This window comes from Equus asinus, chromosome 20, assembly GCF_041296235.1.
Source record: "Equus asinus isolate D_3611 breed Donkey chromosome 20, EquAss-T2T_v2, whole genome shotgun sequence".
Classification (NCBI taxonomy): Eukaryota; Metazoa; Chordata; class Mammalia; order Perissodactyla; family Equidae; genus Equus; species Equus asinus.
The window spans coordinates 55622858-56776290 of NC_091809.1; the positions used below are offsets into that span (position 1 = coordinate 55622858).

The following is a 1153433-nucleotide window of genomic DNA, read 5'->3' on the forward strand; positions in this document are numbered from 1 at the left end:
GAGAGATGAGGCTGGAGAGAGAGGTGGGGATAAGAATACAAAGGGTTTCAAGTGCTAGTTAAGGAAAGTGGAACTTATTATATAATAGAAGCAGAGTCCTGATAGTCTTCTGAGCAGCAGAGTGATTGAAGCAGCAATTCGGGAGGCTTAATCTGGTAGAGATATATAGAATGGGTTGGAGTGGGAGGAGGGAAGGTAGAACAGGGTCAAGGAGATTAGTTAGGAGGCCAGCAGAGTGGTCCATGAATGACGTGAAGGGAAAATACATAAGCCTCTCTTAGGAAAAAATTAGATCAGAAAAATGAATTTCTTCTTTGTGGAAGATGGACAGCTTCAAAGCACTGTAGTGCTTGACAGCTATATTAAAGGCTAAAGAAAAGATGTCAACACAAATGTAGTTTTGGTTCCTTTATACTATAATAATTGATCTGTAACCACCTAACTTAAAAAGAAAAGAAGATAATTCTTCTGGCACTCAGAAACTTGATGGTTTATGGCCTTTTAATTGTTTCAGATGCTTCTTATTCATTGTTCAGATAAGTATACTTCAGGAAACAATAGTAAGTGAGAAAATCAAAAGTGAGTTTAAAATTTATCAGTTGACTTAAAAAAATGTAAAAACTTACTAAGCTTTTCATAACTTCTGAGTTCCATTTGTTTTCGTTGTGTTCAACGAACAACTTATCACAATAGAGATAAAAAATGATTTGAGAAGTTTCCTGACTCTTAAACAGTTCAGACAAGTTTTCTTTGCTTAACTGACAATGAACTGATAAGAAAAGGGGGTGTTTGGGGAGGAGTGGGAAGGAAAAGAAAGAAATACTTGTGAAAATCCTATAAAAGAAGATATAGCAACTACTTTGACAAGTAAGAGCAAAAGAGAATAGTTGGTGTCCTTGAGAGAAGTCCAGATATTTGAAGGAGACTTTGTTGGCTATTGGGAAAGATAAATCCAGCATCAGTTACTCCTGAGTTTGAGGTGCTACCCTCCCTTCCTCCTTTCTACCTCTGTCTCTTCTTCCTTCTTGGACCAGGTAGAGAAGATAAACCCAAAGATTACAATTTTATTGCCCTCTAGGAAACTAACAATTTTGTATCTAATTTAACAGTCTTATTTCAGCATTTCTTTCCTAACAGACTATAAATTTCAGTTGTTCACATACTCCTGGAACCAGTGATCTTGTCTTCCTATTGGTTCTTTCATTAATGGGTTGAGTTAAACTTTGATATATGCTAAAAAGTAATTTTGTCTGAATTAGTTTGTATTGTAGTATCTAACAGTTGGTAACTCCAATCTGTAAATACAAGCAGATTTAGAAGACCTATTTTATGCAAGCCAAGCTGTTTTTATGAAGCAGCATCCATAGGTCATAATCATACCTAGGCCTTTGGCAACTGTTGGTCTCCTATGGTTCACTGCATGATAGAAAGAAATTGCATTGCAGACGACATGATCTTATACATAGAAAACCCCAAAGAATCCACAGAAAAACTATTAGAAATAATCAACAACTACAGCAAAGTAGCAGGGTATAAAATTAACGTGCATAAATCAGTAGCATTTCTATACACTAACAATAAACTAACAGAAAAAGAACTCAAGAACTCTATCCCATTCACAATCGCAACGAAAAGAATAAAATACCTTGGGATAAACTTAACCAAGGAAGTGAAGGATCTATACAATGAAAACTACAAGACTTTCTTGAAAGAAATAGGCGATGACATAAAGAGATGGAAAAACATTCCTTGCACATGGATTGGAAGAATAAACATAGTTAAAATGTCCATACTACCTAAAGCAATATACAGATTCAATGCTATCCCAATCAGAATCCCAAGAACATTCTTCACAGAAATTGAACAAACAATCCTAAAATTCATATGGGGGAACAAAAGACCACGAATTGCTAAAGCAATCCTGAGCAAGAAAAACAAAGCCGGCGGAATCACAATCCCAGATTTCAAAACATACTACAAAGCTACAGTGATCAAAACAGCATGGTACTGGTACAAAAACAGGTCCACAGATCAATGGAACAGAATTGAAAGCCCAGAGATAAAACCACACATCTATGGACAGCTAATCTTCGACAAAGGAGCAGAGGGCCTACAATGGAGAAAAGAAAGTCTCTTCAACAAATGGTGCTGGGAAAACTGGTCAGCCACATGCAAAAGATTGAAAATTGACCATTCTTTTTCACCACACACCAAAATAAACTCAAAATGGATCAAAGACCTAAAGATTAGGCCTGAGACAATAAGTCTTTTGGAAGAGAATATAGGCAGTACACTCTTTGACATCAGTTTCAAAAGAATCTTTTCGGACACTGTAACTCCTCAGTTGAGGGAAACAATAGAAAGAATAAACAAATGGGACTTCATCAGACTAAAGAGCTTCTTCAAGGCAAGGGAAAACAGAATTGAAACAAAAAAACAGCTCACTAATTGGGAAAAAATATTTACAAGCCACTTATCCGACAAAGGGTTAATCTCCATAATACACAAAGAACTCACACTGCTTAACAACAAAAAAACAAACAACCCAATCAAAAAATGGGCAGAGGACATGAACAGACATTTCTCAAAAGAAGATATGAATATGGCCAATAGACACATGAAAAGATGTTCATCATCGCTAATCATCAGGGAAATGCAAATCAAAACTACACTAAGATATCACCTTACCCCCGTTAGATTGGCAAAAACATCCAAAACCAAGAACGACAAATGTTGGAGAGGTTGTGGAGAAAGAGGAACCCTCATACACTGTTGGTGGGAATGCAAACTGGTACAGCCACTATGGAAAACAGTATGGAGATTTCTCAAAAAGTTAAAAATAGAAATACCCTATGACCCAGCCATCCCATTACTGGGTATCTATCCTAAGAACCTGATATCAGATATCTCAAGAGTCCGTTGCACCCCTATGTTCATCGCAGCATTATTTACAATAGCCAAGACGTGGAACCAGCCTACATGCCCAGAAACTGATGATTGGATAAAGAAGATGTGGTATATATACACAATGGAATACTACTCAGCCATAAAAAAAGACGAAATTGGCCCATTCACAACAATGTGGATGGACCTCGAGGGCATTATGTTAAGCGAAATAAGTCAGTCAGAGAAAGACGAACTCTATATGACTCCACTCATAGGTGGAAATTAGTATATTGAGAAGGAGATCTGATCGGTGGTTACCAGGGAAAAGGGGGGGGTGGGGGGAGGGTACGGAGGGGGAAGTGGTGTACCCACAACATGACTAACAAAAATGTACAACTGAAATTTCACAAGCTTGTAATCCATCATAACATTAATAAAAAAAAAAAAAAAAAAAAAGAAATTGCAAACTATTGTCATCCCCTGGTCCTGATCACCGTGAGGACATTGTCATTGTTCTCCAATGTTGAGTGCTATGGAAGCAGCAAGAGGAGTTTTCAATAGTTCTCTGGCACAGATAATTTCTTCAACTCGTCTTTCTTATAGAGCTGCATTGTCCAATATGGTAGCCCGTAGCCACATGTAGCTATCTAAATTTAAATTATTTTAAATGAAATAAAATTTAAAAGTTCAGTCCCTTAGTTGGACCAGTCACATTTCAAACGCTCAATAGCCACATGAGCCTAGTGGCTGCCATATTGGAGAGTGCAGATATAGAACATTTACATCATCACAAAAAGTTCTATTGGACAGCACTGGTGTAGGAAATTTTAACCTTAAGTGAAAATGTACTGTAAAGCAGGCTACCACAATCTCAGGAGTATTTCTCTGCAAACCTGGCTTGTGGGATGAAAATATTTAAAAAGGTATCATTATTCTACACCGTGCCATGTTGTAGTTTTCACATTTTTCGCCTTTTGGTAAATGCTATTTTTTGCAGCCACGCTTGTTCACGAAAGGAACTGGATGTCAGCTGCAACGTGAGCTCTCAATCTGCATTAGAACCATGTAAGCTGAGGCACTTTGAAGGGGAAATGTGCTATATCCTAGCAAATAGGATGAGGTTTCCAGAATAGAATCCCTCAAAAGTGGATATGATTGTTCTTACTAAATTCATTCTACTTATTTTCTAGAGATACATTGACTCTACGAATTGTACAGGTTTTTGTGATGTGTAGGAAATAGCCCCATAAGAAATTAGGTAAAAGGAAAATAATGCAGACCTTCGCATTTTCCTTCAAGAAGATAGGTCATGATGAAAAATAAGCTAGAGTCTGAGGAAGTAAGCAGAAACCATAGCAAAGTGGTAGCACTCAAACTTCTGCATTATAACCCTCCTCGCATATGACTATATGTGGCGCTATTAATATCCTGTCCCTTGGAAAGTTGCCTCTTTCGATTACCAACTTACTGGGGATTGACCATGTTTACTTTGTGAAATGTCTAGGACCTGCTCACTAATTGCACTCAATTAATATAACCTAATATAAAGTAGGGAGTTTTGAAAGTGGTTGCAGTTCTAGAGCAATAAGGAGACTTACTGCCTCTCAGACAGGGCCTCCTACTTGAGGTGGAGGGTGTGCTGGTGATTATTCTACTCCAGGTTTTGGCCTCAGGTTTGCAGGTTCAGAAACTCAATTTTGACAGGGCAGCCAGAGTCGATCAGGAGCAGGGAACTGAGTGTCAGGACCCAAAGTCATAAGAGACTGATCAAGACCCTTTTGTGCCTATATCGTGCAAGACATTTCTTTTCAGAGACTAGACTTCAACAAATAACATTTGTTATAATTTCCTTACTTGTAGTTCCAGCTACTCCCTTGTTAGGATTAAGGTTCTTAGGAGGTAGAGTTATTCCTCGGAAGATGCATGTGGAATACATAGAATAAAATGGAAATGGTGTCCCCTAGATTTGTGCCATGTGATGGCATGGGAATCATTGCACAGATAATTGAAGAGTTTTGAGGGACATTTTTCTTATGCTGTGATAAACATTGACAAAACATCAACAGCTCACTTCTCTGGTGATTGCATTGTCAAAATCTCTGCTTTTTCTTCTTGCACAATGGCTAAAGCTTGTTTTAGCTTTTTCTTTTTAGAGGCTCTAAAGGACTGTTCCCTTTCTATCACATGGTCTTTCTTCAGATGTAGATCACCTAAGCCCCAAGCAGGGACATCTTTTTTTTTTTTTTTTTGCTGAGGAAGATTTGCCTTGAGCTAACATCTGTACCAGTCTTCCTCCATTTTTTAGTGTGTGCGTCACCCCCACAGCATGGCCGCTAACACCAAAACTAGGTTGCTAAATCAGAGTGTGCTGAACTTAACTACCAGGCTATTAGGGCTGGCCCCACTTTTTAAAAACATAATCTACTCTGATCTGTTGTTGTAAGTGACCGAGATTGGTCTAAAATGGAGATAAAAATATAAATATGTTCTCCACTATCTATCACTAGTTTCCATTTAGCACACAAATGATCTATTATCCAAGACTAAAAGGCCTCAGTCATTGCAAGAAATGTTTTTTATTCTTTGATATTCTATTAAAGTTATACTTAACATCACTGCTTTTTGTCATGAAAGGCAATAGAAAGTAAATGTTGGGTAATAATATTGATGTTGAAATCAGATTATCTTGGATTCTTCTATTACTTAATCTCTCTGTATTGCCCATCTGTAAAATGAGAACAATGATTGTACCTTCCTATGAGGGTTCTTGGCATGGACAACACACAGTAAATGTGAGTTCTTATCCTCACCCTCCTCTTCTTTTCTTTCTCCTCTTTCCCCAGCTTCTCTCAAAGTTTTGATCAATTATTTTAGTATAAAATTATTTTCACTGTGAAATTAACAACCATGGTCCTTAAACATGTGAACATTGCAACAAGTTGTCCTTGAATAAACGTATTCTCTCATTTTTTCCTTTTTGCCTAGGCTGTTCTCCTATTAGTGTTTGGTTACCATAACTCTCCACATATTCAATTCCTCACTCCAAATCATACCCCACTTCCACCCCTAGTCCCACCCTAGGATCTTGTTACGTGATGTCTAAAGCAGTCATTACAACTGACTCTTCAACAGATGCATGGGATTTCTCTATAGTAAGCATCTAATCTAAGTATCTAAGCCAAGACTGCCTGGCCCCTGCCACTGAGCAGTCTTTTGTGATATCTCCTCCTATGATTATAAAGCATGGTGCTCAGGGAGAGCAGACTCATTTTAATAAAATTACAAGCACAGTGTAACTAGCAAATCTGCTGATGGGGAAAATAATAGGGCTCCAAAGCATATGTGATTAGGACAATGCTATATGGAAATATGTCATTACTCTCTTCCATTACCATGGATAATTAACAGTTGATTGGTATTTAAAACACAGTGAACTTTATGCACGAGAAAATAGAAATTCACAGTTTGTTATTCCTTGTTTTCCTTGCTGAGAGGACTAAAAATCTGCTGACTGTAGGCTTAGCCAACCCAGGTCCTGAACGAGTGAAAGCCTCACCTGGCAAAATAGTAGAAGACTCAAACCCACTGAGATGGGTGGGATCAATTGGCTTGACCCCTAGCCACAAGTACACCAACATTGCTGTTGACTTGGGAGCACAGTGAATTCCAGCAGGAGCTGGGAGAAACTACTAGGGGTAGAAGATTACAGCCACCTCCATGGAGAAACAACATTCTTAAGTCACCAAAATCAAGGAAGTTTAACCAGTTTTGCTCTGGTTAGGGCAGGTGTCAATATCCAAGGGATTCAGGCCAAGGAGAAGACTGTGGGGATTCTTAGTAATCTGGTAGGGATCGAATCATAAAGGTTGGGAGAGCCATTCAAAATAGTGTGAGAGATAACAAAAGCAGGGTCCAGCCCCAGGAAAGAGGCTGGCAGGTGAGGGAGATCCCAGAGCCCCCCTCCAACTAAGCTGAAGCTCAGAACCAGGTTCCAGTTCCAGAATCCAGCCCCAGTTTTACCCCGATGCACAGAAAACCAGAAACTGGGGAGGATGGGCCACATGGAGTGGGATGTGAGAGGAAAGCATCCATTGTGCCAGATTCACCTCCAGGAACACCAGATGTGCGGTGGAAAAGTAGTCACCTAATTCCCTAGCACATAAAGCACTCTCAATATTCTGCTAATTTAGACTTTGGTTTAAATATTGTGTGGAGCCGAACTTGTTGCTGGCCGACCTCTAGTGTTTACAGTAGACAGGATACATCAGACAGAGGGAGGGTGTTTTCAAAGCAATTTTACTAAGACAACAGACAGTGAAAGAGTTCATCATGGTGACATCTTGAACGTTAAAAGCAATTTTTAATTAAAAAATCAATCAATTAAAATTAAGTTAAACACATTAGCACTTAACTAATGTGGACCAGATGAGGTGAAGGTGATTTTTGGACAGTATGGTCTCTAAATACAGGTTGCTGCTTTGTATGATGCTCAACCAGAGAAATAGCGATCTGTGCCAATTCTGGAGAAGGAGTGGCATGGTGGACTTTCTGAGAAATGGTTTTCTTAGTTTCCTACGTGACTTGTAAATATGAATGTAATGAATATAACCAGGATACGTGCCATAAAGCTTACAAGAAAAATGAATTACTGTGGCATCAGGTAATTGACAAGGATATGATAAGGCCTCAGTGAAGTCTAAAAATAATTGTTGCTGACATACACTAAGCATTTACAATTTTGAGGCACGGTTCTAAGGTTTATATGTTTTAACTCACTTAATTCTCACAGATTTTCTATAAGGTATATATTATTATTTGCATTTCACAAGTGAGGAACCAGGAATGAAGCAGATTATGTAACCTGACACAGCTAGTAAGTGGCAAAGTTAGTGTTTAATCCAGGAAGTCTGGCTTTAGAACTTGTGAATTGAACACCTCACTGATACCTTTAAATTATTACAAGAGTGACTGGAAGACAGGGGCTTTTAAATCTATGTGATTGACTTAGCACATTGTTAGAAAAGGCTCTTAGCTTTTCCTTGAACTTTACTTTCTTCTAAAGATAGGCAGCATTATGTTGAAAAGAATTAAGATTGGTTTAATGGTAGAGTGGCCAGTTGATGTATTACCCAAACTGGGACACTCTCAAAAATAAAAAGAGGTGCTATTAATAACTTCCCCAGGAAAACTGGAACATTTGGTCATCCTATTTACAAGATATGTTTCAACCTTAAAGGCATGTAGAGTACTGGTGAAGTTGCCTATTACTGTACCCATCACATATTAATACATGTGTGTTACTGTATATGGTTTTCTCCAGACCATGTACCTGTATTTTATGGGCAATCTGAAGGATTTTCAAGGATAATTTTTGACTGTGCTTGAAGTTTGCCTTACACCTAGATAGTGGAATTTAGCCTCTACAGAATGTGACTTCACAATATAGATAGGTTAAGCATTTTCAAATGAGTTCTCTTATCCAGCAGGCTAGCCAATCTGTAGAAAAATGTTTTTGAGATATTTTGTACAAGCTGATAACTTTTGACTTCTTGTAAGGATTAGCATGAATTCTAAATAAATGAGGTTTAAAAAAGAGTGTTTCAAACTATAAGTAGACTAATACATTTCTTTAAATGAATACATCCATTCACCAAATTTGTTGAGCTCCCATGTGCCAAGCACTTCGCTAGATGCTAGAGAAACAGGAGGAAACAAACAAGCAGATAAACAGTCAAGATAATTGCAGGTAGAATAAGTACTCTAATGAAGATGAAATAGAGTGATATGTTAGAGTAACTGGGGAGTAGTGTCAGGGTGGGGAAATTAGATTGTGTGGTCAGGGAAGGCTCAGGAAGGGATATTTGATCTGAGACATGCATGGCCAAAAGTTGCCAATCATGTAAGAGTTCCTGGCAGAGGGAACACCAAATGCAAAGGCCTTCGGAGGGTAAGAGAACAGAAAGGAATCGCGTGTGACCAAGTCTCAGTGGTTGAGAGGTGGGGAGGGAGGAGATTGGTGAAAGGGGCAGTGAAAGGATAGCAGCAGTGCAGCTCAGATGCCCTGCACATCTCCATCATTCCTTGAAGACCAGATTTCAACATGTCATTGTTCCTTGAGCCTTGGCTGTCTTTAGAGAGGAATGGGACTGAATGATGTTAGGATCTTGCCAGAGGCAGGCTCACCAGTCTGTATGTCTTTACACAGTGGCGGGGATAGGGCAGAGCAGACCCTGTGAGATGAATGCAGATGCAAGCAGTTCGTGAGCATGAGCCAGAGCATGGCAGGCAGCTCTGGTCTTAGCTGTGACAACATGGGATAGTCTTTCCTCTACATTGCATTATAGGGTGGGGGAACAGGAATGGCAAGAAAAAAAGTATCAAAATCTAGTTTTTAGTTTCCTGATGTGCCCATTTTTAATGATTCTTTTGGTAGAGGGGCTCATGGGTGCTTCTTTCTCAACAATAAAATGACCTTTCAAAGCCCTTTTGACTGATAGAGATGCAAGGTCGCTGTGTAAACCATACAGAGTGGTTAGACAATATTTCATGCATGCTCTCTTGGATGCGTTTGGTACTGGGTGAGCAGGTGCCACAGCCCCTCCAATCAACTTTGCCTTGGCTGGTTACCCTGACTTGAGATGCACCAGCTGTGCAGTGTGCAGCCTCCCTAATAAAATGAATCAAAATGATCTCCAAGAGGCCGTCACTGTTTTTGGATGTAACCTACTCTGGAATTTAAAAGATGGAATTCATAGCCTAGAGAAGTGAAAAGCATATGGCTTCTTGCAAATTCTTAGATACATAAGTCCAGCTACCTATCAGACCTCTTTCCTTGAATATACGTGTTTCAGATATCCCTGAGTTAGCCAGAGGCAAAAAGGAGAGGGAAATGGCTGGTCCCAGGCTCCCTTTATCCACCTACCTGGGCCAACTGAATTAAGCATAACACTCAGCCTCCTGTGCAGCAACCTATTTATTGGGGATGTAAAGAAGACAAAGAAGCAGGTCCCTTGGTCCCTTGGTGGGAGATAATCTCATAACTGGGGCATCTTTCCTTATGGTGATGGAAACTCCTTTTGTGCCCAGGCTCAAGCAGCACTAGACCTTCAACTTCTGTAGATTTTTCAAAAAAGGAGCCAGTGGTAGAGTCAGGTGTTAGAACGCCATTCAAAGAATCAGAATTCTTCCTAGGTTGCCACATCAGAAGAAGGAATCATTTGAATTCACTCCTAGCTAATTTGTTAGATGTGGAGGCGGTCAGTTCACCTGTTCTTTTCCCCTGAATGTGCCGTGTTCTCTTGTGCCTCCATACATTAGTCACCCTGTGCTGTCTGCCTAGAAGTCACCTCCTCCTCTGCCTCCCATCCCTTCCCCTGCTAACATTTACAGGTGTTTCAAGATTCAGTTTAGGGTTACTGCCTATGGAAAGCCTTTTCAGAAATCTCATCACTCAACTAGAAGCATCCCTACCCCCACCCCACCATCTGCCATCCTAATCACCCCGGGGATTCCTCTGTCAGAACCACCACATGCCTTAAATGTTGAATGAATATTCAACAAACATGTATTTATGGCAGGCACTGTTTTAGGCACTAAAGCAAAAATAGACTAAAATCCCTGCTCTAGTAGAACTTATTTTTTGGTGAGGGGAAACAGGCCACAAATGAAAGAATAAATTCTTATAATAGGATACGGCACAGCTATAAAAAGGAATCAGGAAGAGATATATATCTTGCTATGGAGTGATCTCCAGGATGTATTATTTGTCTAGTAAAATTCTAGATTTGGTCAATCAATTCCGTGTAATGTCACTTAACCTGTTTCTCTAGATCCCATGCTTCCAATAAACTAGTTAGATCTAGTGGTTGGATTAAATGCATGTTTTTTGTATTTTTTGTTTTTGGCAAAAACGCCTTGTCAGCGATGCTGTGTACTTCCTATTGTAACACATCATGAGGTATGTAATGTCTGATATGTTTCGTTTTGTGCCTAGGGTTTTAAAAAGAAACTAAAAAAGGATAACTGAAGCCTAATAAAAATGATTACCTATGGGAGAGTAAGGGAACAGGGATATAAATAAGACTTCTCCGAGTGTGTCTTCTTGAAACTGTATAAATATTTACATAATTTACATATTTACATAAAGAGCATTCCAGGCTGAGGGAATAGTACGTGCAAATAACCTGCACATGCCTGGTCTATTCAAGGAAGAGCAGGGAGGTCAGTGAGTGATTTCTGGTTTACTTGTTTGCCTTCCCTGCTAGACTGTGAGCTTTTGAAGACAGGGCCAATGGCTTTCACCTTTGCAGACTCTGCTTTTATATAGTGCCTGGCACATATTCTATGCTTGATACATGTTTGTTGAATAAATGAGTAAAAGGTTGTTTGAATTCAATCGTTCAGTGTCCTAGACAAGGGGGAGAAAAAAGAAGAGTAAGACACTCTTGGAACCTCATTGCCATAAAGTTGCGAATCTATAATTTTCCTTGTTAGTGTTCTTTGATGAATCAGAGGAAGATTAGAAAGTCTCTAAAACAGGATAACTGAAGCAAAATAAAAACATAAGCATGCTATTAAAGATCTTCAATATACATGGAAACCCACAAGCCACACTGCTCCTTGGAAAATAACACTTCAGAGCCGTCTTTCTTTTTATTAGGTATACCTGCAGTTACTATTACGACTATTTAAAGGCAACAATTTAGTAAAAGCAAAACATAAAAACTTACCTTATAAGTAAATAAGATAAAAAGTTAAACAACAATTTTAAAATAAGTAAAATTAGAGTTATAAACAAATACATAATAAGTTAATAATTTAAAATAAGAAAATCATTAAAATCATAAATAAATAAATCTATTTCCTAGGTGAGAATAAAGTTAAGATCTCAGTCCTCTGTTCTTTATCCCTCGCTGTCCACATGTGCATACACATACATCATTCCTACACAGCAGCCTATTGTACAGGGACCGACGAAGAGCTGAAGGAGGTGGGACCCAAAGGTCGCTGTTTTTCAATTTATCTCTACCTGCATTGAGGCATCTAATTTAATGCATAAGATATGTGCAGAATAAAGGAAAGGGAACATTCTATTGGCCTCTGAAGGGGTGGAGATGCATATTTAGAGTTTCTGGATATAGTAGACTGATTAAAGAAAGGTGAAGGAAGATTCCTTCTTTCCACTAGAATCTAAGCTCAGTGAGGGCAGGGGTCCTTGAGCCCCAGAGCTTAGCAGAGCATTTGGTATATCAGTGCTCAGTAAATGCTGAAGTTATGATGAATTCAGTGTATCCATTGTTAGCACTCTTCTATATCATCCTGTTCCATTATATTTTATTCTGATGTGAAGAAGGGAAGAGGAAAAATCAGGAGGTCTAGGGGTGATCTAGGATAAGGGAACTCATTTCTTCGAAACTCAATTTCCTCCTCTTTGAAATTATGGAACCAGATTATCTTTAAAGTTCTTTCCATCTCTAATAAACAAATTATCAAAGCATCCACTTAATACCTTTGTAATCATCCTCTCCATTTTTCCCTTTAAGTTGATGATGGAGAAACCAATACATTGTAGCAATGCTTGAAAATTAACAACCATAAGCCATGGACATGTCTAATGACAGGGCTGCTAAAAATTCTTAGACCAGTGTTGTCTAATACAACTTTCTGTGATGATGTGAATGTCCTATATCTGCACTCTCTAATATGTAGCCACTAGCGACATGTGCTTATCGAGAAATGAAATGTGGCTAGAGTGATTGAGAAATTGAATTTAACATTTTATTCAATTTTAATTCATTTAAATTGAAATAGGCACATCTGACAAGTGCCTACTAGAGTGTTAGTTTCCTCCATTAAAGTCTAAATTCCTTAGAGGCAGCAGTTATGTTTTTATAAGTCATCTTTGTATTCTCAGAACCCAGAATAGAGTGGAACAGAACAACTGGACGCACATTAATCTGGGAAGGCCTACTGGTAAAGGTAATTAGTAACCAACAGCCCCATATACATAGGATGTGATATACCCATACATGGGTGTGTGATAAAAGTACCATTTCAAATCAGTGTGGAAATAATAAAGCAAATCAATAAATGATGTTGGGACTTTTAGATATCCATATGGAAAAAATGTTATATCCTGTGAAGATGTGACTAGCTGTCTACCAAATATTTTTCCTCTTTTGTAGTGTAGATTTTTACCTGGGAAGTGGCTGCAAAGCCACTTTTCCCATCTCCTGTGCATCTAGGTATGGCCATGTGACTAGTTCTTGGCAATGTTATATGAGCAGAAGTAATGTGTTCCATTTCTGGTTCAAGTTTTTTAAGAAGTAGGTGTGCTTCTCCAACACTTTTTCTTTCCTTTGGTTGAATGCCAAAAAAGATGCCCTGGGTGATGGCTGAGACACAAGATGAAAGAAGCCTGGGCTCTTGAATCACTCCATGGAGCAGAATTACCCACAGAACTACCATGGGTTGTTAAAAGGCTACAGAAATACCATTCAACCGTGGGCCAGCCCTGGTGGCCTAGTGGTTAAGTTTGGTGTGCTCCGCTTCCTTGGCCTGGCTTCTGTTCCTGGGCACACACCTACACCACTAGTCTGTTGGTGGCCATGCTGTGGCAGTGGCTCACATAAAAAAAAAGGAGAAAAAGAGGAAGATTGGCAATGGATGTTAGCTCAGAGTGAAACTTTCTCAGCAAAAACCCCCCATACAAACAATAAAAGAAACATGCATGTTTTGAAGATTGATAAAGAGAAATATTTAACCATTTCTCTTATCTTTCTTGTATGGCTTGTATTTCAGGATACCAAATAGTTGATGAGGGCAAGTTCTTTACAGAAGGACTTCATCTAATGACTGCAGAGGAATAGCAGAATTTGAAAATCACCATCTTTTAAGCACTAGTAAAATAAAAGGTTTTGACAATAATCATCAATAGATATTAAAACTATTAAATTGATGAGGACCCTGATAATGGATGAATTCAGACTGACAACACTTGAATCTACTTATCAATTTTAACTTTATGAAAAGTAGAACAACCGTGATGTGCTTCAAGCAGTGATACAGGAGGAACTAGACAGAAGTATTTTTGTAAAAAATATTGAATCTGAATCTAATCAAATCTCTAAATCTAACTACTAGATTATAAGAAATAGGGGGTAAAGAAACAGGTTAAAATAAAATTAAAAAAAAGAAGATACAATAAGCTAAACCCAGAATGTAAGGTATTCTAAAAGAAAAGGGACCCAATCTCTTCAATAAATAGATAGTCTGAAAATGAAAGGGGAGTTAAGCAAGAATTGTTATAGACTAAAAGAGGCTTAAGTCATCTTTCTCTTTCAGTTCCTTTCCTTTTCGTTTTCCTCCTGAACAATTCAGTTCCAAAGTCATTTGGTGGGCTGAACAAGGAATGCATCTGTGTCGATGAGGAGCAGGGGGGGAGGAGCTCAGAGCATAAATGGGTTGAGAACGGTGCTTATGTGGCATGAGGGGCATCTGGAACATGGGAATCAGGACCCAAGCAGGGTGAGGAGTGCATCTGTGTGGGAGGGTGGCCTGGTTTAGGGTGTTGGAGCCTGAGTAGGGTAACCTAACACAGGGTGTCATGGCTTCGGTGAGGAGAGGAGGGCATCCATGTGAAGGAGAGAGGTGGTTGTGGCAGCAGATATTGTTTACATACTGGATAATTGATGAAATAAGTTAATATATTTAGGATAATGGGAATTAGGTTTATCCCTGTTGGAGAATGGAGTTACAAACATGGGAATGAAGAAAACTAGGAGGAACCCTGTGGTGTTAAATTGGAATTGGAGGCATCTGTATTAACTGATGGTTTCAATATATATAGATAGATATAGAAATGGAGACATTTATGTGTATCTATATCTAGAGCTTTATCTGTTTCTGTGTATATTTCTTCCCAGCTCTGTCCATCCAGAGGACCTGGGAGCAGCAACACCCCAATGTGAATGAGCATACCTAGTGTCCAGATCTTGGCTTTGACAGTTTTGAACTTTACCTGAGCCTGTGCTCCTGTGCTCTTTCTTACTGAAGCCTGGATTTGCTTTTTATTTGACAGTTTCTAAATACCATCTTAAACTAAAATAAACCTGGGATTCTTGGAAAATGGGCTGATTCCAAGGCTTTGGCAGAGAAAATACAAAATGAGCCTAGGTTATCTTCTTGTACTAGAAAGCAAAGAAACACTCAAGGAATACGGAGGCATGTGGAATGGACACAGAAGGGCTCTCACTGGCTAAAACTGGGACAATTTGTGCACCAAAATAAATACTGATAATAATGTATTATTATCCCACTGAATAAAAATATGAATCTACTGAATAAAAATAGAAATCAGGAGGCCATATTGATATAAAAAATAAATAATTAGAAGGTTTGATGAGAAATTTGCATAGTTTCAAAGAACTGCCTCACAAAATACTTGCTAATTACAAAGGGAAAAGGAGTAACTTTACAGTGAAGTTTGGCAGATACAACTTTATTTAAATAATAGAGTTAATATCACTAGCAATGGAACAAATGGAAATTGTGTGTTACCTGATAGGATGCAATGAGAACACAGTTACCTTTCTGTGATAGTTCTGCCCAAGATACCTAAAATGACTCTAACCACAAAGAAACCTCAGACAAACCCAAGCTGAGTGTCATTCTACATCACGACTGTCCTGGAATCTTCATGATTCTTCTGTAGTTAGTTGTGGCCATGTGACCTACTTCGGGTTCATGAAATTTAAGTGGAAGAAACTGGCTTTACGAAAGTCATCTTTTTTCTAATAAAAATGGTGTAGGCTTAGTTGACATATGCTTTTTGCCCCTTACTCTTCCCTTTCATTCCTATGTCTTAGTGGATGCCATGTGCAGACGTGGGAGAATGCAATGCACTCTTCTGACCATGAAGACTTGAGTTACAGTCTAAGTGTTACAACACACAAAAGGAGAAACAACCTGGTGACTTCAGCAACAGCACCAAACCTGGACTAGCTACTGGCAGGCTCCTTACTACATTACCCCTTGTTTGATTAAACTCTGGATTTCTATTAGGTGTGGTCAAATGCAAACTAGTCAAAACAACTGGCTGTTCTCTTATTTTTCTATATCAACCTTTCTAGTTCCCCTCTCTGATCCCAACACTTTTTTGTGGGTAATATTATTGGTACTGCTTTATATTTACAAATTAATTTATGGACAACTGATGTCTTTATGATGTTGAACCTTCTTCTTCAAGCACATGGTATACCTCTCCATTTGTTCCAGTCTTCTTTTGTGCCTTAAGTAGTATTTGAACGTTTTTGTCATATAATATTGCACGTTTCTGCTATAGGCACCATTTCTTTTTATTTGCCCCACAATTAATGCAAGGGAGGAATGGATGTTTTTCTGAATCCCAAGAGAATCTAAAAGACTTTAATGCCATTAGAGTTAATTATGACAAAATCCGTCAAGGCCCAGTTAGTGGGTTAAATATTTCAAGGTCAATTCGTAAATTAAAGTTCACTTTTCTGTAACAAAAATAAGAGTACATTCTATTTTGTATATCAAATAAGTAAACACTACATGCTCAAGGTTAAGATTTTCAGAGATTGGTAAAGTAGAAACTCCTGGGAGAACTTCTTGCAAACACAAATTCAGTTTTATGAAACCTGAAAAGAAAGCATATTTACCTCAATCTGGTTTCTGTTAACTCTTTTTAATGTCATTAAAGTATCTAGTTTATAATTATTCTCCAGCGTTCTTCTTTATCTTTATGATTATAAATGTCAGCTCAGTGTTTTATACTCTCAAAGCACTTGATCAATACCTCAGAATGTATTATTCCTCATGGAACTTAAAGTTCTATGTTTGGAAGATGTTTGATGTTTGCATCATAAAACAACAAATAAAATGGCACAAATAAATCGGTAATTGCACACTGTAATGAAAAATGCTTGGACGGGTAAATATGAACACATAATACAAGGTCAGAGAAAAATAGGGTAAACCTTGTAACAGTTTAAATAAGCACGGATAAATTATAAAGCATAATGCAAAAGTCATAGGACTTTCTCATATACTTAAAAAAAAGTTCACCAAAGCAAAACACTGACTCTTCAAAGCAATGTTGCCCTCCTGCTAGCTTGCACTGCCTTTCGGCCAGCCTCTTTTGAGCCCATTCCCCCAGCACAGGGAAACTTCGGAGAGAACGGCACTTTGTTGGAAATCTTTGAGAGGTACGGATGTAACTAACCTCTACGAGCTTCTAATTTACTCCGGTGATTTTAGGAGGAAATAGGTGAGAATGCCGCTAGTATTGTCCAAAGCGCGTAAAAAATGTACAGTAACATTAGTCCGTGCTCGGGGTCATCTCAACATACGAAGCAGGGAAACTCCTTATCTTAGTTCTCAAATCTCCTTTAAAACCTGGAATTGGAGTAATCACCGGAACATTAAGCTGCACTCACAGCCGCGCATGCTCTGTTGATGGAGCAGCGCCCCTCCTCTCCCAGTCGGAAGTCTCCGTTTGTTTATTAAGTTACGACAGTCGTAAACAGACTTAGTGACGGCTTTCTCACTTTACGACGACAGCAACTATGGCGGCTGCCTCCGGTAGATTTGAAAGTGCGAGGAGCATTGAAGAGCGTAAAGAGCAGAGTCGGATTGCCAGGGCTGAGGTGTTGCGCCAGGTATCTCCCTTTTGGGGCTTTTGGTGCTGTTTAGAATTGTGAGAGTGGAAGGTTCCTGGGATCTAGGCCTCTGGCTCTCCTCCCCACCCCCGCACCCCCTTCACTCATCCCGTCAGTATCTCACCAGTACCTGGGTGAGGGGGTCTCCCTTTGGGATGCCTACAAACTCTGGGGTATCTCCTGCCTCCTAGGTGCTCAGGCAGACTCCAGTTGCTCATCCTCTTTTTCAGGAAGACCTGTTTCTTTCCTCTGAGTTTCTTTCAAATCCTCCATTCTTGACATTTCTACACCTGATCATTTGGGCTGCGCACTTTCCAGGGACGCCGCCACTGATAACGACTCTCTCAGCGTATTTCACAGCCTCAGTCCTCGCTTGTTCTGTATTTGAAATGAGATTTTACGTTTTAAGTAACTCATGTAAGGCTCACAGGGGTAGACTGTTTGAACGTTTTATTCTCCTGTTTTACTATTGGTATCAATTTCAGGCTTGTTGTAAACTCTTACTGATCCACATAAGGATTGACACAAGAGACCCAGGAAATATAGCCCCTCGAAAAAGGTTGCGAACCATTGTATTTCTCATTAGGATTGACATACATAGAGGTAACTTATAAAAATGGAGGAAGAAAACTGTACTGAATTATTTGACAAGATGTAAGGAGTGTGGCCACGAAGGAGAAAAGTTTTAACTGGAGAGCAACATATGATATAACAAGTGAGGGTTTTTGTTTTTGTTTGTTTGGAGATGGAACAGTTTAAAACGAGTTTAAATGAAAATTAAAAGGAGCTGGTAGAGGAAACAGGAAGGAGAAGGCATAAGGACTACAGCTAGATTTAAAGGGAAAGAGTGGGTGGTCACTCTTGGATAGGTGAAAGGTTCGTATTGATACCTGATTTCAGCATATTTAATATATATGTATAAGAAATATTCTTCATCCTTGTCTCTTTGTTAATTTAGGTATTTTTTGGAGGATGTAAGGTTTGTAAGCTGTGATAAATTTTATATAGAGCTATGCATGGAGTTTGAGAGGAACCAAGCCCAGCTTTGGAGTTTGGGGAGAGAATGAAAGGGCAGAACAACCTCCTAGGAAGAACTTAGTTTGACTGTTGTTGAAGGATGAATAAAAATTAGCAGTATGATCATTTGTTTTTAGAAAGATGATTCTTTCTGAAGCGTTTTGGGGGCGTGAGTAGAGGAGTATGGGAGTTGCAGATCGAAAGTGTGCAGGTCAGTCTCCTAACAGTTACAAAAGTCTCAGGCAGTAGCAGTGGGATAGTGAAGGGAAAAGAGATTCAAGTCATATTTGAGGTAGGGAACTTAGGGAGAAGAGGGGGTCTAGATTAGGTTCCAGATTCTGCCCTTGATTGGAGGCTGAATTCACTACAGACTGGTAATGTGATTGGTAGTGTGGAAGGAGAGATTTTTAGTTTTAAATCTTTACACTGTGGTAGACGCAAATTCCTGGCAAGCCACAGACAATTCATTCATAAGCCGTGTATGAAAGTGGAAGTTTTTGTTTTACTTTTTTGTGAAAAACAGTTGGATCAATTGTTAATTTTTCTTTTTTTCATTGTTTTAGGCTAAAGCCAATTTTGAAAAAGAAGAAAGGCGTAAAGAACTTAAACGACTTCGAGGTGAGGACACATGGATGCTACCTGATGTGAATGAGCGAATTGAACAGTTATCACAGGTGAATACTAACACGTTTACTTGATGTGAGCATGTTTGTCTTTCTTTGCACTTATTCAAGTTATTATTGGAGGGGCAACTTTATCGACTATCTTCAAAAGTTACAGAATAAATATCGCATAGTTGGCATTATTGAATAGTTTTTATCTCTGGCAGAAATAATATATTTTAATATTTTGGGCATTAGGACATTGAAAGATTTTGTTACTTGAGTTGGCCAGTAGAAAGCTTAGCTTCAAATTTCTGGCCCACTTGTAGCAAGATTATGTAGCTAAAAAATTATGCGTTTTAAACTTAGTCTTTTTTTTTAGTTTCAATCCTTGTTTTGTCTTCCTGCAACTTATGCTGTCTTGTTATATTTTATATGGATAGTAACCTTCTGTAAATTCTTTTGGGGCCATAGAAAGATAAAGAGATATACATATATGTATGTATGCATGTTTGTGTATATATATGTGTTTATTTGATAATATCTGTCTGTCAAATGTATCTACAAATAAATTAAAACCAAAACTTCCCTCATATTTTTTGATAAGAAATCTCAGCTATATGACTTATTAGCAGTGCATATATTGCAAAAGCATGTTAAAGTTTCTTAGAAGATTTTATTTAGTTAGTTATATTTCTTTTCTCATTTCATGACAGATTTAAAGTGTTCTGGAACATAGATCTTTTCTCCCTCAAAATATTTCCTTTTAAAGTAAGCTAAAACTAAATTCCTTTCTTACTCTTCAAAATGATTATTTATAGGAACACTCTGTGAAGAAAAAGAAGAAAAAAGACAAGCACTCAAAAAAAGTAAAGAAAGAGAAGAAAAAAAAGAGCAAGAAACAGAAGTATGAGAAAAACAATGAGTCAACTGATAGTTCATCAGTAAGTATGTACTAAAACTGACCAAAACAGCTACTTGAGGAAAATTGTATTTGAAGGAATAATGTATGGGAACTTAATATTTTTTAAGTTCTCATATATTTTACTTTTTAGGATATGAAAATACCTTGGAGACATCTACTTAGAGATGTTCAAGAAATATTGGAAACAAAGATCTTAGGTTACAGAGAAAAGTAAGAGGATGGAGATATGATTTGGGAATCATTGCTCGTTGAAGCCAGTAGAATGGATGAATTGCCTAGGGAAACTGAAAGGAAAGAAGAAGCTCCAACACTGAGGAGCCAGACCGGAAGTAAACGACATTGAGTAGAAGTAGTTGGAAAATTAGAAGGAGAAACAGTGAAACTGTAAAAATAAGGGAGAAGAGTTCCAAGACATTTGAGAGTCTGTTACCTCTGTTTGTTTTTTCATAGAAAAACAAATTTTAAGCCTTTAAAATAGGATGTGTTTATATATTTATCTTTGGGGCCAAAAGAAAGAGAATGCTGGGTCTGCTGTGTCTCTAGCCAGTTGTGCGATGAGAGGACTCACAGAGGAAAGGAAAGCAGGCCAAACCCTTCATGCTTATTTTCAGGAAGAAAGAAGTGTATTGTGCTTAGAGACTGAGGAGCTAGAAATGTTTAGGGATAATTGGTCTCCTAGGCATGATCTTTAGAGGGTTATACTCTCAGTTGAGTCACTGTATTCTAAATAGTCCTCTTATAGTTTCAGAAACTAATTTTTTAACATTATACCCCAAGATGATAATTGGCTCATGAAAACCTATCTTATACAGTATATTAATTTATAGTGAGGTATGCGACTGGATAGTTTCGTTGAGTAGCCAGCATATTTTGTAATGGTAGGAATATTTATATTATATAGAAAAGAAGTTTTGTTTGAATATAACCCAGGACAAAGGGAGTTAGAAAATCTTAAAGTGAAGAGAAGATAGAGGCACTGTTTCCACAATTGTGGGTTTGGGTTGCAGACCACATTGAGAATCTGATAAAAGTAAGTGATCCTTTCTCAAAAAAGAAATTTATGTACAAAGTTATTTCAGTTGGGTTCATAAAATTCCCTGGAGTTTATGCAGGGATCACAGGTTGAAATCTCCATCCCATGGATATAGGTCTGCCAGGCTGACTAAATATTTATGTCATTTGATTAAGGGCACTTGCTTCCCCTTATCAGAGACACATTGTCCTATTCTTTTTCTTTGTTCTGTCCTGGAAATATGCATAAGTCTTTTTGTTGCAACATGTAGTGTGTACGTATATACATTCCTATAAGTTGTATAACATATTCCTTAGAATAGTTTGAATGAATGCTCAGTGCCCACATCATGTTGAAGTGGATTGAAGAAGGAAAGAGAAGGCTTATGCTGACATTGAAGGGAAGGAAAGACAGAGGGATAGCTAGAGGAGTCAGGGTGGTTGGGAGGTCTTTTTGAGAAAATGTTTTTAGAGAAAGAGGGGTAAATAGTATTGAGGAGAATGGTAAGTTTGGATTAGCAAGGTCTTAGGGGAATGAGTAAGCTTTGATCAGGAGTAGGAGCACTTTCTGAGCTACGAGGGAGTTGTAAAGATGTGTACAAATACAGATAAATAAGGAGGAGATATGGGGGGAAGGGGAGCAGATTAAGGTTGGTGTTTGTGCTTGTTCTCTGTTTCCTTTGTGAAGTAAAAGGTAATATCTGACAAGATAATTTGGGGGTATAAGTACGATAAAGAATCGAGGAAATAGTGTAGTTTTAAAACAGCTTTGCTTGGGTAATAAAAGAGAAGCAAATGAATTGCTGAGAACATTGAAGAACTATGTGAAGCTGGAAAGCATATCTTGACTTTGTCAGTCTCTTTATTTTTTTCTTTTTCTTTTTGGTGAGGAAGATTGGCCCTGAGCTATTACCTGTTGCCAATCCTCCTCTTTTTGCTTAAGGAATAGTGGCCCTGAGCTAATATCTGTGCCCATCTTTCTCTATTTTGTATGTGGGTCGCTGCCACAACATGGTTTGATGAGTGGTGTGGGTCCATGCCCAGGATCCAAACCCACAAACCTGGGCTGCCAAAGCAGAGAGTGCCAAACTTAACCACTGTGCCACTGGGCTGACCCCAAGGTCTCATCATTTTTTTCTTTTAACTTTTAAAATCAACTTTACTGAAGTATAAGTTACATATAAAAAGTGCTCCTATTTTAAGTGTACTATTTGGTGAATACTGTACTTCTGTTTAACCCTATCAGTTAAGATATAGAACATTTGTGGGGCTGGCCTGGTGGCACAGCGGTTAAGTTTGCAGGTTCTGCTGCTTGGCGGCCCGGGGTTTGCCAGTTCCGATCTCGGGTGCAGACATGGCACTGCTTGACGAAAGCCATGCTGTGGTAGGCGTCCCACGTATAAAGTAGAGGAAGATGGGCATGGATGTTAGCTCAGGGCCAGTCTTCCTCGGCAAAAAGAGGAGGATTGGCAGCAGTTAGCTCAGGGCTAATCTTCCTCAACAAAAAAAAAGATATTGCATTCCCCATAAATTTCCTCATGACCCTTTGCAGTCAATCCTTCCTCTCTCAGCCTCCTCCCCCGCCCTGGGATTGGGCAACCATGGATCTGCTTTAGCATTCTGTAGATTAATTTTTCCTTCTTCTAGAATTTCATATAAGTTGATTTATGTAATAAGATCTTTTTTGTGACCGGTTTCTTTGCCTCAACATAATGTTTTTGCAACCCATTCATGTTGTTGGATGTATCATCAGTTTCTTCCTTTTTATTGCTATATTCCAGTGTACAAATATACCACAATTTGCTTATCTGTTTATATGTTGAAAGTCATTTGGGTTGTTTTGAGTTTGGGGCTATTGTGAGTAAAGCTACTGTGAACATTGGTGTACATCTTTTTGTGGACGTGTTTTTTTCTCTTGGAAATATGCCATTGTTTTCCAAAGTGATTGGACCATTTAACTCTCCTACCAGTAGGGTATGAGAGTTCTGATTATTGCACATCCTTGCTAGCACATGCTATTGTCAGTCTTTGTAATTTTTAGTCATGTTACTGTATGTGTATTACTATCTCATATGATAGTTCCCTGAAGACCAGTGATGTGAGTATCATTTCAAGTCTTTACTGGCCAGTCAGTGTTTTGTGAAGTCCAATTTATCAATTATTTTCTTTTTTCATTATTTTTTTCAGTTAATGCTTTTGCTATCCTAATCTTTCACACATCTCAGGTTGTGAAGATTTTCTCCTATTTTTTTTTCTAGAAATTTTATAGATTTGGCTTTTTTGTTTATCACTGATCCATTTTCAGTTAATTGTTGTTTATGGTGTGTAGTGTCAAAGTTAATTTTTTTTCTATATGGATTTCCGTTGTTTTCTGGCATCATTTGTTGAAAAAGCTGACCTTTCTCTGTAGAATTACCTACGTTCCTTTGTTGAAAATCAGTTGAGCATATATTTGTGAGTTAATTTCTAGACTCTGTGTTCTGTTCCATTGAGCTACAGGTCTTTCCTTGGCTAGTAAACACAGTCTTAATTACTGCAGCTTGAGGGTAAGTCTAGGAACCAGATGGGGTGAGTTCTATGATTTTGTTCTTGTTTGAAAATTGTTTTGGTTACTCTAAGTTCTTTGCATTTTTAAAATCAGCCTATGACTTTTAGCAAAAATGTCTGCTGATATTTTGATCGGAACGTTTTTGCAGCAATAGATCAATTTTGGGAGAATTAATATCTTAAAATAGCAAGTCTTCCAACCAGTCATTTACATGGTATGTCTCTCCATCTATTTAAGTTGTTAATTTCATTCACAGTGTTCTACAATTTCTGGTGTAGCGGTCTTACATAGTTTTGGTTATATTTTTTAAGATTTTCTGTTCTTGGGGTGCTATTGGAAATGGAGTCTTTTTTTAAAAAAATAAATTTCATTTTTTTTGTGTTTGCAGCTAGTATATAAATTTACAACTGATTTTTGTATATTTACCTTATATTTTGTCACCTCGTTAAATTCACAAGTAGTGTTAGCTTTTTTTTGTTGATTTCTTAGTACATGATTATGTCATGTATGAATAAAGACATTTTTACTTTTTTTTTCTAGTCTATGACTTTTATTTCGTTTGTTAATTTTTTGTTGTCTTATTTCACTAGCTAGGACTCCAATATAGTGTTTGAATAGAAGTGGTAAGAGTAAATATCCTTGCCTTGTTCCTTATCTTAGGTGGAAAGCATGTAGTCTCTCACCTTTAAGCATGATGTTGGCTGTGGTTTTTGATGTATGCCCTTTCAGACTGAGGAAATTCTGTTTTGCTTTTCTGAGAGTTGGTATCTTGAATGAACACTGCATTTTATCAGATTTTTCATCTGTTAATATGGTCATGTGATTTTTCTCATTCTGTTAATATGGATAATTACGTTGGTTGATTTTCCAGTGTTACGCCAATGGGCATTCATAGGAGAAACCCCATTTGGTCAGTTGTTTATTATTTATGTATTTATGAAAAATTTTATTATATATACATTTTATAGTATATATATTTTTCTCGTTTTGATTTGTTCACAATTTGTTGAGATTTTTGCATCTGTGTTTGTTAGGTTTTGATATAAGGGTAATGCTGGCCTTATGTATGAATGTATGAATAAAATATTCCCTCTTCTGTATGCTGAAAGAGTTTGTGCAAGATTCTGAGATTTCTTTCTTAAATATTTGTTGAAATATACCAGTGAAACCATTTGGGCCCGGAGTTTTTTTTGTGGGATGCTTTTTAAGCACAAATTTAATTCCTTTAATATCTATATCAAATATTTTCTATTTATTCCTGTTAGTTTTGTTAATTTAGATTTACAAGGAATTTATTTCATCTAAATTGTTGAATTTATTGTCATAAAGTTGTTCGTAATAGTCCCTTATTGTCCTTTTAATGTTTGTAGAATCTGTAGTTATGTCTTCTCTTTTATTCCTGATTTTGGCAATTTCTATTTTCTCTTTGTTTTCTTGGTCACTATAGTTTGAGATTTATCAATTTTATTAATCTTTTCAGAGAATTCCCTTTTGGTTTCATTGGTTTTCTGTTTGTGCATTTTCTGTTTCATCGATTCCACTTCTTATTTCTTTCCTAATACTTATTTTGTGTTTAATTTGCTCTTCTTTTTCTAGCTTCCTAAGGTGAATGCCTAGGTCATTGATTCTTTCTTCTTTTCTAATGAGTATTTAATCTAAAATTTTCCTCTTAGCACTGTTGAATCTCCATCTAATTTTGTGTTATATTTTCATTGCCATCCTTTTCAATATATTTCCTAATTGATTTTATTTTTTTTACTTATTGATTATATGTTTTAAAATTTCCAGATATTTGTGGATTGTACTAGTTTTTTTTTCTTATTGACTTTGAATTTAATTCTGTTATTCTCATAAAACATACTGTATATAATTTCAGTTTTGTGGGTTTTTTTTGAGGAAAATTAGCCCTGAGCTAACATCTGCTGCCAATCCTCCTGTTTTTGCTGAGGAAGACTGGCCCTGAGCTAACATCTGTGCCCATTTTCCTCTGTTTTATGTGAGACGCCTTCCACAGCATGGCTTGACAAGCAGTGCCATGTCCGCATCTGGGCTCTGAACTGGTGAACCCTGGGCCGCTGAAGTGGAACGTGTGCACTTATCCTCTGTGCCACAGGGCTGGCCCCTATAATTTCAGTTTTAAAAAAAATTATTGAGACTAATTTTAGGGCCTAGCCAGCCTATGATCCATCTTGGTGAAAATTCTCTGTATATTTGAAATGAATGTGTGTTCAGGTGTTAGGTGTTGTGTTCTATAAATGTCACTTGGGGAAAGTTGATTAATAGTGTTAAGTATTCTATATTCTTGTTGATTTTCTCTTTTCCTCTTTTATCAGTTACTGAGAGGGCAGCATTGAAATCTCTGACTATAATTGTGGATTTGTCTATTTCTCCTTTCAGTTTCGTCAGTTGTTGCCTTATGTATTTTGAAGCTTTATTAGGTGTATATGCATTTTGGATTGTTATATCTCTTTGATGAATTGACCATTATATTATTATGAAATGTTCCTCTTTATCTCTGGTAGTATCCTTATTTAAGATCTACGTTGTCTCATATTAATAAAGCCTCTTCAGTTTTCTTAATTGTGTTTTCATGGAATATCTTTTTTTATTCTTTTAGTTTTAATGTATCTGTTTCTTTTATATTGAAAGTGTATTTCTTGTAGATGGTGTATATTTGGGTCTTGCTTTTTAATCCAGCCTTTCCATTTCTACCTTTTTAATTAGAGTTTCTGCGCTATCTATCTAATATGGCAGTCATATGTGGCTTTTAAAATTTTAATTAAAATTCATTAAAATTATATCAGGTTGAACATTCACTTCTTCAGTCTCACTAGCCAAATTTTATGTGCTCAGTAGTTACGTATGGCTAGGTTAGTGGCTACTGTATTGGACAGTGTAGGTGTAGAAATCCAATTCTGTTGGCTAACACTGGTTTAGATTATGTTTAATATAATTATTGATGTAGTTGAGTTTAAGTCTGCCATCTCACTATTCCCTTTTTGTTTGTCCCATTTTTTTCTTTATTCCCTTTTCTCCTTTTTTTCCTGCCTTCTTTTGGCTTAATTGAGGATTTTTTTAGCATTCCATTTCATCTCCACTATAGGCTTACTAGTTGTACCTCATTTTTAAAAAAATGACTGCTTTAGATTTCATGCATCTTTTAATGTACCATGGTCTACCTTCAGATATCATTTCACATTTATAATGAGAACTTCACAACAATGTACTTCTATTCCCCCATCATATTTTGTATTATTGTCATACATTTTACTTTTACATATGTTATATATCCCACAATAATTATTATTTTTCGTTTAAAATTATCTTTTAACTTCAAGTTAAACATGTGAAAAGTCTTTTATGTTTACCCACAGGTTTATCCTCTCTAGCATTCTTTATTATTTTGTGTAGGTCTGAATTTCTAATATAATTTTTGTTCTGTCTGTAGAACTTCTTTAATATTTCTCATTGTATAGGTCTGCTGACAGTGAATTCTCTCAACTATTGTTTGTCTGAAAACTTATTTTATTTTGTCCTCATTTTTTAACAGTATTTTTGATAGATACAGAATTTTAGGTTTATAGTTCTTTTCCTGCACTTTAAAATGTCATTCCATCATCTTCTGGTTTACATCGTTCCTAATGGGAATTCTACAGTCATCTTTATCCTTTTTCCTCAGTATATAATGTTTCTTTTTACTCTGAATGCTTTTAAAGTTTTTTCTTTACCATCATTTTTTAGCAAATCAATTACGATGTGTCTTGGTATTGTTTTATTTGTGTTTATACTGCTTTGGGTTCATTGTACTTCTTTGATTTATGAATTTATAATTTCTATCAAATTTGAAACTTTTGGCTGTTGTTTTGTAAAATATTTTTTCTGTCCTCTCTTGTTTTGCTATTCCCCTTAATACTGTCCCACAGGTCACTGAGCCTCTATTCACTTCTTTCTAGCCTTTCTTTTCTGTGCTTCAGTTTGGATAGATTTTATTGCTATGTCTTTAGTTTGGAGTTCACTGGCTTTTTTTTTTTTTTTTTTGCAGCATCTAGTTTTCTCTTATTTGCATCCAGTGAAATTTTCGTTTCAGGTATTGTGTCTTTCGCCATTTGAAGTTTCAGTTGGATCTTTTTTATATCTTCAATTTTTCTTCTTCTTATATTCATGTTTTCCTTTCCTTGAACATATTTATAGTGATTTGTATGTCATTATCTCTTTTATTTCTTATTCTGTTTCAGTTAACTGATTTTTTTTTTTCCCCTGTCTTGGGTCACATTTTCCTGCTTCTTTGAATGTCTAGTAATTTCTAATTGGATACTGAACTTTGTGCAAGTTATATTGTGACTGCTGGATTTTGTTGACTTCCTTTGAAAGGGTGTTGAGTTTTCTTTTGGCAGGCAATTAGTTACTTGTGGATTAGTTTAATCCTTGTCAAGGCTGGTGTTTCCTTGATATGCATCTAGAGTAGCCTTTACTCAAGGGCTGGTTTAGCCTTAATACTAAGACGTGCTAAGACATTACCGTGGGTGTTCAAGGAGATTTCTCTATTCTGGTTGGTAGGAACTAGAACATCTTCTAGCCTTTTGTGAGCTCTGGAGATTGTTCTACTTTAGCTCTCCAGTAGTTATTCCTTCCATGGTAGTTATTCTTTGCTTGGCTTTGTGGAATTTCATCCTAAACATATTCAGCCTGGTGTTTAGTTAAAGGCTATAGGGGTATTATGTAGATATCTGGAAGTCTTTCTCTCTGTAGCTCCGTTTTCACTGATACTCTGTCTTAGACTTCACAAAGTTCAAATTCTGTCTTCTTAGCTCAGTGAGATTGTTATTTGGCTTGAGTTACTGCTCTTTGTGCCATGGTCCGGAAAGTATCTCCAGGCAAAAAGCTGTAGAGATTGTAATTGTAGTGTTCACCTTATTTGTTTCCCTTTTCTCAGGGATTGTAGTCCTGTGCTACTGAGTTTCAATATCTGAAACTAGTTGGTTTATATATTTTAAATTTTTATTTCCGTTTATATATATTTCTTGTCTGATGCCATTTATTTTGTCATGGCCAGAAGCAGAAGTCCTCAAGTTCCTTTGATTTTTACTGGTAGCACTTTTCTTTCTTTCTTTCTTTTTTTTTTTTTAAGTTTGGCACCTGAGCTAACAACTGTTGCAGATCTTCTTCTTTTTTGTTTTCTGCTTTTTCTCTCCCCAAATGCCCCCAGTACATAGTTGTATATTTTAGTTGTGGGTCCTTCTAGTTGTGGCATGTGGGATGCCGCCTCAGCGTGGCCTGACGAGTGGTGCCATGTCCGTGCCCAGGATCCGAACCAGCAAAACCCCGGGCCACTGAAGTGGAGCGCGCGCGAACTTAACCACTCTGCCATGGGCCGGCCCCATGGTAGCACTTTTCTATTTTGGTTCCATCTTCCAGGTTTTGACTGACTGATAAGATTAGGGGTGTGGTTAAGGTTTTGACTGACTGATAAGATTAGGGGTGTGGTTAACTATTAAAGCTAGATTTGAGAAGGAGAGTCATGGGAGGCTCATTGTGATGATTTTTGCATTCTTCAAGATAAAATGGAGGATTGAAACTAAAATCAGCAAGAGAACTGAAGTCAAAGCATATTGGGGAGAGAGGAGCATCAGTCATGCTGAAGTGGTGAAGTGAGCACATAGTAATAAAAATGAGCAACAACAGAAAGGGAATGCAGGCAGGACAGTTGTACAGGATGGTCCGGGTATCAGTGTTCTGTAAATGAATAATAAAAGTACTAACTGTATCACAGATGCTTCTTTCATTCAGTATCTGGTATTTAATGTTTGAATGCAGGTTGCTGCTTAAAGTTTCTGACTAGGGCTATTGGAAGAATAGAAAAAGAGGATTCGGTTAATTTTAGTGCACATTTATTGAATGCCAGTTCTTTGCCAGAAACTGTTGTAGACATGGGGAATATAAAAATATAGTTCTTTTCCCAAGCTTTTGGGGAACTCACTTTGTAATTAGATGCATAAATATGTAATCTCATGATGATGTGGCAGTACAAGGTATTAAGGGAAGGAGGATTTAATCTGCAGACTTACTGAGGAAATAATATCTGAGTTGAGACTGGAAGAGTGAGTAAGAATTAGCCAGGCACATAAAGGTGTTACTTGTCATTTCATGCACAAGGATTTGCAAGAGCAAAGGCATGGAAGTATGAGATAACATGGTGTATAAGTATGTGTGTGTGTATGTAAGTAAATATAACTATAAGCAATTTGGTAGCACTGTATTATAAAACAAGAGAGGAGTGAATGGAGATGAAGCTATAAAAGTTGATGGGGCCTTGTAAACCAAGATCTTTGACTATATTCGGCAGAGAGTGTATCATCTAATTAGGTTCGGTTACATTTATCAGAAAATCTCAGGATAGCCATTGGTTAAGCAAGATAATTTTTCTCTCATATGAAAGAAATCAGGTAGGTAGTGTAGGGCCAGTGTAGTCTTCTGGGACCAAGGCTTCTCCTATCTTGCTCCTCCCTCATCTTTACAGCATTGCCTCTTAGTCTAGAGAACAGGAAAGAGGATACCTTCTCTTTCTTAACTTGACTTCCAGAAAGTCCCACACGGTACTTTCATTTCCATCTCATTGGACACTTGAGCATAAGGCCTCATTTTCAAGCAAGGGCGGCACATTATGTATCCACATAAAACTGGGTTCCATTGGTAGGAAAGAGGAGTTGCTACTGGCAGTCTTTGTGACAGGGAGCCATAGAAGAGGAGTACTATGGTCAAATGGGCCCTTTTAAATTACTCCAAATGTATTTAGGATGGGGGTTGGAGAAGGAAGGGGAGCAGGAAAGACTGGAGCCCAGGAGACTAATTTAGTTATTCCAGTTGTCTAGGTGAGAGATAAGAAGATCTGATCTAGCTGTTACTTTAAGGATGGAGATGAGGGGATATGAGTTAGTTGAGACTCTTGGTTGCAGGTAACAGACACCAAACTTAAATTGGCTTATACAAAAGAAAGGGTGGATTTATTATTAGAGTACAAAAGTCTCGGGGCTTCAGGAATAGCTGGAATTAGAGTTGTGAATGCTTTTATGAATCTTCTTGCCGTCGTCCATTTTTGTTTTTCTCTCTATTCTGTTTTTTGCTTGATACAGATGAAATTTTGCTGAATTCTATTTCTCATGACAAAAATGGCTTCTTCCAATGCGTTTCCATTTCTCATTAGTTTTAGAGAAGCCCATTTAGTCTTGATTTCAAATTCCTGGAGAGTGACTCAGATTGATATTAATTGGGTCTGATACCTACCTCTGAACCAATCAGCTATGGCCAGGAGTGGAGGTGGCCTCCCATGGTAGTCATGTGGTGATCCCTGTATGGTATATTTGAGGAATATTTTGGAAATGAAAATAGTAGGTTTAGATGGGAGGGGTAAGATGATCCTGAGATTGTTGACTTCAGTAGTGGGTGGTTGGTGGTGCAGAAGGGGGAACAGGTTTTGTGGAAGAAGAAGATGGGTTTATTTTTTGTTCTAATTGAGTTCAGTATGACATCCAAATATAGTAGGCAGTTGGCTAAATCACTGAAACTTTGGGTAGACAAATTTGAAAGATATCAGTACAATTGGTGGTAGTTCAAGCCGTGAGAATGGATTTAATGGCCAAAGGGCAATATTTAGACATTAAAAATGTAGTGGACAAAGAATGAACCCCAAACAGCATTGATATATATATTTTTTTATTGAGTTAATGATAGGTTACAATCTTGTGAAATTTCAGTTGTACATTAATGTTTGTCATTCGTGTTGTAGGTGCACCACTTCACCCTTTGTGCCTATCCCCCACCCCATCTTTCCCCTGGTAGCCACTAATCTGTTCTCTTTGTCCACATTTTTAAATTCCTCATATGAGTGGAGTCATACAGAGATTATCCTTCTCTAACTGGCTTATTTCACTTAACATAATTCCCTCAAGGTCCATCCATGTTATTGCAAATGGAATGATTTTGTTCTGTTCTACAGCTGAGTAGTATTCCATTGTATATACATACCACATCTTCTTTATCCATTCATCTGTTGATGGGCACTTAGGTTGCTTCTGTGTCTTGGCTATTGTAAATAATGCTGCAGTGAACATTGGGGTGCATAGGACTTTTGGAATTGCTGACTTCAAGCTCTTTGGATAGATACCCAGTAGTGGAATGGCTGGATCATATGGTAGTTCTATTTTTAATTTTTTGAGGAATCTCCATACTGTTTTCCATAGTGGCTGCACCAGTTTGCATTCCCACCAGCAGTGTATGAGGGTTCCTTTCTCTCCACAACCTCTCCAACATTTGTTACTATTAGTTTTAGATATTTTTGTCATTCTAATGGGTGTAAGGTGATATCTTAGTGTAGTTTTGATTTGCATTTCCTTGATGATCAGCGATGATGAACATCTTTTCATGTGCCTATTGGCCATCCGTATAACTTCTTTGGAGAAATGTCTGTTCATGTCTCCAGCCCATTTTTTGATCGGGTTGTTTGATTTTTTGTTGTGGAGTTGTGAGGGTTCTTTATATATTATGGATATTAAGCCTTTGTCAGATATATGACTTGCAAATATTTTTTCCCAGTTAGTGGGTTGTTTTTTTGTTTCAATCCTGTTTTCATTTGCCTTGAGGAAGCTCTTTAGTCTGATGAAGTCCCATTTGTTTATTCTTTCTGTTGTTTCCCTTCTCTGAGAAGGCATGGTGTCCGAAAAGATCCTTTTAATACTGATGTCAAAGAGTGTACTGCCTACGTTTTCTTCCAGAAGCCTTATGGTTTCAGGTCTCACCTTTAGGTCTTTTATCCATTTTGAGTTTATTTTTTTGAATGGTGAGAAAGAATGGTCAATTTTCATTCTTTTACATATGGCTTTCCAGTTTTCCCAGCAGCATTTGTTGAAAAGACTTTCTTTTCTCCCTTGTATGCCCTCAGCTCCTTTGTCGAAGATAAGCTGTCCATAGATGTGTGGTTTTATTTCTGGGCTTTCAGTTCTCTTCCATTGATCTGTGCACCTGTTTTTGTACCAGTACCATGCTGTTTTGATTACTGTAGCTTTGTAGTATGTTTTGAAATCAGGGATTGTGATGCCTCCCATTTTGTTCTTTTTTCTCAGGATTGCTTTAGAAATTCAGGGTCTTTTGTTGCCCCATATGAATTTTAGGATTCTTTGTTCTAATTCTGTAAAGAATGTCATTGGGATTCTGATTGGGATGGCGTTGAATCTGTAGATTGCTTTAGGTAGAACGGACATTTTAACTATGTTTATTCTTCCAATCCATGTACATGGAATGCCTTTCCATCTCCTTATGTCGTTGTCCAATTCTCTCAGAAAGGCCTTGTAATTTTCATTATATAGGTCCTTCACTTCCTTAGTTAAATTTACCCCAAGGTATTTTATTCTTTTTGTTGCGATTGTGAATGGGATTGAGTTCTTGAGTTCTTTTTCTGTTAGTTCGTTATTAGAATGAGAAATGCTACTGATTTATGCAAATTGATTTTATACCCTGCAACTTTGCTGTAGTTGTTGATTACTTCTAACAGTTTTCCAGTGGATTCTTTGGGGTTTTCTATATATAAGATCATGTCATCTGCAAACAGCGAGAGTTTCACTTCTTCCCTCCCTATTTGGATTCCTTTTATTCCTTTTTCTTGCCTGATTGCTCTGGCCAGGACCTCCAGTACTATGTTAAATAAGAGTGGTGATAGAGGGCATCCTTGTCTCGTTCCTGCTTTCAGGGGGATGGGGTTCAGTTTTTGCCCATTGAGTATGATGTTGGCTGTGGGTTTGTCATATATGGCCTTTATTATGTTGAGGTAGTTCCCTTCTATGCCCATTTTGTTCAGAGTTTTTATCATAAATGGCTGTTGGATCTTGTCAAATGCCTTCTCTGTATCTATTGAGATGATCATGTGGTTTTATTCCTCAGTTTGTTGATGTGGTGTATCATGTTGATTGATTTGTGGATGTTGAACCATCCCTGTGTCCCTGGTATGAATCCCACTTGATCATGATGTATGATCCTTTTGATGAGTTGCTGAATTCTGGTTGCCAAAATTTTGTTTAGAATTTTTGCATCTATGTTCATCAGTGATATTGGCCTGTAGTTCTCTTTTTTCATAGTGTCCTTGTCAGGCTTTGGTATCAGCGTGATGTTGGCCTCATAGAATGTGTTAGGAAGTGTTCCATCCTCCCTAATTTTTTGGAATAGCTTGATAAAGGAGAGGTATTAAATCCTCTCTGAAACTTCGGTAGAATTCCCCAAGAAAGCCATCTGGTCCTGGGGTTTTATTCTTTGGGATGTTTTTGATTGCTGTTTCAATCTCTTTCCTTGTGATTGGTCTGTTCAAATTGTCTGCCTCTTCTTGAGTGAGCTTTGGGAGATTGTAGGAGTCCAAGAATTTATCCATTTCCTCTAGGTTATCCATTCTGTTGGCATATAGTTTTTTGTAGTATTCTCTTATAATCTGTTGTATTTCTGCAGAGTCTGTTGTTATTTCTCCTCTCTCATTTCTGATTTTGTTTATTTGAGCTTTCTCCCTTTTTGTTTTTTGTAAGTCTTGCTAGGGGTTTGTCAATTTTGTTTATCTTCTCAAAGAACCAGCTCTTTGTTTCATTGATCCCTTCTGCCACCTTTTTCGTTTCAGTAGTATTTATTTCTGCTCTGATTTTTATTATTTCTCTCCTTCTGCTGACTTTGAGCTTTATTTGTTCTTCTTTCTCTAGTTCAGTTAGGTGTAGTTTAAGATTGCTTATTTGGGATTTTTCTTGTTTGTTAAGATGTGCCTGTATTGCGATGAATTTACCTCTTAATACAGCTTTTGCTGTATCCCATATGAGTTGGTGTGGCATGTTATCATTTTCGTTTGTTTCCAGGTATTTTTTGATTTCTTCTTTAATTTCTTCAATGATCCATTGCTTGTTCAGTAGTGTGTTGTTTAGTCTCCACATCTTTGTGCCTTTCTCAGCTTTTTTCTTGTAATTAATTTGTAGCAATATAGCATTATGATCAGAGAAGATGCTTGTTATTTTTTCAATTTTTTTAAATTTGTAGAGGCTTGCCTTGTTTCCCAACATATGGTCTATCCTTGAGAATGTTCCCTCTGCACTTGAGAAGAATGTGCATTCTCCTGTTTTAGGATGAAGTGATCTATATATGTCTATTAAGTCCAATTGTTTTAGTTTTTCGTTTAGCTCCACTGTTTCTTTGTTGATTTTCTCTCTGGATGATCTGTCCATTGATGTGAGTGGGGTGTTGAGGTCCCCTACTATTATTGTGTTGTTCTTAACATCTTCCTTTAGGTCTGTTAATAGTTGCTTTATGAACCTTGGTGCTCCTGTGTTGGGTGCATAGATATTTATAAGCGTTATTTCTTCTTGATGAAGTGTCCCTTTGATCATTATATATTGTCCCTCTGTGTCTCTCTTTACCTGCCTTATTTTGAAATCCGTTTTGTCTGATATAAGAATTGCAACACCTGCTTTTTTTTTGCTTGCTATTAGCTTGAAGTATTGTCCTCCACCCCTTCACTCTGAGCCTGTGTTTGTCCTTGGGGCTGAGGTATGTTTCCTGGAGGCAACAAATTGTTGGATCTTGTTCTTTAATCCATTTTGCCACTCTGTGTCTTTTTATTGGAGAGTTCAATCCGTTTACATTGAGGGTGATTATTGATGCATGTGGACTTAATGCTGTCAATCTGTCGCTTGTTATCTGGATTTCCTGCATTACCTTTGTTTCTCGTCCTGTGTGCTTTAGCCTACCCATTGAATACTGCAATTTCTTATGCTGGATTTCTTAGATCTTTCCTTATTTATGTTTTCTGTCTCTGTTCTGTTTTTCAGTTTAGTGGTGGCGACCCTGAAGTTTGTATTTAGAATCTCGTGTATAATATAGTCTCTTCTCTGGTGCTCTCTTACTTAGTTGGCCTAGACTGATTTAGTCCCTTTGCTCTTCCCCTCCTAAATTATTATTTTCATTTCTTACTCCAACTCGTGTTAGGAGTTTGTAGTTAGAGTGATAAGATCATCTTTGCTTTGGTAGTTTCCTCACCTTTATCCTAATGCTATAGTTGAATATTTGATATCCTATTCTGGTTCTATCTATCTGTCTCTCTACTCTCTGGTTTGTGACCCCTTTCTCCCTTTTTTTTTTTTCAGGTATGAGAACCTTCTTGAGGATTTCTTGTAGTGGAGGACTTCTGGTTACAAATTCTCTTAACTTTTGTTTGTCTGGAAAAGATTTAATTTCTCCCTCATATCTGAAGGATGTTCTTGCTGGATAGAGTATTCTTGGCTGAAGATTTTTATCTTTTAAAGTTTTGAATATGTCAGTCCATTCCCTCGTAGCTTGTAAGGTTTCTATAGAGAAATCCGCTGAAAGTCTGATAGGAGTTCCTTTATAGGTTATTTTCTTCTGTCTTGCTGCCCTGAGTATTCTTTCTTTGTCTTTCATTTTTGCCATTTGTACTACTATATGCCTTGCAGTAGGTCTTTTTACATTGACAAATCTAGGAGACCTGAAAGCTTCCTCTACACACATTTCTCCCTCAATCCCTAGATTTGGGAAGTTCTCTTCTATAATTTCATTAAGCGCACTTTCTGCTCCATTTTCCTTTTCCACGTTCTTGGGAATTCCTATGATCCTTAAATTGTTTCTCCTCATTGAATCTGTTGTCTCTTGGAGATTTTCCTCATTTTTTTAAATTCTTAGTTCTCTTTCTTCCTCTGTCTGGAGCCTTTCAGCCTGTCTGTGTTCGATTATGCTAATTTGCTCGTCTATGGTGTCTACACGGGCATTCAGGGAATCCATATTCTGTTTTATCTGGTCCATTGTGTTTTTCATCTCTAGTAATTCTGTTTGATTCTTCTTTATAATTTCCATCTCTTTTGTGAAGTAACTCCAGACTCATTGGCTTGTTTCTCCATCTTTCTCTCTACCTCATTGAGTTTTTTGATTATATCCACTCTGAACTCATTTTCACTTAGTTTAGCTATTTCCAAGTCCTCAGGACTTAATTCTGTGTTTTCATTGTTTTCCTTCTGCCCTGGAGCTTTTATAAATTGCTGGATGGTAGAGCAGCAGTTTTTTCCCATGATCATAGAATTCGGTTGCAGTTACAGCCTGTCACCACTAGATGGGGGTCAAGAGCCACGCGTTCTGAGCTCTCTGCCTTTGGGCAAGATGACGGTGCCCAGCACGGTTTGCCGGGGGAAGAGGCAGTTTCTCTTGCGCACCGATCTGGATTCGGATCAGCTCTGTTCTCTAGACTTCCGGGGCCCTGGCTTTATGGCCGCACACAGAAGCTTTCCCCCATCAGCAGGTTTCCACTGTACCGGCGGTGGGAGTCCTGGACTATCCCCCGGTGGTGCGGCCCCTCTCCCGCTCCATCCCGCACCTGCGGCAGCGATCCCAGTCTCTAGGGGAGGGAGAAAAATTTTCTCCTACCCTGTTCCAGCTCGTCCAAGGCCTGCTGCAGCATCTCTGTCCTCCATCTTTTTGGTGCCGTGGGTCTCTGACGGTCTGGCATTAGGTTTATTCCTGAAATTCAGTTTTTTTCCAATCCTTTGTTGTAGTTTGGAGGGGAGAGATTCCCGGGTCAGCTCACCCTGCCATTTTGCTCCCCAAACAGCATTGATATTTAAGGGCTGAGCAAAGGAGGAAGGATGCATGATGGAAATGGAGGAGAAACAAAGAATGGGAGGAGAACTGGGAAATGTTGTGGAAATCAACAAAGGGAGTCATCAACAGAGTTGTGTTCAGCAGAGAGCTCTAGGGAAATAAAGACTGAAACATTTTGCTGAATTGGGCAAAGTGAAGCCGTGGTTACCTTTGAAGAAGTTTCAGTAGATTAATGAGGACAGTAGTTATATTGTAGAGTTTTGAGAAATGGGTAAAAGTGAGGATGAGAAGGCAGTGGATGTAGACTACTCTTTCAAGAATTTGGCTTAGAATAGAAGTTGGAAAGATAAATTGCTGCTGGAGGGAAACATAGGGTCAAGAAAGGTTCCTTCTTTTCTCATTCACAAAAAAAAAGATGGGAAGTACTTGAGCATACATCAGGCCAATAGAAAGCTTTGTTTGGAGCTACAAGAGAATGAGATAACTTATGAAGCAAGGTACTGGTGGATCCGGAATGGGTGGGATTAAGATCTTTGGAGGAGGACCTGCCTTGAACAGGAAGAATTAACAAGAGGCAAGCATAGGCACAGGTATAAATAATTTTGTTGGAGGTTGGATAGGAAGCTAAGATGACCTTATTTTTCTTGATCAAGGAAGAGGAGAGTTATTTGCTGAGAGTATAGGGAATGGAAATTCGTAGAAAACTTGAGGATGTTTAAGAAGATAATGATTGTCTACTGTCTGCCAAGGTATTAAGCTAGGTCCTTAGGGGAATACAAACTAGGCAAAAGTTGATGTGATTGCTGTCCTAATAGAGCTTACTACCTATTGGGAGAGTGAGACATTAATCAAGTAGTCACACAAACCAATATAAAACTGGTAAATATTTCAAAGGGGATTAAGTGAAAGGAATAGAAGAGAGAACTGACCAGGGACCAGTCAGAGGAATACTGGTTAGGATTGAGAGTCTAGCTCAGCTGAAGTTGTAGGTCATGATGATTGGATTTATCCGGGGTTGGAGATTGGTTGCGGCTATGGTGGTGAAGCAACTGATGTCTCTGGTTAGTGAATTTCAAGTGATTGATTAACATCTAGTAGGAAAATCTCTAGGAAAGAAAATCTATAGTTTTAGAAGGCCTTTGACAGAATCTTGTGGATCACTAACTTTTAAATTTTTTTTAGTTTCATCTTAGCAAATTGGCACTTCCCCAAAGACTGTGCTAATTTTTTCAAATTATAAACTCCCTTTTTAGTGGATAACACCAAGTGGTAGGAACCAGGACTCTCTTAATTGATTTGACAGTGTAAATATCAGTAGATTATAGTGAGTATCTTAAAAAATTATAACTTTATCTGTAGATGAATAGTTCTAAGGTTTCTATAAATCCAAATCAAGGCCTGCATGAATGAACGAATGAATGAATAAAATCTGCTCTGCATTGGGAAACACTTGGCACTTGAGATGCCAGAGCACAAATATGTTTACTCCATGTGGATTAGACCTTTTACTAGACATATTTTGGTTCTCTAGGTAATTTTCAAGAACTTCATGAAATGAAAGAATGTTGGTTTCATTCAGGAAACCCATTTTCTTCCCTTGACCTCAAAGTTTCTCTATTGGGAATTAACAAGTGGCTTGTAGTAGGTGGTTTCTAGGATCTTTCCTACACTTAAGTTGTACAGCTCTAAAGAATAGATTTTTAAAGCCAGACAGATGTAGATTTCTATTCTGGTTCTGCCACCTGGATGTCATGTAACCTGGGCAAGTAACTTAATGTTGGGGAGCTTTTCTCATCTGTAAAACCAAAATAATATTTTATGTAGGTTTGTTTCAAGGAGTGAGCATGATAGCATATGTGAAAGTCCTTATTACAGTACTTAACGTAGAAGAGTTGATTGATACATTTGTTGAAAACAAAACCCAAAACCTGGCATAATGCTGAGCACATAGGGGATGTTGACTAAATACTTCTTAGTTGATTTAGTAATCTGGTATTTAAACACAGTAAGCAAAGTGCTTTCCCAGCCTGACTGCTAACTGAGATCTCTCTATTTTTAGATCCAGGGAAATCTCAGAATTTGAAACTGAGAGGCAAAGTCATTTACTTGGGTATTGGTTCCCTTGTTCTAGTTACACAAAGATGTCAGTATTACTTGATGTTGGTAGGAACTGCAACTCTGTGCTGAAGTGAGTTCTCTACCTAGCAGTTGTAACCTTTGTTTTTTGATTTCCCTTGGCTTGATAATAAACTACTAAGAACATAGAAATAATTTGGGTGGTAACCTCTTGAGCTTATCCAAAAATAGTGGGTTTACGTGTTCTTTCTTCAAATCTTCAGTGTAACTTTTGATAGGGGAAGTATACTGTAAGAATTTTCTCTAGGAAGCTGAATTTCTACCATTTAACAACAACATAGAATTTTTATATGAAAGTATGCAAATTTTAGAATTTCACTTATATTCTAAATATTCTTAGAGCTCTGAAGATGAGTGGGTTGAGGCTGTTCCATTCCAAACTCCTGGCAAGGAAAAGGCCTGGAAAGTGAAAGATGAAAAGGCAGGAAAACAAGAAGACAACCAAGTTATTCAGGTAAGTCACCTGATTTTAAATAAAGTGAGAACTTTTAAGAATAAGATAAATGTTAAAATCCAAGATGTAATTTTTTCAGGAGAAAAATTAGACCTTGCAAACCGTATACTTTTATGAATAATGTTGGCAGTAATGCTGTTTGTTGAGCCTTTAGACTCCCCTTCTTCTCCTTCTGTGAGTGCTTATCTCTATTCTAGTCCCTCAGGGGGTTCCCTGCTTCTGGTTGTTGATAGAGCAGTGGCCCTTTCCCCTATGTACTTGAAGCCTTGTATTGTTACCTCTATCTTACCTTTCTACAGTGAGTAGAGTGCGGTCACAGTTTTGTCTCCCTTCACCTCTTGCCGTAATTGTTTTAGCAATCCTTAAGAGTTGAATCGTTCACAAATTTTGGGTTATAGTTTGTATGCCTGAGGAAGAATGCAATTTATACACTTTTAGCCACGGTGAAGGAAGAATGTGCAAAGGAGCTAATGTTTGAGTGCCTGTTATGTGTCAGGCACTGCACTTGATGCCTTAAATCTGTTTTCTTGTGCATTCCTAAGAACAGTCCTGAAAGGTAGGGATTTTATCCCGTTTTATACAGGAGAGACTAAGAAACTTGCTTCAAGTTTTACAGCCATATAGAATTTGATCCAGGTATTGAGTTCTAATCAATTTAGATCAAAATGACTTTTTTTTTTAGCAGAGGGATGAGTGGATGACTGTTGATTTTACGTCTGTTAAAATTGTGTCATCATCATCACTCAAAGCTGAAAAGGAAACTATAAGGAAAACAGAGCAAGAGAAAACCCAAGCACTTGAACAGGTAAGAGAATATTTAAAATGCTTTAGCTTTCTAATTTGCCTTTAATAAATCGATAAGACATTTATATAAATGCAGTTTTACTTGTGAAATATTATTTATCCTTTGTGGTATTTAATAAAATTAATAGGGACAACTATGAAATGTAGTATGTTTTTTTAAAATAAGTTCCCTGTAGGAAGTCAGTTTAGTGGTTTACTGGATTTATAAATCTAGGGCATATAACTATGTGTTTATGATTTGAGGGCTTGAACTATGCTACCTTTCTGGCCTGAAAATCTTTAAGGTGAGAATTTATTTTAAAGTGTTCTTGAGTTGGTAGTGCCTTGAAGTGCTTGGCAGAAGTAGCCACCAGTGCTTTCTAAAGGATCACACTGTCCACCTGGGCAACACAGATTTCCCAGAAATAAGTTCTATGGAATATAAACTCATAATTTCATATCACAAAATACATGAAATACAGGGATAGTCCTTGAATGAGAGTCATCTAAAACAGTAAACAGCAGAATTAGACCCACAAAACTTTTTATCTGTTGGAAGTTGTATGTCTTACTTCAGCTCTCTGTGCTTCGTTTATGTCATCTGTACTGGAGCTGAGTTAATAATTATAATGAACTGCAGACAGCCCTTGGAACTAAGAGCCATTTAAGCTTAGATATTATTAGGGTTCAGGCCCTCATTTACTCTTGCCTGGGCAATTACAATAACCTCTTAATTTGTTTTTCAGCATCCTGCAAATGATATCAGGTTAATTTTTTCAAAGTACAACTTTGATCATGGTATTATTCTCTTTAGAAGTCTTCAGTGATACAAGTTAAGGAGAATGTGTCTTGCCATTTCGAATGTTTCCTTTCTGGTGTAAGAAGTTTCACTGGCGTATTTCATGCTACCACCTTTTCTCATTCTGTCTTTGAGGATATGGACTAAATTTTCTATTGGTTAATTTGGAAAGAGTAAACTGGGCGTATTTGGTTTAGCTCTGCCTTTCCTGCTTATGGAACAGGCTGCCTCCAGAGACCGTGTGGGGAATGAGGTAAGGTGGGGGTTGGTTCAGTGCTTTCTTTACCTGGGAAAGTCTGCCTCAGTGTGGGGTTCAGCCCATTTGGCTTTCACTGAAAGAAAAATTCTCTTCTAATTTAGTCTTCATCAACAATAAAGGTAATTTTGTCTTTTATTTCCTTTGCTTTTATTTTATTCCTTAACTTGTTCAAAGCCTGGACTGAGAAGAAAGGTCCTGTATTTATTGTTTTTCATTAAAAACCCCAAAAAGGTGACTGCAAAATAGAGTCCAAACTCATTAGATTGATGTTTCAGGCAAATTTCTCTCTCTTAGGTAATTTGTACCTCAACCAAATTAATCACTCGGCCTCATATTTCTGTACAGATTCCTGTGTCTGAATTTTCGTTCATCTGGTTCTTTCTAGGTGAATTCCCTCTATCTCTGTATGTCTGCATCCTCTTTATCCTTCAAGGCCTAACTGAATATATATTTTGAAATTCTTCCTCTTTCCCTTGACTGAAATAAATCTCTCTTCCTTTATGTTTCCGTAGCACATTATTAGCTCCTTTACTATATATAGTATTTGTAGTTTTCTGTAAAGTACTGAAATTTAATAGTCTTATCCTATTTCCCTTATGATATTATAAATTTTTTAAGAAACTGTTTTGTTTATATCTCCCTTAGCAACTAGTATAGAACTCTGCATTTCTTAGGTGCTTTTTTATATATTTGAAATTGTAGATTACTGTTCTTTTCCCAATGAATTTTCCTTGCTGCTCTGTAAATCCCTGGATTTAGTTCTGAAGTTTGATAAGCTGTAGTGATTTTTGATTTTTGCTTAGGTCGGAATTCAGATTGTTGTGTAGAAGTCAGTCATCTAGACTGGTGAGCGCGACTAGCCAATTTTCAAACATCTGCACATCAGCTTGAGTATGTTGTTCTCTGCACGTCATTATATGCTTAAGACATAGTAAATATTTGGTTTATTTTGAGAAGAAATGGCTGTTGCCTTAAAAACAAATGTTAATTCTTGTAATGGGAGTGAGGATAAAGTGAAGATAATGGGAAGAATTCCAAAATAGTGGTCCTTAACTGAAGCTTCTGTGTGAAGCATGTTGATTTTACATCTTTTCCTGATATTGAAGATGTCATTTCTTTGGTGTTCTAGGCTAGTGCTTTTCAAAATGTGGGTTATGAAATTAATTTATTGCGATCAGCATTTGAAAATATAAGATATCAGCATGTATTACTTGTAATAAAGATATATTTTGTTTCCTGAAACCTTTGCTTTGGACACACATATACATAAAATCTCTCTGTAAGTCAAGATTATAAAAGTTTGAAAACCTTTTTGAAAAAACTATGTTTTTTGCATCTTTTTCTTTTCTTTAAAGATTTTATTTTTTCCTTTTTCTCCCCAAAGCCCCTCCAGTACATAATTGTATATTCTTCATTGTGGGTCCTTCTAGTTGTGGCGTGTGGGACGCTGCCTCAGCGTGGGTTGATGAGCAGTGCCATGTCCGTGCCCAGGATTCGAACCAACGAAACACTGTCTTGCCTGCAGCGGAGCGCGTGAACTTAACCATTCGGCCATGGGGCCAGCCCCTTCTTTTTTTTTTTTTTTAAAGGTTGGCACCTGAGCTAACAACTGTTGCCAATCTTCTTCTTTCTTTTTTTTCCTCCCCAAATTCCCCAAGTACATAGTTGTGTATTTTAGTTGTGGGTCCTTCTAGTTGTGGCATGTGGGACGCCGCCTCAACATGGCTTAATGAGTGGTGCCATGTCTGCGTGCAGGATCCGAACTCTGGGCCGCCAAAGCGGAGCACGCGAACTTAACCACTCGGCCACGGGGCCGGCCCCTGCTTATTTTTCTTATGGGGTTGCCTTTTTCTTACTAATTTTTAGTAGTTCTTTATATATTCATTCCTTTGTCTTTTGTATACATTTTCAGATAATATCTCATAATTTATCTAGCCTGTTGTCAATGTTCCTCCTCAGCCTTTTAAAAAATCCTATTGAGTATCTGATGTGTATCTCTTTGACTGTCTAGATGAGACCACTGGAAGAAATTCCTTGATTATAGATACTGTGAGATTTTGTAATAGGCTAACAAGGGAGGTGACAGTCTTTTTTGGTACAAACTACTCTAAGAAATCAAATCCTTATGGTTTTGTTTATCCCTCTAAGTTAACCTTTAACTTAAATTTTGTCCTTTAAAGCTTCTGTACTTTTTTTGTCAGCTATGGATACTTTTTAAAAGCTTTTTTTAAAAGAAAATTTATCCAACATTTTGTTTTCAATAGCATGGTTATTTGATATTACTGTAAACTACCATTTAACTCTTTCTGTTCTTCTTCATCTAATTGCCATTATTAATTCTAATAATTGCCCTTATTAGTTCTAAGAAGCATTTTCTGACCTCCTGAGATCAAGTTAGGTACCCCTAGCATGTGGTTCTATAGCACCCTTTACCTTTGTCGGACTTACCTATGTTAATATTGCTTAATTGTTTTTCTCCTTTCTCTAGACTATAATTTCTTTGATGGCAAGGACTACGCCTAGTTTATTTTAGTGTCAGTGCATGACATAGTGCACAGGAGGCACTTGAATTATAATTAGGCTGTCATCATCTCTTTTCTGATAGCTATTATAGTTTTCTGACTAGATTCTTGTCTCTAATCTTGCTCTTCTCGTCTTTCCTCCACTCGGAAATCAGTTTGCTCTTTGTGTAATACAAAGCCGATCACTTTTGTGACTCACCATTGCCCCAGCATAAAACCCTAATAGCAGTTTAAAATGGCTTGTGTGGCCTAGTTAATGTCTTATCCCTACTCACTCATGCTTCTAAGTTTTAGCCAGCCTGAATTAATTCAAGTTCCTTGAAAGTGTTGTGCCTTTTCTTTGCTCTAGGGTTTTATGAAAGCGCTATTATTCCTTCTACCTGGACCATCTTTATGCCCTGTCACCCTAACAAAAGAAAATGTGGCTAATTCCTCTTCATTCTTATGCCTAAGACCGCACATGTTACTTCCTCTAGGAACTCTTTGATCCTTCAGTGTGAGAGGGGCTTGAATTCTGTGCGGCTTTAGCACTGTGTGTACTTCTGTCTTCAAAGCACATCTCAGTTACTTGTTTATTGTCTGTATTCCTATCTCGTAATCTGCCAAGGGCTGAGTTAGGCATATTGGGTGTTGTATCTCGTGCATGTAGCTCAGTTCTGATTTGTGTAGGCATTCAATAAAAGCATTGAATGAATGTTAATGTAGACATTTATTTCTTGCAAGTTGCAGAAGAGTATGTCTTAAAAGAGTATTTTAAATATTTGTCCAAGGTTACAACTGTTAACTGAATCTCAGATTTATTATTTATTAATATATTTTATGATGAGGTTTTTTTAAATTATGACCTTTAAAATGTTTTCTTCTAGTCCAGACTGCTGGAAAGAGAATTGAATCCATTCTGGAAGGATGGTGGGACAGGTCTTCCACCAGAAGACTGTAATGTATCATCAGTTACTAAAGGTATTCATATGTTTTGGCTGTGGACACACAGGCATTTCTTATTACTTGGTATTAAGACAATGATCTGAGTTTGTGGGTAGATTGGCAAGATGTATTATGAATTCCAAAAATGAATAATAACCCACATCAGATTTTGCGATTTATTAACTCCAAAGTTTATCACTGGTTATTTAAGTATTTCTGCTTGATGCTGTAATTTTGATCAAGTCTGGAATTTTCTGTGTCTGCTTCTGTATTGGCAAAACAATGCTGGTTATTGATTATCTGATGTGAAATTTGTATGGCTTCATATTATGAGCATCTATGGATGATTTCGAAAGGTTCAGTTTACATATGACAAAACATTGATAAAATATTTGCAGTCTGGGGCTGGTGCGGTGGTGTAGCGATTAAGTTTGTGTACTCTGCTTTGGTGGCCTGGGGTTCACTAGTTTGGATCCCGGGAGTGGACCTGTGTACCACTTATCAAGCCATGCTGTGGTGGGTGTCCCACGTATAAAGTGGAGGAAGATGGGCATGGATGTTAGCCCAGGGCCAATCTTCCTCAGCAAAAAAAGAAAAAAAAGTTTGCAGTCTTTTGAGGTCTTATTTAAATTATTAGTACTTAGGATTATTTATGATATATTTTGGAACAAATTAAGTGAATATGTATTTTTATGCTTGATAATGTTTTCATATCTGAGTTTCTATTTTGAATGGATTAATACAAAGTATCATTCTGTGAGGATAATAATAGTGCTTTGGTTTGTTACATTCTATAGCAAAATGTAAAAAGTATTAAGTCTGAAATTTCATGAAAATAATGTATAAACATTAAAGATGTGGTTTCATATCTTCAGAAATTCCTACTTTGCTAGCATTCATAAAATTTTCATTGACCTTAGGATAGTGCTGTTACTTTCCAGCAGATGGAGACAGAATATCTGTCACATAATCATACTTTATACCATAATTTAAAAAATATTTATATGCCAAATAAGTGTTGCATTGACAACTCTATGAAAAGTGTATTTAATTACAATTAACCCAGTATACAGATAGTATTGTAAATTATGATGTTATCTTTTCATGTTAGGGATTTATTTGTAGAATATTTTCCTGCTTTTTATACATTGTTTGTATTTTGGCCATTTGTTAAAATTCTTTTGTATTTTATGTAGAGATGTCCCTAGAGCCACCTTATATGTACCTTTATAGTTTTTATTTAGCAGTTTACTTAAGTTAATAGTCATTGTAACATTTTCTTTATTGCCTTTCAGCATAGGCAGATATATCTCTGCTGGGGGATATAATATTAGCCGTAGTCATACAATGGTCTCTTTGAAATACTGTTTTTTAGAAACTTAAAAAATAGTTTGGGGAGCAGTAAGTTAGCTCAGTGAACCATTACTGTATAGGACTGATTTTATGATCTAAGCTTTTACCGCCTATATTGTCAGAGGACTGTCAGTACATTCATCTATGGGGAAAACTTAGAATTGACAAACCCACTCTTTGAGGATTTGCAGTCAGCAGGTTCTTAACTATACTGGGGAAGACCCAAAGTTCCACCTTAGGTGGTATCTTTCCCCTCACTGAAACAGCAGAATCAAAGACGCTGGGAGAAAAACCCTACATAAAGGTTTTAGAGAGCCTTTCTCCTTTCCCCTTCATATCACACTTTCCTTTCCCATAATCTTTATTTAGAAGGAGGGAAAATGACAGAAAGCTTCTGTCTGTGAGAGGCTCAGATCCCAGAGTTGAAATTGTTTTAAAAAATGATCTGCAGGTTTTTCTGCATATGCGGATAGTGGAGTTGTTGTGTTTAGACCAGTGGTAGGGCTGCAATGGTTAGGCGCCAAAGGTATTGTAACATTGGTATTAACGAGGTACGTGGAGATGACATAGTGTGTTTCGTTAAGGACTCTGACTTTGGACTTTAGCTACTTGGGATTAGAATTTTGTCATTTCCACTTATGATTTTGGGAAAGTTTCCAGACCTCTCTGAGTCCAGTTTACTCATCTGTAATGGTGAATAATGATAGTGTCTATCTTATATAGTTATTGTGAAGATTAAATGAGAAAATCTTTTAGCACAGAATCTGGAATATAGTAAATAATAATGATGACAATGGCAAATACTTGTCCTTATGATTAAATGTTTTGGGAAGTTTTTTTTTTTTTTTTTTAAAGATTTTATTTTTTTCCTTTTTCTCCCCAAAGCCCCCCGGTACATAGTTGTATATTCTTCGTTGTGGGTCCTTCTAGTTGTGGCATGTGGGACGCTGCCTCAGCGTGGTTTGATGAGCAGTGCCATGTCTGTGCCCAGGATTCGAACTAATGAAACACTGGGCCACCTGCCGCGGAGTGTGCGAACTTAACCACTCGGCCACGGGGCCAGCCCCTTGGGAAGGTTTTATCAACAGTTTTTTGTAATGATTGAGGCGCTATATTTTCAATAAATAATTCATTAACCTTGATTTTTTTCCTTAGAGAAATTTAGGTGGAAAAGTAAGTAGACCATTTGCAGGGTCTATACAAAATTATTTTTAATCTATTTTAGTAATGGGAATATTTGTACAATTTTAAACTTTAGGTGGCACATTTATATATCAGCTTATTTTCATAGCAACCATGTGAAGATAGCAAAGTAGATGTTGTAATTTTATAGCTCAGGAAACTAAGGCTAAGAGTGGCCAGGTAATTTGCCTGTAGTCGTGTGACAGTACTAGAACCCAGGTCTTCCGAGTCCTAGTCCAGGGTTAGTTACTTTAGATTCTTCCTTAGAAGGCTGCATTTGTTCCATGTAGTTTGTAGAAATTCTTGTTTACAAACTCTTTCGATATGTTTTTGTTCTTCCTATAGGTTTTTTCTTCTGTTTTTTTTCTTTTTTTTTTTGCTTCTCGTTTAGAATCTTTTGAGCTGGAAGAAATTTCACAGGTGGTTTAAATCAACTGCCTTGTTTTACAGATGCAGAAGCAAAGGTTCCAAGAAGTTAATGACTTGCTTAAGATCACAACTATTTAGTAGTAGCAGCAAGACTGAAATCTGGGTCTCCTGTTATTTAATTTATTGCTATTTTTATATTATCCTATCTTCTGAGAAAAATAGGGAATGTATCCTAGATTCATTTGGTTGTATTTTGTCTATAGCAATATAACTTTTAATTATGATGGATGCATATACTTCAGTCTCAATTTTTGACTTATAAAAAACATATTTCAGATATAGGTATACATTAAGTGCTGCATGCCAATGAACTTTCTATAATTATTTGATATACCTTTATCTCAGTATAGAATAGAACAGGGACTGCGACTTAAGTTTTTACTTCCTACTGTGCTTAACAAATTTTAGTTAGTAAATATTCACTGTTTGTTAGATTGAATTTCCTGCTACATGATGCTGTAGGTTGGTATTTTTTGTTTTCTTTTTAAATATTAAATTTGGTGATTTCTCTTGTTAAAAATATTTCATTATTGACATCTCTAATTATAAGATTAATAAGATTATTGAAATAGAACATAAATTCAACTAAAGGTAACATTATTATATAAATATTTCTAAAGTGTGGATTTTACTCATGACTGAATTGGCTGAACATTTTTATTCCTGTTAAATTTCCTTGATAAATGTCAACATAGAGGAATAAAAGCAGTCTTACTTTTTCTCTGAGTTTTTTTTCTTTTTCTAAACTGTGTTAATGGCGATTGTTCAGGGAATTTTCACTATGCTTATCGGCACTTCATCAGTCACAGAACTCTTCGGAATAAAGAATTTAATTATATAGCTGGGACATTAACACTGTAAATTGCAGACTTAGACTCTAACTTTCTTGGGTAGTTGCATTGTTAATTTTGAACTCATAAACTATGTAAATAAGGGAAAAAAGAGCAAGAGCAAAATAAACTTGAATGAAAAATGAATCATTGAGTTAACTAGAGATTTAGGTTTTGAAGTATAATATATTTTAGACCTGTAAAGAAAGAACACATTATCTTAGAAGAAATTACTAAGATAAACGTTGAGATTAAAATGAGGAACTAGAATTAGTTGAGGATTGAAAAATCTGTTTTTTATTTAAGTAAACTTTTTATTGAAGTTTAACACATACTCAGAAAAGTACACAAAACATAAGTATACAGACTGATCATTTTCACAAAGTGAAAATGCGTGTAATCAGCACACAGTTTTAGAAACAGAACATTATTAGTATCCCAAAAGCTCCCTTTCTGGTCTTTCTAGTCAATAGCTCTTGCCGGAAAGGTAACCACTATTCTGTTTTCTAGCACGAAAAATGAGTTTTTCCTGGAATCATACACCCTATCCTCTTTTGTTTCCTGCTGCTTTTGTCCACATTTTCAGATTCATTCATGTTGTTGTATAGAGTTGTAGTTATTCATTCTCATTGCTGTATAGTATCTATTTTAGGAAGATATAATCTATGATATATATGTCTATTTTACTGATGATGAACATTTGGGTTGTTTTCAGGCTAGGATTACTGCAGATTTTTCTGCTGGGAACATTTTTGCACCCGTCTTTTGGGGTCTGTGTGTGCACGTGTTTTGTTGGTTATAGAGCTGGGGTGATGTAAAGCAGTCCTATTCTGGGCGAGGAAAATCAGAGCAGAGTTTTGGCTTAAGTTAGATTTCCTCTTTATGCATATCAAAAGTTTGATGTATGTAGAAGTAAATATAGGCAGCTTAATAATTTTGTTGAAGACATTCAGTTTTTATAGTTGGTAATCACGACTAAAGTAGAATAATTTGGTTTAATATAAATTTCAGCATTATTGTCTATAATTTCCTTATTTGTTCTTTGTACTGTATTTGAGATAGCTTTCCCCCCATGTGTGTATCTTTATTCCTTATTTATTTCTGGGAATGCCCTGCCTATTCTTATCTTTGTTCGTAGAAATCCAGGTCATTTGTTTGAACCTGATTTGTGAAATTTTCCCAGACCTCACATTTAGAAGTAATCCTTCCTTTTCTCATTTTTCTATAGCTCTATATCTTTTTGTAATCTTTATCACATATTATCTTTATTCTAATTATTTATCCTTTTATCTTCATTCTCTTATATTACAGTTTTTTTGAGGATAGCTTTATTTATTTTTTCCTTGCTCAGAGTTATAAAACTCTATACCTTGCATATTTGGGTATTCAGATATATGTTGAATTTAAATGCTGTTATGATTTTTATATGTTCAAGGAATAATATTTTATACTTAAGACATCTTCATAGAAACAATAAGTATTCTGTCATAACCACATGAAAAGTATAACTGACATTTAATATTGGAATTTAGTTTCAGTGGTAGAAGATGGTGGTTTAAGCTGGCTAAGAAAGTCTTATCAAAGAATGAAAGAACAAGCTGAGAAACAACATAGAAGTTTCGAAGATATTGTAGCTGAAAGATATGGGGTGAGTAGTGGTAGTAAGGAGATATATGTTATTTTCAGAGTTATATGAGAAATTGTCGTTATCTTTGTCAGTGTTTTGTGTGCTGAAACAGTTTTGAATTGGATTGGTATTAAATTTAAAATATATATACTGTTGAAGCTATTTTCTGCTTTTCATAATTATGCAAACTTATGGAGCATATTTTTATTGACATAATGAATATAAGACTAAAGTAAGTAAAATGTAAGTGTGTGTGTTTAATGTAAAAATAATATTTTATCATTGTGAGAAAATTTAAATGGTACAGGAAAGCCTCCATAGTATACCCCTGGAGGTAACCACTGTTGAAATTTGGGTGTATTTCAGTGTATTTGGTTTATTGCAGAGTTTTTGTTATGTTTGAGTTTTGGAATGTAACTTTCTTTTTAAGAATATACTTTTAAAACAATGGAACCATGCGGCAATACACAATATTTTAGAACCAGCTCCCCCATTCACCGGGTGTGGATAATCTTTCTATTTCAGTAGCTATTGATATCCTTTTTAAAAATTATTTCCAGAGGAAAGCAGATTTAGAAAGTAGTAAGGTTTTGAAAACATAGGCAAGCCAAAAAAGAAAAAAAAAAGGAGAGAGAAAACTCATCCTTACTTTTAAGAGTATCTTTAACATTTTAATGTGTATTTTTCCAGATTTTTTTTCTGTTTGTTATATACTTTTAAAATAGTTTCATAAAAGTAGGCTCATAGAATACTTCCTGCTTCTTTCACTTGCTAATATAGACATATTTGGATGCCAGTAAATATAAACATTTTAATGACCTCTTAGTATTTCATCTGTTTATGTGGTTTTACCATTATTTGTTTATTTAATTGCCAGTGAGGGGACATTTATATATTTTTATTTTTTCCCCTATTAAGTAGCACTGTGCTGACCATCTTTGTCCAGTGCATTTTGCATACTTATCTGATTATTTTCTTAAATGAATTATTAAAAATGAAATTGCTGTTTTAAAGGATATAGACATTTGAAGTAAGATATATATTGCCAAATTTCTCTACAGAAAGATTGAACAAATTATATTCTTATTAGAGTGACTCTTTTATTACATGAGTTTCAACAGTAGGATTATCATTCTTTATAGTCTGTGCTACTGTGATTGGTAAGCAAACTTTTTCTTTGGTTTTATTTTTATACATTTGTTTACTACTGAATTGGAATTAAAAAAATTTTTTCTTGACCATTTGTGTTTTTTAAGTGAATTGATTATTGATAGTATTTACCCATTTTTCCTTTGGGACATTGATTTAAGATCTTTAAGTAAATCTTTTCAAATTTCTTCCTCTTAGTTTCATGTTTGTTTTTTACTTTGTTTATATGTGTGTGCTATGGATATATTTTAAATATTTTTACCTGACAAAATCCATCAGGTTGTTTTTTTCTCATGACTTAATTCTCTATTGTAATTCATTGACAAGCTTTCTTCACTCCCCAAATGATAAAAATGTGCACCTATGTTTCCTTTGAGTAGTTGTTCAGTTTTATTTTTTTATGCATATCTTTAATCTTTCTGGGATATGTATTTGTGTATGGTATAAAGTAGATATTTACCTTTCCTTAAGTCTTTAGATTAGTTGTTTACAATATATTAAATGAATCATTCTTTTCCCACTAATTTGAAATGGCACATTTATTATATATTAAATTGTCTTGTATGGAATGAATCTGTTTTTTTTTTTTTCCCTTTTTTTTTTTTCTCCCCAAAGCCCCCCAGTACATAGTTGTATATTCTTCCTTGTGGGTCCTTCTGGTTGTGGTATGTGGGACGCTGCCTCAGCATGGTTTGATGAGCAGTGCCATGTCCGCACCCAGGATTCGAACTGACGAAACACTGGGCCGCCTGCAGCGGAGCGCGCGAACTTAACCACTCGACCACGGGGCCAGCCCCGGAATGAATGTGTTTTTTACTCTCAAATCTATTCCGTTAATTTTTCTGTTGTTTCCTAGAATTAGTATCATACTGTTATGATTATTGTAGTTTTCAGTAACTCATTTAGATAGAGAATGATTATTGAACACCTATTCTGTGGCAGGATAAGTCTTTTATTAGTCATTAAAAAATTGGCTTTTCAGAGTCTGGCTGGTGGCGTAGTGGTTAAATATGCATACTCCACTTTGGCAGCCTAGGGTTCACAGATTTGGATCCCCGGTGTGGACCTACACACCACTCATCAAGCTATGCTGTGGTGGCATTCCACATACAAAATAGAGGGAGATGGGCACAGATCTTAGCTCAGGGCCAATCTTACTCAGCAAAAAGAGGATTGGTAACTGATGTTAGCTCAGGGCCAATCTTCCTCACCAAAAAAAAAATAGAAAAAACCAATTAAAAATTGTCTTTTCTTCTTATGTGCTCATTTATTTTTGTTAAATTTAGAATTATTTTGTCAAGTTCAAGCTCTGCAGAAGAAAACGTTTTTCCAAAATCCATAATAAATTTACAACTCTGAAATTTTGATTTAAATTTAACTAAATGTATAGATACATCAGGGACACTTAATATCTTTATAATGTTGAGAAATCTCATCCTAAAATATTTCTCTAGTCGTATTTATATTCTTAAATGAACTTCTCTGTGTAGTTATTATGTGTGTGTTGTTAAGGTTATTTTTAATTCTTTTTTTTAATTGTATATTACATTTTTTTCCCTTATGTTTTCTGACTGGATGTTGGTGATAGTCTGCCAGTTTTCTAAACTCTTGTCGTTAAATCTAACTTTTTTTTTTAATTGGGTTATCTGGGAAAATTGTTATATGCAAGTGATGATTACTTTTGCTTTTCCCCCCTCACTATTATAGTATTTAAACTTTCTTGTCTTCTTGAGAGAATTTCAGAACTTTGATAAAAGAACTGGAAGTTAGTTTTCTTGTCTTCCTGTGTTTAAATTATGACTTCCTGCATTTAAGATGAAGATTATCATGTTTAAAAAGTATCCTTGCATTCAAAGTTTAGTCAGAGGTGCTTTTTTGTTTGTTTGCTTTTGTTCTTAAGTTAGGAGTGGGTGTCTAATTTTCATGAAATAACTTTTATGGAATCCTTTGAGATGGTGTGATTTTTTTCCTTTTACTTTTTAATGAGATGAATTACTTTAATATATTTTCCAGTGTTGGACCATTCTTGCGTTCTTTGAATGATTCCCAATTTGATCATGGCATTTCCTTTAATATACTAATGAGTTAAATTTGTTAATATTTTATTTTGAATTTGTATCTTTATATATATATGGCCTTTTGTTTTCTTTTTATCTTATTTTTATTGTTTTCATAGTAGGGGTTATTAAATTTATAATTTTAATTGTGAAGTTTTATGTAATTTCTTAATGCTTTAGAACAGTTATAGAGTGAGGCATTTTGACACAGTAGTTAAAAACATTAGCTTTGTAGTCAGATAGTCCTGAATCTCAATATCAGGTTTGTTACTCTTTTGATGTATGACCTCAGCTTCCTTTTTTTTCTTCTTTTTTGTGGAAGATTGGCCCTGAGCTAACACCTGTTTCCAGTCTTCCTCTTTTTGCTTGAGGAAGATTGTTGCTGAGCTAACACCTCGGCCAGTCTTCCTCTATTTGATGTGGGATGCCCCCACAGCATGGCTTGATGAGGAGTGCTAGGTCTGCGCCTGGGATCCAAACCTGCAACAGTACTGTTATTCTTGTTTTGTAAATGAGGAAACTGAAGCAGACAGAGGTTAAATAACTTAACCAAGATTACATGGTTGATAAGTATATTTGAACCTAGGTATTGTTTCTAAAGCTCACGTAAGTGATGCAAAAAATGTAATATAATAAGCATTGGATAAATTGTGGTAACTGCTGTTTTTGTTGTTTTTATTATTACCATATTTTATTGAATCTAAGGAGCTACTAATTGTAGAGACACCATTATTTCATGTATCACTAAAAAAGGAGAAAGCTGCCTATGAGGAATTGCTTTCTTTATGAAAGTATTCTCCCCACCACTGCCATCATTTCTATTTTATTCATGGTGTCATTAAGTTTAAGAAACACATTAAACCTCTGTTTTTTTTTTTCTTTTGAGGAAGTTTAGTGCTGAGCTAACATCTGCTGCCAATCCTCCTCTTTTTGTTGAGGAAGACTGGCCCTGAGCTAACGTCAATGCCCATCTTCCTCTACTTTATATGTGGGACACCTGCCACAGCATGGCTTGACAAGTGGTGCCGTGTCCACACCTGGGATCCGAACTGGCAAACCCTGGGGCGCCAAAGTGGAACATACAAACTTCACTGCTGTGCCACTGGGCCAACGCCTAAACCTGTATTTTTAAAATAATTTTAAAATATGACATGTTATAGATTGTCTCTTCCTAGTCTAAGATGGTAACTTTAGGATATTTTGATCCTCCATCTCACCTGTTAGATTTTATTGAAATTAGTTAAAATTTTAATTCTAGTTTATTGCAAATTAAAAACATATCTTTTATTCTTGACAATTGTACTCAACTTCACAACTGCAAGAACAATTATTTAGACCTAACCATTATATTTGCCATTTGGTTTATAGCATGCCTTCCTTTTTTCAGAGATCTTTGCCCTTATTCATTTATGGTTTGACTTAATGATCCTGACTAATTTTTCCCCCCGAGTTAGTAAGTGACTTGCTTTCTGATTCCTTGTGATTTTGCAAATGACTTTCTTTTGTCCATACCAGGGAAGGATAGTTGGACTGTGAACTGAATTCTCTATATAGAATTATTGACTTATAATTCTTTTCAAAATTTGATCTTTATTCCATTATCTTCTAGCACTTAAGTGTTGTAGATGAAAAGTTGATAACGGTCTTACTTTCTGTCCTTTCTAGGTAATATGTTATTTACCTACTCCTATCCATTTCCGTGCTCATTACTCCCTCCTTCCCCTGCTCCAGTCTTTGTGAATAATTTTTGTGTGTGTGTGTGAATTTTGAGACTCAGGCATTAGAGTTTTTTTTATGTATGAAGCTTTGTATGCTTCACTGTCTCCCCTCCTCTAAGGCTATTGGATGAGTCCTTCAGATCTGGAAAATTATCTGGGGAAATCTTCTTATGTTATTATTACTTTGTTAGCGTTTTCTTCTATCATCTTTGCTTTTTCTTTCTGGAAGTACTAGTATACATGCATATTAGATTCTTTAGAATTAATTGTCCATGTGTCTTTTTCCCTTATAACTTACATCTATTTACCATCTTTTCCTAAATATAGAGAATTCCCAGGCTAATGCTGAATTGACTAATTTGGGTTCAACATTTTCTGTTTTTCTATTCATTATCTGTGTGTTTTTAAATACACAGTTTTCATTTATAAGTCTTTCTTGTTCTTGATCTGCTCTTTTTTCATGAGAGTCTATTATGTTTTAGCAGTGTAGTAGTCTCTTGAATCTCACTGATAGTAGGAATTATTTAAAAAAAATTTACATCTTTACTGTTTTCTGTATTATATTTTGTTTTAGTGCTAGGTGTTTCGTCTAAGTAGCTTCTCTTGATCTCTCAGATTTTTTTTGTTATTTTAGTAATTTTTCGTTAGTTACTCTTTTTTTTTTAAGTTCATTTTAGAGTAGTGTATTAGTTTGCTAGGGCCGCCATAACAAAGTTCCACAGGCTGGGTGGCTTAAACAACAGAAATTTATTTTCTCACAGTTCAGGAGAATAGAAGGCTAAGGTCAAGTTGTCAGTAGGTTTGGTTTCTTCTGAGTCCTCTCTTCTTGGCGTGTAAATGGCTGCCTTCTCGCTGTGTCTTCACGTGGTCTTTTCTCTGTACGTGTGCATTCCTGATACCCATGTGTATCCAACTTTCTGCTTATGAGGACATGGATCAGATTGGATTAGGACCCAGCCTAACGCCCTCTTTTTAACTTAATCATCTCTTTAAAGGCCCTGTCTTCAAGTGCTGTCATGTTCTGAGGTACTAGTGGTTAGCACTTCAACACATGAATTTTGTGGGGGAGGAGGGGCACAATTCAGCCCATATCAGGTGAGATGATTACGTGGGTCTTTTTTTTCCCTTTCTTGAGTTTTTCTTTCATTGTGCTGCATGATAGTGTATCATGACACAAGGGCATATAGGGTACAAGTGATTGAGCCTTTTTTAATTTTAGATATCTTGTTTAACTTTTTTCCTTTGTAGTCGATGGAAATATTTCAGTCAAAATTAGAAGACGCTGAAAAAACTGCATCCACAAAAGAAGATTGTAGACGAGAACGGTGGAGGAGACCAACGTATTCAGATAAAGCACAAGGTAGCCAAGAAAGTAGAAAATCAGACTTGGTGAAATATAATAAAACTTCAAGAGATAGATATAGCACAACAGATATTGCAAACAGTTTCAATAAAGATAAGTTTAGTGGTGATGCGAAAGATAATAGATCTGGGTCTTCAGAAACATGTAGAAAACAGTCTCATCCAAGGCAAAATCAAGAATTTTCTTCTCTTGGAAATCTGAGACCTAAATTCTTAAGACCCTCTGATGATGAGGAACTGTCATTTCATTGCAAGGGCAGAAATTTTGAACCACCTAGTTCATCTTCAGCACCAGTCTCTCGGGATTCTATGCATCGTGGTTTTCAGAAACCCACAGAGAACAGTGAGGAAAGTTTACCATCATGGAGCCAATCTGATGGGAGAGAAGGAAACAGCAAACATTCATATCAAAAGCCAAGAGATACCAGTTGCAGTGCTGATGATCGTCCTGTTTCAGAAGACGCGCGAGAAGAATCACAGGATGAAAGCTTGAGAGATGACACTCTGAAAAAAGAACATCTACAGGACACAAAGTCTTCATTTGCTGGGTATTTTGTCATTTGTTTTTTAAACTGATAAATGAATATTAAAGTCCAGAGTATTCAAAGAACTGAACTGCATTTTTAGGACATCAGTTATTAATTAGATATGAGTTATGATTTCCTGTTTCTTAAATTTGATGGAAGAGATAACATGGACACTTAACAATTTAGTAGTTTCATTTTATGGATTGCATTTCATTTCACAGTTTTATTTAACAAAAAGAGCTAGAAGAATTCAGTAGCTGTGTTTGCTCAAACTTTGTTGCTTTTTTGCAATTTAAAAAGCAGTGAGTTAATAATCCTTCCAAATGGATGTGCTACAGGAGATATTTTGGTAGATTTTGTTAGTGCTGTCATATTACTTTCAAAGGAAAATACTCTGCTGTTAAGTGTAATCATAATTGTATATATAGCCTGCTGGATTACTGAAGGAAAATATGCTGCCATAGTCCAAATATGAAGTGAAAAAGATAGGTGGAAGATTGTGCAGAGGGAAGCATGGGTTATGGTGGTTGTTTTGCAGAGAAAGAAATAATCACTTTTGACAATTGACAGGTTTTAAAGGTAATGTGAGAGTTTTAAAAGCAAAATATACGTAGGATAGTGGTTGTACCTATAGTGATTAAGAAAATAGGTAGCACTTACTAGTTTTATTATTCTTGTACCTATTGCACTTACATATAGGGCTGGGAAAGTAGAACAAGAAACCCAGGTTGAGTGGGATCATACCTGGGAGAGCTTGATTCAACCATTGACTGGCCCTATTGGAGATAGCTGTAAATAGAAAATAAGTATTCAAAGGATAATGACTAGCTTATTTGAATAATCATTAGGATATGTTAAAAAAAATACCACCAATTGAATGGGACACTAAGGGAAGAAGTTTTAGGAAATGATAGAATTCAGTGATATGTCTGAGTATTGTCATTTGGGGATGTGAGTCTGGTAAATTACTTTTGTTAATGACTCCATCTGAAGCTGTGGATTATAAAGCACAGTGTGTAGCTTCCAGTGGGAGGAGGCTGGCAAATCTGGACTGAGTGATAGGAGCCCCAGGCAGATGAGCTATGGTTCAAGTCAAGGCTTTGATCTCAGGAAACCAAAGGAGAAATCCAGTCGTATTGACTGGATAAACATGGCAGGGATTAGAGAGTGTCTAAGGCTATATACATATATGGTTCTGCAGGCTTCACCCCGGGTATTCTCGGAGGTAGACTGTTTCCAGGCCCCAGTTGCTAGTGGGATGAAGCCCATATTTCCTGATATCATTAGGGTTGGCTTAGCATTCGGGCAATCTGTGGGTCTTCTGTAACTGCAGCTAAGCAGAGTCTGTGAAACAGTCTTGCACTGTTAGTATTCATTCCATCTGATTCTCTAGTAGCTTCATATTTGTATGTCATATTTAAATTGTAAGCTTCTGATAGATGTACTGCAATATAGGCACTCACTAAAAGCTATATTTTTTGGTCTGAAGACAGTATTCTTTGTTTGCTGTGTTAATTTTGATGTTATAGTGGGTTTGAGGCTTTTCATGAATTCCATGATTGATTGGAGAGGGAAGGAAGAATCTAGGACTTATCCACATATGTGTGAAAGAAAAAATAATTCCTGAGCATGTAAAGTGGTGTAAAGTGAAAGACCAATGTAGGACCTTGAAGAATGCCTATTTTCAGGGGCTAGAAAGATTCAGTGAAGAGTTGTTAGAAGCTGTTAGTTTGTCTGAACATTATCCTGAGTATATGTTGAATTCTTTATACAATGCCAGAATTCTAGAGACCCATAGAAGCAGTGAATTTTAGCACTAGGAAAAAAATCAAAGAACTAATTTTAGAACTAGAAGAAATCACAGTCTGACCCCTGCATTTTCCAGATGTGTAGAGTGAGGCAGCTGAGGTTGTGATGTGCACAGTGTTATGTAACTAGGGTTGCCAGATTTAGCAAATAAAAAGTAAGTCCCTTGCAATATTTGGACATACTTATACTAAAAAAAATTTGTTGTTTATCTGAAATTCAAATTTAACTGGATGTCATGTATTTTCTCTGGCAACTGTTTATAACATTTAGCCATCTCCTGGGTCTGTGACCTTTTTAAAAGAGATAATATATATATATATAATATAATTATATATATATAAAACTTAATACAATATGTATTTAAGTTACGTAGCTTCATAATATATACTGTTCTGAACCTTGTTTTTTCCCAATTGATGCATCTTAAAGACCTTTTTACATCAGCTCATATGTATGTACTTTTTTCATTTTAAAGGCTGTTTAATATTCTATTGTGAGACTTAGATATGAGCTAGTATTTCTCAGTAGTCTCCTGTTGATGGACTTTAGGTTGTTTCCACTTTGATATTCTTATAAACAGTGCTGCAGTGAATAGTTTTGTATATATATCTTTGCACACTATTTAAATTGAACTGTAAAATTCCAAAGAGTGGAAATGTATTTGTATGTTTTGTTGTATTAACCACTTGGCATTCTTACCAGTCATATGAGAATGACTTTTCCCTTACTTCCTTGCCAATAATATTATGAGCTTATTTTAATCTTTTCCATTTACATGGTTGAGAAACATAAATTTTTTTTTTTTTTAAAGATTGGCACCTGAGCTAACATCTGTTGCCAGTCTTCTTTTTGTTTCTTTTCTTCTGCTCCCCAAAGCTTCCCGGTACATAGTTGTATATTCTAGTTGTAGGTCCTTCTGGTTGTGCTGTGTGGGATGCTGCCTCAGCATGGCTTGACGAGCAGTGCCATATCCATGCCCAGGATCTGAACTGGTGAAACCCTGGGCCGCTGAAGCAGAGCGCGCAAGCTTAACCACTTGGCCATGGGGCCAGCCCCCATAATCTTTTCTTGATTTGCATTTTTTTAAGTATGGGGAACTTTGGCATATTTTTATAAATATTGTTTATTTTTATTTTATTTTTGGTAACTAGTCATATGTTTTGCCTACTCTTTTTATTTTTGGAAGATTAGCCCTGGGCTAACTAACATCTGTGCCCATCTTCCTCTACTTTTTATGTGTGGGATGTCTGCCACCGCATGGCTTGATAAGTGGTATGTAGGTCTGTACTCGGGATCTGAACCCTGGGCTGCCAAAGCAGAGCGTGTGACTGTAACCACTATGCCACAGGGCCGGCCCCTGTTTTGCCTCCTTGTTGAGTGTTTTATTTTTGAGAGCTATTTATAGTTGTCATGTAATGTAAATAATTTTTTCATCATCTGTAGATTTCCTTTTTTCTTCTTTCTTTACTTTCGTGTTTTCATCCGTTCTTTCATTCATTCATGATCAGATTTATCACTCTTTTCCTTTGTCCTTTTTAGGCCTTGCAATTATCTTAAGTAGCCAGTAAACATCCTCCAGTAGTGGCCCCTGTGATAAAGAACTTTAACTTTCTTATTCTTAGAACTGTGTTTGTATATGTTTTTATTTTGTTGGAAAATATATTATCTATGCACTTTCAAAAGTTTGAAACCTAGTGTAGTATGTATTACAAACAAAAACTAATGTGATGTCATTAATTTAGATTTTATAAAGTTAATATCAGGATCTAACCTATTTTATATAATATTTTAACCTTTGGATGTCATTCTTGGCAGTGTTTGCTGTGGTAGCCCAGAAGGACAAGAGAAGGGAAGCCACGTTCTGGAGGCTTTGGCTATAGTCGTGAGATCCTTAGATAGGGGAGAAAATTTGAGAACAGTTGGTAAGAAAAGAATACTTAAAGCAAGGAGATCTGTGAACACTGCCAGCAGGCAAAGAATAATTGCAATATACTCAAGGTTTCTGAAATGTCATTGGCTGGACCTCTTTTAATTACTTCTTCTTAGGGAGTTTTCAGCCAGAGTTGCATGTGCGTTTTTGTGTGTTGTAAAGAGAATACATTTTAATGGGAAAATAAGATTTACTTTTTAGAAATTAATTATAAACAGGATTTCTGAAATACAAAAGTAATCCTGGAAAATGAGAAACAAGTACTTTTATCTTTTGGTAGGATAATTGCAGATGTTATGGTGATGTTTCTTTCAAAACATCTGATCATCTTTATAAACACTTAGGGAAACTAAGGAAAAGTGTGTTCCTTGCTGTTTGCTGCACAGCAGTGTCTTTGCTGTGGTATAAACAAAATAAAATAATGTATTCTTCAGTCATTGTGTGCCCAACAATTCTCAATGTCTTTATTTGATACTTATTACTGTTCTATTAAGTGTGTTGAAGTATCTGTTAATATTGAAAATACTAGTACGAGATATTCAGAATTCTTGTATATCATCTCATTTATCCTCATTTACTTTCCATCTACTGATAAATAATTTAATTCCTGTTAGAAAACTTCCCCACCTCCTCAACAAAAGATGTGTGGAGTATGAATTTCATGATAATGAAAGTAGCCTCTTTTAATGGTTCCTTGAGATTCCAGTTATCTCATTGAAACTTGTGAGCTTTGGCTGGACTTCAGTATACCTTCATTGCCCTCTCTCTTGATTGAATCTTTAAGCTTGCATAATGAGAAGTGAAGGGAAGAGTAAAGTAAAATGTCAAAGATGTACCTTTGGATGGACAATAATAGAGGTCTTTGGCTATTTAATCAAAAATATTATCATTGTAAAAGAGGGTTTATAAGCCAGATTTCAGTAGGCTAAATTAAGATTATGGGTTATGAGATGGTAGAGATAGAAAGTATATGTGGGAGACATGGGTTAAATGAAGTGCCTCCCTCACTCTCCCTTTTTTTTTCCTTTAGGGTGCAGATACTTGAATATACTTATATTTTAATGGAAAAGAGTCAGTATCAATTTTAGAAGAAGCTAAACATATAGAGAATTGATAGATGGGATAATTGAGCAAGATCCCAAGGTCAGTGTGGATGAATGTAGGATCCAGTAAACTCAACAAGTAGAAGGATTAGCCTGGGGTGGAAATGTTAAAGAAGAGGAAACTGTGGCTAACGATTGTGGGTGACATGAGAAAATTATAGGAATTCTTACTTGATGACTTAGGTAAGTGTTTTTCAACATATGATCCCCAGAACATTGGTGTTTTCTTTTGGTCTATATGGACCACAATGAGTTTGATAGCTTCAGGAAAGAAAAAAGTGATGTTAACAGTTTTCTTCACACACAGCTAACAAATTGAAACATGTCATTGTTATGGCTTACTGCTATTAGCTTATTTTATTTTTACCAAAAATATTCATGAACCTTTGGAACAAAATTACCTTAAAATTATTGGTCCATGTGCACATATTTCCCTTAATTAATCCTTGGAAACTGAAAGTTTGAGAAACAGACTCTGTTTCTTTTACTCATTTAAATTTGGAAAAAAGTGTCCGATCTGGTTTGACAAGGGATGAAGTAACAAGGGGAGGGTATTTTTGTATCATAGATCTACCTTGGAACTTAAGTTAGATGACTGACAAATTCTTTCTACCATTCATCTTACATTTACTGAATGCTTCAATTTCCTATGTCTGATGGTACAAAAATAATTATAACCTAGGATCTGCCTTAAGAAACCCACAATATCAAAGAGGCAGTTATGTAGACGTGAACAAATGTGGTACATAAATGTTAGGATATTTATAGTTACAGGTATAGGGGCTTACAATTACATTACTTACATACAAGAAGGGGTGATTATCTCTCCTGGGATAAGATTAGAGGGAACAGAGTCCAGGAAAGTAGTGTAGGGAAAGTTGTGAGGTCTTGAAGGATGAACCTGTTAGGCAGTAAGTGGGAAAGGGCGATCAACATGGAGGGAAAAACATGGAGACGTGAGACAGTGTGGTATAGTTGAGCATTTGTAAATAGTGTTTTGGAGCGTTGGATGCAGTAGCTCTCTGAGGGAAAGGTATGTCTCTTTCTAGTCTTTGCATCTTTAAATCCTGGTAGAATGCTTAGCATACAGTAGCCTCTTGATAATTTATGGATATAGTTGATTGGGAGGAAGATGGGTAGGCAGGTATTGCAAATATTGCATTGTACACTCTGTAAACAGTTCCAAAAGTCATGCTTATGAGTTGGACAGTATTCTATGAGAGATAGGAAAGAAATATCTCAAGGCTTTGAAATAGATAGATTTGCATTTTAGAAAGATTCCAAGGTAGTGTGAAGGTTAGATTGGGTAATGGAACAGACTTAAGGCACATATACTGGTTAGGAGGCTATAGTTGAGAGACAAGGAGTCTTGAACCAAAGGAGTAAATATGTAGAGAGGAAGAGCTTGAGTTGATATCCATGGCTCAGTGATAAAGCTTTTAATTCTGTGGCCTCTTGAAAGGATTTGATTTTTTCTTATCTGTGTACCAGCTCTAGGTATTCTTTTTAAAACTTTTTAAAACTGTTGAATTTTAAAGATGGTGAATGCTGGACTGGTTTGAGGATTCTTCTTTGACTCAGTAATTTGCTCTCAGTGGCAAAGGGAACGAACTATTATTGAGCACCAGATTAGATACTGTGTTTGGAATTATATTACTACAATTAATGTAATTTTATACATTACTGTATTTAATTCTGAGAATGTGAGGGTAGGTATTAATCATTTTCTCGATTTTATAGCCTCAGAGAGGTGAAGATATTGCCCAATCTCATGAAGCTAGTAAATGGCCAAGTCTGGATTTGAACCCCTGTCAGTCTAACTCCAAAACTCCTTTTCTCACAGTACTAAGAGGGTCTTCCCATTTCTTGCAAGGAAGGTGCAAGGTCCTGATTGGCATTATAAGGAAACACTTGTAGTCCTCCATGAAAAGCTTGCATTAGGAACTCTGAGAATTTGATTACTAGTTGGTTCTTCAGGTACTTATACTTTTATTTTTACCCATATCTGTTAGTAGGCATGAATATATTGACATATTGACATTTGATATAGTAGTTTGTTAACACCCCTAAAATCTTTCTGAAAAGAAGGAGCTGGATTGATGGATGGCTTTGGCCTTCATTCTTCTGATCCTCTCAAACTTAAGCCTGCTTGCAAAATGCCTTATTTTCTGAATGACTGAGCTCAATAAGAAATCCTGTGTGCACTTGTCTTGTGTCTGGATTATAATAAGCATCTATTGCATTAACAGAGAAAGGTTTTGAGAAATATTGGGGAAACTACCCTCATATCCATTTTATCTTTCCTGAGTTCTTTATTTTCTCAGTTGGCTGGTGTTGAGATAAAAGATGGATTAACTAGACATAACTTTATTGGAAAGAAAAACCTGGTCAGGCACTTAAGTATTTGGCAGTGAAGAAAGGCAGAAAAAGCAGCAGAAAAAGCGGCCAAAAAGTTTCTTACTTAGGAAGGTGGGCAGTTTGAGAGGCAGACCCTGGAGCAAGCTGACTTCATGGGGAAATAATTGCACTAATACTCTAAAAGGGTGTGAATTGTGGTTATTTAATTTGTTTTGCATTATACATACATATAAAAATTTAATATCAATAATTTCCACTTAAAAGGAATAGTAAAATTTCAAAGCAGAGAATTTTGGAAAGTTAATTGAATGGGAGAGAATGCAAGTTGAGGAAAGTTATATTGATTAGTAAGTCAAAATTTTTATAGAAATATGATTGGGTTGCCTGAAATTCAAATAAATCACATTTGCAATACAATAAAAATGACATGTACCTCAGAATTTAATTTGCAAAAAGTTACTGAAAAATGTTTTCCATACAGAAAAGTGCAACTAATGATACAAGCAATATCTCACTCCATAGAAGCATATAAAAAGTAATAATATTCTCCTACTTACATGAATGCAGTGCCCCCATTGTTTGTCTTAATTGGTTTTTAAAATGTAGACCGAAAGAACTTGAGGGGAACAAAAAAATGTTACTTTGTAATGGTGCTTTGCCTGAAATATTTCAGGTTTCTTAGTCCGAGCACCAGAGTAGTGCCTCTCCTTTCACTAATATGAGAATAACTGGTTTTTTAAATTTCTGCAGAGAGTAATGTCTTTTTTTAAAAAACTCAAATGCTGTCTATTAAAAACTTTCTGTCTCTTTGTCCAAAAGGAATTCACTGTTTAAAAATAATTTCCATGTATGGTTGTTAGGTCAAATTTTGATTTGGAAGTCTGTTTATATATTTTGCTATTACTTGCTCAGAATGTATGTTGAAAACTCATGTTAATTTCAGTAGAGTATGATGAAATCTAGGAATTCTGGAAATCTGTCACCAGTACCTGCCCTGAGTTGCATAAACAGTTACTTAGGCTTAAAGAGTTGCTTGTTGCTTAGTTGCTAAAAAAGAAAAGCCCCATCAGTGGTTAGTAGTTCCTCAAAGTAGTTGGGAAATCCTTAAGACAACTTTGTATACCTAGTGCTTACTTTTGAAGTTATGCTGGCCTACAGGAACTAAGGCAGCATGTTGAGACAACATGTTGTCAGATGGCCAAACCACAGCACTGGCCCAAACCAGGAAGATCCATGATGGCTATGGGATGCCTCACCCAAGAAGGGAGATCTCAGCATGCCCCAAGATAAAGCTTCCTCTGTACATATTCACCCTCTACCCCAAATAAAAGGTACCCATTCCCAGTGCTTGGGGAGCCATAGCTTTGTGAGATTATTCCCTATGGTATCCATTTTCTTTGCTGTATGCCGCAGATAAAATTTCTGCTTTGTGTGACGACTACTTCTGGTGTTGTTTGATTTAAATCACCAAAAGTGGACTCATGTTTGGTCCAGTGACAAAACTAGTAATATCATAGATACATCCTTCATATTTGAGATTATGACAGAGATTTTTAAAAATCACTCCCCTTTGAGGGTTTAAAAATAACTTTATTGAGGTACAATTGACGTATAATAAACTGCATATATGTATATATGAAGTGTACAGTTTGATAAATTTTGAAATATGTATATTTTAATGGAAGTATTACCCCCCAAAGTTTCATGGTATCTTTTCATAATCCCTCTCTCCCACCTCTCTACACACCTTCCCAACCCCCCCAGACATTCATCTTCTTTCTTTCATTATAGACTGGTTTGGATTTTCTAGAGTTTTATCTAACTGGGATCATACATTATGCACTCATTTTGTCACTTCTTTTACTCAGTGTAATTATTGTGAGCTTCATCCGTGTTGTTGCATATAGCAATGGTTCATCCGTTTTTATTGATGGATAATATGCTGTTGGTAGATATTCCACAGTTTGTTTTTCCACTCACTTGTTGGTGGACATTTAGAATGTTTCTAGTTTTTTACTATTTATATATAAATAAAGCTTCCTTTAACAGTCATGTACAAGTCTTTGTATGGATGTGTGCTTTTTTTTTCTCTTGGGTAAATACCTAGGAGAGGAATGGCTAGATCATATGGTAACTATATTTTATGTGTTTAAATTTTAAGAAACTGCCACACTTTTACCAAGTGATTGTATCATTTTAATTCCCACCAACAATGTGTATGCAATTCCTCTACATTCTTGCAGGAAGTTGGAATGGTCAGTCTTGTAATTTTCGCTTTTCTAGTGGATGTGTAGCAGTATTTCATTAGGGTTTTAATTTTCATTCCCCTGATAACTGCTGATGTTGAACATCTCTTCAAGTGCTTATTTGCCATCTAGATATCTTTCTCTAAAGTGCTTAGAATGTGTAGTAATTTTGCTTGTTTTATCTTTTTACTAGTAATTTATATCTTTTCCTGATAAGTCAAGCTAGAGATTTATCAATTTCATTGATTGTCTAACCAGCTTTTGGTTTCATTGAATTTCTTTATTCTGTTTCTGTTTTTTTATTTACTTTATTTCCACTCTGATTTTTGTTATTCTATGTATTCTTCTCCTTTGGGTTTAATTTGTCTTCTTTTTCTTAAGTTGTAAGCTGAGATCATTGATTTGAGATCTTTTTTCTTTTCTTTTTTTTTCCCTTAAAGATTGGCACCTCAGCTAACAATTGTTGCCAATCTTTTTTTTTTTTTCCTACTTTTTCTCCCCCTTTTCCCCCAGTACGTAGTTGTATATTTTAGTTGTGGGTCCTTCTAGTTGTGGCATGTGGGACGCTGCGTCAGCATGGCCTGATGAGCGGTGTCATGTCCACACCCAGGATCCGAACCAGTGAAACCCTGGGCCGCCGAAGTGGAGCCTGTGAATTTAACCACTCGGCCGTGGGGCCAGCCCCTCTTCTTTTCTAATACAAGTATTTAGTGCCATAAATTTCCCCCTAAGTAATGCTTTAACAGCATCCCACAAATCCTGTCATGTTGCATTTATATTTTTATTCAGTTCAAAATACTTTTTAATCTCTCTGTTTGTTCATAACCCATGGGTTATTTAAAGGTATGCTATTTAGTTTACAAATAGTTGAGGATTTTCCAGAGATCTTTGTTAATGATTTCTAGTTTAATTTCATTCTGGTCAGAGAACATAGTTTGTATGACTTGAATCCTTTTAAATTTATTGACACTTGTTTTATGGCTCATAATATGGACTATATTGGTAAATGTTTTGGATGCACTTGGAAAGAATGTGTATTCTGCTGTTGTTGGTGGAGTATTCTATGAATGTCCATTAGGTCATGTTAGTTGATAGTGCTATTCAAGTCTTCCATATCTTTGCTGATTTTCTGTTTACTTATTCTATCAAGTATTGAGAGTGGGGTCTTGAAATCTACAACTATAATTGTAGATTTTTCTATTTCTCTTTGCAATTCTATCAGTTTTTGCTTTATGTATTTTGAAGCTCTGTTATTAGATGCATAAATATTTAGGAATTCTTCTGTATTCTTGGTTCATTGACCTCTTTTTCATTTGAAATGATTTTCTTTGTCCCTGGTAGCATTTTTTGGTCTGTAATCTAATTTGTCTGATATTAAAGAAGCCACTTCAGCTTTCTTTTGATTAGTGTTAAAACATGATACATCTTTTTCCATCCTTCTATGTTCAACATATTTATGTCTTTATAGTGCATGTCTTATAGTTGAGTTTTGCTTTTTAATTCATCTGACAATTTCTGCCTTTTAATTCAGGTGTTCAGACCATTTGTATATAATGTGATATGATTAAGTTCAAATCTGTAAGAAATCTGTTTTCTATTTGTCGGATCTGTTGTCTTTTTCCTCTTTATCTGACTTGTTTTGGATTAATTGAGTATTTTTGTGATTCCATTTCATTTCTTCTTTGTTATTTTAGTGTTTTCTTTAGCTTTGAAAGTATACATTAACTTATCTACCTTCAAGTGATATTATGCCACTCCTGTATAAGAACTTTATAATGCTTTATATGCGTTTCTTCCCTTGTGTCCTTTCTGTTAGTGTTGTACATTTTAGTTATACTTTGCATAAACCTCTCAAATATTGTTATTTTTGTTTAAATAGTTATCTTAAAGAGACTTACGTAATAAGAAAAATGTGTTATATATTTTACCCTTGTAGTCATCATTTCTCTTGCTCTTCCTTCTTTTGTGTTGATCCATATTTCAGTCTGGTATCATCTTTCTTCTGCCTGAAGGCTTTTCTTTAAAATTTTTTCAGCTTTTTATGTCTGAAAAAGTCTTCATTTTACTTTTGTTTTTGAATATTTTCATTTGATATAGAATTGTAGATTGACAATTTAAAGTACTTTAAAGATGTTACTGCCCTCTTTTTGCTTGCATTGTTTTTCATAAGAAATCTGCTGTCATATGTACCTTTGTTTCTATTCACATGAAATATCTTTGTCTCCCCCCATGGCTGCTTTAAAAATGTTCTATCACTAGTTTTGAGCTATTTGATTATGGTGTGCTTTGGTGTAGTTTTTCTCATGTAGCTTTTTTGTATTTGGGATTCTTTGAGCTTCCCGGATCTGTAACTTTTTTAGTTTTCAGCAAGTTTGGAAAATCTTGGCATGTGTTTCTTGTCTCCCATTCCTTTTTTTTCATGGACTCCAATGTCATGAATAGTAGAGTATTTAAGGTTGTCCTGTAGCTCTTTGATGCTCTTTCACTTATTAAAATTCTTTTTTCTCCATTTCATTTTGCATAGTTTCTAATGCTTCAAGTTCACTAATTTTTCATTTGCATCTAATGTTCCATTAATTCTATCTAGTGTATTTTTAATCTCAGACGTTGTAATTTTCAGCTTTAGAAATTCACTTATATCTTAGTTGTTTGTAACTTTTTGAACATATGAAATACAGTTACAATAATAACTTTTAATGCCCTTGACTGCTGTTTGTTGCATCTGTGTCAGTTCTGGGTTGTAGATTTTGACTGGTAGCTTTTTCTCCTAATTATGGGTTTTATTTTTCTATGTCTTTGCTTGTCTGGTAATCTTTGATTGTATATGAGATACTATGAATTTTACTTTGTTGAATGCTGCGTATTTTTGCATTCCTATAAATATTCTTGAGCTTTGTTCGGGGACATGGTTAATTGGAAACTGTTTGATCCTTTTGACTCTTGCTTTTAGCATTTGTTAGGTGGGCCCAGAGCTGCATTTAGTCTAGGGCATATTATTTCCCACTAATGAAGCAAGATCCTTTATACTCTACCCAATGCCTTTTGAATTACAATTTTTCCTAGTCTGGCTGGTGGGATCTGGCACTATTCCCAGGAATGCTGAATACTGTTCCTCTAAATCTTTGGGATAGTTCATTTCCTGACTGTGGGGAGTTGCTTGTTGAATACTCAAGGAGAACTCTCTGCAGTTCTCTGGGATTCTCTCACTGTGCAGCTCTCTCCTTTGTAGCTGCCTTGGAGTTCTTGGACTCAGCTGTGTCTCCTTCACTAAGGAGTCCTTCAGGCTCTGCCTAGGTTCACCCTCTTTGCACTGTAGTCTTGAATCTTTCTTAAGGCAATAAGCCGGGACCACTTTCTATGTTCACACTCCCTGCACTGTAGTCTTGAATCTTTCTTGAGGCAATAAGCCAGCTCAACTTTCTATGTATTTATTTACAACCATATAAGTAAATAAATTATGTTGTGTATGCCAGGAATCTGACATTGGCTGGAAATTTCTCTTTTCTTTTGTGAAGCTTCCATAGTATAGGTTTGGTCTATGATCTTAGTTATAAATTAGTTTATGTTGTCTGACTAATTCTGAGTTGACTTTGCAAAAGAGCACATGATCTTTGTTTTTATTCTTTGAGTGCAGTTAAATATGTCATTTCCTGGTTATAGTTTCTTAGACTATCAATAACTTATCACATTGAATGAGAAGGGTTTCCACAGATGTGTAGAATTACAGCCTGATTTTACTATTTTTATTTATTTATGTTTGTTTCCTTTTTAGAATGAGTATGTGAATATTAAATAATGAAGAATAGTTGAATTATATTATTTACCTAATTGTTATGGAGACTTTGATCAGTTATTATTATAACTGCCATAGGCTATCATGGCATTGTAACAGAGAATCTTAAACTATTGATTTATGGTGGATATGGAAGTTCTGTTTTTTTAATTGGAATCATGATTTTTTTTGGTACTGAGGGCTTTGTTGAGGTCAGTTAAGGTATCATTTGAGTCTTGATGTTGTTACTTGCATTGTACCTATATTTCATAGTCTGACCTGTTCAAACAGAAGTAGTACAGAGGATGAGTCCATCCATATCCTGAGTGTTGATGAGAAGAACAAGTTGGGAGCCAAGATTATCAAGGCAGAAATGATGGGAAATATGGTAAGATTTATATGTTGTTCTTTTGGAAAATAGTAATTAAATATTTCTTACGAGTAATTTTGGAAGTTCTTTGCAGTGTGGATGTAGCACACTTTGAAAATAACTGCTGCTTATTGATTGTTTAAAGAAATTCTGGAACACTTCTGAAAACATAACTGTGTCTGCTTCTAAATAAATTATCTACTTTGTCAGGTTTCTGAATTTAAGAACCTAGAAAACTAAATGCTTTTTAATTTCTTTTTTACTTTGCTATTTGCTTTATTCTTACCTTTCTAACTTACTGAACATGTTTGATGGAGATAAAGATGTTACTATCTTCTTTCCATTTTTAGCCATATATTATTAAGAAAGTGTATTACTTGCTTAAATTTTCTTACTTAGGTACCTAAAAAATGAGCTCCTAAAAAGAATGGTTAATTCATTTACTCAAATTTTGAGGCAACATGTTTGTGCCCGATAATGTGTTAGATGCTTTGTATAGGTTAGCTTATTTAATTCACATAGTAATGTTGTGATTTAAGACTGGTTTACCTCATAATTGACTAGAATCAAGGGTGATTTTGTAAAAGCTGCATCTACCTATCTATCTGTTTGTTTATTTGTTGTCTTGTCACATTCCTGTTATACTAATACATGTTACACTGCACATGGTAGAAGAGCAAAGCCAGACAGCTTTCCATGTCTTGACAGAGAATTGATTCCCTCTTGGTCATATGTATGTACTCATCTCAAACCCAAGTATAAGTGATCTTTAAGTAGTCTTCTGTTTTGGCATACTGTCAGTACAACACTCTAGTAGAACAAAAGGTGGCCAAACAAGATACTTCTGTTTTTATTAGTTTGTATGTGTTATGAAAGGCATGTCTTGCATATGCTGCTCTCCCTCTTTGAATCTGGTCCTTGATAACAATGAACTTGAACTCAGAAATTGGTGAGAAAGACAAACCAACAACAACAACAATAGCAAGAAAATAATGTTTGAGTTTTGAAAGCACAAAAGAATTAGTTACAATAGTGAGAGAGAGGTCACCAAGTTAGGAGGTTAACTTATGTTAAAAGAAATGTTCCTGTGTTCATGGAACCATTGCAGTGGAGGATGCTTTTCTTTGCTTGTCATATAAATCTATTTATTTAATTTATTTCTTTGTGATCTATTGCTTTATATGTCAGTTGTTTTATATGAAATTCTGTTGACTTCCTAGAATAAAAATGAAATATATTCAGAATTTTTATCTAAATTACTTATCAACAATAAAGAAGGTAATACTTTAAATCTTGTGATGCTTTCCTTGTTATAAATAACTGAAATTTTGTGTATTGGAAATTTATAATATCTAAGGAATTATAAAAATGTCATTCTTAAGGTTATATATTTCCTGCATCTCTCTATCTCCCCTAAAATATGTGTCTTTGTAATTATTTACCTTCAAAGCATAAACAAATGCCACAGGTATTTGGAAAGTTTGTAACTGAGATAAATTCATTAAAAAATAATATTCTAAGCTATGAATTGGTAACTGAATTTAGGTGGTGGCTACATGAGTGTTTGCTATGCTGTTTTCCTTTCTCCTGTATAAATTTGAAATATTCTACAATGAAGAATTAAACTATGCATCACACCTATTTTTCTTGCTTTTCTTTTTGAAGGAATTAGCTGAACAGCTTAAAGCCCAACTCGAAAAGGCAAATAAATTCAAAGAATCTGTAACACAGACATCATCAAAAAAATCTGGGGTAGAGGTAAGTAATAAAAGTTTGTTTGTAGGTATACAATTACCTAGTGTAATACTACTACTTGGCAGTGGTAATATTTTAATATAAAATGTGTCTATATTTGTGTGGTGTGTTTATGTGTGTGTGTGCTTGTTTGCTTGCTTTTAAAAACTTATTTTTGTATGTATTCTCTTATGTTCCACCAGTGTGTCTTGATGGAGAACAGCCTAGCCCAAGGAGACTTGGTTTTATTCTGGACTCTGTCATTTACTGACTGTTTGACTTTGTACTGGTCAAACTGTTCTTAAATTCTTCCCCTGCAGAATGAGAGATTTGAGTTTGGTATCCATTTCATATAAAACAAATTATTTTGTTCCATGATTCATTCATCCATGTATTAGTGGACAAAACAGATAAAAACACCTGCCTACGTGGAGTGTCATTTGGGTAGGGAGAGAGAGACCGTAAATGTTAAAAATAATGTTATAAGCATATTAGAATGTTAGACATCCTATGACAGGGTAGTGGGGATCTTGAGTGCCAGGTGTGCTGGTGACTTGGGGTACAAAGGCAAATTCTCACTGAAAAAGTGACATTGGTGCAAAGACTTGAAGTGAAGCGCTGAATGTATGTATCTGAGTGACACTTTGGACATAGGAACAGAATTTAAAGGTCCAAAGATGGGAACATGGTTGATGTGTAGGAAGAACAGCAAGGAGACCAGCATTGCTGGAGTGGAATGAATGAGAGAGAACGAAAGAGGAGATCCAGGGTGGAGAAACTATGAGAGGCCAGTTCATGTTAAACTTTCATATAAGGGAGTGGGCTTTTATCAGGATGAGAAGAAAAGCTGTTAAAGGGTTTTGAGCAGAAAATACATTTTGACAGTACCATCATGGCTTCTTTGTTAACAATAGATTGAAGGAGAATTAAGGGAAGAAGCTGGAGTCCAGCTAAGCTTTTACTATAATACACACAAGAAATGATAGTGGTTTTGATCAAGGTAGTAGCTGAGGAGATGGTTAGAAGTGGTTAGATTTTGTATGCATAAATGTTTTCTGTATGTATTTTGAATGGAGAACTGACAGGATTTTTGTGATGGTTTAGATGGGAGAGGAGCAGGAGATAAACAGAGGAGGCGACTCCAAAGTTTTTAGCCTGAGCACCTGGAAGGATAGAGTGGCTATTATTTGAGATGTAGAGGAAAGGGGAGGAGTAGGTTTTGGGGCAAAGATTGGAAGTTCTGGTTTTGATGGATTGAGTTTGGATGTCTTTTAGATGGGGAACAAGAAGAGATGGTAAGTAGGCAGGCGAATATAGTTGGAGGTTGGGAGAAGCCTGGGCTGGAGATAGAAATCGGGGTGTTATTAACATATAGATAGTATTTAAATCCACACTACTGCATGAAATCACCATGAAGGGTAAATGCAGATAGAAAAAGGTGAAGGGCCGAGTTGGATGTGTTACAGTGTTGAGAGGCTTATGGTGAGGTTTATAAGTGATTTTAAAGGACTGTTCTCAAAGATTGGTTTACATGATTTAATGTCAGTGTGAGAGGAGATTAGAAGTCAAGTTCCATAGAATTTTCTTCAAGTTAACATTATTAATGATTTAGATAAAAGTGTAGAGAGTACGTTTATGAAATTGGCTGTTTTTACTAAGTTGTGCTAGCTAATGTTGTTTAAAAGTGGATAATTTAGAATTTCTTGCACAGATTAAGGAATTGAGAATGAGAAACTATAAGTAGGATTAAAAAGCAGGGACTGAAAGGGGATAGCTAAAACTAGGTGTATGTTACAGTCCGTCTTACACACTTTTGCCAGATTTATTTTTTCAGATGTCCTTGTGGTCATAGTACTTTTGTACTCTGGAATGTTTATGTGATTTCTTAGTGCTAACTGTATTAAATACTAGATCTTCCTGCAGTATAGCCTTCCACAGTAACCCCATTTTCCAGCCTTCCCTCCAAGCCTCTCTTACACATAATCTACATGTCTCTCTGATATTTACATATGCTATTAATTATCTGTGTAAGCTATCACCCTCTTGAGGCTCATCTACTTTTTGGTATGCCTTTACCTCCTTCAGGAAGCCTTTTTTCTAATCCTTTCAAACAGTTTGTAACCTTTTCCTCTTTTGAAATTTCAAAGATCTTTAAAGTATTCTCAGTGGAATTTATCTTTTCAAATTATATATGTTTGTATTCTTGTCATCACCCTGTAATCTATACCTGTGTTTTTCCTGACACTCGTCACTTTATATGAAAGGGTTCTAAAGCTCTGGCTGGACTTCAGGGGATTCTTGAAATTGAAAGCAGTTCAACTGAAAAAAATTGAAGCAGATCTTCCGGTAAATAACATTTCTTCTACTGTTTTAAGGATACTGTAGAGTAATTGACAGACTATATCTCATCCCTTGAGCATGTAACTCTAAACTGTTACTGATGTCTTTATGATTTTTAGCTCCTCCTAACTTTTGAGCATTGGACCTTATAACTCAGTGGAGTAGAATTCAAAGTTGTATTCAAAGTAGTATACAAAGTAAAATTTCTATTCATGAGCCTCTTTTGGAAAGTGTGTAGCCCTTTGAATCTTCAGATAGAAAGGTTTTTATTCTAAGGATTCTTTGACCAGAAAGAAAAATTTTATTTTCTCTGCAGAGATGGGACACTTGCACATTTAGTTGAAGCTTTACTAGGCATATACGTAAAACAGTTCGGAAAGAATTCTCTGCTGCCGTTAAAGTTATTTATTCCATCAGGGCCAGAGCCTTGACTTGTCTGTCTTTCAAAGTAGTTTTGTTAAGAAATGAGAGCAGAAAACAAAATTGTTCACTGTAGCACAGAAATGTTCTGACTTTTTAGAGGAAAATCTTGAAATACTTCTGATAGAAATTTTGCCCTTTTAGAGAAGAGAAAATCTCATTTATAGAACAGTCTGAACAGGGAGGAATCCTTTCATTTCTTAGCTTATTTATTAGAATTGATAGGTTATATGAACAAGATAAATCTCTTGATTCGCTGACCTGTGAATATTGTTTTGGCTTTTGTGAAAAACCATCAGCACTTGTAGTTATTGGTTTGCTTATTTCTCTTCCCCTTTAGAAGGTGAATTATTTAGTTTTTAGAACAAGGGCTATTTCTTTCAGTTCATATCTAGTAGCCAGGGTAATGCTTGGCACATTGTAGACAGCCAAGAAATACTGGAAATATTTGTTGTTTGAATGTCTTCGATTTATTTTCTTCCCTAGAGTTTTCTATTATAAATCTTAAAAATGATCCAAGAACTTTGAAATCCTCTATCTGCCCTTTCTACGAGTGTAGCTTCTTCTTTAAACAATAATACAACTATATAGAACCTCCATCTAACTTGCTTTTGGACATTGAGTGATGAGATCCATTGAGTTTTGGAAGAGTGCCAGTTCTATATCAGAAAAAATCTAATCTTAATTCTTTAGTGTGTTAGATCCTAATCTGCCCTTTTATAACTTCTACTTGTTAATACTTCAGTGGAATCATATCATGGACACATTTATGTCCATGTGTGATTCTTTGAATTGTCTGAAACTTAAGTTATAAAATATGATTTGGTTTAGAAATCTTTGCCATCTGAGCGTTATAGGATATGTTTAATAAAGAATTATTACCTTAAGAAAACCAATTTGCTTTTAATTCCTTTAATAATATCTTATTTTTTACTTAGGTTCTATTTCTAAATTTATTTCATTGAATTTCAAGACAATGATATTAATTGATATCTATAGTAAGACTACCCTGGTTACCAGTATTATTAGTAATAGATGATATTTTTTGAAGGCGTACTATGTACCAAGACTTGTGTTAAGCACTTTAAATATAGAAATTCATTAAATTCTCATTGAAACTCTATGAGGCCATTTATCCTCATTTTTTGAATAAATTAAGGCAGAATGAGCTGAGTCTCAATTAAGTTTTAATTTGATAGCAAGAAATAAGGTTAGATATTTTTGTGCAATTTAAAAATATTTAAAGTAAATAAAAATTATTTAGAATAATTGCTTTGACTCAGTTTGATAAGCTAATGTTTGAAATATAAAAAGGAAATCTTGCCTAGATGTTGAAACCAATTTTATATGCAACAGTTATGCAAGCTCTAAACACAAAAACCTAAGTTGTTTAGAAATGCTCACACAATTAAATAGAAAAATTTCTATTAAAGTGATTTTGTGTATGAACTTGAAAAAATAAAGTATATTTTTCTTTATTTTTTCATTCTTAGGTGACTTCTAATTATAATATACACTCTTTGTAGAAATGTGGAAAATGTAAGAAAAACATAAAGGGGAAAGTAAAAATCCACCCATATCCTACCATTCAGGGATAACCCACACATAAATATTTTAAAGTATTTCTCTCCAGAGTCTCTTCCTTCTTTTCTTCCTTCCTTCTTTCTTTCATTCCTAGTGACATGTTAAGTATTTTTGTGCAGTTAACGTAACAAAGCAAAAAAGAAAACATCCACATTCTTTTTATTTTTTTGATGTTTCCCTCAAGTCTCTGTCCATTATAAATATGTAAACACATGCATAATTTTACATAATTGTAATCTTTTTTTTTGTTTTTTATACTCATTCTGTCAGCATCATTTTCCATGCTGCACAGTATTTATCATTAAATGAAATTGTAATCATGTCAGTGTATTCAGTGTTCCAATAATACAATTTCTAAGATTTGTTTAAGGAAAGGAGACTGAAGAAATTCAGCATAACCTATTTTTCCTGAAAATTTGCCTGCAAAAACCAAGAACAACAACAAAAACTCTTCTTACAGTTTCTTCAGCAGTTGCTCAAAACTTTTGCCATTCTCCCCAGATTTCCTGCTTTGTTCTAAGTGATCACTTTGCTTCCTACCTCATTGGGCACATGGAGATTGTAAGTTTGGGGGCCAGCCTGGTGGTGCAGCAGTTAAGTGGTTAAGTTCGCACATTCTACTTCGGTAGCCTGGGGTTCGCCAGTTTGGATCCCAGGTGTGGACCTACAAACCACTTATCAAAGCCATGGCAGGCATCCCACATATAAAATAGAGGAAGATGGGCGTGGATGTTAGCTCAGGGCTAATCTTTCTCAGCAAAAAGTTGAGGATTAGGGGTAGATGTTAGCTCAGGGCTAATCTTCCTAAAAAAAAAAAAAAAAAAGGAAGAGATTGTAAGTTTGAATGTTTTCAGAGAATGTGTACCATCCAGGAATGGATGGCTAGGAATGTTTGAATGTCGGTCTGTTCTCCCTGAAATGAATCTTTCTGCGTCTCTCATCTGGCAGTGGGAACAGTGTTCTCATTTGCTTTAAGGCCAAGTTCTTTACCAATGCTCTTAATCACATTCCTTTTCTGTCCTCTGGAACCATTTCCCACCAGTTATCTCTTCTCTTGTACAGAATCTTCAATTTCTTTCTCTTTATTGGCCCCTTTCTCATTACTTGCAAATATGGTTAAGTCTCTGTGTCCAAAAAACAACTTTCTTTTCCCTGAGCAACTTTACCATCCTCTTCTGGCACTTCAACAGGAAAGGATGGCCCAGGCAGGGCAGCATGGGTAAGGGTGCAAAGGTGAGGGCGAGATAGTATGTTTTGAAGATGGTATATTGTTCTGAATGTTATAGAGTAAGGTATGAGTGAGGGTATAGGAAGAAGAGGTTGGATAGGTAGACAGGAATCAAAGCTCTATTCTCATCCTGACTATATCTCCCAGTTTCATGGTTTCAGTTGACTTCTTTATGTGACTGTAGATCTCAGATCTGTAACTCTAGTGCTCAACTCTATGCTAGGCTCTAAACTAGTATTTTCAGTTGTCTGCTACACTTTTGTGGGTGTTCCATAACTTCAGAATGTCTAAAACCATCCCCTTAATATATAATTTCCCTTCTCTGCCTGATCATCCCTCTGTTTTTCTGACTTAAAAACCATGGAGATGTCCTTAATTCCTTCTTCTGGCAGCACATTCAAGTTGTCACCAAGTAGTGTTATTTTACCTTGCCTTCTCTCCTGTACATATCTTTAATTTCATTTTTTGAATATCTTTAATATCTTTTAATTTCTGCAGTCACTGCCCTAGTTCAATGCTTCATCATCTCTTAGAGTATTAGAGTAATATCCCAAGTGATCTTCTTGCCGCTGTTCCTTTGCTCATCAAAGTGTCCTTTAAATTGCCACCAGAATTAATCTAAATACAATTGTGGTATAGTTGAAAGAACTCTGGATTTGAGGAGTTAAAACTTCAGGTGATGTCTCACCTGTTTTATTCCTTTAGCTAAGTTATTTATCTGAGACAAGATCCATGAAAATATTATTGAGAACTTTAGAGTCAGCCCTAATGGCCTAGTGGTCAAAGTTTGGTGTGCTCCGCTTCAGCGGCCTGGGTTCAGTTCCTGCGCGCAGAACCACACCACTTGTCAGTTGCCATGCTATGATGGCAGCACACATAGAAGAACTAGAAGGACTTACAACTAGAATATACAACTATGTACTGGAACTTTGGGGAGAAAAAAAGAAAAGGGAGAGGAAGATTGGCAACAGATGTTAGCTCAGAGCGAGTCTTTCCCAGCCAAAAAAAAAAATATCTATATATCTATATATCAATATATATAGATATATGTATTATTGAGAACTTTAAAATGTAATATAAATTTAAAATTTTTCTAAAACACGAATATGCCTTTGCTTAGGAATCTTTAAACACTATTGGATCTTTGTGCTTTGCTCATTTCCCCTTTACTTCTAAGCCCTTTACCCTTCCATCTTTATTTCTGAAGACCCAGTTCAGTTGTACCCAAGAATGGATCCATTTCTCCAATGTGATCCAGTACTACTTGATTTATACTTTTATCTTTCTCAATAGTCTAATGAAGATTTGTATAAACCCCTGTTTCCTCCTTCTCCCTGCTCCCTGCCATTTTGTTTATGAATTCCTTAACAACTAGAACCATATCTTGTTCATCTTTTTAGACACATTCATGCCATTGAGTTATATAATGATGAAAGTGATTCTGAGTGTTGTAAGTTCATTGATCAAATGGAATGAAATGAAATAGAATATTAAAAAAATGAAAAGTCTGCAGTGTTTTTGATTTACTGTTTATAACAATTAGGGGCACATCTTTTCAGATTGCCCACAGTTTCATGCAAAGCTAGATAGTCTCATAAAATGATTAACCCAACAGTTAACAATTTGACTTTGTTGCTGAGTCCTTAATAAGATACTCAAGCGTTCTCAGTCAAAAGTTGGAGAGTTTTTCATTTAGGTGAAAGAACTTTTCCATAATTGAGAAATAGATCACCAGTTATAAGAGCATTGTCAACTTACTTTTTTCCCCCCAAAAGTGACAGTGTTTACTAAAAGTCATTTTTACTAACTCATTTTGTTAGAGAAATTGAGTAATAGAACTGGCATGTAATGGAAATAGCATAGGGATAGAAATAGCATGAGATTTTGAAGCCAAAGATCTAGGATCGGGTTTGGAGCTTCATCATTTATTGTACGTGATCTTCAGTATCCTTATTAGTAAAATGTGGCTTAATAATAGCTGTGTTACAGTGTTGCTAAAATTAAATGAAGTATAGTTTAGAACTTTATAAAGTAATTATATCAATATTAATTTCTATCTGGAAAAGTTGTCTTGGTTTATTTTTAAACAGGAAAAAATAAAGGCAGTTTTTAGATTGCATTGCTGTTGTTGATGCAGGAAATATATGTCATCCTTAAATTTATCCATTTTGTACCTGGCAAAATAACTAAAATTTTTTTCACATCCAGAAGAATTTTATTATTTTAGTGCGGAAAAAATTCCAAAATGTCAGTCAACATGTAAAAAATTTCTAAATCTTCTTTTCTTCTGCTGACCCTGGCAAATGCTAAAAGATACTTAGTTAAAAATATAATATAAAATTATATTCTCATAGCTAGCTTCACCTGTAAGGATTACAAAGAAGCAGTGATGAAAGAAGGTAAGGAGACTGAAGAACTGAGTTGGGCTTTCATATTATGTTAGAGCCAGCTATTACACTGACTCTAGAAAATATCTGTGTAACAAAATTAAAATCAGTAGTGGTTAAACATGTCCTCAAATAATTCACTTTTGAAACTGTGAAATGAACTATAGTCTAGTCTTAAATGTTACTCATAAATCTTTTAGTAGTGATCCTTTAGATTAATATGAAATTTTCTCAAGCTTATACATGTTTAGTATCTATTCTGTCAGCAGCTTTATGATTGAGAGATTAGGCAGGTCATTATTATACTGATTTGACAAGAAGCAAAGCCGAAGCTAAAATAAATATGTACTTTCATTCTAATTCTGGAGCATGCTCTAGAAGAATTCCAGGATTGACAGGAAGGCTTGCAGAACTTAAAAGATGTGGTCATGAAATATATTTTCAGTTGGTGTCTGTTCTCTCTCATCTTCTGAATCTCAGTACTGTTGCGGAGTTTGCACAAGGGTCTCTACGATCTAAGGAGTTTGGAAATTATTGAGCACCATTTCTGAGTGCTGTGAATAGAGAGGTACAGTCGTGCTTTGAGGGCTTCACTATAAAAACAACAATCACAGACAAAATATAAAGAAAATTGGAAGGGATATAACATGGCTCCAAATAACGCTACGCTTCTCTGTGGATGGGAAACTGAACAGAAACATAAAACAGTGAGGAGCTGGAGTTTGTAGGGATCCGACTCCAAAAATAGGCAGAGTGGCTGAGAATTGAACTCATCTGAGATGATGGCAGTTAAAAGGTCCCCCACACAACTTCTCTGCCTGAACCAGGTTTGAAGGGTCCTGTGAGGGCCCTGGAAAACGCTTTGAGTATTTAGGGCTGTAGCTCATAGGAAATTGTTTATGATGGAAGGTGTAGAGAAAGCAGACGTAGCTTTGCAGCCATTATTTGGAATCTGTGAAGTGTCCCCAATATCACAGTGTGAGATACTGTAAGAACTGGGAATCTTGATGGACTGAGTGGAGACAGTGTCAAAACTACCAACTAGTGAAGGGAAGAGTAGGCAGAGAGGGGGGAAGGGAAAAAAACCTCCCACTTAAGATAAGCTTGCACACCAGCATACCATAAAACATTAGTTTTCCCTCAGAAAGATAGTAAAAAATAATTGGGATATAAACACTCATTGCCAGTAAATTTAAAGTGGTAGTGCAGTCTTCAAGTGATCTTAAAATTGAGTATGTTTAGTATCTTCAGTTATGTGAGGACAGAATAATATTCATAAGAAGAATAAGACATTATGAAACAAAACCAAGCTAAAGTGAAACAATGATAGGTAGATTTGGAGAAGAAACGATATTCTAGGAATTTTGGAGATGAGATGGGATAAATCCTAGGTTGGACTGAGTCAAATACAGAAAGAATTAGTTAAATGAAAGGTAACTAAAAATTGTAGCTGTAACTATCACTTACTTTATACCCAGGCATTGTTCTAAATACTTTACATGTATTAATTTCTTTAATCCTGAAAACATCTTATTATTTTGTTTATTTTACAAATAAGGTAATTAAGTAACTTGCAAGGTACTATAATGAGGCAGGATTGGAACATGGGCATTCTCACTAGGGTCCAAACAAGCATGCTGTACTGGTTGTGGCCGTAGCCAATAACTCAACACAGAAGAGATGAGAGGAAATGTATCAAAGAGTACATATGAGATATGAAGGATAAATAAAAGCTGAAATTACTGAAATAGAAAACCAAAAATAAGTAGAATTGATCAAAGAACCAAGAGTTCATTCTTTGAAAATAGCTAATAAAATCAGGTAAGCCTCTAGGAAGGCTGTACAAGGGGGAAAAATAGAAAGAAGACTCAAATGAACAGTATTAAGAATTGAAAAAAGGAGACCTACCTAAGGCTGCTATGAGTCCATCTGGTGCCTTTGTGGGATGAGAAAAGTGCCTCCTTTGAGCAGATGCAGTCCTGTAAATACTTTTGTACAAGTTGAAAAATAGCCTTCAACCAGGATATACATCTCAGCGATTGTAATGTAGCTTGGTGTTCAGTCTACTCACTGCCTTGGCTGGGTACTTGTGTGTAGTGAACAATCTGCCGTCTGTGGACATAATTAGAGATACAGTAGAGATTGTTCAAAAATCGTGAACATAGTAAGAACAATAGTAACTGCTTATTTGTTGAAATTTTAAAAAATAGAAATGGAAACAGGTACTGTATGTGCTTCAGTGATGACAAACTTGCAGAATACCAACTGGTGGGAAAATCTGATCTAGTGGAAGTTTTCCTTTACTTCTAAAATGCTAGAAAAGGCTTTCAAACAAACATTTAGAATTTTTAATACTAGCTTTGAATCAAAACAGTGTATACTTTTCGCTACTCTTCTTAATCAATGTGTTACATACAAATAGTGCACAAAGGCCTATATCAAAGGATAACGGTGCCTTGAGCCCTTTCCAGACCTTGCCCCGATCCTGGAGGCATCCACTTTTAGTTCCTAGCTGTTTCTTCTGGCTTTTACTTCTATATTTCTAAACAAAGTTATCTCTTGATTCTGTAAATAGACACTGCTAAGCTAAATTATATTATGACTGCCATTCTTTTATGTAAACAATTTTGTTCTTAATTGGCATTAATATTTGCTTCATTTTTTTTGTTGTCTTCTTTATTTTCTTTGCTAGATCTTCTCTCACTTCCAATAGCTTGTTAAAAGATGTGCCAGTTCAATCAACAAGGAAGCTGAGCTCTGTTTAGGTTCCCCCTTCCTGCTCTTGAGCCTGTAAAGTGCCTCTTGGTAGAAAGCCATGGCAATGCTTGGGCTAATCTTACTTGTTTCCCTTCTCTCAGCAATCGCAGTCCTTCACTGCTGGTGTCCGGTGTGTGAAAATGGTTGTTTCGTGAATTTTGCCCTGTCATCTAGTTTTTTAACAGTGGCAGGATACATCTGGTTTTTGTTATGCCCATTATGGCCAGCAATGGAAGTTAAGTGTATTTGAACAAAATAAAAGAGCACTGGATCCCATTCTCTTGGCCTAGATGTTACAGTGTAGATCTGATTGTAATATTATCAAACAGTTGCAGGTTTTTATCTTGCTTGTTCTAAGATATTAAAAAGAGTCTCTAAATGATTTTGAATTAATTGTGTCAGCTGAAGAATAGTATACATCACAGGTTTGTAGGGGCTGGCCCCATGGCCGAGTGGTTAAGTTCGTGTGCTCCGCTTTGGCAGCCCAGGGTTTCGCTTGTTCGGATCCTGGGCATGGACATGGATGGCACTGTTCGTCAAGCTGTGCTGAGGTGGTGTCCCACATTAGCACAACCAGAAAGACCTATAACTAGAATGTATAACTGTGTACTAGGGAGCTTTGGGGGAGAAGAAGAAGAAGCAAAAAAGATTGGCAAGAGATGTTAGCTCAGGTGCCAATCTTTTTTTTAAAAAAAAAAACCAGTTTTGCAGACTTTTTCTCTAGAGACCAAATAGTAATATTTTAGACTTTGTGGGCTATCCAGTCTGTGTCACAACTACTCAACTACATGACTTTCATGCTGTTGTAGCATGAAAGCAGCGATAGCCAATACGTAAATGAGTGTGGCTGTATTCCAATAAAACTGTTTAGGTACACAAAAATTAGAATTGCATATAATTTTCATTTGTCATAAAATCTTATTCTTTTGATTTCCCCCCAACCATTTAGTAGTGTAAAAATGATTCTTAGCTCATGGACCAGGCAGTGGGCTGGATTTGGCCTATGTTTTTGACCCTGATATAGATTCTCAAATAAGCCCCATATTCTCTATTAATGTAGCAAATATGGAACTTACTAAATATTTCTAGTTTTCTTGATATTTCTGTCTTGGGTATCCAAAGTGGGAAAACTTAAAGTCCTTTGTATTGGCATGTGTGAGGAACAGAAAGTAGAAAAGCAGGGAGAAGAGGAGAGAGGAAGGGACAGTGGATTAGCTTTGGGAGTGTAATTAATCTGTCTGAGGCACCAGTTTGTTAATTCCATTTGTTAAGCATTTATTGAGACCCACTGTGTTTTGACACTGTGCCAGATACTGTAGATACCAGGTAGTGTGCAGCTTAGTCTTTGTCCTGGCAAAGTAGCAAAGACAGATAATTGTAAATAGACAAATAGTTACTGAAAAGATTATGGTATAGCAATATAAATATGCCTAAAATTATTTAGGAAGCAAAATGTATAGTAGAAATTATGAAGAGCTGGAAAAAAAGTGAATTTTAAGGCCTTATATGCTGTGTTAAGGTGCTTGGCCTTTATTCCACTCTCTAGTACAGTGTTTTTCAGACTGTGGTGTAGCATCAGAGTGAGGTGTTTTTTTTTTTAATTTTCCAGTCCATCGTGGTCTAATAGTTTTGAAAAACACAATAAAAATGATAGAAAATGAAATAAAAATATTATAAAATGTAGGTCTAAATTTTTATTTAGATTGAAGCAACATAAAATTGCTCTTTAAGATTGCTATAAAAGTTTGTAAACACTCAACTTTTGTACTTCTCATGAGTGTTAACGCATATTTCATGGCTGGTAATTCTCAGACTGCCACTGGTCTGTGGGGCCACACTTAAGAGTGATATTGATCTCCTGGATGATTTGGGATCTGTGCAGGTTTTTTAGCAAGGAATGGCGTAATTATATTTGTGTATAGCATAATGAATTTTTTGGCAGTAGGAGGGATAATTAGGTTTTTGGCTAGAAGGATAGAAACCGCCTGGAATCAGCATTTGAAGGGTAGCTTAAAATGGAGAAGGTGAAATTGACTTTCTTTATACTGATAATTCATGTAGAGAATAATTCCCCCAATAGGCTATAAGCTTCTTGTAGGCGGGGACTGTATTTCTTTTAGTTACTACATAAGGTAGGCACTTCAAAACTGTTGAATGAGTGAATGAATGAGTCAGAGAGGTAAGGCAGAACCAGGAAAGAGTAGAGTGTTTAAAACTAGAATAAGAAGAGTTTCAGACTGAGAATATAATAAACAGAATCAAATACTTTCAAATCAAGGAAGATGATAATTGATAAGTATTTATTAGATTTAGTATTTGAAAGTCCTTAGGGAGATCAGCTTTAGCAGTATGATAAACTTAGAAGCTGGATTATAATGTGTTGCCCATTTCTATTGTCCACTAAGTGAATGAGTAGAGGTACGCTTTAAAATGTGACACTTCATTAATTAATGTTAATTAATTAATTGAAGAAGAAAAGTAGGATAATAATCTTTAAAATTCACTTAATATTGTCTGTGAATGTAAAATCGATAATGTATTTTTTTTCCATTTCAGCAGGGGAACTAAATCTCTATAAAATGGAATTGAAATGGTTTTTAATAATTGATTCTGATTTGAGAAGAAAATTGAAATGTGAATAATTTGCTTGGTCTTGTTTCAAAGTGATTTTTAGTAAAATAGTTATGTGATATTCTTTATGGGATTTTTTACTAGAACTTCCAATAACATTCTGTTTTTATCAAATAATGAAGTTTACTCCTATTCTCTACTGCATCAGGCATGTATTTGGCTAAAAGTTTGTAGGAAAAAGATTATGGATTGAAAGTATGTGGGATACAACTTCTTCTGAAGAGTCAGAAGTGAAAAGTGTATGAGGGTTGTTAATGCCAGAAATAGAAGTTGTGTGGAGTATCATTATAGTACTTAATTTAACAAGTTCATTTTGTCATTTACTTGCTTTATTTCTTATAATCATGTTTTAGTAGGATTTTTAAATTGAAGAAACATCCATTAATCTTGACATCTGCTCCGTAAGTGATGGGCATTCATATACAATCCCTGTTGGAATATTGGTACTTTGTCATCTTTTACTATTGTGCAGATGAAAACTTGTTTTGTAGTTTGCTTCTGTGATTGCTTTTTTAATTTTTATTTATTTATTTATCTTTGAGGAAGATTAGCCCTGAACTAATATCTACTGCCAATCCTCCTCTTTTTGCTGAAGAAGACTGGCTCTGAGCTAACATCTGTGCCCCATCTTCCTCTACTTTATATGTGGGACACCTGCCACAGCACGGTGTAACAAGCAGGGTATAGGTTGGCACCCAGGATCCAAACCGGCCAACTGTGTGAACTTAATCATTGCGCCACCAGACCGGCCCCTATGATTGTTTTTTTAAAAAAAATAAAATAAGCTTTGGATATTTTTTCCCATGTTTCCCCTGAAAAGATTATGATCATTTTACATTATAGTGGGTAATGAAAGTCTGGGATACTTAAGATAGTCCATAATGTTACGTGAAAGCTAGAATCATTTTTATGCTTTTTTTGGTTATTAAATATAAGCATTCAGCACTTTCACAATAATTTCAAAAGTTATCTCTAAATTTTTCCATAGAAGGAAGACCAGCAAGAAGTGATCCTTGTCAGAACAGATCAGTCTGGAAGAGTATGGCCTGTGAACACACCAGGAAAACCTCTGGAACCTAAAGGAGGAAGAAGGAAGAGACAGATGGTATATTTAACATATGTCTTGGTTTATTAATTCAGAATATCTTTTTTCCCCCTTGGGCTTTCTTTGCATCAGACTACTTCAAAATATTTTCTGAAATTTAGCTTTATAATGCAAACATTAGAAAATAGTGAATTATGTTATTACTTTTATTCTTAGTTATATCCCTTTGCCTTTTACAAAATGGAATCCAATTCAGCTACAGTTTTCAAATGACTGTGAACATTGAAGGTTTGAGGCAATTTTAATTTTAGTGTACATTTCTTTGATGATGTTTCTAGTTGCTTTTTACATATTTACCATAGTTCTTAGGGAAAACTTTGGTCTCCCAGGCCTGTTATCTGTGTTAGCTTATATGAGACCTGGTGATAGGGTATCCACATACAGTAAGATCTTAAAAGTATGTAGTTGCTGTGATTCTTTATAAACCCAATTTTCTTTTCCATCTTCCAGCTCCCGCAATTAGTTTTTAGTGCTATCTTGAGACTCTTGAGATGGCAAAAACAACATATTCAGTTTTCCCGAGTTAGATTTTTTGTTTTTAATTTGAAAGATAATACAAGTGGTAATTGGGTCCACAAAAGATTTGTTCATTCAGAATTTTTCTGTCAGATGTTTGTTATTTGTCTGTTGAGTGCCTGTGCTGCTGGAGATAGTATATAATTCATGCAGCAAACAGAAGTGGGATAGATACTTCTTCTAATGAAATGGGAGGACTTAGGGGTTTGGAGGGGAAATGAGGCAGGAGAATAGTAAAGGTTTGAATTATATGAAATGACAGAACTGGCTAGGGATCCATAGATACGTGGCCACATGGCATCAAGGACTCTTTTTGAATTGTTTACTACTGAGCAGCTCAGTATAAGAGTAAACAGGGCAGACACATTCATTCAGGATTGAGGTTTGCTTTTTGAGTGTAATGAAATGATAAGAGGGCCAGAAATTAAGGGTCTGGAGCCAGGAGTGATTGAAGTCATGGAATATGAGATTCAAGCTAGTGAAGATAAGAATAGTAATGTTGGATAAAAATATTGGGAATGTCGTTCCAAAGATCTCAAAGAAGTAAAGAGCAGGTTTTATGTGGATATGGGAATGTGAGAACACTTTTGGGGAGATTTGATTTGGTAGGAAATAAATGGCATTTTTCTTTCCCACATCTACATACGGAACCAACTGAGAGGAAAACTCAGGGTTGATTTAGATGCGAATCAAAATATCAGCTTTGTTTCTGATACAACTGCTTGTAGTGGGTTTGCTAATACTTCACCTCCATGTTCCATATGCTTACTGGAGCTCTGGATAACTACAGACTTCCCTCCAGAGTGGTAGAGGATTTTTACTACAAAGAGGAGAAGAGCAGAAAGGAGAGAAGAAGGGATAAGGCAATTGTTCCTTTTCCCCCAAACTCAGAAATCAGATAATGTCATGCCTCCATCCCTGGGGAAAAGGAAAGTAAAGGGACAGAAGAAGGAGGCAGTGTTATTCTAATGGAAATTCTCTCACATGAAAGCAGATAGAATAGAGATTGTGATACATAGTGGGATTTTTGCCTTTAATATCAGATTTATAGGTAATTCATTAAAAATACTTCAGAAACTCATGTTTTCCCTAGATTAATAATGTTCATTTTGTTGTAGGCTTTAACTCATGAGGAAAAAGAAAGGGTCAGATACTTTCATGATGATGATAATCTAAGCCTAAATGATTTAGTCAAGAATGAAAAGATGGGAACAGCAGAAAATCAGAACAAACTTTTTATGAGAATGGCATCTAAGGTAAGGTATATTCCTAGGATACCTTTGAATTTTGAGAAGCTGATTACTCAATGTAGCAATGATAGACTTTTCAGAGAGAGCTGGTTCTTTCTAATCTTGATTTATTTTATTGAATTAAATCCTTTGTAAGACATATTAGGAACATGCATTTTGGAATGGATTTGATTGGGAAATATGTATTTAGATTTAGTTTGTTTTTAAGTGTGGACTCTGGTTTAGTTTTTTAATGTATTCCATGAAAACATGAATTATGTATTTCATCTATCATTTAAGGGAAAGTTTTGGGCCAGAATTTAGTGTTGGAAACATGCTGCTATGCTAATTAGGTTACCAGTGTGTTTTGTCTTAATGTTCCTCCAGTTCTTCATAATTATGTCACAAGGAGTATATTTGGAGTAACATATTATGAATTATAGAGAAGGCATCTTGGAATAATCTTAAGTCTATTTATATGAAAATCTTATATTTTATATTTATATGAAAATGTACGTTAATACATCATTATGGGCAGTAGGATGAATTTTTGTTTCAAATAGCATTCTTTCTTGCAGTCCCTTCCATTGCAATCCCTTCTAAACACTACCATTAAAATTTTTTGTAAAAGAGACGTATTTAAGCTTGGCTCTATGTCAGGGTTTGATCCTAGTGGAAAAATTCAGCTTACTGCCTATATTTTCAAATAAAGTTTTATTGAAACACAACTATGCACATTTGTTTACATATTGTCTCAGGCTGTTTTCGCTCTGTAACGGCCGAGTTGAACAGCTGTGGCAGACTTTATAGCTCACATAGCTGAGAATAATTACCATCTGGCCCTTTACAGAAAAAATTTGCCTATCCCTGCCTTATGATACTGGTGGTTATTTTTTGGTGGTATGAGTTTGAATGAACTAGGTGTTTGAGGGCCAGGAGGGATACTTTTTACTGTATACTTTGTTGAGACTTTTTTTTTAAACTATGTGAATATATTACCTGGTGAAAAAATTAACTTTAACGAAAACTAGAACAAAGGTACCAAGGTAATCTGTGTGTGTATGTGTGTGTTGGGGGGAGTAAAACAAACTTGGATTTAAAAAGAAGTGGTCATTCTTTCTACCTCCAAGAATTGTGTGGAATCTTAAATTTAGCCCTTTAGGATCATTTTACTACTCTTTATTTTGGAGGAAATACTGGAAATCTCCTAGGGTCTAGAAAGTCAGTGCAGAAAGAAGGACATATTTTTATTAAAGTTTCCTTTCAGAAATGGGACAGATAACTTTATGTGGACGTCCGAATTAAATATAGTTTTGGTAATCTTATCATAGTCTATTCAAGTTTATACACAAGATTTAAAAACTTGTTAAAAATTCTAATGGTCATTTATTAATTCAGTAATTATTTATTGGACACCTAATTTGTACTAGTTTCCATTCTAGATGCTGGGTGTAGAGAAGCGATCAGATCACAGTTCTTTTCCTCAAGGAGCTTATATTTCTAGTGGGTGAGACAGAACATGAACAAATATGTGATATAAAATATTATATAACTTAAATGATACACAGTCATGTGTTGCTTAACAATAGGGATATGTTCTTAGAAATGTGTCATTAGGTGATTTTATCATTGTGCAAACATCGTAGAGTGTACTTACACAAACCTAGATCATATAGCCTACTACATTCCTAGGCTATATGGTAGTAATCTTATGGGTCCATCATTGACCGAAATGTCATGCCGTTCATGACTGTTTTACACAATAGAAAATATTTTTGTAAGGAATAAAGCAAAGTAGAAGGAGGTAGGATGGTATTTTCAGTAAAGTATTGAAGGAAGGCTTCTCTGTGGAGAGGATGTTTCCGCAGACTTTGAACAAAGTCAGGGAGTGGTCCATGTGAATACCTGGGGGAACAATATTCATGCAGAAGAAAAGCAGATGCAAAGGATCTGAAGCAGAGACAAGCTTGACGAGCATTAAAAGACAGCAGGGTGACATATGTGACTGGAAATAGAGGGAGAAAGGGAAAGAGAAGAAGAAGATGAGATGGGAGATACCATAGCAGGAGTTAGACCATGTCAGGTCTTCTAGGCCATGGTGTAAGAACTTTTGTTTTTGTTTTAAATGATAGAAAGCCATTTGAAGGTTTCTAGTAGGACAGTGTCATATCTAGTTTATGTTTTATAGTTGTTCTACAGTTCTGGCATATTCTGTTCTAATTTTTTTGGTCTTGGTTCTCTCTGCTTTTCAGTTGTGGAAGTTTCTGTTGTCATATCCTCAAACTCAGAAATTCTTTCCTCAGCCATCCAGTCTTCTAACAAATCCATCAAAGGCATTCTTTATTTCTCTTTTAGTGTTTTTGATCTTCAGCACTTTATTTTGGTTATTTGCTTAGAATTTCCATCTCTCTGCTTACATTATCCATCTGTTCTTGGTGAGCCTGTGCACTTGGACTGTGAACTTCACCTGTACGTCTCAGTCCATCCTTCCCCATTAGTTGGGATAGGATGGCTAGGGGAGGCTGGAGTTGGGTGTATCCCTTCCTTTGAGTGGATTAAGCTCTGATAAAATCCCAGCAGGTTAAGCTCTGAGGGTAATCCTTGTTAAGAATAACAGAACGCTCCAGTGTATTTCAAAATGGTTCCTTTTCCCTCCCCCTGCTGGACGCGGGAGAGGATTTTCCTCATCATTACTGTGAGGACCTGATAGAGCTCCTAAAGGTAAAACTCACAAAATTATGGGAGGACCCCTGTGTTTGGGTCCCCCTGAAGTTTTTAACTCTCCGACTTGTCCACACTGAGCCTCTGGCAATTGGTCAATTACAGTTTAGTTTTTCCTGCCCTGGCGCTGGTTCCCACAGAACTATTGGTTTCTGCACAGACAAATTTTGATTCTCTGTACCAACCTGTCTCTCTGATTTTTGGGGTAGTCACTTTCTTGATGGATCTAAGAAGAATTGTTGATTTTTCAGTTTGTTGAGCTTTGTGCTTCTTGTTGGGGCAGAGTGGTGACTTCTCAGCCCTTTAAGTGCCAGACTGGAAACTGCTGGTTTATGTTTTGAAAAGGTTTTTTTGGCAGCTCTTTGGAGCAGGTAATGTAGAGAGGCAAGAGTGGAAGCAGGGTGATTATTTAGAGGATAGCGCACTGATTCAGAGAGAGCCTTGGATTAGGTCGTAAACTGGTGAGAAATGCTAGGATTTGGGCAATGCTGATATCATTTATTGAAATAGAAAACTTTATAGGGGGACAGATTTTGTGGGAGGTGGGAGGTCAAGAATACTGTTATGGACGCATGAAGTATGAAATGCTTGTTAGACATTTACACAGCGGTGTGGTGTGACTGCCTATGGAACTCTACGTAGATGTTGGTTGTCTCATATAGATTTGGACGCTGCTGTAATTTAATTGCGTTTAAAGCTGTGAGATTTAAGAAATTGTTAATGAGGAGAGTCTGAAGACTGAGCCCTGGAGCATTGTCTGGAAGAGAACAAAAAAGATTCAACGAATGAAATTGAGAAGGTGCAGTCATTGAGGTAGAATGGTATTTTGGAAGCTGGAGAAAACAGGAAGAAGGTTGTGAATAACTGTGTCAGCTGCTTCTGAGAGGTTGAGTAAGATCTTTGAAGATGGAAAAGTGACTGTTAGATTTGTTATTGTGGAGGTTTCTGGTGAGTTTGATAAGTGTGGTCTCCTTGGTCTAATAAGGAGAAAAGCCTCATTGTAATGGGTTAAAGAGTGAATATCAGGAGATTCATGAAGAGATGGCCTTAGAAAGGAGCTGGTTACTTTCCATTGATTGTGACTGGAGGAAAGGCAGAGTATTAAAGTGTACAGATGCAGGTAGGTTTGTAAATGTGGTAGAAGAGAAATGAACTAGTTTTCTTCTTATTGCTTCTGTTAGTTTAGTGAAAAGACTAAAGTTATCAGCTGAGAGTGATGGTGAAGAAGGGGTGTTAGAGGTTTGAGAAGAAAGTATGAAATGCTCTTTGAGAGAACTGGTCAGTGAAATAAAGTAGGATTGCCAGGCAATGTTGAAGGTCCATCTGAGTTTTATGATTATAAATTTAAAATAAAACATGTCAGGGTGTTTGTGTATTTTTCTTGTACCATGTTTGGATAGAGACTTAGTTTCATTGAATCATGTTACAAGGATCATGGCTTGTTTTGTTTTTCGTATTTCACCACCATTGTTTTTTGCTTTAAGGGTACAAATAATAGAACATATTTATAATATATTTTTATTTTGTTTTGTTTGTGTATTATTATGAGGTATTTTAGTAATATTTGTATAGGATTGTTTTTATTATTAGCTGATTTGGCAATAATTGTGATTGAAGATATTAGACCATTTCCCTGAGCATTCTAAATCTTTGAAACTAATATGCTGGCCATTGGTTTCTTAAGTGATGAGTGTTGCTTGGTTTGTCTCCAGAGCAGTTCACTGGGAACCATGATCACTAATACTGTGTGTCTGCTACTGGTAGCCCCTACATTTCTTCCTCATTCCTAATCATCTCCATAGGTCTCAGCTTTCCAGGTCTCTGTGTGGGGTGAAACTGAAGTGGGATCTTCATGTGGTTCTACGTGAACCCTTGCAGATTTCACCAGCTTTTACCCTGTAGATATTAACATTCACTGATGCCAGTTGCCTGAGTCCTGCTCCTCCCCCCCCCACCCCCCCAAAACTCTCCTTAGAACCCAGGAACCACACTGGCAGCCAGCTCAGGTTTCTGCAGCTGCCTGAGTGTAAGGTACCAGCCTAGACCCCTGTGGCTGACCACTACCACTGTGTGCACACTTGGGGCTAGCTCCTCCAGGTGTGAACTTGCATGCTGCCGACTTGATGCCCATCACCAGCCTCCACTGCTGTGTGCATGTCCTGGGGGAGACTGTGCAGCAACAGGAGAGCATGCCATACAGCTAGGCTCCCTGCAGCTGCTTCTGGGCCGGGACCAGGCCCTCTCTTCTGTCACTGGCCTGTATCACTGTGCTTACGTGCAGCTAGCCCCACTAGCTGTGTACCTGCACATGTCTTCTCTGACCCCCACCCCTGGCATCCGCTGCCATATGCCTGTGGTGAGACGCAATAGTTATGGTAGTGCATGCTGATAGCCAGGACCCCTGCAACTGCCAGTGCACCTATAGTTGACTTTGGCCCTCACTGCCTGCCCTGGCTCCCTCCACTACATGTGTGATTGCAGCTAGCCCCTGCCACTACATAGACAGCTGCAGCTGGCCCCCACATCCAGCATATTCACACCACTGGCTCTGGCCACTACCTCCCCTTGTCCTTTTCCCTAGCTGCTGAACCTGGAGGCAGTGCTGAGGACCCCAACAGCCCTTGCAGCCTCTATGGACCCCTCATGGCACCTGCCAAGGATCACATAGTTGTTTATGCTGTGGACCCCAATGGCTTGAGCCAGGGGGCCACCACACTCCCCTGGACCTGGTGCTGCCACATGCCCTTACACTTGACTCCATGCACCATTAGAACTGGGTCTAATGCTCCAGCATGCCCAGCTTGCCTCCACCTGCAGGTGAACATTTTCATTTACTAAAGTTAGTCCATAAAGTCTGGAAGAGGTGAGTACTTCTTCAAATGAGCAGACATCTGTGCAAGACTACAGGGATAATGAAGAATCAGGGAAACTGACTCCACCACAGGAATAAAATACACCTGCAGTAACTGGCCCCAAAGAAAAGGAGATACAGGAGTTACCTGACAGAGAATTCAAAATAATTGCTCTAAAGATGCACAGAGAGCTATAAGAGAACACAGATCCACAATTAATGATATCAAGAAAACAATACAAGAACAAAATAGGAAATTCAACAGAGAAAGAGAAAACATAAAAAAGAACAAAAGGTGAATTTTGGAGCTGAAGAATACAATGACTGAACTGAAGAATTCAATAGAGAACTTCAACAGCATACTAGACCAAGTAAAGAAAGAATCAGTGAGCTCAAAGCAGAACATTTGAAATTATCTAGTCAGAGGAGCAAAAAGAAAAATAATGAAAAGGAATGAAGAAATCCTATGGGTCTTATGAGACACCATTAACAAAAACAATCTATGCGTCATAAGAGTCCCAAAGAAGAAGAGAGGGAGAAAGGGGCAGAAAACTCATTTAAAGAAATAATGACTGAGAACTTCCCAGATCTGGGGAAAGATTTGGACATCCAAGTTCATGAAATTGGGAGTGACGTCAGCATCGTGGTGGTGTGAGCTTTCCCAGTAATGTCTCCCCTCCACCATACAACAAAAAGGCATTTATACTCCAACGGAGGACATCCAAACACAACAGAAAGGTCTGAGGAACCCATGCAGCCATACAACGGAGGGCAGAGAGGCTGGAGTTCCCCTTGGAGGAGGTAGAACAGGGTAAGAAAAAACTTCGCTCCCTCCTCAAAAGCCTGGGATCTGGGACCTAGGGTGGCCTCTGGGAGGGAAGGCATGGGGGAGGGAACGTTTGTTTGTGGGAACACCAAAGATCCCTGAAGGCCCTCGCAGCCTAAGGGAAAGCCCCTACCGAGATGAAAGCTAACATGAGGGTGACCTCATCAAGCCAACATCCCAGGAAAGCAGATAGCGAGGGCAGAGCAAGAAAACCCCAAGAGCACACAGAAGAAAGCGCCCCTCCCCCCTGCCGGCCCAGCAGAGGTTCCAGTGCCTGGGATCTCTGCAGAACACAGAGGGCTCAGAATACACAGCTCTTGACCCCCAGCCAGTGGTGATAGGCAGTAACTGCGACCAAATAAAACCATGATGTGCAAAAACAGAGCCACACTCTCTAGCAGTATCAAAAATAATATTAAATCTCCAGACCAGAGTGAAAATGACAAGTACCCAGAAATCTGTCTTGAGGACACAGAAATATGTAATATAAATGATAGGGAATTCAAAATAGCTATCATCAAAAAACTCAATGAGTTAAAAGAGAATGTAGAGAAACAATTCAGTGAGTTCAGGAGCTGCTTCACAAAAAGGATTGAAACCATAAAGAAGAATCAATCAGAAATATTGGAGATGAAAGACATATTGGAAGAGATAAAACCAAATATGGGTTCCTGGAACGCTCGACCAGACATCATAGGGGAACAAATTAGCATAATTGACGATAGACATCTTGAAATGCTCCAGATAGAGGTGAGAGAACTCAGACTAAAAGGGAGTGAAGAAAGTCTCCCAGAAATATCTGCCTCAATTAGGAAATGCAACATAAGCGTTATAGATATTGAAGAAGGAGAAGAGAAGGAGAATGGAGCAGAAAGCTTGTTCAAAGAAATAATAGCAGAGAAATTCCCAAGCCTAGGGAAGGAGATGGAAATCTATGTGGAAGAGGCTACCAGATCTCCTAAATATGTCAATGTAAAAAGACATACTGCAAGGCATATAGTAGTGAAACTGGCAAAAGTGAATGACAAGGAAAAAATACTAAGGACAGCAAGGAAGAAGAAAATAACCTACAAAGGAACCCGTATCAGGCTTTCAGCATATTTCTCTGCAGAAACCTTACAGGCTAGGAGAGACTGGAATGACATATTCAAATCTTTGAAGGACAAAAATTTTCCGCCAAGAATACTCTATCCGGTGAAAATATCCTTCAGATATGATGGAGAAATAAAAACTTTCCCAGATAAACAAAAGCTAAGGGAGTTCATAGCCACAAGACCCCTGCTCTCTCCCCACCCCTGCCCAAGAAATCCTCGAGAAGGCCCTCATACCTGAAAACAAAAGAGAGAGAAAGGGGTTACAAAGCACAGAATAAGGAGATAAATAGGTAGACAAAATCAGAAATTTAGCTATAAATCAGAACAGGTTAGCAAATACTCAAGAATAGCATTAAAGATAAAGGGAAGGAAAACACCAAAAACAAAGATAGTGTTGTCATTTTAATCACAAACTCACAACACAAGATGAAATAAGATGTGAGAAAAACTTAGGAGGAGAAGAGGAAAGGAACTGAATTGGTTTAGTCTAAGGAAATAAGGGCCATCAGAAAATGGACTATCTTATCCATGAGATTTTGAATACAAACCTCACGGTAACCACTAAACAGAAAAGCAGAACAGAGACACAAATAATAAATAAGGAGAAAACAAAGAAACCCAACATAAAAAACTGCATAACTCAATTGATAGACCAAAATACACAGGACGAGAAACAAAGGAAATGCAGGAAAACTGGAAAACGAGTGGTAAAATGACAGCATTAAGCCCTCATGTATCGATAATCACCCTAAACGTAAATGGATTGAATTCTCCAATAAAAAGACACAGAGTGGAGAGATGGATTAAAGAACAAGACCCAACAGTATTCTGCCTCCAGGAAACACATCCCAGCTCCAATGGCAAACACAGGCTCATAGTGAAAGGATGGAAGATGATACTCCAAGCTAGTGGCAAACAGAAGAAAGCAGGTGTCACAATACTTTATCAGACAAAGTAGACTTCGAGATAAGACAGGTAAAGAGAGACAGAGGGGCAGTATATAATGATTAAGGGGACACTTCACCAAGAAGACGTAACACTTATAAATATCTATGCACCCAACACAGGATCACTAAAGTACATAAAGCAACCATTAACAAACCTAAAAGAACAGTATTAATAATAACGCAATAATAGTAGGGGACCTCAACAATCCACTCACATCAATGGATAGATCATCCAGACAGAAAACCAACAAGGAAACAGTGGAATTAAATGAAAAGCTAGACCATTGGACTTAATAGGGAGATATAGAACACTCTACCCAAAAAAATCAGAATACATTTTCATCTCAAATGGTGCAAGTTCATGAAGTTAATAGGTCACCCCAAAATATCAGTCCAAAACCATCTTCTTCAAGACACAATATAATAAAACTCTAAAGTCAAAGAAAAATTTTAAAGCATCAAGAAAAAGAAAATTTCTTTCAGACAAAGGAAGCTCTATAAGTCTATCAGTGGATTTCTCAGCAGAGACCTTTCAGGCCAGGAGAGAATGGGATGGTATATTCAGAGTGCTGAAAGAAAGAAACTGGCAACCAAGAATACTTTACCTGGCAAAGATGCCCTTCATAAATGAAGGTGAGATAAAGACTTTCCTAAAGAAACAAAACCTGAGAGAGTTCATCACCACTAGAACTGCCTTCAAAGAAATGCTGAAGGGAGTTGTTTAGGATGAAATGTAACATGAAAACGTATGCTATATATAACACACTACTAAAGGTGAGTATATAATCAGATTCACAATGCCCTAATACTGTAATATGGTGATGTGTTAAGCACTTAACTCTAGTATAAAAGTTGAAGGACAGAAGTATTAAAAATAGCTGTAGCTACAATAATTTGTTAATAGATTCACAATATAAAAAGTAAAGTATGACATAAAAAACATAAAATGTTGGGGTTAGGGGAATAAAAGGGTAGAGTTTTCTGTGAGATCAAAGTTAAGTTGTTATTACCTGAATATTCACTACATAATTAATGAAAAGAGAACAATCAAAAATATCTTGACAAAAAAAGGAAATGTGCATCTATTATCATACTGTATATATGCATCTTAGAGTATGGATGATAGTGTATTAATTATGATTTCTTAGAAGATAATAGGTATATAGTAACTTCTTTTTGGAAGTTTATTCCTTCAAAATCATAGAACTAAAGAATATTCGATTCCAGAAAGGGGTTTTACTAATCTTGCTTAACCTTCTACATTTTACTGATGAGGAAACTAAGAGAATTAAATGGCTTATGCAAGGCTAAGTAACTCTTCCAAGTTCCCACAGTTAATGAGTTTCAAAAGCCAGCACCAGAAGCCTCAACTTTTAACTCCCAGTCCAGCTTTTTTCATTAAACAGTATTGCCTTTCAAATGACTCAGGTTAATGGATAGTTGTTGATTGTTGCCTAAATTTAATTGTCTTTGTACAATTTCAGTGTGTCATTTATTGGTATTTGGGAATAAGTGGTGTGTGTTTTGCTCTTTCTTAAAATACATTCTATTGACTCCAACATTCTTTAAATATAAACTCTTCCGTTTAAAATCTAAGACGTCAGTGTTTCCTTGACAACGTAAACTTAGGCACATCTTCATGAGATCTATATACGTCTTTCCTCATTAATTTTGTTAGCACCGTGGGCAGTAATTTTATTCTTTTTGTACTTATAGTGCATTAAAAATGGACTGGAGGGGAGGGAAAATGGAAAGTACAAGAGAAGAGTAGGAAGGGAGAGAAAGACTCAAAGTAATTAGATTGTAAGAAAATGATGATTTTATTGTCTAATAAAAGATGCTTGTGTTTCTATTGGTTTTATTTTTTCTGAATTCGTAACACTTAAAGCTTGATCTATTTTCTGATGGAAGTAGTCTTTACGATACAAAGTATGTATTTTCATAATATGTACTAGAACCTAAATTCTTTATTTTTTTATTTTTAGTAAATTGTAATATTAATAGCAAATCTTGAGAGATTAAGTGACATACCTTTCTTAAAGACATGATTAGAGGAAGGTAAGAAATGTCGAAATTGCCAACTCATTGCAGCATCCTTTGATTATTGCAGTTCTCATGATTACCATTTCCATTCTCAAAGTAGCCATTTCCATTCTCACGGACTTTCATTGATATGGCATGAAATTCACTTCGGAAGAGGGTAATCCAAGAGTGTGAAATCAAGTATATTTTCCTGTGACATCCTCTAAAGAAAATTTGACATTTGGGTGTCATAAAATGATGCAAGTGATATTTTGCTTTTACATGGAACTGAATAAAATAAATTTTGATTTAGTTTGTTCATTTTCTAAAAGATGTAGGCTGGAATCCAGTCCAAGCTGCTTAACGAAATAGTTTTTCTGAACATCGCTTACAATGGGAAGACCAGAAAAATAATTCGTTTGACATTCTTTAGTTCAGGTCCCATTTCCTTTTATATGGTAAAATATACATAACATAAAATTTAACATTGTAACCACTTTTAAGTGTACAATTCAGTGACATGAAGTATATTCACAATGTTGTGCAACCATCACCACTATCCATTTCCAGAATTTTTTCATCATCCCAAACAGAAGGTCTGTACCCATGAAACAATAACTTCCCTTCCCACCCCTGTATCTCCCTTAGCCTCTGTTGATGTCTATTCTCTCTTTGTCTCTATAAATTTACCTATTCTAGGTACCTCATAAACAGAATCATACAATATTTGTCTTTTTGTGTCTGGCTTATTTCACTTAGTATAATGTTTTCGTGGTTCCTTGCCTGGTGGGGTGATCCAAACCTTCGTTCTGAAGGTCTAGGCCACTTCTTAGCAGTTCTGCCTTAAGTGAGTTGTTGTAGCTTATTATTGACTTTAATTGTACGCTGTGAGAATACTAAGAGGTGCCCTAAAAGATCTCCTCCATTCAAGATATATTTCCCCTTACCTCTACTGTTTAGTAGCATCCCAGTTTGCCCTTGATAGAATCAATCAGTCTAGCCAGTACTGTAACTCTCTTCTTTGCCTTTTGATCATTCAGTGGAATGAGGAGCCAGAGTGGCCAGGTGGCAGTCTCAACTTCAAGTTCAATGAGTTGTTGTTATATCCCTTGGTTTCAGAAATATTCCTCCCCTTTGGAATTAAGATCTCTAGACCAGTAGTGACTAAAGTCACAGGGATGGGAAGCAGAAATTTTGCTAGCGTATCAAAAACAGCAGTGGTGAGATGGGTCACTCCTAGTTTTTGTCCATAGGTACCTAGACCTGTGAATCCTGGTTATGGGAGAGATAGCATCATAGTTTGGATGCTGATTTAGAGCCCATACTGCATCCTGGAGGGCTTGCCCTAGCCCCACAAGATGTCACCTAGCCAGCACTTGTAATTTAATTGTGAAAAGGCCAGTGCACTGTTCTATCAAGCCAGCTAGTTCTGGATGATGGGGAGCCACAGTGAATTAAATGGGAGTGGACCATTGCCTGGTGGTCATCATTGCATGGTGAATTCAATGGGCATGGACCTATGAAGGCAATGGCCATGGACCCATTGCTGCATTTCATTTGCTGTGAAATTAGTTTTTAGATCAGAAGCGTGTCTGTGATACCATGATGATGTAAGTCCAGAGATGGTAGTTTTGGCAGAAGCATTGCATGCAAGGGAGGCAAATCTGTATTCAGAGTAAATTTCTATTCCAGTAGGAACAAAGTGTTGCCTCTTCCATGATGGAAGCAGTCCAGTGTACCCAACCTGCTACTGGCTAGCTGGCTGATTCCCCTGAGGAGTGGTACCAAATCAGGGGTTCATTGTTGATCTCTTTTTGTGGCAGATTGGGTACTCTGAGTGGCTGTGGCCAGATCAGCTTTGATGAGTAGAAGTTCATGTTGCTGAGCCCACACATGACTTCCATCCCTGCATGACCTCTTTGTTCATAAGCTCATTGGGACAATGGTAGCAGTGGCTAGTAACAAAAGTATTTTTACATGAGTGACACATATCTTTGTAGTCTATCCATTTGGAGAGGTCTTTCCACATACCTCTTTCTTATACCTCCTTATACGAATTCTCTGATTGTGTTCCATCCAGGTCCCTGACCATCCAACCAAACCATTAACCAAGAATCAGTTAGACTTGTACCTCTGACCATCCCTCCCTCCAGGCAAAATGAACAACCAGATGCACTGCTCAAAGATCTTCTTGCTGAGAGGATTTCCCTTCACTACTGTCTTTCAGTGCCATCCCAGAGTGGAGTTCTAGTGTGTTGCAGCTGTCCACTTTTGGGTGGTGCCTCTGTATCATGCACAACTGTGTGTTTATTTAAAAAATGTTAATGTATAACTTATATTTAAAATTTTATAGCTTTTTTTTGAGATCCGGGATCTGGTCAGTGTTTTGTGCATTGTGTTTGGTTATTATGTCTTCACAATATTAGAATCCCAAGACCACCCTCAATTTTGACACCAGCTGCCAGTTCAGGGCTCCCCGGGGCCACCCTCAGGTTTGATATTTCACTACAAGGACTCACAGAATTCACTAAAAGCTGTTATATACACAGTTAAGGTTTATGACAGTGAAGTCAGCAAAGGGAAGAGGTGCATGGAGCTGAGTCTAGGAGAATTCCAACTGTGAAACTTCCATTTGTTCTCTCCCAGTGAGTTGTGGACAGCACTAACTTCTCTTAGCAATAATGTGTGCAATACGCACAGTGTATTGCCAACTAGTTGAAGCCCCTCCAAGCCTTGGTGTGCAGAGTTTTTATTAGGTTTTGGTCACATAGACATGGTTGATTACCTATGTGGATGACCTTAGTTTCCAGCCCCTTCTGAGGTGGAGCTGATACTGCATGGCTCAGAGACCCCACCGTAAATCACAGTGTTAGCATAGACTATCTGGTGTGGCCCAAGGTGCCGGTAGGCCCTCTGCTCCTTTGTCGAAGATTAGCTGTCCATAGATGTGTGGTTTTATCTCTGGGCTTTCAATTCTGTTCCATTGATCTGTGGACCTGTTTTTGTACCAGTACCATGCTGTTTTGATGACTGTAGCTTTGTAGTATGTTTTGAAATCGGGGATTGTGATTCCGCCGGCTTTGTTTTTCTTGCTCAGGATTGCTTTAGCAATTCGCGGTCTTTTGTTGCCCCATATGAATTTTAGGATTGTTTGTTCAATTTCTGTGAAGAATGTTCTTGGGATTCTGATTGGGATAGCATTGAATCTGTATATTGCTTTAGGTAGTATGGACATTTTAACTATGTTTATTCTTCCAATCCATGTGCAAGGAATGTCTTTCCATCTCTTTATGTCATCGTCAATTTCTTTCAAGAAAGTCTTGTAGTTTTCATTGTATAGATCCTTCACTTCCTTGGTTAAGTTTATCCCAAGGTATTTTATTCTTTTCGTTGCGATTGTGAATGGGATAGAGTTCTTGAGTTCTTTTTCTGTTAGTTTATTGTTAGTGTATAGAAATGCTACTGATTTATGCACGTTAATTTTATACCCTGCTACTTTGCTGTAGTTGTTGATTATTTCTAATAGTTTTTCTGTGGATTCTTTGGGGTTTTCTATGTATAAGATCATGTCGTCTGCAAACAACGAGAGTTTTACTTCTTCGTTACCTATTTGGATTCCTTTTATTTCTTTTTCCTGCCGAATTGCTCTGGCCAGCACCTCCAGTACTATGTTGAATAGGAGTGGTGAAAGTGGGCACCCTTGTCTTGTTCCTGTCCTCAGAGGGATGGCTTTCAGCTTTTGTCCGTTGAGTATGATGTTGGCTGTGGGTCTATCATATATGGCCTTTATTATGTTGAGGTACTTTCCTTCTATACCCATTTTACTGAGGGTTTTTATCATAAATGGGTGTTGGATCTTGTCGAATGCTTTCTCTGCATCTATTGAGATGATCATGTGGTTTTTGTTTTTCATTTTGTTGATGTAGTGTATCACATTGATTGACTTGCGGATGTTGAACCATCCCTGTGTCCCTGGTATAAATCCCACTTGATCATGGTGTATAATCTTTTTAATGTATTGCTGTAATCGGTTTGCCAAAATTTTGTTGAGGATTTTTGCATCTATGTTCATCAGTGATATCGGCCTGTAGTTCTCCTTCTTTGTGTTGTCCTTGTCAGGTTTGGGGATCAGAGTGATGTTGGCTTCATAGAATGTGTTAGGGAGTTCTCCATCTTTCTCAATTTTCTGGAACAGTTTGAGGAGAATAGGTATTAAGTCTTCTTTGAATGTTTGGTAGAATTCTCCAGAGAAGCCGTCTGGTCCTGGACTCTTGTTTTTGGGGAGGTTTTTGATTACCGTTTCTATTTCCTTACTTGTGATTGGTCTATTCAGATTCTCCATTTCTTCCTGATTCAGTTTGGGGAGATTGTAGGAGTCTAGGAATTTGTCCATTTCTTCCAGGTTGTTCAATTTGTTGGCATATAGTTTTTCATAGTATTCTCTTATGATCTCTTGTATTTCATTGGTATCTGTTGTGATTTCTCCTCTGTCATTCCTGATTTTATTAATTTGCGATTTCTCTCTTCTTTTCTTGGTGAGTCTGGCTAGGGGTTTGTCAATTTTGTTAATTCTTTCGAAGAACCAACTCTTTGTTTCATTGATCCTTTCTATTGTCTTTTTTGTTTCCATATCGTTTATTTCTGCTCTTATTTTTATTATTTCCCTCCTTCTACTGACTCTGGGCTTTGTTTGTTCTTCTTTTTCTAGTTCTGTTAGGTGTCGTTTGAGGTTGCTTACGTGAGCTTTTTCTTGTTTAGTGAGGTGGGCCTGTATTGCAATGAATTTCCCTCTTAGGACTGCTTTTGCTGCATCCCAAATGATTTGGTATGTCGTGTTCTCATTTTCATTTGTCTCCAGATTACCTAATTTATTGCCATACAATCGTTCATTGAGCTCTTTTATAATCCTTTTTATTTCTGTAATGTCCGATAGAATTATCCCTCTTTCTTTTTGATTCTTTGAATTTGATTCTTCCACCTTTTTCTGTAGAACAGTTTGGATAAAGATTTGTCAATTTTGGGGCCTGGCCCGGTGGTGCAGCAGATAAGTTTGCACGTTCTGAATCTCCGCGGCCCGGGGTTTGCAAGTTCGGATCCCGGCTGAGGACACGGCACTGCTTGGCACGCCATGCTGTGGCAGGTGTCCCACATATAAAGTACAGGAAGATGGGCACAGATGTTAGCTCAGGGCCAGGCTTCCTCAGCAAAAAAGAGGAGGACTGGCAGTAGTTAGCTCAGGGCTAATCTGCCTCAAAAAAAAAAAAATTGTCAATTTTGTTAATCTCTCCATAAATCCACTTTTGGTTTCATTGATCTTCTCTGTGGCTTTTCTATTTCTCATTTCATTAATTTTGCTCTAATTTTTGTTGTTTCCTTTTCTTCTTGCTGTTGGGTTTGGTGCCACATCTTTTCAAACCATTCCTAGGGCTCCTGGGTCCCCCGAGTCCTTCCTATGACACTGCTGTCGCTACAGGTCACAACATGACCCCAAGGTGCCGGTAAACGAAGCCACTCTTACCAGGCAGGACATTCCAAGGGTTTAAAGATTACTTTCCAGGAGCAGAGGGAAGAATCCAGACCTTTCTTTGGGTAAAGTTAATTCTTTTTTTTTTTTTTAAACAGCTTTATTGTGACATGATTTGCATACCATACAATTCACCCAGTTAAAGTGGACAAGTCAGTGGTTTTTAGTTTATTCACAGATGTGTTAACGATCACCACAGTAAATTTTAGAACACTTTTCTCACCACGAGAAGAAACTCTATGACATTTAACTGTCACTCCCTAATCCTCTCAGCCTTCCTCTGTCCCCAGACTTATGCAGCTGGGAATCTATTTTCTGTTTTCAGATATTTTCCTGATCTGGATATTTCATGTGTATGATAGTGGTTTTTGTGATTGGCTTCTTTCACTTAGCATAATGTTTTCATAGTTTATCCATGTTGTAACAAGTGTCAGTACTTCATTTCTTTTCTTTTCTTTTCTTTTTTTTTTGGTGAAGCTTAGCCCTGAGCTAACGTCTGCCGCCAGTTCTCCCTTTTGCTGAGGAAGATTGGCCCTGAGCTAACACCCATGCCCACCTTCCTCTACTTTATACGTGGGACACCTGCCACAGCATGGCTTGATAAGTAGTGCATATGTCTGCGCCCGGGATCCAAACCAGCAAACTCTGGGCCACCAAAGCAGAGCGTGTGTACTTAACCATTATGCCACCAGGCAGGCCTAGTACTTCATTTTTTTTTTATAGTCAAATAATATTCCACTGTATGGATCATACACATTTTGTTGTTCTGTTCATCAGTTGATGGCATTTGGATTGTGTCCATCTTTTGGCTCTTATGAATAATGCTGCTGTAAAGATTCATGTATGAGTTTTTGTTAGACATATGTTTTCATATTTCTTGGGTATATATATACCTAGAAGTGGAATTGTGGGTCATATAGTAACCCATATGTTTAATTATTAATTAATCTATGTTTAATTGCTTAAGAAACTACTAGACTGTTTTCTAAGGCAGCTGCACCATCTTACATTTCACCAGTGGTGTATGAGGGTTCCAGTTTTGCCACATCCTTGATAATACTTGTTTTTGTCTGACTATTTGATTCTGGCCATCCTAGTGAGCGACAAATGGTAACTTCGTTGTAGTTTTGATTTGCATTTACCTGTGCTTATTGGCCATTTGTATATCTTTCTTGGAGAAATGTGTGTTTAGACCCTTTGCCCATTTTTTAATCGAGTTGCTTGTTTTTTTTGTTGTTGAGTTGTAGTTCTTTATATATTCTGGATGTAAGTCCCTTATCAGGTATGTGATTTGCAAATATCTTCTCCCATTCTCTGGGCTGCCTTTTCACCCTGTTGATGGTGTCCATTGGTGCGCAAAAGTTTTTAAGTTTGGTGAAGTTCAACGTACTAATTTTTCTTTGTGCCTCTGCTTTTGTTGTCACAACCAAGAAATAATTGCCAAATTCAGTGTTATGAAGCTTTTTCTCCTATGATTTCTTTCAAGAGTTTTAAAGTTTTAACTTTTTCGTTTAGGTCTGTGATCCATTTTGAGTTAATTTTTGTATATAGTGTAAAGTGAGGGTCCAACTTCATCGTTTTGGGGTGTGGATATGCAGTTTAACCAGCACTATTTGTTTAAAAGACTGTCATTTCCTTACTCAGAGTTCTTGGCACCCTTATTGAAAATCATTTGACCATATATGAGAGGGTTATTTCTGGGGTCCCTATTCTATTCCATTGGTCTCTATGTCTGTCTGTATGCCAATATCACACTGTTTTGGTTACTGTAGCTTTGTAGTAAGTTTTAAATTCAGGAAGTGTGAGACCTCCAACTTTTTTCTTCTTCAAGATTGTTTTGGCTAGTTGTAGTCCCTTGAGATTCCATACGAATTTTAGGATGGAATTTTTATTTTTGCAAAAAAAATCACTGGGATTTTGATAGGCATTGCATTGAGTTTAGTAGATCACTTTGGGTAGTATTGACGTCTTCCCTCCTTTTATCTTTTATTTTTGATGAGAAAGACCAGCCCTGAGCGAACATCTGTGCCAATCTTCCTCTATTTTGTATGTGGGAGATGCCACCACAGCATGGCTTGATGAGCAGTGCATAGATCTGCACCCGGGATCCGAACCTGCGACCCTGGGCCACCAAAGCCAGGTGTGCGGACTTAACCACTATGCCACCGGGCTGGCCCCCCTCCTTTTATCTTATTTGTTTTAATGTTATAACCACTTTACCACATTTTTCTGATTTATTTGGAAACGAGATTCTCAAAGTTTTAAAATTTATTATGTACCATCTTGAGCTTATACCATATCATTAGGTTTTTTAGGACTCTATCTAAATAATGAAGAGGCATATTTTCATGGCTGTTTTCTTTCTTCGTCTCCTTTCCTTCAGCAATTTTTTTCACTTTTGCCCCTCCTAGACTTACTATATTCTCTACTTTCTCTTAACAGTCTGTCAATTAAAAAAATGTTGATTATTATTGCCAAATATAGGAACATGGTGGGCTGAAGGTCAGATAAATTAAAATAATTTGGATTAAACCCCAAAGAGGAGATAAAGGGTAAGATGCAAATAATTAGAGAGTATAGGAGGAGGGAATTATAGTTATTGTTCTTGGATAGATGAGTACCATATTTCAGTTGTGTTGAGGAATCATTCAGAGTTAATTGGTGAGACTATACTCTATTTAAGTCAAACACTATATAAATGCAAATTCAGCAGCATCCATGGAACATTGATTTAAAAAACAGAAATATCTTCCATGTACAAAATATTTTACTTGAATTGACTATATTCCCTGGTCAATTAGGAACTGATTTTTGTGTGTGTGTGAGGAAGATTGGCCCTGAGCTAACATATGTTGCCAATCTTCCTCTTTTTGCTTGAGGAAGATTGTCCCTGAGCTAACTTCTGTGCCAATCTTCCTCTATTTTATATGTGGGATGCTGCCACAGCATGGCTTGATGTATGTCTGCGCCTGGGATCTGAACCTACGAACCCCGGGCTGCTGAAGCAAAGTGCGTGAACTTAACTACTATGCCACTGGGCCAGCCCCAGTTATGAACTGATTTTTAATAAGTGTTTTTATAGTAATATATCATATGAAGACACAGTTATATATAGAAGTGTATATTCTGCTCCTACTAATATATTTTAGAACATAAATACCTATTAGGTATTTATGTTCTCTTGGAGAGATACCTTAAGTCAATTGGGTATATTTATTCCAGATGAAATTTAAGTTTTCTTCTGATTCTCTATTCTTCTTCAAAGGCTATATTCAAAATATACCCTTTCTGTGTTAAAGATGGTTTTCCTAAGTGAGAGAGGCTCACTATGTACCAGGTACTGTTCAATTTTATAGTCAGATCAACCTATGTTTGATTCCTCATTCTCTCTCATAATAGCTATGGGGTTTTGGTTAAGTTATTTAGTCTCTCTTAGCCTCGGTTTTTTAATCTGTCAAGTGAGAATGACAATTCCCATGTTGGAGGGATATTCGGATGAGAGATGACTTAAAGGTTTTATTAATACTTAGCACGTAGTTGGTTACTATCATGAAAAAGATTAGTGACCTCTTCTGATATTTTTCAAAATGTAATATGTTATAGTTGAGATAAAGGTCTGAAGTTAAAATAATAATTTGTAAGTCAGGGCAGTTCACTAAATAGACCACCTGAAAGAATAGAAATATATACAAAGATTAATATTGAGAAAAAGAAGTTAAAAGAAGCTAATGTGCTCTGAGAAATACCTTACTAAAAATAATGTTTTCTATCTGATTCTATCAATAATGCCATTTTAGAAATTTTCTTCCATTCGCATTCTGTTTCTAGTTTTTTAAGGTGGAAGTTGACATCACTGATTTGAGGCCTTTCTTGTTTTCTAGTATAGGTATTTAGTGTTATAATTGTCCCTCTGAGTTCTGCTTTAGCCACATCCCACAAATTCTCATACATTGTATTTTTGTTTTATTGCATTTCAAAATATTTTCTAATTTTCTTTTTAAATTTTTTGTTGATCCATGGGTTATTTGGAAATGTGGTATTTCATTTCCAAATACTTGGCAGTTTTCCAAATATATTTCTGCTATGACTTCTGGTTTAATGCCATTGTGTTCAGTGCACATACGTTATGTTACTTGAATGTTTTTTGAGACTTGTGTTATATCCAAGAATGTCATCTATTTGGTAAGTGTTCTATGTACACTTGAGAAGAATGTGTATTCTGCTGACGTTGGTTAGAATATCTGTCAGTGTCAGCTCAGGTTGGTTGATAGTTTAAGTCTTCTGTATGCCTATTGATTTTCTACTTGTTCTATCAATTTTTAGAGAGTGATAATTAAATGTCTGACTACAGTTGTGGATTTGTCTATTTCTCCTGCAGTTCTATCAACTTTTGCTTCATATATTTTGAAACTATTATTAGATACATAAAATTTAAGATTTTATTTCCTGTTGATGATTTGACTTTTATCATTATGAAATGACCTCCTTTATTCTTCCTAATACTCTTTGCTTTGAGATCTACTTCAACTGACGTGAATAGAGCCACTCCAGCTTTCTTCAAATCTTTTAAAATGTCTGCTAAGATCTAACCATCTTGTTATTGCTTTGTATTTGATAATAAAGAAAAATAGTTATCTTTTTGGTCCTTAGTAGACTAAGTAGAACTTAGAACTTAGTCTAATGGAAGAAAAACACAGGTTAATGAGCAATTATACAGTGTGGTCATCATGAGACTGATGGGAGTACAGTACTGGAGGAGCTTGGAAGATGTAGGAAAATTCTTTCATGGAGGTGACAACTAAATCTAAGCCTCAGATTGAAAAATGAGTTGGAGTAGAAAGGCAAAATTGGAGGCAAAATTAGTCAGAGAACAGTATGTGCAAAGCATGAAGATAACAGTAGTTTTGGGGACTGAAACTAGGGTGGCTCGAGCATAGAGTTTGAGTAGGGTTGTGATCAGGTGTAATTGGAGAGTTCATCAATGCCAGATGATGAAGAGAATTGTAATAGTAATTAACAGTGGCTCACATTTGTGAGTGCTTACTGTGTGATTGAGATAACCCTATTAGATAATATTGTTCTAACCATTGTAAAATGAGGAAATTAAGTATAGAGAGAACACAGAGAGATTAAATAACTTGCCCGAGGTTATACAGACAGGAGCTGGAATTTTACTGTGTCATCCTGACTGTAGAATGCAAGCTTTTAACCACTGTGCCTTTCTGTGTCTGTGATGTAGTAGGCCAGACTAGAGTTTGAACTTGATCCTGTTCACAATGTGGAACTCTTTAAGGATTTTAAGCAGGGACATAAATAAAATAAGGAAATACTGTTTGTATTTTCTGTTTTTAAAAGCATCGCCCTGCCTACAGGTATGACTTAGTATACTACAGTACAATAAAATCTTTACTACTGCCTTCTACTCCCCACTACTCTTATTTTGGTTTTTCAGTTTATGGGAAAAACAGATGGAGACTATTATACTCTGGATGACATGTTCGTCTCCAAAGCAGCTGAGAGAGAACGTTTTGGTGAAGAGGAAGAGAATCAGAGGAAAAAAGCTATTGCTGAGCACCAGAGTCTTGCTGCACAAATGGAAAAGTGTCTGTATTGTTTTGACAGCTCTCAGTTTCCCAAGCACCTTATTGTTGCAATAGGTGTTAAGGTAAGAAATATAACATTTATTGCCCTAAAAAAGTGATTTAGTGGTATATGTGGATTTGCCTCTTTCTTCATACTCTTAATAAGATTCCTAAGGAATCTGTCTTCTCTTATTCTGTGTTTCAAATATTTTTCTTTCCTAAGTTCCCATGATTCTTAGAATCTTCTTTAGAGTGAGTATAAATATTTAAATGACATGAAGCTCACATTTTGCATGATTCTACTTTTTAGAGAGCATTGGTTAGTGGTTACGGCACTGGATTTTGGAGCCAGACTAGCTGGATTCAAATTCTGGCTCTGCCATTTACCAGCTATGTGACCTTATTTTCATGACAGCACCTGATTCTCAGTATTAAAATCACTTCAAAGATACTCAATCTAAAGTAGCTTCTGCTTCTTTCCTTACTTTCTCATAGAACCTATTTGTTTTTTCATAGAATAGCTCGTAATTTGAAGAAGTTTATTGTATTTTGTTTTACTTGTTTATTGGGTCTCTGTCCCAATAGTCTGTATGTTCCATGAGGACATAGATAACTTACTCATCATGGTATACCAAGCATCTGTTCTGTTGTATACCAAGCATGTATGTTCACAGTCACTTATTTCAATAAATATCAATTATAGCTTATTTAATAGTCACTAGTAATAGTCATTTATTTCAATAAATATTTGGTGATTTAATTCTTATATTAAGTAAATAATTATTGTGTACCTGATATATACTGGACCCTAGTTAGTCACTAGGGAAAAGTAGAGACTCAGGTATGTGTGGAACTTGTATTTTAGTGAAATAGGGCAGAAAGTAAACAAGGTAGTAATTGTTCTGATTTAAGAAAGTGTTAATGTCATAAAGCAAATAAAGTGAGGAAATGGGATAAAATGATGGGAGAGTATTTTTTGAAGAGATAGTCTAGAAGGCTTCTCTGAGGAGGTGTTTTAGTAAAGATATGAAAGATGGAAGGGATATGCAACATGAAGATATGAATGAATAATGTTTTAGGAAGGGGCATCAGTGAATGAAAAGCCTTGAGGAAGAAGTGAGCTTTAGCATTCATGGAACAGAAAGACCAGTGTAGCTGAAGTGGAGTGAGTGAGAAAAGTGATAGGAGAGAAAGTTGAGTGAATGAATGCTAGTTTCAGGAACTACTAGTTTGAGGGATATACATATATATATTTATTTATTTGTTGTGTATGCAAACACACACAATCATGCGTACACACACTTTTGTATCCAAAGAATTGGCTTTTCCATTCTAATTCTAGTCTTTAATATCTTTAGGTCATTGAGACAGTCAGTTTATCAGTTTGAATTTTGGTTTCTTTGACTTTATTTCCTTACCCTTCTTTTTCTTCTCCTTTCTTTCCCTTCATACTTTAGCAAAAAGGTAATGTAAAAATTCTGTTCAAAATTTAATCAATTAAGGAAAAAATACACACCTTAACCAGTTATTTGTATTTTTCTCCATTCTTTTCCAGACCTTTACATAAGCATTTACATTTTTATAATTCTGACGTTATGTATAAATATTTCATTCTCCTTTAGTCTTATCCTACCTTTAAGAAATGTAAAAATAAATGTGAAGTAATACTTAAACTTCTCCTACAATGCCTTAGGAGAAGTTTGGATTATTTTCAATGACTTCATTGTCTTTAGTGCTCTGAAGAAGACAGGCTGGGTCCAGGGAGGCACAGAGGTGTTAAGTGTATAAACCTTTTGTTAGCCTCCTGCTTTATAGGCTGCATCCCAAAGTTGGCATTTCTCAATTCACTGGCCACAGGAAACCATTAGTCAATAATAGACATTTCTGTTTCTGCAACTGGTACTACTCTCATACATTCCTTTTCCCTTCCCAGTTTTCCTCTTCTGCTGTGAGGTAATCTACGTTTTCCAATTAGTCATTTCTTTTTTTTTTTTTTTAAGGAAGATTAGCCCTGAGCTAACTGCCACCAATCCTCCTCTTTTTGCTGAGGAAGCCTGGCCCTGAGCTAACATCTGTGCCCATCTTCCTCTGCTTTATGTGTGGGACGCCTACCACAGCATGGGTTGTCAAGTGGTGCCATGTCTGCACCCGGCATCTGAACCGGCGAACCCCGGGCCACTAAAGTGGAACGTGTGCACTTAACCTCTGTGCCACTGGGGAAGCCCCTCCAATTAGTCATTTCTAATGGTATTAAATTCTTCTCTTTGCCCTCAACTTACTGAGAGTTGGCTGATCTCTTTCTTCCCTCTTGAACTCGTCTTTTTGTTCTGGATTCATTTTGAAACCATTTGAGTCTCTCCTTTCTCCACCTATGCTTTAATATGCTATCTTTGCTGTAGAAACTACCATCTGCCATCAGCCTTTCATCTGTGAATATTTTAATATAGAAATATTTGAAATATTGATTACAAGGAATTCATCAATTTCCAACAATATCTGAATGCCTGTCCCATCCATTGTAGCTAATAGGTTATTTTATTAATCTGAATAAACAATAACAGATTATTCCTTTTAGTTATTACCTAAGTTAATCATATGATTATGAGTTTCTAGGGAATTATTTTGCTGTTGAACGGAAATAATAAGCAATATTTCAAAGCAATTCAGTAATTCTTACTCAGCTTGAATTTCTAATATTTAAAGTTAATATCTTAAATCCAAATGTGTTAATGAAACTATATTAGTAGTCATTGGAGTCAGACAGTTAATTGGGGCTGGCCTGATAGCGTCGTGGTTAAGTTCATGTGCTCTACTTTGGCACCCTGTGGTTTGCGAGTTCAGATCCCAGGTACAGAACTACACCTGCCTTATCAAGCCATGCTGTGGTGGTGCCCCACGTACAAAATGGGGGAAGACTGGCACAGATGTTTGCTCAGCGACAATCTTCCTCAAGCAAAAAGAGGAAGATTGGCAACAGATGGTAACTCAGAGCCAATCTTCCTCACACAAAAAAAAGAAAAAAAAAGAGACAGTTAAACAACTTTGTAACTTTCTAGTCATCAGCTATGCCTGCCTTCTCCTTCCTTTTTAAAATAAAAGTCATCTATCCACCTCCTTGTCTTAACACTGTGCTTTTTTGAAAAAAAGACTTTTTTAGAACAGTTTTAGATTTATAGGAAAATTGAGAATGCAGTTCCATGTACCCCACACACAGTTTCCTCTATTCTTAGCATCTTACATTAGTCTAGTAAGTTTGTTACTATTTATGAATCGGTACTGATACTGTTTTTAATTGTGTATATGATTGTGATTTTACTGTAAATTTAGGTAAATATCCATATCGACTCCTACTTTGTCCTCTCAGTGAAATTTAAAAAATTTGCATTGTTTTGTTAAATAAATAAATATTGTCTGCCGTTAAATTTTCTCTAGCTAAAACCTTACAAAAAATAATAGAAAACAAGATCAAGCCTCTTCGCAGAATATTATTTATGCTTCTCATGAACACTCTTTGCTCACGACATACATACTAATTAGCCTTTTTTTTAAGACAGTTTATGTATAATGGAGAAACAGCACCAGCTTATAGGTAATACATATGTATAAATAAACAGAACTTAACCAGAGCAGTAAAGCCATACAGAGATCATTTTCTTTCTCTCTTAATTAGGTTAATTCTATTTGCTCAGCCAGTAGCAAAAGGAAGGCCCAATTAATAGGCATATCTATCATTACCAGGCCATGTATCTTTTTATTCTTGCAAAAATTGTGTTATTTCAAGGTCTTTGAAAGCATTTAGCTTCCGCAGATTGAGGATAAAGTTCCATTCATTCTGCCCTTAGGTAAACTTAATCTTTGTGTGATTAAACAGTTAAACATTAAGACTTACACTCTAAATGCCTAATTTATTAAAAGCTCTCTTCACGGCTTTTTAAAGTCTAAAAATATTAAATATCTATGAATATTAAAATAAAATATGTTGCTTATAAGCAAGTATACTTTATTAAATGTTAGGTGAGCCCTACTAGGGGCTCATCTGTCACAATTGAGAATAAAAGGTAGTAACATTTCATCTTTGGACGTTTTTCCCCCAGGTTTATTTATGTTTACCCAACTGTCGGTCTCTTACTGAGGGGCACTGCCTGATAGTCCCTTTGCAGCACCATAGAGCAGCTACCTTATTGGACGAAGACATCTGGGAGGAAATTCAGGTCAGCATGATAATGCTCATTATCATTGGAATGCTCATGAGCAACTTGTGCAAACTATGGTGATAAATTCTAACAAGTTTTATATGTTCATATGGTGGATTCCAGTGCAGTAAATAATTTAAAGAGGAAACTATGCAAATTTGGTTTTCAGAATTATTTTGGGACTTTTCTGGAATGCCTTTTAAAAATTTATACATGTAAAACTGATTTAACTTAGAGCAAAATACAGTGCCAGAAAGATTCTAAGTAATACAGAAATCTAGTCTGTTTTATATTTTTGTAAGACATTAAGCTACTTGATGAAAAACATTGATAGATGAAGAAGAAACTTATTCATTTCAACAGATACTGAGTACATGAATATAAGGTATTACAGGTGCTGTGAGAAAAGGAGAGATAAAATCATTCATTGATTTTGGCCAAAGGTAGTGTAGATTCTAGTACAGCTTGTATTATAGTTTAGCAGATTTTGTAAGCCAGCTGCATTATGGAAAATTGAATGAGGGAGGAAAAGCCAAATTGTTTTGTGCAAATAATGGTATTATGGCTCTTTTTGTGAGATAAAAGAAAAAGTTGTAGAAGTTGTAAATTATTGTAAGATATCAAGTGAATAAATATCTGAATTCTAGCTTATTTTAAAAAACATAGCTTTTTGGATATTTGTTTTTACTTTCAAATATGTACAAAAACTCAAATTAATTATGGCCTGATGAATATCCTTATGGTCATTCATCTCTTTTAGAGAATATATACAAAAAATGATTTGACTTAGCAAAAAATATTGTTTGCAAATGCAGGAGCCACTTCTTTCAAGTGGTTTATCAGCATCCTCTAGTAACATTTAATTTTAGACCTTATATTTGATAGAAAATGCCAAGATAAGTTTCAGCAGAGCATATGGGAATAATCACAAATTTTGAATGAATATTATCCATATTTTTAGTTTTATTAAATATGTAGTGAAACTTGGTCTCCTTTAAATTTATTCTTATCAGTTTGACAAATGTGCTTGAACATATGTCATAGTCAGACACTGTAGGTCGATTTTTTAAATATCCCAAATCGGCGATGTGGTGGTAGGTTTGTTGATGCCCATCTAAGTGGGCTTCACTATGGAATGATGTATATATAGGGACATTTCATTGGGAAACTTCTGGTGTTGGTACCTTTTCTTGGTGTTAGTCAGATCCTCCAGAAAAGTCTTTCAATCTCTTGCCTAGAGCATCTAAGTCTCCTTGCCAGAGTTCTGGGAGCTGTGTCAGGGAAGACGGCTGGAGGGCAGAATGTTGAATATTTAAGAACGTTAAGTAACATTTCCTATAATGCCCCTGTTTTCCGACTGTATGCCCTCAGCTGTGTCTGGTTTTCTGAGTCCAGTAACTTTATCCTTTACCTTCTCCCAAGGATAATCCTGTAGTGTTCTGCTGGTGTGGAGCAGGGCATCTGGCATGTCAGTTGCTTTTTTTCCAAAAGACTTTCATCTCTTTCACCACACCTTCACCTCTCCTTCCATAAGGACTTGGTGCTGCTGATTCCTGAGCCTTTTGAGAAGTGTGCAGTGCAACATGGCTTTATCCTTTACTATCCCTGCTAGCCCCTCCCCCACACCACTCAGGTATGAACCAGCTGTCTAGTGTTTAAGTCAGATATTGCAGGGTGATCTGATTTTCATTGTTTCGTCTCTCATTCTGGTTGTTCCAGTTGGTTTGTACTGTTTTAAAAATTAGTGTCAGTTTTGAGGGGTCAATCCATGAAGGGTATAGAGGTAAATGCATATATTCTATCCTATCTCATAACATTTATCTTTGGATAACTTTATCTTTAGATATATTCTTTTTCGAAATCTTGAATAAATTATAGTATTAATATTACATGGTCAGCCCTAAATAGCTTGATTTTTTTTTTTTTTTAAGATTTTATTATTTCCTTTTTCTCCCCAAAGCCCCGGTACATAGTTGTATATTCTTCGTTGTGGGTTCTTCTAGTTGTGGCATGTGGGACGCTGCCTCAGCATGGTCTGATGAGCAGTGCCATGTCCGCGCCCAGGATTCGAACCAACGAAACACTGGGATGCCTGCAGCGGAGCACGCGAACTTAACCACTCGGCCATGGGGCCAGCCCGTAAATAGCTTGATTTTTTAAGGAAAATACCTAATTTTCATTTCAATTTTTTCTTTTCTTTTTTTTTTGGTGATGAAGATTGGCCCTGAGCTAAATCTGTTGCCGATCTTCCTCTTTTTGCTTGAGGAAGATTGTCCCTGAGCTGACATGTGTGCCAATGTTCCTCTGTTTTGTATGTGAGACACTGCCACAGTGTGGCTTGATGAGCAGTATATAGGTCTGTGCCTGGGCTCTGAACCCATTAACCCTGGGCTGCCAAAGCAGAGCATGCAAATGTAACCTCTACACCACCAGGCTGGCCCCTGAAAACTTTTTACTCATAATTACCTGATTTTTTTGTAATGTGACTTGATACAAATTAAGAATTGCAACAATCTATAGTGTAGCTTACTTAATTATATTGTAAAGAATTTTAGTCCAGATGTGTTAACTAAATGAGGAATGGCCATTAGGTGAGTAATCATACTTTAGAAATATGGAAAATAGTGATTACCCAGAGGATGAAGTGTTTTTTATTTGGAATATGGGAATTTTATATCATCCTCATAACATGGGATCTCTGTATCTCTCTGACGCATAAAACAGTTTTGGTATATTATGATAATGAACTAAAAAGCTTTATTGTTTAGTAGTCATATAACTTTTAAAAAATGAGTGTTATTTAAATATGTATAGTGTATTTGTTATATTGAGCTGGGGGCAAATCTTGCTTTAATGGAATTGATAATCTCAAATTAGACCATTAAACTCATATTTTAAAATTAAAGTATTTTGTATACATAGAGGAGAAGAAATACTTAGATATGTCTGTGTTCTCCTTGAAGCTATTAGTATAATGTTTATATATTTTATAATAGTGAAATTTTTACATCACTACTAATTTAGTACTTTGGAATTTTCATTTATATCATTTATATTATATATTGGAATTACATTTTCATCTAGAATAATCATCCAATGGTTAAACCAGGAAAGGGTCATGAACAAACCTGAAGTAAGGAAATTTATGAGATAATCTTTGGATTATCTAAATTTTTATTATTGTTGGCAGCTGCTTTGTATCCACTTTTTCTCTTCCTCAGAAAAGTTTGGTTTTCAAAGATATAGTTCCACTCTAGTAGTGATTTTCCTTTTTCTAGTATATAGAATTGTCTGCTCCCCACAAAACTAGATAATGAAATAAATAATTGAAAATACTCATAATAAATAAAAATTCACAAACAGTAAGAAAATAGAGACCATCTAAAAACTATGTTATTAAACCAAATTTGTGTATTTTCCCATTTGGTTTTGTGTTTCAATTTGTGATACTAGGCATGTAAAGATAACTATCTGGGACATACAGTTGAGTAGATTGGAAAAGAGGGGTTAACGGTTGTCACTTTCTGGTTCATCTGCAGCTTTAGTCGTATCATTGATGTCTGTGAATTGTCCATATTATTATTATTCACTGTTGTTGCAAACAAAACTTAACTCACAGTAGCTTGAGACAGCAAAAGTTAATGTCTTATATCGTAGTCCGATGTAGGCTGGGCAATTCTTCAAGACAGTTTGCCTCCGAGCAGTGATTCAGGCATGCAGCCTCCTTCCATGATAAGGAGTCCTCTTTCAGCCCCTTGGATGGAAGAAAGTGAACATAAGAAAGCACACTACCTCTTAACTGCTTTAACACACAAGTGACACATATCATTTCTACATGCATTACCCAGAACTAAACTTGGCCCCACCTAAGTCTGAGAAAGGCTGGGAAATTTAGTCTCCTTGTACACCCAGGAAGAGGAAAATGAAACTTTCGTAAACACAGCCTTTTTTGGGAAGAGTTTTTATCTGCAGAAATCAGACTGGGGACATGGCAGCTTTAAAATTTGAATGATCAATTTTACTGTATAGATATCTATAACAATATTTTATGTTTTATTTTTTATTGTAATTTAGCCTCAATTGTATGTGCACTTGAATGATCAATTTTACCATGTAAATATCTATAACAATATTTTATCTTTTATTTTTATCATAATTTAGCCTCAGTTGTATATACACTATCTCCATTAATGTGATTTTATAATGTATAATACCAAAATCAGGGAATTTTAAAAAGGAGAATCAGTTATCTATAATCATCTATAATGATTTATCTAACAATGACTTATATAGTCATATGTCACTTAATGACAGGGATACATTCTGAGAATGTGTCATTAGGTGATTTCATTGTTGTGAGAACATCATAGAATATACTAATACAAACCTAGATGGTATAGCCTCCTACACACTTAGGCTATATGCTACTAATCTTATGGGATCACTGTCGTATATGTGGTCTCTTGTTGACCAAAACGTCGTTATGCGGTGTCTGACTGTAATGAGATTATGGGTGTAAAGTCTGCAACCCCTTAAGCTGTTAGCCAAGACTTTGAGTTTAACAACAAATTGAGTGTCTAAAGAGCCTATGCTGAATTTATAAATAGCTGTGGTGAGAAATGAAAAGCGAATTTCGTATCTTTTGCTTACTAGGTATCTTTCTAGTTCACTCAAAGTATAATTATTTAATTCTTTTTTTTTTTACTTGCTCTTATTTTATAAGATGAGTGAAAAATAGAAAAGTGATGAGGGAGCAGTAATAAGTGATCAGTGGAGGCCTGGTGGGAGCCCAGAACTCACATCATCTACCTAGCAGTAATAAGCATCCCCTTTTGGGGTATCAACAGAGGCTGAGTGGGGAATCTGAACTTCCAATTCCACATGGCAATTTCTTAACAAAAACTTGATTAAATCTCCAGGAAATTATGCTAAGTGGAATATACCAACCCCAAAAGACTGCATGATTCCATTTATGTAACATTCTTGAAATGACAAAATTAAAGAAATAGAGAACAGATTGGTAGTTGTCAGGGGCTAAGAAAGGGGAGTGAGAGTGAATGTGTTTATAAAGGGGCAGCAGGAGGGATCCTTGTAGTGTTGGAATTGCTCTGTATCTTGATTGTATCAATATTAATATCCTGGTTGTGATGTTGTGCTGTGGTTTTGTAAGATGTTACCATTAGAGGAAACTGGGTTAAGGGTACATAGATTTCTCTCTACTATTTCTACATGTGATCTATAATCATAATAAAAAAGTTTAAGTAAAATGTTAAAAAGTTATAAATCAAGCTGATAAATCTAAATAAAAATGTTTCACCCTCCTATTTAGACATATATACTTGAATAACACTCTCCAAGGCCAAGCTCGAATTTAGAATTCTCAGATACTTTGGAGGTCAACACATGGTGGTGTGGGGAGAGTTGCTTTTGGTCCCTACCCTGCAGCCTGCTCCTTTTTCTTCTAACCCTTAGCTTCATCCTATACTACAATTTATCCTGTGAATACATGTGAACATCCTGGACTGCATGTCTAAGCTCCATCCAACCACCTTCTATAAATAGCAGTCCCTCAGGCCTAGGAGTGTGAAGTAAATAAGTAAATTAGTAAAAAATAGTAAACAGAAAAGGGGGGGGGATTTTATAATAATGTTGAGCTCTTTGGGAAAACAGTCTTACTTTCAACTTTAGTACATTTAATTTTCATAAACTTGGTAGGACTGGATTATATGTGAAAATAGGAGACTGCTTGAATATACAAGGTTAGAAGTGAAGGGTCAGCAGAGACATGTAAGGGAACCAGCAAATGAAGATGCTGTAAGCCTAGGGAAACAATTGAAAGTGAATTCCACTTGTCTGTTACTGAGTTTAAGGATGCCTGCTTGCTCAGAGTACCTTTTTTGGCTTCTGGATGTTTTCCTATGATTTTATTGTCAGTTCTGCATGTTTTGAAAATCAACCTAAGTTTGATTTCCTTTTCTTATTTTAGTTTACTGGAACCGTTTCCAGTATATACGTAAAACTGTGTAGAGTGAGTTTCACTTTAAAAAAAATATTGCTCAAATATGTGAAATTAGATAGTGAATTTAGAAAGTAGAAGTAATTATAAATTAACATTACAAAGTTTAGATATTGCTTACTATTTGTTTTTTATTTTAAAGGGATTTATTGTACTTTTATTATTTTCATATTTTGAATCTCCTCTAAGTGGTTTATTTACCTAGCCATTTTCTTTCTTCAGATGTTCAGAAAATCATTGGTAAAGATGTTTGAAGATAAAGGTTTGGACTGCATCTTTTTAGAAACTAATATGAACATGAAGAAACAGTATCATATGGTTTATGAATGCATTCCTCTCCCAAAGGAAGTGGGTGATATGGCTCCTATCTATTTTAAGGTATTTATGGATAGTCTTTACATGTGTACTTATTATTTTGCTACAGTGCTGTTCTATGAATACAGTTACCTTAATTCTTATATTTTTTCTCCCATATACTTATATTAAATTTTATATCATGTAAAGAGATTAAGTAAAGCACAAAAAGTTCTCTGTATAAATTTCTTTAGAAAGAAATTTGGGATTTGACCTTTAAAAAGCATGCATGCTTATTTATAAGTATGAACATACTATCAAGTGGTAATTTACAGTTTCTATTTTAATTTCTCATTTCTCAAATAAAAAATCAAGGTTTTACCTTCAAGTCCTTTCAAGTCAAAATTATAGTCATAACTCTAGAAAACTTACTGAAATTCACAAGAGTCGAAGATAATACATACAAACAGTACAAACTACAATTGTTGAGACAAGATATTGCTGTAAGTTCTAGTATTTAATACCTCATCATGCTATTTGTAAAAGGAAACTAATATTTCACCTTGACTTACGTTTTTGGACAATGAATGACTAGAGTTCTTAATTGTGTCATTATAGTATTCAGGCAGCTTTTACTAAATAGCATATGTTTGATGCTGACCTGAATATAATATAATTTATAGACTAATATAAATGTATAAATGTAGAATCATATATGAAATATAACATGTGCAATGAAAAAAGAAGGTAATGTTTTGTGAGGTAGTATGGGAATCTTGCAAATGCAACATTTAGGCAGTATAAGATGGTAAAGTTTATTAACATGGACTGTCAATCCCAACAAAGAGGATTATAAAACCTATTAAGGTTAGTGAGGTGGTGAAAACTTTACTTTCTTTCTCTAGAAATTTTTAAAAACAATCTAATTATTTGATTTGAAGAATGGTATTAAAAAGATAATCCCAGACCCATGCTATTCTTATGTTAAACAAAATCAGTTGAGAAAGAGATTATTATACTTTTATTCAATCTTGTTTTTTATTCCCTCAGTAGAGCCTTAGATGATTGTGACTATAGGCATTGAGGTATAGGGCACAACATAGAGCAGTCACTGTTGCTCATGTTGGATGACAGAAATGTCATCTCTTAGCAGAATGGTGTGTCACTTTTCTACACTAAACCTTTTATATGCTCATTAAAGATACATTTATTTGGTTTGGCTTTGATTTTATAGTGACTGTGCTACATTATAGTGTCAATACAAGTAACCTATGCCTTTTAAGTAGGGAACAGCAGTATATCTGATGTATTTAAATTGTGCTTATTTAAATGGTAATTTCATTTTCAAATTTGCTTCCTTAATAAAGATACTGTACAAAAATGATTATTTTATACTTGTCACCCTAGTTTTTCTTTCTGTTAAATATTTCTTTACCGTAATACAGTCATACTGCTTAGCCTAGAAGGTCTCCTAATTCCATTTCTATGTATTTTTTCCCCTGCATTGTTATTACTTTTTTGTATGTCTAGAAATAGTTCAAGTACTTGGTTGCTAGCATATAAATTACTCTCTGACATTTGGAAGAAGAGCAGTAAAACAAAATGAATTTGTTTGAGTAGATTTCTATGAATGGATTAAGGAATTTGTGAACTTTTCTGTTCACAAATTATGTTCAATATTAAATTACTTGGTCTTACCGATGGTTGTTTTTGTCATGTAAAGTTGAGCTGAAATTAAGTACAAGAGTTCAGAATGAGTAAAACAGTAATATCTTGGCTAAAGAAGGGCTTTAAAAAAATCAAGAACGTCCAATTTTAAATAACAGAAATTGAAGCTTTAATCCATTCAAAATAATGACCTGCCATGTATAATATGCCCTGTAATTAATTCATTGCATTACTTTAATTTTAAACTGTCTCTTTGTATTTGCTTATTTGTATTTTTTCATTAACAAATGGCTCTTTGTTAGAAAGCCATAATGGAATCTGATGAAGAGTGGTCTATGAACAAGAAATTGATTGATCTCTCTTCAAAAGATATCAGAAAGTCTGTAAGTATCATTTTTTGTCCTAATATAAGAAATTACCATAGTATTTAGGATTGTCATTAATTTCCGCATCTTATTTGAAAAAGAGACCATTTGGCTGAGTAAACCAAAGGTGAAGTAACTAATTCTACAAATAAAGAAGAAATTATTTTCATCTTATCTGGTCTAGCAAATGCTTATTTGTTTAATTGCTTATTTGAATATTTGTTTATTCCTGACCTGGCCCTCCGCCATTGTAGTCGCGTAATTGGCTGTGACAGCCATCAGACTGTGCCATGAGAGCTCCTCTCATCGACCTCTCAGCCTCTGTGGGCCAAGTGGTGAGAGGGGCCTATTTGTTACTGGAATTATAATGAGAGAAACATTTTCCTAGAGGCTCTATTGTGAATTTTGAATTTTTTTTTTCTTATACAGAAGTTACCTGTTATGTTCTTTTAAAACAGTAGTTGAGTTAGCTTATGGGTTCATTATTCTTTTAGGGACTTTCCTGATCATGTTTCATAGTTTAATCTTAATTTGCAGATCAGCTTTTAGATAAAAGTTACTCGTAAGTTGAGTACTTCTGTGATGACTTCTCTCTTTTCTAGAAATATAAATTAAATGGAATAGAGATATAATAGAATTGTGGGTTTCTTTTTGTTTTTCTATTCAAAAAGCAATCTATTCTACAAATGTTTATTGAATGCATACTATTTACCAGGTACTGTTCTAGGTGCTTTTTATACATGGTGGAACAAAACAGAGATGATCTCTCTGACTTTATGGAGCTTATATTGTAGTGCAGGGGTTGGGAACTCCAGCCTGTGTGCCAAATCCAGCCTGCTGCCTGTTTGTGTAAACAAAGTTTCGTTGGAACACATTTACACCCATTCGTCTATGTATTGTCTTTTGGTGCTTTTATGCTGCAAAAGCAGAGTTGAGAGTTTCAACAGAGACTATATGATCTGCAAAGCCCAAAATATTGTATTTAAATTGAAACTCTTATAAGTTTTCATAAGCTTTTTTAAGTTTCCCAACCCCTGTTCTAATAGATGTCACTAGAATATTTCTCTCCCATTTCTTCTTTTGGAAAGCTAGATTCCTGATCCATGTGACTGATAGGATTCCTTATTACATTTATTATATCCCAGTTAAAAGATTCAAATTTCATTGCATTATTGAAGATAGTTTTAATTCAAAGGTAAAAACACATCTACAGTCTTTTTCTTTCCCTTGCTGGTGAATTGGGCCAGATAATATATTAAAAAACAAAATAAAAAACAACGCCCCTCCAAATGTCCTGTTTACTACTGTCTTTTGTGAGCCTATAGAAAAAGGTATCTAATAGACGTAGATCTTTTGTGCCTAAGTTTTTCACTTCTTATATTGTAATTTCCAGTGCCATTCTTTTAGAACATGATTTTTTTTTTTTTTTGAGGAAGATTAGCCCTGCACTAACTACTGCCAATCCTCCTCTTTGTGCTGAGGAAGACTGGCCCTGAGCTAACATCCATGCCCATCTTCCTCTACTTTATATGTGGGATGCCTACCACAGTATGGCTTTTGCCAAATGGTGCCACGTCCGCACCTGGGATCCAAACCGGTGAACCTGGGCCACCAAGAAGCGGAATGTGTGAACTTAACCGCTATGCCACAGGCTGGGCCCTAGAACATGATTTGAATGGCAGATGAAAATATTTCAAAGTAGAAATTTTAAGGGAAACATATTATTCTCCATTTGCTACACTGTATATGCAGGTTTTTTTACTGGTAAATGATCTAGTACCTATTGTAAGTTTGTTTCTTAAAACCTGGATAAGTACCTGAATTAAGTACCCAGAGGGTTTCAATATTTTAACTTAACTGATGTGGATAATAAGAAACAACACAGATCCTTGTTGGAATGCTAGTTGTCTATTCACCTTTGAAGCATTTAAAAAATAGCAACAATTGGCTTTTTTTAAGTCACTACACAGTGTTGTATCTGAGACTGAGAGTTGCAGCAGATGGGGAAGGAGCTGGATGACCTCTTGAGGTCCCTCTTAGCTTTAGGATTCAGTAATTACGTGGAGGGAATTGTGAAGAGAACTTGAGTAAAAGAATAATTCTAAAGGAGGTCACTTTTTAGGTTAACAAGCTTTCCAGTGTCTTTTTAGAATGATAAAATTGTTTCTGAGCATGAAGTGAACAATCTTGAGTTATTTTAACATTATTTTTATTCTGAAAGAACCTCATTATACTTCTTTTAAAAGCTCTATGTCCTTGGTAGTTTCATAGAGTACTTTACCTGCTGCATTGTGGGTAGGGTGATTTTTTTCTCACAGTAGATTCTTGGCTTTTAGTAGAGATTCACATATTTGTAATTCATTCTGATTCTTTGTTGATTTTTCTTTGCTGTGTGAATATAAGCTTCTCTCTTTTTTATTTTAAGATTTTATTTTTTTCCTCTTTCTCTCCAAAGCCCCCCAGTACATAGTTGTATATTCTTCGTTGTGGGTCCTTCTAGTTGTGGCATGTGGGACGCTGCCTCAGCGTGGTTTGATGAGCAGTGCCATGTCCTCACCCAGGATTCGAACCAACGAAACACTGGGCCGCCTGCAGCGGCTTGCGCGGACTTAACCACTCGGCCACGGGGCCAGCCCCATAAGCTTCTCTTTTTATGTCCATTTTGTTTACTTTCTCTGAGTCTTTTGATTTCAGTGTAGTGTGAAGTTCATGGAAATGTACAAGGGAAACAGATCTGAATGTTCATTGCAGAGGAGTTGCATGATATTAAATAACTTATCGAGAAAAGTGGTCATTTTTCACAGGGTATTTTATTGAGATTTCATGTGAATTTTTCCTGAACTTTTAAATGGTGTGATTTTTAAGTTTAATTTTGTGATAACTATAGCAGTTGAAAAACATGTAACACATTTAGGGACTGATTTTTAAAACTAAGAAAAGTCCGTCTCAAGGAAAATTGGGTTTATCCAGAGACTTTCAAACTCAAGAACAATTTTAGGAAGTCAGGAGTAACATCTGGAATGTTAAAAGGGGAAAATTCAAATTCTCTTGTTTTTCTACCATCAGTAAAAATTTTTTGGTGTAGTTCTGTCAGTACCTTTCAAGACTGGTACCAAAGTTCTAACTCCTTTCCCTCTGGCTGGTCAGGGCAGGAAAAGGAAAGTGCTAAACATGTATGTACTTTGATGCTGGAGCCTTTGCAATACTTACTGACCAGCAACTCTTGTAGCAAGACAGTATAGGTTGTACCTTTTGCAGCCTGCAGCGAGAGAGCAGAGGAGAAGCTTGTGGCAGCGACTGTTCTTTGTGTAAAAGTAGTAGTGTGTTCATTATGCTCTCTTGGTAGTTGCGCCATAGGTTATTGAGCCTTGGTGTGTATATTAGTTTCCTATTGTTGCTTTAACAAATTACCAGAGACTTAGTGGTTTAAAACAACGCAGATTTATCATCTTATGGTTCTGGAGGTCACAAGTATGAATTGGGTTTCACTGGGCTAAAATCAAGGTGAGGCTCTGGGGGAGAGTCTGTTCCCTTACCATTTCCAGTTTCTAGAAGCCACCTGCATTCCATGGCTTGTGATCCTTTCCTTCATCTTCAAAGCTAACAGTGTAGGGTCTTCCATTCTCTGACTCTGACCCCCCTGTCTCTCTAAGTACCCTTGTGATTACATCGGCCCCACCTGGATAACTCAGATAATCTCCCCATTTTAAGACCCATTACTGGATGGTTCAACATCCACAAATCTATCAGCATGATACACCACATTAACAAAATGAAGAATAAAAATCACATGATCATCTCAATAGATGCAGAGAAAGCATTTGACAAGATACAGCATCCATTTATGATAAAAACTCCAAATAAAATGGGTACAGAAGGAAAATACCTCAACATAATAGAGGTCATATATGACAAACCCACAGAAAATATCCTTCTCAATGGAGAAAAACTGAAAGCTATCCCTTTAAGAACAGGAACCAGACAAGGATGCCCACTGTCACCACTCTTATTTAACATAGTATTGGAAGTCCTAGCTAGAGCAATCAGGCAAGAAAAAGACATAAAAGGGATCCACAATGGAAAAGAAGAAGTGAAACTGTCACTCTTTGCAGGCAACATGATTTTATATATAGAAAACCCTAAAGAATCCACTAAAAAACTTTTAGAAAAGATAAATGAATACACTCAAGTCGCGGGATACAAAATCAACATACAAAAGTTGGTTGTATTTCTATACACTAACATGAAGTAGCAGAAAGTGAAATTAAGAATACAATCCCATTGGGGACTGGCCCCGTGGCCGAGTGGTTAAGTTCACGCTTTCCACTGCAGGCGGCCTAGTGTTTCGTTGGTTTAAATCCTGGGTGTAGACATGGCACGGCTCATCAAACCATGCTGAGGCAGCGTCCCACATGCTACAACTAGAAGGACCCACAACGAAGAACATACAACTAGTACTGGAGGGCTTTGGGGATAAAAAGGAAAAAAATAAAATCTTTAAAAAAAAAAAAGAATACAATCCCATTTACAAGTGCAACAAAAAGAATAAAATACTTAGGCATAAACTTAACCAAAGAAGTGAAAGATCTGTACACCTAAAACTATAAAACATTGTTGAAAGAAATCGAAGAAGACACAGAGAAATGGAAAGATATTCCGTGCTCTTGGATTGGAAGAATTAACATCATTAAAATGTCCATACTTCCTAAAACATTCTGTAGATTCAAAGCAATCCCTATCAAAGTTACAACGACATTTTTCACAGAAATAGAACAAAGAATCCTAAAATTTATATGGAGCAACAAAAGACCCTGAATAGCCAAAGGATTCCTGAGAAAAAAGAACAAAGCTGGAGGTATCACACTCCCTGATTTCAAAATATACTACAAATCCATAGTAACCAAAACAGCATGGTACTGGCACAAAAACACACCACAGATCAATGGAACAGAATCGAGAGCCCAGAAATAAACCCACACATTTATGGACAGCTAATATTCGACAAGGGAGCCCAGAGCATATCATGGAGAAAGGAGAGTCTCTTCAATAAATGCTGTTGGGAAAACTGGACAGCCACATGCAAAAGAAAGTAGACCATTCCTTTACACCGTGCACAAAAATCAGCTCAAAATGGATTAAAGACTTGAATGTAAGACCGGAAACTATGAAACTTCTAGAAGAAAACATAGGCGGTACGCTCTTTGACAGCAGTCTTAGCAGCATATTTTCAAGTACCGTGTCTGACCGGGCAAGTGAAACAAAAGAAAAAATGACCAAATGGAACTGCATCAAACTAAAAAGCTTCTGCACAGCAAAGGAAACCATCAACAATACAAAAAGGCAACCTGACAATTGAGAAGATGTTTTCAAACCATATATCAGATAAGGGGTTAATGTCCAAAATATACAAAGAACTCATACATCTCAACAACAAAAAAACCAACAACCCAATTAAAAAATGGGCAAAAGATCTGAACAGAGATTTCTCCAGAGAAGATATATGGATGGCCAACAGGCATATGAAAAAATGCTCAACTTCATTAGCTATCAGGGAAACGCAAATCAAAACTACAGAGAGGTATAACCTCACTCCAGTTAGAATGGCTATAGTTAACAAGACAAGAAACAGCAAGTGTCGGAGAGGATGTGGAGAGAAGGGAACCCTCATACACTGCTGGTGGGAGTGCAAACTGGTGCAACCACTACAGAAAGCTGTATGGAGTATCCTCAGAAAATTAAGAATAGATCTACCGTATGATCCAGCTATCCCACTGCTGGGTATTTATCCAAAGAACTTGAAAACACAAAGGCATAAAGATACTTGCACCCCTATGTTCACTGCAGCATTATACACAATAGCCAAGACATGCAAGTGACCTAGGTGCCCATCAAAGGACAAATGGATAAAGAAGATGTGGTATATATACACGATGGACTACTACTCAGCCATGAGAAATGATGAAATCCGGCCATTTGTGACAACATGGATGGACCTTGAGGGTGTTATGCTGAGTGAAATTAGTCAGAGGGAGAAAGTCAAATACCGTATGAGCTCACTCCTAAGTAGAAGATAAAAATGGCAAACAAACACATAGTAATGGAGATTGGATTGGTGGTTACCATAGGGGAAGGGGGGAGGGGAGGGCAAAAGGGGTGATTAGGCTCACGTGTGAGGGGATGGACTATAGTTAGTTTTTGGGTGGTCAACATGATGTAATCTACACAGAATTCGAAATGTATTACGATGTATATCTGAAAAAAGAAATAAGACCCATTACTTAATTGTATCTGCAAAATCCCTTTTGCCATATAAGGTAACATATTCATGGCAAATAGGGGATTAGAGCATTGACATATTTAGGGGACCATTGTTCTGCCAAACACAGTACAGTAAAAGGCATGGGCACTGTCATCATCAAGTGCTTCCTCAAGTTCTCTCTCCTTCAAAGTACTGTCTTTTAGTTGATGTAGTTCTATAACATGATTTGAACCATTCAGATTCATGTTTCACACATGAAAGACCTACTTCAGCTAGCAAAAATATTTTAATAGAGCCTTGCATTCTTTATTCTTAGACCAGGTTTGCACATGATACTGTTGTATAGGAGACAGAAATGAAAGTAATATTTGAATAATCTTCTCTGTGCCGAGCATTGGGCTGTGTTCATTTTCCTATCTGATCCTCACAGCAAACCTCTGAGCTCTTCATATTTCTCATGAGACTCAGAGATGTTAAATAACTTGCGTGAATTTACCTAGTTATAAGAATCAGAGCTGCAATTAGAGCCTTGTCTGTCATTTTACTTCAGTTTTTCCTAATTTTCTAGGTCATACATGTTTATCATATTAAAATGAAAATATGAAAAAATACAAAGGCACAAAACAGTAACCCATTTCTGTGTAGTTTGTTACGTACTATTTTGTAAACTGATTTTTTTACTTATGGCTTTCCTATAACGTGAACAACTCTTTATAAGCTCTAATTTTAATTGCTTTATACTATTTCAAGGTGACCACTCTCTTTCCACCGTACCATACTGTCTCTTTCCAAGTCTTGCCTTCATGAGGACACAATACAAAAGATGTATAGTTAAGAAGAAATATGTGATTCAGTGCCAGAATGAGTAAATGCTGACTGTATGAGGGAGTTGGAGAAGAGTAATATTACTGTAAATTGACCCAGTTGAATAATTTGTAGTGACAGAATTGAGGCTTGGAGGAAAAGCTTACAAGGACACAAGAAATTGATAAAGCAAGAAATTTTGACCTTTCCCAATCAAGAAAGAGTTTAAAATACTTCATATGAGTGTATGTAGAAAGAGGGAAGGAGGGAAAAAGAGAGGGAAAGATAATAGTTAATCCTAGAGATATTTTGAAATGAGGTTGGTAAACTAAATATTGCTATACCCATCTCACCAGTTAATACAAAATTATGATTGTTCAAGTTTAATTTATCTTTGATAAATGAATACTAGTAAAGTCTAAGGGATACTATAAACAAAGCTCTAGGTATATGGCTAGGCCCCTCTTCCTATTCTGCGTTGTGAGGAAAATATAGGAAATCTTATCTTTATTCTATATTTGTGTAGTCTAAGTAGAATTATTCTGCTGTTATATATATAAAAAAATACGTTTTCTTTCCTGTTTTCCCCAAAGACGGAAATAATTGGTTTCGATTATAATTGCTAAGTATTATGAAGAGTTATATGGCTGAAAGACTACAAAATGAAATGTTTTACTCAGAAAAGTTAGATCATTGCTTAAGTATCTCTAAATTGGAAATTCATTGTATGTATTTGTCTTGAGGGATGCTTAATTACTGTCATGTCAGAGAGCAGGAAAAGAGATTAAACATAACTTTTGATTTCATGTTGTATTCTTGTGTGATTTATCTGTTTATTTAGGTACCCAGAGGCTTACCTTACTTCTCTGTGGATTTTGGCCTCCAAGGAGGATTTGCCCATGTCATTGAAGATCAACACAAATTCCCTCATTACTTTGGAAAGGTATGCTCACAAACTAAATAAAATTCTAGAGTTTAGCAAGTTGGTAACACTTTTGAAGGTAAATCAAAACTTTGAGCACAAGATATAGTGAAGTTGGTGAGTACTGTTCTATTCAATTTTTAGAGGAAGGACCTAGAAACTATTAATACAAATATCCCAGAATGAATGTCACTTTGGAACCAAATATTTGTTAATGGTGTCAACAGTGACTGCGATGTTTTCCTGTGGAATCAGCCAGTCTTGTGCTGAGAATGATGATAATTGCTAACACTTATTGAGGGCTTACAATGAGCCAGGTGTTGTTCTGAGCACTCACTTAATGCTCACAACAACTCTATTATGAAATATTATTACATTATTTTACAGATGAAGAAACAGCTACAGAGAGGTTGTATAACTTGCCTAGGGACACGTGCTAATAAGGGACGGAACTAGAGGTACATATACTCATGGTTGAACTAGAGAACAAATCATTTCACCTCTTCATTTATAATTAAGCACCATATAGGCCAAGAAGAATATCTGACTCATTTCACATAGATAATTTATGGGCAGATATTAGAGTATAGATCTTTCAATTGCCAGTAGATTCTTTCCCTTACTAGAGACTGCCTTCTAAGGCTGTAATCCTTAAATTGAAGGTCTGCTTAGTATCTGGGAAGTATGTGACTTAGTATCAGAGACTGGAATGACATTAAAGTAGCCATTGAAGCAGTCAAGAGAAGTCTGGGTAATAACAGCTCTAGAAGTGACCTTTTAATCTAGTGCATCTCAGGCCTTTCTGCTCATGTCATGCTCTAAATTACAGGAGCCTAGATGAACTCTGCCCAGGGTTCCCTGTTCTCCTTCCTCACTTTCATCTCCTATATAAGACCATCTCCTCCAATGAATAGGGGCATGCCAAGAGAGATCTCAACTCCAAACATTTGGATTCAAACTTTTTATTCTGTTGTCCTTGAAGAATTAACCATAGGCCCCAGATCACATACGTCTTTGAACTGTTGAGATATATTATAGAAACTTGAGAATTTTTCAGAATATTTTTTTCTAGAGTTAACTAGAAAGAAATTTGTTTTCATTGCCCTGAAAAATTCCCTTGTTATTCACTAGAGCTCTATAACTGAAGGCCCTATGACTCTGGATTTATTTTTTTTAAACTTGATTCTAGTGAAAACAAAGTAAAATATTAATTTTTTATTTGTATAAGTTTAACTGAGAGATTGCTGTCCCTCCAAATATTATGGTTTGTCTAATACTGTTTTAATGTTAAAAGTAAAGCTTCTTCAGTTAACACTGCATCACTGATCCATTTTTGCCAAAATTTGCTTTCAAGAAACAACCTCTGAGCCCAAGAACTCCCTTCAGCCTGCTCCCTAAGCAGTTGTTCAGAGAGCAAGAAGGGATAATCTCTTGCCATTAACATCTGCTTCAGTAGCAGAACAAGAATCAATCCTGTTGGTACACATAGGACAAAACTTGATGTTTTATAGAGACAATGTTAGATGAGTTTATGAGGTAGACTTCCTTAAACTACATTGCCTACTTAGCTAATGCCAAGAAATTCTTGCATTAAATCTAAATTTACCACATTTCTCTTGATGTCTTCTATAAACTGTTTTCTCTATGGGCCTCTTTATTCCCCTTTCTCCATGAAAGATGTTCCCTTTTCCATGAAGCTTTTCCTAATCTATCGAGCAAATAGAACCTTTTTTTTTTTTGAGTCTCCATATGTTCTGCTTTGGCATTTACCTTATTCTGCTTTATAAGACAATCCTTTGTATAGTTAGGTTATTATTCTGGCTCCTGCCACAGCTCCAGATTTGGTGATGAGCTCTCTGAAGACAGATAGATGTGTGTTACTTATCTTTGAAGCCCATACATTATTTGGCACTTGCTTGTACATGGCGGGCCCCTTCTGCATATTTGTTAAGATAAAGAACCTGTGTCTTAGAGAGATTGCATCCAGGATCTCACCACACAGTCCTGTAGAACTAGACTGAATATGCAGGATTCAACCCTTAGTCCAGTGTTCTTCTGTATTACCATACTGACCTCCTTCTAAGCTTACAAGTCTCCTCCATATCTTTCTGTACATGGATACTCACAAGCATAAATTTGATTAATTTCTGTAGCTAACAGCACAGGAAGAGGATAATGAAGGAAATCATCTAGAATAATAAGCAGACAATCAAAATCCATTCCTGGGGCCAGCCCGGTGGTGTAGTGATTAAGTTCACGTGTTCCACTTTGGAGGCCCAGGTTTCATAGGTTCCAGTCCCGAGCGCAGACCTAGCACCTCTTGTCAAGCCATGCTGTGGCGGCATCCCACATAAAGTAAAGGAAGATTGGCACAGATGTTAGCTCAGCAACAGTCTTCCTCAAGCAAGAAGAAGATTCGCAACAGATGTTAGCTCATGGCCAGTCTTCCTCACGCACGCACAAAAAACCCATTCCTTCATGGCTTGGGAATGTGACTTTTTAAATAAAGGTGATTTATAATTTTTAATTCTTGGTTTACTTAGAGTAGTATTAAAATATGATTTTATTTCCTGAAAAAAGATCTCCAGCTAATAGAAGAAACTAGTTTAAGTATACTAAATAGCAGAGAGAACATTAGCCTGAGATTCAACTGTAGTTGAACAACCAAGTTAATAATTACTACATGTTGATTAATTTTTTTTCCAAACTGTTTGCCATAGCAGCTAATAAGGACCGAATGAATTAAATTTCACTTTTTCTTCCTCCCCTTTGCTGCTGTCTGGTAAATGTGCTTACAGGCAACAAAATAGACAAATTGCTTGACAGGAGACACAGCTAGGACTCCTAGAATTACAGGGTTTGCATAGTTAGAACTAATTAAAAACAAGATTTTTTTTTAACTTGAAACTAATATTTATGTCAAATTTGAACATCCTCATGGAAAACTACTTAGTTATATTTAGTAGCAGCATGAACAGAAATAGTTTCATTCCTGTTTTCAGTGTTTGTACATACATGTGTTTGTATTTTCTCCTTCTTTAAAAAGGAAATCATTGGTGGGATGCTGGATATAGAACCAAGACTTTGGAGGAAAGGAATCCGAGAAAACTTTGAGGATCAGAGGAAGAAAGCACTTCAGTTTGCTCAGTGGTGGAAACCATTTGACTTCACCAAAAGTAAAAAATGTTGAGTCATATCTTTCAGTTTTTATTTCCTCTTCAGTTTCCTTTCAGTTTTTTCCATTGCATCTAACTAAACAACTGACCCTCAGGTCATAGGGAAAGAGAGTCATGCTCTGGGTCTCTGACAACTGTACATCCTTGGATTCTGTCGTTGCCTTCCCCACCTGTTCCCTTGGACTTCATTGTAGTAACTGTGGAGTGAGACTAGATATATTGAGTGACCTGCTCACGTTCCTGTTCTGTACCTATGTCCTGGTGTTTTGAACTATTCAGTTAAAAAGATAGAAGGACTTGTCTGAATGATTATCTAGGAAGTTTAGCAGATCATTGGTTCAGAGGAAAGTGAGTCCATTTCAAGGTTAAGTCTGTTGACTTGCTTCTTTCGAATTTTTTAAACCAAGTTGGCATGTTCAGTAATTGAAATTTCTTTTCATAGCATTTTATAGAGGCTCTTAATTTTCTACCAGTAGCATATATATTACTGCTATTCTTTTTACTAAAGGAAAAAGAATGTCCCCAAAGTAATAAAGAATTAAATGAAGTATAACATGTTCATGATTCATTTGTTTTTATTTCTGGATTTTTAAATAGTGTCTTTGAATTTTGGTGATTTTAAAAGTAATTGTTCCAGATACACAATTTACAGTTGTTTCGGGTTTGTAAGAAAGTTAAAAATTTTAGCCAAATCATCATTTTGGGGTTGTATTTATTATTACAAAATCTTAAATAATGAGAGTATTCTAAATGTTGGGAGTATATTCTCTTGTTCCCTACTTGATCTAAGTTTCTTCATTTTCCTTTGTTCGTACATTTGGTGTCAAGAGAAAACCATATACTTATAAAATGTGGCCATGGTGTAAGAGTGCTCCTATTTTTCTTACATGGGAGATATTTTTATAGTCAGCCTTTTTCAAAGATGCTGGTTTTTGGAGCTGAACCTTTATATTTTGTTGTGAAATATTGAATACCTAGAATCAGTGTGATACGTACCTGAGAGTAACTCATAAATCTACATAGTTATTTCTAATCTTGGCATCTCATTATTTCTTTAGTTTGTTAAAAAAAAGAAATGTTTATGTTCTATCTAGTTTTAAAATTTCACTTATAAGTGGAAGTTTGTTTCAGTTTCTCACTATTTGTAAATTGCATTTAAGTATATGTATCAAACAGATACTTGATATTATTTTACTTACTGCTATTTTCAAATTCTTTTGGCTTTGCTGCAGTCTTAGAGGAGTCCATAATATTTATTTATTCCATCAGTGAGTTAACAAACATTTGTTTGCAGGGCATTTTATTACGTGCTGGTAGTGCAAAAGTAAAAAGTATTTTCTCTACCTTAAATTATTTTACAGTTTAGTGGCAAAAGAGACATGTACGTAAATAATTACAGCACAGTGTAAGTTCTAAAGCGAGATATGTGCCAGGTGTATTTCAGTACAGTGGTAAAGGACTATTTCATACCTCTTCTGTCTTCATTCTTAGCTGATGACCTTGCTTCCTGTTTTACTGAGGAAATAGGACCAAACAGAAGGGAATTTCTGTCACATCTGTCTATATACCTCCCTTGGTATCCATGTACTCTACTTTTCCTCTTGCTAATAGTAGATAAATTATTTTGTTGTTCTTATCTAGGGCTAATCCATTCATTTATGCTGAATTTATCCCTTTTCACCTACTCAATTGCCCCTACTCTCTCTGTAATATTAGGTTTTTTCCTGTCTATGGGATTATTTCTATTAGTATGCAAAAACATTTTACAGTATATCAACAACAAACACGGCATCATATCCCCCTCTAGCCGTTTATCTTCTCCGGTTGACAGCAAAACTCATTAAAAAAAAATCTATTTCTTCTCCTTTCATTTTCCTCCTATTTTTAGTACAGTTAGACTTCATCCTCACCATTCTACTAAAACTCTTTATGTCAGGATCCTCAGTGAACCTTCCACATTGGCATATCAACTAATTAATGCTCAGTGCCCATCTTACTCTACCTGTCAGCATCATTGATATACTTGATCACTTTCCCTTCTTGAAACACGTTTTTTTACTTTGCTTCTTGAGCACCATCTCTTATTTATCCTCCTTCCTTACTGGCTACATCCTCTCAGTCTCCTTTGCTGGTTCCTCTTCATCATCTCTACTTCTAAGTGTTGAAATGCCCATTCTCAAAACTTATCTTTTCTCTACCACTCTTACTCTCTCCCAAGGTAAATCTCATCACTAAAATGGTCTTAAATACCATTTTTAAATTGGTTCATTTATTCAACAAATATTTGAGTGTCTTCAATATGCCAGACACTGCTCTGCATGCAGGGGATACGTTAGTAATAAAACAAAAATCACTGTCTCTAAGGAGTTTACATTATATCGGGGAAGACAGACAGTAAACATTAGACATAATAAATAAATTATCCAGAAAATGTCAGAGGTGATAAGTACTATGGAAAAAGGAAAAGTAGGACAGGACAAGGAGGATATCTCCCAAATTTATGTCTTCACTCTGGACCTCTTCGCTGAACTCCAGAATCGCATATCCAAATTCCAACTTGACGTCTCTAGCGTATGTGTAATAGGCATATCCAAACTGAACTTCTTTGACAGTTATTTATAACAACCATTTTATTATGTCTCATGGTTTTATATGTGAGGAATTTGGTCAGGGTTCAGCTGTATGATTTGCCTCCGCTTCCTCATGTCTGCGGCCTCAGCTGGAGTAGCTCAAACATCTGGAGATGACTGGGGCCATGTGTCTGGGGCCCCTTTCTTCAGATGGTATATATTGGGGCTGGAATGGTCGAAATGGCTCTTTCGCTCACATGTCTGGTACCTGTACTGGAATGATTGGAACAGCTAGGGACAGGCTGTTAACACTCTCTTCTCCTATAGCTAGTTGATCTTGCTATTTGGCTTCTGGCTTCCTCCAGAGCAGCCATTCCAGAAGATAGTTCCAAGAGATAACAGGTGGAAGATGCCAGTCTCTTAGCAGCTGGGGCCGGAAATTGGCAGTTTCATTTTTGCTGTATTCTATTTGTCAAAGTTGTCACAGAACCCACCTACATTGAAGAAGAGGGGTCTTATACCTCTTGATGGGAGTACTATCAAATAATTTGTGGCCATCTTTAATCCACTACAGTCCACCCTCTGATCACAGATTTATACTCCTCCCATGTGAAAAATATATTCAAATCCTCCCAAGAAAATTTCTTCCCAGTAGGGCATTAGGCTTAGGCTCAAACTCAAGATCCCATCTAAATCAGGCCGGATGGAGATGAGGTTACTCAGATGCTTCAGGATCTGAAGACCTGTGAATTTAAGAGACAAATTATCTGCACCCCTTACACACATACATCCCTCCCCCCTAAACACACAGCAATAAGAGAAGCTTACCATAACTGCAGTAGACACGTGCACTGAAAAAGATGGGAAACTTGAGGTAGTCATTGTTGCAGTCACTGTTCACTAGTAATTCTAAAATTAAGTCGAGCATATGTTGCTAGTTGCTTAATTAGGACCCCAGTCCGGCTTCTTGAGATTGATTCCATGGGACTCTTTGCTCTGCCCTGTGTACTCTTGGCTCAACCCTGAGTCAGCCTTTCGTTTTCATAAAATACTTCAAGACTTATGCTTCCATCCAAGACAAAGTAACCACATTATCTTCCGGCGTAAAGCAACCAAAAAAATAGACAACATATATGAAACGATGATTTTCAAGATGTGCGATATCATGCAAGGAAGTACAGTGATGCCTAAGAGACATGAAGAAAATGAGATGAGTCCTGTGATTGCCCTAACTTCTTGCTTTGAGGGAGTTTCCATATGATACAAGGTGGAGAAATCCAGTCAGAGTCTATTGAACTAAACGAGTCGAGGAACTAGAGCCATGAGTCTGGGGAGACCAAGACAACAGGACTGGTTACTAGAGAGGCATTTGCTACACAGAGAAATCTAGAGATCTTTAGAGGCTCACCATCAAGTATCTGACAACTGATTAGTGCATGCGTTTGAGGAAACTACCCATGGTCAGGCAAAGACTGACCTACCTGAGAGGTTGAGAAGTAACATTTCCCACTAGTTAGAAGAAAATTTCAAGACTGACCAGGAATTGGGTAGAATACACAGAATGGTAATGTGTAGCGTAGAATAATTATCCCAAGACTTAGCACTGATCTAGTCTTGACAAACAAATCTTAAAAGCAAGAGCCAAAAGGATCAGACTGCTTCCAAATAACTGCATTCCAGAACAAAGCCTAAAAATATTTATAGAAATAAAAATATGTCCAAAAGTCACAAGGTAAAATTCAAAGTGTCTGGCATCTGGTCAAAAGTTGCCAGGCATGCAAAGAAGCTCTGAAATGGTAACTACATGGGTAAATATATAAGAATTTTTTCTTACTCTCTAAATTTCTTTAAAAGATGTTTTACTATGTAAACAAAAACAGAGTAAGGTTTATAACATATGTAAAAACAAAATAAATGACCATAGTGGCACAAAGATGGGAAGAGGAGAAATGGAAGTATACTATTATAAGGTTGTTATACTATACTTAAAGTGATATAATATAACTTGAATGTAGACTGTGATAAAGATGTCTAATTATGAACTCTAAAGGAGACCCTAAGATAAAAAACAAGAAAATAAAGATTTATAGCAATAAGCCAACAAAGAAGATAAAATGGAACATAAAATAATACTCAGTCCAAATGAAAGCAGAAAAAGAGGAAAATGGAAACAAAGTACAGATGGGACAAATAGAAAACAAATAGCAAGATGATAGTTTTAAACCTAAACATTATACATTAATACGTTCATTTTTTATTGCTGCGTAGCAAATTACTACAAACTTAGCAACTTAGAGCAACACACATTTATTATCTCAAGGCCTTTGTGGGTCAGGAGTTCAGGCACAACTTGACTGGGTCCTCTGGTTAGAGTCCCACCAGGCTGCAATCAAGGTGTCCACTAGGACAGAGTTCTCCTGGAGGCTGAACTGGGAAAAGATGCACTTCCCCACTCACATGGTTCTTTGCAGCATTCAGTTCCTTGCAACTAGTACTGAAAGCTTCAGTTTTCTGTGGGCTATTGGCTAGAGGCTTCCATTTGCTCGTATAGAGCATCAGCAGTTCCTTACCACGTGGGGTTCCCCAACATGGCCACTTGCTTCCTCACAACCAGCAAGAGAAGGGGAGAATCTAGCAAGGTGGTCACTGAAATTTTACATAATGAAATCACATAATCACACAAAATCGTGTATATCCATTGCCATATTCTATTGATTAGAGCATATTACAGATCCTGCCTATACTCAAGGGGATGGAATCACACAAGAATGTGAATAACCAAGATCAGAACATAGTGGAGGCCACCCTAAGAGTTTGTCCACCAAAAATATGGCACTTCATATTTTAAGAACCGTAACACTTTATTCTTTTATTTTTCCCATCTTATCCTTTATGTCCTACGTTTTACTTCTCTATTATAATCCACAGAATACATTGTTATTATTTTTGCTTTGAGCACCTAATTCTATTTTAAAGTGATTTTTTTAATGAGAAAAAAGTTTTTTTTATATTTATTCTAATATTTACTATTTCTAGTACTTTGCATTCCTTTTAGTTGATCCACATTCACATTTGGTGTCACCTGAATAAATGGGCATAAAGTTAGTTTGATTTTTATCAGCCTTGCCTGTTCTGTTTCCTGCTGTTTCTAATTTATTTAGTGATTCTGTAGTAAGATTGTTTGCTTACTTTTTTTGCTTGCTCATTTTTTATAGCTCAGTGATCTCCCTAACTTTATTTTTTTAAAAATCATCTTGTTTTTGAGCTTTTGTTTATTACATATTTTCATAAAGTTGCTCGAGAAGCAATTTATAGAAATTTATTTCTTTAGTGTGAGTTTTCTTCCAGTCCTGTTCTTTGTAGTTTGCATGCTTTGTTCCAACTCATTTATACATTTATCCTCTCACTCATTTTTTGCTGTGGCGTATTTGCAGAGTTGCCAGGATGTTTCTTTTTGTCTTGCTCATGCTTGAAGGTCTGTGGTGTACATTCTATCCACATTGATATTGCTTGACTTTCTTCCTGCTTTCACTTGAACCCATTTGTTTTCCAGTCAGCTCTGTAGTTTGAGGCCTGGATGTTTGATATTCTGTCTACTTTTTTGTAGCCTGAGGGAATTGTGGGGAAGGGTGGAGAGTGGAAGTGTGGTTGAGATGGTTTCTTGTTTTGTTAGAATTGCTGAACTCTGTGGTCTCTCTCTGAGATGTTAAATATTCTGTGTCAGAGTTTATATTATCTAGTTAGGAATCTTTCCTATTCCTACTGGGGAAGATCTGTGGGATTTAAATTATTTCTGAATTTGTTGTATCGCACTAGAGCATTTGCTTCAAAAAGTAAGCTCCATTGTTCACTTTTTCATAGGTTAGCCCATTTATCTCCAGCCATTTCCACTATTTTCTCAATAAGAAAAGGGAGGCAAATAAGAGGAAAAAATTGGGGAAAATATCTGAGTCTCTTCCTTTTCAGAATTGGGGGTATTAGACAGTTCTAAAAATTTAGTAAACTCATCAAGGCTTTCCTTAATTTATTAATTTAATTCACTTATTCTTATTCTTTTGTTGATAAATCTTTTTCCTGCTTACTTTTAACTACGTCTCATACATCCTGACAGATAGAAAATGTTTTCATTATTATTTTTAGAAATTTTTACTTTCAGTTTGTATTTCTTATTTTCACCCAAGGGTTATTTATAATAATGTTTATTAATTTCAATAGAAGATCAATTTTGCTTTTTGAATTTGTTAATTTCTAATACTGTGTTGTGATCAGAGAATTTTTTGGGTAATATTTCTACTTTATGGAACTTTGTGGTGCAACATATGATCAATTTTTGTGAATGGGCTGTATGTTCTTTAGATGGTGTATAGTCTATTATCAAGATGTAAAGTTTGATTTATAATCATGAAGTCTACCTTATTATGTCACTGAGGTCTTATATATATGCATACTCCACGTACTTTTGTCGTGTACTTTGTTTTGTTTGTTAATGTCTCCTATTAGTTGACTTCTGTCTTTGTCTTCCTGCGTCTCCTGTAGTTTTGGTCTCATAATGATGGTTACAGTATTATTTGGTAGATGGATATGTAATATCTTTGTTGTCAATTGTGGCTTTTAGCATTAAAAAGGGGCTTTGTTTGTTACATTTATGCTTTTTGGTTTGGATTATGCTTTGCCTACTATCAGGATTGCTACCCCTACTTTCTTATTGTTTTCATTTACCTGGTATTCTGCTGTCCGTTTCATTATTTTTAACCTTCTTAAAACACTTTGTTCCTTATATGCAGCATACCATTGGTTCTTGCTTTGAGAGCCAAATTGAAAGCCCTTTTCCTTTAATAGACGAGTCAAGCCTATTGATATTGATTAATATGACTGAATGTTTGGTTTCAAGTCTGTCTCAAAATTTTATAATTGCTCTATTTGCTATGTTTATTTCTCCATGTAATGTACATTATTTGCTATTTTATTAAAAAATTTTTGTTGATATTTATGAAGGTTTGAAGTTTTCTTTTAGTGGTTACCATTGTACTTGTACTTTATTCCCTATTTTCTTATTTATATGTTTACTCTCTGATTTATCAGGTTGTTTATTTTTTTAAAGGATCCAATTTTCTTTTTTTTTTTTTTTTTTGAGGAAGATTGGCCCTGAGCTAACGTCTGTTGCCAGTCTTCCTCTTTTTTATCTCCTCCCCAAAGCCCCAGTGCACAGTTGTATATCCTAGTTGTAAGTCATTCTAGTTCTTCTATGTGGGATGCCACCACAGCGTGGCTTGATGAGCAGTGTGTAGGTCTGCACCCAGGATCCGAACTGGCGAACCCTGGGCCATCAAATCAGAGCATGTGAACTTAACAACTGAGCCACATGGCCAGCCCTTGACTTATCAGGTTTTTAAAACCCTTAATTCATACTTGTTGCCCATACAGCAGTCAGTGAGCTTGTTCTACTTTCTTCTTTCTGCTCCATTTTTTAGTTGTCTTATTTCTACCTTGGTCACAACATATAATATTTATATGTTGGTTTTGTATTCTCATCCCTACTGTTTGTTTAGTCTCTTTTTTTTTTGAGGAAGATTAGACCTGAGCTAACATCCATTGCCAATCCTCTTTTTGCTGAGGAAGATTGGCCCTGACCTAACATCTCTGCCCATCTTCTACTTTATATGTGGGACACCTGCCACAGCATGGCTTCATAAGAGGTGCGTAGATCTGCACTGGTATCCAACCCAGCAAACCCTGGGCTGCCAAAGCCGAGTGTGCGAACTTAAACTGCTGCACCACGAGGCCAGTTCTATTTGTTTAGTCTTGAAGCTACTGTTAAACATAGTAAATGCTCAGCATCATTTTTTTTTTTTTTGGCTGAAGGTTTTCTCAGTCATCTCGTGGTTGAATGAAGCTCATTTATTAGTAGATTCCTCATGAATGGCTCATGGGTACATAATTCTCTAAGTTCTTCTGTTTAAAGATATTTTTCTGTAGTATTGATACTTGAAAGATGGCTTGACTGAATATAAAATCCTCGATTCACACTTTTTCAGTTTTTTGAAAATGCTATTCCATTGTTGCCTTGCTTTATATATATATATATATAATTATGTGTGTATATATATATTTATCTTGACATTCTAGGTTTACTTTTCCAGTTACCTTGAGATCCCTTTAAAAATTTAGGTTCATATCTTTCTATTTATGATGTTTTCATAGGTTATGGTTTTAAATATTAGTCCTGTTATATTGTTTTTATTTTCTTCTTCAGAGACTCTGATTATATGTGGGTTATTTCTTCTTTGTCCGTCTTCCATTTCACTCTCTTTCTGACTCTTTTTTTCTTTCTCGTATATATTCTCTTGCTGGTTTTTCTGCTTTTCTTCAGTGCCTCTTATGTTTTCATTTAGTCTGTTCTCCCTTGGGCACCTTGTAATTTAATCTTCATGTATGAGATGATTTTGACCTTTCTCCCAATTCTTTCTTAAATTGAATCTCTTTCTTTCAATTTATTTCTGTTTTTAATTTTTTGAATTTCCAATTTAAGTTGCTTTTTCATATATCCCCAAATGCTTGTTTGAGTGTTTTCATTCAGTTCTGTGTGTTGTGTTACAGTTTTCTTTGGCTGTGATGGTTGTTTTCTGGTAGAGAATTTTTATCAGTTGATGTGTGTTGATTATTGTTTACTGATTTACTGTACTACCAGTATACATATTTATTCAATTTCCATTCATTATTTTGGATTTGGGATAGTTACAAGATTCCTTTTTCGAAAACACTCCATCTGTCAGTATAGGAAAGTAGTACAGTTTCTTTCGTGGCTTTTTAAAATTTTGTAGTGGTAAGAAGAATTACATGTTCTCTGTTTCTTTTTGGTTTTTGTCTGCAGGACTCTGAATTTTCTCCTTTTGCTTCTCCCCTTCACCACCCAGTTGCCAAAGGGCCCCTTACCTTTTCATTTTTGTGTCCCTCTCCTCCCCAAGGTGTCCCGAGTAAGTGTTCTGATCTACCAAGGCACTTTTTCTGTATTTTCGTACTTAGGTTGGGATTTCTATTTCTGCTGTGATTTTGGACCAGTTTTAGGTCTGCCACCAGCTCCATTTTCCCTTATTTTGTGCAGTTTTCCTCAGACTGTTCTTGCTTGCTGCAAAGGCTTGTGGGAGGAAAATGAAAGATCACTCACTTGGATTTGGTGCCTTTCATTTTTTTACTAACTTTTAGTTTGGCTCTATCTGTCTTCTCCTCAGGCTGAGGGTATGATTTTTGTGTAAATTTATTTGTTGTTCTTGTTCTGAATTGTTTCTGGTGAATATGGGGAGACAAAGATGTAGGTAGCTGCCGTTCTCTTTTACTGCCCTGAAGTTCTCTCCTGTTCACTCTTACATCCACCTCAGTGAGGACTCCAATAGCTACTTATTTGTGGAAGCTACAGTAGTAATGTTGATCCAATTGCTTAATTCAAAGTAAATTAACCAAAAAGATTTTTTTCAGTCTTCATCTTGGTTACACTTCTCTGTCAGACTGAACACTGTTGAACATTACTTGAAACTCCTCTTTTTACTTCATTGGTGGTCCTGTCTCTATTTTCTTATTTCTCTCTAACTGTTTTTTATGGATATAGTTTCTGGTTCCTTTATCTTTGCACACTCCTTAAATGAGTTCTCTACCTAAATACCACATAAGGTACTTCAGAATCAGCATATCCAAAAGAAAGCACAGTTTGCTTATCTCCAAATTTTTTCTTCCTCCACTTTCTTCCTCCATCTATAAGCCAGTAAGCCAAGCCAGAAATTTGAGTCATCTTTTGCATCTTCCACATTCAAACAGCAATCATGTCCTGAACAATAACTTCTTACCATCTCTCAAATATCCTCCTTATTTCCTTTAGTGTAGCCTTACTTCAGACCTCTTTCATCTCTTTTGTGGATTACTGTAATAGCCTAACTATTGTTTCGCCTTCAGTTTTGCTTTCTTTGTTTCAGTAATATCAATTATTTCTCTCAAAGATCATGTCATGCCTCTTCAATGGTTTTCATCACCTGCGTATGAAATCCAGACTCCACAGCGTGAGAGAAATGTTTTTCATATGACTGCATTCTGCCTTTCTACTGTCGCTTCTTTCTTCTCATGCCCGTCTCACTTCAGCTCCCATTCAATGAAAATCATATCAAACTACTTTAATTCCCCTAGCAAGTCATGCAGTGTTCTCTTTATCTTTGTTAATGCTGTTTTACTTGGACTACTTACTTCTCCACCCCCTTTCCACAACATGCTAATTTTGAAGACCTTGTTCAGCTCAGATGTTACCCTTCTTGATGGAATTTTTACTGACACCATGGGTAGAATTGATCACTTTCTCTTTGTGCCCTGATTTTACCAAGCACAGCATTCTGATGTAGTACCTATAAGATATTTGATTTATTTGTTTATATTTCTCCAGTTACATAAGTTTTTAGGACCTGTATCTGAAATATGCTAGGTTCACTTTATTGCACTTTAAAAAATAAGATGATAGTTTTCTCAGGCTTGTGTTTGCCTTCTTCCTGATCCAGAACTCTACCAGTGGCATCATCAGAAAGAACTTCAAATAGTCTTATTGATCAGAGTGTTCTAGAAGTTAGTGCAGGTTGCTCATCAATTTACTTTTCCCTGCAAGATAATTCTGTCTAGAAACACGAACAAATAATTGAAGAAGAGATATCAGAACTAAGAGAGGAATTACCAAAGGAAAGAAGCACTGAGATCAAGAGGCATTTGATAAAATTTAGGCAATGTCCTCAGGTGCCAGAGGACACAGAAATGCCCCAAGGACCTCAACATGATCTTTAAGAAATTTCTTTCAACGTCACTAGTTATTAGGGAAATACAAATCAAAACTACAATGAGATGTCACCTCACACCCATCAGAAGGGCTATAATTAACAAGACAAGAAATAACAAGTATTGGAGAGGATATGGAGGAAAGGGAACCCTCATACACTGCTGGTGGTAATGTAAACTGGTGCAGCCACTGTGGAAAACTGTGGAGATTCCTCAAAAAATTAAGAATAGAGCTACCATATGATACAGCTATTCCACTTCTGGGTATTTATCCAAAGAACATGAAAACACCAGTCAAAAAGATATTTGCACCCCTATATTCATTGCAGCAGTATTCACAATAGCCAAGAGTTGGAAACAGACTAAATGCCCATTAATGGATGAATGGATAAAGAAGATGTAGTATATAAACACAATGGTATACTACTCAACCTTAAGAAAAGATGAAATCTTGCCATTTGTGACAACACGGGTGGATTTTGAGGGTATTATGCTAAGTGAAATAAGTCAGATGAGAAAGACAAATACTATATTATCTCATAGATAGAAGATAAACACAACAGCAGCAACAAACATATACATAGATACAGAGATTAGATTAGTAGTTGCCAGAGGGGAAGCAGGGAGGGAGGAGGGTGAAATGGGTAGTAGGGCACATATGTATGGTGACGGATGGTAATTAGTCTTTGGAGGGAAAACATGGTGTAGTCTACATAGAAATTGAAATATAATGATGTACACCTGAAGTTTATGTAATGTTATAAACCAGTGTTACCTCAATAAAAAAAAAATGAATGGTTAATGAAATAAACATGTCAAAAATTTTCTGCTGGTATTCTTGTACCTTTGGTGCAAACATGAGTGAGATGAGTTGATTAACTTTTTAAAAGCATAAATTGTTCATTCTCTTGTATGATTTAGCATACTAATGTCCCTATTCAAATATTGATCTTAAAATTAAATATTAAACAGAAACACAGTATTGTTTTTCTTTCTACTCTATTTTCTGAAGTTAATTCAGTGAAGAACTCTCCATATAGATTTGCAGACATGGACTTTAGCCACTTTCTCAAACAAATATTGGGAAGGATGTGTTATTACATGACATTTTATAATGTGAATTTAACTATAACTTTGTGTTAGTAAATGTCTCAGATTGTACACTTAAATTCAATATAGATCTTTTTAAATGTTAGATATACTTGTGCAGGGTACTGGAAAATGAATACATAGGACTAATACCTATTTTATTATTCAGTAATTTTATATCAGTATATAGCAATTTGAAAGAAAATAATGCATGTTTAAAACATTAATTCTCTTCCAATTTTATAATTGTGTATACCCATTTTAAAATACTGTAGTGTATATTTCCTTCACTTATTTTAATTTCAACTTGCCACTGTATTTCTACCAATATGAAAAACAAAGAATTCAGTTGATTCTTTTCTAGAGGGAAAATTTATCTGTTGTGAGTATAGTGCTGGAGTTACATATTGCTTCCCTTTGTGGCTTTGAATAAAACACTATTTTCTTTTCTATTCTGCCTCAAATAAAGAATTTAAAACAATTTTCTAAACTAAGGAGTACTGTATAGATCGATTAGTATAAGAAGTTTCTTTCAAGATAGACATTTTAAAGAACTTATATATATAGACTCAACTCTTGATTATACACAAAAAACATAAATTAAAAAGTAAAACCTGCCATACATATTAGTGCAAGTAATCAAAAATGGATTGATTGTAGCTTAATTATAGCGCATTAGATTTCATAGTATTTGCATTCTTGCTTCTTGTAGCTCCTTTGCTTCTTCCTTGTTCTCCACTTTTCAAAGACTAAAAATAGTGTTACTGGCATTTTAATGAAGCATTCCTAAATTTATAATCATGAATTGATCAAAGACTAACCTTACTTAGTGAAAAGTCTAAATTTCCTAGACTTATTGAAAGAAATATTTTATTTTTGAATGCCATTAATAAAAACAGCTGCTAACAAAGTGTAGCAAGGACTGGCTAGGTTAGCCAGAATTTTCTCTTCTTCCTGAAAAGATGGTTCAGCTACATTTCCAGGCTTCCTATAGTGGTCAGGTGATCGGGTTCTAGCTAATGGAATGTGACCAGAGGCCTTTCATCTCAAAAAAAACCCTCACACAGTCCGCATGCTCTCTCTTTCTGTGGCCTGGTGCAGATATGCATGGTGACTTTGGAAGCCACACGTTGAAGATGGTGGAGACACAAGATAGAAGAAGCCCTGGGCCCCTGAACCGTCTCTTGAGGAGTATTGCCAACTCAGCAGTAACATCTATTTTGGACTTTATAAGAGCAACAAACTCTATCCTTTAGAGTCGTCATAAATTTAAAATTTTTGTTTGTGGTAGCAACAAAAGTTGCCTGAGCTAATATAGAAATTGGTACCTTGGAAAGCAGGAGTTTCTGAACAAAAACCTTTGAAATATGTGGAATTGGTTGAGTGGTAAAATCGAGTCAAAATTAGCTCCATTGATAATAGATATTTAAATATTCACAGCTAAGCTGACATGTCATATATATGGTATTTTATAACACTAAGAGAGGAGTAACCACTGCTTTAAGAAAGTGTAGCCTTCTGTTTTTAACACCCAGGTTCCTTATTATCCAGGCTCATTGGCCCTTGGGGTATAAATATTTACAGAGCTCTGGTTCTGAATTTGTTTGTATTCTTTGCTTTGAACATGAATTATTGTTTTTACTTGAAAGATAGAGATCATATATGACACCAATTTGTTCACTTGGTGTAACTTTAATAATTCATATTTGGCCTTTGGGTTGCCTATCGTAACAACTACTTAGTGCTCATTAAAGTTATTTGATAAAATAAATACTACCATTAAAATGACAACTGCGAAAACATTTTATGTGTTAATGAAGTGTTAAGTTTAAAAAGGGAATGCCAAGTTGTGTGTGAAGAATTATTTAAAGCTCAGTATGGATGTAAAAAGAGAGAATTATGGTGGCTGACTCCATGGCCTAGTGGTTAAGTTCGATGCTCTTCACTTGAGTGGCCCGGGTTTAGTTCCTGGGCGTGGACCACTTGGTGATGGCCATAATGAGGTGATGACGCACATACGAAATAGAGGAAGATTGGCACAGATGTTAGCGCAGGGTGAATCTTCCTCAAACAAAAGGAGGAAGATTGGTGACAGATGTTAGTTCAGGGCCAATCTTCCTCAGAAAAAAAATTTTTTTTCAAGTGGAATTCTGGGTGATTTTTTTAAGAAAACTTTAATGACATACACACAATGTAAAAAGGAGAAATGAAAAATTAGAATAGTATCACCTCAGTGTTAGGCAAAGAACACGTCACTAGGCTGCTGCTCTAGATTGTAGAGGATTTTGCTGCAACATGTTTCAGTTTAGAGAGTAGAAAAGGAATCATACCCCTTTTTCAGCACTAAAAACTTAAGTTTTTGTTTTTGTTTTGTGAAGTCCTCTTGAACTACTAGTGCTTCTAGTTATTTCACTTTTTAGGCAAAACATTTCAGAATCCCTGTTTGTGGTTTTATTGATATTTATTGTGGCCTCATAAATTACAACATTTTTCCTGAAAAATTAAAAAGATAATGCAAAATGAGGGTGATAAAATTAGTAGATAACAGCTCAGTGATTGAATTTGGTTAAACAGATATTTCTAGAGCACTTTTCTATGTGTAATGAAAGCATTGGCTCTTCCAAAGAAGCTCCAGATTCCTTCCTGGGTGTCACAACAGAGTCACTAAGCTTAATATAAGTCGTATACTTCTCTTATGTCTAGTCATTAATTTCATCCATTCTTTACCCTCACGTTTTTCTTAGGAGTCTTGTTAGATGAGTGACAGTTCAAAAATAGTTTGAGGATGATGGTAGTGGCAGTGATATAGTTTTTGAGCCTCACTAAATCCTTCTCTAAAAAGCAGCAAAGCAACTAGAATAGCAAATCAAAGACCCTCAGACATCATCTTCAAAACAGAGTATTCCCGCAGCCCCCAATTAAAAGCGTGCCGGGACAAACCACCAACATCAATAGGATCTGCACAATATCACCATCTGTACAAAAGGAAGTGGAAGGAAAACAAGTGGGCTTTTGAGGTGCCCAAGTACAGAAGAACCCCAAATTCCCAAAAAGTGCTTACTGTAAAGCGTGACAGGTTAGTCTGAAAAGAGCAGCAGAAGTTGGAAGCAATCCCAACTGTGGGTGAGTGTAATGGGATCATAATATAACCTGATGGCTGTCAAGTAAAGAGAGCTGCTCTGGCCTGTTCTTCCCTTTAAAAGTAGAAGCAAACTTTCTTCATTCAAAACAATAAGTGACAGAACATTATCACAGTTAAATCCTATACAAAGTTTTTATAAGACGAGAGAATAGGAGCCAACTAATGTTCCTACAGACGATGAGAGTTCACAGACACACATGCCCCTAAACAGATGAAAACTAACTATTTAATAATGAGCTTAAAAGTTTAAGAAAATGATAGAAAGTGTTAAGAAAAAACACATAGAACTATAAAAAAATCAAAAATGAGGTGAGTGAAGAAAAGGAAGATTTTAAACGAGAGCTGTCAATACTCAGGAAAGATTTAGAAAGAAGAAATATTTCAGAAATGAAGGCAAACTAGAAAAAACAAACAGCAGATAATGACTTAGAAATAATATATAAAGAAAAATTTTTAATAAAATGATTTGAAAGATTTAAGAGAACATGATGAAGTAGGCTAAACTCTAATGTAAATATAATAAAAAACTTTGAAGAAGAAAACCAAAGGAGTAAACAGAACAAAAGAACTAGGCCCAGATAATCTCACAGGGGGTTTTACTAACCCTGTAAATATCCAATGCTCCTAGTGCCACCTGAACTACTTCTGTGCGTAGAAGAACGAGACCTTCCAAACTTGTTTTATGAAATGAGTATGCTGTGATCACTAAACTTGACAAAGATTGCGCCAAAAAAGAAAACTACGCATCCATATCATTTACTAATATCAATGCAGAAATTATACATGAATAATAGCAAACATCATTCAACAACATATTACCAAAGTAATATATCATGCCCAAATGAGCTTTATTCCAGTAATATAAGGCTGGTTCAATATTAGGAAATTTATATAATTGATCATATAGATGAAAGTAAGAAAAAAAGTCATATGGTCATGTTCTGTAATCCGCAAAAAGCGTATAATAAAACTGGCACACATTCATGTTAAAAATATTCAATAGAAGATTAATTGATGAATACTTTCTTAACATTAAAAAGTGGGTATATTTCAGTCCAAAAACTTGCATCTTATTTATTAGGAAACACTACATGCTTTTCAGCTAAAGTCAGCAGTAAGATAAGAAGGCTTACTCTGCTTGTCTTTTTTTTTAGTTGAAAAAAACAGCTTTGTTAAGATATAATTTACGTATCACACCCATTTAAAGTATGTGATTCAATGAATGTTATATATATTCACAAAATTGTACAACCATCACCACAATCACAAAATTTTAGAACGTTTTCATCACCCCAGATAGAAACTCCATACCCATTCCCCTCACTCATCATTTCCCCCATTTCCCCTAGCCCTAGGAAACCACTAAGTTACCTTCTTTTTCTATAAATTTGCCTATTCTGGATATTTCTCATAAATGGAATCATACAATATGTGATCTTTTGTGACTGGCTTCTTTCATTTAGCCTAATATTTTCAAATTTCCTCCATGTGGTAGTATGTAACAGTACTTTATTGCTTTTTATTGCTAAATAATATTCCATTGTGTGTATATACCACATTTTTCTTATCCATCAGTTGATAGACATTTTGGATTGTTTCCAATTTTTGGCTATTATGAATAATTATGGCATTATACATAATATTGACATTTGTATACAAGCATTTGTGTTGAAATATATTTTAATTTGTTTCAGTTGTATAGAAAGGGGTGGTCATATGGTAACTTTGCATTTAATGTTTTGAGGAGCTGCCAGAGTCCAAAGTAGTGGACCATTTTGCATTCGCACCAACAATTTATGAGGGTCCGAGTTTCTCTGCATCCTTGTCAACATTTGTTATTATCTATCCCTTTGATTTTAGCTATTCTAGTGGATGTGAAGTAGTATTTCATTCTGGTTTTGATTTGCATTTACCTAATGACTAATAATGTTGAGCGTCATTCATGTACTTATTGGCCTTTTTTTTTGAGGAAGATTAGCCCTGTGCTCACATCTGCCACCCATCATCTTTTTTTTTGCTGAGGAAGACTGGCCCTGAGCTAACATCTGTGCCCATCTTCCTCTACTTTTTTGTATGTAGGACGCCTACCACAGCATGGCTTGGCAAGCACTGTGTAGGTCTGCACACAGGATCCGAACCAGGGAACCCTGGGCTGTCGAAGAGGAATGTGAGAACTTAACTGCTGTGCCACTGGGCCGGCCCCCCTTTATACCTTCTTTGGAGAAATGTCTATTCAGCTCTTTTGCCCATTTTAAAAAAATTGGGTTGTCTTTTTATTATTGAGTTGTGTCTTAGTCAGTGCAGGCTTCCTTAACAAAATAACATAGACTGGGTGGCTTAAACAACAAAAATTTATTTTCTCACAGTTCTGGAGGCCAGAAGTCTGAGATCAAGGTGCCAGCATAGTTGGTTTCTGGTGAAAGCACTCTTCCTGGCTTGTAGATGGCCACATTCTCACTTTGTCCTCACATGGTAGTGGGGGAGAGAGAGAGAGAGAGCAAACTCTCTGGTGTTACTCCGTCATGAGGGCCCCAACTCTCATGACCTCATTTAACCTTAATTACCTCCCCCAAAACCTCGTCTCCAAATACATTGAGGCCCGTCTCCATAACATTGGGGTTACGACTTCAACATAGGAGTTTTTTTGGAGAGGACACAACCATTCAATCTGTAGCAAGTTGTAGCAGTTTTTTATACAGTCATGTGTCACTTAACAATAGGGATACCTTCTGAGAAGTGCATCAGGCAATTTCGTCATTGTGCGAGCATCATAGAGTGCACTTACACAAACCTTGATGGTATAGCCTACGACACACATAAGCTATATGGTCCCAATCTGCAGCCTGTTGTTGACGAAAACATTGTTAGCAGTGCGTGACTCTGTATTCTGGATAGAAATCCCTTATCCAGAAATATGATTTGCAAATATTTTCTCCTATTTTGTGTTTTTTTTAACCTCTGTATGGTATCTTTTGAAGCACAGAAATTTTGAATAAGTTCAATTTTTCTATGTTTTCTTTTATTGCTTGTGCTTTTTGATGTCACAGATCGAAAGGCAGTGCCCAACCCAAGGTCACAAAGACTTTCTCCTATTTTAAGAATTTTATAGTTTTAGCTCTTATGTTGCAGTCTATGATCCGTTTTGAGGTAATTGTTGTGTATGGTGTGAGAAAGAGGTCCAATTCCCCTTGTTTTGTTTGTGCGTATTTCAGCCCTGTTTTTGTTATCCCAGCGCTATTTTTTGAAAAGAGTATTCTTTTCCCCCATTGAATTTTCTTGGCAAGTTTGTCAAAATCAATTGACCATAAGTCTAAAGATTTATTTCTGGACTCTCAGCTTTATTCTATTGATCTCTGTCTCTCTTTATACCAGTACCACACAGTCTTGATTACTGTAGCTATGATAGACTTTTTTGTGTGTGGATTCCTAAAAGTATCCTATATACACGATCATGTCTTCCATGAAGAGAGATTATTTTCTTTCTTTCCAACCTGGATGCGTTTTATTTAATTTTCTTGCCTAATAGAAGTTGAGAAGGTGGACTTTGTTGTCTTATTTCTGACTGTAAGAAGTATTCTGTGTTTCACCCTTAAGCATGATCTTAGCTGTGGATTTTTCATAGATGTCTTTTATCAGACTGAAGAAGATCCCTTCTGTATTAATTTCCTAGAGCTGATGTAAGAAATTACCACAAACTGGATGGCTTAAGACAACAGAAATGTGTCTCACAGTTCTGAAAGCCAGAAGTCAGGGTGTTGGCGGGGCCACATTCCCCCTGCAGGGTCTAGGGGAGGAGCCCTCCGCTTGCTTGTCTTGTGGCAGCATGATCCAGCCTCTGCCTCCATCCTCACATAGTCTCTCCTCTCTGCGTCTGCTTTTCTGCTCTATTCTGTCTCTTCTAAAGACACTTATTATTGGATTTAAGGCCTACTCAAGTAATCCAGAGTAATTTTATTTCAAGATTGTTAATTATAACTGCAAATACCCTTTTTCCAAATAAGGTATCATTCACAGGTTCAGAGGATTAGGCCATAGGCATATTTTTGGGGGGGAGAGGTGACACCATTCAACCCTTTTGGCTCCCCACAATTTGCATCTATCCTATGTCCCCTCTTTTATTTTTTTTTTTTAACTTTTAAACTTTGGTAAGGAAGATTGGCCCTGAGCTAACATCTGTTGCCAACCTTCCTCTTTTTGCTTTCCTCTTTGCTAAGATTGTTGCTGAGCTAACACCTGTGCCAGTCTTCCTCCACTTTGTATGTGGGATGCTGCCACAGCATGGCTTCATGAGTGGTATGTAGGTCCATGCCAGGATATGAACCCATGAACCCCAGACCGGCAAAGCAGAGCGTGCGAACTTAACCACTATACCACTGGGCCAGCCTACCCTCACTTATTCTTGACTTTAGTAATTTAAGCCTTATCTCTTTTTTTCTTGGTTAGCCTAGTTAAAAGTTTGTCAGTTTTGTTGATCTTTTCAGAGAAACAACTTTTGGTATGTTGGTTTTTCTCTCTTGTTTTTCAATTCTTTATTTCATTTATTTCCATGCTAATCTTTATTATTTCCTTCTTTTGCTTGCTTTAGGTTTGGTTTTCTCTTCTTTTCCAGTGTCTTAGATAGAAGTTTAGGTTATTGATTTCTGTTTCTTTTTCTTTTTAAATATAGATATTTATAGCTATAAATTTCCCTCTAAGTACTGCTTTATCTGTATCTCATAAGTTTTGGTATATTCATTTCAAAATATTTTCTAACTTCTGTTGTGATTTGACTCTTTAGTTATTTAGAAGTGTGTTGTTTAATTTCCACATATTTGTGAATTTCCCAAGTTTACTTCTGTTTTTGGTTTTTAATTTCATTCCATTGTGGTTGGAGAACATAATTTGTTTGATGTCAATACCTTTAAATTTATTGAGGCTTGTTTTGTAGCCTAGCATATAGTCTGTCCTAGAGAGTGTTCCATGCACACTGGAGAGAAATAATGTGTATTCTCCTGCTGTTGGGTGGAGTGTTCTCTAGATATCTGTTAGGTCTGGTTGATGTAGTGTTGTTCAAGTCAACTGTTACCATGTTGATCTTCTGCCTAGTGCTTCTTTATTGAGAGAGGGTTATTGGAGTCATTATCGAAAGTGGCATATTGGAGTCTCCAACTGTTATTTTTTAATTGTCTATTTCTACTTTCAATTCTGTCATTTTTTGCTTCATGTATTTTGAGACTCTGTTGCTAGGTGTCCATATTTTTATAGATGTTATATCTTCTCAATGGAGTGTTCCTTTTTCATTATAAAATATACCTCTTTATCTCTAGTAAAATTTTTGTTGTAAAGTCTATTTTGTCTGATATTAATATAGTCACTTCAGCATTCTTATGCTTGCTTTTTTTATGATATATCTTTTTTCATTCTTTTAGTTTTAGTTTCAACCTATTTGTATCTGAATCTAAAGTATGTCTCTTGTAGACACAATATAGTTTAAATTTATTTTTTAATCCAATCTGACAGTCTCTGCTTTTTCTTTGGATTGTTTAATTCATTCATATTTAATAATATTATCATCTGCCATTTGCCATTTATTTTCTGTGTGTCTCATGTTTTTGTTCTTCTGTTCCTCCTTTTCTACTTTCTTTTGCATTAAATGGGTAATTTCTAGTGTAATATTTTAATTCTTTTGATATTTTTCTCTGTAGTTTAACATTTATTTTATTAGTGGATGCTCTAGTCTCACAAGGTACATATTAATTTATCAGAATTTACTTCAGAATTAAGCTAACAGTTTCAGTGAGATATAGAAATGTTCTCTTATATAGCTCTGTTCTCTCTTTTCCCTTTCTGTGCTATTCCTACACATATTATATCCGTATATGTTACTAATAAACAGGATATTTTTATAATTATCATTTTATATATGTCTTTTAAAGAAGCTGAGAGAAGAAAGAAGAACAAGTATATATATTTATAGAGATTGTTATAGTAATCTTATTTACCATTTGTGGTTCTCTTAATTTGTTCCTGTGGCTTTGAGTTATCATCTAAAGTAATTTCATTACACCAATACAGTTTTGTTACCACCTATCTCCTTTGTGCTGTTATTGACAAATATATTACATTTCTGTGTGACACAAGCCCAACAATACATTACATACATGTTGTTTTATACAATGGCTTTTAAAATCAGTTAAGAGAAAAAATAAAAATAAATATGCAATTGTGCTGTCTTTATAATTACATAATTACCCCTACCAATGTTCTCTGATTCTTTTGTGTAGATACATATTGCCATCTGGGGTAACTTACTTTTAGCCTGAAAACTTCTTTTGGTATTTCTTGTAAGGTAAGTCTGCTAGCAACAAATTTCCTCAGTTTTTGCTTATCTGGGAAGATCATTATTTCACCTTCATTTTTGAAAGATAGTGTTGCTGTATATAAAAACCTTGCTTGACAGTTGTTTGCTTTGAGCACTTTATTTATTTATTTATTTTTTTTGAGGAAGATTAGCCCTGAGCTAACTTCCTCTTTTTGCTGAGGAAGACTGGCCCTGAGCTAACATCTGTGCCCATCTTCCTCTACTTTATATGTGGCTACCTACCACAGCATGGCATGCCAAGCGGTGCCATGTCTGCACCTGGGATCCGAACTGGCGAACCCCAGGCTGCCAAAGCAGAATGTGCACACTTAACCTCTGTGCCACTGGGCCGACCCACTTTGAGCACTTTAAATATGTCATCCTGCTGCCTTCTGGCTTCTATTTTTTGTTTCTGATGAGAAGTCAACTATTAATCTTATTGGCATTTCCTTGTATGTAATGAGTTATTTTCCTCTTGCTTCTTCCAAGATTTATTCTTTATCTTTCAGAGTTTTTACTCTGATGTATTTGGGTGTGGAATACTTTGCATTTATCCTACTTAAAGTTCGCTAAGCTTTTTAGAAGTATAGCTTAATATTGTCCTTAAAATTTGGAAACACTTCATTATTATTTCTTTGAGTGTTTTTTTTGGCTTTCTCTCTTCCTCTCCTTCTTACCCCAATTACTTGCTTTTAATGTGCTTAATGGTGCCCCACATTTCTGTGAGGCTCTGTTTTTTCTTTACTCTTTTTTCTCTCTGTTCTTCAGATTACGTAATCTCTATTGATTTATCTTCAAGTTCTCTGATTCTTCTGCCAGGTCAAATCTACTGTTGTGCCTCTCTGGTGGAATTTTCATTTGTTATTGCATTTTTAACTCTAGTACTCCCGTTTGGTTCTTTATTATAATTTCTATCTCTTTATTAATTTTCTCTCTTTGCTGAAACATTGTCATTATGAAATCCTTTACTTCTTTAAGCATTGTTTCCTTTAGTTCATTGAGGCTATTTATAATATCTTCTTTTGCATCTTTCCTGCTAAGTCTGACATCTGGACCCTCTCTGAAGCAGTTTCTGTTGCCTTCTTTTTTTCTGGCATATAGGTCATACCTTCCCATTATCTTTGCATGTTTTGTAATTTTCTCTTGAAAACTGGAGATTTTAGATGATACAGTAAGGTGCTCTGGATACTGATGTCCCCTGTCTGGTGCTTGTATTTGGGGACTTGCACAGTTTATCCAAAGAATATTTTTGGGAGGTGAGAAATTAAGTATAAATAGATACATAAAAATTTTGTCATGGAAAATTTCAAACAGATAAAATTAGAGAGTAGTATAATGACCCTCAGATACTAGTTAGCCAGCTTCAATATTATCAATGCATGGCCAATCTAGAATTTGCTCCAAAATAATCTGAGGCCAGGGAAGTTGATGCCGGTATGTGAAACAAGATTGGCCAAAAGTGATATGTCATTGTTATATATTTGTGTAAAGTATCTTTGATAATCAATTAGATAGAACTCATTTTGTGTATACTTGTCATTTTTATTTCTTCTGTGAATGATTTGCTCATTTTTATTTTATTTTTTTATTTTTTTTTGGTGAGGAAGACTGGCCCTGAGCTAACATTTGTGCCAGTCTTCCTCTGTTTTGTATGTGGGATGCCGCCGCAGTGTGGCTTGATGAACATTGTATCGGTCAACACCCAGGATCCAAACCCATGAACCCCAGGCTACCAAAGCAGAGCATGTGTACTTAATCACTATGCCACTGGGCTGGCCCATATTTGCCCATTCTTGCCTGGTGTATTTTTGTTTTGGATTCATAAATTCTTCACATGTTAAAGGTATAAATTTGCATGTCATATTTCAGGCAAATATTTAACTCAAGTTTCTTGCCATTACAGTTTGATATTCTTTAATGTATATGCACATTTATGAAGGAATGTGTGTGTGTGTATGTTAAATCGTGTGTTTGTGTGTATCTTAAAACTATCATTCTTCCATTGCATTTATACCTGGAGAGGGGCTATATCTCTATGTGATTAATTATAGAATTTTTTTCTTAAGATTGGCCCTGTTGCCAATCCTTTTTTTTCCCCCATCCTCCCCATGAAGCCCTCAAGGACATAGCTGTATATTCTAGCTGCAGGTCCTTCTAGTGCTGCTATGTGGGACGCTGCCTCAGCATGGCTTGATGAGTGGTGCTAGGTCCGCACTCAGGATCTGAACTGGCAAAACCCTGGGCTGCTGAAGCAGAGTGCGTGAACTTAACCATTTGGCCATGGTGCCAGCCCTGAATTATAGATTTTTAATACCTTTCTGTACATTATAAATTATTCAGTAATTATTATATCCTACTGTACAATCAGTAAGAAGGAATACACAGTTTTCACAAAGCAAACTAAGAGTCACCCATAATATAGTTAAATGTGTATTTGAGAAGGAGTCAGAAAGCCTAGACTTAAATGCCATCAACTAAGTGGCTCAGAGTAAGTTTCTCTTCTGAGCCTGATTTTCTCATCTAGAAAACAATCATAGCAATTATTATAATATGCAATTGTAATTAAAATTGAGTGAAGCCCAATGAATCTTGCATACATTAGACATTCAAATGTAGGACATTTTCTTTTCTGTTTTTTTTTTTTTTTTTTTTTGTGAGGAAGATTGGCCCTGAGCTAACATCTTTTGCCAATCTTCTTCTTTTTGCTTGAGGAAGATTGTTGCTGAGCTAACATCTGTGCCAGTCTTCCTCTATGTTGTATAGGATGCCACGACACGTCATATGTGGCTTGATGAGCGGTGTTAGGTCTGCACCTGGAATCCAAACCTGTGAACCCTGGGCTGCCAAAGTGGAGCGTGTGACCTTTAACGACTACACCACCAGGCCTGCCCCGTAGGACATTTTCTTATAGCAATAAAATTTAACTAAAATTTGGTTGTATTTTTTTGTTTGTCTTTTTCCCCCTTATATAATATTGATAACAGTTTGCAAAGACATATACTCCTGAGTATAATCCTGTGTATTCAAATGTAAAGAACAAATTGATTGGAACGTTTTAAAACCTCCATTTTATAGTTTTTTGTGTGTTCCTTTTAATAGCTTGACTTCAAGCTTAGCAAAATTTACTCATTCTTGCAGGAACTATTGATTGTTTTTTATGTGGAAGGACACTGTGGAGAATGAAATGATAAGTAAGGTATGGTTGCTATCCTAAAGGAAATTTCACTCATAAAATCAACAAATATACAAATGTTAGGTTCCATAGGAAGTATAAGTGCAATTTTAGAGTTCAGAGCTTGCTTACGTCTGGAAAACTAGAGAAAGAAATTGGCTTTTGAGGTAGTACTTAAAGGATTTATCTTATAAATATTCAAATGTTCCAGAAAGAAAGCATGAAATATGTTTAAAATTTCATTTTAACTTTTTATCAAGTAAAATTATACAAAGTAAATAAAAATTGTAGGTTTTTTTATATTCTACTAACACTTCTAAAGATAATGAAGGCATCACAGCGCAACATATACTTTGAGCATAGTAGGTTCTCTATATTTGACAATAAAATCTTCACTGAGTCCTGAAGACATCTTTGTCCTACAAGTTGATAAGAGTGATATCAAGAGTGTTCTTTTTCAACTGATTTGTTTATGCTGGCACAGTTAATATAATTTTTTCTCTGTGTATAGAACTACGATTAAAGTTTGGCACTTGATACTTTCTGTTGATAATAGTGTGCTTGTTTAGCATCTTTACAGCCTTGTTTTCTGCCACGATGAGATTCATAAAAATATATTTTTTAAGTCATGAGCTCTCTTGTAAACTAGATCCTTTTTCAGTTTGCTTCTTTCATTTTTTGCTTTATTCACTTTGCCATCTGGTGTTAATGAGCTTCTTTGCGATCATCACATGCAGGAAGTTGTAATGATGTTGTCCTCATCTCATGACTTCTAGAATGTCATTTGAAGAATTTTGGCCTGATACTAATTCCAGGTAAATAATATCCGTCATAGATTTAGCTTGAGAAATTTGATGGCTCATCTAATCTGCCAAAAAAAACCAGTGGGGACCTTACTATTAATACTACATAGTATATTTGAATAAGTCAATAATTTGTCAGCAAACATTACAGAATACATAAATTTAATGTATAAATAACTGAGTAATATGCAAGAAAACTAAAACATTATTTGCTATGAGTGCAAATAACAACACATATAATGTCAATAAGAGAGAGGATGAAAGTTAATATCCAGCAGAATTTTCTCTGCCTGGTACACATGAACTTTCTATAAAGTTACATTCCAATGTTAAACGTTTGACCAGAGCTTTCTGCTTATGGTAATGGTAGAGAAGGAAACTTGAACCAGCTTCCCCATAGAGGAAAACTAAAATATCTGGGAAGGTGTAAACAAACAAAAACAAATCCACCTGCTTGAAGGTATAGAAGAGCTTAGAAGGCAGGGAAGGCCTAGGGGCGATGAACATCCAGAGAAGAAAGTTCAACATTTGCTATCTCTTTACACCTGGGGGTGGTCACTGATTCCAAAAGACGTGCAGCATCACATCTGCTGCCTTCTCTTTGTTGAGGGAGTCACAGAGATCTGCCTAGTTGCAAGGGGAGGAGAAATAGACTCCACCTTTTGCTGGAGGAGTGGCAAGATACCAGAAAAGCATGTGGAATGAAAATATTGTTACGTACATTTTTGGAAAATACTATCTGTTATGGGAGGTAAATGAATTTAAAGTGTTCAAAGTCATTGCAGTGAAGAAGGAAAAAATACCTATTAACATGAGACTTTCATAAATCAAGGTTGCATGATGTAATTGCTAAGATAACCACTATAAGAACAGTCAAAACAGGGCATATCACTACTAAACTACGAGATGGGGAATATAGGGTAATGAAAGAAGGTAAGAAAGGAGAGAGAAAAGAGTATAGAACACATTGTTAAACAGAAAACCTATAGTAAGATGGCAATTTTAAATCTAAATATACCAGTAACAAAGATTGTCAATGTGAATTTAAAAAATCACCAAATTTGATGAATTTTCTGTGAAATCTGAAACTAAGAAAGAAGGTAATAGTTTGTGCTTTGCAATCTGATCTCCTTGTATTTCCCACAGTTTATAAATTAAATAAGAGTAGAGTCAAATTAGCATATATTTACCGGGTACCTACTATGAGCAACAAAGTGTATTGGGCAGAGTGAAAATGTGAAAATGAGTAAGGTGGGCTTTTTATCTTCAAGGAGATTCAAGTTTTAAGACATTAAATTATGAAAAGTTTAATTGTGTTAAAATATTTTATTAATGTTTAAAAGAACTTGCACACCACATCAAAAAGATCTCAGAGGAATGAGAGTTATTTCAACTCTGGAATTTCAAATGAGTCAATGAGTAAGATTTGGTCAGACAGATTGGTAGGATATGAGGAGGTTGGGTGGAATAGTATATAAAAAAGTGTAAAGGTGGAAAATAGACAAGGCATGTTTGGAGCTTAACAACTAAACCAAGTGTGTCTGCAAAAGTTATTTGGGGAATTGTCAGGAGATGAGAATGCCCTGAGGGATTTGGGACAAATTTTGGGAAATCTCAGAAGTCTAAGCAGTTATGGCTTTTTCCCATCGATATTGTAACTTTAGCTTATTTTAAGAAAGATACTAACCTACATGAAATTGTGTTTTAAGAAGTAATCTGGAAGGGAGTATGCAAAATTCAGGAAGGTCATTTAGAAGGCCTTGCAGTCATCTTGTTATAATGAAATAAGGGCTGGAATAAGTGTTACAATTTTGGTCAAATATTTCACAGACATAGCAATGTAAAGATGAAGGAACAATGCTGTTAAAGTACAAAAAAGAAAAAGAATTATAGGACTCTTTCAGAGATACTTATCTATGGCTCTTTGATGCATGCAACATTTTCTCTGTCCAAGTAAGGAGGAATTGGAGCAGGCTTCTGTGGTCCCATGGTCTTCTAATGAGGAGCAGTTAAATGAAATAGACTCACTTATGCTCTGTCCTTTTTACCTTTTATCACTTGTATTTTTATATCATTAAAATGGGTCAATTTACAGTACTTGAGAGCGAGTCCATGAACTGTTGACCTCAACACAACTGTAGAGAGTCAGCTTTTGGAAAGAAAAGGTAATTCCTTCCCTGAGTTAAACACACCCAGAAACTCTTGGTCTTTTAAATGTCTTGAAAAAAATTCATAAAACTTTGAAATCATTCAGCAGTAACTTTCAACTATTACAATCTCTACTAGTAAAAAAGAACATTTTTTTTTTCTTGATGATTTATTGGTATCTCTGGGCTCCAGAATGATCATCTAGGATTTATGTCTATGAAATATGTGGTAACAGGATTTATTGCATAGTTAATGCTTGTCATCAATCTTACCTTTCAAGTTGGTGGTCTCCATTAAGAAACATTTTAATGATAAACAGTAAGGCACGCCAACCTTCCTATTAGTTATCTTCTCTGTACTGAATATTAAGGTGTTGATCATCATTTACACAATGATTATATTTCATTATAGTTACTCTCATTTAGTGCAACTCAATGTCAGACTGTCCACTGCATGCATTATACAAGTCAATAAATATAGTTGTGTGTATTTTGGGCTTTTAAATGAAAGTATTGTAGCAGCAAGGTAAATGCAACCCACTTCAATTTAGTTTGATTTTTCCACTAATATATGAAATCCTGTTTGGAAGCCTGGTATAATGTAAAAATCATGGACTTTGTAGTGGTGTAGCCATATATTATTAATTGTGTAATCTTATACACATTATTTAAATGCCCTATTATTCCTACTATGAGGCAGGCACTGTCAAAGGCTCTGGGAATGGAACATAAAGAAATAAAACCTGGCTTTAAGGTGCTTAGAGTCTAATGAGAGTGAAGAGTGGAGGTGCGGCAATCAAAATCTCAGAAAGTTGTTGAAATTAAATGAGTGAGTGTGTATCCAGTGCACAGACAAGTGCCTGGTAACCAAGACAAGTTATAAATATTGGTTCTCCCTTTCCATGTTCCCTATTTGACTTCTTTATGGCAGACCTGATTCCACAAAGTGGTAATTTGGTACAGTTCCAAATTGCCTTGGTAACTGGAGTTTTGCTGAACACGAAGTCTTTTTTGGGTCAAGGTGTACGTTTAAACTGCTCCGTATACGCATTCTCTTTAACATGCAACCTAGGTTTCACTGCAGAGAAGCAATTTTGCAAATATCTAATAAAATTTTCTGCTTACTTGAATTAAACAAATTAATCATCTGTTTTTCTTTTGAATGTAACTCAAGGGAATGAGAAACCAAGCATCGTTGAGATGTATTAAATTATTAGCTGGCATAATTTTTGAGAATTTCTGTATAACTATACAAGGTGTTCATAATACTCAAAGGATCTTAATTTTCTAGTGAGTAGGAAATAAGCTGCTCATTTTTTAGACCTTATTTAAATATTTCAAGCTATTATGATTTGTTAAGTTTCATCTCTAAATAGTTTAAATGAGAACCAAATGGGCCAAATCAGCAATCAGTGATTAAGAAATTTTAATGCCCATGGTAGCATATTATATTTCTTTTAATATATATTGAAAGAAGAGAGCTATTTTTTTTCTCAAGGAGTTTACTATAATTTAATCTTGTGACTATTCTTTGAATTCAAAGACCTGCCCTCAGTAAGGCATATTCTTTGAATGGTTTTTACATAGCAACAATGAGATTCTGTTCATTTAGCTACTTACTTATTTGGCACTTAGACTTAAAGTGTGCCTGGGCCCAAAAGGAGCTAAACAGAAACTCATACACAGTATGGCCATGTTTATTAATATAATAATTAGTATAAACATGGCCATATTTTAAAATGCAGTTTGTGGTAGAGAATGGAGTTTGTTCAATCAGCACAAGAAAACATGAAATAAATGTAAGTGTGTATTTAACTTTACCATATCTACTTAAATACTTTCCTTTTTGAACAAATATTCTATCTTTTAAATGCATGATAATTGAACAATCATGTGGAGTATTATTAAGGTAATGTACCAGCAACATCTTAAGGGCTGGGCTTCTGGAATCTTCATAACCGCAAGTAAAAAATACTGAAGAGAGGAACAGCCTGCACTTTTGTGCTACACATTCTTTTCCCTCTCAAGAAGAGTATCACTAGGACCCACAATTTTAAAAATTTGCTTTATATGCAATACAAAGCAGTACCTTTTCAATGGAAAAATCTGATAGGTATTTCCTTAACCAAATGATCAAACAGCATTTCCAACATAATGGGATAAAATGGCCTTTTTTTTTTTACCTCCAATGTGATGCATTGAGAGACTTACAAGATCATCTATGTAATATTCCAGCAAAAATCTTTTTGACCTGATCTGTTTTGATCTGTTCATTAGGAAACAATCCAAATTGCGAGACATACTATAAAACAAGTGGTCAGCACTCTTCAAAAATGCCGATGACATAAAAGGCACAAAGGGGCTGGTGAACTGATTAGATTAGGTGAGACTAAAGAAATATGACAACTAAATGTAATATATGATTCCTGATTAATTTCTGGATAAGAAAAAGAAAACGAAAAGAAAACAACTATCAAGGACGTTATTGGAACAATTGGCAAAATTTGAATAGGGACTGTATCTTAGACACTAGTTTTTTAATTAATGTTAAATTTCCTGATTGTGATCATTGCATTGTGTTGTGTAGGAGAGTACCTTTGTTCTCTGGAGATGCACGCTCAAGTATTTAGGGATGAAGTGTCAGAGTCTGCAAGTAGCTCTCAAATGGCGAGGGGAAAAATATGTATATATAGAGAGGAAGCAAATGAGGCAAATTGTTGAAACATGAATCTAGGGTAACGGCAAACAGGTATTCAATGTATTATTCTTACCACTCTTTTGAATGTGTGAAATTTTTCAAAATAAAAAATTTGAAAAATGCATATACAAATCGGAGAGAATTAGCTTGGATAAACAATATAAAGTAGTGTGAGTCCAGTTGTTATCAGTCATATCAGGCTCAATCCTCATTTTCCTAATGAACGTTTTTTAATGCCATCTTTACTCTCTGGATGAAATCCATAGATAATATAACCCTACTTATGCATATGATTTTTAAAAAGGATATAATGCCTTATTACATAAAAGAGAATAAAAGATTGTGTTCTTCAGTGGGTGAATTCTTGGGCATAACTGCTCTCTTAGAATAATGTCCCCACAGATTTCCAGAACTTCCCCCAGGGGGTGGTACTGCCCCTGTTGTGAACAACTGGGTTAACTGCTCCGATGGCAGGGATATTACCCTGAGACGCCACTGAGATTAAAACATGACTGTGTGCTTGCTGAGTGGGTGAGAAGGCCCACGAGCCATCAATCTGTATGCATTAATTTGCCTGAAGATTTTGAGGTTTTGGCTATATTGGGAAGGAGAATTAGTGGGTGCCTAAGTGACTGGTGAAATATGGAAAGTGCTGTAGGGTGTCTGTTTTCCCACTTGGTTCCCGTAGATTTTGTTTAAGCTCCGTGGAGAAATAAGCTGAAGAAGCTGTTCTTTTCCTACGGTTTCTGAGGGAGATGTAAACACCAATGTATATTTGTGTATTGATATGGTGACAACACAGCTGAGTGCAGTTTATTTAGTCTCCCTTAGTTTCTTAAAATTTATACAGTGGAGGAAGTTTTTCCCCATGCCCCTGGGTGAAACTTGGCATTCTCGTAGCTTTTCTGATTATTAGTATGTAACATGTTACCTAATAGTCAGTAACTCTAAGTTACCCTGATAGAGTAATTTAAAATGTTTACTCCAATATGTTAGAAAACTCTTCATTCCAAGGTACAGACTTCCTGTTCTGTGGTTAGGGCCTGTGGTGGGTGGGCCCCTACCCTCTTGGGAGGAGGGTGTGACTGATTTCTTTCCTTCTTCATGTTTTTTTCCTCCCTCCTGCACTAGCTGCTCTTATTACTGACTCCTCCAGATGGAGTTGAACTTGGAGTGGAAAAGGGGAAAGGAGGCCAGAGAGTTTCACTGAGTGGGTCTTAAGATGATTTAAAGCTCTCTGGGTCTGGCAGATGTAGAAAGTTGATTGTCCTGTGGCTGCATTCATGGCGTTTGGAGGTTCCCCTGCTGCACCATACTGACTGTAATGTGTGTGATTAATTTTCTTCTTTGGTTGCCACTTGCCTCTCAGCCTTGGTTTTCTGGCAGGCTCCAGGCTGGCTCAATCTCCCATTAGGGCCTGCATTTGGTCCGTGGAAAACATTCATGAATACTTTGACACATAAGGCTGAAGAGGGCAGAGCAATCCCAACATAGCCACGTCTGCATTGCTCTCTCCGTTGGAGCACCCAGCTGGTCACATGGTAATTGATGAGAAACCATTAGATTTTTCAGACAGGTGTCAGACTCTGGTCCACTGTTTCTTCCAAACTTCAGAAGATACCTGTCAAGCTTTGCAAGTGATCCCTTTGGAAGTCCTCTCTGCAGGCTCGAGGTGAAGGAAGGAGGGTTGCACTTTTGCCCCTCTCTGTTGGGGAATGGGTGGTACTCATAGCACTCAGTTGCTGTGTCCAAATATTTCCACAAATCCTCTCTGACTCTTCAGTGCCTTGATTCTTTTATATTTTTGATGTGAATTTAGAGTTGTCCACCTTCCTTTCAAAGTTTGCACCTTGTTCTGAATCCTCACTTTGGAATTTTGTATCTGTTTTATGGTTGAGCCTCAGTGGAAACTCCCAATTTAAGATTCATTCCATTCTCTTTAAGTTCCCAGGTAGCAGGGCTGTGGGCCAAGGAGGCTAGCAGTAGTGGAGTCAAATTTAAATTTAACTTTGACTTCCACCACTAGTTTTGCTATGTTGGACAAAGTTACTTAACCTATTTGTAAAATAAAGGTAACATATATTAATAGGGTTGCTGTAGGAAGATTTATAAGTGAGTTAACTAAAACCATAACATTAGAGTATTCTGAATTTAACTATGTATTTACCTTTACCAGTGGGATTTATGCTTTCATATACTTTCCTGTTACTAATTAGCATTTTTTCATTTCAGCTTGAAGAAGCCCTTCAGCATTTCTTGTAAGGCCAGTACAGTGATGATGAACTTGTTTAGCTTTGCTTGTCTAGAAAACTTTTTATTTCTCCTTCAATACTGAAGGACAACATTGCTGGATGGAGTACTTGTAGTTGGCATTTTTTTTCTTTTAGCAGTTTGGATGTGTCCTGCCCTTCCCTTCTCGCCTGCATAGTTTCTGCTGAAAAATCTACTGATAGTCTTACGGGGTTCCCTTGTACCTAACAAGTTGTTTTTCTCTTGCTGCTTTTAAAATTCTCTCCTTTTAACTTTTGACAATTTAATTTTAATGTGTCTCAGTGTGGATCTCTTTGGGTTCCTCTTATTTGGAACTTTCTGGGTTTCCTGGATGTGGATATTTGTTTTTTTCCTCAAGTTAAAGGAAATTTTCAGTCATTATTTCTTTGAATAAGTTTCAGCCCCTTTCTCTCTTTCTTCTCTTTCTGAGACCCCTATAATGCAAATATTGATCTGCTTGGTGGTGTCACATGAGTCTCTTTAGCCATCTTCACTCTTTCTCATTCTTTTTCTTATGCTCCTTTGATTGGATGAATTTCACTGCCCTGTTTTTGAGTTTGCTGATTCATTCTTCCACATGACCTAGTCTGCTGTTGAACCCCTTAATTGAATTTTTAATTCAGTTATCGTATTTTTCAGCTCTGTGACTTCTGTTTGATACTTTCTTATGTATTCTCTTTGTTGATATTCTCACTTTGTTGACGCATTGTTCTCCTGACCTCGGTGAGCATCTTTATGACAGTTATTTCAAACTCTTTATCAGGTAAATCACTTATCTCCATTTCGTTAAGATCTGTGTCTGGAGTTTTATCTTGTTTTTTTGTTTGGAACATATTCCTCTATTTCTTCCTTTTCGTCACTCTTCTTGTTGGTTTCTGCATATTAGGTAAAACAGCCACCTCTCCCAGTCTTGACAGGGTGGTCTCATCTAAGAAATGAAACTTATCATTCAGCCTGGCCCTAGCTTTTGGTTCTCTCTCAAACCTTTGTGATTGTCCGAGTCACTTTTTTGTCCTTAGTGGCTCCCAATAGTTTAGGGTGTGCCAAGACCTGTCAGTGTCTCTAAGGGGAGGATCCGCCTCAGTGCCTAGATGTAGGGTAATTGGAAGCCAGACCCTCAGGCAGCAGCTTTTAAAGTGTGCAAATATGCCTCTTTCAAGGAAGGACTTGGAGATGAGTGTTTCTGTTTGCCGTCTCTGTGCTGAGTCCTGGAGCAACAGATACAGCAAGTCCTCAGGAGCTGTTGAAAAGCTTTTTTTTGGTTTGCTATAATTTTGTGGGTCTTGTGGACCCAAGTGTCATTGGCTTTCAGAGTTAGGTGTTTTAGGGGCCTGTCTGTCAGATGGAAATCTTAAAGATTGAGGTGCTAGATGTTTTCAAATCCTTTGCTTCTCAGGGAGAAGTTGGGAGTTCCCTCCCAATTACATTTGCCATGCTGGGTGGTATGGTTTATTGCAAGAGTGTGTCTCAGCCTTTCCTACCCATTTTGATGTGGGTATTTTCTTGTTCACTTGATGCATAGGAGTCTCTCAGCCAGTTTCTGAATTTATTTCAGAGGAATTTGCTCCATGTATAGCTGTAGATTTCGTGGGCCTGTGGGAAACATTGAGTTCAGGAGCCTCTTATGTCACCATCTTGGACCAGAACATCTAAAGACTTAATTATCTCATATAACAAGAAGTCTGGGAGTAGGCAACTGCTTGTCTTGGTTAACTGACTCAAAATTGTTATGACCAGCCTCTCTGCAATATATTTGGCCTTCCTTCTTGGTCACAAAATATTTTCTGCCTTTCCAGGCATCAGATCTTAGTTGAAAGTAGGAAGAAGTGGGAAGAGTTGATATTGGTCATATCTGACCTTTTATAAAGAATGCTAATATTGACAGAAATTGCAATATGAAATTCTAAAAATAGAATTTCAAAATGAAATTGTAAAAAATCTTAGAAAAAAAGGCTTTGAGGGTACAACCACCAGTTTCGTGTATGCTTACACATACAAGCTTTGATTAGCTGGAAGAATTTGGGAATAAATCTCTCTGAGCTCCAATTTCCCCATCTGTGAGCTGGAGATAATAATACCTACCTCATATGATTGATAAATATATATATGTGTGTGTGTGTGTGTGTCATATCTTTGTTGAGATATATATACACACATATATATATGTTACATCTCACACAATAAGGTGCTTAATGAATGATATTCTAATGTAATGGTATTATTATGATAAATATTGTATATTTTTAGATATTTAGCACTGCTGACATTGAATGTACATTAAAGAAGAGTTTACTAACAAATATTATATTTTATGCTGAAAAAAAGATTAGGGGATGGTATACTTTTGGAGAAGATAAAGAAAGAGTGTGCAAGTAGAAGGTTCATGTATGGATCAGTGATGATTCCGGCAAGTTAGAGAATTAAAAGTGTGAACTGAGGAGATGGGCCTGGAATTGCAATTTAGAGGAGAGATGTTCTTTGGTAGAGGAGAATAAGAAGTTTCACTATGTGTGTAGAAGGGAGAAACTGAGGAAAGAGGCTCATATTTGGTCTAGAAGTGTTCAAGCTAGGGAGAAGAGTGACATAGAAGACTTGAGAACCCCCACTGTGGAATTCACTTAATTTCCCTGGTTGTGCACCTTGGCTTTCTCCTTCTTCCAGCTTCTACCACTTCTGGCTCTGACTTCCCCTTGGTTAGGTTTCCACAAATTTTGACAAACTGTCAGGTAGAATCTCATATAAGTCCCATGTGTATTCTGGACATTGTTTTCTCCTGAGTCCAGGCTCTGTTTTTAGTATACAAGGTATTGTTCAGCTTTTGGTCTTTTAGAATTTCTCAGCATAGCTGTGTGTGTCCTCTTTATACACGTATATAAAATGTGTGTTTGCCTGTATGTGTATACACGTGACGTATGTGAATATGCACATGTATATTTTGTCATTTCTAGTGTTTGTTGAAGGATATAAAGAATGTGTAGTATGTGTCCGGTTCTCCATCTTGAAACTGGGAGTCCTTTAATTAAGACCTTTTCTATTATACTGTGGTCAATGATAGAAACCAAAACAAGGGATGGAGGTGAGAATAAAGCAGGAAATAAGAAGTAGGTGTATCACAAAAAGTAACTGAAAAGTTAACATTTCTATTAGTATTCTCACAATAAAGAGGCGGTGTGTTCTTAATGATGTGGCATTTTATAGTTGTAAAGAATAATAAAATATTAAATTCTTTAACAAAATCTTCCACCTGCCGTAGAACTCTGGGCACAAGTTTATATTTTCATTCAAATGATGCTGCTTTTTTGGTGAGAGAGGGAGGTGGAACCCAACAAATCCATTCCCCTAACTGACTGAAGTTAAGAAGATAAGTTTTTTCTGAGAACACGACTTGAATTCTGTTATGAAATCTCAGCAGAATGAGCCGTGTCAGTGTGGAGTCCAATTTAATCATTACCTCATTCGTCTCATGCTAAGTCTTTGCTTTCACCTTTCTTCATTCTTAGAGTAAGCAATCAATCTCTTAATTTTACGGAATTTTTAAATGACTTTCCTCTAGGTCCATATCACATTAACACAGAAATCATGTATGTTATGCAAAAGAAATAGTCAAAAGTCAAAACTCTGTGAAAGTATGAATTAAAACTAACCTAACCTTAGGCTTTCAAAATAAGGTCACTCTAGATCTCTACAAAGACTAACTTTATTTTTTTTTCTCCTCATCTCTCAGATGGTTTCTCACTCCGAGTAATTATAAGTCCTGTAGTTTACTAACCCTCATTGCTATTAAGGTTTGTTAACATGACTATATAACAAAGAAATATTCCAACACAACCAGTTTAAATGTCTCTGCTCTAGGTATGTAAATATTAAGGTGGTTGGCAGAAGTTCAAAAGCTGCAATGGTGTTTTGGCTTAGAAAGCTGGGTTTGAGACTAAGCTTACTGAAAGAGAGGCATCATCATCATCGTAACTGTTAACGTTTAGTGAGCACTTCCTGTGTGTCATGTCCTATGCTAAACATTTTTCATGCATTATCTCACTTAATTTTTACAATGACCCTGTTAGGTGGATACACTGACTGCCCGTGTTTAATGCTCCTATTCTACAGATGAAGGAACTGAGGCTTGGAGTAAATAAACGATTCAAGGAACACCAAGGCTGGCACATTGTCCAACTCCAGGGGGCACCATCACATCACCTAAGAGACAGTGCACCTCGGAGCTGAGCAGTTCACACTTTGCACAGTTATCACATTGGTCCTGTTGATACCGTGCAGGGCTAACAATCAGTTTCTGTTCTTTCTGACTCCAGAGATCACATGCTGTCTCTACTGTATATCATTGGAGTTGTGGGCCCAGCTGGAAGGAACAAGCACAATTCTTAGTCCTAGAGGACAGAAAAGCGAGTCCTGTTAACCAAGTCTCAACCTAGAATCTGAAGGAAATTTGTATTATCTCAGGTTCTTCTGATTTGGAAGTGAAAATAATCACACCCACCCTTTTCCTATGATGCAGAGTGCTGGTAAGTTTTCAAACATTTTCCAGCAGCCTTCAAAGCTGTAATCTAGAAGAAGGACTGTAATCTGGCTGTAAATGCTGTAATGATTTCCTTTAATAAATTCTGTTTAAGTTCATGACAAACCTGACATATGCTTAATTCTATATCATTGTTAAGGGACAAAGTCTAGAGGATCGCCCGTTTGTTTTTTTAAGAATGACACATGATAGGATTTTTAATTTACACAGTTCATTTTAGCAGATTTGGTATAAGACTGTTGAACCTTGAGTTGACTGGAAGCATGCAATGAGTGTGTTCTTATAATTTATTCCATTACATTTCACAGTTAGCTATCTAAATCTTTGGTCTTTTGACTTTCATATTAAACAAAATAGTCTACACAATGCTGTAACAGCATTCATTGTCTTTCAAAGCTAAGAATAGACAATAAATAGTGTGGCATTTTAATTAGATACTTGCCTTCATGTGCATTTCAGCAACAATCTAGCAAAGCTGAATAATAGATGACAGTTTGATCTGACTTCAGACATCCCATCCCTCCAGTTGCATCACAATAGATAGTGCAGGAATGCAGGATGAGAGCAATTTTATTCACTTTTTAAACTGTACCTTGCTATTCTTTCCCTATAGCTAGTCTGATTCACTCAGTGGTTTTCTATCCTTTCAGCAGCACAATAATGCTTGTCAGTAGAGTACCTGCTATCTTAATACATAATTACTTTCTAAAACATTGCTATTAGAAGATGAGATAATGAGATAATTACAATCCAATTTATCCATGCTCTCCCTCTCTCTTCTTTGTCTCCCACACCTGACAGGTAGGTGCTCAGGGTCCTGGGTCTGGGCTTCCCTCCTATGAACCTGGGACCAGGTGACACTACCCTCTCTTGGAGCATGGAACAGAATAGAGGAATTCACAGGCTGCCACCTTGGGCCAACCTCTATCAAACCTGGACAGACCATCCAATTGGATTATTGATCCAAGAAGGCTAAGCAGAGAGGGAGAATGAGGGTGGGAGACAATAGGTTGAAAACACCAGGGAAACCGGGTAAATGCTAGAGAATTTGAAGCAAATGGTGGGAGCCAGATCCAGGAGTTACTGCAGCCTTGCTGTGATAGATGTTATGTTCCAATCATAGGCAAGACATGATTCCTACCCTCAGAAAAGCTCAAATAACATGACAACTACAATATTGGATGACATATGTTAGAATAGAGCTGTGTAGAAGGTATTGTGAAGGAAATTAAACTACCTGAGGTAGATGGGAACAAGAGGAAGGTCAGGGACCATGGAACAGGGAAGAAGATGTGGGAACTGAGCCTCGAAGGATGAATGGGATTTAAATAAGCAGAAAATAAGGGAGAACATTTCAGAAAGGGACAACCTAGTGCAAATTCACCAAGTTATCATATAGCAAATGGAGATGACAAAGATTTCAGAATGGCTGTAACCCAAGGTGAGAATGGAAGAGATCCAAGAACTTATTCTGGTGAGGTGGGAAGGAGCCAGGACATACAAGGACATCTATTCTATATTCACTAGTTAGGGCTTTATCTGTGGATAATAGGACTTGTTAAAGATTTTAAGGTAGAGTAGAGAGGTAATCAGATTTGCTGTGTAGAAAGACTACTTTGGCACACATATGGAGGATGCCTCACAACGACCTGACATTGGAGAAAGGAGATTAGTTCATAGGCATTTGCAATATAGTCTATTCAAGAGATGAAAAGGACCTAGACTATGGGAGTGGCAATAGTAAGTAAAAGATATATTCAACAAATATTTTGGAAATAGAATTTTGAAAACAGGTCATAGATGGCTACTGGATTTTGGATGGGTGGAGGGAACACAGGAGGAGAAATAGTTTGGAGAATGGTCAAGGGAGATAAACCAAATGAATCTGGTTTTAGATTTTCTGAATTTTGAGAGTTCTAGGGCATTCAGGAGGATATTTCCAAAAGCAGAATAGACCTCAGGAGAGTGGTGATCCTGGAGATAAATCTGAGTGTCATCAACTCAAAGATATCAGAAGACTTCGTACTCTGGATGATATTAACCAAATTGATGTGAAATAAGTTCTGGAGATGTAATGCACAGCATGATGACTATAGCTAACAATACTGTATTGTACATTTGAAAGTTATTAGGAGAGTAGATCTTAGGTCTCATCACAAGGAAAAGACTTGTAACTATATGAGATGATGGATGCTAACTAAACTTGTGGTAATCATTTTGCAATATGTACCTATATGAAATTTTATGTTTTACATTTTAAACTTATACAATGTTATATGTCAATTATATCTCAATAAAACTGGAAAAATCAATAAAAAAATAAAGGCCGAGGACGAAGCCATAGAGACCACTAATATTAAAGGGGAGAATGGAGTGGATATTGTTATGAAAGCTGATTGTTGCAAAAGTTTTCTAACAGCAGCTTTCAGTATTACCAAAGGTGTCTGAGAGTAGGTGAGGGCTGCGGAGCATTGTCAGATTCGTCAGCAGTGGTCTCAGGCAGAGCACTTCAGTCGAGGGTCAGTTGTGGGTTGCGGAGAGAATGAAAGGTGAAGAAATCAAGATTGTTACTATTCCGTTTTTCTTGAAGCTTGACTATGAAAGGAAAGACAAAAGGATGCATAATAGCTGGATGTGATAGGCAGGCCATGTATTATTTTTATTTAACAGATGAAAAAACTGAAGCTCTGAGAGACTGTAATTTTCCCATCAACCACTGGTCAGGAGCAGAGCCAAAGTGAAATCCCTAGCCCTCCAGTTCTGAATTCAGATTCCCTTTTCCTTGCCCACCTGAGTAATTGAAGGATCATCATTGCGGTGGACATAATCATAATCAGTTAGTATAAATGTCACTATGGTTTATTTCATCCAAAGGCTAAAGTCTTGTGGGGGAGGGGGTGGAAGGGAAGGGGAAGAATTTTTTTCCCTTTTGGTCTGAACTTGTGAAATGTGGATGGGAAAACTTTATTTTAAGCCTCACTTGGCATGTTTCCTTGGCTGTGTGTGAATGTTCCGGCAGCCAACTCCTGTTTTCCTCCTTAGCTATAGCCCTGACAGCGTTTTGCTCCTACTGTGATTTCAATTTATGACCCGACCAAGAATGATAAAAAGTAAGTTGCATTCCCAAGTATATCCATATTACAGGCCAATTATTTAGCTGCCTGAAATACTATGTCACTTGGACAACATGCATCAGATAAAACCTTACTTCCTTGATTAAAGAAATGCATTTTATTTGGTGTTTTCTTTAGAGATTAAAGCAACTGTTCTTGCAATGATGCACAGGCTGTTGGAGTCAGAGCAGCCATCTGCACTGATGAGGCTTATGTAACGTTCACTTGCTTTCATATAAGGATAAGCCTCACATGCAGACATGAAGACACCAGGTTCTGTTCCCATCTCAGGTGCTGTGAACTTGGGTCAACAACTCGGGCCCTCCTCACCAAGGACCTGGGATCCCAGACTTAGAATTAGATGCAGTGCTTTGCCGTGCTTGGAAACAAAGTTCGCCTGGAAGGATGGTATCCATCTTAGAAAGGGTTAAGCCAATAGTGTGCATTCACTTATCTTGTGAATGAGCCTGACCTAAAAATGGACTTTTTGTTGTACTTACTCAAACCCAAATATCTATTCCTCAACCAGCTGATTTGCCTCCTTCTGTAAGAAGTAGCAAGTTAAAGAATATTTCTTGACATAGATGCTAAGCTTCTTAAGAGGAGGAGTCCTGTCTTATACTGGTTTCCTAATAATAATAATAAAATGTTATATGTAGTAATTCTTTTTTTTTTTTTTTAAAGATTTTATTTTTTCCTTTTTCTCCCCAAAGCCCCCCAGTACATAGTTGTATATTCTTCGTTGTGGGTCCTTCTAGTTGTAGCATGTGGGATGCTGCCTCAGCGTGGTTTGATGAGCAGTGCCATGTCCGTGCCCAGGATTCGAACCAACGAAACACTGGGCCGCCTGCAGCGGAGCGCACAGACTTAACCACTCGGCCACGGGGCCAGCCCCCTATATGTAGTAATTCTTATACCCCACAGATTAATAAATGTGATGAGCTAATACTTATTATTTGTTTAGCATATAGTCATGCCAAGTAAATAATTGCTGATTGATTTCATCCCATTCTAGATTCCTTAGCAACTTAACTGCAATTTTTAAGTTGAACTAATGCCCGCTCAATCAAAGAAACAGTCCTGACAAGTTTCAGAGAAAGCTGCCTTAGGGGTTGTTGGCTGAAGAGCTATGCTGAATGTGATGCATCTAGGAAAAAACAACAAAAAGATGAGTGTTTCCCTTCAACATTTCCTATTTATTTGGCCTGTTATTTAGATTTACTATCTAGTTACATCTGAGCACAGTGGGAGGCACAGGTGCAAATAAAATAGGTATTTATTAGCTTTATTTATTTTATACCCATTTATTAAATTGCTTTATAAAACAAGAACTTAGCAATGGTAAGATTTTCTTCTTGCTTTCTAGATCCTGAAGTTCAGTCCTAGCCCGTCTCAACCAATTCTTCCCCCGTCCCTTTGCATTCCTGCATGTTAGGAGGAAATTAATCTAACGCCAAAACACCCTAAGTGGAGTCCCTGAAAATTGGTAATTTTTTATGAGAGCATAAGTTTTCTTGAGCCAGAAGCCCTTCTTCCATTTTCAGCCTTGTGAAAAATATTCCCATCTATAGTGTCACCAGCCAACTTTCTGGCCTGACCAAGGCTCTGGCTGAGCCAACAGACCTTGAGTTCAGATGGCTAATGAAGCAAGATCCCAAGTCAGAGAGGATACGCGTGGCTGTCGTGTAGTAAAAGCATCCCAAAGTTCTTCCCAGCTTCCCAGATGTGTTAAAGCCATACTCAAAATCTTCATAAGCTGCTCCTCCAGACAAGGAATGCTAATTGACCAAACATATTCACAGATCTTGTGAGTAATGTGACTTGAATCCTGATTTCCACTCATTGCTAGGAAACATAGGAAAGCTACATCTGTGAAACAGTGGCAAATCTTGCCATCTGTAAAAGTGAAGGATACTGCTATTTAAATGAACGAATCCAAAGACAATATTCAAATCTTAATTTGGTCAGTAGGGCACATGGCCTAGCAGTGTACCTGACATAAAAAGTGCTCAATAAATACTTGTCAATTGAATAAAGAATGGATTCCTTCTCACTGTGTTTCCCATCCCCTCAGCCCACTCCCACACACCAGATTTTTAATTTGGGAAGAAATGAATGCACTTGAACATCATCTTTGCAGCCTTTGTTACTCTTTATCCAAATTTAGTTTTGGAGGCTCTACTCAGCCAAAAAGTATCAAAGGAGAAAAGCAATGGGTCTACCTTTTCCCCAGTATCTAGAATTAGTTTATAAATAAGTTCAAATTGGTTACTCATACATAGCAAAGATAGAAAAGAATTTTTAATACTAAGGCTCCATTTCTGGCTTCTTTTTCTTCCCCGTTCTCTAAGAATTATGAATATTCCAAAGGACTTCTGGACACCTGGTAGCTAAGATCAAACAAAACACAGAGAAGATGATTTTTCACTCTTGGAATGAACTGTCATGTCTCTTTTCCAAATATAATAGGCTATTAAATGGGACATATGCTGTTGCCTCTGAATTTCAGCTAAAGCCTCAAAGCTAAGGATGCTAGGAGAGATGTATCCACAGTTTCTAAGAGATGCTAGACTCATCTACACAGAACCTCACAAAGATGGCAGAAAGGTGTCCATTACTCACCTCCAGTCTTTTTTGTTTGTTTTTTATTAAGATTATGATAGATTACAACCTTGTGAGATTTCAGTTGTACATTATTGTTAGTCATGTTGTGGGTACACCACTTCACGCTTTGTGCCCTCCCCCCATCCCCCCTTTTCCCTGGTGACCACTGATCAGTTCTCCTTGTTTATATGTTAACTTCCACCTATGAGTGGAGTCATATAGAGTTCGTCTTTCTCTGTCTGGCTTATTTTGCTTAACATAATACCCTCAAGGTCCATCAATGTTGATACGAATGGAACAATTTTGTCTTTTTTTATGGCTGAGTAGTATTCCATTGTGTATATATACCATATCTTCTTTATCCAATCATCAGTTTCTGGGCATTTAGGTTGGTTCCACGTCTTGGCTATTGTAAATAATGCTGCGATGAACATAGGGGTGCATGGGACTCTTGGAATTGCTGATTTCAGGTTCTTAGGATAGATACCCAGTAGTGGGATGGCTGGGTCATAAGGTATTTCTGTTTTTAACTTTTTGAGAAATCTCCACACTGTTTTCCATAGTGGCTGCACCAGTTTGCATTCCCACCAACAGTGTATGAGGGTTCGTTTTTCTCCACAACCTCTCCAACATTTGTCACTCTTGGTTTTGGATATTTTTGCCTATCTAACGGGTGTAAGGTGATATCTTAGTGTAGTTTTGATTTGCATTTCCCTGATGATTAGCGATGATGAACATCTTTTCATGTGTCTATTGGCCATATTCATATCTTCTTTTGAGAAATGTCTGTTCATGTCCTCTGCCCATTTTTTGATCGGGTTGTTTGTTTTTTTGTTGTTAAGCAGTGTGAGTTCTTTGTATATTATGGAGATTAACCTTTTGTCGGATAAGTGGCTTGTAAATATTTTTTCCCACTTAGTGGGCTGTTTTTTTGTTTCAATCCTGTTTTCCCTTGTCTTGAAGAAGCTCTTTAGCCTGATGAAGTCCCATTTGTTTATTCTTTCTATTGTTTCCCTCAACTGAGGAGTTATAGTGTCCGAAAAGATTCTTTTGAAACTAATGTCAAAGAGTGTACTGCCTATATTCTCTTCTAGAAGACTTATTGTTTCAGGCCTAATCTTTAGGTCTTTGATCCATTTTGAGTTTATTTTGGTGAGTGGTGAAAAAGAATGGTCAAGTTTCAATCTTTTACATGTGGCTGTCCAGTTTTCCCAGCACCGTTTGTTACTTTCCTTCTATACCCATTTTATTGAGGGTTTTTATCATAAATGGATGTTGGATCCTGTCGAATGCTTTCTCTGCATCTATTGAGATGATCATGTGGTTTTGGTTTCTCATTTTGTTAACGTAGTGTATCAAGTTGGTTGACTTGCGGATGTTGAACCATCCCTGTCTCCCTGGTATAAATCCCACTTGATCATGGTGTATAATCTTTCTGATGTATTGCTGTATTCGGCTTGCCAGAATTTTGTTGAGGATTTTTGCATCTATGTTCATCATTGATTTCGGCCTGTAGTTCTCCTTCTTTGTGTTGTCCTTGTCAGGTTTGGGGATCAGAGTGACGTTGGCTTCATAGAATGTGTTAAGGAGTACTCCGTCTTCCTCAATTTTCTGGAATAGTTTGAGAAGGATAGGTATTAAATCTTCTTTGAATGTTTGGTAGAATTCTCCAGAGAACCCGTCTTGTCCTGGACTCTTATTTTTGGGGAGGTTTTTGATTACTGTTTCTATTTCTTTACTTGTGATTGGCCTATTCAGATTCTCCATTTCTTCCTGATTCAGTGTGGGGAGGTTGTAAGAGTCTAGGAATTTGTCCATTTCTTCTAGGTTGTTCAATTTGTTGGCATATAGTTTTTCATAGTATTCTCTTATGATCCCTTGTATTTCTTTGGTATCTGTTGTGATTTCTCCTCTCTCATTCCTAATTTTATTTATTTGAGATTTCTCTCTTCTTTTCTTGGCGAGTCTGGCTAAGGGTTTGTCGATTTTCTTAATTTTTTCGAAGAACCAACTCTTTGTTTCATTGATCCTTTCTACTGTCTTTTTTGTTTCAATATCATTTATTTCTGTTCTTATTTTTATTATTTCCCTCCTTCTACTGACTCTGGGCTTTGTTTGTTCTTCTTTCTCTAATTCTGTTAGGTGTCGTTTGAGGTTGCTTATGTGAGCTTTTTCTTGTTTGGTGAGGTGAGCCTGTATTGCAATGAATTTCCCTCTTAAGACTGCTTTTGCTGTGTCCCAGATGATTTGGTATGTCGTGTTCTCATTTTCATTTGTCTCCAGATAATATTTGATTTCTTCCTTAATTTCTTCGATAATCCATTGTTTGTTCAGTAGCATGTTGTTTAGTCTCCACATTTTTGCACCTTTCTCTGCTTTATTCTTGTAGTTGATTTCTAGTTTCATAGTGTTATGATCAGAAAAGATGCTTGATATTATTTCAACTCTCTTGTATTTATTGATGCTTGCTTTGTTTCCCAAAATATGGTCTATCCTTGAGAATGTTCCACGTGCACTTGAGAAGAATGTGTAACCTGCTGTTTTTGGATGAAGTGTTCTATATATATCTATTAAGTCCATCTGGTGTAATTTTTCATTTAATTCTATAATTTCCTTGTTGATTTTCTGTCTGGATGATATATCCATTGGTGTTAATGGGGTGTTGAGGTCCCCTACTATTACTGTATTGTTGTTGATGTCTTCGTTTAGTTCCGTTAAGAGTTGCTTTACAAATTTCGGTACTCCTCTGTTGGGTGCATATATATTTATAGGTGTTATGTCTTCTTGGTGGAGTGTCCCTTTTATCGTTATATGCTGTCCCTTTTTGTCTTTCTTTGTCTGTTTTGCTTTGAAGTCTACTTTGTCTGATATTAGTATAGTGACACCTGCTTTCTTTTGTTCATTATTAGCTTGGAGTATTGTCTTCCATCCCTTCACTCTGAGTCTGTGTTTGTCTTTGGGGCTGAGGTGTGTTTCCTGGAGGCAGCATATTGTTGGGTCTTGTTCTTTGATCCATCCTGCCACTCTGTGTCATTTGATTGGAGAGTTCAATCCATTTACATTTAGGGTGATTATTGAAATGTGGGTGCCTACTGCTGCCATTTTATGTCTTGTTTCCCAGTTTTCTTCAATTTCCTTTGTTTCTCGTCCCATGGTTTAATCTGTTCCGATGGAGAGCTGCTACTCTCTGTTGTTGTCCTTCTACTTATCTCCTTTGCTCTTGGTTTTGTAGCCCCTTTCCTTTTTTTGATTTTTCAGGAATGAGGGTTTTCCTGAGCGTTTATTGGAGAGGAGGTTTTGTGGCAATGAACTCCCTTAATTTTTGTTTATCTGGGAAAGTTTTTATTTCTCCATCATATGTGAAGGATATTTTCACTGGGTAGAGAATTCTCGGCTGCAGGTTTTTGTCCTTCAGATTTTTGAATATATCATTCCACTCTCTTCTAGCCTGTAAAGTTTCTGCTGAGAAATCTACTGATAGCCTGATGGGGGTTCCTTTGTAGGTTAATTTCTTCTGCCTGGCTGCCCTTAATATTTTCTCCTTGTTGTTGACTTTTGCTAGCTTCACTACTGTATGCCTTGGGGTTGGTCTTCTTGCATTGATAAAGTTTGGAGATCTATTGGCTTCTGTCACATGAAGTTCCATCTCTCTCCCCAGGTTTGGGTAGTTCTCAGCCATTATTTATTTGAATAGGCTTTCTGCCCCCTTCTCCCTCTCTTCTCTCTCTGGTATACCTATAATCCTTATGTTGCATCTCCTAATTGCGTCAGATAATTCTCAGAGAGTTTCTTCATTTCTTTTTAGTCATAGTTCTCTCTTCTCCTCTGCCTGCAGCATTTCTATATTCCTATCTTCCAAATTGCTAATTCTTTCCTCCATATTGTCGGCCCTACTGTTCAGTGCATCTAGATTTTTCTTAATCTCCTCTATTGTGTTCTTCATTTCCAGTATTTCTGTTTGGTTCTTCTTTATAGTATCAAACTCTTTTGTGACATAGCTCCTGAACTCATTGAGTTGTCTATCTGAATTCTCTTTTAACTCATTGAACTTTTTAATGATGGCTGTTTTGAAGTCATCGTCGTTTAGGTTATATATTTCATTGTCTTTGGGATTGTTTTCTGTGTATTTGTCATTTTCCTTCTGTTCTGGAGATTTAATATATTTTTTCATATTGCTTGATGTTGTAGATGTGTGCCTCCGCATAGAGATAGAGTTTAGTTACTCCTTCCACTTGTTTCTACTGATGTGGTGGGAGAACAGCTGTTTATACTGCACCAACCAGGAATCCTATCAGCTGTTGCTAACTGGGCCTGGGCCCCTCCTTGTAGTCACAGTGGTCCTGTGGCTTCCCTCTTCAGCTGTGGGGGCCATCACAAGGGGGCTTCAGGCTGCTGGTGCCTACTGTTGCAGACCACCTAGATGTGCTCCCTCCTGAGGGTCTGCAGTGGTGTTATGGGCTTTCCCAGCGGCCAGGGGCAGGATAACTTATATTTGCAGCTCTGTCACTGTCGGCGCCCACAAAATCTCACTTGTCCACTATGGGTCACAGCAGAGCTATGGGCATCTTCTGCAATCTGTGGTTAGCTCACCTAGCTATGCTACTTTTGTCCCAGGGTCTTCCAGCCTTGTGGTTGCCAGGCGGGTGCTCTCTACTAGTGCTGTGTAGAGGCTTTCACTGAGGCTCCTGTGAGACTGTAGAGTTTCCCCCTGGGCCATGGAGCTGGGCTGCTGGAACTCCACCCAGCCCCAGTCCTCTCCCCCAGGATCTCGGGGAGCCCCTTGCCCTGGCTGGGGGATAGCCGGAGACCTTGACTTCAGTGGCAGCTGGCCGGCTGCTGCCCTGCCTGGGATTCTCCTCTTCTGGACCCTCCCAGCATTGTGGATGCTGGGTGGGGCCTCTCCGCTATTTGTGGGTAGAGGCTATGCCTGCTGCCAGGACAGAAGCCCAGAGTTTCCCCCTGGGCCGCGACGCCGGCTGCCAGAACTCCACCCAGCCCCAGTCCTCTCCCAGGAGATCTCTGTTAGCCCCGAGTCCCAACCAGGTGACAGCTGCAGTCCATGAGACCGGTGGCAGCAGCTGGCGGGCTGCCGCCCCTTTGGGGATTCTCTCTGGGAGCCTCCCGGTGTTGTGGATGCTGGGTGGGGCCTCTCCGCTAATGGCGGGTAGAGGCTATGCCTGCTGCCCTGACGGAACTCTGGAGTTTCCCCCCAGGCCACAGAGCCAACCGCTGGAGCTCCACCCAGCCCCAGTCCTCTCCCAGGAGATCTCCAGTAGCCCTGAGCCCCGACCAGGTGATGAGACCGGTGGCGGCAGCTGGCGGGCTGCTGCCCCATTGGGGATTCTCTCTGGGAGCCTCCCGGCATTGTGGATGCTGGGCGGGGCCTCTCTGCTAATGGCGGGTAGAGGTTTTCCCCACCACCTCTGGTGTGTAACTCTGGAGCTTCCCTCTGGGCTTAGGTGTAATTGCGGGGGGCTTAGGTAGCGCTCTGGTCACCTGTTTCCACCGTCGCTCCTCTGGTGTGTGCTCCCTCCTGCCTTTGTGTGTGGCGATGTTCTGGGGGCGTCCGCTGGAAAAAAGCCACTTGCAGGTACTAGGCTGTTCGGGGGTCGGGGTTGGAGAGTTTTCACCTATCTCCACCTCCTCTCGGAGGGAAGTCCGTCCGCCTTCCGATGTATAGCAGCGTGGGTCTCTCAGGCGTCCTGAGATGCTATATGGATATCCTTTGTTAAGCGATGCATGTCCAATTAGTTGTAGATTAGGAGGGGGAGAGACAAAGAAGACTACTCACGCTGCCATCTTGGATCCTATCTCACCTCCAGTCTTTATAGGGGGAGACTCAGAGTGTCAAAAGGATTCACTTAAGGAATTTGTAAGAGTGAAGAATGCTTTGTCCTCTCTCTCCTCTTCCAACCAAGCAATAGAAGATTCCAAGGAAATGGCTCATAGAGATTGGGACTTGCAAGAAGGGAAAATTGGAAGTTGCAAGAAAGGAAACTGGTATCTCACTCACTGGTAAAGGCTTACTGAGCTGTAGAAACGCCTAGGTCCATCCTGGGATGGCTGCAGATTTGGAGCATGATGAGAGTTCTTGGAAGGTGCTGAAATGGATCACCATGAGTTTGAGGGCACACCTGAACCAGAGACTAGTGATTGCCTCCTGTCTGTTGAATCTGGAAGACAGAAAGCTGGCTGCAACTGCCAGCGCTATGACAGTAGGACACGAAGGCAGCCTTCACTGGGAGGTTAAAGATGGGTGAGTTCCCTTAGGTCAGGTGGCTGCCATGGAAGATCCAACCTTGCCTGTATGGGCTGCCAACTGGAGTGAGGAGTCCCCTGCAGAATGTGGCTGTGAGTGTATTGCTGGTTGGTGTTGAGGAGGTGGAAGACAAGAGTCAGAGGAGAGCCAGAGAGATGATCCATATCAGGGAAAGGGACAGTGCAAAGTCACCCAGAGTGCTCTGCTTTTGGAGAACCTGGACCTGTGCCCATAAGAGAGAGCCAGTTTTTCAATGTCTGTCATAACAGAACTCATTAGTAACCGGAATATGACAGCCCTAGTCACTTAAATCTTGGCCCCTTTTTCTCTAATTGCCCTGTCCTTGCCACTGTCCTGGGAAGAGCCTGAAGCATCAGAACTTGGGGTGGCGGGGAAAGAGGATAAAAAAAAACCAGGAACATAGTCAAAGAGCAGACTCTGAACCATCGCCTCATCCCCTTGCTGAGTCTCAAACCCTCGGAGTCAGACCTGAGCTCACTGGGAGGAACAATACGCAGTTGGAAGAGAGATTTAAGTTTTGATTTAGGTGGACTGGCCATTTTCATACCTGAAAATGAAATAGATGGAAGAGCTAGGAGACCTGCCTGATCTGTAGTTAAGGAACAGGGAGAGGAAATCTAACTGAGCAGCTTGATGGCAGCAGTGGGGAAAAAAGAAATCTTTTTCCCTGTGTATCCCTTCAAGTTCAGTTTGCTTAATAGACTGGCCACACAGAAAAAATAAAAGATGAGAGTTTGTAGAAAATATTGGATGAAAGTGGGTATGTGGTTATGCTGGTCTAAGCATGAGCAGCTAGAAGATGAGACAGTTTTCTGTTTATTGGGTGAAACTATTTTTATTAGCAGCTTTGTTAATGTGTCAGCAGGTTTTATTTAACAATACCTCCTCTTATGGCAGAGACTGCCAGTTGCTAGTTACCAATGTGGCTTCTTTATTTCTTTCTTTCTTAGTAAAAAATCCTCAACCATTGGATTAGATCATACTTAACCTTATGCAACTAGTCTTAGCCGTAGGATTAAGTTCTTGACAAGTGGAATTAATTGGGTGGAAATTCTATGAAAGCTCTTAAAAAGAGGGTACATTTTTGTCCCTTCTCTTTCCTTCTGCTTAGAATGTGGATGTGATGGCTGGAGTTCCAGCAGCAATCTTGGTTCAGGAAGTGACATATTAGGAATGACCAGAGAAAGATAGAGGAACCAGTGTCCTTCATGACTCCATGGAGCTGCCATACTAGCCCTGAACTGCCTACCTCTCTGTGCAGTGACATTTTTTGTGGAGAGAAATAAACTTAAGGGGCCAGCCTGGTGGTACAGTGGTTGAATTCGCAAGTTCTACTTCAGTGGCCCAGGGTTCGCTGGTTTGGATCCCAGGTGCAGACCTATGCACTGCTTATCAAAACATGCTGTGCCAGGTGTCCCGCATTTAAGTAGAGGAAGATGGGCATGGATGTTAGCTCATGGCCAGTCTTCCTCAGCAAAGGGAGGAGGATTGGTGGCAGATGTAAGCTCAGGGCTAATCTTCCTTAAAAAAAAAAAGAAAAGAAAGAAATAAACTTACACATTTTTAAAAAGCCACTGCTATTTCTAGTCTCTGTTATTAGCACCCAAATGCACTTTCTGAGTGATGTATTTCCCAAAGTGTTATGTTATAGTGTTAATCACCAATACTGGACCACGTCACTTCCTAAGTATTTCTTGAACTTACCTCCTTCCCTGCATCCCTACCTTCACAGCCTCACTTCAGAACCTCGTCATTTCTCGATCAGGTTACTGCAACAGCTTCTTAAATGAGCTTATCTCGGCAGTCTCTTCCTTCTCCTTTGTATTCATTTCCTAGGGCTGCCATGATAAAATATCACAGTCTGGGTGACTTAAACAACAGAAATTTATTTTCTCACAGCTCTGGAGACTGGAAGTCTAAGATTGAGGTGTCAGCAGGCTTGGTTTCTCCTGAGGCCTCTCTCCATGTCTTGCAGATGGCCACCTTCTTGCTGCGTCCTCACATGGGCTTTTCTTGGTGTATGCACATCTCTGGTGTCTCTCTGCTTCTTGTAAAGGCACCAGTCGCGGTGGATGAGGGTTCCACCTTTATGACCTCATTTAACATTTATTACTCTTTAAAGGCCCTGTCTCCAAATACAGTCACATTGGGGGTTAGGGCTTCCATGTATGAATTTTGGGTGGACACACTTTGGTCCATGACATCCTCTGATCCATTCTCTATATATCTACCAGATTGATCTAGAAAGCAAATTTTGGGAAACAGGCATTCTCATTCACACTTGGTGGGAATGCACATTAGTACATTTCTGGAGGACAGTCAAAATTTTAAATGTGCATATCCATGGACCTGGTAATTCTGCTTGAAAATATTTATCTCAAGAAAATAGTTTTACAAGTACTCAACTATGGTCATCAAGTGTTTTAAATTGTGCAAAAGTGGAATCTGTACATATATATGTATGAACTATGGTTAAATCACTGTATATTTCTCTTATGGAGTGCTATGCTGCTGTTAAAATGATGATTTAGAGCTATGTCTATTGACATGGATTAATGTTTACAATATATTGTTGTAGGAAAAAGGCAATTCAGAACCCTCTATGACTTGGCACAAATGTTACTTCTCTCAGAATATTCCTTCCTTGTGGTCACCTCCCACCCCACCATGTCCCCAGGCAGTGTGGATGCCACTTCCGTTCTCGTTTATTCTTTCAACCAGTGCTTATTGGGTGCCAGCTCTGTGACCTGTGTAAGTCTCCTTTCTTGCACTTTTCCATTTTAATGATCTGCGTATGTGTCTGCTTTCCCTACTAGAATGGGAATTCCTTGAAGGAGGAGGTGGTTTTATTTGTTTTTGTTTCCAAAGATATGTTGGTACCTGATAACTGTTGACTAAAGGAATGAGAGAAAAAAAGTAACAAAAAGTAAAACGTGAGAATAATACCAATACAAAACAAGAGCACACAGTTATAGAAAAAGAGGTTTCCAGTGAAAGAAATGGATATTATGCACCATGAGAACCTTGTTGAATCATTTGAATTTTTATAACCCAGAAGAAATGCTTGTGACTCCTTATAAGTGGATCCCATGTATTCTCCACTGTTCCCAGTGCAAGTAGGTGATGTATTTGATATGCAACTTTGAATGTATTTACGTGAATATGTATGTATATATGTTTGTAACATCTATGTTTATTGGGCTTTATTTTCTACACTCTGTGGCCCCACTAACAACTTCCTCCTCCACTACCAAATTACTTGGCCAATAAAAAGAAGAGTATTAGAACATAATATCCTTAATATTTGCAATCTTTCTGAAATTGTTGAAAACAGTACATATATATATTGCGTGGAAACTATAGCATCAGGATGTCATGTGAGAATTTTTCTGTTGTCCCAGGATCTCAAAGTTAGGAATAAAAAGGTCTACATAGACCAAGAGTCTAAATCCAGAGAACTGCCAAAATGGGCAGCAGCTATGTATCCATATAGCTTACTGAAAAACTTCTGGTTCAGAGAATTGGCTTAACATTGCCTCCTTATTGTTCTAGCTGCCATTTCCCCTCTCCTACTCCTCATACTTAATATAAGGAGAGATCTGTGAGAGAGGAGGCTGCTTTTGGGGAGTGTTCCCCAGTGTATCTGATGAGATTGGATTCTTCTCCCCTCAAGGCCTTCAGGTCTAGAGAGGCGATGGGGCATGTCACACATCCCAGCAGTGAAAGGAAGGGTCCTAGTAGAACCACTTGTAAAGATGAAGGAGGGGGTTGGAAGAAAGGGAGACTGGCACGTTATCCCCTAGTTGGGTCTTGGCGTAAACTGTGGGATAGTGAGCCTGCTAAGTTGCCTCTGTGTTACCACAGCGTGGGGAAAAAGAGAACCAAGAAAGGTGGAATGATCACCAACTCACAGGGAGCCCAGAGTCTCTGCCCTGGAAAAGTGGCCCTGGATCCCCACGGAGAGAACGGGGACCTTGCTCAGTTGAGGAAAGAGATGTCTTTCTCTCTTCCTCTTTCCTACCCTGACTGGGAAGAAGGATTGTAAGGAGGTGTGTGAGAGGCAGGCATGCCCCGTCGTCCACCACAAGCTGCTAGAACCACAAGGTGAGCCTGAATGAAGACTGGGGAGGGAATGGGATAGGGGGAGAGCTTTGAATCACATATGAAATTGAACAGGACTGATTCCTGGACATTTTTGAAACTTCTCAACTACGACATTTTGAAAATCAACAGTGACTAAAATGTTATGGGACCCAGTCAAGAGGAAAGATGAGTTTGACGTAGTAGCACTGGCTGGCAGTTGTTAGGAAAAAATAGTTTCTTTTTTTATCCCAACGATTGCGACTCCTCAATAAGCTGGTTGCACTGTTTGACATCCATCGCCATGGGAAGCCACCCGGATTTTCAGGGTAAGGCTGCTCTTTTCCCTAGCTGATCTTAAAAACAATTGCTCATGGGTGACAAGCTCCGCTTTTCTGGGGACAGTCTTAAAAAGGTGCTCATTAGCAGTTGATATTTAATGTGAGTGCTTTCTAATGTAACTTCATTTAGAGCTATTTTTATTTAATGAGCCTTGGGAAGCTGTAATGAGGCAACACACCCCTGTTGTTTTCACACATTTTCTGTAGCAGAGAAATAGTACAGAGCCATGACACTTGGGCACACTCAGCAAAGACATGGGAAAAACATAGCCGCAGTTGAGTTACAGCCAGTAGAGGATGTCTGTCCCATTTAACCTCAGTGTAGGAAAGAGTTAACGGTTTCAGAAGTGATGAATTCTTGAGCACTAAAGTTAGGCAGATGGAAGCTTGGGGTGGGTCTCACAATCAAAGATGTGATTTGATGCCTCCCCTTCTCCCTCTCCTCTCTCCTCTCCTCACCTGTCTAGATCCCATCTCTTTGCTTTGTTAGGCTTTCTCTTCTTATTTACTCAATCTGTCATGCCTCAATTAAAAACAGTATTTTTTTCTCTTGCTTAAAGGAATCAGAGGTGTAACAGGTAGCCTATTACGGCAGAAATTATACAGGGTGTTCACTGGGAAAATTTCTTCAGATGCCCAGAGTGGAGACTGTAGGTCACCTGAAACAGATCTTGTGCCGTAAAGTGTCACTTGACTGCCTCAACTTGCTTATGCAAATTTAAGTCAACCAGACCACATTGAGAGTCTCCTTCAGTTCTATATATTTGGAGGGAGTTGATCACCTTGTCTTAGTAGGTGGATATAAGAAGGCCTCACTGAATTTTGAGTGGCTTTAAAGAAAATGCCTTAGTCCTGAGGTGGAAAAACAGAGAGTGTGGGTGCTGCCATTAGGGTCACCGATCCTGTCACAGTGCATACTGTTGCTCAGCCCAGCTTGTCCCTGGGCTGTGGCTGTGAGGGTAACCTATGAGCCCAAGCGTAACTCCCACTGCAGTTGTGCAGGGTTCAAACCTGGCATCACTGTTGGGGAGAAGCCCGTGGAACTATACTGGCTATTGTTTGGACTCAAGCGAGAAAGGTGCAAGGAGGAAGCAGCTGTATTCTTTCAAACTATTGCCTTTAAGCAAGATTTATTGCAGTTTTCTTGTCTACTTCTGGATGAAATCTTGGGTAAATCTCATAGCTTTATCAAGTCCTTTTCATGCATTAATGAATACTTGCATTTTTCAGGTATTAGAAGTGTAGACCAGTCTAATACATATATATATATAACATAGAACTTCCAGCCTTTCATCCAATTCAAAGTTTCTTCCCTTCCCAAGTTAAGGCTACCAGACTTACAGGGAAGATTGCAGTGGAAAAGAGATCACGGTGATGCTTTAAATATGTCCTTTTCCCTGCTCGATTCACTAAGTTTCCTCTGGGTCCACCACAGTTGGAGCAGGAGAGAAAAGAGAAGTAAGGAACAAAACAAAACAGAACAAAAACCAAAAAGCCCCTTACCTGTGACCTGGCATCAGGTCCCTCTGGGGATGTCAGGTGTCCCAGAGCTGATCTTTTTCTGAGGATAGTTCTGGGAGATCTTCAGAGATTCCCATTGCCCTCTTTCCTATAGTTCTCCAGTACAAGTACGGCCCCCTCTGAATTTCTGCAGTCTGTCCCACACAGACTCCTTTTTTGGGGCCACTCAGCTCCTCAAGACGGTCCTGTTGACTTGGATTGTTTTCAAAATGACCCAAATCCACCTACATCTACATCTTGGAAGGTACTGCTGAATTCTGGAAGCACAAGCCATTCCTGAAGCAGCCCTTGTTCTTTGCTTTGTCCCCAAAGGCTGCTCCACCAGCTTCTCACCTTTAGAATAGCTCCTTCCCTACCTCCTCCAAACTCCAGGAGAATCCTGTCACCCCCTCGGTGATTCCCACTCAGACAACTTCCCTTCTAAAGAAATCCTCATGTCCAATCTCTACTACTATTAAGGATCCCTCTTGGGTGATGGGATAATGTTTGCTGGACTGGATTTTAGAGGTCACCCTATTGAGTTTTCCAAACATTGGTACTTCTCTTTGGAATGTATGGGTACTTTGTTCTCAGCTTTCTAATGTCAGCAATAACTGAGAAAACAGGGAAAGTTCCTTTTTATTTTTATTTTATTATTATTATTATTATTTTTTTTTTGAGGAAGATCAGCCCTGAGCTAACATCTGCTGCCAATCCTCCTCTTTTCGCTGAGAAAGACTGGCCCTGAGCTAACATCCATGCCCACCTTCCTCTGCTTTATACGTGGAATGCTTACCACAGCATGGCTTGCCAAGCGGTGCCTTGTCCATACCCAGGATCTGAACCGGTGAACCTTGGGTCACCCGAAGTGGAATGTGCACACTTAACTGCTGCACCACCGGGCCGGCCCTGGAAAGTTCCTTTTTAACATCATTTTGCACTAAGATGCATTAAGATGCACGAAGAGGCAAGAAGCAACAGCAACTCCTCCTCCTCACACTTCCTTCTCCCCCACCAGAGAATTCATCTACTCTTTTGTGGCACCAAACGTTAGGAAGGTGCATTCTAGTAACTGACCACCTGGTCACATTGGATCTTGCTGATGAACCACTGTGCATAGGGTCCCTTGTGGTCCGACACTCTGTACTCAGGCTTGAGAATCTTTTTGAGGATGTGAGCCCTAGTGGCTGAGGTTCAGTGGCCCCTTGGATGTTTCCCTACCTCCTTGGGTGCTGACAGAGTGGAGTGTGTGCCACGCTCCTCTCCCCTTCCTGAGGAATTTCTCCTCTCCTCTTGTTCTGTGTGTCTCCATATGATCTCCTCAGTGGTTCAGCTTTAAGGAAACAAAGCAGAACAAGGCCCAGTTCTTTGTGAGGAACATGATAGGGGAATTTTTAGACAGAGACAAGCATAAATGAGTATCTCAGTAAATTGCTCTGCCTCAAATAGGTAAGAATATATTATACCAAGTGCTAGGAAGGGAAAGTATGTGAGGCTGGCTGTAAGCGTATACTAAGGGGACCTAATTTAGCTTTGAGGTGGGGGTGGGGTATTGGAGAATGCTTCTCTGAGGAAGTTCTAGTAAAGCTTAGATCTCAGGAGTTGGGGGAACAAAGAGTGTCCTAGGCAAATGGACCGTATTAATTTCCTTGGCTGCTGTAGCAAATCACCAGAATCTTGGTGGCTTAAAACAATAGCTATTTATTCTCTCGTAGTTCTGGAGGCCGAAAGGCCAAAATCAAGGTGTTGGAAGGGCTGCACTCCCTCCACATCTTCTGCGGGAGAATCCTTCTGGGGCATGATATATCTTCCACCCACTACAGGGACTAAGTGCCAAGTCCCTGAGGTTGACTAACCTGAACTCTCAGAGTAGCCCTCCAAAAAAAAGTGTGTCACTCCTTTAACATGCCATATGCTATTGGTATTACGATCTTTGGTTTTGGAGATGTTTTGTACCTCCAGAGTATATGTTTATTGAAGGCAAGGACTTTATCTCTGTGATTTTTGCATCCTACCCCCACCTCCAGTGTCCAGCAAAATATGTGCATTGAGACACTTGAACTCAGCTGTGCATTCAGAATCTTGTCCATTCTAACTATTTGGGACAAAGTAAGGAAATGACAATTTTTGAAACTAAAATTAATAAAACTTCATAAATAAGTGAGATTGCCCATCTGCAGAAATCTTTTAGGGGGGAAGTGATTTGGATGAGTACTCCTGATAAGGTTAGGGAGCTTAGCTCCCAGCTGGGGGCCTAAGCTGCTCCTCCTGCCCCCTAAAAAAAGACGGCATCAATTTAAAATGTAACTAAGGAAAGATAGGTTGTCATCTTGGAAATACTGACATGTCCATCTTGAAGGTATGTTGCAATGACAGAAGTCTTTGGTGGCTGTTAGGGAACATTGAAAAAGAAAGTATTTGGGAAGAATTTGTGATTGCTAATCTGTCATTGTCAGAGGCGCAGAGAGGCTGTCTGGCAGATGTGAGTTTTCGAGTCACATTAAAGCTGCACTACCTGGTGGAGGAGGGATAAGATCCAAAACATCAGCCAGGTTCCTTCGTTTGGGATAGTGTGCGTACCACAGATCTTCTGGTGACAAGTCGGTTTCCCAGGTAATTTGACAGCTGGAGGTGACGTGACAGAGGTGGAGGGAGGGCTGTGCCCTGCACAGTAGGCATGAGTACGCCAGTCACCAGTAAGTTATGCTTTCTATCTAAATTAAATCGGCCCTAGGGATGGTGTCTTGTGAATTTGGATAGCAGGAATCAGTTCCTAGAATGTGACTGATCCTCAGGTGAACACATAAAATGATCAGAACTTGCCACACTTGGGGGTCGTCCCTCTAGGAGGAGGCCTGGCCTCAGGTGTGTATCTACCCCTCAGGTTTGCTGCTTAGGAGGATGATGGGTAGCAAGGCAGGGGGAGGAGGAAGTAGCTGCCCATAGATAGGGTCTAGCCTTGGCAGTTTACTTCACTGCTGAGGAGAGGAGGAGTTGAGTGGGGAGAAAAGAGAAGGATATTGGGGAAGGTGGACACACTATTTTAAATGGAAGGGTGTTTGGAGCTAAGGTTTCCAATATTGCTTGAATGACGGTACATTCTTCCTTGAAAGACGTGGAGATCATTCGTGAATAAATCAGACTAGAGACAATAATGCAACACAGATGCCAGACTTGCAAATAAGCATCCCTGGCAGCACAATCCCAGGGATCTCTTAAATTTTCTTTAAGAAGCTTAGATGCCTTAGTTCCATTGGGCCCTAGTAGCAATAAGGAAAATACTCTTGCATTTATAGTTACATTTCATCTACTTAAAAAGCCTGGGGAGAAATGTATAAAAAGGAAAGAAAACCCACTTGGCTGTATCACAGCCACCCTGCTTTTAAGCAGATGCGCATTCGATTGCAGACTTTGTTTTCTCCCCCAATTAGTCTCCAAATGAGTAACTCACAATTTCCATTTGCATGGTTCATTTTGTTTCCCAATGAAGTAAATGATTATTTCTTGGTTCAAAGAAAGTCTTTTCAAGGACACCAGAGACTGATGGCATTCTCATCCATTAAAAATTGAAAAACTTTTGCTTATTGTAGTAAAATCAACATTTTGGACTGAGATTCCAAGGTCTTTGCCCTTTTTCCCCTACTCGCCCTGGTATATAGATAGGTCAGTCACATGCCTCTCAAGAAAATGGATGGAGCAGACAAGGGATCCACTTCTCTGGTTACATGTGACCCAAGGGCTGTCAACACACAGGGCTGTGAGGTGGTCTGGTGTGACGAGCTCTGCTCAAAGAGGAAGGAACTGAGCTGGTCGGATTCCTGTTCTCTGGAACTTGACTGGGGAAATATGGAGATAATAAGGCAGTCAGTAGTAGAATCTGAAGCTGGTAAGAAGTATGCTAGAAAGAGGCTGATCTGAGAGTCATGAGGGGCCATGAGTAAGTAAGCCAAAATTACAAATAAAAGTTATCATACAGAAAAAAATCTATACAGGGTGGAGAAGAAGAAAGCCAGTGGAAGTGAAAAAAGCAGCATGTGGAGATTTGAATTATGTTAGGAGCAAAATGTTAGCGTGAAGATTCATGAAGAGCTGGAGGAAACTACATGGCCTTTGATTCTGGATTCTCTTCCATTTTTAGACTTCAAGAGTCCCCTGGCTCCACTGTGGAAACCCCTTTGCCTGAGATCTGGTCACTTTTTTTTTGTTACCTAGCTAGATTCCCATTTCCCTGGTTCCACGTTAAAGAGCTCTGCATTTAAACTCACCATTTTGACCCTGATGTTCTTTTTATTTGTTTATTTTTAATCGTGAGTGGAATTTATTGGCTCAGGTACCTGGGGAGTCCCTAGGTGAGGCAGGCTTAGGTGAGAGTTTTCAATATGAGCAGAACTGCTGCCCCATCTCTCTACCGATCCCTCACTTGGGTCCTCACACAGGCTTCTCTTCTGATAGCAAAGTGGCTCCCAGAAGTTCCTGGGGCTGCGTACTTCTTTGGTTAAGAGAGGGGATTTCTCTTTCCTCTAACTGCTGAAATGAATTCCTGGAGTTTACTCTGATTTGCCAACTTGGGTTATGAACCAATAATTGTGTCTGGGTATAGGCCAGTCTCACCTTTACTGTAGGGGAAATGGAATAACTGCTAAGAAGGAAACTGCAATCTTCACTCCATTCTCATTCATTAAAGACTTTTATATGCTTGAAACCATCAATGACTTCCCATGCAATGAAAATAAAATAAAAAGTTCTTCATCTTGTTCTGGGAGATCTTGCATGATCTGACCTCTGCCTGTTCCCCAACCATGTCTCGAATCCCTCTCCCTTCTCCTCCTTTTGTGCTCCATCTACACTGAGTTTTTAATTCCTCACAAGGGTCAAAACCTTTCCCACTGTAAGGGCATCACACATGCCACTGGAACATGCTCTGCTTGGAAATTTCTTCACTTATGTTTCATCTAGCTATCAGTGAAATGAACTTATAATTTAAACTGAGGACGAGTGTCTTGAAGAAAAAGTATATAGAGCTATGAGAGAATAAGTAGGGAGGAGACCTAATTTACATTTGGGAGGGGCCAGGAGGGTTCAGAAAAGGCCTTCTAAGGTGATAAATGAAGGATGAATAGCTCTCATTTATCTAATATCTGATTCTCCCACTAGACAGAGCTCTAGGAGGGCAAGGACCACCCTCCGTTGGTTCACGCATTATCTGTAGTGTAGAACAGTGCCGGTCCGGTAGACACTCAATATATATTTTTGTGGATTGACTAAATGAAAATTCCAAACACCCCATGAGTGTTATTGTTCCCATATGCCAATGGGAAAACCAAGACTGAGAATGGTGAGACTACTTGCCCAGTGTCATCAGGACTTGCCTCTAGGAAGTAACTTGGCCAGGATTAGAACCCAGCTGTAACTCCGAGGCTCTTATCTACTACCTAGTAGCCTCCTAAAGAGAAGCTATAGGTGGATTTGTGTTTTGGGTCCAAGAGGCTCAGAAGAGCACTCTGACCTCCAGTCAAGGATGTTCTCCTGAACCTTCCCATTTCTGCCTCTTTGCTCTCTTATGTTCTACCTGGAAAGACTTTCTTTCTATGTGTGTCCAAATCTTACTTACTGTTCAGAGGCCTCCTCAAATACATCTTTTAATCCCTGTTTGTATTTTTGTTATGATGCTACCATCTACCTTGTGTTAGGACTATTTATGTGTATCTCTCTCCTGGCACTTAATTCCTTCCTTGAGAGATGGGTTATATCCTATTTGTATTTGTAACCCCTCAAGCACTTAGCACAATGCCTTGCATATAGTTGGTGCTCATTAAAATTATAAACCTTGATTCTAAAGCTTTATATTGTGCTATCTTCCATAGATGAGTTTTTCACTCAAAATACAGCATGCTTGACAGTATCTCCCTTACTCACTGATGAATGTAGACTAGAAAAAAACCTTCTTGACTTCCAGGCTTGCCTCTGTTGCTGACCAGGCAGGTCATTTAACCTCTTGGAATTTTTTTTCTTTTTTCAAAACTTGGAAAATGTAAGACCATATATATGAATATAAATTTAGATTATATAAATATATAAATATAAGCTATTATAAAGTTTGAGAATTGCCTCTTGAGGGTCTTGGGGGTGTTGGCTGATCAACCATGTTGATGAACCAACTTCATGCTCTGATGGGCTTCTTCACATTGCGTTCCTTGTTCTAGCTCTTCAATGCCTAAGTGAATGCGTGGCTACCGGGTTGTCAAATAAATAAGTACAAGAGAAAGAAACAGGAAAAAATATGTCCTTTTCCAACACTACCTGTAGTAATCTTATACCAAACTCTTTTGTGATCTAGTTATTCCACTCTTGGTCACTAGACTATAAACCAAGAAGCCAGACTAGATGGGGCCAGACTACCCATTTCTTGAGTTTGTCTGTTGGCAGAAAGCCCTATATATATGCACACCACATCATCAGCATCATCAGGAATGGTCTGACCACTGTGTGAATTCCTGGTGATCTAATGCTCAGGAGCAGGCTTGGGGCTCTGCCATGGTGGTATGTATTCTCTGTGGTTTGCTTTCTTCTACGGAACTCTGTGTCTCAGGGATGGCAAGGTTGTGCCCCAGAAAGAGGCTTCTCTTTGCCTCTTCAGAAAGCAGTCTCTCTTAACTGGCCTTATGTGGTGCCTGGCTGAAAAATATCTTGACCGTAGTCATATCATAACTCTAGAGGCAAATATAAAGCATCATTAACCCTTGAAAGGCAATGTGCATGATACATATGCTTCAAACCCCATGGGCGACAATTTGACCAATTCTATTAGTCAAAGAGAAATAAAGCTTTGCAGATTACTGTCATTTATTTTATAGGCCTTTGTTATACTTGTCATTCAGAGAAGAAAGAAATCCCTAGTGAAGCTTCCATAATATTGAGTTTGAATGACTCATATTCCTACTTATTATAAGGATTTTTGGTAGAATTCTGTCTGGTCCTAATTAAAGTTTATAGAATCTTTGCCTTCAAATGCAATAAACCTGTCATGACTAGGGAAGCAGTTTGCACCTGAGGGTAGTCTGATGTTATAATACAGGGCTGATATTCTGATGAAGCGGCTGTGAATGGGAGTCACACAGATGTCAGCTCCAGCAGGCACAGAGGCCACTTGTCCAACCGAGGTGAGGCCCGGCCTGTGGTGCAGTGAGAGTGGAGTGTAGGGCAGGGAGGACTAGGAGGTCAAGGCCTACCTTGCGGAAGTTTCCAACCCCAAACCCAGACTCACTAGTGGCTGTTATGAATTCACCCATCTAATCTGCGATTTCCCCTGTTCGTCCCCCAACCTTTGTCACAAGCGGAGTTGAATATCTCAATGAACATTTAATGAAGGGGAATTTGGAAAATTGTACCTTTATAAGCTAATGAATGGTAACTGTAAATCTTATTTCAAAAGTGATGCATGCTCATTGTAGGACATTTATTCAATATAGAGAAACAAAAGGAAAAAAGTTCAAGTCATCAAATTATTCCACCATTTGTAGAAAACATTGTTAACATATCCTTTAGGTTTCTTCTCTATGCACAAACAAACATGTGATTTCTTTTTAAAGCACAGGGTGATATTATCCCTGTGGTTTGAAACCTATTATTTTACATGATAAAGCATGAACACATTTCCTGTTATTTTGAGTCATAAAAAATTTTAATGAATGCAAGAATATTTTATTTTTAGGAATGTAAAGCTACATATCTGGAAAACCTTCCATTATTAAGCATTTAAGTTGTTTTCAATTTTCCTGTAAGTAATGGAAATAATTATTTAAAAATGTTTGCAAATTTGATAAGTAGTAACTTTTTTTATTCAAATTAATTTAAAGCCATGAGGTTGTATAGATTGTCATGTGTTTTTTTTAGCCACTTATGGTTTTCCTTTTGTGATTTCCTCATTTACTATATTTATGTTGTGTTTATTTTTTTCTAATTGATTTCTAAAGAGAGTTATGCTCTAATAAGGATATATGTATTATATACACACATGTCTTATACTTGCATGTCATATCTGTTACAAATATTACAATTTGCACTTTGGCTTTTGATTTTACTTATAGAAGATTTTAAAAAAGAAACTTGAAAAATTTAAAAGTTAGTTAAAACTATCAATCTTTTTTCAGCCTTATTAAGATGTAATTGACAAATTGTAAGATAGTTCTTATATTGTTTTTTCCTTTTGTGAAATACTGAGAAAGCCTTCTTTAATCAAAATTACTTAATTATTCACCTATACATTTTTCTTAGTTCTGATGAAGTTTTCTTTTTTTATTTTTACATTTAATTACATCTGGAATTTATTTTGATGTAGTGTGAGGTGGGGTTCTTACTGCATTGCTTCATACGTGTAACAACACTATTAATTGCATAATTCAGAATTCTCCACATTATTTGAAATTCCACTTTTGTCATATAGCACATCTCTATATGCATGTTTCTGTTTCATTGAACTGTCTGTGGAATTGGCTGGTTGTTGCTGAGTTCCATTATACATTGAAGAAAGCAAGCAATAAGCTCAGGTCAATTAATTACCAATTTAAGGCATCTTATGAAAGCCAGAGACCTTTGCGATAGCTTCTTTTAAAGATTTCCCTCATCTCCCGCAGCTGAGGCTAATACTGCTGAGACCTCATTGTAAAACTGGCAGAACTTTAGAGAAGGCTGAATTTGCAACCTCACAAAATTGTTCACACCAAGGTCAGGGCTCTGATAGGAAGGAGACCCTAGGACTAGGTTGGGGTCTTCTGGGTAGATGCACCTGAGAACCAGAGACCCCCAGGTTCTTCTGAAACTTCTGGGCCTGCAGAAATGGTCTACTGCCCTTCAGAGAAGCTTGCAGATTCCCTTTGTTCCCCATGACCAGGTCTCAGCTGGAGCAGATGCCGCTCTAGAAACTGCTTATCTTCCTTGGGGTCTACCCTCACCTCCCATCTTAGCCACTAGACCAAGCCTGGGGGGCATGTTGCAGCATGAGCTGACTGGGGAAATGATGGCCCTGCTAGTTTTGAAGAGAGATTATTTGCTGAAGGGGCTGCAGGGTCTGGTAATTCATACCAGGAAGAACTGGGAGATCATGCCAGGGAGAGAGGAGTGACATAAAGCTGGTAAGGGAGAGTTTGTTGAAATGAGGGACTTGTTATCCACAATTAATTCTTTGCATGGAGAGACAGTTTTTTGTTTTTTTCTTTTTTGAGGAAGATTAGCTCTGGGCTAACTACTGCCAGTCCTCCTCTTTTTGCTGAGGAAGCCTGGCCCTGAGCTAACATCTGTGCCCTTCTTCCTCTACTTTTTTTATATGTGGGATGCCTACCACAGCATGGCGTGCCAAGCGGTGCCATGTCCGCACCCAGGATCCAAACCGGTGAACCCTGGGCCACCGAGAAGCGGAACGTGCGAACTTAACGGCTGCGCCACTGGGCCGGCCCCCTAAGAGAGACAGTTCTTAATGCTGCTGTGATGGCTCTTAGAAACTTGGAGGAAGTGATGGCCTATACATAACAAGAAATTCATTTTCATTGTAGAAAACTTAGAAAATAAAGAAAAATATTTTTTAAAAATCTAGATCCTTCTTTGTCCTTTGCTCCAAAGATAAGTACTGTTAATATTTTGGTATATTCCTTTCTAAATCTTTTTCTATGTGCACATGTGAACACACATAAAAACATACTACAGATATTGAGGTCATACTGTATATGCAGTTTTTTTCAAGAAATTAACATTATATTATAAGTATATTTCCAAAACACTAATATTCCTGGAGAATACCACTTTTAATTTCAGCAAAATATTCCATTATATGATGTAAGGTTCTCTGTGGTTGATTACCCAACAGTCTGTTCCATGAGTTGCAGTTAGGAAGTTTGGGGAATTGACTCCAGCACCAATGACTGGTTCAAGGGTGGGAAGCCAGATGCAATTTGAATGAAATATGAGGACAGAGAATTGCACGTGGATTCTGAGGGGATGGGAAGGGCAATATTGCTCTGGCTGCTGACGTATGACCTTGAAGGAAGCAAGAATAAGGAAAAAATTTGACATATGAAGAAAGTGCAAACCAAGAGAAAGACCAGAAGGCAAGTCAGAGCCCCAAATAAAGTGTCTACAGCCCAACCTATTTCTGGTTCCAGTTATGTGAGTCAATCAAATTCCTTATTGTTTGAGCTAGTTTGCCTTATTTACAGCTGAAAGCATTATAGAGAATTCATATATAATTCAGGGTTGGCCTTCAGTTGTGCTGACTCAGTTCTGGTTTTTGAACACAGAAAACCTAGATCTGGTAGGATAGCTTAATAGTAAAAGCACAGATTTTGAAGTCAGAAGTACATAGATTTGACTCCTTGCTCTGCTACTAACATGTGACCTTAGGCAAGTTATTTATCTCCTCTGAGTTTCATCATCTATAAAATAACAATAATAATAACTATTTCACGGAATCCTAATGAAACTAACTACCATTATCAAAACATGATGGAGCTAGGATAAGCTCCATCTCTAGGTGTAAAAATAGCCAACAGAGGTCTGAATAGTCTTACAGACTCAATATTTTTAAATGTGGCGGGTTTTTTGGGGGGTCTATAAAGGAAATAATTGTTAAAAAAATTCTGAAAATTATTGAGAAAAATAAAAATGACTCGTAATCTCACTATGCTAAGCAACCAACACAGTGATTGGTCTTCTGGTTTAAGCCATGTCCACAAAGTAGAAAACCAGAGCTGTTTCTCAAGCTCTGTCTGGGTTACTTTTACAACTTTGGCCAAGGCACTCCACCTCTCCATGCTATGGGGAGTGCTGACTTCCACAGAGGAAAGAGTAAGCTTCCTACCTAATCATGGAGGGAAGGCCTAGAGAGAGTTTTTTGTGTATACTAGCCCAGGGAGAACAGAATCCTTTTCATATTATTAGAACCCATTCATAGGTGTCCAAGGGGAACATTAGAGGCAGGGGCTTATTGCATTAGTTTTCAGGCGGTTAGATGCAGTAATCATTTTTTTGCTTATTGTTATGCCAGCGAAACATGAGAGGTATTTCCTATTTAATTCTGCTAGAACAATCTGGTTCAGGAGGACTCATACCCTGACCTTGAATTGTCTCCTTCTGAATGGGAACTTTTGGTGGTTTCAAAAGGCAATTCAATTTGAGGTTGTTCCAGATTTTTAAAGCACAGAAATCAACAAGAACAGATACATATGGAAGAAGTATTCAGGAGATGAATTATTGCTTACATGAAAGAGGTGAAGAAAAGATCTGTTATCTGCAAAGGGGATCATAGTTCCAGTGAATGAATGTGGACCTTTTCCAGAGCAACGACCTACGTAATCTCCCAAACATTGTGAATTGAGTACAGAATCAGCCTGAATAGCCTGAGTGGCTGTACATCAGAACATTGTCCAAATCAAATATTTCCTTGCCTACATAGATGGCTGCCTCTTACTACATCTATGGCCAATCTTACTTTTTCATAACAATGTTACTGTGCAGAATTTATTGTAACAATTCATACACATCCTCTTTTAACTTTTGATCTTCCCACAGGCTACTGTTAGTCCTCTGCCCCGGATTGTTTTTCTTTCCCACCTTTGCCTTTAAAAACCTACCTAACCTTTGAGCTTCAGCTTCAATGTGACAATCATAGGGGTGCTGTCTCACGCCCTTCAGACGAGGTTGGGTCGTCTGTTTTCTACTCCCAGAGCATTCTGAACTTCCTGTTTGGTAGCATAATTGCACATATAATTACCTGCCTCAGCAGGAAACTCTCTTTTTCAAAATGTACATACTCCACGGAAGAGCTAATTTGCAATCATACCTTATTTTGAATAAAGATTGTGAGCTAAGTTCATTCAGGTTAACCAGAGATACCCAGTAACTTGGGAGCCCTGGGGGCCTTGATGAAAAGGGCCGCTGAAAAAAACCGGAAGGAAAGTGTCCAGATAGGACTCCTGTGTCCCATAGAACATGAGAGCTGGTTCACACTGCTGTCTGGGAATGGCCCTCCTTGGGCTTTTACTTGTATATTTATCTTTTAACTTCTTTTCTTAATAACAGAGATGCAAAGCTCACTATGGCAGACATCTTGAGGATTTGCCCAAATTTCAATGGGATTTAGCACCCAAGTTACGTCTGCAAAGGGAAGGTAGTGACTTTGGAGGCCTGGGCTAAAAAGATAGGAGTCATATTTGGGGCCAGAAAAACTGCATTCCTTTGTGCTCTATCCTGCTGTCACTTTTGACCCATCATTTAATCCCATATTTCCCAAGATGGAATTTATGTACCTAGATGGTACAAGATGGTGTGCTGAGAGCATAGGAAGATCTTCCTCAGTACCAATTTTACTTGGAAAGTAATTTTAAACACTGTTTTTTTAATGAAAAAATATATAGTATGGATTTGGTTATAAACTATGCATGTATTAGAAAAACTCATACTTCACAGAAACTTCATTTCACTGGATGCCTCAGAGTTATAAGCTCATTTTATTTTTGTTTATTGATTAGAGGCATTTTGATGGAAAAGCTTGAAAAGCATTAATTTAATATTATTTACCCATTTCCAGTTACCCATTTTGGAATACGTGATCACTTTAAAGGAATATTTTTTCTATAGAAATGTCCTATCCAATAGTAGTAATTCACTACATGTGGCTATTTAAATTAAAATGAATTAAAATAAAATAAAATTAAAATTCAGTCCTTCAGTGTCACTAGCCACAGGTGTACAATTGCCCTATGTGGCTAGTGGTTACCATATTGGACAGTGCAAATATTAAGCATTTCCATCATTACAGATAATTCTATTGGGTAGAACTGATATAGAAGTGTTATAAATAGGGTATTTGAGCACTTTGGACACAAACATCTTGGTAGAAAGCCTGATGGGTTTAGGTGCTTTCCTTTTGGGAGATATTTTGTAGAGTTTTCAGAGAGGCCAATTATGTCCACCACAGAGGTCAGACGTATCGAGTGGTGCATGCCGGGCTCAGGAAGGGTGAGTTTGACAAGCAGCAACAGAGTTTTCTTTTTTTGAGGGTGAGTGATCATGGGTTCTTTCTAGTACTTATGACCTATCTTTTGTACTTGGCCAGCCTCGCAAACATTAATGTTGGGACCCAGGAAGACTTAGGCTGTGAGGAAAAAGTCAAGGTTGTTTTCACTAAGAATTGTGAAAAAGCAGGAGAAACACTCTTTTTCACTTTACCACAGAACACACTTCTATAAAGGAGCACCACATCCACGTCGATAATTATCAATTTTCCTAAATAGTACAATTCAGAAAGTTTGAACTTTTATTTTGTTTCTACTCCACTTTTTGAGAAACAAATGAAGGAAAACAAATGAACAAATAAATGAAGGCGATTTGTGTTCATGTTAGGTAACTTTCTGCATCGTTACCTAGTAAGGTATAAGCACTTCAACTCAACTAAAGCATCTTTCACATTTCTAATTGGGCATAAAGAAGCATCATTTGTCTATGACCCGAAAGAGCTGGGCTCTGCAGGTATGAGGCAAGCCCAGGGGTGGGGTCTCCTCCAGCCAAAAAAGTGTATGGCCGTGGTTGCCTTATTCGAATTCCTCAGGGAGCCTTGCTAGAGTCATTCCTCTAGGCTGGGGCACCCATTCCTTTGCACCGCATTCAGAAGGGCCATTAGGAACAGTGATGTCTCTCCTTGGCTGAGGACTGAGCCAGAGGGTGACTCAAGAGGGAGAGGGAGAAAGTGAGAGAGGTGATTTGCTGGCTGGCTAGACTTTTTCCTGAACACTGAAAGACACCTGCGGAGACTCCCAGAAATAATTGGGAAAAGGGCACTGGGATCTGGCGGTAGTGGTTTAACAGGGCTCCCTGCTGACCGTTTAACAAGCAGATGCCAGAATTCACAAGGCCTGAGCAGTTATTCTCATAAGTCCTAGCAGGAAAATGGTAATGAGAAAGAAGAGGAAAATGAGATAGGTGCTGCTTTTCTGAAGAAAGGTTTGTCTTTAACAACACTTACTCTAATCAGAAAGTATATGTAGGTCTCCTACCACTTACAAGGCACAAACCTTTCTACAACAGGCGATTCCACTGGGAGTCCACTTCCTGTCACCTGTCCATATTACCCAGGACTCTGGTCTGGCTGTGGTCAAGTGCCCATCCCTGTGACCAGGGGAGGAAAGTGCTGTGTCTGGCAGCTCCTATCAAAATCACGTGGTTGGAGAGAAGAGGGAGCAGTTCCACAAAAGGAGGGTGCTGTTCTGAGTAGACAAAACAATAAATGTCCGGTAGACTACCTTATGCATTAAAACATTTTCCCCCAAAAAATACTATGTTAAAAATATTATTTATTAAAAATATCACCCATAATTCTACAACAGCAATGTAATAATTTTCATTCCAAATTACATTTTCCCATTTCTTTCTGATCTGTTATTATATTGTAGACATTTAAAAAATTATCACTAATTTAGGCTAGGTACTATTCTATTTTCTGCCTTCACTTTGACTCTTCCTGTGTTCCCTCCAGTAACTGTCACCCAAAATTGATTTTAGTGATCATGACCAAAGAAATACTTAAATTCAATAAACATTCACTGAGCAATAAGCAAGCAAGGCCATCTTTGTGAAAGCATAAACAAGCATTCAATAAGCAAGCAAGGCCATCTTTGTGGGTGCAAAGAGGGATAAGATGTGGTCTTGCCTTCAAGGAGCTTACCATCTAATGAGGGAGAGAGATGTTTGGGGGTAAACCTAAATTCCTTAGCTTCATGTTTCCACGTGGAAATAGGTAGTTGGATGAATGAGTCTGAAGTTCATAGAGTGGTTGGGGCTAGAGATACAGACTTGGGAGTCATCAGCTTAAGAATAGTAATGCTATAGTATGAGATGTTTTGTGGAGAATGTGGGAAGAGAGAAGAGGAGGAGGCCAAGAAGAGACCCTCAGTTTTGTTGGGGAAGAAGAATGAGGGAATGGTAAACACTATCCTTCTCAAAGATCTCTCTTTTGTCTCGTGGGCCAAACTTTAATGAAGTTGTGCCTGTCTACAAGATCAATGATAAAGTAAATTTCTTATTCAGGTTGCTACTGTACCAGATTCTTTTAGAATCTTCTTTGTTGTTGACTGCACTCTTGGAGAGGTGATAAGAGGGAATCTTCAGCTTCCCATCCTCATTATTCAATAGAGAGGGAAACTTTTACTCCCTTTCATGTGAGAAGATTATATTGAACTGAACACTTCCCCACTTAATCACTTTTTTAAACCTCTTGAAGGTAGGAAGAGTAGCTAACACACTTGGGCAGAGTTTGGGGGGATGTTCATTGGGTACCATTTTATTTGGGAGAAGGGATAGAGGCACTGAACAAAACAATATGGGCCTGTCTCTCGATCTTTTTCTTCTTTTTTTATTCTGCCAGCAACTAGGTTTGTGCAGCTGGATGTGGAGGTAGATTGAATTTGCTGTGCAGGCCAGGCTTTTTCCAGAAGTGTCTCCCAGGAAGACCTATAATTAGTTTTCATATCCAAGCTGCATTTCCCAGGCCAGCCCAATCCTATCCTATGAGATTCTCGAGCACTTGCTTGACTGGTTAATGCAGTCAAGTGCTTTGAATTCCACTTGACTATCAGTTTTTGTGTGTGCTCCCTAAGGGCTAGAACCCTGATGAGGATGTGAGAACTCTACTCCAATTACCAACAGGAGATCCCTAACTCCCCTAGTATCATCCCTGACCTTTGCACATTTTAGAAACTATAAGTCACTGACTTCATGTCCTACTTGCTTTGATCATTGAAGGAGCTTTGGTTGCTCTCTCTTTCCAATGTAGCTGCTATTTCAGAGGTAGAATGACCTGCTATGAGTAGAACTGAGTCAAGCATGTATCAGTCTGAAACTCTAAATGGGCGATTCATCTGGTGACCAAATGCTAAAGGGGGAAATCAATCCGGATTTTACAAAAAAATCCTAACATTTATATTTAATATAGAATATAACTAGTAACTACCAAATTATTTTTGCACAATACTTAAAGCATAAGCACTCTTGTGCTCCAAGTATTTTCATGCAGCTTGGATATGAGAACTAATAAGCATTCTTTGGATCAGAAAGGGTTAGAGATAAAGGGCATGCCAGTTAGATGCTTGGCCTTATCTTAGCATCCCCATTGTCCTGATTTTCCTTTAGGCAGCTAGTCAAAAGCCTTTAATGATCAATCAAGAGTGGCATTGAGAGTGTTTGTGAGTTAGCTCTTGATACTGCGATGTCGGAATTAATGATGAAATAATAAAGAGACAGTTATATAATTTGGGAATTTGACATTCCAACCCTCTTTCACAGAGAGCTGAGGAATTGCCCTTGAAGATATTTCTTAAATATATCTTGAATCTATCCACTTATTTAAATCTTCATTATACACTTTGGTGAAGGCCGCCATATTTCACTCTTACTCCCCTTATAAGCCATTCTCCAAACAGAACAATCTTTTAAAAAGCATAAAACAAATATAATTTCCATGATCAAAACTCACCAATGAATTCCTATTTTATTTAGAAAAAAATTCAAACTCTTTACCACGGCCTTCTGCAGCTACATGATTTGGTTTTGCCTCCTTTTCTAATCTCTCCCATGTATCCACAGTGTTCTAGTTACATTGATCTCCTCTCTGTTCCTTGAACATACTGAGTTCTTTCCACCTCTGGGCCTTTGCACTTGCTGCTTTCTTTTCCTCGAAAGATCTTCTCTTGGCTGTTCACATATCTGGCTGCCTTCATCCTTCAGGTCTTAGCTCAAATGTCACCTACTTAGCGGGAACTTCTTTCCTCCAGTTACTCTTTATCATATCACTCTATTAATTACTTCATAGAATTTATAATTGGAAATTATCTTGTTTATTCATTCCTTTACTTGTTTGTTATCTATGTCACCCAACTAGAGTACAATCTCAGGGAATGTAGAGAACTCCTAGAGCCTTGAAGAGTGCGTGCCTCAGAAATCTTTGTTGATGGAATTAATCTCAGCCTTCAATATAAAAATGTTTCCATACCCAGTCATGGTAGTTTTCTCTATCCACTGCTCTAGAGGAGGGAGAGGTGGTGCAGGTGGAAGCCAAGATAAAATAAGTCAATTTAGCTGCTGAATTGATGCTTTAAAATTCTTAGTAATGAAAAAGCCTCTTAAATTCAAGAGGATGAAGAAAGAAAATGATTTTGAGTCCCAAAACTTGGCTTTGTATATCAAGAGCCAAAGCCTTGGGGAAAACAAAGTGTAGAGCTTATGCTAAAAATAATAGATTCAAAAGAATGCATGATGGTGTAAATGTAGTCTTTCTCTCCTTGACCAACTGGGAGACAAAGTTGACGAACTGAGGGGAGGAGAGACCAAGGCTAGGAAGAGAGGAGTCAGAGCCCGAGTAAATGAGTTTTGATCTTGTCTTTTTTTCTGTAGGCACTCAGAGGACTTCGTGACACTAGATGAGAGAACTGGGTCAGGCTGCTTGTTCAGAGTGAATGCCAAGATTAGGACAGAGTTTGGCTTTTCTTTATCCTGAGGCTTTAGAAAGAGAGAGAGAAAATGTTTTTTATGGGATTTAGAAACTTGATGCAGGAAAAGTTTTTCCCCAAATATATTTGTTGTATTCACCTGTCTTTAAGAAAACCTATTACACGAAAAAAAAAAAAAAAGACTATAATAAGAGCAAAAGAAGGAAGAGGGTTTATTTGAATTAGAAAATAATTCTTGGCAGTACAAAAGCAGTTCTTTTCCTTCCTTAAGTTCTTGTTTATGGATCATTAGCCGCTTGACAAGAAGGATTGGGAGAAGACAAACTAAAAGCTAAAGCACTAAAGACAGATAGCTGATTGAAGATCAATCATAAATGAGAGAAAGCCATTTGGAAATTGCCATTCATTGAGAAAATATGATTCAATTTACAAAGTTATCAATTTAAATTCATCTGTTGGAGAGTGTCAAAAAGGTGACCTTTTAGTAATATCACATATTTCTCATTTTGAGATTTCCTCCACAAATGTTGGAAAATCTCTCTGCTATGATAGCCCAGGAATCTGGCACTGTCTCCCCAACTGGCCAAGTAACTATCACTTTGTACCTGTACTTGTGTTGGTATCGAACTGGAAAGTGTGTAGTTATACAGGGGTCATATTATAACCAAGGTTTTTGTTTTTGTCTTTTTTATTGAATTTCAGTAATATTTCTGCAGGCTGGAGCTTGTCAATATCTCAGGTTTCACCCACGTCTTCACCTGTGTGGTTCTTATCTCATGTCTTATGTTCTTTTCCCTGTGCCAGCACTGTCCTGAGCAAGATGCAACTTGTGCTAAGGTAGGGTTCTGAGGACTCAGTAAAGCATCCTTTTACCCCAAGCAAAACACAGCAGCTGCTGTGCTCACTCACTCTCTCTTTTTCCTCTCCTCCACCCACCCCTGCCACCATGTTGGCCTTTCTAAGCAGAAGACGTTTGTCTCAGCACAGAAAAACACAACTTCCTCTTCAAAGGAGCTCAGTTAGATGCCTACGTGTGTTTTGGAAGTGAGAGGAAGGAGCCTGAAGCCGGGAGGGACTGAGGGAGAAGAAGGAGTATTGGTGGGAAAAAGACTTGAAGGACGTGAGGGAGGGGGGAGAGCAATGCTGAGGGGATGGAAGGAGTGGTGTCTGGAGCACAGATACACACATCACCTTTAAATAGGGGAAGGGTAAAATTTTCTTTGAGTAGAGGTAACTGGTTGAGAAGGTAGATGTTGACCTAGCCATTTTGACATGGCCAGTTAGACATAGTGATTTTTACAAAGTTGGGAGACACTTTGCGAAATCCCCAAAGATTGAAACTCATTCCTTGACAGAAGGCTGAATATTCCCACCTAACATTGAGTGAGAGCCTCCTTTGTGGCGGCAACAGGACCACTACACCTGTTACTATGACTACATGACTATTATTACTCCCATTTATGGATGAGGAGAGTGGAACTTGGAGTGTCAGCTTTGACGTAGCTATTGTACAGGTGAATGTCAAGGAAACAAAATTATTTTAGCTCTTTGTTCCAGAGATAAAGATTGAGGTTTACGTGGTCTTACCTTATGTGAGAGGTTAAGAGTTTTAAGAAATTTTAAAGAAAGCTTGAAATCTTTTTGGCAAATGTAGCCAGTGAAATGTGACTCTTTTCAGTCCTAATTCTTCTCATTCAATGGAACTTCTCTGCAGAAGTTGAAGGAGAAAATACAGATGCTTCATTACCTAGCTCATCAGGCATACAATGCTTAGAGGCTCTTGGGTTTGCTCTGCAGAACCGCTGGATTTGCTCAGTTTTCAGGCTGGAAATGAAAGCAGGTAGCACTAGATTTGCAAACCCAGCCACATAATGGATGTTGTGATTCCATCTGAGGCATGACAAACTGTGCCTATGTTTTTCCCTGGAGAAAAACTGAAGCTACTGAATGGGAAAAGCATGCAAAAGAAGATAGATCAAAAAATCTCAACCACAGTCTGCTTGTCAAAGGCAAAACCCTGATGATGAAGTTAATTTTGGGGAGTCTCTCCCTCTACCTTTCTTGTTCTCTTTTTCCTTGCTGGTCCTACCCCACTCCACCCCACCCTTACTCCACCCTCAGCATCCTCCTACTGATAATTTCTGCTTCCTCATCTAATTTTCGCCTTCTTAGACACCATGACTGCAATAATTCTATATTCAAGACAAAAATTACGTCACGTGGTTTGACAAGGGATTTGCAAATGTGTTTATATGAAAGTCATACAAATTATAATTATAAATATTGTTGTAGATATATATAAATTCTGATTCAAAATGGCCTCTCTTCCTTATCTCCTGCTTCCCCCCACACCAGTAACATTCATTTTCCTTCAGTCCACTAGTCTCACCTAGAATTGATTTGATAAAATAATACACTTTAAAGTGTTGTTGGCTGATAATTCCTATGGTGGATACTAGTGATTTTTGTCTGTCCAAGGACCCTTTTCTTCTTTTGAGAATCTCACTTTCTTCCTTTTAGTTCATCGCTTTCCTCCCTCCCCTTCACAGTCATGTGAGGTAGACGAGAGCTTTTATCTTCTGATGACTCCATCTCCCTGGCCACAGTGATTGGCTCAGGGATAAAAACCTAATCTAAACTGACCAATCAGAGTCTTCCTCTAGGAATTTTATTTTTATTTATTTTTTTACTATGAGGGGAATAATAGTCTCTTTCCTCTCTGATTTTTGAGAGTGAAAGAATAGAAGCCTATAATTGCTACTGTCCAGGTCTCCAAGGAGAGTAGAGTCCTAAAGATGTGAAGCCTCTGCTTCCAGTCTTCTCTTGGGCCATCTTTATCCTTGCTTTTCCTGCAATTTGCTCATATTAGTCAAGAAATATCTGTTCCTCTCCTCCCATGTTTTCTCATTTTTTCCCTAAATATTAGTCAGAGTTCTGACTAGTATCATTCATAATGAATTAACTGAATCTAGGAAATTTTTATGTTTCAAGAAGACATAGTCACTAAAATTAATAAGGCGTGTTTGGTGGCGTTTTAGGCGGGATGGCAAGTGGAAGGGAAACACTTTGGAGCAGAGGGTCCACTCTGATGACTTAACTTCCACCACACCAGTGCTAGTCTCTGCCACTCACCAAAAAGGCGAGCATTGCCGAGGATCTTTTGGGCACTTAGAGTGAGATGAGCTGGTGACTCTCTTTAGAATAGGCAGCAATGTCCAGCCACTTTCTGAGAGTTTTGAAAGAACCTAGAAGGAGAAAAGATAAGCCTGCATGGAGCAGTGCTTCCACATTCTGTACTGTGAGTCTGATCACCCTCACAGTTATGTTTAGGCTTTGATGCTGCAACCCCATGTGGCAGGAGCCTGGGGAAAATCTTTGCACTGTCATAGAGGATGTGACTGTGGGCCATCTATGTCAGGGATTTCCTCAGGACGATGCAGCTTTTCAGCTGAGCAGGGCCTAAGGTAATTTTTCTTCCTTTTCCAAAAGGAACCTTAGCTGGCCAGCTGCACAATAAGTTCTCAAGCTTGGGACCAAGGTTCTTGGGAACCACAAAGTCCCTTTTTGCCCCTGAATCTTTGAAGTTGACCTCTAGAAGAGCAGAATTTCTCAGCTTGGGTCCTGGAGAGGATGGGAGACAACTTACTGGTAAACGGATCCACTTGGAGCAATGTTTAAAATTGTGAAGAGGATTGGTGAGCATGCTCCTTGATCTTCCTGGCTGAGAGCCTGTTGAGTGTGGCTGGCTTTGAAATACCCTTGTCAAGAGTCTGTGTTGACAACAAGTGATGGCATTTCTGCATTTGTTCATGGTGGGAATGAGCCTGGTGAAGCATAACAAAGAGTCCCCAGGAAGTCCCTGTCAAGCTCTCTGTCCAAGGATGATCATGACCCTGGTGATGGTCTCTAGAAGCAGTACAGTGTGTGATTAAGGCACTCAGTGGGTGTAAAGTGATAGTGTCCTAGTATCTAACATGGTGTCCCTAAGAAAGAATAATAATAGCAATGTAACTTTCACTTGGTACCTGTTACGTGTCAGGTGCTCTTCTAACCATGTTGCATATGTTCATTTAATTCTCACAACAGTTCTATCACATAGGCACTTTTATCACCTCCATTTTATGGATGGAGAGAATGAAGCACAGAGAATTGAAATGAATTGCCCAAGGTGACTGTGGTAGCTCGTCTCCAAAGGTGAGTCTTCTAATGAACCATAACTTGTGACACCTTGAATCTGTCCTGGCCACTGTGACTCACTTTTGACCAACAAAATATGGCACAGTGATGCCACATGACTTATAGGGCTACTTCATAAGTAGCCTTACAGATTAAACCTGGTTTTCTTGGAGCACTTGCTCTTGCCATCTCCCTCTCGGAACCAAGTCATTTATAAAAAGCTCAAGAATTCCATGGGAGGCCGATGTGAATATGCTCTGGTTGACAGCCCCAGCTGATCTCCAGCCATAGGGTCCCCTTTGGATGTTTAATGCATTTGAGCCTTCACATGACTGTAGCTCAGGTCAACATCTGACTGCAACTGAGTGAGAGACTCTAAGCAAGAACCACCCAGCTAAACCCAGTCAACCCACAGAACCATGAAAACTAAAAATCAATTGTTGTTTTAAATCACAAAGTTTTAGGGTGGCTTATTATACACCGATAGGTAACCAGAGCACTCATTCAGCAGGTAAATGGCAGAGCTGGGATTGAAACCCAAGCAGCTTGGGTCTAGATCCCTTGTTCTCAACTAGTATTCTATACTGACTCTCCAATGCTTTTTGTTGTTGTGGTCCTGATGATGATGGTTACAGATGCATTGTTCCCAAGCAGGCATGCATGCAAATCTGTAAAATAAATGTAGTGGGTTTGTAGAGAAAACATAATATATAGTGGAGTGGATTATGCATGGGATTTTGAGTTGGGTGCACCTGAGTTAGAACCTCAGCTTTACCATCTCCTGGTTTTGTGACCTTAGACAAGTTACTACCAGGTCAGGGCTTGATGGTGATGAGAGTGAGGTTCTCAAATCAGTGCATATAGACAAAGTTACTTCTGAAAGCTCTTTACATTCTTTTAGTACAAACTTAGCTGTCTTTGTGTGGCCATATACTCTTTAAGGTCAAGTCTTTTCTCTTTGAGATACCATTTTACATCTGCTCGTTGAGGAGATGTCTGGAGCCATGGACACTGTTAAAAATAAGTATTTTGTTTTGTAGTTTGACTGGATGTGATTATTTGTTGTTAGTGCTATCAAATTGATTCCAACTCCTAGTGATCGTTTGTACAGCAGAGTGAAACCCTGCCTGGTCTTTTGGCGCCATTCTCTCCCCTTCCAGTGCTATATCAGACAGTCCTCCACTGCTGTTCATAGGGTTTTACTATATAGAATATTTATAAAGTTGAATTCATTTACGTTAAATGTGTTTAAGGAGAGCCTTCATCCTACTTTTCTGTGCTTCAGTTTCCTCATATAATATGGGGATAAAATTAACTGCACAGGGTTTATGTGCTATTAAATGAGACCTTGTAAGAAGAGCGTCTGACACTTGCCTGACTCAGAGTAGAGGATACCTTGGATGCTCGCAGGGCCTGGCTGGATGCCCTTTCACTTACTAGGCTCCTGTGGGGAGAAAAGTAGATTGGTGATACCAAAACAAATTTTTAAGAGACTGAAGAGATTAATTTACTTCACTAAATCTTAAAGCAAACATTTTTGGTACCTCAAAGGTTGAAATTTTTGTATTTGCAGTATTTCCCACTGTACAGTAGATGAATCAAGAACATGGCAAGAACATTGCATCAATTAGGACAACACTTCGACACTAATCATATAGGAATTAGTATGTTTCCTGAGTCAGGTTGTAACAACTGTGGTGGTGTTTTTTAGCTTTACACTTAGTGCTTCCATAATTAACCTGAAGAAAACTCTGTGATGGGAATTCCCGCACATTCCTTCATGTGTGAACAAGCTGTGGAAAGAGGAGAAGGAAGAAGTACATATATTTAGGGTCATATTTCAGGATTGCCATATCTCTGTTTTTCAGAGGACTTGATTGCTAAATCCATCTGTATTATCTATTGCTGTACAACAAATCACCCCAGACCCTAATAACTTAAAGTAGCAATCATTCATTACCTCTCGGGGTTTCTGTGGGTCAAGAATTCATATCGTCTGGAAGGGGATGACTTGCCTCTGCTTCACATGTCTGAGGACTTGGCTGGAATACTTGAAGCCTGGAGACTCGAATCATCTGGAGCCTCAGGCACTCACATGTCTGGCAGCAGATGCTGGTTGTTGACTGGGGTCCTAGCTACAGTTGTCAGCTGTGTCAGCTGGAGCACACACATGTGGCTATTCTTGTGGTTGCTCTTCCTTGAAACATGGTGGCTGGGTTCCAAGGGCAAGCAAGGATCAGAGAGAGAGAGAGAGAGAGAGAGGTAGAAGTCATATTGCCTTTTATGACCTAACCTTAGAAGTCAAACAGCATCCAATCAAACTTCTGCCATGTTTGATTGGTCATGGTAATTACAAAGATCAGCCCAGATTCAAAGTGAGTCATGGGGGGGTATAGACCCTACCTCTCATTGGAGGGGTGTCAATGTCACAGTGTAAGAAGAGTATCTGGAATGGGATACGTGTGTGTGTATATGTATATATGTATGTATATATAGTTTTCTTTGGAAAATACAATCTCCCACCCCAAGTTTGAAGTAAATCTTTTGCTAGGTCCCACAGAAGTACCTTCATGCCTCATCTGATTCCAGGGTCTGTCCTGGAACATGGGCTGGATGGCTAGGTGGTCAGGGCCACAGCAGCTAAAGTGATGGAAAGGGCTGGGTCCCTCAAACCCTGAGCTTTAGCAACAAGAGGAATGTATAAAAGATAGTGTACAACTCAAGGAAAAATACATTCAGTAAGGAAGAGAGCAGTTCAGTGGCCAAGAACATTATTTATTTTCAAATGCAATGCAGACTTGGAAGATGCCTCCCCAGATCCTTCACAACACTTCCTTTTTCACTTGATCCCCTGCTGTTTAAGGGACACAAGTGACGCCCAACTGGATCACAGCTCAAGAGAGGCTCTAAATTTGGCAGGTCTGAGAGGATAGGAATGAGTCAAAGAACTCACTTACATGGCAGCCAAATGTGTGATAGATCTGATACTTGGCATCATTTTAATTTTCTGTTAGCAGTGCACATCCAGAGAGTGTCCCACTCTTTCTAACCACCCACGCATGAAACGTTTTCTTTAGTTTTGTTATTAAACTCTTCTTGGAAAAGGAGAAAAGTAATGGCATTCCTTTTTTTAATCAAGTAGGGTTTTCTATAAAGATAGAGAAAAGGTGGGGTTGTGAGTTAGACAGACACGGATTTGAATCCTGACTCTGTTGTGTATTATCTGTGTAATCTTGAGTAAGTTCTTAAAACTCTCAGCAAGATAAAGAAGAACGTGCAATAGTTGACTAACAGAAACAAAATAAGAATAGAGCCATAAGTCAAAGTTGGAAGCCAGCCGAGTGTCAGAAAAGTCTCAAAGAAGATGCCAAAAATTGTGAATAAGATGTTTCCAGTTGCTCTCCTCATGTTAATGACATCATCATGAGAATCATATGTAAATGAAGTACACTGGAATTGGGGATGAACAAAAAGTAGTACAGGAAGCTCCCTCTAGGGGGAAGGAGCAGAGAGAAGTTGGGGAAGGATTTGAATAGTGAACACCCTCACCAGGGTGCCAGCATGGATGGTCAACAAAAGGAAATTGTGGAGACTGAGCGACTGAGAACTTCCCAGGCATTGAGCATTCCCATTGTGCTGGCTGCGGCTGAGCCAGTGTGAATGCACTTAGTGTCTCACTGACCCACGTTGTCTTGCCTGCCCTCCCTGTTGGCATCACTCAGAAAAGGATGTCCTACTTGACAGATGAGGGAGCTCTGCATCAATTGGCTGGAGACTTCAGCAATTTTTTAGCAGATCTTCACTGTGCACTGTCCTTGCTGCTGCCAGAGAGGGCGTTCCCCTAGGTAGTGGGCTGTTGAGAAGGCTACTATTCTCCATAATGATGATGAGGTGATAATGTGAGCGGATTTGAATTTTACTTCCTAATTCCTGAGTGTGACGAATGTTACTTTATTTTCTTAAATTAAATTTATTCCTGCAAGTCATTCATTTATTGATGCATTTATGGTGCTGACAAAAATTATTCAAAAGTTAGAAATAAGAAAGAAAAAAAATCAGTTCCTGACATTCATAAGATAGTCCAGCATTCACGCTGGGCCATGTTATTCTCCTATTAGATCTAAACAATCTCACAGAATGTCAACTTCAAACAATGTTATTCAGAGATAAAAAAAAAAGATCAAGGTTACTCTGATAAAGGGAGGCAAAACAAGACGACTTTTTTTTAAAGCACAGAGAGAAACAAGGTCGCTCTGTGCCATTCACAAAATGCCAAATACCCTTTTTTGTCCAAAATGAGTGTCTGCTGCTTTTTTGTTTTTTAACAATCATAACTCTATCCTTGTTCTAGTTTCCTCCCTATGGTTAAGACTTAGTGAGACACCAAGTCACAGGCTTGCCCATGACATACTATTAGGTGATAGCACCCAATCTAAGGCAAAGCCTGTCTTTCTTAGTCTCTTTTCCCCAAATAACCAAAACCCAAATTCTGTAACAAGTTCTTTCTCATTTTATCTTACTGAGACACCCAACAGTTCTCCGTGGTGAATGTTTTCCTCAGTGCAACGAGTAATAAATCTAAGTTATTCAACCATAGGTATGTTCTTGGTAGACTTTGGCTGAAAGACATTGATAGAATTGAGGCAAAAAGATGATTAAGTGAAGTTTTAATATCATGCAAAGAGCATTGTCTAATGGGTCTTAAAAGATCATTTCACTCTTTAGGAGGATAAACTTTGTCTAATTGGATTAAACAATTCTACAAACTGAGTAAGATATGATAATTTTAGATGATTTTTTTTTCTTTTCTGTAGAGAAGAGAACGCCAAAGATTCTGGTTTTCTGAAGGATATTAACCAGTTTTCTATTTAATGTAGTGGTCTAATTTCAACTTTCCTTTTATTCCACTCACAATAAAAATCTTAGTTTTTCAAATTCTTTTTGAATCAACTTTGTTATTCTTCTGGTACCTGCCTTAATGCTCACTCTCTGTATGCAAATTATGTTTTTAGCATTTTGAGACTTACACTCTGATGGTTTAGACAATAAAATGGAGCGCTGAAATATGGGATCTCTTGGAAAAAACACCGTAGATGTTTATTGTATCTCACTTATAAACATAGGCTTGTGAGTGGAGCTATGAAGTGGAGCTGTGGAGTGGGGAAAGCAAAGGGAGTTGAGAGTGGTGGTGAAGAGGTGGAATTCATTTTCGATGAGTTTAAATTCTTCTTGATCCAATTTAACCCTCTCTTTCCACTGTCCCCAGCCCTTAGGTCATATCTCCAGCACAATGATTGGATGTCTTAGAGGCTGTTATTAAATCACTCTTAGACTTTTCTTCTTTGCTTTAAATAATGTAGGAACTCATCAAATATGCATCCACATTTACACATCTGGGACAATGTGCTGGGGTTTTAAAAAATGACCATGTAAATGATGTGACTCTCAAAATGATCTTTGACCAAGAGTAATAAAATCTCAGCTGGGTTGAGAATGAGACAATTTGAAGATTTGTTCCCAAAGGCTAGGGCACAATCTTGGTTTTTTAGTATATAGAACAGCAGTGAATATAAAAGCACTGTGGTTTTCTAGCAGAAAGTAAATGAGGACACACAGAGAAAATAAAACATGTAACTGCATTCTGAAAAGGTTTAAAAACTGTTTTATATTTTGACATTGTAGTGAAACTAGCAGTTCTATATCCAGATTAACAAAAAGAGGAAAGGCATACGGGAGATGGGATTCATGGTGACTGAGTCTCCTCCTTACTTTTCTGTGAGTGACTCTGTTTAAAGCAAGTGGTCTTACCCGGGGGTTTATCATCTTAGAGCTTCAGAACTGTACTTCTCATCCAGAAGCATGTATGGTACCTGGAACAAGGACCCAGAAGATTTAGCCCTGACATCTACCAAAAGCAAGTTGAACTTCTTTGTTGTGTGTGTGAGATTTTTTTCCTTTCTGCTGTTGTTAAATGAGGGACTAAAACAGATAATTTCATTATAAATCCAGCTACAGCCACTCTTTATCTTGCGTGATTTGTCTGGGTCCTGGAGATAATATAGGCTAGCTGCAGATTGCAGTGAGAGACATTGTTACTTGCCTTTTCATTGATTTAACAAAACTTTTTGGACCTTACTAAGTGTTAGGTTTGGGGCTAGGTAATGGGAGAGCAATGGTAACTAAGACTGGCGATTTACAGCCCTCATGAAGATTAGTCGGGAAATACTAAGGGGTGAACTAAATGAAGTGATTCAGAGCGTCAATTCAACTCTAGAGACAGACTGCCCAGGTTCATATACTAATTCCACACTACTGTTTTATGACTTCAGCAAATCACTTAGTTTGTGTGTGCTTTAGTCCCTTGGGGCCACTATAACAGAATACCATAGACTGGGTGACTTATAAACGGCAGAAATTTATTTCTCACAGTTCTGGACATTGGGAAGTCTAAGATTAAGACATCAGCAGATTTGGCGTCTGGTGAGGGCATTCTTCCTTGTTCATAGGTGGCCATCTTCTTGCTGTGTCCTGAAATGGCAGAAGAGAGGAGAGAGCTCTCTGAGGTCCCTTTGATAAGGATGCTAATCTCATTCATGAGGGCTCCCCCCTCCCAAAGGCCTCACCTCCTAATATTATCAGGCTGGGGGCTAGGATTTCTACACGTGAATTTTGGGTGACAGAAACATTCAATCTATAACAGTGTCTATGAAGGAAGTGACTAGTGGGTTGACCAGGGAGAGAGGAACAGGGACCGTGAAAGCATAAAAGAAGGACATCTAACCTAGGCTTGAGCCAGGGATTCAGTATCTGTCATCTTTTCTGTAGAAGATGGCAACAAGACTGAGACCAAAAGTGCCCAAGAGGTGGCCAAACTAAGTGGTAGTAAAGAGAGTGGAGGTTAGGCTGTGTTAGACTCTGCTAGTTCTCTCTCTATATCTATTTTTCCTTTCTTCTTCCGTCACAGAATTGTAGAATTTTAGCTAGGCAAATGACTACTCAAAACTGAAAACACATTTCTCAGCCTCACTTGTAGTTAGGTGTTGTGCGTCATTATGTCCTGGCCAATAAGATATAAGCACAAATGGTGGGAGCTACTTTCAGGGTGTATTCTTAAAGGAAAGGGACACGCATTTCTCATCCCCATTTTTCTTTCCTTCTCAGTGCAGTGCAGTTGTGATGACTGGTGCTGGAACAACTGTATCAGTCCTTTAGAGTAAGCTTAGGCATGGAGGCCATTGCAGAATAACAAATTAGAGTTCAGCCCTGACACCTTTAGCAGAGTTTCCACAGCAGCGCTAGATGGTGACTTGAATATGTGAACAAGAAATAAACTATCCTGTATAAGTCATTGTCGCTTACTGCAGAACTTAATGCTTACTAAATCAAAGGTAAAAAAGAAAAATATTTACAAAATCCAAAGGTGAATGAGAACATGGTGACTTCTTAGAACTGAAAATACTTGAGAATGGCTAAAGCATAAGGTGTAAGCAGTGTCAAATTGGCTACAGATGTACGTATAGGCAGGATCCAAGTTGAGAAGGCCTTGTCTGCCTTGATAAGAAGTTAAGACTTTATTCTGAGAAGAAAGATATTATTGAAGAGTTTGAAACAGGGAGATAATCTGACCAGTTATAATTTGGAAGAATGACTTGACTGAGTGTGGTGAATGGATGCAATCCAGGATGCCAAGAGAGCAGTTAGAAGGTTAATGCAGTAATTCTGGGAAGTGGTACTGGTGGCCTGAGGTACAGAATGGCAGCAGAGATGGAGAGAAATGGAATTATTGGAGGACTAGATGGGGGCAAGAATGGCCCTTATTCAGTCCCTTTCTCATCCTCTCTAGTTCTCTCCATTTCAAACAAGACACAACTCACCCTTACTTATGGACCCCTATTTCTATCTCTTTCCAATTAGAGGGAGGCATCTATCTACTTAAGGGGAACTTACATCATTTCCCCCTCCCATCTGCTCTCTTCTGTCACGTACCAGATTGGTTTACTTTGTACACAATAGCTCATTCGTTAATTTGACAGTCTGATTAGCACTTCAGAGCAGTGTTCAGTTATTCTGAGGTGGATTTTTAAGAGCTAGAACTAAAATTTTTCATAGTGTATTCCTTGATTGTTTCTTTGTTCACTCATTTATTTAACAAATAGTCGTGATTATAACTAGTGTTATTTAAAGCACTTTAAGCAGAACCAAATAAAGAGCAGGTCAAGGTGGCAATTGACTGGCCGTCAATTTATAAGGGATATGAAATACCACTGCAAGAGTAAGGAGATAGGGCACAGTATAGATGTTTATTTAGAACTTTTCTCAGATGAATGTGGTGTGTAGTTGGTAATAATTCTTTGTTAAGCTACTTGGGTGAGGTGGAATAAAACTTCTAAAAGTACTTGCTTGTAATGGTTAATTTAATATAGCAACTTGACTTCGCCATGGGGTGCCCAGATATTTGGTCAAATATTATTCTGGGTCTTTCTGTGAGAGGGTTTTGGGATGAGATTAACATTTAAATCAACAGACTGACTGTTGGTTTGAAAACTGGTACCCTTACATGGAGGGCAAGGAGAGATTGAAGTAAGAGACAGACCACTCCAGATTGGTAGGTGGCAGGTTTAATAAGCAAGAGAATTTACATGTGAAGCTTGTTTGGGGTGCCTGTAAGACAAGAAAATCTCCTCACCTGCCTTCTAGAATCTTAAAAGTTTATATGGCAGTCTTAACTCTGTTCACTCACATATACTAGCCAAATGTTCTCGATGACATTTTACTCTTTCAAGGCGATGTCCTTGAAACTGCTCCTAGTGTGGAAGTGGTGGGTGGAACAGACATTCCCAGGACAGGGGATGGGGTGAGGAGCCTCTAACTGCCCAGTTCTGCTTGTGGTGGTCATATCCTCTGGGTGACCTCCTCCAACCCTGACTAAAGCAGATTGTCTTCCCAATCAGTTGAAGGCCCAAATAGAACAAAAAGACCTTTCCCGAATAGGGGAGAATTCTTTCCTGCCTGATTGCCTTCAAACTGGAACACCGGCTTCTTTTCCTGCCTTTGGACTTAAACTGAAATATTGCCTCTTCCTGGGTCTTGAGCCTGCTGGCCTTTGGATGAGAGCTATGCCATTGGCTCTTCTGGTTTTCAGGCCTTTGGACCCAGACTGGAACTAAACCATCAGCTCTCCTGGGTCTTCAGCTTGTCAACTCACCTGTAATTTTGAGGCTTGCCTGCCTTCATAATCACGTGAGCCAATTTCTTACAATAAATCCATCCATATATATATTTCTGGTCCCCTGGGGAACCCTGACTAATACAATGCTCAGTTCACTACAAGTGATTGCTAACCTGTCTTCTAAAGATGGAAGACAGGAATTTTATTTTGCTGAATGAACCATGAAAGTTGGGGCCAAACCTAGATTGCTTGGTATAATAGAGGAGAGATTAAGCTTCTTTCTCCACTTCTATCAGTTCAAATGCTTTAAACTGAAAGTTAGAGAAAGCCTTTTTCAAACTAACTTAAGCAATCATGTTTAACTGTCTCACATAGCTAGAAGTCCAGAGGTAGGGTGGGCTTCAAGGCTGGTTGATTTAGAAGCACACCTATGGCATTAAGAACCCAGGTGTTTTTTTGCCTCTTCAGTCTACCATCCGTGGACCTGGTGCCATCATAAGCATAATTCCCAACATAGTAATAGTATGGCTCCACAATTACTAGTGCAATAAGACATACGCTTCCTTTTCCAGAGAGAAAGAGAGGAAAAGAGGAGGGACAAAGAATGCCACAATGATGGAATGAGTTATTCTCTCGGACCAATTTAGATCATGAGATTACCGCTGGACCATTAACTTATGCTACAGAAATGCCTGAGCTGATTGCCTATGTCTGAGTTCCTGAAATAATCAGTGACAAAGGGCTGCCTTGGTTGACATAGACCAGTGGTTCTCATGGAAAGGACTCTATTCACTTCAGGGGAATTTGGAAATTTTTAGTGAAATCTTTTTGCCATAATGATTGGGATATATTGACATTTAGTGGGAAAATGGCAAAAGATGATATTTTATAAGTCTGGGACAATTTCTCACAGTAAAAATTGTTTCATATCCCAAGCAATTTCAAATTTGAAACACTAAGTCCACTCTAAATATGACTATTGGTAGTATTTTCTAGTCCATATGATGAACAATTTTTAGTAAAATTACTTTAAATATGAAAGAATAGGTTTTCATGGAGAGAGAAGATTAATGAAGTAAAAAACAATTATGATGGAGTAGCTTGTGACAGACAAATACTTTTATTGAGAACTGAGAAAGTCAGGTAAAATAAAGAAAAAATGTGTGTAAAGATGTTGGAGAGTTGCTGAGGAAGTCAGAATTTGAAGATTTCACTCCAGAGATAAAATGAACTGCTGTTTTACATGCCACTTCTACCCTCAGCGCATTTACTGATTTTTGGCTATGGGACAAGAGGCTGGGGATCTGGGCAGAAATGGAAGGTCCCTTTCATCTCTGTTAAAAAGAATTTCTGGCTCTCCAATATGACCTTAACTGGTGTGACTTGAGCCTGTCATTTTGTTTCTTCAGTGACCAATGGCACTTAAGAACAACCCACAAATTCCACACAGCTTAAAATTACTATATATTTGATGTGCTGGAGAGATTGCACAGGCTGGTGGATCCCCTTTCATCTGTAGCCCATCTCGATTCACCACAGATGCCACTTCTAGTAATTCTGATTCCACAGCAACCTAGGCATCATTGAATCCCCACTTGCCAAGAGCAGTGGAGTTCTGTTTGTCATCTGGCCTTGAGTAATCCAATCCCTGAGGCTCTTCTCAAGAGCACTTATGCTACCAATTGTTTTAGATTCCCTTCCCCTGTAAGTGGATCTTATTAAGCCATCTGCCATGGTGAGCAATCGAAGCTTAATCCCGTGGAAAGACTAGGAAAAAAGAACACAACACACACTTATTATCTCACCAAAGGGGAAAGGGAACTGGGATATTTCTACATCAGCACCCAAGTGTTATTAATGGGGAGATCATTCTAGGGGGGTGATAATTTCCTGTTCTTTCTGGACTGCCGTGTATACACAGGTAGAGCAGCCTTCTACAGTTCCAGAAAAGTTCCTCAAACAGAGAGAAGTAGAGGAAAGCAGTTAGAAGTTGCCCAGACCACAGTGAAATGGCACAGACAAGGTCAGCAACACCTGGGGAGACCACAGTGGGCACTTATGCTCTGACTTTAAGATTTGGGGGAAGGGGAAGAAAAATATTAGAGTATTCTGTAAAAGTTTTTGGAGGAGAATAACGGTTTTATTTAAAGTAGAATAAAGATATTTCTACCCCTTCTCCACTTAGAGAAAAACAAAAGGAGACACAAAATTTAAGATAAATCAAGGAGAACAAGAAATAAGGGCATCTGTAACTCCAAACCAGCACGTGAGGATGAAAGGTAGATGAAGGAATGGTAAGTGCTGGGCAGCAGAGAGGAGGTCAAGTCCAGGTGCACACAGAGAGGTTACTGATGAGGAAGAAGCCAATTCACTCAGCTGAACCCCAGAAAATTTCAGAAATTGGATGTACCAGGTGCCAAAAAAGTGTGAGACTAGAGGCAGAGGAATGAGTTAGGGGGCTGAAAAGATGGGGTTACTGGAAAGTTTGTATAAAGAATAAGGATACTGGGTCCGGCCCCATGGCCAAGTGGTTGAGTTCGCGTGCTCCGCTTCGGCTGCCCAGGGTTTTGATGGTTCAGATCCTGGGGGAGGACATGGCACCGCTCATCAAGCACGCTGAGGCGGCATCCCACATGTCACAACTGGAAGGAACCACAACTAAAAATATACAACTATGTACAGGAGGGTTTGGGGAGAAAAAGGAAAAATAAAATCTTTAAAAAAAAAAAGAAGAATAAGGATCCTCACTCTGCCTTGTGACTCCTTTCCTTCCGCAGCCTCCTCCCCCACCCCCCTTTAGTTGAGCTCTGGAACACCAGACCTGGAGGGAGGCTGGGATGAGGCAAAAGACCTAAAACTGAGGGATTCTGTAAAGTGCAGAAATGAAACGAGAAGGCTCCAGCCTGTTTCCACAGTCAGCTCCGGAACATGAAAGACAAAGTCAAAATAAACAATTGTAAAGAAGAAGAGAATAAAAGAAATGATAGAGAGGCTATAGCTAATATCCTCAGAGATGAGACTTTTTTGTATTCATAAGCAAGATTTAGGATGCTATAAGATGATCAGAAAACAGTAAAGAACTCTTAGAAATTAAAAAAAATCCAAAAAAGTAACATGTAAAAGTTGAACAAATTTCCCAGAAATGAGGTTAAGAAAGAATCAAAGAATGAACAATAAGGAAGAAGAGTTAAGAAAATTAGAAGACCAATGCATCATTGGACTGTTAACAGGAGTTGCAGAAAGAAAGTGTAACACTGAGAAGGATATCAAACATGAGAAATTTTCCGGAAAGTGGAAAAAAAGAAGTGGATGATAGAAGTGATAATAAAGCTAGAAGATCAGTCTAGGAGCTCTAGCATCACAATGAAATGTTCCAGAAGATAAGCAGGAGAGAAGAAGGGACTCAACATAATAATACAAAAGATTTCCATAGAACTGAAAGATATGAATTAGTTGATTGAAAATGCCTGTTAAGTACCCTGCATAATGAATGAAAATATCTACACCACGGCACAGCATCATGACATTTCACAACACAAGGGTTAAAAGGAGATTCCAAAAACTTCGAGAGAGAAGAAAAAAAGATCCCTTGCAAAGGAGTGGGAATCAGAATGCTCAATAGCAACACTGGGTGTTAGAAGAGAGTGGAAAAGGTTCCCAAAATCCTGAGGGAAAATGATTTACAACATAGAATTCTATACCAAGCAAAATGATCAATGTAGTATGAGGTAGAATAAAAATATTTCAGGCATGCACAATTTCAAAAATTTGTCTGCCGAGCTCCCTATTTCAAGAAGATCCTAGAAGAAGTGCTGTATTAAACTGAAGGCTAAAGCAAGACAAAGGAAGACAGTGGACTCTGTAAACAGAGGATCCAACAGAAGAGAGAAGCAAGGAGGGGTCCAAGTTGACAGCAGGGCTGGGGACCAGCCAGTCCAGACCAGATCAGGAAAAGGGTGAGCTCCAGGAAGGATGTCTCCAGGAGAGAAATGGACTTAGTAGAATATCTGACAGGTTTGGCCAAGAGGAAAATTGTATTAAGCAGTATTTTACAGAGCTTTCAGAGAATGTGGTAAGAAAACTAAGAAATTAAGAAAATTAAATTAATGGCAAAAAAGGGTAATTATTAACACTAGGGGGGAAAAAGTTGTACAAGAAAGGAACCATAATCATAGTTTGCTACTTGGCTCACTATGAACAATAGTGACTGAAATCTATGGTTAAAAAGTATTAAGGATACAGTAAGAGAACTAAAGTTCTCTTCTGCTGTAAGAACAAGTCAGCAGATAATGTTTAAAATTCAAGAGATACTAGTATGCATAAATTATTTAAGAATGTGGAGATAATTATAGTATATAAATAGCTAAGAGTTAAATTGTCTGCCTCTGAGGAATGAGATGGAGAAGGGTGCACAAATGCTGCTACTGCTCTTTGCTCTCATGGCCTTTGGGACTCTGTGAGTTTATCTGTCTTATTACTTTGATAGAATAAGAATATGCAGATATGCTCAAGAAGTGGAAACTTTCCCAGCAAAGGCACAGAGACCACAGTGATCCCTGCTCATTGGAAAATATATAGAGAACAACCTGATAGGAGGGAGGGGGCAGTGGAAGGGATAGAAAAGGGTAAGTAATAAGATTAGATAGCTGGATTGAAGGCAAAAATAACTTTCAATCCTGGGCTTTTGAAAATGGACATGATAAAACATACTTGAACTGATGAAAAGTCTTCCCAAATGTAATGCATATCTAGTTCCATTATTCCTGACTACTGTAAAATAATGGTGCTAGAGTACAATTGATCCAACACAATGGCAAGTCAAGGTATCTGCTATAACGTGGTCTGCTCTAGACTGTACCACCCTTTTCAGAGGGGTTTAGCTCCCAGAAGTGCCAGCAGCATGACTCCGGAACACAGCCTTCTCGAGATGGGCAATGTAATGAGGCTTCCACAGAATCTGAGCTGATTTAGCATCTTCTAAAGTATCTCAAACAAGACAGGGTAGCTGAGACTTGGTTTGGAGTAAATATTACTTGCAAAATTTATCTTAAAGTTCTGGAAGGCATATTCTCCCAGGCACACCCTCCTTTACATCTTAAGGAGAAGCTTCAGGAGGGTAGACAGATGTAAGGACAGGAAATGAAAGGGAGTGATTTTTCCTTTCCCAGCCTTGTCTCATTTATTTGTTCTCACGTGGTTTTGTGGTCACATTCCGTGTTGTCCTTCCCTGCTTTAGAAGCAATAGACTCTTCTCTTTAAGACTGTGCCCTCTTTAAATTAGCGTGTGCTATACAAGAATTGTTCGGATCCTCTTGTTTGCTAAGGGTCATGCAAATGCTTAAGAGAAAGTGGTTTCCAGTATGTCAGGACCTTGAATCCCTGACTAATAGACAAAGAAGCAGTAACAGGAAACCCATGATATTTTCTTTCCATATCAAAAAGTATTTTTTTTTCCACAAATGGAAGCAAAATCTTTCACCAAATCTATGCTTCTCTCTTTTTAAAGAATCTTGTGGCAGAAAGAGCTGTCCCAGGTGGTACTTCCTGGCACATTGTAAGCACTCACAACAGGGTAGTTTTATTGTTACTGTTTTGTTAGATTCTAGCCCTAGTCTCTGGACTAGCTGTGATCACAGAAAGCCTCTTAAGCTCTTCGAACTTGAGATTCTTCATCTATAAATGAGGATATAAGATAAAAATTAATCCTTAAGGTCACTTCAGCACTACAGTTTTGTGATTTAATAATGTTATATGCAAGGACTATGATTTCTGCAGCATCAGCTTTCCAAAGGTTGTGTACTAATGGCATTAACTTGAACTTATTGATGTGATGAATTTATTGCTTTTTCATCATCTGCAAGCAGAGAAACAGAGTTAGTTATGAATTGGAGTCAACTGGCCTTAGTGGCAAAATACTCAGTTCTGCCTTGCTTTGTAATTCCTGCTGACCCTGGGTTCAGCTCCCTCTTCTAGTCATGGATAAGAAGCACTGCCCATAAGTCCATGGATTGAAAAGAGGGGCCTTCTCTCCCTTAAGAGCAATTTATTTTGACACCAGCAAGTGATAAGAAGATCTTTTGCTAAAGTTTTGGTTTTAACTTTTAAAGTATGTGTTTGTTCCAGTGAACCCAAGAAACTAAGTTTAATGACACTTTTCCTTCATTTCTGAATTTAATAAATATTAATTAAACATCTACTGTGTTCTGGATACTGCTGTGAATTTCCTGAAGAGATTGAACCTTATTTATCATCATCTACATAGGATCTAGAAATATTGAGGATGTATGACAAGTAAGGCATAGGAAAATCAAGCACCCTTTTAAAGAATGTCTAAAAACATTTTATCAATTTATGTACATGGTAGTCCCCCCAACTCAGAGGGTGTCTGGTCATCAAAAGCGAAGAGCCAATTAAAAAAATAAGATATTCACTTAAGAATTTAAAATATGGCAGTCCATACAATAATGACAACTAGCATTCAATGAGCTCTTTCTCCATACCACTTCTGGCGCTTTCTCTTTTTATTTTCAACGTAGGTACTGTTATTATTTCGACTTTACAAACTAGGAAACCACAATGTATAAAGGTTAAGTATTTTGTCCAAGACCGCACATCTAGTTAGGGTATAGCTGAAACTTGAAGCTAGAGCTGTTTTACTGCCTGCTGCACCAGCCTGAGTCCTTTCCCCGAATGTCTGCTGGTCACAGTCCCGCACAGCTCAGTAGGATCAAGGTGGAACTGTTGAGTTCTTTGGTCCTCTGGTTCCATTCCAGCATCTGGATGTTCCCCTTCATAGCACAGTGGCCTGCAAAGAGTGATAGCTCTTACAAGTGCCAACTGTCACCAGAAACAAATGGCAGTCTCTGGTACTCAAACACCTGTGCGTACAATGATAGCTGTCATCACCAGCCATGTTGTCAATTAATCAACAAATGTTGGCTAGGTGCTTGTGGCTGCTCACTTCTTTTCACTGCTCTGTCCTGAGCTTTTATAATTAGTATAAAACCAGTTCCTCTCCAAAGAATACTGCACAAGTTTGGTCCCCCTTCATTTTGCAATGGTAACCAGCTCTGGCTAAAGGATGTTCTCAGTTCTATGGGGGCTTTTTCTAGTCCTTAGATCTGTAAGCACTTGGTATAGAGATAAGGTAAAAGAACATATAAAAGAGCTACTTTGTCATTAGAATTAATGTCCAACTTATGCTATTTCTTTGCAATTCACTGTCATTGTGAAGCTCTCAAGACATTACTATAAAAAGAAACTTACATGCAAAAAATAAGAAGTTCAAGCATTGTTCTTTTGTTGTATCCAGATGACGTCTGGTTTGCAAATGCAGAGAGCCAATAATAATTAATATCAGTGCTAAAATTTGTATATTTTTTTATGGCTTATAAAGTAAACTATGGAATCATTACAAGCCTCCTGTGAAGTAGGGACCATCCCATTCTTTTAGAGATGAGGAATCAAAGGCTCAGAGGAGTTGCATCATTAATTATTGATTCATTTAGCAACATGCAGAGTAGCACAGTGTCAGAATCACAGGATTTGGAATCAGAAAGACCAAAATTTTAATTCCATTTCTGGCTATTTTACTAGCTATGTGAAACTGGCTAATTTTCCTAGTCCTACTAAACTTCAGTTAGGTTACCTGTGCTTTGAGGCTAATCAAACTCATAGGACTGTAGTGGGAATTAAATGAGATAATTCATGTCAGACATTAAGCACACTGTTTGGAACATAGCTGTTGTTCAATAAAAATGATTACTCATATTGTTATATTAGTATTACCGCTTTTTCGCCTATGTGCTGAGCATTGTCATAGGTGCTTGTGAGATAACCGTAAAAGACATAGTCTAGTGCTCTTTCATAAATATTCACAGCTAGTAGGTAGAAGAGACAACACACATTTTCTGTTTCTTAATCCTTAAACCAATTTAATTTTAAATGCATTAATCTCTTTACAGTGAAGAAAAGTGAGAGATTCAAAGAAATGCAAATAAAAGCTAGTTAAGAAAATGCTGGTGTCTCAACAGTTGTTCAAAGTAAAAACGTTACTTCCATATTCTGGAGGGAATCCCTTTTCCTTAAAGTGGAGGCCATTCTGATTTCCAGCATATGAACCTGAGCGTGATGGAGCTTGTTTGCATGGTGGCGGGATGATCTGTTTCTTGTGGAGTCATCGTAGATTTAGAATTTTCTCAGGCAGGTGTTGAAATCCAGATTGAAAAATTTATCAATGAGGTATTGCAAAGACTATTCATCTTGAATAAGATACCATGTTGCAAACTGTCTTGTTTAACAAGCTTACAGAGTAGCTATGGTTTCCATAGAAACAAGACTGAATTCTTCCTTTAATACAGTTCCGGAGGTCTCAGTAGACCTGCAAAAATATGCCATGAACTGTCAAAACACTGCTTCTGCTGACATAAGGAGAACAGCATTTGTTGCTTTGTCAAGCTGTCCTCAGGTGGCACGATGCACTGGAAATTTCAGTTAAGATTCTGGTTTTTACAAAGAAAATGCATCTTCTTCAAATGTTCTACTTCACTCTTGCACTGCAGCGTTCAACAGGTCAGTAACTCAAAGAGTTAAATCCAGACGTCTTTTATAGACTGTGCGTGCAACTTCTAATAGAAGAGCTCTTCAAATGCAAATTCTCCTGCTGCAGTTTCTTCATAGTTCACCTGTTATTTTATAGTAATTACACTTTGTCCTCAACCTACAAGCTAGGTCATGCAGTTCAGTTTTTATTTGCCGGAAAGAGGTAGCAAACCCTTGGGAATTTTAACCATTACCCTGCCAGAAAGCCCTGGGGCTCAATTAAGTCATAATTCTTTCATTCTAAATAAGGGTAAAGATATTGATTGATCCATGCTACAGGGAAGCTCTGAAATACAGACAGAAGTAACTTCAAAGGATAAAAAAAAAAATTCAAGCTTCAGTATTCTGTTTTTACACCAAGGTGGAATGGATAATCCATTGGAAATGTCAATTACTATGGACTAGCAATAATAAATCCTTAAGTGTGTCATTATAGGGGTAAGACCAGCTCTTTTGGTAACCAAAATGGATACATAAGACAGGTAGAGAGAGAATTAACTAGACAAAGTAGAAATGTTAACAATATATAATTTCAGTATAATTTTTAAAAGTTTACTTGTGTAATAGCCAGTTCTGGACTGGGGCAATGAACTGTTTGTGAATAATTTTTACCCTCTGTTACTATTTTTTATTTTTACCTTTGGCCATTTAGCTGCTCAGTCACGTCCCATTAAATGAACGTTATTCCCTCTTTTTCTGTTTATGAAAGAAACACACACTTTTTGCAAAAAGATATATTGAAATTCAGTAAATTACAGAGGAAAGCAAAGGCCAACCATAATCTGATTACTAAGAGACTGTTACCACTTTGGTGTACCTTTTCTCAGAATTTATGTAAATATATTCATATAAATAGATACACTTCTAAAAGACAAAAACAGGGATCATCCTCCTGTTTTGTAACTATTTTTCATTTAACATCTAAATGGGTTTTTCTATTAATAAATAAGGACTTGTATAAATTTTTTTTAAAGATTTTAGTTATTTTTTTTCCTTTTTCTCCCCAAAGCCCCCCGGTACATAGTTGTATATTCTTCGTTGTGGGTCCTTCTAGCTGTGGCATGTGGGATGCTGCCTCAGCGTGGTTTGATGAGCAGTGCCATGTCTGCGCCCAGGATTTGAACTGAGGAAACACTGGGCCGCCTGCAGCGGAGCGCGCGAACTTAACCACTCGGCCATGGGGCCAGCCCCAGGACTTATATAAATTTTGATGGCTGAATAATATTCCATTGATCCAGTCATTCATTTAATGAGTAAGTATTGTGTCCCTGTGCTAGTCCTGAGACACAGTGGTGAACAAGAATAAAAGGTCTCTAACTTACTTAACTATTTTCTTATCAATGGCTAATCAGATTATTTCACCATCTTTAAACTGATTTTTGTTCTTGCCCAGAACACTTCATAATGGCAAATAGTTGAGAGGAAAATAACATTATTTTCGAAAACTCTTTCAGTATTTAGAGTATTAAGCAAAATCTCCAGAAAAGACTTTGCTACCCTTTAGTACATTAAAATAAAATCCTTTCTCTCTGCATCTATTATAATAATAATAATAACAATAGGCACTTAGTGAGTGCAGTCTAAATACATTCCATACATATCCTTTAATCTTCACAAGAACCCTGTGAAATCAACAACATTATTGGTTATATTATTATTCTCATTTTATAGCTGAGGAAAGTAAGTCACAGTAAGTTGCCTAAGATTACAAAGTAAACAAACAGAAAGACTGAAATTTGAACCTGGCAGCTTGACTGCAAACCCTTACTCGAAGCTGCCTCTTGTTAATACTGAACCTAGTATCTAACCTTATTATTGAAGCATTGTATGTGTTGTCAGTATTTTTCATGTCTGACTCCTAAATACAAGTGTGAGCTTCTTGAAGGCTGGGATCATGTCATTAATTTTGATGTGACTGGAATAGTGACAAGTTTGTAAGAGGTATTCAGTAAATTCTGAAGAAAAAAATGAATTAATAAATGAATGCATGAATGAATGCTACCTTGGAAATGTAACATATCTCAAAAGAGAGTAAGACAGTGTTGGAGAATAGGTGTTCAGAAAATGTAATTAAAATGCAAACTTCTTCCTATAAAAGCAAACCTTTTCCACGCGTAGGAGGCAAGTCTATTCCAGGAGCACATGTGTGCTGACCGGCATCAGACATATGTTTCCATTCCAGTCTATAAACTTGAAAAAAATCTAGATGAAACATTGTTTAATCATCTGTATGTTATGTGGATGTCCATTATCTAGATATTTGATGAAAGGCCTATATTTGGAAATACTCAGATGTTTGGTGTCATAACAACACAGTTTTTAATGGATGAAGTTTTACTTCTTATCCTGAGGTTTTCATTCACTGTTAACACTATTTTTTTTTTTTAAAGATTTTATTTTTTTCCTTTTTCTCCCCAAAGCCCCCCGGTACATAGTTGTGTATTCTTCGTTGTGGGTCCTTCTAGTTGTGGTATGTGGGACGCTGCCTCAGCGTGGTCTGATGAGCAGTGCCATGTCCGCGCCCAGGATTCGAACTAACGAAGCACTGGGCCGCCTACAGCGGAGCGCGCGAACTTAACCACTCGGCCACGGGGCCAGCCCCCTCACTGTTAACACTATTTTAAAAACTTTTATTCGGGGCTAACTGAGTGACAGGATCAATTTAGAAGTTAGGCAGAAAGCCCCTGCCAGTGGATGAGGTTGAGTGCCTTTCCCTGTGGAATGGGGCCTCTATCCAAGGAGAACAGAGTCAACCTCTTACTCTCAGATGTTGTCATGGGCAGTTTTTTGCAGACCAGCTGCATCAGTGGTTCTCCACAGAGCTCGTAGGGCCTTGAGGGAATTTGTGGGAAGATTGGTTGTCATATGACGGGGGAGAGCTATTGACATTGCAGAGATCTGAGCCTGCCGTGTTATACAGTCTGGTCCATATGGGGAGTTGACGCAACAGAGATTTGTCCCACATCCCCTGTGATTTTTAAATATTAAAAAAGTGTTATTTTATTATAAATGACTTCATGTAGATAGATTATCTTTGACTTTTATGTCTGGAGAGTTAAGGGGGCTTTAAAGAATATCTGTTTTAAAAGAGGAGCATTGGGTCTCAAAGAACCAGACCATAAATCTTCAAAATAGAAGTGTTCTGGATGAATGATTGCAGGATTTCATTTTTCTTAGCAACTGAATTCCAGGTGAAATTTAGTAATGTGAGATGTCTGGTAAATATCCAGGGAAAATTCTTGAATTGGTGCTTGGGACATTTTTTGTTGTTGTTAGTGCCGTCATCCTAGCAACCCTGCATACAGCAGAGTGGAACTCTGCCCAGTCTTTTTGTGCCATCCTCTCACCTTCCTGTGCTCTGCTGCTATTCATAGGGTTTTCTTGGGCAATTTTTTCAGAAGTGAGTGGCCAGGTCCTTCTTCCCTGTCCGTCTTAGTCTGGAAGCTCTGCTGAAACCTGTCCGCCATCGGTGACCCTGCTGGGATTTGAAATACTGGTGGCATAGCTTTCAGCATCACAGCAATGTGTGGCCACCACAGTATGACAACTGGCAGATGGATGGTGTTGTTCCCTGACCAGGAAATAAACCTGGGTCACAGCAGTGAGAGCAACAAATCTTAACCACTAGACCACCAGGGCTAGCACTTGGGACATTAAGAGTCTAACATATGTCAAGTCTCCACTCTCCCACGTCTACTATTTTCCTCTCCTCTTTCCCCAGTGAATGTGAAATGTGACAGCATTCGGGGAGGGTGGATTTTTCTAAATGCAACTAGAAAGACACAGATTATGTAGCCTGGAAGCTTCTACACTTTATGTCTGACGTGATCAGATCTTTTCTTGAGGAAGATAAATCTGGCAGCAGAATATTGGATAATTTCAGATAAGAAAAATCACACCTTCCAGATTGGGTCACTCATTCTAGAGGCAAGTAAAAATAAATAGCATTTGTCTTGTTTCCTCATACTTACAGAACTTTCTCTTCCCCTTCTGATGATGCTTCCCGATTCTTAGGACTCTTTTCATCTCCTCTCCTGAAATCTGGTGGGGAGAGGAATCTATACACAGGGATTATGTAGGTAAGAAAGTTGAACACATGGTTGATCTGGGATAGCTCCCAGTCTTGGCCTCATCGCCTTACTTTCTCCACTTGTCCTGGAGGGCAAATGCAAACTTGTTTCTTTGCTTTCTAGGCTAGGTCCTCTCTGGAACCTGAATCTATGGTGATGTGTGAATATAAAATTTTATAGCTAGTGATTTCAGGATCTTACCTCTTATCCTACTGGAGTATTTTAGAAACCATTCTCATTCTAAAAAAGGCAATCTAAGCTTCAACTTATAGAATCTCTGCCTCTTTTTGTTTCCCAAAAGGCATCCCATATCTTTTGCGTGGAGGAAAACCTGGGTTGATAACTAGCTGCATTCTAATTTACTCCTCGTTATGTAGTAGTTTCAATAAGCGTGGTGTGCTTTAGAGTGTTATAATAAGAAGGCTGGGCATATCCTTCTTGCATCAGTGATTAAAATCCTAAACTACATTTCAACCCGCACCAGGACAGATTCCTCACTGATCTCATTATGATGTTTGCTTGACTCTTTTGTCTTCTCATGTTTACAAGAAGGTAAACTTTGTAAAACAAACATATTCCTGTGAATGTTTGTGGGGGTATTTGTTTTGCTTTTGCAAACACAAGGACAAAATAAAAATAAAAACAAACCCACCAGTGTGGAGATGAGAGTGTGATGAGAATGAGCCTAAAGCCAGGGAAGAGTAGAGGGCAGAGGCCCCTGAGGTGGGATGGGAGTCTAGTGTCAAGTGAGGCTACTTCCTAGTGACCTTTTCTATCATATTAAAAAAAAGCTCAAGGCCTCTCAGTACTTCACAGTTTTGAACCTACGTAACTGAGATTGACTTGAGCAGCCACATTCTTCTATCTCCTAATTTATCACTGGGCCAAAAATTCCCTGAGAAGTAAAGGCCTTGAATTCTTCTGGCAGGCCAAAGTGTTATTGAGGTGTAGTCTGGGGAAGGAAACTCAATAATACATTAAAATTTATCAAATCTTTGATCAGATTAGCTGTAGCAAGACCTTGGGGAGAGGGCATTGGAAGAGAGAAAGAGGAAGAGATGAGGAAAGGTGTGTAGATGAATTTTTCTGGGGAGGGCAGGCGGAACTCGTTGAGAAACTGTCTGAGGGTCCTGACTGTTGGGGGCGGGGGAGACTTAGAAGGCAGTAGAAGGATGACTAACAAAGTGGTCATGATATATTTCTCTAGCATGTGCACCATCTAGCACAGAACATAGACCACAGTAAACTGACACCACAGATTAGTTTCTTTCCTCCCCTCACAGCTTCCTCTAAGATGGGCCTGTCCTCTAGCCTCTGGAGTTGGTTGGACAGAGATGTCCTTTGTGCTATTAAAAAGAAGCTGTCTTCCTTAAGAAATGCAACTCAGAAATCTCCAAATTTTGCTTTGGGAGGACAATTTCTTGGTGGAATGCCTGACCCTCTGTTCTGATTTCACTTCCTCTAAGGGTTTCCTTGTTTGGATTATTGTTGCAAACACTTGCCTTAAAGGAGGCACTGACCCTCTGACACTCTCTGCCAGGTGTGGACAAAGCCCTTTCTAAGAGCTCTTTTAGAATGGCTGAGTGAGGTTGAATATCCACACTCGCTTTATTAAATTGTAGGGAATGACAAAAGGGAAATAAAAAGTTCAAAATGCCACCATTAAGGGGCTGGCCCCGTGGCCGAGTGGTTAAGTTCACGCGCTCCGCTGCAGGCGGCCCAGTGTTTCGTTGGTTCGAATCCTGGGCGCGGACATGGCACTGCTCATCAGACCACGCTGAGGCAGCGTCCCACATGCCACAGCTAGAAGAACCCACAACGAAGAATACACAACTATGTACCGGGGGGCTTTGGGGAGAAAAAGGAAAAAAAAAAAATGCCACCGTTAATGGCATCCTTACAAGGTGTTGCTTTTCTTTTTCTTTAAGGAAGTCTGCAGAATGTTGGTTCTCTGTGTTACTTATAACCCTGGAAATGGCTTCTCTGAGAGGATGGTTCCTGCAGCTCCAATCCATAATTGTTCTGAGCTCTCTTCTCACAGGCTGCTTCTCCCTCTTTTTCCTAGGTCATAGTGTAGGTACAGAAGGAGGATGCTAATTCCTCAGGGAGGTTTCAGCTCAGAGACTGGCCTGATAATGGAGTCTTCATTGAGTTGGAGATGTGGAAGCCACAATGATTCCTGGGCACTGTCACTACACGTCTCACAGGCTTCCACAGATTGTAGTTTTTATTAAACACTTTAGCCCCAAACTTGTGAGAACTATCTTTTCACGTTTTATCTCACAATTTGTGTTTTCCTGGGAAAGTTTGTACCATATAGAGTATGTGTCTTGCACTTGAATAAACCTTTGCCTTCTTTAAACACTTTCTTTAAACTTCTTTAAACACTTTAAACACTTTCTCAAAAGTGTTCCTCAACCTCTCCTGTAGGCCACCAGCTCACCAGATGAGTTTAGATGTCCCTGGTACATACGAACTTAAGTTCCAGAGAATCTTTTGACAGCTGATGAGCCGAAAGGCAAAAATTCATAAGAGTTCTAGTTTCAGATCTGGCCTAACCATCTTTGTAGTCCCTTTGGAAAATCACTTAAAATTCTCTGAGTAAATAGAAATTGAGGCTAACAGTGCCTGTTTTACCCTGTAGGATTGCTGAGAGATCAAGACCTGAGATGCATATTTAAGTGCCTCTTTGCAGGTGTGCTGCCTGGAGCCCAGGATGCCATTTGCACGCTCAGGTTGATCTAGACTGGGAACACACAGGTTAGACTTGGATTGAGAAGTCTGTATTCTGTAACCCAACTGTTTGTATCCTCTTGCATTTTCTTTGCTTTCCACTTTCTTGTTAATGTTCCTGTTGAAAAATCCCAACTTGCCTTGCTTCATTAGGCCAAGAGGAGAAGAAATTTTTCTACTTAGGCCTCCCAGTCGGTTACAGCCCACATGCGAAGACATTCTTGGGGATTCATTAATAAAACTCCTTTCTTCAGTGTTAGAGCAATCTCGATTCTATTCTCCCTCCACCTTCATCTCCCCATTATGCCATTCTTTTTCTGGGTAGGGGTTACAATCGTAGTCTATACGCCTTGAGCCATCTCTTATTTGTAAAACGTAATGGCCCCTTTGTAATGGAAGAGCGAAACAGGAATATTCTGTGGGAGAATGGGAGAGGGTGAGTTCCTCACCAATTTCTATCATACTGAAAAACAGCGTGCAGATAATTTAAGAACTCCTGTGTGGATGGACGTACACTCCTTCTCTTGGAGGTAGATAAGATTGCACATTTCATTTCATTTTGTGCAGGCATCCCAGTGGGACTAAAGAGTTCTAATTATTAGTTAGTGAAGCGATTCTATAGGGCCCTATGGAACCTGCTTTTAGGGAAAGAAAATTGCTTCTCTTCGGTTACCAGTTTTTAATAAGCTTGCAGTTGGGCAGACTTGAATTTCTCAAGTGCTTGATTTTGTTGTACTTTGCAGAAATGTTAATCTTCTGTTCTTTTGATATTGTGGGTGATTCTACACAAAATGAGAGTCAACAAAAGAACTTAGGTGGGACACGCTTATCAAAACAGGACAGAAAGTCATATTTATAAATAAAAGAACAGAAAGAAAAGCTCCAGTTGGCTTTATCCCACATTCATGAAGAAACCTGGCATTGTCCCAATTCTCCCTGGGTGTATTTTTTTTCCTTTCTTTAACTTGTAAGAAGTGGTGTGGAAAAGTAACATATCACACACACAAAGATAGAAATAGAAAAGACAAGTAAAATGCTGCTCAACAAAACTACATACTACATGGGCTTATGTTAACTTTACGTCGCTTCAGGTTGGCAGAGTCCATCAGCTACCCTTCTGCCATCTGTTATTGCTGTTTGAGTTCAAACCCTGGCCAGTGGTAACATTATACAACCCACATTAGCCAGAGAGGCTGGTCAGATAGTATATTTTTGGAGAACAGGGAGAATTGGCACAATCACTTGAGCTTAGCTAGGTGTTTCTCCTTGAAGGGCTCCTGTTGCTGATCCGGGCTCCCCAGGGTTACAGGGAGGCAGGACTTTGTTTTCCACATTTTGGCTACAGCCAGAGCAGCTCTCTTTTTTTGGGCTGTTTTATATATTGAGATCTTATAAATTATTTCGTTTGAAGGAAAGGTTTCTCCTCTTAAAATAAGCATGTATCCCACGGCTTTAGGAATGAACATATATTTAAAAATAGCATGTAAGCTAATTTGTTTTCTGAAAATCAAACACTTTTAAATTCTGGAAGGGAGCTCATTATTTCAAGATAACCTCTTTGGTTTATCCTTCTGAGAAACAGAGTACTTTTGTAAGCTTAAGGATGATTGCTCTTTTTTTTTTTTTCCTGAAAATGCAAGTCTTTCTTTATATGTTAAATTTGCCTAAAGGAGGATATGTCTATAAAGACAAAACAGAGCCATCATGTCAGTCTCCATCTTTTTTCCCTTCCCCGGGTTTCCGTTTGTCTGCAGCTCCATGCCTTTGCTTATGTTCTGACTTTCTGACGTGCTGACCTTCCTCCTCTCAGCCCTTTCACACCCACCCTTTCTGCAGGGCCCAGCTAAAAGTTCACTTCTTTAATGAATTTTTCTGTCTGATAGACTAGCCACTATATTTTCTTCCTTTTGATTTTGTGATAAATTTGAGTAGTATGTGCGTGTGCTTAAGCTCTTATTTTCGGCTTCTAGTATACTGTGTTGTTATTTATTACTCAACATCTCCACCCACGTGGGAAAGAGAGTGGAATTAGTCAGTCTCCAAGAGGAAGGAATTAGTCATCAGTGAGCACCTACTCAGTTCTAGGCGGTGTGTTAGATGCTCGCCTGGCATTATCTGATGGTGCAGAGGTTATGTTTGTGGATGCTGGAGTTAGACTCTCTGGATTTAAAGCTTAGCTCCCTTGCTTACCAGCTGTCTGGCCTTGGGCAAGCTTCTCTGTGCTTCAGTTATTATTTTATATGTAAATTGGGGCTGATAATAACTTCATTTGTTGTTGGGAGGGTTAAATGAGATAATACATATAAAAGACAGAGTACCTGGCACATTTTAAGCCCTCAATATATGTTAAATATTATTATTAATCCGAAGAGCCATCCTATGAGGTAGACATTCTGTCCATCTCACAGGTGAAAAACCTGAGGTTGACAGGTTAAAGAAAGTGCCCAAATTCCCATGTGTGGAGTGGACTCAGAATTGGCAAACACACGTCTCTTATCCCATAGCTTGAACTCTTCTCAGTAACTATATTGTTTTGCTTTCAATTTACATAGAGTTACCCGTGTTATATTACCACCTTACATTCCTTCTTGCACTTCTTATAACAGCTAGCTTAGTGGTGACAAATTGATAAAGGTCAGCAAATCCATGTCAATTAAATGAGGTCATGAATGTGAAAGCATCTGGCAAAGTGCTTAAAATTTATTCTATCAGATACTATTAAATATCCTTGGTGGGAAAGGCCACACAACTATAATTAACTTGTAGTGGTAGGTGCACTCCTTACAATTGTGAATAATACAATGGGAAAATTTAGTAGTTTTTAGAATGAGATCAGAGGCAAGGAATGTTGAATTACAAAGGAATGGTAGATCAATGGTTTTCAAATATTTTTAAATCACGGAATCCTTTTTCGTTGGCCAAATTAAAATTTCCCAAAAATCCAATCAATAATAAAGTAGGCCAAAGTGAAGTTCTTCTGGTGGGGGCAGGATAGAGAGGCCACATTGTCTCTGACTTGGGTCACCCCCTTCATCCCTTTGGGGACCTCAGGACCTTAGAAGACTTCAAGACACAGTTGTACCCTTTGTTTTCCACTGTGAAGAAAATGAGGCTGAGAGAGGTGAAGTTAGTGGTCCAAGATCATAACTACAAACTCAAGAATTTGATTCTTTTCACTCTGCCATTCTGCCTCAAGGAAACACATGGTCACCTCTTCTACTTTCCCTTTCCTAGATTCTTGTGACTATTTCTGATAATTGGCACAATGGAGAACAAAAAGTTACCTTTCTCATACCCTAAGTAAGAGAGTACAAATGCAACCACCCACACGTGTCAGAAACCGAGTGCTTTGGAGGCAGTGAATTACGAATGAAAAAGTTTTCAAAAGAGATGAAGTTTTAAAAGTCTTTCATTTGAATTATTATACGAAAAGAATAAAAATGAATATTTGAATTATTTTTCTTTTAAATGACATAATGCATTTCAAAGATTTTAAGCTTAAGATGGTGGGAATAATACAGAAGGTGACTGAAACATCTCAGTTTTTCAGTGGTCTAATTCTGAGGATTGTACTTCGCATTGATCAACTCTCCTTGGATTCACTATTGTAAGAGATGTGGGGATAGACAATATCTTTAAGGGACAACACAATATGTGAAATAATGGCCCAGGCTCTAAAATCCTAATAACATCAGGTAAGCAATATAAAACTCAATCTGATAAACTGGGGTTCATTCAATTCCATCAAGAAATGAATGATTTTGTATCCTCCAGGGTTGGAATGGGAAGTCACATAAATGCATAAAAATGAAATGGCATATATTCAACAAACATTAAAAATATCTACCAACAGCCTAGCACAGGGGATTTAAAAGAATAGAATCATGACCCATATACTCAAAGAGCTCAGTCTCAGGTAACACCTGTGTTAATCTCCCAATTTTGCACACTGGAGATTAAATATAGACGTATGGTTTGAACTGACACTAGGGAGGCAGGCCCGTTTTGAAGAGAGTCTGTGGATTTGCACAGTGTTGGTGGAGGACGGTGTAAAAATGTATGTGAGAAGAGTGGGGGATCTTCAGTCAGAGGACTGGGCTTATCCCTTATTGACTGCATGACTTTGGACAACATGCCTAGTTTCTCTGGGCCAAAGTTCCTCTGCTTGTGAGGTGGAACTAAGGCTAATACTTTTTTTTTGTAAGTTACTGTGGAGACTAATCAGATTATGAATAGGAAAGTACTTTGAAAACCATTTTAATTCAGACATCAGTTGAGATCTTTTCAGCCTTGCTTCTCCACAGCTCCTCTAAGTGCCCCTTCGAGCTTCAGCCTTGACCCAGATGTGTAATGAGATGTCTTTGTAAGTTCCTTCCCAAAGAATATACCATTACCAACATAGCATGTGTTCATGGGGAAAAATCAACATCTGACTCTTTTACTGTTTTTTTAAATCTCTCTGTCCTGGATTTCTTCCAGGAGCTCCAACTCCTCTGTTATATAAAATAACTTTCCTCATTTTGGGAAGCATTGGTTCCAAGCCAAGGCTAAGGTCCTAGAGGCTCAGCTTCCCTCCCAAGCACTTTTCCTAAAGTTTTTCCAAAATGTATCTTTCTTCCTCAGATCAATTTAGCCTGTAACACTATAAAGTATTAAAATATATCTTAGTGTCTTATGCTATTACAATTTTTTTATTGTGGTAGAAAACGTATAACAGAAGAATTACTATCTTTACCATTTTTAAAGGTATACTTCAATAGTGTTGAGTATATTCCCATTATTGTGAAACAAATCTCCAGAATTCTTTCATCTTGCAGAGCTGAACTATTTGTACTTAAATAAAGCTGATGTGACCGAGCAGGTAATGTTAAATGAGTTTGAGGAAGATGGAAAATGTTGTCAGGCAGTAATTTGAATGAATGAACAAGTATATAATAAGGGAAGAATTTGATTATTCTGTTTGGTCAGTGCTCTCCCCAAGAAGAAATGTGAATACGAGGTCAATGTATTCCTCAACACAAGTAATCCTAGAATGCATAAATCAAACCAGAACCAAATTTCCATGTTACATCCAACTCTTATAAGTGAATTATAATGGAATTTTCCAGTTCTACATTAATCTTTTCTTTAGAGGCAAATAACCTCTTGCGGGAATCAGACGATCCTAGGATATTTGGATGGGAATTCTTTTAGTTGCAAGAGATAGAAATTTACCCCAAATCTCTTAATTAAAAAAGAGAACTTGAGTATCTTGAAAGATTTTTTTCATGAAATAACCAAGATGCCCTCTAGCAACTGTATGCTTCACAAGGTCTATAGGCTTATGATCTCTGAAGGAGAGAAATTCTCTCTCAGCCTGCTACCAATGTTCAATAAAAGATCATCATTGGTTATGCTTGGGTCATGAGCCTGAGCCTGGGCCAATTGCTATCCCTGGGGGTTGGGGTACTTTGATTGGGCAGCCTGGGCTGCGTGTATTTGATTATGGTGAAGGAGGCAGGACCATGTGATTGACAATCCTGTCAGAGGAGGACAAGGCAGTTCCTTAAATGAAAAGAGGGAAGAGGTAATAATGCACAGACAGAAACAACAGATGTAGCCTCTAAGGCTTTTTAAATTTGGGGTCACTCTAAGAGTTGTAGAGGATGCAGCAGTAGCCGAAATCCCTGGAAATTCTGCGCAAGTGCCCATTATGTTTGTGCATTCCCTGGTTTGCTTTGTGGAGGTCACTCAGCCCTGTTTGACTTTGAATTTTTTTCTCTCATATGATCAGTTTTGAAAGATCATTATTGTAAAAGGTTAAGATAACGATTAATGTTACTTATAAAGTTGAGGTTTTTAAAATTTCAAACGCACCCTCTGTGACACCATTTCTTTGAATTGGGAAGTTCTGGTTCCACGGTGTCCAGCAAAGGAGATTTTAGTATGTAAAATTTTCTCTTGAGTCACCTGCACTTATGAGGGAGATATTACAGATATAGAAAGGAGAAGATCTTTGGTTTGTGGCTCTAGCCACATCATCAAAAACTTTCTAAAATATCCCTTAAATCCTTGCAGCCAGGCCCAGTGTGACTCTGAGGTCTGGTAATTATTCCCCCTCATACCTGCCCCTAGTCTAGCAGCTTGGACGGTGGGAGCTTCAGCGGGTGTGTCCAATTAGCCCCAGTTAGGTTCTCCTCTCTCTGTTGATAGTGCTTCATGTTGTCAGACTGGACTCTGATAGCTGAATTCAGCTCTGCCGTTCCCTCCATTCCAGAAGGCCCATTAGAAATTCAAGATTAGTTACCTGAGGGACCAAATAATCCAATTTGGGGCATCCAGCTGCTCAGGCTATTTGCGTGCAGTTTCATCTAAAACGGAGTGGTTATGAGATTCTTCTGGCTGCCTGGCTGCAGACCTAGGCAAGTCAAGCTTTGGAAGAAAGGATGGCAGGATGCTATGTATATTTGCCATGGTGAGGGGAAGAATATTTTTATTGGGTTTAATTGGGCACAATTACAAAGATACATCTACAGAGATTTTCACTGAGATGTTTTTAACAGTCAAAGATAGGAAACGATTTAAATTTCCAATGGTAGAGAATTGGCTCAATAAATTATGGTAGTATTCACCCAACAAAATCACTAAAATAATTAAGTAAAATATTAAAAATGAGGAAGTAGATTTGTGTTTAAATATATATCTATCAATATAAAAACATGTGATGGAGCTATTGATTATTCGTTAACATAAGTAGTTGATAATGTGATATATATATATTACAGCTTCATTTTTATAAAAATAAATGCCTTTATTTGTGTGAATTGTTGGAGGTCAGAGGTGAGGATTTGGTACTGCTGTAATGGTAATATGGTCAGGGATGCAGGAATGCCAGGTTTCCGCCATGCTGATCATATGTCTTTCTTAGGTATTGCCAACCCAGCATGTGATACTCAGGAAACAACAGGAGATGGTATTGTTTACCCATAACTGGATAAGCATCTAGTTCACCCTGGGAGCTCTCTGTTAAAAGATTAATAGGACAACAAGGAGAACATGGTTACATCCTGAGATCTTCAAGTGAGGCCTTCTAAATCAAAGATGACTAGGTCTGTAGAGCCTGTTCTGGCTTAACTTATCTATTTAGTTATAGATACAGAGCAGATGGGACACACACACACACACAGACACACAGACACACAGACACACACACACACACACAGAAGACCTGTGCATTGCTTTGTTTTTTTTTATCACAGAGTCTTAGAGAGAAGTGAGCCAAGGGGGAGAGCTGGAAGCCTTTAAGGCATAATAACTTGGTCTACAGGTTAAATATGGTGCAGATGCCATTCTGAACTCTGGCTAATCAATGACAAACTATCCCTTCCTAGGTGATGTGTGAGTGGAGCTATGTGTGGAGTTAGTAAGATGAACAGAAGGGTAGATGTATTTTTACCAGAACATGCATGTATAGAATAAAGGCTGGAAGCATTTACACCAAAATGCCACAGTGCTTTTGTTCTGGGCAGTGGGATTATGACTGATTATGACTTTTTATAAATTTTATACTTCTTGGGTTACATGGATTTCTTGTGTAATAGAAAAGTCACGCATGAAACTTCAGCCTCAAAGTCGCTTTATACACTCTTCCCCCACCTCTGCCAAACACTCATGTTCCAATCAGCAGGCATTTTGCCTCTAATAATCTAAAGGCATTTTGGAGAAATAAGTTCCTTCCTTTTTCAACCTTAGGTTGCTCATTAGCTATCCCATTTTTCAGATAAGGCATAAGTGAATTCTCATGAGCTCTGATCAGATCCTTCACTGAATGCCGGTAGCATTGGCTGCCCATGTTTGCCTGAGATGTAAGCACATACAAGGAAGATTATAAATTGACTGGAATCTTTAGGGAAGGACACAGAGGGAAAGAAAACCAATAACAATCATGATAATAAAAGTTAACACTGAACTAGAGCTTGCTGTATACCAGGACCAACTAAAAGCTGTACTTAACCCATTTGATCCCCACAACTTCATTAATTAGAAATTATTGCAGTTCCTGTTTTACAGGTAAAGTCCCAAAGGGTCAAATGATTTGCCAAAGCTCACACAGCTAATAACTGGCAAAGCTGAGATGCAAACCCAGGAAGTCTGTCACCAGTCTCCAGATATCAACCACTCTGCCGTGTGTTGGTGGCTGCAGATGGGGCAGATAGCCTATTCCATGGCTAACTCCTACTGGCTGTTCAGGCTAATCATGATCCATCAATTTACCTAGGAGGTTCTCAAATTTGATTCATAGTTTCTGAAGCCCTTGTCACATTGAGTTGTGATTTTTTTTGTTTTTGTTTTTTTTTTTTACAGTCTATTCCCTCTCCGAGATGATGAGATCCTTGAAGATAGGGGTTATGTCTTGTAGTTGTCTCCCTGGCAGTTACTATTGACTGACTCATAGAAAGTGCTCAATCAATATTAGGTGAATATTTAATTAGCCAGGTATGGTGGACCCACCTATTTCACAAATTGTAAAGTTCCACTGACACACAAGTTGGAGCTGAAAATATATCCAAGGGAAAGATGGTTGTTTCTTCCAGTGATGTGACTTTATAGGCAAAGTGTCCTTCCCAGGAACTGGCTCAGTGAGTTGCCCATATGCATGGTCCAGGGCTTAGTTATACGGAGAAATAATTTGGTGTAATCTCTGCTTTCTAGGAATTTATGGTATATGGAGTCAGATATGAAATTACCATCGTCTGTTGCCTGTAAAGGAAAATGCGATTTTGTTCTAGGTTGAATATCATGCTTGACATTTTGTGGACTAGAGGAAGAAATAAAAGAACATAGCTCTAATATTAAAAAAGGTTATGATTATTAAGTAAAAAAACTATACATCCATTATGTTTTTTCTTTTTAATTGACTGAATTATACAAAAATAATTTTGTGATAACAGCAATAATGATTACAGTCAGCATTTCTTGTCAATGATTTTATTATTTTGTTTATTTTTATCCAAGTGCATTACACGTCTTATTTAGTCCTCACAATAACACTCTGAGGCGAACACTGTTATTACCTCCATGTTATAGACGTGACTCTAGAGTTTTCCAAGGAACAGAATTCAATTTATTCGTTTTAATAATTTTAACTGAAAAAATAATAGAATCGTATTTCAGAATTTTGTAAAAGCTACAGGATAAAATGTCTCCTAGTATCCAAAACCAGCATAGTAACATACTATTACCAAGTGCTTTCCTCAGTTTTTCCTTTTAGAGCTAAACAGTGTGACCTTGTTGCTAAGCACATGAGGAGTTCAGAGGGAACATTTCTTGGAGGAGATGACTTCGAGTTGGTCCTTAAAAGATTAAAAAAAGAACAAGTTTAATGTTTCTTAAAAAACATTTGATTTGCAGCTTTAAAAAAGTCTATAATCGTCCACTTCTTTGTTCCTCATTGGTGACTAGTCTGCAGATGGGCAGAGGATTCTGTGCAAAGGGACTGATTTCTGCATAGGCTATAACATTATTTCCCAGAGGTTGTCCTCCATCACTGAGAATCAAGATGTAAATTCCACAAATATTTATCTCTTTCATGAATCTTCCCTAATTCCTGGTGTTACATGTCTAAGCTTAAAGGCAAAACAAGTGGGAAATTTGTATTTAGTGACAATCAATAGGAGGAAGTAAAAAATGTGGAAGCATCTACCAATTCTATTATAGCTGATCACTGGAAATCTTGAGGCAATATGATGGGATGTTGTCTTCTCCAGATTTTCCTTTAAAAAATCCTTGAAGATATACAGACTTTTCAACAGCATTGAAAATGAATGATAAGAGTGTACTGTAGGCTAGCTTCTGAGGTGAGTTTCTACTTATTGAAGCCCATTGGATTCAATTGAGAAATATTTCCCTAGGTTATGCATGCTGACCCCTTTGCATGAGAAGGTCTTGACTCGTTTTCTTTGTCTTCCTCTAGTTCAAGAACAAAAGTGGTACACTAATCAGGCAGGTCACCCCATACTGCATAGGAAATATTTTCTGAAACAGTAGAAGTCTTATAGCATTGTCACAGCATTCTACCTCCCACTCTAACCCAAACAAATAAATCTTCTCTTTCTACATCAATTTTATAATGCAGCTTCCAGAACACATTACTAGGAGAGAGGAAGGTGTGTATTAATTCCTTGCAGTCTAGGGTATGTATTTTATTACCTAAGGTGGAGAGTCCAACAGTAAAGGAGAATATTTCAGCAGAGCCACAAAGGATAAATGCTTGCTATACACTGTACACTGGATTAGGGATATACTCATTATTATGTTTCTAAGCTTAGATTTGAGATAAGCAATCTAATACCCCAAATGCTCAATGAAGAGATGCTTGAGGACACACAATTTACCATGTCTGTTGGCAACACTAGACTTGAACAGATCTCAACTCTCAACTTAGCCAACTGTGAATATCAAGAAATAAGCAAAGAAAAGCAAAATAATTAGGTCTATGAAACATTCTACAGCACCAAGTAGAAATGATGTTAACCTGAAGGTTCAAAGGAAAATATATCTTTAAAAATTATTTATGATAAGAAATAGAAGAATATCTAGGTAATATATTTAGTGTTCTCAATGAAAGGTTTGAAGGTATGACCTTTGTGAAGTATGAGTACCTAATAATAAGAGAAAATGGTCTGGGATAAAGGACAACATGAAATGGAAGGTAGTTGTTATGAGGAAAAGAATGCAAGGGATTTCAATACATATGAGCAGAACCAAATTATCCATAGGAAGCAAAATTGACATTCTAGAAAATTTAATCACTGAGATGAAGAAAAACTTTCCAAGCTTCATCGACTAGAGTAGAGAGGTAAATATAAAGAGAAAGAGAGAAAACAAAGCAATAGCAAAAGTTGATAAATGGAGAGTCTACAAATTTTGTGTTCCTAAATAAGCTAAAAAAATATATATCACAAGCATTAATATACACTAAAATAGATACAGCATTTCTGGTTGCCTACAAATTATAAAGGGTTGCTGTTTTCTAGGTAACGTAAGTGGTAATACGTCCATTATCAGGTATCATAGAAGGCATTTTAAATTTCAAAAGTAATGGAAAAAAATCCATAATCATCAAGGTCGAAAACAAAATCCAGATTTGTTTAAAGGAACATGAAGCAGGCTGACTTCATACTTTTAAAATACAATATGCTATAAAAAAATGAGGCAACAGAAACAGACAATATCCAATAAAGCTGCCATTCATGATCGTATATTAAGGCAACAGATAGACTTTTAATGCAGTCAAAGCCTTAGAATATGCCAGTTATGTAAACTGCATGAAAAATAATTACTCAAAGGCATTCTTTGATTGAGAGCTGAATTATTAAAAACCAAAAGTTAAAAAAAAGAACAAGTTACTACGTGAGTTTTGAAACAGTATATAGAGGTCAGAATAAGGATGGACTATAATTAGTTTTCGGGTGGTGAACATGACATAATCTACACAGAATTAGAAATATATTGTGATATACATCCGAAAATAAACAAATAAGTGAAAAAAATAAAAACAATATTTTAAATAGAGTAACAAAATAAATCCCAATGTTTAAAAATTCTTTAAAAAATATAGATATAAACAATGCTATAATACTAATCTGAAACTTGAACACCTGATTACAGGCACTTTTGGTTCCAGTCACAATGAAGTAGCTGGTATTAGATTTTACCTCTGGTAGTAAACAACTATATACTGGAAAATACACATGAAACGACATTTTCAGGCATTACACAGTAGACAGTGTGGATCTGCAATCTTTGAAAGAAGGGAAGCATATGAGATAAGATCTACATTCACTCCAGCTTTCTGTCAGGGTGCGTTTTCCAAATATAGCAGTGAAATGGAGCCCAAGAGGAGACTTTAGCCTTTTTGGGCAGAGGAATTAGAAATTGGAGTTTGTGGTTGGTAACACAGCTGAATTCAAAGGGCAGAATATCAGAGAGGAGGAAGCTGCAAAGAAGATTCAGAAATCTGTGTAAGGTTTCCTTTGGGTTTTTGCCAAATCCTAAGCTGTGCATTGGCAGGCTAAAGCTACTTAGGGCTGGCAGAGAATGGCTGCTGGGGCAGAAGAGAGGTCATACAGTACTGAGGAGATAGTGGTGTTCTGACCCAGACGGAGTAGAGACATCTTTGTCTGCATCCTGGTTAAATTTAAGACCTTAGAAAGATTCTGCTTAAAGAGTAGTCACCACATTCCAGGAGTAAGGGCTAATTTAGTTTTGAATTTAGTCTTAGACTCCTGGGACTAAAATATATATGATACCTAGACACTTAGGACTAAGTTCAAAACTAAAATAGACCAACTCTGAAAAAACTTAAAATTAAATATCTATAGGATCAAAGTGATCCACCAGTAATTTGTTGTCTGACAGATAGAATGTACCTTCGTTGGAAGAAGATAACATAATCCAGAGTCTCCATAGTGTCTTACTTACAATATCCATCATACAATAAAAAACCCACTAGATACACAAAAAGAAGGAAACTGTGGCCCATAAACAAAAGAAAAATCAGTTAATAGAAGAAGGTCCAGAGATGACTGAGATGTTGAAATTTGCAAAGACTAAAATTACCATTATAAACATATTATTTATATAAATATAATTTAGAAGAAATAATAGATAAATATAGTTGTACAGATGTAGCATTTTAGCAGAGAAATGAAAATTCCAAAAAGAATTAAGTGGAAATTTTCAAACTAAAAAATACAATATTTGGAACAAGCACAAAACAGAAAACAGAGTATGTGGGACCTGTGGCCCAATATCAAATGGTTTATTGTGTGTATTTGGAAGCTCATAAGGAGAGAGGAGAGGGAATGTGGTAGAATAAATGGATAAAATTTTTCTGAAATTGATGAAAGACGTCAACCCTAAAATGCGTATCCTACATAGGATAAACACAAAGAGGACCAGGCCTATCATATTCTAGATAAACTTCTAACCAAAGAGAAATTCTAAAAGCAGCTGGAGAAAAAGGACACATTGTATTTAATAAGACAACTGATTTCTCATTAAAAACAAAAGGAAGCTAGTAGAATAGAATGTGATCTTTAAAATCCTGAGAGAAAAAACTGTCACCTGGAATTCTATATCAAGTCGAAATGTCCCTTAAAAATGGAGATAAAATAAAATTTTTTTAGATAAACAAAACACTGGGACAATTTTTTGCTATCAGAAAATAACTGTAAGAAACAGAAAAAGAAGTTCTTCAGGCTGGAGAGAAATGATCCCAGATGAAAGCAGGGCACTAGAGGTGGTAAACCTCTACATTAAAACAGTCCATTAAAATATCCTTAAAAGATAATTGATTCTTTAAAGTAGAAATAATGAAAATGTGTGGTAGGATTTATACTATGTTTGAAGGCAAAATGTATATGACAAAGTGTCACAAAGGACAAGGAAAGTTAAAAGGAATTTTATTTTATAGGTTCTTGCATTTTATGTGAAGTGGAATGACATTAATTCAGTGTACATTGTGATCGTGAAAGGTTAAAATTCATACTGTAATCTCTAGAGCAATTATCAAAGAAAACACAAAGAGATATAGGTAAAAAGACAATTAAAAAATAAAAGTAAAATACTAAAAGTACTCAATTAGTGGACTAAAACTCTAATTAAAAGACAGATATTGTCAGACTGTGTATTAAAAAAATAAATCCAACTATATTCTATTTACAAGAGACATCATCTTAAATAAAAGGACACATAAGGTAAATATGAAAAAAATGGAAAAGCATATATCTTACAAATACTAATCTTAAGAAAGGTAATATGGCTATATTAACTTCAGACAAAATAGATTTCAAGAAAAAAGTATTACCAGATATAAAGAGGGATTCTTTGTAATAATAAAATATTGTTTCATCTAAAACATGTAGAATTTCAAACATTTGACTTAAAAAAATGTAGCTTCAAAATACATGAAGAGAAAAATAACAGAACTAAAAGAAGAAATAGACAAACAAAAAGAATTACACGTTTAGAAACTCCTCTCTCAGTAATTAATTGAATAAGTAGACAAAGAAAATTCTTAAGAACATAAATGTAAACATTATAAGCCAGCTTGATCTAATTGACAGTTATAGAATACTATATACCCAATAGTCATAGATGATACATTCTTTGCCAGTGCACATGGAATATGCATTAAAGTATTGTCTATATACTGGGGCAAAAATAAATCTTGCAAACATCAGAGGATGGAAATCATATTGAATATGTTCACTAACAGTGATAGAATTTTCTAGAAACCAGTATTTTAAAAAGTAACTAGAAATTCTCCAAATATTTGGAAATTTAACAATATACTTCTAAATAGCCTATGGAAATTAGAAAATATTTCGACTCTAAACAATAATGTGGGTACAACATTTCTAAATTTGTAGGGTGTAACTAAATCAATGCTTAGAGGGAAATTTTTAGCTTTAAATGCACATATTAGAAAGGAAAGAAAGTTTTAAAATCAGTGGTGTGAGTTTTCACTTTAAGAAGCTGGGAAAGCATAGCAAATTAAATACAAAAAACAAGAAAGCAAAAGAAAGGGCAGAAATCAAACAGGGAAAACTAACAAAGCTCCAAATTCCTTCTTTGAAAAGATTTATAAATTTGGAAATGAAAGGGGGGAAATACAAATACAGAAAAGCCATTTTAGTGAACTAGGAATTGTCGCTTCTGTAAAATGGTAAAATGCATACCTTAGCTCAAAAGCCCATGTTGTAATGGAACAAACGTTAGAGGCGTCCTTGTTAAACTCAAAAGCAAGACAATAATATCTACTCTTTATTACTTTTTAACATTATCTTGGAGTTATTAGCCAAAGCAAACAGATAAGAGAAAGTAATTAGGAATACAAGAATAGGAAGGAAGAGATAAAGATTATCTCCTTGTTTGCACATAACATGATTATGTGCTTGGACAATCCCATGGAATCAAAGTAAAAACTACTCTAAACAATAGAAGAATTTTTAAAGTAGTAGGTTGCACAATTAACATAGAAAAATCCATAACTTTCATAAATACAGAGTTAATGAGGAGATATAAGGGCAGAGAACACATCAAAGAAAATAAAATACTTAGGTGTAAACAGCACAAAATGGTCAAAATCTATTTGAGAGAACTATAAACACCTCTGGAAGACAGGAAAAGTAGACGAACAAATTAAAGACATGATTTTCTTGAACAGAGCAACACAATGTCATAAAGATATGAGCTGTCCCTAAAGTTATTTATAAATTTAATGCAATCTTAATAAAAACGACCTCAGAGTTTTTAGTATTTTAGCTAGACAAATTGGTTATAACATATGTTTAGAAGAAGAAACAAGCAAGAATAATCAGGAAATTGGTGAAGAAAGAAGAGAAATTCATGAACATAGCCCTACTACTATTAATGCCTTCATAAATGAAACAGTGTGGTATAGGTGCATGAATAGACAGACAAAACAGAATAGAAAATCCAGAAGTAGACTCAGTTGCGTATAAAAATTAATCATATGATAAATCTGGCACTTCAGATAATAGGAAAAGATAGACATTGTAATAAGTGGTGGTGTGATAACTGAATTGTCACATAGAGAAAGATAAAATTAGTTCTATTCTTCAAAGTATAACCAGGATAAATTCCCCAATGGATCAGCGATTTAAATGTAAAACATGAAACCATGTAAGTACAAGAATAAAACTTGAACTCCTCCATTAGCTAGAAGTGGGGAAAACATTCCTAAATAAGACCTAAAATTCAGATGCAATATGTGGAAGAATTGATAAACTTGAAAACATAAAAGCAAGTTAAAAAAATCATGTGTGAAAAAAACATTATAAGAAAAATTTTTTAAAAACCCAATAAACAGGAGGATATATTTGCAAATATACGAAAACTGAGGATTAATGTCCATAATATGTAAAGAGTTTCTACAGACAGAGACAACAATGGTGAACAGTCACATGGAAAACTGAGCCAGAAAAAAGAAGAGACAGTTCATAGAAAAAGAAATGCAAATTGTTCTTAATCTTATGAAAATATGATCAATTCGCTCATTATCAGAAAAAAGCAAATTAAAGGTGTTCTGTAATTATACTTCTCAATTATAAGATTGTAAAAATTCAGAAATTTGACAACTTATTCTGTTAGTAGGGCCTTGGGGATGTAGGTACTTTCATGAATTGCTGGTGAGAATGCAAAACTGTAGAACCACTCTGGAGTAAGGTTGATAATATCTAGTAATATTATATATAAATTTGTCTTTGACCCAGCAATTCTACTTTAGGATTCTATTCCAAGGGCCACCGACAAAGTTATATACAAAGATATATAAACAAGGCTATCTATTGCATGTACCATTTGTAATAGCTGAAGTCTGGAAAGAACTGAAATGTTTATCGATAAACTATGAAACATTCATACAATGGAATACTATGCAGCTAAAAAAAGGGAAAGAGGAATTTATTTACAACTACAGAATGATATTTAGGATCATTTAAATATAAAACAAATGTTCAAAAGCTGTGTGGTGTCTGATCTAGAAAGGTGGCAGATACACACACACACATTCACTTAAATTAAAAAATGGAAAGATGAGTGGCTGGCCCCGTGGCCGAGTGGTTAAGTTTGCGCGCTCCGCTGCAGGCGGCCCAGTGTTTCGTCGGTTCGAATCCTGGGCGCGGACATGGCACTGCTCGTCAGACCACGCTGAGGCAGCGTCCCACATGCCACAACTAGAGGAACCCACAACGAAGAATACACAACTATGTACCGGGGGGCTTTGGGGAGAAAAAGGAAAAAATAAAATCTTTAAAAAAAAAAAAAATGGAAAGATGAACAATAAAATTTTAAAGAATGGCTAAGAGTGGGAGAGGCAGGTGTTGGGGGATGGAGCCTAGATTTCTTTGATGTGAACATTATTTTAGATCTTATTTGAAACCGTGTAGATATTTTCTACAGTTATGAAACAAAGTTAAATTTAAAAAGCAATTTTTAATAATTAAAACCCAAATGAAATAAGTGAGCTTAACTTTTTACTGCATTGGTAGTAACCAAACAGAAAGGAACTGTTTCAAGTGTTTTTAGAACTCAGTAATTTGTACATTCTTCATGGGATATACTTCAGTTTAAAAAGAGCTAAAAAGATCTTAAATTGTTTTCAATAATTATATTGACAGCATGGGTTGTATGTGGCTTGTGTGATAAAGCGAATGGACGGTTATGTCGGCATGGTGGAGAGCAAAGATTTTTGGCATTGTTGAAAGGACATGCGGAGGTAATGTTGATGGTTAGGTAAAAATCATGTCATTTTGTAATGAATTTGAAATGGAAGTGTAGATTTTATATTATGTATTTTATCTTAAAAATATATGCTTTCTAGATCTGACTAGCAGCAACAAGCTCACCAGCACCTAAATTATGTTCTCTAAATGTCATTTTCCCTGAAAAGAAACTGGAATTCGTGGAAATATGGATGATTCCATGTCTGAAGAAGGAAACGTATAAGGCGAGTCTGGAACATTATGTTACGTCAGAAAGCAGGGAAGCTGTTAAAGACTAATATGGTGTACCTAAAGGACTTTGAAATAAACCTGAATTGGATCACACTGGCTGAAGATGGGATAATTTTGAGCATCGGTAAGAACAATAATTGCAATGGGTTGAAACACATCAAATATGTTTAAATGCAAGAGTTTATATTTACACTAAAATTAAAAATAACAAAACTCATTGAGTTTTTAGAGGATGCAAGGAAATTAACTCTGTTTTAAAAACTGATAAATGGAGGGGAAGATAAGGCTTGTCTTTCTGGTATAAATTATACATAGGATAACTAAGTAGTTGATACAAGGAAGATATTCCAACTAATAAATGAAGGAGAAATGGTAGAATGCACATATTACCATTTTGTAATCCCTCTGTGTCCTGATTTTTTTTTTTTTTTGATGCTCAAGGGAGTACTTCCTGCTCTAAAATTACCCAACTCTCCTCACCCTTCCCCAGGGCCTGTTCTCTTCTAACTGTGGGAGTCAAGTTGAGTTAGTGGACATATTATTCACTTTACATCAGAGACACTGATCTTATGGCCCAAATATTAGGAGTGGGAGCTATGTGCCCAGAGATTCCCTAACACTCTTGATTAGACCCAGGCAGACCAGACATTGGACCAAAGTGAGGCAATCAAATTTCTTTTGTTGGGGATTAGGGAACAGAATTTCTGGTTAGTGTCCAATGAATATTTGAGCTGAGAGGTCAAATGGAACTAATGATGACCAGTGTAGAAGGCTGTGCATACATTTTTTAACAGATTTGTTTTTTAGAACAGTTTTAGATTTACAGAAAAATTGCAAAGATAGTACAGAGTTCTCATATATCCTGCACCTAGTTTCCCCCTGTAATTAATATCTTATATTAGTATGGTACATTTGTTACAATTAATGAATCAATATTGATATGTTATTAACTAAAGTATATAGATTATTCAGGTTTCCTTAGTTTTTACCTAATGTCCCTTTTTTCATTGTTGTTGTTGGTTCTAGGATCTCATCCAGGATATCATCTTACATTTAATTATGTCTCCTTAGGCTTCTCTTAGCTGTGCCAGTTTCTCAGATGTTTCCTTGTTTTTGATGACCTTGACAGTTTTGAGGAGTATTGGTCAAGTATTTTGTAGATACACCTCTATTAGAATTTGTCTGATGTTTTTCTCATGATTAGAATGGAGTTATGGGTTTTGGGGAAAAGGATCACAGAGATAAAGTGCCATTTTCATCACATCATATCAAGGATACATGCTATCAATATAACTTATTGTTGCTGACGTTGACCTTGATAATTACTTGCCTGAGGTAGTGTTTGTCGGGTTTCTGCACTGTAAAGTTACCCTTTTTTCCCCATCTCCATACTACATTCTTTGGAAGGAAATGGCTATGCACAGCCCACACTTAAAGAGTGGGGAGTTATGCTCCACCTTCTTAAGAGCAGAGTATTGATATAAATTATTCGGAATTCTTCCGCATGGGAGATCTGTCTCTTTCCCCCTATTTATTAATTTCTTCACTTTTTATTTATATCAATATAGAGTCAGGGGTATTTATTTCATAATTTGTGTGATAATCCAATATTACTATATTTCGTTGCTCAAACTGTTCCAGCTTTGGTCGTTGGGCACTCTTTCAGTTGTCTCCTGTGCCCCTTGACATACTTACTACCATAAATGATGTTTTGTTTTTTAAACATTTCTCTACATTTGACACTACAAGATGCTCCAGGCTCATCTTGTGTATTTTCTGTTCCAGTCCAGTCCTAGAATCAGCCATTTCCTAAGGAACCTTGCTTCCTTTTATTGAAGAATGGTATTAGAAACCAAGATGTGGGCACTAACTGGGCTTATTGTTACTGAGGTATTGTTCTTTTAGGCTCTCTCAACTGACCTAATGAGGAAATACATATGTGTATACTAACACATGTATTTATCCATATCTGTAAATATTTCTATATGTGACCATTTGTATCTATATTGAGACAAATATGAGTTCGTTCTGATGTTTCCAACTCCAATCCATTACTCTAGCCTCCTTTCCCTGCTATCTGGAAATTTCCAGTCCAACAGTGGGAAGGCCGATTACCATCATCCACCATCCATTTACTTAATTGTTCGGTTCCAATATACACTTATAACAGTATCAGAATTGCTAAACCATATCCCTGTGGAAAGCAACTTTATCAACTAGAATACAGTGCTTATGTGCAGTTATTTTTGCCTTTAGTCTTACAGAATCCACTCATTTCCAAAGTTACTTAAGTCAGCCTCATTCTCTCCCCACCCATTCAGTGAGGTTGGCTCATATATTTGTTATACAGTTAGATTCTCTTGTCACAGTCTGCATTCCTTGCTGGGATCCTTTGACCTCCTAAGTAATTTTAAAAAATTTGCAAACCTTAAGTTTCAAGATCTTTATGCTCTAAAGTTCTATGGGTTTGACAAATGCCTGATGTCAAGTATTTGCCATTTACAAATAATTGATGGACAAGTTAGGGGAGAAGACTATATAGACAATTATGTCACCTGTGAACAAAGACAGTTTTAATTTTTCCTTCCTAATCTGTACATGGGAAACATTTAGAATGACAAAATGTTTTGATAGAAATGGCAGGAACCATCTTTGCTCTACTCATCAGGGGAAATTTTCTTTGACTTTATCATATGCTGTTTCCTTTCCTTTTACGTGTCCCCAAAGCTTCAAAAAGAAGAATTTTGTTTTGTTTTCCAGCATAAAGTTGCTTTTGTTACGAGAAAAGACCATTTGGAGCAATAAAATTTTCCTTTCAGATCCAATATTAAAAAAGGGAAAAATGGTTTCTTTCCTTTCACCTGTCTAGTTCAGCCTCATTTGATTGAATAATAGACATAATGCAGTCCTGTGATTTGGGATTTCTAGGTGAGAAATTGGCTAGTCTCATTGAAGATTAATATACCATGGGAAATAGGCAGAATCGCCCTTAGCAAGGTCTTTGTCTGTTTTGAATGTGAGGATCAGTGAGTATGTGGATCTGAGTTCTTAAAGGATGCTGTTTATTTCATATGCTCTGCTCATGCAGAAGAGCAAAGAAGAAAATTTCCTACTGAGGCAGAGCTTGGGTTTGTCAGGTGTGACTTTTGGCTGTTTATTTTAGTTGCTATGTGAGTAATTAAATTTTCCTTGATGGTCTACAGCACTGTTTAGTTTTGCCAAGTTTTTAATAATGGATAGGACTGAATTTGAAAGTTGAAATGCCTCCAACAATATATGTGAATGTTCATGGAAAGATATAAAGGAGAAGAAGAGAGTTCTCCGAAGGAGGCAGCTGTCTCATTCTTGACTTTCTAGCTCCTAGTACTTGACACATAATAGCTGCTGAATAAATGCCATAAATAAATAGGTGCTGAGTAATTGAAAGTTAAATGAAAAATGACCTGGTGTCATTTTTCCAGAACGGTACTAGGAATGGAGATGCATCAACACATATCTGTTGAAGTTATTTGATAATTCAGAAATGGGATTTATTGTGGTCTTTCTGGCAAAATTTCCAGGCCTACAATAGTCCTTCTCTCTGCAAAATCAGGGTTCTTTTAGTTGTAAGTGGCAGAAACACATCCGTAGTAGGCAAAAAAAGAAGGTTAGTCACTGCCATGGACTGAATGTTTGTGTCCCCCTCAAAATTAATATGTTGAAGACCTAAACCCCAATGCAACTGTATTTGGAGATAGGGCCTTTTTGGAAGTAATGCAGTCATATGGGTAGAGTCCTGATCTGATAGCATTAGTGTCCTTTTAAGAAGAGGAAGAAAAACCAGAGTTCTCTTTCTCTTGTTATGCATGCATGGAGGAAAGACCATGTGAAGAATCAGCAAGCAAACAGCCACCAGCAAGCCAGGAAGCGAGATGCCACCAGAAACCGAATTGATTAGCACCTTGATCTTAGACTTCCAAACCTCTAGAACTGTAAGAAATAAATTTCTGCTGTTTAAGCCGCCCAATCTGTGTTATTTTGTTATAGCAGCCTGAGCAGACCAATACAGTCACTCATGTGGTAGAAGAAATAATGGCATAACTCACAGGATTGTAGGAAGAGCCGTGGGAAGGCTAGCGTCAGAGAAAGCCACCAAGACTTGCTCTCTCTCTCTGTCTTTTGTGTATGCTTGAATTCATTCTATAGAAAGTGTCTACATGGCAGAAAAAACTACGCAGACTCAGATTTACATTCTTCCAGTCTAACAATCCCAATAGAAAGAAAGTTCTGTTTCCCATGTCTGAAAATTAATCCTGGAGAGGGACTCTGATTAGGTCTGCTCAGAACACAGGTTCACACCTTAGGATAAATCTCTGTTGTTGGGAGGGTAGTTAGTTATTATTGACAAATCATAGGTCACATGCCCATTGTTGTTACTGTGGAGTCAAAAAGAGCCAGGTACAACCCAATCAAAATCTTGCAGAATGGGTTAGTGGATAGATAGTTCTTTTAAAGGAAAGGATGCATTGATACGAAAAGAACACGTGTCCACTTCAAATTAGCTGGGCCAGCCATGGCTGTGATTTGGGGAAACTGAAGCATCTCCAAACCAACGCTCAGGGATTCAGAATCAAGCCGCATTTGGACTATCTAGCTCTGATGGTGCTTCCCATTGTCAGAAAACAGCTTCAGTCTAGTTCTTGAGACCAAGTTGTTGTCCAGCACCTTGGTTCTGAGTATCTTAATAGTGTTTTGTCCCCATTTCCATAGGATCTGCCTCATCACATCTCCAGTATTCCTAGTTCTTCTTGACTTGAAATTACTCAGAAATTAGAATTCTATGGTTCAACTACCACTTCTTTGAGATCAATTTTCTGCCTTCTGATGCCTTAACATCATTTGTTTCTGGATTTCACATTGCCATGCTATGCCCACAGTATGTTTATTATAAAAACCCATTTCCATGGGGCCAGCTCGGTGGCCCAGTGGTTAAGTTCACACGTTCTGCCTCGGTGGCCCGGGGTTCGCCACACACACAGCCAAGCTGTGATAGGCGTCCCATATATAAAGTGGAGGAAGATGGGCACGGATGTTAGCTCAGGGCCAGTCTTCCTCAGCAAAAAGAGGAGGATTGGCAGCAGATGTTAACTCAGGGCTAATCTCCACCCCCCCGCCCCCAGAAAAGAAAACCATTTCCCTCGTTTTAGACTCCATGAGGCTGGCTGATGTCCTGGATAACACTTATTACTGATATTTGACCTGGCCAGAGGGAGACTCTAGAAATTTGCAGTGCAGTTGAGGTCCTCCTGATCCTCTTGGCAGCTTCAGTGGATGAACTGACTCTGGGTTTCTCTCAGTCCTCTTCTGTCTCATCTGTCCCCCTGAACTTTATGGGTTTACCTGAGATTGAAAAATAAATACACTAACTCATAAGTTTTACAGCATGTGTGCCGTGCCTTTGATAATCACATTTCAGGTAATTTCCCATATTGACTCTGGGCTTTGGTAAATGGGACATTAGCAAACATAACACAGCAGAGTTGACAATCTGTCCATAGTGGCTAAAATGCTTATCAATCTTATTTTTTTCTTCTTAGTTTTCTCAGACTTCTGTGTTTTCTCTGTGGCCTCCAGAACCCAACACTTGACTATGGATTTGCAAGTGGAATGGGGCTCCACCTTCATCTAGCTGACTAGTATTTCAGGTTTCTTTGTCTTTAACTTTGAGGGTACAAAATTTCTGGAAGGATTTGTCAAGGAAACTGTTTTTCACCTAATCTCTCTGCACACTAGTGAAGCTGTACTTGTACCGTATTCTCAAGGACGTGCTCTTCCCTCAGGCTCCACTGCCTGCCCTGTAATCAAAGTGAATCATTGATCCCCATATCTGGACTTGTTTTTTTTTATTATCCAACAAATCCTTTCTATTGTGGATTTGGCTATTTTCCCAGCTTCACTTGTGTTTAGCTGGGGCTGTGACACGCAGCCACATTATAAGCTACCCATGGAAACTGATTATGTCGTTCAGTGACCTCAGCCTCATCTGAAAATATGATTTTTGACAGATCCATCCCCAGCTCTGAAATATGTTATGGAAAGATAATTGGCTAATGCCCCTGTGATAGCTCTCTCTTCTTTGGGGATTAGGCATTGAGAAGATTTGAAAGAAAATGAGCTGGATAATGCACAGTATGGTTATTAAACTTTTCTCCAAAGGTTATACTAGTTGAATATACAATCTCAAATAGTATTTAATTAAAAGTTAGAATTTCTAGTCCATGGTTTTTGGAGCATCAGAATTTTTAATTAAAGCTTTGTTTGCACAGGTATCTTTTCAAAGGTTATTAACAAATAATAAAGAAAAGACCTGGTTTTTCAACCAAACACTCACTTTCTGCCCTTAAGTAGGTCACTTAACTTTTCTAGGCTTCCACCTGATCACCTGTGAAGACAGGTTAGATATGCCAATAAATTTGATTGGATAAATTCCTAAAAAAATAACACTTAAAAAGAAATAGAAAGCCTGATTACTTTAATAACCATTTTATTAGTTTGCTCAGGCTGCTATAACAAAATACCCCAGCCTGGGTGGCTTCAATAACAGAAATTTATTTTCTCAAAGTTCTGGAGGTTGGGAAGTCCAAGATGAAGGTGCTGGCCAGTTAGGTTCCTGGTGAGAATTCTTCCTGGCTTGCAGAAGGCTGCCTTCTCACGGCGTTTTCACATGGAAGACGGAGACATCTAGCTCTCTGGCAGCGCTTTTTATAGGGACACTAATCCTACAGGATCTGAGCCCCATCCTGTGACCTCATTTTATCTCAATTACGTCCTTACTCAAGTACAGCCACACTAGAGGTTAGGCCGTCAACACGTGAATTTGGAGGGGACATAATTCAATCCCGAGCAATCATTAAGTAAATTAAATCAGTAGGCTCTTTTCATAAAGAAAATACAAGGAAAATATAGTTTCTATGAAACTTTCAATGAAAAGATCATTCCAAACTTATACAAACTCTTTCAGAGCCTAGGAAAAGAGTGAATATTTCTCAAATCACTTTATGAAGCTATAGAGAACCTTGATAACAAAACCAGAGAAGGGCAGCACGAGCAAGAAAATTACTGGCAAATCTCTCTTGTGAATATAAGTGCATAAATTCTAAAAAAAGTTATTAGTAAACCAAATCCAACAGTACATGAAAGGATAATACATTGTAAACGTTTGGTCTAATACAGAAATCCAAGAGTGGCTTAATATCAGAAAATCTACAAATGTCATTCATCACATTAACAGATGAAAGTAGAAAAATAGTAAATAATCATCTCAAAAGATGCTGAAAACTTACTTTTAAAATCAGCACCCTTTTATGAGAAAACTCTTATTGAAATATAAATTTAAAGAAACTTTCTTAAACTAATAAAGGGTATCTAAGAAAGACTGAATGCAAACATCCCTTTTCATGGAAAAATGTTTGAAGCATTTCTTTTAAAATTAAGTATAAGATAAAAATGCCCATTATCACCTTTTCTGGAGGATCTAACTAGTATAGTAAGAAAAGATATTGGACAAAATACGGAAGAATTGGAACTAACAAATCTGTCAACATACAAAAGTGCTGTGATTGAATACATAGAAAATATCAAAGAATCTGCGAATTATTAGAAATAATACAAATGTTTAGTAAGGTGACTATTTTTCATTTTATCTGAAAGTCAAGTCTAAGAAAGGGGCTAGGATGCATGCCACTTATTTGGGAGGTGACCTCAGAGAAGTAGCAGTGAGGTAGCTGGAAGAACGAGATAGGGAGGAAGAAAAACCAATACATGGTGTGTTACTGAGTTAGTTACTACTATCGGCAACTAGAACTTAATCCCACTGATGATTTTCTGAAGATCTGTGTAGCATGTGACTTAGAACTGTCCTTCCAAAGATGAGAGGTTGGTGGAGCGATACCACAGTGTATGCTTGCGGTAGGACACTGGCCATATGTATCAAATTACCCACCACGGTTGCGTTGAAATTGGAAGCAGGATGAAGAAATGTGGTGCAGGGCACAAAAGCGTGTGCTGCAGTGACTGGTTATAAGACCAATATAAAAAATGGATTGGATTTCCACATACAAGAAATAAACAAAATGAACAAAAAGCAATTAAAAGCATGTGCTAGACATTTATGGAGAAAACTATAAAAATTATAAAACTTTCTTGAATGTTATTACTTATAGCTAAATAAGTGGAGAGATTTACCATATTCATGGAAAATGTCTTAATATTGTAAAGTTGTAAATTCTCCCCAAATTGCTCCAGAGACATGAAATCCTATCAATATCATCTTTCAGTTTTCTTTTTTTTTTTTAAAGTACTTCTTATGGATTTTTCTTGCCTTCCCAAGGACAATCAATTATAAGGAATTTATATCAAAGCAACGTGATAAAGTGGAAAGAACCTGCACTTTGGAGTAAAACAAAACGTTGTTTTTTAATGCTGTTTCCAGCAAATAACCTCAGAGAGGTTATTTCTTTAACTTTATGAAAGAAGGGGTCATACCTAAACTCAAAGAATAATGAAGTCTAAGTGAGAAAAATGATTAAGTGAAAATGTAAATGAAAGTGCCTGGAACATGGTAGGAGTGTAGGAAATGTTCCTTCCCTTTTCTCCTGGAAGACAGGTTTCCACTTCTGTGCCTTTCAGTATATCCATTCCATGACCAATGAACTCAGAAATAGAAATTGAATTTTACCAGTTATTAAACTTCTTGGAGAATAAAAAAGGGAGTAAATATCAAGTGAGCAAGCAATTACAAGCATTAGTTTGAAGTGTCAATACTCCCTTGAAGACTGGACCTCTTTCTCCTATTTCACTATCACCTAAATCCCTGTTGTTTGTCACTTTCTTTTTGAGGTTCTCTTGGACATTCTTGATTTTAAACTAATCAATTTTATCAATCTTTTTCTTATGCTTAGTGCCTTTTTGGGTCTTATTCAATAAATTATATTAATTATTAAAGCTTTATAATAAATCTTGATATCTAGTAAAACAAGTCTTCTATTTTATTCTTCTCAACTATTCTTGGGCCTTGAATCCTTCATATTAATTTTAGAATCAATTTGTCAAATTTCTCAACAAACTGTTTTGAGATTTTGATTGATACTACGTTATTCTAGAAACTAACTGGGGTAGATTTATATCTTTAGAATATTGAGTTTTTCTATCCATGAATACAGAATATATCTAATTTATTCAGCCTTATTTAATGTTTTTAAAAAAGTTTTGATATTTTTAAGTTGGATGTTGAGTTCGTGGGTGTGCATTTTGTGGTTATGCTTCATAATTTAAATATATGCATTATGTATCAAATATAATATAATCTTTTTAAAAATGTGGAAATGTGCCTTAAGTGGAATATAGCCATTAAAAATGATGGTAAAATTATTGATATGCAAAGATTCACACCATATTAATAAATGAGGAATTCCTTTTTTTCATGATAACATATGTCTTATGTAAATGTCATTTATTTAAAGATATGTAAAATTATGATCGCAGAATAAAGACAGATATTTAGAAGGCTGTTAAAATTGCAGAGTCAGAGACAAGAGTCTGATAGAAAAGCACATTCAGAATGGTGGAGAAAGGATCTTCAAAGATCTGCTCTTCCTTCCAGAAAAGCAAAGAGAACACTGGCAAAAATTGTCAAAATTAAAATTTTTAAAACTCTGGAAATTAAAGAATTGTAACATTTGAGGAACATTTTGTTCAAGAAAATCAGCTGGATCATGATAAGAACATTGAGCTTTGTGGTGTTTTAACTTGCTCTCATTCATCTACCTTTCTCTAGATCTGCAGTAGCTTTGAAAACCAACACCCTCACAACAATACAGAACCTGTAATAACCAGTGAACTAGGGGCTACTGAAGTGGGTGATTTGGGTTTGGAACACTCTAAAAGCCTACTTCACCAAACATTTGACATTTTTTGACCTGTCTAGCAGCTCACTAAAAATTCCATTCCCAGGGCTTGTTTTTATTTGGCCTGACTCAAAACTCAGTCCATGTGACTAGCCCTATTCCTGTACATTTGTCAAAAATAATCAGCAGCAATTGTTTAACACTGCCCAAGGTGGTATTACCAATTGGGGCTAAAAGAGGCAGAGCACAACACTTAAAAAGGAAAAAGTTGGGAATGAGATGTCTGCATGAGATTTTGAAAAGCTCCAACATATCCTTGGGAATCTAGAAGGCCACAAACATGTGCATGGATGTGTGAATGCCTAGGAAAGACCTGAAAAGGCCCTAATTTCTCACTGCCTTGAGGCTGTACAAGCAAGAAGTGAAGGCTAAGGAAGTGTTTCAAACTGCCTACCAGAGCATTGGAGGCATGCCCCAACATATACACAGAGCCCCTCAGCAAAGACTAGGCCACTTACTGGTTCAAGGCATTTAAGGAAACCTCTGTCCAGTTGTTAGCTGATCACTAAGTTAATCAAATAGAGACTTCAGTGGCCACATACAACAAAGAATACAGACTTTACAATATTACTTCAGAAAAGTCATTAAACAAACAACAAAAAACCCTGGGTAGGTGGAGGATCAGATTTTTATATAACTGAATAATAATTCTATTATTTAAAATATGTAGTTTTTAACAAAAATTAAGAGACATGTAAATAAATAAGAAAGTATGGCCCATACACTGGAAAAAAATGCAATCCATAGATACTATCCCTAGGAAAGCCAGACATTGAACTTACTACACAAAGATTTTAAATCAGATATTTTAAATACGTTCAAAGAGCTAAAGGAATCATGTTTAAAAAACTAAAGGAAAATATGAGGACAATATTTTGCCAAATGGTGAATATCAATAAAGAGATAGATATTATCAAAAGTAACCAAATAGAAATTCTGGATTTGAAAAATACAATAACTGAACTGTTAAATTCATTAGAAGAGCTCAGTAGCATATTTGAGCAGGAATAAGAATGTATCAGAGAACTTGAAGATAGATTGATATAGATTTTGCAATCTGAGGAACAGAAAGTAAAAAAGAATGAAGGAAAACGAACAGAGCTTCAGAGGTCTGTGTGACACCACTGAAAGAACCAACTTATGCTTAATGGGATCCCCAGAAAGAAAGAAGAGACAAAAAGGCACAGAAGGAATATTTGAAGAAGCAATGATTGAAAACTTCCCAAATTTGATGAAAAACTTAATCTACACATCTGAGAAACTCAACATACACCAGACAGGACAAACCAGAGATCCACACCAAGACACATCAGAGTCAAACCATTCAAAGCCAAAAAACAGAGAATCTTGGAAGCAATAAGAGAAAAGTGACTCATCATGTACAAGGGATTCTTGGTAATATTAACAGTTGACTTTTCTCTTCAGAAACCATAGACACCAAAAAGCAGGGAAATGATGTGTTTAAAGCACTGAAAGAAAAAGACTGTCAATCAAGATTTCAATATCCCGCAAAAATATGATTCAAAAATGAAGAAGAGATTAAGACCTTTCCAGATAGACAAAAACTGAGAGAATGTGTTGCTAGCAGAACGGCCCTGCAAGAAATACTAAAGGGAGTATATTAGGCTGAAAGGAAAGGACAATAGATGGTAATGTGGATCCATAAGAAGGTATAAAGAACACTAGTGAAAGTAACTACAAAGATAAATGTAAAAGACAGTATAAATGTGTTTTTGTTTGTAATTCTTTTTTCTCTCCTATCTGATTTAAAAATGAACTGCATAAACTACAACTATAAAATTGTGTTGGTGGGCTTATAGCTCATGAAGATACAATTTGAATGACAATAATAGCACAGAGAAGGTGGGATCAATGCTATATTGCAGCAAAGTTTTTGTACACTATGGAAATTAAGTTGTTCTTATCTAAACTGGAAGGTTTTAACTTAAGATGTTACTTTTAATATTCCAGGGTAACCATTAATATATTAATTCAGAAAAATCATAAAAGAAATAAGAGAATTAAAATGGTACACTAAAAAATATCTATTAAACATAATAGAAGAAGCAGTGGAGGAAAAGAGGAGCAGAAAAAGACATAGAGTTATGGAAAACAAGTTGCAAAATGACAGGAATGTATCTCATCTCACTGGTAATTTTATTAAATGTAAATGGACTAATGCTCCAATCAAAAGTCAGAGATTGGCAGAAATGAATAAAAAATATAATCCAACTATCTTCCTTGCAAAAGAGGCACACTTTAGATCAAAAAGGTTGAAAGTAACAGGATGGGAAAAGATACCATGCAAAAAATTCTCAAAAGAGAGCTAAAGTGGCTATGAAATATCAGCAAAAATAGATTTTAACAACAATAAAAAAATTTGACTATAGAATAAGACGAGTATGTTTGAAAACTTAGAAAAGGGTCAATAAAGGGTCAATCCATATCAAAATTATTGGGATGCAGGAAAATCATTGCATAGAGGGAAATTTATAGCTGTAATGCAAATTTATACCTGAAAACTAACAAAGGAGTCAGCAAGTTTGCAGGGTACAATATCAATGTATAAAAATCAGTTGTATTTCTATACACTAGAAATGAACAATTCAAAATGAAATCAAGAAAAGTAATTAAGATATTAAGAGAATGAAGAAAACTCCATTTACAATAAAATAAAAAAGAATAAAATAGGAATAAATTTAACAAAAGAAGTAATAAAAAATGTAATTTTTTCTTTTTCATGTTTTTGTATCTACATGAGATGATGGAAGTTAACTAAACTTATTGTGGTATTCATGTCACAATAAATATGTCAAATCATTATGCTGTACACCTTAAACTTATACAATGCTATATGTCAATTATATCTCAATAACACTGGAAAAAAGTATAAAACATATACACTTAAAAGTAAAAAATATTGTTGTAAGTATTGGTGAGAAGGTGGAGAAATTGCAGTCCTCATATATTGCTGATGGAATGTTGTAGTTGCTTTGGAAAAGGGTTTGCAGTTCCTCAAAAAATCAGACACAGAGTTACCATATGATCCAGCAATTCCACTTTTAAGTATCATATGACCACACAAAAATTTGTACACAAATATTCATAGCTGCATTATTTATAATACTAAAAAGTGGAAACAACACATGTGAATGGAGAAACAAAATGTATTATACCCACACAATGGAATATTATTCATCTGTAAAAAGAAATGAAGTACTGGTAAAAGCTACAACATGGATAAATCTTGAAAACATTAGGCTAAATGAAATAAGCCAGTCACAAAAGGCATATTATATTGTATAATATTGTTTAATTCCATTTATATGCAATGTCCAGAATGTGCAAATTCTTAGAAACAGAAAGTGGCTGCAATAGGCTGGAGAGAAAGGAGAATAGGGAGTGACTACTAATAGATACAGGCTTTCTTTTGGGGTTGATGAAAATTTTCTTGAATTAGGTTGTGGCGATGGTTGCACAACTCTGTGAATATACTAAAAACCACTAACTTGTACACTTTAAAATTTAAATTTTATGTTCTGTAAATTATGTCTCAATAAAGCTGTTATAAAACAGTACATTCCAAGGTCATTTTTAGGTCTGATATTTTGTTTTAAGGCATATTACCCATACGTAATAAGTGGCCATGGCAAACTTAGATAAAATCATCCCTAAGGGTAAGCTTCAACTTTTTCTTAGTGCTGTACCCAAAGGAGAGAATTTTTTGCAAATATTTTACCTGAACAAAAATTGTTTAAAGGTGGCTCAATGGAAGTCCCTGGCTGCCAAGACAAACCAAGGTAGTGACGGCAGCTGGTGGGCCTGACTCATTGCATGGTCCTGGAATTGGAAAGTCACCTTCTTCTTTGCCTGGTAGAAGAGGGAATGTTGCCTAGTTTTAAAAGTGTGCAGATTCCACATCCTTCATTATGCTGAAGTTCACTTCTGCTCAATTGGACAGTTTCCTGTGGTTGTATCTGTCAACTCTGGACTCTCGGCAACTACAAGAGAGAACATTCACACACCCTGGTGCCTAAAGGGGAGAGTGTTCTTGTGGTAAAGCATCATAAACTTAAGTGATGCCATATGAAAATGTACAATCTTTTAAAACAGCAATTTATTATATTTTATTTTTTATGTTGAAAATAATATATGTTCTTTAAAAAATATTCAGTAAGCATAAAAGAAGGGTCCTCCTTTGTCACTAAACCCAAGTTTCACTCCCAAGAGGGAACTATAGTCAACGAATTACTGTGATGTTCTGCCAGTAATTTGCCTATTTGCTCTCACATCCCATCTCTCTTCTGTTCTGTATTGCAGAGAACTCATTTCCCATCCTCAGGTTTATTCCAGGAAGTTTCAGATGATGGAATACACTGGTAGGAGACCGTAGGGTGGGAAGAGGGAGAAACCCACCTGAGCTTCAGGTGGCATTTCCAAGGCAAGTGCATCTCTTCTATGGTTCTATCTCCCTCTCAGGAGGTCCACTGTGGTTCCAGCTTCCTTTGGGTGGGTCAGTATCTGGGATTTGGTGACTATCCCTTCCCTGTGTTCCTCCAGCCTAGGAGTAGTAGCGACTTCCTGCTTTTGCTAAACCCTGCATCATCTTACCCTATACCATTTAGCTTCTTGGCATGTTCATCATTTGTTACACAGGAGTGTTAAGTTCCTCTCTTTGAAATGTTTAGGGTAGATTGTTCTCTGTCTAGACATTGATTGATACAGTATTCTTCCAGAAAGTTTCTACGAGTATATATTCATATACACAAACATCCTTTTTTTATATAAATGAAATTGTAGTATTAATATATTGCCTTTTTGTTTTATAATATATCTTGGAGATCTTTCCTATTAGCCTACATAGATTGACATCTGTCTTGAATAGCCGCATATTATTCTATTGTAGGGATATACCATAGTGTATTTAACCAGTGTTCGATTGGTGAAACTTTAAGTTGCTTCCAGTTTTATGTTATTACAAACACTGATGCATATATACATCTTTGTATATGGGAACATTTGGAAATTTGAGAGAAATTGCCAATTGGTTTCCAAAGATTATCCAATTTTTTCTTCAAGCAAGTGTATATTAATACTTATTTCCTCCCATTCTTACTCATTCTGTGTATTATTGAACCTTTAATCCTTTCCAATTTGATAGAGGAAAAAGTGATGTCTCATTGTTTTAAAGTTAATTTTCAAATAATGGATGTGATTAAGGGGAGCTATGTCCTTAAGTAGAGAGGACCTGGGACGTGACCTGGAAGTCAGAGGTTGGACAAAGCGGGAGACTTCCTTAGACTACATAAGAATGAAAAGCCAGGGCCAGGCTCTGTGCAGATTATGGAGATATTCTTTCTTCAGTACAGGTCAGTAACAAACTGATTCTGAGAGCAACTGCTTGTCTTGTGGACATGCGGTGTGTGTGGGGAGTGTGTGCATGTTTGCTGGCACGCTTCTGTTGCACTGGATTTAATGTTTACTCCCTAGAACACTAGGCAAAGCCCTGATCTGGCGCCTCATGCTGACCAGGAGGGTCAAAGTTCACCCTAGACCCTCTTGCTGAAGCTTTTCTGTGGAGTTAGCCTTAAGTAGCTTAGACTTCCAGAAGAATTAACTACTGAAGATTAACTCCTAGAACAGGAACAGCCCCCAGTTGAGATTGGGTTTTGGGGGTCAGTATGGTTTTTCTTCATGAGATCGAGAGTCACACATTGGAGGCTTGATGAAAGAGTTAATCTCCCAAAGAACAGATGCCAGGAAAAGAGACCAAGCCTTGGGTTCCAGGTTGCAACTAGTAGTGAAGTGGACAATAGAGGATGGGAGTCGGGGTGGAGGAGCTTGGGATGCAGGGAAGAAGCTTCCAGGATGACAGCCCAGAAGTAGTTGCTGGGGAAAGAATCTGCTTGGGGGAGGCTAATCTATGCACCTCAAGATCCCTGTGGCCCTTTTCACTCGGGCGCCCCCACATGTAGGTTGGCCAGAGGAGGGAGAGGGTGTGAGACAACAGTCAGGAGGAGGTGAGTGGGTGATCTTCTGAAGGTCACATTTACTCACTTCAAGGATTTACTCTTACTCCTGCTTTAATACCCTTCAAAAGCTACAGATTTAGCCTTTTTCTGTTTTAAAGTTTTTATGTCTTAGCAGAGAACTCATTCTTTACCTTTCCGTGTGGTTGTCCAGTTACCTTAAATGAAGGGGGAGGACGAGAAAAGGGGAAGAGAATGGAAAGAAGAAGAGATGTGAGGGCAGGTAAAGAGGAAGAGGAGGAGGAGAATCTAATGCCCTAAACGAGTCTCCTACTCAAGTCTAATTGCCTTTAATTATTTTTGGAATCCGGTTCCCTGTCAGTTTAAGTCATGTGGATAAGATTCCTTCTATTCGTTCTCCTCAGTCACCGTTCATCCTGAGCTGTCTCTAATTTTGAAGAGCAAGACTCTTTTTCCCTAGGTGTTAAAAGTGGAATAGCTTCTTTATTGTCTATATGGATAAAACTGTTTCTGAATATCAAAAATCTATTCAGTCAGAGAGAAACTGCTACTTTTCCACGCACCGTCTCCCTCTTAACAGAAGGGGACCAGCTATGAAAACTACCCTGCTTTCCAGAGGTACCCACCACTCATCCCATACTATCCACTGACCTCGGAACCTCGGAAACCCCGAGGTAAACAGCCCCACAATCACCTTTACTCCACAAGGCTCTTCCCGGAGGGAAGAATTCATAGTCTGCTAAATGGAACAGACTAAAACTGGAAAGGAAGTAAACGATATTTTTCTGCTTCTAGGAGCATATTACAGAAATAGAAACTGAAAATTAAAAAAAAGAAAAAGGAATTCTCAGCTGTAATGTGATGCATAGAGCTGAAATTTCCCTTAAGAATTTTGGTTTCAGGAAAACCATTCTTGCAACTTTTCACAACGTCCTGAGTATAGGATATTAAAATCATTAATAAATATCATCTTTAATTCAGGACAGCTGAGTCAACAAAGGTGACTGTCACTGTCGGTTTCCTCCTCCTTGCCATCCTCTGATTGTGAGGAATTTTCAGCCAGGCCCACCTGAACTCCTTTCTAGCTAACCTGCAATTGCCTTGGCCTCTGGGCCAGCTGTTGCTTAACTGGATGGTATAGCATTTAAACTATTTTGCGCGTTCTCCTGCTAAAAATAAAAGCAATCAAAGAAACTTATGACTCCTGCTATTGCTATTAAAAAACACAGCTGCTAAAGGAAGCACATGGATTTCCAGATATACCATTTGCGCAGTTGTATTAAACAATGTATTTCCCTACTGTAGCTGGGACAAAGCAGGCACAAGGAGGCTTGACTGTCAGGGATTCAGAGGTAATAGGTTGAGAAGCAGGGACATGCTCCTCGTATCAGGAGACCGTGTGCAGCTCAAGTTAACCCACATCAGATGAGATGTCACACTTTCAGAAGCACTGGAGAGGCATTTAACTCAGGCCAGATCGCTGCTGTGTGCACTCCCTTCCCCCTGTCCATGTGTCTGTGGTGAGAGCTGCATTTATAAAGCACCACAGTGGGGCTAGCAGGCTGACAGCCAGTGGGAATTGGAAAGAGAAGAGGTGAGATTGTGATATTGGGACCTGGTGGAAATGAGGTTGGCCTCATATTTCTACTGCATTAAGGTAATGTGCTGGGGCGGGGATGTACTCAGGACTTCGATTGCTCACTGTTGCCTGCAAGCAAACAGCATCCTGCAGTTGGTTCTGAGCAAAATGTAGAATGCAACATGCTAAAGGGCTGGATATCCCTAGATGCCATGTTTTAACAGTGGGCTTCTGGAGATGTTATTTCTAGCTTTGCTGCCCAGCCTGGAGAGTGACACATAGTGGGGATTTCAGGCAAGAAAGAACAAGGTGCTATGGTCTTGTGGAGAGAGATAATTGCCCAGGCCCCCAGTTTTGTCACTCCTGTAGCATCTACTGCTCTCTGTAGGGTGGTCCTTTATCACTTACTTTGACTATTACAATAACCACCAAACCTCTATCCTGTCTCAGGTTCCCCCTATTCCATGCTACCTGCAGCATGTACCATACATTGTGCTCAGTGCTGGGGATACCCACAGAAGCATGGTCCCTTCTCTTAAGGCTTCACAGTGTGTGAGGAACAACCAGGCAAGAGATGGATTAACTACAATTCTGTAAGAGTTACCAAAGACATGGACAGAGTGTTGGGAGAGTATTAAGCATCATTTTCTCTAGTGAGAACCTTGAGCTTGTTAACTATGGATTTTAAATCAAGGGAGGGAGTTTCTTTATCTGTAAATAGCCAGTTAGTTATAGAGTCTTCTGGTAGGAGGAGTGGGGTTTATGGTCACCCACAGGCAGAGATAGATAAGAATAGTCATCTCCCATTTATAAATTGGAAGCAAGGCATCCACATCCAAACATCAAAAAAATCATCAATATATGTTTTAAACCCTTCTCAATATATAGACAGTTATACAAGCTTGTATCGGTTTTTTTTAGATTTTTATTTTTCCTTTTTCTCCCAAAGTCCCCCTGGTACATAGTTGTATATTTGTATTTGTGGGTCCTTCTAGTTGTGGCATGTGGGAGGCCACCTCAGCACGGCTTGAGGAGAGGTGCCATGTCCACACCCAGGATTCGAACCAGGGAAACCCTGGGCCACCGAAGCAGAGCCTGCGAACTCAACCACTCGGCCACGGGGCCACCCCCTATATCACTTATTATAAGAAAATACATTTCCAGAACTTAATGAGGAACTCTGACTTAAAATTTATATCAGGGGCCAGCCCTGTGGCCAAGTGGTGAAGTTTGTGTGCTTCTCTTTGGCGGCTTGGGGTTCACCGGTTTGGATCTTGGGTGCGTACCTACGCACCGCTCATCAAGCCATGCTGTGGCAGCATCCCACAACGAAGAACTAAAATGACTTACAACTAGGATATGCAGCTGTGTACTGGGGCTTTGGGGAGAAAAGAAAAAAAAAAAGAGGAAGATTGGCAACAGATGTTAGCTCAGGACGAATCTTCCTCACCAAAAACAAAGCATACCTTAAAAAAACAATTCATATCAAAGCTCTGTACTTATATCAATAGTATGACTCAGGACAACTCTTCCCTTATAGTCATGTTCCCTCAAATCTAACACACATCTACTAAATACATAACAGGTACAAATTCCCATGCCAGCCACCAGGAGCAAAGTGAGGAGAGAGAGAGAGCAGGCTGGCAGGACCTGTGGCTACACAGCTACGGCTTCACTTAAGGAAAGGAAGTAAAACCTTGAAGTGCCTGCAGGAAACCAGAACTTCAGTTCTTGGGGGAGGCTGATTCTTTTTCTAGGCTTTCTATTAGGATTTGATGAATCCTTTAAATATCTTTTTCATTAGACCTCCAGATAACCAGAAGACATGGTGCTAATGTTTCCCCAGCCTCTTATGAACAGAAGCAGCTGGTAAGCAGAGTGAAATTTTTAAAAAAGGAACGAGTGAGCCTAAGGGGATTGAAATTGTTAGCAGTCAGTCCTGAATTCTTCAGGCTTTACCCATATCTTAACTGTCCAGAGCGGGTGGAGAGAGTACCCAGAACGGGCTCTGCTTTGAAGAGCTTGGCTGGGACGTGTGTCACCTGTGGCAGGAACAGATGTGATCCTCTCTGGGCCTGTGGGCCTCCATTGTGACAATATCTGCAAAGAGATCTTGTTTCTGAAGGCAATAAGCTGTGTGAGGCTCCAGGGCAGGTGGAGGGATGCTGGTTGCTGTTAGCCATGTGGGCCGTGGGTGGGGGGTGGCAGAGGGTAGTAGGGGGTGGTAGGGATTATCAGACTGCCCTTGTGTTGCTCTCTCAGTTCCCAGAAGCAGCTCGAATCTCATTTTGTAAATTAAAACCATGACGACTAAACTTGGAACAAGTCCAATTAACCTGTTGGAATGGTTCACAATCTCATTGAGTTAATTATTTTTTCAACCAACTAATTTAAAATTATTAGACTCCATTTCTGTACCTTGTTTTGCCTCCCATATTAGGAAAATTCCCAAGACTTCTGGGACCATCTCTATTTCACGTCAAAGCCCTATTATGATAAATGTATTGTTTCTTGAATGCCGAGCATGTACCAAGGGTCGTGCTAGACACATTGCATCCATTGTCTCGCTTGAGTCTTGTAAAGAATGTATTGCCCTTCTGGGGATAAGGAACCTAAGGCTCAAGGAAGTTAAGCAACATGAGGATTTACCCAGCTAAAAAGTGGCATAGCTGGATCTTAACCCCAGCTTCTGTGACTCCAAAGCCATTCTCTGACTCTTGCTGTTTTTGGTATTGGAGGAGTCGTAATTGTTGAGGTCTTTCCATGGTCCCAATGTGATCTTAGTCAAAGATTGCCTAAAGCTGTGTATTCTAACGCCGAAAAGGATGAGGATAAATTTTATAAAGGATTATGTAACCCTCAAAGGATTCAGAGACCGGGCATTGGTGTGAAGTTTGCATCTCCGGCAGGGGAACTCAGGCAGCGCTGGCTTGCCGCTCCTGGAAGTTTGGCCTCCTGGGAGGAGGGGGCAGAGACCAAGTTCTGCTTGGAGTGTATTCTTTGCCTTGAGTTTGAAGCTCCATGGGGAAACTACTGCCAAAGCTCCAACTCCTGTGTGCTCTGGAAAACATTTCATTCTCCTCAAAGCTATTTTTCAAACATGAGGTGAGTGGTCCTAAAGAGGAAGGTGCAGCAATCATTCTTCCGAAAGAAAGAAAGATTTCAACATCCACTGACAAAATGTGCTCCATTAAGCCACTGAAAGCAATAAAACTATCAATTGATGTCTTTATGAATTGTCTAGGACAGTGCTGCTGGCCTGTTCCTCTTCATCTAAAGGTGCAGACAAGCAGCTCTGCTTCTTTTCCTCAGCTCCTAGTCCTTCCCGGGAGAGCAGATTATCAGACCTGGTGCTTGAAGGAGACAAGAGAAAGAGTCCTCTCTCAAGACCTGTCTAGAAAGCGCAGGGTTAGCCCTCTAGTTTCTGCCTTTTCTGTGACTTGATTTTGAGAACAAGTCACCTTGCTGACAAGGTGGATATGCTTGTCCATTCATATAAGTGACCATAGGGCTTTATTCTGCCGAAGGTCCAGCTTCCTCCAATGACTCATCCCTCACACTTTTATGCTGCTATTTATCTAAATGCTTCCAAACACATTATCTCACTTAATCCTCACATTTCTCTATGGGATAGGTATTAGTATCCTCAGATGATGAAACGAGGCCTCAAGGTCATGGAGAGGCAGAGCTGGAAGGCAAACTCAGAACTATCTGACCCCAAAGCCTGTGCTTCTTAACTATTATACCCCACTGCCTCGTTTTTGTGGAAATGAGGGCTCTGAAATGTGAGGCAGCCTGCTTGACACAGAACTAGTAAGGGGACACAGAATTGATTTTTTTATTACAATCTGCCTTTCGCTCTTAAAAAAGAAAGTGCTATTTTTTATTATTTATTCATTTATTAATTCTTTTTTAAAATAAACATTACTTTTTAGAACAGTTTTGGATATATAGAAAACTTGCAAAGATGAAATAGAGTTCCCATATTACCTCTCACCAAGTTTTCCCCATTAACGTTTTATATTACTATGACACATTTGTTATGATTAATGAACAAATATTGATGCATTATGATTAACTCATGTCTCTATTTTATTCAGATTTCCTTAGTTTTTACCTAATGTCTTTTTTTCTATTCCGGGGTGCCATCCAGGAAACGATATTACCTTCACTTGTCACTTCTCTGTAGGCTCCTCTTGGCTGTGACACTGTCTTGGACTTCCCTTGGTCTTGATGATTGACAGTTTTGAGAAGTACTGGTCAGATATATTGTGGATGTTCTTCTTTTGGGATTTGTCTGATGTTTTTTTCATGACTAGTCTGTTATGGGTTTTTGGGAGGAAGACCAAAGAAGCAAAATGTCATCTTCATCACGTCATATCAAGGATGCATACTAGCAATATAAATTATTGCTGTTGATGTTGACCTTGGTCACCTGGCTGAGGTAGTTTATGTCAGGTTTCTCCACTGTAGAGTTGTTCTTTTTTCTCCCCTCCCATACTGTACTCTTTGGAAGGAAGTCACTGCACAGCCCATGTTTAAGCAATGAGGAATGATGCCCCATTTCCTTGAGGGCAGAATATCTACATAAATAATTTGGATTTTCTCTGCACAAGAGGTTTGCCTTGTCTCCTTATTTATTTATTTATTCAATCGTTGACTTACATCAGTATGGATTTAGGGATACTTATTTATTCTTGATATTAAAGATTATCTAGTCTACTGTAGCAACAAGAAAGTAGATTAGTAGAGCTCCATCCTTTTCTAGTTACTTAGTAGAAGTTTCTAATTATTCTGAAAAGGTAGTGGTATATCTAAAGGGTATAGTTTTCTGTGGGATGTTTTTTGACTCATGGAATGTTGGTGCTGGAAAGTGTCACCAATATCCTTTATTTTGCTGATGAGGAAATGTAGTCACAGTGGTATGACACCACTGGCCCCGTTCATTTCTCATCTGCACCCTCTCTCCCCATTGCCCACACCTGGCCAGATGCCGAGAGTGCCAGTAGCTTCTCTGTGACTCAGAGAATTGTGTCCCTTTGTGATCTGAATTAAGACAAGCAGCTTGCATCTCATGGCCTGCAGCCTCATCCAGGGTGCTCTCATCTTTGCAACATAGTGAGGACCAGTAAGGCATACTCTTTCCTTTTAAGGCAAAGAGGGAAGGACCAGTAATTCTTGACGCTCCTTTAGGAATAAGAAGAATGCGGTATTGTTTTCCCTTAAGTACCTCTTGTGTTGTGTGGGACCCATTTTGGCAAGAGGAGCCAAATATATGTGGGCAGCAAACATTAGTGTGATTTGTGCAGATTTTCAAACTGAAATGATAAAATTTGGGGAATTGCACCAGCCTAGCATTGGAGAAATCGATTAGTAAGCCTTGGCAGTAAGAGTGAAATCATCTACCTACTCATGCTGTCCATATTAATCATCTCTGCCACATGCTGTGCTAAATGGAGGTCTCCTCAGCATGCCCTGACACTGTCAGCACGGGGTGGAGTGGAGCCCCTACCTTTCCTCCCTTCCATGGCTTTGGGAAGGATGAATAGCTCATATGAAGAAACAGAGATCTACTGCCTCTCATTTGGAAAATCCCCAATCTAATGCTTATAAGAATAGTCTTGGCTTTCAAGTATCATCATTTGGGTAAGATCAGCCTTCTGATCTGGAGCCTCCCCAGGGTGTCAGAAATTACCAACCATATTTGTTTTCTTGTCTGGTGCTGCTCTAAGACTGGTATTGTTTTGTATCTTTATTTCAATGACACACAAACTGTGGTCTGGTCCAGTGATGCAGACAGTCCTGCCAAGGTAAAAAGCTGCCAAATAATACTTGGTTTATTGGTGGAAAGCTGACCTTCTAAGAGTGATGTGGGGCTACCTCAGTCAACTTGCATGTGGGAAGTGGAAGGTTCTATCTAACACTACTGTCAGGCAGTGCAGACTAGTGGGGAACCGCTGACATAAATAAGAGAGATTTGAGTTGTAATCCTGCTCTGTCCCTTATTAACCAAGTTACCTTGGGCAGTTATTTAACCTGTGTCAATCTCTGTTTCCTCATCTCAAAAGTAAATTTAGAAATACCTACTTTATGTGATTTCTATGTGGATTAAATGAGGCAAAGCATGTAAAGAGCCTGCAGCATAATAGGGGATCCATAAATGATGGTAGTTATTCTCCTCTTCAAAACATTGGTAGTATATTCTCTAGGATTGCAATTCCAAGGTTCTGACACACATATGGTACATTCCAACTTCTCTCACTTTGGGCTTGGCTTTTGTATGAAGTACCACCCTTCACAAAGGAAAATGTCTCTTCTGACCCACCATCACTATGGCGTCACTCTGAATTATTGTCCGTGGAAGGCTAATTTGTTCAGACACATTCTGTCTCTCTCCCAATTTTATTTATGTTCAGTGATGAACATTTATGGGATCACTTTCCCTGAGTGTGATGTACTCACAGCTCAAATAAAGAAATGGATATTGTTACACAGGGATTGAAACCGGGACCATGACCTCATAACTTTGAGCAGAGCTAAATTGTCTAAATTACCCTAACAGGTATTGTCTCTGAGTCTGAAGGTGGCTCACTCACTTTGGTCATCTTGGGGTGGTTTCTTGTCCTCTGTCTCTTCATAGGCAAAACAAACTAAAACTGCCCTTAGTGATGTGTGGTCTTTGTTGGGCAGAGATTAAAGCTACTTTAAGGTTCTACCTGATATGTAACCACAGACACTCAAGCCTGGAGGAATCCTCACTAGTCCTTTAGTCCTAACTACCCCTACAGTAACCTGGGAACCACTTGTGGACTGCTTGGGGTATGTTCTCACTTTTCTATTGGGTTGGACAAAAAGAATATAAGCATCACTTGCTATAAAAATGTTTTTTACTTTCACCTAACACAACATATCTTAGCAACCTCTCCATATTCCAGGCTAGGCCCTCACGTTGTCACCCTATTTATACCTTTTTTTTGATCTCTAAGCTTCTCTAGAGAACACTGTCTGTTCCCTCCTTTTCCCATCTGCACTCTGCCTCTTGTCTCTACCATAGTTCTGAAGTTGCTCCTCGGAGGGCCACATTTTTATTAATCCCACAGTGGTCTAACAAATTACCTTTCTGCAATTCTATCTTCCTTCCTTGTGTATCTGACATTGTGCGTCACCCTTCTCTTTCTGCAACTGCTTCCTTGACTTCTGTTATTTAATACTGCTCAAATTCTCCTGCTATTTGTCAGATCATGCATCTGTCGAATAGGCTGATTTTTCCTTCTTCGCCCACCTTAGAAATGTAGGCATTCCCAAAAGGCCCATTCTTAACTGTATTCTTTCATCTTTCTGCCTATTCATTTTATCATTCATTTCTTCCATTATCGTGGCTTCAAATATCACTTTCTTACAAGTGGCTCCCAAATCTTTATCCAGATCTTAACTCTCTCCCAATCTCCCGGTCACCTGTAGATCTGTTGCTACCTCAAAAGCAATATATCTAAATCTCAATTTACCATTCACCTCAAGGGTTTTCAAACTGTGGTTCCCAGATCGCTAAGGTTCATGAAAAAGCTTTAGGTGATGATTAGGGGTAGGGTTAGTGGTCGTGAGAATGGGGGCTATGGTCCTCGAATTCAATGAACAGGAGCACCTTTGCTTTTCTGTTTTATATGTGGGACTTCCAAGTAAGACTTCATTTTTCTCAGGATTACAAAAATGTTGGGAAACCACTGAGTTACCCAAACTTGTTCTGAACTAGTTCCTTCTACTCTTGACCTTTTGATTCCAGTTATTGTTACTAGGAATCACAAACTCAAATGCCTACAGGGGCCAAGTAGGATATGTAAATGAGTAAAATACTCTGAGTTTAAGACGAAAGAGAGTAGTAGTAATTGTAATGTGCTGAAGATAACATACCACTTCTAAAGGCCTTCAAATAAAAAAGTTAACTCGGTGTATGAGCCATAAATCCACATCTGTAAGCTTCATCTTCCCAAGAGCTATAAATTTGCAATCTTTGGGTAGAAATGGTATCCTAATTACCTAGAACGGACACCCTGGAGAGATTTCCCTCCCTCCTTTTTCTTCCTTGTCATTAGTTTTCTTCCTTGTCATTTCATTAGTGACCAGATGTAAGGTTTCTTCCTTCTCAATGGTTCTCATCATTTTTTTCTGTTCTTATTGATGTTGGTTTAGACTCCTTATCAGCTTGTTCATGGACTTTTTCACTGCTCCTCCTTCTCGGCTCTTCTGCACACTCTGCTCAAAATGTGTCCACATTATCTATAGTGAGGAGCCAATTACCTCAGCTTGGTTTTCAAGGCCATTCACCTTTCTGCCTTATCTTTGCATTTCCTCAGAACCTAATTATAGTCATCTTCTGATGTTTACTACCTTCTGTCTTATGTTATAGTTGTTTATATATGTCTCATTTATCTTACTAGATTGTGAACTTCTACTGTTTCATTTAATGTAGGTATGCATTTTTTAGTACTTACCATGTCTAACAGGTACTGTTTTAGGTGCTTTGGATGTAGTCTTTATCCTTAAAGAGGTCAGAGGTGAACCATGAAGATAGTTGTGCAAACAAATAATTAAACCATTAAATAATGAAGGTTAATACTAAAGATATGAGTTAAGATACAAAATGCTATGCCAATAGAGAAAGGGAAGTAATTAATTCTAAATAGGTAATAGGATGGGTGAAGATTAAAGGAAGGTGACACTTGTACTGGACCTAGAAGGGGGTCCCCTTGGTGAAGGAGTTTGACAGGATGTAGGAAAGAGCAGGAAAAATAATTGTAAGCATCCCAGATGGTTGAAACAGAATCTTGGAAATATGTTACACAAGGAAATGTGGAAGGGATTGGAGCAGTTTGTCTGGAGAACAGACAAACGGGCTAAATTGATTAAAGCATTATTAGACTAAATATATTGGTTTTAACTATACTGCTTAACTATCTCTGTAATCATGGAATTGAATACAAGTGGATGAATAAACTGTCTGTGATCAATAGACTGGTTTCTAACTGGGAGCTTTGTAGAATATTTTCAATTACTTTGCTTTTAAAAACTCTCTTCAGGGAATTGGGAAACGGGCACTGTTATCCGCTGCTGGTGAGAGCATAAATCAGCACAACCTTTCTGCAGGGCAATTTGGCTTTACATATAAATAGCTTCAGCACAATCTTTTGACCTAGTAATTCTATGTACAGTAACTTCTCCTTAGGCAATTATAGACTGTCAAAATTTATCTATGAAGATGCTCATCATAGAAGTGCTAATAATAGGAAAAATTGGAAAGAATTTAAATGTCCATCAATATGTAATTGGTTAAATAAGTTACGGTACATCTGTACAATGAAATATTATTCAGCCATTAAAAATAACATTATAAAAGAACACAACGACATGGGCAACACATTCACAACCTATTGTTAACTTTGAAAAGCCAGTTTCCTGAGTATGGTAATTCTACTTTTATCCTATATATGCACTGATTTCTGAGTTGTGATTGCAAAAGATTTTAATTTTTTCCTTCTACTTATTGTAGTAAATATTTTTCTAGAGTAAACATGTAATACTTTTGTGATAATTAGAAAAGGTTCAAAAAACCCCCAAACCTGTCTGCATTGCTGAGCCCCTTGGAGTTAAAGCCACTACATCTATAATGTGGAGTCCACGGAGGTGCAAAACCTGGAAACCAGGCCAAGCTGGAAGAACAGAGAGGTCCTGAAGGTGAGTTCAGTCTCTGGTCGGGAGGACATCCCCTGTCTTTGGCAAAAGGGCTGTCTTCCTTCTCTGCACTGCATTGGCCATGAATTCACATAAGGAATTTTCCTTTCTTTCTTTTAACTTTTCCTCCTAAATGACTTACCCCATTTGCATTTCCTAAAGCCTTTCTGTGCTTTTCTCCTTTCACCTTCTCCCTTTCACTCAAGTCCTGATGGTCTCACTGCCTCCAACGAGCTAGTGCTAGGCGGTACTGTGGATGCACAGACAATTAAAGTGGGTGCTCTCATGGAGTAAAGATGCAGAATAATTCATGTACTTCCTTGGGTGAGGACTTGGACTTCTGCTGCTTTTACTTCTGAAGTGGGCCTGCTGGCTTCCACACTTTCCTACCTGCTCTGTCATGGAAGTGAGAAGGGAGAAGTAGTTCATGCAGGAACAAGTATGTGGTATAAGGAGCTGAGCTACCTAAATCTGAGCTGGACCTCCATCTGCCTCTATGTATGACAAGGTGACACAAACATAGAAACAGACCTGCCTGGGTAGGCTAAGATAGCTTCATTCTATTTCTGGTGGTTGGGACTTGGACAAAATGATGTCCCTGCCCTGAGTTTATGTGATTTCACGATGATTATGTTCTTTTCTCCCTTACTAGACACAGATCTCACCCTGAATACAAAGCACTCTACTTTAGCTTTAACACTGTACTTAGGGAGAAGCATATTCTTTGTATTTGTCCTTCCCAAAGCGAGAAACTCTCTCTTGTTGGATCACATCTATTGCATTTTATTTTTCATTTATTCTAAATATGAACCACATAATGGACAGTGGTACCATGCTGGGGGAAGCAGCAGCAGAAGACCCCAGAGCTTATATAGCAACTGTTCCTACATTTAGCCAACAAAAACTTATGTAGGAACTTTTGGGCCATGGGCACACAAAGAAGATGAGTCATAATTTGTATCTTTAAGCAGAGGAAATAGACTTTTCCAGATGACTTGAGATCATTATAGCCAGCCTTAAGTGCAAGGGCAGAGGAATGCATATGGGTTGGAGGATTGTGAGTAGGGACTCCTCAGGTGCTGGAGCTGGGAGTAAAGGAAGGATGTGGGGATGAGACGATGCCTGAACTGAGTCTTAAAGGATTAATGAAGGTAGGCAAAGACAGAGGAATAAGGAAGAAGACATTCCAGACAAAAAGACAACAAGAACAAAGGCATGAGGCATGAAAGTGCATGGTATGTTCAGGTAATTGGAATGTGAAGTGATGCTGGCTTAGATAAGGAGATAAAGATGCAGGATTGGGCACACCCAGGTCTTGGAGGACCTTGTGTGCTTTATTAGTGAGTTTGGACTTATCCTGTAGGCAGTGGGGAGCCCTCAAGGAATTTTAAGCCTGAAAGCTACATAATCATATCTGAGCTTGAGAAAGGTCATTTGGCTGAAATCATGTTGAACAGAGTAAAACTGGATGAAGGGGCCAGTTAGGAAGTACTAGTTGTTATAATCCAGGGAGGGATGGTAAATAAAAACTTTAACAAAGGCAAAGATGGTTGGTACTTTGATGAAATACTTAGGAGATAAAATTAACAGGATTTGGGGATTGATTGCATGTGTGTGTGAGAGAGCACAAGATTGGGGATCAAAGAAAGGTCCTGAATTTCAGGTGGCCAGAGCTGTGAATAATGAAAGCCACATGCTTCTTCAGGTTCCATTTTACCGAGAGCAATTGTTTCGTGGTCAAAGTCCTGGGTGTCAGTTGATTTGGCTCAGCATTAGGATAAATTGTTGAAGGCATTTGTTTTTTTTAATTTAATTTAATTTAATTTCTTTATTTATTTTCGGATGTACATCATATTTCGAATTCTGTGTAGATTACATCATGTTCACCACCCGAAAACTAATTATAGTCCATCCCCTCACATGTGAGCCTACTCGCCCCTTTTGCCCTCCCCACTCCTTCCCCTATGATAACCACCAATCCAATCTCCATTGCTATGTGTGTGTTTGTCATTTTTATCTTCTACTTATGAGTGAGATCATATGGTATTTGACTTTCTCCCTCTGACTTATTTCACTCAGCATAATACCCTCAAGGTCCATCCATGTTGTCACAAATGGCCGGATTTCATCATTTCTTATGGCTGAGTAGTAGTTCATCGTGTTTAAATACCACATCTTCTTTATCCATTCGTCCCTTGATGGTCACCTAGGTCACTTGCATGTCTTGGCTATTGTGTATAATGCTGCAGTGAACATAGGGGTGCAAGTATCTTTATGCCTTTGTGTTTTCAAGTTCTTTGGATAAATACCCAGCAGTGGGATAGCTGGATCATATGGTAGATCTATCCTTAATTATCTGAGGATACTCCATACTGCTTTCCATAGAAGTTGCACCAGTTTGCACTCCCACCAGCAGTGAACAATTTTCTTATTAAAAGAATAGAGGCAAAGATTTTTCATCTAAATTTCCTCTCTCTCTTTTTTTTTAATGAGGGTTGGGGAAAAATTAAAAAGAAGGAAAAGAATTCCTATTTTTTTGTGAAAAGAGATACATTTAAAAATATTTTTAGAATTGACTTATAGCCTCCTTGGTATCAAGGTATTAGGGATTAATGGCCCAAATCAGTTCTAACTTTGAATGTGAAGAATTAAATGTTGGCAAGCAAAATATCTGTTACCAAAGGAGTAATTTGAATGGCTAAATAGGTAAAACCCAAGGTAGCTAGTTAGACGAAGTGTTGGTGGGGAAGGTTCTCTGTTGGAGTATTGCCAAGAACGATGATTAAGGATTTAGAAAAATTAATTTTGCATCCAGAGAAAGGTGAAAGACACCCAATGATTCATTCAGTGGCTATTAAGGACATTTTGGCATACTGGCTGTAAAACAAAATGCTGTCTTTGTGTGAATTATGTTTCCCTAATAATTCCCTAGTGGACGACACTGCTACGTCCGGGGATCAACTTTCCTTCTCCGTGTTCTTTCAATGGGGGGAGGAGGGGCTGATGTGGGGAAGATTATGGATAAATAAGAAAAGACTGAGGGACCCCTTGAAGGGGGACACCCCTTTTCTCCATAACAGTGCTTTGCATCATACTGTACTTGTATTCCTAAAATTTGTTCATCTTTCTCCTTTTTTCTTTGTCTTCTCTCATCTCTTCTCTCATCAAACATCTTTTCCTTCCTTTTCCTAAATCAAAATACTGACTAATAAACTCAACATGTCAAACAGTACAAAAATCAATTTATTTTACAATTATGCAAAGGAAGGGGCACAATCTGCAATTTTTGGCTCAAGAACCTAACGTTCTTAACTATGCATCCTTTCAGCAAGATAAATTTTTTCTTTTAAATTCAGGGAATGCTGACAATAGTCTTTCACGTCTAAACCCAAATGTCTGCGTGGTTATGCTTGATATATATTAACTTTACAAAGACACTGAAAAGTACCCTAGGGAGTGAACTCACACTTTTAGCTTCTCCTCTAACTCTAAAAAACATTTATCTACTAAAAGTTCTCATGATTTCAGAGTAATTTCCCTAAGCAAATGCAATTAGAAAATGATATTAATATGTCAACAGGACAATAGGTCTTGGAGTTCAAAAAAACTGCAGCAGCATGATGGTGTCAGTGTTCAGTTCAAAAACGTGTTTCCTACGGCTCTAAATGCCAATTAGTATGATGTAGGAATTGGTGACACAAATGAGAGGTGTAAATGTCAACATCATTAATTATCTCTCATTGTTAATTAGACAGTAAATGCATCACTGGAAAAACTTAGAATGTCCTAAATCTGTTAAATGATTGTTAAATAAACTTTCATGTCCCCATTTTGACTCAGCAATGGAACTCTCCTTGAAAAGATACAATAGTACATATGAGTAGAAATTTTATTATGTTCTCTTTGTATCCAGTTGGTCATTTCTTGGGTTGATTAATATCCGTTTCCCTTACCTAAAAGCATCCTAATTTACTTTCCGGAAATAACTGCATCTTCATTGGGTATAATTTGATTGAAATGTTAAACAGGTGCATTGACTTTCCTAGCCAAAGAGCAGGCATTTGACAAATGTTAGACAAGTTTTACATTGCTTCCTCCCTGAATTGTTTTTTAAATTAAGACTTTATTATTTTAGAGCAGTTTTAGGTTCACAGCAAAACTGAAGGGAAGGTACAGAGAATTCTCATATACGCACTGCCCCTACACATACATAGCCTCCCCCATTATCAACATCCCCCACCAGAATGGTACAATTTGTTATGATGAACCTACACTGATACATCATAATTACTCAGTATGTAGTTTACATTACAGTTCACTCTTGGTGTTGTACAGTCCATGGGTTTGTATCCATCATTATAGTATCATACAGAGTAGTTTCACTGCTCTAAAAATCCTCTGTGCTCCACCTATTCATTCCTCCCCCTGCTTCAGTCCCTAACAACCACTGATCTCCATGGTTTTGCCTTTTCCAGAATGTCATACAGTTGAAATCAAACAGTTTGTAGCCTTTTAAGATTAGCTTCTTTCACTTAGTGCTGTGTATGCATTTAAGTTTCCTTCATGTCTTCTCATGGTTTGATAGCTCATTTCTTTTTGGTGCTGAATAATATTCCACTGTCTGAATGTACCACAGTTTATTTATCTGTTCACCTCCTGAAGGACTTCTTGCTTTCATGTTTTGGCAATTATGAATAAAGCTGTTATAAGTATCATGTGCAGGTTTTTGTGGACAGGTTTTGTTTTCAACTCCTTTGGGTAAATACCAAGGAGTGTGATTGCTGGATCATTAGATATCAGTATGTTTAGTTGTGTAAGAAACTGCCAGACTGTCTTCCAAAGTGGCCACACCGTTTTGCATTCCCATAGGCAACAAATGAGAGTTCCTATTGCTCCACATCCTTGACAGCATTTGGTGTTGTCAGTATTCCAGATTTTGGCCATTCTAATAGGTGTGTGGTATCTCATTGTTGTTTTAATTTGCATTTCCCTGATGACATATGATGTGGAGCATTTTTTCATATGCTTATTTGCCATCTGTATGTCTTCTTTGGTGAGGTGTCTATTAAGGTCTCTGGCCAATTTTTTAATCAGATTTTCTGGGTTCTTATTGTTGAGATTTAAGAATTCTTTAAATATTTTGGAAAACTGTCATTTACCAGATGTGTTTTTAGCACATATTTTCTCCCAGTTAGTGGCTTGTTTTCTCATTCTCTTGGCATTATCTTTTGCAGACCAGAGGTTTTTAATTTTAATGAACTCCAACTTATCAATTATTTCTTTCATGGATCATGCCTTTGGTGTTGTATCTAAAAAGTCATTGCCATACTCAAGGTCATTTAGGTTTTCTGCTGTGTTATCTTCTAGGGGTTTTATAGTTTTCTGCTTTACATTTAGGTCTGTGATTCATTTTGAGTTAGTTTTTGTGAAGGATGTAAAGTCTGTGTGTAGATTCATATTTTTGCATGTGGATGTCCAATTGTCCCTGCACCATTTGTTGAAAAGACTATCTTTTCTCCGTTGTGTTGCTTTTGCTTCTTTGTCAAAGATTGGTTGACTCTATTTATGTGGGTCTACTTCTGGGCTCTCTATTCTATACTGTTGATGTATTTGTCTGTTCTTTCACCAATACCACACTATCTTGATTATGTAGCTTTCTAGTATGTTTTAAAGTTAGGTAGTGTCAATCCTCCAACTTTTTTCTTTTCCTTTAATATTGTCTTGACTCTTCTGGGTATTTTGCCTCTCCATATATACTTTAGAATCAGTTTGTCCACAAAATAACTTTCTGGGATTTTTACTGAGATTGCATTGACTCTATACATAAAGTTGGGAAGAACTGGCTTCTTAACAACATTAAGTCTTCCTATCCATTAACATGGAATATCTCTCCATTTATTAAGTTCTTCTTTGACGTCATTCACAAGTTTTGTAGTTTTCCTCATATAGATCCTTGTATATATTTTGTTACAATTATTCCCAAGTACTTCATATTTTTTGGTGCTAATGTAAATAATATTGTTTGTTTTTTTCTGTGGAAGATTAGCCCTGAGCTAACATCTGTTGCCAATCTTCCTCTTTATTTGCTTGAGGAAGATTAGCCCTGAGCTAACAACTGTGCCAACCTTTCTTCACTTTATATGTGGTTCACCACCACAGCATGGCTGATGAGTGGTGTATGTCTGTGCCCGGCATCCAAATGTGTGAACCTGGGCCACTGAAGCAGAGTGCACCAAACTTAACCACTATGCCATGGGGCCAGCCTCAGTGATATTGAGTTTTTAATTTCAAATTTCACTTGTTTGTTGCTGATATGTAAGAAAGCAATTGACTTTTGTATATTAACCTCCTTTCCTGTAACCTTGCTATAATTGCTTATTAGTTCCAGGAGTTTTTTTGTCGATTCTTTCTGGTTTTCTACATAGACTATTATGTCATCTGCAAACAAAGACAGTTTTATTTCTTCCTACCAATATATACGGCTTTTATTTCCTTGTCTTGTCTTATTGAATTAGCTAGGACTTCCAGTATGATATTGAAAAGGAGTGGTGAGATGGAGCATTCTTGCCTTGTTCCTGATCTAAGAGGGGAAACTCCAAGTTTCTCACCACTAACTATGATGATAGCTATAAGTTTTTTGTAGACATCTTTTATCAAGTTGAAGAAGTTCCTCTATTCCTAACTTACTTACAGTTTTGATCATGAATGGATATTAGATTTTGTTTAATGTGTTTTATGCTTCTATTGATACCATCATGTGATTTTTTTATAGCCTATTGATGTGACGGATTACATTAATTGATTTTTGAATGTTGAACCACCCTGGGATAAATCCCACTTGGTCATGGTGTTTGCTTATCCTTTCGATAAATTTTCTCTTCTTTTGCTCTAGCTGTAGTTGGTTTCTGTTTCTTGCAGTCTAAGAACCTGAACCAACACAGACAGCATATGACAATAATTACTTTAAACTTTCATAGTTAAACTTGCTTGAATTAGGCCCCATTTGGAGCTTATAAAACTAGTGAAATAGTAGTGTCCATCGTATTTTCATATATCGGTTTCATCCTTAGTAATCCTTGATTATATAACTGAAGCTTGTTTCCGTCATTTGAGTTATGCTATTTCTGCCAAGTATATTGAGAAAATTCCTCTGATGGTAGGTCAGCAAGGTGAACTTATAGAGACTGATAATTGTGTGTGTGTATGTGACTTTGAAGATAAGAATTCTTCTGCTAGTTTCCACTTGCAAACCTTTGATTAACAATAACGGTAATGTTGAAGGTGATGGCAGTTTTATAAGAAGCATGATATGTTCCAATGCAACTGGGAAAACAGCTAGTATGGCTTTTGAAATAGTTCATCACAGTGTATGGATGGCTGAAAACCCAACAATATACAACAGCAAGTCTTTCTATGTCCACATGTTCTATATGTTGGTCTGCAATTGCAGCCATTATAAAAAGATTTCTTTTTTTTTTTTTTTTTGGTGAGGAAGATTAGCCCTGAGCTACATCTGAGCCAATCTTCCTCCACTTTGTATGTGGGATGCCTCCACAGCATGGCTGATGATTGGAGTAGGTCTGTGCCCAGGATCCAAACCCATGAACCCAGGCTGCTGAAGTGGAGCGTGCAGAACTTTAACCACTTGGCCACAAGACTGGCTCCATAAAAAGATTCTTGATGCTTGCCTTTCTGTCTCTGGACATAACACTTTTGCACAAGAAGAACCAGTTCCTCCTGGAACTGCCTGAAGCTAGGCCTTTGAGCCAAACTTTTCATTTTTTTTTCTGCTTTTTCTCCCCAAATCCCCCCAGTATATAGCTGCATATTTTAGTGGTGGGTCCTTCTAGTTTTGGCATGTGGGACACCCCCTCAGCATGGCCTGATGAGTGGTGCCATGTCTGTGCCCAGGATCCTAACCGGTAAAACCCTGGGCCATGGAAGTGGAGCATGCGAACTTAACCACTCGGCCACGGGGCTGGCCCCTGAGCCAACATTTTCTATAGAGATCTTCAGATATGCTGCATTATGTAAAATGGAAGATCAAGTCCAAACGTCACCAAGTTGTCCTTGAACTGTTCATGGTCAGCAGCTTCTAAGATATCCAACTGTAATTTGTTTTCATCCCCTTACCAATCCATTCTCAATATATGACATGGCTCTTACTCTATGGCATGGCTGAAAAGTAAAGACAGTGTCACACTTACATACTGATAAAATAACAGCACTAGCAAAAATGTCTTCAAAGATTAATTTTTCTTTCACCAGAATAGAACTTCAGGTGGAGCAAAATGTCAGCCAAAGTGCAATAAGGGGTATTGGCCTATTTCTTTGGGAACACAACTAATATGGGAAAGGGAGGGGAAAATTGAAGGAGTGAAATCCTTGAGAAGATAAGAAGGGATTGGGCCCGTAGCATAAGTGGAGGGTTAGCTTTGATGGTAGCACAGACCCCTCATGCACAGTGACAGGAAGAAAAGCAGAGAAAAGAAAAGCTACTCAAATAATGACTCAGAGAAAGTAACATTGAGTTTAAGAAGAATTGAGTCTTTTCAAGTTTGGATAATATAGGAAGTGACATGAAAGTGGTTACCTAGATGGATTGTGTCAGGTGGAAGTGAAAAAGAGAGAAGCGAAAGATAGTGAAAAGGAAGTTGGGGTCAATGTATGAGATATCTTGATGGGAATAGGAGGTAACGATCAGAGAATGTGAAGCTTAGAATCTAGGTTTCAGACATGATACAGTTATTAGGGGTGACAAGGTCAAGAATATGACTGTGAAATTGGGTAGCTGAGGAAAATTGTGTAACCAGTGAAGTCTTGATGAGCATGTAAATTCACGTATAGTAAATCTGAAATAGTAATAAAAAGCAAGTTTTCCTCTATATTTTATTTCTATGTTGATTCTCCAACTATATTACCAGGTGCAGTGCATCAGCGCTGTACACCAAAATGCTAAACCCTTGCTCAGAGCAACCTTCCAGATGCAGGATTCTGTAGAACTGAACTTGCTTCCACCTTTAGAAACAAACATCTATTCCGATAAGTGTCAGTTCATTCCTTTCCAAATGTGTACTTTGAGCTATGTAAAGTAGAAAGGCATGGTTTATTAACACATCTGTCACCTCACATATTTACCTTTTTTGTGTGTGTGAGAATATTTAAGTTCTACTCTTAGCAAATTTCAGTTATGCCATACTACAGCTAGATAAGAACTTGTGGGTAACCAAATCCATTGAGTCCCTGCATTGTCATTGCTGAGAACACTGTTATATGTTTCACAACTATGATCAGGAAGATTTTGTCTACTATATAGATTAAAAAAAAGAAAGAAAGGCATGGCTTAAATCACTCTTCAATATCAAATTAAGGGCATATAGTTTTAACGTACAAGGTTAGCATTCAATCTGAGCACCATCTAGGACCCTATAATATACCTTCTAGACAGACTTCTCTAGCAACACAACCCCATAGATGGCAGAGTGAATAGGGCAGGACATGCAAAAAAAGACTAAAAACAGTTCCTTGTCTTTGTGATATGTACGTATGTATATGTGAATATTTAATTCTTATATAAAATAAGTAAGTTTTGAGTCCCAGTATATGACTGAGCATAAATTGTGTTGTTGTTTGAAACAAATCATATTCTCTTTCCTAAAGAGGAGGTGAGTTAGTGGGAAGAGAGACATGCAAACCAGTTATTATAATATAATAATTGCTGTAAATTCAAGTTATTATCAAGGGTAGTGGAAACACGGGGGAAGGAGAGTCTGTGTCCCAGGGAGAGTCAGGGAAGCCTTCCCATAGCAATCTGCTCTGTGACTGACTCCTGAAGGATTTAGCCCTTAAGATGTCAGTTTAGTTTGAAGGGTAATCATATATTTAAATAGTGAAGTTAATATACCTGAAATAGAGATACAGATCTTCCTTAACTTACAGTGGTGTTATGTCCCAATCAACCCATTGTAAATTGAAAATGTCTCAGTCGAAAATACATTTAATAACCTACACTACCGAACATCATGGCTCAGCCTAGCCTACCTTAAATGTGCTCAGAACACTGACATCAGCTGACGGTTGGGCAAAATTATCTAACACAAAACCTATTTTATAATAAAGTGTTGAATAGCTCCTGTAATTTACCGAATACTGTACTGGAAGTGAAAAATAGAATGGTTGTCTGGGGACAGAATGGTGGTTGTAAGATTATCAGTTGTTTACCCTTGTGATCTCGTGACCGACTAGCAATTGTGACTTGCAGCCACTGCCCAGCATCAGAAGAGAGTATTGAACTACATATCTCTAGCCCAGGAAAAGATTGAAATTCAAAATACAAAATGCAGTTTCTCCGGAATGTGTATTGCTTTTGCATCATCATAAAGCCGAAAAATCCTAAGTCAAACTATCCTGAGTCGAGGACCATCTGTATATACATAAGGTGCTGTAGAAGCTCACATGAAAAGACAATTTATTTTGCTGACTGAGGATCAGAGAAATGCATAGGTGTGAAGTGCCACTGAAGAGGGGCTTAGAAGGATGAGCAAATGGAAGCAGAAAATCTGGTAGTGTGGCCATTTATCCATGGAATACAAGTCAGCGGTGAAGTCAGACATAGATGATTTACACTCACCCAGGGGTTTATTTTCCAGCCCATCATCCTCAGTAATTGTAAATTATTACTCCTCCCCATAGTTGGGTCTTTAGATTAAGCTTTGGCATCTTCGCATTCTGGGGAATTCTCTTAGGCTCCCCTTTCAAGACTTCAAGTATTTAACAGAAGCTATTATTGAGAATGACATGGTTTTTTACCATTAAAACCAAACACACTGGGAGTCGCCCCATGGCTTAGTGGTTAAATTCGCACGCTCCGCTTCAGTGGCCTGGGGTTCACTGGATTGGATCCTGGACGCGGACCTAGCACCACTCATCAAGCAATGCTGAGGTGGCGTCCCACATAGAGGAGCTGGAAGAACCTACAACTGGGATATACAACTATGTACTGGGTGGCTTTCGGGAGGGAAAAAAAAAGAGGAAGATTGCCAACAGCTGTTCGCTCAGAGCCAATCTTCCTCTCTCTCTCACACACACACACATACACACACACAGACAATTTCCTCACACATAAGAAGCCCTTCTGATATTCATTGGACATAACACTTTTGCAGTACCATCTAAAATCTCAGTATTCATCCTTTATGGGAAGATTAATTCAAAGATGAAAAAACGGGTGGACACATGAATGAAAAGAAGCAAGTGAGGGAATGCAGAAATCTCTGCATTCATGCATTAAAATGTGATGAGTACGGAGCACTGTGACAGATCTTGTGAACACTCTTTAATACAAAAACATAAGTCATACGACTTGCCAAAACTGGGGAAGGAAAAATACATTTTCTCTTTCTTGTGCTTGAAAAAATCCTCATCTACAGATGATGTGCTCATATAAATTGTTAAGGGCACTGTGTATGGCATTGCGTTGTTCACAGGATAAGAAAACTATGCTTTTAAAGTTTTAATGAGCCACCGACAGTAGGTATTTGTTATGTAAAGGACCCTCTCTTGCGTAACTTATGAGGATTACTTGGAAGGCGTGAAATTATGTTTCCAATGAGCGGAGACTTATTTCTAACCATTTTATCTTCAGGAATGGCCACAAACATGGATTATGGCAGCTTTATTTATTTTTTAACTGGACCTTTTTTTAAAGAAAATTAGTTAGGATTTGAGCTCCTGAGATACGAGGAACTAATAGGACTCCTCTTGAGACGGAGGGCTCATGCTCACTGCTTGAAACCAGGCATTGGAGTGAGACTCTTTGCAGCCATCAACATGTGAGAAGAGGTTCAAACAAACTGCTCTGAGCTGATGCCCAGGGTTATGGCTGCTGCAATATGAGGTCCCGGGGAATAGGAGGATACGGACACAGGTTCTCTGTAAGAATCTGAACAAAGGGATTTGCTGGCTGTATGGCTTGGTCTATGATAATCTCGATATTATCATGGAGCAGTTACCTTGAAAAACCCACTTAAGCCCCAGTTCTGGCTCAGTGACCCAGAAACCCAGGAAAGAGAACCAGAAAACGAGTTCTGTGGATGGGAGGGAGAAAGAGAGGGAAGAAAGAAAGAATACGTGTTAAGCAAAGAAACAACAACACTTCTCACTCAAAATGAGCCTGGAAGTGAAGATCCCCAAACTCAAAAAGATAATCAAATTCAGAAGAAGTTGAAATTAATCCAAATGAAATTAATATTATAACAAAGCCTAATAAAAAATTTAGAATAAGTATTTTGAAGATGTTCAAAGGCCTAAATGAAAGTGTGACTTTATTAAAAAGAACCAGAAAGCTTCAAACAGACAAGATACAAAATAAGAACAACATATAAGTGTAATTGATGCAATAAATTCTAACCAGGACATAGAGTGAATTTGCCCGTAATATAGTTTCCCAATACAAGGAAGGACACAGTAAAAAAAAAGGGATGAGAGGTGTGGAAGATAGATTGAGAGGCTCTGTTTTAGTTACATATTACTGTATAACAAATTACCCCAAAACTTAGTGGCTTAACACAACATTTATATCTTGTAGTTTCTGTAGGTCAGGATTCTAGTTTGGTGGTTCTGGCTCAGGGTCTCCCGTGAGGTTGCGGTCCAGATGTTGCAGTTCAGATGTTGGTGGAGGATGCAGTCATCTGAAGGATTGACTGGAACTGGACAATGCACTTCCAGGCCCACTCAGCCAGCTGTTAGCACGAAGCTTCAGTTCCTCACCAGCTACTGGTTGGAGACCTCGGTGCTTTACCATATGGGCTTCTCATGATGTGGCAGCTGTCTTCCCTCAGAGCAAGTTGTGTGAGGGAGAGATGCCAAGACAGAAGCTGCAATTTACTTTATAACTTAATCTCAGAAGTGACATACTGTCACTCTGGCATATTCTATTGGTCACACAGACCAACCTTAGAATAAGGCGGGAGGAGACTATATTAGAGTATGGACACCAGCAGGTGGGGATCTCTGGGGGCTATTTGGAGGCTGGCTACCACAGTCTGGCCTCTAATGTTTCATGTCCCTCCCTCCCACATGCAAAATATACTCACCCCCAGCCAAGGCCTCCAAGAGTCTCATCCCATTACAGAAACAATGTAAAGTTCAGAAGGTTATCATCTCACCCATTTTATTACATTGATCTTGCAATTCTCCTAGTTTAAGCCACTATCATTTCTTGTCTGGTTTATTGCCATATCTTCTAAACAATTAATCTACTTCTGCCATTGCATCTGTGAAGTCTCTCCAGAATGATCTTTTTAAAATGTAAGTCAGATCACATCTCAAAATTCTCCACTGGTTTCCCATTTTACTCTTTAAAAAAGTCACAATTCTTATTATAACCTACTATGCCCTGCAATATCTGGCTCTAATTACCTCTGTGGCCCCCTCTCTTCTTACTCTCCCTCTTGTTCTCTCTACCACAGTCCTGCTGGCCTCCTTGTTGTTCTGTAGCACACTATGAACACTCATGTGCTTGAATGTAGAGTTCAAGGGGGAAGAAAAGTCAGGCTCCAGTAGAAACTAGACTGCACGAACTAGGGTCCCTCATCAACGCCAATGCCATGTCTTCAGAGAGATTGTCCTTGACCATCCTATATAAATTAATCCATGCCCTAATCACTCTCTATCTCATTAGCTTGTTTTGCTTTTTGCTTCATAGCATTTACTATTATGTGGTTTTATCGCATATGCTTATGTGTTTTGTTATCTCGCTGCACTTCTAGAAAGTAAGCTCCCTGGAGGCAGAGACTTGTTTTTCCTTTCCTTTTCCTTTCCCTTCCCTTTCTCTCCCTCTCCCTCTCTCTTTCTGTTTCTCTCTGTGTAGTTATATTATGAGCATCTCGAACAATACCTGATGCATAATAGGCACTCAGTATTTGCTGAATGAGTAGATGCATATTATATCATTGAATTCCACAATTATTTAACCTATCCGCCATTGATATATATTTAGTCTTTTACAGAGAACATCCTTCTACATATATCTTGGCACACATGTGCAAACCTGTTGTTAGAGATAATTCTTAAGGAATATATGTGTTGGAATTGTGAAAGATACTACCAGTTTTGTTCAATGAGGTCACAGCAATTACATCCCCTTGCTACTGTATGAAAATGCTCAACTCCCCATACCCTAATGTACATAGAATGATTGCAATTGATAGGTGAAAAAAATAGTATTTTAATTTTACTTCTTTACTTCCAGATGAGGTTGGACACCTTCTTGTCCGCTTATTCATAAGTCATTTTGGTTTATCTTCCTGTAAACTGCCCATTTTTCTATTAGCTTGTTGGGGCTTTTTAAACATTCATTCAGCAAGTATTTTTGAGGGTCTGTTATGTTCTAGGCAGTTTTTGGGCTGCTGCAAATATAGGAGAGAACAAAATAGACAAAAATTTCTGCCCTCACAAAGTTTACATTCTAGTATGGGCAAACAGATATATAAGTAAAATACATACTATGCCAGGTGAAGGAAAGTAAAGGAGGGAAGGCGGGGAGGAAGAGCTGGGAGCAGGGTACAATTTGTGACTTTTAAATAAGAATAATCACACCTCACTAAGAAGGTGTTTGAACACAGGCAGGCCTAAAGAAGGTGAGAGCACGATCCACAGAGGCATCGAGGGGGACGGCGCAGGGGCAGGGGCAGCAAGTGCAGAGGTGGCACATGCCTGGCACATTCAAGGGACAGCAGTTAGAGCCGTGTGGCTGCAGCAGGGTAGGAGAAGTAGGAGATGATGTCGGAGAAGTAGTATGGAAGCCACACTGTGTAGGGACTCGAAACATTTCTTTCTCATTCTGAAAAAAGAAATGAAAGCCATGTGAAATGGGCAGACTTTGGAGGCACTAGGGCAAAAAAGTGAGTTGACATAGCTTTAACTGGATTACATTAGCTGCTGTTTGAGAATAGTTTGAAAGGAAGCGAGGGCAGAGAGAGAGAGAGAGAGATCAGTTAGGAGGCTGTTGCAATAACCCAGGTAAGATGTGATGGTGACAGGACCAGGGCAGCAGTGTGAAGGTGATGGGAAATACTCAGATGCTAAGTATATGTTGGCAGTAGAGCAAACAAGGTTTGTTGATATACTGGAGGTGAAACTTTAAAGAGTTATTTCTATGATAATAATATTAAATCTTTGTCATGTGTTACGTATATATATATATATATATATATATATATATATATATATATATATATTTTCCTCTTTTTTGGCCATTAATGCACTTTTAATTTTTACGTGGTTGATTTGATCCATTTCCTCCTTTGTTATTTCTGGGTTATGTGTGTTCCCTACAAAGACTACCTTCTGTATCTCAAATCACCCAAAATATTCTTCCTTTTTTTCCATCTGGAATTTATTATAGTGTTGTGTGTGAAGTAGGGATTTATTTTTATCCTTCCTTTAATGATCATCCCAACTATCCCTGAACAATCATATTTTACCCAATTAAATGTGATTGCCTAATTAAAATTTTATTTTTTGTTGAGATTCCATTAAATCTATAGATAAATTTAGAGATATTTACATCCTTACCTCTATCCGAGTCATATTTCTTTATCCATGTGAGTCTTAGCTAATGTCCCTCACAAAATCTACCCTCACGTGTTTAGGTATTCCATCTTTTCCATTGCTACAGTAAGAGGGATTATCATATCAACAGATTTTTGGCAGTTTTATTGAAGTACAAATGTAACATAAAATTTGTTCATCTCAAGTATATGGTTTGATGATTTTTAGTAAATTTATAATTTTGCAATAATTACCCTACAAATTTCCCTCATGACCATTTGCAGTCCATTCCTGTCCCCACCTCCAGGCCCAGGGAATGATTAACATGCTGTCTATAATTTTGCCTTTTCTAAAAATTTCGTATAAATGGAATAGTACAATATGTAATCTTTTTTCTTGATTATGTGAGGAATTTGTTACTATTTTTTAAGAAACAGCTTTAGTGTTTATTATACGGTACATACAGTATGAATCATTTTCAATCCATTAGTCTTTTATCTTTATTAATTGATTTCTTGTCTTTTCCTTGGCTTTATTCTGTTGTTACACTCCTAATTTATTGAGGTGAAATAGTGAATTTCTTTACTATTATTCTTTCTTGCTTAGTAATTAAGTATTTAGCCCTAAATACTTTTTTTTAACATTTGAAAAGAGTGTGGTCTTTATTATTTCTACTTTTTTGATTTAATGACACTTTCTGGTCGCTTTTTGTAAACATTCTATGGTCACTTGATTATAAATTGTATATTCTGTTTAGTGTATATTTATATGTAAATATGTTAATGCTACCTTATTAAGTATATAATTTACACTCTCTATAATGGTGCATAAGAATAATTTAAAGTGCTTGCTAAATAAATGAAGATTTCTGGAAAACATTTCCAGAATATCTGACGCTATAGGCTGGAGTACGGTCATGGAATATACTTTATTTTATAAGAATCCTAGCAAAGTTTGCTGCACGTGATCCTTGGACCACACTTTGAGAAACTCTTCTCTATATTGCCATTTTTTATTATGTACTTAATTTTTTATGAGCTGAGAGAGATGAATTAAAAGTACCTTAATATTATTCTGCTTTCTGTTGTTTTTTTCTGTTGGCATTTTGAATGATGATACTATGCTATTTGATGCAGCCACATTAATAAAAAATTTACACTTTATTATTACCAATTGTCATTTGTTTCCTCATTTTTTCTTTTTAAATTCTATCTGATATTAATATCTAACTTCCAGTTTTCTTATGTGTGTGTTGTCCTGGTCTGATTCTGCCCATTTTTTTTAAACTTCTGATCTTTCTAAATAATTTCACTGCAAATGCATTTCTTACGGACAGAAAATATTAGTTGGTTTCTTTTTTTTTTGACCCAGTCTGACAGTGTTTTCCGTTTAATAGTTCAGTTTTTCTCCTTTTCATTATGACATATGTGTGATCTTGGGCTGTCGCATTTCGGAAAGATGAGTCTTTGCGTTGGTTTTAGATTTAGAAATTGTCAGAAGCACTTCCATGTGATTCAAGCTTGTCATAAGCAGCTACAGCAGGGGTCACTAATTATGAAACCTATCTCAACCACCAGAAGTTACTGAGTTTCTATAGTGTGTGTCAAACAGGGCTTCATCCAAGTTGAAAAGGAAGAGAGGAAAGCAAAGAAAATTTGCAATGAATTCTCTTGCGTTCGAAATGATCAACTATAGATACAATTCTGAGCTATTAAAATATCATACACAAGCTAAGTTTAGAAAATCATCTAAAACATTTTTCACAAACCTTGAGAGCCATATGCCCAGAATGCTACTTTCTTTCTCAGCTTCGTAGAGGTATGTGATATATAATAAACTGCATCTATTTAAAGTGTACAATTTGATACATTTTGACATATGAAATATTCCTGAAGTTATAACCACAATTAAGTTAATATATCCATTATCCTTAAAAATTTCCTCATGCCCCTTTGTAAGTTCTGCCTTCTGTGCCCATCCCCTACCCCCACCCCCAGCATCTGCAGTCAACCACTCATCTGTTTCCTGGCGCTATAAATTACTCCAGATTTTCTAGAATTTTAAATAAATGAACTCATGCAATAGACACTCATGTCTCTTTTCTGTCACTCAGTACATAATCATTGTGTAATTCATTTGTAATTCCATGTATCAATACTTCATTTTTCTTGCTGAGTAGTGTTCTTTTCTATGGATATTCCACAATTTGTTTATATATTTACCTGTTGATGGGCTGTTTCCAGCCTTTGGCTATTACAGATCGAACTGCTATGAACATTTGCCCACAAGTCTTTTATGGGCCCTTGTTTATACTTCTCTTAGATAAAACACCTAGGAGTAGAATGGCTGAGTCATGTTAGGTGTATGATTACTTTAAGAAACTGTAAAACTGTTTTCCAAAGAGGTTGTACCGTTTTGCATTCCAACAAGCAATGTATGAGAGTTCCAGTTGCTCTACATGGTGCCAACATTTGGTATGATCAGGTTTGTAAATTTTAGCCATTCTAGTAAGCGTATCTCACTGTGATTTTAATTTGCATTTCCCTAATGACTAATGGCCTTGAACCTTTTCTCATGTGCTTATTTGCTCTTCATGTATTGTCTTTGGTGAAGCATCTTGTTAAGTCTTTTGCCCATATTTTTTATTAGGTCTTTTGTCTTCTCACTGAGCTGTAAGAGTTCTTTATATATTTCAGATACAGGTCTTTTTTCTGATACATGTTGTACAAATATTTTCTCCCAGTCTATGGCTTCTTTTTTCATTTTCTTGGCAGTGTCCTTTGAAACATAAAACTTTTAATTTTGATGAAATCCAATTTGTTGATCTTTTCTTTTATAATTTTTACTTTTGTGTCATATTTAAAAAACCTTTGTCAAAGTGAATGTAACTCAAATTTTCTCCCATGTTTTCTTCTAGAAGATTTATAGTTTTAGCTCTTATATTTAAATCTCTGGTCCATTTTGAGTTAAATTTTGTGTGAGGGTTTGAGGGCAGAGTTCATAGTGATTACAGTTCTTGCGTAATTAGTAGAGCTGTTGTTTATTTATTTATTTTGCCATTAAAATACCTTGCCAGGGCCAGCCTCAGTGGCCTAGTGCTTAAGTTCAGCATGTTCTGTTTCAGAGGCCCCAGTTCAGTTCCCAGGCACGTACCTACACCACTGGTTGGTGGCCATGCTGTGGCATACAAAATAAAGGAAGATTTACAACAGATCTTAGCTCAGGGTGAATCTTCCTCAGCAAAAACAAACAAACAAGAGAAAAAAACAAACCTTGCTAACTTTGTGAAAAATCAATTGACTATGTATGTGTGGGTCCATTTCCAGACTCTTCTGTTCCATTGATCAATTTATCTTTACATCAATACCACACCAATTTGATTAGTGTAGCTTTATGACAATCTTGAAATCAAGCAGGGTAAATTCTTCATGTTTGTTCCTCCTTTTCAAAAGTTGTTTTGGCTATTACAGTTCCTTTCCATTTTCATATAAAATATAGAATCAGCTTTCAAGTTCTACACAAATCCTTTTGGGACCATCATTCAACATTGTATGGAACTTATAGATCTATTTCATAACAATATTGACTCTTCTGATTCCTGGTCATGTCATAACACTCCATTTATTTGAGTCTTCTTTAATTCCTCTTACCAATGTTTTTTAGTTTTTGATGTATAAATCTTGCACGTGTTCGTAAGATTTATCCATAAGTATTTTGTATTTTCGCCGCTTTTGTAAGTGGCCTTGTTTATTTGTTGTCAATTTCTAGTTGTTTGTTGCTAGTATATAGACATACATTGGATGTTTGTATATTGATCTTGCATCCTGAAACTTTGCTAAATTCACTTATTAATTCTAGCAGCTTCTTTTTTAGATTCTATTGAATTTCCTATATAAATTTTACAGGGTCATCTGCAGATAAATATACCTTAACTACTCCTTTCTAATCTGGATGCCTTTTATTTCTTTTGTTTGTTTGTTTGTTTTATTGCACAGCCTGAAACTCCAGTTCGATATTGAATGAGAGTGGTGAGACTGGCCATCCTTGTCTTTCACAGTCTTCTTGCTAGTACGTTGCTAAGAAGTCTGATGCCAATTAGAGTGTTTTTTTCTTAAAAAATATTGCATTTTAGTGTTGAAGTCCAATAACTTTCTTTACTCAGAAATATCTTGCTATGTGCTTTTCTATATAACACGCCCCTTCTATGTTAGACACAGTACATCCTTTCAGTCAGCAGATTCAATTTTTCGTTTATTTTGGAAAAGTTTTCTGCCATTATGTCTTTGAATATTTTATTTTCTGTTCCATTTGTTTTATTCTTGTCTTCAGGAACACCCATTAGACATTTTCTGGGTTTTGTATGTATTCTGTATTTATTATATTTTTTTAAATTCTGTTTAAGTCTAATCTTTTTAATTTTGTTCTATTCCACTTTGCAATGCTGTTCACCAGGTGCTGGATCTAACTCTCCTGTTTGTGGCTTTCAATGTAATTTTATCTTGATAATGATTTTTCTCTTCAGTTTCTTATTTGAGTTCATGCATCTCACCTTGAATCTGCTTTGGTTGTCTCATCATCTCTTGTTTGAAATCTCTTGTTTCAGAGAGATGATATTTTGTTTAATTCACTGGGTGATTGTTCAAAGCTTTTCTTTTTTTTGATATCATACTTTTAACTTTTGGTTATTTTTATTTATTTACTTTTATTTTCTTATACTACATATGCACTGTGTCTTTTACTGTGTTTCAGACATCACTGATCTCTAAACAGGGACCATTTTTTCTGTGGCTGGTATTTAAGGGAAAACCTTGTAAGGGAAAGGGAAAGGGAAGGGGAATAAGCTGGAGCAGTAAGCAACTTTCATTATTGACTGTATTCACCATGAGGTCTCTCAGTTACATCTCTGCTCTGGGTGACCTGGGGATCTGCCTGGTTAGTAGCGAAACTGTGCATCTCACTGGCCCTCAATATGACAGTCTGATATTGACTTCTCCATACGTTGCAGAGCTCATTGCCACTCACTCTTCCTCTTCTACCCTGCCTCACTGACGGCCTACTTCCTTGAAAGATGGCAGGTCTGAATGAATCCTCGTTATGCCTTGTTTCTTCCATCCCTTGGCTCAGTGACTTTCCTTTTGCCCAGGTTCCTAGATCTTGCTAGTTCAGGCAGTGGATCATTGGTTTCTTACATCAGTTTTGCCACCCACTTTAGGTAGACTAAGGGCACTGCCACAGTTTTACGGTGACATGTTTCTGTTCTCAAGATCTTCCCTGGATTTGGTCCAAATTATACCATATTTGAACACTATCCTTCATAGACTGTGACCTGGAGTTGTCGCTGTTTCCTAGTTTAATCAGAGATGGAGCAGTTTTTTCCTTTTTTTTAGGAGTTTTTCTTTTGCTTCTCATTCTTTTCACTAGTTTTGATTTTAGAAAGGGCATTGTAAAAGGACAAAAAACACTAAACAAAATCTTTATTGTTCTACCTTAGTTAACTTTAAGATGTTAAAACCATCTTTCTCTCCTCCTGCCTGGGTCAGTGTTTGGCTGAAGAGAGACAGGAGATCAAAGAGATGGGGAAATGACTTTGCTGTAAAGAACTTTGCAGGAATCTCTGTTTTACAGAGCAGCCCAAATCCACCTGGCAGGGACTTTCTCGACAAGGATCTCATTTGCGCCCTGCAGAGATCACCAAACACTCTGCCTCATCAAATAGATTTATCAAACAGCTTGTCGCTAAGCCAGTCAAGATAAAAAGGACCACAAATTTTCAGAATAGATAAATTCACAAAGTTACAATTGACTTACTAGTTTCCAGGAACCTTCCTTATTGCAGATATATACCAGTGTCCACTGTCCATTTAGCCTGCATCACTTCTGGCTCTCATTCTTCAAGCCCTGATCCCTTGTTATGGATCCAGTGCGTGCTTGCCCTCCAGTAGCCTGCCTGAGCACCAGCAATTTTTTATATACAGTGTGAAGAAACTGAGGTTCAGAGAGGTTAAGTGACATATTCACAGACATTAATTCAGACATTTCAGAGCCAGGACTTAAATCTATCTTCTTAGATCCCAGGTGCTTTTATTTTATTTAAAAAATATTATCTCCAGTAACTGTCCTAGGAGGATTATATTATTTCTGCGGGAACTGAATCAGAGACTATCAGTCACTTGCCTCAGGTCATATAGATGATAACGGTAAAGCTGAGCGAGGATCCCATCTGACCTAAATCCAGAGCACTTTCCAGTTCAGAAGGCTGCACCCTGCCTATGCTGATTACCCAGTGCATTCTCCTCTCTCAACCCAGCAGCTCCAATCACACTTCCTTGGCTATAGTACTATATTTTTAAGTGTTGTATATGCTATATGCATTCCTCTGATAATTTCTTGAAATAGTCAAAATGGAACAGTTCAGTTTTTCTTTATTATGTCCTCAGGCTCTGAAACATTGTGCTCACTTCTTGTGAATATTTAAAACTTTTCATCCTTTGTGCTCGTACCAGGCAGTTTCAGACTTTGAATGAAGCCAGTGGGGAAAAGCCGTGCTTATTTATAAACCCTTTATTGATACGGCTCTAAAATGTCACCAAGGAATGGAGATTTGGAAAGTTCCCACTATAACCAGGATACGTTAATTATCCAGCTATGAGATACTGAGTTAGAGGCTCCAGAAGTTAACAGTCTTGTGTTGTAAAAATTGCAGTGCTGAGTTTAATTTTCTGATCTTGTTTCAATTTTCACCCTACCTTGATAAAGATTGGGCTACTTTGTACCTGGGATGGCAGAATTTCCATGAATTACCTGAAGTACTATGCTGTCTCTGGTAGGTAGGAAAATTACTTTCTTGAGCTATTTTAAAGATATCTTTAAAGCTATCCACCTGCATTTGGAGACATTAATAAGGGATCTTGACATTTCATGAAAGTCAGCTGATTTGAGGTCAGTACATGGTCAGGGCGTGCTCAAACTGCTGGGTTACTGGGGAAAGTGGGGCTGAGGACTTTAAGCAAACATCTTAAACCAAACTCTAACATATTTAGTTAAATAAAACTTGAGTCATTCCTATCAAAAACATCTTTGTTTGTTTCTGATTTTACAATAAATTTGAATCAAATGAATTTCAACTTTAAAGGATATGCTGTATTTTTTTTCACTTACAATTATCTGATTGCAATGTCATTTGAAAAGAATATTATGTTTTTGCTTTTAAATATGGATAGTAACTGGTGAGTTTAAAATCCGTAACCCCTGAATGATAGATGCAATTTGGCTAAATGTATTCTTTCTATTCTTGCGAAGACCGGTTTCTAAGAGGGACTCCACTAATGCCAAAGCCAAAACACTAACACCCATATCAGGCTTCGTGTTTTGTTTTGTCAAAGCATCATTACCTCACTTAAGGAGATGTATTTTTGGCCTTTCTATCATTCTAGATTGATCATGCAACCTTTCTAGTAATTTCTAATCTGGTAATATCTGAACATTTGTAGCTCTCTCTCTAAAACTGATTCCATGTAAGTGATAATCAATCACCTGTGAATGACATTGGACTGCCACAATGCCTGATTTTACAAAACTGACTGTGCCAGACTTTTTCATTGTGGATTTTATACTGAATAAGCCATGGAATTGCGATAGTTTGCCCTGTTACAGTCTCCTTTTGAAAAATAACCCCAGACAGTTCCTTCTTCAGAAATTATTAGGCTTTGGGGAAAAGATCCTTTTATCTTGGCCATAACACATTTATTGGAGGATATGTGCTCTAATCAAAGTAAACATCTATAAGAGTGATTCCTAGCTTGAGATCTGCACCTGGATTTCAGGAAAATTTGTGCAAATTTCTCTGAAAGGGTCTATAGTTTTACTGAATTTTCTAAGGCAGCATTTCTTAAAATGTGGCTAATGTCTCACTCAGAACCCCTGTAAGGCTATAGAGTACTCAGCAGGCTCTTGGCAATTTTAGAAGAAAAGGTGATGGAATAATTTCACACAAGTATGCTGTATATTTGAAATGTAAGATTGATTATATTTTCAGAGAAATATACTATTCTCTATTTTACTCAATGTGTTCTTAAAGACTGTGAATGATTTAAGATGGCATTCATCAGTCTTCTCTAAGTCAATGATCAGGGTGAAGCTTGAAATGGTTAGCCTATTTTTACATCATTTATATGCTGTTGTGCCTACTGAGTTTACCTTTTTGCTGTTACTATATGAATTACATCACAAATAGTTCACAAAAGATCGATCTATATCTCAAAATGACAGTAATTTAAGCACTACAACTCCAAAGAATGTGCATAATGAACAAGGTTCCACTGCCAATATGGAATGTGGGGGTTTATGAGCTTGAATAACAGAATATGAAGTGTATTAACTTTCTTAAGGATAAAAAAAGCAATAAAGACTACAATAAAGGATTATCTGAAAGTATCTGACCTTAAACCTGACTTATAAAACTTTGAAAAATATGGCATGAACCCTTAGAGGTTTTAGTGTCATTTTCAAGCAAAGCACAGTGACCACTCCAGAAAAAATAATTTTTCCAAAATAAGCATAACGTATTGCTTCCAGTACAAAATTGATGCATTTTGATTTTAAAGGCAGAGAAAAAACAAAAGCAAAACAATAGATCATAAAAAATTTATACTCCATATACCAAAAAAGATATATGTTATGGTATGGCCAAGAAATTTAAAAAAACCAGCAGTAAACTTAAGAAAAATGATTTTCCCAACATAACGGACTAAAGCCATATTTCATTCGATGGTATCATCAAAGAACTGCTTCATTTTTGAAAAGTAAACTGGAAAAAAATCCTCTTCAGATGATTCTTGGAAGTTGAAGCGTGGTTTTGTTTTTATTCACCTGCTCTGGAACCTAATGGGGGTAGAAAAAAGTCATCCCTAAGAAATCAACCCCCATCCTAGCCCATGGAAGGCACAGGTATGAGTTTAAATTTAATTACACATAGTGCAAGTATATCAAGTTGAGAAATAATTAACATAAAACTACTCAGAGAAGGCTTCTTCATTTGGACAAGATGAAGTAACTGGGACAAGATATACCTTTCTACCTGAAACTTCTATAAACACAGATGAAATATGTGAATCAAAGGCTCTCAAGCAACTGGGTTAGGTAATTAAGGTTGTTGATCCTCAGATATGGGAAAGAAATGAGGTGACCCTATGATTGCCCCAGCTTATTGCCTGGAAAAAGTTTCCAGGACAAGGCTCTGTGGGAGAGCCTCCTCCCTGAGTTGAGAAGATAGGTCTGGAAGTTTGGAGACGAAGGCAGAGTAAGGCAGAGGGAGTTTGCAGTTCACAGTAATAGAGAGAAGAGGGCTACACAGAGAGAAACTCTAGAAATCAGCAGGCGCTCCTTCAAATATGTAATAGTCAATACATACATCTGAGGAAACTACCTGAAGTGTGAGAAAAGAATGCCCCAAATGAATAGAGGGAACAGTGCCTAGAGCTCACATATGACTGGGAATAGTGTTTATTTCCAACAACCAGAGTGAAAAATCTAGTAACTAATGGGGTATCAGTAGTGGGAAAAATTAACTCTAGATTTAAATCTTATTCTGTTCCCATGTAACAAAGTTCAAAAGTTAGACTCAAAAAGATAAAACAGTTTCCAAATAGCTTAACAATGTCCCAGAACATAGTTCAAAAATATTTAAAGGAATACAAAAATATCCAGCACTGAATAAGGCATGAAACACAATGTCTGGCATCCAAGTATTACTAAGCGTACAAAGAGACAGGAAAATGCAACTCATAATGAGAAGAAAAATTCAGTCAATGAAAAAGGACTCAGAAATGACACAGATAATAAACTCAGTAGAAAGAACATTAAAAGATCAATTATGACTGTATTCCATGTGTTCAAAAAGCTGGAGGAAATTGGGGCTGGCCCCGTGGCCGAGTGGTTAAGTTCGCGCGCTCCGCTGCAGGCGGCCCAGTGTTTCGTCGGTTCGAATCCTGGGCGTGGACATGGCACTGCTCGTCAGACCACGCTGAGGCAGCGTCCCACATGCCACAACTAGAGGAACCCACAACGAAGAATACACAACTATGTACCGGGGGGCTTTGGGGAGAAAAAGGAAAAAAATAAAATCTTTTTTAAAAAAAAAAAAGCTGGAGGAAAGACAGAGCAAATCAAACTTCAAGAGATGAAAATTGCAATTTCTGGGATCAAAAAATACTCTGGTTAGGATTAACAGATTAGACAATAGAGCACAAAATATTAGTGAACTTGAAGACATAATGAAACAGAGAGAGAAAAAATATTTAAATGTGAAAAGCATCAGTGAACTATGAGACCAATTCAAGGAGCTAAATATACCAATAATTAAAGTTCCCTAAAGGAGAAGATAGAGAAGGGAGACTGAAACAATATTTGAAGAAAAACAGCTGAAAAATATCCAAATTACAAACATGCAGATTCTAAAGTTAATGAGCCCCAAGTACAAGAAACACGAAGAAAACTATACCAAGTCAGATCATAATCAAACTGGTTAAAATCAGCGATAAAAGGAAAATCTCAAAATCACTCAGAAAATATACATATTATATTTAGGAGAACAAAAATGTGAATGACATCAGATTTCTCACTGGAAACAATTGCATTAAAAAATAGAGGTGCAGCATCTTGAAGTATTGAAAGAAAACAAAAATCTGTCAGCCTAGAATTGTATATTCATCAAAAATATTCTTCAAAAACGAAGGTTGAATAATGACTTTTTTCTCGTATATACTCAAATTGCAATAATTCTTCACACAGAGAACTGCAATGCAAGACGCGTTAAGAGAAGTCCTTCAAACAGAGGTAAATTATATCAGACAGAAACCTGGATCTACACAAAGAATGGAAAAACAACAGAAACAGTAACCGCATGAATAAATATACAGACTTTTCTCTCTTACTATAAACAATTTTTCTTTAGAAGATAATTGACTCTTTAAATAAAGAGTAATAATGCATTGGGATTTATAACACATGCAAGTAAAATCTATGGAAGCAAAAGCAGAAAGACTGGAAGAGGAGAATGGGAACTTCTGTAAAGAACTTCTGTAAAGTTCTTATACTATAAAAGAAATGATAAAATATCACATAAAAGTAAACTGTGATAAATTAAAAACATATGTGATAAGGAAGATCCAAGATGGCGGTGTGAGTAGTCTTCTTTGTCTCTCCCCCTTCGAATCTACAACTAATTGGACGTTCATCATTTAACAAGGGATATCCATATAGCATCTCAGGATGCCTGAGAGACCCATGCTGCTATACATCGGAAGGTGGATGGACTTCCCTCCGGGAGGAGGTAGAGATAGGTGAAAACTCTCCGACCCCGACCGAACAGCCTCGTACCTGCAAGCGGCTTTCTTCCAACGGACACCCCCAGAACATCGACACATACCTAGGGCAGGAGGGAGCTCACACCAGAGGAGCGACGGTGGAAACAGGTGACCAGATCCCTACCTAAGCCCCCCCCGCAATTACACCTAAACCCAGAGGGAAGCTCCAGAGTTACACACTTGAGTCCGCGGGGAGAGCCTCTGCCCGCCATTGGCGGGGAGGCCCCGCCTAGCTTTCACAGTGCCCAGAGGGTCCCGGAGAGAATCCCAGATAGCACGGCAGCCTGCCAGCTGCCGCTGCCTGCTGCACTGACTGCCAGGCGGGGCTCGGGACTGCCGGAGACCTCCTCAGAGAGGACTGGGGCTGGGTGGAGCTCCAGCGGCTGGGTCCACGGCCTGGGGGGAAAGCTCCGGAGTTGTGCCCAGGCAGCAGACAAAAGTCTCTGTCTGCCATTAGTGGAGAGGCTCCGCCCAGCATCCACAACACCGGGAGGGTCCCGGAGAGGAGAATACCAGGCAGGGCAGCAGCCGGCCAGCTGCCACTGAAATCAAGGTCTCTGGCTATCCCCCAGACAGAGCAAAGGGCTCCCCAAGATCCCGGGGGAGAGGACTGGGGCTGGGTGGAGTTCCAGCAACGCAGCTCTGTAGCCTAGGGGGAAACCCTACAGTCTCACAGCAGCCTCAGTGAAAGCCTCTGCACAGCACTAGTAGAGAGCACCCATCCAGCAGCCACAAGGCTGGAAGACCCCGGGAAAAAAGTAGCATAGCTAGGTGAGCTAACCACAGATTGCAGAAGATGCCCATAGCTCTGCTGTGACCCATAGTGGACAAGTGAGATTTTGTGGGTGCCAACAGTGACAGAGCTGCAAATATAAGTGATCCTACCCCTGGCTGCTGGAAAAGCCCATAACACCGCTGCAGACCCTAGGGAGGGAGCATGTCTAGGTGGTCTGCAACAGTAGGCACCAGCAGCCTGAAGCCCCCTCATGATGGCCCCCACAGCTGAAGAGGGAACCCACAGGACCACTGTGACTACAAGGAGGGGCCCAGGCCCAGTTAGCAACAGCTGATAGGATTCCTGGTTGGTGCAGTATAAACAGCTGTTCTCCCACCACACCAGTAGAAACAAGTGGAAGGAGTAACTAAACTCTATCTCTATGCGGAGGCACACATCTACAACATCAAGCAATATGAAAAAATATATTAAATCTCCAGAACAGAAGGAAAATAACAAATACACAGAAAACAATCCCAAAGACAATGAAATATATAGCCTAAATGACGATGACTTCAAAACAGCCATCATTAAAAAACTCAATGAGTTAAAAGAGAATTCAGATAGACAACTCAACGAGTTCAGGAGGCATGTCACAAAAGAGTTTGATACTATAAAGAAGTACCAAGCAGAAATACTGGAGATGAAGAACACAATAGAGGAGATTAAGAAAAATCTAGACACACTGAAGAGTAGGGCCGATAATATGGAGGAAAGAATTAGCAATTTGGAAGATAGGAATATAGAAATGCTGCAGGCAGAGGAGGAGAGAAAACTAAGACTCAAAAGAAATGAAGAAACTCTCTGAGAATTATCAGACACAATTAGGAGATGCAACGTTAAGGATTATAGGTATACCAGAGGGAGAGGTGAGGGAGAAGGGGACAGAAAGCCTATTCAAAGAAATAATGGCTGAGAACTACCCAAACCTGGTGAGAGAGATGGACCTTCATGTGACAGAAGCCAGTAGATCTCCAAACTTTATCAATGCAAGAAGACCAACCCCAAGGCATATAGTAGTGAAGCTAGCAAAAGTCAAAGACAAGGAGAAAATACTAAGGGCAGCCAGGCAGAAGAAATTAACCTACAAAGGAACCTCCATCAGGCTATCAGCACATTTCTCAGCAGAAACTTTACAGGCTAGAAGAGAGTGGAATGATATATTCAAAAATCTGAAGGACAAAAACCTACAGCCGAGAATTCTCTACCCAGCAAAAATATCCTTCAAATATGCTGGAGAAATAAAAACTTTCCCAGATAAACAAAAATTAAGGGAGTTCATTGCCACAAAACCTCCTCTTCAGGAAATGCTCAGGAAAACCCTCATTCCTGAAAAATCAAAAAAAGGAAAGGAGCTACAAAACCAAGAGCAAAGGAGATAAATAGAAGGAGAACAACAGAGAGTAGCAGCTCTCCATCGGAACAGATTAAACCATGGGACGAGAAACAAAGGAAATTGAAGAAAACTGGGAAACAAGACATAAAATGGCAGCGGTAGGCCCCCACATCTCAATAATCACTCTAAATATAAATGGATTGAACACCCCAATCAAAAGACACAGATGGCAGGATGGATCAAAGAACAAGACCCAACAATATGCTGCCTCCAGGAAACACACCTCAGCCCCAAAGACAAACACAGACTCAGAGTGAAGGGATAAAGAACAATACTCCAAGCTAATAATGAACAAAAGAAAGCAGGTGTCGCTATACTAATATCAGACAAAGTAGACTTCAAAGCAAAACAGATAAAGAAAGACAAAGAGGGACAGTATATAATGATAAAAGGGACTCTCCACCAAGAAGACATAACACTTATAAATATATATGCACCCAACACAGGAGCACCAAAATTGTAAAGCAACTCTTAACAGAACTAAAAGAAGACATCAACAACAATACAAATAATAGTAGGGGACCTCAACACACCATTAACACTAATGGACAGAACATCCAGACAGAAAATCAGCAAGGAAATTATAGAATTAAATGAAAAATTAGGCCAGATGGACTTAATAGATATATATAGAACACTTCATCCAAAAACAGCAGGTTACACATTCTTCTCAAGTGCACATGGAACATTCTCAAGGATAGACCATATTTTGGGAAATAAAGCAAGCATCAATAAATACAAGAGAGTTGAAACAATATCAAGCATCTTTTCTGATCACAATGCTATGAAACTAGAAATCAACTACAAGAATAAAGCTGGGAAAGGGCCAAAAATGTGGAGACTAAACAACATGCTTCTGAACAAACAATGGATTATTGAAGAAATTAAGGAAGAAATCAAATATTATCTGGAGACAAATGAAAATGAGAACACGACATACCAAATCATCTGGGACACAGCAAAAGCAGTCTTAAGAGGGAAATTCATTGCAATACAGGCTCACCTCACTAAACAAGGAAAAGCTCACATAAGCAACCTCAAACAACACCTAACAGAATTAGAAAAAGAAGAACAAACAAAGCCCAGAGTCAGTAGAAGGAGGGAAATAATAAAAATAAGAGCAGAAATGAACGATATTGAAACAAAAAAGACAGTAGAAAGGATCAATGAAACAAAGAGTTGGTTCTTCGAAAAAATTAACAAAATTGACAAGCCCTTAGCCAGACTCACCAAGAAAAGAAGAGAGAAATCTCAAATAAATAAAATTAGGAATGATAGAGGAGAAATCACAACAGATACCAAAGAAATACAAGGGATCATAAGAGAATCCTATGAAAAACTATATGCCAATGAATTGAACAACCTAGAAGAAATGGACAAATCCCTAGACGCCTAAAACCTCCCCAAAGTGAATCAGGAAGAAATGGAGAATCTGAATAGGCCAATCACAAGTAAAGAAATAGAAACAGTAATCAAAAACCTCCCCCAAAATAAGAGTGCAGGACCAGACGTCTTCTCTGGGGAATTCTACCAAACATTCAAAGAAGATTTAATACCTATCCTTCTCAAACTATTCCAGAAATTGAGGAAGACAGAGTACTCCCTAACACATTCTATGAAGCCAACATCTCTCTGATCTCCAAACCTGACAAGGACAATACAAAGAAGGAGAACTACAGGCCAATATCACTGATGAACATAGATGCAAAAATCCTCAACAAAATTCTTGCAAACCGAATACAGCAACACATCAAAAAGATTATACACCATGATCAGGTGGGATTTATACCAGGGACACAGGGATGGTTTAACATCCACAAGTCAATCAACGTGATACACTACATTAACAAAATGAGAAACAAAAGCCACATGATCATCTCAATAGATGCAGAGAAAGCATTTGACAAGATCCAACATCCATTTATGATAAAAACCCTCAATAAAATAGGTATAGAAGGAAAGTACCTCAACATAATAAAGGCCATATATGACAAACCCACAGCCAACATCATACTCAATGGAGAAAACCTGAAAGCCATCCCTCTGAGGACAGGAACAGACAAGGGTGCCCACTTTCACCACTCTTATTCAACATAGTACTGGAGGTGTTGGCCAGAGCTGTTCGGCAGGAAAAAGAAATATAAGGAATCCAAAGAGGTAATGAAGAAGTAAAACTCTCACTGTTTGCAGATGACATGATCTTATATATAGAAAACCCCAAAGAATCCATAGGAAAACTATTAGAAACAATCAACAACTATAGCAAAGTTGCAGGGTATAAAATCAACATACATAAATCAGTAGCATTTCTATATGCTAACAATGAACTAACAGTAAAAGAACTCAAGAACTCAATCCCATTCACAATCGCAATGAAAAGAAAAAAATACCTTGGGATAAATTTAACCAAGGAAGTGAAGGATTTATACAATGAAAACTACAAGACTTTCTTGAAAGAAATTGACGATGACATAAAGAGATGGAAAGACATTCCATGCACATGGATTGGAAGAATAAATATAGTTAAAAAGTCCATACTACCTAAAGCAATCTACAGATTCAACGCTATCCCAATCAGCATCCCAAGGACATTCTTTACAGAAATTGAACAAAGAATCCTAAAATTCACATGGGGCAACAAAAGACTGCAAACTGCTAAAGCAATCCTGAGTAAGAAAAACAAAGCCGGAGGCATCACAATCCCCGATTTCAAAACATACTACAAAGCTACAGTGATCAAAACAGCATGGTACTGGTACAAAAACAGATGCACAGATCAATGGAACAGAATTGAAAGCCCAGAGATAAAACCACACATCTATGGACAGCTAATCTTCGACAAAGGAGCAGAGGACCTACATTGGAGAAAAGAAAGTCTCTTCAACAAATGGTGCTGGGACAACTGGACAGCCACGTGCAAAAGATTGAAAATTGACCATTCTTTTTCACCACACACCAAAATAAACTCAAAATGTATCAAAGACCTAAAGATTAGGCCTGAAACAATAAGTCTTCTAGAAGAGAATATAGGCAGTACACTCTTTGACATTAGTTTCAAAAGAATCTTTTCGGACACTATAACTCCTCAGTTGAGGGAAACAATAGAAAGAATAAACAAATGGGACTTCATCAGGCTAAAGAGCTTCTTCAAGACAAGGGAAAACAGGATTGAAACAAAAAAACAGCCCACTAAGTGGGAAAAAATATTTACAAGCCACTTATCCGACAAAGGGTTAATCTGCATAATATACAAAGAACTCACACAGCTTAACAACAAAAAAACAAACAAACAACCCGATCAAAACTTGGGCAGAGGACATGAACAGACATTTCTCCAAAGAAGATATAAGTATGGCCAATAGACACATGAAAAGGTGCTCATCATCGCTAATCATCAGGGAAATGCAAATCAAAACTACACTAAGATATCACCTTACACCCGTTAGATTGGCAAAAACATCCAAAACCAAGAGTGACAAATGTTGGAGAGGTTGTGGAGAAAAACGAACCCTCATACACTGTTGGTGGGAATGCAAACTGGTGCAGCCACTATGGAAAAAAGTATGGAGATTTCTCAAAAAGTCAAAAATAGAAATGCCTTATGACCCAGCCATCCCACTACTGGATATCTATCCTAAGAACCTGAAATCAGAAATCCCAAGAGTCCCTTGCACCCCTATGTTCATCGCAGCATTATTTACAATAGCCAAGACGTCGAACCAACCTAAATGCCCAGAAACTGATGATTGGATAAAGAAGATATGGTATATATACACAATGGAATACTACTCAGCCATAAAAAAGGACAAAATTGGTCCATTGGCAGCAACATGGATGGACCTCGCGGGTATTATGTTACGCGAAATAAGCCAGACAGAGAAAGACGAACTCTATATGACTCCACTCATAGGTGGAAGTTAACATATAGACAAGGAGAACTGATCGGTGGTTACCAGGGAAAAGGGGGGGTGAGAGGAGGGCACAAAGTGGGAAGTGGTGTACCTACAACATGACTAACAATAATGTACAACTGAAATCTCACAAGGTTGTAATCTACCATAATCTTAATAAAAAAAAAAGCAAAAAAAAAATATGTGATAAACACTCAAGGAACAACTAAAATAGCATAACAAAAGTTTATAGCTATTTAGCCAAAAAGAAAATGAAATGAAATAATAGTAAAATGCTCAGTTAGTCTCAGAGAAGGCAGAAAGAGAAAAAAGTGGTCAAAGAACGGGTGGAATATATAGAAGACGGCTATCAGGATGGTCTGTTTAAAGCCATAGATATTTGAAAACCACATTAAATATAAATGTTCTAAACATTCTAATCAAAAGATAGAGATTGTCAGATTAGATAAAAAAGACATTATATGCTGCCTCTAGGAAACCTACGAGAAACTTTAAATATAAAAACACAGCTAGGTAAAAAGTGCTAAAACGAATGATCACAATATATATGCCACAATAACCCTAAGTTAGGGAAAGCTGCCATGCTCATTCTAGATTTAGACAAATTAGACTTCAAAGCAAAGAATATAACCTGGGATAAAGGGTAATTTCACAGTGTCACAAAGGGTCAATTTATCAAGAGGACATAAGATTCCTAAATGTTTGTGTACCTAATAACACAGCTCCAAAATAAATAAAGCAAAAACTGATAAAACAGAAAGCAATTGACAAATCCGCAATTATTGTTGGATATTTTAACACCTCATCTCAATAATTAATAAAACAAGTGGGCAAAAAATCAATATGTAAAGACTTGAGCAATACTATTGACCACTTCAACCTGTGTCGTTTATAAATTGCTCTGCCAATCAACAAATACTTTTCAAGTGCACACAAACACTTATTAGGATAGACCATATTTGGGGCCATAAAACAAGTCTGAATACATTTTAAAGTAGTCAAGTCATATTAAGGATGTTCTCTGAACAAAATTAAATTAAATTAAATAAGTATCCACCAACAAAAATATATCAGAAAAAACTACAATATTGAAAAAAAAACCCAAATAACAAACAAACAAACAAAAAAACCTGAGCTCATGGATATACAGAATAGATTGGTGGTTGCCCAAGACAGGGGCTGGAGGGTGGGCAAAATGGGTGAAGGGGGTCAAAAGGTACAAATTTCCAGTTATAAAATGAGTAAGTCAGGGGGATGTAACATACAGCATGGTGACTATAGTTAACAATACTGTATTTTATGTTTGAAAGTAGCTAGGAGAGTGGATCTTGAAAGTTATCATGAGGAGAAAAAAAATTGTAACTATGTATGTTGATAGATGTTAACAAGACTTATTGTGTTGATCATTTTGCAATATATAAAAATATCAAATCATCACTGGACCCATTAGTGAACTGAAATCTCAGGGCAAACTGCCACCCCAAAATCTGGATAGATAGACTCATCCAGAAAGATGCAGAAACCAAAATCTCCTTACCTGGAAGAGAAACCAAGAGCCATAAACTCTGGTAGGAACATTTAAATGGTAATTTTGATGAATTGATGGAGGCTGTGCATGGACTTGCATAAGAGTAAGAAATTCCTGGGGCCACAGTCTTAAGGGCCCCCAACACTTATATTTAGTCATTAGGGTAATACAAATTAAAACCACAATGAGATGCCACTATGCAGTTACTAAAACGGCTAAAATTAAAAATACTGTCCATATCAAGGGTTGATGAGTATGTGGATGAATTGGAACTCTCATACACTGTTAGTAAGAATGTAAAATTGTAAACCACTTTGGAAAACAGGAAATTAAAAAAAAAGTAAATATATACCTTCTATATTACCCCAACATTCCATTCCTAGGTGTTTTCCCAAGAAAAATGGAAGCATATGTCTAGACAAAGACTTGTACAAGAATATTCTTAGCAGCTTTATTTATAATAGCTCCAAACTGAAAACTACTCCTGTCCAAAGCAAGTGAACTGATAAACTGTAGTACATTCATACAATGTTATTCTACTCAGAAATAAAAAGAAACCAACAACTGATAGAAAAAAATAAAAGTATAGGTGAATCTTAAAATCACTACAGTCCAATGAAAGAGTCAACAAAAGTACATAATCTATGATTCCATTTATATGAGGATCTAGAAAATGCAAACTATTCTACAGTGGCGGAAAGCAGATCAGTGGTTACCTGGGGAGGAGGGGATGTGGTGTGGGTCAGGAGGAAGGGATTACAGAGTGGCACAGGAAACTCTTTTGGGTGATGAATATGTTAATTAAGTTGATTACAGTAAAAGTTTCATGGGTGCATAATATGTCAAAATTTGTCAAATTGTACACTTTAATCATGTGAATTTTACATCAATTATACCTTAACAAAGCTGTTCAAAAATTACTGGTCTAGGACTGGTGAAACCTTTGGAGCCTTATAGTAGAAAAGCAGAACTTTCTAGAAGGGACACTTCTAAAATCTAGAGTACTTGATGCTGTCCAGGAAAAAATATCCTTAGAAGAAAAACAGCTCACAATAATAAAAAATTATAAACCATTCTGTGAAAAATAACCAATATATTAAGTAGTAAATTAGATATAATTAAGCAGAATTAATGAGCCAAAATGGCACTACAAAAAAATCATTCAGAGAACAGAATAAAGTGACTGAAAATATTAAAGAGTGATTAAGAGACATGGAAAACATTTTAGAATAGATATGAGAGATAATATAGAAAGAAGTAATGGCTAAGAATTTCCCATAAATTAAGAACTTATTAGATGAATAAAAATAAATAGAAACCTAGACCCATTATAGTGAAAAAAAAGGTAAGTTATGTGAAGAAGTACCAATTAGTTTGACACCAAAGTTCTTATCAATCAAACAATAGTAGACAGGGTATATTGGAATAATATATTAAAAATGCTGAGTGAAAAATTACTGTCATCTGAGGATTCTATACATGTCTAAACTACTTTTTCAAGAATAAGAGTAAAAAAAAAGACAAAGACTGAGAGAGCTTACTAATCACAGATCAACCTCTACTGAAAAATCTATTAAAATCATACTTCAGGAAGAGGAAAATTGAATAAAGAAAAGAATGCAGAAGTACCAAACTGAGTAAAGAAATTAGTCAACATAATTAAATCTAAATTCAGCTGACTGTAGAAAACAATATCGCTAATACTGGTTGAGTATTTTAAAAAATAAGATAGAAATAGAATTCTGTACAAAAATATAGCATGGAAGCTGTGGAAGAGCAAAGCAAGGATTTCAACGTCAGAAAAATCTGCTTATTTAATTCACTGAATTTAAACATATAAAACAAAAAAAATGACCATTTCAGTGGCTACAGATAAGGCATTTCATAAAAATATAACAACCTTTCACGTAATAAACTAATGGCAAACTGGGACTAGAAGGTGATGTTCTCAATTTGATGAGGTATAATCTGTACAAGAGCAGCAGTGAATATCACATGTAATGATGAATTTTCTTTGAGCGCTCTCATTATAGTCAGACAGCAACAAAACAAGAATGCTTATTATTGTTACTCCTGTTACTGGTCCTAGGCATTGGATAAGTAAAATTTATGGTTAAAAACCAATGAAACAAAATTGTCATTATTTGCAGACTATATGAATGTCTGCATAGGAAATCCAAGATACTCAACACATTATTAGAATTAAGAGAATATGGTGAAATTTCTTGACAGAAGCTTTATGTAAAATCATATTACATTCTTATACACCAGAAAAATTAAAAATAATTTTAAAAGGTTGATATCTACAATGATAATAAAACTATAAGATACTTGGGAAAAAACTTAAAATAGTGTACTATTTGTCCAAAAATAGATTAATAGAATAGAATAGAGTTTGGACACAGGCCCACATATTTATTGAAACTTGGTATATGAACGGTGGCACCTGGAGGGAGATCAGCACACTTTAAACTATGTGTAGGGGCAGAGGCCATGCAGGAGGACGCGAAGTGAAATGGGTCTGTACTTCTAGTCCGCAGCAATAAGTGCAGGAACTGGATAAGCAGAAGGTGGCAAAACCTCCTGAACCCGATTTGGTTCAGAGAAGCAGAGGAGGTGGGACTATAAAAAGAACGACGCAGACAAGCCATGTTTGCAGGAAATAGTCTAGTATTTTAACTCTATCTGTAGTGTTAATATCAATGTTCACATTCATTAAATCTGGGAAGTGTTTGTTATATTATTCCTGTATTATTCTTTATGTTTAAAATATAAAAACAAGAACAAAAGGGCTCAACATTAATGACTAATGTTATATTTAGATGGAAAGCCAAATGAGCTATTGGCAAAATTCCCTCACATTGACATCAGTACGGAATAGCAGTAACTTGCATGTTTGCAAGCTAGCATATATTTCCATCCAGAGGTGGTTGAATCCCATGGGACTCAGATTACAAATTAGATGTGGATACATAGAGGGTGCTTATATAAGAAGTATTCAATGATTTTGGTGGTTGTTCTGTTCATTATGAAAACATACTACAGGGAAAGAGATTTTTAGTTTTGATGAACAAATATTTTGTGAACCATGATTATGACTAAAGAAACAAGAGCTATGTATCAAGGAAGATTAGATTTGCTACGCAGATAAGAGGTTGTAGCTGAATGTGTATCTACACAAGGCTTCTTCATTCAGAGGATAAGTGGTATCTGTACTGTATCTCTTGTTATTGGCTCACTATTAATGGTAATAGCAATATGATAAATGTCAGCCACTGAGCCTGACTTTTCACCATCTTATGCAATGTCATATCCAGATACTTTGGGACTTGAAGCTTATATAATTTTGAGAACCCTCAAATATTATGAAATTACAAATACAAAATAAATTAGAAGCTAAATTAATATTTATCTCTTGTTTTCATATTCATTATCTAAATATTCTTAGATATTGTGATTCTTTTCCTGAGCTTCATGATTTTGAGCTTCAGAAGCTTTAATTTTTTTTAAATTAAAAGAATTTATGACATTTTGAAGTTTCGGCCTGCTTGCAGTTAGACACTGATAATATAATATTGGGCATATTTAAAAATAAAATCACATTCACATGCTGTAACAGAGCATGAAGAAATAATTTTCAGACCTAAATGCCCTCAAAGGAATCCAGTTACTTCCACCTCCAAAGTTGGAGTATTCAATCTTTTGGCATATGAACACCATGTTTTTATCTATTTAATATCTTCTGGAATCCTGAAAATAGTCAGCAGTAAGAAGGTTCTCCATAGTTTCTGAGTTCACATTCCATCTTAGAATACAAAAGTATCTGGGAAAAAAGACACTAGACACTGTTATTCCCAATATTGTATTATTCTGAGTTTAGATTTTTAATTTTGTAGAAGTAAAAACTAAAATGTGAAAGTTGACATGAGTGAAGCCATATTAAAATAGAGCCATGGGCTGGCCTGGTGGTGTAGTGCATGTTCCGCTTCAGTAGCCCAGGGTTCGTGGGTTTGGATCCTGGGTGTGGACCTATGCACTGCTTCTCAAGCCACGCTGTGGTAGGCATCCCACATATAAAGTAGAGGAAGATGGGCACGGATGTTGGCTTAGGGCCAGTCTTCCTCAGCAAAAAGAGGAGAATTGGTGGCAGATGTTAGCTCAGGGCTAATCTTCTTCAAAAAAAAAAAATTAAAAAATAGAGCCAGAGCAGCCATTTCAGATGAATTGCCTTGCACGTCGTGTATTCTTTATCTTCCAAACTGGACCAAACTGTCAACGTTTCAAGAAGTCAGTGAGGACAAGAATATCCTGTCTGTGAGAACTGATGGAACTGGAATTTGTTAATGACCAAATTGCTAACTGATCAAAGAAGTACAATTCTAGCCTTTTGCCTGATGACTGAATCTCAAGCCAATCTATGAAGTGCAAACCTAGCCCTACCTCATCCAGCACCAATGAACTCTTTTTTAATACAACTTACCTCATCTTCCTCCCTTTTCCCCATAAAATCCCTGCGTCCCTCTCCTGTAACTGGGACACTGTTTGGGTTTCTACCTGAATCTGTACTCCTCAAATTGCACTTCTTTGATCCCACATAAATGCTTTGCCTCTTAAACTGTTTTCTGTTTTTCTAGGTTGACAAAGAAAAGAAACCTCCTACGATTAGAAACAACCTGCGGTTTTAGCTCTCACTGATCTGTATAGAAACATATTACCTTCCCTCTTACTGAAACAATATTGTTATTAAAATATTATTAATAGGTAAAAAGTATGCTTTTATCATTTAAATGTTTTATTCTCATAACATTTTTACCTAAAATTTTTATTGAAGATATATGCACAAATGTCTGTTTAATGATCCAATTTTTCCGTTTTAGATCCAATGATCTAAAATTTTGAGAAACATTCTCTAAGTTTCTTGTGGCCCCTGAGAGATTAAGACCCACTCAACTAAAGACTGAATTAAAGGTTTATCAGGTGACTCAATGGAAGAACCGTGCTCAACAGGACGTAATGGATGAAGACATTCTTACCCAATGAGTCTCTCTTTTGGAGAGATGAAATCCACGTAGAGGAAAGGCAAAAGGAAGTGTTAGGTGGAGAGAAACTAGGTAGTGGAAGTGAAAGTGTGCAGAGAAAATGATAAGCTATGACACAGACACAGGCAAGACATTAGAATATGGAGTAACAGACCTTGTTTCTGAGAAATGACGAGCTTACTGGGGCAGAGCTGCTGTGGGGGTCACTGGAGGGATTTAGTTATTCTGAGTGGTGATGAATGATGCCTGTTCCCCCCAGTCCTGGAGCATGACTGCTGAGAGGGCTTCTTGTCTTACTCATTGTTGTGACTTTGTTAAATTCACATTGGTTAAGTAGAGTCCCAGGGTGTCTGACAGGTTGAACAAAGACCACAAGGAATTAAAATAGAGAAGTTTATTACTCACAGGTCCTGGAGGAGGTACAGGGCATACCTCAAGGGGCTATAGGGGGTGGTCAAAGCAGCAGAGCAGGCAGAGAGAGCCTGGCAGGACCCAGGGCATGCCTTTACTGCCATCTGCAAGTGAAGTGTTCTGGGGTTCCCATGCAAAGGCCAGATTGGTCAGTTCAAACTAAAAAGAGCTGGGTTTTGGTAAACTTCACAGAGGTCTTCTCTTAGAGATGCACAGGTCCTGGGAGGTGAGTACATTTGCTTGTGACTCTGTGGGCTTTATCTAGGGCGTGCACTGGAGGGATGGGCCATTGTCAGGTCAAGGGCCCTGCAGGCCCCTTGGCCACGCAAAATGGATGTCGAGGCAGCGATATTATGGAGGAGTTTATTATGGTGAATTCTCAACATTCACCCTTTTCTATTCCAATATTCCCGTTACTTCAGAGTGACTGGTCCTTGCAATTAAATAGAGCCTATTTAATACAGAATAATTCTAATGATTAAAGCAATTCTCTTAAAAATCATCATTTTGTGATGAAGCATGCCATGTTTGCAACCTCTATTTTCTTTCCAACTTTTTCTTTCCTCATTCAGTTCAGAATTTTGCTTTTATCTAGTAGACCACTAAGGAAATCTGTTGTCATTCTAGTGAGTTAAGGAAGTGCTAAATTGATTTAAAATTAAAGATTAGAGTTTAAACTGAAGACTAATGAACCTGAATCCAAAGGGGCTTTTGTGTATAACAGTGTTATGTATTAGCTGATGTTAAATTAACTGCAGTCATGTGTAAAATGGCCAAGGGCAGAAGAAGGACAATCTTAGAACATCATGAGATAATAAAACATTGCATTTATAACAATAAGTGATTATATTACGTCTAGTTTGATATGGAAGGAATTTTAGAGAGAGCGAGAGCAATTATTAAAACTGGTCTTTGATCAGGGTATGAAAGTTAAAAGCAATTATTAAAAACTACATCCTTCCATCCTTTCCCTTTGTGAACTCAGATTAGAGATAATCTACAGACACATGAATGTAAACAATATATGAAGGGTCCCATTCCAGAGTAATTTGTGTTTCAGAGGAGAAATGTTTTCTTTTTCCCAACAAGATTGCCAGAAATACTTTAAGCACAACAAACTGACCCGCTAACCTTTGATGCTCTCCATAGATTGGGTTGTTTTGGAAAGAAGTCAAATGCTGTCTTCTCACGGAAGCTAGAAGTCAACATTTCTTACACATATTCAGAGTCACCTCCTGGCCTTTTCATCAGAAAAAAAGCAGTGAGGGACACCCCCACCCTAGACAAGAAGAAGATGGGAGATAGACGGATCAGGGCACAGAAACAACTCGGGATAACATGGAGCCTTTTGTCAGAGGGGTCTTATTCATATGAAATATAAAGAGGGTGAAATCATCAAGCAGGTCTTGTGTTTACCAAAGACATGGCAAAAAATGCCGTAAGAATTTAGGACTCATTTCTAGGAAGAGGGGAAGGGAGCTCACATTTATGGGTTACTTGCTATGTATCAGGCACTTTATATACCTCATCACATTTAACATCTAGTCTCCTTATTTTCCATATGATGAGAGGTGACAACTTTGGCTTGGCTGCCCTGATGAAATCTTGTTTTCACAAAGCTTCAAAGACTTGCTGATAACCATCACTGATTGTCCATTTCCTTGCTTGTCTCCTCTGCTACCCTGTTAGCTCTTTTACAGTCTGGACCATGAACCGTTTTCTCTGCGGTATTCAAGAGTTTTGCAGACAGTCTGACACAAAGTATTAACTTAGTAAACATGTGTTGAATGATTGAACAAACAGGAAAACAGTCAGTCTGCCTCAGGACTGGGCTGCCCCAAGTAGTGATGGTATGTTATCCACTTATGGAATTATCCATACAGTGCTTTCTCCTCCAGCAAGTGAATTTGGGTCTACTGTTAGAGAAAGCCAGATACTAGACTAAATATACTTCCTTACTACAACAACCTATGAGATGGTTATTGTTATTCCCTTTTGTAGATAATGAAACTGAAGCACAGAAAGGTAAAGAAATTTTCCCAAGGTAACTCAATCACTTAATTGAGCCGGGATTCAGTACCCAGATCTATGGGACTCCAGTCTTCCCACAGTCCTCTCCCACACTAAATTCCCAGGAAGGCTTCCATTTTATTTTCCAGCTTCTTGTGATTTCAGCTCATAGAGCCTCTCAAGGAACTGTTTTCCAGGTTGGGGGTGGGGTGTGGGTGACTAGGTGGTGCTGTTTCTGTTCTGTGCAGGAATAAACTCCACTAAAGTCTTTGGAAAATTTACTGCCTTCAGGGAACATAACTCCTCTGTCAGCTACTTAGTTATTATCAGCTTTGATCCAGATACAAGTTCTTTCTGGCATTCTCTGTAGAGTTCTCATTTGCCAAAAGACGTACTTCAGAAATCACATTTTTGGATTCAGAATGTTTTTTCAAATTGCATCACTTTTGCCATCTCCCTCAGCTCCTGACTCCCAAAATGTCATTGGCTTTCCTTTCTACCTCTGCTTTAGGAGTTAAGCGTCTCCAAATTGAATTCTCCTTGTCCACAGCTGACTTCAAGCACCGGCATCCCTTTGGCAGTCTCCTATCCACCACTGCCACCTCAGGAATGTAAGAAACACATAGAATTGTTCTCTAACAATTCCAGCCTCTACTCTTTATTTCCTCGGTCATATAGGAGCTGCTTTCTAAATTTGCTACCTCTGTGACACTTTGTGTTCTCTTTCCGTCTCTCCAGTTCTTCAGTGCCTACTTAATAATTCTGTACATAAAATTCTCTCTGTTGAAATTACTGGTGTGGATTTTGTCTCATGACTGAATACCGACTGATACAGAGGTTCAGCTGCAGGAGATTATGAACCTTTCTATTTTTAATGTAGAGCAGAGCCATCACAGTTACTCAGAGCAATGAAACTTTCTCTCTGGCCCCAAGTTTTATTTTTTCAAATGTTCAGGACAGATTGACTGATATGTGTCAGGAGCCTACTCTTTGATCAATCAGCTTTCGTAAGTGGAAAAGGGCTAGGTAGCTAAAACATGTTTTACTGGGAGCTGGCTCCAGAGAAGGAGGAATTATGAAAAGAATATGTACTATGTAATTCTGACTTTGGGTAATTAAACAAGGACTCTGTTAAAGGACTCTGGATCCTTCTGAATCACAAAAGGAAGCTAACAGTATGCATGCAGATTTAGTATTAATTCTATTATACATATTTTAGTTTTTTAAAAATCAATAATATATGTAAAAACATAATTTAACTCACCATTCTATGGATGTTTTGGTAAACAAGAATATTCCAACTTTGCCAGAGATCAGAATTTAAAATATCTAGTTTCCAGAAGTTTATTCCAGGGCACCTCAAATATGCACTTTTCATTCCTCATCCTAAATGTGCATTTCCTGCTAGGTCCGGAACACTATTTGATCATCTCCTTTTGGCATTTGCCTTGGGCTCGGTAGTTATCTACACGTGTGTGTCTGCCTTCCTGATTAGAACCTGAGCTCCTATAAGCAGAGATGATCTCTTTATTGTCTTTATATTCCTGGGCCTTCACATTATGTCCAACAAATGCTAGGGGCTTAATAATTGTTAAATGAATCAAAAGGAATTTTTTCCCTTTCATGAACAGAATTCTTTACAGGCTAAGATGGTCAATATGAAAAGACAGAGGATAATCATTCAAAATTTTTGACAGTGATGGTTTTTTATGGTTGATAAATGTCTTTCATGGTACTAAATAGCTAGTAGTAGTTGATAATAATGGGTGGTTCCCCATATACCTTGATATTTTGCTCAAAATTGAAAAATTGACCTAAATTCACAAATACCAAATGATGTGTATATCTTGTCTCTCCAATATTATATATTTCCTATGTGCAGGGCATAAGTTTTGTTTTAAATTTATTTTGTATATGTCAAAGTATATAATGGTGTTACACACATGCTGTTGGGTGAATGAATAAATGAGATATATTGCATTTTCATTCTCCTTGATGATGATGATAATAAACAGTCAAAATACTGGAAAATTAGGATATTTCCTCTATTTCTCTGTGTACCATCAGAGTAAATTTGGGTAACCCCTGCAGCTGAGTTCAGTGACATGGAATTTTTTTTTCCTTTTTATTTTATTAAGTTTATAAAAGTTAACATCCTTGTGAAATTAAACTTGTACATTATTATTAGTCATGTTGTAGGTACACCATTTGACCCCTAGTGCCCTCCCCTCACCCCCCTTTCCCCTGGCAACCACCGATCTGTTCTCTTTGTCCATCTGTTAACTACCACCTATGAGTGGAATCATACAGAGTTCATCTTTCTCTGTCTGGCTTATTTCACTCAACATAATACTCTCAAGGTCTATCCATGTTGTTGTGAATGGGACAACTTTGTCCTTTTTATGGCTGAGTAGTATTCCATTGTATATATATACCACAAATTCTTTATCCAATCATCAGTTGCTGGGCACTTAGGTTGGTTCCATGACTTGGCTATTGTGAATAATGCTGCAATGAAGATAGGGGTGCATGGAGCTTCTGAAATTGCTGATTTCAGGTTCTTAGGATATATACCCAGTAGTGGGATGGCTGGGTCATAAGGTATTTCTATTTTTAACTTTTTGAGAAATCTCCATACTGTTTTCCGTAGTGGCTGCACCAGTTTGCATTCCCACCAACAGTGTATGAGGGTTCCCTTTTCTCCGATGCCTCTCCAACATTTGTCATTCTTGGTTTTGGATATTTTTGCCAATCTAACGGGTGTAAGGTGATATCTTAGTGTAGTTTTGATTTGCATTTCCCTGATGATTAGTGATGATGAGCACCTTTTCATGTGTCTATTGGCCATCCGTATATCTTATTTGGAGAAATGTCTGTTCATGTCCCCTGACCATTTTGTAATTGGGTTATTTGATTTTTTATTGTTGAGTTGTGTGAGTTCTTTGTATATTATGGAGATTAACCCTTTGTCGGATAAATAACTTGTGAATATTTTTTCCCAGTTAGTGGGCTGTTTTTTTGTTTCAATCCTGTTTTCCCTTGCCTTGAAGAAGCTCTTTAGCCTGATGAAGTCCCATTTGTTTATTCTTTCTATTGTTTCCCTCATGTGAGGGGTTATGGTGTCCGAAAAGATTCTTTTGAAGCTATGTCAAAGAGTGTGCTGCCGATATTCTCTTCTAGAAGACTTATTGTTTCAGGCCTAATCTTTAGGTTTTTGACCCATTTTGAGTTTATTTTAGTAAATGGTGAAAAAGAATGGTCGATTTTCATTCTTTTACATGTGGCTGTCCAGTTGTCCCAGACCATTTGTTGAAGAGACTTTCTTTTCTCCAGTGTAGGCCCTCTGCTCCTTTGTCGAAGATTAGCTGTCCATAGATGTGTGGTTTTATTTCTGGGCTTTCAATTCTGTTCCATTGATCTGTGGACCTGTTTTTGTACCAGTACCATGCTGTTTTGATCACTGTAGCTTTGTAGTATGTTTTGAAATCGGGGATTGTGATGCCTCCGGCTTTGTTTTTCTTACTCAGGATTGCTTTAGCAGTTTGCAGTCTTTTGTTGCCCCATATGAATTTTAGGATTCTTTGTTCAATTTCTGTAAAGAATGCCCTTGGGATTCTGATTGGGATAGCATTGAATCTGTAGATTGCTTTAGGTAGTATGGACATTTTAACTATGTTTATTCTTCCAATCCATGTGCATGGAATGTCTTCCCATCTTTTTATGTTGTCGTCAATTTCTTTCAAGAAAGTCTTGTAGTTTTCATTGTATAAATCCTTCACTTCCTTGGTTAAATTTATCCCAAGGTATTTTATTGTTTTCATTGTGATTGTTAATGGGATTGAGTTCTTGAGTTCTTTTTCTGTTAGTTCATTGTTAGCATATAGAAATGCTACTGATTTATGTATGTTGATTTTATACCCTGCAACTTTGCTGTAGTTGTTGATTGTTTCTAATAGTTTTTGTATGGATTCTTTGGGGTTTTCTATATATAAGATCATGTCGTCTGCAAACAGTGAGAGTTTTACGTCTTCATTGCCTATTTGGATTCCTTTTATTTCTTTTTCCTGCCAAACAGCTCTGGCCAACACCTCCAGTACTATGTTGAGTAGGAGTGGTGAGAGTGGGCACCCTTGTCTTGCTCCTGTTCTGAGAGGGATGGCTTTCAGTTTTTGTCCGTGGAGTATGATGTTGACTGTGGGTTTGTCATATATGGCCTTTATTATGTTGAGGTACTTTCCTTCTATACCTATTTTATTGAGGGTTTTTATCATAAATGGATGTTGGATCTTGTCAAATGCTTTCTCTGCATCTGTTGAGATGATCATGAGGTTTTTGTTTCTCATATTGTTAATGTAGGGAATCACGTTGATTGACTTGCAGATGTTGAACCATCCCTGCGTCCCTGGTATAAATCCCACTTGATCATGGTGTATAATCTTTTTGATATATTGCTGTACTCAGTTTGCGAAAATTTTGTTGAGGATTTTTGCATCTATATTCATCCATGATATCAGCCTGTAGTTCTCCTTCTTTGTGTTGTCCTTGTCAGGTTTGGGGATCAGGGTGATGTTGGCTTCATAGAATGTATTAGGGAGTGCTCCATCTTCCTCCATTTTCTGGAACAGTTTGAGAAGGATAGGTATTAAATCTTCTTTGAATGTTTGGTAGAATTCTCCAGAGAAGCCGTCTGGTCCTGGACTCTTATTTTTGGGGAGGTTTTTGATTACTGTTTCTATTTCTTTACTTGTGATTGGTCTATTCAGATTCTCTGTTTCTTCCTGATTCAGTTTGGGGAGGTTGTATGAGTCTAGGAATTTATCCATTTCTTCTAGGTTGTTCAATTTGTTGGCATATAGTTTTTCATAGTATTCTCTTATGATCCTTTGTATTTCTTCGGTATCTGTTGTGATCTCTCCTCTCGCATTTCTAATTTTATTTATTTGAGACTTCTCTCTTGTTTTTTAGTGAGTCTGGCTAAGGCTTTGTTGATTTTGTGAATTTTTTCAAAGAACCAACTCTTTGTTTCATTGATCCTTTCTACTGTCTTTTTTGTTTCAATATCATTTATTTCTGCTCTAATTCTTATTATTTCCGTCCTTCTACTGACTTTGGGCTTTGTTTGTTGTTCTTTTTCTAATTCCGTTAGGTGTCGTTTGAGGTTGTTTATGTAAGATTTTTCTTGCTTATTGAGGTGAGCCTGTATTGCAATGAATTTTCCTCTTAGGACTGCCTTTGCTGTGTCCCAAATAATTTGTATGGTGTGTTTTCATTTTCATTTGTCTCCTGATAATATTTGATTTCTTCTTTAATTTCTTCAATAATCCATTGTTTGTTCAGTAGCATGTTGTTTAGTCTCCACATTTTTGGCCCTTTCCCAGCTTTATTCTTGTAGTTGATTTCTAGTTTCATAGCATTGTGATCAGAAAAGATGCTTGATTTTATTTCAACCCTCTTGAACTTATTGATGCTTGCTTTGTTTCCCAAGATATGGTCTATCCTTGAGAATGTTCCATGCGCGCTTGAGAAGAATGTGTAACCTGCTGTTTTTGGATGAAGTGTCCTATGTATATCTATTAGGTCCATCTGATCTAATTTTTCATTTAATTCTATAATTTCCTTGTTGCTTTTCTGTCTGGATGATCTGTCCATTGGTGTTAATGGGGTGTTGAGGTCCCCTACTATTATTGTATTACTGTTGATGTCTCCTTTTAGTTTTGTTAAGAGTTTCTTCACGAATTTTGGTGCTCCTGTGTTAGGTGCGTATATATTTATGACTGTTATGTCATCTTGGTGGAGCGTCCCTTTTATCATTATATACTGCCCCTCTTTGTCTTTCGTTACCTGTTTTGCTTTGAAGTCTCTTTTGTCTGATACAAGTATGGCAACAGCTGCTTTCTTTTGTTCATTATTAGCTTGGAGTATTGTCTTCCACCCCTTCACTCTGAGTCTGTGTTTGTCTTTGGGGCTGAGGTGTGTTTCCTGGAGGCAGCATATTGTTGGATCTTGTTGTTTGATCCATCCTGCCACTCTGTGCCTTTTGATTGGAGAGTTCAATCCATTCACGTTTAGAGTGATTATTGAAATGTGGGGGCCTACTGTTGCAATTTTATCACTTGCTTTCCAGTTCTTTTGCATTTTGTCCTGATGGAGAGCTGTTACTTTGTGTTATTGTCCTTCTGCTTATCTCCTTTGTTCTGGATTTTGTAACCCCTTTCCTTTTTTTGATTTTTCAGGAATGAGTTTCTTCCTGAGCAATTCTTCAAGAGGAGGTTTTGTGGTGATGAACTCCTTTAACTTTTGTTTATCTGGGAAAGTTTTTATTTCTCCATCGTATTTGAAGGATATTTTTGCTGGGTAGAGTATTCTTGGCTACAAGTTTTTATCCTTCAGAGTTTTGAATATTTCATTCCAATCTCTTCTAGCCTGTAAGGTCTCTCCTGAGAAGTCTGCTGATAGCCTTATGGGGTTTCCTTTGTAAGTTATTTTCTTCTGCCTTGCTGCCCTTAGTATTTTCTCTTTGTCATTGACTTTTGCTAGTTTCACTACTGTATGTCTTGGGGTTGGTCTTCTTGTGTTAATAAAGTTTGGAGATCTATTGGCTTCTGTGACATGAAGTTCCATCTCTCTTCCCTAGTTTGGAAAGTTCTCAGCTATTATTTCTTTGAACAGGGCTTCTGCCCCCTTCTCCTTCTCTTCTCCCTCTGGTATACCTATAATCCTTATGTTGCATCTCCTAATTGAGTCGGATAATTCTCAGAGAGTTTCTTCATTTCTTTTTAGTCTTAATTCTCTCTCCTCCTCTGCCTGAAGCATTTCTATATTCCTGTCCTCCAAATTGCTAATTCTGTCCTCCATATTATTGACCCTACTGTTCACAGAGTCCAGATTTTTCTTAATCTCCTCCATTGTGTTCTTCATCTCCAGTATTTCTAATTGGTTCTTCTTTATGGTGTCAAGCTCTTTTGTGACATAGCTCCTGAACTCATTGAGTTGTCTATCTGAATTCTCTTTTAGGTCGTTGAGTTTTTTCATAATGGCAGTTTTGAAATCATCGTCATTTAGGTTGTAGATTTCATTGTCTTTGCGATTGTTTTCTGGATGCTTATCATTTTCCTTCTGTTCTGGAGATTTAATATATTTTTTCATACTGCTTAATGGCGTGGATTTGTGCCTCCACATAGAGGCAGAGTTTAGTCGCTGCTTCCACTTGTTGCGACTGGTGTGTGTGGGTGGGCAGCTGTTTAGACTGCCCCAACCAGGAACCTTGTCAGTTGTTACTGACTGGGTCTGAACCCCTCCTCGTAGTCACAGTGGTCCTGTGGGGTCCCTCGTCGGTTGAGGGCGCTATTGCAAGGGGACCTCAGGCTGCTGGTGCCTACTGCTGCAGCCCACCTAGACACGCTCCCTCCTTGTGGTCTGCAGTGGTGTTGTGGGCGTTCCCCTCAGCCAGGAGCAGGATCACCTATAATCTCCGATTTGTCCCTAACAGAGCGCAGCAGATCACACTTGTCCACTATAGGTCCCAGCAGAGCTATGGGTATCTTCTGCAGTCTGTCATTAGCTCACTTAGCTGTTCTGCTTTTGCCCCAGGGCCTTCCCGCCTTGCGATTGCCAGTTGGGACCTCTCCACTAGTGCTGTGCAGAGGCTTTCACTGAGGCTGCTGTAAGAACCTGGATTTCCCCCCTGGGCTATGTAGTCATTTCACAGGAGCTCTACTCTGCCCCTCTTTACTCTCACGGGATCTCTGGGAGCCCCTTGCCTCGTCTGGGACATGGCCAGAGTCTGTAGGCCTGGCGGTGGCTTGTAAGCTCCTGCCTTGTGGGGAATTCTGCTCTAGGGAGCTTCCTGGTGTTCCGAATGCTGTGCGGGGCCTCCCTGCCAATGGCGAGCAGAGGCCCTCCCTGCTGGGGGGATGTGGGACCCTGGAGCAACCCCCCGGGCCACAGAGCTGGGTGTTGGAGCTCCACCCAGTCCTCAGGCACGTCCACGGGAAGTCCGGGCACCCCCTGCACCGAGCCCTGCACCGCGGACCGTGAGCCCAGCGGCAGCTTGCAGAATGGAGCCGCCCCAGGGGATCCACCCACCAGGAGCCTCCCTTTTTCCTGGATTCTGGGCGTGGCCTCCCTGCTAATGGCGAGCAGAGGCTTTCCCTGCCGGGGAGGTGTGGGACCCTGAAGCCTTCCCCCGCGCTGCAGAGCCAGATGCTGGAGCTCCAAATGTGTCCCCAAGCACGTCTATGGGAAGTCAGGGTGCCCCCTGTACCGAGCTGTGTGCCAGAGACCGTGAGCTCAGTGGCAGCTTGTGGTCTGGTGCCGTGCTGGGCCTGCCAGGTGCTTCTCTTTGTTCTGGCTTCTGGGAGGGGCCTCCCTGCTAATGGCGAGCAGAGGCCTTCCCTGCCAGTGGGTGCGGGGCCCTGGGGATTTCCCCCTGAGCTTATGTGTGATCGCAGGGGGCTTGGGTAGCGGTGTTGTCACCTGTTTCCACCATCGTTCCGCTGGTGAGTGCACACTCCTGCCCTTGGTGCTTGGCGATGCTATGGTGGAGTCCGCTGGAAGAGAGCCTCCTGCAGGAACCAGGCTGTCCGGGGGTTGGGGGTCGGGGGTCGGAGAGTTTTCACCTATTTCCACCTCCTCCCGGGGGGAAGTCTGTCTGTATTCCAATGTGTAGTAGCATGAGACTTTCAGGCGTCTTGAGATGCTATCTGGATATCCTTTGTTAATCGGTGAATGTCCAATTAGTTGTAGATTCGATGGGGGAGAGACAAAGAAGACCTCTCACTCCGCCATCTTGGTCCCGCCCCCCCCCCCGTGAAATGGAATTTTAAAGTTAACTTCATCAAGGTGTTATTAGTTAACAAAATGTCCATACTAGGCTTGTTTTTATAAAATAGGAAATCCAAATGGAGCTGAGGACTGGGGAAATAAGGATGCTTGAGTCCCTTCCTAGATCAGGTCTGTAAGAAATTGATTAGCAAAAATTCATAATTTCAGATTCATGATGTATTAAAAAAAAGAGTCAATCTTTAATAAGCCCACTGTTCAGACAGTAGATAGCACTGCAAAGTAGGAATTCAAATAGTTAAAATAAGTGCTGTGAGCAATGAAGCAAACATAAAAAAGATAATATAATCCCGATTACACTCACCCAGTGGAAAATTTATTCTATTCAGTAAGCCTGGTTTTCAGAAGCTTTTGTTGCATTTGTAACTAAGATGAAGTGGTGTAGCCCACTCTGTGGTGAACGAAGTCAAAATGTTGCAAGAACAGCCTGGGGTAAAGGGGCACACATGTATGGTGAGGGATAAAAATTAGACTGTTGGTGGTGAGCACGATGCAGTCTATACAGAAACTGATAAATAACAATGTACACCTGAAATTACACAATGTCACAAACTATTATGACCTCAATAAAATAATTGAAAAAAATGTTGCAAGAACAGGCTGGCGTGAGGGGTAGGAGGGTGGGGGGTAATCCCCACTGGTTTGGAATGCAAAGCACTCTATTTTTCTTCTTACCATTTAGTTTTGGATATTCCTTAAGTTTTTAGCAGAATTCTCAAATCAAATGGAGAAAATTGATGTAGGAAAATTAAGCATATTGTTGCTCCATTATAAAATACAGATAGATTTACAATGATTCAGTCAGTGTTATTTATATTCTGCTATTATTTATTTCCTTTTGTTAAACTGTTTTCTCTAACATTCTGATTGATGATTACATATCTACATATACAGAAATGCTTGTTTGTAGGATTGAATAAATTACAAAGCTTTTCATATACAGATGTAGAAAAATTTTTGCTACATGAATTGTGTCTATGTTTGACTCTACTAAATATGTATTATTTGATGTTCTTCTAGGAACTTTAGTATGAAATTTTATTCCCTAAAAATTATTTCTTGTATACTTGAAATGATCATTTATGTGATTTCCTATATTAAAAGAACATTTCAAAGTAATTTACCCACGAGCTCTAAATAATTTTTAAAATAGATACAACATATGCATGTTGTAATAAACTATGTATTTAAGTACATTTTAAAATTTATTGACTTTTTATGGAAAGTCCTAATAGGTCTTTTTGTTGATTGGTCCACCAGTCAGTCATCTATGGAGAAAATTTGTAATCTTAAAAGGAAAGCGTTCAGTTTTTCACCATTAAGTACAATGTTAGCTGTGGGTTTTTCACTAATGTACTTTATCTGGTTGAGAACGTTCTCTATTATTCCTAGTTTGTTGAGTGCTTTACTGTGAAAGAGTGCTGGATTTTGTCAAATGCTTTTTCTGCATTTACTGAGGTGACCATGTTGTTTTTACCCTTTATTCTATTAATATGTTGTATTGTATCGATCAATTTTCAGATGCTAAATCAACTGTGCATTCATGAAATAAATTCCACATTGTTATGTTGTATAATCCTTTTTATATGTTGTTGGATTTAGATTGTTATATTTTCTTGAGGATTTTTACATCTATATTCATAAGGGATACGGATTTGTAGTTTTCTTATATTGTCTTTGATTTTTCTATCAAGGTAAACTTACCTCATAGAATGAGTTAAGAAGTGCTACTTCACTTATTTTTTGGAATATTTTATGAAAGATTAGTATAGCTTTTTAAAATGTTTGGCACCAGTGAAGCCATCTGGACCTGAGCTTTTCTTTGTGGGAAGCTTTTCTTTTAGAAAGAAATTTTAAAATTTCATTCAAGGATTAGAATATTGGTCAGATAAAATAAAATCTCCAACTTGTCAAACATAATGTAAAATCTTGTTGCTTTTGCAACATTATATGCAACTATGCATCTTGATTTTTCCTTAAACAATATATCTTGGAGATCCTTCCATATCTGTACATAAGAACTTCCTCACAGTATTTTCAGCTTCATAATATTCCATTATATTGATTCCATTATATTGAAGTCCTATTGGTGACTCTGCGATTGTCTCCAAACTTTTGCCATTATCAGCCATACTGCAAACAATGACTTGTACATAAATCACTTTGCCCATATGCAGTTATAGCAGATACATTCCTGGAAATGGAATTGTTATGTCAAAAGATAACAGCAATTCAAAATTTTGAAGAAATTACCAAATTTCCTCCACAGTGATTGTATGTGGGAAATTTTAAAATTATTTATCCAATCTCTTTATTTGTTGTAGGTCTATTCATATTTTCTATTTCTTCTTGATTCAATTTTGGTAGTTTGTATCTTTTTAAGAATTTATCCATTTCATTTAAATTATCTAATTTGTTGGCGTGTGGTTCTTCATAGTGTTCCCTTATAATCTTTTTCAATTTTGTAAGATTGATAGTGATGTCCCCTCTTTCATTTCTGATTTTAGTGATTTGAGTCTTCTTTCTTTTTTCTGGTTCAGTCTAACTAAAGGTTTATAAGTTATGTTGATCTTTTCAAAGAGTCACCTTTTGATTTCATTGATTTTTCTGTATTGTTTTTCTACTTTCTAGTTTTTTTATTTCTGCTCTAATCGTTATTTTCTTTTTTCTGCGTGCTCTGGGTTTGGTTTGCTCTTCCTTGTCTAGTTTCTTATGGCAGAATGTTAAGTTTTTGATTTGAGATCTTTCTTCTTTTTTAATATAGATATTACAGATACAAATTTCCCTCTAAGAAGTACTTTAACTGAATCCATAAGTTGTAGAATGTTTTGCTTTGTTTTCACTTACCTCAAAGAATTTCTAGTTTCTCTCATGATTTCTCTTTTGATTCCTTGGTTATTTAAGAGTGTGCTGTTTAATTTCCGCATATCTGTGTATTTCTAAGGTTTCCTACTTTTGGATTTCTAATTTGATTTCATTGTGGTTATAGAATATACCTTGTATAATTTCAGTTTTTTAGAATTTATTGAGGCTTGTTTTATGGCCTCTGTGGTCTGTCTTGGAGAATGTTACCTGCATGCTTGAGAAGAATATGTATTCTGCTGTTACTGAATGGAGTGTTAGATGTATATTTGTCAGGTCTAGTTGTTCTTTTCAAGTTTTACATTTCCTTATTGATCTTCTGCCTGGTAGTTCTATCCATTTTTGAAAATGGAGTATTGATGTCTCCAACTATTGTTACTGAATTACTTATTTCTCATTTTAATTCTGTTAGTTTTTACTTCATATCTTTTGGGGCTTTGGTGCTAGATGTGTATATATTTATAATTGTATATCTGTGATGAATTGATCCTTTTATCTTACAAAATGTCCTTTTTAGTAACAATTTTTATCTTAAAGTTTATTTTGTTTGATATTCATCTAGATCCTTGAGCTCTCTTTTGGATAGTAATCTCAGCTTGTGTCTTTGAATGTAAAATGTATCTCTTGTAGACAGAATGAATCCATATGCACTGAATCTACAGATGGGTAGTAGGGACATTTTAACAATATTAATTCTTCCAATCCATGAACACAAGATATCTTTCCATTTGTTTGTGTGTTCTTCAGTTTCTTTCATCAAAGTCTTGTAGTTTTCAGTGTACAGATTTTTCACTTCTATGATTAAATTTATTCCAAAGTATTTTATTTTATTTTTTTTTGATGCTATTGTGAATGGATTGTTTTCTTTATTTCTTTTTCAGATATTTTGTTGTCAGTGTGTAGAAACACAACTGGTTTCTGTATGTTGATTTTGTATCCTGCAACTTTACTGAATTTCTTGATTATTTCTGTTTTTGGTGGAGTCTTCAGGATTTTTCTATATATAAGATCATATCATCTGCAAAAAAAGGCAATTTTATTTCTTGCTTTCTGATTTGGATGCCCTTTATTTCTTCTTCTTGCCTGATTGTTCTGGGTAGGACTTCCAGTACTGTGTTGAATAGGAGTGGTGAGAGTGGACACCCTTCTTGATATTAGAGAAAAAGCTTTTAACCTTTCAGCATTGAGTGTGTTAGCTGTGGGCTTGTCCTATATGGCCTTTATTATGTTTAGGTATGTTCCTTCTATACCCAATTTGTTGAGTTTTATCATGAAAAGATATTGTACTTTATCAAATGCTTTTTCTGCATCTATTGAGATGATCATATGATTTTTATCTTTCATTCTATTAATGTCATGAATCACATTTATTGATTTGCACATGTTGAACCATGCTTGCATCCCAAGGATAAATCCCACTTCATCATGGTGTGTGACCCTTTTAATGTGCTGTTGAATTTCATTTGCTAATATTTTGTTGAAAATTTTGGATATATCTTCATCGGGGATATTGGCCTGTAGTTTTCTTTTCCTGTAGTGTCTTTATCTGGCTTTGGTACTTTGGTATCATGGTAATGCAGGCCTCAAGAAATGAGTTTGGGAGTGTTCTCTCCTGTTCAGTTGTTTGGAAGAGTTTGAGAAGAATTGGTGTTTATTCTTTAAATGTTAGGGAAACAAAGTCTTTAACAGTGGGAAGAAACTTGGGATAATCGAGTCATTAGAATCAATCTTATAATAGGGCCTGTACTAGTGATTGACTTGGACTTTGTAGGGGTGGGGTGAGAGTATGGGTCCCAAGGTGGAAGGCACGGGGGAGCCAAAGGGAAATGGTGCAAAGAGATTTTGTGTATATACATTCACTAACCTGACACATTTGTGTAACTGCCTACTCCATATTGTCACAGTTTCTCTTCTTTTTTTCTTAAGTCTGATCCCCACCAACCTTTTATTTTTATCACTGTATGCAGATATTTTCCAATTTTCCCTTCCATATTCACTCTCTACCCTGTCTTTGCCACAGAATGCTTGACCCACAGCAACAGGCTTCCTATTCCTCTTGCTTCAAGATGAATTTGGCTAGTAGGGACAATCGCAGGGGTTGAAAGGGGGAAGAGAGTGAGATCAGGATATTTATTCCCCTGGCTTCCTCTCTCCAGGGTCACCTTTGGACATGTTGCTTCCTCCTCAAATGACAAAAGGTCACAGTGACTCCCACATGGCCCTCTCCACACAGTTCTCTTTGTCTCCAGGTTCTAGTTACCCCTTCATTTTTTCATCATTTCAGGCGTGAGGGTGAATGGAATCATCATTCCATATGATTTCCATGATGACTGATCTAACTTTCTAACTCTCCTCAAATTCTCCAATTTGAGTGTGCCATCTGTTTCCTGCTGGGACCCTGACTGACATAATCGCTATGCTTACCATCTTGCTGTCTTCTTTGCTCTATTATCTGTTCTTTATTTGAAGGAGTAAAGGATGAATGCTTTTCCTTTTCAACAGCATATGTTTTAGTTAGAGTTTTGTTTTGTTTTTAGGTTTCAAGGAGCTGAGACATACTCATGCTACCTTAAGTAATAGGAGTTGACTGCGAGGACATCAACAGAAATAAAGACAGTAATTTCTATCACAAAGTTAGCCTGTACAGACGAGCCGGTGCTGCACACAGCTAGATCTCAAGGGAACTAGAAGGCAGTTCAGTTTCTTTTAAGTCACAATCCCTTTTCATATTCCTGCAGCGTGTCAAGGACTCCCATGCACATTTTTCTAGATTCTCTCTTGACCTTAACTCTCCTTGGGAGGTCCAGGGGTCATATCTATACCCTTTGAATCCAATTAATTCAAGGCCATATGCTTAGTGGGTAGGTGTTCTGGATCTTGCATCTTGTCTTCGCTTACTGGCTGTGTGCCTTTGGGCAAGTTACTTAATATTTTCTAAGACTTACTTAGTCTACTTGTAAAATGAGAATAATAAACAGTCTTACTTCATTTGATTCTTGGGAAAAATTCAATCTGATAAAGATGGGCTGGGTAAAGAATAATGCTCAGCAAAGGTAAGGTACTGCTACTATCATTTTCATTAGAAGCAAATTGTTTTGGCAATGACTTATGGGAAAATAAATCACTGAACTCCAGTCTGGCTAGCAGCCCAAGGTAATAAGACAAGCCTCTGATGCTTACATGACATGACCAAAGGAGTTTTGTGGACAGGGATTGTGCACAAAGTTGCCTAAATGGGCATAACCAGGGTCAAGATCAACTATCGTTAAGATGTCTTGCAGACTGATTGCAGCACTAGCTACCCAGTGAACACTGGTAAACCTTGTGTCTCAGTTGCTAGTTAGGGCTCATTCACTCCTCCATGAAGCTGGGTTGGGATAGCCTCTCAGCTCTAGGGAGGAGACTCTCTCATCAATCCCTCATGGCAGGGATTCTATGTTCTCTCCTTTAGTGTAGTAACAGTTTTCACTTGGTCTCTCTTATATTCTGGATGTCATAGATTAGCTTCTAGGTCTTCAGTTCTTTATGTCTCAAGTTCAAAGTCTCTCAGAGAAGGATATGATCCATATAGGTGGTCACCATCTTCTCCACTGGGCAGAACTTTTCTATCATCTCACTTCATGGGCTAAAGGACACCTGTGGACTGATTGACTTTGGGTCTGGAGTCTACTCCTTCCTGAAGCAGTAACTGGTAGTTTGAGGGGTGATGTGGTAGTAGCATGATGACATAGCAGAAAGTAGTTGAGAAGGAAACTCTAGGCAGGCGCCCCTTAGAAGGAGCTTTGCAAATAATAGGTAATTCAAAGATTTGGCCCATCCAGTAAAGGGTATAAATTCTACACCCTGAGTGAATTTTATGGCATGTAAATTATACCTGAATAAAGCTGTTTGGTGGGATTGGAGTAGAAAAGACAAATGATACTGAGTAGAGTGTGGTCGTGACTGTTGGGGGCATCATCCAACAACAAATATTTATTGACGTCTACTATATGTCATATATCATACTAGCTATTGAATATAAAATATAAATAGATATATTCCCTGCCCTTCTTGAGATAATACTTGGGATATTAAACCTCTATTTCACTTCTTGGTAGAAGTGCAATATACTTGGCATTGTAGTACAGATTTTGTTTCTCTGGGCATGAGATAAAAAGTCATATTTCTGTGTTTTGTATACTAAGTGCAAAAATATTTATGGAGTGACACAGAGTATGTCAAGGAAAATTATGTTTCAGATCAGGCAAACTTTCCCTCTAGGCTATCACTTCAAATATTGAGTAGAATTATAATTTTGGTGACTTGATATCTAACTGACAATATCAAACTAACTGTACCTATTTTTTCATTTTCTGGATATGTCAAAGAAGTAGTTCTTGCCCTCATAACAATGAAAATGCTTTTAAAGTTGCTTCTGAAAAGGTATACAACTTATAATTCTTTTCATGGTCTTGGAGCAATCTGTTTAATTTACTGTTCTCCATGACATATTTCTTTCTTCTTCTTGTGAATCTGAGTTGAAAATGAGTGAGAGAGTATATAAGGAGTGGCTGTTTCATTTTCCTAAAGGAGCATTTTAGCTACACTGTCAAGCAGAGATGGTCACTATTGCTTTTTCTTTATGCAGGCATGCATAGTTGATACTTTACCATATTTTATATTGCTCCACATTTACTCATTTACCTATTCAACAAACATATTTTTAGCACTTGCTTTGTGTCAAGTTGTGGTCTTGCAGCTGGATATAAAAATGTAAATTTTGGTCCTTTTACAAAAAAAATTACTGTCCAGTGAGTGCTAAACAGTGTCCTGCATACGATCTTCCCTTCAAATTTTGTAAATTTTATAAAATTCCTTGCAAATTATGCCTGTGTGTCATAGTGTTTCATAATAGGGAAATAACAGTTTAATTCACAAAATTAATGAGGGGCCATATCATTCCAGAGTCAAAGAGTATTCCCTCTTCTGGTAAATGTAAATTCCCTCTACCCACTCTGAGTTTATGCTGCTCCAGACTCATCTATTGGCCCACTGCGGTACTTTAGATATAGAATCTCAGGGACAAAAAATATTCAGAGTTAAATTTTGATAGATTATGTCAAATTGACCTCCAAAACTAGTAATAATTTGCACTTTTACCTACAGTGTACAAAACTGCACTTCTCATAAACTTGCCAATCCAGGATATTATCATTTTTGTGTGACATTTTAAGCTGAGCCCAATGTGTAAAACAGATCAAGGCTGAGCTGCCTCAACTGAAACAGGAGCCCAACTGGGGAACGCTCATAGGCCTGTCTAGTTGGCTTCCCCATTCCCTTCCCTGTGGGTTCTTGCTGGCATCTCTGAGGAATCCCAGGACTCCATTAAACATAGTTTAAAAATTATGGTTTTCTAGTTTATCTTTACAGCTGCAATTGGTTAGTTTCTCATGAGTAATAGTGATATATCTTTTCTGGCATTTGAAGCACAGATACTTAGCTTTCAAATTAACAATGTGTTTCTTTTGTTGGTACTCTTTGAGTTATAGTGGTATTTAAATATTATTTTGAGTTCTCCAGGCACAAAATAAAAGTCATTATGTGCTTACACATTGATTTCAAAAACTAACAACCAAGATCTGAGTAGGATGCCAACATAAAGAGCTTTATTATCTTCAGTGCCACCTCATTACAAATTAGGCCATGTATGTCAAATTAACTGCTTCAGGTCACAAGAGAAACATTTAGCAAATTTCAAGGGTAATATCTCCAAATTTAATACATATGTGTATTCCATTGTGGCCTAAAAGGCTTCCAAAGGACTGAACTAATGTTTATGGAAATATTCATACTTAGGTTGGAAGACTTGTAAATACCAGGACAAACCAGAGAACACAGAGGATTCTAACTACACTGCATTAGTTTAGCCAAGGGTAGCATTTGGACAGATATACCAGTGACAATGGATCTCTTGGATCATGTTTTCCAATTGCTTTTTCCATCAAGGCACATCCTGAAATTGCACTAAGTATGCACTGACTACAAGCCTGGTCTGAAGCATTGTGATATATTTACTAGATATGAACTCTCCTAAAAGATGATGAGTTTCCAGGTCTTCTCAACTTGGAAAAGAAATGGAGCAGCAGAAACTCAACAAAGAGGCCACCATCACAGAGCAGTCACGTAACCTTGCTTTCAGACATAAATGATTGCGTCAATGATTATACAGTAGGTAGCCTCCAATGATCCCCACCTCCTGGTATTCATACCCTTGTGTCTTTAAAGAAATCAATCTAATACTGTTTGCTCATGTGATCTGACACAGCTCGGCTAATTCTGAGATAAAATGAACTGCCACCTACACCTCATTTGTCCTCTTACTATTGCTAACTTACCGTCACTAAGGAGAAACCCTGGAGCAGGTAGTTGTTATAAATCTAAATATGTGTCATCTTTATAGCAAATCATTCATTTACATTAAATGCACTTACATACAGGCTTTACCCCACTCTATTTTGTTAGCCAAAAATACCAGTGAGAGTTTTTATAATTATTTTCCATTTTTTTCAAGCAGTTACAATCTTTATGAAATTGAATTTAAATAATTATATCCTTCTGGGATTTATTTTTCAAAAAGCATTTTGTGTCAGGCCAAATTTGCAACGCTTCATTTAACGTTGCTGAAGGAAAGAACAGATACTAAAATATTTTGAGCTGGAGCTTTACATAGACGAAGATAAACTGCAAATACTGATTACTAATTACATTCATATTTTGTACCAAAAAAATCAGGAGGAGTTGCAAATATGACAAGATTCAATATTTGGCATTAAACTCTCTTGTAGAATTTTAAAAGTTCAAAGCTGAATTTTTTAGCTAGTAAGAGAACCAGCAGGTAAATCCCAATCTGAGTGGCTGCCTCAGGAGTTCTGGGAAAATGGGGGGACCTATTGAGAGCCCTGTTTGCATGAGGGTACACAAAGACGACTGATGGAGGAGCTCTGAAACACCGGGCCTGAGGGTTTTGAAAGAAGTGGTGTGGGGGAAGGAAGACTCAATGCTGCCACCAGTTGTAAACTCCAGAGAGTTGCAGTTCCTAAGCTTCCTCCTGGGACCCTGGACTTGAGTAAGACTTGGTGTCCTTTAAACGTCAGTTACTTCAGTCTTAGCCCTAAATGCTGTAAAATTAAAGGGTCAGGCTACTCTTTTGGAAGACTGGTAAAAGGGACAATTCTCCTTCTTCTATCTGTCTGGGATCTGTGGTTAAAGTGGTTGGCATGGCGAGGTCAGTAGCAACAGTGATGGTGAGCTGGGGGGCTGCAACAAGGTCAGGATCTACAGTCTTGCTGGGAGTTGCTGAAACAGGACCTTTGGATGTGTCTGATCTGATACCATGGATAATTCACGACTTTAAAAACAACCTTCTAGCTTGTGTTGTCACCAGGTCTAGCGTGTGATGTCACCAAGCAGTGCCAACAGACACTTGCGCTCCCGTTCCATCCACACTCTAACTCACCTCTGACCCTTACACCAATGTCAATAGACCATCTTTTATTTTTCACCCCATCCCAGTTTCTCAGGGAAGTCACTCAGACCTCCTCAGGATGAGGGAGGGGTTTCTTTTACATATAGTGCTTTATATAAAAAAACTAAAAGTGTATTTGCTTATTTCTTAGAGGCAAGTTAAAATGTGAAAATATGCCTATATCAGGATGGCTTGTCAGAACATCATGTATCTGGAAGTTGCAGCTACTAAGAAAAGGATCTCATGAGTCAGAGTGGAGGGTGCAAAACAGTTCCCCAGGGAGAATGTCAGTTACTGAGATTGTCGCCCTCATTACCCCTCCAGCTCCTCTTCCCTTACTGCCCTCCTCCCTACCCCAAAGCACCACGTGAGGTTCATGTGGCCAATGGAAATGATGCTGGTCTCCTGTGGAGGCTTGGGGTGGGGACCCAAAGTACAAAAGAAGCTAACATTTATTGAACGTTTAATATACGCCAGGTACTGTGCTAGTTGCTATTTGATTTTCACTTAAGCCCCGCAAGTTAGACAACATTGACATCGTTTGGAAAGATTAGAAACTGAGGGGGAAAGTCTAAATAATTCTATAGTTATTGTTTGAGGCTGGTTTGAACTTAAGTTAATCCAGCTCATGCTATTGTCTCAAAAATTTGAGAAGGAATGTGCCCGTCCCCTTGAGATGTTTGGACATCTTGAAGCTTCAGGAATTACACTCTTGTAGGCTACCTTTTACTTAGTGTGTGAGTGAGTGTGTGTGTGTGTGTGTGTGTGTGTGTGTGTGTGTTTGCATGCACATGGGTATGTAATAGCTTTGATAAATGGGTGGAGCTCCAGGGTATTATGGAAGGCTGAGTTATTTAATAAAATTGATCATGGCAGATATATGACTAAATCTTTACTGATTTGTAATCTATTCTGGCCAAGCACTGGGAAATAAAATTGATTCTCATTAATTTAATTATCACAGTTGAGAGTGAAATTGGCGACATATTTAGCTGTGGTTCTGAATTCTGCCTTGAGAAAGCCCTACTCTAACTTAGGCATGTTTTCTTGAGGCCTGTTCACGTGGTATTATTTTTCAGTCAAGTGCAGTAAAAGGGTGGCTATTGGAATTGAAGAGAATAATTATAGTTTGAGGCAGATCCTAGAGATTAGCTGGTTGAATTAAATTTGAAGGTCGATCCCAAAGGAAAATTGGAAGTCTCGCCACTCTTGTCTATGCATGGCAGGGACAAGGACGGCATAAAGGGAGGGGACGTGGGGATGAGGAAACAGCTTCCAAAACCAAATTCTAACGTCTGTCTATTTTGAGCTGTCTCTTTTTCCTATTGAAGACTTTAAGCTTTTCATTAACAATGGTCATCATGCATTTTTCAAGCGTTTTTTTGATAAGGCAAATACATTTTTAAGTTTATCTGTGACTCTCTTGTTTATACTTAAGGCCATGGAAAAATTATTAATCTCCTCCTTTCTTTTTCAAAAGTGTTCCTGTTTGGATGATAAATTATAGCTACTCTGATTATTGAGCACCTGCTATGTGCTAGGCACTGGAGATAGACAAAAATGAGCCAAACTAACATGGCTCCCTATCCTCAAAGAGCATATGTTCTTGTGGAAGGTCCAGCCCCCACTCCAAAAAAAAGTCACTGAAAAAATAAATAAAAGAATTACCAGGTAATATGAAGGAATCAAGCCAGAACCTGATATAATAATTGAGAATGAGGGAACATCTTTAATTACAGTAACTATAAAAAGACCTCCTGAGGAGATGACATTTAGGCCAAGACCTAAGGGATGAAGAGTTAGCCGTGCAAAGTCAGAGGAAGACTATCTCTGGCAGATGCAAAGGCCCTGAGGCTCTAATTCTCTAGCATATTTGAGAAATTGAAAAACTACAGTGAAGATGTTGTTTAGTAGCAAAGAAGAGTGGCATCGGGTGGTAGACAGGGCCCAGGTTGTGCAGGGTCTAGGATTCACTTTGGTAAGAAGCCTGGATCACATTCTAGATGTAATGTGGAGCCACTGAAGATATTTTAAAAGCAATTTTAATTGTTATTTCTAAGCCAAGGTTTTCTCTTTTTAAATTGTATAGCATTTAGTTGTTTGCATTTTCATACAGAGAATTGCAAAAATTAAATGATTCATAATCTTGCTGCCCAGATCACCTAATGATATTTTAATTGAAAAGTTTTGTTTTTATGCATTTAGATACACACACACACACACAAACACACATATATATTCTCTTTCTTACTCTGATGTTCTTGCCTTTTTTCCAAGAGTAGTCATTATTAAACAGTTTCTTGTGTTTCTTTCAAAATTTTATGCAGATACTTAAGCATTTGTATATGTAAAAAACAAATGGGATCATGTTTATATTATGTTCTGTACTTTCTTTTCACTTAATATCAACACTCACAGAATATCTTATAAAAAGTTACGTAATATTCTATTTTATGGATGTATGATCTTTCTTTTTCAACCAATCACCTATGATTGACATTTTTGTAGCTTTTTTTGTTTCGCTTTGTCATAACAAAGAATGCTGCCAAAACATCTTTGATTATAAATTTTAGGATATTTTTGCAAGTGTAATTATTGAGTAACATTATTATGTGTTTTTAAAATTTGAAAGATATTGCTGAACTGTCCTTCCAGAATAATTTCACCAGTTAAAACTGTTCCCTCCAACTACATGAGAAAGCCTGTTTTCTGACACCCTCTGAATACTGGATGTCATGAAATATTTTAATTCTTCCCACTTAGTAAGTAGAAAATGATGTGTCAATTTATTTTGAATGAATTTCTTTGAATCGTAAATGGGATTGAGTTTCTTTTCTTATGTTTACGTGTTTTCATTTTTGTATCTTTGTGACTCTCTGTTTATATGTTTTAATTACTTTTTAGTGGGTCATTCTTTCATTATTGCTTTATGGGCGTTCCTTGTGAAATGACTGATTTGTAATTAAGGGAAGTATGCCTGACAATATTGTAACAAATATGTTTTCCCAGCTTGACATTTTGCTATCTAGAACTTTGATTTTCAAGTAGTCATATATAGGAAGTTGTTTTATGGAATCTAGATTTTATGTCATGATGAAAAGAACTTTTCCATTCCCAGATTACAAATTATAAATAAATTCAACTATATTTTCATCTGGAGCTATTATTTTGAATGGTTTTAAGCAAGGGGACAACATGGCTTGATCTGTATTTAAAAAGTTCATTTTTGGTGCTGTGGGATATATGGATTTGAGGAAAATATGAGGGGATATGGATAGACTAGTTAGGTGACAGTCAGGTGGAAAGAGATGATGGGGGCTAGCTGACTATGGTCACAGAGAAACTCCAGGAAAGCAGACAATTGCAAGATGTTTTGGGGAGCGTGTCGACAGGACTTCATTATGTGCTGACGTGGGTACTGCAGGATAGGGAGGGATGAAGTCTGACTCCTAGGGTTTTTACTACTGAAACTGAGTGGATGTCCTATTACTCACTGAAATGAAGGAGGCTGTAGTTGGTGGCAGGGGCATTTTGTGAGAGAAAATCTGGAGTTCTAGTTTAGACATGTGAAGTTTGACACGTTTGAAAGACATCCAGTTGTAGCTGTTTACTGTTAGGTAGGTAACTAAACATATTAATCTCGAGCTCAGACGTAAGGTCTGGCTTGGATGGCATTTTAGTCTTGGAGATCAACCAGAGTAAAGTCTGAGATACTGTGACATTTAGCTCAGGATAAAGGGGAAAGAGTCAACCAAGGAGGCTGAGAAACAATGGCTAGAATGAGAGGAGAAAATCCTGGAGAGATGGTATTGCTGAAGCCAAGAGAGGAGATTCTGTGAGGGAAGGAGACGTCAACTCTACGAAATGCTGGTGAGAGGGCAAGTAATGCGAGGATTGGATTTGGCCCATGGACATCATTGGTGATCTTCATAGGAAAGTCTCAGTGGGGTGGACGCCAGGTTTGATGGATTAAATTTGGATGTGAGGACATATTTATTTTGTTATCCCCCATCCTTCAACACTCCCGGCATCATCACAGCACTATCTGCTTTGAATTTACAGGAATAATCTCGTTATGATCATTATCCGTGTTTTGTCTTCATTAGAACCCTGGTTCCCTTGTTGCACTCTCATCTGCCATGCTCTCATTCTCCTAATCACCCGTGCATCTCGTATTATGTTCTCTTCTTCTTCCTCCTCAACTCCTGAAATCCTTTCACTGTGCCGTCTGAAAATCACAGTGCACTATTGGCAAACATTTCTGTATCTCAACCATTTCTCTGAAAGCCCCCTTCTCCTTCTTGTTCTAACAGAAAACTGATCTTCCCAGAGGACCTTGCTTTCTCTACAGCCATGCTAAACGGTGGTTGTTTTATTTTCTTCCAGGCCTGTAGATGGAATGGGAGCCCTCTTTGCTCTCCATTGTTGTTTCAGACCATGCCCACTCTTCTTCTTTTAAAAATTTCCATCTTTGACTCTTATGCCATTAGATTATATTGCCCTCTACTGCTCACTGTTCCCTTCATCTTCACACTCTTGAGATATTTGCCCATCATTATTTTAACTCCTGCCTAATTGGAACTCTCTGATGCAACTCATCATAATTCTTGCTTTTTTCAGTATACTTGATACTTTTAATACCTGCAGCTAGTTCCTTGAAGTTATCTCCTCCAATGGTCTGGCCCCCCACCTATCTGAGCAGCTCATCCCCATGTGCATACCCTAAATCTTGTTATATCAACACCTGCAACCCCTCCATCATCTCAGTTCCATCCTCTCCTTCCGTCTCACTGCTGTTAGCCCTCCAATTCTAACAATTCATTAGTCCCACTAGGATCACCAATCCATCAGTTGATTTTACCTCCTTTTCATTGATTTTCATCTTCTTGATGTCTTCTTTTCCTTCTTTACCCAACTTACAATTTTATAGTCAATTATTATAATCACTCTCAGATACTGACTCTCTTGACCCTCTCGTTAAATTCATGTCTATGAATGTCCATGAACCCCAAGTATTTCCTTACTGCTGCTTGACACTCTTACTATATTTTCCTTGTATGTTCACTTTCACACTCTCTGGACAATTATTTCAGACCTTTTCTCTCCTTAAACATCCAATGAAGGCTTCTCCAAATACTGTCAGCTTATGAAATTTTTTATTTCACTAAAAATTTGAAGCACCCAGACAAGATGTTACACTGGTGCAACATTTATCCACCTGCCCACACTTGCTCCCACATTTCCCGCTTTCCCCCTTGTTACCATAAATGACCTACCTGTAGTCTTGCTTACAACCATCTTGCCAACTGTTCACTACTCACCTGTTTCACCCCTCTCACCTCTCAAAGATATTGCTCCAGCATCTCCCGTTCTCTCCTACATTATACATTTTTACTTTTTACTGGAACATTCTTATTAGCATACAAACATAGTGTTACTTCTCCTTTCATAAAAACACAGAAGAAGAAACAAGACAAAAACTCCTCTACAGACCTATTAATTTACAGCCCTTTTCTAGGAACTCTGCACAATAGTTGTTTACTCTCACTATATCCACTGTTTCCAATTATCCTCTCTTTCTCTCTTAAACCAATTCCAATTATGCTTCCACCCCCACTACTTGGCCTACGTTGCTCTTATCAAGGTCGCCAGTAACCTTTATGTTGCTAAATTCGGTAGTCAATTCTCATTCCTCATTTTAATTGAATTTTCATCAGCATTTGGAATTGTTCACTCTCTCCTGCTTCTTATACTTTCTTCATTTGGCCTCCAGGACACTGCACTATCCTGGGTTTTTTTACCTCACAAGTCGTTCCTTTCGAGTCTTTTTTTGCTGAATCCTCCTTTTCTCCTTGACCTCCTAATGTTGGAATATCTCAGGGCTCAGTCCTTTGTCATCTTGTTTTTCTATATGCACTCACTTCTTTGGTGATCTCTTGATGACGATGATTCCCAATTGTATATGTCCGATCCAGATCTCTCTCCTAAACCTTAGACATATGTATCCAACTACTTACATGTCATGCTCACTTAGAGACCTCCAATTCAATGTGTCCAAAGCTGGACTCGTTGTCCTCCCAAACCTGCTCCACCTACAACCGTCCTCATTTCAATTGATGGCAACACTGTTCTTTCACGCAGCTGCTCGACCCAGGCGGAGTTATTCATGATTCTTTTCTTCCTCTCAATCCCCATATCCAATCTCTCAGAAAACCTTTTTTTATTTTCCTGAGAAAGATTCACCCTGAGCTAATATCTGTTGCCAATCTTTCTCTTTTTGCTTGAGGAAGATTTGCCCTGAGCCAACATCGATGCCAGTCTTCCTCTATTTTGTATGTGGGTTGCTGCCACCAATGAGTGGTGTAGGACTGTGCCCAGGAACTGAACCCTGGCCACTGAAGTGGAGCACACCAAATTTAACTGCTAGGCTGCAGGGCTGGCACCTCTCAGGAATCTTCTTGATTCTACCTTCAAAATTCACTCGGAATCAAACCACGCCTCTCTATCCCTAGTGCTGTTATCATTGTGTTTCTCCAGGTTATTTAAACAGCCTCCCAACAGATCTGCCTCTTTCCATTTTCCCCGACTCTCCCCCCAGTCCATTCTTAACACAGCAGCCAGAGTAGCCCTTTTAAACACTAGTCAGAGTATGTCACTCCTCTGCTCAAAACCATGCAGTGACCCTCCCTCCCCTCTTACAATGTCCTCCAAGGCCGTACATGATCTGCATACCCCTTTCTCCCCCGCTTGATTTTTTTTTACCTCCTTTCCTACTTCTTGGACCTTAGCTCACTCTGTTCTAGCCAAATTGACTTCCATGATGTTCCTCAAACTCTCTAGACATGGCTAAATCCCTCACTTTCTTCACATTTTCCTTTGAATGTAGATAAGCCCTACCCAAACAACCCTATTAAAAAGTGACAATCCCTTCACCTTACGAGCCCTCTCATCCGACTCTATATTTTCTCCCACATTACACTTCACACATTCCAACATGCCATGTATAGTTACTTACCTGTTTATCACAACTGCTGTTTATTTTCTCTCTCTTCCTGTTAGAATATACACTTTAAAAGGACAGGGAGCTTAGTTTTGTTCTTTATTGAATCACAAGCACTTAAAATAGTACCTAGCTCATTGTCAGTACTCAATAAATATTTTCAAATGATTGAATAATATTTTTGAATGAATGAGTGAATGAGTTACCAATAACTGGCAGAGTGAGGGTCCCATCCTGGAGGTCAGGTGCCTGAACTCTGTTTAATCAGCCAATTCCACTTCCTTTCAAGGCCTGTATTAGACAAAGAGTAGATGTTGCATGTACAGAGGCAAAGGAAAATGGCTCAGACATTTATTACTCTGTAAGACATGACCAAATGGGCTCACTTATCATCCGTAAAAATCTCTAAAATCTATTAGGCTCTCTAGGGTCTGTTTACTAAAATCAATACTACAAGCCACATTATTAAAGAATTATGATGGCAAAATTGAGTGCTTCAGTGGTTTTGATATACAGCCAAAGATATAGGCAAGCAAAGCCAAAAGAAGACTCACTGCCCCTTTTTAATCTTTATGATTGGTTAGGTATTGTCAGAGAATTTGAGTTCTACCTAAAATATTTTGTTAACTGGAAAGGGAGGAAAATTAACAATATCCAACATTGTGATTAAACTAACCCAAATGGTTCTGGAAGTTTGTGTAGACTAGACAATACTCCTTTCTGCTTCCCTTTAAAGAGGTGATGATGATGATGATGACAATGACATGATAACATTAATAGTGATGAAGGAAAAATTCAGTTTTGCCTTTTAGTTATATATGTAGATAAAATGGAATATTTAAATATTTCTCATATTGCCAAGAGAGGCTGTTTTCTTGCATACTGTCTTTGCAGATTAGACATTGATTTATTATTTTAGAAACAAGTTTGGCAACATTGTAGAAGTAGAAAACTTGTCCAAGTTAATTCCTAAGGTTCTAATCCCTATTCTTCTAACAACGTGGGTGTGTATATCCGTGTGTGATGGAGGATGTGGCATGAGGGTGGGTGGTATTTGTTGAGAACAGAATATACTTGCTACCATCCCTTTTCCAAAATATCTTGTAATCCACTAATTAATATTTAAGAATTCATATGCTCCCCTATTGGTAAAGTTTATATAGTTATTCTCAGCATACTTGCCTGTAATGAGATATTTGCCTAGCTTAAGGACTGGCGTCGGGGAGGGGTCTTTGTTGGGGAAGAGGCATCAAAGCTCCTGTTGGGGACTTAGAACACTTGAGGGAAAGCAAATCTGGAGAGGGCCCTGTAAAAGAGGTCTTTGACAATCACCAAAAGATTAGCTGGTGGTGTTGGGTGGTGCTGGTAATGGGAGGTTCTAGAGTTTTGGATGTGGGAAAGAAAAAAAGAAAAGAAAATGATGAATAGTTTTTGTGTCAATAAAAGTTTTTGTGATTGGACATCCTTTGAGTCCAGAGGGTGATACTGAAAACCATCTGAGACGTTCCACAGGATATCTGTAGGTGTATATTTCAGAGACCATGGGTGATTGTAGTTTTCTTTTTTGGGCATCAGCAGAGCATTGTCAAAAGAAGCAGTTTTCCCTCTATTTTTTACCCTCAGATCTACATAAACCATTTTACCTGTCCTAGTGGCTTTTCCCTTAAAAGAATTTCTCTTTGCTAACATTTTTACTGTTTTTTTCTTCCTGACTTGTGAGTCAAAGAGATCAGATGACCTAAACCTAGTAATTTTAAGTTGACCTTCCTTGAAGGCAGTAATTGGAAAGGAAGATGACTTTACTCCCTTTCTCCCTTGGTTTTAAAAAGTTGTTCCTTGTCTTTACCAAAGGTGATTTGGTGCTTTGAGGCTAAAATACAGAATGTGTTTAATATTCATTCCTTTCTTGATGTAGAAATGAAAAAAAGATGCTTCTAATTAATGTTTATGTTGTTATTGTTGTTTGGTTTTCTTTCTCTTTCACCACATATATATAAGTTTTTCTTAAACCTTTGGTCTTACAATGGGATAGCGAGAGGGGATAAATTCTTAGGGTTGGTGTCTGAGTAAGTAAAGGCCAGGGCTTTGTGAATTTGTTGCTTTGCAAACCCCCAAAGCTGAGGCTCAGCTTTGAATATTGATAAGGTTGCCCCTGGTTATGACACTTCATTTGAAATATTTTGAGGGTCCTGCTGTGGGTAAAATGAGGTGGAAGACTTGAACTTGAGCAGAACTCTGTCAAATTCTGAAAAGTCTACCATGGTTCTACTTCAGAGCTGAATATATATGCATACAGAATTTTATTGATCCCAGAACTGTGGCCTTTTATTTCTGTCTTAGTTATTCACACAACTGCTTCTTAAATAAGACAGGTTTCAGTTTAAGTTTGAGGATGTTTTAATCTGTTTTACAAAGCATCTTGAAGAAAGGGTGTGTTAGTTAGGGTTCTCCAGAGAAACAGAACCAATAGGATGAGTACGTATATTTACATACATAAAGAGATTTATTATAAAGAATTGGCTCATGAGATTATGGAGGCTGATAAGACCCAAGATCTGAGTTGGCAAGCTGGAGACTCAGTTTCACTGTGAAAGTGGGCAGATCTGAGACACGGGAAGAGTTGAAGAGTTTTATTTCAGGCCCCAAGGCAGGAAAAAACTAATGTCCCAGCTCAAAGGCAGTCAGGCAGGAGGAATTTCCTTTTATTTGGTGGAGGTCAGCCTTTTGTTCTATTCAGGCCTTCAATATACTTCGCTCAGCCAAATTAAATTAAACCAATTTAAATGTTAAACTCATCCCCAAATACCCTCACAGAAACACTCAGAATAATGGTGACCAAATATCTGGGCACCCTGTGGCCTCAGTGAAGTTGACACATAAAATTAACCATTACAAGTCCACCTCTTGTCAATCTGGCACTCATACACACCTCCTTAAGCCATACTTAATCTCTAAATGAAGATGATAGCAAGATCTTAATTCAGCCTAACATGATACAACTATCCTGTGCATAGATGAATGTTATGGACTAAATGTTTGTGTCCCCCTGCAAATTCATATATTGAAGCCCTGACCCCCAGTGTGGCTGTATTTGGAGATGGGGCTTCCAAAGGAGTAAATAAGGTTAAATGAGGTCATAAGGATGGAGTCCTGATCCACTAGGATTATGTCCTTATAAGAAGGGACATTAGAGCATTCTCTTGAGCTTTCTTTCTGTGTGCATATACCAAGGAAAGGCCACGTGAGCACGTAGTGAGAAGGCAGCCATCCACAAGCCAGAAAACAGCCCTCCCAGAAACCCAATATGCCAGAACCTTGATCTTGGACTTCCAGTCTCCAGAACTGTGAGAAAATAAATTTCTGTTGCTTATGCCACCCAGTCTACAGTACTTTGTTATGGCAGCCTGAGCAGTCTGAAAGAAAGGGAAACTTGAGGACAGAGAGTGAATCTAATCTTTAGGCTTCCTGATATCAGGAATTTTTTAAGAGCACATTCATTTCAGGTTTCATGGCACATTATTAAATGAAAATAGTCATTAAAGAACAGCAACGAGGAGTAGAGAAATCCTCTTTGAGCAAGTGTTTTTATCTGCACGTTGAAGAAAATAGTAAGTTATAAAACTTCTTGAATAAATGAGTAAGTCATTTAAAATGAATCTTGAGCATTTAGAATGAAAATAATTCATAGAAAAATTTTAAGAGTTGAATTCACATATATATTTCTCACATTACTCAAAATAGAGTTGTGATGGAAACAACCTTAATTGTCTACCAGAAGAAGGGAGTTACATAATTTATGGTTCATATACTTGGTGGGATCTTATGTGATAATCAAATATGATAATTATGCATGCCACTTGGAAAAATGTTTATCATGTATGTCACATGAAAGATATAAAATGTATCCACTATGATTATGCTTACATAAAATTGTGCCTATATATCAACAAGACCTCACTGTTTGTTTTACAGTAATTTTATATTAGTAGTACTTTTACAATAATGTTTAAAAGAATTTGTATTTATTTAATGATGAAAGTGCCTCAAAGCTGCCAATATCCATCCTGCTATGCAGCCTGTCCTTTATCATCTTCTTACGGGTTGTAGATTCCTCTGTCTTGGTGAGCCAGATGGCCTGCATACATCAGAGGGATCTGAGCTTGACATCCATTTGAGTCACAGTAAATGTATGTTTGGTTAAATATTTTTCTACTTTCTGTAAATCATTCTCATTAAGTACTTTCTTGAAAGAGCACAGCTTTTGTTTTTTCCTCTGCAGAAGCACAAGTTATACTGAAGGAAAGGGAATGAGAATTAAAATGGTTAATGTATCCAGGTAGGAGAAAACTTTGAAAAAGTAAAACTATATTTGGAATCATGAACCTTATTGTTAAAGGGACAGTAGTCAACTTTAGCAGTAGATTATCACTTCTTAGCAAAAAGTTCCCCCACACTGTCCTTCCACACTCATGCACAGATTGTTTTAGGTGCTTCTAAATGGCTCAATACATTCTTGGAGTTTATTGACTATAATATTTAAAAGGGCTTTAAATGTCTTTTATGGCCTTTCCAGCCCCTTCTCACATGCTGTTTATGATTGTCCCAACTGAGAGGTCACTTGATGCCTGCCAATGGCTTCAGGCCATCAGTGCCAGGGGTTCTATGAGATGAGGCTTAGGGAAGTGTGCTGGTCTGATTGGAATGGAGCTTGAGTTGGAGAGTTATGGAGGACATGACCAGACAGGTAATACAAGTCCAGACAGGGAATGTGCCAAGGGCACATTAATTTTACAGTCTTTCGTATCTGTTTATGTAACAAAAATTGTTCTGCATGCCTAAAAAGAAAGCTGGAAAGTCCTTGAAGGAAAAGGATGACAATTTTCAGCCTTATAGCTGAGAATTTTCATATTCATAGAACCTATTTGTCATTTTCATAGATTTTTGACCTAATTATTTCTTTGACAAAATTCCCTCCTAAGGAGCATTTTCTTTCAGCTATTCTGACTATTTCCTATCTGACATTAGGGGCTTGGGGAAGGGAACTCCCTGATATTGTGCCTCCTGGACGTCTCAGGTACCACGCCAGGCCCTAACACATTCGTTCAATTGATCTTTCAAAGCATTCAACAAAGATCCCCTAGTGCCCAGTTCCTAGATACTAATCTAGGACTCAGGAGAATAGAGAAAAACCCTACTTTGTGGAGTATAATGGATTTTCATGGATTATGTATGTAATTTTATTTAATCCTTATAACAGACCTGTGAGATCATTATTATCATCTATATTTTACAGAGGGGAAACCAAGGCTATGCAAGAGTAAGCAACTTCCAGCAAGGCCGTATAATTGGAAGAGCCAGTTTTCAACCCTCAGTCCGCCTGAGTCAGGGGTTAGAGATCTTTCTTGCATTTGGCCTGCATGAGAGTTTTCAGTGACTGAAATGGTGAAGACTTGTATGATGGCTCCTCCAAAAGTGGCTTGCACAGTAAACAAACATCAGGGAGCTCATGCATCAATTCAACCAATATTTAATAAACTTCTGTTATGTTCCAGGTTCTGTTCTGGAGCTGGGGACACAATAGTGGAGACAGCATACAAGACCAGATTGGAGGCAGGGATGCAAACCATAAACAAATATGTGTTTTGCTATACTATGATACAATATGTGATATAATTTTGGGTAGTGATGAAGGCTATAAAACTCAAGCAAGGTAAAGGGAGGTTCACTGACATGCAGAGGGGGTACTTTTATGTATGGTGCAGACAGAGGACCTCTCTGAAAAGGACATATTTGGGCAGAGACCTGGATGGAGTATGAAATCAGGTTATGAAAATACCTGAGGGAAAAGTGAACCAGGTAGAAGAGATGAAGCTCTGAGATATGAACATACTTCCAATGTTTAAGGACCAGCAAGGAGGCCAGAGTCGCTTGAGTGGAGTGAATAGGGATGCAGGGAGGAGGATAGAGGACAAGGTGAGAGGGGATGGGAAACCAAGATAGGGTTTTAAGCAGAAGAATTATGTATCTCATTTTTGTTTTTCAAAGGGATACTCTAATAAATGAATTTTTCATCAGGAAACCCTGACCAGCCCTTACTGGATCCTTGCTAGGTAACAGAACCCTTTCCCAAACTACTTCCTAAAATGATTTGGAGATATCAAATCTCAAAAGCTTTTTGAGGGTTTGGTAGAAAGAAACAAGACTAAAGGATTGTACAATGAGGCCTGAGAAGTCAGTTTAAAAACATTAGATTTTTTCCCCAGTTTCATTGAGATATAATGGACATAAAACATTGTGCAAGTTTAAAGGTTGGTTTGATACATATGTTGCAAAATGATTAGCATCTTACCATTAACTAACACGACCATCACGTCACATAATTATCATTTCTTTTTTGTGGTGAGAACCTTTAAGATCTACTGTCTTAGTGACTTTCAAGTATCTAATGCAGATGCAGTATGAGTCACAATAGCCACCAGGCTGCACACTAGAGCCCCAAACTCAATCCTCTTATAACTGGAAGTTTATGCCCTTTGACAAACATATCCCTGTTTTTCTCTTCCTCCCAGCCCCTGGTAACCACCACTCTACTCTCTGTTTCTATGAATTTGGCTTTTTTAGATTTCATATATAAGTGATATTTGTACAGAATTTGTCTTTCTCTGTCTGAATTATTTCACTTAGTATAAAGCCCTCCAATTTAATCTATGTTGCTACAAATGGTAGGATTTCGTTTGTTCTCACAGATGGATAATATTCCATTATATATAATATGTATATATTTATATTTATATATACATCACATCTTCTTTATACATTCATCTTTTGAGGGACACTTAGGTTGTTTCCATAAATGTCTGTGAATAATGCTGCAAAGACATTAGATTTTTATTTCCTAATAAAAGTAGGAGGAGTTTCTACGAGAGCATCTAGCAATCGGCATGGTAGGGAGGCCAGAATTGAATCTGTTGCTTTGCCTGCTGTGCTTAGCCCTATGGTGAGACTCTATGGAGAGGAAGCTTCAGGCAGATGCTACAGAAACTCTCTTAGCAAAGGTATCTATGAAACGTGGGGATATAAGCTGTGCTTCAGCCAGGTATGGACAGTATTGGTGCCTAGCTCTAGAGAACTAGGTGAACACAAGTGTGAACACCTTGAGGGCACTTTCCAGAGGGCTGAGGCATTCCCAAGTCAGCTGCTAGAATTTGCATTATTATTATTGATGTGCTTTCATCTGGAGGCAGACAGGTGGGTGAGAACTGGGAACAATTAAGCATAAGTCAGATGTTTCCTTGATTCTACTTTGCTGTACACTGTAAGACTTGCCTCTTAATAACAGCTCTTTTGCAGGGATTAGAGATGGGCAACGTAACACAGCTACATTGGATGTCTACACCAATTTTAAGAGACATCCTGATCCCAGAAACTTTAAAATGTGGAGGAAATCTGTTTCTTAGAACTAAGGAGATAAGGTATTTATAATATGGTATGTATTATAATATGGTATACCAAATATAATGGCATATTTCCTGGTATTAACTCAATTGCATCACTTTCCACCAAAAGGCATGGAGTCAAAGAGACATGGGTTTGTGTCTTGGCTCTTCAAGAGCTGTAAGTTACTTAAGGATTTATTTAGTCTCCCTGAACCTCACTTTCCTGTTTAGTAAACTGAGATAATCATAATTAAATGAGCATCGTAAGAGATAGTTCTTGTAAAGCACTTAGCATACTGCATAGCACATAGTAAGAGCTCTATGATATTGTGATTTATAAGAAATATATATTTGGTCCTTGTCCTTGTTTCTGGCACAGAGCTCCTAAAGTCCTCAGAATTTCCTAAGTGATGAGAGCAATAAAGATGTCTCGTGTTGTGTTAATGAGTTGACTTTTGGACCCCACCTAAGGATGGGGGCTGGTGGCCAGGAGAATCAACCCTGTGATTAGAGGGTTGGAATTTTCAGTCTTCCCACCCCAACCACCTCCATGGAGAGGAGAAGGACTGGAGGTCCAATCAATTGCCAGTGGTCAATGATTTAATCAATCACGTTTATGTAATGAAGGCTCCATAAAAATCCAAAAAGACAGGGTTCAGAGAGCTTCCAGGTTGGTGAAAACACGGAGATTTGGGGGAGCGTGGTGCACCTGGAGAGGCCATGGAAGCTATGTCCTCTTTCCCCATGTCCTGCCCAATGCATCTCTTTCATCTAGCTGTTCCTGCGTTAAACCCTTTTATAATAAACCAGTGATCTAGTGAGTAAAATGTTTCACTGAGTTCTGTGAGCTACTCTAGCAAATTAATTGACCCCAAGGAAGGGGTTGTGGAAACCTCTGGTTTATAGCCAGTAGGTCAGAAGCACAGATAAGGCCCTGGACTTGTGACTGACATCTAAAGTCTAAGATGGGGGTAGTCGGAAGCCCCAATCCACAGCCAGTCAGTCAGAAGCACAGGTGACAGCCTGGGCTTGGGACTGGTTTCTGAAGTGGTGGAGGACAGGCTTGTAGGACTGAACCTTTAACCTGTGGAACCTGGTGCTATCTCCCAGTAGGTAGTATGAGCATTGAGTTGAATTCTCCTTGGACTCCCTGCTGGTGTCTGAGAATTGTTTGTCGATGTGTCAGGAACCCTCCTCCTCATATTGGAATTGGTTCAGGAACCCAAAAAAGACTCAAAAATGGTAGTTATTATTATTTTATTTTTGTGCAGTAGAATAGTAACCTTCTACTAAATACCAAATAACAATTTGAAAGGAACATTAACATTTGGAGAAGGATATCTAGGCTGAGGAAGGATCTGTTAACCAAGTCACACAAACAATTGCTAGAAAAGTGGAAATAATTAGCTGTGAACAAAGCAGGAAGTGGAGTGGTAAAGAAAAATGACGTAACTGTTAGCTGCAAAAGTGAAGTGCTATCATGTATATAAAATGGAGAATAGATTTGTTGTGTAAAAATCTAGATTTTAAGAAGATAATCATTCTCATGCATTAAGAACCAGGAATTTTAAAATGTCCAAACTTTCTACATCTTTGCTCAGACAGCTGTTGACTCAGACCTGGTCATCATTGCTTTTTCTGACGGCACATCTGCTTCTCCTTATTGTTGCTCATTCTCAGCGTTGATCTGCGTGGAGAGAGCAATAGTAAGACTTCCTGAAGTCAGTGCCTTAGAAATTTGAAACTGTCGTGAGGTTAGTGTTATTTGATCCTCGGTTGTTTTAGTGGCTTTTATAAACCTTTATTTTGGGCCCTTGATGCAGTGATAGTACGAGAAGAGCCGGAGTATCTCGTTGAACGGTGGCTGAGGCAAGCTTGGTTTTCCTTCTATCAATCACCATCAGTAGAACCTTAGAAAATTCCCTCTAATCTCTCATACTACAAGCTTCTTATCTGTAGAAAGAAATTAATAAACACAGTGCTGGAATCTCACGTAGAAGAGCTGTTTTCATCTAGGTCTTATCAGTTTGACTCCATGCTTGAATGAGTAGCAGTGAAAGCACACGCCCAAAGTTCATAGTATGAATATGGTGATACCAAGATTACAAGAGTATTTAATGTGGTATTAAGGTAGCAAGCAGTAAATAATAAATAAGCTAATAAATAAAATAAGTATTAAAATATAATACTTTAAAGCACTGTTATCATTTGTGACTGTGCACACTGAATCTTATTCTTCAAATGCAAACCGTGGGCCGGGCAGAGCCTAGAGGTGCTCTGTGCAGAGCTCTTATTTAGTATGTCTCTTTAATAAACCTGACCCAAATGTGGCATTGATAAAGTGCTCCATGTGACCTGACAGAAGAGTGCTTAGTTTCTTAACGGTTGTTGTGTATCTCCCTCCATCACATTAATGACTATGTTTAACCAGTAAGTTGGTAAGCAGGTGCTGCATTTCTGTGATGGGAACAGGTGCAGGTTTAAGGAGCTTCCAGAAAAAAAAGGCAAGAGGGGAAGCATTACCAACTTCAGGCCTGGGCCTGCGAAGCTTCGTTGTAACCACTGTACCGTTCCTGAGCTATCGCCTAGCGAGTGTCATTGCTGCAGGCAAGTAGCTAGATCAATCTGTTGTCAGTGTTTGTTGCGTGGTTGATCTGTCACGTTTGTAAGAGCGTAAGGATGCATAATGTGGATGAGGAGCTGAGGGTGCTTTTGTGTGTGCTTGACGGAAGTGTGCGATGTGCTCTCCCTGACTGCAGAAGTGCCAGGCTTAGAATGTTCTTGAGCTACAAAATCGTCTCCTCATTACTGTGTACAATTAGTTACATGCCATCAGCTTATTGTTTGCTATAAATAGCCATAGATTTGTCTTCATTTGCATTTTAGAAGGCTGACTCTTTGCCCAACAAAGCATGATTTTTCATAGGAATGTGTGTTGGAGAGAATTGCAGATGCTATCTAAGGAAGATGAGGCAAAACCCTGGCAGGACTCTGGTATTTTTAAATAATGAGTCTTGGTTACGAAGAGTTTTCCTTTCTTTTATTCATTAAGGATCTCTTTTATTCCCTATCTTTGTCAAGCATACCATGTTTTGAAAATTGTCATCTATCAAACAGCATGTACCAAGCAAAATTTCTTCCCATTATAATTAATCACAGGAGCCATAATTCAAAAGCTCTGATCAGCTAATAAAATTATAGTTAAGAAAATAAAAATTATGTTTTAGTCAGGCTTTTGTTGACTTTTTAGAGATATAAAGTACAATTTCCATTAGTTATTTCTGAAAAATAATGAAAAACACTTCGCTGTACAACTTTTATTAGGCCTTCACAGTCCACTAGGGATCTAGGCACCTTAGACTAGCAACTTTGAATTGCTATGTCCTAGCCTCACATAGCTGTTATATTCTTATTATTTAATTATAATTACAATTATAATAATTTTTTTTTTTTTGCTGGGAAAGATTCACCCTGGGTTAAGATCTGTTGCCAACCTTTCTCTATTTTGTATGTGAGCCACTGCCACAGCATGGCCACTGACAGACGAGTGGTGTAGGTCTGCACCCAGGAACTGAACCCAAGTCACCAAAGCAGAGCACGCTGAACTTAATCACTAGGCCACTGGGACTGTCCCTATAATTATAATTTTTGTACAGAATTTTCTTGCATTATCTTGTGTAAGTCATCAGAATAATTCCTTCAGATAAATATTTTGTTCCCATGATATGAAGAAACTATGAGTCAGATAGCATAAATGACTTATCCAATATCACTTCAGCTCCAAAATTAGGCTCAAATCTCTCTTTGTAAACATTTTGGTCATCTACATTCTAAAAGTTTTGAACAACTCTGCACGTCTTCATGCATTTTTAAGTGGTTATGTAAAATTTTTCATCACAATAGTTTCAAATGTAAAGTTTCCAGTATATTGCAAATATTTCCACTATAACTAGAAAACTCTTACATCAGTCTTTTGAATATATCCAATAGCATACTGTGATCATCATCCAGTTACAAAATCCACAGACAAGTCCTTCTTTAATAATCACAAATTATGCATCATTTGTTTTCCTTAGACTTGTGTTTTCATCCCACTTTCCCCATAGAATGTTACCTTAAAGTTTTTATATTCAAACATATTTTATTAATCATAATGTTATATTTCTTTGCGACCAAAGTACAGTTGATCCTCATTATTTGCTGAATCTGTATTTGGAAATTCACCTACTCAGTAAAATTTATTTGTAACCCCCAAATCAATGCTCATGGCACTTTCACTGTCATTTGTGGACATGCACAGAGCAGTGAAAAATTTGAGTCACTTGTCGCACATGTTCCCTGTAGAGGTTGAAAAGGTGGCACTCTGCTTTCTTGTTTCAGCTCTCATACTATAAACAAGTGTCTTTTTTGCAGTCTATTTAGTGCCACATTTTTTCACATTGTTGTGCTTTTTTGTTGGTGATTTCCCCAACACTAAGTGCTGTCTAGTATTCCTAGGCACAGGAACACTGATATTCCTTTTGGAGAATATAGATGTGTTAGATAAGCTTCATTCAGGCATGAGTTACAGTGCCGTGGGCCATGAGTTCAATGCTAATGAATCAACAATATATATTAAATAAGGTATTCTTAAACATAAACGCTGTAAAATGAGGTTACATATTGATCAGTTGATGAAGATGTTGACCAGAGGCTCATAGGAACCCAACCCTGTACTTCTCCTGGGAGCAATGGTTCAGTACAATTGTCTTTTGGTATCTGTGGGGAATTGGTTCCAGGATGCCCAATGGATACCCTAATTGATGGATGCTCAAGTCTCTTAGTCAGCCCTCCCTGTCATCAGGTTCCATATCCAGGAATTCAACCAACTGCAGGTGGTAAACATGGTAGGTGATGTGAGGTTGGTTGAACCTGTGAATGTGGAATGCATAGATATGGAGGGCTGTCCTTATTTGCTAATTCAGTGTTCCCAGAAATTTTATAAAACATAACTACCACAAATAATGAGAATTGACTGTACATATATAATTTTAAAGTATTTGAAAGATACTCTGTAATCAGAAACTCTAAGTGTTGATATAGTTCTTCTGTACTGAGCTAACATTAAATTGTTTTTAATGTGTAATTAATTACTTACTGAATCAGTTTTATAGAGTGGGCAATTAAGTAAGTGAAAACAGAGGAGCATAAAGAGAAAAAGAGAGATGCCATGAGGGAGATAAAAGATTCATACCACTCATTGAGTTTTTACTATGTGCCTGTAAAAGAAAGGAAGAAAAAAACAAATAAGAGAGATGGAGGAAGAGAAAGTGAAAGAATCAGAGGATGAACGAAGAGAGAGCAGTGCAGAAGGTAGGGGAAAGGGGAAAGGAAAAGGGATTTTATTACATATTTCAGGAGAGATGATAGGCTTAAGGATCACACCTACCTGTAAAATGGAAGTCAGTGGTAACACACACACTCTCAAAGAATACCTAAAATGTGTAAATCAAAAATCTCATTCATCTTTTTAACAAAGGAAACCCTTAGTTAATTTTTATAGCACTATTTAAATACGTCACATCCGTACAATTCATTTAAAGTATGCAAGTCAACCCTGAAAGAGACTTCATACGCATCAGCCATCAATCCTAACTCCCCCTCCCCCATCCCAGCCCTAAGAAATACTAACCTGCTTTTCCCCCTGTTTTATTGAGATATAATTGACATATAATATTGTATTAGTTTCAGGTGTACAACATAATAATTTGATATATGTATATATTATGAAATGATTACCACAATAAGTTTAAACTTCCATCCATACATAGTTACAAATTTTTTTCTTGTGATGAGAACTTTTAAGATCTACTCTCTTAACAATTTTCAAACAAACAATACAGTATTGTTAAATATAGTCACCATGCTGTACATTACAAACCCAGAATTTACTTATCTTATAATTGGAAGTTTGTACCTTTTGACCACTTTCACCCATTTCCCTCGCCCCTGCCTCTATCCTCTGTATCTATGAGTTCATTTTTTTTAGATTCCACATAAAGGTGAGATCATACAGTATTTGTCTTTCTCTTTCTGACTTATTTCTCTTAGAGTACTGCTCTGAAAGTCTCCGTGTTGTCACAAATGGCAAGATTTCCTTCTTTTTTATGGCTAAATAGTAGTCCATTGTGTATATACACATTTTCTTCATCCATTCATCCATTGATAGATACTTAAGTTATTTCTATTTCCTGGCTTTTGTAAACAATGCTGCAGTCATTATGGGGGTGCAGATCTCCCTTTGAGTGGCTTCGTTTCCTTCAGAAAAATACCCAGAAGTGGAATTGCTGGATCATATGGTAGTTCTATTTTTAATTTCTTGAAGAACCTCCATACTGTTTTCCACAGTGGTTCCACCAATTTACATTCACACCAACTGTGAACAAGGGTTCCCTTTTCACCACATCCTCACCAAAACTTATCTCTTGGCTTTTTGAAGACAGCCGTTCTAACAGGTGTGAGGTGGTATTTCATTGTTTTAATTTGCATTTCCCTGATGATTACTGATGTTGAGCACCTTTTCATGTACTAATCTATCTTCTATCTCTATAAATTTGTCTATTCTGAACATCTCATATAAATGCAATCATGCAGTAAGTAATCTTTTGTGACTGACTTCTTCCCCCCATCCTTTATTGAGATTATAATTGACAAATAAAAATTGTTCATATTTAAGGTGTACATATGATCTTTTGATATATATATACACACACTGTGAAATGATTACCACAATCAAGCTAAGTAGCATATCCATCACCTCAAAAAAGATTTTTTTTTTGTGATGAGAACACAAGATCAACTCTCCTAGCAAATTTCAAGTATACAATACAGTGATTATTACTAACTGTAGTTACCATACTGTACATTATCTCTCCAGAACAAATCCTAGTTAATTGATTAATTTATCTATGGAAGTGGTTGTCCAACAGTGTTATTATGGATGAAATTTAGTGATGAGAAATTTACGGGAATTACAGCAGTATAGATTTGTCTTCCTTTAAGAAATCCTACCAAGATCAATTAAATGCATTAAGCTGGTAAAATAAGGAGAATCTTTTTATTCCAAAACTTTTCTTTTTTTCAGCAAAGATTTATTAGGTGGGCACCTCTTAAATTAGGGAAGCTTTAGTACATTTATATGTCAACTTATGATGAGTTAGAAATAAAAATAAAACATCTGTGAAAATATATACTAAATATACCATTTAATTCAATATGAAAATGTTATCCAACCTACAAAGGAATTGGGTATGATATTTTAAGAACCTATTTTATTGCATCAAGTGAGAGTACCTCTGCTTCTCCCAAATTTTGTCATTTACATTAGCTACATATTCTTCCTTTTAAAGTTAAATGGTAGCTTATGAAAGGGGTTCTTGGACTATGTGGTGTTATGTCGTATCAATGTTCCAGCAAATCGAGTACAATATTACTTGAAGAATGTTCATAATTCACATTTCATGCTTAAATTTCTCAGCCACCCTGACACAGATCCAAATATAAGTATTTTTGTAAATTACTTGTGTCTAATTCAATCAAATTAAGTTATATGGTCATGTCTGAGCAATTCTCAGTTTGATAATTTTTCATAAGTAGTGATGATATTCAGAATCATACTATGGTTAAGTAAATTAGAAATAAACATCTATTTTGAATTGCATAGAACAAGTTTCATTTAGCATTGAAAGGTAAAGCTAAAGACATTTCTAAATGGCACATCCAAAAACTGAAGTGTTTTTATCACCAAAAGTCAGCAAAAAATGCATTTCTCCACATAATTTTGAATGTAAAAAAAAGATCAAAGAAATAAATTCCAATTTCAGCTTTTAGCTGAATGTCACTGATCAGCATAAATCTTTGCCAAAATGTCTTCCTTAACAGCTTTGTAAACTGTCGTTTGCTTTAAAATTATAATGGTTGTAGAAATGGTAGGACAACATCATTCTGTTCTTTTTGAATGGTTTAACTTTCCCTATCGAGTTCACAAAGATTCCTTTTGAGTTTTCTTGCTTTTGGTTTGCTGAACCAAAGAGGAAAGTTACATGAAGCCTTGTTTTATTTAGCGCTTGTCTTCTGTGAAAACAAGTATAGTGAGAGAAGTGATTTGTTAAAGGAATCCAAAGTAGTTCACGCACACTTTTGAATGTCTCTATTGTATAGCTAAGGAGTAGGAAACCGTTCATTCAGTGGCCGTGTCTTTACCTTAGCCTACTTTCTCTTGGCCTAAACTTAACTAGGACGAATATCATTTATGCCTATAGTTTCAAAAACACAATAGGACAATGAGAGACTTTAGTCACAGTTTCCTAGCCTACCACATGGCGAAGCTAAATTATAAGTAGACACCTAATTTGTGATTTATCACAGCAAGCGGTTACTTGATTTTCTTTTTGCTATTGTTGCTGTTGTTGTGAGAGGGGGAAATGAGTTTGTAACAACGTAAACCTTACACACAAACTAGTAATTAAAATATTTTAAAACCACTCTGAAAGAAGTATTTCTTTTTCTTGATGATCTATTTCAGTGGATATATATACTCTTTTCTTGCCAAATAGTGAACTTGGGTTTTTGCATTTACTATGTGGGTATCCTGAATTATTGTACTGGTTGATTATGATCTGCATATATAACATAAAATGGTACTTTTAAAGAGATTTTTTATAGCATTCCATGAGATAAAATACCTCTTCCTAGCCTTTGTTTCTTTCTCCATCTCTTTATCTCCTCCTCCTCTTCATTTTCTTCTTCTACTTTTTCATCTGTTTCCATTTTTACCAGATGACTAATATACTAAGGGTGTTTTTCCATTTCCTATTACCTCCTCCCACTACTGTGCCTGGGGAAGGCTGAGCTAGCCATGCTCAGCTAGAAGTGAAGGAATTTTCTGGGTTGGAAAGATTGTCTACCCAAAGAACTTGGGATCTGGTCTTATAAGCCAAATATTGATAAAAATATAGTTATATTGATAATTATTTATTAATCAACTATTCATTGAGTACTAACTCTGGGCTTAGGTATTAAGTATATAGTAGTTGATAAGACGAACATGAGTTCTTTCCCAATCAAGTTTTTGTAAATGCATAGATAAGTTTCCAGTTGAATAGTTCTGAAAAATATATTTACCTGTGTACCTAACACTCAAGTTAAGATAAAAGACATTTCATCACCCGGGAAAGTCTCCTCATGCCCCTTTAGCCCATTTTAAGTCATTTCTCCCTGACCACCCCTTATCCACAGCAACCATTCTGATTTCCATCACTACAGATTAGTTTGGCCTCTTCTTGAATTTCATATAGTAAATGGAATGTGCTTTTTAATGTATGACTTCTTTCACTTAGCATAATATTTTTGAAGTTTATCCATGTTATTGGGTGTATCAATAGTGTGATTCTTTTTATTGTGAGTAACATTCTACTGTATAAATATACCACACATTGCTTGTGTGTTCTGTGATTGATGGACACTTCAGTTGCTTCCAATATTTGACTATCATGAACAAAGATACTATGAACATTCTTTTATATATCTTTTTGCAGACATACTTTCTTTTCTTTTGAAAGTATATCTAAAAATTGAATTGCTGGGTCCTAGTGTAGCTGTATTTTGAACTTTACAAGAAATAGCCAAATAGCTTTCCAAGATAGTTATGCCATTTTATACTCCCAACATAATATAAGAAGTTTCTAGTTTGTCCACATACTCAATAGAATTTGGTATAGCCAGTCTTAATTTTAGCCATACTGTACTAGTGGGTATAAAGTTGTATTTCATTGTGAGGATGTGCATCTAACCCAATTATTAACAATGCTACTGGAGCCCTGGAGGGCATGGTAGGAAAACTTAGGAGGTCAACAGTGAAAAAAGAAATATTGGAGAGGAAAAACAAAGTAGCATGGAGATGAGACTATATGGTGAGAAGAGATAGATGATCAGATCTTTCATTTTGAGCAGCTGTCTAAGAGAGAGAGGTAAGAGTCATTAGAAGTGCAGGTAGGAGCAGGGAGAGACCTCAGGCATGTGGTGCATTTAGCTGTGTGTAGCCCAACTGATAGTTAGCTTAAACTTTACAAAGCATCTACATAATGGTAGAATGCTTGAACTGTCATGGCCCAGAATCTCTTCTTGGTCTCATTCTTACAATATCTTAAAATGTCTTATCTTAAAATGTTTTTCATACTCTGTTAGAGTAATTAAACCTAGTTATAGAAGACATTTAATTCTGAAGAGTTAAATATATCCTTCACACTTTGCCTTTTACCCAAACTCATGTATAGATGGGATGTTCTGGTTTGAAACCTTCTTTTAATCATAGCTGGAAAAGGGGGCTTTCTCTCAATCTTTCCATAGTAGGATGAACATAATGTCTACTAAAAGGAGAATATAGAATTTATTGCTACCGTAGGTCATCAAAACCTTTTGGTGCACTTTTATTGGTCATAGATATGATGGAGCTAATATATTTAGATCTTGGCATTAAAAAGATCACTCATTGCTGTGGTTACATTTCACGATCTCAAATGTTAAATTCTGCATTTTAAAACTTGCCAACCAGCTTTATAAAAGAATAAACATTTTATACTGAAATAATTTTAGATTTATAGAAAATTTATAAGATAATAGAAAGATCCCACATACCATTCACTCAGATTCCGCTAATGTTAACAACTCATATAACCATTGTGCATTTGTTAAAACTAAGAAATTAACATTGGTACATTACTACTAACTCCCAAGATCTGTGACAACTTCTTAATCTTTTCTTGTTTTTCGTGATCTTTATAGTTTTGAAAAGTCCTGGTAAAATACTTTGTAAAATATCCCTCAATTTGGGTTGTTTGATGCTTTTCATGTGATTAGACTGGGATTATGGTCTTGGTGGACAAATACCACAGAGGTAGAGAACTCTTCTCATCTCATCATATCAGGAATACATAATATCAACATGATTTATGACTGGTGATGTTGACCTTGATCACTTGGGTAAGTGGTATCTGCCAGGTTTCTCCATTGTGAGGTTACTATGTTTTTCTTTTCATATTGTATTCTTTGGAAGTGGATATTAGGTCAAGTCTATACTCAACACATGTGTGTCTGTGGTGGGAGTGGGGTGAGGAAGGAGATTAAGCTCCATATTTTGGAGGGGGGTGTATCTACATATATTATTTGGAATTTTTATTTAAGGAAGACATATCTTCTCTTTATTTATCTATTCAATAATTTATTTTTATCAGTATGGACTTACGGGTATTTATTGTAGCCTTTGAGTTATAGTCTAATAATATAATAATATATTATTTTTTCTTCAAGTTCTTCCAACTTTGGCCATTGGGAACTCTTTTAGTTTGGCTCCAGTATCCTTTTGACACACATATCCCCTATTTATTTATTTATTTATTTATTTATTTATTTATTTTCCCTTTTAGAGCTTCTTTACTTTCTAGCATTAGAAGATGCTCTAGACTCATCTTGTATTTGCCCTGCACCAGCCCTAGAATCAGCCATTTCTCCAAGGATCCTTAGTATCCTTTATTGGAAAATTGTATTTAGAAACCAACATCTGAGTACTGGATGTGCTTATTTCTACTGGGGTGTAATTACCTCTAGGCCCTCTCCAAGAATAAAGCTGGGAAATATGTGTATATATATTAAAAATGTATACATACCTATCTATAATCTATCTACCTACCTAATGTCAACACTAAGCATGAATTCATATCGATGCCTCTGACTCTAATCAAGTACCCTAGGGTTTATCCCAGACTTCCTCCTTGCTTGTTTGTAATTTCTTTCTTTGATAGTAAGAAACCTAAATCCTATTTATCTAGCATTTATTCACTTTTTTCAATCCTAGTAAACATATTAATTAATTTCAGAATTGTTAACTGATACTTCCATGAGAAAGAAATTTGCTAACTGTTTATTTACAGTTCTTTTTGCCTTTAGTCTTACAGTTTTCAGTCAAAACACCATTTTCCTAAGTTAATTAGAAAAGTTCCTTTTTTCTCTACCATCTTCAGTGAAGCTATGTCATACATTTGTAATACAAATGAATTAATTATGCCAATCAACTTTTGTATAAAAAGACATTTTTTTCTCTCTGTTGCTATTCTTTTGTTTAGCATTGTAAGTTGTTATGGTATATAGGTACCCTGTATATTTTAAAGAGATTTTAATAGCCAAAGTACAGTTTTCACAGGTAAAGTAGCTGGGGGTAAATTTGAGGACAGACATACAATATTAAAATTCTCTTTGAAATTTAAGTTGTATTATGGAGGGTTTTGTTTTTTCCAACAGAGCAGAATATTTCACAAAGAAATACCTTGGCATGAAGTACAGAATGACGTACCAATATTATGAAAGTCAAAAGATGTGATGGAAAATAACTACCCATGCTAGCTATTGCTCCTACAGTGCTTCTTTTGGTAGACATAGATGCTAGAGCCTTGGCAAATCATTGATAGAGCATCACACTAATTTTTCAAGTGGCTGAATTATATTTTGATGTTTATTTTTTCAAAACAGAATTTATTACTTAATCTCTCCTCCTCCTTCAAGATTTTAATCTGAAAACTCTCTCTACCACAAGTACTTCTACTCATTCTTCAGGCTATTCCTGTGATTATTTGCCATCTTTTATCTTTTCTATGCTTCCATATTTGACTATTTTTTTCTTTACGTATTGTCTTGTCACTTTCACCACTTAAAAAAAACCCTTAGACTAAAGATGGAAACAAAACCTTACTTATATACCTAAAGCTATTTCCCACTTTCCTTCAACTATCAATCTAGCTGTTTAAGCCAGATATAGTTTCCTGACCCTGCTTCGGTACTGCATGCTTTACTCCAGAGATGTTTACTAGTATTAAGGTCTTCAAGACATCCATCTCTTTCTTCTCCTTTCATAGTTAATTTTGGGTATCTGAGGGTTTTACTCCATACCAGTTTTTTTTTTTTGTTATTGTTGCCCTAATGCCTTTTTCTATGCACCTCTCTATACTGTAAGGCTTTGCTCTTTTCTCTTTCGTCTGCAGACTCTTATCCAGCACATATTCAAACCCCTCTGCTATCCTATAGTATTTGACTGGACACCCAGCACCTTTATTTATTGATTGTCATTTGTTGTAGTAGTTGGGGAATATATATATTTTTATTATGTCCATATAGAAACAGAAGCAGAGTATAAAATAGTCTATACCTGATATCTCTATTTCCTCACTTTCACTTTGCTTAACTCATTGCAAACTGGCTTCCAGTCTTTACTAAAACTGCTCTCTCAAAGTTTTCCAAAGACTTCTATTGCTACATGCAATGAATATTGTCCATTTAAAAAAGTTATTATTGGATTGCTCTGACATGTTAACCGTTGAGTCCTCTATTCCTAAAATTCTTTAACATGACATTCTCCCAATTTTTCCTAGTCCTTGTCTAACCTGTCTTTCTCTCTCTCTCTGAGAACTCTCTTTTTTAGATGTTGGTGTTTCTCAAGCAGTTTTTTTTTTTTTTTTATTTTTGCTACATTCTCTCTGGTATCAGTTTCCTATTGCTGATGTAACAAATTACCAGAAACTTAGTGGCTTAAAACAACAACACAGATTCATTCTCTTACAGCTCTGGAAGTCAGAAGTCCAAAATCAGTTTCATTGGACTAAAGTCAAGGGCTGTCTCAAGGGCTGGTTCCTTCTGGAGGCTCTGAGGGGAGATGCATTTCTTATCTCTTCCAGCTTTCAGAGGCTACCTGTGTTCCTTAGCTTGTGGCCTCTTTCTCCATCTTCAAAATATTTTACTCAAATCTCTGATTGCGTCATTTCCTTCTCCTTTAACTCTGATTCCTCCTTCATTCTTCTTGTAAGGACCCTGTGGTTACTACATTGAGTCCACTCAGATAATTCAGAATAATTTCCCCGTCTAAAGTTCCTTAACTTGAATCACATTTGCAAATTCTCTTTTGCCAGTAAGGTAACATATTCATAAATTCCAGGTGTTAGGATGTGGAGATCTTTGGGAGAGCCATTATTCAGCCTACCACATTCTTGTTAATCTCCTTCATTCTTACAGTCTTGATTAAAATCTAAATGCTAATGATTCCCATATCTGCATCTGCTATCCAGTTCTCTCTCCTGCATTCAAGATCCGTTTATCTAACTGCTTGCTAGACATGTTCGTCTGAATCTGTTTCAAATGCAATTATAAGAAATAGACCTTATCGTCTTCACCAGATCATTTCCTCTTCCTGTGTTCTCTATATCCGTTGATAATCTCCAAAATTGAAACAGGGACCATTCTTAAAAACCTCTCTCGCAATTCCCGTATTAAATCAGTCGCTAGATCTGGCTAATATAACATCTATATATTTGTCTAATCTCTTCCCTCTAATGCCTCCTCTTTTGCAGCATTCTCCTGTGCAGAATGAGATGATAGCATGTAATTCTTGTAGGCATTATTACACCAACTTCACAGGTAAATAAAATGAGGCATAGGGAGATCAGGAACTTGTGCAAGCTTACTTAGTGAGAGAATTGGGAATTAAACATGGGGTCGGGCTTCTTCTACCGCTCTGGTTAAATTCCTCCTATCTTTTCTAGGTTACTCAAACAGCCTCCTAATTGCTTTCCTTGGTAACAATTTTAGCTGTTCAAGTCTATTCTTCACATAGTCATTTAATCTTTCTAATATGCAAACGTGACTCCTCAACGGGATACACAAAGCTGTCTGTAGTCTGGGACCTGTCCATCTCTTATTATCCATATTCTACTGAGCCCTGCTTTGACTTCACACTCCAGCAACTCTGAACTGTTGTATTTCTTGGTGCATGTCTGTTGTTTCTCAATTTTGTGCCTTTACTCTGGCTAGCTCACTGCCTAGAATACCCCGCTAACTCTTCTGTCTTCAAAGTTCTATTTATTCTTTAAAACTCAACTTAGACATCTTCATCTCCAAGAAGGCATTTAAACTTCCTTTTTTCTAAGTTTGTCTTAAGTGCTTTTCTCTATCCTGTGTGTATCTCCGTTATTAAAACTACCATTTTTGTATCAGTTTGTGTGTCTGTTTCTCCCAAGTTTTTTTTTTTTTTTTCATTTAGCTCTCCTGCAAGGTCCTTGAAGACAAAGATTATGTTTTAGTCTCCTCTCTCTTCACAAGACCTAGTACAGTGCTTGACATGAAATATTACTCAATAAATGCCTGTTGAATGAAGGAATGAGTTAATGTATATATGTTGCTTTTATTATTTTTCCCAATAAAACCAGAAATGTTTTTTGTGTTTTCTGTGTGGAGCAATTATCTCTAAGTCTTTAGACCATAATCATAGTTGAGGCAATTATCACGCTGAAGAAAAGAAAATGAATTCCATCCTTGATATGAATTCCTGTTTTAATAAAGAATTGCTTTACATAAAATAAATCATGAAATTACTGTTTAATAGAAAGAAGAATGCTTTCATTACCCTTAGGAAAGCATTTTCTATTTTTTCTCTGTTTAATATAAATAAGTTGAAGGTATAATGAAAAGAAAATGTAAAGGGCCTTTATTCATACAATTTAAATTCCTCATAACTAATTAATGATAGAAGCAAAATCTTTTCCTGTTTGTATATGTATCCATTCAAGCATGAAAGTACCAATAACTTGTTCCAAGTTGTCGATTTACTCAACAGGAATATGTCTATTTTCTATTTCAGAAACTGGGTACCAATAACTAAGAAAAAAAAAAAGGATTGGTTTTCTTTGTGAAAAGAAGGTATAGCTTTGTTTTAGAACCTTGGATCTTGCCATAATCTAATATCCTGTTTTTGATTGCTGTATTCCAATGAATTTGAGTGACAATATAGCTTTGCCAATGCTCATGTTTCCTTAATTGCCAAGTGTATGAGGGGTATTATAATCTGTTTTATAAATTGACATTATTTTTTAGTGATTAATATTGACTTCCTTTTAAATCTGCCTGGATTGCATAGAAATTATATTATGTCACTTATGTATAATGAGAATAATGTATTGTTTTTGCTAATGGAAAACTACCAACAAAAAGCAAACAGCAAAAAGCAAAGGTGTTCATTTTTGAAATAGAACACCAAATAGAGCAGGGAACAACTGAGAAAGAAATTCTGCTAAAATAATTGGAAATCAAGGACACCGAGAATCTATGACCTCATCAGCCTGGAGACAATTAATTTTATTATGGTTCATTACATAACCTCCTGAAAATACAAGCATAGTGTAAACTAAGAGACATGAAGAAGCAGTGAAAAGAACTACAGATGGAGAACAAGTTGAGTCTTTCCCTTTGGTGGCTTTAATGCTATTTTGCTTTCAAAAATGCTTTCGTTATCTTGTTACAAAAACATTTTGGAAGTAATTAATTGTGATATTTGGATGGGGAATTTTCATTTATACTCTAATCGAATTATTTAAACTACTGTTTGAGGAGCTTTTAAAGTTGCAAATGGCGGCTCCTGCCTTATAAAAATGGCCAGTGTGTATGGGAAATTTTGGGCATGACTCTTGATTTCAAAACCTTTTTAAATTTGTTTTCTCATACGTGAGTAGTGAGCACTCTCAGTCGTGCTGTCTCCGAACAAAGACCCGATTTGTTAAAACGTTCAGTAGTATATGAATCAGTGCTGTCCCCTAAGATGCTCTTCTTCTTGGTGTGCTCAGTTGGTGAACTCGTCTAGCCACTGCTTCAATATCATTCTAGTCTGGTCTTTTCAAATGCATCTCCACTCCTGTTGGCTAATCTTCGTTCTAGGATTGTATTTATTGTGACCACAGGATAGCTCCCCCTGGGTATCTTATAGTCATCTTGACAAATCTCAATATTCACACAGCCATTTCTCTCTCTCTATATTCTCTTTTCTGCCTCTAATACTCTTGCACTTGGCTAACAGTGTTTTCAAATTGTATATTTGTTCCGGCCCGCTAACTGACAAGAAATTCCTGAGAGCCAATCTTTTCAGTTTGTACGGATGAACATTCTTTTTCAGTTGCTGAGACCAAAAGTAGCAAGCTCAAAATCTTTCTCTGATAGAAAAGGGAAATGTATTAGGTTGAACATAAGAACACAAATATATGGTATGAGTCAAGGTGGCATGATTTTTCTTGACCAATCTGGTTTAATCCACTTCACTGAGTCAACCAAGTCACTGTTTTAGGACATCAAATGAAGGATTTTTGGGTGTGTTTGTTAAGTATAGGACACACCACCGATCCTAACACAGAAGTGAAACTTACTGGGTCTCTTGGAGGTTCCTTTTTTTTTTTTTTTTTTTTGAGGAAGACTAGCCCTGAGCTAACATCTGCTGCCAACCCTCCCCTTTTTGCTGAAGAAGACTGGCCCTAAGCTAACATCCGTACCCATCTTCCTCTACTTTATATGTGGGACACCTACCACATCATGGCTTGCCAAGCGGTGCCGTGTCCGCACCCGGGATCTGAACCGGCGAACCCCAGGCTGCCAAAGTGGAACGTGTGCACTTAACTGCTGCGACACCAGGCTGGCCCATGGAGGTTCTATTTTTCAAAAAACATAGTTTCTGTAGAGGGTAACTTTTCCTCTCATTGGTTTATTAATGACTGATGTGTTTTGAAAATTGGCCATTTTAGATAATAGGGAGCTAAAATGGGGAGGTGATGTACTTTATTGACTTGGATTACATTCTTGGACAATATCATAGGCAGATAATATATAACAGGTATGCCCCAGTTTTGAATAATATAGAAAATGGTTGTGTGTGTGTGTGTGTGTATGTGTGTATGTGCATACACGCATATGTGTGCATATGGAGAGGTTAAGATCATGAAGAGGTCACATATCTTAGTGTTAATGGTATGCAACTGATTTCCTGAACAACTGAGCAGTCTTCCCTGTTGGCTTATGTTCTAGGAAATAATGGACTGTATGGATGAATGGGTAGCTTTTCTTCATCTGTACAACACTCTCTTCACGTCACATCCCAGGTCAAAAAGTTAAAATGATTTTTTTTTAATGGCTGCCAGAGAAAGTCCATAGTAAGGCCTTTCCCAAACTGTTTATTTCTATTTTTTTCCTTTCTTTTTTGTGAGGAAGACTGGCCCTGAGCTGAGATCTGTTGCTAATCTTCCTCTTTTTCCTTGAGGAAGATGGTCCCTGAGCTAGCATCTGTGCAAATCTCCCTCTACTTTGCATGTGGGATGCTGTCACAGCATGGCTTGATGAGTGGTGTGTAGGTCTTTGATTGGATCCAAACCTGTCAACCCCAGGTCACTGAAGCAGTGTGCATGAACTTAATGACTATGCCACCAAGCTGGCCCCCCAAACTGTTTTCGTTTTAAATTCTATTTCTCACCATTCCTAAATATGCATTCTCTGATCCAGTTTCGATGGCATACCCAGCATTTCCAAACACAATGTACTTTCTCTCTTCTCCAATACACTCACTTCCATCTACTCAAATTTTATCCATTTTTCAAAGGCCAATTCAAGTCCCACTCCATTCATAAGTAAATATCTAGGGTTCATCTTTATTTTTCTTAAAATGATATTATACTTATTTTCCAAATGACATCCGATCTGGTACTATTTTTAATTTCATTTTACTTTTTTATTCTTTTTTTTTTTTTGCAAGGAAGATTGTCACTGAGCTAACATCTGTGCCAATCTTCCTCTTTTATGTGGGATGGTGCCACAGCGTGGCTTGATGAGCTGTGCTATGTCTATGCCCAGGATCCGGGCCTGTGAACCCTGGGGTGCCAAGGGAGTGCACAAACTTAACCACTGTGCCACCAGGCCGGCCCCTGATCTGGTACTATTTTGTATGGCCATTTAAGTTTTGATATTATTTAACCTTTCCTATGCTTATTAGAGTGTACATTCTCCAAGGCAGGGACCATATCTTATCTTTATAATGTTCACTGTGCTATGCTGTCCACTAAAGTTTCAGTTACTCAAATACTTGTTGAGATGAATGGATACGGATGAATTAACTTTGCCGTGATGGGTATGTGTAACTGGATTAATGCAAACCTGTTCTTACTACCTAAGAAAGCAGCTCAAATGATACTCTCTACAAATAATAAGTTAGAATTTTTTTCCCTCCCCAAGGCATAGTCTTTCTTAGTGAGAACTTTCTACAATAGAACTATGAAATGAGATTTTGCAGGGCTAAGAGCTCTGCCTGTGATTAACTATGTGCCATTGGACCATGGACAGGTCCCTCAATCTTTGGATGCTTTCGTTTCTCTATCAACAAATGCAATAAAGTGCCTTTTTCCCCTTGCTCGAAGTAGAAATTATCGGGAATAATGAGCCCTACTCTTGCCTCTCCTGTTCTTTTCAAACAAAGAATAGTCACCAAGGTTTCAGGGTCAGTTTTAAAGAAGAATCTTTAAAAAACATTTCATGAGATAATATTGTTTTGCTAAGCTGTCAACATATAGAGTCTTTGGTAAACAGATGCTATTTATAAGAAATATCAAAAGCAATATTTTATGTGTCTTTCCAATTATTTTGTTTTTTATTATGTATTCAAAGCTTAGTTGATAGACAGTTAATGAGTTGAAACATTATAAATTTTTGAATTATAGAATAATGCACTACACATAAATCACACTTTAGGTAATATTCTGCACACAGATTTATTATAGCAGAAGATGACATTAAGATGCAAAATTTTTATTTTACATTTGTAAGCTGTTATTGTCTATTTACTTTTTTAGAATCTGTAATAAAGATAAAAGACGAGCTTTTCTGAGAACTTGGGAAGGGCTGAGCAACAGGGTTGCAGTTCCCCAACTAGGTGCCAATGGGTCTGGGGATGCTGTAGTGAATGCACAGGGGTGTGGAGGGATAATTAAAAAATTTGAAGTAAACACAATGATACTCAGCATCTGTTGACAACTGAGCAATCTATTAGCTTAAAGCAGTTTATAGTTTTAACATTGGATTGAGCTACATTATGTTAATCACTTCACACATTCGTGAAGGTGAACTTTTGGAAGTTATTAATGATAAAAAGTAAGAACCATGGGAAAATCAATGTGGAATAGAAGAGTGGCAATGTCTACTCTCACCCCCCAGGTTTGAGAAGCTGTGCAGTGGCCAATTTTATTAATTAATTAGAATAATTAATTAAATAGTTACAATTATTTGAGAATGAAATAAAGTATTACTTTTTCCTACTTTACGTATATTGTATTTTCAAATGCTATTAAGTTGTTGGGATATAAATGCTTAGTAAATTGTTTGGGCACAACTATATTATAAATTGAATTGTTAGGTAGTTCTTTTGGTGTAGGGTGCTGTTAAAAATTACTTAGAAAACCTGAAAACCAGAACATTTGGGAATTTTCTTCCCTGAGATAGAAGTGCAAAGACTTTACTGGATTGAGCAGGCGTAGGTCCGGTTTATGTCTGCATAAGCTGGAGGGAAACACAGAGTCACTCATGGGGTCTTGGCGCAGAGAACTTGGGCTTTGGAATGAGCGTCTACACAGGTACATGCCTCTCACCTGGAAACAAGGATTCAGCTAGTAATGTGGCCCTATTAAGACCCCATGTGAATTAGAGAAATGAAATGTTATTATTTTAGTTCCCTGTGCTGGTACAGATGCCTGTCCATTTTTGTACACCAAAGAGGAATTAAGGCTCGTTTTGCTCACTGTAAGGAGAACTGATAGAAATGAGTAAACATATGCTTTATTTTACAAATTTCACATCTTTCGGTAGAGAAATGTTTTAGCATTATTTTAACACTAACTTGTTTTTTAGGCTCGAATTAATCTATTCATTGCTCTTGTCACTCATTTCAATATCCACCTTGAAATATTTTCCAGAAATGATTATAGCATGAGTATAAATTGTGATTCGTTTCTTAATTTCTTAAACAGAAATTTTTCCTATTATTTTAAGGGATCTAAGTACATTGCTTTTTAATCATTATTAGTAACATTTTGCTAATGTTCATTTTATATCATGACAAGGGCACAACATTTCATTCTTAACATTTAATACTTTTAAGAATTCTAGTATTTATATTAAAGTTGGATTTAAAAAAATAAATTCATTATTTAAAAATAATGATTAAATAAGATTGCATATTCATGACAAATTGGACATATTTAAGTAAATGTCTATTAAGATTAACAAGGTTATATCAAGACACTCATAGATAATTCATACTTATTATTGTTAGCTGTCAAGCTTAATAAGTTGCAGACAGGAGGATATGATTCCTTTCTATAATATAATAAAGCAGACAGAAGAATTAGGTTATGAAAAGACAGAGAGATGGTGAACCTCTAACCAAATACAATTGAGTTGAAATTTTTCTCTTTTATCCATTTAATTCTGTGAGCCATGTTCATGGCAGCTTTGTATAGAGAGAAGATCTTAGGCAGTTAAAGAAGGGATTTGCAGGAGAACTGCATTCTCAGAATAGATAAGACAGGGAGGAAAAAGAGAAGCTGATCTTAGGATGTGTGAGGGGAAATTTTTCTAGGCATAAGATATGTCTGAAAAGAAAATGAGTAACTCCACAAATACAAAAATGAATAAATATTGGGAACTGATGATACCCTAGAGATTTTACCCAACCCTTTTAATTTAGAGGTGAGGGGTCTGTGTCCAGAGAGATTAAGCAACTTGCTTTTGGTCACATGACTGCTTATTGGCAGAGAAGCTACTAGAAAGTAGAGCTTCTGCACAGATCAGTGCTTTTCATGACATTGTGTTCCAGGGAATAATTCCAACATGTTAATTGTGTATGCAATGTCTATTTATAATGCAATAAACCACTCACATTGTGATTTTAATTCATCAGATTTGTTTTTCTCTGTTTTTAGGACATTTGAGGACAATTACAAGAGGCAAGCAGGAAATGTGTTTCAATGGAAATAGCATGAGCTTAGGAGTGAGGACTGGAATTCTGACTAATATCAGCTCCATGACCTTGGGGAAGATATTTAAAATCTCTGGGCAAGAATTTTTATATCTGTAAAATTGGGAAAATGTATCCTATTGTGGCATTGTAAAGATTAAATAAAGCAACAAGTAAACAGACTGGTCCATTGTGGGTTCTCAGTAAATGTTCATTCACCTTTACTTACATAGATTTAGAAGGCAAAGGTTTGGAAATAATTTGGAAGGCAAAAGATTTGGGTACAAGGTGGAAAAAAATATTTAAGAAAGTGATTAAAGACTACAATGGACACAATTCAATCACTTATTGACAAAATATTGCTCTTATTAGACATATAAGGACAATAAAAACATCTAGAGAAAGGCACAATAATTTCCAATATAGTCTACATTTAGTGTCTGAAAAAGAAACCCATCTTAAAGTGTTTAGAGAGCTAATGATGCTGAGGACAAAATGGCTGGGAATTGTAGGAAGCATCGACTTTAGGGTCTCTCTTCAGAGGAGGATGGATTTCTGCAGCACGTGGTCAAGAGGGCAAAGCCACTTAAGGAAGAGAGTGTTGTCTGCCAGAGGCACCGATTATTTTCTCTTTTTCTTGCTTTCTTGCATATGGTGGCATCAAAACGAGACAGTCATCCCACTCATAACTTCTAAGTATCTTTCTGGTACAAATTCTACTAAGTGTTGCATTGACTTTACTGTTTTTCTTTATTTCCTCCCTGCTCCTGGCTCCCTTCTTCTTGTTTCACGCAACAAGTACCCTCTCCCTTCAGAATGGTTTTGTGCTGAAGTATAACAGTAAGGTGGTGGGTTGCGTTGTCTTCTCTGTGTCCCTTTATATATGAATAAAGCAGTTGGTTCTTCTCATTTTGATATTATTTTTAATATTTAGTTTTACTTACAAAATTATGCAAGATTATGAAGCACAGTCTCTCCACTATTATTTGTTCACAATATTTCACTGAGAAAGTATGTTCATCCTCTTTTAAAAAAGAGTATGGGAAAGAGAGAGGTGTAGACAGATCTCATTCAAGGAACATGGACAAGGGTGAAATTGCAGGTGAGGAGTGTGTGTGTGTGTGTGTGTGTGTAATTTTCTAGGTTAGGGATCTAGAAAAATTTGCCCTAGTTAAGAATTCACCAGCTACTACATTTCTTCGGAGCACTTGCTTTAATGTTATGTGCACAGTTCTTGTGAGTTGCCAGATTTATGTAAAGATTAAGTACAGGGAGAGATTTCCTCGGTCTTCTGATATCAGGCAAGAGCTCTGCTCCAGGGAATGCTTAGGCAGATGTTACAGGTTTTCTTGCTGGAGACTTAGATGGATGAAAAGAAATTAGGAAAGAGTTTGGAGCAAAGAATTTGGGGAGTGAGAACTGACTGTACTTTTTATTTGAATTTGACAGAGGTGATTTTTCTTGAACTACTTCCCCAGGAAGGACGAAAATCAAATTAAATGAGGCAGGGTAAGTGAAAGGAGTTTATAAATAGCAATGCTGTATATGAAGGTAAGGCATGTACAACAATAGCTGTTTTATGTTTAAAGGGGAAATAATCACTATCTTAGTTAAGGTGGAGAATCTGCTTTCTTAAGGAGTCCTTCCCGACTCTTGATCAACCTGAAGTGAGCCCTCAGGTGCCCTCACCGACTTCACAAACAAACCAGTACCTTCCTGCCTATCCCTTTTCCAACAGGGACCTGGCTTTCAGGAGTTTATTGAAACACAACACATCCAGCGAGGTTGGATTTGCTGGCATGAGTCTTTGCAAGTTTCTTTTTCTAAAATCAGAACACAAACTCTTCATTTTCAGTGGACTACTCTTTCCTAAAGTGTTTGTGTTCCTTTTAGTAGCTCTAAGGCTTTTAGAAATTTTTTATGGAGAGTAAGTTATTTAAACCTATTGGGTTCTTTTAAAAATGTTAATTCAAATAGTATAGAACACAGCACTCTTCATACCGAGGGCTCTTGAATCCTGCTCCTGAACAGAAACATAAAGGAAACCTTTGAAAGTAATACAGATGATGTACTGTCAATAGCTAGGCCTCCATTTGTTTATAGTTTAAAAATCAGTGGGAAAATCATGATCAAAGACAGGCTAATTCATACAGAAAATTGTAAGACCACTTCATCTGGCCAGATTCTGTAAAAAGTCTTTGATTCAAATGGTTCACACAAAGGAAAAATGTCCTGTAGGTTTAGAATTCCTTCTGGCAATAAACTTCCAGTGTAAACAGGAAGACTCTGGGGCCTCTTGTCAGTTTTAGAAACAAATGATACTCATTGCTTTGCACTCAGTCATTTTGACTTTCAGACAAGATCTGGAATGATTAGTAAAAGTTATGGTTTTAAATTCAATGGCAAAGGTTATTTACCATTACCATACTAGAATTTGTGTGTGTGTGTGTGTGTGTGTGCAACAGGGGTTTATTAAAAGAATGTGAAGCGCATACGCTTTAGCATCCTTAAGAGAAGTTCCAAAATTGTATGTCTCTAAAGAACTTGACAATGACATCACCATTACTAAAGACAAGAACTAAGAACTCCAGTATGCCAGGAGTGGTAATGCATAGCAAAAATATTGATCAGTTTCCCCAAAGTTGGAATAATTTTCAAAGGAACCATCCATGTATTTCAGACAAAAAAGGACAGTGAAACTTTTTAGCAAAATTGATGACTACTTTTTACGATAAAAAGTATAATTTGTGTCTAATCCCCAGTGGAAACAAATGCACATAGAATTAAGTGAAGTAATGGGGAAATCAACAGTAGATACACCACACAATCAAAATAATCATAATAATTAATAATAATTAATATTATTATTTTAAAAGGGAGGCCTGAATTTCCTCTGCTAAGAGAAGAAACTATGCAGTTAGCAACTTACTCAGCAGGTTGAGAAAGAATATACTTTTAAAGGAGAGCATGTGAGTGAGAGTACACAGTTTGCATGTCGTTAGTGCCCATTTAAAATCTGAGAATCAGGAGTGTCTCTGTATCAATTTGAGTAGATTTTTTTCCACAATATAAAAGGAAACTTCAAATAGCGTTTATATTTGTCTGGGTCCTCATAAATAACTGGGAAAACTTAGAGTTAAAGCAAATTGGGGTTGGGGTACAGCAAAGGTTTTTTGTTGTTGTTTTTAAAATATACACAATCCACAAACGTATATGCCTTCGCCTTGGAAGGATCAGTCCTTTAAAACAAACGCTTTGGCTTCTGTGGCCCTGGGGAGCTAAAGCCAGAGTCCCTGAACTTTTCTTTCCGGGGAAGGGGAACGTGTGGGGGTTGCTCATCGGCTTTGCTGCCGCGGGAAGCGCAGCCTGGGACCTGTCTTCTGGGACAGTCTTATTTGCCCCTCCTTCCCATCCCTTGCCCTCATGTGAGAACAAGTCCCAGGCTTTTCTGGAGCTAAGGCAAGCGCAATGGGGCCGGGCGCTGAGAGCGGCTGCTGGTTTGCCATGAGGCAAGCTTTGGCACGAAGCAGCTCCACCGCAAACTCTAGGCAAGAGATGAGCTCGCGCTGTGGCGAGTCTGTTCTTGGGCTTTGGAAGAAAGCCTTTCTTCACCACTCCCCTTAGCTTTCCGAGCGGAATTTGCAGCCAAGTGCGAACAGATCGCATATCTGGCGTAAAGAGGCGGGAGAAGGAAGGACATGGGATCACTCCCCAGTCTTCCCCCAGCCGGGTCCTAGGTAGTGGAGTCTGCAGAGGAACTGTCTCCCAGTTCGCGACGCCCGCAAACGCGGCTGCAGGTGGCCGGCGGAGCTGTCCAGCACTAGTGCGGAGCCAGGAGCCCTGCGCGCCCAGCCCGGCTGCCGCTCAGCAACAGGGCTCTCGCCCGAGCAGACGCTGTCCTCATTCACTGTCGCCCGGCTCGGGGCTCGCTCGGATCCCACGCGGCCTCGAGTGAGGCGGAGAACGCTCGTCCCCAAGAGCAGCTCCTGCAGGATGGGTGCCAACATGTTGCCCCTTCCCTTCCTTTCTAAGCGTCTCCTCTGGAATGGACGGGCTGGGCCGCTAGACCTTAACCCTGCGCCTCGGAACTTAATAAATAAACTCGGAGGAAGGCGGGCAAAGGACAAATATGGTCCCTAATCCCCCACTTCAAGCTCTCAGGCTTCCCCTTTAGAGGAGGCTCCAAAGGGAGGTCTTCCGCCCCTGGCCCCGCGCCCCTCTCCCTTCCGGCACCCGCCGGTGCTGCCTCTCCCGCGGACGAGGGGTAGGGCGTTTGGGGTCGGGGCCCTTTGGGCTGATCCGAGCTACGGTGCCCTCCTCCTCCTCGGTGGGAGTGGGGAGGGCGGGTAGAGGACGGTAACGAAGTGTCCTCGTTGCTCCTGAAACGTGGCGACAGGCGAGGCAGAGACTCCCAATGAGTATGATGGTGACACGTGATACCGGCGGAGGGAGAGCATGGGGGGGTGGGGGATAAAGGGAGAAGGAGGGAGGCGGGCAGCCGGGGGAGAGAGGCGGGAGGGGAGGGGCGGGGGGAGAGCGGGAAGGGGGCCGAGAGAGGCGCGCGGGCGGCAGAAGCCGCTGCCTCCCCGAGCGCACGGGCCGCAGCCTCGCGCCCGGCCGCCCGCGCTCGCACACTCGCAGCCGCCCCGCGAGCGGGAGCGCGGCGCACGGCGATGCGCCGAGGCGGGCGCTGAGCGGCGCCGCGCGAGCAGCAGCAGAGGCGGCGGCGGCCCCCAGCCCAGCCCGGCGCCACCGCCGAGCCCGGGCCCCAAGGTGCCGCGAAGCCCCAAGTTCCCGCCATGAGCAGCCGGCGCCGGGGGCTCCGCGGCTCCGGGGACTCCCTCCCGGCCGAGGGCGACCGCAGCGCCCCGCGGCCCCGACGCGCCTAACGCCGCCGCTCGCCGGTCCCGCCGCCGCCGCCGCCCGCGTCCCCGCCGCCGCCGCCTCGGCCGCCGCCGCGCCGCCAGCAGCATGTCTCGCCGGAAGATCTCGTCCGAGTCCTTCAGCTCGCTGGGCTCCGACTACCTGGAGACCAGCCCCGAGGAGGAGGGGGAGTGCCCCCTGGCCCGGCTCTGCTGGAACGGCAGCCGGAGCCCGCCCGGGCCGCCTCAGCCCCGCGCCGCCGCCGCCGCCGCCCCGACCCCGGCTGCCTCCGCCGCCGCCGCCGCCGCCACGGCCGGGGCCAGGAGGGCGCAGCGCCGGCGGCGGGTCAACCTGGACTCGCTGGGCCAGAGCATCAGCCGCCTGACGGCACCCTCGGTGAGCTGGGCGGAGGAGGGCCGGCCTCGGGAGAGAGCCGGGGAGCGGGAAAGTTGGCGCCGGGCAGCCGGGGCGTGCGCGCGGGGCCCGACCGCTGGGGGGCAGCCCGGCCTCGCCCCGGCCGGCCTGGGGCTCCCGGAGGCCCCGGGCGCCTGCGAGCCGGACCCCGGGGCTCTGGCGGAAGGGGCGTTAGAGCACGGGAAAGGAGCCAGATCTCACTCTCCCGGGATGTCCTGCCTCGGGGGCCTGTCTGCCTTGTCCCCTCCTTCGTCGCGGTCACCCCGGCGACCCAGTGCTCCTTCACACCCACCTGTTTTCTGTCCCCTAAACTTTCCCAGGCACTGTGGTCTGCAGTTCCCATTTCCATGTCTTTCATCTCTGTTCTCTAGCATCCCAAAGGAACCCCTCCGCCTTCCAGGAAACGCTTCCTCTTTTTTCCCACACTCTGTTGGTCTTAGCGTGACCTTCTCTGACATCTGTGAATTCCACAGGCTGCCTGCATTCTGTGTTGCATCCCTTTTCTCAAATCTTAAGGAACTGGCTGTCAGATACTTTTTTGAGTTGCCTTCTGATGAAGAAACCTCTAATCTCTTGTTTTCTCCCCACCTTGTGGCCTTTTTTCTTATTCACTGGGCATTCTTTTCGGGGTAAACCTAGTGTCTGGTTTCTAAACCTCTCTGGTATTTCTTGCACCTGTACCTCATCCGTCACTCTCTTTTCCCTGGATTCTTCAGTGCTTTCCCCTTCATTTTTTTTGTTCCTTCCTTATATGAGGACCTTCATAAATATCTGTTGAGTGAATAAATGTCTTCCTAGCCCTCTCTGAACTTGTGCTCATTTGGGGATGTCTGTATCAGCAGTTCCAGGTGTACTCCAGACTCCCTCTGCTTCTAGGCATCTTTCCAGAGTTCTGCCTCGCTCCTGCTCAGGCATTTCAGCTACCCTGACTTTCACTGTTTGCAGGAATGCCAGACCTTGTTCCAGTCTTTCTTTAACTGGTAGAGGTCTGTTTTGAAGGAATCCACTCCATTGCAGACAGAATCAGAAGGAGATCTATCCACTTTTTATTCTCACCCAGATCTTAGGTATAAGGAAGTCAACTCCTGACGACCCTTTTGTCTGCCCACCCCTAGGACTTTTACTTCTTTAAAGTTTCCAAAATGAGTCTGCACATTGATCTTGTTTGACTACTCTTGAGTCTTCATTTTCAAAATACTCTTTCAGTTTGATACTGATTGTAGGAGGGACCTGAGAAGGAGTGGGATCCTGAGGGACTGGGTACCAGGCAGTCCTACAAATCTCCTTGTGGCCCTTGCATTAGTGGAGAATTTACCTCTTCTTTTGTCAATGGACTGCTCTTCGATTGTCTTCCTTTTCTTGTGTATTTTTTCTTCAGTTTACCTTTCTGCCACTTCTTCCATTGACAGCCTAGAAACAAAACTCAGAGTGGGTTGGCTACTGTTTGCTATTCTTTACTGCAAATATTTCCCAGGAAGCATAATCTTAGGAAGTGTTTGATGTTGCAAATTGTTGAACATAAGCCTTTATCAAAGGACTTGAGTAATCCTGTGCATCTGTTGTTTTGTGTCAGTATCTAAATAACGTTTGTGTGATATACTAATTCTTTGGTACAACAGGTTCATATCTGATGGAATGATTTTACTAAAGATAATAGTTTTTGGAGGAATTGTTTTTATAATCCTGGAGGGTTTTTCTGCCTAAGAATCAGAATTTACAAATTTCTAAAAAGTAATAGGATTGCCTCTGGTAATGCCAATTTACCACTAAGACTATTCTCAACATGTTATGTGAGGAGCAGATAAAATAAACTGAACTCACGCGTTTACTATCATAAACCTTTATAAATCAAATTTGAATGACTCTTGCTTTTTGCTGGGTAAAAAGCATGTACCCAGATAATGATTTTCAAGATAAGAAATTTGAAAATAATTATGATGATCAAATATATGCAACAGCTATATGTACTTTCCATGCTGTAATTCGTTTCTATTTCGGAAAAGGTCTTTCAGCTGCAATGCTGAGAACATACAGGGGAATATAGTGTAAAAATTTTCAACATCCTAGGCCCCTATGAACAAATTCTCATTGGCTAACCGTATCACCAATAGTTTTGGTGACACAAAGAAAACAGAGATTACATTTCAAAGCAATGACTTATTTCTGTGGTCTCCACCCCCATTTTCTAGTATTTGGCAATCTAGAACACTGCTTCAAAAAGTTCCAGTAGATTCATTCTTCTACGTTGTCATCATTCTAAACTTCTCTGAATACTTGGGGAGATGAATTATGTCCTGTCTATTCTCTTTCATTAGAGCCAAACAACTTTTTTAAAAAAATAGATTTTTGAGACTAGCCATTGCCAGAGTATTCTTGGATGGGAATTTCTAGTTGTTGGGACTATTGTGAACCTTCTTGCATTCCGTCACAGTATACTTAAGGAGAAACTACAATTGTAATGGAAACTCCTGTCTTCTTAGTGGTCTCATGGAATGTTGTCTCAATTACTGGAGATTTGTTCTTTATTCAGAATAATTTGCAAGTAGGAAAATGGAAATGAATTTAATAAATACTAGGATATTGCCAAGTAATTAAACTAGTTATTTGATGAGTGGGTTATTCAAACTCAGGTTTTTGATATTTTAATAGCCATTTTTAGATGCATTGATGTTGGCTATAAAGATTATACACAATTTTAATAATAAAAGTAAATTGAATTGACGAAATTGAAAGAAGTCCAGAATTGAGGAGACCTAGTTCTTATGCATTGTGCCTTGGACAACGAAATACTTGTGTATCTCTGTGCACATTGTGTTAACTCTCAAGGATCCTTCTCATCTGTTAAGTATTAAACTTAGGGTCCCTCCCTGTTCTGGGATTCTGCGAAGACATAGAATGTATTGTCAAGCTTTCAATAAACTGTCATAATGGCCTATGAAAGGAAAGGAAGCACATATTATGAGTTTTAAAACTTTGAGGAAAGAAGATTACTTTCTTAAGTAGGGGCATCCAAGTACTATTTATTCCACCCAATTATTAAAAAATATCTGAGGATCTACTATGTGGCAAGTATTGTGCAAAGAATTGGCAATAGAAATGCCAAACAAAACATTCCCAGTCTTGGACTTCATGAAACTTCTTTAATTATAGCCTTTATTTTAAGGAAACTTTGTTGAAGGAAAACATAAGAACTCCAATTGTCTTGGAGATGTCTAGGGGAAATTTTATTTATTGTCCACTTTGGATAGTTTTGTTCACTGTGAAGCTCAGGGGTGCAGCCACAACAATAAAAATAATCCTAAAGACTTGGCTAAAGATGCAAAAAGCACTTATTACATTATTTATTTTGAAATAATTTACTTGGGAACACATATGGAGAAACAGCTGGGGATTTTACATCAAGGGTGAATTTACTAATGCTTTTATTTCTGTTTTATCCTTATAAATGAGAGTTGCTTAGAGTCCTATCACTTTGACATCGGTTTTGGGTTTGCTAATGTCAGCCTGTTGGTGAAGATATTCCAGGAGACTGACTCAAGGGCAAGGCTTCCCTAGGTTTCTTGTCAGAGGACTACTGGCTGTTACGGCATTGCAGGTGGCTTTGAAGACATCAGAAGCTATAGAGAGCAGAACAGCAGGAGAAGAAATATAGAACTGGAAGGACGGCAAATAAAAGCAGGAAAGCTACTGACATAGGGAATGATCCAAGAAGCTGAGAGGACAGTGAGGAAAGAAAAAGGGAGGGAAGACTGGATTCAAGTAGCAAGAAAGCAAAAGTTGTTTCGTTATTTTGGGAAAGGAAAGTATATCGATACGTACCTAGGAAAAAGTGAAAGATCATTAAAAAAATACATCTTTAGCCTCTCCTAATATTAAATAAAATGAACTCTCTGACATGTGCAAATCTTTAAAATAAACCTTAGGAAGTGTGAGTGTAGCTAACATTAAATAATGAAAAATATATACAATACATTTGTGAGGTAGGCTATTAGATAAATTTTTGTATTTTAATGGAAGTTTTTAAAATTCGGGGCTCAGTTTGGCTAATGAAGTTTTAGGCAACAGATTCATTAAAATTAGAAAATTAGACAAAATGTATTCTATGGTTTAATGTTTTCACATTTGTAGAAATTAGGTATTATAATCTGAAATCAGAATTTAATGGCCACCTATTGCTTTTCTCTACCTCATCCCTAATCACTGAGAAGCAACTCTAAGCCAGGGTAGTAAGAATAAGAATTTAGAGTTTGACAGATGTGGGTTTGCACAGCTCCCTGCTGAGCCCCTTAATAAGGGTGGGACCCTGGGAAAGCCATCTCCTGCCTTCTCAGAGCCTCAGTTTCATGTTTTATGAAATAGGAATAGTAACTACCATGTAGATTTGTTGTGAAAGAGGAGTGATATTCTTTGTGAAACCCCTCGAACTCAGTGAATGATAGTTTCAGGCTGAGATCCATTAATTTCAAGCAAATTTGAATGCCTCCAAATGATCTAAAATTTTTCTTTTTTTCCCTCAATAATTTACTTGCTACTAGCCTTATTGAAAGAGTTTATAGGTTAACTGATGTCATCTGCCTGAAAAAAAAGTGATAAGTTTATTTTGTTGGCATTGCCCAGGCAATCCATTAAAAAAATTAAAACTGGAGTGTCTTTTTGGCTTCTTGGCTATGACTCATGTGTGTTCACAAACGTATATAATCACTACAGATTCAAACATTTCTATCAAACTACTGAATGCCATGTGGCAATATGAAAACCACCTTTATAAATTCTATAAAAATACAAGGACATATATATTTGGTAAAATGTGGGTATTCCACAACAAATTACTTTTAAATTAGAAAAACAAGTTAGGTAGGTGAATGAGAAATTGCTTATGTCATTTCCTGAGAATTTCAAGTGTTTCCCATACACTGCATTCAAACTAATTTGTATGTGTGTTCAAAGGTTTAGTCTATGAGATGCAACAATTACCCGGCTACTGGCATTTATGATTAGTGTACAACCCTCTATGCTTGTTTGGCTACCAGCTCAATTGTTAGGCCTGCATTTTAAAGATGAATTTTGACAATGGGAAATGACATAAATGCTTATTAGTTTGTAGGTAGAGTTGAGAAGCGATTATATATTCCTTTTTAGTATATAATTTATCACCTTGAAGGACTCTGAGATGTGTGGGAAGAGTTCTTGAGTGCTATTATTTTTCCCACTATATCATCATTGCTATTTTCACTCACCTTTGTTTTGTCTTGTTGCCTTTATCAGATGGAGCTGGAGGTAAAATAAAAAAAATACATATTTTATTGAATATGATAGAAAAATAAATGCATTACCTCTAGATATATACATTGTTCACCAAGAGTTAGCAACAAGATATAATTATCCCTTTTGGAATTTCACACATATCTAGGAAGAAAGGAAAATTAAGTGGCATAGGCACTGAAAACATTTCCAAGGGCTATCTGGTGATGAGGTTTTCTTTGCAGGCCCTTGTTTGATGCATGAGGCAGTGAGTTAGCTCAAAATTCAAAGTTCCTTTGTTTAAATTCTGACTCTAACCTCAGTACTCTTATGTTTATCTCGTGTTTAGCACAGTACCTGATGCCTAATGAATAAATAAATAAAATGCTCAGAATAAATGAATGGATGTTCTTGTTTAATTGTCCAGTTATATTATTTCTTTTGTGTTTGATTTTTTTTTGTGTTATATTTGGTTCTATCAAACAAAATATTTAAATTTTGTACCCAGCCTATGAGAGAGACTTTCAAGTGTGCAAAGCTGTTTGGATTTTGCTTACACCTGCCATTTAAAGCAAAACTTGAGAATGAAGTTGCGTTAAAGAGAGCAGATGGAATAGTATCGTCCTCCTGGAACTCGTTGAGAGGCCCATTTGTATTTTAAGAAGTTAGGTAAATGGATGACTCTCCTCCAGTCTCCAGTATAGGTCTGCTTGTATTTTCTGTACAGCTCTCTCTCAAATGAGACAGAAATGTTTGTCAGCAAGCGGGCTACTGTTGCCAAAAATGCACTGCTTGGAGATGGAATGACATAATCTCGCTCCTCAAATATCACTTCAGGACAGGATCTGAAGACCTAGAATTATGTGCTGTAAGCTCAGAGCACCTCACAAAATTGAAAATTCCAGCCAGAGTGATTCAGGAAGTAGGGGAGCTGGAAATATCTCTGAAGGCTGGAGATTTGTTGGGGCTGTTGTGGGGAATTGAGAAAGCGAACATTCTTATAAATAGAACAGTGAGAAATCACTTCCTGTACAGACTTTATTTGAGGCTTATTAAACAGTTCTTCATTTAAGCTAGTGGTTATCCAACTTCAGTGAACAGAAGAAATACCTGGAGAAAATGATTAGAATGCAGATTTCTGGGCCTCTTCCACATAGGGTTTGGTTTGATAGCTGAAGGGAGGGGCTTGGACTCTATTTTAAACAAAGCTCCAGGTGATTGTTAGGCACACCAAAGTTGTTCCTAAACGGGACTGTATTGCACACCTTCAGGATCATTGATCTGGGCTCAGTGAGCTCTGAAAGCTAATTTTTTGGAAAGAGTGATCCTGGAAGTGTTTCCGTTGGGATGAATATATCCCAGGCCGTTATTGCCCTAATAGGGACAGGATAAAAGTGGTGACTTGGAGCCACATCCTAAGGTTGTGTCCTTTGTGTTCAAAATAATCTTGTTGCTTGAGGGGTAGAAGGTATTTGAGGCTTCACCATTTGTAGTTTTAATTGTTAGTGAATTTTCTTCCCATTTTTCCTGAGGATGCCTTGTTAGCTTCCCTAAGTTTATGCTCAGTAGGTCACGTATGATTACTGTAAGTGTCCTGTGGCCTCTTTCCTCAAAATAAAGAAACGGCTATTTAAAAATGTTGGCGACAGCAGAGGAGAAGGGAGAAGAAGGGCAGCTGTGAGGGTCAGTTTGACATTACCATCAGCGTCTGTGTTTCAGAGTGTGATTGATATGACATTTCTCAAATGCTCTATCTACTGGTTCATTTTGGAACAGTGATGTGCTCACATATCAATGAAAATGTTTAAAAAAGGCGAAGGGAGAAAGAAACAGATCTGAATGCCAGAAAGGAATTTTTTCCTAGAAGGGAAACAGTAGGAAGTTCAGATATCAGATGCGTAGAACCACCCCTCAAACCCTACCAAAATATGGCAAATATAATCATTATTACTAATCTCACATCCTTAGCCACTTAGTCTTTCTCTCATTCAGTGGTTAAGTTGGGTAGGAGTCTAGCTGAACTCTCCAGATAAGTGGTGATCCAACATTTGAAGAGATTTGCATTTGCAGAGAACTCTAGAACCAGTCTGTCATGAGAGGAGGCTGGCTGTGTGGAAGTTCTGATGTTACCCTGACTGCAGGTCCTTGAAATCCAACTTCATTCTCTTCCATTCACTGCACTATCTTTCTTATGTGTGGGTCTGCTGTGCCTGGTGGAAGAAATAAAAGTGTTCTAGAACATGCTTCCATTCCTTGTTGCCTTATGCCTATGCTCCTTCATGCATGAATCCTCCAACTTAATACTGGGAGAGAATGGTTTTTCTGATTAGTTTTGAATACTCACAAACACAGACAGACATATACTCTCTCTCTGTCTCTGTCTCTGTCTCTGTCTCTCTCTCTCTGTCACACACACACACACACACACATCCATCCTGTTTTCTGTCACTGTGTTTTTTCGTTATAGAATACTAAGTTATTGCTCACATCTCTATAATAGGATTTATTGTGTTGTAATGTGATTTTGATTTATTCTACCTCCTTAAGACAGAGATCTATGTGTGTCCATGCCTAGTATACAATCTGATTTATAAAGGCACTCAATAAATGTTTGTTAGGAGAATGAATAAATGAATGAATAAATCCTTGTGTAGTTTGTGATGTGTCTGGTAATGCTCTGTAGGCTACAATGATTTTGTGCTGCCATTAGTTGATTATTTTCTTTTAATTGTTATGTTTGTAGCTTTTTCTCAGGTATAAATAGGAGTAAATATACTTATATCTATTTTTTAGAGTGCTTTAAGATTTTCAAAAAACTCCCATATTTGGTATTTTATTGGAGCTTCACAATAACCTGTAGATTTTATGCCAATTATCTCTAACCTTGGTTAGTATGATTATCTTAAAATGACAACAGTAATTATTTGGGGGGGCATATGTGCTGCCACTTATGTGTTGTATACTATCTCTTAAAGAGAAGTGCATCTCTGTAAGATATAGAGAAGGTATCTCTACCGTGCTATTTTTTCATTATTATTTCAGTGTATAAGAAATCCTGTGCAAACATTCTACTAAACAAAAATCTCTACAAACCAGCACATCCACATATCTATCCTACAGTAATCATTACAGACATAATAATGGCATAGGAGGGATAAAGTTCTTAGGAAAAGTGGTGAAGTTAGAAATTGTTGTTTTAAGGAATGGAGAAGAAAAATAACCAGGAACAGGTCGAAATATTATTGGGTATCTTTTGAGGGGCCAGCTGAGGTTGGAGGCAATGAATTTGTACCCTAAACTGAGAGGAGAAGTATATCTGGTAAAGATATAAAGTGGTGAAGGTATTCACTGTGTATTAAAAGGCTTGTATGTCAGATTGAGTTTGAGGTGTTTAGGGCCAGTCCTTTAGAGTGGAGGGTTGTATCTTAGGAAATAATGACAGTGAATGTTAAATGGGGCAGACTGTAATATTCAAAGGTTTCTCTAGCCTTCCTGTATTAGACACAGATCTGATATTAAGCTTATTTAATATATATCTGGGTCTTATTCTTTCACTATTCATTTCATTCTCTTACAATAGCTGATTGACAAGTCCCCCACCCCCCACCCCAAACCAGAATTGATAACTGGTAACTAGTTAGTCTTTGAGAAACTCAGTTCTAACTGCTTGATTAGTATTTATGTTACGTTTTCAAAGTTAAAACTAATCCTTGAAAAGTGTGAGGATATTCAGTTACATCATTCAATGCATTATTTATTATTTATTATTATATTTATTATATACACAGTAAGGTTTCCTTTGCTCAAACTTGATGCATTGCTTCTTGAGTATAAGAGAGCCTATGGGATTTAGAATAATGAGTAGCTGCCAAAGCGTTTCCTGTTGTCTTGGAGAGCACAGCAGATATTTTCTTATCTGAAAAGATAAAAATTAGTTCTGGCAAATCAAACATTCTGACTAAGTAGACTGTCACATATGCAGTATCAATTTGTGAGTAGATGAAATTCAGTAATAAAATACACTTGAGTTAAATAATTTTCATTCTGTTACTCAGTCTTTGAGAAACCCAAAGACTCACCTGTGGGTTTCAGTGCCTCAGTGTCATCATTATGAGTCTTCATTATCACTGTGCTAGAGATGTGTGGACATCCTGGTAAGTGTTTTAGATACTTGAATGCTTCAAATCAGGAAATTTCCTCTACATAGAAGCACGGAAGAGCTGGTTCTTGTGGTCTGAAAGAGTGAATATGCACACTCAGCTTCTCATGCTCCACCAGGCAGTCTCTTAGGCAAAGGGAGGCCTATTAGCAGTGGATTTTAACAAAAAGGTTTTTTTAACTTTTAGAGTTCGGTGTATAATTTAGTTAATGTGCTTATCTTGTTTTTTTTTTTTAAAAATGCCTGTTAGTGTATGTGTGTGTGCAGGCTGGGTGGGAGGAGGGGAGGCAGAGGCCAAACCTCAGTTAATGCTGCATTCTGATTTTCGTGTTAATTTGATTTTGGGGAAATAACTTTTTTGTCTCCATTTCCCAACTCTGAAATCATATATAATATTACTAATCTTTCACTCAAGGGTAAATGTGTATTAATAAAATGTGACTAGTGATCTGACTTGTGTTTAGCTATCATGACTTCATTGTGCTGCTACACTGATTTCTTGAGGACCAAGGCATTGGTTCAGATTCCTTTACTCTCTACATTCTGGGAAAAGAACAGGTTATGGAGTCAGACACTAACTCCGGTCCTTATCTTGTGCATTCTTGGATAAGCCTGAGACTCAGTTTCTTATCTATAAAATGAAGGCAATACTTAATTTATAGAATTATGAAGATTAAAAGTATAATGCATAGCACAGTATTCAGAATATAGCAAATGACCAATTAGTTTTGGTGCCTTTTTCTAACCCCTCATCAGTTATTTTACCCATCTGCATATTATTAATCACATGTCCTGATGTCTCCAGTTACCTCCAGCCACAATCTTTGGCAAAACCTGGAGCTATTTCCTTTCTTTGTCGTTCTTGTTTAGCATTCTTAGGCTTTTTATGGGAAATATTTTCAATATTTTTTGAGGTCCAACATTTCAGGGTTATGAAATCTGGAAATTCCCTCCCAGAAATCTTAAAAACAAATGTGATCTTACCAGTCACTTATTTTATTCACTCATTGACTCCTCACATTCATTCATTCAGACAGCATTTATTTAGCAGATGAACACTTACTGATTCACTCAGCATGTGCTCAGTGTGTGTTAAAAATGCGAATGAAGTGGGCATTCAGACAGAAATTTGATATGGTCCTTTTGGATTTAAAAAATGTAAAACCACATTTAAAAAATTACCAAATATTGTGCATGACAGCTGTTTCTGCCCCTTCCTGTGTCTCTCCCCCTCATCCTGTTGTGACCTTTCCTTATTTGGCAAGATATGGAGGACATGTGGACAAAGGAAGGATCTGTATGTAAAAGACCAGTTGAAACTGTAATGATGATGATGATGACAGTAACGATAACACTGTTGATTTGTCAAGCCCTCGCCATGTACCGGGCACTGTGCTAAGTGCTCTACACATTTTTTTTCCAGTAAATATTCACAACAGTAATGCAGGAGGGATGCCTTACCATGGGCTACAAGATCTCAAGAGACTACCTCTCTGACCTCGCCTCGTGAAGTCTAACCTACACTCACTCTTCTACAGTGCACTCCTTGAACATTCTAGGCAAGTATCATCTTGCCTCAGGACTTTTCCTCTATTCCTCATGTCACAAATGCCCCCTCGCTCCAGTTCTCCACATAATTGGCCCTTTCTTGTTTTTCAGATTTCAGGTCGGTGTCACCTTGTCAGACAGTAACCCTTCCCCGCCAAGCGTTCTCTCTCACATCACTGTTTCCATGATAGCACTCACGATCAGAAGTTGCCCTTTTATTTACTTGTTCATTTGTGTATTACCTGTTTTCCTCACTGTAATTTAAGTTCTGCAAGGCAGGGACCTTGTTTGGGTTGCTCACAGTGATCTTTGCAGTTCCTAGAATAGTCCTGGCTATAGGAAGGTTCTTAATACATCTTTCTTGGCTAAATGAATGTGTAATTTTGAAGAAGTCTTAGTACTTGGAAAAGAAATAGTTAAAAAAAATTTTTATAGAGTGGGAAAAGGAGAATTAATATGTGTTAAGCAACTATTATGGACCCAGCATTTAAGCGTTTTCATAATATATATCATTGAACTTTTAAAGTAACTTTATGAGAGATTCAGAGAAGTTGAGTAACTTGCCTATGATCATACTTAATTACTGATAAAGGTTAGAATCTTGTTGTGTTTAGCTCCAAACTCTATATTTCTTCCACCGTGTTATATACTTCAAGCCTCTGTGAGTATGCTAGACATCGTGATGCACTGCCTGCATATCCCTTTAGGAGGGAAGGACTTATTCCCCTGGATGCTATGGGTGCTGCTGACAGTCACCCTCAACTGTCAGTCTGCTGTATTATTGCCTGGACTGAAAAGAGCTTCCTTGCCCAAAGTCATGCCCCATTCCAGTGACTAATCTACATGGGGATATGAAGGCTTGGCCTCCTTGCCCCAATTCACCCAACTCTGAAGTTAGAGCTCCATTTAGGCTCAGCTGAGGCCTCCGTTGAGACTACCTTTCCAGTCCGACTTCTCCCTCTTTCCAATTTGCTTCCTTCTATACTTTCTTGGATATTGATCCCAAGAGCACTCCCTAATAAGCTTTCCGCATGCTAATCTTCTCAGAGTCTGCTTCTCAGGGAACCCAACCTGCTATAGTGAGTTTGAGAACCATGATGACATTAATAAAAGTGCAAAAGTCAGTCACTGGGAAGGTGGCATTTGGAAGAAATATAATGATAACCTTGGATCTGGATTTTTTGAATGTAGGTGCAAATGGTCAGCTCTGGACCGTGAGCTCTTTGAAGGCTTGGTATTACCGATCACCAGCCTCTGCACAGTGCCTGTCACATTGTAGGCAGTCACTCAATAAATAGAGGGTTGAAGATTTGAGATTGGAGTTTGGATAAGAATTTGTGGAGGTAATAGCTAATATCTTGATAATTAACAAGCTCTCTGAGTGAAAGGGAGAGAAATAAGAACAGTAGAGAATTGAGAAGCAAAGAGAACCAGAAGAATGTAGGTGCCAGGATGCTTCTTTTGTTTGTTTATAGGAGAGAGAGGTGGCTGGAGAGTTGCTGGGAGCAAGCAGTAGTGGTTAATATTTATGAAATAAGGATGACAAATTTAAGGATGGTACTTTTGAACCCAGTGTGAATGAGGTTGCTGGTGGCCTTAGAAAAGTGATGTCAATCTTGCATCTGAGATAGGAACCTATTTAACAAGGTTTAAAGAGGGAATATATGATGATATCATGGGCATATATTTCTCATTCAAGACATCTGGCAATACAAGTAAAGTGAGAGAGAGCTGGCAGGGCCTGTGGGGCCAAATTAGTTTATTAAAGAGGGGGAGACGTGTTTGAAGGTAAGAGAGTAGTCAAAAAAGTTGGAGATGGATGAGATAAATAGGATTTGGGAGAGGATAGGGCTGACGTAGAGGTATTCATCTCCTTTGCCACAAGTGAGAACACTTCTTTCTCTGTACCCAAGGGGAAGGCAATATGGCATAGTGGGAGTGTAGTACAAAGGCAGCTGTCAGATTTTGGTTTTATTTACAGCTAACTTATTACGGTTTTGTCTTGATTTTTTCACTATAACTCAATGATTGGTCAGTACTTTTGTATATTTAATGACTGCTAAATTTAGATTGCCATACTATTTGCTGTTCTCTGGGTGTATCTTAACTATGGTAGCTGCACTGGCCATGGGATGTGAAATGAGGTCAGAAATGTCACTAATTCATCCTTCAGAAACTTTATACTCAAATCATGAAGTGTACATTTTTTCACTTGTTTATTCCGTTGTAGATAACTTTTGGATTGTTTTATCAATCTGAAAACTTCAGATTTTCTCTTATCCTTCTAAAAACAGAACTTTATAAATTGAACACCATGTGGAGGGAACTGTTTTTTGATTCATGCTTGTATTAGTTTGCTCTCTTTCAGTTTTAAAGGTAATTTGAGATATATATTTTATCTATATAACCCCTGTTGTATTCTCTCTGTGTCTAATATGACTTTGTTTAGTGTTTGAGCTCTTTGTGACACTGATATAAAGGTCACTAATGGAAGGAACTCTCAAGGAGTTAGGAGCCAAGTGAATAGACTCTATTTTGTTGTTATAATGAATATATTTTACACAGTTGAAAGACACTGTGAAAGGTAAAATAATGTCAAGCAGAACATATACAATCAAATGTAGCTTTTGGCCCTTTCCCTTTCCTTTTCTGGGTGAATTTTGCTCAATTTTGTCAAGCAGGGATTTTTGTCTATTTTATATACTGCCAAATCTCAAGTCTGCTAGTGCCTGGCACGTGGTAGCTGACCAATAAATATTGTTAAATGAATACATTTAGAGTGAGTATAAAGATGTTTATTCTAACCATACCACATAAATTTTGTAAGGAACAAATAAGATGATAACTACAAGTGCACTTCAGAAAAATAAAATCAATAACAATAACAAAATCAAAGTAGACAAAACAAAATATACAAATGCTAATAATTATTATGTCCTATTGTTTTCATTCCTTCATTGTATATTTACTGTACACCCACTATGCATGCTTGACTTTATTGTGTCCTCAGCCAAAACACAAGATCTATGGAGCAGAAAGTGGCTCCAGTCGTCTGCAGAGTTAAAAACAAAAAGTGTTGGAGTTTCCTTAAATACTCCTGTAATCTGCTACACCAGTCAACTTACATTATGTGCTAGGAGGAAAAAATAAGTTTTTCCTACATGATCTAACTGTATTAAAAAAAAATCAACATTACTTCATTTAGCAAATATTTGTTGTTGTCCTTTCCTGTGCCAAGATTTGAGATGTCTCATTTATATGGGGAAGATACTTACAATTGGTCTGTCCTCTGTTTTTTTCTTGAGATTCTGTTGCAAACACTTCAGGAATAAAATTTCAGGAAGATTTTATCTTTCTTCCAACCTCTTTCTTCTATAAAGTCTTCCCAAGGGAAATCAAGAACTTTTGGAAGAAAAATTCACATTACCCCAATAGCAAATTTAAGGAGAACCTGTCACTGCACTAGTGAGAAGCTGGTCATCTTAATTCAGTGAGTTTCTGTAGACTGAACAAAATAAAAAAGTATCATGTTTAAATGCCTGTTGACAAAATTCTTGCAGTATTACTCTGAGTCTGAGTCTTCCATTTTCATTTCTTCCTTGCGTGATTGGTTTAATTTGTGTATGAGAGGTGTCTTGATGTTTGAATGTTGTCTTACCAAATATTTGATTATTACGGAATTTATTTATTTGTTTTTCAGAAAGGAAAGGATGCAGAGATTCTTACAAATTGTGTTTGTATCATAGTATTTTTGGATAAACTTGAGTTTATTTTAATATCATTTTTGAAATCTATCTATCATCTATCTCTATGTAACTATGCATCTATCTACTATTGATTATATAGGACAGAAGAGAAATGACTCTGTCAATGGATTCTGACTTAAGAAATGCCATTTAATAATAACCTGGAGTAGGCATAATTACTCTCATTTTGTCTTTTAAAAATTTGCCACAAATAATGAAAATGTCTTTTACCTCCCTAACAAAAGAATCTGCCTCCAAAGGCATTTATTATAAGGAGTGATAATGATGAGATGATTGTGTTGTAATGGAACAAAGATTGAGGGAAAGAGTAAATTTTAGTTACAGACTATTGTAATTCCATTTGAAGCTTCAGACAGCTACGAGAGAATTTCTAGAGTGGATGCTGGAGAACAGAGATTTATTGTTTCACCCTGATAGAAAGATCAATAGATGCTTTGTGGACCTGACAGTGTTTGCAAGCTATAAGTCTCTCTTTTCTTCTCTTGTGTTAACTTATTGCTGTTATAAACACATTTCAAAGAAAATCAGTCTTTCCTTTTGTTCTGGATTAAATTCTTTCTGCAAAAGTGTGTTTGCAAAGTACAAACCTAACTTCCCTGCTGAAGGAGAAGGGATGCGATTCATCCACAGCTTGCAGGGGCTAACTGTGAGCACCGTGGTGTATCAGCCTGCTGCTGGCTGGTTCTGGAAACCTGGGGCAGTTCTCTCCTTATTCAGCTGCATTCTCGGGATGGGAGTGGACGAAGATGGAGGAAATCAAATACTAAATTAAATTGTAAATGTAATTTTCCACCATCAGCCTAGCATTTTGACTATTGAGAAAAAAATCTAGGTCTCAAATACCTAGTTAACACAGATATTCAATTATTTTGACTATGGGAATGGGATATATCATCTTAATCAATGGCATTAATGTTGACTGTAATGATAGAAATTAATAATTCCCTCGGACATGTAATTGGAAAAGCCATTTTATTACAAGTTACCCTAAGAGACATAATAATGTTTCAAAAAATACATATGAGTAAGTCTCTTTCAAATATGGGTCAATAAAAATGTTACCATTATAAAACTATAAAATATGAGTCTGCAAATCTGAATCTAAAAATAAGATCAGACCTAAAATTCTTGGCTGTTAGAGAAGGTATTCATCTGCTTTATGTGATTTGTAAATCAAATCAAGATATGCCTCCCTGGAAACATCTTAAAAACCTAAAATAAAAACGTTTAATATTTTGCTCTTCCAGAGTAACTAATAGAAGTGAAAGCAAAGCATATCAAAGTTTCTGCCTTGGCATTTTATACTAGTTTAAACTCTGATATATTATGGGTTAACACTGAGAAAAAATTGTAGAGTAGGGACACTTACTTTTGGTAGTCCCTATTCTCAATTTTTTTTCCTCTCTCTCAATCTCTATCTCGCTTGATTCCTGTATCAAAACCTCATGCCACAAAAATCTGCTATGAGTCTCTCCCATCAGACGAATTGGACTGTGTACATTTTAAATACCTTATCATGTTACTTTACAAGTTGATAAGCTCCTCCCTTGATTTTAAGTACCTTTGCAGGAGTGGAAAGTAAGTTTTTGTGGGGATGATTGGGTTTGAATGAAATGGAGATAGCTCTCTCCCTGCTCCTGGCGTCAAATCTGGTGTCTGGCCCTACAAGGTTCCGACACCCATTGATAGCTTTATAGAAGTGAGTATGTCCGGGCACTTCTCAGGCAGCCATCTGGAGATCCCTGTAGCTACAGCAAATTATTTAATGTTCTTGGTCTGTAGGAATAACATAGACATATTTGGAGATGAAAATAAAATAATAATATATAGTACCTTTGATTATGTGGCATTATACTTACTAATTCTGTGTCATAAACCATTTTCTGTTGTTTGAAAGAACTGTTACTGCTACTTCAGGGTTCATTTTAAATAAGGCTCATAAAGCTAAATGGGGCTGATGTTGTCCTTATGTTTTATAATGCTTAGAGATTACGGAGATTTTGCGCCTTAAATGAATTATTTATGGATTAACGTGTGTTGTGCCAATTATGGATGCCCCTGCACTGGATTTGCCTTGGAAATTTTAGTTAAGAGCCCTTATGCAGGCAAGGAAGTTAAAATGTTTTTTATAGCTGGAAAATAGTGAATGATATCAAACCAGTAACTTATTCCTAAATATTATGTTATTTAAATTCCCTGTTGTTTGGTGTGAATGTGTGTACATGACTTGTGTGGGTCAGTGTTTGATATTTGTAAAGCTGAATGGCAGAGCAAGATATTTATAACTCATGTAGTATTCTAGAAAGAATCTGAAAAAAAAATTTTACTGTGCCAGAGACATTTCCCCTCTTCTGTAGGCAGCTGTTCCCAATATTCCTTTCTTACTCACATCCTTTCACCATCCCCTTTTCCCAGTTACTAATTTTCCATTCGGTAATGAGACAAACATATGGCTAAGAAATACTACATCGTTAAAAATTTGGTTCTAATGTGAGCAAATTTTGAAGCCTTTTGTTGGAGGTTTTCTAAAAAGACCCTGACAATAATTCACATTATCATGGCCATTTTTATGATAAATGGCTTATTTTGGTTAGTTTTTACTGTAAGCAGATATGAAGAGAATCTTGAAAAACCAGGGGCTTTCACCAAGTCTACTGCTTTTTAAGGCCTTAATGACATCACTCTTTTTCTTCTTAATTTTCCCCACTTCAGGACTGTGAGGGAATGACGTGCTGAACTATGCTTTCCATACAGAGAAGCACTAGCAACGAGTGACATCTGTTTCAAGTTTACAAAGCATATTTTTAACACACGTTATCCCACCCTGATTCACCAAGGAAACGTATGAGGTAGGCAGGGCATGGATTATTATTAAGCCCAGTTTAAAGGTGAGGAAACTGAAGCTCAGAGAGAAGCTGTAACTTGTCCAAAATCAAAAAACTAGTGCCCACCTACATTTTAGTGCCCAGTTCTCCTGTTTCAGGTCCTTAGCTCTTTCCAATATGAGTGTCTCTCAACATGTCCATGAATTGTTCCATCCTCAATATACAATATACAATATTGTTCAGAGTAGACTCCCCATTTCGCCTCTCATATGTTTCCTATTTTGTGACTTGCTAATGGGTGGCTGGTAGCAATTTCCTGTTGGTTTTCTTGAACCTGACCTCCTCTCACCAATTGTTTAGTTCCTGACTGTGCAATGAGTCCACACCGCATAGACCTGTGTTAGAAATGACAAAGGGCTCTTTTTTTTTTAATCAGGACTCTGCCTGTAGACTGACCTAGTTTGCCTGTCCACTGTCATGTTTGTATGCTCCAGGCTCCCATGGGTGAGGCAGTCATGAACAGAGTGACAAAAGCCAGCATCACTGCCAACAGCTTAGCTTGTGCTGCAGGGCCTGGGAGGAGCAATGATATTACTATAGGTCGATTTCTGAATATGAAGGAAGTCATGGTTAGCATAGAAATAGCTACATGCATAAGGGTATATATTTCTCTTCATAGATTGTATATAATTGTGCATACGAATACATACACATATCTTGGTATAATTAAATAATTTATCAGAAGGAACGAGGAGGGAATATATTAGATATTATGTAATGGAGTGATACCTAGCTTAAAAAATGTGCTCAGATAGAGTTAAATGAAAAAAAGTAAGACTTTTTATGTCATGCAGTGTTAGTGTTCTGCCTGCATGTTTTTTGCAGAAAGAAGTATGATTAGTCTGTACCTTTAGCTTAGTAATGTAGTGTATCATAAACACTGATGACGTGGCAGTCATTATCTTCCAAACATTTGCCTACTAAGCAGGTTTCATATCTGTTTGGATCATCAGATTATAGTCAACACCAGATCTAATTATATTTAGATCCTTGCTGAGTTTTATCTTCCCAGCAGTTGAAGCAATAGAGCTGGGCAGGACCCAACCTGGGTAGTATTTTGATGGTTTCTGCGTGTTTTAGCATCTGAGACTTTTAAATTCCAAGAATTGTTCTTGTCATTGTCCTGAAATAATCAGACTCTCAGCCAGTGACTGGCTAAACAGAATGCCATGACACTTTGGTTGGCATCTGAATGACAGTTTACTTATTTACAGTGAACATAACTGTGAAATGAGGCTTATTACTCCAAGTCTGCATGGTCAGCTCATTTCTTACCTGTTCAGACTACACGAAGAGCCAAGTCATCATCAAAAGTTTGCTTTAATCCACTTAGAGTCAAAGCAAAATAAATTTCATGCCCAATTCTTCAATCCAGTTTAAGGAGCTCTCCAGTGTAGGGAAGGCCTTGCCAATAAGACCTTATGCTCCACATCCATTCATAAGACTCGCTTTTTAGGTCAGGGGGTTGAAGAATTTTCCTTATTTGAGGAGTAATCTTTCTCAAGGTGACAGAGAGTCAATAAGTCTTGAACAGCATCAGATACAGTGTTTCATAAACGATTTCCTCCCTTCTCTTTCCTGTGGGCTGCCCTCTCTAACTTCGCATGCTTTCCCATGCCCTCCTGTTTTGATCTCCCTTAGATATGTTACTTCTATTGCTCAGTGCCCACTTTACCTGGAGCTATACCCTGGCTGGTGATTGGAGGTAATTCTCTGCTACTCATTTACCAATTATGGAGTAAGCTGGTGCATTAAAACATTTCCCTGTTGTATGTGTTAATTTTATAAATTAACTGTCAGGCAGAAATATTACTTCCCTTATTTCCAGGCTCCTTTTGGGAAATACCTCACTGTAGCTCTCGAGTACTGGAAACAATAGGGAATTCTTTGAAAATGCTCAAGTGGAGGCTGCAGAGATGTTTTAAAAGGCTAGAAATTATTTCCTGACATAAAGACCATTGCTATCCAGTAGAGTACTCGTGAGTTGAAATGGCACTAATTAGCCTTGCAGCATCTAATTGGCATCTTTGAGCTGTGAGGCATGCCTGGAAACAATTCCGGGTGTTCGATGTGGTCAGTTTAGTTCAATATAACAATTTTTGACTACTTCTTATCAAGAGACTTTTGCAATCTTATCATATAACACGTTTTTAGAATACCTTGTAGTTGTATTTCATTTTGACCTTACAACAACCTTAAGAAATAGTTATGCTAGGAATTCCCCCATTTTATAAAAAAGGAAATTGAAGTTCAGAAAAATAAATGCTGTGTCCAAAATCATACAATCTAGCCAAGACTTAATCCCTTTCAACTGCAACCTTTTCTCCCTTGATGAACAGAGAACCACGTATTTCGGTTTAGAGGAGCCAATTAAAAACTTGGCTTTCGAAGGCAGTTGGATATAGGATAGACACATAGACTCAGACACTTACTACCTAAGTGACCTTGGGCAAGTTTTTTAAGTTCTCGGGGTTTGATTTTCACATTTATAAAATTGGGGTAATCTTTCTTCTCTTACAGGATTTTTGTGAGGATTAAATGAGTTGCTGTGTGGACCATGTTGGGCCCAGTGTTTGAGACTTAGCACTCAACACATTGTTGACTGTTATTACAGTGTGTGAGATCCAGAAAGCTTACCCTGGTTTCACCTCGTAGACCGAGTCAGCCCTGTGCCATCTGTGAGGTTCTGTTTGGTTTACAGGTTTAGGACTGGAGCTATGTCCCTTCAAAGGTTTGCAGCACCGCTTGATCTGTTTTCCTGAGAAGATGTCTAGAAGCAGTACCATCTTGTCTCCTAGTCAGTACTTTTATTCAGACAGCCATGTTGGCCAAGATGGTGACCAGGGAAGCATGTTTCTCCTAAAGTTTCCCTGTTAAGAAGTTAATGATCACACCAGAACCATCTAAATAAGAAGAGCATCATACAAATTTAAGAAAACAATTTTACAACATCATTTTCATATCCATTAAAGAAAAAAAAAGGAAATAAGGGATTTCGGTTAGATACATGGAAGAATTTCCTAATAGTCACCAAAGCAAATTAAGTTACCAATGGGGGCAAGAGTTTGTGGGAGAAAAGCATAGAAGACCTAAGTCCATGTCTTGGTGGTGGCTCTTTCCAGCTGTGTAGCTGAGATAAAACACTTTGACCTCTCTGAATCTCAGTTTTTTCGTCTGTAAAAGTGGATAATTACATCTGGGACTCATGAGGTTGCTGTGGATATCTAATGAGATGAAGGAAAAGAAAGTGATTTGTAAACTGGGAAGTGTGATGCAAACTCAAGGTGGTGTTATTATTCTTCAGAGTTCGTTGAAAACATCAGAAATTCTTGGATGACTTAAAAGTGCTCTTGCCTAAAGGTAGAAGGACTAAATAAGTAACCCTGTGGATCTATTTCAGTTCAAGGAATGTATGTTTTCAGATTACATTAGTATTGATGATATTAGGTCTTGTATCAAACTGAAATTCAATGGCTATTTTTGGAAAGGCATTAAAATAAAATAACAAAGAAGAAAATACTTGGAAAGCAATGTACTTCATATAGACAGATTTAATTATCAAATTGATTATATGTGAAGTATATTCAGTTACAATCAATAATTACAATGATAGTAACCACTGTGCTTTGCTAATTAGAACATACTTCTAATAAGGAGAAGGTTATCAATTTGAATCCCTTTATGGGTCAATTAGCATAATGTCAGCCTTCACTTAAGCTCTCACAAGGTCACTCAAATGTGTGCCCGTGTTCACAAGGAGAATGAAGTGGAGATTGGATGAAATCGTGCAGATGTTCACCCAATATGTATAGAAGAACTCTATATTATGCATATAATGTATCTCTTTATTTTTTCTTTAGCACACTTATTTTTGCTTTTTGTTGTTAATTGTCTGGACTACCAGTTTTGTTTAGCATTACTGGTGTCAGTCACGTGAAACGGTATTCCAGGTTTCCTGAAAGGTGGTTTAATCAGAGTCATGTTCAGACCGCTATTTACAAGTGCTTAACTTTGCAATGCTTTCCTTCAAAATAACCCTGAGAACTACAAACTTCTTGTATGTATTTTTCAGTTGGGAAAATTAGGCATTTTTTTTCCCAAGGTTTTTTACTCCCAGGTGAAGAGATTTTGGCTAATTTTATAAAAAGGTCACTAGCACAGCTGGGCCTGAAATCCAGAGGTCCTGACTCAAAGTTCTATATTTAATTTGCAGTGGTTTTTTTTTTTTTTTTGGTTTATATGTAGTGGGTTTAGTCAGAGGGTGGGAAAACAAATATCACGTCTTGACTTTTAGCATGATTGACGATTACTACAATTACATCTCTTTCAGAAGTAGTTAAGCTGGTTGTTTGAAGTGACTATTTTGACTAGTTTTATTAGTAAGACCAGTCATATGATTTGATCCATGGTGTCTACAGGCCTAGCCACAAAGATAGGGTATTTAACATTTAATTTTGATCATTTTAAATGATGGAATTTGGCATATCATGTCCTAGTAAGCAAAATGCTCTTACGTTGTAGAGAAAGTGGAGATCTCTGTATTGTGATTTGGAGGATGATCAGAAGAGTTCCTTTATCTCTCACTGACAAGCCTATTTACCCAAATTCCACCATTAGTGCTTCAGACCATCTTATATAATGCAGAGACGCTCATTTATACCATCGTCTACCTTAGTTTGGATTGAGGATTGAACTTCTGAGGAAATGGAGGTAGGATTTCTCCTGAGTACCTTCTGAGGTCAGAGTACTAAGGGGATTTGAAAATATTTTTTCTGTTGGTGAGGAAGAGTGGCCTGAGCTAACATCTGTAGCCAATCTTCCTATTTTTGCTTGGGGAAGAGTGACCCTGAGTTAACGTCTGTGCCAATCTTCCTCTCTTTTGTATGTGGCATGCCACCACAGCATGGCTTGATGAGTGGTGTGTAGGTCTGTGCCTGGGATCCGAACTCATGTATCCTGGGCTGCCGAAGTGGAGCACACAAACTTAATTACTATGCTGCAGGACCACCCTGGGATTTGAAATTTTGATGAGGGAAGGAAAAAAGAATATGTAACAATGATTTTTGGAGACCTGATTTGGGAGTTTAGATGATGGTGGTGGGGATTTGGCCTATCAGCTTGCAGCATAAATACACTGGACACCCAGAGGATCAGGAAGAGGTGAGCTGGAGGATGAGAGAAAGCTAAGGAAGTGCATCTAAGATGAGACTTAATTCACGATTTCACCTATGGCCTTCTTTGTTTATACAGGTTTGGTTTAAAGAGCATTAAGTGTTTTGTCAAGAAGCAAATAACTCATTTGAATCCATGTGATTCTTTGCTTTTATGTTGACATTAAAAATTACTTTATTATTGATGGCAGTTTTCTAGGGAAAGAGATGCTCTTTTTGTAAAAGAGGACTTCCAATCTCTCTGATTTTGTTCTTTTTCAGTCAAACGGTGATAATAACACCATTCCATTTCACTGGATTGGTGCAAGGATCAATTGGGGTAACATGCATTAAAAAATGTGAATTCTAAAGGGCTCAACCAAGTACTAAGTGTTGAAGATTATGTGCAGTATGGGTGGGAGATTATGTGCTTGTATTCTAGAAGAGATTACCTGAGTTTCAGATTACCTGAGTTTGTCTTTTTTACTTGTGTGACACACGCCAACTTGAACTTCTGTGTCTCAGTTTTCTTATCTGTAAAATAGTGACACCTGCCTCGTAATGTAGATGTGAAATTCAAAGGAGTTCATATATGTAATGGGCTTCCTTGCGTAAACTAAGCACAACAACCCTACTAGCTACTGTATTGTTATGTAGGTGTCAGAACAAAATTGAATGCTGATGTAAGTGCATAGGAGTGAATTACTTGGAAATTAAAAAAAGTTCCTATATTTATGCCTCAAGCAATATAGTTATTTGTCCAACAAATTCATGTTTGATTATAAGCCATTAGTGACAGTTAAAAAATGGAACTGTGTTGAATTTAGCAGCTTCTCTCAGTAGGTTATTTGATATTTGAATAAAGAAACTACTCTCACTAATGCCAACTTATTCAGGTAAGGTTTATAGAGTCTTGATCATCATGTTTATATCTGAAATGAAAGGTTTTCAACCCTGACTACATATTAGAAGCAACTGGGTCTCCCAACCCAGTTGAATTGGAAAATTTGGGGGTGGTGCTCAGGCATTGGTATTTTTTAAAAGCTCCCTGGGTGATTTTAATGTGCAGACAGTTGAAAACCACTGGCTTTGAACATTAGTAATTAAATATATATCCATATTATTTAGTTGCTGACATTGATGTGTAATTTTCTCATATTTCAATAAATAAAATGACATGGATATATATGGATGTTTCTTTAAAGGCAGGCCTATTGTTTCTATTAATTCTGTAGCTTATGGGTATGTATTTTAAGGCAGAAATGAGAAGTTTGTTTTTAAATTATCTGTGGATTTTTGTTTGTTTTTGGCATGATGAAATGCTGTATATATTAAAAAAGAATATAGAATCACGGAATGTTAAAGGGCAGAGGGACCCTCAAAGCATCTGGTAGAACAAGCGTTCACTTCGAAGCCAGTCCTGGCTTGCGTTGACTTATTCACTTCCTAGCTGTGTGATCTTGGAGTACTTACTTAACTAATCTGAGCCTCAACTCCCTCATCTCTGTAAAATTGAGATGAATGTGTACTTTGTACCATGACAACCATGTTTCATGCGACACACACACACACCATCTTGACTCCTTGCCTCCTGCCTGATCCCGGCACCATCTGGTGCGGATATCAAGAGCAGGGACTGTGTGGGAGCCTCCGCAGGGCTGTCTGAGCTTGCAGGGCCAGCTGCTGGGAACTGCTTCCTCCCACTCCTCAGGGATCATTTCTCTGGCTCTGTTGGGACTGTTTCATGGCTGGTTGTTTAGATCCCATGACCTTTCATGAGCATAACATTTAGTCCATGGGGTTCAGTCACTGCCGGCCAAGTAGAGTGAAGCTGTTAATGACACTAGAGATGAAGATGGCTTCTTGTTGCCACATGATGGAAGCTTTTGAGCACCTTCTGTCTGTGTCCCAGACAATACTTGTGGGGAACATAGACGGCAGCTTTCTCTTTCCAGATGTTTTCCTATCCATTGCATGTTTGCGTTGAGTAAGGAAAATGGGAAGCCACTATCTATATCTTAGTTTGGGAGAAGCAGAGAAAAATCACAGACCCCTTTGATTTTCTTTTTATGATAAGAACAGTGGATTTTATCTCCTTCTTCACCCTTGTCTCTCAGATCCTCTAGCATATGGCTATAAAATTATTAGGCCACTCAGCTCTCCTGTTGAACATTCTTTGTGTCCGACAAAGGTGGTTCATGGGTTGTTTCTTATTATTGTAAAGCATAATGCCTGGGGTCCTGATCTTAGCTATGGTGCTTCAATGTCTTTCCCACTTGTAGGCCTGGCTTTAGGTCTATTTTCAGTCTTAATTTTGAGAATTCTGCTTTTGTCACCATCTCTCTGGACTGATCTAAAGTTTTCATTGGACATATTTATAAATTCAGCTGTCATTTTCCTATTTTTTCCCTCTGTCTACTGGAATTGGCACCATCTTCTTGTTGTTAGCACTAGTGGTAGGTCTATTGAGATTTTAGTGATGAGGATCTTGCGACAGTACACTTGTGGGATGGGTGTTCTAACATACACCTTGTGTTCCTCCACGAGATTCTGAGACTCTTGAGGGTAGGAACCATGTTTTTCAGCTGAGCATGGTCATAACTATCATTTATTATGCACCTACTGTGCACCACAGATTTGACTTTGATTATTTCAATTAATTGCCGTAAAAATAATTTATACATAGGGAATCATTTCAGGCAGCTTAAGTAAACTGCCCAAGATTATCTAGCTAGTGAGTCACAGAGCTGGATTTTGAACTCAGTTTGATCTTAAATCCTCTTTTCTAAATCATCTTTTTAAACTTCTTAAATGAAAGGGCAGATACAGATAAGAGGAATGGAAACTTGGCCTGTAGAAGGTGGGATGGAACTGTTGAGTAGGACACTGATACGGAGTTGCATTCTCAAAGAAGAAGAGAGAGGATCTGCATGTCTTCAAAGCCTGTGCTTTCCCACTAGTCTACACTGACTTCATCACTGGCATACACGGACACTTAGTAAGTGGACCCTAAGACCTTCCAGACAGAAGTCACCCCTACAGTTTGGTCCACATGTGGATCTTTACTTCAGGATTTTTATTCAGGTCAGAGAGACCTTGAAATTATGTGAAGATGTCTCACAATCGGACAAACTCTGAAGAGGATTCGAATGAATCCGTAGTGATAAGACATGCTGAGGAGTCAGGTCTTTGTTGAAGTCAGACTAGTCATGGCTAGCTGAAGATCAGGAGATGCTCTGCAGTCAGCCTCTATGCTGGTAGTTCAGACCATCAGAATGTGCCCACTGGCTTTGGCAAACAACAGGAAGTATATGGATGCTGTACCAAGTTGAAACTTTGTTGAACATGCCCGGAGAGCATTTTTCTTTTAATGTATTTGGAAACTATACATTTAACTCCTGCTGGGGAGTAAAAGTAATTGCTTCACAAAAGAAAAAGCGCTTTAAAAGGCTTAACTCCTTTCAAAAACATGTGCTTTTTAATGACTGGGAAATTCTTGGTACAGGAGAAAAATGTCCTTTTGTACAAATGAGCTCATTCTGGTCTTAACTGACCCTGTGCACTCTAGTGCCTGCTTTCTGTTCCATGTTTTGTGACCAGAGGTTATTGGAAGGATAATCCCTCTGTGGATATTCTCTGCTTTTAGGGCATGTTGCCAGAGAGAAAGTTATCTTAGCTCGGAAACTGCCAAGCCAGTGCAAGAGGCCCAGATCCCAGGGGTCCTGAGCCAGTGACTGATAATGACTTGGTTTAGGTTGGCCGTGGGTCAGTTTTTTCAAGCCCACTTCAAGTGCACTAGGATTGCTGTGTATGCCTCATCCTCTTTAGATTTCTCAACAGCTCTATTGCTTCTTGATTCAGGAACGATTTTTCTTTCCTAGGTAGATTCTGTTTGCTCTGCGGTGATTCTATCCTGATGAGCAGAAACATCTGTGCCAGTTTGAGGCCTCGTGTTTGTCTTTTTAACCTGCTATAATTGGAAAACAGCTATTGAAAGAAGTGGCCCTGTACCTCTTTCTTTGAACACTTGGCGGCTGACGCCTCTGAAAATTAATTTCTGAATTGGCTTGGCTAAAGTGAGGAATATGTCTGAGGCCTTAGATTTGCTCAGTGAAAGGGTTCTCCTAAATGGTATTGTAGGATAGATCTCAACGGATGCCTGTGATTTAAATGAAGCTCACATTACTCTATCTTTAAAATAACCATTTCCTAGCAAGGAGGATGTGGAAACTTTGAATAGTGTTAGGTAGGGAGATTATTACATCTATTCTGGATGTTTTCATAAAGAGCTGAACATGAAAGGGGTTCAAGTGCACCTTGACAAGGACCTGTGGAGTCTCCTTTAAATTATCTATATTTAAGACCATCATTCTGAAGGAATAGGGATGAGAAATAAACTGTGATATTTATTAACTGCTTCTTAGGTACCAGCACTGTGCTAGATCCTTTCTGCAGATTATCTTTTAAGACTTATTTAGGTTCGTGTAGTTAATTAGTGGCAGCCCATGAGATTACCAAACTACCCTGCTGGCTTGCATCTTGAAGAGTCTGTGTTAAGAGTCATTATATTCCCCTAAAATTCATCCCTGGCTCTAATGAATCAATATTTTGATAAGCCTTTTATAATTTTTTTCCTGCTTCATTGACTAAAATAAATTTTTCTTATTTTAAAAATTCATACTCTTGCCACTGAGAATTTGGTTCTTATCATAACTTGTTAATAAAATCTATGTTCTGGGATCTTTGTGTCGCTTTCACGGCTCCCTGGGTATGAAACTCTAAGTTCAGGCTCTGATGCCTAAATAAGTCTAAGAATAATTTCTTGGTGTGGGATTAAGAAGCTCTATCTTCAGCTGTCATGAAGAAGAGAGGATTATAAAATTTGGTCATGAGCTGCTTAGGTATTATTTGCTGCAAACCCCATTTCTTTCCCAAAGCACTTGTGGCCACTCTAGGAGGCTCCAGGACCCTTGTCTGAAATCTCCTAAGGAAGTCAGGCCTGACCTGGGCGTAACCCATGTTTTTTCAGTACGTCTCCTCTCCAATGCCCCCAAGGCCTAGGTTTATTGTGGGCAGCCGATGAGTGTTTCATTGAACATAATAGCTGGTACAACAGACTTGGGAAAAATATGGTTAGGAAATGCTATCATACTTGAAATTGGGAAATTCGGGGTAATTGCTGAGCGCTTCATATTAGTTCCTGTGGGGAAAATACATGGCAAAATGCATAATGGGTTAATATTGTAAAGCAAAAACTCTTATGAGATAAACCAGAAGCTACATATCTGCCTATGATGCTCAGAATGGGAATGGAACTGATTTGCTGATAATGTATTTTTATTGTTATTATTATTCTGTAGCCTCAGATGATACAGCAAACTCTCAAGAGGACATTACAGTATTATGAGCACCAAGTTATTGGGTAAGTAAAAATGAATTTTGGTTATTATTGGGGGCAAATTAAAGATGATTACTCAAGCATGGCTGTTGAGCATGTGGTTTTCTGCCACCCAGGTCAACCTTATTTCAAAGTGGCTATGCTCTCAGTGTGGAGTTGGGGCTCATGGGGGCCCCTTGAAATGATTTCCTTTGGCTTATTTGCCCTCAGTCCTTTTAAATGAAATTCCATTGGTTTTGTGTTCTTTTTTTTCTTCTTCTTGTGCTCTTACCCTCTCATTCTAATCCACTGAATTTTTGTTTCATAGTTTGCCTTAGTACTATGGTAAGATTTATTGGTACTAACCGAAAGGCTTTAAATGGGATTTTTAGATTCCTTCAGTAAAGTTTAATCAAAATCACTACAAGCTTAACACAGTGCAGTGAGAGGTACCAGTTTAGCTAGAGTCACATGCTTCATATTTTTATTTAAGTGGTTGTGATATAGTGTAAAGTAAGACGACTTGAGGTCAAAAGATAGGAATTCAAGGCTCACCAGCACATAGACCTCTATGTAAATTTATCTCCTTTTGTAAAGGGTGATGATAATAATAACTAAATCAAGGATTAGATGTCATGATTCAATGAAATCATTTCAATGAAAGTATTTTGTAAACAGAAAGCTCCAAGTAAGTGTAAGGTATACCTTTGATTGGCTATGGCAGAAAGCAATTGGCAAATACAGAAGCCTAATTTCACTTTCTGATGCAATCTAGCTATTTAAATTAAATTCATTGACATCAGAGGCAATGCATATTTTTAATTCACATTGCTAATATTCTCTAAGTGCTACAATGATTTATGTTTGTAAGATTTTAAGAACTTTTTGAGGAATCAAGATTTAAACCCTAGTACCTCTTTAAATACATTGGAGAATCATTTAACATTTATGGCTAATAATCATTGCCATGGGGATCAAGAATATATTTTCAGCTATTAGGGTGTGGTGTACTTTTTTTTTTTCAGAACAGAAGGGAAGAAAACTTCATGGAAAAATAATCTTGGTACCTAGTATAATGCCATATACTTTAAGTGCTTGATGATTATGTTAATTGTCATTTAAAAGGGAATTGGTTTGAAACTTTGTCATATCAATCCTCAAGAGTGCAGTACTAGGAAAAACATATTATTTAAACTCATGAGATGGTTTTTAGTTTGAGGCCATTAGTGATTTTAAATGGTTTATCCTAACGGAGATAAAGAATGTCAAATTAATCTCTCCCCACATATTCTAAAATAAAACTTAATCACTCTCACTGAATTTGCTACTTTCAAAGTATGATATTTCGATTAAATTAGTCAATATACTTAGAACAGTTCCTGGCATGTGGTAAGCACTACATAATTATTTTCTGTTATGTTTGTTATCATTGTTATTAATATTTTAATGATAATACCAGTAATCAAATGCAAATCATTTTCTGGAATTATGAATGCCCTCTTTGTTTTGAAATCAGATAACTGATGAAATAGTCTCATCTGTGAACTAAAGTATGTCTTCATGGCAAATTGGAGTGGGAATCTTGTAAATGTGATCAAAATAGATAACTAAACTATATTACCATAATCAGCAGAAAATTCTTTTTTCTGTTAGTAAGATGGAGTTCTCTTTTATCTAAATTACTACCTCAACTCTCCTCTCCATCTTTGTAGACATAGCTGTGGAGATTCTTTTTTCATTGCCTAAATGGTCTTTTCCAGTTCTGTTTATTGCAGGCATAGCATAAAGAAAACAGACAGGGAATGCAACTCCAATATAAAGAGGGGTCTTGATGTCCGACTGGTTCCAAATAGACCTATTAGCATATTTTCACTTGGGTATTGGCTGACTTCTGAGGACTTGAAGTACCTTTGCTCATTGCCTCTGTTTATACTCATGCTGATGAAGACCAAAAGGGCGAGTTGGCAGCAACACTGTCACTTTTGCCTTTCTTGACTTTGCCTCTCTCTTCCCTCAGTCGTAACTTGCCTGTCCACTTTCTCTTTTGCCTTTTATCTTTCTGCTTTCTATTTCTGTTTTCAATACTGAAAAAGGAGAGCATCTATTATCACTAACACTTGGATTAAAATGTATTCACATGTATGTGTTGTTCCTCTTGAAAAACACAATTTAAGGCATTTTTTTTCTCTAACTGTGAAAGCAATGTGTTTCTTACAGTTCAAGGGATTTCAGGCAATTGAGAATAAGTGCTGGCAAGTATTATTTGCATATTTCTGGGGAAGTAAGGGTGGGAAAGATGCTTTTCCTAATCCCTGAAATTGGGCTTTGCCTAAAGCTTGTCTTGAGATAATTCAGCTTTTAGGTGCCTTGGATTGGGATGAAGAATCAGGAAGGATAACCGAGAAGACACGCTAGCCCTTCTCTTCTTAATTTCTTGGTTCAGCCTCCAACCACTAACCTACTCATCCTCCCTTACCTCTGCTTTAAAACTCTGCCCTTGGATCTGTGTCATTTATCAGAGCTCTCGGATTGTATAGTTTTGCTCCTTGATGAATTCTTATACCCATAGCCCATAGGAACTCTCCTAGGCTTTTTTAGTCTCCAAGCCCTAGACTTGAATGCAGGGAGCAGCTATTCAAAGGATCACACAGAGAGGGAAAAGCCGATGGAGCTTCTTGTTAGGGAGTATGATAGCCTCTCCGTACCTCAGCAACTTTGTTTTTAAACATTTATTCTATTCTTTAACCTATCCATTCAGTTGTTCATTTATTTATTCATTGAGATCATACAAGTTGTGAAAATGAGTGCTACAATAATTTATTCATGCAGTGTGATAAATCTTCTGTTCATCTTCACTGTCACCATTGTCTCTCACCTAGCGATTTGATCTAGTTTTCAGGCTTCTACTCTTGCCCCTCAACATTATATTTTCATGACAGCGAAGTGATTAGAGATTAGATCATGCCACTTTCTTACTTTAAACCAATGGTTCTCAAATGTTAATGTGCATCAGAATCACCTGGCCAGCTTGTTAAAATACAAATTGCTGGGTCCTACACCCAGAGTTTCTGATCACGTTTGTCTGGGTGGGGCTCAAGAATTGGCATTTCTAACAAGTTCCCAGTTGATACTGGTGCTACTGGCCCAGGTATCACACTTTGGAACCCTGTTTTAAACCATATAATGACCTATCAGATGGAATAAAATTTGAATCTCCCTGTGGTCTGGCCTGATTTCATCCTCTTCCACTCTTCCTTTTCACTCCCCTGCAGCCACTCCAGCCACCTGTTGGTTTCTCAACTTGCTTAGCCTCAAGGCCTTTGAATGTACTCTTCCATTTTCCTGGAATGCTCTGTCCACAGATGTTTGCATGGATTATTCTTTTATACATTTAGGTGTCTTTTAAAATGTCCTCTCTTCAGCAAGGCCCACCTGCTCTGACCACCCAATCTAAAGTGGCCCTCCATCCCTTACCTTAATCTCCAACCCCAATCATTTTTTATTATTTCTTTTCAAAGAGTTTATCATTAGCCTATATTGTTTTGTTTGTTTTCTTCTTTTGGCTATTTATCTTATTTACTTCCATATTCCTGTGCCTTTATAAATGGTTGGTACTTAAGAGGGACTAATAATTTTTTTGGAGAGGGAAGTGTGAATAAATGAGTAAGTTGCACTCTAGAGGAATGTACGCAGAGGTATGTTTATAGCGGATAAAAGAATAAGTTGTGCTTGGGAGGGGAGTATAAAATGAGGGATTGAAATAATCTCCAGGGTCCATTACAGTTCTAAAATCTTTAGTTCTGCTATCCAAGACCTTTTTCCTTATAGTATAAATTATACTGATTTATTTGCGTAGTTTCCCATTTTTGCTTAATGTTCTGCCACTGTGTGTCGGGTTGACTTTGGGATAGATTTTCATTACTATATAAATTCTACACAAGTATGCCTACTTGGATAGCTTCTTGTTCACATAGCCCAGTCTTTTTCACTCAAGATAAAATGAAAAAACAGGCTATCAGTGTACATCTTTATGTTCTGCTGTCTCTCTTTAACTGAAGCTTCTAGGCAATGGACTAGCTTTTTGGGCCATGTAGAGTGGAAAGAATAGTGAGAAGCAGAAAGGGCAACTAGGAGGCAGGCAGGATTCACCTTAGAAATTAAAAGGAACTCAGGATTGAGGAAAATCTTATTTGTGATGACTTTTTTTCTGATGTCTTTCTTGCTGTTATCGTGTGTCCTCCCCTCTCTATGCATCTTTGTCATATAGTGTAGAGCAGGGGATTGAGAAAATGTGCTGTGGAAGTAGACATATCAGCTCTACTGGACTTAAAGTCGGATTCTGCCTTTGAATGATCTTGGACAGATTACTTAATCTCCCTGAGCCTCAGTTTTCTCATTTTTAAAATGAGAATAATAGCGGGGTTGGGGTGAAGTTTTAATGAAATATTAATGATGATAATGTGTTAAGTCATAGAATCATATAAAGTAGTTAGCACAGTGCCTGGTACATGAAGACAATCAATACATTCGTTGAATTATTATTATCACTATTAGAATCAGACTCTACTGCATCTCAGTTTTTGCTGATTGTCTTTCCCTTTATCCTCCAGCTGTATCCTTTCCCTGTCCTCCTTGAGCCTTTACAAGTTTGGAATTGGTTGTTTAGTATCAGGAGCTAAACATGCCCAGTTCATGTTCCAGCTACAGCTTTCTTCTTACAGAGAGTTTGGATTTTTTTACATCTACATTTCTGCCTCCAGAGTGCCTAAGCCAACTGCTCTCACTCATGTTTATACTACACGACTCCTACTGGTCTATAGCTCACAAAAATGAATTCCTGCAGCAGTGCCGACAAAGCAGAGATTTCTTTAAAACTAGGATTGGAAGACACATGAAAATCTTTCTGAGATGTAATGTTCATTCATTATATATTTTGTAAGGAAACATGCATTTCAAATCATGCTATTCATTTTTTACCTTTTGCCAGAATAAGCATTGTTGTGCTAATATCATGGGTAGGACTGCTGCCAACCTCATTTTAGTCTGAGACGCCATTTCCTATAGTCATCTAAAATTAAATTCTATTACTCCAATTATCACTGTGGGCCCTATGTTTGTTTTATACAGCCAACCTTCTGTTCCCTTTTTCTTTTGACAATTGAATAGGGATTAAGCTAGAATAATTTCAATAGAACATTAGAAGTAAAATTAGCAGTGGGTGAGCCCTGATTATTCCGGGAAACAAACTTCAATGATATTACTTATGCTTTCATGGTCAGATTTTGTGGTTATAAATTATCTTATCTAAAAAGTGATCCAGCTTCACTTTCATATATTTATGTAGAATAACTACCTATGTTGTTGAATAAAAACAAGTTAGACGAAAGCTAATATCTATTGATTGCTTCCTGTGTTTGAGGCAATACACTGGGCACTTTACATCTGTTATTTTATTTAATCCTAACTGTCTATTTCATAGGATCATTGTGTTAAGCTCGTTTTACAGATGAGAAAATTGAGGCTGAGAGAAAAAATATTTGATCTAAGTTCACTCTGATTAAAGTGATGGAGCTTGATTTAAAAATAACCCTGTGTTTGTCTGTGTTTCACAACTGTGCTCCCCATTCTACCTTTTATTAGTGATTCCTGCATTCTGGAAACTGTAGTAAGCATCTTGCCTAACTGGTTTATTGAAGTCTGGTCTCAGTGAGGGTACAAACATGAAATCATTTTACTTTTTCTCTCCAATAATTTCAAAATTGCTGAGTTGAGTCCCCTTTGATAATAGCTTGGGTAGATTGTTTTGTTTCCAAAGACTTTCAGGGAGTGTAAAGTGCATTCCAGACCAATCCAAATCTTCAATCTCATATCCAATCTCAGTATTATATTCCTTTCTGCCTGGGTCAGGTGTTGGCCTGAGGAGCTTGGAATGCATTGTAGACAGGGTATGGTGTGGTTTTTCACTCCTGTTCTCCAGGCCACTCCTTTCTGAGTCTCTTTTTCTTCTGATGTGTTGTATTAGGCAGGAATAAAATGGAAAATGGCAGAAGCTTTTTTTAATTTACTGTTGGTTGTAATAGTCCTCTCTTGGCTGCAAGGCCCTCAGGGAGGTACATGTACCGGTTCTGCCATGACTGCTTCAGATGTCCCCACTGTGGAGAGCACTCCATAGTCTTGCTAGTGGGATCCCTGCCCCTGGCTGGTAGTCCCTAGACTGGGAAGCAGTAGGACGTGGCAACCTGACCTCACCTCTCTTTAGTGATATCTCCCTAACCCATGGGAAACTCATCTTTTTTGCCTTGCCAAATGATGGGACTGTAGGCCAATCCCAATTGGCTCTATTTCTTTTTCCCTGTCAATAACTCTCTCTGAAACCTTCTTCCTCTATTCCATCAGGCACGGAGGGGTGATCAGGAATTCCACTACCTCAGCAGATGTTCACTGAGGAATGAGATATACAACTCCCAATCTCTAGCAGGGGTGGACCCCTCTCTCACCAACTGGGCTTCTCTCCTTTTCTTGTAGGGGAGAGAAAAAAGAACAACACCATTCTCTTCCCAGGCCAATTACTCACTCTTCTGAGGATTTCCTTTTGAACTTTTTCTATTCCTTTGCTTCTGTAAGCTCGTGGTGGGTGATAGTGGCAGTAACTATTTAGTCACTTCTTAAGTTCTGAAGGAGATGTCTGGTTTTCCTGGCTACTCTTTTGGAGCATGGGGAGCATTTGGTCCCTATTGTCTTCAGCTTTGGTGCCTTAACTCTAATTCAGAGGCAACTGGAAAAGTTCCACTCAGTATCTTGTTAAATAGCCATTTTGTCACTTGGTCCTCACAAGCACTCTAGGAGGTATCTCCATTTTATGAAGGAGGAAAGTTAGACCAACAGAGATTAGGTTACTTGCCCAAAGTGTCACAGGTAGAAAATAGTAAGACCATGATTCAGATTCTGTCAGACTCGAAATGCTGTATTAGCTTCTTTGTTATCCTTACACCGTACTGCTGTCTTCCTCACTGTCTGTGATAGAGGTTGAGAGTGTTTACTTTCAACACAAGTGAGTGCTAGTGCACCAAATTAGTCCTGTTAATTATTCTTTTCCTAGGCAACTTCTTTATAGAAACAGCTGACCAGCAGTGATGAAGCACTCAGATAAGGAAACATTAGCTATACAAAGCTAATATATTTTCTGGTTCTCCTCATTTTTTTTCACACATAGTTAGCTTATTAATGATTGTCTGAAGTTCCAGGTCCACACTGCTAATGCTGATGTTCATGATGGGTTATGCCAGAAATTATATCTTGAAGCTTCAGTTATTTTAAAACGTAATGACGCCAAAAGCAGAGACTACGTACTCTTGCACGTATGTATGAGTGCATTTGCAGATGCTTTCAAAAATTTCTCCATATGCTAATTTTGTTTTCTTCTTAGTTATAGGGATGCAGAAAAGAATTTCCACAATATCTCTAACAGATGCTCCTATGCAGACCATTCCAACAAAGAGGAAATTGAAGATGTCTCAGGAATTCTTCAGTGTACTGCTAACATACTCGGTATATTAACTATATATTTATACGGTTGAGAGAGAATGAATGAGGGGAAAAGGGGAAAGTAAAGGTGTAAACATTTCATTTTCTACTAAAGAGAAATTTGGAGACTATGGTAAATTGAGACCAAGATATTGTCTTGAAGTGATTTGCTTTCAACATTCCTGAAGATGTTTGAGTGGAAATTACATGCACGTCATTCACTTGGAGATTGAAAAACAGTATAATAAAAATACTTACATTCCAGGGAAACTTTTCTAAATATTCCTATGTTAGTATTATTAGCTTCCTATAATCCATATTTTTCTGGCTCTTACCCTTGGCTGAAATTGGGGATCTCCCTCTCCTCTCAAAGATCATATTCTATTATTTCTATTATTATTATTACTCTGTTGTTTCTGGGAGGCCCTGGTTGGGACTGGAGCATGGCTCATGTGGACTCTAGTGGACTCTACAACTTGGGGGCAGTGAGGCAGGTCATCTACTGAGGTCTTTGTGCCTTGCTTGGAGGGGGTGTCCACCTTGAAAATACCAGTATTTATGACAGAGGGCCTGGTAACCATCAGGTGACACTGCTGGCCCAGTACAGCTTAGTTGCCCTTCAGAGTTGCATGAGATGCAGATTAAGTAGAGAGTGAAAAGAGCAGCCAGCAGTGTGCTACCTGATGATATTAGGGAAAGAGTAGTTTTAAGTTAGGTGCTTATAATTTAGAAAGTGACTGTGTAACAGAGTCTGGATTTCCATAAATACTAATTTTTCAAGAAAAGAGATATTAGGGCTGACTTTTTCCCTCCAAATAATGATGAGTTGTTCTCAAAATGTAAAAAGCACAATATTATAAAATTTAAACTTCTGAAGGATATAACTAAATACCTGCCACCTGTTGGCTAGAGGCTGGCATGGATCCAGCAGGTGATTATGTGCCTAAGAGGTGTCTATTCTCTTTTAACTAATGTCCTTTCTTAACTCTTGAAATATAGACTCTCTGAGGACAAAAGTAACAGCTTTACTGGTCATAATCAATGAAAACCTTGTTTTTAACAAGTTAATGAGCTATAATTAATGTTGGCTTGCTTAGATTTCATTTTTTAAATTACTTATGTAATAAGTGTAATCACTTATGAGAATGCAAGAATTAATTCACTGGACAGAAACGTACCATACAAGAAAGGAAGCCTTTTTTTGAGTTGGAGGCACAGGTTGGCATGGAGAAATAGCGTTTCAACCAGGTTAAGAGAAATTCTGATGCCTGGAAACCTTCTCTGTGAATACCAGAGGGCAATTTTCCAACTCTATGATTTATATTTATCACTTTTGGGGAGTGTAGTTAGAATATTAGGATTGGGGAATACATATTTCTCTCACCTTCTTAACCTGTTACAGAGTTATGGTAGAGACTAGAAATGTGTTTGTTCACTCATCTTTGTGTTATTTATACTTCACCTATCATCAAAAAAGACAAAGTCATAAGTCAGAAAATGTGATCAGAGTAGCAAATTTTTCTCCTTTCAAAATGGCCATCTCTATTGACTTAGTACAAACTCCAGGTAGTTTGATCATTTACTGGCTCTTCAGGTTGAAGTTTGGGTTTAACAGTTGGCGTGGAATAAAAAGGGATCTGCAGAGAGGGAGAAAGCTTGTTGCAGAAGACCAGTTGTGCATCTGTCATGCATTTATTCTGTCACCTCCTCCCTAGGACTCCCTGGAAACACATGTGCATTACAGTCCCTTTAGTAATGGGAAAGAACTATTTCCAGATATCAACATTTTTGCCATTTATTTCTCTTTCGTTGGCTTAGAAACCAGTTGTTGCTATTTTCTGTCTCATCATTTACAAATTAGGGATATTAAGTACACGCTGCTCCTTATCATCTGGTTGCCTCATTTTGGGATTCTGGCAGTCACTGTGATAATGCAGTACAGTACTCTAAAGAGGCTTTTAATCTGTGGAAAAAGGCTATACAAAGATGGTTGTGAACGATGCCCTCTCTGCTGGAGGCTTTTAGTGTTAAATTGACTGCTTTATTTGGTACATGTCTTTAGCACACCAAAATGATCTTCTAATTTTAGTTGTCTGAAAAATGTAAACCTTTTCTAGCCAGAATCTGCAGAGCCCATTTTTAGCTCCAATTAAGTAGTAAAAATGTGTTTAAACTGTTATGAGATGCAGCATTGAGTATTTTCTTGGAAATTACGGTTGAATGGTACAATGAAAGATCTATGATAAAGCGTTAAAGGGTCTGAACTGTGTTTGTTGCTAAAGTGTTGCCACCTGATCCTATGCAGTGACCTTAGGTACTGTTGAGGGGAGGGAGGCAGAGACTGGGTAGGGAGAGTTAAGGGAGAAAGATGATAAATTGTATAGCTCTTTTTGCCATATACAATTTAAAATAAATGAGGGTATGACTATTTCGGTTTTAACAAGTTTTAATACTGTGAAAGGGGTCATGGGTGTTTCAGTTGCAGAGCGTCAAGAGCTGTAAGATGGGAGAGATGGTGCAGGAAAAAGACATACCACAGTAGGACAGGAATCAGATAGAAATGAGAACTGTAGGTAATTCATTTACTGATGAATTATAGCAAACTAAGGTTTACTGTTTTAATAAGCATTAGTTATTTGCCAAGTATTAACAAAGCATGGTTTTACACAGCTTTTGCTAAGAGCATTTTCTCTCAAAATGATTGGGAAGGACTTGAACTGTAAAATAATATTCATTAGAGTTTTCTCTGTCTTCTGCTAGAGTGGGGCTTTATCTTCTCCAAAACTTAGCACCTTTAAAGTCAGAATCAGAGTGATGTTGTCATGTGATTATTTGTTGGGAAGGTGCTAGTGAGGAGGATGGAGGAAATGACCTTTGGGGCTTAGACCTTGCAATATTTTCAGGGACTCTGAAATACTGTGAAACCAGAGTTCTCTATTAAAGTGCCACAGATTCCAGAATAATTAGCTGGTGTGGAACTTTTTGTTGTTATTGTTTGTCATAAGAATTTGTTGCTTATATGTTAATGTGCATGTACATTTTGGTTTTATTGTGATTTGGAACGTGAGTTTAGCAGCCTTTTAATTGGCAATAAAACTGCAGAATTATTTAGCCTTATTTATGGTTAAGATTACCTTGGGGGTTTTCTTGGAATAACTCTAAATCATATAACTGCTCAGTGAATTGAAATATGTTTAACATATTTAGCATCTTGGAGAACAAGTTGCTACGTTAACCACTCACCATTTTTATTGATGAATTAAGATTAGCAATAAGTAAATTCTGCCAATATAGTTCTTGTTACTGTTACTTGGTAATTGATATGTTTTCTCTTTTATTAAAAGTAAATATTTGCAGTATTTTAATAAGATGAAGGAGTTAATGTGGCTAGAGGGGAACTGATTTAATAATGATATTATAATGTAGTGGTTTAGATCGAAGACTAAAGCCAGACTTGGGTTGAAATGTAGTTTGGCTACTTCCTACCTGTATGAACTGGAATGAGTTACTTAATCTGCCCATACTTCATATTTCCCATTTATAAAATAGGGATAACATAATTCCATACCTCCTAGAGTTGTTAGGAGGATTAAATAATTTATATAAAGTACTCAGAATAGACTGATATATAACAAATGCTAAAGTGTTTGCTTTTATTACTGAATATTCACAAAATAATGTTTGCATCAGACCTGGAAGGTCAATATTGCTCACTTTTTTGGTGAGGAAACATACTTTGAGATGTTAAGTTGTTACCTTCTTTTGTCAACAATGACAAGCCACAAAAGCAGGATTTAAACCCATGTCAGTCTGATTCAGAACCCTGTGTTCTTTCCACTGCTTCATGCTGCCTTCCAGGGTCATTGGACTGAGACTGACTGTACCTCACCCCTCTAATGCTAAGGACACAAGTCTTTCTAGTTCTCTGAATTATGATAATTGTCATGATATTGCATTTTACTTAGTTCATTACTATTTCAAAACGTACTTGGGATACTTGCTTGTATGTGACAAGTAGTATCAAAACTGTTTCTCATTGGTATTGAGGAGAGTGCAGTTTCACTGTAATCTGGATCATTTTCAGTTTAGAAACAGTATATTTTTCTTTAGATATCAGGTGTTGACAGTGCAAGTTAAGGGTGATGGTGTTTGCCATCCTGACACACAGTTTTATAGTTGACGCTGTAGTAAATGCTATGCCGCTTCTGTTGGTTGCAAGATTTCAAGCTGATCTTGGTACATAGGTCACTTAATATGTTAGACGTCTTTGGCCTAGCACAAAGCTTGCAAAAGGCTCTATTTCTGATGCCATTGATTTTTTTTTAATTGATAAGTTTAGGAATATTGTCACTTTACTAATTCCTAACAGAGGCCTTGAGTAGTGGTTCCATGTAAATTGGAAAGAACTTCTATTTTCTGCTCTCTGCTTGCATACTTTGCTGGAAATGATTAGATGTCATAGGTAGGCCTGAAAAGGAATGAGACCACTGAGTGTGGACACTGCCTCCAATATGTATAAAATAAACACTTCAATAAAAACTGATGCTTAAATTATGCAGATCAGTTTTAGAAGATGTAAGTATATTGAATAGAAATGTGGAATGCTTTCTCTCCTCCTTTAGAGATTCTTTTTCTCTTAGGAGCATTTTCTTCTAAATCTTATGAAAGGCCTTTTCCCATGTATCCTAATAAATTTCTTGATACTTAGCTACTCTTCATTACTGTAAAAATGTGACAGTCATTTTTATTCCTTTCTTTTGGATCTTCTTACTTTATCTCTAATGCATTGCTTCCCTATGCAAATTTCTGCTCAGCTCCTCTTCTCTGTGTGGGAGGGCAACCTTTCACATCTAAATTCTTCAGACTGTCTATTCTCTTCTCTGATTTTTCAGTGGGTAGGTTTTTACTTTGCTTTTCCCTTTGAGCTTTTTTAAAATAAACTTTTAATTTTGGTAGTTTTAGATTTATAGAAAAGTTGTGAAGATAGTGCACAAAGTTCTCATATATGCCACACCCATTTCCCCTATTATTGACATCTTATATTTATATGGGACTTTGGTCCCAAGTAATGAACCCATGTAGATATACTATTATTAACTAAATTTCATGATCCTTAGTTTTACCTGTTCTTTTTCTGTTCCAGGATCCCACTCAAGATACCACATTTCATTTAGTTGTCACGTCTCCTTAGATTCCTCTTGGCTGTGACAGTTTCTCAGACTTTCCTTGTTTTTGATGACTTTGACAGTTTTGAAGAGTACTAGTTAGGTCTTTCAGTTGTCTGCTGTGTACTTTGATATATGCCCATCATTGTGTGTGTGTGTGTGTTTTGAGCACTTCCTTACTTTCTAGCACTAAAAGATGCTCCAGACTCATCTTGTATATTTTCTGCCCCACTTCTAGAATCAGCCATTTCTCCAAGGAGTCCTGGTTCCTTTTATTGGAGAATGGTGTTAGAAACCAAGATCTGGGCCCTAGGTCTGCTTATTGCTATTGGGTGTTGTTGCTTCTAGGCCCTCTCAGCCAACAGAGTAAGAAAATATATATGTGTATACTAACTCATATATATATGCCTATCTATAAATATTTTTATGTGTGTCCATCTGTATCTGTATTATGATAAATCTAAGTTCATACTGATGTCTCCAGCTCTAATCCATTACCGTATGGATCATTCTAACCTTTTCCCTTGCTTGTCTGTAACCTCCTACTCCAACAGTGAGAAACTTGGCTCCCTTTAGCAATCCATTTACTTAATTGTTAAATTCCAGTGTATATGTATAATTGTTTCAAAATTATTAACACACACTGCCATGGGAAACAATTTTATCAACTAGAGTGCAGAGCTTATGTGCAGTTTTGGAGTGTGGAGCTATGTATGAAGTTTTACAGACTCCACTCATTTCTAAGTTGCTCAGGTCTGCACCTTTCTACTCCACCACCTTTAGTCAGGTTTTTTTATACATTTGTAATATAGTTATATTCTTTTGTCACATTCTTTGTTTCATCTTGGGGTCTTTTAACCTCCTAAATATATATATCTTAAGATCTATTAAAATTTGCATACATTGACGTTCACTGTTTGTGCTGTAAAATTCTATGGGTATTAATAAATGCATAGTGTCATGTAGCCTCCATTACAGTGTCGTACAGAATACTTTCATTGCCCTCCAGGGTCCCCTGTACTTCACCTGTTCAATTCCCCACCCCCAATTCCTGGCAAGTACTCATCTATTTGCCACTCTATAGTTTTGCCTTTGCCAGAATGCCATATAAATGGATCATACAGCATGTGACCTTCTCACACCAGCTTCTTTTGTTTAGCAGTGTGCCTTTAAGATTAATATAAGCCTTTGTGTGGCTTGATAACTCATTTTTTTTTTTTTCTCTCTGAGTAGTATTCCATTGTATGGATGTACCACAGTTTGCTTATCCATTCACCTATTGAAAGACGTCTTGGTTGCTTCCATTTTTGTCAATTATGAGTAAACCTGCTGTAATTATCCACTTGCAGGTTTTTATGTAGGCAACTTTTCAAATCAGGTAAATACCAGGAGTGTGATAGCTGGACTTTGTTTATCTTTGTAAGGAACTATCAAAGTGTCTTCAAAGTGGCTGTCCCTTTTAATTTGCACCTTATCCTCTCCAAAAACTGATTTTGTCAGTTTGGGATTTAGTCATTCTAATAGATGTGCCTTTTCCCTTGGAGTGTGTTTTTTTTTTTTTCCCCAAAGATTGGCACCTGAGCTAACAACTGTTGCCAATCCTTTTTTTTTTTTTTTCTGCTCTATTTCCCCAAATCCCCCCTGGTACACAATTGTATATCCTAGTTGCAGGTCCTTTCAGTTGTGGCATGCGGGACGCCGCCTCAACGTGGCCTGACGAGCGGCACCATGTCTGCGCCCAGGATCCGGGCCAGCGAAACCCTGGGCCACGGCTGCAGAGCGTGCAAACTTAACCACTCGGCCACGGGGCCGGCCCCCCTTGAAGTTTTGATGAACAAAAACAGCACCTGCTCTCTCCTTATAATTTCAACATATGTAAACTATAATTAAGAATTGTGGTTTCCTGTATTGTCATTCTGTGTGCTTTTCTAAGATTTTATGATTGAGTTTAGAAACTGTTTAAAAAATTCTTAATCATAGCAGAAATTTTCCATGGTACTAATAGATAGAATCTTTCTCTTTGATTTTGTAAAAATAAGTCCCTGAAATGGAGTTAGCCAGTGTTACACAGTGGGAAATGAAATCTTCTAGGAATTTGGATGTAACTTTGAAGTGATATGACTTGTAATCCTATTTATTGAAGATATTCAAACTATAAGATGCTCACAAGCAGTCTTTGTTAATGTCCTTATGCTCCCCTGGTCCCCAGCTTGTTGTTGTCTGAATTCCTTTTTAACGCTATCAGTGGCCGCTGAGTCAAACTCAGTTAACTTAAAACTCCAGTTATGCAGTTCATTCTCAAAAGCAGGTTTCTCAAGCCTCTTAGAAAATCTCCTATTGCTCTTTTCTCAGGCGATAGTACCACTTCAATTTAATATCTGCAAAATTCTTAACATGGGAAAATAATTATCTCTGGGTCACACTGTTGGCTTATGGGAAAGGCAGGAAGACTGTGAGGCTCTGGTGTAAGAGTCGGCTGCGTTACTTATTGACCCTTCCATTGCTTCTAGTACAAAAGAGCAGCGGTTATTTTTGCTTTTGAGTTAGAAAGTTTATTCTTTCCTTACTATGTGAGGAAGATGATTATGGGCCATATCATATCATTTTATATGTCAAACTCATACCTCATTTTTGTTGCCGTCTCATGGAGCAAATTCATAATGATTTGGCACATTTGCTTTTTTAAATTTAAATAATATATTTTTTTTGTCTTTACTTCTGTTGAGTCTTTTAGCTCAATTGAACACACCACCTCTCCTACTTCCTCAATTTTTTCCTTTTTATTTGATGAAATTTATTCATTAAATTAATCATTTATTACCTGTGGGTCTAGTTTTTTTGGTCCGTTATTTTATTTCTGTGTTTTCATTGCTCTTTGCTGCCTGACTCTAACTTTGACTCAACTATACAGTTTAATAACATGCTGTTTAATTATCCTAAAAATTAGTGAAAACTTTAAGTAAGATTAGAGTAAAATTCAAACATCCTAGGTTCTATGCTAGATGAGTTATCATTCTTATTAACCTTGAGTTCAGATCTTTTGTCAATTTTAAGTGTTTTTGACAGCATTTCTATCACAATTTTTAAAAATTAACTTATTGAGTAGAATTTTATGATTCACAATGAAGATGTTACTCAAGGCTTTTTATACATGGTAAATTCTCTTTATTATCTCACTGTCTATTTTTCATAAGCAAAAATGTTAATCTCTTTTGATTTGTTTTTCATGAGCCTGCTCAGTTAAAGATTCCAACATGTTTTACTTTCTATGTGGGGAGCTATAGCTATGGAGGATTATGTATCATGGATGACTTTTATACATGTTTTGGAGTTCTCTTTTCCTATTTCTGTTACCTATCTGGTAGGTGAGATGAGATCCATTTCAAAATTCAGTAATTTAAATCCATTTCAAATGTAATATGATTGAGCCCAAACTTCCAATTCCTGACCTATCATGCTTTTTTCCTATATTTCTGCCAAATCTGGCCTTAATCTTAGAATGAGAAATGGTAATATTCAGTCTGGAGAAAGAAAATGTAGATTTGGAAATACAGTCAGAATTTTCTCCTGTGATATACAGGAATTTCATTGTAGTCTTTATGGGCAGCTTGTACACTGTTATCTACCACTGTTATGGTCCAGACTCAGTTGGGGTAGATTGTTGGGAGGTAGAGAAGGGTTGGGAATATGAAGCATTTGGCTTCGCTTTCCATGTAGAAAAGAGAAGTTAGAAGAATCATTTGTGGTTTCCCACAGAAGAGATGAATCATTGATGATATGAGAGAGAACCTCATTTGAAGTAAGGGAACTGTTGGTGACAGATATGAAAAGAAACCAATGGCACACGTGTGAGAGTCAGTCGAAGTATAAACAGATGTGATTTTCGTAAACAAGAATGGGATGAAGTAATCCTGACTCATACCTGCTGGTCAGGACTGAACATTTTCCAGAGCTAGATGAAGATGAAAAGAGGAAAAGCCAACTCTGAAAATATCTATTTTTATTTTAACATTTATGAATTTATTCTTTTACCCTTTCTAGGGAGTTATGATTTGCATTATTGATTTGAATCCTAATCCCAGAAGAATTGTCTCTACCCCAGACTCTAGGACGGTGGACTCACTAGTGATTGTATGGTGGGATCATCTGGAGACATTTAAAAAAAAAGGAGGCCTATAGACACTACCCAAATAGTCTGATTCATCACATCTAGGATGGGGACTAGGAATTTGCATTTAAAAATAATCTCCCAAGATAGTTCTGGTGTGCAGCCATGATTTATACCTTAATTCCAAGGCTAACCCTGCTCTTGGGCAAGTATGCTTAAGAAGCTTTAGTTTAATTCTTAGAGAATTTGGTACCAAGATACACTCACTGCTACTTGAGTCTCTGGAATCTGGGTTTCTCCTTCTGTCTTAATTCGAGAGTGGGTTGCTGCCTTGTACACCACTCAGTTCTTTTCCCTTGTTCCATTTTTCTTTGGGACATTTAGTTCTGCTTCTGAACTCTAAACAGGAACTGGGGGCCTGCTTCTCTTCGCTGCCCTTTGTCTTCTGGATACAGGCTTAATGCCTCTTGCTAGATGCTCTGTACTCTAGTCAGGGCTTTTGTGGGGTTTTTTTTTTTGGCCTTTATCTTTTTGCCAAATCTTGATGCTGAGCACTGCTGGCTCATACTGCCACCATTTATACCACACATTTATGATATCATAGTTTTTCTGATTTTTCTCCTGTCTTTGCATAAATGGGTATATCTGGTTCTGGGTCTATCCCTTCCTTTTTTCATCCTATATTATTACCTTTGCACAGACGTGTGGTAAGCTGTTGTTCAACCAATGTCAGAAGTAAAATGCTAGGTTTAGCAACATTTTCTCTTTACTGCTACTAGGATCAGAAATCCTGTTACCAGAGAACAAATGCAGCCTGGAGGGCGAAGAAAGTGGGTTTGCAGCTGCTGTGAGAGAGGGAAGTCTGTACTTATCTGTGAGCTTTCATAAAGCACGGAGTCATTTTAGGGTCTTTACAAAGGAGAGATCAAGAAGAATTTCAGCCAGAGAACAAGCACAGCGGTGACAAATGATCCTGATTCTTGTGCGTTACTGAGTGATTAGTGCCCAGAACAATTTTGACTGAAATTACCCCTGATTGCCATCATTTTTCTACTTTTCCTTCTGTTTCTCCTGATTCTTTGGACTCCCCACGACATTCTGACACCTCTTTTACCCCTTATTCACTATTTTTTACTTCTTTTTTTGTCTGTTTTCATACCCTTTCCTTTTCATTATTCTGATTCTTCGTCCTATAGATTAATGAAAAGGGACAGTGTAGATCTGCCCAGCGTTTAAAAGTTCACTTCTCTTAATTTGCCATTGCTTACTTTCATGCCCTTTTTAAGCTTAATTTTTTTACATGGCAAATTTAGTAATTAAGAGACTCTAACTTGTTGCAAATCTATACAATTTCTTTAGTTTAAGGTTCTAAATGATCATTGGAGCTTTAGCTGTGCTAAAGTTTATTGTATTAACTACAGGAAAAGGTTTATTAATCCAGAGATGTGTGTATACAGTATTATAGACAATGTTAGACTTATTAAAGAAACAATTTTCAGGTACTTTCTTCCATCATTACAAATAATTATTGAGTATCTACTTTTTTCAGGTACTATTCTAGGTGCTGGTGATCAGCTGGGAGAAAAACAGAAAGTGAGGAGGCAGACAACGAAAAAACACACAAAAAGACAAAAACAATAACTTCAGAGTGATATGTGCTCTGAAGAAAAATAAGACAAGGGAATGTAAAAGAGAGTGGGAAGGGTTTAAATAATTAATGATAATGATAATCATTTTTAATTTATTTAAGCAATTCTAATAGGATTTCTACATGACTATGGTGTTTATATTGTTTCAGTGGTATTTATGGATTCAAAGCTCCAGGAATGAACTTGTTTTTTAAACATCATTTACCTAATATGGAAGAAGTTGATGAAAGTTCTGGTTTCCCCACTGAGATCTGAGTAGCAATTGCCTCAAGAAGGAGGCAGTGATGTGGTGTTGTAGTATTTTACCTTGGAAAAGATCCCCACAGGTGTTCACCATTCCACAGCTATTTGTTGAGGACCCGCTATGTGCCAGGCCTCTGCTGGCTCTAGAGATTTGACAGTGAGCAAGGCAGACATAATCTCTGCCCTCCTGGCACTGTCAGTCTAGAAGCTCACGGGAAGGCCACATGACGTGAGGAATAGAGCTTCTGTACTTGGACAGAATGGAAAGCTGCTTGTGTGTGGCCACTGGAAGACAGCTGTCCCAAGAGAAGTGGGAGCACCACCTCCAGATAGGCTGAGAAATTTGGGATTCAGAACTCTTCTATGTGGTGATAGGGAGGACCCTCTCAGAAAAAAATCCATGAATCAAATGCACTCTTAAGCTTTCTCTCACTCTCATTCTCTTTCTCTGTCACCACATACACATACATACCCATATACACCTGTAAATATATATATATATAGACACTATATATACCTATATATGTACATACACACATATGCACACATACATATATAGACATACATATAAATTATATAGTGCTTTACTATTTACAAAAATTGTTCATATTATTTTGTACCTTGTTCCCTTGTTAAATTCTATAGCTAAATATTATTATCTCATTTTACAGATGAAATTGATTAAGGCCCAGGTAAGGGACTTACCAAGATCACTTAGCTAATAAATGATTAAGTCTGGATTTGAATATAGCTTTTCCAACTACAGAAAAGGATCACAGTTCTTTTTACCATGTCAGATTTTTCTGTTTCTGAAAATAAATGGTAATTGTAACATATCTTCCATTTAAAAGAACCACTTCTGTTTCTTTAAAAAAACCTGTGTGTATGTGTATATGTTTATTACTATGTACTCCTGTATAGTACTCTATAGTACTTCAGCCAACTGCTTGAATTAAAAGACATTTTACAAATAACTTTTGCCAATGATGATTCTGGATGTAGAAATATTTTTCTATTTCCAAATGAAGATAGAAAAAAGGATCCAGAGAGCAAGGGTTTTCAGCTGGTAAAAATGGGAAGAATCCAGCTTATACTACTATTATAGCACATTTCATGATATGATTCCGAACTGTTTACATGTCTTTCTCTTCAACTTGACTGTGGGTAACGCAGTGATTCGGTGCCTTGTGAATCCTTTGTAACCACGCCAACCAAGCCTGAAGGGTAGGTATCCGAGAAACATTGTTTGAAAGACAAAGAAAGACTGAGGGAATGTTCTTGAGGAAGGAAAACTAAAGACACAACACAAATGCAATGAATAATCCTATATTGGATCCTGGACTAGGAAAAAAAAGTAGCTATAAAGAATGTTATTGGGCCAATAGGCAAAATTTGAATATGGACTGTGTGTGGGTGAGGTGATAATATTGTACCAGTGTTAAACTTCCTCATCTTTATAATCACATTGTGGTTATGTAAGGGAGCATCCTTGTTCTCAGGAAATATGCACTAAGATATTTAGGGGTAAAAGGGCATGGTGTCTGCTACTTATTCTCAAACAGTGTGTGTGTTTGCTTCTGTGTGTATGTGTGACAGAGAGCAAAAGGGAGAGAGAAGGAGAATAATAAAGCAGATGGGCTAATTTTTTTTTAACAAATTGGTTAATCTTGGTAAAAGAATATGGGAGTGTTTTGTACTATTCTTGCAACTTTCCTCTAAGTTGGAAATTATATCAAAATAAAACATTTCTAAAAACTGTTAAATAAAATTATACTTAAAATAGGTCTTAAGTCCAAAGGGACTCTTTTTCTACTTGGTCAGAGCTGCGAGGGAGACGGGTGGGATCCTCAGCTTTCTATCCACTGTGAGGTCCCTGAAGGGCTGAGTCCACCAGACCCGTGGCTGGAGAGCTGGAGGCACATAACACTTCTGGGTGCCACCAGTGCCCACAGCTGGGGGTGGCGTACGCCCCAAGCCCACTACTGGTTGGGAGGCTGGGTGCACACCAGCAGATGCCCCCATCTCAATTAAAAAGAAATGCAAAGCTAAACTAAAATAACAAACATAAGTGAGTTTAAGAGCTTGTAGTCTATTTTTATACTTATGTGTATTTTGTTTTTCCTAGTATCATCCATGAATGCACCAAACTGTACATAACTGGTGTCCAATTGGAACCCATCTATGGAATATATTTTCCTCAAGTTTTGTGTCTGCTTATAACCTGATTTAGTGATATGGACCTTCAAGATGAAATTAGAATAGGATCTGAACATAGTCCTACTCTGTCTAATTTTGTAAGGCAATTGATATCAGAATAGATCATTTCTTCCTCTCTGTTCTAGATCATTTTATTTTTTTTCCACATAGAAAAATACTCAAGAATGAGAGCATATATTTGAGAACAATAAAAATAATAACACTGCTGACTACTTCTTTTGCTTAAGTTACCTATTTTCTTGATACCATAACGAGTGACATCTATACTAGGACATATTCCTTTCTTCTTATAATCCTTTTACTCTTATGTTGTGACATTTTTGGACTTCCTGAATACTTTCCCTGAATTCAAAAGCCTCATCAATCATTGACATAATCTCTTCTGTAGACTCTGATTTTTTGATTGCTTCTCTGACATTTTAAATACCCAGGGTAAATTATTTTTCATGATCTGTCATCAGTCATTAGATAATATTTCAATGTGCTATTAAAGTGTTTCTATATTTAGTAGCAGTGCTTTCTGCATCTCTTTGTAGCAGTGTGTACAATTAGTTAAAGAGACTCTTTACCTGAAGTAGGACATCAAACTGAGTAGCTGTTCGGTGTTTAAATTGAGCTAATAGAAATTTAAAGTAAACTGCTTAGAAGATGATGAAAAACCCTGTGACTATAACTTTATATGGTGAAAATTATTACCACTGCCCAGATTTTTAAATTAATACGAGGTGAGAGCATCCAGTATATGCTAGATATTTGTTTCTTCTCTTGTTGGAATAGACAAGGTATCATTTTTTAAAAAGGTATTCGTTTTGGACATATGAATATATTTAATTCTTTATAATCTTAATTGTATAGAAAAATGAGGTTTAAGTGAATTATAATAGATAAATGTCATCTGAGGTCTTCTAAGCTTTTCTTAACTTCTCTCCCTGTTTCCTCACCTGCTCCTTCATACACTCATGTATAGACTTTCATGCTGTCAGGGACCTCATGATCCTGATCCTTTGGGGACAAAATTTTCTTTTTGAGGAAGATTAGCCCTGAGCTAACATCCACTGCCAATCCTCCTCTTTTTGCTGAGGAAGACTGGCCCTGAGCTAACATCCGTGCCCATCTTCCTCTACTTTATACGTGGGATGCCTACCACAGCATGGCTTGCCAAGCAGTGCCATGTCCGCACCCGGGATCCGAACTGGAGAACCCCGGGCCACCAAAGCAGAATGTGCGAATTTAACCGCTGTGCCACCAGCACAGCCCCATTTGGGGACAAAATTTTTAATTAAATGATGGGATAAATCTAGTCGCTAATGGGAAGCAAAAATCTGAGTAACAGTGGTACTCACACAGCAATGTCCCTGTTTTTGCCTTAGTATAAATGTTAGGCAAATAGGAGAGAATGTGGGAGAGAGTAAATTCTTGGTATTACCACATGGGAGCTTAACTGCGTTTGGCTTTGTCCTTAATGTAAGACCTTGGGTAGTTCTGATTAGTGAAACAGGGATGTTAGTAGTAAGCTTCACTGTAGCATAGGCTCTGCAAACAGCAGAATTCAAGTTTATTGGCTTGTTGTTTAAAAAGAAGATTGTCCACGTTGTGAGGTTTGCATTTAGAACAAGGTTACCATGGTCACAAGGTTAAGAAAAATCTCAAATATCTATTTGCCTTCTAGGGCACCAGGCCAACCGTTTCACTGTTAGTGGGATAGAAAAAACAAACTACGTTGATCTTTGACATCCATCTGGAAGCTAGAAAGGAAATAGCAGCAATATTCTGGCAAGACTTGGGAATGGGCTGAGAAGAGAAAAGCTAGCACTTTTTTCCTTTTAATTATGGCTCTTTTCTGCAGTGCACTAAGAAGCCATTTGAAATGAATGTGGCATCTTCCATTGTATGTGAATTCAAGATCTTACAGCTTTGTAATATCTTTTTCCTGTCAAGTACTGGATTTGGTTGACCTTTTAGATAATTCATTTTTGTTTGCTGTCAAATATTAAGAAAGCTCTCTCATATAACATTTTGTTTTGTTTAGGAGTTAAAGAGTGGAGGGGAAGTGATAAAAGTTAATGGGAAAAAGAAGAGCTCCAAATTCAGACATTTTTGATTTATGTCTCTTTTGCGTGAGGTAGCCCTAAATTTACCTATTATCTGTAAGGATAAACTCAGTCTTCGGTGCAGTTTCCTTTCTCTTGTTTCTGTTTTTCAGTATTCTCTACCTCCTATGTGACATCTTTTTACCTCCTTCTCCTCTCTAGGAAGTGGAGTGCCCTCCTCTTTGTTCCCTCTGCTTATGCCTTTCCAGTGGGGGCTGCTCTCTTTTGGGGGTTCCAAGGGAGGGAGTGTGAGTGACAGGACACAGGTTGGAATGAGCAAGGTGTACTCGCAAGGCATCTAAGGGAACAGCCTGATTTGAGAAATGATTCTTGTTGGGGCATTTTAAAAGATAAGAACAGGGAATAATTTTTATGTTATGTCTATAGGATCTGTCAGTGCATCTTACTAGATATGCCAACTTAACATGCTACTTCCTCATCTGCCCAAATTTAAAAGATTTGGATTTTCACTAGTATCTTCCAGTCTCTGGTACTCCTTTCCATGAATTTGTGGTATGTGTCATGGTGTGATAACAAACTTTGCTTATTGTTTCCTGGTTGACTTGAGTGCTTTTATTAGTTATTACTTTATTTTATTCCTCCATAACTCTTTCTTTTTAGTCCCTCTGCTAGCTTCTGCATAAAAGAGGATCTACACATACCCACATGTGCTATCACTGTTACCACCATCACTTTTGCTTTGGAATGGGAACAATTTACAGGCTTAAAGCCAAGGGCTTCTCAGTATCCAGTTCATGTTTTCTACGTCATCTACATTAATGATCCCCCTTGAATTTAAGTTAAAATTTAAAGTATCCTGAATATTCATTTATTCGTTTGTACATATATTCAACAAATATTTATTGTATACTGGGTGCTGGCATTGTGCAGGTTCTGATTTACTCAGCGAAGTACAGAATTACTACATAAGTTAATTATAGACCATTCTGTTCTATTTTTCTATTTGGGCCTCTCAAGTATCCTATTCTGTCTTGGGTCAAAGAGAACATGATACATAAAATAATCCATACCAATTCCTTAGCATTCTGGTTGTGTATCCTACTATTAGACTTATGTTTACAATAGTATAATCTATAAAGCCTTGATATCAATAGACTGAAAAGTTTCATATTTCTATGTTAGTAACGGCCCACACTTCAATTTTTTTTAACGAGATAATTCAAAACAAAGAGAAGAAGCATTAAATAATGGCTTGATGATGTGCTTTGAATGCTCTTTATATAAAAATATTGGCAACAACCGATAGTCCAACTGTAAGGAAATGGTAAATTAAAATACGGTAAATCTGCTTAGGAGAACATTAAACAGCTGTTTCAGTGAGAACTATGTGGAAAGATTATGATACAGCGTGGGACAATGTTTATGATATTGTCATAGCTCTGGTTCCCCAGGAAACAGACTCTGAGATGGAGATTTGTACTCAAGAATGCTATTGGATATTGCCCTCAGGATCAATGACCCAACCAGGCAAACCACATTAGGGTTCAAGGCCTGAGAATAACCCTTTGCGGCTCACATCTCTATCCTCTGAGTCATCCTTTTTCATGAAAGGTAACAAATGTTTGCAGCTTAATAGTTCTACTAAACTGTTTCCCCGTGAAGATGTGAAGACAGTAGAATGGGAGAAGGAAAAGTTGAACTGCTATGTAGATGCAGTCACATCAAAGGTCTCAGCTAATCTCTTTAGAACGCCCCGCACCAAGGTAAGGAAGTCTTGCCTTTGTATTACAGCTCACCATCTCCCCAACTAGCCATCCGTAGATGTAGGCTGCCCTGGGGAGGGGACAGGGCATTGGGCCAGGCAGCTCTTTTCAGCTGAAGGCAATTCCCAGATCAAGACTCAGCCTAGAGTTGACAGCTTCAAACATTCCCAGGATCCACTAGAGATGAAATATTAAATGAAAAGAAAAAAGCCAAACAGTATTTTTGTGTACATTATTGTACTATGAATCCAACTATATAAATTATCTGTAGGTATATACAAAAACTGGAAGGAGACAAAGAAAAAATGAACACAGCTCTGTTACAAAAGTGAAAGAATTCGTAAGAACATAACCTTGTCACCAAATAAACCATGAAACCAAACAGATTGCGGTTTACTTCACAATAGTGGAAGAACTCAGGTGTCTATTGTCTCCTTCTCTTACAATTTTAAAAGATTACCATTTTTTTAAATTCTTGCATGTCTCAGGGTTTTTCTTGTGTTTTATTTGTGGAATATGTCTATGTGTGGCAAGACAAACATAGCTTGGTGTTCCTGTCGGATTCACTTTGAGATAGTAACACATATGAATAGTTGCTCTGCTTAGGGTACCAGCTTCAACGATGCCTTGGGTGGCCTCACCCATGATGCAAAAGAGGCAGTAATTTTGTGTTCAATCCCTACATGTGCCAATGATATTTTTTTTGACAGCCCTCAATTGCTTCCCTACCCAGCCCAACATCTTATATATGCATGGTCAAAGAGGAACTGGGTGTGAAAAATGTGAATGGAGCTTGGCAAATAAGTCAAATATGATACTGGAAAACAGTGTGAAGTGTACACCCTAGGGAGGAGCAATGAATACAGACAGCTGTTTTCCCAAGTTAGAACACACGCACGCAAAAGACTATAACCGTGGCATAACAGCCTCTCACGTTAGCTCCTCTTGTCTAAATTAGACTCCTGTATCTCTACTGCTTTGCTTCCTTCCAAATTGTAACTTGTAATGTCCTTCTAAATCACATATGCTCTGTGTGTCTTTTTTCTCATATACCCTTGCGTTTTATATCTATTTAAAATAGTTCTTTAGAGCTACCTTTAATGCATTTTGAATTAGTTCTTTGAAAACATAAGATGAGAAGACAAAGGAGAGCATGAGAGCTATTTTCAGGTACTTTAAAGGATTTCCGTGAGGAGAGCAGGTAGATTTGTTCGAATTACCACAGAGGATACAATAGAACTAGTTGACTAAAGTTACAGGAATAGAAAAAATACATTTTTGTCTCAATGGAAGAAGGAAGGAACTTTGTGATTACTAGAGATAGCGGGGATTGGAAGAGCAAGCTTCAGGAGCTCCTCATCGCGTGTGCCGTTTAAGTACAGGAAGGATGGCTATCTACCAGGACCACTGTGTTTTGAAGGAGGTTGGACTGAATTCAGTGAAGTTCCGGTGCACTTGTTGACTTCATGCATCAGAATTATGCAAAATGGAGCATGTACAAATTTTCTTTTAAATCAACATACATAATCACATATTGCCATCCTCCAGAAGGGTAAAAGTATTAGGGTTGCTTGCTTGTGAATGCTGTAAATGTTGTCATAAGCTACTTTAATAGCTGCGTCATGGGCACATGATGATATACTAAGTTCTGTCACTTAAAATCTGATGCTATTTGGCTAATGAAACATATTTTAGGCCTTTGGCTAAGTATTTATTACCTAATTCAATAGGAAAGTTGTAAAAATTTTCAGATTCCCATCAATTTTATTACTTTACCACAACACAACTTGTATTCCAAAAGTTAATCCTCTCTGTACAAATTGGATAGAGGCACAGCTCCCAAGACTGGGTTGGAGCAGTTGAGGAGGGTAAATCACAATTTAGCGATTGTAAAAAGCATAGCAATTAAAGAGGCATTAGCGGTGATTAACAGCTCTGAGTAAGCCCTCTGAGGATCCATCCTTGTGGAAATTATGCTCTCCTGCTGCTGCTATTTTGGCCTCCAATTTGAATAGGGCCAATCATCATCAGCAGAAGCCAGAATCCATGAATTTGCACAGAAATTCCCTCCCCTACCTTCTTAGCCAGCAGGTGAAAGACTGGTAAAAAGGGCAGGTATGAGAAATGATGAGAGCACTTCTCTTTAGGGAGATTCCAAAGCTTGTGAGCCACTGCCATATGTTGACAAGGTGGCAGATTACATTTCGGAAGCAGGGGCTGGGTGTGGGGACAGGGCTAGGCAGGTGGTCGTGCAGCTCCTCTTGGTAATTAGCTCATGCCTTTGCGTTCTTTGAATCTGCACTACACTGCTGCGGGGCTGCTGGCTTAGTGTCTTCCCCAGCAACGTGAGGGCGTGTGGAGAGGAAGGCTGGAAAATGTGTTGGGCCTTTAGTCACCTGACAAGTGGCCAGCTCTGATAGCAAGCATACCACAGAGCCCTGATAAGGCTGCCCGATTATATATGTGCTGCCCTGACTTTGTCCACTTCTTAGTTCTCACTTGTGGCTATTTGTTGGCAAAGGAACAGGAATTCGTCAAATAATAAGCAGTCACACTATTAAGTTAGTCTTTTAGTATAATTTTCCCACGGTTGTGTAAAAAGGCCTGCCAGCGAGTATTGAAGAGTGAAAAACAGCAATGGAAAACCTTACATATACACACATGTGAGAGTATATCTACTATATATATTACCTAATATATACATCATATATGGTATATGTATATTATACATAGACGTATAGTCAGTTACATACAGCTGTGTTTATTTGTTCATTCATTAGTATATTTATTCTTTTGTCTATACATTCAAAAAATTCACTACAGACAAGGCACTGTGCCAGGGATTATGGTTACAACAGTGGTCTTCATTTAGTTTCTTGAAAGCTCCATGTTAGTTTCTCTTCCAGGACCTCTGCATGTATGTTTCTTTGGCTTGGAGGGGTTTTCTTTCCTCCCCCGTCTGCTCCTTCTTGGTTGCCTAGTTGACTTTTACTTATCCTTCAGATATGTTCCTTTTTAAAGGAAGCTTTCTTTGACCCAGTGGATTACATTAGGCTCCTGTTACATGCCCTCATGGCATTCTGCACCTTATCGTCATAACTCCTAGCATCATGCGTTTTCTTTGTTGGATTATGTGTACAATTCTTGGATTATTTTATCTTCTCAAAGCTCAATAAGGGTAAGACTCATGCCTATTCTGATCATCATTATATCTCCAGTGCTCAGCACTGAGACTGATACAGAGCAGGTGTTCTCTCTCTCTTTTTTAATAAAGGGATAAATAAATGGTGAACAGGACATAACTCTCATCTTCAAAGAGGTTAAGTCTAGATGAGAGGGTGGACAAGCCAGCAGCTGTTGTGTGATAGGTGCTAGGATGAGGGTAATCACCAAGTGCTTTGGAAGCTGAGGAAGTAGAGGCATCTATCTCAGTCTTGGACTGTCAAGGAAAGCATTCTGTACGAATTTAGGTGTAAAGATCTGCAAGATGAGTCTAACCAGATAACCAGCTAAGTGGGTTAGGGAGCAGAACAGAGTTCTATTCAAACAAAACGAAACAAAACACAAAACTAGCATGTACAGAAGCCTGTAAGGGAGAGAGAGATTGTTGAGAACGTTCAGGAAACTCCAACTGATTCATAATGGCTTGTGCAGAGATGTGAAGTGGGAAAATTGGAAGAGATAAGGATGGGCCCAAAGTAAATGCTGAATCCAACCTTGCAGAGTTTAGGCCTTATTCTGAAGGCAATGGATAATCATTGGAGGGCTTTAGGCAGAGAACTGATAGGATAAGATTTATGATTTCAAAACGGTATATAGAGAATGGATTGTAGAGAGTTAGGGAAGCAGCAAAATTAGTTAGGAGGCTGTTGAAATAATTGTGGACTATTGATCATGGTGGTCAAAACAAAGTAGTGGTATTTAGGATAGAGACCAGCAGAATGTCAGGGAAGATGTATCATACACACACACACATTTGTATTTTAACTAAAATAAAATTATATTCTATACATTATTCTGACAGTTCTAATTTAGTTTTATGTCATACAAAATCAAATATATCTTTATGTCTTTTTTGTATGTTTATTTGCCAGTTTTTGTTAAGCCATACACCTGGTCCCTAGATCTAAAATATAAATTGTTTTTTGTTTTACATTTTAAGCTTTTAATTGATCTGGAATTTGATTTTGCTTGTGATATGAGATAAGATTTAATTTTATTGTTTTCTAGATGGCTAGTGCCATCTATTAAATAAACCATTCTTTTCCCATTGAAGTAAAATAATCTTTTGTAATATATTAAAATTTATCATATATGCAGATTTACTTCTGAATTCTCTATTCCGACCCAATAATTTATTTATTCCTGTTGAAATAAAAAATTTAATTACAGTGCATTTTGTTTATTCTAATATTTGATTCCTCCCCAGTAGTCTTACTGTTCAAGAATTTTGGGGCTAGTCTAAGCATTTACTCTTTCACATGAATCTTAAAATTACAGTATTGACAAGAAGTCTTGTTGAGTCTATAATTGGAAATGTATTAAATTTATATATTAATTTTGGGAGAATTGATAGTTTTAGAAAATAAGGTCACTGTATCCTAAAAATTGGAATATTTTTCCATTTGTTTGTTATTTTTCTGTGTTAAGATTTTATAGTTTTCTTAATATAAGTTCTTTACCTTCCTTAGTAAATGTATCCTTATTAAATGTATGACTTTATATTTTTCTTTGCTACTTTGAGTAGAATATTTTCCCATTTCTACTCCTAGATCCTTACTTCTAATATAGAGAAAAGCTATTGGTTCTTTCTACATTTATTTTATATTCAGCTACTTACCAGGTTTTCTAATTAATTCTAGCAGTTTTTTAAAAAATTAAATGTATATTGTGAATGTTTTGAGCATCAGAAAATGAAAGAAGGGGCTGGCCTGGTGGCACAGCAGTTAAGTTCACACTTTCCGCTTCGGTGGCCTGGGGTTTGCTGGTTCAGATCCCAGGTGTGGACCTCCACACCGCTTGTCAAGCCATGCTGTGGCAGGTGTCCCACATCTAAAATAGAGGAATATGGGCATGGGTGTTAGTTCAGGGCCAGTCTTCCTCAACAAAAAAGAGGAGGATTGGCAGCAGATGTTAGCTCAGGGCTAAAACTCCTCAAAAAGAGAAAAAAGAAAAAAGAAAAGAAAGCAAGGTAGAACCTCCGAATTAAAAGACTTTCTCGGTTTTCTGTGTACAATCTTCATTAGCAAAAGGAGGTAATTTTACTCTTCTTTCCAACGTGCATACTAATTATTTTATTTTCATATCTTGTAGCATTTGCTAGAACCTCCAAGATAATATTCAATAACAATGGTGATAGCAAGCACACTTGTCTAATCTCTGATTTTAGTTGAAATGCTTTTAGTATTTTACCGTTTAGAATAAGCTTTGCTTCTGGTTTTTGGAAAGCAGCATTTATTATATTGGAACAGTTTCTTTATATCCCTATTTTACTCAAACTTTTTATTAAGATGAATTTCAGACTTTTTGGAATCTACTGATACAATCGTATTATTTTCTTGTTTTATGAATGTCTTCATGCTGATAGATTTTCTTTTTTATATTTTGAATTTGGTTTATTTGAACTGTGACGTATAATACATTTACAGAATTCAAACTTTAATTTTTACTTTTTATGTATATTCACTCTTTTTTTATACATTGTGCATTTTTTTAAATTGAGGTAACATTGGTTTATAACATTATATAAATTTCAGATGTATACATTGATATTTTGATTTCTGTGTAGATTAGATCATGTTTACCACCCAAAAACTAATTACCATCTATCACCATGCGCATGTGCCCTTTACCGCTTCCTCCCTCTCCACTTCTCCTCTGGGAACCACCACTCTAATCTCTGTATCTACGTGTTTGTTTGTTGTTGTTGTTTTTATGTTCTACTTATGAGTGAAATCATATGGTGTTTGACTTTGTCTGACTTATTTTGCTTAGCGTAAAACCCTCAAGGTCCGTCCAAGTTGTCACAAATGGCAAGATTTCATCTTTTTTGATGTCGGAATAATATCGCATTGGGTATATATACCACATCTTTATCCATTCGTCTCTTGATGGAGCTTAGGTTGTTTCCAAGTCTTGGCTATTGTGAATAATGCTGCAATGAACATAGGGGTGCAAATATCTTTTCGTGTTCATGTTTCCTTGTTCTTTGGATAAATACTCAGGAGTGGAAAAGCTGGATCATGTAGTAGTCCTATTCTTAATTTTTTGAAGAATCTCCATACTGTTGTCCATAGTGGCTGTACCAGTTTACATTCCCACCAGCACTGTACAAGAGTTCCATTTTCTCCACAGCCTCTCTAACACTTATTATTTTGTGTTGGTAATTATAGCCATCTGATGGACGTGAGGTAACATATTGTAGTTTTAACTTACATTTCTGTAGTAGTTAGTGATGTTGAACATCTTTTCATGTGCCTGTTGGCCATCTGTATATCTTCTTTGGAAAAATGTCTGTTCAGATCCTTTGCCCATTTTTTAATTGGGTCATTTGTTTTTTGTTGTTGTTGAGTTGTATGAATTCTTTATATATTTGGAATATTAACCCCTTATCAGATATATGATTTGCAAATATCTTCTCCCAATTGTTAGGTTGTCTTTTCTTTTTTCTTTTTTTCTTTTTTCTTTTTTTTGAGGAAGACTGGCCCTGAGCTAACATCCATGCCCATCTTTCTCTACTTTATATGTGGGACACCTGCCACAACATGGCTTGCTGAGTAGTGCCATGTCCGCACCCGGGATCCGAACCGGCGAACCCCAGGCTGCCGAAGCAGAATGTGTGCACTTAACCGCTGCACCACCGGGGCCGGCCCTGTCTTTTCATTTTGTTGATGGTTTCCTTTGCTGTGCAGAAGGTTTTTAGTTTGATATAGTCCCATTTGTTTATTTTTTCTTCTGTTTCCCTTGCCTCATGAGACATGGTATTTACGAAGATACTCCTAAGACCAATAGTTGAAGAGCACACTGCCTATGTTTTCTTCTAGAGGTTTCAGGTCTTAATTTCAAGTTTTTAATCCATTTTGAGTTAATTTTTGTGTATGGTGTAAGATAATGGTCTACTTTCATTCTGTTGCATGTGGCTGTCCAGTTTTCCCAACACCATTTATAGAAGAGAATTTCCTTTCCCCATTGTATGTTCTTGGCTGCCTTATTGAAAAGTAGCTGTCTATGGATGTGTGGGTTTATTCCTGGGCTCTTGATGCCGTTCCATTGATCTGTGTGTCTGTTTTTGTGGCCCTACCATGCTGTTTTGATTATTATAGCTTTGTAGTATGTTTTAAAATCACAGAGTGTGTTATCTCCAGCTTTGTTCTTTTTTCTCAAGATTCCTTTTGCTAGTTAGGGTCTTTTGTTGTTCCACATGTATTTTAGGAATTTTTGTTCTATTTCCAGGAAAAGTTTTGTTGGACCTTTGACAGAGATTGCATTGAATCTGTAGATTGCTTTATGAAGTATGGACATTTTAACTATGTTAATTCTTCCAATCTGTAGGCACAGAATACTTTCTTTGTGTCTTCTTTGATTTCTTTCATCAATGTTTTATCATTTTTAGTGTATAGGTCTTTCACCTCTTTGGTTAAATTTATTCCTAGACATTTTATTCTTTTTGTTGCGATTGTAAGTGGGATTGTATTCCTAATTTCTCTTTCTGCTGTTTTGTCATTAGTATATAGAAACGCAACTGATTTCAGTATGTTGATTTTGTATCCTGCAATTTTACTGTATTCATTTATTATTTCTAATAACTTTTTGGCGGACTCTTTAGGGTTTTCTATTTATAAAGTGGTATCAACTGCAAATAGTGACAATTTTCCTTCTTCCTTTCCATTGCTGATAGATTTTCTATTATTGAACTCCTTTTTGTTTCTGATATAAATGCTACACGGTTATGATGTAGTACTCTTTTATAAATTGCTAGATCCTATTTGTTATTTTAGCAAATATTCATAAGAGAAATTGCTCTTAGATACTATATCAAGTTTTGGCGTTAAACTTGTGTGAGCTTAATGGGATCTACAAGATCTTTACTTAAAAATATGTTATGGCAATTTTGTGGCTAAGTACTTAAGCAATTTTTGTAATTTCTTTATACACATATAAACACATATACATATGTATATACATACATACATATGTACATATACATATGTGTGTTTTGAATTTGTTTTATTTATTTTAATTTCATTTTCCCTCAGACTTTACTATTTTATTATTTTTTATTGTTACTAATACTTATTTAATTTATCTATGACTTTGCTTTTTTAATCTTTGATCTTTTTAGTTCTTTCAAGGGCACGTTAGAGTTTCCTGCTAAAGTTTTATTTTTATTGTTTTTCTTTTATTGATTGTTTTGTTGTACATACTCTTATTTAATCCATGATTTTGCTTTTTTGTCTGTTAGATCCATCTGATCCTGAGAGAAGTGTATTAAAGTTTGCCGCTTTAATTGTAATTGCATAAGTTCTTTTATTCTAAATTTTTAAAATATATAACAGCTTTATTGAAATATGTCACATATTATATAATTCACCCAATTAAAGTGTACACTTCAGTGGGTTTTTAGAATATTCATAAAGTTGTGCAATCATCACTGTAATCAATTTTAGAACATTTTTTATCCCTCCATAGAGAAATCCTATACGCGTTAGCAATCAATTCCTAACTGTCTATTCTTTCTGTATGCAGCTGCAGTGTTGCTTGGTTTGCTCAGGTTGATGTCTCCTAGATCTTCTTTGTAAATTGTGATTTGGCCGTATAATGCCTCTCATTATCCTGATTAGCACTTTTAACTTTAATTCTATTTTGCTAGATATTAATATTACTCCTCCCTTCTTGCCTTTTTCTTCTTGTACTTGCTTGGAGTTTTTCGCATATCACTTATTTTCAACCTTTTTTTAAAATCATCTTTCATAAGTGCAATTCTTTTAGATGGAGTGAGAGTTTTTGCCATTTGATGGGAGGAGTTTCTTTTTTTTTACATTAAATGAAATGCATAATTTACTGATTTTCTTCCATCTTGATTTATGGTAATTATTTTACATTGTTTTTCTTTACCTTACTTTTGCTGTTTTGATGTTAAAATTCTGTATGTGTATATATTTACCTTTGTAGGATAGTTCTATTTTCCATTTCATTATTTTATTCCTTTTCCCGTTACTAAAATTAGATCCATGTGTTTTTTTCATTATTTTAAAACAAAATCTCACTTATTTTGCTACTAAAATTTTTTTTTCCCTAGTTACCCAGATCCCATTTAGAAGAGACCTTCAGGATGTTGTTACTTTCTCCTTTCCCCCTCCTTCCCTTTTTCTCCCCAGCCTCCCAACTCCTAGGTTTTGCTGAGATTGTTTAGTTCTAGATTATGAATAAAATTTGCTTTGCAGTTGTCAATGGTTTCTTTTTTCCTCAATTTCAGTAATCTTTATGTTATATTATAAATTTGCAAATAATCTGTCATTATCATGTTGATCTCTGTCTCTCTGTCTCTCTATCTATCCATCTAACCATTCACATCTCCATTAGACTGTGTGCGTGTGTGCATGTGTTGCAAGCTTCATTGTTCTTCAATGTTTTTGCCTTCCCATCTTCTCATACCTGGACTCCTCTGTTCTGTCCCATTTGCTGTTTGGTTAAAGTGTTTTATCAGTTATTTTCCTCAGGTGTTTCACTGAGCCATATAGTTTGTGAGTCTTTGCCAGATGTCTTGACTGGGTAATGAATTCTTAGATTTGCATTTTCTCAGTATCACACATGTATTAGTTCACCGTCATCTAGCTTCCAGTGTTCACATGAGAAAAATTCTTTAAAACTGTCTTTTTTTAAAAAATTACTTGTTCTTTCTTGCGACTTAAAATATTTTCTCCTTTATCTCTGTATTTAGGAATTTAATCCACTGTATGTAGATGTGTGTGTGTGTGTGTGCGTGCAAGTGTGTGTTCTTATCAAGACTGGCTGGAACTTGTGCCTTTTCCATCAGTGTATTCAGAATTTTCTACAGTTCAAGGAGAAATTCTCTTGATTATTAGTTTAATTATAGTCCTTTCTTCATTGGTTCCTTTTTCTCATTCTAGATCACACTGTTTTTAGAGATTGTACTTTTCACTAGTTGTCCTACAAAATCTGTTAATGGTCACCAGAAGGGTCACAGACAAATATCTATAACACAAAGGAATATCTGCTATTTTATAAGAAAGGTGCAGAGATGTGCTTTGCTATTTGAAAGGACGGAGTAACAACTGATAATGTTGGAGTGTACTTTTATGATGCTCTACTTTTTAGATGTAGTTTCTGGGTGAAAAAAATCTTCCACGGTACTCAGGATTTGGCTTTGTCTCCTTTATGCCACATTTCTCACTATTAATATTTATATCCTATGTATATTTTAAAGCATACCTTAGCATATTGTCAAAATTACAAGCTGTAAACTTAACCATCACAAATATTTTTGTGCCTGAAGCACTTATTATGCTTCCAACAATAATTATTTCTTTGGATATTCAAGAATTAATCTTAAATATGTTACAGGGTTTCCTCTATGGCTCTGCTTAGCAAATTCTTTGTTAGCTCAAAGATATTAAAACTCTGTTTCTTTTGAATGTGAATATGAGTCCTGTTATCTTTATGTATATAATACATTTAGAAAAATATTAAGGATAATTAATTTTACTTAAAAATAAGTATATGACATATGCTGTGTTCTTTTCTGAGCAAGAGATACAACAAATGCAATAAAAGGAGAATTATCTACCTCTAAAATGGTAGGAAATCACTGTTTAACCCTTTACAGTTTAAGAGCAAAACTGATGAGGATCTTTTTTTTTTTACTATTATCCCAGCACTTTTACTTACTGAACTATAAAGTACTCTGAAACTACAAAGGTTGTACCTCACCCCAGGATTCAAATGAGACTGTCTTGATAGATCACATTCAAAGCAGTTTCCCTTAAAATTACAATTTGGGCAGTAGGATTTCTTTTCAGCCTTTCTTTTTTGTTATTATTTAGACATAGGTAATATTTACCCTTAAATCTCCTCTGGGAGGCAGAGATGAACTTCAGTCATTTCTTTGTAGATTGGCATGACACTAGAATAATATTTTTATAAAAATATTAGTTTTTACTAAGAAGAAATTTTAGTTTTCACACTCCTCAACACATTTCACTGTCTTCTGTCTCCATTCCTCCACTGAAATTGCTCTGTCAAAGGTCTGCAAAGTTTTAACCAATTCAATTTACAGTTTTCTGTCCTTGCCTTACTTGACCTTGCTGTGGCATTTGATAACTGTTGACTGCTCCTTGTAACTCCTTTCTGTTGACTTCAGTGATGCATTAGTTCATTCAGCATCCAGCTAATATTTATTGAGCACCTACTCAATGCCAGGCAGAACGCTAGGTGTTGATGATATAGAAGTGAGCAAGACATGCATTTTTCCCTCCATACAGACATTTTGCTCTTTTGATACTGTGCGTATTACACAAGACTTAGTATTAGATAGATTTCACTTTGAGACCTGTCTCGACTGCCTACAGTTGTGTGAACATAGGCAAATTTCTTAACATTCTTCATCTATAAAATGAAGATGATTAAAAATATCTGCTTGATAAGAATTTTTTAAAGTATTAAATGAAGTAATCTGTGAAAATCTTTGGTACACTGCTTGGCACTCTTTTTTCCATTCTTGTTGGAACTGCCTAATTCATTCAATATAATCTTCTTTTTTTTGGTGAGAAAGATTGGCCCTGAGCTAAGATCCATTGCCTATCCTCCTCTTTGTGCTTGAGGAAGATTGTCGCTGAGCTAGCGTCTGCGCCAACCTTCCTCTATTTTGTGTGTGGGATGCCACCTCAGCATGGCTTGATGAGCAGTGTGCAGGTCCATGCCTGGGATCCAAACCCATGAACCCTAGGCTCCCAAAGCAGAATGCCTTAATTTAACCGCTATGCCACCGGGCCAGCCCTAATACGATCTTCTTTTAAAGACATTACAGCATGTTTCTGGCTGGTACCTTTGACTCTGGTGTTGGCACCCTTAGTCCAACTTCTACTTTGCTGATTAATACCTCATCCCCCCGCCCCTGCTCCTTAGACATTATGCACTTACTACTTGCCCTTCCCTGACTCTGCTGGGCTCTTCCACCTCCCTGCTTCATCTGTACTTCTTTACTGTCCATCTGCTGAGTGCTTGTTCCTTCCTCACTGGCCTTTTGAACATCTACTTTTTCTTAAAATCTCTTTTCAAACATTATCTCCCTAAGGAGAGAGTCAGACATTCTTTTTTTCCATACATCCGTGGTACTCCTATATGCCTCTGTTATAGCTCAGTCATGTTGTAATTTAATTATCTGTAGGGGCCCACGAGAGAAAAGAATGTGGCTAGTTGTCTCGGCATCCTTAGATGAGTCACAACTGTAGCTTTAAAAGCTTGCTTGTATTTATCACACAAATGCTTAAATGAATGCTAAGTCTCCACGTGCCAGGCATTATGCTAGTGACTGCGATGCAGATGTAAATGGGATAAAGTCCTTGTCCTCAAGAAGTGTGCAGTGTGAAGTGGATAGATAGAAGAGGAGAGACAAAAGATCCAGGTCATGAATGAACAGACTATTTCATTTACAGCTAAAGGATGTCAGCATTTAGGCTAGTCATTTTTTATTTTAAAGAGGTGAATTAGTACTTTAAAATTCTAACTTTTAACTTACTTGTTAATGAAAGCAGTTTTGTTATAAGTTTTGCCTCTTGAGGGAATGTATTCTTATAGACCCGAATGCCGAGTTGTCCTAGTGTCTTGTGATATGAGGAGATGAACGTTGGCTATATGTTTCAAGTGATTTACTCTAAGTAGGGGGTTTGCATCAGTCATAGGTGGAGCCTTGGGCGTGAGAACTGCCCCAGTTGTCTAAGCTGAACTCCTTTCTCTGTGCTTTCTCAATTTTGAGGTAAAGTTTCAGGTGGAAGTGTTGGCTGTTGATTCATAGCATCTCGCAAAAGTTGAAGTGGTGTTTCTTTAGTTTTAATTTTTCAAACTCTAAGAATTTTTTCTTCTTTTCTGATCTTATACAGTTTAACAATTATGAGAACAAAATTTTTATTGGTGAATCAAATATTGTGATTTATATAGACTTAGCATGTATAGTATTTGAGTATAATATTCAAAATAATTCAGTTTTTCTTTATTGATACGAGTCACTTTAGTACCCTGGTAGGCCTTAGTATTGTCAATTGAGAATGAACAATCATTGTACCTTAAGTACAGAAGTACTTTTAAAGTGCAAGGATTTCTATTGATGGAATGCTGTACTCACAGAGTAGCTTTTATTTTGTCGCCCCTGGTGAATTTACCTATTTGTTATTTTCTGGGTGATTCTTGGGATTCTGGCATTGGAAATTAAACATAAACTTACTGTATTATATTAATACCTGTGTTCTTAATAATTGTGAGGGCATTTTTAATTCCAAGAAAAATGCAAATTAGAAGAAATTATCTTTTTCTCTTCTGTGCATAAAGACCCTAAGTCTTTTTAAGATACCACTTTTCAAAGTATAGAAGCAATCCATGGAATATTTTCAGTAGCATATTGAATTTTGTTGTTCAAATATAATTAGGTTATAGGAATTTTTATTTATTCTAAATTTTGGTTTTAATAAGAATTTAATAATTTAAAAATTTAATACAACAAAGGACATAAATTTAATTTGTGTGTGTGAGAATTTTTAAATCACAGCATAGTGATGTTGATGTAAGGATTTGGCACAGAAAGAAGTTTTAGTGAAGGAATTTTCAGATAGATAGTAATCAAACCAGGAGAATATGGTGTATAAGCCAAGAGAGAAGAGAGATTGGGAGGAGGCAGAGGTGATCAACAGTGTGAAATTAGAGGAAAAACAAACAAAGTTAAGTAAGATAAGGGTAAAATGAGGTAAATTTGTTTAAATAGTTATAAGAGCAGTTCCAGTAGAGCAGTTGGAGCAGGAGACACATTCCAGTGAGCATCATGTATCTTGTTCTCTCTCCTACGCCAAAGAATTGGACAGATAAATGCTATTATTATCAATTCCAGCTGGCATTATTGTTAGCGAATGCAACATATGTTGAAGGGCCGTCCTGCAACATGACAATGTGAGAGGAGTGGTGATGTTTTTATCTTAATAGGTGACTTTCACAGCTTGCCTTGAACATCAAATCTGTGAAACTAAAATTAATGTGAAATGCTTCTTAGTAAAGGGACTCTTTTTCACTTAGCTTTTCTACTTCTTTTCATTTCACATTGATTTTAGGAACTTTGTCCTAAAGACTTCTTAACTTGGTTACTACAGTGTTTAGACTCCATAGTAAGCTATCAAAACATATTTGATGTGTTTGGACTCTATTTTTTAAGTAATACTGTCGACTCTGTTTTATTTCCTCACTTCTGGATGGGGAGAACCGTTGGGGAATAATAAAGGTAGGAAGAGCAGGCTAAGCCCTAGACTGCCTAGACCGCTCTGCAGCCTAACAGGATACTGGCAGAGTGGCCTGTCTTCCCAGTCCTGCCTGACTTTCAGTCCCTGTTCATAAGATGGAATAGACAAGGCAAGAAAATATGAATGTGCAAACTACATGTATTGATTTCAGTCAAAGCCAAAGGCAGAAGCAATGGAGTGACTTTGTGTAGAAGCTTTCTTTAGCATACAGACTCAACTCTTTTATCTGCGTTGTATTATTCCTCTTTGGACAGTCATATTTTTCCTTAGATCATCGTTAAGGGTGAATCTAACTAGATTACATGTGACTTCTGCTTCTAATTACTGTATCATGCATTGTGCATGTATGTGTGTGTGTGTATGTGTTTATTTATCACTATAATTCTATTACTATAAGGTAGAGTTCCTTTTGCTACAGTATCTGGGAATGAATATGAACGAAAAAACTTAACAAAGAAGTTTGTCGGTTCAGATTCCTCTCCATTTTTTCCTGCTCTCATTTTTGTGGGTAAAAGAATGAATGAAGATCATTCCACAGTTTTGTTTTGTTTTTGTGAGGAAGATTGGCCCTGAGCTAACATCTGTTGCCAGTCTTTTTCTTTTTGCTTGAGGAAGATTGTTGCTGAGCTAACATCTGTGCCAATCTTTCTCTGTTTTATGTGGGAAGCTGTAACAGTGTGGCTTGACGAGCAGTGCTAGGTCTGCACTTGGGATCCGAAGTTGCGAACCCCGGGCCGCTAAAGCGGAGCGCACGAATTTAATCACTATGCCACTGACCCAGCCCCCATGCCACAGTTTTAATTCCTTGTTTTATCTTTCTCTCCCTGGCCTCTAGCTGACCTGCATGACTTCCTCTGAGATTACTAACTTAAGTGCTTCTGTTTACACTAGATAACCTGATGCCTTTCCCCACTCGTGTACTATAGATTCCTCTGGTTAATATTTCCCACTTCGGGAAAGAATTTTGTTAAGTACGATGGAAATATTGGAGGGACATAACATAAAGACAACTTTATAGTTGCCACTAAAGAGATTCTTTAATGATGAAGAAAATCATTAAGAAAAAGATATTATTTGTGATAATTACAGCAAATGGAGTAGGGTATTGAAAACAAAAGTGAACAGCTAGATTAACAGCATTTAAAAAGTTCATGCTGCAAGGCTAGAGGGGAGAGAGGACTGAACAGGTGGAGCACAGGGGATTTTTAGGGCAGTGAAACTACTCTGTTTGATATTATAATGGTGGACACATGTCGTTATATATTTGTCAAAACCCAAAGATGTACAACACCAAGAGTGAACCCTAATGCAAACTAAGAACCTTGGGTGATAATACTGTGTTAACAAAGGTTCATTGATTGTAACGAATGTACCACTGCAGTGTACTATGTCAGTAGTGGAGGGGGGTTGTGTGTGTGGGGGGCAGGGGGTATGTGGATAATATCATTACTTTCTGCTCAATTTTGCTGTGAATCTAAAACTTCTCTACAAAATAAAGTCTGTTTAAAATCAAACAAACCAACAAACAAATAGTTTTATGCTCATTAACATCTTAGAATCATCCAGAGATGAGCTGAAATTTACTTTCTCTGACTTAAAATGAATCAGTTAACTATTTGGGAAATTTGTGGACCCAAGGGAAATACCTCTCTTGCTTCACTCACTAGTTATCTCATTTAGTAAGCATTAAAAATGCTATAAAGTCAGCTATTTATATTATACGTCACTAACATTTGCTTCTCATTTACCTCTAGGTTTGAAGTTTGAGGAAATTCAAGAAAGATTTGGTGAGGAGTTCTTTAATATATGCTTTGATGAGAATGAGAGAGTCCTTCGAGCTGTAGGTGGCACATTGCAGGACTTTTTTAATGGCTTTGATGCTTTGTTGGAACACATTAGAACTTCTTTTGGAAAACAGGCCACTCTGGAGTCACCATCATTCCTATGCAAAGAGCTCCCTGAAAGTACTCTTATGCTGCACTACTTCCACCCTCACCACATTGTGGGGTTTGCAATGCTGGGGATGATTAAGGCTGCAGGAAAGAAGATCTATCGTCTAGATGTGGAAGTGGAACAGATTGCAAATGAGAAACTGTGCTCTGATGGTTCAAACCCAGGCAACTGTAGCTGTCTTACTTTCCTTATCAAAGAATGTGAAAATACTAATATCACGAAGAACCTTCCACAGGGAACCTCCCAAGTTCCTGCAGACCTCAGAATTAGCATCAACACCTTCTGCAGAGCCTTCCCTTTCCACTTGATGTTTGACCCCCACATGTCAGTCCTTCAGCTGGGGGAAGGCCTAAGGAAGCAGCTGCGGTGCGAAACTCACAAAGTGCTCAAGTTTGGGGACTGCTTCGAGATCGTTTCTCCAAAAGTTAATGCCACCTTTGAAAGGGTCCTGTTGAGACTGTCCACCCCGTTTGTGATTAGGACCAAGCCTGAGGCTTCTAGCACTGAAAATAAAGACAAGGTAGGTGGCCATGAACTTATGAACTTGAGACGGGTGATGGGAGCTGGAAGAGTGCATAATTATTTCAATAAATTACATACTGGCTGTACTTGTCATTATTTAGGCAAGAGAGCTTAAAGTGCCATTTAGAAAATTACTGGTCCCTGGATGTGTGTAAAAAGATTTGGCCCTATTCCCAGCCATTTTGCATAGTGTCTGCCTCTTCCATTAATTTATTTCAGCATATAAAAAAGAAGACATTTATTAATACTAGCCATAGTAATTACAAAAATGATAGGACTCACTAAAAATTCGATACTGTAAACCCATGAATATTTCCACTGATTGAAGACAAACTATGAGAGAAATGGTAAGACTGATTTCAACATTGTGGGATTTGCTTGTCTTATCATTAAATAAATATGGGTAAAAGTTAACTACACTTTGACTATGTTCTGTTCTAAATTTCATAATCTAGGAACATCTGGTTTACATTCTGTTTTTATCTTTATATGCAGAATAATGTATTTTCTAAAAGTTGGAAATTTAAGTGACTATCTCAAGACTTCTCCTCTAATTAAATTTTAGTATTGAAATAGAGATTCGTTCCTTTAGAACATGTTTACTCCTTGAGAGAATACAGTGAACACTCGGAATCTTTATTGTGAATTTCTTTGAATCCCTTTGGGGAAAATCTGGGCTATAAATTGTAAATAAATGATGGAAAGATAGAAATAAATCTTAAAATAGTTGAGTTTAAGCAAACATATTCCCACAGGTAAAAAAATGTTTTGAAAAAAGTCAACATTAAAATAAGTAATAAAATGTAAATAAAAATCAGTCATAACTGTTTCAAATTTGGTAATATACTTTCAGTGATTAATTTTTCAGAGAAAAATATTGTTAATTTCCAGAGTAGATATTTGAATGTACCTTCACTTGCTGGTAGAGCTTCCTTTCAATATTTTATATCCAGATAAGTAAAGTTCTTTTAGGCTATTCTTAAGTATTTTGTTCCCAAGCATTTTGCGCAAGCTGTTGGCTTTTAGAAATGAACACGTTGCTCTGGGCTAAAGGAGGGAAGAGTTGCAGAAACAATTAAAAGCTCAGTGAGTGAATAATCTGCACATATTCTGCAGTGCCTGCAATAATAAATTAAATAAATGAGGAAATAGCCTTCTGAAAGCAGAGCCAAAGACTTTTTTGAGATTTTTATACAGCATTAGCTTCATAATTGATTAATTTTTATAATTTTGAAATTCAATGGAAATATTTTAAACTAAATATTTGAGAAAGATGGAATGATGCACATTTGTTCAGTATGACTGAATCAGGTGATTTAGGAAAATCATTTAGTAGTGTTTTCATGGTATAAGTTAAGTGATTTGAAAACATTTAAGGATAAATGTGAAGATTCCAATTTGGCGCATTTGGATATTTTAGTCTGAATGAATTTTTGTTCCTATTTGATTACACATGATGTTTTAAATAATGTTTTTCACATGGGCATACTTTATTTATATATGTGCATATACTACATTCAATACTTATATTGAATTCAATTATACATTCAATAATTGCTACACATCTTGAAACTCTTTAGAATGGAAGAAAGTTGTTAAATGTGTATTTTTGTCCATATTTCTAGTTGCTTTAAAACTGGAATTATTCTATCTTTTTAATTTAGGGAATATTAAAGCTGTCAGTTCTGTTTTACAGAATACAATATTTGGCTAAGAGGGTTTGAAGGATTTTTGGTCTTTAGAATTGAAGTTAATATTTTTGAAGATGTGCCTGAAGTAGAATATATTATTACCAATGTTGGTTATTTTGTATATCTTGTAGATTTGAGGAAAATTAATTTAATTTAAGGTTCCTGCTTCAGATTTTCTCCCCCTATTTTTCATCTGGCTTGTATTTCTATTCAACTTGTATACCAGGGTAAGAAATAGACATAATGAAATGATGACTCAAATGTCAAGGCCCCCTGCCAATACCAATAATCAGGAACTGTGCTCATTGAGAAGATGCAATTATAATTTAAACATGTTAGTGACAGTTTAAAAATAAAGCAATAGGCAGGATTTCTAGTTAGAATAAGGAGAGCAGTCCTCTCATCCTTATGTTTACATTTCTTCTAGAGTAGGACATTTAGGAGGCTGCAGTCGGCCCAAATTGAAACTATAGTCAATAAAGTTGTGGCATGGAGTAGTAACCAGATGAATCACGTTTCTGAATTATTATGTTGCCAAATTCCAAATTTTTAGTATCTTAAAACATGGAAAGAAAAAGAAAATCAGGATTCAAAATTATGATTCTGTTGATAAATTTGACCTCGTTATTCATTATTTTCCCCATAATAGCTGTTCTTGTTAATAAATAACTGCATGTCGTCTGAAGTTTCTAATTTTTTTTAGCGGGCTTTGATAAGAAACTGCTATTTTGAAATAATTTAGGATATTTGTTCCTTAGTCTAACGGTGAAAGCTTTCATGACAATTTAACTATGTTGGCTATGGACTTAATGATAACGAACCACCGACTCTGCAGTCAAAAGGGAAAAATACAACGAAAAACGAAAGCTAATCGTGCAACTGAATGACAGTGAATCCTGTGCAGAATGAACTGTGATGCTTTTGCTAAACCGTGATCTTTGTGTGTCTAGTCAACAGTTAACTGTGTGACTAGAGGTAGAACACACTTGTGAGCAATGTGGTGAGACACTAATGGAACAGAAAGCCATCATCCTAGATTCAGAGGATTTACATCTTGATTTGCAGTAATGAGTTATAAAGACATAAGGGTTGGTTCCCAGAAGCAAGAGTGTCGCTGAGAGGCATCTGATGGAGTAATTGGTGGCAGGCTTCAGTTCAATGGAGTTTTGAGGTCGGAAAGTACTCTTCCAGATGGCTTGGCCAAGCTTTGATTCCCATTATTTAGTTCCCTGTACGTCTTCTCTAAGTGATCATCCGTGCCTCACATAGTCTTCTCTATTTTCTTTTTTCCCTATATGCAATTCTTATGTTTTCATCTTTTCTTAAGCTCAATTTCCTGTCCAACATCTTCTTTCCTTATCAGAGGTCAAGCATTAAATATGAATGAATTAGTTCATTATTAAAAAAAACTGGATTCGGCATCAGGAATTAAGACTGAATTGGGAGTCCATACTGATTTGTGCTGTGTATCTTTCAGGTCATTCAAATCTAATATTGTGCTGAGAATTTGGAAGTTTATTACATAGATCTTTTGAGGCATTTTGGTGAGTTCGAGAAGAAATTTATTGCAGTCCAATATGCAGTGTAGGGTTAACATTTAGTCATATAAACCTAACTCATTGACATGGATTCTAAAGCTTCTTTGTATGGAGGGGCCCATGTTTGTAGATAGGGCAGTTAGCAAGTAGAGTAATGGCACATAGCTTCCTTTTCTGGACTGTAAGGTCATGATGTGGGGGCGGGGGGGGTGGGGGGGAGTGGCAACAGACTGGGTGAGAGGTGTCTCTGACAATCACAATCTTAGTGAATCTCCATAATTTCTAAGCCTCAGATTGATTCATTTGAAAATTAAGGAGCCTAGACTAATAATTAGTATTTTTACTCTTTACAAGTCGTCCTTAACGCATATACATTTGTACGAGGTCAGCTGATCGTGAAGCTTTCTATCATCACTATGATTCACTGAATTCAGATGTGTTTTTAAAAAGAGGCAGAGGGGAATCTGACATTTCAACCAGAAAGAGCTCCTTCTATTATCTAAGACTAAGTTAAAATAATTTTCTGACAGCTTAGGCTGCCTACCTCAGAAAGTTATTTGTGAAGATTAAATGACATAATCCATGTAAAATTCTTATTATATCTTCGACCCCAGGGTTAAGTGTTGAATAAATGTTCATTATTATTACTTCTACCACTATTATTAGTGTTGTTCTTTTGCACTGGAACATTCTTCCTTATCCATTCTCCTCCTCACTTCTTGCCTTAAAGAAGAAAGTACTGGAATGCAGAAGGTTTAATAATTTTAGAGAAATATCAAGCCCACCTAACATCTTCACAAAATACGATTTGGGCCCTGTTTCTTATCTTCTTAATAAAGACTAGAAGACATCTTGTCACAAATTCTATAGGAGCTCTGTTTGGATCTGCTTTTTATTTATAGACTATTGTTGTTTTAAAATCTGCAGTCTCCTTTTCAGATTGACTAAAGTTTGGAACCAAGTTTTTATTACCTGTGTCTAGTAATATCTTTATGTTCACTTGTTACAGCACTTTGCTGTGCCAGTGGCTTCTAAAATAAAATGGACTGGTTAGTTTAGGCACAGCCTGAAATAGCAATGGATTTTGAGAAACAATAAATGAGTTCTTTTGACATTTTTGTCTTAGTAGCAATGCTTCCAAGAAGTTTAATAACATTGCGGAAGGAGTCCAGCATTTGAAATACATCATGCCTAAGACAGAGCAATAGCGTTGTTATTCATCTTCACTTTTGTTCTCAGGGTTGGAACTGAGGAAAAGCATAACAGCAACACATTTCTTTTTCAATCCCCAGAAACAGCCGCACATTTGTCTTATTAATTAGAAGCTACAAAACAAAAGCTGGGAAACGATTTTCAAAGAATAAAGGAAGAATAAACCTCTGATTTTCTGTGGTCAAATCAGTTTCCAAAATGCTCCTTTATCTTTTTAGACACATACCCATCTTTTTGTGACATCAGGATTGAAAAATTTAAAATATGTTTATTAATCTTACCATACCATAATGACACTGCTGAAAGAAAAGTTTCATCTGGCTGTCAAGAATACATCTTTTGATTCAACTTAAATTGAATTAATTTGGGAAAATGTGAGCTTTCCTTCTCTTTTCAGGTAATAATAGTCTATTAGAGAATTTCAAATGTTGAATAATAATTTTAGTGATGGACAAAATGACATTAGGGCTTTCTCTATAAATTAGCATTATAGAACATGCACTTAACTTCATTCGGGATTATCTGGAGTTTTCTTTACTCTTTAATCATGAATGAGATCTTTAATTTTAATTTTTGCGTTGGTCATTTTTCTCTAGGCCTGCTCCCTGACCATAAACTGCTGCTTTTTTCTTTGCTTTTCTTTCTTTTTTTTTTTTTTGGTGAGGAAGATTGGCCCTGAGCTAACATCTGTTGTCAATCTTCCTCTTTTTTTTTCCTCCCCAAAGCCCCAGTACATTGTTGTATATCCTAGTTGTAAGTCATTTTAGTTCTTCGATGTGGGATGCTGTCACAGCATGGCTTGATGAGTGATGCATAGGTCTGTGCCCAGGATCTGAACTGGTGATCTCCAGGCTGCCAAAGTGGAGTGTGCAAACTTAACCTCTCGCCCACGGGGCTGGCCCCTAAACTGCCTCTTAAAGTAAGTTAAACAAATTGAGATTCTGATACAGATATTACTGAGGTTCATCCTGGCACGCTTTCTCTCAATTTCTTTTAATGCCTATAATGTTAAAATTACTGTATATTGGGTGCTATATTACTGTATAGTTACTTTGTATAGTCAGAGGACTCAGTAGGTGGTTACGTGGTGAACGATACAGTCAGCCCTCCATATTCATGGGTTCTGCAAGCGTGGATTCAACCAACCACATTGATGGAAAGGCTTATGATGGTTGCCTCTGTACTGAACAAGTAAGATTTCTTTCCTGTCAGTAATCCCTAAACAATACAGCATAATAACTATTTACATAGCATTTATGTTTACAAGTAACCTAGAGACGATTTAAAGCATACAGGAGATGTGCATAGTAGGTTATATGCAAATACTAGGCCATTTTATATAAGGGGTTTGATCATCCGTGGATTTTGGTGTTTGCTCTGGTCGTGGAACCAATCCCCTGTGGGTGCTGAGGGACAACTGTATATTCCTGATTGTGATCCTCATGCTTAAAGTGCACATTTTGCCATGTTTTTGTTTTTGTTCGCAGGAAAAATTGCAGCCCCTGAACTTAGAAAGGAGGTGCCTCCTACTGGAGGTCAGACATTATAGTTCTAGTGTTGTTGGGTGTAAATGGGGGAGTGAATTAGACTTTTTAGTTAAACATTGTTCGCAGTCTTTCTTTGCTTTCTCCTTTTGTTTTTAACTTAGAGTCATAGCTTTTGGACTCAGTAAATTAAAAGCTGAAGAGCTGTTTTGAACTCGTTGTTTACCTCCCAGTTTTTAATGGTGCTCTTTATTCACATTAACACTTTTTGTAAGTGTATAGTGCAATGATTTTTAGTAAATCTATATAATTGTGCAACTATCACAATAATACAGTTTTAGAAAACCTATCACCCCCAAAATTTCCTGTGCCCATTTGCAGTTAATACCCGCTCTACTCTCAACCCCAGGCAACAACTGGCCTTCTTTTATCTCTATAGAATTGTCTTTCCTAGACATTTCTTATAAATGTAATCATACAAATATGTAGTCTTTTTTTGTCCGGCATAATGTTTTTGGGGTTTATCCATGTTGTAGCACGTATGAGCAATGTGTTCATTTTTAGTACTGAATAGTATTCCATTGCATAGATATACAACAGTCTGTACACCCACTCACCAGTTGACGGAAACTGGATTGTTTTCAGATTTTGGCTATTATGAGTAATGTTGCAGTGAATATTTGCATGCAAGAGTTTGTGTTGGCTACATTTCCATTTCTCTTGGGCAAATTCCTAGGAGAGGAAATGCTGTGTGATATGGTAAGTATGTGTTTAACTTTTTAAAGAAAGTGCCACACTGTTTAACAAAGAGGCTACGCCATTTCATGTTTGACCAGCAATGTACGAGAGTTCGAGTTTCTTCAGATCCTCACCAACACTTGGTATTGTTGCTCTTTTTGATCATAACCATTGTAGTGGGTGCAGAGTGGTACCTTGGGTTTTAATGTACATTTCCCCAATGGCTAATGATAAACATCCTTTTTTGTGCTTATTAGCCATTGATATAATTTCTTTGGTTAAATGACTAGTCAAATGTTTTGCCCATATTTATTGTGATTTTTGTCTTCCTCTTATTGAATTGTATTGTTTAAAAAGATAAACATTCTGGATATTATATTGACTTCAAAAGGTACTGTCTTTTGAAGCACAAAAGCTTTAATTTTGATAGCACCATTTTTTCTCTTATGGATCATGCTTTTAGTATGACATCTAACAAATTTTTGTATACTGCAAGACCACAGAGATTTTCTTTTTCTTCTACATGTTTTATAGTTTTAGCTTTTACATTTAGATTTGTGATCTATTTCGAATTGATCACTGTATCAAAATTTGTTTTGCAATTAGGTATTTTAAGTCTTCCAAGTTTGTTCTTTTTCAAAATTGGTTTTTTTTTTGTATTTCCACAGAAATTTTAGGATCTGCTTATCAATTTCTAAAAAAGCTTCTGGAATTTTGATAGGGATTGCACTGACTCTGTAGATCAATTTAGAAAGAATAGCCATGTTAACGATATTGAATCTTCCATTCCATGAAGGTATTGCTCTCAATTCATGTAGAGCTTCTTTAATTTTTGTCAAGAAATGTTTTATAGTTTTCAATGTACAAGTCTTGCACTTTTTGTTAAGTTTTTTATTTTTTTGTTGTCATGAATGGAATGTTTTTAAATTTTATTTTTGTTAATATGCAGAAATACAAATTATTTTTGTATATTGACCTTGAGTATTATGACCTTGCTAAACTAAGATTAAGACTAGTCCAATATTATAGAATAGAAGAAAATTCTATTTTGAGGGAGAATAGATTCTTTAGGATTTTTTACATATAGGGTCATGTAGTCTGAATTGAGATAGTTTTTCTTCCTTTTCAGTCTATCTTTCCTTCTTTCTCTCACTCTTTCTTTTTTTTTCTTAGCTTATTGGACTAGATAGAACCTTAAGTACAATGTTGAGTAAAAGTGGAGATAGTGGGCACCTTTGCCCTTTTCTGAACTTAGAAAAAGCATTAGTCTTTTATCATAGGTATGATGTTAGCTGTAGGTTGATTGTGTATGCTCTTAATCAGATTGAGAAAGTTCTTTTCTATTCCTGGTTTGTTGAGACTTTTTATGATGAGTATCTGTTGGATTATATCAAGTCCATTTTCTGCATCTATTATTGAGCTAAACTTAAAATCTTGGGATAACTCCTACTTGGTCATGTATATGAACATTTTTACATGTTGCTGAATTTGGTTTGCTTATATTTTATTAAGGATTTTTGCAACTATCTTCATGAGAGATACAGTTCTGTAGAATTTTTGTTTCTTTTTAAATTTTTTTCTTGTGATGTCTTTGGCCTCAGAGAATGAGTTGGTAAATGTCTATTCTTACTCTTTTCCTGAAACACTTTCGGTAGGATTGATACCATTTCTTCTTTTAATATTTGATAAATAGTTACTATTTGCATGCCATATTTTTTTCTCTTCTTTTCCTTTCAAACTATGTTTGTCTATGAATCTAAAGAATGTCTCTTATAAACAGTTGTAGTTGGCTTTCACTTTCTTACACAGTCTGATAATTTCTGCCTATTGATTGAATTGTAGTATATTCACATTTAATGTAATTATTAACTTGTTTGAATTTATGTCTACCATTTTGCTATTTATTTTCTCTACATCTCTTGTCTTTTTGCTCATATTTTCTTTCTTTGGTAATTCTTTTGTATTAAACAAATATTTTTAGTATGCCACTTTAATTACTTAATGATTTTACAAATATATTTTGAGTTATTTTTATTAGTGATTGCTTTAGAGATTATAATGTATAACTTAATTTATCACCATCTCCTTCAAATTAATACTGACCTAATGTTGGTGGACTATAACAGTTTTGTTCTTATATAGCTCCATTCCCCACCCCCTTTTTGTGGTATTATTTACATGTTATAAACATAGTTATATATAATAACTGTTGTGATTATTATGTGTAATTTAATTGTTTATATAACAATTGTAATTATATATATATTTTTTAAAAGGAATTAGGAAAATAAAGGAAAAATATATTTGAGTGTATTCATATACTTTTTTATTTTTATCCACATATTTTCCATTACCAGTTCTCTTTATTCCTTCCATGTTTCACATATTTTCTTTCAACTTGAATGAGTTTCTTTAGATACTTTGTACAGTATGTGTATTAGCAACAAGTTCTGTCACTCTTTGTTCATCTCGAAATGTCTTTATTTCACCTTCATTTTTGAAAGTTTTTTGGATACAGAATTCTTGGTTGGCAGTATTTTTTTTTTTTTTCCAGCAGTTCAATATGCAGTTTGCTACCTTTTGGCCTCCATTGTTTCCAGTGAGAACTTACTCGTTAATTATATTCTTGTTCCTTTCTATTTCTGTGAAGGACACAGAACATGGTGATGTAATAGAGAGTGACTGGTCTTAGGGGTTAAAGAGATTGGGCAAAGAAGACCTCACTTAGAACGTGGCGTGTAATCTTTTTAAATGGAATATATAAGGCTCATGCATTTGTCTCCTATCTTGATACTGATAGCATTCTAAAGTGGTTACTTCATTGCACCATTTGACATATTTTGTATCCTTGCTAAAGAGTCCTTCCTGAGGCTTCCTTTTTTTTTTTTTTTAATAGAGCTGTATTTTATTTTTTGGCTACTGCAGAATTTTACTCATATATTTTTTCAGTCTGTTATTGGATTCTTTTTATTCCGAAATAATTTGTACTTTGTACGAAATTTGGAAAATGTAGGCCATTAAGAAAAAAACCTCTTTTTTAAAAATTATTAATACCCTGAAATATCCACTGATAACATTTTGGTGTACCCATTTTTACTTTTTCCTGTAAATCCTGTTAGTTATATAGCTGTAGACAATTGGATTTAAAAAAAAACTCTGTTTTTCTGATGAAAACATAATTGGTGCCAATTTAGTCTTTGTCTTTAGTATCGCAGTTAGCTATTTTTTTTTGTGTCATATTTTCTCTGACAACTCAATAGCAGTCTAGCATATTTTGGTACATATACTACCCCCATTCTTGGTATTTCCCATGGAATCATCTTGTATAATCTTCAATTTACCCTCCTATAAAAAATTTTTATGGAGAAACTCTGTTCAGAAATTTCTGTTCTGTAGAAATGTCTAAGTCTAGGCTTTATCAGTCAACACTGTTTACATATTTCAGTATCTCCTTGTCTTACATTCAACTTTTTGCTTTCCATTCATAGCTTGGGTTGAATTGACAGATGTATCTCTGAGAATATTCTTTCTCTGTGCCTATATGGTAACCCAGCAGCTGTAGTTGAACCTCAAGGCCAGTATATATCTTTAGACTTGCTTTTTTTCTCTGAGCAGCAACTGAACTCTATGGGCCAATCCAACACTCCAAGAACATTAGAAAAATATTATTGACATGTCAGTGTTGTTATGACAACACCACATGATGCATCACCTAAGAGAACACACAGCAGTTATCTTAGCAACCTTCACCTGTTTTCATCAAAGAACTCCAGAGCCTGATTGTTAACTCTATTGTCAATGTGTTAGGAAGATAGTGTAGGTGGTCATGGTACATGAAATATATTCAAGACAGAAAAGGATATCAGAGGCATGGAAACATAATACACTAGATTTTCTTTTTTCTTTTTTGTCATATTATTATTATTATTATCTTTTTTTTTTTTGAGGAAGATTAGCCCTAAGCTAACATCTACTGCCAATCCTCCTCTTTTTTTGCTGAGGAAGACTAGCCTGAGTTAACATCCGTGCCCATCTTCCTCTACTTTACATGTGGGACACCTCCCACAGCATGGCTTGACAAGCGGTGCGTAGGTGCACACCTGGGATCTGAACCCATGAACCCCGGCCGCTGAAGGGGAATGTGCAAACTTAACCGCTGCGCCACCAGGTCACCCCCTCATATTATGTTTTGACTCTTCAGGGATTCTGAGATTTGGTGTAATTGGGCTCCAGAACTCATATCGCAACTTAATTTTTTATTGTTGTGGCAACTTTTAAATCATGACTTAAGCTATGTCATCTTTTTTTTTAAAGTGCATTTTATGGTAGTATCTAATTATTATGATTCTGATCAAAACAATTAGCTCTATATGTGTCTTGGTTAGGCATCTTCCTTGAATAAGCCTAGAAGTGGTGTGGAGAGGCATTACTGTGTGTGATTAAGAATAGTCTCTGGAGCAGAGCTTCGCAAGTTCAAATTCTATCTCTGTCATTTACTAGCTGGATGATCTTGAGCAATTTGACTTTTACAAATGTGTTTTTCTTGCCAACCTCAGGGCCAGTGGGCCTCTCTTGTCCTCTCCCACTTTCCTTGCAAACTGTCACATTCTTCTGACCTCCACAAACATGTTTACTACTTGTTTCAGTTCTACCACCAAACTTATTTAAAATTCCCTTGGTTGTTTTCCTTATCTTTAATTCTTAGTTTTGATTAAGCCCTACTCCCTTTGTTAAATTTTAGTATCATTCATTCTTACTGTGGTTTAATTTTTAAAAAACATCTATATATTTTCATGCAAGGCATTTGAAACAGTGCCTGGAATATTGAAAGATATTAAGTGCTGTGCATGAAAAAATTCAGAAGAAGTAGAAACTACCTTCAAATATTTGAACAGTTATCAAATAGAAGAGGGATACTATTTATTCTATTTTGTTCCAGAAGGCAAAACCAGGATTGAAAAGTAGATTTATAAGGAAGTAGATTTAGGGTAGGATTAAGAGGAACTTTTCAACAATTGGAGATATTAAAAATAGAGTGAGTTGCCTTGTGAGATAGAAAGCTGCAAAACACTGGAGAGTTCAAAAAGATATTGAATGATAACCTTTTAGAGATATTTTATTGAAGATTCATAAAGGGAACCCCAAAATCTTCAAAGGTAAATAATATAATCACCTTATTATTGCACAATGCTATTTTCAGGGAATAAGAGTAGTACCCATATTATGGACTTTCTGTGCACTATGAGGAAAGACTTCTGTACCGTTTTATTTTCATAGTAGATATGGTTTAATCTGAAAAACTAATGAATCTGTGAAATATACAGATTTGTAAAAGCTATAATTCTATTTAGAAATCTCTGTTCTTCCAAACCTTAGTACATGGTGCCATTCAAAATTCAATTCAACAAACTATCTTTGAAATGCTGCCTACATTGGGTTCCAAGTTTAGCAGCCAATTTTCACTCCTCAAAATGCAATGAAAACTTGATTTCTGTGACCTATTATGAACAGTTAGATGTAGTAAAGGCTGTCTTTAAAACATTTTCAACATACAGGAGTGCTTGATAAGAAAGCTATTTATTTATGCTTTTCAACATCTATGAAATTGGACCTTCAGGAAATCCTGAAATAGGAAACAAGTCATTAGGATATCAGTCTTTAATCAGTTTTGTTCAGGCCTGTTCAGTTACTAGAAAATATAAAGTCAGTTTTCATATTTCTAGTGTATTGGTGGTTCACTTCTTGTTAGATATATCTGTTTCTATGGTACTTGGAAAAACATGATGCAGAACCCTGGGTCGTGTTTAAGAGTATTTCCTTATTGTGTGAGAGAATGAGTAGAGTTTGCATATTTTGTTTTTCTGAAAAGAATCAAAATATTTATGTTCGAATCACATGATGGTCTTGGTTTGTTTTCACTTTTTCCTTAGCTTAATACAGGGTGTGTGTTTTTCATGGAAATTCAGTGGAATAAAAATCTAATCTTATTCCAGAAGACAAGCAGAGGAAGAAAACTGATCCCCAAACTCTTGAAGGAGAGGTCAAGAACTATATTTCTTGACAGGACAGACTTATCTATGATGTTGTTGATGGTGAATATTAGGAATGCTTATGATAACATGTACAACTCTTTAAAAGTATTGAGATTTCAATTTTATATGTCTCAAAATTACTGGTCATGAATGACTCTTTATTGACCATTCAGTACCAGCTTCCGAATCCTTCCTTCCACTTTAGAAAAAGTGTGAGGGAATCTCACTATCTCCAGCTACATATATGGAGAACTTATACTATGACCTATAGTTCCATGAATTTCCATATTTTCTAATTTAGATGTTATTAGAAATGTGATAAATGTGGCTCTAATACTAGAATTTCAGTAAATAAGAGTTAGAAAGAAATTCTTATAAATATTTTACCTTAAAAGTGTTCTGTGCTACTCTGATGCATTTCCTAGGTAGGTTATAAATTCTTCTAATCTTAAGATCTTTATGAGACTAATTATGACAACTGTTTTCAGTGGTTTAATTACCACTCAACTCTGTTCTGTGGTTTTAGAGACTTCTTCCATATATGAGTTTATTTTTCTGTGAAATAGTATGTTATTTTATGCATAATATTTACATTCTGTATAAACTCAAAAGGAAATAAAATTTTGTGAATTTAGAGTCCTTAGTTATCCCCCCCAGTTTACAGAAAGAAATAATATTTAATAAATTATTTACAGATTCTGTTTTCTGTTTCTTTATAATTCTTTTGATTTGACGGGACTGTGTATTTCATAGAATTTACATTTCAGCCTGTCAATTTTTCGATTTGTAAGTAGATACTTTTTAAAATTTTATTGTATTGTGGTAAGAACACAACTTAAGATCTACCCTCTAACAAACTTTTAAGTGCACAATACAATATTGTTAATAATAAGGCAGTGACTTGCACAGCAGATCTCTAGAACTTATCCATCTTGCATTACTGAAACGTTATTCCCATAGATAGGACTTTTTAAACTTGAATCTGTGCTACTAAATTACAGAAGGGAAAGAATAATTTTGTGGAAAAAAGGATCCCAATTTTCTATTTCTGATAGGGATCATTGGATACTATAAAAATGTGTTTGGTTTTCTTAAAGAATATTATCTTGGAAACTTTGCATATAGTTTGGTCTCTTTAGCTTTCCGCAGACATTTCTTTGAAGAGAACCACTGTTCTACAGTGTGACCTTCTGAGGGCTGCCAACATTCAATTTATAAGGCTGCTTCTCACCACTATCATATGACAATTTAAAGTAATCTAATTTAAAAAATATGCTTGAGAGTCTTCTTAAAGTCTAAATATAGAGTATGTGTACATCTGCTTTGTTTCCCTTAACCACTAATTTGATAATTCCAAGGGGAAGAAATGATTAAGTGGATCTGGTATGAAATGTTCTTTATAATCTGAACAAGGGGCTGATCTCATGTTTCCTGGAGGAAAAAATTTCTTATAAATTTTTAAATGCTTTTGTTATGTGTATAAAAATTGACTTGAGTACGTATTACTTTCCTGTATTTACCCTTAATAATTCTTGACTCCTTATACTTAAATTATATTTACTTTTACCTATTATAGGTGTGAGGATTTCCCGGATTAACTTTTGATTATATGTATTCCCTTCATTCCTTACCTTAATCAGTAATTACTGTCACCAAAATCTGTGGTAAGTTTCAAACTTTTAAATTTATTTTATTTGAGATACTCCTTTTCCCAAATTTATCTGTCTTCTTTATCATTGTTTGTATTCAATTTTGGGGATGGTTTTCTTGATTTGGCATAACTGGATTGACTAAGACACTATTTTTAGCACATTGGAAGTTTCAGGATATTTTTCAAAAGCACAGTTTATGATGGAGAAGTCTCCTACTGTTGATAGCATGATTCTAAATGTTGCTTATCAGACCAACCATTGACTTATTTATAAACTATTATGTATTATAGTATACAAGTTATTTTTTTATTTTTAGTAGAAAAAGTCAAAAATCATTTTATTCATCCTGTCAGAAATCAGAGTAGAAAATTATGATCATCTGATGATTTCTTCCGTTTATTTTTCCATTAGAATTTATCAAAACATTAAAAAGTCCATTTTTTTAAAAAAATTATTTATTTATTTATTTTTAAAAGGTCTATTTTTATTTAACTTAAATTGAGGTCTAGAATCTCTGACACCATTTACCCTTTCTGACCTAAGGATAATTTAAAACAGGTTTCATACCTCTTGATAAAAATCGACTAGCACTAGGAGAAGAGACTGTGCTCTAAAATTCTACCAGTGATGGTACAGATAGACATGAAACATGTTTCATATGGCAGTTATTGTGAAGGATTAATAAAGTTAATTGAAGTTTAAAATGAACATGAATTTCTTTAAAATTATTGCCTTCCAGATTCTGGTCAAAAATCTTAGTATACTAAAAAAAAAGATGATCTTGGGGACTGAACCTTTGAAAACTTTCTCAGGATTTTAATGTACTTTGGGAAAATAGCTTGTAAATTAGCCTGAAAGGTTACATAAAAGTTTTTTTGCTGCTCTTTCAAAGATGATGATTATGGTGACAACAATGATGTGTCCTTATTGAGTGCTTAGTACCAGCACTAGACATTTTATATATATGCTCCCATTTATTTCCCATAATAACTCTGTGAGGTAGGTACTGTTACTAAGGACTACTTTATAGATAAGGAAACTGAAGTACAAAGATGTTAAGAAAACTTTTCCAAGGTTATATTGCTAGTCCATGCCAAAGGCAATATTTGAACCCAAAGGCAATATTTGAACCCCAAGATCATATATAGCCTGAAATAAATTTCCTTAGCATATTCTGTTGAAGGGATATAAAACAGCATGTAATTTTTGAGCATTTATTGTAAAAGGGACTGTTATAGGCACCATATAGGCTTTTATTCTTACAGAGTCTAAGATCACTTTGGGAAATAAGATATAATTATCTGTAAAGGTCGTAATTAATACAGAGGTATAATGATGTTCTCCATCGACTTAATGTCTGTCTGAAATTATAATGGTCTTTCTTTGAGAGGAGCTAAATTTCTTTTTAAATACCACATTTAGATAATTCTTTCAATTGTCCTATGAGCACAAAAGTAAATGATGACAAGCTATGATATTGACAACTGTATCTTTTTTTTTATGGTATGGGGAAAGCTATATGTGCTACTTCTGGAAAGTTGAAATAATTTCTTTCTTTCTCATCTGTTATAAAATCATATAGGAAGTTCTAGTACTATCTTGATTGCTTTATATAATATCTTCGAAGTCTTCAGTCTATTATTCTCCTCCCTGTTTTATTCAGTGGAGTTTTGATGTATTGTTACCATACCCATTTCATTTATAAATATTTGCTAAAATCAACATTCTAAAGAATGTTGCTTTCAATGCATCTTTTTATCATATGTTTCTTTACAAGTTTCCACAATATTGCATTTAACTTGTCCATAATGTCCTATTGACAACAGCTTGTTTAGGCGGATGTGGCTCTGGGCCTTCAAAAGAAGTCTTGGGAATTCATCTGGGCCAGTCACATGCACGACCTAGCATCAATGTCTTGTCCTTTCCGTTCATTTTTAAGTCAGACATGTTGAGTTTTGTTTATTATTCTACTCCCGACGTCTAACCATTGTCTGGCATACAGCAGACACTTGGGAAATGTTTGCTGAGGGAGTGATTGAATGATTTTGTTATTCATTCTGTTTTGTTCTTAAGGCCAAAGTGTGAGAATACACATGACAGCATTTTGTAAAATACTGTTCAGTTGTGAGAAATTATTAAATAAAATTAATTCATTCATTCATTAGTGGTCATACTTAAACTTTCACTGTTAACGTAAAATAATTTGATTTCTTAAACAATATTTCTCTAATTTACTTGTCATTGTACTTTGCCAGGTATAAAATGAAAATACAAAAAAAAGGATTACAAATAAAATCCTAATGAAGTAATTTTCTGATAACAGGTCCCCATTTATGATTATTAGTCCAATTTCAATCATTGCCTATAACATAAGTAATTCAATCTTATTATAATTCCCTTTATTTTCTAGCATGTTTCTACAGTGGGTTTTCCAAATTTTGACCTCAAGTCTCTAGTCATCTTTATTTCCCTTCTTTCTTTGCCATTACTGCCTACATATATTCAGTCATGTTTCAATTCAAGACCATTTATTGAACACTTATTTCATTACAAGCATATTGGGAGTAAACATATGAATATGACACATTTCCAGCCCTCAAGGAATCTCTTATTGCTCACTACTCATATTGTGCATGTTTTTGTTTCTGTGTCTTTTTTCATTATTGTGAACTTCTTAAGAACATGAACTGTATCTTATCCACCTGTATTTCTTTAGCACCCCATACAGTGCCTGACACAAAGTAGGCATTCAATTGTTGATTAAATGAATAAACTCACAAAGATCTTATCCTTCATTATGAAAGCATATATAAAACTATTTCATGCATAAACCTCAATTAAAATTCTTCTTTCACCTTAATATTTTAAAATAAGAGGGGAGGTATTTGTTATCATCATTTTATAGTTGAAGAAACAGAGGGGCAAATGATAGAAACGATTTACCAGATGCTATGTTACTAGCACCGTTTCTGCTGATACCTGTTCTAGAATCATTTTCATGAGGAAAGCAACCTATGCAAAAACCTAATTGTAGGAGTGTTAAGAGTTCAGCCATTTTCCAACTTTTATAGGATAAATACTTTTTTGGGGTTGAGTTGGTGTGCACCTGATGTTTGTATTTGGAAAAAGAAATAAGCATCTTCCTTAGTAAACTCGGTAACTTCACTAATTCTTGAGACTCTTCTTTGTCCTCGTCACTGTGTTGTGCTACATGTTAAGGACACGGTGATGAGTAAGCCGTCTGTTATTAATCAGCTTCCATCCTGGCGAAGGACAAGACCAGATTCCTTGTGGCAAACACGCAATAGATTGTGGTAACTGCTAACATGGAAAAGGTTTGTTTGGTTTTTGCTTGTTTGATTAGTTACTGTTTATCAAGTACTTACTATGAGAAAAGCCTTGGACTAAACACTTTAAATACACAGTCTCACTTAATTGTTTTGACAGCCTTATAAGGCCAAATCACAAAGCAATTCCCATTCTATGGATTAGAAAATTGAGCTATAAATATTGTGTTGTGAGGCCATCAAAGAGTAAATAATTGGTTCTATGTAGAGGAATTATAGAAGGCAGTTGGGACTAGGAGAATGACATGATCATATTGGTCAGGGAAGAGACTTAAAGGATTTATGTAAAGGATATTCTTAATAAGAGAGTGGTAGTTTTTCACCAGAATTGTTTTAGTCCTTTAATCATCTTTGAAGCCTTTTTTGGATTACATTTTGTCTGGAGGATCACATTTCTGGCATAGATCCCTGGGAATATGAGGAAAGAACATCTTAGAATGTTCCAGTTGGCTGGAAGTATGGAAACATCTGAGGGATTTTTCTGGTCAGGTCCACTAGGAGCAGAAATCATGCTACAAGTTCTGATCTTGGAGCGTTTCAGGATATGGGAAATTGAATTCAGTGAACATGGAAATAATGATGAGAAATCCATAAACAAGATTTAAAAATAGGTGACTTCCATGCCCCGTTCCTGGCTTTTCCCATGGTGTCACGTAATTATATTATATTGCACATGGACTGAATAAGGCAGAGTACATAATAGTTGACCTTATAATCTGACACTTCACTGGCTTTAGGACATATTATATCTATTGAATTGATTATAAAAAGTGAAAAGAAAAATCAAAACTAGGCTCATCATAGGATTCTGAATATGATAAAAAACAGAGAAAGCAGAGGCTCCATTGCTTTTCATTGCTAGAATGTCATTACTTTAGTACTTAAGGAAGCATTGAAGTATCATTATGTGAGAGTAATTGCAATAAAGACACTCTGAATAAGGGGAACTCCTGAAATGGATGTTCTTAAAAGAAATACAGTTTTGTTATAGTCAACTTTATTCAGTGTTGTGAAAGAAACCAGCAACTTAATGTCCTGTTACTCACTTGAACTTCTAACAAAGTGTTAATAAGAAGTAGCTTACAAGGACTTGCTTTAATGGCTATGTAAGAGTCATATGTAATTATATGACCCAAAATGGCAAACATTTGGAAATATTTAAATTATTAAACATGGTTCAGTTTCTTTTAATAGATTAAAATTGCCCTGAAATTGTAATCTTATTTACACTTTTAATGAGGTTTAATAAAATTTACACTTCACACATATTGATGTATTATAAATTTTGATTTGTTGGAATGTGATTTATTAACTTTTTTATTTATTTCCAGTGATAGAAATAAAGTAATTCGTTTGCATTTCTGCATGCTAATTAATTCAGTTCCAGCCTAATTCTGGGTCAATCTGTCTGTCTTGAGTGTCTTCTCTAGTCCCAGTAACTATGAACAGGCTGACCTGTTCTCAAATTATCTGTTGAAAGATCATGAAGCAGCTGTTTGTAACTCTAAATCATTTCCTTTTGAGACTAGGAATTTTTAGTTTCTTAAGCTCCTGCTCATGTGATGTGTTTTTCAGAGATGGCATCATCCAGCTTGCCCCACAATGGGCAGGCTCTCATTTTTTTTTTTCTCAATATTGGCACCTAGGCTAACAACTGTTGCCAATCTTTTTTTTTTTTTCTGCTTTTTCTCCCCAAATCCCCCCAGTACATGGTTGTGTATTTTAGTTGTGAGTCCTTCTGGTTGTGCTGTGTGAGTCACCACCTCAGCATGGCCTGATGAGTGGTGCCATGTCTGCGCCCAGGATCCAAACCAGTGAAACCCTGGGCTGCCGAACCAGAGTCCGCAAACTTAACCACTTGGCCACAGAGCCGGCCCCAGGCTCTCATTTTGTCACTACTTCCTGAACTGAATTCCATAATCTAGATGTGGTCCGGCCAGGAAGGATTGGGAGTGCTTGATGTGGAAACCAGGTTTCCATTAACACAACTGGTGCTTTTTTTTTCAGGAAAGGTATTATGCTTTGGGCTCATGTTGAATTGGTTGTCAATTACCATGCCAGGATCGTTTTTGAAGTAAACTGTTTTAAATCAGTTCTTCTGTTTGCCTTTGAATTTTGTCTTTGTGTAAATTATTTATCACTGTTAAATCTCATCTTCGTAGTTTTAGCTTCTTGCTCTAGTTACTGAAATATTTTTGAAGACTGATTCTGTCATCAGTATTTTAGATATTCCTTCTGGAAGACTGCATTTTAGCGTGTCTTCAAGAATGGAAGGGAAAGATAGGAAAATACAATAGGGACATTCTATCAAAAAACACATTATATGATGCTATTGTAAATGTTTTAACAATAATGGTTAGTATTTTTATACTATATACTCCCATATTCACTATGGTAAAGATCTTTACTCATATTTCTATATCTTCTCAGACTTAATTACTAACAATAATGCATTATAATTGCAATACACCTGTTCAAAGCATATACAAGGTCATTACTAAATGTTTTTTCTTTCTACTTTCTACTTTTTACCTATTACAATTATTTATAAATATTTTAAAGTGAATTTAGTAAATGCATTTATGTGATTGTTAGCATGATTGACAATTTAGAGCTCTTTTCTATAATTATATTAGTGATGGATTTCATAGTGTTTTTAGTTCTCTTCAGAAAACACCCACAAAATTGTCAGTACTGAACAATAAATCAACTTTTTTACTCTATATTATCTGGTTACATACTATTTGATTATTATTATTTTTAAATCTCCTGGAATTTAGTCCCCAGGGCTTTGATGTCTGTTTCTGTGGTTTCTGGAGTTTCAGAAAAAGATGTAAGCGAAGAAACTGCATTGGATTATACTGTACCCCACCCACCCATAGAACGATGAATCGTTAGCTGTTTTTCAGTATTCAGTAGTACCAACCCTCTATGAAGCTTTTCCTGACTCTCTCAAGTAAAACTGAACAACCACTCCTTCTTTACATCCCCTCAGTGCTCTGCCTGGATTTCTAACAGAGTACCTATAATACTTGATTATACTCCTTAAATTTTCTTGTTATACAGCAGAGTGTAAACATTATTGCATCTATTTTTGTAAAGTGTGTCCAGTGTCAATTCACTGAGTGATAAGTCACGTCATAGTCCCATTTTTATGTCATTACAAAGCTCAGTCTCAGGTGCAGTATAAGCCATCAATAAATGTCAAATGAGAACTAATGAGTGCATGAAATCTGCCTCTAGGCCTGCCTCTACTCTCCCGTTGCTGGTCTAGGGCCCTGCTGACATTGACTTGTTCCTGGTATACAATTTCCATGATTTTCACTCCCTTTTGATGTAATTTACCTGGTTTTCCAATAGGAGAAAAATTTATTCCTTGCCTTTTCTTGATAAATGTGAATGAAAAGGAATAAACGGCTAAAATAATTCTTGGGCTACTATAATTTTTTGGTCAAGAAAAAAGGTTTATTTTCTCTTGAAAGGTTTACTGCTGTTTTAAAAATATTATTGAGCTAGCAAAGCAGGCTAAAAGATGCTTGTGGATTAGTGTGTACAACTATTAAGTTATGCTTATGAACCATGGCCCTAAACAGACAAATGCAAAGCTAGCTAGGAGGGACATTCCTACTTCTGTCTCACCTTTAGCAAGGTGTTTATTTTTTTATATCAAAGTATTTTTCACCTCTAAAATAACGATTTAAACTTCTTAAACTTTTAAAAATAAACATGTTGCTTGTTTGTTTTTTTAAGGAAGGCTTTTATGATTTTCACGAGAAAATGGAGACTTCTGAGTTAAGAATCAACAGAATAAGAGCCTAGCCAGCTGGTACAGAAGTAATGGGGAACTGCGTGAGCGACTGTCTAAGATACACATTTGCCTAAGTAGGCTGAACTGGCACCAGGCTGGCAGCAATGACCCCTAACATGCAGCAGATTTTAGCATGTAGGAGCTGTGAGCCTGATATAAAGCTGGTATTTGCACAAGTTCAGCAGGCTTGTGGTGAACAGGTGCAGCAAACAGACAATTTTCAGGGAGCTATAAAGATTGAATTCAGCTTGAGGCACTGTGGAAATGGTCATCAAGGGAGGTTTGTGAGTGACCAGCCAAAATGTATGCCATCGCTTCCTGCCCAAGACAATTGCAAGCCACGTGTTTGAATCAACTTTGGAACAAGAGGTAGGTAAGTGGAAGGATGTGGCATAAATTGAAAGGCAAAATATGGAAGGAATGAAATCCTATTAAAGAACTGCTCCCTGCTAGGCTCTTAATTCATTCAACATGTACTGAGTGTATCCTATGACTCAAGAAATATACTCACTGTGGCTAATTTCTTACAACAATACTATGAGGTTTGAAAATTTTTTCTTTACTTTACAAATGAGGAATGGAGCTCAATGAACTAAAGTAATTCCCCTAGGCCTCTGAAGACACTAAACTGTAAAATCATTTCTGATGGCCCTCGTACTGGCTGCCCTCACTCACAGAATCATAGAAGGATTTATGAGCACTAATATTTGTAAGGGATCCTTTTCCCAGCTCTAGAAGGAAGACGTACTAACAGTGCTGCATGATTTCTTACTGAGAGCCATGTAGGAAGCCAAATATAGCCCCAGCTTGGAAGACTGAGAAGCGCATGCTCTTCCTAAGATGCATCAACGCCACTGACTATTGATCATTTCTAATAATTCAAGGGAACCAAATGGTAGTTATAGGGAAAAGGACTCCCAGTATATTGAGAGCTACTTTCATTCTTGTGCCAGTCAAAGGTCAATCCCTGTCAAAGGAAAAGGAAGAAATGTGAGAAGAAGAGTCATGTATAATGGACGGTACTGAAGACCAGGATTGCGTTCTATGCTCTGTGGCTCCTGATATCAGGGGATGCTATTCTCAGAAGGAATAGAGTACAGCTCTATTCCAAACACTCCAAGGAGTGTGTTTAGTAGGCTTCTCAGTGACCTAACCAAGAGCTCCTTTAATTGAAATTTAAGATGCCAGTTGAAAGTGAAGCTTAGACAAGTTTGGAAAAAAACAGACATCAGAAGGCGTAGAAAGAAAATGCCTCTGTACAACAACTGACAGGAAAAAGCAGCAGGGAAGAGGAGTCAAGAACAGTTGTTATGGCTTCTGATAAATCCATACTGATATACCTTTTGTGGGTAATAACTTGAAATAGGAAGTTTAATACATTACAGCTCCATGAGTAGTATCACTAATACTTAGCAGCCTTGTGACTCAAGGGAAAAGTAAACTTTGTTTTAGAAAACAGATCGAAGAGAAACAGAGGATTAGCAAAGAAGCAGATCTCTAGGTAAACCAATCAATCAAAACATGAAAGCATTACAGGTACAGTTAAAAAGAGAAATAAATTTAAGTGATGATTTCATGTGAGTATAAACAGAAAATGGCCAGAAGATGTGACAAAAGCTTTCCTAACAGAAATTGTTAAACTAACACAAAACTAAGATACATATAGGGACCCCAATTTTCCAGATGTCATTTGACAGTCTATTGGCAGTTTGGCTGAAAGCAGAGCATATGATATAAATTTTTTTCTTGCTTTGATAAAAAGTCTAACTTTTAGAACACTTGTAAAAAATTATGGAAATTGATGGACCAATTCGCTGCACATATTTCTTTCTAGCAAGGATAGTTGGTTGTGGAAATGAAAGTGATAGGAATCTCAGCAGAACATGATCATATCATCCTAGAGCTCATAATAGCCAAGAAAAGGAACATTGATAGAGTTAGATAAGCATTCTGAACTTTAAAGTAGAAACCAGAAGTTTTAGAAAAGATTAAAGTATGATTTCCTGAAATAAGATTCTAAAATACTATTAAATGGAAGACAGGATCTCTCTGTCTCTGTCTCTCTCTCTCTCACACACACACACACACACACACACATCTCACTCTTAGTATTTAGGAAGACTTCACCTAAAGGAACCACTAAATAGTGAATAAAAAGAAACAATGATCAAAAATCATTTGAAAAGTCCGTATACACTCTCTTACAGTAACTGAATTTTCATTCATTAATTTTTCCTGTATTTATTTATTCATTTATAAGTTATAGAGCACCTATTATATACCAGGAATATAAACGTTTAGATGTTGGTCTTTTAAAAGTATTTGTAAAATAATAAATTATAAATTACTTATAATCTATGGCTTTTAGCTCCCCCAAATTGTTGTTAATTTGGGATTCAAAGAGTCAGTCTAATTTAAAAACATATATTAAAATTTACTAAATCTTTACAATTATTGATTTAGTGTCTTTAAATGAAGAATTATTTTAGAACTTTCATTTTCATTTTATTTGTGTGAGGATTTGCCCTTTGCCTAAAAGTGGGAATCACTGGATTAATTTTGTAAGATCTCCCCCAGCTTTAAAATACTCTGTGTGTTTTCAGTGTTAAATTTGGGCCAGATTGACCAAAATCTTCAATGTGAGAATAGATTTTCTCTGAATACAATTAATGCCATTAGAAGTTTTCTTTTTATCTTTTTATTACGCAATCTTTTACTAAGTAAAATTTTATACAGACAGAATATAACCTATATGTAATATAAATACAAGTTATAAAGCATAATAATAAAGTAATAACCTGTGAGTTCACTCCCTAATGTAACAATTAAACATTGTCAGTTTTCTACTGGGCAACTCCCTGAATGGACTCACTGCCTCACCCTCTGATCTGGCATGACTCCACCCACAGAGATAATCATCCTGGGTTTGGTGTTATTACTACTGTGTTTTTTGCTTTTGTTTTTAATGGACTTCTAATAATGTGTATATCCCTAAATGCATATTGTTTACTTTCACTTATTTCTGAGCTTTTTTAAAAAAAGTAATCTTATCAGAGATTTGTGTGTGTGTGTGTATGTGTGTGTGTGTGTGTGAGGAAGATTGGCCCTGAGCTAACATCTGTTGCCATTCCTCCTCTTTTTGCTTGAGGAAGATTGTCCCTGAGCTAACCTCTGTGCCAATCTTCCTCTATTTTGTATGTGGGATGCTACCACAGCATGGCTTGATGAGCAGTGTGTAGGTCTGCATCCGGGATCCAAACCTTCGAACCCTGGGCTGCCGAAGTGGAGCATGTGAACTTAACCACTATGCCACCAGGCAAGCCCTCATATCAGAGACTTTTGATTTTAGGAATGAACTAGTTTATCTAGGATTCTCTAAGCAGCAGCATAAATGATATATCAAAATCACTTCCCTGAAAATAACTGCTGATAATTGAGAGCATACACTGTGATCCAGGCCCAGGGCTGCCTGCTTTGATTTATTACTCACATTTAATACAGCAGCAGAATGAGGTAGGTATTATCATCTTCATTTTACCAATGAAGGATTAGAAAGAGTCAGTAAATTATAATATTTATTTTCCATATGTAGAGTGATAATTTTGCAACAAAGAAATTTTTGATATTTAGTTTTTGCTAAACAAATATTTTTTCATGCATAACTAAAGTGAAAAATAAACAAGATTGATGTAACAGCTGCTGTCATTTATGATTTGCAAAGTATTCTAAATTTAATATTTAGCCTAAAAAGCACTTTATTCTTTTGACTAAATGGTCAAATCTTTTGTCTTTTAAGCTTTAATCAAAGGGAATGCTTTTTGTGGCCAGTGTTTAGAAAGCTATGTTCATAAACATGGTCATAACATAGCATATTGATCTTAGTACGTTTTGATAATGTCCTTAGTACATTTGATCATGTTATGTATCTTACTCCCCTTAAGTGTTTTTGCAGTGAGAGTGGTGTTAACCATGAAAACAAATGCTGTGTATGTTGAAGCTCCTCTATTTCAGGTTAGGTTCCAGAAGGCTTTTTTTCAGTTGTTGATAAGTCCAAAGTGGCTGAAGGGATTTCAGCTTGTGATACCCGAATACATTTCCAACAGATAGGTGTGAGATTTAAAATATGAAAATAGTATGAAATGTTAAAATCAAGTATAATCCTTTTTTCACTTGATTTACCTGGTTCATCTATATCGAAATTGGGTTGGAGCAAGAAGCCTCCTTTTTTGATGCTCTCCAGAAGTGACTTAGGAATGCTTCAGTGGCTGCTGAATCCCCAACCAGACAGTCACCAGGTTTCCTTTGTGCACTTGAATAAGCTTTTACTTTACCCAGGATTGACATTAAGCCCACGAATATGCAAACTTCTAGCCACATTTTCAAAAGTTTTTTCTTCTCGGGGCCAGCCCGGTGGCGCAGTGGTTAAGTGCTGACGTTCTGCTTCTCGGCGGCCCCGGGTTCGCTGGTTCAGATCCTGGGTTCAGACATGGCACCGCTTGGCAAAAGCTAGGCTGTGGTAGGTTTCCTACACATAAAGGAGAGAAAGATGGGCATGGATGTTAGCTCAGGGCCAGTCTTCCTCAGCAAAAGAGGAGGACTGGCAGTAGTTAGCTGAAGGCCAATCTTCCTCAAAAAAAAAAAAAAGTTTTTTCTTCTCTCATTGATAAATTGTTGATAGCATACACATGGCACTTTTCACATGTATTGTGACTTAATTGTAATAGTTGCCTTAGATTTTGCAATGTATATTTACAACTGATCCAAGTCTACTTTCAAATGACACTACACTGCTTCATGGGTAGAACAGATACTTACAGCAGAGCATGCCTCATTCCTTCCTCCCTATTCCTTATAACATTGCTGTCATTCATTTCACTTAACTACGTGCTATAATCACACAATACATTGTTACTATTATTGCTTTGAACAAAATTACCTATTAGATCAATTAAGAATAAGAAAAATAAAAGGTTTTATTTTACCTTTGTTTATTCTTTCTCTAACACTCTTACTTTCTTCACATACCCAGTTCCTGACCTACATCATTTTCCTTCTTCCTGAAGAACTTCTTTTAACATTTTCTGCAGGGCAGGCTTGCTGGTAATGAATTCCTTCAGTTTTTGTTTGTCTGAGAAAGTCATTGCTGGATATAGAATTTTAGGTTGATTTTTAAAAAAAATTCAACACAATATTTCACTCTATTCTCTTCTTGTTTGCATTATTTGATCCAAGAAAAGTTGTTGATTTTTGGTTTGTTCAATTTTCTTTTCTTGTCAGAAGATGGAGTGACAACTTCCAAGCTCTTTACATTCAGTGCTGAAACCCAAAGTCCCGTTGTGACTTTACTTCAAAATGCTTTCTACTATTGTGAAATTTCAAACATCCGTACAAACATTCTTAGTTTTCTTAGATTTTCACTTTTTAAAGTGTTATTAACTAACTTAGTACTCATTTCTCTTTTTATTAGCACTTTTAATGTTGTCACTATATTTGCACTTACTGGACATGGCATAGCTAGTAACAAATAGATATCTTAAGATAACTCAAAATCAAACACAGAAGTGACATGCCAACTGAAGACTATTTACTGCATGATAAGGCAACTAAATGTGAACCCACTTGGCTGTCATCACCATTTGCTTATGGCACCAGAGTAATTCTGCAGCTGAATTGTTTTATTTCTATAAAAATTTTAAGTAGAGTCATTTTCCAATTAATTATATAGATCATAGTGGAGCTATGGATAGATAATTAGTGTGAGTAGATATGAGGTAGTGTGATCTAATAAGTTCAAGGACATGTCACTGGATAAAATCCTGTGTAGACACTGATGCCCCCCGGGTGAGTTAAGATCCCCTCTCCATAATCCCATTGCATTCAGTCTATTATACTTACTACACTGTAATTGCTTGTTTTACCTCCTGTCTCCCCTAATAATAGCTTTTTTGCCCTTTACCTTTCTCTGATACAAATCAACAATTTGACAAACATTAACACTCTTCTAGTCTTTACTCAAGTTGTAAATGATGGTCGGTACTGAATCAGGTTTAGTCCTCTTTCTGCATGGGGCTAAGGAATATTTTGGCCCTGAAGTATAGAGTATTTTCCCCTATAGAAAATCTATTTGGAATTTAAGAATAATTTAGTGGGGCAAACTTCGGTATTTTAATTTAAATAATTTTGAGATGAAGCAAGTCATACCCATAGGCATAGCACATTAGGTTACATCTGTCTGGCCTCACTTGACTACTGGATTTGTATTTCGAAGAGGTGTACTTTGATGTATGTGTGTGTTTGTGTGTTTCATAGATCAGACAAATTGTGTTAAAACATTTACATGCTTTGAGATATGTTTCTGTTAAAAAACTATCTCATGGCACAAGCAAAAACATCATTTTACATTTGTAGCTGTGTGTAGAACACTGTGTCTAAAGCTGACATGGTTGGCAAATGTCTCCAGAGTGTTTGCTGAACACAAAGAAATTGTATCTATACGATGCAAAAATATTTGGTTGTTATGAGAAATTCCGTGGTAAAAGTCAGGCAGATCAAACTTCTAGTTGGTTTGAACAGCTGCTCAGCTGGTTGTTCTAATGCTGTGCAGGCATAACTGTAGTCAAACAGAGAAACAACAGTTATCGTTAAAGGGCACAGCTAACAATTTTCCTTTTGTACAGTACAGTGATTTTGCTCCTCATAGGCTGATATTTCATCCACATTATTTTAGCATCCAAGTGTGTTAGGGCCTAGAGAAATCATTTAGTGTATCCCCTGACAGAATTGTGCAGAGTTACTTCCCAAGCCTTTATTATGATTGAATATAGAGAATCGCAGAGTCAAACTCACCCCACTGCAGTTATCTCAAATTGAAGAGGAAAATTTAGTTCATGAGTGTCTGCAGGTGAAAAATACCTTCGAATAGAGATTGACACTGTTCCCTGTTCTTTATAGCTATTTATGTGGCTCGGAAGACAATATTCTTTTAAACACAGAGAATATCTGGGTCAGAAGGAAAGGCTTGGATTTAAAGGAAATTTTGGTCTTCCTTCCACAGATGTGTTTTCAAAATGATGAGAAGATTCTGAACCAGTAAATGGCTCAACAAGTATTTTAAAATATTTTTAAAGTGGAAGGTGGTACAGTCACGATATGCATAATGACATTTCATTTAACAACTGACCGCATATACAATGGTTGTCCATAAGATTATAACAGAGCTGAAAAATTCCTTTTGCCTAGTGATGTCATAGCTGACTAAAGTCACAGTGCAATGTATTACTCATGTGTTTGTGGTGATGCTGCTGTAAACAAACCTACTGTACTGCCAGTCATATAAAACTATAGCACATACAGTTATGTACAGTACATAATACTTGATAATGACAATAAGTGACTATGTTATTGGTTGTTTATTTACTATACTATACTTTTTATTGTTACTTTAGAGTGTACTTTCTACTTATAAAAAAAGTTTACTGTAAAACAGTATGCCATGTTACACCAGCCTCATATGCATTGTTTACAGTCTCTTGATTGCATCAATTTCCTTGTGCTTGATTTAATCTCATGTTTTTGTTCATTGTGGCCTTTAAGTGTACAAAATCCACTGCTAATGTTACTAGTAGGAGGTCACATTGAGTGATTGACCTGGAAACAAAAGTAAAAGTGATTAAGGACTACAAAGTTAGAAAACCAGTGATAGCTATTGCTTGCCTGTCAAGCATCTCCCATTCCACCACAGCTACAATCTTAAAGGACAAGAATAAAGTGTCAGAAGCTGTTAAAGAATCTGCTTCATTGAAGGCAATGGGACTAACAAAAATTTAAGAAGGGCCTATGTCAGACATGAAAAAACTTCTAATGACCTGGATTGAAGACCAGACACAGAAGCCTATCCCACTCAGTACCATGATGATCACAGCCAAAGCAAAAAGTTTATTTGTGACATTGAAAGAAAAGGCCGGACCCAACTACAGTGTTGAATTTACTACTAGCTCTGGGTGGTTTAAATGATTCAAGAATCACTAATCATTGTATAATGTGAAAATGAGTGGTGAGTCTGCAAGGGCTGATGTGAAGGCAGCTGAAGAATTTTGGGAAACTCTAGATAAACTGATCGTAGAGGAAAATTACTTGCCAGAGAAAATATTCAATATGGACCTCCCTATTTTGGAAATGGATGCCTGAAAAGACTTTCATCCATAAGGAGGCCAAGTCAATGCCAGATTTCAAGGCTTTTAAGGACAGGATAACAGTCTTGCTTGGGAACAATGTTGCAGGCTACAAAGTGAAACCTTTGTGATCTGACTTGGTGAGAACCCCAGGACCTTCAAGCACATCAGTAAGCATGCAATGCCAGTGTACTACAGGAGCAATAAGAAGTCATGGATGACACAGCTTCTATTCCAAGACTCCCCCCTGAATTGCTATACCACCAAAATGGAGAATACTGTTTGGAGTATAACATACCTTTCAAGATTTTGCTTATTGTTGATGATGCTCCTGCACACCATCCTTTTATTGGTGATCTTCATCCCAATATAACAGCAGTGTCTCTACTTCTAAACACCACCTCTTTGATCCAACTAATGGATCAAAGAGTTATAGCAGTTGTTAATGCCTACTACCTGATGAGGATCTTTGCCCAGGCTATTGCTACAACTGAGGAAGACACTGAGAAGACACTGATGCAATTCTGGAAGGATTACAGCGTCTATGACTGCATCAAGAACCTTGCTTCGGCTTGGAATGATGTCACCAAGGAGTGTATGAATAGCGTCTGGAAGAAGACACTCAAGAGGGTCCATGACTTCAGAGGATTTTCCAGGGATGAGGAGGTTGCAAAAATCAACAAGGCTGTGGTTTAAATGGGAAACAACTTTAACCTGGGTGTGGATCAGCATGACATTGAGGAGCTCCTTGAGGTGATTCCTAAGGAATTGACTAATGAGTTATTAGAACCGGAATAGGAACGCATAGCTGAAGAAGGGGCAAGAGAAAAGGAAACTTCAGGAGAAGAAAAAGAACAACTCCCAAGAAAAAGTCACAATTAAGGGTTTAGCAGAAGCTTTTACAGACCTTGACAAGCTGCTTAAAAAATTTGAAAACATGGACCCCCAACACTGAAAGATTTTCATTAATAGGGAGGAATGTTCATGGTGCATTATCTGCTTACAAACAAATCTGTGAAGAGAAAAAGAAACAAACCAAGCAAAACACCATGGACATACTTCTGAAAAGAGTGATACCTTCTCAAGAAGAGCCTCAGGCAGGCCCTTCAGGACGTATTCCGGAAGAAGGCATCGTTATCATAGGAGATAATAGCTCCATGTGTGTTAATGCCCCTGAGGACCTTCCAGTGAGACAAGATGTGGAGGAGGAAGATAATGATATTGACCCTGACCTTGGGTGGGCCTAGGCTAGTGTATGTGTTTGTGTCTTAGTTTTTAACAAAAAAAGTTTAAAAAGTAAAAAGAAAAATTTAAAAATTTAAAAATCAAAAAAGCTTATAAAATAAGGATATAAAGAAAGAAAATATTTTTGTACAGCTGTACAATGTGTTTGTGTTTTAAGCTGTGTTATTACAAAAAAGTTTATAAAGTAAAAACGTTGTAGTAAGCTAAGGTTAATTTATTATTGAGGAAAGAAAATTTTTTTAATAAATTTAGTGTAGCTTAAGTGTACGGTGTTTATGAAGCCTACAGTAGTGCACTGTAATGTCCTAGGTCTTCATATTCACTCACCACTCACTCATTGACTCACCCAGAGCAGCTTCCGGTCTTGCAAACTCTGTTCATGCTAAGTGCCCTATACAGGCACACCACTTTTTATTTTTTATACTGTATTTTTACTGTACCTTTTCTGTGTTTAGATACACAAATTCTTACCATTGTGTTCCAGTTCCTTACAGTTTTCAGTACATTAACATACTTTACAGGTTTGTAACCTAGGAATAATAGGCTGTACCAGATAGCCTAGGGATGTAGTAGGCTACACTGTCTATGTTTGTGTAAGTACACTCTATGATGTTCGCACCATGATGAAATCACCTAGTGACACATTTCTCAGAAAGTATCCCTGTCATTAGGCAATGCATGACTGTATTCTAGCTATGACAAGAATTATTTTAGAGGAAATTTAATCTTAGTGTTTTTGAGGGTGGATTTGCATTGAGACTTGATTTTAAAAAAAAGATGAGAGTTGATGTAGAATTTAGGTATGAATTAATAAGAACCTGTGAGTTAATATGAATATAGGGTATATTTACAGTGGTCCAGTGACTTACAGTATAAATCTTGTATTCATTTTAACTTTTTCCAGCAGCTGGTTTGCTGGAGGAATAAAGAAACAAGAATAGGCAAGTGACTATAGAATATAAATTTTCTGTGGTTTTGGATTTCTATTCAGACCAATTCTTAAGAAAAAACACATCAATTCTTTTAAATACTCTATATGGATTCAATAATAAGAGCAACCAATTCGATGCAAGTGATTAATCAAAGTACCAGAAATGTTAGAGTATTTGGTTATTTTGTCATCCAAAACATAACCTAAATGATTATATAGTATAATTTAAAATTTTATTTTAGAAGTCTCTAAATTCTTAAGCTAATTTTATGTATTTAATTATGCATAGCTTTCAATAGTTTGCTTTAAAATGAACATTTTTAAATATTTTCAAGGCATAGTTCATGTTTGTGCAAAAAAAACCAAACAAGGTCTTTTCTTCTTGGTAGTAAACAAAAATATTAGATGCTCTGCATACAACTTGGTATCATTTTGTGAAACCCTTAGGCCGTATAGCCCTTGAGATTTCAAATTGTAATTTACATGCAAAACCGATGTTTGGGCATTTAAGGGATGATTATTAAATCTGAAGGTTATCTAAATCCTGTGCTTTACCTTCTGCTGCTTCTGTTTATTGTTTATTTCATTGCTAATTGGTATCTTCTCAGAGGAGGAATAGGGAGAAGAAAAAGAACCTGCAATACAAATTATTTAATTTTATGACTGATGGTTAGTTTTTGGAGAAAGAGTGTAAACAAAGTGGCTCAAATGGGGTTTAACACGATCAGTGGATGTCTGAAAGCTTATTTCCAATTTTCCTGGGAGTTTGTTTTTACTGGGCTTAGTTTCCTGGTGGTCTTCAGTAGAAGTGGCCATTGTGAGAACTTGAAACATTTTAAATGAATTTTTATCTTTAAGATATGTATATTTAATATATATATTCAGTAAAAATTTTTTAAATTATGTAGTTTGTATTCAGTATGTTATACACTTTTCCTGAGCATTCGTTTTCCTTCTTCAAGTGCCTTTTCCTTCCTTTATTTCTTCCCTCCCTCTTCCTTCTTTCTTCCCTCCCTTCCTTTAACAAATACTTACTAACCTTCACCTATGTGCCAGACGTATATGTTTGCATCTTAACAATGGACTCCCTGGAGGAAATATCAGTTTTCTTGACCAACCGAGGGCTCAGTCTGTCCCTGTCCCCATACATCTAGCTGACTGACTCTGGCACAACTAAAGTTCTCTTCTCTCAGAGGCCTTATATTAGGCTATGTTGCCATGGAAAATGTCACCAATATGTAATAGTTCAAGCAAAGTCTAAGTCTTTCTCAAGTTAGAGTTCCCGGCAAATGTTCCAAATCAGGAGGGGGCTCTGCTCTGTGTAGTCACTGAGGGACCCAGGCTGATTATGGCTTATTGGGTTTTTGACATTTCAACTCATGTAAGGGGAAAAAGTATGGAATAAAGTACACGAGAGGTTTATGGTCCAGAACTAGGAACAGTATACATAATTTTCATTCACTTTTTGTAGTCACATATTCACACTAACTGCAAAGAAAACCGAGAAATGGAATCTGGTTCTGCGCTTAGGAAGAAGTGGGGAATGGAGTTTGAGCTACAATTCATAGTCATGGATCCATGTTCGTGGGTGACAATCTTGAGCCAGAACTAACTAGTAGCTTTCTCAAAGATACCCTCTGTTATAACCAGTTTTCAATTTAAAAACCTTAAAAATAATTCCTGGCCCTTTTTGTTCTTGTTTACCAAAAGTGAACCTTGGTCTTTGTAGGAGACTTATTATGCGTGTAAACTATTTAGAAGAATACTAAATCTGCCCCTAATCACATAGCCCAGAGAAACTTATCATAAGGCTGTTCTATTTCCTTCTAGCCTTTTACATGCATTTAAAAATATAACTGTGATTGTACTACATATAGTTTTGGATTATAGTTTTTTAATTTAAAATTAATTGTTTGAGCCTTTTCTCATGCCAGTAAGAATACTTGAAAACATTATTTGTTAGGGCTTTATTGATTTTTATTATCTAATCAGTCTCTTATTGATGAAGTTGAAGATTTTCCCTTTTTTATTATGTTCTTGGTGAATAACTTCTGTGCGTAAATCCATGCCTGGGTTTCTAATTATTACCTTAGTAGACTTAGTGACTCAGGGTGTGAATATATTTAAGGCTCTTAATACATACTGTTAATTTAATTTACCTTCCCAACAGCAGGAATAATTGTGCCCATATCATGCATGTAATTACCAGATGATACAGCAATTGCACCCTTGGATATTATCTCAGAGAAATAAGAACTTCTGTTCACACAAAAACCTATACAAGGGGGCCAGCCCGGCGGCTCAGCAGTTAAGTTCACACATTCTGCTTTGGTGGCCCAAGATTCACCAGTTTGGAACCTGGATGCGGACCTATGCACTGCTTATCAAGCCATGCTGTGGCAGGTGTCCCACATATAAAGTAGAGGAAGATGGGCATGGATGTTAGCTCAGGGCCTGTCTTCCTCAGCATAAAAAAGAGGAGGATTGACAGCAGATGTTAGCTCAGGGATAGTCTTCCTAAAAAAAAAAACACCTATACAGAAATTTTCACAGAAGCTTTATTCATAGTAGCTAAAAAGTGGAAACAACTCAGATGTTCTTTAACAGGTTAAAGGTTAAACGACTTGTGGTCTATCCATATCATGGAATACTATTCAGCAATAAAAATGATGGAGCTATCGATACATGCAAAACTTGGATGAATCTCCCCAGAATTATGCTGTGTGAAAAAAAGACAACCCCAAAAGGTAAAACGCTGTATGACTCCATTTATATACATTTTTGAAATGAGAAAAAAAAATGAAGAACACATTAGTAGTTGCCACTGGTTAAGGATCGGGGAGGGGCAAGCAGAGAGTCTGGTTATAATGGGGCAACACAAGGAATCCTTCTGGGATGGAATTATTTAACATCTGAACCGGTGGTGTATACGCACCTACAAACGTGATAAAATTGCATAGAACTAAATACACACACATATACAGTTGAGCACAAGTGGGGAAATCAGAGCAAGATCCAAGGTGGATTGTGTCAATGACAGTATTCAGTTTGTCATATTCTATTATAGTTTTGCAAGATGTTATCACTGGCGAAACTGAGTAAAGGGCGTATGAGATCTCTATGGCTTCTTACAACTGCATATTAATCTGGAATCATCTCAAAATAAAAAGTTTTCTTAAAAACAATAATACATGACATTATTGTGTAGCTTTAGTACTTTCCATATAATAAAAGAGCTGTTGTTTGATGGCTATGAGCTTTTCTGTAATTGTAATCAGGAAACTGTCCCTTTCTTACTCACTCTACTGTTCCTAGCTGGTAGTTACACAGTCAAAATACAGCTAAGACCTTTTCTTGTTTCCTGCTCCCATTTTCTTCTTTTACTCTTTAGTAATTTTTGCAATTACTAAATTCCAAAAGATATTTCTTTATCCTCTAGCCCTATTGTTTGGATGTGTGATCACAAATCTTACACTGACTTACCTTTGCAGTAGCTCTGACCTAAGCCTGATTGTAAAATTTTGGCTTTTGTTTTTTTAGATATAGAGTAATTGCCAAAGGACTTCTGGGATAGCACTGGTTGTCTTAGTGCCTAATGAACTGATTGTACCTATTTATATGCTCTAGGTCAATAAGGAGTGCTGCTAAAAGTGTTCTTTTATTTTATAAAAAGCAAGTGATTTTTATTCACTTCTTTATTTTTAAAATTACTCAACAGGAGAACTGAATTAATGATATTCCTTACATCTTCAGTTCCTACAACTTTGTCATCATCACTCTGTGCTAAGCCTTTCTTATCATTCTTTATTCATTTGGTAATCATTTGTTCCTTATCACTGACTACCCTTCCCATACTCCACATCCTGTGATTGGTTTTCTGTTTCATGTATGGGTGTATCCTTGTAAAACGTGTATCGTTTTGTGTGTGGCACAATTACAGAAATATTATTGTGCTATATATAACTTACATCCATTTAAATAATATTTGTGTATCTCTATTATTTCATGTAAATTTGAGAATGAGTTTGTTGAGTTCTTTAAAATGTTTAAGTAGGATTTTGGTTAGGATTACTCTGAGTTTTTAGATAAATTTCAGGAAAATTGAGCTCTTCACTGTGTTTAGTGCATGCCTTGTAAAAAAAGGTCTAAGTGATAGAGAATACACTTGATAGTGTCTACATTTCTTTCTTCTCTCGAGATTTTAACAAGAGAGCCCTAGTGTCATTTGCCTAACGTCTCTTTGAATATGCTTCTAGTATCCATGCTTGGATCATTTTTATTGTATTTTTGGTATATATTACCGTACATGAACTAATACTTAGGTGGTTGTTATAATACTAACACGTAGGTTTCTGTTATAATGCTTGTAAATGTTCTCTTATTATTGTATTGTATAACTTTCAGTTAGAGCAGTCTGTCAAAAGGATTTGAAACCCAATTTACACCTTCTTGAAATTGTGTGGATAAACTTATCTGTATAAAGATAATCGTTCCTTTGACTTAGCTATAGCTAGAATAGTTCCAGGCAAATGGGACTTGGTTTATCTGGACTCAAGCTAAGTCTTGGCTTATTTGGACTTCTTTTTTTTCCAGTGATGTGTGCTTGATCAGTTCTCTAAGTGCTATGGACTGAATTAATGTTCCCTCAAAATTCATATGTTGAAAACCTAACCCTTCATGTGACTGTATTGGAGATAGGGCCTTTAAGGACGTGATTAAGGTTAAATGAAGTCTTAAGTGTAGAGTCCTGATCCTATAGAACTGGTGGACTTATAAGAACCAGACACCAGACACTGGAGTTCCTTCTTCATCGTGTGAGCACACAGCAAGAAGGCAGCTCTCTGCAAGACAGAAACAGAACCCTCACCAGCACCTGACCACGTTGGCACCCTGATCTCAGACTTCCAACCTCCAAAACTATGAGAAAATAAATTTCTGTTGTTTCAGCCACCCAGCCACTGGTATTTTGTTATGGCAGCTTGAGCTAAGACAACGAGTCTGACATCAGAGTGATTGCCGTATTAATTAATGCTCTGGTAGATAGAGTTATGAGTCAGCTTTCCATTAGAAATCATTTTGTAACAGTCTATTTTTGATCTAGGGTGTTTGGCATTAAATAAAATAAATGAGCCATTGATTGTATCTTTCCATGTTTGCTGAGTCCTAATGAATTACATGAAATGGCAGCTTCTTTTTCTAGTCATCTCAGTGCCTTATATCATGGTTAGGCTTTATGCATCACTTTCTGTCTTTTCTGATGTTCAGGATATGAAATTATTTTGCTGTCTAATTCAATTAGGTCTTTGAGATACTTAGCAAGCTAGGCTTTTGAAATGCAAAACAGTATTACTTATACTTCTTAATATGTGTGTGTGTTTCAGAGTAGGGGCCATTTCAGGAGTCAGAGCCACCCAGAAAGTTAGACAGTTGCGTTTATATTACTTTTGATATCGACTCGCATCACATTTTTTTTCCTCAAGGGGGTATGTCATAGCAATCTGATATTTTCTCATATTTTTTTGAGACCTCATTCTCAGGTTGAATATATTAAATTCGTAGTAGAGTTTGGACTTACGTAAAACATGGGCTTGATTATAAGTATGGAAAAGAAATTTTATCTTTATTTAGCTTTCTTTAACACCTGCCTCAGTGCTTGAAACGTATTAGGACAATGGATGGGTAGATATTTGTTATACATTATAAAACAGCTAAAAAACCCCTTCATATCAAAATTAATTCATGTAAGAATTTGAAACATTCTGAAATTGATTTTTAAAGCTCAAATTCTAGAGAATAATTATGACGAACTTCTACCAAAGGGGTTTGTGAAAACTTCTGAGTTACTGGCATAGAGATGTTTATTAACAAAATAATTGATGATTATGCATTCTAAACATTTAGTCAGCATAATGGAATATCAAGGCAACATTACAGGAATTTAAACACTGCCATTGTCTTTGGAGGTACGGAAGGTAGTGAAGACTTCTTGTGATAAATACTTTTAGGATGTTGCTTGTCTCCATTTTGGATGAGATGCAGGTAAAGTCCTGCAGAGCCCCACTCTGCAGTGTGGAAAAGTGGCTGCTGCTTTGCTCTGAGGACTGTGTCTGATGGAGAATAGTTTGTTTAGCATTTTTTAAAGCCCATTAACATCAGTAGTTCTGGCTTTGTGTCCACTATCAAATAAGTTTCCTTAGAAAGAATCTTAGGTTAAATTATGATAGCTATGAGTGACTTGACAGTTTTCTGTCTAGTGAAGAAGAAAATAATTCTAGTTGCTTCAGTTTCCTTTATTTGGCCACAGTTAGTCATATAAAAAAGAGGTTAGGAGCTGGTTTAGAGAAATCCTTTTTATCCTCTAAGAAATATTCCACTTTCACTACGTCATCTTTATATTATTTTCTGGGAATTATGGGATACTGTGTTGTGAGTATTCTTACAAGGAGCCTTGCAAACAATTATAGACATTTTTACCCAATTGTGACTGTGCTATATTTGATGGTAAATTAGAGGAGAGCTAATACACTTCACAGAAAGCCTTCTGCCAGTGTCTAGCACCTTCCTTGCCCTTGGCAATTTCCATGTTTCTTTTGCTATTTAGATGGCAATAGATACCCAGGATTTTTGTTTTTTAAAAATCTTGCTCTCTTTCGTTGCTGGTGGGAATGCAAAATATACAGTCTCATTGGAAGACAGTTTGGTGGTTTCTTACAAAATTAAACCTAATCTTACCACACGATTGATCCAGCAATCATACTCCTTGGTATTTACCCAAAGAACTAAAATCTTATGTCCACACAAAAGCCTGCACATGATGTTTATAGCAGCTTTATTCATAATTGTCAGAATTTGGAAGCAACCAAGATATCCTTCAGTAGGTGAATGAATAAATAAACTGTGGTACATCCACATAATGGAATATTATTCAGTACTAAAAAGAAATGAGCTATCAAGCCATGACAAGACATGGAAGAAACTTAAAGGCATATTGCTGAGTGAAAGAAGCCAATCTGAAAAGGCTGCATATTGTATGATTTCAACTATATGATATTCTGGAAAAGGCAAAACTACAGAGACAGTAAAAAGATCAGTGGTTGCCAGGGGTTAGGGAGGAGGGAGGGTTGAAGAGGTGGAGCACAAAGGACTTTTAGGGCAGTGAAACTGCTCTGTATGATACTATAATGATGGTTACATGTTATGCATTTGTCAAAGCCTATAGAATGTGCAACACCAAGAGTGAATGGTGATGTAAACTATGGACTTTAGATAATTATGATGTGTCAATATAGCTTCATCAGTTATAACAAATGTACCACTTTGGTGGGGCATATTAATAATGGGGGAAGCTATGCAAATGTGGGGGCAGAAGGTATATGGAAAATTTCTATCCTTTCCACTTGATTTTGCTGTGAATCTAAATTGCTCTAAAAAATTCTTAAAAAGAATCATGAATCTCCGTTTTGAGTGGTGTCTAGCATTTCAAGCTGGGCAGTAATGTCACAAAAACCTAGCTTGCTTTTGGGTGGTTAGCTACAGATTCCATCAGGGCTTGAGAACTCTGATGGTTCAAAATGAACTCTAACCAAAGACTCATGGTTTTGTCTGAAAAGGAAGTTTGGTTCTGGTTAAATCCAAATTGATTGCAGGAAAGTTATATGAAACAAATACTTTTTCGGTGTAGCAAACTGAAATTTACTGGCCTCCAGGGGAAATCTTATATGGTTACTGGAGGCCTCGCTTTTATGTTTTGGGGCAATGTAATGCCAGAATGGGTCATGTAAGCTGAAATGTAATACAAAGAAATTCCATATCATTGTTTCTTTAGAGACAGTTCAGTAAGGGTCAAAGTTAGATTGAATCAAGATAGGAGGCAAAGCAATTGAACTGAGAAAATTGGATATGGCCAGACAGCATTAGAGAACAGTAGAATGAAATTGACTCTGGCCGTGAAAAGCTTCAGAAATTGGTAATGAAAATATTTTATAATTTCAATGGATGTAGTAATTAAGTAATATTTATTTAACTCTCTCCTCTGTTTGGGACTTTGGTCGCATCTATTTAATATTATACAGACTTACTTTTTATCCTTTGGAAGTTTTCTCTAAAGGATGAGGTGAACATTTTAGGACAGAATAAGTCATTGGACACATATTTGAAGTTGGGTTAGAGTTTTTATAACTGAATAGTCTTTGCAGGACATAACTTCATAATGAAGATATATGTAAATGCTTTCACAATTATAACAGAAAACTAGCATTCCTGGACATCTGGTACAGTTTCGGGCCACTGCTTTGATTTGTATTAAGGTGCCAGAAGTTTTATCTGCTATTGCTGTTACACTATCCATGAAAATATCAATACAGTGAAAAAGGCAAATAATGTCTTGGTATTATTTTGAAAACAGTTTTGACTTTGTGAATTCCCTGACATGATTTCTGAACCTTCTGGAGGTCTGAGGACCACATTTTAAGTAGGAAAATCCTAGGTCTAGGCTATGTAAGAAGAGGAGAGGGAATGCTCTTTCTTTTTTATCTGTTCCTTCTGTTTTATTTTAAAAGTGCAACTCTTATTTGGAAAACTTCCTAAATTCCATGGCACTGGGAATATTGATTTTCTTTAGTGCTAATATTTCCAGTTGTCTCCTTTAGAAGAATTATGATATCTTTTTGGGAAAATATTACTTACATGGTGTTTTGATTAAGGGCAAGAATAAATAATGATTTTTTTTATTGGTGATGAAAATGTTTCATACATTTTCTTAAAATGTCCTAGCATTTATATAGGAATCTTGTTGGAAAATACAGAAAAACTGGAGATATAGAAGATGTTTTCAGATTATTCAAAAAAAGAATCTTCTTTTTAGAAACATCGAAGAGTCTTCTTCAGATTTGCTATAGATATTATGTGTTTATTCAAGCATCAATATTTTACTAGTTTCTTTGCTAAATTGAGCCATGCAATTATAGCTAATAGGCTAATAATTATGCTTGGCTTTTGTTCAAATATTATGTCAGTTACCAGATATCATACACTGATTGACTACATATATCATAGGTTCTTAATCTATAACATATGATTGTTATTTCAGGGGTTCCATGAAACCCTTGAATTACTAATATGCAAGATTTGGTACATGATTGCTTTTTATGGGTGAAGGTCCATCAGATTATCAGAAGGTTTCCTTACAAATACTCGTGTTTTTCTGTATTTATGAAAATGGCTATGGATACTTTATTTCAATTTTGTGGAGAGGAAAATACAATTTTTAACACAGGATAGATTAAACAACTGGTTGCTTGAGTTTTTCTCTGTAACTGTTATTTTGGTGTTATGTAGACACAGCCCAAGTCCTTTAATTGTGTCTGAGTTAATTTACAATACATCAAATTCACCCACACTTGTTCTATTTATCGCTCCATGGAAACAGCATGCTTTGGGCTGCTACTAAATTTTCCACATGCAGGACATTTCCACTTTTATATTTGACAATATATTCTTCTAGATTATATTGCTTCCTTTAAACTTTTTCTGGAAATGCAGTAAAGTTTAATGATCTTTTAAAAAATGAGTTTTGGATGAGTCAGCTTTACATTGTCTAGATTGATTTTGTTGTCATCATATATTCCATGTTTTTTGTTTGTGTGCTTTCTAATGATATTTCTTGGTATCTTGTTCTTGAAAAAGGTTCCTATTTTGAAGGCTTGTTTACAAAGTGTTTTCTATGTACATATTCCACAATATATTTTTATTTTAAATTTTATTGAGGTATAACTTAAAGATAGCAACGTGCCCAAATCTTAGATATATGGCTTGATGTATTTCTTGAATAGACATCTTTTTTTTAGAGTAGTTTTAGGTTCACAGCAAAATCGAGTGGAAGGTACAGAGATTTCCCATGTACCCCCTGCACCTACACATGCATAGCCTTCCCCATTATCAACAGAAATCACCAAAGTGGTACATTTGTTATAATTGATGAAAATGCACAATGCGTAGTATAGCGAAAATAGTCTTAAAGAAAAAGAACAAAGTTGGAGAACATGCCAGATTCAAGACTTATTGTAAAGTGGCTGTAATTAACACAGTGTGGTATTGGTGTTATAGTAGGTAAATAGATAAATAGATCAATGGGATAGAATTGAGAGTTCAGAAATAGACCCAAGTATATATTTGACTTTTGACAAAGGTACCAAAACAACTCAGTAAAGAGTTGAAGAACTTTGAATAAAATAGTATTGCAGTAACTGAATATTTATATGGAAAAAAATGAACCTGGACACCTATCTCATATATAAACAAAAATTAATTCAAGGTGGATCATAGACATAAATGTAAAGACTAAAATGATAAAACTTTTAGAGCAAACCACAAAATATCTTTATGATCTTACGGAGGGCAAAAATTTCTTGAACAGGGTATGTTAAGCACTAACAATAAAAATTGCAATTTGAATTGGATTTCATCAAAATAAAAAATTTTCTCATCAAAAGACTGAAAGTGAAAAGGCCATTCATAGACTGAGAATAAATATGCCTGGCAAAGGACTTGTATCTAGAATATATAGAAAATTCCTGTATCTCAATAAAAAGAGAACTCATTAAAATACAGGCAAAAGTCTTGCTCAAACATTTTTGTAAATGTACAAAAAGTAAAAGATACTTAACATTGTTGTCACCAGGGAAATGTAAATTAAAACAAAATGACATACCACTACAGAATGAGTCATATTAGAATGACTGACAATACTGAATGCTGGCAAGGGTTAGGAGCAAACAGCACTCTTATACGTTGCAGGTAGAAATGTGATTGGTACAACCACTTTGCAAAACTATTTGGCAATTGCTAATAATGTTAAACATACTCTTACCATATGACCTAACAATTGCATTGATGGGAATATACCCAAGGCAAATAAGTGAAATGTTCATAAAATATTTGCATAGGAATGTTTCTAGTAGCTTTATTAATAATGACCTAAACCTGGAAACCACCTAAATATTCTTTAATAGGTTATGACATTATGATGTTCTCTTTTTATATTTTGGCTAACGTTGCTATATGATGGAACTTCAGTGGTTTCTCTAGGCTTAAACTTAAGGAACCGTCTTGATCAGAAGTCTAATGTTCTTCAGATGGTGTTTTATACAATGTTGTTGTGGTACAAGAACTGTGAAGACTGCAGGAACTTGTTAGGTGGTGTTGCAGGTGACTTAACTAGATGAAATTTTGTGTAAAAAATGATTGGATAGCATAATGTCCAAGTGGTGCTATTCATTGACAGCAATAAATATAGTGCTGAAGTGTGGGAGGTTAAGGTCATGAACCATCACCGATGGAGGAAATTAGAATCTTGAACTTCCTAAAGAGTTACAAAAGAAGCAATGTCATAATGACCATACACTCAGACTTTGAAAGAACTCAAGCTTTAGGCGGAAGGAATGAAAAGGAGTTAGTCAAAGAGCCACAATCAGCATTCTGCAGAGTATCAGCAGAACAAGAGAGGGTTGTATTACTGCTGTCCTCTTGTATTATTATTAGGTAGTGAGATTGAGAGGCACAATAAAAGAGAGGCTACTGAATTTAGCTAAGATGGGTTGCTGGTTATACAGTCACAGATGCATTTAAGACTAGCAAAATGTTCAGTGGGAGTTGGGTTTTAATGGAGTAGATTCATTGGGCATAGATAATAAATTCATAGCTTTTGGCCTTAAAGACAGGAAAAAATATACAATGGTAGTTTTAATGGCAATGGCGATCAGGCGACAATGTATTATTACTTAAGTGGGATGATTAAAATTAGAAGAGGAAGTCTGGGCAGGTGAAGTTGATGAATTAGGTGATGATATTAGAGTATATCCTATTCAATGGAAACAATATTGGCATATAATTGGAGATGCATCATTTTAGTAGTGAGGTCCTGACAGGTTAAGAGATTTTTATTTATGTAAGATGTGTTCTTAGTATGAAAGTTTGTGCAAACTTGTATTTTTTGGTAACTGCTTTTCTATTATAAATTTAAAAACCCACATTAAAGAACCCTCTGAAGACAATGAACTGCACAATGCCAAAAATTAATATGTTTTGTCACACTAAAGAAGCTTTAGTTGTGATATAGGCGTCTGTGTCCTTTGACATTTTTTGGCAGATGTGTAAAACCACATGTACAAGACGTCGTTGACTGATACTGTGAAATGATTGGAATTTTATTGAGCAGCAGGAGGTGAAGCAGCCAAGACCTGTAATAGTTTTGCAGACATGTCAGGAGATTTTGAAATTACAAAGAAAACAATTTTAGCACTTGAGTAAAATAAAATCATATGTTTCATCTTTGCTCTAAAATTTCTTCAGGTTTCAAAGGTCCTGTAATAAATGTATTAGTTCTGGACTTATCCTTGCTGCAGAAGTGAGCTGTGAGACAGTAGAAATAGATTTTGAAATGCTTGAGACTTGAGAAGTTGGAGCTTGGTGTACGGGTTGGATATAGGCAGATCTGAGATTAGGAAGCCAAGATTCTATGCCTCTTCAGATGTTTATGAGAATCCATTACATGACCAAGTCATTTGTTTTCTGTCATTTGACTCTCTGACTGATTTGTCCTTCTTGAAGCTTCTTTCTGGGCCTTTTTAAACACATGGGAGCTCATCCTGGAGAAAATAAACGAAAAAATAAAGGTACTAAAAATACTAAGTGTAACCTTCCATGAAATGTATAATGTAATTATCTTCTGAGAAGCAGGAGTTGAAGTACAGTTTATCCTGGGAATATTGTTAATTAGCTTTAAGTTATCAATAAGAATAAGGGATAGACGATCCAAGATGGCGGCGTGAGCAGAATTCTTTGTCTCTCCCCCTTCGAATCTACAACTAATTGGACATTCATGGCTTGACAAAGGATATCTATATAGCATCTCAGGACGTCGGAGAGACCCACACTGCTATACATCGGAAGGCGGACGGACTTCCCTCCCGGAGGAGGTGGAGATATGTGAAAACTCTCCAACCCCGACCCCCGAACAGCCTAGATCCTGCGGGTGGCTTTCTCCCTGCGGACGCCCCCAGAGCATCGCCACACGCCAAGGTCAGGAGGGAGTGCACACCAGAGGAGGGACGGTGGAAACAGGTGAACGGACCCCTACCCAAGCCCCCCGCATTTACTCCTGAGACCAGAGGGAGGCTCCAGGGTTGCACACCTGAGGCGGTGGGGAAAACCTCTACCCGCCATAAGCGGAGAGGTCCCGCCCAGCATCAGCAACGCCTGGGGGCCCCCGGAGAGAAACCCAAGCTGCGCGCCAGCCCGCCGGCTGCTGCCGCCAGCTCCTCTGACCGGGCTTTCGCCTGGGAGGGGATCTGGACTACTGAAGATCTCCTGGAAGAGGTCCGGGGCTGGGTGGAGCTCCAGAGGCTGGCAACGCGGCCCGGGGGAAAAACTCTGAAGTCCCATCCCGGCGCCGGAGGGCAGGGACTTTGCCTGCCATTATCAGAGAGGCCCTGCCCAGCCTCCGCAAAGCCTAGGGGCTCTTCCAGACGGCGCGCCAGCCCGCCAGCTGCTGCAGCAAGCTCCGCTGACTGGGCTTTAGCTTGGGGGACTACCGGAGATCTCCTGGGAGAGGTCCAGGGCTGAGTGGAGCTCCAGCAGCTGGCTACGCGGCCCTGGGGAGAAACTCTGGAGTTCAGTCCTAGCCACAGGCAGTCTTTCCCTGCCATTATCGGAGAGGCCCCGCCCAGCACCCTCAACGCCTGCGGCCCCGGGAGAGAATCCCAAGCGGTGCGCCGGCCCACCAGCTGCCGCCACCGGCTCCTCTGACTGGGCTTTTGCCCGGGAGGGGATCGGGACTACCGAAGATCTCCTGGGAGAGGTCCGGGGCTGGGTGGAACTCCAGCGGCTGGCAATGCGGCCTGGGGGAGAAACTCTGAAGTCCCGCCCCAGGCAGGTAGGGTCTTCTCCTGCCATTATCGGAGAGGCCCCACCCAGCCTCCAGAACACCTGAGGGCTCTCCCAAAAGGCATGCCAGCCCGCCAGCTGCCAAGGCAAGCTCCACTGACCGGGCTCTCGGGACTACCGGAGATCTCCTGGGAGAGGTCCGGGGCTGGGTGGAGCTTCATCAGCCGGCTGCGCGGCCTGGGGGAGAAACTCTGAAGGCCCGTCCGGGCAGCAGGCAGGGTCTTTGCCTGCCATTAGCAGAGAGGCCCCGCCCAGCATCCACAATGCCGGGAGGGTCCCAAAGAGGAGAATCTCAGGCAGGGCAGCAGCCAACGAGCTGCCACTGAACTCAAGGTATCTGGCTATCCCCTAGTTAGGGCAATGAGCTCCCCGAGATCCTAGGGGAGAGGACTGGGGCTGGGTGGAGTTCCAGCGATCTGGCTCTGTGGCCCAGGGGGGAAACTCTACAGTCTCACAGAAGCCTCAGCGATAGCCTCTGCACAGCACTAGTAGAGAGCACCCATCTGACAACCACAAGGCTGGAAGACCTTGGGACAAAAGTAGCATAGCTAGGGGAGCTAACCACAGACTGTAGAAAATCCCCATAGCTCTGCTGTGACCCATAGTGGACAAGTGAGATTCTGTGGGCGCCAACAGTGACAGAGCTGCAAATATAAGTGATCCAGTCCCTGGCCGCTGGGAAAGCCCATAAAACCACTGCAAAACCTAAGGAGGGACCACGTCTAGGTGGTCTGCAACAGTAGGCACCAGCAGTCTGAAGCCCCCCTGTGACGGCCGCCACAGCTGAAGAGGGAACCCATAGGATCACTGTGACTGCATGGAGGGGCCCAGGCCCAGTTAGCAACAGCTGATAGGGTTCCTGGTTGGAGCAGTATAAACAGATGTGCCCCCACCACACCAGTAGAAACAAGTGGAAGCAGTAACTAAACTCTATCGCTATGCGGAGGCACAAATCTACACCATCAAGCAATATGAAAAAATATATTAAATCTCCAGAACACAAGGAAAATGACAAACACACAGAAAACAACCCCAAAGACAATGAAATATACAACCTAAATGATGATGACTTCAAAACAGCCATCATTAAAAAACTCAATGAGTTAAAAGAGAATTCAGATAGACAACTCAACGAGTTCAGGAGCTATGTCACAAAAGAGTTTGATACTATAAAGAAGAACTAAACAGAAACGCTGGAAATGAAGAACACAATAGAGGAGATTAAGAATAATCTGGATGCACTGAACAGTAGGGCCGATAATATGGAGGAAAGAATTAGCAATTTGGAAGATAGAAATATAGAAATGCTGCAGGCAGAGGAGGAGAGAAAGCGAAGACTAAAATGAAATGAAGAAACTCTCCGAGAATTATCTGATGCAATTAGGAGATGCAACCTAAGGATTATAGGTATACCACAGGGAGAAGAGAGGGAGAAGGGGGCAGAAAGCCTATTCAAAGAAATAATGGCTGAGAACTTCCCAAACCTGGGGAGGGAGATGGAACTTCATGTGACAGAAGCCAATAGATCTCCAAACTTTATCAATGCAAGAAGACCAACCCCAAGGCATATAGTAGTGAAGCTAGCAAAGGTCAACGACAAGGAGAGACTATTAAGGTCAGCCAGGCAGAAGAAATTAACCTACAAAGGAACCCCCATTAGGCTTTCAGCAGACTTCTCAGCAGAAACTTTACAGACTAGAAGAGAGTGGAATGATATATTCAAAAATCTGAAGGACAAAAACCCACAGCCAAGAATTCTCTACCCAGCGAAAATATCCTTCAAATACGATGGAGAAATAGAAACTTTCCCAGATAAACAAAAATTAGGGGAGTTCATTGCCACCAAACCTCCTCTTCAAGAAATGCTCAGGAAAACCCTCATTCCTGAAAAATCAAAAAAAGGAAAGGGACTACAAAACCAAGAGCAAAGGAGATAAGTAGAAGGAGAACAACAGAGAGTAGCAGCTCTACATCAGAACAGACTAAACCATGGGAAGAGAAACAAGGGAAATTGAAGAGAACTGGAAAACAAGACATAAAATGGCAGCGGTAGGCCCCCACATTTCAATAATCACTCTAAATGTAAATGGATTGAACTCTCCAATCAAAAGACACAGAGTGGCAGGATGGATCAAAGAACAAGACCCAACAATATGCTGCCTCCAGGAAACACACCTCAGCCCCAAAGACAAACACAGACTCAGAGTGAAGGGATGGAAGACAATACTCCAAGCTAATAATGAACAAAAGAAAGCAGGTGTCGCTATACTAATATCAGACAAAGTAGACTTCAAAGTAAAACAGGTAAAGAAAGACAAAGAGGGACAGTATGTAATGATAAAAGGGATTCTCCACCAAGAAGACATAACACTTGTAAATATATACGCACCCAACACAGGAGCACCAAAATTTGTAAAGCAATTCTTAACAAAACTAAAAGAAGACATCAACAACAATACTATAATAGTAGGGGACCTCAACACCTAATAGTAGGGGACCTCATTAACACTAATGGATAGAACATCCAGACAGAAAATCAACAAGGATAGTATAGAATTAAATGAAAAATTAGACCAGATGGACTTAGTAGATATATATAGAACACTTCATCCAAAAAGAGCAGGCTACACATTCTTCTCAAGTGCGCATGGAACATTCTCAAGAATAGACCATATTCTTGGAAACAAAGCAAGCATCAATAAATACAAGAGAGTTGAAATAATATCAAGCATCTTTTCTGATCACAATGCTATGAAACTAGAAATCAACTACAAGAATAAAGTAGAGAAAGGTGCAAAAATGTGGAGACTAAACAACACGCTACTGAACAAACAATGGATTATTGAAGAAATTAAAGAAGAAATCAAATATTATCTGGAGACAAATGAAAATGAGAACACGTCATACCAAATCATTTGGGATGCAGCAAAAGCAGTCCTAAGAGGGAAATTCATTGCAATACAGGCTCACCTCACAAAACAAGAAAAAACTCACATAAGCAACCTCAAACGACACCTAACAGAATTAGAAAAAGAAGAACAAACAAAGCCCAGAGTCAGCAGGAGGGAAATAATAAAAATAAGAGCAGAAATAAACGATATCGAAACTAAAAAGACAATAGAAAGGATCAATGAAACAAAGAGTTGGTTCTTCGAAAAAATTAACAAAATTGACAAACCCTTGGCCAGACTGACCAAGAAAACAAGAGAGAAATCTCAAATAAATAAAATTAGGAATGAGAGAGGAGAAATCACAACAGATACCAAAGAAATACAAGGGATCATAAGAGAATACTATGAAAAACTATATGCCAACAAATTGAACAACCTAGAAGAAATGGACAAATTCCTAGACTCTTACAACCTCCCCACACTGAACCAGGAAGAAATGGAGAATCTGAATAGGCCAATCACAAGTAAAGAAATAGAAACAGTAATCAAAAACCTCCCCAAAAATAAGAGTCCAGGACCAGACGACTTCTCTGGAGAATTCTACCAAACATTCAAAGAAGACTTAATACCTATCCTTCTCAAACTATTCCAGAAAATTGAGGAAGATGGAGTCCTCCCCAACACATTCTATGAAGCCAACATCACTCTGATCCCCAAACCTGACAAGGACAACACAAAGAAGGAGAACTACAGGCCGATATCACTGATGAACATAGATGCAAAAATCCTCAACAAAATTCTGGCAAACCGAATACAGCAATACATAAAAAAAATTATACACCATGATCAAGTGGGATTTATACCAGGGAGAAAGGGATGGTTCAACATCCGCAAGTCAATCAACGTGATACACTACATTAACAAAATGAGAAACAAAAACCACATGATCATCTCAATAGATGCAGAGAAAGCATTCGACAAGATCCAACACCCATTTATGATAAAAACCCTCAATAAAATGGGTATAGAAGGAAAATACCTCAACATAATAAAGGCCATATATGACAAACCCACAGCCAACATCATACTCAACAGACAAAAACTGAAAGTCATCCCTCTGAGGACTGGAACAAGACAAGGGTGCCCAGTTTCACCAATCCTATTCAACATAGTACTGGTGGTGTTAGCCAGAGCAATTAGGCAGGAAAAAGAAATAAAAGGAATCCAAATATGCAACGAAGAAGTAAAACTCTTGCTGTTTGCAGACGACATGATCTTATATATAGAAAACCGCAAAGAATCCATAGGAAAACTACTGGAAATAACAGCTACAGCAAAGTTGCAGGGTATAAAATCAACATGCTTAAATCAGTAGCATTTCTATATACAAACAATGAACCAACAGAAAAAGATCTCAAGATCTTAATCCCATTCAAAATCGCAACGAAAAGAATAAAATACCTTGGGATAAATTTAACCAAGGAGGTGAAAGATTTATACAATGAAAAGTACAAGACTTTCTTGAAAGAAATGGACGACAACCTAAAGAGATGGAAAGACATTCCATGCACATGGATTGGAAGAATAAACATAGTTAAAATGTCCATACTACCTAAAGCAATCTACAGATTCAACGCTATCCCAATCAGAATCCCAAGGGCATTCTTTACAGAAATTGACCAAAGAATCCTAGAATTCATATGGAGCAGCAAAAGACCGCGAATTGCTAAAACAATCCTGAGTAAGAAAAACAAAGCCAGAGGCATCACAATCCCCAATTTCTAAACATACTACAAAGCTACAGTGATCAAACCAGCATGGTAATGGTACAAAAACAGGTCCACAGATCAATGGAACAGAATTGAAAGCCCAGAGATAAAATCACACATCTATGGACAGCTAATCTTCGACAAAGGAGCAGAGGGCCTACAATGGAAAAAAGAAAGTCTCTTCAACAAATGGTGTTGGGAAAACTGGACAGCCACATGTAAAAGAATGAAGATCGGTCATTCTTTTTCACCATTCACAAAAATAAACTCAAAATGGATCAAAGACTTAAAGATTAGGCCTGAAACAATAAGTCTTCAAGAAGAGAATATAGGCAGTACACTCTTTGACATCAGTTTCAAAAGAACCTTTTCAGACACTATAACTCCTCAGATGAGGGAAACAATAGAAAGAATAAACAAATGGGACTTCATCAGACTGAAGACTTTCTTCAAAGCAAGGGAAAACAGGATTGAAACAAAAAAACAGCCCACTAATTGGGAAAAAATATTTACAAGCTACTTATCCGACAAAGGATTAATCTCCATAATATACAAAGAACTCACACAGCTTAACAACAAAAAAAAAACAACCCGATCAAAAAATGGGCAGAGGACATGAACAGACATTTCTCCAAAGAAGATATAAGTATGGCCAAGAGACACATGAAAAGATGTTCATCATCCCTAATCATCAGGGAAATGCAAATCAAAACTATACTAAGATATCACCTTACACCCGTTAGATTGGCAAAAATACCCAAAACCAAAAGTGACAAATGTTGGAGAGGTTGTAGAGAAAAAGGAACCCTCATACCCTGTTGGTGGGAATGCAAACTAGTGCAGCCACTATGGAAAACAGTATGGAGATATCTCAAAAAGTTAAAAATAGAAATACCCTATGACCCAGCCATCCCACTACTGGGTGCCTACCCTAAGAATCTGAAATCAATCCCAAGAATCCCATGCACCCCTATGTTCATCGCAGCATTATTTACAATAGCCAAGACGTCGAACCAACCTAAATGCCCAGAACCTGACAACTGGATAAAGAAGATATGGTATATGTACACAATGGAATACTACTCAGCTATAAAAAAGGACCAAATTGTTCCATTCGCATCAACATGGATGGACCTGGATGGTATTATGTTAAGCGAAATAAGCCGGACAGAGAAAGACGAACTCTATATGACCCCACTTATAGGTCGAAGTTAACATATAGACATGGAGAACTGATCGGTGGTTACCAGGGAAAAGGGGGGAGTGGGGGGAGGGCACAAAGGGTGAGATGGTGTGCCCACATTACTAACAATAATGTACAGCTGAAATCTCACAAGGTTGTAATCTATCATAATCTTAATAATAAAAAAAAGAGAATAAGGGATAGAAAATGTAAACACAGAGATATGGCAATGAAATGACATTCATAGGACCCAGTTTTCATTTAATTTATGTGTATTATGTGAAGAAGAGACACAGTACATTGCAAATAATTTCTTTTTATCTGATGGACAGTTTTGAAGCTTTTTTTTTCAAATAAAGAGTACTGGATTAAAATATAGCCTTATAAGTTGTACCTTTGAAGAAAGCTTTTTTTGCTGTCTTGAATAGCCATTTTGTACCAACTATAGCTCACCCTGATCTTTCTGTCCTCAATAAATCTTAGAATTGGTTGTTCTAAAGTAGGGAATGGGCCAAAGAAGGGGATATATCAACATGTCAAATTGGAAAGGAAATCAATTGCTTTTCCAATGATCAAGGAGAATATAGCATCAAGGATATGAACTTGTCTTGCTATTCTTATGGGACAGCAAACAATTGCCATAACCATGCTATCCAGCAACCGGAAATGATGAATTAGATATTGACGAAATCATATACTTATTGTGGTACAAACACCTGTTGGCTATCAGAAAAGAATAAAGCCCTTAAAATAAAGCAAAAGGCAACGAAAATAAAAACAACTGTGCTACTTTCCCAACAGCATGTGATGATGAATTTCTCACTCAAAGCCTCTGAAGAAAAGATAGGTTGCTCATTCTGAATCAGTTTTAGTTCTCAGCATCTTTAAAAGACTTTTTCAGACAACTTACTCTTAGAACATGGTAGCTAGGCACAGGTGATTGTTAATTTTTTTCCCTTCAAAGAGAGGCATTCTCAGGCAACTTTTAAAGTGATTTATTTGGAAACATTGTGGTGATACCCTTCAGAGACTGATAAAGAACTAGTTAGGACTCTGGCCCTACTGGCCAAAGATGAAGATGACAGTATAAATTGGAGTAGTTGACAAACTGTAATGGAATAATGGAAAGGCTGGAATTACTTCTGGCTTAAGAGACCTAATTCTATGGCTTGTACTCAATGTAAATATCTTAGAATAGCTTAGAGAGGAAAAATGATCTACTTTAGTTTTGATGCCTGCCACTTAATGTAAAAGTCTTCTCTGTCGCGGGCTACCTTTTCTTCTCCCAGTAGCACCCAGCATTATAAACAAATAATTGATTTGAACCAAATGTAATGTTTGCGTAGGTGACACAACATATGCATGAGAGAAATGAGGGACCTAATAGTGCAAGTGAGAGTAACTGAAATGATTGTCTTGAGGTCCAAGCTGGGTATGAAAGGAAGTGAAGCAGGTGGGGGTTTGGTGGCTGGAGAAAAGGGCCACCAAAGTCAAGGGACTGGACGCTTAAGTAGATTTAGTGGCTGAGACAGAGTGGGAGAAGTTTTATGGATGACTAAGATTGCTTTCAGATTTTGAGATTTAAGATATCTTTGTCTCTGGATGATACTGTCTAAATTCAGGCCATGTAAGTGGAGAGAGTAAGGTCAATAAAATAAATGAAGTCAAGGAACTGTGACAACAGGATGCTGGGTGGGTCATCCAGTTGAACAATGAGTACAGCAGACTCCCAATTATTAATTAGTCAGTTACTGAGCATCTGTACAGGGAATTAAGGATGAAGGAAATTGGAAGACATACTGTCTATGTTCTCTAGGACTGTGGGTAACAGATTAAAAAATCAGTTACAATGTACTTGATGGTTATAATATAGATAGTGCCTGCCTCTCAGTAGGTATTTGAATTTTTGTCAAAAGAATAAATACATGCATGAAATCCTAACTAGCAAGGGTAACAGGGGAATGAGTATGGAAGAGTGTCATAGAAAGACACCCAGAGGAGATAAGATTTGAGCTGAATTTTGAAGGATAGTTGGCCATCAGCAAGGTAGATTTTAGGGTCTGGAGTGAGATATTCCAAGCAGAAAAGAAAGATACCTCTCTGTGCAAAGGCAGAGAGGCAAGGTGAGGCTGGAGTACAGGATGCATGCAGGAGAGGACTAAAGGAGCTCCCTTAGGAAGGACCTGAATGCCTTGCTTTGTTATTTGGACTTTATCTTGAAGGAAATAGAGAGCCATTAGAAGATTTTAAGATGGGATGTGATAAGATCAGATTTAGAATTAGAATTTCTAATTACTATTTTATTCGCAGTGTAGAGATTATATTGGAGGGGGTCATACTGTAGGCCTTTTGGAGCATTCCACATTTGAAGTGTCTATTCTACTAGACAATTGAATCGTCAGAGTCTTTTGCTTTTGTTTTACATCAAATTAAGTGTGTACGAATATATGTATACATATATTTATAAATATTTGTATATATTTATGCTTATGTTTATAAATAGTTGTACATATAAATACAGGTAACATCCCACACACACTATATATATATATGTATATATATACACACACACACGCACACACACACATATATATATATATGTGTGTGCGTGTGTGTGTGTATATAGTATGCAGATAGGATGAAGTTTTTCTGTGAGAAACTGGAAAAAGCAAAATAACAAAAGTTTATTTGTGTGTCAGGAACCCAGACACCTTTTATGTCTTCACTTCATCTCTCTCAGCATCTAGGCTCTTCTTCATGGCCCAGGAGGTCTGCTTAAGTTCTAGCTTCATATACACATTCCAACTAACGAGAAAGAGAAAGGGATGGGAAGAAATAGATACCCTTTACTTCAAGAACCTTTTTACTCCTAGGATACATTCAACATGAAGTGTCAGCACATATCCCATTGGCCAGAATTTAGCCTAAGAGCCTCATTTGGCTGCAAAAGAGGCTATAAAATATTATCTGTTCTGGATGACAATATGCCCAGTTAACAATGATGTTTCTCTTATGAGGAGGAAAGGGAAGGAATGCAGCATGGGAACTAGCAGTCCCTGCCACATACAAAAAGTGGTTAGTTTTTCCCCTTCCAGTAATTCTGTCTAGAGAATAGGTGAGTGTGTGTGTATGAAGTTGATATGTTCTTAAAATTTCTTCCATTTTGAGCAACACAATCAGCGCACATTTTGTGGGCAATAATAACAATAAGTATGAACATTTGTCAGAATGATTGTGTTTATGTAATTAGCTTAGTGTACACTAAGTGTGATGATTGTAATAGGTTGCATTTGTATAGAGATTTAAAAATTTTTACCAAGTACATTCACACCTCACACCTCCACCTCATACAGTCTATATAGTGTTTCTAAAATAAATAGGATGATGGTACTATCCCCATTTTATTACTGGAGAAATGGAATTATGTGGTTTGATGTTGAAACTAGAATTCATGTTCATTGACTCCTACTCCTGGGCTATTAATAGAAGGGAATAATAGCATGGGTTTTTGAGAATAGAGGATAATTTATATTTTAGTTTGAATGAATGTATGCTGATGGACGTGACATTCTTGTCATTTGAAAACCCAGCATTCAAGAATCCATTTTTTTCTGTCACTTTCCTGAGCAGTGATATCTTGGCCATGGTCGGAGCATCCCATTTTCCCAGAGGTGTGACTGTTTCCTTTTCCCAAGAGAACACATCAGATGTTTGGTGTTGCTCAGTTAACATAAGTATGACAGATAAATTTACTTATCAATTATTTCCCTGCCAATGCAACACAGAAACCTTATCTACATATTGTTTTTGACATATTCACTGTACAAAATAATCCAAGAATTCAACTATCTTTGTTTTACTGCAAGGTTACTTTGTAAAAACAGTTCTCTGTTAAATATTATCACCATAATTGCAAAATGAAGCAAACCCTTTTAACAACTGACTCCAATCATGCCGTGTATTGCTGGAGGACATAGTTTATCATTTCTTTTCCAGTGGTCTTTCTAATTAATAAAAAGTATTTTCAGCCTATTATCTGTTGGAATAAACTTTCTGAAGATACTTCTGTGTTACAAATAACAAAGGAGAAAGAAAACCATTGAGTCACTGACTGGGCCAGGACTCGAGCCACATCTTTTGAAAAGACTGAATTTTTAATTAAAAATCCAAGTGGCATTGTTTAAATTTTAAACTTTCATTTGATAAGAACCAAACTGACTACTAATCAAGGGCTAAAACAAGATAATCTGGCATGAAGTTTCTTTATTTGTTTGTAATAAGTTTATCTATTGTGGAAACTAATAACACAACTTTTTGCTAATTATGAATAATCTCCGTGGACATTTTTCAGTCCTCGTCACACTTCTCTGCTCAGTAACTTTTACTATTGTTAAGTACTCTCTCTGTCTTGAAACATGTTTTTCCTTTGGTTTCTGTAACTTTACTCTCTTTTCTCTTTCCAAAGACTAGTGTGCTCTTCTTGGTTTCCTTTGCAGCCTCATCCTTGTCCACCCAACCATTGAATGGGGTTTGTTCCTAGCCTGTCCTTCTCTCCAGCTTCCTTTGCTTCTCTCTTCTCTTTCTTACTTCAGAACAACTGTACATGCTGTTCTCTCTGTCTGAAATATTCATCTCTCAGATCTTCACCTGATTAGCTTGAATTAGTCATTTAGATCTAAATTTAATCATTACTTGTTCAGGGAAGTCTTCCTTGAACTCTGATTAGGAAAATTACCTGTTATAGCTGTCATAGCATCATTCACCTCTTCTAAACTCATAACATAGTGACATGTCCATGGAGACAGAACCCATATTGTTTTGCTCACAGTTAATCCTCAGTGTCTGGTACAATCTTTGTGACACACTAGGTGAACAATAAATATTTGTGAATGAATGAATGAGTGCATTTTCATGGATATGCATAACACATTATGAAAATGCCCTTTGTGTAAGTTATACACGTGGAGATAAATATATCCAGAAGTATCCTTACTTATTGGCTGAGTTGAGATTGAAGCATAGTCAAAAAATGAAAGGTGAATGTCAAGTCATTGGGTTTTCAAGGTGAGATGTGGGCTTTGTTCTAAGTGTTGTGGGACTTCAAAGATGCTATTTCAGGCACAGAACAGAATGAATATAAATGGTTAGATAGTATCACTTTAATCCTTTTAAATAATATTTTACTTTCTCTGGATACCTTTAATATGTAATATCAAAGGCAAATATCATTTTTCTTTATCCAAACACAGGCTTGGATACACAGAGGAGATGACATAGAGATGTTGAAAAGTTTGCCGGTTAAGTTAATGATGACCCTCAAATATTCAGTATTCGTTTGTTTCTATGATGAAAATCTGAATAATTGAATGAGGAATTGTGGGACTTCTAGCGTGGATCAGTTTTATGGTTTGAGGGTCAGAACTAATAAAATCTTAATGTTGCATCTCTAATCAACATGTAAGTTGATTACATTATTATAGTCTTTCATTAACAAGCATATGATGTTGTTTCTTCTAGAGACAAATTTTATTCTTTTAGGGGTAAATTTCAATGGCAAAAAAGTGCATATTTTTGATGTTTAATTTTCTGTGAAGTTTTAGTGGGAAAATTGCAGATACTGTCAAATGAAAATGAGCATCCATGCTCAGCCCTGGGTCCAGATAATTTCTTCTGTGGATTAGACTGATAAAGTCCTAGGGGATTACTTTGTGTCTGTTTTCAGTAGATGCTTTAAATCTTATAACACACATTTTATCATAACGTAGCCATTGGGAAACAGTAATTTAGTGGCTGTTCACATAATTGTTTCTCTTCCTCCCCTCCACCCCTACCCCATTTTAAATTGCTTGTTATAGATCATGACTTTGTTAAATTCTTACAGAAACATTTTGGAAACTAGAGCTATTAGGGAAAAGTAAAGTGCGCAGTTGGAAATCATCTGAATAATTTGATTCATGTGAAATTCCATTTTGAACCGCGCAAGTCCTATCCCACTCACTGTGTCTTCCTTTTAGCCTGTCTACATCTCCACAAATTATGTAATAACTTGAGTAAATGCTTTGTCCACTTGGATGATGGTGATGCATCTATAAACCTCCCACCTCTAGGTATTATGTACTGAAATGGAGTGTGAAAAGCTGAGTCAATTTTTATTTTCTCTAGGCACAAAAAAAAAAAAAAAACAAGAAAAGAAAGAAAGGAAGAAAGAAAAGAAGAAAGGGATAAAAGAAAGGACAGAGAAAAGTGCTTGGCAAAAATTTCCAGTGCAGGGAAGGTGACTCGTCATGCTAGCGATCTTGCTAGATCTTGCTAGATCAGGGCAAAGTCTAGGATGTTATGAAGGAGCTTCCGAGGGATTCTCTTGTCATGTGTTGTGATGACATTTGTGTCACTCCTTACTCATTTTCACATAAATTATATAACAACATACCCTTTATTAGTGGTTGACATTTCAAAAATCCTTTAAAACAAAATATGTGTTCATGCAGAGAATGTTTAAATCAATAAAATTGATATGTCAGAAATTATTCTGAACAATTCTGTAGATTACCTCTGGGAGGAAGAGGAAGAATGTCGTCTGGGAGGGGAGACCTAAGGGGCTTCAATCTTATTGGCAACATTTTATTTCTTTGGGTGAGTGATGGTTTAAATAAGTATTTGAAATCTTATTCTGTTTCATATGTAATACATTTTTAATAAGAATACTACATTATAAGGCAGACCTAATAGTCCCTAGTTTTGTCAATTTGAGCAAGCAAGTTGTATTATCATTCTGGATCTTAATGGACTTCATGTGAAAAAGAAAAAAAACAATAAACACGATAATTTATGAAGTCAGAGATTGACTAAGGTATGGCCATCTTTTGAAGACTACTCCGGTTTTACGACCAACAATTAGGTCATTTGTAATTCATTCATCCTTTGAAACTTTATGGAGTTGCTAACGTTTACATGCAGTTGACTCCATATGTAATTATATGTATATAAAGTTAAAGTTATTATAAGACTTCCAGAATTTAAAAGGGAGGTGCCTTTCCTAGAATCAAGTGTAATTGGAAGTGAAAGTATTAGGTGTTCATTGTCTGAATACAATCCAAACCACTGCACAATTAGATTAATTCAGGGAAAATAGAATCATAGAAGGTTATGGCTGGAAGGAACCTCAGAGATGATCTAATTTGCCCCTTCAATTACGAATGGGGAAATGATTACAGTCCACAGAAGCCTTAGTCACACAGCTAGTTACTCGAAAAGCTAGTGCTAAAACTAAGATTTCAGAGCTTTCCTCACTGTTTCTTTACCACTGTATTGGTATTTCCCAAATTGTCATTTCCAAAATTGTTCATATGAGTGTAGCCAACCAAACAAAACTAACAAACAGCAACAATAAAGCCTGGATTTGGTGGTAAAGTAGCTTTTTGGAATTTTGCATCATATAAACCCCTTGAGGATTCACAATGCACTTTACTGCTGTGACAAGCTCTACAGTAGAGGAATCTATAATTGTTTAATCAACTCTTTCCAAAATTTTTGACAGCTGAACCCTTATTGTGTGAAACATTCAGTACATTTTAAGGAAGACCGTTTGACTAATGCTATAAAATTAGTCAAATTACTTTTTATTATCATGCAGTCTAATTGAATAATAGGTCAATTTTTAAAATTAGGTTAACTGATATGGCAGCATATAGATCCACCTTAATTCACTTAATTTACTTAACTTCCACTTAACGAAAAGGGCATTGACCCCTGTTTTCAATAAAGAGGTCGGTGTTCCATAAGTGCTTTTAAAACTTTTCACTCGTGGGCTGAAGAGAAAGAAGGTTCTCTCTCATGAAAACTGACAGGGGAACATGCTCATGAAAATGGTAGTTAGTAATTATAACGTAAATACAGGTGTTCAGCTATGGCAATGGAAACAGAGAGAATAAAGAGAAAAAGGGAGAGAAGAGGAATCAGAACTGTTTCAGAGTGATAGACTGTTTTAGCCCTATCCTTTTTTCACTAGGAAAATCCTCAAACCAAATGAAAATACCAGAAAGTGTCATGAGGAAGATGATTAGTGTGAGGGAAGTAGAAAGGAGGGAAAGGCGTCACACACAGACATGCTAAAGATGAATATGACAATATGCTACCTCCTCTGTGGGATTATGTTTAAATTTCCCAACAAAATGAACTCTTCCAGTCTAAACTCCTAAAACTTTTCCTTCTTAGCTCTATAATTTTAGTTAGCCTGTTCTAGATTTTCCTTTAATTAGCTGAGTATATATTTTATCACACCCAAGATATTGTTCTAGAGGACAAGGACAGTAGTTGTCTTTTTACTAAGTTCCATGGATACTGGCAGATTACTTTGTATGAATTGTCCTCTCAATGAATGTTTGTTGAATGAATACAAATATGACAAAACCAACGAGCATGCATGGTACACATAGTACATAACTACAGTTGAGTATGTGAAGCATTAGCTCTGATGACCCCTTCTCTCAAGAGCTTTAGAGTTTACTCAAGACAATGCACTAAAAAAGAAACAACATTCTTGTATAAAACCCTTGATATAGGACATGTCCATAAAAGGGAAAGATCAGAGAGGCTTTGTAGAGAAAAGTGTTGAAAATTATTATTTATTGATGGCAGTGTTTGTTGAGTGTACTAGTTTCTGGCTGCTGTTGTAACGAACTATCACAAAGTTAGTGCTTTGAAACAACACAAAGTTATCACTTTATAGTTCTGGAGGTCAGAAGTCTGAAATGAGTCTTATGGGACTAAAATTAAGGTATTGGCAGGGCTGCATTCATTCTGGAGGCTTCGGGAGAGAATCCATTTCCTTGCCTTTTCTAGCTTCTAGAGACTGCTTGTATTCCTTAGCTTGTGGCCTTTTACTGAATCTTCAGTGCACAACACTATAACCTCTGCTTCCATCTTGAGACCTTTCTGACTCCTTCTTATAAGGACTTTGTGATTACATTGGGCCAAATTGAAGAATCCAGGGTTATATCCCCATTTTAAGATCTTTAACTTAATTATATCTGCAAAGTCCCTTTTGGCACATAAGGTAACCTGTTCATAGGTTCTGGGGATTGGGACATGGAAATCTTTGCAGGGCCATTCTTCTTCCCACCATACTGGGGAATCAGCATGAGCAAAGTTCTGGAGGTAGAAATAAGCATGGAGTGTGTAGCTGAACAATAAAAATCAAAACAAAATGTAGAGTACGTGTTAAGAAGTGTAGCAAGTAGAATTGCTAGTAGGTGGGTATGAGTTACAAAGGGCTTTAAAATTTAGGACAAGAGATTTAAGTTTAATGCAGTTAATACCAGAGAGCTAACCAAGTTTTTGAGAAGTGGCTGGTATTGTGAAAATGGCATCTGTAAGAGATTAATCAGATAGGATTTATAAGAGAAGCTGATGGAGAGAAAATTTGAAGGCAGTGAGACTGGCAAATGCACAATTGAATTTGTTACCTTGCATAGTTCTTTACATATATGGACACTTAGTATACTTCTATAGACTATTTTTATTAAAGGCTTGAATTAGAATGGCAATCATTAAACTTTTCGCAAGTCAGTAATTTTGGATCCTATCTATATTTGGACCATAGTCGTGGTTGTCTTTCATGACTGTGGTAGTCTGTGAAGCAAGGCTGTAACTCAGTTGTTAGTGTTTTTTCCTTGCTTCCTCATCATCTTTTGTTCTGCCTTAACATCTATATTCCAATGGCTGTTCTGAAGGGGCTCTTCTTTTTCTCAGTTAGAGAAATCTCTCATGTTCCTGTGAAAGTTAACTTTATGTAAGGAATGATAAATTACTTCTTTTGACATCATTGTAAATTTTATTCATTAATTCTTATCTTTGTGATATTAATGAATTCTTCCTACGAGGAAGGTACTCATATCAAACTAAATATTTACTTTAAATGCATCTTAGCTGGAGCTTTTTTTACTTTAATCTGCAAAGGGTCAACAGTTAACTGGATAAGAAGGATTCACCTTTTCAATTGTAATAGAATATGCTGAATGATGTGGTTTTTTGGGGGTTGTCACAAAGCCATGGAGTCCTAATTATATTTAATATCAGTGTGAAGAGCACCAGAAGGGAAAAGACTACATGTAAAATAGATATTTGTTGTTTTTGCTTACCTGGTATCCATCCTTTTTTCTGCTGGCAATAGGCCCTCGCATCCTCTCCTATCACAATCCATGTATTATGTACATCCTGTAACCCCACTCTTGATGGCCATTTAGTGTCAAAGTAATGAGTTCTATAGTTGGCTTTTAACCTAACTTGAGTCAATGAGAGGTAAGCCTGGGACTTTTGCTAGAACTACTGGGGATGAGGCGCCCACTCTCTACTGGGATGGTTAAGCTGGTAGGATCTAAGTCTGGGGCTGTTGAAGCTTGCATTAGAGAGAGCTTCCCTTATAATGAAGCCAATGCAGAAGAAAATTAAGCTGGTGAAAAAAAGACCCTTCATCCTGGTGAGATTATTTGAGCCCTAGATCCAACTCTGACTGAAGCTGAAATTTTTCCTTGCATTTTTGGTTTGTAATCCAGTATTTTCTTCATTATTTAAGCTGATTTTAGTTGTGCATCTATCAATTTCAGTCAAGAGTCCACTCTAATATCATACACATACCATACCCAGAATCTCACTTGGGCTCCATGGTCTTGTCAGGATCTTTCTCTAGAATGTTGACAAAGGTCTCCAGGGTGACTGCCCTCAGTTTTTCACTTTGTACTCTCAGTAGAAGTGAGCTGGACTTCCTCACTACCTCCTGATAATTTGCAGCCATAAAACTCTATGAATATATGATACTATTAGTAGTAGCACCAATAAAAATACAGCAGAGTATTTTGGAAAATAGAATTTCATTGTCTTAATGAGGGCTGGAACCTGCTTGATGAATCTTCTCATACATTTCCTGTTTATAGAATTAGAGGAATGGGCACATGGCTGACTCAAATTTATTTATTACCATCATGGATCACCTCCATATTTCAGTAGTGATATATTTTTTTATAAATCCTGAGATTTACTTATGTTATAAAGAATAGAGACACAGTTTTACTGGAAGAATCTTAAAAAAGATTTAATTAAATGCATGGTATCCATAAGTGACAGGAATCAGAAATGATTCTCATTCATTCTCTGTTTAGAGAGAAACTTTAACAAACATTTTTTGAAGATTAAATATTACAGTATTTTCTCAAGTTTTTGTTCTTTTAATAGCTTTCCATTCTCATCACCACCTATAATGAAGGAGGCAGAGGGAATAATTCTGTTGCTAACTCTTTTTTTTATTTGAGGAACACGAGCCCTGAACTAACATGTGCTGCCACTCCGCCTCTTTTTTCTGAGGAAGACTGGCCCTGAGCTAACATCTGTGCCCATCTTCCTCTATTTTATGTAGGATGCCTGCCACAGCATGGCTTGATAAGCAGTGCGAAGGTACGCACTGGGGATCTGAACTGGCAAACCCCAGGGACGTGCGAATTTAACTGCTACACCATTGGGCTGGCCCCCTGTTGCTAATCCTTAAGTTCTTTTGATTTGCTGAGATTTTTATGCCAATAATAGTTTAAACCTTCTTTTTTGAAAAAGCACATTGTCTAAATTTAAAACATAGGTGACACTACAGAAATATTTGGGAAGCAATATTTGGAAAAACTAAAGGAACAGAGCAAAATCACTATCCAATGTATGACCATTCAGAACTACCCTGCTTTGAGGCTTTTTGACAATAGGCTAGGCAGAGGGAGGAAAGAGTAAAACACTTTCTTTTTGGATAGATAGTTAGACTACCTTTTAATTAATATCAGGCCTCTGTATGTTTGCTGATTTTATTCCTCAACACCTGCTATTTATACCTGCTATTTCTTTATTAATCAATTTCTAGACTACTTGCTTTCTGTATTCAATCCTGTTGTATGTACAAAGGCTATGATCTATTGGATTTTGAAGAACCTTAAAGGTTATTTAACAAAATATGTATCCTACTCACTAGGGGAATGTATTTCACAACATTTATGCAGGAAATATATTTGGATTACCTATTAATTAGCAGAGATTCTGCCTTACATCAGGGATGGATAAAATCAAGACACTCCTCCACCCTCCCTGGAAGCTCACAATCTAATGGGAGAGACAGAAAAGTGAAGTGGGGGGCCGGCCCCGTGGCTGAGTGGTTACATTTGCGTGCTCTGTTTTGGTGGCCTAGGGTTCACTGGTTTGGATCCTAGGCATGGACAGGGCACCGCTCATCAGGCCATGCTGAGGTGGTGTCCCACGTGGCACAACCAGAAGGACCTACAACTAGAGGATACAAGTATGTACTACGGGACTTCGGGGAGAAGAAGAAGAAAAACAAATAACTAAAAAAAACAAAGATTGGCAACAAATGTTAGCTCAGGTTCCAATCTTTGAAAAAAACAGTTTGAAGTAAATGCAATAAAACTCTTGTTTCTTTCCTGCAAATAACCAGTCTGAAAAAAAAAAAGAAAATTGAAGTGAATAGACTACTACGAGACCCTATAAATAAATTTTATAAATAAAATAGACGTATATGTTGGAGGTATAGGAGCATTGGAGAAGGATACTTAACACATGTGACAGAAGCTGGAAAAGTCATTTTGAGGAGTAACATTTGAGCCAGGCTTTGAACAGGAAGCTTAGAAAATGAAGAACATTCCTGGCAGAGGAGACAATATGCAAAGACATGGAGACATGGAGAGATCACAGACAATTTGGAGCACTATGAACAAATTGACACGAGATGAAACTGTACTACTGATAAAGACTGTACTAAAACAGGCTTTGTGTGTGTGTGTGTGTGTGTGTGTGTGTGTGCGCCATTGTGAGGAGCTGAGGCTTAAATTGGTCATCCAGACAGCATGGTCACCTCCAGGGTTCACAAAGCAGTAGTTACGCTTTTGGATAGTGCTTATTGCCAGATAGTTTTGCCTATATATTTTCCTGAGATCTGCCTCCAATTTTTATATACTGGCCACATTCTCAACTATGTTACTTAAAATTAGTCCAATTGCTCTTTTATGTGACTGTCTTTCAGATAGTTAAAGATGTCTCTTCCTTACCTTCTGTTCTCCAGACTTAAAGTTCCAGTCATTTCACCTATTCATCTTGCTTTTCCTGGAACATGCCAGCCTTGATACGTGGCTAGTCAAATTAATAAGTAGCCCAACCTGTGTGTAGAATGTGCTGACCTTTTTCTGGATTCTGTGAATAGGGCTATGAATGCTACTTATGATTGTATTGACATTTTTTATTTTTGTCACGGTTAATTACATTATATATTGGCATATGTTGACTTTGAAACCCATAGATTACTTTTATATGATTTACTACTGGTTTGATTCTGCCCAATCTTGTGGTTATGCAGGTGGCTTTTTGAACCTATGGACAAGATTTTACACATATCCTTGTTCAATTTAATTAATTTAAATTTAATATTGGCCTAGCATAATCATCTGTAGAGGTACTTAAATTTTCATTTTGTTTTTCTACATTATCAACTCTTTATGTTTTTTAATCATGTGCAAGTTAGATAAATATACTTTGATACAAATTTTTGATAAAAATATAGAATTTCAAAGGGTATATTTCAGCATACTGCAGCAGAGCACTACAGATCACCATCAAGGTTGATACTCTGCAAAATTGTTTGGCTAATCAGTTCTGAATTCACCTAAACCAACTAATATTTCCCTAGCTATTCTCCTAATTCATAGTGACTATGTTAAATGCCTTTTTAAATCAAGTATACTATGTCTTTGACATTATGCTCATCAAGCGGTGTAATAACCTTAAAGCAAGTGGAAATAGTGTTAATTTGGCATCCTTTTTTCTTAATGAACATTTGTTGAGTCCCAGAAATTTGCATTTCATTTTTCATGTGAGTGTGACCTTATTGGGAAGTAAGGTCTTTGCAGATGTAATCAAGTTTAAATGAAGTCGTTAGGGTGAGCCCTAACTGGTCTCCTTATGAGAGGAGAAGAGACACAGGGACAGATACCCAGGAAGAATGCCATGTGACGATGCAGGCAGAGATTTTGTGATGTGTCTACCAGCATAGGGATGCCAAAGATTCCCAGCAATACCAGAAACTAAGAGAAAGACATGGAACAGATTCCCCCCTAAGGCTCTAGAGAAAGCATGGCCCTGTCAACTTTGATTTAGGGCTTCTAGTCTCCAGAACTATAACAGAATAAGTTTCTGTTGTTTTAAACCACCTAGTTTGTGGTCCTTTGTTATGGCAGCCCTAGCAAACTAATACATCGAGGCATGGATGTAAGTGTTCAGAATTCACTCGTACCCCCTTTTCGAAATTAGGCCAATATATACTCATCTCAATTCTTCTGGTGATGTTTTGGTTCTCTATGATTCTCCAAAGATTATTAAAGGTGGATTAATAATGACATTTTCAAGATATTTTAATGCCCTTGGATACGATTCCTCTGGGGCTACACAAATTTCAAGTATTTAGATGCTTCTTATCCCACTATTCACTCATTTAAAACTACTTATTGATTGCTAACTATGTGTTTGGATCTATGTTAGGCACTGGATATACAGATATAATCCTTGGACTTGAAGAGTTTATGGATAAATAAGGGTTATGGGCCAGTTAAAATATAAATACAATATAGAGTATTGAAAGAGGAATACCCGTAGTCCTAGGAGAAAGCAAGAATAGGCTTACTTGGGAAAACTTACTGTAGCATTGAATTTAGGTCTGCATATAATATGTGTGGTAGAAGCCTAAGCCAAAAAAAAAGAAAAAAAGAAGATCATCAGTTTGTTAATAAAAAATAAACCAAAAGAATGAAAGAACATTATATAGCATGAAGATGTAAGAAAACAAGAAGCTCTCTGGGAGTTTAGAGAAGTAGATCTGTTTGGAGTGCAGAGTCAGTGGCAGGGAAGAGAGAGAGCTGGAGAAGTTGGCCAGGGCTAATTCATGATATATCTCGGATTTCTTCTGGAAGGTGACAGACAGCTGTTAAAATGACTCTCAATCCTTCCAAACTTATAAAGCAAACTCTTGCAAAGGAAAAGAAACAAACAAATAACAACAACAAAAACCCAAATAACTTCTTGTTGATCCCTAGAGTTGACTTAAATTGTTTTTATTTTAACCTTAATTAGTTATGTACAAACATAAAAGTGTCTAGAATTCTTATGCATATAATTCATATACAATGATATAATGAAAATATAATTGAAATACCAAAAAACTCACAACACTAAACAAATTCAATTTAAAAATATTAAGTTATATGAAAATGAATGTTTTTCTGAAGCTACATTGCATCCGCTATACTATCGTTTTGTTTTTTAAAAAATTTTTGAATTAGTGCTTTATTTTATTTTAGTAATATCTCATTCTGTCCATGCAGCCTTGATAAAAAACAGTATGCTCTTTTGAGTCTTTGGAGAATTTGCAACTTCTCTGAGATTTTCCAGTCTACGAAAAGCCGTTAGCATATTTAGCAATTTAATAAAATTTTATAAAAACCTATGACAGAAATACACTTTGGCATTAAAACATTTGTAACTGGTCAAGGAGGTGTAAGAAGGCACACTGTCAAAGGCAAAGCTTGACTGTTTACTAACATGACTTAGAAAAATCTAATAATTCAACAAAAGTTATAGTTTTTTTCCAGTTAAATACTTTAAAGACTGTAGCCAAACCAGTACATTAGGGTTATTGTCTGTACTATAGGTTTTACTACCATGTACCGGCTAAGAGCTCAATTCTGGTTTTTCTTCTGTTTGAACAACCATAGAACTTTCACCATCACATCGTTTCCTAATATTCTTTCACTTTCACTTGGCACGAATACAATCTATTCCTTTCTCATTAACCTGTGACAATAAGAAATGTGCTACTTAGAGCTAAAGATAAACGAAATTCAAATACAAAAGCACTTAAATTATGTAATAATTCTTAGTTATAACTCAAAATAGGCTTATCCTAAATGTGTTCTATAACATGGTGTTAAAATTTTGTTAGAAATATTTGTGGATCGATCCCATTTGAAAAAATATTGTATTGCAGCATTTTAAAGCAGCATTTCAAACTGCTCTTGCCTGTTTGCCGCCAGGTTTGTTCTCTTCTTTCCAGTTTGGAGATCATCCATGTGGAGAGCAAAGACTTAGTGAAATAGCAGTGATATAAGAATATTTTTGCTTTATTCCTTTATTTTCTAGCATTATTTATTTTTTCACTTCTACAATAATTACTCAGGCATTCTGACAATACTGAGGATATAGTGGTGGGTTAAAAATACCGGGTTCTTTTATTCCTGCAGTTGAAGTCTTTATAGGTCATTAGTCAATCACTTCCAGGGCTGAGTTTGACTGTTATATTTGGAGAGCAGACTTAACACATAAATTATATACGTTTTTAATGTACAGAACTGCACTGTCCTGTATAGTAACCACTAGCCACATGGGACTATTTAATTTGAAATTAATTAAAATTAAATAAAATTTGCTTCCTTAGTTACAAAAGCTACATTTAAAGTGCTCAATAGCCACATATGGCTAATGGCTATCATACTGGACAGCATAGACTTGATGAAATATTTTTAAGTTGTAACTAGATAAATACTTAGTGTTGAACAGTTTAACTCTTACCATTTATTTATTTTAGTTGACACTAAGGATGGATTCTACTTGAAATTAAACTATACCATGTACTCGTGATTCTAAATTGTGCTATTTATACTCAATGCTTTGGTTAATGAGTTTATTTTGTTTGTTTTTTGAGACGGAACAATTTTTTAATTTTGATAGCATAAATTGGATTTCAGATTTCTTTTGAAGAGAACCATTTCAGAAATTTAGTCTTTGTAAATAGCAGTGGCCATCCAGATACCAAATCAAAAGGGATTCACATTTAAAGCATTTATTTTAATGCCATCTTTCTTGAACAACAATACTAATATGATAAAATTATTACAGTATAGTAGCTGTATTAGAAAACTCTTGTTTAGAAATTGGTTACTTGGTTAAAATGCTCTAAAATTCTTCCATAACAAATCAGTGACCTAGACTTTTTAAGTAACAGAGAATGGAACTGAGGCAATATTGGAATTGTTCAATTAAAAAAAATTCTTTTTAATATGTAAAAAAAAACCCCTTTTGCTTTAATCCTCTTGATCTGCATAGAGATGGATAGTTCTCAGTGAGCTTTATGTGTCTATAATTAAATATTTACAATAAATGTAAAGATGTTCTAGAAGCCACCTGTCAACATTATGCTCTGTTTGCATGGAAATTCTAAGGACTGTGTTTATGGTCATCACATTTATCTTTCGACATCATTGTATTCCTATGGCACCTCTGCTTACTCTCAAGCAAGCAATATTTGTGATCAAAACTGCATTTCTTGTTAGATGACATATGTAAGGTATAATTTTCCTTATTTGTAAATTATTATTCAATGTGATCACTACGATTCACTTTACCTACTCAATCTTGCATTTTCTGAGTATAGGCAGGTCTTTGTTGCTACCAGATTTCAGATTATGTCCTCTGACCTAGATTTTATCCAGTATTTTATCATGAACCTCATGATATCAAAAAGTCTACGTTTGTGTCTCACGTGAGGGGTAGAACTTCCAGGATTTTCTTTTAATTTAATTTTTTTTTTTGGTGGGGTGAGGTGCTGGGGGAGTGATGGTTGGGGGAGGCAATTATGATTTAGATTCAAGAATAAATTTGGAATTCATGTTATTCGGTATGCAGAGTAGTTTATAAATAATCCTGTGCTTACCAGCACTGAGTTACCATAAGATAGACAGTAAAAACATTTTAATTCCCTCTCATTCCTTTCCTTTTTCTTGTAACCTAATACTTCAAAAATTAAAACAGGTATTATTTAGATTTAGTAGTTAAATCAATATATTGATCCTAGTCTTTGATATAAAATCTACATTAAAAAGTCATTTGGTCTAACCGTGTGTGTTTTGGAATTTTTAGCTTATTCCGAGGAATCAGTTTAACTTGAATTTTGCTTGTAAAGTGTTATAAGGGCCTTTAGCATTCATATTGAGACCCTGAACTGGGGTTTCATTTGTTCTCTTATGTTAAATATGTTGTAAGGTGCTGGTTAGTAATTTTGGATCTTGGATGAGACAGCACTGAAAATTAGCCAATCTGGATAAATTTTACTTCTATAGTATTGTGTACACACTGAGAAGTTAAAATGACCCATAGCTAATCTCAACTAGAAAATGATTATGTTTCAATGTGTGCTCTGCTTTCTCTTCCTCACTGAGGAGCCTCTATTGCTCATAGTTCGTGTGGGTGATGATATATGTAGCTGTCTCCCAGATTCTGTAGTCTCTTCACACTACAAGATGGTAGAAAATAAGATTCAGATTTTGACAGAAGGCTAGTAGATATATTTCTGTTTCTTTTATTTCCCTGTATAGTATTTATCACATAGTGTCTTTTGGATGATGTTTCAAGAATAAATCACATATTATTATAGAAAACCAACTATAGTAAACATAGGTAATTATCTCCTTCTGAGAACCATCAGGTATTTTTCTTCCTAAAGGAGTGAGCCGAGTAGCACTTTATTTTTAATTAATCAGCCAATTGATTAATATGGGGGAAACTGAGTATTAGTTATGTGTTGAAGTGCATAAGAAGTGGTTTAAAGACAGATTGGTTAACATTTAGACTTAGCGGAAGGCAGTATTTAGGACTTGTGGAAATTTAGCAAACAGATATGATCTGTGCTGTCTTTTAAAATGAGTGTCATGTATTGAAAAAAGTTTTACTAATATCAACTAGTAGCAACATCATTGATTGCTAGAGGTTGTTACTGCAAGATAAGATTCTTCTTATCTACATTTCAGAAAAGTCTCTCTTGTGTTATTCCATGGAGCAGTAGATAGCAATTCTAAACCATTGAAGTACACTGATACTGTGCATTTTAATAGACTGATTTGGCTCTTTACCTTATAAATTACAAAGATTAGGAGCTGGACAGATTCTCAGGCATTAGCAAACAGAAATTTTATTATTACCACAGGCCAAATAAAAGGTATAGATATGCTAACGCAACATAGCAAGACCAGCTTGCAGAATGACACTGGGAATTGGGAATTTTCAATGGCTCATCCACATTCTCTTTCTTGCAATGAGCTGGGCATGGAAAATTTCATTCTTTCTCCAAATCTTTTTCAATTCATCAAAATTTGTCTTTAGTTAAACAGTAACAGTGACTTCCACATTCTCTGAAGCCATGTATTGAAGTCATTAAATGACAAATATGCTTCTTTAAGGAATTTTCTGTGATTTAATAGTCCAATAAAATCAGCACTCTTTCTCTCCTTTCCGTCCTTCCTTCCTTCCTTCCTTCCTCCCTCCCTTCTTCCCTTCCTTCCTTCCTTCCTTCTTTCCTTCCTTCCTTCCTTCTTTCCTTCCTTACTTCCTCTCTCTCAAGTTAGTTGAATTACAGGTAATCCAATTCAACTTTTTTATTTGAGGCATCTAAGGCCCAGATAAGTTTAACAGTGACAGAGCCAGAACTAGACCCTAGATTTTCCCGATCCAGGTCTTTTTGTACCACATATATTGCCTCCTTATAATATACATACTATAATAAGAATACTAACAAATGCTATAAGCCTTAACACATATATACTGAGCATTTACTGTGTGTGAAGTGCTATAATCGATGTTGTGGAGGAAACCAAGGTGAATGACACAAGGGTTATTTCCTCAATTAATTTGCATTCTTCTAGGGGAAATTAGTCATATTAACGTGATAATTGCCTTTAGAGTTTTTTAAAAAAAATTGTAAGAAGAAAGGATTTAAGTCTGGGGTCATCTTTTACTTCCCTCTGTTTTTGTCCTATTACATATCTGTTTAATTACAAGTTTAGCTTTGAAGCCAGGCAGGGAGAGTGGGCAGGCATAGTCAGGGTCAGCCACATCCACCTCAATCCATGGTCACGGATGATTCACAAATGCCCCAAAGTTGGAAAAATCCCTCTTCCTCTTAGTTTACAAAGTACAGCATTTTTCAAAAGAAATCTCTCTAGGAATCTAAATAAAAGAGAGAAAATATAAAAGCATAGAAACAAAGAAGAGTTTACCCCGCTCAAGTTTTGTGTTCTAAGGTGTTGTAAGGTCCAGTCGGAGATCTGTTTGATCAGGGTGCTTTACAGAGCCCCTTCCATGTCTCCCCTCTCTTCAACCCAAACCCTCAGGAAGGAACGCAGAGAATTTCCCAGGCCACTTCCCTCCTTATCCCAATTTGTGGTCAAAGAGAGGATTGGAACAGAATCTCCAGTCACTCTAGCAAAACTATAATAGAGCATTAACTGCCTAAGGGAGAAAACAACTATTATCTTTCTCTGGGTATTCCTAGGATGCAAACAAACATTTTAAGATAGTTCTTGACTCCCTCCTCCAGTTTTTACAGTAGGAAAGGATATTTCTTCACAAAGAGTTACATAAAATTCAAGAGCTGTTCAGAGGAGAGTGAGATGCTTCTGGGTGGAATGACGAGGATGGCTAAATAATAATAATAATTGTTATAATAACAATAAACATAGGTACTATTAATCTCCTTGCTTGTACCAGAAACTATTCTATTGTCTTTATTTTTTGTATCTTATTTAATCCTTATAACAATTATATGAAAGTAGTGGTATTGTCTCCGTTTTACAAATGAGATGCTAAGTAACTTGTCTGAGGTCGGTAAGTAATAGGTCTTTGATTCAAACACAGATCTTCTCTGACCTCAAAGTCCATACACACATACTCTTTCCACTATTAACAGTGCCTCTCTTGAGAAAGGCACCATTCTAAATCTATTGATGGGATGGGTGGGGCAACTGATGCCCCTCTTGCTTTCTTAGTGCACTTACAGACATCTGTGTACATTATTACAACAGCGTGCTTTCTTTTAGGAGGAAGTAGGGGCCAACTATGTAATTTTTCACTTTTAGTTTATTGTGTCTTCAAGCACAAATTTTTCTACAGTTGCTTAATGACGAGGAAAACTGAAAAACATACTTAACACTTGCTTTTAGAAATTTTCCTCTTTTCACAACTAGTTTGTCAGAGTTTTATTTTGCAGAAAATTTGGTATTGTGGGGACCTGAGGTTGGCCACCCCAAGATACGTCTCTTTGGCATCAGGATTATTTGAGGCTGATTGCTTTTGATAAACTGGGACAGGGAAGGAGGCTCTGAGGAATGGAACTTGCCCTTTGTTAGGACACATTTACATTTGTAAGGTAAATCTCTATCTGTAAAAGATGCCTCCCTCTCTGTACCAGGAAGAAGAAAGGAGATGACCTTCTCTCTAAAAACTCTTAATCAATACCAAAGGCAAGGACTTAAAATCTGCATTTTATTGTGCTAGTCTGGTAACCTCCTGTAACTGACTTCCCTCCCCCTCCCAACGTTGGCATCTCCTTAAAGATTAAGCATCTTTCTTTAGGCTGGGAACCGATTGTGGCGCTCATCTGTGACACCCCCGCCCCCCCACCCAGCCCGAGGCAACACACCTGCCACCCCACGGCGTTCACTGGGACAGCAGACCTATCTGTCATTTCCATCGAGTTCTGTGCTGACAGAGCGGCCTCGTGACTACTGTAAAAGGGACATCTCAATCACATGTGAAACACCCTGTTTGGGGGTATATAACCACTATGTGCACCCCACTTCTGGGGTGCCCTTTCTGCCTTCGGGAAGAAAGGCCCTGGGCCATGGTTCCTCATAAAGCTTTGTTTAATTTTCTCTTGCTATTCTGTCTCATGTGAATTTAATTCGTTCTCCGGCCAGACGAACCCACATTTGGGGAGAGGAAATGTCCTGCTCCTCTACAGTATAAAGATGCTTTTTGGTACACTACAAATGGTGTACTATATGCAAATTATACGTCACCTTTAAAAAGTGAAATAAAAGCTAATTTTAGATAATGCTAAGTGTTGTTAAGAGAATAAAACAAGGAAATGAGATAGAGCAAAGAAAACATTTTTTTAAAACTTGAGTGATTTCCCCACATTTGATTTTGAACATTTCATTTTTAACATCTTGTTTGTTCAAGAAAAAAATTTGCAATTACCATATTTTAAGCTTGAATATACAATGTATAAAGGAAATCCAAACTTTAAATGTATTCTTTCACACACATCTCTGACTTCAAAATTAGGGATGTATTATCCTAAAAACATGACTGCAACTTGCTATGGATAAGGTAGCCCAAACTTTTATCTGAAGCTTGGTGCTTTGAAGAGGGGAATTATTTCAGAATTGAGAGTTAATGGGGAGTTAATGGGGAAATGGCGAGTATATGGGTAAGCAAAACGTCCTACAACAAAGAGAGACCTATCCACATCAATGTGGAAAAAACCCCACTAATTTATTATTGAGTAAACACAATAGAGTACATGCAGATAGGTAGCCCACAAAAACCAGGGAGTCAGGATGTCATTTCACATGAGTAATCCAGCAAAGCAGAAGAAAATACAATAAAACTTCTCCTATTTCCTCTGTTACATCTCAAGATAGGCTCCCTAGATTGATTCTGAAGGTATATGTTTACATTTCAAAGGGTTAGGAGACCTGCAAGCGTGGAGACATCTTTTCATTGTAAAACCAGAGACTGAGCTCATGTAGTCCCTGGAGAGATCTGTTTTCATTCCAACAGGTTCTAGCAAGGAAGCAAGTCCATTTTGTTTTCAAGGAGACTCTTTCAAGAAGGGAAGAGAAGACAGCTGCCTCCTTTCCCTTTATAAGCAAAGGAAATTATTCTTTTTCATCTTCCTTCTCCTTCTCTTCTCTCTCCTCTTCTTCCTCCCTCGCTTCCCCCTCTCTTGAGCTCCCACTGCCTCCTCCGCTTCTTCCTCCTCATCCTCCTTCTTTAAAGTTTGTCTTTGCAATAGGAAGGGTGGAGCTTTCTCTTTCTGGTTTGGAACCCATCCCTTGGATTGGAATCAAGCTGAAATAAGGGTTGGGCTGGACAATTTTAAGCTGTTTATGATGGCGTTATACATCCAGTGGCAACAACAGAAGATGCACCCTTTTAATTTTTGTGGGTTAATTCAGTCATTATAACAATAAATGAACGTATAGAAATTAACACCCTCTTCATGTAGAATTTCAATATTTGACAACCTCAAGTTTTCTGAACTTAGCTAAGTATGAGAAAGGGCAAAAAACTCTGAGGAGTCGAAATGTAGCTCACAAAATCTGTGTTCCCATGCACTTTAATAGAGTCCATCAAGCCCTCACACAGTCTTTACACACAGGTTAATACGTTTGGTTGTCTGATTTCTCAATCCACAACAGATTAGATACAATATGTGACAATGCACTATGAATGGGGAGAATTGTTTCTAATAACAGCAAGTATGACAGTGGAAAACCTGATGTCAATGGAGCTGTAAAGGAAAAGAACACCTGTAATTTGGAAGACAGGAAGTCTAATGGTACGAACATTAAAATATGTACTTTATATAGATGTAATGTATAAAGTGTTGGGTAAATACTAGATAATTCGTGTTAGTTCTCTTCCCTTTTTTGTGAAAGCATTATTGTATTACACTGCAGCACAAAAAATCAATGTTTATAATATTACCTGAGTTTTGAGAAAAGTTTTATGATTAGGGTACTATATACAAAAAAGCAGAGCAGTGTATGTGTATATAATAAGCTCGTTTTAACTCAAAATGTTAAAGTTGAAACGTCTTTTGGTATTTAAAGGTTTGAACTTAATAGAATTCAAACATATTGAATAGTAGCAATAGCTACTTGTATTAAAAGCTATTTTACGCACTTTACATATATTAACACCTATTATTTACCTTATTTATGCTGAATCAGATGAAACTCTTCTTTTCCCATCAGAGCTAGATTATATCACACTCTACCTAGTATTATTATTAATATCATTATTTTCCATGTAAACTTATTTCACTTTTTAAAATGCAAGTTCCTTGAGGACAGGATTCTGTCTGCTAATACCTGAGCTTTTTTATCATACCTTTTGCATAATCAATGCTTAGTAAACTTTTATGGATTTAATAATTAAGTAAATCCATTATAAAATTTCATTGACATTATATTTTTTCTTGTAATTTATTTCATAACAGTCTAGGAATAATATATGTATGAGATTCAGCAGAACAAATACATAAGTTAAGCATAAAAGGGCCAGCCAGCTCAAGTTAAGTTTGAGACAATATCTGTTATCCTCTGTTGGTTATAAATTACTATTCTTTAGGGAAGTTTAAATAGTCATACAAAAAAACCAAAAACAAAATGAGAAGCCTTAAAACAAGACTTAATTCAGACTTAAAGCTGTTAATTCAGAACAACCTTGGTTCACAATTAGGTGTCTGATGATCTAATTTTAGATGTAAGCACATTTACAATTCCTGTAATCTTACCTTTCATTTTAATCTGAATTCATTAATTAGTTTCAAAATGTCAGTAGTAGGTCAAATTATTGTAACAATAAACTACAGTCCCTGAAAACTGACAAGAGGAGGCCAGAGCTAATTTTAATTTAGACTTTTTAGATTTCATAACCTATTTATGCTTATATGTGATCAAGGAATCCTCAATTATTGAGTGGCTGTTCTAAATCATCATTTTTAAATCAGCTATATGCAATTTAGATAGCAGTTGTCTACTGAGATGAAATGATAATTTAGTAAGTCCCCAGATTACTTTACAAAAACCTACTGTCTAAATAAGGTGTCCTGGGATTGTACTCATCTAAGATTTTGACCTCGGGAAGTAGAGGGGGTGGGTAGGCGACTGGGAAGGATAATAATTCTGTTAGCTGCTTCCTAGATCTAAAGCTAGACCAACATTTGACCCAATGAAGCTTGTCTGAGGAATGGTCCCACCCATTTGCACTTCATCTTTATGTATCTTATAATTCCTGGTGATTCTGGTCTTCAGCCTTTAGGTGGCCAGTCATCACAGAGGTTCAGAGCTCTGATTCTGAGTTCAGATAGAACTAAGTTAAATCCTGGCTCTCCCTCTTGATTATGTGTCCTTAGACGAGTCTCTTAATCTCCCTTAGTCTCAATTTTCTCATCTATAAAACAAAGATGGTAACAGCACCTATTTCATAGGGTTGCCAAGAGGATTAAATGGAATAACTCTTTTGGAATTGTGCCTAGAACATACTAAGTATGTGATAATTGTTACCGTTATAGAGCCCTAAGCTCTTTACTATGGTTTCCTGCCAGATCTTTTCAACTTTACAAATTGCTTTTCATTCAAAATGATCTTAGTCTACTTTTTGTTCCCTGCCAAATAAAATTTTTCATTCCTTCAAAATAACCAGTAGAATTCAGCTAGACCTTAGAAAGAAAGCAATCTAATTATATTAATTTTTACTAAGATGTGCGTCACAGGTAACCATAACCCTTCAAAAATTATTTGTGTTTTAAGAAAAGGTTTCTTATTTTCTTCAGTCTAACCTCTAACTGTTGAAGATTTAGGCAAGGCAATAAATTGAAGTGAAGGCTATAGACACTATAGATGAAAGGTACTTTTGTGGCACATTGCCATTCAGGTTGATTGGCATTACTGAGGCTTTTCTCTGCTCCAGCAACCAGAAATTTAGCCTTTCTGTCATGTCTTTTTTTTTTTTCTTTCTCTTCTTAAAGCATATATTCTACAAAAACTATGAATACTTTGGCAGAGCCAATGAGACCTACAGTAAAGGGAAGGGCTAGGGAAAGGATGTGGTGGGTTGGAGGTTGGGAGAGTAGGATTTGAGAGGCAATGATGGCTGATTATATGTAGTTATGTATAACTTGGGGACTAAATTTATTCTCAATGATAGAGAAATAAACACATTAATTTACTTAATGCTAGGTTTGGACATATGGGTAGATATTAGCAGCTCTTTTAGATAATTCTCTAGATAGGGAATAGTCCATTTTAGGAAAAATATACCAGTTATGTGGGGATTGGCTTCATTTTCTTAATAGTGAAAAGCACTATAGGGACTAGTCTTCACTGTTCAGTTTAAGTGAAAAGAATGTCCAGGTGATGGCTGATTTTCTCATAGACAGTTAAATTGCAAGTAAGGAAATTCACAGAGCTGTGACTTACACTTTTGGCAGTATAGGCCTTAGAAGAAAGAGTAATGGCAAGAAAGAAAAAGGAACTGGGTAACCCATTGCCTCAGGTACTCATTTGAGTATAGTGTACACTGACGTTGCCATGATACTTGCCCCAGGGGCATCGAGTAAGGTGCTAGGCTTGCTTCTCAGATACTTAATGGAAATTTTGACTGTCTGCAGACAGAATTTTCTGTAGTATAGCCAGGAAATAATAAATATAATAAGGTATAGTGGAATGGCACTTTCTGGCTACAGAAAGCTTTTACATCCATCATTTTACTTAATCTTCAAAAGTAATCTTTGAAAATAGATAAAATGGATGGTTTTACCTCTAAATTACAGACTTGGAAAATGAGATGGCCAGAAGTTATACAGCTTCTTCTTAATAGCAGAATCGAGAAAAAACAAAACCTGGGTCTTCTCTATTCTCTGTGTTTCTTTCTATTATAATATTACTTTAACAAAAAGAAAACAAAACAACGCAATACCCAGACTCCACTGGTGAATTCTACCAAACATTTAAAGAAGAATTAATATCAAGTTTCACAAGCTCTTCTGAAAAATAGAGAAGGAAGGAAAACTTCTGAAATGTTCTATGAAGCTAATATTATTACCCTGATACCAAAATCAGACAAAGATATCACAAGAAAAGAAATGCACAAATCAGTAGCTCTTATGAATATAGACACAAAATCCTCAACAAAATACTAGTGAACTGAATGCAACAACATATAAAAATGATTATACACCATGACCAAGTAAATTTCATCCCAGGAATGCAAGGTTTGTTTAACATCTGAAAATCAATCAATATAATATACCATACTACTAATGGGATATAAGACAAAAACCTCATGATCATCTCCAGAGGTGCAGAAAAAGCATTTGACAAACCAACGTCTTTTCATGATGAAAACATTCCATAGGCTAGCAATATTAAGGCAATTTCCTCAACCTGCTAAAAAGAATCTTGCAAGAACCCACAGCTAACATCATAACTAATGGTGAAAGAGTGCATGCTTTCAACCTAATTTCAGGAACAATACAAGCATGTCTGCTCTTGCTTTTATTTGACATTGTACTAGAGGTTCTAAAGGGCGCAATTATATAAGAAAAAGATACAGAGGACATTCAAATTGGAAAAGAAAAAGTGTAACTATCTCTATTCTCAGATGATATGATCTTCTCTATAGAAAAACCCTAAGGAATAAAAAATATTACAACTAATAAAACTTTATCAAGATTGCAAGATATAAGATCACTATGCAAAAATCAGTTGCATTTCTATACATTATCAATGGACGATTCAAAACAGAAATTAAGAAAATAATTCCACTTACAAAGCATCAAAATAAATAAAATACTTTGGAAAAGATAAAACCAAAGAAGTGCAAGACTTGCACACAGAAAACTACAGAATATTGTTGAAAGAAATTAAATACCTAAATAATGGAAAGACCTCTATGCTCACAGATTGCAAAACTTAATATTGTTAAGATGGCAATTCTGTCCAAAATGATCTACAAATTCATGTAATCCCTATCAAAATTCCAGCTGCTTTTTTTCAAGGAATTGACAAAGATGATCCTAAAATTCACATAGAAATGCAGGGGACCTAAAGAGCCGAAACACTCTTGAAGTTTGAAGGACTCGCACTTCCTGACTTCAAAACTTATTACAGAGCTACAATAATCAAGATAGTGTAGTTCTGGCATAAGGACAGACATATAGACTAATGGAATAAAATTGAGACCGAAGAAATAACCCTTACATTTATGGTCAATGGATTTTTGACACGTGTCCTAAGAAAATTGAATAGGGAAAGAATAGTCTTTTTTTCAACAAATAGGGTTGGAACAGCTGGATATCTGCTTGCAAAAGAATGAGTTTGGACCCCTACCTCACACCATATAAACAAATTACCTCAAAGTGGATCTTGGACCTAAATGTAAGAGTTAAAACAATACAACTCTTGAAAAAAACATGGCATATGATTCCATTTTATGAACTATGCAGAAGAGGCAAATTTATGAAGACAAGAAGCAGACTAGTAGTTGCCTAGAGCTGAGGAGGAGGAGAGAGAGGGATAAGGATTGACTGTTAATGAGTACGAGGTTTTTTTTGGAGTGATGAAATATTCTAAAGTTAGTTTGTGGTGATGATTGACAACTCTGAAATCCACTGTAAAATCTACTGAATTGTACAGTTTAAATGGGTGAATTTTATAATATGTGAATAATAGCTCAATAAAACTGTTAAAAGTAAATACGGTGGAATTTCCTCTCCTGTATATCATGTCCGCCTGCCTATGCCTTTTTTCCTAAATTTTCTCGAATATTGTTTCTAGTTGAGGTTGATTACTAGTTCTGCTCTTACTGAAATTATCAAATACATTTGCTTTATGTCAGGTATATCTCAAAAGAATCTTAAATGAAGGCCACCTTTTCCTTTGGAACATTATAAAATTATTCTACATATAGCTGCAGTTACTTAATCTAGAAGAAAACATAGGCAGTACGCTCTATGACATTGGTCTGAGCAGCATATTTTCAAGTCCCATGTCTGATCGGGCAAGGGAAACAAAAGAAAAAAATGAAAAAATGGTACTACATCAAACTAAAAAGTTTCTGCACAGCAAAGGAAACTATCAACAAAACGAAAAGACAACCTAACAATTAGGAGAAGATATTTGCAAACCACATATCAGATAAGGGGTTAATATCCAAAATATACAAAGAACTCATATAGCTCAACAACAAAAAAACCAACAATCCAATTAGAAAATGGGCAAAAGATCTGAACAGAGATTTCTCCAAAGAAGAAATACAGATGGCCAACAGGCATATGAAAAGATGCTCAACATCATTAGTTATCAGGGAAATGCAAATCAAAACCACAATGAGGTATCACCTCACTCTGGTCAGAATGGCTATAATTAACAAGACAGGAAACAACAAATGTTGGAGAGGGTGTGGAGAGAAGGGAACACTTGCTCACTGCTGGTGACAGTGCAAACTGGTGCAGCCACTATGGACAGCAGTTTGGAATATCCTCAGAAAATTAAGGATAGATCTACCATATGATCCAGCTGTTCCGCTGCTGGGTATTTATCCAAAGAACTTGAAAACACAAAGGCATAAAGATACCTGCACCCCTATGTTCATTGCGGCATTATACACAACAGCCAAGACATGGAAGCAACCTAGGTGCCCATCAAGGGACTAATGGATAAAGAAGATGTGGTATTTATACACGATGGACTACTACTCAGCCATAAGAAATGACGAAATCCGGCCATTTGTGACAACATGGATGAACCTTGAGAGTATTATGCTGAGTGAAATAAGTCAGAGGGAGAAAGTCAAATACCATATGAACTCACTCATAAGTAGAAGATAAAAACGACAAAAAAACCCCACATAGCATTGGAGATTGGACTGGTGGTTACCATTGGGGAAGGGGGGAGGGGGGAGGGAAAAAGGGGTGATTAGGGTCACATGTGAGGGGATGCGCTATAATCAGTGTTCGGGTGGTGAACATGATGTAATGTATCCAGAATTTGAAATATGATGTACACCCGAAAAAAATAAAAATTAAAAAAAAATAATCAAAGATTTAAAATGTAGTTTTGGAGCTGGGAGGAGAGATGACTTACATCATGTTGCCCACGTTTTTTTACTTTATTTCTCAAAATACACCCAATCAAATAAATTTACCATAATAACTATTTACTAACTTGCAAATACAACAGCTAAAACCATGAACCACTAATTGCTCCCTCCTCTGAACTTCTGTTAATGATTCTTTTTCTAGAGTTATTTGTCAGTTAGCTTATGTGAGCTTGTGTAGACTTAAATGTACATATTTACATATTTTATATGCAATGTATATTTTATATATAAATATATATCCTGTATTTTCAACTGAATTTGTAAGTTATAAGTCTCTAGAAGACAGAACTTTTTAAAGTTTCTTAAAGACCTAACACAGTTCCCTACATATGTGAGCTAATGAATAAATGTTTCTAGTTGGATATGCCAGTCTCTACACTAGGGAATAGGGGTTGAGTACTAATCCCTGTGGGTGGCCTTTATCAATAATTCAGAAAATTATAAAATGTATTAAGATTAAGGATGCTCTGTACCTTCATACAAGACATCATTTAGTAGCTAGCTGAAGGAATGGTAGCTTTTTGTAAAACACATTTGGCCTAGAAGACTTTGACTTCCTAGAATTCTAAATAAAGTTAAAAATATAATTTTTCCTCCTTATAAATTTTTTAAAGTGAAAAACAAATGCAGAAAATACTTCATATTGTACAAATGTCCCATATATGCAAGGTGTAATATAGCAATAAGATGAAATTTTCAGTAAATGACCATTCAAATAAACATCTTTCATAGGAGGTCCTTGGCAGGCAACATACTTTTTTTTTTACTAATGTTGATATTATAAAAGCATTTTTGAGTTCTTTTGGAATTTATATCAAAACCAGTATGCAAATGACATGAGTAAACAATCTTGGTATTTTTTAATCATATCTGGTTTGTAACCAAAATTATATTGCTCAAGTTAGTCAACCACTTTATTCTAGGCTAGCTCAGAATCACTTTAGAATGCTTCCAAAATTATATCACTCTCAAAACAGGAAGACATGCTACTATTACAAACAGTCTTTAAAAATGAATTTTGAGCTTTGTAATGTAACAAATGTGTATCTTGATTCACTCCCAGGCACATGTTGAGCATTCAATTAAATGTTGCTTGAATGAGTGAGTGAACGAATGAATGAATATCATGTTTGTGTTACTTTGTGCTACTTTGGAGAGACTAGGACTCATTTAACAATATCTGTATATTTTTCTCATGAATAAAGTATTTTATATTCACAGCATACACATACTGATTTTTGCTTAGTGTTTGAATTCTTATTTTTCCTGCTTATGAAATTGTTTTTAACCTGTTTATTTTCACATACATCCTATTCCTTTATCTACCTCTACCTAATCATTAAAACAAAATCTAAGCAATAGCTGAAAGGAAATTTGTTTCAGATTTCTCACCAGCCTTCCATGCCTTCTCTGTTATGACTGGGAAAGCTTTGTGATGCCTTCAGCCCATTTCTAAATGTCTGCGTAATAAACACCATTGGGCCTACAGATTTGAATGCATTTAATTAGTCGAAGTAATCAGTATCCAAATCCTTCCCTATTTTGTTGTAGTTTCCTGCACTCTTATTGTGGTGGCTACTGTTCTGGTAATTAGATTAGAGTTGACCTTCATAGAGACAGAGTTAAAAGATATTGCTGAAAGACTGTAATTTTCTAGAGTCATTTATCCTATTTTTGCCCTTCCCATTTAATAAATCAGTGACATTTCTCATTTTCAAAAAGTGTTTTTCTTTTAGTGTCTTTCAAAACTTATTTATTGTTTTGCCTATCTTTCCTTTAGCCTCTTACTCCGTCAAAAATAGGCACATTTGCTGAAAAAGAAGAAAATAACGTTTTCTATTGGCTCAAATTTTAATTAACATTTCATCTTTCTTTGTGCCACTGAAATTTACTAAAGGCATTTGCAGTGAAACGTCGCCTCTTCAAGATGTCTTCACTGATGAGGCTCAGCTTAAATAATTTCTCCTTCCTTTGGGTCCCCAGAGGTCTCTAGGCTTTATTTATTTTTCTTTGTATTGCATTTATGTGTGTGCAGGTCTTAGTTGTCCTAAATAATGAAAATATTAACAATGACTACTATTAATTAAGCATTTCCTTTGGGCCAGACCCTTCATGTATAAGATCCTGTTTCTTTCTCATAACTACCTGGTGGTGAAGGTGTTATGATCGTCTTCATTTTATCTCGTACCTATGTATAATTATATATGCATAAGGTTATATATGTGTGTGCATATATATGTAAATGTAAATATATCTTTTATATATATGTATAAAACATTGAATAGTTTTGTATTTCATTTATTTAGTTCTCTATTTCAGGAAAATAAGAGCAACATACAAAATGATTACATGCTGAATAGGTATTGGACAGTATAAGGAGCAAAGAGTAAGGACAGGTGTCATATATATAGTTCAAGATAATTGCTGTTGAAGAAGTCAGAATGTTCAGGGAGTCCATCTAAAATGCTTGCCCTCAAGATCTCATTAACATGCATCAGCCATCAGAGAATCCTTGCAACAATACAACTAGAGAGCGCTACTCCCTTTCAATGTTTCATTAAATTAGTATTTAACCATCATTTAGTGTGAATTTACTACGTGCAAAATTCTCTAAAGACGTTAATGTCCGCAGCTTATCATTTGTAGCACAACAAGCCCTTTCACTCCATTCCTGTTAGGCCCATTTGTAGAAGGAAATTAGACCCTTTGCTGGGTGGCAAGATATTAAGCAAAACATGGTTTATTGAAAACATGTGCTGATATAGCAAGGATACTGGAAAATAGCAAAAAAGTCCAAGCTTTGTTTTCATGTTTCTGCTTTAACCACAGGCTTAAAAAGTGAATTTAAAGCCTGTAAATACTGGTTATAAGGCACAAGAAGCACAATGTAAATAATTTGAAGGGATAGTAATCAAGAGCAGTGAGTCACAGATATTTACCAAATGAAAAGCATAAAACCAACCGTGTTAGGGCTTCAGATGAGAGTAAGGTTTCAATTTTGATATCTATTGAAAATAGCCAAATTGAAGATGAACATGAGTAAATATTCACAAGTCAAACAATTGCATTTTTCTCGTAATAAATGTTTCTTGGGTTTTGCACACATTCCTAATCTAAAAATACGTATACTATGTAAAAAAATGGAAAGAAACCCTTTGGAAATGTCTTCTGTTCCTGTATTATATTTTCAGAAAAGTATTAAGTTTTAGAGAATCAGATAAGCAGAATGGCAGACAGTATGGGCTCCTGAAGCTAAAAATATTTGTGTCCACAGATTCCAGCATACAGAGGAAAAGTAATGTCAGCCAAATTTGAAACATAAATACTACTTTTTCTTCTCTTTTCTTTTTGCACTTGCATTTGCAAATGTTGCCTAGGAGTTCTTTATAAGAAGGAAGTTACTCTAAGAATGCCCTCCACCAGGATTACAAGATGATGACCTAATGTTCCACCCCATTTCCTGAAAGGTTCTAGATGCCCTGAGATGGGTCCTGTAGTGCTGGGACTCAACAACTTGTGTAAAAATAAATAGATTTTTCTCCTAATTTTCAAAGTAACATGACATTACAAAATAGAGATAGGAAGAAACGAAGGAAAAGAAAAATGAGAGGCAATAAGGGGTAAGAATAACTGGCTATGGTGTCAGGAGACCTAGATTCTAGTTGTGTCTCAGTCATCGACTTGCTAATGACTTTGGGTAAGTCATCTTACCTATTGGCTTTATTTGCAAAGAGCATTAAGCTAGTATTTTAGTAGTTTATGATTGTTTAAAGAAATAGGATCTTTTTCCACCTTAAATGAAATCTTACTTGAAATCATAATATGTAAAAGAGATGAAAATAAAGATGCAGGGGAGAAATCCTTGAGGCCTACCCTGTCAGCCTTCCCCATGCTTTTGAGACCCACTGGGAGGCACTGCCACAGACGTCCAAGCATCTTGATACTCAAAGTGTGGTCTAGAATCACCAGCATCAGCTGGTTAGAGAAGCAGAATCTCAGATTCCAGTTAGAAGTGGAGCATCTCAAACCCCAGTGTGACCTACTGAATCAGAATCTGTATTCTAATAGACTCCCAGTGATCTGTTTCACAGGAAAGTTTGAGAAGCCCTGCTCCAGAGATTCATGAACTCTATTTGAAAACTAACTATTGGACTAGTTAATCCACAGGGATTAATTTTGCCCTTTGACACACCATAGTGACTGATTCTCAGCTGGAAGCCCAGTGGACAAGAAGAACAAGAAATAATGTCAGCAATGCCATTTTTAGAGTCTTGGAGTCTAGAACGCAGGGTTTTATTTTATTTCAGACAGTCCATTGCTCTGTCTATTCCACAACATTATCTCAAAGAGGGGGACTATATAATGGTCTCTATGTCTGTTAGTGTATCAGTCAAGGGGCTGACCAGAACTTGATGGCATACTCGACAGAGATAATTGAGCAGACTTTTTAATAGATGGGGTATTTACAGAGTTCTGGGGAGTGTTAAGAGAACCAATAAGGGATGGTGAAGCACCCAACAACTAGCAAGGGTGAGAACCATCAGCACTCCTAATCTTGATGAAGCAAGGAAAGGGATGGTACCTTGGGGGAGCTTTAACTGGAAAGGTCTCACTAGAGGAGCTCTTGCCTTAGGAGGAAGAATACAACCACTGCCAAACCACAGACCAGCATGGAGCAAACCAGGAGAATAAATAAGCCATACTTTCTCTCTTCTTCTGTGATCACCTGCCAGTGGCTGCCATTGGCCAAACCCAACTGGAAACCAGAGTGCAAGGGAGGCAGTTGATGTAGTCCATACAATCCATCCTCCTGGGGCACAGAGAAGGATACAGAAAGTTACAAAGTGACTCCAGAGAGCAAATTCAGTAAATAAGTAACACAGTAAATAAGATGGTTGGATTTGTAACTAGGGTAATAATATGATAGCAGGTAAATAAAGTAAAATTTTAATGGAAAGGTTTGTTTGCATATATGTTTATATACTTATGTATATATGTATGAATGTCTGTTAAACAAGAAGAATTTTCTAAGAAACAGTGAGATGTAGTAGAAATTTGTGCTTCAAAAAGATATTTTTATACTTTCTTCTGCTGTGTAAAGTTTTAGACCAGAGACTGATGGCAATTTGTATTTATTTAACACGTACTATTTGATAGATACTATTAAGGACACTTAATAAAATACATCTGCAATATACATGTGGAATGGGATGATTTATTTGGTTACATTCATTCAGCCAGTATTTATTAAGCACTTGCTATATACCAGGCAATGTCAAGAATGATATGGTTCCTGTCCACATAGAATTTATAATCCTGTTGGAAAGATAGACCTTATTTATAGTTCAAGTGTGATGAGTGTTTTGAAAAGAAAAATATAGAGTTCTTTGGGAATTTATAGCAGATACCCCTAACTTAGATTGGGAAGCCAAAAGAAGCTTCTTTGAGGCATTGGGATCTGCAGTATAAGTAGGAAGTCAGCCAGGTAAGGAGGGTAGTAATGGTGAAGGGCATTTGAGGGGAGCAGTGGAGGTGAAGATGTATGCGTGTGTGTGTATGTGGAGTGCTCCAGCCAGAGCAGGTCATGTCTTCAAAATGTCCGGAGAGGAAAGAGATCATGCTCTATTTAACAAACTGAAAGGAATCTATTATAACTGGAGCAGAATGCAGAGTGTGGTGTTTGGTCTTCATTTGAAAACCAGGTGAAGCTATTGAAATATTTTAAGTAATGAATCACTTGATTGAATGGAATAATTATGAATATAAAATATTGGACTTCCTGTTATTATCATTTCAGCTAAAACTTTATTTTAATTTATTATCTACTTCTGATATTTTTCTGAGAAATAAGCACAGAAACGCATTTTCCTCAAAACTTTCCCAAGTTTTATTCTAAATTTTTTCTCTAATGTGGGAAAATAGCTGAATTGTTCTGAATTTTCTGTCAAGTTTTGCTGTACTTTAAACATCTTTTTAAAGGAAATTCCTAACAATGTTCTTTATTAATAATCTTATTAAGATAAAACCATGTTTGATTGATTGTTGCCAAAAGTGGGATGCGAAAAGTATCATAAAATCATGTTGACAATTAGGAAGTAAATTTCATACCTCTGTGTATGTGTGTGTGTGTGTATGTGTGAGTATTATGCTTATTGCTGAAAATTCTTAAGTCTCCTTATCAGTAATAGCACAGACCTTTAGGTTCCTTCATTTACTACCTCGGTCAGTTGATACTTCTGTGACAATGCAGTCATTTTGCCTTTTTGGAGAAGGTAACTCATGACCAATATGTATTTCTCTGAATTTTAACCAACTGAAAATGACATACAGAGTCTCTCTTGAGCTAGAACCATCTCTGCAGACATGATCATTTCAATAAGCATTTATTATAAAAATCCATCATAAGAGCACCATCAGAAATGTTGGAGATCCTGCCAATCATCTGTTTCTCCACATCTTTTCCAAGTGTCTTCTTTTACCACTGCAGTAGCCCTCATGGATGTTAAGAAAAATGAATAGTACAGCGAACAGTACTTTATTTCTTCCAATACCAATACTGTCATTTGGTGCAGACGAGAGGTCATACCTTACTCTCAGACGTGTGAATCCATACATGGAGGGACATGCTTGAAGGAATGATCTCTTAACCAGCTCACAATGTCCTATTTTCAAGCTTTGTAGATTCAGGGGCTTATTTTAAATGATTTTAAAGCAGAAGTTTTTCAAATCATGAAGAGACAGGAAAATTTGAATATAATAGGCTCTGATCTTGCCAAATGTGGGATTACACTAATACGTAGTTTATGATAGATTAGGCTAATAGTTAATGGTTTGAATTGTTCATAGGATTGGAGAAAAGCACATTTCTGTCTGTGAATAAAATGTTAGCATAGGATGTGCACTCGGAACAGAGTGGTTTGGTTTTGACAGGAGCATAGTGTGAGTGAGGATGCAAAGTATGGAATAAGATTGGGTCGTGAAAAGGCTTGGAATGGTGACTAGGCTGCATGTTCTGTAACAGGCAAATAAGCAAAAATTATCATTTCACAGACATAAAAAAGATACATTTCTCAAGAAGAAACTAATAATGCTCTGGGGATTATTTATTTATATAGCAACACGGGAAGAATTGCAGTGCAGCAGTGACTACAAATTTATCTGCACTACTTTTCACTATTCTTTTCTCATTCATAATAATAATAATAATTTATCTTTTTTTACTTCTATATGGTTTATAGAACTTTCAAATTACATCATTGTTCTTTAACTCATTCAGTAAAAAAAAATCATCTGAGATGCTTATATAAAAGTAGCACACTACAATTGCTATTAATATTATGTTATATTTCATAGACAATATTTTTTTTAGGTTTATCTACATTTTTCCAATTTATTTTTTCCACATCTTATTTTCTTCTTCTTCCTAGACTATCCTCTGGGTTCATTTTCTTTTTTTTCAACAATACTTTTCTTTTTTTAAGTTTGCTTTGTGTTAGTCTATTGGTAGCAAACTCACTTGGTTTGTGTTTATCTTGTTAGCATTTTATTTTTAAAGATTTTACTTTTCCTTTTTCTCCCCAAAGCCCCCTGGTACATAGTTGTGTATTTTCCTTGTGGGTCCTTCTAGTTGTGGCATGTGGGATGCCGCCTCAGCATGGCTTGATGAGCGGTGCCATGTCCATACCCAGGATCTGAACTGGCGAAACTCTGGGCCACCGAAGTGGAGCTTGCAAACTTAACCACTGGGCCTCGGGGCTGGCCTCTCGTTAGCATTTTGAAAATATAGCTTTTCTAAGTGCACCGTTCCAGGATGACAGTTATTATTCCTCAACCCACTGAAAACGCTATTTCATTGTGCCTAGTTCTGTTCTTGCTGTCTGCTGTAGTCTAGCATTTGCAGGTGGTCTTTTCTCTCTGCGTACTCTCAGGATCTTTGTCAAGGCTGGGTATTCTGCAGATGCACTATAAGTCTCTAGTTCTGGATTTCCTCTTATTTACATTTCTTGGTGAATGTTGTGCTGATACTGTGGGTTTATATTTTCTGTTAGTTCAGGAAGATTCACAATCATTAGTGCTTCACATATCTTTCCTCCATTTTCTCTATTCTCTTCATCAGTTACTCTGGTTAGACTTAGGTTAGATTTCCACATTCTTTCTTCTATATCACTTGACTTCTTTTCCATATTTCCCAGCTTTTTAATCTCTCTGTGCAGCATTTTACAGTGATTTCCTATTTATCTTTCAGTTCTAGTTCACCAGTTTTCTTTGGTGACATCTAATACTCTGTTTAAACCATCTGCTCTTTCACTTTGTTTAAATTTCAACTATTTCATTTTTCATTTATAAAACTTCTATTTTATTCTTTTTTAAGCCTCCCTAGTCAGTTTTGATTGTCTGTCATTGTTGGCCTTTTTGCAATGCCACCTTTTATTTTTTTGAACATCCCATACATATTTTGTATACTAAATCTGGGACTTCAGTATCTGATGTCCTTGGTAGTCTAAATCTATTGTTTTTCTGTTTCTTCTGACTCTCATTCCAGGTGGTTAGTTTCCCTGTAAATTTTGTGATATTTGACATTATTTTATTCTGAGGAAAATCTTGGAGCCTAAGTTAAGCATGGATTCTACATGAAAGAATGTTCATGTGTTTCCACAGAGATCCTGAGGGCATTGCAGACCTGGGACCACTTTAACCCCTTCCAGGGTCTCAGATGTAATCCAGGCATCTCGGGTTCAGCTCCCCCTCCTTGCCTCTAATGTAACGCTAAGTCTCCAGACCTCAGTGCTGATATTGGCATTTATTCTCAAACCACACTATCTTAAGTTTGCGTGTGCAACTCACAGTTAGGATTTTAGCTCAAGATTTTTGCTTAGGCCCCTTGGAGGTTTTCTTTGCCTATTTCAATGCTATAAAATATTATGTTTTATGCAGGATCTATTTTTATTTTTTGTTTTTTTTTTGCTTTTCAAGAGGCTCTTTTAGAGTCTCTAAATTGGCCTACTGCTAGAAGCTGAATGATAGATCATTGTCCACAGCACAATAGCAATCTGGGAATTATGAAATAGTTTGATCAATATAGATGAAACAAACTGGAATATTTTAGAAGAAACAGACAAAAACTGATTTGGCATGTGATTTGTCCAGTTTAGTTATCTTTCCGATTCTTGCTACTTGTGCTCTTTGGATACAACCTAAATTATTGCATTAATAAAATATTTAAAGTATTACTGTTTTACGGAAGAAGTAACTGGGCCACTAGGAGACTACTACTGTACAGCTCTTCCAAAAATTTCTGTTTTCTTTATCCTAATATATTTTAGAATATTCAAAGGAAAGGAAAAGGGAGAGTTAGTCCATTAATAAATCAAAGACCTGAAGTAAGACAAAAGATGTCATTTGTCCATTCTTCCATTCGTTAATAATCTTTATCTATTTATGCATTATTATTTTCATATAGATTTATTTAATCATTCCATTAATATTTACAGAGTGCCTACTATTCCACATGGTAGGAAACACAGGAAGAAGCAAATAGAAATCTGCACATTTAGGGATCTTGCATCTTATTATCAAGACAGGCATAAACAAGGAAAAGTAGTAGAATAAACAGTATGGTAGATGGTAAGTGCTAGGGAGAAAAATAAACCTTGGAGGAATAAAATGTGATGGGGATTACAATATTAGTTGGGTAGATGAATTTACTGCTTCTGAGCACTTTTCTAATGAACCTTGGAAGCTGGGCTAATATGTCACAGCTGGAAACCTCTCATAATCAGGTGAACAGATTGTTTAGAAAAGTTAATGTTATGGATTGAACTCTGTCCCCCTAAAAAGATATCTTGGAGTCCTAGTCCTCAGTAACTTGGAATGTGACCTTACTTGTAGATAGGATCTTTACAGAAGTTATTAAGTTAAAATGGGGCCATAATCCAGTATGACTGGTGTCCTCATAAAAAGGAGAAAATTTGCACAGAAACAAACATGTACATAAGGAGGACACTGTGTGAAGATTAAAGTTATGCTGCCACAAGCCAAGGAACTACGAGCAGGTAGAAAAGTGAGCATGGCCCCACCAACACCTTGATCTTGGATTTCTAGCTTCCAGAACTGTGAGACAATAAATTTCTGTTGTTCAAGCCACACAATTTGTGGTACTTTGTTACCATAGCACTAGCAAATGAATACAGCCAGTAACTTATTGTAATTAAAGCTTAACAGTACGTAGAACATGGCGAGCCAAAGGTTTCTAAAACTACTCAGAGCCTGCTACAAGCCAGGTAGTTTTTATTTAACAAATATATAATGTTTATTATATACCAGGGACTATTCTAAGTGCTTTGTAAATATTAACCAATACATATCCAAATCTCAATCTTATTATGTAGGTTCACTTATTATTCCCGTTTTAAAGATGTAGAGTCACAGTTTGGTAACGTCATCGACTTCCCAAAAGAAGGAAAACGTTCAAGCAAACATCACATGACAGTGCAGAGATTCTTGGGCCTCATATAGGAGACTTTTTGGAGGGTTTCCCATAACGCATATGTACATATGCAATTTTTAAAAGTCCCTTTTTTGGTGACAGTGAAAGATGCAGGAAAAGAACACACCTAACATGACAACACTGTGTTCTAGTCCCATCTCTGTGTGTCCCTAGCCATGGACCTTGGACACATCACAACATTTTTCAGTCTCTATTCTTGCTCATACTAACTGGGTTACTGTAAAATTAAATCAGTGGATAAATTTGAATTTACAAATAAACATCAAAGAGAAATAAAGTCTTTAATTCATAGTTTGCCCTGGAGATTTTGATTTTTAGAAGAACTATCCCCTCAATGTGCCACAAATAATGTATTAACTTATACACTTTATGAACATTTATATCTAAGAAACTATTTAAATTATTTAAAGTATACTTGAAAGGCTTTGACATCATCTTAATAGAATGCAACATACACATGTAATCTAGTTTCAAAGGAATAAAAAATTGATATCAAGTTATGCTTCGTGATGATTCATGTTGGTATGCATAAAACCAACCATATGTTCATCATTTTAGTAAAGCTTTAGATTCAGACTTATAGGTTGGACTATGTATTAATCTCAGGACTCTAATTTTAATTCACTGATGGCATAGAACCTTAAAAGGGGAATGGTATTAATTAGAATAATAGTGAATATAATCAGGTTGGATGGGAAAAAATCATGATGGATTCTTTTCACCGTATCCTAGCATGGAAGAGGCGTTGAGTCTAGACCACTTCTCAGGTTTGTGATAGAGATGGAGGAAAGTGATCTTTTACCAAGACCCGGTATATTAGTCAAGGTAAATAATGCTAGTTCCTGCCACAATCTTCAAATCTCAGTCCCTTAACACAGCAAAGATTTATTTCTTGCTCACATCATAAGTTTGTTGCAGGTGAGGTCTCTCTTCTGAGCAGCCCTGTAGCAAGAGAGACTTCTGAACCCAGGCTGCTTCTTCTGATTTCACCATCTTTGACACATGTTCTCCATGGTTGCAGAGGAGAGAGTAGAGGACTGGAGAATCACATGGGCTAGGCTCACATTCCAGTGGTCGTAACCTAGTCACTTGGCCTTGACCTGACTAGATCCTTGTCGATCCCCTTTTGCTCTCTGCTGTAATCAGACGGGATCTTCTTCAGTGCCCTAAATGTGCTATTCTCTCTTTTCTCCTGTGCCTTTCACCATTCCTTCACTCATCTTGGAACACTTTCCTTGCCACATCCCAGTAACTCCTGTGCTTTTCACTACCATAGACAGCCTGCAAGGCATGTTTCTTCAGTTAAATGCTATTATCTTGACAAGGAATTTTTACACATTGTTCATGTTCATGGGAAGGTTTACAAAGACAAATTCTGATGATGTGTGTATGAGACATTTTGCCAATGCAAAGTCAGTCTTCATCGTGATATTTTAATTACTATAGCATTTTGTATAGTTTGTGAAACTTCTTTTTAAATTGATGGAACATGACTCATTTAAGTAGAAATCTATTTATAGATATTTAAGTTGTTTCCAGTTTTTCACTGTTACTGAAAATGCTACAATGAATAAAGGGATATATTTTTAACACATAGTCCATGCCTGTTCCGTATAGCTTCAGAAAATGTATTAGCATAATTTCTTAAATATAATTACATTATTATAATTTTCCATTTGTGGCATCCCTCTAGCACCAGCCAAAATCATCATTATCATTGGCGTAATGCTTGATAACAACAATAACAATAATAATTGATATTAATTATTGAGTGCATGCATATGTGGGTACCAGGCTAGGCTTTTTATATGTATTATCTCATTTAAACTTTATCCTAATGCTATTCCATTAGACTTGTCATTATCTCAGTCTTACAGATGAGATTGCTAGGGTCTTGAGAGGCCATGTGATCTGCCTGTGATTACTCAGCCAGCAAGTGGTGGAACTAGGCTTTGAACTCAGATCATTTTTAGTTTCAGACCTCTCATTCCTTTCATCCCTCCACACTATGTGTGGACAGAACCCTGGGTCAGGCAGTTCAGGCTCCATCAGGGCTCCCTAACTTATCAACTGTATCGTCTCTGGCAACTCGCTCAACCCTCCGTGGTCTTAACTTCCATGATTACAATAACCTTGATTCCGTGTACCCTACAAAGTCAGGAAGACAAAATGCGGCAATGTTTGTGGAAACATTTTGAAAATTCTACGTGCTGTACAAATCCAAGGGATATTTAAGAGAGATTATTTCGTCACAAATAGGCTTTGTTTGTCAAGCAGACCTTTGGCAGACATTAAGGACATGCCCAGAAAACTCAAATCTCCTAACTGGATGACAAAATAAACATAATTCCTCTTGTAAAATGCAGACGTGCCAATGAAAAAATGTAAGGGACCCCTTCACATCTTTAATGTTTCCACGAATATGGAGGAAAGTCATTCATAAAATTATTAAAACAAATGCTGTGTAGAGGATTTGTTGAAACAGTTTTGTGATTCACCTTTGATTAATATATTTATAGGCTATTTGATGGACTTGTTCTTGTTCTAGCTCTGAGGCATCACTGAACTCCATGCTCCACTCATTATTTTATTCAAAACATATTTTATGACAAAAAACCATCTATAGTAAGGCTGTGGATTTCAAGAGATCTGGGTTCACATCCTTGCCTTTGTGACTCCATGCAAGTGGTCCCTCCTCCCTATTCCTCATTTTCTTCATTTACATTTATAAGGTGGGTGGATTGAACAAGATGATATTTGACACAATAATTCCCAAACCTAGCCAATTTTCAGAATTGCATGTAGGTTGTATTAAAAAAATCCATTTCTGAGCCCAACGACAGGAGGTTCTGATTCGAATCCACAATGAGGTTAGCTGACAGTTATTGAAGGCTAATTCGTACCAGGTATTGTGCTCAACATGGTATACAGGCCTGTTTGTATTTATATCATTACAACTGTTTAAAGTGAATACTGCTTTCGTTCCTGTTATGATATATTTCAAGTTTTTAATTGCCTGCTCATTCCTTTATAGTCTCTTAGTGCTAGTTTGTCTTTATGATTGTATCCTTACTTGTAATTGTGTAGCTGCTCTGTATTCTGAATATGACAATTCCAATATCTGCAGTTTTTGGAGATCCAAATCTAGTGTTCATTGTTTCTTTGCTTTCATTCATTGCTTGAGCTTAATCATATTGAGAGTCTTAAGAGCCTAATTTGGGGAAGTTTTAGATACCAGAGACAAAGAACCACTCCAGCCTTCCTTGAGGGTGGTGCTTCAGCTCAGGAATCTCTGACTAGGCTCCCTAACCTTACACCTGCCCCAAGTCTCAGAATCCCAACAGCTTCTCTCCACATGGCTCTCAGCACAGCCTGGATTCTCTCTGCCCCTGTCAGGGCTCCCTATTAAGGTTTCACTTTTCGTTTGTTATTTACTTTCTCTGTTTTGATTTGGTTGTTCCTTTTCTGGTGTGGGTGGAGGGCAATGTCCTTAGAAACCTCTCCTACCTCTTAAGAGATCACCAATGCCTTAAGAGTATGTTTTACAGGATGTATTTGTTATGCAGCAGGAGGGTCCTTGGCTCTCCATAACTTATCTTTTCTTTTTTTGTTTAAATAATTTCTATATCCTCTATCAGAATAGCTTCATGCCGGCAGAGACCATGACTGTCTGAAACTCAGTTCTATCTCTAGCTCTGAGTAAAGATCTTAGACATAATATTTTCTTAAATCTTCTGTGTGATGTTGTTAAAAGCAAAAAACATTTGTGTGACCCAAATATTAATTCATTTCTTACCACAAAACAAATAAAATATAATACCTAGACCAAATGATGGATTGAATATTGGAGCCACAAATTTTTCTTCAGAGCTATGCTGTCCAATACACTAGCCAGTAGCCACGTGTGGTTACATACATTTTAATTTAAATTAATAAAGTCAAATAAAATTTGAAATTTAGTTCTTCAGTTGCACTAATTATATTTTCATCGTTGCAGAAAGATCTATCGAATAATGATCCTCTCTATAAAAATTCAATCCTCTACATAAAAACTAGATTCTGCAGCTCTGCATATTTCTTCAGCCATGGTGTATGCCCTGGACTAAGCAACTGCCTTATTATTCCATTAGAAAATTCCTTCTGCACTCTGTATCCTTAGTTCTGATTACCCAACAGCAAGGATTCTCAGTATGTAACAATGAGTTTTGCCAACCTGGATCTAAGCACAAGTTCTAGTTACTTCTTTTAAATATTTAATACAGTTGAGTTAAAGTGAAAAAAGACTGTTTTCATTACTAAGCAATATGTTAAATAGCCACCCTTGATCTCCCACCCTACCCCTGATTCACAGAATGAAATGAGGTGTGGGAGAACAAATATTTTAACATAAGCGCACATACACACACAACTCACACATAAAAATAACATAAAATTGGATAATTGGAAATTAAGTGCCTTTTTTAGGCCTTATAAGAATATTCTCATGTTAAATTGGCTGGGTCAAATGGCCAATGTTTTTCACACATTCAAATGGCTGTCTATTACTAGAAGGAGGTTTCATTCATCCTTATGTAACAATGTGTTAGTGCTTTATGCAAAATCATTTTTGTAGTATTTCCTTGAAAAGACTATAGAATTCCCTGTCTTTGCAGAATATTTTAGTGGTGGTTCCAAAAATTTATTACAGCTCTTTGAAGTGTAGTTTTATAAGCTGGATGTAGACATATAACCAAAATCCCCCATGGTATATGTGAATGACAGCGTGGTGACAAGGACAACCCAGAGGTGCAGCTAGCCGCAGGTGTTAAAGCAAGGAAGACTTTCAGTGCTGTCCCTTTAATGTGTGTGATTTACTAACTGTGTGAATGTGATGAAAAATAAAATCATTAGTGCCCTTTGGAAAAAAAGGTAGTTTGCATATGCAAGATATTAAAAACTGCATATCAATTTTATATTCCCCACATAGTGTGAAATTTAGTGCTTGTTAAATAAAAAATGAATAAAGAATCTAAAAGCAAAACATAAGCATTTCCCATTTGGAGAATTTGCACAACAGAATGGCAGAACATTTGCTGATACACTTCTTTCAACTGTAAAGCATAAACCTATGTCCTTTAAATATTATATGAATACTGCTGTGATTTAAAAGTAAAAGTGACATCTAAACCTGGAAGATTAAATTCACTTGGTTGTGTGGCTTACTGGCCTATCTATCAAAACAGAATTCAAATCCATTTTTGGAATGAATTTCTCAGATTTAAAGAATAGCAATAAAACTAAATATAAACGCGTGGGAAAATAAAGCAAGCACAGAAAGATAAAATGTCTGAAGGGTTATTTTTTTGTTTTCATCAATAAACAATATGAATTTTATTGCATCTCAGCTCAATAAAGGCAACATTTCAATCTATAGAATAAATAATAGCATTAATTAACCTTAGATGTTAATATTCCTCGAGATACATATGCACTTTACTATTGAATTTACTATTCAATTCAGTAAAAAAGCAAAGATTTTCTGCTTAAATTCCTGCATATTTAAACTGCTTAGAGTAGTGCTGGCAGGTTGTAGACATTAAGTACATATTTGTAGAACAGGTTAACGAATAAGTGAATGAATGCTTTTAATTTCTTTTAAATTGTATTTAGTGTACTTGACTTAAGAATTTTTAAATTGCCTCTAAAATAAGGATATTTAATGAAAGAGTCTTGTCAGAGAAAATCAAAACATTTTTTACAAATTTTTAAAAACTGTAGTTATTATAAATGCAGAAATTAGGTCAAAATTTTAAAAATTAATAGCCCTCTGGGGGAATATTTCAAAACACCTTATTTCTTAGGATAATTATATTCTTAGAATCAAAACACAAACAATTGAATGGTAAAAATAAATAAGCAAGTGAGGAAAACAAAAGCCCTTCTACTTAATTAGCTGAGCAATTTTTCACTCAGCATAATTCCCTACAGATTCATTCAAAATTTTGCCTATATCAGTAGACTATATATTGCTAAGTAGTATTCCAATTTTGTTTAACCATCCACCCATTGAAATACATCTGGGTTGTTTCCAGTTTTTGACTATTATGAATGTATCTTATGGTTATTGATTTCTAGTTTTTTCCGTGTAGCCAGAGAATATGTTCTGTATAATTTCAATTTTTAAAATTTGTTGTGGTATTTTTTATGTGGCCCAGGATATAGTCTATCTTAGTGTATGTTCCACAGGCTCTTATAAAAACATGTATTCTGCTGTTGTTGGGTGTATCATCCTATATGTGTCAATTAGATCCTATTTGTTGATTTTGTTGTTCCAATCTGTATCAGTTTCCTGTGGCTACTCTAGTAAATCACCACAAACTTGGTAGCATAACACAACATAAATTTATTCTTTCGTAGTCCTGGAGGTCAGAATCTGAAATCAAAGTGTGGATAGGGATGTGCTGTCTCCAGGGGATCTGGAGGAGAATCTGTCCCCTGCCTCTTCTATCTTCCCGTAGCTACTGGCATGCCTCGGTGTTTCTTGGCTGTGGTTGCACCACTCCAATCTCTGTCTTCTCCTCTGTGTATGTATGTAATCTCCTTCTGCTTCTCCCTGATAAGGATACTTGTGATAAGTATCAGATGGTGTTATAATTTTTGTTTCAATCATCACATATGATTTAGACAACTCATGAGGAGAAGGATAATCTATTCAGGTCTTTCTAGTCTTTCTGTTCTTTTTTCCTTCCCAATGCTCTGATTCCTTCTCTTATTTTCTTTCTGTTTGAAGATCTTTCTTTAATCATTCTTTAAGGGTAGGTCTGCTAGGTCAAAGACTTTTAGTTTTCTTTTGTTACAGATGTCATTATTTCCCCTTCACTCTTGAAGGACAGTTACCCCAGATATAGAATTCACAGTTAACACTTCTTTTCTTTCAGTATTTAAAGAAAATGTGCTTTCTTCTGGCTTCCATAGTTTCAGATGAGAAATCTACTGTCATTTTAATTAGTGTTCCCTGTAAGTAATGCATCATTTCTCTCTGGCTCAAGATATTTTCTTTAAATTTAGTTTTCAGAAGTTTAATTATAATGTGTCTTGAAGTGGATTTCTTTGAGTTTATCCAATTTGAGGGTCGTGTAGCTTGTTCAATCCATGGGTTTATATCCATCATCAAATTTGAGACATTTTCAGCCATTATTTCTTCAAATGTTTTTTCAACCGTACTCTTTCTCCTCTCCTGGGATTTCATTCTATTTTCTCTCTCTATTCAGATTGAGTAAATTCTATTGAACTATCCTCACATTTACAATTCTATCCTCTGTCATCTCTGCTCAACTTTTGAGCCCACCCAGCAAGTTTTCTATATTTGTTGTATTTTTCAATTCTATGATTTCCATTTTATTTTATTTTTGAGGAAGATTAGCCCTGAGCTAACATCCACTGCCAATACTCCTTATTTTGCCGAGTAAGATTGGCCCTGAACTAACATCCATGCCCATCTTCCTCTACTTTATGTGTGGGACGTCTGCCACAGCATGACTTCATAAGAGGTGCATAGGTCCATGCCCGGGATCCAAACCAGTGAACCCCGGGCTGCTGAAGCAGAGCGCATGAACTTGACGACTATACCACTGGGCTGACCCTTCCATTTGGTTATTTTTCTATCTTCTATTGCTTTACTAAGATTTTCTAATGTTTTGTTCTTTTCAAAAGAATTTGTAATTGTTTGTTGAAATATTTTATGATGTCTTCTTTAAAATTCTTGACAGATAATTCCAGTATTTGATTCATTTTAGTATTGGCATCAATTAATTGACTTTTTAAATTCAAGATGTGATTTTCCAGGTTCCTATTATGATGGTTGGTTTTGTATTATATCCTGGACAGCTTGGTTATTATGTTAGAAGACACTAGATCCTATTTAAATTTTTTATTTTAATAGCAATTACTCTAGGTTGGGCATGCAAGTCCTGGCCTGCTTTTGTAGGCTGCAGCTGCAATGATAGTATAATTTTCAGAGCTTATAGGTGCTGTTTTCGTCTGCTTGTTTTATTTCATGCCTCTGGAGCTCCCACCTGTCCTTGTTAATGCTGCTTGAGGTGGCAGAACAAGCTTCCTGAGGCTAGGTGTAATGCAAAGGAGGAGGGGTTTTTGCCTGTGTAAATAAAGTGTACTTCCTGGCTGGGCGTTTATTGTGGCAGGATCCCTCTTGCTGGTGACTCTAGCCATGTGATGCCTTGGATGGGGGTTTGTGAGAGGGAGAATCTCAGGACTATGAGGACATAGAAATTTTGGGGGCTGGGCACTTGTCTCCTACTTTTTTTGCTAGAGCTAATTCTTCAAAAGTGAATGTTACTCTGTGAGAACAAAAACCCTTCTGGTCACCAGGGACATATCATTCTCTTTCTGCTTTCATAAGTTATATCCTAGAGATCTGAAATTACATGTAAAAGTGACCTTTTTACTGAACTGAATTTAAGTACAAAGGCATGCAAGTAGTTATTTTATCTACATCAATAGCCACAACTTCTCTCTTTTCAACTGCCTGTTGTCAACATCTCATTAAGGATATTTTGCCATCACATTGATTCGTATTTAGAATTGTTATTTCCCCTCACGCCCCTGCCCATCATGCTTCCTGAGTGGTTAAGAGCATGTCCTCTGGAGCCAATCCAACTTGGGTTTGCACGCTGACTCTGTTGTTCGTTAGTTGTGTATTCTTAGCAAGTCTCTTTACCTCCCTAAATTTCATCTGAAAAATCAGGATAGTTATAGCTAGCATAAAATAAAATTCAATAACCATATATAAATTTAGTACTCAGCATAGTACTTAGCCATACAAGTATTCAATTGATGTGTTGAGTCAGCTACAGGCATCATCCTCATCAACATCATTATCATTATCATCTCTGTTTTATAGATAAAGAAACTGAGGCTTTGAAAGGATAAGTAGTTGAACCTAGGTCAGTTTGCACACTTAAGTGTCACAAGAGCTGGAATTCAAATCCAGGCATGATTTCTTCCAAATCTTTCTTTTCTGACCATTATAACACTGCTACAAATGCTTATCTCATAAAACTTGAATATCCATGACAGTGTAGGTTAGTCCATATTTTGGATGTGCAAAAATATAAGAATAGGTAGTATGCAGTTATATGACCGGGATATACTTAATTTTCAATTAATTCTTAATTATAGTGGTAAATATTTTTGTAGAGATATCAATGCATAAAAATAGAAATAACACAGGTAATTTGACAGAACCCAACAACCAAGCTTTGTGATAAGATGATTTTTAACCCCTTTGCCGAGAGTCAAATATTCCCCTTTATTATGCTTAACCAGTTTCTGAAATCTGGTAAATTTAAAGACAGTTTATTTTTCATATGCCTTATGCTATTTCATTAAAACTTTCGTATAATTTATGATGCAATAAAAACTTAGCTGTTTTTCAATTTAATGCACTTTTCCACAAATCTGTTTTCTGTACATAAAAATATGTAGTTCCTTTAATAGTTTTACACTTTGCTTAATTAATAAATACAGATTGTAATGAATTTCTGAATTTATAATTATAATGAAACAAAAATAATTCAAGAAGAATAATTTATGTTATTTTCCTATTAGAATAAAACTGAATTTATGACAGAGACACAAATGCTCAATTGAATTTGCACAATTATTAAATAAGGAAAAAATTCTCTGGTAAAAAATATAAAAAAGGGACATTATTTACTCTGTATATTGGGGCTTCTCATTGATGAGTTGTTTTTATGTAGTGTAGGAGATAAACCATTATTTTTTCTCTCAGGCTCTCCTGATTCAGAAATTTCAAAAAACCAACTAACGGCCAAGAATAGATTTATGTTTTATATTTTTGAGATAGCAATATAACATTCAACTCAGCTTCTTTGAAGGTAAAAAAAAGCTCTCGTTTATTACATCTAGAAAATAAATATAATATTATTTATGAATGTACACACATACTGATTCTGTATATAAAATAGAGAGATGGTGGCAAGGGCGAAAAAGAAAAAGGTCCATTTGTGATGGGAAATGTGGGAGCTGATATGTAGGAAGAAAAGAGAAAGGAAAAGGAAGAGCCAATGAGGAAAACCAGTGATGAGAGAGAAAGGGAGCAGGAGAGAAACAGACCAAATGAAGAGAGGATGTTGAAAACCAGTCAGTCCAAAGAACAAAAGAGAGAAGGGAGAAGGAAGCAAGATGCAGAAGAAAAAGAAAATAATTAGAAAGAAATGTGAGGGGAGAGAGACCAGAGAGAAGTCTAAATCTAAGGGCATTAGAGCTTTGCTTTTACCCTAAATCTTAAGAAAAGAGTTAATCTAATTCTTAACTGTGAGGTTGTATATCTATGTATATATTTGTGTAATATGTTTGTGTATAATGTGTATCTTCCTTACTAATCTAACAGTGGGAAAGAATGTATCATTAGCAACACTCACCCCCCCCCCCAAATCATATCAAACATATATAAAACAATCTGGAAATACTTTTCAAAACAATTATTTTCTTTGTATTCAAACCATAGCCTGCAGTCTTTTTAGAGCCTACTCTATTCTCTGGGCTGTATAGATTTGGGTCCCCCATACTGTGATATCTTTGAAAAGGGAAGCTTATTTTATCTTTTTATGCCTATCACCCAGAGCAGTACTAGAAAATTAAAACACTCCATAAATACTTAGATGAATAAATGAGAATATTATGTATAAAAGGATGAAATACTGAACACTAACAGAAACTTTACATAAGGTAGATTGAACATTTCATTTCACAAAAATTATAACATCAAGCAAGGATTCAATTTTATTTCCTTATATAGACTAAATCTTAGTGATTGGTGCAAGGGGAACAAAGTAAGACATATTTTGCAGGCTTAAAAATTCAAGTCTCTGTAGTTTTACCCCGTATTTGTTCTATGCCTCTAGTCTAATCAACTGGCCTAACTGCTTCATGCTATGAAGAACAAGAGAAAATATATATATTTTTTATATATATAAGCACATTCCATGTAGTGTGGAATGTGGAAAGTGATGTAGATGAAACTGAAGCACAGTCTTAGTTGGTCAACTCTGGCTGTTCTCTCCAGGTAGCAACCAGCTTCCTCTCCAGGTGTGCTGAAATACCTTATTCTAACCCAAATAACTATATTTGGATAGCCATATCCTAAATCCATTTTTTTTCCCTGCTGGTGCTCATCCCCTCTGAGTGTTCCTTAGGACACCAAGCTAGGATGGCATAAGCCTGTGTTCACTAAGATTTCCATTAAACATCAGTTCCCCAAATTCTCCAGTTAAAGAACACAGAAAGGAGGAATAGATTTAAATGACTACATCTTCAGATTCTTTATCTTATTAACTGAATTCCTTTAGTGCTATCTTGATTTTGGGAGTTTGTTTTTAGCTTATATTGAACATGCTAGTTGATGATAGTTATTTTCTGGTAATACTGGCTTAATGATATCTAGTTTAAATTTTTATTTTTGAGACCGAGTGAATTATCCACTAATCTAGTCAGTGCAAAGACTACTATATTTTCAAAGGACTACAACTAGTGGACAAATGACTTACATCAAGCCAAACAATTATTTTGATTCATTTTAATCTCCTGGACTTATTTTATGAGTGTTATTTTAGTGACAGTTAAATGTGGTTCCTTTGACAGATGGATTTATTTTAATTCTATTACTATTAAGCAGGTTGAAGTTTTTTGAACTGGCTTGTGAACAAGTTTCACGATGTATCTGGGTATAATTTCATTTTGAATGAAAATGTTTTCCTGTTTCATTTCTCATTGATCAAACTTTCCATTTCATCATAGTCTTTAGAAAGTGGCCAAGTGAGAGACAATAACAAATGTTTCTCTTTAGAACCATAAATTTTACACTGGCTGTAAATCATATTTAAATTTGCTTATATGAAAGCAGAAAATCAGTAGAACTAATAAAACTCTTCTTGTTCTTTCTCTTCATCAGATAAGTTAATTTTTGTGAACCTACTATGTGAAGAGCCCTGATCAAAATTCCATGTTAATTTTGCAGGTGATGGAAGTCAAAGGACAAATGATCCATGTCCCAGAATCAAATTCCATTTTATTCTTGGGCTCTCCATGTGTGGACAAGTTGGATGAACTCATGGGCCGAGGGCTGCATCTCTCGGACATCCCTATCCATGATGCCACCCGAGATGTCATTTTGGTTGGTGAGCAAGCAAAGGCCCAAGATGGCTTGAAGAAGAGAATGGATAAATTGAAGGCAACTTTAGAAAGAACTCACCAGGCCCTGGAAGAAGAGAAAAAGAAAACAGTGGATCTTCTATATTCTATCTTCCCTGGCGATGTAGCCCAGCAACTGTGGCAAGGGCAGCAAGTGCAGGCCAGAAAGTTTGACGATGTTACTATGCTCTTTTCGGACATTGTTGGCTTCACAGCCATATGTGCCCAGTGTACTCCCATGCAAGTGATCAGCATGCTGAATGAACTGTACACCAGATTTGACCACCAGTGTGGATTTTTGGATATTTATAAGGTAATGGGGTTTAGTTACTTATATATAAATACTTTTTTTTAATTTTTATTTTTTTCGGATGTACATCATATTTCAAATTCTGTGTACATTACATCATGTTCACCACCCGAACACTAATTATAGTGCATCCCCTCACTTGTGAACCTAATCACCCCTTTTGCCCTCCCCCCTCCCCGCTTCCCCAATGGTAACTACCAGTCCAATCTCCAATGCTATGTGTTTTTTTGTCGTTTTTATCTTCTACGTATGAGTGAGATCATATGGTATTTGACTACTTTTTAATGGTAAATTGTCATCTAAATTAAATTGGAAACATACAATTTTCTTTTTCCTATTTAAACTTGATATTAAATGATGGATATCTCTTTCATTTGGAAATATTTATACAGAATACAAGTATTTCTGCTTTCTGAATAAACTTTCATTATGAGTCAATTTATGCTATTGACATAGGTAACTGAATCATGATATTGCTCAGTAAGGAAAGATTCTCTAGAGCTAGTCCTCTAAATTCATTACCATTAAAAAATTAAACTTGCTGATTTCTTAGAGAGCAGGATTCCAATATAAACTAAGAATTTTATGTTGGCAATTACAAGAAACAATTTATGTTAAAATATGCATTGAATTATCAGTTAAATCTTAGTTAATCAGAACTTTGCATTTCATTGTCAATTGTCAGGTCTCTCTAATTCTGAAAGAATACATGTAAATATTCTAGCTATTGCCCAAATGACCAATGGTTTTTGGTGGAAGCATGTTCGTTTTCTAAGCTACACAATGGCAGAGCTTTGAAAATGGGTACCATTTGTCAGTCTGATTTGGTGAACTCCTTATTAATTTCTTATTAAAATCATAGCAACATCTTGAGTGATTCAGCCCCATATCTACCTAATGAATAATTCTGTAACTTTACATAGAATTTCACATGGATTGTACAATGTCAGGGTGCATGGGTTTTTTATATGAAGAACAGCAGTTACTTTTAGTATAAATAAACAGCAGTGAGCTTTAGGTTTTTATTTTCTTCTTTACAATTCCATCTAGATCACTATTTCTCTTTATAGTGTGATCTGCACATAAGCAGATTCAGCAAGAGCCTGTCTGCTTCATAGTGTAGTTTGATGTTATGATCCAGAGAGTAAGTTTTCATTAAGGTGTATCTCCTTTAGAGAAAGATGTTTGCTAGTTCCATTATGTGTAATATTCAGCCAATGTTAAATATTTTAGTAAGTCCTTTCTGAGTGCTAAACGTTCAGTCTGAAGTAGGTATGAGGGTTTTGCTTTGTTATACAAAATAAGAGTCCTTGTAAATTATATTTATCTTCCTTATAACTTACTGTTATATAATTTATGGTAGAGAGAGCCAAATGTCTGATCCTAAACCAAAGAGAGAGTACAATGAGTCTGTCACTGTTATACCCAGTGATTTTCAGAAGAAAGAGCAGATGGGCCTGAATTTGCCAGCACTTTCCTTCCTCCAGACTTTGACACTATTGCCCTAGTCTCTGCAAGCACCAATCTCCTCCTTCTAAACCACTGATTTGCTGTGTTAGCTTCCTCTAGCTAAAGCAGTCATATGTTATTTTTGGCCCTCAATTCATGCAACTAAATGAGAATGATAAATAGATAAACAGGTTCTCCTTTGCTAAAACATGGAAATTCCTGATTTAAATATAAGTGTCAGCTAGGTTTTAAGAAGAGAAGAAATGAGCTATCTTCTGAGGCTATGAAAACTATTTCAAGGTTTAAAAATATAGTTACATTTCACGGACTTCAATCAAGTCTCCCTTCTCTTGAGATAAGCTAAGACACCTCACGGAAAAAGAAAATCTGTGGGAATATCCTCTATGACCCTCAAATTTTCCTAAATGTTATTAAACTGGATAGTTTCATGTAGTCATAAATAATTATCAACGAGTTTTAAGTTACAAAATGGATCTCCTCTTTCTCCGATACTCACAGCCATGCTTTCCATCTTTCATATATATATTGAAAAATAAAGCAATTCTTGTTCAAAAATTCTCTTAAACTGAACTTGAAATTTTAGCAATAAATTACAAAGTAATATGATTCCAGAGCCAGGTGTTTTTAACATATCTTCAATGCCAATATGTGTATGCATCTGGAATAGGTCTATCGGGCAACTTTAATGTTTACTCAGAGTTATAGGGGTTGAGTTTGGAGGATCCAGACTAGGAATTGCAATATGTCCTGAAACCAGAGCGATGATGGTATGGCCAGAGAGAGGGAGAGACAAATAAAGGGACAATATTACTCTTGTGTAATCTTGTGTATCTTGTGTAGGATAAAATGAAGTATATTATGAGAAATATATCAGGAGGGATACAAATTAGAAATCTTCTGTCTGACCTGCTTAATTTAAGATTTCTAATCACTGTCATCATTCCACCTTATTTTCTAGAAAATTTACACAGTGCTATTTTATACCATGAAATATTTGCTAAATTTGTAATTGCTATTGAGAAAGAAATCTCAAAAGTGATAGAATTTTTTTAAGGACCATAACTCTGCTGATTTTCTAAAATGAAAAAGAGTTTTGCTGGATTTAAAGTATGTGTAGAATTTTCTGTGGAATAATTATACCACAGAGAAAAATAAGATATAGTCCACTTTTGTTTTATATTAGAAATGTGAAAAGAAACCAGGTAAAGCTGAATGCCAAGGAAGAAAACAACTAGGGAACTAGAAGGAGTGCCCCATAGGGGACATTCAAAGGCTGCTACTCCACAGTAAGGCTCCAATCTCTAAGTTTATAGTTGTCCCTCTTTTGGTCTTCTTATTATTCCATGTTTTCCTGTCATTAAGGAGATGGATGCAGTGACAAAATATACTTCCAGTGGTAGAATTCAGCTAAATTTGATCATAATAAGAAAGTTCTGCTAAAATAATCAAACCTTCTATAATGTAGTAGGTTTAGGAAGAAGCTATAGATTTTACTGTGCATATTTCAAGCATTGAGAGAATTAAAGCCTTTATATTGCTTGACTGCCAGGATGTTACATGTGTATGAATACTAAGTAAGAGCTAGGTAAGTCGAAGGAAGCATTGATTATAATTTTGATCCTCTTATACTTAGAAAAGCAAATATTCAGTAAAAAATCAACGTAAATAGTGCACTACATACTATTTTGCTCCTTAGGTTTTATAGGGTATAGAGAACGAACAAAATAAAGAACTGGTAACTCTAACTTTTTAAATCAATGACATACGATAATAATAAATAATAATTAATAATAATAACAGCATTGACTGTTGAAGCAACCTAATGTAGGTTTTGCCTCATTTATATTTTTGTCTTTGCCAGGCCTTTAGCTTGAAATAAGGGAGAAGCAAGGAGAATGATGAGTCTTTCTCCACGCTTTTCTCATTGCATTAAGCCAAGGCTACAGTACCCCAGTGCTAACTTAAATACACTCCATAGAGCTCTCATCTTTTCACCTTTAATTGCTTTCTTGACTTCACTTTCTTCCAGTTCTATGACCCATAAAGCTAAGATACTAGATGTATCTACCTCATGGTTATATCGTGAGCATTTCAATGAGCTGATATATACAACGTGCTTAGAACAGTACCTGATGTATAGTAGTAAATGTACATGTTAGTTGTCATTATTGTTTCTCAGACAAGTGTATCTGGACATATGGGGTTATGTATCATGTGATTATTTTTTATGTTTTGTATGTACATAACTATAGTGCACCCGGTGCTTTTTAGAAAAGAATAAAATATGATCTCATTTAATCTCCCATGATTAACATGTGGAATTGCTATATTATCTCCATTTTCTGATAAACTTCTTTCAGAAAGGTTAAATAATCCAGATAATATAGCTAATAAGTCAAAATTCGAACAGAGACTCATCTGATTCTAAAGCCTACAATTTTTCAACAAGTCTAGGCTTGGACTAGACAAAGATTAAGTAATAAAAACAAGAAGTGGAAACTTTATCAAAACTATGTTACATGATCAATAACTATAATTATACTATCAAATTATGAAAAAACCTCTATGAACATCTTATCCAAATATGCCCCCATCCCTTCCAGTTGCAAACAGTTCAGAGTTCTGAGAAGCTGCATCATCAAAAGTTGGGGACTCTCCATCTGCCACCCTCCCTTTTTGTCAGAAACTAGCTAGCATCTTCTCCCTTATCCCTCTTATGGAGAAGTAGCACACTAAGAAGGGGACATTGGGTCAATGATCCCAAGTGCAGGCAATAAGGGGTATAATTTAAAAATAATTAAACTGAATAAGAGTTGATGTTTTTTAAATCACCTTGCCCAGGCAACTCAAAAAAATATTAGTAATAAAATACTTTTCTCTGTCAGGTGGGGGGTAGTGGAATATTCCCATCACAAACCCTAAACTTGGTTTGCAACTGTTGGTTGAGTTAAACACTGAGTATCGGTGTCAGGCTTGGGTTGGGAGAAGGGATAGAAAGACAAGATAGGGCAGTCAAGAAACACCAGGACCAGAATTCTGTTAAATCAGGGAATCTGATGTTGAGAATCTGAAAAACAACATAAGGTTCATGTTAGCAAGGGAATTCAGGAATTCTAAGTCCAGGTGGAAAAGCTGAGTCCAGCAGAGTAGTAAGGGAGAGAAATCCAGGTTCACTCTTAGGGGACACAAGACCTTGGGACTGGGCACAAGGGGACTGGTTTACAGGAACTGGAAACCAGGCAGGAAGTATAAAGACTGTCATCAGAACAAACTGTGATACAGAACCAGAGCCATTTCCCTGGCTGGGACCAGACTTAGAGCCAGAGTAAGCCTAGGTCCCCCTCTATAGAGTCAAAAGGGAACCAAATATGGCCACTGCATCAAAGGATACATAGATGTCCGCTGAGCTTTTAAATGCTAAAACAGGAGTTAGATCCACAGAGATGCTGGAGTTAGCAGGTTCGTTCTATCCATTCTTGAAAGTGAATAGAATACATTTGCGGACACTCTGGGCATTAATACAATTTCAAAATTGCGACAGCTCGAGTTCTTCTGAAAATCCCCAAAGACCAATGGAAACACTGTGTTGGCTTTATAAGCTCCAAACCTGCATAAATATGATACCAATATAAAGGGATAGAAAAGCCATTAAGATCATGTACATTTTACTTAATTTATATAAGTAGATTATTATGCTTTAGTCTCCTATTAACTATAGACTCCTATTAAATATAACTTCTTAACTACTTTGTGGAAAAAAGTCTATACATTCTAAAAATAAATACAGAATGCAGAAGTAAACGTTGATAAATATCCATGATGGGAAGGTTTATATATAAGGTGATCAGAGTTCAGTTTTGAGTGGGCATGTTAACATCCCAGGGAAACAGAGTCAGACAAGCTCTTCGAGTTCAGAGGTCTTAGTGGAAACCACCTACACTTTGCACTGATGGGCTAGCAGTTTGTAAATTGGCTAAGGAGCTACATCAGACTTGAATCTCCTTCTTTAACCTCCTTGGTGAGAGCTGAAAGCAGACATTTTTCATAAAGTTACAAGGCTACAGAACTCTATGCCTCAAGAATTTTGATTTGTCTTGACATTTGACAATATGGAGCTACTAAAGCCAGCTGTTCACTGGACCTTCAGCCAGGCTTCAGAAAATGAAACAGAATCTCAACGATGCCTCTTCAGTGTGAATGGGATTTTGCAGAAAACAAATAAAATGCTTGTCTTCCTTCTTGTTTTGTTTTATGATAAAATACCCTTTCAGAGTACTTAGGTACTTAGGTTATTCTTGGAATTTTATAAATATGTATATTATTTTACTCTATTTCTTGGCACTAAGTGCCAGTCCCATTTAGTAAAGAGGGACTGGTTCATTTTTTTCCCCAAGATTTACATATTTTCTGCATTAATGATCAGTGCACACACTTCTGAAATTGAAAGCTGCTAAAGGTTTATACTGGCTGTTTTTACTGGCTTGCATCAACATCAATGCTGTTTACTTTTGCCATAATTTCATTGGAAATGAAGTAACTGTCTTCTAGGAGGTCTAGAAAAGGGGAATTTCTGAAGTAAAAAAATTATTCAATTCATTTTTTCACTCATTCAATAAACATTTTTGACTCACTCACTTGATAACAGGGCATGACTTGCATAGAAGTCTACAAAATGTTATGGAAATTAACATATATTTTTAGCACAATTTTAATGAGTAGAAAAGAACTAATTTATGTGCTTTAGAAGGTAAAGTGAAAAGTCACAGATAAGCATTCTGTTCTGATATCTTTTCTACTGGGGGGATTATATTGTCAGTTTCAAAATACCGTAATGCCTAAAAATTACCTGACAAGAGTTTTGCCTCATCTACACTTTTGCCTTTGGCAAGCATTTGGGCTGGAGTCAAGGGAAAAACAAGGAGAAGGATGGATCCTTTTCCACGTTCCTTTCATTCCATTCAGCTAAAGCTGCTGAATCCCAGCGCTGTCTTAAGAACACTACTTGGAGTTCTCATCTTTCCACTTTTAACCACTTGTTTAACCTCTCTGCTTCAGTTTCACCATCTGTAAATAAAGAGACTAATTTTGTCTACTTCATAGTTATATTTTATGAGATTTTAAATGAAACACATGTAAAATGCTTGTTACAGTGTCTGGTCCATGGTAGTGAGTATAAATGTTAACTGTCATTTCTCAAATAGATGTTTCTGGGCGTATATGGTGAATGGTTGTGTGTTTTGTGTGCATATGCTTGTGTGTGCATGTGTTTGTATGCACATAAATATTGTGTATCCAGAGCTTATTAGAAATAGATAAAATGCATGTTTGCTTGGGTTCATTCTTTCAGATTATTAGAATCACATTGCATTCCTGCTACGGAAGGGGAAGGAGAGAGAGGGAAAAAACCAAGGGGCAAGAAAGACAACTGCCTGAAATGCATTATTTGTATCATCTTCCCTGGGTCCTCATGGATTCTTATTCTGGAAGATGAGTCCATAGTTTGTCTTCATAGATCTTCTTTATCTGAATAGGCTGAGTTACAATATGGAATTGATGAAGATGACTGTTTCTCCAAGTAATATTGACTTGTGCAATGTCAATGACCAACACTATGAAACTGAACCTAAAACATTTATTTTTTTACATTTTAATATGACAATTGAATTATTTTCCTTTAGTGTTGTGGCAAATTCTGAAACGGTTAGAAGGCTAAGATAATTTGTATTGCCAAGCAGAAACCAAAATTGATGAAGTGCCTTACTGAATTTATCAAACGAAGTGTTCTGGGGTTGTTGTTTTTATCCCTAATGATTTTCAGTTTTCTAAAGAGTGGTGGCAACTGCTAAAAGATTGATTTTTTTTTTGTAATACCAAGTGTTGTGGACTAAATGTTTGTGTCCTCTGAAAATTCATTTGTTGAAGCCCTAGCGCCCGGGGTGATGGCATTTGTAGGTGAGGCCTTGGGAAGGGTAATTAGGTTTAGATGAGATTTTGAGGAAGGGGCTTCATCATGGGGTCAGCATCCTTATAAGCAGAGGAAGAGACCAGAGTTCTGTCTTTCTGCCATGTGAGGACTCAGGGAGAAGGTGGTCATTTGCAAGCCTGGAAGGGAGTCTTCACTGGTGATCTGAATCGCTCGGAACCTTGATCTTGGATTTCCCAGCCTCCAAAACTGTGAGAAAGAAATTCCTATTTTTTAAGCCACCTGGTCTATGGCATTTTGTTATAGCAGCTTGAGTGGAATAAGACACCAAGGAAATGTATTTCAATTCTAAAAACAGTCTGGAAACTCTAGCAAGTTTTCTTCGTCTATGAGGCCCATGCTGTTAGAATTTCCTTTATCTATGGGGATAAATGTTACCTCATGATGCAAGTGAAAGATTTTTTACTAGCCTTTATGGAGTTTATGTCATTGCACAATGTCTCTCTTTTGTGTATCCATAAACTGTAAAGAAGTTAAGTTCTAAGCTCAAACTGCATGTTTGCCCTTGTTACTAGCACCTTTATCAGAATAATGTGAGAAACTAGCATTTTTAGTTTGTATGCATTTTGCACTTTTAAGTTTTACTACCTAGCTAGTTACTTGCTCCAATATATTTGTTAAAAAATTCCCTTAAAAATTTCAAATTTTCTTCATAAGGAATTATTGTCATTAAATAATCATTTCTGTTGCCCTGAGGTCATTTAGCTGAGGATTTCTGGCAAACTTTAAAATGTGAATATGTCAGTTATGCTCCCATCAAGGTTCATTGTGCCTGGGGATTGGATAAGTTTACTAAAATGGAAATTGATCTTCCAGACAGGACAGCTACCTTTCACCTGACTGACAGGATAGCCTCAATGCAATCTGCAAATCTTATTGAATTGGGTTATTTCTGTTACCTTTTTCACCAAACCTTTAATTAATGCTGTTGTGTAGCAGAAATGCTGTACATAATTCTCTCACTATTTACCACTTAAAGTGCAAATTCTTTAAAGCAAAATGGAACTAAAAGGATGAAATACACATTTGCTAAATTCAAACTGTGTGCCAGACACAGTGCTCGATGCCTTAACTGTGATATTTTACTTTCTAGAAGAACCCTGTGGGATAGGTCACTTTTGAAGATGAGTTTAGTATGTGACACAGACGCCATTTGAATTTAGTTCTAATTCAGCTAAAAGCTCATATTTTAAAAACAATGGTTGAAATCATTCATCTATCAGATAGATAGTGTTCCTAATTAGTTAAATGCAGAACTAGGACCAAAGATTGTTCTAGCATTTATATATATATATTTCATAAATTGGTATCCTCTATCCAGTAACTTTGACAATCACCAGGCAAATTTCATGTCTTTAAAATGAGAACAATGGTATGTCACAGGACTGTTCAGAAGGTGAAAAGAGCTAAAAGCCAAAGACTTTTGTTATGAACGTGAGGCCCTTGACATAATAGTTGGAGAATGAGTTTGATTTTTAAATTGCAATTTGAATTTTAGCCTAGAGTGAAAAATATAACTAGGTCTTCTTTTTTAAGGAATTCAACAAGTCTGCACTGTTTTTTAATATGTGTTGGAGTTCATAAAGTCTTGTTCTCTTTGGCTCCAGGAAGCTAGAGAGGATCTTTATGCAGAAGTTAAAAGAATAATTTCAGCCCAGTAGAAGATCCTTGTGAAAGTCAGTGTTCCCAACAAAGAGATAGATTGGCTAAAGTCGTATACTCTGCTCACTGGAGTGATTCAAACACTAGCTACAATCTTTTGATGGGACAGGTAAAAGCCATTCTCAAAAGGTCCCTTGATTCTATGAGATCCTGATTCTCCATGCTCAATGTTGAAACTGTATGTGGTTGGCTAGGAAAATATTCCTAAAGTGCACATCAACCCTGCTGACTCCCTATAAATAGGTTATTCACATATGGGAAGTTTAGAATGATTTTTTTTTTATTTTTGTAAACATCTTTTAAAGTGGAACAATGAGAATTTAACTTTATCTTAAATTCAAATTAAAATGATTGTAAATCTTTTTACATTTTGATGCATTTTTCTACCTTTGAAATGGTCAACATGGCTTTGAATAAGCTGGAAAACTGTAAGAAATCAGCTGAAGCAAAATTCTTGATAGACTACTGATCCAGTTCTGTGTGTGTGTGTGTGCCCATTTGTTGGAATTTATGAAAGCTGCATATTAAGATAATGCTGTTCTTAAGATAGTCCAAAGCAATATTTTTTAATTTCATATTTTCCTTTGATAGTCAAAGTTTGATATTGTATAGATTTTCTCTACTGTCATAAAAAGAAAACTTTGCATATCCCTTTCCACTTACTAAATTCCATTACTAATTATCATTGCCTCATAAACGATAGGGCATATTTCAGCCCTTGGATAAAGGAAGGTCCTTTGACTGTCAGGGAAAGGTCAGATGAGGACTGTTGAAGTTGCTTATGATGGTGCAATGAGAGTTAAGTGTAGGGGAAAGGATATTGGATATCAAGCCTGAAACCTGAATTTAGTTGTCTTTGTCACTTAATTGAGTAAGTCACATAACCAATTTGTGCTTCTGCTTCTATAAAATGGGAACGATAGTATTGGTCTCACATTTTTTGTTGCAGTTTACGTATGAAACATGCTCAGCAAATTATTGTTGGGAATTTTTGCTATTCACAATTCTAAATAATAACAATATTTGTGGAAAATAGATTGTGAATTAATGAACAGTACAAGCAGTTGACTCCATTTGGAGTCACTCATATGAAAGAAGACCAAGGCCAGAGAGAGTATCTTGGGGAATGTGCAATGAAGGGAGGGAAGGAGATTGTCTTGGTCCATCCAGTATGCTATAACAAAAATACCATAGATTGGGAGGCTTACAAACAACAAAAATTCATTTCTCACAGTTCTAGAAGCTGGGAAATCCAAGATCAAGGTATTGGCAGATTTAGTGTCTAGTGAAGGCCCACTTCCTGGTTCTTAGATAGCTGTCTTCTTGCCATGTCCTCACATGGTAGAAAGGACAAGGGAGCTCTCTGGGTTCTCTTTTATAAGGACATTAATCTCATTCATCAGGCCTCTGCCCTTGTGTCTTAATCACCTCCCAAGTTTCCGCATCCATATGCCATCACATTGGGAATTAAGTTTCTACATGTGAATTCAATCTATAGCAGAGACTGATATTTGTTGAATGCCTAATATGTGCTGGGAACCATGCTAAATTCTTTACATATGTTTATTGGTTTATTTTGTCTTCAACAAATAATTATTGATCACCTACTGTGTTCTAAGTACTAAGTTAGGCTTTGGGGCATAATGGTAAATAAGACAGGCATGGTTCATATTCTTAGGTGCTTATAATTGAGCATTGAGAATAGACATTAAACAAATAATTACACAGCTAATTAATAGTTAATTAAAATTGTGATTATAGCTAGCAAGGTATAAAGTTATCTCATTTAATCTTTTCAGCAACCTTGTAAAATAGATATTATTTCCCTTTCACAGAAGAAGAAAATGAAACTTAAAAAGGTTAAACAACCTCTTTGAGGTCACAAAGTTAAAAGGTGGTGGGTTTTGCATTGCTCATACTTTTTCCATCCCAGAAGGCTGCTCTGGGAGGTCTCAAGACTACGTGATTTTAAGTAGGTCCACAACTTCGCTGACCACTTTCTTCCATTTATACCTTGAAGAAATGTTTCTTGAGCACTTACCATGTGTCAGGCACCACACCACATAGTGAGCAAAGTAGACAAGACGTCTGCCTTCATGGAGTTTACAGTCTAATGAGGAAGATGGCAATTAATCAACACTCACAAAAATCTGTAATTATAAACTGCAATAAGAATGACTAAGAAAAGTTATGTGATGTTATGAGATCATATAATAGAGACATTTGGTTTAGTCTAGGAGTCCATGAGGACACCCCTAAGGAGGTGACTTCTGAATTGAGATCTAAAGGATGAGTAGGAGTTAACCAGGTAGAGGAGATATTAAGAGGAGAGGATTCCAAGCAGCGGGATCAGGATATATAAGGCTCTGAGTCAGAAAGGAACATGTTGAAATTGTAACAACTAAATGAACATCAGTGTGGTGAAACTTGGAGAATGGGAAAAGGTAAGATAAGATTAAGATACGGAGAGAGGTAGGAGCTAGAAACTATAGATATTTTAGCCATTTCACGGATTTTGGTCTTAATCATAAAAGGAAAGTGAAGTCATTAAATAATTTTGAATAGAGGAGTGACACAAGTAGATTTGCTTTATAAAAATCACTTTAACAATAGTGTGGGGTATAGATTTGAGGGGGGTGGTTAGTGGACAAAAGTAGAACATAAGGCTATTATTGCCAGAAGTCAGATGAGAGATGGTGGTAGAACTACCTGGGCTCGCAAGATAGGGAAAAGAGGCTTGTTTAAATTTTGGTACCCTGAGGGAAGTGATCAATTTTGTCTACTTAATGGAACTACTTCCATTCCATCATTCGTGCATATCACCTGACCACCTGAATATATTCTTATTTTGGCATTATGTAGGTTCAACCTGAGTTGATTGAATAGACATTTTAGAGTCACATAGCGATGATTTTGGTTTTGAAAGGTAATTTACACATTATCTAATTGACCTAGCTCTTGATAGAGATGTTTATAATACAATTCGACTTAGTCATAATTCTCTAAGTGTATACTGTGCTAGCCCCTGCAGGACTTAAAAAGATAAGTAAGACGTTGTCCTTGCCTTCAAGTTAAATGACAGCAGTCTAGACAGGATGATAGTAGAGAAAGTATAAATACAAATGACTGCAGTATAAGAGATGTAGAAGCCAAATTTTATTGGTGGTTCTAAAAGAAGCAAAGATGACATCCTACTGAAGGATTGGGGATACTTTCAGAAAAGAGATAGCATGAAAAATGGACCTGGAAACATGTGACAAATTTGACTCATGAAAGAGGGGTTGGGGAAGGTGTATTTTCTAAAACTACGCTTAATCTGGGAGGATAAAAGATAGTAATTCCATAGATATCTGAGTCTAGTAAGCCTTATGGAAGTTAGATTATCTTCCTTTAAAAAACCAATTATTTTTTGTATATTTCTTTTAAAAAATTATTTTGTTGAGGTCATATTGGCTTCTAACATTGTGTAAATTTCACCTGTACATTATTATAATCAATTTCTCTATAGACTGCATCATGTTCACCACCAACAGTCTGGTTTTTATCTGTCACCATACAAAGGTGCCCCTCTACCCCTAAAAACAAATTCTTAATGAAATATATCCACTTGGTTTGCTAATTCACTTGCACTTTCCTCTTTTTTAAAAAAAAGTCTATTTTTTTAGAGTAGTTTTAGGTTTAAAATAAAATTGAGAGGAAGGTACAGAGATTTCCCATATACCCCCTGTCCCCATAGCCTTCCCCATTATCAACATCACTCATCAGAATGGTTCATTTTTACCAAGGATGAGCCTACATGACACATCATAATCACCAAAAGTCCATAGTTTACCTTAAGCTTCACTGTTGTATTGTGCAAATGTTTGGGCAAATGTATAATGACATCTATCATCGCTATAATAGCATACAGAGTATTTTCACTGACCTAAAAATCTACTGTGCTCCACCTATTCACCCCCCTCCTCCACTAATCACTGGCAACCACTGGTCTTTTTGTTGTCTCTATGGTGCTGTCTTTTAGCTCTATATGTCATATAGTTGGAATCATACAGTATGTAGCCTTTTCACACTGATTTCTTTCACTTGGTAATAAGCATTTAAGTTTCCATGTTTTGTTGTGGCTTGTTAGCTCATTTGTTTTTAGGGCTGAATTGTATTCCTTTGTCTGGATGCACTACAATTTATTTGTCCATTCATTTACTGAAGGACATCTTGGTTGTTTCCAAGTTTTGACAATTATGAATAAAGCTGCTATAAACATCTGTGTGTAGGTTTTATGTGGACATAAGTTTTCAACTCCAAGCAGCACAGTTGCTGGATTGATCATGTGACAAGAGTATGTTTAGCTGTGAAAGAAACAACTTAAATGTCTTTCAAAGAATCTGTGCTATTTTGCATTCCTACCAGCAATAAAGAGAGTTCCTGCTTTGCACATCATCCTCACCAGCATTTGGTGTTGTTGGTGTTCTGGATTTTGGTCATTTTAGTAGATGTGTAGTGGTATCTCATTGTTATTTTAATTTGCATTCCCCTGATGACATATGATGTGTAGCATTTTTTCATTTCCTTTTTTGCGATCTGTATGTCTTCTTTAGTGAAGTGTCTAGTAACGTCTTTGGCCCATTTTTTAATTGGATTGTTTGTTTTCTTACTGTTGAGTTTTAAAAGTTCTTTAAACATTTTGAATAACAGTCCTTTAACAGATATGTCTTTTTAAAATATTTACTCCCAGTCTGTGGCTTGTCTTCTAATTCTCTTAATATTGCCTTTCACAGAGCAGAAGTTTTTAATTTTAATGAAGTGCAGTTTATCAATTCTTTCTTTCATAGATTCTGTCTTTGGTATTGTATCTAAAAAGGCCTTGCTGTAGCCAAGGTCATGTAGGTTTTGTCCTATGTTATCTTTTAGCCATTTTATAGTTTTCTATTTTATATTTAGATGTGTGATCCATTTTGAGTTAATTTTTGTGAAGGCTGTAAGGTCTATGTCTCGATCCATTTTTTTCTTTGCATGTGGATGTCCAGTCGTTCCAGCACCATTTGTTGGAAAGACTATTCTTGTTCTATTGTATTGCCTTTACTCCTTTGTCAAAGATCAGTTGACTATATATATGTGGGGGTCTATTTCTGGGATCTCTATTCTGTTCTCTGATCTATTTGTCCATTCTTTTGCCATTACCACACTGTCTTGATTCTGTAGCTTTATAGTAAGTCTTGAAACAATTCACTTTTGTGACGTCAATTAACGTTATTTGGCACTTATTATATGTTTACAAAAAATATATCAGACACTCACCATTCTCTGGGGACATGTTTAAAGCACTGGTAAGTCAGGAATCTCTGGAAAACTTTTCTTGAAAATAATAAACAATAATTATTTTGTAAAGAATGAATGGATGGATTCTAGGTAGAGCAATAACTGAGTATAAACATCATGGTGGGAGGTGCAGAAAGTTTTCAAAGAACATTGACTTATTCGTTTTGATTGGAATGTGGATTAAATTAGAGTGATAATGGTAAATGAAAGTGGGAAACTGGAGCTCTATTATTGAAGATCTTACAGGACTGACTACCATACAGCAGAAAGAAATTGTCAGTTGCCCACATCTAACTTGAGGATCTAGAAAGAAATTTTGACTATTTCAATATATTTTTCTTTGCTAACATGCCTCAGTATTCAATAATCTTTATGATAGACAACCTGGGGCCCAGCAACAGTATTCTCCACATGATTGAAATTCCTGGGCAGGAACTGGAATTTACATTGATAGATCTATTGAGAGTTTTATCAGAAGAGTTTCTTTGATAGGAAGTCATTTGGAATCCATTCTCCCTCATTTGGGAGTCCCAGGCCAAATCACTGTTCTATTTATATCCATGACCTCCTTTCCAATGCTGTATCAGCTAAGCACTATAGAGACATCCTTAAAAGAAGTAGTATTTGGGTCAGAAACATCAACCAAAATGGTTGTAATTAGTTTTTTTTAAAAATGAAAGGATTTTTTGAAATAGCTTTATCAGTAAATCCTTAGTTAAACTTATTTCCATTTCAGTTGCTAAACCAGTATGCACAATGCACGTGGATGTATTTAACTGAACTCAATAAGCTTTCTTTGGATCACTGAATACCTACTGTGCCAGATGATCTCAGCATTTGGGGTGCGTCAGTGTGTGTGTATGTGTGTTTGCGTGCGTGTGTCTGGCCTAGGAGTTGTAGTCTAAAGTTCTGACAAATGAAGAAATGTCTGGAGAAGTTTATTGCCCTTATGGTTAGGGTGGAAGAGAGAGAAGGAATATATGGGAATGGCTGGGGTTCAGGGTAGGAGTGCTTTTCTCCTTTCTGAAAGTTCTTTGGCTCTTGAAAAGAAGGTGAGTATCTGGGTGGATATTGTAGTATTTTTGACTCACATCGCATACCAGGAGTCTTCAAACTTTGAGAGTCATAAAATACACCAGGGAGCATGTGAAAATGCAGATAGCTGGGCCTTATGCCTAGATATTGATTTAGTAGATGTAGGTGGGACCTGGGGATCTAATTTTTAACAAGTACCCTCTGGGTGATTCTTATGCAAGTGCTCCTGAGTTTTGCATTTGAAAAACTTGCTTAGGGGACAATTCCAACCCCTAAATTTAGAAACTGGACACAATTTAAAGCAGTTAATAAAACTCTTACTGAGCATCTTGATACTGTGATAGGGTCCAGGCATATAAAGTTAAATAAATATCTAGCAGGGGGAGAGTATAAACACACAAACACACGTATACAAACTCCACCCCTCAACATGGTACATATTGTGATAGAGATAGAAATTTGTTCGCTGGATATGTATGTAAAAGAGTTACAGACCCAGAAGTAGGGAAAGAAAACTTGAAAAAAGTGAGAGCTCAGTCCTGAGATAGACTTTGCCTAGTTTGCAGTTTTGTTTGGAATGTTCTCTAAACACTGTAAACTCAGTGAGGTGAAAATAGTTTTTCTTCTTCTCTTTTTGAGATTTCTCCTTTCAAAATAATGAATGCATTCATGAGATTTTCAGGGCCTTTAGAAAAAGTAACTAAGCCTGTTTTCAGTCTATCCTCTGAATCAGGTTCTCTGAGAATGATCCAGTTATGAATTTAAAGCTACCCTGGGAAAAATAGCTGTCTACATATAAAAATGACAGTGGGCTTTGGGAGCAGGTGATCTTTTATTTTCCTGAGACTGGGCAAGGAGTGGAGCTTGTGTACAGAGACTCTTCTCTCTGAGGTGCCAGTCTGGGTTACTGACAATGCCAGTGGAGGACTTTCAGCTCTTTGTATGACAAGGGCTAACACCCATAGAAAGTTAGAAGTTTCATGAAGTTACTTTAATGACTCATCACACGTTAGTCTTATTACTCATGACTTCACAAGGAGGACAAGTACAGAGCTTTAGCCTTTGCAACATTAACCTCATTAATATATCAAAATTATTTCCAGACTATCAACCTTTAGCATCATAAATTAGGACCCTATAATGAAGATGCTAATATTGAATGACTACAAGATTATTTACAAAAGCTAAAAAGGACAGCTTAATAATAATTTTGCTTTTTGGTAATCATATTTTATATGAGGAGAATAAAAATGTTGAGGCGGATTCCCAATATAGTGTCTGATTAAAATGAATATGCATATGCCAGCTGCCAAGGAGGCAGAGGCTGCTTCTTGGCCCCCTGTGGGAGGTGGGGCTTCTTCTTGCTCAGTTTCAGTTACAGTTCTGTACAGTCCCAGCAACTGGGACCAGGGGTGCCCCCTCCTTTAGAGTTGGGGTGGCAGGGATATGGTAATATCCAGGCTATCCCATCCTGCCCGCCATGACCTGTGATGCCTCAATTTTCTCTTGCACCTTTGTTACTGCTTTCAGAAAGAATGCCCTTCACCAAATCCTGTTAGTGTTGTGTAGAATGCTCTACAGAGATCTAGTTCACAGCGGGGTAGAGGTCTCAGGCAATAGCTGGTTGTGGGGGTTTGGCTAAAAAGGTGACAACTGAAGAGTGTGCCATCTTCTCAATGGCAGCAGAAGAGATGAGGAAAGTCAAGGAAGTGATGGATGAAAAGCAGGTGGAAAGACAGAAATATTGAAGAAGGAAAAAGTGAAGGAGAAGAATGTAGAGGAAGAGGTGATGAGGTGATGAAGTGATGTCCATAGGGAGAAAAGAGGAGCTGGTAAAGGAAAATAAAGTGATAGAAGGGAAGGAGGTAGCAAGACCTTGGCCCCTGAATGTGATCTCTTCAAAGACTTTCTTGAGACTGGAGTTAGAGGCAGTGAATGCTCAGGCTGACAGGGCCTTCCTCCAGCTGGAGCCAAGTTTGGGCAAATGCAGTGGTGCTTGTGTGAGGGCACAAAATTCATCAACTAAAATAAACCCATCTTCTGGGACACCACCTTTTAGAACAGCCCCACCTAACAGATATGCGTAAGGTCCACAACGCAGATTTTCTGGGGTTCATATCAATTAGGAGTAAGAGTTTAGACATCCCAGGACAGGCTCATGTTCAAGGTCTTCTTTTGAACAAACTCCTACTGTAGAAACAAGGTGATCATTAAAGAATATGAGGTCAGATCTTCTGGACAAGTGGCCTTTCTTTCCATTCTAAACATATGACCAGGATCCCATGCCCCAAGTCCTTTATCTGCAGGAGCAGAACATCACCTGTAGCTTTTTCACCTGGTCCTCAGAATACAGCCTCCCACAATCTGACAAGATTGCTGTTATTTAAGGTGATCTGTGGCCCAACTCCTACAATACTACTTGCTGTGTGAAAGGAAGCCAAACTAATTCAGCAGAGCGGCCCGTAGAGATACTCAAGTCATTTGGGTACTAGTATGGTTAACGCTTACCTTTGGAAATTGTCCCCACTCCATATTACCTGCCATCGATTGTTGGACCTGTGCTTGGCCAACAGTGATGTGTATGTGCTGGTCTCTGCACCTTGGCTCCTCTTGACCATTAGTGTTCTCAACTTGAAGAATGTAGCTTTTGTGGTCATGGCCATCACTTTGTCTAAGCCAAGAAAATTATGCTGAAGACTGCGCTGCCTTCATCTACATAGCATGAATGAATGCATAGCTCTAAGAAGTTTACTTACACCACTTTTACTTCTGGAATAATGTGAAGATTTTGATTATAAAGTGTCAAAAAGAAGGTATACCAGGAGAGGTGAATTCTTAAAGTTTGATAAAATCAGCTATAATAATATGTGAGACAGCAGTTGTATGTAATATTTTTAGTACTTAAGCCTCCTCTTCTATGTTCAGAAAAAGATGTACGTTTATTCAGACATTTGCATAAGCACAATCCTTTCCATCTCCATACTTAGTTTAGACATCTTTATTCTTATCTAGTGTCGTTCAAGAACAGGTTGGAGATGCTGAAAATAAATGAGATACACTATTTTAGATGGTGTGTATTAAAAAAAAAAACACTGAAGCAATAATAAAGGAATCCAGAACATTGTCAACATTTTGTACAGTTTTTTTCTTTTGGTAGTACGTTTACAATGTTTAACTTTGGTTTAACTCAAGGGAGCAACCTCAGGAGCAACTGTAATTGATACATAATGCTTTTCCTTTCTCTACTCCTCGTGAAGCAAAACTGACATTCTTTTGAAGAGAATCCACTAAAATTTCCACATATATTTAGTTCTGCTAAACTTGTATAGACCTGACTTAGCTGATTGGAGAAGAAAGGAGAATGGATCTTAAATGGAAAACTGCATTACTAAGGTGGTAGTATTTCTGTCAAGATTTTCACGTTAAGATACTGAATTTGTCTGCAAGGAAAGAAAAGCATCACATACATTTATTACATGCACTTTACAACTGGGTATTTGAAAATTTCTAAGCAATTACCTATTCACTCATGTACACATTAATGCTATTCACCATGTTTTTCTGGCTCTTCTCTGGACACAAGTTTGGTTGCATTTTCCCATCCCCTTTACGTTAAGCATGGCCATGTGACTTGCTTTGGTGAATGAATCTTGGGAAGAAGCTATATATGTCACATCTGGAAGAAAGCTTTAAGAGCTAGGGCACAGTTGGTCAGAACCTCTTTTCCTTTGCCATGGCCACCAGCTCCAGGAGAGGAGGTTCTATTAGCTTAGTTCCTAGAGTGAAGAGACGTGGCACAGTGTTTCTCCCCTCTACCTCAATTCCTTAACTCACATAACTATGTAGCATGAATGAGAAATAAACCTTTGTTATTGTAAGAGATTAAGATTTGGAGCCTATATTGTTACTGCAGCATAGTCTAGCTCAGCATAATGGAAACATCTTTTAATTTTTTCTGTATATGGCGTGTTTATGAATCATATGTGCATTCCACATCTTCATATAGGTCATGGTTTTTTGATGCTTATTTCTTGCCTAGTTCTTGATCCTATTATTTCTGATAGCTAACCTACTTCAAATATTTGGAAACTATAAAAGTCTTACGTGATCATGTATGGATTTTAATGTGAATTTGTTATATTTGTACACATGTTTGCCTTGCACTTCATTCGATTTATGTCTTACATCAGTTGGTAACATATTTGTCCATCTTCTCCATGCTATTACATTATACACTCTTAAGGAGAAAGAGCAACATGTAATATCTTCAAATATTCTTGTGGTAGAAATTTTAGAAATACGCGTTTAATTTATTGGAACCCAATAAATTTTTGCTGAAAAGACAATGGAGATAATGCTGATGATGAGGAGGAGGATGATAGAGATTTCAAGAAGAGATTACGTTCCTGGAACATGCATGTTCAGAGTGACTGTAAAGCAATTCACTTTATGTAAATAATTTACTGCCTATGTGTTCTGGTATCTGAAAGTCAGAAGTGAGTTTCAAAGTACATAGCTAATAGCATTCTAGATTTTCAGATTGTGTAGAAATACAAAAGAATGAGATAAATGTGAGGATTCACAAATAGCATTGTGTTTTTAGGGAGAAAATGGTAAATGGCCACATTTTAGCTGTTTATTATTTGCTGGATGTCTTCCTCAGTGGGAATTCTTTAGAGGGAGTATATTTTAGTCTTTGAACTAAAACCTTTACCAACTGACATCACACTGTCTTTCTGTCTTTATTATATGATTTTATTTCCATTTTTGGCATTAGAAAACAGGTCTTAAAGTGAAAATTTTGAACTTCATGATAGATGTGAAGGTATTTGAATCATTTTTGATGCATTTTTCCTGATCAGATTCTGATAAAGTGATAATTTTGGCATTCCTAGTCCCATGAGCTTCTTAAGTGTTTTCATCGTATTCCCTAAATTAATGCTCACAGAATTTAATGCATTACATGTTTTTAATACTCTAGTGTTAAAATGTATTCACATGACATTTAATTATTGCTATTAAATCTTAACTGACTTAAGTAATTATAATTCTTGACATATTTATGATAGAAGCATTTTCAGTCATTTAGGGGCAATTTTCTCCTACACAGATCTACATGCCATACAAATATACTGATGCTCATAAAATGAGTGGTGAAAATGAGCAAATGATTCAAATGACTGCTGTAATCATGGTAAACATGGTTAATTAATTAATTTATTCATTTGTAAATATTTATTAAATAGCTGTATTTAGATACTATGATAAGCACTGTGAATATAGAGATGAAAAAGACATGGTCCCATTCTTAAAGAGTTCATGTCGTAGCTGAGGCTATGTATTGATTATGCATAGATACATATTGATTATAGCCTATGATGAAAGCTATAGCAGAGAGGTGTAGAAAATATTAGTTCTAGAACTAATGGAAGGACTATGGAGGGCTTCACAGAATAAGGTGATATTGGAATTGGGCATTTAATACAATTATTTCATCACTTTGCTCTAATTAAAACATTAGCACTATTGAGGATTTTACCACCATATCTACTTTGAATAATTAGAGAAATTTCCTCTGAAAATAAATTGTGCCTAACTTTTATTCCATGTTTCATGCTTTTGAAATTTCAGGATTTTAACCTAGAGTAAATATTTAACAAAAGCAATGGCCACTCAGAAGGGATGCTGACAATAGAATTAGAACAGGTTCTGGAAAGACTCCAACGGTGCCTATTAATTCTTTAATTGTAGAATTATGGATGGATTTCTGCCAACTTCTCATGTCTCAAAAATTACCAATACTAGTTTCTTTCATTTAGGATATTTGTGAAGATGAAATGAGATAATGTGTGTAAAGTGGTTGACACAATTAATGGTATGGAGTAGGAATTCAAGAAATGTCAGGTAGTATAATTATTAAGAGTAAGTAAGAGTAGACTTGGTTAACAAATTACAGCTGTATAAAAAATGTGTAGTAGTGGAAAGGCGGGAAAATTACTTTCCAGTGAAGGTCTGCTTGCAGGTTTGAAGGAGACACGAGGGTGGCTTCATAAACGTCATTATTTGGAAATTTTCCAGGCAAAAATACGGACAATTCTATTTTTGTGAGGGATAACTATTTTATATTCCAGTTGTTTCCAATTTCAGCGATCATCTACGGTGATAATGTTGATGAACAGCCCTGGAGTGAGATGTCAGTATTTGACTGAGGCTGTTTGCAAACTCTGCTGTGATTACACTCAGTTGTCTAATTGCTTAATTTATCGATGTTTTGCTGACATGTTTTTCAGCAACATTTGTGATTGCAGATAACTAATCATTTTTATTCTGGCTCATTATCATATGTTTGCATTTGGTTTGTCTGATTGCTGCAGGTGGAAACAATAGGTGATGCATACTGTGTTGCTGCAGGACTCCACAGAAAAAGCCTCTGCCATGCGAAACCCATTGCTCTGATGGCCCTGAAGATGATGGAACTTTCAGAGGAGGTGCTGACACCTGATGGAAGACCAATTCAGGTACCCCTCAAAAGCTAGTTTGAGTAGTAGTAAGGCATCTTTAATTGAAGGGAGCAAGAAATTTCCTTCTGGATCCTATTTACTGCAACTTGTAGATCTAGACAAGTTGGGTGCTCGAGGAGGACAAAGAATTACTAGAAGTGACTCATAGATCCAGGAAAAGAACAAATGGAATGTGGTCTAAAATAAGAAAAGGTATGTGGAAGGCAAATTACCATGGAGAAAAGAAAGAGCTAAAGGATTAGACTAAGGGAAAGAACTTGCTGTCAGTGACTAAGTCACCAAATAAAAGCAAGGATGATGGTGAAAATCAGAGTCTGAGAGATGATCCAAAAAGGAAGCAGCAAAGAAGCAAGAAAATGGAAGACCTGGACAACTTTCTGTGTGTGGTATACAGATGTTCTTTGCCTCAGGCCCCAGGGTGACTTCTGCAATTTTTTATGGGGCAGAGCTTAAAAGTTGGAGCCCAATAACTGAGGAAACTTTAAAAATGGTAGAAAACGTAGTTCCTGGTGTGTTTTACTCTTTTTGGTACTCATGACTCTCTGCAACCCGGAATTTACCTCTGGAAATGGATTAGGTCACCTAGCTGTGGTTTTGCCAAAACCCAATGGATCCCAGATGTGTTTTTACTATGAATTCTTATAAACCTGGAATCTTGTATTTGGAGAATTAATCTTGAATTTAAGTAGCGCTCTTGTAACAGCTCACCAACTATGGGTTTAAAAAATACAGAAAAAAAAAAAGCCTCGAAATACATTCCTAGTTGTGACATTATGGCAAATTAGATAACTTGAGTGACCCTTCTGATTACAATTATTAAAATACACTGTTAAATATTTTTAAAATATTTTTTAATACTGTTAAGCACATCATTGAACTCATAGGAAAGGGAGAAATGTACCAATCACATTATGTATGTTGACTGAACAAAACCTAAGTGGTGAATTTAACTCAAGTACTCTGTCATTACTCTTAGTAGAAATCCAGGAAATACTATTCCTTCCTGGAGGAAGTCAACTTCAATCCCATCCTCAAAGAATTTGCACAGATAGAAAGAGAAGCTTAAAAATGTGAGGTGGGAAGAGTAGATCTGAAAAAAAACAAAACAAAACAGAGAACCTCAAAGCAATCAACATAATACTTAAAAAAAGAAAAGATCAGTGGATTAGTTTGAAAGCAGATTAGACACAGCTGAAGCAAAAATTAGTGCACGGGAATTTAGAATTATAGAAATTATCCATAATTAAGTCCACAAAATTAAAAATGCAGAAATATGAGTAAGAGAATGTAAAATGTAAAATAGGAAGCAGACATGGAGGAGAGAGTGGGAAGATGTAATATATGTTCAATTAGGTCTCCAAATGGAGATAATAGAGGAAATGCAAAAAAGGGAATTTTTTTCTGGAACTATTAAAAGACATTAATCAGTTCTTAGACACATTAATCCTGAAGAATTCTACAGAAAGTAAATCATAGGAATCCAAAACTAAGCATATCTCAATGAGACTGCAGTACTTCAGAGAAAAAGAGGACTTGATAAATGACAAAGGTGACGTTGCTCAGTGGGGGAAAGGATGGAGCAGTTCAATAACTGGTTTGGGGACAATTGGTTATCTATTTGGTAAAAAAAAAATTAAAAGTGGATCTCTATTTCATGAGTCTTCTCTTAAATAAATTCCAGGTGGGTTAAACGTCAAAGTCCATACTGTAAAATTATAGATTGATAATTAGGAATTTTTGACTTAGAGCAGGGAAGAATTTTTTGTAAACTAGTCAGGTCAAAAAATTTCAAATCATAAAAGAAAATATGTATAAATTTAATTCCTTGCAGGACATTTGATCCTATCCAAAACATCTTTGAGACATTTGGTCCATAAGACACTTGGTTTACACCAAAAGGTCTTTGATATCTGGTCATATTTGGTCCTATCCAACGCGTCCTTGGAGACATTGGGGCCACACCAAAAGGTCCTTATTATTTGATCTTGTCCAAAACCATTTGGCATAGGCCAAATATGCTCATGGATGTTTTGGATAGGGCCAGACATCAAGGATCTTTGGTGTGGACCCAGTGTTTTATGGACGTTTTGGAAAGGACCAAATGTCTGCTAATCATTTTATTACATTAAAAGTAAAACCTTCCTGTTTATCAAAGAACACCTAAAGACAATAAAAAGACAACCAGAAACTAGAGAATTTTTTGCAACACATTTAACCAATAAGAGTATCTTTGTTAATCTCATCAGTAATCAGATAAGTATATATGAATAACACTATGATATAGCATTTCCACCTAATAGTTTGGCACAGCTTTGAAAACTTTACAGTGCTACTATTGGTGAGGATCTGGAGCAGCAGGAAATATCACACACAGCTGCTGGGAGTACAAATGGGAGTGGGAGTAAAATTTACTTTATCTTAAGTAGTAAAGTTTAATTTGTGCCTTTCCTACAAGCCACCAATCCCTCTCCTAGATGTTTGCACTGGGGAAATACTTGTGCATGTGTAGCAGAAGTCACACACAAGATTACTCACAGCAATAATTTCATGATAGCCTTAAACTGGAAATAAATCTGTATCTAATAGAATGTATAAACTGTGATATATTTATACTTTGGTATACTATACAGTTGGGAAAATGAATGACTTCAGCTACTGACATCAACATGGATGAACATCAAAAACACAATATTTGGAAAAGAAGCAAGTCATAGAAGAATACTGTATTATTATTCTATTTAATTAAATTTTAAAACCGGGGAAATTGAAAACATATGCTATTTAAAAATACCTGCATTGATGGAAAAAGTGTAAAGGAAAGAGCGGGAATGACTAACGCAAATTCGTGTTGGTGCTTAACTCCAAGGGAAAGAAAGAAGAAGATCGGAAAGGGGAGCATGCAATAGAGAAAGTGAACTTAGGAGTGATAGTGCAAAATTATTCATTTTATTACTACTCTTTGATGTGTACACATGGTTTATATTTGACGATTTTAAAAAAGTGGAAAAAGAAAGAGATTTCTAACCGCTTCCACCAGTGGCGAAAATAGGAAAGCATGGAGCATTAAAAAAAACTCTGATTTAAGTCCCCTCAGGACATAATTATCCAGTTACTTAAGCATATGAATGACACTTCTACCATTGCCAGGAAAAATAAACAAACAAAGGAATACTGTCTCAGATCTGCTGCAAACTGCAAACAGTCACATTCCAGATTGAATTTATATCAGTTCTTAAATTTTCAAGACTACCAGCTGGGCAGTCTTATCATTTGGGATTATTTTTCTATGTTGGATTTTCTTTTATAGGAAATATATTGTCTGTACTGATTCAGCATTGTTAAAGCCAACAAACTACCATAGAATCAAGCTGGGGAATTGTGTTTTACAGTGTGCTCATCCGTATTTTCATTTGTGGAATATAACATTAGCTCTGTCTTATGAATCAGATAGTTTTATTAAATCAGAAGAGGAAATGTTCATAAAGATTTAATAAGAATGCAGAAAGAGAATTAAAAATAATAAAACCACCTTAATAATTTTAGCTTCATTACTACTTTATATTATTTTCATGGTTTGGGATTGTTTTTTGGCATATTAATTTGATTTTGAGTTGTTTTCTAACTCGGTGCCATGGGAACATTTCTAAACATATTGAAAGAATCTTTTATTAAAAATGCTTGGGTGTTGCAGTAGAGTTGATATGCGATCTGTTGATTGTTTCCTTCAAACTAAGTTTTTAGACTATTTAAAATTTAAGCTATTTGAGTTGCAATAATTACTTAAAATGATTCTCAGACATTTGGTCATCCAAAACATCCATAGGACATTTGGTACATGCCTAAATGTCCTTGATATTTGGTCCTGTGAAAAATGACCATACGACATTTGGTCCACAACAGAAGGTCGTTGATATCTGATCACATTTAGTCCTGTGTAAAATATCCATGGAAACGTTGAGTCCAGCCAAAAGGTTTTTGACATCTGTAGGACCATTTGGTCCTGTCCAAAACGTATTTGATCCACACCAAAAGGTTTTTGATATTTGGTCCTGTCCAAACCTTTTAGCATGGACCAAATATGCTCATGGATCTTTTAGATAGGCCCAAATGTCAAGGACATTTTGGCATGGACCAAATGTATTATGTATGTTTTGAACAGGATCAAATGTCCTGCAGTAGCTCAAACCAAAAGAAAACTCCCCAAACCTCTCAAATTTTGAAAAGTAAATTGATAATTTTTAATATGACTGTATGAACCTTTGAGGCACCTGTCACGATGAGAGATAGGAACCTGAAGTATCAATTATAATTGCTCGCAAATGATTAGTAATGCCCTTGAATAATTAACTGTAGAATTGCCTGGATTGATTTTTTTAAATTTTAAAAACAGCCAGAGAATATTGCTTTTCCCTTATTCATTTTATAATACTCAAGCTAATTATTTTTCTGTAAGTACTCTAATGAAACTCAGAGGCTGGTTCTAGACTATGTCTACAAAGCATACACAAATATGGCCCACTTATACAATAAATTCTGAAAAATCAGTCAAAGGTGACTTTAATTAAGACGGCTTTTAAAAATAATGATTAGAATTTTTTTATGCTTTATCAATATGATGTTTATTCTACTGGCTGAATATATGAAAATACCAGCATTATGCCTATTCTGGGTTTTTTTCCCCTCCCTTGAGGAAATCTAATTTTCTTATCTTAAACAATGAACAATCGAAGAAAAGTAAAATCAGATTTATATTCACTCCCGTTTGTTTGAGCTAGCTATATTGTGACTTCACTAGAAAATTGTGTAATTTTTTGTTGTTCTTTAATCTTGTGAATCTGATCTTACCAAAGTATTTTGAATAGTTTTTAGTGCTGAAAGGCTAACTTTTACTAATAGTTTAACCACTGTTTGATTAAAATAACAAAATGTTTATTACTGCCTGTGATTTATTCTTTTTAAAAAAGTGTTGGTAGGGAAAAAGAAGCCGAGTTGAGGACTAATTAGAGAATATGATTAAAGATATATTAGAAAGACAAGTAGCATTTTCATGATTTAAGGCTTTTGAAGAAGATTGAGTCGTGTGTCCAAATATGGAAGTTTTACTTCTGGATTTCAGTTTTTAAAAAATATTTTCATTGAATTTCATCACATACGCATACAAATTCAAATTCTCTTCATTAGTTCAGAGAACAGTACATTTCATATAATGAGGCAATTATACGGAGATTGTGAAATAGAGTGAAAAAACAATGTGTAATCATGTTGTAATACTAACGTGTTTAGCAATATCAATTGCAAATCAAGGAAATGCCTTGAATTTCATCTAACTGCCTACTCCAAAGGCCGGAATATTAATGTGTACAATTTACATGGACTGTAATACACTAAATTCTAGCTCCTTAAGCTTCAACTTAGTCTTCTAATGAGCTTACAGGAGTTTTTGAGATTGTGAAATAATTATTCTCCAATTAATTTTTAAATAGTTGTAACTTGATGTCATTATTTAATATTTAGAGGGATTTGCTCTTCACAAATATTGTGATATTTAATTAACCCCATGAGATTACAGCCCAAGATTGTATTTAGAAACAAAGAAAATAATTATTTGATAACTTGATTAATTCCCTGTGATTATTTGATAATTGTTTATTTATAAAATTCTAATTAGTACTTTTCATCCTGAAGCGCATGTACTTATTTGAAATGTGCTGCCTCTAGAATCTATATCTAAGGAGAAAGAACTAAGGGGTCAGACAGAACTACATAGGCAGTCTATGAACTCATTATTAAGATACTGAGCCCAGTTATCCTCACTTCCTCTGTGTATCCAATGGACACATTTAAATTTACTTTTTTTCTTTTTGAGGAAGATTAGCCATGAGCTAGCATCTGCCATCAATCCTCCTCTTTTTGCTGAGGAAGATTAGCCCTGAGCTAACATCTGTGCCCATCTTCGTCTATTTTAAATGTGGGATGCCTGCCACAGCATGGTTTGATAAGCGGTCCATAGGTCCATGCCCGGGATCTGAATTGGTGAACCCTGGGCCACTGAAGTGGAGCCCATGAACTTAACCGCTATGCCACCAGGCCAGCCCCTGAATTTACTTTTAATCTTGTAGAAAATGAGCATATTGGCAGTTTTAGTAAATGATTGTTTTGTTGTAGCAATCATATAGGAAAATACTATATAATATTACTGGTAAAATTTATGGCTAAATATGTTTTCAGATGATCTATTCTGTTTAGTGAATTTATTTGGTACTAGAAATGTGTTTATGTTTTTAAAAGAGAATATGTTTAAAGTGTTTTTTCACTGAGAGTTTGCCAGTAGATAAGGTTATAACGGATTCTCTTCTGTAGTTCATTTCGATTTAATTATCAGAGCTTGAGTCTGCATACTTGCTTCAGATCTTGCTTCTAACTCACTAATACTCCCCTCAATTGGTTATAAAAATCATTTGTAAAACTCAACCACTTAATGCTTAATATTGATTATAGCAGTTTATAGTTTTTTGAGTTTCCATTTTTCTGATATTTTTCATATTGTTCCTATTTATTTCCTTGAATACTCAGCCATAGTTAATTTTAACTCTGCTTGATATCCATTCTCTAGAGCACCTGTGGTCTATTACGTTGTTTGTTCTTTCACTTAATTTTTAGTCATGTTACTTGTCTCCTGTGTGCCTAATTTTTATTTTTTGTTTGAGCACTGGAGATGGTGTATAAAAAATTATAGAAATAATTTGAGACCTAGAAAGATGTTACCCTCCTGTAGTGAATTTTGTGTGTGCTTCAGGTGGGCAGAATTGCTGGCAGCGCTGGCCAGCAAGGATCAGAGGAGTTAACGCTGGGCTTCAGTCTCTGCGAGAGCCAGTTTACTTCTCACTCACCCTAATAGCTTTGGTATTGCCCTTATACCTGTGGGGTTGCCTGTTAGGGTCTCACCTCAGAGTTTACTAAGGTCTCCTCCTTGACAATCTTTGGACTCCAGTTTTTGTCCCTGTAGTCCAGTAAGGTCATCAAAAGTACTCAGTTTCTCAACCTCTTCAGTCAGTCCTGAAGTCGGAAGGAGCCCATAGCAGGAAAACACGCTCAAATTTAGTGCTCACCTCTCCTCAGGTTCGTCTCCCCCCATATCTTGGTGCGATACCTTTTCATTGCCTTGTGAGCTGAGCTGCAGAGGGTTGCTCTTACTAGAAATGGAAGTTCAAAGTGATGTATATTTTTTATGAGTGTTATCTTACTAATACTGATTCATCCCCACTAATCTACACACCTATTTTTAACCCGTCACAGATGAAATTATCTTTAAATAGACAAAACAAAAGCATCTAGCTGTATTTAAACTACCTACTGCAGAATAACAATAAATAATATCTATTGAAGCACTTAATGGTATGCCAGGCATTCAATGTTCCAAGTGCTTTCCATGTAATAACTCTTTTAAATCTCACAATAATTCTTTGAAGGAAATATTGCTATTAGTTCCATTTTATAAGTGAAGAAAAGAAGAGTTAAAAAATAGTTAACCAGAGCTCCTAGTTACTACACTCTATAGCTTATTAAATAAAAGCATGTTAAATAAATTTCATATTTTCAAACTTTTTCTGTTGCTTTGAGTATCCCACTATCTAATAAATTAGACTTTTCATGGCTTTAGTCTCCAAGAAAATTTAAATTTATATTAGATGTCCTCTTTAAGAGAATGGAAAGAAATAATCTATTTTAGAGGTATTCCATCCAAAATGATTAATTTTTTAAATGAGAAAGTAAGAGAGATAGGTTCAGTTATGTGTGTGTGGGAGGAGAATGGGTGTTATTCCATCATTATTTTGAAAATTGCGATTATCCACCAGATTGAGTGGGGGCATCCATTAGCCATCTTACTCCACTGTTTTTTCTCTATTTTCCCTTTGTTTATTATTTATTGTGGATTGTAATGCAGAAACTATATATTTAAAAATGTTGTATCTACATTTTTTCACAGGGGAGTCTTTGAATTTAAAGATTGTATCATGTTCTAATTAACTGTTTTTATATTGAACAAAATATTTGTTTTAATCTTAGAATTATTCTTCTGACATTATACTGTAGTGCTGAGCTTTAATAGACAGAGCACCCTTAATACCTTACAATCCCTCTGTAAGATGTTGGCTTAGTGATTTAATACACAATATTACGTATGCAATGTGTACGTCAATAAGATAGAATTCCATTGCTAATTTGTTTTAGCTTTTATCTTTACTTTTGACTGATTCTAATATAATGTAGTCACAGGCTTTTAATCATATTTTCAGTCTATGAAAAAATAGTTTATCAGGCACACATTTCTATAAGTGCTGGTCTTGCCGAAGAGTTTTGTTAGGATATTTGTTGAACAGATTTTCCAAAAAGCCCTTTTGTAAAGGTATTTGTATATTTTTACTACATGAAAAAAATAGTAATAATAAGTTAGTGAAAGGAAAAAACAAAACCAAGCAATGACATAAAAAGCTCAATTGATTTGCATGAAACTGTGCGTATAAAATACAAAATTTCTCAGTTTGATTTTCTGCAGCAGTCTTCTCACTTCCACATTTTCAGAATAGAAATGCATTCTTTCCTGGAGACATGGTTTAAATATTTTATAAAGTTATTCTGTTAAATAATATCACTATAGAGTAAATACTCCTAAAGAAGTTATAATCTATTTCATTTATTTTAGCTTGTCTCCAGACAGTGTCCCTCCCAGGAATACTTGTACAGTGTCCTAAGAAGAGGATAAAATATTTTATTAGCAAAGGCATTCATTTTTATTTGATTCTTGTGTGCTGAGCTTTAGAAGTGTGATGCCTCCAAGCAGTTAGGTAGTCATGCTTCTGTTTATGAGTTTTATGTAAAGAACGAGAATCTGTGTGCCAATTCTTGCTCCTAAAGAGACATTAAGATGTGACTTTACCAACCCATTCTGGGGGTAGATTAGCCCATTATCTTATAGAAATGTTCTCTTTCTCTGGCATTATTGCACAAGAGAGTTTTTTGTTTCTTTTTTTGTTTTTACTGCCAGTTTAACTTAATCTCTTTTAAGGCTAATTGTTGTATGCATATATGCTAATATTAGCAGCTTGAATCTTATAATACCAAAAAATGGCCTGAAAATAACAAGATAGAATAATATGTAAGACACTAAAGTGCTATCTGCATGCTAACCACACTGTTAGTTAGGTTTCATGTTTGTGGTTTGTTATTCTGTCTTGAAATCTCATATCTAGCTCCAAGTAAAAGTTTATAATTATTTCAAGGGAACTTTCTTAGTTTTCTGAAGTTATGAAAAGCATAATGACCCCTGAAAAGTGGCACACAGAAGATAGTCAAAATCACCTATAATTTGCCAACCAAACAGAATCACGTTTTACATTTTGTTGTGTTTCTTAAAGGCTTTTTTTTCCCTATGAATATACAAACACATAGAATATACACACTTGAAAAGTAGATATTTTTAAAATTGAATGGACTTCATTGAATTAAGTGAAGATAGGAGATACAGTGTACCAAAGATGTACATGCATCCTAAATATACGGGAGAGACTTGGTAAGCCATAGGAAGCATCTTCCATTGTTATTAACTCACTTTAATTTTGTATTTTCCTGTTCCTACCATTGAGTTTTCAGTCATTTAAAGGTAAGTTTTTAATCACTTGGGTTGCAATGTATTACGAACAATTTAGTGTCACGAGTGCTTTTAAAAATTTGTTAAGCTCTGTGTTGATGTCATGTCAGGCATATGGTAATTGTCTGGGTCACCACTACAATACTCCTTATTTGGAATGTGGTTTCCTAGCAACTCTTGCTTTTTCCTAATGGTTGAATTGATTTCTGCACATTTGCAATGCTTCCTGCTGCATCAGGAATTGTCACCTTGTGTACAAATGTTACAAGATCAAATTTACATGTAGATTCAATTCTAAGAAATTATCCTGCTTTATCACTTGCCTTTAATATGTTCCTTCAAAGGTTAAGTCAACCATAAAAAAATAAATTTAGTAAAACTGCATTAATTCAGATCTCACTCTTTGGGGAAATATGGTAATTTTGACAACACTGACCAAAATACATGCAAATAGTTCCTAGTAGGAGACCGGTTGAAGTTGAAGAAACAGTAATTCTGATGGTCAAATGACCATGCAATCAGCAGGTCAGTAGGAATGTAGGCCTGGACTATGCACTGAGTGTCCCACAGGATGAAAGGTTTTTATTCTGGAGGCAGTCTGCTCTGTCAACTTGGATGAAGCCTGATTCTGCATGAGCCTGGCTGGAGCCTTGCTAGGAGTGACTTTGACTCATTTGTTCAACAAATGTTTTTGAATACTTAACTATTTTCTAGACAATTGGCTAGGCACTAAAGATGTAAGGGTAAGCAAACCTGATACGGCCCTGACCCTTCTAGAAATTGCAGTCTATTGAACCAACACCTATACAATGACTAACTTGGCCAGCAAGTGGAAACAGACACTTGGATTTCTCTCAATACTGTTTCCATCTTAATATTGAGATATTTTTGTTAGATTTTGGAAACATTTGGCAAAGACTTTAAATTCTTCTTAGAAAGAATATTCAAGATATTGTTGTTGTACATTAAGACTTACGTTATTTTGGTGTCTTTGTAGATTTTGTACACATCTAGGGAAGAGGAGTTGAAAGACACTGAAAACCAACTGTGTTACTGGTTGGTTTGATTGTTTATGTATCATCTCACTTAATCTACTTAACAACCCTACGAAGGACATATATGCAGTTTTTATATATTTAAAGATAAAAAGTAAGACATTATTGAGGCCAGCCCCATGGCTGAGTGGTTAAGTTTGGCATGCTCTGCTTTGGTGGTCCAGGTTCACGTGTTTGGATCCCAGGCGCAGACCTACACCACTCATCAGCCATGCTGTGGCAGGCAACCCACATATAAAATAGAGGAAGATTGGCACAGATATTAGCTCTGGGCTAATCTTCCTCAAGCAAAAAAAAGAGGAAGATTGGCAACAGATGTTAGCTCAGGCCTAATCTTCCTCAGCAAAAAAACAAAAGAAGAAGACGACGTAAGACATTGAGGGGTTAAAGAACATGTGTAAGATCATGGAAAAAATAATATATATTGTACTTCTTCTATGTCAGACTTGTGCTAGGTGTTTTATACATTTTATCTCTTTTAATTCTCCCACACCCAAAACTTTACAAAGTAATTTTCATTAATTTTATTTTACATTTAAAGAATTTGAGATTCAGAAGTTTACATAATATGGCCAAGATCATGGAGCTAATCAATTGTCAAACTAAATTTGAACACGGATATATCTGCTTGAAAAAAATCTATGATCTGCTCTTGTACCAAACTGGCCAATACCTCACTAGAATGCCCAGGTAGAATTCTGTTACCCAGATACTTAACAAGAGTTTCCTCTCACCGAGTACTGACTATGTGCCAGGCTTCTCTCTCTCTTTCTTTCTCTTTCTCTCTTTATATATATATTTATCTCCATACACATGTATATCATGTGCACACATATATGTGTGTAATTTATTTACATATATATATATGTGTATATGTTCAGCATATTTGTGAAATACATATGTATTGCATATGATCATGTAAGTCTTACAACAGTCATGGACCATGAACTAGATGTTATTATCCTTATTTACAAAGGAGAAAAACCAAGACTCAGAGAGGTTAAGGGACTTATTGTCGAATAAGGGTAATTAGATAAATAAGACTAATTATAGATTCAGAATTGGAATTTAGATCTGTTTGACTTCAATGCTCATGCTCTTAACCATTACCCTACACTGCCTCCCACAATATAATTATAACATGACTTTAATCTTATGACTAAGCTAACAACTTTAATCTTCCTTGAAAAAATTATTGCTCTTCTCTCTTCCTTAAGAAAGAAACGTTCAGATGTAATAGCAGTGCAGACTTGAAGACGTCTAATTTGAGGCAAACTCTATTGACTATAGCTTTACATGGAGATGTTGAAATAATGAGATAATTTTGTCTGCACTTAATATAAAGAGCTGAAAATTGGTAGTTCTATAAAATTTCAAAATCTCTGAAGAAAAAATTAAGTTGGGAATAACATTGAAATGTAAGCTTTTGTAATATTAGCTTCTTATAAAAAAATAGAAGATATGATCTCCTCTTTGTGGCAATATGATAATCCAAAACCAGGAAAACAGAGATTTAAAACCATACTAGAGAATCCAAAAGAAATATTGTTCTTTAGGACATATTATTTTTCAAATGGTATCAGTTGATCCTTTTGTATATTAAGTTATCCAAATTCACTTTTATATTTACAATAACCAAAGCACTGATTGGAAGTGAAAAATGTAGTAAAGTGGTTTGATCACTCAGCCAGCAAGCATTTACTGAATTTCTCTCATGTGCAAAACTACATAATTGAGTTGCAGACTGAACTGCAGGAGTGCCAAATACTAATCTGCTTTTTTCTTGGCTCTCATTAAGTCAAAATTCTGTCTACACAATACCAAAACATCTGGTCACTTAAACCCATTCAGTCAAAAATTCAATCAGTCGCCCAGATTTTCAGACTCCAGGATTCCATTCAACTTGTTTGCTTTAATTATTAGTTTATCTGAAAGCTATGTCAATTAGTCAGTAGCCTATGTTTAGTTATTTCAACATGCTTGGCAGGCATCTTACCTAAGAACAGGTACAGACGTGGAAGAGAGAAAGCACAAGGCCCATTTCTCACGAGGCCTCGGTCGTGTTTCCACAGACCTGTGTGTTGTTCTCTGCCTCTTGTTCTGTTGACCTTCCTTTCTGAGTTTGTTTCCTGCATCCCTAGCCTACCTGACCCCCGGGACCCCATCAGGGGTTCTTGTCTTTCACTTTCATAAAAGTCCTTGTCGGGGCCAGCCTGGTGGCATAGCGGTTAAGTTTGCATGTTGTGCTTCAGCAGCCCAGGCTTTGCTGGTTCGGATCCCGGGTGTGGACCTATGCATAGCTTGTCAAGCCATGCTGTGGCAAGCATCCCACATATAAAGTAGAGGAAGATGGGCATGAATGTTAGCTCAGGGCTAGTCTTCCTCAGCAAAAAAGAGGAGGATTGGAGGCAGATGTTAGCTCCGGGTTACTCTTCCTCAAAAAAAAAAAAAAAGGGCTTGTCGTTTTTCTGTGGGCTACCTAAGAATTACGCAAAATAATATTATTATGAATAATGCACATAAAACAGTTGATACTGGTTGATTTAGGAGAAGGAGCTTTTTCTAGTTTTAACCTTGAAGTTGTATATTTTTTGAAATTTTCAAAATATGTCCATGAATTACTTTATCTATTCATTTTTAGTATCAATAGGAGTCAGACAGGTAGTGCCAACATGGACTATTTTTCTTTCCTTCTTTCTAGGTACCTATAATTTTAAAAGCTCATAAATTTAGTTTAAAAATGAAGTAAGCACAAGCTCTCACCTATATATTCAACTCATAAGGAGTAATCAGCAGATAATGCCTAAAATTGAGCAGGGTAAAATTTTTCTATTGGCTAAAAATTGATGGGAGCATCAAATCTTTTTGACAAAATTGTGCTGTAAAGGATTTGGCCAGGAAAATTAGGGTTGGTAGAAATAACGGTCATAAAAGACAACTATACTGGCAGAAATTAATGTAAATAAATTCCCAATTAACGAGTCACAAATCATTGCTGTAAAATTTAAATGGGAAAGAATTGATCTCAATTAAAATATTTTCAGAGGAACACAACTAGAAATGTAAAACATTAGAATTAGTTTAACTGCATTATATAGAAAATAGATCAAGGAATTAAATTTACTTAATGACATTTAGTCCAGAGAATAATTGCTTCATGATAATTCTTCAGCATTGGTAAATTTCTGCATTCAATCTTTGTATTCCTTTGCTGGGGTCCAAATGTCTCAAACTATAACTATTTTATTAGTCAAGGGAATTATTTGATGTTCTAGACATGCATGCTTAGTAAATTGAATTAAATTTTGCCAAGTGGTAGGGGAAAGTAGGGAATTTTATTTAATTATGGCATTGATAGTTATTATATCTTTGTTTGTATGTATATAATTTCTTCTCTCTGATCCTTTGCTGTACAAGTCAATACACTTTTATATTTTTGAATATTTTGCCATGTCATTTACCTGGTGTATAAGTAGATACATTGACTTCTGGTGTTTGTATAAATTTATAGTAGTCTCCATTCCTTTTCTCTTATTTTCTTTTCTCATGTTCTTTTGCTAAATTTTCATGATCAGAATCATGTCCTTTTGAAAAATACTAAATGTATCCTATGCTCATATTTCACCTTTACCACTCGACAGAAATCAGTAATTTTGCTACCAAAAATTTATTGAAATCAAGTGCAACTGCTTCATTATGCTGGTATTGAGACTATATGTTATGAGGTTGTGGTTTAGTGTGATGTCTGTACCCTAAGCAATGGAGCATGGAGCATCCTGTGCTATATTGAAATCACTTTGTAATTTGACTATGTTATTATAGCAAGCTATAGCTGAACTTTGTCTATAGTTTTTGTTTCTTTTTTTAACTCTAGTTTGTGAAAATGCTCATCTTATGATTAAAAAGCCATGCCCAGGAGCAAGAGTTATACCATACTTATTAAATATGCACTCTATCAGAAGCCTGAGCATAATTTATTGGCCATAAAGAATCATGGCAAAGCTTCCCTTTTAAAGTTGGTGCTTCAAGGCTTGTTTATGCCTTCAAATATTTGCTCCAAAATGACTAATCATTATTTTAAGTTGAAAAAGTTATTAGTGGTGTTCAAGTAGATTGGTATTTTGATTTGAAAAATTTTTTCAGGCAAACATGTTTCTATCCAGCTCTATGACACTGTTTGAATGGTCAATTAATGCCAGATTCTAGAGCCAAATTTGTCTAAAGACTCCAGATGTTTTCTGATTTGCTGCTGCTGTCTGGTAAAGCAATACAACTATGACTTTAAAGTCAGCTTTTGGCTTTCCTGAACTGGGGCTAAAATGACTTTCCTTTTTTCTTATAATCTAGTTTATCAAGAACTAACCAATGATTATTTACAAAAGAATAATTATATGAGAGTTTAGGAAATTCAGTTGTGAATAACTAATAATTGGTAACTGTAAGATTTTAAAAGTCAAAAATTTGGAGGACAACTTTCTCATTCCACATGCAATAAAACAGGTATAAAAAATTAGGTCACTAGTTATCAATGGAATTGCAACATTTGAGATTTATGAAGGAAGCTAATAAAGAAGATAAGGTCAGCCAGAAGAAGATGAAATAATGTTGAAGTTTTTGTTTTTTCCAGAAACTGATTGTTGTGACAGAAATGTCATTTGGAAATGGTGTTTCTGTGGTTATTATAAAAAAGGTGTAGAAAACATTACACAAATCTGTGTCAGAAGGTCCAATTATTTTGACCTCTCGAGTGTCATTTGTCTATTAACAGAGTATTACCATTTTTACTGTTTCACTTTAATTCTTTTAAAAGCTTTTAACTATTTTTTCCCTGCCCCTGAGTTTTCCTTCTGCTAGAGCCTCTCATTATGATTTTGGGGCAACTATTTACATAGAATTTGGTCAAAGCTGGCAAGTAGATTTCTTCTTTTAACCTTCAGCATTTCCTACTGTTATGCTGGGTCAGTTGTTAGTTTGTAGCTGGGAAAAACATCAATAAATGAGTACCCTTTTGCATCCCCCTGCCTCTTCCATCTTATCTCATATTTATTTTTGAAAATAATACAGTGCAGTGATGTTTCTTCAGGTATGAACATTTTTCATTATTTCTTATATTTGTTGCCATCTTTAAATGTCAAAGAAATTAATTAGAGTAGGATTGTTTTTACACGTTTTGCCCAAATATTAAGTTATAAATACTATTAACTTATTTGGAATTATTCTAAGGAAAATTATGACCATTATAAGAATTTACGTACATATAAATGATGTTCTCTGTTAGTTTGTTGTTACAACCCACTGCAGAAATTTACACACAGCCATGCCTCAGAACTCATCATAGCTTAGAAATGCTTCAACTCTAGGATCTTAACTCCAGTGTTCTTCCCTATCACAATTCTTGTTCTTCTGCCGTTTCCTATTCTACCATTCCCACTGACCCTGTGACTTCCAGCTCTATCCATTCTTAGGTTTTCAGTCTATTATTTATGTTTTGGCTATGTTTGCCTTCTGTAATAGTTTGCTATGGCTGCTGTAACAAAGTACCACAAACTGAGTAGCTTAAGACAACAGAAATTTATTGTCTCACGGTTCTGGAGGCTAGAAGTCTGAGATGAAGCCATCAGCAGGGCCGTGAAGTCCTTTGGAAGGCGTTAGGGAAGAATCTGTTCTAGGTCTCTCTCTGAGGTTCTGGTTGCCCCTTGGCTTGTGACAACCCAACTCTAATCCTTACGTGGTGTTCTCCCTGCATGCCTGTTTGTCTGTGTCCAGATTTCTGCCTCTCATAAGGATACCAGTCATATTGGATTAGAGGTCCACCCTACTCCAGTGTGACCTCATCTTAACCAATTTCATCTGCAAAGACTCTATATCCAAGTAAGGTCACGTGCTGAGGTGTTGGAGAATGGGATTTCAACATATGAATTTGGGAGGGAACACAGTCCAATCCATAACTGCTTATCTAGCCAGGATCCCTTTGTTTCGTGTCTCAGCCAACATTGTTCCTAACAGCCCTCTAGTTGTACTCTTCTTTATGTTTCATCATACTAGGCTACCTAAGTAGAAAATTATTAGTCTCGAATTAATGGGGAAAATGACATAATCATAGCAATTAAATATCCATAATTTTTGAACTCACTGGTCACTAAATTTTCAGGGATGTCATTTTATTCTCTCCTAGCTATGACTGTTGCAAATATTTTTCACTGTCTTTAAGTTTGTCTCTTAACCTTGCTACTTTTGTTCTCAACAGACCCTTCCTTTCCTAATCAAATGAAATAACAGAAGACATCAATATGAACAATCTCAACTTTCCTTCCACACCCCTCTCCAATATAGAGCTTTTTTCAAATGTCTTCTCCTTTGCCTTTTCAACTCTGCCCCTCAACTTGCCCCCATGTGTCAACAAAATTTCCTCTATTATTAACACAAAATTGTCATTTTCTTTGAAAGCTTTCCCCTCTAACCATGCTGTATTCTGCTTCTCTGTTTATGACCAAATAACAAAAAGCCACTCTGTTGACTCTCCATTGCCTGTATAATAAGGACTAAATCCTAATCAGTACCTTTAATCTGTCCACAAACCACCTTTTGAAACCTACATCCAATTAAACAAACGACATGCCACCATATTATTATGGTGTTAAACGTATTGGACTAATTGCTGTTCTGTACATTGCTGCCTCTTTAACCATGCTGATATTGTTTTGTTTTGTTTGTTATATTTGTCTCATGTTTTTATTTTTTGTATTGTTTGTTTTACTATTCTATCTATCCTTTTTGGCTCAGCTCAACTTCTATGAAATCATCATCAACATTCTCTTTAATGGCAATTATTTGCTCCTTCTTTAGGAAATCCATACCTTTTGTCACACTCAACTGTTAATATTTGAGATATAATATCTTTCAAATAAATTGTTTATGTATATTCCTGTGTATTGTGAACTGGACTGTAAGAACTTTCATGCCTGGGACCTTGTCTTGTTCATCTTTTTACATTATAGTGCAAGTGATTTACTAATATTTGTTGAATTAAATTAAAACTGATGCACCAATGCAGAATATTCACACTGAAAAATAGGGAAAATGATATCCTGATATAGACTTATTTATTCTTTCTTTACTTTTTCAGACATTACTTTTCCATCTAAACATTTATCAAGACATTACCATGTGCTTAATATCAGATACTCAATAGGTGTAAAAAGCTGCAATTTATTGTATAATTTAATTCTATAAATAAGCCCATTATGACAGGATTGGGGGAACATGATATTGACTTTATATTTTAAATTAAAAAGATAAAAGTTTATTTTTTAAAATGAATCAGAAACTTCTTGTGAGTATCTGCATGTGGTCTATTAATAACCGTAGCTCAGCACCCTGGATTGTAACCTAGTACTATTCATAGTCAATAGTCAGACATGTTGGAATCAGGTCCTTATGTTGAGTCCCAGGAGGGGAATCTCTAAGGAAATAGAGAAATGATTTAATCGGATGACTAGATGAATGACACTAATCAAAGGAAAATAAAACTTTAGAAGAGAGTCTTCATAAACCTAGGTTTAATGAAATTGATCGTGTCTAATTCTACCATACTTTTTTGACTGCCTAAGCTGACAAGGCATGGCAAGAAATAGAGCAGATTCTTCCTTTTGATATGTGTACATTTTAATGTCTCGAATTTAGAGAGTAGTTCAAGAATTCACTGAAGTTATCAAAGATTGAATAATTAGCCTTTCTGTCATTAACTATTATTAGAATTGTCATTATCAACCCTTTGCAGTGAAAAGTACAAAATGCACCAATGGTTGGGCTATTCAAATATCTTCCATAGCAACATTATCTTATTAGGACAGTATCCTTAATGAGGAGGCATGTGAATTAATATGCAATGGCACGTGGGGAGAATTAACCAGGCATCATCTTTTCATTTAAGAAGCACTCATATGATTAAATTCCAGAGCTAAAAATGCATCCTTGAAAGTTAAACTAAACCAGAATAGCTAATTTTATTTTATAGCTGTCAACTTGATTGAAAAGTAGGACCCATCAAGTATGTTTCTAATCTTGTAATTCAGGGACACCTTGAAAATATTTCTCAGGAGAGAAGAAAGAAATATATGGAGGGGAAAAAAAAGGAAACTGCCTTTCTGATTAAGAACATATTTAAGATAAAATATAGAAATTTTTCTACATCCATTTTGGTACTAAAACCACTAGACTGGAAAAATGCCTTGGTTGTGGGGTGATTGGTATAAATCAAATATTTCATTCTTATTTAGTAACCATTTACAGTGCTGCATAATTCATTTCATTCTAGTAGTATCATTCTGTATTTTATGCTATTTGAATTGGTACTATATTTTCTAATTGCAGCAAGGGCTTATCTGTCCTGTATGAGAATTTAGAATTTTAGCTTTAATAGCTTATTGCAATATTCAATATTTTATTATGTTATTATTACTGGTATGTTTAGTGCTAGATGTTTACATGTGGCTAGGCTACAATGGATTGCATCTAAGTCATGCAAGGAGATGTGGTTTTCATCACCTGCTCCCACAGTGAGACTGACATACAGACACAACTGCAGCTTTAGGGCCTGTGTTCCACGTAACATTTTACCGTTTCATGTCCTTCTGTTATTATATAAGAAAAACTGGAACTTTAGTACCATATTTTTTAAAGTGAGATTTAATTAACATACCATAAAATTCACCTTTTTAAAGTATATGATTTGGAGTTTTATAGTATATTTAATTAATTAGTATTCACTCTGATGAATAGGGAAAATGATATCCTGATACAGACTTATTCTTTCTTTATTCAAAGGAATTTTATTCGAAGTTATTCAACCATCACTTCTATCTAATTCCAGAACATTTTCATCACCTCAAAAAGAAACACCCATTAGTACTTTAGCCATCACTTCCCATCTCCCCTCCCTCTGACAACTACTATCTTTCTGTTACTATGGATTTGCCTATTCTTGACATTTCCCGCAAATGGAGTCATACAATATGTAGCCTTTTGTGTCTGGCTTCTTTCATTTAGCATAATGTTTTCAAGGTTCATCCATGTCGTAGCATGTATCAGAACTCCATTCATTATTATGGCTGAATGATATTCCATTGTATGGATGTAACACATTTTGTTTATCCATTCATCAATTGATTGACATTTTGATTTCCCTTTTTTGGCTACTATAAATACTGCTGCTATGAACATTCATGTACAAGCTTTTGTGTGAAAATGTAATTTCAGTTCTCTTGGGTACATACCTAGGTATAATCTGGGTAAAATTGTTGGCTTATGTGGTAAGTCTATGTTTAACCTTTTGAGAAACTACCAAACTGTTTTCCAAAGCCTCTGCACCATTTTACATCCTGAGCAGCAATGTTTTGTTTGTTTGTTTGTTTTTGTTTTTTTTTTAAAGATTGGCACCTGGGCTAACAACTGTTGACAATTTTTTTTTTTCTGCTTCATCTCCCCAAACCCCCCCCTGTACACAATTGTATATCATTAGTTGCACGTCCTTCTAGTTGTGGGATGTGGGACGCCGCCTCAACGTGGCCTGACGAGTGGTGCCATGTCCGCACCCAGGATCCGAACCCCGGGCTGCCACAGCGGAGCGCGGGAACTTAACCACTCGGCCGCAGAGCCAGCCCTGTGAGCAGCAATGTTTGAGGGTTCCAATATTTATACATCCTCACCAATACTTGTTATTATTGTCCATCTTAAATACCATATTTTTAAATAAAAATTTCATTTATAGCTTGCATGATATTTTTGCATATAGATTTTGAGGGGTTCTTATCTTTATGTACTATACATTTGTTTTAGAGATTTTCTTTGGTTGGTAGGTATTTTTTCAATCCTTTCGGAGTATAATGTGTCTTTGAAAATGATGTGACACTCAATCCTGTCTATAAAAATTTTGAAGAAATCCGTAATGTGCATTAAGATCAATACTTTGATGACTTTATTAAGAGTTACAGGTGAAATTGATGAGTATGTTTCATTACATCACAGATATTGAACTTTCCCCACCTTTCATTAAGGGCAATCATTGTATAATTCCAATGTCTCAAACTTCACTATTATGAACTTATAAAAATGGATTGAAGAAAATACATCACTTCCAACTAAACAAACAAGCAGAAATCTTTGGTCCTCCTTTATATTTTTCTTGTTTACTTGTTAATGACAATTACAGGTAGAGTTTTCTAGAATATTCTTATAAAAATTAAGCTGCCTGATAAATATTTGATGAATACTGTATACAGTCCTTCCAGACATTTTAGAAATATTTACTACTAAATAGTGCAAATGTTGGAACAGTGTATATTAACTGGAAGTATAGCTATTCCAAAGTTAATTAAAAGACCCTTTGTCAAAAAAGTTCATGCAAGTTAGTTCATAGAAATAGATAACTTCTAAGGAATCTCACAAACTTAATACTTGATAATTCTAACTTTAAACGTAGATATTATGGTGTGAGTTCCTTGAAAGAAGAGTCTGACATAAGGTCTTGGATGTAAGTAGTTTATTTGGAAGGTGATACCAGGGATCAGGTGTGAGAGTGGAGAGTGAGACAGAGAAGGAGGAAAGGACTTTGTAAGTTTACATTTTCAAGGTCGCATTCCTATGAGAAGCGTGGACTTGATTCTGCTGGGGGTTTCTCCTAGGAGGCATAGAGGATCCCTCTTAAATTCTCTGCCTAGGAAAAGGCAGGCAAGGACACATATCCCCTGGCTCTGTCCTCTGTGGGTTGAAGGTTGCCCAAAGGGTATTAACTTCATCTCACTTCCAGGCTATACTCACTTACCCCAGGGAATATGCAGCATGAGAGAAACCCTAGGGTAAAAAGTAAAAACACATGGATATGCTTGAGGCAAGAGGTTATTAATGCAGAGTGAGTCTAAGAGCTTCTAGAACTGTCTACTACAGCTATAGCTGAACTCACAGATGGGCCCAGGAGCTGCAAAGTCATGCAGCAGAAGCATCTGATTGGCATTGGGCATGCAACATGATGGCTGATTCCACAGCACAAATGAAAACTTGACACTCAAATATCACCTACACTAGTGGTTTCCAAATATTTTTTCTTATGAACAACAGCAAGAAAAAAATTATAATGATTCTACTGGGCATACAGAGACAAAAATTTATGAAACAATATTTACCCTTACTATGTACACAGCAATCTGATATTTCCTCTTCTATACTAGGCTGTGTTATTCTGTTCTATTCTTTTTAATTTAAAAAATGGTGTTCATAACTCCCTAAATTAATTTCAAAACCCATAGTTTGGAAAACACTGGCTGAAAAGATAATTAAACTAATTTACTAAGAAGTTAAAAGATCGCATATTAATATAATTAAAATTATGTGACCTGGAGCCATGTAAAATGAAATTTTTAGAAATAAAGGTCATACTATCAAGGTCAGTTAGAAGAGAGTATGCTGAATTCTTAAGAAATTAGAAAATAGGGTTGCTTGGGTTCATGTTCCATGGTTCTGAATTTCATCTGTCAGTGTTTCAGAATCTATAAATGGGTAAAGAACATCCAGCTCCCTAAGAGAATGAACAGAGTGGAACACAGAAGGGCTGAATAATAAGGTGCCATGTCTCCTGTTTTTCCTTCAGCTGCTTTATTTCCTGTTGTCCCAATTCATGGGTATACAGTGAGGAGACTTAGTGTATACGTTCTGCACAGGTACACGCATGTATACACAGCCACCTGTATGTTGCTTATAGTTAGAGCTAGCTAGTGTATTATATCAGGATTCTTTTGCATTTTATGTTTGTTTCAGGTTTATTGTTTTGACAGTTGTCATTTTTAAGCTTCTTTTCTCCTTTCATAGAGAAAGAGCTTTTAGTCTCCTAAGGGCAGAGCTCTGTTATCATAATCACCTTTCAGAAAAGAGAAAATTACCTGTGATTTTTATGCTCTGAAGGTGTATCATAATAATTCAACCACCCACCTTACCTTCAAAATCAAATGGTGTTTTTTTTTTAAAGAAACTACTTGGTTCTTTCCTATTTCTTCATTTTCTTCGGAGGAAATGAGAGCTTAAGAATCTGGGAAATTCCACCAAACCTCTACGATTTTTGGCTGCCTCTTCCTACTGTCAGCTATTATGTTTAAGGATATCACTACCACGGGAATCCACCAGCACTGCTGTTGTAACAAATTCTAATAAAAGGGCACTGTTATAGGTGAGTGAACGAGTAAGGGGACGGTAACCCTCACATCAGCCATAACCAGCTGTGTACAGCTCCTCCTGGGAGCCCTCCCCACTCCCATGCCAGCACTCCTGTAAATCTGTCTCATGGGAAAGATAACATGTGCACACGCACACCCACGCATCATTAAGTTACAGGTTACCCATCAGTATTAAGACCTCACAAAATTCTAATTGTAATTGATTACTTCCAATTACTGGAGAAAAAAACAAAGGCATTGGTAGTGGGAAAAAAAGCAAAAACCCAGGAAGTCATGCCTTGTGCTATCTATTGCCGGATCTCCTCTACATCAGGGTTTGCAACTGTTTCGAAGAAGCAGATAACCCTTAGGCAGTTGTTGCCTTCTTCACATTACAGAGGATCTTCTAGTATTGCAATCCTAAAACTGATCTTGTGATGTTATATGGGTGTCGTATGAAATGAAGGTTTGGTGATGAAGTAACTTTGGGAAGTGCTGTCTACTACATGAGGATTCACAAAGCATGTTAGCAGTTTAAAGATTCTGAAAAGTCTCAAGGTTAAGAAATTTGTTTGACTTTTCTAATTTTTTTGTGAGGAAGATTGACCGTGAGCTAATGCCTATTATTGATCTTCCTCTTTTTGCTTGAGAAAGAGTGGCCCTGAGCTAACATCTGTGCCAGTCTTCCTCTATTTTGTATGTGAGATGCCACCACAGCATGGCTTGACAAGTAGTATATGTCTGCCTCCAGGATCCGAACCCACGAACCTGGGCCCCTAAAGTGATGCACACTGAACTTAACCACTATGCTACCAGGCTGGCCCCTGTTTAATTTTTTTAACCCAGTATTTCCAAAATATATTATTTCATAAAACATCTTTAGATATCTTGAAAGACAGTGGTTATTTGAGCAACTCAGTATGGAAAACAGAGTTCTAACCAAAGGGCCATTTTCTTTCTCCCTGGCTGCCCTTAACATTTCTTTTTCTCTTATGCTTTTTTATCCTTCTGAGTTCCCTTGCAAAACTCCCTCATTCTTCAAACAACAAAGCTTCCTCTCCTGGGTCATTTCTTATTGTACCACTATTGTCAGTTTCAGTGATATTAGCTATAAACCACACAATCATGGCTGTTTGTATATGCAAATAAAAAAAAGTCACAATATCGATTCTTGTTTCTTGTCCTTTGATTCACTTGGCATATCAATGTGACTTTTCAAGTTCCGGAGGAGTGAACTCCTTCTCTCCTTTCCCACCTCCAGCCAGCAGCTTTTGGATCAGTCTTAAAGCTGAATGGTGTTCGATACTGGAAGGATGAGGGACTTCACTTATAGAGAGAAGGAAAACAGAAATATAGATATGTATTCTTTTTATTATCTTACTTTCTTGATTATAATCTTCATTCATTCTTTCAAACACCATCATCATCATCATTTTATTAGTCTGAGTACTAGTAGTTTGTTGAGTGTCTGCTTCGTGCCAAGCATTATGTTAGAGCATGTGTCGATGTCATTTTATAGTTCTCACAGCAACCCTGTAAAGTATGCCTTGCTTTTCTCACTTTACAGATAAATAGGCTTAGATAAATGAAATGACTTGCCCCAGCCACACGATACTCTATAGCAGAGCCAGAAATCAAACCTAGGTCATTTTAGCACAAAGCTTTTGTTCCCTCACCTATGACCTACCTGCTGCTCTCTAATATTGATTCTCTCTTGGGTGCCAGGCACTGGAATACTCCCAGATCTCAGTGGCTTTCACTCATGGCTTCTACTTTACCAGGCCTGTGCCTAAAAAGCCTTTGGACTTTTAGCCAAAGAGAAAACACTTTTATTCTTGAATCTTAACAGTGGGGCTAAAAATGGAAACTCATTGTGTGTTTCTCTAACATATACTGACAATGACTATCAAAATAATTGAAAATATACAACCTTGAAAACAAAGTCCTAATAAAAAAGGTATAAATTGAAGTTACACTAGATGGTAAACATATTTGCTGGTTCAAAATATATCCCTTTGGCTGTCATTAATGCAGAACCACGGTAGGATTTAAGGAATGCTTGAAGAACTTACTGGCAAGAGACAGAATATGTTCTCCAGATGCAAGATGTCACGGTGATCATAAGGGGCCAAGCCTGCAAATATAGTTTATTCTGAGAGTAGCTGTGTTGCATATTAGGACAGTCGTTACATATGGTTAGTCATTATTTGTAGGGTATCTATCGTGCACAGATGGGTAAGTAGGTAAGAAGGAAGTATCAGTTAGCTCTTGTTGCTATGGAATAAACACTGATTCATGTTTATGCCATGTCATAAAAAGTATTTGAATATTAAAATCTCAATCCCTTGAGATACTGATATGTAGCAACAAATGGTAATTACAGTAAATATTTGATAGGATTTTGTTGTTTAAAAATGAGATGCAATTTAATGAGAGATATAATACGCATGATATAATAAAATGGCTCATAAATTACCTATTTTTTGAAGAAGATGAAAACCAATTAGGTAAAACATTTCTCATTTATGTTTTGAGTGCATGTGCATGCAAATGTCATTACATATTCCCCAGGAATTGTTATGGGGTTGAGTAAGACCCTTTTAAGTACAGATGCCATTAAATAAAAATACCATAGCTAAATAATTTTCAATCTGAACATTGTATTCTGGTTACACTTACTGTGAACTATTTAGAAGAGGTATATCTATGCCAAATAGTTCAATCCTTCCTTTCCTTTTTTACATACTCTGTTAACTCATGGTGAATTTAACTTCTTTTTCTCTCTCCTAAATCTAACAATTTTTATTCTTTTCCTTCATGGTTAACAGTGTTTTAGCATTTTAAATAATTTTATACAAGCAGTTTACAATCAGGAGTTTTAAAAAAACAGCAAACTATTTGGTTAGACAACCTTTTTGGAAATGTCAAAGTAGAAGCATAATTTAAAATATAGCAGTTTAAGGATAAAGAGAAATCAATCATCATTCACTTTTGACAAATATAAGCACCCACTGGAATATGGGTATTGATGATGTATATAATTGGCTGCTTTTCCATGGACCATGAATGAGTTCTGCCCCTGTCCCTCACCTCATCATTCTATGATGGTAAATTACAATTTTTGAATGTTAGGGAAGTCCTAGCAGGCTCTGTTTTCACTCAGTAATATGGATTCTCAATTGCTCTTCAAAGAGCTCATTACATGGCATAACAAGGAAACCTTCCTGCTCATTACCTTTCATAAGCATGGCTTCCAAAAATGTCTAAGGAAATGTAAGGTCAAAGGATAAGGTGGGGAAGTGTGTACAAGATAAAGTTCTTCAAGAAGGCGCGGTTCCAATTAATTAAAAAAACACATTCCTTTTGATGTACACACAGGAAGACGTTTGCTAAGTGCAGGTTTCCGAAGGTTCTCACACACTACTCAGCTTCCTTGTTTTCAGTACCCTCTTCAATTCTGAGTGATAGCAAACTGTATTTCCTTCACTGAATGCAGTAATTGATGGCAGATAGGTATACTCTTAATTTAATAATGATGTGTATTGTACATCCACGGTTTTCCTGGTAGTTCATTTCTGACCTAGTTTCTAAATTAGAACATGATTCATATAAGATTGGGGTAGATTTTTTAAACTAGGGACTTACAAAAAGGGTAACCTTTTAGTTTTCAAATATTATATTAAACTCCTGAATTTTGCATCCAACTCTGGTCATGTTCATAGATTTAATTCATTTTGACAAATATTTATTGAGTGCCTATTATGTGTGAATCACTATTCTTTGAATTAGTTTCTCAAATGGAGAAGATTCTGGCATATGCTATCTCATATGATATCATAAAGGTATCTCATATCTTTAGAACTAAAGACTAAAAAAAAAAAAATTAATGACTTTCCCTGACCTCAGTGAGCTACAAACTAGTGGGATAGAGAGACATATAAACACATGATTATGAATAAGTGAAAAATTAGTATATGAGTGATCATATGAGAGATCAAGGAGGACCCAACCTTAACCTGTAGTCATGAAAAACACCAGTTCAATATTAATACAGAGTAAATAGTGGGTAATCAAGGACCCTAAGTGAGAAGTATGGGCAGAAACCACACCATAGAAGGCATGTAGTCAGGCTAAGGACCTTAGCATGACTTTTTTCAAGCAGGGAAAGGACCACTCTGATAGATTTGTGGCTTTTGAATTTGAAAGGACAAGCTTGGGAACAGAAAGATCAATTAGGTTATTTTAGGAGTCCTGTGAGAGAGGATACAAGCCTGAACTAAAACAGCAGTATTAAAGGAGATGCAGAAGGATTCAAAAATACATATGAATCTGAACTGACAGAAACTATTATTTGATTAGATGAGGTGCATGAAGGAACTGCTCCCAGGATCCTAGCTTGGGTGGCAGCGTTCAGCGGTGTGATACTATGACATGAAAGGGAACGTATCAAAAATCAAAAGAATTTTTGATAAATTTATGTACTTTATTTGTACCATACTTATACTTTTATGCTATACTATGTCTACACTTTAATTTACTTTTTCTTCTTATTAAAACCTAAAGAAAACTCTTAGATTAGCAGACAAATACCAAGCAAAACCAAAATTGAATCTTCATGAAGAGAGCACTTCTGAAGTTCAGGAAATCTTAAATTTCTCTTTACCTATTCAAAAGTCATCCATTTAAAATTCCATATGCTTCTTTTTTTTCTACACTTATTTGATTTTGCTGAATGTATTTGATAACAACATGAACTGTGATAAAATAACTCAAATGACACTCAGTTGAAAGATAGTAATTGCTAAGTAAGTAATACTAAGTAGATGAAGTGGGGTCATTTCTTTTTGTCAAATGATCATTCTATTAGTCTGAGAGAAGAAAAATTGGAATCCTTGTTACATATTCAAATGCCATAACTTTATTCAGACTTGTCTATTTAGCTGTATACACTATGTAGAAATGAATATTAGTCCGATTCATGGAGCAATTATCTAGATTAAGAACTAAAAGGATTCAGTGCACTTGATTGTGACATTTTATTTAATGATAAAATCTTTTATGTTCATAGTAATTGCTTGTGTCTGCAAGATGAGGCTGGGTCACAACTATTTGTTGTCTCAACATTATCATCATGGTAAATGTTTTTCTAAAAACCTATGTGTGTGTGGGGCTAGAAAAAGTACCACACTTTTGTTAAAAACGTTACATTTCTTTCCTTCAGAATAACTTGACAGTGGTACAAAATTTATCATTTTCTATTTTGGTCCCTCAAATCCTCCTATTTCCAGTAATTTCTCTGGTTCTACTGATGGAACACCATAACTGATTCTTTGAAGCTCAGTTTCCATGATTATTTTGTATTTTTCCTTCCTCTTTCTCCCATGATATACAATGCCATCACACCTTGCTGATCCTTTCATTACACTGCCTTTTTCATTCAGTAAAGATGTGGGATCTCCCTCCTCAGGTTCAAGCTTCAGTGTGTGGCTCTTGAGCTGCACTATCCAATATGGTAGCCCTGAGCCACATGTGGCAATTGAGCACTTTAGATATGGCTAGTCTGAGTTGAGATGTGCTGTAAATGAAAAATGCATACCAGATTTCAAACACTTTCTACAAAAAAAAGGAATATAAAAGCCACAGTAATTTTCAAGGTGATTACAGTTTGAAATGGTAATATTTTGGATATATTAGGTTAAATAAAATACCTTATTAAATTAATTTCACCATTTTTTATTTTTAATATGGCTACTAGAAAATTTTAAATTTCATATGTGGCTTACATTTCGGCCTGCATTATATTTCTATTGGAAAGCAATGCAATAAAAGATGCTAGAATTAGAGAAGGCATGCTTTCTGCTCTGACGTCATGCATCTAGATATGAAGGTAAATATAATCTAGATATGAAGGTAACTATAATGTCATGATGTGATAAGATCCTCGGGAGGCTGTAAGAGAAGAGTAAGTAAACATTTCTGACAGAGCATCTGAGGAAGGATCCATGGAAGAAGTGACATTGGACCATCACAGGAAGAGGACAGGAGTATTAATGTTTCAAGTAGAGAACATAACCAAGGCCTGGTGAACAAGAAAGAAGCTGCTGAAATAGTCTCCTCAAATATCATTTAATCACATCATTTCCCTGTGGCCAACCATGGACACTAAAATTTATCAGGAAAATGTTTCAACTCCCTTACCAATTCTCAACAGCATGTCTCCACTTCCATGCCTACTTCCAGCAAGTACGCATGGCCCCTCTCAGTGAGGATGTAGAGGGAGTGTTGCTTTATGACAGACTGGAAAGATGCTACTTCAGTTATGCTGATAGGGAACTTTGAGGAGCTGGCCTTTAGTTGTGGCTACTGAAATGCTCTCCTGATGCCTGTGGCTAACTCCGATAGGAAATGGAAAGAGAAGACTAGAAGTTCTACTAGTATGTCTTCTAAGAATTAGGATATCTTATGATTCACCATAAAGTATTTGATGAGTGGGGAGAAGTGAATAAAAGAAAAAGAAGGAGAAAGGAATGAAGGAAGTGTCGGGGGGATCAGCTTCCAAAAGGAATGGTTTATAGATAGAGATAAGCACATAAAGAAAGTAAGAGAGAAGTGAAGGTTACAGATGAGGCAGTGAAGGGTTTTGCAAGGGTTTGAATTAAGGCTCTGGCCTGTGCCACCCTTAGATTGTGGGCAAGTTCCTCAATCTCTCTGGGTTTCAGTTTCCTGATCTGTAAAATGTATAACAAAGCCTTCCAAGCAGAGTTATAAGAATTAGAAATAATGTAAAACATAGTGTTTGGCATTTTGTAGTGTTCAATAAATGTTAGCTATTATGTTTCACCACTCCTGGTTAACTGATTTTGAATGTTTTTCTTATTTTTGCTGATTCCCCCGGAAGGAGTTGGGCTGGTTATGTGTCAATACAAATCTCTGACCTATTATTTTTAAAGAGAAAGTGAAAAAGACAAAGAGAATATTTTATTTAATCAATTCTAAAACACATTTCCCCCCTCCTATTTAGCATCAATGAACTTAGGATATGTCTTACAGTTGATGATGTCATAAAAATGTCAGCCAGGGGCCGGCCTGGTGACCCAGTAAAGTGCACACATTCCGCTTCTCAGCGGTTCGAATCCCGGGTGCAGACGTGGCACCGCTTGGCAAGTCATGCCGTGGTAGGCGTCCCACATATAAAGTAGAGGAAGATAGGCATGGATGTTAGCTCACAGCCAGACTTCCTCAGCAAAAAAGAGGAGGACTGGCAGTAGTTAGCTCAGGGCTAATCTTCCTCAAAAGAAAAAGTTAGCCAGGCTGAGGTAGTTGTTATTGTCTGTGCATATGTAAAGTTGTTATTATTTCTGGTGGCATGTGCCCACACATGCAGCCCTAGATGTTTCAACCTACAAACCACTCAAGGATTATTTGAAGAAAGACTATGAGTCCTAGTGAATGTTTTGCTCATCTTCTGGTAAAATCCAGAAGTTTTAATATCAAAGCTTGACGAGAGTAGATCCTCTTAAGATGTCACAGAGGATGACCTAGGTGGAAAAACATGGACAACAATAACTCCAATTTAAAAAATGATTCGGAAGAGTCAGAGTCTAAAAATGAAGAACTCTTGAGAATAACTTCACTAAATCATTTTACTCATATTTTTCTTTGTATGGGTGCACAGAGTGACTATGATAGAAAAATCTGTATCTAAATAAGTCTAAAAGAAATATTTTAGTAATTGGTAAAGAAAATTCTGAGATGTATGAAAGCATTATGTTGTGGTTTTTACTTGCTTATTTTTTTCCTTTCTTAGTGATACATAAAATAATCATGCGTCTTATAATTTATAGGGTCTTAAATTCTATGAAATACAGTATTTTTTCAAACTATTGTGAAAGAGAATAAATAAACAAATGAACTCCAGAATAATATCCTCAGGTTTACGGGATATTCTTAGTATGTCCTGAGGCCATGGCAGGCCAAGGGCAAAGCCGTGGGGTAAAAGTATGTGTATCTTTGATTTTGGCTCCTTTTGTTCTCTCTTAAATAGAAAAGCAGGTCAGTGTAATCAGAGGACAAAGGATTTGGAGTGGGAAGACTCAGGTTTTGGTTCTTGCTTCAATAATTGCAGGGTTTGTGAACTTGTGAGGTTCATATCACCTCTGAGTTTTCTCTGGGGATAATAATATGCTTGCTTTGTGTTCTTCAGAAGATGATTAGTTTAAAAGCACATTTGAAAAGTACTGTACAATGGTAGTTACTATTAATGGTCCTTCATCTTTTTTCTTGTCTTACAGATAAAAAGGAACTCAGATTTGTTTGTCTAGAGGAGATAGGGTGGAGGGAGATTAATATATTGTTAGCTATTCACACTCACAGTCATACACTATGCCTGACCAGTTAGAGTCTACAGTCTACATGTGACCAAATATGTCAGTATCCAGGAGTTAGAGGAACTCTCCTCTGGGAGGAGGTGGTAAATGCACTCTCGGGAGAGGACGGATGATATTTCTAAGAGGAGATTTCCTCTGGTATTCAAGCTTGGACATCCCATTGCCAAAGTGCTTCTGTCTCCTGGCCCAGCATCCTCATTCTTTCCTTCTGGCTGTTGAGGACCAGCTTATCTGCCCCAGCAACTCCTCCTTTCCCAATTAGGGGCCCTTGCTAGTCCCCCACCACTCAGCTGGCTGTCTCATTAGGAAGACATGGGCGGTATGCTCTGTACCTCAGAGCCAGTCTTTCTGTGGCTTCAGTCTGCTAAATAGCTAATACATGAACTAGACTTAAAAATTTATCTCATTTTAATAAAAGTCATTACTCTAAAAAGGGTCTTGAAGTAGACGTTCTTTAGTCTTAAAGAAGTACTAATGGAAACAGGGAGATATTGCTCAAAGGGTACAAACTTCCAGCTGTAAGATTAACAGGTTTGGGGATCTACTATACAGCACGGGGGTTATAACTGATAGTAATATATCATACACTTGAATGTTTCTAGGAGAATAGATCTTAAATGTTCTTACCACAAAAGAACAAATGATGACAATGTGAGGGGATGGAGGTGATAGCTAATACTATGCTGGTAATCATTTTGCAATTTATAAATGTATTAATCAATACATTCTACACTTAAAACTTACGCAATGTTATATGTCAATTATATCAATAAAACTAGGGAGGAAAAGTACTAATGGTGAGACTTTAACGTATGTTGGAAAGAGAATGGTGCCTTGACCAGTGTTTGAGGAGGTAACTTCTTGAAGAACTGTTTCTTATAGCCCTCTATCAACATATTATAAGCTTTCATTTAGTTTGTTTACACCTGGAATTAATCTTGCCTGAGGGAATTTACACATTTCCATTAAACATAGTTGACTTGTTCATGTTCCTTAAAATTATGGCTTTCAAATTTTTTGACTACAACTCATAATAAATACATTTTACACCCTGACCCAGAGCACACATATATGTTTATGTGTGTATGTAAGGTACATATAATTGAAACAAAAGATTAATAAAACAAGACTTAACCTTACAACTCACTGAAAGTTTGCAACCAGAGTTTAAAAAGGATTTATTTAGAAAATAAGTCCTTTTGGCAAACTTGATCAGAAATATGTTTGGAAGCCTATAACTTACTTTGATGGTAAATAAGTATTTCAGAAAACATTACAGTGTTAAAAGAAAGCATAACAAGTAATCTCAGATTTAATTGTCTGTGATTATTCCAAATCTGAATTTTCTATTCCTATGTTATCTTTCAGGGACTAAACTTCTACACATGATTTTGTAGCAGATGAATTAGAGAGGCAAAGTAAGAATATTGTTTTTATAAAATCCAGTCTATGTTTTCTTTCAGCCTTGTTTCTACTATTTTATCCTATCTTGGGCTTCCTTATCACTTAGCTTTGGTTAAGAAGTTATTTCTGTATACATTTGCCTTGTTCACAAACAAGTCAATTTTCTCTCATTTCTTACTTTCTGTAGTAAAACAAATTATCCATCCTAAAGACAGAGCTTGAAGAATTTCCTGTTCCCAATATTGATTTTTCACTAAGTCTAATCCCATTAAACATTTCACTGTTAGGGATAACATATTTTTTATTTTTCTTCAGGTAAATGTTACATCATCATCACCATCATCTCTGCCTAAATATTTTGTTGACAATATGGAAAGGCAATTATAGTATTTGATATTTAAATATCTTATAATAGGTTAAAGATTAATTGAATATTCATTTTGTCATAGTGAACAAAGTCCAATGAAGGTGGATAAATGTCTTATGAAGTTAACCTCATCTACGTAAAATTGAAGAGTGTGAATATAAAATATACCATTGTATTTAAAGAAAGTTGTTTAGACATTTAAGGAGTGACTTTTTTTTTAATCACTTTAGAATAATGTGCTTGGTTATGCCCATATAGAAGATAGACTATAGTTGTTCATCATTGCATTGATTACAGAAAGATAATTTGGGGGGAATAAAGATATACACGGACACAAGATTACAGTCTAGAATAGGAAGCCAGGTTTATAAAAAACAGTTAATGTACAATATGATCACTGAACTAGTTGAAGTATGTACAGAGTGCAGTGGTAACTGAAGAAGGAAGGATTGGATATCTTGAGAGAAGGGTTCAAAAAAAGTACTCAAAAGATGGGTTCCCCAAGCTGGATCTTGAAGGACATGTAGAGGAGAAATTATTCCAAAGGAGAAAATGAGGAGAAATTATTCCAAAGGAAAAATAGTTGTGAGAAACTATCAAGATTATTTCGATTTTGCTAATCTGCCATAATTAATTGTGATGACTCTGGCAGGTAGGACATCTTCTAAATTTACAAAAAGGGCTATTTTGTCATTGAAGGAGCCATTTTTTCCCTGCCGATTTTACAATAATAGGCTGACTTTGTCATTGCAGAAAAGGGTCTCTAATTAAAATTTATTGAACTTCCAAAGAGCAGTTTCCACTAAATGGCTTTATATTTTTTCCCTTTACTTTTCTCAGCTAAGACATTGTCCCTACGACAAAAGCGAGACCTTTTAAAATATACCTCTTAGTTTCCTGGCAAATTGGCTCATTTGCAAAGTCATGCAACCAGCCCGCAGAAATGAAAAATTATTTTGGTCATTCAGTTGGTGATACTTTTTATACAAACAGGTCAGGAACACTGCAAGGATCTGAAAAATCTTCGAAATCTGAAATTGCAAAGCTCAGAGTTTGTATTGTCTAGTGGCAGCAACAAAGAGCAGGGCCCACCACTTCTCCCTCCCTAATTTCAGACCCCATATCTAACTCCTTGCCAGATTTTAAAAAGAACAAAGAGACTTTTTAAAAAATATGAATTTGTGGTGGTATGGGATTTTTATTTATTTGTGTGTTTCCATTAGAGTGTAAACACCATAAAAGCAGAAACCTCATCTATTATATTTATTTGTATATCCTCAACATATAGAACAATGTGTAGCACATATTAGGAACTCAACAATTATTTGGTGTGTGAATGAATAAATAAGTGAAATAAATCAATACTGAATGAAGTAAATCTTTTTTCGCTAGCAATCATACTTTTATAAGTAGAAAGATGTCACAATGTCATTCTTCTCAAAAGCAAAGAGGAAGGGAATCAGCATTTTGTGATCATTTAAACATTGCAATTGAATTTCAGATATCTGGTTCATTTATTCACTTAACATTTCTTGAACATCTACTGTTTCTCACACAAAGGTAGATAGACATAGTTGCTTCTCTCACGGAATGTAGATTTAGATGGAGTGGCAAATGTATAAACAAGTAAGTGTCACAATATTGATCCTTGGTATTTATAAAATTTACATTCTCAGATTCAACTATTCACAAATGAGCCCAGAGTAGTTATACATAGTAAATAATATTTCCTCCTAGACATGTCTTTAAATCACCCAAGCTGCAAGGCTTGGACAGGGAGCTAGTCAGTGAGCTTAGATTAGTGTTCACCATATGCATGCCCACATGGCTTGTGTTCTGTCCCATCCTTACATAAATATTTTGGGGAGAAATTATTTGATGCTGTCGCATTGTGAATTTAGGGATCCCCAAAGATTTATTTCGATTTCCAAAGAGATGTCCTCTTCATCTTTTCAGTAGAATTTCAAGAGTCTACTATTATTCATACATGCTAAAAAGAGGAATGTGCAAGAAACCAAGATAGCAGGGATGGTGGGGTGATAAACTGTGGCTGGTGAAGGGTGGGAGCAGGGAGGGCAGGAAGGCAGGGAAGTCTTTATTAAGAGGGAACTTAAAGCGAATGTTGGAGATTAATAGATTGAGTAGGAATTTGCCAGGTAATTAAGGTAGAGAGGACAATACAGGCAGAAGAAATAGCATGTACAAAAGCCCAGAAGTGTGAAATTATTCAGTTAATTTAGAAGGCTACAAGGCACATAGTGTTTTAAGAACAAAAATTATAAAGGCAAGAGGAGTGTCAGATGAAACGGGCCATTCTCAAGGAGCCAGGTCATTAAGAATTATGAATTCCAGGGGCCGGCCCTGTGGTGTAGTGGTTAAGTTCGCGCACTCTGCTTGGGTGGCTCCAGGGTTTGCAGGTTCGGATCCCCGGTGCAGACCTAGCACTGCTCATCAGGCCATGCTGTGGTGACATCCCAAATAAAATAGAGGAAGATTGGCACAGATGTTAGCACACCGACAATCTTTCTCAAGCAAAAAGAGGAAGATTGGCAACAGATGTTAGCTCAGGGCCAATCTTTCTCAAGCAATAAGAGGAAGATTGGCAACAGATGTTATCTCAGGGCCAATCTTCCTCACCAAAAAACAAAACAAAAAAAAGAATTCTTTGCAAAGGGATCTGTATATTATTCAGTGGGAAGTTAGGAGCCAGTGAGAGATTCTAAGTGGGGAGAAACCTATTCGGATGACTGTCTTAGGATGTTTTGGAAAGTACCATCTGGGAGCTTTGTATTGGAAGATTGAAGAGTTAACTAGGCTAGATACAGGCAGACAAGTTAGGAGATTAGTGTGATAGTCCAGGTAAGAGAATGAAAGCCCCAGCTAAGTTAGGAACAGTGGGAATGGAAGAGAGGCCAATTAGAGAGAGATTTAGGAGGTACAATCGGCAGGACACTTCCTAAGTGATTTCAGTGTACAAAGTCTAATTTCTGAATATAAATTGTTTTTCTTTATATTTTTAAGAAATTCGTGATATTTTTTTCCATAAGTGTTAGGATTTTTTTCTTCTTGTTGAATTCTTTTAAAATGACTGGGGCAAAGGAACAATTCAAAAATGTGACCTTAGTGCTGTGTTTAGTAGATTGAAAATTCTTCAGAGGCTTAAGAAATTAAGAGTGTCTGTGGTTTTCTTCCAAGATCAAGAGACTAAGGTCGTCTAACTGAGAAGGTCACGTCATCCATTGCATGTTCTCATCTTGCAGATGTGGAAAAAGGCCAGTGGCTGGATTGTTTGTCAGATTTGATGAGCCTAGTTCAGGGGACTCTGAGCAGGGCAGCTCTCACGATGGGCTGCCTCTCTCAGGACAGCTATTGAATTTGGTCTCCCATTGTCAGGATGGGCCCCTAACTCTGCTCCCTACAACATGGATGTCCTTCTTAACCATTTTCTTCTTTCTCCAGACCTCAGGCTGACTCTTGTCTGAGCAGATTTGCTTTACTATCAAGGTCTCCTTTTTCCCATGGCCTCAAACTTTATCACTTGACTTCTCGTGCATCTCACACTTCCTGATTTTGTCCCTCCATTTTACTCTGACTTGTAACCCCTTACTCTCTGCTCTAAAATTTCAGACTCTTGACCTGGCTTCCGATCCTTGGTTTTACTTTGATTGTGATTCTTTCAAATATTCATGTTCTTCAAAATTATTCACCCAGCTCTCTTTTTTTCCCCATGTTGCACACTCTAGTAAGTCTGCCACAGCCAAGACTTCAAGAACCATTTCAAAGCTGATATCTCCCAATTCAAATTTTACTCACATTTAACTCTCATTGAAAATTAACTCACAAGGGGCCAGGCCCCATGGCAGAGCGGTTAAGTTCGCACTCTCCATTTCAGTGACCTGGGGTTCACAGGTTCAGATCCTGGACACAGACCTACACACTGCTCATCAAGCCTTGCTGTGGTGGTGTCCCACATATGAAAAAATGGAGGAAGATTGGCACAGATGTTAGCTCAAGGCCAATCTTCCTCACCAAAAATAATAATAATAATTAACTCGCAATCTCCCACCATCTCATCCCACCTGAAGGAACTTATTCTTTCTCCTGTAGCCCTTTTGTCAATCCATGACACCCAACACACTAACCTAGGGCATTTTCCTTTATAACTCTCTTTCTTTTATTCTTTACATCCAGTCAGTCACCAAGTCTGGTCAATTGGCCACCTACAAAACTCTCTAATAAGTCTCCTCCTTTCCATCAACATTACCACTCAAATTTCACTAAGAACTCTTTTAGCCTTTAGTCTTTCTTGCTCAGCCATAAATCTAAAGTCATTTTCCATCCTGTAGCCCACATTAGTATTGTAAATCAGAAATATAATCTGCCAATGCACTACTTAGGTTTTGCTTGTTTACCTAATACATACATATTTATCAATCACCTGTTTACATGCCAGGCACTGTGAAAAGATGCAGAGTTATCACAATAAGCAAGATAGACATGATGGAGCCTCATGGCTTTCAGAATCACATCAAAAGGCCTTATAATGCTGGAAACCAATGGTCTGTCCCTGCCTACCTATTGAAAAAATGAGAATCAGTCTAGGTAAGATTTGCTTTTGTTCGGCTTTTCCCCCTGAAAGTACTCCACACTCCATGCATAGCTATATAAAAGGCAGGTGGAAACGATCTGATGCAATGGGCTGCGGTCCACTGCTGTCATTTTTTTTTTTTTTAAGATTTTATTTTTTCCTTTTTCTCCCCAAATCCCCCCGGTACATAGTTGTATATTCTTCGTTGTGGGTCCTTCTAGTTGTGGCATATGGGACGCTGCCTCAGCGTGGTTTGATGAGCAGTGCCATGTCCGTGCCCAGGATTCGAACCAACGAAACACTGGGCCGCCTGCAGCGGAGCGCGAGAACTTAACCACTCGGCCACGGGGCCAGCCCCCCACTGCTGTCATTTAGATAGTCACTGGGGATTCGGGCACTTGATTAAACATGCGAATATCTGTCACCGACTACCTTTAAAGTCATAAAAATAAAATTCACTTAGATGACTATTTTGTGTAGGTCCTTCATTTACCAAGTTCCCTTTTTGATGAGGAAAGTTTCCTACTCTTTTCTTTCATTTGCTTGGATGCAATCAATGGCATGCTAATTACAAATAAATACTGCAAAGCCTTTCATTTCAAACATCAGAGCTTTTTCTCAAAGCCCAGGTTAAAAGCAGAGCCCTACAGATGACTTATTCTAGTCCATGGACTCATTGATTCATGAGAATCTATGCTTCTTTTATTTTGTACTAGAGAATACAATCAAAATAAAAATGTCACAGCTGGACTGAAGCAGCACTAGAAGCACAATTTTCAGTTTTGAGTAGTGATTTTAGCCCCAGTTACTAAGCTTTTTATTTTCTTTTTTGCAGCCATTAACTAGTTTCTTCTAATTTTTAGCCACATTTGGGAGGATCCAAAGATAAAATTTTATAAGGTCTAGGATGATGTTACTTTATCACTTATTGGACTAATGTGACAAACAGAGGCAGGATTGGGTATAAAACCATTTATTCACCTCTTTTAAAGGTGCTTTTCATTCTTAGTTTGCAAATATTGATGAGGGATGCAAAGATGAATGAGTATCCAATGACTTGAGTGGTAAAAATACAGTGCTGCAAGTATTTAAAGGAAGGAAAGAGTGGCATTTGTATCCAACATAGAATTTCCTTTCATTCATTCTTCTCTTCAGTTCACTTATTCCTTCAACAAACTTTTCAATATTGTGTACTGAATGTAAAATTCAGCGGTAGATGTTGAAGATGTAGAAATGATTTGAAACTGAAAGGGATATTAAAGTAATCGTTCTCAAATATTGTAGAATCCATGGACTCCTTTGGAAAGCTGATAAGCACTATGGATGCAACATACACGCACAACTTCAAAGGATCTGTGGATGCTTTGAAGTCTATCATTGGACCCCTTGGGATTTATGAATCCTGCTTAATGATTTCTTAATTTCCAGTTTTGTTCATTGTTTGAATTTTGCCACCCAACCCAGGGTTTATTTAAACCTTATTACGGGGTTAACTTTGTTTTCACAATTTACCCCTAAAATTAATATTGGGCAAGATCTTCCAGACCCGTGTCCGGTTGAGATCTATTGCTGATACTAAGGAGCCAACCTACTGAGTAAAATGAGCATGAGTGCCATCTAATGCCCAAATGGAATAAATGTTGGTAACAACAGTACTATACAGTACTATACAGGATTAGGGTATGTATCAAAGGATTTAGGGTTGTTATTGCCATTTGGTTGGTTGGTCAATTAGTTCAATTTTTTCTAAGTTTTGTAAATTATTATATTTTTTTCTGTTGTCACGTTCAATTCTTTTATTCTACATCACAGTCCCTTGAGTTAGCTGTTACTGTCTAGATTTAAAAACAAGAAACATTTCTAAAGATAAGAAACATTTGTAAAATTGTCTCTTTATTGGTGGAGGAACATATGATTTACATTTTTAAATAAACTTTTTATTTTATAACAGTTTTAGATTTTTCAGAATTGCAAAGATAGTACAAAGAATGTCCAAATATCCCACATCCAGTTTTCCCCAAACAGTGGTATGATACTATTGTTATAATTAAGGAACTGGTATGGATACATTATTATTAACTAAAGTCTATACTTCATTCAGATTTCCTCAGTTTTTCTCTAATATCCTTTTCTGTTCCAGGATCCCATCCATCTAAGATACCATATTACATTTAGTAGTCATGTCTCCTTGGGCTTGGTTTTGACAGTTTGATTTACATTTGATGTTTTGTATATTTGAATTTTATTGTAGCTTTCTGTTATTTTTTGAAATCTTTAAAAAAAAATTTTCAAAAAACGCTTTCCCTTGTTCTGTTTCTTTGATAATGCTATGTAACTATTGAAACAGATTTTATGGAGGTTTGTACAAACATAATTTATCAGTATTCAGTTTTCATCTTTAATAATGGAAAAAAAGAAGATTAACAAAGAAAACTGCCAAGATGTTCTGATAGAAGGACCAGTTCAGTAGAAGCCATAAGAATTGTTTCCATTTGGACTCTTATCCTTACTGATTGTATGGTTCAGCAGGCCATTTACCCTTTGTGCTTCAGTTCCCACATCTGTGGAATAAGTTGTGTGAATCAGAAAATTTCCCAGTCCTTACACTATGAGAAGATAAATAAAATTGACCATTATTTTCCTGGTATAAGTTAATAATCATAATGTTTCATATTGGATATGAGTGAATGCTTATTATGTACAGCCCAAGCTGGTACACATTATTATTATAGATGATGAGTATTAGAGAAGTAATTTGCCCAGGACCATACAGCAAATAAGTGAAAGGTCAGACTCTGAAGCCCATGACAACTTCCAAAGAGAGAACACCCCTTTCAGCATCCATAAGCCTAAGATGCCTTCCATCCCAGCCTCCATGTTGTTGCTAGGGCTCCTCTAATGACCAACAGTCCAAGATGAAGAAGTTTTTCTTTGCCGTCCCATTGCCTAGGCATGAGAGACTATATTAAATGCTATAGATGACCCTAGATTGCTACCCACCCAAAAACAGATGTTCTGAAATCTCAGGGAAACTTCTGTCTCCAACAACTGAAATGTATTAAGTCTGAGGAGTACTTACAATTCTACCCTATTTGCTAATACTTTAATTAAATATTCTTTTTTTATTGCTTTTAAAAGTCTTCAAGAGCCAGCCCCAGTGGCCTAGTGGTTAAGTTCAGTATGCTCCACTTTGGTGGCCTGGGTTTGGTTCCTGGGCATGGACCTACACCACTCATCTATCAGTGGCCGTGTTTTGGCAGAAGCTCACATACAAAATAGAGGGAGACTGACAGAAAGTGTTAACTCAGGGTCAATCTTCCTCAGCAAAAAATGAGGAAGATTGATAACAGATGTTAGCTGAAGGTAAATCTTCCTTAGCAAAAAAAAATGTCTTCAAGAGATATACAGGAATATCGTATCTCCTGGGAGCAGAAAGGAATATTGTGTTTCCTTCTCGAAATTGAAAGGTAGTATATATGTTTGCATGCATGTAAAGGAATTTAAGCAATACTGGCTAAAACCATTTGCTGGGAAAGAGTAGAACTATGTAAACTACTTGACTCCTGCAGTATCTATAATTTGTAAATATATCTGTGAAACTTAAATGATGTCCTACAGTTGTGGTTCTCAATGTTGGAGGCACATTAGAAACTCCAGAGAGGCTTAAAAGTCCCAATGCCCACCTCATTCCAGATTCGTTAAATCAAAAATCTCTGGAAGTGGGATCTAAAACAGCAATTTTAAAACTCCCTAGTTGATTCTAATGTGTAGCCTAGAGTTCTACATTGTAATTCCAGAGTCTAATTTTGTTACTGCACTTTTATTCTGGAGGGTAAACTTGTCTACGATATTCTTAAAATATAAATGAAGAAAGGTATGACTTACAAAAGAGCATAATAATTATTAATGTTTAAAATAAAACTCATTTTTAAATTCTTTGTCTTTTTTTGCTTACATATGTATCAAATGCATTGTTTTCTGTCTGAAATATAGAATTTTCGAGACATCAAATGAACTAAATTTTCCCTAAAGAAATTCAGTTATCAACAGTAAGCATGGACATCATTATAATATATGCCGTTTTCTCATAGAGGTAGTTTTCTTTTTTTAAGTAGTCTGTAAATGGAAAATCATATATTTGCAAGTTTTATTTTTATAAAATAGTAATTTTAATGTCTAAAATTTTGGAGGCAATCTGAATTGATCACGTGTATATTTTTTCTTAAGGAATAAGATCTCTGTCTTTCTTTAACTGTGTAAGATTTCAAGATCCTTGAAGAGAATAAAGCCTTTCTCTCCTTTGTATCATCCACAATGCCTAGCAAGTGTTTGAGACTGAATTGCTATGCAATAACCTTCAGAGGAGAGAAAGGGATGTGAAAGGAAAGGATAGGAAGGGAAAAAAGGGAAAGGATGGGTGAAAGACAAATGAGTCCCCACATTTTGCAGTTTACATTTCCTTTGAGAGATGAAAGACTGGAGGTTATTTTCTATTCTTTGAAACTATGAATCTCCTAGGTTGCTATTAAAAGGACTGAAATTTAGAGATACTTTTGTTGAAAGGGAAGTTGTTCTGTTGGTTGGCTTTGGTCCTTGCTCTTGAGAATAAGATTCAAATAAATAAATAAATTTTGATAGTTTAGATGAATCAATTCATAAATTGATAAATACAGACTTCATACTATTAGAATTCTTTCCTAAATCCCTTTATCCCTTTTCAAAGGATTCCATTTCTACATATTTAAGTTTTTTTGTTATTTTTTGAATCCACAATATTGTAAAATTTCTTTGTACTAGAAATTTGTTCCAGATTATCTGTTGTTAAGATCTGCATTTTGATAGGAAATTATTTCCATCAGTTAACAGAATTACTGAGTTGGTAGCAATATTTTCTAGTGGTAGTCTCAAAATAGAAACTTCTAAGAAGCAATTAGCAGACTTTGTTAAAAATGAAGCCATTAACAAGGAAAGACTTTATGATATTAGTAAGAAGTAGATTTCAAGCTGTGCAATTAAACAATAGAGATGTATTTAATACATTAAGTGAGATATCACAGAATGATTTGATTGATGTTATAGATGTAATTAGTAGAATAGGTATTTCTTTAGGATCATTGGTTAGATAGCCAAAGATTGGATGTCGGAAAAGCGTTTCTACTTCTTTTCTACATATCAGAATGAAAATCAAATGCTGATAGAAAATAGTATCAATCACGTTCTTAAATTCCTTAAATAACTTAATCATCTTTTAATTCTTCTGTTACTCTTTATTATATGAAGAAGTTCCATATGTGTTTAAAGTATAGCACTATGTTGTTAAATGGTATACCAACTGTCCATATTTCTAGCAAAAAATTATAGGTTTTTCAATTGCTAAATTATATGCTGGTTATTTCTAAATACATATATATTTAACTTAAGTATCCTAATTGATTTAAATCAATTTATTACTTTGAAAAACAATTCTTAAAGCATTTTTTTCTGCACAAAGGTAAATTTCAGATTTAGTTTATAGGCCTTCATAAGAACACTTCTACTAGTTGGGTCAAATTTAATTCTAATATTAGGTATCAAATGCATTTAAATAATCACATACACATTAATTAGAGCCCTGTAAGAAGTAGTGGTGAAGTTGAGCCATATTGCTGTACCTCCTTAGCAGTCTCTGATATTGTCTTCAGTGCTGTGCACCATAAGATTCCAGGCATGTCCTGCCAATCATCTTTTGTAGAGTTCTATCTTTCCCCATCAAAAAAACGAAAGCAAGACTACAAACTCATTTTCACCTGCTTCAAAGTACCAATCGTTTAAAATTTCACCGTGTTTTATTTTATAAAAGTTGCTATATTTCTTATTGTGTCTGAAATTATATGTTACCATACCAATGATGAGAACCATTTTTTTGTCAAATGTTTTATATAGAGTGCAATTTATCTATGAATGGTACTTCTGTAATGTTCAAAATAAACACTGGAAGGTGTTTTGCCCGAAGTGCTACTTCTGCAAGCATATTACTTAAGAATGTGCCATTTTGACACCATAAGACTGGAGGCTGAGTCCCCTGATAAAAGGAAAAATGCTGCATAGCCACAGAAATTATTTCTGTTTTCTTGCACATTGGGGAAACAAGGAGAAATTGTAAAAGCTACATAGATTCTGTGAGTTGATTGTATGCTTCCTGAGAATCTTGAGCTTTTGAAATCAGAATTTAAAACATTAGCTGATTATTTCTTGTCAGGGAAATATTGGTTATTAATAAAAGAATGACAGAAAAAGTCTGAAAATAAATTTTGTTTATCTCATTTTATCGTGAAAGGAATATTTATGATAAAACTTTGGAATACGTGTTAACCAACACCAGTAAAAGGATGAAGTACTTGTTTTCCTCAGTCTTGCCTAGCTGTGTGAATAATGATTTTAATCTCCTTAATGTTAAAACAGTTAATTAAAGATTTTTCAACGCTTAAAATCTTAATCATATGTATCTAAGAACAGTACCTAAATGCAAACATGAGTAAACCACTAACTGACTTTTTCTACTAGAAGTCTTTCTTCTTTTTATTCTATAGACTTTCTATTTTAATTTGGATATTTTGTCTTGGTCAAATAAGACTATTTCAACACAAATTGGTATTTTTTTTAACTTGCTAACTTGTAATGTTAATCATAGTTTCAGTTTGACTTAGACATTCTAGAATTAGTAAATTATGTGCTGAATTATAAATGGATGTGTGGCATTGTCCTTGACACCATAAGTGATGCAATGGCTACCAAGTGGTATAGGAAGGGAACTAGTATTCTTTTGTGTGCCTACTATGCATCTATGATTTATCCCACTTGATTCTGCTAACAGCCCCACCAAGAAGGTATTATAATTATTACCTTACAAATAACTTCAGAGAGGTTAGTTAACATGACTAAATTCATATATCTGGTGAAAAGAAAGATGAACCTTTCTTTTGCAGGTGACAGAATAAACAAGATGCCATAAATAATTAAAGGAATACATTGACTTGAATAACTGAAAAGCCTAGAGGTAGGGCAGGCTGCACATGAGGCTAGAGAGAACTGCAAAACTGATGTTCCTATGAACTTGGCTTCTCTTTTGTTCTCTTTGGCTTGCCTACAGAGTTGGCTTTATCCTCAGGCTCCACAAGGTGGTTCCCTGCAGCTTCAACTCCCCCCATCATGGCATCAAAATGGCTCCAGTAGTTGACTGGAACACCATACACTGTTCACAAACCTATACCACACCATCTTGGGGAAAAAGAGGGTCTCTTTTTGTAGCTCTCACATAATTTCTGAGATCCACTCTCTTGTTGGCTTACATTAGATCACTTTCCTTTCTTAAATTAATTTTTAACACTTAGAGGAGACTGGCACACCCTTGCCAGTTTGGGTCTGTTCCTGGACCTGGAAGTGGAATCACTCACACCAAACCAGCAGGGCTGAGAATAGAAGTGAATTGCCTGAAGAAAATCATAGTGATATTGGCTAGAGAATGCCTACTATCATTCAAAAGATGGTAGAGCCAGGATTGCATATAAAGTTTGTACCTTTTGGTCTATGCAACAAAACTACCAAAACATAATTTCTGCTTTCAATCTACAAATGGCGTTTAGTAGACAGAGGCCAGGGACACTAAACATCCTACAATACACAATGCAGTTCCCCCAAAAAAGGAATTATCTGACCCAAAATGTCAATAGTGGCTAGATTGAGAAACCTTATTCTGTATGATCTGATGGGCATACTCCTTTCGCCTCATGTCCTGCCTCTCTCCTCCTTTTTCTTTAAGCCACAGTTTGCTTGACTTGCTTTCCTTCAGTACTCAAATATACCAAAGCTGTTTAGTCTTTAGGATCTTTGCATATTATTTCTACTCTACCTGGATGCTCCCCTCCCACCTCTCCAACTACAGCCGTGCCCCTCCTCCCCACCTAGCCAAAGCCATTCCTCCTTAAGCACTGAGCTCAAAGGGTACTTTTTCAAGGGAGATTTCATGAATCTCCCAGACTTGGTCAGCCCCACACCCTGTTGCCTGTATTCTGCCCTCTTTTACACTTTAACTTTTTAGCATTTATCATAATTTCTACTAGCTACTCTATCTTTTACATCAAATGAAAACTCCAGGAAGGCAGGGAACATACATCTTTTGGTGCCCTTTATACCCTGAGCATGTAGTACAGAGTCTGGATGGTATTTCAGGTGAGGCAGCCAACATGAGTAAAAGCTCAGAAGTGTGGATATGCCAGGCATTTTCGGGGGAGTAGTGCGTTGACCAGATGGAAAGATTTAGTGTGGAGAAGCATGAACAGGAAGACGGAAGAGGCGTGGAAGTTTTCTGATGTTGAATTTAATTAATGTATAACATTTTTTCTGCATTTCAACTGGAAAGTGAATATAGAGTAGGCAAACGAGACTAAGTCAGATTTTTTTTTATTGTCTGACTTGGTCTGATGGGCCTTGTAGGAACAGCCCATGGCATCATTTCAACTTGGGCACTTTTTATAGTGCACAGAACCCAGAGCCAGGTGACCTAAGGCCTGGAATTGGCCCTAACACTAATTGCAGTTTTCATTATGCTGCTGTGGACATAAGTTTACATGTAAAATGAGGGAACTGGACTCATGGATCTATACTGCCCTACCAGCCCTACCATTCCTTCCTTACTAAACCAAAGAGAATTTTGGCTAGTTGAGGTCAAACTATATAAGCCTCTTATTTTTAAGAGTTGTGGGAGGACTGTTGTATAAATGCAGTTGTTTATGTGCCTTGGCTAATAAATAATCAGTAGAGTATTATGAGAATCACTAAATCCTTTGATAATTGGGGACTTTTGATGTGTCCCAGATTTTTGCGTTATTTCATACATTTCATATAGACATAGGAGATTTGGTAATAGATATCCTAACCTCAGGATAGATCCTAAAGTTATTCTGTTTTTCAATAAATCCCTAGGACAAACAGTATGTTTTTCCAGTAATTTTCTTGGGATCACAATGGTTTATAATGTTGTGTAATTTGGGGTGTACATTATTATTTATCAATTTCTGAATAGATTTCATTGTGCTCACGACCAATAGTCTAATTTTTGACTGTCACTGTACATATGTGTCCCTTTAGCCCTTTTGCCCACCCATCTTCCCCTCTAGTAACCACTAATCTGTTATCTTTATCCATGTATTTGTTATCTTCCACATTTAAGTGAAATCATATAGTATTTGTCTTTCTTTCTTTGGCTTATTTTGCTTAACATCATTTCCTCAAGGTCCATCCATGTTGTTGCAAATGGATGATTTCGTCTTTTTTTTTTTTTTTATGGCTGAGTGGCATCCCATTGTGTATATATACCACATCTTCTTTATCCATTCATCTGTAGAAGGGCACTTGGATTGCTTCCATGTCTTGGCTATTGTGAATAATGCTGCAATGAACCTAGGGGAGCATAAGTCTCTTTAGATCATTGATTTCAAGTTCTTTGGATAAATACCCAGTAATGGGATAGCTGGATCATGTGGTTTTACTTTTTCTTTTTTTTTTAAAGATTGGCACCTGAGCTAACAACTGTTGCCAATCTTTTTTTTCCTACTTCTTCTCCCCAAATTCCCCCCAGTACATAGTTCCATATGTTAGTTGTGGGTCCTTCTAGTTGTGGTATGTGGGACACCACCTCAGCATGGCCTGATGAGTGGTGCCATGTCTGCGCCCAGGATCCGAACCGGTGAAACCCTGGGCTGCCAAAGCGGAGAGCATGAACTTAACCACTCAGCCATGGGGCCGGGCCCCTGGTATTTCTATTTTTAATATTTTGAGAAATCTCCATACTGTTTTCCATATTGGCTGCACCAGTTTCCATTCCCACTACCAGTGTATGAGAGTTCCCTTCTCTCCACATCCTCTCTGACACTTGCCGTTTTTTGTAGGACGAACACTATTTTTTTCATGAACTTTCTCTTAGAAGCAAAGTCTAGTGTTATTCATCAAAGCTTTGATCTGATTAAAACATTTATTATTATATTGTATACATTCGTCTACTAAGTATTTATAGGTTGCCAGAGGTTTATTCAGTGCAGGTTTTCTCAACCTCGGCACTATTGATATTTTGGACTGGAAAATTCTGTATTGTTGGGAAGCTGTCCTGATAATCTCTAGCACTACTGGGTAGATGTCAGTAGCAACTCCTCATCCAAGTTGTGGAAATAAAGACGTCTCAAGACATTCCCAAATGTCCACTGAGGGGTGCAAGTGGCCCTAGTTGACAACCACTGGTTTAGTGCAAAGCAGTCCTCTTTAGCTGGGGCATATTGGCCAGATGGATGCAAATGTTACTGCTTGGTTAATCCATTTGAATAAAGTTAAATCTTGCCAAAATGAATCTAAATCCTTCACTGACAGTTAAATGTATCTCTTTATTTTGGCTAACTGCTACTTTGTCTAGATGCTCTTGGCATATTCTGAATGAGGCAATCAGTGAGTTCTTTATATAGGCAACAATTCCTGAGAAATCTCACAAAGTTCTCAAAAGAAAATGGAGTCTGATGATTCAGCGTGTAAGTTCCCAATGGTATCTCCTGACTTCCAAGCTTAAATCATTCTCTGAGTCCTGTTCCATTATAAGGTAGTGACAGTGACAGTGAATCTGTGCTATTTTTTGTGGATATTCTTGTCTATGATTAGGTGGCCTTCTAAGAGATAAAAGTTTTTTTTAAATGACCATTTCTCCATCTGCCTCCTCAAGAATATCAGGGTTTTCAGAGTTTTTATCTTCAGCATTTTTCAGGTTATAATAATTCTCATTCTGACCATTTGGTTACAAAAACAAACAACCAAAAACCAGCCTCAGGTCTTTTGAAAGAAGGCAGAGGTGGAACTATGTAAACCTTCTAAGTAGCTGGTGTGAGGTGTGAAGTCTTTTTCTTGGGAAAAAAAGCACAGAGTAAAGACGAGTGAAACGTGTCAACGTGATGCTCACTTCGACTCTTCTTCTGCTTAAAAAGATCACTATAGTGATCATAGGTCCAAACTGACAATCTTAGGATCTAAGGTCTGGGCATTTTTTAGGTAAGCCTGTATTGCACAAGGTACTTTAATATAAATAGGCCTTCTGAAAGCAAAGGGAAACCCAAAGCAATATGATAATATTACAAAATGCTTTGCTAATTTTAGAGGAAAGTGATTTACACTTATCTTATTTAAAAGGGATATTACCATTCAGCATTTTTCTCACCTTTAAATCCAAATAGATAATCTCTCATCATAAATAGGCCTAAAATGTTCAGATAGTTTACTTTCTTAAAAACAATATATCTCATTTCTGATGTCAGCTAATATGGAATATTAAGTCCTAGATTTATACTCCTGCCTTAAACAATTAAAAATCTTGACATAATATACAAAAGAACAGTTTTCATGACACTGAATACTACATGATAGAAGACAGTGATCTGAGAGATAAGAAACAAGATGAAACATGTGGTTTTCCTGGCATATTGCCTTGGGAGACTTCCAGACTGTGGTACAGGGAGGAGCAAAGCAGGAGACATCCAAGAAACTCCCAGAGTCAAAGAAATGGAGCTGAGAGTGTGAGAAGACCAAGGAGGCTAGAGGTCACAGACAGAGTACCAGCAAGGAGAGGGTTGCATAAAGATCATCAGAGAGCTTCCAAGGGGCCTCTTGTATGTTCTGCAAAATACCTATTGTTTGTATGTGAGAAAACTACCTGAGCCCAGTGGGGAGAAACACTTGATAGGATGAGAGGGAAAAGTTCCTGGCACTCACAGAAGAGTTAGAAAAAATGCCTGTTCCCATCAGGAAGACTGGAAAACCTCATAAGTCATGGGCATTGGGTACAGTACTCAGAGGGTTTTTGCTTCAGTAGTGGGAAGAAAAATAATTAGTCCTACATGAAGCACTGCTTAAGACCTACCTAATGGATCATAAAAAGTAAGACTTGAAAAGAAAAACTGTTTCCAAGTAACTCGACTGTTTCCTAAGACAAAGCTCAAGAATATTTATAAGAATATAAAAATATCCAGGATTCAACACAGTGAAATTCATGATATCTAACATCCAACCAAAAATTACTAGGCAGGAAGAAAAGCAGAAAAATATGGTCCATACTGATGATAAAAATCAATCAAAATTTGATACAGAACTGAAACAGATGTTCAACTTAGTAGACAAGAGTAGTGTGAGTTTTTTAATTGTATTCCATATGCTCAAAAGTTAATTTGATACCTGAAAGGTAAAAAGAAATCTCAAATTGAACTTCTAGAGAGGAAAATCACAATGTCTGAGAAGAAAAATACATTATATGTGATTAACAAAAGATTTGACATTACAAAAGAAAACATTAATACGTTTGAAGACATTGTAATAGAAATTATTCAAAATAAACAGAAATAAAAATATTTTAAATGAATAGATCATCAGTGAATTGTGGAAATACTTCAAGCATCCTAATGTTCATGTAACTGGAATCTCTGAGAGAGAGAGAAAAAATATTTGAAGAAATAATGACTGCAAATTTTCCAGATTTGATGAAAACTATGAAACTCACAGATCCAAAAGATTCAACATACCCCAAATACAAGAAACATCAAGAAAACAACATCAAGGGAAACCATAACTAAATTTTTCAAAACTAGCGATAAATAGGAAAACTTAAAGCAGCCAGAAGAAAAAGATATATTACAGATGGAGGAATTAAGTTAAGAATGACAGCAGATTTCTCATAGGAAGCAATGCAAAGGGGAGACAATGGTGCAATATCACTAAAATACTTGGGGAAAAACCTGTCAATCTAGAATTCTATACTCAGTGAAAATATCTTTCAGATATAGAGGCAAAACACTTTTTCAAGCATGCAAAAGCTGAAATAATTCATCACCAGTGGACCTAGAGTACAAAAAAATGTTTAAGGAAGTCATTTAGGCAGAATGATAATGATACCAGATGTAAATCTGGATCTACACACAGGAATGAAGATCGTCTTAAATGGTAACTTCATGATCCTTACCTTGGACTTCTTTTGTCTATCTTGCCCATCATGAGGTGGAACATGATTCAGCTTCAAGTTTTTTAACAAGGAATATGTGACAAGACATGAGGAGGAAGACCTGAACCCTGACTGACTGAGGGAAACAGAGCTGCTTGACAATCTGGACCACTCACCTGGGAATTGCTACTGAGAGAGTAATAAAAGTCTACACTTTTTAGGTGTCTATATTTTAGGGTTTTGCTGATACTGCAGATTGACCTTTACCTTAATTAAAACAATTATTTGTAAAATTGTGCTTTCTACATTAATACGTTTAATCTACTTGGATTTTTTTTTTTCCACATGAAGACACAGTTGACCTAGAGCATCCTAATGGAAATGCCTAATCTGAAATGCCAACTCTATTATATATCTGTCATCTTTCTTTCTGGGCTATCTATTCTGTTAGTCTATTTCTCCATCTAGGCAGCAATGTTATGATATCTATGTACTAATTGGATGTGTTTATACTAAGACTTGATGTCTTGTAGGGCGAAGATTCCAACTTTTTTTTCTTATTCCTCAAATGTAACTTGGCTCTTTCTAACATATTGAATTTCCAAATAAATTTTAGAATCAGTTTTTAAAAAGTAAGTAAAGAGGTTGTTAGGAGCTATAGCTGGATCACATTGGTTTTAACCTATCTTATTATGGGTTGATATATACAGAAGTTTCCAGTTCTATGACAAGGATTAGTCTCAGAGTGACTTTTTGTCCTCACAACTGTAGCAGCAACAGCATGCATGGTAGTAAAGGGGTGACACTTTGCTTACCTAGTAGGCATCTTGGGGCAGATCTACTCTCTCCCAGAGTTACCCACGTTCTCCTAGACCTAAAGATATCATCTCCCACTTGGTCACCATTAGCTTCAGTTATTTTGTTGTAGACCATGTGGACACAACTTCATTAGTGTAATCACATTTAAGTGTATATCAACCTTATGCTGAGGGCTCCTTCAATGCATGGACCAGACTAATATTTATGCAATTCTCAGAGTAAAATACACAGTGCTTAGTTTACTCTTCAGGATTTTTAGCTGACACTTGATTAACTCAAAGGTTGAATTCTCTATAATGCCATTCTGATTCTATATTAGGGAATCTAGGCAATTTATTCAACATTCATCACTTACCATTGAGTGCCTGCTTTGCTGTAGGTAAAGTACTAAGTGCTGAATATTCAGCAGTAAGGAAATAGATACAGATCCTTCTCTCATGGGAAAATACAACATTTAAGCAAAATAAACAGAAATATAAATATTTAACTTATAATTGTGTTTAATGTTATGAAGGGAAAAATAGGGTTTTGTGTGAAGATAACTGGAGGGAGAATAATACATTTTCCATGTATTAGAGCATATTATATTCAAATGAGACCTGATTTAACTTATAACCAGATTTATGTAGCAAATTAAACATAATTTTTGTCTATAATTAATCCATTCATTCATTGATTCCACAAGGATGCCAAACACCATGTTCATTGGCACTATAATAATCCACATATTGGGCTCATAAAAATGACCAAGACCCAGTCCCAGTCTTTGAGGAGTTCATAGTTTAATGGTTTACATAATTAACACTACCTCTCATTAAAAATAGTTGCATACCAAATGAAAATATCCTTTTTCTTTTTTATTTCTTTTTAGATGAGGATAGGCATTCACTCGGGTTCTGTGCTGGCTGGAGTTGTTGGGGTGAGAATGCCACGATATTGCCTGTTTGGAAATAATGTCACTCTGGCAAGCAAATTTGAATCAGGAAGTCACCCTCGGCGCATCAATGTCAGCCCAACCACTTACCAGTAAGTGCTCTCTGGCCTCCTCCCCCTGTCTTTGGCATTACCTTGAGCTAATATCCTGTCATTTGTGAGACCCTATTCTTTTTCTCAATCCTGTCATTCTCTAAAATATTAATCTGAGTAGATCCATCCAGTCTGAAAGATAGCAATTGTGACACAAATTTTTATTTGCACCCTGAGACAGTGCATGGAAAACATGGGATTTGACTGAGAGGTAAATACACGTTTGTCATTTTCCCACAGACTCTGTCCTGAGGAATACCTGTTTAAAATACAGGAAGGCAAATGTTAAGGGTCTGCATTACAGTAGAAATCCTAGTATTTTCAGAATGTTACTCAATGTTTATAAAAATCAAAGGAATAAGATAGAAAAGACGGTTTGTCTGTTTTTATTCTTTTGAATAATGAATATAAATACTCTCTAAAGTTAAATATATACTGGGTACAGAGTGAAACTTCGAACTCTATTTATCTTAAAGGTCATATTTGACAGCTCTACACATTTTTTTTTTTTTAAAGATTTTATTTTTTTCCTTTTTCTCCCCAAAGCCCCTGGTGCATAGTTGTATATTCTTCATTGTGAGTCCTTCTAGTTGTGGCATGTGGGATGCTGCCTCAGCGTGGTTTGATGAGCAGTGCCATGTCCGCGCCCAGGATTCGAACCGACGAAACACTGGGCCGCCTGCAGCGGAGCGCGTGAACTTAACCGCTCGGCCACGGGGCCAGCCCCCCAACGCTACACATTTTTGACAGCTAAATTCATCATTGTTTTGTGCCTGGTAGCTGTAGTCTCACCCACTAGATATTAAGCTCCATATGGGCAAGGACCATGTCTGTTTTGGCTCATCATTATACCCCTAGAATTTACAAAAAATGTTTAGCCATAATAAGCACTCTGTAAATATTTATTGAATTAATGAATAAATGCATTGATAAGATGGACTTCTCTAAAGTAAGAAAACAGTATGGATATCTCCTACGTGTTAGACTTTGGCTTTATGCTGTGCATTGGGGTTCAAGCTATTTAATTAGTGCCAAGATTTAGATAACTTAGAATTCATCTTGTAAAACTTTAAAGTGGAAATAGTGACAATTGATTTTTTTATTAACATAGCTATAAAAAATACCTGAAGCAGAAAGTTTGAGTAGATAGATAACAAAAGTTGATTATCATAATAAACAAAATGGTGGTACTCTGAACCTGTTGATACCACATCTATGTAGAAGGAAGTTGAAGTCTTTTAAATGAATTACAAGTATTTCTACATTCCTGAGGAGCAGATAAGAAAGAGGACTGAAATTACAAATATAAAATCACAAGAAAGATGCTTAAGAACTACTTATCATTTTTAGGGTATTGATAGAGGATTTTGCCTCTTTTAAATTTCTCCCAATTTTCCTAACACAATTCTGGGCAAAATACAGATGATCTGACAATAATTTTCATATTAAATTGAGTTTTGGAAACTTCTCTAGATCAGTGATTCTGACACTTTGTGCTCTAGACCCCAGGGTGAGGAAAAGTTCCTGATGATCAACCACCTCACCTCCATCCATTTACCATGGTTATGATTTTTCCCATCATGGTGCTAATACTTAGGTTCCATGTTTGTGTGACTTAGTGTAGATTAATATCTGCTGTGGAAACTCCATTTTAAAAAATGTTGTATAAAGAATGGATCAACTCTGTGAGGAGTTCATGCCCTGAGCTTAGGCATCATAGATGTAGCTGGCTTTGTTGACACGTGATCAATAAAACAAACCCTGCCATCCACACAAGGTCTGTGCATTTGGGTGCTGTCTCTGAGTTTTTGTAATTTTTTTCACATTAATTGAGTTTTTAAAGAACCTTGGTGATGAACAAAGTCTGAAGGATTGTATCATTTTGACCTCTGCAAGCTTTGAAACATTTTGTTCTGTAATTGTCTGCCTCTCCCCCCAAAATCAAGTGGAGGCATAGATAGACATATTGAGCTGCCATGTGGATAGATTCTAAAACCTACTTTCTCTAATTGACTCCAAATCATATAATTCCTATTATTACTTTATAAAAATATTTTTGCATTTAGACTCTCCTCAAAATAACCCTTTTTCTCCCTCTTTCCCTTCTTCCTCCCTCCTTCCCTTCTTTCAGCAAATGTTTGTTGAGCACCTACTATAATCCAAGCACTGTGATAGGCACTGATGTTACCACTATAAACAGCATAATGTGATCTCCACAGACTAGATGGTAGATATGCCCAAGTAGACAGTCAATTACAACAGACTAATGCTGAGGTGAAGAAACCCTGGTTAGAACAAGAAAGGGGGTGGGCTAAAATGAGGATGGAGAGAGAAACTGAAGTCAGACCAGCCAAAGCTGGTGAGTTCTGTTAAGGGATTTCAACTTAACCCTAAGAGTGATGAAGGACATTGAAGAGTTTTAAGCAGTGGAGTAACTTGACCAGATTTGTACTTTGAAGAGATCATCAAGGTTGTGGAAAGGAGAACAGATGAGAGGGTGGAGGGGCAGCAATCCAGTGACTGAGAGCAGGTAATCTTATCCCCATTTCCTTGACAGACGGGCAGCGGATTACTGAGACCCCAGAGTCCCAACCATTTGCTTGTTCAACTTGACTTCCCATGCTTCAGTACAGTGGTTGAACTTGATGACCTTTGACCTCCATTTTAACCTGGGCTAGTAAAAACCTTGGTTCCTAGTAAATTTCTAGAAAATTAAATTTAGGTATATGATCACAGTATGACTAGGTTTTCAGATTCTGGATCTGTTTGTGCCTAAGTACTTTCTGTTAGTTTTGTCCACGCCAATCTATACAGTTCAGCCATATATAATAATCGTTCTATTCCTCACTGCACGGGTAATTTATGGAACCATAAGTGCAGAATGTACCTCCCTTTTCCCAGGATGCTCAAAGTGAAACGTTAAGATTGACTTCTCAGGGACATTCTTCACAAGGAGGCAAAATTGCACTTTTTTAGAACAAATAGGAATTTGTGGAACAAAATTGAGTATGAAGCTCATGAGCGCTTGAAATTTCCAGCTATTTTTCCTAAATTAAATCCTGTAGAATGTCCAATATTGTTATCTTGAAATCTTCATAGAGATTTATGTTCAGTTTATCTTTAGTAAGACTATATGATTATCCTTTGAGAGAGTGGATTGTTTAGATGTTACGGTAAATGGAAATAATTTTCTAAATAATTCATTCCAAATACATTTTGCCTGAAATATTTAAATAGTTGAATTCAAAAAGACACTTCTATAAATATTTTGAAGTACTAAAAATTAAAAGGAATAATATAATACTCATGATCTCACTACTGGCTTAATACTTTATTATATTTGCTTCAGATATTATTTAATAAAAATAAATAAAACATTTCCTTTGGAATTTTTCTCCCTTTCATTGTGACAAATACCCTAATAATTTTGGTGTGTTTATACATTATCTTTTTCAAAAATATCCGTAAACGATAGAATTTTATTTTGTTTTAATTTGCTTAAGTGATATTTTGCTGTATGAAACTTGCTCAGTTTTCTTTAATTTCACATTTTTAACATCTATCCATGTTGAGACATACAGCTCAAGCTCCTCATTTTAATTGCTATATAAGATTCCAGTTTATGACTACACCATATTTTAATTTTTATTTATCTATTCCTCTACTGATGAACACTTAGGTCTTTTTTTTTAATTTTTAATTATTACAGAATGTGTTGCTGTGAACATTACTTACCTGTCGTTACATAAGTTAGACTACTTTTCATTTCATATGATATAAATAGTTGAGTTTCCTATAGGTTACTAGAATTGAAATTATCAGATGTTGTTTATCTCAAAATTTATTTGGACGTAAGGAATAAAGATTTTGAAATCAAGGCTATAACTTTAATATGATAGTCTTCATTTTTTTCGACTTAGTGTGTGAGTTGCCTTGTTGCATGCAGTAATGCCCAAGGGTTATTTCCTCTTCATCTAGAGCACTTTATTGCTAGTTCCATTTCTGGGCAAAAAGAAATCTTTAATAAGTTTTAAATTTTCCATGTTTGATGTTTTCATTTTTCTCCAATAAATGTGATGTTTAGACCCATCTTTGTTCTCACTCATTCAAATGTAAAAATAATGCACACATTACAAACAATTGTCTTTTAACGTCGTGCTACTCATCTGTGAAACTGAAATAATTGCTTATATTAAGGACAGCTTCAGCAAATTTTGAAATGGCACGAATGATTGTATGATTCGCCTGAGCAGAATTAATTGTATTTCCTTGCTACGTGCAAACTAAAAATGTAGAAAGACTCTTTAGTTACTTTGATATGAGAGTTTACTTGAACTTTAAACATTTCTGCTTTTCTCATGTTACAATTGATCTACTTCTGGACTTTTCAGAATGCCTATTTTTCACTCACTGTGAAAAGCCCCTTCTTCTGTTAAGACCAAGTTGCTTTCTAAGCACTACTGTCATGTGGAGGGATGTGTAATAGAACAGGACAGGGGAGTGTGGTTAAGTGCACAAGCTCCAGAATCAGAGTGCCTAGGTTGGAATCCAGGCTTTAAAACTTATTGTTTGTGTGAAATTTAGCAATTAAATTTCTTTGGGTTCAGTTTTCTCATCTTTAAAATTGGTACCTATTTCAGAAGATAATTGTTAGGATTAAATATGATGTTTATAAAGCTCCTAAAACTTAAACATAGTTGACATTCATTTATCGCTTCATCCTGTTCTTTCCATGAAGAAATAGGCTATCTTACTCCTGCACTTGATTCTCGTATTTTATAAGTTTAGCCATGCTGAATGATGTATGATGGTTGGGTTACAGACCTCATCTGGCAGTCCCAAAGAAAACAGTGGGTTTGGTAATTTGACCAACAGCATTTTGAGCTATGACTCAGAACTGAGCTAGGAGTCAGCCTATTCCTACAAGTTTTTATTAGCAAAGGCATCTTACTGATGACTAAGTCACAGTCATGTGATTAAAAACTGGCTATTTTCTTGGCAAATCCTCATTTTAAGCAGAGATACAAAATTACGTGTATGTTGATTAGGTTATCACAGACTTTTCAGCTTAAATGACATAAATTTATTGTCTTACAGTTCTGTAGGACAGAAGTCTGATATGGATCTCACTAGGCTAAAATCAAGGTGTTATCAGGGCTGCATTTTTTTCTGGAAGTTCTAGGAGATAGTCTGTTTTCTTGCCTTTCCCAGCTTCTAGAGGCCACCTGCGTTCTTAGGCTCATGGCTTCTTTCCTCCGTCATAAAGCCAGTAATATTGCATCTCTCTGAGGCTGCTTCCATTGGCGCATTTCTGTTTCTGACTCTTTTCTTCTTCCTCCCTCTTCTATTTTTAAGGACTCTTGTGATTGCATTGGGTCCATTGAATAATCCAGGATAATTTTCTTATTTTAAAGTCAGCTGGTTAGCGACTGTAATTCCTTCTGCAACCTGAATTCATCTTCACCATATAACCTAACATATTCACAGGTTCCCAGGATTGTGACAGGGACAGTTTTGTTTGTTCTTGTTTTAGTGGCACGGGTAGGAGGAGGTGGTTATCCTGCCTACAATGAAGGAAAAATCTAAGGGCTAAAACTGCCTAGAACCATAGCCCCAATCCTACTTAAACTTCCTAATCTTTGAGAATTTTTTTTAAGGTATCAATTATGTAAAAAAAATCTGAGGAAGAACAGGACTTTTGCAAGATGGCTTCTAAAAGATTTTTACTGGAACTAAAGATAGAGATTCCTGAAGAGAGAAACCTGCTATAGGACTGTCCTAGTCATTTCATGCTGCTTTAACAAAGTGCCATAGAGTGGGTGGCTTATAGAGAACAGAAATATATTCCTCACAGTTGTGGAGGCTGGAAGTTTGAGATCATGTGCCAGCATGACCGGGTTCTGGTGAGAGCTCTCTTGTGGCTTGCAGACGGCTGACTTTTCCTTGTATCCTCATGTAGCAGAAAGAGAGAGAGGAAGCAAGCTCTCTTGTGGCTCTTACAAGGGCAGTAATCCTATTTGTGAGAGCTCCACCTTCGTGACTTCATCTAGTTCTAACTCCCAAAAGCCCTACCTCCTAAGACCATGACATTGAGAGGTATGGTTTCAACAAATGAATTTTGGGAGGACACAAACATTAAGTCCATAACAAGGACTGAATTATATTTCTATATTTAGGAAAAAGTAGAGTCCTTGGCTTGAGGAGGAAATTAAGGAGCCGCCCTGAGAAACATGGAATTTTTTTTAATTTTTATTTTATTTTTTTGCTGAGGAAGATTTGCCCTAAGCTAACATCTGTTGCCAATCATTCTCTTTTTGTATGTGAGCCACTGCCACAGCATGGCCACAGACAGATGAGTGGTGTAGGTCTGTGCCCGGGAACCAAACCCAGACCACTGAAGTGGAGTGCACCGAACTTAACCACTAGGCCGCTGGGGCTGGCCCAGAAACCTGGAATTCTTATAAAGTTGACTGCAGTCTCCTCACTTCACAATTGGCTCTCAGACAGCACTACCCCCATATAATCTCTTAAAAAAGCTAGGCACTCAAAAGGTTTTAATACTTAATTTAAGGCATCTTTAGACCACCAGCACCAAGCTTAAAACTGCACAGAGTACCTTGTTTAGGCTAGAGTTTGGGATAATGCTTAGTTTTCCAGCCAAGGAATCAGGAGAACTGAATGTCATCTTGGTTCAGATGTTAACTTGCTGTGTGATTTTTGGCAAACCAGGTGATGTTTCTGGGCTTGGGGGAGATGACCTAGATGATCTCTAAAATGTCTTTTAGCTCTAAAGTGTCATGATAGTAATAGCAAACATTTAGTGAGTTACTTATTCTAAGCAGTTTATTCACATTACCTCATTTAATCTTCACAGGAAGGCTGTGAGTTAAGCATTGTTACGGTCTTTATTTTTCAGAGGAGAAGAAACTGAGGCTTAAAGGTTAAATAAGTCACAAAGAACCCACAGCTAAAGAAGTGTGGGAATCAGAATTCAAATCCTTGGTTGCTTTACTCTAGAGCCTGAGTTCTTATCCATGGCCATACTGTTTCTTTGGGTCAGTAGCTAATGGTAAGAAACAATAATTTCTTTTTTTTTTTTATTTTGAGGAAGATTAGCCCTGAGCTAACTACTGCCAATCCTCCTCTTTTTGCTGAGCAAGACTGGCCCTGAGCTAACATCCATGCCCATCTTCCTCTACTTTATATGTGGGATGCCTACCACAGCATGGCTTTGCCAAGCGGTGCGATGTCTGCACCCGGGATCCGAACCGGTGAACCCCGGGCTGCTGAGAAGCGGAACATGAGAACTTAAGCACTGTGCCAATGGTCGGGCCCAGGAACAATAATTTCTAAATATAACTTACCTTGATGAGAGAACTTCCTCTGTAAGAGAGTGGTAAAGAGAGCAATAGGAAGCAGGCTGGAATCAGAGCAGGCGAGATTTCCTTCCTAGCCTGTCTCAAATAAACACGTCCACGTTGCAATTTTGCTCTCCTGGAGTTCTTTCCATACTCAGGGTAACGAAGAAGTATGTTCCTCCTAAAATATTTACTTAGAGTCTCCATATTTCTAAGCATACCAGTATCTCTAAGTCTGGATCTGAACATGAGTGTACACGACAAAGCTATGGCAGATAGAGACCTCCAAGTTAGATAGAAAACCGTCTTTTGTTTCTGTGAGGCTAAAATATTTTGTGTCTAATGCATATAATAAAAGTCACTGAGAATGTAGGCTTCTATTCAGAACTTTATAGACAATTTGGAGGAATGCAGCTTTCTAGTATATTGAGGTATGCATGGAATAGTTGAAGAAAGGTGAAGTTACTTGGGTCTATTTTTCTTTGCATGTTAAAGTTAATAGTTACTAACACTAGTTAACAACACTAGCTAGAAAATCTACTTCTATTCCTTTGTCAATATAATTATTATACAAGAGTGAGACACTCCATTGTAAATACTAACTCTTCTTGCTATAGACACCTAGTGTGGGAAAGACATCCACAGAGCATCAGGAAACTCCTGCCTATTAGTTCATCTGTAGCCTCCTGTTTTTAAAAAATCCAAATGCTCATCTGTACTAATGACTTAATATTTTAAAAAATAATAATTAAAAAAAATGTTTGGGCTGATATTTTACTGTCCTGTCAGTCTTTTAAGTGACTTTATTGATCATCTTATCCTTTATAGAAGCACCAAAACAGTAAACACCATATTTTACAAAAGAAAAATAATCAGTAAAGACAAATGACTTAATAGTTTTCCCAAAAGGAAAACTTCAGCTGTGCCTCAAGAATTATATTTATATTTTTCCAATTACAGACAGCAACATTAATATTACCCTTTTAGATGTGCCAATAAAAGTCACATCCAGCAAAATTGAATGAGATATTCTGCTCGTTTAGACATTTTTACTTGGCTCTTTCTTCCTTTGTCTCCCTGTTGTATCAAAACGCATTTTTCCTGGAAAATATAATTCTGAGGATTGAAAATAATAATATTTCCTAATTTCTTAAAATAAATCTGGCATAATTTTTTGATTTTTAGAATATCTCACCTCAGCCATTCCATGTATTTACCAGCAGATTTTGGTCATAATAGTGAAGTCTTTGAGGATCAGAATATAATGTTGCAGCTGTTTTTATAGTAAAAATTGTACATACTCATCTATTAGCTCACTTATCTAGGTTGAATTGCTCAATTCATTGTCAGAATCAAAGCAAAAATATATAAGTAAGTACTGTGAAGAATGGTTAGTTATTTTTATTATTTCATAGATATAAAATGTAAGAGTGGGTCTGGCAGTTTTGCCATTTGTTTCTTTATGGTTTGGTTAAGCATTTGGCACAGGTTTGGTCTATATGATCAGGCTCAAGACTGAATGTAGAAACATTGCTGGTGCTACATTAGGACGCAGTCCGTACTGTGTCGAAGGGTGTTTCCCTTTTCCCATGACCTTAATGCTAAAAGGCTAATTATCTAGTTAAGGGTTCAGAATTTAAAGACACTAATCTTGTTCATGTCCGTAGTTCTTATATGGAGGACACCTATTAAAACAAAAAAGGAATTTCTATGAAGTATGAATAATAGTTATTTTATTGGCCATAAATAATATGTTTACAAATAATACCAAGTTTAAGTAAATTGTTCACGTTATCTAAATCACTGTAAAGTGAAAATTGGTTGCTAAGATAATTGAGCATAATCTAAAACAAGGGAGGAAACCATACCACATCCTCCTTTTCCTTTCTCTATTGAAAAATGGCATCATTTCAGGTGACCTGGAGGTCAATGTTTATTTTCTAATTAACAAACGATAAAGGACCCTTTCTGAATTTTTTTTTAGATGTTCACATTTTAGCTAAAAAGGCCAAGTAGAAAAGTAATTTTTAAACATTTGTTCACTGTGGAACCAATTCAAGTAAAATCCAATTTTAAAAATCCAAGGTAGAACACAGATAAAAGTGGTGTTGTTGAGATATTGGGGATGGTGTAGCATTTAAGTCAGTCTAGGGATTAGTGTGTTTATGAGTTTCCTGACATATTTTCTATGTGTACTCACATGTGTACTTTTCTGAAAGGATTTTCTTTCTAATACTCTCATCAGATTTCCAAAGTGGCCCATAAGTCAGAAAATATTAAGAATCACTACTGGCTGGTTAACTAAATGAATGACCAAATAAAAGATATCAGGAGACTGAAGTTCACATTCCTGTTCTGCCATTAATTAGTTTATGACCCTAAGTAAGTCGAATGAATAACCTCATCCTCCATTTCCTCATAAATTAGAAAAAAACAATTAGGTCTAAATTATTTCCCAAAATTTTACACTCAGTCCTGGAACATAAAAAGGACATCAGTGGAAAAGCAGTGAAATCTGAATAAAGTCTGTAATTCAGATAATAATAATAATATACTATTATTAATTTCTTAGTTTTGGCAAATGTACCAGAGTTATGTGGAATGTTAACATTGGGGGAGACCGAGTAAAGAGGATATAGGAACTTACTGCACTGTCTTTGCAATGCTTCTGTAAATCTAAAATTATTCCCAAATAAAATGTTCATTTGAAACAATATATTACAGTTCTAACATCTGCTAAGGCTGAGAATTTATTTTCAACTTAGATAATAGTGGATCTTATATGCTACGAGAGACCTGTTGAATGTTTTTGAGCCTGGAAACAACATGATCAAAGGAAAATTTATTGGGAGGTGATGCTCCACAGGGAATGGAGTGGGAAAACTGGAGGAAACATGACTGTTAAGAAGCGACAGTGTTGTTCCTGGCCTATAGTACCGTCATGAGCTGGGACTGTGATAGTGGGAATGGAAGGAAAGTATATAAGGTATGAACACCTTTAAAGAAATAATTACAGGGCTGATTGGGCAAAAGCACATAGCCATTCTATGTATTGTGTGGTCAACTCTGGGCCTTGGAACTGGAAAGCCAGGTTTACTCATTTTTAAAAATAATGTCTTATGAACTTATTTTTTCTTTTAAAATTCTTACTTTTAGGTTTAGCATTTAATCTAAATCAGTATCTCTTTTTCCTTTTTTCTCATATATGCACACTGTTCTTTAAAGGATTGGCAAGATTTTATATCATATTATATTGAATTGCTTGTACATTGTATTGGTATATTAAGGAAATAGATAGTTTCAATTCCCCTCAGAACAAAGCAGTGTACTTTCCAAAAAAACAAATCACGAGTTGTATTATGAGAACATTTTAATATGTAACAAAATACAGTATGTTTGGAGAAGTCATTTTTACACTAGAAAATTGAAACTGGTCTTACTTGGGACTTAATCTTATAGTAGTCAGCTCCTCTCACTCTTCTTTTGTGTGTAACACTCTGTGCACCTAGAGAAATCTCTGCTCTAAATGCCATACTCAAGAATCCTTTTCATGGCTCCGATTGAAGTGTAAAGATTCTCATGCATTAGTCACCCATTACTAAATCAAAACTGCTCTTTAATCAGATTTTATGATATCGGCCAACACAGCAGGGTTTTCTCTGGAGATCTTGCGACTTTTTCAGATTTGCAAGTCTAAAACAAAAATATTTGATCATGTTGCTTTTTGTGACCCTCTATAATCTGAGTAATATATAAAATCTCAGCCTCCACTAAATGTTAGAGCTGTATATAATCTTTGAAATAAATTAGATCAAAATCTTTCTTTTTCCACAAGGAAACTGGGAGAACCAGAGAATTTACATTACTTAACCAATGCCATTAGCTAATTTGCTCCTATGCCTCCTGTATGATGAGGGGCTCTAAAATGTAAGAGACCAGATTTACAGTTTACCCACCAAGCTCCTCACCTGTGTGATCCCTATTTACTATCTTACCAAAGTTTCTCTTCATAAAAATTAGTATTTCTGAGAAACATTGCTTTAGGGGAATTTGCTAAGAATTCTTGCTATAAAATATTGTTCAAAAAGAAATAGAAAAAAGTTTTCTTGAAGAAAAGGAAAAAAGTTTGACTTTTGTTTTCTAGCCTCTAAATAGTTTCCCCAGGCTGACTTGACTTCTTGGAAGTGAAGTCATTATAACTCTTTGTGTTCTCCTTATAATACATCTAGGTGAATTCTCTGATTCGTTCAGTAATATATAAAATATGAAACATAAAATTCTTTTAAATTGATTCTGGTCCTAATTTTTTTATTTATAATAGAATCAATGGAAGATTGTCCACTTTTAAAAATAAATGTGCCGCTCAAATAGGAAATGCATGCCAGACAATATGCATTTTCCAGCAAGCACCAGGTATGCAGACTATGGAATCCAGAGTAAGCATGCTTTGTCATTAATAGTTAACTCAGGGTGGTTGCAAAAAGAAATGAACTGGGGTGTCACAGTAGTGCCTCTGATGCTCTTTGCCTTACAATTTTCAGAGGACATACAAGGAAACTATCTCTTTTCTAAGAACTAATCTATTAACCTGAATTTTAAAAAAAAATTTTTTAAATTGATAATCTTATGAAATTGGCACAAAATCTTCAAGTTAAAGTGTTTGTAATCTTAAAATGCATAAAAATTTGGTGAGATCCTTCTTCCATTTTATTTCGTAGTGAGCTAGATTCTTACTTCCTTATTTGGATAAGAATGTTATTTCCAGAGAATGTATTATTGAATTTCAAAGGATTTTCTGCTGTCTAGCTGACTCAATCACTATAATTTCATTGAGCCTCTCTTCAGACTGCATCAGATCTTGGAGCAGTGAAGCACAAAGCAGAAATAGAGATCAGAGTTCCTTCTTTTCTTCCACTCAGGTGGAAAGAAGGTGAATAGGAAAAATTCAAGAACCAGAGAACACGTGGAAAAACACAGGGAATCTTCATCTGTTTTTTTCTCTGGAACTGCCATCCTTCTCCAGCGCTCAGAGACATAGTGTCTAATTCCATCATAATAGAGTCCAAATGCATTCCTTAGCAAAAAGATATTCAGATGAATAATTAGCAACAACAGAAATATCTAATTTAACACAGCAGATTGAACACCTGTGTTTATCATTTATCTTTTCTAAAACAATAGTAAAATGATAGTAAAGATATGAAAGAAGTCTAACTCCCTAACTCTCTCTCAGCATCTCAGCATATATATATATATACACATACATATACATATGGAATGCAAAAGGTCTTAACACTGGAAGAGAGCAAGATGGAAAGTATATACATGAGAGGTATTTGGCTTAGTGCAGAGGAGAGATCTGAAGTCTCAGGTCCTACAGAAAAACGTACAGATAAGAAGAGCATATTCACTCTAAATCTAAATAGCAGCAGAGAGAGAGAGAGAGAGAAGCTAATTAGAGGATTAATCTACAAGCCTCAACATATGACCAAGAGGAATTTCAGAAAAAGTACAGGAAGTAAAAAACACTCCAGGTATTTTAAGCAGAAAGATATTTAGTACAAGGAATGATGTGCTTACAGAATCAATGGAAATGATAAAACAACAGGTTCAAAGCTGGATGTCTTGAAAAGATGCCCTTAAAATGTAAAACTGACCACTTAGGTAAGCTCCCATCTCTGAGGCCACCACTGGAGCTATAATCGTGTAGGTCTGGAGCCATGGCCACAGTCGTACTAGCCGTTGAATATCAGGAAGGTCTAAAATGGATGCCTAAATATGTATTCCAATAATTACGAAGTTAGGTTAAAAATCCACCAATAGTGGGCCATTTTCTTGACAGTTAGGAAGCTAGAAACTGAATTCTTCTTCTGCAAAACCTGATCTTAATAACCAGTGTTAATAGTCAGTTGCCAAAGGAAAATGGAATCTACTTCACTTCAGCAATTCTTGGGCAAGTGCATATAATTGTAGGAACCTAGTAATCACTCAGCACCTTAGTTGGAAGGGAAATTGGGAAAGGTAGTTTCTGTCTGGGTAGTCACATGTTTATCTAAAATTCTACTACTGAGAAAGAATAGATTTGAGGGGACAAGTATCTCTAGAAAGACATAAAAGTTTTGTTTTCCCAAGATATTGAACCAAAGTGGCTCTAAACTCAGGCAGGTAAATATAAGGGGATTAAGTAAAAGTCTACAAACTGAACAGTGAGATTCTTAGTCCATTTCCTCCATTCAACTTTCAGAATGCCAGAAGTCATTTGTAATCCCACAGGCAAGATTGGAACATTGTTACTTGTGTAAATTGGTCCAAGGCAAAAACACTAAATATATTAATATTTAGGAGCCCTAATGAAATGGTCAGAGGAAACCCACAATTCTACAACATTTTGCCACACATAAAACTTCCAATCATATTTTAATGCATCACACTTAAACAGAAAGACTTCTGGGGCCGGCCCTGTGGCCAAGTGGTTAAGTTCAGGCACTTCCCTTTGGCAACCTGGGATTTTGCCAGCTCGGATCCTGGGTGCAGACATGGCACTGCTCATCAAGCCATGCTGAGGCGGCATCCCACGTAGCACAACCAGAAGGACCTGCAACTAGAATATACAACTATGTACTGGTGAGCTTTGGGGAGAAGAAGGGGAAAAAAACAAAAGATTGGCAACAGATGTTAGCTGAGTTGCCAATCTTTAAATAAAGAAAATAAGAAAGAAAGAAACTTCTAAGGATATTAGTCATTTGTTGAATGCCTTTAACATGAAAGAGAAAGACCAAAATAAACAAGCCAACAACAACAACAACAACAACTAGTCAATGAACATTTGGAGGAAACAGAGATAATACCAATAACAAAAGAAACTTAATAAAAGGATGATTAATACTGTCGTACGTTCAAGATAGTAAATAAGAACATGGCACAATAAAAAAGAAACAATAACATAACAAGAATGAGCACTTAGAAATTAAAAATGTGGTATCTGAAACTTTAAAATTCACTATAAGAATTAGAAGATAATGTTGGATGCAATCTTGCAGAGAGAAGAATTTAAAAATGAACAAGTAAATCAAAGAGAAAGGAAAACAAATTGGAGGATCAATTTACTAAGTCCAGTATCTGACTAAGCAGAAATCTAGGAAGAAAACATACAGAAAAAGCATAAGAAATTACCAAAGAAGTAACACAAAACATTTCCCAGAACTGAAAGATATACCTTACTGTATCAAAAAGTTCCACTTAGTAGTCATTTTAATGAATAAAAAAGGTACATTGAAGGATATTGTCATTAATTTTCAAACCATCAGAGATATATGGTGGTGGTGACGATGATGATGATGATGATGATGATGATGATGAGAGAGAGAGAGACTGACAGATTAGGAGAAAGTTCACATCCACTGGATTAGGAAACAGACTAGCATCAGCCTTTTTAGCAGCAAAATACTGAGGGGAAAATAATTTCTAAACAAGAATTTAATGCCTCATCAAACCAATGAAGTTGAAAGAAGAGCAAACTTAGGATTTCAGACAAAGTCTTTAAAAGGTCCCTGTACACATGTCTTTTTCTAGTCCTCAGCTCTGCAAGATGCCTTATATTCTATTGTCTCTTGCCTTAGTCTTCAAGCGTCCTGTGGTGAGAAAAGCATGGGAATTCGTAGACAAATTTGTGATGACTCCGGTAGATAGCATTCCGAGTTGTTGCTCTCGTATAACTCTGCACGTTACACAGACCTTTCCAACTGTTGAAACAAATGAGAGATTTTCCAATCTTGCATGATAGTTTCAAACATGCAGGTGTTAAAGGACTGCATATAACAGTTGGTCACCATTAGAGACTGGAACTAGATCTATTAATTTCCACAAGGTTAACCCTGTCTATGGAGTTGTCCATGAAGTCCGTTCAACCAAAACAAACAGAAAAATACCACTTTATGGAAAGACATTTTTATCAAAAATCAAAATTCCTTCTTTCCCTCTCAGTCTTCTCCATAAATAATATGGTAGGAAGCAGGAACATGTTGGTTCAGCACCTAGCTGGTAGAAAGCAGTTAATAACTAACTTGACGAGTTGACTGCTGAACTCACGACCAGATGACTGCATGGTTCTAGGTGTAAGGTGAAGCCTGGTTTGAGAATTGCATGATTGGTTATCTTTCCAGATTCTACAGTCTTGGACTAGTATGGGAAAAGCACATAGCAAGTGGCCATGGAGACCTCCCTAAATAGTATTGGAATCTAAGTATAGAATTGAAGAAAAGGATATAGAGGAATCAAAGACCAAATTCTGGCTTCTGCCTTATAGATGTACTTTATATATGCCAATTATGTATGATTTGGAGAAGGCAGTAAATGCCAGAATAGGATGCCTGAGATGTCATCCTTAAAATTCCATTATTTTTTTTGAACTCTGAATCTTGTATTAAAATGTAAATTACATTTGGGTCATTTGTACCTCAGTGTGAATAAGTTTCAGATCTTCTTCTAAGACAGAATATATGTCAGAGCACAAAGCTTGGTGAAAACAGGGGGAAATGGGTACATAAACAAGAGCCGAGGGAGTCAGAAACCAGCAGTGAGGGAGCAGCTCCATGGACCTCCGTGGTATCAAGCTTCCCTCACATGTATGGGGGCCACCCATTGATCCAAAGCAGCAGGGAATTTTCATCTTGAAAATCAATTTATAGAAAAAAGTCTGTTGAGACAAGGAAGGGTGACAGGCAGGTAAACTAGGATTTGTGTGGCTTCCAAATACTTATTAAACATGTTGCTGAAACTCCCAGGTTGTATATCAACCAGCTGGGGATTACAGCTGGGGATTAATTTAGATTTACGTAGCATCTAAGCTTCTCTATCAGCCCTCAGTTGCTGAAGAAATGGATTGTTAGGCAGAGCTTTAGAGCCAGCCCAGGGACCAGGACTTAATAATGCATTTCAGTGGGGATCAGAGGTTCTGGGGTGATCAGTGTGTAAATTCTTAATCCCTTTATACACATTTGATGATTTATTCAGCACCATGACTCATCATCACCAGGCATGCTATGTGAAATGTTTCCCCTGACCTCCTGCACAGACCCACCAGTAACTCATTCAGATTGCCCTGTTGGAAATCATCTGAATACGGCGTATCAGTGTTCACATACGCAAAGACTGCTAAAGCCTGGATATTACAGCAGTTTGGATCAATTTATCCTCCTGTGCTCTCATTTTTATCATCGAAATTTAAAACTGTATTGTTTATTGATACCCATATGTTTACTTGGAAAGGAGCAAAACACCATAAAAGCTGTTGTCTGTGTGATTTTTAGCACACTATATATGAGATGTGTTTAAAATGTTAAGAGATCAATTCATTATGAAGAATTTTCTCCCAGCTAAAGAGGAGTGAATTATTTAAAAGTCTTGGCATCCAAAGCAGCTAGTACACCCTTTTCTCAGTCATTTATAAGTACTGTCATCCATGTAACCCCAATTTTATTTTTCACTGTCAGAAAATCTCAGCTATAACAAAATGTAAAGACCTTGGTGAGGCAAACAAACCACAAAAGAGAGAAATTAGAGGCTTAACATATAGAGAGAGAAGAGTGTAGCTCATGTGGAGTCCTCTTTGTTGATTAGGGCATTTAAGGAAACTTGTTGGAAAGTGAATATATGGCTCTATTTTGTAGTTGGTGGAAGTGAACTTTATTGCTTTGGTTCTTGACTTTCCTACCAAGATCCATAGTCATCATTTCTCCCTTTGCCCTACAGAATTTCCTCCTTTGGATTGTATCATATGTTGTACCATATATTGCCTTGTATTGCTAATCTGTTTCTATCAATATTTCTTGTCTTTTAATTTTGTGTTAACTTATTCTGTGCACCACCACTTATTCTCCTCCATTCAGAGGACTATTTTAGCGTGTGACAGGCACTCAACGAATGTTTGTTGATTGAGTGACATCATTGATCAACACCGACATGTTGCACATCGGTGATTGTACTATTTGAGCTATGTAAAATCATTGTGGAATTTGTGGCTAATCCAAACTATTGATTAGAGTATTTCACATTTTATTTCTGAAGTAACTGATTATATATGTAAAGAAAATCAACATGTGTAAAAACAAAAAGAAAGCAAACAGTACTGAAGATTTCCATTACGATTGTCGTTAATACCCCATCTCCATCTCAGTTTAGCTGTTTTGTGATGGCAAGCTATCCTAGTGCAGTCTTATAATTTTTTGTAGGGCTAAGCTTGACTAGGAGTTAACAGATCTGGATTCCAGTTCCAGTGCCACCACTGTTTGCTACTTTCATGAGCAAATCACTCTAACTTGTTCTGGACTCACTTTCACACTTCTGTCAAAGAAAAACATGTTATGCTTTGGCATAGGGTTATAATGTGTGGATGAAATGATAAGACAGTTGAAAGAATTTTGGAACCTTAGAATGAGCCTCACTTCCTTGTATCCCAAGTTAATATAATCATCGTGTAATATTTTTTAAGGGATAGTGGATTAGATTTTTTTTTCCTTTATAAGGCAAAATACTGTGACTCTGATTCATGAAAGCAAATATAGATTTCTCATATTGTAAGAATTCTTAGTACCATCAACTGTTGCTTTCAGATATTTTGTATTCATTAAGAATGATTGAGAATGAATGATTTCTTTTTCTTCTCCTTTGTGTAAAGATTATCATTGCTCGTGTAATGATCTTACATTCTCACACATCTTTTGTTCTCTTTGGACTCATTGTCTTTTTGACTTTGCCTTCTCTCTGTCACAATGGCTTCTCTCCCCTGACCCATCTCTTACACTGAATAACTTAGATCTGTTGGTAACATTAACCTGTCTTAGGAGAATGAGTTGTTTTTAGGAAAAAGATGATGGGTTTGGCTCCACTGTGCCTCCCAAATACAATCTAAAGTTTGAGTTTAGGTTTCAAAACTTTGTCTTAACCTACCGCCTCAACTTTAATTCTCATCCTTACCTCATTCTGTACTGCATTCCAATGGTTGGAAACGTGTTGATCCTGATCATAATTTTCTTGCTTCTAAACCTATGATTGTGTTGTTCTCCACATCCACTTGTTGAAATTCTGCTTATCTTTAAGTACCATCTCTTTCAAGAAGACTGTGGTCCTCCCACTGCAAACGTTTTTCCTCTTTTGGACGTCAGAACCCTTTTGTATCTACCTTTTTTATGGCACCTATCCTATTCTGTTTTATATTACTGGTTTTTTCAATTTGTTTATTCAGTTATTTTCTGCTTGTTTTATTCCATTTCTATCTCTGTTGATCAAACTTTGAGCTTCTTAGGTATATTCTACTTACCATTATATTCACTAGAGTCTCTAGGAAATTTTTCTTGGGCCATAAGAAGGAGCTCATAAGAATTGTTGAATTAAATTGAATTGCTGGGCCACATTTTTAAATACGGTTATCAAGCTGAGCCTTTTATGGAGCTGAACAAGAATAAATCTCCAGTGTTAGTGTACTAGAAAAGAGTCTTTCAGTGTTACTAGAAGGGAAGAATTAATCTGTTAAACCATTAATATTAGTGAGTTTAGAAAATATGTATTGCCAGAAATCAGTAACCAGGTATCACAGACAGGTGGAGTGATGAATGGTGTTCTACAAAGCTAAATACTTGACTTATGTGTTTGACACACAGGACGCACATTTAAAGCTTATCAGGAGTCTACGAAGCATAAAAAGAGTGCTCTAGAATTTGGGCATTTTTAAAAACAGAAAGGGTAAATCCTACATGCTTGAATAAAAACTTGCATTATGCAGTTTCCCTAGCCTTTTGTTTAGAAAAAAAAATCAACAAATATTTTCAAATAGTGCTCTTTACAAAGAAATCAAACTTGAATGAACTTTTTCAAGTAGTACCAGGAGCGGCTTTGTGTTTTTATTATTATTAAAACATGAAGGGATCTTTCTGGAGAAATAACATTTCCTAGTATTTGGAATCCTATGAAGGCCACATCTATATAGAGAAATAGGGGCGTTAGCATGAGCGCAGTCATTAATAGGCTTCCTGACTCTTTAAAATTCTGTCCATTTATTCACATTTCCCCTATCTATTGCATTCACTTGTCTATATTTTCTTCTTAGATTATTAAAATGGGAAGAAAGTTTCACATTCATTCCTCGGTCCCGTGAAGAGCTTCCAGACAACTTTCCAAAGGAAATCCCTGGGATCTGCTATTTCCTGGAGGTGAGGACTGGTCCTAAGCAGCCGAAGCCTTCTCTGTCTTCATCAAGAATAAAAAAGGTTTCCTACAACATTGGCACCATGTTCCTCCGGGAGACAAGCCTCTGAGACCTGCTGCAGATCAGAGACTCCTCCAAAAAGCACAAGCCCAGAATGTGGGTCATGACTGGAGAGCGGAAAGAGATGGCTTCTCTTTCACTGCTTTGTGGAGAACAAGCAGCGGAATTTCTGTGGTATGTCAGGCAATAATCCTAGAAAATGTGGGTGATGACTATCCATTAAAAAACTGGAGGGCAAGGGGGAAATAGGATGTGTCCATCTATTTGAGTGTTTTTGGTCATATATATATTTTAATTACAACTATGGGCCCCCTTTCAAAACTAACCAATAAATAGATTCTGCGTTTTCTTGTTTGTCGCACATGCAGGTATCTTTCCCTATATATTTGTATCACTTTTGAGAGCCAGTTTTGATTATATATTCCTACATTTAGTGAGTTGGTATGTGAGGAATATTTTCTAATTTGGTTTTTCTGAACAGACATTTCATACATATATCATGGCAGTGTGGTCGACTTCCCGGCAGGAAGAACTATAACTCAGCAAAATATTTTAGGGATATTACCTATTTTTATACATCTCTCTTCTTCTAGTTAATTACATTTCACACAACATTAATAGATTTTCTGAATCTGCTACTGTATAGTTGGTATATTATGTAACTCTAACCTATTAATCAAATATAGTTCCACTTATTTAGAGAGACTAGAGCCTGGACTGACAATATATATAACCAAGGATTTCAGATGCTGAGAAAGCATTGTGTGTCTGCTTAGTAAATATATCTTTTAGATTTAATTAACGTAGTATAGAATCCAGATGAAATGGGATTTCCTAATAGCAGATATATCTGTAACCAAGATTAAGGAAATGTCCTTTTGCCATCTTCTAACAAATATCAGTTAAGATGAAATGCTTTGCTACATTGGACCCTTTTCAACTTAGCACTTATAAATGTAGGTTGTTCTTGCAACATACTCAACTATGTTCTGATAAACAGAATCGTGCTAAGTGACATGTTAGTACTCCCCCTCCCCCTCCTCCGTGGATGCCTGCTAAGGACTAACTGCCACTCTTGGGAGGAAATCCCTGAATACTGGCGTTACTGAGAAAGTGGTGCAGGACATGTTGCCACGAATGTTGTTTCTTCTTGCATAATAAAAAACAGAGAAAAACCTGTATTTTATGGCTTTGAAATTTTAAACAATTATTCTTCTGCACTTTGGTTGATGTGACTTTTAAATTCAGTGAAGTGGGTCTAACCTTCAGACCTAGTAATCACCATAGTTACAGATAGGCTGCCATCACATGTTTGGTTAAAAGGAAGACGTGTTCCCAGTAATTAGCACTGCATGAAAATATAATTACACTCACCCTGAAATTAGGAGCACGGTGTGTCCAGAGATTTCCTATTTTGGATCAGATGTAAAACCTAAGTTTCCACTGAGGTTCATGAGCTGGAAGCATTTGTTTCCTTGGAACCTTGGGGTGGCCATTTTCTTACTCCAGTAGGTATACTCGTTGGTAGCTTATGTCTACTGAAGGTGATGTTTTTCTTTTTCTGGTCAGGGATTTTGGCTGCATTATGATTTGGTTTTGATATAACTCAGCTAAGGAGTATATTAACTAGTATCCAATGTAGTCTATGAGGCTTAATTAGTGTTTTTAAGTTCTCTAAGTGGTAGCTAGAAAACATTTATAGATATGCAAAGTATTTGTTATAATGGTGATCGCTTTTATAACTGTTGACCTCTGTTCTCGCCCTGGGGCTTGTGAGAACACTAATGCAACACTCTTCATGTGGAGACAGGACCTAGACCCAGAACTCTCTGAATCCTTGCCTGTCCATTCTTCCCTGGGTCTGGGTCTCTGTTTTGAACCATGTCGGGGTGAGAAGGCCAGGTGTTTACAGGAGGCTGTGTAGGCTGAGGACAGGATGCTCTCATGGGAGTAATTACTCAGAACGGAATCTCTTCAGGGGACTGGGAGATTAACCCACTTCCTTCATAGGGAACAGGGAGGAGGTTTACAGTCAATGTGGACAGAATAGGATGGGAGCGCCTCAATCCTCATGTCAAGAATAGGAAACACCTTAGCTATGCTGATGGGCTCCTGATAGCACAGAAGCATGGGGACAGAATCAAGCTCACTGAAGTCATTTATCCTTTTTCTGCACAGTAACTTAGAGCTTATTATGATATAGTAAATCAATAAATATTTTGGTGGTAAATATTGTGTTTTGTAACTATAAGGCTAAAAAGGACTTCCAGGAGTCATCCAATCTATTCCTCTGCTTTTTGTAAAGATTTGTCTAAACAACTCTTCTAAACATATGATTATTCTTTCTGTACTTGACTATCTATGGGAAGCATATTTTAAAAGCATCATTGAAAATCCACTTCATTATCCGTTAATTGGTAATAAGACCCTAGACAAGGATTGTATATACATTGTTTATCAGAAGAATAACAAACTCTTTCTTAGTGTATATGATTTTACTTAAAGAAGAGGTAGCCATTTCCATTGTCACAAATGTCACAACGAAGAATATGCCAGAGATCTATTATATATCACAGACAGGATGTAAATTACATTTTTCATACAATATAATCCAAATGTATCTTTGAAGCTATAGTCTGAGGCAATGGTCTGATCTGTTACCATTTTGCCAACCTAGTACAGTCGATTATTATAGTTACACTGTTGCTATATGTGTTTGCAAGGTACTGTATAAAATAGCTGTTCATTCCAGCTTCAGTCATAGAATTTTGAAGCTGTGAAAAAGTATTATATTTTTATTTGTCCCACATAATACAGTCCACACATCCTCCATTAGGAATTGTGACTATAACAATGGGTGGTAGTTGGTATTTCATTTGACTAATATCTGTACAGTATTCTCACCCACAAACTATTACACACATCATGTACTTTAAAGTATCAGATTAAAGGGAATTTAAATGGATGTCCCATTAGAAATCAAGTGGTATTAAATCGGGGAAATGGTTTTAACCCACTCTAAAAGGGATACTTTAAGATATAATTTGGCACCTCTGTTATTATGTTAAGATATAATATAGCTCCTCTGTTTTAATGTTCTTTCAAGCAACTAATTTGAAGAAGTCACTTTATGACTAGCAACTAGCCATCAGTACCAAAGCTTCACATTGGCATCTGTATCCTTTTGATGGGGAGAATGTCATCATTTGCAAATAGATCAGTTATCTAACAAAGTCAGAAACCTCCATATGTACCCAAACCATACTGCACAGTATGTGCTTTGTGAACCTTAATAAATAGGTAATATTAGCCATAATAAAAAGAATAATACTCAATGCATGGAGAACACATATAGTTGGGTCTCTTGGCTGTGTAGTGTGATGTGGAGAAGGGAAAGAAGATATAGCTTCTAGGTAACAGGTAACCCAACTGTCTAAAATCTTCCTTGATAGTCATCTCTTCTCTTATATTTTAAGTTGTTTTGCGTTTCACTTTTAATACTTGATTATGTGTGCAGTCCAGTGACCTATGACCTATTGTGATTCTGAGACAGGCACTGATGCCCAAGACTGGAGAGTGGGTCTGTGAATTCAGTCCTGCAAATGTGAACTTTCATGGTCTCACCCTTGGTCCTCTTGCTCAGTGACAAGAATATCCGGAACATAGTGTTTTATTGTGAAAGTGCAAAAGTGTGTACTTCTCCAGGAAAAATGAAGCAAAACAGGACAACAACTTGAACAAAATTTCATTCACAAGTGCAGCAAGGCTTTTAATTTTGCAAATTCCTCCAGAGTTCCAGCAATAAAGCAAAATTAAATTGATAGAAGCAAAAGGCAAAGCCACAGAGAATTTGGAAAACCTCCAGGCTCTGTGTTTTATACAGAATCATATTGCCACCAATTGAAATAGTGTATTTGAAGTTGTGAGGTATCAAGAGGGAAATCAAGGGTACGACCATCATTAAACGTATTTATTGAAGCCTCCTTGAGTTCCTGACATGCTGAGGGCAGGTGTTGTGGTCATCATGGCAGAGAGTAAAACTTCTACACATAGGTTTCTGTCTCATCATGCATGTTGAGCAATACTAAGCCCATACCCAGGCCCTCTCTTACTCCATGATGTCACTGGAAACCATCTCGCCCCCACAAGCCTGGCCTCAGCAAACATCTCTGTACCCTTGAACCTAAAATAGGTACAGAAAAAGTTTCCGATGCCTGTTTCAGGCAGATAGGAAGACCCACACAACTCGAGGGGCAGGTAACAAGGCACTTCTGAAGGGAACTAACCATTCTCAGTTGTGCTTGGGCGTTGCTTAAATCTGCAGCTTCTCCCTCTGCTTTTTCTTCAAAATACAATCTGACTTCAAGTACTTGGTGTAACTTCTCTGTATGTTCCTTCGGAATGAATTATACGTGACCCTGAACAGGCTTTGGGTGGCACTAGATGGCTTTCAGCCAATAATATGTAGAAACTCAAGTCTAAGAACCAAGTTCTATATTATAGCCCGGGATTTCTATTATTAGATTACACATCTTCCACTAGGAAAATTAGGTCATTTCAGAGGCTTCTGTAAGCATATCTTATTAGATACAGCCTGAAAACATGATGCATGAGAGACTAAATTATTAAAATTTAACATATTCCAGTTTGAATGATGATTCTTTATGAGTAGCTCTTAATATGAATATACTTAATTCACAACCAGCTGATTTAAAATACACATAAATTGTGTTAACATGATTGAACAAATTTTATTGTAAAATGGATAAATTGACCCCAGCTGTGGACTCAATTTCAAGATACTCATGGTGGTGAATGAAGAACAGACACTGAGGTTATATACAGATTAACATAAATCTTGACAGAGTATATTGAGATGGTGTGCAAAATTCCTTCCTCACACTTGATTCAAACAATTGAAACCTAAGTATCATTGTCTTGCCACCTTTCTGTTTCCTTTCTTCCTTTCTTCTTTCTTCTTCCTTTTATGAAAAAAAGTCATGGATGCATTTGTAACACAGGGAGAATCACGGTCCATCTCATGTTGTAAAATTAGTTGTAATTTTATAAAGTAATGAATATTCTTAGTTTGTTGTGTGTGTTGAATGTAGATATTACATGATTAAAAGGAGTGACATTTTGGAAGGACTTGGGATGTAGAGAAGTAAAGTTTGTGTCTGTATTTCTAATATGTGGTGACCAGACTACAGCTTCATTCAAGTGCCTCATTGCCATCCCATTCTTATTAAGAGATGGTCCTCTTCAATGGTTCAACTCATCAGCTTGCCAGAGTCTGGCTCCCTTCATAAGAATTACCTAGGAAGCTTTTAGGAATACAAATTACTGGCCTGTACCTTCAGAGATTTGGATTCAGTAGGTCTCAGGCGGGATCTATGAATCTGTATTTAGAAAATCAGTCTAGGTAATGCTAATATACAGCCAGATTTTGGAATCATTGAAGAGTATTCAAACAATTCCAATTACTGGGAAAAAATACAAGTTGACTGAGATAGTATTATATTATTTCATTTGTAGTTATTTTGAAAAGCTAAATACTCTGGGCTTCATAGCATTATTTCTTTCACAAATTTTAATTTTAGCTTTAGTTTCAAATTTATGGTCTGCCTTTTGAACATGAGTCTTCAAACTTATTAGAGACAGAAGTCAACACTGATAAGCATGAGGGATGAATATTGCTCACTATAGGGCTGTTAGGGATACTACATATGGTACCATTTTCTTAGTTACTGCTGGAGCTGTGCAGTATATCACAGTATTTGCTGATCCTCACCACTGAGATATAAACTATGAACTTCGGGACAGAGAAGCAAATGTTGAAATGACAGCCGTATTTCTGAATGCTTCGATTTTTATGTTATGAAAAATTACCAACTTAATACTTTGTCTCATTCTGTACTTTTCACATTGAATTGTACATTCATCTAAAAATGATTTCCTAGCAATATCTTGTAACAACCTTTCAAGCAATAATGTAAGCCATGGTGATGATGCCATATGAAACTTTCACTTCTGTGCACTTCAGAGAACCTTTAGGGAAATAGCGACATGTTTAACATAAGCAATAATATAGCTAGTGTGGACTTTTAAAAGATATTCACCATTTACAACAGCAAAATGAGCAGCAAGTGATGACTCAGATATAAATCATCTGAGCAAATGACATGTTTCATCTATCTCATAAGTCATTCATTTGCACACACGCTATAAAGTAATTAGTATATTCCCATCACATTATTTCTGTTGTGTAATTTTTAACATACCTATCATAATATGATTTATATTCAGATCGAGAGATTTGTGTGTGTATGTAATGTTGCCCAGATTTTCAGATCTTTGTAGTATATAATAACAGAGAGTAATTAAGGATGGATAAATGAGTAAAAGCAGAGCATAGGTTGGATGAATTGGTTGAGAAGGTAGGCTTTGCAAAAATATGGATGGGTCTTTGGACAAGTTAATTAGTTTAAAGGTTGGTTTGATAAAGTCTTAGAAGACAAATGATTAAAAATAAAAAGAGCTCATTACCACTGTTTTTTATGATGGCAAATGTTTAGTAAGTATAAGTATTTTGGCTTCAGAACATGATTGGTTGAAGTCACCTGTAGTATAATTAATAAACATTGGAAAGTGATTATGTAGTGATGTTGAAGGTAACCTGCCCTTCTCAGCTATTTTGATGCTAGTACTAAAGCTTGCAGATTTCAAAATGGATAATTCATATTTTTAGTCTTCTTAAAATATAATTTTAATCAAATGTGGCATAGTCAATAATAATCAGTCCTTTAATAGTTTAATTATCCCTCCATCATTTAGAATGATGTATTAGGATTGTAGCTAACAGCGCTGGTACACATGTTACACTGAAGAACTTCTGAATGTTAGATTACTATTTAGCAAAGTCATATAAGCTTAGGATCCATTGCTAAGCCTCTAAATAAGATTACAACTCCTATTATTGCCGAGCTGGGTAAACTCTTCTAATTGTGAATCTGAACACAATCGGAATGCTGTGTGGGTTTGCCGGTATTTTCACCTTCCTATTACCCATAGCAAAATTCCAGTTAGCATCCTCCACCCCACAATTCAGAAAATTTCTCTATAAAAATCAAACAGGATTGTTGATCCGTGAGAAAGTTTTTGACCATTATCTTTTTGCATATTATTAGATGCTTAAGAAGCTTGCTTCTTAATTGTTAATAAATAATGAAAATACTTAATTTGAATCCATTAAATTACAGTGAATTTATCCTCTCAGTTAATTCATCTAATTGTTGATCAGATCATTCTTAATATTAGACTTAAGCACCGTTGCTTATTATTTGAAAGCAGAAGAAACAAGAAAAACTAGATGATCAGCCTAAGTAATAGCTTGTTTCTCATTCTTTTGATCCAAATTTTAAAAATAAAGGAATTGGTTTATATTCATTCTTCCTCTGTGGCCTTTTCACTATTTGTAGATAAAGAAGGGATTCTAAAAAATATATTTTTTACAGTGGTCTATTAAATGTAATTAAATTTAAGTAGGACGTAATGTATTAATTAGGGTAAAATCAGAAATGCACAGAATTGCTTCTTCACACCACCTCACTCTTTAAAGACAATTGCTTCCATTTTGCTGCCATTTATTGAAAGCCAAATGATTTACTTGACTTCTGTTCATTTTATTTTGAAAAGAAAAGAGAAAGAAATCCTTCACAAGCCATTTTCAGTTTTTTTAGGAGATAGTGTCAACCTCTCAGCAGCTGCACATATGAGTGAAAACTGCGATTACAAACTCATAGAGCTATATATAGAAACTCTCTGAAGGTGGCAGATAGAACTAGTCTTGATAACAATGATGGAGGTAAATGAAAGTGTCAGAACATCTGGACTGAAGGAACAAAGAAGACCAAATACCAGCTCTGCCATATGTCACAGAAACCCCTGCTAAAATTAGCACAAAAGAACAGACTATCAGTGTGCAAGTGATACTAAAACAAAACATTTTTTTTCCTTTTATAACATGCCTGGCTGAGCTAACATTCAATAAGAAAAATACAATTTAATTTCATACATTCTTTTTTTGTTGTTCTGACATTATAGAAATTACATCTTTCCCTAGTTGGGAAATTTAATCACAAAGAGCACGAAATATGTATTCTTTGTCCTAAAATCGGTAAAACTATTTTCTGAGCTATCCTATATTCCGTATTTTTCTTCACATTGTTCTCAAGTTGGGCTTTGGCTGCCAACAAAACAAATGCTCGACTTCAGAGTAGAAAGAAGCCTTTATGACCCCGGGCCTATCCATCTCATTCAGGAATGCTCCAGAGAGTTGGGGCTGGGGAGAGAGTCCTCCACAGCGTCTGATGATGTTCTGTGGGAGAGAGGAAGATGTATTCCCAGTCTTCTAAAATTAAAAGTGGTTAGGTAGCCTCTTATCATCATTCAAAGATGCTACATTTATACGTAACTGGTTAGTTAAAGCAGAGTTTGTTGAGAACAGAAATTTTACAAGGAGGAAACAAACTTGAACAATTTTTAATCAGAATTATCGATTAGCAAAATAATTTAGGACAAAAACTTGCTGTCTCGAAAGAGTCAACTTACTTATATCCAAAGTCAGAATGCTACACACTTTTGAACATTTTCTAAATGTATCAAGTTCTTCAGCACTGAGAAAGGAAAATAATTTTATTTATGGATTCCTTAAGGTTTTACCCCCTGGAGATAGCACATAACTATGAATTACATATAAAGCGTTATGTAGAAGATGCCATAAATAAGACAAAATTACAAATTGTGGCATTGAGCCATGGTTTGCAAATTTGGCAACATTCTTTTGCTGAAAAAAATAAACTGGTTTTAATAATACAAGGATTAAAGATAATAGTCAAATAATACTGTGTTCAGACTTGTTCACATTCGGATATAGAGCAAAGCATCTCAAATTTCACAGAATAAAATTTAAGCCAAAGCCAATTTATGTTAAGTCATTTGAACAGCAAATAGCAATATTTCTATGTCACCTCTGACTAACAGGAAACTGCATTTCCATATCCAGTGAAACTTCAATTCCTAGAGCAATTCTACTTTTATTGCCTCCCCAGAGGCACTCCTTTATGGTCAATATAACTAACTTTCGAGGCTGGCAAGAGAGTATGGCTTTCTTCTGAGACTGGGGCGATCTGGATCAGTATATTTGTGTATAACCACTTAAAAGGTCCCCCTCTATTTTTTTAAAAATCTTTTTTGGTTCAAATCTCCATAATTAAAGTGAAGCAAAACATTGGAGCAGTCAGAAAGTTTATCAACAACATGAAACCTCTTTCCAAATTTTATTGGTCTATCTTACAATGTTGAAATTAAAGCTTAAGCTTGGCTTGGGCTCTCAGATAAATTCCTTTGTATTATTTGACTAGAAAGTATTATCAAGAAGAAGAAATTAACTCTCATGGGAGACCTCATGCTAGCCAAGAAGGTCTAGATAAACTAGATGACTGTGTAATTGTGTTCAGTAATTCAGGAGGTTTTTTAAAATTCTTTAATTTTTGCTCTTGTGCAAAGATAATTATTAGTAGATGGCAGCCAAAATTATTATTCCTATCTTTTAAATTTGTTTCAAGTGTGTCACTGGGCACTTATAAAATCCATCCCTTTCATTTATTATGTAACTCAATGACTTGGAACAATGGGTACTCAATGCTTTTTCCTTTGATCCTTAAAAATGCTTTTTTTCTGTCAAAAGAATTCTCCTACTAAAATGCAAATGAATACCTGACTATAAGAGGTACCCATTTTATGAGCATATATGAAATACTTTAACCGGATACAGCTGGACTGTAACAAAGAGAAAGAAAGGATACCGATAAGGAAGATGAAAAGAGACAGAAAAATCAAATTTTGCCTACATTAAAATTATGTCTAAAACCCAACTCTATTAGCCTAGAAGAAAGCTAGAAATAGAGGGTAAGGTTAACTGATTATAGATTTTTAAACACAGTATTCATATTTAACAGAATGTCATAAAATTCAGCATGTCAAAACTTTGTTTAAACAAACAAGAAACTTAAGAAATATGCTAATCAGAATGAATCTATTTAAAGGAACAAAAAAACCTTCTTGAATTATAAAATGCCCACCAGTGCAGAATTTGTTTTCTGTTGGGAAAATTTGGTACTATGTTTTCAATCAATATTTGCTGTATGATCAAATTAAGCATTATGTAGTCTTTATGCTAATGAGAAACTGTGTAAGAGTCCAAATATCAAGGGTGGCTATCGCTTTGAATATCAATAGAGTTTGATATTATTTCTGAATAGAACTGTAAGTGAATGTAAAATGAATGGGCTATATGTATAGATATTATGTGCAGTAAACAAATTAGGCCCTTAAAGTTTGTCAGCATCCTCAGCTTCTGGTTTTTTTTTTCATTCTGTCCTTCTTTCCCTCCCTGTCTTTCTCCCTCCTTCCTTTTCCTTTTCTTTCTTCCTTCCTTCCTTCCCTCCCTCCTTCTTTCCTTCCTTCCTTTTTCTTTCTTTCTTTCTTTCTTTCTTTCTTTCTTTCTTTCTTTCTTTCTTTCTTTCTTTCTTTCTTTCTTTCTTTCTCTCTCTCTCTTTCTTTCTTTCTTTCTTTCTTTCTTTCTTTCTTTCTCTCTTTCTCTCTCTCTTTCTCTCTCTCTTTCTCTTTCTTTCTTCTTTCTTTCTTTCTCTCTCAGTCTGTCTCTCTCTCTGTCTTTCCTTCCTTCCTTCTCTCTCTCTCTCTTATGGAGGATTTATTATTTTGACTGGGGCCTCCCTTTTTCACTTTCACATGATTTAACACTTTGTGGATTCATGAGGTAAGGAAAAGAAGGTGAACATTTAGATATAGATCATTTGAGGATAGGAATGACTGAGACAATGGAGACCTTGGCTTCTAGAGGCTTCATAAGTTAAGAGGAACATGAGTCTGAAAAAATATCTGTTGTTCTTTTTCACTGAATTTAAACACTTTCTCAAGAAGTATCAGGGTCACTTTTTTTGGACAATCTCCTATTTTTTTCACCTATAAATATCTTAATATAGAAAAATCCTCTTATTTTCAAATTGTACATTTTAACTTGGGTACCACATTGCTAGAGATTGAAATAGAAAAGAAGCTTCTTCTATTTGTAAGGAAATTGTTTTCTGAAGACAACTTCCCAATAAGGCAAATACACCAAACGCTACTTGAATTTACTGGCTCTTTATTTAGAGATAACCGATACACTGTCTTGCTTCCTGTATACCCCTCAGTAACTTGGTTTGGCATAGCATGGTGTTTTGGGTCCTTTTGTGAGGGTTTGAAAACATTTGCCATCAATTTTATACATTTAATGTACTGAAAAAGCAATATACAATGTATTCCATATTTCTTAGCTCTATGCCTTTGAAATTTTAACGTATATTCAGATAGCTGTTTACAATCACAATTTTGACTTATTCACTTGAGTTAACAAATTACTATGTTCTAAAATACAAAAGACACAGGGTGGATCATTTTGTGATGTATCAAGGGATCAATCATTTGCAAATCCCAATCCAAAGCCATTTTGTTTTTCAGGGAAAATTCAATCATTTCTAGCAGAGTATTTGATCCATAAGGGAAAAGAAGTCAAATAACTTACTTAAAAGAGTAATAATGAGGAAGACAGAACAGAATATGTCCTTCCATTTTAGGTACCCCCCAACACTATAATAATTTGAGCAAGTCTTAAGATTGAAAGAATCTTTAATTTCCAAAACCGAAAATCTTTTTCTGTTCATATGTTCATGTTAGTGTATTAATATTACATTCAAACTTAAGTTGTCTCTGTGACATAAGTTTGTGTTCATTAAGAGAAAATCATATAGAAGTAATACAGCTTTTTCCTCTCTGGAAAAATATGCTTCAGTAAGTCAAATATCTTTGAATTTTGGTTCTTTTTTCTCATTTTGGACTTTGTTATACACCTCAGGGGTCTTCTACTCTAACAGATCAGGTAGTCAGTCAAAGGAAGAGATATAAAATATTCAGAAAAATTAAAAACTTCAAAAGGGAAGAATTTCTATGTTAATTGAATTTTATTTATTCCACAGTGGCTAATCAATTTTAAAACTGTGAAAAGACAGGCAGCTGCCATATAAATTGACATCTATGAAAATATAAATTATTTTCTTCCTGTTATTTTAAGTGTTAGGAAAGCCTTGTCTTGAAATGACAGACAATCTTAATACTTGTTCAAGTGAAGAAATATGACCTTCAATACATTTACCATTTTTATTTCTTGAGGGAAACATTTTTAATAATGAATATAAAAACAGAAGAAATATGATTGAGGAAAACCAGAAATTAAGATGAAATTTGTACATCTGTGATCCACAGTGCCATTTTTTCCTTCTATTTTGTTGCCTCTTACTGAATTGATATCTACGACCCAGATAGGCAAAATTTACAAGCTACTAATAGTTGTTTCTTTTAAGAATTTGGAAGTAGGCAAAAATTATTCCACTTATGTTGAAATTGACTCACATCATCACAGCAGGTTATGAGGACTGGGGAAGTCAGGCGAGGCTCAAATAGAAAAATGGTCCTTAGAGAGAAAAGTTTCTGATTTTTCTCAGAGCTATATGAACAGCTTTTCCTTCATTAAAAAAAAGACTCTTCCTGAAAGTTTTGTCTTGGAAAAACTCTAAAGTTTTGTAACAGCTGCCTGTAACCACGTTATTACTTTAGTAATCAAGTGACAAAACTGGGTCATTATGCTTTTAAAATGTACCAATTAACTGTATTTCAAAAATAATACATATCATTTTTCATTTCAAAATCAACCTACCTGAATTCTGACTCTTCAACTGTGAGTAGCCATTTTTACAAAACCAAAGGGTCTCATTTCCCAGACAATATTTTAGATTAAAAAACTTGCCTGCTCATTTCAATGCATAAGATAAACAGCCAATGCATTTCCATCAAACATCCTGGCACTATATAATAAGAAATAGGTTTCCCAACTCACTTACTAAAAACACATAGTTATAATGTACTAGGCCTTCATTGATTTCTTCTGCATGGGGTAGGTTTTACTTAATCAGACAGCTAAATTATTTTAATGTTTTGTCCAATTCATTTGCTGTAACTTCATGGGTCTAAATTTTTGGTTTGGCTTGCAATGTAAATAATATTGTACATCTGCTATTTTGCTATTACGTTATACTTTGTGAATCATTTCTTTTAACAATCTAGTTATCACAAACTTAACTTACAATGTCATCAAGTAATACCAGGTAAATATACTAATATATCTGTAGGGCATGGTTAAATTGCACATATTTTGAAATGTCAAGCTATTTTTTGTTTTTTTAAAGATGAATGCATCTTTTAAACCTGTACAATTAATTTAAAAAGTTTCATTCAGTGTTTCACATTATACTTTAAAATATTTTCCTTTATCCAGTAGTACAGGTTTAGAGAAATTTTTCTGATCGAAATGATAAAATATGCCTCATTTCACTAGAATTTCAAGAATACTCGTACATGTAGAAGTATGTAAGCACTTATAGAATTATAAACATCCACTGTGTCTTCTTTGCTTTTCATGTAACGCTACTTTTTATTCATTTGATTGTTTATTTGTAATTATTCTAAATCATGCACAATGTAAATAGCATGTTTCATTATGCAAAATGTGTTTGTATTTACAGACTGCAGAACAAGGTAAATTTGTATATGAAAAATGGAGTGATAAAAACCTGGGATTCTTATAAAACAAAGTGGAAATGACAGTTGTGTGTTATATTTACATAATTCATTACAAAACTACCTGTTTAAGCCATGCATTTATTTACCTTATAAGTCTAAACTGTCACTTATAAAATATTTAAGTCAATAAACGATACCAAAAAGGACTGGTCTATAGATTCTTTTGAGCATCTTTTTTCACACTGTGAATGACAATGACTAAGAGTATGAATGAATAGTAAGTGAAAGAATGGGGAATAAATAAATGAATGAATGGAGTGTTCTCAATGCATTATCATTATGGCTGAAGATTATGCTACTGGCATAGTATTAGGCAGGGCCAATTTTGAATTATTTTTATAATATGAACTCTCTTACAAAACCAAGCAGCGCAGATTACAATTTCTGCAGTTTTATGCACTCTAAATATATGCTACACAGAAAAGGCATGATTCACCTGTCTTATGGCCAGACAGTTGCTTCCCTGAAAGGATAAACAGAGAAAAGGGATAATTTTACTGTCATTATTAAATGTTTGTTGAATGCCCACTAGGTGCCCGTCAGTGTCCCATCCCAAAGTTAGATGAGGTGCAGCACATATCTGTAAGATCATTGTAATCCAATGTTCCTATATTTCAGCAGTGTACATATGTATACAAAATCAAGCCATCTCTGTTATTTTGCTGGTCCTCTCCTCCATAACCACTGGGCCTCAACCATACAAATCTATTTCTAGCTCTTTCTAGCCATTCCCAAAGGGATCTCCTCCTGTTTGTGTTCACAGAGCTGCTCTCATCTTCTGCCCTTGTCTTCTTATTGATATGTGCTGCTCTAGAGTCACACCACTAAGAACTACTTTGCTAACCATAAGAGAAGTGAAACTGAGTAGCCAAAAGAAGTAGAGGAAGTATGTATATACACACACATGCGTGCACACACACCCAAAGCCGGGTACTTGCATACTCCAATTAAAACTCTCATTCAGAAAATAGAAGAAAGAGAAAAAAACATATTGTGGGTCACAAGGTTCATAACATGACAGGCAGGTACTGTGAAGCCCCTGGTTCCATCTATGGCACTTTGTTCTATTTGCTGGGAAGTATTTCCTTGTTCCATTACATCCCTTCTTGGGAGCTTTACAGCTTTCAAGTCCACTTTCTGGTATACATGTTCGTAGGCTGAAGCATTGATGTGAACTCACAGGCTTTTTCAGGAAAGGATCGTATTTGTCTTAATTAGACAAAATAATCCCCTTGAAACCCAGAAGTCTCCTGATCTGTTTGCTTCCAGTCAGTTCCATGTGCCAGCATCCAAACCAAGGTTCTCTCCTAGATAAAGTTCTTATTCTTGCCTTATTTCTTTGTCCCTATGATTGTCTCTTAATTTAATGGAAGCTACCTTGATGTCACATAGTACTGGAGGGAAGGCTTTGGAGGGGTGGCAGCACTCTTAATCTGATATTTCCATAGGACTGAGTCTGAGAAGTCTTACTGGGTCTCAGTTGCTCACTTCAGTTTTGTCTTTTTCTTACTTTATTTCGGTCTTGTCTTTTTTCTTTGGAGTAGAGAAGTCATAAGCATTCTCCAAATTTTATGTCCAAACCACAGAGGTGTGTCCCGAGCTCAGTTCTTTCCCTTAATTCCTTGCCAAATACAGCAAGAAGAGCCAAAACACACTAACGTTCTGGTTCCCCAAACCACTTCCTCTAGAAGTGCAGACTCTGAGGGCGCTTGACCTGCTTTCCAAGTTATCCAAGGTCGACAGTTTTAGCAAGTGTTTTGCTGCCCTCTAGCACATGTCCTCCTCTTTTCAACCTCACAAACCCCCACCTCACCTCTAAGGTTTTATATTCTGCATATTGGTTAGGATAGGCTAGGCTGCACTTACAAAAAAATCCAAACAGATAAAGACCTCATGTGACAAATGTGTATTTCTCACTTGCATATCAGAACAGAAAGGTTCCAAATTAGAGTAGATCTGCTTCATGCTGTTCCTCCAGGACCCAGTCTGATGGTGGTTCTGCCTGGTAAGATTTTATAGCTTAGATGGTAACAGCATAGATCACTTTCATTCACATTCCTGCCTCTAGACAGAGTCACACAGCTACACCTAACTATAAGAGAGGATGAGAGATGCACTCCAAGTCTGTATCCAGTAAAAAAGAGTAGGAGCTTGATGAGCAGCTAACCTCTTCGGCCACAATTATATTTTCATTTTGAGCTTATTATATTACTCTCAGGAAAACAAAACCATCTCAGGCTTAAAACTGTGTCTCTCTACTTAAAACAGAGCTGGAGTCTTTCAGACACCATATTTGTGAAATTAGCCATGAGGTAGTCCTGGTTCTCTGATTCTCAGGGACACAAACGCTCTAAACAAATTAATGATTAGTATCTGCAAACGAGTCCCCTAAATAAAACATACTGACCAGACCACAGGCTCCCACAAGCTTCCAGATTCCTGTTGAGTGAGCTCTGCTAATCAGGAAGGGACTCCATTGAGGAGTGTCATCATTACCATAATCAAATAAGAGGATGGAAGGCAAATAAATTCCTCGGAAGACAAAGCCCATCCCACATATGTGCCAGGCACATAAGAGGCTGATGATCCAGTTGAATAGAAAAGCTGGTAGATACAAAGTGCCAAAAGAGGGGTTCCTACATTAATTTAAATAAAATTACAATGACCAGAACAAGGGAAGTAAGAAACTCCTAATCACCCCCGTACTGGATAGATTACACATAGTTTTGGGTTTTCAGTCTTGGACTTCAAGCCCAGGACATTTTCCATTATGAAGAACCAATGCCCATAAGATTTCAACTTTCAAAATCCTGAGTTATATAGAAGCACTTCACCAAATTTTGATCTAAATTTATGCCTTTAAGCTGAAGGTTATGATTACAGAAAAAGATGTGCAAATAAGTAAACATCAGTTGTTGTTGTTCAAATCTGTGATATTTGCAATTACTGTACAAATCTTGGACAAATACCAGCTATGCAACTTATTAGCTGGGAAACTAAAAGAAAATTCGTTGTTGCTAGTGTCCTCGAGTTGATTCTGACCCCTAGTGACCCTCTGTACAGCTTTTTGGTGCCATCCTCTCATCTTCTAGCACTATAATAGACAATGCTCTGCTGCTATTCATAGGGTTTTCTTGGCCAATTTTTTTTTCAGAAGCAAGTGTCCAGGTCCTTCTTCCTAGTCTGTCTTAGTCTGGAAGCTCCACTGAAACCTGCCCACCATGGGTGACCATGTGGGCATACCGGTGGCATAGCTTTCAGCATCATAGCAATATGCAGCCACAGACAGGTGGTGTGGTTCCCTGACTGGGAAATGAACCGGAGCCACGGTGGTGAGAGCATCAAGTCTTAATAGACCACCAGGGCTAGCTAAAAGAAAACACTCCTATCCGATTAGACAGTGGTACTTTTGTTAGCCTAGATTTCCACTGAAGGAAAACTCTTCCCACCCCTTTTGCTAAACCCCAACATGGGGAGACTAGCATGAGTCTCTCTTCTTAAGACAAAATGAGGCAATTTTAGAATTTAGTAATTACCTTATTTTAGCATATAATTTATCTGATGCTCTCACTTCAAAGAAGGTAATGGCTTCCATTTTAAAATGTTCTTTGATGATGGATCTATGCTAATAAAGCTTTGTCTCTCAATGCAGAACACTTGAGGGCCAATTTAAAGTCACATGTTCTGTTTTTAAATTACACATGAATGGGAGGAAATCTGTTGATTTTAAGTGGATTATGTGCAAACCTCTTTTGATAGCATTAGCGCTTCAGCTTACCTCAGCCTCAGGATTCCTCATTAACTTTGTTGTTGTTCTTGTTTCAACAAATAGCAAACTATGCAAGATTAGACCAATTACATTTCCTTCCAAAGGCTAAATTTACAATATTGTCCATCTTTAAATTATAATCTCCAATATGGTGCCCTCTACACCACTAAATAAAGGTCAACTGGTAGGAAGTAACTGGGAGTACATTCATCAGAATACGGCTGTAGCTCAGTGCTCCTACCTGTTCTGTCTTATGGGTATTTGGATCCTCTCCATCAAATTTAAATATATTGGATTATTATACACATCATCCTGATGCGGGGTCGGTGAGCCGAGGAGTGGAAAGAAAGATTTCTTGGACTCTCAAAATCTGGCAGTACTGCTCTTTTTATTTAGAGAATAGTGTGGAATAGCATGGGGACAGGACCCATGGGCAGTCAGAGCTTCTGCTGCCTGGGGACAGGACCCATGGGCAGTGAAGAGCTGCTGCTGCTGCTGCATGGGCACAGGACCCATGGGCAGTCAGAGCTTCTGCTGCCGCCGCTTCTGCTGCCCCCGCTGGCATGGGGACAGGGCCCATGGGCAGGCAGAGCAGCTGCTGCTCCCCTCGCTGGCATGGGGACAGGGCCCATGGGCAGGCAGAGCTGGTGCGTGGGGACAGGACCCATGGGTGATCAGAGCTCCTGCTGCTGCCGCATGGGGACAGGACCCATGGGCAGTCAGAGCTTCTGCTGCCCCCGCTGGCATGGGGACAGGGCCCATGGGCAGGCAGAGCAGCTGCTGCTGCCCTCGCTGGCATGGGGACAGGGCCCATGGGCAGGCAGAGCTGGTGCGTGGGGACAGGACCCATGGGTGATCAGAGCTCCTGCTGCTGCCGCATGGGGACAGGACCCATGGGCAGTCAGAGCTCCTGCTGCTGCCCTGAGTTGAGGGTTAGGGCTAATTTTATAAGGCATGGGTACGTGACTTATTTTTACTGGAGAAAAGAAAAGATGATGTAAAAAGTCATTAAATGATTTCAGTGCAGATGGGGTCTGGTTATTGTGCGGTCATATAACTTTAGATACGAATCTGGCCATATAGATCGGCATGCAGGTGAGGATGCCCTGGGCTTCTCTCCCTGGGGCAGTCCTAATTCATACCATAAAAAAAGTCCACTGGGTCGTATAGTTTGGCATGTAGGCCAGGTCACCTTGGGCTTCTCTAGCTGGGGCAGCCTTAATCCACATCAATCCCACATTCTTGGCTCTAATATATTAATGCGTTTCTGTTGGATAAATGCTAAATGTCTTATTCCTCAATTATATTAAATATGCCACAGAGTGTCCCAGCTAAGCTTAAGAAGAAATTGGATGAATGAGCCTGGCTGTCGATTTGCATGAGCTGATATATGTGAAGAAATGTATTCATATGCTAAAGAGAAGGACATGTCGGTGGACTATAAGGACAAAGACTGATGAAAACTGGAAAAATGAGAAAACAATATGGTATCTGCTTCTCAGCCTGGCCCCAGGGAATAAGTGTGAGCTCTTATAGGAAGAAACCCAAAAAAGCCAAAGCCGAAGGAGGTGTTCTGCTAAGGACGCACGTGATACGTGGACCACAAGGAGTGCCACTTCAAAGGACCACAAGGAGTGCCACTTCAAAGCCCAGGTGATGAATCTGACAGAGTTGAGGAAGGGATGCCCTCTCTGCGTTACTTATAAAAGCCTGTTTAAACTTTAGAGAGAGGATTTCAATTCAAGATGGCATTGAGTTTGTAGAGATGAGGTCACATGAAATAAATCTGTGGCATAATTCAATATAACAAGTAACATGCATTTGCTATCACCAAATCCTGGAGCATCTGCTTTAGGTACTTCTCCTCTACCCTCGCCAAGAGCATCTCGGTTCCTGCCCTTATGGATATGGCAAACACAGTTATCTCTTATCTAGACAAATGCTTTGCAAGCACTGGTCCTGGAGCAGCACTTGTCTGTAAAAGCTTTTCTTTGTTCATGAAAAAGAAGGGAAAATATTGTCATGAAGCTAAATCAATTCAATTTGAAAAACTGTTTTTAATTTGGAGGTTAACAGAAACCTAAATTAGCTGTATTGAGGAGTATTGTTGACAGTAGGTGTTTTTTTTCCTTTTTATGTTTTTGACTTTTCAAGAATACTTGACCCTTGCCAGACCTACTCAGAGAATGTTTATTCATTCTTCAGAGTGACCACTCTTATCTCTTCCTTTGTGAAACTTCCCCTATCTGCTCTCCAACACCCTTGACTTCCACTGTAGGGTACTATCGGGATAAGCTTATGCCAGCCTTAGGAATCTAAAACAGAACAGAAGAATTATTCATTAATAACCAGTAATTGCAAAGCAAGTTCTGTCTTTTAAGATGAGTATACTGGCAAGTAGCAGAAAACTCAATTCAATGGGCTTTTTTTTTACAGGTAAAGAAACCATATTGGCTCATGAAACTAAGAATTCAGCCTTCAGGTGTGGTCAGCACAGACTGCATTTATCTGTGACTGCACCTTCCTTTGTGTATTAGTTTGGTCCTCAGACTGGCTTCCCTCATGAAAACAAAATGGCTTTGGTAGTACTTTTGTTGACTTACTGAAGAAAGAGAAGACCCTCCTTCTTCCTCTAGACAATATTCTGTGTAGATGTAAAGCCTGAAACAAATCTGAAGTAATGACATTGACCTGAGGAATACTGCGCTCTCACTGTGCTTTAAACCCACCGTGGTTCAAAGAGGGAGCAAATTATACTGTTAGTTTATGGCAATAAGGAACATCCATGCAGCTTTTGATCAGCTATTATCCAATGGGGAAGGGTGGAGTGGATTCAGGAAGGTATTCATAATGTTGCAAAATATTTCAAGATTATTTACTCTCCTTATTAGCCACCTAGAATATGTAACATATTTTACACACATCTGGTATCCCAGTGTAGCCAATTTAATGTATTAGAGATATGTGCATTTGCATTTTCAAAGTAGGAATCAACTGCAATGGTGAAATGTCGCATAGAAGCTAACATTTCAGGATGAAGGATAATTTCTGATATCCTTTTAATCACATCATGTAGGTAGCTTTTTGCTCTGTTGTGTATAAAGTCAGATGTGTCAGCAGACAAAGTGTAATGTGAGGTTTAATATTGCTAAATCATATCTCTTTTAAATTATTAACTGCATTGAGGGCAGGGACTTCAATATAGAACCTACCATGTGAAGAGATATTAAAATCTTAATTTAAATAGTTTTTTTTTAAGGTTCTTTCTCTTCCTTGCTTCTGCTCTTCATCTTTCACCTGGAAGGAGTCCTGCATGCTCTCTCTGGAAGGAGATTCATGTTCAGTGGGAATTCTGAGCTTGTGCAAACAGCTGTCCCTATATGGCCAGCAGGCTGATTTTGCTTCTTCAGGATCACAGGTGAAGCACTTCATTATCAAGATGCCTCATTAAGATAGTGTAACTCTGAGCCTATTAGTGCTAATGTGAGAGAGTGAGAAGTAATTTACATACCTGATACTGACTGGGTAACACCTTTAAATGCAGAACGAGCTTTTCAGCCAGTTAAGGGGGAAAGATATCTTCAAAGAACCTTTGCTCTTCTCTCTGCTTATGTGCAATTAATCAAGACTCATAGGTAGGAAAGATATAAATGGCCACCTAACCCATCCCTCCACCTCAAGACAGGAGGAGTCAAACCCACTGCATATGATCACAGTGGCACCACATGCAGGTCTCCAGCAGAAGTCTACAAACCTCCCCCACGCTTGCTGGCCCATTCTTGCACATCTTTTCTTAGGGATGAGTCTTAGGGATCTATGTAACTTCTCTCATAAAGTTTCCCAGGTGAAGAATGGCTATGTTCATTAGTAAATCTGGACGCTGTGCTAGGTCCCATTTTATATTCTTTATTTTACTTAGTCTTCATAGCAATCTTACCAGGTGAGCACTATTATCTGTCTTAAAATATATATATAAAGGATAAGCAACATTCCCAAAATCACCTCTTAGATTATAGAGCTAACCTTCCAATTCAGTGCTCTTCCCTGTGTTTCTCCAAAGCTTACCAAGGGACAGTGTCTTTCCTTTTGACACTTTTCTTCATCTTAAAATCAGCTTCCAATCTTCTTCATCTTACATTTCAGAGCCTACATTCCAACAGTTGAATGATATGTGTTAATTTTTTATTTTCTTCTCCACATTCTCCATATTCATTCATTTATCAAATATTTACTGAACATAAATTTTGTGACCAGAACTGTGCTAGGTTCTGGGACCATCAGGAGTAAGCAAAATATAAATATACATGTTTCATCCCCTGATGGGGCTGAATAAATTGTGGGCGAGACAGAGATTAATCAGAATTACACAATAATGTATAATTACAAATTATGAATAATACGAAGTGGAAAACTTACAAAGTACTGTGATAGCATATAATAAGGATGAAGAAACACATCACTGAGGACATAACTTTTGAGCTGAGATCTCGAGGGTGAGTAGGTATTCTACAGGAAATACCAAGGGAGGACTTCTCTCTCCAGCACTGTGACAGAGAAGAAAACCTGAAAACACCCATCTCAAAAATAGCTAGAAATGGAGGGTAAAATGGATAGCTTAATGAAGAAAGTAAGCTGAAATAGCTAGCCAAAGTAAAAGGAACAGGGGAGCTGATGCTGCAGAAGGCCTAAAGTGGTGTGCGGAGGGGGAGAAAAGAGGTGGTTAAGCAAGGAGAGTCTCATTAAACAAAGGACTTTAACACCCAAGAGGCACAAGAGAATAGGCCACAGGGAACTGGATGCCCTCAGGATAAAGCTGGAACTCACACAGAATTGTACTGGCAGTAAAAAGGTGGACTGGCAAAAAAAATCCCCCCTTTGCTTGAAAGTTGCATGGAGGAAGTTTTTCTGTCTCAGTATGGCTCAGACGGGAAAAAAATAAGAGTTTCCCCTAAGAATTGAAAACCACAGACCACAGTCAGGATTTTTAAATTATGCCACTATAAACAGTTTCCTGCACTGTTGCGTGGATGAGAGTCCTTCTGTGCCCATCAAAGGAAGATGCAAAACTTCTCTGGAGTGACACTATTTCAACCCAGAATAAATTAATGCTTCTAGATAAAGCACTCCCAAAGATTAGCTCACAATCTAAAATTTTAAAACATAGAAGCAGGAAGAAAACTGCCACCAGGAAAAACAAACAAACAAACAAACAAACAATAAGGGAAAAAACATGGAGGGGGAGGGATTATGGATCTCAGTAAACATAATAGAACCATCTTAAACAAGAGCAGAACTTAAAAACAACCTGCAGATAAAGATATATTTCCTAGGGTGGAATGATAATTAGAGAAATAGCATGTGTCTCAGTAGCCATAACATAAGCCAGAAAGTAGTTGGCATATTTCAGTGTGTTGAGAGAAAAAGGCTGTAATTTAGAATTCAAGAATTAGGGCAAAATAAACACATGTTTGCATAAAGATGAACTCATCAAAAGAGCTGCTTAAGAATTTATTTCTGGGGCCAGCCTCGTGTCTGAGTAGTTAAGTTCATGTGCTCTGCTTCAGTGGCCCAGGGTTTCACTGGTTCGGATCCTGGGTGCGGATGTGGCACCGCTCATCAGGCCATGCTGAGGTGGCGTCCCACACAGCACAGCCAGAGGCACTCACAACTAGAATATACAACTATGTACTGGGGGGCTTTGGGGAGAAGAAAAAAAACAAAAGAGAAGATTGGCAACAGATGTTAGCTCAGGTTCCAATCTTTAAAAAAAAAAAGAATATATTTCTGGAAGAAATGAAAGGATCTCAGAAAGACTTTCTAAGATGTATGAAGAATAAGGAGTAAAGATATCAAGACATACATTGGTAAATTCAAACAAGCATTGACTATGTAAATAAATAGTAACCATAATGTTAATTTAAGAGATTTTTTTAAAAAATCAAAGTAGAAGTAATGTAAAAAGTAACGACATGTAAAATGGGAGTAAATGACCAGAGTTAAGTACTTCAAGGTCTTATGTTATTTGAGAGGAGGATATAAGTGTTGATTAACGTTAGACTTTTACATCAGTTATGCCTGTGAAAATTTAACAGTAAACTCAATGGAAACAGAAATAAGTTGTAAAACTGCCAAACATAGAAAGAGAAATAAAAGAGGGGAGGGGGACTAAAGAAACCTTGATCAATACAAAGAAACAAGAAAAGAGAATGAAAAAGCATGGTCAAAAGAACTCTATGAAGTGGACCATACGCAAATCCAAATATAAGGGTAATGACAATAATGCAAATCAGTGTCACCAGTTCAAATAATAATAAGTTTCACCTTAGATGTTAAAGAAAAATGCCTTGTTCAGTTTCTGGAAATATGGCAGTTTAGGTACCTGGGCCCTCCTGTGGAAAACTAGAAAATAATGGTAATCATTATATATGAAATAAAATCATATTTTTAAATATAGCCAACCTCCTTCTTGAACACTTTGCTATGTCCTGTAAAATTGAACATTCATGAGTTGAGGACTTGTTAGAAAAGAGAAGATGAATCCAGAGCTTTGTCTTTGCTCCATGAACTCAGACCTCAGAGAACCATACCTCTAATGAAGGATAAACCAAAATATGATTTCTTCCCCCTACTGCAGCCTACCACCCAGAAAGTAGCAAAAACATGTCTGTCTCATTCATTGATTTGATTGGAGGAGGAAATAAAAATCTCCCGTGAGCACTTATAACCATATTATGATTCTAGTGCGGGTGTGTAAGCCAAACTGTCACTAGCTGGGTTGGCTCAATAACCTCAAACCAACAGTTATTTTGCATCATCTCAGACTGGCTGCATTCCAAGCACCTGAGAAGCAAACCAGAAAACTTTTCTAGAGGAACTCGTCTTTGCTCTGGCCTCAAAAACATCTGATTAGACAAGTTTCAAGGAAAGTAAGTGTTTAACAGATAAAAATAACTAAATGCACAAGGAAAGAAGGCATTATGAGAAAGAAGCAGCTGAAAAAAATGGCAGAGCTAATGCTATAAAACCTTTTGGATGTTGGAATTAACGCAACCTGGAATATAACATGAGTATATTTAATATGTTTCAAGAAATTTAAAGAGACTTTAAAATAAGAATAAACAGCAAGAAGAATTTAAACAAAGCTAAGAAAAATTCAGAAATTCATAAATAGAAATTTATAATAGAACAATGTAACTTAAAACTCAATTTTTAGGCCTAACAGCAGAGTAGGCATACAACTAAAAAAGAATAGTGTAAGGGAAGATAGAGAAATTAAGGGAAGGCAGATCAGAGAAACAGAGATGGAAATATAAAATAAAGATTAACAGGCATGGAGGATAGAGTCAGAAGAGCTAACATATGTCTCACTACAATGCCACAAAGGCAGAGAATGGACATGGTGGTGGAGAATGGAGCAGAAGTAGTATTTGAATAAAAAATGGCTTAGACTTTCCAGAACACTTAGAAGCCAAACAATACCAAAGAAGAAGGTACAAGGAGAAATCTAGAGCTAGATAGAACTTTTGCTAGAATGACTTTTAAGTTAGTGAGGGGAAAAAAAAAGACAAATTGCCAAGAAAGGAGTGAAAAGTCAACCAGCAGCAGCAATGGAAGCCACAAGGTAATGGATGGTTTCCACAGTATGCAGATAGAAAATAAACCTCAATTTACTGAATTTTACACAAAATACAATTCTTTCAAGAGTGAATGCAAAATAAAACCTTCTCATAAGGCGACAAGAAATGGGCCAAGTTTGTCTCTGGCAAAACTTTATTAAAGAAAATTCTAAAGGTTGTGCTTCAGGTGAGAGGAAAATAAACTGAGAAAAAAATATCTGAGACTCCACAATAATTAAAAAAATAGAAAGTGGAAAAATGTAGGTAAATATAAGCAAACATTCACCATGGAAGGCAATTATACCAATATTTTGGGGTTGGAAAACATAAGATAAAACCAGAATACCTGCCAACAATAGCATATAGGTTGGGACAGGATGACCAGAGACAATTTAGAGGATGTTCATATACACTTATATGTTCTAAGATTAGATCGTTGTGTTACTTGCTAGCAGCTAAATAAAAGCATTGATTAACCTGAAACTTTGGTAAGTTGCACACGTATTTTTAAATGTATAGGGTAACATTAAAATATTAGAAATAGATTATAAAATAACCAAATTAGTAGAGCAAGAATATAATGAAAAATGAAAGAGTAGTCACTTAACCCAAAAAAAGGCAAGAAAATAAACAAAAAAACAGGAAATGCTGGGCAAAAGAAAGTACAAAATACTGTTAGATATAAATCCAAATATGTCAGTAATTATAATAAAGGGAAATGAATTTAAAGGTCAAGTTAAAAGAAGAGATTGTCAGACTGCGGGAAAAGGTCCATCTATAAGTTATTTACATGAAATATGTTCTTAACATAAAAATATGTGAAGGTGGAAGTAAAAGAGTAGAAAAAAGATTTATTGAGTGAATGTAGCTATATTCATATCATGGAAAAACAGGTATTTAGGAAAAGCATTACTAAATGTCAAGAAAGTTGTTTTCATAATTATAAAATGTTCAGTTCACCTTAAGATAGAAAAATTGTAAACTTGCACCTAGTAAAAAATATTCTTTTATATATATGTTAGAGATATATGTAATTATTTAAATATATAAAAAGGTATATATAAATAATATGCCAATATTATATACTTAAATAAGAATGGCAGAACTAAGAGGTAAAGTAAGAGCAATCATAGAGAAAGATGTTTTTAGACACTTCACTCAGTAATTGATGGATTAAGCAGGTAAAACATCCGTAAGGATGTGGAATGCTTGAACAAAACATTTAACGACATGTATAGAACACTTTTACCTAATTGCTGCAGAATACTCTTCCTTTTCAAATATACAAAACAGGCTTGAAATTGTACCACACTGGGCCATAAGACATGTCTCAACAAATTCCAAAGCATTACCATCTTTCAGTTTTAAAATATTAGTTAAGTTCCCCCATGGTTTGTTCTTTGAGCCATAAATCATTGAATTTCATGATTTCGAAACTGTAAAGCTTTTCTAGTGATCTTGTAACACTCATGTGGAAAGATTAGATCAGACTTCTATCTCATATCATACACAACATCCATCACAGGTGGTTTAACGATTTAAAGGTACAAGGCAAAACTGTAAAACTTTTAAAGAAAACAGAGCAGAAAATCTTTATGATCTTAGGTAGGGGGAGGGTTTCTTAATGAGACGCAAAAAGTGCAAGTCATAAAGAAAAATAATGGTGTATTCATCTACGTGAAATTTTGTTCATTTTAAGAACCACAAAAGAAAGTGGAAAAGCACTGGCAGAACTAGAAGAACATATTTGCATCCCATACAGACAATAAAGCATTTATACCCAGGATATATTGAAGAACTCCTACAAATAAGTGAAAAAATAGTAAACTACTTGATAGGTAAATGAACAAAGGAAAATTAATTTCACAGAGGAGAATACAACTGACCCAAACATATGAAGAACATTAAATCTCATGAATAATTAGAGATATGCAAATCAAAACCACCATGTGGCACCGTTTCCATGCTTCAGTTGGGCAAAATGTAAAAGCCAAACATCAAGTGATGGCCAGAGTGTATGGAGGACTGGGTATGCTCACCCACTTTTGATGGGAATGTCAAACCATTTTGAAAACCAGTTTGGCATCACTTATTAAAGCTGCATAAAACCAACATACCTCTAACATATGACATATTAATTCTACTATTGCATACATACCTGAGAGAAATTTTTCTCATATGCACAAGAAGTCAGGTTCAAGAATATTTACAGAAGACTTGTTAAAAATCAAAAAACTAAAATTATCCAAATGTCCATCAACCATGGAAATGTTAGTTGGTTATGGTATCTTCCTAAAATGATCTACAACAAAGCATGTAAAATTAAGGAAATAAAACATGATGCAACATTGATAAATCTCTACAACATAGTGTTGACCAAAAGAAACAAGTTTCAAAAAAGTTCATATAGTATGATTTTACTTACATAAAATTCAAAAGCAGATAAACCTAAAAATGTATTGTTTAGGGATAGACAAATGTGTAGTTAGGTACTAAAACTATGTAGGAAAAGTACAGGAATAACTAACTCAAAAGAGGAAATACAAATGGCCAGTAAACATCTGAAAGGTGCTCAACTCACTGCTAATCATGGAAATGCAAATTGAGACAGCAATGATACACCGTTTCAAATCTAGATGTTGACAAAAATTTAAAAAGTGTCACAAAACCAAGATTTGGCAAGGATACAAAGCAAAGTTAAAGTTTCAGATACCTACATCCCCTAAAACCAGAAATTCCAAACCCGGGTTTATATCTAGGAGAAATTCATACATTTAGGCACAAGAAGACATGTACAAAAATAAAGTGTGATAGCTGTATAATACCATTCTAATTAGCTAGAACTAGAATTACATGTATCAGCATGGTTAAATCTCAAATTCAGAATAGTGGCTACCCCTGGTGAGGGAAAGCGTCAGGCATAGGTGCCAGGTGTCAACTTTATCTGTATGGTTTAATATTCTATTTCTTAAAAGAGAGTGATTTGGAGCAAATATGGCAAAAATGGTGACATTTGATAAAGCTTAATGGTGAGATGGCACATAGTGTCCATTATATTATTCTCTATATAATTTTATGTGCTCAAAATATATAGTAACAATAATTATGTATTAAAGGTAAGGATAAAAATAATAGAAATAGTAAGATGCCGTTTCTAGGTTTAGGAAATGGCACATACTATTCTGAGATCCTGGTCTCCTTGCTTCTCTGACTTGTGAAACCTGACTCATCCTCAAAGTTCACCTGAAGTATCACCCCCTCAGTGATCTATTTCCCAGGCCCACATAAAGAAAAACTAACCACCCCAAATTTACCTACATAGTATTTATCACACTTTGTTATGTTTCTATAATCTATTTGCAAAAGGCATGGTAGCTTCAAGGAGGGGTTCTGTCCTCATTTTCATTTTTGTAGTGTCTAATACCCAATTTTTGGCACAGAGTAGATAGTCAATAAACAATTGTTGATGAAGTTGAAAATCTTCGGGCTATCTTCCAGTATAGCATAGTGAAGAAATAATAGCATTTTAAGACCTGGGTTCACCTGAACATCCTAGGCCCACCGTTAAGTGTAGTAGGCAAATTAATCTCTCTGGATTCCATTTTTCAATTATGATAATATATTGATTGCCTACTTAAACCCGAGGAAATTAGAGGTAGACCATAACTTAGAAGTCATTTAATAAACCATACATATATTTTGTTGATTGGATAGTGTAACTGTATGTAGAACAAAATAAATTTTGTAATCTAAAATGTCGTGAACTATCTGAAGTGTTTTCATTGAAATGTTTCAACATAGTGCGATTAAGTAATATACAGGGAGCCTAATATGAGTAGCATGGAGGTGAGGGAGACAGCCTACTATTAAGCTGAAAAAAGTTTGAGGGCAAAAGTCCAAGAAGGGTTATAGTAGAAACTCAGGGGTATGGCTCAACCTGGTTGGTTGTTTGTGACTGATGTCTCTTCTGATTGAGTTGTTGCCTGTGCTGTACTAGTTGCTAAATATTTTGGCTATCACTCCTGTTCCGGCATAGTATGATTTAATGACTTGAGAGCTTTTTTTCTTAATTTTTTTTTAAAGGTTGGACCCGAGCAAACATCTGCTGTCAATCTTTTTTCTTCTTCTTCTTCTCCCCAAAGCCCCACCAGTACATAGTTGTATATTCTAGTTGTAGGTCCTTCTAGTTCTGCTATGTGGGATGCCACCTCAGCATGGCTTGATGAGTGGTGCTAGGTCTGTGCCCAGGATCCGAATCAGTGAAACACTGGGCAGCCAAAGCAGAGCACACGAACTTCACTCGGCTAGGGGGCTGGCCCCAGACATAATATGATTTAATCAAACATTTTAGTTAATGGTAAATTTTTATACACACCACTCAAATATTGCCAGGTTACAAATACGTCAAATGAAATATATTCAGTCCTAAAACTTTATCCAAATTAATGCAAATTTTACTTTTGTAATTTTTTGATGATTCCAATATTTTTTCATTTCTTGAAGTGCTTCAAGGCTACTAAATGAATTTCAGATAGCACTATATAGTGGTTGAACAGAAATGTAGGATGAGAGAGTCTCAGTTAATTATGAGTCCATTGTTGGATGCATTCAATTTTTATCATCTACATCTTATCCTGCATGCCTGTGGGAACAAATGGAAGTAGAAACAAGAGTAAGATTTAACATACTAGCTTTGCTTGAACTCATAAGCTTTTTAATGTAAATTTTCAGAACTTAGTAAGTATACCACATTCCTGGTATGTGAAGGAAAGGCAAAAGGTCAGTTTCTCCTTAAATGACAGAAAGTTGAGAAACTGGAAGCATAAGTTTTCCTTCTGAAAACTGGGAAAACAATGCTTTCCCTGAGGAGCTGGTTTAAGACAAGAATCTGACATTCTACAACTAGGATAAACTGTAGATCTTCAGAGAGAACCGAAAGATCAAGAGCTTTCCAGAGAGATGGTAAAGGAACAGACTGGAAATGTCAAAAGTAAATAAAGGCAGAAGACTGGGAGCACTTCTGCTGAGAGAAGTGTTTGGAAAATACTCTGTGTCAAAGGGATCTCTGAGATTTTTCTGTTCAAAGCAAATGTTCTGTACTCAGGTAAGTGACTCCCTGTGAATCCCAATATCAACATCCACTCAGAAGGACAGTGTATGCAAAGAGAAACACATTTTGAGGAAGCCTGGGTACAGCCTGTAAGCATCTTAAACACAGAATTTTCTAGGCTTTACTGACTTCTGAAGCGCTGATATTAAAAGGAGCAACTTGGATATTTCAAATACCTGGAGTTGGCCAGAAAGGATGATCTCCTTTCATCACGTCGCTCATTCAGCGCTAGAATTGTTTGCAAAGGGAATAGAAGCACGTGAGTGGTGGAGAAGGTGGAAGATAAAATGGGATATGTTATCTTGCATGGCAGCTCCGGAGCCCGTTTAGGAGAAGTTAGGATTGGCAATCTCTATCAAGGAGGAAGGGGCTAGTGGATTTGTTTGGAAGCAACATTTGTATGCAAGCACAGTTTTCATGCATTGCTTTATTGTAGGTAGAGAACTACATCTTCTTTAAGATTACTATTATCTTCACTATCACTTTCAATATCATTATTTGAGGAAATTGTAGTATTGATGGAGATTATGGGAAGTATAAACCACTTGCTGGCATTGCCATCATCAGAGAATCCAAAAACTTGAATTAATGTCCAAGAGTTAATATTAACATTCTCAGGAGACAGGTGAAGGGAAGTTAAATTCTAGATGTTTGGTAATATAAAAATGGGATTCTTACCTTCTCTCAATGGAAATGAGGAATGGTATGACATCCTATTTTGAAATTTTGCTTCATTAGTGTTTTATGCACATATGAGGTAACAAGAGGTATCAATGAGATTGGATATTTTCTAAATGTTTATTTTAAACATTTCAAACATACAAAAAACACCCCACAATATAGAATAATAACAAGCAGTATAACAGCCAAATTCAACAAGTTTTTACTGGTGTAGGGGAAGAAGACATTTCCTCTACCCACTGTGGGTTCTTCCTGCCACAGAATGAATTAAATTCACATGAGACAGAATAACAGGTCAAGGTTATGCTGGCCTCAAAAAATTAGTTATATCTATTTTCTATTTTTTCATCTTTACTTAGATTAAATTCTAATTAAATAGTATCTATTCTAGTGACTTATTAGCCATAGGTTTTTTTTTTTTAAATGGTTGCTCTGGGGACAATATCATGCATCCTTAATTTTCGCAGTCACCCACGAATTAACAATATATCATTGTTTTCTACGGCTGCTGTAACAAATTATAACAAATTTAGTGGCCTAAAACAACATAGATTTATTATGTTTTAGTTCTGTAGGTTAGAAATCTGACACAGGTTTCTCATTGGACCAAAACCAAGGTGTCAGGGGGATCGCATTGTTTTCTGAAGACGCTAGAAGAGAATCAGTTTCCTTGCTTTTTCCACCTCCCAGAGGCTGCCCAAATTCTTTGCCCCATGGCCACCTTCTTCCATCTTCAGAGCAGGCAATGTTGCATCTCTCCGACCCTCCTTTCATAGTCAGGTCTCATTCTGCCCACTGCCAAGAAAGGTTCTCCACTTTTAAGAACCATGTGATTGATTGTACCACCAAGATAATCCAGGATAATCCATCTCAAGGTTCTTAACCTGCAAAATCCCTTTTGCCGTGTAAGGTAACCCATTTGCAGGTTTTAAGGATCAGGATATAAATATCTTTGGGGAATATTATTTTACCTGCCACATCACTTCACACAAAATGTAAGAAACTTCCAAAAATATGTGTTCACTTAACCTCTGCCCATTCTTTGTGCTATTATTGTCACATATTTTATTCTTATATATGTTTTTGTGATACCAAAATATATCCCTCATATATATTTGGTCTTCATCCACAGTTCCTGGCTCACAGCTCCACAAATCCTTAGCATTTCCTGACCAGTAAGAGCAATGGGAGCATCTTTTTGTTTTAATGTTTGGTCTTTTGTTCTCAGTTCCTGCAAAAGCCTTCAGAGTTATAAAGGTGAAACGGGTATCTTATTATTCATAACAAGCCCCTTTCCACCACAACTGAGTTTATGTTAGGAGGTGACTTTTGGAAGGCACCTAAAGATAGGGACTGGTTGCCAACGGAGCCAATTATGACTAGAAAGGTGAAACTTTTAGTCTCATTCCCTGATTTTTGAAGAAGAAAGAGGATCTAGAGGTTGAGTCAATCACCAACGGCCAATGACTTAATCAACCATGCCTACATAATGAAGCCTCCACAAAAGCTCAAAAGGCCAGGGTTCAGCGAATTTCCAGGTTAGGGAAACAGAACACTTTCATGTGTCGTGATGCCAGGCTCAAACTCCTCAGAGACAGAAGCTCCTCTTTTTGGGACCTCACCCTATGTATCTCTTCATCTGGCATTGGACACCTAGCTGGTGTTGGAGAATTGCTTGGTGGTGTGGAAACCCCCTTCCCACCCAACACACACACACCTTGAAATTGGGTCCAGAATCCTTTTAGTTATAAACTCTACCAGGCGTGGTTCTTATTTTGCTTTAAGTAGTCGGTTACCTTTTAAGTAAATTTAAAAATGATAAAAAATATATTTCATATTTACCAACATATTTGCCATTTTAGTAGTCTTCATTCATATTTCTATTGTTTCTTGTAGAGACAATTTTTCATTAATTTTCAAGGAATCATTTTTATTCATCTTTAAGAACTCTCATTATCATTTCTTATGGTATGGGTTTGTTGGCAACCTAGGTCTCAGCTTTTATTTGTCTGAAAATGTCTTTATTTTATTTTCCTTTTTGGAGGATATTTTTCCTGGATAATGAATCTAGGTTCACAGGTTTTATTTTTTTATTTTGGCATTTTAAAGATTTCATTCATGTCTTCTGGCTTGCATGGTTTTTAAAAGTCAATGATACTCGTATATTGTTCCCTGGATATAGTGGGTTTTTTCTTTGGCATATTTTAAGATGCAAAGAAACATAGTCTCTTTTTAGCAATTTAATTATAAAATGCTTTAATGGAGCTTTCTTTGAATTTATCTTTCTTGGCATTCATTGCTCTTACTGGGTCTGTGGATTTATATTTTTCATAAAATTGGGAAATTCTCTCTTCTCTCCTCCTGGCACTCCAGTTATACATATGTTAGACATTTTGGTATTTTTCAACAGGTCACTATGACTGTTCGTTTTCTTTGTAGTCCATTTTCTTCTCTATCCTGTAGTTTGACTCTATCTATCTGCCTCTCTTCTAATTCACTTACACTTTTTTTTCTGCAGCATCCAATCTCTGGTCAAGCTTATTCAGTAAATCTTTTTTCAGATATTTTATTTTTCAGTTCTCCAGTTTCTATTTAGTTTTTTTTTTTTAATAGTTTCTATTTCTCTGTTAAGAGTACCCATCCTTTTTCCTTTAAATCCTCAAATGTAATTATAAGGGTTGTTTAAAATCCCTAATCTATTACTACAATATCATGGTGACCTGTGGCTGTGTTTCTGTGATTACCTTCACATTTTATTGCTTTTTTTTGTTTGTCCAGAAATCAATTGTATGCTGGAGATTGTGAATGCTTCTTGTTAAGAGTCTGGATTATACAATCTTTCTTTAAAGAAAGTTGGACTTCATTCTGGCAAGCTGATTCAATTTACTTCAAATCAATAGTATCTTTTTCAGTCTTGATATTTGAATTTCTTAGTGTGGGTCTAGAATGAACTTTACTCTAGAGCTAGAACAGCCCTATTCCCAAGGTTTGGTTTTTCTGTAGCTTCAAATAAATGTCTACATTATTCACCAAAGTCTCTCCACTAGGGATGGTTGGGACTCCATTGTCTCCCAACCCTTTTAAAACCTCTGGAATTTCCATTTAGCCTACAACCCCCAGGTAGTTTTTCTTAATCAGGTCTCATGGAGTCTTGTCCTGTACATGCACAGCTTTCTACTTGGATAAAGACTAGTAGTCATTAGTCTAGTTGTTTCTTATAAAATTCAGTTTTTTTCTGTGCAGATAGTTATTTTTCTTCCCTTTTTGGAATATTTGTCTTTTCCTTTTTCTGTATTATATTATTTATCTTTCCAGAAAACCAGCTTTTATATTTATTTTCTTTAATGGTCTACTTTTTTCTAACATACTGATTTCCTTTTAAAATTTTCGAGCTTATACTAGAGTTTGTAATAAATATTTACAATTAATAAATGCCTAATTTCAAATAACCCTATACTGTTTCATGGGTAGTGTAGATACCTTATAAGAGTATTCCCAATCTCTCCCTCTCATCCTTTATAACATTGCTGACATTCATTCATTTATCCTATGCAATTGTCACCCAATGCATTGTTATTGTTACTTTCAACAAAAAGTTATGTATTAGATCAATTAAGAACAAGAAAAATAGGGGCCAGCCCGGTGGCATAGTGGTTAAATTCATGTGCTCTGCTTCAGTGGCCTGAGGTTCACCAGTTTGGATCCCTGGCACAGACCTATGCACCTCTCATTAAGCTGTGCTATGGTGGCATCCCACATACAAAATAGAGGAAGACTGGCACAGATGTTGGCTCAGCAACAATCTTCCTCAAGCAAAAAGAGGAAGATTGGCAACAGATGTTAGCTCAGGGCCAATCTTCCTCACCAAAAAAAAAATAAGAAGAACAAGAAGAAAAAAAGATTTTATTTATTTTAACTTTATTCCTTTTCCAATGTTCTTTTTTTTTTCTTCATGTAGATCTAAGTGTCTGGTCTCAATAGTTTTCCTTCTGCCTGAAGAATTTCTTTTAACATTTCTTGCAGGGCAGGTCTGCTGGCAAAGAATTCCTTTAATTTTTTGTTTTTTTTTCTTTTGTTTAGTAAGATCTTTATATCTTCTTCACTTTTGAAGCGGAATATTAGTGAATATAGAATCATAGATTGATGAGTTTTTTCCTTTAATACTTGAAATATTTCACTCTATTCTTTTCTTGCTTGTATGATCTCTAAATAAGAAGTCCAATGTAATTCTTATCCTTATTCTAAAGATAGGGTGTTTTCTTTCTATGGCTTCTTTCAAGATTCTCTCTGTCTTTGGTTTTCTACAATTTGACTATGCTATGCCTGTGAAAGATTTTTGGTGTTTACCCTGCTTGGTGTTCTCTGAACTTCTTATATCTGCAGTTGGTGTCCATTCTTAATTCTGGAAAGTTCTCATTCATTATTAATTCAATTATTTCTTCTGTTTTGTTCTCTCTTCTCATTCTGGTATTCTAATTATGTTTCTGTTATAGTTTTTTGAAATTGTCCTACAATTCTTGAATAATTTTTTTTCATTCATTCTTGCTCTTTGAATTTCAGTCAGGGAATTTTCTACTGATATATCTTCAAGCCCACTGAATCTTTCCTTGTCAGTGTCAAATCTACCAAAGTGCTCATTAAAAGCATTCTTTATTTCTGTTACAACACTTTCAATTTCTAACATTTTTACTTGATTCCTTGTTAGAGTTTCTATTTCTCTGCTTGCATTACCCAACCATTCTTCTATATTGTTTACTTTTTCCATTATATCCTTAAGATATTTGTCGTAGTTTTTTTTATTTCCTGTCTGCTAATTCCAAAACCTATATCATATCTGATTCTGGTTCTGGTACTTGCTTTGTTACTTCAGATATTTTTTCTTGTTTTTAGCATGCTATATTAGTTTTCTGAGGTTGCTGTAAAAATTACAACAAATTTAGTGGCTTAAAACAAAAGAAATTTATTCTTTCATAGCTTTGGCGGCCCTAATTCTGAAAGCAAGATGTTCACAGGGACACATTCCCTCTGGAGAATCCAGGAGAGAGTCTGGTTTTTGCTGCTTCCAGCTCCTGGTGGTTGTTGGCGTTCTTGGGCTTATGGCTAAACTTTTCTATTCTCTGCCTACATCTTCATATGGCCTTCTCCTCTTCTCTCTAAGAAATCTTTCTCTCCCTCTTAAAAGGACACTTTCTATTGGATTTTAGATCCACTCAGAAAATCCAGGATTCTTCCCTCATCTCAAGATTCTTAATTATGTCTTCAAAGATGCTTCCCTCCCTCCACCCTCAAATAAGATAACTTACACAGATTCTGGGTGTTAGGATACGGACATATCTTTTGGGAGGTCCCCATTCACCCCACTATGCATGCCTTATAATTTATTGTTGAAACCTGGCCATGTTGTATCAGATAAGAGGAACCGAGGGAAAGGCCTTTAGTGTGAAGTTTTTTGTTAACCTGTCTAGGAGTTAGGCTGTTTTTAATGTTTGCTGTAGCTGTAAGTACCAGGGTCTTCAATTTCCTCTAGTGTCCTTGTTGTCTTTGTGTGTCCTTAAGAACTCCTTCTTAAATACAGTCTGTTTCTTGCAGCTCTTTCAGCGATATCCACTTTTATTATACTGGAGCACTATTGATATGGTGGTATGGTGGAAGGTACAGGTGATGTATGAGAGGAAGGAAGCATTTTATAAACTTATGCCTACATCTCAGTCTTATGCTAGGCCTGTGTCCCCAGACTGTGACCTACAGAAGTGTTTCTTAGCTTCCCCCCACCTCCCCTACTCAAGTTATACAGGAAGACTGCAGCATGCTAGAATTGGATAACTGCCTTTTCTCCAGGTCAGACAAGGTTCTGGTAAAATCTTTTTCCTAGAAAGTAAGCCTTTGTTATGGAGAATGCTCTAGGCATATTCAAAATGTTGACTTTTCCCCTTCTTTTCCAGAAACATGAGGGTATTGTTTTTTTTGTCTTCACTGTGAAAACTGGTTCCTGGAGGTAACACTCACAATAGTGTGGGGGCTCCCATAAGACTGCAGCTCTCAAGAGTTTCTCACTCTCATACTAGTCCACATTCACCTTCCAGTAATTTGTCAACCTTATCATTTAATTGTTCTTAATAGTTTATAGTGGCTTCCGTTCCAGGTCAACGGATCTAGGCTGTACTCTCTGTATTCACTTGTCTCTCTAGGTTTTGCCGTCGTGGTTTGCCCTCCAACCTCATTTTCTGCTAGGTCCAAGAAAAGTTGTTGATTTTTATTTTGTTGTGTTTTTTTCTTGTAATGATAGGAATGGTGACTTCTAAGCTCTGTATATGTCAGAGCTGAAACTTGGTCTAACATATTGATTTATGATTTTACTTTTATTAATTAATTCAGTTCGTTATTTTTTCAAACTTTTTGAGTGGATATACAATTTGTTTTGTTTTTATAGATAGATATTTAACACTATAGATATTCCTTTGGATACTATTATAGCTTATAGATTCTGACTGGCAAATTAATAATTACTATTATTTTTGATAGATTTCTACAAATTCTAATAATTAAAAATTTTTTCCCCTGCACATATAAAATCTTAAAATTTCCAGCTAGAGGAACTATTTTATTATTGCTGTTGTTTATTTTGTTGTAAATTTTTAGTTTTATGGTATTGGGTAGGGGATGCTTTATGTAATCCTTTATTTTTCTTCTTGGATCATCATGAGAGGTGCATGCATGTGTGCTCATGTGTGTGTGCAAACATATGGTCAGTTTTTAAAAATATTCCATGTATACTTAGAAGAGAATTATACTTTTCATTACAAGTGTTTCAGGTTTTTTATTTAACTCAAAGACCCATCATGAATTTTTAAATAATTTTTTTATACAGTTACTATTTTGCTATAGATTTGAACTTTCTAAGATTGAGGAAAATGTGTTAAAGTCACCTATTATAGATTTGTCTATTTTTTCTTTTCTCTTTTATATCTGAAGTATGAAGGTTACTGCTTTTTTGGGTGAATATTTCATATTACTAATTCTTACCTCAAAATTTTAAATAAATTCTTATAGTTTGAATATTTGCTTCTCTTGAAATTATTTAAAAAAAAAGAAGAGATTACTAGAGATAATTCTTAAAGATTTTCCCTTGAAAGATTATTAACCTCCACTTGTTTTTTAGTGTACTTAGAGATTCACTATACCCTTCTTTCAACCACTGTGTTCACGGGTCACTAACAAGCATGAAGTATATTATTTGAACCACACAATATATTTAAATGACAAAGTTGAATTGAACCCATTCACCAGTCCTTCCAACTTCCTATTTTATTACACTAGGATTGCTTTTCTCACAAGTGTTACCCACCTGGTCCCTGTAGAAATCTCTAAGAAATCATTTTAGATCCCTGAACTTGTTTGGTCTAAGTAAGCTGTTTGGTAAATCAATCTGAATCATGTAATTGGTATCTCTTTGAGTACTTTAGCCTCTTCTTTATCACGATTTGGGATATTTATACAAATATCATTTTGTAAGAGGAAACAATGGATGCCAGTGGCTGGCTGCAATTAGCTGCATTTAAACTTTTCCGAAATAAATTTTAATCATATTGGATTTAATAGGTTATTTCTCTACCAAAAAGATAAGCAGTGAGCTGTTCTTTCAATTCAAACAAGCCACTACGTGCACCTGCTCCCCGAGTTCTTGTCATATGACACAGAGATGCTAAGTGGTTTGCTATCTGACAGAGAAGAGCTTACGTGGATATTAAAAGGTACGTCTTTTTGATCTTTACAGAGCTATTCCTGAGATAGTTTTCTTAAATTTTTGGCAAATGTTTGTGTTTATTCAAGTTCTCTAGACTTCAGTATGGCAGTGCATTATTGCTGCTATTCCTGCCTAACAAAAATGACCTTGAATTTCTGTATCTCTTTTTATTCTCAGCTCATAAGTAAGTTCTTGGCTAATTTGATATTCTCTCCATTTTACCTTGTGAAGTGGCTACAAAATCCCAGTCCTTGGATTGGGAGCAGGGTGTTGAGTAATTCGTAGAATATGGCACTCCAGAATTGTGATCTGTCAAACTAATCTCATTTCTATCTGCTCCACCCATCGTTAAGAAGACATGAGATACAGAAGCAGAGATGGAAGCCAAAGTTTAATGCCGACCTATCCACAGCCAGGGCAGACAGCCAAGAGCTAACCTCACCTGTGTTATTCCAAAATTCTAATACTGATGATTGACTTCTTTAGATTAAACCAGTCCTTAACTTAGCCATAAAAAACTAAAATATCAGTGAGCGCGAAGAAGCTATTTCAAGTATCTTTACCTTTATTTTATCCCACTTTAAAATATTTTCTCAAGTGTTTGTTACGAGAGGAATATTGTTCTACTCAACTTGCTGTTGACATGAGAATCAGTTTAAATTTCAGATAAACACATACATATTTGTATTTGATTTTATTGAACCCGTTCTATAGTTTTTAATAGCATTATCTTTTACCCTGAGGAGCTTTATTGTGAGTATAGACTTGATGGTTAATTTTTTGTATACACTTACTTGGGTCACAGGTGCCCAAATGTTTGGTTAAACATAATTCTGGGTGTGTCCCAGAATTTTGGGTGAGATTAACATTCGAATTGGTAGACTGAGTAAACAGATTGCCTTTACCAATGTGTAGCCGTCATCCAATCTGCTGAAGGCCTGAAGAGAAAAAAAAGGCTGAGCAAGAAAGAATTTGCTCTCTCTGCCTGATAGCCTTGAGCTGGGACATAGGTCTCCTCCTGCCTTTGGACCCAGACTGGAACTCACACTATCAGCTCTCCTGGTTCTCCGCCCCTCGTACTGCAGGTCTTGGGACTTCTTAGCCTCCATAGTTAACAGGCAATTCTCTGTAATAAATCTTGCATCCTCTCTGTCTACCTATGTATCTCTTATTTTTTCTGTTTCTCTGGAGAACCCTGACTAATGCAGTAGTCTAACCTCAGATCTTTATATAACCCAGAAGTGCTTGGCCCCACTTCTTGTTTGTACATGTGATTGGGTACAGGGAGGCGGACATGGAGTCAACCACAGGAACTTAAATAACTTTGGGCTGTTAGACATTCTATTTGATTAATATCTGTGACATTAAAGAAGACAATAGACTCAGAGTAAGATATTATTTTATATTACAGGCATAGAATACTGTGTCTAAAAATGAATCAAGCGTGGTGTTGAAGCTTGGATCCAAATGTAACCACAGGCAGCATAAGAAAGGGATCCGGGGCACGCTATGCACCTGATATTCATGGAGATCCTTTGTTAGCATGGTCTTTGCATAAAAACGTTTTTGATAACAAAATCATTGAGAATGCAGTAAATTGTCCATTTGTCAATTTGCTCTTTTGTAGGGAGAAATGATATATAATAAATGTTCATTACAACTATTATGTTCTCCTCAAAGCAATTTTCAGGTGTCTGAATGCTATTTTGGGGACAAGACACTGTTGCCAATTTCCATAGAGTGCTCACTGCTTCTTATTCCCTCTCCTGCCTGATAAGAAGCAGCAGCAAATACTTTAGACTATATTTAGAATCACCCTGTAATGGGGAGCATAAAGGAAACGCTGGCCAGCAATGGCTAGCTGCAGCACCTTCCAGACAGTGGACAGCATTCAGGGGCTAATGATGTGAGGAAGTTTGTTCCAGTACCTCAGGTGCAGGCGGAGATGCAGGAGTCTGGGGAGGTGCAACTATCCGCAACCTGTGAAGAGGAAACGTGGGAACAACGTAAACATCTTTGTCCTCATGAAAACTAATCAGGCTGTTTTTTTACTTGCCAGTAAGTCCTAAATAGAAGACAAACTTATTTGGGTGAATGTTCTGGATTCTCCTTGGAGACCAGTCAGCATGTATAAAAGTTTTGGAAACCACACTAGAAACAATGACAGATTCCAAAAAAGCTGTTTAATCGTGTATATAGCTCATTTTAGACCAGGGTTTCTTGCCCTCAGCCCGGGCACTATTAACTTTTAGGACTGAATAATTCTTTGTAGTGGGGGCTGTTCTGTGCCTTGTGGGATGTTTAGTAGCACCCTTGGCCTCTATCCACTAGGTACCAGTAGCACACTGACCCCCACTTGTGACAACAACGATAAAAAATGTCTGCAGACATTGCTGAATATCAACTGGGGGAGAAAATTGCTACTGCTCCCAATTGTGAGCCACTGCTCTACACAGAAAAGATTTCTTCCCTTGAATAACTGCAATTTGTAAGACATTTCTGAATTGGGTTTTTAATAAGAATTTTTTTTTGCACGTGAATGGCCTAAGACTTCTACACATTTTTGTCTTTCTTTTAAAAGAAAAATGTTACTTAAAAAAAAGTTTTAAATTTTCTAATTTCTTAAACATTAGCTTGACAATAGAAGAAAACAAGAGTCAGCAAATTTTTTCTCTAACGCCCAGAAGTAAATATTTTAAGCTTTCGTGCAATCCCTGTCCCAACTACCCAGCTCTGCTGTTGTAGCTTGAAAGCAGCCATCCCATAGATAAGGCGTAACAGAATGGGCATGGCTGAAATTCAATAGGACTTTACTCATAAAACAGGCTTTCCCTCCAATTAGAAAATTAATGTAAACTTTTTTTTATTGAAGTATAATTGACATATAACATTATACAGTCATGTGTCACTTAACAACAAGGATACGTTCTGAGAAATGCATCATTAGGTGATTTCGTTGTTGTGTGAACATCATAGAGTGTACTTACACAAACCTAGACGGTATGGTCTACTACACACCTAGGCTGTATGGGACTAATCTATGGGACCACTGTTGTATGTGTGGTCCGCTGTTGACCAAAACATCGTTATATCATATGTGACTATATTAGTTTCTGGTGTAAGCTATGATGATTTGATACTTGTATATATTGCAAAATGATCACCACAATAAGTCTAGTTAATATCTGTCACTATGGATCATTACAGAATTTTTTTTCTTGTGATGAGAACTTTTAGGAGTTACTCTTAGCAACTTTCAAATATGCAATACAGTATTATTAACTATAGATGCCATGCTGTACATTACATCCTCATGACTTACTTATTTTATAACTGGAAGTTTGTACCTTTTGACTCCTTTCACCCATCTCACCCCCACCACCCCCCACCTCTCGCAATCACCACTGTGTTCTCTATATCTATGAGCTTGTTTTTTTGTTTTTTCTTTCTTTAGTTTCCATGTATGAGATCATACAATATTTATCTTTTTCTGTCTAACTTATTTCACTTAGCATAATGCCCTCAAGGTCCATCCATGTTGTCTCAAATAGCAAGATTTCATTCTTTTTTATGGCTGAATAACATTCCATTGCATATATATATACACATTTTCTTTATCCATTCATTCATTGATGGACACTTAGGTTGTTTCCATATCTTGCCTATTATAAATAATGCTGCAATGAACACGGGAGTGCATATATCTTTTTGACTTAGTGTTTTCATTTTCTTTGGATAAATACCCAGAAATGGAATTGCTGGATCATACAGTAATTTATTCTTAATTTATTTTTTTTTGTGAGGAAGATTGTTGCTGAGCTAACATCTGTTGCCAATCTTCTTCTTTTTGCTTGAGGAAGATTGTCACTGAGCTAACAACTGTGCCAATCTTTCTCTATTTTATGTGGGATGTCACCACAGCATGTCTTGCCAAGTGGCGCTAGGTCTGTGCCCGGGATCTGAACCCCATGAGCCTCAGGCTGCCAAAGTGGAGAGCATGAACTTAACCACTACACCACTGGGCTAGCTTCTATTCTTAATTTTTAAAGACCTCCATACTGTTTTCCACAGAGGCTGCAGCAATTTATATTCCCACCAATAGTTGACAAAAGTTCCCTTTTCTCCACATTCTCTTCAACACTCACTATTTCTTGTCTTTTTGATAATAGCATTCTAACAGGTGTGAGGTGCTATCTCATTGTGGTTTTGAATTGCAATTCCCTGATGATTAGTGATGTTGAACGTCTCTTCCTGTTCCTGTTGGCTATCTGTATGTCTTCTTTGGAAAACTGTCTATTCAGATTCTCTGCCCGTTTTTAAATCAGATTATTTGTTTTATTGCTATTGAATTGTATGAGTTGTTTATATATTTTGGATATTAGCCACTTATCAGATATATCATTTGCAAATATTTTCTCTCATTCAGTAGGTTGCATCTTCATTTTGTCGATGATTTCCTTTGCTGTGCAACTTTTTAGTTTGATGTGGTCCCACTTGTTTATTTTTACTTTTGTTGCCTTTGCTTTTGGTGTCAAATCAATCATCACCAGGACCTATGTCAAGGAGCTTACCACTTTCTTCTAGTAGTTTTATGGTTTCAGGTCTTACATTCAAGTCTTTAATCTATTTTGAGTTAATTTTTGTATATGGTATAAGATAGTGATCCAGTTTCATTCTTTTGAATGTGGCTGCCTTTCCGTACACTAATAATGAAGTATTAGAAAGAGAAATTAAGAAAACAATCCCAGGGGCTGCTCCCATGGCCGAGTGGTTAAGTTTACGTGCTCTGCTTTGGCAGCCCATGTCCTGAGCACGGACATGGCACAGCTCATCAGGCCGTGCTGAGGCAGCGTCCCACATAGCACAACCAGAAGGACCTACAACTAGAATATACAACTACATACTAGGGGGCTTTGGGGAGAAGAAGAAGTAGAAAAAATAAAAGAAGAAGATTGGTGACAGATGTTAGCTCAGGTGCCAATCTTAAAAAAAAAAGAAAAGAAAACAATTCTATTTGCAAATGCATCAAAAAGAATAAAAATACCTAGGAATAACTTTAATCAAGGAAGTGAAAGATCTATGTACTGAAAACTATAAGACATTGATGAAAGAAATTGAAGACAAAAATAAATGGAAAGATATTCCACGCTCATAGACTGAAAGAATAATGTTGTTAAAATGTGTACATTACCCAAACCAATCTACAGATTCAATGCAATTCCTATCAAAATAGAACAAACAATCCTAAATTTTATATAGAATCACAAAATGTAAAACTTCTCAAGTATCATATTTGGCAGGTAGTTTCTATTACCGCATTCACAGTAGAGAATAAAAAGCAGAAGTGGTTTAAATTATATATAAAAGAGCTTCCTAATTATAAAACATAGTATGGGAAGAAAAGAATTATTCATTAAATCACTACTTCATGATATGTACTATGTGAGTATTTTTACACAGATCTTCAACTGTGTGTGTAGGTATTATTATCCTCAAATTACATATGAAGATAATGGCTCAGAGAATTTAAGCTACTTGAATAAGGTCACACAATTGATAAGTGACAGAGCCCGATTCAAACCCAGGTGTTCTGACCTAATTATCGTGCCTTTTTCTTCCACGCCCCATTCTGCTCTGGGAGACAATTGCAGTATGAAATCATCTTTCTTTTAAAAAAGCTGCTGAAAATAGTTTCCTCAGTGTGGATTTCTGTGATCCAGTAGTAGAGCCATAAGGAGAGCATTTCATAGCAGATGTCAGGAAGAGTATCTATTCTAACATTTTATAGTCATTTTCATAAAGTTATGTTAGGACACTGAGAGGGTTTATTGTAGGAGAGGAGTTTAGATACGTTTGTGAGATTTCCAGATCAAAATGGCTGAATGGACCTTTAATCATTAATTCTCTCGACAAATATTTATTAGGAACATGCAGTTTGCATTGCCTTCTTCTAAGGGTTGAGGACACTGTGGTGAAGAAAGCAGATGAGATTCCTACTCTCCCAGTTTTACATTCCAGTGAAAGAGACAGCCAAACAAATAAACAAATGAAATAAACAAACCAACAGGATCATTTAGTCTAGTAATCACAGTTCTAATAAGAATATAATGTAGAGACACAGAGTGTGCATGTGTGTGGTGATGGTGGTAGGTAACATTAAATACTTTTGTCAGGGAAGACATGGCTGAATATGGGATGTTTGAAGGAAGACTTGAATAACCAGAAGAAACCAGGCAGGAAAATATCCTCCCAAGGAATTCCCAGGTAGAAGGAGCAACAAGTACAAAGGTCTTGAGATGGGAATAATTGTTGATCTTAAAATGAAGTTTTGCTGCTTGACAGGCTCATTCTTTGTTTCCAGTCATCCTTTTTGTTGTCTAATCCTTAAATAGAAATGGACAGCCTAATATCAGCTGTTATTTGAGGAAATATTGCAACATGAAAGAAAAATAACACACACACAGACAAACACACACACACACACACATGCACACATACAGAAAAAATATGACCATGAATAAAACAAGAGCTAATTCAGGGTAGGAGAAGGGAACCCAGCTTTATATGAAAGTAACTCAAATTAGTATCTTTAGGCAGCCTAAAGGAGGTATTGCATCTATAAATCAAGAACAGGATGCTGGGTAAAGGAATAATCAGAGGAAGAGGTCCTGAAAATTACTGCACAAGAGTGTGACTGTCAGGAAGCATTCGCCAGGGAGCTATCTTTGGACTTTAGCTACCAGTCTTCCTTATGGCTCCCAAAGAGTCATGTAACTCTCACATGTAAAATACACCCACCATGTCCCACCTCCAAAATCTCATTCTCATACGGCATGGGACTAAGGCTTGGAGTCTAGGATCTTGTCTTCTGAATTAGGTCCAGGTATGAATAAAGCTCTTTGGATATGAATCCTCTCAATCTGAAGACATGAACTAAAGAGATGTTATCTGCTCCCTTTCCCAACCGCCACCCAACATACAGCGATGAGACAGGGACAAGAGGACCACAGCAGCCACTTCCATTCAAAAGGAGGAAGAGAAAACAGGAGGCACAGAGCAGTCACTCATTCCTAACAAATCTGAACTGCAGCCAGGAATATGTTACCATTTCCTGATCAAGGCCCGTTCCTGTTCCCCGGAAGTCATTCTCCGTGCCATTTAGCTTCACCCTCAAAGCTCGTCACTGCAGGTTCCGAGTCATTCTTCATTTTCCGTAAGAAATAATGCATTTCACAGGCTGCTTTTTGACCACAAGAATTTAGAGGCCCAAAGCATTTTTTCATTTTGAATGGACTCACCTTTCAGTCCAAAATGATATAATTTCTTCAAAAAGTTTGTCAGCTTTCTTGTGATTCAAATAATAGTTTGCTCTACTAGACAAAAGCCATATCCACATATCTCTTCAAGACAGGTCCCACTCTACAGTGGTTAGAGACTCTCGGTGTTATGAAACGAGACTTTTAAGATTTTAAAAGCCCTTACATATAGCTGGTTTATAAGAGACACCTTAGTTCTTTTTGAGGCCTTTACAAAGGATCTCGAGATCTTGACCCTAAGACCGCATTTTAACTGAGAAACTCCGGACTTCATATTTGCGCTAAGGCCATTTCTTACCTTGAGACCTTTTGCCAGCAACACAGAAGGTCCTGACTCTGAAATGCTTCCTCTCTCTGCTTGAAAACTGAACATTTCCTACTTTCGTTCATCTTTTTCTATACCCATATCTGAAGTGCAGCTAAAGGAAAACAGTTGGCACTTCTAACACTATGCTTGGTAATTTCCTTACCCAAATCGACAGTTTTTAGGTATATTTTCTATTTCCCATGTTACTGCACATGACTGTGTTGACAAATTATCCATCCTCACATTACGTGGGTCACCATTATTGTAGCCTCCATTGAAAATTTCTTTCCTGTCCTTATCGCCTCCTTTGACAGCAAACTTGAGGCCTTCTGGCCTCAGTATGCTGCCCTTTCCCAAAGCCAATGCCACATGTTTAGGTCTTCATTACAGCAGTGCCCCACCTTCAATTTATGCTTTTGTTGTTTATTGCTGCCCACAAACCATTCAAAAGCTTAGTGGCTTAAAACAACAATTTATTGTCTCTCATGGTTTTGTGGGTCGATTGGACTCAGTGGGTGGTTCTTACTTTGCCTGTCTCATGTGCTTCCAGTCAGATGGCAGCTAATTAGAGGCTCACCTGGGACACCTGGGTACCTCCCTCTCCAGATAGACTCAGGGCCTCTCTTCTCCATGTGGCCTCTCTGTATGGCCTTTCCAAGTGGTCTCTCCCACAGGGTAGCTGATTTGGCATTACATGTGGCTCAGCGTTGCCAAATGCACACAAGTGGAAGCTACTAAGCCTTCTTAAAGCTTAGACCTAGAACTGGCACATATTATCTCCCCCACATTTATGGGTTAAAGTTAGTCATAAGCAAGGCCATATTCATTGTTGTAGGAAACTATACAAAAGTGTGAATTCCTAGAGGCCTAGCTCGTCAGAGGCCATTTTTGGAGACTAGCTACCATTAGTATGTATTCTTTTGTGTCCAGGTTCTTTCGTTTAAGAATATGTCTGTGAGATTCATTCATGTGGTTCCATGTAGTGGGAATTCGTAGTCTTTCTATTACTATGTTTTATTCCATTGTATGAATTTGCCACAATTTACTGTTGATGTCATTAGGGTTGATTCCAGTTTTTGTCGATTATGAATAATGCTGTCTTGAACCTTCTTGTGACTATCTTTTTAGTGCACACCTTAATCCACTTATTTTCTGTATATAACCAAGCTTGGAATTCCAGAGTCGGGTAAATTTATGTTCAACATTAGTAGATAGTGACAAACAGTTTTTCAAAATAGTCTTACTTTTTAAAAATTTCACTGGCCTGCTTCAAATTTTGCCGTCCTACAATTTACTCTGCACACAGCAGCGAGCTTATAGTTTTAAATGGAAGCTTAATTTTGTCTCTACTGTGCTGAAGACTTTCAAATGGTTCACACAACACTTCGAATAAAGCCCGCGCTTCTTACCCTTGCTTATAAAGCCCTCTGTGATCTCGCTCCTCCTGACTTCAGCAATGCAACTTCACACCACTTTTCCCTTAGTTAATGGGCTGCCGCTGCATTAATCGTCTTTCGATTTCATGAAATGCCAAGCTCATGACCACCTAAGTTCTTTTCTTTAATTATTCTCCAACTCTGGAATGTTGCTCCCCCTGACATTTTATAAATGGCTTTTTAAAAATTCATGCAATAATTATTACTATTAACGGCTATTATGTATCAGACACTGTTGTAAGTTATCAGGATACATTAACGAGCAAAACAGATAAAAATTGCTATCGTCTTGGGGCTTACATTCTAGCAGAAGATAGACAAAATAAATAAGACAGGTAAATTATATCATTTCTTAGAAGATGAAAAATTCTACAGAAAAGTAATAGAGGAGAATTAGTGTCATGGGAAAAATCAGAGCAGGAATAGAAATACTGAGCAAAGGGGATGTGGTAATGCAGGAGAGAGACCATGTGGCTCACCCTAGGGTGGTAGCAGTGGGCTGCTGTGAAGTGTCAGAAATTTTGAATGTAGAATCAAGATGTACGTTGAGTATGGTAGAGAGAGAGATTTTTGGGCTGAGCAACCAGAAAGATGTGTATGTCATCAACTGAAATGGAAAAGATGATACGTAGAGCAGTTTTGGAGTTCAGGGGAGATCAGGAAATCCATTTGGTACATTTTAAAATGAAATTTGTTAGAAATCAAAGGGGAGATATTGAACAGACAATGGGATATCCAAACCTGGTATTCAGGAGAAAAACATGTGAGATAGAAGTCTGGGGGTGCCTCATCATATAAATGTTATTGGAAGGCAGGAGGCCATATGAAATCACCATAGGAAGGAGTATGGATAGAGTCGAAAGGAAAACCAAGGATCTGAGTTTGTACTCCAGCTCCGATACTCACTAGCTCTCTGCCCTCAGATGTGTTACTGAAGCTTTCTGTGCTTCAGTTTCTTGATCTGTATAATGAGGCTCTAGGGTGTGGTAAAGATCAGTTGAGTTAATACAGTTTATGTAAACACTTAGGACGTGACCAGCACAGAACAGGCACTAGATAAATATTGCTTATTATCCAGTAGAAGGTAAATCTCACGGTATCTAAGATTTTCCTTTCTATTTGGCTTTTTACTATATCATCAGCTCTTAGGACAGTTCACTGTCCGTAGCTGGCAGTTAAATATTTGCTAAATGAGTTTTTGGACCTGATTATAACAAAAAATCCAGACAACTGGTGATGTGGAAAAATAATTCCTTAAATGTGTTATTATGATTTTAAAAGTCAAATCATTTGCTTTTATGTGAGCATGTTTCTACCTGTGTAAGAGGTGAGGGAAAGAGAATAGAGGAGTCATATCTGAGGCGGCAGTTCTGAATTGGCAAACCACAGGCTGAATATGGAAATGAGGGAATTTAGAAGAGGGTCTGGGATAGTAGAGCATTTGGTTAGAATTCTTACTCAATTATCCAGTTGTCATTTGGATCTCAATTTAAAGAAATAGTCTACTTCTTCCTTCACTGGTGGGATACCTCTTTAACAAGCAGATAGATAGAATATTTTAAGTTTTGCTGCAATATGCCTGACATGAACTCTTCCCTAGTTTTATGCTTGTATTTTTGTTTTATTTGTGAATATGAGATGCCCTCCAGCTGGATTTTATGTTTCCTATAATAAAGTTATATACATGAACTTTCTTTTTAAATCCTAGAATTCCTAAAGTGACTCTTGGCCATGAATTGATTTTAAGAATGCTTGGAATCTGCAGATTGGTGCAATTGGTGGATTGAGTCTGTATTACTGGCCAGTCTAATAAGAAGTCATTGCTCTTGGTTTTAGGAATCGAAAGGTGGAGTTCGAGACTTTCATAAGAATAGTAGGTGTGAAATTGTCGGGGTTTGAATCAGAATCAAGATACAACGGTGCTTCCTGTGTCTCCCCGCCTCCACGTGGGGAGACAATATGCTTCAATAAAGGATCACAGCCATTATTTTGTTTATCTCACTTTTGCATCTGCTTTAGCAAACATCTGTTTTATCAAGTTTGTTTGATATCAGGTAGTCAATTAAGCTATACCATATTGGCACCCAAATCTTAATGTCTTTTAAAAAACAAAAGACTGAAGAGCCAAAGGACTTTAAACTATAGCTGGCATCATATGAAACAACCTGTACCTCTAATCACCCTAGGCGAACAAACACAGCAGCTGGCACTGAAGCAGCTAATGAACTGCAGGAATGCATCTTGTCATTCTCTTTCATGTGCTGCTGTTTGGAGAAAAGATTTAAATGTTTACCAAATAAAGTTCTGTTTCTGCACTAATATTCTGACTTCAGCTGTCAAAATACCATTTCCGAGTGCCCTGAATGGTAGGAAAAGTACAAGACAGAGTGGTCAGAGCCCTGGATTCTGGACCTGGATCTGCCATTAGGATTTTAATCAAGTTACTCTTCTTTCCGGGACATTAGTTTCCTAATCTGTCAAATGAGGAGTGGAATAGTTCACCTATAAGGAGTTCTAGACCTTTATGTCCAACTCTCCATTAGACATCCACACTTTTATGGCCCAGTTGATCTCAAAATATAACAATTCCCAAGTCAAAGTCATTATATTTCCTTCCTCTTGTTTCCTCCAGTTATAACTGAGCCCACCCAGTCGTAGGAGCTAGCAATCTAGAATCATACTCAACTGTCCCACCTCCTTCAGTGCCATTATCTATATTATGATCATATTCTCTGTATTTTACCTCAGAAGTTTGCTTCATTCTGTTATCTTCCTGCTATGGTCTGAATGTTTGTGTCCCTCCAAAATCCATACCTCAAAACCTAATGCCCAATGTGATGGTGTTAGAAAGTGTAGCCTTTGGGAAGTATTTAGGTCATAAGAGTGGAGCCCACATGAATGGGATTAGTGCCCTCATAAATAGATTCCAGAGAGCTAGGTAGCTCCTTCTGCATGTGAAGTTATAGCTGGAAGGTCCCATCTATTAGCCAGAAAGTGGACCCTCACCAGACACTGAATCTGCTGGTGCCTCAATCTTGGGCTTAGCTTTCAGAACTGTGAGAAACGAATGCTGTTTAAACCATTCAGTCTCTGGTGGTCTGTTATAGGAGCCCAAACTAACTAAGACACATTCCATCTGCACTGGTACCGTGCTAGTGGAGGTCACCAATATAAAAAAAAATGTGTATTTTCTCTCCCATACCCATGGCAGGCATTGATCACTGATCATGTGAGCTTTCCTGCTCGATCTCTCTGCAACCTCAGAATTCCACCCAATACACTTTAGGCAGCTAACCCTATGTTTTGTTATACATGCTTATTCTGAAATTATTGGGCGTTACAGAACACATCTGACAAATAACGAGTGTCCAGTATATATAAAGAACTACAAGTAGGAACAAAAAACAAACAACCTAATAAAATTAGGTTAAACGTTTGAAAATATGCTTCACAAAAGCAGATATACAAATGACCAATCAGCACATAAAAAAGTGCCCAACGTCATTACTCATCAGGAAAATGCAAATTAAACCACAAATAGATACTCTACAGATCTATCAGAATGGCTAAAATTTAAAAGGCTGACAACCGCAAAACTAGTGAGAACGTGAAGCAAGTGGGATCTTCAGACACTGTTTGGTGGGAGTGTAAATGGGGTGCAACCACTCTGGAAAACTATTTGGAAGTTTTTTATAAAACTGAACATCTATGCACCCTATGACTCTAAAATTCCAATCTCAAGTATTTACTCAAAGGAAATAGACATATGTTCATAAAAAAATGACTTGGTGTCCATCAGTAGGAGAATGGACAAACTGTGGTATATTTAGTCATACAGAGCAATATTACTGTGAAATAAAAAGGAATGTGCTAATAATACATACAACAGCATGGATGAAACAAAAAAATTATGCTGAATGGAACAAGCTTATACAAAAGAGTATGTGTTACATAACTTCATTTATATGAAATTCTAGAACAGCCAAAACAAAACAAAACAAAGAAAATCAGAACTATGTTTGCCTCCAGGAGTGGGCATAGGAATTGACTGGAGAGAGGTATGAGATAATTTTTTTGAAGTGAGGGTAATGTTTTACATCTCAATAGAGGTTAAATAAGTATAGGCATTTGTCAAAATTCAGCAGATATACACTGAAGATTTGTGCATTTTGCTGTGCATAAATGTTACCTCAAAATGTAAAAACGTATCAAATATTGAACTCTGGTTAATAATGTGCATGCTGAAATATGCAGTGAGAAGGCAAATATGTTTTAAATTTACTTTGAAATAAATCAAAAATAAAATGGATTGATGTTTGGATAGAGGAATGGATGGATGGATTTATAACAAAGCAATTTTAGTGGAATGTTAATGGTAATATCTAGCTGGTGGATATATGGGTGCTCACTTTAAAATTCTTTCAACTTTGCTGTTTGTTTCAAAATTTTCATAATAAAATGTCAGAAAATTTTTAGCAACCCATAGTTAAGGCCTTCTTTATCATTCATTTTGACTTTTGCATCAGGGCTTTATCTGTTATCCTAGCCACTGATGTCTGCCTTCTCTAGTCCATGTTCATATTGGTGCCAGAGTCTTCTACCTAAAAAGAAAATACAATCATATCATTAATTTTAGCTTGACATATAAAGTCCTTCAAAATCTAGCTCCTGGGTTTGTCTATCCTTACTCTACCCCACATATATTGTGCATCAGCCATGTTGAACTCCAACAGTTTCAGAGCACATCAAGGTTTTAAGGACTAGCTAAGAAAGCTCTCTACTCATCCTTCCAAGCCCAGATCAAATGTTACCTTTGATGTGAAACCTGCTTAACTTTCCCAGTGACCATCTCATTTGTGTTTCCACATCACATACTCAACACCATTATTAAAGCATTGATTATATTGTGTTGTAATCCGTATGTTTCTATCTCACATATTACCCCAGTAACCCTCAAACTATAGCGTGCATCAGAATCACCTAGAGGATTTGGTAAAGTACAGATTGCCAAGCTTCATCCTCAAGAATTTCTGATTCATCAGATCTTGGATGAGGCCCAAGAATTTACATTTCTATCAAGTTCTTGGGTGGGAACTTGGGTTCAGGCACCACATTTTTAAAATCACTGCATTGAACAATGACTTCCTTGAAGGGATGCTGTGGCTGATTCATTTTCATATCTCTAAAATATAGGGCAATGCCTGGAAGAGAGCCAATACTTAACAAATCCATGTTGAATTCCCAAATAGCAATTCATGTTATAAAGAATTTTTTTTAAATAATAATACTGTATGTGGAATGTGAAGTGAGCTTTTGGGACACATATATTCTTTCCTGAGGTCTGTTGAGTCTTGAGCATGTGACCAGGCACTCAGGCTGTGCCCAGCTAAGAAAATCTGCAATCCCTTCTTGACAGCCAATTTTTTTTTGGCTACCATTTTAGTTGTCTACAGAAGACATTCATTTTTTGAGTCGTCAGACTCAATACTTTCCAAGTTTTGCAGACTAGAATAGAAGCCCTACCAAACCCCCTTTAAATGTGGCAAAGATGAATAAAACTCACACATGGGAATTGCTGGTTCATCTTTACAGGTTAAGCTGTTAGGTGAGAGTCCTCATAGATGACTGTTTTGTTGTGAGATCACAACAAACTAGATGACTTGCCCAGAATGAATGGAGTTGGGGAAACGCAAAGGAACGGCTCCCACCTTCGCTTTCATCAGTAATTACAGCACAGATTAGTTATGGGAGTGGGCCAGTCAGGCCAGGACAAAAAGTCAATAGTGACAACAGAAGCAGAGATCAGAGTGATGCAGGGACATGAGCCAAGGAGTGAGGGCAGCCTCTAGAAGCCAGAAAACGCAAGGAAATGTTTTCTCCCCTAGATTATCTAGAAATAATACAGCTCTGCTGTATTTTAGCCCACTGAGACTGATTTTGGCCCTTTGATCTCCAGAACTTCAAGATAACAAATTTGTTTCATTTTAAGCCACTAAATTTGTGGTAACTTTTTACAGCAGCAATAAGGAACTAATATACCTTTTCTGAAAAACTGTTCATGGCACAGTTGTCTTCTTATTAAGAGATTTAGTGACATTCACTGGTTTATATTTTAGCAGGTTTTAGAATTAACCCCAGGCCTGGGGTAAACTACCAGGAGTTCCATGGAGTTCCCAATATTTGTCATGTAAAGTATAATACATTTTTATGCAAAAACAATCAATGTTGTGTAATGATAAGAGCTTGGAACAAGATTCCAGTGAAACAGAATCTCAGCTATAGTCCAAATACTTGTGTATTTGGGCAAATCATTCATGTTTCTAGACCTCATTGGAAAATGTGGGGGTTAGAGTAGAAATAAATTATTTTTAATGGCACAGCTAGTATATTTATTTATCAAAAATGAAGCAGAGTATTTGCCCACATTTATGTCAGCTGATTGGGAGAAAAATGAAGTGTTCTAAACAGCTCATAGCCCTAGAGCTCAATGGGAGAGAAATAGTGCAAAATTCAAAGCTCATAAGGAATGGTAAGAAAAGAAGATGTTTAGGATGTTCTTCATCATCATTATAGGAAACAAAAATAAGCTTACAAAATCTCACAGAGAAAAGTTAAATTTATTTCGACATTACCACCAATGTAATTAATAAAAACTATCTTAGCAGAGAGAAGGAAAAAATCAGGTATTTCATTGCAGTAAAATATCAATGCCCATCTTCCTATACTATATAAATTATATACTTATTCTGATACTGTTTAAATTATTCCATCTGTGTTGCACTTTAATTTAATTTTTTAAATAATATCAAGTGGAATATTAATCTCATTTTAATTTGCTAGACAAAAGAAGACTCTTGCAGTTAATACAGCAAGCATAGAAGTCTGATTCCAATGTAGATAAAATTATTTCTCTATTTAGTTTTATGCTTCTCCTTCGTTGCTTTCATAGATGTTCTCCAGTTGTTCTAAGTGGCATCTGCATCCTGAGGGAGCCAATTGTATCTCACTACAGGAATGGATCCTTAGGTCATATCATCTAGATGAGGCACAAAAGGGAACTTGTACGATTTCATGTCAGCCTGGTGCTTTCCCTCTTTACTGTGCCCATTTCTAACTGTGTTTCTGGCCCATCCATCTAGTCATGGGAGAAGTTTGTCCAGAGGAAGAAGATAAATGTAGAGGGACAAAGGAAGTTGTGAGGGCATAGGAAGGGAAAGATGAGCCATTGGGAAGATATTTACATATATTTGTTATGGGGAGGCGGAATTAACATTGCTCTCTCAGTCTGCTCCCTGTCCCTGATAATTACAATAATTGCTCACATGTATTGGTTGGTTACTGTGTGCCAGGTGCCATGCCTGTCGTGTACACCAGGAAGCTCTTACACACAGATCTCATCTATTCCTCACAACTCTGTGAATTGGTACTAATATTTTCTGCTTCTTGCAGTTTAGAACACCAAGGGCCAGAGGGATTGAGTAATTTTCTGCAGTTACCTAGCTACTAAACAATTCCAACCTGTATCCATATCACTTCAAAGCCCATGGTCTTGTCACTACAAAGTTACTTCCAAACTATTTCTCATCAACACCTCACTTCACTCATTTCTGAAGTTGCATAGACATTCCATTCACTCACTCCTTCAATTTTAAACCTCCAACATTTTCTTCATATATTCTACTATATTCAAAGTGAAGTATTTCAAATATCATGGTTAGATAATTGGCTATATTTACCACACATTGTGTCCCATATGCTAACAACCAAAACTTCAGAAAAAATAAATGAATAAACCGAATAGGTTCCAGTTCTTAGCACTCAAAATTCCCTGTATTGAAATGATCATTTACACTGCATATTCCTGTTAAGATTCTCTTTACCAAAGAACTAGGACCATTGTGATGCAGGTAAAGTGTGCAACTATGTCTCTATCTGGCCGATTACGTGCCTCTATTCTCCCTTTTACCATTCCTTTTCCTAGATGTGCTTCTGACTCATCTATTGCAGAAAACTTGTTAAGGATTGATTTTAGAAGAAACTGATGCTTAGAGAAGTCAATAGGTGACACAATTACTAAGCCCTCTCTAAAGATCTTGGTATAGAATGTTTCAGCTTACCAAAGAGATGACCTGTACAATCTGGGCATCCCTGCCTATCAGTACTACACATGAAAAAGGAGGAGAAAAAGGGAAGGCGGTGGGAACTAACACTGGGTCAGCAACCACTACGTACTAATGTTTCTTAGATACTTTATCATTGAATCCTTAATACAGGCCTGGGAGGTAAATATTATTTATTGATTTATTTAAAATTATGCATTGAACATATGCTATATATCAGGCACTCTTCTGTGTACTGGGGATAGAGCAATAAACAAAATAGATTAGATGCCAGCTCTTATGGTTCTTATACTCTAGGGGGTGGAAGTATATGATAAGAAAGAAAACAAAGGGATAGTGTTCCTAAGGAAGAAAATTTTCAGCTCAGATTCAAATAACCAGGAGGGCCTGGTCATGAGCTGATCTGGGGGCTGGATGTTCTAGGCAGAGGGCAAAGGCCCTAAGCTTCTTGCATTCTAGGACTGAAGAAGTACCTAGAGCATAATAAAGGAGAGGTTGAGCGGTTGAAGTCAGAGACTCATGGGGAGATGAGGAGGGCCCTACCGCACAGTGCTTCTCCAACTTTACCGTTCACATGAGTAAGCTGAGGATCTCGTTAAAAAACAGTAACTGCTGCAGAAGTTCTGCCGTATAGACTGCGATTCTGCCCCCAGGTGATCTAATGTTACAGGTCTTGACAAGGAGTTAATATAAAATTCCAAGTGTCATTGAAGCCACAGGAGGGTTTTAAGTGGGCAATGAAATGATCTGATTTTCTTTTCAAAAGTTGTACTCCTGGTAATGGCTTTTACTAGGGCAGGAGTAAAGCATGAGACCAGAGAGACATTGATTGCAGAAGGAACCAATGCTTAGAGAAGTTCAATAACTTTCCAAGATCTGTAGATTCACAATGCATGTCTAGGCCAATCTGACCCCAAATCTGTGGTCCTTTATCCCTGGATCATTACGTAGAAATGAATGGCTTGCCTCAGAAGATATACATTCATGTGGTAAAAGTAGCTTAAAGCAAAGAGGAATGGATTCATTAGCTTTACCTTAAGTGTTTTTAAAGGTGATCTGCTAATAGTCACCACTGATTGGGTGCTGGGAGCATTTTGTTCATTTTCTGGTTGTTTGTGGTGAGAACATCCTATGTGCCATTACACTAGAGAAGAGGCCAGCTCCTTAATATGGGGAGTCCCCTCCTCTTATCTGTGTCTTGGTGGAGGTAGACCATCTTCCAGCAATTTCCAAAGGTGCCTTTGATAACTGAGCTGTTTACTTCTTTATTGGCATTAGCACACAGCAGGAATGAACCCCGAACAGAACCAGAGGGAGCTTTCGAAACTATCTAACAGCTGTACCAGGTAGCAGAGACATTACTCAAGTACCCTCTGAGAGGCTGGAACGTTAGGACGAGGAAATAGCAGCAGCTGCTTAATTGTGTGTGCTGTCACTAGAAATGAGTCCTGCATTTCTACTGCAGAAGAACCTCCCAGAAGTTTTACTTCTTGAACAACCTGGGATGCACACACTGCATCACGAGTTTCACTCATGGACTACAAATCTAGCCATTTATTCCATGAATCCATCTTCAGAAAAACGCCGTGCCTTTTCACCTGTGAAAGAATCTGATCTCTTTTCCAGTAATGCCTACATTGCTACTTCCTTTTTATACTTCTTTTTAACGTTCTCACTGTTATTTTCCCTCACCTCAAATAAATTGATATAGGGTGAAAGAATATAACTTTTAAAATTCCATTTGGGATCTGCAAAATGGGTTACCCACCCAGTATGACTAGTAATGGTTAACATTTACGTAACAATCATTCCGCGCCGAGCACTATGCTGAGTGCTCTACAGGTATTATCTTATCTAAACTTCACAGGAGCCAGAAAAGGAGGTTCTATCTGTCTATTCTATCACTGAGGAAGCTGAGACTTCGGTCGAGTTCAGTAAGCTGCCCAAGTTCTCACAGGTGGAGAGAAGATGGGGATTTTAACGTAGATCTGTTACTGCTCCCACGCCACTTTTTACCACTAGACCAATGATTTTCCAAGGGTGGTTCCTGAACCATCAGCATCAGCTAGGAAACTATTAGAAATGCAAATTCTCGAGTTCTGTCCCAGACCTTCTGAATCAGAAACTCTGGGGGTGGCAATCAAGTTTTAAAAAATCCTTCAGACGATTCAGATGTTGCTAAATATGACCACCACTGATCGAAACCAGTGCCTGCAAACTGAGGCCCGAGAGTCAAATCTAGCCCATGGTCTCTTATTGCAGGGCCCTGAGCTAAGAATGATTTTTACATTTTTAAAAGGTGGCCAAAAAGAAGACAAAGAAGAATATGTGACTGAGAATGTATGTGGCCAACAAAGCCTCAAATGTTTAAAGCCTGACCATTTAAAGAAAAAGTTTGCTGACCGCTGACCTAGCCTCTGCTTTTCAGGGGACTGTGATGGCTGGACTTGCTTTTATTATTGATTCCCTTTCTAATTGCTAAAAGGTAATTACAACTTCCCCACCCTTCCTCCCTTAGTTTCTTTCTCTCTACCCTAGTATTTTTTTCACGCCAATGTTTTTAACAAAGTCCCTTTGTATTAACATACCTTTACAGATTTGAGTTTGCAGGAAATGTTCTAAAAATTTGTTCATCTCCTCTGGGGCCCTTTGCTTTCAAGCACTCAGGTCCTTGGTGGCTCAGAGTAATTTTTATGGTCTTGTCCTTTGTATATCCAAGCTCCTAGAGCACTTATTAATATACTTAAGGGATGTATGTATTTTTCCTATGTGAATATATACTTTTATAAAGTAAATAAGTACTCTTTTCATTGATTCTAAGCCACTTTTTTGGGTACATTTTTAAATCTCCAAAATAAGGATTCATCTTAAAATCTATGGTGCTTACAGCTGTTTTTGACCGGGGAGCAGTCATGCTGTAGTTTTCATTTCCTACAAGGATGAGCTAGGATGTAGCTATTCATATTTCTAGAGTTATGAACATAGTCAATACTACCCTTGTTGAGTTCAATTGCTTTTTAAAATGTATTAAAAGATTACATGATGTTTCAGTATAGGAAGAAGAAAAAGCTCCTCTTTGTTCAAAATAACATGAGGAAAGAAGAGAATGAAGCAAATATCCATTATTAGGAGAGCGACCACAATTTCATATTTTCTTGCAAAACAACAACCAAGTGCTTTATACAACCAAAGAAAGGAAGGTACTAGTTTGTATATGAAGCTATGTTGCATCCGGTTTGAGAGAAATGTGCAGAAGAATTGCTTGACACATGATAGGCAACACAGTGAAAGTCAGGAGAAACCACCAAGATCCTCAGAATAAATGAAAGTAATTTCCAAGCAATCAGAGGTTGTGTGAACAATTCATGCATCACGCAAAGTTTCCTCTAACACATTGTGCCATATTTTATTTGGCAGAGTTTTTGTCTTTCTTAGTGGTTCATAAAATAATAGTGGGTTTTGCAATCGATGTTGTCTTACATTTTATGAAACAGTCTTAAAAATTGTATTAGTGAGAGTTACTCAATATTATGCAATTATATGCTAATTAAAGCAAACTGAATTTAATAATACCTATTCTTAAAATTCAAATATTTGTATGCTACTGGGCCTACGCTCATACAGTTGTCATCCAGGTTGCTCACAAATGTAACTATCGTTGAAGGTTGCTTAATTAACTGGTCTTATCCCAGCTTAATTAGAAACATTTTTGTAACTTATCCTAAATCTATTAAACTAAACTCAATTATTTCCTCATGTAAAAGTGGCCAGGATGCTCTTGATTAAGGCTGTGTCAAACTTTTGCAGATTGCTTCTTATTTTTGTTTTACTTTTCTTTTTCAGAAAGATATTTAACCACCTTTCTACAATCCATCCAAAGAAAGGTTTTAATTACTTTTCCAGAATAACTATTTTCAACTCCATCTTCATCAGAGGAAGCAGAAACAAAGAAAAGGAAAGATCATTCATCATTATGGAAGCACAGGTTCTTAGACAAGCCCATGGTTATATATATCAAATTAAATAGAAACGAGGTAGCTTTCCACCCTCACTGTCAGCCTGTCTTCACTGAGAAGACGTCCTTGCCTCATCCTTCCATTTGATATTTGTCCCTTTGCCAATTGTAACATGATTACCTCTGAAAACTGCTTAGCATTAGGAAAACAACAACAATAACAACAAAAACAAAGCTAAATCAATGGTGAAAATCTGACAATCTATTCATATTTAAGTGGAGTATGCATTCTTAAAATTATAGCATATAATTCACTGGTCTTTGAAAAACAACAGTAACATTTGAACTCACTCTTATGCCCTCTACCTGAATCAAGAGAAATCCAAAATTTATTTCTTACTCGACCCCCCAAATCACTGTAGAGCAAACTGCACAGTGAACTGGGGTCCGTGATAATTTAAGAGTCAAATGCTGTCCTGCCCAATAACGATCTAGCACCATGTGAGTGCTTCTAGGTGAGGGACGATGTGTCGTTGTGCTTGCAATTACAAAGACAAGTGGCACTTGAATTTTGTGAGTAGAAGATTGGCATGGGCAAGCCAATGGCATCTTATGTTCAGCTCACTTCCCCTGAATTTCATTATTTCATTTAAGAGAGTACTTTGGAATAAAACTTGTCTTGATGAAATTGCACCCTGCAGTACTAGTGATGCAGAAAGAAGCAGAGGAACCCTGCTTGAAGCATAGATTGAACGGAGAAAAATACAGCATTTCAATTCTAATGTCTCCACTACGAAAATAATAGAAAAATAACAGTCTCTCCCTGATTCAGGTACCTCTTTGCTGTCTAACAAAAGCTTCGTGAGGGAGGTCATTTTCTCTGCTTAGTTTCCTTAACAAAATCTCGTAATTTGAAGAAAGCTGTGACTCTTTGAAGATAGCCTGCTTTCTGAAGTATGGGCACAAATCTACTTTAGAATGAGGAAAGAAGTCTTGAAGTATTCTTTATTTCCTTTATTGTACAGAAGCAATAAACCAAAGATGTGTCCAGTATGTTAAAAACATTATTTTACAGTTTCCTGGATTTGCCTTTACTTACTTAGCAGAATGGTCAGCTGGTCGGTTGGATTACAAGTTCCTTTATGAGAAGATCTTGCCTGATCGTTTATCTGTGTCTATTTAACACCTGGTATAACACACATAATAAAATGCTGATAGGAAGATAGGAAGGCAGAAAGGGTAAAAAGGAAGAAATGGAAGGAAAGAGGAGGGAAAAGGGAAAAATGGAAGGAAAGAAAGAAGAGAAGTAAGGAAAGAAAGACACAGGAATGAAGGGAAGAAGGAAGGAAGTGGGGGAGGAAGGGGAGAAAATGCTGAGATGATTTAGAACATATTGGAAAAATACTTAACATTTTGGCTGATTTTCCAAAATATGTAGATATGTATAAAAGCAGAATCAAAATTTTCATTAAAAAGGGCTTATTTTGGCTATTTGAATTATTAATTATACATTAGAAAAAGGCTTGCAATGCTGATTTATGGCAGAGATGGGGGACTATAAAGTAAATCGCACTGAAAAGACAAACACATTTACTTGTGGAAGGCGAAAGAGTCCTTTGGTATAACTCTAATCAGACGTTCTAACTTTCTATTCAAATACTCTAAGTATGTTAAGTGGCTATCAAGAAGGACACACATCTTTGATTGATGGGATGCACTAAGTCCAGAATTACACAGGAGTTGACGCTGGTCTTAATTTTGCTTCTTGAGCAAGACATAAACTTGAGTAAGTCTTGTTTTTTCTTTGTTTGGCTCATTGGAAGATCCATGGGAGGCATGGAACTGTAGTGGTAGGACTAAAGGGACAGGATTCTAAACGGGAGGGCTTGGGGTTGGCACTAAGGGTCAGCTCCCAGAGGGATGGGAGCATCAGCGGAAGGTAGACATGACTCGTCAATGTCCTACACCTCTGCTCTTCTCTGTTAGTTTGGATAATTTAGCATTGATTGCATCTGAGGACTTTAAAGGGTTTGGGGGATGGTTCATTAATCACAACAGTTCTTTGAATTCTTTTTGTGTAAAGTAAAATACATCAATTTAGTTATTTCTTCTATTTCTGAGGTCAGACACAGCAATGCTAATAATTACTTGTCATTTAAGATATGTGTGGCAAATTGCATCTCATTTAGCATAATTTGATGTATTTGAAAATGTTACCAGTTGTTTGCTTTCAAGTAAAGTGCTTGTTGAGTTCACCCAAAATAAAACGAATAAAACCGGTAAAGATAAAGAGGAAAACACGAAGAATAAAATGTCCAGAATAAGGGGAGGTCATGTAGGGAGTATTGCGGAGTTTAACAAGATATTGTGAACATACTTTGATTTTCTTGACTAAAAAAGGCATTTTTAAAAGAACGCACAAAAATTCCTTGTTAAACTGATTAACATTTCTAACAGAACAGTCGGGACTTTCTTGTTTCACACAAAGTGAGCAGTGGGTAAAATGTGCCATCAGGGAGAAATTTAAACAGACTGCCCGTTATTTGTAAATAGCTAAATGGGTGATTCTACCTCTTTTTCCTTATTAAAATTGATGCTTGAGTACATATGATGTTCTTAGTACTCAGCCACATTATGCATTTTATTACCAGGTAAATGTGGAAATCTATGAGTACAATATAAATTCCAAAATATCAGAGTTGGTTTTTTTTTTCACTTTAAATCACTGTGGTTCACAGAAATGAGAATTTAAAAATCACTAACGATGAACAGAGCTCACCATGTGAAATGACATATATTATTACCAGTCTTCATAATAACTCTGAAAAGCAAATTTCTTTAGCTTCATTTCCTGACAGTACAGAGTTAGCAGTAAAGAATCTGGACTTTGTAATCTAACAGACATAGGTTCAAATCCTAGCTCTTCTTCCTCCCTGGAACGTTAGACAAATGCTATAATGCCTCCCTCACTGTTCTCATTCAGAAAATGGAATTATTAGTACTTATTTCTGGGATGTATTGAAAGAATTAAATTAGATGTACACTGACATATAATAAGCGCTTAATATAGCTTAGCTTGTATTGTTTTAAAGTATCTAGAATAAGGCCATAGAATTAGTAAATAGCAATTCCAGCCATAAGATCTGGGCCTATTTAGTTTCAGAATGAAAATCACACTTTCTATAATACCCTGCTACTCACAAACCATCACTGTGGGATATTTCAAATACACTTATAGTGTGCAATAAGTAATATATAAATTCACTACATTTTGAGTATAGAGTCACAGTAAACAGAAAATTTTCTATATACAATTAGTGCTTTGTTATTAGAGTTTAAAAAAATAATATAACATGTCTTATAGTCAAAGGATTTCAGATGGCTTACCACTAGTAATGTTCATGAACACCTGGGATTGCCTTTAATTGAGCACCGAAAGGAAATTACAGTGAGTTCATTTGAGAGCAAAATTTGTTCAATAAAACTATGAAGTGATAAATTCTTAAAATAATAACAATGGAATACAACTTTTTTTTTAAGGTTCTTGCCTTCCGAATGACATCGTGCTGCAGCCTTTAAATACACTATCTCAATTAAACTTCCAGACAAACTCATGAGGCAGTTCACATCCTCTTCCCAATTTGTGGCAGAGCAGTGGAGGCTTGAAGGGGTCCAGCAATCTAGCCAAGTGGCAAAGCCAGGATTCGAGTCCAAGTGGGCCTGATGCCTCATACTAGTTCTTTTTTGTTTTGGTATTTCCAGACAACTTTTATTCTGCCAACATATTTTAATATTTATCACAATGTCCTTTTAAAAAATTTAGTTAAGGAATAGTTTTGTAGGTTAAGTCAGGGAACAGAATGATCAAAGCATAATTCTTAACCTCGAAAGCAAAAGTGAATTTAATGGGACATTTGAATTAAGGCATAAGGAGCCATTTATGAGGAATGATGGCTCTGGATAGAAGCAGACATGAATATGTTTAGATGTCCATCTATGGATATCTCCTCAAAGGAGAGTTCTAAATTACCTGTAAAACTCTCAAAAGAGGACTATTTTATTCAAAAGCTATTTTACCCATGAGGCTTCTGGCCTCCCAACCATCGGTGTCTTTCCCCTCTAATGCCTCAAGCCTCTTTGGTTACACGTCGTGAAGCTGTAAAAGGCCCAGCCACCACAGGCTGCAGAGGTTCCAGCTGATGATCAATCTCCTTCCCTATAAATGCCTGTGGAGAGTTCTCTTCACCGCCTGCGAATGATGACTGAGAAACTTTCAGCCTACACGTGGGGTAAAGGCAATCTAATCGTCTCACCTGGTGTCTTAAGCTTCCTAAGACCTGAGCTCTCAAGGTAATCAACCACCATTGGCCAAAATGTCTGTCATTCTTCAACTTGCTATACCCCGGGATAGAGGTAACCAGGGACCTCATAATAGTCAAAGCAAAGAACTCTTTCCAGGCTTGTTATGGCTGATCCTTTTTGTACTATTTGATATTATTGCTCACTCAACCTTTCCTGAAAGTTTGTTTCAATTTCCTCACTGTTCTCTGTAATTACAAAGCTCTTAGCACGGTATTTAACACTCAATATGGTTTGTTAAACTTTAGATGTGCTTATTAGTACCTCCCTCAGCAATTTTATCCATGGCCATACCTCCCCGAATTGTCCCCCATATAGTATTCAGCTAACAGGAGTGGATAGAAACTGCTTGCAGATTCTAAAACATTCTGTGACATTTCATACCTAGTTCTCTGTCCCTGATATTTGGCTTCTCTGCTCCTTTTTTTAATCTCTCAGTTTTCAAAACTTAGCTCATGCATCACTTACCCTTAAAAAGTCATTTATGACCATTCCATATGAAATTGAACACTGCATTCCTTATATTTTTGCTTAATCCTGTGAACATTTCTATTACAGCACTTAGAATGCTTTATTGCCATATTTTTACTCATTTATTCTATAACCAGACTGTGAACTCATTAACTTCTCATGGACCAACTATAAACCGTATTTAGTGAAATTAAATCTCTCTCTCCTCTCTAATTCCAACCCCAATTCTACTCTCCAGATGTAATCAGTAACAGATTCATGTGTATGCTACAGAAATTTTCTATGCGTATGCATTTATATTTATAATATTTAAATTTCTATAAACCCATATTCGAAATAGTATACAAATTGGTGTGAAGCTTTTTAAATATTTTTAACATCATCATGGACATTTTCTCATATCAATACATCATTTTAAATAACTATAATATTCTATTATATGATATACGTTAAGTTATTTAAACAGGGGATATGTCGTACTCATTTTGTGTCCCTTCCACTTAGCATGGTGCTCGGTAACAGAGCACACATAACAAATGTGAGAGGAATTGTTAGACGCCATTATCTAAAGAGAAACACATGCCTTTCCCTCTTCCAAAAGAGATGGACTTTTGCTTGAGCAAAGTCACAGCAATTTACCACTGGTTCTTTACTTTGCCTTCCAATTCCTGACTTTTTCTGAAACATACTTTTGGACTGAATAACCATGACTTTATCCTTAGAATATCTGATTTTTCCTGCTTTTTTTTTCTTCTCTAAGAAGAGCACCATCTGGACAAAAACAGGATGCCTGATGTAGAAACTGATCTTCAAGATGTCTTGGTTCCAATCCTAGGGACCACCTCAGTGCTATCCTTCAGAAATTAGGATGTGCCAGGCAGCAGCCAACAGTATTGGCCTGATCCACATTTGTTCTACTCAATTTGTGGCTCTAGTCAAGGAAATGAAGATTTGATTCAGGTGGTTGTCTTAGTCAGCTCAGGTTGCCATAACAGAATACCATAGGCTGGGTGGCTTCAACAGCAGAAATTTATTTTCTCACAGTTCTGGAGGCCAGAAGTCCAACATCAAGGTGTCCACAGGGTTGGTTTCTGGTGAGGCCGCTCTTCCTGACTTAGAGAAAATGCCTTTTCACTGAGTCTTTACATGGTCTTTTCTCTGTGCACACGTGGAGGTGGGGCAGAGAGAGAGTGAGGGAGAGGGAGATATCTGATCTCTTTTCCTCTTCCTACAAGGACACCAGTCCTATCATATCAGGACCCCACCCTTAATACCTCATTTAACCTTAATCACCTCCTTAAAGCCCTGTCTTCAAACTTAGTCACTTTGAAGTTAGGGCTTCAATATGTGAATTTGGGGGGACACAATTCAGCTTATAACAATGATAACACATCTAGGGTAATTGTATGTCCTGTTTGCCTGGGACAGTTCTCAATTACACCTATTATTCATTGTCCCATTCAATTAGCCCTCCCTTGCATTTCAGTAAATATGGTCATCCTAAGTATCCTCTCTCTCCAGTGGGCCTTGCTTTCTCTCTCTCTGGTTGGGCTAGTGATAAATTGAAAGACAGCAGAAACATGATTGTGAGCCTTACTCAGCTGCCTCTTTGGTATGAAGCATATCATTCAAATCTGTAAAAATGGCTTTTAAAGCACAGATTTAATGCTGTTGTCTAGGTATGGCCTGTCGTCTCTGTTTATTTCAGTCAAACTGCCGATCAGTTATTATCCCTTATGCCCTTTGGTCTTGAGCCCCGATGTGGCTTTTCACTGTCTGTCAAGCCTTTCTCAGGAAGAGGTCTTGGGTGTAACAATGTGTGCCAGTGGGTATTTGTGAGCCTAGAGAGAGATAAGAAGTCTGCCTATTTTCCAGATTCTTTCAACACATGATTCCCAACATCTCTTTAAAACGTGTGCTCTGGCTCAAACTACTCATCTGCTGAAACTGTCTCCTGAGGTATTTTTCTTCCTTCCTTTCTTTTCTCTCCTCTTCTTCCTCCTTCTCCTCCCCATCCTCCTCCCCCTCTCTTTCTTTTCCTCCTTTTCCTCTGCTTCTTCCCTTTCTCTTCTTCTTTTTCTCCTTTTCCTTCTCCTCCTTCTTCTTTTCCGGTGGCTTATTTGTTTTGTAATTTTGAGCCATACTTCCCTCTTCTCCCACCCCAACTCTCTCTCCCAGCCCTTTCTTCTCTTCTTGGAATACTGGACCGACCTCTAGGCCTTCTCTCTTCCTTATGCTCCTCTTAGACCTTTCCTTTGTATGAATTACATGAAGCTATCACCTACTTCTACCGCTGAACCTGAGCCTGACTGTAAGGCAGAAATACGACTCCTGCTCTCAAATGATAGGATGGAGCACCTTTGAAGTAAACTCCTGCTATTGCTCAGAACACTTCTTTAAACTACAAACTGAGTCTATGGGCTGGAAGCAGCTGCTCAACACAGAATTTTCCTCACACTGATAAAGTTCAACAGAAAGTGAAAAATTCAACTAGATGCCAGTCTTACCGTTGAATATAGATAAGACCATCCTAAATTGAGTACTATCAGACTAAGTACCATAAATTCCATGGAAACTAACCATTTGTTTTGACCAAGTGTTATCTCAGCAGTACAACAGCATTTTAAAATAAATTTGTTCTTTTATTCTTTCAACACCTATTTACTGAACACCTATGACACTGTGCCAGACATTATTCTAGGTGCTGGGGATTCACTGGTAGATAAAATAAAGACATAGTTTGTACCCAAAAGGAACATGGAGTGAGTCAAGGAGAGTAAAAACTAAATCCGTTATTAAAGCATTGAGTGCTGAGTACTATGGGATCACCAAAAAGGAGCACTTAATCCAACATGGGGGCATTAAACATGGTTTAGTCTTGAGTAAGTCTGTACCCCCTATATGGCCCCACAGTTTAGAGATTCGCAAGGCAACCTAGTACTGTGGCTGGGAGGGAATGGGGACTGTCTCTGCCACTGTTGTCCAGTGTAGTAACCACCAGTCACATGTAACTATGGAGCTCTTGAAATGTGGTTATCACACCTGAGGGACTGAATTTTTATTTTATTTAATTTTAATATATTTCAACTTAAATTTAAAAATTGAAGTCGTATAAAATATTTTCAGTTAAACACAATTTTATTTTGATAGGACTCTACTTCACTTAAACTATGAATATTTAGCATTTGCATTGAGATGTGTTGTAAGAGTAAAATACACATAAACTTTCCAAATTTGGTATGAAAAGTAATATAATAATATAATTACATTGATAATCTTTATATTTATTAGATTTGAAATGATAAAATTTTTGATACATTGGATTGAACAAAATATATTACTGAAATTAATGTCACCTTTTTTTTAACTTTTTAAAATGTGGCTATACCACCACACACCTATTGGCCTGGCAAATGAACAGAAACTGACCATACCAGGTGATAGCAACAATGCAGAACAACTGAAACTCTCATGCCCTGCTGGGGAAAGTATAATAGGGTGCAGCCTTTTTGGTAAACAGTTTGACAATTTCCTGTGCAGTTAATTATAGCAGTTTTCTTATGACTCACCAATCCTACCTCTAGATATTTACCTAAGAGAAATTAAAACTGATGTTCACATCAAAACCTGTATGAAAATGTCTATGACAATTATATTCATAGTCACCCAAACTGGAAATAACCTAATTGTCCATCAACAGATGAATGCATAACTAACTGTGATGTATCTGTACAATGGAATAAAAAGGAATGAACTACGGATACTCCTTACAACACCCATGAATCTCAAATGCATTGTCCTAATGAACGTGGGCATGTTCAAAAGGCTACGTACTGTGATCGACAACAAAAGAGAATGTCCAGATGAGGTACATCTATGGAGCTAGAAAGTAGATTCATGGTGGCTGAGGGTGAAGTAGGAGACTGGGGGGACATGGGGAGTGACTGATAAAGGTATAGATTTCTTTTTGGGATCATGAAAATATTTTAAAATTGATTGTGGTGACTGTTGCACAACTCTCTGAATATACTAAAAATCATTGAATTGTTCACTTGAAATGAGTGAATTGTATGTCAGTTACATATCAATAAAGCTGATCAAAAACTGATGAAAAAGTGAATAAAATGAATTATTAAAATAAATGTGGCTAGTAGAAAATTCAAAATTACATATGTGAAAAAATATTACATGCGTAGTTCATATTATATTTCTATCGGACGCAACTTGCCTAACTTGCATAACTTGGTATTAGAGTGAAGTAGACTAACCGGGTAGAGAGAAGAATGGAGTGATATAATCTGACATTTGTACCTGACTTTCTGGGAGGGCTTGATCACATCACTTATTCTTCTTTCATCAGTGCTCTTCCATATACAGACAGACTTCATTTTATTGAACTTCAATTTATTGTACTTCACAGATATTGCGTTTTTTACAAATTGAAGGTTTGCGGCAACCCTGCACCAAGCAAGTCTATCAGCACAATTTGTCCAACAGCATTTGCTCTCTTCATGTCTCCATGTCACATTTTGGTAATTCTCACAATATTTCAAACTTTTTTTATTATTATTATATTTGTTATGGTGATCTGTGATCAGTGATCTTTGATGTTACTATTATAATTGTTTGGGGGTGCCAGGAACCTCGCCCATATAAATTGCAAACTTAAACAATAAATGTTGTGTGTGTTCTGACTGCTCCACCAACCTGCCATTGTCCTATCTCTCTCTCTCTCGTTGGGCCTTCCTATTCCTTGAGAGACAACAATATTGAAATTAGGCCAGTCAATAACCCTACAATGGCTTTTAAGTGTTCAAGTGAAAGGAAGAGTCATATGTCTCTCACTTTAAATCAAAAGCTAGAACTAATTAAGCTTAGTGAGGAAGGCATTCAGCGCCAAGATAGGCTGAAAGCTAGGCCTCTTACACCAAACACTTAGTCAAGTTGTGAACGGAAAGGAAAAGTTCTCGAAGGACATTTAAAAGTGCTACTCCAGTGAACATATGAATGATAAAAAAGTGAAGCAACTTCACTGCTGATATGGAGAAAGCTTTAATGGTCTGGATAGAAGATCAAACCAGCCACAACATTCTCTTAAGCCAAAGCCTAATCTAGAGCAAGGCCTTAACTCTCGTCAATTCTATGAAGGCTAAGAGAGGTGAGGAAGCTGTAGAAGAAAAGTTTGATGCTAGCAGAGGTTGGTTCATGAGGTTTAAGGAAAGAAGCTGTTTCCATAACATAAAGGTGCCAGGTGAAGCAGCAAGTGCTGATGTAGAAGCTGCAGCAAGTTATCCAGAAGATCTAGCTAAGATCATTAATGAAGAAGGCTACACTAAAAACAAATTTTCCATGTAGACAAAACAGCCTTATGTTGGAAGAAGATGCCATCTAGGACTTTCATGGCTAGAGAGGAGAAGTCCATGCCTGGCTTCAAAGCTTCAAAGACAGGCTGAATCTCTAGTTAGGGGCTAATGCAGCTGGTGACTTTAATTTGAAGCCAACGCTCAATTACCATTATGAAAATCCTAGGGCCCTTAAGAGTTGTGCTAAATCTACTCTGTGTGTGCTCTATGGAACAGCAAAACCTAGATGACAGGACTTCTGTTTACAACATCGTTTACTGAATATCTTAAGCCCACTCTTGAGAACTACTACTGAGAAAAAAAGATTCCTTTCAAAATATTGCTGCTTTTTGACAATGCACCTGGTCACCCAAGAGTTCTGACGGTGATGTACAATGAGATTAATGTTGTTTTGATGGCTGCTAACATTACATCCATTCTGAAGTGCATAATCAAGGAGTAATTTCAACGTTAGATCTTATCATTTAAGAAATATATTTCCTAAGGCTATAGCTGCCAAAAATAGTGATTCCTCTGATGGATCTGGGGAAAGTAAATTGAAAACCTGGAAAAGGTTCACCATTCTAGATGCCATTAAGAACACTTTTGATTCATGGGATGAGGTCAAAATATCAACATTAACAGGATTTTGGAAGAAGTTGATTACAATCCTCCTGGACAACTTTAAGGTTTCAATTCTTTCGTGGAGGAAGTAACTACAGATGTGGTGGAAACAGCAAGAGAACTAGAATTAGAAGTGCAGCCGGAAGATGTGGCTGAACTACTGCAATCTCATGATAAAACTTGATTGGATGAGGAGTTGCTTCTTATGGATGATCAAATAAACTGTTTTTTGGGGATGGAATCTACTCCTAGTGAAGATGTTGTGAAGATTGTTGAAATGACAGCCAAGGATTTAGAATATTACATAAATTTAGTTGATAAAACAGTGGGAGGATTTGAGAGGATTGACTCCAATTTTGAAAGAAGTTCTATGGTGGGCTAACCGCTGTAAAACGCCATCCCACGCTGCAGAGAAATTTTTTGTGAAAGGAAGAGTCAATCAATGTGGCAAACTTCATTGATGTCTTATTTTAAGAAATTGCCACAGCCACCCCAACCTTCAGCAACCACCACCCTGATCAGTCAGCAGCCATCAACATTGAGGCAAGACCCTCCACCAGCAAAAAGATTACAGCTCACTGAAGGCTCAGATGATGGTTAACATTTTTTAGCAATAAAATATTTTTAAATTAAAATATGTAGATTGTTTTTTATAGACATAATGCTATTGCACACTTATAGACTATAGTATAGTGTAAACATAACTTTTGTATGCACCAAGAAATGAAAAAATTCATGTTACTTACTTTATTACAATGCTCACTTTGTTGCGGTGGTCTGGAATTGAACTTACAATACCTCTGAGCTATTCCTGTACTTTAGAGACTGTGCTTCCTTTAGCGTACAGAAATGCCATGTAGATCAAGTAATTAAATAACTAATGAGCCATTTTTGAAGACTTTTTCTCCTATTTGAAAAAATGAATTAAATCACCATTCATATGTGCCCGTATACCCCTTTCGTCCTCCCCCTACTCTCTTCTCCTCTGGTAACCACAGATCTGTTCTCCGTATCTATGAGTTTGCTTAGCTTCCACATATGAGTGAAATTGCGTGGTATTTGTCTTTCTCTGACTTACTTGGCTTAGCATAATACCCTCAAGGTCCATTCATATTGTCACAAATGGCACAATGTTGTCTTTTTTATGGCTGAGTAGTAGTCCATTTTTTATGTATATCATGTCTTCTTTAACCATTCATCTGTTGATGAGCACTTGGGTTGCTTCCATGACTTGGTTATTATGAACAATGTTGAAATGAACATAAGGGTGCATCTATCTTTTTGAATTATTTATTTCATGTTCTCTGGATAAATACCCAGTAGTGGAGTAGCTGGATCATAAGATATTTCTAAGCTGATGGATAAAAGCCGGACTGTTGGTGGTGAACATGATGCAGTCTATACAGAAACTGAAATATAGTGATGTACATCTGAATTTATACAATGTTGTAAGCCAATATGGCCTCAATAAAATAATTTAAAGAAAATGAAAATGAGTTAAATCACAAAAAAACCATAAGGGCAGACTATCGTTTTAGTGTTAGACACTACTTAAAATTATTAATTTCTAAAATGAAATGAGACAGATTTTAAAATTACTTTTTTTTTCATTGTTTAGACTTCAATAGACTTAACAACATAAACTAAATCAAAAATGAGAAGGAAAATGAAGCTAACTATATAGTTTATTTAGGTTACTACTGGGTATAATACTTGTAGCCACTATTACTTTGGAACTTTCTCTGTTCAAGGTAAATGTTATAGGGAGTGTTTAATTTAGTACTCACAGCAACCTTTATAAGGAAAGGATTCTAAGCTTAGAGAACTAAATATGCCCAAAGACACATAACTATTATGTGATATGAATGGTCACCACACCCACATTTCTCATTCCACAGGATTTGAGTTCCTAAACCCCTGTAGGTGTAGCCCATAGGCAGACTGCATGCCATGGCAACGGAAAATCAGAGCAGATAGCCAAACATCAGGTAATGGAACATGATCCAGGAAGTCAAGTTGTCATCATGGAGGTCTATAAGTATGCAGAAGGAAGTCACTGACCAAGATCCATGTAAAGAAATTCTGGAAGCAAAACGTAGGCAAAGGATAGAGAGGCAGGTAGCCTGCTCCAAGGGTATGGAAGTAAGTCACAGAGATCCAACCAAAGTAGCTAGGATTCAGGAGCACAAAGCTATTTTCTGAAAGGACTGTGAAGAAGATATAAAAGGATTCCATTTTCAAAGGAATGGCAGTATAGACAACTCTTGCCATGGCCCTGAGATGCATTCTTGAAAACATACTCCCCAAATAAATATATCAAAAGTAAGCTTTCCATAGAAGATTATAGAGAAAGACTGTTATATAATTTCTAGGGTAGTAGGTATAGAGGGATGTTCATTGCCTAAGGAGCAACTAACATGACTCATCCTAGACCTGATCCACCCCAGGGGAGTCATTAACACGTATTAGATTCAATTATCCTCCTATTACTCTGCTTCCTGTCACAGTCAAATATCAAACACACACAAAAAGTCTATGAAAGATGTCTCCACTTCTTTACCTTTGATTCACTCACTTATGGATTTTACCACATCATTACACCAAAACTGTTCTCCCAATGATCACCAGTGACTTTCATATTGTCAAATTTAATGGAAGCTTCCTCATCTTCCTTTTATTTAACATTTCACCAATATTCAGCATAATTGACTAGTACTCTTCTGGTATAATACTTTCTTCTCTTGGATTCACTAACATCACATAGTCCTGATAACAAATCTTTCACCTTTCTGGCTACTTCTCAGTTTATTTGGCTAGTTACTCCTCTTGCACCAAACTCTACTTGTAGAGGGTAACAGGATTTGGTTCTTGCTCTTTTCTCTATCTACACACTTGCTTTAGATAATCTTATTCATATCTTGTCTTTAAATATCTTTTAAATGCTAATTATGTCTAGATTTTGATCTGTAGCTTAAACCTCACTCTGAGCTCCAAACCCATTGTGTAAATTAGCCCACGTCCATCTCAATCTGCAGACATCCTCCAAAGCCCCTATATCTCAGTCAGCTTGGGCTGCCATAACAAAATACCACCGGCTGGGTGGCTTAAACAACAGAAGTTTATTTCTCACAGTTTTAGAGGATAGAAGTCCCAGATCAAGGTTCAGTTGATTTGTTTTCTGATGAGAGCTCCCTTCCGGGCTGCCTAATCACTGTGTTCTCACATAGAGAAGGGAGAAAGAACTTTGGTGTCTCTTCCTCTTCTGATAAAGGAGCTAGCCCTATTGGTTTAGGCTTCCCCCTCAGGACCTCATTTAACCTTTACCACGTCCTCACAAGGACCCCATCTCCAAATACAGTTACCTTGGGGGTTAGGGCTTCAACATAGGAATTTTGGACGAAACACAATTCAGTCCATAGCATTCTCTTTGTTTAATTTTCCCCATCTCAGCAAATGGTGCTACAAGGCACTCATTTGCTTGAACTCAAATCATGTGGTTTGCTCTCATTAACTCAATAGTTATAAACAATAGAATTTGCTGGTGCATTGGATACATCCTGAGATGTCTTGAATCAATCCACTTCTGTTATTTCCTTTGCCTTCACTCTAATTTTTTTGTTAATTTTTCATTTTTTTTGCTCTTTCTCCCCAAATCCCCCCCAGCATACAGTTGTATATTCCAGTTGTTGGTCCTTCCAGCTGTGGCACGTGGGATGCCACCTCAGCATGGCCCGACGAGCAGTGCCATGTCCGTGCCCAGGATCCGAACCCGTGAAACCCTGGACCACCGAAGCAGAGCACGTGAACCCAACCACTCGGCTGTGGGCCGCCCCACCTTCACTCTAATTTAAAGTCATTTTACTGCACTTTCATTCTTGACCCTCTCCATTCCATTCCAGTCAGTGTTATTTTTAAAATAACTGAGATCATGTCATCCCTGGCTCAGAACACATGAATTATTTTCTGTTGTACCTAAAATTAAGCCCTAAACTGTTACTGTGGATTACGGGCCCAGGCTACTGTGGCCTCTGTCTCTAGTTCCAGTCTCATTTTGAGCCACTTTACCCAAAGCTTTCTATGGCTCAGATACTCTGACTTTTCACTTCCCCAAATATAAAATTTTCCTTCCCACCTCACAACGATCCTGCCCAACTCCTACTTAACATCCATTTCTCCACCTAAATGTTATTTCCTCATAAAGACAGACTTTGATCCCCAATCTCAATTATGCCTTCCTCCCTTCTCGCACACAGACCCATATAACCCTTCACAGGAAAATCATCTATGTTGGTGGTCTTTTCACACAGCCCCATATAACCCTTCACAGGAAAATCATCTATGTTGGTGGTCTTTCCCACTGAACTTAAGTAGAGACTGTACCATTTTATTTACTTTTGTATTTCCAATCTAGCACAGTGCCTGGAACATAGTAAGTATTCAGTAAACACTTAAACACTTTCTGCTTAACTGAGTGAACGGTTAAATAAATTAATGAATAAAGCTACATCCAACAACCTGTTGTTCACTTAAAATTTAAGAAACCCATCCTTAATAGTTGACATCTTCTTCAGTGGTAATTGCCACAGATATTCATCAAGCGACAGGTGTAGTATTGCATAGCCATGAGACACTCAGGAGGCACAGTTCCCCCTATGAGGCCAAACTATTTCCGCGCCCAGAGTTGAGTTAGCAGAGATTGGCCACAGATAACATCTCCTAGCTGGAGATTAAGCAACTGAAATCTCTTTCTACCTTCCTCACCTCATCTCAGATCATGAGGTTTTGAGGAGTAAGTCAAGTTGGTTATAAATAAATAAACAAATTGCTAAACTACGTCTTATTGCACTCTTAAATGGTGATAATTCAACCTTGAAAAGCCTAAAAAATTTAAATGGGAATTAAGCACATTGAGAAAATGTAAGATATTAAGAAATTTAAGATAAAAATTATTGCAAACTTTCAGCTCCTGCATATTGAGTCAAGAAAATATGTCATATGAAAAGAAAGAAATTTAACTTTTTTCATTTTATTGTTGACTTTTCTTCATCTTCCTTTAATTCATTAAGAAAAGTGGTTTATTCTTCTTGGAAATGGATCAGATATACTTTTTGTAAATCTCTAGAAGCAAGCACAAAGCACAGGTCAGAATATGTACTTTTTGCAAAAGCTAATTTTGAAGTGATAAAAAATATAACTAATCTGTGTTTTCCTCTCAAGTAGGAGAAAATAAACTCAATATTCTACTTTTGGGGAAAAATTAGCTAAAAGATGAGATCAAAGCTGTAGAAAAATAGAGCAACCAAACATTGATGAAGATTTCCGTCACTCCACTGGCCCTTAAAAATACATTCTGAGAGGCTAGGTAGGACATAAATGTATCATGTTTTGGAAATCTTGGCATTTTCTAGAAAAATCCAAATGTATTCTTGTTGCCATTAATGTAATGTATAAGCAACTCTTCACTTTAGATTTGGGGGATAAAATGTTAAATAGAAACATGTAGAAATGTATAAACCTGCTTTAGGGTAATGAGAACAATCCAGCCATGGAGGCCTTTTGAGTAAAGAGAGCATGGATGTTGGAGACATCATACAGTTTTTATTAATAAATTTCCATTGCAGGAGATGGAAAACTCCTACTGTGGCTTTAAAATTGTCATTTGAAAGTTGTTTTTTACCGCCTCCATTTCATATTGATCTGGAAGACGAGGGAAGAAGAGCTAGCACATTGGTCATCTATACGCAGGTCCGCTCAGAATATAGTAATTTTAAATAATTTGTGTAAACTCCTTATAGTAGGCATTCTGGGAGTACCTACTCAGTCCACTCTACCTTTTCTAGAAGGTACCCCATTCACAGCCCCCTTTATAGGAAGCAACTCCTCACCACTAGCTGACTTGGCTAGAGTTGAATGCCAATATGCAAATAACTAGTGCATACACTGAGTTGAACAAGTTAGATTTTTTTCTCTTGGGAAGTCGCACTTGAAGATACAGGAACTAGTATTTAGATGATAGTGGACAATTGAATTGAATTGTCAGAGCAAGTAGAGGCACATAGAACTACATGAAACCCAACAAGAGAAAAAAGCAGAGATGAGGGAGAATCTCATGCTTTAGAAACACAGAGAATGATCATGTAACTGGTTTTTCTGTTCTTGTGTCTGTCCCCATGTGGCTTGGCTCTATTTTATTTCTTATCCTTAAATGCCTGTGAGGTTGCCCATTTGAGCCTAAAAGTAATTCCCCTTAAACTGGCTTAAATGGGCTTTTGTTCCTTGCAACCAGTGATCCTAGGCTGATATATTATTTCATATAAAGGTCTATGGCTGAAGTTAACTGGTTCCCCCTCCTCAAATGCGTCCGTATGTGCAGATACAGCTTGAATGTGTATAAATGGACTCTTGGCTCCTTAGTCAGCAACATCATTTCTACTGGCCAGTCCTCACGCTTTTAAATTGACAGTGACCACAAAAGAGAAGCTTCTGGGATCAGGCAAACTCTTGTCCTATTTCTCTACTGCGGAAACAAAATTCAAGCAGCATCCTTTAGAAACAGCCAGGAGGGAGTCATTGCATCTAGGTGTTCGGTCTCTTGGTGCCAATTTTCTAGCAGTGGTACGTAAGGCCTTTGAAGCTCCATCCTAAAATGGCAGCGCTCTAAATAACACAGTTGAAACATATTGAGATGAATTCACAACTCTCTGCAAAAGAAATCTCCTGCTGACGTCAATGGGAGTTTATCCTGCGCGCCTAAGAATTAGGCGAGTATTAATAAATTTTGCTGAGTTATTTCAATCTGATCTGAAGGCTTTAGCTTTTTCCTTTCTGAGAGTGGGTTGGAGAAGAGGAGGATGTGACTACGTGGGAACACTTTGATGTTCCCAATGTTCTACTTGAAGATTTTACTTAGGGAGTTCAAGTAAAAGAAACTTAGCACAGTTTTTTATTCCTCTTTATGCTTTGACTCTTGTCTCCCTCCCTAACCCTATTTTAATCTTCTTGCCTTCTCTTGCATGATTTAAATTTTCACTGATTATCAGAAAAATTTCTGAAAATGACATTTAGATTTAAAAGCAGATGGCACTGCAGATGTTGAGTATTTAATCATTAAGTTTGGAAGTCCCCATGTACGTGGTCTTTTTTTCATTGTTTCTCTTATGAAATTGGCTTGTTTTTTGACAGAATGGGTATAAGTATCCAAAGTGACTAATTTCAGTGGAACCATTAAATGAGGTAAAAACTCTTAGATGTGGAGAAAGGAAAAAAGGTTGTAACAAAAAAGAAATGCTATGGCTTTGGAAGTACATAATGTGTTTTCAAAACCATATACATGTGAATAAGGTATTCTGAATTGGAAATTCTTATTGCATAGACTAAAATTCATCATTGGAAAGACATTTTTCTGATGTTTAAGATGTCTATCTAAAGAATGCTAAAAATAGACATATACTCATAATTTATTTTCAAAATCAGGATACTTTGAGAAGGAAAGGGTGCTATTAATAATTACACTGGGACAACAGGTATAAACCAGTATGTCTCACAAATAAGGTCCTGGTTGTCACCATTTTCTCTTAAAAGTTCAAAATCATTGAAAATAAGTTTATTCCAGCTTTCCAAACAAAATAATTGAAATATTCTCTACTTAGTTCGTAGAATTCACTTCAAACATAAAATTTCTCTTACTATAGAGAACTTGAGATTCATCTTATTTCAAATTTGAAGCTAAGGTTGATTCTATGTGATATTTTTCTACTAACTACTTGGCCTTCTTAATTTTATTGTTTAATATTTACTTATTTTTTATTGTGAAATATTATAGACACATAGAAAAGTACATAAAACAAAAGCATATTGAACTTATTATAAAGACAACATTGATATAATAATCTCCCAGATAAAGAGATGGAGCACTGCCATTATCCCAAAGCCTCCCCACAAGGCATTTGCCAATTAAAATACTTTGTCACCCCAAAGAAACCACTATCCATACTAAGGCAATTACTTACTTGATTTTCTTTATAGTTTTAACTCTTAAATATGAATTCCTAAACAATAGTCTTTTAATCTTGTTCATTTTATTTGAAATTTATATAAATGACCTATTTTAATTTGTATGAGTCTGGCTTCTTCTCTTCCATATTGCTTTTTTAAGGAATTATCCATATTGTTGTGTGTAGACATATTTATTCATTGTTATTCATTAACATAATAATTGCACGTTATTTCATTGTCTGAATGTGCTGCAAATTGTTTTTTTCATTCTATTGCTGGCACATATTTGTTTTTTTTCTAACTTTTGGTCATTAAATTAATACAGCTAAGAAAAATTCTTATACATGTCTCTTGGTGCATAAAAATACAAATTTCTGTAGGGACACTTGGAGGAAAGGAATTGCTGGGTAGGGTAGGCATAACTTACTTTTTAGCACTTAATACTAAACAGTTTTCCAAAGTGATCCTATCCAATACATTCCCACACTTGTATTATCCTGGTGACTTGGATAGAAATGCAAATTCTCAGGTCCCTCTCCAGACCAGTTGAATCAGAAACTCTGGGAGTGGAGGCCAGCAATCTTTGTTTTAAGTAGTCCTGTAGGTTATTCTGATGTCAGCTCAAGAGCGGTGGGTCCTACATTTCACTGCACATTGGAGTTATTTGGGGATCTTTGAAAAAACCATCAATACCCAGCTTCTCTGCTCCACATATTTTAATCTAGTTGGTATAGGGATGACCTGGGCATCAGGACTGAGAAAGTGGTTCTCAGTCTCGGTTGTTAAATTAAAATCACCCTGGGAGCCTTAAAAGGAAAAAACAAAAATCCTGTTCCGAATAAAGATTCTGATATAATTGTTCTAGGAGGATGACAAGCTTAGATATTGATCTTTGCTTGTTTTGTTTGTTGTTCATTTGTTAAAATAGCTCCCTTAGTAGTTTTAACGTGCAGCCAGGATTCAGACCACTGCCTTAGAGTGGTGAATGACAGCATTATAACTGTCCCAGTCTTCTCCAATTATCTCTCATCTGTCCACTCCTCTGCCATCACCCACTATCATTCCTTCAATATGATTCAGCTTAATTATGAAAAAAAAAGGAAATTTGATTTAACTAAATCATCCAAATGTGTGAACAATGTATAGCCTCAGAGTCCCAGAGTTATTTATTATTTCATATTGAGTAATCTAAAAGGAATCTCTAATTGGAAGAATTTCAGGTATAATAAAAAATTGAAATAAAAGATAATTTGGATCAGAAAGAGCTACTTAGAAGTTCTTAAATCACATAAAGCATATTCCATTTGAGATTATGATACCTTCTTTGTTCCTTTAAAGTGTCCACTTCTAATTTGTTTTGTAATCTGGTGGAGATTATTTTACCTTTCAATATCTATTTCTCATTGAAAGATGCCCCTATTACTTTCAAAATGGCATCTGATGGAACATTTTGATAATGTTGTGAAGTACTTTGGGCATCTTAGTATAAAAAATTAGGTAAATTAAATCTATTTCAAGAAGAAACTTGCGTATCAATCTTCTAACGTTTAAAAACCTAGATAATTATTTAAGGAAAGAATTAGAAATAAAATCAACCAGGCAAGTTTTCAGAAAAGCCAAAATATTGTTTGGTATTTGACCTCTTATTTAAGGTGGCTCTTAAATTCAAAATAATTTGTTTCTGACCACTTCAAGGTCCATGTAATGTCCAAAGCTAAAGATATAAGAAGTTTTGTTTTCAGCATGTTTGTCCCAACAACATTCGTGAGTTCTATGTTACCTCACAGAAATTTTAGTGTACCAGATGATAAAAAATGTATTCAATGATTTTGAAAAAGGCTTTTTTTTATACCCCCCTAATTTAATCAGCACCTATCTACAGGTTAGAGCATTCAAGATTCTCAACCAAAACTATGTTTTTCATAGCTCTGGAGTGATCTATTAGTTAAGACTAGTCTTCAGAAGTAGGATCACATTCTCCTTTCTGATTCCTGCTTCAAATATCCAGCATGAGCTCAGATTCCTTCTCATTGTTGATGCAAGAATGCTGGAACACAACAAAATATTAGCAAATTGAATACAGCAATTTATAAAAAGAATCATACACTATGACCAAGTGGGATTTACCCCAAGTATGCAAGGATGGTTCAGTATTTTAAAATTAATTAATTTTAATTGATTTTAATTGTAATGCATCACATCAACATACTAAAAAGGAAAAATCACATGATCATATTAATAGATGCAGAAAAGGCATCTGACAAAATCCAGCATTCTTTCATGATAAAAACTCTCAGTAAACTAGGAATAGAGAGGAACTTCCTGAACTTGATAAAGAATATCTACAAAAAACCCCTATACTTTTCATACTTTATGGTGAGAAACTCAAAGCTTTCCCACTAAGATCAGGAACAAGGCAGGGATGTTCTCTCTCACCACTCCTTTCAGCATCATATTGGAAGTTTTAGCTAATACAACAAGACAAGAAAAGGAAATAAAAGGTTTACATATTGGAAAGGAAGAAATAAAACTATCTCTGTTTACAGACCACACAATCATCTATGTAGAAAATCGGAAAGAATCAATGAAAACCTCTGGGAAATATAGGTAATTATAGCAAGGTTGCAGGATACAAACTTAATAAACACAAGTCAATCACTTTCCCATATACCAGCAATGAAAAAGCAGAATTTGAAATTAAAAATACAATACCATTTACATTAACATCCCTCAAAAGAATGAAATATCGAGGTCTGAATCTAACAAAACAGGAATAAGATTGATATGATGAGGAAAACTACAAAATTTTGATGAAAGAAATCAAAGAAAGACTAAACAAAAGGGGAGATTTTCCACAGTCATAGATAGGCAGACTCAATAACGTCAAGATGCAATTCTTCCCAACTTGATCTATAGATGCAATGCATTACAAATCAAAATCCCAGCAAGTCATTTTATGGATATTGACAAATTTATTTTAAAGTTTATATGGAGAGGCAAAAGACCCAGAATAACCAACACAATATTGAGGGAGAAGAAAAAAGTTGTAGGATTGACATTACCCAAATTCAAGACTTACTATAAAGCTACAGTAATCAAGAAAGTGTGGTACTGGTGAAGGAATAGACAGATAGATAAATGGAACAGAATAGACAGCCCAGAAATAGACCCATACAAATTTAGTTAATTGATATATGACAAAGGCAAAACAATGGAGCAAAGATAGTCTCTTCAACAAATGGAACTGGAATAACTGGACATCCATATACAAACATATAAACACACACCTCACACTCTTCACAAAAATTAGCTCAAAATGAATCACATACCTAAATGTAAAATGCAAAACTATAAAACTCCTAGAAGATAACATAGAAGAAAATCTAAATGACCTTGGGAATGAGGATGACTTTTTAGATAAAACACCAAAGGCAGGATCCACAAAAGAAAGAACTGACAAGCTGGACTTCATTAAAATTAAAACTTCTGTTCTGTGAAAAATAATGTCAAGAAGATGAGAAGACAAGCCACAGACTGGGAGAAAATATTTGCAAAAGACACTCTGATAAGGGACTGTTATACAAAATATACAAAGCACACTAAAAACTCAACAATAAGAAAACAAACAATCAGATTAAAAAATAGGCCAAAGTTCTTAACAGACACTCACCAAAGAAGATATAGAGATGGCAAATAAGCATATTAAGAGATGGTCTATGCCATATGTCATCAGGGAAATGCAAATTAAAACAACAATGAGATACCACTACATACCTATAAGAATGGCCAAAATCAAGACCACTGACAATAACAAATGCTGACAAGGATGTGAAGCAATAGGAACTCTCATTCAACTGTACCATTGAACAGTGGTACAGCCACTTTGCAATGGTATAGACAATGTTAAATGGTCCCAGCACACATCTCAAAGTGGGATGATGAGAACACGATGGACCAATGCCTTTTCTTCTGTTGTTGACCATGGTTAAAGTGTTGTAAAACTCATCTAAAATCCTTGTACTTTAAAGAGGACAACCAGAAGAAACTCAACTGGCATGACATTTTTTTAAAATACTTTTCTATAGTTTCAGGTTCACAGCAGAATTAGAAGGAAGATACAGAGATTTCTAGTAAGCTTCCCTGCCCCAAATACTATGACATTTTATTTATTTTTCATTGTAGTAAAATACATGTAACATAAAATTTTTTAAGTGTAAAGTTCACAAGTACACACACATTAATTACATTAATTGGCACTAAGTACTTATACATTACTGTACAACTATCAACACTATTTCCAGAACTATCTTGTTCCTGAGCTTAGAGGAAAAGCTTTCAGTTTTTCATCATTGAATATGACCTTAAATTAATAGCATCAGAAAACATAAAACACATAAAAATATTTAACAAAATATGTGTCAGACCACTACATGAAACGATATAAAACATTGCTGAGAGAAATTAAAGGAGTTCTAAATAAATGTGAAGCTATAGCATGGTCATAGTTTGGAAGACACTTAAAACCTTTGCGTTTCAGGTTTGTATCAAAAGAAAATCTAAACAAATATTGAGCTCTAGTTAATGATACACATACTGAAGTGTTTAGGAGATGTGTAGTAATGTCTTCAATTTACTTTGAAGTGCATGAAAAATAAGACGGATAGATGAAAGGATGGACATATGGGTAGATAAATGATAAAACAACTAATGTTGAATGGTAATGGTAGAATTTAGTGGTAGGTGTGTGGGTATTTACTGTAAAATTCACTCAACATTGCTATATATTTGAAAGTTTCCATAATAAAATATTATATATACATAGGAATATAAATTAATTTATGCTTGCATATGCATGGAATACCTTTGGAAGTATATCCAAGAAGCCAGTCACTGTGGTTGCCTCCTAGAGGTATACTGCATGTCTGCACACCAGGCTGGCACAGAGAGACTTCCTTTTAACTATATACCTTCCTGTACTTCTGAATATATACCACATGCATGTGTGATATATATAAAATGGAGGAAAGGACATCTATAACTTAATGCCACACATACTCAATAAATTACTATTATCTTAGCCTACTCTATGATATATGAAATTATACTACATATCTATTTGTTAATATATTTACTGTCTGGCTTTCACAATAGAAGGTAAGCTCTATGATGGCAGGGACTTTGTCTTGCTCACCTTGGTATCATCTGTCCATGGCACAGGACAGGGACGTTGTCAATTAAAACAAACAAAAACCAAAGATCTTGACCACTTAGTATTCTCAAGAGAGCAGGCAGGGAAAGTATTCCGTTATTCCGTGGCCAGGCCTGGACAGGGAAGCCAAAGGGTCCTGGCCATCTGGATGACTTGAAATGGGAGTGAGGGCTGCAGAGAAGGAATGTGAGAGAAAACCAAACACAGATGGCTTTAATGTCTCTAAAGTTGGACTCACTTTTTATTTCTTTTTGACATTGATGTGTCTACGTGAGGGCACATATTTGGCATAGCTTGGGATCCCAAACAGCCTACTGAGGACTTTGGAGTTTTTCTCTTTCTGAACTCAGACCACTGTGGATGCTCATTATTACATGCTAACTCTCTAGGCTGCTGATGAAGCCACATTTCAAATCTGAACAATGGAAGGTATTCCCTTAGGAGGTCTATTTTGGCCCTCATTTGAAATAGTCAAATCATTTCTCTCCTTTTTAATATAGTACATTTCCTGAGGGCCATTTTTCAGTTAAATAAAGCCCAAATCCCAGGTTCTTTTTGCTGCTTATTTTCAGCCTTTCCGACACCATCCTGCCCTCAAATACCGGGATTACCTCAAGCAACCGCAAGCCCACGGGTGGGAAGACTCTTGCTCTCTCACTGGCTATGCTAGAGGGCAAAGTTTTGATTCCTTTGACAACCTGGGCTTATTTTTAGAGATATTAGGATGACTCACCTCTCCTGACATTTGTTTCTATAAAAACGAACTTAAAATGTCACACTTCCAGCTCTACAAAGAGCGAGAGAAAAGCTGCAAAAGCAATTGAACCTGAAGAGGACTCCACTTGAGAGTTCTTTTCATCCTGCCTTGTCTGTCCTCCCATTCTTTCACTTCAGGGATTGATATGCCTCTTCTGACCGCACCCCACAGAGCCATATCCTGCAAGTGTTTGTGTGTGTGAGTGACCTGACAGCAGACATCTGGGGGCAGGAGGCCAGTTACGCAAGTGAAATAAAATGAACTGTGTTCACATCACTGCCTCCACACATTAATTACTGGCTGCAATATTAGTAGCAGTTAAAGTATACATATGGTTCATAGAATACCAAAGAATCGGATAAATGATTGTTTAAAGGATATATAACAACGCAGAAAATTATTTCTCATATAATATTCAGTGTACTGCACCTCTCTTTTATTTCATTTATTCCTCCCCAGGGAAGTTGACAGACTCGAAACACAGAGGATAATAAAGAATATGAGGCAACTGATAAGTATGTCATGATAGATTTCAATAGGAAGTGGAAAAAGAAAAAGGCGGGCTCCAAAATGAATAGATAAAAAGGGTGAATGGAAATGTACCAAAATGCAAACATATTGGCAAAATGCAAGGTTTATTGTGAAGCTAGCATTTTCTTTTGTCTGTGAAAAATTCTTAATTTCCATGTATTACTTCGAAAATGGAAAAAATAAGTATAATGGACTTGAAAATATGCTATTTTATCAATGTTCTCTAAATGAATATATGCATGTATATTTAAAATGTATTTACTTTTAAAGTTTGTAATCTCTAGATTGGTTATATTCAAGGACTCAAGGCAGCCAGGAACCAAATTGTATAAATAGAAATTCGCTGTGGCTTAATGTGGTAAAGGGATGTTGTAGGAGCCAGTTGGGACTGCAGGAGAATGGGTCCTGGCTGGCAGACAGATGCAGTAAAAGTCTGAAACTGCTGAGAAAGGTCTTCTCATATATCTAATTTAACCAGAGAATAAGAGAAATAACTCAACTAGAGTTCTCATCTTGGGATAATGGCCCTACTAACCAGCCAATACATTTGAAATATGTACCAAGCCCTTATCACACACGAAATGCCCATATCTGAGCCAAGTTTCGTGGCAGTAAGAAAACAGATGTAATAAAATGTGCCGGTTCTTAAGGTGTACACTATTTGGAAATAATACAGATAGCCACTCTTTAAGGCTTAAAAGATGTGTGGCAATTGTACAGGCAAAGGGAGCTCGGATAAAGGAAAACCAGAGGGAAATTTGGAGAACCCTAAGTGACAAAAGGACTTTGGCTGAGTCTTGAGTGATGAATGAGAGAAGAAGGAAGAGTACTAAAAGTAGGAAAATCAGTCTGCTTGTTCCAGATGGACAGCAGGAAGCACTGAGGTAAGCTGGATTTCAGTGTATTTTAATGTTCTCAAAGATTTTCACAGATTCTCAATAAATATTGTATTTTGGTGAATGAATGAATAAGTGCATAAGTGAATGAGTGCATTTTGAAGTGAATTGTGTGCATTTTAAAATGGTGGTGAGAATTGGAAATGTGTGCTCTGCTCCTGACGCTTTACTCACTCCCAGTGGGGTCATGCTATGGATATTAAAGTCTGTGACTCTTGAACTACACTTAGGATCAGGAATTTCTCACTTCCCTATTCCCCAGCATCTGATGCAAAAGGTCTTTTTTCAGCTCCCTTTTGTTCTTTATTTTAATTGCTTCCCTACCTTTCTCTTCTTTTGTCCATGCCTGCTTGGTTTGCTCACTCTTTTTCAGTTTGTGTCTAGTCTGGAACTCCCTCTGGACACTGCTTTTAGTAACCCTTTGATTGCCTCTCATGCTGCAAAACTGGAGCAGGGGCAATGACACTATTGTTCTGCACCCAGGCCTCCAGGATCTAGCCCTCAGTGTGATTTGGAAAAGGCTTTTCCTCACTTGGGTTAGGAGTCCACTCTGTTGCTGCTGTGGTGGGTCTGGTATGACAGAAGCCTGGGTTCCAGTTAGGTTGACCCCATTATTTAACTTAGGTTCTATAATTCAGTAGTGAACCAGACAACTATAGTCTCTGCTGTCGTGAAACTTACATTCCCATAAAGGAGAAGATGTGGGACATGATAATAAGTTTTGAGTTAAGTGAAAAAAGTCATTAAATGGTGTTTGACTCAGCCGTGATATCATCCCATTTATGTGTTAAGAGATTACTCTCACTACTGTGCATGGGAGATGACTTGAGGGAGTTAGGAGCGGACAGTAGTTGGTCAGTTAGGTGACATTAAAGTAGACCAAAGGAGAAAAGATCGTAGTTGGGGCAGAGAGAGAGTGGAGATGGAGAGAAATGGGTGTACTCAATATGTATTTGGAGGGTAGATTTGACAAGATTTGCTATTGCAAGGGATTTGAGTGAAAGAAGGAGAGGATGATGATTCACCCTGGAGAATCTTGGGAATCAGTGGAGTCCCAGAGCTCTACTGGCTTTATACTGAACTTGACTCAGCGCAGAGAGGAAAGAGAGACCTGAATATTAATATTGCAACCAGTCGGCCTCAACCCAGCAAATTTTTCAGTGTAAGTCATTGCCGTGATATAAGTAAGCCAGATCACACATCTCTGTAGCTCGTCAGTACTTAGACTAGAAGTTTGTCCAAAGCTGTGAACATACAGTGCCCAGATTCAAGAGCATCTGTTGGGTGGGATACAGCTCACGCAGAAGCAGATCTTGTAGATTTAGCAGTGGCCAGCTGCCAAACACAGACGAGACAATTATAAACCAAAGGAACTAGTTGGCATTTCCCTGAAAGAAGTGATTTTTGAGGAAAGGTCAAAGCAATTCCTACCCTTTGAATTGTTTCCTCTAGTTACTTAAAAATAGAACCAAACAATTATAGGAATCCCTTTGGAATGGTAGGATGAATACCACCTGTCTTGGTCTATGAAAGCATTTTGGCAACCTGGTTGACTTTTTACTTACCTGACAAAGCTATTGTCTCCAGGCCATTGTCTCTGCTGAGAGTTCATGACCAAACTTATAGATGTCAGGACACTGGCCTCCATATCAGCTCTTCATCCTTTGGGCTCTGACAGGGCTACAAAAAATTTCTCAGTGTGCATTGGGGATACTGCATTGTGTTATGAAGACCCCAAATATTTAACAGCTAAAGGAAGTTTTCTTTCAATTCTCTTAGCCTATGCTGTCAAAGCTGTAAATGCTTTCTTTATTCATCTCCCTGGAAGTTCCAAAGAATACAGAAAATTTACTCGCCTCCATGTCTAGGGCCTCATGGCACAGGTAGTCTACTTATTTTTGAAATTGTTTTGATAGTACTCAAGAAAGAAGGTCAGGCAGAGAGGCAATGCTGCAAGTATTATGGTCTATCAGAGATGGGAGATATCACTTTCAGACTCGGGCATTATAGGGTAATAATGATACTTCTATTAACAGAACTTCCACTGTACACTAGGTTCTGTTAGATACATTACATCTGTTTTTCTATTTAAACTTCACAGTAACCCTAGAAAATAATTGTTGTTCTTATTTCACAAAAGAAAAATGTTAAGACTCAATCACCCTATGGATCCGATGATTGAAGGAAAATATTCTGGTTGAGTCAAATGAATGAGAAATGTATGTATGAAAATTGCAATTTGCAATAAATATTGAGGCTAGGCATTGATTGTTTTCTCCAGACCTCCAGGTAATCCTAAGATATTGTATGATTGAAAGCTGACTTTCTGAGATTTCGTGCCTTTCTGAGAAAGCAATACCATTGAGATCTCTATCAGATGGTTGAGATAATATGAACAAAACAACTTGCATTATTTAATTTGCTCAACCCATTTGCTTAATGTATGGCAATTTGGTAAATATATTTCTCCTCTCTCTCCGGCATATAAAAGCTCAAGCTTGTCACTATAACATTATCTGCAGTCTTTCTGTTATCATGTCTTACTAGATTAAAGGTACTTTCCACTTGGATTTATCCAAATGAAAACCGTTGTTAAAATATAAATGTTACCTGAGAAAAGCAAAAAACTAAAACCCCAAACCAGGAAAGATGCAATAGGTATCTTTAAACATCGTGGTTCAAATTAATTTTAAAGGAAAGAGCAAGGGCAAGAAGCAGAGGGTAGTTGATGTTGGGGAATGGGGGCTGAGGTGGGTGGAAGAGCAAGTTATACTGAATTTAGTATGCAGGCACAGGGGAGAGAGACTGAGAGAGACAGAGACAGAGGGAGAGGGGAGAGGGGGGAGGAGGGGAAGAGGAGGGGACAGGAGACAAGGAGACCAAGTAAGAGTAAGAACACTGGGTGCGAGATGTGCCTGCCTCACAAGTTTCATGTAAACAGCCCAGTGTACAAGTACACTGAGAATTGATTCTTGAACTCATTTGTGTTTAGACCCTACTCTCTTCTTAAGGACTGATGTTACATGACCAGGGTGCTTTTTAAAGGACATATTATTTTAAAAATAATTATCGCTGAAAATGTACTGCAATGGAGACTAATCCATGGGGCACTAGGTTAAATATATCTTCGTTCCTTTGAAACTTCATTAGTCATTCTTCAGAATGGATGCTGCCTTTGGGGGGTAATCGGTAGAAGAGCCATTTTAGGTTTGCACATTGGGAGAGAAGGAAGAGAAAGAAAGAAGAAGAATTAAGGTGCTCAGATTTAGCTTAGGCTGGGTGATCCAGTTTCCAGGGCTGGTGAATGTAACCTTTTCATCCAATGACCTATGACATAGGAAGATAACAGTCATAGGTGAGGCGATCCTAGTGTAGGTAGCTTTTCTTGTCTTTTGGTTTTTGTATTCTGCTAGGTAAAATGTGATATTTCTTGAGATTGCTGAAGCCTTGGAGACCTACATGTGCTGTCATGGGTTTCCAGGCTCACTGAAATGTGGCATTGTTTTTCCCTTTCTGTTCAAGCAGGGCCAAGAGTTTCCTTCAACAAATATTTGTTGAATGTCACCAAAAGCAAAGTAGAAGACTCAGGGCTGTGACTAAAATAATCCATAAGGTATGGTCCCTGTCTTTGAGAAGCTCAGTTAATTATACCGGATACTTAAGGTTTTCCTCTTGCCCAAGAATTGTGAAAGTTTTGTTGTTAATTTGTATTTTCAGTGTTGCAATAGCAGCCTAAGTAAACAGATTATTTTCACTTGGATACTTCACCCGTGTTTGACCCATGGCCAATGGGTCAATGGTGATACCATAGCTATTTTGGCACATGGACTGAGTAATAAAACGTGAGCTCTTGCCTGCTATCCACCAGTGCCAACCCCCAGTAGTGGTCCCGAATTGAATCTCTTCTAGCTCGCAGATCTCTAGATTAGTGTCTATTAAATACAGTTGTGAGCCTCCAGCGAGCAGGAGCAGGAACCTGGTCATTTCTGTCCATCACACTGTATCAGTCAAGATCTTAGTAGAATATAGCTAGGCTTCACTGACAAAAGATTGAAACAAAGAGATCTGCTTTATAAGCTATTTGATTTTCACATCTAATTCTTCAAGATGCCGTTTTTTGGCGAGGTTTATAATAATAAAAGAAATTAGTGACACAAGGAAGAATTAAGTGATGCAAGGAGAAATGTACAACTTTGTATTCATAGTGGAAGACTTTAGTACATTTCTCTCAGTAACTAATAGACCAAGAAGACAAAAAAAAGTCACTGAGACCATAAAATACTTAAACTTGATCTAATTGACAGCTCTGTATATAAAGCTCTAGAATACTCATTCTTTTTAAGTGCATATGGAACATTTACTGAATTGACAATATAAAAGGTCATAAAGCAAGCCTCAACAGATTTAGAAGGCTTCAAATCATACCAAATATGTTTTCTGACCACAGTGGAATACAGTGATGTTAGAAATGATAATTAAATAAAAACTAGAAAATTCTCTTATATTTGGAAATTAAGAAAGTACTTTTAAATAACTCATGGTTCAATGAAGAAATCACAACGAAGATTAGAAAGCATTTTGAATTAAATAATGATGAAAATTACACATCTGAAAACACATGATATTAGGCTAAATCGATGCCCAGAGAAAAATTTAGAGACTTAAATTTGTATATTATAAATTTCAGTCAATTATCTAGTCATCTATACCAAGAAGTTAGGAAAAGAAAAGGAAATTAACCCAAAGAAAATAGGAGAAATATAATAAAGATATGAAATATAAGAATTAAAAATAATATTATAAGGATAAACTGAAAAACTTTATAGCTATAGATGGATGGAATGGACAAAATCCTAGAAAAACACAATTTACCAAATCTGTCCCCAAAAGAAAGAGAAAAATCAGATTAATCTTACATCTATGAAATAAATTGTATTCATTATTCAAAAGCTCCCCAGAAGAAAACTCCAGTCCCAGGTGTTTCCTACCAAATGTTTAGTGATTTCTAACAGCTAAAGAAATGATGACATCACTCTTACAAACATTTTTCTAGAGAGTGAATAGGAATGGAATAGTTAACAAGACATTTTTTGAGATCTGTGTAATCTTGATATCAAAACCTAACAAGTACATTACAAAAAAGGACAATATAATAGATTCAATAGGATCTCTTTTGAAATCCCAGGTGTGTGTGTGTGTAAATTGGCAAGCTATTTCTAAATGCATATGTAAGCTATAAGTTCAACAATACCTAAGACAATCTTGATAAAGATAAGCACAGATGGAAGACACATATGTCATATATCAGGACCTGGACGCCAGCCCAGTGGTGTAGTGCTTAAGTTCACGTGCTCTGCTTCAGTGCCCCGAAGTTTGTAGGTTGGGATCCTGGGCACAGACCTAGCACCGCTCATCAAGGCATGCTGTGGTGGCATCCCACATCAAATAGAGGAAGACGGGCACAGATGTTAGCTCAGTGACAATCTTCCTCAAGCAAAAAACAGGAAGATTGGCAACAGATGTTAGCTCAGGGCCAATCTTCCTCATAAAAAAAGATAAGAGCTTCATTAATGAAGTCATATGCTGTTTGTGTGAGGATAGACAAATAGACCAATGATTTAGAATCAAGATTCTAGAAACAGGTCCATACCCATATGGGTATTAGAATTATGAAAAAAAAGATGCTTTAGGGTTATAGGGAAAGATTTGTCTATTCCAAAAATAGTGCTGGAACAATTAGTTATCGATGGTGGTGGGGGGGGGGGGCAGGGAATCTGACTTCTGGTTCATACTTAAACATAAATTCCAGATAAAATTAGATCTAAATATAGATGGCAAAACACAAAAAAATAATTTTTATTTTTTATTTTTAAACGTGACACAAAAAGCATTAATTTGACTATACTAAAACTGAAATATTTTCATTAATTAAAGATTCCATTAAGAGAGAGAAAAGGAATATCCACAAATTAGAACACACTCTTAATACTTACATCTGACTAAAGGCTCATTTCCAAAAAGTATAAAGAATTTCTATAAATCAATAGAAAAAGATCAGTTGAAAAATTTGGCAAAAATCCCCACAAAAAACCTTGAAGAGGAACTTCAAAAACAAGTACTTTCAAATGACCAATGAACATAGAAAAAATGTTTAACCTGCTGGCCCATCAGAGAAATTCAAATTAGAACCACAATGAGCCTCCACTATGCAGCCACCAGAGTGACTAAAGTGGAAAAGACTAGCAATGTCAAGTATTTAGGAGAATGTGGAGTAACTCATCTCTCCTACGTTGCCTATGGAAATATGAATTCTGCAGTACTTCGGAAAACTCTTTAGCAGTATTTGCTAAAGTTGAACAAAAATATATTCTTTATCTCAGATATTTCAGTCCTAGCTATGTCCAACAGAAATGCCTATAAATGTGCAGTTGTAATAGCCCCAAACAGGATAAAATTCAAATGTCTATCAACAGTAGATGGAAAAATAAATTGAAGTATGTTATAGGGTACATTATACAGCAGTGAAAATAAATAGACTCTAGTCTAATGCAACAATGGATAAGTCTCAATATCATAACTTTGAACAAAAGACACCAGACATAAGAGAATATATGAAAGAATCCATTTACAAAATATTCAGAAATATTTTATTCCATGATTAATTCGTGGAGTTACAAGAATTAATTAATCTACGGAGTTACAAGAATTAACAGGGCCATGCAATATCTTATCCAGGAAAACTATTAAAGTCTCTTTAAGAATGATAGCAGCTGGAAATAAATAAGGCTAGTACTGGAAAAACAAAATCTTCATGAAAATGAAATGATCTTTAGCTTTGCTTGAATTTTTGTGCCTGTAATACATTTTTTATTGGTCTTAACCAATACACTCAGCAGGAATGTCCAATGATGAGTTGATAAACCACCTCTTAAAAAAAAGGCCCTAATTAGTAGCGTTTACTATTTCTGTAGATTGAATACTCCTACCATTGCCAGTTTCAAGCTATTCAGTGAGATGTCTCTGAACCGAGAGTTGCGAAGGGATATGCATAATTGGCTCTCCTGTGCCTGTAGGAATTAGCTCCAGCACAGCACTAAATGTGACCCATTATTAATAGCATATTTAAGATGTCACAAGTGGTATCCCTTAATTTTGAACTAATACTATTTTCAATGCAACCAGGTTAAGAGCCATTTTGTGCTGTTTATAACAAAAGGGTATGATGAGGAAATCCAGTTAGACTATTGGAGGGACGTACCGGTAGCATGGTGCAGTGGAAACGGCAAAGCACTGGCAGTCAAAACCTTAAGGAAGGTGCCACTTGCGATGGGAACATTCTCCGTACTGAGGTATTTCTGCAAACACACCTGAAAGTGTTTACCACCCATTGGCAGGTAATTTTTCAGGCATGACAATTTACAAAACTATGTGTTCTCTTATTCCCTTTTTGGTTTTTAATTCCTCTTATATAATGTTCGATCTACTCTTTCCTGTTAGTATATTGTTTTTAATGGCAGAGAAGAAAGAAGTAAAATAAGGGTTGAGTCACTCTGCCTGCTCCGTCATTTGTTAAAATTATAGCTTTATCCAAGCAATGCATCTATCCTATCAAGCGGATCCAAATGTAGCTGTGAGAACGTGTGTGTATGCTGTGTTCACATTTTTCGATGTCAGCTTATTTCAGTGCCTGGTGCAAAGATCCACACTTAGGATGCATTCAATAAAACAAAATATTTGTCAGAATAGATACATAAAAAGATTTGAAAACTAAAGAAGTGATTGGATCCTGGGTTTTAGTATTTATACCATATTCTGACAAGTTTGTGTCACTTGGCTGTACTTTCCTTGCCAGCTCTAACCCATCTTCCGTACATGGTCTATTAAAATTTGAGCACACTGAACTGCTCAACACTCAGCAAGCAATGATTCTTTCATTTATTTCTCCTTTCCAAAAGGATTATGAATGTGCAACTGTTTATACAAGTATTGATTTTAGAGAACCTTTCATCCTACTATTTTCTATGTTTAAATCTTTGCTTATGGGAGCACATAGAATGTGATCTCTTTACTTTTTTCAAAGTCTACTTTTCTAAAGTGCAGACAAGTAGTTTAGCAAATTAGGGTCAGAGGTGAATTACTGTGTCACTCAAGACTCCCATAGATGAGTAATTCCCAGTCCTGGTGTTTTATGAAAATCACCTGTTAAAATTTTTTGCAATTCCTGGATCTCACCTTCAGAGAATTGCTTCAGTAAATCTGACCTGGGAGCTTGGCAGTTGCATTTTTTAAAGGTGACTGAGCTGTACATCCTCCGGCTTAAGCAGAGCTTCTCAAACTTGAGTCGTTTGCCTCGTCTGGGAATCTTGTTAAAAGTGCAAATTCTGATTTAGGAGGTCTAGGGTGGGGTCCAAAATTCTAAATTTGTAACAAGCTCCTGGGTGATAAATCTACTGCTTTCACACTTTGAGAGCAAGGGTTTAAATTACACATATGTCACCGTATTAGTTTGAATTGGTGGGATGTGACTGCAGCGTAAACTATTATTTAAATTTACATTTTAGAGTACCTAGGACTCTATGAGCATACAGCAATCTCTCAAGGCAGGACATTTGAGCAAATAAGTATTTTCTGTTTTAAAATTTTCTCTCAAGAAAAATACCAACAGGTGAATGGTTGGGTAGTTAAATAAAACCATGTCAAACCACTGCACTCAATCATTATGAATGTAAACAAATATTTATGGAATGTTCTGGGATCCTTTCTTTGTTCACATCTAACCTACCACCCTATGGTCTCAGTGGTTTCACTAAGGTAGTTTGGTCTTTCCTTTGGAAAATTAGTCTTGCTTATTGCATGCAGTCATTAATATGCAATGACTATTAAGCAGCTCTTGAGAGTGCTAAACCGTTACTTTAGGGGAGGAAAAGAGAGAAATTATTATACGCTGCCAAAATTAACACAGCTTCTCAGAATTTAAATTGCACCAATGAAAATCATGAGAAAAGGAATTTGTAATTATTTACTAATTGTCTCAGTTGGAGACATAATTAGAGGTGATTACTGGAAGTAATAGTACAATAGACAGTGCTGAAAAAGTTTCCATGTTACTGCCCAGCGACTTGCAGACAACGAATTATAATGGGACATGGTATTGTGGCATATAACTTGAAAATAACAGATGGAAATAATTCACACCTGGGAGCTCCATTGCCGAAAATTGTGTGTGTGTGTGGGGGGGGGGGGAGTGGGGGCAGGAATTTATCTTTTATCTTTGGTATTTGGAACAATGATTTATATACAGTGGATTTGCAGTATGTTTCTAGAGAAGCTGACCAGTCATTAATAATCAAACTAGCCTATCTTTAGTTGTCTGCGATACTCATGAATTACGTAAGGCCATGGGCTGGGTTTGTGTACTCAGTGACAACATATTCTTTGTTCAGCAGCAGCAAGAACAAGAACAAAAACAGCAAACAATTCTGAAGAGCTCATTGTGTAGCAGGCTCTGCACTAATGCTGTACATTCATTGTAATTTTTAGAACGTATAAGATCCCTAGTAAGATAGTAGGGATTAAAGAATATCAGACACTCCCTGGGTAAAAGGGTGAGACCACAGAAAGGGGGTCTATGTGGGAAAGTTGGAGGCAGAGACTTTTGTTTTCTCTAAGAAAACATTAATTCTGTTTTTTTCTCACAGATAAAGATGTTTTATTGGCATTTATTGTGGTTCAAAGACCAAGAGGGTTGTATATACCTGTAATATTTTAATTATAAATGTGCTAATTTCTAATCACTTTTTACCTGGACACTTACACATGTCTCCTAAGTAATGAAAATTTTTAACTTTACTTAAGCCTTACAGTCCTGGAAAACAGCAATCGTTAAAGGAAGCCTCCTATCCTTTGTATTCTGGGAAATGACTTACTGCGAAGAGCCAAGATTGCTACATGACCTAAGACTCCTGAATAACCAACCCCTTTGTTTACTTTAGGACCAGACCAGATACGGACCCTCCCAATTCCCATTTTTTGCCTCATCTGTGATTAGCTGAAATGTTTGTTCCCATTGGTCAACTGTAACAAAATGCTTATGAATTTGTCTTGACCAAACTTTGATTAAGCTTCTCCCCTCCCCATAGGACCCTGAATTTTGACCTGAGACTCATCCAGCCTCAAAATGCAGAACTACTGTATTTGTTTTTCTCTGTCTGCTTTATTTCACTTAGCATAATACCCTCAAGTTCCATCCATGTTGTCGCAAATGGCAACATTTTGTCTTTTTTGTGGCTGAATAGTATTCCATTGTATATATATACCACATCTTCTTTATCCATTCATCAGTCGATGGTCACTTGGGTTGCTTCCAGGTCTTGGCTATTGTGAATAGTGCTGCAATGAACATAGGGGTGCATATAGCATATGTGGAAGATAGACAAACATGTAGATTAAAAAAACTGAGTGGTGGTTAGCAGAGGGAAAGGGGGTGGGGGGAAGCGCAAAAGGGATAAAGGGGTGCATATGTATGATGGTGGATAAAAACTAGACTATTGGTCGTGAACATGATGCAGTCTGTACAGAAGCTGAAATATAATAATGTACACCCAAAATTTATACAGTTATAAACCAATGTGACCTTAATAAGATAATTACAAATGGAAAAAAAATTAAAAATAAAGGGAAAGGAAAATTTAAAAAACATGCAGAACTCCTCCTAAGGGCTCCTCCCGTGCATCATCTGCTGATCAGGGACAGGGAGGTGGGGACACACCATGATGACTGACATTCTCTTCGCTGCCCCCTGATCTGGTTATTTCTAGCCTTGTTTACTCTTCCCTAGACAAGAAAAGACCTTTTCTGTCTGACGTTTGAGACACTTGCAGATTGTATATTCAGAGTGTCCTCACTGTCACAATAGTCTTTTCAAATAAAATCTCTCCTTATTTAAGTTTGGATTTGTTTTTATTTCACGATAGTCTCCCTGGTCTCCAGAAACACCTCTCCAATCTATCCCTTGTGCTTCCACAGGCAGGACTACCTTGTCATACAACTTCAGAGGGCACCATTACATGGGAGTAGAGGTCAACGACATCCCCTGGAACTGTATAAGTATAATGTCTGTGGTCATACATGACAGCACTGGCTACGGGAGTGGAGTCTTTAAATCTCAAACTGACTACTTCATTCTCCTGCTTGAAAATATGTTAATAACTTTCAAGTTTGAGTGCGAAACCTCCAAATTCCTTGATTTGACATACAGGGTCTTTTACTAATTGGTTCCACTTATTTCTCTAGTTTCGTCTCCCACCACTCTCCCTGTGTGTCTTTTAGTAATCTCAGGATCCATCATTCCTGTCAGTTCTCTCTGTCATTGGACATACTGTTCTCTCTGCCTGAAATGCCTGTTCCCTCTTTCCTAACTGGTGTACTCCTGCTCATCACTCAAAGTTATATATGACTGTTGCCACCTGCAAAGCCTTTCTCTATCCTCTCTTTGTCTTACAGTCAGAGCTGGATGCTCCATAAAATCACTAACTGTATACTAAGACAATAAAAAATCTACATATTATTAGAATTAATTATTGAATTTAGCAAGGTTACCAGATATCAGATATTTTTAATATTTAAAAATCGGTTGTATTTCTATATACTAGCAAAAATAAATAAAATGAAAAATTTTAAGAGATGCAATTTGTAATAGCATTAAAATCATCATATATCTAGGAGTAAATAAATTTCACACAAGACCTCTACATAGAAAACTTTAAAAGAGATTAGAGAAAATAAAGACAAAGAAAGGGGACTTCCTTTCCAGACGCATAGATTAACTGATTTTCTCTCCCACTGTAAATAACTAGAACAGTGGAAACAATATATGTGGAATCTAAAAAAAAAAAACCAGCTGATTTCATAGAAACAGAGAATAGAATGTTGGTTGCCAGGGGTTCAGGAGGAGACATAGGAGACGTGGGTCAAAGGGCATAAACTTCATTTGTACGAAGAAGAAATTCTGAGGATCTAATGTACAGCATGGTGACTGTAGGTAATAATACGGTATTGTATACTTGAAAGTTCTGAGAGTAGGTTTTAAGTATTCTCACCACACACTGAAAAAGAAAGTTAACTATGCGAAGTGATGGATGTGTTAATTATACTGATGTTGGTAATCATTCCACAGTATGTTTGTGTGTGTATCAAATCATCACATTGTAAAATTTAAATATATATGATTATATTTGCCAATTATTCCTCAATAAAGTTAGAAAGAAGAACATTGGAAACAATATATAAAATAAACATTGGGTAACATGCAGTACAGGATTATGATCTCCGAGAGCAAGGAAACTAATAAGAGAGTTTGTTATGATGTATAGTTTCAAAATCTATTATGCACATAGCAGCAGCTTACCTACATCCATGCAATAACTATATAGTAAAATAATTTGTTTCCTATAATCAAATGCACTATTTATTTATTTTGTTTTTGTTTTTGTTTTTGAGGAAGATCAACCCTGAGTTAACATCTGCCAATCCTCCTCTTTTTGCTGAGGAAGACTGGTCCTGAGCTAACATCCGTGCCTATCTTCCTCTACTTTCTATGTGGGACGCCTGCCACAGCATGGCTTGATGAGCAGTGCCATGTCCGCACCCGGGATCCTAACTGGCGGAGCCCAGGCCACCGAAGTGGAAAACACGAGCTTAACCGCTGCACCACCAGGCTGGCCCGTGCACTATTTATTACAAGAAGTAAAATGGGAACACTGGCAGTATCATTTAAGGTTAACCACAAGTGTAACCCATAAGGTAGCAATTCCACTGTTTGATATATATCCAACAGAATTGTGTGTATGTGTGTGTGTGTTCATCAAAGACATGCACTAGAATGTTAATAGCAGTACAATAGCCCCAAACTGGAAATACTCAAAATAACCACTAAGAGTGAGTGGATAAATGAACTGCTAAATACTATACAGCAATGAGAATGCACAGTCTACAACTACAATCAACAATGTGGAGGATCTTACAAATATAATGTTGAACAAAAGAAGTTTGACACCAAAATAGTGAATATGATTTGATTCCACTTTCATAATGCAAAAAAAATAGACATAAGTAATCAGGAGGAAGTCCGAGTAGTGGTTATTCTTGACAACAGATAGTGAGTAGAAGAGAACACAAAGGAGATTCCTTAATGCTTGAGATATTCTGCTTTCGAATCTGGACAATGTTTACACTGGTGTACTAAATCTGTGAAAATTGATTGAGCTGTATGTTTATAATATATGCCATTTCCTGTATTTAAATTTTAAAAAAATACATAAGGAATTCTCCACACAGGTTGCTGGTTAAAATTTGCTCTAGTGAATTTAATGAAAATTTAAATGATTGAACTCTAAAATCTCAAACTTTTCAAAAGCGTGAAATTAACAACCATCTGCCTCACACTCCCAAAGGCTAACAAGGATTTTCTGTCAGTACCTACTGAAGAACAAGAGAAATAATTTGGCACATGTCATCAATTCATTAAAATTTTCCACCTTTTTATTCCTTTGTCATTCAGTTGAATGCTGAGCCTGGAGATGTCTGGATTGGATTGAGCTCATTCTGCATTTTTATTTATACAAGTTCAGTGTAGAGCATTTAGTGGTGCTTTTCTTGTGTTTATGTGTGTGTTTGGTGCTTTTGTCCCATAGCATACATTCTTTCTTCCAGAAACAACACTTCTCATCTTTCAGGGAGCTAATCCTCCCCCTCCACTGAATGGCCAAAGGACAAAAGACTGACAATACCAAGTGTTAGTGAGGAGGTGATCAACTGGAACTCTCATATACTGTGGTCTGGATGGGAAGGTGAGGAGAATGTGACTGTCCTGGGAGGAGTCAAGGAAAATTTCATAGACAATACATTTGAGTCATCTTGGAGCTAACATTTTAGTACAAGAGACAGAATATAGAGCACATCAGGTGGTCATAGGTACTATATTTAAAAAGTATGGTAGATTTGTAACAAATATCATACTCTCGTGTGAATGTTGTAATAGGGAAGGCTGTGCATGTATGGGGATAGAGAGTATGTAGGAAATGTCTATACCTTCCTTTCAATTTTGCTGTGAATCTAAAACTGCTCTGAAAATATAAAGTCTTTAAAGAAAAACATGGAAGGAGAGGGAATGTTGGGACTGGGGATGTGTGATTTTAAAATATTGATGAAAAAGGCTTTTCCGAGGTGGCATTGTACAAAAAGCTAAAGAGATGAGGGAGTTAGCTTTGGGGATATGTTAGAGAAGAGTATTCTGGTAGAGAAGAGAATAAGGGTAAATCTGCTGAAATAGGACAATGCCTAGTGTCTTCAAGAACTAGCAAAGAGGTCAATTTTGCTGAATAGAATGAACGAAGGGGAGGATTCTCTAAGACAAGGTTTTAGAGGTAAGGAGGGAGATAATGGGAGAGCCAATGTTTTAGGGCCTTGTAAGTATTGTGAAGGCTTTTACTGTAAATGAGTGAGAAGCCACTGGATGATTCTGAGCAAAGATGTAATATAATCTGCAAGATGTACTTTATTATTTATTTATTTTTTGTGAAGAAGATTGGCCCTGAGCTAACATCCATTGCCAATCCTCCTCTTTTTGCTGAGGAAGATAAGCCCAGAGCTAATATCTGTGAACATCTTCCTCTATTTTGTATATGAGATGCCACTACAGCATGGCTTGATGAGCCATGCTAGGTCCTTGCCCTGGATCTGAACCTACGAACCCCAGGCTGCCAAAGTGGAGCACGTGAACTTAACTGTTATGCCACCGGGCTGGCTTCTGCAAGATGTATTTTAAAAGTCTGGCTGCTGTGTTGAGAATACACTGTATTGGAGTAGGGGCAGAACCAGGGAGACCAATTAGAAGGCTAATGCAGAAATCCAGTTGAAAGATTGATAGATGACAGTGGCTTGGTGCAGGAGGCTAGTAGAGTGATAGCAATGGAGGTAATGTTAGGTGGACAATTTCTATTTGGGGGGAAATTATGTTTTATACTCATCCACATATTTACCACATCTCACAATCTTCATTCCTTTGTGTAGATACAAATTTCTGTCTGGTAGAATTTTCTTTCTGCCTAAAGAATTTTCTTTAATCTCTCTTGTAGTGCTGGTCTACCAGAATGAACTCTCTAAGCTCTTGCTTGTTTGAGAAAGTGTTTTACATTCATTTGTAAAAGGTACTTTTGCATAGCAGAAAAGTCCAGGTTGACTTTATTGTTCTTTGATATTTAAAGATCTCCATTTTCTTCTGGCTTGCATGGGTTCTGACATCAAGTCTGCAGTAATTCTTAACTTTGTTCTCTCATGTGTATTCTGTCTTTCTTTTTTCTGACTCTTTTGTGGTTTTTCTCTTTATCATTGGTTTTTAGTAGTTTGATTATGATATGTCTTGGTGTGATTTTCTTTATAATGCTGGAAGTTTGCTAAAATTCTTGAGTCTTGGTTTCAGAGTTTCCATTGAATTTAGAAAACTTGTCCATTATTTTCTCAATTCTTTTCTGGTCTTCCACCTTTCTTGGACTCAAATTACGCATATTTGAGACAGCACAGATCAATGCTGCTCTTTTAATTTTTTTCAGGTTTTTCTTCTCTCTGTGCTTTATTTTGGGTAGTCTATGGGTTCATCTTCAAGTTAACTATCTTTTCTTTTGCAGTATCTAATCTGTTATAAATTCCCTGTCTTCAGATTCTATAATATGCCTAATAAATTTCCTCATCATAGTTTCTATTGTTCAGAACAAAAATTACCCTAAGTAGTTACAGTTCTAAAATATATCTTCTACATAACCGGCAGGATAACCCCCCTAAAATGCATGTCTGACTATAAGGCCCACATGACCTGGCCTCACATTCCTTCTCTGATCTTATCTTCTCTCATCCATCTCATTTATTCTACATTATCCTTACAGTTCTCCTGACTTTCCCTAGCTGAACAAACCGTCTCTCATCTCAGGCCATTAGTAGTGGCTGGAGAAAACCTCTTCCTGGAGTGTCCTTACACCAGGTACTTCCTCATCTCCTTTACATCTTTGCTCAAACATCATCTTTTCAGTGAGGCCTACACCAACCATCCTATTAAAACTGCAGCACACTCCCCACCAGCACTCCTAATTCCCCTGGCCCAACTTAATTCCTTTTCCATAGCACGTATTTCCCCTAATAAACTTTATACATTGTCTTATTAATTATTTTATTGTAAGTCTGTTTCCAATAAAATGTAAATTCCACAAGAGAGTTTTTAAAAAATTTTGTTCACCAATGCATTATAGCACCAAAAATAATATCTGGAACATAGTTTTTCCACAGTAAATGTTTATTATGGGAGTGAATAAATTAATTCCTCTATGAAAAATCCTTCAGTAGTTCTTTGTGAACAATAAACCATTAATGTTAGAGATTGTTGGCAGATCATACAAAGTCTTTCTTGAACAAATTTCTACTGATCTCTCACACCTCACCCTCTGCCACTCCTTCTTTGCTCTTTAAAATTGTATCACGCTACTCATCGCTTTCAGCATACGTGATGGTGTCTCATGCTTCCAAGTCATAGCTGGTGGGGTTACTTCTGTGTCTCACTATTGGCTTATTCCTGGTTGTCCTTTAATATTCAACTCATCCCAAAAGCTCTTTATAATTGGATTTCAATCATGATTTTACTCCTTATAATTGCGATGTAGAACTGAACTCTATGACTATTTTTATTTCTTTCATTGTTACAACAAATATTTATCAAACATAAATTGTGTACAAGTCTCTCAACCAGGTGCTGTTGATACAGGGATAAATAAACCAACTGTTGTAGTTTAAGGAGCTGTTTTACAGCATTCAAAGACTCCAAAAAGCTTTTGGATAAGGTCCAAATCCTTGGCCCAACAGCAAAACCTTTCGTATCCTCACCCTGGCCTTCTCTCTCTTTAGCTTCATTAGTGTAAACAAGGTGCCTGCTCTGCTCCAGTGATTCTAAGCTGTTGTCTCATAGCTTTGTATCTTTACTAGTGTTGGTCCAATTCAAATCTCTTTCTATTAAAAGAAAACTAATAAAATTTCAGCTCCAGTTAAAGGTTTGTGTATATGGTAGTGGCAGGGAGAAGCTTAATAGTGTCAGATGTTGAGAAGAAGTGCAGTCAGGCTTAATGGGAAACAGAAAACCTCCTTCAAGACCTATAGCTGCTATTGTTTCAGTCTTTCATCCTCCAGAAGCCTCTTTCTGCTTCCCTCTTCTTCCTCTTACAGTTTTCTCTGCTCACTCATGGTTTCTGATCCTACAGCATGTTGCTTCACATATGATAATTGTTCACTTCCTTCTCTCCAGTCTACTTCAGCCTCAGCATGAAGTGACCTGCCAGAACAGCAAACCATCACCACATGTGCATCATTATGAGGACAGTCTTTTTGTTCATACTCCTGATGATAATCTTACTGACTCAGCTCTGCCTGTTGATAGGTTCAGTCAGGTCAGCTATAGCTGGCGGTAGGGAGGGAATCAGGTGTTTCAGGAGCTATAGGCAAGGCAAATTATATGAGAAAGAGAAGTCTGGCAAACCTGGCAAAATATGAGTATGTTACACTCTCAGTGTTTAAATCTGTCCCCCTTTTTTGGATTATTGGAAAGAACATGGGTATGAGGAGTCTGATGCAGACACAGATCTCAGTTCTGCTACTTATTTCCATGGTAACCTTGACCAATATATCTGAGCTTCTGTTTCCTCATATATAAAATGTGGATAATGTGCCATGCAGGCTTATTGTGAGGATTAAATAAGAAAAAGATCATAAAGTGCCTCGCATAGGGCCTGCCTCATTGTGGATACCCTTCACATATTAAATTCCTTTTTGTTTTTATCCATTTTATCCATTCCTATTTTCCCTTTATCCTTTTTTCCTAGAGTCATTTGATCTTGTAAATCTTCTGGAACTCCTTCCCAACACCCCACAGAATTGTAACTCATTCTTTTCTGTGTGCTATGATAACACTTTTTATTATTTATCTTAAGGTATTAAATTAGTTTATTAAATTATTATAATTTCTGTTGTTTTCTCCTTCACCATAGTGAAAACAACCTGACATCAGAGACCTTTTCTTATTTATCCATGTATTCCAACTGCTAACACGTTGCTTAGGATATAGTAAGAATTCAACAATTGCTTTCTAAATAAATGGATGAATGGATGCTGAATGGATGGAAATGAATGAATAAATGAGTGACAGTGGAATAGAGCCAGCCACTATGTAAAGTAACGCCATTGGTCACAAATGAGGTTAACAATCCTCTTCCACCCACGCTTAAATAAGCAACTCAAAGAACCAGGCCAGAGTCCCAGTTCACAAATAGAACAGTTTCTTCATACTAGTGGTATCACATTCCATTTGAAAATATTTTTCTTCCAAATAGAAGCCCAGGAGAAAGCAGTCTAAGTAAAATCTCCTTAGGCTATAAAGAAAAAGTGGAAACTGGAGACTTGAACTAAGCCCCATCTCAACTTTAGATAAAACACCTAGTTAGCCTTTCTATACTCATGAGAGAGAGCATTTTAAAAACCTGGAGGCTCTAAAAGTGTGAACATCATCTTTTTATATTTAAAAAATCTCTTAATTCTCCTGAGATTTTTAAAAGTAATTTTTAAAAGTATTTGCTGTTTTCCTGTTCTATCTAAATATGCTATTGTCCTACTTCAGACCAAAGAAATATAAATCAATGCATTTTCATGACTGAAAATCTTAAAGTGAAGAACACTCATCATCCTGAGATAGGGTTTCTCAACCAGCACTGTAGACATTTGGGGTTGGATAATTCTTTGCTTTTAGGTTTGTTCTGTGCATTCTGGGATGCTTAGTAGAATCCATGCCCTCTACTCCTTAGATGTCAATAGCACACTCCTCTCCCTAGTTATCACAAACAAAAATGTGTCTAGATGCTGACAAATGTCTCCTGGGAGGTAAACTCACCCTCAGTTGAAAACCATTGCATTAAATATTTAATGGGCAAATATTTAGGACACTTGATTTTTCTTTTTCCTGGTATACTGAGACATATTTTTTTTATGCCAAACAATCCTGAGATGGCATCTAGTTTTTCATTCTGACTTTCCAGGAAGATTGCATTTCCACCACCTCAGACCAATGGCAATCTAATATAATACTGGCCATGTTACTGAAGGATATTTAAGTCATGAAATATTTTGATAGAAGTAGTGTTTGAGAATGTGATTGGGGAGGGAGTATGTAGCTAAAACCTTCAAGGAATTGGGGGAATTACACAGGGTCAGTAGATCACTAAAACAAGAAAGGTTTGTGGGTAACATTGTTATTGACATGGGATCCAAAGCTGATGTGTTGTAAGGATAAGGGCAGGAGAATGATGTGACTGAGGCAGTGAGGAGCCCCCACCTCTAGGTCCAGAGGTAAGAGGGGTGTGGGAAAGAAAATATCCACCACTTAGAAAGGACCGATGGAGAAGCAATCCTCAGAGGAGAGGCAGGTGTATGTTAGAGAGAAAAAACGAAGAAGACGTTGAGTATATGGAAAATTTTGCTGATAACTGATCCTGAGATCCAGAGAGTATAGTGAAACGGATTCAGAAGATAGGTAAATGTGGAAGATGGTGTCAGAAAAAGGAATGTACAGAGCCATATGGGAATTACAGTCTGGAGGATTGTGGATGACTAGAGAATCTGGGTTTCTTGTGGTGACATGTAAACAGGAAGAAAAGGCATGGTAAGTCCTGATGGTCACAAGGCAGATAGATAAAATGGTCTGGCCAGGAACACACTAAGTTCTGGGGATCCCTTTAACTACAGCTGATGGAAGAAGCATGGAGGCTTGAGAAGAGGCAGCTTATGGGATCCATAGTGGTATCTATTGTCATCATCCCCATTAATTTCAGTCCCTTGATGACACTTTTTCCAATAACATTTCCCTCCATCCCACTTCAGGCACTCCCTTCCATGGGCACATCCTGTTAATAAATAATTAGCAATAACTGAATCCTCTTGATAGGCTCAATTTCAAGCACCATCCTCTTTAACAACCACTTCCTGTTTAGCTCACTCCCTCCAGTTCTTCAAATTGGAACAATTCTTCAACACAACAAAGAAGCTAAAATTCATGTATCCAATCAACTTTTCACTATCTCTTGCACCCTCAAGTCCTCTTTTCCCTTCATATCTTGTTAAAATGCCATGGTTGTTCAATATAATCACTCCTTGTATATGTTCTCCACTCCTTTCCCCTGTTGTTGCATCCACTTTTGTAAACCAAAACAAAATTTGAATTCAAATAACAACTTATTTGATTGCTGTCTACTATATTTGTAAGTTCATTTATTCTCTCACTTTCCTAGAAGACTATTTCGTACCTTCTTTTCTCTCAGATTCCAACATCTTTTCCCCATTGCCATGTTTAGTTGATGACCTTCCTTCTAACTTCACTGTGAAAATAGTAGGAATAATCAGGAGAAGTTTCCACACATTCCCACCAGCACATTTCCCCCTTGTGTATATCTGTGTTTCCATGGAATCTCCTTCCCTGTCTCTCTGTATAGACATAATATCAGTGATCTTAGTAAACACCACACCCTACTCTTCAGCACTAGATCACACTCCCTTTCCTCTACTCAAGGATGTTGCCCTGGCAATTCTTCCTATTTATGCATCATTAGTTTTGTTCATTCCTGTTGGATCTTTCTTTTCAGCCAACAAACATGCTCTTATTACTTACCTCTTTGAAAAATGTCCTCTTTGACTTCAATTTCCCTTTCAGCTACTGCTCCATTTCTTCCCTTCTCTCTACAGTAAAAATCCTTGAAAAACTTTTCTGTACTTGCTGTTTCCAATTTTCCTACTCTCATTCTATATTAAATCCATTCTAAACTGGCTTTCTCTTATAACAGTCCATTAAACTTATTTCCTCAAGGTCACTAATGACTTCTGTAGTGCTAAGTCCAAGAGTAAATTCTCCACACTCGTTGTCCTTGATTTAGCTGTAGTATTTGACATAGCTGATTATTTCCTGCTCCCTGTTCCTGGTGCACTTCTTCACTGGTCTGCCAGAACTCTCTGCTAGTTTTCTTTCTACCCCTTGAGCTACTTCTTCTTAGTCTTGTTTACTTGTTCCTTCTAATTCACCAACTTATTAATGTTAGCATGTGCCAGGGCTTAGTAATTGGACTTTTCCTCTTCTCAATTTAGGCCCATTTTCTTGATGATCTCATTCAGAATCATGGCTTTATATCCAATCTATATGCTGCTGATTCTCAAATTTACATCCTCAGTCTCCATTACTCCCCTCAACTCCAGACACATGTACCTATCTGTCTACTCAACATCAACCACCAGATGTCTCAAACCTAACATGATCAACATTGATTTATTGATTTGTTTTTCCATCTCAGCAAATGACAATTTCATTCTTGCAGTCATTCAGGAGTCATGCTTGAATTCTCCCTTTCTCTCATGCCTATATTGAGTGCATCAGTGTATCCAGAATCCTGCCAATTTCTCACCATCACCACCACTAACATTTGGCCAGACCATCATAATCTCTCACTCAAATATTCCAGTAGCATCCTAACTGGTCTTCTTCATTCTATTCTTAACCATTTATAGTTTATTCTCCATATAGCATCAAATAATCCTATTCAAACCTGTCTTAGTTCAGGCTACTATAACAAAAATACCATAGACTGAGTGGCTTAAATAACAAACATTTATTTCTCACAGTTCTGAAGACTGAGAAGTCCAAGATCTGGTGTCTAGTGAGCTCTTACTTCCTGGTTTGCAGATGACTGCCTTCTAATTGTGTTCTCACATAACTAAGAGCAAAGAAAGAGGAAGCAAGCATTGATATCTCTTCTTATAAGGGCACTATTCCCATGATGAGATCTCCAATCTCATGACCTAATTACTTCCTAAAGGCCTCATCTACAAATACCATTATATTGAGGATTTAGGGTTTCAACATATGAATTTTGGGGAACACAAACATTCAGTCCATAGCAAAAGCTGCATCAGCTCATGTCACTCCTCTGCTGACACTCCCACCCTTCAAATAGATTTCAAACTGTGAGAAAAAGCCTAAATTCTTACTAAGGCCTGAACAGTTTATACAATCTGCTCCCTCCCTTAACTCATTTGCTTCTCTTCTCTCATCTCCTACTATTCTCTAAAGTACTCATTTCCAACTATATGAGCTCCCTGCTGTCTTTCAAACATGCTTGGAAAGTACCTTTGGACTTACTGTTCCCGCTGATCATTCATTGTTTCCCCAGAGAGCTATGAGACTTAACTCTCTCACTTCTTTTAGGCTATCTATATCACCTAAGGCCATCTCTGACCACACTAACTCAAATTACCCCTTCCTAAAACCAATCCCTATTTGATTTTTATATTTAATTTTCTCTATATCACTTATCATAATGTAAAATTCTATAAATTTATTTATTTGACTGGTTTTATTATTTGTTTTCCCTTCTAGAAATCTAAAGGAATAATATATTTTATTCTATGTACATAAAATAAATCGAATGTACATTTTATTTAGGTTAGTTTGAGTTAATATTTTCATCAGTAATAGAAAATGGCCTAAAGGGGGAGCTATCATTGTTGGTAAAACTAAGAAAAAAGCACCCACTTATGTTGCCAAGGTTTTAAATTCACCGTTAGTGATCAGAGTTAGAAATTCTACTTAAAAATACCATTATGCATAGCATCATTTGTAGAAGGCTTATTTCATAAGTGATTTATGGTGTCATTTTCCTAACAGTATGGCAAAATTAAATGCAGGAAGAAATCATAAAGAGAGAAACTTGGAAATGTAGACTAATAAAAAAGATGAATTTTTCAGCTAAAGTTTTAAATAAAGCAAAGTAGAAATAAAAAGAAACAAAAAAAGAGGAAAAGAAATATGCTTTATGTGTAATGTGTAAAAATAAAACAACTTGTAGATTTTAAAAAGCTATAAAAGCAGTAAGGTCTGGAAGAAGTTTTGTCTAGTTTAAATCATTGCCTTAATTACTCAAATACAAATAGTTAGAAAATAACTGACAGTCAGGCACAAACATCTAATGGGCAGAATTACCAGTTTAGCAGTAGACTCTCTTTATGTACATAAATATATAAAATGTATACATATAATCCTATACAACTAATATGAGAAAGATAAAAAATTAGATATTTTAGTGCTTTTAACATGTCTTCCTGTGCCTTATTTTATAAGATATACTATGGATGCAGTAAAAGAGATAGAAGAGGTCAGAAGAATATGCTAGGATTAAAATATACATTAAGAGTCACAGCAAAACATTTTTAATATAATGATAATGAATGAGGTCATCAAGAAAATGAGTGTAGAAAGAGTAGTGATCCGAAAACTAAGACTTCTGAGCCTTGAGGTTGAGCCTAAGAGGTTGGGGAGTGAAGAGAAACTGGTAATGCAAACTGAAGAAGATCACCCAAAATGACAAGAAGAAGCCTGTAGAATTATGTTTTGGCAGGAAAAGAAGGCTTTTTGTGTGTGTTTTTTTTCCTGAGGAGATCAGTCATCAACTGTATGAAATATTGTCATTAGTTCATGGAAAATGATGATCCAGGACTTATACTTGGAATTAGCAAAATGGAGATAATTTTGTGGATTTGATAATAGCAAATTTGGTACAGCTGTAGAAGTTGAAAGGCAGATTATAGTGGGACTCAAGAGAGAATCAAGGAGAAATATTGGAGAAAGTAAGGAGCTTGGTTGAGGAAGGAGAGAAATCAAGTTGTAGATGAAATAAGGAGTTATTGTCAAGAGGTAATTGTTTTTTTTTTTAAAGATTGGCACCTGGACTGACAACTGTTGCCAATCTTCCTCTTTTTTTCTTTCTCTGCTTTATCACCCCAACCCCCCCACCCCGTACACAGTTGTATATCTTAGTTGCAGGTCCTTCTAGTTGTGGGATGTGGGATGCTGCCTCAACGTGGCCTGACGAGCGGTGCCATGTCCCTGCCCAGGATCTGAACCCTGGGCCACCGCAGCGGAGCACACGAACTTAACCACTCGGCCACAGAGCTGGCCCCAAGGGTAATTGTTTTTAATGGGAGTATTAAAAGCAAATTTGTAAGCTGGTGGAAAAGATTCAATAAGAATGAAAAATTCTTGTGCTGGCCCTGTGGCACAGTGGTTAAGTTCAGAGTACGCCACTTTGGTGGCCCGAGTTCATGGTTTTGGATCCCAGGCACAGATCTACACCACTTGTCAGCCATGCTGTGGTGGCATCCCACATAGAAAATAGAGGAAGAATAGCACAAATCTTAGCTCAGGGATAATCTTCCTCAAACAAAACAAAGAGGAAGATTGGTAACAGATATTAGCTCAGGGAGAATATTTCTCAGCAAAAGAAAAAAAAGGAATGAAAAATTCTTGATGTGGGAGGTTAAAAGGAGAATTCCAGGTCAATATCCATGAATAGAAAAGAAAAAATGTAATCTAGGGGCCAGCCCCGTGGCCTAGTGGTTAAGTTTGCCATGCTCTTCTTCAGTTGCCTGGGTTCACGGGTTTGGATCCTGAGTGCTGACCTACACCATTCATCAGCCATGCTGTGGCAACAACCCATATCTAAAATAGAGGAAGATTGGCACAGATGTTAGTTCAGGGCTAATCTTACTCAGCACACACAGACACACAAAATATAATCTAATGCACAAATAGGAGAGTTTGGAATTTGCTTAGGTTATTGAGGGATCATTCACAGTAACAGAAGAAAAGGTAGCAAATCTGGGTACAGAAATAGACAGGTGAGTAGGTGTAATGGTGGAAATTTGTGGAAGTTTTCTTAATGGTTTTTGTGATTTTCCTCCAAGAAGATATAATTTGTCATATCTTAAGAAACTCACTGGTATGACTTTAACTTTATAATGATGCATTCTGTCATATTTATGTGACTTTATATCTGCTTTTGTATTTTTCTTATTAATATGGAAGTGCCTTGAGCATGGAAACCATCTTTAATTGATCCTTTTTTTCTTTTTTTAGTTAGATCATAAAACTTAAAACTCAGAATAGGATCTTTTGAATTACAGCAAATGTGTGATTCTATTGCAAAATATAAGTAACATTTACATGCCTGTAAATCTTTGAAATATAATAAATGGGGGACCTGTCTTTGGGGGCATCAAATATGCTCTCTAAAAGACTATTATTTAAGGAAGATGTGGAGAAAACAAAATGGAACGCTCAGCTAGCTGGCCTAAAATGGACCTGAAACTAAGGGGATAAAATAATCCTATTCTATAAACAGTGGCTTCATTTCTGGTCAAGATGAATAACCCGCACTGGATTTACCTTTCCATTTGAAACAACTAAATGAACTGAACGAACTATGTTAAACAATGACTTTCAATACATTGGATATCAGGCAACAAAGGCAGTTATCTTTGAGAGAGGGGAAACAAGTGAGATGAACCCTACAATTGCCCCAGCTTTAATGTCTTGAGATAGTTTTAAGGCCTGCTTTAGGAAGATGGGGAGGAGGACCAAGGTAGACCTGGGTGGACTTTCAGAGTTGAGGAGACAGAAATCTGAAGAACTCTGGACGTCCACTGAAGCCAAAGTAGCTAGTTCACAGGGCAGAGTACTGAAAATGAGGAAACTATACAGAGAGATCAATTCAGAGATAGACACAGGGTCCTCCTATTGAGCTTGGTTGAGAACTTATAAGTACAACCTGGTGAGGAAACTTTCTAAGGCCAGGGAAAGAACCATCTGGTGGAATCAGGAGAAAATGACAACTAAACACTTTATATTTTCAAGAAGCTGGAGGGAAGATTGAGTATGTTGATTAGTGACAGGAAATATATTTTAAAAGGAAGCAAATCAAACTTCTAGAGATAAAAGTATATAATGTTTAAGATGAAAAATAATTTTCATCTTAGATGAACTTAATGGTATATTGGACATTGTAGAAGAAACAATTACTGGACTTTAAGACACAGCAATAGAAAGTATCTAAAATGAAACATGCAGAAAAAACATGCAGAGAATTAGAGTTGTGGGACAACTTCAAGCAGCCAAATATATATGTAATTGGAATTCTCAACAGGAGAAGGAGAAGACATAAAATTGTTTGAAGTATTTAAATAAGGCTGAGAATTTTCAAACTTTGAAGAAAACTCTAAACCCACAGATCCATGAATCACAACAAACCCTAAGCTCAAGAAACATAACGCACATCAAGACACGTCATAATCAAATTGCTCAAAACTAGTGTTAAAGTGAGAATCTTAAAAGCTACCAGAGAAAAAAGATGTGTACAGAGGAAAAAAAATAAAGATGACAGCAGATTTCTTTTCAAAAACAACGCAAGCTGGAAGTCAATGGACACATATTTTTCAGGTAAGGAAAATTTTAAAATGTCAAGTTTGAATTTTCTACCTAATAAAATTTCATTCAAAATAAAGGTGAAATAAAGAACTTTTCAAACATATAAAAACTAAATAAATTCATCACCAGCAGACCTGTACTATACACAATGTTTAAGGAACTCCTTGAAGAAAAAAAACTAATACTAAATGAAACCTGGATCTGCATAAAGGAAGGAAAACAGAAGAACAACATGGGTAAATGTAAAGAACAACTTCAAATTTGACAAGTGAGATGAAAATGACAAATTCCTTGAATGAAACTGAGGCACCAAAGCTCACTCAGAAATAGAGTACGTTGATCATCCACTATCTATTAAAAATTGAATTTATAGTTAAAATTCTTCCCAGGCTTCAATTAAAAACAACTCAAGTCTTCACTGGTCAGTAAATTGGAGGTAAAGAAAAAGTTTATAACCTGATTCTAAAATTTTTAAGTAAATATAAAGGACCGAGAATAGCCAAAACAACGTCAAAGAACAAAGTTGGAGAAATCACACCATCTTACCCCAAGATTTATTACAAAACAACAGTGATCAACCAAGTAAGATGTTGTCATCAGGATAAACAAATAGATCAACAGAACAGCATAAGCAGCCTAAAAATAGACCTACATATAGATAAATAACTGATATTTTACGTAGTAGCAAGGCAATTCAGTATATTCATGTGACAGAAAATGATCTTTGATTCAGTTCTTGCGCTATGTAATTCAAAATGGGTCATACTCCTAAACCTGAAACCCAAAATAAAATACATCTAGAAGAAGACAATAAAAAAAGTTTGTGATCTCAGGTTAGACAAAAGTTTCTCAAATTCAACACCAAAATTATCCATAAAATAAAAAAGTTGTTTGACTTAATCAAAATTAATAACTTCTGTTCTTCAAAAGATATTGTTAAGAAGATGAAAATACAAAAGACAGAAGAGATGAAAATATTTGCGAATCATGTATGTGATAAAGAATTACATAAATAATACAAAAAATCTCAGCTAACAAACAATCCAGTAAAAAAATGGACAAAAGATTTGAACAGATACTTCATCAAAGATGTCATATGGATGGCAAATGGGTACATGTAAAGATGCTCAACATCACTAGTCACAGGAAATGTAAATTAAATAAGATACCACTACATGCCTACCAGGATGGCTGAAATTAAAGAGTAACCATGACAAGAGTTGGTGAGAATGGAGAAACCGGAACTCTTTTACATGACTGATGGGAATGTAAAGTAGTGCAACCACTTTGGAAAACAATGTGGGAGTTTCTTGAAATGTTAAACAGCCACCTATCATATGATACACCCATACCAGTCCCAGGCATTCATCCAAAAGAAACGAAAGCTCATATGCTTAAACAAAGACACATGAATAATCATAGCAATTTTATTGGTAATAGCCCCCAAACTGAAAATAATCCAAATGTTCATCATGAGGTGAATGGATAAAGAAATTTTGGTATATCTATAAAATGAATACTACTTAGAAATAACAAGGGGTGAACTATTTAATACATACAACAACTATGTTGCTTCTCAAAATAATTTTACCACGTGAAAGCAGACAGACAAGGTAGAATACATACTTTGTGATTCCATTATATAGAATTCTAGAAAGTGAAGACTAATTTATAGTCACAGAAAACAGCTCAGTGATGGTCTGGGAATCAGAAAATAGATGGCAGCTGTAGTGATGGTTATGTTTTAAGAGGTTTTCAAGGGTGTGTGTGTATATATATATATATGTCAAAATTTACCAAATTATACACTTTAAATATGCACTGTATGTCAATTATATCTCAATAAAGTTACTAAAAGAAATTAACATAGAATTTCAAAGCACATTATATTCTTCCACATGCACACACACATATGCACACCATACTTAAAAATATAGAAAGCAAAAATAAGAAGGCTTGCCTCACCTCTTCTATTACTCAACACATGCTCATTGTTCACCTATCTTGGGCTAAAAATTGTGTTATATATCAAAGAAAATATGAATCAGACATAATCTACTTAGAGTCATGTTGCCACCCTTGTAACTTCCTTTCCTCTTAAGGGTTACTCTAACTAACCACAAGTTCTCTGAGAGTAGAGACCATGTAAGAGCACAGATTATCCCAAAATAATTTGTTGCTCTAGCTCAAGATTTCTCAGCCTAGGCAATAGTGATATTTAGGGTTGCATAATCCCTTGTTGTAGGGAGCAGTCCTATGCATTGTAGGATGTTGCGCAACATCCTTGGCTTTTGCACCAAGTGAAAGCTGCCAGTATCACTTCTTCGCCCCCCACCCCCCAAGTTGAGACAGCCCAAAACATATCCGAACGTTGGCAAATGTCCCCTGGGGACCAAAATTGCTCCCAGTTGAAACACAGTGCTCTAGCTCCAGTCCACAGCACAATGATGGAAACAGTAGGTGCTCAATGTGCATTCTCTGAATGGATAATGAAAAGATTTCACTTGCGTAAAAATATTGGGCACAAAACATGAACAACAAGTATGCAATATAGTTTGTTCCTGGTCATGCATTGTGGTTAACCCCACCGTGTCCAATGGTGTATAGGAATCTAGAGCAGGTTGTATTTTACGCGTTTTTATGCATGGCTGTTTACTTGGGAAAAGACCAACTTTTCCCTGGAGTCTGCTACTCTTTCTACCAACAGGAGGGCCTGAATGAACTAAAAATCTGTTTTTCCCCAATTCTAGGGAGTCACAGTTCTTCCTTGACTAAGAGCTTATTGAATTATTCCATTTTTCAGCTGGTAAATTAAGTCAGCTCTCTGTGTCCACCGTACGGAGCTGATAATATCAGAAGAACAATTTCACATTCACTTCCTTGACTTGTTTTTCTGTTCTCAGTTATTCTAGTTGGGCTGAGAAAACCGCTTGAAAGGATTTCTGCCTCCTAAGATGGCAGAGAAAGCACACAGAGGACACAGAGTTGCAGTTTTAGCTGAAAAAGGCAAGTTTAAATTTATGGGTAGGCAGAGACGAGGGATGTCTACCTGGAATCATTTTGTGGGTGCTGGGAAACTTCTCTTGCTTAAAAATGTTTCCTATCTTCCTCCTCGATTCAATTACAGTATAATTCGACCTTATTGATTGAAAGCCTACAGTGAACGAGGTACTGAGTTGATTTTTGGATTATAGATATAAACAAGAAAGATGCACTTTCTGCTTTCAGGCAAGTTACAGATCAGCCTGAAAAAGCAGATGTTGTGTCTAGATGGCACAAAAGAAGAAATATGGAGCTGCGCATGGGAGTGCATAGCCTGAGGATGTCTTCACAGGGCTTGGGGTGGACTTCTTGAAGAAGTGATGTTTCAGCTGAAACATGATGGCAGAGTAAAATTTAACAAGATTTGGGTAAAACCAGCAAGTATGCAGCCCTTGATATGATAAAAGTGAAGGCTTTTGTAAGATAAAGCTGGAAAGGGCGTCCATGCTAGATCTTGGAGGGACTTCCGAGCCCCGGTAAGGATTTTAACCTTTACTCTAAAGCTTCTGAAGAGTTGTTGTTGTTTTGAAAATAACTTTATTAAGGTATAATTTACATAAAATAAATTGGATATATTTAAAGTTTACACAGTTTGGGAAGTTTTGTCATATGTATATCCCTATTAATCACTATAAGCAAGAAAGTGAACATATTGGGCCGGCCTGGTGGTGCAGCCGTTAAGTTTGCACATTCCGCTTTGGCAGCCTGGGGTTCACTGGTTCAGATCCTGGGTGTGGACCTACACACCACTTGTCAAGCCAAGCCATGCTGTGGCAGTCGTCCCACGTATAAGGTAGAGGAAGATGGGCACAGATGTTAGCTCAGGGCCAGTCTTCCTCAGCAAAAAGAGGAGGATTGGCGGTAGATGTTAGCTCAGGGCTAATCTTCCTCAAAAAAAAAAAAAAAAAGAAAATGGATATATTAATCAACTCCACAAGTTTTCTCATACTCACATGTAATTCTTCCCTTCTGCACTGTTCTGCCCCTTCTCATCATCAAGCAATCATTAAACTTCTTTTTGTCACCATAGATTAGTATGGACTTCTAATTTTTTTAATGTAAATGGAATGACACAGTATGCACTTTGGCTTATTTTCTATTTGCTCATGTTGCTCTATGCATCCGTTGTTCATGCCTTTTAATGGCTAAGTAGTATTCCATTTTATGGTTATGCAACAGTTTCTTCATCTATTTACCTCTTGACAAACGTTTGTTTCCAGTTTTGGGCTATTATAAATAGAACTGCAATGGACATTCATGTTTAAGTATTTGTATGAACATCTGCTTTTCTTCCCCCTAGATAAATTCCTTGAATTGGTATGACACAGTCCCACCAGCTGTGTATGAGAATTCCAGCTCCTCCACACCCTTACTAATTCAGTAGTGTAACCAGCTTTCTTTTAGCCATTCTAATAGGTGTGAAGTGGTATCTTATTGGAATTCCCCTCATGACCAATGGCATTGAAGATGTTTTCATGTGTGTATGTATCATCTATATATCTTCTTTGATGAAATGTCTGTCCAAATATCTTGTCTATTTTCTGTTGCACTGTTTGTTTTCTTATTATTTAAATTTTGGAATTCTTTATATATTCTGGATACAAGTCCTTTATAAGATATATAATTTGCAAATATATGTAACACCTCTTTCAAAGAGCAGAATTTTTAATGTTGAAGTACAAATTATGTTTTTATTTTCTTTTAAAAATCATGCTTTTGGTGACGTATGTATGAAATCTTTGCCTAGCCCAATATCACAAGAAATTTTCTCCTGCGTTCTCCTTTACAAGTTTTTAGATTCCAGGTTTACATTTAAGGCTATGATCAGTTTCAAGTTAATTTTTGGACATAGTGAGAAGTACAGATTAAAGTTATTTTGAATTTTTGTATACAGATATTAGATAGCTCCAGCTCCATATGCTAAAAAGAAAATGTCTTCCCCACTGAACTACCGTTATATCTTTCTCAAAATGTAGTTATCCATTTACATAGGAACCTATTTCTGGATGATCTATCAACTTTGTCAATTTTTATGCTGATATCACACGTTCTTTACAAATTTAACTTCATAATAAATCTGAAGTTCAACTATTGTTAGTCTTCCAGTTTTGGTCTTCACTTTCAAATATAACTTGGCTCTTCTAGATCATTTGCAGTTCCATATGAATTTCATAATCCCTTTGTCAATTTCTCCAAAAGCCTAGTGAGATTTTGATTGAGATGAACTTATAGATCAATTTGGGGAGAATTGATATCTTGGCAATATTTGGTCTTCTGACCCATGAACTTGGTATTTTTCTTCATTTATTTAGGTTTTCCTTAATTCCCTTGAAGGATGCATTGTATTTTTCAGTGTACAGATCTTAACATATCTTTTGTCAGATTTACCCCTAAGTATTTCATATTTTTATGCTGTTGTAAGCGGAAAGGTACTTTTAACTACAATTCTGGATTATTTACTGCTCAAATATAGAAACATAATTAATATTTTATATTGATTTTGTATCTTGTAACCTTGGTAAACATACCAAGTAGTTCCAGTAGCTACCTTTTTTGTAGATGTCAAAGGATTTTTCTATGTAAACTATCCTGTCTTCTGCAAACAAAGATAGCTTTACATCCTTCTTTCCAATCTAGATACTGTTATACTAGTGTGATGGTTAATTTTATGTGTCAACTTGGCTGGGGTAAGGGATGCCCAGATAGCTGATAAAACATTTTTTCTGGGTGTATGTGTGAGGGTGTCTCTGGAAGAGATTAGCATTTGAAGCAGTAGACTCAGTAAAGAAGTTTGCTCTCACCAATGTGAGTGGGCAAAATCCAGTCCTTTGAGAGCCTGAGTGGAACTAAAAGGCTGAGAAGGGGCAAATTCACTGTCTCTGCTCAAGCTGAGACATCCATCTTCTGCCCTTGGACATCGGCTCTCCTGGTTCTTGGGCTTTCAGACTCAGACTGGGACTTAACACCGTTAGCTCCTGATTCTCAGCCTTCAGACTTGGACTAAATTACACCATCAGCTTTCTTGATTCTTCTAGTTTACAGACAGCAGATCATGGGATCTTTAAGCCTCCATAACCATGCAAACCAATTCCTATAATAAATCTCTTCATACATATCTCTATATATCTTATTGGTTTTGTTTCTCTGGAAAACCCTGACTAATACAACTGGCTAGAGCCATGAGTACAATGTTGAGTAAAAGTGGTGAGTGGAAATCTTTGCCTTTTTCCTAAAATTAGAGAGAAATCATTCAGTCTTTGACTGTTAAGTACAATGTTAGCTGTAGGCTTTATTGTTGTTGCCCTTTATCAAGTACAGGACTCCTCCTTCTCTTACAGTTTGCTGAGAGATTTTTTTTCGGGAATGGATGTTGGATTTTGTCACATGTTTCATTCAAATCCATTGAAATGATCATGTTTTTTCTTTTTTAGTTATTAGTATCATGAATGACTGCTTGATTTTTTAAATGTTAAGTCAACTTTGCATTCCTAGGATAATCCCACTTGGTCAGGTTATATTATTATTTATGTATATTTATGGATTAGATTTGTTAAAACTTAGTTTAAAAATTTTGCATCTATGTTTATAAGGGATATTGGCCTATATTTTTTCTTTCTTATAACATCATTGTCTAGTTTTAATATCAGGATATGTTCAAATCATAGATTGATTTGGAAGTATTCTCTCCTCTTCAATTTTATGAAAGAGATTGTATAGTATTTTTTAGCTCTTTTCAAAATTGTAAAATTCTTGAATGAAACCATCTGAGCTGCGTGTGTATGTGTGTGAAAAGGTTTTAATTACCAATTAAGTGGATTTAGGAAGTTTTAGGTTATCTATTTCTCCTTCAGTCAAATTTGCTAGTTCGTGTCTTTCAAGAAATATGTGCGTTTCATCTAAAAGTGTGTCTTTTTTTGGCCTAAGATTTTTCAAAACATTCCATTATTGTTATCCCTTTAATATCTGCAGAATCTGTAGTGGTCATTTTTCTCCTTCCTGATACTGGTAATATGTGTCTTCTCTCTTTTTTTCTCATTAATCTGGATGAGTTTTACTAATTTTGTTAATCTTCTGAAAGAACCAACTTTTGATTTTATTGATTCTTCCCTCAGCTTTGTGTAGTTTTCTCACATGTATGTGTTGATCAGTTCTTTGCTGAGTAGTCCAGGAGGACTCTCTCTAGATTTTAGAAGTTGTCTTTCTGGGCAGCTCTCTCCTCTCCTGTACTTAGAAATTCTCCCTGCCATAATCAGGCCGGTTGCTTCTTGTCTTTCAGACACCTCTGTCTCATTGCTTAATATCCAATGTTTAGAAAGCTGTTGTTTCAACACTTTTGGTTGTTCCACGTGAGAGGTCAATCTGGTCCCTATTACTCCATCTTGGCTGGAAGCTGAAGTTTTAAGGGTCTTAAGAATGAGAGGGACATGATAAAATTTGCATTTTAAAAATATAATTCCTACTGCTGTGTGCAAATTGGTTGGAAATAGGGGGTTGCAATCAGAAGACTGCTTAAATAATCCAGGCAAGAGTGATTTGCACTAGGATAATATCAGTGGTTTTGAATACAATTCGAGGGATATTTCAGCATTATAATTGATAAAAGTTGATAATTGATAGTTCAAAGGAAGGTAATTTCTGGCTTTGAGCTATTGGATGGATGGTAGTGCCATCATCTAAGAACTCAAACATCAGAAGAGAAACACATTTGGGGGTACTCAAGTTTGATGAGGGAAATGATTTATTAAATTTTAGATTTTTTGACTTTGAGGTAGCTATGAGAGTCAAATGGAGACATCCAGCAGCCGTTGGCAATCTGTGTTTGAAGCTCAAGAGAGAGGAAGAAAACAAACTAATTGGATATAAAGATATAAGTGGTTTCTTAGACCTTAGCGTTGATGAAATCAAATAGAAAGAGTTTTACAGGCAGAAGAGAAGAAGTCTTAGAAAATCAACATATAACAGATAGATAGAGGAGGAAAAGCCAAGAAAAAGGGCTGAGACAAAGCAAGCAGAGATAGGAAGGAAAAAGGATGTGTGACATATCACAAGCCAAGGGCTATCTAAAATTTCTTCAATCAATGGGACTGGAGGAAATTAGTCAAGAAATTGACTAGTACAGTTATACTTATGTAAAGCTTGATGTGCTCCCCTTTTTAATTCAAACAAATGTAGATGGATAATAAAAATTTGAAAAAAACTTAAAGCTCATTAATAACCAAAATAATCCATGTTTGAACAACAATATTTTCATTAAATTAGCAAATATCATTTAAAAGATAGAAAGAACAAGAAAATATACAATGTTAGAAATGCCAATGCATGAATATTTGAAATGTAGATTGGCACTTTGTGGAAAGTAATTTGATAATACAATTTGACCCATTTATATGTATCTTAGGGTAATAAAGATCTCCAAAGCTTTATATATGTAAATCTTTATTATAAAGTGCTATTCATTTCAGCAAAAACTTAGAGACAATTGAAATGTCCCACAGAAAAAGGAAATTGCTAAAGAAAACTATCTTCATGTGAAAATACTATGCAATTTTCTACATTTATGTTAATAAGGTTTTTAATAATATGAGACATAATTTTGTTATGAAGTTAAATAAAAATTTAAGTTAAAGTATGTTTTCAAGTATCTAGAAAATGCTTTGGGGAAAACACTTTAGCTGTGGATGCTTTGAGTAATTAATTGGTTATTAAGGTATTTTTAATAAATATTATCAATAAGTAAATTTGAGGAATTCACCATGTTAGAAAGTTAGTTTTCCTTCTCTAAAATAGATATAAATAGTTAGACAGCTTACCTAAATGAGTTTGAGGATATTTCATATTTGTCCAAATGACTCCACAAGAGACCATGTTTTGCTGTAAAAGTTTATTGCAAATATTAACTGACACATCATTTCCAACAATAACAAAAGGCAGCTAGATCCTGAGAAAGGAGAAAATACTGATAAATACATTTCCCTGGTTCTTAGATAAATTTTAGACTTTAAATATCACTGAAGATATTAACAAGGAGCTAAGAAACATCTACTTAAATAAATAAAAGAGACCTTCAGTATTTCTAAAATATGCAAAAGTTTCTGAAAAGTTAATTATTCACTAGGCTAAAATATGACACAAAGGGTTTATTTAAAATTAGATATTTAATAACTGTAGTATAGACTCATATCAGTGTTAAAGTTCAAATTATTCTAATTGTCATGACATATAGTGAAGACTGTGTTTTAACACTGCATCTGATATATGCCAGCAAAATATGGTCTTTTAACTATGTGCAAAGGTAAGAATTATATGTTTTGAAATGAAACACAGAAATAAAATTCTGAACTTTATTCTTAAAATATGTTATCTTTAAATTTACTTTTGACAAACTTTTATTATGCATATACTATGTGCCAAGAACTCTCCTAGCCTCTGGGGATGTCAAAGGGAAAATCAAAGAGCCCAAGACTGAGAGACAGACAAAGATATAAACAATTTAATGGTAAGATCCACTACAAAGGTATGTATGTGCGATAACAGGAGCATACAAGATGGACGTTTAATCAAAACTGGAAGTAAGAGGAGGGGAGAGGTCAGGAAAAGCATTGACAGAGTAAGATATCTGATCTGAGTTTATAAGGAAGAGTAAGATTTAGCCACGTAAAGATGGAGGAAAGGCAACAGACAGAGGAAACAGTCTAAGCAAAGGAAGAAAAAAATCATGGCACAATTGGGGCTTTGAAAATAGTGGTGGGAGAAAGATCTTTATTAGTGGTAGTACTGTTATTATTAATTTTAGTTTTTAATGGCTGGGGCAAGGTCTGGCTTCTGTGCAGTCACATATGTCCCATATTTAGCAGGACCTCAAGCTTGGTTTAATGCTCTGCTGTCATCATCTCAAAATTTTTAATGATATTTGAACAAGGCACAATGTATTTTCCTTTTGCTCTGAGCCCCACAAATGAGGTAGCCACTTCTGGCTGGAACACAAATTAATGTAAGTGAGCATAAGTGAGAAGAACTACAAGAAGCCAGCTCATAACATGGCCTCAATGGCATGGTTGAGAGTTTGAGTATTCCTCAAAAAATTACAGTAGCCACTAAAATAATTTAAGGTGGGGTGGACACGATCAGTTGTGCATTTTGTTTAAAGTATAGAGAATGAATCGAATTGGGGGCAAGGCTGGAGATAGGGAAATAATGAGAAAGCTACCGCGGTAATTCAGAAAGAAATTATTACCATGTGAAATCAGGAGGCAATAGAAATGAGAAGAGATAACATTTTCCAGAAATATTTAGGAGCTATAACTAAAAGACAATATGAATGAGAGAGAAGAGTTAAGGATTACTGTAAACCATGCCATTTCCCAAAACAAAATATTCAGGAAGAGGCAGGCTGTGTGGGAAGACAACTTCCTTTATCTTGCTGTATTCCAGCTGCACACACAGTACATGAATGAGACAGCCATAGTTATGTGATCTCAGAGGATCTAAAGGTTCTTCCTCCTGCTCCTATCTACCCCTAAAGAGGTGGTTGATTGCAGGTGCCACTGTTAATCACTATCCTTTAGGTTAACGCACTGGGAAAAGAAGGCCTATGGCAAATTGCAGATATGTTACCTGATAGTGATAATCATCAAGCTCCAATTACTTGTGTGTGTGTGGGGTCTCCATATGGGAAGGAGTAATAAGCATGACTGTGATATATGGTGGTCTGGGTATTTGAAATTGGAGAGAGAATCTAAAAGAAAAGCAAATAAAAAACTAATTTTACTTCCTTTTTGTGACACAATGTAGTTGTTCCCTAGAAGGCTAGTAGTCCCTTAAGTAAGCTACCTCTCGCTGGAGGTGTCCAAGTGGAAATAGGATGACCACTTGTCAGAAATCCTGGAGAGGACTCATTCAGCAGGAAATGCCTTCAAAGGATCCTCAGGCATCTTTCAGTGCCTGAATAGAGAAAATATGCCTGAGATCCAGGGTCTCATCAGCACCCTTAAAAAAAATCATACAACACAGTGACAACCTCTCTCAATTTTTCCTAAGATTGACCCTAAAGTGAGAATCTTTTCTTCCCATGGTGGGTACAAATGCCAGTCCTTTCACTCCCAGTCTTCTCATGGGTCCACTTCTTAGGGATTGTGGCACATCTATACGTAAAAGGTTTTAGGGCTTTCCATGTCTACTTCCCCTTCAAAGAGAAATAGCTCCACCTAAGACACAGCTGAGAGGACAGTGACCAAATTTTCTACCAAGATATTCTGGCCCCTTAGTCATAGGCTATCAGACAGAGGCTAGACACTTGACCTAAATACCAGCCGTCAATTGGCAAGTTAACAAATTGCTGTCTAGTCTGTAATTTTAAATCCATGGCCTGATGCGAAAAGATGTATTGAGGCATTCAGTTTCCTCTCTAGGGTTGAGACTGTTAGAAAAAGAAGGCAAAATTTGCACAGAAGGATCTCATGAGGAGGAGGCCAGGCTGGAATGTCAACGCAAGGCAAAGTTGAAATTTTGAGGAATCAGAATTTTTTTTTTTTTTAAAGATTTTATTTTTTTTCCCTTTTTCTCCCCAAGCCCCCTGGTACATAGTTGTATATTCTTCATTGTGGGTCCTTCTAGTTGTGGCATGTGGGATGCTGCCTCAGCGTGGTTTGATGAGCAGTGCCATGTCCGCGCCCAGGATTCGAACCAACGAAACACTGGGCCGCCTGCAGCGGAGCGCGTGAACTTAACCACTCGGCCAAGGGGCCAGCCCCAGGAATCAGAATTTTTGAAAGTAAAAAAAACCCAATTGCTATAGAGAAAGCCTAGAGCATATTCTCAGGAAAAAGCAGAGAAGCTAAAAGAGAATATGCTGTGATAACTGAGAGAGAAACTGATAGTCAGTCCCTAGGGCTGCCTTAGTCCCTGTAATGTTTAGTTTCCAGTTCATTGGTATTTGTAGAATAAACTGTCCTTTCTTTGACCTAGTGTGAGAAGATGTTTGTTCTTTGCAAACAAAAGAGGCACCAACTTTAAGCAACGAAAGATGCTATTAGGTTTTCCTGTCCCCTATGTTCATTCAGTCATATCCATGCAATGGTCAAGGTTGGCAGTATGGTGGCCAGGGCTGATGAATATTGCTTTGCTTGTTTGGAGTTAAAGGTGCATTTAATGAAAATCTAACACAGTTTTGCGTGACAGTAGATTGTTAAAAGCAATTAGCTAAGACAGAGCTCATAGTTTTAAACCAGCCCATCTCAGGAAAAATAGTCAAGAAAGTAAATTCTAGAACCAATTAAACAAAGCAAGCTAGAAACCTTGATTCCACTGAACAGAGTAAAAAAAAAAACATAAATAGCAATGAAGAACCTTAGACGTGGATAAAAAAGGAGCCGTTGATAAATAAAATTAATTAATATCTTAGTTTAGGAATGGAGAAGTCACACTAAAATTAGAAGTCTGAAGTCTGGCTTTGCGTAAATAAAATAAATGTATTCAAATCTGTAATCCTGAATATTTTACATCTTAGTCATATTAGGAATGGGCTTGTTCTAGAAATTTCATGAATGGTTTGTCTGTTTCTGAAACACCAAGAGGCAAATTCTTGGGCAAGGTATAGTTAAAGGATTGCTGGGTTATGGCGGGGAGGGGGCTGGGTGGAAGGGGGAGAATAGGAAACTCCCGAGAACAAAGTCCTACAGTGTTCAGCAACAGAGTCGACTCACTATTTTGCTGGCGAGCTACTGAGTTACGTGGTTTATTATATACCCAGGACCAGACCGGATCTGAACGCTTGGGAGGCACTGTGCAAGTTACTATCCAAGAAGCTATTACCAACCTATCTTTCCATTCTTACTTCTCATTAATTCTCTACTCCAGTGGAGCTTGTTTGTGAACTGTCTGATATCATTGGCCGTTCAGTGCTTTTCACATATTCTGCTCACTATCTAGAGTTCTCTCTACTTTCTCTCTCTCTAAATTCTACCTTGTTTTTTTTTTCAAAGCCAAGCTCAAATTCCATATCTTCTATAATGCCTTTCTGGTCCACTGGGATTAAATGGAGTTTATCCGCTTTTAACTCTTACAGAACTTACTGTTCTTACTTCTGTCTTGAAAATTGTATTAATTTTTAAAGCATTGCTTATTTTGTTGGTTTTAAAAGTAGCTTATGTGTTAACTTTTCATATTTGAGCTTTTCATATGATCAGGCTTGTTTTATCTGTACAACATAATTTTAAGCTTCCTTCATGTTACTGGGTCTTAAACACAGGACCCAGCCTAATGCTTAACAACAGGTTGCCAGTGTTGATACAGAAGCCATTGCTGGGAAAGAAGGTGGTACTATGTGCTACACTCCATTCTAACTTCACCACTTCTTTCAGTGTGATTCTCAGGCCACCAAGAAAAGTTCTCAGGTTACAGGAAATGGGTCTCAATTTGTGATCCTGTGGGACACGGTTCAGTGTCAGCTTTTGTTATTCATGTAGGCAATCATTAGCAAACAACTTTAATTTGTTTCCATGGCTTCCACTGTTTCTATTGAAAGAGAATAAACACTCTCTAGAGTCTGCCTCATTCCCTGAAATAACTGGAGTAGCACTTGTCCTCATTTTGGTGCTATTTTCCATGGAATAATTTTTACCACTTAAATCTCAAACTTCACATGATAGTATGACTTTCAGAGCTTGCAGTTCAATTTAACTTAATTTAATTTGATTGAAATTAGTATTACTGGAAGACTGGAACTCATCTTCCCACCTCCACAGCAGACTGGAGAAAAAGACAGCATCTGGTCTGGGGATATAATTTGGCCTTTACAAATGACAATATTAAAGTCACGACAAGAACTATTTATAGCAAGGGATATGTGGTTAAAAGGTATGTGGCTCATGGATGAGCCTTTTTATTATTTCTAGTATGATGATACATATTTTGGACCAAGAGGCCGTTGAAGAGAAGGAATGTCCACCACTCTGCATAATAATATAAAGGGCCAATTTATGAAGTGTAGTAGCTGAGTTGCAGTTTTGAAGCAGACATAGGTTTTTTCCCTCAGTAGGCTGTGAAATCGTGGATTATTTATGATAATCCCTGGGAAGAGGGGTGTCTGTCTGGGTGTGTGTGCACGCGAATTTACTCAGACTTGGAGAAGTGTACTGTATATAGATATAAGTTACCATCAACTTCCCAAAAGATTGGTGGAATTTTACAAGATAGATGTTAGGGAAAAAGTTAGAGAGGCATTATCTCCTGCCTTTCATTCCATTTAGTTTCTCTTCCCTTCACCTATTCAATAAATTCTATATAACAGTGCAACTTTATGTGGTAGTAGGTTGAGAAAAGTGATAGGTGGATCAAAAAGAGATTTAAAGATTGTCCATATTAACTGCTAGCCCACAGCCAGCAGCAAGGGACGATGGTGGACCATGGTACAGTGCAGTGGACTGGAAAATGCGGAGGAACGTTGTTGAGAATACACTGAACCCTTACCCGCATGACTACCTTCAACAATCATCAATATTCTGCCAAAGTTCTTTCATCTACCCCTCTCCTTTTGGGCTGGAGTAGTTTAAAACAATTTCCAGGCATTATTCTTTCACTCCTAAGTATCTCAGCACATTTCCAAAGAACGTGAGGAGGAATTTCTTACATCATCATGATGTCATTGTCTCACCTCTCCACTTATCAAAGATTCTTTAATATCATCTAATGTCCAATTCATATTCAAATTTACCCAGTTGTGAGTGATGTCAGCAACATGGCTGAGTGAGCAGTTTTCTTTGTCTCTACCCCTCCAAACTACAACTAATTGGACATTCATCAGTCAACAAAGGATATCCACACAGCATCTCAGGATGCCTGAGAGACCCATGCTGCTATACATCAGGAGGTGGACGGACTTCCCCCTGGGAGGAGGTGGAGATAGGTGAAAAGACTCTGACCCCTGGACAGCCTAGTACCTGCAAGTGACTTTCTACCAGCTGAGATGCTCATAGCATTGCCACAGCACCAAGAGCGGGCGTGTGCGCGCATCAGCAGAGTGACTGTGGAGACAGGTGACTACAGCCCTACCTAAGCCCCCTGCAATTGCTCCTTAGCCCAGTGGGAAAATCCACGGTCCCACAGCAGCTGCAGAGAAAGCCTCTACCCGGCATTAGTGGAGAAGCCCCACCCAGCATTCAGAAAGCTGGGAGGCCCCAGGGCAGGAGGATCCCAGGATGCACAGCAACCTGCCAGTTGCCTCTGACACGCAAGCTCCTGCTGTGGCCCCGAGGGGGCAAGGGAGACCTAGTGAGTCTGTGTGAGTGGGCAGTGGCAAGTTGGAGCCCCAGCAAGCTTGCTCTGTGGTCCAGGAGGAAAATCCATGGTCCCACAGCAGCCACAGGGAAAGCCTCTACTTGGCATTAGTGGAGAGGCCCTGCCTGGCAATCACAAGGCTGAAAGGCCCTGAGGCAGATATAGCACAGCTGGGTGAGCTAACCACAGACTGCAGTAGATACCCATAGCTGTGCTGTGGCCCATAGTGGAAGAGTGAGATCTTGCGGGCCCTGATGGTGGCAGAGCTGCGAGTCTAGGTGAACCTGCTCCCAGCCACTGTGAAAGCCCATTACACCACTGCAGATCCTAAGGAGAGAGCGCATCTAGGTGGTCTGTGACAGTAGGCACCAGCAACCTGAGGCCTCCTTGCGATTGTCCCCACAGCTGATGAGAGACCCCACAGGGCCACTGTGACCATGAGGAGGGTCCAAGGTTGGGTCAGCAACAGCTGACAGGGATCCTGGTCCCTGCAGATTACACAGCTGCTCACCCCGACTCCCATAGAAGCAAGTGGAAGGAGTAACTAAATGCTATCTCTATGCGGAGGCACAAGTCCATGCCATCAAGCAGTATGAAAAAATATATTAAATCTCCAGAACAGAAGGAAAATGAAAAGTACCCAGAAAGCAATCCCAAAGTCAATGAAATCTATAACCTAAATGACAATGAATTCAAAACAGCCATCATTAAAATACTCAATGAGTTGAAAGAGAATACAGAGAGACAACTCAACGAGTTCTGGAGCTATGTCACAAAAGAGCTTGGTACTATAAAGAAGATAAATCAGAAATGTTGGAGATGAAGAACACAATGGAGGAAATTAAGAAAGATCTGGACTCTCTGAACAGTAGGGTCGACAATATGGAAGACAGAATTAGCAATCTGGAAGATAACAATATAGAAATGCTGCAGATAGAGGAGGAGAGAGAACTAAGACTAAACAGAAATGAAGAAACTCTCCGAGAAATATCCAACTCAATTAGGAAATGCAACATAAGGATTATAGGTATCCCAGAGGGAGAAAAGAAGGAGAAGGGTACAGAAAGCCTGTTCAAAGAAATAATGGCTGAGAACTTCCCAAACCTGGGGAGAAAGAAGGAACTCCAAGTGACAGAAGCTAATAGATCTCCAAACTTTATCAACGTAAAAAGACCAACCCCAAGGCATATAGTAGTGAAGCTCGCAAAAATCAATGACAAAGAGAAAATACTAAGGGCAGCAAGGCAGAAGAAAATAACCTACAAAGGAACACCCATAAGGCTGTCAGCAGGTTTCTCAGCAGATACCTTACAGGCTAGAAGAGAGTGGAATGATATATTCAAAACTCTGAAGGACAAAAATTTGCAGCGAAGAATACTCTATCCAGTGAAAATATCCTTCAAATATGATGGAGAAATAAAAACTTTCCCAGATAAACAAAAGTTAAGGGAGTTCATTGCCGCAAGACCTCCCCTACAAGAAATGCTCAGGAAGACCCTCATACCTGAAAAATCAAAAAAAGGAAAGGGGTTAGAAAACCCAGAGCTAAGGAGATAAGTAGAAAGACAAAATCAGAAAGTTGCAGCTCTCCATCAGAACAGTTTAGCAAAGGCTAAGTGTAACATTAAAGATAAAAGGAAGGGAAACATCAAGAATAAATATAATCTTGTCATTTTAACCACAAACTCACAACACAAGAAGGAAGAAAAAGAATCTGACAATAACAACCTAGAAGGGGAAAAGCAAAGGGATGGAATGGCTTAATCTAAGGAAATAAGAGGTTATCAGAAAATGGACTATCTCATCTATGAGATGTTTTATACAAACCACCTGGTAACCACTAAACAAATAACAAGAATAAAGACACAAATTACAAATAATAAGGAAGCCAATATAGAAATCTAACTACCTGAATTGGTAGTCCAAAAATCATGGGACGAGAAACAAAGGAAATTGAAGAGAACCGGACAACAAGTGATAAAATGGCAGCATTAGGCCCCCACATTTCAATAATCACTCTAAATGTAAATGGATTGAACTGTCCAATCAAAAGACACAGAGTGGCAGGATGGATTAAAGAACAAGACCCAACAATATGCTGCCTCCAGGAAACACACCTCAGCCCCAAAGACAAACACAGACTCAGAGTGAAGGGATGGAAGACAATACTCCAAGCTAATAATGAACATAAGAAAGCAGGTGTCACCATACTTATATGAGACAAAGTAGACTTCAAAACAAAACAGATAAAGAGAGACAAAGAGGGGCAGTTTATAATGATAAAAGGGACACTCCACCAAGAAGACATAACACTTATAAATATATACGAACCCAACACAGGAGCACCAAAATATTTAAAGCAACTATTAACAAAACTAAAAGGAGACATCACCAACAATACAATAATAGTAGGGGACCTCAACACCCCATTAACACCAATAGATAGATCATCCAGACAGAAAGTCAACAAGGTAATTATAGAATTAAATGAAAAATTAGACCAGATGGACTTAATAGATATATATAGAACATTCCATCCAAAAACAGCAGGTTACACTCTTCTCAAGTGTGCATGGAACATTCTCAAGGATAGACCACATCTTGGGAAACAAAGCAAGCCTCAACAAATTCATGAGGGTTGAAATAATAGAAAGCATCTTTTCCGATCATAATGCTATGAAACTAGAAATCAACCATAAGAATAAAGCTGGGAAAGGGGCAAAAATGTGGAGACTAAACAGTATGCTACTGAACAAACAATGGATTATTGAAGTGATTAAAGAAGAAATCAAATATTATCTGGAGACAAATGAAAATGAAAACACGCCATACCAACTCATTTGGGATGCAGCAAAAGCGGTCCTAAGAGGGAAATTCATTGCAATGAATTTCATTGGAAATTCATTCATAGGCTCACCTCAATAAACAAGAAAAATCTCAGATAAGCAATCTCAAATGACACCTAACAGAATTAGAAAAAGAAGAACAAACAAAGTCCAAAGTCAGTAGAAGGAGGGAAATAATAAAAATTAGAGCAGAAATGAATGAAATAGAAAAAAAAAGACAATAGAAAGGATCAATGAAACAAAGAGTTGTTTCTTTGAAAAAATAAACAAAATTGAAAAACCCTTAGCCAAACTCACTACGAAAAAAAGAGAGAAGCCTCAAATAAATAAAATTAGAAATGAGAGAGGAGAAATCACAACGGATACCACAGAAATAGAAAAGGTCATGAGAAAATACTATGAAAATCTATATGCCAGCAAATTGGACAACCTGGAAGAAATGGATAAATTCTTAGACTCTTACAACCTCCCAAAACTGAAGCAGGAAAAAGTAGAGAATCTGAATAGACCAATCACAAGTAAAGAAATTGAAACAGTAATCAAAAACCTCCCCCAAAATAAAAATCCAGGACCAGACGACTTCTCTGGAGAATTCTACCAAACATTCAAAGAAGATCTTATACCTTCTTAAACTATTCCAGAAAACTGATGAAGATAGAGAACTCCCTAACACATTCTATGAAGCCAACAACACCCTGATCCCAAAATCTGACAAGGACAACACAAAGAAGGAAACTATAGGCCAATATCACTGATGAACATAGATGCAAAAATCCTCAACAAAATTTTGGCAAACTGACTACAGCAATACATTAAAAAGATTATACACCATGATCAAGTGGGATTTATACCAGCGACACAGGGATGGTTCAACATCTGCAAGTCAATCAATGTGATACACTACATTAACAAAATGAGAAACAAAGACCACGTGATCATCTCAATAGATGAAGAGAAAGCATTCAACAAGATCCAACATCCATTTATGATAAAAAAAACTCTCAATAAAATGGGTGTAGAAGGAAAGCACCTCGACATAATAAAGGCCATATATGACAAACCCACAGCCAACATCATACTCAATGGGCAAAAACTGAGTCACCCCTCTGAGAACAGGAACAAGAGAAGTGTGTCCACTCTCACCACTCTTATTCAATAGAGTACTGGAGGTTTGCCGAGAGCAATTCAGCAGGAGAAAGAAATAAAAGGAATCCAAATAGGCAATGAAGACGTGAAACTCTTGCTGTTTGCAGACGACATGATCTTATATATAGAAAACCCCAAAGAATCCACTGGAAAACTATTAGAAATAATCAGCAATTACAGCAAAGTTGCAGGGTATAAAATCAACATACATAAATCAGTAGCATTTCTATACTCTAACAACGAACTAACAGAAAAAGAACTCAAGAACTCAATACCATTAACAATCACAACAAAAAGAATAAAATACCTTGGGGGTAAATTTAACCGAAGAAATGAAAGATCTATATAACGAAAACTACAAGACTTTCCTGAAAGAAATTGATGATGACATAAAGAGATGGAAAGACATTCCATGCACATGAATTGGAAGAATAAGCATGGTTAAAATATCCATACTACCTAAAGCAATCTACAGATTCAACGCTATCCCAATAGGAATCCCAAAGACATTCTTTACAGAAATAGAACAAAGAATCCTAAAATTCATATGTGGCAACAAAACACCCCGAATTGCTAAAGCAATCCTGAGAAAAAAGAACAAAGCTGCATGCATCACAATCCCTGACTTCAAAACATACTACAAAGCTACAGTAATCAAAACAGCATGGTACTGGTACAAAAACAGGTGCTGAGATCAATGGAACAGAATTGAAAGCCCAGAAATAAAACCACACATCTATGGACAGCTAATCTTTGACAAAGGAGCTGAGGGCCTACAATGGAGAAAAGAAAGTCTCTTCAACAAATGGTGCTGGGAAAACTGGACAGCCACATGTAAAAGACTGAAAATTGACCATTCTTTTTCACCATTCACCAAAATAAACTCAAAATGGATCAAAGACCTAAAGATTAGACCTGAAACAATAAGTCTTCTAGAAGAAAATATAGGTAGTACAGTCTTTGACATCAGTATCAAAAGGATCTTTATGGACACCATATCTCCTCAGATGAGGGAAACCATAGAAAGAATAAACAAATGGGACTTCATCAGACTAAAGAGCTTCTTCAAGACAAGGGAAAACAGGATTGAATAAAAAAAAAAACAGCCCACTAGTTGGGAAAAAATATTTAAAGTTATATATCTGACAAAGGGTTAATCTCCATAATATACAAAGAACTCACACAGCTGAATAACAAAAAATCAAACAACCCCATCAAAAAATGGGCAGGGGACATGAACAGACATTTCTCCACAGAAGATATACAGATGGCCAATAGACACATGAAAAGATGCTCATCCTCACTAATCATCAGGGAAATGCAAATCAAAACTACACTAAGATATCATCTTACACCTGATAGAATGGTGAAAATAAGCAAAACAAAAAGTAACAAATGTTGGAGAGGTTGTGGATAAAAAGGAACCTTCATACACTGTTGGTGGGAATGCAAACTGGTGCAGCCACTATGGAAAACACTATGGAAATTCTCAAAAAATTAAGAATAGAAATTCCATATGACCCAGCCATCCCACTACTGGATATCTATCCAAAGAACTTGAAATGAGCAATTCCAAAAGTCCCATGCACCCCTATGTTCACTGCAGCATTATTTACAATAGCCAAGACATGGAAGCAACCTAAGTGCCCATCAACTGATGATTGGATAAAGAAGATATGGTATATGTATATAAATACAATGGAATACTACTCAGCCATAAAAAAGGATAAAATCGTCCTATTCACAACAACATGGATGGAGCTTGAGGCTATTATGTTAAGTGAAATACGCCAGACAAAGACAAACTCTGTATGACTCCACCCATGGGTGGAAGTTAAACATATAGACATAAAGAGAACTGATTGGTGGTTACCAGGGGAAGGCGGGGGTGGGAGGAGGGCACAAAGGGTGAAGTGGTGCAACTACAACATGACTGACAATAATGTACAACTGAACTTCCACAAGGTTGTAAACTATCATAATCTTAATAAAAAGTTAAAAAAAATTTACCCAGTTGTTCCTCAAACTGCCTTTTTTCAGTTAATTTATTTGAATCATTCTTGTAAAAAGTCTCTTTTAAACTTGGCTTAATATGTTTTAGTCTGCGCTAATCATTTTTTTAAATACTACTGCGATGTTGAAGGAACTGCAGCAGGTGCCATATTCTGGATTTGGATAAGTCCTTCATGGTATCATATGACTGGTTTTCCATTCCTGGTAGTTGACTGGAGATAAGATTTATGGTCTTGAAAATATAGACTTGCATCGCTTGATGATGGGAATATGTTCTGAGAAATGCTTCATTAGGCAACTTCTTTGTGGTGCAAACATCATGGAGTGTACTTACACAAACCTAGATGGTATACACTACTATACACCTAGGTTATAGGGTACTAATCTTATGGGTCCACCATCACATATGTGGTCCATCATTGACAAAAATGTTGTTATGCAGCGCGTGACGGTATATGGCAAAAACGCATCATGGACAGTGCTGAATTCTTCATATTGCCTCACATCAGGAGGCACAACTTGTTTGTGTTACTTTTAGTCTGCTAAAATTAATTAGTGAATTCAGTGACACCTGTTCTCTTCATTGTCCGGTTCCCTGCATAGGTTGACCTGACATACCTTTGCCTGGAATTGCAGCAGTTTTTCTGTTGTCCTGGCATAATTATTAACAGTGCACCTTTCACTCACAAAATGTCTTTGCTTAGACAATGAGTTCTCCATCACCCTCACATTTAATAATTTTATCATCTATTGATGACAGTTACTGTTGGTTATTTCACTAAGGGTTGCATAATGATTTTCTAATTCTATCATTCTTTCTGCATTTTTTAACTGGAACATTTCTATATGAAATTCTTTCCTTTATCCATGGGACTTATTGGATACCCTGAAATACAACTTGTTTCAGAGTGGCAAGGTAAATCCTTATTTCTTTTCCTTTAGTCACCAATTTTCAGAATATTGAATTGCTGCACAGGCAATCCCTAATGGATATCCAATGTCCAGTGAGTTTTGATGTGTTTCTTTCTTTTAAAATATCAGTATGAATGCTTGGCTTTTTGCATATTAAATATGTTTTAATCACTCATAGTTATTCTTTTTGATGCTCACATTGTCCCATATTTGGACAGTGAAAGTCCATTCAAACAGGCTCATGTGTCATTTTGACAATACCTCGTTTCTCTTTCATGGTTTTCTTATTTTCTGTTGCAGGATGTTCCAGACTTATCTTCTATATTTCTTCTCTTAGATCTGAAGTCAAGTATTTCACAGGAGCAGTGACTAAGCAAATAACTTAGAAGAGAGCTTCAGGCAATTTCTCCCTTACTTTTCCCAAAATATTAGCAGAAAATAGCCCTTAAGAAAAAAGAAAAAGCTGACCCTTGGGTTAGATCAGGACTTTACAGAGACTACATATAAAACTGGATTGTGAAAACAGAGCTACAAACAGAATAGATATGATTTGTGTCTTCAAGAAGTTTATAGGTTTGAAGGAAAATCAGACTTCTAGTAATTGTAGGTGAATTTAGTGTGTTAGAAGCTCTACAGCATTACAAAATTAGTGAACTTCTGCATAATTCTATTGAATATAAATAGCATACACCAATGTTTTGATTCTCTACTAATTGATTTAATAATCATTTTCCCCTGAACATATGGTTTTGATGTTTCCCTGGCTGAATAACTTAGTAGGGAATTACAGTCTTTTCAAAAATTAGTTGGGAAAATGTATATGTTCATTTCCCTTCCTTATGATTTTTGTAATTTCTATAAATATTTACGAGGAAACCACCAATTCACATAGAATATGTCAGAGGTCTCTGTCTACTTAGAAAAATAAACAGCTGCCTTTCATTATCTCAAAAACATTGCAATGACAGGAATTTCATCCACCATATATCTCCCACTAAGTCCAAAACCTCAGATGAAAAATCTTGGAAGTGATTTCTTTTTATCATTTGGAAAAACAAGAAAATAGTTCCTTCTCCAGTAAATCTTCAGTTCTGATGACCTAGAGCTTGCAGATGCCAAGGCCCTTGTGCTATGGTGGGAAAAATTTGCTAAGTAACAAGAAATAGGTTGAGCTTGTGAAGAGTTAAAACATGCTCTCGTATTTGCTACTTGAATATCAGACTATGAGCCCTGGACTCCCAGTTCAGAGGTGAAGTCCTCTTTAGACTCACAGGTATCTAGCTTGCTCTAGAAACTCATGTGGGAGGATTTGAATAATTGGCAGAGATTATTACAGGGCTAGTCTCTTATCGGTCTTAAGTTCCAAGCTGCTTATATTCATTCTTTGCTGTTCTTCTTACCATTTTCTGCGCAACATGGACAAAACAACCAACACGAGTTATATAGAAAATAAAAGCTAGAGCTAATAGTGGAAAAATATGATCGACTTCATGAATCAGGATATTCAGTTACCCATCCCAAATCAGATAGAATTTTGCTCATTCAATTTTTTTTCACACCCTGAATGGTGTTCTATATCTGCTTAAAAAATATTTATGATAACTTTACAAAGTTGCCAGGTGCTATACTTGGCATTTAGAATAGAAAACTTCATAATATATGGTTCTTATCCTTGAAGTACTCATAGACATGTGTGAGCCAGCCTAACAAATAATTACAGCATAACTCAGAGAGTATCAACATTATAAAGCATTGTGGTGGTGCTGTATTTAGGAAGGCTGAGTAAGGCTTTACAGAGCTGACACTTTGTGAGCCGGGTGTAAAGAATGAATAGAAGCCACCAGATAAAAAGAAGCTGAGCATTTTGGCAACAGGAACTACAAATATGGAGTTATTTATGTAGCACACTATTAAATATGTGTTTAATGTTCCCCCGGAAAACCTTAATTTCAAATATTTGAAATTGTATTCTGACAAATCTGAATCACATGTCCTGATTTAGTCTGAAAAAATAGTCATTTAACGGTTAACTGAATAAGAGAGAGTGAGAAGTGTGTTTTCCCTCTCATATACCTTTTTAAAAAAAAATCCGTGAGAAATCTTCATTAAAACAACTAAGAATTCCTAAGGAACATTCTGTTATAGAAAGCATAAACTCATATAATTTAACACTTCTTCTAGTAAATAGTTATTTTAAATCATAATCTTTGTTTTGCTTTTCCTTGGTAAACAATGAAGGAATTATTTGATAACAAAATCTGAGTCCTTCTTTCCCATCATTCTTTCTTGGAGATTTTCTCAACTCTGCATCAAGGGAGAGAAAGAAACAAAGAAACAAAGAAAAGAAGGAAACTCTGTGTTTTTTCCCCCCATCTGTAGTTCATAAGCTATCTTGTCCTTTTTGCAAAGAAAACAGAGATACAAACTCCACTTTCTCTTGTCTTTTTGTGTTTGTGTAAAATTTTCATGGGTTTTGTGTTAGTCCAGGATTAAAATTCTGACTGTTTACTAGCTCCAAAATCTTGAAATATGTATACAAATTCTTTTAGTTTCTTTGATTAAAAAATAGAGACCTTTTTTTTCTTACACAGCTGGCAAGTCATGAGTATTTTCATATAGGTTGGTATATCCCCCTTCTTTTAACTTTTTATAGAACTTGAAATCTGAATTTAGTGGTTTCTGTAGCAACCAGCATTTTTGACCAGTTGCTAGCAGAGTAAAATTTATGCCAAAAATTGTTTCTTGAAAGCATCATTTTCTTCCAGAATGTCTTTTAAAATAAATATTTCCTCACACACAATAATAAAATTTAAACATGAATAATTGGCTTTTAAGACACAAACTTGCAAGATGGAGACTCTGGTGTTAGTTTTGAAAATAAGAGTTCCAAAATTGCTTGACTAATGACAGCATTATTAAAAACAATAGAATTTTCAGAATTAGATTTGAAAGGGTACTGTTTAATATTTATTTGAAGGATGAAGTTTGAATGTTTTTATATTCCATAAGGAGGGAGAGTCTAAATCATTCAAACCACTTCCTTAAGGTTTTGACATTTATTTATCCTGTGGCTTAGGGAAAATATATATAATTAATTACTTCATTAATGCAAAATTTTCTATAAATAATATGAATTTTAATATACTAGAAGGCAACATTGCTAAGTGGAAAGAATATAAACTATGGAGTTAGCAGCCCCGGGATTTGATCCATTTCCCACACTTACTGAATCTAGTATCTGTTTCTTCATCTTTTTAAATTGAGCAATATAGTGGACATTTGTCTTTTTTTCTTCTTTTTTACTGTCTAACATCTATCTTCTCTCTCCTATCTTGGGGTCCTCCTTGTGGCAAGAAGTGCCCAGATCTCCTTTCCCTTGAGAACCAGAGACCTGACACATGACCTAGGCTCAGCCAACCTACTGCCCTTGTGAAAGGCTTTGAATCTTTGAATCAAAGAACTCAAATGCAAAAGTTTGGTTACAATTTATTCACAGTGACATTGTCCTGGTGCAGAATGTACCTAGTGCTTGGCCTGTGGACACTCACCCCTTTGTTCCTTATCATTTCCAAAACTTGGCTTTAGGTCTCCATCAATTGTGAACCTCCACTGTCATCCTGCAATACATTCCTGCTCTTCTAAGGGAGCTGGGGTAAATTTCTGTTGCTCAGAGGCAAATGGCTGACGGATGCACCTACTGCAGTAGGTAGAACAATGGCTACCCGAAGATATCAAGTCCTGACCCCTGGAACTGGTAAATATTACCTTATTTGGAAAAAGGGTATTTGTAGTTGCAATTAAGTTAAGGATTTTGAGATGAGGGGATCACAAATTTCCTTATAAGAGAGAGCAGAGAAATTCACACACAGGGGAGATGGCCATGTGAGGATGGAGTCAGAGACCAGAATGATGCAGCCACAAGCCAAGAAATGGTGAAGCTAAAAGAGGTCAAGAAGGGAATTTCTTCTAGAGTCTCTGGAGAAAGTGCAAGCCTACCACCATGTTGATATTGGATTTCCCACCTACAGAGCTGTAGGAGAAAGAATTTCTATTTTTTTAAGCTTAAACTTGTAATTTTGATGTTATGTAACTATAGACTATACGATCCAAAATCAAAGTCTCTTTGGTTCCAAAGACAAAAGTTCTTTTCAGTCTAGATTTGGGTCCTTCAAGTCTAGCGATGATGAAAGAATCTGGAAGTTTGGCAACAAATAGGTAATTAAATAAAAGGGTTGGTTTCAGAAGGCAGAATCTTTGAAATCTCACTGAAACTTTTGATAAAGCATTACAGATTGATCTTGTATGTTTATTTCATCTCTTTCCCAAAATTTCACTAAAACAGTAGTAAATGAATATAAAAGATTATAAATCCTACAGACCAATGAGAGAAGAAAACAGCAGGTAAAACATTTTGAAGTATCGAAAGCATATTTATGAGCAGTAACTGATTTTGGCAAAGAAAGTAGAACCTAAGTGATTGGGGATGGGGTGCAGATTGGAGTGGGAGAAGTGGGATAAGGTGAGAGAATGGAGTCCAAAGGGATTTCTTCAAACCACAGGATATAGAAAGGCTCAAGAAGTGGTGGCCCTAGGTATCTCTCAAGATTGGAGTTTGAAGTGGACTGAAACTGCTGGAATTCCATTTCTTCTTCTTGTACAAATGTTGCTTCATTGCCACCCTGGCAGAAGATGGAAGTTTACTGCCTAGAGAGTTGAACCAGAGGAGCAATTGCCTGAAGGAAACCAAGCAGAAATAGCTGTGGATGAGGATGAGGATAATATGGAAAATAAAGAGATTATGTGGAATTTTGAACACAGAATAACAAGAATTTCACCTTTCCCTCACTCAGATTCCAGAATACAGACATTTCAATCTCAGTATTGGACAGAGTGGAATAGCCTGGGTAAAGATAGATAGATTGGTAGCTTGTGTGGTGAAAATATGGGAGATTTCATTTTTGCATCGATTTTCTCAAGAATATATAAAATATGAGGCAAGATCATCAAGTAAAATTGAAAGGGATGCATCAAGGTGATAAAGTTTAAGGATAAAAGAGAAGGTGTGAAACAGTCATTTGAAGGGTGAAAATTAGAACACAGGAGGGAAAAAATAGAGGTTGATTCAGACTAAGAGAGTGGTAATCAATGGATCAAAAGTCTCCAGAATAGTGCCCAATCTTCCTTTCTACTGCTATTCTCCAATAAAAGGAACTAGGGCTCCTTGAACAAGTGGCTAATTCTAGGACTTAGGCAGGACATATACAACATGAGCCTGCAGCATGTTGAGTGCTGGAAAGTAAGGACGTGCTAAAAGAGGAATTGGAAGATGGGAGGTATGTCAAAGGTACAGAGAAGCCAACTGGAGAGCTTATAATGGCCAAAGCTGGGACAATTTGAGCAAGAAAATAAATATGTAGCTTTGAATTATAAGCCAAAGTATAAAATAAGTATCCATGGGTTCATACTGATGTAAAAAAATGATTGAATAAATGAGTAAATGGGGAAAAGGGACAATTTCCAGTGCAAAAGAATTCCAAATAATTTATGTAGATATTCTACCCTCAAGTAGAAATATAACTCCTTACTCCTTAAGTATGGGATGCACATAGTAACTTTCTTCCAAAAAGTACAGTATGGGGAAAAGGGAAAAAAGGTAACTTTACACTTGAGAAAAGTAACACTACTTCAGCCTAGTGATCAAGGTCCACATCAACAGCAATAAATCATGTTGATAAGATGCGTCCTTGCTATGATGCAATGAGAACGGCACTTCACCTCTGTGCTCTTCTTCCCAAAAATCCATAACCTCAGTTTAATCATGAGAAAACATCGGACGAATCTACATTCTACAAAATACTGGACCAGTACTCCTCAAAACTGTCAAGGAAAGTCTAAGAAACTGTCACAGCCAAGAGTAGCCTAAGGAGACCTGACGGCTACATCTAATATGCTATCCTGCATGGGATGCTGCAGCACAAAAAGAACACTAAGCAAAAACTAAGGAAATCTGAATACAGTATAGACTTTAGTTAACAGCAATGCATCAACATTGGTTCATCACTTGTGACAAATGCGCCATACCACTATGAAGTTACTTAATAACAGGGAAACTAGGTGTGGGGTATATGAGAACTCTCTACTCTTTTCACCATTTTTTTAAGTAAGTCTAAACTATTCTAAAATTTAAAAGTTTATTTAAAAACAGATACAAAAAAGAAATAAATCTCCAGAGAGTGAATAATTGCTGGAATGGGACCACTAAAGTACATAAGCTGGAAAGACAGGTGGTGGTATTTAGAGTAATCAATATTTTAGAGGTTGTTTGGGGATGTATATTGTTTGGGGATGACAATATCAAGAATATGACCCAGGGAGGGGTGTTTTATGTGGAGGTTACTAAGGACCAGAAAGATGAAAAACTAAAAGGCTAATAAAAATAAAATCATTCTTATGGAATTGCAGTTGTTTACAATGGTGTCAGATGTAATGGTGGAAAAAGACTACAGGGTGTCATCGTTTCACTGCAAAATGATCTCGGAGAAGCTCTTTGTCTGTAGCACACAGAATTCTATGAAGGTGAGCTCTTGCCCCTGCATGAAATGCTAATTCCCAATTAAAATTCATCCATAAGTAATAATGCATCCCTTTCTAAGTAACTTCAGTCAGCTTTCAAAGGAGTAGACAGTATCTAGTTTCACCAAAGTAACGATAATCAAAAATAGTAGGGAAATCAGCTGTTTTTCTCCATATGGGATGTCTAAACAGGAGCGTATGTTGGTGTTTGATATTCAATCAGCCTTCTGCAATATGGCAACAAATTCAAGCTCTAGTGGTCCAGAGAAAATAAGATTTTTTTGGTAATTGTTTACAGAAGTAGAGTCGTAACAGTTAAAAGGTCCTTTGAAATAGTTCTCTTCTAACTTTGTGCTTTGGAGCTTGGAGAACTAACACAGAGTTGCAGAAAAAAGTGCCAGATTAAATTTATGCCAGCAAGTTCAGTTATTATTTTATCTGTTTTATGATACTTTTTAAATCACTTTTTAATGGTACCTTAATTTTAAAACACTTTGCAGTTTTAATGGTTTTGATATGTAACATTTGTTTCAGGTAGGAAGAAGAGACGTTATCTCTATTTTTCCAACGTGAAAATAGAAGCTGAGAAGAGTTACGTCACTTTCTCAATGTCAGTACAGCTACTAAGGGGCAAATTCTGACCTGGAATGCACATCTTCTGATTTTATTATTATTTTTACTAGATTATCAGTTTATTAGAAAAGGATTTAACTCAGAAACAGCCAAATGGAAGAGATGCGTAGGGCAAGGTATGGGGAAAGGGTGTACTGCATCCATGCCCTCTCTGAACTCACCACTGTCCCCAAATCTCCATGTGTTCGCCAACTTGGAAGCCCTCAGAAGCCCACACTTTCCGGTTTTTATGGAGGCTTCATTACTTACATCTGATTAATTAAATCATTGCCTGTTGGTGATTGATTCAGCCTCCAGCCCCTCTCCCCACCCTGGAGGTCAGAGAGCAGGACTGAAAGTCTAACCCTTCAATCACATCCTCTGATTTGGATTCAGTATTTTCTCCCCATTATACCACGGAACGCCTCATTACTGATGACTCATTAATCACTACCTTATGAAATGTTCATTGACTGTGTCTTCATCAGTTCTTCTTTTTCATGGAAAACAAATAATAAAACATATTTTAATAAGGTATTTGGAAATGTTTATATGACTTTCATTTTTAAATCAAAATCACTAATCTATATACTCTTTGATGTCAAGAATCCTATTTTACTTACTATTAAATCTCCAGAATTGAGCCCTGTACCTTCAAACAGCATAAGCTCAGTAAATATTGAACAGATAAATCAACACATTTTCAAAATATTTTTTAAAAATTCTTGAATAATAAAGAACAGTAATTATACCTTGAATATTTTGAGGCAGTATATTTCCACTGGAAAGAGCATTGAGTTTATGTTCAGAAGATAGATTTCATACTTTTTATCAGCTTCCTCACCTAAAATTTAAATTCTTAATATCTTTGGCATTAAATTACGTGATATAACAAAAAATAGGTATTATGATTTCATCAATGTATGCGGTCAATTAAATTATTGGCCCTAATACTTTATTCTTCCCCATGTCTATTCCCTTTCCCATTTAACTTTGCAATTCCTCCCACTGAAGGTTCTTTGATACTGGGCTCAGCCATGTGACTTACTTTGGCTAATGGAATGTAAGGAGACATGATAAAATAGGGCATTGACATTGGCTTGTACAATTGGGCACTCCCTCTTGTGCATCTGCTTTTCTCACAAGAACATGTCCTGGTAAGATTCCTGGTCCCAGCAGGAGAATGAGCTGCTGACTTGTAAGAGAGAAATGTATGTTTGTTGCTGTATACCACTGAAATTTTAAAATTTTTGTTATGCAGCAATATTTACTAATAACCTGTTCCATCTTGTCCAATTAAAAAGATCATTCTCTCTAGGTGGTGAGAGTACTTTTTACTTATTCTGATCTTTAATATTATTCTCTCTCTCCCAAGCACCGGATCATTGGTTCTTGCAAACTTTAGCCATCCTCAAAGTTTTGTCACTGTGACCTCAGTTAAAATACCCTTTCTTCCACCTTATGTACAAACCCCTTGAAAATGTGAGTGCCGTTGATGGTTTCCTTATAGATCTCCCACTTTTCTCCCCATCAGAATCCAGTTTGAGAATCTCCCATTCCTCTATATCTACCTTCCCTTTATAGTTTTATGCTTTTCTATGAACCTTATATTTGTTAGCCTGTTGTCTTGGACATATGTTTCAAATCCTAGCTAACACAAGATTGGCCTGGAAGAATCTTCAAGTTTAGACTCTTGGGTCATCCATCCCCATGATCTCTCTGGGAATGGGATCAGGGAATCTGGTTTCGAAAATTTCTCCTGGAAGGATTCTTGGACAGCAAATTTTTTAACAGTCTGGCCCATATTTCTTTTTCTTGGCTATTAAAATTAAATAATGATGTGACCACTTTTCCCCCATATTGCCTTCATTTCCACTTTACTTGTTTATCAGAAAGGAGACTAAAAAATCATGCTCCTGTATTTCTCCCACAAACTTCAGAGAGCTAAACGTATCAATAAAGAAAGGCAAAAAAAAAAAAAAATTGATAGAAACTCTACTTAAGACAAAATAGTATTTCTAGTAAATAGATATTGATAATTGTCTTCCATCATTATTCTTTAGCTTCTGTGAGATGCTTTTATTTTATTTTCTTATTAGAAAAGCAGTACCCATATTGTCTCTCCAGTCAGACGTTGGAATACCCTTTCTGGATCTTTTTATTTCTGTTTCTGCTCTCTGGTTTATGGGCTTCCAAAAAAAAAAAATCCCAGGTCTTTTACCTATATTAATTTATTTAATCTTTCAAAATATGTGGTAACAAAAAGGGGGATTAACCCCAGTTTGCAGATGAGCACACTGAGTCTCAGAGAGATTGTTAGTTACTTGCTCAATGTTGTAGAATTTATCAGTAGCAAAACTAGGTTTTAATCAAGGCCTGTTTTATTGCAAAAGACCATGATCTTTCTACCATGCCATATTGCCTATACACTAAATCAAGCTAAGTTGAAATTACATTTGAATTCTCTCCTTTGTTTCCATGACAAATTGTTTGATTTAAAATGTGTGTGTGTGTATGCATATATATACATATACATACACACACATACATATACATATATATATCACAGAAATTTTACTTTATATAGAGAGAGAGAGAGAATAAATATATATATTTACATACTATAAAAGTTCCATGATTCCTAGGAAAAAATTTATTAGAATCTTCTAGCTATAACATAAAAAGTAGCAGTTTGAAAAGAGCAGCATGCAAATAATAATAATAAAAAAACCCAAATAGGCTGATACTTTATATATTTCTGCTACTTTTTAGTCACTCACAATTTAAGTATTGCCGCAGAGCCTCAGGAGTACATTTGCCAATTTCCCATGGTGGCTGTTTGTGTTCATAGTCCCGATGAATGGCAGGTGGACCTAAATGTAGCAAACAGGCTATCCTTGAAAATTTTAAGTTCCTGCTTTCTCTAGTAGGCTCTCAGGTTCTAACATTTAGAAAATATCACATTCGAACATTGAAGGAAATTAGTTATTGACAGGGTAGAGGACCTAAACAAAGATCATTTTTCTAAAATTGTGAAGGCCTCTTTCTCTGGGTTTGTTTTTTTTAAAAGAGCAGCAATGACCCCATTAAAAATATTCATTGCTTAGAAGTATACCAAGCACTCATTGATTTCGTCCAGGCATTATCATTCTAGGGGATTATATGTTTTCCAAACTATTCATGCATCTAGGCAGAGAATCTTTCTGCCTGATTCTCTCTACCTTTGGTTCATTACCCACCTCATTAAAATCTCCATCAAGGAGAGGACACATAATTCAATCCCATCACTTGTTAACTGCTCCTGCAGAGGCTGCATGTGTTGGCAAATTAAAAGCAATGGCTAAGGTGTGGGTTGAGCCTAGCTTCTATTTTCATGTTTTCATTATCAGCTAAGGAGCAGCAAATGCTCTTCAAGTGAACATTGTGTTCAAGGTGATCTATTAAGAAAAACTGAATTTCCACATTGGTCTGTCCATAAGGAGCTTGTGATAAAGGATAGAGGAGGCTGGATTTGATGCACAGAGCCATCAAAAGGGTGCAGATATAACAGACGTGCTTATACATATGCATTTCAACATGTGCTCTGCATGCAAATAAATACTGTCAGGCTTAACATACATGCATAAGGATGGATGTACTGAAAAGAATTATTTTGCTACTAGTAATGTAAATGGAGTGAGATGTTGGTCCTATCAAAGCAAAGATCAGACAAAGCAGATTTAAGGACTAAGGAAGAGGAGATGGTAAACAGATTGAAAATTGCACCCAGCCCACCGTGGCCATAAGTGTGTTCACTGGATCAATGAAAAGCCCAGGACAGGTGGTTAATTACAAGAAATACATCCCTGTGGCTGATTTTACCCACTATGCCCACATGCCCTTCTTGTCTTCAGGGGCTTTAAATATACATTTAATGATTTCTGGGAGCAAAAGTAAGTAAGTGTAATCACAAAAGATGAGCTCTCTTTTTTTTTTAACCAACAAATATATGATCTGAAATTAGAAGGGAATCTAGAGATTATCTAGCCCAAAATCCTACAAATTAGAAAACCAATGTTGTGAGTGATGAAGAAACTTGCTACGCCTGCGCACAAGATTCTCCTCATTTCTTCACATCACCTTTCACCAGGGTGCTGAAAATTTTTGCAACTGATTGCAGAACCATTTTAGTAATCTTTGAGATAGCATCAAAAATGACGAAGAAGTTAGAAACGGGAGATGGGTTATTTTTCGCCAGTAAATTTGATGTTGATCAATGTCTAATCAATTCTAAAAGTAATGACCCAAGAAAATAGGATCAAAGATGAATTCACTAAATGTAATTCATTCAAACTAACCTTCCCCCACCCCCGACCTACTTTTATTATGGTAACAAAGAGCCTATCAAAACAAAGAATACAAGTCCTTTATCAGATATGTAATTTGCAAATATTTTCTCTCAATCTGTAGCCTGTATTTTATTCTCTTGACAGTGTCTTTTGGAAGAGCAGGAGTTCTTTATTTTGATGAAGTCCAATTTACCAATTTTTTTCCTTTACAGATTGTTCTTTTGTGTTATATCTAAGAAATCTTTCCCTAACCCGGGGTTAAAATATTTTCTCCTCTACTTTCTTCTAGAAGTTTTATAGTTTTAGATTTCACATTTAGATCTATAATCCACTAAGTTAGTGTTTGGATATGATATGAGGTATAGATTGAGATTTATTGTTTTTGTATATGGATATGCAATTGCTCCTGCACTATTCGTTGAAAAGACTATCCTTTCTTCACAAAATTGCGTCTGCATCTTAATCAAAAATTAGTTGACCATATATATTGTATTAGTCTCGTCAGGGTGCCATAACAGAACAACTCAGACTGGGTGTCTTAAACATCCGAAATTTATTTTCTCACAATTATGGAGGCTAGAAGTCCAAGACCAAGTTTCCAGTTGATTCGGTTTCTTGTGAGAGTTCTTTGCCTGGCTTGCAGAAAGCTGCCTTTGAGTTCTCTGAAGTCTCTCCTTATTAGATTAGGATTCCCTCCTTATGACCTCGTTTAACCTTAATTACCTCTTTATAAACTCTATTTCAAAATACAATCACACTGGGGGTTAGGAGTTCAACATATGAATTAGGGAGAGGAGAGGGGTCACATTCAGTCTATTAACATAGACTGTTCTGTCAGTTGTCTTGATTATAGTAGCTTTATAAGAAGTTTTGAGCATCGGCAGTGTAAGTCCTCCAACTTTGTTCTTTTTCAGAGTTGTTTTGCATTTCCATAAGAATCAACTTTTGAGTTTCTACAAAAATTCTGCTGGAATTTTTATTAGAATTGCATTGGATTTATAGGTAAATTTGGCAGAATTGAAATTTTAACAATATTGAGTTTCCCAGTCCAGGAACATAGCAGTGTCTATTAGTTCTTCTTCCTTAATTTCTATCAGCAGTATTACATAGTTTTCAGGTCTTGCATATTTTTTGTCAGATATATCTGTAAGAATTTTATATTTTGAGGATATTGTGTTGAGATTTTTGTTACTAGTGTATAGATATACAATTGATTTTTTTGTATTGACTTTGTATCTTATAATGATCCTAAACTCACTTATTAGTTCCAATAGATTTTTCTGTAGATTCCAGAGGGTTTTCTATGTAAACAATCAAATCATCTGAGAATAAACACAATTTTATATCTTTCTTTTCAGTCTGGATGCAGTTTATTATTACTATTTTCTTTTTACCTTATTGCACTGGTTAGAGCTTCTAGTACAATGTTAAAAAGCATTGGTGAGAATGGGTATTCATTCCTGATTTTAGGGAAAGTGGTTAGTCTTGCATCATTAAATACAATGTTAGTTTAGGTTTGTCATAAAAATTTCCTTCTATTCCTTATATGTTAAATACCAAGTTGTTGTCAAATACTTTCTCTGAATCTTTTGTAGTAACTATAGATTTTTTTCTTTTTCAGACTGTTTTAATAAACTGATTTTCAGATGTTAAACTAATCTTGAATTTGCGGGATAAATCACACTTGGCTATGATGTATTATTCTTTTTATAGTTTTGGGTTTGAAGAGCTAAAGTTTTGTTAAGAATTTTTGTGTCTATATTCATGATGAATATTGGTCAATAGGTTTTTTTTTTCTTTTAATGTTTTGTTTGGTTTTAGAATCAGCATAATGCTGACCCTGCTGAACTAATGGGGATAAATTTACATTTATCCAATTTCTGGAAGTATTTGTGTAAAATTAGTATTATTTTTTCCTTAAATGTTTGGTAGAATTTACCAGTGAAGTCATCTGGTCCTGAGATTTTCTTTGTGGAAAAGTATTTAATATAAATTCAGTTTTGTCAGATACAGGACTATTCAAGTTATCTAATTCTTCTTGAGTGAGCTTTGATAGCTTATGTCTTTCAAGGATGTATCTACTTTTCAAATTTTTTAGTTTATTGACAAATATTGTTAATAATATTTATTATCTCTTATCTAATCTGAGATTATCTAGTAATCTCTTATTAACTTTTTTTGATATCTGTAGAATCTATAATGATATCACCTCTATCATTCCTGATATTAGAAATGGGCATGTACTTTTTTTCCTGATCAGTAAGGCTAGGCATTTAACAATTTTTAGTGAACTTTTCAAAGAAACAGCTTCTGGTTTTATCAATTTTCTCTACTGTTTTTATTCTCTCTTTCATTGGTTTCCTCTCTGATCTTTCTTATTCATTTCTGCTTTCTTTGGGTTTTATCTACTCTCCTTTTGCTAGTTTCTTGAGTCAGAATCTGAGGTCACTGAGTTGACACATTTCTTTTCTCCTAATACATGTTTAATCTATAAATTTCCAAGTTCTGCTTTAGCAAGAATTCACACATATTGCTATGTTGTGATTTCATTTTCTTTCAGTTAAAAATACTTCAAATGTTCCTGTTGATTTCTCTTTGAGGCAAGTGTTATTTAGTAGTGTGTTACTTTCCAGATATTTGTTCAGTTTTCAGATATATTTCTGTAATTTTTTAAATTTAATTTTATTGTGGTAAAATACCATACTTTGTGTGACTTGAATAGCTTCAAATTTATTGATGTTTACTTTTTGGCCAAGAATTAGGTCTCATATTAAATATTCTGTGTGTTCTTAAAAACGTGTTTTCTGCTATTGTTGAATGGAGGGTTCTGTCAGTGTCAAGTTGTTTGCTAGTTCAAGTTGTCTATATCCTTATAGATTTTTCTTTCTACTTTTTCTATCAATTATTGAGAGTGGTGGATTTTTTTTTCTTTCTGTTTTGCTTTGTTTATTTGTTTCACATATTTTGAAGTTCTGCTTTAGGTGCGTATAATTTTAAGATTTTTATATTCTCTTAATGAACTGACCCCTTTATCTTTATGAAATTACTCTCTTTAATCCTGATAATTTTCTTTGCTTTGAAGTCCACTGTATTAATTTTTGACTCTAGCTGTTACAAATTACCACAAATTTAGTGGCTTTAACAATACAAATGTATTATCTTAGAGTTCTGGAGGTCAGAAGTCCAAAATGGGTCTTACTGGGCTAAAATCAAGGTGTCAGAAGGGCTGTTAATTTCTGGGGGCTCTGGAGGAGAATCCGTTTTCTTACCTTTTCCACCTTCTAGAGGCTGCCCACTCACAGCCCCCTTCCTCTGTAAATCAAAACCAGTAATGTTGCATCTCTGATCATTCTTTCCTAGTTACATCTCTCTGTCTCTCTACTCCTTCCCCCACACCTTCCACTTTTAAGGACCCTTGTGATTACATTGGGCCCACCCAGATGTAAGAGCAGGTCAGGTAATTAGCAACCTTACTTACATTTGCAAACTTAATTCTCTTTTGCCATATAAACTGACATACAGGGATTAACAGGGATTATGATGTGGACATCTTTGGAGAGCCATTATTCTGCTTACCACATCTACTTTGTCTAGTACTGTATAACCCATCCTTCTTCTTTTTGATTTATCTTAGTATGCTTTGTCTTTTTTCCTTCTTTTACATTTTGCATATTTGTATTTTTACATTTAAAGTGGGTTTCTTGTAGACACCATATAGTTGGATCTTGCCTTTTGTATTGTATCTGACAATTTCTACCTTTTTATTTGTTTATTTTTTTATTGGGTTCATAATAGTTTACATCATTGTGAAATTCAGTTGTACATTATTTCTTGCCTGTCACCACACAAGTGCTACCCTTCACCCCCTGTGCCCACCCCCTGCCCCTTTCCCCTGATAACCACTGTTTGTTTATATTCCACATATGAGTGAAATCATATGGTGTTTGTCTTTCTCAGTCTGGCTTATTTCACTTAGCATAATTCCCTCCAGGTCCTACCATGTTGCTGCAAATGAGATGGACAATTTCTACCTTTTAAATGAGGGGTTTGGATTATTTAAATTTAGTGTGATAATTGATGTTTAAATAATACCATCCTGCTTGTGATGGTTAACTTTACATGTCAACTGGACTAGGCCATGGAGTACCCAGATATTTGGTTAAACATTGTTTCTAGATATGTCTGTGAGGGTGTTTCTGGATGAGATTAACATCTGAATCAGCAGACTGAGTAAGCAGATTGGCCTCCTCAATGTGAGTATACCTTTTCCACTCCACTGAAGGCCTTAATACAACAAAAGCCTAAGTGAGGAAGAATTCACTCTCTCTGGCTGACTGTCTGCAAGCTGGGACATTTGTCTTCTCCTGCCTTTGGACTTGAACTAGAACTTAGACTGTTGGCTCTCCTGTTTCTCAGACCTTCAGACTCAGACTGGAGCTGTACCATTGGCTCTCCTGAGTCTAGATTTCCTGGCTTCACTTGAGCCAATTATGCACATACACACGCACACCACACGCACACATATCCCGACTAATACATTGTTATAGGTTTTCTGTTTGTTATTTACTTATTTCTTCCTGCATTCTTTTTTTTTGGGGGGGGGGGTGCGGGGAAGATTAGCCCTGAGCTAACATCTGCCACCAGTCCTTCTGTTTTTGCTGAGGAAGATTGGCCCTGAGCTAACATCTGTGCCCATCCTCCTCTACTTTATATGTGGGATGCCGCCACAGCGTGGTTTGACAAGCAGTGCTTAGGTCCACACTCAGGACACAAACTGGTGAACCTGGGCCGCAGAAGTAGAGCACGTGACCTTAACTGCTACAGCACTGCACCAGCCCTTTTCTACATTCTTTTTAATTGAATAATTATTATGATTTCATTTTATGTCCCTTGTTGGTGTATTGGCTATAACTATTTATTGCGTTATTCTAGTGGTTGTTCTAAGGTTAAAATATATATTTTTAATTTAGCTTAAATGATAGTATACTATTTCACATATAGTTTAAGATCTTTACAATAGTATTTTTCCAGTCTTCTCTCCTGGCCTTTGTAGCATTGTCATCCTTCTACATAATTATATGTCTACATAATTATAAACTTGCAAATATGTTATTATTTTTATTTTAAAAAGTTGATTTTCTTTATAAGAGGTTTAAATAATTCAAAATTAGTCATTGCCTTTACCCAAGTAATTGCCATTCCTGGTGGTCTATGTTTCTTTGTGTGACACTAATTTCCACCTAGTATCATTTCTTTGCTTAAGGGACCACCTTTAATACTCCTTGAAATTCAGATCTGCTGGTGATAAATTCTTTCAGCTACTGGATGTCTGAAAAAAATCTTGATTTCATCTTCATTTTTAAAAGCTGTTTTTTGGTTAAATAATTCTAGGTTGATAGTTTTTTGTTTCAATACCTTAATGATATTGTTCAACTCTCTTTCAGTTTGCATTATTTATCACAAAAATCTTCTGTTATCTTTATTTTGGTTCCTCTATACATAACATGTCCTTTTTACTCTGGCTGCTTTTAATATTTTTTCTTTATCATTGATTTTAATTAGTTTGACCACGTTGTGCCTCAGTATATTTTCCCTCATATTTCTTGTCCTTGGATTTTGTTGAATTTCTTAGATCTGTAAATTTATTGTTTTAAACAAACTTATAATATTTTCAGACATTGTTTTTACAAATTATTTTCCTGACCTTCCCTCCTTAAATATTTTATATCTGTTTCCATTTGAATAATTTCTATCGCTGTATATTTTTCTGCAATGACTAATCTGATATTAATATTACCCAATATATTTTTCATCTAATTTTAATTTCCACGTCTAGGTAGTTGAATTGGGTCATGTTTATATCTTCCATGCCAATATTATTATGTTCAATCATTCCTTTAGCTTCTTGAACATATGGAATATAGTCATGAAAACTTTTAATGTTCTTGTCTACTAATTCTATCAACTGAGTCATTTCTGAGTCAGTTTCAATTAATTTTTCTCATATAGATTGAATTTTCTTGCTTCTTTGCAAGCTTGTTACTTTTTGATTGAATGTCAGATGTTGTGAATTTGACCTTGTTCGGTACTAGATATTTTTTATATTTCTATAAATATTCTTGAGCTTTAATCGGAGACATTGTTAAACAACTTGGAAACAGTTTGATCCTTTTAGGTTTTGCTTTTGACCTTTGTTAGATGGGACCAAACCTGTGCTTATGCCAGGCTAATTTTTCCTCAACACTGACACAATCTTTCTTTGTCCTTTAGTTGATGCCTGAATTATAAAGTATTCTTCTCTGGCTTTTCAGAACATGCACTACACCTCACCCTGTGTGGGCACCAGGTACTGTTCTTTGTGATCCTTTTTGAGTGGTTCTTTCCCTGCCTTGAGTGATTTTCTCATATGTATGCACTGAATAGTAGTCAACTGAATATTCAAAGGGAACTATCTGCAGATGTCCAGAATCCTCTTTCTGTTCAGCTCTCTCCTCTCTGAGACTCGGCAGTATGAATTTTAGCTCCCTGGGCTTTCCTGAACACACAGATCCCCAAATCATGGAGACTGCTCAGGCTCTGCCTCTGCTTGCCTCTCTGTTCTGTGGCCTGGAAACTTTAACCAAGAAGTAAGCTTAGGCAATTGTAGGGCTCACCATTTTTGTTTTCATCTTGCAGGTTTCATTGTCCTCTGTTGCCTGATGTCCAATGTCTTCAGTGCAATTGTTTCATATATTTTGTGCTGTGTGTTAGTAGTTTTATGCTTTAGAGTAAACATATTCCCTTTCACTCCATCTTGATAAGAAGAAGAAGTCCTCTTTACTACTTTAATCAAATAAGCTACATGGTGACATAGAGGGCCTATTATCACTGTAAAGATAGCAAACGGTAAAAGATAACTAAAGGAAGAATCAGTCTAAAAACATCTAAATGAACCAAAATGAGGAAAATAAAAATAACAATAAAAATTTAAGGCTTAAATTACCAAAAAAGCAACTCTAGACTGGGAATATTGATTTTAATACCCTTGTCTTGAATAATTCCTCAAGTACTTCTTGTTCCCATCACATTTTATATATTCCTAAAAGAGTAATCCAACCTTAGATATAATTTAGACAGACGTATCATTCACACCAAGGAAAGCAATGTTCTAGTGCCTTTTACCCTAGTCAGGTCATATCTGGAGCTTTATGTTCTATTCTAGGAAGTCTAGTTTCAAAAATTAGCATTGACAACAGAAGCAATTCTGGGGAATAATTGATAAAATGGAGTGTGGTTTACAAAACTAAATATCTTTTTGGAATGACAGAAACGATTAACGACATTTGGTTTTGATAAAGGATGACTTAAGAGGAGCATAATATCTAGAAGGGCTGTGGAAAAAGGAATCGACTTAATGTGTACCGTAAGATAGGTCTGGCAGCTTCTGTTCAGTATAAGCAAAAATATCCTCATGGATTTGGACACAAATGTAAAGAGTTAGATGAAAAACATGATGACTCTGAAAATATTTGAACAGATGTTTAGTTGACCACACATCAAAGAAGCTATAGAGAATGTTGTAAATCTGTGAAGAAGCTAGCTAGAATGCCCTAGAAATTCTCTTCTATCTAGTTTCCGAGTTCCAGTGTTCTGTAATCTGTGCTCCTTGACACCTAGGACTTCTGCTGAGTTCTTTTAGAGACCACTACAAGGGCTAGAGGACTGTAAAGAGGATTCTTCCATCCTCATCTCCCACTTCTTCATTCCAAGGAGCACAGCTTTTAATTGCTTTACATGTTGACCTTCTCATGAAGAACCAAAGAAAAAGTTTAAAGAGTTACATGAATAAAAAGACTTGAAAATCCAGAGATGAAGTTTTTTGTATTTACCTTCTGATTCTTCAGTTAGCAGTAATTCTGAAAACTTTTACATTGGATTGACAAAATACTGCAAAATCAGAAAACTCATTTATTTTGTGGTCATTTCTGGATTGGCACTAAATAAAAATGTCACATCATTTAAAAGCTTAAAAGGTGCAATTCACATAGTACAATGAATTCAATTCCATGGTGGCATTTCCAAGAATAATTCTTTGTGCTCAATTCAGAGTGGGAAGTGAAGGATAATTTTTCCATTTCACCTTCATTAGAGAATTTGCTATTTAAAGGCACACAAAAAATGATGTTTATGATAAAAAGAAATAGAATTATTTAGGTCAATTCAGAGTTTGTACAGCGAAGATCCAAAAGGAGGAATTGCATCCAGTGTTGTGAAATTGAAATCCAATGTTCTCTTCCTAAGGGCATAGTAGGCAGAGATCCATTTCTCACCAGACCTTCTGCTTCTCTGCAAGTTATTTGTGTTATGAGGAAAGCATATTTTTAGCACAAAAAGCTTTTCTTTTTCTAGTTAGGGAGGTGTTCTATCTTTCTAATACACAATATGTATTATAGGCAAAACTTCTTTGAAAATACAGAAGTAAAAATATAGCAAATGGACGTAAGGTTCAACGTACGGATGACACCATCATTGTTCAACCTTCACTGATGGCAACTTTTTCTTGGCTTCTGAGTCTCACATTTCTCTATTCTGTTCTTACCCACAGAGGTTTTTCAACGTTCTTCAAGAGATGAATAATAATTAAGTTATCTTATAAGTAATGCTTTGGAAAGTCAGGGGAAACCTAGATTTGCCACTTTCAGCTATGTGTAACTTTGGAGTATAACTTTACTCATCTGAAGGTCAGTTTCCTAATCTATGAACATTGTGAGACTTAAATGGATGTATATACTTTGGGATGTAATAAATGTTTCATAATTTCCAGTATTATTAATAAATTGTTTGTTCTATTGTCCTCATTTGTTAAAGTTCAAAAAAATCTTTAACATTTTAATATTTGTGGATTATACTCGCTTCTTTGACATATTGTATGTACTTTGTATTTATTTTTTGCTGCTAACAGCCAGTTTAGGATACTCTCAAATATAAACATATGCTATTAAGTTCAACATTATAAAATTATAAATAAACTGTGTATCTCTACCTCATTTCAGACAGTTCCTGTTCAGGAAGTTCCTCCATGACCCCAAACACATTCAACCAAGGCTTGTCCATAGGCATGATCTATTAATTCAATTATTTCATTTCATCTCTTCTTTTTTAAGTGGATGATGATGCTGATGCTGAAGAATAAATTTTGTAAATTTATACAACTGAAGTATGCAAAATGCTATTACTATTACATATATTAACTGCTTGTTGACATACCCCAACAGAATTAGAATAATACAGTTTTGGTTTACGACATTATCTTTCCAGAAAATTTAGATGTTACATAGGATTTCTGAGAATCAATATACATTACATTTTGGAAGATATTTTAATCACAGAAAATCATACACACAAATAAACCATGTTCTTCACTTTAAAATAAAATTATATATGTTGAGAAGCAAAAAAAAGTTGTTCTCCATCTCTTCTCTAAGGACAAAGGCCTGAAAAATTCTGAGAACTTCAATCGTCAAAGTGTAAAGAGCAGTGACAGAAGCAGGAGATGTTGTTGGAGAGTTTGGCAGGAACTAATCAATGAAGTGTCTTGAACACTACACTACAGAGTTTGAATTTTATGCCAAAAAAACCCGGGAAACTATTGAAGGATTTCTAGAAGGAATGGAGTCTGATCAGATTTCCAGGAATTGGATCAGCTCACCTTGGTAGTACTATAGACCACAGACTAGAGAGAGGGCAACAGTTAAGCCATGGTAGTAAGTAAGGGTAGAAGTGATGAAGATGTGTCCTAAGATAGCAGCAGAGGAAGTTTAAAGAAGGGAACCAATTCAAGGATTATTTAGAGAGTAACTTGAAAGGCCTTAACAGGTTGGAAATGACAGAGAATGAAAAATATTGGATTACTGTGTACTGTAATTCATTTAAAAAGGAAATATGAGACAAGAAAGAATTTTGAAGTAGTACAAGAAATGATGAGTTTAGGTTTGAACAAGTTGAGCTTGATATTCTGCTGGAAACTCTAAATTAGGAATATCCAATAAGCAGTTGGATATATGGATCTGGTGTTCATAGGAGGGTTTTGGAATCATCAGCATATTGCTAGGCTGAATAGGATAGCTCAGGAAGAGAGTAGGTGAAAATGATCTAAAATAATTTTAGAAAACTAATAATGTTTAGAAGAGAACGAAGTCCAGGAAATGTATCTGAGGAATGACTACAGAAATAGAATAACAAGGAAGAATCACAAACGCCAAAGGAGAGAGTTCCTAGGAGAGAATAATCTCCTCTAAGATGCCGGGTAAGCTAAAGCTATGGAAAGTGTACATTGTATTTGACAATTAACTGGGCTTTAGCGACCACAGTGAGAGCCGTTACAAGAGTGTTGTGAGGAGTCCAGAAAACAGACTGAGCTGAAGAAAGAACTTCCCTGAGGGCCTATCCAGGGAAGACTGGACAATTTACCAGCATAGCTGGTACATAGCAGAGAGGAAACTGAGAATAAATGTATAAACTATTTCAAGATTGAATGAATGACAAAAAGAGACATCTCTTTATCTCAGAAAGAGACTTTCAAAGGAATGAGATGAGAAGCAGGTATATTTCAAGGAAGCAGTTGCTGTGAAGGAGAGGCCACATCTCTTTGAGAGATGAGGCACCTTGATTGACATATGCCTCTTTTAGGCCCTTCATTTTCTGAATTTTCCCTTCTACTCACTTTAAAGTAGCCCTAGGGTGACCTCTGAGATACTGTCCCATCCTCAGACTCACCAGTGTTATCTTCCTCACAGAGACACTCAGTGTTTTCTGAAGAAGCACAGAACAGGATTGTGCCACCCTCAGGATGTCTCTCATGGTTTCTGACAGGGGGCAGTCAAAAGCATTTCTCTTTAAAAAAGAAAAGGAAAAAACAATCAGCAACCTCTGGTAGCTTACTGTATGCAATTGCTTAATGGTCAGTTGAAGGTCCTGCTGCCCACTATGACAACTCCCTGGAGCCAGAAGCATCGGTGAGGGCACTGTGGCCAATGCTGGGAAAACACATTCTTCCTTCTCATTCTATCCAGTCCTTGTCAATCTCACATAGAAAATGCCCATATACTCCAAAGCATTTCTTTCTTTGTATAATTTGAGGGGAGGGGTTAGAAGTGCAAAGTTTGTATTTTCCAGTATAATCTGTAAAAGGCATGACATTCATAAAAGTAATAGCACTTCCATGTTAAATGTCTCTTCATTGCTATTCTTTGGGGATTGGGGGACAGTGATGAGAGGTGAACGAAAACAAAATATTCCATGGGCAAAAGCTTCATGATTTCTCTTTGTATTTTGTTGTTCTCTTCAGGAATAAGCTGTTATCAGGCAAGATATTTTTGGTTGCAAAGAACATAAATCCAACTCAAAATAGTTTTAGCAAACTTTATTGCCTTTTATAACCCAACTGTGGACAGGCAGAAGGAGATTTTTTTTTTTGAGGAAGATTAGCCCTGAGCTAACTGTCGCCAATCCTCCTCTTTTTGCTAAGGAAGCCTGGCCCTGAGCTAACATCCGTGCCCATCTTCTTCTACTTTTTTATGTGGGACGCCTACCACAGCATGGTGTGTCAAGCGGTGCCATGTCTGCACCCGGGATCCAAATCGGCGAACCCTGGGCCACTGAGAAGTGGAGCATAAGAACCTAAGCGTTGCACCACTGGGCCGGCCCTGGGGAATTGTTCTTAATGTCTGGATCCAGAGTTTAGGAAATTGTCCATCACGCACTTATGCTTCTCTCAACTTACTGTTTTTCTTGTTTTCAACTCTAAATGGATTTTCTCCATCACTTGATAAGATGACATTAAGTTGCCCTGATTCTGGGAGATATAGGTCTTCTCTCTATCATATCATGTATCTAAGGAGGAGCTCAAATTTGTCCCCTGTGGTTCATGTATCCACCTACCCCTTGAAGCAATCACTGTGTCCAGGAGAATGAGACCTGTAATTGGTCCAGCCTCAGTCAAGTTCCACTTCTGTGGTGGTAGTTGCAGGGTCTGTTGCCACAGAAAGTGACACTGGAAAGGCCATTGAGAGAAGTTAAATTAGTTACAGAGCAATGGCTATTTGTGCTGAGTCCAAGAACTAAGAAATTGTACAAGTACCAATACTAATGGAGAATGTACCCCTTTTTTAAGAGGACAGAAGCACTTATAGGGCTAAAAATAATTGCTCCTAAAGTAGGTGTTTTTCATCAAGTGCATGGTAAGAAGCCAGACAAAGACAACATAACTAGTGAAAAAAGAAAGACCCTGATGTGGAATCAGAGAAACCTCAACTTTCTACTTGTTTGCTATGTGATGGTGAAAAAATTACTCAATCTCTTGGAGCCTGAGTTTTCTCAATGGTAATGATTATGTATAAATTATCCAGCTCCTAATTTTTTTTAGAGAATTAACAAACTAATAAATATAAAATTCTTGGAAGAAGCCTGGCCATACAGATCATCCACAAACCTCCTCTCTCTTTCTGACAGCCTTCTGGGCTGATGTGGGGACTACCTATACTTGGCAGTATTTTCACATATCATTGCTAAGATTATCCCACCAATATAATGATCTTTTACGAGCTGTCCTAGGGGCAGCTGCTTAATAAATTCAAGTGGCACTGTATGTGCATATGACACTGCCCAGTTTTTGACCCTGATTTTAATCTCATCATGTTCCCATCTTTCTCATTAGAAAGACCTGCCACTGCTCTCCTTGTGGGCAGTGAAGCAGAGAAAAAGCAATGAGGAGAGGAATCTTTCCATAGGTAGCACATGAGATATGTTTGAATTTGAAGAGTTGGATTAACTTGTGGTATTCCAGAGGCCAGGCCCACAGGATAAACAATTAATATCTATGTCTTGGAAGGCTGTACAATAAAGTATAATAATATAGACTTTTGAGTTGTTCTTCTGTGGATTTAATACCTGACTCTGACTATAACTATCTAGGTGATCTTGGGGAAATTGCTTAGCTATTTTGAGACCCAATGCCTACATTTGCCAAAATGGATATAATAGTAACAGTCTTAGAAGTGAGGGAGTGGTAAAAAGAAGTTGTTGAAATAGAATATATACATGACTTCTGAACTTGAATCAAGCAGAAGTTTCGAAGAGTTCAATTCCTGCAGGGATACAGGGAACCAGGACCCAAAGAGACCCACAGGCAGCAAATAAACAGATCCAGGATCACAGGAACATGACCTCTGCCTCTAGTTTGGTGCCTAAAAATTTTTCCTGGAGCTGTGGCCTCTATCAAGCTTCTGTGTGAGTTATGACAGGAGAGCAGAGATGGCTTTTCAGCAAGGATTTGCATCAAGCTGTTGCTGAATAAAAACATGAATTTGTGATACTCTTAAAGAAGAAAGCCCCCAAACACCAAGGTAATATCTGATTTGAACTAGGGACAGTGTCTAGGTAAAGGCAACCATCACATAAACAGATATGGAAGGAAATTAGGAAAAAGAAAGAAAAGGGAAAAAAAGACAAAATAGAAAGGAAAGGAAAAGACAAAAATTCCTTTCACTTGAGGAGTGGTGTCAGCATCATGGCAGAGTAAGCCTTCCTAGTAATATTCCCCTTCCAACATACAATGACAAAACAGTCATACTCCAACAGAGGACATCCAAACAACACAAATAACATCAGAAAGACCCACACAGTCATACAACAGAGGGTGGAGAGGATGGAGCCCCCCTCAGAGGAGATGGAATGGGGTAAGAGAAAACTTTGATCCCTCCCCTAAAGACTGTGATCTGGGAGCAAAGGAGGTCTCCAAGAGGGAAGGAACAGGGGAAGGAATGTTCATTTGTGGGAACATCAAGGATCCTGGAGGGATCCTCATGCAGCCTAGAGGGAAGATCTCTACCGGGGTGAGCTTTCGCGGGGGTTGGGGGTGACCTCATAAAACCAATACCCACAAGAGCGGATATTAAGAGAAGAGGGAGAAAACCCCAAGAGCACACAGGAGAAAGTGCCCCTACTGCTACCTGCCCAGTGGGGCTCCACTGGCAGAGATCTCAGCTGAAGCGAGATGGCTCAGAATATGTGGATCTTGACCCCCACTGAATGGCAATAGGAGGCAACTGCACAGGAGTAGGAGGTAATACCAAGTTGCATAAAAACAGAGTCATCCCCACTAGCAATATCAAACATTATATCAAATCTCCAGACCAGAGAGAAAATGACAAGTACCCAGAATTCAGTCCAGAGGACACAGAAATATGTAATCTAAATGACAAAGAATTCAAAATAGCTATCATCAAAAAACTCAACAAGGTAAAAGAGAATGTAGAGAAACAAGTCAGTGAGTTCAGAAGCTACTTCACAGAAGAGCTTGAAACTATATAGAAGAATCAATCAGAAATATTAGAGATGAAAGACACAATGGAAGAAATAAAACAAAATATGGAGTCCCTGAACACTCGAGTGGACCTCATAGAGGAGCTGATCAGCATAAGCGAAGATAGGCATGTTGAAACGCTCCAGACAGAGGAGGAAAGAGAACCAAGACTAAAAAGAAATGAAGAAAGTCTCCAAGAAATATCCAACTCAATTAGGAAATGCAACATAGGAATTATAGGTACTCAAGAAGGAGAAGAGAAGGAAATGGAGAACAAAGAAATAATAGCAGAGAGCTTCCCAAATCTAGGGAAAGAGAGGGAAATATGTGTCAAAGAAGCTTCCAGATCTCCTAGATTTGTCACTGTAAAAAGACCTACAGCAAGGCATATAGTAGTAAAACTGGCAAAAATGAATTACAAAGAAAGAATATTAAGGGCAGCAAGGCAGAAGAAAATAACCTACAAAGGAGCCCGTATCAGGCTTTCAGAGGATTTCTCTGCATAAACCTTACAGCCTAGTAGAGAATGGAGTGACATATTCAAATCTTTGAAAGATAAAAACTTTCAGCCAAGAATACTCTATCCAGTAAAAATATCCTTCCGATATGATGGAGAAATAAAAACTTTTCCAGACAAACAAAAGCTAAGGGAGTTTGTAGCCATGAGAAGCCCTCTACAGGAAATCCTCAGGAAGGCCCTCATAACTGGGGGAAAAAAAATCCAGGGAGAAAGGGGTTACAAAGCACAAAGTAAGGAGATAAATAGGTAGACAGAATCAGAATAGGATAGCAAATACTCAAGTACAGCATTAAAGATAAAGGGAAGGAAAAAACCAAAAACAAAGATAATCTCTCATTTTAACCACAGACTCAAAAAACAAGATGTAATAAGATATGAGAAAAACAACTTAGGAGGGGAGGAGGAAAGGGACTGAATTGGTTTAGACTAAGGAAATAAGAGGCCATCAGAAGATGGACTATCTTAGACACAAGATTCTGAATAGAAACCTCATGGCAACCACTAAGCAAAAAAGCAAAACAGAGACACAAATAATAAATAAGGAGAAAACAAAGAAACACATCATAAAAAACTACATAATTCAATGGGTAGACCAAAACATATGGGACGAGAAACAAAGAAATGCAGGAGACCCGGAAAATGAGTGATAAAATGGCAGTATTAAGCCCTCATATTTAAAAGGATCACATTAAAAGGATCATACATCATGATCAAGCGGGATTTATACCAGGGACACAGGGATGGTTCAACATCCACAAATCAATCAATGTGATACACCAAATGAACAAATTGAGGAATAAAAACCACATGATAACTCAATAGATGAAGAGAAAGCATTTAACAACATCCAACAGCCATTTATGATAAAAACTCTTAGCAAAATGCAGATATAAGGAAATTACCTCAACATAATAATGGCCATATATGACAAACCCACAGCCAACATCATACTCAATGGGCAAAAACTGAATCCCATCCCTCTGAGAACAGGAACAAGACAAGGATGCCTGCTATCACCACTCTTATTCAACATAGTACTGGAGGTTTTGGCCAGGGCAATTAGGCAAGAGAAGGAATAAAAGGAATACAAATATGGAGTGAAGAAGTGAAACTCTTGCTGTTTGCAGACAACATGATCTTATATATAGAAAACCCAAAAGAATCCATCGGAAAACTATTAGAAATAATTAACAACTACAGTAATGTTGAGGGGTACAAAATCACCTTGCCTTTTTATACTCTAATAACAAACTTACAGAAAGAGAACCCAAGAATATAATTCCATTTACCATCGCAACTAAAAGAATAAAGTACATAGGAATAAATTTAACCAAGGAGGTGAAGGACTTATACAATGAAAACTATAAGACATTAATCAAAGAAATAGATAATGACATAAAGAGATAGAAAGAGATTCAATGCACATGGATTGGAGAATAAACATAGTTAAAATGTCCATATTACCCAAAGCAATCAACAGATTCAATGCAATCCCAATCAGAATCCCAATGACATTCTCCACAGAAATAGAACAAAGAATCCTAAAATTCATATGGGGCAACCAAATACCCTGAATTGCTGAAGCAGTACTGAGAAAAAAAGAACAAAGCTGGAGGCATCATAATCCCTGACTTCAAAATGTGCTACAAAGCCAATATGATCAAAACATCATGGCACTGGTATAAAAACAGGTACACAGATCAATGGAACAGAACTGAAAACCCAGAAGTAAAAACACACATCTATGGACAGCTAATCTTCAACAAATGTGCCAAGAACATACAATGGAGAAAAGATAGTATCTTCAATAAATGGTGTTGGGAGAACTGGACAGCCACATGCAGAAGAATGAAAGTAGACCATTATCTCATGCCATACACATAAATTAACTCAAAATAGATTAAAGATTTGAATGCAAGACCTCACAATATGGATATCCAGTTGCTCCAACACCACTTGAAATAAACTCTCCTTTACCCACTGAATTACATTGGCTACTATGTTGAAAGTCAATTGTCTATATATGTGTGGACTCTATTCTGTTCCATGGAATTTCATAATTGTCACTGTTCGAGTATCTGTCTTAACTATGGCATTTTTTTCTTTTTTTTTTTTGCTGATGAAGATTCACCCTGAGCTAACATCTGCTGCCAATCTTCCTCTTTTTGTATGTGAGCTACCACCACAGCATGGATACTGACAGATGAGTGGTATAGGTCCACACCCAGGAACTGAATCCAGACTGCCAAAGCAGAGGGCGCCGAACTTAACCACTAGGACACCGGAGCTGGCCCATTAACGATGGCTTTTAAATATGACTCAAAATAAGTTAGTGTAAGTCCTCCAACATTGTTATTTTGTTGAAAATATTTTCAATAATTCAATTTGTTTGAATTGTTATGCAAATCTTAGAATCAGCAGGCAGGTTTTCATAAAAATATTGCTGGAGTATTTGATTTAGATAGCATTTTATTTATAGTTCGATTTGGGGAGGTTGGACATCTTAACAACAGTGGGCCTTCAAATTCACTAACATGTTATATATCTTATTTGTTTAGGTTTTCTTTAATTTCTTTCAGCAATGTTTTGTACTTCAATATACAAATCTTCCATGTGTTTTATCAGATTCATCCCCAAGTATATTATGTTCTTAATTCTATGTAAATATACTTTTTATTTCTTTCTGGTTGTTCATTTCAACTATATAGAAATACAATTGATTTTTGTATATTGATCTCACACCCTACAGCCTTGCTAAATTAACTTATTAGTTCTTGTTACTTTTTTGTAAATCCGTCAAATTTTCCACATAGGTGGTCATTTTATCCACAAATAAACAGTTTAATTCTTCCTTCAATTTGGATATATTTAATTTCTTTTCCTTGACTTATTTCACTGGTTAGGACTGCTAGTTCAATGTAGTAGTGATGGGGGCAGACATTGTTCTCTTGTTCTTAATCTTAGGAGGAAAGCATTCAGTATTTCACAGTTAAATATAATGTAGGTTGGAGATTTTTAATGTTGTTTATATATTTTAGAAAATTCCCTTCTGTTCCTAGTTTGCTTAAGTTTTCTTATTGCTTTTCTGTCTGTTTGCTTTTCAGGAGAGGACTTGCATTTTGTTAAATGCATTGTGGCTTCTATTGAGGATTATCACCAGCCTTTTCTTTTTGAGTTTGTTCTTACGATGATTTGCCTTGATTGATTTTTGAATTTTAAATCAACATTGTATTTGCAAGAAAAATCCTACTTGGTCACGATGTATTAGCCTTTCGACATATTGAATTCTGTTGATTAAATTTTTGTTAGAAGTTTTGCATGTATGTTCATAAACAATATTGGTTTATAGTTTTCTATTCTTGTAATGTTTTTGGTCAGGTTTTGATATTAGAGTAATGCTAGTTTCCTCAATTTGCTGGGCAAGTTAGTTTAGAATTAGTATTATTTATTCCTTGAATGTTTCTTGAATTTACCAGTGAAGCTATCTCAGCCTGAAGTTTTCTTTATGGAAAGGATTTTAACTACCAATTAATTTCCTTTAATAGATACAGAAATATTCAGGTTATTTATTTCTTCTTGAAGGAGCACTAGTGGGTTGTTTTGTCCAGGAATTAATCTATTTCACCTAAATTTATTGAAATTATTGACATAAAGGTATTCATAATATTCCCTTTATATCCTTTTAACATTGTAATAATGCCAGTTTCTCTTCCTGATATTATTTTCTTTTCTCTTTTTTTTATTTGTGTAGCCAGAGATTATCAATTTTATTGATTTTCTCAAAAAAACAGCTTTTGTTTTTATTCATTTTTCTGTATTGTTTTCCTCTCGTTGATTTCCACTCTGATCTTTATTGTTTTCTTTTTTCTACTTACTTTGAGTTTCATTTAATCTTTCCTTCCTGGTTTTTTGAAGAGGAAGCTGAGGTCACTGATTTAGACTTTCCTTCTTCCTCAATATGGGCATTTATTTTTCTAAATTTTTTTCCCAGTTTCTGCTTTAGGAGTTCCCCACAAATCTTGGTATGTGGTGTGTTCACTGTCATTCAGTTAAAACTACCGTTTAACTTTCCTTTAGTTTAATTTGTTGACCTGTGAGTTTTTTTGCTTTGGTTTTTTGTTTTGTGTTTTTATATATGTATTATTTAGTTCCTAACTGTGTGGAGATTTTCCAAGAAACTTCCTGTTATAGATTTCTAAATTAATTCCGTCATAGTCAAAGAACATACTTTGTTTGACTTGAGTCCCTTTTAACTCAGAACATGGTTTATCTTGGTAGATATTCTGAGTTTGTGAGATGTAGTGTTCTATAAATGTCATTTGGGTCAAGTTCGTTGTGTTTTTCAAGTTCTCTTCATGCTTATGATTTTCTGTCTACTTGCTATGTCAAACTTTTGGAGACTGATATTGAAATCTCTGACTTTTATTGTGGGTTTACCTGGTTCTCCTTGCAGTTCTATTAGTTTTTGCTTCATGTATTTTGAAGCTGTGTTATTAGGTGCATAAATGTGTAGGATTGTTATGTCCTCCTGATGAGTTGACCCCATTATTTTTATGAAACAGACTTCTTTAATCCTGCTAATATGCTTTAATCCACTTTGTCTTATAATGTATAGCCACACCAACTTTTTCTTTGATTTTTTTAACACAATGTGGTTTATTAGTTGCCTAGGAATTTTGTAACAAATTACCATGAACTGGATGGCCTAAAACAATAGAAAGTTTACTCTTTAACAGTTCTACAGGTCAGAAGTCCAAAGTCAATGTGTCAGCAGGATTGGTTTTCTCTAGGCTCTGAGGGAGAATTCACTCCATGTCTTTCTCCTAGCTTGTAGTGGCTACTGAGAATTCTTAGCATTCCTTGGCTTGTAGACATGTCACTCCAATCTCTAACTCTATCTTCACATGGCCTTCCCCTCTGTGTGTCTTTTTCCTCTTCTCCTTTCTTATAAGGACTTATCATTGAAATTAAGACTCACTCTAATCCAGGATGATCTCATCTCAATATTTTTACCTTAATTACATCTTCAAAAACCCTTATTCCAAATAAGGTCACGTTCTAAAGTTCAGGATGGACATATTTTTGGGGTGTCACCATTTAACCCACTACATTTAGTATATCTTTTGCCTTCCTTGTACTTGTAAACTATTGTCTCTTTATACTTATAGTGGGTCTCTTGTAAGCATGATATAAGTGGGCATTTAAAATAAAGAAATCTAGTTTAACAATATCTGTCTTTTATTTGGGGTTTTAGACCATTTATAGTTTATATGATTATTGATAGTGTTAGGTTTAAATCTATCTTCTTGCTATTTGTTTTCTATTTTTCCCATTTGTTCTTTCTTCCCCTTTCCCTCATTTTCTTCCTTCTTTTGGATTGATAATAATTAATAATTATTACATTTTTTACTATCTGCTTTTGTTTTATAATTTTATTCTTGCTTTTACTCTGTGAGGATTCTAAATAGATTAATTTTAACTTTCTGATTTTTATATAAATAAAAACACTAAATAACACACCAGAGTGGATTTCCTCAAAGTCAAATAAAAACAATACACTAACTTTTATATTACATCTACAGTGAGCAAGGGAATGTTTTAAGTGTTTTACTCATATGCAACTCTACCAAGTAGATACTATTTTATATCTGTTTTATAGATAAGAAGACTTTGGAAATGGAGGTTCACTGATTTTCTGAAGGTCACAGCGGAATAGCATCTGTGGATACAAAACTAAACAATTTGTACCCAGAGATCATATTCTTAACCAGAACACTAGTAAAGCTTCTCAATAGTTGACTTTGTTGGCTGTTGTTGTTGTTGATTTTCTTCACAGGCATTAAGTGAAAGGACTTTTTTTATTGAGTTCATAATAGTTCACGTCAATGTGAGATTTCAGTTGTGCATTATTTCTTGACTGTCACCACACAAGTACTCTCCTTCACCCCCTGTGCCCACCCTCGACCTCCCTTCCCCTAGTAACCACTGAACTGTTTTCCTTGTCCATATGTTTGTTCATATTCCACATATGAGTGAAATCTTCTGGTGTTTGTCTTTTTCATTCTGGCTTATTTTGCTTAGCATAATTCCTTCCAGGTCCATCCATGTTGTAGTAAATGGAATGATTTTGTCTTTTTTATGGCTGAGTAGTATTCCATTGTATATATGTATATATATATATATATATATATACCACATCTTCTTTATCTAATCATCAGTCAAAGAGTACTTGGACTGTTTCCATGTCTTGGCTATTGTGAATGGTGCTGCAATGAACATAGGGGAACATATGTTACAGTAGCCCCCAAAATGAAAATTATTTCAAAATCCAACAATGAGAGATTTGTTAAATGAAATATGATCTATCTGTTTCATGGATACTATGTAGCAGTTTCAAAACAGGAGGTAAATTTCTATGTGCTAACATGAAAAAATCTCAAGCACATACCTCTAATATAGAAACAAGTTGCAGTATTATATTATACTATTTATAAAAATAGTATATATACATGTGCACAAATTCATATATATGTGTTTATATATGTACACATATATGTGCATATATAAATATATGCTTATATATCTGTATATATATGCACAACATGCACATATACACAGCTCAATATGTAATAGATGTTTTCTTTAAATTTCTCAATTCTTTCTTTTCCCACTCCCCCAGATAACTCATAAATCCTCAGCTTGGTGTCTCGTCTACAATAATGCATCGTAGATATGAATATAGGCTTTTAAATTTTTTTAATTAAAATTGGATCATCCTATGTAATGTTTATACAATAAAACTTTGTCATTTAAAAATAAACCAAGAGAATTTTTCTCAATATTTTATTGATATTTACCATACACACAGAGAAGTGCACAAATATTAAATCCGTATTTCTCTTTTTTTATAAATACATGTACCTGAGCAAATAATGATACATAATATTGCTAGTTCACTGGCTTGTTCAAAATATATAAAGCTGGTGAGGAGCAGGGCCAAGAGGCAAACATAAGATTTCAAATACCAACTTATGCTCTTCCAGGTTATGTGGTAGCTTAATAAAAGAACAATTGATAATAACCTGGGATCAAGATGACCAAGCCTATTTGCAAACAAAGGCACCACTTTATCAAAACCTTTTCCTTATTATTCAAACATAATAAAAATATCTGCTTAGGGATATCTTTACGTGATTATTTCAATATTTCTGCTCCCTTCATAATGATCAAACAGAATAAAAGTAATTGATCCGAGTAAGGAGTTTACAAACTTTGAGATTTAGTAGAATGAGGAAGTGCCCTTCTCCACTTTATATCCTTTCCCCTTTGCAACATGTGCTTAACGGTTTGGAGATTTGGAATTTCATGGTCTGTTTAACTCGGTGCGTCTTTTTGTTATCCCACAGTGCTCAGTAACATCACTGTACATTCCAGGCACATCCACATGACCTGGTTAATGAATGCCCTGAGTGCTCCCAGTCAATTTATGCTGATGATACACTACATTCAGGCCAGACCACAGGATGAGGCCCAAGAGGGGCTCATTTTCTCTCTTGGCTACTGATTTGCTATGTAAACTTAATATTATGTTTAGGATCTGAAACCTTAACTCTTCCCATGGAAAACAAGGCTAATAATAGTGTATTTGATTGTGAAGTATTTCGGCAACCTTGTCAGAAAAGCACTGTGAGTGTACATATTTAGTATTCATGAGGTCTATGAGATATTTAATGGTAACAGTTTTGTTACTCTACAAAAATTATTTCCATAAAAATAGATCAACCAATACTGACTTTGTTAAAATATATAGGAAATCCACTGAAAAAAATTAGAAACAGTCTTACCTTAATGATTATCATCAGCATTATTTTTAATCTATTATTCACAGGTCATATCCATGTCATGTCATCAGTTTCTTTTTTTTTTATCTAGCATCCATCTAGATGATTGCTTACCTCCTACTAATATTGAGCATAAGGTAAAAACTATACCATTAAAATACCAATTGCATTAAACTACATTAACAACAAATGCAACTGGTGAATTCCTATACATTAAATATATAATATTAATTGATCAAATTCACCATTGGCAAATCAATCTATTGCCAGCAATCAACTGATCATCTTGTATATCTGGCCGTAGTCAAAGTTATGTCCTCCTTTCTAAACAGACTGCCTTACCAAAAAACACCAAATATCCCATGAATGTACTCCTCTCTTTGTTGTCTCAGCTCATATTGACTAGAGAATACTAAGCAATGCTGGTTTTATTCAGTAAAATTTAAGTAATCCTTTAGTTAATTTGTACCTTTCTCTGGGAATAAGAGATGTCAGTGGGAAATCTACAGAGACTGTCATGGAGACTTTTATCACTATAGCCTAAGTTAAAAAGTAAAGCCTCTTCTTCCTCTTCACATACATAAAATGGTGGATGAAATAAATTTTATTTCATAAAATACATAAGCGGGATTAAAACTAAGGGCCAAAATTTGAAAGGTAACTCATAAGAGTGAGAAGATTAATCAAAAGAGATGTATAGACTTTGGGTTAGTTGTTCTATTAACTGGCTTGGGATAAACCAAACCAGATATATAAACTTTGTGTTAGTGGTTCTAATGACCACATGGAATAGATGAGCATGGGCTCCAAGGCTTATGCTCAGAAGAGGGTCTGGAACTATCAATATAGGAGTCTAGAAATAGTGTCCCACCCATGAATAGGGTCTTGCAAACCTCGACTCTCCTGTCCAAGGATATGGCATGAAGTTGAATCACTTGCTTGGGGCTCTGGTGGTAACAGAAATGACAACTTACTCAGAATGAAATTTTTGAAATGTAAGTTTTGCTTAAAATGTGGGAAATTCTGGAACCCAAAGCAAAGAAATGAATATAAAAAATGAACTAGAAACAACAAATCTCAGAGTCCTAGCACAATCTCCATAAAACCATGCCAAAGGAATACTTCCAAAGTCCATGGCTCACAAAAGACCACTGAAGAAGAGAATTTTCAATAAAGATGAGCCCATAGACAAAATTACAAAATATGCAATGAAATCTACTGCCATGAGATATAAACAGCTGATATAAGAGTCAAACCCATGGAACTACAGGATAGTAGAGCCACTGGAACAAGACTCTGAGATAAATATTTCAAAATGTTCAAAAAGATAAGAAAAGAATAGAATTAATGAGGCAAAAATGCTAGATTTGAAGCATAGTACAATGGAAGCCTAGAAATGCAAAATGTAAAAATTGAAATTTAAAAAATAATACTCAGTGGTTCTCTGAATAGTAGATTTTATACAACTAAAGAGAGAATTATTGAATTGAAAGATAGATCCAAGTACATTACCCGGAAAGCATCATAGAGAGATTTTTTATTTTTCTTTTTTAAAAAAATATAGAAGAGTAGTTATGAAGCATGGAGAATAGAATGAGAATCACCAAGATACATCTAATAGTGTTTCAGAAGAAAAGACAATATTCAAAGAATTAACTCTGCACAAATTTGAAGAAAAACTGATTCCTTGGAGGAAGATGCCAATGTATAAGCAGAAAAAACATAAACCCAAAGTCACATGTAATGATTTCCTAGTCTAAAAAACAAAATAAAACAAAAACCAGAAAATCTTTAAAAAACTGCTAAAGAAGACAAAGGAATAACTATCAGAAATAAGGCATGTTTCTCATGCAAAATAATGTGACAGAAAATGATACAGCAATATCTTCAAAATGCTCAAAAAATTATAATTCTACACCCAACTAAATTATTATGAAGTGAATGTGAAGAGAAGACAAGGGTTTTTTCAAGCAAACAAGAATGAAAGTTTTCTTGTTGAAAGACCATCACAGAACTCCTCAAGAATGTACTACAGCAAGAAAAAAAGTGAACTTAAAGGAATAGCATATTTCAAGAGCAATTAATAAGAGACTACAAGGACATATATATTTTTTTCCCTTAAAATGCCATCAAGTGGGGCTGGTCTGGTGGCATAGCGGTTAAGTTTGCACACTCTGCTTCTGTAGCCTGAGGTTCACAGATTCAGACCCCAGGGGCAGACCTAGCGTGGCTCGTCAAGCCATGCTGTGGCAGCACCCCACATAAAGTAGAGGAAGATTGGCATAGATGTTAGCTTGGTGACAGTCTTCCTCAAACAAAAAGAGGAACATTGGCAACGGATGTTAGCTCAGAGCCAATCTTCCTCATAAAAAACAAAAATGCCATCAATTCATCGATTTTTAGTGGAATTTAAAGTATTTTTAAAAATGTTTCTTCTTTATATTTTATAATTTTTAATCAGACCATACATTATTTTGTAATAAGAAAAACTGTAAAAATTCTTTTAAAACTTAAAAGAGAGTTTAGCACTGACCATTCTCAGCCTCGGCCCACAGGCCTAACACCTTGGAAATTCTACTGGTTCTCTGAGAAGTGTTGATTTAGTATCATTGGAGTTACTTAGGTGATAGAATCAAAATTGACAGGTGAATTAATTTCAAAGTATCTAGCATGAAAGTAAGAAGAGCACTAACAATCACAGAGAAGCCATCCTAATGTCAAAGGATAGAGGTATCTCTACCTTGGAGAAAGTATACCCTGACCCTACTCATGTCTTGCGATGTTACCATGCTGAGGGGTCATGATTGGTGAAGTGCTATTTCATAGAATTGTGGGGGTGCTTAGGAGACCCTGGATCACAGCCCATCATGAAGTCAATTAGGCCTTTTAACCCTAGAACAAGAGCTCTAAATCGTGAGCATTTCTGCAGTTTTGATCGAGGTGCAAATCCACGCAGACATCTTTACACCTCCATGAATCATGGTTTCAGCTTATCAGTCAAGAAATGATGCAAGAAAGTGCTGTAGAGAAGCACATTTAGGGTACCTATTCCATCTGCTTTCATGACTATCAAGAGTTAGAAATTGTTTTCCTTGGCTTTAGTTAGAGTCATAACCATCCACAGGAGTGACCTTTACTAAATATGAAATATTAGAATGGACATTTATATTTATGCCCTGTTCTCTTTAAACTTTTGACAGATAATAACAAAAACCATAGGATATCTTAAACAAAAAGCAGGAGATGTATTTAAAGGACTGTCATAAAAACAAGGCCGAATTCATAGACAAGAACACACCAAGTTTGAAGCTGCAGTATTCGGTGAGAAAAGCTCTTGGACATAGGAGCAGTAGCCACTGAGCCGGTTTCCTGTTGCTCATAACATTCCAGGTCAGTGCAGAGATAGAGGGCAAACTCAAATGACAGACAGCAGGGAAGGGACTTTAATGCCCTGGCTGTGTTTTTTTATCCTGACAGGTCAATATTCAAGTTGGGGTGAGCACTGGCCTCTCCTCTAGTGTGACCGCAGACTTAGTGGGTCTAAGCCTATTGATTGCAGCCATATAACATGGCAATCCAGCAGCTAGGTTGCCAGCACAACAGTGATGGTGATTGGATAGCACCAGCCTCTCTTCTGGTGTGACCAGGGGTTGGGTCCAAGCCTTGCTCTTGACTAGGGTTAATTACTTAAGTACTAGTCCGTAACTGGTTTCTGTGGATGTCTGCATGAAGCCAACTCCTTTTCTAAATCCAGCCTGCAAGGAATTAGTCTTGAACAAGTTAACCCTTACTTCTCAAGGATATGATATTATCTTTCACAGAGACTAAGATTAGAGAGAATAGCCAGGCATAACAGTGGTCCAAAGTCAGGAACAAGAAAGCTGGCAGAAACCAAGGCAGCTGCTCACTTTCTCTCTCTCTCTCTCTTTTTCTCCATCTTTTCTGCTTCACTATGCATATCTATCTCTTCTCACTCTGAAGACCAGCTTCCTTTGTTTCTCCTTGCACATGGTAGATGATGACACCCCTGCATTTGAATTTATATATTCTCAGTTTCAGCAACAAGTCCAGTCCAAGTCCAAATTTCTTAGAGAAAGAATATCATTGGCTTTATTTGAGTCAAGTGTTTATCCCTGTTCAATAAACTAGTGGCCAAGGGAGGCAGGGTGATATACCACAAGCTTGCAATCCAGGAGTGGGAAAGGAAGTGGTATTCAGAGAAAGAATGTAGCTGCAATTGGAGAGATACTGCTCTCTCCCCAAACCTGCCCCTCACCCGTGTGTCTTATCTCAATGAATTTTAATCAGTTTCAACTCAAGCCAGAGATATGGGCATCATTTCTACTCCTCTTTTATCCTCATCCTCTCTATATAATCACTAAATCTTGTCAATTCTATACCCTTAATATTTTTTAACTTATAGTGTAGAAAAAAATCTAATGACAATTAAGTGTGAATCAATTACAGAAAAACTTTTGCTAAGTGGAGCATGGCTTCCAACCCTCCTCTATGGGCCAGAGCTCTTCACAGTATAACCACTGAGGAAGCAAAGCTAGGATATTTGAGTCAACTGTGGGAAAAGCTTTTGAGATTTTTTTCTGTAAAAAATTCTTTTGGTTTAGCCACAGAATTCTGTGTTCTAGATTTTTGTGGCACTCTACAAAAGGGTGGTATAATAAACATCACTAGATGCAAAATTAGTCTTAACTTTAAGAACTTTCTTTGTAACCTGGGAAATTCACATATACTCTCTGGGCTAGCTTCCTCACTCAAATCCAGCCGCTCTCCATTGTTCCAAAAAAGCAAGCTTTGAAAATGCCACTTCTCTCTTAAAGAATTCGTATGCATTAATTGGAGCATTTATGACTGGAGTTGAAAGTGACAGAAATCAAGTCCAATTAGCTCGTGAAGTTTTGGAAGGGCTGAACAACCAAAACAGCTTCGAGGTTTCACATTACACAGCTTCCACCATAGAGAGGGACTGACATTATTCCAACTCAAAAGATCTTGGGTCAGGAGCCTTCTCTGAGCCAATAGAATGCAATGTGGCTAGGGGAAGTCCCGTAAAAACTAGCAGGTTCAGAAATAGCTGTGTGGACAATAGGGTCATTCCAGAGAGGGGGATGTATCTCTGGGCAGACAAGTTACAGAGAGAACTGGTTAGGCTCTCCTGTGTTGTTTAATGTGTGTCCATGTAATTATTTTAGGCTCCAAGTCATAAGATCCACAAAGATAAGAACTACATCTACTCAACTCACCATTTACGGCCGGAGAAAGAGAACTAGAACTACAATTTATTGCTTGTGCTCTGCACTTGCATAAATGTTTCAAAAATATTACATATTTGACGCAAAATACTATGAGGAAGATATGATCATTTCCTCTCTCTTTAATGAGAAACCTGAAAATTATAGAAGTAAAATATAGTCTCTTAGCTTAGAATTTGGATCCAAGTTGGTCTCATTCCAAAGCCCATTCTCTTTTTACTATATTATACTTTCCCTTATCAGGTTCCAGGAGTTTCTGGACACGCGAATGCTTTTCATATTGGTGGAGATGAAACTGACATTTTTCTCCTTTTTGTTCCTAGGATATAAAATGAGACATAATTTGCATAAGCAGTGGCAGTTGAGTCACCCAGACAGCCACATGTGGTAGTGTGCAGCTCCAGCAGACAGCTTGTGCAGACTGCTATGCCTACGGGGACAAGGTCTTTAGAAGCACACGTTGCAGAATTTACAGAGAAGGAGCTCAGTAAATATTTGTTTAATGTCAATTGAATAACATATCAACTGCTAGCACCATTTGCTCTACAGCCATGCGTATGACACTTCACTGCCTGTTCCTAGGCCAGCAAAGGGGCACTGGCCTATCTGAAATTTATACAAGCCTCTTTGAGCTAAGGAGACCCTAACACAACATTACACTTTATCATTGTTAATACTTTTCATGCTAAGGCACTATGATGAAATAAAATAAAGTCCAGTGATGATAAACAGCTCATGAAAACTCCAGTGGAACTGAAAATATTCTGGGGTTTTAGAAGCAACCTATTGATAGATGGTGATATTGCTTATTAAACAACTGGTAATTTCGCTTCTCTACTTATAAATTACTTCTGACACATGTAATTTAAACAAATCAGTCAATACCTATGCCAAATCAATAAAAATATGAACAATGAGTTTCTACTTGAACTTCTGTTCATGCTTTATAATGATAATACTGTCCTAAAGTGTTTCACTTTGAGAATGATTCACACTGTGTAAGATATTTTTTCCAATAGACCTCTGCATATCCCATTTAACCACAATTCTTTGGCTTATAAGATGCTGCTGCTACAAGATGAAAATATTATAGAATTTTTTCCCGTTGAGCAGCTTCATTCAACAGATAGTTATTGAGTGACTTATAAGGCACTGAGCATCAGAGGTCACAAATACCATGTTTCAACTCTGTGATTCATAGATTTTTTTTGATTCAATAAAATCCATTTTTCCTATAATACTAAGATCCAGGTGACTATTAGAACATATTTTTAGTTGAGGTTTAATATTCACCCTTTATAAGTTCTGACAATCACATATAGTCCCATAAGAACTACCACCATAATCAAGATACTAAACGTTTCCATTAATCAAAAATTCTTTTATGTCCCTAACTCAGCCCCTGGAAAGCACCAGTCAGTTTTTTCTTTCTATAAATATATCTATCACAATGTAATATAAATGGAATCACACACTATATAACCTTCGGAGTCAGGCTAATTTGATTTGGCAGAAAGCTTTTGAGATTCAGCCACATTGTTGAGTGTATTGGTAATTCACTCCTTTCATTGCTGAGTAGTATTCCATTGTACTACTCCATTGCACTATTGTTTCTTCATCTATTCACTAGTTGATAAACATTTAGATTGTTTCCATTTTTTGGCAATTATGAATAAAGCTCCTATGCGCATTTGGCTAGAAGTCTTTGTGTGAACATACGTTTGCATTGCGCTTGAGCAAATACTCAGAAGTGGGGTTGCTGGGTCATATGGAAGTAATGCTGCACTTTTCAAAGTTTTCTAAGTTGCTGTACCATTTTTCACTCCCAAACCAACATATGAGATTTCAAGTTGCTCTGTAACCCCACCAATTTTTTTTTAAAGCCATTCTACAGTTATCTGAATTCTAAGTGGTATTTCATTATGGTTTTAATTTGCACTTCCTAATGTCTAATGATATTGAAATTCTTTTCATGTGTCTGTTCGTCATCTCTATATCTCCTTTGGTGAGACGTCTGTTCAAATCTTTTGCCTATTTTTTATGGGTTTATTTGATTTCTAGTTATTGAGCTGTGAGAGTTCTTTAAATATTTTTAATATGAGACCTTTACAAGATATGTGCTTTGCAAATATTTTCTCCTAGTCTTTTATTTGTCTTTTCATTCTCTTAACTGTGTTTTGAGAAGCAAAAGTTTTTAATTTTGTAAAAGTCCAAATTTTCTAAGTTTTGATGAATTGTGCATTTTGTATTTTACCTAAGGTTTCTTTGCTTAATCCATGGTGCCAAAGTTTTCCCCCATCTTTTCTTTAGTAAGTTTTACTGTTTTAGATTTTGCAGTTAGGTATGTGATCCATTCTGAATTAATTTTTGTATATGATGTGAAATAGAGATTGAAGTTGATTTTTTTATATACATGTTCCAGAATCAACTGTTGAAAAAATTATTCCTTCTGCATTTATTGGCATTTATATCATTATGAAAATCAGTTCGTGATGTATGTGTGAATCTATATCTAGACTTCATATTATTTTCCATTCATAAAAGTATCTTTCCTTTTGATTACACTGTCTTGATTACCACAGCTTTATCTTAAGGCTTGAAATCAATAGTGAATTCCTCAAACTTGTTCTTTTAAAAAATTTATTTGGCAATTCTAGATTCTTTTTTTATATGAATTTTAGAATCAGCTTGTTGATTTCTATTAAAAATCCTGCTGAGATTTTGATTGAGATTGCATTGAATGCATAGATAAGTTTGGTGAGAATTGATACCTTAACAATATTCAGTCTTTCAATCAATGAACACTGTATGTTTCTCCATTTACTTAGGTCTTAGACTTCTTTGATCCATATTATGTAGTTGTTAACATACAGATCTTGCACATATAAATAGTTGTGTTTAGATTTCTGTTTCTGGGAAGGTGGATAGATGCACTTTTCCCTCTTCATCTCACTACGCACAACTAAAAGCCTTAGATATTACATATAAAATAAACATAGGAAAAGTCTGAAAAGTGGAGAGAAAAATGCAGCTAAACAAGGGAACTGGGGACCCAAGGACCAACATGGAAGTGAGTTCCTTGGGTTTTCTTTTTGCCTTATATGTCCCAGACTTGGAGGTGAAGAAACCAGCAAACCAGAAACACTAATGGGCACACGAAAGAAAAATAAAGAAGCCCCAGTAAAGTCCACTATCTCTAGCTAAAGGACGAGGAAATACGCAGCATAACAAGATAGAAAAGTTTTAGAGAATAACTGCTGTACTTCAACCAAACACCATGGTGGGGTGTGGGGGATAGGGAGTGAGGGGTTTAGGGGGATGGAGAGCTGTGGCCACACTCCCAGCCATGCCAACAAACATCGAGTGGGAAGGGTAGACTTCTGCTCTCACCAGGCTGTAAAGAGACACCCCCAAATCTCCTGCCAAAGTAGCATCAGAGAAGAGCAAGTTGGGAGCCAGGACTTCCATGCCCTGAGCAACAAGTTCCCCTCCTCCTTGCAGTGTCAATCAAGATCAATGTGGGGAGATTGACTTCCATTCCCTACCTGACAGTAATAGAATGACCTTCTCCCTCCCTCTCAGGCAGTGTCAGAGGAGCTCTGTTAAAAAGTCAGGGCTTTCACCACCACCCAGCAATAATGAGTCCACCAACTTACCTGTGATGTCAGAAGAGGCTCAGTGGGGAACCTGGACTTGTACCCCTACCTGGAAGTGTTTAGGCTGTGCTTTCTTCCAATGGAATGATGTTGGAGGAAGCCAGCTAAAACAGAGATTTAAATAAGATCCATAGTCTCATAACATAATAACCAAAATGTGAAGTTTTCAACCAATATCACTCATCATTAACAGCAACCAGGAAGATCTCAAAAGGAACGCAAAAATGAAATCAATAGATAACAGCTTTGAGATGACAGAAATGTTAAAATTATCTAAAAAGGATTTTAAATGAGTCATCATAAAAATGTTTCGATTAGAAATTATGGGGGCTGGCCCTGTGGCTGAAAGTGTAAGTTCACATGCTCCACTTCGGTAGCCTAGGGTTTTGCCAGTTCGGATCCAGGGTGCAGACATGGCACTGCTCATCAGGCCACACTGCAGCAGCGTCCCACATAGCACAACCAGGAAGACTGACAGCCAGAATATACAACTATATACTGGGGGGCTTTGGGAAGAAGAAGAAGAAAAAGAAAAAGATTGGAGACAGACGTTAGGTGCCAATCTTAAAAAAAATTAGTCAAATACATTAAAAAAATAAGAAATTATGAACATACTTGAAACAAATGAAAAATCCTAATGGCAGAACTAAATGGAAATATTAGAACCAAAAAATACCATAACTGAAAATTAAACACTCAGTGGAGGGCCACAACAGAAAAATGGAGGTAACAGAGGAAAGAATTAGTAAGTGAACTAGAAGATAGAACAAAAGAAATTATCCGATCTAAACAATAGCGAGAAAAAACTGGGGAAAAAATGAACAGAGTCTCAGGAAACTGCAGAACTATTTAAAAAATAAATCTAACATTAGTGTCATCAAAGTCCCAGAAAGAGAGGAGAAAGAGATTAGGGTCAAAAAAGTACTTTAAGAACTAATGGCTGAAAACTTCCTAAATTTAGAAAAATATGTTACTTACAGATTCAAGAAGCTGAGTGAATCCCAAACAAGATAACCCCAAGGAAATTCAGACCAAGATAAATCATAGTGAAACTTCTGGAAGCTAAAAGCAAACAAATAGGTAAACAAACAAAAATCTTAAAAGCAGCAAGAGAGAAGCATCTCCTTATCTATAGGGAAAAAAATCCAAATGATTCGATTTCTCATCAGCAAACATGGCGGGAAGCCAGAAGACAGTGGCACAATATTCTTCAAGTCCTGAAGGAAAATACCTGTAAAACAAGATCTCTAGACATACTGAAAGTACGCTTCAGGAGTGAAGAGAAATCAAGATTCTCAAAGGAATAAAAACTAAGAAAATGCCAGCAGGTCTATACTAAAAGAATGGCTGAAGAAAGTTCTTTACACAGAGTTCTCAACTCAGAAAACTCTACACAGAAATTTCTCTACATGTCAAGAAAGAAGAGAAACCAATAGAAACGGCAAAAATATGAGCAAATATAATACATTTTCCTTCTCCTCTTGTGCTTTTCAAATTGTGGTTGATGGTTGAAGAAAAAATTATAACATTATCTGATGTAGTTCTAAATGTATGTAGAGGAAATATTTACTACAATTATTTTATATATAGTAGAGAGTAAAGGGACTCAGGGAGGTAAGATCTCTATACTTTACTTGAACCAGTAAATGTTGACACCAGTAGTCTGTAATAAATTATGTATATACAATGTAATACCTAGAGTAATCACCAAAAGAGCTATGGAAAGAGACACTCAAAATCACTATAGATAAATCAAAAAGGAATTCTAAAAAATGTTTAAGTAACCCATAGAAAGTCAAGAAAAAGAGAACAGATAAACAAAAACCAGAGAGAACAGAGAAGAAAAACTAAAATGGAAACTTAAACAAATATAATAATAATTATATTAAATGTAAATTGTCTAAATATACTAATTAAAAGACAGATTGGCAGAGTAAATTAAAAAGCATGAGCCAACTATAAGCTGTGTATAAAAACCTAACTTCAAATATTATGATATAGGCAAGTTGAATGTAAAAGTATGAAAAAAGATACATCATGCAAACATAATCAAAGGAAAGCAGGAGTGGTTATATCAATCCCAGGTAAAGTAGACTTCAGAGCAAAGAAATTACCAGAGACAGAGAGAGACATTATACAATGAAGAAAGGGTCAACCTACCAAGAGGACAAAGCCATAATAAATGTATATGTACCAAAACAGTAGAGCTACAAAATATGTGAAGCAAAAACTGATAGAATTGAATGGAGAAATAGACAAATCCACAGTTAAAAGCAGAGACTTCAACATCCTATCTCAACAGTTTATATAACAACTAGACAGAAAATCAGCAAGTATATAGAAAGCAATACCACTATTAACCAAAAGGGTCTAACCTTTATTTATAGAACTCCCTACCCAACAACAGCAGAAAACACATTCTTTTCAAGCACCCATAGACATATAACAAGATAGATAATATGCTGGGCCACAAAACAAACTTCAATACAAAAGAATTAAAATCATAGATTGTGTTCTCCAATCTCAGTGGACTCTAGAAACTTATAACAGGAAAATTTCAGAACACTTGGAATCTGATGAACACAATTCCAAATACTCCATGAATCAAAGAAATTTCCAGAGAAATTAAAAAAATACATTTAGTTAAATAAAAATGGAAAACAGCATATCAAAATTTGTGGGATAGCTAAATCAATATCAAGACGGAAATTAATAGCACTTAATTTTGACACTAGAGATGAGGAAAAGTCTCACCTCAAGATATAGAAAAATAAGAGCAAAATGAATGTAAAGGAAGCAGAAGAAAGGAAATAAAGATAAGAGCAAAAAGAAATAGAACTGAAAAGAATAATAGAGAAAAATCAAAGGATTAAAAATTTAATTCTTTGAGAAGATCAGTAAAATTGGCAAATCTCTTGCAAGACTGACAAGAAAAAAAGAGAAAAGACACAAATTACCAATATCAGGAATAAGACAGAGCATATCAATACAGCCTTTGCAGGTATCCAAATGGTATTAAGGAAATACTACAAACAACTCTACGCACATAAATTTGACAACTCAGATGAACTGGACTCATTTCTTGAAAAGGACAAATACAGGATATGGAAAATATATTTTGAATAACCCTATACCAATTAAGGAAATTGAATTCATAATTTAAAAATTCCTAATAAAATCTCCAGGCTGAGATGGTTTCATCGGAGAATTCTACCATACATTTAAAAGAGAATTGACGCAAATTCTACACAGTGTCTTCAAGAAAATGGAAAAAAGACTTCCCTTTATGAAGTTAGAATTACTCTGATACTGAAACCAGAGCACCAAAGTACAAAAAATGAAACCTACAGACCAATATCTCTCATGAATATAGATGTAAATATTCTTCACAAAATATTAACAAATAGAATTCTGTGACATGTAAAAAGAACTACAGGCAGGGGCCGGCCCCATGGCATAGTGCTTAAGTTAGTTGCACTCCGCTTTGGTGGTCTGGGTTTGCAGGTTCAGATCCTGGTGCAGACCTACACCACTCATCAGCCATGCTGAGGTGGTTACCCACATATAAAGTGGAGGAAGACTGGCACAGATGTTAGCTCAGGACTAATCTTCCTCAGCAAAAACCACAAAAAAGAAATTACAAGCAATAACCAAGTTGGATTTACTCTAGAGATGCAAGGCTTGTTCAATACTTGGAAATAAATCAATTCAGTTCACCATATTAACAGGCTAAAGAAGAAAAATCACATCAACCGATGCAAACACACACACACACACAGACAAAGCATTTGAAAAAATTCACCATATGTTCATGATAAAATCTTTCAGGAAACTAGGAATAGAGGAGAACTTCTTCAACTTGACTAAAAAACAAACTTACAGCTGACATCATACTTAAAGGTGAAATACTGAAAGCTTTCCTCCAAAGATCAAGAATACAGAAAGGATATCCCTCTCACTATTACTTTCAACATAGTACTGGAAGTTCCAGCCAGCACAGTGAGGTAGGAAAGGGAAATAACAAGCATGCAGGTTGGAAAGGAAGAAATAAAACAATGCCTGTGCACAGATGACATATTGTCTGTGTAGACATTCTATTAAAAATAATGTTTGCAAAGAGATTTTTAATTTCATTGGAAGAGTTTAATAATTTCACATTAAGTGAAGTGAAATGAATATAACATTTTGTTGTAGGTTTATGCATACACACAACGGTGATCTTACCTCTGTTAAAAATATATTAAAACACTAAAAAGAAGTGTATGTTACAATCAATGTGTTGTAATTGCCTTGTAGTGGAGGGATCATTGGTAAATAGCTTTCCTACTTCTTGACCTTTCGGTACTTTCTAATTTTTTTTTTTACAACTAGGAAAAAACACTATTAAAATGCATGAATATTCTAGTTATTGCTTCTATGTTTTCCCCAACTTTCTTTTCTTTTGTATCCTCATCAAATCATGGATATCTTTATCACAGTGGTGCTCAGCAGTAGAAGGATAAGACCAATTTAGAAACAGTAAGTAGTTACTTAGAAGCATTTAATACAAGAAACATGTTCTGAATATCAGTCATTTTAATATGTCCTGGGGAAATAAAAATAAATAAGACATGGAAACTGTTCTTAAGGAGTTCACTGTATATTAGGGAAATAAATTCTCTGTTAAAAGCCAGACTGTCATTTAGTTTTAGAGTAATAAAGGAAAGTTGAGGAGAGAGACGTCAATTCTAACTGCAAAGACTGCAGAATTCAAAAAGGAGAAGCTGTGAAAGCTAAATTTTTATACGTAAACAGTATTTGGGAGGTGAAAATCTGATAGTGATGATGGAGATGATGAGGAAGGTGATATGGAACATTAAGCACTGATTGTGATTCAGACCTTATTTATTTTTCATTTGCTTGTCTGTTTTTTGGTGAGGAAGGTCGACTCTGAGCTAACATGTGTGCCAGTCTTCCTCTGTTTTGTACATGGGACACTGCCACAGCATGGCTTGATGAGTGGTGTGTACGTCTGTGCCTGGTATCTGAACCCATGGACCCCAGGCCACCGAAGTGGAGCATGAGAACTTAATCAGTGTGCAACCAGGCTAGCCCACTATTTGTTTGTTTTAAACATACCTCATCTCATTTAATCTTCACAATGTCTTTTTTTTTTTTTGAGGAAGATTAGCCCTGAGCTAACTGCTGCCAATCCTCCTCTTTTTGCTGAGGAAGACTGGCCCTGAGTTAACATCCATGCCCATCTTCCTCTACTTTATATGTGGGACGTCTACCACAGCATGGTGTGCCAAGGGGTGCCATGTCAGCACCCGGGATCCGAACCGAACCAGCGAACCCCAGGCTGCCGAGAAGCGGAATGTGTGAACTTAACCACTGTGCCACCGGGCCGGCCCCACAATGTCTTTATGGAGTGGAGATATTATTATTTCAGTTTTACATATGAGGAGACTGAGATTTAGAAACACCAAGCAAGCTGTCCTACGTCATATAGCTTGTACCTATTGGGCAGAGATTCAGACAAAATCTAACTGATCCTAGGGCTGATATCTTAATCATCAGACAATTCGTATGTGTGCAAATGTACAGAAGTATACTCAGAAAAATCACTGCTTACTTATGGGTCAATTAGATCCACAATCGAAACGTAAATAAAGTAGAACCCCACAGAACGGCCCATGAAAACCCAGATGCAATCATTACATTTGCTAAATCTTGTCTCCCTGCACCCAAACAGTTTGAGAATAGGAGATGCAAGGTATAGCCTACAAGAGGGATTTAATATTGTAAGCTCACTTACATTGTACAGTGGTTCTGCTACGTGTGTTCACATACTCTACTGCCTCCCTCCACCAAGTTAAGACTCTACTCAAATGAAACCTGTTCTGAGATTTCAAGGCTCTTCAGAAACCAGCTCACGCATTTACCAGCGGAAGCTAACCCAGAGGCCCCAGCTCTCTGTTTTCTCCAAAATGAGTAATATCAATCAATACCGAAAGATGTTGCGTCCTTCAACATGACAGATAATTTGCTCATAACTGAACTGATAATTCGATACCAAGGTCAAGGGCTTTATCTCCAGAGTGTTAAATATTTAAACAAACAGGTATTAATTTGATATGCCTCATTTTTTTTTAACCACAAATTCTCAGATCTTCACTCTGTGCTCAGTCAGTCACACAAAGGCATCGGTTTTACTGAGAAAAGCTGGATCAGAAGTCTGTTGAGCTAAGCCACTCCTAAGACAGACTCCTCACTTAATTCCCTTCGCTGTCAGTATATCTCCCAAACTGAAGTGTGAAATTCTTAAGGGAAGCATAAGGCTCAGGTATGCCCTGTGCACTTGCTGCCTACAGGAAAACTGGGCTCTTGGCCCCGTTTCAATTTTTACATATCTCACTCTTGCTTCCCCTGACTGTCAAGAATCAGGGCTCTGAAAGATTTATTCCAGTATATTTTCATTGATTTTCACACACAAAAAATTACCCAGTAACTTTCTGAACTTCTAGTCAGGCAGGAAATTGCTCACCTTTCCACCGCCCCTCACCATGAGAATTATGCCCATCCTGCCGGAGTGAGAGGATGACTCACCAATATTAGACACAGCTATTCCCAATGACACTCTTGTTATAAATAGGCTAGTGGTTATGTTAAACTGGAAAGATTTTTAAAAGTATTTGCCAAAAAAGAGTAAACAGAAACAAGCAAAGCTTAGAAAATGTAAAATGAAAGGAAAACACAAAACGCCTTTCTTTTCACTTAAATGGAAGGCTTTGTCCTGCTACTGGGGTGGGTTTTACAGCCAACCAGGCTTCTCTGCCCCTTTGTGCATCACCCACACATGTATTCCATACTTACGCAGAAGACCAGGCTCTGGCGCTAACCAGCTGTGTTGTCAACCCAGCGGTTCTCCACCTACTTTAAGATTACTGGGAGCTTTCAAAAACACTCAGGCATCCATTCTGGGCCTCTTTGGGCCTCTGTTATGAAGTCGTAATAAGCAAAATAGGAAACTTGGACAGGTATCACAAATTTGGCGTGCCAGGAAGTTCATGTAAATAAGCAGTATTTTTCAAAGCCTTAAAGAAGTATATTTTCTCTCATTTTTCTTTAAACATGCAGCATGGGGCTGGCCCTATGGCCGAGTGATTACGCTTGTGTGCTCCGTTTCAGAGGCCTGGGGTTTTCCTGGTTCGGATCCTGGGAGTGGACATGGCACTGCTCATCAGGTCATGCTGAGGCAGTGTCCCACATATCACAACCAGGAGGACCTACAATTAGAATATACAACTATGTACTAGGGGGCTTTGGGGAGAAGAAGAGAAGAAAAAAAGAGAGAGAAGATTAGCAACAGATGTTAGCTCAGGTGCCAATCTTTAAAAAAATACCCCCAAAACATGCAGCCCTCTTTGGTTAACTTTTAGTTTTTTAGCGTTGGGGAAACATGAATGTATAACAAGTAATTAACACTCTCTTTAATTCTATCTTAAGCAAAATTATGTGGCAGGTATTCATCATCAAAGGCAACAGACTCCTGGCTTGAGTGTTAGAAATGTGACAGGATGTAGTGAGGATTAAGGTAAACTGGAGAGTACAGGGCATAAACTATATTACGCTATGCTCCGCTATCCTGTGCTGTACTCTGCGAGACTGAAGCTGAACGCCGACTGATTGTTTTTCTGCAAGAAACTAGGTCAGATCTCACAATCTTCTAAAAGAAGCTACAAATTCAAGAATGTTGTGAAGTAACTTGGCAATTAATTGACGAATAAAATTAAAACATTATGTGAGCTCACATAAGGCCAGCACAGTATGAGGCTAGGCCTTATTGTGGCCTGTGAGATGTGAGTTTGAAAACTCAGGGAAAATGCCTAGATACACTTTCAAGTTAGACCTGGGTTCAAATCCCAGCTCTATCACTTGGTAGTCAAAGCTTGACAGGTAGTAAATGCTCAATAGATGTAACTATTATTATTATTCTATTATGCAACTGTTATGATTATTACTATTATATCATTTTCTGTAATAATCTAAGTCCCTGTCTTGATTTTTTTTTCACTTTAGGATTTTCTTAATACATACCTAGAATCAAAGAAAACAGAAAATGCAAAGAACCAGATATGTCGTTACATTTTATATATTCCACACATGAGTCTTTATGAAAAGAGATGAGCAGTAGCAAGGATTTATTCAAACAAGCCTCTTACAGAGTGGGTATTAGGGTTAATAGAGATCTCTCATTCCAGCCCCTCATCCCTTTGACAACCATAATCTTAAGGAATAAGTAACGTTTATATAATGACTGTCGCTTCTATAAGTTCTCATATATTTTAGAACATCAATTCAAAATAATAATGTTAATATTTTAGCATTAAATGTATTTATTGTGTTCTAACAGTTCAAGCAACGATTAAAATTTCTCTATTGCTAAATATTTGGTTAAAAAAGCATATAGCTCCCAAATCTTATGGATAAATAGAAACCTACACATTTCATTCCTGATAAAAAAAAAAAAAGTGCAGTTTTTCTAAAGAAGTTTCTCTGAAGAAGTTACAGCACAAAATTTCTTATGTACCAGGTTTCTTTTCTTCCTAAGTCCAGTGGGGTATTTAAAGATAGATCCAAGAAAAATAGTCAAACCACTCTGAAGCTTTCTTCTACTTCCTGATTGAGCATTTGGAATGATTTGAAATCTGAAGACATAGAAGTGATCTGTATTTAGAGACCGTGAATCTTAGAGTGAAGGGGATCATCTCCAGCAAGCGTGGGGCAGGAGAGACTCATAGTGTGTGGTCTCACTCACTCCCTTCAATAAACCAAGCACCTAAATTTCTCTCCATACTCACTGACAGCACCCTTTCCATCTCTTGCATGGTCTACTTAATCAGTCTCTTAACTTATATCCCTGGTCCCATTCTTCCTAATTATTTGCTATACTGTAGTCAGAGTAACCCTTCTAAAATAAAATCTTCTCACTTCACCACCAGGCTTTGAAATCCTTCAAAATTCCTGTATTGACCTCACAATAAAGTCTAAACCTCGTCAGTTTCTAGCTCCAACCTAGCTTCCCCACCTCTCCTCCTACCACTCCGCATCTCACACACTGAGCTTCATCTGTATCTACAATTTCTATTGTCCTCAAAATCTCTATGATCTCTCTTGTGTTCACTCTTGGGCTTTAAAAATACTGTCTCCTCTTAAAGCATTCTGTCACCTACGCTTTAACCTCATTATTCCTATTACTATTTCAGGTCTTGGATTGTTCATATTTCCTTCAGAAAATTGTTTTTTCACCCCCTTCCTGGACTTCCTCTAGCAGTCATCCTGATGTAGCATTTATTGCATGCTATTGCTATTCCCAGCTCATCTTCTCCACGGGATTGAAAGCTACATAGACAGATTGTTATTTGTTAGTGCCACCAAGCAACCTTGTGCACAGCAGAGCAGAATCTCACCTGGTATTTTTGCATCATCCTCTCACCTTCCGGCGCTATATCAAACAATGCTCCACTGTTAGTCATAGGAGTTTAATGGCCAATTATTCAGAAGTGAGTGATTCCTCCTAGTCTATCTTAGTCTGGAAGCTCCGCTGAAACCTGTCCACCATGAGTGACACTGCTGGTACTTGAAATACTGGTGGCAGAGCTTTCAGCATCATAGCAACATGCAGACACCAGATTATAACTGACAGACGGGTGGTGTGGTTCCTGACCAGGAAATGAACCCAAGCTGTGGTGGTGAGAGCACAGGGTCTTAACCAATAGACCACTAGGGCTGGCCAGGTACTCTGTCTATCTTATTCCCTCAGTGTTTACCCGAGAGCCTGGAAGATAGAAATATTTAGTACGTGTTTGTTGAATAAACATACTATGTTGACTTTCTCCAGTAGCCAGAACCATCTGAGAATGTGGGATTTGTGTACGATGCTATGTCCTCACTTTGCAGGCTTTTGTTTACATATTATAGAGCTTAATGTCTAAATTACATTCTAAAAACAATTCCTTTTATGGATAGAGAGCTTTACAGTTTCCCAAGTGCTTTCCATGCCGTGCATTTCTCACAGGAATTCTGAGAGCAAGTTAGGGCTGTTCTTATTCTCACATAATAGCTGAGGAAACTGAGGCTCAAAGAGGCCATGTGACTTAATTAAGGGATGGCAAGTTGTGGAGCAAAGGCCTGAAACTCAGATCTTCTGTTTCTCAGACCATTTTTTTTTTCTCATAGCAATACATGGATTTTCCCTGCTCATTATTTTCTTTGTTCGTTTTGGGGATACATGCACCTGCTTGCCTCCATTCTCAATTATGTTTAGCTTAACTGAATTAAAATGAGTGTTCAGAGAGCAAATAACAAATCAGAGGCAAGCAAGGCAATCAAGACATGCTTCATGTGGTGACAGGAGGTGTTCTGGAATCTAAAGGTAGTCAAGGAAAATCTACAAAGTAGATGAGCCACAGGCAGAAAATTAAGGAATGAATCTCATCACTCTACAGAGTCTCTGTGTCCCCTGAAGCTACCTTTCCCCCAGGATGTTGTAGACAAGGCAGTTTTATACTGAAAATGTACGCTTGTAAGTCTACCTAAAGCTCATTCATTCATTTATTCAACAAATATTTATATAAATACTCTTGTGTTTTAACTGGAGGAATAAAGAAATAAATGAAGTAATTTCTGGCTTTGGGAAGGGCATATTCTAGTGCGGGAGATGGACTAGAGATAAAATAAATAATTATAGATGCCAATAGCTGCTACCAGGTAAATAGAGAAGGTATGTGGTACAAAATAGGGTGGAGATGTTCTTCAAATGGAAGACCTCTCTGAAGGGGGTGACATTTAGGCTGAAACTTGACAGATGAAAAGGAATCTGGGTGAGAAAGATGAGAGGAAAAACTTTCCAGACAGATGGAAGAGCAAGTGAGGAGCCCCAAAGCAGAAAAGAGCATCTTAGCTTTTCTTTGTACGTTGCAGCGTTGGTTCAGGTTCCGGGGAAGAAGGGAAAGAAAGACCTTTTCCCCTTCCAATCCAAAAGCAACTCATTTTGAGGCTTTGGACAGTAATAGTGAGTCCAGTGATTATTCCCTGTGATTTATTCTCCAGTTCATTTCCCTGTGTGCCTCCACATCGTGTTCCTTGGGAAGGCAGGCAGTACTCATCCACTCTTCAAAACACCTACACAGTAAACAGCTATTTGCAGTTACATACATTTGAATCATAAAATAGACAGGCATGCCTGAAAAAGTTGGGTGCTGCCTGTATGTTTCACAAATTGAATTCAGTTTCAAAAACCTCAGGGAAACTCACCATTGAGAGGAATAAAAGAAAATGCAAATAATTTTTCTGTAACAACCCCATACTGAATCTGTTCAGTGAAATTGTCATATCTTAGGTTCCTTTAAGAGCATTGATCCTCTTATCTTTAATGGCATGCAAGTCAGGACCTCGTGGGAGATAGTGGTCCTTACAGACCATTTCCTGGGACATGGAGCATTAAAGGGACTGAGAAGTTCACAGATACAATTTCCTCATGATTAAGTCTGGACAAGAAAGAGCTCAGATTTCTTGGGTCCTACGTTAAGCCAAACTAAGGACACTAGTGTCTCAAAGTTCATTTTTAAAAGTGCCATACCCATGGTTCATAAGACCCTTGAATTATCTGAATTATTTACTCAACTGGATTTTGTGTTTATATAATGTGAAAATAGGAGACAACTAGAAACTACAAATCTCAGGGTTGAACTTGACTACAAAAAAGTATTATTTCAAACTTCTGCTTCCCGCAGAGACTTCTTCCGGTTAGTTTCATTGCCTATCTACCAGACCCATTTGTAACACTTTAGCCTTGCCTGACCAGGAAGGCCATTCTAAAGGCTGCATATCCAAACTTTTAGGGGAGTCAGCGATCCATCAGCCTCCTACTGAGTTTAATCAGATTCACTTCAGGAAACTATTTGCCTCGGGACTGTTCAGTTTTTTGTGGAGCTATAATTTATCATACGAGGCAAAGTATCCATTTATACACTGCCAGAAAATCCTCCAGGAAAAAAAATGTGATATTTTCATCATTTAAACGTGTCAAGTCTCTGTAATACACAAGACAAAGCAAAAAAAGAAAAAAAAAAGAAATATAGCTGACCCTAGATATAAAACATGCATTTGGAAGAGTATTTAAGACATTATAGAAAACACTTAAGTCTGTTCACTTGATCTTTACAACAATCTTGTACAGTAGGTACTGTTGTTCCCATCTTACAAGAGGAGAAACAGATTAGAGGAGACCCAAGTATAGCGTCAAGGTTCTACTCTGAAAGAAGCCTGTACTTGTTCCCATTAATCTGAAAAGCTTATAATGAAAATAGGAAAGAAAATGCAGGAAAGTTATAAAACAAACAGAAATAATGTTTCAACAACTGATAAGAGCAAGAATGCAGATGTTTGTAGAATCCCCACCTGCTTCTCCCCGCCCCAGAGGGAGGAACTTTGATAGAGTTGTGGTTCTCTGGGAAACCCTGACTATTAACAAGCCCATGGGAATACCCTTGGTAAAGTTTATTCTCAGGACTAGTAATATTATTTTTCCTCACAGAGGATACCTGCCCACTGAAGACCCTGCCTCTTAGTAGGCACAGGGTCCTTACAAGGCATTTTATTTATCTAATGCTATCCAGTATCCCGCTTAATAGTGTGAAAGAGAACACCATTTCATTTCTCATGGTTCTTTGGGTTGACTAGACTTAGCTGGATGGTTCTTCTGCTCCATGTGATTTTGTCAATAAGCTGTGGCCCTCTGGGGGCTTACTTAGCTGAAATATCAAGTGGGCTGGCAGGAGATGCTGGCTTTCAACTGGGAGTTCATCTCAGGATGTCAACTAGGGTAACAAAGCTTCACCATGTGGCTTGGGCTTCCTACAGCATGGAAGCTGGGTTTTAAGAGGGATTCTCCTGATAGCAAGCATTTCAAAAGGAAGCTGCCAACTGTCTAATGTCTGGGTTTAGAAGTCCCAGGATGCCACTTCTCCTGCTTTCTGTTCACTAGTCCATATTTAGTGAGAAGGAAAATAAACTCTACTTCTTGATGTGATCATCAGGATGAACATATAGAGGGGAAAAATTGTTGGAGACCATCTTTGAATTCAAGCTCCCATGAAAGTTCTCAGCTTTGGTAGGTAGGAAAGCTATGGATATGACCATTTAAGGATGCCCCCCAAATCTTCCCATTAGGGGACACTTGGTAAATATCATATGCATTGAATGTAAGTGCCCTGTAATAAAGCCAAAAATTATTAGGAGCAGATAAAGTATATAGAAGACTTTTTAGAGGAGATGAGGTTTTGAGACTAATCTGACTGCGATTGTATATACAGATTGAACAACCTCATGAGATAATGCTCAGCTTATGTTTATACAATACAAACACACCAGACTGCAATCCATAATAGTGATATTTGCCCAAGTTGATGTTTTGAGCATAGAAAAAGTAGTGTATCTGTATGTTTGATTTTTATTGTAAAGACAAGCTGTAGCAAATCAAACTGACTATATTTTAAGGTTGATTCTTATAAAGCCCTATGAATCAATCTGGATCAAAGCTTTAATGGCAACTAAATAACATATTTGTGACAGATGGTGGACCAGATGACTGAATATGCATTATGTTGGTTCCTTGCCAAACAACTTTTAAGTACACAGCCTGTCGAGTGATTGAAAATGACTCATGGATTTATAGAATACATTATATTCACAGTGAAATAAAGCTAAGAAAGATCTATAGGTGCCAAAAGAGTATCTTCTGTGAGGAAAAATTCTGGACAATGCAATATAGCTAATATTCTCGTAGCAATTCCATATGGTTATTTAAAAGTCACGACCTGAAGCTGCAGTGAGCACATTGTTAGCATTCTGATAAGATGGGACAGAGCTGGAATAACAAGTAGGTGTGAGGCAAGCCTGGTCTCAGAAAGAGCCAGATATGAGGGCAAAGAGAAAGGGGGGGGTGAAGGCGGAGAAAAACAAGGAAAGGCATAAAATTACCCATGTGGATACTCTCAAATGGATTCAAACTCAAATCTGCTTTAAGAACCAAATGGTCTGCACACAGAAAGTGTAAGAAATTTCTGATTACTTATTTATAACAGCACAACTAGTGTTTTTAAACAGCTACAAAAAAATCTGACAAAATAGAGATTATTGTTAGAATTACTGGTGTTTTGTTAAAGATCAGGCAGGGTTAGAGAGCGACAAATGATATGAGGTGGGAGGAGCAGCTGACTAGTTTTATGGCCTTCAAGTCAATGCAGTTGATTGCACTTTCATTCAGACATTACATACCAGGGAGAGAAGTTGTGGGGTCAGAAATTTATCTACAGAGAACTCCTACACAAAACAGACCCCTCTAGACCTCCCTGGAGAGGTCCATTGACCTCCTCCCGAACCTAAGACCACCAGATGACAACACGCTCATCCTTCCTTCTCCTCCTCAGTCCCCCACGTATTCCCTCCCCGCTCAAGGTGCTGCATAAGCTGAGAGCAGTCTGTCTCTGCGGCTCAGACATATGCTGGCTTGGTTTCAGAGAGCCTGTGTGTGGCTGGGAAGGTTGTAGGAGACAGCCTTATCTTAATACATCAAGTTTTCCAAGAGTGCTGTGTCTTTTCCCCAACACAAGTTAGATGCTCTTAAATGTAACATAAGTCTCAAGGCAAATAAGGGATCAACCCTGCAGTCAGCAATACCCGTAATTCACTACCCACTCAGCTCACAGCTCTGTGCAAACTCCCAGTCTAGTGGGTGGGTGTGAAGCCATTGTTTCATCTGCTCTCTCTTTGCAGAACTTCAGGCCCTTTACAGTCATAAAGACAGAGAGAAATGTTTGCAACTTTGACAAGAGATAGACATCTGGCTGCTGCCACGTGCACAATGTGGACAGGAACCCAAATCAGGGCGATCTCACTGACAGACTTTAGCAGTTAGAACGGTTTTACCACCACGTGGCCTTTGAATTTGCTATTTATGGGGAAGTTACCAGGGGAGGTTCCAGGCTTAACATGAGAAAACGTTTAAAAAGCATTTTAGTATGAAGAGTACCCTTCTGTCTACTCTTCTTGCTGGGGAGGCTCAGCAGGGCAAACTATATCACATCTCCTTTCACCCCAGGAAGTATGGATGGTCTGCCAGGAAGGGAAGCTGGCAGTTAACTCTAGATTCTGCATCCTCTACGAGAGACTCCTTGGGACTAAATCCTCCAGCTCCCCACTGGAGGAAACCAGCCAAAGAAAGAAGCATTCAGAGAGAACAGCAGGGAGACAGAAGGAAAAGAACCTGATCCCAAATGCAATACAAGGTTGAGTGTTCACCACACAGGGTTAGCATCTGGCTCTGATTTTAATCACAGACTGGATGAAATGGAGACTCAAGAACTTGCAGTCATGTCAGCAGCTCCCTTTGGATGGGCCTGGAAAGCAGACTGACCAGATAACTGCTCCCGAAGAATGTAGCAGAGGAGGGTAAGACTTGTAGCAAACAAGCCAAAGTTCCAGTCACTCTTTTCCCACAGGAGAAAACCTTAGCCCTGAAGACAAAATGACTCCACTCGCAGGAATCTCCTCTTGGAGCTAGGTAGGATTATGCCCATTAGGCCGCTGAAGAGGACATGAAAGAGGGAGAGACAACAGGATGTTACTCACAGAGGCTAGACCTCAGAGTTTCAGGATCTCTGATTATAGCCCATCTCCTCCGAGAGGTCTCCTCCGACTCTTCAGTCTAAGATAATCCCCTCCCTAGGCACTCTATCAAAACCATTTTCTTCATAGCACTTGTCACAACCTTCTATGTTCTTACGTATGTTTGTTTATCTCCTTCACTAAATGTAAGTTTGAGAGAACAGTACCCTTGTCTTTTTCACTGCTTTCTCTCAATTTCTAGAACAAGACCTGGAACAAAGTCAACATTTGCTAAATATTTTTTTGTTTCCTTCCCTTTTTCCTCTGCAGATATATTTATATGTATTTACAATTATTTTATGTATAGTTTTACATTTTTTCTATTAAATACTGTATGCATTTATTCGTGCAGCCACACAGTCTTTATAATGATAATTTCAAATGCCTGCTTAGTATTTTTTCTAACTGCGTGCCATGAGTCTGCTGCTATTTCTGGACATCTAATTTATTTCCACTTTCTATAGTATTATACCAAAATTTATAGACAACATATAATTTAAGATCTTTTTGCATATGATTTTTACCTTCTTTTGATCAATTTCTTTAGAATAGATAAGATGAGTAAATCAATGGATTTAAACATTGTTATGATCCTTGATTCACAGTAGCCAATTCCTTTCAGAAAGAGTTGTACCAATTTAACTGACTGAAGAAGTCATGCATAGTTGTTTCCCCCAAAGCATTCACAACTCAGTAGATGGTTTTCTTTCTTCAATGTTAATGTTTTCTCAATTATCTCCAACAATAAGGGCAGAGTAACATCTATTTCATTCTCCCATATGGTAGGTGACAATGGAGCTAGATCAGGTATTGAGACAATCATACCTAAGATATGACCTTCAATTACTTAACACCTTTAGGCCCTCCCATTGCATACAAGAAGATTTAGAGCTTGTACAAGATAGTGGGGAAAGACCATATGGGACCAAAATCCACAGGCACAAAATGGCTGCCAGAAGACAGGAGCAGTGACAAAGATAACTTTCTGCCTTGAGCTGCCCCATATAGCTACAGAACTTGGAGAAAATTTCCAAGCCTTGAAAGAGCTTTCCTAAGAGATTCCTGATAGACGTTTTCACTTTTCTTGTCGTATAGTCCGTAACTTGTCTTAATTCTGAATGGTATCCCAAGAGGACACTTTACCAAGCCCCCCAGTTAAGAGTTAACCAAAGAAGGTGTGAAAGAAGGCTTAGGGCTTGAAGTCATCCTGTGAATTTACATCACTTTCCCTTGAAGGCCACGAAGGACTTCTTCTATATTGGTTTGTTTGTCCATGGTGCAATAGTGAGTAGAAAGTCACAATTATCTTTGTTTTTCATGTTTGTTGAAGTGAACTTAGAAAGACAAAAATGCTAGCTAGTATTTCAATATGTCTATCCTTGAGTTCCAGTCCAGGATGTATCTTATTTTGCTGCACTTATTAATTTTATTATAAAATCATTGGTCCTCGAAATTTCCTATTTCTAATCTTCATCACTCTTGTTTAATTGCCTTCTCATGGAGCAAAGCAGTGACTGCCACAGTAATTTCTAATGCGTGGCCTTTTGAACAATGTTGCATATTGAATAAACTACAAGTTTCTTCAATTTCATATAAAATAACTATTTTATTTAACCCACTTGCAGTTCATTTTTCAGCATAACAATTAGATACAGTTTTGTTTGAATTCCATTTCACCCTTGGCGTCTTTTCATTGATTTTCTGTCATCTAACAGTATATGTTTAATTTTCTAATTTAATTTTGATTAAAGGTTAAGCAGTGTAAAAATACATCTTCTCCAATCCGATGGAAGCTAAAGTCTGAATATTTCCTCATTTTTTCCCCTAAGTATGAATCATTTATCAGTCTCTCCTACAGGCCATGTAGTAACTATTTATATGGGATTCAGTACCAGCCATTAGAAATTTAGAAAATCCTATAAGTCTTATCTTCTGTACTTAGTCGCTTTTAAAATCACAAACTATCAAAGGGAAATATCATCTTTAACTTCTATTCCCCTTTGCTTGCTTCTTTTCCAATATGTTTCAGACATTTATGTTGATAAAGGATACTAATGCTCTAAAATACTGAGAAAAATATTAAAGCATTAGCTTATTACACCTTAAGCTTCTCCTGCCATTTAAGTTGCATATCGATAACGAGTTCTAATTAAATTTGTTTTGGGCATGTCACAGCACAATAAAAAAAATTCATTACTACACAGTAATATGATTATTTGGCTAGAGCGTAGTTTGACAGAGCAAAGACAGTGAGTTAAAAAGAAATGCTTTTTCTTATAGTGGTTGTATTGCTTTTCAAAAATCTTTACTTCTCTTTCTTTCTGTCTTAGTTCCTCTCTTCTCTACCTCCCTTACACCTTTATTGCTTCATACATTTACTGGCTAAAGGATTTTCTAGTCATTCAATGACTTTCTACTCATAAGTGAGTAGGAAAGAACTCATTGTTTCCACATGAAAAAATACCAATTTGGTTTTGAAAGAGTCTAAATTAACTCTCCACTCTCAGGAAGCAGTTCACTCTTCCTGAATCATACACTTGAATCAAGGACAAATACTATGCAGCCCCCATGAAACCAACAGCTCAATAAGTAGGAACAGATCTGAGAACAATGAATAGAGTCTGGAAGGCTGAGCACAGTTGAACTTTCCATCCTTTTCCTGATTTCTCTTCTGCTGAAGGCGCTCTGACAGATCCCAAGAAAGGCATTGATTGCCTAGAAGACAAAACAGAAGGAGAAAATTTTAAATTACTTCTCCCCTTGGTTTATGTAAACTTGATGGCAACGTGAAGAGCACTGCTCTTCACTATTTTCACTGTATTATCTTCACTGTAGTCACTGCTCTTTACTATATTTCATTATATATATCTTTCACTATATTCACTAATAAGCAATTTGTAAGACCATTGAGCTAGAATATTCTATTTTTTCAGGCAGCTACAAAATAAGTTCTACAAAATAATGAACCAAAAGCTAAGATCAGTGAAAGGAAATCTTTCTAGCACATTTTGTGACTATTCTTAACTTTAATCCCTGGTTATTGGCATTTTATATTACCTCTGTAAACACATCTGGGAAATAATTTTAGTTTCGGAGTTAGTTAGGCCCAGCTATTTTGTACTTAGAGAATCATTTACTTCTTCGTAGCATGCAACAACATTGCATTCTCGTGATTAATAGCTGACTCATTGTCTTTCTAGACTCTAAGATCTTTGGGCAAAGGAACTATGTTTTGTCATATTCACTGCCATATCTCCAGTTCTGGGCACCAGTAGGCCAGCCATAAGTATTTCTGAATGGATGAATAGAAGATTGAATAAATGAATAAATACATAATTGAAAGGTCAGCCCCAATATCAAAGGTTTCCATGGAACACATGGGATGCACTTCACTTGTTCTGTCACACAAGTAGGGATGAAGATGCATACACAAAAAATCTGTCATCCTCAAGCTCATTTGTAATGTGTTTGACAAACATATTAACTTTCATGAAATGTTTTATCCTTAATCAAAACAAATATATTTGTTCTCAAAAGCTTCTTTCCCTGTTCCTGTGTGTTTTAACACAGGTGCATCTAGAAGACCTTTTTATACACAATTTTCCAACTCTGTAACAACTTATTCAGATATTTCAACAAGAGAGCACCTACATGAATTTTTGATAAGGGCCTTTGCTTTTTTTCTCTTTTTTTCCAATCATATCATAGAACCCATGCTTTGTTAATTGCAAACAGTCTTCAATTTATATTGATCCCGGATTCATATGTTTACTCAGTCTGAAAAATAAAAAACGTGTTTCTACAGTGCTGATTGCAATACAAATTAAACACCAGCTGGGCCTATGAGTCAGTGGTTGAGATTACTGCAGCCTTATACCGTGGCGTAATTCCAGTTGTAAGATCAATCATGTACAATAAATACTCAGCATAAGCTGAAGGTTTTCTCTGAGGGGGTTGAGAAATGAGGAAGAAAAGCTTTGAACAGAAATAAAATTGAAGGAGGCCATCTTTAGCTGACAACCATTGATGTCCTAACTTTCTTGTTCATAACAGGCTGTTCCTTTTCAAGAGTGGTAAAAATGCACTGGGTGCATAATAATGCCATTTGTCTGACTGACTCACTGCAGTCTGGGAGAAAAGGTGAAGAGACAACATTTGAATGTGGAGGAGCTGATTAGAAGTCCCAACTCTGCTACTTCTTTCCTTGTTTTATGACTCTGAACAGCCACTAATTTAGTCCATTCATCTGTCAGAGCCTGAGCTCTGCCACTAGCTGGGTGACCTTGAGCAAATTAGTTAACCCTCTATAGCTATTTCCTTATCCATAAGATGGGGATACTTAGGCTATCTACTCACAGTGCTGTTGTGAAGACGAAATGAAATAACATTTGTAAACTACTTGGAACACAGACTAGAATGCAATAAACTTTCCACGAATAGCCATTACTATCATCTCTAATACACGTTCTCTATGAAGCGTTGTACGTGCTATTCTCGCATGGATTCAAAGTACACCAAAAACTGATTATTTCATTTACTTATGTAGGCGAAATTTGGGGCCAGAGGTGGTCCAAAAATCCACCCCCTCCCCACCCCGCTTCATCTGCCCTAAAGTTTCATGGAATATCTTCAGAACCTTGGACCACTATATTAGTCTATTAGGGCCGCTATAACAAAGTACCACAGACTGGGTGACTAAAACAACAGAAATTTATGTTTTCATAGTTCTGGAGTCTAGAAGTCCAAGATAAGTTACCAGTCGGGTTGGTTTCTTCTAATATCTCTCTCCTTGACTTGCAGATGTCCATCTTCCCCCAGTGTCTTCACATGATCTTCCATCTGAGTATGCCTGTGTCATAACCTCCTCTTCTTATAAGGACACCAGTCATAGTAGAGTAGGGTCCACCCTAATGACCTCTTTTTAACTTAATTCTCTCCTTAAAGACGTTATCTCCCAAAATGGTTTATTCTGAAGTACTGGGATTAAGACTTCAACATATGTATTTGGGGGACACAATTCAGCCCATAACAACCACTAAACTCGGTTCAGCTATTTGTCCCTGCTCTCTGTTTCCAGCCAGCTTTGGTAAGCATTGAGCTCCTTCCCTGCTGTGTGTCTCTTGGAAGGGAACTGGTATGGGAGGCTAAGCTTAATCACTAAGGGAAGCACAGAGGCCCCATCCTGCAAAGGATCAATTATTTCCTATAAGCATATTTCAGTGACCTAGAGCTAAGTGTGAGAAGGGTAAATGGAGAAATTAGGTTCCAACCAATGGAAGCTGGATTTATGTCCCCAACTACCTAACCCATCAAGGTCAGCTTTCTTCAAATAAGTTTCCAGAGCCCAAGAACCAGGCCTTAGCGTACCAGTGTCCAGGCCCTCTAAGGCCAAGCCCACCATTGCCCAGAAAATCTGAGTAGTCACATGGAGATGTCAAGGACTTGTTCCTTACCTCTGGGCATTTGCCTCTGAGATTCAGATGAGCCCAGCTGAGGTTCCTCTCCCACAACTGTTCCTTCTCTTTGTCAGACGTGGTCTTCGCCTCAGCCATGTCCTGCTACTGTCACCTCATCCTTGCTGTTGCTTTGGGGCGTCCTGACCACTGGCCCGCTGGTTTCTGCTCCTCACTCCCATCAGAAAGGTGCTGAAACCCTTAGCAGAGTTTCTTGTTGTGTTTTGCTGTGGGAAAGAGTAAAACTTAAGGTTTACATCCAAGAAACTCACTGCAGTGGAGCTTTATTCCACCTTTCCAAGCACCTCCTTTCCTCATGATGTAGGAGGTCTGAGCACCCATCCTGCAGCAGCTCAGCCATCTCTGCAGAAAACTGTTTAGCAGTAGTTAGGTCAGCATTATATGGGTATGTGTATTCCACAGATGCAATTTGTCTAAATTTCCTTTCTGGGAAGGAGTGAGTTATAGTGGATGCAGAGTACATAGGGCTTAGGATTGAAAGAAATGATTAAATTCTGCTTCTTCCATTTTGTTCCTTTTTTGAATAACTCATTGGAAAGAGCCTACTATGTGCTCTGCAGCTGTGGTCTTGAATAAATAAATACTCTGCAGTTCAGTTTTTCATCCACAAAATGAGAACATGATTACTGCTGTGCATAGTTCTTATAATAATTGAATGGCATAAGGGATGGAAAGGCCTTGGCTTATATAGTAGATTCTCAGTAAAGGTAACTACTATTATTGTTGTTGTTGTTACTATTGTTATTATTACTTCTAAGTTCAGATTAACGGAGAGTATCAACAAATAGACCCATAGTACATTGTACTGCACATACCATCTTATCAGCGCTGGTCCTTATCCCATTTCAGTGAGGTCTTCTTTTTCCCAGATTTCCTCAAATACTTCTCATTCATTCATTCAACATACAGATTTTGAGTGCTAATTCTGTCCCAGGCACAGAACCCAAGGGATACAACACTGAACCAAAAAGGCATAGTCCCTCAAAGTAGGAGTCTTATAGTGACATGGGAAAGACAGACACTGAACAAGTGATTTCAGATGTGGTATATGCTATGCAGAAGTATGGAGTGCTTTGGGAGTCTAGACCAACAAGACCTTTAGCTGTCTAATAGAATGAGTTAAGAAAACACCTACAGTCTCCAAACTGCACACTAATGCTGTTCATGAGTTGAAGTCTAGCTAAGCTATCAGCATCCCTGCAGTCGATTCAGCTTTCTGGATATTCCCACGACTTGTGTACATTCTGTCCAAAGTGACACTGATAGGAAAGGCATGTCCTGTCACTCCTGGGGATATATGTGTTTTTGGTTCATGAGATTTGGCTTCCACGAAAGAAATGAGAGAGATCTGACATGGCCTTTTATTATGAGAACATTCTTTCTGGGCCCTTTCCTGGCATCATAAATTTAATTTCTGCAAAAGTTTCCTAACGCATACCAGTTTCACCCGGTCAGGGTAGAGGTAGTAAGTTGGAAAACTGGCTGTGGTTTTCAATAGGAGCAATCAAAACAAATGAGGATGAAACCAGACTTCTGCTTCCACTTCTTTCTATGACCCTTTCCTTTACAGTACAGGTTGGATTTCTTTTCTTGTATTTCTTTCCTTCTCTCTCTTCTTTTTTTTGGGGAGGGGGAGGTGCTTTTCTTTTGTCTCTCTTTCTCTTCCTTTTTGTTGTTGCTTTAGTACTGTTGGAAAGAATTGAGAAGCCAAATTTTTTGTCTTCAGAAATGGAGTTGCAGAGTCACTGGCAATGGGTCTATAACGCCCTGACTTCATACTCTCTGGAAAATCCATTGCAAATTTTCATTAACCAGAATGGAGTAATGTACATACACTCTGAGGACAGTTTCCTCCAGTCATCCAGTTAGGGACCTAGAGCTCTCCAAAGAGAACAGGAAACAATGAGCAATCAAGTGTAAGATAGTAGCTGTGCAATAGCTCTCTGCTTATTAAAGGTAATGAGTGGGTAGGAATGTAAATCATAAGCCAAATGAAAACCATATGTGGATAAGGCAGCTTACACACCACCTATAGTTTTTAGTGACTGCTTACATGGTTTAAAGTCCTCCTAGATCTGCAGGCAGCAGAGCTTTCTCGAGATGCAAAGAGGGTTATTTTTTGCACACTATAATCTCCACCTGTTTACAGATGCAGTGGATCTCCTTGACAACCGAGATAGGAAGGAGTTCATAGAATGGCTGAAAACCTAGATGGCAAAATAAAAACATCATGAACATTTTCAAAAAAACAACTTTTCTTCTTCTTATAAAATTAATACATTTGAAAATATTTTGTAAATAAATTTAAGAAAAATCAAAAATGTATTGAGGAATATTTTAAAACTACAGATATACAAGAAGAAAAACAATATGTTTGGATGTATAATTCTCATGCTTTTATAGGTATCTACCAACATGGTTTTTTTTTAAATGATTGCATAATGTTTCTTTGTATGGAAGTAACAATTTAGTTAACCAACTGTCTAGTGATAGATATTCAATTATAATTTTTCTCTGTTATAATTAATGCTGCAATAACTACTACTTCAGTGAACTGCCTTTAGCTGTATCATTGCTCAGTTATGATTATTTCTTACGATACATTTCTAGAAATGGAATAACTGGGTCAAAAATGTACACATTTGAATGGTCCTCGGATAATTACTGCCAAATTTTCCTGCAGAAGGGGTACTTATTTTCCCTATCACCAGCACAGTCTTTGACAATCCACATTTCCTGGGGATATGTTCTAAATAAAAACACAATAATTTCCAATTTATTTCTTATTTTTCATGCACGAAGGCAAGCTAACTCTTGCTCATTTTTCCCTTACTTGTTCTCCTGTCCTATCCCCTCTCAGATTGCTGTTTGAAATTCTTGCCACCTGATTCTCTGTGTGTGGTCTAATGGAGCTTGCCCTTTTCTCTACAGACACTTTATTTTTTATCAGAGAGGAATGCAATGCTTCGTTTGACCCTGACTTGACAGCTCTGAGATTTGGCAATAAACTCCTCTTATCTTGCTTATCAGATCTGAAGGTCAGAGGTAAGGCTGCAAATCTAAGCGCTATTTTTGACACTGGAAGCCAAACATTCCCTGTTCTTCTGAAATATACAAACCCTCATTGTTTTCTCTTACTAAAGGCATTTCTGGGAACACTTGATTTATTACGTCCTTCTTTAAGTTCGGTATAATGATCTGCTACTATGTGATAAGGAAAAGATTGATTTTGCTTTGCTCTTGTAAAGGAAGATACAACTTCCCTATTTGAAAACGCATCATTCCCAGAGCTGGGAACTGTGGTGCCTCCCAGCACCAGCTCTCTTTGACCCTGGCACCAATTAGCAGAAAGTACTTCTGATGTCACGGCCTCCTGTCCTCCACCCCAGCAATAAACATGTAACTGTAGCTAGCATAGATCTGGACCCGCACTGTGCAATACAGTAGCCACTAGTCATGTGGCTATTTGAGCTCAAATTAGGTAATACTAAATAAAATTAAAAATTCGCTTCCTCAGTTGCATTAGCTACATTTCAAGTGATCTTTAAATGAATATGGCTAGTGGCTACTGTATGGAACAGTACAGATTAAGAACATTTTCATCATCAAAGAAAATTCTAAAAATCTCCTATCTAGGCATTCGGTTTTGGTAATCTTCATAAAAGGGTTGAGGGTAAATTTAGAAACAGAATTTTCAATTTACTTCTTAACTCAGATTCAGGGTTTTTTTTTTACTTATATTCTGATCCTTCTTCCCCAAGTTCAAGTGTTTTTTCTTTCAAAGTACCCTATCCTTTTAATTGCAACATTAAATCTCTGGTTCATGCACTGGCAGGGAATGAGTATTTACAAACCACTTGCAGTGAAGAAATTTAATTGTAACAACATACAGGAATAAACTTCAGGAGGCTAATTCCCCTCATCGATGGCATATCCATCCTAGACCACTGTTGCCAACTCCGGATCCTATCTCTCTGATTTTCTGCATCCTTACATTGAGCCACCATTCCTAGAGGAAGCCTCTGGGCAAGACTACCACCTGGCCTCAGTTAAGTCACTTATTCAACACATATTTATTGAGCACTTAACGTGTGTCTAGCACCGCCCTCAGCACTGAGGACACAGTAGTGCTTCCAACAAATACAAGTATCTGTCTTCATAGAGCCATATATTTTAGTAAAGTTGTGAGCATCCTGATTTATGATTTTATGGTTTTCTTAAATACAGAAAGCCTCTTTTAAGCTTCTAACGTATAATTTATTTTCACGTTAGATTCCCAACTATTCTCCATTTCACACTCACTCAGCTTGGATCTTCCATTCATAAAAATCCCTTTGTTCTCATATAAGACTTGCCTCAACATGCTTCTTTCAACAAAGAATTATCCTTAACTAGGTTAAGAGAATTAGAATTATTACTCCCATACAACAAGGAAGAAATTGTCCTTTCCATAAGATCTACATTAAATGAACTATGAATTTATTTCAAGCTAAATTCATAACAACTAGAATATCTTTGTACAGTCCATCTTGCTAGAGACGTGATGGACATGTACCAAATGCTTCAAAGACAAGCTTCTGAAAAAATCTTCATTAGTTTATATGCTCTGTCCAAGTGTATAAAACATTGCTTACTCAATAGACATCAATTAACCAGAGTAGATGGAAATGTGATGTCAAGGGAAAGTGTATTTTCTACGGTATTTTTAGCATTTACTCAAAGAAAATCCTTATGGCCGCAACTTTTTTTTCTGTGAATGGATGTAAGTGGACTTATTTCAGATGCTACTGTGATTCTGGGTCTGGCTGGTTGGCAGATCCAAAAGGGAGTTATTTGTGCTAGTTCTTTTCCCTACTAAGGGACATTCAGCTTGAAGGGATAATACATGTGGGAATCTGTTCAAAAATAATAATGCTAAATCATTCTGAGGACATTAATGGAAAAGTCCCAAGTGCTGCTGAAATAGTTAATAATGCAAAAACATTCCAGATTACCTGAAGCATCCTAATTAATTGAAATTGATGACTCACTGCCTGTTCCCTGACAAGAAATAATATGGTTCTTGGATAGCAGAAGAGAAATATGTTAAAACAAATACAGCCCCTGCTGTTAAGATGTTGAAAGGCAATGTTTACATTTGTACACACATATATTTATACTTTCTGATATTTTATTATTCAATCCTACATCACAATATTAATATCCCAAACATTGTAGGCAGGTTTCAGGCGAGATGTCTTTCCTAGATCTACATATATTGGGAAAATCGTCTTTGTGAGAGTCATTGTTTTTTTAGGGATTTGAGATGACCTTTTGTTGCTGATGCCTGTAGGCAATTGCAAATCACTTGAAGAAGATATCTGGATTACTGTTTTTTCATGCAGTGATTCAATATTTTTATTCACCTGATGCTTTTTAACTTGTGCATTTCCTTTTTATTCACTAAACATTTATTGAGTGCCTACTTTTAACCTAGGCACTGAAAACTCTTTGTCATTTTAAGAAATAAAGGTAGTGCTGACGTTATTCATAATAAAAAATCATTGAATGCTTGTTCATCTGTACTCGACCGTCTACTAGACACCAAGTTGGGTGAATTTTCAATGGTCTCTACTGTCTCAGTCTGTGAATGGATACAGCAAGTGTTTATCTTATCTACAGAAAAAGCGTAATTCACTCCCTACAGAGTGATGATTTCAAGGGGGGTCATATACAATAAGTCTAATTATTTTTATAGATTTTTTCAATTGTGATTTTTTTAATTTTATAAATGTTGTTTTCCAAAGTCTTTTAAAAAAATATTAGTTTAAGATCAGAAATGCACTGAGACCTTGCCTGAAAATGATATGTGCATAATTTTCAAGGATGTAGTGAAAACTTCTCCTGGTTCAAATTCACTCTGTTGTTTCTTTCCCCGTATACTTTGTCTTATAATTGACTCATTTTGACTCTAAATAAGGTTATTTCTGACCTACTCTTTGTAGGCTGAAATGGTTTGGAAGGTGAAAAGGAGAAAGCTGGAGTTACTCTTTGCTTCATGAAAGTCTTTATTCATTTTTATTTCAATCATAATGTATAATTCTTAGGGTAAACACAGCTGTGTGTATGTTTGTCAAATATAATTCATAAAATATGGCTTATCTCTAATCTGACTGAATGAAATATTAATGTATGTCATAATGATGGGACTTTAAACACATACAAACCTTCTTAAAAATAAATGACAAATAAATCTGCCATAAATGCTTATATTCATGGCTACAAACTTTCATTGAAAATGAGGGACTACTCCTCAGGCACAGTGAAGACAAGAAGAATATACTGTGTTCATTATTGTGATATTCACTGGTGAGTCCTGCTGAGCCTGGCTCTTCAAGATGCAATGACTGAGTTTAGAGGACCCACATCCATGCTTGAATAATCATTAATCAAGGAGCTACTTTATGCTCCTTATAAATATGATCCCTGACTTCAAGCAGCTCAACATCCCTTCTCCTTTGTCACTGACTACTTTCTTTACATGGGGATAAAGTAATATCAAAATTGAAGCCTGGGATTAAAACAATGGAAAATTAGCATTTGAATAACTTTATGAACTGATTTCGTGTGTGCTCTTTTTCTCTCTAGTGTGACTCAATGAGGTTATTGATATTAATAATTCCATTTCCCTCAGAAGGGAAAACTCTGGCTTAGAAAGAGTAGTTTAAGACTGCATACTCAGTTAATGGCAAAATCGGGGTTTTAATACATGTCCTCAGCCTCCGAGGAGCCCTCTAGCAGCTATTTGGCTAGGTATACTATTTTGTCAATAGAAATTTGTATAAAAGAAAACATCTAAAGTGAATCCATTGTCTGAGTATAATCTTATATCATAAAGAATCCTGACCGTGACCAACTCAAGGACACTTTTCCTTATGTTCTCCCAAGATAGTAAGACCCATGTGGGCATATGGAGTTTCCCTGGGTGCCAGCTGCTGCTCTCTTAGCCACAGAACATGGGGAATCATGGCACTGTTGCCTTGGCAACAGGATGTGAGGAAGCCTGCCTGGGGGCACTTCCACACCTCCCCCTTGTTCTATTGGCAAGACAACAGGATGTGGGTGAGCGTGGGCAACTCAAAGCCAGTCTCCTCTGATAGCTTATTGTTAAAGCCAGAAAAAGTATGGAAGAATACTGCCACTAATTCTCACAGTGTGAGCACCCTACAGCTCACAAACCCAGTCATGCTGGGTTCAATGTCATTGTATTGGGAAAAAAGGGCAAGTAACCCAGTATCATTGCTGATTGCTCCATTAATGGGGTTCTAAAAGCTCAGTCAAATGTGTAATAATGTCCAAAAGCTATTGACAAAATTATAGAACAAATAAAATGTAATGTCCTGGAAGCTGACAAGATCTAAGGTGGTCATAATTTAGAAAAATAAAAATAGCAAAGTCCTTCCTCTTGATTTATAAACTATACCTAAGATTGGCTGGGAGTTGGAGAAACATGGATGTAAATTCAACCTTTTCTACTTAACTAGCTTTGTGACATGTAAAGTATATCTGTAGCAGTCTAGACCACTGTAGAATGGAGATAATAACACTTACCCAGCAGAATTGTGATAAAGATTAAATGAAATAATGTATATTGGTGCTTCTCATTCTGGCAATATACAGTATACTCATATTCAATTATTTGTTGAATATCTACTATAGACACTACAATATAAGGAAGATACAAAGATTATGAGTCTTAATATGATAAGTATATTGGAAAATACTAGATACATGAAAGAAGAATTTAGCAGTAATGCATGGGAAAAATATATCAATAAATGAGAAGCAGCAATCAACTTCCAGAATGTCAGTGACCTCAGTAGACTCTCCCTCTAAAACAATGAAAATATAGACAAAGCAACGTCAACAAACCATTTCAGAATGTGGGCAATCAACCAAAACCACAAAACAAACAATCATCTACCTAAGAGATCTACTGAACCTCAATAAATCAGCACAGTCTGTAACATTTTACCTTGGGCTGTCTCCATCTCCTTGTCCTCCCCAGCTCAGGAACTCAGTAGCCAAAATCCAGCAGAATTGCAGACAACAGAAAGATTTGATCGCTTTTGAGCTCTATGAAAAGCACCCTAGAACAAAGTTACAATTTTTTCCAGATTTGTGGATTCCTGGAAATGGGCATGCTCAGTATGTGATGGTTATTTGATTTGACTCAGAGCTTAGCTTAGCAGGGACCAAGGGAGAAGTGGTGAACTTTGAAAAGCTCTTACGTCTTTCTTGGAATCTAAAAGGCTGAGCGTGTGTAAAGCTGTGTGTGCAACCAGGAAAAACCCAAGAAAGAAAAAGTCATTAGTCATTCATCTCTCCCTGACCTTGAGGCCATGATCAAGCAGGAATTGAAAGGTAAATGTGTTGTGTAAACTGATACTGTTGGTGAAAAGTAGAAGACATACCGTAAAGGCATTTAAGGAAATATTCTGACCAACTATTGACTGACTGCTAAATTATACTGATCAAGGGGTCACCCTAGGAAGCTAAGCTAAAAAATAAAGATGAAAGCAATTATTAAAAATCTAAGTAGTCACATACAGCAGGAAAGATAGAATCTACGGAATTTGTCCAGAAACTAACTAAATAAATGTACAGCAAGAGGAAAAACTATAACAACACATAAACAGCAACAACCATAAATCTTGTTGGAGGAGGAATATTATTGTTACAATATATTAATGTCCAGCTTTCAACCAAAAAAATATGAAACATGAAAACAAATAGTCAAGTATGCCACATACACAGGGAAAAAAACCAGCCAACAGAAAATATTTCTGAGAAGTCCTGAGTATGGATTTAGTAGACAAAGACTTAAAATCAGATATTATAATATGTTCAAAGAGTAAAGGAAACCATGTCTAAAAAATTAAAGGAAAGTATGGTAATGATGTCTCATAGGTAGAGAATATGAATAAAGACAGGAATTTATTAAAAAGAACCAAGAAGAAATTATGAAGTTGTAAATTACAACTGAAATAAAACTTCAATAGAAAGGCTCTACAAAGGATTTGAATTGGCAGAACAAAGAATCAGCAAATTTGAAGATAAAGCAATAGAGATTATCTAGTCTGAGAAGCAGAAAGAAAAATAAAATAAAGAAAAATAAACAGAGCCTCAGAGGCCTGTGCAACACCATTAAGTGTATAAACATAAGCATAATAAAAGTTCCAGAAAGGGAAGAGAAACAGAAAGGGGGAAAAAAAATGGGGGGAATAATGGCCCCCAAATTTCCAAATTTGGTGAAAAATATTAATCCACACATTGAAAAAGCTCAACGAATTCTAAGGAATTCAAATAGATACAAAATTATGACATATATCAAATTGACAAATTCAAAGACAAAGGGAAAATCTTGAAAATAGCAATAGAAAAACACATGAAATACAGGGGGTTCTCAATAAAATTAATAGCTCACTTCTCATCAGAAACCATGGAAACTAGAGAATAGTGCAATGACATTTTCAAAGTGTTGAAAGAAAGACTGTCAGCCAATAATTCTAAATACAGATAGACTCTCCTTCAAAAGTGAAGGAAAACTAAGAAGCTATCAACTAAGCAAAAACTGAGAGAATTCATTGCTAGAAGACCTGCCCTACAAGATATACTAAAAGGAGACCTTCAGGATGAAATAAGAGAATGCTAGATGGTAACTTGAATCCACATGAAGACATAAGAACACTAACAAAGTTAACTATATAGGTATTGTGGAAGATAATGTAAATGTAACTTTATTTTTTTTTGAAGAAGATTAGCCCTGAGCTAACATCTGCCACCAATCTTCCTCTTTTTGCTGAGGAAGACTGGTCATGAACTAAAATTCGTGCCCATCTTCCTCTACTTTATATGTGGGACACCTACCACAGCGTGGCTTGCCAAGCGGTGCCATGCCCACACCCGGGATCCGAACCGGCGAACCCCAGGGCGCTAAAGTAGAACATGCGAACTTAACTGCTGCACCACCGGGCCAGCCCCTAAATGTAACTTTTGTTTGTAACTTTTTTCTTCTCCTATTTTAAAAGACAACTACATAAAGCAAAAATTATAAATTTGTTGTGATGGATTTGTAACATAAAGATATTGTTTGCAGAATAATATTAGTACAACAAGGGGGTGAGGAAATGGAGTTAAATTAGAGCAAAGTTTTTTGTATACTATTGAAATTAAGTTAGTAATGTAAATTAGATTGTTTTAATTAGCATCCTAATTGTAATTCCCAGGGCAACCACTAAGAAAATAACTCAAAAAATATATTAAAAGAAGCAAAAAGAGAATCAAAAAGATACAACTAGATTTTATCTATTTAACATTTGAAACACACCAATTGAGGAATAGAGGAGCAAAAAAGACATAGACCTACAGAAAACAGATAGCAAAATGGCAGATGTAAATCCTACCTTGGTATTAAATGCAAATGGATTAAACTCCCCAATCGAAAGTCAGAAATTAGAAGAATATGTTTCAACTCTATCTTGTCTACAAGAGATACACTTTAGATTCAAAGACAGAAATCAGTTAAAAGTAAAAGAATGGAAAAAGATAAACCATGCAAGCTATAAGCAAAAGATAGCTGAGGTAAAAATGCTAATATCAGACAAAATCATATTAAGATAAAAATTGTTGCTAGAGACAACAGACATTTTATAATAATAAAAGGTCCAATTCATTAGGAAGATAAAATGATTATAGACATATATGTACCTAACAACAGTGCACCAAAGTACATGAAGCAAAAACTGACAAAACTGAAGAGAAAAACAAACAATTTAACAATAATAATCAGAGGCCTCAATATCCCAATTTCAGTAATGAATTGAAAACAAAGCTGATGATGAACAAAAAACTGGAATATTTAAAGTACACTATAAACCAACCATATCTAACAGACATATATAGAATATGCCACTCAACAGCAGGAAGAATACACAGTCTTCTCAATTGCACATGGGACTTTCTCCAGGGACCTTCTCCAGGATAGACCATATACTGGGAAAAAAAAGCCATAATAAAGTTAAAGAATTGGAATCATACAAAGTATGTTCTCTGACCACAATGAAATTAAATTAGAAGTCAACAACAGAAGAAAATTTGAAAAATTCACAAATATGTGGAAAATAAACAATATATTCCTAAATAATCAAAGGGTCAAAGAAGAAATCACAAGGGAAATTAGAAAATATTTTGAGACAAATTGAAACAAAACAAAACATACCAAAATTTATGGGATGCAGCTAAGCAGTTTTTGGAGAGAAATTTATAAGCGTAAATGCCTATATTATAAAAAAAATCAAATCAATAACCTAACCTTTCACCCTAGGAAACTAGAAAAATAAAGAGGAAATTAAATCCAAAACAACTAGAAAGAAGGAAATAGTAATGATTAGAGTGGAAATAAATGAAGTAGAGAATAATAAACCCAAGAGAGTAAATAAAAAGAATAAACCATTCAACAGAATGGACACACTTTTAACTAGATTAGTCAAGAAAAAAAGAGACTCAAGAGAAGATTTAAATGATTAAGATCAGGGAAAAAAGAAGGGACACTGATATTGACTTTACAGGAATGAAAAGAATTATAAGGGAATAGCATGAATAATTGCATGACTGGGCCAGCCCGCTGGCTTAGTGGTTCAGTTTGTGCACTCCACTTCAGCAGCCTGAGGTTTGTGGGTTTGGATGGCAGATGTGGACCTGCACACTACTCATAAGTCATGCTATGGCAGTGTCCCACATGCAAAATAGGGGAAGACTGGCACAGATGTTAGCTCAGCAACAATCTTTCCTCAAGCAAAAAGAGGAGGATTGGCATCAGATGTTAGCTCAGGGCCAATCTTCCTCATCAAAATAAGTACATAAATAAATAAATAACAATAATAATTGCATGACAAGAAATGAAGTAAGTTGGATGAAGTAGGTAAATTTCTACAAAGTCACAAGCTATTTAAAGTGACTCAGAAAGAGAAAATTTGAATAGATGTATAATAAACAAAGAGAATGAATTAGTAATTTAAAAACTTCCAACAAAGGAAGGCATAGGTCAAATGGCCTCACTAGTGAATTCTACCAAACATTTAATAAAAAATTAATACTAATTCTTCACAAACTCTTCTAAGAATAGAAGAGAGACTTCCCAGCTCATTCTGAAAACAGTATTACATTATGCTGGTATTAGAATCAGAGAAAGATATCACGAGAAAAGAAAATGACAGATCAATATCCCTATAAATATATAAGCAAAAGCCCACAACAAAATACTAGTACATCAAATCCCACAACATAGAAAAGGATTATACACTGGGAGTATATAATCACCAGTGAGATTTGTAGAGGAATGCAATGTTGATTTAGCATATGAATATCAATCAATAGATGCAGGAAAAGCATGTGATAAAAATCCAATACACCTTCATGATAAAAACACTCAACAAACTAGGAATAGAAGGAAACTTCCTCAACCTGATAAGGGACATCTATGAAAAACCCATAGCTAACATCATGCATAATAGAGGAAAGACGGAGTGTGTTTCAGTATCATCAGTAAAAAGACAACAATGTCCACTCTCAACAGTTCTATTCAACATTGTACTGCATGTTCTAGCCAGGATGATTAGGCAAGAAAAAGTAAAAAAGGCATCCAGATTAGAAGTAAAACTCTATTTGCATGTGACATAACCAAAATTCTAAGGAATTCACTAAGAAACTATTAGAACTAATAAACGAGTTCAGCAGTATGGTAGGATACAAGATCAAGAGACAAAAATCAATGGTATTTCTATACACTAGCAATGAACAATCTGAAAATGAAATTAAGAAAATGACACCATTTATAAAAGCAGCAACAAGAATAAAGTAAATAAAATTAAATTTAACAAAAGAAGTGCAAGACTTCTACACCAAAACCTATAAATATTATTGAAAGAAATTAAAGAAGATCTAAATAAGTGGAAAAACATCCCATGTTCATGGATCAGAAGACTCATTGTTAAGGTTACAACACTCCCCAAATTGATTTACAGATTCAATGCACTCTTTATCAAAATTCCAGCTGGTTTTAGTGGGTTTTTTTGCAAGAAATTAACAAGCTGACCCTAAAGTTCATATGGAAATACAAGTGACCCAGAATTTTCAAAACAATGTCAAAAGTGAAGAACAAAGTTGGAAGACTCTCATGTCCCAATTTCAAAACTTACTATAAATCGGTAGTAATTATGCGAGTGTGGTGCTGGCATAAGGAGAGACACATAGATCAATGGAACATATTGAGAGTCCAGAAATAAACACTCATATTTATGGGCAATTGATTTTTGACAATGAGTTCAACAAAGTCAAATGGGAAAGAATAATCTTCTCAACAAATGGTTCTGGGAGAACTGGATATCTGCATGGAAATAATGAATTTGAGCCCCTAAGTCACACGACATGAAAAATTTAACTCAAATAGAACATAGACCTAAAAGAAATATCTAAAACTATAAAACTCTTAGAATTAAATAAAGGAGTAAATCCTCATGACCTTCATAACTTGTTAGTCAATAGCTTTTTGGAAAGGACACCAAAACTACAAGCAACAAAAGAAAAAATACATACATTTAACTTCATTAAATTAAAAACTTGTGCATCAAAAGACATCATCAAGAAAGTGAAAGACAACCTACAGAAAGAGAGAGAATTTTTGAAAATCTTATATCTAACAAGGGACCTGTATCCAGCATGTGTAGGCATACCTTGTTTTATTGTGCTTTGCTTTAATGTGCTTTCCAGATATTGAGTTTTTTACAGATTGAAGGTTTGTGGAAACTCTGTGTTGAGTAAGTCTATCAGTGCCATTTTTTTCTAACAGCATTTGCTCACTTTCTTTCTCTGTGTCACATTTTGGTAATTCTCTCAATATTTCAAACTTTCTTTATTATTATATTTGTTATGGTGATCTGTGATCAACGCTCTTTCATGTTACTATTTGCAATTGTTTTGGGGTGCCACAAACTGCACCTACATAGTATGGAGAACTTAACAAACGTTGTGTGTGTTCTGGCTGCTCCACCAACTGGTCTTTCTTCTGTCTCTCTCCCTTTCCTCAGGCCTCCTACTACCTAAGACAGAACATTATTGAAATTAGGCAGATTAAAAACCCTACAGTGGCCTCCAAGTGTTCAAATGAAAGTAAAGGTTGTACATCTCTCTCTTTAAATCAAAAGCTAGAAATAATTAAGCTTAGTGAAGAAGGTATGTTGATAGTTGTGATAGGCTGAAAGGTAGGCCTCTTGCACCAAACTGTTAGTCAAGTTGTGAATGCAAAGGAAAAGTTCTTGAAGGAAATTAAAAGTGCTACTCCAATGAACGAACGATAAGAAAGTGAAATAGCCTTATTGCTAATATGGAGAAACATTTAGTGGTCTGGATAGAAGATGATAACAGTCACAACATTCCTTTAAACCAAAGCCTAATCCAGAATAAAGTTCTAACTCTCTTCAATTCTATGAAGGCTGAAAAGCTGCAGAAGAAATGTTTGAAACTAGCAGAGGCTGGTTGTTGAGGTTTAAGGAAAGAAGCCATCTCCATAACATAAAAGTGCAAGGTGAAGCAGCAAATGGTGGTGCAGAAGCTGCCCCAAGTTATCCAGAAGATCTAGCTAAGATAATTAACAAAGGATGCTACACTAAACAACAAACCTTTAATGTGAATGAGACAATCTTCTATCGGAAGAAGATGACATCTAGGACTTTCATAGCTAGAGAGGAGAAGTCACCACCTGGTTTCAGAGCTTCAAGGGACAGGTTGACTCTCTTGTTAGGGGCTAATGCAGCTGGTGACTTTAAGTTGAAGTGAATAGTCATTTACCATTCCAAAAATCCTAGATCCCTTAAGAATTACGTTAAATGTACTCTGCCTGTGCTCTATAAATAGAACAACAAAGCCTGGATGACAGCACATCTGTTTACAAGATAGTTTACTGAATATTTTAAGCCCACTGTTGAGACCTACTGCTCAGAGAAAAAATATTCCTTTCAAAATATTACTGCTCATTGACAATGCACCTGCTCACCCAAGAGCCCTGATGGAGATGTACCGTGAGATTAACATTGTTTTCATACCTGCTAACACAGCATCCATTCTGCAGAATCAAGAAGTAATGTCGGCTTTCAAGCCTTCTTATTTAAGAAATACATTTCTTAAATCTATCCCTAGTGATTCCTCTGGTGGATCTTGACAAAGTAAATTGAAAAGCTTCTGGAAAGGATTCACCATTCTGGATGCCATTAAGAACATTTGTGATTCATGGGAAGAGGTCAAATTATCAACATTTAACAGGATTTTGGAAGAAGCTGATTCCAACTCTGACAGATGACTTTGAGGGGCTCAAAACCTCAGTGGAACAAGTAATTGCAGACGTGGTGGAAATAGCAAGAGAACTAGAATTAGAAGTGGAGCTTGAAGATGTGACTGAATTGTTGCAATTTCATGATGAAACTTTAATGGATGAAGAGTTGCTTCTTATGGATGAGCAAAGAAAGCAGTTTCTTGAGATGGAATCTACTTCTGGTGAAGGTGCTATGAAAATTGCTGAAATGACAAGGATTTAGACTATTACATAAATTTATTTGATAAAGCAGCAGCAGGGTTTGAGAGGACTGACTCCAATTTTGCCAGAAGTTCTACTGTGTTTTGTACAACACTGTCAAACAACATCACATGCTACAGAGAAATAATTTGTGAAAGGAAGAGACAAGTGATGTGGCAAGCTTCATTGTTGTCTTATTTTAAGAAACTGCCACAGCCACCCCAACCTTCAGCAACCACCACCCTGATCAGTCAGCAGCCATCAACATCGAGGTAAGACCCTCCACTGGCAAAAATATTCACTGAAGGCTCAGATGATGGTTAGCATTTTTTAGCAACAAAGTATTTTTAATTAAGGTGTGTACATTGTTTTTTTAGACATAATGCTATTGCACACTTATTAGACTACAGTGTAAACACAACTTTTATTTGCATTGGAAAAACAAAAAATTTATGTGACTTGCTTTATTGTGATATTCACTTTATTTCCGTGGTCTGGAACCAAGCCTGCAATATCTCCAAGATATGCCTGTAGAAAGATTGTTTAAACTCAACAATAAAAGGACAAATAGCCCAAAGGATAAATGGGCAAAGGGTTTGAATAGGCACATCTCCAAAGATGACATACACATGGCCAATAAGCAAATGAAAAGATACTCAGCATCATTAGTCATTAGGGAAATGTAAATCAAAATCAAAATGAGATACTACTGCACTTCCACCATAATGGCTAAAATTAAAAAGGCATACAATATCAATTGTTGATAAGGAGGTAGAAAAATTGGAATCTTCGTATATTGCTGGTGATAATGTAAAATGGTGCAGTCACTTTGGAAAAGAGTTTGGTGGTTTCTCAAAAAGTGAAAAATAGAGTTACTATAGGACCCAGTAATTCCATTCTTTGGTATATAAATGAGAGAAAAAAATGTCTACCAAAAACTGGTACATGAGTGTTCATAGAAACATTATTCATAATAACAAAATGTGAAAACAACCTAAATTTCTATCAACTGATGAATAAACAAAAAGTGATATATTCATACATGTTGTCAGGCAATAAAAATAAATACAGTACTCATACATGCTATAATGTGGATGAACCTTGAAAGCATTTGATGCATAAAAGAGGACAGTCACAAAAGACCACTTATAATATGTTTCTATGTATGTAAAATGTCCACAATAGGCAAATCCAGAGACAGAAAATAGATTAGCAGTTGCCAGGGTCCAGGGGTATTGAAGGATGGGGAAAAACTGCTAATATGTACAGGGTTTCTTTTTGGGGTCACGAAGATGTTCTCAAATTAAATAGTGGTCTTGGTTCCACAACAGTGAATATGCTAAAAATCACTGATCTGTACACTTTAAATGGGTGAATTTTATGGTATGTGAAATATATCTCACAGAGCTGTAATAAAGAATCAAGACAAGGAAAAAGTGCGATAAAGATTTAAAGAATCAAAGAAGCCAGGAAAAAGTAAGTGAGAGAAGAATAATATATGTGAGCCCTTGAAATACGTGTATGGTGTGTGCAATCATGCATTGAGAGTTTGTCACTTACTCACATCCATCTATCTGTTTGGAATGCCTGTCATTTCCTTTATACACCTGGGCCTTGAACAGAACCAGCTGAACTGTTTGCACTTTCGTATTTCACAGGTAACCTATCAGTGCAGAAACATGTCAGAGGGGAGAGTAGTCCATCAAATAGGGTAGATTCTTAGTAACACAAATAATAAGCTGAGCAGTCACAATTATAAGCTTAATTAGCTGGAGTAGCAGCTGAGAGCTCTAATTTTCCCAGTGTATACAATTGGAACAATTAAAGGCAGGAGTCTGAGGAATCATTCATTCATTAATTCATTCTGTCTTTTCAGTGCTGCCTCTACCACACTCTAGATGGAAGAAAAATAGAGAGACAGGTCAGATCTCAATCTTGATCTTAAGATACTCATAAATCTGTAGGAGTTTATTAACCATGACTCTTGATAAAACTAAAAATATTCAACTCAAAGGGTTTTAGGCAAAAAAAAAAATAAAAAAGAACAAAGGGGGTGGCAATAAGGAAAAGTATGACTCAGGGACCTGGGAAGCACAAGATAACTGACTCCAGACAATCCTCATTCCAGGAGCTCAAACCGTATTGTCAGGGCTCTGTCTCCCTTTTCTCTCTCTTGGCTTCTGCTTCTCTTTGATTCTGTTCAATGACCAGTAAAATGGCTGCCATCAGCTCCATGCTTATATATTTTCAGGTATTTCTTCTCCCTTGAAAAGTTAATAAATTGATCCCAGAGAAGTTTCCAGTAAGCCTGAGTCATGGGCTTATTTATCCTCCTTTTGACGTTGGTGGTGGCAGGCATGTGAGTAGGGAGGAGCGGGGAGGAGTGGGCAGGGTCAGGACACCATGACTGGCAGTCCCAGCATACTGGGCAAGCAAAAACCATGGCTACCACTCTCTCCTTCAAAGACACTTGTGCCTAAACAAATTTAACATAAAAGGCAGAATTAGTTAAATGCTGCACAAATGGTGTAAATGAAATATTAGTGGGGTTCAGAGGACTGGAAAATCTCTTCTGACTAGAGATGATCAGCAAATTTTCATGAAGAGGTAGGATTTCAATTTGGGGCTAAAATGCATTCCAATATAAGCTTTCAGCAGGTGGGAAAGGGGAGAAGGAGATTCCGCACAGAGAGAATAGCAAGGCAAAGTCTTGCTCTTAATCAGGTATTTCACAGGGTGTGTGAAAGGACGGCAATGTGCATGTGGTCAGGATGTCTGGTGTAACCAAAATAGAGATGGGTATTACAGGGGAGGTGAAAAGGAGAGAGAGGAGAATCGTTCCCACTGCTGCCCTCCCTTCTTTTTCTATAACAAGAAATCAATGTGAGTTTCCATTTTTTATTATTTTCCCCCAAGCTGGCCCTCTCTCCTCTTTCTAATCTGCTAAGCATAAGTAAAAGAAAAATGAGTACCTGAGTGGGCAAATCAATGGAATCTCCTTCAGGAAAATACGGTTCACCCTCTGTATCTACAGGTTCTGCATCTGCTGATTCAACCAACTGCAGATTGAAAGGCCTATAATGGTTGCGTTTGCACTGAACAAGTACAAACCTTTTTTTCTTGTTATTCTCTAAACAATACAATATAACAACTTATTTACACAGCATTTACATTGTATTAGGTATTATAAGTAATCCAGTGGTGGTTTAAAGCGCATATGTGGGAGAATGTGCATGGGTTACATGCAAATGCTCCACTATTTTATATAAAGGACTTGAGTATCCATGGAGGTTCTGGAACCAGAGCCTGAGAATACCTGATGACTGTAGTTATATGAAACTGCCTTCAGGAACAGCTGAACTTTCTCCCTATGTGTGAGGCATACACCTAACCCAAACAGGCCACCACCGTTCCACAGCAAGTAACCAAAATTGTTCAGGGCTATTGAACACCAGGAAATTGTCACAGGACATTAATTTAAAGTGAACAGACACTCTTTATAGTTTTATTGACTTTTATACAGGGAGAAATGAACATTACTGGGCCTCTGAATCTTACCTCTGTCTGTGAATTAAATGACTTATTTTGTTAATCTTAAGGACAATTGAAAGCTGAGATTCTTGCGACTCTAGAAGGCTCGCTCCTCCCTGTCTCGCTCCCTTCATCCCGCACCTGTATTTCTCTGTTGGAATGGTTTTTATCTTTAACCTGCCCACACTAGTTCACATTTTCTCATTTCTTTCTGACTTTAACAGGGAAAGGGAGAATTTCTGGATTTAAATCCTAGCTCTGCCATTTATCACTTTGGGCCTTGGGCAAATTACTTAAGATTTTCATTTCTCTGTTTCCTTTCATTAAAATGAGGCTAATAATAGTGCCTTTCTCATAGGGTTATTATGAATACTCAATGAGTTAATACACATAAAGTCTTTAAAACAGGGCTGATAATAAACATAAAAACTTAATTAAATCTATTATTTAGTATGAACATATTTTCATCCCCTCTGAGTGTCTCGCTAAGGCATTGTGGCTTGTAGGTACTCATACTGAACCGGAATGAGATGGTCCCTCAATGAAAGTTCTGAGCCAACAGTTCTGCTGCCCCCACCCCACGCTTTCCGGTGATGATGTACATGGCAGGGCTGCCAACGGCAGCTGGAGGAAAGTCACAGAACTTTGAGGATTGGAGTCACACAAAGGTTTAGCTTGAAACGTTATCAAGGCCTTCTGCACTGCCTTTACGTGTTCTTTCCCTCATCTTTTCCATTCCTAAGTGCAGCTGCTCCAGCCCTTTATGGGTTTCCTCAAACTCCGTATTGCTGGACTACATGCTTAGCACACCAGCAGAGCTGCAGCACTGATAAAGAAGAGGAAAATCAGAAAATCTGCAGCAAGGTCTACTTTTGTCTCGTCAATATTATAAGGCTTGTATGACTCCAAGACAGATTATATTTTACAAAATTGGATTTTTTCCCCCCACAACTAAACAGAGTGGAGTGAAAGAGGTGCATCATAATTTTTTCAGCACTTAGTGCCTTCAAAGTATTTAATCCTTTCCCTCTCAGTAGATGACTGTTTTAAAGCAAAAGAAACAAGGGAGAATGTCAGGCACAAACTTGTTCTACTTCCCAGAACGCTAATCTTCAAAGGAATCTGTGCTCACACACCTGCTCTTTTTCTTCGTGCTGGTTTCAGAACAAAAGAGGTCCTGCCCTGCCCTGGGTTTTACCCAGTGCTACTTCTGAGACTATTCTCTTTCTCTCTTATTCCTCCCTACCAGCTGCATCTCAGCTGATAAAATAAGCTCCAATCTCTCCCATTGTTGAAAACCTGCCACATCCCTCCAGAGGTTTCACCATCTCCTTCCTGCGTTTTGCACCAATTTAAAACAATTGTCTATTCATATGCCCTGCCTTCTCTTGCTTACCCTCCCTCCTTCACTCTTCAGCTATGAGAACCTGGCTGTTGCTCTCAGCATGCCATTGAAACCACTCTCTCTGAAAGTCAGCAGCAGCTATCTGCTCTGTGTCCTGGAGCTTCTGAGGGTCTCACTTACTCACCTCTCTGAGGCATCATCCCCTCCACCATTGCTTTCTCCTGACATTCCATTGCTTCCATGACTTTCATAATAACACTCATTCTAGGTATATTTTTATGCCTTATCTAGCTTTCCTTCTCTGCCTTGTGCACTCTATTTTTCCTTCCTGCCTCTGATGTTTCCCAAAATTCTTTCCTGAGTCTTCTATTCTTCTCACTCTATTACTTTCCCTGGGTAGTGTGTCCACTCTCCTGGCTTCAGCTAGCACCAATAATAAGCTGATGGTTCCTGAGTTTTATCCCCAGCCTGGATCTCTTCTCTGAGTTCCAGACCTAGATTCCTAATGCCTGTGTTACCAAACCAGGTTCATTCTGGCTGGTCACCCAGAAACCCAAACACCAAGATGACGAGATTGCAGCAGAGAGAGGGTTTAATTACAAGGCAGCCAAGTGAGGAAGTGAGAGAATGAGTCTCAAATCCACTTCCCCAAAAATAGGAGCTCAGAGATATTTGTAGGGTAGGGAGGCAAGGTGGTCTGAAATGTGGAGACAGGTGACTGGAGATGAGGCGAGGTGAGGTAATTGATGATCTTCACAACATAGTCAGACTTCATGGCTCTTCATAGGACACATGTTCACCAAATGGTAGTGTTAGCATGATCTGATGGTGGAGTTTTTAGCCTTTTGATGTCAAAAGGTCACTTATCAGACATCTGCACAGGCCCAGTTGATGGGTTGGTGGTCTCAATTGGTCTGAAGTGGACAAGGGGTTCTAATTCCTGAAAAATAGCTCAAACACCCATTGCCATGGTGACCAAGGCTCCAGGGAGATGCTATCTATAGGAACCTAGTGGAAGTCAGGTAGCATATTGCTTAAACAGCACAGTTAACAATGGGTGGGGGAAGAACTAAAAGCTATAATCAGTAATTGCAAAAATGAAAAAAAGCTTTAGTTACTAGCTACTTAATCATCAATGGCTAACTGTTTGCAGGTTTCACCTACTGAAGGCTTCCTGGATGGCTGTAAAAACTTTACACTTTAAACCCACTATGACTAGAAGATAACTAATTTTCTGCAAATCTTACCTTTATTTTACATTTCCTTTTTCTGGTAATCTTTCCTCCTCATATCCATTCCCCATATTGTTGACAGAATGATCTCTAATAAACACAAACCCAATCATAACCCTATACTATTTAGAATCTTTAATTATTGTCCATCACTGAAAAGAGTTCAAACTCTTTAATGTGACGTAAAAGGCCCTTCAAAATCCAGCACTTGCCTGCTCTTTTAGCACTCCTGTAACTACTTCATTGGCTTCTCAATGTCTTGCTCAGATCTTGTGATTTCCTGAAATGTTTTATACTTTTGTGCATTTGAATAAATTATTTGCTCCACCTGAAATGCCCATAAAATTTTATTTTTCTTTCAGGTCCCTCTACTATACCTCTCCTGACCTCCATATTTATATGGCTTCCTCTCTAGGATGCAATCTTATCTTTAACATAAGATCTATGTCATCCGTATTTGTAGCCTAAGCATTAAACACAATATCTGGCATTTTCAGTTTCTTCATGTTGTTTTGACATGTTTGATGAATGTATAAATAAGTGAATAAATGAGAAGAGTAACAGTAATAGCTAACACTCATTGAATACTTATTATGTGCTAGGTATAAATGACAAATTTGTTCCTCACAAAAACCTTCTAAGGTAGTAATACACAGATCAGGAAATTGAGCCTTAAAGAGTAAAATAGTTTCTAAAGGTCATATGGTAATGGTTGAAATTGGAATTTTGACGTAGCTCAAGTCTAGTAGCAGAGTGCATACTCTTAACCTCTATGCTTTATTGAGTTAACAAAGAAGATGTTGAGGCTCATGATTAAAAATCAGGAAAAGTGGGGGCCAGTCCCAGATATTAAAACATGCTGTAAAGCCTCTTTAGTTGAAACAGCATTAAACTGGTACATGAACAGACAAACCATCGGACAAACATGGGAACAGAATAGAAGTCCCCCAAATTGACCCAAATATATTTGGAAATTTACTATTTGATGAAGGTGTTGTCTCAAATCTCTTTTCAATAAGTAGGTTGGAACAAATAATGGATAGCCATTTAAAAAACAATAAAACTATTTCCATAACTCAGATCTTACACAGAGATAAACTCCAAATGGATGAAAGATCTAAATGCAACAAATGAAACAATACAAGTACTGGGGGAAAAAAGTATTTAAAACTAAGTGTGAGCATGAGTGTGGGGAAAGCTTTTTTAACTTGATTCAAAATCTAGAAAAAATAAGGGCCAGCCTAGTGGCGTAGTGGCTAAGTTTGCATGCTCGATTTCAGCAACCTGGGGTTTGCAGGTTCGGATTCCGGGTGTGGAACAAAACATGGCTCATCGAGCCATGCTGTGGCGGAATCCCATATACAAAATAGAGGAAGATTGGCACAGATGTTAGCTCAGGGACAATGTTCCTCAAGCTAAAAAAGAGGCAGATTGGCAACAGGTGTTAGCTCAGGGATAACCTTCCTCACTGACACACAAAAAAAATCTGGAAAAAATAAAATATTGCTAAATTCTACCATGAAGAAATGAAATATTATTGCATAAAACACGATAAAGTCAAAATACAACAAGTGGGAGAATATTTGCAATTTATATTGACAATTAGACTAATCTCTTTAATACTTAAAGACATCCAGTAATAATGAGCATAGCTACACTAATAATAAGTACACTTAGAGCCAAGATCTGGTTTCTATTTACCATTCCCTACTAAGAAAAATCAAGGCCTCTTGAAGGAGTGATTGTTTTTGATCAGAGAAAGTAAAAGATGAGCCTACAGCGTATTGTTATGCCAGAAAGCAAGGAAATGCTCAAAACAAAAAATGAAGTCATGTCAAAACAACAGGAGAGCCTATCTGAAGGGGCTTCCACTGTCTAGATATTGGATATTTTGAGAATCAAAAAGAATAACAAAAATTATTCTTGAATAAATGAGGAATTCGTGAATCCAAATTAACATACACACAATATTGGGTGAAAAGCTATTGGGGAGTAGGCTATTAACACAATCTCAAAATATTACCAAATACATGGCTTCTTGTTACTTACAAAAGAAAAGCATACCCTTAAAACGAAGGGATTTGGACTTACCACCCTAAACAAATGATAAACCTTAGCATCACCAATAGTGAGACAACCGAGCATGATGTCTCTTTAGGCACTTACTGTATCAGCAGTAAGAGGACACAACATTACATAAGAAGTATTTTCCCCAACATCTTTGAACCTGGTGCTAATCATGGGGAAACCATCAGACAGATTCAAATGTGGAATATTCTACAAGACAATTGGTTGGGACTCTTAAAAATTTTCAATATCATGAAAATTAAAAAAAAAAAATTTGTGGACAACTGAGAAAATGTAACTGTGGACTGTATTTTAGATAGTATTGCTGATCTACTTGTTTTCTCAGGTGTGACAATGGTGATAATGATGTTCCTGCTCTTTTGAAGAATATCTTATTCTTAGGATATGTTTGCTGACATATTTAGGGATAAAATACCATGTCATATTCCTGCTTTCAAATAGTTAAAAAAAATTATGTGTGTGTGTGTGTACATAGATCCTAACATGATTGGACTCCCACTGGCCAAATTTTATTTTCAGCATAAAAAAGAATAATAAAAATAAGTCAGAGAGAAAACACAAGCAAGTATGGCAAAATTTAATAGTGAATCTAGGTGAAGGGTATATGAATACACGCTGTATTATTTTTAAGTTTTCTTTAGATTCAAAAATTTTCAAAATAAATAAATAAATAGAAAGGTACCAGAATGAAAAAATAATAGAAATGTAAATGAAATATGGCACAGTAAATTCTACCAGAGAGAAAACATTTTGGTTACAGCTAATTAATGTTTTCTGACCCTGTTAACTTCTTAGATTTGGCTTTGTGGTGACCAAATGTAATGGACATCTTATGATTAAATTTCACATCTCTGTTTAATACATGCTATTAAATATAACTTGTATTTCATCTTCATGTCTAATCACTTAGAAGTAGAATATAGTTGTACTTTCCTGTAGGGAAAAATCTTATAAAAATAAAGATTTGGGGCCCAGCCCCATGGCCAAGTGGTTAAATTCACGTGCTCTGCTTCAGATGCCCAGGGTTTCACTGGTTTGGATCCTGGATGTGGAGACGGCATCACTCATCAGGCCATGCGGAGGCAGTGTCCCACATAGCACAACCAGGGGCACTCACAACTATAATATACAACTATGTATTGGGGGGCTTTGGGGAGAAGAAGCAGGAAAAAAAAAGATTGGCAGCAGATGTTAGCTCAGGTGCCAACCTTTAAAAAATAAAATAAAATAAAAAAGATTTTTATGAAACATAGGAATAAGAAAGTAATTCTTCACTTTACAAAAGCATTTGATGAATTGTTGCTTTAGGTAGTAAGGTCCTTTAGTGCTCTTATGAAAACTAATTTAACACATCAATGGATAATCTGTGTTCAAAGGAATGCTTTTTGAGAGATATTATCTAATATACTCAGTGGGATTGATTCTCTTGCTTACTAAATATCTCATTGAATTATTCCTTTAATATTTTTGTTTTCATCCAGATTATTGTGCAAAATGAATCTATTCTTAGCCAATTTCTTAAGCCAAACTTTTTTCTTTATCCCTACTCTACATCAGAAGTGAAGGGTTGATGGAAATAGAGAGGTGAGAAAAAACATTTTTCTAAACTCTACAGAAATTTTGAAGGCTGTATTCCTGTCTTGACGGTAATCAGTGGCGTTCAGCTTTATTCAACCCAGAGTTGATGTTTAATGTGATTTTTTGGATGAATGTCTATCTGGCTAAACTCGGGGTCACTGAAAAGACCATTCCTACTTTTACTTTTTTGTGAGAAGTTTACATTTCTAATTTTGAAGTTCCATTTTCTGACTTATGATCTGCTTTCTCCTTGGCTGCTCTGAATGATGGCTTCCTTTCTGGCGCAATCTGCGTAAAGCTGCTAACCATCACAGGGAAATTTATTGTTTTAAAATGTGCTCATAGATCAAGTCAACAGCACATATTTTACATTCACTTCCTTCAACTTTCCAATTTCTCTTCTATAGCATTGCTATTTATACACCACCTAATCTTTCAAAAGTTCAAAAACTCTTTATACATTTCAGGTAATGGAAATGTCACTGGGAAGCTAGATCGTAGGGCATACCTGACTAGGCTATTTAATATATGCTTTATTTCTTGATTTATTTAGTTGTCTCTTACCCCAAAAAGCAAAGTCCTAGAAAAAAAGTGAACAATTAATAAAAAGACAAATCTGTACGGCTTATAAGAAGAGTTGCCTTGATTCTTAAATTCTAGAAGTTGAAAGTTATGTAACTTAAAACCCATTTGTGAAATTACTGCATCTTATATATCAAACAATATTCCTTCTACTTGTCTTGAATTGGAAGTCTCTGGTGTCTTTGTTTTCTTTTACTTGTGAAAAAAAAATTTATTTAGTTACTTTGTAAGGTTGGAAGCTTCTATTGACTTCTGTGAATTGAAAGCCAGTGAGATTAAAAACTGAAGGATTTTCCCAGAACGATTTCTATATCTTGCCTGAATTCCACATGCCCTTCTGCCTGACTTGTATTTTCATCTTATCTTTCCAGTTCTCAAACTGATTCTTCAGAAATGACTCACAAAACCACTTTTACTGAAATTACTTTCAACTTGCTCAAGCAATTTAAAAGCACTTCAGTCACAATTGCTAAATAAATAATTTTCATAAATAACCAAATTGAGAGTTTGATTCCTAAGTTTCACCAATGATTAATCTTATGACTTTTCCTATAAAAGTTATCTTTTTCTTGTGTACGAACTCTTTCCTGATTTTAAGAAAATTGAGTCAGCTTTTCTTCAAAATCAAAAACTTATACTTCCTAATTTGACTTTTAAAAACATTTTCCTCCTGCAAAACACCTTAAAATTAATTCCCTTCTTGATTCACTCTACTTGCACACAAGAAAAACTTTCAGTGTCAAGTACTATGCATGATATTTTCAGTTCTCTTATTTAATTGCTCAAAAGTCTCTTAATATTTGTGCATATAATTAAAAATCAAAATTCAGTAGGCCTTCTGTTTATATATTTCACTGAGAGTTTCACATGATACACCTCATAATTCTGCAAATTTAATTTCCATCTCGAGTGAAATAACATTCTCTGTTTTCACAACAATAGCAAATTTTATACCTCTTGCAATGCAGAAAGCCCATAGGAGGAACACACTTTTCATTCCACTCATAGGCACATACATAAATCATTAGAAAAACATTATTAATAAAGCAGCCAAAACTATACTGAATTGGCCACTAAAAGGTTAAAATTTATTTAAATCGTACTGATAAAGACGTTTACCAAGCCAAGATATCAGTTAGTGATCAAAGATGATATCGTATACCTGAGTCAGATTTCTGAGGTCACTATGACACATAGAACAGTGGAACTATTGGGAATTCTGGAATAGGTGTTTACAAAGTACTATCATAGCAGCCTGAAGGAATTAAACCAGGCTTATACAGTGATAGATAGCTAGAGCAGGCCCAAACGTGTTTTGATTGAATTTGCTGGAATGCATTTGTATTTCAGGGTTTAACGCTTGATATCCTGGTGGCATGACATTTGGGACAATAGCTAGTCAATTTTATGGTACTTCTGTGTTTTCCAGCATGCAGATAGAATATAATCTGTTAGCTCAACATTTGCATTAACTTGCATTAAAAAGCATCAAAATTGTTTGTTGTACATTATTCATCTTTGCCAGAAGGAAGATTGGCAATGCAGAAAGAAGTAGCAGCACACAAAATACGTGGAGATAGGAAAGTGTATGAAGTCTTCAGTGAAACGTGAAAGCACATGGTTTAAACGGAAATGAGACAGCCCTCTTTTTTTTTTTGAGAGAACAGAAACTCAATTCAAACCATTTAAGGGGGAAAAAAAAAGTATTTTCAACTCATCCTACTGGGATATCTAAAAGGTGTCAGGAGCTCCTAACACAGCTGGATCTTGGAATTCAAATGATATCATGAGACCCATTTCTATAGCCCACATGTAGTCTCTGGTGGCCTCATGCCTAAGCGAGCCTTCTACCTGAGCAACAAAGATGACTCAGGGCACCTCCAGATTTACGTGGCCATTAGCGCTTAGATTCTCAGAAAGATCCAGAGGCTTTTTTTCCCTCTGCGTCCAGATCAAATCAAAAGGACTGACAAATAGTCCAGATCTATCAAAAGGACTCTAATATGCCCTGCTTGGGTCATTCACCCATTACTGGTCCAACCACTTACTAGCAGAGTGAAGTACTCTGATTGTCTGGGTTTCCCAACATGTCTGTGCAGGGATTTGTGTAGTAAAGAAGGGGAAGACAGGCTGGGTTGGCAAAAATAGATAAATAGGTAGGTAGGTGGGTAGCTAGCTAGATAGGAGGGAGATAGATAGATAGGTGATTGATAGCCATGTGATAGATAGATGATTGATAGATGTAAGTAATTTGCTGGATGATAGACAGATAGATGAGATAGATAGATAGATAGATAGATAGATGATAGATTAGATAGATACATAATAGAAGAGATACAGAAATATTTAACTTAGTAAACCCATGTGTCTGAATTTGAACTATAGTCTGGTATTAAGCCTACCTATGAAAAACGTGTATTCTTGATATTTTCTGATTCAGGTTTTCTTTCATATTTTTCTGTTTGTGTAGGTGTATATTTTAAAAATCAGTGCTGCATAGTGGTTGAAGCACAAGCTTCAGAGTCAAACAGATATGCTTTTGAATCCTCTGCCAGGGACTAGCTATATGATCTAAGGCAAGTTATTCTGCCACTCTGAGCTTCAATTTTTGTCATATGTAAAATGGGGATGATCATATTAACTTCATAATGGATTTACAAAGATTAAATGGGTAATACATTTAAAATGCTTAGCAGAGTACCCGGCATATAGAAATATGCCATTAAATAGTGTCATTATCGTTAGTGCTATTACTACTGTTAATGTTATCTGATTTCTGTATACATGTTCTTATCACCCTCTAAGCCTGTGTTAGGCATCACTAGATCCATTCACTGCTGTTTAGACATTAAAGCAAGAGTACTGCGCTCATATGTATCAGTGATGCTATTATTATGCATCAGAGCCGTGGATACCTGTGACATACTTTCCAGTGTCTACCAGCCAGGCAGAAGCACCCATGCAGTCAGGCTGGATATTTTCACTTGTTATGCACGTGAAATTTGTAACAATGCTCACCTCCATCTAGCAGCAGTGCTTTAAAATAAGGCATTAAGTGAAAGTTTTAATGATGAGGGATTCCTGCTGTGAATAAATGTTTCCTTTTCTGATTTAATTAATTTATTGAAGTTCTTAAAAGAAACATAAAGATCATAAAGTGTTTTTTAAGCGTCAAAGTGATGCTCACATTGAAGTGCTGCTTCCATAAGCACTGAACGTGTGTGATGGTTGGAAGAGGAGTTTTCTGTTAGAAAATATACCACTCTACATTCTGATGGCTTTGCCCAGCCTAATTTTGAGACATTCTTTCCTTTTCCAACTGTGTTTGCTGTAAACAAAGTAGAAGGGTCTTCTTCCATATTGTCTTTTAAGAAATTCGTCTTAAACATGAGGTTCACTTCTTTTTAAGGAAATACTTTCTTTATCAGTAAAGAATTGCTGCTCTGCATTCAACTGAATTGGTTCACTAAATTAAATTTCCTTTCCCATTCTCTTTTCAATTGCCAATGTGGAAAAAGTTTAGTGTAAGTGTAAACTATGGAATGATGAACAAACTCTGCTGAGTGTTGTTTTAGTGACAGACAAATTTTTCAATATTTCACTGGATGGACAAAGATGAACTTAAAAAAAATTTACCAGGTATATCACCAATTTTGAGGAAACTTTCCCAGTGATCTGGATACCGCCAGAGAGTTGGATGCGCGTAGAAGACTGAGGTTGCAAGGGAAACAGCACCCTGATTTCCACAACATACCTGTAATTCCTTTGTGGACTCCCCTAAGGCAATTTCCTATAAGTGTAAGACATACTGAATAATGAGCATAGTTGTGCCTTAAAAAAGATTGGAAATATACTAAAATGTTAACACTGATTGTCATGTTTTAGTGATAATATAGATGATTAATTTCCTTCAATCTTTACTTTTGTGTATTTTCAAAACATAAGAAATAAAAAGCGTAAAAAATAACCAAAATAGAGGAAATTTTAAAAACCAAGAGGCTAATTTTCATAACTCAATGCAAATTAATTTAAAAAATTATATCAATTGGATAATTACCTGGGATAATATAATTTACCAAAATGATCAAAAGTATAACAAAACCAATTTTCCTGTTCTTTAAGATGGAATGACTCCTCGTTATTTTAGCTCTTCTTGAAAGTCATATAATAAAGCTTAAAAGTTTCATGACTATAAGTCTTGCTCATTTTTCTTAGATTTATTCCTAGACCCTTATGTTTTATTGCAATTTTAAATTATATATTTTAAAAATTACTTTCTGTATCTCTTTGTTGGTGCGGTACAGAAATAAAATTAATTTATGTACATTGATCTCAGAGGCAACCAGCTTATAAACCTTTCCCGTAATTTCTAATAATTTGTCTGCAGAGGTTTTGGGGTTTTCTATGTAGATGACCTTATTTTGATTAATGAGATATTTGTTCCTTTCTTTCCATTTCTCGCTTATACAATTTGCTTCATTTTTATTGTCTCACCTCACTAGCTAGTGTAGGACCTCTAGTACCTCCAGCGCAATGTTGAATAGCGTTGATTGTGAGAGTGCTTCTGACATTTCGTATATTCAGAATGGATACTTGCTATGGAGTTTTTAAAATCATAAATAGAAATTAAATTTTATAAAACACTTTTGCTGCATCCCTTGAGATAATCATATCACTTTTTTTCTTTAAATAATTTTAGTGTTGAATTCAAGTTATTCCCAGAATAAGCCCAACTTACTCATGATGAATTGTGTTTATATGGCTGGATTTGCTAATACTTTATTTAGAATGTTGATCTATATTAATGGATAAGATTAGCCTGTGATTTCCACTCGTCACACTTCGTACATTTTGCTATAAATGTTAAACTCGTCTATTAAAATGAATTGGGGACTGTAAACTTTTTTCCTTTTCTCTGAAACGTTTGTGAATGATTAGATTAATCTATTTCCAAATTTGCCAGAACTGGCCTATAAAACCACGTGGGCAGTTGCTTCTTTGTGGGTAGATTTTAAACTACTAATTCAATTTCTTTATTGGTGATCGAGCCTGTGTCTTCTTGAATTATCATTAGTAAGTTATATTTTTCCCAGTAGTTTGTCTAAATAGACTTTGCTGGCATAAAGTTATTTGTATCATATTCTTGTCTTTTTAGACTCCATTGAATCTGTGTTTATGCCTACTTTTGAGTTGTAATATTAATTATCTGTGCCTTTTTCTTTTTATTCTTAATCTCAACAAGGGTTAAACTATTTCATTAGTATTTTCAAAGAACAAACTTTTGGTTTTGTATTTGTATTTCCTATTTATTATTTTACATACATACATGCTTATACTGGTCTCATCTGCCTGATTCAGTTGAAATATTTAGCATTATGCGATACCATTTTCAATACCTAAAATTGTCTTTTATCTTAAAGTTACTTTTGTATGAACTTAACATTGCTCCCTTAAACTTCTTGTAGTTATTAAGACTGTTGTGCTATTTCCATCCCTTTACTATCTATATGTTTTCATAAGTACTTGTAAACAGCATATAACTCGGATTTTGAGGGGTGAGAGGGGTTACCCAATCAATACCTCATATTTTTTCTTGTTTTTCTATTTTTTCTTCTTTTTGACCCTTTTAAGTTCTTTAGTTGCTTTCTTTATTTTTCTTAGTCCCTTCGTTTCCTCTACTTATATACTCTCTCTTTCCATTCTTTTGGTGGTTATTTTAGCAGTTTATCATATATTTCAACTTAATGTCTATAGCATAATACCCACCCCCAAACAATATAAGGAAATATATAATACCTTATTCAGATCAATCCTCTCACGTTTTATATGAATTTTCTCCAATAATTTAGTTCTGTTTTTTTCCAAATTCCACACGTTAGATATTAATATTATTTTATTTAAAAATATTTGTTTAGATTTAACTGCATATTCATCAATTTCTTTTTTCACCATTTCTTCAAGAATCAGGGAACTTTCTTCTAAGACCATTTATTCTCTTACTGAGATAAATTCTTTTGCAGGTGCCTTGGTGTAGACTTATTTATGTACATATAAACCTCTTTATATACATATATATTTTTTAATATTTCATGTATTTTTTTATCTGAAAATATATTTAGTCTATCTTCCCCATCTTGATTTTTTCTGGGAACACAATTCTAAGTTGAAAGTTATTTTCTCCTAGCCTTTCAAATGTATTATTTTACTTCCTGTTGATTTTTATTGTTTCTATTGAGAAATCTGTTTTCAGTCTAATTGTCATACTTTTGCAGGGGTCTTGGGATGGTTTGGGTCAAGGATAGGTGAGCGGAAGAGATGTGTGTCATTCCAGGTTGAGACAGTGAAAAGCCCTTGTGTAGTTCTCCATTCCTTTTTTCCCTTCCAAAGCAAATATGGAGACTTTGGGTTGAGATGACAGAGAAGGTGTCAAGAACAAAGCAGCTTAGATTGATGATTCACTGAATAAAGAACAGACCGGGAGCATCACCTTGGCTAATGGCCAATTTTGTTGTATTAAGCCACTAAAATGTGAAGGTTGTTTTACTACAACATCAACTGGAATACCTGATACACAATATCTCTGAATATATTGTCTCTCTTCTATTGTCTTCATGCTCTCCTTCTGAGAATGCAATTAAACACGTTATAACTCCTATTCTACCCTCCACGTATCCTAATCTCTTTTTCATAGTTTTCATCTCACCCCTCTGTTGTATCTTGAGCTACTTCTGCATATCTACCTCTGTTTACTAATTTTCTCTCCAGCTATATCTGATCTAACTTGTTATTTAATTTCTATTTTATTAATTATATTTTTATGATGAAAATTCTATTTTGCATTTTTCAAATCTGTCAGGGATGAGTTTTGATCATTTTTTTACATACTTTTCCTTGTAAATCTTTTATTTATCCAAGTATTTTATACAAAATCATTTTGTATTATCTATCTGAAAATTCCAGTGTCTAAATTCTTTGAAGATCTGGATTTGCTGTTTGTTTTTTCTGCTGACTCTCGCTCATGGTAGTTAATTTCCTTGTGTGTCTGGTATATTTGATTTGGGGGCCATAGATCTTAATCTACGGAAAACCTGGAGGATTAAAGTTATGATGCTTTCTTCCAGTGGGGATTTATTTTTGTTTCCTTTTGAAGCCTGGTTTTGCTACAGACTGAAACTATTTATTACCCTTCTGGTCCATTCAAGGAAGCTCAAGTTCAGTTCCCCCAGTTTGTAGCTAAGCCAATGCTTAGTCTCCTGGTTACAGTGCTATCAGTATTTGCCTTAAGGAAAAACTTGATTTAGAGCTTACATCTCAAGAATCAACCTCCTGTTCTGTTTGTTAGCTCCTTTGCAATCTCCCTTAAATCTGCAGTCCAGCAAAACAATAAAATATATTTTATGTTAGATGTAGGTATTTTGTAGCACGTGGCTTCTTGGCAAACCCTGTTGTTCCACAACTCTTACTTTTATACTTCTTCCAATTTCCATTACCACTGTTAAAAGTCAGAAAAATATAAATTTATGAAAGCTTTAACTGCATCCTAACAAACTCTGTCTGAGAGGGTTGTAAAAGAAATGAAGAGAACCATCATGTTTTAATGGATAATATGCAAGCTTTAAAGTGAGATAAACATCTTAAATCTTCGACTTGTGACTTTGGGGAAATAACTTATAGTCCACAAGCCATAATTTTCTCGTTTATAAATAGAAATAATAAAAGTTATCTTCCAGGGGTGTTATGATGATTTGAGAATTTACCTAACAATCAATCTGTTGATAGATCAATCTGTTGATAGATTTTATCGATAGATAGATAGCATCTAACATATAGACAATAAATGGTAGATACCTTTATTCACAATACATATTTTTATCTGCATGTTGCATATGATTTGGTTATTTAACATATTAATTTGTGGAATGCTGTTAGAATAAATTAGAAAATAGTATGCAAAAGACTGAATATTTTTCTTTAGCTGCTATATTGAATGAGTGAGAGACAGAGATTAATTTTCTATTCTAATTCTGCATCTACATTTACTCCATAAATCTGGAGCTTGTATATTAGTTTAAAATAACAATATCAATATGGCATGTTAGTATGGAAACATTAAAAACTCTAAAGTAATCTCTTGCATGCCTTTTTGTTAGCCTTCCTTGTAGATGTTTTCTTCCATAATAACTTGAGTAACAGATAAATAACTAGGTGTTCATATTGCTATTCAAGTATTAAAGTAATTTTCCTCCCCCTGCTAAATAAAAGAAAGTTACCTAATTTGGCTGTGAATTGAAGGTATTATTCACATTGCATTCATGTTTTCTGTTGCATGCTTAATCAAGATTCAAAATGACAATATTGACAGAAATAGTCCATGGAATAGACTAACACTGCAAATGAAAATATAACACTAACCTCAGAGAAATGTGATTATTTGCCAAATTAGCTAGGTTCCTCTAAGGAAAGACTGTAAATTCAGCTAAGAGAAACTTTGCAAAGAGCTAGTGGTTGCTTTTGTGTGTGTTCTTTGACTTTGTGTGTCCAGTGAGCTAGGGAGGGAATGATTTCTGTGGTTGTGAAGCGGCATAAAAGTCACATTATAATAAAACCAAACTGGACTCTTGGAAGCGGTTTGGCATAAATCCCTCCTGCCATAATCATGATTTTCATGGGTGCCAGACTTTCCATGTTGTTTGTGTTAATTAATATTAAGATCAATGATGATAAAATAGTTAACATGCTTTATTTACTTGCATTGCTTCATTTAAGTTTCACAATACCCATAAAGTAGGTGCTATCAAAATTGCTAGTTTACAGAAAAGAGTGGCAGAGAACATTTATGGTGGAAATGGCAAGTGGTGAGAAAGAAGAGAAGAAAAGAATTGCTCCCTAAGAGCATTGTTTTGACTAGCCTCACCATCGTACTATACACAGATTGGTTACATCTCTAGCTCCTGGTCCATCTCCCCAGAATCTTGGTGATCTTGTTAGAAAATTTGAATGGATGTGTAAACAGAGCTCTTATCAAGTAACTCAGAGTGGAGTGGGGTAGTGAGTTTGTTGCATAACGAAATCAAGATTATCAAACATTTTAGCAGGCTGAAGTAATAGACTAAATTTAATATGACAAAACTTAAAGGGAGGAATAAAAACCAGAATTTTGGCTAATAAAAAAGAATTATAAAAATTAGGAATGGTAGGCATGTGGTTTAGGAGCAACATGCCTAATTTAAGGATTTTAGACTGCTTTCAATTTAAGATAGATGTCAACGATTGATAATAAACCAAGATGTAGGTGGAGGAATTGCCGAGAAGGAAAGATTTCCTGTTCCTATAAAAAGCAAGAAAAGGAAAGCATGATTGAAACTTTAAAAATACTTTTTAAAAACTTAGTGAAGGAGGAGAACATACAAGTGTGAGAGTGGAATAAAATCCCATGTTGTGGAATAAATTCAAAGACTGTAGAAAAGAGATTACTCTGAGAGAAATGCTTACAATTCAGATGAATCTGGAGATAGACATTTAGTGTGCCATTAAAATCATCTTAGTGTAGTAAGTTTATAGCTGTGGTTATGTAACTAGGAGGAAGATGATAGATTGGAAAGATAGGGTAAAAGAATGGATTGGGGGACCAACCCAGTGGCGCAGCAGTTAAGTTAGTGCACTCTGCTTCAGGGGCCTTGGAGTTTGCTGGTTCAGATCCTCGATGCGGACCCATGCACTGCTTATCAAGCCATGCTGTTGTAGGTGTCCCATATACAAAGTACAGGGAGATGGGCACAGATGTTAGCTCAGGGCCAATCTTCCTCAGCTAAAAAAGGAGGATCAGCGGTGGATGTTAGTTCAGGGCTAATCTTTCTCAAATAAATAGATAAATAAATAATAAAAATTTTTTTAAAAAGAATGGATTGGCTCAACAAATGACCAAATACGAGAGGTGAACAAAAGGTTAAATATGACATCATCAATACTCTGGCCTGGGTGATGCCAGGGTCCCAAATGTTCCATCTTTCTAGAATCATCCTTTCATTTAATAGCCAAATAAAATATCTGAAGCTCCCATGGTGCCTAACTGCAGAAAATCCAGTCCCCTCTCACCTGTCACATCTGCATCAGGACTGCTGCTTACACAGCTCTGTTGACCCCTCTGGCCTTACCGTCAGAAGTGCTAGTGCAATGTGGTTATGAGTGTGGGCTGGGGCGTCAGATCAACTGCTTTAAGCATTGGAACTGCCACTTCTTAACTGAATGCTCTGGGGAAAGTTATTTAATCTCTCTATGCCTCACTTTCCTCAACTATAAAATGGTGATTACTGATTGTACCTACCTTACTATGTTGTTCATTCATTCATTCCACAAATACTTATCAATCACTTACAAAGTACTCACTGTGTCAAATTTCCAAATACCCTATCTCCTGGGGAAAAAATGATTAAAATCTTAACAATATTTTCACCTAAAGAAGATAGCCTCTAACTTTATTGTGCAGAGAAATTTTGCTGTTCTTTGTCTCAGTTTGAGACTTGCATTGGCAAAACAAGAAAACTCATTTCAATGTTTTCTCAGGAAATAAAAAAGCAGACTTCTCCCCACGCCCATATACACATATACCCAAAATATCTATCACAATTTCTGGACTGCGGAAATGCTTACCAGTAGGCTTTCTTGATAGCATATTGTTCCCCATTACACTATTAATTGTGATGAGAACCAGCAGAAGGAGTTGTGTGTGTGTGTGTGTGTGTGCATGTTTATTAGGTACGTGAGACTTATGAGTAGTTTGGGACATGTTGAGCTTCAAGTGCCAGCAATATTGCTTTACAAAATTTTTCAGAAGGCACTTAGGTTGGAAATGTAAGTGTTCTTTTTATTTTTTAAGCGGCCCTATAAACTATACTAGAAATTGATCTTGAGATGCTAAGCACGTAATAGGTGAATAACAAATGCTAGTCAAAGGGTTTGAAATCTGGAGCTCTGGGTTTCAGATGACTGAGCATTATTGGGAAAAACGTGCATAACTATGTAGAGAATTCTTTTCACTCCTCAGGTCGGAAGTCCTCAATAGCTTCCAGTTGTCTATTAAAAACTGATTTGCAGCCCAGCATTCAAGGCCCTCAGTATCTTGCATTCCTTCCCATGTCTCACATTTACCTTCTTAAATATTCTACGGTCGGCTGATCTGAAAATCCCATACCTCTATCTTGATGTTTTCATTAAGTTCTTTCTCAAATCTAGAAACACTTATATTCTCCCAACTGCAAACATGCATTTCCTCTCCATCTATCAAAAGACATATTTTTCACAAAGATTTTCTTACTGATTTAAAATAAACTGGCTTATCCATTCCACCTGTGAACTATCATAGAGCTTGTACCTAAATATGGCACAATCCCATCTTTCTGTGGGCCACCAAGATTGATGAGATAAATCTATCACGATCACAAATAGCTTGTACACTCTCTAAGAATAAGAAATCATTTCTGATTCCCCGATAACTCCCAGCATATGGTAGATATTCAATAAATGTTTGTTAAGCGACTAGAAATTTGCCTGTGCTGCAGACTAAATAAAATTAATGAGTTCAAAACTCTTTCTGTAAACTCACTCGTAGACGCACCAGGATTACTAATAAATTGTTCTATACTCTAATGCCTATACCATGGCATTTTTCAGAAAATAACATTAGACTCCATTTCATTCAGAGCTAACCTTGCATTAACTTTTTCAGGGCCTCAAGCATTTCTCCAGGTAGAGGCAGCTGTGACCAATGTCCTGAGGTTAGTCAAGAGGAAAACAAGAATCAGAATATCAAGCCACCACAAATCCTATAAGATTTTCTAATAGACTATATTTTTAAAAGAATCACTTTTGGAATATGCAATGTCATACCATTTCTTAATTAGTTTTCAGTCTCAAATGTCTACAAGCTTTGACAAAAGTCCTCCAAAAGGAACAATCCCATGTTTGGGTTTTTCCCTGGGGGTACTGAATGTGGTGATGTGCTGCCCAGAGTGCCCCTTCAAGACACTGGTACATATTCCTCCAACTGCCAGGAGTATTGGCTTCCGGCAGTTCACAGCTATGTCTCTCCCTCGGAGTGCCATCAACAAAGAAAGCTACTGAGCCCATGATCACACCTCATCCTCGGGGCAGTCTACATCCAAGGACTGGTTGAAGTGGAGGTGCCACAGCACAACTGGGAAAACTCTGAAGGTCCATCCCAACGCTAACGCTCCTTAAGTGACTAGCCTCTGTTGTCATTGCACCAGAATGCAATTTCTCCTTACACCCTTCTGGCTTCCCTCAATCCCTTATGTGTTTTGCTCCTAAAATACGTTACAACACACCATTGCATGCGCATCTCCATCTCAGGTCTATTTCCAGGGAACCCAACCTAAGACAGTGGGAGAAAAACAGGATTAAGTAAATAATATGCAAATGTACTTCAGATAATAACATTTTAAAATTGCTTTTCTATATACAAAAGAAAAGTCAATTACTTTTAAGGTAAGTGCCACAATGAGATCTCTCTGTACGTGTTCACTAAGGGGATTCTCCTGCATAGTATTTTAATTTCCCATCCACAACTTTTACACAATATGAGTAAAAACTTCAGAAATGCCCATTGGTCAAATACATATATACACAAAACCATCAAACGAGTGGAGTGACATCTACTCAAAATAAGAAAAACTGAAATAGTGATATTGAATTTCACTCCAAGATATTCCAATATGAATAAAGATGCTATCAGTTTATTCCCATATCAAAAATAAAGGTAAGAAACACAAATAGAAAAATTATTTTACTGAAAGCAAAGCTATCCTGGAAGCCTGAGGGGGACTGAGAGAATGGGTTATTTCCTTATGTCCCACATTCTCCCCTTTACCTCCCAGGCTGTTTTCTGCTCAGTAACAGTCAGTAGTGCTCTGCCCATGGCTGAACTCTATTTACCTTTTCTGTGTTATTCTCCTCAACTTTGTTTTATTTATTTTTTTTAAATGGGAGCAATATACATGAGACTATTAACAATTTACCTATAATGGAAAACAATCAGGAAACTTTATGAAATATTTGACATCATCATTATGCCAAAAAAAGTAATTTTCAGTGACTCTAGGCCTTTAGAGATATTTGAAAAATAATTATAATGTTATATATTTGTTTTAATAACCATAAGTGCATCAATAAAAGCATTAGCACAAGATGGCAGAAAAACAAAATTTCTTGTCCTATGTAATGTTGCTGCAAAGTGTTCTGATTGTAGTGGGTGAGTACTGATGTTACGAGGCAGAAGCTTAGCAATTCTGACTGATCAGAGGAAAGCTTACATGAGGAAGCATGATTTGTGAAAAAGACCTTTCACTCTATGCAAGCGTATTTAAACATTCCTTGAAAGTTTCTGTGTCATTTTTGACATTTTATGTCAAGTTCAGACATATTGCTATGCTGCAGCATACAAAGCATGGTCATGTATATTTCAGCATATTCTGCATTCTGTTATATTAAAATGTGTGAAAAATCCAAAAGGGAAGACTAGCAGAGATGAAAGGACATAGTACTACATTGTCTTGAGTTTAACTTTAAAAGTGACCAGCCATTGATGAAAACAATAGTGCAGTCTTAAGAACATGTAGATTACCTCCCTGTTACAGCCTGTGCTGAAGATGAACTAGTTGTTCTGGCTCAATCTGAAATGAATCTAGATGTATGAACTATGGGCTGGGGGAATTCATAGATTTCCCTTCCCACTGCAAACAGCACTCTAGTAACACTGTTGAACACACACACACACAAATGTCCCACGATGAAAATAGAATTAAGAGCTAGAGCATTCAGCACTGGCAGATTGTGACTTAGGTGATAACAAGCAAAGAATACTTAGCAAACGGTGGAGACTTGGGTGACGTGGTATGTTGCATTAATCTCCACTAAACAATGCCTTTTTAAAAATTTTGAATTGGGAAATGTAAGATAAGAGAGATTAAATGCACCCAGGAGATTATGAACCCCTAACAGTATAATAGAGATAGAATTGATCGAAATCATGCTGTAAAAAATCACAACTGTGTGGTTGTGAGATGTTCAGTTGTTTAGGAGTGGGACTAGAGGAGACTCCAGTTCTCGGTCTTTTGTGTTCTCCATCATCAGTTCTAGGAACTTCCATAGTTCTTCTATAAACCTGGATCTCCTGGCTTGACAATTTTTAGAGGAAAACATTGATAAATCTATGCTGATTTCTACTCCTTGTGGTTTAACACTTTGTGACTTGGCCAATGAAGTCCCTAGAAGATCCGTGTATTAGTAAACATTGAGTTAGGGCTGTAATCTAAACAAGACAACTTTAAAAGTCTCAGACTCATCTTGTTCTCTCTACCCTCACCCTCTTTCGTGCCCTTATGTCTTGATTAGTTTAACAGCCCGGTGGCTGGTCTCCCTGTGTCCGTCTCTCCATCATACCTTCCAATGCAACCTGCACATTTTTATAGCCCTAAATGCTTTGTACCATAATTTCCTGTTTGTGTGTTTAGTCCTTTTCCTGGGAAAGGGCTTCTTAACCTTTGTATTTCTATCGTCCGATGGCTGAAGAGGCAGAATTCCTTGAAGCTTCCAGCAGTAGCTGAGCTTTTTGGATCTGGACAAAATGCTGGAGAGGGAACAAGCTGAGAAGGACAGAGCTGGGAGCTCCACCATAGGTTTCCACTGATTGAAGATGAGGTTCTCTAAGCCTTACATGGCATCTTGGGGCCCAGCAGAAAGTGAATAGTAAAAGAAATTATCGTAAATTAATGAGTGAGTGGTTTGCAAATAGAAACTTTCCTGTTATAGGAACTAGAGTGTCTATTTTCTAAAATGCTTCGACAATAAATACATTGGTTCTAATAGTAAAGTGAGCAGAGTTGCATTGCTTCGTTTCCTTGGAGCCCATCCCATCTTAGACTCCAGGGGCTCAGTGTCTTCAAACAGCCCCCTGGGTGTGTAAAGAAATACCATCCTCTCATCCCTTCCAAGGCTACATAGAAACATTCCTATCCTGTTTGCCATTCATTTAACAGAAGTTGAGATATTTGCTAATCTGATGCAAAGTGTAAGTAGATGGTAATTAGTTCATGTTTATTTCTCCCCCAATACATCTGCATTTTAGATGGGGTTTACAGCCTTCACCATGACACAAGCCCTGCCAGTTTGGTTTCCAACCACATCTTTGCCACACCCCAGGATACCTACACCCCAGCCATCCTGAACTAAACAAAGTTCCCAGAGTATGTCTTGTCTCACTCACTTCTCAGCCTAGAACACTTTTCTCCACTTAGTTACTTATTATCAGCCCAAGCACTGTGTCACCTGCAGAGGTGATCATCGTCTCTGACCGAGTAGGCAGGCTTAGGCCGCATTCCCCTCTGCATTACCACACCTGGTACTGTGTGTTTTTCATACTGGACTGTGCTTACTATTTGCTTGTCTTTCACCCCTACTAGAAAAGTACTGTGCTTATTATTTCAGTCTTTTCAGTACTTGACAGTGTTCAGAGTGCACTAAACAAATATTCATTGAATAAATGAGTAGTCCATAGTAGGAATTAAGACGGACATTTTAACAGGACTTGGGAGGTAGTGGTATCAGGTGATGCCAAATGTGCCTTTGTTGCCTATCCCTTCCACCAACATCCAGAGGTTGACCTCATCTCTCAACCAAGAAAACTCCCATTACTCCCTGTCATCTATGGACTCCATCTGGCTCAAAATTCAGTGTGTGAAACAGTGTATAGCTGACATTTTTTTTTTCAGTTTCTTTTCTGGGCTTCTCATCAACCAGTGAGAGGTTTCCTTAATTTAAGGGCTTAAGTGATATTATACAGCAATTCACTAGAGCTTTTCATTTTTTTCAATTTTTGTCTAATTACTTAAGGTGGGTGAGGCTTGCCTCTCCTATAAAGAGATAAATATTATATACCAGGGACCAGATTTATTCTTCTGTTTGGTTCCACCTGTGTCTAGCATGGTGCTGGGCACACAGTAGACTCTGAAATAGATTAGCTAAGTAATCCTTCCACTGCAGAGCTGTGGTTATCAGGAATACCTGGAATATTGGAATACAATCTTTCTAGCACATTTAACAGACTGAATTCCAGATTACCAGGCTACCTCTGAGAGCACACCATCAATGATGTGGCCATCTGGAAACGGACTTTTTAATTTCTCTGTGCAGTAGAGGTGAAATGAAAGTTCAGATGCAAATTTAAATGCCTTTAATACGATAGAGGCTATTAAATATTTAAGTTTGATTTAAAATGATATTCGTGTAGTGGTAAGGAGGCTGCTGAAACTAGGGAAACGAGTGCTGGTTTCTATCTCGGCTCAATCTTGTCTCTGCTTCATTGCTTGGGAGCTCAGAGACCAGCTGAGGATCTGAAAGTGTGTCCCAATTCTCCAGACAAACTTTTCCATCTGTAAATTGGATATAAGTATTTGGAGACTTTACTATGTGGCTAACTCTTCCACCTATGTATTAGAAATAAAGAGTTGAAGTCTTTGAGACCTGGGGAGTAAGATGGCAGAAACACATGGTAATGCCCTCCCTGACTGAGGAAAGTTTGAAAAAAAAGTTTTTCTTCTCCCTCCCACAGACAAAACCAAGTCCTTTGCCCAAAAGCTGATGTGCTAAACTGTAAGTCTATTGTCAGAGGGCTGTTTCCCACTACACTGTGCTTTGGCTTCTGTTCCTGCTTCTCTGTGGAATGCTCTCCTGGAATGTTCTTTCCATTTTTATTCCTCCTAGTAACTCCCACTCAGCCTTCAAGGCTTAGTTAGGTTGTTGTCTCCCCCAGGAAGCTAACTCTCTTCCCTCCTCCAGGCTGTTATGGTACCAAAATAAACAACTGGCTTAATGTGTAGCAATGATGTTTTGCTAATACCTAGTACCGTAAGTTTCTCTGGGATGTTTTTGAGTCAGACTCTTTCAGATTCATCACCCAGCACAGTGCCTGGGACTTAGGAGGTGCTCAATAAATGCTTGCTGGACTGGACAATACAAAATTTGCCACTTACCATTAACGCCTTTTCTTCCCCACCACTTTTCTCCTCATTAGAGTTCCTTTCTTTAGGATCTAGTAATTGAGTGTAGCCCCTGACTGCCCAGGCACCTGTCAAGACCCCCAGCAGGACTTGCACTGGCCATGACCCTGTTCTTGGCTCATCTTCTCATGCACATTCTCATTACAATGAAGGTAAGAAACTTAATGCTCTCCTTATTCACAGGCCTGATTTTGCAGATGACCCAGAGAGGTGGGTACTCACACGGGGTTACCCTGCCAGTTAGTGGTGGTGCTGAATATAAAATCTAGTTCTACCATTTTCAATTCCAAACTCTTCACACTCTACACATTGCTTTTTCTGTGTCCCATTTCCTCAAGACTGACTGGATTATTTAGTATACAATATCCTAATCCATGCAATGAGCTGGACTACTCCAAAAGAAATAATATTTCTTTAATGGTCTAGAAGTATCAGGAATCAAAACCAAAAAAATTATATAAAGATATCGATAGGTGATGATTACACCTCAAATCACACCAAGTAGGTAAATTCCTATGTTATATCTAACATTATTCTATGTTTACTGAGATCTTGATGAAGATGGATGCCAAAGACATTCTGTGCTTCATCAGGGAGGCTAAGATTTGGAACAGCAAATTTTAAAATGGAGAGGAAGGGACTTGTGAAAATATCCTGAAGTGCCAAAGGAGATGTACAATCAAAAAGACCTCGAGAACAACTTGTGAAGAGGTTAGTGTTTAGCCTCAACAAGGTGAAGGCAATGAGGTGCCAGAAATGCTAGCCAACCCTAGCAATGATAAAGGAGAAGAATTTCAGCAAGTTAAAAGACTGATTCTTTTGTCCTATGAGCACCAGGGAAATCTAGATATAATGCCTGAAACTAGAAGCGCTGACATTGTATTTTTAAATTTATCTTGTTATTGGTTAGACCAGTTTACAAAGAATACAGCCAAGAGTTTTATTTTTTTAATGAGGTTCACTAAGGAAAAACAGAAATCTTCCAAGAGTCTTTTTTTTGGCAGACTTTTGTTTCTGGATCCATTTTTTCATTAATAGAATGGCTATGGTCCAGAGAATGGCACTGGAGGAATGGATTCCACGCTGTGCTTCAAAAGCGTGTCTGCTTCAACCTCAGAATCTGATGAGGTGTGAAACTCTGTCACTGGCAAGACTTTTATGCCAGCTATGCTGGAGTTACATTCCCATATTTACAGAAACATCTACTAACCTGTGGAAAATGCTTTATGATAAACAGTTTGCATACGTACGTAAATTATCCACAAGAAGAGAATGATTTTCCCTGGTCTTGAGCATCTGCATTAAGGGCAAAAATTATGGATGCTGTTAGAGATAGCAAAATGGCCCTAAATTCTCTACTGCCCCTTTCATCAGTAAGTGGAGTCTCAGTCCCTATTTCTCGAATCTGGGGGGCCTTGTAACTTTCTTTGACCAATATTATGCATCAGAAGCAACATTGTATGACTTCCAAGCCTGGGCCTCAAGAGACTTTACAGCTTCCTCTCTTATGCTGGGAACTCTTCTACCACTATGTGAACAAGCCCAGGCCAGCCTGCCAATTGATGAAAGACCACATAGAAAGAGTCCCCAGCCATTCCAGCCATTCCATCCATCTCAGCTGGGAGGCTTCAGAAGCATGATGCATAATAAATTCTTGTTGTTCTAAGCCACCAAATTTTGGGATAATTTATTATCAGCAAAGGCTACATGATACAGAGACCCTACTTTGAACGTATTGGTTGGTTTCTGGATATGGTCTAATGTCCAGCCTGGTGTAAATGTGTGCCTAATAACTTCTTTCTAGTGGGAATTTTCATTTGGGATTTTCTTGGGTCTAGAGTATGGAGACAATCTCACTCACCAGGCCACATACAAACTCCTAGCCGCAATGGGCCCCTTATTACATACTGTAGGAATGAGAATAGAAGGACAGCTAATCCCCCTTACCATTAAATGGGGTTCCTTCTGGAGCACTAGTACATTAGCTTTCAAATCACAGGACTTTTCAAGTAAACAAAGAGGATGTTTGATGATCTGTATCAACAGGAGTAACCCCCTGGTGAGAGGCTATATTCAGTTTAGGTCAAACTCCAATTGATTCTTGTTCAAGGCAAGAAAATCCCCTGGAGATCATATTCCTCCAAAGCCAATTTTATACAAAATGCTTAAATTAAGATGACTGAACACCTCCGTGTTGGTCCAAAATACTTTTATTTTAAGAAGATTAGAAACTAAGTTAGATGCCCATCATTTGGTGTTTTGCAGTGCTTGTTCTAGTTTAGACCAGAGGGAAGAGAGTGAGTCATGTGACAGCACTCACAATGATGGCCAGGTGGTTGACTAGGATTGATGAGTGGCAATCAGTGACGTATTCGTGGTCTAGAAACACTGTTATGGATTTAGTGACCTACGATTTAAGTAAGAACAAGTGAACAACTTGGCATATGGCGAGAGGGAAATGGGGGAATCTCTAAACTCCATTTTCTCATCTTTTAAATTATTATTGGAAAACTATTTAGTCCTATGCTAAGCACATATAGAGGTTCAATAAAAATTTACTATACTATTATAACAGTGTACTCTTTCACATAGTACAGGATCTGGATTAACCAGTTGTTTGTTTTCTGGTATGCTTTCAAAAAACTGGGTCAGAGGTTTTTGACTTGTGACCAAAAAACTGTAAGCCAGTATTTTTCATCTCTTACATTAGACATTTGAATGAACTCCCTTCACACTCTGAGAATCTCTGATTTATTCTTGAATCATAGCTTCCTATTTCATTCATTCATGAAATGTTCTGAAGAAATTGATGAGTGGGCCAGGATTTTGGAAATCTTGGGAAGAGTGTCCACAATTATGAAGGCTCTTCTTAGTGTCCTATTGATTAGGAATGCACTAGGAGACATTTTCTCCATGATAAACCTAGGAGTTCTCTGAGAAGGTAAATAACAATACACAGAGGGAGGAATGATTGTGGATTAAAGATCATTGTTTGTCAGACACTGTTCTAGAACTTTAACATACCTTATGTCATTTAACCATGATCACATCTCCATGAAGGAGGTACAATATTACAATATTACATCCTATGTTATAGATGATGAATTAGAGACTAAGAGAAAGGAGGTAATTTTCCCAACGTTTGATATCTTATAGAGTGGAGACAGGATTCACATCTCCACTGCAAAACCCCACCTCATTAACACCATCATTGTCTCTCAACCCAACTACTGTGATCAATCCTGCTTCCATTTTATCCCCGTAAGTTCATTCTCTACATTGGAGCCAGACTGATCTTCTCAAAGCACAAATTATATCATATCAGACTCTGAATGGAACCCTTCAGTGATTTCCCACTACCTGGAGAACAAAACACAAAGTCATTCTTCATGGCCTGTGGTAACCCCCATCACCTCCCCACTCTGCCTCTTCTACTGCAATCCACTACATGACACTGGCCTTTTTTAAAGCCCTTCCACTTCTTAACCTTGCTCCCTGCCTAGTTTATTTCCATGTGCTGCTCTCAATGCCTGTAACACTTTCCCGAGAGCTTCTGTGGCTCTCTACATCTCTTTACTTATATCCCTTAGCCTCAATCCCACTGCCCTACCTTATTTTTTATAACACAGTTTAGTATATAAAGAACATTATTATTTGGTACATGTCTTTCTTACCGTACTAAAATACAAGTTTCAACTCTTTCTCCAGAACTTAGAAGAGTGTCTAGCACAAAGAAGGTGCTAAATAAAATTGTTTTATAAAGGAATTAATTCATCTAGGCATACAGAAAGTGAGCTGAAGGTAATCCATACATCCATATCTCTTCTCGTCTATCTTGCTACTTCACTTAAAGGTGAAAAAACATATAAAATGAGTTCTTTAAAAACATTCCTCCTTATAAGAAGATAGATGTGTATTTATAAGTATACCTAAGAAAACCCATCTCATAAAATACTTCCTCATGAAAAAAATGTAGAAGATGTGAATTTAGAATGTAGAGCCCTCCTAGTTCTGTAGTTAAAACTCAGACCCTGGTGTCACACCAACTGAGTATGATGCCTGACTCTACCACTCACAAGCTGTGACCTTGGATCCATTACACTACCCCTCTGTGGCTCCATTTTCTTACCTGAAAAATGTGGATCCCAAGAGTAAGGACTTCACAGGATTTCTGTAAAAAAAGAAAAATTCACACATGGTGAATATCAGTAGTACACTGGTAAAACGTCTTTGTAGAAACAAACAAAACCGTCATTTATAGTGTTTGCCAATTTCCATGGTATAAACACTCTGACCATAGCTGATTTTAAGCTACCAATGGTTTAACCATTGGCTTTACAAAATTCCTGAATATTCAACAAATGCCTCTCATGAACCTCTGTGAGCCAGCTCTAACCCACCAGTGATGATGTCTAAAAAGTATGTGAGAGGACATATTCTATTAAAAAGACAAACCCACAAAAAGAAAATAATAAAACCAACACAGTATCAGATATTAAAGACCAACAGTGTCCACCTCAATCGTTAGCCATCTTAGCACATATGCAGAGCCTGCACTTGCCATGCTACAAGCCAAGGACAAGAGGACAATGATTATAGGAATCATACCAAACCCTCCACAAGTGTTCCTAACCTACCCTATGCCTTAAAGTTCCTGATGTGGTCTATTTCTCCCTCACTATCCCAATCTTCAGAGTTGGCCTTTTTTTTTTTGTTTCCCTGACTTTTGAGGCTTATCTTCCTGTAAAGACTTTGGCTTATTTTAAGTATGCTGCTTTTCTCTGTGTCAGACTAACCCCTCCAATGTACTCTTATTCATGCACACCGGGTCCAACTCTCAGCTCATGTTCAGCCAACAGCACCCAAAGTCAAGCCTCCCTATTTTATTTTAAGAAGAAAAGTGACTCATGTTAGAAGCTGTTAAGCCCAGGCTTGGCCTTCACATCCACTCTGAGCTCTAGCCACAGTGGTCTACTTGCAATAGGTTCCTTGACTCTGTGTACCATGATTTCTCCCCGCTCTTTGTCTTTGATGCTTGCTTAGCATCCTCTTTCCACCCCTCCTTGACTAACTATGCCCCATTCTTTATGTCTTGTCTAGGTGCCTCTATCTTTAGGAAGGCTTCCTTCATTATTCAAATGCTCATTTAAGAATCTCATCTAGCTGACTTCCTGGAATATTTTGTTTTCCCTTTTATGCTCCAATGCAATTTCTTGGTTTCTCACCTATATAGTTCACTACTCTCAAGTTCTTCAAGAGCAGAAACTCTGAGCTGTTTGTTATTTTGTTCCCAGTGCCTAATAGTGCCTGGCATGTAGAAGCTCCACAATATTTTATTTGATTACTGGGCTAACTCTTCTGCACAAAAACAGAAGAGTCTCATCTTTTATTATTTTTTTTTGTTTTCTCCATAGCAAAGAAAAATTTCTGGCTCTGAAATCTCCATGGAACCACTTGTTTTAAGTACACAGAGTAAAACAGCACAAGTGACAATAGACCATGGAATGTTGCTCTGGCAACTGGAAGTTGGCTGGCTCTCTGGTCCTGTCAGCCCACCACCATGCTGTCCTCACCCTGAGCACCACGAGAGACTTTCTCAGCACACACTGCAGCTGTGTGAATTTCTACCATCTGTGAGAGCAGGACACCAGAAACTCTGATTATGTCCAACTCTAGCTTCCTATATAGAGAGAACTGGCCTGTTATTTCCAATCTACAATAAATGATTTGATCTTTCTGATTTAGAAGCCAAGAGTAGCTTTGATAAATTGTGTTTTTCTAAGTCTAAGGGGACTCCAGTTCAAAGTTCAAGAAAAAGTCTCATTTTAAAATCTGAAAACAACTGCAACTCTCCTAGTCCCATCTAATTCAGGCATAATCGTGAAATGATCTGATTTCCAAAGACAACATATGACAATGAGCTTAGTAGAGAAGAGCCTGAATTTGAAAGTTTTACGGTTTTGGGAAGAATTACAATCTCAACTCTCCTCTGAATCCAAAAAGATGGACAACTCAAAGGATTGAGGGCCTTCTGGATAACACAATGGGCAAGTGTATTCCTGATGAGGAGTGAAAGCTCTTGCTCACTTATAAAGATGTGAAGGAAATAATAATTTCTTATCTTTGTCATATCTGGGATTATGCTTACTTTTTCAGTTCATGAGAAGTTTTTCTGTTAAAATCTTTTCTACTAAAAATGAGCCACGGGGCTTTCCAACTCCCTGGGTGGGAGACTCTTCAGTCTCTGCCTGCTCAAACACCACTGTGGATTCCTATTCATTCAGAACAAAAGTTGTGCTACAGGAGCACAGCTGTTCCTTTCTAGAATGTGTATTTCTCCCTCAAATCCTTAGTCTTCATTTCAGTAGTTCACATATCTCCCTGAGGTCATTTGATGTAATTATGCTTCTGTGTTGTTCCTTATCTTTGCAGACTCCTTTATGATTTCCCTTCCCAAATTTATCTGGCTGGGATCATGTTATTCTTGTGAGAACCTGCTCTCACCAGATTCCTAGTTTATACTTTCCTTTTCTAGTCCTGCATCACATTGCTTTGCCCTTCACCAAATAAGATGTTTTTCCTCCTCTCTAGTTAAAGGTTATTTCTGTTTTCTCTTGAGCTACTGACCAACTTTTAGGTAGACAAAGAGAAGCTTCATACTGTCTTGCTGTGGTCTGCTTATACATCTGTGTCCCACTGTAGCTACTAGACTCCTTAAGGAAATTTCTGGGCTTCTTTGTTTTTGTGTCGCATCCTAGCCCCTCACACAGCACCATTCCATTTAAAATAAATAAGTAAAACGTATAAAAGGGCTTCAAAAGAGGGGTGACCACATTTGATCAGCAAATAGCAAACATATTCGAAGAGGTTTGAGCTGTGTTAGAAACTTAGCTCTGTCACTATCTGCCTAGATAAATGTTACAGGCACCTAATGAATACGTTAGTTAGCAATGGATAAGTGGTAACTTTGGAAAAATAAATCAACTTTCGTGAATGGTGGTTTCTCTTTTGAAAAATATACCACCATACCTAGCAAATAGGGTGACCAACTGTCCAGGTTTCCTAGGGGCTGAGGGAGATCCTGGGATGCTGTTGGTCACTCTATTAGTATATAACAGGCTCTCACAAAATGTGTTCTGGAAATGTCATTCAGTCTCTCCCAAACTGATCACAAAACAAGATGCCAGAAAAGTGAGATTAACCCCTCCCCTAATGACTTCTAAAGTCCATATGGAATTTCAGAGAGACCTGTGCTCACCAAAATCTCCAGTGACATGCTAGGAAGGCATCTGAGACTCCAGTTTAGGGGTAGGTGAGGGTTGAGGTGAAGTGGATACATAGAGATCTCTTGGGTGGAATATGAGTGTGTGTTGCAGGGGAAGGCAGGTAGGATAAGAATAGAAAACCATCCATAGGTTTGAAAATGACAAACTTCTCATTCTTTTGTAATTGCAATATAGGAAATACTGATCACGGGGTACTGATCACTAATTCCTCTGCAGAATTAAGCTTATATTAATATCTAAGCTTTACATGAAAAATGACTGACTACAAATGCAATAGCGAATCAGGCACTAGGAAGGTGCAAATGATTCCCTGGTCAATTACTTGGATAGCTTGCTTTGGAATATAGTATGCATTTTTAAAAATTGTTCACGGCATTGATTACATTTATCCCTTCTCGGATAGTGAAACAATTAAAAAACAGTAGCATTGCTAATTCATATAGAACAATTTCACTTTCTCCAGGATTCACAATCTCATCCTCAACACATATAAAAACCAGAATTATTTATATATCATATATGTGATATATCATTAATGCTTTACTAAAATCTATATATGGTTGAATGTTGTTAGGAGATTCACAACACTTATAACATATGATCCTTTATATCTTTTACAATAACACAACCAATAGCTTAGTGATGCCCCACATGATTGCACTTAATTGTAACACAAGTGGAAGAAGGTTTGGAGATTCGAAAATGTAGAGGCCATCTCTGACATCTAAACGACATAAGTGGACAAGAAAGTGCTATTAGAAAATGGAACTTATCACTGGAGTGCAAAGTCCGGTTGCTGGAGACTTCAGTTCAAATCTGAACTCCTAACACATACCATGCTCTCAAGGTTATATGATAAAATGTGGGTAGTCATTACCCAGGTGTGTATTTACCTGAAAAATGGGTCAGACCAAGGCAAAATATGGAAATACAAAAGTCTGTTGTCAATCATTCTAAAAAAAAACTTTACTACATCAGAGAATCTAGTGGAAACATAGTGCAAATTTGCAGCTTTATGCTTTTTTCTGTAAAATATTAATATATTTTATTTAAATTTCCATAGTTGTTTACCAATTTTTGCCTGTGCTCCATTCAAACAGGATAAAAATATAGCCACAAATGGAGGGATCTATATGGAGCAGTGCCATATGTCACATTTGGGTAGAGCCAACCTGGATCCTCAGCATCTGTGGTGTGCTGTTGGCCTTCAGCACTGCCAGTCTCTTTCCAAGGGGATGACTCCTTCCTTCTCCACTAGTGTCCTCTGCTATTTTCCCAGGAAAATGAGCACTCCAGAAAGCATTGGAAACTGGTTTGTACTAAAATGTTAACTAACAATAGCTTCAATTGGTTTTACATTTTATAGAATTTAAATCATTAAGTTTAAAGCTTATTAATATCAGGAATCAGGAACCTGTAGTATTTTTTTTTCAAATAAAGCTGACCTAATAAGGGTTTATTTTAGCCCTCATTGAATGATGAAAATGCCCTAAATAGTTATGAATATGAGAACTAGTCCACATGCTCAGTGCAATATGATAGACTAGGAAAAACAAACAAGGGAAAACAGATGAGGGTCTAAAAGGAATTGGGCAATGAACTTAAGTAACACTTGGTTTCCCCATTTGACGTCATTCTCCTCTTATCCGTGCAAATATGTTCAGGGGAAATCTTTTGCTGTTGGAAAACATTTCTATTTCCTAAGCTGTGGAGAAAGAAAAGATTCAGTAACGGCTAAGCTACAAGAAATGATTGTTATAATAGTTTTGTGCTGTATCTGTTCTGAATAAGAAAATGTGTTCAGTACTTTCTTCCCGGCGTTAGCTCAGGAGACCATAGAAGATCCATGTGGCCTGTTTTACAGATAAGAAAACAGGAGTAGTTGTGTAATTTGCTCATTAAATTTCACATAGTTAGCAAGTACAGAGACACAATTTAAAACTACCTTCTCATTCCACTAAGCTAGATAGGAATTTTACAATTATTTGGTCAAGTATTTTCAAAGGTATCATATATGGACTTATCTATCTGATTATACATCTAAAGGTAGAGATTGCCATGCTTTCATGAAACCTGTGCATGTGAACCTTTGGACCTTGAAACCTAAAACAACTATAAATTTTCAGTCCAACTAAATATAAGGAGCCACTACTCACATTGTTTCTCAATCTGTCTCTATGCAGCATTGTCCTAATGATTCTAAGATGACTCTTGCTGCAGTGGTCTCAGCTATGTGACAGGCAATTTATCAGATCTCATTTTTACTTATTTAATTCATTTCTGTGCTCCTTTTAAATATGGGTGCCACACACGCCTGCTTCCAATTTATGCCTCATCTATTCTTTATGAGTTCTGGGCCTTTGGTCTCTCTTCAATTGCTGTTATAGTTGCAATATCACTCCACATAGTTTTACAAGGTCATTTTGACAAGAAGGACGGAGGTTCATTACGTGGGTGGCCAGTTAAGCTATTATTGCTCTTTTTGTGTCATGTAACATAATGAGAGCACTGAGAATGTTGTCTTGTTCTATAAAAATGCTTTTGAACTTATCGTTTCTCTATGTGTCTGACCTCCTGCACTGCTGAATTGGCAACAGCCTGAATAATCCAAAGACCTGAATAAAAATTCCCATAGATATTGAGTTATATAGTGTTGTGAAAATAAAGACCGTGATATCTTTACTCACTCATTCATTCATTCATTTTTTTTTTAACTCAACAAGTATTTCTCTTCCAGTCACTATGACAGCTCCTGAGGATGTATCAGAGAACAAGACACTGCCTCTGCCCACAGAGAACTTACGGTGTAGACGGGGATATAGGCAAATAAACAAAAAAACCCTCAGAATTCAGAAATGTGATAAACAGGAGCAAACACAGAGATTATGGGGACCCTGGGGACAAGCACTTACTACAGTCTTGTGTGGTTAGGGAAAAATTCATTTGCCAGGATCAGACCATGTCAGTAGTGAGAGATGAGGCTGGAGGGGAAAGCAAGGGGACTCTCACAGTCTTGCACATAAGGTTGAGGAATTTGGACTTTAACCAGTGAGAAATGGGCAGCCATTAAAAGGTTTTTAATCAGGAGAGTGACATGATAAGATTCCTGACTTTACAAAGTCATTTCAGCTCCATTAGGGAGAATGTAGGTACATTCAATCTTTGGAGGTAAAATGCTTTTGAAAAAAATTTTCCTAGAAAAATGGGAAGGTAAAGTAAGATTTATCTCAATCAGGGTGACTGAGGTGAGGATTGAGGAGCAGGCTGTACAAGGGAGGTCTGAGATCTGGGCTCAGATAAGGGAAAGGCCTTACTTCTGGGTCTTACTGGTCTGGGCATAGGAAAGGTTGATCGTGTTGCCTAGGGGCAACATTAAGAATGAGAGGACCACTCCCCGAGAGTCACAAGTAGCTGATCACAGGCTAAGGGGAAAAGATAGCCACAATTGGCAAAAGAGAGAGAAAATATTACCGGGCAATTCCTGGGAGGAATATTATCTACTGTAATGCATCCGGGAGCCCCTATGTTATACTACCTTATATAACTATATTTCTAAAACCAAAATATGTCTTTGTGATAGACACCTTGCATTGATGGAGTGGTCATTATTGTAAATTAAAAAGGGGAGACCGGGTTCAATCATCATCACATATTCAACTTTCTCCTGGACATCTTTCTCCCTATATATACTACAGGCACCACTAGCTTAACATGAGTAAGCTATTTTATTTCCTCCCTACTTCTCAAACCTACTCCTTGTGCCTTATTTTAGTCATTTAGGCTAGAAACCTGGGATCACTCAAGCTTTCTCCCTCAATCACAGCCTTACCATCAAATAAATCCTGGTCATACTAATTCTTATTCACCTCCGTAATCTGTCCTTTCTTCTCCATCCCCGTAGGTATTGCCCAAGTTTAGATCATCAGCTCTCATCTGCAATATATTCATGATCTCCAAGTCATATACTGACTCAGCCTCCTCCTTATTCTTGCCCACTATAGCACTGCCAGAGATATCTTTCCAAATCAGACATCTGTTCAAGTAGTTCCTCTATTTAGCACCCTTTGATGGTTGTATGCTAACTACAGAATGATGTTCCAATAGCTACATGTGACACACAGTGCTTTTCTCCATCTGACTCAAGCTGCTGTCTGGGCTCAGGTTAAATGACTCCTCTTGCTGCACTATATGACAACACTCATGCCATACAATAAGTTTTTCTCTGATGCTTTCATGCTATTCAAGGCCTGTGAACATAAACACATGTGATTCTCGCTTCCTAAAATTCTCTTGTCCTCACCACTCTTGCCTATCTGCCAAAATCTTATGTGCCTTTCAACCAGAGGCTCAAGGACTAGCCTTCTATGAAATCTTCTCTGACTTTCCCATGTAGACCCAAGTATGTTTTTTTCCAATGTGTGTTGAATGGTGGTGTGGCCTACAGAGTGGTAACAGGCTTCAGTTAGATACATCTAGACTGAAATGCCAACTCCATCACTTGGCATGTACTCTGGGGCAAGCTACCAAAAAAATTCAAAAATTAGATATTTTGCAGGATTATGGAAAGAATTAAGTGTGAATTTACATTGCAGCTTCTCAGTAAATAAATGGTATTGCTATCATTAATAATATTAAATATGTATTTTATCTGTTGACTTGTCTGTTTAAAACTAAATTGAATTGACAGAAGAAAGACTTGTAACTCCAGAACTGTGCAGTGTCTAACACGTAATACTTCCAATCAAAATTATTCATTGAATTAATTAATTACTATATCAATTACAGCCAAAGGCATGAAAATGTGATAGAAGTTGAGAATGGAAAGTTAATTAGAGGTCATATTATAAATTTTGTGCTAAGGAATTTAGAGTCTTCCTACAGTACAATGGAGAACTGTTAAAGTTTGAGGCCAAGAGATTGTACCATGGCCAAGATCATGAAATTAAACCTTTGTCTAGCTATGTACCCTGAGTTCACCTAGCTAACTCTGCCTGCAGAATTTCAAAGATATCAGCAAAATATGATCATGATCTGTATGCTGAAAACTACAGAACATCAATGAAAGAAATCAAAGAACATCTAAATAAATGGAGAGATATACTTTGCTTGGATTGGAAGATTCAGTATACCATTTCCCTCTAATTTGATCTATAGATGCAGTACGGTAAAATTTCCAAGAAGTATTTGTAGATATTGACATGCTGATTCTAAAATTTACACAGCAAGGCAAAGAACTATAATAGAAAAAAATCTGAAAAAGAAGAACAAAATTGGAGAAGTTACACTGCCCAATTCCAAGACTTACTATAAAACTGCTTTAATCAAGATAGTGTGATACTAACATAAATATAGACATATAGATCAACGGAATGGAATAGACAACCCGGAAATAGACCCACATAAACAGTCAAGAGATGTTTGACAAGGTGCAAAGGCAATACAATGGAGAAAGAACAGTCATTTCAACAAATAGTGCTGGAATAATTGGACATCCATATGCAAAAATAAGCTTGGTACATATCACACATCTTATATGAAAAATTAACTCAAAATGGACCATAGACCTAAATGTAAACCCTAAATTAAAAATCTTTGGAAGAAAACAAACACAAATCTATACGATTTTGAGTTTGGCAATGAGTTTTTAGGTATGACACCAAAAACATGATCCACAAAAGAAAAAAATTATCAGTTGGACCTCGTTATAATTAAAATTTTTTGTTCTGCAAAATTCACTGTTAAGAAAATGAAAGACTAGACACAGACTTGGAGAAAATCACACATCTGAGTAAGGATTTGTATCCAGAAAATATGAAGAACACTTATAGCTCAACAATAAGAAAACAAACAACCCAATTAAGAAGGCGGCAAAATTTAAACAGAAACTTCACTATATGGAAGTAGAAAATACGCATACAAAGGGATGCTCGTGATCAGTCATCATTACGGAAAGCCAGATTAAAATCAAAATGAGATACCGCTACATACCTCTTAAAAATGTTAAATAAATTATAAAAACTGAGAAGACCAAATGTTGGCAGGGATGTGAAAATGCAAAAATGCTCATTCATTGCTGTTGGGAATGCAAAATGGTACAGACACTTTGGAAAAGAGTTTAGTTTTTATAAAGCTAAATGTACAGTTCCCATATGACTGACTAATCATGCACCTAGGTATTTATCCAAATGAATTAAAAACTCATGTTCACAAAAAATAAAATAAAATAAAACTTGCATTCAAATGTTTACAGCATTTTTTTTCTTGATCATCCCAAACTGGAAGCAATGTAGAAATCCTTCCATAGATGACAAATTGTGGGAAGACATATGATGGAATATTACTCAGCAGTAAAAAGGAACAAGCTATTGATTCACACAGCAAGATATATAAATCTTAAATGCACTTTGGTAAGTGAAAAAACCTAGACCCAAAGGCTATGTATTGTATAATTCCATTTATATGACATTATTGAAAAGGCAAATTATAAGGATGGAAAAATCAATCAGTGGTTGTCAGGGGTTGGAGCAAGGAAAGAGTGATGAACTACTACAGAGGAATTGTTACATTGATAGAACACCTCTGTATGGTACCGGGTTGATGGATATATGACTTTATGAATTTGTCACAACCCAAAGAATTGTACATTAAGAAGAGTGAACATTGCTGTAGGCAAATTTTTAAAAATCAGCCAGAAATATAAGGGATCCCAGAGTGGAGCATAGACAGTGAAAAATGAATTTCTGTATTACAAATGCATGATATAATCTCACTGAAGGGATTGGGGGAAAAAGATCTGACTTAGGAAACTTTGTAAATGGCATTTTGAATGAAAACTGTATGGCTAAAGACAGCAGAATTGTACAGACAGACTGCACTCTATTTAACAAACTTTTGCCTCACAGAGGTCTGAGCTAGATATTCTGAAACTACTTTACACGTATATTAGGATTGAAGAAATAAGTAAAGAAATTGTTGATAATGGGAGCCAGATTTCTCACTGTCAGAGAAAGAAGTTACAAATAAGCAAGGGGAGAAGCCTAGAACAACCCTGGTACTACTGGATTAGAGTTGGAGAAAAAAATATGAATGCATGTCTTTAAATATATATACAGATAGCCAGATGCAGAAATAATTACAGATGTGTGTATACACATGGGTTACTACACATGCATATATATCCAAGATCCATCCCCTGAGAAGGCTTAGAAGCAGTGACACACCAGTAGCAACAAGCACACCCAATATCCAGATCTTGGTTTCTACACACAATTCCCCAATAAAGGAAACCAGGACTCCTTGGAGAAATAGCTGATTCAAAGGCTGGGATAGGGAAAATACAAGACACACCTGAAGCATCTTAAGTCAGAAAGTGAGAAACTACTAAAAAAAAAAAAAATGATGGAGATATATCCAAAGGACACAGAAACCACCCTAAAAGAGCTTACCCTGTGATAAGCAAAATGACCTCCCAAAGATGTCCACGTCTTCTCAGAACCTGTGAATATGTTACATTACATGACAAAGGCCATTAAGGTTGCAGGTAGAATTAAGGTTGCTAATCAGCTGACCTCAGAGATGGGGAAGTCATCATGGATTTTGTGGGCAGGCCCAACTTAATCACAAGGGTCTTTCTAAGTGGAAAAGGGAAACAAGAGAGTCAGTGTCTGAGAATTAAAGTGTGATAAAGACTCAACTGGACATTACTGCTTTGAAGCTGGAAAGGGGCTAGCAACCAAGAGCTGCAGATGGCCTCTAGGAGCTACAAAAGCCAAGAAAATGGATTCTCCAGTAGAGCTTCCAGAAAGGATTGCAGCTCCAACAACACCTTGATTTGAGCTCAATAAGACCCATTTCAAACTTCTGACCTTCATGCCTGTAAGATAATAAAATTATGTTGTTTTAAGCTACTAAGTTTGTGGTAAGTTGTTACAGCAACAATAGAAAACTAATACAAACCCAAAAAATATAATAAATATCGTGAGTCTATATGGATATAAATTATTAGATAAATAAGCAAATGGGGGAAAAGGAACAAATCTTTACAGAAGAATTCTAAGTAATGTAGGTAGATATATCTCCCCTCAAGGAGGTGGAGGTTAATTCCTCTACCTTTGAGTGTGGGCTGGACTGAGCGACTTGTTTTCAAAGAATAGAGTAAGGAAAGAAGAAAACAGCAACTTTTCAGTGGAACAATCTGGTAGACACCAAGTTATTAAGATTAATATCACCAATGATGGGGCTGGCTTGGTGGTGCAGCAGTTAAGTGCACATGTTCCGCTTTGGCGGCCTGGGGTTCGCCAGTTCGGATCCCAGGTGTGGACATGGCACCGCTTGGCAAGCCATTCTGTGGTAGATGTCTCACATATAAAATAGAGGAAGATGGGCACGGATGTTAGCTCAGGGCCAGCCTTCCTCAGCAAAAAGAGGAGGATTGGCGGCAGATGTTAGCTCAGGGGTAATTTTCCTAAAAAAAATCACCAGTGATAAGTTACATTGGTATTATATAACCCCTCATATGATGCTATAAGAAGGGCTCTTTGCTTCTCTCATTTTGCACAAAAACTCATAACCACAGTCCAACCATGAGAAAACATCAGACAACGTCTCCTGTTTGAGAGACATTCTATAAAGTACCTGACCACTACTCTTCGAAACTGTCAAGATTGTGAAAGAAAAGAAAGACTGAGAAACCACCATGGATAGAGGGGACTTGGATGACATGATTACTAAATGCAATGTGGTACCCTGGATTGGATCCTGGAACAGAAAAAGGATATCAGTGGAAAAGCTAGTGGAATTTGAATAAAGCCTATAGTCTAGTTAATAGTACTATACCAATGTTCACGTCTTAGTTGTAACAAAAGTACCATGGTTTTGTAAGAAGTTAACAGTAGGAGAAGATGGGATAAGGTTGTACTGGGACACTTTTTATTATCATAATTTTTATGTAAATATGAAATTAGTCCAAAATAAATGTTGTAAAATAATTTTTAAAATTTGTCCACATAAAAACTTGTACATAACAGATTTATGCATAACTGCCAAAACCTGGTAACAACCCAAATGTCCCGCAACACATGAATGGACAAACAAGATGGGGTATATTCAAACAACTGAATGCCACACGGCAATTAAAATAAACAAACCACTGATATACACAACAATATGGGTGAATCTCAAAAACATTAAGCTGAGCCAAAGGAAGCCAGACACAAACGAATGCATACTATTTGTAGATTTGTGTGAAATCTTGGCAAATGTTTATGAAATCCTAAGCAAATATATGATGAAAGAAAGTAGGGCAGTGGTTATCGGGGCTGGGAGTGGGAGGGGATTGACTGCAAAGGGCAAGTTGGAACTTTTGGGAGTGATGGTTACACAGTTTATACGTTTCCAAAACTTGTGGAATTATACTCTTAAAATGGGCACATTTTTTGTATGTAAATGATGTCTCAAAGTGGATTTTAAAAGAAAAAATAAAACAAAAAATTTCCTTTAGCTTCTCCCAACCGTTTTATTGTACCAAAGAAAAAGAAACTTCAGCAGGTAATCCCAAATATACAGTACAGTTTTACCCACTTATTTGTACATTTTTAATTTATTATTTAATAAAGTATACAGAGATTTGTACAACATAAGCTTAGTTGTATCAGAGTATACTTTCCTGAATATTCTTTTAGAGTCTTGTGATAAGCATCTTTTTGGTATTGTTCAGAGGAGGTATTTTAGCCATGGAAACCCAACTACTAGAGTGGGCAGATTGTCTACACATGGCTCATTACAGAAGGGCGGGGTAGGGCCTATTCCACATTGCGAATTACATAACTTTTGCTATAAACAGCCTGGTCCAGCAGCACCCCTTCAAGTAAAGAGCTTTGGTGTGAAATTCTCAGTCTCATTTCTGTCTGATGCTACCATATGCAAAAATGCGGGTGAAAGGTATTCTGGACTATTACTCTAAATGATGGGGCATGAACTCCAAATGGTGAAGTTCATTTGTACGAACATTTATCTGAGATTGATAGCTTCTCTATTCTGATAGTTTCTGGATTTATGGACCCATAGAACCATTTGGAATCTGCAGTTACTGCTGTAAAAAAACAACAGTCTTTAGTATGCTGTATTCAGACTCATTTTCTGTATTGAAATGTATTTTTCCTCTGAAAAGAACAGGTATTATTCAGAATTACAAAGAGTTGAAAAAAGACTCATTTGCTTAACAAAATGGCCAATTGTAAATTTGTATATTTATATACAAATGGCCAATTGTATATTTACTGAATAATACGCTACTATAGAGCCATTTTCAAATCTACAGTTCAAAGCAAACATATACAGTGGAATTTGAGGTAAAAACAGATCAATTTGACAGATGAGAGTTAGAAATGAATCTCTTCTTTTAAGCTTGAGTTCAGAGAGTTGAGATAATCATAGTCAGTTTATTGTATCATCATTGGTTCCTGGGACGGAGGCTCCTCTCTTGGTTTGTGTCTCTCCCTGGAAATATGGGATGTGAATGCGGAAGATGTGCCTCCACTCTGAGAGTCTCTAGTGTTAGTCTGGTCTTAACAATTTCTTGTTTGTGCCTAAGTCACCAGACAACCTTGACTCAGCCCCTCAGAGAAATTCCCTACACCTCTGACTTCCTTCCTCCAAAAGCCCCCTCCCTGATTTGTAATCCCTGGGCCCAAGAAATAGAAGTGGTGAAGGGGTTTGTTCAAGAGCTAGCAGATCGAACTGCAACTAGATTGGATTCTTCAGGACGCAGATTCTGAGACAGAGGTTAGCACTCAGTGGAGGGAAGTCCCCCAGAGGGACTCAGCTGGGAGATGTCGGCCCCCAACTCTACCAACAGCTGGAGCATGAATACCTCAGGGCTAGAGGGGCAACCTGGGAAAAGCATCATGGCATCACTACACATTGTTAACCAATTTCCAGCCCAGCCCAGCTCCAGGCTGCTAGGGTTTTGTACCATAGTGGCAGTGGGTGCTATTCTGTTCAGGACAATGTGAGAAAAGAAAAAGGTGACAACCAGAAAGCTTTCCCCAGACTATAATCCATGCATAGGGCCCTGCCTTCTTTCTCTCTGCTGGAGTTTGAGCCCTACTTGAAATCCTAATATTTTCCTTCATACAAATTTATCAGAATTTTTCCATTAAGTTCTGAGACCCATCAACTTCTTTTTTCCTTCATAGCCTTCCCTGAGTTGGCTGCAAAGAAAAAGTTAAATGTTAATTTGCCACCTTTTCAAGAATCACAAGATTCTATCAAAATAAGATTAATAATCTTTTAATCAAATGTGAACAAACCGAGGGTACCACCTTCTACAGTTCAGGAGAAAGAAGAGCAAAGAAAACCTCAGAGATAAGCAGAGTGAATGGTGGTGCTTGGCTTTTTCACAGAATTTAATAAAACATCTGTGACCTTCAGAATTTGGGGGAAAAAATAGAAGAAAAAGGAGCTACATTTGGTGATAAAATATCAAATAAAAGGTTCAAAAAGCAGTAAAACGGATATTTGATAATCTCATGTATGAGATTACAAATGTAAAATAATTAGAAAATGATTTTGACAGAGATGACATAACATTAAAATAAAACAAAATGATATATCAGGAATTTCAATGAAATTTATTAATGTCCTATATTGAATAATTAAATTTTAGATCAATAAATATTGATTGCATCATTTCTAAAGGAAAAAATAATTTCTATATTCCCAAGGTGCAGCATGACTAATTTTTGGCAAGAAAGGATGGCACATAACGTGGATGAGGTAGTGTGGGCCTCTCCACAAGTGTTAGGATTAAAATATTGTTTGAGCAAATTTTTATCAAATATTCTTAGTAATTTTTTCTATCTTGAAACATTTGTGATTCATACACTGTTGTAGAATGGAACTGTAGCTTATGCTTCACAATTTACATAGAGGATTTTATATAATTTGGTTGATTCTATACTGTTTTTGGAAGAACTCTTTTTCCCTTTGGCAAGTTTGGGGAGTACATGACCTGCCTCAGCTCTGCTCTCCTGATACCATAATTACGTCCTGTACTGCTCAGTACCACCAGCTCAGTGAAGCAGACCTTCTGACACTTTGGTTAGGATCCAGCCATTTGACTGTCATCATAATTGCTATTGAGCAAAACGAGATTCGCAAATCATGAGTCACCTCAGGGAAGACCTTGAAGCATAATGAAGCATTCATTATGTCCTATTATTTCTATAGGTACTAGTCACCTATAGAAATGGTCCAGGGCCCAAAGGTAATTTGAAAGGATATAGAAAGAAGCAGAAAACTTTTGGAAAACTTCCTTAGGAGCTTTTAGTTGCTCCTGAAATTCTCCATGCCATGGGGTCATAAGCCTTAGTCAAAGAAAGATTTCTAAAAGATTTTATAGGCTCAAAAGTACCTTTCTCCATCTAACCCTTCCCCTTCGAGTGGAGGAAGAGAAGTGAATTTTGAAAACAACAGCACTTTACATCTGACTCTCCTTTGTTTCCAGGGTCCTGGCTCTTTTTATATCACAGAAATGATTAGTTTGGCATTGGTCTTTGAAGAAGAAAGTTAGCTAAACAGGGCATATCTATGAGGCTAGGTTGTATCAAAGAATTTTTTTTAAAACGCTGAATGTTGTGAGGTGCATTCTAAAAGGAAACTATGGGGTACTATAGCTTTTCAAATTATTCTGCTTTGAGACACCAATTACATCTCTAGCAGTGAATTAGGGAGTTGATATAGTCAAGGTTAAAACTCCTCCAAGTTTATTTTTAATTATATTTTAATCTCATAATTGTTATCACTATTCCCCAATAGCAGGCACTGTTTCCATCTATAAACTATGGGAAAGAGAGTTAAATATGATTTCTTTTTAGAGGTTACAATAAAATTAACATTTCAAGAAAGGATATTAATCAACATTTGTCCTCCAAACTTTTCATATTTTTCTTTGTCTGTCCTCATCAAAGTTGTGTTTGTTTCCGGCTATCAGACCTAAATAACAAAGGATGTATGGGCTGGTGGAAATGTTATCTTATTGTGACTCGGGGTGGCTGTTTCACTTTGTATCCTATCCATACAGGGTAGATCAAATAATTATAAGAAAGAAATCATTCTACACAAATAATAAAATAATACCGTTAACATCCTAGGGTATTTCAGAAAATACAAATTTGTTTCATGCATAAATTGTGATTATCTCATTTACTCCTCAAAAGAAGTTGATGAGTTAGAGTAGATTTCATCTCTATTTCACAAAAAAGAACTTGGGGCACAGTAGATTATAACTTCCTTCAGTATACAATAGTAGGTGATAATTGCCAATACTGGGACTAAAAATCATATTTTGATTCCTAACCTAGTATGGAGGGTTAATTTTATGTGTCAGCTTGGCTGGGCCACAGGATGCCCAGATATTTGGTTAAGGATCATTACTGGCCATGTCTGTGAGGGTGTTTCTACATGAGATTAACATTTGAATCAGTAGACTGAGTCAAGCAGGTGGCCCTCCCCAATATGAGTGGGCCTAGTCTAGTCCATTGAAAGCATGAACAGAATAAAAAATTGAGTAAGAAAGAATTTTTTTCTCTCTGCCTGGCTGTCTCCAAGCTGAGACATCCTTCTCCTGCCTTAGGACTCAGACTCACACTCAGATCCGAACTTATGGTTCTCCAGTCTTTGGACTCAGATTGGAACTGTGCCATTGATTCTCTTGGGTCTCCAGCTTTCTGACTGCAGATCTTGGACTTAGCTTCCATAATCACATGAATCACTAATCTCTCTAGATAGACAGATAATAGAAATATGATATCATATATATTTATGCAGCAAGTGGTAGGATTGAAACATCCGTATATCATATATATCATATATGACATATATATATCATGATATATTACATATATCATGATATTTCAATCCTACCACTTGTGGAGAGGCCCATGTTACCTGATCCATGTTAGTGCCCATCCTTCATCACCAAAAATTAATCGTGCTGCATCTTTGGAATACAGAAATTATCTTTTCCTTTAGAGATGACATGATCAATATTTATTGATCTGAAATTTAATTATTCAATAGTGGAGGTTAATTTAATGAATTTCATTAAAATTCCTGATATATCATTTTGTTTTATTTTACTGCTATGTCATCTCTGTCAAAATTATTTTATAATTATTTCACTTTTGTAATCTCATACATGGGATTGTCAAATATTCCTTCGTTCTCTTCCTCTGGAAAATCCACACTGATATGTCTAGTATTTCCATATTGCCACAATTGTAGAGGTTCTCGAATTTTGCGTGTCAGGTTTACTCAGAATTTTGACTTTTAACAAGATTCCCAGGGGATTCTGAGGCAAACCAGAGTTTGAGAATCGTAGCATATTATTGTATAATTTAATTGTCTTCTGACCCAGAGATCTTGACAAATTTGAGAACACTTAAAATCATCTCTCTACTACTACTAGCTAATGGTTTGTAATTGCTAAGTGCCAGACTCCATTGAAAGTGCTTACTTTTATTAACTTATTTACTCCTCACAACATCCCTGATGCAGGTACCATTATTATCGTCATTTTATCAATGTAGGAGCTGAGGCACAGAGAGGTTAAATAACTTGCTTAGGGTCCTACAGCTAACAAGTGACGAGTTGGAGTTGGAACGTGGACAGTCCGCCTCAGGTGGTCACACTCTTAGCTGCTCTGCTCTCCTGCCTCTCCACTAAGACTTCATATGTTGACGTATTTTGACAATGTGGCTTAGAGAAATCGTACTCCCTTAGCCCAGTATCTTTAAGGTTTGATATGCTTTGTTTTACCCCACTTGACACTCCTTAGAGTGAAATCTATACTCTGTGTTCTCTGCTGTCTATAAACAAGCTCAATTACTCCATACGTAAAGGCAAATACAAATCACAATTAATATGGATTCATAAAATTAGAGTGAGTAGAAAATAGCTACTGTTTTCTGAGTGATTACTCTATGTGGAGCACTGTGGAAAATGCTTTTCCAGTATGTTGTCATGGAAGCCTTCCTCCTGTGGTTGTTCTTTCCTGCGTGCTTAGTATACGGTGAGTCTAAATCATATGGGAGCCTTTGACACAAACAAATGCTAGGTCCCTGTCCCAGAGACTCTGACTGAATAGGTCTGACTTAGGTGGAGCACTGGGTTTATTTTAAATCCTCTCTAGTTAATTCCAGTGTGCAGCCAGAGCTGAAAACCACTATGTTCTAAATGCTTTACATATGTATTTTATTTAAATCTTAGAAAAACCCACTGAGGTTGGTATTATTTTCCTCCTTTTATTTATGAGGAAACTAGGTCACAGAGGTTAAATAACTTGGCCACACAACTTTAGAGGCCAACTTGGGGATTTGAACCTGCGTCTTGTTGACTTAAAAGTCTGTTGCCGTAACCAGCATAGTATTCTTTTTCGGGGAGTGATCTCATCTGTGGAATTCAGTTAAGGGCCTGGCCTGGCTGGCACTGCATTTCCAGTGTTCTTCTGCCACTCACCTACTGATAACCTCCCCAACTCCCGCTGCGGACTTTCCTCGCCAGCAGACTTCCTTAAAAGCTTCTGCCATTTCAGATTATTTGGGCTTTATTGGCTCAACAGTGAAGTTGGGACATCTTTCCAGACGGCAGCCAAGCTCCTGTCTAGAGCAAAGCAAAACTAGCCCCAGGGGAAGGCTGCCTTATATCTACTTAAGTACATTCTTTTGATGTGAATAGTGTGCCTCATGCTCAGAGTAAATTAGTTTAGTCAGGTCCAAGTCAGAGACCCAGAGGGGAGATGTTTGGATTCAGGCAGCTGGCCAGAATGCCGCTGCCCCAAAGTATTTCCATAAACCATCACCCGCTAATATTACACCCAGAGGTCTTTTTGGAGCTCAGCTTTTTGTTTTACAATTTCACTCTGAAGTAATTTTTGCTGTGAAAAAAACCTCAGCACTTTGCGTCTGACTTTCCTTTGGCATTGTGGACTTAACCCAAGACACCTTTCTCTGAGAGCGAGACAGAGAGGAGCAGGTTCTCAGGCTTAATAACCACCCTTTACGTTTGCATTTATACTCATTAAAATCGTTTCTCACACATAGCCTCATGAGCTCATAGGTTACCGTAAGAAGCTAAATTTCTATGCTGTATATTTAAAATGAAGCTTGCAAAACTCCCCATCAAAAATGAAAGGAAGGGAGGGAGGGAAGAAGTGGAGGGTGGGAGGGAAGGAGAGGAGGGAGGGAGGGAAGTACTTCACCCACTAACCCTCACTGACCACTGACCGTACAAAATAAACATGACAATCCACTATTTCCATTTCCTTCCATTCTTGTGTCTTTAATTCTTCTCTTCTCAAGGTTCTCTTTGTGTCCCCCACTGGCTGCCTCCTAGAGGGAGCGCCATGCCTGCTGCCTGCTCCCGGTTTTGGAGCAGTGTCATGTGATCTTGGTGTGGACTTTAGGAGTCCTTCCTTGCATCGAGGAAATGTTCTCACGCTCACCGCCATTGACTATAATAGTACTCCCTTATCAGTGGTTTTGTTTTCTGCGGTTTCAGTTACCCAGTCAGCCACAATCTGAAAATATTAAATGGAAAAATTCCAGAAATAATTCATAAGTTTTAAATTGCATACACCATTCTAATCAGCGTCAGGAAATCTCATACCTTCCTGCTCCCTCCCGCCCCAGATGAGACTCATCCCTGTGTCCAGTTGTCCCCGCTGTGTACGCTATCTGCCCGTTAGTCACTTAGTACCCCTCTCTGTTATCAGATCAGCTGTCACAGTATCCTGGTGCCTGTGTTCAAGTCACCCTTATTTTACTTAATGATGGCCCCAAAGCACGAGTAGTGACGCTGGCAATTCAGTTATGCCAGAGAGAAGCCAGAAAGTGCTTCCTTTAAGTGAAAAGAACACAGTATGTATATATATAGGGCTCTGTACTATCTGCAGTTTCAGGGTTTCAGGCATCTACTGGGGGTCTTGGAACGTATCCTTCCCAGATAAGGGGAGGACTACTGTATTTTCTTTCCACCCCTTGTTGCAGAATCTATACTATTCTTCTTTTCCCAGATTTCGAATTCATGCAGATCTATCAGAGATCTTTGACAAATGGAGTTGTTTTGCTTTTCCTCTTGCTTTCTCCTTCCCCACTTTTCTTGTCATTCTTCCTCTATGGACTCGCGAGAAGCTGTTCTGCCCTTCACACTGCCCTGAGCAGGAGGGTTCAATAGCCTAGTCTTTCCAATATGAATATCTTTCACATGCCACATGACTTCCCTTTCCTTCTTTCTCTTCCCACACCCTGAAATCTTCCTGGTCTGCACCCACCTCCATCCCATTTTATTCTTCTTTCCTGAATTACTCATTTATACAGCAAATATTTATTGAACAGCGACATGCCAGGCACTGCAAGAAAATAGAATTATAAATCTCTCCCTTTGAGCAGCTCCAATCTGGCTTCTTCAAATAAATTTAGACAGATGTTTCCAGAGCCAAACCTTCATTTCTCTTTCTCACTGAAACCTTGCAGTGGACCCAGCAGCCTTACCTCCAAGCTGTCCTGCTGACATCAATCAGTCAGTGCTTGCACCGTAACAGTTGCAAACAAAACAAAAGGCACGTGGAGCTTTGAACTGGCATTTTGGAGAAAGCCTCCTTACCATCCCGTGGAAGCAGTAATGAGAGCAGCAGATGAGCCCTCTTGCAAAAATACAACAAATTATTTCTGAGCTGAGTTTCAAATACAAAGATGGAGTATTAGGCTCCAGAATTCCCCTGTGTCCGTTCCTTGGAAGACCACAGCCAAGTCCGGCCATTCCCCACTCGCTAGGTTGACACAAGTATTGTCCTTTCTCGGAAGTTCATAAGCACCCTACTGTAGGCATCTGTGGCTCCATTCAGTTTGATGTGGCCCCAGCTCTCCCTTCAGAGGGAAAGAACCCCTATAGTCCACTTGGCTGTGTTAAAAAATCCTAGACTTTCTCCTTTTCTTGTTCTTTCCTTAGGGTTGAATTTTGTCAAAATCTGGCAGGCAATTCCTCCTCTCTTACCTCTCCTGGTTGAGAGGGAAGATGCCACAGAATCATGATAAAAGAACATTTTAGGAGTGCCATGTGCCAGTGAATTCTAAAGACGCGCTTCGCTTAAACCTGTTAACAATCATATGAGGTACTATTACCATACTCATTTTGTGGTTGAAGAAGCTGAGGCACAGAGAGTTTATATAAACTGTAGAAGTTTATATAAATTGTAGAGTTTATATAAATTGTAGAATTCTGTATGTGGAGCCAGAATTTGACATATGCAGTAGAATTCTGGTACGTAAGCTTTTAACCACACACCGTCCAGCCTCCCACAGTGACTAGCTCCATCCAGTATCTTGGGCTGTGGCACAAAGCATCTGCAGCTTTTGCCACCCACATTTGGGGTGGCTGCACTCTTGGGAGAGTTTAACTCTCAGCACCCTTTGAAATACTAGAGTTCCAGGAGTTGAAGACATGGTCCTCAAGTTCTCTTTAGAGGTCTTGTGTCACTAAATATTTACAAAGATTTTTAATTACTTGTTTGTTTCTTTTTGTTTTTTGGTCAGGAAGATTGGCCCTGAGCTAATAGCTTTTGCCATCCTTCTTCTTTTTTCTTGAGGAAGATTGTCCCTGAGCTAATATCTGTGCCAATCTTCCTCTATTTTGTATGTGGGACACTGCCACAGCATGGCTTGATGAGTGGTGCACAGGTCTGCATTCAGGATCTGAACCTGCGAACCCTGGGCCTCCAAAGGGGAGCAAGTGAACTTAACCACTATGCCACTGGGCTGGCCCCAAGATTTTCAATTCTTAAAGTTACAAATAACATTCCTGTCATAAGCATGGCAAAAATTCATGTTGAAAAGAAAATAAATTCTTAGGTGATTAGCTCAACATCATTTTTCTGTCTCATATTTGACTTCTGCCCCTGGGTATGCCCTTTTGAACACCAAATTAGGGAATGTGGGGAGGAGGGAGAGAAGAAAGAGCAGGGGAGGGGAGAGGAGAGGTGGGAAGAACTGAAAACTTATCTGAGGAAAATATTCTACAGGGGAAAGTATTTTTCAGTGATTCGCAATGTGTGCTTAGATTTTATCTACACTTATGTAATTCTTAAGAGTTCCTTTTTTAAAAAGCAGTTTATATTAGTCTTTCCCAGAGCCCTGCCAACCAATAACAACTGGTTCTGGATCTACCCTGCAGATCTTTCTGGGCCTTCTGCTCCGGAGAGCAGGCACTGCTTGTCAAGTGTGGTTTATGCTCTGTGGGTTTTATGGGCCTTGGTTTATGTACATATGAATCTTTCTAGCTCAATGCAGGGTCTCAAAAAGCCTGGGAACCCATGTCCCTGCCTCCTCGAGACATTAAGATGCAAGGAAGAAAATTTAAGTTGGTATCAGAAAAAGAAAGAAAGGATCAAGTGGATCCCTGGGATAAAACCATTAAAGCGCATTTATTTTGCTACCACCACCCCCGTTCTCTCCCTCTAAACCTTCTCAGTGGTAGTTGTCCGTCCACTGTACTTCCGATGGGAACTCGCGCTATCCAGAGACTCTTCTGATTATTCTTACATCACTAAGTCACTACTAACACTTTATCACAGAATGCACTTTAATTCAGGAATTAAGACTTCAATCCAACAGAATCCACACTTCAATCTTCATTCAAAGGTAAGACCCCTCTATGCTGCCCCGGGTGTAATCAGACATCCTGCCTTCAGAGAGGAACCTTCTGGAAGGAGCAAGTTGAGCTTCTCTTAGTCTCATTTCTGGCTCTGACTGTCGCATGGATACATCCCAAGTTTCTTAGGTGCTGGGCCCTCTTGACTGCAGTTCCTTTGATGTAGCCAGGACCTCTCCATCAGCTGGCCACTCCTCTACCCACTCAGCAATCCCCTTGGTTGAAAACCTATAGCTTCTGGGTTCCTCTTGTCCTGACAGCCACACTGAACAAAATATACCTTTTAAACAGATCCTGGGCTTAACTTCCCGCTGCTGTCTCCACATCTGCTCTCGGATGTACATGCCTCTGACCTACAATCTCAGGAGAATTCAGTTACTTTGCAGAGGCAGGACCTTCTCCAAATATTCTTTACTTGGCTCTGTTGGCAGGCATGAGACGGCACCAATCCTCTGAATCTGCCAACTGCAGGGAACATTTGTCAAGCTCTTCAAATGGCCCTGATGACTTGCCTGTCACCTCACCAGGCTTGAACTAAGTGGCACTGCCCCTTTTCCTCACCACAGCTCTCTCACCTAATAAATTACCTTCCAGTATGCTCTTTTAATCTCCATTCTACATCTTTTTATCTCCCTCTTGTGGCTAAGAAGGTTCTAGGGTTGTAAAAACAATTCTTAAATATTTCTTTGAAAATCTGCATCCCGGCCTGGCATCTCATGTTGGAATTCCATAGCTACTGTATCTGGATGCTTCAGTTGAAACTTCCTATTTACTATTCCGTTATGGAATGAGGAATGAATGTGTTTATTTCTCAAATGGAAGAACCAGTCACACACTGAGCAAGTGATTCTCTTTATTCTACACCAGGTGGTAGGGATTCACCAAGAGGAATCTCAAAGAATCCTATCAGTGGCTGCCCAGGTAAGAAAAGGAGGTCAGTGCCCAGCAGGGAGGATGTGTAGGCAATGTGCACATTGTCCCCTCCACAAAACAATGGTGTCATATTCACTCTGCTTCTGGCACAAAATGACTCAAAAGCAGGCTGTAGTATTCACAATAAGTACAGCAAACTATGCAAGGGCTCCACTGCGGAGCCCTCGGGAGGGAATTCAGAGCAGGGTAGATGCCTTCAGCTTTTTATAGACAAGGAGCAGACTGTGTCTATTTTCTAGGAGAGATGCTCATTTTAAAGAATTATAACTGCGAGAAAATCCTGGAAGCCTGGAACCCATATGTGATAAGGACATTTAGGAAGAAGAACATGAGGAGGCTGAAATGACAATGGGGGTGGCAACAGAAGCTTTGAATTTTCTATTTTATAATTTGTGTCAAAACTTGAAATCTCTTTTAATGTATTTTGCCATATTGCATGCAACACCCTTTCAAGGAAAAAAAATCAATTTGAAGGTGAGAAAATAAATCTTATTTATTCAATATTAACAAGAACAACTGTAAGGGGGAAAATCAACTATGTGACAGAGCCTTCAAAACTCTTCTGAACGAATCTGGAAATATATTTGGAGGCAGACTGTTAGAATTAATGAGGTCTATTGTAAAAGTTCTTCCAAAATAGATATTGTGATAGACAATTTTATTGTGAAAATTGCCTGAAAACATGATGGTGACATAGAAACATGACAACCATTAGTAAAACCTAATTAATTTTTAAACTTGTGTGCTTTTTCTTTTCTAACTTTTATTCATTTAAGCCTTTTAATTCTTTGTGCATTTTGCAAATAAGTAGTTTGTGTGTGGAGGAACTGACTTGGAAATTAAGCTGAGGTTTATATTTAACATATAATTTTATGACAGAAGCCAACCTGAATCGGTACATAATTGTACATTCTAGTTGTGAGTGCCTCTGGTTGTGCTGTGTGGAATGCTGCCTCAGCATGGCCTGATGAGCGGTGCCATGTCCGCACCCAGGATCCGAACCAGCGAAACCCTGGGCATCCGAAGCGGAGTGTGTGAACTGGCCGCAGAGCCTGCTTCCTACTTTCTTTTTTTTTTTAAAGATTTTATTTTTTCCTTTTTCTCCCCAAAGCCCCCTGGTACATAGTTGTATATTCTTCGTTGTGGGTTCTTCTAGTTGTGGTATGTGGGACGCTGCCTCAGCGTGGTCTGATGAGCAGTGCCATGTCTGCGCCCAGGATTCGAACCAACGAAACTCTGGGCCGCCTGCAGCGGAGCGCGCGAACTTAACCACTCGGCCACCGGGCCAGCCCCCCTACTTTCTTTTTTTAACTGTTAGAGGGGAACACAACGGAGACAGGACAGAGACCATCACTCAGGACTGAAATAAGCGTGGATCTCTTCCCAACCAGAACAGTAGGTCAGAAATGACGCCTGCCTTGTAAGTCCCTCTTGTTTTCCATCCCTGATTAAACAGAATCTGAGGATCCTACGAGATGATGGAATGGAGTTGACAGTGGACTGCTATGCAACTCTCTTGTATTCAGTATATTTTCCTGTTCCATGGTTAGAATCTCCTTTCTAATTCTCCTCTCATCAGAGTGGATGAAAGCAGTGACTTTAATTTTTTTCCCCAAGTTCTGTGCTAATTCAGGATACTTGTACTTTTCTTCAGAGTCATGTAAATATGTCTTTTCAACTAATTTAACATTTCTGTCTTTACTGATTCATTTGAGGAAGGAATTAACATGCAGATGCAAAGTGAACAAAGGAAAGAGGATCATTTAGGAAAAAGGGAAAATTGGCAAGTTAACCTGCTGATTTTTAAGACATGAGTGCCAGATCCTCATTAAAAAAACACTGATAGTAGTAATATCACTAAAAATGATCAAAATACTGGCTAGAAAGTAAACCACTACATAGAAAACTGGAGCCCCACTATGCCATCATTAAGGGCTCGTATGTTCATGTGATCATTCCGCTATGAAGACAGTTTTGTTTTGATCTTTCACCCCTTGCTCTCCAATTGTCCCTGTATGTGAATCAGGTGGCAAGCTCAGAAGACAGTAACCTGCCCCAGTGACTAAAGTCACACCAGAATCTTGGCTTTGCTACCTCCTACTCACTCATTTCACATCCAGACAATATGAGGATCCAGGATTCCATTAGCCGGGGAGTTGTGAGTCTAGTATACACTTCTTTTTTGGCAGATCACATATTTCCATGAAGACAGAGGCTTTAAAAGCTTGGATAATAATTGCAGATGTAACTGTCTGACCCATATGACCCCATATCTCTTAAACGTGCCTCATAAAGATGACCATCTTGCAACATGTAAGTATGTGTTGACCCAGGAATGTAGGGTGTTCTGCCGCCTCTCTGTGCTATTTATACATTGTTCCCTCTACTTCAGTGCCTTTTCCATATCTTCTGAATCTACCTGCCAATTTATTGCCATTCACCCCCATTCACCCTTCAAGTCTCAGGTTAAGAATTACAGTGTCTTCAAACACTTCCCTGATGACCTCAGGCATAATGGGGTATTGTACCTGTTCTATCACTGAACCCTATAATGCCACCATGGTATCATTTATTAATATATATTATAATTGCTTATTTGTAGGTCTATATTAGCTGCAAAAGTCCTATTTATTCTTTTTGGCCTCAGTCCCTAACACAGTGACTGGACTATGGTGGTATTCAAAGGTCAATGAATGAGCAATGATGGAAAGTATATGACCCTCATGCGCCCAGGCCACACTCCTAGGAATGGGACAACGGACTGTCAATCAAGGTCAAGGTATTTGATTCCAGAACCTCACTTAGCATATTGGGAACCCAAGCTCTTTCTTTCCTCTCTTGCACCACAGTGTTGTTTGTGGCTCACATATTTCCCTCAGTCCCATTTAAATTGCCCCTGATGCTGTGGCTGTGGTTGCTGTAGCCTCCATTATATGATAATATCAATCAGCACTGGCTACTGCAGCTGCCACCACTGACATCACTTCCGCAAGGATGCTGGCTTTGCCACAGACTGTTCCCTCTATAGCAGTGCTTCTCAAAAGACGGGCAACTTTGCCCGCCCCCAAGGAGACACATGCCAATTTCTGGAAACACTTTTGGTTGTCACAAATATGCACAGATGTCATTGGCATCTCGTGGGTAGGCCAATGATGCTGCTACACACCCTACGATGCACAAGTCAGCCCCCACAACACTTACCTGACCAAAAAAGGTCAATAGTGCTGAGGCTGAGAAACTTCATTTTAAAATGAAAGAAAGTGCCATTCCTACAAGCATTGTAGCACTTTTATTTGGTTTCTCAGACAGTCTGACTCTGTAAGCTTCCTCACAGCCCTCACAGCCTTCTTTTTTTTTCTTTTTTCTCACAAAACTTAGGACAAAATCTCCTAAGGCTGAGTTGTAGAATAATAATGTTGTATCACCAAGTGTCTGTCTAAATAGGACCCCACCTACTGGCCAAAACTATTGCCCCAAGACAGAGCTCAAACATCTCTACTTTATTAAACATTGGGATAAGTTCTCTGCCTAACCAATAGATTAAAGACAGTCTATTTTACCAGTGGCTCCTACTTGGTCTTTATATATGATTTTAAACCCCAGTGTTGTGGGGCTCAGCCTGTGGTCCTAAAGGCTGCGTGAGCATTCTTCCAGCCAACATTTAGGATTATCGTAGAAATAGAGCACCTGGTGTTCTATTGTAACATTTCAGAGTTGCCAAAGAGGAAATACCAATTAGGATCTCCTGAATTACTTGCCATATACATACTGTTCATTAATCGTTGCTCTGCAATTGTTCTCAAGAAACACACACAAAATGATACTATGTGTACAGAGCACCAAAGTAAGCAGGCTCTGAAAACCCCAGCCCATGCCTAGCTACCTTGGGGCCTGAAGATAAACCACACGTCCACACACCCATAAGCCATTCATTTCAAGGTTGACAACTGCACCATCAACCATCCGTTGTTAAACTCTGCCTTACAGAGAGAAGCTATTGAATTGAAGTGTAGAAGGATAAGATGATGGTCTCACAGGAACTTGTAGTCCTAAAGTGATAAGCATGGACCAAGGAGGAAGGTCATACTTCTCATGCCTCATTTCATTCCCAGCCTTCCCTTATTTGAACGAGACAGAGAAGGAGAGGGAGACAACAATGGGGTAAGCCAATTGTCATTCTCTTCTCTTTCGAGTTTCTGTGATTAAAAAAAAAGACCAAAAGTGGATTTTACTATTACTGTGACACAAGGGGTTCCATTTGGCTCCAAGTGATAAAAGGTTAAAACACTGTAATTCCTCTATGAAGAAAAGCAATCCTTAGCCAGAAACTTGAAGAACTCAGAAGCATAGGATTATATGCTACGATATCAAATATGGGACTATCATAAAAAACTTGAAATTCTATCTCAAATCATATCAAATGGATACAGATAATGCTATTGATCTCTCAGAACATCTGGGAAATTAATATGGAGATGGAATGAGGGTGAAGAGGAAAAACAAGGTGGGTTGCAGTTAAGTGATGTGAAGGGAAACTACGACCTGATCAGGAAGAGAAAGATTGAGAAAGTGCTCAAGTACACAAGAAGTCTGCTGACCCATTAGTGCTGAGGCAGGACAAAGGTAGTATCCTGGAAGGACAGAGCTTCCTCTCTCCCCAAAAGCTTCTAGTATCAGGTGCTATGAGGCTTAATCAATTTCCCAGCCCTCACCCCATGATCCATTCTGCCTGCTTAAAAAAAAATCCTCTCTAATGCCCCAGACTCCCTTAAGTAAAGGGTTAAACTTTTCATTTCCTAATTAGTAATTTTGAAAAAAAAATAGAAATGCTTGGCTTTCGAAGCACTTAAGTGCAAATAATCTTCAGTTTCAATGCAATCAGTCAATCAATCAACTAGAATGAATGTCTGATTATAATAACACCTTCCAGTTGTAGAGTGTTTTGTACTTTATAAAGCAATCTCATATTCATTATCTCATTCAATTCTCTCAATATCCCTGTGAGAAAGTCAATTATTTCCTTATCTTAAAGAGTAGGAAACTGGGGCTCGCAGTGGTGAGGTGATTAAAAACTAAATCTAACTGAGCTAGAAAAAAAGTACCCTCACTCTTTTATACCTGATGCTGATTAACCAAATCTTTCCCAATCTGTATTAAACTACTAGAGTTTTGAGCATAACATCTATGCATCAAGTATTTATTGTCTGTTGTGTGCCAAACACAAGAGTAACAACAGTTAACTACCTTTAGAGAGCTTAGAGTCCAATGGGGGATACAGGCACGTGAGTATTTAACTTCCATATAGGGTAGGAAGTGCACTGATATGGGATGTACAGGGTATTTTCAGACCACGTTGGAGAGACACCTACTCCAGACCTGGTGGGGAGAGGGTACTTTGAGGGAAGGCTTCAGGCAGGAAATGATGCCTAACAGCGGACCTGAAGGATTAGTGGGAGATAATCAGATGGACATTTAGGGAGAGGCATTCCAGGCAGAGGGACCAGCATGTGCAAGCCCAGAAGAAAAAGTCAGGTGCTGAACTTGCACTACAGAGAGTTCAAAAAGAATGGAGCAAATACATGAAACCATGGAGTAGAGTTGAATCTGAGAGAGAAACCTTGACTATGTGGTGCAGGGGTTTATAAACAATTCTTAAGGGATTTGAAATTTACTTTGGGGAACTTTAGGGACCCTTTGAAAAATTTTAAGTAGTGGGGAGAAATAATCAGGTTTACATTTAAGAAAGATTATCTGGTATATGTTTTGGCATCCATCTCTAAATGGATTTGATTCACAGAAATCTCTGGAAACAAAACATGTTGGAACAAACTGTACCTGAACTTTATGTAAGGCGACAGAATTGGCAGAAGAGTGATTTTAGCTCAGTGTTCAGGGACAGTTCTGAAGATCGACCTAGGACTGAGCACAGATAGAGGAGGACACCATTCTGGTGCTGCTCCTAGCTTGGTCATCTGTGGACAGATTGTGTTGCTTAGGTCACAGTCAGGAATATTATTTATCTCTCAGTAGGGACAGGTGGGAACTGAAGCTCTGCTACAATGGTTTGAAAAACAATTGGGAGGAGACTCTCACTTCCCCATTGAGTATTCTTGGCCCCTTTGCAAATATTAGTTGACTGTGTATGCAGGAGTTTATTTCTGGGCTCTCTTATAGTCTATTGGTCTACGTGTCTATTTTTATGCAACACTATGCTGTTTTGATTACTATAGCTTTCTAGTATAGTTTGAAATCAGGAAATGTGATGTCTCAAGCTTTGTTCTTTCTCAAGATTGCTTTGGCTCTCTGGAGTCTTTAGTGATTCCATACAAATTTTAGAATTATTTTTTTCTATTTCTGTGGAAAATGCCATTGGAATTTTGAGAGGCATTGAATCGATGGATAGTTTTGAGTAGTACCAACGTTTCAACAATATTAATTCTTCTGATACATGAACATGGGATACCTTTCCATTTGTTTGTGTCTTCTTTAATTTCTTTCATCTAAGTTTTGTAGTTTTCAGCATGTAGATCTTTAGCCTCATGGTTACATTTATTCCTAAGTATTTTATTGTTTTTGGTGTGATTGTGAATGGGGTTGTTTTCTTAATTTCTTTTTCAGATATTTTGTTGTTTGTGTATAGAAATACAATTGCTTTCTGTATGTTTATTTTATATCATGCAACTTATTGAATTCAATGATTAGTTCCAACGATTTTTTGGATAAATCTTTAGGATTTTCTATATATAAGATAATATTATCTGCAAATAAAGAAAATTTTCCTTCTTCCTTTCTGATTTGGGTGCCTTTTATTTCTTTATCTTGCATGATTGCCCTACCTAGGACTTCCAATACTATGTTGAATGAATGGTGAGAGTGGGACACCCTTAAGTCTTTTCAATAAACAGTGTTGGGAAAACTGAATAACCACATGCAAGAAAATGAAATTGGATCTCTGTCTTACATCATTCACAAAAATTAATTTGGAAAGGATTATAGACTTAAACATAAGACCTGAAACTGTAAAACTCCTGGAAGAAAACAGGGGAAAATCTCTTTGACATTGGTCTTGGCAGCAATTTTTTGAATATGACACCAAAAGCACAAGCAACAAAGGCAAAAATAAATAAAGAGAACTATATCAAACTAAAAAGCTTCTGCACAGCAAAAAAAAAAAAAAAAATGAACAGGCAACTTACAGAATGGGAGAAAATATTTGCAAATCGTATATCTGATTTGGGGTCAATATCCAAAATATATAAGAAACTCATACAACTCAATAATAAAAACCAAACAATTCAACTTAAAAGTGGACAGAGAAACAAAATAGACATTTTTCCAAAGAGACATACAAATGGCTAACAAGTATGTGAATAGGTGCTCACCATCACTAATCATCAGGGAAATGCAAATCTAAACCACAATGAGACATCATCTCACACTTATTAGAACAGCTATCATCAAAAAGACAAAGGATAAGAAGTGTTGGCAAGGGTGGGGAGAAAAGGAAACTCTTGTGCACTCTTGGTCAGAATGTAAATTGGTGCAGCCACTATGGAAACAGTATGGAGGTTCCTCAAAAAATTAAAAATATGATTATTATATGATCTATCAAACCCTATTCTGAAGATATATGTATATATACACACACACAATAGAATATTATTCAGCCATGAGAAAGAAGGAAATCCTGTCATTTGTGACAGCTTGGATGGACCTTGAGGGCATTATGCTAAGTGAAATAAGTCAGACAAAGACAAATACTGTATGATATCACTTATATGTAGAATCTAAAGAAGCCAAATTCATAGAAATAGAGAGTATAATGGTGGTTACCAGGGGCTGAGAGGTGGAGGGATTGGGAAGATCTTGGTCAAAGGGTACAAACTTCCAGTTAGAAGATGACTCAGTTCTTGGCATCTAAGGCACAGCATTGTGATTATAGTTAATGGTATTGTATTGTGTACTTGAAAATTGCTAAGAGAGTAGACCTTAAATGCTCTCAGCACAAAAAAGAAATGGTGATTATGTGATGTAATGGAGGTGCTAGCTAAAGCTATGGTGGTAAGTGTATTGCAATATGTAAGTGTATCAAATCAACATTTTTTTAAACTTACACAATGTTATATGTCAATTATGTTTCAATAAATCAGGAAACCAAAAAAAAAGAGCAATCAACAGGATCAATTTCCAGACCGTAAAGAGAAAACCAACAATCTTCTAGCTGTTAGATGCGGAGTCCTCTGCATTTACAGTTTCAGGTGAGTAGCAAGGATTAGCAAGGGGACTCTGAAGAGGTTCGTCATTTAGGTTTAAAGGGAATCCTGGGATTCAGGAGGTCATAATGGTAAGACTTGGTTGGAGATCAGAAGATGGGAGGAAGCAGAGGCTAATGAGGACTGAAGAGAAAGGAAAAGGTGTCAGAAGGAGTTGTGTTTTTCAGAAGTGACCAAAGATTGAAGGTGTAGACAGGAATAACTGCCCTGAGGATCCTGAATGGAAATTGGGTGGTAAGCTGTGTCAGAGGGGCTATGCTTCAGCACATTGTCACTAAGATGGTAAAAGAACATTGCTTAAATCTCAGGTGTGTCAAGAGCTAGATAGTCGCTGTGGAGTCGTTAGAAGAAAGAAGGAAGATGTAATGTTAATACTGGGGGAGATTTTTGCACAGCTCAGGCACCTCACAACTGTTTCATGGGAGTTTGAATTGATGCCTCCTATTTCTTGGAGACAAATATTTCCAAAAGAAGCAGGGTCATTCAAAAAAAAAAACCAACAAATAGTAAAGTGAAAGTTTGGGAGAAAACCTGAAAAGATTTTTAAGATACAGAATCATGCACCCCATAATCTCTGCTCTTAATAAAATTGAGGTATACATTAATAACAAGAAAAAGATCTAAAACTTTCATGGTTTGGAAATTTCAAAATACACAACCAAATGACTCAAAAGCTGAGAAAAAAATCATAAAGGAAACTACAAAATACTTAGAACTGAAAGATAATGAAAAACTTTATATCAAAACTTTTGAACTGTAGCTAAATCAATATCAAAGTAAATTTGTAACCTTATAAACTTACATTAGAAAAGAAGGAAGGATGAAAGTCAGTAATCTAAGCATTCACTTTGAGAAGTTAGAAAAATATCAACTGAAAAAAATAGAAAGAAGGATATAAAGAAAAGAAGAGTAATAATTAATGTGGGGAAAAAACCTGAGCCAAAACAGCTAAGGTCAAGAAACCCAAGTTGATACTTTGAAAACAGTAATAAAATTGACAAACCTCAGGCTAATGGGCGGGACCAAGATGACGGAGTAAGTGATCTTCTTTGTCTCTCCCCCGTCGAATCTACAAGTAATTGCACATTCACCGATTAACAAAGGCTATCCAGATAGCATCTCAAGATGCCTAAGAGTCTCGTGCTACTATACATCAGAAGGCAGATGGACTTCCCCCTGGGAGGAGGTAGAAATAGGTGAAAGCTCTCTGACCCCTGACCCCCGACCCCTGGACAGCCTAGTTCCTGCAGGAGGCTCTCTTCCAGAGGACTCCCCCATAGCATTGCCACACACCAAGGGCGGGAGTGTGCACTCACCAGCGGAGTGATGGTGGAAACAGGTGACAACAGCCCTACTCAAGCCCCCAGAAATTACACCTAAGCCCAGGGGGAATCCCCAGGGTCCCACATCCACTGGCAGGGAAGGCCTCTGCTTGCCATTAGCAGGGAGGCCCCTCCCAGAATCCAGAACAAAGGGAAGCTCCCAGCAGGTGGATTCCATGGCACTGCACCAGACTGCCAGCTGCTGCTGGGCCCCTCGTCTCCAGCGCACGGGTCAGTGCAGGGGGTGCCCAGACTTCCCGTGGACGTGCTTGGGGACTGGGTGGAGCTCCAACACCCGGCTCTGCAGCCCAGGAGGATGCTCCAGGGTCCCGCACCCCCCCAGCAGGGAGGGCCTCTGCTCGCCATTGGCAGGGAGGCCCTGCCCAGCATTTGGAACACCAGGAAGCTCCCTAGAGCAGAATTCCCCATGAGGCAGCAGCTTACAAGCCACCACCAGGCCCATGGACTCTGACCATGTTCCAGACGAGGCAAGGGGCTCCCAGAGATCCCATGAGAGTGGAGTGGGGCAGAGTGGAGCTCCGGTGAAATGGCTATGTAGCCCAGGGGGGGAACTCCAGCTTCCTACAGCAGCCTCAGCAAAAGCCTCTGCACAGCACTAGTGGAGAGGTTCCGACTGGCAATCGCAAGGCACAGCTAGGTGAGCTAACAACAGACTGCAGAAGATACCCATAGCTCTGCTGAGACCTATAGTGGACAAGTGTGATCTTGTGGGCTCTGTTAGGGACAAAGCAGCAATTATAGGTGATCCTGCTCCTGGCTGCTGGTAAAGCCCACAACACCACTGCAGACCACAAAGAGGGAGCGCATCTAAGTGGGCTGCAACAGTAGGCACCAGCAGGCTGAGGCCCCCTTGCAATTGCCCCCACAACCAATGAGGGACCCCACAGGACCACTGTGACTACGAGGAGGGGTCCAGGTCCAGTCAGTAACAGCTGACAGGGTTCCAGGTTGGTGCAGTCTAAACAGCTGCCCCCCCACACACACCAGTTGCAACAAGTGGAAGCAACGGCTAAACTCTATTTCAATAACCACTCTAAACATGAATGGATTGAACTCTCCAATCAAAAGGCACAGAGTGGCAAGATGGATCAAAGAACAAGATCCAACAATATGCTGCCTCCAGGAAACACACCTCAGCCCCAAAGACAAACACAGACTCAAAGTGAAGGGATGGAAGACAATACTCCAAGCTAATAATGAACATAAGAAAGCAGGTGTTGCCATACTTATATCAGACAAAGTAGACTTCAAAGCAAAACAGACAAAGAAAGACAAAGAGGGGCAGTATATAATGATAAAAGGGATGCTCCACCAAGATGACATAACACATAAATATATATGCACCTAACACAGGAACACCAAAATTCATAAAGAAACTATTAACAAAACTAAAAGGAGACATCAATAGCAATACAATAATAGTAGGGGACCTCAACACCCCATTAACACCAATGGACAGATCATCCAGACAGAGAATCAACAAAGAAATTATAGAATTAAATGAAAAATTAGATCAGATGGACATAATAGATATATATAGGACACTTCATCCAAAAACAGCAGGTTACACATTCTTCTCAAGTGCGCATGGAACATTCTCAAGGATAGACCATATCTTGGGAAACAAAGCAAGCATCAATATGTTCAAGAGGGTTGAAATAATATCAAGCATCTTTTCTGATCATAATGCTATGAAACTAGAAATCAACTACAAGAATAATTTCCCTTTTGGGAAAGGGCCAAAAATGTGGAGACTAAATAACATGCTACTGAACAAACAATGGATTATTGAAGATATTAAACAAGAAATCAAACATTACCTAGAGACAAATGAAAATGAAAACACACCATACCAAATGATTTGGGATGCAGCAAAGGCAGTCCTAAGAGGGAAATTCATTGCAATACAGGCTCACCTCAATAAGCAAGAAAAATCTTACATAAACAACCTCAAACGACACCTAACGGAATTAGAAAAAGAAGAACAAACAAAGCCCAATGTCAGTAGAAGGAGGGAAATAATAAAAATTGGAGCAGAAATAAATGATATTGAAACAAAAAAGACAGTAGAAGGAAGCAATGAAATAAAGAGTTGGTTCTTCAAAAAAATTAACAAAATCAACATACCCTTAGCCAGACTCACTAAAAAGAAGAGAGAAGTCTCAAGTAAATAAAATTAGAAACGAGAGAGGAGAAATCACAACAGATACCAAAGAAATACAAAGGATCATAAGAGAATACTATGAAAAACTATATGCCAACAAATTGAACAACCTAGAAGAAATGGATAAATTCCTAGACTCATACAACCTACCCAAACTGAATCAGGAAGAAATAGAGAATCTGAATAGACCAATCACAAGTAAAGAAATAGAAACAGTAATCGAAAACCTCCCCAAAAATAAGAGTCCAGGACCAGACGGCTTCTCTGGAGAATTCTATCAAACATTCAAAGAAGATTTAATACCTATCCTTCTCAAACTGTTCCAGAAAATAGAGGAAGATGGAGCACTCCCTAATACATTCTATGAAGCCAACATCACCCTGATCCCCAAACCTGACAAGGACAACACAAAGAAGGAAAACTACAGGCCCATATCACTGATGAACATGGATGCAAATATCCTCAACAAAATTTTGGCAAACTGAATACAGCAATACATCAAAAAGATTATACACCATGATTGAGTGGGATTTATACCAGGGACACAGGGATGGTTCAACATTTGCAAGTCAATCAACGTGATTCACTACATTAACAAAATTAGAAACCAAAAACCACATGATCATCTCAATAGATGCAGAGAAAGCATTTGACAAGATTCAACATCCATTTATAATAAAAACCCTCAATAAAATAGGTATAGAAGGAAAGTACCTCAACATAATAAAGGCCATATATGACAAACCCACAGCCAATATCATACTCAATGGACAAAAACTGAAACCCATCCCTCTCAGAACAGGAACAAGACAAGGGCGCCCACTTTCACCACTCTTATTCAACACAGTACTGGAGGTTTTGGCCAGAGCAATTTGGCAGGAAAAAGAAATAAAAGGAATCCAAATAGGCAACGAAGAAGTAAAACTCTTGCTGTTTGCAGACATGATCTTATATATAGAAAACCCCAAAGAATCCATAGAAAAACTATTAGAAACAATCAACAACTACAGCAAAGTTGCAGGGTATAAAATCAACATGCATAAATCAGTAGCATTTCTATATCCCAACAATCAACTAACAGAAAAAGATCTCAAGAACTCAATCTCATTCACGATCACAACAAAAAGAATAAAATACCCTGGGATAAATTTAACCAAGGAGGTGAAAGAGCTATACAATGAAAACTACAAGACCTTCTTGAAAGAAATCGACGATGACAAAAAGAGATGGAAAGACATTCCATGCACATGGATTGGAAGAATAAACATAGTTAAAATGTCCATACTACCTAAAGCAATCTACAGATTCAACACTATCCCACTCAGAATTCCAATGTCATTTTTTACAGAAATTGAACAAAGAATCCTAAAATTCATATGGGGCAACAAATAACCCAAATTGCTAAAGCAATCCTGAGAAAGAAGAACAAAACGGGAGGCATCACAATCCTTGACTTCAAAGCATACTACAAAGCTACAGTAATCAAAACAGCATGGTACTGGTACAAAAACAGATGCACAGATCAATGGAGCAGAATTGAAAGCCCAGAAATAAAACCACACATCTATGGACAGCTAATCTTTGACAAAGGAGCTGAGGGCCTACAATGGAGGAAAGAAAGTCTCTTCAACAAACGGTGCTGGGAAAACTGGACAGCCACATGTAAAAGAATGAAAATCAACCATTCTTTTTCACCATTTACTAAAATAAACTCAAAATGGATCAAAGACCTAAAGATTAGACCTGAAACAATAAGTCTTCTAGAAGAGAATATCGGCAGTACACTCTTTGACATCAGCTTCAAAAGAATCTTTTCGGACACCATAACCCCTCACATGAGGGAAACAATAGAAAGAATAAACAAATGGGACTTCATCAGGCTAAAGAGCTTCTTCAAGGCAAGGGAAAACAGGATTGAAACCAAAAAACAGCCCACTAATTGGGAAAAAATATTCACAAGTTATTTATCTGACAAAGGGTTAATCTCCATAATATACCAAGAACTCACACAACTCAACAATAAAAAATCAAACAACCCAATTACAAAATGGGCAGGGGACATGAACAGACATTTCTCCAAAGAAGATATATGGATGGCCAATAGATACATGAAAAGATGCTCATCATCGCTAATCATCAGCAAAATGCAAATCAAAACTACACTAAGATATCACCTTACACCTGTTAGAATGGCAAAAATATCCAAAACCAAGAGTGACAAATGTTGTAGAGGCTGTGGAGAAAAGGGAACCCTCACACACTGTTGGTAGGAATGCAAACTGGTGCAGCCACTATAGAAAACAGAATGGAGATTCCTCAAAAAGTTAAGAATAGAAATACCTTATGACCCAGCCATCCCACTACTGGATATCTATCCTAAGAACCTGAAATCAGCAATTGCAAAAGTTCCATGCACCCCTATGTTCATCACAGCATTATTCACAATAACCAAGTCATGGAACCAACCTAAGTGCCCAGCAACTGATGACTGGATAAAGAAGTCGTGGTATATATATACAATGGAATACTACTCAGCCATAAAAAAGGACAAAGTCATCCCATTCACAACAACATGGATAGACCTTGAGAGTATTATGTTGAGTGAAATAAGCCAGACAGAGAAAGATGAACTCTGTATGACTCCACTCATAGGTGGTAGTTAACATATGGACAAAGAGAACTGATGGGTGGTTGCCAGGGGAAAGAGGGGTGGGTGGAGGGCACTAGGGGTGAAGCGGTGTACCTACAACATGACTAATAATGATGTACAACTGTACTTTCACGAGGATGTTAACTTTCATAACCTTAATAAAAAAAATTGACAAACCTCAGGTAAAATTGACTAAGAAAAAGAGAGAGAAAGAATATGTATAAACAAAAATATGTATAAATGTAATATGTATAAATAAAAATGATTTAAAAGATATTGAAAAATAAGTTACTACTATATGTCTTTATGCCATAAATTGGAAGACTTGGACAAAATGGACGTATTCTTAGAAAAATATACATTTCTAAAAATGACTCAATATTAAATAGAAAACCATAAATTGTTATATGACATTAAAGAAAATAAGTCATTTAAAAACTGTCCAAAAGCATTTACCATTGAGTTATACCAAACTTTCAAAATGAATCCAACTTATGTAAAGCCTGAGAGAAGAAAAAAATATATACATATATATTTACTTTACCACACATTTGGTATAACTTGATACCAAAATTAGTTACAGACAATACGAAAAAGGAAAATTACAGATCACTCTCACTCATGTACATAAAAGCAACAGTCCTAACAAAATATCAGTAAACTAAATTTGGAATTGTATAGAGAAAGTATAATGCATTATGGTCAATTTGAATTCATTCTAGGAATGCACGACTGATTCAATGCTAGAAAATATATTAATTAATTTAACTACATTAAGAGACTAAAAAGGAAAATCATATATTCCTAGATAGTGTGTCTCCTAAGTGGAAAGTGAGATTTCTGTACCACTTTTTAAAATAAAATTCCTTACTGTCAACTGGCTCACCTTTTTCTCTTCCCTGGGCTGGACCATGGACATGATGGTGAGTTAGAGGAAGACGAAGGTACACAATGAAAGAAACGTGGACTTGAGAATGACCTTCTAAGCTGCACTGCCGGACCAGCCTGAACTGCTCGCCCATCACTGCAATGTTATATTTTGGTCTCTTTGAGCATCTTAAAATATGCCCTAATTAACACAGAGGGAAAAGGGAAATTTTTTTTTTTTTAATAGATAAAATCTAACTGACACAGTCTTTTTTCCCCTTGCATACTGCAGTGTGGAAGAAGAGTGATGGAAAGGAAAGAAGCTTTGGAGCCAGGCACACCCAGGTCAGAAACGAAGGTTTGGGGCTGGACCCGGGGCCGAGTGGTTAAGTTCGCGCGCTCCACTGCAGGCGGCCCAGTGTTTCATTGGTTCAAATCCTGGGCGTGGACATGGCACTGCTCATCAAACCACGCTGAGGCAGCGTCCCATATGCCACAACTAGAAGGACCCACAACGAAGAATATACAACTATGTACCCCTATACCAGGGGGCTTTGGGGAGAAAAAGGAAAAAATAAAATCTTTAAAATAAATAAAGAAAGAAAGAAAGAATCAAAGGTTTGTCACATGCTAAGTGTCTGACTTGGCCATGTTAACCTCGTTGACCCCAGTTTCCCAAGCAATCGCATGGTAAATGACTCTTTCCCAAAATGCAGAACATTTCTAGAAGATAGATAACAAAGGAGAAAAATGGAAAGGATTTGGGGGAGCTTCTCTTGAGAGCAAAGTGGAAGAGGAGTTGTGGAAAACTGTTGTTCATTTTTCTGAAAGGTTGCTAGATAAAATACAGGACATTCAGTTAAATTTGAATTTCAGATAAAACAATGAATAACCATTTAGTATAAGTATGTCCCAAATATCGCATTGGACAAAGTTATACTAAAAAACGTATACATTGTATATATGAAACTCAAGTTTACGTGGCAATCATCATTTTGTTGTTGTTTTGTTTGTTTTTGCTAAATATAGCAACTTTATCTGAAGGAGAGAAGAAAGTAGATTCCCTTGGAATGTTTGAGCCATAATCGATGTAGCAAGAAATAGAGATAGTAGGATATAACAAGATGCAGATGTAAGTTGATGTACGGTCAGCCCGTTGTGTCTGCAGCTTCCGCATCCACAGATTCAACCAACTGCAAATTGAAAGGCCTAGAGGGTTGCGTCTGTACTGAACATGTACAGGCTTTATTTTTCTTATCATTATTCACTAGACAATATGGCATAACAACTATTTAGGTAGCATTTACGTTGTATTGGGTATTATAAGTGAACTAGAGATAATATAAAGTATACATGGAAGGGTGTGTGTAAGTTATATGGAAATACTTAACCATTTTATATGAGGGACTTAGGGATCCATAGATTTTGTGTCTGGGGGGTTCTGGAACCAATCCTCCCACAGATATTAAGGGATGATGGTACTTCTTGTATAGCCCAGAGGGAGGAGGTGGGGAAAGAATGTTTGTGACAGCAAAATGGAGATAATACTCTCCTCTCAAGGTCATTGTGGAAACTAAGATAAGATGGAATATGTAAAGTCCTAGCATAATGTCAGACCTACAGTAAGGACTCAGTCACTAATGTTGGTTCTATTCATCTCCTTCTCTGTTCCCTGTTCTCCTGCCTCTTCCTTCCTGAGGCTCTCAATGTCCTCAAGCTGTCCTGGAATCTGGATTTCAACATCCTCACACTTCTTCTGAAATGAGACTCACCAGGCAGTTGCTGAGATTCTCTACTCTAGGCAACTAAAACAGTATTACTTCATTCTTTTATTTGGCAGATATTTATTTAAATCTCATGATATGTCACGCACTTTGCTGTAGATGGTGACCATGCAGTGAAAAGACAAATAGACCATGATATTAAAAAAAATGTGGCCCTCCCACTTCCTACCTAAGAATAAACTGAAGACCATGTGAAAATTCAGTTGTCTGATCCACACCCTCCAAAATTGATTCCAAAGAATAAAGGATGCATGATCTCCAATTAACAAATGATTCACATTATTCTTATGTACCTTAAAGTTTGGGAACTGCTGGCCAAATGTCTTGTTATACAGGTGCAGAACATGATATTATATTACTTAACCCAAATGAAGAGATTACAAATGGTGGTAAATCACATATCAGTGATAGGCTGATAGGAAGAGATATCAAGAGAAGCCTGCATGGAGCCAATACTACATCACTGATCCAGGTGTCAACTCTGCCTACCCTGAGAAAAAGGAGCATGGGGAGCATAGACCCAAGGCAATGTTTTCCACACTCTATGTTCTCAGGACCTCTTTATACTCATAAAAATTGCCGAGGGTCCCTGAAGCTTTTGCTTATGTGGTAAACCATATAAGAAGTTAAAACTGAGAAATATTTTTAAAAATGTATTTAAATTGAGCAATAATAAGCACATATGGTGTTCATATAATGTATTTTTATGAAAAAAATAGCTAAATTTACCAAAGCAAAAAAATATATAGTGAGAAGAGAGAGATTGTTTCATGTTTTGCAAATAATAAATGGCATAATAGAGAAGAGTCAAATTCTCATGTGCTTCTGCCCTCAGTCTGCTACCATATCACCTTGGGAAACTCCACTGCACCCTCATGGGAAACTGAGAGAGAAAAAGGCAAATTACATCTTAGGATTGTCAGAAAGCAGTTTTGACCTTGTGGCTCCCTGAAAGTGTTTCATGAATCCCCAGAGTTCTAGCAACCACATTTTACAAACCACTTCCCTGAAAGACAAGAAGTTGCCTGTGGATGCCTCTCCACCCCTGCCTCCACCTAAGTGATGAGCTATCTGGGAATAAAGAGAAAGGTGGGAGAAGAACTCTTACAAAAATTCCACCACTTTACATTTTTTCCCATGGCTGATCTTGGCCGTGAGTCTCTCTGCCGGCTTTTAGTGACCTTGTGTGTCCTCAAGGGCAGTTATGCTACTAAGCTTCCAAGGTATGACTGGAAGCTGGAATTAGCTTCCTATCCTATATTCCATTCTTAAACATCTCTCAAGCCTTGAGTCAAAATAAAGGAGATGCTAATCTTCCCACTGCACATAGAAGCTCCCTCATCTTCCAAGAATGGCCACAGACACCTTTCAAAGTGGAGTCTTCCTTTGCCTACCATCCACTTTCCAGAACCCACTTGCTCTGTCACATAGTCTCCAACCACAGTTCCTGGGCCTTTGACTAATTATTGTCTTTTCCGTTCCTCCCTTCAGACCAACGTTTTGATCCACCTATTTATTTGGCTCTAGATTTTACTTCCATTCTGGACACCAAATGTAGTTCCCCTTAGTTCCGCTCCCTAGAACTAGGTGCCATTCCAGACTTCTGAGCCCCACCTCCCCTCACTGTCAGAGCCCAGCTCTTTCCCTCCTCTCCCCTTACCAGGGGAATTTAAATATAATTAGCATAATGGGGGACTCTGAATCTCAGATAGACTGTCAGGAAACTGTTTCACCCTGAAAAAAAGCAGCAAGGTGGTTCAGTCCTGTTTTTAAACATTCATAACAATTTTCACAAAGTATTTCTCTATTTGAAAAATAGGCTTTCACATTAACACCACATTTTTTTAAGTGTGTATTTTTCCTCTCCCCAAGCATAAGTTAGTTTTTGATGGGTTGAACAGCCTTTTTCTAATTAGCTGAAAGTCCACCTTCTTATAATTGCATGTGAGCAAGTGAGTAAAGCTGAGTGTTAGAGATCTGACTGCAGCCTTGTGCCTTGACCTTAGAGGTTAAAGCTGCTTTAGAATATCAGAGGTTCAGATGGAAGGACCTGATATGAGGAAGACGTGGTGAAACAACTGTGTGGAGGCTGATTTTAATTAGACTGCAGAAGTTAGGGAAGAAGATGTTCTGATTAGTGGGATGTATCATGGCATTGTGGCATCACTGTCAAATTCATAACCAGTCATGACAGGTAGTTATTATATTTAAGTTTCAAATTTCCTCAATTCCTGTTATTGCTAAATCAGAACTTAATAAAGTCTCTCGGGATGGGTTAGACAGGTGTGATCCAAAGAAGTATTCCATCAAAATGAGAGAAGTGAAACATCTCTAGTCTTTGTCTCCACACAGAAAACAGCAAAACAATAAAAAGAGCCACAAAATAACCTTATCCCACCTGCTCATTTGGTCCTGCTTAGCACATCATACTTGAGGAACTTGGAGGGTGAAAATGGAGCCACTAAGGGCAGCTGCTGGGTGACTTGGGGAGATCTTGAACAGATTCCTAAACAAGATGGCAAGACAAAAGCTCCAGTTAGATGAACAGGAGAGCCACCAATCCCCCAGGGGCGGCCATCTCACAAGGGAGCCTTTCTCATTTAACTGACAGCATAGGGCGCAGGTGCGTTATGGGTTTGGTTACTTTAGCAAGGCAGGAGTTACTTGGAGTCGAACATTCAATGGTAATTAGACTTCAGTGGGGTTGATAAGACAAACAACTCTGGAGGCAGGTTATCAGGTCCTCCTCTAACTACCCAACCATATTCAAACTTGATAGTAATTTTTTCTAAATAAGCTATGACATGAGACTAATTGGGAACATCAGTAAATTTAGAATTGAGAGAATGGCCTGGAATTTTCATCCACTTTAGTGACTCAGGAACTCCTGGCTTAAGCCATATTTTCCCTGTGGATTTATTTTCATAGACCAGCAGGTAAGTACCTCTATGAACAAGTAATTTACAGGATGATGTGATCAAATAATAGTCATTCTATATTTCTCCCAACATATCTAAGGAAAGGTAGAGTCTGTAGAAGGATTTGGTGGGAGGAGACATTTACCATAACTGAAGAGGGCTAGCTGTCTGCGAAGGGTCTCCCCATAAGTGAGTGAATGAGAATTCGTGGGGGAGGGGCGTGGTGGGCAGGGGGAAGGTGGAGGAAGGGTAGGGAAGGTATAATAAAGGAGAAATTGGGGGGCCAGCCCAGTGGCACAGTGGTTAAGTACTCATGTTCTGTTTCGGTGGCCTGGGGTTTGCCAGTTCAGATCCTGGGTGCGGACATGGCACCACTTGTCAAGCCATACTGTGGCAGCATCCCACATATAAAGTAGAGGAAGATGGGCACATGGGCATGAATGTGAACTCAGGGCCAGTCTTTCTCAGCAAAAAGAGGAGGATTGGCAGCAGATGTTAGCTCAAGGCTAATCTTCCTCAAAAAAAAAAAAAGGGGGAGGAGTGCGGAGGCAGATTCATAGAGCCCAGGTCTTCAAGATGAATCTATATCACTAATGGGAAAGAGAATCAGCATTAGCAAGGCAATCATAAGTAGAGGGACCAGACCAGAAGGGTGAAGTTAAGAAGTCACAGAAATTTGAAATTCTGAAAGAGCTAATTTGCCACAGAAGGAATCAGGACTCAGAGATAGGTGCGCAAGGATGGAGATAATTAAGAGAGAAACTGTAAGACAATTACCTGATTGTAGCCACTTATTTTCTCTCCAACCCAGACTCATTTTACAAACATGGTACTGCTTAATTTCCCCCTAGCAAAGAATGATTTTATAATATATAAAAAGACCTCATTAAATTTATCAATCTTAGAAAACAGAAGACATAAGATTTTATCCCGAAAAGATAAAGTCTATTTTAGGAACCATTTATTATTAGTGCCCTCTTGGAGTCGATTCTGACTCCTAGCAACTCTGTGTACAGCAGAGCAGAACCCTGCCCTGTCTTTTTGTGCCATCCTCTCACCTTCTGGTGCTGTATCAAACAATGCTCTCCTGCTATTCATAGGGTTTTCATGTTCAATTTTTTTTCTTTCAGAAGTGGATAGCCAGATCCTTGTTCCCAGTCTGTCTTAGTCTGTAAACTCTGCTAAAATCTGTCCACCATGGGTGACCCTGCTAGTAGTACTAATTACCAGTGGCACAGCTTTCAGCATCACAAAATTCAGCCACCATAGTATGACAACTGACAGATGGGTGGTGTGGTGCCCTGACCTGGCCAGGAAAGAAGTCAAGGTCACGGTGGTGCAAGTGCCAAATCTCAACTGCCAGACCACCAGGGTGGGCTTTTAAGAACCACAGGAGTGGCCAAATATGAAAAAGATGACCCTCCCAATTCAGGTCCACAGAGAGACAAACATTCCATTTTAGGCCCAAATAGCATCAACCATGCCATCTTTTCTAATAGAATGCTATGTACTCTGTTAAATGAAGGGATAGAGGGGTAAAAGGAATTCCACAGCACAGATGGGTGACTTCTAAGAAATTCTTGTAGAAAAGGATTCCATAAACAGGAATTCCTAAATTTTAATTTTTACTCACCTCTCCCTAGTCTGCTCTGAGTATTTTATTAGATTTCTTAATGTCTTTGCAGTGTTTTTCAGCATTAGATTCCTTTGCTGTAAACTTCTACCATTCTCCACCTTCAGAGACCTATAAAAGCTTCTAGTACAAGTGAGAGAAATTGGTTTCATTACTTTTTTCTCACCCATCCTGTACATCACCAGTGTAGATAATTGCAAAAATTTCCAGCTTAGCATGTGCCTTCTTCCCATGTAATAGGATTAAAACAGGCCTGTCATGCTGCCCTCTTATAGTTTAGAGATTGAATTTATTTCTTCACTATCTGTATTTGATTAAACACTATTTCCATTTCAGTTCTGACTAGATCTGTTTTCCTTTGCTATATCACAAGGGATTTTTCAACACATCCTTTTTCATTGCATGAGAAGTACAGAGTTACTTCAGGAATGGAGCATGTTGTAGAACTCACCATATTTCCACGTGTTGTATATTTCTAACCTTTTTTGAATTGTGTATATTTTTGGTTCTTATGATGAAAACAGAGAATAGTTTTCAGAAAAAAACATAAATGAGAAAAGGATTTATTTGGTCTCTTTAAATGAGTTGAAAAGTTTTAAAATTGGGCCAATAAATCCTCCTTTTCTGCTATTCCTGAAGGACAATACTGTGATTCACAAACAGGAATTTTCAGATTGATCCTGAGTGCTGGGCAGGTGAATTTAATATAACTATGTTACATTCCTCCCTTAATACGTAAAATACATATCTTTGTTTTGGCTATTCCAGAATGACATTTATATAAATGAAAGTGAAGAAAACCATACAAACGAATTGGTCTCTCTTTTTGGAATCAGGAATATGTCCCAGTTGGCAATTCTGTTAGTGCAGATGCCTTTATTCCCCCCCAAAAAATAATGGCTGACGAGGGAAAAGAAGGATCCTCGGCTTTAGTCAGAATAACAGGACTGAACTGAATCCTATTTCCCTTTTTCATATTTCCCTTGACTCTTTTGCACCTTTATAAAATGTCTTTGAAATACACTGTGGGCTCAAAAGTCTCTCTCTCATATTGACGATGCCCTATTACAAAGACCCAAGTCCCTATTTTGAGACATCTCCCTTCAGTTAACACCTCCTCCTCTAACAGCTCAGGAAGTGTAAGCTCTGGCAAAGCCAAAACCTGCTCCATCGCTCTGCTCCACTCTGCCCTGTTCTGACAAGCTCACATCCTGGAAGCAATTAATACAAGGCTATAGAGATGCAAGGGGTCTGGAAAGAGAAAAATTCATGACAATTCTTAAATCTTTAAATTACATATGAAGACACCAAGTTTTACAATAGTTTCCATTTCCATTAGTCATAAAACTCACCAAAAAGGAGACAAATTTGAAGAGAAAGTATGGAGGTGTGCCTTCTCCTTGCTCATCAGAAGAGTAGGAGAAGCCTTCATCATAAATCCTTTAAGAGGTCCAGTCCATTTTTGAAATAATCTACATAGTTTGTGGGAATGCCTCTCCAATTTTTTTCATTGTGACTTTCTCTAAGTCCTGAGGTCCTGTTTGTCTGCAGCTTCTCTTACAGTGGCCCTGGCCCCCAGAAGCAGCTGGCCTAGGCACCGTTCCAGGGTCTGTAGCTGAGAACTTGACTATTTTTTCCTTGGGTGAGAGTCTACCAGATCCTCTCACTTTTTCCCGTGTTGTAAAAATATTAATTCACTTATGTATCCATTCATCAACTATTTATTAACATTCATTATATGCCAGGCAATATTCTAAGCATTCTGCTGCTCTTGTAGAGCTAATATTCTAGTGGAATATCTACAGTGATCAACTCTTTCTGCTTTGCCCAGGACTTTTCCAGTTTTAAAACTGAAATGCCTGTGCTCTGGGGACCCTCTCAGTCCCAGGTCAATCAGGCTGCCCGCTTGCCCTAGAAAGAATTTGTTTCTCAGTCATGCCTTTCATAGAAGACAAGGCTTACAACACAGGCAAGAAAACTCAGGAAGTCTTTTTCAGTAATAGTACAAGTTGATTGTTAGGGAGAATATTGTAGAGATTGGTACATATATACTGGATTCCATAGCTGGTGAACCTTGCTCTCAAAGGAAAATAGGCTTCCTTTAAACTCTAACTTTTTACTTGGCATTTAGAGTGAGATTGAGATAAAATTTTAAGTAAGAAAATTATTCTTTTTTGTCCTCCCCTTCACCCATCTTTTACCTCCTTTAGCACATAATGCTCCCATGCCCTCCTCCTTCCCAAGGCACCTCCATTTGGGAACTCAAGTCTAGTCACTCTTTCCTCAACCTATGTTTCGTGCCTCCAAGCTTTTGAATACCAAAACTCTCTCCCTCCATATGGCAGCCTGCTACCAGTTCTTCTAGGCTCAGATCAACCATTGTATTTTTACCAACACCTTTGTTGATTTCAGCCCAACAGAAAAAAAAATATACCTGTATTCTGTTTGCATGGCAATTTTTATTAGCCTTTATCAAAGCAGTGATCAAACTGGAACATAATTACATGTTTCTGTATCTACCTTAGAATTTGGGTTCCTTCCAGCAGGGAAAATATATCATTTATCTCTGTTTCCCCAGTAATTTATATGTAGAAATTATTTGATAAGTGATTTGGGATTTTTGTTTCCAGAAACGTGATAAACTGAACTGCTTGAAAAACACCTTCAAAATACTGGATAAAATATGGCAAACATTATTTTAAAGCACGTTTCAGATGTCAAGAAAGTAGGAGAAATCCTCAGAGATCAGAAAGAAAAAATTAATTGAAAGTTAAAGTGATTGAGTGTAAACTGACATTGGGGCTACCCCAAGTGTCAAACAAGACACTTGGGGGGGGGGGGAAGATGTGATATATTTTAAAAATAACCAAATGCTGATATAGAAAATGAATGAGAACAGCACCTAAAAAAGCAAAACAGATACATAAAGAGGAGGAAACTATGCAAGAGGTTTGCACATACGTAGTTGACATAAATAAACATCCCAGTATACAACTAAAGGTAATTTCAAAGGTATGGGGCAGAGAAAACTGGGGAGAAGTTTTGGCTACCTCCAAGAAATTTTCCAGCCTTGGGAACCAAAAAGTATAGTTTATAACTTATTTTTAGCTTTTTTTTTTTTTTGCTGAGGAAGATTGGCCCTGAGCTAACATTTGTTGCAAATCTTTCTCTTTTCTCCTTTTTTTTGGTTTGCTTGAGGAAGATTAACACTGAGCTAACATCTGTACCAGTCTTCTTCCACATTATATGTGGGTCACTGCCACCACGTGGCTGATGTGTCATGTAGATCTGTGCCTGGGATCTGAATTTGTGAACCTGGGCCACCAAAGCAAAGCACACTGAATTTAACCATTATGCCACTGGGCCAGATGCAAGAAGTATAGGTTTTAGTAGACACATGGGGAGAGGAAAATAAGCCTTGGTTTTGAGCAAGATTGTGAATTGGAAATGAAATGCTTGGACAGTTTCTCGACTCATGAAGGGCTATAACTTCACTGAAAGGGTAGATTAGAAAATATACCCACCAGCAACAGTTGATATTAGAGACACTTCTCTGTTCAGGCAGGTCATAAAAAATAAAATAAAGTGCTTCCCTGAAAATCAAAATCATAGACGTGTTCTCACATGATCCATGAACATTTGAAAAGAATGCGCATTCTGTAGTTTTTGGATGGAATGTTATGTGTATATCTACTAAGTCCATCTGGTCTAATATGTCATTTAAGGCCAATGTTTCCTTATTGATCTTCTGTTTGGATGATCTATCCATTGGTGTAAGAGGAGTGTTAGAGTCCCCTACTGTTATTGTCTTACTGTCTATTTCTCCTTTTATGTCTGTTAATAATTGCTTTATATATTTGGGTGCTCCTATGTTGGGTGCATAGATATTTACATGTATTATATCCTCTTGTTGGATTGTTCCCTTTATCATTATGTAGTGCCCTTGTTTGTCTCTTGTTACAGTTTTTGTTTTAAAGTGTATTTTTTCTGATATAAGTATTGGCATCTCACCTTTCTTTTCTTTGCCATTTGCATGGAGTATCTTTTTCCATCCTTTCACTTTCAGTTTGTGAGTGTCTTTAGGTCTGCAGCTTGTCTCTTGTATGCAGTATATATATGGGTCTTTTTTAATATATATATACAATTGGCCCCCCTATGTCTTTTCATTGGAGCATTTAGTTCGTTGATGTTTAAAGTAGCTATTGATACATATGTATTTATTGCATTTTGTTACTTTTCTTCTGAGTGTTTTTCTGAGTTCTTCTCTGATAAATTCTTCTTATCTTGGTTTCTTCCCTTGTGGTCTGATGGCTTTCTTTAACATTATGCTTGATTTATTTCTTCTTACTTATTTGTTTATTTATTATAGGTTTTTGTTTGTGATTACCATGAGGCTTCTATATAATATGTATATAAGAACCTATATTGAGTTGATAGTCTCTTTAGTTAGACCTCTTTGTAAAAGGTCTACTCTTTTACTCCCCTTCTCCAACATTTTATGTTTTAAAAATCATATCTAATCTCTTATTTTGTGTGTGTCTATCCATTACCCTCTTATCATTGAAACAGGTCATTTTAGTACTTTTGTCTTTTAACCTTCATAATATCTTCATAGGTGGTTCATCTGCTACGTTTACTGTATTTTTGCCTATACAATGGTTTTAACACCTTTTTGTTTTGATAATTTTATTGTCCCTTTTTGTGGACTTCTCTTTCCAAATTGAATAAGTCCCTTCAGCATTTCTTGTAGAATTGGTTTATTGGTGATAAACTCCTTTAATTTTTGCTTGTCTGGGAAACTCTTTATCTCTCCTTCCATTCTGAATGATAACTTTGCTGGATAGAGTATTCTTGGCCATAGATTTTTTCCTTTCAGCACTTTAAATAAGTCATTCCCCTATCTTCTAGCCTGAAGGGTTTTGGCTGAGAAGTCCACTGATAGCTTTATGGGCTTTCTTTTGTATGTCATTTGTTGCCTTTCTCTCATCACTTTTAGGATTCTCTCTTTACCTTTAATTTTGAACATTTTAATTATAGTGCATCTTGGTATGGGCCTCTTTGGGTTTATCTTGTTTGGTGCTCTCTGTGCTCCCTGTACTTGGATGTCTGTTTCCTTCCTTAGGTTAGGAAAGTTTTCAACTATTATTTCTTCAAATATATTCTCTGTCCCTTTGTCTCTCTCTTCTCCTTCTGGGACACCTACAATACAAATGTTAGTACACTTGATATGGTCCCAGAGTTCCCTTAGACTATTCTCATTCTTTTAAAATCTTTTTTTCTTTTATCTGTTCAGCTTGGGTGACTTCCTCTAGTCTTTCATCCAGCCCACTGACCCAGTCTTCTGTGTCATCTACTCTGCTATTGAGACCCTGTAGTGAATTTTTAATTTCCAGTATTGTATTCTTAATTTCTGATTGGTTCTTTTTTATATTTTCCAATTCTTTGTTGATGTTCTCACTGTGTTCATCTGGTCTTCTCTCAATATCAGTGAGCATCCTTATGAGTTTTTGTTTGAACTCTTTGTCAGGTAGATTGCTTATTTCTGTTTCATTTAGTTCTTTTTCTGGGTTTTTCTCCTGTTCCCTTGCTTAGAACATATTCCTTTGCCTCCTCATTATGCCTCTTTCTCTGTGCTTGTATGTATGTATTAGGTGAGTCAGCTATGTCTCCTGTTCTTGGAGAAGTGGTTTTATGTAAGAGGCCCATCAGTGTGCTTCCCTCTCTTCACCAGTCCAAATGTTCCAGGAGTGACCTCTGTGTGGGCTGCTTGTGTTCTTCTGCTGCAGCAGGATTGCTCTTACTGCAGGTACTCAGGGAGTCTAGGCTTTCCCTCCCTGGCTGGCCTTTTGTAAATCAGGTTTGGGGAGCCCCAGCTACAAGGTCTAATAGCACACTCCTGTTGCAGTTTTCCCGTTAACTGAGTAGGTATCCAGTGTAGTTGGTTGCTAGGCTCAGGGGCTTACAGTTTGCTGTAGGCCTCAGGCCTGCAAGGCTGTTGTCAGCTCTCTTAGGTAACAGCTGAGTGGGGCTGGCCTCAGACATGGGAGCACCCAATTGTTTCAGGCTTTGGAAGGTGGGGCCAATCAACTTTGTGGCTGTTTGTGAAGCACAGGTCTTCTGCAACTCATAAGCCCCACAGCCCACAGGTCCACACACACTGTAAACACAGCCCTGGCCCATGCACACTTCCTGATCCCCTGGAGCATCCCCAGTCATCCCACTGCAGAGGCCCCCACCTCTCCACAAATACCCCCACAGTTTACCTGGTCCTCACACAGGCCTTGTCTCATAGAAGTGGACAGATTTGTCTGCCTGTAGAGGATCCAGGCACCTGGTCTGTGCAGGCTTAAAAGTTTCCTGAGGGCTTTCTTTTGGGTGGAGCTGGTCCCTAGGGAGGGCTGCCTGCCCTGGCTGACCTGGATTAAATTGGCACTCTACTGGGTGGGGCAGACTCCTGGCTAACAGGCCAGGGCAAGAACTCCAATGGTGTCTGCCAGCATCTATGTCAGCATGACTGTACTATGTCACAACAATGGCTGCCACCAATGTTTCAGTCTCCAGAGAGGTCTCATCTCTCACTGAGATGCACCCAGAGCTTACCAGGTGAGTGTCTTTTCACCAAAAGACTGTGCACCTTTCTTTCTGATGATTTTAAGTTGCTCTCTGAGATGGGTGAATTTGTGCATGGGCTCTTTAAGAGCTGGGTTTTTTCAGCTTTCATCTGATGGCTTTTCTGGGGGTAATCCCTGTTGCAGTTACTAACCAGTGAAGCCAGATAGTATGACACTCGTCTCAGTTATGCTGAGTCTGATGGATGCTTATAGCAGTATTGGCCCTTGCTAAGGTCCCCAATCCTCCAGGGAAGGCTGCCTACCTTAGGGTGGTTCCAACCTGGCTGGCTGTGATGCTCCACCACTTGAGAAGGTGGTTTTTTTTCTCTCCAGAAAGAATCTCTGCCTCAGTCAGGACTGTCCCTTTTTGTGGGGGTTCTTTTTATCCAGTTTCCAGTTCACTCTCTGGGGTAATTTTTCTAAGAATAGTTGTAACCTGGTTGTGCTCTTAGGAGGAGGTGAGTTCAGAATCCTCCTATGCTGCCATCTTGATGAGATCTCTGAGAAGTAACTTTTGAAAAATTAATGATGACTAATTTTTTAATCTTGATGAAACGTCAGATTCATGAAACACAAAAAGTGCCAAGCAGAATTAATAGAATTAATCTACACCTAGACTTGTTGTATTGATATTGCATGACATCATAACTTAAAGAAGATTATAAAAACAACCAGAGAGAAATGGCAGATTACTTGTAAAGAAAAAGTAATAGACTGATAGCATTATTATAGCATTATTCTCTCTTAATAGCAATAATAGAAGCCAAATTATCAATGAATATCTTCAAATTGCTGAGAGAAAATAATTGTCAACCTGGTTTAAAAAGAAAAACTGTAACACAGCAAAGAAACAAAAGTGAACAGAAATGAACACATTTTAAAGTAAACAAAAACTGAGAGACAGTGCTAACTAACAGACGTTTCTGAGTAAACCTAAAAAAGATATAGTTCAAGAAAAAGGAAATTGAATCTAGAAGTAAGATTTGAGGTGCAAAACAGAAGTATAAGCTAAGAAAGAGGTAAGAAGTTGGAAAAATCCAAAGGTTGACTATATTAAATAAAAGTTATTATAGGCTGATACTGAGAGCACACAAACAAAGTAAAACAAAAATCTGGTATTAAAATTCTGGAAAATCTAAGATCATCTTAATAGATTCAGAAAAGCAATTGTTAAAATTTAATTCTCTTCCTGACGACAATTCTCAGGAAACTAAGACCAGATGGGAATTTTGATAATATAATAAAATGTTAATTTTAATATCTATATTTATTAATATTATACTGAATACAAATACAGGTTTCTGGAGCAGAGCAGATTATTTACTTACAACAAATAATTGCTTCAATTCTTATTATTGCCAATTCTTATCTCTAGGGTGAGATAATGAGAGACTGATGATAAATCCTAGTCATAATGGGGTCTACTCTAGGTGAAGATCCCCAAAATTTAAGGCTGGGCTTTTATATAGGAGAGAGACAGTCATCTCCTTCCCCCTTCTGAAAGGAAGGGAGAAAACCCTTTGCTCCCTGGGCAGGATCCTAGGTCCTTCTTCTTATCTTTTTGAATGTAAATAAATCCCTCAGAAGAAAAAGAAGACCAATGTCTTCAGCTTTACCATTAAGGGATGTCTCCGTGGTGCTGAATCTAAATCTCGACTTCTCAACACATGCATCTGGGATGGTAAATCTCTCCAGATAGTCTCTCATCATCAAATCAATCATAAATTAACTTCTGAGGCTTATTCTTTTAGCTCAAGTCCTAAGTTTCAGTAAAATTTGCTCAGAAAGCCCTAATTGTGCAGAAACATAAAAATATTTTCTATACAGCTGACAAGTTAATCTATCAAAAACTCAGAACAAGAATTACAGTCAGTGGTGAAACTTATAGGCATTCTATGTAAAGTCATGACAAAGAAGAAGATATCTACTCTCATCACTTCTATTCAACATTGTACCCACCAGTAAAGTAAGAAAATAAAAGAAATAAAGCATTTTAAGTTGAGAAAGCAAGAAATTGTTATTATTCACAAAGAAAGTTATTATCTACATGAAAAACTCAAGAGACTTTTAAAAGTTATTAGAATTTTAAGAGTTCAGCAAAGACGCTGTACAATAATATGAACTTACAAACTCACCTAAATTCTTACACGCCATAAACAATTACAAAGTGTAATTTTATAAAAATAATGACAATATCCCTAGAAATATGAAGCAGACAAAAATAAACCTGATAAAAGACATGCAAGACCTTTATGTAGTAATGTATGACATTTATGGGAAAACTTTTTTAAAGACCTAAATAAACATAGAGGCATAATATAGTCATGAATTTGAAGACTTAGAAACATAAAGATGTCAATCTTCTGAAAATTATTCTATAAATTCAATATAATTCCAATCAAGATATCAACAGGGTTTTAGGGGGCAGCCTGATGGCACAATGGTTAAGATCACACATTCTGCTTTGGTGGCCAAGGGTTCACTAGTTCGGATCCTGGGTGCAGACCTATGCAGTTGTCCCACATATAAAGTAAAGGAAGATGGGTACAGGTGTTAGCTCAGGGCCAGTCTTCCTCAGCAAAAAAAAAAAAAAAGAAAAAGAAAAATATCAACAGAGTGGTAATTCTAAACAGTTTCTGAGATTCACATGGAAGGACAAATGGGAAGAATAATCAAGACAATTTTAAAGAATTAGATGATTGGCACTCACTTCAACAGGTATCAAGAGTTAATACAAAGGTATGATATGTAAGATGTCATTGGTCCATTGATAAACAAGAGAATTCATGTATATATAAAATAGAAGAAGCATTACGAATCAGGGTAGAAATGATATTCTATTTTATAAATGCTGCTGTAATAATTGGCTATACACATATTAAAAAACTGAATCCCTGCCTCAGAACATAAATAAAACTGAATTCCAGACATAATAAACCCCTAAATGTGAAAGCTAAGACTTTCAATAAAAAATGTGAGTGAATATCTTCAGAACCTTAGAACAGGGAAGAATTACTTAAATAAAACCCAAAAAGTATAAACTATTAGGAAAATATGGACAAGTTTAACTACATAAAAATTTAAAACTTATATAGAGCAAAAGATATTTTAAACAAGATCTTTGGACAAGCCACATTTTGGTAGAAATTATTTATAATGCACACCAAATGTCTACAACCAAGAAAGAATGAGCATTCAGGATTTATAAGAAACTCTAATACGTAATAACACAAAGGAAACGAGCCCAAAGGAAATATAAACAGCCAAAATACAGAAGAAGAAAAAAAAAAGCTTATGAAAAAAATTCAACTTCACTATTAATTAGCAAAATTCAAAACTGAAAGAAATACAATTTAACAAATATCATATTCTCAAAAATTAAAAATTCTGGTTATGGCAAGTATTGTGAGAATGTGGAGTAGCTGGTACTGAGAAGTAAAGTACATGCAATCCAGAATCAGACCGCTCAGGTTCAAATCTTGACTCTGCCACTTACCAGCTGGGTGTCCTTGAACTAGTTACTTGACCTCTCTGTGCCTCTATTATAAATAAAATGAGGATAATAACAGCGCTTGAAAGTGTAAGATGTAACATGTAAAACAGAATGAGTTGATGCTTGTAAAAAAGTTACTACAATGTCTGACACATAATGATCACATAATAAGGGTTAGCTTGTGAGAGTGTAAACTGATACAACCACATCAGAGAACAATTTGTCAATATTTAGTCAAATTAAAATGCAAAAACTCAAAACACAGCAGTGAACACCTAAGTATAGGCCTTATAAACCTTGTCATCTCTTTGTCATCTTTTCTTGACTTTAACAAGAGGACCTCTGACCTCTCCAGGTTTTTTGACTTTGTAGTCCTCATTGCCATCCTTATGGAGATTTTAAACTAGCCACTGAATAATCAATATTTACAAGAAATCACCTGAAAACCGACTGAACAATGCTCATGGAGTGATTACAAATGAATCACAGGAAAACAATCTCAGTAAAAGAAGCAGAGAAGGGTCCATGCCTCGTTGTCTGTGGCACATGTCTGAAGAACCCATTTAATTAGTCAGCGTGTGTGGGTTCTGCTCCTGGCTCTGCTGTCTAACTTGTGTAGCCTTAGCAGTCATTTCGCTCCTCTGAGCCTCAGCTGCCTCTTCCATTAAATGACATGATTTCTAAAGTCATTTCCAGCTTAAACATTCAATTATTGGAGGCAGAAGAATGGCCTTCTGATAAAGCCAGTTCTTTCCAATAGAGCCGGGGAAGGAGCTGTCATCATTTTCAATATTAACCCCTCAAGAACCTTCCCAGAAGTTCCACAAAATGGTCCAGAAATGCAGGATGATCTCTAAGAGCTTGAGCCTTAACATTATCTCCATTTCCAAGGTGGAAAACAGCCTTCAAAGTTTCAAAGAATCATAATCTTCTATGGAAATGGGAAAATCCCATTGCTCAGTAAGTATGAAAAAAGGAAGCTGCATTGTGACAAAGAAAAGGAAATTCAAAAGATGACTACCTAGAAGAATATTCCCCAAACACTAGACGTCTAGAAACAGTGCCCACGTGCCTTTCTTTCTTTCACAGTTGTGTGAGAGAGAAGATAATCATGAAGTCACTCTCAGCAGGTTTGAGAATTTCTGTGAGATTTGAGTCCCATGGTTAAAATGGCAGACTCAGAACATAGACACACAAAACAGTGCAGACTCTGGGCAAGATGTGTTTGCTAGCATCTTGCCCTGATGAAAACTCTTCCCTCCACAAGAAGCTTTCAATTTAGAGCTTAAGCAGAAATGCTAGAGGGAGCTATAAATGAATGGTATTCTCCGGTGGTTGATTTTTAAAACAGGTTGTTTAATTTTTAATATGAATTTCTGTTTATTAAAAGTCAATTAATTAATATAATTTAAGCTATTGAAAATAGTAATGGTTTTACCTTTATCTTTGGGTGGCTACCCGGAGCATTCACTTGTTGACGTATGTGATGCTTGATTCCTGGAGGTGTCTAAAAGTCAAGAAAAAAGCCACCTGGAAAAAAATTGGTGATGTTTGTTTGTGTGTATTACGTTGATTATATTGGCTATTCATTTAGCCCAGTTCTTTCTTTGTATTCTTCAGCTCTTAACTTTGAAAGCTTTGCTGCAAAAGGAGAAATATGACACATGTCTCTGTGAATATTAATCGTAACAGCCTGAAGAGGCCCAAATACTCTGACCTAGGCCTTCCCATAGAAACACACAGATAGTCACAACATTGCTATGCAAATATTGTGCTGTGGCACCATATTGTGCTGGTATTTCTCAGGCCAGAAAGGACTTAATGAAATAGAAAATTATAGAACTTCACAAAACAAAAGAATCGTGTCAATGTGCCAAAATTTATTTCCTCATTCTATCTGCAGGGCCGGGTACAGAGTTGCTCAGGAAATCACTATCCACCTTGGGACATTCTTCCTCCAGAAGGAATGTATGCTCCCTCTCCAATTTTGTCAAGTGAGGGGAAAATAGAAAATTCAGCTGTCATTATGTAGCTGTGTGACAACCTTAGCCCTTTACGCCTCTAATATGGCCTGGCTTTTCTCCATTTCTTTCACATGGAACATGCACGACAGTCGTTCACCTGCTGGCTCCTATCCTCAACTATTGTTCAGTTGTTGTCAAGTAATTGAATATCAATTTCTACATGGATTAAAAAGCAGGTACACTACAGATAATTAAGTAAGCTGATACTCTGTTACTGCAGCGGTTTTCCTGCATGGCACTAAATAAGGTCACTCACAAAAATTCCTTTTTAAGACAATCTAGCTGTGCTCATGCATTCTTGCCCTGAATAAAGACCAGATGTAATACATACATATTTTAAGATTCAACTTTGAGTGCAGCACTGTGCTAGTAAACAAACAGACATGCTCCCTGCCTTCATGAAGCACATGGACTAGTGATCACAAAAATGAAATTTTAGAGAAAGAGGTGTGGGGAGAACCCACCCACCACTGAGCCCAGAGGGACACATGCCCATTTCCCCAAGCACAAGACAGTTTGGGGGTGCATGTATTCCTAATAATGTCCTTTTGTAGGGGAAATGTGGTCTCATTTAAAATCTTTTTGGCAAAGGAGTAACAGTGGATTTTTTTTCAGTAGGGAAAAATTTTTGCATAACACTTCAGTCAAGAAATCAAAGGAACTGACAAGAAATTGTATTTGTAAAAGAGAATAAACAAGAATATATGTTTTATTTAAACAAGAATGCAACATATTTGGCATGAAAAATGAAATTGCTAAGTATCTAAAGGATTTTTCCTAAAAGCAGCTGATTTTTCTTTTTTCTTTGTATCATGAACATCTCTGCTTTCCAAGTGAAAAGATACGAAACAAGAAGAAAATTGATAGAACACATCGCTATGGGAAAGATGACTGTATCTTTCTTTCAGCGCAAAGTAATTTTGGCTCCAGAGAATGCAGAGAATACCAATGACATCTTAATGTGCTCAAACAGAATTGGATAATACGAGCTGCTATATTTTTCTGTCTCCTAAAATTCCTCTCTGTAGGCAATGATAGATGAACAAAGCATTTCTCCCTATTAATTATTTATCTAGAATAACATATTCCTCTTCTGACAAATCTAATTTTTCCTTAGGCCAAAATATAGTCAGAATATATCTTTTCTAAGAAGTATCATTTTAAAACATTGTGAATGAATACATTTTATGCTTTAGACTAGATTAGCCTTTTCAGTAAGGAGTAATAATTTATAATTTTAAAATTCTCTTATTTTTTTCCTCTAGAAATGATTTATTTCAAAATGATTTTGCAGAGCTTGTCTTTCTTACTTGACAGAATAAAGATCACAATAAAGTGGTATTTGTCATTCATATAATGTAGCCCAAGAAAGTGAAAATTGAAAAAATCATAACACTGGTACTTGAAATTACAGGGAAAAAGAAACTGACACAACTCCTCTAGAGAAATACTTGTTCCATGCTAAACTACTTTGGTTTGCTACTGTTGATTTAAGGATTAATAAAGAAAAAAACAGCTTTAAAAGTTGTTTGTCTCATTTATTTACTGAGCTCACATATAAAATAGCCTGTCCAACACTGATAGTCTTGTAAAAATTATGATCCCATGAATTCTAACAGTTATGTTTATATTTTTAAATACTTTAAAAATTATTGTTTATAACTACAGTTAAAATATTGTTTTAATGAATTGCAACACACATATACACAGGAGTCTGTTTAAGAAGGTGAAATCCATAGCTTGGGAGAAGGCCCAGAGAAAGACTCATGTACAACATTTTCTGTGTTTAAATTATTGGACTAGTAAGCATTTTACATGATTTATCTCAAGTAATCCTTATAAAAACTGCCAGAGGTACATATTGTTACTATCCCCTTTATAGAGGAGGAAAACAACACTTGGAGAAATTGGTTAAGTTGACCAAATTTGGACGTTAGTAAATGGCAGCGTTGGTTTCTGGATCTCCTTGACTCCAAGTCCCCTGCTTTTAATCCCTTTCTAGACTGTTCTGAGCTGTGTTCCCAGCGGATTCTCTGCCTCCAGAAGTCATCTGTGCATCTTCTCTCTGCACTTTGTGTAGGATGGAAGGTTGATATTGCAGTTACATAATGGGAAGAAGAAAGTGAGTAGAGCTAGATGGTAGATGAGAAATTTAAATTTCTTTCCATCCAACAGGTAGTTTTACCTTGGAATTCCTTCATCTCTTCTTTCCTCATTAACTTTCCTAAACTATCCCATGCTTTCTCAAACAGAAAAGCTCTCTTACAAATTGCATTGTGTTCCCAAAATAGATCCGTTGAAGTCTTAATCTCCAGTACCTGTGAATGTGACCTTATTGGGAAATAGAGTCTTTGCAGATATAATCAAGTTAAAATAAGGTCGTTAAAGTGGGCTCTAAAACAATATGATTGGTGTTTTTATAAGAAGAGGGAAATTTGGATAAAGACACACGGAGAGGAGAATGCCAGGAATACCAGGTAAAGACACGGACACAGAGAAGAAGACCATGTGAAGAGAGAGGCAGAGAATGAAGGTGCTGCCTCAGGCCAAAGATCCAGTGAGGCTACCAGAATCTAGAAGAGACAAGGAAATATCCTCCCCTAGAGGCTTTGGAGGAAGCTTGATTTCACACTTCTAGCCTCCAGAACCATGAGGGAACATATGTCTGTTGTTTCAAACTATCTAGTTTGCGGCAGTGTGTTAGGGCAGCCCTCACAAGCAAATATAAGCCCTAGGGAAGGAAAGGATGGGAATGGTGTGTGCTGTGACATCCCTCTTTCCCCTATTAGTGCTGAACTTACTTTTCACTGGTTAATACAGAGGAGCGTTTGATTGAAATTAACTTTAGCTCTCAGAGCTGAAATATATGATTTATATTATGTATGCATTATATATAATCCAAGTCCAGTTGAAGAAAAATTTAGTTGTATTGAGGAACTGTCATAGTCTGTTCAGGCTGCTATAACAGTATACCATGGACTGCGTGGCTTATAAGTAGCAGAAATTTATTTCTAACAGTTCTGGAGGCTGGGAAGTCCAAGATCAAGGTGCCAGCATATTTGGCGTCTGATGAGGTCCTACTTCCTGGTTCATAGGTGGCCGTCTTTTCTCTGTAACCTCACATGGCAGAAGGGGCAAGGGAGCTCTCTGAGGTCACTTGTATAAGGAATCAATTGCATTCATGAGGGTTTTGCCCTCATGACCTAATCACCTCCCAAAAGCCCACCTCCAAATACCATCACGTTGGGGATCATGTTTCATCATATGAATTTGAGAGAGAGGGACACAAATATTCTCTCCATAGCAGGAACTTATTAAGGAGATTCTCTATATCCCTTTAGGTCTGCCTATTATACACAGGTTGACAATTATGCACAAAGAAGGAAGAGAAATCGAGAAATTGCATGGATGCTCACATTATAGTGATGTCATCACTCACTGCTCCCTTCCTCCTGACACTTTCAGGAATTCCAGCCCTGACTCAGCAATGTCAAATTACTTCCTATCAAAAGATTGGGTCACCCTGTCACTAGACATCTAATTGCATCACAGCACTATGATCCAAACTCAAAGCTCTCCAGAAATTCCTGTCTCCTTGAGATCAATTTACCAGAGGCACAGTTAAAGTTAGAAGCAGTCTTTAAGACATCCATACCACCCACCTCAATCACAAATTGCATCACAATCACAAATCAAAGCAAATTCTCCATTCTCTCCTTGCAGTACTCAGAGAGGAGGATAGGAACTGCGAGCTGGCAGAGAAGAGAATGTGTGTAGAAAATTACCTTGCTGATTACTTTATACTTTAAGCTTTTCATATTTTGAGTACATTGTTTTCATTTAGTTCAACATGGCAATATTGTTGTTTCAACTTTGCAAATGAGGTAACTGAGGAATGGGAGAGATAAGTGACTCGCCCAAGGTACCAATATTTGTTAATGCCCGATAGAGGAGCAGGTATCAAGCATTCTGAATCCTACTCTAGTATATTTTTCTGCTATTAAGTCTCATGCATATATCAATTCTTTTTAACTCCTCAAGAAATACAATTTTTCATGGATAACATATATTTTAAAATATTTTATTTTAGTAAGAAAAGGAGGGGGAAACAGCCCTAAACACAACAAAATAAAAAAGGAACTTCCAATCCTTCAACTCAGGGCTCTCCCTCATTGTCCTTGCAGCGTAGTGTAGTGGTAAATAGGACAGGTTTCTTCAAATCTTGTCTCTGTCTCTTCCCAGCTGACAGGACTAGAGCAGGTTGCTGGAGTTCCTGTGGCCCAGGGCTGCTGGGAAGATCAAGTGCTGACATGTATGGAGTGCTTTAGTCAGGCTTGACACATCATGAGTGCTCAGTGAGAGGGCCTGCTGTTGCCCTTCCATCTGCATCCTAGACTCAGGTCTGCAAGTGGCCTCAGATGCACAAGAGAAGAGATGGAGGCCCACCCGCAGAGGTGATGTGCTTTCCCAAGGTTGCACTGGAAGTTAGTCACCTTCCCTGGAGTTGAACCTGTCAGGACACCCACTTCCATGTTTGTTTGTTTCCACTTAACCACAAGCTTCTTTAAAACAAAAGATAAATAGGACATATAAAAAAAGTTTGTTGTGAAAGTTAATGCAACATAAAACCATGTTAAGTCACCCCTTCTTTGTCTCAGGTAACCTGAACCTTTTCTCTGTAAACATTATCCACTTTAAAATAATTTTACTCTTTTACTTTTGGCCTTTCTAATGTCATTCCGTGCTAGAAGCATCACCTTTGAAGAAGCCTCATAAAGAATGTCATTTTATTCAGTTTGGGGTTTCCTCTAATGAATATGCACTAGCTTTATAAGAAGCATCTATTTTCATGATAAGAAAGGTTGGATGAGTGAAAAAATATGACATAAACTGATTTACAACATCAATATGCTTTTCTTTAAAGGCCACCAGTTCCAGGCATTAAACAATACACAACATATTAAGTTCAAACGATTCAGCCTTTGAGTTTTTGAGTTATGTATATACAGTATTCAATGCTTCTGAAATTACAACAATAGATTTAATGCTTCCTTTAAGAATGAGGAGCAGTGCCGGGGTCCAGCCCCAGCTGGAACAGGACCTCCTGAGGGATGGATGGCGTTGGCGAAGGAGGAGGCAGTGAGACAAGGAGTTTGGTGTCCAAGTCTAATTTTATTTTGTGTATGTATGATTTATATAGGGCTCAGGTTATGCAAGGATGATTTCATGAAACAGTCCCAGTACATATTTTTGGCTCGTGTAAGCGGGCTTTTGCAAGGTAGACAATAGTCCTGAGAGCAATTGATTACAAGGTAGACAACAGTCCTAAGAGCAACTGATTGTGTGTAGGCCCGGGGGGAGTCAAGCTTCTGTAATTCTTTACTTCAAGGAGGCTATCCCCAACGGCCTCCTGACTCAATGGGCCGTGGCAACCACCATCCTCCTAGAGAGATCTGTGGGGGCCACAGATTTCTTTGTTCCCTCTCCACTCCCACCACTTCACCCAACCAAAGGACGGGTCAGAATGCTCTTTCCCTAGAAGGTGTTTTTCCCTAGAACTTTCCCTAGAATATTGCATTGTATCATTCTCATTCCCAGGGCCAGGCTGACTTCCCCTGAAGTAACCCCAGGTGCATAACAGAGTAAGCAGAAGCAGGAAAGTCAAAAGTACCAGGGAGACTTGTTGCAGGGGCAGCCTGGTATTCCCTTGAGGGTCGCCGTGCGTCCCCTCATCTCTCTCCTGGACCGTGTCACAAGGCAGAGGCTTAACTTGTAGGCTGACGGCTCCAGGCAGAGCAGTCTAGTGGTACTTAGGAAAGATTTAAGTATGAGGATGACTTCCTTTGACTAGCCAACACCTGGAATCCCTCTGCTCAGCTTGTCCCAAGTGGTATGTCCTTGAGTATAGGGGGCAGAAGCCTGGCCCAGCTGCAAGGGGTTCTTCCAAACCTGGGGCACATCAGACACCTTTCCTGTCCTCTGCATCCGTAAAGGAGAACCAGGACCCACTCTAAAATTGTTGACAAGTTATTCTCCAAAAATATTCTGCCTACCACTAAGCACACTAAGATCATCAAATACGCTGGAGGCTAATCCCTTATATGGCCTGTGTGTTGTCCAATAATTTGATATAAGCACAAAATGTCCCAGGAATATTTAATAAACACAATGTATGCATAGTGTCTCAGAACAGTAACATGCTTTAACTGAGAGAGCCTTCCTTAATTTGCTTTATTGTGATAATTAGGAACCAGAAGATAAGATCTTAAGGGTTTCTTTTCCGGTGTGGGGGGGATGTCTGCTAAAAATATACATATTGAAAGAAAAATGTTGAGAATCAGTAGAGAGAGGGGGAAATCATCAGAATTAAGTAATCAGAGCTGTGATCTTTTCTAAGTGATGGTGTTTTCATTTGAAACAGGCACTAATTCATTCAAAAGATGTGTATTGAGAGTCTGCTATGTCCAAGGCACTGAGTTAAGTGCTATATTAGATAAATCATGTCCTTCTATTCAATGAGCTTGTAGTCTGGAAGAGTGCACAAGACATGGCATTGCACACAAAATAGGAACAATGTTGATAAGGATCAGAGGAGGTGATCTTTGAACTTGAATGATAGGTTGGATTTTAACTTGTGAATAATGAAACAAAGAATGATCCAGATGGAAAGATATAAGAAGAAAAAAACTGACTAAAGTATAAAAAAAAAGTAAGAAAAATAATGTTGATTTACCTAAACAGTAAACGTGAAGGGAAATAGAAGAAAATGGGTTAAAAGGAAGTGGAGACACATCAGGGAGGACCTTAATGTAAGTTTTGATTTTATTTGGAAGATAGTGATGAGGTGCTGAAGTTATTTAAGCAAGGGAGTAATGCAATCAGAGATGTGATACAACATAATTTTCCAAAGATGTATAAGATAATGTATGAGAGACCAACAGAAGTGAAACCATTAGACAGCCTTTGGGATAGTCCAGTGAAGGTGGTGATAAAAAACAAAGAATGAGCTGAAGTGTATTATAGTTCATAAGGACCCGAAAACCAACTATATCTGTGGGATAAAGGGGGATAGGATGGGCAAAAGAAGACAGAGGAGTCAAGGATGACTTTTCCACTTTAAGTCTGGGTGACTGGAAGAATGATGAGACCACAAACAGAAATGGGTAACTCAGGTGCAGTTTTAATAGGACGATGATGGATTCCATGTATTGACTGTAATGCTAAGCAGGAAATCTAGGTGAAGATGTTGAGAAGAGAGTTAGAAATATGGAAATAGAGCGCAATAGATAGGTCGTGATTTGGAAGTTACCTACATAATGGAGATAGAGGAAGAGTTCATAAGAAGGGATTAGATTGCCAAGAAAGAAAATTAAGGAGGAGAAGAGAAGATGCCCAAGGCAGGTCACTGGTGTATTAGTTTTCTAGGACTGTCATAACAAATTATCACAAACTTTGTGATTTAAGACAACAGAAATGTATTCTCTCACAGTCTTGAGGCTAGAAGTCTGAAATCAAGGTCATGGTCCCTCTGAAAGCTGTAGGGAAGAATCCATTCATGTCTCTTTTTAGTTGCTGGTGGTTGCTGGCAATCCTTAGTGTTCCTTGACCTGAGGCAAGATAATTTCAAGTTCTGCTTCAGTTTTCACATGGCCTCCTTCAATGTATAATTCTATGTCTGTGTCCAAATTTCTCTCTTATAAGGATACTAGTCACTAGACTAGGTCTCATCCTAATCCAGTATGATCTCTTCTTAACTTGACGACTCTGCAAAGACCCTACTTTCAAAAAAAGTCACATTCACACACTGGTTATGATCTCCTCCACTTGCAGTATAACACAAAGACATCTCATCACCAACGCCTCATGGGAATGGTTGATTTCAACATTGATTACATCATTTTGATTTTTGCTAATGGTATTGCTTCTCAAACCAAAGTAGAAAACATGCAAAAAACTTCCTAAGGAAAAATTCTACACATAACTTAGTAGTATCTGATTTTTCATAAGTAAAGCATATAAATTAATAAGGGAAATGCCCCCAAATCATCCTTGCTTTGTAAGTAAACCTCATAAAAGTGTACTTATGGAGCTTACCTTTCACTTCACAATTCTGTAAAGAAACTAGAGCAAATGTTATCATTCCCATTTCAGAGGTAAGCTTTGGAGAAGCCTTACCCCAAGTCACAAAGAGAATCAGAGAAGAAGCTGAGGCCCAGGGCTCCTGTCCAGGGTACTGTTACTACAAATTGACTTCTCTTTTATTGTCTTCAAAGTTTCTCTCTATTTCACATTGATCAGCACCTGCTTTTCATGGGGAAAATATTCACTAATATAGCGGAATAAAGAGTATGCTTGATAAATTTAAAGATCTTGATAATAGTAAGTTTATAGCATATTTGAACACACAGGACATATATGAAAGCTTGCACCCCAGGTAGAAGATGCACATTCATTTCATGCACACACAGGACATTTATTAAAAAGTGTGTTCTTGACCACAAAACAAATTCTCAAAAAATACTAAAGAATATATACAATAAAATCCTGTCGTCTGAACAAAATGCAATAAAATTAAAAATAAAAAATAAAGAGATTGCCCTCAAATACAAATCTTTGAGCACGTCTTTGAAAAATTTTTGTGTCAAAGAAATCAGAATGGAAATTAATATTTAGAATTAAATAATAATGATAACATGAACATCAAACCTTGGGGAATGTAGGTAAAGCAGTAAAGGAAAATATCACCTTAAATATTAGAATAACAAAATGACTGGAAAGTGATTAGCTGAGTCAGAATATGAATAAGAGATTAAAGCCAAAATGGTAGAAGGAAGAAAACAATAAAAGTAGACAATCATTCTATTTTCCCATCTAGCCATCTAGGATACTGAGGTAATGTGATAAGAACTGAGTAAGACAACAAGAAACCTAGAGTCCAACAACAAGAAACCTGGAATTTCTTTGCAGGAGCACAGGATTTCTAAGACATCTATTTAAAATACTTTCAGCATAATTTGGAAGAAGAAGAACAAACCTCAAACATAGAAAACAGACAGCACAATTCAATGCTTTCTCATCGGGATGTTGTTCCACACAGATTTCCCTTAAAAAGCCAATTATAACTGTACCTTCAAAATGTAAAACTGTCTAGAGACAGAAATGTAAAATTAAAGTAACCTTTCAGATCATGTCTAAAATGCAAAATACATCAGAGGAAGTGAAATTTATATTATACTTTTTGTAATTTGGGGGACTTGTGAGGAATTATCAAAATTCTCAATTACTCTACATTTTCTGTTCCAGCAAAGTGACAAAAGACACCAGACCCATGACTTTCTATGTTCAAAACACATCATCCCCTGAGGCAAGCATGGGGCTCATGATCTCCAGTAGGCCATGGGAAAGTCAAAAAGGAAGTAGATTCCAACTCTATCACAAACAGATAGGATAACATCACACCACAATTGCTCAACCACACAAAACCTAGCCAACTCAGGAAATTAGCAAAACATAATAGATGAAGCAGGCAAAATAGCCATCACATCTATTTGCTAAAGGTGATACATTTTAATCTGAGAAGAATTTCTCAGCTCTTTACTTAAACATCTCTATTCCTATTTGACATATTATCCAAACATGTTTTCTCCCATATGCTACCTTATCACTTGATAGACACTTCTAAAATCAATTAATTTATGGTATTTTAATTATCTATTGTGAGTCTGCTCCTCCATTAGACTGCCTACAGAATCAATTAACACATCAGATGTGAAATCTCCATTATGAGTCTGCCCCTCCGGAGGCTAAGTGTGCCAGGAGAATGCTGTCTGACCCTTTGCGCTGCACCATCAGCACTGCGTGCCGCCCATGCCCATAGTAGGCACTCAACCATAGTTTGTTGAAGAAAGAAGAAAGAGAGGGAGGAAAGGAGGAGGGAAGACAGGAGAAACACGAAGCAGTAAATTAGGAAGTGGAAGGCAGTTAGGACTAGAGGAAAATGGCCTAGCAGAACCAAAAGATATTAATTTATAGCCTTATATTGAGAGCAGTCAGAAAAAAGTAGAGAATGTAAAAACAAGAATGCAAAATTATAGCATTTGAATTGCTTGGGATTTTTATTTGTTTGATTATTTCAGTCTAAGGGAAAATAACTGAACACACTACAACTGTCCTCATCAGAAATCATGCTCAGAATGTGGGAGAAGAATTTCCAATGGAGTGGGATGTGGAAAATTCACATTCAGTTGGGTTCACCTATTTTATCCCCTCCATAAATTAGTCCCCAAAGGCCTTCATATCAGATACATGGGAAGCATTGTTTATAATACAGCCTATTTTCTGACACCTACAGATAACTGATGAAGCTCTATAACAATAAAGTGGAAAGAGGGTCTTTTAAGATTAAAGAGTCCTCAAGAAGAATTGAAGAAATTCGTGGGACATTGGGGATGGACAGGAAAGGGTAATGTTTATATCCATGAATTTATGTGCACCAGCTGCTCTATTTTGTTTCAAATGACCTTTGTGCTTAGAAATAAATAAACTCATGGAATGTATAGAAACCTTATCCTCGTCTAAAAAACTGCTTAAAATGATAAGTAAGTTCATGTGAATGACATTTTGCTCAACAGCACCTGATAATGGATATTGGATATTTATGACCCTGGGACTGTGCAGAGAGCCATGTAGCCAGATCTATCCCGAATGTCTGCTGCTAAATCACCAAACTCAGCTCCATAAACACTTGAGCTGTGAAGATGATGGGAAGCTCCCTGCTCATAATGAGCTTCATGAAGAATTATTTACTAAATGCAAATAGCCAGCCTATGACACCAGACTGTCAGTGGTTTGCATCTCCTAGTTATTATCTTCGTTTTTGGAATGTTTCACTTTTGTGCTCAGGGGGGAGCAATATTTACAGCATAAAATACATTATTTCCTTGTCACTTAAAAAAGGTAGTGTGGAATATGGATTGCTAGACCTGCAGAGAAACATTTATCAGACAAAGATGCTGGATGACAAATATGAGAAAGAACACCTTGTATTACACACCACCCCTTTCACAAGTGATAGCACTCACCTATTGAGAACTCATCACGTCTGGGTCCTGTAAAGGTTAAGTCAGTTGCTTATAGTGGCATAGCTTGTAAATGCCAGAGGCAAGATAATCCAAGTCTGTCTGATAATAAATGTATTTTTCACTATACACTCAACTTTCATTTCAGTTTATCCTTATTACAGCCTTGGAATTAAGCAGAGAAGTCATAGTTATGTTCATTTATTCATCCATCCATTTATTTATTTATTCATTCAACAAATGTTTAGTGAATGCCTACTATGTGCCAGTCATTATACTTTAGTTGAAACAGAGACTGAGATCAAGGGAAGTTAAGTCTCCTAAATAAGATTCTTGTTTTCATTCTTCCTATTGTTTGTATTTTTTCAAAACATTCTATGTTAATTATCTATATTCAATTCAGAGTAAAGTAACTTAATTATTTAGGCATCTGTATTGACAAATAGAAATGGCAAGCAATAGGATATATTGGAGTATATGAAGAAGACATTTGGTGTAAACCTAATTCAGCCTGACTTTGTTTTTTTTCCAAAAGGGCCTGATGTGGCCATTGAGCATGCATTGTATGTCTGTTTTAAACATTTCCTATGGCAAGAACAAATGGCCTTAAGATAAAGGTGCAACTTCCCCCAACACTGGCATTTCCTTAAGGATAAGTATCTTTCCTTAGGCTAGGAACTGATTGCTGTGCTCACCTGTGACCACCTAGCTCCAGACAACAGACCTGCCAGCCTGCTGTGTCCACCGAGACAGCAGACCTACCTGCTGTGTCCGTCAATCGCTGTGTCGACAGAGCAGTCTCGTGACTATTGTAAAAGGAACATTTCAATCATATGTGAAACATCCTGTTTGGGGGTATATAACCACTCTGTATACCCCACTTCTTTGGTTCCCTTTCTTCCTTCAGGAAGAAAGGCCCCAGGCCGTGGTCCTCACATTTTAGCTCAGAAGAAACTCACCCAAATTTTCATTTATAGATTGGTTACGGATTGTTTTCATGGACAATATTTTTATAGAGTGTGCTAATAGGAGACACACACTTTGTAATTCATCAATCTGAATAATGGCAGGTCTCAGTAATTAGGAGCAGTAGACTGAGGCTGCATACAAATGGTGCTTCCAATCTTACTATATACAACATGAGATTGAATATGGTTTGTGAATTTACAAAGAATATACCTTGGTGACAGTAACACCTGAAACATAAAAGCTACTTGCCCTGGCATAACTTTCCAGTGGATAGGCTGTTACTTGATTTCCTCTAAATACCTCTCTCTCTCAGGAAACTGTTTAATGTCACAAATCGAAGGAGTGTAACAAGGAATCAAAAGCATCTACTGATTGTTCAGCCCTGTCCAAGGTGCTCTACGGTACAAAACAAGTATTAAGCCAGTTCCAGATGACAAGGAGTTTCACACAGTAGTGACCTGAATTATGGATGACCAAGGTCAGTGTTCTTAGAGGACACTCCTCATTGAATCCTCTTAGCTGCACCTAGGAAGAATGAGGGGAAGAAACAATGCAGGTGGCCAGCAGAACATCAGCAACAACCAAAGTGCTAACTAGGGGCTCACGGAAGGCAGGGCTGTTGAAGTTGCAGAGTATTAAGTCAGAGAATAGGTAGAGATTGAGTAAACCCAGAGGAAAAACTAGACATTTTTAATTTGAAGAGATAAAATTTGCTACCTGAGATGGTGTCAACACCCAAGCCACAGCTAGGTACCCTGGGAGAGATGAATTACAACGTTAATTTCCTGAGGAATGAACTTCGGTTTGCATATTCTTAACACTGCTCACCTTTTGAAGTTTTTGAGAACCCATAATTCCTTCTTTCCACCTTATTTATGCTAATGTGGCATTTCATGATTATTACAATTATTTTTCTGGAAACAGAGACTATAGCTTCTGACACTTCATTTAGATACTGTTTCTTTGTTAGAGTACAAATACACCATTTTTGTTTAAAGTATTCAAACTGCATCAATATATATTAAAATAGGTGCAACCAAGGGGTTTTCAAGCAATCTCAAAGTGTTTATGATCATACCTCTATTCATAAGACATTTCTTTAGAAACTTTACATTTGAGATTTAAAAGAAAAATTAATAAATGTAGGTGAAAGACAGCAAGTGTACAATGGAGTAGGTGGTGAACCTGAAGTGGAAAGTCTGGAATTTAAATTTTAGTTTCATCACAAAACATTGATACCACATTGAGCAAGCCCCTTCATTATAAGGAATATGTTTCTTCAGCCCAAAACTGGAAATGTAACAAAAGTGTCCTTAAGTGTCGCTTGTGTGTGAGTGCAATTGTTCTGCATTGACTCTAATTATTACAATTGCTTTAACTTTATCTCTGTTTTCTTTTTTTTTTTTTTTTGAGTAAGATTAGCCCTGAGCTAACTACTACCAGTCCTCCTCTTTTTGCTGAGGAAGGCTGGCCCTGAGCTAACATCTGTGCCCATATTCCTCTACTTTATATGTGGGACGCCTACCACAACATGGCGCCAAGCAGTGCCATGTCCACACCCGGGATCCCAACCGGCAAACCCCGGGCCGCCGAGAAGCGGAACATGCACGCTTAACCGCTGCACCACGGAGCCGGCCCTACCTCCGTTTTCTTACAAGACCTCATCAAAATCTTATCCACCTATTTCTGGAAGCCCTATGGGTGTGTCTCGAGGTCAAGAGCATGTCTGTTAACTATGGTATACGTAGGGGCATCCTGCTCTGTCACCCCTGCTCCCTGAGGCCTCCCTGGTTTCACTGCTTCTGGGGCCCACAGTGAAACCCTGAGGTCCATTCCGAAGATTCTTCCTCCTAACATTTCAAACTACTGCCTCTCAGGCTGTCACAGTATCCAGATTATCACGTGCCAGCATATCATTCCCTGGAACTGAGTTGTCAGGGCGTCAGTGCCTCAGGGCATTTTAAGTAGAATCGAGAAGAATGCCTTTTCACCCAACTGCTACTTTTCTGGATAATGCAGTATAATTTCATGTCACACAGAGTCCAACAAGAAATCACTCCTTCAGCTTCTCCCCTAATCCCTTTCTCCACAGGGTCAGACATGAGTCCTTGGAACTGGCCTACCCAGAGGTTGCCACCCTGCCTTCTCCACTGCCTTCTCTCTAACCTTGATGTGTAAGGACTGTGTAGGGGAGGAAGACATTTCCTCTACCTGCTGTGGGTTCTTCTGACCAGAGAACGAATTAAACTCACATGAGACAGAGTAACAGGAGAAAATTAAACAAAGCTTTATAACATGTATACATGGGAGAGGCTCAGGCAAGCTGAGCAACTCGCCAAAAGGGCTGAAGCCACCACCTTAAATATGATCCTCAGCTAAAGACGAAGGAGGATGTTGGGGGTGGGGGAGTCAGTTACAGGAGGCTATCAGATTATGCAGATTTAAGTCCTTGTCTTCCACATGGATTTATCAAGAATTTCTAGAGACAAGGTCATACCCCCCTTCTTCCTGGTACAGAGAGGAAGACATCTTTACAGATGGAGATTTCCTTAACAATGTAAATGTCTCTTAACAAAGGGTAAGTAAATTGTACTCCTCAGAGTTCCTTTCCCGTCTGTAGTTTATTAAAAGTAACCAGCCCCAAATAATCCTCATGCCAAAGAGACATATCTTCTAAGGTGCCCTTAGAAATGAGCAGGACTGGGGTCTAAGCCACTTGCAGCGACTGCCACTCTTCAGTCTTCTCGGTCTTAGGGAGCCCCGTAATCACTCCTTTTGCCTCTGCTGGTCCTCCCTTCTCCTTTCCCTTGGTAACAACATTATAACTACCTTCTTCCTGTCTCAGATGATCCAAGTTTACCTACTTGAAGTGCACAGACCAGAAGACACAGAAGCAGTCAGTTGGTTAAACACAGACATGTCTGTTTGATCCACAAAGTAATTTATAAAATTTGAGCCAATGTTAAAAATTAGAAGATTTTACACTTAGAATTATTTATTTGTGACTTCTATTAATAAATTGAAAGATCTGAAAGGTTCTGCATGTGAAGAGTGAGCAGTATCTGAATAGCACTTTAGAGGAGGCACATGCCCTCCAGTTTTCCACAGTCCTCACCACTCCCTACTGTCCCACATTCAGCTCTCTTCATTCATTTATGTTGCCTGGTTGGCCACTGTAATCATTAGATTTTGCAACACCTGGTCTGGACCTTATCAGTGAAGACTGGATGACAAAGTTGTCTTTAATAGTCTTGCTATATCTTGTAATTTTCAACTTTAAAACAAAAACGACTTTTAATGTTCCTCTGGGGCAAGAGCACTCAGAAATTCATGCTTGGAAAACATGAGCCTTAGCTGTCCCATCCTCTACATGAGGAGGTGGGAAATTACCTTTTCATTCTTTGGCTACTGAGTCCATAGCATCATATTTTGTATACCAAATTGCTAAATATGACTCTACCACATGTGCATTTCTTTCACTCCTTTAATAAACATTTTCATGTCCTCCTCTAATATCAATATACCCTCCTCTAACATACACAATTCCTGCATGTGAACCAACTCGTGCAAAACGCATGCCTGCCCACCTATCCTCAACCTGTACCTGTCTTGGCCTGACCCCAGCAGTTCGTGCTTGGCTCCAGCAACAACAATAATGCCTACTTCTCAGAGATGTTGTATGAATTAGGTGAAATCATGTGTCTTAGGTGTTCTTTGGTTTTGCCTTTGCCGTTGCCTAAACTCCCCATTGCTTACCCCCATTTCAATTGCTACAGCCCATCTGTTCAGATTTTTCAGTATAATAAATTATCTGAAAAACCAGATGGATAATTAAGGCTGAAGAAGAGAATAGGGGCTACTAAGCAGCCCCTGGACACAACCCCAAAACTCTGTCCTTGGAAAACTGGAGGAGGAAAGAGTATGCATTTGCTGGCTATGAGTTATTCCTTCGGAAATCTGAAAAGGATTCAAACTGAAAAGGATTTCAAGTCACATGCCGAAGTTTTGAGGGCATTACCTAGCAGAGCTCAAAGAAGCTTGCGACGAACTTTAATCTTTGCTGACTGACATCAACAAAGATATAACACACCTCTTCAGATTGTATAATGATGAGAAAACAAGTGGGAGTTGTCAAAGAAGTAGCACCTGACTTCTTGTTATGGAAGAAATTAATCAACCTGACTGTATCTCAGAAAAAGAAAAGTGAAAAGGTAAGCCTGTATCTAACTCCCTTTAAACTTCCCCCAAAAGTTAACAAATTAAATACAGAGCATTTCAATTTACTAGAAATCAAATCATAGTAAACAACAATTATAAATTTATCAGTATCAGTTCTATACCAACCCCTTCTCTGTGGTTTTATATGAAGAAATGCCACTTCCTCTTTTCAAAGCTAATTTTCTCATCTCTATCCTTGATCCTACTTTTTTAATTTCACCATTAGAGTCATTCCATCAATATTTCTTTCTCTTTCCGCCTATTCCCTCTCTCTCTCTTTCAATCTGTGTATGTGTGTATGTGTGTGTGTCTTAGCTTCTCCACGTAAACCAGTTAAAACTCTCTCCTAAATTATAAATAAATAAGCATACACATAAATACATTATGTCTGCTCTGACAGACACTTCCATATCTATCTATATCACTTCATCACTCTTCCCATTTCAGCCAGGTCCCTTGGAAAAACAGTTTACTTACGACATCCAGCTCCTCATTTCCTATTTGTTAAACCAGCACACACACTACTCTTGTCAAGGACATTAATTCATTTTACTCCTTTATTGCAAATTAATGTGGCCTCAATTTGGTTCTTATTCTACTTAACATCTTCACATAAATGAAAATTTCCTCTTTGAAGCTCTATCTTCTCTTTGAGTACAATGGCAACTGCATTATTCTCCTACCTCCGTTTAAATTTTTCTCAGTCTTCATTGTAGATTCTTTTCCTTTATCTTCCCCCATAAATGCTGGTGATATGCAATGTTCTGTCCTATGCTAACTTTTCACTTTAATAATCTCCATAGGCAATCTCATCCAAGCTCGGAGACTTAATTATTACCTCCACCCTGGTAACCTTCAAATCTATACATTTCTCCACCACAAATCTCTTTCCTGATAATCAGAACTAATATTCAACTACCCATTAGACATCATCCTTAAGACACATCAGCTCAGTATAGGCAGAACTAAGCCTAAATCTGCTTTTGCTCTTGTGATCCTTAAGCTGGATATTGATACTATCATTTAACAACAGTCACCTAAGCAAGGAAGCCAGATGTCATCCTAGATTCCCCTCTCTCCTTTATATCATGTTGATCATTAAGTTTTTCCAATTCTATTTCCCCCAAAAATGTGTTACATTAGGCCCTCATGATTGCTTGGTTAGACTGTGGAACCACTTCTTAAGAGATCCTCCTGGCTTTGTTCTTTCCCTTTTCCCATCCATTCTCCACACCAATACCAAAGGTTGTTCCATCATGTTACCTCCATACTCAAAACCTTATAATTTCTTTAAGGTTAAAGACTGCAGCAGAGTTGCTTTGGTCCTCTATGATCTGCCTTCTGGTTACCTGTCCAATCCCATTATCTGTCTTGTCTTTACTGACAACTTGGAGCATGTAAAGTTTGTGACATACCATTTTACTGCATGGCTTCATGTCTTTGCCCATGCTCTCTTTGACCATTATCTATCACCACTGCCCTTTTCTACACAGAAAAATCCTACTCTTTTTTCTCTCTTCTTGGATGTTCTCTCTGACCTCCTCCCCTCTCTCCAACTTTACCGCCAGAAGATTGAGCGTTCTCTCTTTGGTGCTCCATTCTGGATCCAAGCCCCATTGGACCACCAATTCCATTGAATCTGCAAATTATGTATCTGAGTGTCTGTCTCCTTGGTAAAGCTAAGACCCTTCAGAGGGAAGCATTATGTTTTGTCTTTGTATCTCCAATGCCTCACATAGTGACTGATATCTAGCAAGAGGTTAATAAATGTTTGAGGAATAGATGGATAATTTTAATTTACAAATACTCAATAAGAGCTTAAGAAAATGCTTTGAGTTGGAGAAATAAGAACGAATTAGCACTCTGAAGGACTTACAGTCTAGATATAGTAGTCCCCCCTTACACACAGGGGATACGTTCCAAGACTCCCAGTGGATTCCTGAAACTGCGGTTAGTACTGAGCCCTATATGCACTATGCTTTTTCCTATACATACAAATCTGTGACAAAGTTTAATTTACATACTGGGCACAGTAAGAGATTGACAACAATAACTAATAATTAAATCAGACAGTTATAACAATATGCTGTAATAAAAGTTACAGTAGATCTTAGCAACCTAAGCATATGATTTTCTTCTTTCTCTATTAAGTGAAGAACATTCCCCTTTTCACTTAAAGGAAGCACTTTAATGGCTTCTCTTTGGCATATTTGAATTACTAGCATCACTGCTCTTGCACTTTGGGGCCATCATTAAGTAAAATAAGTGTTATTTGAACACAAGCACGGAGATACCATTACAATCGATCTAATAACTGAAATGGGTACCAAGTGACTAACAGGCAGGTAGCATATACAGTGTGGATATCATGGACAAAGGAATGATTCACATCCCAGAAGTGAGGGAGCAGGACAGCATGAGATTCCATCATGCTACTCAGAATGTCACACAATTTAAAACCTATGAATTGTTTATTTCTGAAAGTTTCCATTGAATAGTTTTGGACTGTGGTTGACTGTGGGTAACTGAAACTGTGAAAAGCAAAACCTTGGATAAGACGAGACTACTGTATAAGTGTAAATCAGGAGAGTTACACAAAAGAAAAAAACAGTAGAAATTGTTGGATATATTGTCACTGGTATGACTTGACAGTGAATTGGAATGTGTGCTATTGTGATTGTTTGTTATTACAAAAATCCAGATTTGTGTAGCAGATAAAATAGCGAATGATTATTTGCTTTTCACAAAGATTATTTTGTTAGTGGATTTACCATAAGATCTTGAAGCTACCACACTCCATAAAATAATGTGAGTTACAGCAAGTCTCTTACATGTAGATTGCATAAAGTGAGTGTACCTAATCTCCCTGATGTTTTATTACATCATCCGTAGGACATTCAGATTAATGCTCAAATAACTTCTCAAAGGCTCTGAAAGCAAAATCGGGTCAGGAGAAAATCAAAGGGCATAAGCAAGAGGTCATATAAGAAATTAGTTTCCAGGATTTAAGGGCTGGCATGCTGAAAAGACAAAACCAGCCTCCATATCACTTTGAAGCTCCCCCTTCACAAAGCTTCCAGAAGTGTGCACTATCGTAATTATATTAGATTTCAAGCACATTTCAATTATCAAATTAGTATTCACTAAAATGATACAATTGTGGCTGAAATATATATGATACTCGCCATCACAAAGAGCAGTTCCAGTAAATTAGAATATGTGCTGTAATAGAGGAGGTGTAGGGTACTACGAAAGCACATGGGAGAAGCATTTAACCTATTTGGAGGGAAGTTATAGGAGATTTTCCAGGAAGAAATGATGCCCTAAACTGAGACTTGGGGAGTTCATTCATTCATTCAACTACATTCACTGACTCATTACTATGTGGCAGGTAGTTGTAGAAAAATGGACAGTCTTTGCTCTCATGAATCTTACATTCTTGTGGAGAAAAGACAAAAGATACGTAAACACATGACATTAAGAAAATCAAAGTGTAGTAAGAGAAGTAGAGTAATGACGAGTTTCTCTTTTTAGAAAGGATGACTAAAGGAAGTCCATGCTGCTGTAATGACATTTGACAAGAAAACAGAATGATAAATGGAAGAAAGCCATGCATCTGTCTTAGGGTAGCAAGGAGTACTCCAGGCACAGGAAACTGCAGGAGGGCAGGCCTGGAGAAAAGACTTCACGGTCTTTTCAAGGATCTAAAACTATGGCTGGAATGTACACTTCAGGGGCAGAGGCAGTGAGAAAAACATGGAGAAATGTATGGATATTCCTTGTCTAGCTAGTAACCATTCCCCCACTCTCACCTTCTGAGTACAGAGATTTTCCCTTAAAAACCTATCCTTTCCCATTTTGTGACAATTGTGAGTTGTGATGGAATCAGCATTACAGGGGGACCTAGATTGTCCTATGACAATCAGAAGAACGTAACTGCCCTGCCCAAAGTGATCTGTCAAGGTTGGTCCTTTCAGAACAAATCTTGGGGCCTTTTTTTATGGTTTCAGGAATCAACGTCCTCTCAACCCCTATATATGAATGAGAAAGAATGTCATCATGTTTTCTTCTAACTGCCATCTTGCAACCATCAAAGAACTCAGCTGAAGATGAGGCAGGTACCCAGGGGAATCCCAGAACAGCAGGACTGAATTCTGACAGAATCTCCAGATCTCCAGATTTTATGCTAATGGGAGTAAATGAATCTCAGTATCATTTAAGTCACTGTGAGCTGAAGTTTCTGATATTTGTAATTAAAAACATTCTAAATGAAAAAAAAATCAAGAAACAGATCATGAAGCACCCTTGAAACATGTTATGACATTTGGACATAAACTTATAGGGACCAGGAAGCCGCTGAAAAGTCTTACAACACAGAGAAGTAGCACGATTGTTGATGCTAATAAACTTTGACTTGTATCAAAAGGAAAATGAAAAAGAATGAATTTAGCAGTTTGGTTTAGTGTGCTATAGTCACTCCCGAAAAGAACTCTGTAAGTGAATATGTAACAGGTTTGTCCCTGCATCCGTAATAAGCTTTCACCAACAACTCTACTTCCTAAACAGTATTTATAAACATTAGCATAAGATTTGTTGCCAAATCTTTCTCCTTACTTGTCAACAGCACCAATTCAGAATCTAAATAGCAATTTCCAGGAAGTTCTTATGGGAAAATCCCTTGATAAGCTGTGTCCACATTTTAGAGTCAAGAGAGCCCTAAGGGACTAAGAACAATTTGATCCTATTGCCCAGGTGGTTTGATTATGAAAAAGACCCTATTGTTGTCATCCTTGATGCATTTCTTTCCCTTGCTCCCCAACAGTTTGGTTTATGCTACTTCCAAAGTGTATTTTTAATCCATCCCCTTAACATGGTTTCCGCTGTCACCTCCTTAAGAAAAATTACCATCAGAACCACATGGACTATTGAAAAAATGTCATAACTCTATCTCACATCTACTCCTACCCCTATCAGCAGCCAGCATTTGGAACCATAAATCTGATCCTAGTTTTCTCCTACTTAAAACTCTCCAATGGCCTCCTAGTGAGCTAAGATCAAAATCAAAATTCGTAATATGACCCAGAGGAATCTATATAATCTATTCCTTCCTATGCTCCAGCTTCGGATCAACCAGCACTCTCTTCAGTGCTCACCATGCATGCATTCCTGAACTGTCTGTCCCACAGACAGTCTTGTCTCTTCTAAAGACTTTGCATTAGTTTCCTCCACTAGGATGCTCTTCTGCCCACTCCGCACGTAGATAATAAATTTTCTAGATACAGGTCAAATGCAACTTTACCAAGGAGACTTTCTCTAAGCCCTTGGACTATATTAAGTCCATATACACCTGCTTTCTTAGCTCCAGATACTTTACCTTCATGCACTTTTCACAGTAGTTAATTATATATTTATATGAGTAATTATAAATTAATGTCTACCGCCCTGGCCTGGCTATAAACTCTGTGAAGGCAGGGACCACAGTTGTCAGGTTCATCATTTAATCCCAGAACTTAGTATAGGGCCTGACACATAGTAAGCATTCAATATGAATGAATCAACATGCAATAAAATACCATGACCCGTGGTAACAAAAATTCAGCCATGCCTCTTTGGCTGTTGTTTCCTTGCCATCCACAAGGTCATAAACTGAATTTAAAAATGCTCAGCTGAGCATACTGTTCATGAGTCATGTGATTATAAAGCAAGCCACTTACCTCTCTGACTCTTAATTTATTCATCTTTACTCAGTATCCTCATCTACAATCCTAGATATCAGATTTTTTTAACTCCTGTGAATTTTAGAAGTCCTTTTAAAATGAATACATTTTTGCCCTTATTTTAATCAACCAAAGGAAAAATTACTTGCTTTTATTTGGTACCAAGTTAATGGCTGAACATCGTGAAACCTATTCAACAAAAGCCATTTCCTTCTTTTCCTTACTTTTTATTCTTTCTGGTATTTTTCTTAAGCAAAAGATTAGCTCAAAATGCATATACATTGGAATAAGTCTGTGTTACCATGGCAATAACCAGAAATAAAAGCAATGTGAAAAATGTGGTACAGCCTTTCGATTAGAATAAGGAATGAGATCTAAGGAGAATTATCTTCAAAATTAAAAACCTTCCCAAAGTAGAATCCAATTTCTACTACAATATTTTTGTACATAGTCTACCTTTCTCATCCTTACTTTTGACAATATAGAACTTCAGTAAAGAAAGAATCAGAAATCATACAAAATTATGTTTATATATGAAATATCAACAAAGTATGCTCTGTGGGTGCTCTTTTCCTGCTCAGATTGGGATGGGAGAGTCTCAACCAGGAAGAGGCATTTCCTCTTACAATTTACTGATACTCTCTGTTCCAGGAAAATGGAGGCTGGGCACCAGCAGCAGCTGCTGAAGCCATGCTCAAAGCAAGACTGAGTTGAATATGTTTTCAGTCTATCCCCTCCTAGTGACAGAGCGGGGCCCATATAAACCCATAGTGCAAAGTCCTAGCTGTACTGCGTCTTGATCATACGTTAAACACTGTGCCAAGAATAGTGCTTACCATGATAATGAAGATATGGCACTGTCCTCAAGGAGCACACTTGTAGGAAAGACATTCATGACACAACGTGGGACAGAAAAGAGCAGGGATATGCACAAAGTGCTAGTGCAGCACAGAAGAAGGAGCAAGGCAAGAAGGCCATGGAATGCTTCATTAGAATCTTGAAGCACAAGTAAGATTCATCTAGAAAAGAAGAGGTGGGTGCAGGGGTAATATTCAAAATGTGTAGCAGCAGGTACAGCCCAGACTTGACCAATTAGGACTTAGCTCTGGAGTAGGGTCTTGGAACTCACCTCTACCCCTGCTATGCCAGGTGTTTGAGTTGTTATACATGGGGTGTGGGGACAGGAAAGAATCTTAGGGAAAAGAGAGATAGTGATAATTTATAGACCAAATGAGAGCATTTTGATATCTTGACCAGCATGGCCATTCTAGCGTGTATTCACTAAATATTTGTCCCAAGTAGGGGAGAACCTTGTAGGCAGAGAAAACCATCTGCATGGACCCGGGAGAATTGCAAGCTGCTTCAAATTTAAACCCTACAGCACTAAATGCAAAGGGGAGGATGCTGATAAAATAGGCAGAAGCCACTCCCTGAAGAATCCTTTTCTCCAGACTAAGGTGATTGAACTTTTTCAGTGTGAAGGTAAGATGTAGAAGACTTTTATGTAGGGTCGTGACACGATTAGATTTGCATTTTGGAAAGATCACTCTGGCCTTAGAATGAGGCTTAAATTAGCAAGGGGATATGACTGAGAGCAAGGAGATGCAGTAAAGAAATGATTGAAGACCTCTGTTTCCAGCAGCCTGGTAAACTAGTCTCTGAAAGCCCCTCCTGCTCCAATACAACTAGAAACTGGGTAAACAATAGCATTTATATTTTTAATACATCATTGGATCACGAGTTAAAAAGCGAAATTGTCAGAAATAAATTAAAAAAGAAAAAACAGCAAACTAAATGGAGTCAAGAACAGGGAGCTCTCTGGAAGCATTAGCTGATACCTGCTCTGGGATCTAGGGGCTAATCCGAGGCCCAGCCCGACTCCCAGAGTTGAGTTTGAGACATGCGTTAAGTGGGGGAGGGGTGCACTGAAATACCTCAGTATGGCGGACATGCCTATTTATCCTGATAATCTATCAAGTTTTCCTTATAGATTTTGAGGCTATATTATTTAAAATTATACACGTTTAGTATTGTTATGTCTTCCGGTTGAGTTGAATCCTTCATAATTATGTAGCAATTTTCTTTAATGTTTAATTCTTTAAAGTCTATTTTGTCTAATATTACTAGAGCAACTGAATCTTTCTTTGGATCTTTCTTTCTAGTATTTGTCTGTCGTACTTTTTCTTCCTTTTGCATCCAACTTTTCTGAGCCTTTATGTTTATGCATATTTCTTAATTAGAACATAGCTAATTATTTTTCAAAACAATCTGAGAATCTCTCTATTTAAAGTAGTGAGTTTAATATCTTTACGTTTACTGTAGTGAGTGATCTATTTGGTGATGTTTCTACTATCTTAAAGAGCACTTTCTATTTTCCCTATTATTTATATTTCCTTTCCCTCTTTTCTTGGCTTTGTTGGATTAATTGAAATATGTCTCTGTTTGATTTTGTATTTCAATTTTTTCCTTTACTCATTTGGCAGTTACATAGTCTATTTCTATTATTTTAGTGGTTGTCATGCATAGTTAATGAAGTCTGAAGGTAATCAATATCTTACTCTCTCAAACAATACAAGGACATTGGAACATAAAATTGTAATCACCCTCCAATGATTTTGTATGGGAGGAAGACATTTCTTCTACTCGCTTTGGGTCCTTCTGGCTGGAAAATGAATTAAATTGACATGAGACAGAATAACAGGAGAAAATTAAACAAAGCTTTATAACATGTATACATGGGAGAGGCTCAGGCAAACTGAGCAACTCAGCCAACTGGCCGAGGCTACCTGTTTAAGTATCTTCAGCTACAGACAAGGAGGACTTTGTGGAGTAGTGGTTTGGGTCTTCAAAGGGGAGGAAGGCAACCCACATGGAAATGGAGAAGCAAATGTTTGGTAAATAGAACTTTGATAAGAGTGAGCTTAGCAAGGATCCTTCCAGTCTACGGAACTCAAAGTTATCTATGGTGATGGCCTGTCCTAGAGACAGGCCTTTACTTTAAATTTCTGTTAGGCAATTAGGGGGGAAAGGTGGAATGCTCTTGCTGAGTCTGAACCTTTATTGTCTTCAGCTTGAAATAGTCCACATACCAGAGTGGCGCATCTTGGGGCAGCCTCCCTGAACCACATCAATTTACATGGTACTGTTGCCTAGTATTTTTCCTGATTTTTAATCCTTCAAATTATACTTATTATTATTATCATTATTATTTTTCACACAATGTTTGTTTAAATTTACCTAGAAATTTACTAATGTTATTGCTCATTATTCTTATTTGTATTTCAGAAACCCTTCTGAGATCATTTTCCTTATTCCTAAAATACATTTTCTTAGAATTTTCTTAGTTAAGTTTTCTGATAATAAATGTTTTCAGCTTTTTTTGATTATCTCATTTGATTGGATTTGAAGACAGTGACAATCCAGTTACCAACAGATAACAGGATACACGCAATCTAAGCCCTAAAGTGGCAGAACAGTTTTTAACATTACAACCTGTGGTCCTGTGAATTAAATGTGTGCTTAAACAAGGCATTGAATAGACAATTACCCTGTAATACATAAATGCTGTGGGGCAAGAGGGCTGCTTCACCCTGCACTGAGAGCCAAGAAAATAGCAAATGTAAGGTTTAGAATTCTTGTTTCAAGACATGGTCATGATTACCTTTAAAAAGCCTCTTATTTCTTTCAGTTACAGGTCTGATGTAATTTGAGAATTAGAGGAGTTGAATCTGGAGTTGCCTAACTACAATGTAAGTAGAAGCCACTGCCTTGCTAGGTGTCTTATGGGAAAAGTGGGACAGTTGTTGTGAAAGAGTGGGACCCTATGATTTGGGTCAATATAGATGAATCTTAATACCCTGACACCCCAAAATCAATGAATCCCCCTTTGTCAGCAGAAACAACCCCTTCTCCCTTGTGTGAATAGTATGATCTGGTCTTGCTTGAAAACTCTATGATGACCTCGCCTGAAATAATTATCTTGCCTGCGGATGTCAACTGTCCTTATGCCTAAAAACTACCACCCTTTATTTTCTCCAGTCCTTGTAGAGAAGGAAGAAATTTTCCTCTACTCTTCTGGGTTCTTCTGGCTAGTCTAAATATTAAATTGACATGAGACAGATTAACAGGAGAAAATCAAAGTGTAATAACGTGTACCTATGGGAGATACCCAGGAAAATTGAATAACTCACCAAAATGGCCGAAGCTACCACTTAAATACTATCTTCAGCTAAAGACAAAAAAGGATGTTCGGAGTAGTGGTTTGTGGCTTGACAGGGGAGGACAGCAATTCACATGGAGATGGAAATGCAAATGTTTGGTAAATAAATGTTTGTCATGCCCTGCAGGGACAATGGGACATGGAGAGGACTCTGATCTCTAGGCCCTGCGGAGTCTCCCCCACCACACTTAGCCCATATTCTTTGTAGATATCTCTGGTGATAGCTCTGCTCCTATTACAGGACTTTATCTAAATTCTTTTAGTAAGTTAAGGGAGAGGCAACAAGAAAAACTTTCTGAGTCTTTTGTTTCTTGAAAATAATCAGCCTAAAATAATCCTCATGTTAAAAAGACGCATTTGAGGGTAGCAAATTTTGTTCCCCTCCATCTTACATCCAGAGTCAGATCAAGACATGCCCCAGAGGAACAAGTACAGAGTCTCTCCTATAAGGAGAAGACTTACACAACAAAGAATTGTAAAATGTTGCTAATTTATATCAGCAGAAACTTAAGAAATGTGTGGGGATAGAACCTGAGGATATTAGACAAAGGAGGAAGGACTATAATTTTACATTGGGCAGAGTTTATCAGTATGAATTTACTTTGCACAGATTCTGGGTTCAATGTGCTTGCTCAAGCAAATGGAAATGATTTTATAATATTTGATGGATTTTTTAATTTATTTTTATTTCTAGGAAACATATACAACATTTGGCGGTACTGCTCTGACACATTTACCAAATAACCCATGAACTCTCAGTGGTGTCAAAGAAAAATTGCACTGGATGGAATTAAACAGGTAAGGAAGAATTTATTCAAGGCTGTTGCAATAGGATAGAAAGACTGAACTCAACTCTTGGTCAGTGGGCCCTGAACAAGAAGAGCTCTCTTGCTGTTTCAGGCTGCAGGAAGCAACCCCACCACTGGGGACTCAGGAGCCTGCAGACATGATGGGGCTTCAAGAATCTGCAGCAGATCCAAAAGCTATAGAGAGCAGGCATCACTAGAAGAATCTCAGTACAGTGTCCTAAGATTTTTGTGGCAAAGTTATGCCGTTATTGGCAAATTACTCTTCTTCTGAGAAACAGCTCCTGACTTGGTATCAGGTTTTGGCGGAGTCAGAATGTTAACCACAGGCTCAGAAATGAGTATGCAGGGGCCAGCCCAGTGGTACAGCAGTTAAGCTCGTGTGTTCCTCTTCAGTGGCCTGGAGTTCACCGGTTCACATCCTGAGTGCCGACCTATGCACTGTTTGTCAAGCCAGGCTGTGGCAGGTGTCCCATGTATAAAACGTAGACGAAGATGGGCATGGATGTTAGCTCAGCAAAAAACAGGAGAATTGGCAGCAGTTAGCTCAGGGCTAATCTTCCTCAAAAAATTAATTAAAAAATTAATTTCAAAAAAATGAACATGCATCCTGAGTTCTTCCTCTTGAACTGAGTATCAACTGATCACAAAGCCATAAAATCAAGCTTACATAGCAGCCCTCTGTCATTATGGGACCAACATTGGATGGGAGTGTTGGCTTTGTTTAATTAAAAGTTTTGGTGATACTTTAGTGGCAAATGATTCATTAGTGTTGAACTATAATGGAATTCTAACCACAGTGAGTGATGTTCCTATTAGCAATATATGAAATCATTATGATCGGCGAATTGTGAAGAAATTAACTGTAGTAATAAAGTGCTTAATATATTAGCAGAATTTTTAAAGTTTGACAAATTTAAAGGAAACAATCTCTGAGACTCAGCATTTTAAAATCACTCTTCCTTATTTTTTGATGTTCATAACCAGTTTAAGTGCACAAAACCAGTTTGAGTACTCAAATATCATGTGTAGCTTTTCTTCAAAAATTCTGCCCCTGCTGTATTATCATTAGCAATAAATTCCTGATAGTTCAAAGAGCTGTTCTTTCTGAAGTTTGTGTGCTTTCAGATGATGAGAGGTTCAGCACAGACCTTTTTACACCTTGCTATTCATCATTTGTTAATTCACATTTGCCAGTAAATATTTTTTAAATGGTTCTAATCTCAAGGTGCTGTTCATGTGCTGAAGATACAGAGACCAACAAGGCATGACCCTTGGGAATGTGAAATCAGACTATGAAGGAAGACAAGCAGGCTTTTATTTTCGGGACTGGCAAGAGGATCATGTGCACAACATAAATATCATGTGAAGTTTTAGGACCCACTTCATTCCTACTTCTCACAAAAGATGTCAGATTAGTGGCTCTCAATCCAGCATTGATTAAACAAGAAAAATATCTGTGAAACAATATCAAAGTAGTATAACAGAGCATACTGCAGGTATATATCACAACACATCCATTTAGTCTCACAATAGACAATTATTGAGCCTCTATGAGGGGCCAGCAGTAAGGAATGGGGAGGAAGAAATTTTCCTCTATCCTTCTAAGTTCTTCCAATTGATCTAAGAATTAAATTGACATGAGACAGATTAATAGGAGAAAATCAAATTTAATTTTGTATGTGCAGGAACCTCACATACATGAGAGAGTCAGAGACCTCATATGCCTAACAGGTTCAGAGACAAAATGGTAAAGTGAGGCACATATGCCATCTTGGGCTAAGGAATGGGATAGGGGCCTGAGGCTTCCGAGGAGAGGAGGATAATTCACAGAATGATAGGAAGAGCAGATGTTCAGTAATTAGAGGTCTGCCCTCACTTACAGATAGGGCACAAAAAAGTTATTTCTTAGGATAACTCTTATGATGGACAAGACCCCCAATTCAAATTCTTTAAGGGAGAGGTAGAAGTTTCTTTTGAGCCCACAGAGTTTCAAATGTCTTTAGCTCAAAATATTCCACGTGCCAAAGCGGCACATCAGGGGAGGCCAGTTCTGAATCTGTTCAGTAGTAATGGAATGTATTAATTCCCCATGTGAGTATATATAAGAGCAATTTGAAAAATGTAAACATAAATACTACACAAAAGATTTAATGGGATTGAGGGACGGGGAGTGAGCACCAGAGGGGGATGATAGCCAAAGAAAAGGCAAGTCTTGGGTAAAGAGTATCTTTCAAATACTTCTTGATAATTTTATAATGATGAAAATGTGAGGGTTTGTTTTATAGGTCTCATGAAAACGTTCTCAGGTGGAAAGAGCAGTGTCATTCCCAAAGCCACATCTATAAATCACACTGCTCCTGCAGTGCCTCAGGGCCTAACCGTTAGCAAAGATCTCTCCTTTAAGAATCCCCCAGTAGAACCCACTCAGATATAGGCTCAAGGTTCTCTCCAGAACAAGGCTGCCCAAACTTTAGGCAAGTTAGAATGAATCTGTTACTTTTCTGCCATGCAACCATGCAGTATTGGCTTTCTCCTTCCACAAACACCCAAGAGGTCCTTAGGAGATGAGGATGGTGACGTTTATTTTGCTAGTACACACTTAAGAGAGAGAGAACGGGGAACCCTGCACATAATTGCATTAACTACGTTTTCTAGTTTCTGTATCTGATGTTTGGACATCTGGGACCTTGCTGACTAAGGAGGGGCTGCCCTTCCCAGGGTTATCAGATTCTAGAGACAGCAAAATGACTCTTCCTGGAGCATGCCTTTCATATACAAACGAACCAATCCAAATCCCATGCTCCTCCAGTTGCCTGCTCTAAACACTGTAGGACACCACTTCCCTGCCCTGATCACCCCAGGGTTAGGCATCTGACAACTAGGGGCAATCTCTATACCCCTCCCCCCAGTGAGACTATTCAAACTATCCCATCCTAAACCTGCTTAGCCTGCTTATGGGGCATCACCCATTCCTTCCCTGGAAAGCCACAGTAAAAGTATTTCTACGGTCCCCTTTGTGCTCTGTCTGTGGCCAACCTCAGTGTTCTCTAGTGTTGCCCTGCATGGTGTGGCATGTCCCCCTCCTCTTGGGAATTGTGAATAATAAATTATCTTTTCATGGTGTTGACAAAAATAATACATAACAAACTATAAATGAAAATTTGGGTGAGTTTATTCTGAGCTGAAATCTGAGGATCATGGCCCGGGGGCTTTCTTCGCAAAGGAAGAAAGGGCACTGAAGAAGTGGGGTGCACAGAGTGGTTATATACCCCCAAACAGGGTGTTTCACATATGATTGAAATGTCCATCCCACAATAGTCACAAGATTGCGCTGTCGGCACAGCACTTGATGGACACAGCAGGTAGTGGGTCTGCTATCTTGGTGGGCGTAGCATGGGGCAAGTCTATTGTCTCGAGCTGGGTGGTCACAGGTGACAGCAGCAATCAGTTTCTAGCCTAAGGAAAGATGCTTAATCCTTAAGGAGACACCAAAGTCGGGAGGGGGAGCGAAGTTGCCCCTTTATCTCAAGGGCCTTTGTTCTTGCCATAGGGAATATCTAAAACAGATATACAAGGCATGCTCAACAGCCACTGTCAGGCCTTTTTGGAAAGACAAGGTCAGGCCGAATTAGGTTTATACCAAATGGCTTCCTCATATTCTCCAATATATCCTATTGCTTGCCATTTTTATTTGTCAATGGCATTCATTTCCTGATTTGTCAGTCTCATTTTAATAAAAACAAAATCCCAGGTACATTTTAAAAAGAATGCTTTACTCTTCTTATGCTTAAAAACTAAACTTTCTGCTTGGACATACAATTATAATTGGACATACAATTATAATTTGATACAATCGTCTGAAAAAAGTGAAATCTTTTTCTCCTAATATTGGATTGGCCAGAGAGAAGTGATCATAGATGATTTTGAAACGCCACCTAGCAGTGCTTCAAGATGATACAATTTTGAAGCTTGATAATACACATTTGAGCTTGCCTCACCCCGAAGTTAGAATATTTTACCATGAATCTACTCTGCAATTGTGCCAGGGTCTCTACACAGGGAGCTCTCCGTCACCTCTTCTTCACTTAGTCCTTGCTCCTTCTGTCGCTGGCAGATCCTGCTCTATTTAGCTCCCCCTTCCCTCATCTCACCTCCCCCCATTGCCAACCTCAGCCCAGCACCAGAGCATCCTCTATGGTTCTATTTATGATTGTTCTAGAGGCAGGAAAGGGTCTGGTAGTCTTTCTGTGGAGGGAAAGCGGACCCTTAAGGGCATAGGCTTGCTGGGTAAATCAGGTATAATCAGAAATGACCCAAAATTATTCCAGAAATCCCTAAACTAACAAACTACACAGCTTCAGTACTGAGTCTGCCCAACAACTCTCTCAGGAGTCAGTAAAACTGAAAAGACATCTCCAGTCCTAAATTGCTTTTTGTGTATGTAAATGGAGCATGGGTGGGTAGTTAGAGAGCTAGAGCCCCCTCACACGAAGCCAAATGCAGTTATGATTGAACTCAATCTCTCTCTCTTTAGCAAAAAAGGAATACAAATGTCTTTACAATGTAGAGTGCTGAATTTCAGCATTAATTAGTTTTGTAAGATATGTTAATATCAAAAGGTTACTCTCACTAATGATTTCCTCTTGGTATGATAACAAAATGCCAAGATCCTTTGAAATCAGCCATGTAACATGACAATTGCCCTTTTCAGTGTAGGGTTGCCAAGGCTCCAGAGGAAGCCCATCACCTGTCAGGTTATGCTTCTGAAAGGCTGTTATTGCAGATGTCTCCTGGAGGCTCACCCCTCAGTTGCTCTGCCTTTGATTGATCATTGGCAATCTGCTTATAGAGATGCCAAACCCCGGGAAGCAAAGAAGTTGACAGGCCAGCTTAGTGGGGCAGGGGGACTTCTATAGTCTCCCCGTCAGCTGCATCTTTTGAAACTGAGGTGTTAACAAAATAGCTGAAACTGCACTTTACAAATATGTTCTACTCTGGCCTCTAGAAATAGATTTAAGATTGTGTCTATTTTCCATTTTGATTGGATGGTTTTGATTGAGCAGATTTGAATAAAATTTGGCAGAACTGACCAGTCTGTTTCGGCTAAGTTGGCAGTTGATTTGGAAATTGCAAGAGATTCATGAAGAGTACTTAAAACAGTCTGGATCTTAGTAAATGCTCAATTAACATCAGTTGTTAATATGTATGCTGGCTGCTATGATTGCAGCTATGAATCTGGATTTGTTAAGACCCTTTCCAAACAGAACTGAGATTTCTAGGTTATTTGAAGTAGACTGGATTCTGAGCCATCTCAAATGACCTAAATATAATCAATCAATTAGCCACTGTTTCCTGAGTGGCCCCAATATACAAAGCAGAATAGTATGATATAGCAGAAAATATATCAGAAATAAAAACATAGCATCTATCATCAAAGCACGCACAAGTTAATTATCAGATAAAACTTCCCAGCCCCCAAGACTTATGTCTGTAAGCTGCCCAGTGAAAGGAGGACTGAGAAACCTTGAAATGCCATTGTTTTCCTAGCCTGTAGAAAGTTCTAGTCTCTCTGTTACAGTTTAGTGTCACAAAACACAGAAATGTGTCGTTCCTCACTGATGAACTGGTGTACTTATTTTCATCATAAGATCAAAAAGCTCGTAGCCTTTTGAAATTATAGACACTTGGAATCAAATTCCATTTCTGTTCTTTCTTCCCTTATATATAAAATGTGGATAACAATAACTTCTTCAAATGACTGTTATGGGAAATCAGTGAGATATAATGTATTTTAAAAGCCTAGCATAAGATGAGGCACAGACTAGATGTATAATAACTATTTTTTCCCACGACTTCTTCCTTTGTCTTATGTAATCCATTGTCTTCCTGTTTTCTTTTGTTTTAAATTTTTTAAATTTGTCAGTAGTCTTCAGGTAGAATTCAATGCTGAATCACAGTAATTACATCAACTCTGCTGTGGGTTCTACTTCTCCATCCTTCCACACCAGAAATGCTTAAACTGGGACCCATGAATGGACTTGTAGGGGGTCCATGAAACCCCTAAAATGCTTTGATTTTTGTGTAATATGTATTTATGTGCCTTATTCTAGGGAGAGGACCCTTGGTCTTCATCATCAAAGATGTCAATGTCCCAAAAATTTAAGAATAGAATGTTCAAATATTTTTTGTCCTCTCATTTCTAGTATTATTTCATATAGTTATTTCAAGTTTTTTCTTATCAGTTTTAGGATTTAGGAAGGGCGTGTATTAATAATTAAATACTTAACTAATAAAATATATAAATGTCATCTCCATTCTTGTTCTACCATTCTCCCATTTCCACTTACAAAGATCAAGTCAATGTGAAAAACACCCAGGATGGTTTTTCATCACCTCTGCTTCTGCCACATTAAGTCATAACTATCTATTACTTGGACATTGCTGCTTGTAACAAATGACTAACACTTTTTCCAAGCCATGAAGTTGTAAACAGAAGTAGAGTGAATTCATCTTGGTGTCCCCCATCACAAGTCCTAGCTCAGAGACATATATGTTTACTTGAATCTGATTGCTTTCTTATTAAAATCATAACCCATCCCAAACATATATAGCAAAATAAAATTATTTTTAAGCAATAGTGGCATCCAAATTACCCCACAAATATTTTAAACAATATTAATTTAATGCTGACCGTGGCCACCCGCTGTTGTAGGCATTGGAGATCCACAGTGAAGAAAACAAATAAAATCTTTACCTTACTGAGCTTACATTCCAGTGGAAGACTCAATCAGTAAGCAAATAAGTAAGTAAATGCTAAATTATGCTCAACAGTGATAAGGGCTATCATGAAAAATAAAGCAGAGGAAAGCGTTGGGCAGTGTGTGTCCAGGGCAAGGTGGTGATACCGACAAATAAAAATGCCAAGCAATAGGATATATTGGAGTATATGAGGAAGCCATTTGGTATAAACCTAATTCGGCCTGACTTTGGTTTTTCCAAAAGGGCCTGACTGTGGCCATTGAGCCCACATTGTATACCTGCTTTAAAACATTTCCTTTGGCAAGAACAAAGGCCCTTGAGATAAAGGTGCAACTTCCCCCCACATTGGCATTTCCTTAAGGATAAGCATCTTTCCTCAGGCTAGGAACTGATTGCTGCACTCACCTGTGACCACCCACCTCCAGACAATAGACCTGCCACCCTGCTGTGTTCACCGAGACAGCAGAACTACCTGCTGTTTCCATCAATCACTGTGCTAACAGAGCAGTCTCGCGACTACTGTAAAAGGGACATTTCAATCCTATGTGAAACATCCTGTTTGGGGGTATATAACCACTCTGTACACCCCACTTCTTTGGTGTCCTTTCTTCCTTTGGGAAGAAAGGCCCCAGGCCATGGTCCTCAGATTTCAGCTCATAATAAAGTCAACCAAATTTTCATTTATAGATTGGTTATGGATTATTTTCATCGACAATACCAAGGTTGTGATTTTAAGCAGAATAGTCATGGAGCCATCTCTGAAAAGGCCATAGTTGAGTCAAGATCCAAAGAAAGAAAGGGAGGAAATCTTCTGGGACAGCTGCAGGAAGAATTTTTTATACAAAGAAGACAGTGAGAGCAAAGACTTTAAGGCAAAGCAAACCTGGAAGGGTTCCAGGGAACGTGAGGTGGTCAATGTGGCCAAAGTCAAGTGTGGGAGAAGAGTAGGAGAGCTGAGATCAGAGAAGGAATGGGTGAAATAGGCATAGGGCTCACCTGTCAATGCTGTTGGCTTTTGACCTGAGTGAGATGAGATGTCCTGAAGGATGTGAGTGTAAGGGTGACTTGATTTGACTTGGATTTTAAAGGAATTCATAAAATGCCAAATATTATTTGTATAGAGTATTTTATACTCCACCCACTTTCATGAAGTATTTGAGATAATTTGTAATAAATAATAGAAAAGATTTCTTCTATTCTTTAGGTAGTAAATTGCAGAACTGACTGAAGGTGGAGGATGAACTCAGTTGTTCATTATCTCTTCCCGTTGATTTTTAAAAAACTGTGCTTGGAAAATAATTGGCAGTCAATAACTACTCAAATATTTACTGAATAAGCTGTTACAAGAGTGGATTTTCAAAAACAAATAACATTAGTGGGTTTTTTAATTTAGTGATAGTTTTTTCTTTCTTCTTATACTTGAAAATCTCTCAAGCCTTTGTTCCTCAATGGGATTCAGGAGATCATGCCATTTCATTTCCTGAGCTGAATTGTTTAGACTGCCATAGCAGAACCAAGACTTTGCAATAAAGCACAAATTAAGTTGGAATAACAGAGGTAGTTCAAACCAAGATATACACTGCAGAGAAATTAAATCAGGGGTAATAGAAAGAAAAACAACAAAAAACAAAGTCAAGTATTTGCCTCAATTCGTTTTTAAAATCTCACCTGCAAGGCCAGCCCTCTGATTCCCTTTGAGCCACAGTCCTTCCAGCCCAGGAATCTGCTGTATGGGGATCAACCCCTGGGCTGCTGAGGCAGATCAGCTGTGTCCGCAAGAATGGAATGGTAACCAGTGACAGACTGATGACAACTGAGCTCCAAAAACTGCAAGTAATAAAATGGGAGACTACTAACTAGTCCCTTCAGTTGACTGAGATTAGTATTCAAGGCAATTGCTTTTTAACAACTGAAGCAGTGAGTTTAGACTCATTTATTTGCACTGCCATCTTTGCCTCTCTCTGTCCTTTGCGTAGAAGGAAAGCCAAGAAATGATGATTGTTCAAGACTTTTTAAAAATCCCTATGGCAAAGTGCTTTAGGTCACTCAGTCAGTGTGAAAAATCAAAGCAACAAACAATGGCCCTTTTGATTTGGAGTCTGCAGGATGTCACTTAGAGCCTCAGGGGGCATGTAGCTCAACATAAAACAAAACTGTAGACACACGCGTGAGATTTATGTTACCATATTTGTGAGCTTTGTCTTGGAGAGAGATCATAACAAAAGAAATCTCTGTGTCATATTTAATGGGACCTACTGCCAAAGATGTACTACCCAAAAGCAGGTCTTTTTCCCTGTTTTGAAAGGTCAAAATATTTTAAGACTTTGAATAAAGGTGCCCTAAAGTCACTTAGAATACTGATAGACATATGGTTCTGCCCATTCTCCCTGGTCAGGTGATTCCAAAGATAGGAAGGCATTTTTCTAGCATACGCTCCTGCACTTTAAGGATTAAACCTTAAAAGTGGAAGCAAGACAACATACTGTAGAAGACATTTCCCAGAGCACATTGGGAGTAGTTTTCTTCTATGCCTACAGCAATAAACCAGTAAGTGGTTTTATTTTGTCCTTTTTAACTGTTCCTGGCTGGCTACATTTAGTATTAAAGACTTCATCTAGGACCAACCTCAGGGATCGGCTTTGGGGTGTAAGAAGCACGGAGTCAGAGCGATCAGAGAAAACCAGGCATCTGAGAACTTTCCCAGAAGTATCCACCATCCCCACAACTATGCCTTTTGCTCAGTAATCATCTACTGTTTATTCAAATTAGAGAGAAAAGGAAGTGAGTTTTCAAAATCCTGCATAAAAAATGAGAACAGGCAGCTACTGAAAATATCATTAAAATTTCAACTTAAAAACCCCTCAAAGAACTCTGAAAGTTCACTAGTTAAAAAAAAAACAAACAAAAACTAAAAGCGCATCGAATATGTTATGTATTCGGGAAATAGCTTGCAGTGTTTCCTAACAAGCTTCTGAGGGGATGGCACTAGGAGATAGTGCCTAGGCTGAAAGCTTAAGGGCAGAGGGTGCAATGGCTGCCCAAGACTCAGACATCTTTCAGGCATGCACAATTTATTTCCATTTCTATGTATAATCTCATGAAAAAATGTTCCCAAAGCTCATCAGAAAGAATAAAAGTAATAAAAGAACTAAAATAGTTCAACAGAACAAAAAAAAAATGGAAGAGAGATTTATTCAAGTATTAAATATACAGCAAAGCTACAATGAAGAAGAGTGATACTTCTGCTACAACTAGATAGCTCCATGGAAGAGCAGAGAAAGCCCAGAAACAAATCTAAGATTATGTAAGTACTTAGTGTAACACAAAGGCAGCATTTCAAATCAAGGGCTAATTATCCAGTGAGTGGTGCTGGTACAGTGAAGTGTCCATGGCGGAGAGAAGTTAGGTTCTGTTACCTTACATGTGCCACACTAAGTTCCATATGCTCCAAAACACACAACCACACACACACACATACACACAAATACAAAGGAGAGGGAGGGAGGAGAGGGAGAAGAAACATTCCTAGGCAGAATACCGAATACGGAAACCATAAACATAACGCATTTGGCAAGATAACTACATTAAACTTCTTTGTTTCTCAAACAATTAAAGAAAATAAATAATGAATAAAAATAAATAAGATAAACGATAGATTTTTAAAAATTTGCAACATATGCTTAGGTAAAGAGTTTACTTCTAATATAGAAAGAGATCTTACAAATTCATAAACAATATCTGAATACTCCATTAGAAAAATGTGTAAATAACATTTAGTCATTCATTCACTCATTTAATAATTATTTGTTAAGTATCTACATGTGACAGCTGTTATTCAAATTTCATAGCACACAGATATCACACTTCCTGATTTCAAAATATACTACAAAACTATAGTAACCAAAACAGCATGGCACTGGCACAACAACAGGCACACAGATCAATGGAAAAGAATCAAGAGTCCAGAAATAAACCCACACAACTATGAACAGCTAATTTTTGACCATGGAGCCAAGAACATACAATAGAGAAATGAAAGTCTCTTCAATAAATAGTGTTGGGAAAACTGGACAGTCACATGCAAAAGGATGAAAGTAGACGATTATCTTACACCATAAACAAAAATTAACTCAATGAATTAAAAACTTGAAGGTAAGGCCTGAAACCATGAAAATTCTAGAAGAAAAGATAAGCAGTATGTTCTTTGACCTTAGTCTTCACAGCATATTTTCAAGAACCATGTCTGACTGGGCAAGGGAAACAATAGAAAAAATAAAATGGGACTACATCAAGCTAAAAAGCTTCTGCACAGCAAAGGAAACCATCGACAAAATGAAAAGACAACCTAACAGTTAAGAAGATATTTGCAAAATATATATCTAGTAAGGAGTTAATATCCAAAATATACAAAGAACTCACACATGTCAACAAGAATAAAACTAACAACCCAAACAAAAAATGGGCAAAAGAGCTGAAGAGACATTTCTCCAAAGAAGATATACAGATGGTCATCAGGCACATGAAAAGATGTTCAGCATCACTATCAGGGAAATGCAAATCAAAACTACAATAAGATATCAACTCCCTCCAGTCAGAAGGGCTATAATTAACAAGACAGGAATCAACAAGTGTTGGAGAGGATGTGGAGAAAAGGGAACTCTCATATACTCCTGGTGGGAGTGCAAACTGGTGCAGCCACTATGAAAACAGTATGGAGAGTTCTCAAAAAATTAAGAATAGAACTACCATACGATCCAGCTATTCCACTGCTGGGTATTTATCCAAAGAAAATAAAAACATGAATGTGTAAAGATACATGCATCTCTATGTTCATTGCAGCATGATTCACAACAGCCAAGTCTTGAAAGTAGCCTAGGTGCCTATCAAGGGATGAATGGATAAAGAAGATGTGGTATATATACATGATGGAATACTACTCAGCCATAGAAAATGATGAAATCTGGCCATTTGTGACAACATGGATGGACCTTGAGGATATTATGCTAAGCAAAATAAGTCAGAGGGAGAAAGTCAAATACTGTATGATCTCATTCATAAGTAGAAGACAAAAACAACAACAAATAATCAGATAGAGACAGAGGTTGGATTGGTGGTTACTAGAGGAGAACCCGGGAGAACGAGGGTAAAAGCGTTGATTAGGCACATGTGTGCGGTGATAGATTGTAATTGGTCTTTGGGTGGTGAACATGATGACATATACTCAGAAATAAAAATATCATGATGTACACCTAAAATTTATATAATGTTATAAACTGTTACTGCAATAAAAATAAATTTAAAAAAACAATTTGATAGCACAAAAGAAAAGAGAAGCATACATAAACAAGTAACCACAGAAGTCAGGTAAGTATTATGGAAAATAAAAACAGAAGCCTGGTGCTGGCATGAAGTGAGAACTATTTTGCACAGGGTAGTTTGAGAAGGTCTCTCATATCCCAGTAATTAACAAAAAAAGAAATCAAATGGTCAATTTACACACACTTCACTGGCATTCACAGAAATGCAAAAGAAAATATTATAATATAATTGCTTTCCCTATAAAATTGGTAATGATTGAAAGGAATTATAAAATCTAAGAGTAGTCACAGTGTGAGGAAGTGAGCACTTGCATATGGAAGATTAAATAACTTTCATGCAGATTCAAAAATTTCTGTAAGAAGAAAAGGAGGCAAATATGATGCAAATATGTTTTCTTAAAATTCTAAACAATAAAACAAAAATAATATGAAAAATTTGGCAGTTAAGGAAAAAAGCAAAATACCCTTAATCCTAACACCTTTGTAGAGTTTTCTTTACTTTTCTACAATCTATTGTAGTCTTTTTTAAATTATCGTTATGGGGAACGTAAAATTTTATAGATTAATTTTTCCGTCTATCACTTTATGTTACACATTTTTCTGTGTAGTGTCAATTTACAAAAACAGAAACCAATTCAAGAGGCAAAGTATTTATTTGGGATAAAAGAATTGCATTTTGGAGAGCTCAGATTCAGGGAGAAACCCAAATAGCGTCCCACTAGAGAGTAAAAGTCAGGGGTTTTTAAAGGCAAAGAAGGGAGGATTACTACAAAGAATTTTAATCAGAGTTGGAGGCAGAAGCTAATCTTGGCTAAACATTGACTATTGATTCTACCTTCAAAAAAATCCACAACCGTTAGCCTTTGTGGTCAGGATGTCTATTTTCCTGCTGACTTCTCAAACAATTGCTTATAAACCAATTGCTACTTTGGCCTAGTCCAAAGGTTTGACCCAGTCCAAGGTTTAGACCATAAGGCAGTTTCTCTAGAAAAGCAGCTCTGACTCCATTTTAAAATGGCTCCACTAAAGTCAGTTTTGATGGTGGCAACATATTTATTATTTTATTAGCTTAATTAGGAGTCAGTGAATGGATATACATTTCTTCTCTGTTGAATTTCTGGATCTGTGGTCAACTACTAACGGCAAAGCTGATAGTTCTACTCTTAGTATAAGCTCTTCACCAGCCCCATTCCATAGGTACAACCCAACAATGATCTAATAAGAGTTGAAATAATTTGGCTGAAAAAGTTCATTTTCCTCCAGTGTTTATAGTCATGCAAAATTCAATTCAATATTTACAAAATTACACTAAATTTAAAAATAAAGTTTAGTACCTTCTTTTGGATATCTTACTTAACAGCAAAGACAAAATTTACATAACACTGGGGAAGTATGTCTTTTCCTATCATGTCTTGATTTTGAAAAATGACTGAAATAAGTGGAAAATAATATATTGAAACATTTCTTTTGTTGTTAATTAGTGTTGGAAGATTCATAGAAAACATTGTTAAAGATTTGAACAAATGAGTATTAGTACATTTACATAATGTAGGAGGGTTTGCTGTAGAGTTGGCTGAAAGTTAAAAATAATGTCTCAGCTTATCATATTTGCTAGATTCTGTTTTAAGAATGCAACTTTTTCTGAGCTATTAGAGGAAAGATATACTAATGAAATATATTATCAAAGTAAAAATTACATTATAGAACAACTTTATAAGTGTAATAACTACTGACACAACTACTTTAAGTAAAATTTTCTTTAAAAAATTGTTATGGATAAAATTGTAGGTGTAATAGCATATTTGAAATTAATTTATCATATCATTAGTCAATCTTATCAGCACACAAGTTGAAACCAGACATTCATAAAGGGCTACATGATGTTACTGATGTGGTTAATTTTATAGTTTTCAAAAGGTCTTCAATTTATAGTAGAGTATATACAATAATAAATAAATCAAAAATGACCTTAAAAGAGATTTTTCTGGTCATTTTGTATCTAAGTACTTAAGAGATTTGTCAAGCAAATATAAAAGTGCATTGCTCACTTGCCTTTCCCAAAAAGATACAGGTTCAATTATTTTTGAAACTTCTGTAATGAAAATTAAAGTATATAATCTGCTACATAACATTTTCAGAAAAATAAGTGCTAAACATATAACTTCAAGATGACTTTTTACCAATAAATGAGAAAGTAAACTGCTTTGGTGGGGCCTCCATGTGAAGCAGGCCTGCACTGATGGGGTGTGTGAGCCAACAGGCAGTGGAGTGTGTGGGCTGCAGTAGACTTGTGTCATTGGCCATCTCAAACATCCACACAGGGGATCTGCCTCACCTTGCAATTCTTGAAATGATTATGCACTGCTGCACCTGGGACCAGCCCTGCCATTCTGCACTCTTGAGAGAGTAGACAACAGCTGTGCACTGTAGAGAGCCATATTAGAGTTGCACTACAGCAATTATGAGCCTCTGATCCTAGCAACCAACCACATGGGAGGCATGACTTGCTTAACAGCAAAATAGCAGTAATTGTATGCTATTAGACCTTGCAACCAGCCATGCCAGGGCTTGTCCTGCCCAATAAAGTGATCACAGCAGCCCTACACAGTGGAACCTTAAAACTGGCTAACCTGGGGACCATCCTAGCCTACCCATGCACCCATAGCAAGTGCAACCTCATCACAACAGAAGAGTACATGTAGCCCACACAGGAACACTCTTGGAACATTTGGAACAGATGACAACAGGGAAGCACATTACTGGACTCCATAAGGCATTTCTTACATAAGGCCACTTTCCAAGATTGGGACTCATAACTGATCTATCTAATACATAGATATAAGCACAGAGAAATAGGAAAAATGGGGAGACAAAGAAATATGTTCCAAATAAGGGAGCAGGATATACCCTCAGAAAAAGAACTAAATGAAACGGATTAAAAAAAAATCTACCTGATGAAAAGTACAAACTAATAGTCATAAGGGTGCTCACTAATCTTGGGAGAAGAATAAATGAACACAGAACGAACTTCAACAAAGACTTGGAAAATATTAAAAAGAACCAATCAGAACTGAAGAATATAACAACAGAAATGAAATATTCACTAGAGGAAAGCAACAGCAGAGCAGATGATTCAGAAGAATGGATCAGTGATCTGGATGAAAGAATAGAGGAAATTACCCAAGCTAAACAGAAAAAAGAACTAAAAAGAACAAACAGAGTTAAAGGGACCTCTGGAACAGCATCAAGTGTACTAACATTCATATTATAGGCATCCCAGAAGGAGAAGAGAGAGATAAACGGGCAGAGAACCTATTTGAAAAAATAATAGCTCAAAACTTCCCTAGCTTAAGGAAGGAAACAAACACTTAGGTTCAGGGAGCACAGAAAGCACCAAATAAGATGAACTCAAAGATGCCCATACCAAGACACACTATAAGTAAAGTATCAAGAATTAAGGATAAAGAGAGAATCCTAAAAGTTGCAAGAGAGAGGCAACAAGTTGCCTACAAAAGAAACCCCATCAAGGTATCAACTGACTTCTCAGCAGGAACCTTACATGCTAGAGGTGGGTAGCACAATATATTCAAAGTGCTGAATGAAAAAACTTACTGCCAAGAATATTCCATCTGGCAAGGTTATGACTCAGAATAGGAGGAGAGATAAAAGTTTTCCAGACAAGGAGAAACAATAGGAACTTATCACCAATAAATGGGCCTTACAAAAACATTAAAGGGACTTATTTAAGTGGGAAAAAAGAGACCACAGTAGGAATAAGAAAAATATCAAAGAAAAAAATTCACTGGTAAAGGCAAATATACAGTAAAGGTAGTGGATCAACCACCTATAAAGCTAGTATGAAGGTCAAAAGAAAAAGTACTAAAAATATCTATCTCCATGATAAGAAGTTAAGGGACACACACACACACACACACACACAAAGAGATTAAATGATATCAAAAGCATAAAATGTGGGTAGAGGGGGGTAAAAGTGTAGACTTTCTAGTCAAAGGTCAAACTTGAGACCATTAATTTAATATATATTGTTATTTAGACAGGTTATTATGTATGAACCTCATGGTAATTACAAACCAGAAACCTATAATAAATACATAAAAAATAAAGAGAAAGGATCAAAAACATAACACTAAAGAAAGTCATCAATGGGAGTTAGGGGGTGGGCGAAAGCGACAAGAGCGTATATATGTATGGTCATGGATAGAAATTAGGCTACTCGGAGTGAGTACAATGAAGTGCATTTAGGAATTGATAAACAATAATGTACACCTGAAATTACACAATGTTATAAACCATTATAATTCCAATAAAATGACTTTAAAAAGTAAAGAAAGGATATGATCAAAGAAACAAAAAAAGAAAGCCATCAAATCACAGGGGAAGAGAGCAAGAAAAGAAGAAAGGGAGAGAGAAAAACTACTAAAACGCCTAGAAAAAAATTGACAAAATATCAATAAGTACATACTTATCAATAGCTACTTTACATGTCAATGGACCAAATGCTCCAATCAAAAGACATAGGGTGACTGACTGGATAAGAAACCAAGAACCATATATATGCTGCATACAAGAGACACACTTCAGACCTAAAGACATTCACAAACTGAAAGTGAAGGGATGGAAAATGACATTCTATGCAAATGGCAATGAAAAGAAAGCTGGGGTAGCAATACTTATACCAGACAAAATAGACTTTAAAACAAAAATTGTGGGGCTGAACCGGTGACACAGTGGTTAAGTTCACATGTTCCACTTCTTGGCAGCCTGGGGTTCACTGGTTTGGAGCCCGGGTGTGGATATGGCACCACTTGGCAAAATCCATGCTGTGGTAGGCATCCCACATGTACAGTGGAGGAGGATGGCCACAGATGTTGTCTCAGGGCCAGTCTTCCTCAGCGGGAAGAGGAGGATTGGCAGTAGTTAGCCTGGGGCTAACCTTCCTCAAAAAAACCCCCCCAAAAAACCCAAAACAAAAACCCAAAAATTGTAACAAGAGACAGAGAAGGGCAGTACATAATGATAAAGGGAGCAATACAACAAGAGGATATAACACTTGTAAATATCTATGCACTCAACATACAAGCACCTAAATACATAAAGCAATTATTAGCAGACATAAAAGGAGAAATTCACAGTAAAGCAATAACAGTAGGGGACTCCAACACTCCACTTATATCAATGGATAGATCACCTAAACAGAAGATCAATAAGGAAACACTGGCCTTAAATGACACATTAGACCAGATAGACTTAGTAGATGTACACAAAACATTCCACTCCCAAACTGCAGAATATACATTCTTCTCAAGTGCACATGGAACATTCTCCAGGATAGATCACATAGGTTACAAAATAAGTCTCAATAAATTTAAGAAGATTGAAATATTACCAAGTATCTTTTCTGACCACAATAGTGTGAAACTAGAAATCAACTACAAGAAGAAAACTGGAAAAGTCACAAATATGTATAGATTAAACAAAAGGTGACTGAACAACTATGAGACCCAATAAGAAATCAAAGCAGAAATCAAAAATGCCTGGAGAAAAATGTAAATAAAAATACAACATGTGAAAATCTATGGGACACGGAAAAAGCAGCACTAAGAGGGACATTTAGAGCAAGAAACGCCTACCTCAAGATATAAGAAAACCCTCAAATAAACAATCTAACAGCACGCCTAAAAGAAGTAAAGAAAGAAGAGCAAAGAAAGCCCCAAATCAGTAGAAGTAAGGAAATAATAAAAATCAGAGCAGACATCCACAAATCAAACAACATGATACACTACATTAACCAAATGAAGAATAAAAATCACATGATCATCTCAATAGATGCAGAGAAAGCATTTGACAAGACACAGCATCCATTTATGATAGAAACTCTCAATAAAATAGGTATAGAAGGAAAGTATCTCAACAGAATAAAATCATATATGACAAAACTAGAGCCAACATCATATTCAACACTGAAAAACTGAAAGTTATCCCTTTAAGAACAGGAACAAGACAAAGATATTCACTTTTGCCACTCTTAACTATCATAGTATTGGAAGTCCTAGCCAGAGTAAACAGTCAAGAAAAGGGAACAGAAGGGATTCGAATTGGAAAGAAAGAAGTAAAACTGTCACTATTTGCAGATTACATGATTTTATATATAGAAAATCCTAAAGAATCCACCAAAGAACTACTAGAAATAATAAACAAATACAGTAAAGTTCCAGGGTACAAAATCAACATATAAAAATCAGTTGCATTCCTGTACACTAACGGGAAATAGTAGAAAGAGAAATTAAGAATAAAATCCCTTTAACAATCACAACACAAAGAATAAAGTATCTGCGACTCGATTTAACCAAAGAGGTGAAAGACTTGTACACTGAAAACTACAAAACATTGTTGAAAGAAATTTAGAAGACAAAGAAGTGGAAATAAATATACTCCATGCTCATGGATTGAAAGAATCAACATAGTTAAAATGTCCATCCTTCCTAAAGTAATCTGCAGATTCAGTGCAATCTCTATCAGAGTCCCAATGACGTTTTTCACGGCAATAGAACAAAGAATCCTAAAATTTATATAGAGCAACAAAAGACTTCAAAAAGCCAAAACAATCCTGAGAAAAAAGAAGAAAGCTGGCGATATCACAATCCCTGATTTCAAAACACACTACAAAGCTATAGTAATCAAAACAGCACAGTATTGGCATGAACACAGACACACAGATGAATGGAACAGAATTGAGAGCCCAGAAATAAACCCACACATCCATGGACAGCTAATTTTTGACAAGGGAGCCAAGAACATACAATAGAGAAGGAAAGTCTCTTCAACAAATGGTGTTGGGAAAACTGGACAACCATACGCAAAAGAATGAAAGCAGACCATTATCTTACACCATAAACAAAAATTAACTCAGAATGGATTAAAGACTTGAAGGTAAGACCTGAAACCATGAAACTTCTATAAGAAAACATAAGCAGTATTATCTTTGATATTAATCCCAGCGATATCTTTTTGAATATTAGGTCCCACAAGGTAAAGGATACAAAAGAAAAGATAAACAAACAAGACCACATCTAACTAAAAAGCTTCTGCACAGCAAGGAAACCATCAACAAAATAAAAAGACAATTTAACAACTGGGAGAAGATATTTGCAATCATATATCTGATGAGGGGTTAATATCCAAAGTATATAAAAAACTCATACAGCTCAACAACAATAAAACAAGCACCCCAGTTTAAAAATGGGCAAAGGATCTGAACAGACAATTACAATTTTTCCAAAGAAGATATACAGATGGCCAACAGTCACATGAGAAGAGGTTCAACTTCACTGTTAGGGAAATGCAAATCAAAACTACAATGAGATATCACTTCACTCCTATCAGAATGGTTATAATTAACAAGAAAAGAAATGACAAGTGTTGGAGAGGATGTGGAGAAAAATGAACCCTCATTCACTTCTGATGATAAAGTAAACTGGTGCAGTCACTATGGAAAACAGTGTGAAGACTCCTCAAAAAAATTAAGAATAGAATTACCATATGATCTAACTATTCCATTTCTGGATATTTATCCAAAGATCATGAAAACACAAATATGAAAAGGTATTTACATCCCTATATTCATTGCAACATTACTCACAATAGCCAAGACTTGGAAACAATCTAAGTGCCCGGCAATGGATGAATAGATAAAGAAGTGTTATATATACACAATGGAATACTACTCAGCCATTTAAAAGGATGAAATCTTGCCATTTGGGACAACACGGATGGAGCTTGAATGTATTACACTAAGTGAAATAAGTCAGATGGAGAAAGTTAAGTACTGTATGATTTCATTTATAAGTAGAAGATAAAAACAACATGAACAACAACAAACAGACACATAGATACAAAGATTAGATTGGTGGTTACCAGAGGGGAAGTGGGAAGAGAGGAAGGCAAAAGGGGTAATAGGGCACATGTGTGTGGAGATGGATGGTAATTAGTCTTTGGGTAGTGAACATGATGTAGTCTACACAGTAATCGAAATATAATGACATACATCTGAAATTTATATAATGTTATAGACCAATGTTACCTCAATCAAAAAAAAAGAAAGTAGCTACTATCCAAAAACAAATTTGCACAAAGGAAAGAACATTTTAAGAGGGATGTTTGGAAATGTTTCAATCATTAAGTGATTTTAATGCCAAAAACAACGTGTGTCATCCATAAAATCTGTCTTATCTATATGCTTAAAACACTTGGAAACAGAATTTTCTAATTCAGTAAAAAATCTTTCAGCAAAAAAGAAATCTTCCAATAAAGAGCTTCAATGGATTTAACATCGTTATCATAAATATAACTCTTTAATGACTTCTAAGTGATTTGTAATGTCACCAGACTGACATGAGGGAAAATTGAAATTTCAACAAAACCAATTATCTCTTTGGTGGATAGTTTGGAAAACTAGTAGAACAATTCAGCAAATGGAAAAATATTACATGTTAGTCAACTTTTCTTTGCAAGACAACTTTTTCAAGTGTGACAATCACTAAAACCAAATGTCAATCAACAGGTGAATGGATTAGCAATTTATGGTAATGAATGGAATAAAAGGAATGAATTACTGATACATGCATCAACACGGATAAATCTCAAAACCACTTATCTGAGTGACAGGAGCCAAGCAAAAAAAAGTAGATATTGTGTGCTTTAATTTATACAAAAACTAGAATATTCAACCTAATTTATAGTGATAGAAAGGAGGTCATTTGTTGCCTGGAGATGGGAGTGAGGGGGAGGGATGGTTTGCAAGGGAGCAAGAAGAAATGTTTTCGGAGGAGTGTTACAAATGTTTATTAGCTTGACTATGGTGCTGGTTTCACATGTGTATACGTATGTCACAAATTATCAAATTGTACATTTTTAATAAGTACAGTTCATCTTACTTCAACTAAAGTTGTAAAAACTTAAAATAAAAACCTCAATGAAAAGCATGAACCACAAGTAAAAAAATAATGATTTGAACTTAATCAAAATTAAAACCCCTACTTTTAAAAACACAGTATTTAGAAAAGCAAAAAGCCACAAACTGGGAGTAAATATTTGTAAAATCCATATCTAAAAAAGGACATGCATTCAGAATATGTAAAGAACACTTAAAATCAATAAGAAAATAAATGGGCAAAAGATTTGAACAGATACATACCAAAGAAGAAATATGGACCACAAACGTGCACAAAAAAACTTATGTTAAATAGCATTAGTCATTAAAAATATTTAAATAAAAACTGCAATAAAATATCTTTACACTGTATTAGTTTGCTCTGGCTGCAATAACAAAGTACCACAGACAGCATGGCTTAAACAACAGAAATTTATTCACTCACAATTCTGGAGGCTAGAAGTCTGAGATCTGAGGCCTCTCTCCTTGGCTTATTGATGGCTATCTTCTCTCTGTGTTATGTGGTCTTCCCTCTCTGTGTATCTGTGTCCTCATCTCCTCTTCTCATAAAGAAAAGGGTCCTATTGGATTAGGGCCTGCCCATATGACCTCATTTTACCTTGATCACCTCTTTAAAGGCCCTGTCTCCAAATATAGTCCATTCTAGTGTACTAGGGGTTAAGACTTCAACATATGAATTGGGAGGCACGGAAACACACCATTCAGCCCATAATACATACCTACAAGAATGACAAAAAATTTTGAGAAGAAAAATTGTGACACACAAAGTGCTAGTGAGGATGTGGAGGACTGGCACTCTCATTTATTGCCGGTGGGAAAGCAAAATGTCATGCCCACTTTGGAAAACATGCACTTACTGTATGAGCCAGCAATATCACTCCTGGATATTTACCCAAGAGAAATCAAAACATATGTTCACACAGAGACTGTATACAAATGTTTACAGGAGTTTTAGTCATAGAGCCAAAGATTTAAAAGGGCCAAAATATTCATCAACTGGTGAATGAATAAACTGTTGTACATCTGTGCAAGGGATACGACTCATAAATGAAAAGGAATGGACTGCTGATACATTCAACAATTTGAATAATGTTGAAAATACTATGCTTTTTTTTGAAAGCAGTCAGACACGAAAGGCTAAGTGAAAGACGACAGACACAAAAATGGTACAATTTATATAACTCTGGAAAAGGAAAAATTATAGGGAAAACGTTGGATCAGTGCTTGCCAGGGGCTAAGGATGGGAACAGGGCATTGACTGCAAGGGGCCATGGGGTTGGAGGGGGGACTTGATAAGGTTAGGGAAATTTTCTATGTCTTAATTGTGGTCGTGGTTACAGAACTGTATACATTTTTCAAAACTCAAAGTGTATTCTTAAAAGGAGTGAATTTTACTGCATGAAAATTTTGCCTCGATGAGCTTGAGTTTTAAAAACAGTATCAAAAATAGTTATCTTAAGAGCAGACCATGGAATTGCTGAACCATAAAATGTTAAACAAATATTTTCAAAATTATAAGGTATAGTCAGTCACAATGCTCTAACTAAAGTTAAATAGTATTGATAGTATTTTTTTTTGAGGAAGATTAGCCCTAAGCTAACATCTGCTGCCAATCCTCCTCTTTTTGCTGAGGAAGACTGGCCCTCAGCTAACATCCGTGCCCATCTTCCCTTACTTTATATGTGGGACGCCTACTACAGCATGGCTTACCAAGCAGTGCCATATCCGCACCTGGGATCCGAACCAGTGAACCCCGGGCCGCCGAGAAGTGGAACGTGTGAACTTAACTGCTGTGCCAGCGGGCTGGCCCTGATAATAATATTTTTAATTCAACCTTTTTCAATTTCTTTTTGCATATGCCCATATGCTATACATAAAATATTAACACATAAGTACATGTGTATAATTTACACATAAATAACTAGATACATAAAGAAGATGCATACTCAAATTTTGTTTTACCCTAAGGCACGAACACTCACATATTTTGGATATCACTGATCTAGGTTGCTTTCAATTTTTCACTTGTAAAATAAATAATTCTCAAACTTATGTCTCTGTGCCTAGAGATTTTGTCTTCATTTTGAATGTTTTTTTCCTTAGGAAACAAAAATGACAAAATTTGCATTAAGAAATCAAAGTAAAAAAATATATTTCTCATGAAATTTGCATATTTGTTTTCCAAAGTTGTTGAACCAATTTACCTTGCCACAAAAGATGAATGAGAGTACGTCTTTCACTATACCTCTGTCAGCACTGGTTGATAAAATTTTAGGGGTTCTTTATTATATTATGCAACACATTATTATTTTTACATTTTTTTAAAATTAGTAAATTACCTTTAGCAAATGTCTTTCAGCCTCTATTTAAGTCTCACAGACACAGTTTTACCTATTGATGCAGTGTATTATATGCATTCATTTCCTTATATTAAGCCATCTTTACATTCCTCAACAAAATGTTTACTTTTGAATACTTGCTGGCAAAGCTGGTCCAGTGCTTTGTAGTTGGTAGTGGCTAATTGTAGCCTCGACTGCAGACTCCAACTACCCTCTCCTCCCAGAACCCAGACCTTCAAGGGATCTGTTTATTTTCTCATTCTTAGTGCTACACACCTTCCCCCATTCTCCCAGGCAGCTGCTTATATTTCTCTGCAAAGTGACTAATTTCATAGGAGGCCAATTTCTTCAACTCCTTGGAAATGGTTTCCTGTCCTCCGTTTTTTGGATGCTGAGCAGGTCTTTATCACAACCATATCCAATACAGTCTCCCAGAACAGAGATGACTTTCCCTTGGGGCATTTCCGGGATCTATACTTAGGCTTTGCGCTTTTGCAGAGCTCTGTAAGTGTGCTGATCAACCACCAGTGAATAACACAGCCTAGATTACAGTTTATAACAGAGAGTCCAGGGCTGCCAGCTAAATAGACTTTATCATCCATCCTACCCACATGAGAGAAGTTTTCACGCACACACTTGAACAAAGTGAAATACATATTGTATTACAGCATGACTTCATTCTCAGAAAGAGTGAAAGCAAACAGCAGCACCAGAAGGAAAAAGCAAACAAACTCATCAGAAAAATAGTCTTTGGTATTTAAAATTGCCTAAATGGTGCTAAGATCCTCAGGCTAGCATTTATTCAATCAGTTTTTCGAAGCCAACAGTACAAAGCAACCTGTACTGGTTAAATAATGCTGACACTTTCCTAGGGGAAAGAAACCTGCAATTCTCAATTCTGACTATATGTCAAAACAATCTATAGAGCTTTACATATGTACTTGGGTCCAACACTCAGATATTCTCTGTAGTAGGTTTGGGATAAGGACTAGGATCAGTATTTTTTTAAAAGCTGTATGTACACTTCTGATGCTGAGCCAAGAACTGATCTGGGGATCAGATGAGCTTGGGAAAGTATTCCTTTCCAGAAAGCTCAATGCAAAGAAATCCTGAGATCCAAAAGTACCAGATCATTATTTTTAGCCAGTTTGTCAATTTATGCATTGATTAAGACCAGTGACCATTTCACCAAGGATTAACAATCCTGATGCAAGTCCCAGAGTTACTCTGTATGGGATGAAATTACCTATTAGGTAAAATGGGGATTGGAGATATCATCTGTGGATTTTATCTGTCCTGCCTGTCCGCACCTACTAGCACAAAGCTGGACAAATTCACAGAATGCAGAGCATGCACTTAGTTTGAGAAGGCAGTCTTTCCCTTAGAAGATGTCTTAGCTTACTTATGCAAGGCATAACAATATTTGGAAGGCCCAGAAATAATAATACAGAATGATTTGGAGATTCTGGAAAGTGAAATAATCTCGTTTTATTAAACTCATCTGTTCAGCTGCATACTTCTTCCAATCAGAGGGAGATAACTGCTAGAGAACAGCCGCATCCAATATGTACCCACTGAAGTGGCCTGGAACAGGCAAAGGCTGGACTCAGAGAGGCAGCGACGGACACTGTCGACCCACCTTTGCTGGAAAATCAAGAGAGGGAGGCATTGGCAGTGCAACAATTTGAGGAGAAGGATTATCTGTCTGTTGGTAACCAGAAAAGAGGGGGAATCTTTTTCTAAAAGTGCTGTAATTGAGTGACCCTTTTGCCAAAAGAGTGGTCAAAACTTCAGTGTTGTGGCTATGAGAAGATGGTAGCATTTAAGAAGAAAAAGACCACTGTCTGTGTAGAAAGAGCTATTGTACCTGGGGATCAAGTCAGAGTTACTAAAGAATTAAAGTTAGGTGTTCTAATCGCACAGATAATTGAACTCAATAAATCTTGGAATAATGCAACAACCAAAAATAACCCCTCAGGCAGCAGTTACTTTACATGCAATTTATTGCTGGTCTGATTTTCAAGGTGGTTATTTTTCCTTTAAACATCAGATGTCAGAATTTTACACGTTGTTTTTCTACTCCAAACGCATCCTTCTTCCTCTGCTCTGCTGTGTGACCCTACAAACTACATTTCACAGACTTCAAAGTTAACTGGTTTCCTATTGGCTTCTGGTAATAGGAAAAACAAGAGGGAGATTGGAAGGAGGAAGTAGAGAAGGGACTTCCTTCTTGGCTTTTCTCCTTCCTGTCAGCTTGGTTCCACCCTTCGGCACTCCCAGCCCAGCCTCATCTCACCCTCAGAGGTGTCAGCAACAGCCAGTGATGCCCCACCTCAGAGATCTGAGTACCTCAGCTCTGGTAACTCCACCTCATCCCTTTGTCACCCCCTTTCCTGAGGGTGGTAGCTGCTTCCTGCCGTTATTTCCTCTGCCTCACCTAAGTGTTCCCTTTTCTCTTTCAGCCTTCCAAGCCTGTGTAACTAATTGCCTCTATCAAATCCCCTCTATTTAAAATGCTAAGTGTATTTTTTGTCTTCCTGACTCGACCCTACCCAGTGGAGAAGGCAACTGTTGGTCTGGCTAATATATTCAAAAGAAAAGAAAAAATGCAAATATGTTAATTGTGCTTCTTTTTATACCTAATTTGTTCAAATGACAAAGATTTGCTGAGCATCTCTGTCCAGATGTAAGTGTCTCAGGTTTAAAATTAATGATTCATACAGTTCAAATATACGAGTGAGATTCAATAATAAAATTTATTTAAAAGTATAAAATATTATATAAGTGTAAAGTGTTGTACTTTCTTGTTATTATTTATATCACCAGACCTCTTTATTTAAGCTAACTTAATATTTAAGCTAATATTTTCAGTTATCATCTCTGCTTCTGGGTCATCCTCCAAGATTGGGCCCTTTTTTTGTAATATCAGCCTCTCAAGATCACACTGCTCTGAGCCCTCTTTCTTACATCGCTCCCACCCAAGCCCACAGCCTCCTTGGATCCATGTCCTCTAGGGAAGTGGGCAAGTGGCAATTGTCCTTGGTTCCTGTGGGCTAAGACCCAACGTGGGCCAGCCACCAACACCCTGGGTTGACTTGCAATACTCCTTTGTGAATTTTCTTGTTTGAACTCCAGAAATTTTAATAGGGCCCCACTACAAACTCACTTGGTTACTTTCTGGAGTTCCATAGAGTGCTCAGTGTGAAATATAGCCCATAATTTTGAGCTCATACTAAGTAACACAACTCTATTGAATGCCCAGATTTAGTACCAAGTGATGGGAGGTAAACATTCTGCATAAAACCACACTCTTAACTCAGAGAAGTCTCATTCACACAGCTAGGTTCTCCCATTTTTTTCATATTTGTCCACACAGAGTTCTGCAGTTCCCTTCAATGCTTGGAACCCCTGGGCTGTGCAATACTGCATGTAGAAGTAATTTAGGCGCTATTGTGCCTCTTTTCTCAGGATTTATTTTAAATCCTTAAACAGTTAGGCACTATGGTACTCAGTCCATATAACAAGAACTCAACATAAAAAAAAAAAAGCTGTGCACTTTTTAAAACTAAGAAGTTCTTGTTGATGCTGAGAAGAACTTCTTATTCAACTTCTGGGAATACTTAGGAAATTCTAGAGTATAGTTTCACTTCAGATGAAAATATGTTTATGTTTTCTGATCATTTACTTGAGATTTCCCTGAGGCAGCGTCAAAAGTCTGCATGGTGGCTACGGATTTCCAATTATGTTCTCTGATTTCTTGAGAAAATTAAAATATATTCACTCAACAGTCACTCGAAGTGTGCCCATGAGTGGGTTGGGGAGTAAATCTAGCTAAACAGATTAGAAAGATAAAATCTACCCATCTTTTAGAAAGCTAGTGAAAAAGAGACAAATTATCAGAAATGTCTTTCAGACATGAAAGGTAGATTTTAAAGGCTCTATGTCACTTAATAAATATATAAATATAAAAGAGAGGAAAGTTTCCTTTATATACCTCTAAAGACCCTCTGCCTCATGTCCTCATTCAGGCCCTCTTACTCTCTTGCTTATTTGCATAGTGACTTTTTCCCTGAAGTCTTACTTCAAGCTATTCTTCACATAATAATGTCCTTATTGTTCAAACCCCAAATAAATCATCTCATGCTATAAATTTTCTTTGGTTACCCATTGATAACAAAGATTTAAAAACTTAAGCTATACTCTATTATTCATTCCAAAATATACTATAGTCCAGATACAAAAGCTTACTTCTCTCCCATTTCTGTACTACTATCCTCCTGCAAGGATTAAAAGGCACATAGAAGAAGGTAACCCTATCAATATTTATAAAGCAATTTGTCTATAGCCCAAAACAAAAGAGAATACCCGAGAAAAATAAGTCATAATCTTTGTCTCTGCCTTTTACTTCAGAGATAGCAATAGACAAATTCAAGAGATATATAGAAAATATCTTTAAAAAGACTTTGTGGGTGATTGTGCGTATGGGGTGAAGAAAGAGGAGAGAAGAGAGCGTTCAGATTTTCGACTAGAACAGCTATAGTTGTTCTTCTTTCATTCTTTGAAACAGCGACTAGAAAGGGACAGACACAATGAAGGGAAAGATGTGTTTTCTTGTATGGATTAAGTTTGAAGTACTTGTGTGAAACTGAAATGGAGATGTCAAGTAAGAAAATAAATATATGTGTCTATATTTAGGAAAAATCCATGTTTGAGATACTGATTTAGGGGCTTCCAGCTTATAGATGATCCTTGAAGTTATTTTCTATCCAGAGGGAGTGTGTGAAGCAGCAGATATAAAGAAGAGAAACCAGGCAAAGAGGGCTGAGTAAGAGAATCAGAGGTAGAGTGAGAAGGAAGCAAAGAAAAGAGTGTGTTTTATTGTTGTTGTTGGTTTTGTGGGGGGGCTTTTTGTTTTGTTTTGTTTTTGGTGAGGGAGATGGACCCTGAGCTAATGTCTGTGCCAATCTTCCTCTACTGTGTATATGGGACGCTGCCACAGCATGGCTTGGAGAGCAGTGTGCAGGTCCTCGCCTGGGATCCAACCACACATATCCCAGGCCTCAGAAGCAGATCGTGTGAACTTAACTACTACACCACCAGGCTGGCCCCTGAGAAGAGGGTGTTTTTAAGGGAAAAAGATTACAATACTGGGATACTAAGTATGATAAAGACCAAAAAGTTTCTATTAAATTTGTTGTTGTTGCTATGCCCCCCAGTCTTTTATAGCAAAGCAGAACCCTGCCCAGTCTTTCACCGCCATCCTCTCACCTTCCGGCACTATATCAGATGATGCTCCACTGCTATTCATAGGGTTTTCATGGCCAACTTTTTATTTTTATTTTTTGGAAGTGGTTGACCAGGTCCTTCTTCCTCGTCTGTCTTAATCTGGAAGCTTCACTGAAATTTGTTCACTGTAAGTGATCCTGCTATTTGTAATACTGGTGGCATAGCTTTCAGCATCACAACAACACACAGCTACCACACTATGACAACCAACAGATGAGTAGTGTGCAGCGACACACAGCCACAGCCACCACAGTATGAGAACTGACGGGTGGTATGGTTCCATGACCAGAAATGCACTGGGGCTGTGGTGGTGAGAGCGTCGAATCTTAACCACTAGGCCATCAGGGCTCACTTCCTTTGGATTTAGCAACAATTAATTCCAGTGCTGTGGGAGGGGCTGAGGCTAGATGACAGCCAATTGAGCAAGTGAAGAATGTGGTGAGGAGATGGAGGCTGCGGTGTAATTGAGAAGTCTGACCTCTTTTTTTAACAGAAAAGAGAGACAAACAGGAATTAGTTCTGATAGAAAGCTGGCAGAAGAGAAAAAGAGGTTGAATATAGATAAGAGAGAGGGAAACCTCAGATGCAGAAAATATCTGTATCACTAATTTCTCCATCTCTCCATTTCTCAGTACACGACGTATTCTAAGATCTCTCAAATGTAAAAAAACAAAAACAAAAACAAAAATCACAAAAACCCTCCTTTGACTCTCCTCCCATGTCTCTATAGTTACCATTTTGTTTGTCTGCTCCCTTACAACAAAACTTCTTAAAGGAGGGATCTATAATCATTGCTTCCACTTCTTCACCTTGTATTGGCTCCTTAACTCCAATTCTGCCCCCATCACTCCTCTGAAATGATTTTATTGTGACACCAAGGACCTCCACCTCACCAAAGACAATGAAAAATCACTTTTCTGTTTTCATCTTAAACACTTAGCAATATCTGAGCCTGTTCAAATACTCTCTTTTCTTGAATTATGTGATACCACAACTCTTGGTTTTCCTCTCCTTCACTGGCTTTTCCTTCTGAGTCCCAGAACACATCTTCTTCTGCTAAGGCTCTAAATGACAGAGTATCCCCAAACTAGTCCTAGAGGGCTTCTATTTTCCATTCACATTCATCCAATACACCGTGGCTTAAAATACCAAATGTACAAATAACTCCTATTTTTTTCCCATATAGTTGACATCTCCACTGGATTGTCTAATTGATATTTCAAATGTAACTCATCCAAAACAGAGCATTTGACAGTCCCATGACTCCTCCACCTATCCCCCTCTCAGTCTTCATCTGAGTGAATATCCTCACCATTGAACGTTTCCCAAAGCCAATTTTACAGCATCCTTGATTTTTCTTTCCCTCTCTTCTCTTTTACAATACCTATCCAACTGCAGACTTTTTAAGTTTGCGATCCAAGACATAGCTCTACACTGTTTCTCCATCTCTACTACAACTACCCTGTCCAAGCCACAATTATCTCTTACCTGGACTAGTGCAGTAGCCTCCCATCTAATTGCCCTGATTCTTTTCTTGACTCCTATGATCCATTCTCCTCACAAAGCCCGAGTGATTTTTTCCCAACAAAAATTAGATGATGTCACTCCTCCGCTTAAAACTTTTCTATGGCTTTCCATTGCATTTAAAATAAAAGTAAACTTCTTACTATGGTCTAAAAACTCCCACGTGAATGATCCAGATGTCGCTACCAGCAGCCCCAACTTCATTGCTTACTACTCTCCCCTTTGCATTGTACACTTCAGCCACGCTGGTCTTAGTTCTGTCCTTGAACATGCAAAGTTCATTTCTGCCTTACTTAGGGCATGTATACTAGCAGAGCTCTGCCCAAAGATTTCATGGCTGGCACATTTGCATCTTACAGGTCTCAACTCAAAGCTTACTTCCTTAGGAAAGGCTTCCCTCATTCTCTAATTGTGACTGTTTCACAGCAGCAAATTCATTTTCTTTATAGCACTTACCACTCTGTGAAAGCATCTTTGCCATGTGTTTGTTTACTTGCCTCCTGGACCTTATCTGTCCCATTCAGTGTTGTTATCTCTGGTACCTAGAAGACTGCCTGGCAAATACTGAATGCTTCCTCATGCAAATTAAGGTGGATGGGACACAAACCATGGATGTAGAGATTAAGATGAGGGACAGAAAGGAAAAAAAGCATGGGTACAAATACAAATAACTTGCTAAGTTTGGTGGCAGACAGTAAAGGAAGCCTCTACCTTATGGCTTCTACTTTCTCTGAAATCAGCACATAATGGGAATCTCTTGAGTTGTGACTGGATATCTTATAGAGACCAGTAAGAATTATAAGCAAGAGAGTGATGTGATTATATTCATTTTCAGAAAGGTGAATCTGCCAAAATAGAGCATAAACTAGAAGACACTGAACTAAAAAAAAGCCTGGAGAACAATTAGACAAGACCCCAGCTTGTTCAGAAAAAAATAATGATCATGGAGAGAGAATACGAGAGTGCACAATCAAACATCCAGCCTTTCATTGATTAACTGATGTTCAATGCTCCCTTACTGCTCTTCGTCTATCCAGAGGTGAACCCAACATTTAGTCATTTACTACCTGTTCCTTGTTAGCTCTAAACTTAAGCCAACTGCTTGCCTGGTGGCATGACTGATGATGCAGAAGAGAGGAGTAATAGTGAGGGAGAATATGAATGGATCAGTGCAATTGACACTGGAAAAAATTATTGTACATTCTTTGGGGCAATGGAGGTCATCTCTATATCTGAATGCTTGCACATGAATGAAGCCCAATAAGAACTAGCTGTTCCTGTGCATTTAAAATGAGAGGAATCACTCATTTTTTCTGAATCACTTTACTGGGAAATGCTGTCAAACCCATCCTGCTAAGGAGTACGTGTGCTTCTTGCTGTTGTAGGTGTTAATGGACATAAACAAACTGTAAGATCAATTCCTTTCTGGAACCCTCTGAGAATGGTGCTCTCAAAATAAAAGGAAATAAAGAATAGGCCTCCTCTCTAAGAAAATTGATTTATGGAAACATCCGTTGTGCAGGAGGTGGGAGATTTGTCACTCCACCTAAGAAATTGGAGTAAACAGCTCATTAAATTTACATAGCACACTAAGGTGAGAGAGAAACTATGAAAATCAAGAAAGAGAATAAATAAACAAAGAGGCAGCATATCTCCAATGGAAACTGGTTTAAAATGTATCAGGAAGAAAACAACTTAGGTTGAAAGCAAGAAGTTAACCATAAGTTGTAATAAAAATGGATTTGTCACTTACAGGGTGGTTTTTCATAGCACTCATGGAACACTGTCATAAAGGAAGCCCTGACTGGACGTGGGGAGTGAAAATACGGACAGATGGTGGTGAATATCAAGAATAAGTTTAGGGACTCCATCTTTTAAAAAATTATTTTCAGCTCAGCTAAAATGCATAGATCCTTTCAAAATGTGATCAATGTTCTGCTCTATGCAGGCATTCTAAGAAATCCAAAGATGATATAAGGTATAATCCTTCTCCTCAAGAAGTTTTTTTGAAGGTTTGTGTGGATTGATTTATCATTGGGTTCTCATTTCTTATTTAATCGGAATTAATTATCTGAACACTGCCAAACTCCAGTTATAGCTTTTCTCCGATAAGACAGAAAAATTCAATTCATTAATATTCTTACCTATTTTACCAAGAAACTCTGAGTTGTTTATGTACATATGTGATACTTTTCTGTTTGTGTCCTCCTTCTTTTTTATACGGTATTTGATATGGCAATCCATTCATACCTGGACAAGCTCTCCTTTCTCATCTTCCGTGACAAAACATTAGTTCTCTAGCTATTCCAGACATCCTTTCCTTCAAGAACTTGCAAGCCCCAAGATTTTATTCTGGGCCCTATTCTTTTCTCATTCTACACACTAATGCTTGCACAGAGCCTGGAATATAGTGAAGAGTGAATAAATCCATTTTGGATTAATGAATCCAATCAATCGTCAAGTTCTATGGATTTTTCCTGTTTAAATATGAAATATATTCATATTAAAGAATGGCACAGAAAATCAATTTTAGGATGCATGAATGTGTTCATTTTACTTTCATTTGGCTGGGAATAGCAAATTTGTGAAAAGAACATTACAATTTGTAATGAATAGTTATCATAGTTGCAAATCTACATTTATTGGAATCTGTTCTGCTAATGTTTATGACCCCAGCAAGACTGTAAACTTCATGAGGGCAGAGAAGGTACTTACATTCATCTCCCATTCTCTCTCCAACAACTAGTGCGATTACCTGACTCAGTATATGTTCAATAAGTATTTTTAAAACTTATGGAATGAATGAAGGAATAACAATCTTATATCTGATTTTGCACAGTGCTTGAAAAGCTGAAAGTTAGGTGAACTGACAGGAAAGTAACAAATACCAAGGCCCTGTTGAGTTCAGAGCAGTGATCCCAGCCAAGGGGTGATCATATTGAAAAAGATGGTTAAAAGTTAAGCTCAGGGCCGCCCACAGGAGAAATACCCTGTGCAGGAGTAGGAGGCAGAGGAGAGCACAGGAAAGCTGTGACACCCACTGAAGGAATTACTTTACTCAGGAGTGGAGTGTGATGTAAATAACCGTTGAAAGCTGTGTAACTGAGAACGACCTATAACAGCATGGTGGGTCAGATAAGGAATTCAAGAACACCTCATTGTGGGGAAGAGGGATAAGCAATAACACAGCCTCATTCTGGAAGGAAGGTTCACGTGCCTGTGGTTCTTCCTGAGCTGGATAGATTAGAGCTGATTTCTGGAAGTGCTGGTATCAAATAGAAGTTTAGGACATATTAAAATCAAAACTGTTCTGAAAGAAAAGCATCCTTTTTCTGCTCTTCGCGTGTTCCTGGGCCCTTGGAGGCTGCTTCTGAGAGTAAGATTATTTTTTTTTCTTGTGCTTCCCTTTGTTCATTCTCCTTTATTAATGTCATGTTCTTGATAAAAATGCTTAGTGGTAGCCCGGCCTAGTCCTTCTAAATCAAACCACTCAAATTTGATCCCCACCCACCCTTTCAACCTGATCTTCCATTACTCCCCTGTAAGCCCTTTCTAGCCACTAGACTAACTTATTCACTGGGCCTAGAATACACTTTCATTTCTCTGCCTTTGCTGACTTTTTGAGTGCTGTTATTCATTTAACAAAAATATTTAAGCAAGTGTCAGGAAGTCCTGTGGTATCACAAATACAACAGGGAACAAGACATTTGTTGAGTGTTTATTTTGCACCAGAGTACTATACTAAGTACTTTCCACAGATTTGCTAATCACAATAGCACTATAAAGTTAACTATGTTGTTCTCGTTACAAATGAGGACTCAGAGAACTGGGGAGCTTAATAAATTTTCCAAGATCACAGAGTTAAGAAAGAATATGCGTATGAGGCACATATGCATTCAACAAACACATAATGAGTGTTAACTCTGTGCCTCCTATGTCTTGCTGCTTCCCATGGCTGGACCAATCCTAAATTTCTGTCAAACCTGTCTAGCACCTGTTTTACAACATTCTTATTCCTGATCCTGTATCCTCCTGCCTCAGAAGTCCTTCATATTCTTTGTCTTTATCTTATTTTTTGTTCAAGATTGCACTGAAACTGCCCTCCTGCATGAAGCCTTTCTCCTCTACTTCAGAGAATGCCCACTTCTCCAGTCTCTGGCTGACTATGGCAATTAATTTTTCTGAAATCTAATTAAATTCTGCCGAGTATTACTTTTTAATTATTTCAATGTGTATGTCAACAGACAGTAAAATGCTTAATGGCAGGAATTATATCACATACTCCTTTATGTCATCCATTAAGCTTAGCAGTGCCAGACTTCTGGAAGTTTCTACTAAGCTCTAGAATAGAACTCAACTCTATTAAATTGACTTTGGTGAACATTTTCTATAAATAGATTCCCCATTGTTTAAAAGGTGCTTTCTTGCTTTGTCTACACTTCTTGATATTTAGAGATGATAGAGTTTTTAAAAATTTTTAAATAATCATTTTCAAAAGTGGGTCATTAAAGATAGAAAAAGCTACTCAAAAGGGATGTCTGAAATGATGGAGAGCCTTCAAATGTGAGCATCTTTTTCCTTTTCATGATACATGAAATAGTTTCGAGTGAAAGGAAACTAAAAGAAGGTATTGTTTTGGTTTTTGTGCATAAATTAATTTAATGGCATGCTCAAAAGAATGACAATTCAAATGCCTTTGAAGCAGAAGATATCTTACTGTTCTTATTATTGAACCTAAGGACACAGCCATCCCTCCAAAATGGGCCCAATTCTCACTAATTTGATCTCAAGGTATCTTTGTTTCTTTTAATTATACATGTCCATCTACTTTCTAAGTCCGTTTATTTGACTTAAAACATCCCCATTTTCTGACACGTCTCTAATCTCCTGTAAGCTCCTCAGAGAAATTTAGTGACACTCTCTCTGTCACAGAATGTCACATGCCCACAGCCCCATTACCCCTGCTGAACTTGAGAAGCTGCTAATTCTCTGGTTTGTGTCAGACCCTGGCACCTACATTTTCTTTTCTAGGCTGCTGGCAGCCAGCTTCATCGAGTGCATTGCCTCTGACTTTTCTCTCTAGACATTCAGGTCAATTGGGGTTCACTAGCTGGCAGGATTTCTCCTTTCTCCTTCCTCACAGCCAAGGTCATATCCTATAAGACTGACAGCCAAGGCAAGGAGCAGATGGAGACTCTCTCTTTGGCTAATGTAGATTTATGAGGAACAACTGCAATAAACAGCTGTGGTTCAGAAAGAGCCCTGGACTCACAGGGACCAGGGTCTGTGTGTGTCTCTCCTTTCTACTCCTTTAGCATGTGTAACCATGAGCAAGTCAGCCTACCGCTCAGAGCTTCGGTTCAATTTCTTGAACATGATGAACAAATAAACATGATGACATCTATATAGCAGGATTGCTACAATAATTACACAAAGTAATGAATTAAAATAAAATGGAATGGGCAGAGGAAAAATACAAACTTGACTTTTCAATGTGGGGATTTTCCTACGTCTTCGTTTGAGTTTACCACTGAAATAGAAATAGGTCAACACATTTCCTTACAGCTAAAGTCAACTGGGATTTACTAAAACCATTCAAAAGTTAAACCACTCCACGTAGCCTAAAAATTCAGAAGCACTAAAGTTTTGTGAACTCTTAGAAACAGAAAAAGAAATGGCTAAAGTAATAACTTAAGCCAGAAAAATGGTTTCACTCCTTTACCAGACAGGTTTCACATCTTTTCTGTCTATCTTTCCATCATTGCAGTTATGCCCTGAGGTGAGCAGGAGATGGATAGGCACAGGATGAGGCTATGATAGCAAGACAAAACTATTAATAACTCAGTGTCACTATTAAATGGATCACAACTTAATCTCATATATTTATGTTACCTTATAGCTTGTAAAACACTTTGTTATTCATTGTTTCTGTACCCAGGAGTCATTTTATATAGTTATGTGCCAGAAAATATGCCCCAGTTGATCCCAAGCATCACAAATTCTGAGCCTCTAGAACTCTGGCTGGACAACAAAAGTCCAATCTATCCTCCTCCATGGATCCCACTCTTCTTGTTATTGTCTAGGAGTCCCCAAGGACTTTCATGTGCAATCACAGCATGTTAAGAAACTGGACATTGCTGAGAAGCTCATCTAGGCATATCATGTCCAAAGCAGGAACTTGGGCAAAGTCTCCCTCGAGTAGCAGTCATAGATGTGACCATAGGTGGCATCACTACCCACAGTGCTAGTTGTCAAGACAAGGTGGCCACTTCCCAGTGTTACGTTCAAGGAAGAGGATCCCCCAGCCAGGGCTCGTCAGATTAAAGCTATTTTGACTTGTGCTGCTTCCCAGACATAAAGCAGAGTAGAGATTACTCAGAGTTCTGCTCTTTGGACAAAAAGGAGTACAAGAATATGGCAGCAGTTTAGTCTCTTCAAGAAGATTCAGGCTTCCTGATATCCCTGAGGTCAGGCTCACAGCAGAATAAGAGGAGAGGAATCTGCATGCTCTGCATGGATGCTGGAACTGAGCTCTCTCCTTTCCCAACAAGTACTAGATGCCTACTATATGCAGGGTAATCTACTGAACGCTGATTATAAGCAAGGGTAAGCAAACCAAATGAAGTCCCTACCTCAAGCAGCTTGCATATGTGGTTGAGAAGACCATACTACTTAAAGGAGAAAAAAAAAAAAAAGACAATAACTTACTTAGTTGCAAGACTCTCAAGCACTAATAGACCCAAGCCCAGTGTTTTATAACATAGCAATCCCTTGTTTTAATTCCCTAACAGCAATGTATTTGAATTCTCAAACAAGTATATGCTTATCCTAAAAGCCTTGTCTTAGTCACCTTTCTGGCAGGGAAACCCACATCTCATTTTAACCCTGTTTTATAGATGATAAAACTAAGGTTCAGAACAACTAAGGCTAGGTTATTTTGTCAATAGACCTTCTCTGTACACCACTGTATCCACAATTCCCAGAATAGAGGATGTGTGCCAAAAAAAAAAAAAAAAAATCATGTGCACAAATTTAACCAAAATTAAGATGATGATAAGCAGCAGATTTTGGGGTTGAACTCATGTTTTCTGATTCTGGCACATGTTCTAAAGCTCTAGGGTAGCACTGTGCTTGGATAAATTAATGTGTAGAATTCTAGACCCTTAGAATTTGAAGAGATCTTAGAGCTCATCTAGTCTCCAGATCCACATTAGTATGGGCAATAAAGCATCCTGTGAAGGATTATCTTGTGTGTGCACACAGGTTCATAGCCATTTTCAGGTGAAAAAAAATTGTCAGAAATGGTATCTTTGGAATAAACCTGTACATTGCAGAATAGGTAAATAGTACTTGCTGATTCTTACCATGATTTCTGTGAGTTGGCGAACCATTGCATATTGAAGGTATATTTTCAAAGTATCTAATCGCCTCTTTTTTGTATTATTTAACATAGTTATGAAAATGCCAAAATCAGGAGAAATGCTTTAGCTACATCATCTTAATTCCATTCATGTTCATGAACCAAAAAGTATTTACCTAAAAGTGTTCAACTTCTGTAAAATGCCTACAGTTTATTAATTAGTCCTACCTGAGCATTCTTTAGGTTGATTTAAGCAATTACATATTGCTTAAGTATCTTATGTACTAGGCTCAGAGCTAGGCACTTGGAGGGTATAGCAGGGTAAATTAGATATATTCTTATTCTCAGGAGACTGAAGGAGATGACAAAGAATAACAATAGCTGTAACTCAAAAGAGAAAAAGAAACGAAGTACCATCCAAGGGATACCAACGAAGTGCTTAAGAATGCTAAGTAAATACCATGTAAGGATGAGGAATTGCAGAAAATGTTTACAGATTAGGTTTTGAAGGTGGACTTTGAAGAATGAATATGATTGTGACTCACTGAGATAAGAAAGAATCCATCCATTCATTCATACATCCATTCATTCTCTCAGTAAGTATTTATGGAGCACTAGCAAGCAAATGGAAACTATGGCTACAATGATAAACACAACCCACATAATTCCCTGCCCTAATAGAGTTAAGGGACTAGTGGCAAAGACAAATAATGAATGTGTAATTATGATAAAGTATGATGATAGCGAAATAAATGATGTTCTGGGAAAACGTGGAAGGAAGAAGACCAAATCCGTAAATCTGTTTTAGAGCATCAGGCAAGGTCTGCTTGAGTATCTAGCAAGCTGAAACCTGAAGATTAAGTAGAAGTTAACCACGTGAAGTACAAGTTAGCCGGGTGAAGAGAAGCAGGCAAAGGGTTCCAGACAGAAGTAATCATGTATGCAAAGACCTGGAACTGAAAGAAAACATGTGACTTCCAGGAACTGAATTAAACTCAGAATGTTGGCTCAAGAGCATGAAGAAGTACCAAGAGATGTGACTGGAGACTGACCTTGGATGGACTTGCAAGCTCCATTTCCAGGGGGCAATGGAGGCATTGAAGGAATATAAATAGAGATGTAACATAGTCAAATGTGTATTTGGGAAGGAGCATTCCAGCTCTAGGAAGTGAAGAGACCAGTGAGGAGGTTTATGAAGTAATCCAGGAGGCTAGATGACAAATAATGGTGGCCAGGACCAAGGTGAGAGCAGTGGTGGTGGAGACAAGTAGATGTATTCAGGAGATGTAGTGGTAGTAAAATCAATAGAAAGTGGTAATTAATAGAATGTGAGGGATGTGAGGCATGAGGAAGTGTCAAGAATAATTCAGCCTTCTCAAATTTCTGACTAAGATGAGGAAGACTGGAATAGACATAAGACTGAGGGGACAATACAACAAGAAAACATAACACTTGAAAATATCTATGCACCCAACATAGGAGCACCTAAATATATAAAGCAATTGTTAACAGACATGAAAGGAGAAATAGACAGTAACACAATAATACTAGGGGACTTTAACACTCCACTTACACCAGTGGATAGATCATCCAAACAGAAGATCAATAAGGAAACACTGGCATTAAAGGACACATTAGACCAGATGGACTTAGTAGATATATATAGAACATTCCATCCAAAAACCACAGAATACACATTCTTTTCAAATGCACATGGAACGTTCTCCAGGACTGATCACATATTAGGCCACAAAACAAGTCTCAATAAATTTAAGAAGATTGAAATAATACCATGCATCTTTTCTGACCACAAAGGTATGAAACTAGAAATCAACTACAGGAAGAAAACCAGAAAAGCCAGAAAAATGTGGAGATTAAACAAAATGCTACTGAACAATGATTGGGTCAATGAAGAAATCAAAGGAGAAACAAAAAAATAGCTGGAGACAAATGAAAATGAAAATACAACAAGCCAAAATCTGTGGGATACAGCAAAAGTGGTTCTAAGAGAGAAGTCTATAGCAATTCAGGCCCATCTCAACAGAGAAGAAAAACCCCAAATAAACAATCTAACAGTGCATCTAAGGGTACTGGAAAAAGAAGAACAAAGCCCCAAATCAGCAGAAGGAAGAAAATAATAAAAGTCAGAGCAGAAATAAATGAAAGAGAGGCTAAAAAAAAAAAAAAATAGAAAAAAATTAATGAAACCAAGAGCTGGTTCTTTGAAAAGATAAACAAAATTGACAAGCCTTTAGCTGGACTCACCAAGAAAAAAAGAGAGAAGGTTCAAATAAATAAAACCAGAAATGAAACAGGAGAAATTACAACAGACACCTCAGAAATACGAAAGATAATAAGAGAATACTATGAAAAGCTATATGCCAAAAATTGGATAATCTAAAAGAAATGGATAAATTCTTAGAAACATACAACTTTCCAAAACAGGACCAAGAAGAAGTATAGAATTTGAATAGACCGATCACCAGTAAGGAGATTGAAACAGCAATCAAAAACCTCCCAAAAAGTAAAAGTCCAGGACCATCTGGCTTCCCTGGTGAATTCTACCAAACATTCAAAGAAAACTTAATACCTATCCTTCTCAAACTCTTCCAAAAAATTGAAGAGGAGGGGAGGCTTCCTATCTCATTCTATGAAGCCAAAATTATCCAGATATCAAAACCAGACAAGGAGAACACAAAAAAAGGAAAATACAGGCCAATATCACTGATGAACATCGATGCAGAAATCCTCCACAAAATACTTGCAAATCGAATACAACAATACACTTAAAAGATCTTACATTGTGATCAAGTGGGTTTCATTCCAGGGATGCAGGGATGGTTCAACATCCACAAATCTATCAACATGATACACCCCATTAACAAAATGAAGAATAAAAATCACATGATCATCTCAATAGATACAGAGAAAGCATTTGACAAGATACAGCATCCGTTTATGATAAAAACTCTAAATAAAATGTGTATAGAAGGAAAATACCTCAACATAATAAAGGCCATATATGACAAACCCACAGAAAATATCACCCTCAATGGAGAAAAACCGAAAGCTATCTCTCTAAGAACAGGAACAGACAAGGATGCCCACTGTCACCTCTCTTATTTAACATAGTATTGGAAGTCCTAGCCAGAGCAATCAGGCAAGAAAAAGAAATAAAAGGAATCATATTGGAAAAGAAGAAGTGAAACTGTCACTCTTTGCAGGCGGCATGATTTTATATATAGAAAACCCTAAAGAATCCACTGAAAAACTTTTGTAAACAATAAATGAATACAGTCAAGTAGTGGGATACAAAATCAACATACAAAAATTGGTTGCATTTCTACACACTAACAATGAAGCAGCAGAAAGAGAAATTAAGAATACAATCCCATTTACAATTTCAACAAAAATAATAAAACACCTAGGAATAAACTTAACCAAAGAGGTGAAAGATCTGTACACCGAAAACTATAAAACATCGTTGAAAGAAACCAAAGAAGACACAAAGAAATGGAAAGATATTCCGTGCTCTTGGATTGGAAGAATTAACATCATTAAAATGTCCATACTTCCTAAAGCAATCTATAGATTCAACACAATCCCTATCAAAGTTCCAGCAATATTTTTCATGGAAATAGAGCAAACAATACTAAAATGTATATGGAACAACAAAAGACCCCAAATAGCCAAAGGACTCCTGAGGAAAAAGAACGAAGCTGAAGGTATCACACTCCCTGATTTCAAAATATACTACAAAGCCATAGTAACCAAAACAGCATGGTACTGGCACAAAAACAGACACACAGATCAATGGGACAGAATCAAGGCCCAGAAATAAACCCATACATTTATGGACAGCTAATATTTGACAAGGGAGCCCAGAGCATATGATGGAGGAAGGAGAGTCTCTTCAATAAATGGTGTTTGGAAAACTGGACAGCAACATGCAAAAGAATGAAAGTAGACGATTACCTTACTCCATGCACAAAAACAACTCAAAATGGATTAAAGACTTGAATATAAGACTCGAAACCTTGAAACTTCTAGAAGAAAACATAGGCCATACGCTCTTTGACATCGGTCTTAGCAGTGTATTTTCAAGTACCATGTCTGAACAGGCAAGGGAAGCAAAAAAAATGAACAAATGGGACTACATCAAACTAAAAAGCTTCTACACAGCAAAGGAAACCATCAACAAAATGAAAAGACAACCTAACAATTGGGAGAAGATATTTGCAAACCATACATCAGGTAGGGATTAATATCCAAAATATACAAAGAACTCATACAGCTCAACAACAAAAAAACCAACAACCCAATTCAAAAATGGGCAAAAGATCTGAACAGAGATTTCTCCAAAGAAGATATATGATGGCCACAGACATAGGAAAAGATGCTTAACATCATTAGCTATCAGGGAAATGCAAATCAAAACTACAATGAGGTATCACCTCACTCCAGCCAGAATGGCTATAATTAACAAGACAGGAAACAACAAATGTTGGAGAGGATGTGGAGAGAAGGGTGTACACTGCTGGTGGGAGTGCAAACTGGTGCAGCCACTATGGAAAGCAGTATGGAGTATCCTCATAAAATTAAGAATGGATCTCTCATATGATCCAGCTATCCCATTGCTGGGTATTTATCCAAAGAACTTGAAAATGCAAAGGCATAAAGATACATGCACCCCTATGTTCATTGCGGCATTATACACAATAGCCAAGACTTGGAAGTAACCTAGGTGTCCATCAAGGGATGAATGGATAAGGAAGATGTGGTATTTGAACACAATGGAATACTACTCAGCCATGAGACATGGTGAAATCTGGCCGTTTGTGACAACATGGATGGACCTTGAGGGTATTATGCTAAGTGAAATTAGTCAGAGGGAGACAGTCAAATATCGTATGATCTCACTCATAAGTAGAAGATGAAAACAAGGACAAACAAACACATAGCAATGGAGATTGGATTGGTGGTTATCATAGGGGAAGGGGAGAAGGGGAAGGGCAAAAGGGGTGATTAGGCATATATTATGATGTACATCTGAAAACTATATAATGTTATAATCCAATGTTACTGAAACTAAAAAAATAAAATAAAAAAATAAAAATAAGCCTAAAAATGAAAAAAAAAAAAAAGATTGAGGGGAAATCCTGGAAAGTTTGTTTTGAATGTGTTGACTTTGAGATTTCTGAAGAACATTCCATTATAGTGTGTTTCCAGGGAGAGAGAGGGGAATCAGAAAAGGATGGAGGTGTGGAAGAGATGGAGACCTCTTTAAAGAAGAGCCTGGCTGGGGAGTAAGAAACTAATGGAGAGAAGTATGAGGAAGGCCAGAGCCAAACTCTAGAGGACTTGGAAAGCCAGGCCAGGTTAGAATACCCATTCATTCAAATTAAAACATCGTTAGAAAGAATCCCAACCACCACGACCTCGGTGTGGGAAATGAGTGAAAATATCAGTTTCCTAAGGAAGTTAGGTTCCATATTGAAAAGAACCCCAGGAACCTAAAAGGTTAGACAAGCCTCTCAAAAAGTGATCCTTTTTGTCCCACTGTTTGATCAGATCAAACTCCAAGCATGCTCAATCAGGCTAAATTCTTCGCTCTCACATTCAATCATGATTCTATCCCTTCTTGGAGAAACCTGCACTGCACTTAGGTCAGTTTTGGCAACTCGACCAGCTCCCAAAAAAATTGAAAGTAATAACTTCCTACTTTCAATTTGAGTTCCTTTTCCCTCCTTCTGGGCCTGGTAACTTCTTGTCTTTCAACTATAAAGAGTAGTTCCTACATTTGCAACATACATCTTCAGGTGCTACCTGTTTTTAATTGTCACAGATATTGTATGAGGTAGGCAAGGCAGCTATAATTAATCCTTTTCATAAATATCAGGAAATCAAGGTTTAGGGACATTAAGTGATTCATCCAAGGACACACCACAGTCAGGACATGAATGCAGGTCTTCTGATGCTAGGGCTAGACTTTTTCTACTCTGCTGATAAGGAAGTAGGGAGTTTTTCATCACTTAACTCAGAAATATATAATATATAGCACATGTGCTATTAAATTCCACTTCCTACAGGTAGAGCAAACATTAATAACGAAACATGGCACCTTTTCCATCTGATTCTAGATGCAGCCTCCAAATCCTGGTCAACATAATAATTCACGTAGCTTCTACCTGTGAATCTGAGTGGGAATATGATGAAATCTCTTTTCAATGCTCATCTTAGGTACTTGTATTTTTAATAAGGATCCTGAAATACCTAAAAGCTTTATATGCATTTAGCCATGAGTTTTGTTTGTATACTAAGTAGTTATGAGATCTGGGGATGTCACTTTGCAAACCTCAGCCTAGTTTCCTCACTTTTAAAATGGACAATCTCTAAGGTTTCTCCTGGTTCTGACAGTCAATAATTTTATCAAAGACCAGGCCTGTGACAGAATGGGTTATTTTGAAGCAGGAGTGACCTTTCCATTGCTCCTCAGGTCACATCATATAGACTTCCACTTTCCTTATTTTCTTCTTAGTTCAGCCCTGCTAATCACTATTTATGTTTCACAGCTCATGCTGGCCCCTAGAATGCTGTAAAATATTAATTAATTCTTTAAAATATAACACAGGAAACTGTCTCTAGCATTTCTTTTGCTCTCTTAACAGGTTGGGATTGCACATAGGTTGGGTTGCACGCTGCATACAGATTATAGAAGTCAGAGTGGTTGAGTATAAAAAAGCAAGAAATTTGAGATCATAGGAAACTGAGTTCAAATCCTGAATCAATCTTTGATGAGTGACAGGTATTTGGTCAATGGGACATCCTTAAGCCTTGGATTCCTCATCTTTGAAATAGGTCCAATATATCTAACTTGTGATGTGTTGCCATCCAAATTAGAAATACTTGTGTAAACAGTTTCTATCACAAAGTCTGACATAGGGAAGATAGTTAAAGTTAAATATGATGATTCAGAGGTCTCTAATGCCAATTCAAGACACTATCCAATTACTTACTTGTTTACCCACTTTGTACATTTCTTTTTCTTTTCTTTTTTTTCTTTCTTTTTTTGAGGAAGATCAGCCCTGAGCTAACATCTGCTGCCAACCCTCCTCTTTTTTTGCTGAGGAAGGCTGGCCCTGAGCCAACATCCATGCCCATCTTCCTCTACATTTTATATGTAGGACGCCTACCACAGCCTGGCCCCATAAGTAGTGCATAGGTCCGTGCCCGGGATCCAAACTGGTGAACCCTAGGCTACCAAAGCAGAATGTGTGAACCCAACCACTGTGCCACTGGGTCAACCCCCCAACTTTGTACATTTAAAGTGATATCTTTTGGTTCCAGGTGACTTATAAACATTTAATATAATGTTAATACCCATAATCTCGTCTATGAAAAGAAACTTGTTTGGTATATAGAATTGTGGCTGTAATCTTTGGTATTAACTCAAGGTCTGTGATGCTTGAGCAAAACACACACCTTACCACAGCCACAGGGATGCAGTGTAACATTTCTCAGGACCACGAGCTTGATTTAAACAGATTTCAGAAGGCTGACAGGGTGACGCAGTGCCCGTCTGTTCATACTCTGCGTTCCAGAACTACCAGGTAAATAGTTATGTTTTGATTCCACATCTTTATGTTGGAAGGAAGCTTTGTCTGAGACTAAATAAAGGGTAGGAATTTAAACTAGATACAATATTTATCCACTAAAGAGCCACTGTCGGTTTGAAAAGCAAATATCATTAATGGGAACACAATACCTTCAGATCCTGTTGAAGTGTGTCGAGCCTCTGTAAAGTAGAATGATGAGAAAAATTGGTTTTTAACAGAAGTATGAAGAACAGCAGGGAGTTCTGTGGGCTAAGGAGCAGGGAGGGGCAGCTGTGGGGCTGCAAGCAGCATTCCTTCATCCCAGCCCTGCCTATAGTTTTTAAGGGACTTAGGCAAATCACCACTCCTGCACGTCTTTGATTGCTATGGGTGTAAAATGTGGACAACTATTTAGAGTTACCATGAGCCATATAAAAGTATATATGCCATATCAAAGAGTTGGAAGGTTCAGTGAATATGAGATGATGAAACAAAATATATCGATGTATTCATACTCTCAGGACTGGCCCTGATTTGATGACTGCTGCTAAAGGGCCTTCTGCCAAAATATCTCATGTCCCACAGGGATCAGTCTCTTCTGGTGCTGCAAATTCCAATCATTTGGGATTTTTTTTCTTGGGACTAAGGAAGCATTGTCTCTCTAAGAATCTCATTTTTGTAACTCAAATAACCCACAGGCAAAGTAAGGTATTAAGCAAGATTTATCTCTTAATACACTTGTGTGTGACATAATGACCTAATAATGAAGAAGATAAGATGGGTCAGTTTTGATGGAGATGAGATGGGGGAAGGAGCGGGCTGGAGCGTGAGACATAGTACATAGAAGCAGGCTCAGGTGAACAAAGCAGGTGATGGGAAAATGCCAGAAACGTTCCACATAGCTGGAGTGTAAGAAGCGTGGAAAACTGAGAAAGATGTCTTCACAGGGAATATAAGAGGGGGCAGAAGATCTCCTCCTTGTACAGTGGTTCCTTGGGGTCACATAGGTGGGGAAGGAGGAACTGGAATTAGTGTGTGTCTGCCGTAGGGGTGGGGGTAATACTGTTGCTGGTGTTAAACAGGGCTCCGCCTTCGACCCTTTCAAGCTACTCCTCTGCTCTTGTCCTCCTCTGTACAACAGGCCTGGGGCTGGCTAAAAGCTGGCCTAGGCCTCGGAATATCAATTCCTCCCTACCTAGCATTCCCAGCCTCTTTGGAGTGAGTGAGGGCTCTGTCCAAGGGAGCACTCTGTCCCCGGCTAGTCATGGGCGCAAGACACTAAGGCCTTAGCTACAAGTGAGTGTCAGCGGAAACCCTGGGAACCTTTGGGACTGGAGGACGTTGCTTGAGACTGACCCTTGGTGAAGGGGGGCCTTTGGCTTAGCAAAGGGCTAAACTCCTCATTATCATTTAAGAAACTCTCTGTCTAAAGACTGTTTAACTTAATTATATTAACAATTCTTATATAGCATATTTCTGCATGAAGGCAACGAATCAAACTAAAATACCAGATCAAAACTGTCCTTTGCCTTTGAGTGACACGGCATCAATGCAGCAACATTGAGATGAGGCTCCTCCATTCTCTAAGCCTCAGTTCCCTGACCTGTAAAATGAACAGACTGGAGTAGGTGATCTCTGGGATCCACTCTAAGGCTAATATGCTCTGTTTCTATCTATGTCAGGAATGATACACTGCAGGTATGTTACTCCTCCCTCCACTTAGAGGCCATGCAGACATCAATAATTAATTATGATGTGTTTCTGCTGAGCTCAGATATAGCCTTAGGATACTTTAAAGGAGGTAGCAATTTATAGTCTATCCAAGATGACCAGGAGTTGAAACCCATTTGCCACCATTGATAAATCTATTTAAATTCCAAAGGTGTCTCAAAGTCTTGTACAAATGATAACAGTGACTCCAAAATGCAGATTAAGTTCTGCCTCAGTAACTGAGTAAATCCTACAGAGATTACATGGGTGGAGCCTGTTGCAGGAAGTGGAGAGAGAACAGATTTAGTCAGCTGATGCCTGAGGAGACTTGAAGAAATTCTGAGCAGAGATGATTTCTCCCTTGTTCCTCACTTTTCTATAACTACCACCTCATTCCAAGGCTTAAAGTCTCCTCTGAAATGAAAACTACCCTGAAAGAAGTCCAAAGAGGAAGACAAGCTAGCACGCATAGAATTAAAAGACTTGGATTACATTTGACAGCATGATCTTGGATAAATGACCTCTGAGCATTAGTTTCCATGTCTTTTAAGTGGAGATCAAAATATTATAGGGTTGTTGCAAAAGATAAATAGGATAAAGTAAGTGAACGTGGTTTGAAAAAATGAAAAGAAATACACAAAAATATGATGCTGGTATAAACCCTTAATCAACTAAGAGCTTTGGAGAATTTATTTGAAAACAAATTAGGATTAAAAAGGAGCCCCACAGTAGACATCCTGGTGCCAAGCGGAAAAAAACCCAGTGACAGGAGAGGCAGAAGGACACAAGATCCCCATTTTATCAAGGTGACTTTCTGCTCCCATCCTCAGTGAGTTACTACTCTTCAGCAAAGTGGCCTTGGAGTTCCTCACGGAACAACCACCAAGACTTTGACGGGCTCCTCTCAAACCCTGCATTTCTCATTCATTCTGGCTCAATCAGTTCCTATTCATCTTTACCTCACGTGTTCTTGCAGTTGAGAGAAAATGTACAAACTCCAGACCACCTGCCACCACTTGAAAAGCTCAGTGGCACAATGTCCATGAAGAATTTTTGGAATTTTAGGGCATTAATAAACTCTTTGAGTGAATTCTATGGGGGCCTTAAAAGTTTTTTTCCTTTTTCTATTCAGCAGGGTGTTGGCTGGGAAGCCATTCTTCAGTCTTTCCCTCCGTGTATCTAGGGCATCTAGCTCAGCCCGAGACAAATCAACAGAGCCTATGGAATAGCATTCCTACCGGATCTAGAAATGAATCCCTGGAGCTGTACAGGAGTCAGGAAAGACACTATTAATCAGAATTTTGTCCCTACCTCACTTACTATGTTTTTAATATGCCTGATGTGAGAGCAGTGCTCTGGGGGACTTTTAGGAGAATCAAAGGACACCCTGAAAAAGTGGGGAGGAAAGTCAGAGAGAGAAAGGAGGCAAACCCAAGCCACTGTTTGTTCTAACTACATGTAAACACATGGAGCAGAGCTGAAATGGAGCAGAGACTTAAGTAAATGATCTTCAAGAATGTTTTATGGGTTAGGGATTGAAATAGGAAGAAAAATCAGAGGCTAAGGGATCTTTCATTAAAAGTATTCATTATCTCTCAATTTCAAGATTTTTGAATGGTAAAGAACTTGGGATCACTTGACCCTAAATCTTGTTTTGCTTAAGTATATTACTCCCTTTTTATAATTGAGAGTAAAGTGGCTGATTGATGATGGATGGCACAAATTTCCCACATCTCATTCCACTACATCACAAAGTAGGAGACCAGCAGATTGCATGAGTTCAGAGAAGGTGAAAGAAGAGAGAAGTAGGACATGAGGGAGACAAAGTTCTAACTACCTATAGGGCCACTGATAAGAGATTTTTTTGGAGGGAATGTTGAAAACGACATATACACAATTCTTTCTAGAAAATTTAGAGTACTTAGAGCACTAGTGACTTATTAGTTCCTACCATGTGTTTCCATTCTAGACAAAATTTTTACAGCAAAGAAGTCAATGTAATCCTAGATAATCCAATGGGGTCCAACTAAATGGCAGCATCATGTGTTTGGTCATTTCATTCTGCCATTATGAGGATGGAACACAGTGAGAGATTCTCAGTGACACGTTCAAAGTCATAATGAGAATTAGTGGCAGGTTTGGAGCAGATAGCAGAGAAAAACATATAAAGAAGTGTCATTTTACCTAAAACAGAACGTACTAGAATATATGTTCTAACAACGTGAACAGAACTGAGAGAACTAGGGTAAAGAGAAGGTGGAAAGATAATCTCCAAGAGGGGCTGAAACTGATTCATCTCTGTAATCTGCCCTGCATCTGTCACAGTGCTTAGCCCATAGTAAACCCACAAAAATGTAAATTTTTAATTAACTGGAATTTGATCAATTAAGATCAGGGTTTGTTTTCTGATGGCTTTGCCATAGCTGTGAAGAAATAAAAACAGAGGCTTCCAATACAAAATACTAGCTAGCATCCACAAAGAGATTCCAGAAAAATCATATGACTTTCAGAAGCATAGTAACCCAATAAAGTTTTCAGAAGAAACAAAAAAAAAGAAATGAGAATAGTGTGTAAATACCCTATGTGATCATAAACAAAGAAGTTAACTTTTTGGGAACTCAGTTTTGACTTTGGATTAACAAGGTCCTAATTATGTGTCTCCCAGAATGACCACTCTATAATTCCAAATAATATGTGTATGTATGAGTGGACACTTTTAAAACCTGACAGCAGAATACTCCCTGGACTTCTATATTTTGGTGGTTTGGAGAACAGCTTGGGTCTATTTTGAGAAAATCCCATGTTGATAACCCTGAACTCTTCCAGATGTGGAATTCGGGGAATGTTAAATATAAGATAATTTCAGCTTTGCAGAGAGTTCCAGTGTAGCTTGGTCATGAGCTAGCTCTTACTTAGAGTGTCTATGAGAAAAATACTCATAACACCAGTTCCACACTATGACTGCTTGGCCATCAATTCAGCTTCCAAATAGTGGCTCCTGCTGGTTCACATTTGTGTCACAAATAGGAATAAGCCACCATTCTTTACCTCCAGGAAAGCTCAAATTCAAGTGAGATATTTGAACATGCAAGTAATGATAACACAATATATTAATTGTCATAATACAACAAATCTATTTTATAAAAAGTACTCAAGTGGCACAGAGGAAGAAATGTGTCTCTCTGCCTCAAGGGGCCATCCCACTCATACAAGTGTCAAGCAAGGACACTTAGAACCAAAGAAAAAGAAGTAAAAGGATAAGATTAATTCCATTATATTAACATAGTCTAGAACATCTGTTTGACCTGAAAAGAAAATTAAGAAGTCAAAGGAGAGAGACAGTGCAATACAATGGAGAAGACCTTAGCATTTTGAGCAAAATTGGAGTTGGATTCGAATCCTTGTTCTGTCACATACTGTATGTGGCTTAGGGTGCTTAACTACTCTCAGGCTCCATTGCCTGTCTGCCTAAAAGAAAGAGAAATATCTAGTTCATGTGGTTGCTCTAGAGTTGAATGAGATAATTATGTACATTATCTAGCATGGTCCTAATTCAACAACTGGTAAGTAGACTGTTTAAGTCTAAAATATAAATTTTGGGACATGTTAATGAGAATCAGAGCACAGATTGCACTATTTGGGTTTTTTTCTCAATTTGTTGATGATTTCCATGTAAACCTCCCTTAGTTTTGTGTACTGAATATACCAGTCTAAGACTTTGGAAAATGTTTCTCTTCACAAAGAGAGACAGATCTTATGGAAAACAAGCAGCAGATCTAAAACGAATGCTGCAGCACGCAATCATTTAAAGTTTTAATTATAACATTTAGAGGAGTTAAGCATTGATTCTCTCATAGTTAGATGTGTGCCCAAAGGACCTAAATGGAAAAACAAGTAACTACAAAAAAATACGTTAACAACTATTGGTTTGATCATCAAGCTTAAGGAATGAACAATTGTCAAGAAAGGTAAATTTGAGAGGATATATCTAAGATTTTATTCTGCTATACTTTATGTGGAAGAAATATGAACTAGGAACAATTTACTGTTCAGGATATGACAGTATATGAAAATACACAAACACACATAAAAAGGGTTTGCAAGTCTCTTGAGTCTCACATCAAAGTAAATATCTAAGGAAGATGGTCCTTGCAGGGACACTCCATGCTTTCAGACTGTGGCATCAGGGTAGAGCCTACCAAACTTGGGAACCTTGACCCATAAAATGATAGTTATCTAAAATAAATCTAAAAACCTTAATGAGCACCCACATGTTTGCACTATGATAGGGGCTCAGCTCTTTGCTCTTGCTCTAGATTTTAAAACCCCAATATCTAAAGCTAATGAAGCCAATGGAATTCAGAGTTTAGGATAAAAGACAAGCCTCATATATGGGAGAATTCTGTATTTGGTTAATTTGAAGTAAAGATTTGAAGACTATAAATCTCATGTGCTATCTATTGGTCTTCTTCCAGAATATATTTCAACATATAATTTGACGTAGATATTGCGTGACCTAGAACAGTAACGTTTTTGTGGATTAGGAGCCCTAATTGGGCTTTCAGTTGAATTTTGCTGTGAGACTGATGGCCTAGCTATCAGTAGGGAGTCTCCTAATTTTGATCACAAACACACAGAAAATACACTGACAAATATAAAAGAGAATCTTTAAACAAACAGATTTAAAATGTTTATAATTTTTTTTTTACATGAGAATATCTAATGTTAACTTTAGAAGCTGACTTGTGAGAAGGGGCAGGAAAAACAGTCCTTGGATGATTAAACAACTTCAGTCCATGAAGCATGAGGTTTAAACAGAAAATTGGCTTTGAGTAGGTCCCTTTCCTTCTCTCGCTCAGATTCTTCGTTTTTAAATGAGGAAATGTCTATAAAAGGTATATAAATTCCATCTGTCTCCAAATTAAACTATCACTTATGGTATTGAGAATCCTAATTATTTCATCTCTCCATTTCTGAAGGACATTTGCTTCATTGTTTTACAAATATTTTTACATTTATTACATATTTTACAAACATTTATTGACCACCTAATATGCACCAGGCACATAGATACCAGAGATATAGTAATGAGTGACCTAAACAGCAAATCTCTGCTGCCTGAAGTTGACATTCTAGCGGGGGGGGGGGGGGGGGGAATACATAAATAAAGGTAAGTCAGAGGTGATAAGTTAAATAGAGAAATTCAAAGCGAGGAAGGAAGGATAATGACTTCAATGGAGAAGGTGTGATGATTTTCAATAGAAACTCTCACTAAAAAAATGACATTTAACCAAAGATCTGAAGGAGGTAAGGAAGTGAGGCAAGTGGAAATCTGGGAGCAGAGCACTCTAGGGAAAGGCAACTACTGCAAATGCCCTGAGACAGGAGTAAGTGTTTGTACATTCCAGGAACGACCAAGAGCCCAATACGAGTGGAGTAGGATGAGCAAGGAAATCAGGAAAAGGTGAGGTTAAAGAGGTAACAGGAGAGCTGAGAGTTTAAAGCCTTGCAGGTCACTGTATAGATATTGTCTTTTGCTCTCAGTGAGATGGGAAGCCATTGAAGAACTTTAGGCAGAAGGCATAACATGGTCTGACTCTCCCTGTCTGCTGTGTTGAGATAAAGGGAAGATCAGTTAGAATAGTATTTATAATAATCCGGGCAAGTGGTAATAATGACTAGGACCAAGATTGTGGCAGTGTCAGAGGTAAGTCAGATTCTAGATGTATTATGAAATTATTGCCAACAGGATTCGCTGTTGGATTCGATGTGGATGGAAAAGAAAGTGAAGTTATAGACAATTTCAAAATGTTTGGCTTCAGGAAGTAGAAGGATACTAGTGCATAACTAGAACCAGGCAGCCTGGCTTTGAAGTTCAGCTCTACCACTGTGTGACACAGCGCAAGTTAATATATCTATTTTTTGTTATAAAATGGGCTGATAATATTACCTATCTCATAACAAGTTTTTGAGGATTAAATGAGTTAATCTACAAATAGTTCTTAAAGTAGTACCTGGCACATAGTCAGCCCCATATAAATGTCTGCTATTGCTATTGTCCTTATGTTGAGAAAGACTATGGTAATCAGATTTGGAGCAACAAGATCAGGATTTAGAGCTGGGACAAGTTAAGTTTGAGATAAATTTAAGGTTTCTATCAGCAATCCAAGTGTAGATGTTGGGGAGTCAGATATAGACATAGCTATAGCTATAGATATAGATATAGATATAGATTCATACATATATGAATCTAGAGGTTAAATTTAAATGTCCTCAGGAACTTTTGGAAGATGGTGGCAGAGGAGGATCCTGAGCTCACTTCTTCCCATGGAAACAACAAAACTACAACTACCTGTGGAAGAATTTCCTCTGAGAGAGATCTGGAAAGTGGATGAAAAGAACCTCCTCAACAAGAGACAAGAAGGTTGGAAAAGGCAGCTATACAGTCCAGCTGAAGAAAAAACCATACCCTAGAGGCGTCAATTCATGGTCTGGAGTGATCTCAAAGGTACAGAGCTTTTCCCAGCAGAGTGGGGATTTGAGCTCCATATTAGACTTCCTAGCCCTTAGATCCAACACAAGAGAAAGGAGACCCAAAAACATCTGGCTTTAAAAAACAACAGGCAGGGGCAGGCCAGCCTAGTGGCACAGTGGTTAAGTTCACACATTCCACTTCAGTGGCCTGGGGTTCACCAGTTGGGATCCCAGGTGCAGACCTACGCACTGCTTATCAAGTCATGCTGTGTCAGGTGTCCCATATAAAATAGAGGAAGATGGTCACAGATGTTAGCTCACTGTTAATCTTCCTCAAAAAACCCACAAAAACAATGGGGGAGTATGAACAGGAAATCTATAGAACTTCAGGGAAAGGAAAACCTTCTCTTAAAGGGCCCATGTACACACTGACTTGACCTGGAAATCAGCACAAAAACACCAGATAGAAAAGTGCATGGTCCATTGGTAAAGGAGATTCACTTATTAAGCTCAGAGCACATCCTGGAGAGGCAGTAGGTGGCTTGCCCCACCTCCAAGGACTGAGACAGTGGCAGCAGCCATTTTTGTGACCTAGTTCAGTGGTGCTGACACCGACACTGGGAGGGAACACCTGGAATCTTCCTTCTAGCCTGCTAACACAGGAGCCTTCCCTGCTCACTAGAGCACCAAAGGCAATTGAGCACAGCCAGGCAGCAGACAGCAGAGGCAGCCTCCTCAGGGACTTGCTTCACCCACCAATAGATGTGGCTTCTGCACAGGAGGCCTGCTCCACCCACCAGCACACCTGAGGCAGTTGCAAGCCTCCAGGCCACACAGCCAGCTCACATAACGGGACCTGCCTTGCCCTCTAGCATGCCCAAGGAAGTTGTCCACAGCTTGATCACATAGATCACACAGCCAGCTCATGCCTGAGGCCTGCCTACCCAAAAGCAAGCTGGCAACAGTTGTTCCATTGGGCCAAAAACCCAGCTACATTGGGGTCAGCCCAGCCTACCCACAGCCCCTCAGTGATAGTGGCCCCACCACAACAGAAAGGCACATAACAGCCTGCACAGGGGAAACTCCTGTAACTTGGCATAGGCGACAATAGAGGATCATGCTGCTGGGCCCCATAAGACATCTCCTACGTAAGACCACATTTCCAAGATTGAGAAACATAGCTGACCTATCTAAAATATAGAAATAAGCACAGAGAACTAGGCAAAATGAAGAGACAAAGGAATATGTTCCAAGTGAAAGAACAAGACAAATCCTCAGAAAAAGAACTAAATGAAACAGAGATAAACAATCTACCTGATAAAGAGTACAAACTAATGGTCACAAGGATGCTCACTGAACTTGGAAGGAGAATAGATGAACACAAGTGTGAACTCCAGCAAAGAATTAGAAATTATAAGAAAGAATTAATCAGAGCTGAAGAATACAACAGGAACAAAAAATTCACTAGAGGGAATCAACAGCAGGGTAGATGACACAGAAGAATGAATCAGTAATCTGGATGACAGAGTAGAGGCAATCACCCAAGTTGAACAGAAAAAAGAAAGAGGAATTAAAAAGAATGAGGGCAGTTTAAGGGATCTCTGGGACAACATCAAGTGTACTAATATTCACATCATAGGTGTCCCAGAAAGAAAAGAGAGAGACAAAGGAGCAGAGAACTTCTTTGAAGAAATAATAGCTGAAAACTTTCTTAACCTTAGAAACAAAACAGATATTCAGATATAGAAAGCACAGAAAGTACTAAACAAGATGAACCCAAAGACGTCCACACTGAGACACATTATAAGTAAAATGTCAAGAATTAATGATAAAGAAAGAATCTTAAAAGCTGCAAGAGAAAAGCAACAAGTTATGTACAAAGGAAACCCCATAAGGCTATCAGCTGACTTTTCAGCAGAAACTTTACAGGCTAGAAGGGAGTGGCACAATATATTCAAACTGCTGAAAGGAAAAAACCTACAACAAGGAAAACTCTGCCAGGCAAGGTTATGATTCAGAATGGAAGTAGAGATAAAGAGTTTTCCAGACAAGCAAAAACTAAAGAAATTCATCACCACTAAACCAGACTTAGAAGAAATGTTAAAGGGACTTATTTAAGTAGAAAAGAAAAGACCACAAATAAAAATAAGAAAGACACAAAAGAAAAAATATCACTAGTAAAGGCAAATATACAGCAAAGGTAGTAAATCAACCACCCATAAAGGTAGTAAAAAGGTCAAAATACAAAAGTACTAAAATCATCTATATCTACAATAAGAGGGCAAGGTACACACAAAATCAAAAGAGGTAAAATATTATGTTAAAAACATAAAATGCTGGGGAGGGGAGTAAAAGTGTAGGATGTTTAGTATGAAGTTGAACTTAAGAGACCATTAACTTAACATAGATTGTTACATACATAGGTTTTATAGATGAGCTTCATGGTAACCACAAAACAAAAACCTATAATAAATACACCAAAAATAAAGAAAAATGAAGACAAACAAAACACTAAAGAAAGTCAACAAATCACAAGGTAAGAAAGCAAGAGAAGAAGAAAAGAATAAGAGAAGAACTACAAAAGCATCCAGATATAAAGTAACAAAATGGCAATGAGTATATACCAATCAATAATTATGTTAGGGGTTGGCCCTGTGGCCAAGTGGTTAAGTTCATGCACTCCACTTTGGTGGCTCAGGGTTTCACCAGTTCAGATCCTAGGCACGGACACGGCACCACTCATCAGGTCATGTTGAGGTGGCATCCCATATAGCACAAACAGAGGCACTCACAACTAAAATATACAACTATGTACTGGGGGGCTTTGTGGAGAAGAAGAAAAAAAAATATTTGGGATGGATGTTAGCACAGGTGCCAATCTTTAGAAAAAAATAATAATAATTATGTTAAATGTAAATAGACTAAATGCTCCAATCAGAAGACATAAGGTAGCTTAATGAATTGAAAAAATAAGGCTCATAGATGTGCTGCATACAAGAGACACAATTCAGATCTAAAGACACACACAGATTGAAAGTGAAGGGTTGGAAGAAGATACTCCATGTATATGGAAACGGAAAGAAAGCTGGGGTAGCAAAACTTATACCAGATGAAATAGACTGTAAAACAAAAACTATAGCAAGAGGCAAAGAAAGGAATTGCATAATGATAAAGGGAATAATTCAACAAGAGGCTATAACACTTGTAAATATCTATGCACCCAATATAGGAGCACCTAAATACATAAAGTAAATATTAACAAACATAAAAGGAGAAATTGACAGTAAAACGATATTATTGGGGACTTTAACACTCCACTTGTACCAGTGGATAGATCATCCAAACAGAAGACCAATAAGGACACATTGGTCTTAAATGACACATTAGACCAGATGGACTTAATAGATATATACAGAACATTCTATCCAAAAACTACAGAATACACATTCTGCCTCTCTCATTTTTTTTAAGTGAGGAAGTTTGGCCTGAGCTAACATCTGTGACAATCTTCCTCTACTTTCCACATGGGACACCACCACAGCATGGCTTGATGAGTGGTGCATAGGTCCATGCCTGGAATCTGAACCTGCAAACCCAGGGCCCCCAAAGTGGAACACACAAACTTAATCACTATGCCACCAGGCTAGCCCCTACACATTCTTTTCTAATGCACAGGGAACATTCTCCAGCATAGGTCACATAGTAAGTCACAAAACAACTCTCAATAAATTTAAGAAGATTGAAATAATATCCAGCATGTTCTCTGACCACAGTGATATGAAACTAAAAATCAATTACAAGAATAAAACTGGAAAAGTTACAGATATGGGGAGATTAAACAAAATGCCACTAAACTACTGGGTCAATGAAGAAACCAAGGGAGAAATCTAAAAATACCTAGAGACAAACGAAAATGAAAATATAACATATCGAAATCTATGGGACACAGAAAAAGCAGTACTAAGAGGGAAGTTTATATCTAACATTACACCTAAAGGAACTAGAAAAAGAACAAATGAAGCCCCAAATCAGTAGAAGGAAGGAAATAATAAACATCAGAGTGGAAACAAAGGAAATAGAGATTAAAAATACAACAGAAAAGATCAATGAATCTAAGAGCTGGCTCTTTGAAATGATAAACAAAATTGGCAAACCCTTGGCTAGACTCACTAAGAAAAAAAGAGAGAAAGCTCAAATAAATAAAATCAGAAACAAAAGAGGAGAAATTACAATGGATACCACAGAAATACAAGGAATTAGAATACTATGAAAAGCTATATGCCAACCAATTGGATAATCTAGAGGACATGGATAGTCTTAGAATTATAAAACCTTCCAAAACTGAATCAAGAAGTAATAGAGAATCTGAATAGACTGATCGCTGTTAAGGAAATCGAAACAGTAATCAAAAACCTCCCCCCCCAAAAAAAAGTCCAGTACCAGGTGGCTTCTCTAGTGAATTCTATCAAACGTTCAAAGAATATTTAATACTTATCCTTCTCAAGCTCTTCCAAAAAAAATTGAAGAGGAAGGGACACTTTCTAACTCATTTTATGAGTCCAACATTACCCTGATACCAAAACGAAAGACAACACAAAAAAAGAAAATTACAGGCCAATATTGCTGATGAACATAGATGCAAAAATCCTCAACAAAATATTAGAAAATCAAATACAACAATACATTAAAAGGATCATACACCACAATCAAGTTGGATGTATTCCAGGGACTCAGGGAAGTTTCAACATCCACAAATCAATCAATGTGATACACCACACTAACAAAATGAGGAATAAAAATCACATGATCATCTGAAATAAATGCAGAGAAAGCTTTTGACAAGATTCAGCATTCCTTTATTATAAAAGCTCTCAACAAAATGGGTATAGAAGGAAAGTACATCAACCCAATAAAGGCCATATAAGAAAAACCCACAGTTAACATCATACTCACCGGTGAAAAGCTGAAATCTATCCTTCTAAGATTAGCGAAAGACAAGGATGCCCTCTTTTGCCATTCTTATTCAACATAGCATTGAAAGTTTTAGCCAGAGCAATTAAGCAAGAAAAAGAAATAAAAGGAATCCAGATTGGAAAGGGAGAAGTAAAACTGTCACTATTTGCTGATGACATGATTTTATAAATAGAAAACTCTAAAGAATTCACCCAAAAACTATTAGAAATAATAAACAAATACAGTGAAGTTGCAGGGTACAAAATCAACATGTAAAAATCAGTTGCATTTCTATACACTAACAACAAACTAGCAGAAAGAGAAATCAAGAATACAGACCCACTTACAATCACAACAAAAAGAATAAAATACCTAGGAATAAATTTAACCAGGGAGCTTAAAGTCTTGCACACTGAAAACTATAAAACATTATTGAAAGAAATTGAAGAAGACATAAAGAAATGGACAGACATTCTGTGCTCATGGATTGGAAGAATTCACATAGTTAAAATATCCATACTACCTAAAGAAATCTACAGATTCAATGCAATCCCTATCAAAGTCCCAACAACATTTTCCCAGACACAGAACAAAGAATCCTAAAATTTATACGGAACAACAAAGGATCCTGAATAGCTAAACTAATCCTGAGAGAGAAGAACAAAGTTGGAGGCATCACACTCCCTGATTTTAAATTATACTACAAAGCTGTAGTAATCAAAACAGCATGGCACTGGCGGAAAAGCAGATGCATAGATCAATGGAACAGAATTGAGAGCCCAGAATTGAACCCATGCATTTATGAACAGCTAGTTTTTGACACAGGAGCCAAGAACATACATTGGAGAAATTAAAGTCTCTTCAGTAAATGGTGTTGGGAAAACTAGACAGCCATATGCAAAATAATGAAAGCAGATCATTATCTTACACAATACACAAAAATTAACTCAAAATGGATTAAAGACTTGAATGTCAGACCTGAAAACATAAAACTTCTAGAAGAAAACAGGCAGTATGCCCTTTGACATTGGTCTTAGTAGTATCTTTTTGAATACGTCTCTTCAGGCAAGGGAAACAAAAATATATAAAAACAAATAGGACTAAATCAAACTAAAAACCTCTGCATGGCAAAAGAAACCATCAACAAAACAAAAAGACAACCTATCAACTAGGAGAAGATATTCTCAAATCGTATATCCAATAAGGGGTTAATATCCAAAATGTATAAAGAACTCATACAACTCAACAACAAAAAAGCAATCCAACTAGAAGATGGGTAGACAATCTGAAAGATATTTTTCCAAAGAAGATATACTGATGGCCAACAGGCACATGAAAAGATGTTCAACATCACTAATTATTAGGAAAATGAAAATGAAAACCACAATGAGATATCACTTCACACCCCTCAGAATGGCTATGACTAAGAAGACAAGAAATGACAAGTGTTGGGGAAGATGTGAAGAAAGAGGAACCCTCATACACTGCTGGGAAAGTAAACTGATGCAGCCACTATGGAAAACAGTATGGAGATTCCTCAAAAAATTAAAAATAGAACTACCATATAATCCAGCTATTCCACTTCTGGGTATTTCTCCAAAGAACACAAACAGACTAATTTGAAAAGATATGTGAATTCCCATGTTCATTGCAGCATGATTCACAATATCCAAGACTTGGAAGCAAACTAAGTGTCCATCAAAAGATGAAAGGATAAAGAAAATGTGGTGTGTATATACACAATGGGATACTATTTGACCATAAAAAGAGATGAAATCTTGCCATCTGCTAAAACGTGGATGGACCTCAAGGGTATTATGCTAAGTGAAATAAGCCAGACTGAGAAAGACAAATAATGTATGATTTCACTCATATGTGGAAGATAAAACAATAAACAAATGCACACATAGATAGAATAGATTTGTTGTTACCATAGGGAAAGGGGTTGGGGGGAGGGCAAAAGGCGTAAAGGGGCACATGTGTACAGTGACAGATGGCAACTGGACTTTTGGTGATAAAAACAATGTAGTCTACACAGAAATTGAAAAACGACATACACTTGAAATTTATATAATGATATAAAGCAAAGTTACCTCAATAAGTTAAAAATATAATAAATGTCATCAATGTATAGGTGGTGCTTAAAGCACATTACTGAATGAGATCACTACAAATGAGAGAAGTTCTAACGCTATAGCCCCGGAGCACTTCAACATTAAGTAGAGGGAGACGTAAGAGTGTCCTAGAAGCCAAATCAATCGTTTCAACTGTAAGGGAGCAATCAACTCAATCAAATACTCCTGGTTCATCAAATAAGAAAAAGACTGAGAATTTACTATTGGATATAACCATCTGGAGTTCATCAATCAATAGCTTTTTGGTAGAGTGGTAGAGGTGAGAGCTGGATAGGAGGCCATTGGGAAACAAAGAAGAGAATTGGAGACAATGAATAAAGCCAAGTCTTTCAAAACCTTTTGCTGTGAAAGGCAATAAGAAATACAGGGCAACAGAAAGAGAAAGTGAGACTGAGAGACATTATATTAACGTGGGGAAATAAGAGCATATTTGTGTGCTGACAGGGAATGATCCAGGTGAAAGGAAAAAAAATAACGATGGATGAGGAAAGAAAGATAAATTATTCCCATCCCACCCCTGCATTGTGGAGAAAGAAAAGTTGGCCCAGAAGAAACCTCAGTGTGATTGGGCGTACTCAAGGCTGGGAGTTCCCATGCTCCCTGGAAGTGCAAAAGTGAGTACAGACTTTCCTGCCACTTCAGGAAGAATGCTTCGCTGCTTTTCCTAGGTAAAGAGAGAACAGACAAAATATCAAAAAATGGGGAAACAACAGAAAGTATCACTGATCTAATTCGTCACTCTGTTGTAGAAGAAATCCAGCAGAGAACTGAAGGCTCTTGCACCCGATGTCTCCCTCTAAATTGTACCTTCTGCAGGAATATTGGCCTTTCCCTAGCAGGGACTCAATGAACAGTCCCAGCCAAGTTAGAGACTTTACCAGGATTAGCTAATTGAACCCTCAGAGTATTAATGAGAGGAGTATTACAATTATTTCTACTTAGAAATGAGGGAACTGAGGTTCTCTGTGGATAAGTAAATTGCCCAGGAGATTTGAACTGAGATCTAGTGGACAGCTGAGCCTGAGCACTTCCTCTACGGTCCACCTGCTTTACCCTCCATCCCATCTCATGCCTGTCCTACTGAAGGACAGCATCAGTGTAGAAGGAAAATGAATCTGAGACTTGCTTCTCTTCTCCTGGAGGAAAATAATATGCACACAGATTTCCTTGCATGGAAAGGGCAATTGCTGAAATTGGATTGATGTGTTTATGTAAAACTGAGACAATTTTACTCTGTAATTAATTAGTCTATGAACGCTGATAAATGTAAATTCCATGACACCTTCAAAAATCTATTTCTGTGCCATACAATTATTCACCATCATCTCAGAAGTTTGAGAGTCCAATATGTAATTAATGTGAAAACCATGACTGGGCCTCAGAGCTGCACAACAGTTTGAAAGGAAGACCCACAAAGTCTATGTTTGTAGTTTGGTGTCAAGAAGTTTGACATCAACCTGGGTATGTTGGAATCTGATGGGGAAACTCACATGCTGTCAGAGAATTTAGGATCCAGGGCCCTTAGTCATTCTTCTAATAGTAGCACCAGATCCTTCCCCCAGAGGTCTCTACTAAGAGGAACATGTAGGGGGTCAATCAATTAAGACTTATTTATTGAGTCCCTACTATGTGCCATGAGCTGTTCTAGATATGACACATGCACATTCTTCCTTGTGTAACTTTAGTCAAGAGACAATCTCTCAGATTTTAGTTTCTCTTTCTGCAACATGTGGATCATAGAATTTGACATGAGTGGTTTTAAGTAACTCCAGTCTAGGCTATTTGGCGCTTCTTTTCTAACTCTCAAATTAGTGAGCACAGAGTAAGCACACAAGAGAACTTCTTTCTTTACAGTTGACACAGATGGGCTGAACCCTGGACACAGAAGAGTGAGTGGCCTCAGGTAAGTTATTTCCTCTCTCATCTATCACTTCCTTGTAATACTGGAATGGTGATGGTACAGGCATATTGGAAATACTGCAGGGTCGGTTCCAGACCCTGCAATAAAGTGAATATCACAATAAAGCAAGTCACATGAATTTTTTGGTTTCCCAGTGCATATAAAAGTTATGTTTACGTTATACTGTAGTCTATTAAGTGTGCAGAGCATTTTGTTTAAAAAATAATGTACGTACCTTAATTTTAAAAATACTTTATTGCAGGCCAGCCCAGGTGGCCTAATGGTTAAGTAAGTTCAGTGCACTCCACTTCGGCAACCTGCATTCAATTCCAGAGCATGGACCTATATTTGTCTGTCATCCGCCAGGCTTTGGTGGTGGCTCACAAACAAAAAGAGGAAGATTGGCAGTGGATGTTAGCTCAGGGCGAATCTTCATCAGGAACAAAAAGAAAAACAATACTTTATTGCTAAAAAATGCTGACTGGGTGTTAGGCCACAAGACCAGCTGGGCTAGGGCAGCAGGATATCATGCTGAGAGACCAAAGAAATGACCCGGAGACTGCAGAACTAGACATATAGGTTTACTGGGTCCTTCTTACAGGAGCATGTCCAGTGGCGGCCAGCTGGATGGAAGTGTGCACCCACAACCATCCCCTAAGAGAAGCTTGCTTAAGTAGGCAGAGTAACAAAGGCTGCATGCTTGCCAAAGAGCTGTCCTTGATACAACCAGCGTTCCCAGGAACAGTAGCTCACATGGAGGGGCTCTGTGTCCCTGTAAGATGCAATGTTCTCCTCGTGGGATAAGGGAGGATCCGGGCTGTCCAGGTCCCTGTAGCTGGGCTGCCTGCCCAGAAGGGAGCCAGAAGGACACATGGTTCCAATGGGCCTGGGGGTTTCTGCTGTGCAAGCAGGGCCCAGGCCCTACACTGGGGAAGCTGGAGCAGAACCAAAGGGGAATGGGTATAGTGTGAGATGAGAGAGTCCTCAATATGGATTTTCATCAATATCCTATGAAATATAAATATTTAGCTCTTTCTCTCATTGAATCAACACATATTGACAGAGTACTCACCATATACCAGGCACTAGAGTAAGTGCTAGGGAAGCCAGCGATAACAGATAATGGCCCCTGTATATGGGAACTGTAGGGTCTTCACCAGAATACAACAAATAGGTAACTAAGATTCAATTCTATGATAAAGGAAGTGTAGGATGCTAGAGGTAAACTTAGGAGGGACACCTAACCCAAATTGGAAGATCAGAAAAGCAACAACCCAGACCTAAAGATAGATGAATATTAGCCAGGTAAAGAGGTGGGGAAGTGCTTTACAAGTCAAGATAATGGATTAGGAGAAGGTCCAGGGTAAAAGAGAGGATGATTAAGCCATAGAGTAGAAGAAGAGGGGCTTAGAGATCAGGTTGAGGGCTTAGGTAGGGCTAGCATGGGTCTCATAAGTTGTGTTAGAGAATGTTTGATTTATCCTAAGTCACTGGAACTCTTTAACAGGGAAGAAATCAGGTTGATTTATTTATTGGAAAGTTCTCTCTGGCTACAGAATTGAAAATGGGTTGGATGGGACACCACAGAAAGTAGAGACATACATGAACAAGCTATTACTGTAATCAGGACAGGAAGTGATGATGGCCTAAACTAGAGCAGTGACAGTGGGGATAGAGAGAAGAGGATGGACTCATCTCACGTTTGGAAGGTAGAATGGATAGAATGAATAGGATGTGCTGGTTTACACAAACTGCCTTTGTCTTAGCACATTTTCTGTTATGCCTACAGCCCCTTATAATGGAAACAATCTGTCCATGGCCTCTGCTAAAGAGACAGCCATATTTTGCACCACGTGATGCCACCACCCAGTAGATCCAAGTGACTGGAGAAGAGGCATCTTATTGGATGAGGGCTGAGTATCTGACCCAAAGCTGGAATATAGTGGGTCTTAAATAAATTCATATTGTCTCTCGTGGGTATTATACTCAAGAATTACCAAGAGAATAAGGTAAATAGCAAAGTGCAACCTAAAATTATGAGGAAGCCAAGACACCTGGAGAGTAACATTAAAATGGAGTTCTAGAATGAAAAGCCATATATTCCAAGCTGCTGATGTCACTTAAGCCACCTTGGACCCAGAATCGCCCATCAGTTCCTGCTCTTATGAATTTGTTTGGCTTTCCCTGAGGAAATCACACAACAAATTTCCTGTTGTTTGAGAAAATTTGAGTTAGTCTCAGTTCTTTAAAACCAAGTTAGTCTAACTAGAACAGTCTATCGTAAATCTTTTAAGATGGATCATACATCAAATATCCTCAAAAGTGCTGAGATAACAGTGTTTCTACTTCAAAAATCATTCCCAGAGAGAGCTGTGTTTAACTGGTAATTATCTTCAAGAGCATGCAGAAAGATTAGATTTAACAACTGGTTGTTCTATATTTTCAAAGATAAATGAACATTAAAAACCGGGGCTTCAACTGCAGTAGGAAGAATTTACACTAGATTTTCTTTAAAGCAATGGCTTTTTTACACTGGAAAGACTACAGAATGAGTCTTCTCTGGATGAAATATATAGCAAGTCATTTTAGAGAAGCATGACATTTTTTAAAACTGCAGCTCAATGTGCACATCCTTCTCCAAGGCTTCATGTGCCATGATGGTTGCACTTATGGCAACCAAGGATCAGCTCTGGTGGCCACAGGGTCCCAGGGAGCCGTTTTGGAAAGGTTACAGCCTGCAGATCTTTACTTCACATTGTAGGAGGGATCGTGATGAAAAGCCACAAGATCAAAGTTTAGAGTCAGAATACCTCCATCAAAAGCTTATCTCTACCCATTCTAAGTTTCCATTCTAGAATCTGTAGAGTGGATATAGGAATACTTTTTCATGGATAATGTGAGGATTAAAAAGTGTTACAGAGTTATGCAGAAAAACACGACATAAGCTGGATATACACTGTTAATATTTGTGATAAGAAGAGTTTTCTTACAGAATAAGGAAAATTGCTGATGAAATTCACTTAGGAGTTAAGAATGCTGACTTTGGGATCAGATAGACCCAGCTTTGAGAGCCCACTTATTTAATCACCAATCCCATAATTTTGGACAAGTTATTTAAATTCCTCAAGCCTCAGTTTCATCAGCTATAAATTGGGGTAAAATTGTACCCCATCTCATAAGCTATATGATCTTAAATTAAATTAAATTACATGTGATCATGACTATAAAGCCTTAAGCCCTATGATTCACATGTATTATATACTCTAAATGTTAATTAACAGTAGTGGTAGGAGCAGCAGTGTGGTATTTGCAATATTATTTATGAACATAGAGTATCATCCCAGATCCAGGAACATCTTGAATTGCCTGTTCCCAAGAAGTAACTCAGAAGGGGCAACTTTGGCTACGAATCTAAGTTTTTTTTTTTTGAGGAAGATTAGCCCTGAGCTAACTACTGCCAGTCCTCCTCTTTTTGCTGAGGAAGCCTAGCCCTGAGCTAACATCCATGCCCATCTTCCTCTACTTTATATGTGGGATGCCTACCACAGCATGGCGTGCCAAGCATGTCCGCACCCGGGATCTGAACCGGCAAATCCCGGGCCGCTGAGAAGCGGAACGTGCGAACTTAACCGCTGAGCCACCGGGCTGGGCCCCACTATGAATCTAATTTTAATACCAACTAGCAAGCGGCTTCATTCAGGTAGCATGACAGTTTTCTCTTTAACTTCTCACACAATTCAAATAAGGAATTTAAATTTAGCCAGCTTTTTTAGCCATAAATATGCACTTGTCATTTAGGGAGAGTTTAGGACTGGTGGGCTGTAATAAGTAAATATATTCCCTTAACATCAGTGTTTAATTTACTGTTTAAAGTCCTCTCTTTTAGCCTACAGACAAGACTGAGATCTAGCGGGAAGAAAATATTCTTGCTATAATAAATGAACAGCTACATCCTTAGAGGTTGTAATTTTGACTCCTACTTCAAATATATTTTCATTGACCCAGTCATTCAACAAATATTTATTGGCACTGGAGTAAACATTGCCTATTTGACAGTGAGGAAGATTCCTATGGTCCCTGCCTTTTATAACTAACAGCCCACTGAGTGCATAGGTAAGATAACCAGCGATTACAATACTGTGTGTTAAAGTTATGATAGAAAAAATATGTTTTATGAGCACATAGGAAGGAAACTGTCCTAGATTCATGAGGAAGCAATTTCATAATACAAAGACACTAAACTTGTCTCTTTTTCCCTATTAGATTATAACTCTCTTGATGATAGAATCTGGCTTACTCATCTTTATATTCTCCACAGGATGTGAAATATTACCTTACACAGACGCTTGCCTGGGGTGTATCTAGCTGATTGGCTCTCTCGACATCTATCCCAATCTCCTTTTATTATCCTTCATGACAGGAGAGCTAAAAACAACATTTCCAAGAATCCCTTGCCTATCTGGCTATGGATGTGACTTAGATTATGCCAACTAGACACAATCACACATAGTTGTTTTGGAAATGAGTTAAATGGAGACAGAGGTAGTATGTGAGCCATCCATGACTGGTGTGGATTGCAGCAGGCACATGGGGCTGAAGCCAACAACTTTGACAGTGACTTCCTGGATTACAGTCCAGGTGGTATGAACCTAGAACAGCAGTTTGAATAGCAGCTTCCTGATTCCCTGGCTTTTTAACTGTGACAGGGCCGGCAGCTCTCTTGGTGGGACAGTTCTGCAGTGTTAGTCTTATTCTGCAGTCATTCTCAAAGGCTCAGCCTAAGGGAATTTTGAACAATGTTGAAGAAAACTAATTCCCTGGATGAAGTCCTTTTCTGCTCAAACAAGCTGGAACAGTTTCTCTTATCTGCAACTAAATGTTGCAGCCTTTTGAGCTAAATTGAAATAATCAGAAATATATACTAGGCTCCAGAGTCAGTACATAAAGAGCTATAACATAGGATAAAGCTGCTCACTGTGTGTGAAAATAGTAGGAAAGAGCATACAGTGGCCATGCTTAATCAACTACATAAATAATTCTGCTTGAGATCGTTTGTGAAATGTGGTTTTGTCAGCAATCTGGAGCCACTCAAGGCCAATCAATGTGGTTCTGTTGCATGCTTAGAACAGTATGCAACAAAGTAGACAATCTAATCCATCACATTTAAGAACGTGTTGTGGTCTGCACAGGGTCTAGAAAGAAGGAAGTCAATGAGCAGGAACAAGTCAGTGTGTCTTTGGCATCTTAGAAGAGATGATTACCTGACCAGCAGATAGGACAATCAGCTTCTCTTGGAGGGTATGAGTCTGTAGGTTATAGAACAATGACTTTTGCCACGGAGACTCTCCACCTAATTGCCTTGGGTCTGTTTACAGATTCATTATAGATTTTTTAAATATCTAGCTAGCTGCCAGTCATGTGGTGAGTCCTTTGCATATATAAATTAATTTTCTTCTTGTCCTACTCTTTCTAAATCCATTTCATAAATGAAAAGGCTGCAGCTCATGAACAGTAAGTGATATAACCCAGATCTCATAACAAGGAGTTTACAAAGCCAGGATTCTCTGGCTCTTTAACACTATGTGCAAAATCTTGAATGGCAAGTTACATTATACTGCCTCCTGCAAAGAATTTCCTTTCAGAGAGAGAAGGCATTGACCAACTGACGTTAATATTCAGATCCTCTTGCCAATCATAGTTCTCTGTAAAATAAACAATTGTGTCTGGTTATAAAACAGTCCCTTGTGAGTTGAGACAGCATGATTTTTCAGACCCCATCCACGCCCTCAAACCTGATGCATCAAGTAGGTAAATTTTATGAACTGACAAAATGAAGAACAGGCTTCAGAACATGCTGAACCCACCAAAATTCTGCCATCGGGGAGCGGGGAGGTGGGCAGCCTGGACAGCGTCTTTCTATTCCCTTCTTTCCTAAGGCCATGGCCACCATCTCTCTTTCTCTTCCCTCTGTCCTCAGGAGGTTGTTGTGGCTTATCCCTGAGACTCTTGGGTGTTCGCTATACCCTCATGAAACAGATTTCTGAGCTATTTTGGTGAGAGGCTTTCCCCATGTTGTTCTCACTGAAGTATTTTCCAAAAGTTTTATAATTCCACGGCTCAGTCTTATCTTGACTAACCTCTTAACTATAAGCTCTGTCAACAACAGGGAGTCTTAGCAGCTGTTTTTATGATGTAATTTCAGGGTCAACACGAAGGCATCTCTGTCCTTCATAAAATTGTGTCTCCATCTGCTCAACCGTGTCTAAAAATTCACAGAGATTTATTCCTTTAAGTTGTGGCTTCCTGCATTTCCCACAATTCAAATACTCCTAGGAAACTAGTATATTAAGCTTTATCAGTCATTAGCATCCTACTGAGCCTGAGTTTATCAGATACTGCCCTTACAGGAAGTTTTTAAAATGTAGGACCAGAGAGGGAATCCTCAGAGCATAAGGCTGTATTTAAGACACAGAACTGTGGGGTATTGTCTCTGCCTTTCCAGAGCCCAACTCTAGGAGGCGTGGGTTGGGGACAGGTCAAATGCATGGTTCACAGTCACTCTCTCCATTGTCTCTTTTCTTTTCTTTTTTTTTCTGTTCTATATGCTACCTGAATAACCTTTAATATTATTCTTTTTAGTACTAAAATAAGGAGTTAAAATCGGGCCTATATTGTCTACTTAGTACTAGAAAACAATGTGGAAATTCAGCTTTAGGATTCAAATGTCAGCTCCAGCTCTTACTGGCTTTGTAAACTAGCATTGTCTCTTTTCTGTGTCACTAAACTCTCTGCAATCTAGTGCCTGCTGACAACCCCTTAGTGTAGTCACTGAACTGTAAGCTCCCTGATAGCAGGAATCTAGCTCACCACTCTGTCCCAAGCACCTAAACCTGGGACTGCCACAGAGTCAGTGCTCAACAAGCATTTGTTGAAAAAATGCTTTTGTGGAACAATGACCTTCCAGTAGGCATTACTCAGTCTTTACCCAGTTAACCTCCCTGGGGCATTGGTTCACCACTTCCCCATTCTTGGAACATTTTCTCCCTTGGTATTCACGTCCCCCTGCCTTCCTAGCATGGGAGTGAGGATGGAGGGATGATAGTAGTATGTTGATTAAGAGTTTGGACTCTGAAGTCAGATGGACAAGATTTAAATCCAAGATCTTCTACTCACTAATCCAGGTAGTGTACTGGATTGTGTGATCCAGGTAGGTACTTAACTCCCCAATCTTATTTCTTCAAGAAAATACGGGATTGGAAGAGTTTTTCCTCAAAAAACTGCTATGTGGATTGTGTAAAATCATCCCTGTTAACATTGTACAGTGCCAAGACAAAGTACACAGTCAATAAATAATAACCATTATGTTCACACTTTAAAATCCTTTCATTACTACTTCTTATGTCCTCCTCGTTCACCTGTCACTGAAATATTTACTGATGAGAAAACTAAATATTCCTCAGGGTTCCATTCTGTTTTGTTTTTAATTCTATCTACTCTTTATGAATTCTCATCCCCTCCATAGCCTCAGTTCCATTATATCTTACTGATTCTTAATTCCATACCCCTGGTCCAGACCTCATTTCTGAACCATAACCCCCTATGTGGCAGATATAACTATGAATCCACCCAAACTCATTTCCTCTACTGCCTTCATACACTGCTAGACTTCATTTCCCAGCCTCCCTTGTGAATTCTGTCGATGGAATATAGTGCAAGTGAAATGATCCACCTCCAGGACTGGCCCATAAAACACCTTCCATGTGATCTGTCATATTTTCTATCTTCCCATCTTCTAGCTGATTCAGATGATCTAGGAGAAGAGTCAGAGATCCTAGGAAATAGTAAGGTCACAAGCCTGACCAGTGTCCCTAAATGACCACGAGGAAGGCTGCCTCCCAACAAGGAACATCTGCATTCATCTTTGCATAAGTAAGAAGTAAACTTTTACTGGGTTAAGATGCTGAGATTTGGGGGGATTGTTTGTTACAGCAGCTAGTTTTACTTACCCCAGTTAACGTACCCTTGATCTAGCTGCCTAGTAAACCTTTTACTTAGCTTTTCCTCCTGCAAATCAAGCTCTGCATGTCTAAAATTAAATTTGTACTTGTTGAAATGTTTACAACATCTCTCTGGGCAAATAATGATGGTGAGATTATCTTCCAGAGCCTCCCACATTTCACCTCACAGAATGACATTATTTTGGTATATTCACCTTAGTCCTGGGTCAATCTTAGTAGCTCAAGATCTGATACTTTCAGCATACCAAGAATGGCTAGGTTTCTCATGGGCAGTGTTACATTAGCCCAGGTTATAGGACTTATTTGTGAAGCAGGAATAAATATTTATTAATTTACAGTGAGAACTATAACCACCAAGTACAATGGCTACTTGAATCACCCTCACTAGCACATTGTCTGCCTTTAGGAATAGTACAAGCAAATCAGAATTAATAAAAAATGCATCTGGAATCAAAGCAAGGAAAATTTATTATGGGATCTGAGGGTGTAATGATGCTGGCCTCTGACAGTCTGATCTACTTAATCTAACACCATTAATATGAGAATTATCCTTCACTCATTCTTCTCCCTTATGTTCTAACCACACCTTACTCTTTCTCAAATCTTCCATCTGTCCACTCCCAATGTTAGCATCTTCAATCAGGCCCTCATCATCCAAACATAATCTATAACAACTTCTTAATCAATCTTCTTACTTCCTTTTATACTCATTTTAATAAACTCTCCACAAATTTAACGCTCATTTTTCTAAAAATGCATGTGAAATCACATGATTTCTCCAGTTTAGAGTCCATCAATACTTTTTCCTTAGTGTAAAATTCAAAGTCCATAATGCGATTTTTAAGCTCCTTTGTGAACTACTCCCTGCCTACTTCTTCAGTCTCACTGCCAATTTCTCCATACTCTAGCCATGCTAAAATTTATGCAGTTTCTCTAAATAGGAGAGGCCTATCTCATTTTCTTGCCTGTCTGCAAGCTATGTCCTTTACACACAAGGACCTCCTCCTCCTCTCTTCCTTTCTGACTCCTTCCCATATGGCTTAGGTGCTCCTCCAATATGCCTCTTAGTATCCTGCATGTTCTCCTCTCCTAGAAGCATCATAGATATTAGATTATGGATTTACGATATATCATAGATCATAGATCTAACAGATCCTAGCATACTCTAATTTTCTTGTTTACTAATTTATCTTCCACTAAATGGTGGGCTCCTGAATGAAATGACTTTCCTATTTTAACTTCATATTAGTAACTCCTAGCGCAGTACCTAGCACATAGTAGTTACCTGGTAAATATTTATAGAATGAATAAATTAATGAATGAGTGGAATGAGTCTATCATTTTTGATCAGTAACTCTTTTGGCTACTTCAAATATATTATATAATCATTTAATTTAATCCCTACAGCAAAATAGTTATTATTATCCCTATTTTGTATTTGAGACACTAATCTTAAAGGAGTTAAGTTTCCCCAAAGAGTCACAGCTAGTAATTGAAAATCAAGATTTGAACACAGATCTGACTCAAAAAGTCTATTTGTTATCTGCTAGACCATTCGTTGTGCAACTTACTATAAGTTCAAAAAGAGTTCAGCTATATGAGGATCCATTGGCCTGGAATGATCAAAAAAGTTCCATGTAAGAAGCGAGTCTTTAGTTGCGATTGATAAATTGGGCAGATTTTGGATACATTGATAGTTGAAGATGGAATCTTTCAGGGAAAGAGGACTTATCCTAAAACAAACTATCTCCAAATAAAGCCATGGACTGTGAGAACAATATGATGTTTCCTTATTTATTTAAAAATAAAACTTAATCCTTGCCCTCCCTCCGTTAAATTAATTTCTGGTTTTAAATTGATGTTTTCAATTCTGAAGTTAGAAAAATAATGCAATTGTGGTTGTAAAGGAAATGATAATATTTGTATTTCAGAAAAATAACCTTTAAACTATTCATTTCTGGATAAAGAGAAAATGATTCAATGCTTACTACAAATCACTTATTACATCAGTTTTCAGTGACTTTGTAGTTCCAGCTGAGGAAGGATTTTTACCAACATATCATCATATTAATCTATTGTGAGAATTTAAGTGCTGAATTACCGTAGGAAGCTTGGGGATAGAAATAATAAAATGTTTTAAGATGTCAAAAACTTTGAATTGAGTTCGATTTTATTTTAAGAAGTCTGGGGCCATTGCTAGTTTCTTAAATTATTTTTCTCTCATGTATATGGCACTGCAGACAGGTCTGAAATAGTTCACTTTTTCCAGCTGCTCATTCTTAAACACAAAGAGAAAGCCGAGTAAACCCACCAGGAAAAAGCTGAAGAGAATGAAAGCTAGAGAAAGTTCAACATTTATGGTCACCTAACCAAGAGATGCTAACTGGGTTGGGCATTTTCACCTGCATTATGCTATTTTTTAAGTAAGTAAACATAGCTTAAGGAAGTCAAGTAACTTGTCCAAAATCTCACAGAAAGCGTGGGCAGAATCAAGGTTAAAGCTTATTTTATATTTTTTGTTGGACGTTTCGGGGGCACTTATTAATCCATCACTCCCTCCTTCCATCTAGATGTTAACCAAGAGAAGATAAACCCAAGGAAATAAATGAGAGTCAAAATATGTTTACAGGTACTTGTTACTAGCAAAGCTAAACTGAAAAGCATAGTAGGACCTCCTATTCCTCTCCAAAAACCTAGACTTGAAATGCACACGACACAGAAGTCTCCACCCCATGGCAAATGGGATAACTCAAAGAAAGTAGAGCTGACCTACCAGAAATGAGGTGTATTTCACCTGCCATTTCAAGGAGGAGGAAGCAAGAACACATGCCATCCCCAAGCAAAGGAAAGACTGACATAAAGCAAGAGAAATTACCTATACTGCCCACATTCCATTAGAATGGCCCTATCTCCTGGCTTACATAATCTATTGGGTGCTAGTCACTCCTCCCAAGGGGAGGAACAAGTGGGAGCCAAATATCACTGCTTATACATGAGAATTAGACTGGAAATCCTTCATGAAAAAGAGCAATGGAAGTAGAGATTGCCCGTAACACTTTTCACCATATTAATAGCCTCATATTAAAATTCTGTAGACTATTATAAGTCTGTATAAGTTCTGTAGCTATTGTAAGACTGTACTATAAGACTATCGTAAGTCCTCAGTTAAGAACATAATCCAAAGATAGTAGAAGCAGCATAGAACCACCACGGTATAGGGAAAGCAACCTCCAAGAACATTCTTCATTGTGGCATTTGCACTCAATATATAAAATAGCAATACCTATTTTTAATTTATTGAGAATTAATATTACAAAAATAAGGTGATTTTACCTTTAATCTGGCCAAAAAATTCCTTCCTTGATTTTCCAGCTGCTTTTCTTCCCAAGGAGATCAGGAGCAGGTTTCCATATTTGTGTACCCCGCAGGACATAATCAATGTTGTGACATTCACGAAATGTAGAACTGAACTAACTGTAATTCCATAAGTAATCTAGAAACTATTGAAGGTTAATATAATTATATTCTGCTTCACCAATATCCCCCACAGTATCTAGCAGCAAATATGTAGTGGGAGATGAATGAATGATTAACAATAAAATAAGGGACACAGAACCTAGAAAAAAGCTATCTTGTACTTGGGAAAGCCCATGTTGTTTCTTCAAGGATTTGTTACCATTATGGCAAATATTTCAAGTTTTGCATGAAGGAAATGTACTGCCTCCAGTCCAGTGTTTAGATTTTGTTTCTGAATAAGCTAAACTCATCTGATCTACATCTTGCTCTATTTCCCAAATCCTCTAGCTACCTACTTTACTGTCTTTTTGCTCTTTATAATCTCTTCCAGCTTGACACACACCACTTTTTTTCCTAGGAACTATGCCTTTCATTCACCTCCTTAGCTGGAGTATTCAAAAGTAATCTTCAAAGTAATGCATTTCCCAGTTCTGTCAGATCCTTGGGATCACCCTTATCTCCCTAAGCTTCTCACCAAATATAGACTGACCAAGTTTTATGGCCAGAATACGGACTGTGCCTTTGATGCCAAAGAACCAAATGTTATCTCTAGAAAACATGTTCTATTTCTTTCTTTGATGATAGCCATATATCCCAGTGCTGACCAGTTTGGCCATTTTGCCAGAAAGTTCAGAGCAACATTCAGTGCTCACCTATAGCAACCAACATTAAATGTCCAGTGCTATTAATTTCTCTACTTCTTTTAAATTCTTTGTGCAATTTAGTTGTCAATTATGGCCTCCCTGATCCTGTAATAATAATCATGATAATCGTAATCATAAGCAATAACCATTATGGACCTCTATCACTTGGTTTCCTAAGCTATGTACCTATGTATGCATGTACATGCCACATATCTACATAAAATTTTTGTGGTGGGTACTGTTATCCCTGTTTTGTAGATAAGTAAACTGAATTGCCAAAAGTTTAAGCAATTTGACCAAGTTCTGATTAAAATTTGCCTCAAATCCCTACATCCATAGCTTTGAAAGTCCAAAATCCTCCCTGAGAGTTTCTGAGAATTCCTGGCTGTTTTACAATCTCAGAGCCCCCTCAATCCCTGAGCTCTTGCTTTCTTCTTTGCTGCAACTGATGCCTACTCTTGGGAATTTATGAAACCAATAAACAGATTCAATCTTTCCTTCCTTGGTTAGAACAAATAAGAAGTGAAACTCAATAGTTAGAGAGATAGATGTCAAAGTGTCAGTTTTGTTACTGATAAAGCTGATTGAAGAAGGTATCTTTAGATCTACAGACAAATGTACTTATTAATTATCCCCCTTAGAATTACATGGGTCCATCCATCCAGTCACTTCCACAAATGAAAAAACACCATCCCCCCATCCTTTCCCTGTGAGTTTATTACATAAAGGAGCAGTGGGATTGGTTCTAAAGGAAAAAAAGAGCACCCAGAAGGCTAAATTCATCATTTCTCCCAATCACACCCATCAGGTAAGTCACGCTTCCTCCGCTGGGGAGAGCCAGAGCATTATTCCAACTGAAATCCTTCTTCCTGGAGACACGAGGCAAGGCAAGTGAAGGTTCTTCCTAAAAGCCAGACATAAAGCTCAACCCATTCCTCAATTTCCACGCATTTAGTAGATTTTGTTAAAACTTTGGGAGAAGAAAAAGAATGGGATTAAATTACAGCAGCGTTCCAGCTCCTAATGTTATATCTATTTTTAAAAATCTGTCCTGCAAATACCAGAAATTTAGATGGAAAATGAAGTTTTAAAAGTGTGATAATAATGATTCCTGGTATGTTTTTACCCAACTTTTATTTTTAAGAGTTCAGTCTTGTAATGGGTTTACTGTACAAACTGACTTTAAATAAGTTTTGGAGGTTGACATATAATAAAATCCAAAATAAAAGCAAGGCCTGAACTACAGAGCAAGTGTGTCTGTACATCTCACTAAATGCAAGGTGAACCAGGTCAAATCTGATGATCCCGTATGTGTTATCTCATGGAAACAGTGGACAGAGCCATTGAAAACAAGCAAAGACAAGCACAAACCTATACTGTACATGTTTTAATTTCTTCTATTTTATATGTTAAGATAAATAAAGTGAAAGTGATTCTTTCAATAATTCAAAATAATATTCGTTCAGTATTTTCATTCAAATTGCTCAATACACAGAAAAATAATGGACTGATTTTTATACTGTGGGATTTTCTAAGGAAAAATAATGACTGATCCTGTAGTCTTGAAAAAAATATCTAGTGAATTAGCTAAATTGGGAATCTGATCTGCAATCTCATTAATTCACGTAGGTGCTTTAATTAAAATTTTAATTTAGAAGTTTTATGGAAGATTAGTCTTCAAAGCATCCCTGAGAGGTGAGTCAAGGTTACTAATATTCTTCTTTAGGTTCTCAGTCATAAATATCCAATAATGGCCTACTGGTGCAAAGGGAAGGAAAAACATAATAAAATGGAAAGCAAAAATAATATTAATATCCCTAAAGTACTTTTAATGTAAGAAGGCCAGGGGATGCTATGGGCAAAAGCCTAGTCACAAATATGAAGCTTGGAAATCTATATAGTTAAGGATGGTGACAAAGAGCCACAAAGTATTTTAACTAGGTTTGGTAGGCCAAAAATACAGCCACCCCCAAAAGATGTTCACACTCAAATCCCTAGAACATTTGAATAGGTTACATTACATTGCAAAAGGGATTTTGCCATTGTAATCAATGTTAGAGACCCTAAAACAGGGAGAGTCCCCTAAGTTGTCTAGGTGGGCCCAATCTAATTACATGAGCCCTTAAAAGCAGAGAACTTTCTCTGAATGGAGTCAGAGAGATATAAAATGAAAGAAGAAAGCAGAGACAGGTGGTGAAAAGGGAACTTGGATAGATAAGGCAGAAGAGGAAGCCAGAAGATAGATTCAAAGTGAGGAAGGACTCAACCTGCCATTGCTAGCTTTGAAGATGAAACAGGAGGCCCAGGAGCAAAGGAATACAGGTAGCCTCTAGAAGCTAAGTAGGAGCCCCAGCCAACAACCAGCAAGAAAATGGGACTTCAATCCAGCAACAATGGTAACTGAATTCTGACAACAACGTGAATAAGTGTGGAAGTGGATTTTCCCCACCGCCTCAGATAAGTACTCAGGTTGGTCAACACCTTAATTTCTCTTTTATGAGACCTGAAGCAGACAAACCAGCCATGCTTTGAAAAAAATTGAATTTGAATAATAGTTGACTCATAATTTCTCTTAGTAGTCCCTTTGTAATAGGTTTAATAGTGTTCCCCCCAAATTCGTGTCCACCTCGAACCTCAGAACAAGACATTATTTGGAAACAGAATCTTTGCAGATGTAGTTAAGGGAAGGGTAGAGATGAAGTCACACTGAATTAAGGCGGGCCCTGAATCCAAGGAGAGTGGCCTTATAAAAGACGGTAAAGGACACACTGAGATACAGGGAGGAAGACCATGTGAAGACAGAGGCAGAGGTTGGAGTTATGCTGCCACAAGCCATGGAAGGCCAGGAGCCAGCAGGAGCTGGAAGAGGCAAGGAAGTAACCCACCCCACAACCTTCAGAGGGAGCATGGCCCTGCCAACACCTTGATTTCAGACTTCTGGCTTCCAGAACAGTAAGAATAAATTTCTGCTGTTTTACATCACCAAGTTTGTGGTAATTTGGTATGGTAGCTAGGAAACTAAAACACTGTTTGAAAAAATATAGCCCTAGGTATATTTCTCCCACTTCCACTCAGTTTTCTTTGGCCCCATCCCACCCTAAGCCTTGAATGATGGCTGCTGGTTGTACTTTCTGCATTTCTGTTTTATGCAAGTTGGGGAAAGAATGAAATTAACTATTTGCATCACTGTAGTTGATAGTTATTTTTCCTCTATTTTTGGGGGCAAATTACTGAAAAGCCCTGAAGTGAGAGTAACTCTCTTCTGTCCTAAGGGTATGTGGTCCCATAGGAAGTCATCTTCAGTTTCTGGATGGTTCTTTTGACCCAGGATAACACCACCTATTTGGCCAGCCAAGCTTGTGCTGTTCTTAAAAACACATCTAGGGAACATGGTGGGAGTGTTGAGCAAGGGGTACTTACTTCTTAGTGGTTCTCTGGATTTGTCAGCAGCTCCCCTGCTCTGGGAGAATATGGGTTTCAAATGAAATACTAAGGGTTGCTTGTTGTGATGGTTAATTTTATGTGTCAACTTGACTAGGCCGTGAGATGCCCAGATATCTGGCTAAACGTTATTTCTGGGTGTGTCTGGAAGGGTGTTTCTGGATGAGATTAGCACTTGAATTGGTAGACTGAGTAAAGCAGAGGGCTCTCCCCAGTGTGGGTGAGCATCACACAATCTATTGATAGAACAAAAAGGAAGGAAGAATTCACTCTCTGCTTGACTATCTGAGCTGGATATCATCGTCTCCCCCTGCACTTGCACTGGGACTTACACCATTGGCCACTCTGGTTCTCAGATCTTTGGGCTGGGACTGGAACTACACCACTGGCTTTCCTGAGCCTCCAGTACACAGACAACAGATAGTGGAACTTCTCAGCCTCCATATTTGCATAAGCCAATTCCTTATTATAAATCATATACAGGCATACCTTGGAGATGCCTTCTACATGCCTTCCTCACTAAGCTTAACCATTTCCAGCTTTTGATTTAAAGCAAGAGATGTGCAACTCTTCCTTTCCCCTGAACACTTAGAGGCCATTGTAGAGCTATTAATTGACTGAACTTCAATATTGTTGTGTCTTCTGGAATAAAGAAGCCCAAGGAGAGGGAGAGAGACAGAGGAACAGCCTATCAGTGGAACAGTCATAACACACACATTTATTAAGTTTGTCATCTTATATGGGCACAGTTCGTGGCATCCCAAAACAATTACAATAGTAACATCAAAGATCACTGATCACAGACACCATAACAAATATAATAATAATGAAAAACTTTGAAAGATGGCAAGAATTGCCAAAATGTGACACAGAGACACGAAGTGAGAAAATGCTGTTGGAAAAATGGCACCCATTAGACTTGCTCAAAGCAGCGTTGCCACAAACCCTCAATTTGTTAAAAAATGCAATATCTACAAAGCACAATAAAGAGAAGTGCAATAAAACAAGGTATGTATGTATATATGTATACACAGTAGGATATACATATATATGCCCTATTGGTTCTGTTTCTCTGGAGAACCCTGACTAGTACACTTGGACCTCCACTTGGACCTCTAGCGGTTTTGTTTTCTTTGCTCCAAATTATGCCAAGCCATTATATATTATCTGAGATAGTTGTCTGGGTCATTTTTCCCTAGCACATTCCCTCTTTCTTCTCAATCAGAGAAAAACATGAGGAGTCTTAGCACTTCATCCAGCTTTGCCAAATCACTATTTACTTGGCAGGGTAGGGGGTCCCCTACACTGATATCCTGTGTTTCCCCTGGAACTGCCAAGAACTCAGTACTTATTCAGTAAGTTTGGGTAACAGTGAGGCTAGTTGTAGTGTAAGCAACTGACAATTAGCTTTTTTGATTGTAATGTAGGTGAGTGCCTGACATTAAGCTTCTGATTGCTGGGGTGTCCATTTCAAAGACATCCATTTCAGATAAACACATTGCCAACTACATGACTGGATAAAGAGAAAAGCTGTCTCACCCACGAGGTTCTTGTTTTTAAAGAGGTCTAGTTGACTTAGATAACTGACTGTTTGATTGCTTCCTCTTCCCCAGTTAGTATCCTTTCATTTCAGCTTAAAGAACTCCTTTCAGGATTTCTTAAAAGGCAAGTCTAGTGATGATGAATTCTCTTAGCTTTTTCTTTTTTTTTTTACCAAAAAGCCTTTATTTCTCCTTAATTTCTGAAGGATACTTTCGCTGGGTAAAGTATTCTTTTTTTTTTTTTTGCTTTTTTGATAAATAAGATTGGCCCTGAGCTAACATCTGTTGCCAATCATCCTCTTTTTTTTCCTCCCCAAAGCCCTGTACATAGTTGTATATCCTAGTTGTAGGTCATTCTAGTTCTTCTATGTGGGATGCCACCACAGCATGGCTTGATGAGCAGTGTGTAGGTCTGCACCCAGGATCTGAACCAGTGAACTCCGGACTGCCTAAGCGGAGCACATGAACTTAACCACTCGGCCATGGGGCTGGCCCAAAGAGTAAAGGATTCCCAACCGGCAGTTTATTCTTTCAGTAGTTTGAATATATAATTCCACTTTCTCCTGGCCTAAAAGGTTTAGGCTGAGAAATCCATTGATAGCCTTATGGGAGTTCACTTGCAAGTTACAAGCTTTTGTTCTCTTGATGCTTTTAAGATTCTCTCTTTGTCTTTGATTTTTGACAAATTTATTATAATGTTTCTTGGAGAGGATTTATTTAAGTTGATCTTTTTTTAGTGACCTAAGAGATTCATGAATTTGGGTATCCAGATCTTTCCTCAAATTTGGGGGGTTCTCAATCATTATTTCTTTTAATAAGCTTTCTGGCCCTTTCTCCTTCTCTTTTTCTGGAACTCCACCAATTCACAAATTGTTTCTTTTCATGGTTTCCCATTGATAAAGTAGGTTTTCTTCACTCTTTTTCATTCTTCTTCCTTTTTTCTCCTCTGACTGGATAATTTCAAAGTTCCTCTCTTCTATATCACACATTCTTTCTTCTGCTTGATCCATTCTGCTGATGATGATCTCTATTGTGTTTTTAATTTCATTCATTTTATTCTTAGCTCCACAATTTCTATTTGGTTCTTTTTTGTGACTTCTTATCTCTATAAAACTTATTTTGTTTGTGTGTTGTTTTTCTGATTTTGTTGGATTCTCTCTCTGTATTTTCTTGCAGCTCATTGCATTTCCTTAAAACAAATATTTTGAATTCTTTAGCAGATAAATCACAGATCTTTATGTCTGTGGATTTAGTTGCTGGAGGATTTTTTTGATTCTTTGGTGGTGTCATGTTACCTTGAATTTTCATGTTTCTTGTAGTTTTGCAATTGAAGCAATCACCTCCTCTAGTCTTTAATAACCATTTTTGGGAGAGAGATACTTTCTGTCAGCACTGCTAGAGATTCTGAGGCTATCTCAGCCCTTTTATGAGTACACCTGCTTCCTGCTTCATCTTGTGGCAGAATTCTTATGTTTTTATGCCTTCTCGGATGCTAAAATGCACCAATCATGTGCCAACAAAGCCTCTTTTTTGTTTTCCCAAAGGTGGTGCTAAAGCCCAAGTTTGTCTTCTCTCCCTGGCCCACAGATTCAGGCTGGCTTTCTGTGCACACTCACTAGCTATCTGCTAAAGCTCACTCTCATTACCTTGAGCACCATGCAAGAGAGCCAGCCATAGGATGGGGGAAGCTATGTAGTGAGTCACATGGAACGCCAGGAGCCAGGTGGAGGGATCTGTGGTTAAGATGTCCCAGTGGCTCATGGGCAGGCTTCTTGATGGAATCTGCAGTGCAGATTAGTTTATCCCTTTAATGCCCTCTGGGGGTGCTATCTGCCACTCTTCCCACCTCTTTCTTCCCCTAGTCATGCAGCTTATGATTCAGCATTCTGGATGGAGTGAGAGAGAAATGAGCCCATTTGGTAGCATCCTACACAGCTGGAGAAGTGAGATGCTCACTCACATACTCTCTCTTTTCCCTACAGGAGAAATTATGGGCAAAGAAAAATCTCTCTTGGTCCTAAGCTGTGCTGCCATTGGAGAGGGATGTGGATAAAGATAAGCTGTTATTCTTACCCACTCGAATGCACCTCAACTCTTTCCTCCAACGATTTGCTGGAACTTCTCTGGAAACCAAGACTTCTACAAAGGCTCCCTTGTCTGTAGGTGATTGTCTAAGACACTGCTTTCTAGAGGCTTCTAGACTGCAGCTAAAAGGGCCTGGAGCCAGTTCACAGGCCACAGCAGGGTCCACATCCAGGAAAGGTCTGTCAGCCTATTACCCAATGCTCAGGTAGGCAAGACTCCTCCTGCTCCTATAGCTCGCTCAAAGGCACTTTTATTTGTGGATGGATGTTGATTTTTGGTTTTTAGAGGAGTTTAAAAACTGACGGGTATCTTATACTGCCATGATGCTGACTTCACTCTTTTATAAATGTTTAAGTGCTAATTAAAGTATTTAAAAATATAATACAGATATAAGTTTTTAAAGTTATCTCAATTATCAAATTGGATTCATTCAAGAAATGAACACAGTTCAATTTTAGAAAATCTATCTTTTTCTTATCAAAGGTTGATGGAGAAAAATGATATGATTAGCTTGATTGTTGCCTAAAGGCATTTTAAAAAACCAACAATGGCCACTGATGAACTCTGGAGAAAAAATGGCAGTGGGAATTCTCTGTGGCAGACACTACTGCTTACCCAAAAGTCATTCTCTCCCTACCACCTTCTTTCTAACAGGTATAATCTTAATTTGGTTCAATTCTTCACCCTTCTATTTGCTCAGAGAATGTGACTGCACCCTCTCCAGCTTCAGAGAGTGAATCATAATTAGTTTATATCTATCAAAGTAGTCTCTTTTTCTTTGCCATGAGTGAGTTTGTATGTCAACACATAAAAATATCCTGGCCAATGGTAAATAAAGGAAAATCTATTGAAGAGATTTAGGGAAAGATTTTTTTTTTTCTGAGGAAGATTAGCCCTGAGTTTACATCAGTGCCAATCTTCCTCCACTTTTTTTAATATGTGTGTTGCCACCACAGCATGGCTAACAAGTGGTGTACATCCGTGCCCAGGATCCAAACCCACGAACTTGGGCTGCTAAAGCAGAGCACGTGAAATTTAACAACTATGCCACAGGGCAGGCCCCAGGGAAAGGTTTTTCTTATTAATTAACAAAACTATACATGGAAGGAAACTCACTTTTTCTTATTACCAGATGAGTTTGAGCCTATATGTGATAACTGAAATTACAATAGCCATCTTGCCACCATGAGGCATGACATCTCCAATATGCTGAGGATGACAGAACAGAAAGAAAGAAGGCACTTGAATACTTGATGGCAGGGTTGAGTCACCAAATTCACTCTAGAACTCTGCCTGTCAGTGAATTATGTGAGATGATAGCTTTTTCTCATTTTTATGCCACTTTTAGTTGGACTTTTGTTATTTATGCCCACTGTCATAACTGATACATTCTCTTCATATAGTTAAGTATAAAATCAAAACAAAAGGCAAAAACATTTCCATTAAATTTGGGAGCAACAAAAGTATTCCTGCAATTTAATATTATTTAACAATGTTTTTCAAGAATTAGTTAATAGAAATAGAAAACTATCATTGTTTGCAGATGAGACGAGTAGACAACTGGAAAACTCAAAATTCTGAACTGTAAAACTATTAGAAAAAGTGAGTTAATATATTTAGCTGAATACAAACATATACAAATGACAAATAATTTGGACAGTAATGTAAGAGAAAATACTATTTACAATAGCAAGAAAAACAATAACAACAATCAAAATTCCTAGAACCAACCTCAATAAAGTCCTATCTATTGTAATGTCACAATAGATTTTATTAAAGAGGTGTATACTTGCTCCTAGTTTGGAAGTTCCATCCTGTATAAATGGTATATAATCCCAATCAAACATCAAAAGAATATTGTTGAATGACATTTTTAAATTAACATTTTAATAATTTATTTTAATTTTTTAGTTTAACAATATTTTTTAATTTTTTAAGATTTTAAGTAGAAGATAAAAAGAACAACAACCACAAACAAACACATGGATACAGAGGTTAGATTTGTGGTTACCAGAGGGGAAGAAGGGAGGGAGGACGGCAAAAGAGGTGACAGGACACGTGTACAGTGACAGATGGTAATCAGTCTTTGGGTGGTGAACATGATGTAGTCTACACAGAAATCGAAATATAATGATGTATACCTGAAATTTATATAATGTTATAAACCAACGTTACCCCAATAGAAAAAATAAACAAAATAGAATATACCAAAAAAACCAATGAGATTCTACTACACATCTATTAGAATGGCCAAAATCTGGAACACAGACAACACCAAATGCTGACAATGATGTGGAGGAACAGAAACTCTCAATCATTGTTGGTGGGAATGTAAAATAGTATAGCCACATTGGAACACAGTTTGTTGATTTTTTTACAAAATAAAACATACTCTTAGGGCCTGCCCAGTGGCGTGGCAGTTAAGTTCGCAGTTCCGCTTAGGCGGCCGGAGGTCCACCCGTTCAGATCCCGGGTGCAGACATGGCACCGCTTATCAAACCATGCTGTGGCAGGTGTCCCACGTATAAAGTAGAAGATGGCTCAGGGCCAGTATTCCTCAGCAAAAAGAGGATTGGCAGCAGTTAGCTCAGGGCTAATCTTCCTCAAAAAAATAAATAAATAAAATAAAAACATACTCTTACTATATGATCCAGCAATCACACTCCTTAGTGTTTACCCAAAAATACTGAAAACATGCCCACACAAAAACCTGCACGTGGATGTTTATAACAGCTTTATTTATAATTGCCAAAATTTTGAAGCAACCAAGATGTCCCTCAGTAGGTGAGACAATAGAATATCAGTCACTAAAAAGAAATGAGCTTTCAAGCCGAAAAAGGTATGGAGGAACCTTAAATACGTATTACTAAGTGAAAAAAGTCACTCTGAAAAGGCTAAATACACTGTGATTCCAACTATATGACAGTCCGGAAAAGGGAAAACTATGGGGACAGTAAAAAGATCAGTGGTTGCCAGGAGTTAGGGAAGAAAGAGATACGAATTGGCAGAGCACAGAGGATTTTTGGCACAATGACACTATTCTGTATGATATTACAGTGGTGGATATATGTCATTATAAATTTGTCAAAACCCATAGAGTGTACAGCACCAAGAGTGAACCCTAATATAAACTATGGACTTTGGGTGATAATGACATATCAGTGTAGGTTCATTGATTGTAACGTACCACTGTGGTGTAGGCTATTGATAGTGGGCAAGGTGGTGCATGTGTGGGGCCAGGGGATACTTTCCATACAGTTTTGCCATGAATCTAAAACTGCTCTAAAAAATAAAACATATTAACATGGTGAAAAATGAAAAAAAAACTACCAAAAGAATATCTTTAAATGACATTTTTAATTTAATAATATTTTAATAATTTAATTCTTTAATTTAATAATTTAATAATACTTTAAAATTTTTAAAATTTAACTGAAAGAATAAGCGTATGAAAATATGTTAAAAAATTCTGGAAGAGTAAGGAAGGAAGGCTTACTCTACTCCATATTAAAAAGGTGATAAACATACAGTATTTAAAAGAGTATGGTGGAGGCACAGAGATTAACATATAAGTTATATAGAAAAAATGCACAATTAGACAAAATAATTTACCAGAAATGAGTACATAATAAAATTGGCACTTGAAGAGTCATAGATTTATCATTGAATGAGTTGTAGTCAAATGGTGGACCATTTTGGGCAAAAACAAAATTGGATCCCTATACTATTATATAAAGATACATCCTGATGAACAATAGATTTAAGTGTAAATATTGTAAGTAATATTCCCAATGTAATATCACACTTATAAACACCTAATTTTATAATTTATAACACCTAAACTCTCTTAAACACAAGAAAGGGAAAAATCATTATTCCCAAAAAGTGATGGTCATTCTAAAAGCCACTGTGGCAAATAGGCATGACTGCTGATTGTTTAACAGTGGACCAGGAGTAGAAGCAGACCAAGGGCTCAGAGTAGAGCCCAGACCTCCCAGAACTGTGCCCAGCTGACAGGCATGGTGCCAACTGGATGAAGTCAGGCATAGAGGATCTGCTACCCAGGAATGAATGAATGTGAGCCAAGTGCAAGAGAATCACCCGATCTTGCAAAAATGTTATCTTCAAGAATCAGCCACTTGAAGCTATGAAATCCACCCAAGGCTAGTTGAAGTCATGCCCCGGGTATTAAGGGTAAGGCCCTCTTGAGACAATTGCAAGTTTTTGGACACATCTTGAAGAAGCCTTTCTGTGAAGACAAACTTACAACTAAGAATCACAAAGCAGCTGAGGAAAAGTATCACCATAAAAAGCAAATAATATAGTCAGAACATAGAAGAACTTAAAACTCAAGGCAGTCACCATAATAGAGAACTCTAAAGACTAAAAATAAGTATTTTTAACATTCTCTGAATTAAAGTAGTGAACGGGAACCACAAAACAAGACAGAAAGGTAATGAAAAAATACCAGGTGATAATAAAATAAAAATGAGTGGTTGGCTACTTTAAAAGAATTGATAAAAAATCTTAGAAATGAATAATTTTTAAGCAGATGTTTAAGCAACATATTCAATAAAAAGTGAATGGCAAATTCATGAATTGATGAGTCAAATCGAGGCAACCTCTTATAAAGTAGTACAAATAAATAAAGTGATTTCTTTTAAATGAAGGTGGGAGGAGAACTAAGAAACACAGTGAAAAGGGCCAAGTGTTCCAAATATAACTAAGATTTTCAGAAACAGACAGTAGAGAGAGTGGTGGCAGATAGGTAACACTTAAAGAGAAATACTGAGAATTCTCATTATTGAAGAAGCACAAGTCCGAAATATTGAAAAAGATTTGGACTGTCAAGAAGGATAAATTTTTGAACCTTAAATATACACCCATTATGCTGAAACCTTTGAAATAAAGATACACAATCCTAAAAACAACTAGAGAGTAAAAAAAAGGAAATCAGAATAGAAAATTACAAAAGATTTAGAACAAAATGACAAGAAAATTACTATATATCAAACGTTGTAGGATGCAGCAAAAGTAGTACTTGTAGCCTAACGATATTTATTAGAAAGCAAGAAATCGAAAATAAACAAGTTGGTTTTCTATTCAGTAAGAAGGAAAAAAATGAACATAAATGCAAAGAAAATACAGAGAAGAATATAACAAAAATAAAAGCCAAAAAAGAAGAAGAGAATTAAAAACAAAGCAAAAGCAATGCAGATGATCAACAAAACCAAAAACTGGTTCTTTAAAAAATCAAATAAAATAGACAAATTTCTGGTAAGATCAATCAAGGGAAAAAACAGATAAGACACAAACAAACAATATTAAGAATGGGAAAATGGAAAATATAGATTAAGTAGAACTTTTATAATCCTAAAAAAATGCTGTAAATAAATTTATGTTAATTAATATGAAAAAATCAAAAGGCTATTTTCCAGAAAAAAAAATAATTACTAAAATCAGTTTATAAAGTTTAAAAATCTGAGTAGACCAGTAACTATTAAAAAATGTAAATGGGGGCCAGCCTGTGGCATAGTGGTTGGGTTCAGTGCACTCCACTTCAGTAGCCCCAGTTCATGGGTTCAGATCCCAGGCACAGAATTATACCACTCATCAGCCATGCTGTGAGGGCATCCCGCACATAACGTGGAGGAGGATTGGCACAGATGTTAGCTCAGGGCTAGTCTTCCTCAAGCAAAATTTTTTTATAAAAAGGAAAAGAAGAGGATCGGAAACAGGTGTTAGCTCAGGGCTAATCTTTTGTAGCAAAAAAAAAAAAAGATAAATGATATTCAGAGATTCTCTCCCTAAAGAAAAGCTACCAAACCCAGATCATTTACAGACAGTTCTATCAAACCTACAAAGATCAAATAATCCATATTTTATGCAAAGTGTTCCAGAGTTTAGCAAAAAAGAAGGACATTGCCCAACACATTTATAAGGCTAGAAAAACATTGATTCCAAAACTAGTCAGAGATAACACAAGAAAAGAAAACTATGGATCAATCTGACTTAGATACATAGAATCAAAAATTATATTTTTTAATAAATGAAATTCAACATGTAACAAAAGAACAATACATTGCAAACAAGAGGATCTATCCTAACAATCCAAACTGATTCAACATTTTTAAAACAATAAATGAGAAAAATCAATAATCTTTAAAATTTTGGGAAAATATTCAATTTACCTCGACCATAAATGGCACTCTTTCATGATTAAACAAATACAACTTGTGATATATTCTGAACAGAAGGAACCTCCTTAAATTGGTGTCTATCAAAATCTTGCAGCAAATCTTAGAAGCATTCCCATTAACATCAGAAAGAAGATAAATATATCTATTATCACTGCTTGCTTTGGAGGTCCTAGCTAATGTGCTATGACAAGGAAAAGAAATAGGAATAAAGATTAGAAAGAACAAAATAATTGCAGTGGCTCTCATGTTTGTCTGGCCAGCGCTCCTCTGTTTCATGTGTTAGTTTACAAAATGGCCGCCATACACGGACAGTAGGGAGAGACCCAAGGGGCAGATCACTCCAGACTGGTAGGTGGCAGGTTTAATAAGCAAGGGGACTGACTTACACAGCTTGTCTTGTGCAACTGCAAGACAACCTGCATACTCACCCACCAGAATCTTAAAAAGTTTATACAGAGGCCTCAACTAGGTTCAGTCACGTATGCCATCCAGATGGTCTCAAAAACACATTGCTCTCTCAAGGCTGTGTCCTTGAAAACAGCTCCCACTGTGGGAAAGGTGGGTAGAACTTACACTCCAAGGACAGAGGAGGGGATGAGGTGCCTCCAGTTGCCCAGAATGCTTGTGGGTCAACTGGTGGTCGCGTCCTCTTGATGACCTTCTCCAACACTGTGGTAACAGATGCCACTCCCAGCATCCACAGGCCTAGGTTCACAACTCAAATTGGGAGAGTCTCAGGACCGTATAGCCTTAGCCACAGTCATTATTCCAGGATTGGACATAGGAAGTAAGGCAAACCAATGGAGCTCACCAGAATTTTTTGTAACCCTGGTTCCTTTTCTCATAGAGCTAGAAGATAATTCATTTGGCTGCTAACAACTGCATCCCCTTGCATGTAGAGTAAATCCATTTGCAATAGCAGAGAATGTAGCCAAGCACAAGTGTGCAACATAAAAGAACAAGAGAAGGAGCATCTTAAAAGTGCTGATTTCCTAGTTCAAGTCCTTCTGAGCTGGGGTTCAAGTGGCTCCTGGAAAATATTTATTCTTCCCATTCTACAGATTTTTCATTCCTTCTCCACACCAGGTCTTCATCCTTGGAAAATGGGGAATGGGTAGAATGAACTGTGCAAATCCCAACCTAGGCACATTTCCACAGTTTCCCTAGGTCCTTGATCTATCTTTCAATTTTGCAAACTTCTCCAATATCTTTCCATTAATACCCCTATTTTCCTGATTAATGCTCTTTGTGGTTTTCTCTATAAAGGCAAAAATACATGCAAATACATTTTTAGAGACTTTCCATGAGGATTAAATGACTTTGGGACTAAGGAAGCAAAAGAACAAACAACACTTATCATTTTCTTTAAATGATATGCTAAGTAATTAATATATATTATCTTAATCTTCACAACGATACTGCAAAGTGAGCATTGCTATCTCCATTTTACCCATGAATAAATTAAGATTAGAAAAGATTAAGTAAATTTCCTAATGTCATATAACTAATTAGTATTGAGATAAATTTCAAACCCTGGCAAGTCTGATTCCAAAGCCAATAATATTTCCAATACGCCATGGGTCTCCAAGTGAGCCTGCTAGAAATGTAACAAAAAGTGGATTAATTAATTAGCAATTAACTTCAATTTCTACCACCATTATTATAAAAAATACATATTACTCCTTGAGATTTTAGTCTTCTTCTTTTGCTTAAAGAGGCAAAAATTTCTCCTAATAATGCAAAATAGAGAGAAGACTGAGTCTCCTTAGCATTTAACCTGTATTCTGCCCAGCTGGTGGCTGCTGGAGCATTTCTCACCTGCTTGAGGAAGTTATCCTATTTTTATCCTTGATGAAGATAAACTCTGGCTGCCCCGGGCTTCTTTGACTCTTTCTTTGGGTTTTTTTCCTTCCTCAAATCCCTGAAATGCAAATATCACCCAAAGTTCTATCCTTGATCTTATTTTATTCTTGATACGTATTTTATCATTCAGCAAATTCCTATATCCTCATGTCTTCAAAGACCACATTCTAACAGGTGTTTACCAAATTTTCATCGCTTGCCATGAATGTACTCAAAACTCAAGTCCCACAAATATGATTGGGACATACATGACTGAACATTCCAATAATACGCTAAACATAACCAAATCTGAGCACAATTTTCCAACCAAACAAGCTTGTACATCTGTGTGTTTGAGATCCACTGCCTTTGTATACTCTGGCTTGCAACGTTAGAGTGCTCTCAGAGCCTCCTACGTCATTTTCTCTTCTCTCGTATAATGATAGACTGCTAAATTTTATTTATTTTTTTCTTGCCTAATTCTCTTACATCCATTATCTCCATTCCATTACTAATTCACACTTTTATTACTGCCACTTAGATCATTTTTTTAAATCCCCAAACTTTTCTACATACATCCAATATCTTCACTTCTAATCTGTTCTTCAAGTCCTATAATCCATTCATTTGACAAGTAATAACTGAGCACAAACTCTGTATCAAACACTGGGCCACTTTCCAGTAATACAAAAATGAATAGGAACTAGGTAAGTAAACCTACATGTACAACCACATAAATCTACACTATGGATGATGTACCATGAGAGTTCAGAGAAGGATAAAACTTGGGGGTTCAGAGAAGGCTTCCCAATGGAGGTGATGTCTGAGCTGAGTCTTCAAAGACATGAGTCCCATAGGATATTTCTGCAGATATTCTCAGGAAAGGGAGTAATTTGGGGAATGATTTCATAATTCTTTCAGTTGGGTCTATGTCTGTGAATAGATGATTTTCTCTCCACGGTAGGCTACTCCTTATACAGCCTCCTCTATATTTCTCTGAATCAAACAACTTCTGGATACCAATAATGATTTAAGCAGCATTTTCCAGAATGTCTTCAAGTGGTGGAGGTGTTAATCAAGTACGATGTCATGAATTTAGGTACTTAGATCTCTACTATCACAAAAGTTGAGACTTTGCAGCATATTGGGGGAGGTTACTCATGTAAACCTAACTGTTACACTCTACTTTAAATACCTCTCTCTCTCACAATCTCCATTAAGTATTCCTGCAGAAATAATCAAGTTTCCATCAACCTTTTGTTGTGTGTTATAAAATTTCCATTCTTAGTTGTAGAATGTCCGTTATTTACTCCTCTGCCCAGTTTTTTTGCCAATAAATGAATAGCTGTTTTAGGAACTAACTTTTATCTCAAAGCAACGTCTTGTACTTGAAAAAAGATAAAACATCCAGTGGCCTCACCTGAACTTTGAGGATGTCAAGAAAAGTCTCTAATACTTTCAGATGCAAATCAGGTAGAGTGAAAAGTCTGAATATAGGGTACAAGAATATTTTCTCATACTAATGTGTATAGCATCATTTTTTTATTGAGGTATAATCGACGTATAATGTTATATTAGTTTCAGGTGTACAATGTAATGATTCAATATTTGTATATATTGCAAAATGATCACCACAATAAGTTTAGTTAACATCCATCACCATACACAGTTACGACTAATTTTTCTTCTGATGAGAACTAAGATCTACTCTTTTAGAAACTTTCAAATAGGCAGTACAGTATTATTAGCCATGCTCACCATGTTGTACATTACATCCCCATGACTTATTTATTTTATAACTGGAAAGTTGTAACTTTTGACCCCCTTCAACCATTTTTCCCGCCTCCATCCCCTGCCTCTGGCAACCACCACTCTGTTCTCTATATCTATGAATTCAGTTGGTTTTTCTATTTTGTTTCTTGTTTCATTTTGTTCTTTTTAGATTCCACATATAAGTGAGATCATGCAGTATTTGTCTTTTCCTGTCTGACTTATTTCACTTAGCATAATGCCCTCAAGGTCCATCAAAGTTGTCTCAAATGGTGAGATTTCCCTCTTTTTATGGCTGAATAATAGCCCATTGTACATATATACCACATTTTCTTTATCCATTCATCCATCGATGGACATTTAGATGGTTATTGTTAATAATGCTGCAATGAGCATGGAGGTGCAGGTATCTTTTCAAGTTAGTGTTTTTATTTTCTTTGGATAAATATGCAGGAGTGGAGTGTTGCATCATTTTGAATGATGGCAATGAAAGGTGTTTTCAGAAAAGGTTGGTTGTGATGGAATTTGAGTCATTGAGACTCCTTAGAGGTAGAAGAGGCAAGGTGACAGGAGTAGAGTTCTCTGGACCTCAAAGCCACTTCAGTGAAAATTACCACTAGCTGTATTATGGCAGAAGAATGGGGGATGAGAATGGAATATCAGGCAGTGAGGAGTTCAACCTCATCAAGGGAGTCTGTAAAGTTTTTACAGGGATTTACTACTTAAACTTCAGCCCCACATTGATGGCTAATAAATCTGTAAATTTCAGACTTTGAGAGACCGTCAATTTCACAGCTAACCCATATCTCATTCCCTTTTCCATTTTTTATCCTTCCAGTTTAATCTCAACTTGCAAACCTCAAGTGACAGGAAACCAAATTTCTTACAGAGAAAAACATTCCATTGTAGGGTAGATATAGTTGGATTGTAGAGGCAAAATTATTTTTGGAATTTATAAACTAGATGCTACTTTTTGGGAGGTTGCTTCCATAGTGTCATGTGGCCGTTTCTAAATAGCACTTATCTCATTGCGTTGCTATTGTCATTCTATTTGCCTGACTTTCCTACAACCTTTAAAACTCCTGAAGGAAGTTAGAATCTTAGTCATCTTTGTATTTCCAGGTACAGCACAGTACCTGACTTACGGTTGCCACTCAAAACATGTTTCTTAAATTAATTCAAATTGAACTGACACACATCTAACTATTTTTGTTCTAAATTTAAGAGCCAAAAAGAATAAATTTAATCCCTCTACCACTTTATCCCTCATTAGCGCATGGTTTCCAGAGTCTTCCACAGAAATTGAAATGCCGTGAAGACCCAGAAGACAACCAGAGGCATGCATGGCATGAGAGAAACAAAAGATAATGATTCATCACATCTTCCCAATGCACAAAGAATTATTTAGACCCCTCTGCTAATCGGTAGAGGATAGAAAAGGATGAGCCAGAGCATAACTTAAAAACATTCTTTATCTTATTGTAGAGAGACAGGAAATAAAATGTTTGAGGTTATAATAAGGGTTTTCTCTCCTTTCCTTTTACCAGAGTAAAACAGGGGCTGTATTTATGTAGGTGAAACAAAGTAAAGCAATGAAGCCTCATGCAGCAATCCAGCTTGGCCTAACTAGGCTATTCAATCAATCATGCCAGCAATCAAGCAAACTGACTTTTTGGCATAACTAAGTTGACTAGAATGACTAGACAGGTTGAGGCACCTGTAGAAGCAGCAGTCAGTGACAGTGATGCTCTTCGAGCCCTGATCATTATTGTCTTGCCTAAGAGAGTAGGAGGAAAGCCTCTGACTCTGAGTTATCTTCTTCAAAGTCAATCAGCATCTTAACTACCACACATGTTGCCCTCTTTGGGGAACCTTCTGAAACAGGCAGCATCCACTGCTTATGAACTGACCTTCAGGAGGATTGCAAACTCCCTTATCCCGCGCACACACGTCAAGGAAAACACGCCCCCAGAGGTACTTTTATTTTTCTCAGAGAAATTCTGCCACTGAAAACAAGTAAGCAATTCCCACAGGGTACGTAGAGATTCTGTAATTTTATCTTTAAACGACAATTTCTCCATTGCTGTTTTAGAAAATATAGATTCAAAAAATTCTTAACATCTCATCATTTAGTCATAATCTGATTTTAATATATTTGAGGAAAGAACTACATGTCAGATGAATTAAATTCAATGATTATATTCATTTTATTCTACAAACAGCTGTTTAATCCACTTAACTGCTTACAGGATCATCCTGTGTTCCAAATGTTGATTTCTCATAAGAGTCCAAATTCTGGACTGATTTACAATCCTCCAATCTTCTCTAATTTCCTAATAAACATTAGGACACAGAATTTGAGTTTTGACATAACGCCAACCAGATATTCAGGACATTTTCATGAAACAAATGAGAAGTGTTTATTTCTTTTCAGAAGCTCTAAAAGAAGCAAATAATGAAACTACTTAATTCCAACTTCTTTGTAATATCTCCTCACTCAGGATATTTTATAACTCATTTTTTTATAACTCTATGCCTAATAGGCTTTTGCTCTACTCAATCTCTCCTTTAAATGGTTAGCAAGCTGGGCAGAGTGCCATCTTGCCTTGTATCCATTCTTTCTCTATAAATGGTTTTCCAGAGAACCACTTTGGGTTGTACACCATGTTATATGTGAAAATACCAAGATAAATAAGACACAATCCCCAACTTAGAAAAGCTCAAAGTCCAGGTGGAGATACATACAGGAAAACATACAATTTCAATACAATATGATGAATTTACATTTGTAAATACAGAGGGAGGTTCTTCCTACTCTGCCTTTTGGGAAAACTGGGAAGACTACCCAAGGGAACCAGCAGTGGTTTTCTCCATCTTTTTTTTTTTCTCTTTTGAGGAAGATTAGCCCTGAGCTAACTGCTGCCAATCCTCCTATTTTTGCTGAGGAAGACTGGCCCTGAGCTAACATCCATGCCCATCTTCCTCTACTTTATATGTGGGATGCCTACCACAGCATGGCTTTTGCCAAGTGGCACCATGTCTGCCCCCGGGATCTGAACCAGCAAACCCCGGGCCACCCAGAAGCGGAACGTGTGCACTTAACTGCCGTGCCACTGGGCGACCCCTCCATCTTTCTTCTCTGTTAGAAACCAGCCTAAAGTGAAATTATACTTCTAGTCCAAACTTGTAGATCAAGGTAACTATTGGACACTGTTGATTAGAAATTCCACAGGTCTATCAAATCCCATAGCTCCTCAGGTTTACAAAACTGAAAACCTCAATTTTACTTTCTTTTTGTTTATTAGATTGCTTCTATTTCTCCTCAGAATCTTCCTCTTTCATATGTACCGTTAACAATAATTTCCTAACTGACTTCTATATCTCTGGTCTATCCTCTATTGCTAATCTATTTTATGCATTGAAATAGAAATTTATTTCCTAAACACAAAGCTGATCACATCCTCTCCTTATATAAAATTTCCTAATAAGCCCTCATTGTTTATAGAATGAAGAAACATACAATGTTTGTGTGCCTAACACATGTCAGGCACACCTCCTCTGTGTTCAATAAATATTTGCTGAATGAATAGATAACCCCCTTCACTGTATTCTGTAAATTGGCTCATGTGACAAGTGGAGTAATGGCCTCCAAAGATGTCCATGTCCTAAACCCCACGATCTGTGAGGATGTCGTTAGATGTCAAGAAGAATTAAAGTTGCAGGTTGAATTAATTTTGCTCATCAGCTGACAACGAAATAGGGGCGTTTATCCTGGATTATCTGGGTGGGTCCAATGGGTACTTATAAGTGGAAGAGAAAGGCAAAAGAGTCAGTGTCAGAGTGAGGCAATATAAGAAACACTACCAGCCATGCTAGCTTTGAAGGTGGAAGGAAGCAAAACAATGTGGGCAGCCTGTAGAAGCTGGAAAAAGGAAGAAAACGGATTCTCCCCCAGCACCTCCAGAAGGACCACAACCCTGCTGACACCTTGATTTTAGTCCATTGAGATGCATTTTTGGACTTCTAAACTGTAAGATAATAAATTTTTGTTCTTTTAAGCTACTAAATTTGTGATAATTTTTTACAGCAGCAATAGAAAACTAATACATCTCATTACAGAGCATGAAGCATTTACTCTCTTGGGGGTTTACGTATCTGACTTCATCTTAGACAGAGAGACAGAATTATTCATTGGTGTATACTCAAAGCTGAGTCAGCCATATGTAGTAGAACCTTAATAAAAGTTCACTGAATTAAATGAATTTGTTAAGGAGTTTTTTCTCCCAAACATTTTCTGAATTTCTTGAGGATTTGATGTCAACTAAATTTCCACCAATATGGAACATCAATTTCTTATGAACACTCAAATTATCGTAGTTCTCACTTCATCCAGTTCGCCATCGTATTTTCAATGTGTTTTCTTTTTTCAAGCTTTGTGTTTTATTTTTCTTTATACATTAGTAGACTTTCACGTTTCCCTTCTTCCAGAAAGTCTTAATTCCCAACATGGAATTTTGCTCATCTTCATTCTCTTAATTCTAAAGGTCATAACCCTCTTTACTTAACTCTACCTGTTCCGTCTTTGTCCTACATAATTCTAGTCGACAAATTCCAACTCTTTTTGTTTTGAATCATTCAGAGTGTGTTGCTGAGTTTCCTCTTGCCGGTGGCATTCTCTTGGGAAGGACTGTCTGTCTCCCGCCCTGGATTTTGATCTCGACCTTTATTAAGAGCATTTAGGTAAGACACACTCAATTTATCCTAGATCAGTTCCCTCCAGTCCCTTAGAAATATTTTCCTTGTCCACCTCCTAAAGCCCACGCTCTGCTCAGTAGACGTTTCCCTTGCTAATGCTCTTCTGTTTTTCTTCTTATCATCACTTGGTCTGAGCCTTCTGCAGTGCCACCTGCTCTGCATCCTTTTATAAGTTTTCCTTTTTGGCTTTCAAACTCTTTTCTTCTCTGAGAGCTTTCCTTTCCCACAGGATTTCAATTGGAGTTGTCAGAATTTGAAGTTTATTCCCTGCCAGGTTTTTTTTTAATCTGCTGATTATGTTAAAAGTAAAAATATAAATGGCAGCTAGGCAGAGGATAATACCCAGCTCCCTTTTTGAGCACTGAAAAGTAAGCTTCCTCCAAGTTTTCACTGTTTTTCTATAGTCCATGAAAAATGCCACTACCAGTGAAATGACATGTTTATTGGCGGGAGCCATGCCTCACTGTTATATATGTAAATTGGCAAAAGAATCTGATTAATAAGCCTTGTCAATTTTCCTATAATAAATGTACTCCTACACATACCCATTTAATATTTTTTCCCATTTTTCAGTTACTTTGTACCTTTTGAAGTAAATACCAATCACTCTTACTGGATCATTCTCCACTTTTATATCTTCAGTACCATTTATTTTTCCTTTTGTCTCTACTTTATGTGACTTTGTCCTTTGTTTTATTGTTTTCTGTTCCAAGAATAATCATATATTTCAAATGTTGGCACTTCTTTTGTTATTGCCAGAATGACATCATCTGCAAGTTATAACAAGACTCAGACCAACTATTAGCATTTATTTTGTTCTTTATTCTTTGCATCTCTTCAATTTAAAATTAAATTTTGTTAGAGAAAGAGAGTCTCCAAGACCACAAATTCAACAGCTGGCTGTGAGCAATACTTTCTTACTTCCATGGTCTCTTTTATTTCTTTTCCCATTTCCACATGAAAATGTAAATAACCTTGGTTAATATGTCTTAATATATATTGCCAGTTTTTCTAGTACACACTGCATTTGCCTGTTTGGCAATATGATTTAATGAGACATCAGTTTGATTTCTGTTTTCACTGTTGCACTATAATTTCTTCCCTCAGTAAAAGATTGTAGTCAAGCTTTATGATGTGGGGTCTGAACCGCTTGCATCTTTGAAGGACGGTTCCAGGAAAAGGTGAGGTGCGAGGATTGGGCAGTATTCCTAACAAATTTTATATCGCAGGGTATGGCAGTTCAGACCCTCCAGAGCACAGACACCAAGATGGATTTAAAAGTATAAGTTTATCTCGTAAAAGATAAAGGAGAGAGGGAGAGGGGTAAATTGGGAGAGCCTCAGACTGTGATTTGGGTCTGACGTGAGAGGGGGAAAAGGAATTGAAGGAGGATTGGGTGAGAAGAGCCTCAGACTACAACTCTAAGGAAGTCTTATCTAGGCCAATAGGGAGCCCCAGAGCACAGGCTGTCCATCTGAGAGTCCAGCACTGGGCAGGAATGGCCCAGCTCCAGTACCCCTGCCATGCTCAGTCATTGGCTGGGAGTAGCCTGAGGAGAGTGAGACACTGGTGTGAACATGGGTCTGGATTCTGATGGTGCAGCGGCTGGAGACTATCCGCTAACTATCCTCCTTGCATCAGGTTCTCTCTTGGAGGGAGATCTGAGTGGCATACTCCCATGGTTGCCATACAAGGCCCAAAGTGGAAGGTATTGGCCATGCGGCTGACAGTCATCATTTAAGACCTCACCGAAAGGAAAACTAAAGAAGTAACTGGAATTGAATTTACCATAGCCCAGTGTGGGAGGAGGGCTCAGAGCAGGTTAGACAACATATGGAGGGAAAAAGCAATATGTTTGCTGCTCCTTAACGTTGCAGGATGGAATCAGTACCTTTGGTGTGTGAGTGAACCCAGGGTGGATTTGCACTCTGGGATGTGGTCTCACGGCAGATCAGAGCTGCCGCCTGCTGTCTGCAGTCTCTCTGCTCTGGGCTGCCATCTTTCTGCTCTACTGACTGCTATTGCCTTGTGGTCCCACAGATATCTTCTCAAACCACTGACAACCTCTTCTAAACCACACATTTTTCCGTGGCACTGTGCTGTTCTCATAGCTGCCCATCATACAAATCCCTAATGCTCAATAGTCCCCTTTTCTGGCAGAAGGGTCATTCGTGCTTTGTGCGACCACGTTTTCCAAAAGTGTTTACTTCAGGAGATTTCTGATCTCTTGTCACACCGTTTTGTTTTGGTTTTGGTTTTGGTTTCTTATCTGATAGTGTTCTTATTCCCAGATTGCACAAACAGTCCAGGATCGGAGGGTTGTGGAACCGAGTAGATGGTTAGTAAGGCACAGCTTTAAACTGCATGTGAAATGTGCTAGTTTTTAGGTTATTGCCTCTCAACTCCAAAACCCACCCTTTTCTTGCTCTGCTTTGCAACTCTGAAGCTCAGACTGCAAATTACATTTCTCCTTGGCCACTTAGGTCCATGTCAGGCTCTGTCAATAGGGGTCACTAAAGGGAGAGCGCCTGGCTGCGGGAGAAAGAAAGCGCTTTTCTTTTTCCTCGTTTTATGTTTTCTGTGGCAGTAAGTGGATCATCATGAGCTGGTCCCAGCAGAATTCAAAGAAGCAGTAATGGCTTTTGCATTTCTGCACTGAGGGACCTCCAACAAGTTTCTTCTTTCCTAGAGCAGCTGGTGGCATGTTTCTGCACCAGCCATATCCTTTGCTGAACGGTCTGAATCTCAGCGTTGCAGGGCCCTCCCCTGTCTTTCTAAGTTCCTTCTTTACTCGCTTTTCGCTCAGCCTTATGGGTGGTAGCTGCTTTCTGCAGTTGCTATCTTTATTATGCCTTAATTTTTTCCTACCTTTTTAACGTTAACCATCTTTTGCCTAATTAATAATTCTTTATAGTAAATTTCCCCTCCTCAAGCTAGTGGTATAGTTTCTGTGAGCCTGACTAGAGCTTGACTAATTCATGGACCTACTAGTTTCTTCATCATTCTGAGCTCAGCCAGCCTACTTTGAAACTTTGACATATTTCTTCTACATTCTGTGTCCTACTGTCTCTGTCTTTGATCCAACTTCTTATAAGGCCCACAGGGCATAAAACAAGTCAATCTGTCTCTAAATTCCAAGTGTGGACAGAGTTCAATTACATTCTACAAAGGCATTAGGTATCATGCAAATTGGTATAGCTGTGAAACATCTTATGTGTCATTAAAAATTCCTGAACAGGTAAAGAGCCTCTTAAAAGTAAACAAGATAAAACTAACCAGTCTGGACCAGTGAAAAAGAAAACATTACATTAACTTCTGCAAATATAGAAAAGATAGTAAAAGGATATTATTAACAACTTTATGCCAGTAAATTTGAAAAGTAGATTAAATAGAAAACCAGAACTCATGAAAATCACATACATAACTCATCAACACATAACTCAATATCTCAACACATACAACTCAATAATACAATACATATAATAATACAACTCAATAAATCAACACATAACTCATGAAAATCAACTCAAGAAACAAAATACTTGAATTGTCTCATAATGATAAGACAATTATAGAAAGTGATTAGAGAAAGTGAGTCAGTAGTACAACATCTTTTCACAAGAAAGTTTCAGATTCAAATGCCCTCAACACTGAAGATTAACACACACTCAAGAAACAAATATTTTAATCTTACCAGAATAATTCTAGAAAATAGAAAAAGTGGGATCATCACTCCTAATTCATTACTCAAGCTAAACATTTTGAGGCTAGTGGTTTTGGAAGATGCTTGTGGGACAACACAGAAACAGCAGTCAACAGAGAAGAAAGATGGCACCCCAGAGCAGAATCTCCAGAACAGCGTTGTTCCATACGCAGCCTGCAGAGTCTGAGCTCCAGTACCACAAAGTGATCGGAAAGGGGATCTGCGAACTAAGAGACAGAAACCTGACAAGGACAGAGTGCAGGCTCATAGGACCTAAGAACATGGATAAACATGTGTTTATCCTAAACGAAGTGTTCAATCAAAACCAATAATCATACAAAATGGATAATACTTCATAACCAAGTAAGAATTATCCAAGAAATGCATGACTGTGATTTAATATTAAAAATAAATTGTTGAAATTCTTCATATTAACATATTAAGGAAGAAAAGAACATTTCAATAGATGCCAAAAAAGCATTTGACTGAAATCAAGATTAATTAATAATTTTAAAAACTCTTAGCAAATGAAGAAAAAAAGGAACTACCTTTTTTTTTTTGAGAAAGATTAGCCCTGAGCTAACATATGCTGCCAATCCTCCTCTTTTTCCTGAGGAAGACTGGCCCTGAGCTAACATCCATGCCCATCTTCCTCTACTTTTTTTGTGGGACGCCTACCACAGCATGGCTTGACAAGCGGTGACACCCCGGGCCGCCGAAGCGGAATGTGCACACTTAACCACTGAGCCATCAGGCAGGCCACAGGTACTACCTTTAATTGCTCTACAAAAAACCTACAGGACACATACTCAGTGGTGAAATATTGAACATTTGCCCTTTAAGAACAGGAACAAGTCAAGAAGACGCATTATTGCCTCTGCTATTCCACATTCTACTGGTGTTCCTAGCCCAGTAGCATACCAGGAGCTGTTTTTCTCAAAATGTGTATAATTTTTTCCTGAAAGTGGCATGGTTTTATTCCAGAGCCCCAGAGATTTGTTCTGTGACTTTCCCATGGGGGTTTCCCACCACTGATTCCCTCAACTCTATGCTGCCTCTAGAACCCCAAAACATCCACCAGGCATTGTGATTCTTGGAACCTGATAGAGGCAGAGAACCTAACTATGGGAGACCAAGTGCCCATGAAGCTGGAACTGACTATCTTGAACTGGATCCTGTCAAACCAACCAAATCAAAAGTTGAGCAGACTCACCAAAAATCCATCTTAATATAAAAGAAGTACACCTCAGATCAAGCATGAATACCACTAGTAGTCCATATTCCCACAGCACCCATCACTGTTTCTCCAGCATCCTTCTCATGGCTTATCCCTATGGCTATATGGGACATCCCATGAAACCAGCAGAAGGAGAAACAAAAAGTCTGATGTTAGTTTACAAATATGTAGGCTTGATAAGCAGGTGCAAGATTCAGGGGTGGATTTGGAAGACCATAGTATGAAAAAATCCTCCTGCTGGGTAGAACCTTTAGTGGTACATCTGGTCATCTACTTTATGGGGAAAGAGAAACGGTCCAAGGTTAGAATATATATTAACTCATGGGCAAGTGGCAAATATCTTGGCCTGCTGGTCAGGGACCTGAAAGGAAAAGAACTGGAAGACATGGGACAAAGTGTTCTGGGGTAGTCAAATGTGGATGGACATACAGGACTAGGTGGAAAGTGTGGAGGTCTTTGTATCACATGTTAATGCCTACCAGAGAGCACTGACAATGGAAGAGGCACTAAATGACCAAGTAGACAAAATGTTTCAGCCAATTGATGTCTTCCTCCATCGTTAGCAATACCACTGATAAGACAATGAGCACATGAATAAAGTGGCAATGGTGGCAGAAGTGGAAATTACACATGGGTCCAACAGCATGAACTCCTGCCTACTCAATCTTATCTAATTACTACTGCTGCCTAACACCCAAGCTGCAAGCAACAGACACTAACACTGAGTCCTCAATATGCTACTATTACTCAAAGAGAACAATGAACCAGTTTGTGGCCACTTAGTGGCCCATTCAATGCTTGAGAAAGCCAGTAGTTTGTTCACATAAGAGAAGAATGAATTTATCTCAGTTATAGTTTTGTCTTTCCTGCCCTTTGGGCCTTAGCCAGTACCACAGTCCTAAGGCTTGTGGGATGGCATGGCGTCCTGAATAACATTACATATGACAATAGACCAGAGGACCCAATTCACGGCAAAGAAAGTGCAAGAGTGAGCCCATAGTCATGGGATTCACTGGTTGTATCATATACCCTACCAGCCAGAAACTGGCCACCATGGAGACCTCCTGTGGAAAGCATAACTGCAGTGCCATTTTGGAGGCAATACTCTGCAAGGATGAGAGTCATCTCCCATACACAGTATATGCATTGAAACGAAGACGTTTGTATCATACCATGTCTTCAATGGAAAGAATACACGGGTTCAGAAATGAAGAGATAGAAGTAAGAGTTGCCCCACTTCTCATTACTCCCAATGGTCCATTGCAAAATTCGTGTTTTTAGGACTCGCTATGTCCTAAAAAGAATAAAACTCCAATTACAGAGTCAAGATTAAACTGGAATAACAAAAAAATGGCCTAAAAATTGAATTAAATTAAAGTAATTTAAGGTAAAATGACAAAGAAAATAACATTTTTGCCATTTTTGCTAACTATTGAAACTGTATTATACTCTACTATGTAAACTGAAGAATATTTCCTTCTTTCATTACCAAAAGGGAGTCAGCTAACTTATGTTTGTCAGTTATTAGTGATCTTCCAAAGATAAAGACATGGAAATAAAATATTTCTGAGCTAAGTTTTTCTTAACCTCCCATTGCCAAGCAAGCACCCTACAAGGCCACACCAGCATACTGAGGAATTCATTCATCTTGGAATCATACTCATGAGTCTATTATATTTATTCTGGTCTTTCTCACATTTATTCAAGAATTGACAGGATCAATACCATGTTTAAGCCAGCCGTGTCTAACTTATAGAAACAAGGAGCTAAAGATACACATATGAAGATATATACACATATATGTATAATTGATTTATATGTGTGTATACATATAAGTATATACATCTCTATATTCCTAGCCCTCCTTCTCAGTCTAATCACCCTCCGCTGATGCTTGCAAGGCTCTCACACACACTGTCTATTGCCTTCATTGTGTAGCTGTTTTGGTCTTTTTATTTCACTATCTTAAGACATGCACTGAAATATCCTTGTTCACTTAACATATTTTGTGATAACCATTATCCCTTTTCTGGTTGTTGAATCAAAGGCTATGTAACATACTGGCTTTGGAATTAAGGCGAAAGTGGGTTATTGGCCCTGCCAATCTACCTAGCCAAATTGGATTTTTGCTCACCTATAAAATGGGGCAGATATCATCTCCTTTTGGAGTTAGTAGGGGTTTTGACTGATATGCTTAGGGTACTTGTGGAGATTAAATGAGATATTTATAGAAGTGCTTAGCACAGGCCTGGTGCACCATAAGTATCAATATGCAGTAGCTAATACTATTACGGATCCATCCTCTGGTGAAAAGTTGGGTCTCCTAATATGACCAGAAGGTCAAAAGTTCCAGAAGCTTTGTAATGCTGAATTGCAAGATAATTATGTGCGATATCCCACAACTTCCTTTACTTCAATTAAATACCTCTAAAAAGTCTTTAGTGTAGTAATAAGTTCAAACTTGGAAGAATAGTACAATGAATGCGCATGTATCCTCTGCCTATATTCAAGAATTATCACTTGCCCTATTTATCTTTTTCCCTCTTGCTATGCATTTTTCCTTGTTGAAACACTTGAAAATAACTTGCAGACAGCACGAAACTTCATGACTACTTCAGTTTGCATCTCCTCAAGAAGTCCTCACACATAACTGCAATAACATGGTCATACCTAAGAAAATTAGCCATGGTACCATAAAATCATCGAACATCCCTCCTATCTTTAAAGGAAATATTCTTTTCTCCATAGGGAAAAAAAATTCTTTGTAAGATGGATAAAGTTCACCTATCCTTAAAAAAAAAAAAGGGAAAGAATACCCAACTTCATTGCCTGAACGTAAAGTATCAGTGCTCCTTAAATTCGAGGCAATAGCTCACATCAGGGCACAGACGCCAACACTCACAGCTTACTTTACGCCAAACTTAAGCATCTTACCTTTGTATTTATTAACAATTTTACAATAACCTTGTCTAAATGAATATTTGAATATGAAGTCAAATCTGCAGTGAGGAACAAAACAGGGCCTGTTCTCCCCATCTCAGAAGCACATGTCTTCCTGGATCACATGAACTTTTGGGTCAGACTGGGCTTCTCCTCAGAGAATGAATAGATCCCCAGAACGAGTTTATAGGTTTTTTTATAGGTTTCTCCCTAAAGGCTCCATGAACGCTTACCTCCAAATTAGTGAATGCGAAACTGGTTACAGCAGCAGATGCCTGTGTGGTTATCTAGTACGAACACATAAGACAAAAGGGATGGGATGTTCAGCAGAGAGTTGTTGTTTTCCTCCCCCATCCATGCACGTTATTGATTTAATGCACTTAGTGAGCCTTTGCGACTCCAAGATCTCTGAGCAGCGTGGACTTCCTGTCCCTGCAGAATGCACCACTGCCCCAGGCACCTAGATTTCCTTTGCTAACTAGCAGAGTAGAGCACACATTTCTCCATTTTAACTAGACATAAATAAAACAAAAATAATGCTGTTCACCGAGCACCCATTTTATGCTAAGCTTATGCCAGTGTTGGGGGAGTTTTCTGTGTGACTTGTTTTGTTGTTACACATGTAACATGAATAAATTTGAGGCCACAAACTCAGGTACAGATAAGTCTTTATTTTTCTCATGTAACTGGTTAATATCTGCTTTAAGAGTTCATTCTCTGGAGGTGGCAGAAATATCACCTCAGGTGGCTTGAGGGTTTCTCATATTTTCTGCCTCTCCCCACCCTGGGGAAATAATTTTCCTGTGTAGGAGCCTGAAGGAGAAGAGAAACTCACCTCTCTCATTCCTGTGATATGTCCCAAATATTTTGTCTGCTGGAGATTTGTTGCTACCCTCCCCAAGGTCACCAGCCTTTGGAGGCCAGAAATTGTCTTTTTGATCGCCTTTGTTTTCATCCTATCATGCATGTCCCTTCCCAGAAAAGGCAGGCATACAATGACGTAGATGCCTGAACAGGGACTAGAGCAAATGGGAAAAAATGGTTAATATTTTAAACATATTACTCTGTCATTCATATACATCCTTCTGTCATCATTGTGTCAGGCCGGGTTTTTAGAAACAAGAACTCTGACTGATTTAAACATAAAAGCAATATATTCGATGATATAAGTAGTTGACAGGATCTCCAGGAAGGCTGGGAGGACTAGACGTGGAGTGTGGAAATGCTAGAAATGACATCCAAAATCTCACAACAAAATTGTTTATCCCATGAAGATACTGCCACCACTGGGTGCAGATACCACTGATGCTGGACACCTGATATTATGGCCACCGGAAGTCGATATAGCTTCTCATGCTGCCTCTTCTCACCAGACTAGCTTCTAGGCAGTCCCTGCCTCTTGAAATCACTAGCTCCTAAGTCAAAATCCAGAGTGGGTGCATCTCGTAAGCATAGCCCAGAACACAGACTTGCTGCCCCCTAACAAGAGGAACGACTAGAAAAGGGTTTTCGGCTTCAATGGTGGGATCAGTGCTGCTTTCCACCATTGCTTGTAAGATGGCTAATCCCCTGCAGGCAGCGTATTTGACCCAGTTTGCAGCCCCCTGATGTGCTCAGCACTGCCTGTCCTCTAGACTTCAGCCATGTACTTCACTTTCCTGCCAGAGCAAGTCAATGGCGGCTCACATTATTCCTATGAGCATAAAACAAACACTGACACTGTCACTTCACTTCCTGCCATTATTGTCTCTGCACATCCCCCATTCCAAAGCAAAAGCTGGACTTTGGCATTGTCTCAAGGATGCCCAACAAGGGAGAAGACTCAGCATGTCCCGCATCTAGGTTCCGCCTTGGCTTCTCCAGCAGCTGCCCAGAGGAACCACATCACACATCCCGGAGGTACAGGGCAGCTAATGTTTCAGGGAGCAGATTTTGATCAATATGCAACAGGAGGTGGGAAGAATCAAGCTGGCAAACTGTTTGCTGTTCTTTTCCTGGACAGACTGTTCTGAGAGGTTCAGTGACTCCAGCAAGCCTCTCTGGAAATGCTCTGCAGGGCCAAGTAGCCAGCAGTGTGTTTTTGAGCAGCCCTGGCCAGCTGGATGACACATCTCCTGTATTTGTTTTCCCTCCTTTCCTGCCTCACTTCCCTTTCACTCTCACTCTTGCATCCCTGGGGTTTTAATAAAGTGTTGGCAGATCAGCTCTGTCTCGGACTCTGTGTTCTAGGAAATGGGCTGAGATGCATAGGGGAGGGAAAGGATCAAAATATCAGCACATGTTCCTTATTTACCGTAACTCTGAAAGTAAGGTGCATTTTACAGATGAGAAAACATGGTTAAATCATTTCTGGAATCTGACACTGCCAGTTAGAGACAAGGATTTGAAATCAAGTCGGAATGACGGCCGCACATTCTTTTCACTGCACTGTGTTCCCTGCCAATGCTCAACACTGCGTGTAAAAAGGATGGGAAACATAGGAAGGTGTTTACATTCTTCTATACATTTTAAAGCATCTCAAGTGAAGTCTATGACACCAGTGTGGTTTTCTTCAAACCTGCTCACTAGGGCCTCAGATGAGTCTCTGTGCTTCTCTGACCCATTTTCCCAAACTCTTCTGCAGGGAGGGCTGCTGGCGGGGCTTAGCTTTGAATAAGTAGCACTAGCAGAGATTTAATAGGGCTTAGCAGCTCTTAGGGTGAGATTTAAGAAAAGGAAACAGCATTGAAATACAGTGGAAGAGCCTTTAGATTTGTGAGACAGCATCATATGGGGATTTCTCATCCAGAGTTTGGAGTCACATAGACAGAGGTCCAAGTCCTGGTTCTGCCACTTACCCACCAAAGGCAAGCTATCTGGTCTCTTTGTGCTTCTACTTGCTCATCTGCAAAGCAGGGATCCTTGTAGTCTCACTTAGCCCATTGCTAAGTACTTAGTAAATGTAAACAAAAGAATAGAAAGTATTCCTGTTATTAGACCTAAGGAAAAGCAGTATGAAAGAATCCAACATCTTTTGACTCCCCTTCCTACATTTTGGTAATAACCTCTCTGACAGCCCCCTCTTCACAAGGTAGAATCCAGAACACTTTGCCCTCAGCACACTTGCAGGATGAAGGCCTGAGACCTAGGTTTCACATGTCATAAATACCTATGCAGGGCTTCAATTTGGAAGTGAATAATCTAAAGAAAAAGGTTTGAGTGGAACATGATTTTGATGACACAGATGACAGCATAGGGGAACAGCTTTGGGGGAACAGTAAAGTTGACATCCTCGCAGTTGCAGCAAAGTCAAGTTCCTGCCGTCCAGTGAACAAGTAAGAGTAGCAACAGCAGGGAAGTTCTGTCATCATGCCTTTTCTGGAGTGTGGTTCTGAGTGTCCATTCTGAAAGCTCGGCTGAGCTTCGCGCTTGTTTCTCTAACCCTCCAATGTATTTCACGACTATCTAATGTCTTCTGAAAATTCCCTTTTTCCTTCCTAAAAGAGCCAGAGTGTATTCTTTGTTTACAATGACCAATCCTTGTGGAGACAGGGGAGCTAACATATATCATCCGCATTCAAGATATTCTGACATCATTAGTATTTCAGTTTTACAGATGAGGCAACAAGCTTGGAAAGGTTAAATGATAAAAATCCTGTTTTAAATCGTGTACCATCTGTCTTCAGATGGGAGATGTCTCCCTTGACTCCATTTTCTAGGAGAGAGGCCTCACATAGGCCTGCATTGGTCTTAGATACTTTTCAGGGAAGCTGAAAGCCCAAGGCTTTACTGGGAAACTGCTCATCCCTGGAGTGGCCACTGAGCCAGGTAATCTTGGAAAGACAGAAAGTCTAATTCCAAGAAGTTGGAAAATACTAGGTGGATTCATTTGTGAGCATGAAATGAGTTATCAAGAAATAGGAATTTCCTGGAAGAGGACAGGAAGTTAGAGACCGAGCTGGGTATAGCACATTATTACCTGACAACTTCTAAAAACCTTGTAGGATCCAGTAAATAATAGACAAGTGTGAGAAACTCAAAGGATTAGAAATAACTTTCTTTGATTCTAACAAAATCTCTTTCTGAATGTGTTTCTTTAAACTCCAGATAGCAAACTTCTCAAGCAATAGGACAATACTAATACTTAGGATTTATTTTTGATGTGCCATGAAATTTTTCTTTTATCCTCAAAATTTGATGCAGGGCATACTTAGCTAGCTGTCTATTTGTAGAATAGTCAGACTGTGGTACAGTTTTCTGGGCAAGAGATTTAGCAAATCACCATTCATTTGGTATAATGAAGTATGGTTATTTCACAATAAAATGCCAAATGTTCTGCATAATCAACAATTTCACGGAGAAACCACGGTTGCTGTGTGGACTCTTTATGAGTGTCTTTCACTAACAAAGAATTAGAGAGAAATAAGGAGAAAATCATTTTTGAGAAAGTCTGAAACCCATAGGAAATAGCTGAATAAATTTTTCAGAGAAAATTCATGTCTTTCTGAATTTGCATCTAGGTGGCAAATTCACAAATCAACACCCAGAACACATTGCCTTCAGCTGGAAAAAACTAAAATTCTGATAATGAACAGCATACTTCATTTATTCTTTCTTCTTTAGTTGTCCTTTAATAACTAGTAAGAGCTACCAACTTACTACTTTTTATTCAGTTTTGGTGTTTGTTTTCTTCTTATTTCTCTTTCATAAGCTCCATTTAGACAGAGTATGGTAACATAACAACAATTATAACATTTGTTACATCCTTACTACACAACGCATAATGTGCTAAGCACTTCACACGTATTCATATTTAACCCTCGCAAACATCCTGTCGGGTAGGTAGTGTTACAGAAAGGAGCCAAACACAGCTTCTGTGTGTTGGTCCCTGAGTGGTTTATTTCTTCACTGAAGGCTGAGACACATTAGCCCAAAAGCCCACTGGCACCAAACTAAAATTTTTGCACATCCAATTATTTTAGAAGTATCCCAAACAGATTTTTAGCCATTTAGAGCCAGCCTGTTTTACATAGCCTGCAAACCTCATCCAACATCTGCCAACAACAGACAAGATAAACCCCAAGCCATAAGCACCCCAAACCACTGCTACCCTTCCAAGTTCTCTGGCCCAGAGACTCCTCACTGTGCTGCTGAAAGACGTCACCTAGATACATAAGCTCCCTCTCTGACCCCCTGTCCCCTTGGCCTTCTCCTCTTCTAGGTAGCCATCACCTTCCCTGTGGCCTCTGGAGAGTTTCCTGCTATGAGGGACTCCCCCTAAATGCAAATCTGCCAAAGTAAACCAAATCAAGCTTGTATGTGCTACTGCCACCTCATGGTCATAATTTTTTCCTTGATCAGCCCCCAAATCCCTTAAACTCACTCTCTACAATTAGCAACCAGGATGGGATTTTGTGATCAGGATATAAGATATTGGCACACCCAGTGAAAATGTCAATCAACTGACAAGATGATCCTGAAGAGTCTCGTGTGATTGGGACTCAAATTTGAAATGCCTCTGCATTACTCTGTGATGCATTCCACCCTATATTTTTCGTGGTCTCCTCCTGTGCATCGTTAGCCTGGCTAAGTGGCAGGGCCAGTATTTGAGTGAACCCAGTCCACTGGAACTGACTTTTGATGTCAGAGTCACCGAGATACCTGGGAAAGGAGGTCTGCCACCAGGCAGAGGCCAGACATTGTAAAACCTCTGGGCCTGAGTAGGAAAAGATAAGGAGTGCATGCCTCTAGACAAGGGTGGGCTGCCCCTGACCCAATAATGGACTATAGAGGGAGGAGGTGCTCTCCGCTGGGCCGGTGATCTGGGTACTATGAAAACAGAGGAAATCCTTGCCCTGGGGTCTACTACAGCAGGCAAATGCACCTATAAGGCAGAGACAGCAGGCTGAAACTAGCTCCCTAAACACAACTGGGGGAGGTGCCTTTGTAAACAACTGGCATGCAGCTGTTGCTGTCTCGCTTGGTTCTACTGTTGAGAATAGTGTCATTCTAGCTTCTCCCAAGAGGAACAGCAAGACCCCAACCCTTGGGCTTAGCCAACTAAAGCATTACGTAAAGTGACTAAAGACCAGGAAATTTATATTCCTGACCATCTCAAGACTCGAAAGGAGGTTGCTACCCTATTGAAGAAGGGCTCAAACCCAGCAGATGAGACTTGGGCCCAGCTCATGGCAGCTTTTCTCCAGGACAGCGCTCAGAAAGGAAGTAGGAGCCTAAAACACCGAGGAAACAGGAGATGGAAAGGAGGCCCTGGGGAAGAGGACTGGTGCCCTCTAGAGAGAAAGAGTAACGATCACCACAACGGAGAATGGAATAACTTACTGTTCCCTTTGCCAGGAACCACTCACAAAGTAATGAAAACAAAAAGGCAAAGGGGAAGGCCAAGAAGGAGGGACCGGTTTGCTTGGAGGAGGACATGCCTGAGGCCTAGTCTTTCCTTAAGGATCTAGTCCAAGAACCAGATGGAAAAGGGGTCTGTGCACTTAACACATCTTGGCGCAAGTGAGTAACACTCACCCCAGGGGAGTGATGTCACCACAGTGGAGACAAGGAGGCTCCTGACTTTCCCCCCTTCCACAGACACACCAAATATCTACCTACACAGGGAGCAATTCCCGCTGAGAGAAATCCAGGAGCTCACTGAGTGACTCCCACACATCAGCGAATGAGAAATGGGTAGGAAAGGCTGAGACCCACTCTCACCATAAACCCTACCACTGGCACAGAACCTTACAATTATCGGGAACCCCCAACTCTCAGCTTCTCCCTGAGGAGGAAAGGGTTTGAGCCACACATATAGTACTTCAACTTTTCAGGCTGCCTCAAGAGGGGCAGGCTCCCAAGTCACCTAGCTCCAAAGGAATTTGCATTCACAAGTTCCAAAGGACCATGCAAACAAAGAAGCAGTTGTTAAATAGAGGCATGAGCACTCCCCACGGCCATGCCCTCCTAGGCTCAGCACAGACGGAGCAGGAAAAATCAACCACCTCCAGTTTTTCCTGGAAGGGGTTTGATTGCATACTGTCTCAGCTACTGCCTGAGGGTCCAGCTTCTAAACAGCCTTCATTTTCGAACTGACTAGGATCCTCTTGGGAAACAGACAGAGCCAGTGAGCATTTCCCCCACCTTCTCCCTCTCTATTGCTCCAACAATAAAACCAAGTTGCCAGCATCTCCCTGGAAATAGCTTGCCCACATATCTAGCACCTGAACTTTTATGGCTGCTGCCAGAGGGCTGGGTCCTCGAATCACTTAGGTCTGATAGCCCATGATGCTCAGCATTCAAGAGTCCCACAGGACCATATTAAACATGAAAAAAAAGCTGTTTCCAAATGGGTACACAAGCACCTCTTGTAACTCCCCTCTACTCTCCTCAGCACAGAGGGAGCAGGCAAAAATATCCATCTCCCAGTTTCTCCCTGGAAAGGATTTGAAGATATGCTTTCTCAGATGCTTCCTGAAGTTCAGGCCTCTGATCAGCCTGTACCCGGAAGCTGACTGGGATCTTCCCAGGAGCCTAAAAGAGCTGGTGGTCACATCCTCCACCGTCTCCTCCCGGCTTTCTTCAACAGTAAAAACCAAGTCTCCAGTGTCTCCCTGAAAGGAGCTTCTCTACACAACTAGCACTCCAAATATTGAGGCTGCCAACTAAGGGACAGGCCCCCAAATCACCTAGCTCTGGGAGCTGATGGGGCTCAGCATTTACAGGTGCCCTGGGACCACTCAAAACAAAGCAGCCACTCTATTTGGAGACACGAGTATTTCCCGGTGGATGATTCCATCTGGCTCAGCACACTCAGCTCCCAGTTTCTCCCTGAAAAGAGCTAGGGCGAGTCGCTTAACCCCCGAGTCTCTGTTAGATCTAACGGACTGATTCAGTACAGTTGTAGGATACAAAATCAATATGCAAACATCAGTTGCCTTTCTAGACAATAATGACATACGACCTGCAAAAGAAATTAAGGAAACAATCTCATTTCCAATAGCACCAAAGAATAAAATACTTAGGAGTAAAATTAAACCAAGAGATAAAATATACATACACTGAAAACTATAAGAATTTGATGAAAGAAATTAGAGAAGACACAAATAAATGGAAAGATGTCTCATGTTAGTGGATTGAAAGAAATATTGTTAAAATGTCCACGCTACCTAAAGCAATCTACACCTTCAATGCAACCCCTGTCAAAATTCTAATGGCGTTTTTCGCAGAAATAGAAAAAAATCTTAAAACTCATATGGAATCACAAAATACCTAGACTAGCCAAAGCAATCTTGAGAAAGAAGAACAAAGTTGGAGGCATTACCTCCCTGATTTCAAATTATATTACAAAACTATAATAATCAAAACACTATGGTATCAGCATAAAAACAGACACATGGATTAATGGAATAAAACAGAGAGCCCAGAAGTAAATTCATGTATATATGGTCAGTTAATTTTTAACAAAGGCACTATGAATAAACAATGAGAAAAGGATAGTGTCTTCAATAAATTGTGTTGGTAGAATTGGAAATTCACATGCAAAAGAGTGAAACTGGACCCTTATCTTATACCACACACAAAAACTAACTCATTAACTTTAATGGATTAAAGACTTGATCATAAGACCTGAAATCCTAAAACTCTTAGAAGAAAATTTAGGAGGTAAAGCACTTTATACTGGTCTTGGCAATGATTTTTTTTGCATTTGACACCAAAATCACAAGCAACAAAAGCAAAAATAAACAAGTGGGACTACACACAAACTAAAAAGCTTCTGCAGGGTAAAAGAAACCATCAACAAAATGAAAAGTCTACCCAAGGAATGGGGAAAAAAACGCTGCAAACTACATATATGATAAGAGATACACGGAAATCTCTGTACCTTCCCCTCAATTTTGCTGAGAACCTAAAACTTTTTTTAAAAAGTTAAGCCTTTTAAAAAACTAAAATGGGGCCAGGGACAGATTGTGTGTACCGCAGCCATGTTGTAGTCCTGTCTTTTCCTTCGTCAACCGCCAAATCCCTCTGATCCATCCCCAAAGTCCCATCATTAATCCCATTTTGCAAATTAGGATAATGAAACAGAACCAAAAACCATAATTTGCTAAGGCAACACTAGATATTCTCCCTCTAGAGCTTGGACCAGTTACCTCCACATGACTTTGCTTCTTTTTGTTTACTTCTGCATCCCTGGAACGTAGCGCCATGTGTGGTACAGATGAGGTACTCAGAATATTTGCTGAATAAATGGATAAACAAGGAGACATTTTGAAGGAATGTTATGGTTTAATCTACGTGGTATCTTTATGCAAGTACCATTTTTTGATAGGAAAAGAGAAATAGCTAAGTCAGGGCGTTTGGAAAATGGGGTGTTAGAGAAGTGAAGAAAATTTCAGACCTAGTGTCTTTACTCCCCTTTTTCTGTAATAAGGCCCCAGCTATGTTAGGTGATAATAAAAACCTAACACTTATCATATCCTGTACAGTTTGCAAAGCACTATAACACTTTTGTCCAATTCTGAATATCCGGCACCTAGAACCCGGAATATAGTCAGCCTTCAGTAAATATAAGTGGAATAAATGAACATGCATCTTCCCATGCCATCTCTGCATTATCTGCTAAAGTAGGCAGTGCAGGGAATATCATTCTTATTTCATAAATAAGGATACAGATCATCTAAGGGTTTGAGGGCTTGACCAAGTATAATGTGGAGAATACATCTCAGGTCTTCGAACCCCTAACCCAGGGCTTTCCCACCATGCAAGCTCTCTCCACCCTTTCTGACCCCAAATTTATAGTCTCAAAAACAGGATAGGTCAACATAGGATAAAAAAGGAATTAATCATATGTGTATGGCAATGACAACATATTCATGCTTTTTAAATTTCCTTTTGCCTCATTTCTGAGAACTAGGGCTGTTTGACAACAGAGCTAGAAACGCTCACTTCTTCCAGATGGCGGGTGCAGCACAACACTCCAGGCTCTTGATTCTCAGGCTCTTGCCCTTATTTCTAGTGTTCATCAGCATTTTTTCAGGCAAAAGTGAAGCCCAGGTAGCGCATGTGTGTGTGTGTGTGTGTGTGTGTGTGTGTGTCTGTGTGTATGCATAGATAGATATTATTAGAACACTACACAATTGATCACTCAGGGAACGACTTCCTCTGAGACCACCACTTACACAGTTGAGTTCAAGAACACTCAGCAGTAACTGCAATCCAGGAATCAGGGAGCCAAAATCAAAAAGCCCGCACTCCAGCAACCACCACTGCAAATGCCTCTCAACACCCGGACACTGAAGATTAAACACTGGAATACTCCTGGTGGTAGAATTTATATTCAAGTGGGTCCTCAGGAGAAAACAGCCAACAGGGACAGAAGATGGCCTTTACCTTACTTCCTTCAACTCTCATGTGGTTGTCTCTAAAATCTAGTTGTAAAAGAGTCTACAATATGTAGATTTTTAGAATTTTTTTGGTGAGGAAGATTGGCCATGAGCTAATATCTGTTGCCAGTTTTCCTCTATTTTGTATATGGGATGCTACCACAGCATGGCTTGATGAGTGGCATGTAGATCCACACCTGGGATCCAAACCTGCAAACCCCCAGCAGCTGAAACAGAGCACACAAACTTAACTACTACACCACCAGGCTGGCCCTAGGATATGTAGATTTTTACCTTCACAGTTTCTGCAGGTCAAAAAGTCACACCTAAAGGAGTATGGAATGGAGCTGAGTGAGCAAACCAACCTCAGTAGCATGCCATTCTCAAGGGGAATTGCTACATATGGGATAAAACTCGAGTGGGTCCAGAAGGTAAAATTAAATTGCACGAGCAAATGGCTTACCCTCCCAGCAACGTATTCTTGCAGCACTGCTAGCTCTCTGCCAACCCACACCTGTGGCTTCATGAGGAGGTCCTTCAGATGTAGAGCCCTCCCCTGCAGTGCTTATCATGCACCTGGACGGATTAAAGCATCAGGCACGTGTGACTCCACTACAGTTCAGGGGAAGGTTGAGCTAGACTTGAGATAGGTATGATTGCACTGAGATGAACAAGCTGTACCTTTTGCTTCACTGACAGATCAAAATAATCTTTTGTTTCGTTGATAATTGGTATAGGCCTTTTATCGTTGGTATGTAGGTGCACTCTTATTGATCTCAATCTCAGCCTGATTTTATTTTTTTTTTATTGTTTTCTTTTCGTGAGGAAGATTGACCCTGAGCTAACATGTGTTGCCAATCTTCCTCTTTTTGCTTGAGGAAGATCGTCCCTGAGTTAACATCTGTGCTAATCTTCTTCTATTTTTTTGTATATGGGAACGCTGCCACAGCATGGCTTAATGAGCGGTGTGTAGATCCGAGTCCAGGATCTGAACATGCAAACCCTGGGCTGCTGAAACCAAGCACACAAACGTAACCACTACGCCAGCCAGTCAGCCTAATTTTATTATGTATGGGAGTTACTGATATATAGATATAGATATAGATACAGATATAGATGATGTAACTATAGATACTGGTTCTGTTTCTCTGGAGAACCATGACTGACACACTGTCACATCCTCTAAGGATTAAATCTTATGATTGTGGGATGGCCCCTTCCCCTTCACATTCAATGCTATGGATAACACTCTAATTAAAGCCAATATCACATTGTATCACAATTATCTGCATGCTCGCATGCTTATCTTATTAGATGTTGAGAGCCTTCAGGGCAAGATTGAGGTTTTTCTTATTATCTAACTTTCTATTAAGATGTTATGAAAAGTTTCAAACGTTTGCATAAGAAGAGAGAGTAGTATAACGAACCTCTACTCACCCATCACCCACCTTAAACCATCATCAACTCAAGGCCAATCTCGCTCCATCTATTTTCTTACGCACTTTCCCCTCCTCCAGATTATTTTGAAAGAACTCCTGGACAGCAGTGTTGTTTCATCCACAAATATATCAACACATACCTTTAAAAGATAATGCAATTTTTTTTGTAAAATGCAATTATAATTCCATTATCCCCTCTAGTAATTATATAATTCACTAATATCATTGACAGTCCAATTAGTGCTCATATTTCTTTGATAGTTTCAGAAATATTTCTTACTCTATATTCATTTGAATCAGAATTCTAACAAAGCCCACAAACGGCAACTGGTAGATAGCCTTCATTTTTAATCCATAGGGTTCCTCTTCCCTCATAGGCTTTTTTTCTTCCTTACAATTTGTGTGTTGAAGAAATTAGTTTATCTGTCTTGTAGAGTTTCCCACAGCCAGGCTATTGCTGACTATATCACCATATTGTCATATAAAATATTCCTTAACACCCCACCCTTTTATTTACTATAATTTTATAGTTAGGTCTGGAAGCTCAATAGATTCAGGTTAGAGTTTTTGGCAACACTACTTCAAAGGCAGTAATATCTACCTCTATTACGAGACCTGTATTTTCTGGTTCTCTCTCTTTCTGTGAAATTAGCAGTCATTAATGATCATTGCTTAGAACCATTATTTCATTAGAAAATTGTGTTTGTCTGCTAGGGCTGCTACAACAAAATACCGTGGATTGGGTAGCTTCAACAACAGAAATTTAATTTCTCACAGTTCTGGGGTCTGAGAAGTCCCAGATCAAGGTTCCAGCCAGTTCTGTTCCTGGGGAGAGCTCTCTTCGTGACTTACAGATGGCTACCTTCTCACTGTGTCCTTACATGGCAGAGGGAGAGAGAACTCTAGTGTCTCTTTCTCTTCTTATAAGGGCACCGGTCCTGTCAGATTAGGGCCCACTCCTACAGTCTCATTTAAACTTAATTTCCTCCTGGTAGGCCCTATTGCCAGATACTGTCATATTGGGGGTTTGGGCTTCAACATATGAATTTTGGAGGGACACAATTCAGTCCATAGCAAAAGATAAAATGCGATCTTCTAGTTCTATCATTTATTCTTCACTCATTAACTAAATACCCCCATAAAGAGAAACCTCCTCTCATTAACTATTTGCATACCCTGAGGAATAGTTTACATAGGAAATGTGAGGATCCTTCCCCTACATTATTGATTTTCAAAATAGCGAGCTTGGGGATTATTCGTCTTTATTTTCCAGCACTTTTAACATGTCTGATGTATAGCAAGTTTTTGTTGAATTAATTGAGTTGCTTTCTTATTGCCTTAACGGACAATATTAAATTTTCTTAAATCTCAATTTTCTTGAGAATAACATTGTTTCACTAACTTTTCCTGACAGTTCTTAAATTCAGAGATTGTTATGGTTAATCTCTGGATAAGATCTACTTTTAAACCTTTTAGAGCAAAGTTGTTACTACATGAGGATACATGATGAAGAACTCTGTGGTCTCAATTCAGTATTATTCTTATTCAGAACTTGAACAGTAGATCTCAAGAAATCCCTCCAAAACACAGGCCTGCAACCCATCTACTTAAATTGATCAGCCTTTAACTGGCCTATGATACAATTCAGTACTCAGAGTTTCACGACGTAATGTGATATTTGACAATTGCACATTGTAGACACTGGAGCCAGCTTGTCTGTATGACATGCTGGGACTTTAGCCTAGAGAAACCAGTGAGAATGAAAACAAAGCAAGAACCATCTTTACAATGACTCTAGCTTCAATTAAGGCAATTTAACCCAGGAAAGAGGTTGTCCCCAGTGAAGACAAACAGCAAGTCCAAGGTCTAGTTGGAATGAGGATACCACCAGATCCTAGGTCTGAGAAGCAGCTATTAATCAAATCTTCCTTTTCTACTCCCAAAGTTTAAACACAGGGACGTGCACACGCTCATACACATGCACACACTCGCATGTGAATCTTCCATGTAGTTTGACTGAGGCTGCAAATAGATTTGGCCTCTTTCTCAGGATTTACAGCCAGAGATTGAACCTAGAGCTGTCTGACTCCAAAGACAAACTCTTTACTGATACATTGGACTGTGCCACTATTTGTTTTTTGTTTGTTTGTTTGTTTTTGAGGAAGATTAGCCCTGAGCTAACATGTGCTGCCAATCCTCCTCTTTTTGCTGAGGAAGACTGGCCCTGAGCTCACATCCATGCCCATCTTCCTCTACTTTATATGTGGGATGCCTGCCACAGCATGGCTTGACAAGTGGTGCCTTGTCCTCACCCAGGATCCGAACCCGCGAATCCTGGGCCACGAAAGCGGAATGTGCCAACTTAACTGCTGTGCCACCAGGCCGGCCCCCACTGTTTGTTTTTCAATCTCAACTTCTGCAAGCTACCCAGCAAATCCTTCCTCAAAACGGGTAGGAGATATGAATACACAGACACACACACATACATATGTACGTATATATATATATATTTGAATAAATTTATACTTATATTTGAATATGTGTGTATATGTATAATTTTCTATTCTTCTCTGTTATTGTAACCAGTAATTAGCACATTGCAGATCTACAATAAATATTTATTAAATAAATGAATCAGTTTAAACAAATGGTCCAGAATGAATGAAAGAACAAATGAGTGTAAGGATAAAAGAATGAAACTGTAAATCAATCTGCTTTCAGAATTACTCACTAAGTTCTGTTTGTTTCAACAGTTCTATTCGTCCAATAATATTGGGAACAATATGTTGTAAATGAGTGATTGCATCATGTGGCTAAAATGGCTCACTGTAGCTAATATATCCCCTGGATATAAAATTATTCAAACAACTCCTATAAAGCAAACGGAAATAAGAAGCTACAAGCAGAGTAGGCATTCCAAAAAGCGTGATGTTCCACTGAAGAATGATACCAAGCAGTCCTCACGCCTGCTCATATTATTAGTCCTTGTACTACTTTTCTTCTCTATTATAAAAGGAAATGTAACTTTGGTTGAAAAAATTTCTAAAAGTGACTTAGAAGTGAGCAGCAAGGTCTGAATATCCATATATTCAGTTCGGTTTGGTTTAGTTTGATTTTATAATCATTTTAAAAGAAAGAAAATTGAGACTTATAGGTTAAGTGGTTTGCTTAAGGTTGGGAAGCAATTTAAGTGGTGGAGTCAAGGTTCAAATCCAGGTCTGTGGCCCTCAAAGTGCATGGTCTTTCTTTCTTTCTTTTTCTTCTTCTTCTTCTTCTTTTGGTGAGGAAGATTGGCCCCGAGGTAACATATGTTGCCAATTTTCCTCTTTTTGTTTGAGGAAGATTGTCACTAAGCTAACATCTGCACCAATCTTCCTCTATTTTGTATGTGGGATGCCACCTCAGCACGACTTGATGAGCAGTGTGTAGGTCCATGTCCAGAATCCAAAGCTGTGAACCCTGGGCCGCCGGAGCATGCAAACTTAACCACTATGCCACCGGGCCAGCCCCCGAAGTCTTTCTAAACACCGCTCTGCACCTCCTCTCAGGCACAGCCACTTTTTATTTCCCATTTGAGGAGCACATTAATGTGCTGAGCATTAGCAGTTAGTATCTCATGAGTACCCCACAGAGTTCCAATAGCACTGTGCCGAAGGTTAATAAAAGAGATATGCAGCTCTGCTCTTTCTGTGAGCATCCTATCTAACAACACATAGAGGAAAAAATGAATATGATAATAGGAATAGAAACAATATGATACAATGCAAAACTTAGGGATGAGGAAATACAATAGAATGAGAGGAATTCAGAAGGAAAGCATATATTCAAAGATTATTGTTTGTCTTTTTAAGGTACACAGATTTGTTTACGTGTATTAAGACCTTTTTCTGATCACATCAAATATGTAAGTGTTCTAGTTCTAAGCAATCCCCATGCAAATAGTGATGCTTTAGCAAAGACCAGCATACCAACCAGTTACTCACAGAGCAGAGTTGTTTTATTACCAATGAAATTCCTCCAGAAATAAAGTCATTTGAACTGAATGAGTTTCCTACGATTTCTGTTTCCAAAAATATCTCACCATAATATGATTGTCTTCAGAATTATTCTTCCCCAGTGGTGGCACTGTTTAATCATAAGGCACAGCTACCCGAGCTGAAGGGGGCTTTGCTGGTGCTCAAAAAGCATTTGGCCGGTGGTCAGGCTTTGCCTCGTGTTAATTTTCCGTCACTGAATATTGGAATTAAGAGTCTCTATTTTCAAAGCACTCGGCTCTATTAAGTCAAAGGAAATTTTGATCTTTCATGTACTGCTAGAGCACCTAGAGAACGTTCACTCATTCATGCAGCAAATCATATTAAGGGAGTTGATTTATGTTGTTTCATCACAGCCTGCAGAGGAGGTATGACAAATTCCACTTGCCCAAAGTCATCCAGTCACTAAGGAACAGGGTCACAACTTCAACAAATCTGTCTCAATACCAAACTATCACACCGCATGCCCTGTCCCACAACAATTTATCTCTTATCAAAAGATTGTGTATGAGAATTTTTAAACTAAAAACCAGAAAATAAAATCAAAACCACATAACTAAGTGAAGACTAAAAAACAATGATTATGTAAATGAGGACCCCAAAGAAATTGTAAAAAATATTTTAAATTTACAAGCTGTTTTCTAATAGTTTTTATTCTGCTTTTGTGGAAACGTTCAGATTATAAGTAGAGGGGATCTAAGCTTGGGCAGATTTAAGATCCTGATAGCCTGACAGTCTAGAGACGTAGGAGAGAAAGCCCTAGAGAAGACAGAATCATTCTTTAAACAAATTCAGGAAAGAAGCTTTCTAGCAACATGCAAAAAATATTTTTGTCCTCAGTGACGGTTAAAATCTTCACATTATCTCTATCTCCCCGCCAATATCTGAGCAAAACAAAGTACCTCAACCCCTTCCATTTCCTATGCACAGACCTGGCCTTGACTGCCAGTTTGCAAAGAGTAGCAGAGACACCAGATATAAGGGTTGAAAGGAGTCTTATGGATCATGCTATGGATAGGAACCTGATTTTATCTCCAAAGCAAGCCCCAGCCAGTTGATAGTAGCTGCCCAGAATGTCTTAAAGAGGAAAAGTCTGAGCTTTATTGGAGTTCAGTAAACAATTAGCAATGTCCGCCACAGCCCTGTATAGAAGATACACTGAGGCCATATCATATAAAGTGGGCTAAAAGGTGGCCCCCAAAAAGTTATGCCTACATAGTAATCATAAGAGCCTATAAATATTACCCTATATGGTGAAAGGGTGAAATTACCTTATACGGCAAAAGATGTGATTAAGAATTTTAAGAAAAGGAATTTATCCTGGATTATTTGAGTGGGTCCTAAACCCAATGTCAAGTGTCCTTGTAAGAAAGAAGGCAGAGGGAAATTTAACAGAAGAAGAAGAGACAATGGAACCATGGAGGCAGAGATTGGAGTGATGCAGCCCCGGAGCTGGAAGGGGCCAAGAACGGATTCTCCCCAAGAGCTCCGGAGAAGTGCAGCTCTCCCAACACCTTGACTTTAGACTTCTGGCCTCCGTAAGTGTAAGAGAACATATTTCTGTTGTTTTAAGCCACATAGTTTGTGATAATCTGTTACAGTAGCCACAAATAACTAATAGACCATACAACTGCCATTTCTATCTTTAACAGGACAGCAAAAGAGCTGAGATTTGCCCACAAGCTCTCTGACTCTCATAAGATGATGGGCTGGCTTTCTAAGAGTTTCTCTTTCATGAAACATATTTTTACTCCTTAATAATGGAACTTCAACTGCCTCCTAACTGAGACCAGAGAGGCAACTGGAAGAGAGAGGCAGTTTCAGGACTGGCAGTTGCCCAAATGTGGCAGTGCACAGGTGTGCTGATCAATAGGACAGAATTTAGACAAGGGAGAAATAGCACACTGCACACAACAACAAAAACTGGTAACTGGTTCAAATCTAAGCATAGAAGCCAAGAAACTAAATGATACCAACCCAACAGCCTAGAGTCTTTTAGGGAGAAAGTACAGCAGAGTGACAAAGTGAATGGGCTCTGGATACACCTGACTTAGGTCTAAGTCCTACTTACTAGAAGCTTGACCTTATGTAAGTCACTCAACCTCACTGTGTCTCAGTTTCCTCATCTCTGAAATAAGTCAGAAATATCCATTTCATGGGGCTACTGTGAGAACTAACTGGGATAATTCATATAAAGTATTCAGAAGAATGTCTGGTACTTGGTTCATATTCCACTAGTTTTAATAGTTTCATTAGTTTTATTATAAAGAATGCTTACAGAAACATGAGCCAGGAAACCAGACAGGAGTTCAAATAATAAACGCACAAACCATAGATAGAGATCTGCTGGATGTGCCTCCAGCTGTCTTTTATTCCTGCTTATATTATTTCTCCCAGTAGGACCTTAAAGAGGACTGACCTCTTCTGAACACTTTGACAAGCCACTGAGAGAGAATCTTGGGTGGGCATTTCAAAAAACACCTCTGGTCGTCTTCTATCAGCCTGGAGATTGGCTGTTTCTGTCTAAAGTTGGCTATGTGCCCAGCCCTGCATATACAGGAAGGGTCATGGGAGACACCCATACCTATTCTCTCCCCATGTTCCCAGACAGCCTCTTTGTTGCCATCTCTTTGTGGAGCTCAGCTCTGTCTGCTGCCTCAAAGATGATAAAATGTTAAAATTTAAAAACCATCAATCCCATCCCCCTGAATGCAGAGATAAGGGCACTCAGGCCAGGGCAGGCATATGACTTACCCAAATTCCAGACATAGTTATACCTACAGCCGGATTTTTGAATGATCCCAAAATAACCCTTTTTCAGGGCAGAGGGAGGTGCAAGAATATTCCTCTCTGAAGGATTCTATCAATTTCCTTCCTCACTTTAAGAGATAATAGTGGTCACACCTCTATGCTCTGGTGCCCAATCACATCCCAGCAAAGCTGTAGAACAAATCAACCTGAGTGAAATTGTTTCTAGGGCAAACACTCCAGCAAATTGTTTTAACTTACATCCCTCTACTGTGATAGTCACAAAATACTTAGACACTATACTGGTTCTAGTATATTTCAGAATCAATAGGTATGTGGTACCATACTGTTTTAATTGCTGTAGCATTGCAATATATTTTGAAATCAAGAAGTGTGGTGCTTCTAGCTTTGTTTTTCTTCTCAAGATAACTTTGGCTACTGAAGGGGAGCAAAATTTGTCACCTTAAAATGTGTAATGTGTCTCTTTAACTTGAGAATTATTTTAGGCTGATTTTTTTTTTTAAAGATTGGCACCTGAGCTAACATCTATTGCCAATCTTCTTTTCTTCTTCTTCTCCCAAAAGCCACCCCCAATACATAGTTGTATATTCTAGTTGTGAGTGCCTCTGGTTATCCTGTATGGGATGCCACCTCAGCATGGCCCAATGAGCGTTGCCATGTTGGTGCCGGGTATCCAAACCACTGAAACCGAGGGTCACCGAAGCCGAATGCGTGAACTTAACCACTCAGCCATGGGCGGCCCCTAGGCTGATTATTTTTAAGAAAGAAGACTTAGAAAATTTTACTTGTTACCTCCCCCTTAAGTGCCTAAAAGAATTCAGATTAAAAAAAAACCTGTCCCAGGAAGCAACCAATTACTTTAGCATAATGTGAACTAGGTGGTAGACAGGGAAGAACCTAGAAAAGCCTGTTGTTGGGCTCCCCTCCTGCGTTCTGTTTCAGTGTGGACCAACACTTGTTTTCCAAACGTTTGCTCCTTTTCACCCACCTGCGAACTGCCTTCCTTCCCTTTGAATTCCCTGACTCTTCCCACCTGCAACATCTTCTTTTGTCTTTAGCTGAGGATGGTATTTAAGGTGAGGGCTTTGGCCATTTTGGCGAGTTACTTGGTTTTCCTGGGTCTCTCCCAAGTGTTCTGGAGGTACACATTATTAAATTTTGTGTGATTTTCTCCTGTTAATCTATCCCATGTCTATTTAATTCTTAGACGAGCCAAAGAAACCTAGAAGGGGAAAGGAAAATTCTGTCCTCCCCTACACTACTCTGGGTCTTTTCTGGTTCCATATGCATTTTAGAATTGGTTTTTCTATTTTTGTAAAAACTGCCATTGGGATTTCGAAGGGAATAGCACTGAATCTGTAGATTACTTTGGGTAGTATGGACATTTTAACAATATTAAGTCTTCCAATCCAAAAACACAGAATTTTGTTTCTTTCCATGTGTTTTTGTCTTATTTAATTTCTGCCATCAACGTATTGGCATAAAGACAGACATATTGACCAATAGAACAAAAATAGAGAGCCCAGAAATAAACCGTCTCATCTATGGTCAACTGATCTTCAACAAGGGTGCCAAGAACACACAGCGGGGAAAGGATAGTCTGTTCAACAAATGGTATTGGGAAAACTGATTACCCACATGCAGAAGAATAAAATTGAACCCTCGTCATGCACCTTACAGAAAATTCAACTCAAAATGCATTAAAGACTTAAACATAAGACCTGAAACTGTAAAACTCTGACAAGAAAACAGGAGAAAATTTTCATGACATTAATCTTGGCAATGATTTCATGAATATGACACCAAAAGCAAAGACAACAAAAGCAAAAATAGACAAGTGGGACTACATCAGACTAAAAGGCTTCTGCACGGCAAAGGTAATAATCAACAGAGGGAAAAGGCAACCTATGGAATGGGAGAAAATATTTGCAGACCATATATCTGATAAGGGGTTAATTTTAAAAATATGTAAGGAACTCATACAACTCAATAGTAAAAAAGCAAATAACCCAATTAAAAGATGAGCAAAGGACTTTTGAATAGGCATTTCTCCAAAGAAGTCAAATGACCAACAAGCAAAGAAAAGGTGCTCAACCAATCATCAGTGAAATGCAAATCTAAATCACAATGAGATATCACCTCACACTGTTAGGATGGCCATTATCAAAAAAAAAAAATTAATGGAGAGGGAAATAACAAGTGTTGGCGAAGGTGTGGAAAAACCGGAACCCTTGTACACCACTGTTGGGAATGTAAAATGTTTCAGTCACTGTGGAAAACAATATAGCAGTTCCTTAAAAAATTAAAAACAGAACTACCATATGATTGAGCAATCCCATTTCTGAATATATATCCAAAATAATTCAAATCAGTATCACTAAGAGATATTTGCACTCTCCTGTTCATTGCAGCATTATTCTAATAGCCAAGATATAAAAACAACCAAATGTCCACCAACAGAAAACCAATACAGAGAATGTGGCATATATATACAATGGACTATTATTCAGCCTTAAAAAACAAGAGAATCCTACTATTTGGGAGAATATGATGAAATAAGTCAGTCACAGAAGGACAAATACTGCCTGATTTCACTTATATGAGGTATCTAAAATAGTCCAACTTATAGAAGCAGAAAATAGAATGATAGTTGCCAGGGCATGGGGGGAGGGGTAAGTGGGGACTTGTTGATCAATGGACATAAAGTTACTATTATACAACATGTGTAAATTCTAGAGAGCACTGTACAACACAGGGCCTATACTTAAGACGTCATTGCGCACTGAAACTTTGTTAGGAGGAGACATCTGATGTTAAGTGTTCTTATCAAACATATACACATACAAAAGGACACAAGGATATTTTTAGATGTGATGGATATGTTTATTACCTTGATTGTGGTGATGGTATCACAGATGTATGCATATGTCCAAACTCATCAAATTATATACAAATTATAAATATGTGGGGGTTTTGTATATCAATTTTACCTCATTAAAGTTATGAACATAAAAAAAGAACCAGTTGGTATGAATAGAAAGAAAATTCTTATATTACATTTTTACCAAGCATTTCTGAGGAAGCATATACTTGCTGGAGGCTTTTGAGGTACTTGGTCGAGCTGGTCTTCATAATAATTTTGTAAAGTAGATTTCTAGGATCTTTACTTTAAACAGAAGAAGTGAAAGGGGCCTAGCAATTCACTGAAAGTTGTATTGCAGTCATTGGCAGAAAGAGGATTCAAACTAAAGTCTGTTTCACTTTTGCCACTAAGCTATGTTGCTGTCCTTATTATTGTACTGTAGGATGTTCTTTCATATAAAGAGCTCACCACATGGTGTTCAATAATTTCCCAAAGAGTCTAAAGGCCTCTCTGTGTGACTTAGAGAGACACCACTAAAATATAGAAACTAAAATGACTGGGTAAATGACTATCCAAAGTGAAAATAATAACATACCCAAGCTAGCCAGATTTCCTAAAAACTCTATGTTGAAAAATAAAAATGCCTGGAATATCAGGGACATGAATATATGAAACCAAAAAGAGTAGAGGAAACTGAAGTCCCACTCTGCAGACATTTATTGCACACCCTGACAGGCACACTGCTAGGAATAGGATGCATGATGAATGAGATATGATTCTTACCACAGGAAGCTTGCTTGTGTTGGGGGAGACAAACACATAAGAGACGATTTCACTACATGTGGGAAAAGTCAGAAGTATGAAGAAGTTACCGTGAGAACACAGAGGCCCCTAGCCAGAATGAGGGGATTTCAGAAAGCTTCAGGAAGGAGAAAACCACCAAACTAAGGTTTGAAAAATGATTTGAAGTTAGTCGGTTGAAAAAAATAGAACAGATGGGTAAGGAGAGGGGAGTGACAGGGAGAAGAGTCTATGAAGTTGCTATCATTAGCAAAGCATAAAACAGTAAAATGGATATGAGAAAACATGAGCAATTCTGTGTGATCAGAGCATAAAGTGCTCAGCAGGGAATGGCTGGGAATGAGAGCGGAGAGGGAGGAAGGGGTCATTGTCATGGACAGCCACATAAGCCATTAAAAATACAGGCTCTCATCCGACGGATAATAGGCAATAAAATTCAGAAAGGTGCAAAAAGACAAGGCTGATGAGGATCAACATAAAAGACAATATATAACATCCTATAAAATCTTTCAAGTGATAATGGAAAGAAATATTGAGAGGGAGCAGAACTAATGAAATAATTTTTAAATAATTAAATATCAATAAAACAAAATGTCATAGGAAGCAAGCTCCTGCAGTTAGATAAATGAGATAAAATTAGAGCATTTATCTTCATAGTAGGAAAAAGTGTGCTTAAGTGCTAAGACCATTTGTTTCACAAAGAACCATTTGAAGGTTCTTCACAACAAATACTTTTATGGCATCATATTTTGCTATTAAGCACCAAAACTGGCAAGACCCTTTTTTATCCACCCTTTGTGGTCAGAGGAGTTAATTCCTATCATTTAATAAATCAATGCTCATTAGTAAATTAGAATAATATATAGGAGAATATATAAAATTGAAAGGGTGCTTTTTTTGGTCCCCTACCACAAGCAGATAGTATTTTAGGAATAGTTAAGAAAAAAACAAATCATATAATCTAAATCACTGAGATAGTTATTAATAAGTGTAACAAAGATTTTAAAAAACATTGAAAATAAATACTGATGCAATTCTAGGTGTGTAAACTTGGTCTTGCTCCTATCTTGGTTGTTTAGTCTGTTGTTTGTCTGATTCTCTCACATCCAGAGGGTTGGCATCAATTTATTTCTATTAGTCTGGCCAAATTAACAAAAGTAATTCTGTGATTTTCCCATAAAATTCATGGGGAGGCACACAGAGAGGCAGACAGGGTGAACTTTAAGTGAATTGGATCCTTCTGCATTCACTGTCCTCCTTTCTAAGATTCTCAATTGAAATGCAAAGAATAAAAAAAGGCCCTGGGGCCATCGTCTTTGAAACCTATTTTTGGTAGCAGCTGTGAAGGAATTCCTGGCACTGCAGAAGACACCTATCCTGCGGCAATTATATTTTTAAAATATCATCAGTTTTATTATTTTATACTTTAAAAATAGACAAAATAAAGGAGGGTGTTTTTAAAAACCACACTTTTTTACTTTAAAAATTCATCTTTCTCAACTACAGATCCTAATCCTGAGAGTCCTACAATAGAAATATTCACATGTACAAATTTCTTTATTGTCCCAACTTGCCAATGTAGTCAGGGCAACTAACCAAGTGCAGAAAAAGAAGCAAGATCAAAGTCCCTACCAGTTAAAGATGCTTCATCTCTCAAATAACAGAGGGAACTGTGCCCTCTGCTCTCCATTTCTTCTCTAGACCAGAGAGCTGGGCAAACGCCTTCCAGACAACTAAACTGAGTCACCTGATTTCCCGTTTCCTGGACACATACATAAATACTGCCATCTTTGCCCAAGTTTCCGAATTTAAGTCTAACTGTCAACTTTGAAAATGAGTTTATTTCAGTTAAGCGAATGGGGCAAGATGGAGTTTTCTTTTATTCTCTTATTTTAATCTTCTCTTAGACTATTTCTATGAGTGCATCTTTGGCAAGAAGGAGTGAAGTGGCATGACATCTGGGAGATATATAGTCAGATTATCTTCAAAAGAGCTTGTTGAAAGAAGCATAGCTGACTGACTGCCCAGAGATGCTCCCCATGAACCCTGAAGCCATGCTTCTACCAGACTTCTTGCAGCCAAAAACTGAGTATTACAAGGAAACTCATTCTGTCCTATTTCTGCCCAATGTAGTATTGTTCTAAACAGCAACTTTGACTCAGGGACTCCTTAACCACCTAACAAGAACTTTCTCAGAAAGGCACCACAAAGCGAGACTTGTACTACCCAATCTTTTCTTCTGTCTCTGCTTTCACAGATTTCAGATCTGAGTCATGTCCTGAAGCCTCTTTCTACTTATTCTTCTTCCTTTATCCTTCACAGAAATTTCCCCAATAAATCTCCTGCATATCTAATCCCATCTAGGCATCTGCTTCTCTGAAGAATGTGAATAAGAAGTGACTTTGCTAGTATAATAACCCATCAGTGTTGTATTCTAATGAGAGGTCAATATCAGCAAGAGAAAGACTTGTTTGCCTTGTAGGTATTTCATTTTGAAGATTATAGTGGACCATAGATTTACACAGTGCTTAAGAATGTGACATTGTCTCTTTAAGGAACTGGAAGGCTAAAGGGAACCAGGGGGAGAGAAAAAAAAGGAGTGGTCCATGAAAAAGGAGAAAGTGAGACCAGAGAAAGCATGGTCCATGAAAGGGTAGATTAGACAGGAATTTACAAAGCCATGTTACTGTAAAAAAAGGTGAGTTCTAAGTATAGGATATGTAAGTAGGAACACAGTCTTAGGAAACAAGAAGCAATCTTTCCATTGACATAAACACTAATTGGGCCCTTACCAAGTGATGCTTTCTGCTATAAAGTTGTTTTAGAAGAATGATGAAAGGAAATCAATAAAAGCACAAAGAAGCAAGGATAGTTTCCTATTTAAAAAAGAAACTATAGTCAACTACTCAATGACTCTCAAAGCAAGCAGCATGACACAGACACTAAGAAAAAGAGACTAAAGTCACAGGCTACAGAAGTAGTAGATACACTTGTTTTTGTCACTCACTTTGGCTGAGTTATTTAACTTCTCTGATCCTCAGTGTTCTCATCTGATAATAGGAATGATAGCAGACTATTGTAAATAGTCAATGATGTGTTTAAAAAAAAGAAACAACAGGCCAAAATGGAGTCACTTGCTCCTAAGACAGCAAACCAAGACTTCACTGCCATTTCAGCCTTTTCTGAGGAGTGGAATTTTAAACTAATCAGTCTGGAGTTTCCTGATGGACACTAGTGAGGTAAACTGCTCCTGCTGGCTTGGTCCCTAAGAGAAGGTGACTTTTCCTGAAATAATCCACTCTTTAATGTCCTTGTCTTACCTTTCTGCTGCCTATAAAAGCCTTCCATTTCGTCCAGCCCCTTGGAGCTCCCTCTTATTTACTAGATTCATGAATTGCTGCCCAATTCATCAATTGTTTACTAAAACCAAGTAGATCTTCAAATTTACTCAGTTAAATTTTGTTTTATAACAGATGACAAGCACAAATAACATAGAAAATGAAGCTAACATTTATTGATCACTAACTGTTCACCAGGGCCTATGCTAAAGATTTTATATAGAATATCTGAATTAATTAAAATTGATTATTACCCTAAGATATGACATATCAAAAAGTAGTTACTCCTTACACCTAAATGAGCTAGAAAAAGAAGAACAAATGAAGCCCAAAGTCAGTAAAAGTAAGGAAAATAAATGAAATAGAGACCAAAAGACAATAGAAAAGATCAATGAAACTAAGAGTTGATTCTTTGAAAAGATAAACAAAATTGACAAACTCTTAGCTAGACTCACTATGAAAAAAAAAGAGAGAATGCTCAAGTAAATAAAATAGGGGCTGGTCCCATGGCCTAGTGGTTAAGTTCAGTGCACTCCACTTCAGTGGCCCAGGCTCAGGTGCAGACCTACACCACTCGTCAGCAGCCATGCTGTGGTGGTGACCCACATACAAAATAAAGGAAGACTGACACCAATGTTAGTTAGGGTGAATCTTCCCCAGCAAAAAAATAATAAATCAATAAAAAAATAAAATCAGAAACAAAAGAGAAGTTACAACAGACAGCACAGAAATATAAAGGATCATAAGTGACTACTACAAACAGCTATTCACCAACAAATTAGAAAATCTAGAAGAAATGGACAAATTCTTAGAATCACACAATGTTCCAAGACTGAACCAGGAAGAAAAGGAAAAACTGAATAAACTGATCACAACTAAGGAGATTGAACAGTAATTAAAAACTTCCCAAAAATCAGGGCCAGAGAGCTTCATTGATGAATTCTACCACACATTCAAAGAAGATTTAATACCTATCCTTCTCAAAATCTTTCAAAAAATTGAAGAGGGAATGCTTCTTAATTCATTTTACAAGGCCAAGATTACCTTGATAGCAAAACCAGACAATAACACAAAAAAAGAAAATGACAAGCCAACATCTCTGATGAACATAGATGAAAAAATCCTCAACAAAATATTTGCAAACCAAATACAATACATTAAAAAGATCATACACCATGATCAAGTGGAATTTATTCCAGGGATATGAAAATGGTTCAACATCCACTAGTCAATCAATGTGATACACCACATATGATTATCTCAATAGATGCAGAAAAAACAAGATTCAATATCCATTTATAATAAAAATTCTCAAAAAAATATGAATATAGAAGGAAAGTACCTCAACATAATTAGGCCTTATATGACAAATCTATAGCTAACATCATTTTCAATGGTGAAAAACTGAAAGCTATCTTTCTAAGAACAGGAACAATACAAGGATGCCCACTCTTGCCAGTCTTACTCGACACAGTACTGGAAGTCCTACCCAGAGTAATTAGCCAAGAAAAAGAAATAAAATGTATCCAAACTGGAAAGGAAGAAGTAAAACTATCACTATTTGTAGTTGTCATGATAGTATATATTGAAAATTCTAAAGAATTCTAAAACTAATAGAAATAATAAGTGAATACAATAAAGTTGCAGGGTACAAAATCAACATGCAAAAGTCAGTTGCATTCCTATACACTAAAAGCAAACTTGCAGAAAGAGAAATCAAGAATACAATCCCATTTACAATCACAACAAAAAGAATAAAATATCTAAGGATTAATTTAACCAAGGAGGTAAAAGATCTGTACACTGGAAACTATAAGACATTATTGAAAGAAGTCAAAGTAGACACAAAGAAATGGAAAGGTATTCCATGCTCATGGACTGGAAGAATTAACAGAGTTAAAATGTCCATATTACCTAAAGCAATCTACAGATTCAATACAATCCCTGTCAAAATCCCAATAACATTTTTCATGAAAATAGAACAAAGAATCCTAAAATCTATATAGAACAACAAAAGACCCCAAGTAGCAAAAGTAATTCTGAGATAAAAGCACAAAGCTGGAGGTATCACACTCTCTGATTTCAGAGTATTCTACAAAGCTATAGTAATCAAAACAGCATGGGACTGGCAGAAAAACAGACACTTAGATCAATGAAACAGAATTGAAAGCCCAGAAATAAACCCACACGTTTATGGACAGCTAATTTTCAAGAAAGGAGCCAAAGACATACAATCGAGAAAGGAAAGTCTCTTCAATAAGTGGCATAGGGAAAACTAGACAGCCACATGCAAAAGAATGAAGGTAGACCATTATCCTAGACCACACACAAAAATTAACTCAAAATGGATTAAAGACTTGAATGGAAGAGCTGAAGCAGTAAAGCTCTTAGAAGGAAAAATAGGCAGTACACTCTTTGATAATGGTCTTAGAAGTTCCTTTTGGGATATGCCTCCTCAGGCAAGGGAAATAAAAGAAAAAATAAATGGGACTGCATCAAACTAAAAAGCTTCTGCACAGCAAAGGAAAGTATCAATAAAATGAAAACACAACCTACTGATTGGGAGAAGATATTTGCAAATCACATACCTGACAAAAGGTTAATATCCAAAATATATAAAGAACTCATGTTCAACATCACTACTTAATAGGGGAATGCAAATCAAAAGCGCAATGAGATATCACTGCATGCCCATTAGGATGTCTATTATGAAAAAGACAAGGGGCCAGCCTGGTGGCATAGTGGTTGAGTTCGCGTGCTCTGCTTTGGTGGCCTGGGGTTTGTGGGTTTGGATCCTGGGCACCACTCATCAAGGTATGTTGTAGCAGCTTCCTACATACAAAATAGAAGAAGATTGGCACAGATGTTAGCTCAGGGCCAATTTTCCTCACCAAAAAAACAAAAACAAGACAAGAAATAAGTGTTGGAGAGGGTGTGGAGAAAAGGGAACTTTCATGCACTGTTGGAGGGAATGTAAATTGGTGCAGACATTATGAAAAATAGTAGGGAGAGTCCTCAAAAACTTAAGAATAGAACTACCAAGTATTCCACTTCTGGGTATTTATCCAAAGAATGTGAAAACATTAATTTGAAAAGATATATACACCCCTATGTTCATTACTGCATTATTTACACTAGCCAAGACATGAAAACTGCCTAAGTGCCCATTGATGGATGAATGGATAAAGAATATATATATATAAAGATATATATATCTTCTCATATATAAGAATGTATATATATATATATATATATATACACACACATAATGGATTTCTGCTCAGCCACAAAAAGATGAAATCTTTCCATTTGTGACAACATGGGTGGACCTTAAAAGTATTGTGCTAAGTGAAGTAAGTCAGAAGGAGAAGACAAATACCATACGACTTCATTTATATGTGGAATATAAAAAACAAAACAAAACAAAGCAAACAAAGACACAAAATAAAACAAAAACAAACTCATAGAAGCAGACAATAGATTGGTGGTTACCAGAGGGGAAGGATGGTGGAGGGTAGGTGAAACAGACAAAGCGGGTCCATTATATGGTGACAGACAGAAATCACACCTTTGGTGGTGAGTACGCTGCTGTAGTATATATGAATGTCAAATTATAATGTTATATACCTGAAACCTATGTAATGTCATAAACCAATGTTACATCAATAAAAAATAGGAGTGACTGATATAAGTTATTGAACTAAATCTAGAGATTTTCAAAACTAATAAAAATCAATGCACAAGGTAGTGTATGTCACTAAATAAATTTTGATCCTATTATTCAAAATGCTTCCCCTTATAAGATGCCTTTCCAGATCAGATTCTTTCAGATTACAAACAACTTATAACTTGTAGTGCAATAGCCACACTAACAGAACCTCACATATAGATGACATTCATAAACAATAAAATGACTTCAAGTTTGAAGATGATAACTTAACGTCTTCATTTTCCCTTTTTCTTCCTTGGAAATAATCCAAAACCAACAAGGAGAGCAAGAAACAAAATCACTAATCCAATTTATGTGAAAACAGGGAAAAGCTAAAACAAAAACACGTGTCCAAAACAGTGAAGATAGAGCAGAAATGTGAGTGGGAAGAGTGGAGAGAGAAAGTGACAGTGGAACAGAAAGGACAAGCAAAATGAGCTTCTCGAAGGAAAGGAAAGTAACATACCTTGAGGTGCCAAACCTAATCTCTTACTTGTGATGAGAAAAACAAGATGAACAAGTGACAGCAGAAGCTTCCCTGGGTCCATTTAGTTCCAAGAAGCAGAGGAGATGAGACAACAGGAAGGATCAGAAATCTCTGTATTTGCAGGGGAACGCATCTGTTTCAGGGGCAAAGAGGAGAAAAGACTTTTCATTGTGAAAAAAATATCACAGATCCTATATCCACTGACTGGGTAGAAGTAAAGACCAAACAAACTTACGTACACAAAATCATAAAACTTACGTCAGCTAACCTGGAAAACAGTTCTGGCCCTGCCCGGTATGGGTTTCAGGCAAACACGTAAAAGTGCACTATTTCAAAAATAGATAATCAAAGAAGAGCCAGTACAGAATGTGCACAAACCCACCACAAGAAAAGTGGATAGAGATAAGAGAACACGAAAAGCCAGGTAAAGGTCAAAAAGCAGGAAAAAAGTTATCATGGAGCAGTTGAAGACCTGACCATATCTTTCACAATGCATTTTTAAATTAATAAAATCTTACATTTTATAAAGAAGAAGTAAGCCAAGATTCAAGAGCCAAGAGAAATAGGAGGAAAAGCAGAGAGAAAGCAAAGAGAAAGTAAGCAATAGGAGATAAAACAGGAAGGGATAAAAAATTGAAGAAAAAAAAGCATCACAGGAACGAAGACAAAATTGGGAGAGACACAGTGAAGTATATCAAAAATTATAACAAAGTAGAAGGCACAGAGTATAGAAAAGATAAAAGCAAGCAAAATAAAACATAAATGAAAAAACTTTCGAAAAGAATTAGGAGATTTATTTCTATCTAGGGTATAGGAGATTGAAAAAGACCATCATCCTTGTGAAAAACAATGAGAAAATACCACAGAAATGGAGAAAAATATTTTTTTCTTTAAAATCACGGCGAATCTGTGAAAACAAGTCTAAATAAATTAGATTATAAAAAGGAACAAGACTTTTGGAGGCAAGCAGAGGTCCATGGTCATTGTTATCTCTGTGGAGGTGTTTCGTGGGCCTGGAAGCATGGACAAGTGGAGTAGCAGCCCCACAACAGGCAGCAGACCTTTGCTGAGACAAGTAGAAACCAACTTATCTCTTAATGTCTATATGTTGTTTGGCACGGTGGGAATAGAATCAGAAGGAGCCCCAAATTTGGGACTAGTGTTTCCTGTACACAAATTTTCTTCCACAAACTTTTGCTGAATGAATAGTGGCAAGGGGACTTGTCTGGAAAGCAGAGTAAGATCTTGTAGACTAGCAACGCGTAGATCCAAAAGAAATATGAAGAAATGATGGTGCAGAATTTTCCCAAAAGGATAAAAGATATTAACCACACACTCAAGTTTAGCAAACCCTAAGCAGGACAAATGAAGAAATCCACTCCTCGATACATCACAGTGAAAATTAAAGGTAAGAGGGAAATCTTATAAGCAACCAGGGAAAAAAAAAAGACACATTAAAGTCAGGGTAAAAATAAAAAGATGAATTACAGCTGACTTCTTAAACTAATGGAAGCCATGATAAATTGAGAGGTATCTTTAAAATGCAGAAATGAAAAAATTATCAATTCTAAATTGTAGTAAATAAATCCATCAAATAGGCAAAAATAAAGACGTTTTTAGGTAAACAGAAGTTAGGTGAATTTGTCTTCACCAGATCCACACTCCAAGAATACTAAAGGAAGGTTTTCAGACTGAAGAGAAAAGATCCCAGATGGAAGTCCAGATTTCAGGAACTGAGGACATTACAAGGCATAAATGTATGGGTAAATATAAAAGATATTTATGAAAAGAATATTGACCATCTGAAGTAAAAGTGACATTTAAGTAAATAAGGGAAAGGTGAATTGTTTAATAAGTAACATTGGAACAGCTGGGTAGTAATGTGGAAAAAAATTAAGCTGGATTGGTTCTTCACTCTGTATACTAATATAAATTTCAAATGGATAAAATATTACAATAAAATCATAAAAACTGGAATAATCTGTGAGAAAACCTTTGTTAATCTGAAAATGGGGAAGACCTTTGAAATATGATTTTAACGCCACAAGCGTAAAGTTTTAAAGTTTGATTCATTCACTCATCAAAGTCAAATGTTTATACTTGGCAAAAACATAATGTCAAAAGACATCTAAGAAATTAAGGGAAATTGTTTTGCAAATCATATCACACACAAAGTGTTAATCATGATAAAAAAATAAAAGATTTACTACAAATCAATATGACTAAAAGTCTAACAGAAAAATAGGCAAAAGTTACTAAAGACGTTCACAGAGAGACACACGACAAGATGCTCTACCTTACATATAATAAGAAAAATGCAAATTAAAATGACATGAAAGATCATTTTTCACCAAAAGTGGTCACCATATATTCATCTAAAAGATCCACACTCTTTTTGGCAAGGCTGTGGGAACAGTACCTTTCATCATTGCTTATGGAAGTTGAAGATAACACAATCCTTTTGGATAACAAATTAGCCATTATTCAAAAAAATGGAAATAAATGTATTCTTAGCCAGCAATTCCATTTCTACAAATGTGGCCTATAGAAACAAGCAAGTAAAAATTCAGTCAATGAGACATTATTTGTAAAAACAAAATGAATAGAAACAACCTAAACATCTGTCAATAAGGGACCAGCCAAATAAATAGTACATTCCTATAAGAGAATACTACAGCTATAAAAAAGAATGAGGAGGCACTTTATGCATTGAAATAGAAAGTCCTTAACAAGATATTTTGTTAAGTGAAAAAAATAAAGCACAGAACAGTGTGTATTGCAGGACAACATTAAGGAAAGGAAATGAAATAAAAATATTTTTTCTTGAATATGCATAAATATCTGGAAGGTTAGCCACCAGACTGATAACATTGAAAATCTTCATGACAAGAGGAAAGCAGAGACTGCATGGATGGAAGACTGGATTATGAGATAGATTTTTTACATTATATCCTTTGGTACTTTCTGATTTTTAAGCAATAACTGAGTATTAGCTATTCAATCCATATACAAATAAAATATAAATTTAAAAAGTAAACATATTATTATCTTGGTCATATATAATTTGGTTGCAAGATTAAAAAAAGAAAGAGCTGTTGCAAAGAAAGAGAATTTCTCCATTCCCTTTTCCTTTCTTTTTTGCAGAAAATAAAGCCACATTTCATGGAAACTGGAAAATCATCGAGCCCTACTCTGGCTCCCTCTCTCCGTGACAGGCTCTCACCTCCATTTTCTCCTGTGTCCTCTCCATCCTCCTCTCTGAGGGCCAGCAGCCTCTAAAGGGCTTCAAGTTTTGTTCTCCCATAATTTAAGCTCACACATGGCTTTTCATCAGCATGGCGCTAACTCTGGCCTCAACGCTACACTACCTTCCAGCTCCAGATTCTTACCGTATCTTATAGACTCTGTCTTTACACCTCAACTCCATATGCCTAGGAGAGAACATCTAACTAGTCTGGCAAACATTATCCCTGGACATGGATGGGTGGCATCATGGAACTCTCCTTCAGTGCTCTGGGTAGGGCTGCTTATCCTAGAAGAGGAACGAATAATAGTTATCTCTAAACAAGAAGGACAGAAATAAGTTAAACTGGCAGTGGGGGGATTTAGTGTAGAACCTAGAGTTATTTTCCCCTGCCTTTACAGTGGGCAAAAGATCATAAGATACAATTAAATGATACCAGATATCTAACTGTAAGTTTTATGCCTCAGTGCATTAGTTACCTATTGCTGTGTAACAATATTACCACAGACTTAGCATCTTAAAACAACATGTATTGATTATCTCATCGTTTCTATGGGTCAAGAGTCCAGGCATTGCTTAATTGAATGCTCTGTAACAAAAATGTTGGCCAGGACTGGATTTTCATCTGAGGCTTTACTGGGGAAGGCTCCACTACCACACTTATATGGTAATTGGAAGTATCCAGTTCCTCACAAGCTGACAAACTGAAGGTCTATGCTTCTTGCTGGCCAGAGATTGCTCTCAGTTCCTTGCCACAGGGCTCTTTCCATAGGGAAGTACAGAACATGGAAGCTTACTTCTTCAAAGTCAGCAAGGAAGAAAGCATCTCCCTACAAAGTGGAAGTTACAATCTTATATAATGCAATCCTACACACATAATCCCATCCATCCCATCCCCTTTGCCATATCCTAGTATTTAGAAGCAGGGCACAGTTTCCTCCCACACTCAAGGGGAGGGGGCTACACCAAGGTCTGAATACCAGAAGACAGGGCTCCTGGAGGCCTTTTAGAATCTGTCCACCACACTCAGCACCACAAGAGATAAAGATTTAATATTCTCTAATCCCAAGTATCATCGTTGATCTTCAAGTAGTTGTTTGACTTCTCTGTTGAAATATTCGTCTCCTACTAGCTTGCTCTCTCCAGCTAAATTATGAGTGCCCCCTGCGCAGAGATGATTTGATTGCCTATCGGTTGGTTGGCTGAGTCTTTTGTTGGTAATCTACACTCCATTCCCATTCCACCCCCTACTAGTTCAATTAAGTGTCTGAAAACTGTTAGTTGAATGCTTTTCTTCATTATCTCTATCTCCATTTGAGAACTGTGTTAAGCACTAAAGAAGTGCCTTGGAAAGAAATTTCTGGAAGGCAAACCATGGGAGAAGTTGGCCCTGTACTTCAAATCAAGGAGGCTATATTTAAAGGGGCCAATGGCAGTTACATCACACTGCTAATTCCAACACCTCATTAATCTTATCTTCAGAGTCATTTCTAGAAGTAGAAAGTGAAAAAGCATTTGAATTTATTGTTTCAGTTGGCCAATGTAGAACTCTCCTTTAAGAACTATTTTAACCTTACCTTAGTTCTTAGACCTTTTAGGATTTCTAAATTCAACTCCATCAAGAACATCTCTGCGAACTTTACTTCTCCCTCTAAAAAAATAATTTTGAGTTTTCCTTTGCAGAGACACTACATGCCAACTGTTTTCTAGCAGTGTTGTTTGTTTTTATAAAGAAAACTCGCAGTATGCTTTTCCATTCAACTGTGAGCCAAACAATAGCAGTAACATGAACAAGTCCCATTTCTAAAGTGATAGCTGTACAGATTGGTTGGTTCTAGCAAGAGGCCTTATACAGCAGGAGAAATTACTGGCTTTTACTTTCCTACTTGTACTTTCTCCTTCTTGTTCTCTAAGCCCCTTACCTGAAGATTTCTTGAACCACATCTAAAAAATTATTAGACTCAAACATTTGTCCTTGAGGCACTTGAGGTTGTAGATAAAAAACTGTCTAAGCATGTAATACAGAACAAGTGAGAAAGAAAGAGATAGAAACAATTGTTCAACTCATCCTGTTTATTAATTGCAATTTTTCCCGCTCATTTTCTTTCCCTTCTTCATTTCCCCAATCCTTGAAAAGTATTATTTTGTATTTTTTCTGTCACTATTTCTAAATGAGCTTTTGCAATTGCTTTTGCTATTAGATAGGACTGAACACCCTAATATAGAAAAATGTTCCCATTGGAGTAAGTAGAGGGAACAGAAATCAGAACAGTTATAATATGAGTCCAATTTTTGTTTTTATGTATACACAATAAATTATAATAAATGTCTTTTTTCTGGAATTTAAATCTATTCATTTTGGTCTATTGACATATATTAATATAAATGGAAAGAGAAAGAATAGATTAAAATGCTAGAAAAATACCTATCAAATTTTTAATAGAGGGATTGTGGGGAAAGTGGAAATTGGAAAACAGGACACTCACTTGATAGATATGAATTGCCTTGCCTGTTAAAAATAAATGCCTATTACTTTTACAAAGAAAAAGTTAAGACTTTCAAATTGCTCCTATTTGCACAATATCCAATTATTCCCAAAGCTGTCCAATCTTTGTCCTGCCTATTACTGATAGACTGCAGGATTTTGACAAGGATCAAGTTTGGTGGTGACTGCTTCCTCTCTTATTACCATAAAATGTCATTATCTCAACAACAACAAAAAAACTACCTAAAATCCACACCGAAATGCATGCACATTCCACTTAGAATTTGCCAAATGCTCCCTGTCAGTATTTCCGGGGCACCCATCTCCATAGAACCTCCTCCCTGAGTTCCAGCTGTGCAAAGCTGCTGCTGCTGTGCATTGCATCTGCCTGCAACTGTCAGGTCTATGAAGTTAGCCAGTAAAAGCTTCCCCTGGGAAAGCTGGCAGGCACTTTTAAAAAATCAATTATAAAAGAAATCACTGCACAAATGGGAAGCCAAAGAATAATGTTGAAAACAATAATAACTAAAATCATAAAACCTCATACTTGGAGTCTATACTTCTCATTTTGCTTTTTTGCTCCTTTTCTCTTTTGATTCTTGCAGTGACTCCATGGGCTGAGAGAGGCAAGTGCAGTCTCTGCTTTTTGCCACTTTGCGTTTCACTGATCTGCTAAAATCCTTACAATTCATTTTTTCCTGATTAATTTGCTTAATCATCAGTTCACCTGCAATCTCCAAAAAGACTCAGTGCTTTTCTATCTAGGGAACATAGCTGAAATAAGCAGTTTTCTCTCCTGAGAAGAAACACAGTGTAGAAAGAGCATGGCAGTTGGAGTCAGAAAGACTTCCGATCTAATCTTGGTTCTGCCGCTTGCTAGCTTATGCAGCTTTGGTCAGATTACTTAACCTTCCAAGCCTCCATTTTCCCATCTGTAAAACAGAGGTCAGAATTCCTACTGAACAGGACTGTTGTAAGGATTGTAAGAGAACCCGAAAAAAAGCAGCTGGCTTAAAGAAACCTCACTAACCATTTGGAACCTGGCAAAATCCTTTCCCTGGCCCCATCTGCTGGAGATAAAGAGTAAGTCATGTTTATAATTAAGCAAAATATAGGGCTTTCAATATGTAGCCATTCTGTGGCCTCACATCATTTACAGAAATTGATAATATTGAAAAGCAGAAATTGACCGAGTTAATCTCTCTGTGTTATAGTGAGGGAAACCAAGCGACGCACCGCAGAGTCACACAGGTAACCCAGAACAGAACTTCAGACTTGGCGTTCCTAAAACCAAACCAGAGGTTGCGTAAAATTCATGGGTAAGTGTGAATGGAAGTAATAGAGGTCAAGAGACCCCATTAGGAGGCAATGATTGTCACTGGAGTGTGAGTTGCTAAGGGGGTGACAGTGGGAAGAGACGTAGGATCCTATTAAAAGTATGTAACCCAAACCTCAGCTAAAGTCACCTTGTCCTTTGAGATTTACAGAAAGTTGCTTTAAGCTTTCAATATAAAAGAAATCCAATACCATTCCTGCAGTTTCTGCAAATTTCCAGGGCCTATGTACTCACTGTCGCTTCTGGCTCCATTTGTTTTGGGTGAAATCTCTTTCCTGCCTCAGAAGCCATGGCTCCTTTCTATAACTGCTCCATACCAACCCAGATGTAGGCATTTTTGTGTTTAGCAAACTTTGCTGAAGGTTTGGAGTAATGATGTTATACATTGCTACTAAGCAAGCCATTTGCACTGAATATTAGATATCCATGCTCTGGCAAGTTCTTCAGCAGCCTGACAGCAGCAATTCTTCATTAGGAGCCTTTCTCTGGAGACTCCAACTTCCCAGTATATTGCTTGGATCCCTTTCTCCCTTGAGTCTCTATTACCTTTCAATTCTCTCACTTTATTTTACAGAAAATATCAATTTTCTGTCTGCTCCTCAGCCCTGGACCTGCATTTGCATAACCAAACATTCATTAACATGTGCATTAAAATCAAGGTCTGTCCATCCTGGGTCTTACCCTCCTGTAACATAGATTAACCCGTCAGAGACTACAGTTTCAGTTGTCTCTTTCTCTCCATGCCCTAAAGCCTCTGTAAACATAAGAGCACAGTACAGCTATTTACATTCTCCCTGAAATAAATAGGGCCAACTCTCCCACAGTTCATCCCAAAATTCACACATAAACCTAGAAGTTAGAAGCAGCAACAGTTATTTTTTATTTTAAATTGCATTTTTGCATCCCATTACTCAAAGAAACAATACAGATTGAGACCAATTACTTAGGCATGTTAAAGAAGAAAGAGAAGTCGAAAATAACATCACAAAACTCAAGGAATTGAAGAAGTGATTGAGAAGCAAGATGCACTGTTTAGTTTTATATACATTGGATCTGAAATCCCCTGCGTGGACCACACAGACATTTTCAGTAGTGAGCTGGGCATTCAGGCTCATAGCAGAAGGAAGAGGTCAAGACTGGAGCTTAGGTGTCACAGAGATCAACATAAAAGGGATAACTAAAACTCAGAAAAGTTGTGCTCTTCAAAGAGAAGGGAATGAAAAGAAATAAGGAAAGAACAAAGATTGAGCCTTAGGCAATGCCTACAGTTAGCAGTTGGAAGGAGAAAGAGAAAAAACAATGACACAGAAGAAGCCTAAGTATTGTAGAAATTGGGAGAAAATCAAAAGAAAATCGAAACAATGTGCTATCACAAAGGGACAGGGAGGAGAACTTCAAGTGAGACTGGTCTATAATATCAAAGGCCCAAGGTAGGTCAAGGATAATTGCCTCAGAAGGTCTACAAAAAGGCAGGAATTTCTCACCACTTTAGTCTTGCAGTGTGTTGGGAATAAAATTCGTGTTGCAGGATGATTCAGTTCACAAAATTCAGGTCTCAACAGGGGTAGCATTGTCTACCATCATTGAGAACCTTAAGTATGCCTAGTGTTGCCAGAAGAAATACTGGATGCTCGTTTAAATTTGAATTTCAGGAAATAATAAATAATTTTTATTTATATGTTCCATTTCAGATAAGTAATGAATATTTTTTGGTAGAAGTATGTTCAATTTTAGATAAAGAATCTGAAATTCAAATTTAACTGGGCATATTTTATTTTTATTTGTTAAATCCAGCCAGTCTACTTACACGAGGCACTGTGTTAACATTTTACATACATCACTCATTATTGAATCCTTATACTATTCAACTCATTCAGGAGGTCTGTTGTATTTTATTCCTCTCTTCCGCAAGAAAGCCTTATAGGATCTGTACTGACAATAGGAAATAACTCTAATTTTACATATTTACATTGATTAATATAGCTGTTTATTAAGGTGCTAGGAATACAACAGGGAACAAAATAGGCACTATTTCTCCCCTCACAGAGCTTATGGCACAGTCTTCCTCTCTTAGCCCCTCACTAAAAGGAAGCCAGTATGGTCAGTAAACCTGTGTGTGTGTGTGCACTCACACGCACGTGTGTGTGTGTTGATGCAGTGTTTGCTGAGTTGTCTTTGAAGAGCTTCAAGGGCCACTTGGATCTAGAGTGAAATGCTGAGAGTCCAGCACCATGCCACATACATGATCAACATTGGCAAAGGCGTTGGGCACATTCAAATCACTTTTTATTCCATATGAGTAACTATTTAAGATAGAAGTTTAAATAGAGAATGGGTATTTCCATAATATCTTAAATATCTGCAAATCATTCATCTGACAAGAGGTTGATATCCAAAATATATAAAGAACTCATGCAACTCAACAACAAAAAATCAAGCAACATAATCAAAAAATGGGCAGAGGATATGAACAGACATTTTTCTAAAGAAGATAGAGAGATGGCCAACAGACCCATGAAACGATGTTTAACATCCCTAGTTACCAGGGAAATGTAAATCAAAACTACAATGAGATATCTCCTTCCGTGGGTCAGAATGGCTATAATTACGAACACAAAAAACAATAAATGTTGGAGAGCATGTGGAGAAAAGGGGACCTTCACACACTGCTGATGGGAATGTAAACTAGTGCAGCCACTATGGAAAACAGTATGGAGACTTCTCAAAAAATTAAAAATAGAAATGCCATATGATCCAGCTATACCACTACTGGGTATTTATCCAAAGAACTTGAAATCAATGATGCAAAGAGATTTATGCACCCCTATGTTCATTGCAGCATTATTCACAATAGCCAAGATGTGGGAGCAAACCAAGTGCCCTTCTACAGATGAATGGATAAAGAAGATGTGGTATCTATATACAACGGGATACTAATCAGCCATAAAAAAAGACAAATTTGTCCCATTTGCAACAACGTGGATGGACCTCAAGGGTATGATGTTACGCAAAATAAACCAGACAGAGAAAGACAATTACTGCATGATTCCACTCGTATGTGGAAGATAACAAATACACGGATGAAAAGAACAGATTAGCGGTTACCAGAGGGGAAGGAGGTTGCGGGGTGGGTGAAACAGGTAAAGGGGCACATATATACAGTGACAGACAAAAATTAGACTATTGGTGGTGAGCACAATGAAGTCTATTCAGAAATCGATAAATAATAATGTACACCTGAAATTACACAATGTTATAAACCATTATGATCTCATTAAAATTGCTGGGAAAAAGTATAAAGCAGAAAACTGTGGTATTGAATAATGTAACTCATCTCATCTAGTGATCTGATTTATTAAAAAGTCTTCATTTCACCCTACATAAGTAAGGCAAACATAAGTCCCTAAATGGGCACCACATGATTGATTTGGGAACTGCTGAACACATTAGAACTTCTAATTCAATACCTTAATAAGCTACACTATTAACAGGGATCTCACAACTTATATCATGAACCATTTAAGCCGTGGAGTCTGATATACATTTTTATATGACTTTTATCAAGGAGTCAACTCTTGATTATAGAAGTACTTAGGGACATAACGAAAGGAACCTGGAATTAAGTGTAAGACAACCCAAGATATTTTTCCCATGTCATCATTTACTAACATTCTATTTTGGATCAGTCATTCTTTCTCTTTGAGTCTAATTTTTTTCACCTGTAACAATCCTTACATAGTGCAAATGGTCATTGTGTGAGCTAATATACATGAAATCCCCCCATAAATTGCAAATGCTATACAAGTCTGGGAGACCTCATTATTATTAGTTATCTGCAAGAATAGAAGGAAATATGGTTCTTGTAATACAAATTTGATTAAGGTTTGATTTTGGAACGCACTCGTTACAAAGTAGTTTTACATTTGACAATGTGATATTTTAAAGACATTATAGTATAGTACAAACACTTTTGTCTCATTTTAGCCACTAACTAGCAGTGTTAGCAATTTTCTTATGGGAAAAATGAGAGTATGGGGCTGGCCTGGTGGTGTAGTAGTTAAGTTCCTGTGCTCTGCTTTGGCAGCCTAGGGTCCAGGGGTTTGGATCTCAGGCATGGACCTACACACCGCTCATCAAGCCATGCTGTGGCAGTGCCCCATGTACAAAATAGAGGAACATTGGCACAGATTTTAGCTCAGGGACAATCTTCCTCACCAAAAAAAAAAAGAGTATTTTATTCAATGGTCCCTCCAAGGTCTGTCTCATCTCTATGATACCTGAGTGCACAACGACAGCGGGAGAATATGGAACCCAAGCATGGTGTGTGATGAGGTAACGTTAGCCTAGATTTAAATTTTTGTTGCAGAGGATTCACAAAGTGAATAATTCACACATTGGTCATGAAATTAAAATTCCAATGTATCAACAGAAGGCAGAGGTTTGATTCCTCCTGTCTTGGATATATCTTTCTCTAGTAGAATTCTTCCTGGTACCTTGTTCATTCTACACATATTTATGAAGCCAAGTTAGTACTGGTGGTGGCAAACAAAGTCCTCGAGACCAAGGAGTTTATAGTCAAGAGTAGCGACAGTCATAAAACTCAAAATTACAGTGTGTTAGGATGAGTGTTACCATGAGGATAAAGTAAGCATAGAGAGATACTTCCACATCAAAGGAGAGCAGGAAGCCAAGCTTTAGTAGGTCAAAGAAGGGGTCCAAGAAAAGGTGACATCTAATGATCCACAGAGAGGAGAGGAGAGTAGATGAGTTAACCACATGTGACTGAGATGGAATGATATTTTGAAACGTGGGAAGATGTTCAAAGCAGAGGGCAAAAAGAAATAAGGATGCATTTGATAATATATGGTAGAATTTAGGACAAATGAGGAAGAGGAAAATGGTAAGAGTTTAGATTGGAGAGCTAAGGAGAACAGAGAAAGAAGCCTTGTAAGCCAATGTAGGGGAGTTACACTTAATTCTGAGGGCAAAAGGTCATCTTTTTATATTTTTACCAGAATAAATATTACTGTGACTAGTGTGGAGAATAGAGAGTGAATTTGACTCTAAACTCTAGAAGAAATGAAGACTGAAGTGAGTGGATAAGAAGGATTCTGGCTTGGGAGATCTGGTATATGATGATGTTGTTGATTAGGGCATTAGTCAGTTTTCACTAGGTTAGACTGTGGTAATAAACAACCTCAAAGTCTCAATGTCTTATAGGAACAACAGTTTATTGCTTGCTTATATTACACGTCATTGGCTACATGTCAGCTGCAGCTCTGCTCCATAAGTCTTCTCATTCCAGGACTAACCTGAAGAATGAGACCCTATCTGGGACATGCTCCTCTGGGGGCAAGAGGAAAGAACGAGACAGGTTCAGGAAACAAGTATTGGCATACATAACATTGACTCATATACCGTTGGCCAAAGCAAGTTAGATGGCCAAGCCCAATGTCTTAAAAGAAGGCAACACATATTTTCTTTGCCTAAACAATTCATTCTAGCACTCTCCACCCTTCTGGCCACAAATATTTGCTTACCTCTTTTGTCCATACAAAATAAATGAGACTTTAAAAGTCTTATCCACCCACAACAACAGGATGGAAATCCAGGATCTTGTTGTGGTCTCTAAACAAATTTAAGCCCTCCTGATTCAGACACATATGAACAACAGCAGAATAAAACAAAACAATTTATCTTCTCTACACACACCCAACATACAACGGTGAAACAGGGACAGGATGATGATAAACATTCCCATTTAACAAAGAGATAAATGGGAGGCACAGCAGTCGTTGGTTAATGACAATGTTAAAACCTCATCAGGCAAATGTTCCAATAAACCCCTCCCTTGGATGTTAGGAACATCCCTTGTTTAGGGCCAGGTTCTGCTATATGGGATTAGCTCTACACTCCATGTTTCTCCATAGCTCTTGGTTCCATCTTCTGTAAAATGCTTCCTTTTCCAATATCCTCCTTGGCCATATGTGAAGAAGGCAATGGAGAATATGCAGCCCTTTGGGATTGGGCAGCCTCCTCAGTCAACATACTGCCAGAAAAATCTTTGTCGGTCTCACAACCACTTTTAATCTAGGCTTGCAACTCTTTTGACAGCAAGAGTCTCTTAAAAACTTTTTACTTACCAGATTATAATCAGCTTCATGTGCCAGTAATCACACTCACTGCTATTTTTGTGATATATATCTTTCTACAATAATAGTAACTTTTAGCTTATCAGAATTCTATGAGACCAATCCCTCAGTCTTTGTCCCTGAGCTGATTTTATAAAATTAAAATAATGTACTGTCCTCCCAGCCCACCGCCCCCACCCCACCACTTAATCCATATAATGGTTTTAGCAGTGGATAATGTTGCACACCCTTGACTTCGTCTCTGTCCCAAGGCTGAATCCTAATCAGCCCTTAGTGCTTGAAGCATTTCTCAGTTTTTCCTCTTTTTTTAACCAGTTGGAGATAAAACACAGTTGCACCTTTCAACCATTTAAGTCTCAGGATTTCTGGAGTCTGTCTGTTCTCTTCCATCCCTACTTGCAAGCTTCCTGGTTCTCTTCTAAGCTCCTTCCTTTCTAGTAGAACCTTGGACAAATGAAGCTAATAAGAACCAAGGCACGTAAATAACATTCTGTTTCCTAACCTCTTCACCTAAAAACACATTTACATCAAGGACAGTATCTGCTTCTGTTATCGCAAGTAACAGTTTTATCAAAAATGTTTCCATGGAGGAATAAGGGCTAATATCTGTCGAGCTTCCAGTGAGTTTCCTTGCTGTCCACTACTTGATCCCAAAGTCAATTCCACATATCTTATTTGTTATAGCTGCATCCCACTTCTATGTGCCAAATTTGGTGTTTGCATTTCCCTGACAGTGAAGTTGAGCATCTTTGTCTATGCCTGTCATCCTTATATCCTCTACAGTGAAGTGTCTTTTCAAGTCTTTTACCTATTTTCTTTGTGTGTTTCTTATTATTGAGTTTTGAGCACATTTTATGTATTCTAGATACAAGTTCCTCGTCAGATATGTGATTCACAATATCTTCTTCCAGTTTGTAGCTTGTGTTTTCATCTATAACAGTGTCTTTCCTAGACAAAAAGTTTTAGTTTTGATACAATTTAATTTAATAATTTTTTTCTCTTATGGTCATGCTTTTGTCTCATGTCTAAGAATTCTTTGCCCAGTCTCGGGTCACAAAGATTTTTCTCCTATATTTGCTTTTAAAACCGTTATAGTTTTACACTTTATGTTTAGATCTACAGTCCATTTTTAGTCAATTTTTGTATAATATCTCAGGTTTAGGTAAAGGTCTTTTTATTTTCTTTACTTATGAATATCCAATTGTTCCAATATCATTTGTTGAAAAAGCTATTCCTTCTCCATTGAATTGTTCTTGTGCCATTGTCAAAAAAAAAACAAACCCAACAATGAGTCATATTTGTGTGGGTCTATTTCTGGACTCTTTTATGTATTCCATTGATCTATGCATCTATCTCTTTGTCAATATCACTCTGTCTTGAATGCTGTAGTTTTATATTAAGACTTAATAATGAGTACTATGATTTCTCCAACTTTATCCTTCTTTATAAATATAGATTTGGCTATTCTAGTTCCATTTCTTTTTCATATAAATGTTGGAATCATCTCACCTATATCTACAGAATGGTTCTAATAATAAAAGATCAATTTGGGGAGATATGACATCTTAAATACATTAAAACTTCCAATCCATTAAAATGGTATGTCTCTTCAATTATTTAGATCTTTTATTTCTTTTGTCAGTGTTTTGTAGCTTTCAGCATATAGATCCTTCCTTTATCATTTATAATACCAGTTGTAAATGGTATCGTTTCTAAATGTTGGTTTCAAGATTTTCATTGCTTTTTTCTTTAAAGAAACCTTAAGTGGTTTTTAGGTATTGACCTTGTATCCTGAAATATTACTAAACTTACTTAGTTCTAGGAGTATTTTTGTACATTCTTTGAGATATGCTACATGAACAAAAATGTTGCCTGTGAATAGGTACAGTTTTATTTATTTTCCAATCTGGATGAGTTTTTCATGTCTGTTTCTTTGTTTTACCTTACTTTGCTGCCTAGGACTTCTACTATGGTGTTGAAAAAGAGTGGTGAGAGTGGACATCCCTGCTTTATTCCCAATCTTAGGGGGAAAGCATTGAGTCTATTCTGAGTCTGTTATCACTAAATATGATCTTAGTGTAGGCTTTTTGTTAGATATTCTTTATCAGGCTGAGGAAGTTTCCTTCTATTCCTAGTAGGCTGAGAGATGTTATCATGAAGCAATCTTGAATTTTGTTTAATTATATTCCCTCATCAATTGATGTGATCATGTGATTTTTCTTCAGATAATTCATATGATGGAGTGCACTAATTGAATTCTTTTCCTAAATCCCTATGGGAAACGTCTAGATCATGGATTTTGGGCCTCTTTTTCTAATATAAATATTTAAAGACATGAATTTTCATACAGTACAATTTTAGTTTCATCCCAGGAGTTTTGATATGTTGTATTTTTATTTTCCTTTAGGATAAAATATTTTCTAATTTCTCTTGTGATTTATTTTGGGACCCATGGGTTATTTACATATGTATTCTTTAATCCCCAAATATTTGGTGTTATGCAAGTGCTTTTCTGTTATTTAATAATTTGTTTTATTTTGATCAGAGAATATAATCTGTATGATTCCAATCTTTCTAAAATTAATGAGACTTGTTTTATCAGTCAGTTTTTGTCTATCTTGGTGAATTTTGATGTAGACTTGAAAAGAATATGCAGTGAAAAGTTGTTGGTTATAGCATTCTATATGATTGTTGACTTGGTTGATTGTGTTGTTCAGGTCTTCCATATTCCTGCTGGGTGTCTGTCTACTTGTTCTGTTATTGAAAAGGATTACTGAAGTTCTCAACTATAATTGTGAATTTGTCTATTTTTTTCCCATTTTATCAGTTTTTCTTCGTATATTGTAAAAACCTGTAATTCAGTTCATACTATTTAGTGGTCTTGTATATTTTTTATAAATTGAGCGTTTTATCATTATAAAATATCTCTCTTTATCTTTGGTAACATGCCTTATTCTGAAGTCTATGTTGACTGATATTAATATAGCTACACTACTGTTTTATGCTTATTATTTGCTAGTATATCTTTTTCAAACCTTTTATTTTTAACTTATCTGTCTCTTATATTTAAGCTGGGTTTTCCTTTTTTTTTTTTTTCATGAGGAAGATTGACCCTGAGCTAACGTGTGCCAACTTTCCTCTATTTTTTGTATGTGGGACACTGCCACAGCATGGTTTGATGAACTGTGTGTAAGTCTGCTCCCGGGATCCAGACCAGCAAGCCCCAGGCCACCAAAGTGGAGCACAAACTTAACTGCTATGCCACCAGGCCAACTCCGGGTTTTCTTTTTATGCAATCTGACAATGTCTGTCTTTTAATTGGAATATATAGACATTTGCATTTAATATTATATTAAGTTGAAATCTACTGTTATGCTATTTGTTTTTGTTTGCTTCCTGATCTGTTTGGTTTATATTCCTATTTTCCTTTTTCCCTGCATTATATTAGATTGAATATTATTATGATTTTATTTTATATCCAACAAGTTATTAGCATTAACTCTTTGTTCTAATTTTTAGTGGTTACCATTGGATTTACAACATGCATCTTTAAGTTATCACAGTCTGCAATCAAATAATATTATGCCATTCCACATACAATGTATCAACATTAAACAATATACTTTCATTTCTCCTCTCCCATTCTTTGTGTTATCGCTATCATAAGGTTTACTTCTACATGTGTTGTGAAGCTAACAATGCATTGATATTACATTTATTTTGAATATAAAAAGTAGGGAAACATATTTACCAATAGATTTCCCATTTCTGATTCTTTTCATTCCTTTGTCCAAGTTTCATCTGTTAAAACATTTTTTGCACTTGAAAAACTTTCTTTAAGAATTTTTAGTGTAATTTTGCCAGAAATTAATTCTCTCAGCTCATTAAAAAAATATTTTGCTATTATATTTGGAAGACGTTTTCACTGGGTGAATAGTTCTAGATTATTTCTCTCAGTACTTTAAAAATGTTGTTCCATTGTCTTCTGATTTGCATGGTTTCTTATATGCTGTCTGTTGTAATTCTTATCTTTATCCTTTTGTATGTAATAATATCTTTTTTTTCTGGCTATGTTTAAAATTTTGTCTTTATCAATGGTTTTTGGAAAGCTATTTAGCTGTGGTTTTATTTGTGTTTATCTTGCTTGAAATTTGTTCAGCTTCTCAGATCCGTGAGTTTAGTTTTTATTATCTCTTCAAATACTTTTCAAGTTCCTTCCTCTCTCTTGCATCATTTATAGAGTCCAATTACATATACTTTAGACTGTTTATCTTAGAGGTCACTGATATTCTGTTCATCTCTTTCAGTCTCTTTCTCTCTGTGTGCTTAGTTTTCGAAATTTTCTATTGCTATGTCTTCAAGTTCACTGATGTTTTGTTCTGTAGTGTCAAATCTGCTAAGTGCAGATGTTTTGTTCTGCAGACTCTGATCTGCTGTTAATTTTTCATTTTATTTGAGATGTGTGTGTGTTCTACATTTACTATCCTCACCATAGTAACATTTTCCTTTAAATTCTTGATAATGTTTACAATCGCTGTTTTAATATACTTGTTTGCTAATTTCATTGTCAGTGTTATTTCTGAGTCTGTTCTAATACGTGATTTTTCTCCTGATTAGAGTCATTTTCCCCTGCTTCTTGGTAAATCTGGTGGCATTTTTACTAGGTGCTGAACATCATAAATGTTATGTTACTAGTGATTGGATTGTGCTGTTTTTATTTTTAAAATTTTGGGCTTTTCTGATAAGCAATAAAGTTATTTCGAGTTTAGTCTGATGTGTTCAAGGATTTTCTTAAGCTTTGTGAAGGTGATTTTAGAGTCCTTTAATTTAGGCCTAGATTATCTGCAATGCTCGAGCAGAGCTTTTCCACAGTCTTTACTGAATGCCTGCAAATAATCGGCAAGGACTTTTCCCTCTGGCTGATGGAAAATCAAATGATTTCCATTCCTGCATGAGTTCCAGGGGCCATTCAGCTCACAATTTCCCAGTCATTCTATTTTCCAACTTCATGGAGTTTCACCCAATGCATGTTTGTGTTCATATTCAGTAAAACTCATAGAAACCCATCTGCAGATTTATGGAACTCTTTTCCTGTGTAATTTCCTCCTCTCCACAACTCTACTCTAAAACTTTCAGCTGCTTCAAACTCCCTGACTCTGATATCCATCTCTACACAGAACACCACTATGATATACGTGGAATGTCCCTCTCTGCTACATGTCCAAGAATGTGCCTCTAGGCAAAGAGCCGGTGTAGTCATCAGCCTGAACTCATTTGTCTCCCTTCTGTCAGGGATCATGGCCATATGATTCTTATTGTTTAATGTTTGGAAACAATTGTTTCATGTATTTTGTCATGTTTCCTAATTGTTTAAGACAAGAAATTAAATCTAGTTCTTTACTCCTTCATGGACAGAAATGGAAGCTGTCATATTTCTTTTTAATCTGGAATAATCTTAAGTCTTTCATTTTTGTATAACACTGTCATTTTTGAAGAGTACAAGCCAGTTGTTTTTAGATAATTGTCCAATTTGGTTTGTCTATTTCCCCGTTACTAAAGTCAGATTATGTACTTTTTTCAGGAAAACTACAAAATGATTCTGTGATCTCTTAACATGTATATCAGAAAACATATGATGAACTGACTTTATTTTGCAATATATATTTGGATTCTTTTTATTGAAATTCATGGCCTCAGGTTCAGGTCAGATCTTTTCTTCCTGATAAAAATCTCTCATTTTTTCCAAAATGGTTAGCCTTTTTCTTGTATCTACTCATTTCTATTTATACAATAGAGGAAATATACATATATGTGTTTTCTAGACAGATACATATTGAACAGAAGAAACAAATGTTTGTATATTTCTACATAAAACATTATCCTGAAAATAGCATTTTACGTAGTATAATAAATAGCATTTTATTAACATTTATTGTATTACAAAGTGATTTTTGCTTTTTATATTTTTCTCATATAAAACAATAAAATATGGCTTTATATTTTTATTTGATCCAAGTTTGATTTCTTTTGCCCTTCTGTGATTCATAGCCCTTAATAGACAAGAGGTTCTCAATACTCAGTGTATGTACTGCTTCATTTACCATGGCAGTTTTCATTAAAAATTATAAATGAGGATATAAAGTTGCTTAAAAGAATCATTGAATAATAGAGTCAGATAAATGGCTAAGAGATCAGCTGCTGTGGTTTTTAAGCTAAAAAGTAGAAAATTATTTAACATGATTCTTAGCACAGGATTTGCCTTATCTAAACGTTGGTTCTCTTATTCGCCTTCTCCTTTCTCTCTGAGCAAGAAGACATCATAATGCCTCCAGTAGCAAAATCAAAAATGTTTGGTTCTGATACCTGTGTTCCTCTCTTCCAGCACTAATCTTGCCTGTGGCCAAGATTTAATACAAAACCAGCTGAATACTATTCTCTTTACCAATCCTAATATTGGTTCCAAAAGCACATTTGAATCTCTGATGCGCTTGAGCCACTTCATGATACAGTGAGCTCCAGCTGCACATTAAAACTAACTACCCCAAATATGCAAATGAAGCTGTAATACCTATAATTAGAAAGAATCTCACTGTAAATCATTTGACATGAATAAGCATCCTCATTGCACTTCAGGAAAGGCTTTTTAATTAACAAGGTCTAATAATTTTAAAGGCTTAATGAGCAATTACACTAAAACCAATGATAGCACCAAGATGACTCAACATAATTTATTGTTTTTTCTCAGATGTAATTTCTAATTATAGTGTAGGCAGGATCATGATTGAGATTCTACCCTTATCAATATACCATTTTCATTACAAAATGAGCCTAACCCCTGCTTAATGCTATACATTCTAACTAGTGGGAAGGAGAAGAAAGAAGAGGACTGAAATTTGTTAAAGATTTTTTTTTTGGAGGAAGATTAGCCCTGAGCTAACATCCACTGCCAATCTTCCTCTTTCTTTTTTTTTTTTTCAGTGAGGAAGATTGGCCCTGAGCTAACATCTGTGCCCATTTCCTCTATTTTATATGTGGGACACCTGCCACAGTGTGGCTTGCCAAGCGGCGCTATGTCCACGCCCAGGATTCAAACCTGTGTGCGAACCCCAGGCCTCCAAAGCGGAGCATGTGAACTTAACTGCTACATTATCAGGCTGGTCCCTATTAAAGATTATTAACATAAGAGTATTCTTATATATTAACTCATCCAAGATATATCTAAATAACTCTATAAGATAGGCATTATTATTATTATTATGTGTGTATCATTATGTTAGCATTTTTAATATGAGAAAAAATAGACTCAGGTATGTTCAGGAACTTCTCCAATGATTACAGAGGTAACAAGAGAAAGAATTTGGGCTAGACCTAGCTGAACAGACTTTAAATGTTTTAATCTTTTCCACTATATCACCTTGTCTTTTTTCATAATGTTGTAGCTACATATTGTTATTAATTCAGTGTCCAAAACTAGTATTTTAATTTCTATTTATGCATTTTGATCAAAAAATTGATAAATTAATATGCAGCACATATTTTTAATTTGTATTTGAGGTGATTTTATCTGTTTCCCATGAAAGACACTATTTCTTTATTTAATAAGTCATATCATGCCCTTCTGATGTCCAGCTAATTTACAAATGGAAATTTCCTTCTTCTACCCACTATCAAGCCAGTTCTTTATCTTGTCTTATGGGCAATGCAAGCATATAAACATGTACATAATGAACAGTATTAATGCCATTTCATTCGTGGGATTCAAGAGCAGAAATTAGCAATTCTTTGCTCAGAATAATTGTTTTTCCCTATCTCGTGTCTATTTTGTTCACAGTAATATTAGTTGAGTGAATTGAATGCATGATCTGAAGGTTCTCATTTCTTCTTGTATTTTCACTTGGAAAGCTTGTATAATAAAACCAAAGTGCCAGAAACCCCAGAAAATTTAATTGTTGATAGTAAGGAATTACCAAAATCAATATTTTAGAATCTGTCTCTATCCTAAGCCTTCCAAACCATGATCATCTGAGTAACAATCAAGTTACTAAAATAAAATCGAGTAAATAAAATTTTCATTATTTATTCTGCCTTTCAGGGGAACTTATATAATATCAGTAAAATCAGATCTGAGCCTGCAAGGCAATAAAGAAATAACTTGGCAATAAACATGAGAAAAGAGTCACTTCCAAATGCACTCACTTCCCTTATGCCAACCACAAATGTATCAGTTGGGGAAATCTAATCTCTCCAGAGGTCTAAAGTCACCAAATGTTGTGGGCTCTGTGAAAGGCCTAACATTTTATCTTAAATTGACCCATTACTCCATCAAATTAAAACTCCACAGCTCATGTACAAGTGCAATTTAGCTTAGGTTCTTATTAAACAGACTCAAAACATTTTAAAATGAAAACAATCATTCTGAAAGAAATTAGAAAATGTGCTCTGGAAATGAAAATGGCAAAAAACACACATTGGATCTAATATTTCCAACAAGACCAAGTGTCAATCCAAAAAGAAAGCTGCCAAAGGCTCAAGGGAGAATAAACAACATTTCTACTGTGCTTTACAGCTCACCAGCCAACGAAGACTAAGTAAAAACTAGCCAGTCCCTATAGCTACTAAATGAATGCATGCTATTATTGGAGAACAGATACTTAAGCCCTCTTCCTCCAACTCCATATCAATAAAAGGAAGCAATTCCTTCACTATTTAAAAATGTTCCAAGATTTCATCTTAGCCAAGTCATACATGTTTAAGGATAGTGAGTATCCTTAGGAAATGAAATTTAGATCCTCGACTCTGTGCCAACAACAAGAAAGACAAAGGAGACTTGTGGATCCGGCCCCTCACTTGACCTCACTCTCTCCCTGCCTTCTTATCTTTTCTCTTTAGTTTATTGGTTTGTTAGTTAACATCTGAGCACTATGCCAGGAACTACAACAAGATAAAAGGAGATAAGACATGGTTTTAATCTGCTTTTACGAATTTCATAATTTGTGGGTGGAGAAACAGAGAGAAGGAAAAGGAACTAGCATTTATCCCTAGCAAGAAGCAGTATTGTATAGTAGTTAAGAATACGGGCTCCGGATCTAGACCACTTTGGTTCAAATCCCAGCATTACCACTTGCTTGCTCTGTGACCTTGAGTAAATTACTTAACTTTGCCTCAGTTTCCTTACCTGTGGAATGGAGTGATAAGAGCTACTCATCCTCTAAGGTCAATAAGGGAAATAAGCAAGTAAACACATGACATAAGCCCTCATAAATATTAACTGCTGTCATTAGACGCTATGTGTCTACAACCATACTAAGTGCTTTTGGACACTTTGATCTTCATATCACCCATTGTGAGGGTTACCCTACTATACAGATGAGAAAATTGACATGCAGATAATTCAAATTCATTGGCCAATGATAAACTGTAAGTGATGTTGTTAAGATTGGGGCTCATATCTAATTTCAAATTTCATATACTTTCCCCTACATATTCCTCTCTAACTTATCAATATTTATAAAGCATTTTAACTGATGCCAGCTGAAGTACTTTTTCAAAGGGCTACAAGAATCCAATCAATGCTTCCATACATTCAAAAACAAACCCAACCTGATGCTTTCATAACTTGGCTTAACAAGACTTCCTCTTCCATTCAAAACTGGATCTAATTAACTCATGTCCTAATTAACACCATGAAAGTGGACAGCAAGTTGATTTGATCTTATTTTCTCCACATTGATCTTATTCCTCTCTTGCTACCATGAATATCTTTCTGGAGTAATTATAATTTTCCATAAAAACATTTCCAGAAAGATGAGCTTTCAAAATTCTGCGATACCAAGTAAAAAAAGTGCAGCTCATCTTGCCATATAAGGTCATGAATACTATAGACTACAGCTCACAGGGCATGATTGGCATCCAAACTCACACTTATTCCTGCATCTAGCTCTTGAACCAGATTTTGTACTACTTGTCTGTTCCTCCATTTCTCAGTCTTCCCAGCTACAGACTGGGGAGGATCAGAATTGGCCACCCAAATTTGTCTCTGTGCCTTGCCATGATTATTTTTAAGAACAAAAGACTCTGAAAGAAACTTTGACCTTCCTCCTAACTGCCTGAAAGAAATTTAAAATAAAAGCCTGTCCCCAGGACAGGCCATCACCATAGATAACTCTGGGTATGCAGTAGACTGGGAGACTCCCTGCTAAGCCCACTCTTACCAAAGTTCTATTTACCAAACATTTGCTTTTCCATTTCCATGTGAATTGCCTTCCTCCCCTTTGAAGCTCCAAACCACCATCCCCAAAGTCCTCCTTTGTCTTTAGCTGAAGATGGTATTTAAGATGAGAACCTCTGCCATTTTGGTGAGCTGCTCAGTTTTCCTGGGTCTATCCCATGTATATATGTTATAAAGCTTTGTTTGATTTTCTCCTGTTATTCTGTCTCATGTCAATTTAATTCATAGCCTGGCCAAAAGGATCTAGAGTGGGTAGAGGAAATGTCTTCCTCCCCTAGAAACCCTAAAGACCTGAATAGTCTGGCATTAGAGTTTCTGAATCCATTCATCTATTTGTTTGACATATATTTACTGAGTGCCTTGAATGTTCCAGGCACTGTTCTAGTCTCTGGAGAGGCCACAGTATACAGAACAAAGTCCCCACTTACATGGAGATTTATTTTATAGTGGGAGAAGAGCTGCAGTAAATCAACAGAATATCCAGCAGTGAAAAATGCAGTGGAAAAAAAAGAAAACTACAGGGGGAAAAAGGATAGTGGATGCCATGTGGAAAAAGTTGCAATACTAAACAAAATGATAAGGGAAACCTGACTGAAAAGATGATATCTGAGCAAAGACCTGGAAGAGGTGAGGGAGCACGTCATGTGATATATGAGGGGTAATAGTCCAAGCAGAGATAACAACAAGTGCAAAGACCTTGATGCTAGAAGATACCTAATGCATCTGGAGAAAGCAAGCAAAGCACAGTGACAGGAGTGTGACGAGCAAGAGAGAGAGGTGCAGGAGATGAGGTCAGAGAGGTAATAAGGGAACAGATTGTGTAGTTCCTGGCAGAGTACGATCAACCAAAGTAATTGTACAATAATTGTACAATCAACCAAATTAATGACTGGTTTTCATCTGAGTGAATTATAAAGACAATGAAGGTTTTGGAGCAGAGAACTGACATGACTTTACTGAAGTTTTGAAAGGATTCTTTTTGTTGCTATATTGAGAATAGATTGTATGGGATTAATGGCAATAATAAAAATAGAAATAAAAACTTTTATATCAGTAACAGAAACTTAACATGTTTAATAGAAAACAGGAGAGAAGAAAAAGGAAATAAAAAGAAAATACAGTAAATGTAAAATATGAAATTAGGTGGCACAAATAATGTGTAGGTATTGTAGATTAAATGGTATAGTGTATGAAGTTTGCTGCAAATTAATCTGGGGGAAGAGAGAAGTGGTGGGATAGAGAGGTGACTAGATTGTTCAGATTGTAATTGCTAAAGCTGTGTGCAGGTATACGGAGCTTCACAATTCCATTCTCTCTGATTTATAGATATATATTTATATATAACATCTTATATATTATCATATATAATATATTTGTGTTATATAAAATATATATTATAGGTTATATTTTATATATTGACATACATAATATACATTATATAAGTTATCATATATGAAAGTTTCTGTAATAAAAGTTTTTTTAATGACTATGCAGTTAACTCAAAAATTTGGACTTAGAACAACAGAGCATATGCCCCCAATCCCCCCAAAAACAACAAGGAGGAAGGAAATAATAAAGGTAAGAGCAGAAGATTAACAAAACTAAATGCTGGTTCTTTGAAAAAATTAATGTAATAACACAAATATATGAACAACTGTATGATAATAAGTTCAAAAACAGAGATGAAATGGGAACATTCCTAGGAAGTCTAAAAATACAAAAATTGGTGAAAGACAGAGAACTTCAATAGAACCGTAAGTATTAAAGGGATTGAAATGGTAATCAAAGACTGTTCCTCCCCCAAAAACTCAGGATATCTTGGCTTCACAGGAGAATTCTACTAAATGTTCAAGGAATAATTCTTTTCCATCCTACATAATTCAGAAAAACAGGAAAAGATACCTAACTCTTTTTTATTAGGCTAGTGTAATCTTGATTCCAATGTCAGATAAGGACACTTCAAGAAAAAAAGTGTAAGTCCATTTCATAGATGAAAAATTCACAGATGACAAGATTCCTAAATGATATATTAACCTAATTAAATCTAAAAGTGACTTCAAAAAATAATATTGAGCAGAAGAGCATTTATCCAAGGAATATAAGGATGATTCACCTTAGGGCTGGCCCGGTGGTGCAGTGGTTAAGTGTGCATGTTCTACTTCGGCAGCCTGGGGTTCGCTGGTTTGGATCTCAGGTGTGAACATGGCACTGCTTGGCACCCCATGCTGTGGTAGGCATCCCACATATAAAGCAGAGGAAGATGGGCACGAATGTTAGCTCAGGGCCAGCTTTCCTCAGCAAAAAGAGGAGGATTGGCAGCAGTTAGCTCAGGGCTAGTCTTCCCCCCCAAAACAAAAAGAATGATCCACCTCAAAAATATTAGAGTAATTCCTCATATCAATAGACTAAAGGAGAAAAATCATGATTATCTCAATTAACACCCCAAAATATTTGACCAGATTTAATGTATTTATTATTTTATATTTTGTTGAGGAAGATTGGCCCTGGGCTAACATCTGTACCAACCTTCATCTATTTTGTATATGGGACACCACCACAGCATGGATTGATGAGCAGTGTGTAGGTCTCTGCATGGGATCTGAACCCACGAACCCTGAGCCACTGAAGTGGAGTGTGTAGAATCTAACCACTACACAACTGGGCTAGCCCCTATAATTTTATTGTTGAAAAGAGCAGGCTATAAATAGAAGAAAATCCTCTTTTATAAGTAATGAACAGTATTATAATAAAAGTTAATCTTTAGTGCATGGTTACTACATCAGACACTATGCAATGAGCTTCACAAATCTCATTAAATCCTTACAGAAATACTGTGAATACTAAGGAGTACACTTAGACAGATTAATTTATTTGCCTAAGATCATAAAGGCAAAAGAAGGCAAAGGATAGATTCAGAATCAGGGCTGTCCAATGACTAGTCAAACGATGTTTCCAAATTCCACACTGATTCTTGTACAAGAACCAAGCCAATTTTATTGGTTTCCGTTGAGACCTGCAGGTACTCTGTAGTGAAGTCATTTTGCCCTGAGTACAGGGTTGGTGCTCATGATTATCTTCAATCTTTGTGTCTATATTTTGTCTTGAAAGAATTATAAACAACCCCAAGATGCAAATAAGCCACATACAAAGAATAATTAAAAAGGCAAGAGAGAAAACACTGAATCTGATCCCAGAGGGCCTGAGTGTGGTAAAGCAGATGTGGATTCTGCAGATGTAAAGATCCACAAATCCGATGTGATCAAGAGCATGCTGAGATGTAGTACACTGATTTCAGAAAGAGTGAGAGGAAGATGAACATACTGCTCATAAAAAGCTATAAAATTCACTGCAATTTACAGAAGAGCAACTGTGTTGATCACCACTTAGCAATTATTATGAACTAAACCTCTGCCTAGAGCAGAGGAGCAGGGGATATGATTTTCCTGACTGATGTTAAATGGGGGCAGATGGCAGCTGAGGTTGGAAAACCAAAGTAAAAATCTGTAGAAGACTGCCAGGAACCCTTGTTGTAGATAATCTTCCCAACTCAGCTTGCCAAAACTGGCAGAGGTGGTCTAGGGAGCTAGAGAAAGGAAATGCTGGGCAGAGATACACCAGGAAAATTGGTCCTGGGAAATTGACCTTTGATTTGCCCCCTGAATAAACCCTCAGGAATATGTTGAGGTTGTTACTAGTTGCATCTTCTTGGCAAGCAGGAAGATAGCTGGGAATATACAGAATAGTCAAAGAAGCAGGATTCTAAAAACAAAAAGCTGAGAGAAGGGCAGTGGCTGCTACTCAAGGGACCAGACAAGATTCCTGCGTCCCTAACTGAAGATATCATTGGCAAACCTTATGGTGGAGACCTGAAGACCAGAGACAGTTGCTCCTCTTGTCCTAACGCCTGCTATCTCTCCTGCTCTAAGTAGTATCTGCATGTTCTTAGTCATATCCTTTGCTTACTTTAAAGGAACTTGTTTTCTTTACCAATATTTATCCACATCTTTCCATCAATCATATCACAATCTCATTAAGACAGCATCACAAGAAGGGAAGGCTGAAAGATCTCAAAGTTACTCAACTTCATTAGGTTTTAATAAACAGTACTAACATTTGGCTTCTAGTAGTCCTGACTTATCTATTATGCTACCTTATTAAAATATGGTGTGCATAGAAAAAGAATAGCTATGATATAAAAGAATGATTTTGCACTATTTATCGACCACCATCAGTCTAGACAATTCATATGTTAGTTTTACCCCTTAGAGCAAAGCATTCTATAGAGAACAAAACTTTTCCAGACTTATAGTTGAAAGATTACGTTTTTCAGATACATTTTCATTTCTAGGTGTGGCGATGAGACTGCGTTCTAGCCAATGATGTATACACTAAATTGTTGTATGAAACTTCTGGGAAGTCTCCTTAAAAGAGAGCGCTCATGCTATTCTTTGCTTCCTCCATTCTGCAAATACATGTGATGGCTGGAACTCCAGTAGCCATTTTGGATCTTGAAGATAAGGATCATACCTTAGAATGGAAGATCAAAGAGCTGGTCCCTATGCACATCATGAAGATTCTATGCCATACCTCTTATCTTCTCTTGTATGAGAGAGAAGGATATTTTTATTATAATTCAGCCATTAATTTAGTATTGATTTTGGCTTTTCATTATATGCAGCTGAATCTGATCTTAACTGGTACAAGAACATAACTAACATTCCAAGTTCACAGATCTAGTAAGTGATAAAACCAGGATTCAAACCTGCTCCAAATCCAGATCTATATGATGCCTAAGTCTAAGAGCTCTAGAAAATAATCCAGTGAAGAAACATGTATTTTAGACTTGGTTCTCCAGGAAACAGACTTTGAGTTAGAAGTTGCAGATTTACATGGAAGTTTATTAGGGAATTCTCTCAGGAACCACACCCATAAGTACTGGACAGAGAGAGAAGCTGAACTGTGATTCAGTTGCTAGAGGCCTCAGTTGATTCCATGGGGTGATTCAAAGCAGTGATGGCCCTTCAGAGGTGTCTCAAATTGAGGCAAGGGGCGAGGGGGTGTGAACTCCACCTCAGCTAGTCATTGGATGCCAGTTCTTCCCAGGTAAGAGCCATAACCTTGGGTAAAGTTGCTTCTGGAAAGGGGCTCAGCTGTGAGCCATCACTGTGAGCTAACACTCCCAACTGGAGGAATGAATGCCTTGAATCTGCAGGGGTCTCTAGGTATCACTAGAACCTCCACTGTGATGTGTTTATTATTAAGGAGCTATCAAAAGAAATTGAATCTGTTTCAAATATGATTGAAGAACATCTGTTCACAGTCATCCCTTCACTTCAATGTGGCACATACTTCATTACCTAATAAGTACAAGGTTCTATGCTGAGTACTATAAAGAGTATGAAGACGATTTAGATATATGTCCTGTATCAAGAGGTCAGAATGGAGAGGACAATGACCTAACTATCAAGCAAGGTTGGAAATGACATTTGTAATAAGAGGAATAAACACATGTCCTGGGAATTCAGAGATGGAAGAAATTATTTCCATCTGGGGAATTAGGAGCATTTTCATGAAAATATCCGCACTTGAGCTGGACCTTGAAAGCGAGTAAGATTTAGACAGTAAAGATAAGAGTGGGAGTAAGACAGGTATTCCAAGAAGAGGAATGGGATCATAATGAATTGGAATAAACAAGTTTCATTTGGTTGAAATATAAGAGCAATGATGGGAGGCAGTAAAACTCCCATGATAAAGGGAGTTTGAGAGTTTTGATGAGATTTACAAATGCTTGGAACTAATTCCATAAGCAATAGTTACCTATTGAAGTACTTTGAGCTAGAGAATGACACACAAAAAGCTGTATTTCAGGAAGACTAATCTGGATTAGACGAAAGACTAGGTCCTCAAAATCGTTGTCGTCTGCTTCAATGAGGAAGAAATATCACAACTGTCTTTGTCAGACAGTTATTTTATATGTTGTACTAAATAAGCAATGTCATGCTTTTTTATTAGCCTTTTTATTAGAAATTGCCTTTAATTAAACTGCTTTTTCTGATAATTAGTCTGATCATACGCTATAACTGCTAGGAAGAGCTAAAAAGTGTTGGTCACTCACTCCAGCCCAAGATCTAATAGGGGTCAAGGACAAAATGGAGACTCCAAGGATACACAGTGGGGACAAAATTAGCATCACAGGGGGTCAGAGAGATGGGAGAGGAATGGATGAGGATGACGTGTTGCCCTCAAACGTCCCAGAGAAAAAACTTTACTATTAGAAGTATGCTAGGAAAAGAAAGCAATGGTTATTGAAAAATATGTCACCATTCTTTTATTTATGCAACAGGAAAAAGTTAAAATAGACTGAAACAAAATGAAAAGAGGACACTCTGGATTCAGTGGTGATGACACTTCAGTCTCCAGGTGTAGTGGTTAGAAGTGCAGGCTCTGGAATCAGATCCTGGCCCTGCCGTTTACCACCTGTATAACTTGTCTGAATTACTAAACAGTCTGCGCCTTATTTTTCATTTGCAAAACGGGGTCACTAATTGTATCTGCCTTGAGAGTTTTGTAAAGATTAAATGAGTTAATATATTTAAGGCCTTTACAACAGTGCCTGACACAAAGCAAGCACTCAGTAAATGTTAACCATCGTCAGCATCACCATCATCATCATCTTGCTAATTCGTGTCATCTACTCACAAAAGCTTTTGTCACGTAGACACGCTAGCATAGCTTTGCATTGCTTGGTATATACATTTCTTACCGTAATTTAGTTATTCAATATCAATGTCTTAGTCAACTGATTTTCTTTCTGGATGGTTCAGATTATTTTTAAACAATATACAAATGAAACTATCTCTTTTTTAACTCTGAAAATCCCTCAGTAGTTGTACTTCTCTCGCAGCATCTTTCCATCTGCTGCCGGCCCTCTCTCCTTCCACCTCCTTTTCCTACATGTTGTTCGGAATTAATGGAACTATTTAGGCAGTGGTTATCAAAATCCCAGGTCCCTGAAAGAGCTGCGCTGTAGTGCACAAACAGGTTGACAACACTCAAGCCAACACAATCCCTTCCCTCCAAAAGCAATTCACTCACTCTAGGTGTGCGTCACTGAAATGGGGATGGAGTTGGATAGAAGGAAGAAGGAGGGTTAGAGTCATCTTTGTCTATACAGTTTCCTCTTCTCTCTTGCTTCCACTTAAAGTTATGGCTTTGCAAAAACGGCCAAGCAGAACCAGAGAGGCACCCATAGGAAAGGTGTGAATGCCCATGTGGTTAAGAAGCAAGAGAAGCGAGTGATGCTCACAAGCTGTCCAGCCAAGGGCTTCCAGTCTGGAGATCCACTTAGTGGTACAGGGAAAGAGCTCTCACCCTCCTCCACCAGCAAGACCAGAGCTCACACATTTCCTCTTCTACACTACCTTCCAGGTGCAGGGGAACCCAAAATTCCCTTCACAAGTGGCCAATAACTGCTTCTAGGGCCTGCTCAAATCTCTGCACTAGGTCCAAGACAAGTATTTATGCAGCATGGGCAGAGCTTGGATGCATGGGCCAGTGTTTACTTACATGAATGTAAAGCCCTTTGTGGTTTGTGACAGAGGCAAGGGTACGCAAAGAATAGAGCAGGTTGCAGGCCTTGGCCAGGGTCTAGGGGCTAGCCCCTCCATGATACCACATTCCAGCATAGAACTCTGAAGAACTCAAGAATTCTCAATTCAAACTTGGCCTTCCAGCCTTTGTAAAGATATGAACAACATAGGAGGATAGATCATGACTTTTTAACAGTTTCTTAGTTTGGTTAATAACTTTTTTAATATTTACACAAGTGGGTCTCCATATGTACTCTTGTGCCCATCACGCATGTGATACAATGAGCATTTGCCTGGAGCGCCCACTATCGCCATTCCTTAAGAACCAAGTGGAGGCCTAAAAGGTCAGTGGCCTAAAAGAATTTGGGTTATAGACCAGGATGGGTTTATCCCAACAAGTAGTACTGAGGCCAGTAGGGACAGGTACTCTAAAATGCCTCGATGATTCAATTCAAATACCTTTGTAACCCAGTACTGAGCACAGTGACTGGCAAATATGTTGTGAATAAAAAACAAGGAATGAATGAACTCAAACTTTCCCAAAAGCTCTGACAACTGGAGAAACTTCAGTATAACCTTCCTTTTGGTAGCAGCATTACTGAGAATATGTGCAGGTGTATTGTGCATGAGAAGCAATGAAGCTGATGAAATTTGCATAAAATGCATATAGAAAGAACTATTTTCTGCTTTTTAATAACACATTGAGGTACCCACGTGTGTAAACCAGGGACACTACACTTGGAAATAAGTGGCACTGTGTTCAGCTCCTTGATTACATATTCAAATAAATGTACACAGTTTTATTTGAATGTGTAATCCCATGTGAATGGGAACCTTCAAACAAACTCACTTGGTCCCTGTATTTAGATCTCTGATGGCTCCTTCTGGTAAAATGCATGCACTTTCTCCATTTTTGTTTCTAAACCATTAACTGGAGGAAACATAATTTAAAACATTTTGTTAAAATAGCACTAAGGTTGGTGGGTTGTTCTTTCTTTCTTTCTGGTGCTATTACATTGAACTGTGATGCATAGAAATAAATGTATGCATCTCCACAAAAGTGAATATACATTATGTACAACCTCAATAATATTCTACGGAATAGAATGTCCTCATGCGTAGCAATGAATTTTTTTTATGTGTAAAGAAAAAAATGGGTTCCACCAGAACTAAAGGGAAAAGAGATGCTTCCTTGCCTCCCATGCCGCTTCGACTACTATGGGTTGCAGGATTGGGTGGCGGAAGACAGAAAGTAGGCCCTTATCATTATAGAAAGGTTTAGCAGGTGATAAGGGGGAAAAAAAACAGGAAATGGAAAAATACTTTTTTGTGTGGTGTATGGGCTTTTCTAATACTTATAACTATGCTCCAGAGCCACTGATGTGGAGAGTGATATGATTGGAGCTGAGTTTGTAGAAGTTAATCTGAAAGCAGTGGGTAAAAGGTAAAGGGGAAAGGAGAGCCTAGGAGGGAGGGTATGTGTCCTGTAATAGTCTCAGTGGGAACATTCAGGGCATGGAGTGGGGTCATGGTGATGGCAAAGGGAGATGGGGATGTGGTCAGCAGGTACTGATTGTGGAGGGAGGAACAAGAAGATTGGCAATCAAACTGGCATTATTGCCTACCCTCTCTCCTGAACCGCAGACTCTCATTTCAATACTCTATTGGACTTAGCACACATGGGCGTCTTTCAGAAACTCAAAATCCTCATGGTCCACCCAAACTTACCATCTTTTTCTACTTGGTTCTTCCACACACTTTATGGCTATGTCAAAATCTCCCTGCCCCTAACAAACGTTCTGTAACACTGCTTCTCTGGTAGACTCAGGGTCTCTTTCTTTATTTGTTCTTTCTGCATTTGGTCAATGACATAGCAAAATGAGCTTTGATGAGAAAAGTGAAGAGATTATAAATATCTCCCTGCTTACCTTATAGACCTCTGTCTTTGCTCTGTGGCCCTTTTCAGATAGTAAGATGAGGCACAGTATGATTATTTGGGAGGAACTGTTACCTCTGGCATTTGAGAGGGGTCAGAATGGGCCCAGGAGACAAATTTGGGCCAGTTCAAACCCTACCCAGCTCACTGGAGTGAAAGGGAAAATATAATTCAAGCCAAGCTCCCCTCAAAAACCAAATGTGCATTTGGCTGGAGCAGCACTTGGTCTTTTCTGTGAGTGAAGACGGTCTGACAAAGGCTGGGCTATTTTTAACAACTGGCACAGCTGGAAGGAGAAAACCCCAACAGCTGGGAAGTCTCATCTATTCATGCCTTTACCTAACAAAATCAGCTTCCATTCCCAATACTTTATTTAAACAGCTCAGGGAAAATGGCCTTCTCATCTTCAGTTCCTGTGGACTCTCTCTACGTCAGGTTGCCTGGCTCTCTGCAGTGGCTGCTGAGCACTCTTTCTTCTTTGCCCTCTGAGTTGTGTCTGACTCCCTTCCACTCTCTCAGGCTGTTTCGGTGAAGCCCACACCTCAAGCTCTTCCACCTCCTTAACCTTGACCAATTAATCTGCCTTTGTCTCTCTTCTCTTTGGTGTGTTTTCTCCTTTGGAAATCTCAATTCATGGTTTCAACATTCATGTTCACCCAGAAGGATCCTAAATCGCTATCTCTAGTTCTGAAATATCACCTAAGCTCAAGGGTTAAATTTCCAACTGTTTAGAAATCGCCTGATATTTTGCTGGCTTCTCCAAATGCGTGCACCAGAAATGAAACTCACAAACCTCCCTCCCAAATCTGTTCTTTCTCCTAATTTCCCTACAGTGCAATGCTCCCAGACACTCATAGTCAAGGTCTAATTATTATTCACTCATTCACTGGAAAAAAAAATACTAATTGAGCATCTGTTATACTCCAGGCACTGGGGACTGCGCCAATTCCTGGGTACACATTCTTGCCACAGTCACCTTTAATTCCTTTTTTCTTTATTATACCACCCATGGCTAAGTTTTAACAACTCTATCTACATAACATTTTCCAAATTTATCCTGTCCTATATATTCCAGCTTTCACTATTCATACTCAGACCTCCATGATTTCTTAGATGGATCATTGCTAGAGTCTCCTAGCTGGCTGCTTTCCCCAAGTATCTCCCTCCTTTCTAACTCATTTTGTAATCCTTCATCAGATTGATCTTCTTAGAGCATGTTGTCATTGTATCAGAAGCCAACATAGGGAAGTAGAAAGACAGCCCCATCTCAACTAGCTACGTGACCATGGGCGAATCACTTATGTTTTCTGAATCTGTTCGTTCCTTCATAAAATGACAACTTCCTCATTCAGGACGTTGTCAGGATTAATGAAATGATAACATTGTTTTAAGCACTTTACACATACTACTTTACTGAATTCTTACAACATTATGAAGTATGTACTCTCATTATCTTCCTTTCAGAAATAAGGAAACTGAGGCATAAGCAGAAAGTAACTTGCCCCAAATCATAAAGCTAGGAAGTAACAAAGCCAGGATTAGAACCCAAGCCATCTGATTCTAGAGTATAGGCTCTTGCCTGACACACGGTAGGTACAAAACAAATGTTATCTCCCATCATCTTCCCAGATATATGAGCTAATTTTTCTCTTTGCATAAACTAGACAGAGTTAGGTTTCTGATACCTGCAACTGAAAGAGTCTTAATGCATCTGCCAATTGGTTGAGTTCACCTCTGGTGAATATTAGGAAGGCACAGAAGAGTCTCTGCACACCAACAAATCTAACATTTTATGCAAAACATGTAAGTTATTAATCACCTCTTTCAGGTACATGAAAGTATTTTGTTTAATGGAACAAAGGATAGAAAGCTTAACAAAAGCATGTTTCTCAATATTTTCTCTAAGCAAATACTCAGAAGTTTACTCAAAAACATATATAATGTCTAATGATCAGCTTTATAGTTTAGAGTATGTAGTTCAGATTTTGAGCCTCCTCTTTATCCTGATATTGCTAGTATCTCATCTGAAGCGTCAACTGTCATTAAGCTAATGAACTTGAACTTTACAGGTAGTGAATTTACCCTTGTTCTTCCATTTCAGGTCACATACTTATTCCTTTAATCATTAGTCAAATATTTGAGCAAAGTTCAATATTAGATAATATGTTAGCATTGCCACCAGCCAAAGAGTTGCTACTTCATGCCCATGGTGGCTTTGGATTATCAAAGAAATACTTTATTCAATAAGAGCTTTGTCTAATAGTCTTCTTACCACCCTAAAACCAGGATTGTACATTCACTTCTTAAATCCTCCCCTCCCCAGGCATAGAAGGCACTCAAGGCTCAGCTGCAGGAGCACCTTCAGCGTGTGTCTTCTTTGCAAAGGACTTAGTCTGGGAACCATTATTTAGACTGTTCAGGTTTATCTTTATCTATTTCCTCAGGCTTTGCATTGCATATACAGAATTCCTTTCTGAAGCATACATTTTATCAAGTAGTTTCAGCTATGCTTGACATTGTAAGAAAAGAATCCAGCATAGGAGAAATACCTTTTTAATTATTTCACATAGAGTTTCTGCATGCATCTCTATGCATGAATGCATAGAGATGATAAATGCTAGGCCAGCTCTACAAAAATGTTGTATAAAAATAAACCAACCAAATGATTATAACACAAATCAGGTGAAATAACAATACACTTGGCTGTATCTAATTTTATAGGGTCTTAATAATTTGTACTGGGCTTTCAATTCTCAAGACAAAATAAATAAATAAAAATAAAATGCCCTGAAGTTTGACCATTAATGTGTAACCCATGTCTTTCTATATTCTTTGCTGCTATAAGTAGAGAATGAATAAAGCGGAGCTGGATGCATTGTCCAGATTAGAATTAATCATTGGGCAGGCAGATGGTTTTTTATTTTCATATATTTTATTTGGATTTTTCTCATCTCAGAAGTCAGCCTCATTAAGATTTATGAACTTTATAAAAGCTTCTAAAGGTTTTTATTGAGCCACAGAGGTGCCCTATGAAAAATTCACTCCAGGTTTGGGGAAAACAATAAACAAGTAACTTGGTCACTCCCATGTAACCTGACAGTAAAAGGTTTAGGCTATCAAGAAATAAGCTCACCTCCTTTCTTAGATACCAGTCATCTTTTAGTTTACTTATCTATGGATGACAAACAAGTACACCAGAAGAATGAAGCATCTGATATAACAGTTCCATTAAATCTTCCTTTTGACTCATAGAAGATTCAGGCAAAGCTTGAGGGAAGACTGTTAGCAATAATATAGTTCTTTATTAAAGTAACTTACTGCTTAAAAATCTTTCCAATGGTTTCCAATTATCTACAGAATAAAATTCAAATCCCTTAGCCTAATAAGCTATTGATGACCACCACCCTACTTACTACTCACATCTCATTGTAAATCTCCTTGCAGCCAACTTGTGAACCTTAGAAGCCAATTATTCTCCCACCTAATGCACCCACATCCAATGCAGGGAACCAATGTTCCAAGCTGTTTCTTATCTCTGGACCTTTGCTGCTGCTTTACACTGATTTCTCCCTCCTATCACCTGACAAAAAACAGACACTTTCAAGAATCAGGCCAACTGGATAACCTACAAAAAGTGGATAAATTCCTAGAAACATACAACCTGCCAATTATGAAGAAATAGAAAATCTGAACAGACTACTAATGTGTAAGGAGATTGAATCAGTAATCAAAAATCTCCTAACAAAGAAAAGCCCAGGATCTGATGGCTTCACTGGTGAATTCTACTAAACATTTACATAAGAATTAATTCCAATCCTTCCCTTACTCTTCCCAAAAAATTGAAGAGGAGGGAACACTCTCAAACCCATTTTACAAGGCCGGCATTACTATCATACCAAAGCCAGACAAGATCACTACAAGGAAAGAAAATTATAGGCCAATATCTCTGATGACCATAAATGCAAAAATTCTGAATAAAATACTAACAAACCAAATTCAGCAGCACATTAAAAGGACCATACACCATGACCAAGTGGGGATTTATCCCTGGGATGCAAAGATGAATCAATATACACAAATTGATAAATGTGATACACCACA

At 37.2% G+C, this 1153433-nt stretch overlaps 2 protein-coding genes, 2 long non-coding RNA genes and 1 pseudogene across 9 annotated transcripts; 4 read left to right on the top strand and 1 right to left on the bottom strand.

Moving 5' to 3' along the window:
- Window positions 1-17424: 17424 nt before the first annotated feature.
- Window positions 17425-134741, top strand: CWF19L2 (CWF19 like cell cycle control factor 2). 6 transcript variants are annotated; one of them, XM_014860779.3, is made up of 18 exons: window positions 17425-17567; window positions 19148-19258; window positions 20008-20130; window positions 39767-39880; window positions 40563-40685; window positions 45110-45203; window positions 50494-50609; window positions 56761-57422; window positions 70893-71007; window positions 72655-72747; window positions 87059-87175; window positions 88810-88947; window positions 110358-110570; window positions 114582-114698; window positions 120919-121074; window positions 122961-123041; window positions 130928-131029; window positions 134055-134741. In XM_014860779.3, exons 1-18 carry the CDS (start codon window positions 17475-17477, stop codon window positions 134196-134198), a joined length of 2712 nt encoding a protein of 903 aa, XP_014716265.3. In that variant the 5' UTR covers window positions 17425-17474; the 3' UTR covers window positions 134199-134741. The 6 variants fall into 6 exon arrangements, with proteins under 6 accessions (XP_014716265.3, XP_014716268.3, XP_070346458.1 ...); XM_014860782.3 differs by having other exon boundaries at window positions 70911-71007; XM_070490357.1 differs by having other exon boundaries at window positions 70914-71007.
- A 27665-nt stretch (window positions 134742-162406) lies between these two features.
- LOC139041106 (uncharacterized) lies at window positions 162407-378273 on the top strand. The gene is made up of 4 exons (XR_011495709.1): window positions 162407-171735; window positions 253364-253551; window positions 267692-280669; window positions 378149-378273. It is a non-coding gene; the product is annotated as an uncharacterized lncRNA (long non-coding RNA).
- Window positions 378274-383025: 4752 nt separating this feature from the next.
- On the top strand, window positions 383026-665791 carry GUCY1A2 (guanylate cyclase 1 soluble subunit alpha 2). Its single transcript, XM_044752485.2, has 8 exons — window positions 383026-383442; window positions 411571-411632; window positions 419014-419135; window positions 452581-453299; window positions 557290-557775; window positions 579613-579756; window positions 632103-632257; window positions 651719-665791. The coding sequence occupies exons 1-8, from the start codon at window positions 383155-383157 to the stop codon at window positions 651924-651926; spliced, it is 2184 nt and encodes a 727-aa protein (XP_044608420.1). The 5' UTR covers window positions 383026-383154; the 3' UTR covers window positions 651927-665791.
- Window positions 665792-846926: 181135 nt separating this feature from the next.
- Window positions 846927-858940, bottom strand: LOC123278826 (uncharacterized). The gene is made up of 4 exons (XR_006516475.2): window positions 858826-858940; window positions 852865-853018; window positions 850791-851017; window positions 846927-848052 (listed from the first exon to the last, which is right to left on the bottom strand). It is a non-coding gene; the product is annotated as an uncharacterized lncRNA (long non-coding RNA).
- A 2296-nt stretch (window positions 858941-861236) lies between these two features.
- On the top strand, window positions 861237-866742 carry LOC139041236 (tigger transposable element-derived protein 1-like; annotated as a pseudogene).
- The last annotated feature ends 286691 nt before the right edge of the window (window positions 866743-1153433 follow it).

Excerpts from the sequence above, each read along its gene's own strand:
- GUCY1A2 (XM_044752485.2), top strand. The coding sequence starts at position 383,155 with ATGTCTCGCCGGAAGATCTCGTCCGAGTCCTTCAGCTCGCTGGGCTCC. Across the intron at positions 383,443-411,570 it reads GCCGCCTGACGGCACCCTCG|CCTCAGATGATACAGCAAAC; the intron begins GTGAGCTGGGCG and ends ATTATTCTGTAG. Across the intron at positions 557,776-579,612 it reads GATTTTTGGATATTTATAAG|GTGGAAACAATAGGTGATGC; the intron begins GTAATGGGGTTT and ends TGATTGCTGCAG.
- CWF19L2 (XM_014860779.3), top strand. The coding sequence starts at position 17,475 with ATGGCGGCTGCCTCCGGTAGATTTGAAAGTGCGAGGAGCATTGAAGAG. Across the intron at positions 72,748-87,058 it reads CAAAAAAATCTGGGGTAGAG|AAGGAAGACCAGCAAGAAGT; the intron begins GTAAGTAATAAA and ends ATTTTTCCATAG. Across the intron at positions 123,042-130,927 it reads CAAAAGATATCAGAAAGTCT|GTACCCAGAGGCTTACCTTA; the intron begins GTAAGTATCATT and ends CTGTTTATTTAG.